This window comes from Pelodiscus sinensis, chromosome 2 (genome assembly GCF_049634645.1).
Source record: "Pelodiscus sinensis isolate JC-2024 chromosome 2, ASM4963464v1, whole genome shotgun sequence".
NCBI classification, from domain to species: Eukaryota; Metazoa; Chordata; order Testudines; family Trionychidae; genus Pelodiscus; species Pelodiscus sinensis.
In genome coordinates this window covers 116,362,200-117,392,020 of record NC_134712.1, presented here as the reverse complement: position 1 = coordinate 117,392,020, position 1,029,821 = coordinate 116,362,200, and the positions used below count along the sequence as shown (strand labels likewise).

At 41.6% G+C, this 1,029,821-nt stretch overlaps 5 protein-coding genes and 2 long non-coding RNA genes across 12 annotated transcripts; 4 read left to right on the top strand and 3 right to left on the bottom strand.

Moving 5' to 3' along the window:
• Window positions 1-16,017: 16,017 nt before the first annotated feature.
• Window positions 16,018-58,928, bottom strand: WRNIP1 (WRN helicase interacting protein 1). 2 transcript variants are annotated; one of them, XM_075921355.1, is made up of 7 exons: window positions 57,920-58,928; window positions 46,224-46,415; window positions 44,798-45,042; window positions 30,363-30,592; window positions 20,666-20,764; window positions 17,463-17,542; window positions 16,018-16,815 (listed from the first exon to the last, which is right to left on the bottom strand). In XM_075921355.1, exons 1-7 carry the CDS (start codon window positions 58,526-58,528, stop codon window positions 16,540-16,542), a joined length of 1,731 nt encoding a protein of 576 aa, XP_075777470.1. In that variant the 5' UTR covers window positions 58,529-58,928; the 3' UTR covers window positions 16,018-16,539. The 2 variants fall into 2 exon arrangements, with proteins under 2 accessions (XP_075777470.1, XP_014425255.3); XM_014569769.3 differs by having other exon boundaries at window positions 20,609-20,764; window positions 57,920-58,918.
• Window positions 44,972-179,314, top strand: MYLK4 (myosin light chain kinase family member 4). 3 transcript variants are annotated; one of them, XM_075921353.1, is made up of 15 exons: window positions 44,972-45,104; window positions 64,909-65,167; window positions 150,773-150,863; window positions 151,399-151,873; window positions 152,551-152,645; window positions 155,010-155,115; window positions 156,475-156,568; window positions 157,646-157,755; window positions 159,663-159,804; window positions 162,886-162,956; window positions 164,368-164,496; window positions 165,861-166,013; window positions 166,370-166,448; window positions 168,754-168,829; window positions 173,402-179,313. In XM_075921353.1, the coding sequence occupies exons 1-14, from the start codon at window positions 45,049-45,051 to the stop codon at window positions 168,799-168,801; spliced, it is 1,908 nt and encodes a 635-aa protein (XP_075777468.1). In that variant the 5' UTR covers window positions 44,972-45,048; the 3' UTR covers window positions 168,802-168,829; window positions 173,402-179,313. The 3 variants fall into 3 exon arrangements, with proteins under 3 accessions (XP_075777468.1, XP_075777469.1, XP_025036738.2); XM_075921354.1 differs by lacking the exon at window positions 44,972-45,104 and adding an exon at window positions 49,658-50,535; XM_025180953.2 differs by lacking the exons at window positions 44,972-45,104; window positions 64,909-65,167 and adding an exon at window positions 134,998-136,215 and having other exon boundaries at window positions 173,402-179,314.
• A 138,341-nt stretch (window positions 179,315-317,655) lies between these two features.
• On the top strand, window positions 317,656-320,809 carry LOC142827188 (uncharacterized). Its single transcript, XM_075921352.1, has 2 exons — window positions 317,656-318,509; window positions 318,922-320,809. The coding sequence occupies exons 1-2, from the start codon at window positions 317,930-317,932 to the stop codon at window positions 319,461-319,463; spliced, it is 1,122 nt and encodes a 373-aa protein (XP_075777467.1). The 5' UTR covers window positions 317,656-317,929; the 3' UTR covers window positions 319,464-320,809.
• A 10,212-nt stretch (window positions 320,810-331,021) lies between these two features.
• On the bottom strand, window positions 331,022-393,373 carry LOC112544553 (uncharacterized). Of its 2 annotated transcripts, none has more exons than XR_012901688.1 (3): window positions 393,236-393,373; window positions 346,965-347,131; window positions 331,022-337,404 (listed from the first exon to the last, which is right to left on the bottom strand). It is a non-coding gene; the product is annotated as an uncharacterized LOC112544553 (long non-coding RNA). The 2 variants fall into 2 exon arrangements; XR_012901689.1 differs by lacking the exon at window positions 331,022-337,404 and adding an exon at window positions 340,588-343,348.
• GMDS (GDP-mannose 4,6-dehydratase) lies at window positions 393,289-933,144 on the top strand. 2 transcript variants are annotated; one of them, XM_075921351.1, is made up of 12 exons: window positions 393,289-393,825; window positions 488,965-489,009; window positions 493,056-493,143; window positions 503,966-504,075; window positions 606,561-606,753; window positions 607,548-607,652; window positions 637,924-638,051; window positions 821,340-821,458; window positions 832,963-833,059; window positions 834,880-834,925; window positions 931,937-932,005; window positions 932,708-933,144. In XM_075921351.1, exons 1-11 carry the CDS (start codon window positions 393,727-393,729, stop codon window positions 931,960-931,962), a joined length of 1,056 nt encoding a protein of 351 aa, XP_075777466.1. In that variant the 5' UTR covers window positions 393,289-393,726; the 3' UTR covers window positions 931,963-932,005; window positions 932,708-933,144. The 2 variants fall into 2 exon arrangements, with proteins under 2 accessions (XP_075777466.1, XP_075777465.1); XM_075921350.1 differs by lacking the exon at window positions 834,880-834,925 and having other exon boundaries at window positions 393,302-393,825.
• Window positions 933,145-946,345: 13,201 nt separating this feature from the next.
• Window positions 946,346-948,612, bottom strand: FOXC1 (forkhead box C1). The gene has a single exon (XM_075921349.1). The coding sequence runs from the start codon at window positions 948,581-948,583 to the stop codon at window positions 946,979-946,981; it is 1,605 nt and encodes a 534-aa protein (XP_075777464.1). The 5' UTR covers window positions 948,584-948,612; the 3' UTR covers window positions 946,346-946,978.
• Window positions 948,613-977,697: 29,085 nt separating this feature from the next.
• On the top strand, window positions 977,698-1,020,099 carry LOC142827186 (uncharacterized). The gene is made up of 3 exons (XR_012901687.1): window positions 977,698-978,250; window positions 980,876-987,282; window positions 1,017,065-1,020,099. It is a non-coding gene; the product is annotated as an uncharacterized LOC142827186 (long non-coding RNA).
• The last annotated feature ends 9,722 nt before the right edge of the window (window positions 1,020,100-1,029,821 follow it).

Here is a 1,029,821-nt window from a genome sequence, read left to right as displayed (position 1 = left end):
AAGGGTCTATGCAAGGCCACACTGAGCAGTTGCGAACACGGTGTTCTCTCCCTGAAGCTTCTGAAAATGACACATTGATTATATTTTTTGGAGGACTAACATACGTCTGAAAAATACCTCACATAGAATTATTTGCTGTTGCATTAGGCTCATTGGTTTCCCTTCTGAAAATAATTCTATGGCTGATTGTTCCATCTTTAAAAGTCAAACTTCTGTTGACATCAGGTGGGACTTTTGCCCAAGTAATGATTAGGTCCTGTTCATTGCCAGGAGTGGCCCGTCCATATAGGCAAACTAGGCAGTCACCTAGGGCACCAAGTTAAATGGGGCACCAAATAGTGGCGCAATATCATTGAGGGGCTTGGAAGTGGGGGCACCGATTGCATGGTTCGCCTAGGGCGCCAGTTTCTGGCAGCTAGTCTCGGGCCACCCCTGTTCATTGCACACGCTTTCCCTTATAGCATGCTTATGCCTGATCTACACAGGAAAGTGACTTACACTGTGTAATCATGCCATTAGGAGCATGGTTATTTTAGAGGTATTGCTATATCACTACAAGCCCTTGTGTGGATGTCATTATGCTGATAAAAGTGACAAACTAGTATATTTGTCTTCCGGTGTAGGTAAAGCTATATCCACATAAAGCTCCTTTATAATGGCATTGCTTTAGTTACATGAGGATAGTTAAAGCAGTGCAACTTTTTAGTGTAGAATAGACCATAGAACTCAGTTTGAAAAAAATATAGCCTGGAATACGGAAACAAATTACTTACCCTGTTAAATTGTTCAAATTTACCATGTCTTTGGACTGTTATGTAGAGATAAGTGTTTTGACAAACTACACCTGTGCTTGAATCTTCTTTCCAAGTTTTGTGGCTCCTTTTTAAGACAATGGGAGATTTTTAGGTGTGTGAGATTTTTGAAAATAAGTCCATTCATTTGGGGTCTTAATCAGGCACAATGGGTGAAATCCTAATCCCACTGAAATTAATGGCAAAACTCCTACTGACATCACCAAAGCCAGCATTTCTTCTTAGGTGCCTGAATATGGAATTGGGTCTAAATTCAGGTACACATCTTGGTCACAGCATAGTTGCATACACAAAGCCTACAAAATATATATTTTTCTCTTTAAAAAATCCCATTTTACATATTACTTGGAAAATAGACAAGTGTGCGTGTTTCCCTTTGAAAGGATTGGTAAGTGTTAAGAAATTTGCTTTTCTAGTCAGTCCTTGATAATACTGCAGTACAACATAGAAAGCCACAACAAGAAATCCCCATATGTCACAAAATGCAGGACATAATGTATGCTGATTTTGAAATGATTAATACATTGGACTTAGTTTTGTTGCTTACGTGGCCTCTTCATGACAACTCTGCTTCCAACAATGTCAAAACATATGCCTCTGAGATATCAGATGAATGCTGACATTTGGTCATTGTTTGATGTGTACATTTTGAACAGCCTTTTTACAAACTAAGCAGTGCATTCTGCAGAAGGATTTCTGAAATCTCCCGGTTAAAGTCTTCTGAAGTTAGAAATGAACCAAACTGGGCTGGTTAATGATCTAATTATAAAAATCATAAATGATTTAATGTAACATTCTCTGTTAACATTTGATAGCATTTGTATATGAGCAAATCTATAATCAAGTGCGTCAAGTTTGCTAGCCAAGTTATGGAAAATATCTCAGAGATTCTGCTTCCAGTGACATGGATAAAAAGCCAGAGCAACTCAGTTGAAACCACTTGATTTGGGATCCGAGTGGTATAATTGACATTAAAATCTCGTTTTTGGGCTCTATTTCTTACCATAGTTAAACCGTAGCTAATTCTGGCACACTATTTGAAACTTTCCAAAGGGCTGTATGGGTTTATTTTATTTTCTTTATATACACACATGAAGATTGTTCCACCATTGCCATATTACATGGGAAAAGTGCATGTCATCAGATCACCCTTTCTCCATCTGTAATATTGTCCAGAAAGTATATAAATAGCAATAAATCCACCCAGCAAGATTTTATTTTTACATATAATTATGAAAAAATATTATGCAGCATATGCAAACAAGAACTTTCAGGAAATGAGAGACTGCCTTTGACAGATAAATTGATACAGCCTGTAGGTTAATTGGGACTTTACCCCCTCTTTTGGAAAATAGCACAAAGAAACTGAATGGGAGGGGGTTGAGTTTTACAAATATTTATTAACTAGAAGATTTACCCAACGTTGCTCAGATCTGGGGTGGGTAGGGGATGGAGGCTCAGTATGCAGACTGCCCCAGGGAGAGAGAACTACCCCAGCCCTCTGTCACTGCAGCAGCTTGGAGCCCAGTGAGAAGCACCTCTCCGTGGCCACTGCAGCTCCAGCCAGTGCAGCCAGGGGAAGGGTGCACATCCCCGGGCTGGGGCAAGTCTAGGTTCATCTGCCCCCTGCACTCCCCAGAGAGAGTAAGGAATGGAGCAAATTGTGCACTTTCCCATTGCTCCCTGATAAAGAGAAACAGCAATGTTCTCATATTAATCAGGGGAGGGGAGAGAACTGCAGACCCCCTGGCCTCCAAAAAGGAGGCCTGGGGGTGAGAGGCTCGGGGCTGGGGTAGTCCCAGATTGGGGGGGACACTTTTTCACCTGCCTAGTGATTCTGTCTCTCTTCTGTATGATTTTGTGTGTCCCCTGTACACACTGATTGAGCCCCTCCTACTCTGCATAACCATAACCCTTTAAGTCATGGCTACTCAACTTGGGAAGCCCCAGGAGCCACAAGGATACTCAGGACATGCAGAAGGCTGCAACTTAAGTGTGGTTGCATCTACAGGCAAATAAATATGCAAATATATGCAAATAGCTTCTTGCACACTGACAGGCATGAATACAAAGATTTAAGCCTTTAGCTGTGGCACCAGACCCAAACATGGCCAGTGTGAACCAGTCAGTACCTCTCAGGCTCTGCCCACAAGGCTAAGCAGCCAGCACTTGGGCTAATCTGCCCAACATTCCCACAATGCCCCAGCGCTCCCAGCCCCTCCTCGCTCAAGGCTAGAAAATCCGACACCCTGTACCCGTCTGTTCCAGCCAGCCCGTCTGCTTGCGTCTTTCAGTGCTCACTCCACATGGGAGACACTTCGCCGTTGTGAAGCATGTTCCCAGTCGAGGCCATGTTCAAAGGATCCCACCTTTGGGCCACGTGTTGAGCCCTGTGTAAACCCAAACTGCACCGTGGGCTGCAAACAAATGGGCCTCGGGCTGCATGTTGAGAAGCTCTGCTTTAAGTTATAAGAGGAAGCTGCATACCAGATGTGGTGGTCCTAGCTCTTATAGTTTAGGACACATGTATAACAAAAGCCAAAGGTTGGAAGGTGAAGCTATACAAATACAAAAGGGAAATAAAGTGTAAATATTTAACAGTGAAGCTAATTTTATCAATGGACGTGGTGGATTCTCCATCATCTTTATCAAATTGATCCCTGCTGATCTTAAAAATCAATGATTATGAATTGATCATCTGTCCAACAAAAAGCTTTGAAAATATCTTATTTCTGATATTTTGGATTGTCATTCAATTAGGATTACATTTTGCTGTCATATGAGAAGTGCTATATTTGTGAGTCTTGACAGGATGTCAAAACCATTATTTTTAAAGCTGTTCTGCCCTCTGGTGGCTGCCACATTGTATTTAGTTTTACTAACATATAAGATGTAAGAAGTTTCAGGGGGCAGCTGAGTTAGTCTGTACAGGATAAACTTAGAAAACAACAAATGGTCTGGTAGTACTTTAACAAAACATGTAGATGGTATCATGAGCTTTTGTGGACACAGACCACTTCTTCAGATGACCGGAGTTTTGAGTTTTGGATGTGAAGACCCAAAATAAATAGGCGAGAAGGGAGAGGAGGGAAGGGAAAAAAATGGAAGGAGGCGGGAAATAAGGAGCAGAGATATGAAAATATCAAAGGGAAAACCAAATAGGCAGAACTGGAAATAAGTAAGCACCTAAAGATTGGATTAAATTAAAAGAACCATCAAAGGATAGCAATTAGGTAGGAAGGGTACTAATGCAAGAATCTACACAGACAAAGAGCTGTTGACATCTTCATTGAATGTTATGTTTGATAATGTCCCAGCCAGCCATTATCTCTGTGTATTTGGTGAGTAGAATTGGTTTGTGACAAGACAGCCACTTGAAGATCTTTTAAATAGTGATTAGGTAGCTTGAAGTGTTCCCCAACAGGTTTCTGTATGTTCCCTTTATGTATATCTGATTCGTGTCATGTCCATTGTTTCTTCCCTATAGGGACTGTCCAGTTTGTCCAATATATATAGCAGTGGGGCATTGCTGGCATTTGATGGAATAGATCAAATTACTGGATGTGCAGTCAAATTACCTTTTGATTTGGTAGCTTATGTTGTTGTTTCCAATGATGAATTTGCTTGTAGAGATATGTGGGCAGAGTTGGCACTGCGGCTGATTGCAGGGCTGGGTTCCTGAATACTTATGATGTGGTTGTGTAGCATGATTACCGGAAAGAATTCGTTTCAAGTTAGGTGGTTGTCTGTAAGCAAGAATAGGCAGCTGGAGCCCCAGGCATAACGTGCAATCGGTGCCCCCATCTGCACAGCCGTCAATAGGGTGATGTCATCATCAGGAGCCGTTGAAGGTGGCATCCTAGGCGACGGCCGAGTCGGCCTATAGTCACGGGCCTCCCCTCATGAGGGATCATTTTCCAAGATGGGTTGTAGACTGTGTATAATGTGTTGAAGGGGTTTGAGTTGTGGACTGTAGATAATAACAAGTGGAATTCTGTTATTTTCTCTTTTGGGTCCGTCTTGAAGTAGTTCATATCTGGGTATGGTTTGGCTCTGTCAATCTGTTTTTTCATTTCTCCAGGCGGGTATTTCAGTTTTAGGAATGCTCTATATAGATCCTGTAGGTGTTTGTCTCTGTCTGTGGGATTGGAGCAAATCCAGTTATATCTTAGGGGTTGGCTGTATACAAGAGATTGAGAAATGTGTCTGGGATGGAAACTGGAGGCATGAAGGTAAATGTAGCGTCGGAGGGGTTTTCGGTATAGTGTGGTGGAAATTTGTCCATTATTTAACTGTACTGTAGTGTCCAGGAAGTGGATTTCTCGGGTGGACTGGTCCAGGCTGAGGTTGATGGTGGGGTGCAAGTTGTTGAAATACTTGTGAAATTCTTCAAGAGTCTCTTTTCCATGGGTCCATATAATGAATGTTACCCTGGAACTCAGCAACAATAATAATCATTTAAAATTTGAATCCCAGCTAGATGTTAAATGTTCCTGTCACCAGAAGTGAGATTCCCTAGCAAATACCATATCTTTATCACCAGTGGATTAAGTCCCCAATAAAGACAAACTCCAAATAATGTTCAACCAATCTATTAAAAGTTTAGAAACCAAAACATAATACAGCATGTAACTTTAGAATGCCATTCAATCTTAACCCAAGAATAATAAGTTACATTACGATTTTCGTCAGGTCAGTTATGGACAGCTAACCCTAGGACCTTCTACCTTCGAGCTGAAACACAGCTTTCAGGGAGGAACACTAGGTGATCCCACGGGATGGTCTGAATTCAGGATCAGTAACACAGTTTCACAGCTGGAGCCTGGGCCTTCACCACAGGAGCCAGGAAGTGTCCCTGTCCTTGGTGCTTCTCCAGTTCTCAGTCACTTCCTGGTCTTCACTGCGAATGAGAAAGAATCAATGAAGAACTACAGTCCAGATGACTCCTAAAATGGGAAGTGAAATCAACAGATCCTGTCTGGTGTATTCCAAATACAAAAACCAAGTCTTCGCTATGGCCTGTATGGAAAAACACCCCAGTAATCTGAGGATCCCACAAGGGCCACCTCTCGCTGATGTCAGGGCAGTAAGAGTAACACTGTCCTTAGGGGGCAGTGCTTATCTTAACTCTGTGGTGGGAATCAGTGATGATTTACATGCCAAGTTGTGCATGCTCCTGAGGTAACCAATATGCAAATTATCTCATGGTGGGAAAAGCCAGTTCACACCAGTTCTTGTTTACCTCTTTCCAGTCCAGTCCTCTTTCCATTTTCAAAATGGAGTATAGGATTCAAAATGGAGTTTTATACATGTGACATGACACAATTTCAACAAAGTCTGAAATCATTCCCAACAATCTTGGATTTCTCATGTGGACTGGTCCAGACTGAGGTTGATGGTGGGGTGCAAGTTGTTGATATCCTTGTGAAATTCCTCAAGAGTCTTTTTTCCATAGGTCCATATGATGAAGATGTAATCGATGTAGCGTGAGTAAAGTAGGAGTGTTAGGGGCGAGAGTTGAGGAAATGTTGTTCAAAGTCAGCCATAAAGACATTGTCATATTGTGGTGACATATGGGTGCCCATGGCTGTGCCGCTGAATTGGAGATACAAATTGACTCCGAATCGGAAGTAGTTGTGGGTGAGGACAAAGTCGCAGAGCTCGTAATCAGGTGTGCAGTGGTCTCATTGGGGATGGTGTTCCTGATAGCCTGTAATCCATCTTCATGTGGAATGTTGGTATAAAGGGCTTCTGCGTCTGTAGTGGCCAGGATGGTATTTTCAGGTAGATTACTGATGTTTTGAAGTTTCCTCAGGAAGTCAGTGGTGTCGTGGAGGTAGCTAGGAGTGCTGGTAGCATAGAGTCTGAGTCGGGAGTCGATATAGACAGATATAGCAGTGAGTGTGCCAATGCTTGAGATGATGGGCCGTCCGGGATTACCAGGTTTGTGTATTTTGGGTAGCAGATAGAAAACTCCTGCTTGGGAATTGGGAGGGAAGAAGGTGTTAGTGTAAATTTGTTCCTGAGCAGCATCAGGGAGCTTCATGAGCAGTTTTTTCAGGGTTTTTTGGTATTCTTTAGTGGGGTCACAGGAGACAGGCTTGTAGAATCTGGTGTTGGTGAGTTGTCTGTTCACCTCCTGTTCATAATCTGTTCATGATGACTACAGCACCTCCTTTGTCAGCCTCTTTGATTATGACGTTAGGGTTGTTTTTGAGGCTGTGTATAGCATTGTACTGTGTACTGCCTCAAAAACAATCTAACCTTAAAAGCTGGCTCCCTGCAAGCACCAGCCCCCACCTGCCATTCCTGCATGCAAACATGTAACCACTGAAAAATTCAGCAGTTACACATTTACCAAAAAGCGTGCTAACATCCCTAATCAGTAAAATAAATACCTTTTTTTATAACATTATCCCCTACATTTTAAAAAGGTTAAACAGGGTTTAGGCCCTGATTCAGCCAGGTACTTTTAAGCATGACTAATTCTAATAACACATCTATACAAGCGAATTCATCACTCGAGCCAACAACATAAGCTACCAAATCAAGGGATCATTCAACTGCACATCCAGTAATTCGATCTATGCCATCAAATGCCAGCAATGCTATATATAGTGGACAGTCTCTACAAGAAAGAATCAATGGACACAAATCAGATATATGTAAAGGGAACATACACAAACCTGTTGGACAGCACTTCAGTCTACCTAATCACTCTTTAAAAGATCTCCAGGTGGCTGTCTTGTCACAAACTCTACCAGTCAAATATACAGAGAAGTGCTGGAATTACAATTCATCTGCAAGTTCAAGGCTCATGCTAATGGCCTCAATCCGGATGAGGGATGGCTAGGACATTACCAACCTAACATTCAATGAAGATGCAAACAGCTTTGTGTAGATTCTTGCATTAGTACCCTCCTTATCTATTGACTTTGATCCTTATCTGCTTTGTTTTAACTATCCAATCTTCAGGTGCTTATTAATGACCTGTTCTGCCTTCCTGTTTTTCCCTTTAATATTTTCATAACCTCTGCTCCTTGTCACCCCCCCCTCCTTTTTTTTCCTTCCGTCCTCTCCCTTCTCCCCTATTTATTTTGGGTCTGCACATCCTAAACTCAAAACTCCAGTTATCTGAAGAAGTGGGCTGTGCCCACGAGAGCTCATGATACCATCTATATGTTTTGTTAGTCTATAAAGTGCTACCAGACCAGTTTTTGTTTTTTACGTTTATCTATTAACAATGTAATTACATGCTTAAATTTACCTGCTCAAGTATTATACCCATTTATCTTCTCATGGATATTCAAATGCACATGAAAAGCTAAGAGTTCCATGGTTGATTCCATAGCTATGAATCTATGGCATGCCTTCTGAATCCAGCCTGCTGTTGTCAGAAACAATAGCTTATCTATATTTGCAATAAATACGTATATGTGATCCATGTATATCAGGTAGCTGTCCACCAGAGGGCTGGGTTGTACCATGCCCATAGCAATGAACAGCAACAAGGAGTTCAATACAGCTTCCAAGACAGGGCAGTTTTCTTACCTTGTCAAATGCTTTATCTTTTACCAATTATCTTCATGGTGTGGTATATGGCCCTCCTTTTTGTTGTTGTTGCTGTTTTTATTCATTACATGAAATACTACAAATAGGCACCATAAGAGTTTTCACTGAATCATGTATTTAGCACTCCCTAAAAGGAAGCTACAAAAGCTTTTTCTTCAGAATACAAAGTAACATGCTAATATTTGCTTATTACTGCCTTATAGTTGTGAATCACATAAAACAAAAAAAATGGCAGTTGGAGTTAATCTTGAATTATAAGCAAAATCTACATTCAGTGGCCTTCTTGGTGACAGCACAATGGCTTGTTACAACTTTTCTGTCATTTTTGGGAGACATAAAGAGGGGCATAGAGGCTGAGCAGTCAAAGCTAAATTCCCTATTAAAAGAGATCAGAATTCCTATCACCTTCAAAACAGGCGTGAGAAGGATCTCATTGTGAGGAAGGCTGTCATAATTAGTTTCCAAGGCGAAAGGAGGATAATGTCTGGTCTACATTAAGGAAATGCAAATCATGGTAATGATATCAATGTACTTATAACAGCAATCCCCTAAAGCAGACATATTGCATTGGAGACGCTGTGGCATGAATTTTCTTAATTAGAGTGTCCAAATCACAGAAACTAATTATTAGGCCAAAAAAACCTCACCCTTCTTTATAAATGATTGATCCACAGGTCAAATACAAATAAAATCTGGTCTTTGTACAGAAATATTTCTCTATGAAGGATGGTCTTGCGACTTATGAGAGAGGTGGCTAATTAGCATGAAATTCAATTCTATTATACGCAATAAGTGGAAGAAAGGATCATTCCACATCAAAGTTGCTGTGGAGTAGACTAAGCCAGCTAAACCTAGATCTAGTCCATATTACTAGCACATCCCGCATAAAAACAAAAAATTAAGGACACAGTCCTGTCACGGGGTCTACTGACAGCATAAGGAACTATTCGATATGAATAAGAGAATCATCATCTGCCTCTACATTATTTAAGGCACAAAAAGTGAACATGGAAATCTTTATAGCTGAGAAAATTAAAGAAGAGATTTCTCAGATTTAGTCAATTAGTCACATCAAAATATAAAAACAGCAGAGAAGACATCTTTAAATTCTGTAATCAAAATTCTTCAACCTACAGACAACATAATTTTTTTTTTTTATAGATTGTCTTGCCAAAAAGACACGTGAGAGCTTTGAATGAAAATTCAGATGGAATTTTAACACTTTCTAAAGTGTGTAGGTTTACATTTAATTGCTAAAAAATTATCTTAGTATAGTCTAACTTCCCTATTATGCACAGGATCTAAACGTAAGTTTTCTAAATCAAGATAAATTCAAGTTTACCAGGGATTTTCTATTCTTTCACAGTACTTGTATGGAATCTCACCGTACCACAACAAGAAACAATAATGTAAGGCCTAGACTTTTGTGATCCATATTCTCTCTCCATAGAACAGAATTCACTAAGGAAAATAGTACTTGTTCATTTTGTACTTCTCAGGTCACAAATGACAGCAGTCTCCAATCCAAAAATACTCAAAGTATATCCCCAATATTCAGAACGGGAAAAAAACAGACCTTCCTTCTCTTCATTGGCAGTAACCTGTGCAAACTACTACTGAAACCATCAAAACGATAAAACTACAAGAGAATGCAACTGTGCCATACAACCACTATAATGTTATTTTGTTAAAAGTGTGATTGATCATTTAAAGTTAAATTGATGAGGTTGACAAATTTTTGTTCAGCGATCGGGTCATATAACATTGGATGTAACACAACCACTAGTCTTTAGCCGCAGTCATATAGATTTAGCCAGTAGCACTTTCTGGAATTAAAGTCAATCTGCCAGTATGATTTTATGTAGTATATGGTCATTGAACTTACTTTCCATTAGTCTCCTAAGCAAGTAAGGATTTAAGATCTTAGCTTTCTATGAAATACATACAACTACCCTTAGCCTTCAGATTTTTCACTCTCAAATCTCTCAGGCTAAGCAGGCTCAAATCTCTCATCAAATCTCACAAGCTAAGCAGGGTCAGAGTGATTCTATACTTGACTAGACCGCCAAGAAAATCCAGGCAATACAGGAATCATCCTAGTGATTCAGTACATTGTGCTCTTTTGAGTCAGTATTGAACCAAGAGTGACTCATGTTACTGACACATTTTACTATTGAAAGTGGCATCTTTCCGTTAAGACTGCATACAACTCCTGGCCGTGTGTTGTCAAACTATTTCGTGGTACTTTCACATGTGGACAATTTACCATTGTCCATGTCCCACTTGTGCATGAATAATAAAATACTTCCTTCTTCATTTGCTTGTCATTCCAGTTGAATAAATTTCTCTTCAGTTACCCAAAATGGGAGTGTAGCAGTGCTATTCTCTATTTAACAGATGCTGGCATTTCACCAGATAGTTGGTTATACGATTCATGTATAGAGCATGACAAAATCAGACCTGACAGCTATAGGAGTGATTGAAGGCAGGTGTATCAGTCTTAGAATGGCTAAAGCCCTTTTTTCTAGGCACTAAGAGGTTACCTTAGGTTAATTAGAGTCACGTAAGCCCAATTAAGAGCTCCCAGTTGACCTTTAAAAACCTTTTGCAGTGAGAGAAAGAGAGAGAGGAAGGACAAGAAACAAGCTGTGGAAGGTTGGCAAAGAGAAAAGGTTCTGCTTAGGGGGGAAGAGCTGTTTTCGTCGCTACAGGGGAAATACTGAGTTTACAACTGTTCAGAAAGGGGCTGATGACCAGGAGCTCTGGTAGGAGCAAGAAAAATAATTTGTGTTGGAAGTTTTGCTTAAGGAAGCTTCTCAGGACAATTTTGAGGCCTAGTTTGTGAAAACTGTAAATAAACTTTTAAGAATGAAAAGCCTGTGGACAAGGACTGATTTACTCCAGCCACAGCCTTCCACCCTGCTGCTGAGGGTGACTTGGTGATAGAGATGTGTTGCTACACTTTTATATAAACGTTTGGGAAAGGCAATATGAAAGTCAAAGGACCTTGTCAAAGGTCAAATATTCCTTCCACTGCACAAACTGCTCAAAGACCAGTGTCATTCTAGTGGTGAGAAGAGATCATCATAATGGGCGCTTGTGACTTTAAAAATCTATAAAGGTCATTATATTCCTATGGTCACACACATTACTTCTTATTTACATGCAAACTCTGCTGCACTGTCAGAAGTCTTGGGAAGATATGTTTTAAATGTGAAGGTGATGGAATCCAACGTCAGAATTCTCAGTCTGTTTTCATGAGATACTGAGTGGTGGAGGATATGCCAGATACCTATTAGAATGAAAAGCAGTATCCACAAAGGAGCAACTCCATCTGGGAGTGCTGTCTTGCAGCTACTTTGTGTCTGAATAAAGGCTATGGGAGAAAGCCCTGAACCAAAGCCACTGAGGAGAAAACGTAAGGTGGTTGGGACAAGGGATGTAATGGTATAGTCAATTAACCGATAGGCAAAAGCTTTTATAGGTTAATGCTATAGACTACACACATTTCTTCCCCCCCTCCCCCACCAGTACATTTTCTTAGCAGGCTGGCCAACAGTCCAGATCAGTCCTAGCTTGCAATGGGTCCAGGACCTACCCCTGCTGTGGCTCTGCATTTAAAGTGTATTATGAACTGGGCAGGCAGACAGCCCAGCTCAGCTCCGGCTCATGCTGGGTCCAGAAGCTCAGACCCCCATTCCCCCCCAGACAAGGGCTGCTGCTACCCCACACTGCTGCCTCTTTATCAGAGGCAACAGCACAGGGTAACAGGCTGCCGGTCCATGAGGGGAGCTGGTTTTTAAACTGGCTACTCTCACAGACCCGTTCTTGCCCGGCACCCCACACAGCTGTCTTTGATAAAGCAGCAGCAGCAGCATGGCATGGCAGGGAGCTCCTTGGGAGTGAGGCGCACTAGCTGCTGGCTCCGCCCCCAGGGACTATTGAATAGTCAACTAATCAATTAGAATTCATGAGGTTACTCAACTATTCAATTAACCGATATGTAACACCCCTAGTTGGGACTGCAATTGTACTCTATAACATCTGTAGCAATGTTGGCTTCTAAAAGTGTCAGCCTCCAAGCTTTTGCGCTGAGTCAGTATCATCAAGAGAGGCTTTGATTGTAAGGCAAGCCTCAGTCTCCTTTTTTTTTTCTGCTTAGGCATACACACAAAAGGTTTGGGTATAATGGTCGCCCTCTTCAAACTTGCTTGTAGGAATGTGAAGACAGTGTTCACTGATATGTCAAACAATCTAGAGGAGGCCAATGACCCTAGGAAGTCCTCCATCACAACTGCGAGCTGGAGTAGCTTTTGACACTGATATAGCTCCTCTATCAGAAACCAGACTAGCTGGCAGGCTCTCTAAGTGAGGCACAGTACATTTTTTTCTGACATGGAACACACAGACAAGACTGCTGTGAGCACATGCTAGGTTATGCAGTCAAACATTATTTTTCACCCATGACCAAATAGCTATAGCAAGTGGCTTTGCTAACATCAGGCTAGATGTCCCGATATTATTCTCTCTGAACAGAAGGACTTGCTCTATCAGCAATTTGACAGTGTTATCAATAAGCTAACACTGGGAGATTTCAACACTAGTGTCAGCTGAGATTATGAGATATAGCCACTGTGCACTAGGGATGTAAAATCCCATTTAATTAGTTTACCATTTAAATGTTAGATTTAACCAATTAACCAGGATCCCATGGGTGGGGTGGGGGGCTCCCAGCTCGCCGGGGCTGTTGGCTGCACAGGGCTGCTGGTGCCTAGCCCCAGGGGACTCGGGGCTCCAAAGTCACTGGTTACCGGTAAGCATCACTCACTAAACGGTGATGCTTACTATGTAAAAACAGTTGACCTGTTACCTGTTCATATCCCTACTACACACTGGCCACCACAGTACAGGAAAAAATGAAGCATAATGGGCAAAAACTACTGGAGTTCTGCAGTCATTGAGGCCTGTGCATTACCAACCTGTGCAAGGCTTGTGAGACGGGGTTTTCCCACCTCACACCGAGGAGCAAGGAGCTGGTCTGGCCCAGCTAGCTGAAAAGGCCCCACCCCATAGCCCTGTTGGGCATGCTCATGGGAGAGGCTGGGTATAAAAGTCTTGGAGCCTCTCAGTTGGAGCTGACCAACTGGATCGTTCTCTCGGAATTTGGTGTGTTTCGGCCGGCAGCCCCGCCAAGCCAGCAGAAGAATCTTCCACTGCCAACAGGGCCCTGGGCTAGAACCCGGTGGAATGGGAGGGTCCAGCTCCTCCCTACCTCCCCACCCCACAACAGGCCAGCATCCTAGCAGTTTGGGGGGCTTCCCTGTGGACTAGGCCTCCAGGCCGTATATACCCGGATAGAGGGAACTTTGCTATGGACTGAGTCTGCGGGCCGTGTTTGCCCTGGAAAAAGGGGGCAGTGACCCAAACTTTGGGGACTTCCGGACCGTCGAGGGGGCCTGCCCCTTGACAGCTTGCAATTCAGTTAATATGGTTTACCCTTATTGGTTACTGACAAGGGAAGGTGACATACACCGGCTATATAAGAACTCATGCCAGTCAAGGTCTGTCCAATCATACAGCTGCCTGGCTCCCTACTAGCAAGGTGCTCTGTTGTGTTGTGTTTTTGGAATGAAGTCTGGGACTGCTTCAGCTGAAGCAGAATCTACTGTGAATATTATCTTTTTCCAGGACGACACCACCAACTTCGAAGGTGATTACCAGAAGACACCCCAGAATTAAACCCAGGTGGCACCTACTGGATTTAACTGTCACCAGCAGAAAGTATATACGATGCTCTTCATACTTTCAGTTTGCACAAGAAGACTGCACTGTGCTGCAAAAAAAGGGCATTTACTGCAGAAAATCCTGTGTACCAAACAACGCTGCCACTTATGCACTATCAAAAGACCAAGCAAGGTGTCTCCAATTCATTGCAAATCACAGGGAAGCTATGTCATTGATAGCATCTTCTCTGAATGCTGATGCAGCATGGAAAACAGTCAGAATGAATATCCATATAGGTGCAACTTTGACTTTCGGTTAAAAGACTGTACAAGATAAAAAGTCTTAGCTGGGTAGCCGTATTAGTTTGTAACTGTAAAAATAATGAGTAGTCTCGTGGCACCTTAGAGACTAACAAATGTATTAGGTCATGAGCTTTCATGGATAAAAACCTGAATTGTCTGTACAAAATAAAGACTGGTTTGCAGCACACTTCTGAAGAAATACTTCCAGTTATTGAAACTAAAAATGCAAAGCAATTACCACAAAATGTATCCCTCTCCTGTGATTTATGTTACCTTCACGCTAGTAAGAGCACATGAATAGCAAACCAATGCACTCAATGATACTTGCTCAAACTGTGCGAGAAGGTAAAAATGTTTTTTGAGAGTGGAGAGCTATGAGGTATGTATGCTGGATTCAATCTAGCAATATGTCCTTCAGCCAAGAAGGCTGCCCAGCTCAAATCTCTTAATGGAGACATAATTGACAGAAGCAAACAGATGTAATGCTGGATGGAACACCCTCAGAAACTCAATTCACGTGAAACCAGGGTTCTGAAGCAGCACTAAATGTGATTCCAAGACTCCAGATAATCTAAGTGCTAGATACGGAATCATCTATAAATGTGCTGGAAAAAGCAAATCACCTCCCTAGCACCAGAAACAGTGACAGGAAAAGTTGGAATTACAGCTGAAATAGTGAAACAAGGAGGACATACTGCACTTAAACATCTGCTCAATGTCCTATTTGCCTGTTGGAGGAAAGATGGTATACCATAAAACATGAAGCATCATAATACAGTATTGGACAAAAACCAAAGGAGATCAAAGTGACTGCAACATCTACAGAGGAAGCTCTCTCCACAGAACTCCTTGCAAGTTCTTTTGTGTCTATGCAAGCAGATCAATTATCTGTGTATATTCCAAGAGTCAGTGCATTTTCTATGCAGGTAGATCAAATTATCTATCTGCGTCACACTAAGGCAACTGCAAGAAATAATGATACCACAAGCTGGGAGGATTTAGCTAGTTACAGACCACACTGAATGGGTGTGCCAGGAAGTCAAAGAGACTAAACGGAGGTGGTTTAAAGAAGAAAGTGCAACAGTCCTTAAACACTAGTCGTGTTAGAGCTACATTTTTCTGGCCCTGCACCTTTCGCCTGCATTATCCCTGGCAAGGACTGATGCTTGAGGACTGGACTTTTTAGGCACCCACAATGCTATAAAAGGATACACCAAAACTGAACTGTACTGGTATTTAAGCCACTGTCTTTTGAGAGAAACAGTTGCCATTCCATTCCTATCATGACAAGTCAAATCTGTGCCTCCCAACTATCTTGACTCAGGCTAATGGAAACTCTTGAGCAAGGCTGGAAGTAGTTAACAGATAAGTTAGTATTATAAGGTCTTGCTTTCCAAAAAGTTACATTTAAAGAATGCATCATATTAAAAAAAAATAAAGAGAGCTGCCATTTTTTAATGGGATGGGTCATGCTACTTTCAATCTCATTAAATCAGTCTAATGAAAATTATTTGTATTTGCCAGGAAGCTGGTTATTAGAAATAAGATCATAATAATATTAAGAACCCCATCACTGCCACAAAAAAGTGTTAAGTCATACACATAAATAACTGAAAAATTATTTTGGAACAGCTTTATTGATTTATGACATTTTGTCATATCAAAAACAGTTTAAAACACAGTATAATGAGTATTACATTGTAATTACATTTTGTTTCACCATAGAATTTCATATTTTATTCTGTATAATTTCAAATATCCTCAAAATAATAAGACAAGGAAGCTGGCAGGGTTTTTAAAACTATATAGTACTCCTTCATTATGTTGTTCTGACACAGTTGTAGTTGGTTTTCTTCAGTGTTACGTTTATTGTCCTTAAAGGGCAAAAGCCATGTTGCATGTTAACAACTTAATAAAAGCCACCTTTAGTTTCCTAATTTGTGCAATTACAGATTGTTTTTAAAACATCCTCCAAAAAGTTTATAAAAAAAGAAGGGTAACAGAGTAATCATGGACCCAATAGTTTCATCATGTCAGCCCAGGAGGTATATGCGTGAAGTGTGAAGAGATTTTCAACCCAGCTGCAAAAAAAATACTTCATATATATAAAAAAGGGCACAGTAAGACACTTACATTTTATTTCCCTTAAAAAAGTCCATTCCTTTCAGCTCTTTTGGCAGATATTCTTGCTCCACAGGTTCTTTGTACATGGGGTTATATTTATAGCCCTTACCATAGCCCAAGTCCTTCATGAGCCTTGTTGGGGCATTTCTCAAATGCAGTGGAACAGGTGGAAGTGGTCCCTGGTGGTTTCTCAAACATGCTTTGACATTGCTGTATGCACTGTACACCTCGATAGACTTGGGTGCTCTAGCAAAGTAGACTACACATTGGGCTAGTATGACCTGCAAAACGGAGAATAATATTATGTGACTTTTAGATTGTAAACGCTTAGTAACAGAAGGTATGTCTAGACTACATGCCTCTGCCAACAGCTGTTTGTTGGCACAGCACGGCAGTCAAGACGCAGATCGGTCGACAGGGAAAGCATTTGTTGACTGTTCCTGTAAACCTCGTTTCATGAGGCATAAGGGAGTGTTCGACAAAGGCTTCCCCTGTCGACCGATCTGCGTTCTGAGTGCCGTGCTCTGCCGACAATCAGCTGAGCTGGCACAGCGCAGCAGCCATTTTTATTTTAATGAAGCCAGGGATATTTAAATCACTGCTTCACTGGCTATGTTGGGTAGACTATTTTACATGCCTCTGTTGGCAGAGGAATTTAGTCTAGAATACCCAGAGACTATTATTTAGTTTGTTGTTCCTACATGTAACAAGAGGTCATGTCCTTGTCTAATCTGTAGGAGCTACTGCACAATGAATCTTCACTAATAAATGAATGACTGAATGATAATAAAACTTCCTTTTGCTTTTGGCTGATTAAGATGCAAAGAGTTAACTTAGAATACGAAGTTGTAAATATTACACAAATCATGAGTGATGGACAAAATAAACCTAGTGACAAACACGTGCATGCTCATACAAGTAGGTTTACCTCACATTCTGGCATTCCAATAAAATGACAGCCTTGGTATGCAGCAACTGCTTGTGTTAATGCCAAAGGATCTGCCATTCCTACAACAAAAAGATCACATGTAAGTAAATTAAAAACAGCCAAGTATAGCAAGTACTCTCTTCAACTATGCTATCAAGTAATACCTCTTCTAATGAATGGAGTGACTTTTTTAGAAAACGGGTTACTAGGGGGCTGTGACCCCTGCTTGCTACACTTGCCAACCCCTCTCTGTCCACTGCAGCCAGATCATGGCCTCTCCTCCTAACCATCCTGCAGCAGAAGGGGGGCTGGGAACAGGATGCTGGGGCTGGGAACAGGATGCTGTGGCCAGATGTGAGCTGGTCCTTAATTCGGGGATTATTGGCCAGGCTTCATTTTTAAATAAAGTAAAATATTATGTCCAAAAAGGTTTCAACATTGTCTTTGTTTATTGCAGGGGTGGGAAACTTTTTTGGGGTCGGGGTCCATTGACCCACAGAAAAATCAGTTGGGGACCATACAAGTGAAAAGGAAAAAAAAAAGCCCCTCTAAATAACCCGAGCCCTCAATGATGTGGCCCCCAACCAAAACACCTCATTTCCCTGGTTCTCCTGCCCCGAAGGGTGAGGAGAGGAACTTATGTTCCAGGCCTTTTATGGGGTTCCAGGATAGGTAGACTTTGTAGGCCCCCTAGGCCCTGGAGTGGGGCAAAAAATGAGGGCTTCAGTGTGCAGGACAGGGCTGCCAGTGAGTGGGATAAGGATGGGAATGCAGGATCTGGGCAGAAGGTGGGGTGCAGGAAGGACTGAGGGTGCGAGGTCTGGTTGGGAGTTAGGAGGCAGGAGCTGTCTGGGGCAGGATGTCTGGCAAGGGGGAGGGGGAAGGAGTGGGCTGGGGGGTGGAAGATTGAATGAGGGGGCTGGGGGTGCAGTAAGAGCCAGCCCAAGGTACGTGCCCACCCCATTGTAGAGGGCGCTGCGCGGGGCTGTCGGGCCATGCGTCGCACTCCTGGGGGCGGCACCGTGCTCCCGGGGCGCACAAATGGCTCGGGCTGGCCCTGGGTGCAGGGGCTGGGCATGAGGGGGTAGGGGCACTTTCTTGTCTTTGAGCCCCACGCCAGTCCCAGGCTCGGCCTCCCATTGCTCCCATTAGGTGGAATCTGGCCAATGGGAACTCAGAGAAAGCCTCCAAACAGTGCGCTCGCACGCTGCTGTTCCCTCAGCCCGAGAGGGGAGCGCATTTCTTCCCCCCAAGCGAGGCTCGGGGCTCTCTCTCCTCCTTCCCCTACAGCAAGGCTCAGGGCTTTCTTTCCCTTCCCACCCCTGCAGTGTACCTCGGGGCTTTCTCCCTCTCCCCTCCCTCCTCTGGAGCGAGGCTCTGGGCTCTCTTACTCTGTCCTGCCTTGCCCCCATCCCTCCACAACCAGAAGCTAGCACTGGTGCTCCAGCTGCACAGGGAAGGAGGGAAAGCAAGGCTGCAGCACCAGGCAGAGTGCCCAGGCCACTCAGGTCAGTGCTTCTGGGCACCACCTCGCCTGCTCTGCAGAAGTGCTGCTCGCTGCTTCAGTCCCACGTGTGGCTGGGCAGGGCTTGGGTCTCAGTGGAGCGGCACAGTGCTGGGCTGAAGATGCAGCCACTCAAGGTGTGGCGGAGGATGGAGCAGCAGGAGGCTGGGGACGTGGGGCACCTCTCCCCATGCCTGGCGTGTCTCCTGAGCCTGCTGGCCTAGCAGCCCGTGAGCGCCAAGAACAACCCCACGCAAGCGGCCCTGGAGCAAGTCGTGCCATCCCTAAACAGTGTCTGGGGCAGGGAGCCTGTGGGAGGGCGGAGCATGTGGAACACCAGAGTGACATGATAACACCACTCGGTTGTTCCATGGAAAAAGTTTTTTTATATACAGAGATTTTGGATAATATATAGAAGATGGTTTCCCCAAGACTGCAAACATCACATGCTCCCTAAAGTATTACATATGAACATCTGTATTTCGGCTGCCCCATATCCGGGAACAGCTTTGGTATGGACCCTGGCAGGCGGAGGAGGAAGTAGTTCTGTGCACTGCTGCTCCCTCTCCCCTAGCTGGGGGAATGACTATGCAACAATGAGCTTCCTGTAAGGCTTTTCCCTGCTGTTCCCACAGCAGCAGGGGGCAGTGCCTGGGAGCACAAAGCCACATGTGCCCCAAGGAGCGGGATGCCAGGTAAGCATGCCATCCTTATCCCCCTCGTGCCCAGACCCTACTGCACCCTTCCTGGCCCAGTAACTTCTTTTATCCGGTATACTCTGTTTCCCAGCATTGCCAGATTAAAGAGGTATAATGGACGTCTTGGTGAATCAGCCAGTTGTGGATAAACCGACAAGGTGTGTACAGCAAACAGGCTTTGAAGTTTGAAGTCAGCATGATTTGTAAAATTAGTTTTCTCAATTACTGGAAAACATGGGTGTGTCTAGAGCCTCCTGGATAACTGAAGTTCAAATGAAAAGACATTTTAAAATCAAAACAGGTTATTTTATTTAACTATCTATGGAATCCCAAGTTCAGGGATGTATGTTTTCCCTGTAAGAGCTGATCAAACCACTACCATGTGAAGTGGAAGACTGAATGCAGTCCTCCAGTCAGTGGTATCATCATTGAATGCCAAAGAAATAGTTTAGCCCTGAACTCAAATCATGGCAACAGACTTTCATTTGTTGTTTTTTAAATGAACAGATTTTTCAAAAAGTCACCAAAGAGCTTTCACAAGTTATTACTACGAGCATTACCTGTCCTGTTGTTAGGGCAGACATACACGTGGCCTCCTCCCTTCCCGCTGTTCCCAGGGGCGGGGAGGTTTGGGCTGTGCAGCCTCTTCAATCCCTGTTGCTCCCGGGGGCGGGGGATGGTTGGGGCCATGTGTCCTCTTCCCTCTCTGCTGCTCAGGGGATGATGCTGGGGCACATGCATGCTCTTCCCCTCCCTGAGGTGGTGGTGGGGCACACTTGTGCTGCTCCTCCTCCTCCTCCTCACCTCCCTGTGGTGGGGGCGGGGCTGAGGGCCTGCCTCCCCCTAGAAACTTCTCAAATGTTTTCCATGACAGATGCCCCCTTTTATAATAGTATAGATAGATGTACATCATTATTTTTTTTAAATTTCTGTGTGCTGCCCACCTATATCTTCACTTGCAAACCTCACTAGCCTTCTCGCCACATACAATGGATCCTCACCACCTTCAAGCATACGGGCAAGCCAGTAAAGAGATGCATTTTCATCTGAGCCTCGCATAGATTTATGAAGTGCAGAGATGCAGTTGTAATGCTCTTCACCTATTTAGAGAGGAAAAAAGGAACAGTGAGAAACATATACAAGAATGTAACTGCACAAACCTGCAAACCCTCCATTTATTAATTGTGCTTGCACTGGTAAATATGATTTATGGAAAATGATTTTTTTTACTCAGTAATAACTAGATATGAGCCAAAATTCCAGATCCTATACAGGCAGTCCCCGGGTTACGTACAAGATAGGGACTGTAGGTTTGTACTTAAGTTGAATTTGTACTTAAGTCGGAACTGGCTCCAGATTCAGCTGCTGCTGAAACTGACCAGCGGCTGACTACAGGAAGCCCGAGACAGAGTTTCTCTGCCCCAGGCTTCCTGGAATCAGCTGCTGATCAGTTTCAACAGCAGCTGAATCTGGATGCCTGTGACAGAGCAGCTGGGGCACTGCCGGGTAGGTCCCCGCAGCGCCGCACCTTGGTGCTGCGGGGACCAACCCCGCAGCACCCCAGCTGCTCTACCCCAGGTGTCCCCAAGTCAGCTGCTGCTGAAACTGATCAGCGGCTGATTCCAGGAAGCCCGGGACAGAGCAACTCTGCCTTGGGCTTCCTGTAGTCAGCCACTGGTCAGTTTCAGCAGCGGCTGACTTGGGGACGCCTGGGGCAGAGCAGCTGGGGTGCTGCCGGGTTGGTCCAGTAGCGCCACTCCTAGGCGCTACTGGACCAACCCAGCAGCACCCCAGCTGCTCTACCACAGGCGTCAGCGAGAAAAGCCTGGTCTGCTTGGGGGGGGGGGCACTAGCTGCACCCCCCTCTCCCCGTAGCAGACCATGGAAACGCGGGCGGCAGGACCAAGACGTGCCGCGGTGCCGCCGCCCGGGTCCTCCCCGGCTTTGCTCCGCGTCTCCCTGGTCTGCAGGGGGGCCCCCCCAGCAGACCAGGGAGACACGGAGCAAAACCGCAGAGGATCCGGGCTGCGGGACTGTGGCGCTTCCACTCTTATGCCAATTTTTTTCCCAGTTCAGATGGGGAGAAACTTGGAAAGCTGCAATACTGAAAAAGAGATTTAAGGATGAATTTGAACGTTAGATACTAACAAAGAAACCAATGTAGTTGAATACACAGCGATGTCATAACACAAGGCCCGGAGGAAATAATTTTTCTCTGCAGCTCAACTGCTGTTGTTCGTCCATCGTATTCGAAGAGGACCTTGACATCTAACGGGTTATGGACTGTTCATGGTGTGTCCGCAAATGGCTGATAAGGCCGATACGGGCACGGAATGTTCTACCACATGTTGGGCAGACATGTGTGGGCACCACTGTTGCAGCTTTTGCAACTCTGGCTTTACGGAGTGCTCGCTTCTCTTGTGCTATGGTTGTCCTTCTGGCTTCAGATGTTTGACAGCCTTGGTAGATCAGCGTGCGCCATGTTGATCGGTCTTGTGCCAGGGTCTCCCAGGAGGTCGTGTCAATATCCAGGGACTTGAGAGAGGCTTTAAGCGTATCTTTGTATCGCTTCTTTTGTCCCCCGTGTGATCGCTTCCCTTGAAACAGCTCACCATAGAAGAGCTGTCTAGGGATGCGATGATCTGACATCCTTGCAACATGGCCTGCCCAGCGTGTCTGAGCTTTCATCAGCAGGGTGTAAACTGACGGCAGACTTGCTCTAGAAAGGACTTCTGTGTCTGGCACCTTATCCTGCCACCGGATCCTCAGAAGTCTGCGGAGGCAAATCGTGTGGAAGTGGTTCAGTTGCCTAGCGTGCCTCCTGTATACAGTCCAAGTCTCACTGGCGTACATCAGGGTAGTTAACACTACTGCTCGATAGACTTTAAGCTTTGTAGCAAGGCTCAACTGCAACCGCATCCTGAAATACTGGATTCAGTTCCGTGCACTTTCTTTATCAGAAAAACACTGACAAATGGAAGGGAGCTCAGGAGGAGAGAAAGCAACTAGGTATGGGGTACAAGGACTAGTCTGCTTCGCCACAGCAGCTCCTGTCCACGGGGATCCCAACTCCCCGATGGGATCCCCCGCAGACAGGGGCTGCTGCCAGAGCAGCCTTCCCTGTCCCCCTCCACACTTCAGGCAGCACTGTTGAGATGGTGCAGGGGGGAACTGCCTTTTAAGCTGGCTCCTCCCAACACCGGCTGCTGCTCCCCTCCTTGCTGCCTCTGATTTAGAGAGGCAGAAGGAGGGGGGGAATGCGAGTAGTGGTCTCGACTACTATTTTACATCCCTAATTAAGAATAAAAGGGGGAAATTAAGAAAGGGAAATAATTTATATTTTAAAATGTATGTATACTTGGTTAGCAAGCTTTTTTGTTTTAAATATGTACATGTTTTAACTTTCCTTGTAATCTGCATTGTTTTCTTTTTGTTAAATGCCTGGTGTGCTTTGATTCACAGATACCATAAATAAAAAATGCATTAATAAAACAACTGATTACACATAAAATCAACTATTACATTTCTCTTCGTCCCTGAACCCCCGCCCAAAAATTCACAATCACAGGGCCATATTTAGAATACAGGCAGTCCCTGGTCTGCAGGGAGACGGGGAGCAAAGCCTTGGAGCACACCCGCAGCGGGACAGCTCCGCGGCTTTGCTCCCCGTCTCCCTGGTCTGACCAGCAGACCAGGGAGTGGGGAGCAAAGCCTCAGAGGACGCCAGCAGTGGGACAGCCGCGGCGCGCCTGGACTGTCCCGCTGCCCGCGTGCTCTGCAGAAATGGCTGGTCAGTTTCAGCAGCGGCTGACTTGGGGACGCCTGGGGCAGAGCAGCTGGGGTGCTGCTGGGTTGCTCCAGTAGCGCGCCTCCTCGGCGCTACTGGAGGAACCCAGCAGCACCCCAGCTGCTCTGCCCCAGGCGTCCTGATTCAGCCGCTGCTGAAACTTACCAGCAGCGGCTGAATCAGGACGCCTGGGGAAGAGCAGCTGGGGTGCTGCTGGGTTCCTCCAGTAGCACCGAGGAGGCGCGCTACTGGAGCAACCCAGCAGCACTCCAGCTGCTCTGCCCCAGGCGTCCCCAAGTCAGCAGCTGCTGAAACTGACCAGTGGCTGACTACAGGAAGCCCAAGGCAGAGTTGCTCTGCCCCAGGCTTCCTGGAATCAGCCGCTGATCAGTTTCAGCAGCAGCTGACTTGGGGACGCCTGGGTTTCTTAAGTTGAATCTGTATGTAAGTCAGAACTGGCGTCCAGATTCAGCCGCGGTTGAAACTGATCAGTTTCAGCAGCGGCTGACGCCAGTTCTGACTTACATACAGATTCAACTTAAGAACAAACCTACAGTCCCTATCTTGTACGTAACCCGGGGACTGCCTGTATGTCCTTCGAATTCATAGGTGTTGCATAATAAGCGCTGTGCACGTTAGTTTGATTTCTGAGGCCCAAAACCTTCTGCCATTGATCAGAAAAGTAAAACAGTTATAGACTTTAACTGGATAAAGACTGGGCCCATGCCTCATATGGTTATTGTAATTATATTGTTATTCCAACTGGAATTTAGGCTCACAAGTGTGGTCTTCTGAAACTTACAACCCTGCAGACAGCTATTTTTAATAGTATTCCACACAGAGCGCACTGGTATGCACTCATTATCATGCCAACATACACAGAATATCTGCTCCATCATAGCACTCAAGCTTTCAACTTCAGCCAGCAGCAAAAAACCCAAGCAGCTGAACTCGCATCACACTCTTGGAAGACGTGTCTCTTGGTCTTTTAAAAGTAAAGACAACACATTTGTCTCTCTCTTTCTGATAAAAGTGCTTTCATGTGCTGTTTAGGCTGCTAGCTGGGAGCTTACTTTGTAATACAGGTTGGACCTCACTGGTTGGGCACCCTCAGGACCTGACTCGGCCCAGATGAGGGATTTTTGCCAGACCAGAGGAGGTCATATCTAGCCCCCCTGCTACCAGTGCCCCCAGCCCTGGCACAGCTGCCAGCCTCCTGGTCAGCTTTCCCAGTGCTGATGGCCTCACTGTGCCCTGCCGGTCCCTACGTCCTCCTTCCCTGCTACGCTAGCAGCCCAGCTCCCTGTGCGCCGGGCTCCTGACACTGCTGGGGCAGCCCCACTGAGGCACATCAGGTTTCTGGCCCTGATTTTCTTTTTTCCTCTCTTAAGTTATTGTTGTCATTGACTATCCTACACAATTTCTGCCCCACCTACTGCAGGCTTCAGAAGAAGTTACAGAACTGCATTGAAAACCACATCTAAAGCCTATCCTAATGTTCGGCTAGAAGGTAGAGTAATCAAGGTATTTGAGCAAATCAAAATCCTGATGGTGGCACACATGGAAAAGGCCACACTACTATTCTACATTTACATTAACAGTCAGAGCTAGAGACCTCAACCAGGTCAGTGTCTCATTGTGCCAATCTTTGTACAGACAAAATAGTCTCTCTGCCTGACCCATATCCAATACTTGTCAGCCAGAAAACAATGTAACCACCCAGCGGATGAGGGATAACAAGTACGCACTAAAAGGGAGACCAGAATGCCAGGAAAGATAAGAAGCGGCCTTCTACCTCAGACTTACAAGAATACATAAAAAGCCAGTATATAAACCACAGCCTACACATAACTGATGTGTGGGCTCTTTACAGCTTCATGAATGAGGACTTTTTAAAACAAAAAATAATTTGAAGGGGTTTTTAGATAATAAGATATTCCCAGTATCTGGTCTAAATAAACTCAGAGGCCAAAGACTCTATTAATCTAAGCAATTAATAAATAACTGAAATATCACAGAGATTATTTATCTTTGTATTAATGTTGACTGAATTAATAACATCAATCAGAAATACAAAAATAAAATATAAAAAGTGAAGAGGGAATATAAATATGTGTAACCGAAAGGCAGTGTTGTATCAATTCATCCATTAACACCAATAAATGTGTCTCTATTTATGAGTGCTCCCCAGTCTGTGTCTTTCTGGTATCATGCTTAGAGGTGGGGATCTCCTTTTTTACATCTGGATTTGTACAGTGCCATGCGCAATAGGGTCCTGCTACATGAATGGGATTCCTAGGCGCTATGGTAATAGAAATAATATAAGATGAACACTGCACAAAAGCCAGTACAGGCAGTCCCCGAGTTACGCGGATCCGACTTATGTCGGATCCGCAGTTACGAACGGGGCTTTTCTTGCCCCGGAGGACAGGAGCGGCGGGATGCCCAGATGCACCGCGGTCCCGCCGCCCGCGTCCTACGGGGCGAGAAAAGCTGCTCCGCGTCTCCCTGGTCTGCTGGGGGGAGCCCCCCCAGCAGACCAGGGAGACGCAGAGCAAAGCAGCGAAGCATGCGGGCAGCGGGACAGCCCAGACGCACCACGGTGCCGCCGCCTGGGTCCTCCACGGCTTTGCTCCGCGTCTCCCTGGTCTGCTGGGGGGGGCGGGGCGCAGCTAGTGCGCCCCCCCCCACCCCCCAGGCAGACCAGGCTTTTCTCGCCGACGATGCCTGGGGTAGAGCAGCTGGGGCGCTGCCAGGTTGGTCCCGCAGCGCCCCTCCTCGGCGCTACTGGACCAACCCGGCAGCACCCCAGCTGCTCTGCCCCACGTGTCCCCAAGTCAGCAGCTGCTGAAACTGACCAGCGGCTGACTACAGGAAGCCCGAGGCAGAGTTGCTCTGCCCCGGCTTTCTGGAATCAGCCGCTGATCAGTTTCAGCAGCGGCTGACTTGGGGACACCTGGGGTAGAGCAGCTGGGGTGCTGCCGGCTTGGTTCCCGCAGCGCTGAGGTGCGGCACTGCGGAGACCTACCCGGCAGCGCCCCAGCTGCTCTGTCCCAGGCGTCCAAATTCAGCTGCTGTTGAAACTGATCAGCGGCTGATTCCAGGAAGCCCAGGGCAGAGCAACCCTGCCTCGGGCTTCCTGTAGTCGGCCGCTGGTCAGTTTCAGCAGCGGCTGAATCTGGACGCCAGTTCCGACTTACATACAAATTAAACTTAAGAACAAACCTACAGTCCCTATCTTGTACGTAACCCGGGGACCGCCTGTACTTTATCAGCCATTATACCCATTTAATTAAACTGAAATAAAATCAAGATAAAAAACTACAAGATGACCAGAATCACTTGCTCCGCTCATATCCATTGGGACATTACAAAAGCCACAGCATACAACTGGTGCCTGAGTTTCATAAGAACCACTTCTTTCTCTACAATATGAAATCCAGTCTTCCCTGGTGTGCGCACATATGCACACAGAGTAGCATCCCCATGAGGGGATGAGTTTATACAGTTTGAGTTGAGAGTGTCTTGCTCTTTAGGCTTCTGGGTAGTGGCTGGTAGAAGTACACTATGAAAGAAAATAATAAACCTCAATATTTATTTGACCATATTTGCATAAGATGACAAGAACTCTCAATTTCAAATAACATCTGATTAATATCACTAAACCACCTGGCATTAGCTAAATGCAGAGTTATTAACACCGTTTATGGTGGTAATAATTTCCATTCACCACTGTTAGGCCAAATACATTTCTTGGGACATATTCTACTGGAAGGGCTATCTTAATTCAGCATGTGCCAGTCAGAGCATATGGTAAGAAATTCTATATCTATACAGTACCTACTGTCCAGAATCACTTTACACAATATATACCTAAAGCATTACTGAACTGCAGTAAGTCTAGCATTAAAGGCAATGCTCAAGATTATACATGTTACAGAGTAGTGAGAAGGGAAATGCTGTAGCAAGATACATTAAGGCAAACCCCATCTCTTACAAAATACATCATGGGCTCTTTAACACACAGAGCACACAATTTTTACCTTTAAGAAGTCAATGTATGATATACCCTTGCAGGTCAATTGAATGGAACCCAGTGTATTTACCACAATGTCAAGCAGCTGATCTAATATGCTTTATTTGAATTAGTGGCTTCAGAGAGACACATACTATGGCATCTAGATACATTTCCAACTAGACAAACTGAGGAAGCTGAGGGCACGCAGCACATCACCAGAGGTAACGTGCATTTCAAAGGACACTAGGCCATAAAGAGACAGCAAAATGACAAACAGTGGGAAAGATACATAACATAGTAGTGAACCCAGGAAAGTGAAACAAAAAACAGGACTATGTAGCACTTTAAAGACAAACAAAATGGTTTATTATTAAGATGGTGACGAGTTTTCGTGGGCCAGACCCACTTCCTCAGATCAAAAGTGGGTCTGGCCCACGAAAGCTCATCACCTAATAAACCATCTTGTTAGTCTTTAAAGTGCTACATAGGCCTGTTTTTTGTTTCAGCTACACCAGACTAACACGGCTACATTTCTATTAGGAAAGTGAAGTTTGTCATTTGTTTCCTTAACTGCCACAATTTCATCTCCCTTCTATCTCTAGATACTACACTGCTCTTTTTGCTGTTTACCACTGATCTGTTAACTCTGTCTTCACTGCCCCACCCACCCAACCAGTTGCTAGATGGATGTCCTTTAAATAAAGATTGTTTTCTTAGATCACAGTTTCTCTTTGTAACAGAAACCTTAAAGGCACATGCAAAGCTTTCTTTTTTTAAACAACAACAAATCCAACCACAAATCTATCATCACAGATCTGGTAAGTGTTGTAATTGGAGATAATCCATCTTAATAGATCTACCTCAAAATTAAGTCAATCCATTTTCTAAACTTTTCTTGACACAATTATTAGAAGCTAAGATGCAAGATCATTCACATATTTCCAACAGACTACCACATAAATTGTTATGTATAAGGAAACATCTAATCCTCAGTATTCGATCTTTAATTCTCACATCTCCAGCATAAAAAGGTACCAATAGCCAACACTGGAGATACATGATGTTGCCAAGTCACGAATTCAGCAAGAGCTGGTATCAAATTAGGAATCCTTATACGCAGTTATACCTACATGGCCAGACATTAGCAAACCACAAAATTCATTACCATATAAAGCAACTCCAAAAATAAAGTGAACCACTCAGATTTTCAAACTGTATTTTGTTGTGTATATGAGAACTTAAAGACATTTCAGAAAGAATAAAATGCCACTGAAGCCAACTTACCTACAAAATAAGCATTTAATGTAAAACATCCTTCTCTCCAAAACACCTACCAAACAAACCAAATACATAACAGCAACAACACAACTACTGTCGAATTTTTAGTGACCTTTAGTCGTGCCAATGTCAACTAATGTTGTCTAATCCCACCCTCCCCACCCCAGCCCACCCCCCAACAACATACATCATTACAGTCACTAATTTATTTCTGGATCCCATGTAAGATATTTGCTGTGTTTTTCATAAAACATGTAATTTTCCATCCTTCAGAATGATTATCTTTCTTTGAAAATGCTTATAGTGCTAAACAAGTATTATACTGCTCTAAAGCCTGTTTCTCAGCTTAAAGAAGACAACCATTTTGCCCTTCCCATAATGCTAAATAAGAAAGGGGTCCCAGCAGAGGAGAAGGAGGTTCTTGGGATCCTGATATGAAAAAGGTAGAGGAGATCCACTGCTCTAAAGATTTAGACATGCAGCAGTCCTGTAAAAGAAAGGTAACTTGGTTATGTGAATGGCAATATTTCAACACAGCTACTACTGCATCAGGCCTTACACATCCCCATAATACCAGGGCTCAGAGGAGACCTAGAATTAGCGGAAAAGAAAGTTTCCCTCACTGGAACTGAAAAGGCTCCTAAACTCTTGCTAGACTCCAAAAAACAGCACTCTTGAGATTAGACTGGGACTCGGAGCACTGGTGTTTTGCAAATGGCAGCATCCGGAAGAAAGCACCCAGATCAGACATGAGCAATGGATTATTTCCATGAAAGCACGTGCCAACATAGGTGCTGGAACTAGGGGTACTGGCTTGAGGTGATTTCCATTACATTCAGGGTTTACACTTTAGTTCAAAGGCTCTCTGCTCCCTCACTACACAAACTGTTTCAGCACACCTGTGTGGTACTCTCTTCTGGTCATGTGTTTGGGGTTCAACCAAACAAACGACATTAAAAACGGCAGTTAATAAACATTAGGCTAATTCAAAAAAATGCTTTGAAATGACATGTTCTGTGACAAAGATCAGCAAACTGCTTCCTCAATTTCCTATCAACATTTTAACTACTCAAATGATTTTATTTGAAACAGCAGCATTTTTGGATGCCGACTAGAAAAATCCATGACCAACCTTGCCCAAACCGCTATTACCACTTTGTACTAAAGTGCACATTCGGCTTCAATGACTTCCTCTAGGCTCCATATGGAGGGGACACATCAGTCACTTGTTTTCACCCTCTCTTGCACATTTACCACATCAGGGGACCTAGGTTTTTACCAACAAATGCCTAGGAGAACCGTGTCTGAATTCGGCCAAAACAGGAAACAGAAATAACCCAGCTTGACTTTCAGTTCTCAGGACAATTTTGCATAACTGGCAATTAGAATAAAGCTGGAAACAATTGATCTGGTCAATAAGAGAAATAAGAAATCCCACAATATCTTTGTGGGGGGGGAGGAGAAAAGATATCAGATCTTTTTTCAGAGCAGAACAATTCAAGACTAAAATCTTAAAATCAGTGACAGTTGGGAAAGGTAAGAAATAATTCATAAGATATAAAATTATATAAATCAGCCCTTGCTGCATAGAACTACCTTCAGGATAACCACTCACCTGCTCGGTCATACAGTATATGGGATCGCTGCAGTCCTTCCTTCACGTGGTCTTCTGTTATAAAAACTCCATCCACAGAGCAACCTTGTGTGCTAGCCTGATGAGAGGTTTGCCCTGCAGTTAATCTGGCCTGAATAGCCAACTGGAGTCCATTTAGTGCAGTTCTTGCATCACCATCACACAGGAAAGCTAGAGTGCTTACAGCTTTTTCTTCAATGTACACAGGGGGTCTGCAACAGAATTAGCCCACATTCTTTTACATTCTTTTCTTTGCAAATAACTCACAATGTTACTTTTTAATAGCATTCACTGAGAAGCCTCTGGATTTAAAGAGCTGTCCTTTAATTCATGCCATTGTGCTGAAGTATTGCAAGGACTCTGAGAACGGTATGTGACCTATGTGCCATGCATGTTATAATGCTTATGCATAATGGCATGTGTAAAAGCTGCAATGGAAGTTTTCAACCATCTCTGAACTTCCTTGCTGTTGTATCATGCAAGCAAGATAGTAACAAACTTCAACAGGCCTTTATTTACCAAAGGTGAAACCTCTTTACAAAGCTGCTGCTGCTCCCCTCTGTAACTCTCGCTCATCCCTGGCTCATCTCCTCCCCCCTCCTTCCTGTGCTTCCAGATTCCCAACAGCCAATGCTACCAGTTCTAATAATTACAGGCAGCATCTAAAACACCACATTCCCTCCTCTCTTAAGAAGCTCTCTCTATTATAAAATAAACATAGTTGTTCTAACCACAGCAACAGATATGGAACAAGACACTATACTGTTGGCAGAAATATTACACTGAAAACACTGTAAATACTACATAACATAGTCTCCAGTCCAGACAAGTGGTTGTCTATGTTTGACAGATCATGTCTCAAACCCCGGTTCCAGTGCAATGTCTTGTTGTGTTGGTGCTACGGTGAAATCATACAATGCGGGCTGGGTGTTGGCTTCATCTTCTCTTGGTGCACAGGCAGGTGCAAGATAAGAAGCATTCCATACCCACCCATCAGGAAGTCGATAGGTGTAAGGTCCTTTCTTTTCTATGATTTTAAGAGGAGATGTGAATTTATGGTCCCCTTTGCATAAAATTCCAGGTTTTCTTACTCTAATGAAGGAACCACACACAAATTTCGGTTCCTTAGCACCCCGCCATTTGTCTGTGAAAGCCTTATACTTTGCTTGCTTCTGTTCAACTGTTTTTTTCACAGCATCCTCATTTGGTGCATCAGGTCTTACCTTTAACAATTCAGCAATGTTCAGTTTTAGCATTCATCTGTTTTCCATGCAATAACTCTGAAGGCGATCTTTGCATTGTGGCATGTCGTGTAGCCCTGTTACTACCTTGCTTGCATGATGCAACATTTTGGCGACGAGGATGGGATTTGCCTGAAGGTGTGGCAGAAACATTTACAGCGCACCTTATCTGTTCTGGAATATGTGCAGTAGTGATTTTGTCCACACTCAGCACAGTAACATCTGGTATTGTAACTGCATGCACTGCATGTAACTGTTGATTGGACTGGCTACTGCAGCATACCTTAGCAAAATGACCAATCTTTTGGCAGTGATTGCACTGAGCTACTTTTGCAGGACATCTTGTGTAGCTTGCAAGGTGTTGTGGGGATCCACAGTGAAAGCATGCTTTTGCTGTGCTTTGAATTTGCCGATTCTGTGGTTTTCCCTTGTGATTGTTTGTCTGCAGCAATAGTGGACTTTTCTGCAAAGGAGTCACAGCCTGGACTGGGCCTCCTGTATCCATGCTCATTATTTTGGCTTCTGCTATAGCTGACTCAACCTGGGTAGCAATGGTTATTGCCTTTTCCAGTGTGAGTTGTGGTTCTAGAAGCAAGCGTTCCCTTACACGAAGCATGGTTGTTTTCTCAATGAGCTGGTCTCTAATCATCTCATCTGCCATATTCCCAAAGTCACAAGTTACAATCAGACTCCTCAGAGAAGCAACATACGGCATTATAGTCTCCCCTGGTTTCTGCTCACGCTGGCAAAATCTGTAGCGATTAGCTACTACATTCACTTTTGGCACAAAAAAGTTCTTTACTGCAATGAGTGCAGTCTCATATTTATCATCGGCAAGGGGAAAAGTGTAAAATATACGCTGCCCTTCTGCTCCAAGGCAATGGATTAGCAGAGCACGCTTTCTTACTTCAGAAATCTCTGTAGCACTGATTGCAAGCAGATAAGTCTCAAATATATGGATCCAGGCAGTAAAAGCAATTGGAGACTCACCTGGGCTTTGCAGAAAGGATGCAGGTGGGTTCTGAGGCAGAAGATCCATCCTCATTGCCAAAATGTTGTATCATGCAAGCAAGGTAGTAACAAACTTCAACAAGCCTTTATTTACCAAAGGTGAAACCTCTTTACAAAGGGGCTGCTGCTCCCCTCTGTAGCTCTCACTCAGCCCAGGCTCATCTCCTCCCCCCTCCTTTCTGTTTCCTGTGCTCCCAGATTCCCAACAGCCAGTACTCCCAGTTCTAATAATTACAAGCAGCATCTAAAACACCACACTTGCTTTTGCAGGATTAGACTGGACAAAGACATTTATTCAATGGTAGATTAGCTCTTTTTATGTCTCATCCTGCTTGTTTCCTTGGAATGCTGAGGACTTCACTCAATCAGTATCTAATAAAACATTCATCCTTAGAGGGGGGGCACTGCATAAGAATTCTCACACACAAGAAACATGGTCCATTACCATAAATTTCTCCAAATGCACATTACAGAACAATCAGGTATTATGTAATCAATATGACCTTTGAAACTACTGTAAACAAGAAAAGTGACACCAGATCCCTTTTTAAAGTTAAAAAGCATAGAAGTGGCATTTAAAGTTATACAGTTTCATCTGAAAAGTCTTAGACCATAGAATACAGGTAACACGTAATTGTCTTGGAGCCAAATCTTCATGAGTGTGCACATAAAACTAAGGAATAAAAAAAGTCATTTTGATTTTAATTTCCATTTATAATAATTGTACTAACACTATACCTACAGAAAGCAAAAGACATTCCCATTCCCCAAAACCACACACAGTATAAACAGACAAAAAAGACTGAGGATTGAGGAGAAAGAGAAACAGAAAGTGACTTGTCCAGGTCCTGCACCAGATCAATGGCAAGCTGGAAACAGAGCCTAGTTCTCCTCCTGACTTTCCATCAAGTGTCCAGTCCAATAGGGAGCAGAAGCTACTGCAGTTTTAAGTGCAGCACAATCAACTCTAAACTGTGCCATTTCCACTACTCAACTGAAAAAAATCAACAGATTCATCAACTGTGGATTAATGCATTGAGACAGGCGAGAGAGGCCCTGACACTCCAGATAATTCAGGATTCACCCACAGCTCTGCACTTCATTCACTGAAAGATTTATTACTATTATCTAAAATGATGTATGAAGAGGCCAGCTACTAATGCCAGCATTTCCAGACCCACGGATCTGCTAATCTTTATTATTTGACCTGGGTCTTTATATGGTTATGATAAATATCTTAGCTGAGTGGACAACAGCTGCAAGAGGCTCTGAAATTACAGGTACAAGGGCAGCAGTAACTAGCTCTCATTTTAGCATAGTCAGAAGCAGCACGGAACAGCAACACCAGATACATATATCAAATTTGTATTCCTCTCATAGGAAATGATTGCTGCAAATTCCCAAGCCAGAAGGCTGTTTTTGCTAAGAAAAAAAAGGAAAAGAAAACGAAAACATAAAACACATACCCTTTGCTGTCACCCTCCTCTGCACCTTAGCACTTTTATCTGAGGAATGCAAATACAGAACATTAATGCTGCTGAAGCCTCAGATGGTGCAGACTGTAGCTTTTGTGCCTCATCTCCTTTGTATGTGGTAGATTTGAGGGAGTGGGAATGACCTATTGAGCTGCATACTCTTGTGTCCTGGCCATCCCCACATTCTCTCCTCCAGTGGTACACAAGGCACCCCACAGAGAAGGGAATGCACATCCGCCACACTGAGATAACCTCATTTCTCAATAACATTTCAGGAGTGGAGGGAGGAGGTGCGGCACGAAAGAAGCTCTGTACAGTACATCTCATTGTAATAATACAACATCACAGTCTCTCTAAATATCAGGTATCAGGGTTCAGCCTTCAGAGCTACAGTTGGCCACTGGGTTTTGTTCCGTTTTGAAACAATCCAGTAAGTGCTAATCAGTCATATCTGAGTAAAAGGTTATTTTTAAAGCACAGCGGGCAGCAAAAGCACTTACACTGCAAGTGCCTACGTCAATGGAGCGCAAGAGCAAACAGCATGCTGTATATTTAAAAAAAACAAAACCAAAATATTTTGGATTTCCCAGTGGGGAAGATTAGAGAGGAGGATTCATAGAATAGTTCCTACAGAGAGCAGGCATTTGCCTCATTTAAAGAAGGCATGAGGTATTTCAGACGTCTTGCTTTCAGAATATGGGCTGACACTGAACCCACATCCAGTGGCTAGGGGTATCAGAGCTCTTAGGAGCAGGGATTATTATTTACTATGTCTGGATAAGCCCCAATCTTGTTGAGGCCTACTAGCCCTTTTGCAATTTGTTAAATACTAATACATTTGAGTTCTATTCTTGGTTCTGCTATTGACTCATTGTATGACCTCAGCCTCTCAGTGCCTCTTTTTTACTGACAAGGTGCTTATATAACCCGCTACATTGTCATGACTGGGACAACAATCCTTACCCTTCTTGGTAAAGTGCTTCAAGATCTATGGCTGATGTAGAAGTGATAATCTTATTTCTATGAAATCAACATTATACCGACTGTGACCTAATAAAGTTACTTTAAATAAAAAAGGTTCAATACTACTACATTGTAGAAAATTTACACTGTATAATACAACAAATTTTTACCAGCTCCATTATTATTTATTAAAAGTAAATAATATGATTAATGTTCTGACATGATTGAGACATCAAGCTCTGTACCCAACATATTATTTATTATGCTAAAATTCATCATTGGAATAGGAGAACATCTTAATTAATACCACAAGTATTACAATGACATTGTATTGACAAGTGAAAAGTCTGCTTGAAAAAGGAGACAGAGTAAAAGACTGAAAAATATATTCCACTATGGATGTTTTTAAAAAATGACTGAATATTGAAATGAGTGGAGAAACTGCCATACACGAAACAATTGTGTTTACAATACAGTACAGTCAGTGATTTTATTGGGATTCCAAATCATGGTTTCCTCTCTCCTGCCCCAATATTTTAGTATTAGCCAATTAGCCTGTCATAAGACGGGATTTTCAGGTCTCTCCTCCACGTCGGTCTTCTCTCCTGAGCCGCCAGTCTCTCACTCCGTCTCTCTCTCTCTCTCTCTCTCTCTCTCTCTCTCTCCTTCTACTGTCTCCCCCACTCTCTCTCAGCTCTCCTCCGCCTCCTGCCTCTCTCTTTCTCTTCTCCTCCCCTTCCTGCCTCTCACTCGGGAGACCACAGAGCCCAAATGGCCGTTTGGGCGCCATACTCCCCGTGCTGCATGGGGAGTACGGAGCCCAAATGGTCGTTTGCTCCCACGCGGCAGCCTGGCTGAGCAGTGCAGAAGTCAGCCGAGCGCCACTGCAGGAGGTGAAAGATGTGACTCAGGCAACAGCGCTGCCCAGGGGGAACAGCCAGCATTTCAGTGTTACAGAGTCACAGACATTAGGCTACTTTTGTTGCAAGGAAACTGGAAATAATAAGATGGGTATTGTATCAGATAATAACGAAAAATGTTTTGGAGGTGTTTTGAAAGTGATTACATTTTTATTAAATTGTGTAAGAAAGTATTGTTATGGAGTTTCGAAGATTTCGCGGTAAACAAAATTTTGTGTGAAATGTGTGTCATTATTCAGCCATGTACAGCGCCCCCGCCCCCCTTCCCCTCCACCGCAAGCTCCCACGCAGCGCTCGCCCCCCTTCCTCCGGGCCCCCCCATCCTCCGCTCCAGCCCCACAGCCCCCGATCCCGCCCCAGCTCTGCTTCCCGCCCCCCTTCCGGCCAGCCCCAACCCCCTTCCACTCCCTCCATAGTGCCCCGCCCCTTTCCCCGCCCTCCCTGGCGTGCTCAGCTGGGTCCCGGCAGAGGAGCAAGCGGCCCTTTGAGGTCCGCGCTCCCCATGCGTGGGGAGCACAGACCGCAAAGGGCCCCTTGCCGCCCTGGGCCCTGCTGAGCAACTATCAATCACCCACCATAGTGGTTGTTGAAGTGTTACTGTGGCAAGGTAGTGGCAGGGTGTGAGGGAGGAGGCAGAGCAGGCATTGCTATGGAAGCTACGGTGAGTGGGGGTTATTTTTAGGAAGCTGGGGAGCTTGAGGTGCCATTGTGTTTGGGGGACCTTACTGTGGGGTAAGGCAGTGGGATGTCACAAGACTGTGCATGTGTGCACTGTGGGGCCTGCCTCTGCGCTGGCCAGGGTGCTGTGTGGGCAAGGCCTATGTGGTCATTCGCGGGCTGGGCTGCCTTGCGGGCCCGGGGCTCTGGTTCAGAGAGCGAGGGGAACAGTGACTCACCAGCAGCCTCCACTCTTTCTCTGCTACCGGCAGTGTGCTGGTGTGGCCCCGCCCATGGCTTCATTTTTCAGTGCCACGGCGGGAGGCGAACGGGGCATGCTGGCAGCTCCAGGCCCCGCCCCCTGGCCATATACAGTGCCCTCCTTCCCCTCCACCGCAAGCTCCCACGCAGCGCTAGCCCCCCTTCCTCCGGGTCCCCCCCATCCTCCGCTCCAGCCCCACAGCCCCTGATCCCCCCCCTCGGCTCTGCTTCCCGCCCCCATTCCAGCTAGCCCCGACCCCTTTCCCTCCCTCCGTCGTGCCCCGTCCCCGGCGCGCTCAGCTGGGAGTGCTCAGCTGGGTCCCGGCAGAGGAGCAAGCAGCGGCAAGTCGGGCCTGGGGCGGCAAGTGGCCCTTTGGGGTGTGTGGGGAGCGCAGACCCCAAAGGGCCGCTTGCCACCGCTTGCTCCCCCACCGGGACCCAGCTGAGCGCTCCCAGGTGAGTGCACCAGGGAGGAAGGGGAAGGCGGAGGAGCGCTGACGTACACAGTCAGGAGGTGTGGCCATGTACGTCAGCGTTATAGACGCAGAGACACTGGGCTACTATATATATATATATATGATTAGAGCGCACCCTTTCCTCAGAGGAAACTGTTTCTTATCGCGATACATTTAAATATTGCATTTTTTCCCTTAAGAATTTCTATTTCAGTATAGATTGTAGCTGTAAGCAGACACCCCATATTAACAGTTTTATACACAGCTTGTTTGCTAATTTTTCAGAGATCCAGATTACAAAGCAGTGTTTAATAATGTCAACACTTTAGTTCCCAAACCTAAACTCATTTTTTTTTAATCCTAGCCTCCCATCCTACACTCAGAAGTTCTAATCCATTCTCTGTCTTTATTCAGTCTCATCCCTGACCGTACATGCCTTAACAATTGAAAGACAGGAATACTACTTTGACCTCTCAACAGATTCATGCTCATCTTACAAATGGACGATCTAGTATTTTTGCCAGCCTCCAAAATTAACAGGGAACATACTGGGTGCCAAGCCTTGATGTTCATACCTTGTTACTAGCGATACTTGGAGACAAAAATATAAATAAACAAACAAACAGGGACACCCCAGAAAGTATCACTTACTGACAACAAGCTGGTACTCCAAGTAAGGTGAAGGGAAATCATAATTAGATAGTTTCTCCAAGAGTAAATAACTTGCTAACTTGTCTCCACTGCTAAATCCATCTGAATCTCAACACGAATTACCCTAAAAAATTCTGAGGTGATGTGCGAGATGCTACAAGTGAGTGCCAAGGAGTCAAAGTGAGCGTAAACTACTTGTGGAAGTGCTGGAAATACAATAAATACGGTAGCAGGGTTCAATATAAAGTAACCTCTTACTTCTTCAGTGTACAGCCTTAAACCATACAGTTCCACAGCAAGTTATGGTAGTGTACACTGACTTCTCAAAAAGCCAAACAACATCAATTCTGAAGCACCATTTTCAAATAAATTAATTCACTATAACAACAACAAAAATGATGGTACCATAAGTTGCTTCCTCCACTTTACAAGATCTCTTTTGAATCTGGCCCATCATCTCAGCTACAGTATTTGCAGGAAAGTTGGAAAGAATATTGGGATAGGAAAGGAACAACATTCCAAAAGGCTTGAGACCAAAAAGGATATTTTAATCAAGAGGTTTAGGATAAAATGAATAAGTGGGACCGTATTTCACTGATAACAGTATAGTAATTATTAAGCTGAATTGCATGCATCTAGTGGCTGCTAGTGCATAGGACTAGAAATCAGGACTCCTACAGTTTGCTTGACTCAGACTTTACCTTGCTATGTGACCTCTCTATGTTTGTTTTATGGATGTTAGATATCGGTAAGTGAATAGTTGTGTAACCAAATCAAATCTTAGCAGTTACACGACTATTTGGTAGTCCCTGGGGACAGGGCCGGCAGCAGTGTATCAGAGTCAGCAGCAGAGGGATGGCAGGTGGAAGCCAATCCACCAGGGAGCTAGTTTAAAAACCAGATCCCCACGCAGACCAGCTGCATGCCATTCCACACTGCTGCCTCTAATACAGAGGCAGCAGTGCAGGATGGCAGCAGTCCCTGTCCATGGGGAACTCGGACCTCCTACAGATAGGATGCTGCCACGGACCAACCTCTGTCCAGGAGGAGCTCCTCACAGGCACTCCCCCATCCCCTTGCTGATACAGAGGCAGCAAGAGGAGAGTGCATGTAGTTGACAAGACTAACCAATAAGCCCAGGCTTCTCAGTTAATCGTGTAGGCAACTACATGTTGATATCCCTCTTTTATATACATGTTTTATCTAAATCAGAGACAATTAGTGGTTCAGGATCCAAATTAGCATCAACACTACCAAAAAAGAGTCACAGTAGTGTGATTGCTTCATTTACTACAGTACAGTAAACATCTGATAATCCGGCACCTTTAGGACCCAGGGGGTGCCGGATTATCAGATATGTTGGACTATTGGAAGGGGGGGCTATGAGGAGTCTGGGGTAGAGTGGGGGGGGATGTGTCCCTCGGCGCTAGTGGACCAACCCAGCAGCACCCCAGCTGCTCTTGTTCCAGGCGTCCCCAAGTCAGCCGCTGCTGAAACTGACCAGCGGCTGACTCCGGGAAGCCGTGGGCAGAGCAGCTCCAATGGTCTGGCTGCCCGGAGCACTTCCAGGTTCCAGATGGTGCCGGACCATCAGGAGTGCCAGACCATTGGATGCCAGACCAATGGAGTTTTTACTGTACTAGATATTCATATTTGAACAGCAAAACAGGGAAATATTTAGTTTTTATATATTTTCTCCATATCAAAATGAAGTGATTTTATTGTATCAACTACAATTGGTTATAAACATAGTAAAAGCATCCTGATGGTTAATACCATAAAATCTCGAGTATAATGCACACTTTTTTCCCGTTTTTTTTAGCATCAAAGTCGGGGTGCGCATTATCTATAGGAGTTTTTTTTTTTAAGTTTTAAACTCACCCTCAACAGGCACGAGCTGGGTAGGGTGGGCGGGGGGGGAAGGCACGAACTGGGGGGGGAAGGGCGGCGGGGGCCAGCAGACGCAAGCTCCGCACGCCGGCAGCTGGATGGGGGAGGTTCCCCCAGCAGGCGCGAGCTCAGCGCGCTGGCAGCTGGGTGGGGGAGGCTCAGCACGCATGAGCTCAGCTGGGCAGGGGGACCCCGTGTCAGGCGTGAGCTCAGCGTGTGCGCAAGCTCAGCTGGGCAGGGGACCCTGAGGCAGGTGCAAGCCCCTTTCTTCCTATGCATACTAAAATCTTGAGTATAATGGGGGTGCACGTTATAGATAAGAGTTTAGTTTATTCAAGAATTCTGACCTTTAAAAGGCAGATGCACATTATACATAGGTGCACATTATACTCGAGATTTTATGGAAACTCAATCACAGAGTGTTTTAATATCATATGCCACAGAGAGCCACCGGAGATATGCTAAAGAGCCACTTTCAGTTCATGAGTCTCAGTCTGAGTATCACTGATCTAAGTAGACTAAACTGGATTACAAAAAAATCGTATTTGTAAAGTGAATTAATTTCCTGACATTAATGTTACATTGTATAAGTCCCATGGTCAATATTCTCTAGCAATATTACAAACATTTCTACTGGGCCTTCAGAAGACATTTAGGGGCAAAATCATGCCAGACCACGGTTGCTGGCAGACCAGAGAATGCCAGATTAGAGAGGTTCAACCTGTAGTAAGATCCCAACAACTGAAAGTATTTGTAGCCTTTCTTTACATTTCAGTAACATGTCTAATATTTGAATAGTAACAGAGAGGTAGCCGTGTTAGTCTGATCTTGCTAAAACAAAAGGAAAAACTATGTAGCACTTTAAAGACGAACAAGATGGTGTAATAGGTGATGAGCTTTCGTGGGCCAGACCCACTTCCTTAGATTATAATATAATCTTTAAATCTTTATAAACTTTAAAGTGCTTTAAAGTTTTTCCTTTTGTCTAATATTTGGTATGGACTTCCTCTCACTCCATCCCTTACTTTTCCTCCACACATTTGTCTGGCTCCTGACTCAAGTTTATAGAGTCTGTCTATCTCTGAATCTGTCTGCCTGCGCGTCCATTTGTTCAAGAACTCCTCCTAAACAGCAAGAGCTAGGACCACCAAATTTGGCAGCTTCCTCTTCTCCTAACTTAAAGCAAGGTCAGAGTTTGGTTGTGGCAGGAAAATGGGATGTTCCTGGAATTTGACTTTTTTCCTATAACATGGAAAGAGAGGAGGCTGATCAGAGGGATTAGATATTGCATAGTCACCACTAGGGGCAGCAAGCAAACGAGACAGCTACACTGCAGAGTGAGAGGGAAGCCACACCAGGAAGGGAAGCCACACCAGGGCCAGCTGGACTCCATCTTGCTGGCCACCAGCCCCAGTAATTGGCCTCCCTACCCCAAACTCCCCACCTCCTCCAGCCCCACTGCTGGACTGGGACGGGAGGGGGAAGATGCGTACCCACAGGTGGCTCCCCAGTACCGCTGGGCCCACCCAGTGTGCCACAATGGCACCCCAATTGCCGGGAGGCCTCCACGCCATCCCCACTGCCTCCGCCCGAGCCCGGGTCCATGGAATGCTGCCAGGAGGCCTCCATGCTATCTTCCACTTCACCTCCAGGCCCAGGTAATGCCGGGTAAGTCTTTTAGAACTAAGTACTCTATCCAATGTAAGCATGAGACTGATAGAAGATTTAATTACCACCCTCGTCTATATCACAACAATTTCATTTTTCAGGGGTCACTTATGGCCTTAAGTGGGTTTTAAAAATTGCATTAAAGAGGTAGTTTTATGGAGGTGGAATTTGGAGGCAACCCTATTGGCACGTGCTTCAAGGAGCTCCAGAGGGTACTTCCATTGTTGCAGCCAGAGGCACCTATCTTCCTAGGACAAGAACTTTTAGCTCCCAGGCAAGATGAAGTCCAGCACATGCTGTTATGCTTTCACGTCGCAGTCTCCATTGGTATCTGCTCAAGCCAGAGCAGCTAATGATCCAACCAGCAAATCAAATTGGAGACAAATCTAGGTCACGTGCCACCCAAGGCACATTGCTCTTATGCTATGACAAGCTCTTAACATATACATCTTTTGTGTACCCTAGCTAGTCCATCACATGGCTCAGTGGGGGCATGTACCACACTTTCAGAAATTCTGCTTTAAACTAAAGATCCTCTCCATCCCTCAGTTTCGGGGGAAACTTCATTTTATATAGGAACATCACAGAAAACATTTAGGCCTTGGAACTGCATCCAAACTTGTGTGCTTATCTCCCAGGGTAGCATAATGAACTATCAGCTATCTGCATCTACTGCTAGATGTATTTTGGGGGAGATGGAGAAGAATGGCAAGGAAGAATGAGATGAAAGTAACAGGGGTGAGAGGTAAGAGGGAACATGAAGTGAAAAGAGAGACTTAGGGGGACAGAAGAAAAGCAAACAATAGAAAAGACAAATAAGATCATAAGAACATAAGAACGGCCGTACTGGGTCAGACCAAAGGTCCATCTAGCCCAGTATTCTGTTTACCACCAGGTGCCCCAGAGAGGGTGGACCCAAGACAATGATCAAGCAATTTGTCTCCTGCCATCCCTCTCCAGCCTCTGACTAACAGAGGCCAAGGACACCATTTTATCCCCTGGCTAATAGCCTTTTATGGACCTAACCTCCATGAATTTATCCAGCTTCTCTTTAAACTCTATTATAGTCCTAGCCTTCACAGACTCCTCTGGCAAGGAGTTCCACAGGTTGACAACACACTGTGTGAAGAAGAACTTTCTTTTATTAGTTTTAAGCCTGCTACCCATTAATTTCATTTGGTGTCCTCTAGTTCTTCTATTATGGGAACTATTAAATAACTTTTCTTTATCAGCCCTCTCCACACCACTCATGATTTTATAGACTTCTATCATACCCCCCCCTCTATCTTTTCTAAACTGAAAAGTCCCAGTCTCTTTAGCCTCTCCTCAGATGGGACCAAACCCCTAATCATTTTAGTTGCCCTTTTCTGAACCCTTTCCAAGGCCAAAATATCTTTTTTGAGGTGAGGAGATCACATCTGTACACAGTATTCAAGATATGGGCATACCATAGTTTTATACAGGGGCAGTAAGATATTCTGGGTCTTATTTTCTATCCCTTTCCTAATAATTCCTAGCATCCTATTTGCCTTTTTGACCGCCGCTGCACTCTGTGTGGAAGTTTTCAGAGAACTGTCCACGATAACTCCAAGATCTCTTTCCTGATTTGTCGTAGCCAAATTAGCCCCCATCATACTGTACGTATAGTTGGGGTTATTTTTCCCGATGTGCAGAGAAAAGAGACAAGATGCATAGAAAAGGATATTTTTGGACCAATACGAGCACCATCTGTCAGCCAGACAAGGAAGCAGGAAAGGCCAGGAAAGAGCTAAAAAAATAAATATTTAAAAGTTGGAGTTTCATCCTTATTTTTTAAAAGCTGATGCCCCATTTTTGTCACTGGTTGGGGGGACTGTCCCTCATGGAAAAATTCCTGATACTCTGCTAGACAGGCATCTTTTGACTCTGTGTTGCTTAATTCATCCAGAGCTAGTGGAAGGTTTCAGATACGAAATCAAGTGAAATCCAACCCGCCAAATGCAACTGAAACTATGCTTGTAGTTTAATCCCATATACAAAGGAAAGTCTCCAAACTGGTCAGGGTGCAGTCGCAAACACAGCTGTGCTGTTACATTTAAGCTGACATGCAGCCCTCCCTTCTCCAAGCTACAATTCACATCCTAGTGTAATATATAAAAGCAACAAATGCGTGTCCTAAATAAAGTAACAGAATTTCCTCCTTTGTTGCCCTAAACTGTACAATATAGGAATTCACATTGCCCATGTAATACAACAGAAATAAAGGCAAAATTCATTTTCTGAGGCTGTATCTTTCTCACTTTCTATATCTACAGTGGTGTTCCTGCATTGATTCTTATTTCCTAGATTAAGCACTAGTGTGGAAACAAATGGAGTAATTAAAAAAAAATTAAATACAGCTATAAACTATTTTGAATTCATTAGCTGCCCATTTTAAGACGAGAACTACAAATAATTTCCAGTATGGGAAAGAGGGAGCAAAACAGAGAATTTGTTTTCCAATAAAACATTATACTCCTCTCTAATCTTTTCACCCTCAAGCTCACTCAAAAATCCCTGTAATGCTTAAAATAATAATATATCTCCACTGTTAAGCTGGAAAGGAATTGTGATTTTAGTTTCTCAGTTACTATACCAAACTTGTAGTATGGCTTTATTTGAATGTGATTGATTTGGACAATTAGAGGAGGGAAACAGGAACTACTTTTAATATTTTAGTCACTTCAAACAGCGAAGAGATAAAGTCTTGCTTGTGTGGCACATAGCCACTGCATTTCCTATACAGGTTCCCTCTCCGACTTTGGTCAAACAAATTATGCAAAATATAGCAGCTTTTTGGCTCAAGATAAGTAACATGTGCTACCACTTCACAGTAATATGATGCCTTTACAATCAACAACAAAAAGTACTGCATAACAGTATGACAGAGACCCAGTTAGAGGCTTCCAAATCAAATCCTCAGATGCAGAACAGACTAACATATCCTGTGGGTGAGTCACAGGCTACAAATCCATGTATAAAACTCTGTCCCAATTCAGACAGTAGGATTATTTTTTTTGGATCCACTAGTAGCTAATGCTTTGTATTCTTTCTTCACGGCTAGCATCCAACATATGCTGCTATTTTTTTCTTTACTATTAGGAGTGGTTACGATTTCCTTTCCCACCCCTAGCTGTCTCTGGCAGCCGGTCAATAGATTCCTTGGGTCGTGTGTGTTAACACACGGCAGTTCGTAAAAGTACTTACTCAGAGCTCTTGCTGTTGCTGCCATTTGCAGAACCAGTGTGTTGCTTATCTTGGCCCAACATCCGGATCCCTAAGGACTTGATAGCCCGCTTCAGAATCACTTCCATTGCCTCAACAGAGAGCTTCTCAAGAACAATAACTCGACATCGGCTCAGAAGAGCAGAATTGACCTGAAAGGAAGGGTTTTCGGTGGTTGCCCCAATCAGTGTCACAGTCCCACACTCAACGTGAGGAAGAAAAGTGTCCTGACCATGGGAGGGAAACAGAAAAAACAGATTTTAATCAACGACAACCTGAACTATCCCAAGTGAGTAGGTTATTAGGCATTTTAAAGTACATTTGTTATGGCTTGCAATTCTCTACGCTTCCAGATGATATGCCTTATAGCTTACTGACGAGACAACTCATAGTAGTTGCCAAAATGAATGCATTCCATTCACACACAGTATTTGTGTGACTAGATTGTTCACCTTAATGACTTGTGCTTTCTCCAAGAAAGAACTGAGAAACTGAAAAGAACAGTTTTGTATTAAAAAATGGAGTTATTAGTGTTTTGTACTGTAATTCTGTTTTATGCTTTGGCAGGCAATAGATACCAGGGAAAGTTGCCCTTATGGAAAAGTCCTATAGAATTTAACAGCCAACCAGGATACTCTCCATAGTTTTTTGAACAATGTTTAGAATTCTGTGGAAGGAACAATAATTTTCTACTAAAATCTCTAGAATAGGTCAAAAAAGCTACAGAAAGATGTATTAGAAACAGCTATACTATGTTTTAAGAATGATTCTACAGAGCTATATTCCATTTCTATCAAACTCTATTGGTTTGATGCCTACCAGTTTTTGTAGAACTGTTTCCTAAGAGTATCTGAAGTGTCGGAGATGTGGTACAGAATTAAAGTTTCAAAAAAATACGAATAAAAGAAATCATACCCAAGAAGGAAAAATCCACATTGGTTGTGGTAAGATACTATACATAAATACATTTCATGTCTCAGTTTGCTTTCTTTTCTTAATAGAAAAGAAATATGTACAAACAAGGGATGTCTGCAGGCTTCTCAGTGACAAGCTTTTAATTAAAAATGGATGTAATGTTATTGCTGAAATGAAGGCTCCTCTTAATAGGAAGGTATATAGAAGTGATATTGGAATATAGCTATAAAGAAATACAATTTCTGGCAATTGTGACAATGCATGCAAAACTTCAAAATCAGATTTGGTTTTGAATTACAGTTCTTGAAACCCATAGAATACAAAACTGAAAGCTAATTTTCCTTTTCACTTCTTTCTACACTAAAGTTTCTGAATATATCAAACAGTTTTAAAACATAAAGGTAGAAGCAACATTTATTGTCCAACACAAGGTACATTTTAAGCAAGCAATAAGTTGATGAAAACTTTGCTCCTGAGTTTTGTGGAACAGTACCTGCTGAGATTTATTGAAACGGTGAATCTCATCAATAAAGAGGATGGTCTTCCTCTTGAAGAGTCTTTTTTCATTCTCAGCTTGTTTGATAACATCTCGGACATCATTTGTCTTGGCACTTGTTGCAGATAAAGTCACAAACCTTGTACCATTCTTCTTGCTGTTGCTGGCTATGATATGTGCTAGGGTAGTCTGAAACAGAGGAATGACCTAGATTTTGAAATAATTTTGGACATAAAGTATTTGTTTAAAGGGGCGGGGGGGGGGGGGGAAGAGCTGAGAACAGGGCAGCAGGTTAACCAAGGTGGGGTGTTGAGAGCTTAGAGAACAGCAGGTTCATGTTGCTCTAGCATAGAGAAGATGTCTGTCAGCTCCCCATCGTTCTGTGTTAAATACATACTTGGTATCAGTATAGAAAGGGCCCTAATTTAGCACAGCTTGTGTGTCAGATTTTTCACGCACTGAAAAAAAAGGGAACCCCTTCCTCCAAATGTGCTGTTGCTACAGAAGACAGGAGATATGCTGCTCTTCACTGGAGGGAGGCTATTTCTATATGTTATTGTACAGTGTGACAGCTGAGTATAATGAGATGATTACAAAAAATTACATGAAACTCGACAGTATTTGAGTATTTTTAAAAATCATAGTATTTACTGTTCTTATTACAAAGAAAATGGAACAAAAAATGAATAAAAAGTAATTCAGCAGAAAGCAGCTCTCCATATAGCCTCACCAGTTTAATTAAGAGAAGTTAGAATTATATAACACCCCCACTCCCCTAAACCCTGACTCTTTACAATCTAAATAGGGTACTACTTAATCATCTAAACTTTGTCTGGATAAACTCAATGCAATTACTACCCACCAAACAAACTGTTAACTGGTTTTAAAGGATGGTTTTCTTGTCTTCTTCTCCATCCCTCCTCTCTATACTAACGACTCCTTCATATCAATATTTATAGAGATTTTAATTGTGTTTATTTTTGTATTGGAGCAGCCGGCAATGCTACTTTCTAGTATTTAGTGTTATTGCTACCATGTTGATCCCAGGACAAGGTAGGTGAGATTTTTTTTAATTGGACCAATTTCAGAACCTGAAGAAAAGCTCCAAGTAGTTTAAAACTTGCCTCTTTCACCAACAAAAGTTGATCCAATAAAAGGAATTACTCACCTACCTTGTCTTTTTAATGCCACTTTATAGGCAGACACACTAAATGTGTACATTTCAGAATTTGTTTTTCAAAACCACCCTCACTTCCTCAAGAAAGACAGGTATATCAGTGTGTCCCAAGCAGGGCAACAAACAGATGAGTGTTTTTTACCTGAGCTGCCTCCTCCTTCACTAATGCAGAAGGGGATAAGCCAAAAGATTGTCTTGAAGTTATATTCCAAGAGATCATTAGGGTAGCATGTGCAGTGAACCTGATCCTCTTTCGGGGAAAGAAGTGGAAACAGCGTTATCTACTAATCTAAGTGCAACCTATGGTGCCACCAAGAACCCGTTGCAGAGGAGGGAGGGCCTTCAGTGACAGTGCTCTCTTCCTTAAATGGCTCCTCTCCTTGACCCCAAGCTGGCTCTAAGTCTGACTGTTCCCCGGTAAGAGAGATTGAACTGAAGGGGAGAAAACACCTTTACTGGAGCAACTAGGTATCTTCTGCTTGCTCTAGTCAGTGTGCTCATGGTTTGGTTTCAGTGTGCCTTATGTTCTGAAGCCAATCCAGAGCCATCTCACTACAGAGTCCATACTTCTCCCCTTCAGTCCCACTGAGCTGGTTCACTGGGTGAGGGGCAGAATGAGGGGAGAAATATTAATTTCCCCTTTTAAGTGCTCTAGAAGACTATGCTGGAACACTAAAAACTGCATGTCCTGCTCTGCTCAAGAACGCACCACCAAAGCTGTTCTTCAGACCTACCTTCTGTCAGGAAGCAAAGACCTCTAAACAAAAAAGAAAAAAAGAGACAAACACAGATACACACACATTATCGCCTTAGAAATTAAGCTGCCAAAATAAAACTGAAGTTGGTGTGTCCCTACAAACTGGGAGGATTCAGAAAGTGTGGCAGAGCAGTACACCCACATGTTAAAATACTGCATGCACTGACACATTGACTCATCCAGTCTAAAGGCTGAACACAAAACTGATCTCCCATTTCCTTTGAAAGTAGCAGAAGGAATGGATGACTTGATAAGCTGGCTGTTCATTTTCCTGAATGTGTCCTTTAGCTTCATTCCGAGAAGTATGCCCCACAGCAAAGTTAGGCCCCGATTCAACACCTTAATGGTTCCACCCACACACTTAAGATTGACATATAGGAAACCCTTCCCATTTGTAGGGGATATGTTCTTGAGATCACCACGAATGGCGAAATCCATGAACACTGGGGAGGGGTGTTCCCAACACAAAACAACCACATTTTCCCACTCACTTCTCGTTTCTGGCAGTGACCACATACAATAATGATCAATTATGATTCTCATTTTATTCCTGTCTATGATTGTGTCTCACAATATCATATTCCCAGTGAAATTTCCTGATACTATAAAGCTATTATTAGAGCACACTAAAAAAGTATGTCGTGCTTGGGCTTATGCAGCACAATGCACCACAAATATACAAAACCATAGATACCAAAATTGCGAATGTTGAGGACATCCTGTATACTTAGTACCTTGCTAAATCCAGGCCTTGCAGAAGGGTGCAGGCAATTCATTCAGCATCCATAAATGCAGGTCAGATCTGATAGTTATTTGCATATTTTTTTAAAAAGCTTTTTTTTTTTTTTGGTATCGAAAAGGTTTGCAATTACTATATTTTCCTCTGAAGAAAATCTGAGCTGGGGTCTTTGAACAAACATGCGCCTACCCTCCTTCTCCTCTGTTATATAAAGTGTTTTGGATGTCCTGAAAAGGTATTCGGATAAAGAGAAACATTTTGGGGGAATAAACTTGAGAGTGAAAGAGTCACAGCTTTCAACTGAGAATGTGATAACTGTTTTCAAGCTGATGAATCTGCCCCCTACCCCTCCACCCTGCGTGCAAAAAAAAAAAAAAAAAGAGATCAGCGATCCTGCCATTAGGATGAGCACACTGCATTTCAAATTAATGCTCAAATCAATCATCATGTTTTTGGCTTCTTCTTTATTATTCTGTGTAATCAGTCCTGTAAAATTAAACTGCCCGTCATATAAAAATGTGGACTGTTTCCTTCTTTCCCTGTCAGTTTCCTATGAGTTCACTTCTTTTTCACTTAAGGGTACGTCTAAACTACATGCCTCCGTCTTGAAAAATCAAGAAAGGCTTCTTTGTCGGCGCGTTGCGTCCAGACTGCCCCGATCTGCCGACAAACAGCTGATCAGCAGAGCGGGGCAGCCATTTAAATTTAAATGAAGCCGCGATTATTTTAATCGCGGCTTCATTTCCCTCTGCCGATCTGGCTAATCTACATGCCTCCGTCGACGGAGGCATGTAGTCTAGACACACCCTTAAGTATTTTGATATAATGCCTATAAGCAGAGCTAACAACATACTTTACATTTTTTGTGGTATCTCAAGCTACAATGAAGCCAAGAGATATCACAGACAAGCTCAAGGAAACGTGCCAAACTTCTATGGCGCTGTCAACAAATTTAGCGATAGTGCATTCTGGGGATGAGATGAAATCTGAACACTCTTAAAATCCAATACAGTATAATGAGAAACAGCACCAGATAGAGTATGGATATCTGAAATGAAATTAAGTTTCTAGATTTTTACAAAAGAAGGAGGCTATATTGTTAGTGCTACACTGAAGCTTCTTTATTAGATGAATTTATTAGATGTATTTCCCATTAAAACACAACACAAATTGGAGGAGTCATTTAAGCAAAATAATAGCCTGCTTCTTCATACTGGCATAGTGTACAAGTTAGGAATGTCAAATAATGGTTAATTCAATAGTCGAGTAATCTCATGAAATGTTATCAGTTTGACTAGTCTATTGGCTGGGAGGGAGGGGGGGCAGCCACAGTATCATAGGTAGCAGCGCGGGTTCCAGGTGGGAGCTGGTGTCCCAGGGAAGCCAGTTTAAAAACCAGGTCCCCTCACTGACCAGCTGCCTGTCACCCTGAGCTGCTGCTTCTGAGAGAGTGGCAGCAGTCCCTGTCTGGTGGGGGTAGTCTGTGCTGCCAGATCTGACACAAGCCAGAACTGAGCTGGGCTGCCTGCTCAACATGCAGAGCTGAAACTGGGGTAGGTCCCGGACCCAGCATGAAACAGGACCGAGTTGGGCCATCTGCCCACCAGGCTCCTAATACAATTTAAATGCAGCACAGGTAGGTCCCGGAACCATCGTAAGTCAGGATTGAGCTAGGCTGCTGGCCAGCCTTCTAAAAAATTTACTAGCAGGGAGAGGGGGAGAGGGAAATGCATGTAGTCTATAGCATTAACCTATAAGCTTTTGCCTACCAGTTAATCGACTACACTGTTACATCCCTAGTACAAGTACTTCTTGTTTAGATAGTGTTCTTTGCTAATAATCAATATGAGCCCTGCTCTTATACCTATTTAATCCAATGGCATTTACTTAAATGGGAACAGAATGGGTCATATAGCCTGAAGTCTACAACGTTAGCACCAATGCTCAGCGAAGCGAGGGGTAGGACGGGGAGTGACTAATATCATAAAGCGAGACAGCCAACTGGGGTGAAGTAGTGTGATACTTATGTGAGCTGAATGTGCTCATTTCACAGCCTTGCTACAAATTCCTACCCTGCCAACAGTCCCAGAAACCAGCCAGGAGAGCAGTGACCTGTAATGGGTTAACAAAACTTGTGATCAGCCCCAGGCAACTATGAGTGTTAGCAGGTACTGAACTGGCCTTGTGGCAACCCATTCTGCCACTGGGGATACAAGGTCAAGTCAGCTTCAGACAGAAGGAAGCTGGCACGGCAGCAGATGTGCATGGCTTAATGGTGGCAATGGCTGTCGAGATAATAACGTTTTTTAAAATGATAACACTTATCTTTGGAGAGATTCTAGTATGCTTACTCACCCTGGGTGGTACCTGACTCCAAAAATAGCCTACTATGGACTATCTGAGGAGTAAGATATTGATCACTATAAAGAAGCCCCAGAATCTAGCAAATAGCACCTACAGAATGCAATTTAGAATGGGTGTAAAGAGGAGCAACGCCCTGGATTACACTTACTGAAAGCAGAGCTGTGTCTGCTTACACGAGGTTTGAACGTATCCCAATATATTCAAACTGCTTTACAAATACAGTGGGCCAATTCTGATCTCACTTTCACCTTTTTGGGGGGGAGGGAGGACAAAAATTAAACAAAACCAATAGAGCAACAAATCAGACTTAGTAATACCAACATGTATTGTAAAACTGAGGTCAGTTTCACCAAATTGTTTGTGTCCAGCTCCTGCCACCGCAAAAAAAAAAAAAAAGTTGAAACATTTTCTTTAAACATTTCTTTAAACGAAGCATTTTTGTTTTTTGTTTCCTAATGACATTATGTTTCAAAATGTCCTTCAATTTTATAAATTCAAAAATGGTAAAAATGTTCAAAATCTAAATGAAACATTTCATTTTAGATTTAGCACATTTCATTCAATCTCAAGTGCATTTTTTTCAACTTCTCAATTATCTAAAAATGTTGGTTTTGGTCTCACCTTAAATGTCGTCCCCCCCCACCTGGAAATACCAGCACATTGAAAAAATCCATTATTTGCACAACTCTGGTCATGATTTACACCTGTGCAAGACCAGAATCAAACCCATTGCATTTGCTTAATGACTTGTTTTTAATTTTAAACTCTGTACTGTTGTAGAACCCATCTTGATTCCTAATTAAGATCTGAACCATAGCTCACTAAAGTCTCTCTCACTGATTTCAATGGGCTTTAGCTCAGGCCCCCAAAGGATTAGGAGGTGACATAAAACATAATCAAATATTTAGATAGTTCAAATAACTCCACTGCTAATTAGAAGAAGAGAATCAGTTAAAGCACATTTTACACCCAAGAGACCAGAATCCCAATCTGCAATCATTTTGTGTCCTGTCCTGATGAAGTTTTGAATAAAGCAAATAGAAGTGAATGGTTAAAAATAGATAAAAATAAGCCCAATGAAATGTAATACAAATTGCAAGGACAGCTTGCTATGTTTTGATGTTACACTTTCCTATCAACACTATCCACATTAACCTAGTATAGGGTTGCATACACTAACCCAAGCAGCAGTGGCTAAATGCTTTGTGCCCTAAATTTTCTAAGCAACAATGTCCTAGATACCCAGTTACCTAATATGCAGGTTATCATCACTGTTAAAAAAAAACTGGGAATATTATCACATTGAAATACAAAACTGTACAGGATTTTGCAGTCCCAAAGCTTATCCTTAAGAACAAATTTATTCTGTGCTTGAGCTACTGGTGTGAACATCTCCTCCTCCCCCCCTCCGCCCGCTGTCTCTTTACTAAAATTGGGTGTCTCATGGCAGACAAGCAAAAATCTAAATCCCCACATTAAAGCGTCATAAATCATAGCACAGCATACTCAAATTGCAAACTTGGATTTAAGCAGCTGGGCCATTACAGACATTCATTTATTTTCTAAAAAATTTAACGGTCAGGAGCCACTGCTAGATAACCATGGCATTTCTTTGAAAGGCACTATCTACTTACATGCTCTGTCTGCCTTTTCTTTTTATGAGCAGGAAGGTTATTGGTATCTCTAAGAACATAAATTATTAGCATACTTATTGCTGCTATAAAATAAAATAAAAATAGGGTTACCAAGAGAGAATCTATTTGCTTTGTAAAAGAACAGAGCTTAAAAATCCATTACTTTAAAAAAAACAAACTAAGAAGGCAGGCTTTTAAAGAACACATTCTTTTTGGAAAACATGACAGACCTTTCAGTACCAGAGAAACTTAAAAACAATCCATCCTAATGATACATTAATTTGGTTCCATCAATTCTGACTCTGCCCCTCGAAAATGTAAATTCAAACAGGGATGAATGTCTCTCTCTTGCTCTCCACGTTCATACCCTCACTTCTGCTGACCATTGTCAGCAACAAATTCCCTGAACTGGGTCTGAACACTGTTTAACAAATTCAGGAATGTTATAGAAAATCTGAGACCAATGAGTGGGTGGGTATTTACTGTGCTTCTGAATAGGAATGTAAACTGGCATGACACCCATCTGCATTAAGGTGAGCCACTCTTTACATCCCTACTTCTGTGTACTCCCTTATTCTTGTTGTTTTGGAACACGGGTAGGGAACCTTTTTGGGTCAGTGGCCACTGACCCACAGAAAAATAAGTCGAGAGCCACACACAAGTGAGAAGCACCCTCGCTCACTGACATGGCTGATTGAGAAGAAGAAAGACACTCCCCACATTCCTTTTGCACAACAGGCTAGTAGATTTTGTGTGCTCTAGCCCTGTGGTGGGAGGCTGTCTCCCCAATGCTATGGAGGGAGCCCTGAACCTCAGGGGCCAGATCCGGGCAATCCAGGAGCCGAATCTGTACCCTGGGCCTGAGGTTCCCCACCCGTTTTAGAAGACAAGCAATGGAATAAGACTCTTTATGGAGTGTTTTTCATATACCTTAAGGTATGCTCATGTTATTCGTTGAATGACACCAATGGGGTTCATGTGGATTTTAATGTTGTGATTATTTAGCTGGTTTGGTAAGTCTGACATTTATTTTTCTTAGCAAGAAAGATATTGAAGCTTTTCTATGACTAGGAGATGGTAGAGCCCATTCTGAAGTTTACAGGGCCTATAAAAACTGGACTCCCTGAGACATGGGTAGACCAGTTGTTAATAGATCTTTCAACATATAAACACCCACTTGAGATGATTTTTCTGGCATCCAGGGTTTAGAACAGGGGTGAGGAACCTAAAGCCCGGGGTCCAGATTCAGCCCCCAGCCTGCCTGGATCTGGCCCAGGGCTCCCCCCTCCCAGTATCGGTGAGCCTACGCTGGTGCTCCAGCCTCCTTCACTCTTTCCTCATGGGGCTGGAGCACACAAAATCTACTAGGCTGGCCCCCCTAAGGCTCTGGTGTGCCAGGGGAATGTGAGAAGTGTCTTTCTCCTTTCCAGTCAAGGGCTGCTTCAGTGCAGGTTTTGTTTTTTTGTTTCTCACTTGTGTGCAGCTCCCAAATGACCCAAAAAAGATTCCCCACCCCTGGTTTAGAATAAAGAATTTATATATTTGAAGCTAAATTACATACGATCTCAGTTAACATTTCTCCACTGGAAAACAAGGCTACAATGGTAGAAAAAAATATAAAGGAAACACCAGAAAGATTCTCTGTACCAGAGGCAAGAGCAAATACCATAAAGCTTAGTGTAGTGTTTTGATTAAAGGCAATTTCCCCCCTCTTCCTAAAAACAATGAAATACAATGAAACTATACTGAAGTTTTAAATATCCCTAATACTGTATTATGTTTTCCTTTGACATTTAAAAATGGGAACTTTGAGATTTCTACAGTCTCTGTTCAACTCTTAAGACAATTCCGATATTCCCCACCGGATAATAAAGATTTTCAGGATTAGTAATGGGTCCTACACTTCATTTTTTACTTAACTAATTCTTTTTCAGATATGATTATGTAAATTTCAAACAGGACTGAAAAACCATAATAAGTTAATTTGAGAAAAATGGGGAATATTTTGTTCAGTAACAGAAAAAAGCTAACATCTTTCCTGAAGTTTCAAAGGACTCTCAAGCTAGAAGAAACATTGATATTGCTTTATGATGAACTTATTCTTTTGGTCTTTTCTGCTTCTGTACTCTTTCAGCCAAAAGAAAGCTAAGTCATCATCAGGGAAAAAAATCTTAAAATATATTGATTGTAAAATTCTGTTTTGCATGTTACTTAAATTAATAATAGCAAATGTTCCTCTGAAAAATAGGGAAATACAAGACTATCTGATTCTTTGCTGCAAAATACAGTTTTTTATTTACTGCTTTTAGGTTACAAATCAATATTTTAAATGACCAGTCCTTGCTTCCTCAAAAAGTCCTGAAGTTTACAAACCAGGAATTTAGGGAAGAACATTTAAAAGAAAATCCAGCAGTTTACATGGGAAGTGATAGAGGCATACCTTTAAGATTTTAGCAAAGAAGGGATCAAGATAAAGCTTTAGTCTACCAATATTTTGGAAATGGCATTAGATAGACTGGGATACTAGGACAACAGACAACTTTAGGGTAATGGGGATTTGTGTGGGTACAGAAAAATGTTGCAGCACTGCAGACATGTATTCACAGCCAAAAGCGTTTACAATCTAGGTAGCTTTTTGAACTGAATCATTCAGTGAATAGAAAGGATGGAAGAAGTGTGGAAGCAGGAATAAACAAGAGGCTTGAGAGACGAGAAAAAGCTGAAAGTTAACTTAGAAATAAATCATACCTATTTATAAATAGAGAAGGGCACGAACAAAATCAAAAGAAAACAATCACGCCTCCCAAAAAGCCCTTCTCCCCTCAAGATTCACACAGTGCATTTCAGGTCCCACTTTTAATAGAAACTTAATTATTATTCACAAAATAAGATGGCATTTATAAGATGTAAATTTTAATAAGGCATATTTTTTAACCATGGGAACAACTTACCAAAAATTATGGTGGAGTCTCGGGGTGAAAGTTATTACCAGAACACTGATGCACTTGGCAAGGTGTGGGGATGAGGAGCAGTGGCTGCTCTGAGCCCCTGGAAGAGACAGGGACTCAGGCAGAAGAAGAGAGGCTGGGCATCGTATTTCCTCTTCCCCCCTCCCCCGCCCCACCCAGTCACCCCTTCATGGCTACCGCTGCCATGGTAGCTAGGAGCCCAGGGGCTTCAGCAGTGATCTGAAGGGCCTGGGGCTCCTCTCCACTGTCGTGGCTTCTGCAGTAGTGGCAGTCGGGAACCCCAGGCACTTTTAAATTTCTGGGTCCCAGGGCAGTTGTCCCTTTTCCCCTCACCCTTAGGCTATGTCTACACTAGTGGCTTCTTGCGCAAGTATGGCCATTCTTGCGCAAGAAGCCACAGAGCATCCACACTGCCCACCCGCTCTTGCGCAAGGAAATTTACAGTACGGCGTGGTAAGAGAGGGCTTCTTGCACAAGAGCTATGGCTCTTTTTTAACAGGTGTAAGCTCTCTGGCGCAGGAGCTCTTGCGCAAGAGGGCAGTGTGGACACTTGGCAGGGGTTTCTTGCGCAAGAAAGCCCTATAGCTAAAATGGCCGTCAGAGCTTTATTGCGCAAGAGAGCGTCCCCACTGCCATGGATGCTCTTGCGCAAAAGCACAGCTTGCACATGGCAGTGTGGACGTGTTCTTGCGCAAGACTACTTGCACAAGAACCCCAGCCTTAGTGGTCCTGCCAGCAGGGTCCAGGAGCACTGCTGAACCTACTGGCAGGGCTGCCAAAGTGGGGCAGCAACATTAAAACAGTCATGGCAGTGCTTTGATGCTAGCCATGTAAGGGCTGGTACCAGTGTCCCATTCTTACCAGTACACCATACTAACCTCTGTGGATTCTCGATCACTGCCAATTTTAAACCTAAGACTTTTTTTTATGAAAGATAGTCTCTAGAAGTTATTTTGGGTCAGTTCTATGGCCTCTCTTATTCAGGGGGTCAGACTAGATTAGCAATGAGCAACCAGCATATCCCTGTGGCTCACTGCTTCCTGTAGCTCCCATTGGCCAAGAAACAGCGAACTGTGGCTGCTGGAGGCTGTGCCTGCAGATAGTCAATGTCAGCAAAATGCCTCTTGACCTACTATAACAGGGGTGAGGACCTTATTTTGGGTTGGGGGCCGCACACAAGTGAGAAGCAAAGAAAAAACAAAACAAAAAATGCTCAGATTGAGAAGGACAAAAACACTCCCCACATTCCTTTGGCACACCAGAGCTTGGAGGGGGGAGGCACTCAGGCTAGTAGATTTGTGTGCTCCAGCCCCGTGGGGGAATGGCGGGGGAACTGGAGCACCAGTGCAGGCTCTCCAATGCTGGAGGAAGGGGTGAGGCTCGGGGGCCAGATCCAGACAAGCCAGGGGGAACCGATCCTGTTGCAAGTTGGGGGTCACCTGTACAGAAACATTGTCAGATATCCTGCTTACTAAAGGGAAGGCTATGTCATTAACCTGGTAAGCACTGCCCCATGGCACTGAGACCTATAGAAATGCATAGGCCGACTAAAGTACTTGGAGAAGATGGACTGTAAAGAACAGCAGGCCTGTTTTAGCCTGGTCCATCCCAGGATATTAGACACACAAGGTGGGTGAGGCAAAATATTTTATTATACCAAATTCCCTGAAGGTAACACAGACTACTTTCAAAGCCCTGGAGACCTGAAAATGAGCACTGTGTGGCTCAAAAGCTTGACTCTCTCATCAACAGAAGTTGGTTCAACAAAACCTAGTGCCTCCCTCACTTTGCCTGTCTACTAGGATATTCATGGACCCACGTGCTGGGAAATTCAGAGCAGGAACAGAGAATGGATGGGGAAGCTGTGTTTGGGTACAACTCCTGCCTCCCCTCGCACTTTCCATGTTGGCCGGAATTTGCAAGGCCGGCGTCAACGTGCGGGTGGCACGGGTGGAAGCCGGGCAGAGCTCTGGACAGGAGATGGCCCCAGGAAAGGCGACACATTCAGGCCGGGGCTCCCTTTGGTCGCTCAAGCGGCCACGGCGCCACTCACCTTGCCGCAGCCAGGGGGCCCCCAGAGGATGAGCGAGGGGATTTCGTGAGCCTCCAGCAGGGACCGCAGGAGGGTCTGTTCTCCCAGCACCTGATCCTGCCCCACGTAGTCCCCCAAGGCGTCCGGCCGCAGCTTATCGGCCAGGGGCTTCCCCTCCAGCTTCTGGGCCACGGTCTCCCCGCGCAGGGCAGCCGCCTGGCTCTCGGGGCTGGCAGCCGGCCTGGGGCGGGCTGGGGCCGGGCTTGCCCCTTGCTCCTGGCCTCCGGCAGTGGCAACAGCAGCTCCTCCCTTGCGAGCCCCCGCTGCCCTGCCCGGAGTCCCCAGGGAGGCTGCGGCCGCCCGGCCCTTGTGGAACAAGGGGAACATGGGGGCGCCAGCGGGGCCACTGCCCCCCTTCGGCTCCTCCTCCTCGCTGCTGCTGCTGCTGCTGCCGCCGCCCCCCAAGGGCCCGGAGAGCCGCATTTTCTTGCTGGAGGGCTCCGGTTCGCCGCCCCTCCCCACCTCCTGCAAGCACCCGTCCAGGTGCGCGTTGATGTGCGTGGCGGGCAGCTCGCACAGGCACACGGGGCAGCTCACTAGCGGCGCGTCCTGCGCCCCGCTCCCCTCCATGCCCCCTGCGGCTCCCCGCCTGGGCCGGAGCAGCTGGGGCTGCCGCTGCTAATTGCTCCCCTCCCCAGCGCTCAGAGCCGCAGGGCAGGCCGAGTCCTAAGGGCCACAGCCCACGCAGGCGGGAAAGGAAAATGACCGGCCCGCGTCTGTCTCTTCCTTCTCTAGACGGCGCCCGCAGCGTGTAGCCTTTCGGGAGGTGTAGTCCTGCTGCTGTGCGGGGGAAGGCGGGTTAGCGTCGCTTCCTGCTCTAGAGAGACACGGAGAGCTGTAGCCCTTTCCCCCGGGTGTATTCAGACCTACGGAGAGGGAGGCCTCTTCTCTGCAGAGGCCCTGGAACAATTCTATGGGAGAGGGGTGTTGAGAGCCACTGAACCACACTGTAAACCCTGTGGATGAGAGAAACCGGTTGAAGCCGGAGGTGTAGCGGCACCCGGCGTTAGCCCTAGTTCCAGCACCTGTGGTTCTCTGGTGTCCCTTTGCCCTCAGACCAGTTTCAATTTGCTGAAAGAGACAGACCAGTTTTCAGCTGCACGTAGCTTTTCAAGGCTGGCACTCTGGGGCTGGGAAAGGAGCATAACTCATGTGCGGCTTCTCCCAAAGGAGTATGGCTCAGTAAAATGGGGGGGGGGGGGGGTTGCTGAGATTTAAGAATTGCTGGATTACATCTGGGGGGGAAAAAGTGTTATTTGAATGTATTCACACATTTTTATTCCAGTTTATTTTGTTTGGAGTTTCTACTGGTGCCTGTCGTTGGTGCTACTCAATAGTGTTTTGAAAAAATTTGGAAGCAGAATCTTTTAAAAGTTCTTATTTGTTCCTTTTTTGAAGCATTCACTCTTTTAAATTGTTGCATACTGTGAAATATTTCTGGCAATAACTTGTCTCAGATTGAGGCCCTAATTTGCTCAAGTGCACATTCTTAACTTTGAATGTGATGCAAGTGGCCCCACTTTTCTTTTATCATTTATTTTTGTCTTTACTCTTTCCTTTCCTGTATTATGCCTGCTATTCTGAGTAATAACCATTGTTACCGTAAAGGAACCAATATAACTCACCGTCATACCTTAACTTCAAACAATAAAAAGTCATGAACTTTAATAAACATTTCTGAGATGTGTACTATCACTATTGAAATTCACCCCGGCAATACTTCAGACATTTTTTAAATAAATCCTGACTCCTTCATGCAAATTGTGAACTGTAACACCACAGAGTTTCTTTGATTTCACATGGGTGTAGCCTTGAGAAACACTGACTATGTCTACCCTGCCACCCTAGTTCGAACTAGGGTAGCTAATGTAGGCATTCGAAGTTGCAAATGAAGCCCGGGATTTAAATATCCTGGGCTTCATTTGCATCTTGCCGGGCGCCGCCATTTTTAAATCCCCCTTAGTGCGGACTCCGTGCCGGTGGCTACACGTGGCACGGAGTAGGTAGTTCGAATTAGGCTCTCTAACTCGAACTACCGTTACTCCTCGTGGAACGTATAGCTGCATATAGCCATGGGCACAGAGTCCGCACTAAGGGGGATTTAAAAATGGCGGTGCCCGGCAAAATGCAAATGAAGCCCGGGATATTTAAATCCCAGGCTTCATTTGCAACTTCGAATGCCTACATTAGCCACCCTAGTTCAAACTAGGGTGGCAGTGTAGATATACCCTCAGAGTGGGCCATGGCCACACTCTGAGAAAGCTGCTAGTGGGCCTCTCTAGTTCATTTACTTAGGTGGCACTGCAGCCAAGAGGAGACTCAGGAAGCAGTGCCCTGGCCCTTGCTGCTTGGCTGCAAACACTGAAACACAGCCTATGCTCCATGTGAGGCTCCATGGCAGTGGAACTGTTAAGTGAACAATCCAAACAGGCCTGTTAGCAGCTCTCTCAGAGTGGGGCTACAGCCTACTTTGAGAAACACTGGTGTAAGTGAAATCAGAATTGGGCCCCAGGGATTTGTTTTGTTAGATTCACAGTCTATCAAAACACTTGGAAAGATATTTTTTTTTCTGAGAGGAGTCAGTTGTTAGTTTTTTAAATTAATGTTGTTAATTATTTGGGTATTTTTTAAAAAAGTCTTCCTGATACCCTACATTGTACAAAACATAACATGGTTTTTACTAGACAGGAAAGTATAATAACTAGTTCAGTTGGCACCATAGTTCATTAGCTAAAGTTGACCCAGTGGTAAATCTTTCATTTGTTATTTTTTCCTCCTAATACACATTAGCTACGTCTAGACTGGCATGATTTTCCGCAAATGCTTTTAACAGAAAAGTTTTTTCGTTAAAAGCATTTGCGGAAAAGAGCGTCTAGATTGGCACGGACGCTTTTCCGCAAAAGCACTTTTTGCGGAAAAGCGCCCGTGCCAATCTAGATGCAGTTTTGCGCAAGAAAGCCCCGATCGCCATTTTCGCCATCGGGGCTTTTTTCTGCAAAATAGTTTTCAGCTGTCTACACTGGCCCTTTTGTGCAAAAGCATTTCCGGAAAAGGGCTTTTGCCCGAACAGGAATGTCACAGCATTTGCGCAAGAAGCACTGATTTCGGACAGTATAACGTCGGTGCTTTTGCGCAAAATCAAGCGGCCAGTGTAGACAGCTGGCAAGTTTTTCTGCAAAAGCACCTGCTTTTGCGGAAAAACTTGCCAGGCTAGACGCAGCCAATTAGTTTTAAATATTAATTCATATAACTGTTCCTATCTTTCCAGGTCATACTCATGTTAAGATGAGACTGAGATGTAAACAAATCTGGCTACTGTGTAATAGTAACTGGTTTTTTACTTAAATCTTGAAAGTATCTGGCAAAATACTGGTATGTAGAAAAGGTAACTGCTGAAGTTGCTGTTACAATTTGTGATGAAGGCTTATAGATTATCATTAATACTGTGCCCAAAAGTTTCCATATCACTTTATGGAATATGCAGTACAGCAAGTCTTCAATGAAGAGCTGTTTTAGGTCCATCTTTTCCCTAACGCAGCCCAGACCAGAGTTACAATGTAGAATTAGGACAGATGAATCCTGTTTCTGTTGTAAGAGATTGCTCTAGGCCCAGTCTCAGAGGTTTCTGCTTCCCCAGATTACTAAAGAGTATGGGGGTACTCTGCTGTCTATCTTATCAGTGTTGTAGTAGAGGTTGCTGCTATTGAATTCCATAATTGTTTGAACCCTGGAAGCCTTCCCTTGTTTATCATGTTGTTTCAGGGAGGTGTTAAGATAATAAAGGAAAGGAGTGAAGTAATATGTTAGCAATGCCCCTCCCCCTTTTCTTTCGTTTCCTGCCCTCTAAATCACAGCCCTGAATAGGACCCTATCGAATTCACAGCTGTGAAAAATGTGTCACAGAACATGAAATCTGGTCTCTTCCCATCCACATGAAATCTGTGTGATTTCACGGGGGAGATCAGAATTTCTCAAATTGGGGATCTTGACCCAAAAGGCAGTTGCAGGGGGATCAGAAGGTTAGTTTAGAAGGGTTACAGTATTGCCACCCTTACTTTTGTGCTGTCTTCAGAGCTGGGCGTCTGGAGAGCAGCAGCTATTGATCAGATACCTAGCTGTGAAGGCAGCACCCTGTCAGCAGCTGCACAGAAGTAAGGGTGGCAATGCCATTCCATGCCACCCTTACTTTTGCACTGCTGTCTTCTGACCTTGGTGACTGGAGAATGGCAGCTGCTGACAGAGGCTGTGTCTAGACCAGCCAGGAGACCCAGGAGATCAGGTGGAGACCCATTCTAACAATTCAGGAAGACTTGGTGATCCAAGGCAATGCAAAAATGGGGGGGAGAAGGGAGGGCAGAGCCACTTGGCAACCCTTTTGAAATGTAATGGTGACCCATATTTGGGTCCCGACCCATAGGTTGGGAAAAACTCTGCAGTCTAGACGTACCCTGAGAGTCCAACTCTGCAGCACAGAAGTAAGCATGGCAATACCAAACTAGGCCATCCTTCCTTCTGTGCTGCTGCTGGTGGCAGCTTTGCCTTCAGAGCTGTGTTCCTTCCCAGCAGCCACTGCTCCCCTGCTGTCTAGCTTTGGTAGCAGCACTGCCACCACCAGCAGCACAAAACTAAGGGTAGTAGTACTGTGTTCTCCCCCCCTCCCCCACGCACACAACCCACAATAACTTTTTGTGTCAGGATCCCTACAAGTACAACAACTGACATTTAAATAGCTGACATAATTAAATATACATTTTGTTTTAAATCCGATCATCAACCAAAATGGCCAATGCATTTGGTAGGATGCTAGCCCTGAGTCAAGATCTCTAGGCTTGTCAAGCTTTGACGTTTTTCCCCAGCTGATTGATCATCATTTGGTTAGGGAACAATGTACCCTTTTTATTAGGAGTTTTTACCCTCCTTAAATTGCCACATTTGGTGATCATGAGCTTGGGAAGGATGTGGTCTTAAGTGATTACAGGGAGCCTAATTAGACTTGGCCATTGGGATACTTTTCTCACATTAGAAAGCACTCTTTATATCTGCACAGTCCAAAAGCATTTCAGAGCCTCTGAAACTGAGTAATGGAAACCACAGAATTATGTTTACCTGGATTAAAGCCTGTGATCTGTCTACGTTTTAAAATATTTTCCTCAACGCTCTTGCTTAAAGCAATCTTCAAAATATATTGTTGGCTAGATTCAGTCCTGGAATATATCAGCTAAATAATTAACACATATAGCAAAGGTAGAAAGCCTACCCAGTAAGGTTTTAAGAAAAAAAAGGCTTCAAAAATACCTTTCCTGCACTCGGGAGTCATAACTCAGCAACAAGGCACGGTTCCAGGAATGAGTAGCATAAGATCAACTAGAAGGTCTAATGACCTAGCACAATCTATAATGTGCATGCACACATTGGCTATGTCTAGACTGCCATGATTTTCCGGAAATGCTTTTAACGTAAAAGTTTTCAGTTGAAAGCATTTTCGGAACAGAGCGTCTAGATTGGTATGGACGCTTTTCCGCAAAAGCACTTTTTGCAGAAAAGCGTCCGTGCCAATCTAGACGCGCTTTTCTGCAAAAAAACCCTGATCGCCATTTTCACGATCGGGGCTTTTTTTGCAGAAAACAAATCTCAGCTGTCTACACTGGCCCTTTTGTGCAAAAGTTTTGCGCAAAAGAGACTTTTGCCCAAACGGGAGCAGCATAGTAGTTCCGCAAAAAGCACTGATTTCTTACAGTAGGAAGTCAGTGCTTTTGCGGAAATTCAAGCGGCCAGTGTAGACAGCTGGCAAGTTTTTCCGGAAAAGTGGCTGATTTTCCGGAAAAACTTGCCAGTCTAGACACAGCCATCTAGTTTAAATGATATCAAATAATTTTTCTGTTTGAAAATCATGTTTAAGTACATTATACAATCCTCTATTATTCAAAGTACTTATCTATGTTACTAATAGCAATGAAAGAATATTTAAATTCTAATTTACTCTGTATAATATGTAGTGTGTATATCCAGGGTGAGCAAAATGCAAACAATAAACAAAGCAACTGGATTGATCTGTGCTCATTAACTAGCACAAGGATGTTGTATTTGAGTTTACACAATTAATTCAAACATTTTACTCACTTTAGATTTTAGGGATAGAATAAGTTGAGTCTCTTTACTATTGAAGTGTTAGATTCCACTCTCATCTCCTCAATTAAAATCTGTAGTATTAGGAGACTTTTTTTCCAAAGTGTGAGTGCAACACTTTTTTATACAGATGTGAAAATGGAATTTCGAGATTGCTTATCTACACAGGGAAGTTGATCAGAATAGCTCCCTATGTAGACATTATCCCAGAATAAAAGTAATTTTATTCCAGAATAATTAGTGTGTTTCTAAAGTGGAATAAAATCACTTTTATTCCAGAATAGAAGGTCCACTCAGAGAGCTATTTTGGAATAGCTATTGCAGAATAGCTTTATCTGCGATAACTATTGTAGTCAGTTTCCCCGTGAAATCAAGCCTTTAGGATCCTAACTCACTAAAATACTGTGATTATTTAGATAATGATATCTAAGACAGGCAAAGGTTACTAATATCAGCAATATGCTTCTTTTTTGAGGCTAGGTAGGAATAGCTATACAAAGTTATTTCAGGCGTAATACTTAAAATTTCTAGTTATTACATGAAATAACCCAAATAAACTCCACCAAGCAATGACAACAGTGAATACTGTAAATGTAATGTAATTTATTTAAATTATTTAGTGCCTTAACCTCTATAGATAGGCTGAACATTTTCAGTCCAGAAAATACCTGGTTCTGACTGGTGACATTAATCTTGTATTTTCATAACAACTAAACACACACTTTAAGAAGAAAAATGTATATAACATTTGTGTTACATGGTTGATTTGCTTCTAAGTTAAAAATGTGTCATGCTAATGTTTCATTTGTCTCTCCTCATTACAGACAAGAAAGGGAAGATGTCAGACATCACGAGTATTCACTGATATATGAAACCAAGTTGGAGAGAGATCAAGATGGTAACCTAATTGGGTACAACACAAAGCTATTTAAGATTAACAGGCTGGAAGAAATCAATACCCAATACAACAGTACCAAACTAGGCAAAATCGCTTTTTTTGAGTGCTTGGAAAAGGTGGAGAGGGTGAGAAGCTTTTGGGAAGAAAGAATCAGTGAACCAGAGCCTGGCACAGGAGATAAAGAGGTAATTAAGTACAGAATATTAGTCTGCCTTATTTTCTCTCTCTCTCTCACTCTCTCTCTCTCAAAAAAATCTGGCTGTGTCTACATTGGCGCGATCTTGCTCCAAAGTAGCCACTTTTGCGCAATAACATGCTGCCTGTCTATACTGGCGGGGAGTTCTTGCACAAGAACACTGATGTTCTAATGTGTAAAATCAGTGCTTCTTGCACAAGAACTATGATGCTCCCGCCAAGGAATAAGCCCTCTTGCGCAACTGTTCTTGTGCAAGAGGCCGGTGTAGACAGGCAACATGAATTTCTTGCGCAAGAAAGCCCGATGGCTAAAATGGCCATTGGAGCTTTCTTGTGCAAGAGAGTGTCTACACTGGCACAGATGCTCTTGCACAAAAGCCATCTCTCGCGCAAAGGCACATGCCGATGTAGACATTCTCTTGCGCAAATGCTTTAACGCAAGAACTCTTGTGTTAAAGAGTATTTACGCAAGATCATGCCAATGTAGACATAGCCTCTTAGTATAGTGAAATTTCACTTTTTATGCTGCTTTTCATATTTTCAGTACAGTGCAGTTACTCAAGAGATTTTGAAAGTTGGATGTCTAAAATTAGGCAACTAAATCTGTATTTAGTCACATTGCCTGATTTTCAGACCTCTGAAAAAGCATTCTGCTTACCAGGTCCCCAAGTTAGAAAATTCTGGAATAATTGTTGGAAAGATTTATATATTTTTCAATGCCACTCAGTTAAAAACCAAGACAAATATATTAACACTAGCAGAAGATGTATCCACATTGCTTGGATCCTTAATTACAGTTTTTCTTCATTTAAATCATTGCTCTGGGGTGGAGCTGGGGATGAAGGGCCCAGTATGCAGGCTGCCAGGAGGAGAAAGGACTATCCTAGCTCTCTGTCACCACAGCAGCTTGAGGCCCAGTGAGAAGCACCTCTCCATGTCCATTGCAGGTATAGCAGGCAGGAACAGGGGAGGGGATGCCTGTCCCCAGCCTGGGGTAGGCCCAGATTCATCTGCTCCCTGTGCTCTCCAGCCAGGCTAAAGAATGCAATAAACTGTATTTTCTCCTGACAAAGGGGAACAGCCTGCAATGTTCCTGTAAAAATCAGGGTGAGCAGATCTGCAGCCAGGTGATTAATCAGCCCTACCCAGTCAGAGGCTCAGAGTTCCTTGCATGTAGCTGACTGTCTGGGCAAGGCTGATTAATCACCTGTGTGGCTGTGCTATTGCACAGTTTAACTTTAGAGGGAACACTGGCTGCAGCTCTCCCTCTTGCCCTGCCCCACCCCTTCCTAAAGGGCACCTGTGAGGTGGAAAGCTCAGGGAGGCGGGATGCCTCTAGCCAGGGCCTTTCATCTGCCTGGTGATTCTGTACGGTTTTGTGTCCCTGTATACATGGGGAGTGAGGAGAGGAGAGGAGAGCTTCAGTCCGCCTTGGTTCTGCACAACCAAATCCTTACTTTGCAATAAGTTATGATAAGAGGAAGCTGTATTGGCTGGTGAATTTGATAGTCCTAGCTCTTACCATTTAGGAGGAGTTCTTAGACAGACAGAAAGACTGGCTCACTCACAAACACCATCAAATATATGGTAGATCATAAGTGATGATTCTGAATGATTGTAGTTAACGGGGGGTTTATGACTTGCATAGGAGCAGACCCATTGCATACAGGTTTTGTGTAAGAAGAGGGTTCCAAAGCTAAATTTGCTTTTCAGATCGTTTGAAAGAATGAAATTATTTTCTGACATCATTATCCTGTACAAAGGGCAAAAGCCAGAAAAGCTACTGAGTCTACTGACCTGTAATTCAGACAGTAGTTAGAGAGCAGAATTTAGAATCAATTCAGCGAGAAATTACTTGTTTACACACCATTTTGTGAAAAATTACATATATTTTAATTTTTATCTGGGGGAGTAAAATTGAGGGAAAGGTAAATATTCAAACATTATAGATGACAAGCTCTGACATTAAATTAATGTTAGAGTTATTCCAAGATCTTTAGCGGTAATATTTAATAGCAAGAAATTTAGTTTTCCATTTATTTTTAATCATTTTCATCATGACATTTTTTAGAATAATTTTTATCTTTAAGTGTGCTGATACTGATGCTAGTCATTTAAAAATAGAAATTAATGTATGTGTTACAACAACCCTCCTCATGTATAAAGTACATTTAACTCCAGGAAACGTCAATGTAACATCATGACTCTTAAGATGATTCTGGGGTCCTTATGTAGGATTCAAATGTTATATTGAAACAGCTTTATCAAAGTGACTATTCCCCACAAGTCAAAGGTTCTTTTCTGAGTGGTGGGGTATTTTTGTTTAATTTTTATTTGGGGGTGAGGAGGTTAGGGAATTTACTAACTTTCCAAAATGAGGGTTATGTACTGTCACAATTATCAGGCTGGAGAGGGAAAGCAAAAACCGGTATTGCTGACATGCATTCCTCTGTGTCCAGTTTCCCTTCTTGCTGCCCACTGCAACATTCTTATCATGAGAGATTTGGAATGAAGAGATTTCCTGTTGTGACTGTTTCATTCATTTCAACCCACAGCCAGGTAACAAGACTCTAGTAGGCAGGAATAGGTCATCAGAATTGATTGCCAGTATTACAAATAAACATACTATGTCTTCAGTGTATTGCAAACAGAGTGTCTATTCTAAATTGGCATTTAAAGTTTGTTGCTGGTGCCATAGATATTTTACAATTGTTTATTTTATTGTTAATTTCCCAAGCAATAAAAGTAAAATACTGCTAAATGCTAAAACTACTTGTGAAGTTGGAATTAAAGAATTTGCTTTGACTAGTTGGTCACTTTCAGTTCTTAGCATCACTTTCCTTCCTAGTGACCTGTGATTGTCAAAAGAGGAATTAAACCCAAATCTTCTGTTTATCAGTGCAGATCCCTACATTTAAGGTAGAATTTCTGAGCTTTCCTATGACTAATAAGTAGTAGCCTGGGGTTGTAAGCTTGTTTCCCATGGGGGCTGGGAGTGAGGAATACCTCTGTCAATAATTGATTCTACCTTCATCAACTTTGACATGTTCCAAGATTCTGTGCTTTGTTAGAAGTGTTGCTGGAACCTGTGCAAAAAGGTTTAAGGTTTATTTGAACAGGTGTGACAGACTTCAGAGGTACAGAAGGAAAAGGAAAAACTTAAAAAACAATGAATAATCTGGTAGCACCTTAAAGACTAACAAAACATGTGGATGGTATCATGAGCTTTTGTGGGCAAAACCCACTGTAGTCCAGTCGTCTGAAGAAGCGGGTTATACCAGCTACATGTTTTGTTACTCTTTAAGGTGCTACTCGACTACTCTTTGTTTTTTAAGCTTTTCTAGTTAAAGACTAAATCAGCTACCCCTCTGAAGGAGGAAAAGGAGTAAGTGCCAAAGCAAGATTCTGCCCTCCTCTTGCCCAACTGTCTGTCCAAAAGAACAATCTTCCTCAATTTTACAGGTAGCGTAATTGAGTTCTAATGATATTCTGACATCTTCCGTGAGCCAAGAATTCTAAATACATCATATTAAGTTATGTGTTTCCTAATAGTGATCCCAAATTAACTCCCACAAAAATCAATGGCAAATCTCCCAGATCCTAATTCAGCACAGCAGTTAGGGCATGTTGTTAAATGCTTTGCTGAACTAATTGGGCTAGGGTGACCATATTTCTACCTATGTCTCAAAGTCTGCCTTTTGTACATGTCCACAATAGCTGCCATGGGCTTCAATTAAAGCTGTAAAACAGCAGTCGGGCAAAATGTGTCCCTCCAAACTATTTCTGTATCTCAAGACATGCTGTAGCTTGGCAATTATATATTGAACCAAGGAGTGAAAGAGTTTTGGCGTTAACTGATAGCTTAATTATTTTAGTCAATCACAGTTAAGTTCAACCCTTTCTGATCAGACTGCTCCTATTATAGGACATCCTGACCCATTGAATTTAATGGGAGTTATTTCATTTAGTCCCATGGTGTCAGGATTTCACCCTCAATCTCTGCCCATGGCTCTTTGCAGTAAAGAAGTGTGGTTTGACATAAGAATGTTAAATTGTGTTGAATCAGCTAATCGAGTAGCTGATGGAATTTCCATGAACTACTTGATTAGTCGATAAGGGGGAAAATTGCAGAGCCGCAGCAGGTTTAGCTCCCTCCCATCCAGCTCTTACTACATTTAAAATGCAGAGGCACAGTGTATGGGACAGCCCGTCTCGTGCCTGCTCCTCTGCTGCACCTCTGCCTCCCCTGACCTCTTTTAAGCCAACTGCCCCCCAGCACCAGTTCCTCCCCTCCCCCCCCACTACCTCTAATAGAGGCAGCAAGGCGGAGGTGGGGGAGAAGTGACTAGTCAAGTAGTAGACTATTAGTCACTTACGTCCCTAGTTTAACAACAGGGTTGAAATCCACATGTTCAAAATGATTGCAGAGATCCAAAATGAGGAACACCAAGCATGAAAACAGAGTCCACTGTTTTAAATGATATGTGTGTGACAGGTTCTCTCTCAGGTGCCTGGCCTCCCTCTTTCACTTTGCTATTGTGGCAAGCTGAAGATATGTTCCCGGTCATATATGCCCACTAGGATACACACAGCTAGGGATACACCCAACTGCAGTTACATGCTGACTCTCTAGTCTGCATGAATCACCAATAGAAAGTCTGCAGCCAAGGCAACTTTCTGCAATCCAGGTATGCACCTCTTGTGGAATATCAACCCAAAATTATACTTTCTTGCCCTGCACAGGGAACTATACAGTGTAAAATCATAGAGTTCGCTTCCCACCCTAATGTGGAGAGGAATTTGCAACAGCTTTTGCCCCTTGAGCTACAGTTTCCACACTCTTCACTGCAAACTGGTTTTGAGTAAAACAAGTTTATTAATGAGAAAAGATTGATTATAAGGGAAATCAATTAGAAGGCAGATCAAAGCAAATTACACATCAAATAAATAAAAACACAATCTAAACTTAATCTGCTATAGCTATCTTGGATATGAATAGCAGATTCTCACTCTAATTGATGGTGCAGGCAGACTTCTAGATTCTTAAGGCACAAACTGCATTAGCTTTATTTATTGGGTCTCATACACAGGCTAGAAATCCCAGGACATTGAGGGTAACACCCTTGATGCCTCTCATTCACACATTTAAAACCCACAAAGTATTCTCCATTCCATATGTCTAATTTTACACACAAAAAGAGTACATATGTCAAAGTAAGATAAACAGAACCAGCAGATCATAAAGACTGATAGGTTACATGAAATAGTTTGCTCAAAGCACCTTTGAGTTATATGCATTCACGTCCATAAGTCCATTTCATAAAGCATGGAGGGTCTGTCACAACCCTTGTACTTTTTCCAAACCCAATAGTTTGTTTTTGTAGATAGATTGACCAGATCTGCATAGAGTATTCAAGATGTGAGCATACTCACGACTTTATATAGAGGCAATATGGTATTTTCTGTCTTCTTATCTATTCCTTTCATAATGATTCCCAATATTTTGTTAGGTTTTTACTTTTTAGACTGCCACTGCACATTGAAAAAGGTGTTTTCAATGAACTATCTATAAGGATTCCAAGATATCTTTCTTGAGTGGTAACAGCTGTTTTACTTTGCATTTATCAACACTGAATTCTGTCTGTCCCAGTGTTGCCCAATCACCCAGTTTTGTGAGATCCCTTTGTAACTATTTTCAGTCAGCTTTGGATTTAACTATTTTGAGTATTTTTTTTATATCTGCAAATATTGCCACCTCATTATTTACCCCTTTTCCAAGAACATTTACCATGAGATCAGACTAACGCGGCTACCTCTCTGAAACTTGTAAAACAAAAAAAGCAGGCATGTAGCACTTTAAAGACTAACTAGATGGTTTATTAGGTGATGAGCTTTTGTGGGGCAGACCCACTTCTTCAGATCATATTCTGAAAGTTTAACAGTACTAGTCCAAATTCAAATCCCAGCAGCATTGCTACTCCCCACTCCCCCAGCTTTTAAGTACCTGACAATGTTTTCATGATGATCTAACAATCCCTTAATTACTGGAATGCCTTCTGTTATTCAAAATCACCAGCCTCTCCCTTTTCATAACTAACTCCTTGCCCCAAAAGCAAAGCTTCAAGCAGCTACTGCAGTTAGGAGTTGCTTTTGTTACATGTGGGTGGAGAAGGGGCAGTTGACTCCCCGGGAGCTTTTAAACCAGCTCCCTGTACATACCAGCTCCCGCCTGCCCGTCTGAGATAGAGGGAGCAGCAAAGGGGGCAGGCAGCTCCCTGGGAGACAGTCCTTTTGAGTCTGCTCCCCATGCGTACCGGGAACCTGCGTATAACTGTGAGGATTAACCAATGAGTCCAGACTCATTGGTTAACAGTGTACACGGTTACATTTTCACATCCCTAGGGGAGTGGGTCAACAGTTTCATGATAAGTTCATTTTTATTCTTGAAAGTCAATCAGTGCCCCCCGTGTTTTTATAAATCATGCAACTGCTATCAGTAAGGTTTGTTTGAATAGACACATTAGTGGTACATGGACAAAAGGCTCTAACCACCGGAGAATACTCCCCTACAAAGCCTGGAATGAAACCCCGTGAATCATTGTTTTCTGTAGTCCTCTGCTGTAATAAATAGCAGTGAAATTCACAGGGAAAATACGTCTCCCCTTCCCCCCCAGTTGCCAGTCACATAGAAGATAACAGCCTACTATTGCTACCAATAGCTCAATTGTTAGAGGTCTGTACTAGGACTATAAAGATCTAAACCTTGCTATTGGGGACTGATATAATGCAACAATATATAATTTTGGTGGTTTTTTTACCAGTTTTTGATGGGGGATGTTGTTGTTTATTGTTTAATAGGAAATAACACAGCAAAAGTTATATTAGAAGAAAGTTAAGTTTGCAAAGTCAAACACTCAAAAATGAGGACATATTAGAAGTAAGGTGGCCATACAACCTTAATTGAGCCTTCTTGAACGTTTGCATTACGATAGTCTTTAATTATGTGATGCATATTTTCCCCATGTTTTTACCATCCAAATGTTGCTTTTTGTGAATTTTTTTATCACTTGCAAATTAAAAGGCAAAAAGGGACGAGCAGATGACTGACAGCATGAACTGTAAACTATTATGGCTGGTGCTAATAGTTTTGGCTCCTTTGAGAAGTATTGCAATGTCAGAGTAAATTACCTAGCAAGCAATCTTGTCTGTAGGCTCCCACACCTGTTTCTCTCTTGTCAGAAGGCCGTCACTTTTTTTCTCCTTATAGGTCCAGGGAATGTGTTGAATTGTGTGACAGTATCCAACCTACCCAGCAGTGTAGTCATGCCCTCTTCCAGCTAGGTAGTGCTTACTGATTTGGGGAGGGCATTTGAGTGTCCAGCAGATTACTTCTAGTAAACCAAGAGACCAAGGCAAATCAGCTTAAAAAAATGGATCTACCCTTGAAGGGAAAAGATGTTTGGATTGCAGGTAGTTTTTGCATCTTAGCTTCATTCCTCTGGCACATGTTATGGACTGTGCTAAACCATGGAAGAAATAGAGAGACCTCTGCAACTGAAGATACACAGGTAGTAGAAATACTTTTGAATAAGGCGGATTCATTTCACATATTAACCTTAATATATTTATCCGGCCAAATGCTGGTTGTAAAGAGTGTGAATGTATATTATATTTATCTCCTTAATATATGTTCTTTAAGGAATAAAAAGAGAGAGACACCTAAGAGCATCATTCCCTTGTATCACATTCATTACTTTCATAATCTTCAGTAAATGTTGGTAGTACTATGTAATGTTTAAAAAGCTATATCTCCCTTTTCATGTTGTTAGTTCCTATTGAAACTTTGGTCTAATGAGCTCTGCTGGGTTTGACAAATAGGGTCCCTTGTCTTCTTTGGACATTAATAAGCATGTCAGGCCCTCTACTAGCTGTAGTATTATTGTCACATGACTACAGCAGGGACATACGCAAGATCCTGAAAGAGGGTTGGGAGAGTCCCAATTCTTTCAGTTGATACCTGCTGTTTTTCCCATTATTAGCCAGTGAAGATAACATAGTTTCCTCAAAGATCCAGGAGTTAGTTGATTGATTGTAGTAGAAGATTATTATTATTATAGTATTGGTTGGTGCAACCTTTACACTAAGTTGAGCATGTGATTTTACAATGAGGAAATGAATATGGCCTGTACTTGTTGGGATTTATCTTGAGAATTACAAAAAAAATCTTGCAATAGAAAATGTGGCTTAAATAAAAACTGAATTTAGGTTTTAAAAGGCAAAGATAGGGGCTTCCTGTGTAAAGTCTTTGATTTCTAAAATATCACTAAACTCCAGTTTAGCCTATTCTTTTCTCCTGTCATGAGCAGCAAGAGGCAATTGTCTGATGGTTAATACCAGAGTTTTACATTTTGGAGAAGAAGGTCAAAGGACAGGGATAAATACAGGATAGGCTAAATTATGTATAGTCAAATCTCTTCATATTGCTGTATATTTACCCTTAAAAAACAGTTAAAATATTGTCATAAACAGAAAATAAAGCCAAGTCAACTCCAATTATTCCTAAAAGACTTTTTTGGTTCTTTTGTCATTTGTATTATTATATAATTACAATTATTATAATTATAATTATATAATTTTTGTGGTAAGCTGAAATGAGAACTCTGTATATCATCACACTTTCATAATATTGTATTAATCATTCTCAGTGAATGTCATTTAAAAAGAGAAAAAGAGTTCTTATGCTATGAAAGTTTTTGATACAGGACATCTCCCTATTAGTAACCCCGATATACATCTGTTCCACACTAAAATTGTTGTCACTTGTAGGAATTGATGCATTATAAGTCCTCCCATTCCCCACTCTTAAGTCGTACAAACCTTCCCCCCCCACGCTCCATTTGCGCAAATAGAAGTCAGCCTTAAGAAAAGATTCCCCACTTTAAATTGCTTCACTGTAAATCCAAGTTTTTTTAAACGTATCTTGGACTTATAGTGGGGATGGTCTGTACAATACAATAAAATAAGTTAGATAAGCATGATGCTTCCATTTACACTGTTTTGCTTTGAAGGCAATTATGAGGAGAAAAAAAGTATACAGGCAGTCCCCGAGTTACGCGGATCCGACTTATGTCGGATCCGCAGTTACAAACGGGGCCCTCCCTCTCCCTGGTCTCCAGCAGACCAGGGAGAGGAAGCAAAGCGGTGGAACACGCGGGCAGCGGACAGCCCAGATGCGTCTGGGCTGTCCGCTGGCCGTGTGCTCCGCGGCTTTGCTCTGCTTTGCTCCCCGTCCCCCTGGTCTGCAGTGGCTGAATCAGGACGCCTGGGGCAGAGCAGCTGGGGTGCTGCTGGGTTGGCCCAGTAGCGCCCAGAGCAGTGCTACGGGACCAACCGGCAGCGCCCCAGCTGCTGTACCACAGGCGTCCGGAGCAAAGCCGCGGAGCACGGGGGCAGCGGGACAGCCCAGACGCGCCGTAGCTGTCCTGCTGCCCTCGGGCTCCGCGGCTTTGCTCTCCTTTGCTCCCCGTCTCCCTGGTCTGCAGACCAGGGGGACGGGGAGCAAAGCGGCGGAACACGCGGGCAGCGGGCAGCCCAGATGCATCTGGGCTGTCCACTGGCCGCGTGCTCCATGGTTTTGCTCTGCTTTGCTCTCCGTCCCCCTGGTAAGACCAAAGCAGAGCAAAGCCGTGGAGCACGCGGCCAGCGGTCAGCCCAGACTTACATACAGATTCAACTTAAGAACAAACCTACAGTCCCTATCTTGTACGTAACCCGGGGACTGCCTGTAAAGACACACTTTCAAGGTAAAATATGTTTTAAAATACTTATTTATCCAGTGATTAATAAATCAGGTTAAATACTATATACTGAATAATATATACTGTTTTTAATCAACTATCTTGTTTTATTATTTTGTGTGTGTGCATCATTTGACCAGTTTAATAGCTGATTGAAAAATAGCTTGTAAAGGACATATAGGCAAATAAGGTATTATTCATCACATATATCATCACTTAATCTTGTGTTTGATTAGTTTTAATTACTAACACCCCTTAAAAATGTTTGTGTTTTCAACTTGTATTCTGTATCTTATATTCCATTCATTCAGTGAAAACAGATTATTTCACTTTGTTTATAGTTAGAATCTGAACAATTTGAGTTTGTATTTATGCACTAGCACAATGCTGCAGGTATATGTTAGAATCAAGAAAACATTCGGATTGCTTATAGTTTTTATAAAATCATTTTCCAATATTGAAATTTTGGCAAAAAAAGATAATATCTCTTTAAAGTCTTATTATTGGTATGTTCTTTACTTATAATTTTAAAACATTTTTATATTGTGCTGTAGAATTTCATCTATATTTATACATTATACAGACTTACTTTTAGTAAAGATAAAAAGGGAAATCTTTGTATTGGAAATTTTAGAATGGGATGAAGAAATTTAGACTTTTTTTGCCCTGGTATTTATGTGCTTGATGAGCAAATTTGGTCCACATTGAGTAACAACTGACTGATGAACTTTGCATTGTGAATTCCATCATTGTTGGGTATCATATCAGAAAATTATATTGATGTGATACAATAACCACATTTGCTGACACACAGCTATTTTGAGAACTGTGAGTTAAGATTTCTAGCCCATACACTGGAGGACATGCAGAAACCTTCTGATAACACTCCTGCTTGTTTTCAAGTAAGACTGCCTCTGTGAGCCTTCTGTGTTCTGCTTTCTGTCATATTTTCAATGATCCTGCTCTGTGTTTTGTCTCCTTCCCATGAATATTCACTCTCCACTCTCATGTCAAACCTTTGACAGTCTCAAAATCTGGCTTTTGCAGGATCACTTGCAAAAACCCCATCCATCTAACCAACCAATCAATCAAACAAACAAACAAACAAAAAAACCCAAGCCTGTGGGCATGATATACTCATATCACTTCTGAGCTATACATCATTTACTTCAGAGAGAGTTCAATTTGCAGGAAGGTCCAATTCTTTTCTCAATGGGAGTTATACATGTCAACTCACAGGAGCATGGCCAAACAGGATTATGGATTTGCTTCACAACAGAATCGATTAGGGAGAGTTGCTTTTATTAATCTCACTACGTCACTACTATTACAGACTTAATACTGCCAGATGGTTACACAGCTACTGCAAAGTGACACATCAATAAGCACAGGCAGAGCAACACATAAGAAAGCAACAGGTACTTAGGAATGCTTACATCCCTTCAGTCTGCGGGGAGTCCTGTTCCTGTCACCTCGTACCAGGCTGCAGTGGACGTGGCTCCAGCTGGGAGAATCTAGGGCACCCTTCAAGATCTAGGTCTCTGGTGAGACTTACTGGGCACGGGACTCCCTAAACTAGTTATACTACAGTTGTTTACCAGGTGTGCGCGTACTGGCTCAACGCCACTTTCAACATTCTCATGAGCTGAGACTGAGGTCAGACTTGTTTACCACTAAGTAGTTTCCTAGCTCAAGTGCATGGGTTAAAGCTGATAAGGGCCGGCTGCTGTTTGCACTTGCAGGGTTCCAGGCAATGCTAAGCTGTATACTCCAGGGATGGAAACTTCCATCCTAGCCTGCTGAGGTGCAGGCCCCACATATGACTTTTTATGTAACAATACACAGGTATTTGAAGTAAATGAGAATGGTACTTTGTTTCTAAGGGTAGAATTTAGGGATGTGAAAGGTTAGCTGGTAACAGTTAACCAGTTAACAAGTGGGGCTGGAGTAGCTCCCCACCTGCCACAGGCAGCGGACTGCTACAGCCTCGCAGGGCCCGAAACAGACAGTGATGCTTCAGCTCGGCCAGAGCAGCCCCTGTCTGTGGCATATCTGAGTACACTGCAGGCAAGGACTGCTCTGCCCCTCCCTTCCTTTAATTGGTTAACCAATTAAATATCATTTTAATAGTTAATCAATTACACAGAATTTTACATCCCCAGTAGAATTAGTCTAGGCAGGTTTTCAGATGGAGAAGCCAAGAAATAACAGGGTTATTTTACTTTGCTTGTCAGTGACTTTCATATTTTTATTTCTCCACTGACTTTAGTTTTCCACATACAGGTAAGACCTTTCCTCTCACTTGATATTTATCTTGAGTTTACTGCTCCATTGTTATCAATGCTGTCCTGTCAGTGGCCCTTCACACTCATCGTGTTGCAAAGGAAATGAACTACAAATGGAAGATTTGAGACTTTTTAGGTACTAAGGTTTGGCATCTGTCAGCCGACAGTCAGGGCAGTGAGTCCCTTATGACCGGCTGAAGTTCTTTTAAATTGTGCTTGGTTCTGTTACAGCAACTGAAGGAGTCAGGTTAAAGCTTAAACAGTTACTATTTTATTGTTACAGGGTAAACTTAGTTGTTAAATGCTACTACTGTGTTACAGATAACACAGACACTACAAAGGACAGGACAGAAATTACACTAATAAGTCACTTACAGGTACCATGAAACCCTTTTGGTTCTCTGAGCTCTTATTAAATGCATGCAAAATAGACACATAGCAGGTATATATTCTCACCCCTGCGTTCCAGACTTGGCGTGGCCAGCGTCTTTCTCTCAATCCCTCGGGAAGAAGTAGGGCGAGGTTGGGCGTCCCACAGACCTCGGGAGACAATCAATACCTGCCAGCAGGTATAGATGATTGGAGCTCAAATAGGGTGGGCTGCTGAACCTCTTTTATACCCCTTGGGTCATGTAGGCTTCTTCCTGGGCTCAAGTGGCCAATTAGGAAAAATGGCTTTGAATGCCAAGTTTCCCACGAAGGGTGCAAAGCATAATTTACACCTGGGAAAATGCAGACAATGGGCACCTCTGGTATGTGATGGGCGAAGATTCCTCTCCTGAGACAGTGCAGGCGTGTCAATTACTGGTACTAGCCATCAGGGCGACGGGAGGCCCCGGGTCGTCAGCTAGCCCATTTACTGTCTGGTTTCTGTTTATGGTAGAGTCAGGGACAGGCAGCAAACCTGTGTTCCCAGGGCATCAAAGGCTGACTGCCTTTCTCTTGCTCTCTGGGGGGGGGGGAAACAAGATGGGGCTCGTGGAAAAACAAGATGGGGTTTTGTGTCTGGCTACATTCCACCCCCTTGACACGCCTCACTATGTCCCAGAACGCAAGATGGCGGTGATGCCAGCACCCTTTGCCCTCCTTGGAGGAAGCTAAAATCGCCCTATCAGCAGGGTCTGATCAGATAATTTGGATCAAGGGATTGATTAGGATCGCTTCCCAATGCCATATACCAGATTTGTGCAGAGGAGGTATCAGTGTACACAAAATGCCTAACAATACATAGAAGCATGCAGTAAGCAATTACAAGTAAAATGGTTAATATAGTATTTACAATAGAGTGAAGGAATGGAGTTAACGAAAGTCCAAGGTGTTGGGCTAGCCAATCTAGCCATGAGGCTTTACATTTTTAGTTACAGCATGTCTTATCCCATACCGTTTGTCGCCACTTCCCTTGCCTCCCCCCAGAGTTATTTGGAGGATTGTGGTAGTCGCTGTCATCAAACCATACCAGTCCCCATCAGAAGATGTCACTTTGTTTTACCAGTCATTTGGGCTGAGAGGGACAAACTCGATTCCCAGTCCAGTAGAGGAGTCAAGTAAGGTGTTCTGGTACAGCAGTAGCAGTTGGGATGAGGAAGAAGACCATGGCGAGTTGGAGTACCATGTCTTATTTCAATAGTCTGTAACTAACAACAGTGGTTGCAAGCGCTACAACAGCAAGCGGTATATATATATACAAAAAGTTCATGGTGGTGTCCCGGATCCACACCAGCATTGGGAGGGATTCATCCCACTGGAGCACGGTTTAGGGCTATTGCCTCAGTTTCCTGTAATAAAACATAAGGTTTGCCGGTCTTGGATACAATCCAAGCCTCAGTAATGGTTATTGGTGTTAGCCCAGCATCTGCAGTTGTCCAGACTCCTTTCCCTTAGAGGAGTGCAGTACATGGGTTTGTGTTCCCAAACTGGGGTGTTGGGACAAGGGCTATTAAGTGGTTTAGTCCCATGATCGTAGACAACCCTGTTGTCCATCAGGTTGGGTAAGCAAAACCAATTCTTGAAACAATTTTTACTTCAGTTAAAACATACTCCCACCCTTGCTTACTGCTGGGCGGTGGACCAATATACTCTACTTGCCAGGTTGCCCATAGTATTTTTCTATCTTTTAGCCTGGCAAATCATTGCCTTTCTGTTATATGTTTTCTGAGTTCAGCACATAGGGTGCAAGCTTGTACCAGATCTCTGGCTTGTTTGTGGGTGATAGGCCACCCCCTGGCATGTGCCTGCCGCACCAGCTTATCACTAGTGTAGATGGTACTGGCCCCTGCCTCACAAGCTAATTGATTGCTGCCAGCTCTGCGAGCTGAGCTGTTCCTTCTATGTTTGTGGTCAGGGGTGCAGTGGATGTGTCTGCTGAAACAGCAACAGCCTTCCCTGTCCACTTTCCTTTAAAATAGCCAGGCAGCCTGTACTTACATATAATGTTGAATTTAAAAGCAAGCCAAAAGTGTTATCAACTCAGCCTTGAAAGAGACAGTTAAGTTTTAAAGCTTGAGTTTTTAAACTAATAAGTTGGTTTCTAGAAAGTTAAATGTCCTTAAGAGTTGAATGCCCAACAGAAGCACTAACTAATTTGTGCCTTGTCTATTTGCAATTTTAAGCAAGAGGACATTATCCAAAACAAAATAAAACTAGTTAATTTGAAATAAACAAGGTGTCATTTTTAAAACAAGATTTCCCTTCACATATTACAACCATCACTTAATTCCTTCCACACTCCCATGGAGTCCACCTTTTATCTTCACATTCCCTCAAATCACTTGCTTTGTTCTTTCAAAAATGTTTCTCATTCCTAGTAACTTTCCAATGTCTGACTTTCCTTATTCCTTCAACTATGTCCATATAGGGCTCCAAACTTTTTGCCTTCCCCTTCTTTTGGTCCATCCTAATTCCTGCTAAATGACTTTTTACAATGACACATGTTTGTCTACTATTAATTTGGTAAGGAGGGTGAGCTTGTTCACTAAGCCTCATACCTCCTTGTCCTTTTCTTAAGCATATTCCTGAGGGAAGGAAAAAAAATAAATACATCTGAGAGTTGCTTAACTCTCAGCACCCATCCTTAAGGGAATCCAGCTCTGTTTGGGTACTGAGGGACATGCATTTCTACCTCTCCACTTCTGCAGCAGAGGCTTTTACATTTTTGCAGTTTCATATTTGTATTCTTATATTCAGACAATTTTGAAGAACACCTCATTACAGAGTTTCCATAGAAGTTAAGCTGCAGCTGTTTCCCTCTTCATTGGAGTTGAGGGTTTACATATGCACAAGTAGTTAGCCAATTTGCCTTGTAGGTCTGAAATTGTATGGACAAGCAGTTAACACTTGATCAGACCAAGGGCTATGCCCGAACCTTTGCAAGATTTTGTTCAAAAGGGGTAACATCTTTTACAAATGCCAATTGTCTCAGTCTTCTCTCTGCCTTCTTAAAAGACTGCTTACATTTAAACTTTTCCTAGTATACCCAACCTCCTATTTCTTTCTTTCTTTCTTTCTTTCTTTCTTTCTTTCTGGAGGGCTACAATTTGAACTTTCTGATATTAGGTAGTTTGCCAATCAAACTTAGCTATTACCTGCAAAGCTTCTTTGTGCTGCCAGCTAGGGCATTTGCACCACAAAGGGAATCACAACCTGGTGTGGCTCCTGGAGCTTTCACAGCATTTTAGTCTGTTTGCAGTTTTTACTCATTCTATAGTTTACAGGAAAATGTGCAATCTTTGTTTACAACACTACTTAGCCACATTAAACTTTGCATAGAGTGTAACTCTTTCTTTATGCTTACAGTTTTCCTGTACTTTCATTAAACAACTTGGACTAAAAGTAAACCAAACCAATTTGTTTTAAACCTACAAACAAACAAGATTACTGGACCTTAAAACTTCATTTATTTACACTAATATATATATATATATATATATATATATATATATATATATATATAAAATCTACGCACAGATACACATACATTCTCTCTGAACCTTTCTTACACTATTTCTACATAGCTGTACAACAATTACATTCCCTTTTTATTCATTGGGGTAGTTCAGTTCCAATAGAACCCCCTCCCTTTAGAGTTCTTTTAGCAGTCTCTCTAATCAAATGTTCAGATTTGAATCAAATTTGCCTGGATTATTTACAGACATTCCTTTGGAAAAAGGGCCCATTTTTCCTTCAGAATGACTGTAAAGAAACCACAGTTTTCTATCTACACCATTTTAGCATTTGCACAACTGCATTTGCTCTCCATTCTTTGCAGAGTTTAAATTCTCTGTGTTTCTCTTTTCTTAAAACACTTTCTTATCTCTAAAATAAAAAACTGGCCTTGTTTCAGATATTACTCTTGTAAGTATGTTTAAGGATTTAGATTTCCAGTACTTACAGCCTTTTCCTCAGTTCTACCACAAGGCTTTCAATCTTATCTGTTACCTGCCTGCTTGTCTGGGCCTGATCCTGTTTTCCTTTTTCTGCCTGCTTGCCTGGGCCTGATCCTGTTTTCCTTGCTAAATGGAAAGTGGCTCCTTTCCACAGACTCAGGCTTTGTCCCATTCTTTAGCTTGCAGGCAGTTCTATACTTACAGAACTGCACCCACAACTCCTCAGGATTTCCCCAATCCTTTTCTAACATTTCTCTATCCCATTTTGGGTTGCCCCAACCTTCTTGGGCAAACCCTTTCTCCATACCACTAAAATCCATGTCTATCATGAAAGGCTTCATGTTGCTGTATGTGAACCAGTAGCACAATCCTGCTGACTACGCCAATTCTGTCAGCCGACGGTCAGGGCAGTGAGTCCCTTATGACCGGCTGAAGTTCTTTTAAATTGTGCTTGGTTCTGTTACAGCAACTGAAGGAGTCAGGTTAAAGCTTAAACAGTTACTATTTTATTGTTACAGGGTAAACTTAGTTGTTAAATGCTACTACTGTGTTACAGATAACACAGACACTACAAAGGACAGGACAGAAATTACACTAATAAGTCACTTACAGGTACCATGAAACCCTTTTGGTTCTCTGAGCTCTTATTAAATGCATGCAAAATAGACACATAGCAGGTATATATTCTCACCCCTGCGTTCCAGACTTGGCGTGGCCAGCGTCTTTCTCTCAATCCCTCGGGAAGAAGTAGGGCGAGGTTGGGCGTCCCACAGACCTCGGGAGACAATCAATACCTGCCAGCAGGTATAGATGATTGGAGCTCAAATAGGGTGGGCTGCTGAACCTCTTTTATACCCCTTGGGTCATGTAGGCTTCTTCCTGGGCTCAAGTGGCCAATTAGGAAAAATGGCTTTGAATGCCAAGTTTCCCACGAAGGGTGCAAAGCATAATTTACACCTGGGAAAATGCAGACAATGGGCACCTCTGGTATGTGATGGGCGAAGATTCCTCTCCTGAGACAGTGCAGGCGTGTCAATTACTGGTACTAGCCATCAGGGCGACGGGAGGCCCCGGGTCGTCAGCTAGCCCATTTACTGTCTGGTTTCTGTTTATGGTAGAGTCAGGGACAGGCAGCAAACCTGTGTTCCCAGGGCATCAAAGGCTGACTGCCTTTCTCTTGCTCTCTGGGGGGGGGGGGAAACAAGATGGGGCTCGTGGAAAAACAAGATGGGGTTTTGTGTCTGGCTACAGCATCTACATGTGAGTTGGAGAAAAACCAAAAATATATTAGGCTTTAAGATGGTCAATATTGCCTATTAGCATAGATGGGTGTATATGTTCAATGAAGAGAGTTTTCCATTACATTACAACCCAGCAAATTTCCCACAAAACGTGATCTCAGCTAAAATTGGTTGGATCTTCGTGGTAGTGCCACTCTACAGAAGCACTGCTTTCCACCCCCACATCTACCTGGATTTTGTGTTAAAAAAAAAAAAGTTACTCCCATATCTGACTATGTTAAAGTGAGATCCCTCCCAGTGGGCAGGGTCTCATTCATTAACTTGTTTGTAGAATATCTATTAGCCCCTTAATTCCAGCTCTTGTTCTCCCTGGATTCAGTGTTCCCATAGCCCTCTGTCTGGATTTGTGTGCTACTTTGAATTGGTTCCTTCTTTGAGCCAGGAATCCCACAGATCTCCTGGGACCTGTGTATGATGCTTCCCACGTGCTTTCCCTCCTTAAGTCAGGTGTCTCACATCCTTCCTTTTGGGACCTGTGTCAGTGCCTCGGGCCAGCTGCAGACCTAGATCAGCTTTTCTTGTACTACTTCTTTTTAATTTTGTCTTTTCTCTCTCGGCAGGCCTCTTCCAAGCTATCTGCTCATTCTCATGCCTCATTTGGTTTTCTGGAGGCTTCTTTTTTATCACTAGGCTTTGGACTGATTTAGTCACATGACTTACCTGTCATGTGACTATAACTCATGTGGGGATGAGAGAGAGAGAGATAGGTGGAACTGGACCTTAGGCCTCACTTGCACGGGTGCAGAGCACTCATGGAGAAGAATTAGCAGGTACTTAGCACCCACCGGCAGTCAAGCTCCCCTCTGTCACCCTCCAGTGTTGCCTGCCAGAAGACCCTGCCAATCAGCTCCTTTCCTTCCCTCCCAGTGCCTCCTGAATGCTCAGAATGGCTGTCCCATGGCCTGCAGGAGGTTTTGGGAGAGAGGCGGAGGATTGGGGATGGCGCTCAAGGAAGAGAGTGAAAAGATGTGGGGAAGAGGCAGGGTAGGGGTGGACTGGAAGTGGAAAGAGGCAGGGTGAGTATGGGGACTTAAGAGAAGCAAATCTGAATAGTCTCTTTTCTGTTTTGCACATGGAGCAACAGCAGATATTGGTTCCAGTGTCAGGTCATTCTCTTTGGCAGTACTTCAATTACTGATGCCATGGACGTGTGACAAATGTAATATTTCATCCATTTGTGACATGTATGCAACACTGAAGTTCTGGTGACCAGGCAACATACTGGTACTCATATATATGTTCTGTGACATGCAGGTGTATATCACTGACTATATGGGCACTGTGTTTATCCCTTGTACTGCATTCCCAATCCCATGTGCCTCCATGAGAGCACCTTTCCTGAGATGAACGGCAGACACAGGTTTCATATTGCACGTGCAGCACTTTTTGGTGTGGTGCAAAGTAGTATCGCATGGACTTCAAAGACATTATATTCCCTTCATCAGCTTTGAATTTGTCCATCTGTTCAGTGGGCATAGTTACTGGCATAGTGAAGATACTTTATTTATTATTTGTATTATTGTAGTTTCTAGAGGCCCTAAATGAGATTGTGCTAGGCACTGTACCAACTCATATTGCGAGACAATTCCTGCTTCCAAGGGCTTATAATTTTAATAGACAAATTAGAAAGTGAAAGAGGAAACAGACACACAGATGGGTGAAGTGATTTCCCCAAGATCACGTAGCAGATCAGTGGGAGAGTCACATATACAATTAAATTGGGGTTATTGTGTCCCTGTCCAGTGTTCTTCCCTGGACTATATTGTTTTATAATTAGACTTGAGGAAGGGACGGTTATGTGTTTTCAGAATTCTCAGCTTATCAGGTCTCAGTATTTAATCCAAGCCATTTTATAATATAAGTATATTTTGTTCAGGTCCTTCACATCAATTGTACTAGATTGTGCTGCATTTTCTTGGTTAGTGAAATCAGATACAATGAAAAATGGAGAAAAATATAGTTTCAAAAATATTTATCAACTTCACAGGTCAAGAATGTATGAATGTTGAAATGAATGTAAAGAAAGGTGAAATTCACAGCGTGATCCTTAGATGTATAACCTAGTGATGGTTTTTTCTGTCAATGGTGTCCTGTTTCAGTATCTCATCAGCCAGCCTGTAATATACACTGGGAGATATATCCAGACTGCCAACCATGACCTTTCTTTTTGGCACCTATTATAGCTGTGTGGTTGAACACGTTTAATGATGACCATGGTGCAGTAAAAATTCTAATGCTGAGTGCACGGTCAAGGATTCTGACTATGGGCTTTTCACATTGGAGAGGTCACATTCCAGTCACATCAGGCAGGGAATGAATTTTCCTCGGTTAATGAATGCAATAAGAAGCTGATTCTCGCTTCCCCTTTAAATGGTCATTCCATTTTAGTTCTCCGTGTTTTCTCCTACTACATTTGCTTCCATTCCAGTCTGCCCACTAGGTCTCTCTTTCCAGTGCTTAATGTGAAATGAAACAAGTGCCAGGATTCAAGCAATTAGGTGCCTGGGTTCAAGCAATTTTTTTTTTACGTTGATAGATGACACAGCAATCCCAGAGGTGCCAGGGCTATGAACGGCCGAGCCTAAAGGTGCAGGTACTCAGCCCCGGCAAGACATGACACAAATTAAGCACATTTTTCACCCTCAAGTGGGTCAAGTTCAGGCCTCAGATGTGTATAATTCCCAGCTGACTTGACTGAGAATTGCCCATGTGTGGCTGTATATAAAGGATTAGTTTACGTTTTCATATGCATGGAGAAGTCAGAATCTATGTTTCTCCAGAAGCGATGGTGGAATATTGTGGATAAATTTCCGATCATAGTGGGAACCCTCCGTGAGAGTGTGGAAAATTAAGCAATAAACTTCTCCTCTTTAAGGGAAGGTCTTACTGATGGAAAAGCACTCCATCTCAATGAGAAGTGGAAGATGTGTTGGTAGGAGAGCATCTCTTGTCAACATAATGATAGTAGGGACAGTGCAAAACTAGAATTGCTTGGTAGGTAGGGACTTTTTCTCACCCTGAGCGATATAATTTAGATCCGTGGTCCCCAACCCGGTGCCCGCGGGCGCCATGGCGCCCGCCGGGCCCTTTACATGCGCCCGTGGAGCAATCTGGGCTGGCCCCACCCCCGGGAGTGCGGCAGGTCCCAGCCCCGGGCGCATGGCCGGCCCCGGCCCCGGGTGCGCCGCGCGTGCCGGTGCTGACCCTGACCCCCGCCCCCGGGTGCGCAGCGCGTGCCCTGGCCCTGGCCCCGGCCCCCGCACATGCCCTTGCTGACCCTGGCGCCGGCCTTAGCCCCGCCCCCGGGGGCACCGCACGTGCCCTTGCCGGCCCTGGCGCCGGCCTTGGCCCTGCCCCCGGGGGCGCCGTGCGGAACCTGGGCAGCCCCTGCCCGGGATCGCAGCACATGCCGGTGCTGACCTTGGGTGTGCGGCGCATGCTTGGCCCCGCCCCCAGTCACGTGGCCTGTGAGCGGCCCCGCCCCCATACGCGCAGCGCGTGAGCGGCCCCACCCCCAGGCACCCGGCAGCCCCAAAACGTTGGGGACCACTTATTTAGATCAACGTTAAGTGGTAGTGAAAAAACTTCAACAAATAGTTCTGCAGCACCTTATGGTGTGTCTACACAACACCTTTACGTGAGTGCTTATTTCGTCATTTGGCGCTGGCTACACAGCACCAAATTTCAAAATAAAGCGCTATTCTGAAATGTTCCTTACATCTCGTAGAATGAGGTTTACAGGGAAGTTGGAATAGTGAACTCGAAATAACGGGCTTGCTCTGAAGACGCAGGATAGCTATTTCAGGATACTGAGGTATCCCAAATTAGCATTGCAGTGTAGACGTACCCTTTGGCTGTGTCTAGACTGGCCATTTTTTCCGCAAAATCAGCCGCTTTTCTGGAAAAACTTGCCAGCTGTCTACACTGGCCGCTTGAATTTCCGCAAAAGCACTGACTTCCTACTGTAAGAAATCAATGCTTCTTGTGGAAATACTATGCTGCTCCTGTTCAGGCAAAAGTCCTTTTGTGCAAAACTTTTGTGCAAAAGGGCCAGTGTAGACAGCTCAGATTCGTTTTCCGCAAAAAAGCCCCGATCGCGAAAATGGCAATTGGGGCTTTTTTGCACAAAAGCGCGTCTAGATTGGCACGGATGCTTTTCCACAAAAAGTGCTTTTGTGGAAAAGCGTCCATGCCAATCTAGACGCTCTGTTCCGGAAATGCTTTTAACAGAAAAACTTTTCAGTTAAAAGCATTTGCGGAAAATCATGCCAGTCTAGACGTAGCCCTAGAGACTAACAAAAAATGTAGATCATATCATGAACTGTTGTGGGCACAACCCACTTCTTCAGATGAAATGAAGTGGTTTGTGCCCATGACAGCTTATGATACCATCTAAATTTTTTGTTAGTCTCTAAGGTGCTGCAGAACTATTCATTGTTTAAGTTTTTTCAGTTATAGACTAACATGGCTACTCCTGAGACTTATAAGTGGTAGTGCAGACCTGCCCTAAGTAATCCTTTTCATCTTAGATATTCCCCATGAACACAAAATTTAAAATTTAAATTTAAATTCAAAAATTAAAATTAAAATTAATGGAGATTGCCTATCTCCTAGAACTGGAAGGGACCTTGAATGGTCATCGAGTCCAGTCCCCTGCCTTCATAGCAGGACCAAGTACTATCCCTGACAAATTTTTGCCCCAAATCCCTAAATCGTCTCCGCAAGGATTGAACTCACAACCCTGGGTTTAGCACAATAAGAATACCACTGATACCTAAATACTTAAGAATACCACAATAAGAATACCACACAATAAGGATACCACTGATACCTAAATACTTAATATTCTCGAGCTCATCTTTAATCCTGTAGAGAGAATGGACATGTCTGATGCAGTGATGTATTAATGATGCAGTGATGTATTAATATGACTCCAACTTTTTATTGGAGATTACAAATGAAATCTTTGGTATGAAGTACATGAGGATGGAGTTGCATAGGACAGGTCATTCAGCTAGAGAAAGAACAGGACTAGACTGTAATTCACATAAAGGGGGTCTTTGCTGAAGATTTAAAACACGGATTGAACCCAGTATTTCTCCCTCACTCTTTAGCTCCCCAGCTAACTAATCACAACCCATGCTGCCTAATGTCTCCACACAAGGTCTCCTTACATCCAAGTCAGAACTAAGCAGTCATTGAAGGGACATGTGAATAGATTCAGTTTTATCTCATCCCCATCGAATTATGGTATGTTTATTTGAGTTTATATTAAATACTGAATGGAGTTGAGGATTAGAGAAAAATGAGTGGCCTGTAAGCTTAATTAGTGATGACAGACAGTAGAAGGTGCGGTTTGGTTTTCTGTTGACTTGTGATGATGCTAAAGCGCCTAACACTCTCATCAGTCTTAGGGGGAAATGCAAACCTGAAGAAAGTTTGGATTTGCCAAACCAAACTCTGATATGCCAAAATCTATGAGAGGCCCATGCTTGATATGTTTGAACCTGGAGAAATGTCCTAAAGCACATCAAGATCCGGTCTATCCTCAATATCTCTCTTTTTACACATTCTAGATTGCTCCCAGAAGTAAGTTCAGATTTTTACATGAGCTTATTACAGTTTCCACGCATGCAGAGACTCACTGTATGACAGTTGTAGTGTGCTTGTGAATGTATCTGAAGTGAAAGTGCAAATATGTACTGGAACTGCAAATGTGAAGCTGATGGGTCCCATTTCAACAAAGGATGTCGCCCTATTTTACTTCATACCTTGAAGACAGTATCCTTGTATCTATTAGAGAGCAGGATCTTTCTCCCGTTCTGGACATCCTAGTTCTGCATCATTCTCACAAGGTGGACTCACCGCCGTGGTGCCTCCAGCTGGTAGCACTGGGGATTAGCTTTTGTCTGCTTGCTGGATGCCTCCCTCTGGCTGGTGTCTCCCCCTGTCCTCACTTCATTCTCCAATCTTTACCCACATCACTCTTGGACTGCCGTGTCCTCTTCAGGACACTGCCCTCCAGCAGTGCCCATCCCAATATCTCTCGACTCCCTTCCAGAGTGGTGTTTATCAGTCTCTGCACTCCAGGGTCCTCCCCCCTCCCAGGGAACACCCAGTTCCCCTCTACCCTCCTTGCCTTAGTGACCCATTGCCATTCTTCATCTAGCCCCTGCGTCAGGGGCAAACTTCAGTCTGAAATGACCACTCATCATTGGCAAGCGGGTGTGGACCTGCTATCTTTGCCTACCCTGGCTGGCTCTCTGCAGTCCTCCTGCACTCAGGTCTGGCCTCAGGCCCTGCAGCCTGGGAACTTGCCTGGCCAGAGCTTCCCCTGCTCTACCTCCAGCAAACTTCTTGCTTCCCAGATAGCCAAGTGCTTGCTGCTCTCCAGCCAGAGCCAAAGTAAGTCCTCCTTGCCCTCTCCAGGAGTCCTATATATAGCCCCCAGCTGGGCCCTAATTAGCAATAACTGCCTCAGCTGGGGCTTCACTAGCAGCCCTCACTCAGGGCTGGGTTTTGCCCTTAAAGGCCAAGTGCAGGGCAGACACCCTGTCTCAGTCATAAAAACTGCATCCTCTTATGTGTACCAATTGCTTTTTGTAATTTAAAAAATAATTCCCCTCATTTTTAAAATGGAGAAAACATGCGGGAAACCAATAGTTCACTGCCCCACACCTTGCTGCCTCTATCGGATAGAGTCAGCAAGCGGGAGGTGGGGGGGGAGGGAAGGGGTACTTCAAAGCGGCAGCACTGCACAGAGCCTGGGGTCCTGGGCTCCACGTGGTGCTGCCGCTTTGAAATGCTGCCGCGGCAGCGTTTCAAGGGGGCAGTGCCACACAAAGCCTGGATCAGCTGTGTGGTGCTGCCCCCACAGCATTTCAAAGCGACAGCACTGAGTGGAGCCCAGGGTCAGCTGGGGAGTCCTCAGCTGATCCTGGGCTCCTCCTAGCATTTCAAAGCAGCACCGCACTGAGCTCAGGGCCAGCTGTATACTAGTATTGTTTAAATAGGTGTTGGATATATGAAAATATGTTTAGACTTCTGAAATGCTTGTTGGATGCTGCCTGTGTTTGATTTTATGTATAACATATATAATATACCCCATGTTATAAGGTAATATTCAAACTTTGCATTGCAATCCTCTGAAATAGTGTATGTGATCAAACAGGAAAGGATCATTAATTAATGCAGAAATGCTGACTTCATTCAGAAGGCATTGTCCTTCCCACTAAGACAGCGTTTCCCAAACTATGGGCCACGGCCCGGTACCAGGCTGCGGGAAAAAAATACCAGGCCTCAGTGTGGCTGCCAGGGTGTTCCAGGCTCCCGGACTGCCCGGTCAGCGCTGGGTTCCTCAAGCCCTCAGCCGGGCAGGGCGGATGCAGCCGTATGTTTCAGGCTCCCGGCAGAGGCATAGTGAGGGTTACCAGGTGAGCTCTTATTGCTGGCTGTGGAGGGGGGAGGAGGGGTTGGAGATGGGCTGCAGGGAAGCCGGGTCGGGGCAGTGGAGCTGCCCGGGGGAGATAGGGAGGGGAACCGGCCAGCGGAAGCAGGGCTGGCCGGGGGGGGCGGGAGCAGTGGGGCTGGCCAAGGGAGTTCGCGGGTGGGAGGGAGGGGGAAACCGGCTGGCAGAAGCAGGGCTGGCCGGGGGGGCAGGAGCAGTGAGGCTGGCCAGGGGAGATTGCGGGTGAGGAGGGGAGGAGGAAACCGGCTGGCAGAAGCAGGGCTGGCTGGGGAGGCGGGAGCAGTGGGGCTGACCAGGGGAGATCGTGGGCAGGGGGGAACCGGCTGGCGGGGGCAGCGAGGCTGGCTGGGAGAGATCGGAGGGATGGCTGGGGAACTGGCCAGTGGAAGCAGGGCTGGCGGGGGCAGCAGGGCTTGCCAGGAGAGATCGGGATAGAATCGGGGACAGTGGGGCTGGCCCAGGGCAGGGGGGAAAGTGGGGAGGGAGGGGGGAGAGAATCGGCCAGAGGGGAGCGGGACAGTTCAGGGTGCACGCAGCTCCTGAATAAAAATGTAAAAGCAGTGCCTTTCAAATATCCCCACTGCTGACAGTGAGGTTTAAAGGCACTACAGTGTGTCAGAATGGAGAGAACCTGGCGCATTCACCATCTGGAATGAGAATATGGATAAAAAAATTCCAAAGATGGTGTCAGCTTTCTGAAAATAAATGAGCCCCTTTTCAATACACAATGCAGTGGTGCAGGGTTTTATTGGATTACAATCCATTTTTTCAATCCATATTCCCTTAACTTGCTGATAAGAATGTTGTGGGTGGCCGTATCAAAAGCTTTGCTAAAGCTGGCCCTGGGGGCTTTGGGAAGACCAAAACCAACGTATTTGCATATTTGTCATTTGCTTAATTAATATGCAAATATGCAAATGAATGTTATAGGTCCTCCGAAAGCTCGTGAATGGATTTACTGGTCCCCGTGTCAAAAAGTTTGGGAACCCCTGCACTAAGAAATCCCACTGAAACCCAAATAAGCCATTGTGAAATATCAAATGACAAAGATTGTGTTGCTTAAGAAGGGTAGCCAAGTTAGTCTGTAACAGGAAAAACTTAAAAAATAACAAATAGTCTGGTAGCACTTTAAAGACTAACAAAACGTGTAGATGGTATCATGAGCTTTTGTGGGCACAGCCCACTTCTTGATTGCTGCCTACCCACACCCTCCTGCACTCTGCCCCACACTCTTGAAAAGTAGACATTCAGGTGGATTGGTCTCACCAGCATGAACTCTGGGGGAAGGGAATAAAAATCCCTGACAAGAAGGAACTGTATCTGTGCTGCTTTAGCTCCGAGGGATGAAGATTTCTAAGCATAAACAAGAGTTCCTCCCGGTGTGGCCTGGATTAGCTCTAAATGACATACCTTGCATACTACAGCAGGTTCTATTACCCTTTCACATAACTTAAGACTGTAACACATTTGTCTTTAACTTTGTGAATAACTCATTTATTTTCTAAGTTAATAAATCTTTAGTTGTTTTAGTATAAGATTGGCTACAAACATTATCTTTGATGTAAGATCTAACGTCTAATTGACCTGGGATAAGTGACTGGTTGTTTGAGACTGGGAGCAAACTGAATATTGTGATATTTGTTGTCGGGACCATCTTTCATAAAGACAGGCTTGCCTGGATGGCAAGATAGACCTGAGTATCCAAGGGGACTGTTGCAGACTCCACGTTAAGACTGTTATAATGCTTGAGGTGTTTGCATTTATTATTTGGTGAAATTGAAGTATCAAACTCACAGCCAGCATGGGATTTGTGCCCTGCTTCTCCACAGACATTGGTACTCATGTTTCTGAGCCACTCCAAACAATTTAAAAGCTTCAGGGGGTAGCCGAGTTAGTCTGTCAGGGTATGTCTACACTGCATTCCTCTTTCGAGAGAGGAATGCAAATGAAGCTGAGCGAAATTGCAAATGAAGCGTGGATTTGAATTTCCTGTGCTTCATTTGCATAATCACGTCTGGGCACTATTTCGAAATACCCTGTTTTGAAAAAAGAAACGCAGTCTAGATGCGGTTATTTTGAAAGAAAACCCTTCTTTCGAAATTACCTTTAAACCTCATTTTATAAGGAGTAAGGGTAATTTCGAAAGAAGGGTTTTCTTTCGAAATAACCGCTTTTAGACAGCGTTTCTTTTATCAAAATAGGGTATTTCAAAATAGCACCCGGACGCGATTATGCAAATGAAGCGTGGGAAATTCAAATCTATGCTTCTTTTGCAATTTTGCTCAGCTTCATTTGCATTCCTCTCTCAAAAGAGAAATACAGTGTAGACATACCCTAACAGGAAAAACTTAGAAAACAACGAATAGTCTGGTAGCACTTTAAAGACTAACAAAACATATAGATGGTATCATGAGCTTGCGTGGGCACAGTCCACTCATCTGAAGAAGTGGGCTGTGCCCACAAAAGCTCATGATACCCTTCTATATGTCTTTAAAGTGCTACCAGACTATTTGTTGTTTTTTAAGTATATCCAAACAATTTGATGCTCACCTTCACAAACAGTACAGGCAGTCCCCGATTTACGCGGATCCGACTTATGTCGGATCCGCACTTACGAACGGGGCTTTCTCGCCCCGGAGGTCGAGGTAGCGGATTGCTACCTGCGAGCTCCGGGGCGAGAAAGCCCCGTTCGTAAGCTGCTCTGGTGCCCCTGGTCTGCTGGAGACCGTCTCCAGCAGACCAGGGACACCGGGCGGGTTCCCGCGCTTCTGAGGCTTTGCCAGAGCAAAGCCTCAGAAGCGCGGGAACCCGCCGCTGCTGCCGCTTCAGTCCGGGTGCCTGTGGTCTGCTGGGGACGGTCCCCAGCAGACCACAGGCACCGGGACTGGAGCGGCAGCAGCAGCGGTTCCCCGCTGGTCAGTTTCAGCAGTGGCTGAATCAGGACTCCTGGGGCAGAGCAGCTGGGGTGCTGCTGGGTTGGTCCAGTAGCGCCGAGGAGCGGTGCTACTGGAGCAGCCCAGCAGCACCCCAGCTGCTCTGCCCCAGGCGTCCCCAAGTCAGCCGCTGCTGAAACTGACCAGCACTGACTACAGGAAGCCCGAGGCAGAGTTGCTCTACCCCAGGCTTCTTGGGGAAGCTTGGGGTTCTTAAGTTGAATCTGTATGTAAGTCAGAACTGGCGGTCAGTTTCAGCAGCGGCTGAATCTGGATGCCAGTTCCGACTTACATATAGATTCAACTTAAGAACAAACCTACAGTCCCTATCTTGTACGTAACCCGGGGACTGCCTGTAATTGTACACAAGTTAATGAATTGAGTAAGTATTTCTGTTCCATTTACCCTCATATTTAATAGGTTGCATTCTTCTGCAGCAGCCTAGGAGGAGAAAAAACAATGATGTGTTTGCACTTCCCCTATTTTGGGCCAGAACAGCCCCTGGAAATAGGATAGTAGCCTTAAGGGCCTTACCAAGCTGCCAGTGGGATGCTCTGCAGCTCAGAATTCCTGGCATGCAAAGCACTTCAGCCTCTTCCCTTCTAATTCCTGAAATAATCCCTCCCACCTTTGGCACACCCTTATTCTGGGGGCTGCAGAGAGGAGGAGGTAGGGAATAGTCTAAGGCCATGTGCATCCATATCCTGCTTCCCTTGCACTGGGACCATTGTGCTCACCTTTATGTTTGTACAGCAGCATAAAAGGACTGTAGCATGGGCTGAAATATGGCCAAATGCTGAATTTTTAAAAAATTGAAATAGTCTCAGAAAGAAGCACAAAAAAGTGGAGCTAAAAGTTGTATTTATTACTCCAGTAGTACTGTGGCTGTGGTAGAGTGGTAATTTAAGCCTTTCCACATGTCTTTGTCAATCAGAGAAAATAACAGTGAATCAGTTATCTTGGATAGCTTCAGGACTGGCATCAGTCCCTACTATGTGTTATCAACTTTTCTGCTGAAAAGATATGATGTATGAGTTTCCTAATTAGTCCCATTAGACCTGGATTTCTCATTTAGTGTCACTTGATATCTTTATTACTTTGCGAGTTGGATTCTTATATAGTTACAGTCACTTATCCCTGAAATAGAGCTGACTGCAAAATCAGTGAAAAACAAGATCTCACACATAGTTGGAAGATACTAGTTACCACATAAAGGGTTTTACAGAACGTGAATCACTGAATTCAGCTGCAGATGAAAGAAACAGGTGTGATAGTTTAAATCTTTCATTACAAAGAGGACATGCTAGGGTGAAATAGCCTTAATCCCAGTAAAAGAAGATCCCTTATGAGGCAATGTGGCCTAGCAGGGCACTGGCCTGAGAATCAGAAGGCCTGGTTTCTAGTCTTAGTTCTGTCCTACTGTGTTATCTTGGGAAAATTTCTGTGCCTCTGTTTTTCCTCACAGCATTTTCTCTTGTAAGCTTTTTTAATGCAGAAACTTTCTCTTAGGCTACATCTAGACTGCAAGCCTCTTTTGAAAGAGGCTTCTTCGAAAGATACTTTCAAAAAAGCCTCTTTCAAAAAAGAGCGTCTAGACTACAATCAGTACTTTTGAAAACGCAAGCAAGTTTTCGAAAGAGCGCACCCAGGCAGTCTGGATGCTCTCTTTCGAAAAAGCACAGTTTGCATTATATAGCACCTTTTTTCGAAAGAGCACTTTTGAAAAGAGGCATTCTTCCTCGTAAAACGAGTTTTTCTGCCGTCGAAAAAACTGCCGCATTCTTTCAATTTACTTTCGAAAGAACGCGGCAGCAGTCTAGACACAGGGGAAGTTTTTTTTTGAAAAAGGCCACTTTTTTCTAAAAAACCCTGTAGTCTAGACACACCTTTATTGTTTACATGTGCAGTGCCCTGCACAGTGGAGCCATGGTCTTGGCTGAGCCTAGGTTAATCTATAATCAGAATATTAAATAAAAAATCATTTGGAAGCATCTGATTTAACAAAGCAGACATCTTTTCATTGTGTGGGATTAGTGAGGAATGACACTCCATTAACTCTTCTATCCATTCCATTTTTAATAGGCTTGTGTTGCATCCAACATCTATCCAGATGAATGTTAGGATGCAACTTCCTCTGAAGTCCAGCATTGTTTTTGTGTATGTTAGGATACATCTACACAGCGGAACTATTTTGGGATACTGGAAATATCTTGAAATAGCTATTCCGCATCTATTGAAAAAGCTTGTTATTTTGAAATAGATTTCAAAATACAGTAATGGGCAGCTTATTCTGACATCTGGGTAACCCTCGTTCCATGAGGATTAAGGGGCATTTTGGAATAGCACATTATTTTGAAATAGACAGTACCAAATTACAAAATAAGCAATTTTGAAATTGACTCAAAATAAGCTATGCAATTTGCGTAGTGCAAATTGCGTAGCTTATTTTGAGATAAAAGTGCTGTGTAGATGAACCCTTAGATAGATGCAGCCAAAGTAATTTAAGATGATCTCTCCTTTCATTAACATGCCTCCTACTAGCTCTTGGTGTTTCAGGAAGCTTTAGATGAATTCAAACAAAGTTAAAATGTGAAATCAGATATAAATAAAAGTATTAGAGAAACATGTTGATGTAAATATTATCCTTGACTATAAAATGTTCAGGGAAAAATAAGCTGGGTTAATGTATATAATTAGCTTGGTAGAATACAATTTTTATTGTTATGGATAACGTAAGCCTATTTTAGGCAATTTTAAATTTTTTATCAATTTAAAATTTCACAGTTGTCCAAAATGTGGATGCATGCATTTTTAATTTTTGTATTTAAATTTTTACAATTTCAGGGAAATTATGTGGTTAAGGTCAAACTATGGGTGGGGGTTAGACAATAATTGTTTAATGATGACTGATATTGAGATTCAAAAAAAGTTAACATTTTATATGTGTTAAAACACAAATTGCCAACATCACATTTCAAAACATGCCAAATAAATACAGCAGAACCTCTGAGTTACAGACACCTCAGAAATGGAGATTGTAACTCTAAAATGTTAGTAACTCTGAACAAAATGTTAGGGCAGGGCTACTCAACTTTGGAAGTCCTAGGGGCCACAAGGGTACTCACAGCACGTGCCCAGGGCCACAACTTAAGTGTGGTTGTATATACATGCAAATATATATGCAAATAGCTTCTTACACACTGACAAGCATGAATACAAAGCACTTTCTACAATGCCTGGTGCTCCCCGCACCTCCTCCCTGGGAGGCTAGAAATGCCGACGCCCTGTATCTGTCTGTTCTAGCCAGCCCGTCCACTTGCGTCTTTCAATGCTCACTTGTCTGGGAGATGCCTTGCCGTTGAGGAGCATGTTCCCAGTGCAGGCCATGTTCAAAGGATCCCACCTGTGGGCCACATGTTGAGTTCCATGTAAACCCAAACCGCCCCACAGGCTGCAAACAAATGAGCTGTTGTCCGCATGTTGAGTAGTCCTGCATTAGGGTTAATCTTTCAAAAGTTTGCAACTGAACATTGATTTAATGCAGTTTTGAAACTTTACTATGCAAAAGAAAAAATTGTGCTTTTCTTTTTTTTAGTGGTTGATGTTTAACTGTTTAGTACTGTACAGTATCCCCTCCACTTTTTTTTTTGGTTGTCTCTGTTTCTGCCTGATGGTGTACTTCTGGTTCAGTGGTTAACTGGTCAGTTCGTAGCTCTGGTGGTGTTCATAACGCCAAAGCTCTGTGCTATCCTTAATTCAAACTCAGTTCTCAAGCAGCATTTTTCTTACTTTATTTGTAAATTTTGCTTATTGATGGAAGGTTTTTTCCATCAGTTTGTGTGTATAGTGAAATCAATATGTATAGACATTTATCTCTTAAAATTAAATCCTTCCACGCCTGTGTATAATGGATTGGTTAGTTATAGTTATGTGTAACACTGCCCTCTAATGGAGGTAATCATTTTTGCTTAAGCAGTCATTTAATAGTTACAAGATTACAATTGTCAGTCTTAAAGTTGCCAGCAGATTCGACATTACCTCAACAGGCAGAGACTTTTACTTTTAGAACAGAAGGTCCTGGTTAGTATTCCCTATGCCTTGTATTTTGGCAACTGTGGGATTTGTGAAAGTGGTATTACAGTCTTGCACCAGACAATGCCCAATGCAGTATATACACGTCTTGATATCTCAGAATCAAATGCTGCTTCTTACCCTGGCAAGCTGGGCTTCTCCGCTTTCCAGTAGGATAAAGGCTCTCTAGCTAATATGAATTGAGAATACTGAATCTTAAATCTATTGTTATAATTAAATATTACTTATAGTAAGTCTAGACATATTCTTAAAGTTAAAAATGAGCTTAAATGCTTTCCTGAATCAGGACTATCAGTTACTATTAATAATACGCTTGTATTGAAATAGTAACTGGGTGCCAGTTAAGGTCCAGGGTACTGTACAGATGTCAACATGTAGACAAATGCACGATTAACTGATAAGCCTAGGCTTATTGTTTAATCCTATCAACTATATTCATTTCCCCTTCCCCCCTTGCTGCCTGCTGCCCCTCCACCCCCATACTGCTGCTCTGATAGAGAGGAAGCAGTTCGAAGGGGGTAGGAGGGAGAGGAGGGTGGCAAGTGGGAGCTGTTAAGCATGGGGCATCATGGACCCGCCTGCTCCTTCTTATTGTCTTCAGAACCCTCCCCTCCCCGCTGCTGCATCTTTCAGCTCAGACTCCTCCCCCACAGACAGGGGCTCCTGCCTGCCCTGCTGTCTCTGATAGAGAGGCAGCAATGCAAAGTGGCAGGGGGCTCCCTGGGAGTGGGGCCAGGAGTGCACTGGCTGCCAGCCCTGCCCATGGGGACTATCCAATAGTCCTGTAATCACTAAAATTTGATATGCTTACATGACTATTCAGTTACACGCTATCTAACATCCCTAGTACAGACATCCAGAGCTTATAGTTTAGTTTATAACAAGGCAGAGCAGGTAGATGAAAAAAATGGGCCACATGGCAAGGCAGCATGCAGTTACTCAAACAAGTTACCACACAGTATACCTCAGTGTCAGCTCACCTGCACCTCCCCACGGTGAAGTAGTTGTGTTTTACAGGCATCACATCGGAGGAAATCTTTTAGCTTTACTCAATACCATTTGGCTTTATTTAACATTTTGCTAAAGTGAAAATAGCACTGGCAGTACAACCACCACTCGGATCACAAATGATTCCTTGACAGAGGTTGCAGTGAAAAGGAATAAAAGAGGAAGAAGCCACAATAGAAAGCAGAGAATAAAAATGACATTCATCACTTATTTGTCATAATGCCAGGGTTTCTGACTACATTTCTTTTCAGGTGAGAAACTCCAAATCCCCAGTAATTTTGAATGCTCTACAGTAATTCAACTCTGTAACTGGTGTCCCGGAATCTCATGGATGCAACTGAAATGATATTTGCACCATCAAATGAATGAATCAGTGGATGCACATCTCCTTTATAAAATGCTGGAGGCCATGACATTCTCTTCTGTCTGTCTGTGCTGTAAACAGCTCCCCGGTGCAGGCCTCAGTTGTCCCTGAAACAAAAATGTACTTGGTACATGTCAGAGTGCAAACCAGTACTTCTGGGGGAATTCTGTACCAAAATATTAAAAACTCTGCAAAAAATGAATAGAATATATTAAAAATTCTGTATATTTTGTTAGTCAGTAAGTATGGATACTTCCACATGGCAGCGTGGAGTACAAACCACTGGCTGTACAGAGGTGGGAGATAACCCTATAACTCAGGGGAGGGCAATATTTTTTGCCCCGGCGGCTACTTCAAAAATTTTTGAAGTAGCCCATGGCCACCCAGGAAGGGTCAGGGCCTAAACAGACATGATTGGTCTGAGGGTGGCGGAGCCCCTTTGCCCCCCTTCCCACTAGGCACCCATACCCTGGAAGAGGCTTGGCACACTCCCCCACCCCCAGGCCAATTAGGGGCTGAGGCAGGGGAGCGTGGGAAGCCTCCTCCCGCCCTGCGAGGAGCTCCTTGCAGGGCCAGGGCAGGGCGAAGGAAGCTTCATGCAGCTCCACCGCCCCCAGACCCTGATTGGCCTGGAGGCGGGGAAGTGCGAAGCCTCCTCCGCTCTCCCCGCCCCCCGCCCTGCGAGCAGCGCGTGGCATTTCAAAGCGCCACATGCTCCTGGCAGGGCAGGAGGAGGCTTTGTGCGCTTCCCCGCCCCCAGGCTCTAATTGGCCTGGGGCGGGGGAGCAGCAGGGCCTCTGCAGGCCGGATCCACCCAGTTGGCAGGCCGGATCCAGCCCACTGAGGCCCTTTCGCCCACCCCTGCTATAGTCTCTCCATGATATCCTCCTCAGCACAGATTTGCACAGTGACGTTGCACTTGACTCTGACACAGTGCAAGGATCAGACTTGGGACTACCCCAGAAACACCTCTGAGCCATGCAGTTCTATGCCAAATGCACTAAGACAGTAAGTGAGAAAAACAGAGGCTCACTTACATGCCAAGCCCTGGTCCCAGTCCAAGCATGAGTCAGGCAGGATTTGAGTGTGGAGTGGCCTAGGAGCATGAGGTGAAATCCAAGTGCAGGTGGTTGAGGTTCAGTGGAGGTCCAGGTGCAGCAGGCCTGTAGAGGTAGTGTGGTGTGAGAGGGTTTTATATGGGATAGTCTGGGTGCAGGTGTAACCGCCTGTAGGCAGAACAGACTCTAACCTCTGGGGCTTAGTGTAGGAGTCTCTACAGCTTGAGCTATAAAGTCAGCTGGCTCTCAGTTTACGCTGAAGAGTTCACTCATTTTTATCTCTCCCTGTAAGTGGTCTAAGCACCACTCCATAGGTGTGTAGGTTACATAGGCAGCTCATTGAGAATTGTGAGTGTAGGGGATGGGGATCTGGATGCACAGAGACTCTAGGGTGTTCTAGGTGCAAGGGGAATGGGACTCTGCGGGAGGTGGGGTCCACTTGATGGTGGTTGGGGTTCGGTTGGGGGTCTTGGTCAGGGATGCTTAGTGGGCCTAGGTGCTGTGAGAGAGGGGCTTGGTGTAGTAAAGTCCAAGTGCAGGTGGTTGAGATTCAGTGGAGATGCAGGGTGCTTGTATAGGTAGTGTTTTTCGGAGTGGGGGTTCAAGTGTGGGGTACTATCAAGGTTTTTCCCCATTCTGGCACTTTGAGTGTAGAAGGTGGGGGCCTGCACTAGCAAGAGACCTTAAAAATACTTTGCCTATAGAGGCTTCTGTTTTAAAAACTTCCCTGACCCTCCCTGGGAAATATGCTGCCACCGCCCAAGTTAAAAAAAACACCCCACCTTTGTTCTTGAACTGAGGAAGATTCACTTGGAAGCTTCTTCCAGAGGGATACCCCCAGGTCTTTTACCACAAGAGAGCTTGGAAAAAAGTAAAACAAACTGTAGTCTCTGATAGCTGACCACTCAGTCTAAGGGTACGTCTAGACTACAGGGTTTTGTCGACAGAAGTTTTGTTGACAGATACTGTCGACAAAGCTTCTGTCGACAAAAAGCGTCTACACTACATTCAGTTCTGTCGACAAAGCAAGCTGCTTTGTCGACATGGCAGTGTAGACGCAAGGACAGAACTCTGTCGACAGAAGGCGTTATGCCTCGTAAAATGAGGTTTACCAGCGTCGACAAAACTGCTGAGTTCTGTCAACGTTATGTCGACAGAACTCAGCGGTAGTGTAGACGCAGGTATAGTTTTGTCGACAAAAGTCCACTTTTGTCGACAAAACTCTGTAGTCTAGACACACCCGTAGAGGCATGCGTACCTAGACCTCCGCCAGGAGGCATAAGGATCTTGCACAAAACAGCCATGGCCGCACTGCTTGTTTTTGAGCAAAAACCCCTTGTGCAAAAACAAACCGAAAGAGATTATGCAAATGAAGCATGAGAAAATGCTAATCCACACTTTATTTGCATTGCCTCTTTCAGCAAAACATACAGGCTGTGTCTACATTGGTACCCTTTTCCGGAAAAGGGATGCTAATGAGACAAGTCGGAATTGCAAATGCCGTGGGGGATTTAAATATCCCCCGCGGCATTTGCATGAACATGGCTGCCGCTTTTTTCCGTCTCGGGGCTTTGCCGGAGAAAAGTGCCAGTCTAGACGGGATCTTTTGGAAGATCCCTTATTCCTGATTTTAAGAGGAATAAGGGATCTTCCGGAAAAGGCTTTATTTTCCGAAAGATCCCGTCTAGACTGGTGCTTTTCTCCGGCAAAGCCCCGAGCCGGAAAAAAGCGGCAGCCATGTTCATGCAAATGCCGCGGGGGATATTTAAATCCCCCACGGCTTTTGCAATTCCGACTTGTCTCATTAGCATCCCTTTTCTCGAAAAGGGTGCCAATGTAGACACAGCCAGGCTACGTCTACACTGGCACCCTTTTCCGGAAATGCTTAAAACGGAACAGTTTTCCGTTATAAGTATTTCCAGAAAAAGCGCGTCTACATTGGCAGGATGCTTTTCCGGAAAAGCACTTTTTCCGGAAAAGCATCCATGGCCAATGTAGACGCGCTTTTCCGGAAAAAAGCCCCAATCATCATTTTCGCGATTGGGGCTTTTTTGCGGAAAAGACTACTGTGCTGTCTACACTGGCCCTTTTCCGGAACAGTTTTTCTGGAAAAGGACTTTTGCCCGAACGGGAGCAGCATAGTTTTTCTGGAAAAACACTGACAATTTTACAGTAGATCGTCATTGCTTTTCCGGAAAAGCAAGCGGCCAGTGTAGACAGCTCGCAGCTTATTCCGGAAAAGCGGCTGCTTTTCCGGAATAAGTGGCCCAGTGTAGACACAGCCCCACAGTGTAGCCATGGCCTCACAGAAGTGCAGAATTTCCACAGTAATAAAGATAGCATAGGGAGAACAATAACAGGGATACTGACAGCAGTCCTTGCTGTGGGATGATCAAATTTATTAAGTTCACCTGTGCTGCAGATTGGAGCTTGTTTGTCTCACTGGATAATGGGGTGGCATTGTCTAGGCAGCTGCAATCTACATCTGGAGCAGAGATGTTTGGGAAACACTGGGTCAGTTCCTCTGCTAGGGTAAATCTGTAGTTTCAATTCTAGTAGATCTATGCTGAATGACACCAGGTCTGGTCCATTATGTTATATGCAGGGAAAAATGAAGAAATCTGCATTGTGATGATTGGTTCCTGCAAAGAGCAATTACAGGGGAGAAAACACTTTTCAGCTGAAGCTATGAATACTCTGATGTTAACATCTGTGTTGAAAATTACAGAGCTGTCTTGATTTCAGTCTTTCCTTCTGATCTGTGCATCAGCAGGGCTCATAATAACTGAACAGACAACTGTTCAAAATGTAAAAGCTGTTTCTCTGAGTTTATAGTCATTGAAGTGCCTAGCAGGACATGTGTTTTGCTATGTAATATAGTAGTGTGTGTTAATAGGCTACCCCCCCAAAACCCCCGTTATTGCTGGTGTAGTAAAAACAAAATGGAAATTGCTCATATTGAACTTGAAGTTTATGAGATTTCATGGGTTCATTGAGAGCTGATCCTAAACTTCTATCTTTTGAATCCTCTAATTCTTCTGAATTCAGTTTTTTGAAAAAGTGAGGATCTTATGAGATGTCAAGAAAACTTTTCAATTACCTTTACAGCAGCTTCTAACTAGCTAGTAGTTAGATTCATCTGTAATGCATACAATGAAGATAGAGGCAAATGTATAATCATGGTTAACTGTACGCCACATACATATACCCCAGTGTTTCTCAACCAGTGGTACGAGTACCCTGAGGAGTATTCGAGAGAAGTCTGGGGTGTACATCAACACAACTAAAATTGGGAGAAAACTGAATTTTTGTTTTAAGTTTTACAGTGCTTTATTCTTTTTATACTTTTTACACCCAAAAATTTCATCACCCACCTGGCTATGATTAAGTTGTTTAAACAATGTGTTGCAATGGTAGAAAAAAAATTGTGTGTCTGAAATCTGTAGGTACTGGGGGTACTTATAATTTTTTGGGGGGGAAAAGGGATACTTTATAAAAAAAAGGTTGAGAAACACTGATGTACCCCATCTGTTTAAAGTAACTTGCTAGTTGCTTTACTTAGAATAAATTAGAACAGAGATTCAGTAAAGGGAAAAACCCATTTCCTTAGTTATGGGTATTTGAAAGATGACTGCGTTAATTGATACTTTATGTTCGTTTTGTCCCTAGTTGTAAGCGTTTAGCTTTTACTGCCCCTCTGATTTCCTTATTACTGAGGAACAGCTAAGGAATAACTAAAGTTTACAGTGACCTCTAGTGGTGAAAAAGGTCTTTGGAAAAATGATGTAAGTAATATCAAAGTGATATTCTTCGCCAAAGAATCAATGCCCACAAAACAGATATTAGACAGGATCACAAAGAAAAAACAGTTTCTTGCCATTTCAACCAGAAAGGTCATTGTCTCAACGACTTGATTACCTGCATTCTGCTTCAAAGACCTTTTAAAATCAGACTTGAAAGAGAATCCTCTGAACTGTCATTCATGCTTAAATTCGACACTTTACGTCTAGGTCTAAACAAAGACATTAATTATCTTACCCATTACAAAGATAGCTTCCCCAATTATCACCTCTAATATCATTAGCTCACAGACATTTACCTCCCCCCTCATCCCTCTTCTGTTCTGAAATTTGATTTGTCCTTTTCATATGTATTCATTTTTTTGATTGTATCCTTTGGTATATATGGTTGTGCCAATTTTCTTCCACTACTTGATCTGAGGAAGTGGGTCTGGCCCACGAAAGCTCATCACCTAATAAACCATCTTGTTAGTCTTTTAAGTGCTACATAGTCCTGTTTTTTGTTTCAGCTGCACCAGACTAACACGACTACATATCGATCAGTGATATCATAGTGATACCTAAAAAGTATTGAGCTGAAGTGTTGACATAAACACAGGTTACATTCTGAGTAAACATATTATAATCAGAGTTTAGGTTTTTTCTTCTTCTGTATCAGCTGAGGGGATGTAATTCGTGAGAGGAAGTGACCCTCGGAGATAGTAGAAGCAGATGCCTAAAACTTTAGGGGAAGTCCCCGGTTTCATAAAGCCCTGGGTTGGAACAAGGTGAAATGGGAGGGGCCAGGTTCTCCTACCTTACTCATGGACCACTAGGCATGGCTGGAAGACTGTTTGTTTGTCCTGCCCCCTTCAGGAGCTTGGCTGATGGATGTTCTGCTCTGTCCAAGGAGCCTATTCCCCAATTGCTGCTGAGGCAATATAGACTATTTGTTCTGCCCTGCCCAGGAGTTACAGAGTGATTGTTGTTTGGCCCTGTCCAGTGAGTCAGAACTCCAGTTAGGGTTATCAGTACCAGCCTGGGGGCTCAGGACTGTGGACTGTTTATTTACGTGGCCTTGCCAGGGGATCAGAGCCCATCTGGCTGCAACTCCATGAATTAGCGAGGAATTCCGATGTTGGTACATCTCATTACCCAGACCCCACATTGGGCAATCAGAGGTGGCCCAGCTCAGCCCATGGAAACCCCATCATACGCTGTGAAAAGAATGTGACAGTGGTTGGGTCCTGCTAAGAGGGCTAGTGCTGTGAGACCTAAGTGAGGAAACCCTACAGCCTCTAAGGATAGCAACTAGATTTGAAAATTGATGCTGACAAGCCAACAACAGCAGGCAACCCAGCAACAGCAACAAGAAGCCCTATTGCTCTAGCAATTGGCTGCCCAATAACAATAACAGGTGGTCCAGTACCAAGAACAGCAGCAGTTAATTAGGGAGTTAGCAGCACAACACCAAGAGTGGCTAGTTCAGCAGATGGTGGTACTCCTAGAACTGCTGGGATTACGTGGACATGCCGGGCTGGATTTTGGAGATGACCCAAAGGCCTTTTTTGGTCACATTTGAGCAGGTCACTACTGTGGCCTGATGGCCTCCAGAGCACTGGGCTACCCTAGTAGGCCTATAATTAACCAGACTCACACAAGCTGCCTATCAGAACTTAGACACTATGGAAACTCTCGATTATGCCAAAGTAAAGCCTGCCAGTTTAGACTGCACAAGAGTGAACCCTGAAAAGCTCCATCAGTGATGGAAGAAGTACCACTCTGAAGCACGACCTCCAGCAGGTGCTCAGCAGCTTTGGGATTATTGCGGGTGGTGGTTGAAACCTGAGAAGTTGACTGGTACTCAAGTGGCTGAGGCCATTGTCCTCAAGTAGTTCAAATAGATCCTCCCATCCATTGGGGGTGGGGGAAAGGAGGGGAAGGAAAGGGACTGAGGACACAAGCTGACAACTCTTGTAGAGATAGCGTCCTTGATGGAGGATTATTAAGCCACAGAGGGGCCCTGAACTTTCAGCTCCTAAACCAGACAGCCCTAGAGGTCACAGTAGGGACCTAGAGAAAAGACATCTCAAAGTTGAGGAAGGGGAACCCTGAGTAGCCTGGGATTTGGAGGGTAACCCCCACTTGGGAATTATATGGAAACTGACATGAGACCCCCAGGGGAATAGGCTCCATCTACTGGACCTTGGCCAGTGTATGGATACATTGGAGGGGATTTGGCCCTGTTCAAATCCTGGCAGGATAAACTTGGGTTTAAATCCTTGGAAGATAAATAAATCCATGCACTCTACTGTCTTGTTTTCTATATTTCCTATATTAAAACCTGATCTTGCACAGTCTTACTCATTTAAGTAATGCTTACCTACATGAATATTCTTACCGCATTCATGAAAACATCTTTGAAGGATTTGAGCATAAGAATATAAGCTTTTGGGGGAAGACATTTTTATATTGTCTGTAATGTAGCATTTACATTTACAGCACTTTATAAATGTTTATTAATAAGTATCTTGTCTATGCCATCTATCATTTTAGTGGATAGGTAGTAACTAACTTAATTATTGTCAAAATAACTCTAGTGTTTACTTGGTCCTGATTGGCTTCATTGTCCCTTCCCAGTGCAAAATGAAAGCTATCTGCAATCAATCATTATAACAAAACAAAAATGAAGCTGAACAATAAAAAACAAAACAAAACAAAAACCCAACAACAACAAAACCCACACTCTGTAAACATTGTACTTTATTTGGAGCGTTTGATCTTTATGCTCTGGTTTCTAGGACGATTTTTTCCAGATGGAGTTTTGGATGGCTATATGATACAAGAATCACTTGCCTTTCTCACATGATTTTCGTTCTCTAACACTGAATATCCTAAATAAGTATTCAGGGGGTAGCCGAGTTAGTCTCTTACAGGGAAAACTTAAAAAACAACAAGTAGTCTAGTAGCACTTTTAAGACTAACAAAACATATAGGCTACGTCTACACTGGCATGATTTTCCGGAAATGCTTTTAACGGAAAAGTTTTCCGTTAAAAGCATTTTTGGAAAAGCGCGTCTAGATTGGCAGTACGCTTTTCCGGAAAAGCACTTTTTACGGAAAAGCGTCCATGGCCAATCTAGACGCGCTTTTTCGCAAAAAAGCCCCGATCACCATTTTCGCGATCGGGGCTTTTTTGCGGAAAACAGAACTATGCTGTCTACACTGGCCCTTTCGGGCAAAAGTCTTTCGGAAAAAGACTTTTGCTCAAACAGGAGCAGCATAGTTTTTCCGGAAAAGCACTGATGATTTTACATTAGATCGTCAGTGCTTTTCCGGAAATTCAAGCGGCCAATGTAGACAGCTGGCAAGTTTTTCCGGAAAATCAGATGATTTTCTGGAAAAAACTTGCCAGTGTAGACACAGCCATAGAGGGTATCATGAGCTTTCGTGGGCAAAACCCACTTCTTCAGATGACTGGAGTAATACCATCTACATGTTTTGTTAGTCTTTAAAGTGATACTAGACTATTTGTTGTTTTTTAAGTTTTTTCTAAATAAGTATGCATGTGTGGGACCTAAAATCATCAGACTTCAGCCAGCTGCCCTGAACATAAAACAGTAACTGAATAACACAGAAGGCTTATTGGTTCTCTGTAGTAAGTGTGCTAATACTGTACACTCTCTTCTCATTATGAAATGAAGGCAGAGGAGCAAACATCACAGAAACAATTAATTTGAATTAGAATTCGTAGAAGAGGAACTGCTACTGAGTTTCTAAGTTGAATTTTGGAGACTGTTACGAGTTATAATTCTTGTGAAAACAAAAAGATTTCATTGAGATCTGATTGGATGAGTTATTGTACCTTAAACTGAAGTGGACTGAGTTCTGGGGAGGGAAAAAAAACCAAAACAGTAGTCCTTGTCTGAAAGATGGATTAGTAGTTTAAGCATCAATCTTAAAATGCCCAGGCTTCTTGAAATAGAGAGTTCAAATATTGGCAAGATATACTTGGGTTTAAATCCTTGGAAGACAGATAAAATTTCAGTACATGCAGTCCCCGGGTTACGTACAAGATAGGGACTGTAGGTTTGTTCTTAAGTTGAATTTGTATGTAAGTCGGAACTGGTACATATTGTAGGAGAAACTCTAGCCAAACATTTCTCCAGAGCTCAGTTCTATTCTCCCACACCTCACTTCCCTCAGTCCTTTATTCTCAAGCTGAGGTGTCTGCTGAGAAAAGCCGCTCCATGTCTCCCTGGTCTGCTGGGGGGGGCCGCTAGCTTCGCGTCTCCCTGGTCTGCTGGGGGGAAGCAGCTAGTGCGGGGTTGCTTCACCCCGTTTGTAAGTAGGGATCCGATGTAAGTCGGATCCATGTAACCCGGGGACTGCCTGTACTGTGCATTTTACTGTGTCTTTATAAACCAGTGTCCAGACTCCTTTGTGTGTGTATTAAAAGTGCCGTGGTCCTCCTTGTAAAAGTAGGGAGTTAGAAGGAAGTTCAGTCAAGAAAACTGCTCTCACTTTTGACTTCAGTTGGTTGAAAAGCTCATTGAAAGCTCAAACTGCAAATGATATGAAGCTTTCAGTGTCAAATACTCATCTTATTCCTACTGTGTTTTCTAGTAGTCTAACTTAAAGTTGCCCCTAGAAAACAGTACAGTCCCTTGAAACTTAAGGTCATATTTTTAGTGTACAATTAAATATAGCTAAGAATAGTTAGTTCTTTCAAATTTCAAGGCAGACAAAAAGCAAAGCTTGTACTGGAGCAAGGATGATAAGCTGGTAATAAATGTAGCTTTCGTTGCTTCTGAAGTGACAGACATGTGCTGTTCTCCCTGTAAGGTTTACATCAGTAAACTTTGTTTAGTGTAACGCAGACATCAAGTTTCATACCCATGTAAGAGATAATGCACCTCTGGATTGATGCTGACGTTGTCAGGGCATCATGGAAATTTAGAAGTCTATAGTTGTCAGCAGAGCAGCAGGTGCTGGTATAATGAAGGTCCAAGCCGGCGATGCGATATGTAGTGTCATGCTGCCCATGGCTGGCTCCCCTGCTATGGCTCATAAGTCTCTTTACAAATAAAACCAGTTGGAAAATGGCAATATCTTCAGGAAATGATGCCAGTTCCTGTGTTAGACAGATTTGTAAACATGACGTATGGTGGCACGAATGTCTACCATAACAACTCTCCTTGACATCTATTGTTTCATGTCCTTGTATGGTTTCAAGACACGCTATTCCATCTGTGCTAATAATAGATCAGATTTATAGATGGCCTATAGATGCTGCCCAAAATACCAAGCGCTATCAAAATGTGTCATAGCCTTACAACCTAAGTCTGGGTGCACTTTTTATGATTGTAATGGGCTATCAAATCAGTCCTGTACAATGCTTCACAAAGTGCTTCCACAGGACTATATTGTGGCTTAAATGCCTCAGGCACGGATGGAGGATGTTGAGGCTGGGCTGTTCCTGAGGCATGCCCAGTGGGGCTGATTCTGATATCACTTGCCCTGTCATAAGTCTGGGTAATTACTGAAGTTGATGGGATTAATTCAAATGTAAGTTTGATTAGAATCAGGGCCCAGGGGTACAGGAGAACACACACAGTACTAGTCAGGGTTACGCTTTTTAGTAGGTGCTTTCCCCTCAGCCAACTCAATTAGGGTTCCCTCCAAATCTGCTTTGGAGTTTCTCAAGTCCTTGATGGCATTAAACTTTCCTGGTCCTTGTTCTTAAAGAGAAGAAGAGCTGGACTGTGTCTGGCCCTTGCACCAGTGTACACTGAAGTGTGACTCCTTGTGCGCTTTCCTTCCTCTTGCTCATTCATTCAGGTCTCGGCACAATTTAACCTAGAATGTAACAGAAAGAAACACAGTGTTCTGTGACTGCAAATCCCCTGCCATCTTAGGCAGCCCTGGATCTGATCAAGACTATTGATGGCTCCCTATCCTTAGGACCCAGTGGGAGCGCTGCTTTCAGGATCAACCACTTCCTCTGCTAATGCATGTGAAAGGTCATGAAGAGTATGTTGTCCATCAGATCCTAGATTCCAAGATTAAGTGGGGCAAACTCTGCTACCTAATCAACTGGGAAGAGTCTAGCCAAGAGGAGCATACTTAGGAACTGTCAGAAAATGTTCAGGCCTCTGCTGTGCATCAGGATTAAGTTTGGCTTTGCACCATTGCCCATCAACAGTCACCTCCATGCTCCCACCCAGCAGCTCCCTACTAACCATATGAATGGGAGGGACCATGAAACATGAAGTTGCATCAGGGAGGGCTTCCCTGGGCCTGATTAGAGGAAATATCATGACCTCTGTTTGATCAGACATTCCTATTTAAACCAAAAGAGAGGCACAGGAACTTGTCCACACAAGTGGGCATCTATAGGACAGTTGACCAACTTTGCCAGGTCCTTGGAAAACTGTGATGGGATCACTTCCAGGTTCCTGGAAGGGGCAGGGCTTTGGGCAAAAGGAGTGAGGCTAAGGGCTAGCCTCCCCCAGTTGGCTCTTCACCACTGCCCAGAACATGTCACCTGGAGCTCCAGCCGCTGCTGTAGCTTTTAAGGAAAGACTTTCAAGCATACTGATATCCAGATGAGAATGTTACTTAGAAAAGGCACCTATTACATCTTACTAACCTGTCACCAGAGCTGGTCTTAGGGGCAGGCGAGCCGGGCAGTCTCCAGGGGCTGCCATTTTCAAGGGGCTGCTGACAGAGCCAGTCTTAGGGGTGGGCTGTGACCGCATTTCAGCCCGACCTCCCAAATCTTCCTCCCAGGTTTCCCTGGTTACTCCCCGACCTTTTTCTTTTTTTTGCTTGACAAATTTTTGCCGTTTTTTTTAAACCATCTGGCAACCCTACGGGCGAGCCGGGCAGTTGCCTGCGGCCGCCAATTGGTTAGGACTAGCCCTGCCTGTCACATCTGACAAAGTGGGTTTCTGCCCACGAAAGCCTATGCCCAGATAATATGTAAGGGTATGTCTCCACTACCACCCTAGGTGTCACAAGTCTCAGAGAGGTAGCCATGTTAGTTTGTACTCGCAAAAACAACAAGAGGTCCTGGGACAGCTTAAAGACTAAGGGTATGTCTACACTACCACCCTAGTTCGAACTAGGGTGGTAATGTAGGCAACCGGAGTTGCAAATGAAGCCCGGGATTTGAATTTCCCGGGCTTCATTTGCATATAGCCAGGCGCCGCCATTTTTAAATGTCTGCTAGTGCGGACTCCGTGCTGCGCGGCTACACGTGGCACGGACTAGGTAGTTCGGACTAGGCTTCCTATTCCGAACTACTGTTACTCCTCGTGAAATAGGAAGCCTAGTCCGAACTACCTAGTCCGTGCCGCGTGTAGCCGCGCGGCACGGAGTCCGCACTAGCGGTCATTTAAAAATGGTGGCGCCTGTCTATATGCAAATTAAGCCTGGGAAATTCAAATCCCAGGCTTCATTTGCAACTTCGGTTGCCTACATTACCACCCTAGTTCGAACTAGGGTGGTAGTGTAGACATACCCTTAGTCTTTAAGCTGTCCCAGGACCTCTTGTTGTTTTTGCGAGTACAAACTAACATGGCTACCTCTCTGAGACTTGTGACACCTTTATTACAAAGCTATTGAACATGATCATTGCTAACACCACTTCCCTATCCAGCATCAGTGGATTTTTTTAAAAAACATGTTCTAATAGAACCTCTGCCAACTATTGTCCTTACCTACATCCTTCAACATATCTATAGTCCCACTGATTTAAGATTTTGAACCAAAATTAAATAGTCTCGCTAAGCCAGTCAGTATGAAAGAGACTAATGGTATTACAGAGTCCTGGCTCTCCCTCAAGATTTATGCTAGAGCCTAGTTTCAAAACCTACTGGCCTTGGAAATTTGTTTTATTCTATTGTCCATCTTAAGAGAAACAATTCTGGGAAGACTAAGATAAATCTTAACACCAAAGTAAGCGATTTCTTGTATATTTGGAATGGAAAGTGCTGAAACTTAAAAGGATTAGGTCTTGTGGACACATCTATTACTTGTGATTTATTCCAGAGATCTCTCCAAAACTGTCAACTACACTCAATAGTGATGGAATAGATAGTAATGGATTCTTCAGTAGTACAACAACGTCTTATGCATATAAACTGATTGTGTATACTTATCTGTTTATTATCACATCTTCTGAGAGCTGGTGTATGTGCATTGCTTGTGAATACAGAGACAGATTAAAAAGCAGGTGTGTTATGTCTTTTTTTCTAGTTGAAATGCAGGAGAAAAATATCCATTTATTAATTGTGAAGCAAGGGGACAGCTGTATGATACATTGATCCAATTCAGGGATATAGGTTCAAATCCAGTTTTTTAGGATGGCCATCAGATAAAGCCATTCAACTCATTTCAAGGTCTTCCTTGCCTCTAGATATAAGGTAGTGGAAGGGATATCTGACTTATGAGGTTGCTTTAAGAGCTTCCCAAATCTAAGTTACTGAGTGCTTATTTTCACATACGAAGTTAGAGATGACTGAATCAACTGTGCAACAAAATTTTGCATCTTAGCAGAGTGTTCAGCTTCCACCTGCATATTAAAACAAATTTCCAATGAAATAGCTACACTCTTAAATAAAAATCTAATCTTTGCATCTATACAGGTCATACATCATTTTATTAGGATGGTTACAGAATCCGATTCTATTAATTTCTCATCTCATACCTTCATGGGCTAATTCATTCCTCAGATGATGGCCAACTCTACACTTAAGACAGTTGGATAGAGAAAAGGATTAACAAAATTTGAAGAATTAATAAAAATGATAGACTGTCCTCCTTCAATTACATGTGTAACAAATACCAGCTACTGCTGTTTCACAATTCCTTCTTTGACTATGCTCAAGGCTTGGGGGACAGATGGTATGTGTCAACTCTTTTTTCCTTTAGAATAACATGTTAAGAAATATGAAAACAAAAATCACTTTGTAGAAATTACTTATGGTGGCTTAATGCTTCACATTACCCTCTCAATCTTAGTCTCAAAGCAAAACAGGGAAAAAAGAACTTTGTCTTAGTGTCATAACAGAAGCCTGGTATAGTATCTGGTTTCACATAAAAGAGGCTTCAGGTTCTTTATCCCTGTACTTTTTTCAGAACAAGATATTAAACAGGTACTACTGGCCTCTTGAACATTTGTTTATAGCTAGACTGGCAACACACAGTGAGTGTTGGAAATGCAAACAGCCCCATGCCAGTCTTTCCCACATCCTCTGTACCTGTCAAAAAAATTCATGTATTCTAGAAAACCAAGTTCAGTGCTGTCTCAAAAACTTGAAACGTCACTATTTTCCCTTGTCTAAGTTTGTGCATTTTTGGGGTGCTGGATGAGCTGGAATTTACCAGTTAATATTAAGAAATGAATTGCAGTAACTATTATAGTGTCCAAAAGAGATATTTCTAAGAAAATGGATATTTGCAGTTACTCCTTCATACATAGTCTGGTGGAGTGAGCTCTCTGATACTGCATTAATAGAAAAATGACTCACCTTACAGAAATGTGGAAAAATATGAGGATGTCTGGGTATTGAAAACCTTTGCAATTTAGTATCTGTTATTCCCTATAACTCATAGACTATGTTCTCACTTATGTCAGTTTAATTATTAATGCCTTCTTTCTGTCTGTCTGTCTAGCTGATTTGTCCTCCTTTGTGTCTGTCTGCAAGTCTGTTCAATAACTCCTCCTAAATAGTAAGAATTAGGACCACCAAATGTGGTATGCAACTTCCTCTTATCCTAACTTAATGCAAGATCAGGGTATGGTTGTGCCAGGAAAATGGGAGGTGCCTGGAATTCCATCGTTTTCCATAACATGGAAAGGGAGAGGGGCAGAAAGAGGAGAGACGTGATACTTACAGTCACCACTGGGGTCAGCGAGCACAGAGGACAGCTGTCCTATAGAATGACCACTGGGGCAGCCGTACCACCAAGGGAGCTTGCCATCTTGCCTTCTACTGACCCAGCCCTCAGCCCCAGGGCTCCCACTGCCGTACCCCCACAGGAGCACCACCTAGGCTGGGCAGCATAGCCCCAGTTCCCCACTCCCACAGGACCTACTGGCAGCCCACCCTCACCAGTACCACCAGGTTGCCCAGCGTGGCCACAGCTGGACAGCCTAGCGTGGGGAGTGCTGGCGAAGGCCCTTGGGTGAGCCTAGTCCAGAGAATGTTGGTGCAGGAGGCCTGCGTGGCTCCCCTTTTCCCCCCAGTCTCTGGGCCAGGTCCAAGGAGCATCTGTCAGGGAGACTTTTGTGGTCCCTCCTTTTCCTCCCTCCCATCTCTAGTCAGAGCCCAGGGAGCACCAGCGGGGGAGGCCTGCATGGCCCCAGCCCCCCTAAAACTCTGGGCCAGATCCCCTCTCCGGCCCTGGCCTAAAACCCTAAAGGTCTAACACTGTACTGCAACCCAATCTCATCTGAATTTTAAACCATGTTGAAGTCTTCAATTTAAACCCTGTGTTGCAGACACTTTAGCATAGGTCTGAACACATGACTTCTATAATCATTTTAGATATGGACCATAAAAGAGTTTACAAAACTAATGCCTGATTTTCCTCCTGCTTAAATCAGTTATGCTCAATGTGCAGCAGCAATTAAAATATACTTATGATGTCAGGAACCATTAGGAAAGTGATAAAATATAAAATAGAATATATGATTATGCCCCTACATAAATCCATGATACACCCGCACTTTGAATATGAGATGAAGTTCTGGTTGCCCCATTCCTAAAAAGATATATTACAATGGTCCCCAACCTTTCGGGGCTGTCGGGCACCCGGGGGCGGGGCTGCTCATGCGCCAGGCGTCCGGGGGCGGGGCCGGGGCCGCGCATGTGCTGCACGCCCGGGGCCGGCACCACATGAGCCGTGCGCCTGGGACTAGTACTGCGCATGTGCCACACACCCAGGGGCGGGCCTGCCCATGGGCCACGCGCCCGGGGCCGGCACCACGCATGCGTCGCGCACCGCGGCCAGGGCCAGCCCAGATCATTTGGCGGGCGCACATAAAAGCCCCAGCGGGTACCATGGCACCGGCGGGCACCACGTTGGGGACCACTGATATATTAGAATTGGAATAAGTTCAGAAAAGGGCAATGAGGATGAGTAAGGGTATGAAACAGCTTATATATGAAAATAAATTTAAAAGACTGGGAGTGTTCATCTTAGAAAAGAGACAGCTAAGAGCGGAAGGGATATGCTGGAGTTCTATAAAATCTCAAATGGTGTGCAGAAAATGAATAGGGAAGTGTTATTTACCACCTCACATAACACAAAATGTAGGGGTAGATTTAATAGGCAGCAGATATATCAATTTGACCAATGTTCCCTCTAACATTTTCTATCTACGTGCAGAATAAATTTTGTTATGTGCACTAAGGCATGTGTGGATGTATACCATCAGTAGAAACACATGCTGCCAGCTGTGAACACTCTGCTAATCAACTGGGCAGCACTTGTATCTCTCCTAGGTAGCCGCTTAAGTGCTCAGTTTACAGGGAACAGTGGGTCTGAGTCTGACCATTCTTATGTTCACTAAAGGCTGGTGAATAAGAAGGGAACCTGGCAGTAGTGTCAATGGGGCTTATCTCTCTGCTGCTTTTCCTGCCAAACAAGGAGTAAAATTGCAGGATTTCTATCTGTGAAGCCAAAGAGCTGTTACATTTTGTAAAGTGAAAAAAAGTTATAATCTTTCTCCAGAACAGACTGTTATGATAATCTATTCTGACCTTCTTTATTACACAGGCTATAGAATTTCACCCATGATTCCTACACTGAGTCCAACAACTTGTGGTTAAATTAGACCAAGTAATATTATTTTAGTGCTACAAATAGAAGAAGAGAGCAGATGGGGATAGGTCAGGGAAGGGAGAAGAGGGCCTCTGAGGTAAGAGGAGAGTCTGTTTCATAACAAGACGCTGCTCTTCTCATGTTTCCCAATCCCAAGAGTAGAGTCACTGGACACCTAGGCATCTAAAATGGGTCTTTCATTAACATCAGTGCAACAAACATATGAAGCAACCTCAAATTTACTTGTTTTATATATCACATCTTGTAAAAAATTAATAATTTAGAGTGGAAAAACACAAGAAAATGCAAAAAACCAGGGTCCTGCAGCTATGTTTACCAGTTCACATTGCACATTCAACAATGAGAAGCCCGCTGGCACCTTATAGACTAACAAATCTGTTAGTCTATAAGGTGCCACAGGACTTCTCATTGTTTATGCAGATTCAGACTAACATGGTTACCCCTCTGATAATTGCACATTAGGAGTCTTTCTTCTTCCTACTGTTTTTGAAATTTTAGTTGTATATTTTGCAGGGAGGAGAGGTGTGTGCTAAGCATATGCGACAAAAAACAACAACCAGTGTTCAATGTGATCAGATGATTGATGCTGCTTTTCTGTTACTTGTTTGCACTATGCAAATACAGGGATAGATTGTGGCTCACCTTGTGTTGATGCACAATCAGGGAAAAGGAGCAAGAAACCTACATAGGCTAGTTCTAATCAGTCTGTTACACTCCCAAGTCAGAGGATTGATTGGTGCAAGTGCCAGTAACAGCAATACATTTTCTAGATGGGATAGGGAAAGGAGTGGATGGGGCCGTAGCCCCAGAGCCCTTTTCACTGGCCACAGAAGTGTGTGGGTGGGTGGCAGTCCTCAGGCAACACAACCTGGCTCCTTTCCATGGATGTCATAGGTGACATTCTGCTCAAAGTCCAAGCACTACTGAATACATTATGACAGAGATATTAACATATACATTTGGATTCTCATCCAATGTACACAAGCACATACTGTTTTTCCCCCACACAATCCCATCAGTGCACAAGATGGCTGATGAAAGAGACAGAATCATGCAGTTAATGAAGCTCTTGATTGTAGGACTCTCATCTCCTGTGTTGCAGAAGCTGGCAAATGTGTAGTGTGTGAGGTAGGGGATTGCAGGAACAGAAAGGATGGTCTTGTAATTAAGGAATTTAATTGGGAATTGGGAGAAATAGTCCTCCTCCTGCTTAGCCACAGACTTCCTATGTTATGTTAGTCAAATTATTTGGGTGAACTTGACCAGAATTGTCCACAAATGGTGAGTTTTCTATTTGTGCCACAAATTAGTCAGCCAGTTGTAGAGACATCCAGACTTAATGGACTATTTTGAAAATTTCAGCCTCAGTTTCTGTGCCTTAGTTCCCTATTAGTAATAACATACCCCTGCCTCACAAAATTAGTGGTAAAGAAAAATAATTAACATTTGTGAGGTACTTAGATACCACCGTGCTAAGTACAATAATTCTGATGGGAGATAAGCCCATAGTCACTTGAGGCATGTATCTGCATTTTAAGAATACAAATAGCTTTACAAAACAGATTCTAAATGACTTAGGAGCCTAAATCTCATTGATTAGTCCCTTTTGAAAATGGGACTTAGATGCTTAAGTCATAATTTAAATTCATTAGAGAGCAGAATTAAGAAAGCTTAAATCTGAATTGTCCTGACTTGAAAACTTGGCTTCGTAATCTTAACATTCTTTTAACGTAGGGTTTTAGTAAGGAATGCAAAGAACAGCACCTTTTATCAGAGCATCTCAATCTGCTTTACAAAGATGAGCATTCGTACACCCCAATTTGTTTGTTTAATTTTAACATAAATCAGGTAACTGAAGCATGGGCAGTTTAAGTAATTTGCCAAGGTTACTCATGTAGTCTGTGGCAAAGCTAGGTTAGGGTAGCACCTGCATCTCCTGAATATCAGTGCCTGGTTTAACCATGAGACCAGACAGTCTTCCTAATAGACTTGGCCTATTTGCCAGAGCATATGGCACTTTTCCTACTACAGTAAAACTCCAGTGGTCCGGCATCCAATGGTCCGGCACCATCTGGAACCTGGAAGTGCTCCGGGCAACCGGACAATTGCAGCTGCTCTGCCCCCGGCTTCCCTGATTCAGCTGCTGCTGAAACTGACCAGTGGCTGACTCGGGAAGCCAGGGGCAGAGCAGCTTTGCCCCTGGATTCCCCGAGTCAGCCGCTGATCAGTTTCAGCAGTGGATGACTGGGGACACCTGGGGCAGAGCAGCTGGGGTGCTGCCGGGTTGGTCCCGCAGCGCCGAGGGGCACATCCCCCCCACTCCACCTCAGGCCCCTCATAGTCCCCCCTTCCAATAGTCCGGCACATCTGAAAATCCGGCACCCCCTGGGCCTAAAGGTGCTGGATTATCGGAAGTTTACAGTACATTGTATTTTCACTTTGCATATATTTGGTCCTACTATATGTGTCATTTTGAAATTCTGAGCAAGAATGGTGATCTCACATTTTTATCTGAAAGAGAAAATTGAGAAGGCTTTTCCTTAGTTCCATGGGATCAATAGCTGTCGGGTATAGGCAATAGTAATATGGAACCATTATGTAGTACTGTTTATAGCCATGTTTCTTAAATTGTGTTCTGCGGTACACCAGTTTGCCGTGAGGCAGTCGGAGGTGTGCTGCAGAGAACAACAGAGATAAAAATGGCCGCCCTTAAAGGCAACCTTTCTTTTTCCCTCTAACTTTCTCCCCAATCCTTTTTTTTTTTTTTTTTTTTTTTTTTGGTCAATAATTTTTTCATGGCCCCCTCCCCTTTCTTTCTTGCTCAACAAAAAATCCTTGGTGTTCCTCCTAAAAAAAATTATTGCTTGGTGGTCCTTGGTCTTAAAAAGTTTAAGAAACAATGGTTTATAGACAGAACCCTCAGGTTAATAGGCAGTATGTAGACAGTATCGGGACTCTAGTAAGACTTGCTTCTTCCTCTTATTAAATATTTCCACAATTAAAAAAGGGGAGAGGAGAAAATATGCAGATTTTATCCCTGCAACATGAAGGAATAAACCAAATCTGTTTTCCTTGTGCTTTGTCTGAGACCGATTTGTATAGTTAGGTGTACTTCATTGCTTGTATTCAGGCTTATGCTTCTGTGAATGCTTTCAAGAAGTTACTTCTAGCTGGGACAAAGTTTTGATTTCAGCTTGGCAAAAAGAAGGACATTTTTTGCTGCTGTGAAATGCTGTGTAGGTTAAATATTGGTACATTTATGTGCATCCTGCATAATAATGTATCAGAAACAATACCTTCATTCTTGGGACTGTAAACAAGCTTTGTGCTTTTCAGGTCATTGAGTTTATCCTGTGCTCAAATTCACCTCCGCCAACAACTGTCTCAGAGCACTTTTAGGAAGTGGAATCCCAACCCATTTTGCTCTTGCTGCTTCACTCCTAACTCAGCCTCTGTTCTGTTTAGAGAGTTTTCAGGTTCATTAATCTCCACAGTAAATGTCAGTTCTCTTAAACAAATACAAAATATAGGGCACCGTAGAAAAAATAAAAATAATTCAAATTAAAAATATTTGGAAATAAATACACGCATTTGAACATGACCGAATGCTTTACTGAAGGAGGAGGTCCAAGACCTGCATTGCAAAATATAGCAGATATTACCTGCTGCATGACATAGTTACATCTCTCCATCATATCTTAAGGAAGGGCTTAGTGGTGCCCCAGTTTTTCTTCCCAGTGGCTTAACCAGGAGCCACCACTCGTGGACTTCTATTTCTTTTTATGTATATATGACTGTATCCCTAACTCAGCCTACATCTAAACTACAGCCCTTTGTTGGCAGAGGGATGTAACTGAAGCACTTTTAAAGTGCAAATGAAGTGGGGATTTAAATATCCCACGCTTCATTTGCAAAATCACGTCATGGCGCTGTTTCGAACAAGCGCCATGTTGAAAGTGAAACCGCAGTTTAGACGTGGGTTTTTTCGACAATGGGGCAATTTTTCAAAAGATCTTATCTGAAGCATGGTTTCTGTAAACTACTGTGCATTGACATAACTGTTCTTAAGTAAAAACATACCAATATAGTTAATTTCTTCCTGTTACTCTCCTGACTTGATTAAGTTAAATTTCATATATACAGTTGCCCTCTCAAACAATTTTACCTTAACTGCTCTTCCAGTTGCAATGAATATCAATGTATGATTTAATAAAAAGGTTTTATGCTGACTAGATTTGACTTGTATATGTGAAGCAGGTATTCCATTTGAAAACACATCTGGTTGATGCCCTAAACACCGTCTTGAGAAATTGTTTCACTACCATGCACATCATAAAAAAAGTCTCCTTTTCATGCAAAACACAAATGTAGCAATTAAATAATAAATGACACACAAAAACCTACATTAGAAATGAAGGTTGCCAAGTCCTCAAAAGGAACTAAGGTTGCCTGTGCCAGAATTAAAATTGCCTGTGCAATTAAATCACCTCTTTTTGCTTATAATGAGACAGACATTAATTTAGTGATAATATATTTTTCCACAGCATCCTCACCATTCACTGTGTGGCCCAATGCCTTCTTTAATGCACATCCCCCAAACCAATTCCTCAATCCTCTGCATTCCAGGCACGCTGTTTCCTCCTTCTCCCAGGGTGCGTAGGCATCATAATAAAAAACAAAGAAGAAGAAGAGACAGTCTTCTGTTCTTTTGTGCCTGGTGCCACAGCTATCCCTGACAATTGAGAAGAGCAAATTGTGGAAAAAGTCCTGCACAGCCTGTTGTCCTGGGATGGAGCATGCTCTGTGCTGATGGAATATTCAAAAATTTATCTGCTGAACTGTAACAAGTGCCCTGGGCATATGGAAACTGATTTTCAGAGGCTTGTAACTTGCCCAAATGTACATGATTTTTCTTATGAAAATGGCATAACAGTGATACCCCTCCACATTCTAAGTTCTTGCTCCATATCACAGAGATGCTAGAGCATCTCAATGATACCCTGGTAAGAATTTTTGTTAAGAACGCATTTTTATCAAGACTTTTTATCAGAAATGAATGAGCCTTTTTAGTTGAAACTTCAATCAGAGGCAGATAGCCAGTAAGGGGGACTTCAAACTGAACATTTAACGTTCTGGTAAAGTTACAGGTGACTGAAAAGAGAGTTTTATAATGGAAAGTGTCACTATTTTTTAAGATTTAGTCTGCTAGTACAATTCATATTGGACAGTGTGTGCACTGTTTTGCATTGACTGAAAAATGTTGGTACTTTATGTATTTGAAGCAGGCAAATAGGTACTTTACTATTAATTAAAATAAGATATACAGAATGTGGAGAGTTTATATTTTTCTTTCCATGCCTGAAGAAATGCTGCTGCCATTGTATTACATAGGACCTCACCTCTGAAAATCAGATCATTTTTATTTAGGAGCCTAAATATTTATTTTGTTGTCTAACTTGAAGCACCCAAGTCTTACCATTCTAGTCTAAGGTGTTTTAAGTAGGGGTGGGGATTCTAAAGCTTGGGGACCAATTGTGGCCCCTGGTTTGCCTGGATCCAGCCCCGGAGGCTTGCCCGCATCCCCAGCATTGGGGAGCCTGTGCTGGCTCTCCAGCCCCCCTCCCCTGCCATTTCCTTATGGCGTGGAAAACACAAAATCTGCTAGCCTGGGCTCCTCTAGGCTCTGGTGTGCGAGAGGAATGTGGGGAGTGTTTTTCTCCTTCTTAGTCGGGGCCATGACAGTGAGGGCTTGGGTGTTTTTTTTGTTTGTTTCTCACTTGTATGTGGCCCCCAACTGATTTTTCTGTAGGTCAGTAGTCCCTGATCCTAAAAAAAGGCTCCCCACCACTGTTTTAAAGGAAGCAGAGAAATTGCTACTCTGAAACTTGATTTAGCTTGGCAGGAAATCAGGCTTACAAAACACTTTAAGATGTGGGGAACAGAATCCACTATTAGTTCCAAAATACAAATTATTCGGAGAAAATAATTATGATATAATTTGGGAATTATGAATGTGTGACTGTTTAGATACCAGCTTCTTCTAGGGTAACTTAAGTTGATGGTAATGTTGAAAGTTATCAGAAAGTAGATTCCTTAAGATTTGCATTTAAATTTTGCCTTCCATGTGTAATCTAGCAATCTCACTAATTTGAGCACTGTACACCCCTTCCTCTAACTAGTTGTTATAAATAATTAATCTGGCATAATGAATGCGAAGAGGTGGGATTTCAAAAACAACCTGCACCCTGGAATCAGTTATGTGCTTTTGAACATCGCACCAAATATTTTTTTGCTAAAGCTCTTTTTACTAACCACTGCCATTTCCTTCCCTGCCACTTCCCTGATTCCTCATTTACTTGACTGTTAGGCCCCCAGAATGAAATAGCAGAAGTGGTTTTACTAGGAACCTTTATTAACTCAAAGATGCTCTCAGGAGGACAAGCAACCTTAAATGACATGGAGTAGCAACAGGACATTTTCCTCCCATTTTTCTCAGACCAATTGAAGTACTACAATATTGTTCCAAGTTGTTGAACACAGCAGGTCTTCTCCAGGACCTCACAAGTTAGCTCAGAGTCTCCATTAGGAATTCAAGAAACGCCACTAGTTTTGATTATTCTAAAGGAAGCTGGTGACATTGGTCATTTCCCATGTGTCCTTGGAGTGGGGCTTTTTGGGGTAGATAACATTTGCAATCTTGTTGTGATGCGTCTCAAACTTGACAAATTATTAAGTACCATCATCTTGTGTTGATGGGATGCACTGTATGAAAGATAACAGGGACTAAAGGAGAAGCAAATGTAAATGGAGTTTCTGTCCCAAAGTACCACCCCAAAGTCCAACCAAGTAAGAATATATTTGAGCATACAATTGAGAAAGAGGGCTTCTGCAAGCCCCTACCTCACTCCCATAAATACCATTATTTGGAATTGACCAGAACCAAGTACCTGTAATGACAGAGAGAAAAAAACAAATAAAAGGGAACACAAACACATTCAAATATTTGATGTAAAATCCTGCATTTGAGGACATTATAATGCAGTGCACACCACTTCTCTTCCCACTGAATAAATCTACTCCTTCAGAGACAGGTTATGCTTTATTAAAATAACAAATATATACCAACTTGAAGAGCTGTGCCCTTAGTGAGCAGCCACTACTCTCCAGCCGCCCAGCTCTGATTGCTGCAGTGCAGAAGTAAAGGTGACATGGCATGGTATTCCCATTCTTACTTCTGCGTTGCTGAGGGCAGGGCACTGCCTGCAGTGCTGGGTGTCTGGCCAACAGCTGCTGCTCTCTGGCTGTCCAGCTCTAAAGGCAATGTAGAACTAAGGGTGGCAATACTGCAGCCCTCCCTCCTAAAATAACCTTGTGATACCCTGCAGCTCCCTTTTGGGTGATGACACCCAATTTGAGAAATGTAGGTCTCCCCTATGAAATCAGTATAATATAGGCAAAAGCAAGCAAACAACCAGATTTCATGGTCCGTGATGTGTTTTTTATGGACATGAATTTGGTAGAGCCATCTCTATGTTACATGCAAATGTGCTATGTCTTGCAGTTCCTTGGCACTAGATTTCTACATAAAGAAGTGGTGAGATATGGTAATTAGGCAGCACACACTGTTTTGCATTGATTTAATCAAGTTGTTAGAAAAAATTATTTGGTTAAGTTGGTGCAACCCTCTTCTGTGGTTGCAGAAATATGGATATAAAGGTATTTGTATCACTATTGCTCCTTTCTGTAACTTAACAAGCCACTTGTATACAAACAGGATTAATGCATCCCCATTTGTGGTCCCACACACAAAAATTGAAATGTGGGTGAATCACCACAGTGCCTTAATATGATATGACTACATAGGCAAACACATTCAGGGAGCATCAACACAGCAGGGCTTAACTCAAAATAAGCTACACAAATTGTCAATTGCGTAGCTTATTTCGAAATTGAGAATGTCTACACAGCATTTATTTCAAAATAGAGCACTCTTCCTCCAAATTCCCTTATTCCTCATACAATGAGGGCTACAGGAGTCAGAATAAGAAGTCCTCCAGCTTGACAATATTTTGACATTATTTTGAAATAACTGCCTGCTGTGTAGATGCGGACTAAGTTATTTTGAAATAACATTAGTTATTTCAATTTAATGTTGCTGAGTAGACATATCCTCATGGTAAAGAACTATTTTAATTAACACCAGATAATTGCTTTTTTATTAGCTTCACCCTGCGTCCTCATCCCTATAGCCATGAATTCTGCAACAAGCAGAGAAGGTTCTATTCCAAATGAAAAAAAAACTAATACAGAGTTTAGTAGAAGAGCACTAGTTTCCTCTAGTGGCATAGCATAGGTATTCTTTTTCTATAGTATTTTCACAGCTATAGAAGATACTGGAGGAGTTTCCAGTGTGTGCAAAATTAACTGTTTTATAAAGCCAGCTGGAGACAGATTGATAGCCTGAAATAGACTGAGGTTCTGCCTACCTCTGTCTCTCCCTCACATGTTTTGACTGCCTGTGGTATTAAAGGTCATCACACAATGTCCATAAAATCTGACCTTGGCTGCCCAGTTATGGACTGGAGAGTGGAGACATTTTGAAAATGAATGAAAAAACTCAATATTGATATTCATCAATATATTTCTTTTAGAAGAGTTGCTAGGTTCCTTTGTGAAAGTGGCAAAATCCCAAAAGGCTAAGTGGCAGTTTTGGAACTCTTCTCCACAGCTGTTTTAATGAAACTTTCATGTATGCAGTTTCCCATCTCACTGAAATCACATTCACTGTGTTTTTAGAGTGTTCTGAGGGAGTGAAAGGAGTTTCTTACATTCCATTTTCCATATAACCACTTCTGATGACAGTCCTTTTTAAGTCTCTACAGGCTATCCATCCTGCATTAACTTTTTTTTTTTGTAAGAAAAGGCCTTTTGTGGTTTATAAATTTTTCATACAGGATGCTAACTGCCAGAAAAGTTTTGGAAGGCAACCAAAGATTTTAACCAGTTTCCCTACCAGATGAAATGAGGTACAACACTAGTGCACCTGGAGACAGTGCTGCTTTCATTTCTTCACTTCAGAGCCATGGCACCTCTGGCTTTAGACCCAGAAAGTCAGGAATTTTCCTTTAAACTGGCTTCCTGGAAACAGAGTTCTGGGCTATTAGTGGGTAATTTATCACACTATATTCTCAGCATTGAGAAATTCTCTCTTTTTTTTTAATGGCTGAAAAAAAACCCAGGGGCTATTATCTTCAGATGAGGTCTGACATCTCGAGCGGCTGGGGACATCATTAATGGAAGCTAACTTGCAATAAAGAAGTCACTGACTTTGCCATTTATGGCTTAGTATCAGACCTTAGATTATTTCTGTGCATAAGACTGCTGATGTTACAATCCTTACTCAAACTTCGCAGCATTTCGTCTCACAAGAGTTCCATTTATTGCAGTAGGACGTGTAGTGTCAGTTAATTCTACTTGAATTGAATAAATACTATTCAGTATGGATGTGTCTACATTGGCAAAATCTTGCCGCCTGTCTACACTGGCCACGAGTATTTGCGCAAGAACACTGACGTTGTAAAGTACAAAATCAGTGCTTCTTGCGCAAATACTCTGATGCTCCCACTCAGGGATAAGCCCTCTTGTACAAGTATTCTTGCGCAAGAGTCCAGTGTAGAGCTAAAATGGCCATCGGAGATTTCTTGCACAAGAGAGCGTCTACACTGGCACGGATGCTTTTGCGCAAAAGCACATGCCAGTGTAGACACTCTCTTGTGCAAATACTTTTCCATATATGACTGCAGTGGAACTCACCTAAGTAAATGTTATTCCATATGAGTTATGTTTGTAGGATTAGGCCATACAAGATTATATTCTTAGAATATCTTTGTCAGCATCTTCCATTACAAGAGCCAAACATTTTCTCGAGACAGGTGCACATTATGGGAAGCCGCTTATTGTAAAATGTTATCTTCTAAAAGCTTTTGGAGGGATTCAGAAGCTGAATGTAAGTATCGCCTTTAAGGAAGGACCCCAATATGTCTTACTAGAAGATTTACCCGGTGTTGCTTGGGTCCTTAACTCAAGCTTTGTATCTCTTCATTTAAATCATTGCTCTGGGATGGGGATGGGAATGAGGGATTCAGTGTGCAGGCTACCCTGGGGAGAGAGGATAACCTTAGCCTTCTCACTGCAGCAGCTTGGGGCCAGGTGAGAAGTGTCTCTCTATGGCTGCTGCAGCTACAGCGGACACAGCTGGGAGAGGGGTGTATGTTCCCTGGCTGGGGGACAGACAGACACACAAACAAACTTTCTGAAATGTATAGCAGAAAGCTGTCCCATTCTCTGCCTCTGTCCCCTGCTGGCCCAATGAGGTTATAGCTGCCCTGGTCCCCATCTCTGGCCCCTTTCTGCTCCTGTGGTAATTTTATAGTATAACTGTCTCATCTACCAGAAACCTCCCTTTCCATTTTATGAGAATTCTAGGCACAACCCATTGTCCTGACACAACCAGACCTGTACCTTATTTTAAGCTATGATAAGAGGAAGCTTGCATACCAAATTTGGTGATCCTCGATCTTAGTGTTTAGGAGTTCACGAACAAACAGAATCAAAGACAGATGGACAGATGCACAAACTCTCTCAAATATATAGTAGATAGAGATGTATTTTTTTCCCTTTGAAAATGACGAGTTAATAAAAACTTAATGTTTTGGGGAAATCAAGTCAGTTTTGAAGACACTGTTTCTATGTACTGCGACTGTCTGACACGATTCATCCTCCAGTTATCAGGTGGTTTTTAAAAATTCATTAGAGCACTCCAATGATGCTCCCCTTTTAATTTGTTTCAGGCATAGGGGCTGTGTCTAGTCTGGCAAGTTTTTCCGCAAAAGCAAGTGAACACTGCTTCTTGCGGAAATACTATGCTGCTCCTGTTCGGGCAAAAGTTCTCTTGCGCAAAGCTTTTGCGCAAAAGGGCCAGTGTAGACACCTCAGATTTGTTTTGCGCAAAAAAGCCCTGATCGCGAAAATGGCGATCGGGGCTTTTTTGCGGAAAAGCGCATCTAGATAGGCACGGACACTTTTCCGCAAAAAGTGCTTTTGCGGAAAAGCGTCTGTGCCAATCTAGATGCTCTTTTCCGCAATGCTTTTAACGGAAAACTTTTCCGTTAAAAGCATTTGCAGAAAATCATGCCAATCTAGACGTAGCCTTACTTTTGTGATTTATCACTAGGGGCATCTGTAAGATAATTATGAAGAGAGAAAGGGAGGTCAAAATTCATAATTAACAGGTAATAAAAAAGTTGTATGCAGGTTGTTCTATGGGGCTGTAAATTCCCTAGTCATACCTCTGAAGGTCAGGGCCAAAATTTTCTAGCTATATGCTCCTAACTCGTGTGAGGCAGTTTCCTTTTCTGACCCTAAGTAGAGTTCCAGATGCGCTTTTAGGGTGGATCCCATGGGATCCATAAACATATATCACTTATGACTCAGCATGTCCCTAACTTTTAGTCATTTGATTATTTCAACTTCTTGCACTGAGATACTTCACATAATTGTTGATCTTTGAAATGAGTAGATGTGGATAAATAACTCTTTGATCTATGTTGATCAAGTTGCTATTTGATTGGGAGGGGGGGCGATGATATCTGTGAACAGACTATATCTGTGAACTTTCAGGAAACAGCATGATTTTCTGAATCTGCTTCATGGCTTTCATGCTTTCTTTCTAGTTTTTCAATTTCTGTAAGTTTATATTGTTCAGAGAGCCATTGCCATATATTAGAGCAAGAGCAGACATGTTTTAACCAAATCTATCTTTATGACACTATTGTATATATTTCCTGCTGCTGCTCCAGCATATACAAATCTATATTTTTGGATAGTGGATCTCTTGTGCCTAAAAGCTCAAATGTATTTCTCATTTGAGACCCTAGAGTTCTCTGTAACTAATTCAGTAAAGCATGAAGAGCTTTTTTCAGAAATGTCTTTCTTTTGCATAAGGGTAAAAGGAGACAGCTTTCTTTGTAAATTACTTACAAAATTTGTGACTGAGGAAAAATGCCAGAGACATAAATTAGGCAAGTAGCACATGGAGGGCTTCGAATGTTATAGATGTGAATATAATTTCTCTACTTAAAAAGCAACCCCCAAAACTCCACGATGTAGATTACTTTCTTTATTAGAAGATGTAAAGATAAAAACAAGACTACCTACTTCTGTAAGGCCTTTTAATTATAATATTTATTCTAATATTTTTGATTATTTATATAAGTTATTTATATAGCCTGGTGAATTTATACAGCACTTTACAAAGGTAGATTAAGGTACATTTGCTGTCCTTAGTAGTTTGTAACTGAGGCGTCACAAAATGAACAAAACACAAATGAAGATACAGGATAAGAGTTGGAAGGAAAGAGGTCATAGGGATTGCTGAAAGAATTGGATTTGAAATAGAGAAGAGGAATTCTCTTCCAGGAATATAGGGCAGCATGATAAAAGACACAGAACTGACGATAAAAGAGCAGTAAAATGGAAGGTTTGGAAATAGTATGGGGAAGTCAGCAAAAACTGAGCATAGAGTTGTACATGAGAGCAGGACTTTGAAGGGCTTAGTATAAATCCTTAAAATATAAATCAAATTTTCATTTTTTTCATTAAAAATGTCTATTTGGTAATTTTTTACCTACTCTAGCAAATAGTAATATACGTATGTGTATATGTACCTAAATGTATACTACAGGCAGTCCCCGGGTTACGTACAAGATAGGGACTGTAGGTTTGTTCTTAAGTTGAATCTGTATGTAAGTCGGAACTGGCGTCCAGATCAGTTTCAACAGCGGCTGAATCTGGACGCCAGTTCTGACTTACATACAGATTCAACTTGAGAACCCCAGGCATCCCCAAGTCAGCTGCTGCTGAAACTGATCAGCGGCTGATTCCAGGAAGCCCGGGGCAGGGGCTTCCTGTAGTCAGCCACTGGTCAGTTTCAGCAGCGGCTGACTTGGGGATGCCTGGGGCAGAGCAGCTGGGGTGCTGCTGGGTTGGTCCAGTAGCGCCGCCGCTCCTCGGCGCTACTGGACCAACCCAGCAGCACCCCAGCTGCTCTGCCCCAGGTGTCCTGATTCAGCCGCTGCTGAAACTGATCAGCAGCGGCTGAATCAGGACGCCTGGGGCAGAGCAGCTGGGGTGCTGCCGGGTTGGTCCAGTAGCGCCAAGGAGCGGTGCTGCGGGACCAACCGGCAGCGCCCCACCTGCTCTACCACAGGCCCGGAGCTTTGCTCCACGTCTCCCTGGTCTGCTGTGGGGGGGGGGCCCACTAGCTGCGCCCCCCCTCCAGCAGACCAGGGACACGGGGAGCAAAGCCGCAGCGGTGGCGGGGTGCCGCGCCTCTGAGGCTTTGCTCTGGCAAAGCCTCAGAGGCGCGGGACCCCTCCGCCTCCCGGCTTTGCTCCAGGTGTCCCTGGTCTGCTGGAGACGGTCCCCAGCAGACCAGAGGCACCGGGAGCAAAGCAGCAGCGGCGGCGGAGTACCGCGCCTATGAGGCTTTGCTCTGGCAAAACAAAACAAAAAGCAAAAAACCAAAACCCCTGCACAACAGCTAAAATTTCTGAATTAATATAACACACATAATAGCTTTGGATTATAGTACTACCTATTCAGGCAGTCCCCGACTTACGTTGGATCCGCAGTTACGAACGGGGCCCGTCTCCCTGGTCTCCAGCAGACCAGGGAGAGGAAGCAAAGCGGCGGAGCACGCGGGCAGCGGACAGCCCAGACGCGTCTGGGCTGTCCGCTGCCCGCGTGTTCCGCCGCTTTGCTCCCCGTCCCCCTGGTTTGCAGACCAGGGAGACGGGGAGCAAAGCAGAGCAAAGCGGCGGAGCACGCAGGCAGCGGACAGCCCAGACGCGTCTGGGCTGTCCGCTGCCCGCGTGCTCCGCCGCTTTGCTTCCTCTCCCTGGTCTGCTGGAGACCAGGGAGACGGGCCCCGTTCGTAACTGCGGATCTGACGTAAGTCGGATCCGCGTAACTCGGGGACTGCCTGAATAGGTAGTACTATAATCCAAAGCTATTATGTGTGTTATATTAATTCAGAAATTTTAGCTGTTGTGCAGGGGTTTTGGTTTTTTGCTTTTTGTTTTGTTTTGGTTCCTTAAAAGGTACATGTTTTCCACTGGGGTTCTGTCTAATAGTAACTGTGAACTAAAGCCTTGATCTCTTGATTTTGAAGTCAATGGGAGTAATATCAGGCACTTTCTTCCTACACTGTGAGTTTCACAAACTAACTGCTAATGCCTATCTATGCAAGTGAGGGATTTTTTTTCCTGCTCCTTCTTTTTGAGGTATGAAAGGCAGAAGTCACAGTGGCCTGTGGCTTGTAAACCAGAGCAACTTGCATTTGTGTTATTTTTCTTAATATACACCCTTCCAAAACTGATTTCTGTCAGAACGTAGGAACAGATGACTAAGCACATGCGTTCATCATAAACGTGCTGCAATCTCACGAGTGGCAGGTGCTGATGGGTTTTTTTGGAGAAGGGTGGGAAAAAATAAATCCTTAAAAAAAAAGAAAGAGACCAGTAAAATACTGAGCTGGATATGGAAACTTTGGAGACACACTGTGTAAAACAATTCTGTATTGATGACAAGGCATTTTGTTCTATTCATGATAAAATATAGAGACAGCAGTGTTTCATAAATTATAGCACAGTCCAGTTCTTGGCTTACGGCCAGAGAAAATTGGAATCAGACTCTACTACTCAAACATTTCCACTTGAGCTCTTGTTTATGATGTTTGGTGCCAGCAGCCATAAATTTATGAGGTGCTCTGTCTAGGCCTGTAATGAATAGGAAATATGAAATAGCTAAACTGAAAGGACATGGGTAGTGGGGAAAGAAGGGAGGGAACCTACTGTGGAATAGTTCTTCAGAAGGAAACAAGATAATGCCAGGAAATTGGAATCTCAATAATGCTACCAAGAATCTGGGCAATCACTGAAGATGAAGTGAATGGCTTGTTAAGAAAAAACTGTTCCCTAACTCGCTGAGAGATCTTCACACTACCAATACAAAAGGCAGATATTTTCCCATTTTCCGGACTGGTACTCTTGTTGATTCTCAGGATTTACTGGGATATCAGTATTTTTCTAATCATTTTGAGCCTGATCAGAATCTCATTGAATTCAACAAAAAGACTCCCATTGTCTTAAATGAGCTTTGGATCAGACCTCAACAGAGTTGGAATGGAGCATCTTTGAACGTGATGTTGAATGTTTAGAAGCAAATGGATACATCAGTCACCAGACAGGCTGTGGCAGACTGAATCATTTGGAGTAATTTCCCCAAAATAGCAGCTACAAAATGTTCATTGAAATTAACTGAGTACCTAACTTTGAGAGGAGTGTGAGTTCAAAGACACGAATAAAATCTTAACTCTAGTGTTACAACCAGACCCTTCATACATCTTTTGTTATGCTCAGCTCCTTTTGCCATTTCATGCAGAAATGGTCCCTAACTGTATATCCATTTCACAGTTACACTTGGTAATGAACTTATTCTAAATATAGATTCACCACTTCCTTTATATCACTGTTTTGTCCTGTTCACACCATCTGCTTGTTGGCACCTGCTGAAAGGACAATAAAATATAGAAAATTACAGAGATTTTTATCCTGTTAAAAAAAAGAGGAAGAAGCTCCCCTCCCAACTCCATATGAGTTTTTTATATTTCTTCCAAAATCTGTAGGTGACTTGTCTACTCACCTGCAAAATTCTACAATATATGGAAATTTAAAGGCAGCTGTGACTTCTTTATAAAAGGTCTTTTGTGTAAGTGCAGAAATAAAGATGTGAGGAAAAGCAGGGTATCTTGGAAGTAAACTTCTAATACAGAAAATTCCTTTGAAAGAACGCAGCAGCAATAGACCACCAAATACAGAGAAGAAATAAAAATCTTTTTGAAGACTATTAAATACTGTGAATTTTTACAGTTAATTAACACTATGTTATTTAGCATAGGTGTTTCTGTTAGTATGTGGAAAATCTCCCAATGTTCAGGCCAATACTGTCACCTATATGGTGTGGTGGCTGAGTGTTAATATTCTGAGCTATAATATAAAACACATGGGAAATGGCGGATTGTCCAAAACCTGCAAAAGGGTTTCTTTTTACATGATGTTCATGTGGGTGAGTTCCTTTGTTTCAACATCCATAAAACATAACCACTGCCAAAGCTGAAACAGTTGCTTTCTTATGGGCAGGTTTCTAGTGCGACCCAGGTATGCTTTTATCATTTATTTATCAAAGTGCAACATTTTATGAACAAAAAATGTTCACTGAAATTTCACAATGCAGAACATTTAAAGATGTTATACTATTAAATCTAAGTTTAGGAAATCGAAGAAAAAAAAGATGATCATGAGTCACATTCTGCTCTTTGCTTGCAGCATAGAACACAACAGTCATTAGGGTTACTTTGGATGAAAATAGGTGCAAATAAGAGTAACATTTTTGTCTCTTTTTAAAGCTCTTTTTTTTACCAGTTTTTAATGGGAAGGAGAAATCCAAAAAGCAACAATGGTGAAAGAAACTTAGAGCTGATAGCGCAATGTCTTAGGGTAGCAACAAAGGTCACTGCAATTTTGGGATGCATCTGTGGAGCAAGGAGGCATCCATCAGCACAGAGAGACTCTTTTCTATATGGGTATGCCTGTATTTGTGTCCTCTTTCAAGAGAGGGATACAAACGAAGGCATTCGAAATTGCAAATGAAGCTGGGATTTAAATATCCCATGCTTCATTTGCATGTTCGCGTTATCGTGCTATTTTGAAATAATGCTATTTTGAAATAACAGACGCATCTCTCAAAATAACCGGTAAACCTCATTCTATGAGGAATAAGGGTTATTTCGAGAGACGGGTTTTCTCTTGAAATAACCACGTCTTAACAGCGTCTGTTATTTCGACATAGTGCTATTTTGAAATAGCGCCATAACGCAAATATGCAAATGAAGTTCAGGATATTTAAATCCCGGCTTCTTTTGCAATTTTGAATGTCTTCATTTGCATCCCTCTCTCAAAAGAGGGTGCAAGTGTAGACATCCCTATGGCTCTGGTGCAGTCCGAAGCATTGCATTTTAGTCCCGGGCATCTCATTATCAGAAGGATATTAACAAATGGTTGCAGTTTAGATACGAGTCACAAAAATACTAAAGACTAGCAACATGTTGATTAATTTATGAGCACAAAATGAAAGAGTTATATGTTCATTGAATAGCTAAGCAAAGATTCAGGGTTCAAGGAGAACAGCCTACAGATACCAAAGGATGTAAACGCCCAGGAAGGGAATTTATTTTGTGCCATAATAAAATCTGGCATTGCTAGGAGTAATAGGACTAAATTAAGAAAGAGCTTGTAAAGCACTTTGAGAGCTGCTGATGAAAAGTGCTATATCAGAGCAAGGTACTATTATTTTATTAACAGGGTACACAGGTGTAAGTGCTTGTGAAAAAACTATTTTTTGGTAATAGAATTACAAATAATAATCCACGTAATAGTGCTGTACATGAAAATAGTGTCCCCCCTACCCCCCACCCTCAGGAGCTTAACATTTATTCAAGTTCAACATGTTGGTTTATTAGTGTGTTTGTGCTAAGTTTTTAAACATACATACTAAGTTGATTTTATTAAAGTACTCAGTAAAGGATCATTTTGATGTATTTCTCATGAAATTTCCCTGGGCAAGTTTTATGAGAGATTTAAATGTTTAATGCATGTGGCTTAGTGTATAGGTTAGACTTTAGACTTACTATCCATATAGCTGACCCCTCTTTTAATCATTCCTCTGCTCCTGCCAAAGAACATCCATTTTAAAGAAAAACCTCATGACTGATATACTTTGACTGAGACGTTCACCACAGACATCCTGACTGGATAGGTGATGACATATAATGAACCATTGGTCTTTTTGTGCAGAAGGAAAAAGCTCCAAGGTTACAACAGTGAATCTCTGCACAGACATTTCAGCTGAGATGAATGGCTCTGCAAATCTGGTCATTTTGCAGATGGTGCGAACACCTCTGCTGGATTTTGTAACTAACAGGGGCTTCTGCAGATGTGTAACTGTCAAGAGAGTTAAGTTTATGTTCTAGTAGAGATGAATGGAAGAACAGTTGGGGTCTTAAAACATAGCTGGTCTTTGCTGGAATCTCCATGATGCTCTTTGCGTCAGCATTCTTTTTAGCGAGGTCTGGTGTATTATTCTTTCCATGAAATAGGGATCCCCAAGCTCTCTTTTCCATTCACTTGCCTGCTTTTAAATCATTGCATCCCTTAAATCAATGCTGAGGCGGTACTGTTAACTGCACCCTATGATTGCTATCTCTCAATAATATCTGCTGTGTAAAGAGAAGATTTTGTGCCAAGTTTCAGGGTCATGCCTGGGCTCAGTTCACATTTCAGGCAAGGTGACAAGCTGCTGTCACAAGAGGGCTGATGTATGTTGGAACCTTTTTTTAAAACCTATGATAACCTGAAAGCAAGTAAAAGGTTCTGAATCAATTTTCATTGTATTATTTTCATTGCATAGCTGTTAATTCTAAAACAATTAAAATAGGTTTCAGTGGAAAAGCTTTCAAAATGTTATTTGTGAGTGTCTATCAGAGAGCACTCAGGCAATTAAACATAGAGAGCATTTTAAATACTACAGGCAGAAAACAAGGTAAGTTTAAAATCCTTAGCACGTTATATGTACAAAGCTTTCTTAAGTGATCATTCTTCCCCACCCTCATTTAACATATGTGGCACCCATGAGAAATGAGTTACCCATATCACAGAATAAGGCCTGGATCCTGGAAGTTGATTGATGTGGACAGAACCCTGTCCTGCCCTCCAAACCTCTCTGACTTCACCTTAGTAGTGTAGCTAAACTGGGATTAGAACCCTAGCCCTGTGTTAATTCTTCTAGCTAGTATGTATACTTGGACTGGGATTAGAACCTAGGGATTCCAGACTCCCAATCATATTTTTCTTCTTCTAGACCTCACACTGACTTTATGAAAAATGAAAGTCCTTCAGGAAAGCATTTGTGTGTGTAAAATAATGACTGGTGTTAAGGGAGCAATTTACAGATAGGCAATAAAAAGAATAGAACTAGTGAACTTCATTTTTTGAATGTTTCAGTAAGATCATTGTAAATGGGAAGAGACTTCATTCGGTTAAATTTAACTACATTAGAGAAAACACAGGATTAAACTAAAACTCAGATTGTGGGGGGAAAGACTGTTAAGACTATGGATTGCCTTTGTACAGCAAGTCTAACTGGATGTGGTGATTGCCCAAAGAAAAAGGCTGTGGCTTTCCATAGTGTTGGTGTACAAGAAGTACTATATATAAATAATACAAAAGAGAAAGTGGGAAAGACAGTCTTTCCCACTTTCTCTTTTGTATTATTTATATATAGTATTTTTCTCTCTCTCTTGCTCTTTAATGCCGCCTTTGATAAGAGATTTCTCAAACAACTTCAGGTTTGAATCTGAACAATTTATATTAAGCTGTAAAAATTTCAAGAGCCCAAATTTAGCTTCCCCTTAAGGGCCCCGTATTCTCTTCAGAACAGAGATCACATTGCATAGTAGATGCATGTTTCTGACAAGCTGTAACACTACTGCCAAAGTGTCTACCCATAGTGGCTTCTCAGATATCTTGTAGCCTTTACAACTGTCAGATTCCATTTAAGTGCAGATAGTTCTGTCCTTCCCTCCCCTCTTCCCCCGGCTTACGTCATTGAGCAGAGCGCATTTAGGTTGTTCAGCAAATGTCTGTCTCTATATCAATTTCACTTTAAAACAAGTAAAAAAAAATGAACAGGAGCATTCTCCTTTCTAAGTAATTCAGCTGTCTGATTACTTTGTCGTAGTCAAATGTATTTGGATGTTTTTCAAATAGCTTCAGTCTGATTTGCCAAACCCGTGTTTTGTGTCTGCGAAGACTGGATGTGGAGCTTTCTGAGCAGATATTGGCCATCAGAGTATTTTGTTCCCCTAACTAAACCAGCATAATGACCACCTCCACTATGACGAATTCTACTACATCCAGAGTAAACTCCTTGGTCAAAATATTTGATCCGTGTGCTTTACAAAACCAAGGGCCTGCTAATGAAGTGGAAACCACCCAAATTCCTCTTGCTGCAAGCAAACCTCTCAGCTCCTCTGAAAGTTTTAATACCTTGGATGTGAAGTTTGCCTCCCTTGGTCAGAAAATAGATAAGTTGTTGATTGTGCAGGACAATGTCCTTCAGACGCTAAACAGTGTTTCCCAGGAAATGTGTTGCATTGAAAAAGACATTCAGATGTTAAAGGCAAAAGCAACTGAGCCTGGACCCACAGGAACAAATGAAAAGCTAAATAATTCTGAAATGAAGGGGCTGTGCATAGAAATGACTAATACCCTTTCTGATATGAACAAGAGTGCAGAGCAGCAAACTAAAAGATTAGATGGAATGGAACAAATAGTGCTGGGTTTGCAGGAGCTTATAGGGTTTTTGGCTGAGAAGTTTAAAACTTGTAAAATTGCTGATTTAATTCTCAAAAACAAAGCTTCGCCTAAGCTTATCAAGGTTGGTGGTTACTTAAAGAAATATAAAGTTGGAAACAATTTCAGGATGCAGACTTTCTCAGAGAAAAGGGATACGGGACTGACCAGCAATGGAAACAAACAGGTGAGCCCAGATTTGCTTTTAATTTTGCTGAGAACCATTAATCATATGGTTGTATTTTGTTTTATGGTCTGTATTTTAATTCATTTAATCTTAACACAACCAAATCTGTATTCTTCAAAACTAAACTGATTTAGAACAAACTGAGCAACTTTTAATGAAACGAGTCAGAAAATCTAGTCAATGGTACTGTGGTCATTTTCTATAATGCTGTGTATATGTATATACAGCATATGTTTCATTGTGTATAAAAACATAGTTAGGAGCTGAATTCTACTCCCACCGAAGTCAATACAAACTTGATACTAACTTCAGTGGGAGCAGGTTCTGGCCAAGGATTTTGCTATTGTATTCTCTGGGTTTATAATTATTTAGGAAAAGCAGCTCTGTGAATATCTTATGTGGCCTGTCAAAGTTCATTGAAGTCGATGGCAAGACTCTAACTTGCTTCAATCCCATGTTGTGCAGCAGTGCAGGTCACGTAGCATGCGTCTACATAGCAGGGCTTAACGTAGAATAAGCTATGCAATTGAGCTATGTCAATTGCATAGCTTATTTAGAAATAGCATATTTTGAAATTGGGAGCATCTACACAGCACTTATTTTGAAATAGAGCACGCTTCCTCTGACTTCCCTTACTCCTTGTACAATGAGGGTTACAGGAGTCAGAGTAAGAAGTCCTCCAGCTTGACAATATTTTGACATTATTTCGAAATAACTGCCTGCTGTGGAGACATGGACTAAGTTATTTCAAAATAACGCTAGGTATTTCAAAATAATGTTGCTAAGTAGACGTACCTTTAGTTACATGCATTATGCTGCAGTACCGATATTCTTGCTGACTTCCAGGGGAGATTTATGTGAGTAAAAGTTCCGGGTCTTGTCCTGAAGAAGGTTAGGTTCACTGTAAATGGACTTCAATTTGTATAAAATACCCTGAAATAAAATTTTCACTCCTCTTCACTGAAAATGGAGCTTCGCTAGGTCTTCCATGAGATTGATCTAAAGCACATTGGAATCTGTGAAAGATCTTCCATTGACAGTAATGGGTTTTGGATCACGCCTATAAGCTTATTTCATTTTGATTAGTTCTGGTAATGTTGATTATTAGCATCTTAAGTTCAGATGATTTACAAAATTGCTTTTGATAAGTTATTTTCAACATCAGCTATAATAAAGTGAATTAATATCAGTATTCCCAAATCCTTTGCTGCTTTATTTTTCATTTTTTTTAAAAGTGTAAACTTTTTAGTGTCTTAAACATTAGAAAAACCATTCTTCAATATCATAAGCTTATTAGCAACAATATTAGAAAAATATATGAAGTTATTAACAGGAAATGGTGCTATTTATATCAAGAAGTACTCCATATTACTTCAGAATGTCCCCTGAGTGGCTAACCAAATGCCTCATAGTCTGGCTGTCTTTAAACAGCTCTACTTCCCAGTTAGATAAGTAGTGCTGGGGCCAGTATTTGTAATCTTGTAGGCTAATTTAATTTGAATAGCAACAGATAAATAGCTCCTAAAGGTCTTTCTTCCAGTCAATTAATCTAATTCTCCCCTGTGTAATTGTGCAAACTTGTTTTCAGAACATCCATAACTGGATGGAAAAACTACTGCAGTATAAAATAATGAAATAACAAATGATATTTTTACAAGATCTTTTTGATGGTCAGGTTGGACTGACCTCGTTTAAATAAAGAAATTCTAATACACAAAAAAAGCTTTTATCTCGTAACTGTCTCCTCCATTAATGAGATGTAGGCTGGTGGAATGGGAAAAATTGTACTTATTTATAATGCCCAAGTTGTATTGCTTTACTTTCTTTAAAACAGGAAAAACACAGTGATACAAGGCTAGACACATAGAGCCTGCTTGTCCTCATATTAGTGTAAACCAAGAGAAAAACTGTATAGATGCCAGTGAAATTACATACTTGTGCAAAATTGTTTTCAGTGAGAACAGAATCAGATGCATGATGCTAATGAAGTATGGTAGTGCCCATAGGGCCCAGTCAAAATCAGGGCCCCATGGTGCCACGTGTTCTAGAAATATAGAGTAAGGGTATGTCTACACAGCAACATTATTTCTAAATAACTAGTGCTATTCTGAAATAACTCAGTCCGCGTCTACATAGCAGGAAGTTATTTAAAAATAGTGTCAAAATAATGTCAAGCTGGAGGACTTCTTACTCCGACTCCTGTAACCCTCATTGTACGAGGAATACAGGAAGTCAGAAGAAGAGTGCTCTGTTTCGAAATAAGTGGTGTGTACACGCTCCCTATTTCAAAATAAGCTATTTCTGCAATTGACGTAGCTCAATTTGCGTAGCTTATTTCGAGTTAAGCCCTGTAGATGCACCCTAAGAGACAGGATGAGAGATTAGTGGCCTTTTATTGATGAATTCATGGCTGCATGCCAGGCATAAGGGAGAGCATGGAAAATGGTCCAGATATAAGTGTGAGAGAAGATGACAGATGGGCAGGTGAGACTGACATCCTTGGCAAAGTGAGGGAATGGAAATGGAAAGTCACAAAGAGATGTGGGAGGACATGCATTGGGAAGATGAGTTGCTAAAACCCTTGAATAGGTGAACAAGAAGCTTGAATTGGATACAGGAAGATGGGGGAGCCAGTAAAGGGGTCCACATGAAAGGAGTGCTGTGATCAGAGTACGGGCTAGGAAGATGAGTCAACAACCAGTAATTCAATGGAATGGATGGAGTGTGTGAGGGAGAACAGATAGGAGGAAGTTAAGAGGGCCTGAATAAAACATTAGCTGGGTGGAGGGAGAGAGATAAAAAAGGTTGAGCTTTTAAAATGTTGAGGGAGGAGTAGAGGTATTTGGACATTGCCTGGATATGTGAGGCAAGAGGGAGGGAGGATGAAAAGACAGGCTGAAATCTAGAAACAAGTAGAAGGATACTTTCAGAATATTGAAAATTCACAATAAGCTATGTCCTTGAGCCTTTCCTCAGACTTTTGACAGTCTCTCTCAGCATAAGTAATGCTTTCACTTGCCCAACCATAAGCAGAGGAAGCGGGGGAGGAAGAGGTGTAAGACCATGACATCATCACTATTTCACTTATCAGTATTTAAAACAGGGCTACTCAATTTTGGAAGCCCCGGGGTCCACAGTGATTCTCACAGCACATGTCAAGGGCCGCAACTTAAGTGTGGTTGCATATACATGCAAATATATATGCAAATAGCTTCTTTAACACTGACGGGAATGAATGCAAAGATTAAGGCAAGACTACACAACATGCAGGCCCCATTTAAGTTAGTTCTGCTGATATTAATAAAATGCAATATTTACCCAATTTCCACCCATATGATAGCAATGACAGTCCAGGAATTTAACTACTAAAACACATATCAACAGAAGGCCATTATATTAACTACTTTTTGTTTTGGGCTCCCACCAACAGGCTACATACAACAAATTTTTATATATAGAAATATGTACATCCAGAGAGTGACTTACATACTGGTTCTTATGTAGCAAAACGCATGATGTAACACTGGGTGATAATGATTTGCTCAGGGACTTAGTATTATCACACAGCTCAAGTAACTCAGTCATGTCTATTCATGGGTAAGGTTTATATCTTACATAAAAGATGGATATCCAATCCTAATAAATCTATGTGAACTAGTTTGGGTATCCCTGATAAAGATACTAATGACACTCTGATCCATTACAGCTATTTGGATATATCTCCAACAGATGGACATAGAACACTAGATGGGTAGGACTCTGGGTCATTAAAAAGAACTCTTTCCCAGAGGTCTGGCTGCGGAGATCTTGCCCGCATGCTCAAGGTCTAACTGATCGCTGTATTTGTGGTTGAGAAGGATTTATTTCCCATATCAGATTGGCAGAGACCCTCGTGGGTTTCTCCTTCCTCTCCAGCCTGGGGCACGGGTCACTTGGGGCACATCTACACAGCAGGGCTAAACTCAAAATAAACTATGCAACTTGAGCTATGCTAATTGCGTAGCTTAAGTCAAAATAGCTTATTTCAACTTTTGGCGCTGTCTGCACAGCAGTTATTTTGAAATAGAGCACTCTCCCCTCAACTTCCCTTACTCCTTATACAGTGAGGCTGTGTCTACACTGGCCACATAACCCGTAATAGCTATGGAAATGAGAGAAGTCAGAATAGGGAAATGCGCGGGGGATTTAAATATCCCCCGCGGGATTTAAATAAACATGGCCGCCGCTTTTTTCCGGCTTGGGGAAAAGCCGGAAAAGAGTGTCCAGACTGGCACGATCCTCCGGAATAAAGCCCTATTCCGGAGGATCTCTTACTCCTACTTGCAAGAGAATAAGAGATCCTCTGGAATAGGGCTTTATTCCGGAGGATCACGCCAGTCTGGACGCTCTTTTCCGGCTTTTCCCCAAGCCGGAAAAAAGCGGCGGCCATGTTTATTTAAATCCCGCGGGGGATATTTAAATCCCCCGCACATTTCCCTATTCTGACTTCTCTCATTTCCATAGCTATTACGGGTTATGTGGCCAGTGTAGACACAGCCTGAGAGTTACAGGAGTCCGAGTAAGAAGCCAGTTATTTAGAATTTATTTTGAAATAACAGGCTTGCTGCATAGACTCACTCTGTTATTTTGGAACAACTGACATTATTCTGAAATAACGTTGCTGTGTAGACATAGCCTTGTTGATTTGAACTAAAGTGAAAAGTGGACTCTGTAACTTGAAGTCTTTAAGTCAAGATTTGAGGATTTCAGTAACTCAACCAGAGGTTATTGGTAGGGCTCCATGTTTGCCAAGGATACGGTTGCCAGATGGTTTAACCAAAAATATCGAACACCTCCCCCCCCCCCAAAAAAAAAAACACAGGGGAAAAATTCTAATGAGAAAAAAAAAAGGGGGGAGACCAAAGTTGTTGACCATCTTGTCTTCCTGCTCCGGGCCAGACAGCTCCCCTACGGAACTAGGTAAGCACCCTGGATTTTTGCCTCCTGACCAGGAAAAAATCAGAAAATACTGTACATTTTAGGTAGCCAGTATTTTCTGAATTTTTTTTACCAGACAGGAGGCAAAAATACCGGACTATCCGGTTCAATACCAGACACCTGGCAACCCTAGCCAAGGAGGTCACAGAAGTCACAGATTCTGCAGCTTTCTGCAACCTCCGTGACTTCTGCAGTAGCCAGTGTGGCTGATCCCAGGATTGGTCAAGCAACCAAGTCTGGGAGCAGGTACTCAGGTGGCTCTGAGGTCAGTCACTCTGGATGCTGCTGGAACAGCTCTGCAGTCAGCCTCACTGGCCACTGCTGGAGCAGCCTTATGGCCAGCCACCCAGCATGCTGCTCAGGTGATGGATTCTCACAGGACCACCCGGGCAGGGTCAGTGCAGCTTGCACCATGGACTGCCTGAGCTGCAGTTCCTGGGCATCTGGAACAGTGGCTAATAGTGCCATGTCCCTGCCCTTCCCCCAGCAGCAGTGTCCCAGCTCTCCCCCACAGCAGTGGCCCTTGCGGCACCTCCTCTTAGAAACACCCTCCTCAGAAGCTTCAGGGGGTAGCTGAGTACGTCTGTACAGGATATACTTAAAAACTCAGACTATTTGTTGTTTTTTTAAGTTTACCCTCCTCAGAGTTAGCAAGGAGTATTTATAATATAAGTCATGGACAGGTCACAGCCATGAATTTTTGTTTATTGCCCGTGACCTGTCCATGGCTTCTACTAAAAATACCCATGACTAAATTGTCGCCTTAGTAATGGACCTGGTACAGAAGTAGGTAGTTGAGATTCTGTTGCCTGCAGTAGGTCAGACTAGATGATCGTAATTGTCCCTTCTGACCTCAAAGTCTATAAGCCTTCTGTCAATGGATAGGAAATGTATTCTCTGCCTATGCAAATTTCTATATATTGCAACCCATTGAAGGGGATTGGTCTGAAGCAATGAAATAGTACCTTTTGGCATAAGAAGAAATTGTGATGGAGTCATAAAGGAGCACTAACTAAAACCTTAGGACTACTTCATGAAGCCATACATTATAAGGTTGCCTGCAATGGGAAGAAAATCAAAGGATTTTATTAGGTGAATAAGAAAAGTTGAAAGTTAAATAGAAAAACATTCCAAAGTTAGCTGTGGTGCAGTGTAACAGAAGAATTTAAGAACAGCAGAGCTCATTAAAAAGGAGTCAGATGTTCCTAAAAACATTGCATTCGTTTCTGACTGAATCTAAAATTGCTTTTAAAATATATGATATTTATATCTTTTATGATTGCTTATTACCTAATTACTAAGAATTTTTCATCGTGTAGTTTCTACTGAATAGTTTCTGAAAATAGTCTTATGCATTAGTCCAGAATGTAGGTTTACATAAAGAGTCTTTAGTCTGCTACTCTGTTAGTCTGCTAGTCTGTTACTCAGTGGCCCTCACATATGCCCTTACCCTGTGTCACATGGAGTCGGAACGTAGTGGGTGTTGGAAACACAAGCTTATGCCTGGAAAATGTTTTCTGTCTGTATAAATCCAACTTGTGTTGCTGGATGCACCTTGTTACTTGTTCACATTTTTAGGCACACAGAATATAGCCTTTGGGGCAATTCTGGATGAGAAATGAAAACAGCATTAGAAGCTTTGGCTTCCTGTGGATGGGGAAACAGGTGCTGCTGTAAACCTAGTTGTGCATAAGAAATTTGTTAGAGAAGAAACAGGCAACCCAGGAACAGATGGGGTAAATGGAACTGCTTTATTGCCCATGCACGTTTACCTCAGATGTCAACACTACGTCTGAGTTTTAACACCTGGCACCAATTACACCCTTTTATCTATTTTAGTATGTTAATTCACATGTCTATCACTACTTTTCCTAAAGCCTTATTTAGTAATGTTAACGCCCATAAATGAATATTAATAAACAAATAATGAATACAGTTATACTTGCCCCTAATTACTATTTACAGAATTTCTAATTAAATCACCACTTTTCTACACTAGAAACTTTCTAAATTAGCAGGTTACAGAGATTACAAGAAACTTAACCCTGATGATATTTTATACAGAGCCATTGAAGATAAGCAAAAGACACAACAAAATAGAGCATCTGCATGCTTATCTATTTTTCTAGGCTGCAAAAACGAAGAGAAAGAGCATGTACAAGGGTAATGCCTGCTGGGGCTGAACTCCTTACCACTATTCCAGACCCCTATTTATTTTGCACATCCCAACAAAATTCTTTTTAAAAAATTGTGTGCATAATTTCCAGGCCAGTCTGGCAAACTTTAGAAATCTAGGACTAGGAAAATTCCTATTAATTTAGAAATTATGAGAGAAGAAATCACCCAAAAGAAAGGCTAAAACTTCCCTGTAAGGGTTTGGATTAAAGGGATCCTTAAATGCACCCTTAACAGCTCAGGGAGCAGTATCTCATGGGGTAACTAGGGTCTTTAGGTATCCATAGTACAGGGGCCAGCAACCTTTTCAAATCAAAGAGTCAGACTATATCAAAATTCAGAACAAGTGGTCAACAAAGAGCCATATAAGAATGCCCATTCGCATGACTGAAAATATACAACTTAATATATTTTATTAAGTTGTACAATAGGAGATGGGTTGGAAATGGGATGTGCATGGGCTATAATGGCAGAGAGAAAGGAGGGTCAGGGCAAAACTGGGAGGCAAGGTCAAATCAGGATCTTAGATGCCTATATACAAATGCGAGAAGTATGGGTAATAAGCAGAAAGAACTGGAAGTGCTAATAAATAAGTACAATTATGACATTGTTGGCATCACAGAAACATGGTGGGATAATACACACGATTGGAATGTTTGTATGGAAGGGTACAGCTTGATCAGGAAGGATAGGCAGGGAAAAAAGGGAGGAGGTGTTGCCTTATATATTAAAAATGAACACACTTGGAGTGAGGTGGAGATGGACATAGGAGACAGAAGTGTTGAGAGTCTCTGGGTTAAAAGGGGTTAAAAGGGTGACATCATGCTAGGAGTCTACTACAGGCCACCTACCCAGGTTGAAGAAGTGGATGAGGCTTTTTTTAAACAACTAACAATATCATCCAAAGCCCAAGATTTGGTGATGATGGAGGATTTCAACTATCCAGATATATGTTGGGAAAATAACACAACGGGGCACAGACTATTCAATAAGTTCTTGGACTGCATTGGAGACAACTTTTTATTTCAGAAGGTTAAAAAAGCTACCGGGGGAAAGCTGTTCTTGATTTGATTTTAACAAATAGGGAGGAACTGGTTGAGAATTCGAAAGTGGAAGGCAGCTTGGGTGAAAGTGATCATGAAATCATACAGTTCACAATTCTAAGGAAAGGTAGAAGGGAGAACAGCAAAATAGAGACAATGGATTTCAAGAAGGCGGATTTTGGTAAGCTCAGAGAGAATCAAGACTGAGGGGAAAAACAACTGAGGAGAGTTGGCAGTTTTTCAAAGGGACATTATTAAGAGCCCAAAAGCAAGCTATTCTGCTGCATCGGAAAGATAGAAAATATGGCAAAAGACCGCCTTGGCTTATCCACGAGATCTTGCATGATCTAAAAATAAAAAAGGAGTCATATAAAAAATGGAAAGTAGGACAAATTACAAAGGATGAATTTAGGCAAACAACACAGGAATGCAGGGGCAAGATTAGAAAGGCAAAGGCACAAAATGAGCTCAAACTAGCTACAGGAATAAAGAGAAACAAGAAGACTTTTTATAAATACATTAGAAGCAAGAGGAAGACCAACGAGAGGTTAGGCCCACTGGTCAGTGAGGAGGGTGAAACAGTAACAAGAAACTTGAAAATGGCAGAGATGCTTAATGACTTTTTTGTTTCGGTCTTCACCGAGAAGTCTGAAGGAATGCCTAACACAGTGAATGCTAGTGGGAAGGGAGTAGGTTTAGAAGATAAAATTAAAAAAGAACAAGTTAAAAATCACCAGGGCCTGATGAAATGCATCCTAGAATACTCAAGGAGCTGATAGAGGAGATATATGAGCCTCCAGCTATCATCTTTGGAAAATCATGGGAGACAGGAGAGATTCCAGAAGACTGGAAAAGGGCAAATATAGTGCCCATCTATAAAAAGGGAAATAAGAACAACCCAGGAAACTACAGACCAGTTAGTTTAACTTCTGTGCCAGGGAAGATAATGGAGCAAGTAATTAAGGAAATCATCTGTAAACACTTGGAAGGTGGCAAGGTGATAGGGAACAGCCAGCATGGATTTGTAAAGAACAAATCATGTCAAACCAATTTGATAGCTTTCTTTGATAGGATAATGAGTCTTGCAGATAAGGGAGAAGCCGTGGATGTGGTATACCTAGACTTTAGTAAGGCGTTTGATACGGTCTCGAATGATATTCTTATCAATAAACTAGGCAAATACAACTTACATGGGGCTACTATAAGGTAGGTGCATAATTGGCTGGATAACCATTCTCAGGGAGTAGTTATTAATGGTTCACAATCCTGCTGGAAAGGTATAACAAGTGGGGTTCCGCAGGGGTCTGTTTTGGGACCGACTCTGTTCAATATTTTCATCAACAATTTAGATATTGGCATAGAAAGTACGCTTATTAAGTTTGCAGATGATACCAAGCTGAGAGGGCTTGCAACTGCTCTGGAGGATAGGGTCATAATTCAAAATGATTTGGACAAACTGGAGAAATGGTCTGAGGTAAACAGAATGAAATTTAATAAGGACAAATGCAAAGTGCTCCACTTAGGAAGGAACAATCAGTTTCACAGATACAGAATGGGAAGTGACTGTCTAGGAAGGAGTACAGCAGAAAGGGATCTAGAGGTTATAGTGGACCACAAGCTGAATATGATTCAGCAGTGTGATGCTGTTGCAAAAAAAGCAAACATGATTCTGGGCTGCATTACAGGTGTGTTGTGAGCAAAATATGAGAAGTCATTCTTCCGCTCTACTCTGCGCTGGTTAGGCCTCAGTTGGAGTATTGTGTCCAGTTCTGGGCAACGCATTTCAAGAAAGATGTGGAGAAATTGGAGAGGGTCCAGAGAAGAGCAACAAGAATGGTTAAAGGTCTAGAGAACATGACCTATGAAGGAAGGCTGAAAGAATTGGGTTTCTTTAGTTTAGAAAAGAGAAGATTGAGGGGGGACATGATAGCAGTTTTCAGGTATCTAAAAGGGTGTCATAAGGAGGAGGGAGAAAACTTGTTCATCTTAGTCTCTGAGGATAGAACAAGAAGCAATGGGCTTAAACTGCAGCAAGGGAGGTTTAGATTGGACATGAGGAAAAAGTTCCTAACTGTTAGGGTAGTCAAACACTGGAATAAATTGCCCAGGGAGGTTGTGGAATCCCCATCTCTGGAGATATTTAAGAGTAGATTAGATAAATGTCTATCAGGGATGGTCTAGACGGTATTTGGTCCTGCCATGAGGGTAGAGGACTGGACTCGATGACCTCTCGAGGTCCCTTCCAGTCCTAGTATTCTATGATTCTATGATTTTTGATAATTGACATAATGATTAATGATAGCATAAATGAAACATTGTACTCACAGACTTTATTTAATGGGACTTCTGCTGCTGCATCTTTTCACACATTTCTGTGAAGTTTACATCATAACTGGTCAAATTCAGGTTCATGCATGCATTCAAGCTGCATGAGTAATTACGCATTCTTAAAATTTGGATTAATTTTTCATTTTAATTAAAAAAGTTGCATGCCTTTTGGGAATGTCAAAAGAGCCATTTTGGTTCCATACTGAGCCATAGGTTGTAGACCCTTGCCTTAGTACATAGCAATTACATTTTGGGTATGCAAAGGAATGAGTTGTGCCTTTGGGGTGACATTTTCTGAGGAGCCTCAAGGAGTTAGATGCTCCTATTGAAATTCAGTGAGAATTGATTGGCTTATTTTCCTTGAGCGCCTTTGAGAATCAAAGGATGCAGAGTTGCAAGGGTGTCACACTCCCCACAGAAACTTCTTCCTCGGAGAAGTGCCTCCTCTAAGCCTCCTGATTTCCCACAGAAAGAATACAGCTGCTGACCCGCTGCAGATAGGAGCTGTCCCTGTCTGAGTAGGGGCTGGCACAAGAGATGACTATGCCTCCCTTCCTCCCTCACCCACAGTAACCAGACACTGTCAGGTCCATCAGACATCTGAACCAATCTACCTTTTTTGCAGGATGCTCCTTCTACTCTTCTCTGGTCCCAGCCAGCTCCACAGGAGCAAGGTACAATCTGGCCCAAAGTGATGAAAGAAAGTTCATATTTTTACCCCACGCTAAGATTTGACAAGTGAAACACAAGAGGCACAAGTGATCTGTAAAGGCAAAAACCTCACATGTATAGCTTAAGTTCCTATATGTACCATGGTACTTTGTATTATACTTCCAGTCTTGGTATTAATTGTACTTTATCCTAATGGCCTTAGTCTGCCCCTTATTGGTTAGATGAAACAACCAATACTTGTTGAGTCTGAAGGATGCGAGGAAATGGTTTGACTATTTCATTTTGTACCATCTGGATTAGTTTTTTCACTCTTAAGAATATGAGATCTTCAACCCTAGTAAAATATCAGCATCCAAACACTAAGTTGGAATAAATAGTGTAGCGACTCATGGAGTTGTCAGGCACTTGCAGATACTTGGCATCATTCAGGCAAATTTTCAAAAGCTGGCTTCCGTTTTTCACACTTTTGGACCACAAGACTATTTAGTAAGAAAGCATGGTATACCTGCCGTTATTTTTGGACGCAGAAATGAAATTTGGCTCAATGTCTAAAAGACCTTGGAGTCCACTTTCATGGTTATTTGCTCAGCTGACTATATTTGATATTAGTCAGTATCCTCATCAACACTGCAAAAAGGGCATACTTACAGGAATCAGAGTGCATTAGTAGCAGCGTTCACTTCTTGGTCTAAGGTGTTGCCCTATCTCTTAGCACTTTTCAGTACAGAGTGGAAAAACAAAGCAAGCAATGACATATTCTTTATTATCAGTTCAGAATATAGATTCATGGAGCATTCGTAGAGTTAGGTTCATGGAGCAGCTGAGCTGAGAAGGCTCCAGCTTGTTTTTTGAGGGGAGTGAGGTGTTTATATTTAAGCTTACTTCATGTTAGAGCTTGAATCCTGGTAGGAACAACTGTATTTAAACAGTTGTCTGTCACAGTTCCTATACCACAGATTGCCTGTATGTCATGGTTAAGGATGTTTTTAATTGCCTTGCTAGGTGTAGCTGCAAACTGTGTATCTCACCATTTTCAACTCCTTTCATGCAATTTTTTCAGCTTTCTCTTTGTTTCCTGTCAATTTCAATATGCTTTCGATACAGTAGCTATATGCAGTGTTCATTTGTTCTTGTTATCCGTAGAGTCTATTTAGTTTTGTATATAAAAATATCCTATAAAGACACCATGCAGTGAATATAGTCATGCTCATTTTACTCCCATGTGTAAACAGTAGGACTGCTTGCATGAATAAGGCAAACAAGTTTGTGTGCCTGGTCCAGTATTAAGCTGTTTTAATGGATGATTCAAGAGTAATACCCTAGTCTAGAAGAAATCTTTCTGAAGGTTACTTAAAAGTATTTAATTGTTTAGACCAGTGGTTCCCAACATTTTCAAGCATATGGACCATTTTTCAATCTATTAAAGTTTCACAGACCCCCATCCCTGGGAGAGAAATAATAAATAAAAGGAAAAGTAAGGAAAGAAAAAGAAAAGAAAAGTAAGTGGTGGGCCCGATCCTTATTTTTAAACTTTCCACGGACCCCCCTGCAGTACCATTGCAGACCACAGGTTGGGAACCACTGGTTAACACCCTTTTCCCCCCCCATTGCTATGATGTCAATATATGTGTTTAATTTTCACTATGAAGAGGTTCGGAAGTAGTTAGAGGGAAATTGAATGTTGATTAATCATTTTTGTCACCAATTGTAATAGTGCAGGTTGAACTTCTCTAATCCACCTCTCTCCTCTCTGGCAACAGCTGGAGTCCTACATAATTTTAGTTAGCCAGATGTCCATTTATCATGGGTGTGACCAAGTTTCCCATGGTCCCATAAAGTTTGTTTATAGCCACCAGTGCAGTTCTGTGCTGTTATTTAGCTCTAATTTACACCTAAATGTCTTCTAAAAGGCCAGTAAACAGTGGAAGTGTTGGTAATGCTGCTAGACAACATTGACCTCCCATGGTTTGACAAATTCTCTGGTTCGGTACTGGTCAGGTCCTGAGGGTGCTGGACTGGAGAGGTTCAGCCTGTAGCATTTTACTAGTACAATAAGAATGTTTTAAGAAATAGGCAAAGAACAAATTCAATATATTGATATTATTACATAGCTGTAAATGTAACCATAATAGTGATGTTTTATAGAAAGATTGTTCTGTACAGAAGTACTCTAGATGTCAGTGTAACATTGTAGAATATAGACATAGTAGGCTACAAAGCTAAGATTATGGTTTATATGCTTTGATTCCTGGGAACTGTTTTATCAGCATGCAAGACATTATTTAAAATGGTCTTACCAGATGTTATATGCAGTGTACTTATAGCTGTATTGGTCCCAGGATTTTTCAATAGACAAGGTGGGTGACGTAATATCTCTTATTGGATTAACTTTTGTTGGTGAGAGAAACAGGCTTTTGAGCAGGGGTGGGCAATAATTTTCAATGGGGGGGGGGGGAAGGCCATACTCTTTCATGGTATTAATGGAGGAAGGGTGGGGTCTGAGATGGAGGTTGGGTGCAGAAGGCAGCAAGAGGTGAGCAGGAGCTGGTGCAGGTGGGGAGCCAGCTTAAAAGCAGAGCCACAGTGGCGGTAGCAAGTGCCCCCCCTTATCGACTAATTGAGTAGTCAGTGGAAATTCTGTTGACTATTCGATTAGCTGATTATTTGCATTTTAACATTCTTAGTTTAATTACGTAATTGTGTAACTGCTGAAAATTCCTGGCTGCCACCTGTACCCGTCCTCCCTGCCCTGCCCTGCTGCCTCTGATTCAGCCTTGTGGCTTAGAAGCTTGTCTCTCTCACCAATAGAATAAACTTAAAAAACAACAAATGGTCTGGTAGCACTTTATAGACTAACAAAACATGTAGATGGTATCATGGGCTTTCATAGGCACAGCCCACTTCCTCAGATGACTGGAGTTTCACCAATAGAAGTTATCAGATGTTAATTTAACAGAACAAATCTATATAAAATCTATCAGGAAGATAATTATTGAATATTTTACCAGCACAATAAATACTAACTTTGTTTCAGACTAACCAACCTAAGCAGTTTTTTTTGTAGCTTAGTCAGCTCCTGAGTCTTGATTCTGACTTGTTTTTATGCTAGTTTTACATTAATGTAACTCCATTGATTTGAATCTAGTGACTTGCTCCTGATTTACAGGACCAGGGGAATAGCACCTAAAACTGAGACCCAGCATGAGTACTGTCAATAATACTTAAGGTTAGATTTTGAATTAACTTGTGCAAAATGTTTGGTTTTGTCCACAAAAGAGAATGTGGTTTTGTCCACAAAATAGAATAACAGTGCAATATGGATGCTATTTGCAGTGAATAATGTATTGCTTACATTTCTACAGGCTTTCGAGGATCAGAAAGAAAAGGAGAAGTCATGTTTAAGTGCAAAGGGGACATCATCTATACAAAAGAAGAAACCTCCTGATTCCACAGGTTAGAGCTTTCACTCTGCTCATTGTCTAAGGGCTCTGTTGGGGAACCCTTACTTTCTCATTCAGATAAGCACTTACTCATATGAATACTCCAGTTGAAATCATTGGGGCTAATTTTGGGAACAGATGCTCACCAACATGAGTAAGGGTTCCCCAATCAGCACCTAAACATTTAAGATTCTTTCACTCTATTACAGCTAGTGCATTCCTTGCTGTTGTACATAGTCATAAACTTTCTAAGAACATGCTTTTGCTTGAATATTTTATTAAACTAGTCTTAGTTCACCATTAATTTAAATAAGAAAAATGTCTGACAGGGCTAACTTTAAAGGCTAAGAATCCATAGGTGCTTTTCATAATGGGATTTAAAAATAATTATACTTTGCTTAAAAGTTCATGTCTATTGTTGTTGCTTAGAAAACATTTCCATTGACCTTGGAAGGAGAAAATCAGGTGCCACTTCAGTAAGTAATTGAAAATATGATAATTACGTAAGTCCTTAATTAATATGCTTGGTATTCTCTGATTGTTTCCAGAGATGACCAACCAGGAAAACCAGTCCTGGTCTCACAAAGAAACAATCCATGTGCTTAATAAGGAAAATACTGAAAAGGCAAGTGCTTTTTGGGGTCAAAGGAATTCTCCCAAATCTCAAGGACCAAAGGATAAGAAAGAGGGTTTAGCTTTGGAAAACCAGAAGAAACACACAACGAGCTCTGTTCAAACATCCTTCAGTACAGGAAAGAGCCAAAGAGCAAAGGATGCTGTTGATTACCATGGCCAAAGGATAAAAGGGCAAGATAAAGAGAAGGAAAGTGAATCACTGGAAAGTGTGAAGAGGGCTTGTAGACAGAAAGTGCCAGAAAGGCAAGAGGAGGAAAAAGAAGAAGAAGATGCTGGCCAGTGCAGAGAAGAGAAGGAAGAATCAGTAACTTTATCCCAAAATAAAGATGAGGCAGAGGATGATGAGGGTCCACCAGAAAGCCATGGACAAGATGCACGGCTTCAAAGGTACGCTTTAAAACCCAAAGCCTATATTAGCTTTTTCTTAGAGACCCATATTTCAGAAAGCCATTTATTTCAAGCATTAAACTGAGTAAGTATATTAGCAATATTTATTTAAGAGCTGTCATAAATCCAGCCCAATGTTCTAACTAAAGTGGGCTTAGAAGGCTGGCTGTGGCTCTGAAGTAACAACCCACCACACATGGCACAACCAGTATCATCAGTATCATCTTATGCAGGCCTAAGCCTCTCTAAGAAGTACAAGCTCCTTCTTTGTCGTAATTATGTGACACTTGTCTAGGGAACTAAATTGATAACCTTTTTACTGTAATTCTTTCTGTGTGGCATTATTTTATAGTCCTTCAGGGAGAAGGCGTTCAAACTTTCAAGAATCTTTATAATCTTTATAAACCCAGGATGTCTGTAATGTTCTCCCACTACTTTAAAGATGTGGTTGATGGTCAAATATGAAATCTGCGGAATTCAAGCAGTTGTTTCAGAAATAGGAAATTGGCTGCAGTCAAGATTAACATAACTGTTATTTTTTCCCCAAAGGAAGGGAAGTTTAACCTAGTTAGTTACCATTATTGTTTTTAAATGCATTGTGACCCTGGAATTTTTACCTAGAGTTCTAAGTTCTGTTTTACATTTATGCCAATTTAATGCAATGCTTTGTTTTGCAGATATAAAGACAGCGAAGAAGGCACAGCAAGCAAACCATCAGGGACGTTCTCCCAGAGTTCTGAACAGACCAGCCAGCTTGAGCATAGTGGCAGCAGTAAGCGTCAAGTGAATGATGACAGTCTAATCAAAGCTGAAAACAAAACGAGCAGGGTAGACACTGAGAGTGCTGGTGACAAATGTATATGTAAAGAGGCCATTAAGCCCAATACTCCACAAGACAAACCAGAGGCATTTGATTCCCCTGGTACAGAGAGTGATAATCAAATAGAGGAACCTATAAAAGAATCAGTGACTGTAATTGGTAGAAAATAGTTTTTGCTTAAAAAAAAAAGAATATGTATGGTAACTATGAACAAAACTACTTGTTCCTAGGGGCCAGATCCCTAGCTGATGCAAATCAGTTATGTTAATTTTTTATCAGCTGAGGATCTGATCTGACCTCTGTTTTTAGTGTGTTCTGTTCTGGGAGTTGGAAAGTATAAAGTATCTTGGGGAAATTTGGTTGAAAGCCGTTGATATTTCAGGTCAGACTAGAGGTTTGGACTGGTCCTTTCAGGCCTTAACATTCATGAAGTTAGAAACTCCTACCCCAGAAATGGTAATGTTTTGTGAATCTGTCAGTTGTTTTTGGAATCCCACTTTCTTAAGTTGTTGTAAAGTCCACACTGGAAGGTTGTAACCCTTGAGGATCAAATCCTGCCTCAAGAGGAACTTCAGTAACATGCAAAATATAGTGTTTAAAGTCTGCATTTCAAATCCTGCAGAATGCAAAGTGGCAAAATTCCAGGAGCCCTAACCTCCTACAATTCCTTGACCATGACCTAACTGGCCATGTAAGTTATTAACACATTAAAAAATCTGGGTACGCAGCTGGTGTCCTGGAAAAATGGTCATGCCCTGTGAATAAGGATAATCCAGACGTACATTAATGACCAAAGCATTCCTGCCAACTACATATTATCATGGGATTTCTTTTTTATCATTTTCACGGAAGTAATAAATGGTTTTAAAATTGCTCAAAAAGTTCCACACACAAGACAGCCAGCATTCCAAACTAAAGAGATCATACAGAAACATTACCATTTTAGCCCTTCTTCCCCTGGGTAGTAATGTTTGTTACCTTCATCAGCCAAAGGTCATTCCGAGGAATATAAATCAATTGACAACAATGTGGGTATAAAACAAAAGCCTTTTTACCCCCACCGAGATCTAAACACACTGTTAGCGGATAAAGGCTTGTCTATAACAGGGATTTTTGCACCTGTCAGGCTGCATGCTCCATTGGAAAGAGCACTGGAGTGCAACTCATGTGACCTGGATTTATTCCTACCTCTGCTGCTGACCTGCCATGTGACCTACTGCAAGTGATTTCACCTTTGTACCTCTCTGTTGCCTTTCAGCTTTCTGTCTGTCTTCTCTATTTAGACTGTAAGCTCTTCAGGGCAGGAATGTGTGATGTGTATGTACAGTGCCTAGCACTATACTATTGGAACTTCTAGGTGCTACTGGGTAGCTGTGCATCTCCAATGTCCCTAATTAGATAAGTCCCCAAATCTGGGCTTTAAGAACAATAACCTGCATAGGAGAATGAAAAGTTATACCACTGAAAAGTTAGAGGCTAGAGGCATTCTGCATTATAGAACAGAGGTAGGCAAATTGCCTAGGTGGGACTAGAAGAGAGCACATTAAACAATGATTTTTCCTACCCCTTTAAAAAGTTGCAGCAGGTACTCCCCTATTGGTAACCTCTGGGCACTAGTAAGTGTTTGCAAGAAAACACAGTGATGCCCCCAATCTACTTGCTTATGCCCCACTGTGGGTATGAAGCAATGCTGGCCAGCTATCTGCCCTCACCTGACTTGTGTTCCCAGTGTGCTAACACAGGAATTCTTGATGCCTCCTGTGTGGGCAGCATCTTTTGTGGGGTGGCACAAGTATTGTTGGTGCAGAATTTGGTACATTAGCAGAATGAGCAATGTCTCGCTAAGGGGGAAATTCTCTTAGGTAAGAAAGGGCATCAATTAAGGTTCCAGATACATCAGAACTGCTGCAATAAGATGTAATTCGTGAGCTGAATGTCTCCACAGTGGCTATGCAGTGGGCTCAAAAAAGAACGATTTGGGGTAGAGCATAAGAATAGCAACTGGATCCAAATCTACAAGGATCCACTGGCCAAAACCTAGCTACTGCAGCATCAGGGACAGAATAGTGGTAACAGTGGGCTCATGTTCTTCTCACTCCTTTGATAGCTCCCTTACAAACATCACATTTACTCAGGCTGTGCTTGGGGAACAAGATTTGTCCCTAAGTCCTAAAGAGAAGCTCCCGTGAGTAAAACTTGCAAGCCTGTTCATTAAATCCTTTGATTATTTTATTGGTTAGGAACCCAGGTTTAATGTAAGTAATAAATGGTGCGTGTTGGTACTAACATGCCAGCTCTCTGTTTTGTCTTTTGTAGTGGACGGCTCTGCTCTCTCAGCACCATTTGATCACCGGATTGTCTCAGCAAAAAAGGCAGTGATCAACAGCTTTTATTATGTCAACAGAAATGAAGTTCTAGGAGGGTAAGTGGAGCTGATACTGTCAACATTAGTATGAGCTCTGTTGAGCCACCAGAAAAATACAGCAAATAGCCTTGTAATGGAGGTTATGTTACAGTTGAATGGAAGCAGCATGCCTTACTAACGTCAAAAGTGCTGTCTAATTGTAAACTGGAGATGGGCTAAAATCATCAGGCTGTTATTTTTGTGGGGTTCTGCGGTGGTTTTGGTGGCTTCATGTTTTGGTTTATATTTGGTATGTAAACAATTTTCTGAGGCAGCAGTACCAGTGCCAGATGGGAATTATGGTGCATTCCACTACAGAGTTTTATCATAGGCATTTCCAGGCAGGCAGGCTACCATGTAAAAGAGCACTATAGAAGACCAGCACACCAGGGTCTGGGCATCTCTGTGACTGTCCAGGAAGGGTTCTTGACCCCACGTCCTCCTTGTAGGCAAGAAGATGTAAAAATTGCTGTTATTTCCTTTAGTCCAAGAACTACAATACCCCAGCCTCTTTCCAGTTTCCATGGAAGGAGGTGGAAGGAGAAGGGAAACAGTTGTGAAATTTTGCAAAATAATTTGTTTTTATCAAATTATTGGAAACAAAATTATAGCTATTACAGTATCCAAATGATAGCTTAGTAGGCTACTTTGTCTTGATTGTTGTTTTGTAATTACACTAAAAATGCTTTAATATCCTGCAGCCATGGTTCAAATCACTACAGCCTGTCATAATGATAGTGCATTGTTTGTGGCTATTCACTATATTCTTTTAGAAAAGCAGGTGCAGAACTTTGAACAGTAGGTTATTCTGCTTCTCTTTGCTGCCTCCCAATAAGAGAAAGTATCTGAGGATGATGTAACGGACATGCTTCACATTTTGTTAAGAGAATTTTTGAAAGGATTAAAATCTACAAATGCTTTCAACTGATTGGTTATAGTGTAGTTAGGACAAGTTTGTGACACTTTTACTCACACCACAGATAGTCCCATTGTCTTTATTGGGATTACTCATGTAACTAAGCAGGTCATAAATTGGTTTTCATTAATCAGTGAATATTATTGAATCAAATAATGGATAGAGTAATAGCAATCAAAATTTAGTATAATGTGGTCGATCTATCTATCTATCTATCTATCTATCTATCTATCTATCTATCTATCTATCTATCTATCTATCTATCTAATCTTCTATCTATCTATCTATCTAATAGACTAGCAATCCAAAGACTCAAATGCAGCATGATATGTTCATCAGGATTTGCATGTGCAAGGCAGAGAATAATCTGAAGTGTCTAAAATCGAGACTCCAGGCTGGATTCCTATCTCATTGTCAACACCATATATTGGGGATTATTTTTTCTTTCTTTTTTCCCCTAGAGGGCGATTTGGTCAGGTGCACAAATGTGAAGAAAAAGCAACAGGTCTCAAGTTAGCAGCAAAAATTATAAAAGCCAGAGGTGCTAAAGAAAAGGTAAGGCATAGGCTGCATGACTCTCAAGCCATCAGTACCACATGACCAGCTGGTAATAGCTGATTTGTAGGTTCTTTACCCTTCTCCTCCATGACTGCAGCCAGCACATAGACCTTCTTTTCAGTTTCTTCATTTTTAATTTTTTTAATTTTCACTTTTCCAAAATTTTCTCCTGTCTTTTCATTTCTTCTGCCTTTTTTCTCCTTCGACTCTTTTCTTTACATTAAACAGTAAAACTGTTTGTCAACTGTTGACTTAGCATGTGTGCTTTGGAGTGCACTGCACGCGCTGCTGCAATTATTTGGTTTAATCATATTGGACTTAGTAGCAAAACTGTTCTGGGCTCCAGTCACCAGTGTGCAAGAGTGGAGAAGGATTTGTCTGGCCATTCTGCAAATATGGTTGCCAGATACCTTCACAAAAAATCCCGAACAGGCAGAGAAAAAATGGTTGAGCAAAACAACACCAAAAAAGAGGTCACTGCACCTTTAAATTACCATGCTCCTCGCTCCCCCCGCCCTCGCAGACAAAGCCAGCCATCTTTCCAGAAAAAAAAGGCCACTGCACCTTTAAATTACTGCGGTCCTTGCTCTCTCCGCCCTCGCAGATGCCGCCGGCCATCCGTCTGAGGATGTCCGGTATTCTCTGGGTTTTTTTTTTTTACCGGACAGAAAGCCAAAATACCAAACTGTTGGGGTGAAAACCGGACACCTGGTAACCCTATTTGCAAATCTCAGGGCCCTTCCCCCACTTTTATTAATGAAGGAAATCAAGCAAGCATTATTGTGTGGCGGCTGTCTCATTACTAATGCCTGCCTTTCTCCATTTTCCCCATCAGTCTGACCTCACTGTGCTAGATAGGAGGTTGGACCAAATGAACTTCTGACTGTAAACTTCCATAAATCGTCTGTCCCTACAACAACCATTAAAAAAGAATGTTGGGGTTGGTGGGCATAGGTGAGCATGTGGGAGTGATGTATTTGCTATTCTCCTCCCATTCAGGCCTGGATCCTATCCCAGTTTGTTAGCTAACTGATATTAAAGCCACACGTATAACATTTCTTACCATTTTCACAGGAAGAAGCAAAGAATGAAATCAATGTTATGAACCAGTTGAACCATGTGAACCTTATCCAACTGTATGATGCCTTTGAATCTAAAAATGACATTGTTCTGGTCATGGAATAGTACGTATGTCTCTTGCTTTCCCTTTTTGGCTCTTCCGCCTTTTCTTGAGGTTGCCGCATTCCATGTCTCCTGAAAGTAGTGATGGAGCTTCTCAGGGATGATAAAAAGCATATGAAAAAGTTTGAGTCACAGGAAATCCTATTTAAACAAAGCTTTCCTAGTAGTCATTCATGACTTTAGCTCAACACTGTCATGATGATTTAAGGCACCCTACTCATTATACTATCCCTCACATGCCACGGGGGGGGGGGGGGGGGGAGGGGGAGGTGAGAGACAGACAGAGTGCTTTAGATGTGAGAGCCCTTGTATGTAGTTCTCTGTCATTTCCATTAGGTGGTATTGTCTGTCATCCATGAAAACAGGCCTGGTAAATCTCCAGTTATGTGAGAGGAATGCACAGCCTTACCAGAGGGCAAGAAATACATGCTGGCTCCATGCCACAGGATTACCCTTATATTTTGCTGATCTTCCTGAGACTGATTAAATTATCTTGAGGGCCAGATTACAGGAGTGGTGAAGTACAGCGCAGCTGCACAACACTGTGGAATCTGGTGGAGGTTGTCTAGACACTAGACTAGAGGAAGCCAAAACCGGTGTATCAGGCACCTGGAGGAGGTTGGTAATTGGTGTAAGTTATAAAGTTATGTTGACTTGGACTCTTCTGAAATTTCTTAGACTTAGGTCTTGTCTATATTACATTCATGAGCGGTGCATGAACACAAATCCCCTCTCCTTTCCTCCCCATTCAGGGAGGATAGCCCCCACCCTCTTCTGTCTGAGGTCCTGCTCTGTTCCACTTCATCTGCCTCCCACCTTATCCTCACCTAACCTCTCACCAGCTCTGGCTGGCCAGCCTACCAGTGCAGCCCCAAACCCCAGCTGACTCCCAGAGATGCCCCAAACCCCAGCCATCACCCAGACCTGTCCAGAGGCCCCCCAGGACTGGGACTGTGGTGTGGAGCATTAGTAGAGGTTTGGGGAGGCTTAGCTTTCCCTGACTTCCATTATCTACCACCCTTGACTACTCAGCTTTTACTGGTATAGCTATGCCAGCAGAGAGACAGAATAAACTGGCAAAAAGACTTTTTCTGCCTGCATAGATACACCAGTTTCTGCCTGCAAGATACAAAAGCATTCTTCTGTCAGCCTAGTTGCATCTGTACTGGGAGATTTTCTGACATAGCTGTGTCAGCTGGAGGTGGGTAGGGGCTGATTTTTTTTTTCACACTCGTAACCACATACGTATGTTTGCAAAACTTTGTAGTGTAGACTAAGCCTTTGACTTGCTTCTGAATTTGGCCTGCATAATTCAGAAATGGCAGAGACAGAAAAGTTCATAAATATATAAACAATGTGTTCTAAAATTCTGGAAGAACCTTTAAAAATCTGCATTGTGAGTTGAGGTGGGCTCAGACTTGACCTTGAATCCCAAACCATCAAAGTCTGGAGACATTTGGATCTAGATCCAGGGGCCTGATTCTTAACTTCACTGCCTCAGCTTTATGCTAATTTCACTGATTTCACTTCACTGATTTCCCTGGCACAAAACCATATTAATACAGCAGAGAATTTGGTTCAGATCCATTCTGACCTGAACTTCCCCATGATTAATTTAATGTGAAGGTGTTTGGATCCAGTCTACCAGCTTAGATCCAACTAGCTGAGATGAGTAAGTACCAATGCAAAATTCTGGGCCTGAGCCCAATTTTTAGGAGCTAGCCCTGCTGGATTGTAGGGGAATTCAGACCTGATTACAAACTTCACATCTCAGGTCCCTCTCAGTGTGCTCAGCTGTGAAGGCGTCTCAGGAAAATGGTGTTTTGGACCAGTCACCATATACCTTCTGCATTTATTTCAAGGTATGAATATGGATTTATTTACTATACTACCATTTTTGTCTTTTCAGTGTGGACGGAGGAGAATTATTTGACCGAATTATTGATGAAAATTATAATTTGACAGAGATGGATACCATCTTGTTCACAAAACAGATCTGTGAAGGGATTCAATACATGCATCAGATGTACATTCTGCATTTAGATTTGAAGGTACAGAACAAGATGCATGCTTTATGAAGTAACAACTTGGCCTTTACCATAGAAATTAATTGCCCTAGGTGAGGGGCACCTAAGATTTTGTAGATTCAATGACATATTGTTGTTAAAGTACATTTATACTGATTCAACGGTAGATTCACATTACTTCCATTAAATCATCTTGGATGTTTACCACTGAAAATGAAACCAGAATCTGAAGATCTCATCAAGCCTTGTTGCTTGAGCTTTCTGAGGATGATTTTACAGCAAGTTAACTTACACTTCTGTATAATTTTCCATCCATGGATCTCAAGGCACCATGCAAATGTTAATTAATTCAACCTTACAGTGCCTCTGTGATAAAGATAAACTTTTTCTGCCTGCATAGATACACCAGTTACCGGCAGAGATCGGGGAGGGCAGGCGGCGGAACCAGGGATGGCCGGGGGTGGGGGAGCTGGCCGGGGGAGGTCAGGAGGATGGGAGAACCAGCTGCTGGAAGCAGGGCTGGACTGGGGAGATCGGGAGGAGAAGGGGAGGAGGGAGCGGAACTGACCCGGGCACATGCAGACTCTGGCAGATGAGTGAATCCGGCCAGGGATTCCATTTTGCCCCCCCGCCCACATACCCTCCCTCGAGTAGCTGCGAACTGCCTGACAGGTAGACACACTCAGGCAGCGTGAGCACATCTACCAGCCAGGCAGTTCGCAGCTAAGGTCTGATACACCTAATTATAATAAAACTTACCTAATTAGAAAATAGTAGACATTTTATATGTCTGGTAATTTCTCAATTTGTTTCTCGGACAAAACCCTCAAATACCGGACTGTGGACACCTGGCAACCCTACCCTTCATTGCACCCTCCCTCCTAGCCAGATACCCTACCCTCAATCTGCTCCTGCTCCTGCTTCCGCCTCCTGGAGTACCCATGAGGTGCCGGGTCCCCCAAGCCCTGGCCCAGGCTGGGCAGAGGATGCAGCCAGGTGAAACACTGAGAATTTATTCATTTTTCATTTTTTTATATGCATTTATATTTTTGGGCTGCAAAACAGTACTGAAAAGTACAGGTTCCAACTAAAGTAAAAAATTTGGAAAACCCTGATCTAGCCAGCTTTCTATCCATCTTAGAGTCCATTTCTCCAATCCATATTCCCTTAACTTGCTGGCAAGTATATTTTGGGTGACTGTATCAAAAGCTTTGCTAATGCTGGCACTGGGGGCTTTGGGAGGACCAGAAACAACTTATTTGAATATTCATCATTTGCTTAATGAATATGCAAATATGCAAATGAATGTTACCAGTCCTCCAAAAGCTTGTGAATGGATTTACTGGTCCCCGTGTCAAAAAGTTTGGGAACCCCTGGTCTAGACTTAACTGCCACCCATGGGCCTGAACAGCATCAAAGGAAGGTGTGCTTAGTGACAATTAAAAAAAATTAAATTAAATTAAAGAGCATTGGACATATGTTGCCTTTGATCAATTTAAAACAAACTCCTACTAGTGTGTGTATTTTTTTAAAAAAAACCAGATGCTGCAAATTCTGATCTACCAGTATATAACCCAGAGACCAGTTAATTTTTAACGAGTTAATTATCAAGTACAAATGACCAGTACTTGTACAGGTGCATCTAGAGAGAACAGACATTTGCAGCAGATCTTTATCCCTCTCCCAGGTCACGCTTTTGCTGAATGATAAACTTATCCCTCATCTCTGTTGAGAGCAGGAATAAGCGAGAGATGCATAAATGCCCTTTGTTTTATGACTAGCTATAAAACTTCCTAATGATCTTCCAGTTTCACAACAAAGGAGAAAGAAACAACCTGTTTGGAAGTTTGTTTTTCTTGGTTTGTAATTTGCATAAATAAATGGAAGTTAATATACTGTATCTTCACTCTTTTAAAAGCAAAATATTGCAGATATAGGTGACTGAACACCTGTTTGGATCTCATAGACACTTCTGTACATCAGTTACAATGCCAGAGCAAGTCCCTTTTTCTTTGTAAATAATTAATAACCTGGAAACCTATAATTAAGAAATCTGCATTCTTACTTGGGATTAATTTCTTGGAGTGGGCATAGTTTTGGGCTGAGGTCAAAATGCAGAAAGGCAGGCATGTTTACATCCCCGGAGTTCTCAACAGAAACTCGTCCAGGCACATAATGACCGTCAATTATGATTCTATCCAGTTCTCCTTGCTCAGAGATTATTTTGTGATTGGAAGGTGTTAAAATGGAAGACTTAACAAGAATTATCAGGGCCAGTGTCTGGGACACAAATTCCATTCTGAGAAATATGTTTTTAAAAAATCTGAAATGCAAAGTGAGTTAGTAATGGTGACAATGGATAACTAATGTCTTAAGTGTTTAAGGCTGTTTTATTTCAAAGAGGTCACCATCAGCAACAAGACCATGGTAGCTATAAAACTGCTGGCAATGAACAGAAGACTGTATTGTAGACATTTGTACTTCAAAGACAATGGGCCAGATTCTGCTGACAGTTCATCTGGTGCAAATCTAGTGTAATTCCACTGATGATAATGATTTTAAGAATCTGGCATTATGAAAATGCAGAAGGATTTAACCTATGAGTCCCACCTCTAAATATCTGAGAAAAGTGTAATGCTGATTTGACTAGTATAATGTATCATCAGGCAATTGCTGCCAGAACAGCAGTGAACTCAGAAATCTAGGGCACTAAGATAAACTTCAAAGCACCACAATATCATTTTTTAAAAAGTTCCAATGTCAGCTCATTAAGGGCTGCAAAATCACAACGCCAAAATCCTGAAGCCTTGTTTGGAAGCCGCGTCTCCCTCCCTCTAATGAGTCCTGAGTCCTTTCTCTGAACTGCTGCATTATATCAAACTGAGACGCCATGGAGAAGAAAAAGCAATACTGGCACAGTGTCCAAAACCTCAAATGCCACATGACTGCAGAAGGAAATACCCACAAAGTGAAACCTGCCCAAAGATGAAAGTGCTTATTTTATGCTTTGCAGTGTTTTTAGTTTTGATTCCACTACAGTTAACTAAAAAACCAGTTTGTCTGTGTCATTTCTATTACAAATATGTTCTTTTTTTCTCCTGGCAGCCTGAAAATATCCTGTGTGTGAATCGAGTTGCTAACAAAATAAAAATTATTGATTTTGGATTAGCAAGAAGGTATGTACATGTAATCATGCTAATCATAATGCATTAATTAGGAAACAATCTCTAGTGTTATGCCTTTGAAAGGATGAAGCTGATACATAATAGCTACCTTGGAATAAGTTTAAGGTGGCTCTTTTAGTGAGGAACATCCTTAAATTAAACACTTGATAACTGTAAGGTATAGTCACACAAGAACGTAGAGTAAGAAATGTTCATTTAAAACCTATTTTCAGCTGGAGTCTCTAAAGCAGGTTAGCCATAATAGACCAGACCAATGGTCTATCTAGTCTCCAAAACCATCTCCAGTACTAGAAAGAAAAGTGCAAGAAACCTGCAGCATGCAATTATGGAATACCCTGATGTGTTTATATTAAGCCTGGATGCCTTTCTAAGAGACATGTTCTAACTTAAGCTCCAGACAAGCTCATACTCATCATGAGCTTGATGCAGGTGCTAGTGGTAGAAATACTCTGACCTGTCATGTGCAGAAAGTCAGACTGTATTAGCATAATGGCCCTTATGGCTGCATCTACATTAAACACCACTGGTGATGTGTGTAATGTACATATAGCTGAGCTACTGTGGTGCATAGCTACACGTGTCAGTGAAAGGCTCTGGCATGGGAGTGGCGCTTCCCACTGCTGGAGCCATTCACTGCAGTGAAGAAAGGTTCTGACAAGGACTATCCCTGTGCCCAGAACCTTTCCTCCAGCAGGGGAGGGCTCCAGCATCAGGATACTACCCAGCTAAAAATAGGAGGGGCAAGAGGGAGGGAGGCACGACTCGTGTGATACATACCCAGAAACCTCCAGGAACATCCATATTCTACTTGCCTGAGCAGGGGCGGAGTAGCCACTGAGACGAAGGGGCTTTGCCTAGAATCTCTGGTCAATTGGGGGCCCTGGAAAACTGGCCACTCCCATTCCCCGACTTGATGTGCTCACTCAGGAGTATTCCTATTGGGGAGTAGAGCAAGCCCTTGTGCCCACTTTCCAGCAGGAGCGCCAGGGTTGGCAGGGAATTGCAGGCAGAAAGGGTGAGGAGAGGCCCCCACTTGCTCTCGGTCAGGGTTTCACAAATTCATAATTCATCTTTATGCCTAAGCCATGCCTTACTTACCTGTACTGGGGGGACTGCATGTGCATTGCACTCTGCATGTCTCTGAAGAAAGGGTGCAATGTAGGCATTCCCTATGAATCTATTTCTTTCTAATCCTATTACGTCGAAATTGTCTTATACCCAGAAGCATGACTATTTATATCTCTTATAAAAACTTATTTTAGTCCTTCCTGTTCTACTTCTGTTCTTGTTTTCCCTATAAGAAACCCAATTCTTTTTTGAATCTTGCAACTGTTAAGCACCAGAGTTAGAAGTTGTATTGGATGTTAAATGGGTATTGGCTATCCCTCTTTCCATCTTCTAGATATAAACCCAGAGAAAAACTTAAAGTGAACTTTGGCACTCCGGAATTCCTTGCTCCTGAAGTGGTGAACTATGACTTTGTCTCTTTTCCCACTGACATGTGGAGCGTAGGAGTCATTGCCTACATGCTGTAAGTAGGACTTGTAATCTGTGCTGTGTAATACTTTATATCAACTTTCTGAAATTTGTTATTAAACTGGAATATTGACAAAAGCTGTATCTGGGTTGCAAATTTGTTTGTCCTTCTCACTTCTATCTGGGGAAAACTCCCGCTGACATCAGTTCTCTCCTGGTACAGTGAACATTTATTTTCCCATTCTGTGCATGCACTTTCCACTGACCTCAGTAGGAATTCTGCATGCTAAATGAGTGCAGAATATGCACAGGATTCCACAATCTAGAGAAAAGAACTTCTGTGCAGATCACAGAGTGATATTTCACTCTCCAAATGTGCATGATCATTTTTGGGGCACTTGTTTTATTCAATGCCAATAACGTTGTAATGATTTAAGGCCTAATCCTGGGAATTGCTGAGTGCCTCGCATTTCCATTGATTTCTAAAAGTGCTCATCAGTTGTCAAGATCAGGACAAAAATGTACTGTGAAAAGACAGGCGTACAACTATGATCAATGAAACAATCCCATAAAGAATAGCACAAATCAAGAGTAGAAAGGCGGAATCACGGAAGAATTAGCGTAAACAATGGCCGTTCAGATGAGTAGACACTGGGGCTACATCTAGATTACATGGCTTTATCAACGGAGCCATGTAAAATAGTTTATTCGGCAGAGTCAAAGAAGCAGGGATTTAAATAATCCCCGCTACATTAAAATAAAAATGGCCGCCGTGCTGTGCCGACGATCAGCTGATCCGGCACAGCGCAGCAGTCTAGACCTGGCGTAGTCAACAAGGGAAGCCTTTGTCGATCACTCTAGTATGCCTCGTGAAGACTGCCGCACTGTGCCAGATCAACTGATTGTCGGCACAGCACGGCGGCCATTTTTATTTTAATGAAGCAGGGATTATTTAAATCCCCGCTTCTTTGACTATGCCGAATAAACTATTTTTCATGGCTCTGTCGACAGAGCCATGTGGTCTAGACATACCCTAGTAGTGAAGATGTGGGGTATCGTAATAGTTAAGCAGGCCCACAGGCCTTCAGGAACATCTGTACTCTTCTTGCAGGGAGGAGTAGCCACTGGGCCAAGAGGGCTGTGCCTAGAATTCCTGTCAATTGGGGGCCCTGATAAAATAAGCGTTCTCATGCCTCGACCTGATGCGCTCATTCAGTGTTCCAGCTGGGGAGCAGGGCAACCCCTTGTGCCCGGCTCCTGCTTCCCAGCCGGAGTGCCAGGGTTGACAAAGAGGTTGCAGAATCCCTAGCAATTGGTGGTTTTTAAGAGCAGTTTAGACAAACATCTGTCCGTGAGATCCCTTCAAACCATATATGTCTATGATTCTGTATTTTTCATATGCTATTTAATTTCCTTTAGACTCAGTGGATTGTCTCCTTTTCTGGGTGACGATGACAATGAGACTCTCAACAATATCTTGGCTTGCAGCTGGGATTTAGAAAATGAGGAATTTCAAGATGTTTCTGAAGAAGCCAAAGACTTCCTCTCAAAGCTTCTAATCAAGGAAAAAAGGTATTCAGAGTCTCTTAATTCCAGACCTTTGAAATGTGCATTTGATGTCCTCACATTATAAAATATAAAAAATGTGCTGTCACTTGTACTGTGATACTTGATTATTACAGTATCCTTTGTGACTTCACTATGCATAGGTAGAGTATTGTTCAATTCCATAGTGTCCTAAAATTACATGAATTCATTTTCACAGGGGGTTAATACTTCCAGGTGTCATTGCTCAGCTGCCATCTGGCACAAAGCATCTTGCAAACCTGAGCATCATAAAGTATAAAAAGGGTGGACAGTGAGGGTGTAATTGTGGAATCCCAAGGTCTTATATGTATTGATTACCTATGTTCTGTTTTTTTCTTTAGCTGGAGAATGAGTGCAACTGCAGCCTTAAAACATCCTTGGTTATCAGACCGCAAACTCCTTTGCAGACTACCCAATCAGGTCTCCATTTTTCAATAGTCTTATCCTTCACAGATCTGCTAGTGCTTTTTTGATTGTTACTTCGCTGTTTGACTGAGATTCTCTTATTCTGTACTTGAGTCTGTGCTGCTACTAAATCATGTGTCATTTATATATTTGTTTGCTTTTCTTTATTTTTAAAACTGGCATGTTTCTCTGTGTTCACTGGCTCTTCTGTGTCTGCGTGAAGGAAAACACATACTGCTGGTTATTGTATGTTGTTGAGGGACCATTTGTTAGCAAAATAATGAATTGTTTACAGCAAAACATTAAACATCGGTTGTGCAAAGTTTGCAAACTTTTTTCAGTTTCCACACAAATATGGCCAGGTTGTGCATTTAAAATCCCTTCAGGTTCACTTTGGATCCTCCATGAAATCTTTTTAAAGTTTAAGCCCACTCTTGCCCTCCTAAATGGGTGTCCAGCTCTGTCTTCCCAAACCACCAGGCATGGTCCCGCCTACACTCTGCCTCTAGAATGCCTACTGTAGTAAGCATTCTGGGGGCAGAGTTTTGCTGCCCTCAGTGCCTCTCCTCCCTGCTGCTCCAGGCTGACGAATCTGGGGATGTGTGCCACATGTCCTACCTGTGCTCCAGGGCCACGGAGGATTGGGCTGCGCGGCTTCCTCCCTCCTGTGCTCCAGGGGCCGGGGAGGCTTGGGCCTGCATAGCCTCTTCCCTCGCCAGTGCTCCCCATGGCGGTGGTGCGGCCTCAGCGAAGTGGGTAGGGCTGTAAGCAGGGCCAGAGGCCTGCCTCACCCAACCCCAGCTGCAGGGACTGCCCTTGCCCTCCTGACACCTTTGTGGCTCTTAACAGAATCTGGAATTCCTGCCAACACCCATCAGTTCACTTAAACAGCCTTCTGGGGACCATCATACCGTCTCCAATTTCAGTGTGTTTAGGGCTAATCAGCTCAGTGCTAATTTCAGTAGCTTTTACTTTGCTCAAAACATTCCATTTGGCTGAGGCAGGGTCATCTGATTTAAATTAGTTTTTGATTATTGCTCACTTTTAACCCGTCATTACATTTTGTAAATTAAATGCTGTTGACTGTCTCATCATTGGGTGAGGCTGAGCCATGTGGCTTCATAATTCCAAACAGAAAAGCCTCGGAAGAGGCTATCAGAGGCTGCCATGCATTTAGGAGTCGAAAATTTGAGCCTTTTAAATGTATTCCTAAATTTGTGTAGCATTTAGAGCACAATACATCTTTGTTCTACCTTGCTTCGGGCTTATCAAAACAAAAGCCAGTATAAGAGCAAAGAAAACATAACATAAAAATGAAAATTAAAAAAAAAATACCGTCACATACTGAGTGTAGTGATAGATGCCAGTACTGCCTTCTATTGGATGGAATCAAACCTGCTCAAAATCAGAACTGTCATTAGTAGGCCATGGGTCTCTTTCTTAAGCTCAATTGGCAGAGCCCTGTGTTTTTAAAGCAGGAGTTCTTTCTCTGCTGCTGAAGTTTCCCTTGTGACAACTAGAACTGGTCAGAAAAGGGAAGAAATTCACAAACATTTTCTTTCTAATTTTTTTTCTTTGCATGGAAGTTTTCTGAGCTACTCTAGACACAAATGTGCAGTCTCAGTAATGCCTGAGCTAACTAGGATACTTAGAAATATACACAGATGCACTGGGAAGTGCCCAACATACTCTGACGGAAAACCAAATTTTAAAGTAAATATGAAGGGACAGAGGGAGAGCCAAAACTAAGAACCTTACCTTACACTTTTAGGTACTCCTGTAGAGACATCAGGGTCAGTCCCCCACCTATTGACATAGCTTCAGCCTATTGATATGGGGAAGGAGTCTGTCATGGCCTAGAGCTGCATGAAGCATGGTCCTCTTCATGAATGGCTGGAGCCTACTGCCCCTTTCATGGTGAGGAAACCCCACTCCCATGTAGAGAGCCTCACAGAGATTTCCTCCTCTCTGACCTCCCATCTATGGTTTCCCTGTGCAAACTTGAACTTGTTTAAAAAGTATTAAATAAACTGGTGTCACAGTGTTTTGCTATTATATTCAGTGCAGGCAGGCCCAGACAAAGAGTGTGCGGGGCCCAAGGCAGCACACTGAGCTGTACAGCCACGTGGCTCCCGGTCCCACGGGTGGGACCGGGAGATGGGCAGCACTGGGCCCTGAATGCACGAAGCTGCGGGGCCCTGAATGCGCAGGGCCCAAGGTGATCGCCTCGCTCACCTTGCCCAAAGGCCGGGCCTGAGTGCAGGTAGGAAGTAATGGAGTTCAACTAACTCTTCCAATAATGTTGTCTCCCTGTTTCTAGAGGAAGACGAAGTGCTGCTCAGAGTCTCAAGCATCCATGGCTCAATAACCTTTCCAAGAAAGCTGCCAAATGGAAGGTTTGTCTCAAGTCCCAGGTTTCACTTCAGAAATAAATGGTGCAGCATCTATGGAAGGTATCAGTGGAATACCAAAACCAGCAGGGCTGGCCTTACCATGAGGCGAACTGAGGTGGAGGGTGCCAATAGGAACAGACCGTGGAGGGGTACCAATAGGAACCAGAGTATAGAAAATTGTGTCTGCTGCTGGTGCATATGTAGGTAGCAGAGCAGTACCATGAGAAGAGTAGAACAGGAAAAAGGCAGAATTAAGACCTCTCAAAGTTTTGGCCCAAGCGAGGGGGCATGAGGGCGTCAAGATCCCCGCCTCAGGTGCCAAAATGTTGTGGGCTGGTCCTGAAAACCAGTCACAGTAAATGCGGCTGGATTGGAAGATTTACTCACCAGCACCATCGACACAAACGTTTAACAAGCGGTGTGTCACCAAAGCACCAAAACTGTAGGTTTGAACCATTGTTTATGACCATCACAACAGTGAGAAAGGCAGGAACAGCGAGGAACAAAAATCATAGACTATATATGAATCTGCACATATAGCAAACTTAATGGTTAAAATCTGGCTCTATTGAAGTCCATAGTAAAACTCCCATTAACTGTAATAGAACCAGGTTTCCGCCCAAAAACTGTTCAATCCTGAAGGCTTTTAATTTCTGGTTGTAAGTCTGGCTTACAAAGGGATAGAAATATGCTTGTGTAGTAGTTTCTTAACAAAAGGATATGGGCCAGGTCCTCAACTGGCATCATTGGTGTAGCTCCATTGATTTCAGTAGAAGCAAGCTGATTGATCTGAGCTGAGGATCTAGCCTTAAATGAAATTGTCCTGTGGTGTTGAGGAATCTCTCCAAAACAGCACAACTGAGACAGGGTATTTCTGTCTCTTTCCTGGTTCGCTGTCTTTGCCCTTCCCTTAACAAACACTTCATTAGTGGTTCTGAGATTCGGGAGGTCGCCTTCCCTCTGGGGGGGCCAGGGCGACACAAGTCTGCTCTAATTTTCTGTCTCTAGCCTTTTTGCTGAAGCATAATCACTCAACCACTTTGAAATTTACTCAACCACTTTCTCAGATGGCAGAGCTGCCCCCCCATACACCACTGCACCAATTCCCAGTGTCGCTTATGAATGACCACAGGGCTGGAGTTTTCTTTGAAGCATTGTGGGAACCAGTGCAAATGATTTGGGGACATGTCTGAGGACAGCTATTGTGGGTATTGATGTGAAGAATCTGAGAATCCATGCGTCATAATAACCACTTCCTTTTAGCATTTCACCATGACTAATGACCAAAATAAAAATGGCACCACTTTTCACTGTATGCGCTAATTTTAAGGTTATTGCCATCCATTTGTTAAGACACAGTCTGTAACTGATGTTTGCTTCTGTGTCCAATGAGTTTTGTAAAAAATCATTGTTCAGAAGGGCTGAAAAATTCTTAGTCTGTTATGATTGCATCTGACATCTCCTTTCCTGAGCTGCCAAAAGCCACACCATTTCCTAGTAAGTTAATGCAGTCTCATCAAGATGGACATGCTGGACTCTCTCAGATCCTCACGTCACTGGAAAATATTAGTGACAATTTACATCAGTTCTAATTATTTGTATACTAGAACACTTACCTGCCATTGGCCAGGGCCTAGAGGGCAGGGAGCTGGTGGTGTGGGAGGTTCAGGAATCAGGGCTGGGCCTTGAGGATGTGGGGTGTGTGTGTGACAGTGAGGGTTGGGGGGGTGAGGAGGGGATCAGGGTGGGGAGTCCTGTCCAGCACAAGCCTTTTCTCTCCCCCTAGACTCCCTCCCCCAGCCGCCAGGGCCTTTTTTTCTCCCCCTCTTCAGTGCTGTGGTCAAGAGCCAGGGAGGTGGGGGGGTGGCAAGGATTAGGGAAAGGGTACTACTTACTGGGTGTGCTGGCAGGCAAGATGGTGGAACTCCAGCCTTGCTGGCTATTCCCTTGGTGGTATGGCTGTCCTCAGTGGACCCTCTGCAGATAGGCCTTCCCTGCGGACTCATTGCCCTCAGTGGGCACTCTCAATATTGCCTCCCTTTGAACAGCATTTCCTTTTCCATGTTATGGAAAACAGTTCCTTTTCTGGTTTTCCTGACACAACCAATCTCTGACCTTCCTTTAAGATACGAGAAGAAGCTGCATACAATATGTGGTGGTCCTAGCTCTCACTGTTTTGGAGTTCTTAAACGGACTCACAGACAGACACACAGAAAAACACACAAATCTCTGAGGGTATGTCTACACTACAAAGTTAACTTTGATAGGCGCTACACTAGCGCTCCGCTAGTTCGAACTTAATTCGAACTAGCGGAGCGCTTAGTTCGAACTAGGTAAACCTCATTGTACGAGGACTAAGCCTAGTTCGAACTTACTAGTTCGAATTAAGGGGTGTGTAGCCCCTTAATTCGAACTAGTGGGAGGCTAGCCCTCCCCAGCTTTCCCTGGTGGCCACTCTGGCCAACACCAGGGAAACTCTATTGCCCCCCTCCTGGCCCCGGACTACTTAAAGGGGCACGGGCTGGCTACGGTGCCCGTGCCAGGTACAAGCCTGCCAGCACCCAGCCAGCAGACCCTGCACCTGGCACGGCTCGAGCCAGCCACCCGATGCCCCCCAGCCCTCCCCTTCTTCCCGGGACCAGGCTGACGGCTCCCGGGAGCTTGCCCGGGACCGCAAGAGGCGGGCACCCGCCTGGTCTAGTGCGGACATCGTGGACCTCATCCACGACCTCTGCACTAGGCACAGGAAAGTGGCTGTCTAGGGCAGGAGAGCTGCCAGCCTGGCCACCCAGGAGCAGGTGTGCATGAAAATCAAGGTGGTCCACTGAGACCCCCGACCCCGAGCCCTGAGCTTAAAATGGCCGTACTGGGTCAGACCAAAGGTCCATCTAGCCCAGTAGCCTGTCTGCCGACAGCGGCCAACCCTAGGGACCCTGGAGGGGATGGACCGAAGACAGTGACCAAGCCATTTGTCTCGTGCCATCCCTCTCCAGCCTTCCACAAACTTTGGGCAGGGACACCACTCCTACCCCCTGGCTAATAGCACTCCATGGACCCAACCTCCATCACTTTATCTCACTTCTCTTTAAACTCTGTTCTAGTTCTAGCCTTCACAGCCTCCTGCAGCAAGGAGTTCCACAGGTTGACTCTTTGCTTTGTGAAGAACAACTTTCTGTTACTAGTTTGTAATTGTATCCTTTGGTATATATGGTTGTGACTACTTTCTTCCACTATTTGATCTGAGGAAGTGGGTCTGGCCCACGAAAGCTCATCATCTAATAAACCATCTTGTTAGTCTTTAAAGTGCTACATTGTCCTGCATTTTGCTTCACCTAAGATAGATAGATAGATAGATAGATAGATAGATAGATAGATAGATAGATAGATAGATAGATATGGATTTCTAGTTAGTGGTGTTCAAAATGTTTTATTAATCCATTGCAAGACAGATGGCTAATGATTCCATCTAAGCTTCCTGGTAAGCTCAGATCTCTTTTGAAGCTAGCATCTGGGTGAAAGCCACACTGAAAAATAGTTTTATTTTCTTACAAGAAAGCAATTATCTGTCCGAGGAAAAATCAAGTTTGAGATGACCTTGATTATAAATGGCCAGTCCAATGAAAAAGAAAATAAAAATGTTCACATACATTTTTTAAAGATTTGTAAATGTACTTACTTATTGTCTATCTTACAGGGAGCAGATAGATTCACAAAAAAATGAGTTCTTCAATTTACTCCATAAGTAAATTCAGTCATTACAATATTTTGGTTTTAGAACAACACCATCAGGGTTGCCTCATTAAATCCATGATCATATATTCATATGGCAGATGATTTAAACACAATAAGGTAAATGTTGTGATTGTACAAGCAAATAGAGATAATCGCAAACTCCCATCCCATATGACATTAGTGACAAAATGACAGCATTATTCCATTTCATGAGACCACCTCATTTTTTTCATTAAACAAAGAGACCTAGTCCTTTTTCTGATGTAAATAGCATTAAATGATCTTTCACAATCTGAGGTGGGGGGAACTCTTTGTAAGCATTCAGGCTACAGCTACACTATGAGGTTTTTTGCAAGAGGCAATGTAAACGAAGCATGGATTAGCATCTTCTCACACTTCATTTCATATTCTCTTTCATTCCATTCTTGCGCTAGGGTTTTTTGTGCAAAACCAGGCAGTGGCTGTGGCCGTTTTGCGCAAAAACCCCTTTTTCCACAAGATCCTTATGCCTCTCCGGAACAGGCATAAGGATCTTGCAGAAAAAGGAGTTTTTGCGCAAAACGGCCACGGTCACTGCCTGTTTTTGTGCAAATAAACCCTGGTGCAAAAATGGAATGAAAGAGAATATGAAATGAAGCACGAGAAAATGCTAATCCACACTTTATTTGTATTGCCTCTTGCAAAAAAAAACCTCACAGTGTAGCCGTAGCCTCAGATTCTGCATTGCTTTCTCTCCCTCACACAAAGAAACCACCTTGTGTTTTTCCTAGAAAATTTAACCAAATAATTTACATTAAAAGTATATTGCTGAATTAACTAGATTCTTGGTTTGTTTATTTGTAGAAAAGCTGCTGTGTGGTTACTGCTGGTAAGAGATTTGGAGATATCAGCAGTTCTGGTGCTTTGACCTTGTGATGACTTGAGGCTTTTTACTAAGTGGACCAACACCACTTCAGCTGCAGGAAAAGTCCCAGCATTACTGACCTACTTGATTCAGCTTTCAAAAGAGGAAAACAACTGCTGTAGTTCACAGGAAGGTGTCTGTCTGCCACAACACCATGAAACTTGTGTCTGTAATTGCTATGCTAGTTTGAGATCAGGCTATCATCTGTCTTGTCTTTGCTTTTTTGATTTCACTATTGAGGGAGGGATCTTTGGGGTTTAAATAACATTTGTTCTTTCTCATCTCAGCCCAGCAAGCAGAAGATCACGGCATTACAAGGATAGTTGGGGCTGATTTGAGATGAAATCCTGAAGTGGCTTTTGAAAAACAGCTGGCTGCCAATTTTAAACGGACTACCCTATTAACATTAAAGAAACTACACCAGTGTATGAATAGTCTCACAGACAAGCTCTCAGTGTACGTAGGATCCCTTTCCACTACAGTATGCTGCCCACAGAATTGCCTTTGGTGTGTCTTAGTATAAATCCAAAGTGCCGTTATTTATTATAAAGACATACAGTTGTGGCTTTGAATTTTTTCATTAAGGAACATAACAGTCCAGTATATTTTCCTTGAAATAATGGCATGTCTTGTTACAAGGCAGAAAGGTAAAGGCCAACTCAATTTGACATTAGAATGACAATAATCCCCACAAAATGTCTGACGTATCTTTGCCCTCATGAAGTGATGCTTGTATATAAAATTTCAAGGAAAGAGTCAGATGCATACATTTATTGGACAGCGTGAATGTGACATCTGTGACAGCCAAATTACAGAAATCCAGTTTTGTCTAGAGTTCAAAAGGTGCGAGGTGGATATGTCTGTGCACGTGCGCACTCCTAATATTTAGGCCCTTGAAAAGGATTAGAAACTTTACCTTATAGTGATAGTGGCAAAGAGCTCAATCTGTTTAGCCTAAAGAGAAAGGTAGTGGGTCACTTGGTTACAGTCTGTAAGTATCTATTTGGAGAACAAATGTTTAATAGTGAGCTCTTAGAAAAACAGAAAAAGGTATAAGGCAGGCCAGTGCCTCGAAGTTGAAACTAGACAAATTCAGATGGGAAGTGAGGCATCATTTTAACAGTGGGGCCAACAGCCTTGCCGGGCCCTTAGGCACAGTGGAGGGCTGGCTCTGCACTTCCAGAGGGCCAGGGCTTTAGGAAGAAGAGACAGGGCTGAGGGCACTCCAGCAGCAATTTAAAGGGGCTGGAGCTCCAGCTGCCGCTGCAGTAGCAGCAGCCAGGAGCCCCAGGCCCTTTTGAATGACTGGGCCCTGGAGCAACTGCCCTTTTGTCCCCTGACTGAGGGTAATTAACCATTAGAACAATTTACCGGGGATCATACTGGATTCTTCATCACTGTGACCATTTTAAAATCATGATTGGATGTTTTTCTAAACATCTGCTCTAGGAATTGTTCTGGGGATATTCTCTGTCCTGCACTATCTAGGAAGCCAGACTAGATGATCAGAACGTCTCCTTCCAGATAGATCTGAATCTGTCTTCATACCTAGTCCTAACTCAAATCAGTTCCCACTGTGTGGTATCAATTGGAGTTTGTCTTTAAAAGTTCTGAATAAAAGGGAAAGCAGGATTTGGCCTGCCAGCTGTTTATTGTCTGTTACCTTTCTCCTTTTTGTCTATGCTAAATAAGAGTGATAGCTACTCGAATGCCTTCCTGCAAAGCTAGAATTTATGTGATGTGGTGCTGTTCTGAGTAATGCAAGATCCTTGATACTGTTCACAGTTTGTATGAGAACTCTGTGATCAGACTAAAAGCAGCAGACTTACATTGGAATGATGAAATTTTACTTACACCGTTCTGAGTTCAGAGCCAGTATTTTGTTGTTTTTTCTTTAATGGTCTTTATGAAAATTGCATGTAATTTTATATCATGATAATTATACTAAAATAACCGTGTGATTAGAGTCTTTATAACCAGTACCTGCTTTAATACTAAATTCATCTGGTGGCATTTGGTGTTTTGGGGGAATAAAGAAGATACATATTGCTCACAAAAGCTCATGATTATATATATTTTAGCCCCTAAGGTGCCACAGGACTACTCATTTTATTAAGAGCTAGAGAAGGCCTTAAAGAAACAGACCCATTTTAGCAGGGTGTAGACTAGGGATTGCACTGTTCTTCTTGTAATGATAGGGTACTGTGGTCTCTGCTATGCTCTTTTACAGGGAACAGAGTTCACTACCATTATCACCACCATCTCATGTGGACATGCGCGTGCACACGCACATATACACACACACGCGCGCGACAGCTTTTGGGACCTCAATATTTCCCACCCTCTTTGGGGAGGCTGGTAGCATTGTCAACATCTGTCTAAAACATTTTTGGAGCTTCATAAGCCCAAGATTTGGACTGGTTCTAGACTGCTTAAGGGTGCAATGTTCTCTTCCTCATTTGCTCATGTGTGCAGGGCCAGATCCAGTCCCTGATATTGGGACTTGACCTTCACTCAGATGCTAAAATACAAGGTAAAGGCCATATTCTAAGTCTTATCTATGCTAGTGTTTCTTTTAAAATGTTCTATTATATTGTCAATCATGCACTTTCATTTGTTATAGCAATGGTGCAAGCTATGATGTAAACTGGATGTTAACATCTGATGGAATTTTAACCAAGGGTCATCTGAATCGGCTATCAGGGGAGTTAGATTAAATGTATTTTATCTCACCTGCTGTTAGTTTCATTAGTGCTCCTACTGCTGATAAAGCTACATCAGCAACAGAGAACATACATGAAATATAAAGGGAAATGAAGGGAACATACATGAAGGGAAATGATGCTGTAGCACGAATCAATGATTTAAGTCATGCAACTCAGAAAACCTGCTATAATATTCATGTGTACAAATGGAGCAATGGACTTATTTATATTTTATGTATCTGCAGCGAGCAATGTTGAATATTGCAGGTTAGATGCTAGTCCAAAGCATGGTTGCAGATTCACATTCAAAGACCATAACTTCTACTGTCATGAATTCAACAAGAAGTTCAATAGATCAAATTATTCTTCATTCATAGAACTCTTAGGGACACTGTTCTGACAAATTAGGACACATTTTCTCTGTCCCAAGTTATTTATAGTCTCATTTGCATATGCCAGTTTGAATATCAATTGTATGGACTTAATTATCCCACAGTTATTGAACAAAAATTTATTTTGTAATGGCTGGGTTTTTTTTTCAGTCTGTTAATTGATATCAATTGATAGTACAGCTATTGAAGGGTGGGTTGGGGGAAATCAATCAATACTATTTTTAAAAGCCCTACTCTCAGATTTGCATATTCTTCTTTTATTAATGTCAATAAGAGTTGTCAATATTTGCAGCTAAAGGTACAATTTGGTCCTCAGCATATATAGCATTGGGAAAAAATAGTACTGTTGTAGTGGTTTCACTTTGATAAAATAGATTTTATTTCTGCAGTTGAATATGAGATGACGGAAAATGTCATCTGTACATAATTTTCACTATGATTAATGACATGGCTTAAATAGCTACTAGTAATCATTAGCGATTTAAAAAAAGGCGTGTCAAAAATGTGGTTACAAATATTCATTTGTTTTCTGGCTGATTAAATTTTAAAAAATATTGACAATTTCTTTAGTTGAGTTTTTGAAGGGACAGTTTTATTCTGTTTCATTGCACTTTTAATAGCATGCTGTCTTGTTTTGTTTTTCTTTCTGGTTTGTTGGTTTCTTTATTACATAGTAAGTAACAACTGTAGATGGCTATATTAAATTATTCTTTTGTTTTAACATGTGATTTTTTAAAAATTTTATACTAGATTAAGAAAATGGATTTAAAAATCTAGCTGAGTGAGCAAGTGTCTGTTTCCTTATTGATGTTTTTATTGTGTATTGCTTTTAGAGGTTTCATTTGGAAACTGTGAATTCCTGTTGTTAATAACAAGTTTGAGTGCAAAGGACATTTTACTAGCTGTAGTTATTACATTCAGCTATATATTCACAGAAGGGCAGAAATGGCTGCAGCTACTGCAGTTGTAACCAGGGAACAGAAGCATCAGTAATAATCTTAAGGAAAAAGATGTCAAGATGCAGCATCCTGTTATGTGAGCTCCCACATTGTCCCAAATCACCAATACCTTTTCTAGGTGAATACATTTAAGGACCAGATTATTGGAACTATGTTGGTTTAAATCAGCTGAGGATCTGGCTCTAGGCTTGATTGAGGAGAGGAAAACAACACTATTTATGCATGTCAACAAATCTAGAAATAATATTACATAGTAATTATTATGGGGCACTAATTAGTGGAAAGTCATTGGGAGTTAAGGGCACTCAGTGGCTCTTAAGAGTGCTCTGTATCTGAAAGGATTGGCCCAAAATGGTACTCTACATGTTCAAATACTGTATGACAAATTTTCTCTATCTAAGCCTCATAGTGCCAGCATGAATTAGAAATTATTTATTTCCATTTGTAGATGAGGCAGAGAAAGATAGTGACTTGCCCATGGTGAAAGGAAATTAGTGGCAGAGTGGGGATTGGAACTAAAATCATTTGGTTTTCACTCCTAGACTCTGTCCTTTTAGGCAAGATGCTGGTAGCTTATCATCTTATTATATGTGGTGACTTTTAAGTGAGGAAAATGTATATTGAGATTTAGTAAAAATAACAACCCGTAAACATAACATTATATTTAAAAAGAGCCTGTAGCCATTTGTTTATCACAGTGCTCAATGACCATGTGATAATCTGAATATTATAACAGAAGCTGGAACTTTTTATTAAAACCAGTGCTTTTCACATGCTTTCTGGCAGTAGCTTCTGTATGTTACTGAGCTGTGTTAAATTCTGCTTTTGGTTGGACCCATACAATAATAGCAGTGCAGTTTCATGGTTCTAAATTTGGTTCAGAATTTGGTTCCACTTTTATAACACCAGTATAGAAGCAGTGTCAGAGTAAAACCAGTCCTGGTAGGCTTGAATACCGGTTTAATGTTTGAAAAAGGGTTTAATATTGCAGGAAAATAATTTCATTGAATAGAACATGTAATTTTGCAGTAGTTAAGCCAGTAATAAAACAGGCTAGAAATTGTCTTGTTTGCAGCTGTTGTTGCTTGCATCACAAATTAATGATGGTCTTTCTCAGCAACATGATACATGCCTCTCCCTAGCATCCCAAGCACTTGCAAAATGCTAAAGATCTGATGATGTTAAGGGGTGACATAAAAACTTCTCATTTTGTGAACCTTCAGTACAGAATAGTGAGCAAAATAAGTACAATTTTCCTTTTAACATCAAAAGCCACAGCAGTGATAAACTTATACCAATGTTCCAAACTGTGAAAACAATTCATTGTCGCTGCCTCCAGAAAGGATGCTGTATCTTTATACATCATTTTGCATAATCATAAATATATAGCTGTGATTATGTCTAGTGTGAATGAGACTTACATTGCATGAATCCATTTAGCAACAGACTGTCAATTTCACCTTCCATGAAGGCTTATAGTTCAATAACTACCTACCTATTTAAAATACTAGACAAAAACTGCACCAAGATATCTCTTTGTAAATATGTTGTGTTAATTATATTGTTAAGTCCCTAAACTAGTGCATGAACTTACTTAGGTGCATTAGTGAACATGTCTGTGTCCCATAGAGCAACATTTTCTAAAGTTCAACAGTAGGCATAATAAAGCTAGAACTTTGTGTGGATGCTTTTGTAATACATAATTTTGGTTTTGGAATATGGTTTTATAAATGGTATGTGTTTCATTGTGGACAATACATAAAATGTACGCAAACTATACATTTTAGAATAAATACTGATTTTGTTTACTCACTTTTTGGTTGGCTATATTTATTTAATGTGTCTGTCCATTTTTGAACATCAGAAAAAAATGTGCTCATTTTTACGTGCAAGCTACAAGGTAAATAAATACAAGGTGAATATCTTTCAGCTGAGGTTTAGCTAATAGACTACACAGAAGATCCCTATTAGGCTTTTTGATAGTCTTAATTCCCTTAGCACCTACGGCTAGGGCTTGATTTAAAGTCCATTCAAGTCAACAAGAATCTTTCCATTTACTTCAGTGGGCTTTAGAGCAGGTTTATGCTTATAGGGAGGGAAATCTTCTTGTTTAACTGCTTTAAGGACTTGAGCCAAACTAATAACTGATTTTTTTTCAGTTGAGTGGCTGAACCAAAACCTCTAGGGGAAGAAATTAAAAATACAGCTCATTTTTTCCCACCAAAACAAAAATCCTAAAAATACTCATTCCAATAGAATGTAACCTTTCAAATGGCATTCTGAAAACAACATTTTGAAATGAAAGTTTGTTTCAGATAGTTAGTTTAGAAAGTGCTAAATTATATATTGCCACTTTTACCCCCAAAAAAGCCCTCATTTTTTATTCCTCTGAAAGTAGCTGCTGAATTCAACTCACATTAGCTGGGTGCTCTCTGTGAATCAACTGCACCCAGCTCCCCCCAGGACTGGAGCAGGTGAGCCCAATCCAGCTAATTAAAGAGGGCTTAGCTACATATGACTCTAAAAAGGGCTGATAGTAAGCAGGTGGAAGGACTGAGGTGGATGATGGAATACAGCTAATGCTTGTGATGGGTCGATAGAGCTTGGAGATAAGGGTTCTGAAAAAGCAGGCCTGTGGTAGCTACCCAAGCAGGGGGTGGTAGGCAGAAGAGTTGAGGGACGGTGGAAAGCTGATAGGTTGGAGTGTTGGAGATCCCTGGGTGATATGGCCCAGAAGCCTGTTGCCAAGGGTGGGGTTAAGAGTGTGTTTGTTAACTTCTGTTATGAAAATAAGCCTCCTTGATTGAGACTGGGTGTGGTAGCACATGTTTGGAGTTCTGGGAGAAGCAATTGCCCTGGTAAGTCACCCCTCTCCTTTCCTCCCCCCACCAGCATTTTTTTCCAGTGAAGTAACTAGTTGACTAAAAAGTGTTCAGCTTTGTTTGTGCCTGGCTACCTACAGGTCATTCTGTTGCTCTTGTGTCCATAAATGCTATAGTCGCCAGGAAGTCTGGTTATTATTTGAGCAATAGCTTTTTAACCTTAAGTAGGCAGGCAACTTACCTAATGTAAAATAGAAGAAAGATTACTCTCAACTGGAATAGTAAAAGGGAGGGGGAGTACAACATGGATACTTCCTAAGTAAGGGAGAAACTCAAATACATAAATGAATGGGGATGACTTGTTGTTGACACTTGGTATCACACAGTGCTCTAGCCTATGAAAGCTGTTTCTTTTTCTGCACTGCTTATTCATAATGCTGATGGCAACTTGATTGACACTTACTATGCAAAGGACTCAAAACTGCTTTCTTCACATTAGAAAACCCTGTTTGAAGTCAGGGAGAATTTTAACAGCATTCACTGCAGGACCAGTCTAACATGAGCCCATCATATGAATTTGTAAACCAAATAAAATTTATCTTGCCATCAGCATTTTAAAAAAAACAACAGTTAATGAAACTAAAATTGCTGGGCACTCTGCCAGTAGAACTGGGGAGTTGGAGGTGAAATCTGACTCAGGATCTGTGTACAGGATGCTGGGACTTGAAGAGCGTCTGCAGCCCTTTGTTTTGATTACATAGGATGCTGAGACTACCATTCAGATCAACAGAGCTATCTTGATTTACATGAGTATGAATCTGGCCCAGCTTCTCAACTCTACAGAGAAAGTCACCAGGAGCACTTGAATCAGAAGTCTGGAGACTTTTTGCCATATTCCATGAATAATCACCAGATACGTGCTCTGTCACACGTGCTTTTAAACTAAAGCATAGGAAACAAATATTTCTTCCTCCACTGTGAAAATTACTACTAGGCTATTCTGTGGGAATGGTCCCAAACATGTGACTCTAGTAATGTAAGAACATTGTGGGATATTATTGTCCTAAACCCTGATTATCCACTGGAACAAATGAGTGTGGTGGGTATCCATCTGGCCTCTCCCCTAAGTCAATAGGACCCTGCAGAGGTGCAGGAATTCATTGTAGTGTGTGCCAGTGTTCAATTAGTCTTCTGCTTTTATGAAGACTGTTGCGATGTCTCAGCCTTTGGGTGCCTCAACCTGCCCAGTTGGGATTATTTTGGAAATACTTGGAAGCCTTTTACAATAATCAGTCAGAAGGGCCTTCCCAAAATTCTTGCTCTGTGCGTGTGTGTGTGTGTGTGTGTGTGTATATATATATACACACAATATATGCTGCTGGCAAAAATAAAACACACAAAATAACAGTTCCCTGTCTGTCTGCAAAGCATGCGTGTATTTTTAAAATGTGTTCACTTAGATGCATGCAGTTTAAAAATATGTTGACTGGGGTAGGAGGAGTCTAAGAGAGCACATTCATAATTCATTAATTGGTTTGATAGCCAAAACTTTCTTGTCTCTAATTATTTCTAACACCTGTTCACAGTAAATTTCCTTTGAAAATTTCTAATGCTTTTTCAGTATTAGCCAGAACTTGGAAACACATACTGGGCTTCTTTTATTTTTAATTATTTTCAGATTAATTATTTTCTGAATTCTTTCAAACCCATGTGTTCAATAAAAGATAAATTTTAATTTTTAAAGGTCTCCCAAAGCTTCCAGACACTGCTTTTATGAGCTGTTTTAATGGAAGGCTTTGGAAGGGAACTAGAGATTTCCACATTACTCTTCTGAAGCCTCTTCAGCCAAAATAAGGGGGGATGGGAGAGGGAGAAATCACTTCATCAACTGTGACTCTCATACACCACCTTCTTACAACCAGTATTAATTTGGTAGTTAAGCCATCTTGTAAGTGGACTGCAGAACAGAACTGTAGACAGAAACTATAAAGCAGTGTAGGTGCTGAGCACCCTCAATTCAACTGACTTAATGGAGAGTTAAAGATGCCCATCACCTGGCAGGATTGAGCAAAAAGGCCTCTATCTCTGCACCATTTCAGGGCCTAAATCAAAGGTCAGAGGGAAAGCCTCCCTCATTAGCTTCAATGGGCTTTGGGTCAGACCCTAAATGGCGGGGGGGGAGAGAGAATATGGCCCACAGGCTGGATCCAGCCTGCCAAGCTGTTATATACAGCCCAGCAAAAGCCTTGGGCACGATCCTTTCTTTCCATGCCCTGCATGCCACTCAAAGCAGCCAGCTGCAGGTGCTATGTGTTCTCTGCACACTCGGGCTATGTCTACACTGGCATGATTTTCTGAAAATGCTTTTAACTGAAAAGTTTTCTGTTAAAAGCATTTTTGGAAAAGCACGTCTAGATTGGCAGGATGCTTTTCCGCAAAAGCACTTTTTGTGGAAAAGCGTCTGGCCAATCTAGACGCAGTTTTCCGCAAAAAAGCCCCTATTGTCATTTTCACGATTGGGGCTTTTTTGCGGAAAACAGTACCGTGCTGTTTACACTGGCCCTCTTGTGCAAATGATTTGCGCAAGAGGGCTTTTGCCCGAATGGGAGCAGCACAGTATTTCCGCAAGAACACTGATGATCTTATATGAGATCGTCAGTGTTCTTGCGGAAATTCAAACGGCCAGTGTAGACAGCTGGCAAGCTTTTCCGCAAAATCATCTGATTTTTCTGGAAAAACTTGCCAGTCTAGACACAGCCTAGGAGAGGGGGCTCCATGTGCTGTCCCTGTCCCCAGCACACTCTTGTGACTCCCATTGGCCAGAAACAGGCCAATGGGAACTGCCTGGGCCATGCTTTTGGTGTAGGCAGCTGAGTGGCATGTGGGGGCAGGGAGCCTACCTCAGGGTCTTGCTGGGCTGTTAGCCAGAAGCCATCTAGGTAAGCACCTCCTGGCCAGAGTCTGCCACTGGCATCCCAGCTCCTCTCTCCCCTTCCTCATCCTCTGTACCCCTCCTGCAACCCTATCCCAGGTTGCAACCCAAATCTTCTGCACCTCCAATCTCCTGCCCCAGGTCACAACCCCCTTCTGCCCTAGGTCAAACCCAAACATCTCCACCTCTGCTCCAGGTCACAACCCTGTCCTAGACCCTGCACCCCTTCCTTCTCTCTTCCTCCTGGCTAGAATTCTCTCCTGTACCTCTACCCTCTCCCAGACTCTGCAGCCCAATCCCCTACCCCAGACGTCAACCTCCTCCTCACCTAAACTCCCTCCGGACCCCACACTCTTTCCTGCATCCCAACCTCCTATCCCTAGCTCCCTTCTGCACCCAACCTCCATTCCAGACCTCATACTCCCTCCGTTAATATCATGGAAGAGGGCAGCCCTTGGCTACTTACCAAATTCTTATCCCCCATCAAAAAGTATTGCCCATGCCTGCCCTGAGTCAATGAAAGTCTTGCCATTGACTTGAGTGAGTACCATGGGTGGTCCAAAGTGATAGAATTATCAAATAAGGAGGGTTTATTCAGTAGTTAACAACTTTTAGACATTGTCAATGCAGCTTTTGTTGTTCTATACTAGCAGTGTTACTACTTGCCCAGAATGTGTGGCAATACTGGTGTGGTGGGCAGGAAAGGTTCAGACTTGGTAAGATTACAAGCATATTTTGTTATTCCTGAAAACATTGTAGCTTGTTGCATAAGGCTATACAAATGATACTCACTCAGGCGAGTCATTGTGTAATTCTTCTTTAACAGAGGTGCATAGACACATTAGTTATCTGACTACTGTGCCATATCATCATTTATACACAATACTCACAAATAGCTTGCTGGTTCCCTTATGTGGGAATTGAAGCCTTCGATGTCTGGTAGAGGAAGCAAAACAACTCTAATAAAAAAGCAACAGCTATTCACTACTTTAGATAAATCAAAGAAGAAATTGTATGCAAAATATGTATCTGGAAGGTTATGGAGTAATTACTCCTATCCTCACTTGCAAAAACACAATGCCACTATTTACCATATACTGCTTTAAATCCAGGGGCTTTGATCTAATTAAAGGCAATGCCTGACAACTGAAGACCAAAGCTTAGAACTTTCACAGAGAGGAATGATACTGGGGTTCCTCAACATGAGAGAGAGAAAAGTGTTTGAAAACTGATCACCATAGGCACTGGAACCAGGAGTGTGGGGGTGCTACAGCAACCCTTACTTAAGCGGTTTCCATTATATACAGGATTTACAATGTGGTTCAGGGGCTCCCAGCACCCCCACTACAAAAATTGTTCCAGTACCCCTGATAATCAACCCATTTAAATGATCTTCCAAGGACAGAAGATGAGCCATAGATGAGGAAAGTTCTCAAGCCAGCCAAAGCTATATGTGTTTTATAAGGTATCTGTTACACCGTTACACAACACTATCCACCAAAGCATTAATTCCCTGTCATTTCATCAATTTATCCAGTTACTTTGTAACCAGTTTGACTGGTCATCTATATAGCTCACTTCATGGGTAGCACCTTAGCATGTCAAATCACCAGACTCCTGAAAAGAGCTTGTTTAACTGGCTCCAACATTTCCTTAGGATCTTTTTTGTTACATTTCAGCTGAGAGACCCCAGAAAAACTGATGTATGAAGCAGTCCAGAGATGCACAGCTACTCCATTCTTCTGACAGATTTGAGGGTCTAAAAGAAGCATTTCAAAAGTAGGGGGTATCTTTGTACGTCGTTGCTGCCTAGAAGACATTTAGGAGCTTGGCATGTTAGAAATGGTTCCAGGAGATTGGACTAGCGGACAGAGTACAGGAGAGAGATTCAAGGTACCTGATAAACTGCAGCTTCATGATGTGAGAACTGGCATTCAACACGTAGCTGGCATAACTGCATACAAATGCACTAGAGAGAGTTTCAGTACAGTATCTGCAGAACATTTAGATTCTTCATTGTCTTGCTGAAACTATATAACGTGTTTTCCTTATGCATGTGTCTTATTACAAGCATGTTCTCCTGCACATTTCTTAGTTCCCTGATACTTATTGTTGTACAATAGCTCATAAGATCACTACACAATAAGACACAGGCAGGTAGGGAATTGTACCTAAAAATATGGCTTTTTTTCAGTTATTTTCAAAGGTCCATGTTATCCCAATGCCAGATAATTATAAAAATCATATTAACTCTCTTCTCCCTCTACCACACTCTCTGCTGTCACCCAGAACTTCAGACCAGAGACTCTCAAGCTTTCCAGACTACCATATCCCTCTCAAGAGTCTGATTTATCTTATGTACCTCTAAGTTTCACCTCACTTAAACTACTTGCTTACAGAATCAGATATAAAAACAAATGACACACACTGCGCACTATTACAGAAAAATGGGTTCCTTTCCCTTTTTATCCAATAATTATAAAATCAATTGGAATAAAAATATTTTGTATAGTCTATAGAGTAATATAAACAAGTAACAGTGTGAAATTTAGTTTGTACTGGCTTTGTTGGTGCTTTTTCTGTAGCCTGTTCCAACATTAGGCAAATATCTAGATGAGCTGATGTACCCCATAGGGGAACTCAGAGGTCTTCTAGGAGTACAAATAGCCCTGACTGAGAAATATTGTTTGTTAGTAGAAGAGCAAGAAAAATGATTAAAGGTCTAGAAAGCATGAGCTGTGAGGGAAAGCTGAAGGAATTGGGCTTGTTTAGTTTGGGAAAGAGAAGACTGAGAGGGGACATGATAGCAGTTTTCAGGTATCTCAAAGGGTGTCTCAGGGAGAAGGAAGGGGGGATGGTTTTCCTCTGGTGATAGGACAAGAAGCAATGAGCTTAATCTGCAGCAAGGGAGGTTTAGGTTGGATATTAGGAAAAACTTCCTTGCTGACAGGGTAGTTAAACACTGGAATAAATTGTCTAGGGAGGCTGTGGAATCTCCATCACAGGAGATATTTAAGAGCAGGTTGGATAGATATCTATTGGGTTTGGTCTAGACTGTGTTTGGCCTTGCAGTGAGGGCGGGGGACTGGACTTGATGATCTTTTGAGGTTCCTTCTAATTCTAGTATTCTATAATTCTAGACTTAATTGGAAGCAAGGGATGGATTTCCTAAGCCATTAAAGAGACGGGAACAGAACTGATGTGTCCATTTTATTCCATTTTTAATGATGGTGTGGCAATGTCCAAAGCAACTCAAAATGGGGTTGCCTGTCTCATCAGCAGGCAAAAATTAGCTTCTCTTACAGAACATTTAATGTACAATGACAGTAACAGTAACATTTAATGTACATCTCTAGGTACGGATGAAACACCTTCCTTGAGAGTACAACCAGGACTGTAGCACCCTGATGGTTTCAAGGTTGCTGGAGGACTAGCTACTAAATATATTTGCAACCACCTGTATTGCTTTGCTGAAGACAAAATACCTACCCACCAGCACAATGTTTCCCAGTCAAAGGTATCTAAGTGAATTCATTAGTATCAAGCATGCAAGCTCAATTTTATTTTGTATTGTTTAACCATTCCCCCTCTCCCTAGTTCGTGATGTAAATGGTGTCCCTTTACATTTTCCCCCTTGATTAAGCCTCCTTGCTGCAACTCCTGTACAAATGGGTGGATATCACTTGAGCCTCATATAGTTCTTTATTTTAAAGTTTCAGAAGACTAAGTAAACAAGAAGCTCAGGATTGTCAGGTGCACCTAACCCTCATCTGTTTACACAGACTGTTCTTTTATTGAACTTCATTTCTTAAGTTACATTGTTTACCTGTCATTGACTGTGACAGAAAACCTCACAGGTCATGTTATTTCCCTGATGTATCATTGTTACAATTTATGTAAACTAGCCTAGATTGCCCAGGGAGATGCCTTCTTTTCTCCATTCTTAGTAATAGAGCTCTTCATGGTTTGTCTACAATATGCAATAGGCAAAGGCAAGTTATGTGAATTCCCATAGTCATAAGTCACTGACAAAGTTGAGTCTACAACCCAAGAATCCTGAGTCACAGGTCCCTGTTCTAACTACTAGATCTAGTGAAAACAGTGTATCCAAACCATTTACTCTGCCTGGGTGGCCTATAGTAATGTCTCTATAAAATAATGAACAGTTATACTTACATTGTAGGATATCTTTAAGGAATAAAGATCACTAATAGAACAGGTTTTCTTCCTCTTTACTGAATGCAGCTTTCAGCTGAGATTTTTAAAAAGCCAGACAACATAGTTAGGTAAAACTAGATGACCACGATGGTCCTGGTCTGGCCTTAAAATCTATAAATAGTTCATTCCTATTAACAGTCCATTTCCTTCAGCAGTGAAGGGAGGTACTGTTTATACATTTCTAGGATAGATTTTCTATCTTCATGGCGCAGGGGGTACATTATAATTCACTACACTCTTTTCCCCCTTTCATATTGGGAATAGGAATCTATTTCCTACCAGTGTACCGTTTTGATTCAGGGAACCACTTAACTTCATTCTTAAATCAATTCATTTGCAGGATGACACTCAAGCTGCCGCCTCACTTTCAGGATAGATTTAAATCCCACATACTCCAATGGCATTTAAGCATGTGTATCAGTAGTGTATGGATGCTTTCCTGAATCTGGGCCTACAGTAGCAGTCATTTAGCTGAAGTCAATAAAGATGTGCTGTGGTAAAACAGCGAAAAGCATTCAATCCCTCTGATTTCTATTTTAAGATTAGTGATGCAGATTGAGTTGATCATCTGATTCCTTCATAAGACTCTTTTCCTCGAGTAGGGAAAAATGCATTGATAAAGAGAGTAAAGTGTAGCTTTAAATGTCAGAGTCCTATGTTTTTAATAAGCAGGGAGTGTTAAGTGTTGAAACAGATTATTGTGTTTTCTTGCACATAGCTGCAGTGGTCACTAGAGGGCAGTGTTTTCTCATGTAATGAAATGTTCCATTTTTCCTGTAACTGGAAAGTCAAATTATTTTCCAGAATTATCCTACATTTTTTTTTTTTGTATTTCTGTTTGTGTAGATTGAGGGTCAGATTTGGGGAAAAGAGAATAATGAAGGTCCTATTCTCAAACTCCACAAACAGTTTCTGGCTCTACCTGTAATCTTGTGATAAGTGGATGTTACAATGAAATGACTAGCGATGTGGTTATAGATCCATAAATAATAAAGCCAGGAGGGAGCATTGGTTCACACTGCTTGTTCTCTGTATATGACAGGCCATTGGACTAACCTGAATGAATTCATGTTTCAATTAGAGCATGTCTTGGGGGAAGGGGAGAATCCAATCTTTGATATTTAAAAATTACCAGTGATGAAGAATCCATTATAGTCCTTAATAAATTGTTCCAATGGCTAGATACTGTCACTTAAAAATTTGCACCTTATTTATAGTCCAAATGTATTTATTTTCAACTTCCAGTTATATCTGTCTGCTTCACTGAAAGTCCCCCTATTATCAAATATCAGTTTCCCAGGTGGGTACTTTTAAACTATAGTGATTGAGGTCCTTAAGCCTTTCACTATGGCATGTTTTCCAATCTCTTTATCTTTCTTAAGGTTCTACTCTGAACCCTCTCAATTTATTGATGTATTTATTGAATTAGGAATACCAGAACTGGACACGGTTTGCCAGCAGTGGTTACATCAGTGCCAAGTGCAGAGATCCCTGTTTACTTTGAAGGATTTGCAGTAGCCTTTTGGACTACAACATTGTACCCAGAGCTCTTGGTCACCCGGAAATCCATTGTCTTCTTCAGTCACTTGTTCCCAAGACCGTGTCCTCCGTCCTTGTATATATGACTTTCATTTTCTGTAATGTTCCGTTAGCAGTGATATTTAAATTATACTAATTAGACTTCAGATCTAATATCATAGGGTATGTCTACCCTTGCCCCTTAGCTCGAACTAGGGAGGCAAATGAAGCATATCCAAGTTGCTAATGAAGCGTGGGAGTAACAGTTAATTCGAGGGAAGAGTTTTAGATCGGACTACCGTGTCTACACACGACGAGTTAATTTGGACTACCGGCATTTTAAAATAGCGACTGGCCGCAAATATGCTAATCAAGCGTGGGATATTTAAATCCTGTGCTTCATTAGCAACTTCAGTATGCTTCATTTCCCCCCCTAGTTCGAACTAGGGGGCAAGTGTAGACATACCCATATTGAGATGAATGGCCCACTTCACATTTCTCTTTGAATTATTGTTTTAGTTCATGTGAAGACCCACTAAAGACAGTGATACCTCAGGCCAGCAACAAGGTTCTAACCCCGCCACTAAGGGCAAGAAATTATGCTCGGTAACACCAGCAGAGACCTGTTGATATGGAAATGCAGCAGCCCAGTTTGACCTTTGTTTTCCTCCCCTGGAACTGTACAAACGCTGCACATTTTGGTTTACAAACAGCCAGCATGTGGGCAAAACAGACAATAACCCACCCTTAGGAAATTGCCATGGAACTCCCATGACGGGAGGAAAACCTAATTATATTTGCCCATGAAACACAGGACTTCCATTGGGTCAGAGGAATTAATTAAAATGCAAATGAAGAACTTAGAAATATTTGTCATTACTACTTGTATTAGAGTGAATACCTAGAAGCTCCAGCCAAAACTCAAGTCCCATTGTGCTAGCGCTTACTAACCAGATGAGAGAGACAGAGAGGGGAAACAGTGATGAGTGAAAGTCATACATGTACGTCAGTGGCAAAGTTGGGACCAGAATCCAAATCTCTTGATAACCTGTTATTTGGCCTACCAGTCACATCACTCTAGTATTGCATGGGTCAGAGGATGTGTCAAACATTTTAAAAAGTGAATAACTGATGAGAACATGAATATGAAAACAATTCACTCATGAGCATAGTCAAGAATGACACATTTATGGGGTGAGGAGGGTAAAACTGTCACTAGCAAAAAGACAGTAAAAGCAAAGCAGATGATACAGGTTGTAATTAATGAATCATTGGAGCCGTGGGATTGGCCCTGGTTGTCCTACCTCTGTGTCCTAACCCCCCCCCCAGATTATAAAGTCAACCTCACCCTCCTTCTCTGGTCCAGAGACTCTTTAATGATACACGATTAAATACCTTCAATGGGAGGGAGTCAGCCCATATCAGAATATTCTATTGCTTAGTTGCTTGAGTGCTCTTGGGAGAGCCTCAAAACCTTTCTTTCCTGTCAGCCAGAGGGAGGAAATGAACATGGGCCTTCTATATCTTAGGTGAGTGCTCTAACTTCTAGGACAGTGGTTTCCAAACTATTTGAGCATTTGGACCCCTTTTTAATCTATTAAAATTTTGTGGACCCTCTCCCTTCCCCCTCCAAGGGAAAAGGAAAATAAAAGGGGGAGGGAGTAAGGATTGGGCCCACCTTAAACTGTCCATGGACCCCCTGCAGTACTGTCACAGACCACCAGGGGCCTACAGACCACAGGTTGGGAACCACTGCTCTAGGATAAAAGGTCTAATGAGGACATCCACCTCACTTCCATTTTGAGACAGGCACCTAGCTCATTCTGTCAGTAAATGACATGGGCTTCTCAGCCACTTGATTCACAAATGGGAACTCCTTTCTTGGGTTGCTAGCAGTGGAAGGCCCCTCTAGCTCCTATTGGCCCACTTACCAGGCTCCTGGTCTAGCATGCATGCTTTTGTGGATTGCATTTTGGTACCTATCTCTCCCTGTTTATTATAGGAGTCCTGGCACCTAATTCAGGCTTTCTGGATCATACTGTTGTCCCTGTGGACATATATATATTTGGTCTAGGTGCCTTAGTTGTTGGTGGGTTTTTTTTATTATTATTTTTATTGTCGATGCTTGACTAATGGGCCTTTGGCTTGGTTATCATTTTGATTGCATTCACACAACTCCCACTGAAGTGTAGGCCAGATTGATGCAGGGGCTTTTGGGGCTGCAGCCCAGAACCTCAAGGGCCAGATGTGACCTGCTGCTGCTTTTCATCCAGCCCGCAGTACTGCACAATGGTTGCTGAGCTTCAGCAGCCCCACACAGGGCTGGAACCACAAGAGGCAGCTCACCATTATGCCCCTGTGGTCTCTAGGCCAGGGGTATTCAGGGAATCTCTGTGCACAGACCCTGCTCTGTACCTCCCATTGGCTGGAACGATGACCAGTGGGAGCTATGGGGGTGGCAACTATGGACAATGGCAGCATGCATGGCACAGAGTGGCTTGGCTCTTCTGCCTAGGAGCTGGACATACTGGCCACCTCATGGAGCCAGGGGTTCTGCCCTAGTCCCACTGTGCCACTGACCAGGAACCACCATATGTAAGTACTTCCAAGCTGGAGCATATATCCCACCCCCTCCTGCACCCAAATTCTCTCTCAGACATTGCACCCCCACCTCCACCCCAACCCTCTGTCCCATCTCTGGCCCTACTCTAGAGCCCATCCTCCCCCAGCTGAAGCATATACCCCACATTTCCTCCTGCACCCCAACCCCCTACCTCAGCCCAGAGCCCCTCCTACACCCAAACTCCCTCTCAGACGCTGCTCCCCTGCCTGCACCTCAGCCCTCTGTCCCATTGCTGGCCCTACCTTAGAACCCATCTCCCCCAGCTGGAGCTGCACCCTCTTTCACACTCCAGTCCTTTGCCCCACCCCTGAGTCCAAACCTTCACTCCAAACTGCAGCCACCCCACAAAGTCTAATAGCCCTAGAACCACAGGAGAGTTAATTTGGCCCAGCTGAAGTGGGTTAGTTGACTCCATGATGTGCAGTGGATAGTATACCCTGCTTCTAGATCGGTAAGTGAGATTTCATAAATGTCAGGTTAGCATGGGCCTGTGGAACTGGTACGCAGTCTCCTGCCTATTGAGGTGTTATGAGGAACCCCTTGAGTATTCAGTCTATAATAACTTTTGTTACTTAAGCAGAGACCATAGGGAATGGAATTAAATAGGAAACAAAGCACATACAGTTATTATTAATTTATTAAGCACTAATATTATGCTTGGTGTTGTATAGAACAAAATCAGTCTGTTTCCCCAAGAACAAAGGTCCAAATGTCCTACTCAGACTGGTTTTGATTCCTGCTCTCTTTTCATAGGAGCCAGGAAGAGCTTTCTTGGGGGGGGGGGGGGGGAAGGGGGGTATGTGCGCGCGCACGCACTATATCCTGGTTACTCAGTAAAGTCCATGTTCAGATGCCCGAGTCTGCAGAAAGTGAGGTTTTAGGTAAATACCAATGGTGTTAGCAGGGCAAAATGGACATTATAGGATTAAAAATCATGGGGGTAAATATAGGGGAGAGGTTAAAAGGGTTGTGAGCTATACACTGGAAAGGATTTGCCTCTGAAATATATTAATGGTCTGAGAGCGGATTACAAATCCACAAGGGAAATTAAAACAAAAAATGGAAAAGACAGAAAGCTAGTCAGGGGGATTTGTGGCAGGTTAAACTGTCAACATTTAGAGATGGATGGGCACTGTGGCTCAAGTTAGGAGGAATAAAAAACAAAAATTAAAAGTTATGTGGTCCAATCGGGCAGTAACTCCCACTGTACAGTAGTTAAGATTGGGTCAGTCTTTCTATTGCAACCTCTCTTTCTATTGTTATGCAACTTGGCCTTCAAAGTGTGCCAGGATGTGGTGTGGCAGATTGTTTTGTTTTACAAGCTTTCAGAGAATGTTCTTCAGCTATTTTGAAGTTATCAAGAGACCACTACCGTGATTTACATTTTGCTGATCTGAACCTGGCCTAAAAAGGCAGTGTGGTCTGAAGGTGTTTCCGAGGCTTTTCTAAAATGTGTTGGTGGTTGGGCAAGTTAAGCACTAGGATGCAGAGAGGGTCATACTGTAGAACTTGGGGCTTTTTTAAAGAGCACCAAGTCTGAATCAGGTTGATCTGTTTTGATCCTATCTCTGCTTTCCCTCAGTAAGTTATGATGAAATGAACTGTGGTCTGTCCTTACACACAAGAGAGCCTAACAGGAATGTTCCATGCAGGCTCTGCAACTCACCGTCTGGCATTCTGGCTGTTAGGTTAAAAATAAAAAACCCTGCATCTTCTAATCCATATGCCTTATCTTATTCTGTCTTCTAGCCATATATTTGCTTGTTTTATGGGCCAAAACAAGTTAGCTGCTAACAATGCAGAGCCAATGTTCATGAATAATCCTCCAACAATTCTCATGTTTATCTAGACAGTTTTGAGAACTGATCCAGAAACTCTCTAGAATTGAGATTTCTTGTGGGTTCTTCAGTCTTGTTTATTTCAGTTGTGTGGGAAACACCATCCACTAGGACCATCTTTTTGTCTGTTCAGGATTTCTTCCCATTCTGAAAGCATGATATGCTGAAATGTATGAAAAAGGGCTTAATAGATTTACCCAACAAATAGAGCATAGGTCAGGCATAATCAAGTCATTAGAATCTAATGGCTTTTTTGATATTGTACTAAGGATGTTAAGAGCTGGGTAGTTGACTAATCATGTAGTGCCAGCTCCTACTACATTTCAACTGCAGAGCCACAGTGGGGATAGGTCCCAGGACAGAGCTGGGACTGCTGAGGCTCTGCACTTTAAATGTAGTAAGAGCCAGATGGCTCTAACTACATTTAAAATGCAGAGCCGCAGTGGTCCCAGACTGGCGAGAGCTGCAACTGAGCCAGGCTTGCTCAGTCCCAGTTCACGCTGGGTCCAGCAGACCCTGTCCACAGGGTCCAGTGGGGAGTTGACCCCCCCCCCCCCCCCAATGAAGCAGCCCCTGTCTGCAGCAACTTGGGATGACTATGAGCAGAGGCTGCTTTGGCAGCAGCCCTGTTCGCAGACAGCCCTAATAGAGGCAGCATCAAAGGGAGGTGGGGATTAGGCGGCACCAAGGAGACACCCCCCTGCAGCAGTGGCTCCTGTTCCCCACGTGCTCCCCATCTCTGATACAGAGGCAGCAAGGTGGGGAGGGGGAGCGACTACTTGCTTACACCCCATTTATTGTACATGAAATAAGTTGAGGGTTTATGCCATTTTCCCATAAGCAGGTGTTTATGTCACTAAAACTAAGGGTATATAGTACTACAAGCAGTCTCAGTAGGGACAGCCATGGATGGAATGGGAACGAATGGTAAATAAATTCCCTCTAGTATGAGGTGAGGTAATCTGTGGCAAGTGCTGTGTCTTACTATGCCACCTTTCAGGGGCCAAAAAAGTCACTGTAAAAAAATGCTACCAGAGTGGATAGTTTGTTTGCTTACCTCCATCTTCCCAATCCGCTGATTATAGTTATCCTGAGAGCCTGCAAAGAGAGCAAGATGGGAACCAGAGAATGGAGTAGGGGAAGAATAATTGGACAGAGCCTTGAAACTGCCACAAACATCTAGAGCAAGAGACCTAAATTCAGATGATCTACCCAAGAAAGAGAAGCTAGAAGTCCATAAGGCAGGCTGTCAAAAACTTCAGGTTAGACTGTCAACCGCTCACTTAAAAAACAGGACTATGTAGCACTTTAAAGACTAACAAGATGGTTTATTAGGTGATGAGCTTTCGTGGGCCAGACCCACTTCCTCAGATCAAGTAATGGAGGAAAATTGTCACAACCATATATACCAAAGGATACAATTTAAAAAATGAACACATATGAAAAGGCACTGTGGTAGTTAATGGGCTTCAAGAAAGATAACCCAAACAAACCAATAACCACACTGAAATGTTTCTAGCATATCTAAACTCCTTCACAAAATATCTGGAACCTATTGTCAGCAAAAATTGTAAGAGCCTTGTCTAGACTCTCCCCTCCTCAATGCAGGAAAACAGGGTGTGTGTGTGTAGGTGTGATATGGCTTTTTTTTAAAAAGTGTTTGGACTTTAGGAAGTGAACAAGATAAGCCAAATAGCTTTTTCCTGCTCTTGCCTTCATATTTTTTTAATTAGTCCCCTTGGAAAAAATACCCAGCTGATTCTGTCCAAAAAATAAACACCAAAACCTGAAAATGAGAGATGGCACCAAACCAAACGCCAGGATCTAAACACCTGGAATCTGTGGGAAATCTGAAGCAAGATCTCAATTTTGGAGCAAAGCCCTAGATCTTCTTTCTTCTATTTCACTTAAACTGGAAACACATTTTATTTAGAGATTGAGGCTGTAATGCAAATATTGAGTGTCTGATGGAATTAAAATATCAGAACAAATCAAGCACTAATTGTTATATTTAGGTAAATCTGCTAGTCCTGGCATTGCTCAGTAGTGCCAAAGCAGAGCATTACTCCAAATTTCTCCATTTTATCTCTTTTCTGTAAGGTTTATTGTCTTGAGAAGCAATCCTACTCCAGTTGATCCTATTTTTCCTGCTCTTTCAACCATTGCTCAGTAATGTCAACTGTGAGGTTTGTACTTGCTTTGGTGAATCTGCCTCTTTTGGCTTCATGAGAAGCAATCTTATTCCAGGCACATCCCATTTTTCTGGCGTAACCAATCCCTTACATTGCTTAAAGTAATAAGAGGAAGTTGTATACCGAATTTAGTGGTCCTAGCTTTTACCATTTAAGAGGAGTTCTTGGTCAGACAGCAAACTCTATCAAATATAGTAGACTACATATATTGTGATAGCAAAAAGACCCTAGCAGCTAATTACATTCACCATTCTGCAAGTACACACCAGTCTGAAACATCAGAACATATGAACTACCAGACCACATTAAATCAATTGTCCCCATTGCTTTCAGGAAGGTGCAAGAAACACTAGTTTGAACAATTATTAAATAACATGCCCCTAGTGGAATCTTCTTTCCAAAGTGCTGCCAGCTAGTTGATTTATGGCCTGAAGTATGGTGTCTCATTCCACTTATAAAGGTAATTGTGGGTGTTCTTGTTATCCTTATCAATATCTGATCTTCATATACAAAGAGTCTTGAAGATTCATAAAACTGACAATTGTAAGTGCTGATTTTTTTTAAAAAGTATCCAATAAATGGTGTTAAATGTTATATTAAGCTGCCTGTATTGGACAAGTGATCTGTTAGTTTTCTCTGGATTGTCACATTTTACAGTGGCTTGTTCAGATGGAGGAGAGAGGGAAACTAGGTTTTTGGACAAAGTATATTTTCTGCCTTTTCTCTCTCCTCCTCCCTCCAGCTTCCTGGACCCTGCACCAAAAATAAATATTTGCTAATTCTGCTCTGCAAGAAGCAATAGTTTCAATCCTTGATAAGACAAATCTCTGGACACCTGTATGTGATTGCATGTTAGAAGCTGGGGAGATAAATTATGACCCTCCGCTGGAACAAGCTGGCCTTTCTCCTCTTGTTTGTTTGTATGAGCTGAACTAACTTTGCAGTTGAAATCTATACCACCTAAAAATTTCCTAGAATATTATTAAAGGAGCTTTCTGCATTAACCTCATAAGAAGTGTTGCTTTACAGCTGCTGGGTGTGTGAAGGTCAATTTGGTGTGACAGTGATACTTTCACAGAGAGAAGTTGCGACCTCACTGGAAAGATATGAGAGACCATACCTATTGGGCGCTCACAAAATATTATGGAGTGTAAAGGATTTATGTATGGATTATCCTTTGAAAGACTACAAAACAGACAGAAGAACAGTTTGTAAATCAATGGTGACAAAGTAAACAATGTAACAAAGTCTATAATGAAGAGATATTGTTTCAGAGCAGTGTTACTGTTTGCTCTTTAATACAATAAAAGCACTTCCCTTTCTATATTCTGTAACTGCTGGGTTTGGGCTGAAGCCCCCGGTCTAGGACCCCAGGAGGACAGAGGGTGCCAGAGGCTAAGCTCCAATCTGAGCCTGAACATCTACACCACAATAAAGTCACCCCATAATCTGAGTCTTATGAGCCCTTGTCATTTGACACCAAGTGTCTGCATGTGTTTTATTGCAGGGTAGACCTAATAACCCCAGCTCTTTTCTTAACCCTCAATATCTGTCCAGCAGCTCTGTGCCTTAGTTTCTCCATCTGTAAAATGGAAGTAATCAATTTCACAGGGATGCTGTGAGCTTTAATTGATGTTTTTAAAATGTTCGCAGCTCTTCGGACACACACATAATATCAGTATCTTACTCATACCAGTTAATGTCAACTGTGGTTGTGTTTGAGGGATGAGGGTTGTGATGTTGAAACCTATCCCCTAGAACCTGGGCTGAGACTTCCAATACAGGCAGTCCCCGAGTTACGCGGATCCGACTTATGTCGGATCCGCAGTTACGAACGGGACCGTCTCCCTGGTCTCCAGAAGACCAGGGAGAGGAAGCAAAGCGGCGGAGCACGCGGGCAGCGGACAGCCCAGACGCGTCTGGGCTGTCCGCTGCCCACGTGTTCCGCCGCTTTGCTCCCCGTCCCCCTGGTCTGCAGACCAGGGAGATGGGGAGCAAAGCAGAGCGGAGCCCGAGGGCAGCAGGACAGCCACGGCGCGTCTGGGCTGTCCTGCTGCCCCCGTGCTCTGCGGCTTTGCTCCGGACGCCTGTGGTACAGCAGCTGGGGTGCTGCTGGTTGGTCCCGTAGCACCGCTCTGGGCGCTTCTGGACCAACCCGGCAGCACCCCAGCTGCTCTGCCCCAGGCGTCCTGATTCAGCCACTGCTGGTCAGTTTCAGCAGCGGCTGAATCAGGACGCCTGGGGCAGAGCAGCTTGGGTGCTGCTGGGTTGGTCTAGTAGCGCCGAGGAGCGGCGGCGCTACTGGACCAACCCAGCAGCACTCCAGCTGCTCTGCCCCAGGCATCCCCAAGTCAGCCGCTGCTGAAACTGACCAGTGGCTGACTACAGGAAGCCCCTACCCCGGGCTTCCTGGAATCAGCTGCTGATCAGTTTCAGCGATGCCTGGGGTTCTTAAGTTGAATCTGTATGTAAGTCAGAACTGGCATCCAGATATAGCCGCTGTTGAAACTGATCAGTTTCAGCAGAGGCTGAATCTGGACACCAGTTCCGACTTACATACAGATTCAACTTAAGAACAAACCTACAGTCCCTATCTTGTACGTAACCTGGGGACTGCCTGTACTTTCACATAGGACTATGGAATAGTAATCAGATGGCAGAACCTTTCATTGCCATTCTCTAACAGAGCCAAAAGTTTCAAAAGGTTGCATAGCCAGTGATCTGTTCTTCCTGCTGTGTTTTTTTTTAAATTGAATCATTTTCTTTTGCCTTTTGTTTTACTACCTTTCCTATGGTCTTCTCACTGTTTTTTATTTCAGCTGTCTATCACAAAGAGACCTCACACCATCTAGATTTTTGGATATCACTGACAAAAGCGATTTGCTCTTTTATTTATAATATGTACTGTGGTAGCTCCTAGGAGCCCCAGGCTGTCACTGTGCCAGGGGCTGTACAAATCCACAATGAAAAGGTTGTCCCTGCATCAAAGAGCTTACAAGCTAAGGGTCAAATGAAGGCAGCGTCAGTCCAGTTATTCATCCAGTTGCCATATTGTATTTTTTTCCAACTTAGTCACTGATAATATATTTAGGCCAAAATTCAAGATAGAAACTTAAAGTGAACATATATTGAGAGGTGTAAGCATTCAGGACCTCTGAGAAGCAGGCTTTTTATAGGTTTGGGTGCTCACTTTCAGTACCTAAGCTTGGAGAATTTGACTACCTGTTCCTTTATACAGTGTCTTGTACTGGTTCCTATAACTCTAAAATGACTTCTCCGTTCATGGCTGAAGTACTGTTGATAACAGAATGCTTTTCAATGTGCAGAAGGCATATAGACAGCTTCCATACATCACCCCTAATTCTACCACTTATTAATGTAATACTTGATGTTTAGAGGGGGGATATCCACCATAAACTGTGTGTGAATCCAAAGGTTGAGTATATTGACCGATTAAAAAGCTTTCATCAGTGACAACTGACTATATTTCTGTGGCATGAAGGGTGCACAAGGATGTGAATAGCTGGGAAAGAACACAGCATGAGAAAGTCCCTTCCCTGCCTCACTTCCTCAGGAAGTTGTTTGGATTTAGAAATGTCTGTGGGCTGTAAAGCATCCACCCACGTTTCTAACTCCAGTCTCTCCTGGTTGCTCAAGTTCCCCTAGGACGAACATACCATGGTAATTTTTTTTTTAAAGTTTGCCCTTTGGATCAGCATTGCCCTCTGGAAGAACCCCTTGTTTTGCTGGCAGCAGTCAGCATACACATGCTGTTCAGAGTTGCAGGATCAGCAGAACAAGGCGCATTGCTCTTTAATGGCAACTGCAGTTGTCTAATCTAAAATACCTCCCAAAATAATGACAATCGACTGCTCTGCCCTACTCCTACACATGCAGAAAGCTTGCCCCAAAACTCACAACCCTGGCACTACACACAGGCTCATTTTCCCAATCTGTCGGATGAGATACCAGTAAGAATTTCTTCATTTCTCTGTAATTTCTGGATGAATAGTACTTTGCCTAGCTCTGTAACAAAAGGTTAATCCTACAGAAGGAAAAACTATATGAAATGGATTTCTTCTATTCCCTTAATACTATTTTTACATTGCAGAGTTTAGAGAGCAAACTATAGTCTAGGGCCTGAGTCACTGCTGCTTTTAGTTCTGAGGCAGTCCTGCCAATCACTGTGGGGTAAATAGCAGAAAAGAATACTGTGCTTTATAGCTGGCATTCTACTGGGAATATGTTGCTTGATGGGACAGCAACCTGAGGGAACGCATGACCCTTTTGGCAGTGCATTTGAATGTACAATCATTTTTCTGAGGGTACGTTTACACTGCAGCTGGAGGTGTGATGGCAGCCCAGGTTGGCATACCTGAGTGTCTTTGTTGTTGTGAATGGAAAAACTCTAGTGAAGACATGGTGGAATGGGCTTCAGCATGGGCTGTGAAAGCATGCCAGGGGCCCTAGGTATAGACTCACGTGACTGGATCATGCGGAAGCCCCTCTCCACTTAACTTTAATTTAGCTACATTGTTTAAAAATCAAGCACAGGTCTACGCTGTAACCACGCCTCCCATTGCAGTGTGAACATACTGTTCGAATGACTGTGGAATTCCATGTTAATTGTCTTTTTTTTTTTTTTTTTAAACCGTATCAAATCCGCTCAGTTTATGATGACTAAGATGTTTTGCTCTAACTTTCAGCCTGGTGCATTCAACCCAGGATCTGAAAACCAGATTTTCTCCCACTGCCCCCTCTTACTTCACTCCCCCCCCTGGTTTGTAAATTGAGATTCTTCAGGCCAAAGTCGATGCTCAGTACACCATGCTCTAACTCTGTTGAAGACAACAGGGAATATGTGGGTGTAATTAAAGGCACGACATTTGGCCCTGCTGTTGGAACTTAGTCAGAAAAATCTGTGGTGAATGAACCAGAATAGAATCCAGCTCTGTCTTCTAGGTCTGTGTTTCCTTTGCAGTGGTAGCAGGAGTAAAAAACAGTAACACTGTTTTTGGCCTTCATTTCTAACATAACAGGCCCATTTTACTCTGTCACAGCAGAACCACGCTGTAAACCAGCAATGGGCAACTTAGGCCACACGAGTGGCCTGCCTGCAATTCGGAGAGCCAGAAGGTTGTTGTAACCAAGAGAGTCTCCTTTGATACGATGGTTTTGCTAACTGTGCTTGCATATCTAGAATTTGCTGCCTGAACCTTAGCAGCACTTTGAACGTGGAGGGAATGCACTGTTCTCACAGTCAGTGTTGTGTGCAACCTCACTTAATGTGCCTTTGCTTTATATGTGTGTCGCTTTAGCAATACTGGTAGGAAAAAAATTATGTGGATGGAAACTGCGTGTGGGCAATGGAAAACGAAACGTCTTGTGGGCCGCACAAAGCTCCAATGAGCTGCAGGTTGCCCGATGCTGCTTTAAAACACGTTAGGAGAAAGAACATTGCCATTATTATCTATTCCGAGCCTAAGCTGACAGGGAATCAGTGGGACTGCCCTGGGAATAATAAGCAACGGGATGATATTTTGTACATGATGCATATATGCTCTGGCCTTAAGAACTGCAGTGAAGGCCTATCGGTTTCCTTGGCCTTTTTTTACTCCTTTCAAACAGGTCAGTATTCACTGGCCACATATACTCCTCTTCCAAATGATGAACCCAGTTTGTAGGAGCTAACTAGACTTTCACTTTCCTAGGTATGTGGGTCAGGTGACTTATAGATAAAAGAGAGGATCTGGCTTGTGTATGGGTGTTTGAAGGGCCAGGGGAGAAGCATGAATTCCAAACACCAGCTACTTGGGGGGTGGGGCAGAAGCATGCTCCTGCTGCATGCCTTAAAAGTATGTAGTGTGTGCTGCCCTCTGACTGGTAGCTGCTGCTTATCTATATGGAGGCTAGGAGGAGGATAGACCGTACTTTCTTTCAGCCCTTTACGTGAGGGCTTGGTTCCTCGTACTTTGTTTCCCTCTTGTGCACCTGTGCAAAGCCCTATGGAAGAGCTAATGACATCTGGAGAAAAATTTCCTAGCAGATGAAACTATTCCTTGCTGCTCAAGGGTCAAGTCCAGAGGCCTTCTTTAGCATGTCCAGCCTTTGCTCACTGAGGTCATTCTATGGAGCAGTGCTCTTGTGGGATGTAGGGAAAGGTTTGCCCTTTGAAGTTTGCCTAGCAGAGCCTGAATAATATCTGAGTAAAACCTGAGGTCCTGGCTCTCCTCTAACTTACAGTTTGTAACTACATTTGAAGTCAGTGGAGCAATTTTCATTGGATGAAGTGACGCATTAACAGTGTTATGAGCAAGACTTAAGAAGCAATTCTTCTACCCTACTCTGCACTGATGAGGCTTCAGTTGGCGTATTGTGCCTAGTTATGAGCACCACATTTCAAGAAAGATTTGGAGATGGCCAGAGAAGAGGAACAAAAATGATTAGAGATCTCAAAAACCTGATGTATGAGGGAAGACTGAAAAAACTGAGCTTGTTTAGTTTAGAAAAGAGAAGACTGAGGGGGTGGACATGATAGCAGTTTTCAAGTATCTAAAAGGGTGTTACAAGGAGGGAGGGAGGAAAAATTGTTCTCCTTGGCCTCTGAGGATAGGACAAGAAGCAGTGGGCTTAAATTGCAGCAAGGAAAGTTTAGGTTGGACATTAGAGAAACTTTCTAACTCTTCCCCACATCCGAGCATCCTCCAGGCTGGTGTTGGCTGAAAACCAAACTTTTTCCCCTCAGGATTCCTCATGAAACTTCTGGAGAAGTCACGACTCTTGAAGCAGGGAGGGCTCTACCATTTCTCTGGTATTTCAAGAAATGTATATCAGTTATAGGATGTAGCAAGCACCTACAGATAAGGTGTTTCCAAGCACCTTACGTGGCAAGTTACACAGAAGAGCAACAGAGGATTTATTTGATTATTTTTTTTATACTAAGGGATATGCAAAGTGAGCCAGACTGAGCGAAGGGAGAAGAAACAGACTGAAACTCCTTGTGCTCCTTACTTTTGTGCAGCTCTTAGCTAAGATTGCATTAAGGGGCTATAGACCTTAACTTTCCAAGTCATATGACTATGCAGCATATGCGTTTTCATTGAGTCCTAGTGATGGTGATGGAAACACTGAAAATGGGGCTTGCTTGCGTTCAGTGCAATGATGTTTGCCCCAGTGTGCAGACTGCCTGAGAGTGTGCACTGCCCCAAACATCTTAGCAGAATGTTGACTCCAAAGCCTTCTGGTCTTGGGAGCTCCAGTGATGTTACCCCAGCCAAAGGCTTTGTGTGGCCTGAGGAGAAAAGTACAAGAGGACAAGCACATTTACTTACCCAAGCAAGTAATCCTTGGGTCCTAGTTAAGTACAAAGGATGGGGCCCTGTCTTTAATGGTGCTTCTCTGGTAGGAGAAAGGACACTCCTATTACTGACCTTGCTAGTCACCAAGGGAAAGGAGACTGCCTGACATGTCTGGCTATGTCTAGACTACGCTATCCCACAAAAACCCCACTGCATCCAAGGAACGCATTTGCTCTTCCGCTTTTTTTTTTTTTTTTGGCAGAAGAGCAAATGTGCTCTTTCAGGGAGCCCGGTAGACTTCATTTCATGAGGTATAAGGGTTCTGCAGAAAGAGGAGGCTTTTCCACCATTTGGCTCCATCTTGACCGAGCCAAATGGCAGAAAAGCCTCTTCTAGGAAAAAAAAGGCAGAAAAAGCTACGCAAAATGCAGAGCACATTTTGTGTATCTTTTCTGCAAAAATGTTGCAGTCTAGACCTAGCCTCTGAGGAGAGGACACCTTATACCACTGCCCCTTCCTTCATGGAAGAGGAAGGGGGCAGCCTGCCTTCATCCCTCCAAATAAGGGGTATGGCTTGGCCTCTGAATTGCCTTAATTTGGCCCTGACTCCAGAAAAAGTATATAAAAATGATAGGCAGCTATCTAATGTGTACATGAGATGGTGAGCACATGACCATATGTGTCAGGGAACCGTTCTAAAATGTGAAAGGCTGTTTTTTCCACCTAGCTGGGAAAAAACCCTCCCACTGCCAAAGGCCTGTCAGGAACAAACTAAAGTATTGAGCCTGCTGCTTTCCAGGGGAGTTTGATATCAGCACTGAGTAATCTGTTTTGGGGTTTGACAAGCTGTGGTACAAGTGAGGAACTGAAAAGGAATATTTATTGAACCTCTGAAGGCTTGAAGGCTCCAAAGAACAGGGTTAACATGCAAAAAAACCCAGCAGAGTTGATGAATCCTAGAACACTGCCGCCACCACTGTGGCTTTAGTGACTCTGACTCAAGCAAAGTTCTAAATGAAGCTTTGCCTTTTCTATCTATAGAGGACTGAACTTCATGGGGACATTCTAACCATCCCAAGTGTGGAAATACTACTCTTTGAGTCAAATCCTGAAGGCCTTTGTCAGCTTTTATTCAGGGTTAGATTGGGACTCAGTCTCTTCAGGGCTAGTCATGTGAATAACTACTCAGGAGATACCATGACCCCAAAAGTGGTTTTCCCTAGAGTGAGATGCATTAATTGTACTCCAGGTGACTTCCCTCTGTGATTCCCCTCAGATACAGGAAACTTGACTGTGTAATTTATGGTAGTGAGGGGCCCACATTTTCTCCTGGGGAGGGAAGGGGGAATGTGAGCAAGAGTTCCAAAAACTAGCCATTGGTGTTTCCCTGGTGCTTATTGCAGTAAGTTCCCACTGAAATCAATGGAAGGCTGGGCATAAGTAAGGACTGAGTAAACCTTGAGTAAATTCCTCAGCTTTTTGGCCCTGATCCTTTTTTTACACTAAGGTTCCCTTAATTGTCTGCAGTATTGTAATAGAGCTTTAAAGCGGTACTAAATAAAATGTACATCCAGCTTATGTGTAAAGGGGTCTTAGTGTAAATAAGAAACAGGTCGTTTGAGTTTTCTGCAGACCTATTTAGTTAACCAGGAGTTAAGGGTGGGAAAAATCAATTACAGTTTTCAGAAAAATCCCTAAAACGCACATTGCGACTTTTTCAAAAGACACAAATGTTAGCCTGGAAACCCAGAATTAAAACCGAGCGAGAGAAAAATTAAACACAGGCTAGAAAGAGATGCCGTACAGAGCTGCAGCGGCATACATTTTTCATGTTTGAAAATCTGTGGTGGTGCAAATGGAGACAAACATTGCTCAGTCTGCCAGGCATCCAAATGTTTTTATTTAGGCCTTGTGGTGGGAGTAAGGGTGAGGGGAATAGAGTGTGGGTGTAGTGACAGAAGTTGGACTGAGCTGCCAAGTCCTCAACCTCACTGTTACCAGGGGACAGGATTAGCAACTGGCAACTTCTCTGACATTAGCTCACCCGTCTCTCCTCTTGCCAGTCCTCCAACCCATCTCTGACATCAACTCCTGAAGCAGATGTCACAGGGAGCAGCCTGTGAGAAAGCAGCCACCCGCCCAAGGGAATAGCAGACCATGGCTGTGGCCTCTTGCCATTCATCATGGCATGAGTGGGCATGTTCACACGACAAAAGGGTAAGTAGAGAAGATGAGCCAGAAGGGAGGAGACAGAATCATTTGGGTTAGGAGGGAGCGCTGAGGAAAAGAACAAAAATATCACCAGACACTTGGGAGTAGACAGATCAAAGGTCAAGAAACTAGGATGGGTAAAGAAACAGAGACACAGATTCAAAATTATATTTTGGGTGGTAGGAAAAAAGGATTAATTGTGTGGGTGGGATTCTGCCTTGAGCTTGTGCATGGTGGGGGAGGGGCAGCCTATCCAGCCACTGTGTCTGGAACGGCCTTGCCTTGCTTTTTTTGTAATGCAGAATATCAACTTCTTGTATGTCTCTTGGAGCATTTTATACATTGGTGGCAAATCTTTCCCACTCAGGATTTAGGGTGGCAGACTATTTATTTGTAATGGTTTCTTTTGCTGCTGTATTAGCTTGAGTAAGGGCTCTATGGGTAAAATATACACTAGTTACCATTCAAAGCAAGCCCAATGTCTTCTCTTGTTCAAATCCCTTCTCCAGAGTAATTTCTGCTGTGAAGCTTACTAGAAATTAGCCCGCTAGTGTTAAGTAAGAAGACTGCTAAGGATAGTTTATGCAACTTCCTCTACCTTTGTGGAACTACTTATATATGTGCCAAAACTCACCTGACCACTCTACTTGCATGTTGCATTCCCGTTTCACACCTTTCATCCATTTTGGTCTTAAGTGTAAACTTCTGGGGGCATGGACTGTCCCTTTTTTTAAAAATCGGTAGCACCTACATTTTGCTCATGTTCCAAGCTCTAAGAACTAACAATACCAGGCCAAATTCTCCTCTCTGTTACTGCACTGTGGCTCTATTCAAGTCAGGGAAAACAGAAGGATCCCCAAGGAGGGAAGAAAGGTAGCTGTTCCAATGGACAAGTTAAACAAGATGCAGTTAGTATGAACTTGGTTCTTTTCTCCAAAATTCGAGTTTATGAACCTTGAGGGGAGTAGCAAGGAAAATTGCCCACATTTATAACTGATTTGATATGACCATTGAGGGACTTTTCTAGCTTGAACTGGACTCTGGCTGTGCCCACAGCTGTAGAGTCTTGCTAATGCCACCGAAAATTCTGGTACCATGCACTACCTGGGTGCGACTTGCTACTTGAAATATATTATTTAGGAATCTTTCTGTCATTAAAAATGTTGCAGAGCAGTTTTTAAACTAAGGGCTGGGGGAAGCCAGAGGATGTGGTGAAGGCTAGGATTTTAACAGGGTGTGGTGTGGTTTTTGTTTTTATTTTTGCTTTTTAAAGCTAAATAGTTTCATGGAGGTTAGGTCCCTCAATGGGTATTAGCCAGGATAGGTAAAAAGGGCGTCTCTAGCCTCTGTTTGTCTGGAAATGGATGACAGGGGAGGGGTCACTTGATTTCCTGTTAGGATTCCTCCCTCTGGGGCATCTGGTATTGGCCACTGTTGGCAGATAGGATATTGGGCTAGATGGACTGTTGCTCTGACCCAGTATGGCTGTTCTTATGTTCTTCTGCTTGAACAATGTGTGTAAAATGTTACACATACATACCCACCAAAATGCTACCACCTCTCTTGCACTGCAAAGAAACATAGCACAATAATCTGCATAGGAAGTGAGGAAGAAAATTCTACCCAAATGCAGTGTGTGTATTAAAATTGGAAATTCAGAAGTATCTTGGAGTGGCATCCCTTTGACAGTCTCATCCTTTCATTTTCATACTCAAAATTGTGAGATGCCCATTAATGTTAATTGGAGTCACATGGATGAGGTGCTTTGAAAATGTGCTTGACAATTTGCTGAGTGCACCCATCCTCCACTTTAGCCTACTCGAGATGTGATAGGGACGAGAAGCCCACATAGAAGTTATGAAAAATGAATCTATTGTCATATCAGGTCTACATCACCTGCTTTATCTTTCCTGCGTGGATTACCAGATCCCTAAGAAGATTGTGTCATTACAGATGGCTTTTCCCTTTTACCCTCTTCCCCTCAGGGAAGCGGTTGTGAAGTTAAAATTTAGAAACTGATTCTTTGCAGCTAAAAAATGTGTGGTTTTTATCCTAACCGTAAAATATCTCAAATCATTGGGATTAGCCCTTTTCTCCTTTCCTGTGTGCCTTCAATTAGCTGCATGAAAGCAAACCCATGGCTTTAGAACCAAAAATAGCTGGAGCGAAGTGACGCAGATTTCACCCGAGATGAAAGAGTGGATTCCAGAAGCTTAATTAAAAGCAACTGAGAAACCAGTATTTGATACAGAGTTTGCTCACCTGAAAAAATAAACCAAGAACTGTAGCGAGGCTTTAGTGCAGCGTTGTGGGAAAGAGGCTGGAGGGTTTCCCGCAGGTCACAGGAAGGCCCAGCTCTGCTAGAACACAAAATCTTTCTGTTTCTTCATGCTCAGAGTCAGGGGGAGGTCAGCCAGTGAGGTGAGGCCACCACCATTCCAGCACTATTTCACACTGTAGCCAGTAAAAAGCTAACAGAATCCACCATAGAGGTAACCCCCTTTTTTATTTTCCTTTGCGTTTCTCTCACCACAAGACAGGTTACCCGATTTGTTACACTGCAGATGGATGTTCTGGTTTCAGATCACAGAGCCTGCTTTATTCTTCTTCATACCTCCCATTCTCCATTTCCCTCTCTCTCCTTCCCTCACCCCACATGGAAATAGCTTACAGAGTTGAACAGAGAATGGAAACCTTTCTATAGGCTTTCTATATCCTCCTATAGAATCAACAGAAAATTATATCCCTGCCAGAGGATTCTATTTAATTATACCTCCATTTAAAAAAAAAATAATAGGAAGGACCTCCTTCTCTATTATATTCTACTGGGTTTTAAATAAGTGTACATAGAACTTCCCATGTGGAATGTAGCTTCTCGTCCAGATCTAGTCTTTGTTTAAACCTCTATACAAGGTGTCAAACTTGTAAATGAAACCAAGTTCTGCAGCTTCCCTTTCAAGCTGCCTTTTGAAATTGCTTTGAAAATATACGAGCTTCAGGGGGTAGCCGAGTTAGTCTGTTACAGAAAAATAACAAATGGTCTGGTAGCACTTTATAGACTAACAAAACACGTAGATGGTATCAGGAGCTTTCGTGGGCACAGCCCACTTCTTCAGATGACCGGACTCCAGTCATCTGAAGAAGTGAGCTGTGCCCACGAAAGCTCCTGATACCATCTACGTGTTTTGTTAGTCTATAAAGTGCTACCAGACCATTTGTTGTTTTTTTGAAAATATAGACATTTTTAGATCCATGAGCTGCTACATTCCACATCTTGATGACATAAAAAGCCAAGCACTGGGTACTTGTAATACTTAGAGCCCACTCTATTAGCCTCATTTAGCAGGGACACGCTAATAGACAATATTTGTCTCCGTTCTCTTTCCCTGACCCCTTTCTCTTTTCCTCCCTATCCCCTCTCTTCCTTTCTCAGCTGTTTATTTGGGCCCTGGGCCCCTTAACTCCATTCAGGTGAAGAAGTGGGTTGTGCCCATGAAAGCTCATGATACCATCTATATTTTTTGTAAGTCTCTAAGGTGCTGCAGTACTATTTGCTGTTTTCTAAGTTTTTTTTCAGTTGTAGACTAACATCTTTTACCCTTCTGAAACCCTTATCACATACATTCAGAATCAGAGCTGAGAAAATATTATAAAACATTTTCTCTAAATGACTTTGCTTAGTTGTGTTTCATACAACTATGATTTTCAGATAAGCATATTGCAGAAAGAGACTTTCAAGAATGCATATGTAAGTATTTACTCCCTTCTCCCTGCCCCTCCCTCTCCCCCCCCCCCCCCAAAAAAAAAGTTAAATGCATTCTCCAGGCTTGTATGCTGACATTGTCAGGGAACAAAATCTGTATGCCTGGATTATCTGTCTAATTACATCTAACTACACAACCTGAAAAACATATATCAAATACTCAAAGTTAACGGTCAGTATACATAGAATTAAAAATGTATTAAATCATTGTCAACTTTCAAACAAATGATACATTGGAACAAACTACATGCATATTCAATGAGAAGAAAATAAGGTTGAACTCATCTGATAATTCACTGCAAATTAGTCAATCAGTTCTATTTACAATATTGGTTGAATCAGCAGCACAAGTTACATGGGCTGGTTTTTGCAAGGATAAGTTGATATCAGGATGAGGTATTTGAACAAATCTCAGTGAAGAGGAAGAAGCAAGAAGAGCTTTTCTTTCAGTTTTCTTATGAATCTCTTTCCATGACTTTCAGGCTAGTCACATGAATTGCTTGTATGAAAAATTGCTTGTATGTAATACGTAGAATGAAGTCTAATTTCAAATAAATTCAGATTCAAACTAAATTTAGCAATTTCACATTCAGAAAAGCATTTGTAAATTCAAACATGTTTTTCATGCAGCAGGTAATAGAACTGGCATGAGTGTGTTCATTATAGATTTTAGTGTTCAATTCCTCTTAAATTTACACCACCACAGTTTTTGCTGAAATCAATAGAGCCCTCGTCCTGTGAACATTTATGGCTGGGTTGAACTTCATGCGCTTAATTTGATTCAATCTTACATATATAAAGTTAAAGAAGAATGTGAGTGTTCATAGGATAAAGGTGTAAAATAGCAACAGGATGTAGAATTCAAATTTGGTTTTGGCTTGGATTTAGATTTTTATTTGAAATGATAATTGAATGAAGCAAAATGAAAACACTTAATTTTATTAGATTTTTTTTTTTTACCTGAACTTGAAATGTCCTCAAAAGAGTAGCTGGAGTTGTTCTCCTGTATTCATATTTGTTAACACATTACTTAAGATTGGGAGACAGGTGGAAATGTGGAAGGCTCAGTCTTTCTGAAGTGCACATGTGTGTATTACAGCAAGTCAGCTTGGGATACTGGAAGTTGGCAAGAAACTCCATTTAAATGGGACAGCACTCAGAAAGAATGGTCAGAATACGTGTGCTGTACAGGATTAATTCAAAACCACTGGAGCTAATGGAAAGAGTTCAAAGGGCTGTGGCTGTTTACACCCCCATGGCAGAGTTTGCTCATGTGTTCACAATGGATGCCACATTCAATGCTGAGATTTCTTGTAAAGCTGGATGGAAAAATGCAGATTAGTTATGTTGCAAGGATAGATTGAATTAGTTTGATAAGCACTAACCAGGAAAATAGGAAACTGGGAAGCTTGCAATAGGCAAGGGAGCACCATTTGCCAGCTAGATCACAACCCAGGTTTGAAGATTTGATTATACTCATTTCTATTGACTCCTCAGAGTTAATCTGCCTTTCCAGAATTAATTCTGGCATTGCAATCATGTGCCACGATGGTTAGAATTGGGTGCAGGCTTATTTTATGGAGGTCTACATTTGCAGTCTCTATGACCATCTTTGCACTTTCGTGGGATTTTAAAAAGACAGAAGCTGCTTATTTGATGGGGTTTCACAGCTAACCTTCATATCTGAAGGCAGTTCCATTTTCAATAACATGTGGACACAGTCGGCAGCAGATGCCGCTGCCTCTGAGAATTTGTTTAACTAGGAGTAAGGATGGCAGGTTGTGCTATGAAACCAGCATTATCATGGAAAGAAAAAGAGGAACTTTTTGAATATTCTGAAATATTTGAAATATAGACATTGAATGAGGAGAAGAAAGTCACTGCATATTACAGTGTGGGAAATAGAAAGAATTAAAAATTATAAAAGCAGGGGAACAAACAGCTGAGAGTGATGGTATTAGGATTAAAATACTGTACTACAACCCCTTAACAAATGTTCAGAATTTATTTGCTAAAACTTTAAAATCAAATATGCCTACAAGGAGAACTTCTACAGGACTTTAAAAGGTCCGATTTTATTTCTAGTTAATAATACTAGCAGCTACAAACAACATTGAAATATAAGCCTGATAAACTGCATGCTTGAAAATTGTTGTACTTTGTGACATGCATATTTTGAGACCAGGATTAGCTTAAATCGCCTTGTTTCCACCCAGTAGTGGGCACAAAGGAGGAGCTATATTACTGTCTAATAGCTGAGACCCATTCTAAATTTAAAAATCCTTAGTGGAGTCCTACAATAGATATTCATGCTCTCTCTGGGCATAGGTCTGATATATGACTATAGTGTCCGTTCTGCTGGAACGGTGACTACAAAGTATAAGAGAAAAAGAAAATCTATTCACACACACACACACACACACACACAAAGAGAAAAGATGTGGTTTGACGTAAGAAATTGCATAAGGAACCCAAGAACTCAGCAGTAACAATCATAATCAAACATTTGACTGAGAAGCTAAAGAAACATAATTAATTCACTCTAAAGGAAACCTAGGCATAAGGAAGCAGAGCTTAACCAAAAAAAGTGCTATATTTTGCAAGTTTATATGAAAAATGCTTTCTCTTAGAAATCATTAGAGCAACATATTCCATTTCCTAAAGTTAGCAGAAGTCTGAAGTCTGAAAATTTATCATAAAAGATGTTTGTTTATGTTCAGGCACATGGAATTCTCAAGGACAAACCTTCCAACTTTTTAAAAAGCATTTTAAAAAGTGTTTCAGAGGCCTCCCTGCACATTTAAGTCATCTAGTTCAGATTCCAAAACATTCAAGAGCTAGACCTATAAGGGCAAAAATCTTCCCAGATGACGATGATCTGAAGAACTAATACAGGAGTGAATTTGACCTATTATCTTTAAATGGTAACATGTAATATGATGGAAGCTCAACCTATACCTATGAAATCTGAACTCCAGCACACAGTACTAGCCTTTCAAATATGAAATCCTTACTTGTATGTTTATGGTAGGTGATTTGAGAAGTGCAACTTAGAAATATTATACAACAAGATTTCCAGAGAAGTGTATAATGTTGTCAAACCAAATTACAGGCAGTCCCCGGGTTACGTACAAGATAGGGACTGTAGGTTTGTTCTTAAGTTGAATCTGTATGTAAGTCGGAACTGGCGCCCAGATTCAGACACTGCTGAAACTGACCGCCAGTTCTGACTTACATACAGAATCAACTTAAGAACCCCAGGCGTCCCCAAGTCAGCTGCTGCTGAAACTGATCAGCAGCTGATTCCAGGAAGCCCGGGGCAGAGCAACTCTGCCTGGGGCTTCCTGTAGTCAGCGCTGGTCAGTTTCAGCAGAAGCTGACTTGGGGACGCCTGGGGCAGAGCAGCTGGGGTGCTGCTGGGTTGCTCCAGTAGCGCCGCTCCTCAGCACTACTGGAGCAACCCAGCAGCACCCCATCTGCTCTGCCCCAGGTGTCCTGATTCAGCCGCTGCTGAAACTGACCAGCAGCGGCTGAATCAGGACCTGGGGCAGAGCAGCTGGGGTGCTGCCGGGTTGGTCCAGTAGTGCCCAGAGCGGGCGCTGCAGGACCAATCGGCAGCGCCCCAGCTGCTCTGCCCCAGAGTCCAAAACAAAAGCCTGGTCTGCTGGGGGGGGGGGGGGGGAGCACACTAGCTGCTCTTCCCCCCCCCCCCCAGCAGACCAGGGACACGGGGAGCAGAGCCGCAGCGGCAGCGGGGTGCCGCGCCTCTGAGGCTTTGCTCTGGCAAAGCCTCAGAGGCGAGGGACCCCGCCGCGGCTGCCGCTTCAGTCCGGGAGCCTGTGGTCTGCTGGGGACGGTCCCCAGCAGACCACAGGCACCCAGATTGAAGCGGCAGCAGCGGCGGTTCCCCGCGCCTCTGAGGCTTTGCTCTGGCAAAGCCTCAGAAGCGCGGGAACCGGCCCGGTGCCCCTGGTCTGCTGGAGACGGTCTCCAGCAGACCAGGGGCACCGGAGCAGCTTACGAACGGGGCTTTCTCGCCCCGACTTCCGGGGTGAGAGAGCCCCGTTCGTAAGTGCGGATCCCACGTAAGTCGGATCCGCGTAAGTCGGGGACTGCCTGTATATAAGACCCTTACACAGATTTTCCAGAGAGAATTATTTTTGCTCTCATCCAAAAAACAACAAAACAAAACTTGATCTAATCATTGAAATGTTTCACTATGAATTAACTAGCTTCTTAAACATATTCTAGAAAACAAGAATCGTATCAGTTAAGAGTAGTATCAGTTTTTCCTCTTTTTAATAAGTTTTTAATAAGATTTAAAAAACTGGTTTAACTGTCGTTAAGTTTCAGATGCTGCTAGATTATTTGTTGATTTTTTTTTAAGTTTATCGTTATGTTATGCTCTAAGTATAAGCTTGATATGAGGGCCTGTGTCTGGAAGGGGTAAAGTGTGAAAAGGGGATTTGCGTGACTGCAAGTTATGGGGAGATAGGGACAACTGGATGCACTTTATTCTAGAATAAATTGATTTTAGGGAACAAAATTACTAATATTGTGTAGACCAAGATTGCCATCAGCCTTTGTATTTTTTTTTAAATATGCATTAGGATTGCTGGGGTTGTGTGATCTTTAAATTACAGTACAGCATGAAGACACTTTTAGAATTGCCTGATAAATTTTTCTATAACAGCAAAATTATAACTTTTAAACCCAACCTATATATTTTAAGTAACTATCAATTTTTAGCCTTTCTAACTCTCTTAATATAATTTTACTTTCACTTTCTAGTTTTTTTTAAATGTAACTTTCATTCTTGAAAAGATGCCTAAGTTGAACATCTGTTTATAAAGTAGTGCTCTCATGTGCATATGTAACCACCACCAGGCGGATTTGAACCTGGGGCCTCTGAAGCAGCGTATAGGAGCCTCTGCCCTCGGAGCTAAAAGCTAGTTGCCTCTCAGCTCCTACTGTAGAGGTCTCTTGATCTTAGCTGTTGCTCTAGTCTAGGTGCCCCTGCATTGATCAGTGAACCACACTAGGGCTATGTCTACACTCGCGGCTTCTTTCGAAAGTATGGCCATTCTTGCGCAAGAATACGCAAAGCATCTACACTGCCAGCCTGCTCTTGGGCAAGGAAATGTACAGTACGGCGTGGTAAGAGAGGGCTTCTTGCGCAAGAGCTATGCTCTTTTTTAACAGGTGTAAGCCCTCTGGTGCAGGAGCTCTTGTGCAAGAGGGCAGTGTGGACGCTCGGCAGGGATTTCTTGCCCAAGGAAGGCCTATGGCTAAAATGGCCGTTGGAGCTTTCTTGCGCAAGAGAGCATCCACACTGCCATGGGAACTCTTGCGCAAAAGCACAGCGCGCACATGGCAGTGTGGACATTTTCTTGCGCAAGACTTCTTGCACTAGAACCCTTGTGCAAGAAGCCACGAGTATAGACATAGCCCTTGTCTGTGGGTTACACATAGGTAGTGCTATTGTATGTTTCAGAAAACAAACATTAACACAGACACAAAGAGCCCTACACAGCATTGCTTATTTCCTAGACTGACAGAGCTCTCATTGACTTCAGCAAGAGTCAATAGTGAGCTTGGCCTATGCAAAGAGAGAGTAAGGAGGCCTGAATAAGGTGCAGGGGTGTGTGGGGGTGTGTGTGTGTGTGTGTGTGTGTGGAGGGGTTGTATGACAGAATCACAATATCCTATCCAGCCCTGTGCAGAGCTTAGGGATCAATTGTTTTACTATTCCTATAGCAAATGCAAAGTATTTGGCTCTCTGGGCTTGTGACTGTGGCTGCTGAAGATTTTCCAACAGTCAGGAAATTTATTTCTAGAAGTATTACACAACCACCACCCCACTCCACGTCTAGGGATACTCTGCACTTCAGTAAACTTTGGATTTGATCTTATAGGGTATGTCTATGCTACAGAGAAGATTGACGGTGCTGCCGTCAATCTTCCAGGGTTCGAATTAGCTGGTCCAGTGAAGACACACTCATTCGAATGGAGAGGGGCACTCCAGTTAATGCCGGTAGTCCTGCTTCCACAAGGAGTAAGGGAAGTCAAAGGGATCAGTGTGATGGCGCGTTGGGGTCCTCTGCCTCCTGCACCCCCGAAATGGCATGAACAGACTCCACCAGCCAGTAGAACAGAGGGAGTTTATTGCCTCTCCAGAATACAGCACAGCACAGATGTCACCAGGTTACAGGGCAGGCCTAGGATTCCTCAGCCCCCCTTGATATGGGGGGGGGGTCTCGGTTTCTAACCCCCCCCAGCCTGTTGCTGAAGCTGCTTCCTCCATGCTCCCAGACTGAAACTAAACTAACTCTCCTCCAGTCCTGCCCCCCAGCCAGGGCAGCAGTCACCTTCCTTTGTTCCTCTCCCTGGGGGGTAGCTGGTCGGACAAGTTGAGCGATGCCATTGCATAATGACCCATCCCTTGTCCTTCTGGGCTGTGGTACCGGCGGCAGCCAGTGGGGTTATCACAGACCCATAGAAACCAGCAAGTTCCCCCCCACTACGTCACAGGATAATGGTCTCACTTAGACTTCCCGCAATGTAGACAGAGCCAAAAGCTGAGTTAAGATACTTTGAATTCAGCTGTGCAATTAATGTAGCTGAAGTTGTGTATCTTAATTCAACCTTGTCCTGTAGTGTAGACATACCCAGGGTTTATTTTCAGAAGTCAATGGAAAGGCTCCCATTCATTTCAGTGGACTTTAGATCAGACCCATGTAGGGTTTATCTATAGTGCAAAAATCCACCTACAGTAATGATTCTCAGAGCCCAGAGCTATGATCTTGGGCTTGTGTAGTGCTCAATATGGGACTAAAAATGGCCATGTAGACATTCACACCTGGGCTCTGAAACCCGTGAAGAAGGGTACAGTTCATATTTTTGCAATGCAGCTGTACCCATGGAGGGATACGGCTTATGTGAGAAGAGCCAATATCCCCTTCCCCACATAGCTCATGGGGCCCCATATATACTCCATAATCAACCCTGCTGACATGACCTCCTCATCAGCCATTGTCCTGAGCTTCTCTTAAGAGCTAAAAATCCTGAAAAGTGGAAAATACTCTCTCAGTATCACCTTAGGCTGCATCTTATGGCAGCCATTTGTAGTCCCATAGTAAGCCCACCTGTACTAGTTGTGAGCCATCTATGTGTTAAAGATAACAGCTAGGATGTCCACTTCTTCCCAAGCTGCACAAACCTGTCTGACTTCCCTGGGTACATCTTTGCTTGTGCAGCTGGTGCTGATGCCATGCAGCACACATGTCTGTGAGATGCAATTGCCGCCCATGTCAGTCACCCTAAGTCTGTTCGGTGTAGCTTCTGTCCAGCAGTGGAACTGAAAGAAGGAACATGAGGGTTTTATTTTTACAATGCTAAAAGACTTCCCTGCATTATCACTCCTTCCTTGATAGGCCACAGATAATGATAGGCCCACAGGAGGAGCTAACTTGAGATTGCACATTGAGGTCTCAGGATTAAACTGGGCTTTTAGCTACTCCTAATGCTCTCATGCCAGGGCTGCTCATCCAAATTTAAGAGCTGAAGCAATACTCATTCTGCCCCTTTAGCCTAGCATCCCTGCTTGCCCTTGATTAAGCTTCTTTATGCCAATATCTGTCCCTGGTAAAGAAAATCCAGGAGACAAATCTGTCCCTCTTAGGTGGAAACTTTGCCACTATAAGTTCTAGTGTAGCCACCTTCAGAAACTAAAGAATAATTATTGTATCACTACAATAAGCCGCTAAATTATCTGCTTAAAATAAATGTTATAATCCAGGAGGGGAAAATATCTCTCTCCAGGCAAATTTGGGAAAACAATAAGATGCAGATAAAGCCAGCTCTTGCCATATGACACAAGCCAGAACACACTAAAAAAATCAAACCCTTGAAAATATAAATATTTTAAAAGAAGTTAAAACATAATTCTAACAGTAATAGGTGCACTTCTATAGAAGCATTCCACTCAGGTTCTCTCAAGTCCCCAGTGAAGTAAGGAAGGAGTGATTATGTAGATGGGGAGATTGAGTCCTAGTGATTTGGTCAAAGTCACCAGGCCAGTCAGGAGCATATCTGACGATAAAACCCAAAAAGACCCTAACTTCTGGGAGAACCTCCAAATTTCCTTGGGCTAGGGAGTGAAAATCCCAGCGTGGTGAAAGCCTGTACTATGTTGTTTCTCTTCCCAAAGCAAATTCCCAATTATGGTAATCCTGTGCCTCTAATGAGCACTTTCCCTTTTAAAAAGTATTTATGAATAAACACATTTTGATAGATGATGCTCTGAGCAGCAGCAGGAGAAGCTATTATGTTGCAGTGACTCTTAAACAGCAGTCGGTATCACCCGAGACACCGTTTAGATCAGAGATTGCACCTTCCTCTTCAGATAAAGGGTAGTGTTGGAAAGATGCTTTTTTTTCCCCCACTCATTGATCCATGTAAGGAATGAACTAGAAGAATCGTAAACCATCAGAAACAGCTCACTGTCATCCTGTTTCTGTTCATCCATTTACTTGAGCAGAAAAGCCAACTCTAGCTGAATCCAAATGCCTGCAGAGCCAGAACTTGCTTGTGAATCCCCTAGCCATGCCACTGCTGCTTATACGAACTTTAATTTTAGGATCTTAAAATGATCAAGACTAATATCAGTATAAAATTAAAGAAAAAGGAAACCTGTAGCCATCTTCACCTGAGAGAGATGGTCTAAAAATGTAAATGAGGGATGGAAAGTTTGTTGTGGAGATTTTGCTGAAAATCAAGGTTTATTCACAGTTTCTCCCTACAGCTGTCCAGTGCTTGGCCTTAGGAGCCAATGAAACCCACACCAGTAGGTCCCCTGGCCAATTTTGAGATTAGTGGTTGCTACTCAGGCAGTGGATTTCCATGGGCTCCTTCTTAACCAATGCCTGAAATTGAATCAGCTCTCTGAGCAGCTGCTGTGGCCAGCATCCATAAGGAGGGGTCTGCACAATCGTGTGAGGCTAGTGCATTGAACATGGGACTGAACACAAGAAGATTCTGCCTTGTAATCCTAGTCTGACTCTAATTCTCTCTGAGGCTTTGCTCAAGTCAAGTAACCGTCCTACCTAAGGGTGTGTCTAGACTACCTAGTTTTGTCGACAAAAGTGGACTTTTGTCGACAAAACTATACCAGCGTCTACACTACCGCTGAGTTCTGTCGACATAACGTCAACAGAACTCAGCAGTTTTGTCGACGCTGGTATACCTCATTTTATGAGGCATAACACCTTCTGTCGACAGAACTCTGTCAACAGAAGGTGTTATTGCCTGTAACGTTGCGTCCAGACTACGGAGTTCTGTCGAAAAAGCAGCTTGCTTTGTCGACAGAACTCAATGTGTCTAGACGCTCTTTGTCGATGTAAGCTTTGTCGACAGTATCTGTCGACAAAACTTCCGTCGACAAAACGCGGTAGTCTAGACGTACCCTTAGTTTTCCCTATTTGTTTCGGGGTTTTTTCCCTATATGGCAAACTCTTTCCTTTTCCCCACCCCATTTTGTTAAAATTGTCCTGACTTTATTTTTGCTTTCTTAATATCTACTTCCTTGTTGGTTTCCTTCCATTGTCATAAAAAAAACCCAAAGGTCAGAATGACATTTATTTGTTTAGTCGTGTTCCCTCTACTAGCTATGAAACTGCAGCAGGTCTGATGTTTTTGCATTGTTTCTGCCTGTGGCTCTGCGGCACCAAACAATTTGCTATATTTTTAACTTTTGTGGTCCTCAAGCAGTTTTCAGTCAGGGCCGGCCTTAGAGAAAATGGTGACCTGAGTGAACTTGGATTTTGGCACCCCTGCTCCCCTTCCCAGGCATGGTGCCCCAAAATTTTCCCTTGGCCACCATGGGCTCTCCCACCCCTGGGCCCACAGCCTGTTCCCCCTTTGTCATTAACTCCTGTCCTTCCAGCGCCCTAAGTCCTACACTGTGCTCCGGCCTAACCCCAACATTTTGCCACCTTCACTCCAACCTCTGCACTTCTCTCTGACCTGCACCCCTCAACCCCTGGCCTGCACTGCTAGTGTGTCTACCACACTGCCTCTCTGCCCAGTGTCACCCCTTATGCCCAGTAACCCCATTCCCAGTGGCCTCTCGCCCAGAGATCACCAGATAGCCCGCTCAATACCCTCCTGCCCACAGACCAGCCACACTGCCCAGCAGTCCCAAAACTGCCCAGCACCCCCTATTCCTGAGAGCTTTTGGCATAAAAAAATTAAATATTCTGTGCCCAACATTTTAAAATTCTGCAAATTTTATTGCCAATAAGTAAATGCGGAGGTTTCAGCATGGGAGGGGCAAGCATAGGCCACTAGCTGCATGATGGTAGGAAATAACACTTCACCCCTCCCCTGTCCCCCACACACTCCTCTCCTAGATAGGGACTTGGCAGTGAGATACCACAGAGAAGCCTTTTACATGATGCTTGAGATATCAACCATGACCCTAAACCCATTTGAATGACACAAAACAGCTAATACGAATGACTGAGGGTATGTCCACACAGCAACATTATTTTGAAATAACTTAGTCTGCATCTACACCGCAGGCAGTTATTTCAAAACACTGTCAAGCTGGAGGACTCCTTACTCTGACTCCTGTAACCTTCATTGTACCAGGAATAAGGGAAGTTGGGGGAAGAGTGCTCTATTTCAAAATAAGTGTTGTGTAGCTAGTTCGAAATAAGCTACACAACTGATGTAGCTGTGTAGATGCACCCTGAGTGTAGCCCTCATCCAGGCCCTTGCCTACCATGGCTCTGGGCCATCACCTCCCAATGGTCTTTTTGTTTCCCTCTCCGCCTGAAATGCAAAGAGGTGCGTGGAAGATGCAGTTAAGTAAGAAAAGGAATTCTATTCAGGCACCACCCACAAGAAAAAGAAATGTCTCTTTTCCCTAAATAAAAGTTTCCACAAGCAAATCCATCTTCCTGCCTAAATTAATAACAAGTCACTCCCTCTTGCATTCCGCAACCCTGATTGCTGCTTTTCTGCTTCAGGTTCACACACACCCTTATGTTTTAGTGTCAATTTCTTGTTGACACAGACAATAAGTTAATCCCGGGCAGTCACTTTTTTAAAGTTTCCCCTCCTCTGTAGTTGAGTGTGTACTTCCCTCTCCCAACCCATATCTGCTGCGATTCCTGCTGGGGAAAGGAGTGGAGGGGATCCTTGGCATCTGTTCTTAAACTTCAGAGCAGAGAGAGACAGAAGCTACGTATACACTGTGGCGCTATTTCGGGATATCTCCGGCAATAGCTAGTCCGCGTCTTAGCAGCAAGCCCATTATTTCAAAATATAACAGGCTCACTATTCCAATGTCCCATAAACCTCATTCCACGAGAAGTAAGGGATGTATAGACAGCACCAAATTACAAAATAAGCTATTTTGAAATTGACTTGAAATAAGCTATGCAATTTGCATAGCTTATTTTGAGCTATGGGTGCAGTGTAGACCAGAATGCAGTGCAGCCAGAGAGAAAAGATTAGCAAGATTGCAGGGAGTTGCGGGCAGGGCAGCGTAGCATGCAGGCAGGAGAGGGGCAGATACAGTGTGTGGAGTAAGTCAGAGCAGCTGCTTTTCCCCAGGGGCACCAGACTGCTCCCCGGGTGGCCCTAGCACTTTTGACTTCTAGCTCACTGAGTCAGACGATGCCCCACTCCTTTCTCTTCCTAGCCCCACTCCTGTCCCAGCTTATCCCCTCCCCCACCCCCAACTGCAGTCCCATGCCTGGCTCTACTCCCTGAGCTCGGCTCCCCCTCTCCCCAGCCTTGCCAGGCCCCCACCTGTTCACTCGCATGCTGCAAACCTGTATTCTTGGCAGAGGAGGACACTGTCCCAGCTCAGGACTCCCCCTGGGGAAAGGGGCTGGGTAGAACTGGAACCCTCAGCTGGCAAGAGGGGAGGGGTAGGGAGAAGTCTGGTGGCTAGGACAGAAAAGGAGCGGGAGGTGGAGAAAAGCTTGCTGGCTGGTAGGGAAAAGAGGCCAAAGGGGAGGGGTGGGATCCAAACCCTTTGTGGCGACCGCCTGGCAGAGGTGCCCTGGGCCTGGGCACAGGTTGCCTCACCCAAAGGCCAGCCGTGCTTTCAATATTCTAATGTTAATGTATTGGGAAGAGGCCTTTTAGTTGGCAATAACTGAGTGACAGAGGCAAAAAGTGAAATAGAGACTTTTAAAATCATAATCAAGAACCAACAAACTGTTCCATAATTTCAGTGTTTTGTGTGGTGTGGAAGTGAGAGAACATTTCTACAGCCACAAGATACAACAAATACCACGCATGCCTTCAACGACAAAAAACTTTTTTTTATTCACAGACAAGATCTTTGGAAAATAGAAATAACTTTCTGTGTAATGGCAACCGTTATTTACCCACTTGCAATGGGCACTGTAAAATGAGTATATGTGTGAAAGTGTTTATTTTCAATCTTTCAGTTCTCTAGTAAGGAAACTCTTTCTGGTCTTGCACTGAGGAAACTGGTCAGTGGGGAATAAAAGGCATCTCTCTTAAACTATGAAGAGTCTAGTTCATACTGCAGGGAAGGGCATTTCTTCCAAAAACCACTTTATAAAATTCCCGTTACCGTCTGCTGGAATGACTATAGCATATGCCAATTGGCAACTATTCACATGTATTTTTGTTTCAGTCAGGAGTGAAACAAGGAAAACATTTTTTATAAGACTGTTTAAAAATTATATGCAAGGGAAATAATTTTTTAAAATGTGCAGCCACTTGCTGGTGCAGAAATGCCACATCCAATTCACATAGGCCAATTTCTCCAACTAGATTTATGTAGCAAAAGCTGCCAGTCAGGAAGAAAGCTAAATAGCAAAGCACTTTAATTGAATAATAATGCTAAACATATTCATAAGGTTTAAAAATGGACAAGTTATACTGTTCTGCTTCACTTCCAGTCCCTCAGTAGATAAGTATGTTCTTGTACACCATTTTAAGGGCATGTCTACACTAAGAAAGTATTTCAAAATAAATTAAAATAGCTCCTGAAATAACAAAATTGAAATAGCGTATCCACACTGATTCGAGCCTGCCTCTGATTTAGAGCCCTTGGATGCATTCCAGGGAGGGCACCAGGAGAGCAGACACTTCCTGTGGCTGCTTGGTAAAGCTAGTTGAGATACGTGCTTTCAGAGGCTCCTCTCTACAGCCGAATCTCACACGTCATTCCTACACTACCTACCTATTTGTGGGAGACCAAGCAGATGCAGTGTGCTCTGGTTGCCTTTGCGGACACCACAGAACTCAAAGCATGGAGCCAGAGCTGCTGCAAAAGAGTCCCAGGCTCACAGGCCTTGTGCTACACCTCATGGCACAGTACTTCCAAACTGCCCACATGTTGCTCCAGGGGGATGAGGACCAGTCTGGACCAGAGGACCTCTTCACCCAAGTCCTGCTGCTGTAAATGCCCCTAAACCCGCTGGACACTGTTGAATGCTGCTTCTGGCGGAGAGAGACCAGTTCCAACTGGTGGAACCACGTTCTCATGCAGCAGTGGGATGACCAGCAGAGGCTCCAGAACTTCCACAGGTGGAAGGCCACCTTCCTGGAGCTCTGCAAGTGGCTCACCCCTGCCCTCAGGCACCAGAACACTCGACTGCAACCTGACATCCCCTGTGCAAAAAATGCATCACCATTGCCCTGTGGTAGCTTGCCACACCAGACACGTACCGCTCTGTCAGGAGCCAGCTTGGCATGGGGAAATCCACAGTCAGGGTCATGCTCATACAAATAGCCAAGACCATCTACAACATCTTGCTATGGAGGGCCGTCACTCTGGGCAATGTCAACACCCTCATGGGTAGCTTTGCCTCTTTGGGTTTCCCCAATTGTGGGGGAGCCATAGACAGCACAAACATCCCTATCCTGGCCCCCCAACCACTGTGCCTTGGCCTATATAAACAGGAAGGGATATTTCTTGATGGTGGTTGGGGAAGGCACACAATGCCTGCATCTTTTGGAACTTATGCCTTTTTTCCCCAACTGCACTATCAGGATTGAGGATGTGGATGTGCCCATGTGCATCCTGGGTGATGCAGCCTACCCTGGCTTATGAAGCCCTACACAAGCTTCCTGGACCCCACCAAGGAGAACTTCAATGCCAGGCTGAGCAGGTGCTACATGGTGGTGGGGTGTGCCTTCGGCTGCTTGAAGGGGAGAGTCAGGATAAAGATTTTAAATATTGGTTAATTTACTAGTTGAGTAGTTGATGGAATTTCCGTTGACTAGTTGATAGCCACTTCTGCATTCCTCCTTTGGGCTCTTGTGCATTTCAAAGCAGAAGTGCCCTCATGGAGTCCGTGGTCAGTGGGGGACTCCCCAGCTGATCCCAGGCTCTGCCCGGCATTTCAGTGGGTCCAAGTCTTTTTAATCCCTCTTTATATGGGACCTGTTCCAAACCCTTAATCATTTTTGTTGCCTTTTTCTAAACCTTTTCCAATGCCAATATTTCTTTTTTGAGATGAGGTGACCAAATATGTACTCAGTATTCCAGGAGGAGAGTAAGAGTAAGGAGGAGACTTTTCTGCCTGGGTGGGAATGGGGGTGGGGCAAAGGCTAAGTAGCTGGCCACGGCTTACAAACAGTCAACTACCAGTGCCATACAGAGAACACATCAAGGGGCTATGTTCAGCTGGGAGGCCTTGAGGAAGCATTTCAGCCAAGTCCAGCTATGAGATTCTACCCTGAGCCTCTCCACAATTGCCCCACATTGCCCCGTGTGCTTTTCCTCCCGTATACCTCCCTTTCCACCTTCTCCCCCTCCCCTGCAGTGCAAATAAGAGCCTCTTTTTTCACCCCTCTAAAAAAGTCTGTCTGTTTGGGGGATATAAAACAGGGAAGGGACTGGGGGAGGGGAGGAATGGGGAGGGCTAAGGGATGGTGCTGGGAGTGGCACCTGCTCCGTTTAGCTCAGAAGGCTTCGGCTGCCCTCAAGATTCTACCCCCTCCCATGTTCAGGAGCCCTGGGGCTAGAAGAGTAAGCCGGGGATGGGGGTGGGGAGGTAGTAGGGGCAAGGTGGCTGGTGGCCTGCTTCACTCCATAACCAATGTGAGGGAGGCGCATGGGACCAGCTGGCGTGCCATCACGAGGCTATAAGCAGCTTTCCTCTGCTCCAGGTCAGCCTGGTGCTCCTCCTGGTCAGTGTCCCGCTCCTGGTTGAGCCTTTGGTCAGGAGAGTGGACACAGGCCATTTGCTTACACAGCAGATCTTCCCGAGTTCTCTTCCTCCTTTGGATCTTGTGGAGTCAGGAGGATGGTGTGGGATATGGTGGACAGGCCATGCTTGCAGCTTGCCTTGTTGTGAAGAAAAGTTACAGGGGCAGTCATCCCAGGAGACACTGTGCATGAAGCGTAGCCCAAATCCCGAGCCAACACTGATGATCTCAATTCATATGATGGTGATGTGCTTTGAGCAAGGCCATCTGTTGCCTAGACAGTGGTGCCTAGACCGTGGGCACTTTCCTGCAGGGGCACTGACATCCCAGGAGAGCACCGCAACCCCCATGTCTCGGGAGACAAGCAGGCATGGGAAGGTGCCGGCCAGGCTGGGAGCTTGCAGGTGGGAGGGAGGGGATGGGGCAGCTTGACCACCTCCTGTGTCCTGCACAGGCCGGGTCCAGCACTGGCAGTGTCCTGCAGAGAGACAACTTCTATTGCTGCCCACAGGAAGGGTGTTGGGGGAAGTGTGTGCGAGTGGCAGAGGCTACTTGCTGGAGAGAATGCTATTGGGGGTCCCCTCCACTTCCTCCCTCTGGCAGGTTCCCATGCAGGGGATCAGTCTCCTCTGCATCATCACACTTGACTAGGAGTGGATGCTGCCTGAGTGCAGGCATGACCCTGTGCTGTGTGGTTCCATGACCCCAGACTCCTTAGTGGTGGCTTGTTGTGGGAAGGTGTCCCACCACGGTGTCTGGAGTAAGGCAGGCCTCCCTCCATGAACCTTGTGGAAAGGCTGAGGATTTCCTGTGTGAGAGCATCATAGGGCCGAGTTCTCCAGACTGGCGCTCCATGTAGACCCACATGCACAGGCTGTTGTGAGACCCCCCAGGCTGAGCAGGCCAAGCAAGGAGTGCCTGCCCCTGCATGTATATAGGGAACGTTATAGAACTCACCTAAGAAGTGCCTTCCCCTGGGTTCATCAGAAGTTGGAGAGACATCTGGGGGAGGGGAGAGGACCGGGTCCAGAGTGAGGAACAGCTTCTGGCTTGAGGGCATGGTCACGTGGCTGGCCTGCTTCTCCTCCTACTCTTTCTCCTCCTCATCGTCCTCCACATCCCCACCCTCATGGAGGCTGTCACCTGGCATATCATGACTGAACTTGACGACTATGCGGGGGAGGTGACCAGCCCTCTGAGGATGGCATAGAGCTGGTAGTTGTAGTGGCATGTGTGAGGTGCCGCCTCAGAGTGTGCACTCTGCTCCCTGGCCTTATTGTAGGCCTGCCAGAGCTCCTTTATTTTCAGGCAGACCTAGCTGAGGGTTCACGGCCAGGCTGGTGGCCATCTGGCTGTAGGCATCGGCATTCCTTTTTCTAGCGTTGGTCTCCTCCCCCCAGGTGTTGATGAGATTCAGGATCTCTGCACCAGTCTAGGCTGGTGCTTGCTTGTGTCCCTGGGGTTCAGAGGGAACACTGGGGTTGGCCCTGACTCCTGAGCTGTTGCACGTGCCATAAGCCATTTTCCTGCAGCTTACTGCTTTAAAAACTCCACAGGAGAAGGGGAGCAGGCAGGTGTGGTCAGAAAAGCCACAAGTGTAGCTGTGAGAGGCCTCTGGAGGCCAATTATTTCCAATTAGCAGCAGCAGAGCATCCATACTAACACTATTTCAAAATAACAATTTTGAAATAAGCGTTATTCCTTGAGGAAAGCCAAAGTACAGATTTCAAAATAACGGGCTTGGTAGTGTGGATGCTCCGCTTGTCATTTCAAAATAACTCCCTAGCGTAGGCCAGGGCTAAAAGAGCTGGGATCTTGGTATCAGGATGGATCTGGTTTGGATTTAAAGTGCTATGTGATTTCAAAGCAGGCCAAAAGGAAAACTCTCTCTGAATAGTGCTTTTGCTTTTAGCCCCAGAGACAGCCTGAAAGTTGAAAATGAAGAGAGGCACCTAAAGAAATAGTTATCTTTATTTAAAAAATAATCAGTCTTACATTTTCAAGCCACAAAGAAGGCTGGGTCAAATTTGGGGTGAAGGTTCAGGGATTAATACTTATTTTAATTAACCCAGTTCACCCATCTCTGGGGCATATTCCATTTTCTATTGAGAGTTTATCCTGCTGAAGTCCACCTTGCTGCAAAAGCAGCACATGGGCATGTGGGCACAACACAAGTGGGGTTAGAACACCTCCGCTCTAGTCCAACCCGGGCAAGAGGCTTTTACGTTACACAAGGCAAGTCACTTAATCTCTCCAATGGGAATAAGTAACTGACAGAGGTCAAATTTGTGAGGCTTAACTTATTGCCATCTGTAAAGCACTTTGAGATCCATATTGGAGGAGGTGGGGGGAGGGAACAATGTAAAGTACTGTGAACAGTATAAGGATATTTTGAGTGGTCCCACTTACAGACAGAGAAAACAGATCCTGTTATAAGGCCTGATCCGCAGCCCATTAAAGTTAATGGAGAGATTCTCGTGGACTTTAATGCGATTTGAATCAGGCTCCTCATTTATAGATAGACTTGTAAAGAAGAAAAGAGCCAGAACAATTAACAATTGAGCATACAGAAAAAGTAAGCTGTTCTTCTGATTTCGTCTCCTCTTTTTTTTTTCCCTTCTGGTATCTTCAAATGCTTGACCTTGCAATGGAATTTTTCCTGTGGAGATATTTTCATTTATAGTTGTTTTTTTTTCAATTGGAAATATTAAATTACCCATTTACACTCAGCAACAGAGCAGAGTTAGGATGAATAAAAAAAGACAGATTTCATGTTCAGGATATGAATTTCCAGCATTTTGCCCCTATGTACTTTGTTTCTGAAATACACTAAAGTTTCCTGAAATTCTCATTTAATCTTTTTATATGGCAGAGGCCCCCAGCCAAGAAAGATGTTAAGCATTTGCCTAGCTTTAAGGATACAGATTTAAACCACAGACAGATAAACATATCTACAACTATTTTTATCGTTATAAGATTTTATTAATCTCCCGCTCTTTTGTTTGACTCAGACACTTTTTAAAATATTTTTCCTTTCAAGACTTTACCAACTTGCTGCTGCTTTAGCTTTTTCTGTGGCTGTGACCCCTTATGGCCAACTCCATTTTTTTAATCTGGTTTTGTTCTTGATACCATGAATATTTTGATTATGTTATTAGACTCTGGCTGGGAGAAACACATCTGAGGGAAAGAAAGCTAAGAAAGAGGTATTAAAACAATTATTTAGCCTCGCAAGATGTATTACTGAAGCAGTAAAGATATTTTAGGAGGATTGTGCCTTTAAAACGGGTTATGATTTTTAGTATTAAGCAGAAACAATAGGAAGAACTTAGCATTAAAGAAACAATGTGTAGCCCTTGTATACCACTTTACAAAGGAGAGGTAAGTATAATTATCCCCATTTTACATCTGGTGAAACTGAGGCACAGATAGCTGAAATGACTTGCCATAGGTCACCTAGGAGACAATAAATGAACTGGGAATAGGATTTAGAGTCTAGTGCTCTACTATTTGCTAGTTGACATTGTCTCCCTAATTTGTTTTGTGCATGTCCGTGTTCATGTGAATTTTAGAGCTTTTAAGAAGTGCTCCTGACAGCCATGCTAACATTTTATCTTTGCCTTTGCAGATTAGGTACAATAGCAGGTACATACCTTGTTCTGCTAATGAGCCTATTGCCCAGTATATAGGGTGAGAGGGTAGTTTAGTTTCCATGACTTATTCTTTCCTTGTCCCCTTAGACTAGAGTGCCAAGAAGTGTGCAGATTAGCATCAGATATACTTGTAGCTGTTGTGGTGTGAATTCCTGACATTGGGAGCTAGACTGTGACCTCCACCCCAATTGATATAAATTTTCTGACTGCTATTCAAATGGTAACTCTTTGTCTCTATTAACCTTGGCTGTGTTGAGACAATGACCTAGAGGGAAAAGTCTATAAATCTTATTAGCAATCCCTTATTCCAGCCATTCCATAAACATCATCTGGAAAAAAGAAGAGTCAGCAGCAATGATGAGAGTAATTTTATGGTTAACTTGTGGTGAGCTGCTTGTCTCCTTTGTGTATTGCCCTTGAAACCACGTTGTAGCCCTTCCTGTCATTTTACTAAGGGGAAATGCAAGACAAGGGCAGATCCAGTACAGAGCCATATCTAGAGTGGCTGAGCAAGGCCTGAAGTGGGCAGCAATGGTAGAAATTAAATTGATCTTTTTTTCAGCTCTTGCTATACTTTTCTACAAGGTACAGCCTAGAGCTGGAACCGAGAGGGTGTAAGATTAAACCTTCAAAGTGAGTACAGAGGATCAAAAGTGGCTAAGGCTGAGAAGGATTAAGGAACTGGAAAGGTAGCAATACAGGTTTGATAATCCGATTGGACTTGAGTGCTCAGAAGGGCAACAGCAGAAATGAGTAATAGGATCACCTACCTGATCAGATTTGTGCAACCCAATCATGAAGGGTGTGATTCTACCACCCTTACTCCTGGTGAGCAGAGCCTTGCTCCAAATGGGCTACTAACATGAATATATACCTGAATCTGGCCCCAGCTGAGGGTGTGTCTAAACTACATGGCTCCGTCGACGGAGCCATGTAGATTAGGTTGATCGGCAGAGGGAAATGAAGTTCGATTTAAATAATCGTGGCTTCATTTAAATTTAAATGGCTGCCACGCTCTGCTGACCAGCTGATGATCAGCTGTTTGTCGGCAGATCAGGGCAGTCTGGATGCGCCATGGTCAACAAGGAAGCCTTTGTCGATCAGCGCAGGTAAACCTGGTTTCACGAGGCATACCTGCGCCGGTCGACAAAGGCTTCCTTGTCGACCGCGGCGCATCCAGACTTCCCCAATCTGCTGACAAACAGCTGATCATGAGCTGGTCAGCAGAGCGCGGCAGCCATTTAAATTTAAATGAAAGCGCGATTATTTAAATCACGGCTTCATTTCCCTCTGCTGATCACCCTAATCTACATGGCTCTGTCAATGGAGCCATGTAGTTTAGGCACACTCTCAGAATCAGGCACAGTCATGTGGATTTGGTTTGTATTGCAGAGAGGGTTTGGTTTGTATTTCATTGTCCGTGGTAACTAAGTTTCTAAATTAAAGCATATGGGGGGGGCGGGAATTCACACCCATGTTAGTGCTATGGGTTCGATGTATCTGGCTGCAGATGCATGGCAACAGCCTCAATGATATAAATGGATGCACAGCTAATTTCAGTTTTTATTTGTCTTGAGTGAATGGGACATCCAACAGAAATTAACTGAATTCCATCTGAAACTCTTCATTCTGAATTTTCTGAATGAACATGGCAACCACATTGGAACAGTCAACAGATGAGTCTCCATCCGTGCCAAAAAATTAAACAAGCCATCTTGCAATATTACGTTTCCCCAATGTGAGAGCCTCCTCAGAGTGTGCTCTCTTGGGTGCAGCTGCAAATGTTCAGATCAGATGGGATATTAAAGAAACAGTCCTTAGATTTAAACAAGGCAGGGAATTTACTTCCCCTCTTGGTTCCACAAAGGGCACGTTCTTGTTCCCCAAAATATGCTCACAGTCTCTCTGATCTTACAAGGCTCAGTGGTGCATTTAGGTACTGGCATACACTGAGTGGGGCACTGTGATGGGGTGCATTCGTCCCACAGTGGGCAAGAGGGGGTTGACCCTGAATGGAAGGCTGAGGTAGCCACACCCCTTCTGCCTTACTGGGTATGTTCCAGGTGCACAGGTATAAAAGAGAGCAGCCCAACTTCGCTGGGGGTGACAGTTGGAGGGAGAGGATGTGTACTGCCTGCTCCAGGCAAACCAGCTCTGTGGAAATTCAGGCAGAGACAACTGCAATCCAGGCAGAAGGCAGGCACTTCTAGAGGCTTCTTGGAGTTTAGTGGTGCCAAGGAGAGGGCAGCCCATGGACCAGGGAGGTGAAACAGAGGCCTACGGTACAGCTGTGGGGATGGCAACAGGAAGTAGCCCCAGGGAAAGTGACAGCTAACTGGTGAGTGGGCTGATGCTGAGAAGTCAGGGTGTTTTGGGTGGGAGCTTTACCCTGCTGACTCAGTGGTTGGAGTTCTAGTCACTAATAGGGCCCTGGGCTGGGTTCCAGTGGAGAGGGAGAGTACAGCTGATCTTTTTTAAAACAAAATAATTAAAATTCAATCAGAAACATTTCAAATGTTGAACTGTGAAGGAAAAAAATCCAGGGGAAATTAATTTTTCCCCAAATTTTGCTCCTTGTTTTTCCAAACAACTATATAGTTTAAAATTTTTCATTTTTTAATTTTGAAAAAAGGCAGGAGAATTCAAATAATTTTTCAGAAAAGATATTTTTCTTTTATTTTTTTTCAACCAGTTCTAGGTTAGAGACTACTTTTAACAGAATTTTAAAAGTATTATATTAATCTGGATGATTATACTGCTCTGTGTTAATTTTTGTATTGTGTATATACACCTGGGCTGTGTCTAGACTGGCAAGTTTTTCCGCAAAATCAGCTGCTTTTGCGGAAAAACTTGCCAGTTGTCTACACTGGCGCTTGAATTTCCGCAAGAACATTGACTTCCTACTGTAAGAAATCAGTGCTTCTTTCAGAAATACTATGCTGCTCCCGTTCGGGCAAAAGCCCTCTTGCGCAAATCATTTGCGCAAGAGGGCCAGTGTAGACAGCACAGTACTGTTTTGCGCAAAAAAGCTCCGATGGCTAAAATGGCGATCGGGGCTTTTTTGCACAAAAGCACATCTAGATTGGCACAGACGCTTTTCCACAAAAAGTGCTTTTGTGGAAAAGCGTCCGTGCCAATCTAGACGCTCTTTTCCACAAATGCTTTTAACGGAAAACCATGCCAGTCTAGACGTAGCCCTAGAGTAGAGTAACTGTATTTGATATATATTTTGTTGAGATTACCATAATCTGTTAATTTAATACATTTAGCTACCTGCAGAGGGAATCAAATCAAGCCACTGCAAGTAGAAATACAAAATAAACCAACTTAAAAGGAAAAAAATAACCAAATGCTAAATCAAATTAAAATATCTTTCATTCCACCTGGAAAATTGCCAAACCTGAGTAAACAAATGATAGAAAAATAATCATAGTATGCAGTTTACAGGCTCCATATAGAAATCACCCCTCAAATGCTGGCATTTTATGGGAAATAAAAAGTATATACAGAATGAAGTTGATTAGATGTCGCTGAACTTCATTTGGTGTCAGAAGCCTTTGAAACCCTTACTCTTCAAAGTTCAGCCCAAGCTAGTTTTACATGTAAGTTGCAAAGGAAACCAACTGTAAGCAGGTGATAATATATTACAATAGGAAATAGCATCTGAAATTGTGTGATTTTTTTTTTTCTCTCCAGAATTTATGATATCTAAAGAGTTAACCACCTAGGCCCCAATCCTGTCCACAGGAAGACTCGTGTGTCTAAACCAACCCGTTCTGAAATCAGTGGAGCCTGGTGTGGGCAGATCCATGCACACCTCTGATTGCAAGACCAGGGCCTCAGTCTCTATAGCTCTGTTATGGCTATGATGAGAGGGAGGGGCATTTTTATTATTGGTCCATAGATCTAGAAATGATGGCATTTCACAACAAAACTCCACACTTCCCCTGCTCTTCACCTTCAACAGCATCTCACATTGTCCTATACTAAACTGCCTTACGGATACTAACACATCTCACCCACCCCAACAATGTCCCCGTGCCTGCCTGTGATGCCCATGAATAAGGGAGCTGAGAACCGGCAGCTCCTCTGTAACTAATTTACAAGGACACAAGAAAATATGTGACAGGCGGGGTCGATAAGAGTTCACCCCTCTTTCACATCAGAACACATGCAGAGAAATATCTGATTGCACTAATAGCTTTTATTACTTTTAACATGTACTCACTTAGCCAAACAGGTGAAAGTGATTTGTGCCAGGTTTTTACGAGCCCAAGGGCCGAGTGAGCAAAATGGGTTTTGTGTGACAGGGCCTGGCTTCTCCTGGTTCTCATCCCAGTTTGAAATTTGTGAGAAAATTCAATTTGAGCAAAGCACCCTTTTCAACTCTGAGACAAGCTCGCAGCCACCTGAATCAAAACCAGATGTACTTATCAGGCCTAAAGATAACAAATAGCAGCTTGAGATCCTGTCAGCAGAGGACCACCAGAGCAAGGGCTACAAAACTCGCTTGGTTCTTGAAATTCTAGCACGATGCATATTAATGCTCACCAGATCTGGAGTCGGGCCTCTTTTTTTTTTTCCTTTAATAAATTCTTCAGAACATCACTGCATTGTAAAATGGTTATTTGAGACTGTTTAAGTAAAATCAGCCCCCCCTCTAATTCCACCCCTCCCCTCACCATCCCGCTTTCCCCAGGCTTACAAAGGCAGGTCTTTTAAAGTATGCCCATAGCAGGAGATGGTTTGTTTTGGCAAGAGAGCAGGTGCCTTCCCAAGTTCTGAGAGCTGGCGTGTCAGCAATGACCTGAGGCCTTGGGTGGCCGGCTTCACGCTTACACTTCCCTGTGTCAGCTGATAGACCTACCACCCACATTTTGAAAGATTCCAGCAAATTCAGAAACTCTTTAAAAAAAAGAAAAAGGAGCTGACCTTTCTCTCTTTCCTCCTGTCTCTCACCAGCCCTTTTCTCCTGTGCCATAGGAACAGCTAGGGCATATTATGAATTTCAGGCTTTGTTTCTTATAAACAGCCAGATAGGGGATCATTTGAAAACCTGGGTCATGTAACATGAGCTTCTTGCAGATTATTAAAATATGACTGTATCAACAAAAGATGCTTGAAATCTCTCAAACATTCTTTTCTGCTCTTGTCTAAAAGGAAAAAGATGGGGGGGGGGATGAGGGAGGATTATTTGGTTATTTTTCAAACTAATTTTGTTTAGTGCCTGCAAACAGAGGGTGGCCATTTCAACACGGCAGTCGGCTATTCTCCCATTACCTTTTAATTGTTCTCCTCTTTCTGTGTTAGCCAAACAAAAGCATTAGGCCGCACATTTGAACACAGTAATGAAGTTCAAATGTAATCTCTATCCAAAACAAAGCTCAAAATCTACTCCTTGGAGGTTTTAATTTTCAAAACTGTTCTGATAACAGAGCACTCAGCAAATTGTCCAGTTTCTATGCTTTAAAAAAAAAATTATTTCACCTTTGATTAAAAAGGAGTCCATGCTGCCATCCTGGAGGGCAAGAGCCATACTGCATGAGGCTGGGAAATCCAGTATCTTTCATGTGCCCCTGTTCTGATTTGAGGTCCATTTGAGCTGATTCTCAGCTAAGGTCCCATTAAGCAGCTCTGGCAGCATAAAAGCGCTCAGAGGGAGTAGAAATGGCACAGGGGGCTTCCCTGGCAAGCACAGTGCTAGTTTAAAGGCTTTGTCCAGCTTTCTAGCACCCATTGCTGCATGGGGCACATTGGGGAAGAATGGGAGGTGTACCATGTTACATCAAATTTGGGCTTCCCAACGTCTAACAGGAGCTCTGGGATCTAGAATGTGAGTTAGCGTGACTCAAAGCTACTCTGACTTGCACTGGGGATCAAACAGGAACTAGAAAGCCGCATCCCCACCCTACACACATTCCTACTCCAAACTAAGCGGTTTACTATGAAATGTATTGATTTCAACTGCTAAAGCTAGCTAATTGAAGAACTTGATAGGGTTTGTATCAACTCTGGCATGTGTGAGGCTGAACTAGAACTAACACGCTGTCTTCTAAACCTATTTTCTCACCATTTTATAGAGACAAAATAAGGCCCCTGACAATAAATCCCAAGAAATGATACACAAGTCCATAATATTTCACCACAAATGATGGCCTCTGGCAATCTTTAGATAGTGCAGGCCAGATTCTGCTCTCAGTTACCATGCAAATCTCTCCCAGTTCATATGGCTGCAGCAGTATAACTGAGAGCAGATTATGGATTAGTCTGTTTTGCTATAATGCCTTGGATAACGGATGGGAAACACATCAATAGGCCAGACTGTCAAGAAAGGTTGCTGTATGCTTGTGTAAGAGAAATTAAACAAACTGTATGGGACTAGTATGATTCAGCAGTTTTTTTTAACCAGCTACTTGGCTTCCAACTTTACGCTGTTGCTGTGGTTGCTGGAGGCAGGGAGTGAAGTTCCCATGATTAGAATCCTGGTAAATAAGCCACTTCCTCTTCTAAGTGCTAGTCAACATTTTTCTTTTGCCTTCCTAAGCAGTTGTGGAGGGAATTATGTCCCCCGAGGCATAATGTAGGCTTAGACTTCACAGTGATGGCTGTTTTCTGCAATGAGTTAGCAACATTGGAATCACACCCAGCTTGTGCTCTCTCACCCCCATTCCTTGCAATAATGGATGTCACGTTCTTCAGACTCTCTCTTCTGAGAGAAAGTTGTAGGTGGGCCATTGGGGCAGCTGTCATGTTGAAACTTGCACTTTGTGCCTAATGTCCTTTGTCAATTTATTTTCCACCTGATTGGTTCTTCATGTAGGATATGCTCACATTAATGGGTCCCACCTCGGTGTCTTTGCTGTAGATTAGAGATGGGTCTGAAACCGAAACCCCATAACCAAATACCTTCACTTAGCAATCCATTTTCTCTTACCAGGATATGACTCTGGTTCTGATTCTGCTAACTACAGAAAAATCCAAGACAAAATCCAAAGATCTGAGTACCCTTGAACTGTAAGGGTTTTGACATCCAGAGATGGACCTACAGTTTCTAGTTCAATCCTATATCTCCTTGAAAGAGACACATTGGCTACGTCTAGATTGGCATGATTTTCCGCAAATGCTTTTAACGGAAAAGTTTTCCGTTAAAAGCATTTGCAGAAAAGAGCGTCTAGACGCACTTTTGCGCAAAAAAGCCCCGATCACCATTTTCGCAATCAGGGCTTTTTTGCGCAAAACAAATCTGAGCTGTCTACACTGGTCCTTTTGCGCAAAAGCTTTTGTGCAAAAGGACTTTTGCCCGAACGGGAGCAGCATAGTATTTCCGCAAGAAGCACTGATCTCTTACATGAGATCGTCAGTGTTCTTGTGGAAATTCAAGCGGCCAGTGTAGACAGCTAGCAAGTTTTTCCGCAAAAGCATCTGCTTTTGCGGAAAAACTTGCCAGTCTAGACACAGCCATTGTATCACTTGTACTCAGGCCAGGTTAGTACCATACACCTCTACTAGTAGTCCCATTGACATCAAGGAAACTATTCCTGAAGGAAAGTATTACTTTACTGTGTAAGGGTGGCAGAATCTGGTCTTAGGCTAGTAATGCAGGTTTGGCCTCCCTGGTCTAGCAACCTTGGGACCTGAGCAATCCTGAACAGGGAGCTTGCCAGACCAGGGGAAGTCAGGCCTCTGGGGCTCTGCTCCTGGCCCACCAACTTGGGCCAGCACCACTGCCCCTGGCCTCCCTGCCAGGCTCTGCTGCCCCCCAGCATACTGGCAGGGCTCTGGCCCTGCCTGCCAGTCCTGTGGGCTTCCTACCCTTTGTGAGGCTCTACTCCAGGTGCCAGCCCCTTGGTTGGGCCCTGCTGCTGGCTGAGGCTCCCTGCCCCCCAGTGGAGCTCTGCTGCTGGCCACTGGCCGTGACTCCCTGCCCCTGGTGGGGCTCCACTCCTGACTGCTGGCTCCACAGCTGCCAGGTTGCTGTCCACTGGCTGGGGCACTCTGGTCCAGCAACATGTGTGTAGGGTTGTCAGGTGTTTGGTTTTGACCCAGACAGTCCAGTATTGTCACCTCCTGTCCAGTTAAAAAAAAATTCAGAAAATATTGGACACCTAAAATGTCTGGTATTTTCTGATTTTTTTTTCCCGGCCAGCAGGCAAAAATACCGGACACCTGGAAACCCTACGCACACTCAGCAACCGGACCCAGCCCCCGGCCCCTTCCCCAGGGCCCTCAGACTCCGCGCTTACCTGGTTCCTCAGCAGAGCTGCCTTCTGGCTCAGATCAGGAAAACAAGAAAAACAAGATGGCTGCCGGCAAAATACCTAAAAGTAAGGCATTCAGGGAGTCTCTCTGTCTAGGTAAGGACCAGCATTTAGCAGAGTATCTGAAACTAGAAGTTACACATAATTACAGCTTCTATTATCTAAGGCATCTATCAGTTTGGGTCAGTTGTCATTTTGTGAATAATTATTCTTCTGTCACTAGCTTGCAACCATTCATTGATCAAAAATTCAACTGTGTGATTACATGGGCTGAATCTGTTTCCTAATTGTATGAGTATAACTCTTAAAAACAGGCTGCTGCAGAGGAAAGATGGGCCAGTGACTTAGGGTACTAACCCAGGAGATGTGGCTACAGCTCTGTTCCATCACAGACTTCCTACGTGACTTTAGGCTAGCCACTTAGTCTCAGTGGCCCAGGGCCATAAAAGCACTTAAGTGCTTATGCCTCAGAGGAAGACATAAGTGCGATCTAAACCATACTTGGGTATTGCTCAAATTTTCACTGTAGAATTCTCTGTCTTTCTGGCTGTAGGCATGCCCTCTGCTGCTTCTCCCTAGGCATCCAGCCATTTGTCTCATCCTGGACCCCAACATGAGTAACGCATTCCCCATTGGTCTGAGCATGAATTGAGCAATAGGATGGGCTGGTGGTTCTGCACCTTTGACTTTTTGACCCAGTGGTTCGAGCACTCATCCAAGATGTGAGACACCCAGGTTTAATTCACTTCTCTGCCTGACACAGAGAAAGGATTTGAAAACAGGGTGTCCTGCCTTCCAGAAGAGTTTTCTAGCTGCTGAGCTATTGGGCATTCTGATGTGGGGCTCATTCAGTCTCTCATGTTGAAGCTACTCCAGTGGGTGTCAATAATTAGTCATTGGAACAGGGTGACGGGGCCCTGGGTCTCCCCTGTACTATAAAGTTATTCTTATTTACTCACTGACTCTTTAATTATTTATACACAGTTGAAGAGCTTCAACATGAGACCCCCATATCAGGATATCTCTTTGCTCAGAACCCTCTCCTGTTCACATTCTTTAATGGCTAGGCGACAAGGTAAGCACTTCCCCACCTCTTCCTAAAATATCTAAGCCACCTGAATCCTCATGAGGGTTCCTGGCTATGGATCATAAGCAGTAATAGGTGCCTCCCTGCAGCCCGGACTTAGCACACCCTCCTCTCCTCAGCATCTCTTTCTGGGCAGGTTAGGCATCTCCCCATCTAGGATACTGGCTTCACATTCTTAGGCCTCTAGCTCATCCCATTCTTTCTATATAGAGTCTAAGAATCTAACTCGGGTTTTGTGGATCCCAGTGTTGTTTCAGTGATTTTTCTAGGTGCCTAAAAATGAGGTGTTGCAGCAGTTGAGTACCTTTTATGGAGACACTGCAATTAAACACCTGTGGTTGGCTCGTGCCAGACAGCTTGGGGTAGAAAGATGTAGATATTTGGGTTCTGGTTGCAGTCCAATCTCTGGGACTCTCCCACCTTGCAGGGTCCTGGAGCCTGGGTTACAGCCCAAGCACAAATATTCCACCACTGAACAGCCCTACAAGCCTGACCCCGGTGAACCTCAATCAGCTGACCCGGGCCAGCCTGTGTTCCCTGTAAGCTGAGCACTTGAGCGGCCATCCTGAAGAGATGCCACCTGGCTGATTAGCGGAGGACCCTCAGAGCCCAGAACTAGCAGCGTGTGTTTCTACTGGTGGTGCACATCCACACATGCCTAGGTGCACAGAACAAAATTATAGGGAACGCTAGCCATGAGTATCTAAATGCATTGTATCCATGTTCTGTGTCAGTTCTCCATCTTTAAAATATGGCTAAGAAAAGTTCCCTACGTCACAATGGTGTTGCAAGAACATTTTTTAAAATTAAAGATTGTGAGGCTGAGATCCTGCAGAAATGATTGTCATTTAAGTACCTCAGATAGTGTGACTTACAGAAAGTTCACTTTTGTAATGAAAATCAGACAAGGCTTTCAGATTTGGACACTGATACATTTATTCGGCCAAACTAAAAATTCATCCTGTGCCCAGTGTTTTTTATTTTTCAAAAATTTCCTTCTCAAAAGTGCTCATTTTAAAATGTTTTTTTTTTAAAAAAGCAGCCAACCCTGTATATTCAGCCAGAGATTAGAAAGTCAGCGTGGGCTTTTTTTCTTCTTATGCATTGTCCCAAGTAATAAAAACTGTTGCAGGCCCAGTTAGCCCCTTAGTGACACTTGTGACATCCATAGATTTGAAATGCCTTCAGGATACCCGTGAACTGATCATGTTGGCTTGGTTTGCATGGGTACAATTGACTGGAACATAATAAACAATTCTGCTAATGATGCAGGGAAGGAAAAGAATTCCTCTTTTACGTTCAGCCGCATTGGCTTCTGCAAGACTAAAAGGAGGCAAAACTATTTTGTCCCTAAAGCCAGCGGGTGGGAGACTGAATACACACTGGGAGCAGATGTTTCAGAAACAAGGTACCCTTTTTAAAATAGCCATTTTATGGAGTAACACCTGCACTTCAAGATTTGCCAGTTTACTGCTCACTGTAAGCTGCTGAATTGGTTTCTCGTTTTCTTCTACTGTTTCTGAAGTGACTTCTCTATTGCTGTTGAACATAAACGGATCCATAATTTATCAGAAGTTTAATTAGCAGTAAGATAGTCCTAACTGCTTAATCCACCACAGACTTTATAGAGACACTATGTAGGGACAGTAGATTTTTAAAGACTGATTTCTGGGAGGGAAAGAGAGCCTATCCAAAGTCCATTTAGAATAGATTTGGGAAGAATGAGGGAAGATTGGGGAGATGCTATGTGTCCAATAGGCTGAATAAAGATTAAATTGGCTTTATTCTGACTGGGAAAGAAGTAAAATTGAATCTTGAGTCTAACATTTTCCCCAAAAGTAGAGGACTAGATATTCAAATAACACATCTCAGCCAGCCAACACAGTAACTTTGTTTAAAATACTTTAAATATCATTTAAATAAACATAAAATGATTACTTTTCCATTATTTTTGTAGTAATAACTAATGTGGCTCTCCTCTGTATGTTCTCCACAGAATCAGATTAAGTCATTTCCTATGAACTTTCTCCAATGTTTTTAGGTAACAAAATTAGTTGATGGTTGGTTGCAACTCTTATTTATGTGAGCAATTTATAGTTTTTGCCCAACATGACATTTGATATGTTTTGCTTGGTGATAGCAGTGTAGAAATTAGAGGTGTGGTGGGAACTTCAAATTCTCCACAATTTTCTGGCTTTCTGCTCTTTTCCCCCAACAAGTTCTGGTCTAAAGAACTTAACAGAAAATTGCTTTGCTAGGGTGGGGGTGGTGAGTCCCTCCTTGTAGAAACTGAAGTCCCAATTGAGCAGTGCAATACAGCTGCATTGTGTTGCAACCTCATGCAAAAGAGAAAAAAAATCTGTATTGTGTTGATCATTATGGCCCCTTGCACTTTACTAACTGCTGGCATCAATAATGTTGTTCTATTATACTAATAGAAAGTATACAAGCTCAGGGTGTTATAACAATTTGCTAATTGATTGCCCCCACCCCTTTGTCAAAATCAGAAGGCTGACTTCTGAAGTCCTCCCTAAGTTTCCTCAGACAGGATCCCACTGAAGTTGATGGGGAAATTTTGTCCTCTGTGGGTAAAACCTGTAGGAGGGAGTCCAAAGGAGGAACACTGCATTTAGATTTCCCTCACAGGCTGTGTCTACATTGGCGTGATCTTGCACAAAAGTGGCCGCATTTGTGCCAAAACTTGCTGCCTGTCTACACTGGCCACGAGTTCTTGCATGAAAACACTGATGTTCTAATGTATGAAATCAGTGCTTCTTTCACAAGAACTCTGATGCTCCCACTCAGGAATAAGCCCTCTTGCGCAACTGTTCTTGCGCAAGAGGCCAGTGTAGACAGGCAACATGAATTTCTTGCGCAAGAAAGTCCTATGGTTAAAATGGCCATCAGAGCTTTCTTGCACAAGAGAACATCTACACTGGCATGGATGCTCTTGTACAAAAGCACATCTCTTGCGCAAAGGCACATGCCAGTGTAGACGCTCTCTTCTGGAAGAGTTTTTGCACAAGAACTCTTCCGCAAAAGAGTTCTTGTGCAAAATCATGCCAGTGTAGAGGTAGCCACAGTGTTTGCTCAGGGAGGAGCAGAGTACAATCAAATATTGTAATTCAAAGTGGAGGGGGGCAGATCAAAAAGTTTAAAAAAACACGGTATCAGGGTGAGCACCAGTGTTGCTTATTAATCCAGATCAGGCTTGGGGTGTGCAATTGAAATAATAGTTTTTTCTGCCCCTGATTGTTCTTTAAGAGTCGCTAAACTTTGCCTCCAAAGCAAAAAAAAAAAAAAATTGTCTGGACTCAGAATGCAGCTAACCACAACGGGGAAAAAATGAAGATGTCTTCCTTAAAGAAATCTTTCCCACAAGTGCAAGTAATGGAAAGAGGAGGAATTAAGGTGACAGTCACTTACAGAAGTTGTGGGAAGGAATGAGTGAAATAATGAGCAGCCCATATCCATTAACCATTATAAAAAACAGACCTACTCATTCTTAATTTCATCTTTATGTTCCCTGTAATAGTTGTGGAACATTAAAATCTTGGGCTGTGACACTGATCGGTTGACCTGGCACTATGCCCAGAGAAATCTTTTTGTCCTTGGATGAATACCGAGGAGCCAAATTCTGCATTCTGATCCATAAATTGCAAAAATGGGGTTGTTAATTAATGCCACTCTCATCCGGTAAGATCTTGTTCCTAGCAGCCAGCTTGTCAGACTGAGTAATATTGATGTGAAAAGGTCTGATGGGCCTGTTCTTCCAAATAAGAGCTGGATAGCCAAATAAGCATCGGTTCGTTCTAAGAATATAAGGTGGTGACACAAAGACAAATGGCATGTTGAAAGAGCCCTGAGACAGATTGTGGAATTACCTAATTGTGGATAAATAAGAGTAGAGGTCATCACCATCTCAACTTCTGTTAAATTTAGGATGACTGGCCAAGGAAAGGAAAACAGATTTCAAGAAAATATAGAATACTGGCCAAAAGGTTAGGAGATGGGGTGGGGAATCAAGCATCACAAAGAGATCTTATATTTTACAGTGTATGATTTAAAGACAGTTGATTACCTTTCTGATTTAGGACAACTATAATCAAATAGATAATCTTTAAATATGCTACCAAAGTTTGGAGATTTAAGAAATAGGACCAAAAGTTTTTGACAATCAAAATAAGATCCTTGCGCATGTGCGTATACTCAATGTCAGATGAGATAAAATGAAGAAAATCAAGTATGCTTTAGGTAAACCTATCCATTACTTACTCTGTTAGAGAAAGTAAAAAGGATGCTCGGGGTCTTAAAGTCCTTCTCTTCGAACTATAGGACTATCTTTGATCAACATTGAAGAAAAACAGAGATTAAGAATAAGTTTGGTCTGAACCAACTGCCTGTCCTACTATCAAACACCCATCAAACATTTACACATTTCTCTCTCAATACGGAAATAATATGCTTAGAAGTAAGCTGTGCTATAATCACACCTCCTGTGTATCTGTGTTTCTTCATATCCAGAAATAGGCGAAATTTTTTATAAACTGTGGTTATTGTCCTGTGCTGAAAAGAACCATTCAGGTAGATGCCTGCACCTGCACTGTTGTCTGCAGAAAACCAAGGCCTATAATCATTTTCAAATGGATAAAAGAAGAGAAGATGGAAAGAGTTAAGGCTTTCCAGTCCTAATACAGCACTGGTATTCTTAAATTTAGCAGTGGGTAGTGGTATGTGCACCAGTGCGGGGGAGGAGGGGAGAAGCTGTAAAACAGAAGGAGAGAAGAGAAATCAAGCTAAAGAACAGTATAGAAAAGAAACTGAGAATTAAACTGCCAATCAAATTTAAGTTGCATTTAGCCACTAGATCAGTGCTGAAATATTAAACTGCCATTTAAGAACATGCATATATTCCACCGTCTGCTTTTCACCAAACTGCCCTATTTAAAAAAAAATGAAGTGAGACAGTGGTGACTGTAATTACTGCAATAAATTATAATGGGCTAAAAATTACATTGCATTCTGAATGCTGTAAAACGTACAGTAACTCTGCGGTTTCAATTCCAGTAATTAATTATTCTTATGCTACAGAATAACTGTTCTTTGTTCAGAGACTGAAAGCTGAAATGTAAAAATATGGCTTGCATAGATATAAAATGTTTTAGTCTAAGAATAGCATATTATTTTATGAAATAGTTTAATCAAAAAAATCAACTAAGTCCTTATTTCAGGATATAAAAGGGGCATAGTGAACCAAACAAGGTGCCTATATGTTACACTAAAAGAAATGATATACTGTCCATTTTGTTTTAAATCTGCTGCTAACCACTTTCTAGTGTGTATCATTATAATAATGACAGGCCCTTACATTTGCCAGCAAAGTCAAATGCACTGTGTAAATGTTGTGAGGACATCAGACCCGCGTGCGCCTGCATTTATTTCTGAGAACTCACTACTGCAACATAATCACTTGACTTGCCATACATTGCAATAATGATATACCATCCAGTCCAAGCTTTTGCACCTATGTTTTGCTCCTTGGCACTTCCTCACAGACGCACTCCGAGTGACCTGATTGTGACTTTAATTTTCAAGTGGACCATTACTTCACATGGTTGCCCTGCTATCTGTATTCAAATACTATGGCGATGGACAACCTTATATTCATCTAGGTAGAACCTTACAGCTATTTACTGGGCCATAATTATCTCCATACTTTTAAATTGGATCACTGGGCAGAATAAAACGGGACCACTGGGAACCTGAAGTTAGCACAGAGTGTGGCTGAGTGCATACTAAGCGGTACGTTATACTGGGAGCCTGTTACACCCATGCTTTGTGCTCTTCAATGACTGCCAGTTGGTTTTGAGTGGAGTTCAGATGGTTGGGGACTTGGTTATCTGAAAAATTACTTCTAACCTCTGGCGACACAGCCACAATTGAGAGCAGCGGAAGGTGTTAGCTGGAACTCCCTCCTTAAATGGGAGGGAGCTGTTAGTACTGTATTATCAGTTCTGGAATTTGTTCCCCCTGGTTACCCAGACCCGAGATTGGATTTTTCAGCTGGTCTGAAAGGTTTACATTGTTTTCCAGGAATCTGGGGAGGAAAATAGGGGCAATTATACAGTTATTTATGGGGTTGTGATACTGTTGAAATCCCATTTTAATAATTAGTGTACAATGTTGACTGTTCTTGGTGTCATTACAACATAAATGATGTGTCTAGCATTCTGGAACCGTGGTGTCCAACCAGTTCTGAAGCATAGCCACTACTACTTCTATAGTGAACTAGCCACACTCAACTGGCCAAATAGCCACATGATTCAAGCCAACTATCCACATGTGGTTAGTAGCTAGCGTGTTGGACACTACAATTCTAGAAGGTTGGTTTCCATTTAAATAAAGAAAATAAAGCAGAATAGGATATGGCATGTTCTTTCTCAACTGTAGTAACTTTGGAGGACTAACAGGAGTAAACACTTGTCAATCCGTGAACTATACTGGTATGAGAGAGAAATTACAGATACTAGCTTTTGTATGCACATTTATTGGGTCTCTGCTGAGATCCAAAAATCTGTGATCTGTTAGCCCTTGGATCTAGTGGATCTAGTTGCTAGATCTAAGACTAAATCAGATCCCAGAAGAGCATAATCCTCTTTCTTAACCTGTCCCCTGGGGGGGTACCGTCATCTCAGTTAAGAGAAGAGGCCATGGGTTTACACACACACAAAAAGAACCCCCAACATTTAAAATGAAATGCTGGAAAGATCTGGGGATACGCTTTTAGTTATGGTTCCATATTAAATCTACACACCAGCACACTAAAACTCTATCACATATTTACTATTATAATCCTAGGGCTGGAAGAGACCTCAGGAGGTCATCGAGTCCAGCCCCCTGCCCAAAGCAGGACCTATATTCTTCCTTAGTCTCCTAAAGAAGGAAAGTGAGTGATAGTAACAATGGCTGCCTCCTCCTTGTTTACAGTCTGAACTCCCACTCCTCTTTCTCCAATTTGAATTTAAAAAAAGCCCAAATATAAGTATTTCTGTGATAACCAGGTTTGCAGAAAGATTTCCCTGTTATGACTATGATTGTTGAGTTCTTTCTGGTTTGGACCAACGGACTCAAACTATAGAAGAACTGTTCAAATAGTTCAAGAATAAGTTGCTACAATGGACATGAGGTGGTGGTTCTTGCAGTGTTCAGCACGTTAGTGAAGTTATTTTAAAGGCCTTCCTTAGAAGAAAAATATAAAAACTTTTAAACTCTCAGTGCTATAAGAATTAGCATTGATGGTATAAGGATATCTTATTTGAAGGTTTATAGAATGGGTTACTAGTTCTATAAACAACATGCAAATTAAATTATTCATTTTTATTTCCAGTGCCTATTATGAATACTTTGAGAGTTTGCTTTAAGATTTTCCTGAGCTAGAGAAATGGCTACATTTGTAATGATAGCCAGCTAAAACAATTATAGCTACTCGGTTCTCATGGACTTAGAGGATCCCATGCAGAAAAATGGAAACAATGGTCTATCTTTCTAGCCAACGTCATTAATCAGTCAAATATGGAAAACATGACTGGGTATTACAGTGACTGGGAAACCACAGATATGGGAATTGAACAAGATGTGAAAAATAGTTTGTTAATGTTAATTCTTTCTGTTTTCTATCAAAGATTTGCACTGCAAAGATCAAATTTCTGTCAGGGAAAATTGATGTGCAAAAGAACAGAAACTTCAAATAGCAATATTTAGTAAAATACCCTGAGTCAGCTGGTAAATCAAGATAAATTTGACTTTAGTGGAACTATATTCATTTGCAGACAGGTCTGGCCCTGTCTGTGTCACTCATCATGACACAGTAAGTGCCATCTTCTATTTCTACTATGAAAAAACCCAATGAAGTCAAAGGATAGAGGACTACTCCTGACAGTAAATCTGCTCCGTTCTCCCAGGTTGATGTTGTAATTGCAGGCTGAGGCGGTTTAGTATCTTTGCTGCCTCTTGGTGTGAGGGGTTTAGAACTTTTATTTCCAATCTTGCCCCCTTGAGCTTCATCTGCACAGTGCGTCCAAGGCCACGTTGACAGACTTGGGTGTGCAGGGCTTGCTCTGTAAAGCTAAACCTAGCTGTGTGGATACTGTGGCTCAGGCAGAGGTGGATTAGGGATTTGTGGGGCCCTGGGCCGGATCAAGTTGGGGCTCCTCCCACCCCCTTAAACCTGCAGAGTTCCATTCCCCTCCAGCACTCCTGATAGGGCTCAGAGTGTGGGGGCTTCCCCTTCTTGGCACTCCTGCTGGGAAGTGGGGCAGGAGTGGTGGGCAGGTGGAGCAGGGCAAGCCCCTGCAGGAGCACTGGGGAAAGCGGACTGGGGCTTGGGGGCACCCCAATTGGCCAGGGCCCCTGGGCATGGGCATCTTTTTGGGCTTAGGAGCCCACACTGCTCTCTAGGCTTGACTCCCGAAGCTCCATCCTGAGCTGCAACCTCTACCCAGCTGTTTTCAACATTATGGTGAGACCCTCATGAACCAAGCCCATTCACCTGGCCTCTGAGGCTCACTGCCATTCTGCATAGGCATAACCTTATCGACTTGTGTAAAATCATTGTTCTATTGAAACTCCATGGCAAAACTCCTGTTGAATTCAGTGAGGTCAGGATTTGAGTCTCAAAGTATGGGGTGAGAGTTCCAATCTCTCACAGCAAGTGGGTTTTCACTTCTAGATACTTTTTTATGAGATACTTAAAAATATAGGACTTTCAAAAGTGTTCAGGGCTGTTTAAATGAAATAGTAGAATGACCAGACTCAACCAAGTAATGAGTGGTAAAACGATGGGCAGTTGAGCAACTAATGGGCTTATGCAGAGATTATCTAATGGGACTTACAGTTAAGCAGGTGCTCAAATACTTTGCTAAGTCAGGGCCTCAATGCCTCCCAAGTTGTTATAAACCAAGGCATAACTCTACTGACTTTGAGCAAACATTTGGTATGAAAAGTAAATACAGATGCTCCCATTTACAGATTGCCAGTTTTATAAGTATTTTAAACAGCGTTCATTGGTGATATGGTTTTGTTTTTTCATCCAATCTCTTGAGAAGAAAACACCAGCACATGGGAGAAGGAGATATTGCTTGGAAAAAAACCTGTGATAATTGAGATATACTAGCAGTAATATTCGCCCATGATCTTTTTCACCCATCATGTTTTTCCTATTTTATTATCTTTAGAGAGTTAGAGTAAAAAAATCCTTCACCATTGCAGAACAGCCTGGGACCCAGTTTTGTAAACCAATGTTATTCATGCTTAAGGGACACAGCAACATCACTTTATAGCATTTGAATTTAAAAAAAAAGGGTTTCCCCCAACATAAGGAACATAAGTTATATATTTGGCAATCCCCAACAATTGCTATTCTGATTGGCTGGCAGAAGGGGCAATAACAACTAGGTAACTAATTGTAAAGGAGATGACTGTCAAGTACAAAGACTAGACAATTAAGTGCAAAAGGATTGTTCAAATGATACTGAAAAAGAGTAATACACAGACCGCAGAGAAAATAGAAGCCCAGGACCCAACAGCTATTTCATTTCAACTACAGGCAGTCCCCGGGTTACATGGATCCGACTTACATCGGATCCCTACTTACAAACGGGGTGAGGCAACCCTGCACTAGCTGCTTCCCCCCAGCATACAAGGGAGACACGAAGCTAGCACCCTCCCCCAGCAGACCAGGGAGATGCGGAGCGGCTTTTCTCAGCAGACACCTCAGCTTGAGAATAAAGGACTGAGGGAAGTGAGGTGTGGGAGAATAAAACTGAGCTCTGGAGAAATGTTTGGCTAGTGTTTCCCCTACAACATGTACCAATTCCGACTTACATACAAATTCAACTTAAGAACAAACCTACAGTCCCTATCTTGTACGTAACCTGGGGACTGCCTGTAATGTGTTTATTAGGCAGGGCTTGTACTGGAGACATGGGGAGAACAACCCAGTTGATCCTATTAAGATAGTACAAGGTAGATGAGGAGTGAAGAGAAGTATTCCATGAGTTGAAATGAGTGCAAGGCAGGCACTCCATTAAAGCAGTTTCACATATAGTATGTTTATATCTGAAGAGGTGTATGTATTCATTTATTTTATTTCTTTAAACTTCTGGCAATGTGGATTTTTTTTTAATTGCATTCACTCTGTCTTTACTTTTTAAAAGTCTTTGGGTGGGAAAAGGCAGTTAACATGGGTTCAAATATACACACAATATCAAACCCCAAATAGGCTTTAAGACAGAAATGTAATCTGAAACACTGAAAAGACTAATATTTTTCTTTGCTAATTTAGGTCTGAGAGACACTGAACTTATGATCTGTCCATGAATTGTTCTGGAGAGCAGACTGCCTGCTTCTCAGAAATATGTATTTTTGTACTTATTTTCTACTGTGTTTAAAAGTTTAGGGCTCCTAGGCATGGGCCGCACAGGATTGGCTGGTTCCATATAGTATCTGTCTATATAGACCAGTTTGTAAATCAGGTAGCCACTAGGAGTGGGTGTGAACTTAGATGAGGTTCTGAACAGTAATTTACCTTTTCTCTCTTTGAAGACAGGGATTGTCGTTTGCTATGTGTTTGTATAGAGCCTAACGCCATGGGGCTTTGACATGTTTGAGGCCTCTTGACCGGGGTTCTCACAATCATTTATTTTTTTGTGGCCTAAAAGCATAGCCACCATTTCTTGCGGGTGGCCATTCTGATATTTTTTTCCTAAAATACCTAATTAACTTTAGGAAAAACAACAAACAAACAAACAAAGCACATATACATACATGTCCAAAACACTGTTATTTAGCTATGTACGATTTGGATTTTTTGTTTTTTGCTGACTCAATAATAATAGTAAAGTACAGTTATCTCTATTCTTTACTGGACTTAAACAAAATAGAAACACAAATAAGGTGCTTTGAATGTTATTGTCTTTTTTTCTTGTTTCTTTTTGCTTTTTTTGGTTGCTTTTTTTAGACTTGCTAACCTGCTGTGAAAAGTGATATTTGTGTGTTTGTTTATATCACTTTTCACACTAGATTTACACAGCCCCAGCAAGCCCCTGGATAAATTAAGCCCTGGATAGCAAGGTGGGCTCAGAGGCAGTAGGGGCCAGAGATGATGGGGAGGGTGAACTCAGGGACAGCCATTATGCAGCCAGGTAACAGAGCCCTAAAACCCCAAAACTAGGGAACAGTGCCTGGGGATAGAACCCAAAGCCCTATGACTGGTGCATGCCAACTGCTCCACCCCAGGGCTGAAGCCCAACCCCACCACTCCTGGGAAAGTGAGGAATTCCCTGTCTGCCTGCTCCTCCATCTTGTGTTCCTCAGAGGGGAGTGAGGCCAACCACTGTTGGTGGCCCATGAGGAGGGTCCTCTGCTTTGCCTGCCTTCCCCCAAATCACTACTGTGGCAGCAAGAAAAGCCCCGGTGGCTGCATGCAGCCATCGTGACTGCATTTGAGAAATGTTGCTCTAGATCCTACCACAATATAAGGCTACACGTACACTGCAGGCTTTTTGCACAAGAACAGCTGTTCTTGCACAAAAACTTGCTGCGTGTCTACATTGCATACATGTTCTTTCACGAGTAAATTTACAGTACAGCGTCGGAAAACAGGGCTTCTTCCGGAAGAGTTATTCCTCTCCACATGAGGAATAAGCCCTCTTGCGCAAGAGCTCTTCCACAAGAAGGCAGTGTAGATAGGCAACATGAATTTCTTGTGCAAGAAACCCCTATGGCTAAAATGGCCATCAGAGCTTTCTTGCACAAGAGAGTGTCCACGCTGCCATGGACGCTCTTGCACAAAAGGACATCTCTTGCGCAAAAGCACGTGGCAGCGTGGACGCTCTCTTGTGCAAGAACTTTTGCACAAGAACTCTTGCGCAAAATAGTTCTTGCACAAGAAGCCTGCAGTGTAGATGTAGCCTAAATGTTTCATAATGAACAGTTATGGAGAACGTCCATCCTGGGGGCATGGCCCTAGAGCAGGTATGGCCAACCTGAGTCTGAGAAGCAGCCACAGTTTACCAATGTACATAGCCAAAAAGCTACAGTAATTTGTGAGCAGTCCCCATCAGGTGTCTCTTCTCCCATCTCCAGCATCTTTTCCCTACCAGCAGCCCCACTGATCAGTGCCTCTTCTTCCTTCTCTGCACCTCCTGTCCACTGCAATCAGCTGTTCCATGGCACTCAGGAGGCTTTGAGGGGGAGGGAAGGAACGAGGGTGCAATACGCTTGGAGGAGGAGGAGATAGAGCTGGAGTTGAGCACTGGAAAGTTGGCACCTGTAGCTGCAGCCCCAGAGTCAGTGCCAGAGCAAGGAGCCGCATATTAACTTCAGAAGAGCCACCAGTGACTCCAAAGCCACAGGTTGGCCATGCCTGCCCTAGAGTGTAATGGATTATTCCATTTTCCTTGAGCCCACTCCCATTGACTTGAAGTGGGCCAGGATTTTACCCTTACTTTTGACATTTACATGAAAGCCGTGAGTCTCCTTTACAGCACTCAACAGTTATTTCTGTTTACATGAGGCTCCTCACTCATCTGTGTTGCTTCCTTAAAAAATCAGTTTCTAAGAAATCAAGCCTTTTGTGAAACACACACACAATTCTTTATGAATGCCTTGGATTGAGTTGCTGTGTTATCTTTGCTGTCTTGGACTGTATGGATATTCTCCCTGGCCTCCATTTTTTAATGTATGCATGAAATGATTGCCAACCTTCTGTGCAGACTTATTTAATCTGAAATAGACCATGTTCTCCCTTTTTTGGGAGATTATTTTAGAGAGAGGTAATTCAATTCCAATTTCCTTTTGATTAATTCCTGATCAGTGGTCTTCATTTTAGTATTTCTCTAGCACAATAGTTCCTGGGTTCTTCCAAATAGTATTTAAAATTTTTACATATGGATACACTGAAGACAGGGAAGATGTCAAAGCTAACGAGATCTTTGTGTTTGTACAGCAACCAGAATAATGCAGTCCCAATATGGACAGGATAGTCGGGTCAACATCAGGATCCAGGTGCGAAGTCATCATCTGTGTGATTGAGCACCACAGTAGCATATTATCACAATAATGGTCAGAAGACTCAGAAGACAGGGATAGCTAAAATAATCATTATGTGCCTAGAACTCTTATGAACTATCATATAAAGGCTACAAGACCTGATGTTTGAGCAACTTGGGAACTGAGTGTGTTAAGACTATAGGATCTACATTTCCTTATCACTTCTGACACATCTGGAATACAATGTAAGAAAGCATCAAATTACAGCTAGTTTAGAATGAAAATTAAATCCAGAATCAAGCTAATTTTATACTAAGACCTTGGAGGGAACTCTGAGTCAATTACTATATTCTTGCTGGCACTATTGATTAATTCCTAACTATAGTGCTTATATGATTTATAGTTGCATAATAAGCCTGTGAGCGATCTGTCAAAACATGCCTGAGTAGCCAAATTCTACTTTGACTTATATTAACAAAATCCTGTGTATCAGGTTGGTCTATATCTCTATAGCTGTATATGTGTCTATTTCTACGAATTCTGAAATAATTTTTCTTAATAAATTATGAAATTCCAAAATATTACCAGTGAAAGAATGGGGGCTTCAGGTTTCTCTCCTGTTTCTTCTGTCTTTGATCCAAAAAGGCAATACACAAAAACCTGTTGGAGAACACTTTAATCTGCCTGGACTCTCCTTAATTGATCTCCAAGTCACCGTATTGTTTCAGCCAATTCCACAAGTCAAATACACAGGGAAGGATTGGAACTTAACTTCATTTACAAGTTTAATTCTTATGCAAATTGTATGAACAGGAACATCGGCTGGATCACACACTACTTTCCACTTCCTAATGATTTAACCAATAAACCCAACAATGGAGGTGCTAATTGTTCTTATCAGCCTCTAGTAACTATTTGGACCATCTACTCACGGTGTGTCTCTCTTTTTTCTTCTTCTTCTTTCCCCCTCCTTTTTTCCATCCCTCATCCCCTCTTCCCGTCCCTTTTTTATTCTTGGATCTGGACTTCTAACATTCCAGTCATCTGAAGAAGTGGGTTGTGCCCACGAAAGCTCATGATACCATCTACATCCGTGGTCACTGACTGGTCGATTGTGAGGCCTCAACCTGCCGATCGCGAGGCATTCTGTCTGCCCCGCCCCCATTTCCCTCCCATCCTCGAGAAGCCCCACTACCTACCTCCAGTGAAAATGGAGGTAGTGTAGGCTTCCCGGGGATGGACAGAAGTCCCGCAGCTTAGCGCCACTTCCGGCGATTCCGGAAGTAGCGCTAGCTGCTCTGCCAAGTGTACTGCAGGAGGGAGCATCGGGTGAGGGGTGAGTCAGCCCCGGGGGAGGCGCGTGCACATGGGGTTTCCCTGCGCCGGGGGGGTCGGCCCCAGGGCAGGCATGTGCGCGGGGGACTTCCCTGAGCTGCGGGTGCGTCGGCCCCGGGGCAGGCATGCGCTGGTTTCCCTCTGGGGGCGGGGGAATCCTGGGAGGAGGCAGATACAGGGGACTCTTTGCCTCCACTGGCACCCCAGCCCCCAGCCCCCACTCCCCAGTCTCCAGCCCCCACTCCCCAGCCACAGAACTCTGTCCCCACTCCCCTGTCCCCAGCCACAGAATTCTGTTCCCACTCCCCTGTTCCCAGCTACAGAGCTCTGTCCCCACTGGCACCCTGTCCCCTGCTGCAGAACCCTGTCCTCTGCCCTCCCAGCACCCTGTTCCCTCTTCCCTGCCCCCAGCCGCAGAACTCTGTTCCCACAAAACATATAATTATAAATGCTTCATTTTAGATTTAAATAGCATGAATAAAAAACAGACCATTTATTTCATAACTATAAACACGTGATTTTAATTTTATGTATCGCATAATTTTAAAATGAACTGTTTATCAGAGTGTGTAAGTAAGGGCTGGGGATAGCAAATGATGGACAGGAGGAGAATAGAAAGGGGCGGGGCTTCAAGGAAGGGGCGGGGCAGTAGATCTTCTCCTGTTCGGAGATTTAAAAAGTGATCTTGGGTGTAAAAAGGTTGGAGACCGCTGATCTACTTGTTTTGTTAGTCTTTAAGGTGCTACTAGACCAGGCATGTCCAAAGTCCGGCCCGCGGGCCAATTGCGGCCCGTGTTCCGGTTTAATACGGCCCCACAGGTAATTTGGCAATATCTATCTTTTATGGCCCCTAACGAATCCATATGTATTGAGATGAATACATTGTAAAATCTCAGTTAATGTCAGTTGGTCTAAATCAGTTATAAATATATTTGGACACAACATGTATACTTGGTGTTATGTTCCTGATCATATTTTTTGAACTTAAAAGTTGACAGACAACCTTTATTACCAATAATATGTAATGTACTTTACAATGTTCCTGACATATATTTCAGCTTCCTGGATTTTTTTTCATCTGGCCTTCAGATATGAAAGCCAGAGTGATTTAACACCTGTTTAGATTTGTCATCCATGTGACGAAATGAAAAGTATGCCGTTTGCAATAAACTTTGCATAAAATAATTAATTTGCATTTAATTTTAATGGTTCAAAGAATGTCAGGCAAAATGGTCGGCCCTCACGCTTGTTCACTTCATCAAATCTGGCCCTCTTTGAAAAAAGTTTGGGCACCCCTGTACTAGACTATTTGTTGTCTTTAAAGTTTTTCCTGTTACAGACTAACTCGGCTACCTCTCTGTATCTTCATTTAGTTTTCTCTAGTTACTCCTGAGTGACACTGCTGTGAGTGAGATCATTCTGGCTTTTATGTAGCCTTAGGCAATTCACTTGGGTGCACATTTTCAAAGGCACCATTAATTTTGGTACTGGCTCTGTTTTTTTAATGTCCATTTTAAGATCCCAACTGCTGCTTTCTCCGTGACTTTGTGCGGTCACTTCTACTGGTACAAAATGAATGCAAATGGAATGTAAAATGCTGTCAATCACACTGCTCCATCCTAGGCATAGCAGCATTCTACCACTGTTTTGCACTCGCTGTGCACAAATGTAAAATGAGTGCCCAAGAAACAAAATGCCAAGGCTCTGATTTTTCTTCAGAGCTATTCGGTGTTCGGTAATCAACGCCTATTGATGCAAATGGTGAAGAAGTAGATCCAAAATGAGAAACAAATTCATGTTGCGATGTTCAAAGGAGCCCTTTGAAAATAGAAGAAACAATGCAGTCATTTCTGCAACATTCTCCATTCTGAACTACAGCTCTACATTTGAATCTGCCCTCCATGCATTCCATGCACTCCTCCATGCACTCCCGAGCACTGCCTACATGTTAAAGGTGCAGAACATATAGAATCACAACTGTGGTGTAGAGCTTGCAAGTGATCACTTTATGAACCCGTCTACACAGCATGGCAATGCACATTAGGAGAGAGTGATTTTGAAAGTGTTTCAATATGTACATCAGCAGGCACATGTAGACCTTGCTGGCAAAAAGATAAAAATTAGTTTAATGTAGTGTTAAATGTGTATTAGGAAACTTTTAGTTCACACCATCAAGGTCTACCCAGGCTAGGTGCTGTGAATTACAAATCGCACCCCTGCGCTATGTAGACTAACTCAAAGTGTGTACATGGACAGAGGGGTTACTGGTTCTGCATGTGGGCTAAGGGACTTTACAAAGAAGAATGAGATCATAAGCTGTCAGCATACAGGCATCGTAGAGTAAGGTGGGGTGAGTTGTCTCTCTGTTTTAGAGAGCAATGTGCTGTTTCTCAGAGCTCTTGTGTTATTTGTTCTGAATTCTAAGAAATGAGTTCTAAGTTGCATGTTGCAACTTTCCAGCAAGAATATTAAAAATGAAATGAGCTCTTAATTGTTGGGTATAGCAAGTTTATATCATCGCTGAGTTTGGCAGTTCATCTTGTTCCCAGACCAGCACTGTTATTTACATCCTGTGTGAGTGCATTAGAGAACACAGTGGGCTTGATTTTGAGTCTCATTGCAGCACCTTTGGGGCACTTTGGCATTGTAAAGGGGCCCTAAAATGGATATATCTGTACAGTGATTTGCAATACTACAAAGTGGCATTGATGTAAATAAGAATCACACCCAGCATGTTTTATAATGGTACGTATTCACATGCACCCATTTTTCATTATCAGAGAAGCACATGTTAATACAGTATTATATTTTTTCAGTATACCAGAGCCTGACATTTTCCCATACATTCAAGAAATGCCAGAGTGTGAAGTGGTGGGTATTTGATATCAAAATCAATGTCCTATTAAAAATTTGCTAGGGATCAACTGCAGTTAGAGTCCACAACATTTTTGTCCCATTATACACTGTTGTTCAGACAGCCAATCTGGGTGTTTCTAATCTTGCTGTCACTAGTGATTGGACTTCAGTCTGGCAGCTTTTTGGCTGGAAACTCAAAACTTCTGACAATCTCCATAAAGACAAGAATTTGGCCAAGAAACTCTCTTGGCAATTAAAACACTTTATTCTGCAATTGCCATCAGGGGCCTCCTTGGGCTGACCTACTTCAATTTTCTGTCTGCTTTTTTGTAGCATTCAGAGTAAAAATTCCAATTAAAACTCCTTATATTCTTATATAGCCTCTGGGTCAGAGCCCTACCTGGTGCAAATGGACATCGCCTAATGGCACCCTGGGAGAGAATCTACCTCTCTGGGTCAAGATTCTATTTTGAGAGAAATAAAACATTTGAAAGGGGATTTGCCTCATTTTTACTACTACGAAGGGCATTTGAGTCCTCACTGCTCAAAAAGTCTTTGTGAGAGTGAGTGTGTGTGTCCTGGGTGGGATCCTGGATTATTATTGGGGCTCCGAGGTGCTCCCATAATACAAATGTGCAATGTAGAGCAGTCTTTTCTTAAGCTCACTGCAGTCTACATTCTTCCTATTAGATCAAAATTCCGCTTAGCCAGTGTTTAGCATGGTGGCTGGAACAACAGACAATGTTCTGAAACCTTGTTCACGTGTATTTGTTCTGTAGAAAATATCGGACTCCCCTCTTGCACTAATAATAAAAGTACTGTGTAATAGAATCAGTCATGCTTTCAGACATTAGTTAAGTGCTGCCATCTGAAAGTGAGGCCTTTCTTTATTTTCATTCACCCAACGAGGGTATATTATAATACCATGCAGAATAACTGAGGGGCAATTTGGAATGACAGTTACAAATTTGCTTAGGAGGTCATGTGATTTATGTCAGGCGAACCCAAGAAATACATATAGATTTCTTCAAAGTTCTCCAATTTTTTAATTTCATTTTATGTCACGAATTTCGCTATAAATACAAATTTGCAAGAAATGGCGAAGATCCAAACATCTGAAGTTTAAAAAGGAAAAAGAATACTTTGTTTAATAAATGATTTGCATAAAGATTAACATTCTTCATTAGTTAGTATTTTTTCATGTGCCTTAAAATGGGAATGAAACCATGAGGCATCATTTGAAATAAGATAATTTGCCTGCATTGCATTTTCTGCTCCATCTCTGTATCTTCTTGAAACATTCTGCTTTGGGCATTCATCCACAGCAAAACGTTTCTTACTGAAAAAGAATTAAAAATGAATTCCAGTAACTCCCATAGCTACAGCACGAGAAGCTGCTTTCTAGTGGAAGCACCGTGTTGTCAAAAGGGTATATTATACTGAGGCTTAAAGTCTTGAATCTCTTTTCAATACGGGGAGAGTTCTTAAAGTGAAGATATTGCCAAGATGTTACCATGGCAAATACATCCAAATATTTAGTGTGTACCCATCAGGCCTCAAGATGGGCTTCCTTGGTGGGGCAGATTGCCTAAGATTAGAGTGCAGACAGGAAACCCCATACATTTTTCTTTCTTGGTAGAAGGGAAGTAGGAGCTATCTGTCTTTCTGGATCTTTTGTGATCCCAGGCATCCATGCATAGGAAGCAGATGGGCCAGTAGTGGAACCAGATGACACTCATCCTCTATCAACCATATAGGGAATTTAAAAAGTTAAATAGTTGGAGTGTCCTCCATGTTATGCAACAACCAGCACTAGAAATGTCCCGGAGTTTTGTCTGACCGCAGACCATAGGCTCTGGCAAGTAGTGAATGAGACTTTGTGCCTGATTCTTCACTTCCCTCTATGTGGGCCCCCGACTCACAAAAGGTTCCCCTACCCCATCCCTGGCTAAAAGCATTCTTTTCATACCGTGCAAAGATAGATGTTGCCATTAGTGCCAATGCTCCCTCACTCTGTGCGTTCACTAGAAAACCAGCACCTCTTGTTCTGCTGCAGGGCTTGGTAGGGACCCTACTACATTAAATGGCCATTTCAGAAGAGCTGCAGTGTTTCCTTTGGAGTCCACAAAGAATCTCCGAAGGTGGTAAACATGTCCCATTCTCTTTAAAGTCTCTGTAGGTAATTAGGCAATGATCATAATAACATGTCTTAAAATGTATTAGTTAAACCCTGGATGAAAATCATAATCTCATAAACCATTGGGATATGTTAATCAGCATGATAGGAGGAAAGGTGCATAGGAGCCACTGCATAGATAGGTTATATATGCTCAGAGGTATCCATGGTGGAACAAAATACTGCCATGCTGAAATAGACAGTGTGTGTGTTTGGAAAGGATTAATCTATGCTTCCTGCTTTTGGATCAAAATGTGGAGGAAATCCTGCTCCTGGTCTAGTCAATGGGAATCTATCCTCAATTTTCAACCCCATTGGAATCAAATGTTAGAGTACAACTGAAAGCAGAACTTGATCACTTAAGATTAGTGGCCTGTGAATTGCTGTTGTCAGAAGTTCACGTTAGGTCTTGTCTAAATATCTTGGGGTGAAATCTTGGCCCCATTGAAGTCAATGTGAATATTACCATTGCTTCAGTGGGGCCAGAATTTCACCTATAGAGCATATTGACCGTCATCTACATGTGACTCCCAATGAAAGTTATATGTATAGATGCAGAGCAATCTGTGACTCTTTATTTGACATTTTATCTGAGCATACTAAAACACTGTATGCAATTAAACTATGGGAATAGATTGCTTCCATTAATGCCATAGAACAGCAAGAGAATTTCCTTGTGACCTAGGAGTCTATGGCTTCAGATTCTCAGCTGTTATAAATTGCTGATGCATAGAGTAACACTGATTTATATTAGCTGAGGATATAAGGCCACATTCCTTATGTATATAGACACAACTGGAAGAGCTGTGTCTATATACTTGTAAGGAACCAGTTCAGACAAGTGTAACTCACATTAAAATAAGTAATGCTTTTAATGTAATGGTAAAAAGGCGTGCTGTCTGAGGTGCTTTGGAGGTTCTATTTCATGTTGACTTCTCCTGAGTCTGTTTAAACTTATTATTTGCTGCTCCAAACTCTTTCAAAACTATTGCATTATATTAAATATAAAGCCAACACATTCTTTCTTAATGACAAAATCATTCAAAATTGATAGCTTGTAAGACTTGTAGCTAGCCTTGCACCATAGACATTTTATAGTGAAACTAGACCTGATTAATACTTCTTTTAAGTGTACCTTTCAATCACTATAACCAGAGTTGTCTCAGAGCCCAATGGGAGAGGAAATTATACAGGAGAAAAGTAACGATTTTCTTCACTCCTCCCAAGAATATTTATAATACCCTCAAGCTGAGTGTCTTTCCTTTGAATAGAAGGGGTTTAAGACCAGATTCTATTGAATACAAAAGTGTTCGAAGAAGTTAACTTTCATCCTACTGTGGCTGTGCCCATTTTATTTGCTAATCCCAAAATTTTGTGTGGAAGGATTTTATTTGAATAAATACTTGGGAAATGGCTGTGAGTCTTCTGAAAACCTGTGTTCACATGCAGACCTTGTCGGCCTGCAAAGAAGAATATTTAGTCTTCATTATTTACTCATTCTTCCCCTGTTTGAAAATGTTTAGTTATCAAATCATGGAAGAGAAACAATTTCAGACGACCTAAGTGACAAATCACACCCTGTATTTATAATGAGTAGCAAATAATCAAAGTAATCCCTATGTGACCTATCCAGAGAACAGAAACTTGTGGGTCCAAACTGTTTGGTGAAACCCACCCATAACAAATGTATTCACACACACACAATCAAGATTGCTTTATTTATTTAATAATCTGCACTTATAATGAACAATTCAGACAAGCCTATTTGTCCATTTACAGATGGGGAAACTAAAGCACAGAGAAGTTAAACGATTTGCCCAACATCATGTAATTAGTCAATGGCAGGAGCTTGGAGTATAACTTTGGTCAACTGAATTCCTTCTAATGCCTTACCTTCCAAATAAGTTTTTGACATGGGGCCATGAACAGGGTCAAGGCATTATGTAGCCCTTCCTACGTTATTAGAAGAGAATGATGATTATGTGAGAAGGGATTCAAAGATAGTCCTGGAATGGAAAAGGGCTCAAGGTATGGAAAAATTAAAAACCACTTCTCTCACTCATAATGCCCCTCTTAATGACCATGCAACTGCTATAATGCTGAACTGCCACGAATCCCTCAAACAAAACTGTGGTAGATTTAAACCCAACTTTGGACAAGACTCTATGTGCACACCACTGAAACGTAACTGAAGTTAATGGAGCTATGCTGATTTACACCAATTGAGGTTCTGTCCCTTCATTTTGTATTTGGAAATATCCACACCAAATGCACACTCCTCTCCCTTCTGCATGACACAAAGTCCTGAAAGGGTTACTTGGTTAGCCAGCCAAGATTGTGTCAATGTCTCACTTGATGGGGGTTGTTGGAGTTACTTCATTTGCATAAAAAGAAATAAAAAGTTGTTCTGAAGCCAAATAAAATATACTTTGGCTAACAAGAGCACCTTTAACATAAATGCCATAATAGTTCAAAGTTTATTAGTGTACGTTTACTGAGCAGGGTTTGGCACTCAGATTTGTTTTCCATTGGCATTAGGAGAGTTAAAGAAAGTGGCTGCCAGACACAATTTTAACAAACCTGAATGTAATCAGAATGTTTAGCAAATAATTGCTGTGTCTGGGCAGATCGTTCGCTAACACTCAGCAGCTTCAGATGCCGGCATGGGAAAAGATATGAGAACAGACATGTAGAAGGGAAGACTAGGATGTAATTTTATGCATTATAAGCCCAGGTGCCTGTTTCCATGCTCTGCAAGGAGGGTGATCCTTTTAAGCTGTGCAAAGTATGACATTGTGCCTCCTGTTGGGTTTTATATGACACCTTTGAATATTCAAATCATCTCAAATTGCTTCAAGAGACTGAGCTGGTTAGAAGTAATGCAGTGACTATATGGGCAAAGGCTGCACTCAGACAGATCTTTCACATAACCTCAGACATGCAAATGTATTTTTAATAAAAAAGGGAATTCTGGTCAGAATATTGAGACTAATATTTTATACTCTTTTCAAAAAGTGTTATAGAATCTTTGACTTCCACCTGAAAAACCACTACAGCAGAGGAGAAAGATGCCTGTTCAGTCTCACCCAGAAAATATCTAAGGAGAGAATCATGTACATTTTCAAACCTGGTGCATCTAATTCTAAGATCAGGCACCTTAATAAGAGGTATCATTTCCATAAATGCTGATAATCCAAAGCTCCCACTTACGTCCAGGCAGGTGCGCAGCCCCAAGGAATATCAGGCTTGTCATCAAAATACCTCTGTGGATATAGAAACTTAAATTGGGGCATGCAACAACTTTGTAGACTGTGTATAATCCAATCTCTGAGCCCCCTGTTTAAGGAGTAAATCCTAGCTCCTATCTAAGTGGCAGTAAAGGGCATGAAAACCCTTTCTGGCATGCTTCAGTCTGGCTCATTTGATCCTGTGGTTGGTTGATTTGAGTCTGGAGGTCGGCACACACATGCTTTGATGCCTAGCTTCCTGTCTAGACCCACATAATTTTGTTTTGGCTTTAGTTCTTTTTCTATGGGAAGAAGGGATAGGGAGACCATGCAGATGAAATTCCCACTCCTTTGACTGACCATCTATAGATCCTGGTCTACTTCTAGACCCAAGAACAGCTGCTCAATTACTCTAGTCCTGGAGCAGCCATAACCCAGGCAGATGCCATCTGAGGATGCCTTTTAGTAGGAAGTGGGAGGTCATGCGTGTGCAGAAAGGGGAAGGCACATTGACCAATACTGTCCCCTTGCAAATGGCTTCAGACCTGTCATTTTGGACTCTCTGGTCATGCTTTTTCTACTTCTAAGCTTCTGTATCAGCCAAAGTGAACACCATGCACCCCAGCCCAGCCATACCTTGGCAAGGGTTACATGGTGCAATCTACAACGTAAGACAGATGTCTCTAGGGGAGCAAGTGAGTCATCTGGAAGCTTTCTGCTGTGCTTACTATCCGTGTGTGAGAAAACGCTCAGGTTCCATTGGTCTGGACACAGGCTAGTCACAGAGGGTACGTCTAGACTGCAGGCTTCTTTCGAAAGAAGCTTTTTTAGAAGAGATCTTCCAAAAAAAATAGTCTTTCAAAAGAGCGTGTCCACACTGCACAAACACATTGAAAAAGCGATTGTTTTTTTTTTAAAGAGAGCGTCCACCCTTGTTGGATGCTCTCGTGCATAAAAGGCCACCCAGAACCACTTCAGGCAGGGCATTAGGTCAGCAGTTACTTCTGGGTGCTGTTGCCTAAGGCTATCTGAGATGTGTGCTTAAAAGGACTCCCCTGGACAGCTGTTTCTCAAAGTTCTGCTGTATGCTTGCCTACTTCTCTGAGGAACAGCAAACCTTTAGCTGTGCGTGTTCTGATTTCCCAGCTTTGTTGGATGCCACGGCATTAAAAAAAAATTTTTTTTATACGGAGCTGCCCCTGGACATGGCCCCACACTGTCATGCTGCAGGTTATGCAGCAGTTTCAGAAGACCATCTTGACAATCCTGCCCCAGCTCGACTCCAAGCTCATCAGTGAGTCCCTCTGCCTGGATGCGGGAGCAATGCCCTTGCCCCCACATCTCATGGTTGAGAGATGAATCTGCCTGCTGGACACTAGTTCCGATTGGTGTGACTGGCTGGTGATGGAGCGGTGGGACGACCAGCGATGACTCAACAACTTCCGTATGTGAAAGGCCACCTTCTTGGAGCTGTGTGCCTGGTTCATCCCTGCCCTCCAGAGATGCGAGACCCACCTGTGGCCCACCATCCTCCTGGAGAAACAGGTCACTATTGCTGTACGGAAGTTCTTTTGGAAGAGGCCTTTTTTCTCATTGAATGAGGTTTACCAATGTTAGAAAACCCCCTGTGTTCCTTCAATTTTCTTTCTGAAAGAACACAATAGCAATGTGGACATAAATGGCTGTTTTTCCAAAAAAACTCTGCAGTCTAGATGAACCCAGAGTGGAGTCTCATAAGATAGTGAACACAGTCATAATAGGTCAGACCAATGGATCATCCAGCCCAGTATCCTGTCTGCCGACAGTTGCCAATACCAGCTTCCCCAGAGGGAGGGAACACAGCAGCTAATCCTCATGTGATCCCTCCCCTGTCACCCACCTCTAGATAAACAGAGGGTAGGAAGATCATTCTTACCCATCCTGACTAATAGCCATTGATGGACCTAACCTCCATGAATCTGTCTAGCTCTTTTTCGATCCCTGTTAAAGTCCTCGCCTTCACCACATCCTCTGGCAAAGAGTTTCAGAAGTTGACTGCACTGAGTGAAGAAAAACTTCCTTGTGTTTGTTTTAAACCTGCTGCCTATTAATTTCATTTGGTCATCCGTAGTTCTTATATTGTGGGAGTAAGTAAATAACTTCCTTTTTTACTTTTTCCACACCAGTCATGATTTTATAGACCTCTATCATATCCCCCCTCCTCCTTAGACTCCTCCTTTCTAAGCTGAAAAGTCCAGGTTTTTTTAATCTCTCTTCATATGGGACCTGTTCCAAACCCCTAATCATTGTTGTTACCCTGAACCTTTCCCAATACCCATATAGCTTTCTGAGATAGCGCTGGGTAGGCTCAGAACAGTGGATACTACAGGGGCAGGATTTGACCCTTTGTTATTAAACTCTTTACCTACATCATCTTGAACTCTGAGGCAGTTGAAAGATTTGTCTTTTTCCATTATTAATTGTGCTATAAACTGCATAACCTGATGAAATGACTTGGCAGTACAGCCTGACAATCGCAGTCAACAAGGTCTTTCCTTTAAGAACTAGCGTTTATAACAAGAAACTGACATGTGAGGGTGGGGGTGGGGGAGAGAGATCCTAAAACTACCTATCTTGGGCCTCAATTCTCCACTACTTCTGAGCTGCTCTTGTAGTTTCAGCTCCCCGATTCTTGGCCCTAGTGGAAGTTAGAGCAAAAGGATCATTCTATCTTTTACCACGGTCTCAGACTCTTTCAGAGAATTAATACCAGCATAGCTTCATGTACAGTGGAACATGGCTCCACTGGGCCTCTTCTTTCCCCAGGCATGCCCATTCTTCCCTCTTAAATGAGCTGGGGACAGCTGTCAAAGAATCTAGCTCTTGAAATTCAATATGATCTTATGACTTTGGACATAGAACCCTGCCTTTCCAAAGACATGTTGCCTATTCATCTCCATCTGTTGAGGCTCTCTAGAGAAGGGAAGGCAGAAGAGCTGGAGTTACCATTTTTTTCCACTGGGAACCACTGCACCATATCAGTCATTCGATCAGCATTGCTATTTTTCCCGAGGAATTTGGTTTTTTCCTTCAGAAAAGGACAGATAACCATTCATGCTTCTCCCTGCAAAAGAAATATAGATCATCCTAACTAAGTAGCATTGTTTTTCTTGTTCATAATAATGAATCATTCTATTCTTTCCCTCCCACCATGCTTTCTACTCACTGCATTTGAATGATGGAACAATTTTAATTGGTGGATTTCTGCAATTTTTCAAGGAGAGAATTCCCAAAGCTCCACTCATGAAATAACTGTAGTCAAGAAGGAGGAATTCCTTCTTTTGTGTCATTGCTTTAAGCGCATAGCATTATTGGTTCACTTTGTTTGGTTTCATGCTTTGGTTATCTTACACAGTGATACTTGATAGCTCTGTTTAAGAGTTTACAATTGCACAAGATTCTTTATGGGTTATGCAAAAGGCAATGTTTTAAAGAATGCTAAGTGTGTGCATGTGTGTGGTGCAAACCAACAAAAGCTAGGACCAAGTTCAAATGACACACTATCCTTCTGTCAAATGAGTTAAGTAACATGAATTAATAGGAAATGATTTCTCTCAGTCTTTCCATAGTCTGGTGGTTCACTTTATTTCTTACAAGGGCACTTTTTGTCTTCCTCTCTCTGTTAGGGTGTTTCTACACAGCAGGGCTTTAACTTGAAATAAACTATGTAAATTGAGCTACATCAGTAGCATCACTGATTTTGAAATAGCTTATTTTAAAATTGGGAGCATGCACACAACACTTATTTTGAAATAGAGCACTCTTCCTCCGACTTCCCTTATTTCTCGTACAATGAGGGTTACGGGAGTCAGAGTAAGAAGTCCTCTAGCTTGACAGTATTTTGACATTATTTCAAAATAACTGCCTGCTGTGTAGATGTGGACAAAGTTATTTCAAAATATTGTTGCTGTGTAGACGTACCCTTAGTCATAGGCGTGTGCAGCACATTTCATTAGGGTGTGCATTCAAAGAATTTTTTAAAAATGTACTTTGACCCCCATTAGCCACACCCCTGACCCTGTTAACCACGCCCCTGACCCCCATTGGCCACACCTCTGAAGGTAACACTTTCCAGGCAAGATGGACACATGACCAAAAGATGTCATGTGATCCTCCCCTCTAAGGACTTTTCCCACTATCCTCCTACCAATAAGGATTAGTTTGATACCCCCCCCCCAAACTCCTCTCATACAACTATCCTGCAGTTGCATTGCATTACCCCAATGTGTGTGACATTAACGCGGGGGCGGAGAGGCTGGGGGAAGTGTTTCCTCTAAGAGTTTCCTCCCATGAGCAGAATGAATTTTGTGATGTGTACTAGTACTGAGTTCATGTGGCTTGTTTGGATGTGCAACTGTGGCACACAAGTTATTAATAAATATCTCATAAACCTCTATCTTTTCCCTCTGCTGCCATGTCTCCTCCCCTTGCTCCATCAGCTCCCTTGGTGCCTGCTGCCCCCAACCCCTCACCCTCCTCTGCTGTCCTAACTCCTGCCCTTCTCACTGCCCTCAGCCTTCCTGAGACCTGCCCCCCTCCACCAGTCCTTCTCTCCTCCCTATGCTCACTCCTCCACTAGCCCCACACTGATCATGTGAGCTACCCCTCCTCATCCCCTCTCCTAACACCTCCCTCTACATACTTGCCCTGCCTGTTTCCTCTGGTGCTGGTCCCTCCCCTGCAGGTGTCTGCCCTTCTGCATCACCCCCAGAATCCTCTGGCACCTGCACCTTTCCTTACCCCTGCACCCTCCTGGTGCCTCCCCCTTCCCTCACTGTCCCTGACCCCTTTTTCCCTGATGCCCACCCCCTCACCACCCTCTGCCCCAATTCCCCTCATGCCCCTGTGCCCTCACACATGCCTTGCTCCATCCCTGCCTTCCTCATGCCCACCCCTTCTTTCAAGCCTTCTCCCAGCACCTCCCCCTCCCCCCTCTAAACCCCAATGCCCTTCCCCTCTCCTGTCCCCCCCCTCACTGACACCTCCCCTCCTGCCCTTTGCCTCATTGTCTCTACTTGGCCCCCTGGCATTTGTCTCTCCTCTACCCTGTCCCTTGGTGCCTTCTCCTTTCTTCTCCTGACCTGCCCCCCTCCCCTCAGCACAAGCCCCTTCCTCTCCCACCCCTTCCTCTTATTTTTCCCTCTCCCCTCCCCTTCCTTCAGCTTCTGTCTTCCAATTCACGGGGCTGGAATCAGAGCTGGCCAGGCCCTAGCGGGGGTACCCCATGGTGCTGCCAGGCCGGGCGGGGGCCTCCCTGGGGCTCCTTGGGGGTGGGGGGACTGCACAGTGCTGCCGGGCGGGGGCGCCCCCAGATGCATAAGGGGCGGTGCTGCAGGACCCGGAGCACAAAAATGTCTCGGGCCGGCCGGCGTTTGTAGTTGGGCCTCAGCTCCTTGTGGAGCTGGGCCGCAGAGTTTGAAAGTCCCGGGCCATGATGTCACGCCCGGGCGGGCATCTCCCCTCTTATCTGTTGCGTGGCATTTCAGCACACCGCGCATGCGTGCTCTTTGCCCCACAGTGCCCCGTAGATGGTCACAGGGAATTTAAAGTGAGGATTTGTGGCGCCCCGTCACAAATCCCTTTCCTCCTCCAGCAGCGGCTAGTCGGCCCTGTGCACATGCCTATGCCCTTAGTGAACTTAAGCTCCACCATGGGTGCATCTAGACAGCACCCTTCTGTCAGAATAAGCTATGCAATTTGCATTAAATTTGCAATAATTTATTGCAATTTGCAATAAATCTAAAGAGCTTATTTTGAAATTTGGCACTGTCTACACAGCACCAAATTTCGAAATAAGGCACTATTCCGACAAACCCTTTAATCCTCATGGAATAACCCACCCACTATTTTGGGAAATAGTGGGCACTTTTAAAGATACGGCATTACTACTTCAGGATACCGCCAATATCTCAAAAGAGCAACAGTCTAGACCTCATGTGAAGAAATATCACTAGGTAGCTCCAAGACTAGTTAAGCAGACTGCATGCAAGCTTTTCCCACTCAGATTTATCTATCCATCATGATCTTTGGTATTCCATGCTTGGATCTCTGCTAAACAGATTGCAAGGTTTTTATAATGAGGCCAATGCTCATTAGCCACCTGATTCAGAGGCCACCATGCTCATTATAGGTCTAAAGAAATAGCCAAACCTCTTATTATCCTAGTCAAATTATGTACTGGGCTTGAAATAACGTATGTCTATTCTATCAAAAAGAAAAAAAAAAAAAACCAAACCCCACTCCCAGAGCAGCAAGTCTCAGAGCCCAGGTCAGCTGACTCAGGCTTGTGTTACAGGTTTAAAAAGTGTGGGTGTTCTCACATGGAGTCACACTGAGATCCATCCCCCATCACTGGGTTGCAAAGTCCCCTCCAGCCCAAGTGAGAGATGTCCACATGGCTATCTGGAGGAGCTAGCCCTGTACCATGAGCCCCACAAACCTGAGTCTGTTGACTCAGATTCTGAGAGACTCTGATGTGGGTTTTTTGTTTGTTTTTCAACATGTACCCATAGTGATCACTAGTAAGGCAATCGCAAGCAGCAAAGTATGCCAGTGCCCAGCACCGGTTTTGCATGTCATAGTAATTTAATTTATTGACTCAGTGGGTTCAGAATTGCTCTAATTCTCTTCCCAACTCAGACAGTTATGAAAGGGAGAATGGTCTGATGGTTAAGGACTTGAACTGAGATTCTGGAAATAACAGGATCTGTTTCTGGCTCTGCCAGAGACTTCCAGTACGGCTTTGAACAAGTCACAGGAGATTTGTGAGAGTTAATTCATTGATTAAGACACTCGGAGAGCATGGAAATGAACTGAATAGAAAACTTTTACATGAGCAATAAATTTAATCTTCTGAGACCCCGGTCTGCTAGATTAATCTAACTCTGGAGAGACCATATCTTCCCATTGAAGTCAGTGGGATTTTCACCATTCCTTTCAACAGAAACAGAAGCAGGCCCTGGGCTCTCACTGTTAATTATCACTAGGCCTCGACCAACGTGGACCTGGCACCCTTGGAACGTAGGACGGATAAGAGGGGCCTAGAATGCAGGAAGGTTGCTTTCCTCCAGTGGTGCAGTGGATAAGGTACCTGTCTCCAGAGGTACCTTAAACACCCCAAGCTGATGCTCATGACACCCTGATAGAACACATTGGTGGTGACACCACAGATGTACAAGTGGGGAACAAAACTCTCTCTCACACAGTCATTCCTCATCTTGTGAACAATTTGAAAAGCTTTTCAACAACATGGGACAGTAGAAATGCGGGGGCTAGAGCTTGTTTGAGTCCAACCAATGTCTCCTCACAGAACTCCCCTCTCCACCAACACACACCATTGACTGAAAGCCTGTTAATGTCATGTAGAACCTTTAGACTTCCAAGATGATCTACATCTTGGAAGTTTAAAGCCTCCTAAGTCTCCTCTGAAGATCAGAGAGGAGATGGGCTTTTTAGTCTTTTCACACAGCGTGGTGCCATCAGCTGGGTCTTCCTGCTGGCGACGGCATGATAAATGGTGACGTGTCTCATGTTTACAGCAAAGGCTGCCTTGGCCTATGTCTGTCCTACTAGCAAAACAGAAGACGCTGCCAAGAAAAACAGTCCGAGGTATGAAAGTTAACAGTTAGTAATAACTGCGGTGTGAAACATTCCCATGAAGTCCAGACATCAAGGATGCTGCTTGAAATAGCTTGAATGTCGTGCATTCTTTTCCAGTGAAAACAGGGTAGTACAACAGCAGTGTGGGAGACAGCAGCAGAGGAGGAATACATGAGTCCGGGCGAACAGGCCATCAATTTTCTTTCTGTGGCTGGCTGAGGAGAAACTGGAATGTATATTACAGTGACTTCTGACGCCAGCCGCTGTTATGCACTCGGCACTTGAAGCTCAAAATAAGTTACCCTAATTTTTTTTTAAAACAGCTATTAATAGACCTGTATAAAAAGGTCCTTTGTAGTGTTTAATCATTTTCATCTGCAATGGGGAAACCAACCATAAAACATCAGCATGGCTATTACATGGGTCACTGAAAGGGGTTGATATTAGCTAATATACTGAAATAGTAGATTAGGGAGAAGATAGTTTATGGCCTTTAAATCATTTGTTGACATGAAGAATCAGGAGCAGATTTGTTTTATGCTTGATCCCATCACTGAATAAATAGCCAGTGAATAATGATTAAAAACTGGGTACCAGCAGGATTGGGATAATAAGTTGATCGGATATTAGATATCAGAACATTCTTGGGTGTATATGAGCCTCATGGAAATGAGGACCAATGGGAACTCAGAGGTTAGCACATCAAATCGGACAAGTCCACCTATAATGCTATATCCAGCCTCTGCAAGTGGACAGTTACTTGACTATGTGGGAGGACAAAATACAGATTAAAAAAATACTGTGCCACTTGTGCAGCCCTGAACACAAGAGAAGTCATTTTTCTGAGGCCCACAGGAGACTAGCATGCACCTTGAGGAATGCGGTTTTACCACATCTATCATCTCAGCATGCATATTGGTATTCCAAATGGTCATAAAAGTGGCTTGTCCTTTCCTAAATGTAGCCATTATATTTCGTAGGATGACTTGCTGTGCCACTGAATTGCATATGCTGTCTGTTCATTATGATCCCTGACTCAGTCTGGTCTGCTTCTCCTGTCCCAGTGTCTCTCTCTGGACAATCAGCGGCTTTATGGGGCCTGGGAGAGAAAACTTATCCAAAGCTTTTTGAAGATGCATGTTAATTATTTCTACCACATCTCTATAGCTCTAAGTGACCAGTTCATTAAAATCTAACCAGTTAAGGAAACCCCATTGATTGTGATTCTTGTCATGCTGCACTTTCAGCAAATACTGTTAATAATTTCTTTCAACTTCTCTGCATCTAAATTAAGGCTCCAAGGGCAGATTGAAATTCTGCATTCAAAGTGGGTTAGGTTGTATCACTGACAATTTGGCCCATGCCCGGGGGGAGGGAAGGAGATGAAGAGGGAAGGGTATTGTGCAGAGAGTGAGCATGCGTATTGTCCCTTTGGATAATGCAGCCTGTTCTCTGTATCTTTTATCTCTTTGAGACAGTTAATGTCACTTATTACATTTGAACAATGAGAGCCAACCTGGTTGTGCTCTTTAGTCGCTACTGCAAATATACATGTTAAATTACAACAAACACAGTAAATGTTATCGAACTAGCCACTTTCATTGAGGGCATTAAGACTTTTCACCTTTTTAATTCTTTGTAGAGCACCCTGATGTGTCCTAATATTCTGTTTTATGGTGGCAGATGTTTTTGCTGCATTGTTTTCTTGTGAAATGCTTGGAATTTCTTGTAAAACGCAACCTATAATGGGGTTCATGGATCCAGTTCAGAGGTTAGCAGGGACTATTTCCTCCAGCAGCATACTACAAAAGGGATGTGCTGTGGAGAACTGAAGACTGAATTAGGCAGTAAATCCAGGATATGTCTAGGCTAGGGAAATGGTGATGATGAGAAGCAAGCCATAGGTTGAGTCAGGTCTGTTACTGTTCACATCTTAACTAAATTGTGTCCCACTTTTGACTTGTATTTGGTCTTTGTCTTAGACCTGGTCCACGCTTAAATTTTAGGTCTAGAGCCCTGACTGGCATAGCTATGCCAATCTTATTTTTAAGCGTTGGAGCAGCTGTGTCAATGGAAGAATGCTTGTTTTTGTCAAAACAGCTATTATTCTTGTGGAAATAGTGTTTCTACAGCAATGGAGAAACTCCTATCAGTGTAGGCTTTATCTACACTATGGGGTTATGCTGGGGTGGGCAAAATCAGGTTTGTGGGCTGGATCTGGCACATCAAGCTTTTCTCTCCAGCCTGCCCCGCTGACTAGCAGACATGCATAACATGAGCAGTCTGTAAAGGAAGGTATAGCCTTCTCAAAACTCCCTGCGTGCCTGACCGCCTAAGGCTGGAACCACTGCTGTGAAAGGCTAGGGCTGTGGTGCAGCAGCCCGGATCCCCCCGGCCACCGGGGAGGCAGCCCAGCTCAGCAGCCCAGCCGCTGGGGGGAGGCGTGGCATGGCAATCCAACTCCACCCAGCTGCAAGGGGAGGCCGTGGCACAGCAGCCCGGCCACCATGGAGGGCTGAGGTTACAGCACGGCAGCCCAGCTCCGCTCGGCCACCAGGGAGGTCTGAGCTGGCAGCGCAGCAGCCCAGGCCCTCTGTATAGCTGCTGGGGAGAGCCAGGCTGGGAGTGAGTGGGGCTTGGCTCCAGGGTCCAGAGCCTCAGGCAGAAGGGACAGGGGTGGGGCTTGCCATCCCCAGCTGCACTTTTACCCGACACCCATGGTGCATACATACAGCTGGCAGCATGGGTTCAACTGCCCCTTCCCCCACCTTGCTCCGTCCTGCAGCCAAGGTGCTCCCAGGATTCTCCAGCTAGCTTGTCAGAGTAATGTCGGGGAGGGAAAGGATGTGGGGGAGTGCTGAAGTCAGGGTGTCCTCCCCCCATCCCATCTCTGCAGATCAGGGAACTGGGAGAGGGAGACACACAGTGGAGGTGCTCCAATATGAAGTATAGGCAAGTGACTCAGATAAGTGCAGAGCGGGGGGAGGGGGGGGCCAACTGAGCATGACCGATTTCCCTTAAAGAGACGGAATATGGCTTCTCTCAGAAACTTTCCCAGCCGTAGCCAGCACACACACTTTCCATGTCACTGTCACACACACCCCAGTTTGGGCCACATACACACTGCCACACACACTCAATCTGTCACAAAGTCTGTGTCTCATACACAAAGTGTCTCTCTCTCCCGCTCTCATTCATTGTGTCTCTATAGCCCCCCATCCACATGCCTTCTGGGAGCCTGGAGCTGTTACCAAAATTCATGAAGTGGCCACCCTGAGAAAATTATTGCCCACCCCTGGGTTATGCTAACCTAGCTAGGTTGACATAGTCTCTGTAATGTAGACATACAGTAGAGGTTCCCTGATGGCATTTGTTTTAGATCACTAAAGAGGCATGCCTTTTTTTTTTAGTTACTCTTGCATTATACATTAAAACACAACATTAAGGTGTTTAAACTCCACCTATCTGGGCAGGATCCTTTTCTGCTCTGGTAACCTGTATCAGCACCAACAAATAATAAACTGCAGTATTGTTAGAAATGTGTCTAAAGTATGGAGGTTGGATCTAGATTTGAATCCCAATTTTTTTCGCACCTGGGCGTTGGCAGAATGTGGGCGTGCCGGTCCTGGTACATTATAAAATAAGTCCTAGAAAAGCTTGAGCTGTGATGTTCAAACCAGGATCCAAACTTCTCCGAAGTGGGTGGAAGAGAGAGGTGGGTTCAAAACTAATGTTCCTGGAGTTATTTGAAAGTCAATTTTTTTGTTGAGCCTCTGCCTCTACTCCACCCATGCTATTTTCTAAACATATCATGTATGTCCCTGAGCCATTATATTTACCTCATCTTTAATATTTCCCACATAACACTAATACCTCACTATATATTCAATGCTACATACTAGTGGACAATTCACCCATTTCATAAGATTCACCTGCACAACCAGATCTTACTGCAACTCCAATTTGCCTTAAGTAGCTATAGATAGTGTCAAATATTGACGGCATTCAACAAGACAGCTAAGATGGCATATTCCTAAAGATTTTACTAGGGAATAAATCATGCCAGCTGTTATTTCAGCAGTAAAAACACAGGAGAGAAGAGAGACTTTTTATACAGGCCATTATATACAATTTCACATACCAGAAATCACACCTGAAAATGATAAATGTGGGAGAAGTAGTCTTAACATTTAAATTTTCTGTTCTCTCTGTTGTCTTATACAACATGTATATGACTGATCCGAGGGCCAAAAGAGAACCTGGAATGCTATAGCACGTACCTTCCTGTCTTTATTAAAGATAGACGTAAAGCTCGAGGCTGACATCCTGGGCACATGTCTGCCAAATCAGATTAACCTCAATTTGTTGCAGATACTCACTTTTTCAATGAGATCACATGCTTAAACATTGTAGAATCTGTGTGTACAGACTCTCCAGGTTTGGTGGTCTCTTTGCCTTGTCAAATGTTGAGTGGCTTAAAAAATCTATGCAATACCAAATGCATATGAAGTTAGTTAGTTCCCCAAGAACAATGGGTTTGGTTTATAGGAATTTTCTAACGGGTTTGGTCGAAGAAAGAGAGAACAACCCAACAGAATTTTACCTTTTTCCATTTCTGATCATATTGACAGTAAAACCTCTGTCCAAAAAGACCCCTACAAGGAACAATGCCACTTCAGAAATAGAGACATCAGTGTTGTAGGTGGAGAATAGAAGCATAGTAGGTGGTCTTTTCTTTCAGATTCTAGGTCAATGCCACTTTTAATTGTATTAATTAAAGTCTTTGGTTAATCTTCAGTATTTAGTATAACCTTCAACAAACCAGAAGCTACAGTAGTTGCAGGGCATTGGTAAAGCTCACACATACCTAGTGACTCTCCATTCTAATTGGTCAATCTCTTCGGCTGCATTTAGACTGGCAAGTTTTTCCACAAAAGCAACTGCTTTTGCGGAAAAACTTGCCAGCTGTCTACACTGGCTGCTTGAATTTCCGCAAGAACACTGACGATCTCATGTACGATTGTCAGTGTTCTTGCGGAAATACTGTGCTGCTCCCGTTCGGGCAAAAGCCCTCTTGCGCAAATGCTTTTGCACAAGAGGGCCAGTGTAGACAACGAGGTATTGTTTTGCGCCAAAAAGCCCCGATCGCGAAAATGGTGATCGGGGCTTTCCTGCGCAAAACCGCATCTAGATTGGCACTGACGCTTTTCCGCAAAAAGTGCTTTTGCGGAAAAGCATCCATGCCAATCTAGACGCACTTTTCCGCAATGCTTTTAATGGAAAAACTTTTCCGTTAAAAGCATTTGTGTAAAATCATGCCAGTCTAGACGTAGCCTTCCTGTTTGAGCAAATATTTTCGGTATGATGTGCTTAACCTAATCGTTAAGGGTTTGTCTACACTACAGAGAAGATCGAAGCGGCCACAATAGATTTACCGGGGTTTGAAATAGCGGGTCTAGTGAAGAGATGCGAATTCAAAATGAGGGTGCACCTGTCGGTGACAGTAGTCCTAGAAGTCGAAGGGAAAGCATGCTCCCATAGAACTCCCTCTGTGTGGATGGCACCAAAATGCTATTTAAAATACTTCGACTCCAGCTATGTAAGTTGTGTATCTTAATTCAAACTTATCCCCTAGTGTAGACCTAGCTTAAGAGATTGGTTTAAATGGTTTCTAGTCCTTTTCTAAAGGATCATTTTAATTAAAATTAGTATTTTAACTTTGCCTGTATTATGGGTACATGCATCTGACGAAGTGGGTCTTTGCCCACGAAAGCTTATGCTCCAATACATCTGTTAGTCTATAAGGTGCCACAGGACTCCTTGTCACTTTTGCCGGTCCAGACTAATACGGCTACCCCTCTGATACTTGTATTATGGGTGTTACTTTTAGTTCTGCATGAATCTGTTCTCTCTTTTTTTTTAATGTAAAAAGGGCAAAAGTCAAGTGAAATGCTACAGAGTCAAGGAAAGTTGCTGCTTAATCTCTTGCGTTAATGCTGATAATAATGTACTATGTGTCAGCTGAAAGGGTTTTTTTGAGGTAGAGGGAAAAATGCAGATAAAAGTTTATTTGCATGTTGAAAAGAGAATGGCTTTCTATGGAGCAAAGAGTTTCTCTTTCCAATCTGTACATTTCATGGAATAGAAATAAAATTCTCTGTATGAGGTGGTGGTCCAGGCCTGAAAATTAAGGCCCCTTCTACACTGGCAAGTTACAGTAAATCAGCTCCCAGAGCTGTAACTCCTGAGGTATCCACACTGGCTAGGCACTCACTCTGCAGTTGCTGTGCTCTAGGTAAATCACCTGGATGGGAAGCTGAACCTTCAATACAGTGTTGTGGTGCCAGTGTGGACACTAGAATTCTTTCCTGCATTATGACTGGCCTCAGGAAATCGCCCATAATCCCTTAAGTCTCCTCTGCTCCTTGTTTTTAACTTGGCTGTCTGCCCTACAAGCATGTGCATATCCCCTTTCAGAGCTCGGTTTCAGACAGCCGGCATGCAGTGCTGATTTGCTCCAGGACACACAGCAAACCATTCAGGTTGTGCTGTTGAACAGAGGCAAGTGTCTCTCTGTGTGAGGAAGGGAGAGCGATTGCTGTGCAAAACGGTGGGGGGCGGGATGGGGATGGGGAGGTGCAGGGCACTGAGATGTCGGCGTTTTCCCCTCCTGCTGCCTCAGGATTGGTTGTTTCCTGCCACTGTCTGAATTTACAAAACTCTCCAAGGGTTCAATGGGGTCAAGATTTTACCACATATTCAGAACTGGAAGGGAAACCACAATGTTTTTTATCCCTGTGTATTCAATCCAAAAGTACATCAGTCTGTTAGCTGGATGATCCCAACTCAGTATTCCAAGACTAGAAAATAAGAGGCTGTAAGCCAGTGGTCACCAACCAGTAGATCAGGATCTACCGGTAGATCTTGGAGCCTCCAACAGGTGATCCTGACTGGTTTGGCCAGGATGCTATCTAGTGCTAGCACTTCAGTTGTTCCTCCCACCCACTGTCATGCTGCTCCTGCCCCTTGCTGTGGAGCTTTCCCCCTGGGAGCCTCCTGTTTGCTGTGCAGGGTGTGGGAGAGAGAAGGGGGGGGGTTCTCATGTCAGAGTGTCCCTCCTCCCCACTCCTGTACCCTATGTCCACATAGAGAGAAGGAGATGGAGGGAGCTTGGCAATGCAAATACAGCTGCTCCCCGAGTTGCGAACAGTTGAGTTACGACTGTTCACACTTACAATCAAAGCTCCCAAGGAGCGGTCGTAAAGACAGTCCCCGAGTTATGAACGTGACCCGCGCTTATGAACAGCACAGTCGTGTGTAACTCAATGGGGTCCAAGTTACGAACAGTTCGAGTTACGGACCAAGTGTTGGTCTGTAACTTGTTTGTAACTCGGAGAGTAGCTGTAACACAGTGGGTTATTTTTGGTTTTTGACTGGTCTGTGCATTTCATAGTTTTCATTTCTCTCCTACACTTACATGTAATTCTTTGAGCAGTGAGTTCTAAAATGCCAAACCTGTTGTGGCTGGAGTCATTATTCCTGTGCTAACTGCTGCTCCTGAAAATGGCTGTCATGTCCCTGCACACGCTGTCCTTGCCTGCAGACACCACTCCTGCAGCTCCCATTGATCAATAACGGGGAACTGTGGTCAGTAGAAGCTGTGGGCTCAGTGCCTGTAGATGAGGGGCAGCACATGGCACCATGGAGCTACTGCTGTACATGCCAGCTACTTTCAGGAGTGGTGCAGGGCCAGGGCAGGAGTAAACCTGCCTGAACCCCACTGCTCCACCACCCAGAATCCATCTCAGTTAAACGGTGCCAAGCCAGAGCCTACATCCTAGATCCCTTTCCCAGTCCTGAACCCGCCCCCTGCACCCAACCTCCTGCCCCAGATGTGAGTCCCCCTGCACCCAAACTTCTTCCCAGCGTTTGCATCCTGAAACCCCTCCTGGACCCCAATCACCCACCCTGGGCTAAGCCTGGAGTCCCTCCCACTTTCCAAACTCCTTGGCTCAATACCAGAGCCTGCACCCCAATCACCTACCCCAGACTGGTGAAACTGAGTGAGGGGGGGGTATGAAGGAGAATGGAGTGAGCAGAGTGAGACCTGAGGAAGGGGTGGAGCAGAGGTGGGGCCTCAGAGAAGGGGCAGGAAGAAAGCGGGGTAAGGGTATTTGAGTATGAGGTAGATCTTACATTGCACTTAAATTGAAAAAGTGATTTTTTGGTTCAAAAGGCTGGAGACCACTGCTGTAAGCTGAAGACATTAGAAAGTGAACAAGCAGAGCTGAAATATAACGTTACATTCAAAGCTAGATAAAAGGGTAAATATTACCACATCTGATTCAAACATAGACACATGGCAATAAACACACGGGCAATTTACCATGAAACAAATGGTTCTGTGGCATGGGGACCCTAACAACAGAGGGCGCCTCTAGGGGAGCAACAAAGCAAAGCAAACAAATGCCTCATTTTCCAGCTTTGTGCTGTATGTTAGTTTGCGCTTTTGGTAATACCCATAAGTTATTTAGCCAGCACAAGAAGGCAAGGGACAAGTCATTAGTGAAGTTGAATGGCCCATTAAGGATAATTAGCTCACAACAGTCCCTGGAAAATGCCTGCCCTGTCTACATTTGACTTAATGGACTTTTCTTCACACAGAAAGGAAAGGGGTGGGAAACAATGCTTAAGGCGCCCAGAAAGAAGGGCTGGGGGAAGCGGGGAGGAACTAATCCGATATGGTACAAAGACTTTTCTTGCCTCCTTGACAGCTGAGGCCCCAACAAGAGATCAGAGAATGTGATTTGGATCAGTTGAGTATCTGCCCAGAGACAGTTCTCTTGCATGCTGTTCTGTCAGGCTGCTTTTGATTGCCCCTCATATGTCATGCTAAAGAAAATAATAAAACAATTGACGCACATCATCTATACTTTTTATTTTTATACACTTTTCACATTAGCATAATGCAAATACAAGCTTTCATCTAGACCAGAAGTTCTCAGACTGTGGTCCAGAACTACTATAATTTATTTTATAAAGTGCTCTTATCCAAAGCCTTTTACAATAGTTAATGGTACAGACATTTGGAAAGAGCACTGAGTGGCCCACTGAGACCCTTAGCAATTTTCAAATGGTCTAAGAAAAAAATGTAGACTTCAAAAACAATCGAGGTACTTTATTTTCATGTACTTCCTATTACTTATAATATAGGAGGATGGTGAAGGAAAAAATGAATGAAAAACAGGGTGTGGGGGTGAGAGGCAGATGAGAAAATGTTCTTTTTCTTGGCTGGGTTCCAAAGGGGAGGGGGTCCCAAAAATGAAACTGAGCACAGGGTCCCACTAATTCTAAACACAGCACTGTATGGACACATTGCAGACAGAAATAGAAATAAGTTGCACTGTTTGGATGAGTTTCAGGTTTCTACTTACAAAGTAGCACCATAAGCATGCATTACAACTGTGCATGCCACAAGACCAAGTGGAAAGGGGTACTCTTGTGCATTTGTTTAATATTTGGGTTGTTTTTACTAGCAGCTTTATATTTAACCTGGGGAGCATATGTGCCTAAGGCTATGTCTAGACTACATGGCTCCATCGACAGAGCCATGTAAAAAAGTTTATTCGGCATAGGCAAAGAAGCGGGGATTTAAATAATTAAAATAAACATGGCCGCCTCACTGTGCCGATGATCAGCTGATCTGGCACAGCAGGGCAGTCTAGGCGCAGCACGGTCGACAAGGGAAGCCTTTGTCGACAGCTCCAGTATGCTTCGCAAAACAAGGTTTACTGGAGTGGTTGACAAAGGCTTCCCATGTCAACTGTGCCACGTCTAGACTGCCACGCTGTGCCGGATCAGCTGATCATCAGCACAGCACGGCAGCCATGTTTATTTTAATGAAGTGGGGATTATTTAAATCCCCGCTTCTTGGCCTATGCCGAATAAACTATTTTACATGGCTCCGTCGACAGAGCCATGTAGTCTAGACATAGCCTGAGAGTCTATGGAAAAGGAAAAGATAACCAATGTCTGTAAGGTGCATTTTTTGCTCCAGGTAAGTTTGCAATAGGTGTGTAAATGGAGTAAGAATGTATGATGTCTGAATGATGATAGATGTATCTCTCCTCCTAATCCCTTTTTATTGAGGCGCTCTAGGGTTGGAGGTATTTCAAGTTTTCTTCATTAGCTCTACTTCTTCGGTTCTTCCTCCTACCCTTTAGGGTTAGACAACAATACTACCTGCTGTGGGCTTTGCTTTATGACCAACTCTGCAGAGGCATTTGTGATCTAATCAAAGTTGCTGAATAGGAATTTTTCTTAAGTCTACAGTGCTGGAATATGCTAACACTGAGTTCCCATAGTTCATGATAGTTAACAGGTATTCCATGATAGAAAGGCAGATGGAAGAAAGAGGCATTCTCTCTTAAGAATGGAAGCCAGTACATGACATGGTAGGAAATCACACAAAATGAAAGCACCTTCACTGTTTGTTTCCCACACACACACAGAGTTATTTAACTAGGTTCCAACAATCTCCACAGTACAGCATGTGCCTCTGAAGGAACTGTGTGAGACTTTTATAAGTGTACTACTATTGGCCTTTCAAATCAGCCTCATTTCTTTTATCTTTAATAGATAAGGAATTGTTAAGTGTTTCCCATGAAAAGATCACTGGGAAGTAACTATGACTTCTCACAACTATGTATTAATGTCTGTTTTCAGGCTATCCAATACCTGCTATCCACCAACATTTTGGGGCAGCAGAGAAACCTCAGGATCATGGTCCCTGTTCTATCATAAAAAGATCTTGGACTTTTTATAGTGTGTTGCCAAGACACCATCTTTATATTGGAATCTTTTGCTTGAAAGTAATACTACCGAAAATGAAGGAATCTGCACTGGCTAAAGCCAGGCAGTGTCAGCAGGAACTGTGCCAACCTCCCACACACAGCTCTGCTATTGCAACTCAGGACTGACCTACAACAACCCTGTTATTCCAGCTATGGGACTCTCTCAGGCGCTAACTTCCAAATTTGCCAAACTGTGTGGTAATTTGTGGTAATATGATGCAGACAGATTTCCACTTGGGAGTAGGTTTAGACCACCCCTCTCATTTTTTCTTTTGACCAAAGCCAGGATTTGAACTCGGGTCTCCAGAGGTGAAAAATCTCTGCCAAGACGTTGGCAATCATAATATGTGTGCTGCACCGCATTGCAGTCTGTAGGCACTAGGAATGGGTTCGGATGAAACAAAAATCAACAAGAACCTTCATTCATAGATTGACGTTAATCCAAACTGAAACTCTTTTGAGGTCAGAAAATGCTGTTTGACTTTTGTTTCTTTTCCTTGTGCCTCTGCACTCCCTAGTTCCAAGAAGGGTCTGAGGCAGACATACCAGCGTGCCATGAGAGAAATTATTCATTTTACTTACTAATACTGATGTACAAGGCAGTAAAAAGAGCCTATCCCCAGACTCCAGGTGCCTTTTAATATTTATTTTAAAATGACAAATCATGTAATCAGGTAAGACTGGTAAAATCATCCTATATTTCTCACCTAATTGATATCAGGAAGTGCTAGAGATCTTGCTTGAAAATCTGCCCTGATTTTGATATGCAGCCTGATCTCTGGATCAAAAAGTGCCGGATCATGCAAATAAGTTTTAGCTAGGTATGCTAGCCTTGTAATGCTTATCCAACACTGAACTAAAGAGTCCTTGAGGCTCATCACTAATAGGTGAAACACTGGGTTACTTTCCATAATATATTTTATAGCTGATAGTTGTAAATTATTTATTTGTAGTTGACATTTGAGAGGAAAGCATCAGTTCTGTGTCAGTATAGCACCCAGAATAGTAGAGTTATAGCTCGTGACTATAGCTCATAGGTGTGAGTGCCAATGCATATAATATATCTGATCACAGAAGATGGTGTTTATATTATTGGACATAAACTAATACATCACTAAAGCATCACCGCCTTCCCATTCTTGAATGCTTTCCTGTAAACTAAGTGTGAGTGCTTTAAACAAAATGTCTGCAAAAGCCACAAAAAAGAACAGACTTTGGATAAGCACGAGCCAATGATCAAATGTAACTAATTTGTATGCATAATATTTAGTAGTTACACAGTCGGTTTCAATTTTAAGGATATCTCACAGACTTCTACTCCTTCCCATTGAGACTGACTTTTGTTTTTAATTATTGAATCCTTGCTGTAACTTAGAGTTAGCATTTAACTCTTGAGGAGGAATAATAAGCACAGTCTATAAATGGTTCTTTATTCTAGCACACCCAGCAATAGCCTCTTGGGGTCCAATCTACCAGCAATTAACATTTTTTGTAAAGAAGAATTAAAAATTTAAAGAAGCTAAGCCTAACAGAAATATGGCACTGGGCAGCTATGGAGTAAATGGATACTACTTGGCATGGAGCCTTACTTAAATCAAGTGTATATGAAAAAGTATTAAAATCTAATGGACAATAAGTGAAAAACTGCATCTCTGAATAGCAAAGCTTCTGCTTTAGATGTCAACACACTTGACACAGTCCAGTGGCAGGGGAAGCATCCAGAATTTTTTGTAAATGTATTTTCTAACTTGACTCTTTCTTAAGGAGCTGTATTTATTATTGTTATTTGGAAGGCCAATTTTAGTATATAATTCTAACAAATGGGGCTCCTCATTTTCTTCCGAGATTTCACTAAACCAGCTAATATTCCTGGCAACTGTGGCTCCTGTTTAAGGTTCTCTCCAGTGGAATCAGCTGTCTTAATTTGTACTGAAACAAAGAAAAGACATCCATAGTCTGCGAAAGAGTTTCCAAGCTGTTGGGAAAGATGTGCCTGTATCTATCGCTGTTTCTGTGCTTCTGTGATTCCATTATGCCAGCATGATTTCCTTGTTTACAAAGCAGAAGAAAAAGTCAGTGTTGTTTGAGGCCCTCCAGTCATGTCCAATTATACCTGTAACAATAAAAATACAATACTCTCACTAGGGGCTTGCTCAAGAAACCTTCTATTGATTGACAATGAGAATCTCAGCAAGTATTGTCTTATCTCTAATGTCTCTCTTCCTTTCCTGGTGCGGCTGCATAAGGGAGAAAAAAAAGCAGATGGAAGTAAAGCAACTCTGGTGATATCTAGAGTCTTTAGGTGTCTTGACTCTTGTTCAAATCTGTATATGATCTAGAGACCATAATCAAGTGTCCAGTGATTCTTTTACTACTGTGTACCCCTCTGAGAAATTATATCCTTTTTCAAAGACTATCTAAATGAAGAAACTTGAAACTCCAGTAGATACATTGTTGCGGGACAAAACAGGAGCAACACAGAAGTAAACGTGAACAATGTCATTAAAACTGAGGTGTTTGTATATTTTGGCTAAGTTTATCTCAGGATGGCTTTCTACCTGTCTGATGGCAGAAACCACAGTAAGTCTTTCTTGTTAATATTAACTACCACAGGATCCAGTTTCTGTGCCAGGCACTAGTCACCCATTGGGTAATGTCCTCAGTACCTTAATTGTGAAACAGTACTCTCGGTGGAGTGCTGGGATTTTCTAGAAGAGTCCATGAGTCCAGGAGAGCTTTTAAAATAAGAAACCAAAACCAAAGCATTGTCCAAAAGTCATAATAATTAGTTTTTTCACCCTTACCTGAAATGAAGAGTCTGATTTGTTCTCTTTGGTCTACTTTTAAAACTCAGCCTGGCTAGCCTTGTTTCTTAAATTAAAGAGTCTTAACCACTCAGAAGTAATCACAGATAGGCTTATATCTACCTGTACTTCTGGCTAGTTGGTACCAGTAGTGATAAATGGTGATGATAGTAGTCTGTGTGAAGATACAGCTTTTTGTATCCTAGCTGAAGCATTATGCCTCTTTCATTGAGATGATCCATTTGCCAAGGAAACCCATTTACACAAAGCTCATCACAAGATTCTCCTGTCTGAACTCCTTGTCTGAAGGGTTGTGTCTGTACACTAAGCACAGTTTTGAGAGTATCAGGAGATATATGGGAGCTCAAAATACATGTGGGAGACTAGCAATCCTTGTAATAGCAAAATGTACATCCCTCTCCAGTGTGCCTATGGGAGCAAGAACTCAAGCATAGAACATGAGGGGATGATGGATTCCTACCGCATACATAGGCATCTGCAGACTGGAATTAAAATGAGCCTGTAGTACAGTCATTTTAAGAATACGCCTTATTCACTGAAAGCACAGTAGGTCATACTGCTCTGTTAGTAAATATGTCATCTGATTGGATGGCTGCTAACCACACAATTTCTTACTCTTCCTACCAGGAGGGGTTTCAGTTCTTTATGTCTAGTTTGAAGCTATCTATTTATCTTGTTTACAGGAATGGAGGGGAATCTTTAAATAAGCTTGTTTTGTTTGTGTGGAGCTTTCTTGTCCTTATCTTGCCCATCACTGCACCAACAGCTGTGGCAGGCAGGCCTCATTTTACAGCACGCAAGAGTGGGCATGAATTGCCAAAGTGAGAGCTAGGAAATTAGGCTCACCTCTCATTTTTGCTTCAGAGGGAGATCTGATCTAGCTATAGGTTTCCTTTTCTGGTCACACTGCTGGAGAGAGTAGGCTAGCCTATGACTTGTTCAGTCAGATGTGGACCACAGGATCTCCAAGTCTGGATCTCCACTCTCCAGGTGATCATTTGTGCTTTCTACTCTGTTTACATAGATTAAAAGTGACCTAATTTTAGCTGCTTTTAACAGAGAGATCATTTAGACTTTTCTGACACAGATTTTTAAACTGGGTGAAAATAGATAATCAACATTTACATCCTCTTGGAAATAGCAAAAGATGGTTTCAAATTCTGGTAAGTAAAAATCTCTGCCTGAATTTAATTGTTTTGCTTTTCTTGTTGGTGAGTAGTAATTGCACACCTAAGCTTTGCTAGTGCAAAGGAAAAACTAGCCCTCACCATAGAGGGGAATTGTGTCTGTGCACACACATCTTCAGCTCTTTCTCAGGACACATGCATAGGAATATTGGTTCCAGGTTTCCCTGTAACTTTTGTTTCACTGGTCAGATTTGCAGTCTCTCCAACTGGGTCTCAGTATCCCATGGCAAGAAGGGGGTCCGTCTTTGAAGAATTGACATCAGATGTGGGGAACTTCCCATTCTATGGCCCAGGGCAGCAAACACCAGCTTAATCTGACAGGACCTCAGGACCATTAATTAGAAACTGATAAAGCTAGGGCATCTGGACACCTTATCAGAGGCTTATCGGGATTACTGGTATGATCCATACAGAGCTTTAATGGAAATCATCTGTCAAACAAGTGAAGTAATTTAGACAAAGATTATTTTTTATCACTACAGTATGATACAAAAGTATTTTAGAAACAAAGCCTGTAGCTCAGAATTTTCATAACCAACTTTATGCTCAGTGTTAAAGATCCTAAATCCAAAAGAATCTGAGTCTACGTCACAAGGTAGTGACATTTTAAAACAATAGTGCAGTTGCACACATTCATACAAGTTCTGAATGTGGGTCCCTGAATGCTAGCCCCATTTCTTCCTGTTGAAATGTGCTTCATCGTAGTTCCAATTTTAAGACAAATTTTGAGGATGCTTCCCACTTTCCCACCTCTTCACAAAGCCAGGCAATATATTTTTTAGCCATCTACAGTGGAGGACAGTAAGCAGGAAAAGCAAAAAACTGGCTTTAGCATGTGGACCCAATAATTCTTCAGTGGATGTAAATCAGCATAGCACTGATAGTTGCACCAGTTCTGACCAGCTGAGAGATAACATACCTTTTCAAAGCAAATGAAGATGGCCCATTACATTTAGACATGTAGACTTAATTGTGCATTCACGCATCATTGGATTCTGGGGGTTGCAGGTACTCATTCAGTATGGCAGTTCTCTTCTATGCTGAAGACTGGATTAAAGCAGTGTTACTCAATGACTGGTCTGTGGAACAACACCAGTCCCTGAGATCCCCTGAGCACTGTTTAGGAAGGCAGTAAGGTGGTCTTTGATATGAAAAAGGTTGAGAAACACAAGCTTAGAGCAAGGTGCCATATGCCAGTGCCTAATGCAGTAACTCTTGAAGTCATAGGATGAAATCAGAATATTATCTTTCATTTTGAAGAATATGATATTTTCATCCTTCATGGATGCAAAGAAATAGGAACATGTGTCAAGTACACCGGACATCTGACCCTAGTCTGCATACAGCCTGAAACTACAGCTGTCCCTATTGTTAGCTCTGGAACCTCTGGAAACTGACGTTGGGGCCAAGACGATGGTGTGGCAGGAGACAATATGGTCCTTTCTAGGGCTCCATTGATTAAACCACCAATAGCCACATGAAATAAACTAGACTATTTCAGAAATACGGGGCTAATTCTTTCCTTTGATATCTACACTAATTCGCAAGATGATATCATGAACTTTCATGGATATTGCACCTGTGCTTCTGAGGGCAGAAATGAGCCCTTAGCTTATAAAATATTAGTGTTACTTTGTTATGGGATGCATCCAGTATTGTCCCTGTGGGCTAATTTGACTTTTCTTAGATTACATTGTATCCCCAAGTGAATGTATGGAACATAGCAGTAAATGTTGTTGTTTCCAAGAAACCTATTCAAATTAGGATTTATTGCAGTTATGTTGGGGGAGGGAGGTATAACAGCAACCAAAACCAGACCCAAGTCATTTACTGTGTACAGACTGTAGCTGTGACTGTACTGTTGATCCTTTCTGTGGACACAAGACAGACTTGACAATGTTTCTCCCTTTTGGAAAAACTGCACTCATGCTGCTTTAGAAATGCAACATTCCAGACAAACCCTTGGGGAGTTTCAGTGCTCAGAATGTTCTGTTTTGGCAGGCCACCTCTCCCAAGAACTGTAATCAGTATAGAATCGGTGTTTTTAAAATAGGGACATGGGGACTGGGAACATTTTGAGTGGAGCATATCTTCTAGATTGTCACGTGGCGGTGGTTTTCTTTATATTGCCAACTTACGTTATGTTGGTACTGTATGTTACATTTTCTACACACAGAAAACACCAGATACTTCCACTTGGAATCATCCTTATTTTATATCAAGACATTAGTAGAATAAAAGAGAGAATACATGTCAGGTCTGCATGAGAGAGCACCCATTGTAATGGGGAGAGAGGGGGTCTCACTGTCACTTATGCAATAAGGCCCTCTAATGCCTTCCCTGGCAGTGTAAAGAGGTCTTAGCATGTCCACACTGCATCTGGGAGCAAGCCTCCTAGACTGGATAGACTGACTTATGCTAGCAGAGCTCAAGTTAGTGTTCTTAGAATAGCAATATGGTGCTCAGGCTGTGAAACCCTAGAGTTCAGGGGCTGGAGAGCCTGAACTCCAGCCTGAGCCAGGATATCTACAGCGATAGTTTTAGTGTGCCAGTTTGAATCCCACTAGTATGGGTCTGTCTATGCAGGCTGGGAAACTCGCTCCCAGATGTGGTGCAGACATAGCCAAAGGGGATGGAAAATGAGCGTACTCCCTATCTATGTTACAGGTTTCCTGGCTGGTATAACGCTGGCAGAAGCGCTTCACTCCAGCTCTCCACCCCCAGAGCGGGGTCATGTTGCGGGCATAGCCAGAGTGCACATAACACAATTCTCTGCTGCCTGGAGCCCAAAAGGGGCCACAGGAAACCATTGTAAATTAGAGCAACACGGAAGCTGAATGAGGTTTCCGCCTACCTCCGAATACCAGGAGTACATATGTGATTTAATTCCCCTTCTCACCTGCCCCTCACAAACTGAAAACCAGGCTTTCTCTATCTATATTTCATCAGAAACAGGCTGCATCCAAACCCCAAATGGCAACTTCTTCTGCCGTGGGGAGATGGATTTCTCTCCGCTTATAGGTGCTGCACAGAAAACAAGTCATAACGGAGACAAGTGATATAAACATTTTGTGGCTGTTCACTTGTATTGCATAAACTTTATTTACAAATAAATAGGGCACACTAATATTTCCCCACTCGTCCCTCGGTACCTAGTCCAATTTTAGAATGGGTCACAATCCAAATTCAAAACAGACAATATCAAAGGAGGCCTAAAATGTGATGTGTCCCATGACCCATCTGGAAACTTTTACTTTTTGGAATTCATCCTTTTGCTCGATTCCAAGCTGGTCATTTGCTGCTGCAAAATGATATTTGAAAATGAACATATGTGACTTTTGGTGAGTTCTTATTCAACAAACGTGGGCTATAACAGGATAAAAATGTGCCTTGTTTAACAGCATAATACAGGACCTTGTGATTCATCAAAAGTCTGCGGTGTTTCAGAGTTACCATATTGTTACATGCTGATAGTTGATATTCCATAGCTAATTTACTGAATTTATTCTGTGACCACATTCCAGCTGAACACTCACATTGGGTGAACTTTCTCCTTAGATATGAAGAGCTCGCTAACATAATAAGGTGACTAATATCACCTAACTTGACACAACATTGGGTGCCAGCTAGAATGTTTTGTTCTGTCAAAGATTCCTGACTTTTAAATGTTTCATTACAGAACTCTCTGGGATGAGGGGGGAGAATAGGTTTTAATGTCCCTGTGGTTTCTTGGTTCTTGTGATGAATATAATATTTTGCTCTTATGATGTTCAGTGGGATTCATTTTAGTAAGAAACATATTTGCCCCAGCAATCTTAATCAGGACTCTCAAATGTTTAAATGTTGTTTGCTGCTGTGCTTTTAGTACAGACCCCATTAATTTAACACATGGTAATTTATTTCAAAGCTCTGGTCCTTTGTCTATGTTAAAACTCAGCTTCAGCTACCAAGACATTCTGTCACTGAATTTTAGTTTCTGTACTAAGGGGGACAACATGGTGGGCAGCACAAGGTCCTGGAATATTAGACTATTGACCCTTCTAAGTTGCTTCTTTCACATCATTGATATGTATCAAAGTGCCTATCTACTCATTTCACATATGGGCTTGGGTATCAGGAATTACAGGCAAATAAAAACACAAATAAAAGATTAAAAATTAATAGTGAAGCTGCTGACCAAGAACAGCCATGAACTGGTTTTGATTGTGAAATTGCCCTTGAGGTGACCTAGGAAAGTCCCTTTCCTCATGTGGGAGACTGGAAATGACTGAGAAATGTGTGCCTCCTGTTGACTCTTGGGAGTTGTCAAGTTACACAAAATCAACAAGCACATAGATTTCCTGAGGGCTGGTGAAGGAAGATACTCAGAATATAGGTTTCCATGATAAAGAGAGAGAGATGTTACAGGCATGCTGTATGTCTGTGTATATGTAAATGGAGAAAAAGCCAGCATTGTTACTGGATTCTGTGGGACCAATAAAACATGTTGTGCAGCTCTTAATATTTCTTTTTTGGGGGGTGGTAGTGGTACTTTTGGGGGGTTTTCTTGTTTGTTAAATTTTTCCCTCTATCCTTTTTTCGCAATTTTTGCTCCTTTATTACTTTTTACTTAACTTTATTTAGCAACTAGAAGACTTACCCAGAATTGCTCAGGTCCTGCAGGGCAGGGGGTTGGCAGTGTAGGGGCTGCAGGAGTCAGGGCAGGGGGTTGTGAGGTGTGGGACAGCTTGGGGGGGGGCGAGGTGCAGGATTCATGACAGAGGGTGGAAGGCTCAGGCCAGGGGGCTGAAATGTTTGAGGGGGTGGCTTACTTGGACTGCCAGCAGTGGCAAGGACAGCACTGCAAATGCCTCCCCACTGGGTTCCCGGGAGGGGGAGGGGATACATGGCCTGGCTCCAGCCCCAGTAGGCCCTCAGGGGCTGGGGCGAGCTGGGGTTGCAGGGATTGACCTCGGCCCCAGCAGCTCCTTGGTGGGATGGGGTTGTGCTGGTCAGCCACAGTGGTGCTCCCAGAGGAGCCGCAGTGGCGGGGCTTCTGGGAAGTTCTCCCCCCGTCCCTGCCACTCCAGTGCTAAGGCACTTACTCGGTGGCTGGCAATGTGAACAGCTCTGGCCCCAGCTAAACACTCTCTTCCTGTTGCAGTCGCACCCCCTGTAGTCACTCTGCAGAAAAACTATCCCCTGTGCTCACTGCCCCAGGATCATTGTAAAATGATCCCTTTCTGTGTTATTGAAAACTATTGCATTACAGGCACATCCCATTTTCCTGCACAACTAAACCCTGACTTTGCTTTAAGGATAAGAGGAAGCTGCATACTACATTTGGTGGTCCTCGCTCTTACCATTTAGGAGGAGTTCTTGGACAAACAGACTCACAGATGGATGAACAGACTCATGGACAGATACGCAGATGCACAAACTATCTAAAATATATATACAGAGAGATTTCTGGTTCTGCCTTAACTTCCACTCCTATCTAAAATGGATATAAGTACAGTATTTCCAAGCCACCTCATGCTGACTTCTGCTGTGGAAGTACTTAAATAAGCTATGCAACTGAAGTTAAGCAATTAGCATACCTCAAGTCGAAATAGCTTATTTTGACTTTTGGCGCTGTCTACACAACAGTTATTTTGAAACAGAGCACTCTTCCCCTGACTTCCCTTACTTCTCATACAATGAGGTTTATGGAAGTCAGAATCAGAAGCCTGTTATTTCGAATTTATTTTGAAATAATAGACTTGCTGTGTAGATGCACACTGTTATTTCAGAATAACAAGCGTTATTCCAAAATAATGCTGCCATGTGGACATAGCGTAGGAGAGCAAAGGCCTAACAAATAATTTGAAAGAAGGCTACTTTGACTTTACAGTGCACCTTATCATTGCTGCTTTCTAAAAATTGGTTTGTGCAATTGTTTCTAGCCTTGAATTAGGCATAAACTGAGAGGAGACTCAATTTAGAAACTATATCCTGCCTCTTATGACACGTAGTCCTTGATGCCAGTATTAGAATTACAATGAACAAAGTGTATTAATGTCTCCTTTTTGGCAAGTTAGTCTATGTTGCTTTGGTTTTATTCTATAATTAAGTAAGTATATTGTGAATTTAGTGGAAACTTCTTGCATTTCATTATTTTATTTTTATTTTTTTGTCTTTCATCCCAGACTTTAACTGGGTTATCAACTAGTGGAGTAAGTAATGGTAGAAGCAATTTATATCTGCAATTTATGTATCAGTTTAGGTCAAGTTTCCCAGCCTAAGGGTTAGGATCAAATATGGGTCGCCATTACATTTCACCAAGTGTCTCCCCAGGTGGCTCTGCCCCCTCTCCTGCCCCCATTTTTGAATTGCCTTGGGTCACCAAGTCTTCTTGAATTGTCAAAATGGGTCCCCATCTGGAAAAGGTTGGGAACCGCTGGTTTAGGTTCTTATGGCATCACCATAATATATAAGTACCAGATACAGTCTCTGTATTCTGCTGTGACATTTTAACCACTCAAGTTGGTTTGGTTATGATATAGATTTTGTACCTATATCATCCTCCCACTCTGTCCAGTTGTAGCTGATCCCATTTAAAGCTACCAAGTATGGCCAGAATAAGCTGAATCAAGAATCTCATCAGTTTGATCACTGAGATTTGTTCAGAGGAAGACCCCTAAAATTATGTGCAATAAGGGACTTGGAAGCAGCAAGCTGTACCACAATGAAAAGACCAGATAAGTGAACCATGCAGCAGAGGATATAGGATGAGCGGGGTGGCTGCCCCAGGCCCTGCACTGCAATAGGCCGCGCGCCACCCAAATGGCTGCTTGAGCCACTTGCTTCCGCACGACATCCCGGCTGAATGGTGCAGAACTCAACCGAGCGCCATGGCAGTGATGTACACGGCCAGGAGGTGAGAGGCAAAGTGCGTGACAGAGGCTCCAGGTCCTGCCCCCTGGCCATGTACATCACAGTCCCGGCCCCCTTCACCTCCCGCCATGGTGCTCAGTTGAATTCTGCCCGCTCAGCCTGGACACCACGCGGGGTCCAAATGGCTGTTTGGGCTCCACGAGTGAGAGGCAGGAGAGGGAGGACTAAGGAGAAGAGAAAGAGAGAGTGAGGCAAGAGGGGGAGGAGAAGAGAAAGAGAGAGAGAGTGAGGCAGGAGGGGGAGGAGAAGAAAGAGAGAGAGTGAGGCAGGAGTGGGAGGAGACTTAAATACAAATGAAAAATTTTAATTATTAATGCAGAATTTTGTTTAAGAATGACTTACAATATAATTAAAATAAAAATTATCCAACTAAATTAAGTTTCTATCAAATTTACCCAATTCACATATAATATGAAAATAGCCTTCAATTTGCACATTTGACGTCTTTTTTCTATTTTTTTCTCCAAAGGGGGCACCCGCAAAATTCTACTGCCCTGAGCCCCGCACAACTCTCATCTACCTCTGGAACCATGTTAACTATAGTTCTGGTGACCATATGGCCCCAGAAATATGGGACTGTCCCAATTTTTAATGTTCTGCCCAGGTGCCCCGAAAACCCCCAGATTTGTCCCGGAAAAAGGTCCCATGCTACTTCTCCTCTTCTTCCCTCTCCCCTCCCTAGGGGTGGAGTCAGGGATGTTCCCAGGACTTCCCTGTGACTGGGGATCCAGCCAATTGAAGAAGCCAGAGGCGGTGCTTGTAGGAGCCCAGGAAGCCAAGAAAGTGGCTGGGCTGCGGGCCGGGGATGACAGAGGGGTGCGATCAAGAGCAGCCCATCCCCCCTCAGCCCAGCTGGGCGAGGGAGGGGGGAGAGTGGCCCATCCCACAGCCAGGCTGGCAACTGAGGTGAAAAAGCACCGCCATCCACACAGCCCGACTGGGTGAATGGGATGAGACCGTGCCCCCCCCCCAGCCTGGCTTGGCGGAGGGGAGTGGAAGAGCAGCCCTCCCGTGGCCTGGCTTGGCGGGGAGGAGTGGAAGAGTGTTCCCCCCCCATAGCATGGAGCTGCCAAAGGGGAAGCTGGAGAGTGACCAGAGAGCAGCTACCCCCACAAGTCCGCTCCTGCACACTCCTCCTTTGCCAGACATGCTACCCTAGTCCACTCCTGCATCCACTGTTCCTCCTGCACCCCCCTTCCTGGCCACATGGTGCATCCTCCCTTGCTCTTTGCTCCCTCCCCCTAGTCAGATACCCTATTCCCAGTTGATACCCAGACCTTGCTACCTTTACCACTTCTGTCCCCCACCTCCCTCCCATACCCTGCACCCCATCCCTATCCCATTCTCTGGCAGTCCTGTCACACATACTGAACCCCTCATTTTTGTCCCCATCCCAGAACTGAAGGGGGCTCCACAAAATCTACCAAAAAAGTTGGGGTGGAATGCCAGAGTGAGGTGTCTCAGTTGGTGGCCACCTTGGTGAGGGTTGGGGGTTTGAGAAGAGTTCTTTTGCTTCTTACTTGTGTGGTCCCCCAACTGATTTTTCTGTGGATCAATGGCCCCTGATCCAAAAAATGTTCCTCACCCCTACCATAAATAAATAAAACATTGAAACCTTTTGTGTTGAACATAAATTAATATTTTATGTTATTTAAAATGAAGTTTGATAAACTAATATGAGAAAGTTAAAATGGTTAATTTGTTTAATAATTTAAATTGAAACCACTCTCCCCAGCTGCAGCACTAGAAAAATGACTCAGGTGTAATGATGTGATTAACAGTGGGTTTCCATTAGCAACTGGTGGTCCATGGAAAGGTTTACATTGGCCTGTGGACCCCCTGGCTCAACAAGTTTGAGAATCCCTGAAATAGAGGTACCCTGGCCTCTCCCCCCCAAAAGACCTCCCCAGTCTCTGTGTTGCTCCAGAAGAGCCCACAGAGGCTATGTATAAACTACATCCTTCTGTTGAAAGAGGGATGTAAATTAGGCAAATAGAAAGTGCAAATGAAGCGGGGATTTAAATATCCTGCACTTCATTTGTATAATTGCGGCACAACACTTTTTCGAAAAAGGGATTTTTGAAAGTGAAAGTGCCATCTAGACACGGTTCTTTCGGGGGGGAAAAAACCCTTTTTCGAAAGATCCTGTTCTTTTCAAAAAATGAGCAGAGACCCCAGCATGATCAGACAGGAATAGATGAAGTTCCAATGGAAATGACGCAGACTTTAGATCCAGGTTCAGAACACTTTACTTGGGTGTGGGTAGGAGTTTTTGTAGGGAAATAACAATGGTTGAAGGAGGAATACTAGATTTGTTTATGGGTAAATTATGATTCAAGGAAATATTCCAATGCTTTTTGTTTGGGTTAGACAATAGGAACTGATTATTCCTGGCTATAGATGTTGTTCCTTTGAGGAAGCCCATAATGCAATTAGGTAACTTCAGTATTTTGGATACCAACAGAGAAGTTATCACTAAAATTGGTCAGAAGATTACTGATCTGGGTGTGTGCAGGCATGGATTCATTAGCATTTGGAGTAGAGTAGAGATTTCTCCATCAAGCAATGCTTCCCTGCTTTCTGTGTTCCAGAGTTCAGGGCAGTTCTTGCCTTGGAATTGCTGCTCTCTATTCTGTATGCTGATGGAGATGCCTTTCTGTCCCATCTGTGATGAAAATAAGGCTAGGGGAGTTTCTGGAGGGATTTAGGTATGTCTTCCCCTGCCTTTTCGTTGCTTTCTGAAAGTCTTTCTTCTGATCAGCTTTGGTTCAAGCAGAGGCTGGGGTGGGGAGAGGTCCTTCATGAGTCAAACAGGCTAAATACTATGCCCTGGTTCCCCAAAAACACAGAGCTGGTAAGTAACACATGTATTCCTAAACGCAATCTTGAGCTTAATCCTATTAAATACATTCAGATCTAGCTGAGACTGAGTCATAAAATATAAGAATGGTCATAGTGGGTCAGACCAATGGTCCATGTAGCCTATGTCTAAATGAGAAAAGCCAAAATGACATTTTTCACTTTAGCAAAATGAAACGTTTCAACATTATCAAAACTAGAAAGACAAAAAGAAAGAACACTGACATGTTCCAGTGAAACAATTTAATTATACTGTATTTTCCACTGGAAATTTTTTCCATTGAAAATGTTTTAACTGATCCTAATCTTATTCCACATACAGGCCTCATCACTCTGATTCATGCCTTTGTCACCTTGAAATTAAATGACTAAGTATCCTGGTGCTAGCACATGACTCCAGAGCTCCATGACCTACAATGGCTGCCTACTGTTTTCTGGATGAATGATCAGATATTGGTTTTGACCTTACAGTACTAAAGTAGGCAGGTCACAGGCCATAGAGGGTATATTTACACAGCTCATGGCTGCGAGCCTCTGAATCTAGGTCAACAGACTCTGGCTTCTGGAGCATGTATGACAGTGCTAAAAATAGCTGAGTAGACATTGTGGCTTGGGCTCTGAAGGTAGAGAGGAAGGTGGGCTTCAGAGGATGAGCTCAAGCCCAACCCGCAACTTAAACAGGTATTGGATCTATTACAAGAGTGGGTGGGTGAGGTTCTGTAAGCTGCAGGAGGTCAGACTAAAAGCTCATGATGGTCCCTTTTGGCCTTAAAATCTATTCATCTAAACCGTCATTGCAGTTGTGTGGATAATTATCTTACCCATTACAAAGATAGCTTCCCCAATTATCACCTCTAATATCATTAGCTCACAGACATTAACCTCTCCTCCTCATCCTCCCTCTGTTCTGAAATTTTATTTGTCCTTTTTACATGTGTTCACTTTTTCTGATTGTATCCCTTTGGTATATATGGTCGTGCCAATTTTTTTCCACAATTTGATCTAAGGAAGTGGGTTTGGCCCATGAAAGCTCATCACCTAATAAACCATCTTGTTAGTCTTTAAAGTGCTGCATAGTCCTGTCTTTTGTCTCTGCTTTCAGTGGGAGTTGGGACCCCTTCAAAAAGCTCAGCTTTATAGTGATGTTAGGTTGCTATTTCACTTTTTATTTTAATCTGTGAGCAATTGTGAGATTACGGGCAGTAGGAAATCTGCTTATGTCAGAAGTCTTTCCATTTGCTTGTTACACATTCTATTACTTTTTACTGCTATGCCATCAAAGAGTTGTAAAACTCACTGCTGCTTGTTTTGGTAAAGATTGAAATGGAGGAAGGCACATGAGTTTTGAAACCTTTCCCAAGCTTTGCGTTGGCAGTCTGAGGAATGCTTAAGGTGTAAGGGTTTGTTCTCTCTGTGACACTATGGGAAGCTGGTATGGATGCACACACGTGTGCACACACACCTCTCAAAGAGAATGAAGTGGCTGTCAGTTGCACTCCATGGAAGACCCAGTCCCTGCCCTGGGAGGCTGAAGTGAGACTTTCATTGCTTGCTCCCTCTTTCAGAGGTTCTGAAAAGGATGGTCTAATGGACACAGCTCTGCACAAAAAGTATAGAAACCTTATTTTGCCACTGACCTTCAAGTAAACGTTGGGGTGGGTCACTTCACCTCTCTCTGTACATCCATCCTTTGTCTTCCTGCCTGTTTAGAGTACGGGCTTTTCAAGACAGAATCTGCCACATACAAGATTGTATAGGTACCTGGCTCTGTTGGGACCATGATCATGACTGGGCCTCTAGACACTACTATAATGTAAGTGCAAATAACCATAACAAAAGCGATGATAAGGTCTGCTCCATAGGAGTCCTGTCAGCAGAAGATGAAGGTAGAGTTTTGTCCAGCCATTCCACCCATCTGGAGCCCTGGCATCACAAATTGGGTTGAGTTTTGTTTTACTTTTTGGCTGCACTGGCTGTATGGGGGAATCGAGGAAGGTGTAGCCTTTCATTATATTTAATGTTAATTGCACTCCCGATCAGCTAATTGCACTCCCAACTAATGTTAATTGCACTCCCAACTAGCACAGTGTCAAGTTGAACGGAGTTCTCTGTTCTGTGTCCGAAGCCCATAAGAACACATGAAATCATACGCTAATAATGGATCTATCTTTTAGCAGTTTTATTAAATTTATCATCAAACTTATAAATGTCACAGCGTATACAATTCCTAAAGATAAGTACCATGTGCCTGTTACACTGACAGATATGTTCACATCCTGCTAGATGTTAGTCTGTTGGCCCTCTCGCGGATTGATTATCAATACAGGAGTGGTTCCTGCTGTAGTTTCCCCTACGAAGATCAATTTTCCAGCATCCTCTTTTTTACCGTGATTCTGTTTATATATATATTCTGCACAAACACATTGAAAATTAGCCTTCTATTCTATAGGTTGTGTAGATTCCCATTAACACTGGTCTACCACCATTATCTCGCAATTAAGACACAAGTTGAAGATAATATTTGTTGTTACAGCAATTTTTAATTTAAATTTAATCTGCCCAGCTATACTTTTGCAACATTATCAGTTGCTACTTCTCTTCCCATAAACTTTTGGGTTATTTCTCAGCCATTGATTTATGCCATCATGTCTTGTCATAGAATCATAGAACCAAAGAGCTGGCAGAGACCTCAGAAGGTCATCAAGTCCAGCCCCCTGCTCTAGGCAGGACCAATCCCAACTAAACAAACTAAGTTAAAGTCTTGCAGCTCATAGTTTTTTGCATTTCACCTTGTCTCACTTTGGGCTACCATGTAGTTCTTCTAAATATTGATCAATCATACACTTTTATAATCTTACCAACTTCAGAGGGGTAGCTGAATTACAGGCAGTCCCTGACTTACGCGGATCCGACTTATGTCGGATCCGCACTTACGAAAGGGGCTTTTCTTGCCCCGGAGCTCACAGGCGGCGGGTCGCCACCCATGTCCTCCGGGGCGAGAAAAGCTTCTCCCAGTCTCCCTGGTCTGCTGGGAGGGTCCAGCAAAGCCGCTGGACCCCCCAAGCAGACCAGGGGGACAGGAGCAAAGCCGCCCAGGCTTCCTGGAATCAGCCGCTGATCAGTTTCAGCAGCAGCTGACTTGGGGACGCCTGGGTTTCTTAAGTTGAATCTGTATGTAAGTCAGAACTGGCATCCAGATTCAGCCGCAGTTGAAACTGATCAGTTTCAGCAGCGGCTGACGCCAGTTCCGACTTACATACAGATTCAACTTAAGAACAAACCTACAGTCCCTATCTTGTATGTAACCCAGGGACTGCCTGTAGTCTGTAACAGGAAAAACTTAAAAGACAATGAATAGTCTAGTAGCCCCTTAAGGACTAACAAAACATGTAGATAGTATCATGAGCTTTCGTGGGCACAACCCACTTCTTTAGATGAATGAAGTATTAGAAGTCCAGAGCCAAGAATAAGGGAGTGGGGGGAGGAGACATTGAGTAGATTGCTCAAGTTGTTACAAGAGGTTGATAAGAACAATTAGCACCTCCATTGTTTGTTTGGTTAAGTCATTAGGACATGGAAGGTAGTGTAACATACTGTGAACATATGTAGTATAACAGATTGTGAAATCATAACAGCACACAATAAATGGATACAAAGCTAAAATCATTGGCTACACAGGGGATAGGAACACCCATGTATTTTTTTCTACCTCTCAGATCTGAAAGGGGTTGTAACCCTATCACAACACACAAATCCACCTACACCTAAGACCTCTGAGATGCATATTGTATGAGAAAGTGCTTATGAGTTTTATTTTCTTGGCTCTGTCAAATGCTAGTCAGATAGCAGTCTGGGGGGGCAATCTTAACTATAAAGAGTTTTTTACATTCTCTGGAATTACATCATAGTAAAATACACACAGTAGACTAATTAGAATTTCATCTTTAATTATACTTCAAGATAGCCCAAACTTATGTCATTATCATTATCTTTCAAATAAATGGCCAAATTCCAGTCACTTACTTATGTTCTTCTATATTAATATATGTTCCTCAAACAACTGTATAATCTGCTGTAATTAGAATTATCTCCTGTGGCTGGCCTTCGTCATCCTGTGAGAAGAAATTCCAAGTAAATGTCTTTTCCCCTTAATGGGCAGTGGAGGGTGCTGTTGCATTTGATGATTACAAAAACCAGGCATCCTTCTGAACTAATGCACTTCTGTTCTTTCCACACATTTCATAAATTGTGAGCACACAGATTGCAGTTATAGAAATAATGATCAGATAAAGATGCTCCATCTTTAAATCAGCTAGTTGAAAGACTGGGTGAGTCAATGGTGTGTTGATGTGAATGTCTGGATTGCAGGAGGAGCAGGGGAATTGCTTCTTCACTCCTGCCCTAAAATGTGTCAATGCTGTGGATTTAATACTTTCACAGAATATGGTTTGTCATGAATGGTACTGAGTATCTCCTTTTGAGGTGCTGAGCAGATGAGTTAAGTCCTCATGTACAGGTACCATAGATCTGTATATTCACACTACAAGTACATAACACAGGTAGGATTAACCAAATTAATTTTTCAATAACGTTGATAGATAATGATTTATTTGTAACCATTTTCTATCTTTAAATTTTCAGTTGTGTGAAAATATTCAGATCAAACAATGAGAGAGAGTGTCAGATTTTTGTTATTATAACTGGAAATATTTTTCACCTGTTTGTATGTGTTTGGTGAAATTGATGTTTATTGACATTCACTGATAAAATCTAATCTTTTCAAGAAAACTGTAGCCTATGTATATGGAATATTTTGAATAGTAAATAAGAAAATTTATTAAAGTTAATGTTTGAAATCAAGTTCATATTACATAAGTTTAGAGGAAAGCACTGTACATCAGGGGTCAAGTATGGTTTGTGAAAAACTACAAGTTTCTGTTACACAGTTCAAAAGACCAAAAAAACTAAAGGAGCACATACTCAATAATACTCTGTATGGTGAGATTATATACATTCCTGAAAAGAAAGTGGTGGAATATAGCTAACAAAAACAACTTTTACTTGAAGTCTCTTATAAGATGCAGTGCAATTAGCCAGAACTGTTACAGTAATTCTTTGCCCTTCTGTAGTGCCTTTCTTACAGGCATCTCATGTAAAAAGGTTTAATTCAGTTTCACTGCTATACAAGTATTACTCATCTGTTTCACAGATTAAAAAATTGAAGATCAAAGCAGTTAAAAGATATGCCCATGAACACATGGTGAGAAGTGCCTGAACAATGAATAAAACTCAGAACTTAGCCTCCATTTTTCCCTTTTGGAAAGGTTAAGCTATGGATCTACTCCCTCCTTACATATCCCTCATGAGCTGGATAACCAAGGAAGGGGTATTTGTTCTGCATTCTGCAGTGATCACCATATCCAGGAGCTGTGGGAAACAAAACCCCTGGGTAGTATTTTGTGTGCCTGCCCCTATCTGCGTTAATGGCACAGCCTAGCTCTTAACATTGCTTTAAAGATATAAGGCACTGTATTATCAATGTTAGGCATTAGTATCAGATGTACTTTTCATCCCCCAGCCTCTAAATAAGCATATTTAGTTACAGAAATGTATTTTGTTGCTTTCTCAGGGTATGTCTACACTACCCCGCTAGTTCGAACTAGCGGGGTAATGTAGGCATACCGCACTTGCAAATGAAGCCCGGGATTTGAATTTCCCGGGCTTCATTTGTATAAGCGGGGAGCTGCCATTTTTAAAACCCCGCTGGTTCGAACCCCGTGCAGCGCGGCTACACGGGGCATGAACTAGGTAGTTCGAACTAGGCTTCCTAGTTCGAACTACCGTTACTCCTCATTTCACGAGGAGTAACGGTAGTTCGAACTTGGAAGCCTAGTTCGAACTACCTAGTTCGTGTATCCGCGCTGCACGGGGTTCGAACCAGCGGGGTTTTAAAAATGGCGGCTCCCCGCTTATGCAAATGAAGCCCGGGAAATTCAAATCCCGGGCTTCATTTGCAAGTGCGGTATGCCTACATTACCCTCCTAGTTCAAACTAGGAGGGTAGTGTAGACATACCCTCTGTCACTACTTAACAAAGAAAAAAATTCTCCCCATAAAGCAAATGTTCTAATGTGGTACTTTTTCCAGGCAGTCCTGAATGAACTGAGAATTTGAACAGCCCATTTTTTTTTTAAAGCTTGTTCCTTCTTTTAATGCCTATGACTGAATTTTAATGGATGCATCACAGATCAAATATGAGAACACCTGTGGATCAGCAAGACAGTTTTATAAACAAAGTTCCTCAGGTCTAGTCTGCTGAACACTAAATTTGCTTATGGGAAATGTTCCTACCTGTTCTGCATTCACTTTAATTCAATTTACTCTTAATTAGAATTAGTAAAGAAGAGTGTTTATATTTGTCTATGGATTATAAACATAGGTATGCTCACACATTATTGACACACATTCATATACTGTAATCTAGAAGTTTGTTTTTCCTTCCCCACCTCTGCTACAGTGTCACTGTGTTAGGCCTCTGGTTTTCATTATGTAAAAAGTAAAAAATAGATCATTGTAAATCTCTCTTCCCTTCCTTAGTTGCTGTCTGCAGCCAGTCTTCCATTGCTTGCCTAACAGTGTCAACTACCATAGCGCACTATTGCTGGGGCACTGGGGAATAAGAGTTGAGAATGGTGGCGGGGGGAGAGAGGAGGGAGGAAGAGGTTTGCTTGCCCAAGGCTTGTTAACCTGAGCACATACTCTTTCTCAAATTTGTTTTCTCAGCTGGTGGCACTGCCCCAGCACCATCAGTCCAGCAGAGAACAGCTCCATACAAGATCTGAAGCTAGATGTTAAAGAGGTGGTTGAGTCAGGTGGGTAGGGAAGTTGAATAACAGCTTAAAGCCTGAAACACTGTTTTCTTAGTATATTGAAATATGAACTGTGTAAACACTCTGCATTCCACCTGTTCAATGCCAAAGATCTCACAAACGTTCTTTGCTCTTTTTTTACATCCTCCTAGTTTGATAGCCCCTCTGTTGGCCTCCTGCGCCACCCTGCTGTCCCTGTCCCCCATCCAACCTCCACAAACACATACCTACTCTTTCCACTGGAAACATGCTTTCCCCAGACCTCCCTACTCCTGCAGTTCTGCTTAGAACTGTGAACTTTTTGTGTTGTTGGAAAACAGTCGTGTTAGTCTGTATCATTACACATATTAATGACAGAGCCATCTCCATAGCTTTAGAAGAGGCAACCTCTACAGATGAGAGCAGATTCTAAAGCTGGGGCCCACTACTTGGAATACTCTGCCACCAGGCCTGGGGTGAGGCAAAAAGGGGCAATTGCCCCATGGCCCGGTGATTCTAAGGGGTCCAGGGCACTGTCAGCAGCCACTGACACAATAGCAACCCCACTGATTTGCCACTGGAGTGCACAGAGCCACCCACCACACACCTTGGCCAAGGGCCTATGGTGGCCATCAGCCCCACTATCTGCCATTGACAACCATGAGAGGGGAACTGATAACTGTAGTGTACCTGTTAAATGCAGGTCTTCTTGCAAATCCTGGAGAGGTGACTCTAGATGATAATCAGATGATCAATCATTAGTTAGTTAACTTTCATGAATGCTCTTAAAGCACTTGCAACCTTTTTAAAGTTACAGAAATATTTGTATCATTATGAACTTTGCAGAGCAAATTAATGGTAGCTTAGGAACAAATGATCATGACTTGATCAGATTTATAACATGCAAGCAGAATACAGTCTATGCCAGTAAAAGATAACTTGGTGGTTTGAGCACTGGTCTGCTAACCCAGAGTTGTGAGTTTGATCCCTGAAGAGGCCATTTAGGGATCTGGGGCACATCTGTCAGGGATGGTACTTGGTCTTGCTGTGAAGGCAGGGGATTGGACTCAATGACCTCTAGTTCTATGAAATAGATATTATATTATTATTAGTGTTTTTAATAGGCTATTTCCACAATGCTGAAAACAATGATTAGCTAGATCAGTTTGGAGGAATAATTTCATCAGAAAATGTGAATCATTTAAGAACACCTTCCTAGATGCCCCCAGTGAATCACAACTGATGACGAGGAACATACAGGTTAAAAACTAGCATGGTTTGTTTCAGAGAGCAAGGGTAAAAATTATAATGTGTGTGTGTGTGTGTGTGTGTGTGTATATATATATATATATATATATATATATAAAATAAATGGAAGAAAGGAGAAGTTGATAGTAATGAATATATATCACAAGGTAGGGGTTGTAGAAAATTGATGGGGGAAAGCAAAGGGATACAAGGAGGAATTTATAGCCAGGAAAAATTAAAGACAACATGGAGTTTAAGTGTAGTAAGAACAAAAAGAACCCAGAGAATAGTATTGGTCCATTATCAATGGAAATGGTAGAACTAACAATAATAATTCAGAAAAGATAGAAGTGTTTGTTCTGCATTTGGAGAAAAGCAAAGGATATAGTCTGATATTTATAACACTCCTTCCATTCCTCTAATATCTCTGGGGGACCTTAAATTGAAACTATTAAAGTTAGACTTTTTAAAATCAGCAGATCCAAATAACTTGCATCCAAGAATTCTAAAAACTGGCTAAGGAACTTGCTGGGCCATTAGTTATAACTTTCAATAAATCCTGGAGCATCAGAGAAGTTCCAGGAGACTGAAAGAAAGCTAACGTTGCGCCAGTATTTCAAAAGGGTAAATGAAATGACCTGGGTAATTGCCTGTCTGCCTGGCATTGATACCAAGCAAGATTATAGAGGGGCTGACACAGGACACAATTAATAAAGAATGAAAGGAGTGTAATATAATTAATGCAAGTCAAAAATGTTTTTGGAAAATAGATTGTTTCAGAAAACTTGATATCTTTTCTTGATGAAATTGCAAGTTTGGTTGATAAAGCTAATAGAGTTGACATAATAGACTTGGTACCCAATGTTATTTTGATTTTAAAAAGATATAAAATGAATATGCATGCATTATATAGATAAAAGATAGCTAACTGACTAGTCTCAAAATGTAACTGTAAAAGGAATATTATCTTGAACTACTGTCTTTCCAGTAAGGTTCCACAGGGATTGGTTCTTGGCCCTGTGCTCTTTAACATTTTCTTTTATCAGTGACCTGGAAGAACACACAAAATCATCACCAATAAATTTGAAAATGATGCAAAATGGGATAAATGGAGTGGTAAATAATGAAGAGTACAGTCACTGACTCAGTGTTGTGGATGGCTAATAAACTGGGTGCAAGCAAACACTGCATTTTTAATACAAGTAAATGGATACATCTAAGAACAAAGAGTATAGGTCATGCTTCAGGATGGGGGACCATATCCTGGTAAGTGGTGACTTTGTGGAAGACTTGGGGGTAGTGGTGGATAGTCAGCTAGCTCCCAGCATGCCTCCCAGCATGGCCCAAAGAGCTAATTATATCTTGGGATGCCTACACAGAAGTATCTTGAATTGGAAAAGAGATGTTATTTAGCACAGGTGTAACTGCTGAGGGAATACTATGTCCCATTCTGGTATCCTCTCCTCCAGGATGGGGAGCCATTAGCAATTATTTTTGAAAATCTGAAAGAGATTCCAGCAGGCTGAAAAGGGCAACTATAGTGCCCATCTATAAAAAATGGAAATAAGGACAGCCAAGGGGATTTGCAAACATCTAGAAGGTGATAAGTAAAAATCAGCAAGGATTAGTCAAGAGCAAATCTGGTCAAACTAACTTGATAGTTTCCTTTGACAGGATAATAAGGGAGGAAACAGTAGATGTGGTATATCTTGACTTTTGTCAGGCTTTTGATACTGTCTTGTATGACCATCTCATAAACAAAGTAAATACCATCTAGATGGCAGGGTGGGTGCATAACTGGTTGAAAAAACATTCCCAGAGAGTAGTTGTCAATGGTTCACAGTTGTGCTGGAAGGACATAATAAGTGAGGTTCTACAGGGATCAGTTTTGGGGCATGTTCTATTCAATATCTTCAGCAACGATATAGATAATGGCATAGAGAGCACTTTTAAAACGTTTGTAGGTGATAGCGAGGTGGGAGGGGTTGCAAGTGCTTTGGAGGGTAGGGTCACAATTCATAATGCTCTGGAGAAACTGGAGAAATGGTCTGAAGAAAACAGGGTGAACAGGCCCACTGATAGGGAGAATGGCAATTGGAGCAACTGCCTTGGGGTCTGGTGATTCAAAGGGCCCAAGGCTTCTGGCTGCTACTGCTGAGCGGCAGGCCCTTTAAATTGCCACAGAAGCTATAGGTGGAGCACTCTGAGCAGCTCTGAGGGCTAAGTGGGGGGGACCACAGTCCTGATAGTACTGAGAGCTGGCTGCCTCCTTTACCCTTCCAAGAGCATGGAGTCAAACCCTCTGCACACCTTGTCCAAGGGCCTAGTGAGACCATCGGCTCCCCTGAAGATGAAATTGAGTAAAGACAAATGCAAAGTATTCCACTTAGGAAGGAACAATCGGTTGCATATGTACAAAATGGGAAATGACTGTGGAACGGGATCTAGGGGTCATCATGGACCACAAACTAAATATGAATTAACAATTTAACACTTTTGAAAATAAAATACCATTGTTCTCAGGAGTGTGCTAAGTATAAGCAGGGTCTGAATCAATGTTTCCATTACAGTCAGCTGGAATGGGAAGGAAATCCTGGGTGCAGTTATGTAAATATAGTTCACTCAGTTTGCTTAGGCCTACTAGATATTCAACTGTTAGAAAGGTGTTTTTCCCATTGTAACCAATTTGGTTGTTGTGGGGTCATAAAGGCTATGTCTACACTGCAGGCTTCTTGCGCAAGAACCTTTTTGCGGAAGAGATCTTCCACAAAAAGTTCTTTCACAAGAGAGCGTCCACACTACAAAAGTATATCGAAAAAACGAATCGCTTTTGCGCAAGAGAGTGTCCAGATTACATGGACACTCTCTCGAAAGGAAACTCTGATTGATATTTTCAGAAGGCCTCTAGGGCACCTGTGCTTTTTTTGATTGCCTCCTTTTGCACAAAAAAACCCTGATCCCTGTTCAAACACACCTTTTTGCACAAGAGCTCTTACACAAAAAGGCTTATTCCTCATAGAAAGAGGAATAACTCCTGCACAAAAAGCCCTCTCTTCTTTCAATGTACTGTAAATTTTCTTGCGCAAAAACGTGCTTGTAGTGTGGACGCACTCCACAGTGTAGACATAGCCAAACTGTGTTAACACTTAATGCAGGAAATGTAAGATATGACCACCAATGCTTGCAGCTATTGGGGGGGGGGGGATGCAGAAAAGTCAATCTATTTAATTCAGTTCAAAGGAAAGATCCTGTGAGTGTAAATACACTTCGATGGACAGAGGCTCATCTCCCAGAGCCCTAGATTAAGCTGGAGAGGGAGGTGTGTCAGCAGGCTGCATGCTCTCCAACCATGAGCTGTAAGACTGGTTCAGCCTGTTTCTCCCCACTGTTTCAATGATAGAGTTAAAGAAGGACTCCATAAGAAGTCTCTTTTGTATGTAAATTTTTCTCCGGTGGATGCTGGAATTGCTTGTGGCTGGTCTGTGCTTTGGGCACAGATTGAAAAAGATGGGTTTGTTTAATCTGGAAAAGAGAAGAGCTGAAAGGTTTTGTCCAGAGCCAAATCCACTACAAGCCAACGGAAGAGGCATGAGGAGCAGCCAGCAAAAAGGTGGCAGCAGAGCGGCACCAGAAAGGAGTGAGCAGGTGGATGGCGAGTAACAAGCGGAGTGGGTGAGATGCCTCCTACCCACCACCCACTCAGGAAGAGAGTGAACTCTGCAGATGCACCTCTTAACTCTGGTCTGCCCTGACCAAGGGCAGTGACTGTTAGAGGGGTTCAGAAAAGGGTTGGGCATCTGAAGGGCATTGCTAGGCTTGAGTGCCTGAGAGGAAACGGACAGTGCCCAACCTACTTGAGCTGGGATGTTTGCTCATGATTTTGGTTATGAACTTTGTGGTGTTTCTCCCAATTAAAGCCACGTTACTTCCCTCCCCTTTTATTAAAAGTTTCTTTTCCATATGCATTGCCTCCCAGAAGTGACCAGGGCTGTTGTGTGAAATTCCCAGGTTGGTGGGTAGTGGCTCGAGTCAGTTCTGTGATGCATGGATGGAGAGGGACCCCTACGTTTTGAACCCAGCCCTGGCTGCTGCTGGTGCTACCTGGCAGAAGGGTTACACAAGCAAAACACAAGAAGTAATATTTCCACTCTACTCTTCACTGATTAGGCCTCAACTAAAGTACTATGTCCAGTTCTGGGTGCCATATATCAGCAAAGATGTGGACAAACTGGAGAGAGTTCAGAGAAAAACAACAACAATTAAAGATCTAGAAAACATGACCTATGAGGGAAGATTGAAAAAGTTGGGTTTGTTTAGTCTGGAAAAGAGAAGACTGAGAGTGGACATAATAGTTTTCAGGTACATAAAAGACTGATACAAAGAGGAGAGACAACAATTGTTTTCCTTAACCTCTGAGGATAGGACAAGAAGCAATGGGCTTAAATTGCAGCAAGGGAGGATTAGGTTGGACATTAGGAAAAACTTCCTGTCATGGTGGTTAAGCACTAAAATTGCTGAGAAGGGTTGTGAAAACACTGTCATTGGAAATTTTTAAGAGCAGGTTGGACAAACATTTGTCAGGGGTGGTTTAATGGTCTAGGGATCAAGGGTAGGGAACCATTTTTGGATCAGGAGCCACTGATCCACAGAAAAATCAGTCAGGGGACGCACACAAGTGAGAAGCAAAACAAAAAACAAACAAACAAAAAACAACCCCCTCACAGACGTGGCCCCTCACACACCAGAGCCTGGGGAGGACCAGTTTAGCAGATTTTCTGTGCCCCAGCCCCACGGTGGGGCAGCAGGGGCTGGAGCATTAGCGCAGGCTCCCCAGTGCTGGGTGGGAGCCCTGAGCCTCGGGGGCTAGATCCAGGCCGGCCCTCGGGCCTGAGGTTCTTCACCCCTGGTCTCGATGGTGCTTCATCCTGCAATAAGTACAAGAGACTGGACTAGATGTTTCTTCAGGTTCTTTCCAGTTCTATGAATTTGTGCTTGCAGCTGGCCATTTATTCCACTGGGAAAATAGGAAGTGATCATTGCCCCAAGTTACACAAATACCCACTAATAACCAATCGCTTCCCCACCCCACACCTCCAAAGTGATCACTACATCTCAGCATTTCTGCACCAATGCCAAAGATGAAATCCAGAGTATGTTACCACATGTGCAAAACAGTAAGGAATCTGTGATAAGTAATGATGGCTCAAACCAATGAACTAGACTGATTAGGGTTGATTTTATTTTACGGCACATGACAACTTCTGCTAAAGTAATGCAGTGAGGAAATTCATCTGCGGGTGGAAAAGTGAGATCGCACTGTGCTAAGATTGGGTAGTGTGGACTGGGGACAGGTAGTCAATTACACTTTAGAGATGTGCTGATTCAGCATATTTACCATACAGCATCCACTGAGTTTACACTGCCTTCCCCAGAGAGTATTTCTCTCACAATGCAGCAAACTGCAGTCCTTGCACTACTGGGGATGAATCAAGTCCATTATTTCTTCATGTGCTGAAATCGACTAGTCATGGCCACTCCCCAGCTAGACCCCGTGGAAGCTCATTTAAGATTTCTTGGAGCTGCAGGGTGGGTTGCTCCTGTCCTTGAAATATTGGAGGGAATTAAAAATGTGAACAAAATAATGTCAAAAGTTGGGGCAGAGAAAGGCAATTTTTCACTAACTCTCCTGAAAGAAAACATCCAGAAATTCTGTTGTCTCTATAACAAATATCCATGGCGTATTAATACTCGAAGATAAAAGTTACAAGGGACAAGATGATATCAGAGTGATGGTTCTTCTAAGGCTATGTCTACACAGCAGTGTTATTTCAGAATAAGAACGGATGTTATTCTGAAATAATGAAGTCCGCGTCTACACAGCAAGCAGTTATTTTGACATGATGTCAAGATGGAGGACAACTTACTGTGACTCCTGTAACCCTCATTTTGCGAGGAGTTAGTAAGTCAAAGGAAGAGTGCTCTTTCTTAGACTTCCTGCTGTGTTGCCAGCTCCAAAAGGCGAAATAAGCTATTTCATCTTAAGCTATGCAATTGATGTAGCTCAAGTTGTGTAGCTTATTTCAGCTTTATCCCTGCTGTGTAGACATGCCCTAAGTGTACTTAGGCTTCCATGTAGATGACCCAGAATTAGGCGTGACTCTCCAGACTCCCAGGTTCCCCACAGATGCTGGTAGAGATTCCTCACTTCCTGGTGAGGAATGATACTCAGGTGGCTATGGTGCTAGCCTGGGAATTGGGAGACTTTGGTTCAATTTCTTCCTTGGCCATATACATCCTGTGTGATCTTTGCTTCATTGATGTCTGCCTTGGTTTCCCCATCTATAAAAGGAATAATAGCACCTCCCAGTCTCACAAAGGTGTGGTGAAACTAAATACATTAAAGATCGCGAGGCACTATCTTATCACTTTTACCATTTTAAAATAAACATCTTAGCACAAAGTCATGTGACATCTTAGTGTCGAATCTCTGCACTTGCACCAAATCTAGGATTACCAGTGCAAATTGTGTTCTACACATCTGTTGCTGCAAGTAAGTTGTGATTTTGGCAGGAAGAGTCAATGCAGCATATTACACACACAGAGCACTGTCTCAGGGGCCATTCCTTTTTTTCTTTCACATTTTGTTGCTTTTTCTTTATAAGTAATTTAAGCCGAAAGTATGATTGTTCTCTGTGTGCGTAGAAACACATGATATTTTTCATTATAAAATAACATTTGCTCCTGAGACCGTGCCTCAAACTTCCATCAAAAGTTTTCAGCAGTTTGTTTCTGTGCATCTTCATCTGACACATGAATCATGCAAATATTTGAGTTTCTTTCCAACCACTGGCTTTGAGAACAATTTTCCCCCCTTTTCACAGCAGAGTTATCCACGCAGCCTAGCTAACTGAGGGGAGGAAGAGAAAATCATCCACCCTATCCTTTCAGACCGAAGTAAGGGTGACTAGTTACAGTAATCAGTCTGATGGAAGGAGGCCAGATTTTAAAAAAATCATGTTTAAAATGATCCCCATGAAATAAGAATGAAATGGTGGGTCACCAGATGCACTTGACAACAGAAAATAAGAAAAAAATGAATGATTAAATTAATGTCATTATGACATGAGTTACAATCCTTAAGGAAATTATTTGCTCTTGGAAGGTATCCTGACATCGCAATTAATTTTTGTTCTGTTCTACAGCTGTCAGAACTCATCTAAATGAAAAGTAAAAATATGAGCAGAACATGGAATATAATTAGTGCTGTATCTGTTTTATTTCCAGGTTTTGGAAAGTGGACTGGTGGGAGCAAACGGTGGAGAGGTGAGTGTGTGTATGTGTTTGTGTGCATGAACACGTTCCATGAAAGAAGGCAGGGTTTCTAAACTGGAACATCTAGCATGCTTTTGCGCATATTGTATTTCACTAGAGGGAGCCAGAAATAAGAGATCATTTGTTAACATTGTTAATCCATTAAATAGACACTGGGCAACTGAAGAATTTGGAACTCTCTGCAATATCTCTTATACCAAGGAAACCATGTCCCACTGAGTTTAGGTGTGGTGTGTTTTAAAACCACATAAAGCTTTCAGCAGCTTTGTATAAAGCTGATTTTTATTTTAGGTAACAGCACATATTGAATCATCTGGGGAAAGAAAGCCCCCTCCCAGAAATACACTAGTAGTAAAATGTCTGGAATTTCAAATGATCCACAGATATTTTTATCGTATTACCCTGGTATTTATGGGATTTATAGACTGTTTTTGTCCAAAATTGTAATTTTTCAGTCCATATGAAGTTTTTCAAACTGATTTGAGTTATTCTTGCTTTTTCTTATAAATTGGATATAGTCAGGAAGGAATTCTGAATGGCTGACAAAAGATTTCACTTTGTATCTTTTATGTATGCATAAAGTTTTCCAGATGACACTGATTTAGTGCTTTTATAGTAGAAGGTAGATGTGTTGATAACTGCAGAGAAATATCCTAAAAAGCCAAGAACTAACACTATGAGCCAACAGCCACACATCTCCTACAGTACAGTCTCCCTTCTAAGAAAAGGTTGCCAGGGAGATAATAGCATCGCACAGCCAACGTCTTCAGTCTTGGTTGCTTAAAGTTACGTTTCTAAATCTAGCTTTAGACACTTAAATTAGTGGTCAGATGATTAGAGGACTGCTAACTTCCACTGAAGTCAATGGGAGCTGTAAGTGCTCAGAACCTTTCACTATCAGGAAACGTATTTAAGTGCTTTGCTTTAGGCACCCATGTTTGAATACTGGGCCATATTTTTTCTGTCTCAATTTCAGCATCTGAGGAATAGGGGTATTAGTTATCCTCCGCTCCAGAATGTGGTGCAGATGTGGGTTCTGTTAATCTCTGCCTGAACAGGGACCTGCACATTGCTGTCTCCTACCCAAATGAAGAATTTGCCTTTGAGGACAGCAGATGTTATATACGTTCCTGACTTCTCCGACAGGTTCAGATGGAGGGAGGTAGCCTTAACCTGTGGGGGCAGGGAGGGCTGCCCCAGCGATGCATTGAATGCCCTACTCAGCACTGTTCAATTTTTGGCCTGTCATGGTTGGCTGCAATTGGTGTTATGAATGCCCTCTAACACCGGGGAATACATCAGTAGAAGATGATTCAATTCCAAGGTGCATTAAGTGTTTAGAGTGAGAAAACAGAGACATTTTGTGTGTGGTTTAAAATTATATTTATGACCCCGTTGCCTCCTCGGTGCTGTTCCTCAGAAGGGAGAAAATAGATCATGAGTCAGACCCCAAAAGATCATGAGAGAGGTCCAAAAATGAGATTTAAAAACCAAAAGTGATATTGTGAGCTGTCTTTTTTGATATTTGAAGCTGCCCCTTCACTCTTAGTATGTGTGAGGCAATCAGAGTTCCTCACTCTCCCAAATGTATTGGGTAAAGTGATTTGGGCTCCGATGATAGGAGCTCACTCCTACATCTGCCTGTCTCTTGCTCCAAAGTTATTTTGGCACCCCAGTCCTGACATGAGTTCAGCCTCATCTCTGCTCTTCCTGCGGCTGGCTCTTCACTCTCCCTTTCGTGGGCCTGAGGGCAGGGCTGCCGTGGAGTCCTCCTCCCCCTGATAGAAAAGGGGGGAGCAGCAGCTCCAGGGTCTCCTCACCCTACCCCGTTCCCAGGTTGGGTGCTGCAGAGAGAGGAACAGAGGTGCCTTCCCATCTAACACATCCTAAATATTACTGTGTTGTAATCCCACAGTAGCAGATGGCCAACTACTCAGGGCGTAAACAATCAGTGTTACTGAATGAGCAGGAAAGAGCTAGGCCTTGGAAGAGAATTACTTTTAACTATTATCAGTGAATGTTCTGTGGGTGCTTTGTGCATGGGAACCTAGAATTACTGGTAAGAGCCAAGATCTTGGGATAGAGGGGCGAATGAGAAAGCGGCACATTTTAAATGTGATCCCTGCTCTGTTGCCTTTGTGTGTGTAGAAACAAAGAGTTGTCTGGCATTTTTATGTACGAAGCCATGTACAGCACATTAAAAGAGTATTTTAAAAGTTGTATACAAATTAACGATTCAAAAGTTCCAGTTTAGCAGTTATTCTTATTAGGTGACTGGGCAATCTATCATCATAATACAAAAAGGGTTTTTTTATGCTAACACACTTCTGCGTATTCAACCAAAATGGAGAAAGGTGGGGGGAAACACATAATATATCTCAAAAGCAGTAATGTCCTGTTATTGTTAAAAACTGCTGGGACCTCATTAGTGACTATGAAAACATCATCTGTGAGTACTGTAAGGCAATAAATCTGCAGTGTCCAAGGAAGAGAGGAGGGGGCGGGAGAACAGAGCAAGATCAGTGTTTGTGTTTGCCCTTTTTCTTACCAAGCTGAGTTAGTAATTTCCATATCTGCTTGCCAAACAGCTTCCAGAAACTCTTTCTGATTATGTGAGATTCCACAGTCTGTGAATGAACGATAAGATAATGGGGCGGTGTTCAAGAATACAGGAGGCAAATACTTATTTACATATGGGATTGCCTTTTTCACTTTCTGGACCAGACTCTCAGCTTCTGTGTAGAACCAGTGGTGCTTATAGAGCTGTACGGATTTACATCTGCTGACGCTCTGTCCCAAACATCACAATTGCTACCTAATTCATTCATCTATTTATTTCTGGAGCATATATTTTGCAAACATTAGATGAGCTTTTTCTGTAGCTTCAGATGAAAGTATTTTTTTAAACAAAAAAAATTAAAACAGTAATTGGGTTGAAAGAACAGTAGATCATTTAAAAATATATTAGCTACATAAGCATATGTAGTACTTTGCAAGATTTAATCTAAGACTTTTGAATAGTTTTTTTTATCACATATCTAACTCTAGCTCATCTGAAGAAGTGGGTTTTGCCCACGAAAGCTCATAATACTATATATATTTTTGTTAATCTCTGAGGTGCCACAGGACTATTCATTGTTTTTACTGTAGTTACATTAATGGTATTTTATAGTCTATTCAAGGCTACCAGCCAGGATGGGTAGGAACGGTATCCTTTGTCTCTATTTTTCAGAGGCTGGGAATGGATGATGGGGAGAGATCACTTGATGATGACCTGTTCTGTTCATTCCCACTGGGGCACCTGGTATTGGCCACTGTCAGAAGACAGGATACTGGGCTAGATGGACCTTTGGTCTGACCCAGTATGACTGTTCTTATGTTCTTAGAGCAAGAGGCTCTGGCCTGATACCTGTCAGGCTGCGGCCTTGATACAAGGGCCATGAAGATGCAAGGGTCCTGGGGAAGTGGCCCAGGGAGCATGAGCATTAAAGGAGAACACAACAAGTCTGCTGCCAGAGGGTCCCTGGATCAGGTGCTGCATTACTAAATTCACATATACAAAAGCATTTCTAGAGTTAGTGGCTTTGACCTGTCAACTCAATACCACCAGGTAGGATTGCTAATTCCATGTGATGCAACCTCTGGGAATATATCCTCCTAGCATTGGCAGCCCTCCCTGAAATCTGATAATGCCTCAGACCTTATTTTACAAGACTTTGAAACTGTGCCTAATGATCAGCCAAGAGCTCTGAACTCAATTAAACACTTTGATCACAAACTCTGATCGCAATTTAATTTGGTGGTAATTTCATTGTCTTAAAAGAGTTATGCTAGATTTAAACTATCTTACTGGCTTTGTCTACACGACAAGTTCTTGAGGCAGGGAGCATGCTAATGATGGACTCATTAGCATGAGACGCAATATCATTAGCATATTTTCTGCCGATGCTTTTTGCGCAAGGGGTTTTTGTGCAAAATGGAAGCGGCTACAGTGCGTTTTGCAAAAAAAAAACTTTGTGCAAAAAGCATTGGCAGAAAATATGCTAATGATGTTGCGACTTATGCTGATGAGTCCGTCACTAGACTACTCTCTTCCACAAAAACTTTAAAGCGTAGACATAGCCACTGAGACCAGAATCCACTCCCATGTGAGAAGAACAAAAATTCAGGTCCTACAGTAGAACTTTATTTTAAGAAACAGCACATAATGATGAAATCAATAAAAGTTAGGGGTAGTCAGTACCTTACAATTCAGGACCTCAAATAGGGCATCCAAAACCATATGCACCTAAATGAGAGGATGTTTGAAAATATTGGTATAGCTTTCTTTTTTCTTTTGGAAGGTCCCAGCTTTGAACTCTCCTTTTCCACCTGAACAGCTTAAGAAAAGAACACCTTTAATGTATCCTTTCTCTCCTTGCCCGCTGGCTGTAATCCAAAACCTATCAGTTCCCTGCTGAAATAGCAGAGAGAGTAGAAGCTAGTAGCAGTGCTGGTTAATAATGCAGGCAAAGCCAACAACAGAAAAAATGAAATCAGACTATGTCTAATCAAAGCTCATCTCCAGCAGAACCTCCCGTTAGTCAGGAAGCAAAGATGGTCAACCATGTTTCACAGTAATCTGAAGAAAAGCTCTAGTGCTTGCCTGGGAAGGTATGCCAAGTTTAATAATGGAGCTAACAGAATTATATGCTAACTCAGTCTATATTTATATTTCATAGATGCAAAAAAAGCCAACAGAAAAGCAATGAGTCCCTCATGAGCTGTGCCTTTCAAAAGAAAAATGACATTTTATTGGACTGGGTTTTTGTATGATCAGACTGTCAGTGGGGAAAAGAACCTTTTGACATTCATTCCCAATCCCATCCTCATCTTCCTTCTGGGTTGTACACGCACAGGAACACAACCACAGACGGCCATTTCACCTAGATCTACTATATAGTTGAAACCATTTGTCAGTTCGTCCATCTGTTTGTTCAAGAACTCCTGAATGGAAAGAGCTAGGGCCACCATATTCAATATATAGCTTCCTTTTATCCTAACTTAAAGCAAGGTAAGGGTTTGGTTGTACAGGGAGGGGGAAGTTGAATCTCTCCCCCTGCCCCTGATGTATCCCTTTGGGGGGGGGGGCATTTCCCCAATTTATCCAGAAACATTGCTGGCTATTCCCCTTCATCAGGGAGTGAGGCAAAAATGCAGTTTGTTCCATTCCTCAATCCAACAGGGGAGCGCAGGGAGCAGCTGAATCTGGACCCACCCCAGCCAGGGAATATGCACCCTTCTCCCAGCTATGCCTGCTGGAGCTACAGTGGCCATAGAGAGGTGCTTCTCACCTGGCCCCAAGCTGCTGTGGTAAGAATGGGTGGGGATCATCCTTTCTCCTGTGGAAGTCTGCATATTGAACCCCACCCCAGAGTAATGATTTAATTGGAGAAAAACAAAAATTAATTGAGTTGGGGACCCAATTAATGCCAGATAATTTGTTAATAGTGTATACACAAAGGAATTGTTAACAAGCAGATATAATAGCTACCACCAGTCTGGAGAAAAGGTGAGAGCAGTATATCAACTGCACGCATGAGCAATCTTACTGCTTTACATGAATGAGGGTATTCATGCCAAAAACTCCTGCTATCCACATCATACATCTTAAGACACAGGAAAATTAGGAATGTGCCCTATTGAAACTAATGACCTATAAAACCCATGCTTTTTGCACGCCTGCCTATAAAGTAGCCTGATGGCTTTTAACATCAGATTAAAACAAGTATAGTAAAGTGATGTTTTGATAGAGATGCCAGGCCATCTGACAAATACCAAGAAAAGAAACAATTGGAGGAAAATAGTAATATATGCCAATTATGATGTTATGCATTTGATTAGCACAGCTCAAGTATGCCTTTAACTATGTCTCTGGGCTGTCTAGTATTTGTGCCTTCTGAGGAGGTGATAGGAATGGCTTATGTTTCCTTGCTGAGGTTTTTTTCTAGTATCTTAAACAACAATCCTTCTAATGTGGCAAGAAAAACAAATTATTGCTTATGATTGTGATACTGTGATTACTTATTGTCTGGGTATATGCAGTATGAGTATACCAAAAGATGGCTTCCTTACCCAGTCACAGTGGTTGAATACTACAACTAAGATTTGCAAAGCTGCTTCATAAATTAATGAGAATTGGTTTTTCATATTTCTTAGTTTTGAAAATCTCACCTTACATGTTTTAACCATGCTAGCAGGCATGACTATTAACAGACCTTCATTCTCATCCCTCCTTGCTAAATTAGATCACCAGAAAGAAACATGCTATATATATATTCTTTTTTTGCTTAATCTCTTTTTTGTACAGTTATACATTTCTAGTCTTAATATTTTCCTGGTACTCTGTTGATTCAGTCCACTCCATGTTCAGAGAACATTACTGACCCAAGAGCTAGTGCTTTTATATTCTAGCTGTAAATTGCAGTTTCAGCTAATTCTATTAATTACTTAATTCTTCATGAAACAGTCATGATCTCAATTTCAGAGGAAATCAATCTACAATGGTGAAAAGTTTCCAGAAATCTGTATAAAAAGCCCTCTGACTAGAGCTGGAAAATCAACCCAAACATGAAAGATATTATAGTAACTGGACCCTTATACCAGTTATTAACCCTTTGCCAATTAAAGATATTGAAGCAAATGAATAGTTGGCAACTGCCAGAGTTTTTGGTCCTTCCTCTTGGTCATGTGCAGGTGCCAATAAATTAGAAGACAAGTAACTACTATTTTGGCTTCTGATTTGATTACTTTAAAGTGTTCCTGATCGGTCAGTTAGGGCACGTCTACACAGCAGGGGTAAACTCGAAATAAGCTATGCAACTTGAGCTATGCTAAATGTGTAGCTTAAGTTGAAATAGCTTCTTTCAACTTTTGGCACTGTCAACACGGCAGTTATTTTGAAATAGAGCACTCTTCCCCAGACTTCCCTTCCTCCTCATACAATGAGGGTTACAGGAATCGGAGTAAGAAGCCCTTTATTTAGAATTTATTCAAAATAACGGGCTTGCTGTGTAGATGCACACTATGTTATTTTGGAATAACATCAGTTATATGCGAAATAACACTGCTGTGTAAACATAGCCTTATTGTTGTTTTAGGCTATTGACAATATCAGTAATGTGAGCCTGATTCTGATCTCTCACCTCCAGGCCTGCCGACCAATGGAAGTGGGGGGAAAGAGGACAGCTTCCCTGGGACCCAGTGATTCAAAAGTGTCCAAAGATTCCTGCTTGCTGCTGCTATGGCACTGGTGGCAGCTGAGGCTCCAGATCCTTTAAGTAACCACTAGAGCACTGCACGGCATGCTCCGGGGAGCTCTGAGACCTGCCTGGGGAAGATGTGATGCTGCAAACTCCATGCAGCACTGAGGACTGGCTGCCTCCTGGCCCTTTCATCTGAGACCCTGCCCCTTATGGGAGCATAAAGCCAGCCCCCCACCTTGCCCTGGGGCCCAACAAGTCTGTTAGGCCCCCCTGCTCACCTCTCCAAATCAGAAGTACAGGCAGTCCCCGAGTTACGTGGATCAAACTTATGTCGGATCCCTACATACAAACGGAGCTTTTCTCGCAGTGGAGGACGTGGGTGGCGGGACCGCACAGACGCGCTCCAGTCCCGCCGCCCGTGTCCTCCGCGGCAAGAAAAGCTGCTCCGTGTGTCCCTGGTCTGCTGGGGGGAGGCCCCGCAGCAGACCAGGGAGACGCGGAGCAAAGCCGCGGAGGATGCGGGCGGTGAGAAAAGCCTGGTCTGCTGGGGGGGGGGGGGCGTACTAGCTGCGCCCCCCCTCCAGCAGACCAGGGAGATGCGGGCGGCAGGACCGCCGAGAGGTGCCACGGCCCCGCCGCCCACATCCTCCGCAGCTTTGCTCCGTGTCTCCCTGGTCTGCTGGGGGGGGGGGGCAGGCACAGCTAGTGCGCCCCCTTCCTCCCAGCAGACCAGGCTTTTCTCACCGACACCTAGGGTAGAGCAGCTGGGGCGCTGCTGGGTTGGTCCCGCAGCGCCGCTCCTTGGCACTACTGGACCAACCCGGCAGCACCCCAGCTGCTCTACCCCAGGTGTCCCCAAGTCAGCCGCTGCTGAAACTGACCAGCGGCTGACTACAGGAAGCCCGAGGCAGACCAGCTCTGCCTCGGGCTTCCTGTAGTCAGCCGCTGATCAGTTTCAGCAGCAGCTGACTTGGGAACACCCAGGGTAGAGCAGCTGGGGTGCTGCCGGGTTGGTCCCCGCAGCACCGAGGTGCGGTGCTGTGGGGACCTACCCAGCAGTGCCCCAGCTGCTCTGTCCCAGGCGTCCAGATTCAGCCGCTGTTGAAACTGATCAGCGGCTGATTCCAGGAAGCCGGGGGCACAGCAGCTCTGCCTCGGGCTTCCTGTAGTCAGCCACTGGTCAGTTTCAACAGCGGCTGAATCTGGACGCCAGTTCCGACTTATATACAAATTCAACTTAAGAACAAACCTACAGTCCCTATCTTGTACGTAACCCGGGGACTGCCTATAGTTCTACTGAAGTCAACAAAGTTACACCAGTGTAAAACCAGTTTAGGAAACTTTAGAATTAGGGTTGCCATTAAAGACAGCCCAAAATGCAACTGCTTATCTAAACAAGGATAGCACAGATGACTTCAAAAGCTGTTCAAGTTCAGAAAAGAGATGCCCCATAAGAACTGGGTAACCTTCAGGCAAACATGTCCAATATTATCCAAAATCCCATGAAAGAATAGGTTTGACATAAGCCATTACTTCTAAAGCATGGGAAAAAAACTTCCTGGTCCCAGTCATATGCACTGAGTTGTCATTAAGATGAATATTAATGTGGGTAACTACTATCATTTTTCAATGTACTCCCCTGGAATTATTCAATTAGTCCATGTTGCAGGTTTGTGGAGCACAACTACAAGTAGAAAGTGCTTGTTGATGACTAAGGCCCCATGCAGCAAACTTCTCTATGCAGGCAAATCCTTAAACCTTCAATGAAACCTAATGAAGTAAATGGCTATGGATACGGAGATCTTCCTATTCAGAATTGCTTGCAGTTCCAGTGGGATCCAGTTTCCACATGTTTTTAGTTCCATGTGTGTTTTTGTTTCAGAGCCTGAGTGGGAATGTGTACACGGCTATTTAAGTGATCTATCACAAGCCTGACTCTAGCCCCAGGTTCTGAGATGCGTTGACACAGGTTTTGAGGCACTATTTGCAGTGTAGATAACTTGTGGGGAAAGATAGGAAAAGGATATCCCATTCCAAATAGGCAGAATGGGGGAGAAATCACATAAAACCATTACTGGAGGAAAATTCAATAGTATGTAATTGACTTCCAATTTTTTGTTTCAGTTAATTTTTAGGCATTCTTTATAACTTCAGCATAATGATACACATCCTTCAGCTTCAAAATATGTTAAAACAAATGTTTATTTTGGTTTGGTTATTTTATTTTTGTTTATGGATACCTAACATGTTATACCTGACATGATACCAAAGGGAAACATCAGACAATGAGAGTCAGAGATGAGCTCTTCTTTCTTCTATCATAGTTTTAGAGGAAAGAGAACTGGTCAGAGCATTAAAAAAATGTACAATACGTTACCTGCCGGTTAAACTTTTTTCTATATTCAGGAACTATTATAACTACAGCAGAACCCAAAGCTCAGTTACTTTTCACCATGATAAGCCCCAAAGTCTTATCATTTTGAAAGGATAATTCATACTGAAGATTAAAATGATACCAGCTGTGCACTACTAGTGCTAAGAAAATACTGCAAATAACATTCATGAACATCCATACAAATAAAAGCCAGGCATTTGATATAATGATAAACAAAGAAATTAAATACTTGTTTTGAGTTAAATTAAATGTTTTTCTCAACTCGAAATTAAAGGGTTAAACTTTAATTCACTAAAATTTCCCCCAAAACTTGTTTTTGGTTTGCTCCAAAGTAGTATTTTATTAGTATTGTCTTCAGAATTATCAGTGAACTGTAAAATCTGTTATTCCCACAGCTCTATGTAGGGGTGTGTCTAGACTACAGGGTTTTGTCGACAAAGTGGACTTTTGTCGACAAAACTATACCAGCGTCTACACTACCGCTGAGTTCTGTTGACATAACGTCGACAGAACTCAGCAGTTTTGTCGACGCTGGTAAACCTCATTTTACGAGGCATAACGTCTTTGTTGACAGAGTTCTGTCGACAAAAAGGGCAGTCTGGACGCGGGGGTTTCTTTTGTCGACAGAAAAAGTCCTCCAAGCAAGCCCCCTGCTGGACAGTCCTTCTTCAGGAAAAACCTCTTCTTGGTCCTGTCTGTAGCCATGTTTTAAAGGCACAGACATCCCTGGCAGGCATTGTGACAGGAAGCTGGCCACTGTGAGAGCCTGTCAGCCCAGAGCTCTCCCAGCGTCACCTGCACGTGGCCATGCGTGCAGCTCCAGCGCCACGAAGCCCCCAAGAACCTTTGAGGGAGCCAGCCATGGTGCCCATAGGCGACAAAAAGAGAGCCCCAGCCTGGTCAGGGACAGAGGTCCTGACCCTGCTTGAACTGTGGGGGGAGGAGGAAGCAGTCCAGGCCCGGCACACCCGGCGCAGGAACGCCAGCATCTATGGCCACATGGCTCAGGGGCTGGCTGATAAAAGGCACCACCCAAGGATACTCCAACAGGTCCGGGCCAAAGTGAAGGAACTTCGCCAGGGATACATGAAGGCCCGAGAGCAGAGCTCGGCTTCAGGTGCAGCCCCAGTGCACTGCACCTACTATCAAGAACTGGACCGCATCCTGGGAGGCCAGGAACCTATGTCTGCACCAGTGCTCGTGAAGACAGGGTTGCACACACCAGTGCAGCAGAGCCGGCAGGAGGTCCCCATGGAAGATGTGGAGGAGGAGGAGGAGGAGGAGGAGGAGGATCAGACGGAGGACATCCTGACCCTGACTCTGCAGCCTGTCCCAGAGACGCAGGAAGCCTCGCAGGCACCCTCCGACGCTGGAGAAGGAACTTCAGGTGAGTGTAGGCAGGGTCACAGACACAGCACAGGGGAGGTGGGAGCAGAGAGGATGCAGAGCAGTGTTCACATCTTGGTCCTCCCTCCTGGACAGCTTGCATCTCTCTGTGCATGTACAAGCAGGCGGGCAGGTGGTGGGTATGTGGGTGGGGGGCATGGGAGACCCAAGGTGCAGCAGGCCCCTGTCCTACTGTGGCTGCACACTGATCTGGCCTGGATGGCCACAGTGGAGGGCGGGAGGATCTAGGGGGTGGAGGTGGACATTGTCCTAGCCACAACGGGTCCCCTTTGCAGCCAAGGCAGCTGGCAAGGCCAGACGTGGCCTACCAGTAACAACATTCCCATCCCTTGTTGTATGGACTTGTGTGTGAATTGCTAACACTGATCGGTTCTCCCTCTTCTTCTCCACAGCTGGACCTACTGCTGCTGTCTGCCGAGCAACTCCTGTGCCACCACCCACCCTGTCCCACAACACCCGCAGGCATTGGAGGACCTACAACGACCTCCTGAGGAGGCATGTGGAGGCCATGGAGAAAATGGAGGGGACCATGGCCAAAATGCAAGAGACCATGGCTGAAAGAGCGAGGGAGGAGGCTCGGTGGCATACTCGCCTGCTGCAGGACTTCCTCCCAGAGTGGAGCAGTATGTGTGCCACCGTCCGGGAGTCCCTGGCTGTGCCAGGTCCTCTCCCCTGGGGACTCCTCCTGCCCATCCAGCTCCAGCCCCCTCTGACCCCCCGTCCTTCCCCTCAGCCCCCTCTGACCCCCCTTCTTCTCCCTCAGCCTCTGCCACCCCTTCCTCTCCCTCAGCCCCTGCCACCCCTCCAGCCCTGCCCCTCCCCCCCTGCTAGAGCAGAGTCATTGTCAGCCCCAACTCGAGCCCAAGGACGGCAGGGTCCACGGACAAGGGGTGGCAAAGCCTTGCGGCCCAGGCAAGGCCGCCATTACCCTTAAGGTGTCTGCCCTCTCTCCCTCCCTCCCTCACTCCATGTTGGAAATCCCCCCTCCATCCCTCCCTCACTCCAGGTTGAAATCCCCCCTCCTACCACAGTTATAAACACAAGTTAATAGTTAAAAAAAAAGTTTATTTTTCACAGTTGTTACACAATTCTATTTTTTATAACAGATCTAAATTCTAACGTTACTCCTTGATAAACATATTTTTCAAGTTTAACATGGTGTGTGCGCCTTAACTGTTCAGAAGCTGATGCAGGGATGGATTGTGGGAGGGAAGGTTTTGGGATGGGGGGGGAAGGCCCACAGACCCCATTGGGGATACCTTGGGAAGTCATAGGGCTCCAGCTGAGAAGCGCTCACGTAGAGCCTCCCAGATGCGAACCCCCGCCTGATGGGTTTGGCGAACAGCAGCTGTCTGAGGCTGCACAAACCGCCTGCCCTCCACTTCAGCCATTGGCCCCCAACCTGGGAGGAAGGCCTCCCCTTTGCTCTCCACCAGGTTGTGGAGGATGCAACATGCTGCCACCACCTCTGGGATATTGTGTTCCCCCATGTCAAGGCGAGTTAGCAGACACCTAAACCTTCCCTTCAACCGGCCAAATGCGCATTCCACCTGTAAACGGGCGCGTGTCAGGTGCGCATTAAACACTTCTTTGCTCGGGGTCAGATGCCCTGTGTATGGCTTCATAAGCCAGGGCATGAGGGGGTACGCCGCATCGGCCACAATGCAGACCGGCATCTCTACGTCCCCAATAGCAGAGGTTCGCTGGGGGAAGAAGGTTCCTGTCTGCAGCCTTTCGTACAGGTGTGAATTGCGGAAGATCCGAGCATCATGTGCCCGGCCCGACCATCCCACACACAGATCCGTAAATAGTCCACGGTGGTCAACCAGGGCCTGCAGCACAATGGAAAAGTACCCTTTTCTGTTGATATACAGGGCGGCTTAATGGGGTGGTGCACGGATGGGAATGTGCGTTCCATCGAGCACTCCTCCGCAGTTTGGGAATCCCAGTCCTGCAAAACCAGCCATGATCGTGTCTAGGTCTCCGAGGCGGACAATCCGATTCAGCAGCTGTGAGTTGATGGCCCTCACCACCTGCAAAAATAGACACATACAAACACACACAGATTATGAAGTCAGAGGGGTTGCCCAAGTCCTTTGGCGACCATCCGCCCCCCAAGAATCCAGAACCCTCCCCCCCCAGTGATTGCTCCCAGTAGTATCATGGTGTAAGACACAGGAGCTCTCCACCACCTCCCCTCCATTGCCCCCCACCCACCCTTTTTTGGTTACAGTCCCCTTACGGACTGCCCTCCCCCTGTCCCCAAGGGACTTACCTCCATCAACACAGCACCTACAGTAGATCTCCCCACACCAAACTGCTGTCCCACTGACCGGTAGCTATCAGGAGTGGCCAGCTTCCAGAGGGCAATAGCTACCCTCTTCTCCAGCGGGATGGCAGGGCGCAGGTGGGTGTCCTGTCGTTGCAGCGTGGGGGCAAGCCAGTTGCAAAGCTCCAGGAAGGTGGACTTCTGCATCCTGACGTTTTGGAGCCAAGCCTGATCATCCCACTGCTCCATTACGAGCCAGTCCCACCAGTCCGTACTTGTTTCCATCCTCCAACATTGCCTGTCCGGGAAAAAGTTTGGAGGCAGGAACAGTGCTGCTGCATCCTGAAGGAGGAGCTCCAGTCTGGGCTCAGGTTCCGGACCAGGCATTAACAGCATGATAGTCTCATGCAGTTGCAGCAGCATTTGAAGCACCGTGGAGTGGGGCCAGCGTCTGGCCAGGGGAATCTCTCGCTCCATGGTAAACAAAGGTTAGGAAAAACCTTCAAAAAAAAAAAACCCCACACACTGCTGTGCTGTGCCAGGAAGCAGGGCACTCCAAACAGGCACTGTAGAACCTTTGCTATCCCTCTAGGCAGCTGCAGCAGCAGAGCAATGGCTAGTTGGGGCGGGGGCGTCTCTGCAATGTGCAGGCAGCAGAACAAGTAAGTACATGCTGCCCCTGTGACCTGGCAAAGCAGTTCCGGGTACTTTCTTCTGTCGACAGAGCACCCTGCAGTCTGGACGCTCTCTGTCGACAAAGCAAATAGTTTTGTCTATGGCTTGATGTAGTCTAGACGTGCTTTGTCGACAGAAGTTTTGTTGACAGAATCTGTTGACAAAACTTCTGTCGACAAAACCCTATAGTCTAGATGTACCCTAGATGTCAGTCATTCAATGGGAACAGAAATAATGCCATGTGACATGGGTAGCCAATCACACAATGCAAATGGCAAACCGTGCTTTGTAAATCATTGTGAATAATGCAGCAGCAATATGACTCAAATAGATCTATATAAGCTATTTGTCAAATACTTTCTAATAAGAAATGACTAAATCCTGAAGTCTGTTTACAGATTATTCCTATCAATGTAAATTTGCCAGAAAGCAATAAACAACCTAACAGTTTGCCCAGATCTAACCATTACTGCTTATTATGGCATTCTGCACTATCCTGACCCTTATTAGTGACCAAATGGTCAATACAATCTGTCCATAAAGTCTAAAAATATTTGGAAGGCTCTCTTCTTTTTTTATTCATTTGTCCTGGCACAAAGAATAACCATTAGTCACTTCTCAAACAACTTGTGTTATGCTCCCCTTTATGAAATTCACTTAAGTATGAGGTCTCCTTTAAGTATGTACCTAAGCCCAATTTACTTAAATGGGACTTAAGCAGGTGCTTAAAGATAACCTTCTGCTTAAGTGCTTCACTGAATTAGGACCTTACTCTTTTGCTACATTTCTCACAGCCAGTGTATAAAATGTTTCTGTTCTCTCACTTCTCGCTCATAACACGCAACAAAGAATGGAAATACAATTATATGTCATCTATCATAGAATCATAAAATAGAGATGTTAAATATTGAATAATTGAATAGTCTATTAACCTCATGAATTCTTATTGGTTAGTTGACTATTCTATAGACCCTGGGTAGCTCCTCTCCAGGGGAAAGAGTCTGAGCTCCCAGACCCCTTCTGAGCCAGAACTGAGCCAGGCTACCTGCCCGCCTGGCTCCTAATACATTTTAAATGCAGAGCTGCAACAGGAGTAGATCCAGGACCCAGTGCAAGCCGAGACTGAGCTGGGTTGCTGGCCAGCCTGCTAAAAAATTTACAGGCGGGGGGGAGGATGCGTGTAGTCTATAGTATTAACCTATAAGTTTTGCATATCGGTTAATTGACTGCACTATAACATCCCTATCATAGAACACTAGAACTAGAAGGGAGATCAGCAAATTAGGTCCCCTGCCCTCACTGCAGGACCAAGCACCATCTAGATCATCCCTGATAGATGTCTATCCAACCTGCTCTTAAACATCTCCAGTGATGGAGGTTCCACAGCCTCCCTAGACAATTTATTCCAGTGTATAACCACCCTGACAGTTAAGAAGTTTTTCCTAACGTCCAACCTAAAACTCCCACTATCATGTCCCCTCTCAGACTTCTCTTTTCCAAACTAAACAAACCCAGTTATTTCAGTCTTCCCTCACAGCTCGTATTTTCTAGGCCTTCAAACATTTTTGTTGTTCTTCTCTGGACTTTCTCCAATTTTCCACATCTTTCTTGAAATGTGGTGATCAGAACTGGACACAATACTTCAACTGAGGCCCAATCAGTGCAGAATAGAGCAGAAGAATGACTTCTTGTGCCTTGCTCACAACACTCCTGTTAATGCATCCCAGATTCATGTTTGCTTTTTTTTGCAACAGTGTCACACTGTTGACTCATATTTAACTTGTGGTCCACCATGACCCCTAGATCCCTTTCTGCAGTGCTGCTTCCTAGACAATCACTTCTCATTCTGTATGTGTGAAATGGATTGTTCCTTCCTAAGTGGAGCACTTTGCATTTGTCCTTATTAAACTTCATCCTATTTACAACAGACCATTTCTCTAGTTTGTCCAGATCATTTTGAATTATGAACCTATCCTCCAAAGCAGTTGCCACCCCTCCCAGCTTGGTATCATCTGCAAACTTAGTAATCATACTCTCTATGCCATCATCTAAATGGTTGATGAAGATATTGAACAGAACTTGTACCAAACAGACCCCTGCGGAACCCCACTAGTTATGCCCTTCCGGCATGATTGTGAACCATTAATAACTACTCTCTGAGAATGGTTGTCCAGTCAGTTTTGCACTCACCTTATAGTATCTCCTAGTTTATTGATAAGAAGATCATGCGAGACCATATCAAATCCTTTACTAAAGTGTAGGTATACCACGTCCACTGCTTCTCCCTTATTCAGAAGGCTTGATTTCCTGTCAAAGACAGCTTTCAGATTGGTTTGACATGATTTGTTCTTTACAAACCCATGCTGGCTGTTACCTAGCACCTTATTTTCTTTTAGGTGTTTGCAGATGAATTCCTTAATTATTTGCTCCATTATCTTCCCTGGTACAGAAGTTAAACTGATTGGTCTGTAATTTCCTGGGTTGTTCTTATTTCCCTTCTTTTTATAGATGGGCACTATATTTACCTTTTCCAGTTTTCTGGAATCATTCCTGTCTTCCATGATTTTTCAAAGATGATAGCTGAAGGCTCAGAAACCTCCTCTATGAGCTCCTTGAGTATTCTAGGATGCATTTCATCAGGCCCAGGTAACTTGAAGACATTTAACTTTTCTAAGTAATTTTTAACTTGTTCTTTTTTATTTTAACTTCTAAACCTATCCCATTTCCACTAGCATTCACTGTTAGGTATCCCATCTTCTTGACTAAAACCAGAACAAACAAGTCATTAAGCACCTCTGCCATTTCCAGGTTTCCTGATATTGTTTCTCCTTCTTCATTGAGCAAGGGGCCTACCCTGTCCTTGTCTTCCTCTTGATTCTAATATATTTGTAGAATGTCGTCTTTAACACTTTTCTTTAGGTGGACTGAGCTTTGTTTGTGCCTTTGCCTTTCTAATCTTGCCCCTGCATATGTGTATTGTTTGTTTATATTCATCCTTTGTAATTTGACCTAGTTTCCACTTTTTATACAACTCTTGTTTTATTTTTAGCTCATTTTTGATCTCCTGGTTAAACCAAGGTAGTCTCCTACCATATTTTCCTATGCAGCAGTATAGTTTCCTTTTGGGAAGGAAGAGGACGGGCAGGGTGGTGGCTTGAAGGAAGGGGTGTAGTGAGGATAGAACCTGGGGCTGAGCAAGGGTTGAGCACTCCTGGGGAAAATTGGAAGCTGGCACCTATAGAAGGAAATAAAAGTGTCTTAACAACACCACAACTGATAGATTTTGTCTAAGATAAACAGGTGAGAAACCATTTAGGGCTGCTTAAATAAACTGTTATCGCCTGTGTCTTTGTATGTTATACCACAGCCCATCCTCATAATATCAGGATGTTGTCAACGTGACATCAATGGCAATAGTGAAATCCCTGGTGCACTTCATGGAATCTATGGCACTGTTCCCTATTCATGGTAAAAAACCTCTGCTTGTCATAGTGGCTTGGTAAATCATTTCTAAACTTTATTATCTTCCTTCTTCTCTTTTTGTTTGGCAGATGTTTCTTGGGTAGAAGGAAGGGTGTCAGTGTTGGGAGTATCCTTCTTATTGTGAAAGGCCACTAACACAGCTGACTCCACCCTAAGAAGAAAGGAGCAGCTAGTGCAGATCACAAAGCACTTACATAATATTTCTGCTGTGTGTGTGAACCACTACTTAAAAAGGCTGCAATAGTTTCCATTTCCCACAGTTCCAGGGTATAGCCTGGATTATAGCTGGGTTTACTCCATTTGACCCAGTTAGTCAAAAGTCTGTTGTGGGGGTAGTTCCAGTAAGGAGGACAACTTGATGTCAGAACCAGGTGTTTTTATTCAGTTTTATTTACAAAGATTATACATGAAGTCCTGTTTCTACATAAGAACATAAGAACATAAGAACGGCCGTACCGGGTCAGACCAAAGGTCCATCTAGCCCAGTATCCTGTCTACCAACAGTGGCCAGCACCAGGTACCCCAGAGAGGGTTGACCGAAGACAATGATCAAGCGATTTGTCTCCTGCCATCCCTCTCCAGCCTCTGACAAACAGAGGCCAAGGACACCATTTTATCCCCTGGCTAATAGCCTTTTATGGACCTAACCTCCATGAATTTATCCAGCTTCTCTTTAAACTCTATTATAGTCCTAGCCTTCACCGCCTCCTCTGGCAAGGAGTTCCACAGGTTGACAACACACTGTGTGAAGAAGAACTTCCTTTTATTAGTTTTAAACCTGCTACCCATTAATTTCATTTGGTGAAATGAAACATAGTAGGAATCAGCAAAGATTCCTCTGCTCACTGCTCCTAACCTGCATTTCCAGTGCTCCATGCCCAAAAATCTTTCTCTCGGGGCCACATTACCAGAAGTTATGTTACTACCTGCCTGACTTTCTGACTGCTTCTGCCTCTTTTCTGCCATCCTCTCACACCTCCATGTTTGCTCTCTCATTCTCTCTTTATCACACACACAATGCACAGAAGAGCCACTGCCCACATAGTTTTAATTCCCAAGCAGACTCATGTTCCTTTGTTTTAGGTGGTGACATGCTGAACTATCTTTTACAGTTATCTTGAATGAAGGGTGATGGTTAAACCTGCACACTGTTTAATCTTGAGGTGACAAAAACATGGATAAGTTTAGCAAGTTTCAAACCACAAACAAGTTGCAGTGTTTATAATTACTTGTTACCACTCAAATTACTTTTGAATGATAGATTAACCAAAATACTTGGGAAAATATAGGTCTTTTTCTACAAACACAGACTGAGCACTTACTAGTCAGGTCTGGTATTTTGTTATCCATTGCGGAGCAGTTCAGTTAAATGTGTTGCTGTACTTTCTCGTTCCAGGAAAATGAATCCATGATCTATAAACAGAATCTCTTGTCCCACTCCAGTTCCTAGTGCACAACTGCCACCCCACAAAAATCGTGTCTCTATCCTAAAGGCTGTATTTACCATTATTATAAGTGTCAATGACTTTGCTTCCTTTTTGGCAATCTCCCTGGAAAGGCCAACGGCTGAGAATGGAGACAGAACTCACTTATTTATATAAATACTTATGTGGGCCTCATCACCACACTGTTTAAGGGCTTCTCACCTATAGGCTGGGTTTCTTTGAAGAGTGTTTAGGTACATTGAGAACAGTACTGTCTATGCTCTTCACCTGTTCAGTGGAGAGTAGACTATCCATCCAGAAGCTTGCAAGAGCCACACGTTCTCTTTTACTCTCTCACTTACAAATATATTTCCGCCAAAAGAATTTGTAACATAGATTATATAAATGTATCTCCCTGATTCCTTTTACTTTTAATCTCCTTTCCAAGACTCTTCCTAGTCAGCATTACCACGAACCCATCAGAATATTTTCAGTAATAATCTGTGTCTTGAAAGGCTGAATTTAAAATAAAGGATGAAAAAAGTATCTTAAAACCAGATGCCACAACAGCTCATGAAGCTACCTATAAGTCAGACCTGGATACCCTCAGGCATACTATGCTTATATTTTAGGGATAATGGTCCCAAAATAAAAAATACTGTGAGAGGCTTTGTTTTAAGGATCCTGTATAATTTAAACACAGTACACGAGGGTTCTGTAAGTAGGGGTCAAGAACCAGCCTGGGTGGAGGAGGCAAAACCGGTGCTTTCCTGAAATCCTTCTTTGTGCCAGGAAATGTCACCACACCCTCAGCTCCTAGATTTGAGCCAAGGTGTTTCAGGGACATAGTCTGTCATACAAGGCACGCCTGTGGAAAATACTTTTATAAAGTGTATCCCATTTCTTTAATCTTTCATTCCTCATTGCCGAAAAAAATCAAGGTAGTTAGTTATGAGTGGAAAAAGAGGTTTTGTTCAGTGTCCAAAATTAGAAGAGCCAAAAGCAAACTTTTTATTTTTCCCATATTACAGACTGGTCACAACAGGGTTTATTTCAACTGGGTTTACTAGCAGATAATTAAAATTTGACTCTGTTGGCATAAATCAATCCTCTTGATGGAGTGACGTGAGAGAGAGAGAAAATAAACAGAGGTTTCCAGCTCGAGTATTACCTGTAAAAATATTCAACCACTAAATGTTTCTGGTACATATGTTAATATGTGTATGATTTAGTAATCACCTCCACTATTCTTGGTTGTAAACTCTGGTATTTTGTCATTAGAAATTAAATCTGTTTGAGCCTACCAGTGTATGTACAATGTGATATTACCTCACTTCAAATATAATTGTATTTCTTTGCCAGGAATCAGGCTTAGAAAAAAAGAATACTCTATTTTAAAAGAATTAAAATGAAAACCCTGTAGGATTGTTTTGGTTTGCCATGATGTTATTGGTTTTTGTACTGGGGTTGAAAACATGACATAACTGTTCCTTTTTGAGAAGAATCAGCAAACCAGCCTCAACCACAAGGTAACTTCACAACCTCTCCCCCTTCAACAGCTACTTATAGTATCTAGAGAGATGCAGTCTATTTTGCTTAGCCAGACATCATTAAATATGCAGTTTCTGATGTAAGTTTTTTATTGGCTAATACTTAGGAAGGAACAATCAGTTCCATACATACAAGATGGGAAGCAACTGTCTAGGAAGGAGTATGGCGGAAAGGGATCTAGGGGTCATAGTGGACCACAAGTTGAATATGAGTCAACAGTGTGATACTGTTGCAAAAAAAGCAAATATGATTCTAGGTTGTATCAACAGGTGTGTTGTAAGCAAAACTCGTGAAGTCATTCTGCCGCTCTACTCTGCACTAGTTAGGCCTCAGCTGGAGTACTGTGTCCAGTTCTGGGCGCCACATTTCAAGAAAGATGTGGAGAAATTGGAAAGGGTACAGAGAAGTGCGACAAGAATGATTAAAGGTCTAGAGAACATGACCTATGAAGCCAGGCTTCATGAACTGGGCTTGTTTAGTTTGGAAAAAAGAAGATTAAGGGGGGACGTGATAGCGGTTTTCAAATATCTAAAAGGGTGTCACAAGGAGGAAGGAGAAAATTTGTTCCTCTTGGTTTCTGAGGACAGGACAAGAAGTAATGGGCTTAAAGTGCAGCAAGGGAGGTTTAGATTGGACATTAGGAAAAAATTCCTAACTGTTAGGGTGGTCAAATATTGGAATAAATTGCCAAGGGAGGTGGTGGAATCTCCCTCTCTGGAGATATTTAAGAACAGGTTAGATAGACATCTGTCAGGGATGGTGTAGACAGAGCTTGGTCCTGCCTTGAGGGTGGGGGGCTGGACTCAATGACCTCTCGAGGTCCCTTCCAGTCCTATGATTCTATGATTCTATAATATGATCTCTCACCCTATCACCCTTATCATCCATTATTTAATATGCTTTGCACTTCTCCTTCCTCTCATGCAACCCAAACCCTCTTGCATGCACACATATGGCACGCGTATGCTGATGGGCAGACAGCTGCTGTATTCAACAGTTTTGATCCATTATTGCTTTAAGAGCAGAAATGGGAATGCTGCAGCATCTGTAGCTGGAATCAGAAACTTTAGCATTCAATATTTCAGTGTACAGTGGTGATAATGCAAAACTTTCAACCCATATAAAAAACCTCAGCGGGCTAAATTATGTTTCAGGCAACTAGCAAATCCAAATAAAAAAAAGCAACAAAAACAGCCAGGTTGTCAAATACCAGTAAGGTCATAACCCTACATAGAGGGTGACATCACTGAACCTCTCATATATACAAAGCCAGTTAAACTGGATGCTTCCCCTGGTTAGATAAAGCTCAGCTTGTATAGCCTAACTTCATAGAACTATACATCTTGGCTATATCTATACTATGAGTTTTCTTGACAAAAAATATGCTAACGAGGGATTCATTTGCATGAGTCACAATCTCATTTGCATATTTTCTGTCAATCCACTTTTGTGTTGGGGTTTTTGCGCAAAAACAAGCAGTGTGGACATTTTCTTTTTTGTGCAAAACCCCCTTTTTCCGCAAGATCCTTATGCCCCAAAAAAGCATATGCCCTCTTTAGCATATTTTTTGCCGCAAAAACTCGTAGTCTAGACATAGCCCTTATGTTTAGATGCTATCGATAGAGAATCAATTAACTGCGTGGTCATCAACCCTAGATTTGAACTTCCTGTGAATATTTCACTGAAAGATACTCAGGGATCCAAAAATAAGAAGCCTGGTGAACTTCAGAAGCTCAGGAGTCGCTTTGTCTAACTTGGTGGGGAGGTAAGTAGCCATGTAGGTTGAGGTCTTCACTGCCTCTCTGTCCCTTTTATGCCATTCCAATTGCTGTAACCCAGCATAAAGGGATCTGTAAAAGTCTAGCTTCTGGCTAGAAGCAGGCGCTGTGGAAGACAGCTGTAAAAGCCCCTCAGAGGTCTGGTACAAGGTGTGTTTTGGGCATATAGCAGGAGATGGACAAGAAGAGAGGTGGTGGTGGTGGTGATGGAGATGCAATATACAGCACGGGGGAGCCTTTAGCTGGGATAGTTTAATTTAGACCTCCATGGGTCTCTAAGTTACACTCAGAATTTATTCAGCCCACAAATCTGACGTGTAAATACCTCTTTCCTGAACTGCACGTTCTTTGCTTTGCCTCTTAGAGATATAGCATGGAGCCTAAGTCTTAGTTCACTAGCTTCCCATTTATTGGTAAGTGATGTTGTTCTTTAGTGGGTACCCCACAGAGAGGATATGAGATCTAACAATTGCAAGAGGTCTTCTTTTGTTCAAGTCCTTTTGTGAGCTGATAAGCTCTCAAGAATTCCAGGCTCCATTTCACATTTGTTTTGGTAAAATTTTGTAATTTCATTTCTACTATTTGCAATCCATTGATTCACTGCAGCTTCTTATTCTTGCCTTCAGACATATAAATGGTGGCTGCTTTCTTTTAATTGTTTTAATTGTCAGTGTTATGCACATGCAGCTGATTTTAACAACAGTGAATACCAACATAATATAGTATGAAGTATTGTCTAGTAACCTGACTTATGCAACCTATTGAGCAGCTCTCACTTAGACTTTGACTGGAGGATAGTTAGATCCAAGCATGATAAAAGCCTTTTGGATTCTATTCCTGACTGTATGTCTTGCTTGGAAAGCTACCTACATTTTGTGTACCTCAGTTTCCCTCTGTAAAATGGGGATAAAATATGAGATTTTGAGGATATATAAATTCACACTTTCACAACACATCAAGATCCCCGGAGAGCTAAGAGCGCCAAGTTTCAAAATTGTATACTCAGGATATTTCTGTATTTTATTCTTTCAGAGTGGCTGAAACCACATTTTGTAACTAATTTATATTTTGTTCTTTTGCCTGGAAAATCAGTTTAGTTTATTTTAAAAGAAAAAATACTGGCAATGCACCCAGAATTCATATATTCTTACCATTATTATTTGCAAACTAATATGCATATATTAGAAAGTTTGTGCATCTGTCTGACTGTGAGTCCATTTATTCAAAAACTCCTAATAAACAATAAGCTAGGATCACCAAATTTGGTATGCGGCTTCCTCTTATCCTAACTTAAAGCAAAGTCAGGGTTTGGTTGTGCCAGGAAAATGTTTTCCATAATATGGAAAAAGGAGGGTCTGAGAGCAGGGACAGTTATGCTCTACAATGCCCATTGGGGGCAGTCACAGCAGGGGCCAGTTATACTGGAGAATGACCACAAGGGGGTGGCCACCCCAGGAAAAGAGTGGCCAGTTGGGACTAGGGCTCTCCATATTGCCATCCACTGGCCAAAGGAAAGTGGCCCCGTCACTCCAAACGGCACCCTCTGCTGGCCCTTGGCTGCACTGCCAGGGAGGGCACTCACCACCCAGTGGCCCCAGTGCGGTGACCCCTGGGAGCACTGCCAGAACTGGGTAGTGTGAGACTAGGCAGCATGGCCCACTCCTCCGAGGAGCTATGGCTTGGGGCCAGCCAGCACAACCCAACCGCACCCATGGAAGAGCCGCTTATCCCACCCAACCCACCACTGAGAAACCACTAGGGCCAGGCAATGCAGGCCCCAGTCCACCCCCCACCCCCACCCAGGGATGCCCTGGTTGGGGTCAGGCAGCACAGCTTGAGGCTCCCCCTCACTCCCCACATACTGAGGAGATACATGGGCTGGGGCCTGCACTGGGAGGAGCTGCTGTCTGAGTAGCATGGGCACTGTGGGCAGCTCTAGTGAGTACCCCCCCCCAACTTTCTAATCCTCAGCCCTCACTTCTGCACCTTCTACCCTCTGCCACAGGACTTCTCATGAAGATTGCAAGTGAGAACAAAAGGCAACAGGACTTGCAGCCAGAAACAACAGATGAGGGAAGGTTGGAAAAATCACCACCAGTATCAGAAAGAGGAAGGTCTATATCATTGGGACTCCAAACTAAATACGGATGGGTTTGCCACTAGTGCTGATCCATAGAACAAAAGGGTGAAGGAGTCAGGGCAGGGGCTTGGGGATATGCAGGTGCAGGAGTCAGGGTGGGAGGAGTGGGAGGCTCGGGGCAAGGGTGGAGGCTGCAGGAATCAGGGCAGGAGGTGTGGGTGGGAATGTCTATTGTCATTCTACAGGGCTGGGCCAGGGTGGTGGTGGGGTCACACTGCCTGGCCAGAGATGTTGCCTTGGGGCTTTCCAAGGCTATTGGAGCTGCAGAGGCATGCTTGCTTGCTGCCCTCCCATGGTCATTCTTGAGTATAACTGTCCCTGCTATCACAGCTCTCCCTTTCCATTTGATGAGAAACAGTTGGATCCCATTGTCCTGGCACAACCAAACACTTTTAAATTATGATAAAAGGAAGTTGCATACCAAATGTGATGGTCCTAGCTCTTACTGTTTAGTAGGAGTTCTTGGACAGACTCACAGATGTACAAATTCTCTCAAATATTTAGTAGATATGAATAACAAGAGAAATTGTTTTAAACAGTTGGAAATTGTCCCTTGGAAAGTTATAACATTAGTCATTAAATAATTCCCAAAGCTGGAGAGTATAACTTTTTAAAGTAACATATCTGCCTATTAGGAAATGCATAGTCTTACTGATATTTCAGTGAACAAGTACAGCTGTCTCATTTGTTTACAGAAATACTATCAATTATCAAACACACATACAGTGTCTGCTCCAAAACCCATTGAAATCAATAGGAACATTTTAACTGGCTTCAATGAGCATTAAATCAGTCTCGAGAAATCTACAATTTAACATATGCCGTAGCCAGGACCCTTTGAACGCTTTCTGTGATATATCATGGAGGGCAACAGCTTTAAATCACTGTTCTGAAAGCATCCTTTACCCGTCATTGCTTGACAACAACAATCACCATTTCTTCATTAGGTTTTTTGAGTGTCCGAATAAAAGTGCTGATGAGGACATGTTACACTGCTAGCATAATGTCAACTTAAAGATCATGTGGTTTTATTTTAGTTGGTACCAAAATTGGGGGGTGAGGTAGTATCTATGTCTTTGGCTGAAAGACAAAGCCCACTTTAAGTAACTAATTCAATGTTCTTGAACTCTTGAATAATCAATAAGTTTTAAAAAAAAACATAGAGAAGTCACTGTCTTTTTTTTCTTCCTCCCCTTCCATTTTTTTTCTTCTCCCCTTCCTGCCCTCCTTTTCTTATGTATTCTTGGATCTGAACTTCCAACACTCCAGTCTTCTGAAGAAGTGGGCTGTGCCCTTAAAAGCTCACGATACCATCTACATGTTTTGTTAGTCTTTAAAGTGCCACTAGACTAGTTGTTTTTTAAGTTTTTCCTGTGACAGAATAGCACATCTAGGGCCATACTTTCAAAGAAGTTCAGATCTCATCGAAACACCAAAATAAGCAATCAGATTTTCAAAAAACATTCAGTGCGGTGGAAGCTGAGCTCCTTTAAAAATCTAGCCACAAGTGGCCCAATGGGAGGTGCAGGGTTCTAAGAACTATGGAAAATTTGGCACCTGCTCTGGATACTAAGCACTTGAAAAAAACAGGCCGGGGCTCTTGTCCCTGTTTCTGCCAGATTCCACGTGAGACTTGTGTGAACTGCTCCCACTGAATCTAATGAGAATCGCTCAGCACTTCACAGAAAATACATATCACCCTGAAAGCTGGGGTCCTGGGAGTTAAAAAGAAATTGAAAATGCTGTCTTTGAAACACTAGACCAGTGGTCTCCAACCTTTTTACAGCCAAGATCACTTTTTAAATCTCAGAACAGGCGAAGATCTATCGCCCCGCCCCTTCCTTGAAGCCCCGCCCTCTGTATTCTCCTCCTCTCCATCACTTGCTATCCCCAACCCTTACTTACACACTCTGATAAACAGTTTATTTTTAAATTATGCGATATATAAAATTAAAATCAGGTGTTTATAGTTATGAAATAAATGGTCTGTTTTTTATTCATGCTATTTAAATCTAAAATGAAGCATTTATAATTATACATTTTGTGGGGACAGAGTTCTTTGGCTGGGGGCAGGGAAGAGGGAACAGGGTGCTGGGAGGGCAGAGGACAGGGTTCTGCAGCAGGGGACAGAGTGCCAGTGGGGACAGAGTTCGGGGAGTGGGGACGGGAATGGGGACAGAGTTCTGTGGCTAGGGACAGGAGAGTGGGGACAGAGTTCGGGGAGTGGGGACAGGAATGGGGACAGAGTTCTGTGGCTGGGGACTGGGGTCCGGGGAGTGGGGTGCCAGTGGAGGCAGAGAGTCCCCTGCATCTGCCTCCTCCCAGGATGCCCCCCCAGAGAGAAACCAGCCAACCCCCCCCTCCGTGGCGCAGGGAAGCCCCGCACGCGCCTGCCCCGGGGCCGACCCCACACCCCCACGCAGGGAAGCCCCGCGCACGTACACCTGCCCCAGGGCCGACCAGCACAGGGAAGCCCCACGCACGTGCCAGCCCAGAGGGCCAACCCCCCCCACCCCCCAGCGCGGGGAAGCCCCGCATGCACTTGCCCCGAGGCCGACCCCCCACACCTCCGGCGCAGGGAAGCCACGCGCGTGCCTGCCCCGGGGCTGACCCCCCCGCACGCGCCTCCCCCGGGACTGACTCACTCTTCCTGTGTGGTGCAGGGAGACAATGCTCCCTCCCGCAGTACACCCGGCAGAGCAGCTAGTGTACTTCCGGAATCGCCGGAAATGGCGCTAAGCTGCGGGACTTCTGTCCATCCTGGAAAGCCGACACTACCTTCATTTTCACTTGAGGTAGGTAGTGGGACTTCTCGGGGGTGGGAGGGAAACGTGGGCAGGGCGGACAGGACGCCTCGTGATCGTCTGGTCGAGGCCTCGCGATCGACCAATCGATCGCGATCGACCTGTTGGTGACCATGGAACTAGTCTAAAAATTCTTCTGAGTTATCCTTGTTCAATGCTGTTGACTCTATTGATGTAACAGAGAGTAAAATTTGACCTACTTAAACTTGTTCCACATTTTAGGCTAAATCCTTGCAACAGTTCTACAGGGTGGATCTCATCTCAATGGCAGAAATTGAGGTTTATTTTGACAGCAGTGCAAAAGGGCTTGGTGTTTCCATACTTCAAATAATGTTTTGCCTCAGCTGTACTCACATCCCCATTGGGGGCAAATTGATCTCCAAAAGGGCAGTCTTTTGGCCATTCAAAAGGTGTTTTTAGCCAATTCACCCTACGGTATTTTAGATTCTATTGTCCTAGCACTGGCTGAAATTAAAGCCATATGAGATGCAAAAATTACTCCACCCCTTAGGTGGAAAAATTATCCACAACATCCTCTTGAACTTTGGAGACACTAGGGAGAGGAATGGACACTCGGTTTGTGCTGTGTATCCCCCACATACTCCAGCTTTGCCAGTGTAAAGTTCTGAACAAAAACATTTTGCGTTCCAGCTCACAGCATGGATTTAGGACAATCCCATATTCATTAAAAATGGTTTGGCAGTTATCACTTTGCTCCCATGTTTTGTGAAATGTGAAGGGAATTCATACTTTCTTTGCTCAGGTCAATACTCTGAAGCCAAAAGATTAAGGATGAATCTTGCCAGGAATAAAATAAAAAACAGCGATAGATAATATATAGGGTGACCAGGTTTCTTTTTGCTGTTTTTTGAATCCCCTATGGAGACACTGTTCACCCACAATGTGAAAGAGTCATCCACCCTTTGCACTCACTGGGAGTCATAACAGTGAAGTGACAGACATGTAAGACAACTGCTTTGGTACTGCTGAGTGCCATCATCTGCCAAAGCACAATTGGTTTGCCAAGCCAGAGAGAAGGGGTGGTGTGCATGCAATTTGGCAGAATCTGTGCAAATTGCTCTGGAATTCTACCCGTTGTTTTCTTTCTTGACTTTTTTTAAACCAACTTCTTCACCCAACCCTTAGCCAAAGTAGTTGACTTGGCAGTATCATGGCAGATGGCTATTACACCAAGGAACGGTGCCCCCAGGCTATGGAGTTTCTGCAGAAGCTGTGATAGCCATAAATCACAATTCAACAAAGTGTTCAAGCACATAATTAACTTTAAAGGTGTAACTTTAAGTCCATCCCTGTTCAGCAAAGCATTTAAAGGTCTGCTGAAGCATAAGTGTGTGAGCTAGTCCTATTGAAATTAATGGGACTCAGATACATGATTAAAGTAAAGTATGTAATTTAAGTGCTTCATGAGCTGAGACCCAAATGTGCCCCCTCCACAGAAGATAAGTGGATGGGAAGATCCAAATAGCAATATGTTGTTCAAGAACAAGATTCCTATTGTCATGTTATAATGCAATACCATTGTTTCTTCTGCTTTAAAAATGCTATGTCACTACAATTCTGTAATGTCATCCCCTGATTTCACAACTATAAAGGTTGTATTTCCACATTGTAGATTCTACTAAAAACTGGACTTTCCTATGTATATGGTATAGTATACTGGCCTACCTGCATCATTTCTGTATACAGTATGGCTGTGTCTGATTTTACGGAAAAACTTGCCAGCTGTCTACACTGGTCGCTTGAATTTCCGCAAGAACACTGACGATCTCATGTAAGATCATCAGTGTTCTTGCGGAAATACTGTGCTGCTCCCGTTTGGGCAAAAGCCCTTTTGCGCAAATCATTTGCACAAGAGGGCCAGTGTAGACAGCACAGTACTGTTTTGCGCAAAAAAACCCTGATGGCTAAAATGGCGATCGGGGCTTTTTTGCGCAACACCGCATCTATATTGGCCACGGACGCTTTTCTGCAAAAAGCGCTTTTGCGGAAAAGCGTCCTGCCAATCTAGATGCGATTTTCCGAAAATGCTTTTAATGGAAAAGCTTTCCGTTAAAAGCATTTCTGAAAAATCATGCCAGTGTAGACGTAGCCTATAGGAGCTAGAACCTGCAAATTTCACAGCCAAAGGGGAAAATGTTTCTAAAGTGCAAGTGTCAGTTACATGACAAATTCTGGTGTGCTTTAGAAAAATCTCCTGCAGCCAGTACAGGAGGCAGGAAACAGAGTTGGATATAAGAGCTTGCTTGGACGTCTATTGGGGGGAGAAAAAAGGAGGCAAGCCCCCGAGTGCTTCCTTGCTTGCTTGCTGGGTATGATATTTTGGAGGGGGGTTGGTGGGCAGTGGCTGGTTGGAGGCAGTGTGCTGTTATAGAAGAGCCTTTGATTACAGCAGAGCTCCAATTGGTGGGGCTTTCCTGATGAGAAGGCATATGAAGGCAAACAGGCAATCAGCCAGTGGCACAGATTGCATTTGTGATCTTGAGTTTTTTCTGCAGTCTCTTCTAACTTTTCCTTCATCATCTGCTCAAATCCCCTTCATAAATCCACTGTAGTTTCTCTATCTAAAACTCCAATCTTCTCTTCCATTAGCTTTAGAAGGCAGCACTTCCTGCAAATGAAGCTCTTTTCCAAGCACTGCTCTAGGATATCACACAAACCACAGCTTCCACATCCAGGCATCTTGATTCTCTCTTCCATTCCTCTAGCTGCCAACGCCTTCCGTCCCACCTCCTGTTAGAGAGAAAAAAGAGAACACGCTTACACCCCAAATCCAGAAGACCACATCTGTGTACTGTCTGTCAAGAGATAAGATACGACATGTGAATCTGAGGCTAAAGAGGATCTTAATGTGAGCTGGAAAGAATCCACTGATTGCCCTTTATGTGGGAACAAATGACACATGTAGATTCTCACTGGAAAATGTCAAGGAAGATGTGCCAGCCTGAGGAAGACACTTAAAGAAATAGAGGCTCGGGTGATCTTCAGTGAGATTCTACTGTTCCTAGATCTTCAGTGGGATTTTACTTGTCCAAAGGAGGGCTTTGGGATGTTTAACTAGTATGTGGCCATTGTGGATAGAGAACTGTTCTCGTGGGATGTATTCCACCTAAATAAGGAGAGAAATAGACTTCTGGGATGGAACTTGGCAAAAATTGATTACAAGAACTTTGAATTAGGAATTTGGGGGAGATGGTTGGGAGATGGTCATGTAATCTCCATGCCTGATTCTAGTATTGGCTGGAAGGAAAATCCAAGTGAGAGAGAATACAACAGTGGAGAAAGGAACAACAGAGAATGTGCAAATGGACATCAAGAGGAAAGATGGTGCCAATACTAATGATGCTAACAGATAAGTGATACTGTTGGTAGAATGAATGTAACTAATCAGGGAAGGAATCTGGGTGAAGCCGAATAGAAACAACTAAGATATTTCTATGCCAGTGCAAGAAGTGTGGGTAACAAAAGAAGGAACTAGAACCAGAACTATTGACACCGGAAGTGAAGCCAGATATCACTGGGATAATGAACGTGATGGAAAAGTAATCATGACTGGAATACAGGTACAGATATGACCAGTTCAGGAAAGACAGAAAAAAGGTAAAGATGATGGAGTATATTAATAATGAGATAAACTATAAAGAAGTTAGAAGTGATGGAATGGGAAATACAGAGTCTCTATTTCAGTGAAAAATCACTGTAGGGAGGAAAGGTAGCAGAGGCTCCAGGGGGATAGTGTTTTGGGTCTGCTTTGGAGAGAGACCTCATTAATGCTTTTAATGAAATGCTGCTGGGAATTGCATCATTATGGAGGACTTCTATTTCCTTGATACCAATCAGAGAGCAAATGCTTCTAATGATAGGGCCCAGATATTCCTAGGAGGTGAAAGCTAACCAATTTCTTCACCAACCAGTCATCCAACCAACAAGAGATGATGCCATTTTTAGATTTAGTATTGATAAGTAGTGAGTATTTCATAGAACTGGTTGTAGAGGACAGCCTTGGTTGGAGTGATCACAAGCTAATAGTTTAAACAAAATGGAAGGATAAATAAAAATTGATCTGCAGCTAGGATTTTTTATTTCAAAGAGATTAACATTAAACAATTACTAGAATTAGTTAGGGAAGCAGACTGGACTGAAGAACTCAATGATCTGAATATGGAGGAGGTTTGGAATTACTTTAAGCCAAAGTTGCAGAAGCTGAGTCCTGCATCCCAAATAAAGAAGAAATTCATAGGGAAGGGTTGCAGACCAAACTGCATGAGCATGGTGATTAAGAGAAAGTGGAAGACCTACAAGGAATGGAAGATGGGAAGGATCTGCAAGGAAAGGTAATGATGATCTTAAGAGTATGCCTAATGGAGATCAGGATATAAAAGTAGACATGAATTAAAAATCTTTGTTTCGACTTGCAATTTCATGGGTGGAGATTATATAGACTGTCCAGTTTTGTCCCATTAAACTGTTTGACTTTGACTTCCACAAATAATCTGTAAACTCAAGAGTCATACTCATACAGGAGAATTACAAATATAGTACTATTTTTAATAAAGGAGGAAAAAATGATCTGGGAAACTGCAGGACAAATTTTGAGAGATTAGTGAAGGATTTAAAGGTGAACAGGGATAAAATGCTGCATGGCTTTCATAAGGTAGCTCATGCCAGACTAATCTCTTGGGTATGTCTACACTACAAAGTTAGTTCGAACTAACGGACGTTAGTTCGAACTAACTTTCATAGGCGCTACACTAGCGCTCCGTTAGTTCGAATTTAATTCGAACTAACGGAGCACTTAGTTCGAACTAGGTAATCCTCATTCCACGAGGATTAAGCCTAGTTCGAATTTACTAGTTCGAATTAAGGGCTGTGTAGACCCTTAATTTGAACTAGTGGGAGGCTAACCCTCCCCAGGTTTCCCTGGTGGCCACTTTGGCCATCACCAGGGAAACTCGTCTGCCCCCCTCCCGGCCCCGGACCTCTTAAAGGGGCACGGGCTGGCTACGGTGCCCGTGCCAGGTGCAAGCCTGCCAGCACCCAGCCAGCAGACCCTGCACCTGGCACGGATCGAGCCACCCACCCGATGCCCCCCAGCCCTCCCCCTCTTCCCGGGACCAGGCTGGCGGCTCCTGGGAGCTTGCCCGGGACCGCAAGAGGCGGGCACCCGCCTGGGCTATTGCGGACATCGTGGACCTCGTCCACGATCTCCGCACTAGGCACAGGAAAGTGGCCGGCTTGGGCAGGAGAGCAGGTGTGCATGAAAACCAAGGTGGTCCACTGAGACCCCCAACCCTGAGCCCTGAGCTTACAATGGCCGTCCTGGGTCAGACCAAAGGTCCATCTAGCCCAGTAGCCTGTCTGCTGACAGCGGCCAACCCTAGGGACCGTGGAGGGGATGGACCAAAGACAGCGACCAAGCCATTTGTCTTGTGCCATCCCTCTCCAGCCTTCCACAAACCTTGGGCAGGGACACCACTCCTACCCCCTGGCTAATAGCACTCCATGGACCCAACCTCCATCACTTGATCTCACTTCCCTTTAAACTCTGTTCTAGTTCTAGCCTTCACAGCCTCCTGCAGCAAGGAGTTCCACAGGTTGACTCTTTGCTTTGTGAAGAACAACTTTCTGTTACTAATTTGAAGCCTGCTACCCATTCCTTTCCTTTGGTGTCCTCTAGTCCTTCTTTATGGGAACTAATGAAGAACTTTTCTGTATGCACCGTCTCCACCCAACTCCTGCTTTTAGAGACCTCTATCCTGTCCCCCCTCCGTCTTCTCTTTTCTAAGCTGAAAAGTCCCAGTCTCTTTAGCCTCTCTTCATATGGGACCTGTTCCCAACCCCTGATCATTAGGGTTGCCCTCCCCTCTCCCAGCCTCTCTCTTCCCCTCTCCCACCTCCTTTTCCCAGTCTCCCCCAGTTTTGTTCAATAAAGACAGATTCCATTTTTGAACACAATTGTCCTTTATTTTGTACATCAAGAAAAGGGGCTAGGGAAGGGTAAGTGGAAGGAGGTGAGGGAGGAATGGGGCATGATCCCCCGATGGGGAGGACTGGGCTGGCTCTGCAGGCTTTTGGGGTGGAACCTCTCCTGCAGCCCCCCGATTGCCCCCTCTCCCCAGATGGCAGCCTGCGGCAAGTGCAGCTGGGCTGATGGCCGAGTGCTGTGATGTGCCCAGTGTGGGTACTCTGGGCACTCCAAGCCAGGACTGCTTTGCAAGCGGGGCACCCCTGAGAACTGTCTGTCCGGGGTGGGGGTCAGGACCCTTTAAGCGCAGCCCTCAGCTAGCCTGAGACAGCATCTCCACGCTCTAAGTCCTCCTCTGATGCCCTGCCGGCACTGCTTCCGGCCATCCTTAAGCCTGGTTCAGGGTCCTCTTAATGTGGACATGCTAGTTCGAATTAGCAAAACGCTAATTTGAACTAGTTTTTTAGTCTAGATCCGTTAGTTCGAATTAGCTTAGTTCGAATTAACTAATTCAAACTAAGTTAGTTCGAATTAACGTTGTAGTGTAGACGTACCCTTTGAGTGTGTCTACACTGCAACGTAGGTTGAAATAAGATACGCAATTTGAGCTACACAAATTGAGTATCTTATTTTGATGTTATTTCGAAATAGCTTATTTCAAAATTTGGCGCTCTCTCTACAGCACTTATTTTGAAATAAATCGCTATTCTGAAATGTCCCTTACTCCTCATGGAATGAAGTTTACAGGGACATCAGAATAGTGAGCATCAGTGACAAAGGCAAATCCAACACTAGGATGCATCAGGCAAGATATTTCTATGAGAGATAGTGAAGTATTATGGTCATAATGCAAGGCACTGTTGAGATCTCATCTGGAATACAGTGTGTAATATTGTCAGACATCCTAGTTTTACCTAGAGTTTGCCTTCCTCTGCTGCATAGGGCATGTGTTGCCTGATGATTTTAACTAGAGTAATTGGTGGATTCTCTGTAACTTAAAATCTTTAAATCATGACTTCAGTAGCTCAGCCACAGTTTATGGGTAAGGCCAAGTTTTTGTCACAGTCATATTCAGTGAAAGTCATGGATAGGTCTCAGGCTTCTGTGAATTTTTGTTTATTGTCTGTGATCTGTCCATGACTTTCACTAAAAATATCCTGAGAAAATGGGAGGGCAGGTTCACCACCCATTGCTGCTGGTGCTCCTGAGTGTCCCACTATTGTGGTCACTGGGATCTCTGAGGTCCCCCTCTCACTGTAAAGAATGGGAGCTGCAGGTTCCTCCTGCCTGTATTCTACCACTCTTCTCCGTTAGGACAACTGAGTGCTCATGAATGTCCTCTGCCACTTGCTTTGGCTAGGAGCTGCAGAGTCCCTTCCTGCCTGCCACAGCTGTGAAAGCTGGGAGCTGCAGGGTCGGGGGGAGGCTGGCAGGGAGCTCCAGCTTGGGACAGAAAATGTCATGGAGCATAATGGAAGTCATATATTCCGTGACCTCCATGTCACAATCATGGCCTTATCTATAAGTCTATTACAGGAGGGTATAAGTGAAATTCTGTGGCATGCAATGGAGAGGAGGTCAGTTAAGATGATGACGATGATCCCATCTGGCCTTAAAGTCTGAGTCTATAAATACTGCAGTGTGGTAATGTCCATATTTTAAAAGAACCAATTTTATATCCTTCCAGATAAAATAATGATTTGGATGACTGAGGATGCTGTTTGTAAAATACACTGGATGCGATGGGACATTATACAGTTTCCTTGTCATACATTAGGAATGTCCAAATTTCTCCTAATTTAGTGACTCATGTTAGCTTTCCCAAACAAGTGATGCATGATGAAAGGAAATGATTTGCACAAAACATACAGTTTAGCCACTGGTACTTATCTTGAGCTAGATGGCTGGATTTAGGACATCCACCCCACCCCAAGGGGAAAAACTGAATCAGTTCTCTGGAACATGCATTCTTATACCCATGTGTAAGGCACCCCGGCCGGGAAAGGGGGGGGAAGCCCCCCCTTTTTCCTACCCCGTTGCCACGGGTGCCTTCTCTACTACCCCCGAGGTTCTGTAATCCTTGCTAATCTCGCCGTGCGGTGTCCCCGCACGAATTTCCCGCCGCCTAGGCAGCTGCCCCTCACTGGGGAAAAGGGGCGGGGGAGGGAAGGGGGTCTGGGCCCGCCCTCGCTCCGGACCCTGACCCAGGGCCCTAGAGTCAGGACACTAGTCCTCACTCACAACGGGGGGGGGGTGTTTGTGAACCCTAAACACCCCCGCTCACGGGTTCCGCAGCCCCGCCCTGGGCCGCTTCTTCCTCCCCTTGGTCCGTCCCCTCCAGATCCTCGGCCCCCTGTGTTTAGCCGCACCCAGGGCCGCCAGTACCCGCTCTCCTCCGACTCCTCCCTGGCCGCTCCTTCCCTCCGCTCGCCGCCCCCCACCCCCGGGAGTGCGGCGGCTATCTTTAAACCCCCCGCCCGGCGTTGGCTGATGACACCTCGCCCCACGTCATCCGCAAGCGTCAGGTTCCCCCGGTGCGCCGGTGGCGTCACGCTCGGCGTGGGGCCGGGCGGGCGCTGGTCCTCCCTGGTGCCCGGGCCTCCGGGCCCCATCGGTGTCTCTCCTGGTTCGGGGCACCCCCGAACCATGCCTGTCCCCGAGAGTGATGGGTCAGCCCCGTCACACCATGTAAAGGGTGCAGTACACATCTTCCTGAAAAACAGGACAGCTCAGCAGAGCAGTGGACATGGCAGAGAGACAAAAATACAGAATCTCAGTGTAGTGGAGTATGCCGTTAATGTACTAGGCTGCACCTGGAGGGAGAGCTCAGCTTATCTGTGGATGAATCCTAGCTAGGAAAGAGCCAGAAAAAAGGACTATAAAAAAGGAAGTTGGGAGCAGAAAGGGAGGCAAGGAGAGAGTCTGCTGTCACTTCCTGGGACTATAGGGAGGAACAGGAAGATCAAGCAAGAAGCCCAAGGAGGAGAGTTAGCCTTGGGATCTTCTCCTGGCAGGAAGTCAGGGGAGAGGCTAAGTAACCACAGCTAGTTGCAGATGTAAACTGTTATAAAATAGCATAATCTGGATTTCTAGGGAGAGCCCTGGGAAGTCTTCAGAGGAAAAACATCCAGGGGAATATAGGATGCAGGAAGGCTAAGCCTGAGGGACAGAAGTTGGTCTGAGGTTCTACCCTTAATTTGTTTTTGTTGTGGATCACAGAGGAGGGGACCACAGTCATGAAGGAAGGAAGATCCTTGAGGAGATGAGTAGGAAGAAACTCAGGAAGGCAGAAGAAAGGAGCTGGAGGCAGCTGTCCTTGGCTGCCAGTTACAGGGCTTGTAGGCTAGAAGCCAGTGTAGTAGGCAGGTCAAGCCCCTACTAGAAGGAACCCAGCTGAAGATCTGATACAAGATTTTGGACGTTGGTTTGTTGGCCTTTCTGTTACCCCAGATGGGGTAAACTTAGCAACCTGGCAACAGAGCTGAGACACAGGAAGAGGTAGAACCATGAAGGACTAGAGCCTAGCCATCCATCTAGTAACACAGCCAATGTTTTCCAGTTGCCAAGCTGCTATAGTGTTATAAAAGTCTAGCTGCTAGGAAGTGAGACTACTAATTTTTTCCAAGCCATTTTGTATGGCATCATAGCATGCTGTCAGTGTGTATTCTCTTCCTGAGAAAGTAGAAGGGGGGAAAACATTCACAATGATCATCTGTGTTAATATGATCAATGATCATTGTTCTTTTCAGGAAGGACCAAAAAAGGCTTATAGGCCACCCTGAGAGGAGTTTAAGTGACACAAAGGGAGAACATGGGCTTATTTATTTGGGGCTTAGTTACTGTGGGAGTTAGATTATGTTTGTAAGGGGGGATTGTGTTGTACTAAGTATCCTCTGCTCTCCCAGCAGGGTCTCAGTGCTGACTGAGCTGGGAGCACGTAGGCTGCAAGCAGAGAGGAGGCTGTTGGACTATAATCCTGTTCTATGTTTACGGAAAAAAAGCCTGTTCTTGGTGATTTGCCTGAGTGAATCTGGTCTGAGGTGACTATACACTGACACACAACACAGAGCACACAAAGGAGCCTCTGGACTGGTCTCCCAAAGTTGTATGCAAAAGTCACAAGGCTTCCCCTGTGTTGAATAACCTCATAATGAGGTAGTGAACAGGAGGGGCAACACATTCCTTTTTATACCTCTGGGCATGCCAGTGTAATACTGAGGCTTCCCTCTAGATTTAGATCCGACTGCATTTGTCTAGAAAATAAAATTTCAGTCAGACCAGTGGTCCTTAGCACACCTACAGTGTTGGGTAAAGAAATAAAAGAAAAACTTTGAAGAACTAGACAGAGCTTGCAAACCTCACGCTGACAGCTTGTTCTCATTATAATACTGTATTTATGTGTGTGTGTTATATGACAGAAGACAGCATTCTGGCATTGGGAAATTGTAGTAGTAAAAGCTAGAATTCGCACTACAAAATAAATACTTATACGAGCTGATTTTCCAGCTCTCCTTTTCACACAATGCAGGTTTTATGTATTCTGCTCCAATCTAGCCCATCCAGTGAATAAGGACATCAGAGGATCATTATCAGGTGTAAATAACTGAGAGGCACATCCAAGTATTAAGTGATGCATATCCAGAATAGTCAGACCTTGAACCATTCTGAGATTATCAGATGAGACAAGTACTATACCACATCCTCAGTGTAATTGTTGTTCGTGCTGTGATCCTGCGTTCTGCTGCTCATAATGTACTGACAGATGTGTTTTCATGTGCATGGAGTTTGGCGAAACACAACAGAGAAAGCCAGATACTCAACCTGAGGAGAGTGGGGCAGGGACACCACTTCTCTGCTGTTACACGAGCAGGCTGGCCAAGGACTACTTCACCCTAGGTGTTACTTAGAGTAGACTTAAAACCCCCGGACTTCAAGCAGCCTCAAGAGCTGCTTTAAACTATCCCAACTGCGCTCAGATGCTAACCCAATCAAAGATCGGTCAGACTGCTGGGAACTCCACACCCTACCCTCTGCCAAAACATGGTGCCTCCTCAGAATTCTCCAAGCCAAAAATGCCCCCTTCAACTACGGATGAGAATGGGTGGCAAAACTAGCTTTGCCCACTTTGCTCCAGCTGTGGGTTCCCTGTGTTGGAAAAGCTGTGGATTCCCTGTGTTGGAAAAGCTTTGTTGTGCATTTAGGGTGCAGGGATCCCCGTGGGAATAGACAGGGATGATCACCCACTGCAAATTTCATTTCATTGCAGATTTGAATTTGGGGGTGGGGTAGGGTGTGGACCAGTATGAGCCCAACAGGATGCTGTAAAATCCATTTTCAGTGGGGATTTGGATTGTAAATACCACCTCTGGTTGGAGGCTAGACAACTCTCCCCCTTCAGAATCTGATTATCATTCCCCACTGAAGTCAGTAGGAGTTATCTAGATCCTGCAAAGAGAGGATTGCTGGCTCAGAGATACAATTCAAAGCTCTCTTTCTCAAATTAAGACTAAAAATGTTATTGAGTCTATATCATTAATGGGGGAGGGCAAGGAGGGAGAAGAAATCTGGACTCTCAGATTACACCAATAAGTGAATATAATTGACTCAGGAAATCTTAGGTGAAAATCTTTTTAATATAACAAATTGATGTACATTTCTTAAAGTGTCTGTTTTTAATTATCCCCTCTATACACACAGAAATAAAGTAGTTCTTTCAGGTACTTCCATTATTTGCCAGTTTACATTTGCATTGTTTTGCAGCACAAGATGGCATGGCTTTGTGCATACATGTTGTTGTTTGTCAGAGCCCTCTTGTGAAAGTTGCTGAGTTTTTTTATCCATGAGGTTTAGCTGATAAGTTATTATGAATAAAAAAACATACAAATGGACAATCATTTAGTTTCTTACTTCCAAGATTAAAATTTTAACTTTTTTAAATGACTCCTTAAATGTTATGTGGGTGGGTGGACAGATGTTTGTAATTATGTCTATATATGTGGTCCACAGGTATGCCAGAGCTAAAGAATTTGCCTTTTTCTTAAATATTTTCAAGTAACCATTTGCCACGTTGCTCCATGCAGCCAAACCACACCAAATGGAAACATACTAAAAGAGATGGGTAAAGTGAAATACTTCTTTAAAAACAGAAAAATGACTCATGCTCGTAAAATATGATTACTGTAGTAATTCTTTAAATATACTGGCCAATGATGGAAGGGAAAATCTCAATTGACCATTCATTAGTGATTTTTCCCCCCTGTGTCCATGTCCACAATTGCTATGGCCTATGAACAAGCAAGGATTTGAAGGAAAGACTGAAAGAACTTACCCAATTCTGACTGAGGAGAATACTTCCTGTAACTGTGTGCTAAAAATATTGCAACATCACCCAGTCCACAAGTCTGCAGTCAACTTGGATTTTCTTTCTTTTTTTGTTTTCCAAAACCAAATTCATTCTAGTAACTTGTCATATTTCATACTGAAGTCATGAGAAACCTGAAAAACAAACATTTTATGAGAGACAGAAAGAGAAATTTCCAAATTTTAAAAATATCTACCATGTAGACACTAGTGCCATGACATAGCAGCTGTTTTTCTGGCATCTCATGCAGCCAGGCAATTTTTTTCCCTCAGCATCTTGCAAAGGGACATATTTCCACATGCCACTGTTTAGTGAAAAACAATCCCAAGAGGACATGGGACCATACAACTAGACACTTTAATGTAGTTATGTTGTTTCTCCCAATAAATACATCTCTCTCTCTCTGTCTTTCTCTGGGCTTGATTGCTCATTGCACCTGTGCCTTGTCTTGTCACGTGTTACTCGAGTGCAAAGTTAGTGAAAAAAGTGATCAGATCGGAAAAGTAGCATTATGCATTCACTTCACACTGGTGTAAATGTGAAAAAAGGGTTCATGTAGGGATTCAGAGTTTCATGTCTCATAATCTTTGCTCTGTGGGAGAGGTGGAAGGTATATGTCAATACTGTACACAACTTGCATTAGCATGTCAGATATGTGTAGCTACGTGCCTCTGAAAATCTGGCTGCTTTCACACTAGTGTGCAGCTATATACGTTAGTGAAAGGTGCTAGCGGCACAAAAACAGCTGGAGCCTTTCCCTATAGCCGGGAAAGATTCAGGCAGTGAGGAAAGGCTCCAACTGTGGGGAGCCGCTAGAACCTTTTCCTGCTGCCTCCTCCTTGCCAGAGCCTTTCACTGCAGCAGGGAAATGCTCCAACAGCGGGAGGCAGTGAGCTATTACACTGCTAAAAATAGCAGCATAGCTGGAAGAGGCACTGCTTGGGCCTGCAGAGAGCCATATAGACTATATACCCTAAGGTTTTGGCACATCTTCACATGCCTAAGCAGTGCCTCGTCATCTACTTGCCTCTTCATATCCATGCTAGGTGGACATGCAGTGTATGTACTGTATATGAAAAAACTTTAAAAACAACAAATAGTCTGGTAGCCCTTTAAAAACTAACAAAACATGTAGATGGTATCATGAGCTTTCGTGGGTACAATCCACTTCTTCAGACGACGGGCTGAAGAAGTGGGCTTTGCCCACAAAAGCTCATGATACCATCTACATGTTTTGTTAGTCTTTAAAGTGCTACCAGACCATTTGTTGTTTTTTAAGTTTTTCCTTTTACAGACTAACTCGGCTACCCCTGAAGCTTTTGTATTTTATATTCTCCAGCAGGGAGTGCATAGTTGGTTCCTTACTATACACACAAGCTATGTCTACACTGGCGGCGTCTTGCGCCAGAACAGCTGTTCTTGCACCAAAACTTGCCGGCTGTCTATACTGCACACATGCTCTTGTGCAAGTAAATTTACAGTACAGCGTCGGAAAACAGGGCTTCTTCCAGAAGAGTTATTCCTCTCCCCACGAGGAATAAGCCCTCTTGCGCAAGAGTGCAAAAAAAAGCAGAAGAGCAAACATATCCCTGGATGTGGAAGAGTTTTTCCGGGATAAAACTCTTGTAGTCTAGCCGTATCCACAGCGAGGAAGTGTCTTCTATTTATTGACATGAGAAGTTGTATTTTTTAGAGCATTGTCCCTATATCAAATAGCTCAGCAACCATAAACTCTCTCTCTCTCTCTCTCTCTCTCTTTTTCTTTTTTTTTTCAAACTCTGTCTTTTTTCCCCCTCCCCTCCTTTTTTCTCTTTTTTCCCTCCTCTCTTCCCATCCCCTTCCCTTATTTAATCTTGGATCTGGACTTCTATTGCTCCTGTCTTCTAAAGAAGTGGATGTGCTCACGAAAGTTCATGATACCATCAACATGTTTTGTTAGTCTTTAAGGTGCTACTAGAGTATTTGTTGTTTTTTAAGTTTTTCCTGTTACAGACTAACTCAGCTACCCCTCTGAAGCTTCTGGATGAAATTACTACTTTCCCCACACACACACACAATACCTAGGGACAAGGTTAGAGGGAAAAGTGAGTTCTTCCCGTCTGGTCACAACAATATAAAGAACTTTAGATCAAGGTAAGAGAACTGAAAAAAAATATTAGTGAACAAGATTGATAATCACCGAAGAGAGAGACCAGAATTTTGGTTTTGGTTCCCTCTACCAGTGTTACTGCTGAAAGGTAGAATAATAGCCCAGAAGGCTCAGTCTGGAGGTTCATTGGAGCTGCACAGTTAGTTGAAGCAGGATCTACTAATATTCCTCCCTCCCCCATCTGTGAGCTCCTTCGTACGTGTTGAAGTGCTCAGAGCGGAGAAGAATTTCTCTAGTGGAACTGGATCTATCTACATTGAACTCCTGTTCTGTAGTTCAGCTTTCAGTTTTGACATTTTTTGCCTTCAGTTTTTGAGTAGGAGCCTTGTGATATATCAATAGCATCATTCTCATCAGTTCAAGTGAGTTCCTTCAGGTGGTTCTGAACAAGCATTTGTAGCATACACTGCTATAGTCAATAAGCATGTTTCATATTGACTTCCATGGCAGGAGGATTCAGTCCATTCTGAGCAAATAAATGTCATAACTTGGCTTTCATTTTTCTAAAATATCTATTTCCTGTATGCTAAATGAAACAGAGGCATATTTTAACTCCTTTGGTAGAAAGCCTATTTCTATACAAATCTAAAAAGGGTCCTAAAGAAGAACACTGATAATCTCCAGGAATGCTTGAATTTCTTCAGGTATATTCTATAATATTCCTGCAATCTGTATGTATTAAAGTGACTAATGAGTTTGGGTCCCCATCTTGACATCCCTAAATGGCTACTTAGGTTTTTCCAAGAATGGATTTCCTAAAAACCAGACCACTTTATGGGGTCAAGTTGGAAACTCTGTCACTTTTGAATATTTAATCATATAGATTTTTAAATTAGAAATACACTCAAAGAATGAAATAGTCTTAAAGAAAAAGCTGCAGAAGAATTTATGGAAGCAAACTAATAATTAATGGATTCATATCATTACATGATACAGTCAAAGATGAATCATGTGATGGTATAATAACAGATTGAATAAACGCTGCTTACTTGCATTTAGACGTCAAGAAAATACAAATGCTTCTTTGGCATATGTCAGAAGTCAAAGAGACCATATATGGTATGAAAAGGGATTGAAGTGAAATGAAAGAATAATAAAGTGATAAACAGCATGCCCATACCATTACATGATAATAAAGTGGCCTGATAGTGTGTGCAGAGGGAACTGACATTTGTGATTAAAAAAAAGAACAACCGTGTTCCACCTTTTCTGTCACCTTGTTTGTTTTTTGTTTGTTTGTTTTTTAAAGCATGGCATTGTGGAAAGTTCCCTCTAGTTCCAACTTTTTAACCAAACTTTAATAAATAGAGCAGAATTGGATAAATATCATCGGTCTTCAAAATTGCCTGGAGATATTAGCAGCTAAGCCTTTCCCTAAGTTTTGTTGCAGAAACTTTGTTGAGTATATTGCCTGAGTATTTATAAAGTTATATACACTCCACTGTCCTAGCAGGAGCAGAAGGTTTTCAGTTTTGTGCCATGAAGCTTTCTTTAACTGGGCAGAACTTTGATAACATTTGAATACAAGACAAATTTGTATCCGTTTATTGTATTTTTGCATTGAATTGTCCTAATTTCTGGTCATGGTTAAGTTCTTCAAATGCCATTATTCTGGGAGTGTACGTGTTCATAGAACCATAGAATCATAGAACCAATGGAGCTGGAAGAGACCTCAGGAGGTCATCAAGTCCAGCCCCCTGCTCTAGGCAGGACCAATCCCAACTAAATCAACCCAGCCAGGGATTTGTCAAGCCGAGCCTTAAACACCTCTAGGCATGGAGACTCCACTGCTTCGTGTGAGTGTTTAAGTCATAAAAGAAAAATCACCTAAAAGAGGTTTCTGACAATCATTTTGCAGCAAAATTATTTTGATTTGTAGTACTTTGAGCCAAGACTTTAAAATAGTCAGTGCTTAAAGTTAGGCATTTAAGTCGATATAAGGGTAGGAAGGGGAATCTAGTCAAGGTCCAAATTTCTTGGTCAAGCTATAGTCAAGATCCAAACTCCAGAGAAAATGATAATAAAAACAATAGTAAGTAAATTTAAAAAAATTGGAAATGCTCTCAAAAGTATATGGTGGTCTGCATTTGGCCCAGGAGGCACCTATTGACCACACACATACACACAGCCCGGCCTAGGAATTAGGACATAGGACCAGGACTCTATTCAGATGCTGGCTCAGCTATACATTTCCTCTGTGACCCTAGGCAAGTCACTTATTTTATCCAATGCCTCAGTTCCCTATCTGTAAAATGGAGTAACCCTATGTTACAAAGTGAGAATACAAATCGGTTAATGATTGTGAGGTGTTCTGCTACATGTCACAATTTGAGTAGGTAGATAACTTGGGCCTGATTTTTCAAAAGTGCTGCGTAACTAGTGGGTCCTATTACAATCATTATTGTAGAATAGTATGAATTTTATTTTACAGAGGAAGTTCTCCTCCCACGATATCAGAAGAACAAAGACCCTGATATTTTTTAAAGCAAAGTGAACACAACCTCTTTCAGAGCAACTACAAACTATGGTAGTAGGCGAGAGATCCTAATTCACGTTTGTTTGGTTTGCTTTGGTTTTTAAATCTTGGCTATTCTACAAAGGATTTTTGCTTTGCAGAGCAGTGTTCATAATGGTGCCACTTACTCTTCTCCCGCCCGCTCTTCTCAAATAGCTGGGTTTTTCTAGGGCAGCAGTCTTAGAAGGTGTGTTTTGTGTTGCCAGCAGCATGGTACTTGTGGCAATCACAGCTGCTGCTATGGCAAAGACATGAAGGAGGCTGGAGAAGAGATTTAGATAGGAAAAATTGGTAGACTAGAAGAAAGGAGTCAAAGTCTCAGAATTGGTCCAACAAGCCTGGGAGCTGCAGGCCCTTTTGGCAAATATGTCCTTGGCCTGGGTCAGATGTGTAAGAAAAAACATAGGCTGAGATCTCTCTGCAGAAAGAAAGAGGGAGGGGGGAAAAACTTTGGACAGCTTTTTGGAAAACTATAAAATCAAATGCAGTTCATAACACATGCTGTTTGATCAAGCAGAGCTTCCCCTTGCCTGCCAGAACTCTGCCCGGGGACTGAAAGATCTTCTAAAAACTGCCTCTGATATTCTTTTTGCTTTCATGTGCTATAGAATAAACTATTCCATTTTGTATGGAAACAGAACCCAAAGCATACATGGATGTTAATGGATCGCATCCCTGATTTTTATTTACAATAATGATGTGTATTTTGTACAAAAAAGTTTTTCTTTTGGTCCTTTAATTCCTCTGCTTATCAATTACCTCTTTCCCCAATCATGGTGCTTGCAAATCTCAGCTGATTACAGCATCCTTGCCTCCCAGAATAAAGTTGTCTGCCAATGCAGTAATTAATTAACCTTCAGTGACCAGTCATGCCCTTTTACCATTTAAAAACGATATATATTACTATTCTGTGCCAAACTGGAAATATGCATTGTTGCTTGTCTCGGTCAGAGGACTAGAAAGCAATGCAATAAAATAAATCTACGGTCATATCTAAACAAATCACTCTCATGTCTGCCAGGTAGTTGGTATCTCAAGGATCAGATGGATAACTAATTGAGATCTTTTTCCACAAGAAGCACTTCCTCTGGTAAAACATCCTGTCCAGACAGCAAATACAATGGGCAAATGAGGCCACTGTAAAGGATGCAGTGTGATTCAGGAAAACCATAGTCTAATATGTCCGTGAACAAACACAGATGACCCGTATTCCTCTGTCAAGAAAGTGTTTTGAGATATATATATAGCTCTCTGTGCTCTGGGGGTCCACCAGGCTTTGTCATTCAGTCTGATCTATGACAATTTAAAATACAAGTGAACCTGCTTATTTGGGTGATTGGCCTTGGAAGACATCCCATCATGTCTGGGAGGACTTAGAATTTCAAGATTTAGGAGATCATTAAAGCCTTTTACACCATGACCAGTTTGACAAATGAGGCCTGGCTGACCCCCGTGAACATAAAACTTGACGCATCCTGTCTAAAAATATTTCCTCCATGTTTGTTTGTTTTTTAAAGCAGATGGATCTTTTGTTTGTTTTTGAAAACTGATGGACTGATTCAAACAATTTCACATGCCTCAGTTCCAGTGACTAAGACTACGGAGTTTTTCTGGGATACCAGAGGTATCATGGAAAAACTCTGCCGCATTCTGGGAATGCGTCTGCTCTTCCAACATTTTTTGCGGAAGAGCAGACGCGGTTTTTTGGAAGCCCCTGTATTCCTCATTTCATGAGCAATAAAGGCTCTTCCAAAAGTGGAGGTTTTTCTGAAATTTCAGAAAAGCCTCTTCCAAAAAAATAATCAGAAAAAGGTATGCAAATTGCGGAGTGCAATTTGCAAACCTTTTTCCAATAAAACTCCATAGTCTAATCCCTTCTATTTCATTTGGAGCAATTAAAAAGAAACCACAATTTTAAACTTGTTTTTTTTTCTTTTTCAGGTTGTCTTCATTCTTAACCCTTCCATGGCAAGTTATTCCCCAAATTTTCCAAAGGTTTATTTCTAGAATACATATGTAGCATGACAGAGAGTCAGATTCAATGACACCAGGAAGACTATGAAAAAAATTAAATGTCTCTTTAAAAATTCTGGTAATCTAATCTGAGACCAGATATACAGTCATTGACTCACTCATATGGCATAGATTCATTGAAGGGCACTTGACTGTGTATTTCCATACCTTAATATTTGGAATTATTTTTACTCTCAGGGTACGTCTACACAGCAGGGCTAAAGGTGAAGTAAGCTACACAACTTCAGCTACGTCAATTGTGTAGCTAAAGACGAAATAGCTTAATTTGGTTTTTGGCGCTGTCTACACAGTAGGAAGTCAAAGAACGAACACTCTTCCATCAACTTCTCATGAAATAAGGGTCCACAAGTCAGAGTAAGAAGTCCTCCAGCTTGACATTATTTCAAAATAAAGGCTTGTAGTGTAGACGTGCACTATGTTATTTCGGAATAACGTCAGTTATTCAGAAATAACGCTGCTGTGTAGTCGTACCCTCATTGTCTTAGCTTTATAATAATGTTTTGAGGGATAATATTTGCAATTTTTAAGTAATTTTCATCTGGAAAAATGTTTCATTTACATAAATGCCTCTCCTTCTCCCTCCCCCCACCTCCCAAAAAAAACACTGAGTTAAAAGCTTGGGACTAGAGAGGAAAACACAACAGCTTCTCAGCATGCAGTAATACTTCATACACACTGTTGGCATTGTCCAGGAAGTTCTGCCCCCTGCTCCTTCCCACACAAAGGGCCATGGATTCTCTTTCATCTGACCCAACATGCAAGATGAGCCAAAGGTGTTGGAGGTTAACATAGCAACTAAAGATTAGACTGATCAAATAAGCTACACTATAGTGTCTGTACAGGGAATGAAGGCAAGTTCTGCTTAAGACATTCAAACCCATGGGGACTTTCTGGTTCAGAAGTGAAAGTGCTAGCAAATGAAGAATCTTATCAATATAATTCATCATTTTCCAGGGAAGTATATCTAAGTTTGGAATCAGTCTCACTCTGATAAATCTTGTACGTATAAACATTTCCAAACAGTCTTTTATTAATACAGCTGGACAACTGGCTAATAAAATAACATCTTGACTTTAAGACAAGGTACCTTTCATCCTGAAGCACTGGCAAATGATATGTTGATTCTACAATCTCCTAGCTCCTGGATCTATCATTGGCATTAATAGAAAGTGCTTTGTGGGGTTGCAGGGTCAAAGCCAAAATACATACAGCCACCAACCTCTGAAATGCTGTCACCCACTAGAACACAGTATGGGTAAGGGAAATTTTGGCCAAGATAATATCTAAAACTCCTGATTAAAATGAAATAAAATCTTTATTATTTATGTGGATCACATGGGGTTACAGCTTGTGGTGGTGGTCTTGCGAATAATTTAATCCAAATAATACTTCAAAGGCAATGAACAAAGTTAAGAAAGGTCACAAGTTGGTACCATATCAAACAAAGAATACTCGCTTTCGAAAGAACATGCCATTAGGTCACCATAGGAAGAGGGAGCCTGAATTTCCTTGCCCATATCCATGGAAATCAGGAGTAACCCCACTGAATCCAGTAGCGTTGCACTTCGTAAAATCATTATAACTGAGGCAGAAAATATATTTAGGATTTTGACAGGTAGGACTTGTTTCTATTGGGTTCTGAGCACCTCCTGTGAGATGGCTGTGGCCTCAGTTTCCATATCAACAAATGGTAGGTAGAGGGCCGGCCTCAAGGAAAATGGTGCCTTGGGTGAACTTCTTTTGGAGCCCTTGAAATAAGGTTTTCTATGTAGTGGGCGGCCACTCAGCAGGCAGAGTAGCAGTGTGTGTGTGTGTGTGTGTGTGTGCGTGCGTGCATGCGCGCACGCACATTTGTCTCCTGCCATGTAACCTCTTTTATCCCTTTCCCCTGCCTCCTGGTAGGCACAGCCATTCTGCAGCTTTTTGACTATGGGGCCCTGGACAGTCACCCACCCACAAGAATGAGGAGATAAAGAAACTAAATACTAAAGAGGTGGATTTCAACACCTCGTAGGATTCAGCCCATAAAAAATAAACTCTGAAACCTGCCTTCAATTATCTCAAGCGGGGTTCCAAAGAGGATGGAGAAAGGCTGCTCTCAGTGGTAACAGATGGCAGAGGAGCAAAGGTCTCAAGTTGTAGAGGGGGAGGTCTAGGTTGGATATTAGCAAAAAATATTTCACTAGCAGGGTGGTGAAGCACTGGAATGGGTTACCTAGGGAAGTGGTAAAATCTCCATTCCTAGATCGTGGGATTGGTCTTGCTTTGGGCAGGGGTTGAACACCATGACCTCCTGAGGTCATATGAGGCTTCCATCCCTATGATTCTATGATTATTGTCTTTCGGTGGGTCTAAAAGGAAAAATAATCAATTAATATTATTGATACATAGATAGCAAAGTGATGATCAGTGAGGACAATACAATATTTAAGTTCTCATCAGCAGAAGGATAGGGAGCATATAAGATCACAGACCAGGCATTCTGAAAGAACTAGAACAAAGTCTATGCCAGCAGTGGACAATAACACAGTGGCTTTTCACCAGGATTAGCCCCTGGTGAACCACTATATTTTCCTGCACAGCCACAGGTTAACCAGCAATCACTTTCTGCAGCTCCCATTGGCTGAGAATGGTGATCCACAGCCAACAGAAGCTGTGATTGACAGGATCCATGGACATGCAAGTAAATATAGCTGTGGGGGCCCACCAGGAATTAGCCCTGGCAGATGAGATCTGGTCTATGCTTACACTACTCTATGTTCCAGTGCATACTATAAGGGTGTGAATTGCAGAATGCACCAAACTGACTAAAATATGATTGGTTTTAACATCTATGCTAAGCATGAAGATTTTCTTCTTCAATGTAAAGACTAATGGTGAGAGCCCCAGACTGGGCATCAAAAGATCTGGGTCCAGTCCTTAGTTTGATTGCTGATTGGTGTGTGCTTGGGCAACTCATTTCACCTCTGTGCTGCGTGGTTGGAACCTTTCAGTGCTACTGTAATGTGAAAACCAATCAAGAATCATTTTATTTAAATTTAATTTAAATTAAATAAGTGGGTTATTAAAATAAAATTTGTCTTTTAGATTTCTAAATATAATCTCATGAGCTACAAACATGAAAATGGATAAAGTAGTTTGGGTTAAAAAGTTACATTCCCTTAGGAGAAAAGTAGCTCAATATTTTTCTTGGCTTTCAAGCCACAAGGGAAGTGAATCTAAACATAAGCATAACTGCATGCAAAAACAAGAACAGTGCATAAGAAGAAACATGGACGGTGTTATGCCTACAAGGTGATTACCTGACAAGATTTCTGCTAAACTGAGCTTCTCTGTAAGGGTTATACACTCGCTTACAATTAGTGCTATAAGTACAACTATAAATGTTCATAATGGGATACCCTGATGTAATATGAGCAAATCTTTCCTTATGCTCTTTGCAACCCACGGACACATGAGAAGTGTTTGCTTATGAGCAAAACTGAAGTCAATGGGACTACTCCTCTCAGTGCACTGAAGTAAATCAGATTGCATGAGGGCCAGATTCTACATGAATGTAGAATGAATTGGAATGAATAGGCCTGCTTCTGAAGTGAGTTACTACTCAAGAGTGGCAGAATCTTATCCTCAGTGAGTCAACAATCCTTAACTGTTCTTTTCTACCCCACAGTAAGAACCACACCACAATATAATTTTTACAAACATGATTTCTGTAATAGGTTTTCTGCAGGATACACTGGATTACCTCTTACTTGCAGGTGTAAAAAATAGCTTCCTACTACAGTTATATATCTTCCAGCAATGGAGTAATAATGCAAAATCAATTTATAAGTGTGGGAAAATTATGTGCTCACTTTGAAACTATGCTTTTTTTTCAATATAATGGTTATTGATGAGGGAGGAAGTGTTTGTGATGTAGAACTGATGGAACCTATCCTGGAAAATAGAAAATGCAATATAAAACAGCTTTTCTAAATGAGACCAGTAGGTGGGAGTGTTGACTTTAACCCAGAATCTTCACAAACCCTTAACATGAACTTTTCATTGCTATAAAAGGATAATTCCCAAGAAATGAGCAAATTAATCTTATCTGTGTTCTGAGACTTTCAAAGATATCATTCTTCATATTGAATACCAAAATGAACTCCTCCTCAAAAGTACAGCATTGTCCATCTATTGCTTTTGGCAGCATATCTTATTCAAGAGATAATGGAGTATTCTCTGATTTGTTCAGGTTTAAGTTATCCCAACTCTGATACTTGCTTATCAATCCCATAGGTGGCAGGGATTACTGTTCATCCTGTTGAATAAGTGATTTTTTTAGAGGAAATCTGTGGGTTTGCAAGAAAAAACATGAAAACACCCATGTTTATGCAGAGAACAGGAAAAAGCATCTGAACAGCTTTGAACTAATGCTCAAATATTACTTTGAAAACAAAGAGAGAGAGAGATTTTAGAAAAGCTTGTCTACATTCAAAAGGGGGTAATTCAATGGAGGGATGAGAAGGACTGAAAGGCATGTTATTAAGAAGAGAAAGTGGAACTGTGGGAATCAGTGGCCTGCTATAAATTCCATTCCCAGTTCTGCAACTGTGTCACAGTATAACTATGGGCAAGACTCTCAGCGCCAGATTTTCAAAAGTGATCGTTAATGTTGAACATCCCAGTTTTCAGGTACTCAATCTCCGACATCTGTGACTTGATTTTTGGAAGTGATGGGCACCTACGACTCTCTTGACTTCACTGGACCTACGTGAAAGTTGAATCTGACCCATTGTTATTACATGTGCTGAAATATGACCATTGTATTCCTGACACAAAAAATGCCATGCCCATGTCAGGAAGAAGATAGTTTTCCCAGAAACACAGATTGCCCCTAACACTGTGCTGGGGCTATAGTTCAGCTACTCATCTGAAACTATCCTCTCAGTGGATTGCGAACACAACCTTGTGTTGTTTGGCTTCTGGCAGCTCCTAGAGCCATGGTGTCCAACCAGTTCTGAAGCAGTTGCCACTACAGTCAGTGGCTATTGCAAACTAGCCACATTATTCTGAAAATGTAAATAATTTTGTGAGATTCTCTGAAGATACCAATTCTTGTCTTTTAATGACAACAGAACACTTCAGCATTGGTTTTAATCAACAGAAATCATCACATTGCACAGAAATTCAATCAGTGGAACACTTGACAATTTTGTTTCATTGCTAACCCTCTGAAATCAAGCAAAAACTTTTCACTGACAGCACACCTCCATATTTTCATCCAGTAACCATGACCGATACTTTGATTTGATATACATCATAACAGCAAATGACGCTTCACAAAGCCATATTGTACCAAACATGGAAAAAGTTTGGCCACTGCAGTTTTCAAAATAGCAAACTGATTCTGTCGCAAAAGTGTATCCCACATTGTCAAAACCAATTCATTTTTTGACTGATCAAGTTGGCTGTGAAGTGTGAGCGTACCTTCTTCAAACAAACGTTTGTCCAGGCCAAGCAAATTGACAAGGTCTTGAGAATTACCAGTATTGAACTGAAATGGGTTTTTCATGAATCAAAATGCCAACAAGAAGCTTTGAAAATCTGCAAAAGGCTAGCTGAATTTCACTGCCAGATTTTCAAGCCATCTCCCGTAATGCTGACAATCAAGCTCATCTCACACAAATTCACCATCTCCAGCCATTTTCTGCAAATTTGGGAAATGGGTGGATTGTCCTACCTTCATTTGAATGATGAATAGTTGTAGCTTAGAAATGAACTCCTGAATGTGCTGGGCCATATCACAAATCAACTTCCCTTTCCTCTGAAGTTTCAGATTGAGTTCATTCAAATGATGGGTGATATCAGTCAGGAACCTCAAATCAAATTGCCACTGCTGATCTTCAATAGCAGGAAAACTGTCCAGCTTTCCTTTCTCAACAAGAACATCTCTGATTGGAGTAAGCAATGAACTGCTCAAGCACCTTTCCACAACTCAGCCATCACAAATTGGCAAAATAGATTATTTCAGAATGCTCAGATTCAATTTCTTTCAAAAATTCCACAAATTGGTGATGGTTCAGAGCACGGCTGCAAATGAAATTTGTGATTTTGATCACAATTTCCATCAAGTCTTTCAGAGTCTCTGTTGTGGACATCTGTGCACACAGATTTTCTTGATGCAAAATATAGTGGCAGGAAAGCAATTTGCCATTCATTTTATTAGATGGCAGTTGCTCTTTCAAAAATCCAGAATTTTTTCCCATCATAGCTGGCGCATAGCAAAAGCCAATTTTGCTAAATCCAAGTTGAAATAACTTGAGACACTTTTCAAAACATTAAATATATCAGATCCATACGTACAATCTCTCAACCCACACACTGCTAGCAGTTCTTCATGAATCTGGAAATCTTTTGTTACAAAACAAATCCAGAAGATAAGCTGAGCCATGTCACTGATGTCACATGACTCATCCAGTGCCAATGAGTAGACCAAACATTGATCAAGCTCAGCACACAACTGGGTTTTGAGATCACTAGACAAATCTTTCTACCGACATGCAACTCTTTGGTGACTCAGCTGCAAATTTCGAATGCTCTGCATGATGTTATTTCACGTCTATTGGTTATGATTTTCAAGCAAGATTTCCATGACAGAGAGAATAATTTCCTTCACCATTTCTCCATCTGAAAATGGCTTCTTGCTGCGAGCAAGTATCCACACTGCTTTATAGCTGGTCAAAGTTACCAGTTCAGATGACGATAGAAACAGCTTCAAAATCTGCTGCTGCTTTTCAAAATCCAATTTCTGCTGACCAATTTTATCAGCTCGCTTTTTGCTTCCAATAGGATACACTGGATCAAAATCACTGTGCTGCCCTTGGAAATGCCTTCTTACACTGTGTGACGTAGTGGGGGTACTTGCTGGGCTGTGGTGATCCCTGCTGTCTGGAGCAAGACCCAGCAGGGAAAACCTCACTATGCAAAGGTAATGCCAAACTTGTTGAACCAGACACCCCCCATGGAGAGGAACAAAGGAAGGTGGATGCTGCCCTGGCTGGGGGGCAGGGCTGGAGGAGAGTTAGTGAGTTCCTGGCTGGAAGGCAGGGAAGAAGGAGCTGGGGAGGGGGGCTGGGACTCCCCTATCTCAAGGGGGGCACTGAGGCCTCTTAGCCCCAGTTCCTGTAACCAGATTACATCTGTGCTGCACTGTGCTGGAGGAACAATAAACAACCTCCATTCTACTGGCTGGTGAAGTCTGTTCATGCCATTTCGGGGTGCAGGAGATGGGGGACCCCCAACGCGCCGTCACACACTGTTAGTCTTATTTGATAGAATTGTTGTACAACACAGCAAACACATTGGCTTTTCATTAACCTTAGGGATGGCATATTCCAATTCCCATTTCCCTTGAAATTTTCATTTGATGTCCTTCCAATCTCTCTTTTTCTTTGCTGCAATTTCTGCCAATAATTTGTTGTTTTCAGCATTGTTTGACTTGGTTCTAGTACTTGTACCTGTTTCAGAGTTACACTTTCTAATAACAAACTGATCCATGGATGCGATTCTAGAAAAATGAATTAATATTGTTCAGTTTTAGCACAAAGCAGAAATAAGCAATATTGTTGGGGAGGCCAAAAAAAATACCCTAATTTTTAAAATTCAATATCTCTGGAAGTGTTAAATTTGTTAAAAAAAATTTTAAATGTTCAAAAATAGGAATAAAATCCAAACTGTTTTGTTCAGATGTGTGCTTGTATACTGGATTTTGTTGTTTAGAATGGCCATAACCAGCCACACACACACCACTTTTAAGAAGAAATTTTTGGCTGCTGAACAGTCAATATTTGAATCTAATTGTGTGCCCATGATGAAACTGCATTTAACCTGCCTTTAAATTGAAGGTTGAAATGAATGCCAGGAGAAGACTGGCCAGCTTGAAAACTGAGCTCCATCATACAAGAACAAATAATTTCACATGGAGAACTCAGAAGTACTTTCAGAAAGGCTTCAGCAATAAATTCCAGTGGAAAACAAGTACCCAGAAATACCAGCCACGGCTTATGATGATGCGTGATGATTTCCTGCCTAAGGGGCATATTTAAGCTATTCGACAAACTGGTGGAAGTCTCCATCCAGCAGGTGGGTCATATTAAGGGAAAGTGGCTTTAGAACTCAGAAGGATCTTCTGAACTTTTTTTTCCTCTGAAAATTTTTGGTTTTTTATTTAATTTTTTTTTTAATACAACAGTTTTTGAGTTTTTATTGTTCAAGCCAACTGGCCACACTCAACTGGCCAAATAACATATGTGGCTAATAGCTGGTGTGTTGGACACCGCGGTCCTAAAAATATTTTGTTCATGCCAGGCATAATGCCAGCCAGACCATAGGAGCAGTGTGCATACCTGCAGCTGCTGTTATGTCCTTTAACCCTGTGGGCCAACTCAGCTTGGCTGGCTGGTTCCAAGATGAGGTTGTGGCCCAACTCTCTCCCATTTGTTTCTCTCTGTCTCACTGATATTTATAGAGACCACATTTGTCCCTGAGAGTCAGGAACACAGAGCCCGTGATTGTATCTCATTCCTTCAAAAGGGGAAGACTTGGAGGACTAGGAGGAGTCTAGCCAATCAAAGACAAATAGTTCAAAGTCCAGGGGATGGGGAACTATAGCTAGTAAAAACATCATTACTACAGAATATGGATTGAACAAAGCATAATTTAAAAATAGTTTTAAACTGTCAAAGTATCAGCCCTACATACCTGCACTTATGAAATAACTTAATGGCCACATTTAAGTGTTTTAAATTTGTATTATTGGTTTTAATTTATACTGTAATTAAAAGGACACCTATCCAAGACTTCAGAGTCTCTAGAAGTTAAAAGAACAAAAATAAAATAAAATAGCAGCTTACACTCTGGCAGCCAGGAGAACCCAACCAAACACTACCGCTTTCCTACATGCATCTCTAATTCCCATCAAGCACAACCCTTCACAGTAGCCTGCACAAACAGATGCACATTGTAGGATGCCCTGACATTCAGCTTGACATGGAATGTTGCAGAATGGAGAGCTTGTTGCAGAGCTGAGGGTCCCACATGGAGGGTCCCACATTGTTAGCCCTTTGCTTTTATATTAACAGGGATCAAGCTGTGGCTATGCAGTACAGCTTGGACCTTCTTGGACCGCATCCTTGGAATCTCACCAGTCCCAAACCAGAGAGTTTGCCAAACCAGGAGAGGTCAACATTGACCCCTCTGCTCCTGGCCTCCGGCTCCCATCCTGGCCTCAGGCCCTACTGTCACCGGCCTGGCAGGGCTCTTGGCCACCAGCCCCCTAACACCAGCCCAGTTGGGCTCTCAGCCCCAGAAGGGCTCCTGGCCACTCGACCCCTTACCACTGGACTCCCAGCTACTGGGGCTTTCTGGTCCAGGAACATCCAAGAGGTTGAACCTAGAAAAGAGTGAGGCAGTCTTTTCAATAGGAAGGTGCCAAACTATATTGGCGTAACCCATTCTAGTGGCTGGGTCATGTAATGTTTATGAATCTGTGACTTCCTTAAAATTAGCTTGGAAGATGAAAGATGAAAAATTTGAAAGAGGCAGAGCCAGGGAACAGATTAAAACAAGAGAAGAACATGATCAAGATGGTGGAAGGAAGATTAATTTGGTGACAACATGTATAGATTGTAGAGGGGAAAGGGTAGAGGAATAGTGGACCAAGAGGAGAAACTTTTTTGAAATTAAAGGTATGAGAAATAAATATAAAGATATAAATCTGAAAAGTTCATAGACAGATAGTGAAGAAGTAAAAGGAGAACTGCTGGAATGAGTTCCAAAAATGATGAGCAATTACAGTCAATATACAAAAGACAGGGATCTTTAGCACGGGAGATTTAGGTTGGACATTAGGAAAAACTTCCTGTCAGGGTGGTTAAGCATGGGAATAAGTTGATTAGCGGTGTTGTGGAATCTCCATCATTGGAGAGTTTTAAGAGCAGATTGGGACAAACACTGGTCAGGGATGGTCTAGATGGCGTGTGGTCCTGACATGAGTGAAGGGGACTGTACTTGATGACCTCTTGTGGTCCTTTCCAGTATTCTATGAATGTGCAGAGAATGGCCATTAGGATAACAATTCCTTACAATTGTAGGCTACTAACAAATGAGCCTAAGAGCGTTAGGTGTGCAATTCCTAACATTGTCGAGTCTCTTCAGAGATCTCAGCAATACTCACTAAAACCCTTAGGAGTGAGGTAACTGGGTCAGGATTCAAACCTAAATCTTTTTCGGAATACTGCTGAGCTGTACCATTGGCCACCGGCTAAATAATCAAAGACATCTTATTAAACCTTGACAATAAAAATATAATGTGTGGCAATAATGTGTCCCACTACTGGGCGCAGGCCCCTGTTCAATATTGCTGATAATTTTAGTACTGTGGCACAGACCCCTCTTGTCCCTAGTGGGCTTTGGGGTAGGTGCCCTCTTGTCTGCCTGGGCTGGATAAGCAGTCCTCTACAGCCACCGGCTGAAACTCTCAGGCTACTTGGGGAAGGGAATGGAACACTCCCTGTCAGAGTTCCTCACCTTCGCCACTATCTTCCCCACTGTCTCTGGCAATGCTGACTTCTCTTTATCAGCTTCTCAGATTCTCTCCTTATCTGCTGACGTTTCTGTAAGCCTCTCTACAACCTGCTCTTCCCCTCTTCCTCCAGCAGGGAAAGCTTTTTAAAAGGCCCCATAGCAGCCTGAAGTGAGATCAACTGGCCCTAACTGATTTACAAGCAGCCCCGTCCCAGCTACTTCAACAACGCCTGTGATAACTCTGTGTCAGTTGCTCCTGGCTGCCTTGAAGCAACCCTCTAATCTACCCTGTTACAGATTATAAAATCATTAAGAAGATCTAAAGACTTATTTTCAAAAGTGGCTTACGTACTTTAGAATCATACATGTAGGGCTGGAAGGAGACCTAGGATCTCACCAAGTCTCACCTCTTGACTGAGAAAATCTATAGAAACCTAAACCATCTCCCCGCCTGCCAATGGGAGAATTGCCCTGGGGCCCTATGATTCAAAAGGGCCTGGGGTTCCCAGCCATCGAGACTGCTACTGCAGCAGAGGCATCACCCAAAGCCTCCAGGCGGCACTCCAGGCAGCTTTGCAGTCTGGGCAGGGGACATGCTGCAGTCCTGGTGGCGCTTAGGGCTCGCTACCCTAGCCCCATCCCGTCTTCTGAAGGCGTGACCCCTTCTGGAAACACACAGCCACCCATCCTTCTTCCTCCACACCTGGCCCAAGGGCATGGCTAGGCTGTCAGCTCCCCTGACCATCCTGCTGGTGTTCGACAAATGACAGAAATGTAGGGCTGGGAGGAACCTAGAAAGTCAGCAAGTCAAATCAAGGGCTTGAGTGGAAACCTCCAAGGTCAGAATGGATGTCTGGCAGAGGTCCCAACAGGCAGGCGAAGAAAGAACTAGCAGCAGTTTTGTCAACATGCCATTTTCTTCCCATTGTGAGTCTTCCTTATAGAGCGCTTGCAAATTAAGGGGCAGAAACCCTATATTCCTGCCTTCTTCCATTGGTGAACTCTCTTAAACTCCACTCATTCTTAATCTCACCAGTGACATGTCCTAAACTGACTTTCAATGTGTTTTAGGCTGCTAAAAGACTAAGGGCTTGTGTAGATGAAGAGTTAGCAGACAGCAAGAAGGGGTGGAAATCTACAGTGCACTAGCATACTGCACATTATCTATTTGGCCCCCATAAAATGAGATTTAGACTGGATAGTTCTGAAAATTTCACCAAGATCTTTCAATCCTCTGTAGGGTTTTGTAGTAGTATCTGAGTACCTTCTACTTCATTAGATTAGTAAAGTGAGGTCTCAGGATTTACCTGTGCATACTAGATACATAAAACAGATGGCTCATCTATCAACTGCTCCTTCCTCCACAAGTTTCAGTGACCCCTAAAAAAGTTATTAATCTCAAGATTCACTACCACATCTATAATAGCATTATATGAGTTTGCTGTACTTTTCATCTCCATATTTTTACAAACAGTTTGTAAATGACACATGGGAAAAATTATGGAAGCTTAATGTTGCCATTACTGAGCTATGCACCTCCTGAGTAAAAGAATCCACACTCTCAGAGTTTCTTAAAGTTAGGCCCATGATGCTTAAAAACATTGCATCCTTGAATTCTGATTTGGCTAGAATCTTTCCTCTTGGGTATATTCACAAATGTGAGCAATTGGTGCATTGCACACCGGCAAGTGGTTTGGACGTTTAGGATATAACACACTGCATGCATCAGTGGCTATTTTAGCAGTCTCTAGCAACATTTGAAATCCATATTTCTTTCAACATGCTTGGAATACTATGGAGGGATTCACAGAGGTATTTAGGTATCTAACTCATATTGATTCCAGTGAGAGTAAGCTACTAAGTACCCATCTGAAGCCAACCGCTAGTTTTTAATGAGGACAGAATTCATGAAAAGAGTGAATTTTTAAATCAAGCCCATGTATATATATTTTCAATGTATGGAAGGTGTTACTCTATTTGTCAAGCTATCCTGTGCTCTGAGTGCCCTTATAACTAACATCAACAATTGTTACCCTACAATTACCAATATAAAAGCTATACACCAGTGTAACAGACATACACCAGCAGCCAACATGCCTCGGTGCTCCTAGTAATAAATAAACTACCCTCTTAACCCCTTCCAAGACTGTGGCCCAAAACCCACTGAAGTTAATGGAAAGTCTTCCATTTATTTCACTGGGCTTTGGACTTTTGAAAGGTGCTACACTGTACAGCAAATTCTCTGAAGTCCTCCACGTGCTTGGAAGAAAAGATGAGCCTTACAATGTGTCTGGAAAATTAGTAGATGAAGGCTAATATAGAAAAATTGGAAAAGAAAGTTCCGATGGAAAGGAGCCTTCACAGAGGATACTAGTGTAATCCTCCTCTTTACCAGCTGGAAGCTCCAGCTTCTGCACCTCCATTGACAACAACTAAAGTAGCATGGGCAGGGCCAGAAAGTTGATCTTGTAGGTCAGGGTTGGGGAAGATTTTTGGGTCGAGGGCTGCTGACACACAGAAAAATCAGTCAGGGGCTGCAGGAAGGCAGGGGGGAGTAGGGTGCTGGAGTGCCATTGTGGGCTCCACAATGCTGGTGGAGACAGTAAGCCTGGGGGGCAAGATCCAGGCAACCCAAGGGCCACATCCAGCCCCTGGACCTTAGGTTTCCCAATGCCAGGAATTTCCTGACGTTATTCCGAAATAACATAGTCCACATCTACCCTACCAGCAGTTATTTCAACATGTCAAAATAATGTCGAGCTGAAGGACTTCTTACTACGACTCCTATAACAGTTTATGAGGAGTAAGGGAAGTCTGAGGAAGAGTGCTTTTTCTCAGACTTCCTGCTATGTAGACAGTGCCAAAAGCCGAAATAAGGTATTCCAACTTAAGCTACGCAATTGACATAGCTCAAGTTGAGAAGCTTATTTTTGCTTTAGCTCTGCTGTGTAGACCTACCCTTCGAGACTAAGCAAAATATATATAGTATCATGAGCATTCGTGAGCAAAACCCTCTTGAAGTAAATCCTATTTATAGCAGGTATTTTTTCCAGAGTAAGGACATGAGGCTAGATTTCAGCATTCAGCCCACAGAAAATGAACCATTCTGAGTGTGATTTCCTTTAAAACGGTACAGTTATTAATATTTTATTGATAGGAGTATTATATAGGGAAAATATAGCAAGTTGAGAGACTCATTTGGTTCCTTGTGTTAGCTAATGATGTGGAATTGAAATAAAATAACTTCTGTGTCACATTTGCGTTTGGTTGGAGCCTGCTCCAAAGCCCAATGGCTCTCATAGACTTTGCATCAAGCCTGTTATAAACAATTCAGCTTTGACCCAGACTAAGCATGTATAGAGTGGGTTACATATAAGAGTCATGTTATAGCATTTGACAATGTATATGGAAATAAGACAGTAAGGCTGTGTCTACACTGGCCACCTATTAAGGAATAGGCATGCAAATGTAGCACTTTGGAAGAGGCAAATCCGCGGGGGATTTAAATATCCCCTGCGGCATTTTCATTTTCATGGCCGCCGCTTTTTTCCGGCTTGGAGATAAGCCGGAGAAAAGCGTCCAGACTGGCGCGATCCTCCGGAAAAAAGCCCTATTCCGGAGGATCTCTTATTGCAAGTAGGAATAAGAGATCCTCCGGAATAGGGCTTTATTCCGGAGGATCGCGCCAGTCTGGACGCTTTTCTCCGGCTTATCTCCAAGCCGGAAAAAAGCGGCGGCCATGAAAATGCAAATGCCGCAGGGGATATTTAAATCCCCCGCGGATTTGCCTTTTCCAAAGTGCTACATTTGCATGCCTATTCCGTAATAGGGGCCAATGTAGATGTAGCCTAAGAGATAACTAAACTCGAATAAAGAAGCTGAGCTTTGATACCAAAGATGGTTAATTAAGAAGCCAAGGTCAATACCAACAGAGTTTTTCCTGTGTCAGTCTGACTTGTGATCTATGTTCTGAATACTGATCTATCAGTGTGTGTATTTCAATATGCCCTAAGATCAGCTGTCATGCTTCACTCTGTGGCAATCTTTTGTTGAAACGTTATTCCAATCTTGATGCTGGGTTGGAGAGTGAATTTTATAAGCTGCAAATAAGCAATGAAATTAAATTGGAGCAAACTAGACACAATCAGTCATGTGAAAATAACTATTAACTATCCTGACTGGAGTTACTGGGTCAGAGTAACATTCAAAGAATTTTTGGATGCAACCCCAAGTCATCTTAAGTACTGTGCATGTTATTTGGCAAATGGTATCATAGGCCCTTCTCCTGGAGCCAGGAGTTCTATAAATTGACTCCCAGTTGTTGCTGTTTTTCTCTGCAGTGCACCAGTGCAAAAAGTAGAACATAATTCCTGGCCCCAGTTTGAATTTGGACCAAACACACAATCAACTCTGAATCAAAGCCAAATACAATGCCACAGGGCAACTTTATGTCTAACCAAAACCAAAAACCAAGGCTTAAGCCAGATAGAGCTCTGCAGTCTTACCTGTCTTGCAATGAAGAAAAATGTAAAAAACTTAGATTATATGATAAAAAAGCAAAAACTACATTATTTTTATTTTATATCGCTTCATGGATATGTTTTATACGAGTATGTTATTTTTAAGTATCCAAATACTGTAGTGTGACTTGCACTACGTGCCTGCACCAGAGAATAAAGCAAAGTACATGCTTTATTATAACATATTCCATTTTTGCCTCGCCTTCAATAGCAGAGGTGGATGGCTGGGGATGAAAGAAAGGGTGGGCAATTTGCTGTCAGAAAGCATGGAGGGGGCTACCAATCCTGCTTCATCACTGACACACATTCAATGTTCAAGTTTTTAATCAAAAAAATCCAATCTCCTTATTAATTCCCCAGTATACACAAATGCTTCAAAAGTGTAATGTTTTCCAAACCATAGTTGAAAAGTGCATATAATTTACATAGCTATATAAATCACTGCTTTCTCAGCAAATAAAAATGTGACTAGTGCTAATGTAAGGTATAAAATTAACAAATTGAAGGACTGAATCATTTACATACATTATGGAATCTGATTTAAAATCTTGGTTTTCCATAAAACCAAGAATGCATTGATTCATGACTTAAGTTTCAAATAAATGGTAATTGTGCATATATAGGCACAATGTGCACTGTGTACTTTTCACTTTCATGCAGTATAATTGATCATTCCATACGGATTCAGTGGGAGCTTAGTGCCTAATTCCTTTGAGCAGTGAAGAGCTCTGTTCATACATACACTCCATATAACACAGTTTTACATTACAGTTTTTAAAGCTCCACTTTTACCTTTCCTCTGCTTATTTGTCCATATAATATGTTCTAGCCTCCTTCCCTCCAGCGTGGGAGGACTAAAATAGTTTCCAGCACTTCTACAGGATTTTTTTATATCTCTATGCAATGTGGTCTTGATCCAATGCCACTGAATTTAATGGAAGATTTTCCATTGGCTTTGAAAAGCTTTGCCTCAAGGTTCTCTATTAGTATAACTGTTGATGGGTTTATTGTTTAAGTGAGTGTCTTAAAAATCTGGTTGATGAAGTTAGCTAAATATGTTATTTATTCTTTCCCTTTCAGCATGAAAGATTATTAATTTTGACTAGTGTGTTTTTTGACAGAGGGCCTGATTCAATGCCTGCTGAAGTTATTGGACTTCAATATAGTATTAGGTCAGGTTTGCTGTATCATATATTTAGGAAGCAAGCCTGCAACCCTTTTTCACAAGTAGTCCTTATACAAGCTGATTACCCAACATAAAAACCACTCTTGTGATTTGGGCTTGCAGGATTGAGCTTTTTCATGTTTGGAGATTAAACTTCAAGAACTTTAATATTTAAACATTTAGAAAAAATGTCAATGTTAACCCCCTACATAAAAGAACATAGAATGCACATACTCGGTACAGAGCCAGCAGTTTAATGCCTGAATTTCCAAATGGTCCTCAATTTCTATGGACAGAATTTTGCACCTGCCAGGAAAAAGCATGAATGAATTGTGAGTCAAAGTTCTGCTCACAAAAGTGGAGACTTGTGAAACCTTCATATATCTTTTTATATACAAGGCCACTCCTAAATATTTTAAATGCCCAGAAATTCCAGTAAAGTTGGTGGGGTGTTCTGCATACGGAGTTCAAGATCAAGGCCTTACAAGAAGAATAATGTGGACAGATAATGTACCTCAGACAACTCAGGAGAATAACAGTCTTTCTCGTGTTGTTTAAAAATTCCAGGAGTCTCCCGCAGACTTTTCAAACCTTTGTGGTTTCTGTTTAAAATTACTGCAGATTTTTTCCAATGGAATAGAGCAGTCCAATATGTTAGCCCCCCGTTGCAGAGTGGGAGGTTTCTCACATTTCCACCTTACAGTTAAACAGTTTCTTGGCAGCAATAAGTGCTAATTTAACAAATTTCTTTCCAGGATTTTTTTTTGCCAGCAGGCATCCAGAAACACCCCTAGGTATTCAGAAGAGGTGATGTTGGGAATGGAAAATGGCAAATTTCATACCAAGAAGCCAGGTCAGTTCCAGAAGCTCTGTACTAGGACTCCCTCTTTTTTGATTTTATACACAGCCAGTAGCTGATCTTACACAGCTAAACACTTCAATGGATTGATGTTCAGCTGAAGATTGAAGCCTATTTACCAATACCATTTTCAATGGGATCTCAATGGCTATGTCTACACTGGCATGATCTTCCGGAAATGCTTTTAACGGAAAAGATTTTCCGTTAAAAGTATTTCCGGAAAAGTGCATCTAGATTGGCAGGATGCTTTTCCGGAAAAGCACTTTTTCCGGAAAAGCGTCTGTGGCCAATCTAGACACGCTTTCCCGCAAAAAAGCCCCGATCGTCATTTTCGCGATTGGGGCTATTTGCGGAAAACACTACTGTGCTGTCTACACTGGCCCTTTTCCAGAACAGTTTTCCGGAAAAAGACTTTTGCCCAAATGGGAGCAGCATAGTTTTTCCGGAAAAGCTCTGATGATTTTACATTAGATCGTCAGTGCTTTTCCGGAAATTCAAGCGGCCAGTGTAGACAGCTGGCAAGTTTTTCCGGAAAAGCAGCTGATTTTCCGGAATAACTTGCCAGTGTAGACACAGCCATTGTGTATGCCACATAAACAGCAGGTTGGAAGAGCAAATGTCTGTTTGATCTGTTTCACCTGCATAGCTCTTTTCTATCTTTTTAATTTTTCTTTTTCCAGTGACCAAAAGAGGGATCATTCTAAAAGTGGGATAGGAGGGGGGGGGGGGTGTTTATGTATATGTGTTTGTCTATAGAAAACCTCTCAGACTTTGATTTAATGAGATCAATATTCTAGTTTAAAAAGTATAATCTCAACTTCATTCTTAAGGATTCATGTACAAAATGATGTTTAGCTCTAACATGGTCAGGGGAGAGAGCACTTTGAAGCAATTATCAAAAGTAAAGAAGAACATGGCTTGAACATGGGTTGAGTGGAATTCCAAAAGGGATTAACTTCCAGAATTGAAAGAATGCTTCCATTAGGGATCTGACGTGGAGAACAAGAATAGGATAGCAAAGTCTAGTCATACAAAGGCCCCAAAATAGGGAGATTTCTCTTTCTCTCAGGTCAAGAACATAAGAACGGCCATACTGGGTCAGATGAAAGGTCCATCTAATCCAGTATCCTGTCTTCCAACAGTGGCCAATGCCAGATGTCCCAGAAGGAGTGAACAGGTAATTATCAAATGATCCCTCTCCTGTCATCCATTTCCAGCCTCTGACAAACAGAGGCAAGGGACACCATTCCTATGAATCCTGGCTAATAGCCATTGATGGACCTAACTTCCGTGAATAATCGAGTTCTTTTATCTAGGTCCTGCTAAGAGGGCCTAAAACTCAACAAAGATTGCATATATGGGGAAGTGCAGGGGACTGTGGTACTATGGGATATGAAGGAAAATAGGAATAAAGACTCACTGAGAGCAAACCTGAGGGAGTGTGTGCAGTTTCTGCAGGGAAGAAAATGGGGGGGAGGGGAGCGGAGGAGAGGATAAGAGAAGACATAACAGTTTTTTAATTGTTGTTACAAATATGAATATGGAAAATTATTCTCCTTAACCTTTGAGGATAGGACAAGAAGCAATAGGCATAAATTGCAGCAAGGGAGGTTTAGGTTGGACATTGGGAAAACCCTCCTGTTAGAATAGTTAAGCACTGGAACAAATTGTCAAGGGAGGTTGTGGAATCTTCGTCACAGGTTTTTAAGAACAAATAAAATAAACACTTATCAGGGATGGTCTAATTATTGCTCAGTTCTGCTTAAGTGCCAGGGACTGGACTAGATGACCTCTCAAGGTTCCCTTCCAGCCCTACGCTTCTATGATTCTATTCCTAACACATATGGCCCAAGTGTGCCACTAAGATTCTGGTCAAATGCTTCAGCATGCTGGCAGGAGAGATGCCAAAAGGACCTTCCTTATTGAAGTATACTGAAAAAGTAGTCTATAGAGAGTTAGGCTGGGATGAATGGTGCATCAATAGAGACAATAAAACACCAGATTTATTGATGGGCCTACTCTTTCAGGGCAGGAGACTATAGAAATCCAAGGTGGAATCAGGAGGGGATACGGCTAGGCAGTGCAACCCCAAGTATAGGAGATTCTGTCAGGAAGTGGTTGTAGCCAGGAGAGCTGGCCTTTAGAGCCCACAGAGACCTTTTCTCAGTCCCCCTGGGTTTTAGGCAATAAGAAAAGGCAATATTAATCTGAGCTCTCTTATTAAGCAATCTTTTAAATCATTTCCTTATGGGGATGGACCTGAAAATGTGAATTGATAAGATCAATCACTAGAGTTGAAAGTGTGTCACAACGATTTCTCATGAAGAATATGAATTATTCATGCTTCCTCTTACAATTGAGCAGGGCAATCCTTTGGGACATATGAAACCCATATTATACATCTCTTGAGTTAGGGGAATGCGGATGAATTTGCTTCTTGGATGCTATGACACTTAGGCTGCAGCTGTTTGCCATATGACTGTCACATGCATGCTCCCAGCTGCCAGTCATCTGCCTATAAATTAACTGGTTCCTTTGCTGAAAAGCCAGTGGAGCCTATGGCTATAAGGAACAGGTAGGTGACTACAATGAGAGACCGCATCAATTGAGGGGCTTAGCATGGAAATGAGATCACAAGTCTTCTATATTCTAATTCTTGCTCCTTTTCTGTTGCCCTTTGTGGCTTTAGAGAAACCCTGGGGAAGTAGGGGTACCACTGCCTGCCACTAGACTGTACATTCTTCCCTTGGCTACAGACAGTTTTACTTATGTAGGGAGGTGTAATTTATAACTGACTGCAACTACGGATCTAAAGTGAAATCCTGGCCTTATTGAAGCCAAAGTGAGTTTTGCCACTGACTTCAATGGGGCAAGGATTTCAGCCCTACTGTTTTATCTCCAGACCAAAAGATGGCTTTTTAGGGCAGTGACTGTGTGCAAATAGTGCTTTGCACTCTGTGCTATCGTAATTCAAACAATGAGGAATACAAATGATTAATTCTTATTTATTGACTCATCCATTTTGTTTTGACTACTATTTGTCATGGATTGTTTTGTCCCAGACACAAAAGATCAAGATACACCTTACAAAAATACATGTAAAAGATATACAAAATCAATTCATGCTACATATAAGCCTAAGTCAATATATAGAGAGCATGCTGAGAACAGTGTACAAACTTACTTGCACAAAATGCTGCCAACCATATGCAGCATTACTAAGACACAATTTCAGCAATATTCAAAGGGGGTTAACCTGCATCCACTGAAATTAGCTTAATTACCTCCACTTTGTGTTCATAAACCCGCACAAGTGAGCTCTGAATTGGGTCATGAGGAACAGATTCACCTTCGTTGTGTTTTGTTTAACTTGCTCATTTGAACATGCGAGCTAATCCTTTCCTACTGTGGATTTTTTTTGTTTATTTTTTTACCAACATCACACCTTCATATAGCTGAATTGTTCTTTTTACTAGCTGACCTTTTTTTAATGTGTGAGGTTTTCCTGATGTGCAGTATAATGTACACTATTTTGCAAAACTAAATTGGCAGAAGAGAAAAGGAAAAACCAACTTATGTACTATATTTCAAAAGCTCTGGTATTCTCATTTTCATGGACTAGATATGTCCCTAAATGGACTAGATATGTCCCTAATGCAAGCTCAAATGAAGTCAATGGAGTTGCAGCAAGAATGAACGTGGACAACATTTTATATGGTTTGAGAGGCAATTTTAATTTTGGAAAAACAATGCAACTACTTATCAAAAGATTAAGACTGTAGGTATGAAACAGAGTAAATACAGTTTCAAAGTCTAAACAACTGGTTCATAATCATTACTATTTATTTTTGGAAGAGCAGGAATATACCTTAGACATTGTATTATTGCTTTTATATCTTTTATTCCAATATATTCCTTATTTATTTCCCCCTAAGAATCTTAGAAAAAGAGAATCTTTGCCACACAATCAACTTCTTCATAAAGAAAACGTCAACAAAAATGGGTTGTCTTGACATATGGGATTACTATGCTATATTTCAAGGTCATAAACAGAATTATAATAGTGGAATTGTTTATATACAAGGTAGTGTAAGTCATACTTTTTGTGAAAAAATTGAGTTTCTCCTAATAACTCCACCTTTTCCTTTGTTAAATTGAGTGGAATGGCTTGTCAAATGTGCTCTCTAATATTTTCTCCTGAAAGAAAGAAGTCAAGTCCAATAAATATGATTTTAGCCATACGCTTTTTCATATCTGTATAACCAGAGTCCAAGTCCTGTGATTTTTATTGTTATATTTTATTTGATGAATTTTGAAAGCCTTGGTCTAATGATATCTTTGTAGCCTCGTATTTATGCCAAGAACTGGGCTCAAACCAAATTTTAGATCTAAGCATCTTCAATTCTGGTGATGATGGCTCCAGATACTTACTTTTCAGGTTGGTCCCTCTATAATCTACATCAGTGCTACTAAGCAATTTCAGTATTATGATTATGTAGTTTTTTCAAACTCTTATAGTGGGTTTCCTTTTAATAAGTTGCCAAAAAGTCTTAAAGAATTGCAATGATTCTGTATATTACAATAAAACTAAAAACTTTAACTGACAATCAGTTCTCTACAGAGAAATCACCCCAAATACACCAGTTTTCAAAAATCATTCTTATAAACAAAAAACGTCTCTTCCGTCACCTGCACCATTTTTAAACCAATGTAATTTATAATGGTATTAAGAAGAATCAAGATGTATGTGTCCTAATACTAAGTCCCCTTACACCATTTTCCCAGTGAAAGGGACTTTTTTCTGTCTGTGCAGCAACTAGTACAATGTTCAAACTGGTATGCCTAGTTGCGACTACAATGCTAATAAATAACAATAATAATGAGTTAGTGTCTATTCACTTTAAGCCTCCTTTATGTTGCCATTAGAACTGCCAACACTCCAGAAGTGGCCTGGAATCTCCAGGAATTAAAGATTAACCTTTAATTAAAGATTATGTCATGAGATGAAACCTCCAGGAACACAGCCAACCAAAATTGTCAGCCATAGTTGCCATAACAGCCTTGCTGTGAAAGAGAATCAGACATCAGAATATTTCTGGAGAGTGCAGGAAAAGTAAGATATTAGAATGTCAAAATAACAGGCACGCTTCTGTTAATGAAAAAAATACTTTTCTAATGGGCTGGGTCAAAGTTTGGCATTGAGATGTCAGTTGTTCTTCTTCAGCTATCTTAGTGCATTTGATGGTTTTAAAATAGTTTTGCAATTTTTAGGTGATGTAATGTATATTCAATATGAAGATATACAAAGGGTTCCAGAACTGCTAGGTTAACTAGAAAGAACTGCAGGAGCACAGATAGAGCATTTAAAAAGAGGGAAAAAAACCAACTCCTGTAGTTTTCACTTATTCAGCGGATTACAATACAGGCCCCATATGCGGGGGGCGGGTACGCACCCCTATGGTCCCCCAAGTAAGTGTGAGGGGTGCTTGAGCTTACCCCCCCTCCTTTCTCCCGTCCCTGCGCTAGTGCTCCAGTCTCCTCCCTCTGTGAAGTTGGAGCACCAGTGCCGGCTTCCTGCTGGGGGTAGGGGAAAGAAAGCCTAGAGCCTCAGTGTGTGATCCAGCTCACGGGGAAGAAAAAGTGCTCCCCCCCCCCCTGCTTGGGGAACAGCAATGCACAGGCGCACTGCTTGTAGGTTTTCCCCATTGTCCCATTGGCCAGAATTTGGCCAATGGGAGCATTGGGAGGCCATGTCTGGGACTAGAGCGGGGCGCAAAGGCAAATAAGTGCCTCTCCACCCCTCATGCCCAGACCCCCACATCCTCATGCCCCTTACCGATACCCTGCATCCCGAGCCTATTCCTGAACCCTCCTCTCTGGCTAGATACCTACCTCTAACCTGCTCATGCACTCTCCACCCTGGCCAGAAACCCTCCTTCCCAGCCTGCTCCTGCACCCTCTCTGCTGGCCAGACACGCCCCTCCTAGCCTGCATCCTCCCATGCTCCTGTATCCTCTCCCCAGCCAGACACCCTATCCCCCGCCTGGTCCTGCACCCTCCCCCCTGGCCAGATACACTCCTCCCCAGCCTGCACCTGTACCCTTCCACCTGGCCAGACACCCTACCCCAAGCCGGCTCCTCCACTCTCCCTCTTGGCCAGACACCCTACCCCAACCCGCTCTTGCACCCACCCTTCCTCCTGCCCCCTCTTTCCTGGCTACACACTGCACCTTCCTTTGCTCTTGCCCCCTCACCCTGGTCAGATACCCTACTCCCAACTTGCTCCTGCACCCTACCTCCCATCTAGAACCTGCACCCCACCTCCCACCCAGACCTTGCACCCTCACCCCTGCTGCACCCCACCTCCTGACCAGATTCTGAACCTCCATTCCTCTCACTGGCAGCCCTGTCCCACACACTGAACCCCCCATTTTTGTCCCAAACCCAGAGCCTAGGGGAGCCACAAAATCCACTAATCCTGGAACCACAGAAGATTAAATCTGGAGTTGGTCCTGCTTTGAGCAGGTGGTTGTACTCAATGACCCCCTGAGTCTCTTCCAACCTTATGATTCTCTGAATCTATGGGAAGCCCTGAACCTCAGTTCTCCTTGTCCCTCCTCCTCCCCTGGTGGGGCTGGACTGCTAGAGGAGTGAGGTTGTTCAGTTGTGGGCCACATCAATGAGGGTTGGGGGGATTGGAAGGTTTTATTTTTGGTTCTTGCTTGTGTGGTCCACAACTGATTTTTCTGAGGGCCCATGGCCCCCCAAAAAGGTTTCCCACCCTGTTATAAATAAAGAAAACATGGGAACCTTTTCTGTTGGACATAAATTAATATCTCCCTCTATATAAAAAAACCCTTTTCTTTGTGATGACAGGGTAATGTCATTACCTCGCTCTGTGTCCCCAGGAGCTCTGACCACATGACTGCTTCATGATTTGGAGGGTGGGAGGTGGCTCCATCCCTGCATGCCCTCTGGACTAGCATCTACCTGCCTCTAGTCACTACCCCCATCCTGCCTGGCCAACGTATCGACTGCACGACTTTGCCCAGTGCAGCCCAGGCTCAGGGAGCTCTGTCCCCACGCACTGCCTGGAATACTATCCACCTGCCTGAGGGCCCTGCAGCGCAGCTTTGTTCTGTGTGGCCTGACCTGACCAGATCACAGCACTTGGGGGCTACGTTCTCTTGGGTCTGCCACAAACTGGGCATGTTTTGCATCCCAGCCACTTCCCCAGCTCTCCGGGGCAGCTGTTCTGCGCACTAGGCTCCCTGGGCTCACCATAGAGGAAAGCTGCCCCAATAGGCCTGTCCAGAAAGGCTGGGCTAAGGGTGAACTGTGGCTTCTGCTGCGGTGGCTGGGGCTCTGCTGCCCGGCCTTTGGTGCTCCTGGGAGGAAGAGTGCACAGCTTGACGAATTTGTAGGAGGGAGCAAGGTGTGTGGAGGGAGGGAGGAAGGAAGGGGGATAGGGTGTCTGTGGGGATGGGAGGTGCAGTAAGGGGGGGGGGGAATGGGCAGCGTGGGGCGGAGGACAGGTTAGGCAAGGATGGGGGTGTAAGACTGGAGAAAGGAGGTGGTGGTAGAGATAGGCAATGTGGAGTGGGGCAGGGGAGGGGTTAAGGAGGATGGTGAGTGCAGCAATGGAGGCAGGGGGATCAAATTGAAGTACAGGTTGAGGGGTGGAGCGAGGGGAGACAGCCAGGCTGGCCTGGCCTCAGCCCTGCCCAACATCCAGGAGGGGAGGGAGAGTCAGGTCTGGTGCAGCTCCAGCTCACCCCAGTAGCTGCAGGGTGAGCCGGGCCTGCCTGCCCCCACTGACAGGGGGATTGGCGAGCATAGTGAGTAGGAGGCACCACCCCCTGGTTTTATCTAAAATGAAATTTGATAAACTAACATGAGAAAGTTAAAGCGCTTAGTCTGTTTAATAATTTAAATTAATATTTCCTTTCTTACTGGTTAAATTAAACTATTCTCCCTAGCTGAAGTGAAATGGGTTGGGCTGAATGATATAACTAATGGTGAGTTTCCATTAGCAACTGGTCGTCCACAGAAAGGTTTGCATTGAGCCAGATGTGTCACAGGCCACAAAGTTTGAGAACCATTGTGTTAGGGGGATGGGCAAGCATTGTGTTGCAGGGGGATGGGCAGGTAGGGCTGGTGGCAGCACAGCAGGGCTGGAGGAATGGTGGCTCCACCCATGAAGAGCAGCCTGTGCTGGCCCTGCTGGCCAGAAGCTCCACCAGTACTCACCTGGCACTAGCTTCACTGAGCAGGTAGAGCAGCAGCAGGCAGAGGTACCTGAGGGAGTTGGGGGGCATGGTGGCTGTGCTGCCTGCCATGATCCCAGAAGGTAATTTCTATAAAATCTTTATTATAAATTATATAAATTTTATAATTTTTTAGCCTGTTATAACAAAATCATTTTACCAATCACTGTTTCCACTCAAATTTTCCATTAACCTCTCTTATGCATACTCAATGCATGACTATTTTGAACTTCTTTATATTTAAAAAAATTCCGGTCCACATTTACTAAAAAAGCACCACTGCCTCACAGAAATTCCTGCATATTGCATATGGGCCTGTAGTGTATCACTCAACCACATAGATTCCATATGCAGTTCTATATTTCATTCATCTTGCATATTCTAGGCCTGATTCTGTTTTGTCTTGCACTTTTTGTGGTATTACACTTTTTGCAGAGTAAAAATAAAAACACCACTACTTCGAGTTGGCAGAAATTTGCCCTCACTTTGCACAATTATGAGAGCTATATTAGATGCCAGCCAGGGGAGAGATAGGCCTTTCATTTTTTAAAATATGACAACACACTGATGTCAAGAAAAGTCCCTCACAGTAAATACAATATTGTTTCTCCTTTAACTCTGGCCTGATCGGAAGTCCACGGGAGTTGCATTGATTTCAAGAGTTTGGTATCAGGCCCTGGGACAGCATGAGTAGCCACAGGCTGATTCACTTAATCTGGGTATTTAGTAAGCTGTTCCCACATGGGGCAAATTAGGGAGAAAATTGGTTAAGGATTGAATGATTAATCAATTAACAGGGTGGTTCAACTCATCAGTTGAAACTAGCAAAAAGAGACACCAGAAGAGGGGGAAAGGGTAGACTGAAAGTTAAAGCCAAAAATGTCTGGGATCTCAGAGAAGTGAGTTTTTCAGATAATGCAAAAACTTTGAGCAGTGGAGAATCTGGTTTGTTATATTCATGCTGTAAAAGTACTGAATGTGGACCCTCTCACATGTTCTGTGTGAGGAGTGTAAGTGTCAGGGAATCCAAAGAATTCCTACACTTTGATGGGCCCTTATATTGTCTTCTCTATATTTAGTATAACTATAGCACAGATCAATATTTGTTTTATTTTGTTTTTTGACAAGTGTTATTTCACATACATGTAGTAACTATTAGGACATGAGGAGGCTATGCAGACTGTCATTTTGATGGATCAGAAGCTTCAGGGGGTAGTCAAGTTAGTCTGTACCGGATAAATTTAAACATCAAATGGTCTGGTAGTACTTTATAGACTAGCAAAACATGTAGATGATATCATGAGGTTTTGTGGGCATAGCCTACTTCTTCAGATGACCAGAGTTTTTGATGGATATTATTCATTATTTTTGAGCATTTGTACTTACTTGTTTTAAACTTTCATGATTATGGGAGGAGGTCAACCAAGAGGGGAGGTCAGACAATTATAATGGAGATGCTGAGATTCAAAGATCTAAAGCTTTATAGCTATTAAGATACAAATTGTTAACATCATATGTCCAAATATGCAAAATGTCCTTAAATCAAACTAATAAGTTTTCCTAGCACTTTTCCTATTTTGCTGATTGGTGGAAATATTTTTCTGTGTGGGCAGTGAAATTGATGTTCTTTCCAAGTCTAGGTATACATGACTTAAAAATATCTTTCTTTTTGCAGAAAAAGAATCAGTATTTTTGTCTTTTTATTCTTAATTGTTTCTTCTCTTGATCAGGTTTTTAAAAATACATTCATTTGGGTGGGTGGTTCTTCCAGATTTTGTTCTTTGACAAAATAATAGTGTCAACATTATGTTATCATGACAATCCAGGAAATGGAGTTCAGACAAAACTCCTTGTTCTTTTTGGAAGTATTGAGGTTTAGGAATAATATAGACGCACACATGTTACTAAAGGGGTCTTCCAGCTAAGCTAGGGTTCTAATATATATACAACACTCTTTCTCCTCTTCTTTTGTCTTCCATTCTGTGCACATTTATCTGATGCAGGAAGACCTTTGAAACTTTTCTTCATTGGTTCTGATCTGAAGTGTGGCTGAAAAATTCAGCACAATCATAGCAGCTCTACAGAGGATAAAGAAATAAAGGTTGCTTGCTGTAAATAAAACTGTTGAACCCTCTGTTCAATAAAACTGTTGAACAACTCTTGATGTACTGTAGACTAGTTAGTAATGTTGCTCTCTTCTATACTAGCTCTTCAGTGTTTGGGGACGTACAAGGAAATAACCAAATTTAGCTCAATCATTTCTACATGTGGCTATAGCCATGTTGAATTTAAGCATTATCATCTGCTTAGTGAATGTAAGTTTGTTGTGGGTCAGGAATCTACTCTCTCCTGTGCAACATTTCTATTTAATAGGCAAATAATAGGCACCTTTAAAAAAATCTTCCTTTTTAGATATTGCCTGGGGAGTTTGATTCAATCTTGCCAGTTGAGATGGGTGAATCGATACATTGAACATGTCAGGACTAAACTTTCTCTAGAACACTAACAGGATCTTTGGCTTGAAGTAGGACTAATAATTTGCCTAATGCACAAACAATTTGAGATATTAGGAAGTGAAATTAGAGGCGAATAGTTGGGTGCCAGCAGATGAAGTTACTCTCTGTCTTATCAGATATATGGAATAACATGTCACTTCAGCTATCAAATAAGATCTAAGGAATCTTTGTAATAAGAAAGGAATTTGCACTCAGACTGAATTGTTAAACACAGTGGCAGCCAAGATAGAGTGTAATGGCTTACAACTGATCTCCCCACCTCTCCCCAGTTCACTCCTCCCCAAATTTTAGATTAAAGTAGAAAACTCGGTGGCTTGAAAGATGTTCTTTTCAGATTACTTGGTTTCCCTAAATTAAAACTTAGACTGATTTTTTTTAAAGTAATGATTACTTGTCCTTTTAATGTATGAATTTGAGCTCATTAACTGCACCCTCTTGTTCCGCTCATGCTATATTTTTTTTTTAAAATAGCTAAGTGTTTTGAAGCGCTTGTAAGTCTCTTCTACCCAGGTGATGCAAAGCGCTCTCAAAGGCAGTAGCTCAACTTTTGGGAACTGCTACATACCAGAGTGCTCCGTGACTACTGTAAAGCTAGCAAAAGAGTTCCACACCAGGCAAGAGTACAGAGGTTCTTTAACACTAACTTGGCTCTTCCTCTCTCCCCTGAACACTGATTCCATTCCAGTGAGAGAACTGGATGCCTTTTGTCTAATCCTATTTAAGTCAATGGTAGAATTCCCATTCACTTCAGTGGCTTGCTCCTGTTCTCCTTAGACTAAAGTGACCATCTGTCCTATTTTTTACTGGGATTGCCTTGTATTTAAACTGTCTTCCAGGTGTCCTGACTTTTTTTTTTTTTTTTTAAGGGGCAAAATGTCTTGTATTTGCATGCCCCCTGCTGGTCCTTGAGTTTCCCCGGTCAGTGCTAACGCAGAGCCTCCTGTTTGTGGCGGGCTGTAAAGCAGGCATTAGCACGTGGTGTGCGGAGTCAGGCAGGATGCCTAGGGAGAAACCAGGCAGTAGTTTGTGTCTTCTCTCCCTGTGTAACAATTTTTCTCAAGAGCTATAGTTGAAAATGGCTCTCTTGACTGAAATGAGGAAACTGTAAAGACACTCTTTTTGGGTTATTTGTGGAAATTCTGACTGCACGATGCCTCTTTAACATTCATTTAAAAGTTCCTTCCTAGCTACAAGCTCTCCATTGCTGATTCCTTCTATGACTAACATGAGTTATATCGCTGTAGGAAAGTAAGGTTTGCATGGGAGGACACTTGACCGGCACAGTCTAGAAATTACTAACTTATCTTGCCATGCAAAGATTTCAGGCCTTATGAATCCTGTATCTTGGATCTAGTCTCTATCTGGGTGGAGGAGAAGGGATTCTGTAAATGTCTCATGTTGAAAAAATCCTGGCTTTAAATGGAAAGCATGGATTTTTTTAACATTATTTCCCCATGAAGAGAGCCTTGAAAACCTAGAAAGAGTTCTATGGTTGAAAGGTTTCCCTAAAGATGAGAGGAAAATCTTGCTACCCAGGATTGGCTTTAGTCTAGGACTCTTGAGTTTACTTACATTAGTTCACAATGGCAGTTAGCAAAGCTACCAATGGCAGCAGAGGTCCTATGGACTCTTTTAACTGGCTGACAGTAGCAGAGACAATTCTTCCATTAAAGACATTGTGGCCTCTTTGCTCTCATACTATTAAGCAAGTACCATGTGGCCTACTGGGCTAGGTGGGAAATGCTGTAACATCACTCTGATACAAATGCTTCATAGGCTGCTCTGTGCCCTTTGTAAATTCATTTAAACTTTCTGCTTTGGGTCCCCCCCCCCCCCCCCCATTTAAGCTTCACTGGTTAGAATTCACCTGGGAAGTGGTGGTGGTGGGGGGGTGTTAAATTCCCCTTTCTGCCTGAAGATGGAATAGGGGTCTCCCAGCTCTCAGAAGGATGCTGTATCTACTGAGCAATTGGATATGCTAGTTTGGGTGTTCCTCAATCTTTGCTGTCTGAAACTATTCCTCTGTACATAGTCATGTGGGCAGGGAAGACTTGACCCAGGGTGTCTCAAGGCTAGATGGGTGTTCTAACCACCAAGCTACAGATTCATTCTTTCTCTCTTTGGCACTATGAAGCTGCTCTGTAAAAGCACAATGGGCACTTGGGATGTAGGTGCCAAAGTCCCTCTCTTCCCAACTGCACCTGGAGGAAATAGTAACTCCTTTTCAATGAAGACTTTGCCAAAATTATCCACTGAGATTTATATCTTCTGTGTAATGTGCACATGGGGTTCCACTTTAGGACCATCCAGAAATTGCACATTTGGACCACATTTAGCCAAAGCCCTGGAGGTTTGAACTGGTTCCAGTAAATTTCTGGGTAGAATTCAAGGAGTTCTGGTTTTAACCTGTAAACTCCTAATATGTCTCTGCTTACCATCTTTAGGCTTTGTCCAGTTAAGACTGACTTTTTTTTGGCTGTGTCAGAGACTGATTGTGTGGCGTAGTCACTTAGTCTCTGCTTCACATCTCAATAAATATAATTGCCAACCACCAGCATTCAGAAATGAGTGTGGGTTAAAAATCACAATGTTCATTTTGGGATTATTTTTATTTGCCTTTTGGTTTCTGAATTTTTAGGGCACATTCACATTGCAAGTTAAAACTTTTCCCCACAACCATGAGGGCCAGAAACTATTAAACAAAAACAAAGGAAATCCTCATACAACTTCTTAATTGCAGCAACTGAGGCTTAAAAAACACATCAAATGTTAGCACAAAATTTCATCCTGAGTGTCATAACAGCTGATGGTCTGCATTCAGAAGTCTTTGTCCTTTGGCCATAACTTACAGATAAGATGTTTGACAGGTCCATTGCATTTGGATTATATAACTTTTTTGGTTTGAGGCACTGGCACAGGTGTCAGAATAACCCCAATGAATTTTTGAATAACAGAAAAGTTATGCTTGTAACTGCCAAAGCCACATTCCAAAGAGACAGTGTCGGACCACACCATGGTTAACTGAGAAGGTGTTTAAGCTGGCACAAAAATGACACTGAAAGAGATTGGCTTCAAGATGGAAGAATGTAAGGGAGAATGTCAGGAACTGAACCAATTCAAACCAGTCTGGACCAGACAAGTGACTATTTAAGGGCAAACTGTATGGAACTTGAGAATTGTGAAGACTGTGATAATGATGATAATATAGAAAGTATGTTCACAGTGGTCAGGTTTACCAAAAGGTTTTCCCTGTGGTCCAACATAATAAAAGATGATGATGGTGGAGCCATCACTGAGTGGGATTAACATGGGAGGAAAGATGATTGTGTGAATCTATCTGCCTAATCAGAACCACTTGTAGTATCGGATCACAGGAAAGAAAGTACAGAGCTGGAGCCATCAGTCCTGTGATGAAGTGATGAATAAGATTATGAAAATGTAGCTTGGGGAAAAAGCACACGGATAGGTAACTTGTCTGTAATTGTTAAAAGTGAATGTGGTACTGATCTTACATAGAAAAATTGTAATTAAGTGTGGATGACTAGGAATTGGCCAGAGGACTGGATGATGGGTTTTTTTCTTTCCTTACCAGAGAAGGGAGACTTAACTATCCTATCCTATCCTATCCTATCCCTTTTGCTGCATGTGAACAAAGTTCTGTTCTTCAGAACCTAAGATAGCATGGAACAAAGCAAGCTGATTTTTGGAGAAGTTCAAGACACTTGTTTTCAACTTGGTCACATCTGTCACAACTGGAAAAATGCACAGTACAGTTACCCCTGGATCATTTTGATGCTGTCAGATCTAATATCAACTCAAGATAATACCCATAGGCCTCGCTGGTCACTGGCAAATTCATAGCTGGAAACCAGTCTGGCTCACCTGTGTATTAACCTTTTGAAACTAGGTATTATATTGACAAATATTCTAGACCTGATGAAATACTTGTAGGATGCTGCATGCATTGATCTTACAACCTTTGTAGCCCATGTTATACGGTTATATAGAGTGTGTTGTCTTGTACTGAAGCCTGAATGTGAGTGGGTGATGGTGGGTTGCGTGTGTAAGGGACCATCTATTCAAAAGGAAAATTTCTCTACATGGCAAAATAGTCTTATGGGGTACTTGAGTCTACTGTGACTCCGTGCTAAGTCTATTAGGGTATGTCTACACTGCATGCTTCTTTCAGAATAAACTATTCCAGAAGATATCCAGAATAGCTTATTTTGAAACAGCATATCTACATACGAAAAGTGCAGTGAAATAGCATCCAATCAGTGTGAACGCTCTATTTCAAAATAGTAAATTGCTATCTCACATTTAAGGCCACCTGAAACCAGTTCAGGCAGGGCATTAGGTCAGCAGTGACTTCCTGGAACTGCTGCCTAAGGGTGAGACATCTTCTTAAAGGTACTCCCTCCCCCGTACAGCCATTTTCAGAGTCTTCTGCTTGCTTGCCTATCTCTCTGCAGGACAGCAAAGCATTTGTACTGTGGGCTTTGGTTGCCTTGTGTTTGGACACCACGGCGCTCCCTGCTATGGAGTCGGAGCTGCCTCTGGGCAGGTGATGGCTCCTGACTGTCATGCTATAGTTTCTGCAGGCTGCCCTCCAGGCCGTGCAGGAACATGACCCTGAACTATTTGAAGACACCCTCAACATGTGTCTGGGAGCGCTTCTCATTCAGACGCACCCCACTATAGAGTGCCGCTTCTGGCGGCTAGACACCAGCTCCAGTTGGTGGGACCAGTCATCGTGGAGCAGTGGGATGACCAGCAGTGGCTCCAGAACTAAGACATGAGGAAGGAGACATTGTTGGAGCTGTATTCCTGGCTTGCTCCTATCCTCACGTGATGGGACACCCAGATGTGACTCGCCATCTCCCTCGTCCCCTGCCCCTGGAGAAGCTGGTCACCATGGTGACCTGGAAGCTCGCCACAACTGGGGGCTGACTTCATAGGGGTGGCTCCTGGATGGTTTGAGGGGGATTGGGAGGGAGGGCTCAGGGACCTCCCAAGGGCTCTGACACCTCTTTGACTCTGTTTTGGTTTGTTTGCCTCCTTCTGCAGGTGGTGAGGGCCATCAACACTGTCCTGCTGCGCAGGGTCATCCACCTGGGCTTTGTCACCATGGGCTTCCTCAACTGCTGGGGGAGAAGTTATTGATGGCATCCCAATCCGGCCCCCCAACCACTGGGCATCTCAATACATCAACTGGAAGGGATACTTTTTGATGGTCTTGCAGGCCCTGGTCAACCACCGCAGACATTTTCGTTGGCTGGTCAGGGAAGGCACATGACGCCTGGGTGTTCAGGAACTCAAGCCTCTTCCAGAAGCTGGAGGCTGGCACTTCCTTCCCTGAGCACAGCATTACGGTCGGGGATGTGGATGTGCCACTGTGCATTGTGGAGGACGCAGACTATCCCCTCATGCCATGGCTAATGAAGCCATATACTGGACGCCTTGACCCCAGCAAGGACCACTTCAGGCAGGTTCCACATGCAGGTGGAGTGTGCCTTCGGGCATTTCAAGGTGAGGTTCAGGTGCCTCATGACCTGCCTGGATGTGGGGGAACAGAACATGGGGACACCACCTGGGGGATGTTGTGTGCTTCACAACATAGTGGAGAGGAAGGGGGAGGCCTTCCATCCAGGGTTGGGGCAGAGGCTGGCTGGGAGGGAAGGGCCTTGGAGCAGCTGTGCACGGCTGCCACACAGCAGGCCCATAAAGCAGGGGTGCACATCTGGGAGGTCCTGAGGGAGAGTTTCTTACGCTCTTCCCCAGGGCCTCCCCAATAGGGCCCTGTGCCTTGCCCCTCTCTTCCCTGCAGATACAATTTTTAAAATGGGGGAGGAGAGGCTCAGGGCTGGGGCTGAGTGTGGTGTGTGGCTCAAGTGCTTCCTCCGTCTTCTGTGTGGGATAGCGCTGCCAGGTGCAGGTGTGAGTGCTGCTCACAGAGGGGGCAGGAGACACCGCCCTACGACACATCCTTACAGAGTTTAGTGATAAAGCTGCAGCCGTGTTAGTCTGGTCTAGCTGAAACAAAAGACAGGACTATGCAGCACTTTAAAGACTAACCTAATAAACCTTCTTGTTAGTCTTTAAAGTGCTGCATAGTCCTGTCTTTACAGAACTTGAGGAGTTGGTTGAAATGGAAGTATAGATCACACTACCAGCATGGGATTTGTCATGTTTCTTAACAGTCTGTCCTGAGTCACTCTTGATAGCTTGACAATCATGAGCTTCATTGACTACTCAAAAGCATTTGATACTATCTTTGGAGGATTCTAGTAGTCATGGGAATTCTAAAACATCTCAATGAACTCAACACAAATCTCTACAACAGATCAGGGTGAAAAATAGATGATTGTAAGTAATTTTCCACTGGGAAGGGCTGTGAGAAATGTAAGGGTACATTTGGTTCTCAAGTCTCTGTGCATGCTGAAGAATGTCTTATGAGATAAGCCTTAATAGGCATAGGCTTCCTTCATTGTGGGGGCTCCCCAATCCCCCCTGATTCACCCCTCCCATTTAGGCTTGCTAACTCTCTCCTGGACTAGATGTCTTTGCCACAAATGGTGTCCGGTTCACTCAGCTGGGAGAAACGGCAACCCAATTCCTACTCCCACTTCTCTTTAAGCCCTGGCGCCACCTTTTTCCTCTCCTGAGCACACTCCCTTTTCTCTCCCCCAGCCTCCTGCATGTTTTGAAACAGCTGACTGCTAGAGGCACTGGAAGGGAGAGGAAGGAGTTGATCAGCGGGGCTGCTGGCAAAGAGGAGGCACTGGGGGGGAAAAGCGGATGTAGTTGCCAGTGAGTGCTAAGTACCTGCTAACTCCCCCCCCCCCCATAAGTTCTCTAACATATCTAGTCAATATACAGCAACAGTTAAAAAAAAAAAAAAGCAAAATTTCTTTTGGGAATCAGTAAGAAAGGAAGAGTTAAGTCAGAAAATATCATATTTCCTCTACACAAATCCATGATACACCCACATCTTGAATACGATGTGGAGATGTGGTCACTCCATCCCAAAAAAAGAGATCCTAGAATTGGAGAAAAATTTTGTTGCCCTTTTCTGAACTATTAGGGGTATGGAATGGCTGCCATATGAGGACAGATTAAAAAGAGTAGGAGTGTTCAATTATATTTCCCCTTTGTCACTTTTTTGAAACTGAAGTACATAAAATCATGACTATGGTAGAGGAAATAAGTTTGTTACTCCTCATAACACAAGAACTAGGGATCACAAAATGAAATTAATAGACAGAAGATTTTAAACAAACAAAAGGAGGTATTTCTTCACACAACACAGTCTGTGGAACTCTTTGCCAGAGAATATTGTGAAGGCTAAAACTATAATGGGATTAAAAAATTAACTAAATAAATTCATGGCAGATAGCCACTGTGATCATCCAGTCTGATCCGAAGATTACAGGTCATAACCTTACATATCCCTTTGTGTAGCAGACCCCTAACCTCTAGTTGAGTTAATGAAGTCCTCAATTCATGATTTAAAGACTTAAATAAGCCACCATTTATTTTACTTTAAACCAGAAACTGCCCCATAACCTATGCAGTAGGAGAAGGTGAAATAACCCCAGGCTTTCTGCCAATTTGACTTGAAGCAAGTTTCCTTCCTGACTCCAAATATGGCCATCAGATAGATGATGCATATGTGGGCAGAATTCACTTGGGAAAAAGCTTGCTGTAATAACTCTGAACCCTCCCCAGCTCCAGCCATGTATGATATTTGTTATATGTAGTTCATATGCAACTTCTAGTAATTGTAGGTAGAACATCCCCTCCATAAACTAATGAAGCTCAACCTTGAAGGCAGGTTTTTTTTGGCTCACTGCTCCTCTGATGGTTAGAAAACTTTGCCTAATTTCAAGCCTAAACTTGTTGATGTCCAATTTGTATCCAATTTGTATAATACAAAAGTTTATTTGTATTCAACACTGGTGCTTAACTTCAATAACTCCTCTTCCTCCCTGGTATTTATCCCTCTAGTGTATTTATAGAGAGCAACCATATTTTCCCTCCCCTACCTTCATTTAGATAGAGAAGTGTAAGCTGTTTGAGGTTCCTCTTCTAAGATTAAATTGTTTTTATTCCTCTTCTCATCCTAATAGTTGTTTTTTCTCTGTACCTATTCCATTTTGAATTTATCTGTTGCTATTACTTTCTGGGGGTAGAGAATGTCCCCTGGCGTGTCACTTTTTTCCTTTATTACTTGTTAGCTTCACAGCTTTGCTTATAAATAAAACATACTTTCATTGTCCTTTACCCATAATCATCCCAGACAGGCAGGCAAATTAATGTTCTTTCACCTAGAACAGGCATGATTTATGTGTTGCTTCCACAACACATTTTTAACAACATATTTTAGCACACATACATACATTTTATAACTGTGTCCATGTGTCTCTCAAAGATATTACTGCCCAGTATGCCATCAGTATACAGCTAATACCTTTTTACAAGATACTTTCTGGATACATAGTATGATACCAGGGACTGGGGTACGGTGCATCAGGGAGGCCTGCTAGAAGATTACAGTAGGCACTTTTGTCAGTATGTAGTGAGGAGCTCTTAGGCAGGACTGGCCTTACCATGAGGTGAACTGAAGCGGCCGCCTCAGGTGCCAGACTGGGGGAAGGGTTGTGTGTGCCACTAGGACCCAGAGTGTAGAAAATTGTATCTGGTGCATATGTATTCTCTCTGCTCTAGATGCACAGAGATGGTGGAGTGCTGTGTTGGAGGAAGGAGGGCACAAGAGACATAACAGGCAGGCAGGAGAAAAGGTGAGAGGGAATAACAGAAAGTAGCAGGAACTGCAGGGAGAGAGGAGGAGGAGCCTCTTATGTACCTCTCTAGCACCCCCACGAGTCTGGACTCATTTACACCAGCTTCTCAGGGAGCTTCCTATTTTCTGCTGTTTCCCTGAACCCACTTGAAACGGGCAGTCAACTGAAGTAGTAGGAGCCAGTTAGGCCCTTAAGATGCTGATATCTTCCCTCACTCAGGCCCTGCTACCAGACTGCTTATTTGTCCCCTTCAACTGAGTGTTGAGAGCCACTATAGCTGGCACAGAACAGCAGTCATAAGTGAAAGAAGAAAACGCCCCTCTGGGGCAGCATTCAGAAAAAGAAAGAAAGCAAAGGAAGCTTTTATATCTAAGCAGGAAGGAACTCTCCTGAGATACATAGACACAAATGTTCACAGTGAGCCTTCTGGCCCCAGTGAGGATGTGCGTGGTGAGGAGATGCCTGACCTTCCAGTTAGTCAGAGTGCAGGTGACCTGGCAGCTACTGCAGCATCCATATCTCCATCTCAAATGGATGTAACCATGCACATTCCTGGGAAAAAAAAGTGTAGATCAGAGAAGAGTGTGGTGGAGGAGCAAGAAACAGCTGCTGATGAGTTTAGTTCCTTAAGTCTAGATGATCCAGAACTGTGAACCCACTTGAGCAGTAGCGTGAGGGACTTCCTTGTAAGTATGGGCCACAGCAAGTGGAAACACTTCATGTTCCCCAAAGACAATGAAAATAGAAGTTTCCATCCAACACATTACTTGCATGAAATCCCCAATGGTGACAAAGTGGAAAGGCCATGGCTTATGTACTCAAAAACCCAGAATGTTGCATACTGTTTTTGTTGCAAACTCTTCCAGTCTAATGTTCCAGCCACATTGGGTTCTACAGGAACAAAGGACTGGAAAATTCTGGCTAGAAATCTGGCATACCATGAGAAGGCAGCAAATCACCAGAGAACATTCCATAGGTGGAAAGAGCTTGAGATGAGACTAAGGTTAAAGGCCACTGTGACGGAGCGGGTCGCCCCCACCCCGTGGACACGGACCCACCCTGCACTGAACCTGCCGTCGCCCAAACACTCCTCGGGACAATCCGAGGAGTAAAGGTGAAGTGCCGCGCTTGCTCTGCCACCGCCGCCCAGCTAACAAGCGGCGCACAAAAGACATGGCCGGCAGAGGGGCGGGGACTGGGGGAAGGGGCAGAGCTAACGCGCGCGGCGCCCGACGTCATCACGCCGGGATGCTGGCGCGGGACTTTAAAAATCCCAGCGGGGCCGAGAGAAGGGGGAAAGACGCCGGAGTGGAGAGGGGGAAGGACGCAGGAGTGGAGAGGGGGGGAGCTAGTGATGGAGGATAGGAAGTAGCCCAGGGCCGGGTAGGATCCCGGCATGCTGGTGCGTTTCGGGCTAGCGCCCCACCAGCAGGACAGGTCTCTGTGTACCTGTCCTTAGAGCCCTGGGCTGGGGTCCGGGAGAGAGGGTGGACCCGGACCCCCCTATCCCCCATTGGTGACGAAAATCCAGGGACCGCAACTAGAAACTGAAGAAAACAGGAAGGAGGACTAGACTCTCCTGTTACAGCCACCATAGATGATCAGCATCAAGAGAAGATTGCATCAGAGACTCATTACTGGCAAAATGTTCTGAAAAGGCTCATTGCCATTGTGAGAGTGCTTGGATCAACTCCAAAGGCTGTTCTGGAATATATGTGCACAAATAAGATGACCACGCTCTTTCTAAATGCTTTTGTTGCTCTGAGCATACTTCTAACACATCCTGTAACAGTTGCCAATGGAGAACACAGCTTCGCTAAGCTGAAGTTAATAAAAACACATCTACGCTCCACAAGGACACAGGAGAGGCTGGTTGGCCTTGCAACCATCTCAATAGAGCATGAGCTGGGCCAGACTGGACCTTCAGGAAGCAGTTCAAATCTTTGCAACCAAGAATGCAGGGAAAGCACCACTTTGATTATTCAAACTGATAAAAAAGCCAGTGTTTATGATGCAGATAAAAGTTACATTTGCTGTTCAGGATTAAAAGTTGTTACTTAAAATTTTTGAACAAGGCACTTTAAGTTGTTACTTCTCCTTTATTGGGGTAAGTAGCAGAGCAGTAGCATGAGAGGAGTAGAATGCGAAGAAGGCAGACTTGAGACCTTTCAAAGTTTTGGCCCAAGCAATGGGGTTTGCGGGGCATCATTTGAACTCCCCTCCTCAGATGCCAAAATGTTGTGGGCCCGCCCTGCTCTTAGGGCCACAATTCTTGTGGTTGTAGCAAACAGCTGGATGACATGGGAGCTTGGTGCTTTTGTAAGGCAAAGACCCCATTAGCTCTGTTTGAGGGGAGAGACTGGTGAGTATTGAAGAGGCACCGTGATTCCTCAGCTCTGCCCTTCTGCAGCCGCCTCCCTGACAGGAAGGCAGAGCACAGGCAGCTAGACTGCCTTTGCCCTTGGCCTGGGTGCAGGGGCGGGGCCAGCTCAAAGCCGACTGCGGCCAGGGACGCTCAGCAGTATCCTCGCTTTCTCGTGCCAGCGCGCCCGGAATCTCTGCTAGTTCCCACTGGGGCAAGGACCCGACAGCGCGGAGGCCTGCGGCAGGGAGCCGCTCCTCCACGCTGCAGGGGGCGCTGTGCCTCCCTGGCGCATCCGTTCGGCGTAGCTGAGGTCGCTCCCTGCTCCCGTCGCCTCCTTGACGCAGCACCAGGAACTCGGGTCTCGCTTTTAGCCGCTGTCGCGCGGCTGGCGTCGGAGCCCGAGCCAGGCTGAGCCCTGAAGTAGCCCCCTCCCCCGGCCCATCCTCCAATCAGCGGCCCCCAACAGCCTCCTCCTTACCCGACGCTGCCGGGTTCCGTGCTGGGGCCCCTCCTGTCTCTTTAAGGAAGCGACGCCGCTCCTGATTGGCTGGCGGAGGCCGCGGCGGCCGCTTTTCAAGCAGAGAAGCGAGCGTGCGCGCGCGCTGGGAGCGCGAGCCTAAAGTCCCTGCGCCAGGTGCGCGCGCGGAGCCTGGGGCTGGTGCCCGGAGCGGGGCGGCACCTGTGCAGGCTGCACCTTACGGGAGGCGCCGCTGCGGGGACGCGGAAATGCACCAACGCCCGGCAGCGGCAGCCTGGGCAGACCCCGCCCCTCGCCGGTAGCCCAGTTTCCAGCTAGTCCTCTTTGGTCCATGCCCCTGCCCGCTCCGCCTCCGGCACCTTGACCGCCCCGCCCTGCCCTCCCGCTGCAACGCGGCGCCTTGCCATCTTTCCTCTGCTCCACCTCTTGCACCTGAGTCACCTCCCCACCCCTGCTAAACCGCAGCAACTCGGCCCCTCCCTTCCAGACTCATGGCACAGGACGCCTGCCCCAGCTCTGCACTGACTGTAGGCAACTGTGCAGACATGAATCCCAGGAAAGTGGCTCTCATCACGGGCATCACTGGCCAAGTAAGTGTTGGGGAGGGGGAACGGAAGCGGCGACGAGTCCAAATGCAATTGCTTCTACACTGGTCATTAAGCAGGGGAAGAGTGGCACAGAGTTGCTTGTCTGTCCGTACACGTGTCTCTACTCGATTGCTAGCTACGTACAGTAAGCTGCCTCATGTCCTGTTGATCAGTGTATATTCGCTCCCTGCTGTGCATCAATCTGTGTTTCACTGATATGCTGCTAAAAATAAGGATGCATTAGTGTGTATTGCATTGGCACTCTATTAGAAATGACCACTGCTATTATTTATCAACCCCTATCTGACCTGACTTCATCCTCAACTAGTATTGATCAAAGAGAGGAAGAAAACTCTTGTAACTGGTATAGTGTATGTGGAAATAGCATCTCCTCTTCCCTTTTGTAGAGTTTTACAGCTTTATTTATAGCAGGTTCTTTGGTATTTACATGCAAAAATGAGGTCACTTGGATCTTAATATATAGTTTATGTGAGGGCACTTGATCTACAAGAGACATCTTAATCTTGTGTTTTAATTCTCATGTAAGTGGTTCAATGAGTACAATTTGGATCAAGTTTTTATCATATTTTGGAGAAAAGCAAACTTCTTACAAAAGTGAGTAGACATGAACTAATGACGTTATAATTGAAGTTGGATGTTGCAGTGTATGCAACACAACAATAGAAACCAAAGTGCGAAATTGACACTTCTGTGAGAAACACAAAAGGGAAAAAAATAAATAGTGACAATTGACTGAAGATGGAATTTGTCTGCAGAACATGGTTATTGAGGAAAGATTGGGATTTAGTGGGAATATACTTGAACAGTGGTATTACCTTCTAGTGACACGTTTTATCCAATATGCATTACTCTGGTGTAATACCATTGGATATTTTTGTAGGCCTTATTCAGTGGAACTTGTTAGATTCCAGAGGATGGACCATCAGAACCTTTTATTTTGTCTCACAAGTTAATGGAGATGGGCCTTACTCTCAAAGCTCAGATTTTAGGCGCTTACTGCCATTCCCCAGAATAAGATGTATAATGTAAAAGACTTTATGATGGGGTAGGCAATAAGTGGCTCCTGGGCCAGACAGTTTGCTAGGGTTAGCCCTGTTGGCAGGCCGCCAGATGCTTTATTTACCTGAGTGTCCACAGGTATGGCTGCTGGTAGATCCCTTGGTTGCGGTTTGCTGTGCCCAGCCAGTGGGAATGGGAAGAGAAATAGAGAGGAATTAGTTCAATTAGGATGTTGTACAGCCAGTTCAGTCTAAGTGCAAAGCCTGTATTGCATTAGTCAAATCACGGTACTGACTTGCATCTACTAACATTGCATTTAACAACACAAAATGAAGAACAGGGTTGCTGTCAGCTTACATGATGTACCCTTAAAAAAAAAAAAGAGAACTTTTGAGACAGCAACTGGGACTGTAGAGTTCTGTACTCAGATACCAGGGTCTCTGTTCTTTATTTCCTGTCTTGCATCACTATAACAGTGGAGAGGCTCAAATTAGGTATGTTAAAATGCATCTAATCGGCTAATTGAGTAGTTGATGGAATTTCTATTGACTACTTGATTAGTCAATAAGGGGGGAAACTGCATTGGGAGCTAACCCTGCTGCAGCTCTGCCTTTTAAATGTAATAAGAGCCACCTTTCTACTCTGCTAAGCAGCTGTCCTGGCTTGCACCCAGACCCAGATGCTGTGCCTCTGCTTTTTGAATGGAGTAAAAGCCAGGCAGCTCTTATTGTGTTTAAAAGGGAGAGCTGCAGTGGGGTAAGCTCTGGAGGTCAGACGCTAAACCTGCTGTGGCTCTGCAGTCTGCCCGGCATCAACTAATTGAGTAGCACATGGGACTCTTACTACATTTAAAAGACAGGCACAGCAGTTGGGACCCAGAGGGAGCGGGGACTGCTTGAGTCTTTCTCTCTCTCCCCACCTCCCCCATCGACTAGTCCATGGAAATTTCATCGACTAGGCAGTTAGCCGATTAATCAAAATTTAACATCCCTACTTCACACAGCCTATTTTTCTCAACAACTTTCAGGCCCCTCTTCTATTCTGGACTCCTACATACTGACTGAAATGGTCTTGTTTCTGCTTGGTCTAGGCCTTCAAACAATTATGCAAATGTCAGATGTCAAGGAGCAAGTAGTGGTTTCAAAGCTTTCCTCCTTCCAGCCCTATTACTGAAAGTCACTGTAGTCTGTGGTTGCATATGAGGCTGGGAGAGGGAGGAGCAGGGGACATGAACCTAGTTCTTACAAAAGCCGCCTTTACCACAGGCTAAAATCCTTTGTTAAAATTACTAAGCAGATTGCTGCAACTCTACTAAAATCTATTTGACTTCTTTTGCCACTCCTGCTTCTATATGCTTTGTTGAGCAGGCTCATTTTCCTCCCACACCAGATTAATTATTGCAGTAATGTTATGTGTACTCAAACTTGTATTTGCTGCACCTGCTCTGTAGTGGAGAACTTCCTTCTTTGGGAGTGCCCACCTTGCATCTTTTACTAGTGCCAGAGTCTTAAGGTAAAGCAAAGAAATGAAAATATACAGTCTGTCATAAACCAAAATGTATCTTAGTTTTAAACACAAGTTGGATTTCTCTCCTCCTCTCCCCATGGTCAGGGACTAATTCTAGGTTGCTTTGAATAATAGGCTTTTCTTAATTTGATTTAAACTTGTCGAAGTATAATGGTATGCAACTACTCCAGATCTACAAGTTATAATTGAATTGAAACATCTATATTACAGAGAATGACCGTGCATGAACCAGAAATATATAACATGATATGAAAATTCTCTGGTCAAACTGGTTTGTCCAATGGAATTACACTTCTATATAGGACAAAGGATGCTGCAGGTCTTGGCTTTTTTCCAAGTGAAGTTTCTAAAGTAGTTGAGAGCAGATAAACTTGTTTGTCATGTAGAAATGTGATTGTAGTATATTTGACCAGTGGGCTGTTGGGGGAGGGGGGGGGAGACCTTTTATAGTTTTAACTACTGTATACAGTAGGCAATGGAAAATATTTCAGATTTTTTTCCCCAAGTTTTGCAGTTATGATCTGGCCTGCCAATCTGTTTGTTTCCCTTGAAGTGCCAAAGAGTTATCACTGGTTGCAGTGAAATTTAGTGTAGAGGAAAGAGCTCTTTCTGAACAGATCTGCTGTCCCTAAAGGTGACCAGATACAAGCTCACGTTATGGAGAGAGTTAATGGGGGGAAAAACTGTTGCTTTACTACTTTACCCATTCCCTTCTAGATAGTATGTTATCTTGTCTTCTGGAATTTCATCACCATCTTGAGGAGATGGCTTGTTGTCCTCATAGATTCAGAGGATCAGGGTGGATATGCACTACTCTCATTCTAATGAGTTGGTCCCATGAGAATAGGGTTGAGGCATGTGGTTGTGCTCTGTTTCAGTTGAATACTTGCTCTGGCACTTCTCATGAACGTTAGCCACTAGGTTTTTGTAGCAGTACACTCACCTATGACACTATAAATAAGAGTAAGTTGAGGGAAATTCTGTGCATCAGCCCTTAACTTGTAATGCCCCTGCAGTGAGCTCCCTGCAACTCCCAGGCTCACTGTGGGGCTGTGAACTATGAGGAGCTCACTGTGCAGGGCTGACCCTGTTGTACTTAAAAGTACTGCATGGGATCTTGTTGGGGAAAAGGCAAAACGCCACATTTATTGGTAGCACATACAGAAATCAACACTTATCATAGGCTTATGATATCTTACCCACACCCACCCACCCTGTCATGTTGTTACCAATAGTTGCTCCCCCTAATTGCTCTGGCCAGGTGAGTTAGGTGGAAGAGGGGTGGAGCCGGGCTCCTGCTGATCCAGATTGATGCTCCTATGTTGACAAGACGAAAATCCGGGGCCCCTCTGCAAGATGCCTGAGATTTACAGTGTCGTCCCTCTCCTGCAGATCTCCAGCAGCTAGTCATCACATGAATATGCATCATCTGTGAGAGTCATCATATGCAGGTAGACATCTGTGGCACTTTCTTCTAGGTGGTGTCTCAATGCTGCCACATTCTCCTTCAAAGAGGGTGCTTCCAAAAGCAGGCACTTGCTGACTTCCAAGGTGTCCGTATGTCCAGTCTTCTTTCAATGAGCCAACTTCACAGGTCTCATTGTTCTTGGATCTGCCTTCCACCCCTCTCCTCTTTATGCTTTATTCATTCACACTTCATTCACTCAACAGGACAATCAGTAAGCAAAAGGGGGTACAAAGTCTACAAGATACAAGGTTTCAATGTAAAAAAGATTTAATGCAAAGTTTCTATGTTGTATATGAAAGTATACAAAGTTTCCACATAAAAGGACTTAATACAACAAAGCTAAAGACTTATTACAATGCTAAAAGAACTGAATACAAAGTTAAAATAAAATTTCAACGAGAAAATGATTAATACAGAGATGTACCTACAACTCGCCATTACTTCCCTAGACTGGGACAGACCCCATGAATTTGTGGAACTGCTAATAGTGATTCTGCAAACTGTGAGGGTTTCCTATACTTCGGAGGTGTTTTATAACATTTAAATTGTAGCAAGGGAGGTTTAGGTTGGACATTAGGAAAAACTTCCTAACTGTCAGTGTGGATAAACACTGGAATAAATTGCCTAGAGATGCTGTGGAATCTGCATTGTTGGAGGTATTTAAGAGCAGGTTAGATCAACATCTAGACCTAAATGGTGCTTGGTCCTACCCTGAGAGCAGGGGAATTGCACTTGACCTCTCAAGGTCCTTTCCGGTTCTAATATTCTGTGGCTTGTCACTGGTTGGATCACAGATGTCCCCTTGAGGCTGTTGCCTGGTGTGCTGATCATGTCATTGAGCCTGCCTACCTGCCCTCGGGGATGCCCCACCACTCTGTCTTGCTGCGGTAGAAGATCTCCCACAGCCAAGGCTCAGAGTTGGGGTAACAGCTCCCCAAGCAGAGTAACACAAATGCTGAAACAGCTCAACTCTTGGAGGGCTCATCTATAGGGCTTTGACAGTACCCAGGAACAGAGCCCCAAAGAGGACCAAACCCCCAAATAAATCCATTTTATTCTATATAAAAGTTTCAAACAGAGCTTATAAGTAGAGCCATGATATAAAGCAGATATTTGTGGATTTTCAGGGCTCTACTCATAAGGTTAGCCCCCTAATCAATGAAACAGAGATGCACAGTAGTTGCTTCCCCCACCTCCAAGTAGCAATTATTTACACTGGTCTTGAAAAACAAGTTTTTTATTAGGTATAAAAAGTAGAATTTAAAATAATTGCAAGTGAATATAGTCAGATGAAAGTGAGTTACTAAGCCAAAATAAAGGAGACAAACTAATTAAGCCCAATACATTGAGAGATTGTTTTGAAGCATTTTACCTGAGGAATATACTTTGAGAGACTGAGATGGGTCTACAGCTTTTTGTATCCTTCATAGTTCTTTGTTTTCAGATTTCTTTGTGTGGCATTTTAGGGTGGAGAGGCAATTTGAAAAAGCGAGCCGAAGACAAAAGCGTGATTGCTTTCTAGTCCTTAAATAGACTTGCCCCGGGGCAGGAATCCTTTGTTTTAGCGCTCCATCTTCATGGAAAAATACCCCACTCAAGATGGATTCTATTACAGAGGGGCATGGTCACATGTCTCTTTAGGATCAACCATAGTTTGAGCCTAAGGAAAAACAAAACCATACACAGCACCAAGCCAGTAAGTTTCTGGAGTATCAGTAGTGGCCCTCATAGCACATTTAGAATTATAAACATATTCACATTCCATATTTCTAACTTCACATACAAGATTGATACATGCACAGAAGTAGACTATACACATTCAGCAGATTGTAACTTCAAAAATGTCACATGATGCATGTTGCCTAAAGTGTCTTAGTTATTCATATTAATATTAGGGATGTAATAGTATAATGGTTTAAATAGTTAACAGATAAGCCTGGCTTTATCAATTACCATTTACAGTTACATGCAGGTTTCCGTCCAGTATTCCGGCTAACATTTTCTATCCTTGGGCAGGTGGAAATTTTAGGTGCAACACCAATATTGAGATAATGTGTGGATATTCACCATAAATACAAACAAAACAAGTGTATGTGTGCGCGCGCACACACACACAGATAAAGCCCCAGAAAAAAATCATAGATGGTTTCAGAGTTTGTATACAGGTTCATGTTTCAAAGAGCTTGCAAATAAGGTTTCATCCTACACAACTACTAGCATCACACCTAGTACTTGCTAGTAGGTATGTTAAATTTAGATTAACTAATTGAATAGTCCATGGGATTTCCATCGACTATTCGATGAGTCTATAAGGGCTTCTCTGCCTTTGAACTGTAGCAAGAGCCCTGCCAGGAGCAGGGAGAGCGGAGTTTCCTTTTAAAATGTACAAGAGTCTTAGTGTGGCTCTTGTACATTTCAAAAGCAGAATCACAGCAGAAGTGGCACAAGCGGAGACTGCTTCAGTCCCCACTTGTGCTGTTTCTGCTGTGCCTCTGCCTTCCCTGCTCCTCTCTGATAGAGGCAGCAGTGGGAAGAGACTGGAGAAGTGATGAATCACTAGTCGACTAATCTTTTATATCTCTACTTGCTGCTTCTGACTCGTAATAGCCACAGCTCTACCACATAGCAAAGCTCTGGCCTTTAATGCAATACAGTATACTATGTATTTAATAACACAGAATTTTAAAAAATTATTAAGATCAGAGTTTTAGATAGTTGTAGCACGCCAAAAAAATCTGTTAAGAATCTTTTTCTTACCTTAATCCATTAACACCAATGTAAACTTTGTTTTGAAATGAAATTCTGCAAATGTCCTCCTGGTACACACCCCATGCAGCCTGCTTCTTCTCCCCTCCCTCCAACCCATCAGACAGCGGACTGCAGCAAGTGAGTCGGGGCACCCCAAACAACCCCCCCGTGCAGTCAGCCCCTTATCTTCCCCCCTTCCCAGGAGGCTTGAGAGTGCTCAGTTCTTGCCTCTCTCCTTGTGCAGATGAAACTCTCCAAACTCTTCTCCCCTGATTCCACTTGAGCCTATCCCTCCCTCTGTTTCCTCTCCCCTCCCCCCAGCCACTTTTGTCTGCTTATCTCCCTTCTTTACCTGTTCTGGGAGCTACTCAGTTTGACACAGATCACCTCCACATAGCTGCATGTTAAGCGAGATGATGCTCTGCCCACGGCCAGTCAGCTGAGCTCCCTACCTGCGCAGAGCTCAGAAAACAGCTGTGCGGTTGTCAGCTTACAAGGAACTCTGCTTTAGTCCCAACTTGTGGGAAGCCATCTGCCACCCTGCTCTGCTGCCTCGCTATCAGTGTGGGGTGGCAGCAGACAGGAGCTGGTACACTCCACAAACTGTCGTTAAAAGCTGGCTTCTGGCACGCACTAGCTCCTGGGGAGCTGGCTGCTGCTCCACACTGCAGGGTCTGCAGTGTAAAGCTAATTAACTGCTTTTTAACATCCATAATTCATATTTACAAACTGATTTTCATAAAGCATGGTGTGGCTTGACAACACTTTGCCCATACTAACAATTTTTTTGGATGTGTCCTGCAATGTGTGTGACCAGTGGGTGGAATGCTTATGTAGACAAGGCTTGGGTTTCTTTGCTATGCATGTCTAGATGGGAAGAGGAAAACTTGGTCAATTAGTTAACTCTTTAAACGTTGAGTTTAACTTGTTAACTAATTAAAAGGGAGCAGTTGGAGGAGCCTACTTCTGCTCTGCTGGGGTGGAGTGCCCTCCCCTCTCCTCCCTCCCCCCCCACTGCAGGCAGGGACTGCTCTAGTCTGGTTGCTTCTGGTCCCATGCAAGGCTGCTGGCTACCAACCCAGGCGGGGCTGGAAGCAGCAGATCCTTGTGGGGACCCGACATTGCTGGAGCAGACCTCTGTGGTGGGCAGCAGGCGGGGGCTGCTCCCCAGCTACCAGTTACCCATTAACATTCCTATCCTAACTGCTACAATCCCTTTTATATAAATGTGAGCTTAATTCTCTAAAAATGTATGGCTTGGGCCTCTGTCAAACTGAGTTGAGACAGGTCTGTTTGTGACTGAGCCTTGGTAAGTTCCAGTCTTTCAATTATTTTAGGCCACGTCTCTACTTGTGGGACGACTGCTGCAGCAGTCAATCTTCCAGCGGCTAATCTAGCAGGTCTAGTAAAGACCTGCTAAATTGAATGCTGCGGGAGAACCCTGTTGGTGCTGGAACTCCTACTCCTCCTGAGGAGTAAGGAAAGTTGATGGGTGTGTTTCTCTCCTCGCTCTCCCACTGTAAGTATGGAACCAAAGCGAGGCTTAAGCTACATTGACTTCTGTTATGTTATTTGTGTACCTTAAGCTGATTTTTCTCCTGTAGTTTGGACCTGGCCTCAGTGGGTAATTGCTCCCTTGTGGTGAGGAGCTGATCTGCTCAGGGAGATGTTTAAAAAGTCATTTGCCAGGTGAACTTCAGAGCTATGGACAAAGGCTGCTAACCAAAATGATTCAGTGAGTTGAGAGAGGCAGTGTGCAGTTCAGGTTCTGCTCTGTGTGCAATTTCAAGATGGCCAAAGGTGGAATAGTAATGGTGACCTGCAGCAGTTTTGCTATGGTTCCCTCCCACCCCCCCCCCCATGCCTGAAGCCATATCTTAGTAAACAAATGACTCTGAAAAAAGATGTGGGAGCCATGAAGGATAATCAGCTGAACATGAGCTCCCAGAGTGACTCTGTGGCTAAAAGAGCTAATAAGTTCCTAGAATGCATAAACAAGATAATGTTGAGGAGGAAAAGTGGTGGTGTTTAACCTCTGTATTTAGCACTGGTGTGAACACTGCTGGGAATGCTGTGTCCAGTTTTTGTAACCACAATTTAAAAAAAAAAGGTGGTGATGAATTAGAGATGGGTCCTAGGAACGATTAAAAGATTTGAAAATGTGCCGTATAGAGTTTGAGTTCTTCAGTCTATCAATCAAGCACAACAAAGAATGCTCCTCATACAGATTAAAATCAAGTCACCTTTAGACTGAAAAGAGATTAACAAGTATTTATCAGAGAACATGACCCACTGTCTGGAAGTTGAAGCTTGACAAATTCAGGCTGGAAATAAGGCATGATTTTTTTTAATAGAATAATTAATTGTTGGAACAATGTACAGACAGTACTGTGTTTGTATTCTCCACTACTGACAATTTTGGAATTAAGACTGATTGACTGCTTTTTCCCCTTTTCCCCCAAAAAAGATGCTCTAGGAATTGAATCTTATGCCCCCTGTCACATAGGATGCTAGACTAAGTGGTCTTTTCTGGCCTTGGAATCTGACATTATGAACCTTTTACAGAAAAGTTTTATATGTAATTGTCAAGGCTGTTCCTCTCCCCCTCCCCCCCCCACTCTGGCACTATGAATGTAGAAGGTGGGGGCCCACAAGAGAGCTTCAAAACCTTGCATCTCCTGGCACTGGTAACAAAAACTCCCCCCGCCACCACCCTCCCCCCCAAAAATAAAATCCTAATACACAGATATTGGGAATTTCACTGCTTCTATCAAGTGCTTTTTGATCCCTAAAAAAACCCAGGGGTGAACATTTGAAACCACCTCCAGGGGTACCTGAGCTCTTTTGCCCCTAAGGAGCTTGAAAAAGAAGAGAAAACAAGATGCAGTCTCTGGTAGCTGACTCCCTCAGTAGAGGCATGCAGACACACAGACAGACCTTCCAGGACACAAGAATCAAATCATTACTTTAAAATAAGTGTTTTTCATGTAAAAAACAAAAGGTAAACTTGATAAAGTATACTTGATTGCTAGATGTTACAGAACAACTAAGGAAAACAAATTTAAAAAACCCAGAACATCTCTGGCACAATGCTTAGATGGTGGGAGGGGAGGGGAGGGAAGGAATAGACACAAAAATAAAGAAAAATTACCCTGACTGCAACTAGACTCACTTGTACTCACTTCTAATTTTCTCTTTGTTCAGTCCGCTCCCATGTCCTAAATTCCGTGGGGGGAAGGGAGGGGAGAGGGGAAAGGATGGATGCTAGTTCTTCCTAGGTTTAAATCATTCTGTGTGTCTCAACTCCTGGGGCTCGTCTACATTGGCCCCTTTTCCGGAAGGGGCATGTTAATTTCAGAGATCGTAATAGGGAAATCCGCGGGGGATTTAAATATCCCCCGCGGCATTTAAATAAAAATGTCCGCCGCTTTTTTCCAGCTTTTAGAAAAGCCGGAAAAGAGCATCTACACTGGCCCCGATCCTCCGGAAAAAGCGCCCTTTTCCGGAGGATCTTACTTTGAAGTAGGAATAAGAGCCTCCGGAAAAGGGCGCTTTTTCCGGAGGATCGGGGCCAGTGTAGATGCTCTTTTCCGGCTTTTCTAAAAGTCGGAAAAAAGCGGCGGACATTTTTATTTAAATGCTGCGGGGGATATTTAAATCCCCCGCGGATTTCCCTATTACGATCTCTGAAATTACCATGCCCCTTTCGGAAAAGGGGCCAGTGTAGACGTAGCTCTGGTGTTAACTCTCACACCCAAAGAAAGCAGGCAGGGAATCTATGTCCAATTCAAATTTCAAGCCACTATCTCGATTGGCTCTCCCAGCCTCCTGGCTGACACCATTGCTAGGTACCTGAGTCAAACCCTTAGTCACCAGATGCTGGTTAGCACTTCCCCTGTTCATGACAGTATCTGTGGAAGTTCCTATTCCTGTGTGATCACAGTGTGATCATAGAATACTAGAACTGGAAGGAATTTCAAGAGGTCATTGAGTCCAGTCCTCTGCCCTCGCATCAGGACCAAGCACTTACTCTAGATCATCCCTGATAGATGTTTATCCAGCCTGCTCTTAAATATCTCCGGTGATGGAGATTCCACAACTTCCCTAAGCAAATTATTCCAGTGGCTAACCACCGTGATAGGAAGTTTTTCCTCATGTCCAACCTAAACCTCCGTTGCTGCAATTTAAGCCCGTTGCTTCTTGTCCTATCCTCAGAGGCCAGGGAGAAATTTTTTTCTCCCTCTTCCTTGTATCACCCATTTAGATACTTGAAAACTGATATCGCATCCCCCATCTCAGTATTCTCTTTTCTAAACTAAACAAGCCCGATTCTTTCAGTCTTTCCCCATAGCTTATGTTTTCTAGACCTTGGATCATTTTTGTTGCTCTTCTCTGGTCTTTCTCAACATCTTTCTTGAAATGTGGTGACCAGAACTGGACACAATACTCCAGTTAAGGCCTAATCAGAAGAGAGTAGAGTGGAAGCATGACTTCTCATGTCTTGCTTACAACACTCCTGGTAATGCATCCCAGAATCATGTTGGCTCTTTTTTGCAACAGTGTCAAACTGACTCATATTTAGATTGTGGTCCACTCAAACCCCTAAATCCTTTTCAGCAGTGCTACTTCCTAGACAATTGCTTTTCATTCTGTATGTGTGAAACTGATTGTTCCTTCATAAGTGGAGTACTTTGCATTTGTCCCTTCTAAACTTTATCCGGTTTACCTCAGACCATTTCTTTAGCTTATCCAGATCATTTTGAGGTGTTCATAAATGCTTATTACTATTTCCTAGTCACTAACACAGTAATTAAGTTGATTTTTATTATTGCAACCACTTTTATTCAACTATCTGATGCCACTACTTCCTTCAAGTTTTGCAGAGCTAAAATAGTTTGTTTAGAACAATAAGCATTTTTAAAGGTAAATTTTGAAGTACACAAGTTACTGATAAGAGTTCAATACCATAACCATCTTAACATTACCTGTGTCTAGAATATCATGTGTGCAAGTAAAATTTTTGTACTCAAGCATTAGTAGTGCATCATGCTTCTGAAGAAGAGCTCTGTGTAAGTGTGGAAACTTCTCTCTCTCTCTAACAGAAGTTGGTACAATAAAATATATTATCTTACCATCTACTGTCATTTCATATTCTGTAATCTAATACCAAGTAAGATTTCCACTACAAGCATGCTGTTACAGACATGATTAAAAAAAAATTGTGAAATGTAGGTGAAATTCCAAGTAACTTATTTTGATTCTTCTCCAAATTAGTTTGGAAGGGTATCTTAGAAACCTGCCCCTTCAAAGCAGAAATGAACATTTCGATCAGATAAGGAGCTAGAGACTTTTTTTAAATAACGTACTACAGATGTGCCACACAAAATCATGTATGTGTTAGCATTGCTTAACTTTATCACATAACATATTTAGTTGTCTATTTAATCAATTTAATTACAGTGAAATGTAACACTCTGCAAATTAAACACACCTCATCTCTATAGATATTAAAATTGTCTAAATAATAATGCTGTACTTGCATAATTGAATTAGCCATAGTTGAGAATGTATGGTTTAAATTATTACCACTTTATATAAGTTTTAGTTAATATTTAAATGTCTAACCTGGGAAATGTGATAGGGAAGCTGTATATTTGGAATGACTGTGTGCTCAATCATTTACATTGCAGTTGGCATTTGCCATCACATACACACACCACTTTAATTTAAAACTGATTATCCAGATGAAAACTATAGGTTCTGCATTTACAATAAGGATATTTCAAGGAATTTCAGAATCTGCTAGCAAAATGCTCAGACTCTATTCTAGGGACTGATTTTGTCACCTTTGAGCTGGTTGCTCTATAAGTAGTCCATATAAAATCAATCAAGGTACTCATGGAGAACCAGTCCGCACAAGTAAAAGTGACCAGATCTGACTGATGCATTTATTATATTAAATTCTTAATCCAATTACATTGTATAGCCTATTGGAATTACATTTTCCATCTTTCTTCACTATCAGTGTAATGATAGTGGTTATATTAGGCAAGTTGATATGTTTGAAGTTAAATTCAGTTTTTTTGAGGGTGCTTAGCTGTATTTTTATAGAGCTTATTTAAGAGTTTGTAATAAAATGTGCATAGTAAGATAACATGGTAATTCAGGAACATAACTATGATTACTCTTCCAATTTTATATTAAAAATAACCCAACAGTTGCTAACTGCTTTTATAGGAAATATTTTTGAGACTACTGTATTCCTTTGTGGTAGTCTCTACTATATTAGAGATGCCCTTACAACAACTAGATGTGTGACTTTTCTTCATCTTGCATCATTAACGTCTTGGCAAGCTGTTGACTTAGATGTGGGTGCCAATCATATTCCTATCTATTTCTGCTGTTCCAGATAATAAAATATCTATTACTATCATGTGCAATGGTCTTCTATTGTATGTAACAAGGGATAGTAAATTTACAAATAATCATGGATAAAGCAATATAGCCGGGTCAGCTCTTACTATATTTAAAATGCAGAGCCGCAGTGGTTCTGGACCTGGTGTGAGCCTGGACGGAGCCAGGCTTGCTCACTCCTGGCTCTGGCTGGGTCCAGCAGCCCTTCTCTGCGGGGTTCTCAACAGGGAGTTGGGACTCCCTCCCTCCCCTCACCCCGTGGACAGGGGCTGCTGCCGTGAAGCAGCCCCTTTCCCTAGCAGCAGAGGCTGACTGCAAACCGAGGCTGCTGCGGCAGCAGCCCATTCACAGGGAGTCCCGGCTCCTCACCTGGACACTTCCCCTCCCCAAATGGACAGAAGCTGCTCCATGGTATATGGAGCAGCCTCTGCTTTTGGTGAACCTGGGCCTGCCATGGGCTGCGGTGGCTTCATGGCAGCATCCTCTGTTTCCCCCACTCCTGCTGCTGTCTCTGATAGAAACAACAGCACAGAAGGGGGGAGCAGGCGGAACCACAGAGACTGTGCTGGGAGGAACCAGCTTTTAAGATGGCTCCTCCCCAGCATTGGCTTCTGCTTCTCCTCCCCCCTTGTATCAAAGTGGGGGAGGGGCAAATGAGAGTAGTCAGCTACTTTACTACTCATTACATCCCTAATATACATAGATGAGTAGCGGCAAAACACACAGGGTCTGAATTGCCTTCTATGCTACTTACCTACAAAGGGCTGGAAATATCTATAGAGGCAGTGAACAAACAAACTCAGAATGACTTAATCCATAATTCATAACTACAATTGAAATTGTGCTTGATTTACCTTAGTAGTGCTTAATCCTTTTACAATAATTCTATTGAAATACTTTAAACTATTTACATTTCCTTTTACTTAAGTGTAATAGGAAATGCCTTCTGAGTTTTATATAGTTAGTTTTTGGTTGTAGCTGCCAATTGGATAGTGAAAACAAGAATCCCTTTTTACGCCTTTCTAGAAGACCTCCCATTATTGTATATTAGCAAAGAGGAAAAACAACCCACTATTACTTTTTTTCTTTCTGGATGTTCATATGTTAAAGAATATTGACTTGTGCTTGACAAGTAGTGGAAGAGGACTTGTTCCTCTTACAAGTATGAGGAATGAACTGTCTTAAAAACCAAATAGCTTTTTCCCTAAGCTGTTCTTGCATTACAGGAACCAGAAGTTTAGTTCCATCTTCCTTGACTTGCTGATGTGTTAGGCTTTCATCTCCCCTGACCCCAATAAAATGTCTCTCACTGCTCTGATGCTTGTGGACATTATAGTTTGGGCATTTTAAACATTATTTTATACATCTTAATTTCTCTGAGTTTTCAAGACTTTGTTGGTTCTTTCTCCCACTTGGATCTACCATTTCCCTGCTTGTGTCTAGAACACTCTGCTTTGATGTTCTTTATGAACCATTTCTTTGATCCCACTGCGCCTGGCTCTATAAACTTATAGACGAATACCTAGGTGGCCTTTGTTTTCCTTCTCAATAAAAATGTTAAGGTTTTCAACAAGGGTTGTGAATACTGGTTCAGAAAATAAGGGGCCTGAATTTTGCATTTCTGACTGGGTTAATTACATTTCAAAGTGCCATATTGTGTGAGGAGAAAAATATTCCAATACATTTTACTATTACAGCAAGAACTTAAAAATTTTTAGTCCCATGGAAATTTCTCTTGAAAGCTCATGCTCTGTTTCCCCTGTTGGCTCAGGAAGGCTATGGCATTTCAGTGGGAGTTGAGAACTGTCCATATTTCTCTCATAAAAGTCCCTATAATTACTTTCAAATGTTGGCTCCATTGTAAATGGACTGTTTGTGTGTGAAGGGCAGGAGAAAGGCCAGACTGTAGCTTCAGATGACTGGAAAAGGGAGTGGGTGGCCAAAAAAAAAAAAAAAAAAATGTTCTGGTGACACAAATGCAAACCCACACTGTTTCTTTAAGGTTTGAAGTCTTTAGAGGTGCAATGTGCTAGCAAACAAGTATATCAAATTAGTTTTGACCACAATTTTAAGGAATCTGTCTTAAGAGTTTTTAATTTTAACAGACACGTGCTAAGACAGTCTCAGAGGGTAGCCGTCTTACTCTAACTGAAAATACTTAAAAACAAAAAATAGTTCTGCAGCATGTTAGAGGCCAACCAAAAATGTAGATGGTATCATGAGCTTTCATGGACACAACCCACTTCAGATGAAGTAAAGGGTAAGGAGTCCAGGGTACATATAAATAAGAGGAAAAAGCGGGGATGGGGAGGGAAAGAGAAGGAAAAAGAATAGTGTCAATTAGTCTGTGCTAAATGGGGCTAATAGAGTAGGCTGTAAGTACCTGATGCTTAGCTTTTAATGCAGGGGTGGGCAATAATGTTTGTTGGGGGGCCACTTCAAGATTTTGGTAAGTGGTCAAGAGCCGCCACTATGCACTAGTTAGGCCTCAGCTGGAGTACTGTGTCCAGTTCTAGGCGCCACATTTCAAGAAAGATGTGGATTAATTGGAAAGGGTACAGAGAAGAGCGACAAGAATGATTAAAGGTCTAGAGAACATGACCTATGAAGCCAGGCTTCATGAGCTGGGCTTGTTTAGTATGGAAAAAAGAAGATTAAGGGGGGACGTGATAGCGGTTTTCAAATATCTAAAAGGGTGTCACAAGGAGGAAGTAGAAAATTTGTTCCTCTTGGTTTCTGAGGACAGGACAAGGAGTAATGGGCTTAAAGTGCAGCAAGGGAGGTTTAGATTGGACATTAGGAAAAAATTCCTAACTGTCAGGGAGGTCAAATATTGGAATAAATTGCCAAGGGAAGGTGGTGGAATCTCCCTCTCTGGAGATATTTAAGAACAGGTTGGTTAGACATCTGTCAGGGATGGTGTAGATGGAGCTTGGTCCTGCCTTGAGGGCAGGGGGCTGGACTTGATGACCTCTCAAGATCCCTTCCAGTCCTATGATTCTAATGGAGGAGATGTGAGGTCTGGCATGGAGGTTGGTGCAGAAGAGAGTTTGGGGTAAGGGATTGAGGTGCAGGAGGGAAAATGGAGTCTGGGAGTGAGTTTGAGGGAAGGAGGCAGTTGTGACAGGGCAGGGAATTGGATACAGGGTTTTGGGATTGTAATCTCAGACAGGAGATCGGGGTACATGTGGAATAGTGGGGCAGGAGTGGGGAGGAAGAGGGTTGGAGGAGGGAGGCGCTAGAGTGCCACTTACCACCAGCAGCCAAATCATCCTTCCTGCAGAGCTAAAGGCTTGCAGAACTTCAAATGTTTGTCTGCTCTCCCAGGTGCTTGAGTGAGTAACTGAGCAGGAGGTTTCTATGCAACCATTTCGAACATCTGATTTGTGTCCCTTAATCCTTTGTCATAGAGGAGGTCCAGTTTGGCTAATATATGTAGCCAAGGGGCATTGCTGGCACTTGATGGCATATATCACATCAGTGGATGTGCAGTTGTGTGAGCTCCTGATGTGGTGGCTTATGTGGTTAGATCTTGTGTAATGTCACTTGTGTAAATGTGTGGACAGAGTTGGCACTGGATTTTATTGCAGGGGTGGATTCCTGGGTGAATATGTTTGAGGTGTGCTGCGTGGTTGCTGGAAATAATTTTGTTTCAGGTTAGGGGGTTGTCTGTAGGTGAGGATTGGCCTGTCCCCCAAGGTCTATGAGAGTGAGGAGTCATTTTCCAGGTTGGTTGTAGATTGTTAATGATGTGCTGGATGGGGTTTAAGTTGATGATCAGTGAGTGATGTTGTGTTGTTTTCTTTATTGGGCCTTTCTTGAAACTGATGCCTCGGTACTTGTCTGGCTCTGTCGATCTGGTTTTTCAATTCCCTGGTGGATATTTGAGTTTTAAGAATGCCTGATAGTGATCCTGTAGGTGTTTGTCCCTGTGGGATTGGAGCAAATCTGGTTGTATCTTGGGGCCTGGCTGTAAACAATTGATTGGGAAATGCGTCTTGGATGGAAGCTAGAGGCATGTAGGTAAGAGCACTGGTCAGTAGGTTTCCAGTATAAGGTGATGGAAATATACTGTAGTGTCAAGGAAGTGGATCTCTTGTGTGGGCTGGTCCCAGCTAAGGTTGATGGTGGGGTGGAAGTTGTTGAAATCCTTATATGGGATTCTTTAAGGATCTTCTCCTGTGGGTCCATATGATGAAGATGTTGCTAATGTAGAGTAAGGGTCCTAGAGGATGAGAGCTAAGGAAACATTTGAGGTGTGCTGTGACGTAGTGGGGGTACCTGGCTGGTTTGTATGCTGCTGGCTCTGGGGTGGCCCCACTGGCTGCCACGACCCAGCAAAACAGGATGAGTCACTATGCAAACGAGTATGGCCAGCCACCCCCCATGGAGAGGAACAAAGGAAGGTGGAATGCTGCCCTGGCTGGGGGGCAGGGCTGGAAGAGGGTTAGTTGGTTGCTGGCTGGCTGGAAGCATGGAGGAGACAGACTAGGGAAAGGGGCTGGAGTTTAGGGGCCCAGTCTCCCCCATCTCAAGGGGGCCTGAGGCATCCTAGCCCAGCTCTGTGACCAGATTCCATCTGTGCTGTGCTGTATCCTGGAGAGGCAATAAACTTCCTCTATTCCACTGGCTGGTGCAGTCTGTTTGTGCCATTTCGGGGTGCAGGAGACGGGGGACCCCCCAACGCGTCGTCACATGTGCCATAAAGACTTTGGCATATTGTAGAGCCATACGGGTGCCCATAGCTGTACTGAAGATATCAATTGTTCGCAAATTGGAGATAGTTGTGGATGAAGACAAAGTTGCAGAGCTCTGTAACCAGGTGTGCAGTAGTGTCATCAGGGATAGTGTTCCTGACGGCCAGTAATCCATCATCGTGTGGAATGTTGATGTAAAGAGCTTCTGCATCCATGGTGGCCAGGATGGTGTTTTCAGGAAGATTATTGATGTTCTGTAGTTTCCTCAGGAAGTTGGTGGTGTCTCGAAGATAACTCGGAGTGCTGGTACTATAGGGTCTAAGGAGAGAGTCAATATAACTGGATAATCCTGCTGTTAAGTGTGCCAATGCCTGAGATGATGGGATGTCTGGGATTTCCTAAAATGTCTGGGATTGCTGAGAAACAGTTTTTGTGTTTAAATAAATACCAACTGATAACCAACTGTTCTAGTCTGAACTTCCCTGTTACAAGATGTGTAAAGATTACTATGCTGGAGAGTGTTTCTCAGCTGTTCATTTAACAGTATATAGTTTGTGCACCATTCACTTTATCAAAGATTGAACTACATTATTTATCAATAGTAGGTCAGCCAAACCAGAGGTGAGGTGGAGCCATGCCTGAAAATAAGTGACTTCATGAGATTTCCTTTAAGGATCATGCTGCATTTATTTTTACTGTCATTGGGGATTCAGGGATTGGACAGTGGCAGGGAGCTGTAGTGTGTCAAGTGGTTCTATTACATACAAGATAGATTAGAAGCTTGCATCCATGTCATGACTTTGCTTACGAAGGGAAAAAAAATCCAAAACAGGTGCAATTCATACAGATATACAGATTTAAAAAAAATCTCAACTCCATTTATATTATTGTCCAAATTCAACAGAAATTATCCTCTGACTGCTTCCACGATACATGTCTTTTAAATTTAAGATTTTTTCAGTTTAATTACTAGCCTTCTGATATTTTTCCCACATGATCAATTCACCATTGTCCTAATGTATGATGATTTATAATAACTTTGGTCAGTATTAAGACTGTTAAAAGGGTGAAAATTTAAATTGTACAGTATATAAACACTATTCCACAGGAGAGAGCTATTCTGCACTCCATTTGGGAGCTTGGTTTCGTGCTGGGTTTTTTTTAGTGTATTTTTTTATTGAAGGGTCTCCCAACGGTATATGCCTGATGTGTTTGATTTGTTTTAAGTATTGAATCTCTTCCTCCCCCCCCCCCCCCCCCCGGGAGAATCACTGCCCCAAGATCAGTTTAAAGAGTGCTGCATGTACTTTCATATATACTTGTGGCTAGTTTGGGTGTTTGATTGCATTCTACAAAAGAATACATTTGCTTAAGAATTATAGGTGACTTAATATCGTATTTTCATTGAGGAAAATGTCTTCAAATCTGCTCATGTTGTTGTTTGAGCACACATTATCCATTGTTAGAAGAGCTAGAGTATTCGATTGCATACTAACAGCATTCTTAAATTCTAAAGCTAGCATGACCTTTACATATGGATCTATTATTTTCTTAAACAATATATTTTAGAATAAAATAATGGTGTGTAATTTGTTCCCAGAATATTTGTAGCCCATTAAGCCCCCTTTGTGCAGTAGTTACCTGAACAGAACTTTGCTTCAAAGTGAAGTTTGAGGTATTAAGTCCAATCCAAAGGTTGAATTTGATTATCCATTCATAAATTATATCAAATATAGTTGACTTTTTATTTATATTGGTTAAAACTCAAGAAGTATTCCCTATTGATATAGGTCTAATATGCCTAGTTCTAACTGAAAACAGTTTATACATATGGCTGTTACTTTCCTAAAAGTAGAACAGAACTGCGGACTTAGCCTTCAATCATAGTGTTCAAGACAGCACTTCCTTGTTATTGAATGACAGTTTCACTTGCACTGTTAATAAAAAGTGTCTCACAGGTGAGTGTTTTCAGTAAGTCTTTGAGTCTAAACTTGTAAGTTTTTCAACAATCATAAATTATCATAACTTTCAGACCAGTGGCTTTCAACCGTTTTTTCATTTTTGGACCCCTAAAAAAAATTCCAATGGAGTTGCAGACCACATTAAAATCCTTATACTCTGTGGACTTCCAGGGATCTGCAGACCACAGGTTGAAAACCATTCTTTTCTTGTATGGTCTTTAGATGTTAATCACAATTCCATATATCTGAAATTATCATTGCTTTTAATTATCAAGGCAAGCGGGAGTCTATGGTGAGGAAAGGTAGAAGAAGAAACTAGCTTCCTGTATGACCAGATCTTTTTTAAAAATTTAGTTTCCTTGAAAATAGCTATTTCACTCCTTTTTCCACTATTTTACCACCTGCGTTCAGCTACCAGGATTTCACAGGTTGCAGCAGCAGTGTTACTAACTATCTTTAAGTAAATGCTTGAAGGTGTACTAAAAGTAGAGACTTTACCTTTTACTATTCCTCACTTCCCCCCCCCCATGTCAAAAAGGACTTGAAACATGCCCAGCTAAAGTAACTTCCTGGAATATGTGTACATTCATATTGACATTGTATAGCTACGCCTATCTGTTCTGTTTTAAACAGTATAAAACTGGCATTTGATTGCAACATGCTTCCCTTTGCTTCTGCAGAGATCTGGGTTAGGCACCAGCATTAGGAAATTAATGAAACAATTTGGTGCATAGTGTCAGGTCTAGAGTAATTTAGTTAATGTTTCTCTAAGCTCTCTGAGGAGTGACTCTCCCTCTTCTGTTAGAACACAGTATTCACTTCAGTGGTTACTATTTCTATTTCCTCTCTAGTGTACAATAGGATTAACACTGTAATGCACCAATATATAGAGCTATCCTGCCCACTAAAGAAATTAATTTGAGAGAACCATTGGAATTCAGGGTTGAAAGAGTCCATTCCCTACTTTTAGAAATGGCTTTTTAAATTGAAAACAGGAAGGAAAAGAAACAAATTTCTTACCTTGGCTCAGATTAAAACTCTTTTGGACTGCCATGGAAATGGAAATAGTGCAAAATTAGTACCAAAAATACAGGTTTGTCTTCCCCCTGTGTTCCCCAGCCAGAATGAGGAATGCAGAAAACTGTGCACTTTCTTCTTGCTCCCTGATGAAGGGGAATGGACAGTAATGTTCACATACTAGTGTGTGTGGGGGGGCAGAGCCCACCCTGCCCTCCTTTAAAGGTGCTTCAGGGATGAGGCAATGCCCCTTTTCATCTGCCTAGTGATTGTCTATTTTCTGCATGGTTTTCTGAGGTGTAATCTCTTTCTAGGCACATCCCATTTTCCTGGCACAACCAAGCCCTTATTTTGCTTTAAGTTATGGTAAAAGGAAGCTGTTTACCAAAGGTGGTGGTCTAGCTCTTACCATGCAGAAGAAGTTCTTTAACAAATGGACATATTCTGAAATATATAGATTTAAAAACATTTAATCTCCGTAAATGATACAGGAGTCTAGTGAAGCTAAAGCTTCCGGTAGGTACCAGGCATCTGGTTTCCACCAGAATACTTGCTCAAAAAGAGATACTAGTGGGGCCACTAAGCACTGCAGATTGGGCTGTTAAAAGTCAGGTTTGTGGTGCAGGCAGACTCTTTACCCGGCTTCGCATTGCTCCTGGAAAGTGACCTTATGGGCTCTGCATGTTGCCCCCAGTGCCAGCTCAGCCACTTCCATTGGCCAGGAACCTTGGCCAGTGGGCTCGGACAAGATGGTGACTGCAAGTACAGGCAGTGAGCAGAGCCACTGGAATCAGGAGAAGATATCATTGCTTCCCAGGAGCCACATGAGGTAAGAACTGTGTGAATCCTGCACCCAAACATCCCATTGTGCCCCAGCCCAGAGCCTTCACCCAAATCCCTCATATCTATCTCCACCCCACAGCTTGCAATTCCCAGACAGAATCCGCACTCCGCTTCTCGTCTGAGCCTGACAAAAACGATTGAGTGAGCAAGGGAAGAGGGAGGGAAGCAGAGTGGAGTGGGTGGGGGGGCTTTAGAATGGGTGAGAAATAGGGTAGACAAGGGTATGTTCAGTTTTCTGCCTATTGAAAGCTGGCAATGCTAGCTTCTGGTCCTAATGTTGTGTTCTCTAGTCCAACTAATTCCAGTGGCTCTATCTTGCTACAGGATTAGCTCTGTTGTAAAGATTGGGGGAGCTGTGTTTTAGCCATACAGGCAGTCCCTGGGTTACGTACAAGATAGGGACTGTAGGTTTGTTCTTAAATTGAATTTGTATGTAGTCGGAACTGGCGTCCAGATTCAGCCGCTGTTCAAACTGACCAGCGGCTGACTACAGGAAGCCCGAGGCAGAGCAGCTCTGCCTCGGGCTTCCTGTAGTCAGCCGCTGGTCAGTTTCAGCAACGGCTGACTTGGGGACACCTGGGGCAGAGCAGCTGGGGCGCTGCCGGGTTGGTCCAGTAGCGCCGAGGAGTGGGGCTGTGGGACCAACCCGGCAGCGCCCCAGCTGCTCTACCCCAGGCGTTGGTGAGAAAAGCCTGGTCTGCTGGGGGGGGGGGGAGAAAACCAGGCTGGGGGCGGGGGTGGCGAGAAAAGCCCCGTTCGTATGTAGGGATCTGACATAAGTCGGATCCACGTAACTCGGGGACTGCCTGTACCATGTTTTGAATGCTGTTGGCTGAATGGTGTGACTAAAGTATTAATGTTCAAAACCAGTTCAAAGTATAATTTTTAATCCCAGGGAAATAATAATGCATTTATTCCATAAGAATGCCTCTCAAAAAGCCCCATACTATAATTTAATTAACCAGTTTAAAACCGGCTTAAAAGCTGGTTTTCCCCCCAGCACTAGCTCCAGGATGAGGGCAGGGGAGGCAGAGGTGTAGCACGGGACTGGGTGTGATCCAGTAATCAGCTGTCCCAGCTTGCCCCCCGCCTCTTCCCTCATATGTCTGCTCTTTAAATGTATTAAGAGGTTGGTGACTCTTAATACATTTAAAAGGCAGTGTCGTAGCAGGATTAGCTCCTGGGCCGGGAATTTACCCCACTGTGGCTCTGCAGTTTTCCCCTCTTATCAACTAGTTGAGGAGTAGTTGATGGAATTTCCCACTATTTAACATCCCTAATCTGTATCCCTCAATTTAACCTCCCTGTATATTCCTTATCACCTCTAAACCTGCCTACCCTTTATCTCTGCAGTTGTGACCCCATGAATTAAATTATTAAAGTAAATTTCATGCATTAAGCTTTTTTTGGCAAAATATAGAGTGAGTTGACATTGAATGTCACATACTGTAACAGACAGGATTAAAGATAAAATTCAGTTCTGTGCCTTTTCACAAATATATAATTCTTCATGTAAAGACAGCACACTTAAATCTTGCTTTTTCCTTAATATCAGAATTTTCCTTAATCTTAAATCATATTTTTTTTATTTCTGATATTTGTAAAATTTCGAATTTGCTTTTTCAAGTGTTCATTATCCTGAAGTGCTATTTATTCAATGAAGAGATAGGTCCTTCCTTGGTTTTCCTGGTTGCACTGCTTAATAGTGATATTCTGCTATAGTTAAACTCTCCACCTAGGTTTAAGTCTGTAGCATTAACATGGTGCCATTTACAGGACAGAATTAATCTAAAAGGCATGCATACTTCATGCAAAAGAAAATGGTAGTAAATGTAGTCTGTTTTTTCTTAGGGCAGAAAATATTTGTAGTCAAAAGCGTTCATTACATAGCATCGATGTACAGAACCAAATAAAAACTATTTCCTCGTTCAGAAAAGTGTCCTAATATAACATTTTTGGAGTTTCTTTTGGTAACAGTAATATGTAGTGTGTGAAAATTCTCCATCTCCCTATAGGCTTAAAAATTAAAAAGTCAGTTAGTAATATCACTTCCATGTGTATGCCTGCTGATTTGAAATAGAATACTTTAGATGAATAAACTTGTTAAAATAGGAATTGCCCACATTATTTTGGCTTACAACAATATGTTCTGAAGCACTTTTTTCCCCTCAGGACACTTGAATACCCACAGTTTATACTCTGAGAAGGAAATAAATCAGACTTAAACCTTGATTAATAATTACCAATTTATTACAGGCGTTAAGTGCTATATGTGGGAAAGACAGTGCAGCCATAAAAGGCTTTGTGCGCCTAATATATTTAATTATTAGATCTTGCTCCAGCTCTTTCTTAGACATATTCTTTTACCAAATGTTCTATGTTCTTGTTTTAGTTACGGTATAACAGATGGGCTCTGTACCATACGCTCCTCCTGGATACCTGGCAAGAATCCCATCCACTGATTTTTGTCAGGAAAAATCTTGTCAGTAGATTCATTGTCGTCAGCTGTTGCTTGTTACCAGCTTTGAGGATAGGCTGATGGCTAATTTTAGAGCTGACATCAGCTTTTTAGTTTCTCAATTTGAGTGGGAAGGGAAAATCTCTTCAGTGAGCTGTTGTCCAGATGCCCATATGGAATTATGAAGTATGCGTCTTTCTAAACAGTCTCACTGTGTCACAGCTGGACTGCTCCACTGTGATGCGGATAAATAATAAAGCAACACTTCAGGATATACCATTTATTTTACGCTGGAATTTGGAAGAGCCATCATTTTATTCCCAAAGTCAAGCTTTTCATATGATAGAGAAAAGGTACCAAGTCAGCCAACGTTATTTGACTGTTTAAAGATTTAGTGGTGTTTACATGTGCAGAGATTTGTATAATACCTTTTTGTATTGAGTAATTATGGAATTATTGCATTAAAAATAAAATAATACTTTTAGGAGGAGCTGGATTTTATCAGAAAGTAATAATTTTTTTCTTCTGATTTCCTTTGGAAATTACTTGAGTGTTTTCAGTCATTGGCCACTTGAATAAGTGAATATCTTATTGCAAAAATATCTTCAGACATTTGCCACTCTGCTTTAGTGACAACATCCCCTTTTGACAATCCTTCCTTACACTAGGGATGTTAAATGGTGTTTAATCATCTAATTGACTAGTCAATGGAATTTTCATTGACTAATTGATAAGGGGGAGGAAACTGCAGAGCTGCATCCGGGCTCATGTGGCTCGGCTTTTTAAATGTATTAAGAGCCACCACTTGAAAAAGCACAAGTGCAGCTGGGGTGGGGGAGAGAGGACCAGGCACAAGCTGGGAATCCACTGATTCTCAGCTCATGCCTGGTATCCCAACATTCCTGAGTCTCATCATTCCTCTGATGTCAGCAAATATCTGTGAAACCCACTGAGAAAATCTGTATGTATTATTCCTCTACTGCTAGAGGATGGCAGCCTACTATTACTATCAGTCCATTAGTTTAAGTGGGTGAAGTCTGATACATAAGTGAGTTTCTCCAAACAAATTGACAAAACACCTAATTAAATACAAACCACAATAAAAGATCCCTAAGCTTGCAAAATCAAGCACTCAAAAGTTAGGAACTGCAAGAATAAAGGTTAACTACAGTTAGGTCCTGATAAATTATGAAGATCTCTCACTGTACTATCCCATGCTGTCTTCCTCAACATGCTACCTCATTAGTGCCCATAATAGAAAGTGCTCATTGGATGAATTTTTCTCATTGTTCAGACTGTGGCCCCATGTCTTACACTAGTCAAACCCTGATCTGAAGACACAATTATTGATTTCCACATGGGCTTTTGCATACATGAATATGTATAAAGCATCCTGATTACTATGAATTTATGTCAACATCCCATGAGATGAAGGGTATTCTCCCCAGTTCATGAATGGGGAATTGAGACAGAGAGAGATGGTTAAAAGCTGCTACTAATTTTAGATGTCCAATGTGAGAAACCTATGATCTGACTATTTTAGATGAATGTAGCATTCGATATGCTACACTTAATAAGTTCAAAGCACAGCTCCTATTGACTTCAGTTGTGCCTGGGGCATGCTTAGTATTTTGGCAAATCAGACTCATCTACTAGTCTTTCAGGTTAACCTAGCAGCCTGAGATTTGTTGATTGCCTAACAAGTGGAAACTTATATAGATAATCTGTTTTTAAAAATAAAAACTGAGTTATGGATATTGTTTCAGTTTTATAATCTGCCACTGAAAAAATGAAATAAAGATGTTGTGTTTGTCACTTAAAGTAAATTAACCCCAATGTGTTTCAAAAATCATTGCTTCTTACAATATGCTGTGCTTAAATCATAGCATATTAAGTCAAATACAATGCTGCTACTTTAGTATTGTTGTACTTAAAAGTACTGCACGGGATCTTTTCTGGGGAGAAGGCAAAACGCCACATTTATTGGTAATACACACATATAGTAGTCAACACTTATAATATGCATATGCATATCTCTCACCCACTCACCCCGTCTTATTGTTATCAATAGTTGCTCCTCCTGACTGCACTGGCCAGGTGAGTTAGGTGGGTTAGGGGTAGAGCCAGGCTCCTGCTGATCCGGATTGATGCTCCCATGTTGACAGGACAAAAACCCAGGGTCCATCTAGAAGATGCCTTAGATTTACAGTGTCTTCCCTCTCCTGCAGATCTCCAGCAGTTAGTCATCACGTGAATATGCATCATCTGTGAGAGTCATATGCATATGCAGTTAGACATCTGTGGCACCTTCTTCTAGGTGGTGTCTCAATGCTGCCACATTCTCCTTCAAAGAGGGTGCTTCCAAAAGCAGGCACTTACTGACTTCCAAGGAGTCCGTGTGTCCAGTCTTCTTTCAAGAAGCCCACTTCACAGGTCCCATTGTTCTTCTCATTGTTCTTGGATCTGGCTTCCACCCCTCTCTAACCATTGCAAGTGCAGGGAGGTGCTTGTCTTTCATGCCTTATCCCAGGGCTGCTCAACACGTGGCCCATGTCAAAAAGCAGTCACTATAGTGGTCTTCTGTTGATATGCATTTTAGTAGTTAAATTCCTGGACTGTCATTGCTCATTAAAAGTGTTGTCCTATGGGTGGAAATTGGGTAAATATTGCATTTTATTAATATCAGCAGAACTGAGTTTGACAGGGCCTGTATTTTGTGTAGTCTTGCTTTAATCTTTGTATTCATGTCTCAGTGTGAAAGAAGCTATTTGCATGTACATGCAACCACACTTAAAATTGTGGCCCTCCACCTGTGCTGTGAGTATCATTGTGCCTCCCCCCCCCCCCCGCCCCAGGGGCTTCCAAATTTGAGTATCCCTGCCTAGTCCATTCCCACCTCATTCACTCAACAGGACAATCAGTTAAGAAAAAGGGGGTACAAAGTCTACAAGATACATGGTTTCTATGTAAAAAGACTTAATACAAAGTTTCTATGTTCTAACTGAAAGTGTACAAAGTTTCTATATAAAAGGATTTAATACAACAAAGCTAAAGACTTATTACAATGCTAAAAGGACTTGATACAAAGTTAACATAAAAATTTCAATGAGAAAATGATTAATGCAGAGATTAATGAGCTGTATCTACAGTGTGACAAGGTTGGAAGAATTAGATGATTATTAATAAATGTTGGTAAACATCCAGTTTCAAAAAACAAGCACACCCTTCCATGCACACACATGTAAATATTTCTATAGATGAAAATCAACATTTACAGATTGGCAGAGACAGAAAAATGTTCCTTGAGAACTCAGTTTGATTTAAAGATATTAACGTTTGACAGTGATGTTGACAATTTTCTTTATAATGGTGATAAATGTTTATCACTTTGAATCTCAAGGTATATTATCATTAACATGATTATCTTCAACTTTATGCAATTGTGAAAAATGAAATATGAATCTGTAAAAAAATAAACATCCATCTTAGCTGTTGTAATAAGGTATCTCAAGCCTATACATAATCTTGTTTTTTTTTAATGATGGAATCCCTTCACTACTATGCATTTGTTAAGTGTGTCTCTGAGAATTGCATTTTGTGGTTTTAAAATGTTAGATTTGAGAGGTATTAAACTTCACTGATGTAAACTATTTAAAAATGTGTCTTTAAAATCATCCAGTGAATGACAAAGTGAAATACTATACATGTAAGTGCACTGAAGCTTTTTAATCAGGAGACAATGCTTTGCAAATGCTAGAAATTTGATTATAGTGATGCCAATATCAAAAAGACATTAAATGGATAAAGGGAAACTGTTTTCTGTAAACAGTATTTCAGTTTCAGATAACACTCAAAGTATTACTACATAAAGTAAATAGACAAACTGAAGACAACTTTTAATAAGTTATTCCTTTTACTGACTTAATGGTAAAAAGGTAAACTCTTGAGGATGACTGAAATAGATCTGAAATGCTATGAAAATATGAACAAATATTTGGCATCAATATTACCAAAATGTGTTCAAATGCTTTGTTTGGCTCAGTAGCAGACATTTGAAGACTTATCAAGCTATTCAATTGACTGATTAATTGATGTCAGTCGGCTGCCTATTTGACTAATCAGATATTCTAGGGATGTTGAGTATTCTAGGAAGTTGAGCGGTTTGATTGGCTGGAATCTTCTAGAATTGTGGTGTCCAACATGTTAGCCACATGTGGCTATTTAGCTGGTTGAGTATGGATAGTTCAGAACTGGTTGGACACCGTGGTCTAGAAAAAATATTGTATGTATATCTTTAATTGTACACTGATGACTTGATACACAGCAGTTTAGGAAGTACATTACATAAGTTAAAATGTCGGCCCTGCCCTGGAAAGTCTGAAAATCTAAGTTGTAGGCAAACATCAAAAAAGTGAGTGGAGGGAAAGAAAGGGAGGATTCAGTCATCAAGCTTTCTCCTCAAAACTAAATAGAAAAGGGTCTCCAGCATTTAGCCTTTCTGTTAACAAATAAAAGGCACCACTATTAACTCTTCCACATACTCATCCTCCACCCTCAACAAATCAAAGCAACATTAAATGACATATAAATAGTGGAAATAGTCCTTCCATTTTGCTCCCTCAACAAAAGTCCCTTCATAATCGAGCTTTCTGCCTTTCCTGCTTAAACCCTGTTGATAATATGAAAACTTGTGAGCTAACTAGAAAGAGTTGACTTTACATATCTGCCTCTCCTTCTGCTGTTTAAGGTAACTTGTTTTTGGTAATTCTTCATAAGCAAGCATCTAAGGCTAAGTTTACTGGAGACCCTAAACTCTTGCTCCTTTACTTTTCTAATAAATTAGTGCTTTGAAAAAGTTGACCATATCTGACATTATTTGACTGGTCAGTTGAATTATTTTGGGATTGGTCAAATGTTCAACCCTAACTTGAATTCTCCTTCCCATCTAATTGTGTACAAGTTTTGACATAAATACTAAAAACTTGCAAATCACTGTGTCAAATTCTGCATAGATTGCTCCCAATTAGACTGTGGTTTGTGTGTAAGGGGATGCTGGATTTTGGGCCACTGTATGATAATTGCAAATATGTACTAAAATCACTGAGATGGCATTGTGCTGTGCCAAAGGTTCCATTGACTTCAGAGCATTTATTGATTATTTTTGCTGGAAGTAGGATAGAATTTAGCATTCACTTTTGATACTAAAACAAGTTATGAGTTTGGATATTTGCTTCATTTTTTAAATTTCTCAGGGTTTTTTTTTTTTAGTTTGCAATATTAAATAATCACAGTATACTATAAATATGAATACTGTTTAGTTACAACTGTAAGAAGAGACCTCAAACTGAATCTTAATTTTTAAAATTAAAAATTAATGGTTAGTTCCATGGAGTTCTAGTTTAATACAGAAGAATTGGAGGCTTTTTTTATATTATATTACAGGCTTCTCTTTTGATCTCAAGTTAAGTAAAGCTAAGATTCTGTTTGTTCATCATTACACATCAATTTAATAGAACAGATTAAAACTGTTGACCCATGAGTAGGATTTTCAAGTAGTTTCATTTGGAAGTATTCTTAAAACGAATCTTCATATATGGTTACTCCTTTTCCCTTCTCCCCCATACACTCTGCTGGACACGTAGCTGTGTATTCATATAGACATTGGTAATAGTATTTTTAAATACATTTTTGTGCTTTTTCTGTCAAAAGTAAGGAATTGATGTAAGTGCTGCTGAGGCTTTAGAAACTGACTATAAAGGACTGGGCAGTTTTTGGGGGAGGGGAGTCTAGAAGTATTAAAGAGATCACTTTGAGAATTTATAAAATTCCTTTAGGGGAATTTAGTATTACTGTTTTATTAAAAATATTTAATCTGTCAAACAGCTGAATAGTTTCATGTTAGTACAGTAACGTACACTAGATTGTTAGTGCACTAAACACAAGAAAGACTGAATACTAGGACAATTGTCTGAAGAAATGTATTTAATACAACTGAATATTGGAAGGTACGTAGCAACAATTAAAGGGTTCTACTTTAAAAGAAATTACTGCCCTTCCCTGGTGGATTTGTATGCCAGCTGTTATTTAAATTTGTGTGCGCCTGCCTTATTAGATTGAGCAGTTGAGACTACTATACTAGCCGGAAACCAGGGCATTTATAATTGAGTTCCTGTTATTGGCTTACTCTAAAGGAAAATGCCAAATTCTGTTAGACATAGTACAGTAGGCCCTCTGTGTGAGGTTTTTTGTGTGAATGCTGTTTTGGTGTGTTAGACTGTGATGTTTGTTTTCTATTTCAAGACTTAATTTCTTTGAGGGCTTTCTTTCTGGACTCTTAAGCTTGTTCTGTAGATAATTAGGAAAATGGCTGAAGTTAACAAAATGCATATAATTTTTATCTGTATATTAGTAACATGGACAGAGCAACACATTTTTTGACTAAATGTTGTAGATAGAAATTCATTATACTCTTGGGTCTCGTTTATATACCAGTCGAATGACAATTGGTTTTGCCAGTATTTCACAATAAACTTTTAAAGAGAATTTATAATCCAGAGCATATTAAAAGTGCTCAGTTCAGTTCCTAAAACTTGTGAAAAGAAATGAAATGCCACATGTAGCTTTATAGGAACTTTTTAAAAAATGATGTATTAAAAGGGTATAAAACATTTCTAAGATTAAGTTGGAAGTATTTTACTTAAACTTTCATGTACTTGAATAGCTGCTGTAGATTGGCAATGATGCTACATTAGGTGCTATTTTTACTTGTTGTGGAAGAGGGCAGATTTACTATATTTTTCTTTCAACTTTTTCTACATACTGCATTTTGATGTTCGTAGAGCTGGGACTGCTTCTAAGTGAGCTAAATACATTCCAATATGCTTTCTTAAAAAACTACTCCATAATAGAATAATTTATAACTGTGGAGGTATGGAGTTACTCATACAAAAGTGGTTCTGTACATATAAGTACACTTTATGATGCACTGTGCATTTCCTTTCATTTTATTCCTCTTTCTGTCCCCATATTTTTATGGGGCATTGTGCAGTATAGGAGTGCCTCTCAATTACTAAAAAGAAATGTCTTCCTCACTTCCCTTTTTTAGGAGAAATACCTTGATTAGTTCACAGTGTGTGTGTTTGCAGTAGTACATTAGATTAAAAATGGACCTCTGTCATTAACTTTTAAAAAAAAAAAAAGATCCCAAATCTTTGTATTCTTGAAATTTGCAACTTTATATTTTTAAAGACTGTTGAATCAGTTTAATAACTTGCCTTCAGTATTGGAGCATTTGATCAAATTACTTACTGATTAATCTTTGCTTGTATTGCAGTAGAGCCTAGGATTGGTTCTACTGTGTCATGTAGTAGAATATCACTTCTTCCTCAGGCAAGGTCCATACTACACCCAGAAGCTTGAGGTAAGATACGCAGCTCCAGCTACATAGAATACATAGCTGGAGTCTGCTTACCTTAAGCTGAGCTTAGCACTGTCCCCACAGTGGAAGGCTGATGGCAGCCAATGCTTCTGTCAGCTTCTCTTTTTCTCCTCACGAGCAGGAGTACCGGCCACCAATGGGGACGCCCCTTGTTTGATGTAGTGAGTCTTCAGTTTAGCAAGTCTAGTTAACTCTGGAAGATTGATTATGGCAGTGTTGCTCTTCTGAGGAGTGAAGGCTTTATAATTTACAGTCCAAGTCTCTGATCTTGAAATTCAGTCTATGTAGGTGTGCCTTTAAGGTCAGAGTAATGTTTTCTTGTGATTGACAAACAGAGCCTTAATTAAGATAATATGCAACACACCTCAGTGTAGCAATAGGGAGGTTGAGAGGATAAGAACAGTAATTCAAGCTAGCCTATGTAACCAGGGTGTTGTAAACTCATGATATTTGGTATCTCATAGTCACTGCTGCTGAAATCAATTGATTACATGAGAATCTCAGATTTTATTTTTTAAATTGATTTTTAGCAATCATGAAAGAATACTAGTTTGAAAACGTGAAGCATATCTACCCTACAGGTCCAATTGGAACCCAAGTGTATTTTTTAAACAGTTTTAAGCTAAATTTATGATTTTTTTAAAAAAAAGTTTGAGATTAGCAATAGGGATGTAGTAGCATAGTCAATTAACCGATAAGCAAAAGCATTTCCTCCCCTCAAACCAGTACATTTTTTAGCAGGCTGGCCAGTAGTCCGGCTCAGTTCTGGCTTATACTGGGTGCGGGACCTACCCCTGCTTTGGCTCTGCATTTGAAGTGTATTAGTAGCCAGGCAGGCAGGTGACTGGCTTAGTACTGGTTTGCTCAGGGTCCTTTAGCCAGACCCCTCCTCTTCCCCCCTTCCCTCTGACAGGGTCTGCTGCCACCCTGCGCTGCTGCCTTTTTATCAGAGGCAGCAGCACAGAGTGACAAGCAGCTGGTCCGCAAGAGGAGTTGGTTCTTAAACTGGCTCCCCTCATGGACTAGCTCCCGCTTGGCACTCCGTGCTGCTAGCGCCCCTCGAGACTATAGAATAGTCAACTAACTGATAAGAATTCATGAGGTTACTCAACTATTCAATTAACTGATATTTAACATCCCTACTTGGCAATGCTCCTAGCTGTTGGCACCTGTGATGGCCTCCATTTGGGCTGATACCTTGGAGACTAAACTGGGAACCCATGAGTGACTCTTAGCCCTGCCCCCTGTCCAAGCTCTCATCAACTTGAACTATCACGTACTTTGAATTGGGCATGGGGATATGTTGTACAAAGTTAGCACTTTTCAAATCTAAATGAATGTAGCAAATGTCCACTTTGGCAAACTATCTGTCTTATTTGAGAGTGTTTAGAATTACATGCCTGGCAGCGAGTCTATCGACTTGTGCTGGGGCGCTTGCTGTCAGCTTCAGGTAGGACAACAGACTCATTAATTTCACAGCCCTGATTCTCACCCAAACAAGACCTGTTAAAGTGCTAGAACTTTTCAACAAAAAGAATGTACTCCTTTTTTAACATGGGCAAAAAAGTATTTTTTCCTAATTTCATTCTTGGAAGCAGCTGAACCATTTTTAATTAAATCCCCCTTCTAACACCACCTCCCAAATCAAATGTCATATAGAAAATCTCAGCCTTAAAAAAATAAATGTTGGCAAAGTTGCATGCAGCTGAAAACAGCATCTTTGTATTGGAAGATGTCGTGCAACCTTAACTACTGGTGACACTATCTGCCACACTTATACTAAAAGAGAAACTAAATTTTATATTTGTAAACTAACTACAGGGATTCAAGCTCCTGTAAATTGCTTTGGAGGCAATGAAATGAGTCCTGAGGGATACACAAATGGAAAAGAAAAAATAATTGCAACAAAATTACTTATGAAAAACCACTGAAAATCCTGGAAATTTTACACCTCATTGAACCTTTGTATGCTCATCAAGAATCAAAGAATTTTAAATACAAAAACCTTGGAGTAGGGAAGTGACTTCTGGAAACTGCTTTTAACTAATTTACAGCAACAAAGGAGGGAGGGCAGAGAACTCCAACATACATTTAAAAAGTCTACAATACATCAGTTAGTTGGACAGTCAAGACATCCTCAGAAATAATAGATTTCTAAAATTTCTGAAGAATTTTAAAGTAGTGAAAAAAATTAACTGACCTACAAATTCAGTTTTTCAGTTTACCTAAAATGATAGAATTTGAGGAATTTTTATTGGAATTCTATTGAATATGAAGGAAATAAATTCTGCCCCTGACATCCTCTTCACAAAATGAGGGCTGTAGAATGGAGTTTTTCTCTGCATGTGACACAAATTGAGTTCTGGGTCAAATTTTATAAAATGGATAACAGTTAGGCATGTAAAATCCTGTTAAACTTAACATTTAACTGGTTAATTAAACTGGTTAACTGATTAAATGGGATGAGCGAGGGGGGCATTCGGAAACCAGTTTCCAGAGGAACTTTTTGAGGGACAATTTTAATGCATTATTTTTTGTCTTAAATTTAATTTACATGGGATAAACTAATGACCATACAACTATATATGCAGTGCATTAATAAGTGGTGGAAAGCAGATGCTTTTGCTGTACTATATGGAGATCACACAGAAATTTTGTTAAGGCTTTTAAATCTATATTGCAGTTAATCAGCCCAGTATTCTGAACACGAGTCTTCTAACCAAATACTCCAACAGCAATAGAAATGTACTCCACCAAAGGAACTGCCACTTCCTGGTTAAAAGAATAAAGCTATTTTTGATAAAATCTGTAGGGCAGCTATACAGACTTCAGCTCATTTTTTCACCAAATATTATAAGAGTAGTGTACTACTTTTTTGGCTAGTGTTGGCTGGACCTTAAGGCTACCTTGAATCTATTTTTTAAAGCCTTTTATAGCCTTTTTTTGCATGTCCCTTATCTAAACATCAGTCTTTTCATATTTTGTCAATTTATATCTGGTTACTACTATGAGGATGTATTGTGGACTTGAGGAAAGCAGTAAGTTGAAAAAATTAAATCTCCTTACCTGTATTGCTTATTTTTCATTATCTCCCCATCTCCTGATAGGTAAGGCAAACACTGTAAGGAGGATATCCTTGTATTACCTGGAGTAAAATATAATGGGGGAGAGAATTTTTTTTTATTGTGCTCATAAGCAAATATATTCTGCAAGTGTGTAATCAGTTCTAGCTTGTGCCATCCGTGTTACTCCAGTTGAAAATGGGAGAAAGGAGTGTGGTTGGCTGCACTGCTCTTTGAGAGAGTGCCAGAGTCATACTGGAAGTGAAGGAAAAAGAAGGTGGAGGAGAAAAGTTAGGAGTTGCCTCTGAGTCACATAAGGAAGTGTAGGACACCTTGTGCACTAATATGTATATGCTGATTTTAAAGGGAATCGTGATAAAGAGAATTTTTTACAATGAAACAGCATTTACAAGAAGATTTTATCTTTACTGTTAGGAAAATATCTTCAAGTAAGTCATTTTTTTTAACCTGTTAAATAAGGGACTAATAATTTGGACTGTAATTTTAACCTGTAAAAAGGAACATATTAATTAAGCAGCAGGCCACCTTTAATTAGACAAAACCTTATTCTTCTGTTCCCATTTGATTTTCTGCCAGCAAGTAATTATATTTTATGGTATTTTTAATGACTATATTTAACGGAAGCCAGATAAAGAGACACGGTAAAGCCTTTAGGCAAACATGAATGAGGGTTTCAAAGTAGTAATCAGGCTTTTCTTAAAGCAAAGTTCTGCACATTTTAAAAATATACACTTTGAAAGACTTTTGAAGATCACAAGCAATAACCTACCAATGAGGATACAGACTTGATAAACAAGAGGGCGTGTCTACACTGGCGGGTTCTTGTGCCAGAAATATACAAATAAGGCTAAGTGTGGAATATCGCTGAGCCTCATTTGCATATCTAATGAGCCGTCGTTTTTGTGGAAGAGGCTCTTGCGCTAGAAGGAGCGTCTATACTGCCCCTTCTTGAATAAGAAAAAACCCTCTTGCGCAATGCTGTTATTCCTGAAAATAATCAGCATAGTGGCATTGCGCAAGAGGGTTTTTCTTGCACAAGAAGGGGCAGTGTAGATGCCTTCTGGCACAAGAGCCTCTTCTGCAAAAATGGCGGCTCATTAGATATGCAAATGAGGCTCAGCGATATTCCGCACTTAGCCTCATTTGCATATTTGTCACAAGAACCCGTCAGTGTAGACATAGCCGAGTTGAGGGAATATTTTGACCTAAACATTCTATATCTGAACCGTTTAGTTTTACCTCAAGAACTAATATTGTCTCTTGCATTATTAGAAATAAAACCTTTTTATATGGCAAATCCACCAATTTTCATAATCTTTGGCTAATGTTTTAAAACTAACAGTACTTTGTGTCTGAATATTTCTCTTGAATATATTCTAGCTTGAATATATTTCTCTTGCCATAAATTCTAGCTTTTTTAACCTTTTTATAAAGGAAAAAAAATCCATTGAGGTGCTCGTAGTTTAGGTTGTTGTAGTCACAGCAAAATTAACCTTTGGGGAGAACTAATAAACATACTGTTTCAGTATTTTGCAGTGTAAGAAATGTTAATATTGTATCCATATAAAAAAATACAGTGACTAGCTTAGGGAGTAGTCAATCAGCAAAGAAATTGCCTGGTTAGTAGAGATGACCTTTAAAGACCAAATACAATTTGGAAACAATGAAGTTACCTTTTTAAAGTGGTTGCCACATTCCAATTTATTAAAATTCAGAAGTTGTATAATTTGACTTATGCTGAAAGGCAGCTTGTTTGTTGATGAGCTGTGTTCAAGAACTGGTTTAAAGCAATATAATAATAGTTGCTCAAATGGTTTAAAAATGTCTCTCAGATGTGAGAGAAGGCTTAGGCAAGGATGGGCAATAATTTTCGCAGGGGAGCCACTTGATGAATTTTGGTCCATAGTCATAGGCTAGCAGCAGGGTGTTGGGTGGAATGAGTGGGACTGGGGGCTAGCCTCCCCCAGTATTGTCTGGCTGGGATGCTTTGAATTTAAAAAAAAAGCATCAAAGGGCTCATTGCCTCCAATCCCTGCCTCTATTGCGTTGCCTGGCAGTTTCCCAGGATGGCTACGGCTATTTAAAAGGCTTGTGGCTCCAGCCACTGCTGTGATAGCACCACAACTGGGAGCTGCGAGCCCTTTAAATAGCCACTGCTATTTTGATCTGCTGCTTCAGGTATCTGCTAGCCTGCTGCTTTCCCTGTTCTGACAATTAAGCAAATGTCCAGCTTTTCCATAGAGAAGGGAGTTGAAAGAGCTAGATTGCCAGTTGTTTTTTGAAGTGATGACTTGTAGATGGTAGTCTGCATAACCTTTCCATTGAGTAACTTTTGTTGGGCTTGCTGATCAGCGAAAATGTTGAAATGTATGCCTGTCTTTGTATTGTTGGAGAGTCTATGTGTGAGTGACTGACCGTGGCTTTTCGCTGTTATAGGTTATATCCATTAATTCTATCAAGTTTTACCAGGATTTTAGGTGTTGAGCAACTTCTTAGTAGAAGTGTTCTATTGGCAATTGTCCTTTCCAAAGGAGTGGTCTTGGATATTTTTCACCCCTCATCCTAGATCCACTTATGATGTAGTCAGTCATTGTGGGCTCCTTGTTAAGGTACTCATGATAACAAAGCACCCCCATTGCATGAAGCTAATGCAGACTACACTGGAGAACAGAAGATTATTTGAAATTTTATGGCAAATGGAGCCAATGGCGGCAACAACAGAAGTGGCCTCCCACAAGAAGGTGCTCAGCCCTACCTGAGCCAAACATTATTAAACCTCTACACAAATGACCAGCCAAGCTAACCTTGGCACACGGTTGCTTTATTTAACCAGAGGATCTGTGCATCATCAGAAATTTGACCTGTAAAAAGTACTTGGGTGAGTATGCTTAACACCCTAGACAACAGAGCAGCCAGCCAACTGTGGACCAATCCAAAGACACACAAATCAGTGCATTCTATCTCAGAAACTGAGATACCAAATGTGTACAAGCAGCTGATGCTGACTTACTCATTCTCTAAATCCCATATATTTTGATGCCTCACTGGACCATATGCAGTCTCTTAGAGCCCACATTAAGAAAACTGAAGTAAATCTTAACATGCAAAATAACCTTCTCAGCAAGGTATGTGCTACCGAAAGGAGTACAGATTTGTCCATTCTGCAACCAACAGCACTAGCATTTTGCTGCTCTGATGAATATGCCTGTTCATATGATTCCCTTGAACAGAGATGGTAGATCTTGTACTTTAGCACTGCCTGCCACTGTAATAAGATGCTGGAAGCCTACCCATATAAAAAAAACCTATGCATCCTTGTAGGTATTGCTGCTTCTGATGCACACCAGGAAGAGTTGCACACTTAGCGCAGTAAATTGATCCAAGACATCTGCTGTATATGATACCCATTAAACTCCTGATATTGTCATCCCGATGCATAAGAATTCAGTTATGGCGTGCTAGTAAAGAATGACTGTGTAGCCTGTGCTCCCTGACTCCCACCAGCTGAGCACCTGTCATGAAATGCAAATCATGTCTATTGGTGGTACTTTAATTTCACAATGCAGTTGGCTCATTTAGAGATGTGATGATTAAGTGAGGATATATCACTGGCCCCAATACTTTGTCTATGGTAGATATCACATGGGATGCTTCATATTTTGAGGCTACCAGCTACTAGAGTGAAAATGCTTTTCCAATAATCTGGCAGAGTGCAGTCATGGGCAATTGCATGCATGCACATGTGGCAGGAAGCAGTATGAGGACACAGCAAGAAGACCTTAAAATATGAAAAAGTTATCATAGTATGAATTTATAGACTTTGTCTAATTTGGGGTTTGTTTTTCTGTTTTTAAACATAAAAATATAATTCTAGCCCTATAGTATTTTATATATATTAACATTTAAATATATCCAGTGACCCTTACAGTGGACTTCTGGGCCCTGAAATACCCTAGCTTGATAGATATCCAGAAAATCTTAAATTCTAGTGCTCTCAAAGCTCGTGTCTAGATTTCTCTTTACTCCTGGGTTTTCCCCAGGTAAGAATCTAGTAGGAATTTTTATTTGAAACTATTTATGTATTCTACTAGTACACTAGAGTTCTTTATGATGCAATGAAGTACCAACTTAATTCTACACTTTTTTTTTTTAACATGGAATGCCTCTGAATTAATTAGAGGAACAAGATGCGGGAGATTATATATTTTTAACTAGACCTACAGGTTGAACCTCTGTGATCAGGGACACTCTGGTCCAGCAACATCCATGGTTTGGTAGGACCATGAATTTTGTTGGACCAGAAAGTGATGGTTTTATGAAAAATGTTTTGCTCCAGGTGATTTGATATTTTTTACTTTTATCTTTCTATGTAAACACCGTTTTGAGAGCACAGTGATTTGATAGCACAGCGATTTGTTTCACCTACATAGTTGACTGGGCATTTGATACACTGGATGAGGCACACCACATATTATGATAGGGATGTATGTATACTGCCATCAGTTATAGTCTCTCTCAAACACTCCCACAATATCACTTTTTTTTTCCCACTTTGGTGGTAACTTGTACCTCATTTTGTGGCCTGCCGTCACACCTACTCTTAATCTGTGACACCTGGGTTTACCCCTCTTCAATACTTGCACTTTTCTGGCCCATTTCAGGCCCCCCCCCCTTTTTTTCCCCATGAGCAGCCTCTTACCTCTCATTTTTCACCTGTAAAGCACTGTTCCCTTTCTCTGGGCACAGCACACCCTCTTGAAGATGAGTGCAGTTATTGTTATATCTAATGGGCAGTATATAATAACAATAACCAGGGCTCGACAATCTATGTAATCTACTCGCCTGTGGCAAGTAGATTACATCCCGGAAGAGCCAGGTTCGGGCGATCTGCGCATGTGCAGAATGATGTGCGCATGCGCAAACGCCTGACAGCGCGGCTCGGTGAGCCTTGACAGTAACAATTAGTCTCCTTCCCATTACAAATACCAATAACTAACAGTTATTTTAGTTCCACCCAGATGCTCCTTATCTCAAGGTCCCTGCTAGAGTCAGCATTCTATCCTTATCTCCGTATGGAGTCGAGAGGCGAAGGCAGCATCTCATTACAGCTCTTGTGTTGTCAAGAGTCAGAATTAGCCTTTCTCTTGCTCTCTTGCAAACAAGACTAAGATGGCTGCACACAAATTTCCTTATTCCCTTTTTCCTGTCTCCACACACATGTCCATGTATGTTAAAATTTTTTCGCAATAACTTTATTGTTCTTAGAGACTTGATCCTGGTCTTGGTCAGGTAGCTGAACTCTGAAGAACTACATAATCAACCTTGCTTTAATTACATTGGAGGATGTAAGAGAGCTTCAGAGAGGTAGCAGAGTTCATCTGTAACTGGAAAAACTTAAACAACAAAAAGTCTTACAGCACCTTAGACTAACAAAACATGTAAATGGTATCATGAGCTTTCATGGGCACAAACCACGACTTCAGATGAATGGCATTATTAAAAGTCCACTTTCTAAATGGGGGGAAGGGGTAGAGAAGGAAAAAAAAAGGGGGGGGGGGGGGGGAAGAATAGTCCAATTAAAGTGTCCATGCCACATGAAGCTGATGGAGAAAAGGTACCAATTATTGTTTGTTTGGTTTTTATGTCATTATGATGTGGAATGTAGTGGGCCATCCAGACAATGTCTTTATCATACCTCTGTTATAGGAATCAAACTTGTAAATGAAGTTAAGTTCTAAGGCATCGGTTCCCAGACTGGGGGGCATGAAGAAATTCCAGGGGGTGTGCGAGGCTCTTTGAGAAAGTTTTGCTGCCCTGCTCAGTTGCTTTTTCTTTTAAAGCTCAACAAGGTTTTTTGTGGGGGGTTGGAGGTGGGTAGAGGGTTTTTCAAAGATCAGAAAGGGGGGACGTGATGCTGAAAAGTTTGGGAACCACTGTTCTAAGGCTTTCCTGTGGAGTTGGCCTGAAACAATATGGTGACTTTAAGATCCATTAATGAGTACCCACGCAAGTTAAAATGTTCCCCAATAGGTTTCTGTGTTGCCTTTTTGGATATCTGGCATTTGCTGGCATTTGATCACATTAGTGAATGTGCAGTTAAATGAGCCTCTGATGTGGTTAGGTCCTGTGATGATATCACTTTTATAGATGTGTGGACAGAGTTGGCACGGGAGTTGATTGCAGGGGTGGGTTCTTGGATGAGTGCAATGGAGGTGTGCTGTGTGGTTACTGGAAATAATTTGTTTGATGTTAGAGGGCTGTCTGTAGGCAAGGATTGGCCTGTCCCCCAAGGCCTGAGAGAGTGAGGGATCTTTTTCCAGGGTAGATTGTAGATTGTTGATAATGTTTTGGAGGAGTTTTAAGTTGTGGGTTGTAGGTGATGACAAATGGAGGATGTAGCTAAGGATAGTTGGGTTGTGCTCAGTATGCAGACTGATGATATTGTATTGGATTTCTTGTTTTTTAAGAACTCAAATTTGTGCGCTCTCGTAATAAGGTTCATTAATCCTTGTCTCTTCAGTTCCTTTTAACAGATTCCATGAAGTCATGATAAACTCATATGATTGTGTAGCACTTCCACTATTTGATCTGAGGAAGAGGGTCTGGCCCACGAAAGCTCATCACCTAATAAACCATCTTGTTAGTCTTAAAGTGCTACATAGTCCTGTTTTTTGTTTCATATGATTGTATTCTCTCAATCTGTCTAGCTTTCAGTGAGGTGACTTGTTTTTCCCATTCACTCATCTCCCCCATCCAACTGTAAATGCATTCTGCATTAATTGTTCAGCCTTGGGGAAATCCCTACTACTTCTTCTAGCACAAATGGGCTTACGTACTGGTCTTCTGTTCTAAGCAAATAGAGACGTTACCTAAGTCTCAGCACTGTTCATAAAATTGTAACTTTGTCAAACACGTTCTAGAAAAATCTTGTTATGACACAAGTAATAATTTAGGTAGCACATACAAGAAAGTTAACCACACATAGTAAATTGGACAGAGTAAATATTTTTATAACCATGAACACCAAGAAGTCTATAATACAGGTTTATACAGAATTTTACATGAAACAGATCATTAAATTTACTATACTGTTGCAGTTGAGGGGAAAATATTTGGGTCATTTATGGGTTTAGTTTCATGAATAAAGCTACTGTGTGAGTTTCCAAATTGTCAGATAAAAGAATTTCTAGCCTATGTATTCTTCAGTAGTTAAAAAGAATCTTTTTCTTTTTAAATTGGAGGTTTAGACAAAAGAGATGCATTTCCTTTCAGTATGAAGAGAGGTGATTTTTCTCTGCAACTAGATTAGGAATATTTCAGGTGCACTTGGTGCAGATCAGCTTCAGTTACTTTAGAAGGTGTGGCAAGTTTGGCTAAGCCCCCTGGGTTCTGCGCTTCCTGGCAGGTCTTTGCATGCTCCTCAGAGGTTCACAGCATCCCTGTCATTGCCGTGACTGCCATTCCAGGGTTTTGGAGGTCAGTCCCTCTGAAAGTCCACAGGGTCTATCCTTTTCCTTACAGGCAGCCCACCAGCTGGGAGGGGGTTTGGCGGGAACCTGGTCCTACCCACTTGCTCTGGGTTCCAGCCCAGGGCTCTATGGGGGTAGCCCAGAGAGGACTGAGGCTTGGCCCTTGCCCCTCTGAACAACAGCACCTCCCTGGGCCGCTTCCCAACCTTTCCTGGATACCTCCTTTCCGAAACCTTTGATTGGGCCCTGTTGCTGGCTGCCTTGGGTCTGTCTCTTGCGCTGCGCTGCTCTGCTCTGCTTGGCCTCTCCTCTCCTTTTCCCTGCCTTACTTGAGGGAAGGTTTCTATTGTGTGCCCATAGTCTTAACTGTTGGCATGTGCTTTAACCAGTCTAGCCTCCAGGCTGACTCCAGATGGGCTTCAGGTGTCCTAATGGCTGGGCTGCAGATTCTGGAAGCCTACTCCGGAAACATAAACCCACACACTCAGCACCCCGTGTAAGTGCCTTCCACCATGCTTCTGCAGCCCCCTCCTCTTGGGCTGCCACAAAGGGTTACTGGGAACTGATGAGCCGTCTAGTCATTTAATGAAGGTACCCCATCTGCATAAGAGCTTTTCTTTTCGTCTTGCAATGCCATCTGAACGGTGGATCAAAGTGAGTCTTCTGGTTTTGCCTAATGCTCATGGATAAGTGTTTTGTTTCTGAAAAGGATTTTTGCTTTAACTCATTTTACAAAATGCCAAATAACCCTAACTTGTATTTTTAGGCATTACATATGTGTAGGGCTGGACAAAACCAGCTCTGGAATTAGAAACTTGACTGCTAAAGCTCAGTTTTGGGAATCTGCCAGAGTTCCAAGGCTTGTTTGGTGTGTTTTGTTTAATATATCCTTTACCCTTGTAGTCCTTGCCTCTCCCTATCCCACCCCATTAAGTGATTTCAAATGAATGTTCCCTAAATTAGCTGAAGGGTGTAAGCATTTTCTGAGAGTAGGAAGTGCCCAAGACTTCTATGTTCCACAGTTCTGGTGCTATTTCTTAGTACATCTAAAAGTCTAATCAGTACCCATTGAGTATGGAACTACAGGCAGTCCCCGAGTTACGTGGATCCGACTTATGTCGGATCCGCAGTCACGAACGGGGATTTTCTCGCCCCGGAGGACTCGAGCGGCGGGACGCCTGGTCCCGCTGCCCGCCTCCTCCGGGGCGAGAAAAGCTGCTACCTGTCCCCCTGGTCTGCTGCGGGAGCCAGCAGACCAGGGAGATGGGGAACAAAGCGGCGCAGGACCCGGGGCTGGACCCGCGGCCGCTTCCAGATCAGCTGGAAGCGCCGCGGGTCGGGCCGGGTCCTGCGGGGCTTTGCTCAGCGTCTCCCTGGTCTGCTGGGGGGGGGGGGGACGCAGCTAGTGCCCTCCCCAGCAGACCAGGGAGATGTGGAGCAAAGCCCGGGGCCTGTGGTAGAGCAGGTGGGGCGCTGCCGGTTGGTCCCGCAGCACCGCTCCTTGGCGCTATTGGACCAACCCGGCAGCACCCCAGCTGCTCAGCCCCAGGAGTCCTGATTCAGCTGCTGCTGATCAGTTTCAGCAGTGGCTGAATCAGGACGCCTGGGGCAGAGCAGCTGGGGTGCTGCTGGGTTGGTCCAGTAGCGCCGAGGAGCGGCAGCGCTACTGGACCAACCCAGCAGCACCCGAGCTGCTCTACCCCAGGCGTCCCCAAGTTAGCCGCTGCTGAAACTGACCAGCGGCTGACTACAGGAAGCCCGAGGCAGAGTTGCTCTGCCCCAGGCTTCCTGGAATCAGCTGCTGATCAGTTTCAGCAGCAGTTGACTTGGGGTTCTTAAGTTGAATCTGTATGTAAGTCAGAACTGGTGTCCAGGTTCAGCGGCTGAATCTGGATGCCAGTTCCGACTTACATACAGATTCAACTTAAGAACAAACCTACAGTCCCTATCTTGTACGTAACCCGGGGACTGCCTGTATTGCAGGCCGTATGTCTTCAGTGGTGGATAAAGTACCCCAGTTACTTGAGTAAAAGTACTGCTACTTTGGAAAAAAATGTAACTAAGTAAAAGTCAAAGTATCCTTCTGGAAAACTACTTGATGAAAAGTACAAAAGAATCGCATCTTGTGGTACTCAAGTATCCAGAAGCCGTCCTATGGAACTCTATGGTTAAACACCCGAGATATCTTAAGGCACCATTATTTTTCATGCACACAATGTTCATTTGTGTGTACTTGTGAGAAACAACAATAGCCATTGATAAAGATGATGCTTCTACTGTATATCAGTTTTCTGGGGAACCCTTTTTGGGTTGGGAGCCACTGACCTACTGAAAAATCAGGTGGGGTCACACAAGAGAGAGGCAATGCCCCTCAAAAAACAAACAAAACACCCTCACTGATGTAGCCTCAAAATCTGGTCAATAGGAGCAGCAGGGAAACTCTCTCATGAGCAGTTTCCAGCACTGCATTCCCCCAGCCGGGGGAAGCATGGGCAGCAGCACGTGGCACTGCTGCTTCTCCTCCACATGCCGGATCTGGGTTCCCCACTCCTGCATACAGGGCTGGGCCTTAGAGAATATGGCACCCTAGGCAAACTTGTATTTTGGCGCCCCGGCCCTCCCGACCCTGCGCATGGTGCCCCCTGCATTTTCTTTGGAAGCTGCTCAGTCCCTTGCTCCCCCAGACAAGGCTAATGTCTCTCCCCCTTGCAAAGGGAGTTGTCATACTTCTTCTTGGCCAAGCCCTTCCTTTAAGAGCTACATGGGGAATGGATTATTGTAGCTTAAATCAGGGGGGGGGAACCTGGGGCCTGGATGTGGTCCCTGGCTTGCCTGGATCTGGCCCCTGAGACTCAGGGCTTCCCCCCACCCTCCAGTACTGGGAGCCTGTACCAGTGCTCCAACCTCCTTCCCATCCCCCCATGGGGATGGAGCACATAAAATGTACAAGCCTGGGCCCCCCAAAGCTCTAGTGTGCGATGGAAATGTCTTCCTTTTTCTCAGTTGGGGTTACCCCACTAAGGGTTCTGGGTTTTTTTCCCCCTTCTCCACCTTGTGTATGGCCCCTGACTGATTTTTTTTTTCTGTGGGTCAGTGGCCCCTGACCCTAAAAAAGTTCCCCACCCCTGGATTAAATATTTTCCCTCAGATATGACACACAGAAAGCAGCTACTGTTTTTGAATCACATCAGATTGTGAAATGAAATAGTGGGTAAAAAGGCCTAAGTGGGTCACTCGCCCTTCAGTGGGATCTTCCTCCACAGTTTGAGCTGCTCTGAAGAAGCACTGTCAGCTCCCTTATTGCACAGCACTTGCCCTTTATGCCTGGTGTTTGGTCTGCAGCTCATGGAGAGCTCCCTGCTGTCAGATGGGGGCTGCACCTTGTGCATGTGGCCCTCCTCCAGCTCTCTGGCCACTCCTGATTCACCAGCGGTGCCAGTTCAGATTGTGGTATATCTGGGGAAGGCAACTTTAACAATTCCAGAGGCTACTTAGGCAACTGAAGTCTCTAGGGATTTGAGTTTTTTGTTTTGTTTGTTTCTTTGCAAATAACTCAGAAATTAGCTGCTTTCACAGTACACAGAAATCCTGAAATATTTCCATCAGTAAGAATTAAATTATTTACAGATAGGGAAAGAAAGAAAGAAAAATGCTTCCTGAGCACTTGTTAGAATTAAAATTCAATGATATAAACTTCTGAACTGGGCTTGTCACAAATGGACGAGTGAATGAACAGTTAAATCAACAAATCATGTCTGGTGTTAGGATAATTATTTTGTATAGCTGGACATGTGATATGGTGGTTTTTGCTGTTTTGTTGTAGTCATATTGGTGCCTGGATGAGTGTCGCAAGGTGAGTGAAGTAATATCTTTAATTTGACCAAATATAGATGGTGACAGAGACAACCTTTGGAATTCCTGAGAGGTCTTCTCCAGGTCTGTGAAGCTCAAAAGGGCTAATCTCTCACCAACCAAAACCGTTCTAAAATAATGTAAATAAAGGTACTACTTCACCCACCTTGTGTCTGTTTGGTTTTTAACAGCTTTAAAGCTTGAACTCTTTGCATCTCCACTTCATCATTAAAAAATTATCAGACCTCCCTCCATAATTTCCCAATAACTGTGAAAATTATAAAAAGATGAAAAGCTTAAAACATTACACGAAGTTATAAAACATAGAGTTCATTCCACCAAGCCTTTTTATAAGCAGGGATGAATCATTGCACAAGAGATGGGGGGATGTGAAAGAGCTTATATTTCCACTGAGTTCTTCTGAGTTTAAGTGTCTCATTGAAACTGCAAGTCACAACCAATCTTCGGATTCTCACACTAGGAACCACAGTGACTTCCAGAATATGAAGAAGGTTTGCAGGTTAAGATGGGAGCAAATAAAATTTCCTTATTGTTCTTAATGAAAGAACATCACAGCTCAGAAACAGCTTCAATAAGGCCGCAACCTGAGAAGTTTCAGCGTACTGATAAATACAACTTGGCAGGGGCGGACTGGCCCGGCGGGATACCGGGGGTTTCCCAGTGGGCCGTCCTCCGAAGTGCCGGTTAGCGGCTGCTGGAAGAGGAGGGGGATTGTGACTGGGCACTGCAGCCCCGCGCTTTAAATTCACCGGTGCCGGTCATGTACGGGACACGGTGGTGCCGAGGGAGCGCATGCATGGCGTGCTCAAACGCCGTGCAACAGCTGAGAGACTGTTATACCCCCCTTTGTTTTTATTACATTGTAATACTTATTGAAAATACAGGCAGTCCCCGGGTTACATGGATCCGACTTACATCGGATCCCTACTTACAAACGGGGTGAGGCAACCCCGCACTAGCTGCTTTCCCGCAGCAGACCAGGGAGACGCGAAGCTAGCGCTCCCCCCAGCAGACCAGGGAGACAAGGAGCAGCTTTTCTCAGCAGACACCTCAGCTTGAGAATAAAGGACTGAGGGAAGTGAGGTGTGGGAGAATAAAACTGAGCTCTGGAGAAATGTTTGGCTAGAGTTTCCCCTACAACATGTACCAGTTCCGACTTACATACAAATTCAACTTAAGAACAAACCTACAGTCCCTATCTTGTACGTAACCCGGGGACTGCCTGTACTCCATCACATTTTCAAAAATACACTTCAAGTTTGATTTTATCATGCCAAGCTGCATCATAAATGCACACATTCATTTTAGGTATCTTTTAAAAATAACTTATCAGATTTAGATTTCATTAAGACGCCTTGACAACTGGTGAGGTAGCCAATGAATGATGTGATTTTTGTTTTTAGAAGTCCTGTGTGGCCTGCTGGTTCCAACCAAATAATTGGGTAGAAGAATTTATTTTGAGTGACTCTCAACATCCCATAGGCTTGAGCTGAGGGCTTTGTTTGAGGCTGCAACTTTTAGTGCAGTGATACCTTGCTCTGCGTGTTCAGACCTTCAGCATAAATGGAAATCAGCACTTGGTAATCCTGATTTTTTTTCATAAATCATGGAAATAAAATCAAGGTGAGGAGGAATTTCATGAGCCTGCTTTTGCATCTTCATGAGAGCAGTGAAGGAACAAAAATGCTCCTTCAAAACTGTAGTTCAAAGGAGAAGTTTGTTTTTGGCCAGTGTTTTTGTTAAGTAAATATTAGCTATCCCTTAATCTCCTGTAAGTTAACTAGGAATGTCTATCCCTATTTGAAAATCAGTAATATCGTACATATGTGCCCCGTGGAGGTAAATGCAATGTCCCTCTCAGTTCTTTTACTTTGCAGAACAACTTGTCATGTGTTTCTTCACACATTCTTCTGCTTCTGTTTCCTCCTTCAGTTGTTTCTTCACACTTTGTCTAAGAGTGAGTTTAAGAGCTGAGTTAAATATAGTGAGCAGAGAGAAAATAAAAAGCAAAGAGTGTGTATGTACCCACACATACATAATGTGGGACATATTACGTGTAATGCTAGGTAAATATCTACAACATCTCTAAGCTTTTAGCAGCTTTCATAACTCCAAGCTTTTCCGGCAAGAGGAGCCCAACTATTGGAGGTGTAAGGGGAGAAGACTTAGCTTGTTTCAGAGGTGGTCTGTTTAAGTCACGGTTGAGGTATGTTGTTGAGGAGATGTTCATGATGTCACTGTCCATGCTGCACCATGTTGTGTGGAAACAGACATTAGACTCCAGCGTAGTCTATCTTTTTACAGGTAATAAAACCATTTTTTGAAGGGGGTATCTTAACCGTTTCAGAAAAATCCCAAGATTTTGTCTTTAAAAAAATCAAACTACAGATTTGGACTCACCAGAGAAATTCAGAATTATTTTTGTTTTATTGTGGAGAATGATCTTTTGCCATTTTTTGGGGGGGGTTAGGCAACATTTCTAGAGTGACTTACCATAAATGGTTTTGACATTTAGAGACCGTATCTGTAAAGATTGGGGACGTAGGTGGGAGAAGAAAGCATGTTCATGCCTCTTAGTTGGCTTAGAACTGTCTCACGCAGCAGCTAGAGTCAGGTATTTAACACCAAAGCAGTTTTAGATTGACCCTCTATAGCTTTTGATAGTATGTTCTGTGCTGCAGTCCATATTCAATAGCAGGAGATTTTCCTCACTAAGATAAATTCTGTTCAGGTGTTGGCACCAAGAAGTGCACCAAACAGGTAAAGTGGAGAACAATGTGGTGTTCTGTTCAAAGATTTATATACAATAGTGGTGGAAAGTACAGAATCCAGAGTATATATAACAGCAAAGGAATTTTATCACCCAATTACAGAGGGAAGCACTATCAATCTGGGCTTGAATAAAGATATTTATTGACTAACACACTACAAAGGCGATTCTCCCGCCATTAATATTTGCATTTACACATCAAAAGCTAGGAATGAGGCACACATCCAGCCTGACTCAATTAGCGTCATTAACGTTGGCCCTACAATTGACTGGTAATTGTTTTTGCTGTTATATATACCCCGGAGTCTGTAATTTCCACTCCAATCTGATGTACAGGGTTTTACTCATGAAAGCTTGTGTTTCTCTATATTTGTTAGTAGTCCTGTAGCATCTTAGAAACTGCTTTTTAAGATAAAGATTAATACGGCTACTCCGAGACATAATGGTGGTGTTTAACATTGCAATAAAACAAGCATGCCACTAGGTGGCTCAAGAATGTAGCTCCTATTCTAAAACCTAGGTCTGGCTTATATTACATCACAGCAATATTGTATTAAAACACTTGTTCTGTATAACATGCTGTAACTATGCTAAGTTTGGAGAAAAATATTTTCTTCAATGCATTATGTGCATTTTATATTCCTTGGATGGTGGAGATAACCATGTATTCTAACTAATTCACAGTGTGGCATTTTTAATAGACTATATTAATTATAGATTTAATATCTTTATTATAACTTTTGAAAGAGATGGAGGTGTAAAAATAACATAAAACTGACCATTAGTAACACTTTCAGAAGTGCTTAAAGAACCAATGACAATTTTAATCTGTCTTTTAAACCAAGGATTTCGGCCTTCTGTGACGGTGGGGGCGCAGGTGAGGGGACGGAAGGGGGAGATAGGATTAGGATATTGGTCAGTCGAACATCTTTCCAAAAAAATTAAAAATGAAACTGAAGTCTGTGCAGCTATTTGTGGTTTCATATTAATATCTAGGATCAAAAAACTAACTGAAAAGCAATTACTCTATACATTTAATCACTTATTCATTTTCCAGTTTTTTAAAATAAGATTCTCCCTCTCCAAATTAGCCTGCTATAAGAACTTTGCATTTTAATTTTCATTCTGTTTTGGAAGTGCTCAGCAAAAGTCTTAAAAGCAGAATTCAATTAACGAATCTGCTAATGGTGACTGTGGCAAAGTGGGTTACAGTACTGTTAGTAGTAAGAAATTTATTTTTGTCATTAAAAAGATATGGAAGACACAAGGAAAATAGACATGGATAATTACAATATGCCCACCTTGCAGATCCTGTCTTAATCAGTGTCTCCTTGTAGGAAAATTCTGCTATCCATTATTTTATTCAGTTTCTTATTTAAGGAATAACCAGATTCTTTTTGGCGTATGGTTATCGCCATCAGTCTCTTTGGAATTGAAACACAGGCGAGAGCAAGCTATGCTAAAAATGATTGAGGTGCTTCTATTACTAGGGATATAAAATCCCATTTAATTGGTTAACCAATTAAACATATTGTTTAACTGATTAATCAATTAAAGGATGGAGGGCTGCTCCAGCCAGGTTCTGTCTTGCAGCAGGCCCCTTGTGGGACTGGAACAGCCCTCTGCCCATGGCAGGTGGGGACCTGCATCAAGAAAAGCCCCGTTCGTAAGTGCGGATCCGACGTAAGTCGGGGACTGCCTGTACCCTCAAAAGATTGAAGCATTCTGACTTGCATCTGTCAGTTTACTCTTTGTGGTTAGTTAGATTAAAATAATCAGAACTTCCACCTTTCTTTCTGCAGCAAGACAGTATTATGCAGTATTATTGTTACCTAATCAGCTAAAACAGTTCAAGAAAGTAGAAAAAAGATGGATAAAACAAATGCATCTTGCATTGTGCCCTGGAAAATGCTAGAATTGTGCTTTGGTAGACTGCCAAATTTTAGTTAATGCCATGTTACCAGAGGTGGCCTATTCAAATGTAGATGCAACAGCAAGTACTTCCTAATTAATTTAACCGCGGGTACTGGATTTAAAACTAGTCAACACAATGATGAAAAAGACTTTAGGATATGGAGACCCATCTATTCTAGGACTCTCAGTATTGCTAACATTTATGGAATTGAACTAACTTTAATAATGAGATTTTTTTTTTTAAAGTCATGATGTAGGCAAGGATAACATTAGGGATGTAAAAGTGTAACCATGTACTGTACATGGTCATGTGCAGCTCCCCCCCCTTCCCTGGTGCTGCTGTCTCTGTGTCAGAGGCAGAAGGATAAGGAGACAGGTGGAAGTGGGCCCCCCTGGTGGGTGCCAACTCACTACATGTTCCAACTCCTGCAGAGCCACCTGTCCCTCTATACCCCCATGCTACTACTCAATATCAGAGGTAGCAGTGCGAGGCAGCAGGGAGAAGAACATGGTGCCCCCCACCTCCCTGCTACGAACACTGAAATTTTCCAATTAGAACCTGAAACTGGGAACCACTTCCTACAATGGAAGGTCATGACAACCTAATTGGTGAGATTGTTTTAATATACTTGAGGAAGAAACCACTGCTTGTGTATGCATATTTTTGAAGAGTGTAGACATTATGCTCATCAATATGGGCCTAAATAGCTGCAATGTAGAACTATGTCTCTGGTGTCTAGTTGCAACTTTCTGAAATTCTGGCTAGGTTTTCAAAGTAGTTTCAAAAAGCAAGTTTATTCTGTGCAGATTGCATGCTCCATAGCTACACACGTGTATTGCTGTTTTTTCTACATAATAATAAAATATGTAAGAGTAAATGTATATATTTTTATTCTATACAAATAAAATTGTCTAATCAAACAAAACCCTCTTTTCTTTTTAACTTGAGTAAAAGCTGCTGTGGCCTGAAGTCTGTTCAAAGGTTGTGCATATACAGCTATGATTACTTGAAACTGATTGCAATATTAAATTGTTGAAAATGTTGGCAGTGTCTCACCCATTTTTCTGTTCATTCACAGTTTTAAAATACTTCAGTTTACCACTTTCATCATTATTGGGAGACGTTGGATTTAGAAGTCTCTTACCTTTTTTGCTTTGCTTTCTAGAGAGAAGGTAAAATGATCAAAACTTAAATCAGAATAGTAAGATGCCTATGTTTTAGACAAACCCTAGTATTTTATGCTGCAGGACATCAACACATTTAAGGCCAAGATCAATGCTGTTTTGTGTCCATGCTGTGTGTACAGAAGAGCTACCTTTGCAATACTGTTGATGAATGTCCTAGAATTGCATTCTGATATAAGCTCTTCTTACTTGGCATATTTGAACACATGCAAATAATAATCCATAAAACAAATTTAAGAAGTGTGGTTTGGGGATGCAGATAAGAAAAGAAAAGATTATTTCATACCAATTATGGGGAGAGTGTCCTGTACTCACGGAGCAGGACTTCCCTTTTAGCACCTGTTAGTTAACCCTTGTATTTAATGTGTTGTGTGTTTAATGCAAGTAGACATGCTATTGAAATCTAATTTTAAAACAAGATATATTTTTTTTTATAGAGTAGTATTGGATCTAATTTTGTGTGTGTCTCTGGATATATGTATATACCCCTCTCTACTTTATTGATTTTGTTTTTAATTTGTTTGGCCCATAATAGGATTTTTAATTTTGGTTTCCAAGTCGTGGTCTTGTTTATAAATTGTGCTCTGCTTGTATGTAAGTTTCTGAAACTGGAGAGGAAATGCTTGAAGTCTTCTGGCAAACTTATTTTAAAACAATTCCAGCTTTTTCTTAACCACAGAGCCTCATACGTCTATTCCATGTTAGAATGGAGTAATTGGTGCTTTTTTTTTTTTTTTGGAAGGGCTTTTTTAAAAAAGAAGATACTCCCCAACATGTACCCAGCAGGATAATAATGTTTTCTTACTTTGTAATGAACACCAGTCATGGCATTTCTTTGTCTGCTGTAGTTTGGAAATTGTGTGACAAGTTAGTTAGATCTAAGACCGAGGAAAGGAGGACGGGTAAAATCTACAAATCCTACCTTTCTTCCAATTCTTTCCCACTATTTATCAAATACACATACAGGACCTCATCGGATTGTAGCTGATTGCCATAATTTTAGCTTACTCTGCTTATGTTTACTTCACATATATTTGTTTTCCATGGTCACGCAACAGATTTGACATGTTCAGATCTGAAATAACTGTGGCATGGTGCAGTCTATGTGATTTAGTGGGTAGAGTTGGAAAGAATATATATTATCCAGTCTTCTGTGAGTCAAGCCAGAAGATCAAAGTTAAGAACTGTTGTGGGTTGAAAAACAAAATAAAAGCCAACATCTACGGGTATGACTACACTGCATGCTTCTTTCTGTGGCTGAGAGTACATACCCACAAAGCCCCCTTAGCACAGGTATAAATCAGTTATAAATAGCAGTAGCGCTTGTGAGGCATTACCTAGGCAAGTAGAGTTTGGACATCAGAGTACACATATACATTATGTATAGGGCCCTACCAAATTCACAGCCATGCAAAACGCATCACGGACTGTGAAATCTAGCCTTTTATGTGCCTTTATCACGTGCAGGGCATGCACGCAGCGCCTGTGAATGGGGTGCACGGAGCGACTGGCTGAAATCAACTTGCCACAGGCGAGTAGAATCAGCCGTTTGTTGAGCCCTGATCATGTGTATATACAGATTCCATGGGGGAGACCAGGGTTTCTGAATTTGGGGATTCTATCCCGAAAGGGAGTTGCAGAGGCATCACAAGGTTGTTTTAGGAGAGTCACGGTATCGCCATCCTTACTCCTGTGCTGCCTTGAGAGCTGGGTAGATGGAGAGCAGTGATTGCAGTGGTCGCCAGGTGTCCTACCTCTGAAGGTAGCAGCTCACTAGGAGCAGTGCAGAAATAAGTGGCAGTTCCATGCATGTTACCCTTACTTCTGTACTACTGCTTTCAGAGCTGGGCACCCAGAGAGTGGCAGCTGCAGAACTGGGACCTTGGTCAGCAGGCAGAGGTGTAGAAATTAGTGGCAATACCATACTATGCCCTCCTCTGAAGGCAGCACAACAGCCGACAACGGTGCAGAAGTAAGGGTAGCAGTGCTGCAACTCCTTCCCCCGCCCAATAACCTCACAAATCTTTTTTATGGGTTAAGAGCCATACAATTACAACACAGTGACATTGCAGATTTAAATAACTGAAATCCTGAAATTCACCAATTTTAAAATCCCATGACCATGAAATTGACCAAAATGGACTGAATTTTAGGGCCCTAATTATGTACCTGCCCACACCAGCCCTCCTGGTGAATATAGTTTCTCCTTCCCTGCTGCTGAAGCCCTTCACTGCCACAAGAAAGACTCTGACTGTGGAGAAAAGCTTTCCCGGTTCCCTGTTGTTTTCTGGTGGGGCAGGAAGGCAATGGCGAGACCTTCAGGCTTTCTCTTCTGCTAGAGCCTTTCATTGACATGTGCTGCAGAATAGTTGTCGTCTACTTTTCACTGTGGCATGTAAGGGTACATCTAGACTGTGTTTTTTCCGAAAGAAGATATGCAAATTCAGTGCTAATTTGAATATCTTTCAATTGCTTTTTTGAAAACAGGTTTTTCGAAAGTGAAAATAGTCTGGATGCATTTTTTTTGGGGGGGGGGAACCCTTTTTCTAAATACGGCTTAAACTTCCTTTTTTTAGGAAGAGTGGTTTTATGAAAAAGGGTTCCCCCCCCCAAAAACGCATCCAGATTTCTTTCGCTTTTGAAAAACCTGCTTTCGAAAAAGCGATCAGAAGAAGATATGCAAATTAGCACCAAATTTGCTTATCTCCTTTTCGGGGGGGGGGGAGGGAAAATGTAGTCTAGACATACCCTAACTGTATGTACCTGTTACGCCCCCACCACCAGTGATGTATACTGCAGCCTAAAAGCATGACAGTGTTAAGGTTGAGAATAGAAAAGGAGTCCTATGAAAATGGGGTCTGTTAGTTTGTTTGGCCACATCATTGCATTAGGACGGGGTTGGGCAAGAAGTTGTCAGTGGGCTGGATCTGGCCTGCCTAGCACTTTGATCTGGCCCGTGGCAGCTTCCAGCCCACCCCCTTATGCATTCTGGGAGCTGCTGGGGAGGTGCAAGCCCTTTAAATAGCAGAAGTTGGAAGGGCTTGTGTCTCCCAGGCAATGTGTTAGGGGGCAAGCCAGAAGCTGCAAGCCCTTCCAGCTGCTTATATTAAAAGGGCTCACACCTTTCCCCAGGCTCCTATGGTGTCAGCTCTTTCAGTAGAAGAAATTGAAAGGGCTCTTAGCTCCCAGCCCCACTGCTAATGCGTTGCCTGGGAGCTGCCAGCTATTTAAAGGCCCTGCCCCTCTGCCCCACGACCACTTTGGAAATCTGTGATGTGCCTCCCCACTGCCCCCCCCCCCTTAAAAATTATTTAGGAGCCAGTGTTAAGCTGATTATCCGCCAAGATCCAAATCTTTAAGTTACTGCTTTCCCCACCTCATGTTAGTAAAGTTTGTTTGACGTTTAGCTGTATTAAAACATAGTTTGCTTGCATTCTGTCTATTAAGTGATACAGGATAACTCTGAATCAGTGACCTCTCCATTATTTAACATTCACTCAGTTTTTGTCATCTGCAAAGTTTGGTCATGATTTTTATTTTCTTCCAGGTCATTGATAAAGATATTTAATGGGGTAGGTTCAAGAATCTGTCCCTGCAGAACCCTATTGGAAACAGCCTTTTGATGACACTTGTCCATTTTCAGTTATATTTTGAGACCTACGAATTAGCTAGTTTTTAATACATATAACACGTCATGTTAATTTTATATCATTCTAGCTTTTAAGTAAAATATTGTGTGATGCTTAGACTATACTTAGCCTAATAGAAGTCTTAAGTAGATTACATTAATACAACAATGTTACCTTTTAAAACAACCAATCTTGTAATTTGATTACTTGATTATTTGACAAGATCTTTTTAAAATAAACCTACACTGATTTGCATTAATGACATTATCCTTCTTTTGTTCTTTGAGTCCCATGTTACCTACTCTGTTACTTTGCTTGGGATTGATGTCAGGTGACACGGCTATAATCGCCTGGGTCACCCTATTTTTACCCTTTTTAAAGACAGGCACAACACTGGCTTTCCTCCAATCTTCTGGAACTTCCTCACTAACTTATTCATGTATGTGGTGTTCATGCATTGGATAAAAATCTTTCAAAATTGTAAGTTTAGGATGCATTGTTTGCATCAATAAGAAATTCTCTTCTGTGGCCTGCCTTTAGGAAAAAAATGTCTGAGAAATATCTGATTTATCAAAATCATCTGCCTGATGAGAGAAGTTCACCTGATATCACTTAACTGTGACATGGCACAGAATTGCTTATATTATCACTACTGTATATGTCGCTAGCTGTTCAATAACTGTTCTGATAAGGGGTAGTGGTGTTAGTCTGGATCTGCAAAAGCGACAAGGAGTCCTGTGGCACCTTATAGACTAACAGATGTATTGGAGCATAAGCTTTTGTGGGCAAAGACCCACTTTGTCAGATGCATGTAGTGGAAATTTCCAGAGGTAGATATAAATATGCAGGCTGGAATAAGTCTTGAGATAATGAGGTTAATTCAGTCAGGAAGGGTGAGGCCCACTTCTAGCAGCTGTTGTGGAGGTGAACACCAAGAGAGGAGAAACTGCTTTTGTACTTGGCTAGCAATTCATAATCTTTGATTATTCCAAAACTTTTGTACTAGGACAGATACTTTCCCGTTGACCTGGGTAACTAAGTTCAGATGGGAGAATAAAAATGTGTATCTGTGAAATAACCATTTATGTTGCTCTCTAGTGCATTTCAGAATCTATCCAGGTTAGCCATCTCTCGAAGCACAATTAAGGTTTCACTCTCTTTCACTGTCCTCTCTCTCATTGGGGATTTTCTAACACCTCTTGACAAGAAAAGTACTTTTAGAGCTGATGCAACCGTCCTAGTTACAAAGCTAACTGTGTCTTCATCTTCCAGTCTGGCAGGAAATATAAGAACTTATGTTCTTGCTTTTCAACTTATCCTCTACAATTTCTAGCTGTATGTCAAAGCACTAAATATTTTTAACCATAGGCTTTTGTAAAGCTTTTAGTTTCCTGTTCTGCCTCCTGTCCTTTTGCCAAAAGTTTCTTATCCTTTTTCTTTCTCTGCTCAAAATCAGTTTTTTCAGATTCTTACCTACTGGAGGCTCACTTCTCAACCGATCAGTAGGAGAGGCCTGAAGTAGTTATACATTTTCAGACATAACCTGTGCTCTTGGGGAAGATCTACACAGAAGGTGGAAGTTGTGATTTCCTGCTTGAACTTTTAGCCAGCATGCTAAAAAGGGTGATTGGGTCACAGCAGCATGGATGGTGGCTTGGGGTAGCTGCCTCAATACAGTACCATCTGCTCCTGTGGTACACACTTTAGGTGGGTAACCCAAGCTGCCATTTTTAGTACACTAAGCTTAATCGGAAGTAGTATGTGTATGTCTGTGTAAACTGGGAATTGCACCTCCCAGCTGCTATACAGATTTGTACTTGATAGTGGTTTGTGCTGGTTAGCCGCAGGTTAAGGGACATGGAGAATGGAGGCTAATAGTGGCCTGTTTAATTAATAAAAGTTGTTTTCTTTTCTTTAATTTAGATTTTGATACCGAAGAATACAAATATCAGACACCTCTGGAAATAGATTCTGTTGTGTAATTTAAAAAAAAATTAGGCTAGATAATCTCTACAAAGTGAACAGTAGCACTTGCTTTCCAGAAGTGAAGGCCTATATCTTTTTCTGTGCATCAAATTCCTTCTTCTAAATGTTCTTATGAATTATTTACAGTCTCAGACTTTCCCTTTTTGTGTTAAATATTTAAGTACATAAAACTACGAACTCTAAAAATCTTGATTCTTTAATTGTATTGCCCATTTTAAAATTTTCTCTTGAACTAGGTTTTTTATTATTCATGTTGCACGATACAGAATCAAGCTAAACATGAAAGTAAACATGACCTCTTTCTTAAGATATAATGCAGAAACTGGATGCCAGTTTTATTCCAGACAACATTCCATTGATTCTAGCAGTGTGGTGAATTTGACCCACTTGCTGATTTTTACATAATTTGCATTTTTCCATAAATTAAATTAGCCATGCAGATAAGCTCGTCAAAGCATTGTGCCTGGTTCTGCCCCATTTAAGTAAATAAGACCTTTACCATTGACTTCAGTGGGAGCAGGATCAACCCCATTACATTAAAACATAAGTCGCCCTAAGTAGTTAACTTGCTTTAGTCCTGTAAGTGTAACCGCATGTTAGGAAAAACTGCATACCTACAGTCTAGGGTTAGAAAAGAAAAGGAGTTGTTCAGTTTCGGAGTGAAAATAGCTGTAGCCAAAACCGCTTTGGGGCAGTTATGATTAAGTCTGAATGTTTCCTCTGCTGAAAATGATATGCTTTTACTTGTTTGTTATATTGGCTTCTTAACCTGTTCAAGCCAATTATAAGCAATTGCCAATGTTTTTGAATTTTTAAAGCATTTCTTACAATCAGTTTCTGACATAGCCAACTTTATTACATTGAACAAGAAGATTTAGCAAACTTCCAATGAACAAACTATTCAGTTAAGGGCAGATTTGTAAATGATATTACTGGTTTCACCTTTGGAAGGATTTGAGTGGTGAGTTAGAGGTAATTGCTACACCTGAATCTTGTGTGTACTACATCGCAGGATGGATTGTATAGTGCAGTAAATGATTTCTTTATAATTCTTAGTCACACGAACAAAATTGTCTAGCTGTTGAAAACTTACGTGTCTGTGTATGTATGTATATGTATATATTTATTTTTGTTGAACCTTTTGTTGGCTTATTTATAACAAAATACCTTGTTTTCACAAGTAGTCCTAGAATAGTCATTTGTTTCCTAATATGCTAATATCAAGGATTAAATAGATTCCTGATTTCTGGGCAGGAACTCTAGAATGTTTGCATTAGACTTCATTCACAATGTAGTTTTCTCCATTAGCTCCATTTGTTCTTTTTACCCTCCGGTGGTTGCTGCTGTTCATGCAACTTGTCACTAAATCTGCTTTTTTTTCTTCAACTTTGTTAGTATTTTTGTTGCCGTGTGTGTAGTATTACTATAATGTATCAGAATCCTAATTTCCCTTCCTACCCACTCTCCACTGAGTATGTTTTAGTCTTTGAAGAAACGAATGCTCATTATCAAATATTAAATGTATATTATGCCATTTCTAGGACAGACTCTACTGCTAAAGATAATACAGGAAAGATCAAGAACAATAATGGCTGTCCCATGCAGTTGCAGGAACTTAATATATTGATCCTTGATCCTAATAAATAATCCATGTTAAATGTTTATAGTGATGACCTGGCACCTTCAGGATTCCTCTGCACAAAGGCCTCTATCAATCTAATATTTTATGGAAATATTCTTTTTTGACACTTTGGCATCAGTTAATCCTTTTGCATGTTAACATCTAACTACATTTCTACTCTAAGACACCACTGGTGTCCAAGTAATTTGAGTTTTGTCAGTTATCTTTGGATAATTCCCAGAGAATCCCAAATAATTTTTTTCTTGGATGAATAAAAACCATACTCCACCATGTACTTAAGGCCTACGATACTTCAGATCCACAAAGAGGATTTGAAAAAGCCATTTGTCTAGGCCCATTTGTGAGTAGGAAACTTCCACTGATGCACACGCTAGCCTAAACCACCTGTCTACTTCTTTGACAAATTTTATAGTTTAAAATGAAATGGCTTCTAATTCTTATGGATTGGATGATAATATTCCAAAATGTAAATGTCCTCCTAGAGCTACAAATCAAGAGCTTTTAGTGTCTCTTCTATTTTGCCTTTGCTTTCCAAAGTAGCCAGAAACTGACAAAGCCGTGATTTTCATGGGAGGCATTCAGAATGTTCTGCTTAGGGTTGATGCTGACAAAAATCATATTTTAATTTTGCTGTTGTGGAGCTGTTCATGTGGGGAAGAAGCCCCTGAAAAAGGGAATCCTGGGGGAGATGTGTTTGGGAGCCTTGTCTCTCTTTGCATAACCTCGGGGATGTTTAGAGTATCAAAGGCCTCCTTCTCTTCTTTCAGTGCTGAAAATTATTTAGTTCTTTCAAAGTTAGAAGAAGCACCGATATGGCACACAAACATTGTTTCTCAATGATGGCTTGTCCCAGAGAAGTTGCATTAGTTGAAAAATTTGTAGAACAGTAATGGCATTTTTAATAATAAACTGGGTACTATCACTTCCTGTCACATGAGACACACCAATCTTCTGCTGTCTGTCTCGACACAGGTAAATTGAAATGTCAAATGGTCATCTAGTGGAATTGAGGAAATAAGATGCTTCCTTTTAAATGGTGAGGGAGTTGTTTATGTGGGGTGTCCAGAATGAGTTGTAGACTGCTGGTCATGAGGTTTTGTAACACAGGACATCCACCCAACTTTTAATTACTTTCAACTACAAATTGTGGAAGTTCAGTTCTTTTGGAATCTATCCAATATTTTAGGCTCCTTTATCAATTGCCAAATTAGTGAAAAAGTTTGCACTAACTACAATTCCTCAGCTCTTTCAGTCTTCCTGTTCCTTAATGTAATCAGAGGGAAACAGCAAAATCTTTTTACAAATGCATGATAAGAGAACAAGTTTTGTAATGTGTAGAGAGATATTGTATTTTGCTAAATAAATGTTCAGTTTTGCTTGCCTGTGTGAGAATCATTTTTCAGTGGAGGGAATGAATGTAACTTGTGCTGTGTACATTTGAATTTTCAATAAAAATAATCAGCATAGTCACTTTTCGGCAATGGCTGTTCATTTTATATATGCGGATGTGAGCAGCTATAAAAAAAGTAACGTGGGTGCTGTGATGATTTATTTTTAATTATTTAAAAAAAATAAAATGATCAAAAGTGTATAACCTGAATTTTGACTTTTATTATTGATTCTGTTAGGTTCAAGCAATTATTGAGAAACAGCTATAACTCTAAAACAGAAAGTGTCACATCAAGTAGTTGCCAGATTTTCCCTGCTAAATGTATACATCACCCAATAGTTGCTCTCTCATCGTGTAATAATATATTTTTCATCTATCATTAATAAAAGAAAGCAGTTTAAAAACACCAGAACACTTGTGAACACAGTGCTGTAACTAGCTAATTTTGCGCCTGAGGCAAGAATATAAAGTTGCGCCCCCTCCTGTTTATATATTCATAGTAGTTATTTCAGAGGAAAACTGAAAATACGTTAATAATAAAATAATAACACTACGTTTATTTGAGTTGCGGTAGGGGAAAGACACTCATCCCCAAACTGCTTCCCCTCCGGCTTAAACCCCACACTCAGAGGCTGGAGGGGCTGTGAGTCTCTCAATCTGGGGGCACACTCACTCAGGGGCCTGAGTCACACTCAGGGGCTGGGAGTCAGGGCCTGGGGAGCGCACTCTGGGCCTGGGAGTCTCACAGGTGTTACAAAAATATTAGAAACATAATACACATTATTCAAAAAAACAAGTAAAATTTAGTATTTTACCAAACAGTTTCACCTGAACTTAAATTAATGGAATGGTTGAGTTTGCATTTGCTTTGCTAACTCTTGTATCCTCGGAATTGTTGTGGCGAGTGCACATCGAAGATCATCTTCCATGCTTAATTTATTTCGATATTTGTTTTTAATTGTAAGCAAATGTGAGAAGCCTGATTCACACAAGAAAGTCTTTGGAAATGGAAGTAAAATTCTCAGAACAACTTCTGACAAAAGTGGGTAGTCCACTCTGCGTCTGATATAGAACTGATTATTTGGCATGGTTGAGAACTCTGCTTTTATATCATTGCTGTTGATCATATCAATAAATTGTTCCTGGGTCCCTTCAGGTACATCACAAACATCCTCACTGAAAGGATTTGTTGCAAGAGCAAACAGCTTTTCATCTGTATCTGGAAAATATCGGAGTAGCTCATCACTTAAATGTCTCAAATTCTCTTGTATTGACAATCACATTGTTAATATTAATATAATTTGTACTTTCTTAGAGAGGTTGCAAGGGCTGGAAACATATTTTTATATCAGTTTTTGAAATTCATAATTGGAATTTCATTCTGAAGGATTTTATTTTCTCCGATAATCGGATAATTGTAGAACTTGGTCCTTGAAGTGACATATTTAAGTCATTTAGTAGGCCAAAAATGTCCGCTAGGTATGCTACTTTATACAAACGCTTGTTTTCTGTAAACAAATATTCAAACTCAGTTTTGTTCTGTGACATAAATGTTTTAAGTTCATTTTGTAACTCAAACACCCAATTCAGAACTTTGCCTTTCGACAGCCACCTTAATTCAGTGTGCAAAAATAATACTTCATGCAAAGAACCTAGTTCTGAACAAAGGTTTTTAAATATGTGAGTTCTGAGTGTGATGGACTTAATAAAATTTACAGCTTTAATAACGTCATTAAGTACCTGGTTCAAAGAAATAGGTAATGTTTTAGTTGCTAGTATTTGCCGATGGATGAAACAGTGAGTTCCAATTACTTTTGGAGAAACGTTTTTAACCAGAGTTTGGAATCCAGACTTGCAACCAAGCATAGCAGGAGCCCCATCTGTGCAAATGCCACACAAGTTTTTCCATTCTGTGGAATGTTCTTCAAAGAAAATATTCAAGATATTGAACACATCTTGTGCAGTGATCGTAGTTTCCAATGGTTTGCAGCACAATTTTTTTTACATATTCATTTTTAATATACCGAACATACATCAGTTGTGCAAGATTACATACATCAGTCGTCTCATCGAGCTGCATACTGAATAATCCTCCAGGAGAATTTTTAATTTCTTCGATGACATGAGATTTGATGTCGTTAGACATGTTGGTAATTCTATGCTTAATTGTATTATTGGACATGGACAAAGGTTGCAGCTTTTTCAAAGCATCTGCACCTACCAAAAGGAGGACAATCTCCTTGGTACAAGGAACTAGATCCTCAGCTATGGTGTGTGCTTTCTTAGCTTTCTCAATTTTCAATGCTACAACATATGAGGCTTCTATGGCAGCTAACTTTTGTTGCTGATAAGACCCACCAACATCAAGTCGGCATTTCTTGACACCTTCTGCTTTTTGTTTAAAAACCTTCTCCTCTTAAATTAAGGGTGTTTAGTATTTAAATGATGTTGCAATTTATTTGGTTTCAGTGATTCATTGGAAAGCATTTCCATGCACATGACGCATTGCAGCCTTTCCACTCCTGCTGTAATTATAGAAGTAAATCCATACTTGATGTATCCGTCAACATACTTTCTTTTTGCTGAAGTCATTTTTCAAATAAAGAGCAAAATGAAATGTACAATCCCCTGCTGTATTAATAACAAAAACACATGCACCCAGTAAGATTGCGCCAAGTAAACATTGGATTGCTGCTTTACTAACAAAAGCACTTACACGCATTATGATTGTGCGACGTGGTAAGTCTGAGATGGCGTATATTACTGGCTGTTGGTTACACCAGGGCTACTCAACTTGGTAGCCACAATGATACCCGCAGCACATGCCGAGGGCCGCAACTTAGTGCGGCTGCATATATGCAAATATATGCAGATTACAAAACATACTAAAATACCCCCTTTCCTTCCTTGATGCCAGGCACCCTCCTGCTCCAACCCAATCCCCTTCTCCTCCACTAGAACCAGGTACTCCCCAGTCCCCCTGCTCCAACCCAATGCTGCTCCCCTCCCAGAGAGCCAGGCACCCCAGCCCACTGCTTTATCCCAATGCACCCACCCCTTCCGTAGAACCAAGCAACCTCCAGCCCTCCCGCTGCAACTCAGTTCCCTCCCCTGAACATAGTCCCAGCCTCTACCCCGGGTCTGCCACAACCCCCTTCTCTTCCCCTCCCTCTCCCCAGCACAGTCCCAGCCCCTACCCCCAGGCTCTAAACACAGTCCCAACGCTTACCCCCGGCCCACAGAGCATAGTCCAAGCCTCTTCCCCAGGCTCTGCTACAGGCCTGAGTTGCCTCCCCTCCCGGGCCCGGCATGCAGAGCTCACTAGTGTGGTGGCAGCCCCAGGATGGCTGCAAACAAAACCACTCACTGCTGGGCACCAGCTGCATGTTTAGTAGCCCTGATTTGCACAGTGCCCTGTGGCGCAATTACTTTTTGCCAGACACAAGAAACCCGGCCGGGGCAGTGAGGGGACCCCGCCCCTTCGTGGCTGCAAGCCACTCACGGCAGAGTCCTCTCTCAATCACACACCCGGAAAACTGGCCTCCCACTCCCATCTACCTGAGCTGGGTGCTGCTTCTTTGCTGAGTTCCCTAGCCCACCTCCAGGGATATTTCCCTACTCTGCTCTGAGTCATTGAAATGGTATTGAATTCAATTAATTGGTTTAACTGCCTGAAGGTTCAGGTGAATGGTTCCTTAAGACTAAGCCAGCTGCAGAGCCTACTTTTTCAAATGTGTGAATGGCTCCTTAAGAGCCACTTGGGGAGACACCTGGTGACCCTTTTGGAATGTAATGGCGACCCATATTTGGGTCCTGACCCAATAGGTTGGGAAACCGTGGCCTACTGTTTCTTTCCTGCCTGTTAAAGGAGTAGTTGCATTTTTTTTCCTGTTTGCTTTTCTTCCTTCTCAATCAGCAATTAAGGAGCCACTTGCTCCTCTGCCCAATTTCATGCATGATATGGATTAGTGATTCTGGCTGCAAGAGAGATACTGGTCTACAAGGCAGTAAGGAGCTGTTGATTCACAGCAGTGGTTTGGCAGCAGGGATTCCACTGAAGCATCTATTTGGAGTTGTAATCTCATTTATCACTAAACTTAAAAGATATGCAGGCCCTCTCAGAAGTCCAGAGAGATCCTGGCTGCTTCCAACTTTTGAGACCCTTAGTCATAATAAAAAAAAAATGATGGCACTTTTTTTTAGAGCTTTATTTTGTTTTCATGTGTGATATAATTTGAATATTTTTTAATTTAACGAATGCTTTTCTAGCTTGTGTGTATCCTATTTTGATGTGATAGGAATGCACATAAAAATGTGTTATCAAATGCCAAAAAATTAACAGGTGTCTAAATGAGGGCCCTTTTGAGTGAGGCCTAGGCCCAATGGATTTCTTGACCGCTCTCTCGATTGGCCCTGAAAAATGTGGGTTTTTTTAAGCTGAGGCTCTAGATAATAGGAGCATAGAAAGCATAGTATTAACTGCCTTTCTGAGTATAATTCATAAATGGCAAAGAGCTACCAACTGGTTGTGAGGTAATGATGGTAGTTAAAGATTATAATTTGCAACGCTTTGCCCTAACCTTGCAACTTTTCATTGATCCTTCATTGAGAGAACTTGAAAGCTCCATGGCATATTTGCAGCTGGCTTGATCCACACAAGTTCAATAAATTAGAAGTTAAATTGGGTCTTTCTGAACCAGTTGGTCCAGAAAGCAAGATGAATTTACCTCATTTTGCTCACAAACTAAATGGTACTCCTCATGTGCCTAAAGTTAAGCATTTGCAGGATCAGGGAAGCCCTAAATTCTTATGTGGTACACAGCATTGTAGTATCTGTATGTCTCCATTTATTAATAAAGTTGCCTTCACACCACTGAGGTTGTCATTACCAGTGTCGAACAGGAAATCTGTGGCAGTCGAATAACTAAGCCCAAATAAGACTGTTTTCTCTACATATTTGGTGCTGAGAATCTTCTGGTAAGCCTATTAGGCTATTCTTTGCTCTTAAAAGCTGAGGCTCAGGTGGAGATGAGCCTGGTATCTAATCCAAATTCTTGAATAGTTTTAAGAGTTAACCTCAGAGTTGGCAAGCATTTCCAGAACTCCAATATGGAAGTGTTGGAAAAAGGTATCAGAGCCCAGGGGAAAAAAATGCATTTTGCATTGCTGAACTTGAGTTGTCTGGAACCAGCACAAATATATAGTTTATTTCTCTTTATGGATTTTTATATATTGTATATCTTTGTGTATTAAAACAAAATTAAATCTACTAGCCTCTTGTATTTTGAACAGCTGTACTGTAGTTGCATTTTGAATCTTTGGCTCAGACTATTGGATAGAACAAGTTAATACAGGTTGGAGCTCCCTTGTCCAGCACCTTCAGGACCTGACTGGTCCTGAATGAGGGGATTTGCCAGACCATGGGAGGCTCCTCCCAACATAGCCCATGATGTCCTACTGTCCCCGGCTAGGGCTCTAGCCTGGCCCCTCTGCTGCCTACGTCGCTGTGGCTCCCTAGGCTGGAGCTCCATGGCTGTCTCTGTAGGTCCCCGTGCTCTGTGGCTGGGGTTGGAGCTCCTTGGCCGCTGTTGCCAGCCCCTGAGATCCGTGACCACAGCTGGTTCTCTGCTACTGACTGGTCACAGAGGCTGGAGTTCCACAGCCGCTGCCGGTCCCCCTCTATCACCTGGTGCGGGGGCTAGAACTCCATGCTGCACTGTCCACCTCCCCGTACTCCCCCAACACAGAGCTCCTGGCTTAGTTGTTGGACCACCTGCTTTGCTGCTCTTGCCCCGCAGCCCAACCTCCAGGAACGTCTGAGAACCTACTGGACCACGGATGTTGCCACACCAGGGAGTCCCAGTTAAGAGAGGTACAACCTGTATCATCTTAATATATGAGCGGTTAGATTTTTTTTTTGAATATTTATTCTTCTCTGTACTATTTTCTAGTGAGAATATGAATGCTGAGAGGCTGGATGTCCGTGTAGAACAAGTATAGAAGGCATACAGATTTGTATTTAGAATCCTAGGGCTGGAAGAGCCCTCAGGAGGTTGAATCCAACCCCCTGCCCAAAGCAGAACCATCTGTGACGGGGTGAGGCAACCCCGCACTAGAAGGGCCCCCCCCAGCGAGGCAGGGGAAAGCGGCGCGGCTTGTCTCGCCGCCGCCGAGGACGCGTCCGGTGGGGTAACCGGGACGCGCCGCTCGGCAGGCGGGCGAGCGGGCGGGACCCCGAGCAACACGGGGGAGGGCGGTGACGGGGTGAGGCAACCCCGCACCGAGGAGGGCCCCCCCAGCGGGGCAGAAAGAGACGCCACGGCTGGACCTGCTGCCGCCGGGGACGCAGGCAGCAGGGCAGCCGGGACATGCCGCCAGGCTGGCGGCTCCAGGGACGCAGCCCGGGACAGCGCGGGGGAAGAACCCCCCCCCCCCCCGGCAAGGTTAGTGGGGACAACCGGGCAGGAATGGCACCCCACCAGCCTCGGGGCGGGCAGCCCCGCGGGCGCCCCAGCCGGCCCTATGCCCCACAGCTGCAGGAGAGGGAGAGAACGCTGGGGGTGAGGGGAAACAGCTGGGGAGGAGAAGCTGGAGCCGTGGATGAGCACAGGTGTGGGTGCTCTGGAGGGGCGGGGCGGCACCTTCCCCAGGTATAAAGTCAGGAGAGGCAGAAGCAGGGGAGGAGGAGGAGAAGGAGGACGCTGGAGGCAGAGACTGAGACACACCGAGGAGGCGGCGAGACCAGCCAGCTGGTGAGCGGACGAGCGAGGGCGTGAGGAAGCAGCCCAGGGCGGGTGTACTGGAGCCCGAGGGTTGATGCGTTGCGGCTCTGTGCCCCATCAGCCAGGTCGGGGGAGAGAAGAGCATCTCCCCCGCCTTAGGGCCCTGGGCTGGGGTCTGGAGAGAGGGAGGGCCCGGACCCCCCTCACCTCCTCGCTCGTGGGATCCTCTGGGCAACCACCGGGAGGGCCGACCCGGCGCCGCGGCACAGAGACTGGGACCTTCCGGGGCGGCAACCGTGGGAGTGTGACTGCCCAGGACGGGGTGGACTCGCGGACCCCGTAACACCATCCCCAACTAAATCATCCCAGCCAGGGCTTTCTCAAGCCGGGACTTAAAAACCCTCTAGGGATGGAAATTCCACTACCTCTCTAGGTAACCCATTCCAGTGCTCCACCACCCTCCTAGTAAAACTGTTTTTCCTAATATCCAACCTAGATCTCCCCCACTGCAACTTGAGACCATTGCTCCTCACTCTGTCATCTGACACTACTGAGAACAGCCTCTCTCCATCCTGTTTGAATCCACTCTTCAGGTAGTTAAAGGCTGCTATCAAATCCCCGCTCACTCGTCTCTTCTGTAGACTAAATAAGTCCAAATCCCTCAGCCTCTCTTTGTAATTAATGTGCTCCATCCCCCTAATATTTTTTGTTGCTCTCTGCTGGATTTTCTCCAGTGTGTCCACATCCTTTCTGTAATGAGGGCCTCAGAACTGTGTTCTTGTTAAGAAATTAAATTGAAAACTAGTTTCTATACAACATTAATTCTAGTGAAAAATTCAGTGCATTATGTCAAAGAATTAATAGCCTTTATGGCAATAGAGCCCATCTGGCCTGCCAAGCAATGTTGATCTGGCCCATGGACACCCTGCTGCTCCCCTGTCTCCAGGCTAATCCGGGCCTGGGGCTGGGAGACCATGCGAAGACTTCCCATCACCACCACCAGGGGCGCTATGGTTAGAGTGAGCCACTAGCTGAAAATCTGGCAGTCTAAGTGCCGCGTACCCTTTGCAGAGTGGGAGCAGGGAGCAAGAGACTTTGCGTGCTCCCCCACCCACTTGAAGTCTCCTCCCACTGCAAGGGGTGCAGGTGCCTAGAGGGAACCATCAGCTGTTCAGAACCACCAGCTGGTGGTTCTCTGTTGAGGGACAGAGGCAAAGACTTCACAGGCTTCCTCACGCCAGGCCATGGTCTGTGGGTTGGAGCATAGAAGTGTCTTAGTCCTGCCCCTTCTGCCTGAAGTGCTGACCCTGCCGGGGTGGCCTGGCACCACTTCAAATTTTTAAGGCCCCCCCCCTTTCTAAAATTATTGCCCACCCCTGCTTTTGAAAATGTTTTATATATGTCTTAATTGTGTTGATGTTTGGTCCTTATTCAAGGGGATTGCCAAAAATCATTGCACTTTTATTTAATGGTCACTCAATTCTTACTTGGACAAAATTCCCGTTCTTGCTATTGGCAATGTGCATGACAGACAGACATGATTTACTCCTCTTGGAGGTAAGTGGAGTTGCATATGGGTGTTTCTTGTATATCAGTGAATAAGTGCATAAAATGATCTTTCAGTATGAAATATCTCTATTCTATATGAAATAGGTAAACTGAGTGCCTGTTTTAGACTAGAAGTGTCCTAATTAGTGAGAGAGTTGTTTAGTACAGGCAGTCCCCGGGTTACGTACAAGATAGGGACTGTAGGTTTGTTCTTAAGTTGAATTTGTATGTAAGTCGGAACTGGTACATATTGTAGGGGAAACTCTAGCCAAACATTTTTTTTAGTTTTGGATAGCATAGGGAAAGGTTAACTCCCCTCTAATGTTTGTTTTGCTGTCTGTTCCCCTGTTCAGAAGATTTCACATGTATTTCTGTCCCTGTGACAAACTCAGGACTAAAGGAGTAACTCATCAAATACCAAACAGCTCTGCACCATGCTTTGAGCTAATAGCTTTATTTCCACACACCACCCAGGGTTCTAGGAGGAGGGTCCTTTTTTTGCTAACACAATGAGGCCAGCACTTTGTTTGTTTTGGTGGAGTCTTTGTTTGCCCAGGGAGCCCAGCATGTATAGGGGGAGGAGGGGCGGAGAGGCTGCTTTTGTCTGCTGTTCGGCAGCCTGTTGCTCAGGGGAGGGGGCAGCCTGTTGCTGGCAGGGGGGGAGGGGGGAGGTGTGCAGGATGCGAGGCCGCGGGGGGGGGGGGGCAGCGGGCGTGGGGAGGCACTTTTCCTCTGCCCGGCAGCTCTGTGGGATCCCTGTCCCTGTGGCCAGCTGCTGCAGGCAGAGGCCAGTTGGAGCCGGCCGAAGAGGAGGAGGAGGTGGATTCTAGGACCCAGGTGAGCGAGCCCCGGGGACGCTGCTGCGCTCCGGGAGCCCGGCATGTATAGAGGGGAGGAGGGGCAGAGAGGCTGCTTTTGTCTGTTCGGCAGCCTGTTGCTCAGGGGAGGGGGCAGCCTGTTGCTGGCAGGAGGGTGGGGGGGGCAGCGGGCGTGGGGAGGCACTTTTCCTCTGCCCGGCAGCTCTGCGGGACCCCAGTCGGAGCCGGCCCGAGGAGGAGGAGGATCCTAGGACCCAGGTGAGCGAGCCCCGGGAATGCTGCTGCGCATGTGCGGGAGTTGCCTCACCCCGTTCGTATCTAGGGATCCGACGTAAGTCGGATCCATGTAAGTCGGGGACTGCCTGTACTTAAATACTGAAAAATACAATTTTTGCTCTAAAACAATTCTAATGATCTCTTGTTGCAGTGGAAGTTGTGGGGCATGCGATAAAGGCTTACCATAGAAGTCCTTGCTGTTAGTAAGCTTGACATAAGTTGACCACTTGGGCACTACTCGTTCTCATTCTCCCCTCCGATCACAACTTATCCATTACAAACCCACCAATAGTGAATTTACAGAAGTATTGATACCTACCTAAACCTCATGGCAACATTAGAAGTACTGAATAATTTCCCCATCTCCAGTCACTGCAGCTAGATCAAAGGGTCTGCTTCCGCCTTCAGCTACATGCTAATCATGCAAAGAGCATGGCACTGTGGATATGATCTTTGCAGCTCGACAGCTCCAAGAGAAGTGTCAAGAGCAGAATCGTGAACTGTACACCATCTTTGTGGATGTCACCAAGGCTTTTGACACTGTCAGTCGCGAAGGTCTGTGGCGCATCATGTCGAAGTTTGGGTGCCCTGACAGATTCGTCCTGATGGTACGTCAGTTCTATGACGGCTCGAGTTCTGGATGACGGAGAAGCTTCAGAGGCTTTTCCCGTCACAAACGGCGTCAAGCAAGGGTGCGTGCTGGCACCGACCCTGTTCAGCATAATGTTTTCAGCCATGCTGTCAGACGCCTTTCAGAACAGTTCCTTGGGAGTCAGCCTGAGATGCAGGACCGATGGGAAACCTGTTCAACCTGCGAAGACTCCAGGCTGTCACCAAAATAAAGGAGACTGCTACGAGACTTCCTTTTTGCTGACGACTGCGCCCTGAATGCTGGATCAGAGCAGGAAATGCAAGCCAGAATAGACAAATTCGCAGCAGCATGCGACAACTTCGGCCTTCTCATCAACACAAAGAAAACCAAAGTGATGCACCAGCCAGCTCCGAAAGCCCAACATCAAGAGCCCACCATCACTGTGAAGGGACAAAAGCTGCAAGCAGTGGACCAATTTACATACCTTGGCAGCACCCTCTCCCACGCAGTGACTATTGACATCGAGGTCAACTGCAGAATCGCCAAGGCAAGCTCTGCATTTGGCAGACTGCTGACCAAAGTGTGGGACCGCTGTGGAATAAGCCTTGCTACAAAGTTTAAAGTCTATCGAGCAGTAGTGTTAACTACCCTGATGTATGCCAGTGAGACTTGGACTGTATACAGGAGGCATGCTAGGCAACTGAACCATTTCCACACGATTTGTCTCTGCAGACTTCTGAGGATCTGGTGGCAGGATAAGGTTCCAGACACAGAAGTCCTTTTTAGAGCAGGCCTGCCGTCAGTTCACACCCTGCTGATGAAAGCCCAGACACGCTGGGCTGGCCATGTTGCAAGGATGCCAGACCATCGCATCCCTAGACAGCTCTTCTATGGTGAGCTGTCTCAAGGAAAGTGATTGCACGGGGGGACAAAAGAAGAGATACAAAGACACGCTTAAAGCCTCTCTCAAGTCCCTGGAAATCGACACCACCTCCTGGAAGACCCTGGCACAAGACCGATCGACATGGCGCATGCTGATCCACCAAGGCTGTCAAACATCTGAAGCCAGAAGGACAACCACAGCACAAGAGAAGCGAGCACTCCGTAAAGCCAGAGTTGCAAACGCTGCAACATTGGTGCCTGCACATGTCTGCCTGACATGTGGCAGAACATTTCATGCCCGCATTGGCCTTATCAGCCATCTGTTGACACACCGTGGACAGCCCACAACTCGTTAGATGTCAAGGTCCTCTTTGAACACGATGGACGAACATCAATCATCTGATGAATAAACATATGCTTGCAAGCTTCATTAACCTGCAGAAGTGTTTCTGAGACTGACCTATGCATATCTCAGTTTAGACCTTAAAACACCAGATATAAATGTATAAATCACTGAAAACAATAAGGGTATGTCTACGCTACCCCGCTAGTTCGAACTAGCGGGGTAATGTAGGCATACCGCACTTGCAAATGAAGCCCGGGATTTGAATTTCCCAGGCTTAATTTGCATAAGCGGGGAGCCGCCATTTTTAAATCCCCGCTGGTTCGAACCCCGTGTAGCGCGGCTACACGGGGCTCGAACTAGCTAGTTCGGACTAGGTTCCCATTCCGAACTACCGGTACACCTCGTACCTAGTCTGAGCTACCTAGTCCGAACTACCTAGTTCGAGCCCCGTGTAGCCGCGCTACACGGGGTTCGAACCAGCGGGGATTTAAAAATGGCGGCTCCCCGCTTATGCAAATGAAGCCCGGGAAATTCAAATCCCGGGCTTCATTTGCAAGTGCGGTATGCCTACATTACTCCGCTACTTCGAACTAGGAGAGTAGTGTAGACATACCCTGTCTCTCTTGCATCAATAATATGAGACTGTGTATTCCCATATCTTAATGAAAATTTGCCATGGAATTTAGAAACTTCTGAGAATTTTTTCATTAGTAGTCGAAGTTTGTTTTCTTCTTTGAAAAGAGACTTTTTTAAAATGAAAATATTGTTCAAGATTGAGCACTGGGCATCAGAATGACTAGCGTAAAATATTATATTGACTAACAATTAAAACACCTTTTCATTCCTTAATGTTAGAAATGCTACCCTTTCTTAAAGTAATGTGACAGATTAAATAAAAATTATAGTTTCTGATTTGTTTGTGGGTATTTGGAATTAGGAGTAGAGTCTGTAGCTTAGAGCAGCAGTTGGCAACCCCTGGTCTGTGGGCCGGTACTGGGCTGCAAACCATGTGATAGAAAGCTATTCCAGCAAACATGTATGCACAAAAGTAACGTCACATATCTAATAGTTCTGTTTAGTAGGGGATAGACTGGGGATGGTGGCCAAGTAACTGGGGGCATTTGATTGAATTTCCATGTCAGCCACAGACTTCCTACGTGAATTTAAGCAAATCATTTAATCTGCTCAGTGCCTCCATTCCACATCTGTAAAACAAAGTTAATACTTCACTACTTCACAGGGATGTTGAGGATAAAATCTATTCATGATCATGAGGGGTTCTGATGGATTTGTGATTAAAATGTAAAATGTATTGACTTATGTTTGCAGTATAGTAATAGAGATGTAGCCGTGTTAGTCTGGTCTTGCTAAAATAAAAGACAGGACTATGCAGCACTTTAAAGACTAACAGGATGGTTTATTAGGTGATGAGCTTTCGTGGGCCAGACCCCCTTCAGATCAAATTGTGGAAGAAAATTGGCATAACCATATATACCAAAGGGATACAATCAAAAAAAGTGAACACATATAAAATTGACAAATCAGATTTTAGAACGGAGAGAGTAGTGGGGGAGGTTAGTGTCTATCAGATAATGATATTAAGGTATTTTCCTTTTTCTGGCATGGGAAGCCTCCAGAAGAGACCAGGGAACACGGTGTTGGCTTCGCAATTAGAAACAACCTAGTTGGCTCAGTCATACCACCAAATGTGGGAACTGAGAGAATGCTGAAAATCCAGCTTCAAACATCAGTAGGCATGGCCAACATCTTCAGCATCTATGGCGCCTACTTTAACTTCTGCCCAGGAAGATAAGGACAAGTTCTATGATGAACTTAGTATTGCCATCAGTGAGGTATCTTCCCATGAGCTGCTATTCATCGTTGGCGACTTCAACGCTAGAGTTGGCAGTGACCATCACAGCTGGCCATCCTGTCTGGGACAGTTTGGAACAGGGAAGATGAATGAAAATGGACAGCGCCTCCTTGAACTCTGCTCCCAACATGATCTCTGCATAACCAATACCTTTTTCAACATCAAACCTCAGCACAAAGTTTCGTGGTGACACCCAAGATCGAAACATTGTCATCAGCTTGACTTTGTCCTCACCGAACATAGCCGTTTAGGTAGTGTCAGGGTGACATGCAGCTACCACAGCGCAGACTGATACTGACCACTTGCTCGTGTGTAGTAAGGTGTGCATCCAGCCGCAAAGATTTTTTTGCTCCAGAAAGGAAGGGAGGCTGCGCATTGACACGGGTAAGACTCGTGACCCTTCAAAAGTATGCGAGTTTGTCCAAGCACTTGAAGAGGCCTTGCCTCATCGGGATGACACTGATATCAGCAGGAGATGGGAACTATGGGATGCTATCTATGATACTGCGATATCTATCTTTGGGAAGAAGACAGTCAAGTCTGCTGATTGGTTTGAAGCCTACACTGAAGTGCTGACGCCCATGATTGAGAAGAGACAGGCAGGCACTGGCTGCGTACAGGTCCTCTCCCAGTGAGGAGAACTTGCAGGCGCTCCGGTTTGCTCTGAGTCAAGTGCAGCAGGTTGCTCGGTCGTGTGCCAACGATTACTGGCTCCAACTCTGCTCCAAGATTCAGCAGGCCATGGACACTGCTAACATGCGAGGAATGTACTATGGAATCAAGCAGGTCATCGGTCCATCACAAAGGAAGATTGCCCCACTTAAGTTGGCCACAGGCGAGGTTTTGAAGGACAGAACCAAGCAGATGGAATGCTGGGTGGAATACTATTCACAGCTGTACGCCAGAGACCGTAGTTACAGAGAGAGCCCTGAATGCCATCGAACCTCTGCCCACCATGACTGAACTTGATGCTGAACCCACTATGGAAGAACTTAGCGATGCGCTAAAAGCACTCTTCTGGAAAAGCCCCAGGGAAAGATGGTATTCCCTTGGAAATCCTTAAATGCACTAACGGTACCCTAGTCTCAGAGCTGTATGGAATACTTTGCCAATGCTGGAGAGAAGGCAGAGTACTGCAAGATATGAGGGATGCTAATATCGTTACTGTCTACAAGAACAAGGGTGACAAAAGCGATTGCAACAACTATCGTGGCATCTCCCTTCTCAGCACCGGGGGGAAGCTATTTGCATGTGTTGTCCTGAAGAGGCTCCATGTTCTTGCAGAGAGAGTCTCCCTGAGTCTCAGTGTGGGTTCAGAGCTGAACGGTCCACCATAGACATGGTTTTCTCTGTTAGGCAACTACAAGAAAAGTGCAAGGAACAGAACAAACCTTTGCATATTGCTTTCATCTATCTGACCAAGGCATTTGACCTTGTCAGTAGAAAAGGTCTGTTTGCGATTCTGGCTAAGATCGGCTATCCTCCAACTCTGCTCAGCATTATCAGGGCCTTCCATGATGGCATGAGGGGGACCATTGTATACGATGGATCCATATCTGAACCCTTCAAGATTCTCAGCGGAGTGAAGCAGGGGTGCGTGCTGGCGCCATCACTGATCGGCATCTTCTTGGCAGTTTTGCTCAAATATGCCTTTGGAGCTGCTACAGAGGGCATCTTTCTCCGCACGAGGACGGACGGCAACCTCTTCAAACTGTCGAGGCTAAGAGCAAAGACCAGGGTGTTTACGAAGCGTCTAAGGGAGTACATTTTTGCTGATGATACAGCTATTGCTACTCACACTCAGCAGGAACTGCAGTCACTCATAACTTGCTTTGCGGACGCGTGTATGGAATTCGGCCCCGCAATCAGTTTAAAGAAGACCCAGGTGATGGGCCAAAGCATGGGTAGCGAGCCACTTATCAGTGTGTTAGATTACGAACTAGAAGTCGTCCATGAGTTCATGTACCTAGGCTCCATGATCTCGGACAACTTGTCATTTGATAGCGAGATTAACAAGCGCGTTGGAAGAGCCGCCACAACCTTCTCCAGGCTGATAAAGAGAGTATGGGCCAATAAGTTCACTGTACACACCAAGGTGCAGGTCTACACAGCCTGTGTTTTGATCACACTGTTATACACTAGTGAAACATGGACTTTGTGCTCAAAACAAGAGCAGCGGCTCAACACATTCCATATGCAGTGCCTTAGGCGTTTACTCGGTATCTCTTGGCAGGACAAGATCCCCAATAGCGCAGTGCTTAAGAGGGTGGGCACCGTTTCCATGTTCACCCTTCTCAAGCAGAGGCGTATACGCTGGCTTGGCCATGTCTCTCACGTGTTGGATGGCCGAATACCGGAGGACCTTCTCTTTGGCGTCTGGAATGAGGCCGAAAGGGCGACCTAAATTGTGCTATAAGAACTCGTGCAAGCGTGACCTCGGCGCTTTCTATCAGTGCGAACACCTGGCATTCGCTCGCCTTAGACAAGTATGCCTGGAAACAGGGAGTGAAGGAAGCTCTTCCAAGGGAGTGAAACTACCTTGGTGAAGGAAGCGGAAGATAAGAGAACCCTCAGGAAGATCCGTGCCCGTGATACCAGAGCGACATCTGCCTACTGCTACTCACAGTGCAGAAAGGACTGCCATTCCCGGGTTGGATTGCACAGCCACAGAAGACGCTGCTCGAATCAGTCCAACAGGGCACAAACCCATGATCCTTCGGGATCGAAGGATGCCTATGATTTGTACAGTGGTGTCCAGGAAATGGATCTCTAATATAGAATGCTCCAAGCTGAAAGTGATGATGGGGTGTAGGTTGTTAAAGTCTCTGTGGAATGCATCCAGTGTTTCTTGGCCATGGGTCCAGATCATAAAATGTCATCGATGTAGCGTAGGTAGAGAAGGGATAAAAGGGGACAGGATCTGAGGAAATGTCGTTCTAAATCAGCCATAAAGACATTCGTGTACTGTGGGGCCATGCGGATACTCCTGGCTGTGCCATTGATCCGGAGGTATAAGTTGTCCCCAAACTGGAAATAATTGTGGGTGAGAACAAAGTTACGTAGGTCTACTATCAGATTGGCAGTGGTATGCTCTGGGATAGTGTTTCTAATTGCTTGTAATACAGTGATATTGAATATAATGCTGTCTTCTTTCTGCTGTCTTCTTATTTGTTCATGTTTGTCTGTCACTGAGTTTGTTAGCTCAAGAACTCCTCATAAATGGTAAGAGCTAGGATGCTGCTTCTTCATATCATAAGTTAAAGAAAGGTCAGGTTGTTCCAGGACAATGGGGTATGCATGGAATATGAATAGCTTCTTATCAAATGGAAAGAGGGACAGTTATACCCCAAAATGAAAACAGGAGGGCAGCAAGCACCGCTAACTTTTGGGAGAAGCTGGCCCTGGGACATTTGCCGCTGCTCCCTAGTCCCACCACACCTCTCAACCCCCTTTCCTGACTCTTGCACTCCTCGCTCCCTGCCAAGAGCCCTTTCTCAGCCATTGCCCTGACTCCTGCACTTCCACTCCGTCCTGTGCCCATCCTCACTCCCCAACTCCCAATCTCCTGACTCGATTCCCCCGATATCTCCAAACTCCTTTTGTTACTCCTGTATCCCCTAGCCTTCTGTTCTGAAGGAACCATAGCCACACTGGGTAAGGCTTCTAGTCTTCTGTATATTTGAAAGATTTTTGACTGTCTGCTCAAGAACTCTTCCTAAATGTAATAGAGATGTAGCCGTGTTAGTCTGGTCTTGCTGAAACAAAAGACAGGACTATGCAGCACTTTAAAGACTAACAAGATGGTTTATTAGGTGATGAGCTTTCGCGGACCAGACCCACTTCCTCAGATCAAACTGTGGAAGAAAATTGGCATGACCATATATACCAAAGGGATACAATCAAAAAAAGTGAGCACACATAAAATAGACAAATCAGATTTTAGAACAGAGGACGGATGGGGGGGGGGGGTTAATGTCTATGATATAATGATATTAGAGGTGATAATTGGGGAAACTATAGCTATAGCAAGAGCTAGGACTACCAGATTTAGTATACAGATTTAAAGCAGTGTCAGGGTTTAGATATTCCTGGAATGGGATTTCTTCTCTATAAACCTTATAGAAGAGAGCTAAAGCAGACAGGTCCCAGATGAGGGATTTTGCCACACTGAGGGGGGCAGGTAATTTGTGGCCCCACCTGCCACAGCTCTCCCCTAAGCCCTTTCGTCTGGATCCCCGCCTGCTGCCAGCCTCACCATCCTGCCAGCCCCATAAGACACCTCAGGGCTGCCTGATGCTGGCCCTCTAATGAGCCATCCAGACCAGGGATGTTGCCGGACCAGAGTGTCCTGGTTTAGAGCATTTCAACCTATGGTATGCTTTTTAGGCACAGAAAAATTAAAAAACTATAGTTTTGAAAACTATAATAAAATTGTATTGGGAATGAAACTGATGATAGCCCATTTTTGGTTAAAACATAGTGAATGACAGGAGTTTATAGGGATGCATTAAAATATATATTTGATGGAATTCCCATTTACAAAAATGTACAAAAAAATTAAATGGACACATTTTAACCATCCCTTTTTAAAGAAATCCTAAATGAAAACTTCATAAAATAACTATTTGAAAAATACAATAATTTAAATAACGCATGTACATTTTTTTCCTTTCATTCCCTCCCCCCCCCCATTGAGTTAATGACTTGGGAAATGCTGGGTAAATGTTACAGTGTGTCCCCACTATCAGTCACTATACATCCGTTCTGCACTGAAGTCGTTGACATTTGTAGGATCTGGTATGTTTAGAAGTCTTCCCATTCCCTGCTCTGAAGTTACGCAAAAAACACCAGCCATGGGGGGAAAAAAAATTCCCTGCTTTAAGTTTTCAATTTAAGTGAAAGTTTTTTGGAATATATGTTGAACTTATATATAGCGAGGCCGGCCTGTAGTTGTACATATAAATATGATTGTACAAACTTTTGAATGTTTAAGAGGGAAGGAGTGACACTTTTTTGTTATGTTTTTAAAATATCTATTGTTCTTGTGTTTTGGAGATATTTAGTTCTGTCTTGGCATAGCAGTTATTACTTCCAGGGGAAATGTCTGCTTTGGCCTACTGTATTTAAATGAAGCAGAAGCATTGTTTAAAAATCTGGTTCTAGTGGTTCAACATTCACTTTATGGTTTCATCTGTCAGTCCCCGCAATACATGAAGTTCGAAAGGGATGTTACACCCTATACCAGCCTTGGGGTGTAACTGGCTATGGCTCACCTGCGATGGGCAGCCATTTTTGTTGTTTTGTCTCGGACATCATCAAGCTGCAGCCTTAGAAAAAATACACACTTTTTTTTTTTTGTTTACGAACTTCTTACACTAACGTGCTTGGTTTCCAAAGGTGTTGAGCAGCAAAGGTTCTGAGTCAGTGACCATTGTTCCTGTTACATCTTGAAAATCAGGCCCTACTATACTTTACTGTTGCATGATATTTACAATTTAATTAAAGGCTTTGTTTCTAAATGTTATGATTGTTCAGTGTAACAGGGTAGTAATGTTAGCTAAAAGAATCTTTTGTCGTCTTAAAGTGTTGCAAAAATTAAGTTGACTTTTCCTATATGTTAGTTTTAACAAACTACTGGATTAAGGATTTTTCTCTTGAAAATCCAAGTATTTCTGTAAATGAGGTAAGGCCATGATACTGTGTTGCTTGGCTTCAGTACTTTATTATTAACCTAATCAGAAATAAATTTCAGAGAGCAGTCTGCAAAGTAAATTAGACAGGGAGGTTTCCTTAGTATTTCCTGCTGTTTCCGGGATGCAAGGCAATTAACAATAACTGCTAAAAAAACTCCTGTGTTTTGAGGAAATTACTGTGAATGAAAACAAAAAGTGGCTAAAATTTGCCCTGTATAGTCTCACCACAACTTGTAAAGTCAGTTAAATTTAGACACTTTCAGACCAGTGCAACAGCTCATAAGAAAAGTTTAAAGCAAGAGATGTCAAAAAATTACTTGTTTTACATTTCTTAAAAGCTTCTTTATACTTTTAAATAGTTCTTCTGTTTTCATAGATTGATGCAAGATTATAAAATAACACTGCATTTAAAGAGAACTGATGTGGGAACATTTTAAGCTATATTATTGCTTTGGCGTCAACAAAGATTCACTTTCAACAGCCTTCCTATGATCCTAACGAAGTTCCTCCATAAGGCAGTCTGAATAAGTACTAAAATAATCCTTGTGCCTGTGCCTTGTGAGGTGTTATATTCAATTCATAAAGAAGATTTATACTGTATTCTGAATAAAAGGAAGATAGGCAGATATCCCAGTGACTTTCCAACATTGTTGCCTACCCCTAAGTGTGTTCTCACAGATACAGGCAATCCCCGAGTTACGCGGATCCGACTTATGTCGGATCCGTACTTACGAATGGGGCTTTTCTCGCCGCCCGCGTTCTCCGGGGTGAGAAAAGTGGCTCTGCGTCTCCCAACTAGTGCGCCCTCCCCCCCAGCGGACCAGGCTTTTCTCGCGGACGCCTGAGGTAGAGCAGCTGGAGCACTGCCGGGTTGGTCCCCGCAGCGCCGAGGTGCGGCGCTGCGGGGACCTACCCGGCAGCGCCCCAGCTGCTCTGTTCCAGGCGTCCAGATTCAGCCGCTGTTGAAACTGATCAGTGGCTGATTCCAGGAAGCCCGGGGCAGAGAAACTCTGCCTCGGGCTTCCTGTAGTCAGCCGCTGGTCAGTTTCAGCAGCGGCTGAATCTGGACGCCAGTTCCGACTTACATACAAATTCAACTTAAGAACATACCTACAGTCCCTATCTTGTACGTAACCCGGGAACTACCTGTACTGTAAACAGACCTCATTGCTCACTTTCTTTGTCTGATCAACCTTTAGACAGGAACCGTGGCAATTAATGAAACTGGGATGGGTTTTTTTAAGCTGTTGAAAGATAAGCCACAACGTTTGGTTCACAAGGCATTGTACAGTATACGCAAATTATAGGAGGCCTCTTTCAACCTTCTGAAAAAAATATTTTAATCCATTTCCAGTCTATCTACTAGAGATTATTCCATCCTGCTTTGCTTCTTGCCAGTGGGAAGGTTAGTATATGTGCAATCTAAACACTTGATATTTACAAAGGAGATGTCCATGTGCCACAAGAACATTAAGTTGAAGGGCTAATGTTAACCAAGCTATATTTGTTTATTCTAATAAAATATCTTAGACACAAATAGATTTACTATATAGGTAGGCTTCTTCGTTTGTAAATGTCATTCTTTGTTGTTCTTTTTTTCTTGTCTGAGTTACTGAATACTTCTATTATACGGAAGTTTTGACACACCAAACCAGGGTTTATCTCAGACAACCTAATTTAGGTATTTCATTTATTTTGGATTGCAGTATACAGCAGAGACGTTAACGTCTCTGGACTGTTCAAAAACTGGCATGAAGCATATTTACACTGCTGCTCAAAAAAATCTGACAAATATGAAGGTACTTTGAGACAAGAAAAGTGTGTTGGATACATGAAATTGAGTGGTGATTTTTGAATAATATACCATTCAGTGATGCCACAAAATAAGCATCTTCAAATGGCCCTATTAATGAAAGAGCATGACACAGCAGTCCAGTCTTCCTACCTATCGATGCCCAACTCTTTGCTGTTTATTCTTGAATCCATCATAGCAATATTAAAGGTTTGGTTTTGGCTGTCCTGACAAGCAGAAATTATACCTGAGAGGTCTTCTTCACTGGCAATCTTCCCTATCTCAGAATCTGAAGTGCTAGATAGAGTTACTGTGCATTCCATTGGCTGCAGAGCATGTCATTAATAGCACTGTCTCTGTCCCAGTATCTTGATACATAAACATCCACAACTCACATTTGGGCCATCCCTTCTACCCAAGTAAATTCTATGTAACACAAAATTGAAATATATAAAGACTGTAAAGTTCACATCGTGTATTCTGTACTTTATACCAAAGTTTCCATGCATGCAACACATCATAAAAATTAAAGTAAGTTTACTGTGTTGCATCTCCAACACAAACAGAACAAGAATTTTCCTACATTTGGCTATAAATGTCTCCTTAAATAAGGCATCTTTCAAATGATTTTTCTGCATGTGATTTTAGAGCAATTAGTTCTGTAAAAATGTACAAAACAATAAATTCAAATACTTGATGTTGCACGTGAAACACCTCAGATCTTCCTCATCGACTTTTAGTTCTGGGAGTTAGGAGAGCAATGATCTTCTGTTGGCTTGGTGTGAATAATTTTCCTGCCAGTCAGTTTGGAAAATATAAATGTTTGTTGGACCTGGTCTAGAAAATGGCAAGTATTAGGGCACTGAGCATCAGTGTTGGAAAGCTCCCTTAATTATGAGGAGGAAGCTGCAGTGTTGATCGTGGCACTAATCTCTCCTCTGTGCCTGGCACCTGTGGAAGCAGTGTTACTGCTTTGCTTTCCTTTCCTCTGGGACACAAGAAGCAAGGCTGCTGCAGGTAGATATTATATTTATGCCTCTGTCTCAGAAATGGTGAATCCTTCAGCTGTTAAAGATAACGTGACAAACAGTTTTCTTTAGCATAATTTTTATTATGACTTATTTCCCACTGTTATTCCAAAGGAGAAGTCACTGAAGTCTGTCTTGTCTCTGTGTGTATTTTCTGTTGATCTCCATCCAAGGTGAATTTTCTTTCAAACTGGCTGGAATCCAAAACAAAAGTTGAAATATGTTTGCCTACTAGTCTCAGTTGGTCTGGTTTTCTAATATTTCACGTAGGTGTTCCTATGTCTTCTTGAGTTTTCCATTGCTAAATATATACCATTAAAATAAAATAACAAAAACAAAAAGCATCAACTGCCTATAATGGTGGTAGCTTATTGGTTGATTTAAATATTGGAAGATACTCAGTAGTGTGAGTGCTTTGTTGTTGAGATACAGATGTCACACATTTTTTATTCATATGTGACCCAGTTTGCTAGTCCCTGCAGATGATCTGATCTGGTATTCAGCTGTTTGCAGTGATATTTGCAGTGCTCACAAACAGGGAGGAACTAATAGGGGAAGTAGAGGTGGGTGACAACATGGGAAGCAGTGATCATGAGATGGTAGATTTCAGGATCCTGACCGAAGGAAGAAAAGAGAGTAGTAAAATACACACCTTGGACATCAAAAAAGCAAATTTTGACTCCCTCAGAGACCTGATGGGCAGAATCCCCTGGGATGCTAACATGAAGGGGAAAGGAGTCCAGGACAGCTGGCAGTATTTTAAAGAAGCCTTATTGAAGGCACAGAAAGAAACCATCCCGACGCGTAGCAAGAGAGGCAAACATGGTAGGAGACCGGATTGGCTTACAAGGGAAATCCTTGGTGAATTTAAGCACAAAAAGGAAGCTTACAAAAAGTGGAAACTTGGACAAATAACCAGGGAGGAGTTTAAATGTATAGCTCGAGAATGCCGGGGGGTTATCCGGAAGGTGAAAGCGCAAATGGAATTGCGACTGGCTAAGGATGTGAAGGATAACAAAAAAGGTTTCTACAGGCATGTTAACAAGAAGAAGGTGATCAGAGGGTATGTCTACACTACCCTCCTAGTTCGAACTAGGAGGGTAATGTAGGCATACCGCACTTGCAAATGAAGCCCGGGATTTGATTTTCCCGGGCTTCATTTGCATAAGCCGGGCGCCGCCATTTTTAAATCCCGGCTCGTTCGAACCCCGTGCCGCGCGGCTACACTCAGCACGGACTAGGTAGTTTGGACTAGGAAGCCTAGTCCGAACTACCTAGTCCGTGCCGCGTGGCACGGGGTTCGAACGAGCCGGGATTTAAAAATGGCGGCACCCGGCTTATGCAAATTGGTCCTGCCTAGAGCAGGGGACTGGAATTGATGACCTTCTTTTGTCTCTTCCAGTTTTGTGATTCTGTGATAAGGGGATGGTTTGATGAGAACATGATCTGGGTAACTAATTGACCATTCATTATCAGTGGGAAACAGGTCAATGGAGGGATGATAGGAGTTACTATAGAGAACTTTCTGGGTGTCTGGCTGGTGAGTCTTGCCCACATGCTTAGGGTTTAGCTGATCGCCATATTTGGGGTCGGGAAGGAATTTTCCTCCAGGGTAGATTGGCAGAGACCCTGGAGGTTTTTCGCCTTCCTCTGTAGCATGGGGCACAGATCACAGCTGGAGGATTCTCTGCATCTTGGGGCCTTCAAAGTATTTGAAGGCGTCAGTATCTGAGACATAGGTGAGAGGATTATTCTAAGAGGGGTGGGTGAGATTCTGTGTCCACTGTGCAGGGAGTCAGACTAGATGATCATAATGGTCCCTTCTGACCTTAAAGTCTATGGGTCTGTGAGATGGTCAAAATTAGTAGGTGATAATAGCTCATAATGGCCAGATCTTAAATACACATATTGAATGCTATTTTCTGTATATAGGTATGTGTATAGATATTTTTCAATACTGTACTTACTGTGTGGGTGAATAGATGGCTTAACACTCTGATTCTATCACTCTTACCACCTTGCACAAACACTAATTTTATCTTTATTTAACAGGGACACAGTTCTTTGCTTTTGGTTAGTATTCTATATTTGAAGTGTGTAATCTGTTTGGTTAACAAAGGGTACTTGTCTCTGAAAACAGACAATACTTTTTTGAGTTGAACAAAACAATTATTCTGTTGTATATCATTGTATTCCTGTTACAAGATGAGTTTTTTTTTCTTAATTTTTCTGTGTGGTCTTTCCTGTGTGGATAGCATTGTGTACACCTCCACTTTGGTACTGAGGGATGTGTGGCCCTCAGCACCAAGGCGATGTGAGAAATTGTCCAAGGTGAGCTCCATCTGGAACCTGTGCCCCCAAGCCTTGCCTCAGCTTTGCTCCCCCTCCTGCGCACCAAACCCCTTGGTCCAGCATGGAGCACCCACCTGCACCGCAAGCTCCTCATTCCTGGCCCCAACTGGAGTTCTCCTTCCCCATCTTCTGCATTTATGACCCAGCCTGGATTCTGCTTCTGCAACCTGACCCTTTGTTTCTGGCCCCACCCCAGAGCCACCACCTCAGCCCTCTTTCATACCCGAACACCTAACTCGACCCAGAATCCCCTCCTCCCTCCAAACTCCTCAGTCTCAACCCTCCCAGCTCAGAACCCTTTTCTGCACCCTGGGATCTCACCCCCAGCTAATGCCTTCACCCTATGAAAATGAGCGAGTAAGGAGGGGGAATAACAAATGAGAGATGGAGTGAAGAATTGGTGGGGGGAGGCTTGGAGAAGGGAGAGAGGCAAGGGTGTTAGGTTTTGTCAGTTGGGAAGTTGCAACCCTAAGGCCAAGCCTGATAGGTGTTTGTCTACATCTCTGGGATTTTTTAAGAGCAGGTTAGAGTTCAGTCTCCCATGGCAGTTAATTCCAGTGCTTAACTACCTTGACAGTTGAGTTTTTCCTAATATCCAGCCACTCCCCACTTCCCTGCTACAATTTAAACTGATGCGCTCATCATGCTTGTAAATCCATGTTAGGGCTGTAAGCGACTAGTCGAGTACCCTGATAAGCATATACTTGTTGAGTAGTGACTCAACTAGTCGCTTTCCCCCAGCACCATCTCCGGTGGGGCAAGGGAGGTGGAGGACATAAGCCACAAATCAACTGATTCCTGGCTCGTATCTGATCCCAGACGCTGCGCCTCTGTTTTTAAAATGTATTAAGAGACTGAGGGCTCTTAACACATTTAAAAGGCAGAGTTGCAACAGGGTTAGCTCCCTAGCCAGGAGCTAACCCTGCTGTGGCTCTGCAGTTCTCTCCGTGCCCTCCCTCCCCTCCCCCTGCCACCTTATTGACTAATCAAAGCAACAATTCAGCTGGAAGGCTTCAATTGATATCAATGAATTCAGTATGATCAAAGTAAAGATGTTTCAAATAATATGTTTTTAAAAAGAACATTGCACTAAAATGTTGTATTGTTAGTTTAGTTTAAGTTAAACCCACAAAGCCAGAAAGTCAAAACTTAGGCTGCTATTCCAGTTTTCTGTTCTGTGCAGTTGCATGGTAACATTGCACACCCTCCTGTACGAACACCCTACTGTACATGAGGATAACAGGTGAATGAAATCTGAATTAAGGATGTTAAGGACTAGTCGATGATCTGATAAGCAAATGCATTTCAAAGCAGCAGTGCTGCATGGAGCCCAGAGTCAGCTGGGGACACGCCAGCTGATTCCAGGTTTCAGCGCATCATTTTAAAGCACGCAGAGCCTGGAGTCAGCTGGGGAGGCCTTAGCTGATCTCGGGTTGTGTGGAAATGCTTTGCAGAGTCTGGGATCAGCTGAGGAATCAGTGCAGCATGGAGCCCTGGGATAGTGGGGGACTCTGACTACCCCACTGACCCAGGCTCCATGAGGGCGCTTCCACTTTGAAATGCACAAGAGCCCCCTCTGGGGACTCGTGTATATTTCAAAGTGGAAGCGCCCTCATGGAGCCCGGAGTCAGCAGGACTTCACAGTGGCCCCTGGCTGCACCTGGAGTTCTGCATTCCTCCTTTGAAATGTACAAGAGCCCCAGTTGTGTACATTTCAAACGAGTAATGCGGAAGTGCCTATCGACTAGTTGATGGAAATTCCATCAACTACTCAACTAGTAAATTACTCAGTATTTAACATCCTTAATCTGAAGTATTAATTTCTGTATTAAAGTACAAGAGAGAAGAGAGACTGAGTTCCATTAAGACTGAAATATGATGGATCAAACCTTGTAACCAATCTGAGATTTCACTTGGGAGGGGAAAAATGGTGTTTATACCCACAGTTCAGCGAATTGTCTTTAGCTGCCTAATACATGTTGATAAACATGGGGTTTTGATGTAAAATTGGATTGCTTACTCTGTTTACATAAATAACTTTAGGATGTATGTAGTTTCTTGTAGGAATTGTGCCTATGACTTGGAGTTGTTTGTTTTTAATAATTGAATACTTTGGTATAAAGGTTAAAAATCTCTTGTGTATATAGATAATGGACACCATAAAGATATAGGAAGAAGGTGGGGGTTCACAATTATGTTTTCAGTGAAGTCCTTTTTGAACGCTTTCAAATTTCCTCCCAAATATGGCTTGAAGACTGTAGACAAAGTGCAGTACTGTTCTGTTTATAGTATCTACAAAAAAAATCCCTGTTTCCTCCATATGTCATCAGAAATTATTGGATTATGTATTTTTCAGCAGAAATAACATTTTACTGTATTACTTTCAGACTTTTTCAAAGAGGGTTATTTTGGTAACTTGCAGTTATGAGCACCTTTTATTAATGAGCACTATTTATTAATAACAATTGTTTGAATAGTTCTGTAAATGTAGGTGGAACTTTTCAGAGTGAAATATGGTTTTTGCTCCCTCCCCATTCTCTCACTAGCTTAATGAATTACTGAAAATGTATTTCAAGTTAGATCTGTCATTTGTATTAAATATCTTCACAGAAATTTTAATTTAACACAAACTGATAGCAGTTTCCCTATAAGCTAAGTGGGCAGCCACCAAGGAGAGATTCAAATGCTATGCAGCTGATTAACAGAGTGCCCAAACCAGCAGCATGTGTGGTGCATATCTGTGCATGCCTCATTGCACATAAAATGTATTCTGCATGTGGATGGACAAATTAGAGGTAACATTGGTTGGTAATCACTCCTTCCTCCAAATTTTGTCTATCATAAGAATGAGTGTGAAGTGCCCTTATAAATTAGGTTATATGAAAAGGTGCCATTTTACTATGTGGGCTTGTACAAAACACCCATTTAAGAATATACAAATATTATTCTCCAACTGTGTAAGCCAAGTAATCAAATCTGACTGTCAAAATTGTCTTTGACAAAAGACCATCACTTGCTGTTGATTAAAAAAGATTGATCAGTATCACGGTCAGTGACTATGCGAGCTTTTAACCAATGGTTCACAAATTTTTTGGCCCATGGCCCACTCTTCTCAAAGCAAACTGTTTCATGGATCACCAGCCAGCCCTACCCATGATGACAAAAAATTCATTTGCATATATCTAAATACCTTAAATACTAAATTAATCATTTCAAATTACTGGAGCATAAAAATGTAAATAGGCAACTATATCATAAAAGGGCATATATAACTGGTAAGAGAGGAAATATTATTAATCAAAATCATTAAATAGATTAAGCATTTCAACTTTATCATGTTTACCAAAATTCATTTCAAATAAAGCAAAATATCAATTTATGTTCAAAACAAAAGGTTTCAGTATTTATTAGCTTAATGAATTACTGGAAATTTATTTAAGTCTTTATTTATGGCAGGGGTGAGGAACCTTCCTGGGTTGGGGGCCATTAACCCACAGGAGACAGGGTAGGGGAAGGAAAGGGAGGGTTGGGGCTTCTCACAGGCCAGATTAACTCTTCTGGTGGACTAGTAGACTTTGTAGGTTCCCCTAGACTCTGAGGTAGGGTCAAAATGAGGGGGTTCACTGTGAGGGGGGCTGCTGGGGAGCAGGATAAGTATGGGGGTCAGAGGTAGGGTGCAGATGCAAGGAGGGAGTGAACCTTGATCCCAGGGTCTACCTGTAAGACTAGGATGGGCAAAAGGGCCTCTGTGGGCTGGATGCGGCCTGTCAAGTGGGTTGATCTGGCCCGTGGAGACCCCGCCTCTCCAGCTAGGGCCTAGGGGCATAAGGGGGAGCACGCAGAGTCTCCTCCCACTGGCATGGGCATGAGTGCCTACGGGGAACCTCTGGGGGGCGGCGGGGAGGAAAGGCGCTTCTCCACTCCCGACCAATCATGGTCTGTGGATAGGGAAGCAGGGAAATATCCTGGCCCTGCTCCTTCCACTTAAGGCCCCACCCCTTCCGATGTGGCCCAAAAATTTCTAAAGTGGCCCAAAAATTTCTGAAGTGGGCACTGATGAAAAAATTATTGCCCACCCCTGTGTAAGACTGTCACAGAAGACACTTTAAGAGCCATTGCTTTAGACCATGAATACTTGGAAAGTCATATTGCACCTACCTTCTGAAATTCACTTGTGGTGATTGGCTTCCAGAATTTCATTACAATAATTTAAAAAATACTAATTGATACATTTTGTATGCATTCCTAATAGAAATGACTCTTGCCATCAATATGAAATGGTGCTGCTGAAGAATGGGGGGACAAATTGCCAAGAGTAATTAACGTTAAAAATGTACAGTCAGTGCCTGATATTTCCTCTTCATTTAATTTTATTTATATATAATATATATATATATAATATATATGTCCTATGGCACCTTAGAGACTAACACCTCTACCCCCTGAGATTTTTAATTATTTTTATTCCTAGTTCTAAATTTTCCTAATTTAGCTTCACCATTTGACTAATGAGTATGCCTTCAACATCAATCCAGTGTTGAACGTGGATAGACAGATTCTTTTCTAATCCTTATGTTAATATTGTTCAATGTCTGCCTGTATCCCATTGCAGGCAGAGTAATCTGGTATGGGTCTAGAAGTGAGGCTTTTGGGGTTCTTTTCTGCTAATGAGGTATCTTGCAGAAGTCACTGTGCCCATTTATAAAATGGATATAATGGTATCATCCATAATCATAGAACCACTGTATCAGTGGAATCCAATGCTGTCATGCACTGAGGATCTATTACTCCTTCCTTATTCTGTTACCATTGTAGCAGCAGAAGATGCTTGACCTACAGCAGGGGAAAGGAAATGGGGGCCTAGGAGAATAGAAATGACAGTGTCTAGGGCATGCAAAGAAGGGGAAATAATGAGATCACAATAGTGATGTGAAATGTATTGGAGGATAAGATCTAGGGTAAAATTCTATCCTCATTGAAATCAATAGGAGTTTTGCCATAGACTTGTATGGAACCAAGATTTTACCCATATTATTTATGCTTTCCAGGGTAGGGAATTGTCTGATTTTTTTTGTTTTTGTTTTTTTGTTTTTTGTTAAAGATCAAAAGTGTTGTAGGGCTAAAGAGGTAATAGTAATAAAAGCAGTTTTGTAGTGAATGGGATTCAGTTTTTTGTTTTGTTTTTCTAAGGAAGGTCAACAAGTCAGTTATGAAAGGGCTGCCTACTTCTTCAGAAACATTTAGCTGGCTGACTTGTTGGCAGTCTCTGGGGGCTTTGAATGGCAAGGAATAGGGTTTCTTGTCATCCTTCTTCATGCTTTTGGAATTCCTAGAACTGTAGTTCCTGGAGGGAATGGATTCCCACCAGAGGACTGGGGATGTTTTTCTTTAATTCTGTGTTTCTTTTCCTGAAGTAAGGGAATAGTTTCTTTAGTTTGTGTGTATGAGCATGTGATTTAAAAATGTAGCATACACTTTCACTAATTTTTCCCAGGAGCCAGAAAGAGAAAAAATTCACTTGTCTGGCCTTAATATAAAGGAAATTTTGGGAAGAAGGAATATATTTCCCTAGATCATAAATGTCTGATCAGGGATGATAGGTTAAAGTCCTGAAAGAGAAAATCCTTCAAGGGTTTCATTAAGTAAACAGCAGAGGGAGAGGACATAGTTTTGTTAAAGTCTTAAAGCCTAGTTCTGATCTTGCATACACCATGTAAGTCTTCTGAGGTTATTTATCACTTTGTAATATCCTTGAATCTTTTGTAACAGATTCTCATTTATATTGCAGAAAAGTTTATTAAAGTTCTGTTTAAATACTTTATGAAAATATATTGCATGTGGACATGGTCTCATTGCAGTCTCATGGAAAATTTAGGCGTATATAGTCCTTCAAATATTTTAGAAATATGATGCACCTTGATTTAGCAGTAAGGAAATCTACTATTTTCTCCTTGGCTATGGCTACATTATGAGTTTTGCCGCAAGAGCCTATGCAAATAAAGCGTGGATTAGCATTTTCCCGTGCTTCATTTGCATACCCTTTCGTTCCGTTTTTGCCGGAGAGGCCATAAGGATTTTGTGGAGAGAGTTTTTTTTTTTTGCGCAAAATGGCCACAGCCACACTGCCTATTTTTGCGCAAAAACCCCTAGCGCAAAAACGGAACGAAAGAGTATGCAAATGAAGCATGGGAAAATGCTAATCTGCGCTTCATTTGCATAGATTTTTGCAGCAAAACTTATAGACTACGTCTACACTGGCAGCTTCTTGCGCAAAAAGTCTTCCACAAGAGCACGTCTATATTGGCATGTGCCTTTGCGCAAGAGATGTGCTTTTGTGCAACACCATCCATGGCAGTGTGGACGCTCTCTTGCGCAAGAAAGCTCTGATGGCCATTTTAACCATAGGGGCTTCTTGCGCAAGAAATTCATGTTGCCTGTCTACACTGCCCTCTTGTGGAAGAGCTCTTGCGCAAGAGGGCTTATTCCTCGTGGGGAGAGGAATAACTTCTGGAAGAAGCCCTATTTTACAATGCTATACTATAAATTTACTTGCACAAGAACGCGTGTACACTGTAGATAGTAGGCAAGTTTTTGTGCAAGAACAGTTGTTCTTGCGCAAGTAGCTGCCAGTGTAGACATAGCCATAGTGTAACTGTAGCCCTTGAGGCAAATTGTGAGGCATGACTTTTAAAGAGAGAGAGAGTAATTTCCAATTACTATATCTTGCTGAAGGTACTACAGGCTAATCCTCCCTGGTCCAGCATCCTTGGGACCTGAGTGGTCCCAAACCAGAAGGTTTGCCAGACCAGGGGAAGACAATGCTTCACTGATGGCCACGTGCCCCTGCTTCTGGATTCTCCCTACCCCCCGCAACCTCCCCACACTCCTTGCCGCCAGCCACAGCCACAGCCACAGCCACTGGGCTCTGGTCCAATCCAGCAGGGCTCCCCACTAGTGGCCCCTTCCCATTGCCTGTTGCTCCCTGGCCACTGTACTCCTAGCCAGTTCCCTATCTCAGCAATTGGGGCTCTTAGTACGGCAACATCCCTAGTCCTGCAGATGTTGCCATACCAGAAAATCCCACATTTTAGAGGTTCAACCTGTATTGTGAATCTCCAAACCCCATACATTAACATATGCAGATAATACAGTCTCTGCTAAAACCAAAGCAATTTTTAAAAACAATTGCCATTAAACGTGTTTTTGACCAATGCCAAAGCTAGGGCTAAAGCTAATCTTGATCTGCCTTGTTTGTCAAGGGTAAACCATGTTATAATGCTATTAAAAGCAGTTCTTTGCTATTTAAATGGTTGGTCTGCTGCTGGACATGGGACTTCACACTTCCTGTTTTGATATTGTTCAAAATATCAAAGTGGGTCATATTATAAGGGGGGCTTCATATATAATTAAACCAGAGAACAGTGTCTCTAAAACAAATAAATAGCTCATCACCCACCAGAATGAACAAAGCACAGGGTAGAAGTTACAATAAATTTTTTTTCACATTTGGAATAGTTTCCACATAAAATGAAGCAGGCTTTTCAAGTAGATGGCTTTAAGTGTGATAAGTGCGTATGAATATTGCTAGATAAAGATTCATTCTGGAAACGGAAGTCCTCTCTTTCCAAGAGACCTTGGCAAACAAACTTTCCAGCTTTTATACAGCATGTCTAGTCTAATGCATATTAAGAATCAGTGTGGCTGTTGAGTATGTGACTAAAAGCAAAAAGCTGAAAACAGAGAGAAATTGAGCTCTTATAGCTAAACATTGATTTCCTTAAATATTCCCCTCCAGCTGTTTTTTTTCCAGAAAGTTGCAAAAAATTGGGAGTTGTGTTTGTGGACAAGAAGGTATCTGCTTTTGTTTTGTCTTTTAATAAGCTTTGCTTCTCAATCTTATTAGGAAAAAGATTGAAACTTTACTGTACCTAGCAAGTTGTAAACTTCTATGACAATTTAATCACTTTTCTGATTACAGCAATCATTGACAGCCTACTGCACTGAAAAGAAGGGGGAGGGAAATGAGAAACTTTGGGAGTGACTAAGATACTGTATCTTGAAGCAGGACCACATCAATCTGCATTGTGTGAGATTACCAGACAGTAAATCAGCTGTGCTGTGTTAAAGCCAGAAACCAGTAGCATTCGCACTTGCTGCCTGTTTCCCACTCATTGTAAAACCATGCCCTATCACTTGATAGACCTGGAAAGGAAGTGCAAAGGAAGTGAATGCCACTGCTGGTTCAGAATGTTCCAGTGTGGTTGGAAAGTTTGAGAAACGGCCCGGGTGAGAAGAACAAGACCTTATTGACAGGGTTCAATCCTGGTCAGGTCTGTTTCACATCAACTTTCTAAATAATCACAGCCCTCCCTTTCTCTTTCCCCTCCCCCTTGCCAAATCCCTAAGCTCATGCGCTTGCTTGCTCTCCAGGTCTCTAGCACTTTCACCTCTGCTTTTTTAATAGGTTATATAGCCAAGGCAGAACACTGAGCACTTTTTATTTTTTCATCTTGGGGGAATTATAAAATGTGTAAATTACAGGTCTGCTTGCTTCTTGAAAAAACCCTTATACTTTCCAGGGTTTTTTTACTTTAAGTTTTATATTGTGAATGCTTTTTCTATAGAGTCTTATTCTTGTCCTTTGATTTATGGAACCACAGATTATTCCAACATTTCCGCTGGTGGCATGGCAGACCTGGCCTCTCATGTTCCAAATTAACCAGCATCATAATCTGATTTTTGTCTGACTAGGAGAATTTAGAAACTGCATGCATGTATATCCTGTGTGTAGTAGAAGAAATATGTATATGCCAAGAGTCTTTATTTTTTCTTTTCTCGCCATACTAGTTTATAAAAAACTATACAGCTGAATATTTAGGTCAGTCATAAGAAAAGCTGCTGGAGTTTTAATTTAACCACAAAATGTGTCCCTTGTTTACCACACCCTGTCATTTTGCATGGATTTATGCACAACTTCAGCATCAATATAGTAAACATTCCCTACTGGCAACCCTGTCATTTTAAAGCCTTCTAGTTCATCTCAAATTCCAAATTAAGCAACAAGGCTTACTTTACTATTTTCTCCTCCCCCACGCTGTCACTAAATGAAAGATCAAGTAGCACAATTTGTGAGGCTGAAAATGTTTTTAAAATGGAACTAAATGAATGTGTGTGTTCACTTTACTGTAGATAGTGTCTTTGACCTGACCCTGCAAAGACATGCACATTGCAAATTTTGTGAGCGTGTAGTCCCATTGACTTTTTGGAGTCTCTACAGCAGGTTAATTGACTTCAGTAGAGCAACTGGTTTATGTTGTGTTAAGTACCTGCATTAATTTTTGCATGATTGGGGTTATCTCTAAACAAGTAATTCATGTAAGAAAAAAAATGGGAAAAAGGGAAATTTGCTGGGAATGGATGCCCAATTTTCTGTATGTGTTTTGTAGCTTTTATATTGCATACGTGGAGTCATTTTGCAATGATGGGAATGATATCGGGTATCGTACAGTTATAAAGTGTAAAATAGTGATTTATAGTTAGTGGTAATCCCATCAGTGCTAATGAACAAGATTAAATTACCCCCTTGTCTCCAAAAAGCAAAATCAGGAAAAACCCAGCAACATGAAAACTATGAATAGTTTTTACATTCCTGTTTGTAAACTGGAATAGAAGTTTTAGTACATATATTTTGAGAAACCAAACCAGTGAAGTAAAATTAAAGGCTTAGTTCATGCTGTGTCACACGTGGAAGCATTAATACTATCTATGGCAGTGGCTCCCAACCTTTTTGAGCATACAGACCCCTTTTCAGTCTGTTGAAAATTTTACGGACCTCCCCTCCCCACCGGAGAGTGGTGGGAAATGGCGGCCAGCACGTCCCTTGGCCTACGTTGCTTCCTCAGCTCCTGTCCCCTCCGTCCCCTGCCTATCCATGGAGGATATGGCGAGGGGGCTGTCATGGCCAAAGGCAGCTCCTGCCCTAGCACTCTGCCCTTGGCTGGACATGGAACCTTGGGGAGTTTTAAAAAAAAAAAAAGGGGGGGGGGGAAGTAAGGATTGGGCCCACTGCAGGACTGGGAGGGGGGAGAGGGCTGGAGCTTAAATGGCAGTGCAGCTGGAAGTGGGAGGCAGCATATGTGTGGCCAGTCACAAACAGGGAGCCCTGGGTGAGAAAGTCCCAGTCCCATGGTGGGACGGATCCTTATTTTACTTTTTCTTTACTAATTTTCTGCAGACCCCCCTACAGTACCATTGCAAATCACCAGAGGTCCACGGACCGCAGGTTGGGAACCACTGCTATATGGAATGATCAGCGGTGCTTAAGATAGAGGCCAATTGGTAAAAATGTGCATTGTCTTCTGTCAGTATTCTCTCTATTGGTTCTCAGCTTTTTCATTTTCTTTCTCCTCGTGAGCTCTGAAATCTGATGTTCATAGCAAAATTCCTCCCTCTCCTCTAGGTATTTAAAAATAGGAGCTGGATGCAAGGTTTCAAGAGAATGGAAGACTGTTTCTAAATTACTGCTGGTGTGTTCTGTTGAACTGTACTGCTTGTTAAACTTTAACAAATGAAGTGTATGCTGGTATCCAGTCAATACAGATTCAAAATATTTTAAAAACCATGATGAGTCTAAATCTTCCAAGCTCAGTCACTGGGATTCTAACATTTTCCTATCTTTCTTTTCTCAGGATGGCTCGTACTTGGCTGAATTCCTGCTGGAAAAGGGCTATGAGGTGAGTAACTCAATGACCGACTGCAGGCTGATGGAAATACTTGGATACAGCAACCTCTAGCTTCCTTTGCTGCTGTCCTCCTTTGCGTATGTTTTCCACTCAGTCCTAGATAACAAATCAAAACTCCAGTGAAGAATGTGCAGCATAGCCTGTAATCATGCCAGCTTATTGTACTATTTATCATGTAGCGTCCACTGGTGGATTCCCTCTGCTCCTCTGGGTATATTTGCTTTGCATGCTTCCCGCTAAGTTAGATAAGCAGCAACCTGTGCAAGCCAAAAGAATTAGGGAATAATTGATGATGTAATGCAAAGAAAAAAACCTACTCATAGAAGTAACTTTTAATTTGGAAATTGCACTAAGCAGTAAAAACCTTGCTAATCCATGTCAGGCTCATACTGCATATTTAAACCTTGAGGTTCTAGGCATTCTGGGTTCTTTACAGTGGTTTAGATTGGAGTGTAGTAAGTAACTTACTCCTCCTCTCTGTGGTACCTGGGTGAGGGTCACCAAAGGGACTGTTGCTGCATCTAAAAGTTTTGCCCTAGCACTCTGAAGGAGAGGACCCAGCAATTGATGGTTGTCCCTATGGAGTTGGCTCTGTCCCCACAATCTCACCCGCAACCGGAAGACCCAGTGCCTAGCACCACCTCATTGGTGCCCATACTCGTTGGTACTTGAGAGACTCTTGCAGGCACAGCCATGGCTCTGTGAGGGGGACATCAGAGAGGCACCAGTCTTACCTTCAAAAGAGTAAGAAACTAGAGGGACAGACTTTCTCTAAATCAAGAGACATGCCACCCCATGAGGGCCACTCCTCAAACTCTCCAATTAGGCATGTGTCCACTCCTATCCATGAAGGGCAGTTGAATCCATAGCCACAGCATTCCCCAGGCCCACTGGAGCCTCCATTGACACCAGAACCCTTTGAGGCAGGAAAAAAAATTGATGCACCTTATGGTGCCGTTCTCCCCTATTAGATGAGAGAAGTCTTCAATGCTAGCAGTGCCTATGTGTCCACAGGTGCACTCCAGGAGGAAACCCGTCATGATGTCTAGGTACTCCCCTTAGCCAAGCTCAGAGGTGACTCTGTGGTCAGACAGTTAGGGCTTTTAAGAAAACATACCAATTGTAGATCTTTCTCTTTAGCACCTTCCAGCCCAAAGTAGTTTCATGTCAATCAGGACATCTTCCTGCCAGTCTTCTTACCAAAGCCAAATACTTCCAGTGAGGAGAGGCATCTGCGTACTTTGGATGTCTGACATGCCTTTCTTTCTACCTTGATCTAACCAAGCCCATCTGCAGGTCTGCTCCACTTTTCATTGTGTTTTCATTTCATTGTGGGAGAATGAAGGGTCTCTAGGTGTCATCTCAAATAATTGTATCCTGGATCATCTCCTGCATGTGTTCCTGATGTGAGCAGAGGCCACGCTTCTGCTCATAGGTGACTAGTGCCTGCAAAGGGAGAAGGTTCAGGGAAGGCAACACAGAGGAACAGGCAGAAAGAGAACCTCATTTAGCAATCAAAGTTTTGGCAGGGGCACGTTGGGGCAGTGCACTTCCTGGGTGCTACCACGAGTCACCTATGCTTCTGTTGTTAGCAACAGCTCATTCAAAGTGAGTGCAAGCATTATTGGTAGTTTTCTGCAACATGTTCTGATCCAGGACATCTGCAGGGCTGTGATGTGAGCCTTTGCCTATGCCATCCCCCAGCGAGCCCCAGATGATGCTAGTTTTGACAGAAGGGTGTTAAAAGCAACACGTACACGAACTCCTGCTCACCTCCAGAAGCACTGCTTGTGAGTCACCTGCCATGGAATGGACATGAGCAAGCACTTGATGAGAAAACTGTTACCTACCTCTCGTAACTTACTCTTTGAGATGTGTTGCTCATATCCACACTCCTTCCTTATACGTGTTGGACTGCCCTGGTCGGACATCCTCAGGACCTGACTACCATTAATTAGTGAATATAGCCCGCGGGTTGTACAAGTTTTTCCCTACCACGCACCCTTCCATGGGCATATGTGTCCGTGTGTTACGCAATTTGATTTTTACTCATATTACCAGTATCATGTTGTAGTAATACTTTGACTTGTTTCCTATCTAAAACAACGCACCAACTTTGAAATAGGAAACGAGTCTACTGGTAATGTTGATTATATAGTTATGTTGGACATTTTAGCTAAGTTTAAAGATGATATAATAACAAGAAGACAAGATCAACATAATAAAGTCAGCATCTTCGATTTAATAATAATTTAATAAGAGCAGCAATGTTGTGTTTACTTCAGGTTGGGGGGGAGAGATGCCTGGCTCTGGAGAATGGGAGGGGAGATCAGGAGCAGGGGGAGGGGAGGCGGTGCACATGGCATCCTGGATGCAGCGCAGCAGCTCTGCCTCCAGTACCCGAGCATAAGATTGAGGGGGAGGGGGTCCCAGGATTCCTACTATCTCCCATCACCTCCGCGCAGGCAGGCAGCAGGGGGAAAAGTCTCCAGTGGTGTGACAGATCCAGCATTTCAGGAAGCGCGCCAGCTGTTTAGGGGAGGGGAAGAGCAGCCTGCTCTAACCCAGTCTCCCTCCCCTTCCCCAAAGCCAGGCAAACACCCCGAACCCAATCCTCCCCCCCCCCCCCCGCTAACCTAACCTAATTCTCGTGTCCCGGAGCCGACACCACTGCAGATACAGCTGCGCGTCTCCCTCCAGGCATTGGGGCACGTGCGCTGAGCAGCCAGCCTTGAGCATGAGATGGCCAGGACACCGTGTGCAACCCAATCCCCCTTTCCTTCCCCAGAGCCAGACACCTCCCCTCCCTGCTGTAACCCAAACCCCCTCCCCCTCCAACCTTATGCTCGGGTCCCGGAGCCAGAGCCTCTACGCCGCATCTGGGATGCCATGTGCACTGCCCCTTCTCCCCCTGCTCCTGATCTCCCCTCCCCTTCTCCAGAGCCAGGCATCTCTCCCTGCCCCCCAACCTTATGCCTGGGTCCCAAACCGCTGCCTGCACGCAGTGGCCAGCTGATAGCACGTGCAGGCTGGGACGCTGTGTGCGACCTGTCCTGCACTTGCAGGATATGACACAGTGTTCTGGGGGCTGTGAGTGGCATGAAGTGGGCCATGAGCATGCATAAGGATCATAGCGGCCCGACTGAGAACAGACGACTTGAGTGGTTCTGTCCCGGTTACATCAGGAGCTGCAATTTTTTTCTTTTTTCTCGGGTTGGCCACCCCTGGGCTAGATTATACAGTCTACTTCTTAGGGTATAGTTTAGTCCATTTGTTTTTATTTTAGACAACAAAATATGGGACTCCTGCATGCCATCCAGAAGTTTTGTTCGGGTGGTTCAGTGCTCTTGGTTGCAAGCTATTCTGTGTATGGGTGATGGCCCAACACAAGCAAAGAAGTTGCCTAAAATTTTGATTGGAAAAACTTCTGAAATATCTGGAAAAAGTCAGGTGTTAAAGTTGTAGCTTTCATTTATACAAGCAGCACTTGATGAGCTAAACTGACATAAACCTTGCCACCAATGAGGAGGCTATCTTTACATAAAGAAGAAATGGGATCAGTTTTTGAACAATTTCTCTAGTGTGTCATACATAAACTGGCTTTTCTTTAATATCAGGCAGGCACATATTGCTTCTACAGTGAGGTTTATAGGGGTCTTTCGAAATAGGGGTTTATTTTGAAATTTGACCGTGTGTAGATGCAGGTAAATTCCGGAAGAGCGTCTTCCCAAAAAAACCCGGAGGGAGTATGCAAATGAGCAGCGCTACTTGCATTCTTCTCCCAAAATAAAAATTGTGTAGACATACCCTGAGAAACTTAGGCTGTCACTGATACTGTTACAGGCTTTGTGTTCGATTTAGGACTCAAGGGTATCTGTTACAAGATTTTCCACTTGTCTGTTTGGATAGGGATGGCTAGAGCTATCTTAGTTTCTCTTAATTATGCAATTATTTATGTTAACAATCGAAATCAAAGTTCACTGATTGAATACAATCTCATATTTTTTTCTACCCTTCTGTTCTCATTTAAATTACAGGTGCATGGAATTGTTCGCCGATCTAGTTCTTTCAACACTGGACGGATTGAGCATCTCTACAAGAATCGACAGGCTCACACTGAAGGAAGTAAGATTTCTCTGTATAGTTACTTTTCATGAAATACATTTTTTCGTAATATATCTTCTCCTATCAGTGGTGTACCAATTATTTTTATCTAAGATGTGGTGTCCAACATGCTAGCCACTAGTCATATGTGGCTATTTGGATGGTAGAGTGTGGCTAGTTCACTATAGCAGTAGTCACTACAGAGACCACAAATCTTAAAGCATACTGCCTATAGTTCTTGGAAATTTGTCTCTTCTCTGTGGAGATTTGGGAGCTGTTGTTAAAATTGTTGTTCATCAGCCAACCATTCCTATTGTCTGTCTTCCTATTGAAAGCTTCTGTCCCATTAAGAAATGAAAGCAGTTTTCAGATTAAAATATGATATAAAATCTTATAGTTACATATTGTCTGGAAAAAATATGAAGACATTTCAAGTAATTCATAGAAAAGGGGATGGGAAGGCATCTTGTGCTCAGTGCAAGTTTTGGTGATGCAGTAAATATGTAAGTGAATGCCTAGCTGTGCAAAAAGCTGTGTAAGGTTAAGAGAATTGTAGGAGTCTAGCAAGATTAAGTGGCACTAGAGTAAAAACACATTTTGAGGGTAACTATCTTTTAGTTACATAATAAAATGCAAGATTATCTTGTATACAACTTTGTATGGAATATCATTCTACCTTTTTATTGCCTTCGGGGTCTTTTTTTTTTTAAGGCAAGCTAACTAACCCTACACCAGGGCTTGCAGCTAACCCCATTTCTACACCATAGCTTGATCATAGTAGCGGATAAAAATATAGTAGAATTTGAACTGCTCTTCCAAGTTACACAGTGAGTAAATTAAGATATAATGGAATAATCGAATTGCATTTGGTGCATTGGAATAGAATCTTTTAACAAAATCGTTTGTGAGAATGGCCGTGGGCCTAGTGCAAAAAAAAGTTTGCTACTTTTGCTCTTTTTTTAGTCCTTCTTTTTTGACTATTAAACTGTCAAGGGAAGAATGGGATATTTTATGATTATACATATGTTGGTGAGGCACAGAACTACCTCTTTCTTTTCCTCAAATTTGGATTCCAGTGTCTCCTAGCAACATTAGGGGAAAGGATAAAAGCCAGTTATCTGTGACTCCACATGAATAACAGTGTCACACACATAAGTAACACATGCATCCCTCTTGCTGGACACCAGATTGTAGTGGTTCAGAGGCCCTCTTGGCTGGGCCCAATGTGCTTTAGCCCTACTAAGTCTGAACTGAGCCCAGGCTTTGCTCCTGCCTGGGGTCTGTAGGCATATTCTGAGTGCCAGTTCTTGGCTGCTCGAGGTGTCCCACAGTGCCCTGCAGTGAACACTCTGGCCACAACTTTCAACTCTACTGCTCTCCAGGTGAACAGGAAAAGCCCGGGAAAATATGAATTTCATTTCCTGTGTGGCCAGCAAGGTGAACAGCCCTCTGAGCAGGTGGTACAGCTGACCATGAGTTCCCAGACAACCACCAGCATGGAGCATGCAAAAAATGCTGGGTCTCATTGCTGTGTGGGGTGAGGAATCTGTTCTCGCAGAACTGCAGACCAGCAAAAGGAGCACAGCTATCTCTGCCAAAATGGCAAAGGAGAGGGGATACACCAGAGATGCCCAGCAGTGCCGAGTGGAAAATAAAGGATCTGAGGCAGTCGTACCAAAACACAAAGGAGGCAAACAGTCTGGAGCATTGTCACAAACTCTGCATGCAGTCATTGGGAGGGACCTGATCAGCTTCTCTAGCCAGTCCATGGATTACTCCAAGTCATTCTGACCACCTCAGGCAGCAGCATGGAGGACAGCGTGGATGAGGAAGAGAAGAATGGTCAGTAAGTGAGCAAGTCAATTGATGTCACAGAGAACCAAGAACTTTTTATCCTCTTGGAGGCATTCCCTTCCTCCCAGGACGTTTGACAGTCAGGCACTGATCATGGGGAGGGCACTTCTGGAAAGTTCATATTTTCTATCATGCTATAAGCGGGTTAAGGCAATTGGGTGTGATCTGTGGGGGCCACTCTACCTACGCAGTGGGGGCTCCCCAGAACAGTTTGTGTCTGGAGGCTGAACAGGAATTCTCCATGCACATCTCCATAAAGCTTTCAGAGAGGAACTCGTCAATACTTTTCACATGGTTTCTGGGGAGGGCTGCCTTATTCCATCCTCCACGGTAGGACGTCTTTCCATGCCAAGCCAGCAGTAAGTGGTCTGACATAATTGCAGCACAAAGCATTGCAAAATAAGGTCCACATTTCTGGCCACACTGTCAGCATCTACCCCTGTCACTCTCTCCCAGCAAATTGGGGGTGTTGAGCACAAAAGGGCCATATGAGCCCCTGCCTGCCACCACACCCAAACCCCTCCATCCTTCCCTCCCACAGATCTTGTGCCTCAGCCTGTCTCTTACCATGCCTGCTTACCACCAGACTGAGTCCAGCTGTTCCCCTAAGAACTCTGAAGTGTACCTGCTGCATAATGGCCACTTAAAAGCATGACTGTGGATGTATGTAACTCATCCCTATTTTCTTTAGACAGACCTTCCTTTTATTGTAACAGATTAGTTTTTACACTCTACAATGTATCTCCTGAAAAGTCTGCCCTTCATTTTCTGTTACAGTGGGAACAGCTGTGAGCCTACTGCGCATGCTACTGAACCCATTAACTGTCCAAATCCACAGGCAAAAATAGGGATGATGTGTTCAAGGAGCAAATGCAATCTGCCCACTTGGACAGGGAACACTTAAGCGAGGGAGTAATATGGTGCTGGAGGAGATGTGTGTGAAACATGAAGATGGGAAAGTGTGCAGATAACTGGAAGTGAGGAACCAGGAGAGAGTCTTGTTGATCATGGTGGACATGATGGACCGCATGGTAACTTTCCAGACACCTACATGTATAGGCATCTCCTCCAGCCCTTCTGGACCAACATTTCTGCCTCACCGCCTTACATAGCCTCCTCTCCCAGGGGCCCTAGAATGCAACGGTTGGGGCAGAAGGGTGAGCCAAGGACAGCCTCACGCTCAACCTCTAGGGATGCACTGCAAAGCAAAAGGCTGTCCTCACAATTGTGATCACCTTCCTCCTTCCCCCTCTTTTTCTTTCCCTGCAGTGTTCAGGGTAAATAAAAACACATTTTTTCTGAACAACAGTTTCTTTCCTTCTTCTGGTGAAGGGTGAGGAGGTGGTTAAAGGCAAGCACACTTAATGCAGGGCCACCTTGTTAAGAGTAATATGGATGGCTCTCAAAACTGTCTTTCAAAGCCTCTTTGAATTGCACTGCTGCTTGCTGTGGTCGTCTTATTGCCTTAGTGACTGCCTGGTCAAAATCCCTGCCTAGGCATTGGGCACCCTTCGTCCCCCTACCCCCACACTCTGGCAAATAACTTTCCTCCTTGCTCTCACAAATATTATGGAGCACGCAGCAGGCTGTCACCACAATGGGAATGTTTCATTTGCTGAGATCTGGCCTAGTCAATAGACTGTGGAACCTTCCCTTTAAACCAGGGGTGGGGAGCCTCATGCCCCCCGGCTTGACTGAGTCCGGGCCTCCCCCAGCATTGGGGAGCCCACGCTGGTGCTCCAGCCCTGCCACTGCCCCACTGTGGGGTGGGAGCACAAAAAAATCTACTATGCTGGGCCCCTGGTGTGGAAGGGGAATGTGGGGAGTGTCTTTCTCCTCAGTCATTGGCCACGTCAGAGATGGGATTTTTTTCTAGTTTGTGTGCAGCCCCTGACCGATTTTTCTGTGCGTCAGTGGCCCCCACCCAAAAACGGTTCTCCACCTTTGCTTTAAACACCCCAAAAACATTCTGCCACCATTCTGCACTTGCTCAGCCTGGAATTGAACTGCTCCTTTACTGTGGTCCAGGCTACCCGGATATGGTTTCATGAGCCATGGGAGCAAGGAGTAAGCTGGGTCACCAAGGATCATTAATGGCATTTCTGTGTCTTCAATGATAATCTTCTAGTTTGGGAAGAAAGTTTCAGCTTGCAGATTGACGAAGAGGCAGGAGTTCCTAAAGATGCGCGCATCATGCACCTTTTACCACCATCCCACGCTGATGTCAGTGAAATGGTCCTGTGATCCACCAGCCCCTCCAGCACTTTTGAGAAGTATTCCTTGGGGTTTATGTTCTCCTTGGCATGGTGATTAGGTGCCAAGATGGGGATGGATGTCCCTCCACAGCTGGGGAAACCCAGCATGGCAAAGACCTTTACTGTCCTCCAAGTTTCCCAGAGTCACTATGCTTTGTAGCAGACGTGTATTGATTGCCTTGACAGCTTGGATCACAGCAGCCTCCGCTATAGATTTCCCCACTCAGTTGATTTACAACTGACTGGTAGTTGTCTGGCATTTTAAGCTTCCAGAGGGCAATTTCCACACACATCTCCACTTTCAGAGCAGGTCTCGTTCTTATATTCTTGTGCTTCAGGAAAGCAATTTGCAAACTTCCATGTAAGTGGCCTCACGCATACAAAGTTTCGTAGCCTCTACAGATCGTCCCATGGCTGCATCACAATGTAGTCCCAACAGACTGTACTTGTCTGATGTCACCAGATCCTGTGTGCCACTGTGTCCAGAGGATTGAATGCTGGCAGCATTTGCCAGTTCAACTCAAGTGCTTCACAGAAAAGTGTGCTCATGGCTTACGCTGCTATGGCATCTGTGCAAATAACCAAGGGGAAAAGGTACCAAAGACTACCATTGCTCTCAAGTGATGGAGGAGGGAACAAGTACATTATGGGATGCTGATGACATGTATCCAGAACTGCCTGTTGCACAGTTTTGTTCTCAGCATACACTCAGCACACAACCCAGGATGCAAATGGGTGCAGGCTTTGTGGGATAGCTACTCACAGTGCATCACTCTCAAAGGTGATGGTAGCCATCCTACTGGAGATGCACTACTTCAAAATACGTTGAACTCTTGCACGCAGTGGGGATATGCACCTTCAACTTTAGAAAATTGGGTGCTAAAAGTCAACCTTCATAAATTTGACCTTACCTCTTAGGGCTCATCTAGACTACGCTAGAGTGTCGGGGGAGGGGGAAGGGGGAGGGAATTTGCATATCTTCTTCTGATCTCACTTTTGAAAGCAGAGCTTTCAAAAGTGACAGTAGTTTAGATGTGGCTTTTTTGGCGAACCCCTTCTTGTCAAAAAGCCATGTAAACCTCATTTTTTTGCGGAAGAGCGGCTATTTGACAAAGGGGGGAGGTTTGTCGAAAAAGCTGTAACTAAACTACTTTCACTTTTGAAAGCTCCACTTTTGAAAGTGAGATTGGAAGAAGATATGCAAATTCCGATGGAATTTGCATATCATCTTTCAACACTCTAGCGTAGTCTAGATGAGCCCTTAGTGTAGACATGGTCTGAGTCTCTTCTATGACTAGTTGATTCTGACAGTCACAGCTTGAGTATGATTCACATACATGAAGTCTCTGAATCCCATACCATCTCACGATCTTCCCTTAATGATTTTCTACTTGCATTGAACAGAAGGAATGACAGAATTAGACACCTATGGGACCTACCAGGAGAGATTCTTCAGGGAAGAGCCTCTATACTCCCGTGTGACCTCTCAGAAACAAAGAAACAGAACCATTCAGTTTGCAGTTCCATTCAACAAACTTTGGAGACCAAAAGCATCAAAAAAATCTGTTTACCAGAATGTCTAGGGTCTTGCTTTAGCAGATTAAAACAAACAAATCAGTCCATGACTACTGGTAACAAAATGTCTTTCTTTTAAAATGGAGGTATTGTATAAGCTCCAACACTTCAGTTAGTCTATAAGGTGCCACATGACTCCTCGCCGCTTCTACGTATTTATGCTATTTTTGACATTAGAAATATTAAAATATATTCATCATGATGAATAAAATGCATTATGAGAGTGAATTCTCTGCAGAAAGTAGTTTGAGAACAAGAACAAAGTTGAAAAGCTTTTGTATATTGATGTTGACAGACGCTGGCTTATGCTGATACCTCCTTTTTCACATATTAATTAGAAACTAACCAAATCAGAAATCTTAGAAGAATAATCAGGATATTTTGGCCAAATAAAATTTCCAACAAAGATCTACTGTCTCAGTGTAAACAAGAAGACATGGCCACTATAATTATGAAAAGACGCTGGCGATGGATAGGCCATGTGTTACGAAGAGAGGACGGCTCTATTACGAAAATTGCACTCCACTGGAAACCAGATGGGAAGAGAAAGAGAGGAAGACCAAAAACAACCTGGCGCCGAACGGTAGAACAAGAATTAAAAGACCATCATCACACTTGGGGAACAATAGGCGCTTTGGCCTGTGACCGACAGAAGTGGAAGGACTTTGTTGCTGCCCTATGCGCCATTGGCGTAACGGGCAGTAAGTAAGTAAATCAGAAAAGAATAAAAAACAGCTTCATGACAAATATATCTAAGCACAGTTGAGATTTTTGTCAGTAATGTTATGAAGCATTGCCTATTGTGAAGGGTTTTTTAAATTACTTTTTCCTTTGGCCAGGTCTATACTGCAAGGGCAGTTCCAGCTATAAAAATAACGTAGCTGGAGTCGACGTACCTTAAACCAAACTTTGGCACCCTTCCCACTGCAGGAGGTTGATGAGCGAAACTCTTCCATTGACTTCCCTTGCTCCTTGCAACAGCAAGGCATACCATGATCGGTGGGGGCACTCTCAGCATTTGATTTATCTGGTCTTTACTAGACCCACTAAATCAAGTGACAGAAGGTTGACTACTGAAACGTTGATCATCTTGTTTGTATTGATGTGGTCTTAGTGTTAATTCACTAAGTTTAGAACCTAAAGCTTTCAGGTCAGTAGTGCTGAGTCTTATTGTAGTAGTATCTAAATTTTCAGCCTGCGAAAAGTTTGTGATATTAGCATTCCTAAGAAGGCAAACTGACTTGATCTCAGCATCTTGTACTATGCAGTCTTGTTTGTTTGTTTAATACAAAACCCTCTTTCTCTCTGACTCAGTTCTGTATCTAATACTCGTTGTCAATGTGAAATCCATTGCAGAAGGGAAATTGGCCATGGGTACTAGTGGACAATAGAATAGTTTGTATATTATGTTTTCAAAGAATAATAGTTTTTCCAAGGCTCAGCTTCTATCAGTAACAAGCTGTCTAAATAAATAATTAATGAATGAACTGGAAGGGACCTTGAAAGGTCATTGAGTCCAGTCCCCTGCCTTCACAACAAGACCAAGTACTATCCCTGATAAATTTTTGCCCCAGATCCCTAAATGGTCTCCACAAGGATTGAACTCTTAACCCTGGGTTTAGCAGGCCAAAGCTCAAACCACTGAGCTATCTGTCCCCCGAGCCTATAGATGGCTTTGGTTAGCTTTGTTGTCAGCTGCCCGTGAACAGAACTTAGCAGGATATTATTTTTGACCTACATCCTTCATACAAATTAGTAATAGATGACAGTATGTTTTGTTCTTTTCATATTCTGATATAAGCCATTGGCATAAGTGCCCATGCAGAGTAATCAACAGGCATCAGTGGAGGTGCTCCTCTTTAATTGCACTGTTTATAAAATGGTAGGTACATTTCCAGAAGCATTATATATAAGTACAGTGTTTGGGGAGAGTGAAAAAATAATTGTCATAAATAGCTGAGAGAGAAGGAGAGAGCAGTGTACTCTAGTGGCCTGGTCTGAGTATCAGAGGGGTAGCTGTGTTAGTCTGTAACTGAAAAAAATTAAAAAAACAACAAATAGTCCTGCAGCACCTTGGAGACTAATAAAAAATGTAGATGGTATCATGAGCTTTCATGGGCACATCCCACTTCTTCATTTGAATGGAGTAAGGGGTCCAGGGTACAAATAGCAGAGAAAGGGAGGGGAAAAATATTGTCAGTTAGACCGCCAATGCTAAATGAGGCTAATAGAATGGGCTGTAATTATCTGGTGCTTACCTTTTTATGTGATTAGGGTGTGAAATATAGTGAGTGGCCCATCTAGTTCAGGTCTTTGTTCAGACCTCGATTCCAGGTGTCAAACTTGTAAATGAAGCTAAGCTCTGCAGCTTTTCTTTGAAGCTGGTATATTGGCCAAATTGGATAGTCTCTGCGATATAGGATTAATGGACACAGATATTTGAAATGGTAACACACGGAAACCTGTTTGGGAACATTTCAACTTGCACTCACTAATGGATCTGAAAGTGATTGTATTATTACAAAGCAATTAAAAAAAACAGCTTAAAAGAGAAGCTGCAGAATTTGGTTTCATTTACATGTTTGATACCTGGAATTGAGGTCTGAACAAAGACCTGAACTAGATGGGCTGTTACATTCCAGTCTCTCTCAACCTGTGGTACGACTACCCTTAGGGGTACTTGAGAGAAGTGTGGGGGGTATGTCAACACAACTGATGTTTGGAGAACACTGAATTTTTGTGTTAAGTTTTACAGTGATTTATTATCTTTGTACATTTTGTTACAGTAATCTTTGAACAGATGGAGAAGTGTCATGTAGACTAGCTACTCCAGATGGATACTTTGTAACCGTACCCTGGTCTCATCCGCTAGGGATGGTATCTTAGGTGCGACTCTCACTCCATATCTAATTACCGGAGACTATATAATTTCTCAGGGATGTTAGGCGCGTATAAAATGAAAACTTAAGACCGAATTTTCAGTGAAAACCACAAGACTATATTATTTAACAACTTTAACAAACAGTGCCTTGAAGGAACAGATGAGGGGGCAGTCCCCTTTTTACACTATATGGACCAGGAGGGGAAGTCCCTCCAGGCCCCTATACCTACACAGAGTCTACGGCGACGGAGACGATTGATGAGTTGCTAGCGACCTACAACCTTCGGGCTAATTGAAAGCCTTTAGGGAGGACAGCTAGGCGTCCCTTGTCGGCTGATCTCGACGCTAGGCGACCTACAATCCGTTGGCTAATTAAAGCCGCGGGAGAGGAACAGCCCAGGAGATCCCTCGAAGCACGGATGGAGGACGAAGATGGTCGGTTCACCTTCTGTGAAGCCCTCTGGTCCTCGCTGCCTCTTCTCTGCGCTTCGGTGCAGCCGGATCAGGCGATTGATGACTCTGTTCTATCCACTCTAATCCTATCCTAAAAATAAAACCTTAAACTAATCCCGACGTGCCCGACGAACAGACACGACGACGGCCGACATGCGTGGTCCGACGCAGCCTGACGTACAGACTCGATGACGAGAACTAATCTAACTAAAATACTAAACTAACTAACCTAACTAATCTATTTGAGGAGGTCTGGCCTGCCGCCAGCCTGACTCAAGAAAATACTATATTATATAAAATAGAGGTAGCATAGCCTTCCGCTAGCTTCTCTAGAAGAATATCTTTACAGGACCTCTATCATACACCTAGGACAAGGATGACTCTCTCTCTCTCTCTCTCTCTCTCTCTCTCTCTCTCTCTCTCTCTCTAACCTAGCCTAGAACCTATCCCGACGGAACAATAACCCGACGCAGCAGCAACTGCTGTGCGGCAGAGACTTAAATAGTCTGGGTTCATGCATATTCATGAGTGTTCTAAGTTTGAAATGATGGGTTAACAGAGATGCTCTTATAGCGTGGTTTGAATTTAATTGGTTGTTGTAGGATGCTAATGAATATTCATAGCTCATTCAAATTACAACAGGTAAGTGAGTTGGTATTTTTAAACTCTAACTGCTACCTGTGGACGTGATAGAATTCAAACCTCAAATGGATGCCCAAAGATAGTTTTGTGGTTTTCAAAATGGAGTTTCAGACTCCATTTTGAGATATTGCAGAATTTTCCATATTCAAGTTTACATGCATTGTGAATGGGTGAATTGACATATACAGACTTAGAATAACATCAGTCCTGTATCTTACATACATTATACATGGTGATACATTGGATGTTGCATCTGCTTTCATTGGGTTACAGTACTTAGCAGTTGGATTGTTACATATTTGTTACACAACTGTGGAGTTGTTACATTATTTTGCTATTCTGCTTTACAATTTTACACCCAAAAATTTCATGTCTGCCTGGCTACGATTAAGTTGTTTAAACAAATGTGTGTCAATGGTAGAAAAAAAAGTGTCTAAAAACTGTAGGTGCTGGGGGTACTTACAATTTTTTTTAAAAGGGGGTCCTTTATTTAAAAAAAGTTGAGAGATACTGCTATATTCATACCTATGTTCCAAAAAGCTAAGCCCTGGGTACTTAGAGCCCTCTGTATTAGCCTCATTTAGCTTGAACACTCTGATCTGAGTAGTTAGAACTTGGTACAGAAACCCTTGAATTTTAATTCAGCTCTGACTTTGGCAGATCGGTCTACAGGGAACGCTTTTGTCGACCGCTCTCGTAAACCTCATTTCACGAGGCAAAAGGGAGCAGTCAACAAAGACGTTCCCTGTCGACCGATCGCATCTTTACTGCCGTGCTGTGCTGACAGCATGGTGGCCATTTTTATTTTAATGAAGCGGGGAATATTTAAATCCCCACTTCATTGATTGTGTTGGGTAGTCTAATTTACATGCCTCTGTCGGCAGAGGCATATAGTCTAGACATACCTTAAGTGAAGCTGCCCACTTGAGTTTAAACATCCTAGTTGAATGAAGTGCAACAAATAAAGCAAGTATCATAAATATTGCCACTTGTAAAACTTCTGGTAAGGAAGAATATACCTTTTAAAAATAATTATCGAGACATTTTTATTTTAATTTCGAGAGAGAGAGAGAGAGAGAGAGAGAGAGAGAGAGAGAGAGAGAGTTTTAAGGATACTGTAGAGTTTTGAGAACTAGATTTTATTACATTTATTAGTCTAACTATGTATTCTTGAAATCTGAAGATATGAAGCTGCACTATGGTGATCTCACTGACAGTACTTGCCTGGTGAAAATAATCAATGAAGTGAAACCCACTGAAATCTACAACTTGGGAGCTCAGAGCCATGTCAAAGTAAGTGACTTTCAACATTGACAGTGTTTTGAATGGTTAGTGATTGTGTGCTCTGTATTTCTATTCATCATTTTAATCCACAGCCCCTACCTCATTTCAGAAATTATTAGTTTTAACATGTGAGCTGTGCTTTAAATGAAGTTGATAATGTATGCTATGATACTGAATACTGTTTCAGTTTTCATACTGAATGTAAAATTAAACCTCAAGGGGTCATATGAGGTTAAATTGGCATTGCCAACATTGTCCCCAATTTTTGAGACTTAATCTCTCCACCGTTTGAAATAACATTGGGTTCAAAATGTCCTGAGAAGAAGTCCTATTAGAAGACACTGTTGGTTTGTGTGTTAATCAAAACGCTGTTTTAAAGTAATATTTTATTTTTAGCCGATATGATAACTTGAACGAACCTCACTAAAAAATTCCAAATAGCTTGCGTGCTGTTCTCAGTTCTGATCAGAAGACTTTCAGGTGAAAAATTTAGTTTGATATTCACCCAAAGCCTCTAAATAGCAGTCTTGGAGTTGCTGCTGCTCCTCTGTCCACTAGTCGTCTTCCTTTGATCCTACTGGTTTCTGTTTTTGGAATGGTTTGCAGCAGCCCTACATTATTTTATTTTTATATATTTGTATTACCTAAATATTAGCCAATTTTAGTGCTGGAAATTCTCAGACTGGGGGTTGTGACTTATCATGGGGTGCAAGGTGATTAGATGGAGGTTGCAAACTGAGAGCTCTGTGGGGCTGACAACTTAGAGTCCCCCAATAAATTTTCCCCATTTTTAATTTATCAAGGATGGGTGCTACTCTAAGACTTGCTGTGTGAAAATGGACAACACAAAGTTTTTAAAAAAACTACTGTTTCAATAAGTATGAGTTGCATCCTCCGTCACCAACTCATGCCTCCCCCCCACCCCACCTCTAGAGGTAGCAAGTGGACGGGGTCTGTGGCACTGATACGTGTGGGGAGCTGGCTTCAAAGTTGGCTCTTTGCACATATCAGCTCCAGCCTTCCCCCCTCATCCTCTGCATGTCTGAGGCAGCAGTGCAGGCTTTGGGGGGGTCGAGGCAGGTGGATCCGGTGCTCATGGGGAGCCTGCTTAAAGCCAGATCCTCAGGGGGAATGCATTTAGTCAACAAGATTAACCAATAAGCCTAGGCTTATTGGTTAATCATATAGTCGAATACATATTGACAACCCTAGTGGAGATCTTGTGGCAATTCGACCTAAAGTATATTACTGGAGTTGCATATAAATTAGGTCAACATTGCACTGTAGAGTAGACCTGTCCTAATTGGTTTCAAATGCTTGTGTCTAAATCGGCAGAAGCAAATCATGTCCAGAGACAGCAACTAATGACTGGCCTGATCATAGAAATAAAAATTAAATGGAAGCATGTTAGTTTTTTAAATGTTCGAAACAAAAAATACTTTGGTATTATCAAGATTATTTATTGGTTCAGCAATGCCAAATGTTCAAAGATAGCTGCTGACACTGAGTTTGGTTCCTTCACAATAAGTTTATGGTAACTGGTGAACATCCTCATCAGCACATGAATTAAGCAAAGAATTATGCAAAGCTTGCTTTAATAATAGCCTATGTAAATTAACCACTTTTTAATGTGTGTGGTGCTTTCAGAGAAAAACATTCTAATCTTAGCTTATTTTACGTTTTGGTCATTTTTAATCAATGATGTCCACAGTGTTTTCTGGTGGTGTTTATGTTGGCCTGTGTCTATATAGAATAAAATTTTCTATCACTCTCACTTCCAGTTAATTTTATGTGAGCCAGGCTGAAAGTAAGGAAAATAAAATAATAGGAAGTTGGTTTGGTTTCCTGTAGGAAACCAATGAAGATGAAATTGGTTCTTGGAATGAACCCACAGCAGTCTGGGAAATACTGACAGAGAAGACCATTTTTCTCAATTGTAAACAGTGAAGATTATGACTCATGAGTAGGTCACTGAGAGGCTGATTTGCTCTTACGTTGGAGAAAGCGAGAGATGAATTTTGATAGTTATTAGAAACAGTAAACTTTATGTAATATCAGAATAGAAGCAAATTATCCAATGTGCAGTCCTGCCTGTTTTCATGAGGAATAGGGTTCAGAACTTTCATTTAGGGTATTCAGTAGCAGTAGCCTATTCACTTCAAAGTACTACACTGTTAGTTTAATCTCAAGTTCTGTCTGTCAGTGCTGTCTCATGAGTTGTCACTACTAAACACGCAAGTGGGGTTTTTTTCATTTGAGTAAAATTGATGAAGGTAATTGGTTACTGTGCATTGACTCCAAATATTAAGCACAGATTAAGTTGTTTTATATACATGTATCCCCTCCCCCAGGCAGCAGTGACCCTTGTTTTGTCTGGTACTTCTAATCAGATTGAGAGCTCCATGGAGCAGGGCCTGTCTCTCACCACTGGTCTGTGCAGTGTCTCTTATCCAAAACTCCCTACAACAGGAACCCTGGTATATGCCATATCTACACTACCATTTATATTGGCAAAATTGATATTTTTTTAGGAGTTTCACTGGACAAGTTTTGCCAACATAAGTGGCAGTTTGCACAGCTCCAGGTCAACAGGAGAGTTTCTCCTGCTGACATAGCTACCTCCTCTCATTGGAGGTGGCTTAATTATGTTGAGGAGAGAGCTCTCTCCCTTTGGCATAGAGTGACTGGACAAAAGAACTGAGGACATCTATACCATCCAGCTTTTAGCAACAAGGCTGTCAACACAGCCCCGTCGTTGAAAGTCAGTGTGTGTGTCCGGTGTTTGTCGGCATTTCTGCCCACAAAATACTTCTAACCTCAACATGCAGCTTCAGTTTGTTTCCAGGAGGTTTCTCTAGCTGACAAAGCAGTGTTCACACATTCACTTGCCCTGACAAAACTTTGTTGTTCGTGAGGGCGAGGGGTTGTTAAAGCACCCATGAACACAAATTTTGTCAAGCAAGTGCAAATGTAGGCACAGTGTTACGGTGGAGCCGTTGCATGGGTACAGCTGTGCCGCTGTAGGGTCTCTATTGTAGACATAGCCATAGACTCCTGTATTTCAAAATCTATTAACTACATTCAAAATGCCTTCAAGTATCCAAAATGTAGTTTGGCTGAATTTGTTTAATGCCATTCACACACACCATTTGACTAATTGAGGAGTTATTGCATATTCCCATAGGGTACGTCTAGACTACATGCTTTTGTCGACAGAGGCTTTGTTGACCGATACTGTCAATAAAGCTTCTGTTGACAAAGAGCGACTAGACTACATCCAGTTCTGTTGACGAAGCAAGCCACTTTGTCGACATGAGAGTGTAGACGCAAAGGACAGCGTAGATGCAATAACACCTTCTGTCGACAGAACCCTGTCGAAAAATGCGTTATTCCTCGTAGAATGAGGTTTACTGCCATCGACAAAACTGCTGAGTTATGTCGACAGAACTCAGCAGTAGTGTAGACGCAGGTATAGTTTTGTCGACAAAAAGTCCCCTTTTGTCTATAAAACCCTGTAGTTTAGACACACCCTTAGGTATATGTATGTCTAATACAAACAGCTTCTTATAGCTATTTTAGGCAAACATAATTATGAACAGGGCTCGACAAATAATGTAATCTACTTGCTCATGGTGAGTAGATTACAACCTGGAAGAGCCGGCACAAGTGATCTGCGCATGCGTAGAGCACAGAACCGTGCGGCTGGCAAGCGGGGCTCGCCGCCACTTGGCGAGCCCTGATTATGAACACTATTAAATATGCTATGGAATTGTAGGTATTTCAGTGTTGCCATCTTAAATGAATCAAGCAGGTATATACTCTGCACATTATCAAAATGTTGACAAAGGACAGCATAACACTAATACAGAGAATTCTGTCTCACATTGTACAGCTTAGAGCCAAATTCAGATGTGGTGCAGAAGGATTCAACTGCTTTGTTTATAACGGAGTTTGTTTTATGCTAAGTTACGCTAAGTTTGAATGTGGTCCTTTTAGTGTACTTGGGGCAATCAGTAGGAGATACTATGTTATAGGCTGTTGTCAGTAATTATTGGGCTTTGTTGACAAAACGGTCATAAAACATATATGTGAAAAATAGGTTGATATATTGCAACTCGGGTGCTTGATGTTTGTAACAGACACATTAGCAATGCACCAGTGGCCCTAATGTTAGTTTACATGCAAATAAAGTCTAATTTTTAAAAATCCAAAGTGCATATCCATAAACATAGTGTTTGCTGATAATTGTTTCTACGGTATAAGATAAATATAAATAACACATTGTTTTTGTTCAGCAATGATAAAACCCTGAAGTTGACTAAGTGTGGATGTTTTTTTAAACTGCAGTTGCAGTGAGTGTGGTTCATTGTTACTGTGCAACAGCACAATAAGCAGGCTTTATCAGTAATATGAATAGATATTCAGGGTATGTTGGCTGTCTTTCTGAGCTCTGAGTGGCAGCAGTTTTTAGCTTCTTCAATACAGCCAAAACTGGTGGTTTATTTCTGTGTGGTCTTGCATTTGACACTGTGCTTAGACATGTCACCTTTCTGCTATTTCTGCTATAATATCAAAATATCAATCAAATAATAGTATATATCACTCATAAAGTACTTCTCATTTTAGAGCGCTCCAAGTGCTTTAGGAAGCTTGTCCCTATTTTACTCTGGGGAAAATGAGGCAATAGGAAGGTTAAACAACATGGTGTGTGTGGTATCCCATTTTCTGACTCTTTGGCCCGCTCTGTGTCTATTGACCCACACTGCCTTGCTTACATTTGAATGGCAGAATCAATATGTGACTAAAGATGAATATTTAAAGCACCAGGTAGCAAATATGATTCCATCTGCAACAGTAGCTTGTTCAAAGCTCTGCTTTGGCTCAGATTTACTAATTTTGTGTTACCCTGTATCAAAATATTCAAGTTTAAGTGTTTGCTTCTAATGGTCAGAATATAAAGGTATCCTCAAGAGGTTGTTGCACTGAAATATTTATAGAGTAGAAAAAGAATTCAGATTACATTGAGGAATTTAAACATTATGCACCTGATTCTAGATTAACTGTTGAAATCTATTTGTTAAGAACAGCCATATTTAGTCAGACCAAAGGTCAGTCTAACCCAGTATCCTGTCTCCTGACTGTAGCCAATACCAGATGCCCCAGAGGAAGGGAACAAAACAGGTAATCCTCATGTGATCCCTCCCCTGTAACCTACTTCCAGAGAAACAGAGGCTAGGGACACCATTCCTACCCATCCTTCCTAATAGCCATTGATGGACCTAACCTCCATGAATGCATCTAGCTCTTTTTAGAACACAGTTAAAGTTCTAGCCTTCACCACATCCTTTGGCAAAGAGTTCCACCAGTTGACTGTGCACTGAGTTAAGAAAAACTTCATTTTGTCTGTTTTAAACCTGCTGCCTATAATTTCGTTTGGTGACCCCTAGTACTTATATTGTAGAAATAAGTAAATAACTTTTCCTTATTCACTTTTTCCATAGCAGTCATGATTTTATAGACCTTTATCATATCCCTCTTCTCTAAACTGAAAAGTCCAACTCTTTTTAATCTCTCTTCATATGGGACCCGTTCCAAACCCCTAATAATTTTTGTTGCCCTTTTCCAATGCCAATATATCTTTTTTGAGATGAGGCAACCATATCTGCATGCAGTCTTCAAGTTGTGGGCGTACCGTGGTTTTATATAGAGGCAATAAGATATTTTGTCTTATTCTCTATCCCTTTTTTAATGATTCCTAACATTCTATTTGCTTTTTTGACTGCCGCTGCACGCTGAGTGGATGTTTTGAGAGAACTATCCACAATGACTCCAAGATCTCTCTCTTGAGTAGTTGTAGCCAAATTATTCCCCATCATATTGTATACATAGCTAGGATTATTGTTATTATATTGGTATAAACTTAAGTAAATAAGAGAATCAGGCCCATTGCTTTAAATTTGTTTCTTTAGCATAACATTTCACTGGGTTTATTTCTGCTTAAGTAGTTATAAAATGCTGATTGTTAAAAAGGTATTTTTTTGTGGTTGGCAGAATTTTTTAGATTTTAACACCCCATTGTTTTGAGTATCATGCAGAATTGCACATATATGCAAGCGTACGTGCTTTAATTTTTTTTCATGCAAGTCAGCTTGCTTTTTAATGCTTGGGTGTCTAAACATCAAAATTAGTTTTGGTGAGTGGGAATGCATATTTGGTTCATAGGCTTATGATGGGTATGTCTAGACTACATGGCTCCTTGAACGGAGCCATGTAATCTAGACATACCGGATGAGATTTACTATCTGTCAGTATTGGAATTAACACCACCTGAGTAATTTTTAAAGTTAACTAACAGTGAAACATGAGTCATGATATAAATTCAGAATATCTAGCAATAAAATAACATTGGTATATATTTGTTTGGAGAAAAAACATGCTACCAAGATAAAACACTTCCCTTTGCATTTACAGTATCGGGAATATATGTCTACAGTACATAGGAAGTATTTGTAAGCAGGTTTATTCTCCTAAAACGGCTAATTACTAGAATAATTTTTTATAAATTCTATGGATAGTTATACAGGTCAGTAGTCAGGTGGGTCAACCTATAGTCCTTTTTAACTAATCTTCTGGTTAAGGGCTTAGATTTAAGCATGTGAGTAATCTCAATAAAGCAATAGAATGTATATGACTACAATTGGTTCTAATACCCATCTGTTCACTTAAAACAAACCATTTACAAAAATCTTTCATCTGTACTGGAGATATGCATGTCTCTGTAAATTTAACAGGCAGCATTTTATCTTGGTAGCTTCTAATCAACAATTTTAATGCAAATACTTTTGTATTTACAGTTAAATGTGGGCAAAATGACTGTAGGATTGGAAGACCGGAATTGAGACTTATTAGTGACATTTATATAATTAATATCAGTTCAGTTTTGGTTCTGCTCCTGGATTCCTTACTTATATAACTGTCATTGACTTGAGTTCAGTTTTGCTTGAATAAGGATTGCAGGCTAACCCCTTTGTTAGGAAGTTCTAATTGGGTCCCAATCCTTCTGCACTATCAAAAATAACCAGAAGAATACATTACTTGTAAACTATAAATCACATAGTTTATCCAGTATACAGAAGTAAAATATTTCTGATCATTGTTATACACGTTTATGCTTTGTTCTGTTTTATTAAGTTTCCATATAATTAGCTATAAGGTTTGCAACAGCCCAGGGTGGTTGCTTATATTACTTCATTTGGTGTTGAATAGCAAAACACTAATTGTAAGAAAATCTGTTCCAGTTAATGGACAAGAATAATGGCACCTCTATACTGTGGTGAGGATGCAGGATACGTAAAATATAAACAAAAATAATTGAATAAATCTTAATTTTATAGAATTGAAGAATTTCACAGTTAGGTTTATAGACTATTTTACTGTATCACAAGTTGGTATCAAGCTCTTTTTAATTTGGAGTGTGTGGGTGTTCACTTGATCAGCCAAGTAGGGTCCACTGTTCACTTTTGCAGCAAGAACCACCTGAATGTAGACTACTTTACTGTAGAGAACCTACTTACCAGGATAGGTTTGGCTTGGGAACCATGGTATGGGACATACTTTGCTACATCTCTTTGACAAATTACTGTGCTCAGCAACCACCTATTAGCTAGTCCTGACTTCTCATAGCAGTTTGTGTTAACTAGTTTCCTAATCAAAACCTCTTGACGAATCGGTGTGTGAGCCATTTAGTTATTTAGGACTATCTCTTGACTCACGTGTGAGCTCTGAGGAAGGATCCTGCACTGCTTTTTCTAGGGGAAGATGATCACTGCCTTATTTCTTCATCAACTCAGCTTTCTGCACCTGCTCTGAATCCTTTAAAGTGCTGAATACTCTTGTCCTAATCCAGCAAAGCACTTAAGCATATGCTTAACTTTAAATTAGTGGGATTATTTAGATGCTTAAAATTAAACACAAGCGTTAAGTGCTTTACTGGTTTGAGGCCACAATGCTGGGCTCCATGCACTAGAGGGGCTCTTAGTGTTCCTTTTGGAAACTTTTTGTGTGTCATTTTGCCTATGTCTAGCTTTAAAACTCATTGCACTTCTGAACAATCGAATTCAAATTTAAAGCTATTTAAAAATTCCTTTATACTCGCATAATATTTTACTGGGGGTGGAGGAAAAAAAAATCCAATTATACCTGTTCAAACAGATTTGTTTTCTTTTCATAAGTCTTTTATTAAGACTACGAGGAATTGTAAGTTTGATAATTGGTGGTACTGATTGGAATTTCTCTTATGTCTTTGTGTGGTCTACTAATTATGTTTGTTTGCATTTTACATCATCGGTCCAGCCACAATAGCTGCATGCATGGGCTAGCCTAAACTAAATCTAAAATCAAAGTATTTTTAGTAACTCAAATGTAACTGTCACATGGTTTGAATAGATTAACATAGTTGTTAGATAAATATGCATATTTTGTCTGCTAATATTATAAATATATGCAAAAGAATAATGAGATTGCAGTAGTTTGCACTAAAAGTATGTTGGTTTCTGTTTGTTTAGCAAGTACAGTGTTATAAAATTTTTCATTTTGTGATCTGAAACAAGTACTTTTCAGGCCAACCACATTGGGAGCCAAAATAAGGGATTACTTTTATGGGCACAAATGGGCCTAGCAGTCTGTACCTTCTTCCTTCCTACTCACCTAAAAACCCCAAGTCAGATTCATTCTCTCTCTCTCTCTCTCTCTCTGTCAACACCTCACTATAGTGAATTTTATGGCAAGGAAAAAATGCTAGAGATTATATGCTTATGGATCCTACCAATGTAGTGTATATTGCACATACTTACAATTTTTTAGGTTTAACTTTTTGCTTTTTCATTTTCTGTACTTGTTGTTTTTCATGTCTCCTTGTTATGATAAACACTAAGCTGATTTCCGCTCTTTAGTTATTTTAAACTATTACGAAAGCAATCGGGTGAAAAATGAAGCCTGATAATTTATTGAATAATTATCATCAGAGGTATGAAAAAGACAAGATAAAGGCAAAACTTTTCCATATGGTTGGATTGTTAAATAGCAAAAAGTAAGTATCATGATCAGCTAGTTGAAAAGATGATAGAGTGAATTGTCTGCTGGTTATTTGTAGTTCCAACAGTTGTCTTTTTTGCAAGATACTTTATGCTTTATAAAGAACTCTTCTTTAACTCTCATCTCGTGAATACAGTACTTGACATAGAAAGGACTACCTACTTTGGATGAAGTGGTTCTTATCTTTGTGATCTTGATGACTGATAAACTACATTTTTCATCTCCTTCTTTGTGTGTTACTGATATTTTAACATTTTGGGATGAATTCTGAACTCAACCATGTTTGTTGTAAATGCATAGTTAACTACATTAACTGAAGTGGCATTGAAGCAGGTTTTCATTAGTATATCTAAAAATCAAAATCCTGGCCCTTGTTAAGTCTGTGTAATAGCTGATGGATAATTTTCCAGCATAATTAAAAACCCCTAATTTTGAAAGCATTACCGTGTACATTTTTAAAAATAGAAATGAGTTATGTATGCATTCTCAAAAATCTAAATTGGAAAATGGTCAGATTTGGTGGAAATATTTTTATTATGTACATTTATTTTATATAGCCCAAATTCTGTTTTAAATTAATGTTAGAGGAAGGAAAAACATAAGTTCTGTGTAGGTTTCTGTATTTTCTTGGGAAGTAAGCAAACTTCTCTTAAAAGTTTTCCTATTGGCAGCTGGTTCAACAAAAGATAAATTTGATGGAAAAAGAAGGAAAATAGTTGTGGTGTTTCTGGTATATTTCTTCTGTCAAATAGATGGCAGCAGAGTGTTATAGACAATGGAGCAGTCCAGTCCTGTAGTTGTAGTGAAAGACTGGTGACATTGAAAGCTGACTTCCATCAACTGCAGCCTAGTATTACTTGTAGTTAAACATAAAATAAGAAAAAAAGCTGTCATTGATAATGCAGAAGCATAGAGGATGAAGAAGAGTATGAGATGCTATAAAGTTCTGAATTCTGGAATAGTCCCAGGTGGGAAAACTTAATCTTTTAAGGTATGTCGTCCTCTCCTACAACGTGACTGAAATCGGCTAAAAATAATATGCATGTGAAAATAAAAGACAGAAAAAGAAAGTATTCACCAGTTGCAATGGAAAGTAATGAACTGCTGCCTTGGGGTACTCTAGAACTTGGCCTGCATGCCTATTTTTTAGTTAAGCAAGTTAGAGAGAGGAAATGTCAGTCCTCAAATCAGGCAAGCATTCTTTGGGAACATTTGCTCAAATGTCAGCATTTTTAGAAACAGATCTGCATTTTGTTATGCCCCAAACCCAAAATTAGATTTGCCATTAAAATGGTTCAAGTCTTAAATGCATCTTCAAGATAAGTGCTTATGTAATTAAAGTGATGCAGTGTTTTAATTTAGCCTTCACTAGCTACAAAATTAATAGCTGTACAAGAGGTGTAGTCATCAAATATTATATTTGATGTATTTAGTTTTGTCTGTATCTGGAGTTTTTTGTAGGATTACCTTCAAAACAGGATGAAATCCTGGCAATGTTGAAATTAATAATATAGTTGTGTAATTAACTTCAATGGGGGTAAGGCTTTTTCACCTACAATGAGGAAATTTTTGAGCCTATTGGTCAATTTCAGCCCCAAATTAGTGTCTTATGATATCATTGTAAAAATGAACTATCTGAGATAAGTGTTAGTTTTAAGATTATTGTGGCTGCATTGTACTTCAAGGTTTGGGGAAAAATCAACCCAGGACAATCAGTGCTACTTAATCTAAAAAGGACTTTTTCTGATAACACTGTGTTAATAGTACTTATGGTAAACATGTGCCATGCCATTTATTTTTGTGCTGTCCCCTACATGGTTTAGTTTCCATAAACAGAATTCATGGTTACAAAATTGCCTTCAGAAGTGTATATAACAGCCTAGTAAAGGCAATATCTGGCAGGTCTCTGTTGTGACACACACATTTCTCACATAATGTTTTTCTTCCTAAATCTGATATTCCAACAATCCCTACCTCCCATTGGACAAGTTAACCTTCCCCCCAGATTTAATTTCTCATAGCTAATAAAGGCATTTTTATTCTGAAGCATGTTGCAACTCACTCTAGCTGTTACACCTAAGTGAAACTTGAAGGGAGTGCAGTTTCCCACTGTGTAATGCAACAGTGCAAAAATTAATAATCCTGGTGGCTGATGTTTCTGCTTTGATTAAACTGCTGTTGATGACACAGTGTGAGTAGAGCCTAAGTAATTTTTGTATAACGCTTTCATAAAATGAGGTGTTTTGACAGTTTTAATAAAAGTGCTATAGTATCATATGTACAATATACAGTTCATCTTACTTTCCATGTTTTAGCAATGTTAAAGTATTTGGACTACATACCAACAGTACTTAACTATGCAATAAAATGACAATAGTCTATTCCTTCCTTTTAATTTTCCATATTTAGCTTCAGATTGATTAAGCATGTAATATTTTACAAAAGTCTTTTTCGTGTCAAACCCACTCCAAATTAACAATAATGTTTAGAAATATACCAGCTTGTTTTGAGTAAATTGATGCTAAAAAGCATAACAGTGCTCTCCTAATCACTCTAAAAGAAAATTTAAGACAAAGATACACTTAATGCACACAATTCTGTAGTTAGAACAAAAATTAGGAAATTCTTAAGTTGCAGGAAATACAATAAGAAAATTCTTTCCGACGATATTCCACGTAACATCTTTTTGTATCTTTGGGGTAAAATATGACATGTCCATACTTAGGCAAATATCAGTTGAGGTTAGTGAACAAGCTGATGTGTTTGAGAATCAGCATATTTTTTTCCATACAATGTACTCACACCCTTTGTGCTGATTAATACTATGTTCATGTTCTGTGTTCGGTTTGGATATGTGGTTTGTGTACCTTCTTGAAGAATCTGTATCCACCTCTTTAATTTCCCTGATCAATGGAAAAATTACAATGTAACTTTTAAAAATTAGTCCATGTAGACTTTTATTTCATGTTGAATAATTAAAATATTTTGCCTACTAAGAAGGGTTTTACAGATTTGTAATATACAAGATAACAATGAAGTTACTGAAAAAAAAAATCTATGTAATCCTATCACACATAGGATGCGTTCAAGATTATGAAACCTGTAATTATGAATTGCCATAAGTTCAGCAATGAGAGGACTCATTTTGAGGGGTGATTATACTATTGCCTGTTCACTATTTAAACAGTTAACTTTTTTCTTTTCTAATCCTATTTTAAGTAAAAATTAATATGGCAATTTATATCAGAAATTTCAAAAAGATAGTAAATGGCTGTGGTAATATTTATAGTTTAATTGCATTTTTAAACATTGTTTCGAGACACACTGCCTCTTACTCACATTGTTAAAATTATTTAGAAATGAGATAAATATCAGTATTCATTCTTTCAATTATCTTTGAACCTGAATGTTAACTGTCTTTTTTATTATAAATTAATAATCTTAAATTGATATATGTTGCATATTGTTTCTTTTTAACATGATTACAAGTTTGAAATGCAAATTTATATTACAAATTATTTCAATCACTAAACAGTTTACAATTTGAGTAAGATTTATCAATAAAACTGTCCAAATCAAGAATGAATAGATTATTTGACTAAAAACTTTCCTGAGATCTAAAAAGAAACAATTTGATATTGTTTTCAAAGTGGTTATATAATATACCAAAATGAAATTCAAGCACGAAGAAAGAAATAAGGAATCAACTGGGGTATTGTCAAATACTTTATGAAATGGTAAAGAATTAGCTATCCTGAGTGCCATCAGCTTCCATTGAAGAATAAGCTTTGAAAAGCAAAAGATATCTATGAGCGTGTACAGTATGATATACGATTTATTTGCAGAGGAGTTGGATGTGTTGCGTAACAGGAAGTTGATGGGAAAAATCATTTGGTTATGCAGCTCAATCAGCTGTTGTCCGAGAAGCTTCATGATCCCCAAATCTCCCTGCTTTTCATCCTCCTTATATTTCACATCCTTGTGACACAGAAGAGGAGTTGTATCAAATATCACTGGCCATGTCGCTGGACTTCAAAGAGTTTAGCCAGAATACAGACATCAGGATTGGACCACTACAATATTTTCTTCCTGGCCCCTGTTTTGATCAGTAAGAATGACTGGCAACATTCCCCTGTGCTTTCATATATTTAACTTAAGTATTTAATGAATTATTGACACTGCAAATGTGTTTGCTGAGCTGCCTTTTTCTTACAACTGTGATATTAAGTAGTGGCATTTTCATTTTAGACAGGCCTGTGATGTTGCCTGTTGGTGATGCAATTTAACTGGCAAGCTATCAAAACACAGAATAAACCATAAAACGTACTATAAAAATAAATGGAAGGCTGCTAAAAATTCAAACTATTGATACTTATTATTTTTATTTTTCGTTAAAGCTGTTTATTGTTTATGAGAGACAAATCATTTTGAGAGGCTTTCCCAATTTTATACATTGGTGCAATGCTTTGTTTGATTTGTACCTTGATTTGTTCCTCTAAAGGTCTGGCTAATTGCATCTACTGTAAATAATTATATTACAAATGCCTTGTAATTTAACATAATTATTCACTTAACTGTGTAGTAAGCCTTAATTGGAGAGCCCTAATAAGCATTTCTGAAAACCTGCCTGGGAATGCTACTAATAAAAGAAACTATTTGGTATCTCTTCTGTAATTTGTCACTATTCAACTACCTTAAATACTAATCCATTTTAAAAAAGGTTTTGGGTCATGAATCGTGAAAAGTACTTGTTCTTCTGTTTGCTGTAAATCTTAACCTTTCATATTTTAAATGTGATTTGAGGCAAGTCATCACTTTTGTCTGGGATAGAACAGTATAAAATGGTGGATGTCTAGTTAACTAAATTTAGATACATTTAGTTAGGCGCAGTATCTTCTGAAAATAGCAGATAAAAAGTATTCAATTTATATACTATGTAAAAATCCTTTTTTCTTTTAAAAAATATACTTTGTTTTCCTGAGTCTGGTTATAGTAATTCTAATAAGAAATAGTAAGGACAAACTTTCTTGTGTCAGGGTTAGAGCCTATTGAAGTAATTAGAAATGACTTTGGACCATTCCTGGTGTTTATAATACTTTGTTAGATTTAAGATGAGATCATGCACACTTCTTTGTTTCTAGTTGGCATGCACTTTTACATTGGTAAAGCAGTTAGCTGCACAGCTCTGTTTCACAAACTGTAGTTTAATATTACAGGTTCTGTTGATTGATTACTCTGTATTTAGTTCACTAACTTTATATTATTAAAGATTTTAAAATACTTTAATAGGATATATGCTTTAGAGATTGAATTCTAAATATAAAATGATAATTCAGATTTAAAAGACCATGTGAGAGTTGTAACTGACCTATCTGAGTTCTGGCATTCCAAAGGAACACGTACTTTAAAACTGTTTAAATTGTGTAAGTATTTTATTGTATGTAATTAATTGCTTTACATTAGTGGTCAAAATACTAAGCTAAAATTATCTTATAAATATTAGCATAGGGTATTCTTTATTTATACTAAATAAATCAAAGCAAATGACTTGCACTTTTTCTTCAGTCTCAAGTAAATCATGGGATCTGATGTCTAGAATCCAGTAATGCTGAACTCAGATCTTTGTGATGAGGATATGAACTGATCAATACAAATTTATGATACTGACAGTATAGTTTTAATAATTTGAGAATGCCAGTATTATTGCAATTTAATGTTTGAAATTAAATATAGCGGTTTCTAATTTGAAAACTTACCCTTTGTTTGAAAGGGCAGGCTTTTGATTCCCCTAGGTCATGGTTCCCGTATACAACTTGAAATACTTAGTCCTGCAATAGGGATAAAACAAGATTATCTGTTGTTCATTATCCTTTTTGTCAATAACTGTAGATTAAAGTTGATTCTGCTTCTGTAAGCAAATGTTGACATTTTTACATCCATATGCAGCAGGTATCTTTCTTAATGACATGCTACATATGGATGTTCACTATGAGATGATGACACATTCAGAAATTGCATTAACAAAATGTGACTTTCTAACACTACCAAGGTGGTGGTAAAATTAACAAGGTGGTGGTAACAATATGCAGAAAATGTTTAATATGAACAGTTGCTTCTTATTTGTAATGTTGTCCTAATTTTTGATTTATAGCTTGAAGTTTGATAGTTAAAACAGAAAATCTGTAGGTTTATCCCTTCATGTCCCATAGAAAAAGTACACTTTTTGAATTTGTAAATGAGTTTTTATAAGAGGAACTGATTTTTTCCATATGTTTAGTGTAATACAGTAACTCCTTTACTTTCCCTTGCAAAATGTTTCCTAACTTTTGAAGTGGCTGTTATTAAATGTCCTAAAATTGAAACAAAGAATATCTCAAGAGGAATTTGTTGCCAGTAGATTTTATCAAATGCTGCTTTATTAATAATAATAATAATTAAATTAAACTTAATATATTGTATTTACAAGAGAGTAGGACCCTTAGTCATATTGCAATAATATGCTGTTACAAAATATAGGTGAAGCAAATCATATTGTAAGTGGGAACGTATCCTTAATAGAAATGTTTTAATGAATCTACTTGAGTTTGTTACAGCACAAACAATAATGTAAGTTTCTCATTCTGGAAATATTAACTGATGGCTAAGGTTTACCTTTTCAAAAGTCTTGTTATTTAACTATAAACTTTTAAAATCTGAACAACAAAATACTGCTGCTGTTGACTTTTGATTGCTATACTTTCTTTAACTTTCAATCTACTAATGACATTCTTAACAAATAAGTTTAAAGAATCTCAAATAGAAATCAGAGTGGTTACGCTTTCAATTCTCTATTTGACTATTAACTTCATAATTCATTATTGAGTTTTCATATTTTATTACTGTGCTGTAAAACTGTATTTAAAAATCACTTTTGTATGAACGTTCAATAATTGTCCATGTAAATCAGGCTGGATGCTTTCTGAAGTGAAATATCAATAAGATTACTATTTATTTATAGTAGAATATTATAAATATATGCATTCAATTGCAAATGTTCATTTTAAGTAGATTTTTATTCTGGTGGCAGACTAGCCTGATATGGCCACAAACAGTTTTGTAAATGCAACTCTGTAGATTTAATATTTAAAAAGAATTGAAGATAGTGTATGAAGCTTTTGTTTTACATTTGCTGAAATCATGAAGACTAAAGTCAATATGTAATTTATCATGTTGCAGTGGCAGTCTCGTGGTGTTATGTCCTCTGTGCCTCAAGAAGGGATAACAATATGCATTTGATGTCACTGACTAATTTTGAGACAGGTCATTTATTGTACTATAAGAAGTTTTTCCTGCAGGGCTCTAATAACTATATTTTCTATCATTTCTAAATATAACTGAATTCTTAATCTTGTGGTTTTTAAAGAGAGCTTTTCTTGCAATAAAGGGGGAAAAGTTACCATGCAATAAAACTTTGAAATAAGTGTCCAGGCTAATATTTTTGGAACAGTATATTTTCTGTAACTTTGAAAGTAGGGCTGCTGTTCTAAAAAAAAACCAGAAGTATAAGGATTGCTATTATATAGAAGGCATATGAAATAATGTTTACTACTTAAAGTAGTAAAAGAATTTAAACTATTTAGTAAATTTTAAATCTTAGATATTATACTCATATGCATGTAGAATGATGATCTTATAATATATTCAGTTGCTTTGTGTGGCATGGATGAATTGCTTGGAATTCCATCAAAGCTTTTCCTGCTTATTAATAATGCTAATGGTTTCAAGTATTTGTCACGTCCCACTAGTAAATGTAATGATAACGGTATAACACTGTAGTAGATTTAATAGTAATGAAACACCAAAACTCCTGAATAAAAAAGCCAAAGCCAAACTGAATAAAGTAGTCAGTCTTTCATCTTTACTTTTTCCCACCTCCTGACACCTTTTTGATTTAAACTTTTTTTTGCCTTGTTTTGTTTTGTTAGATGGGTGGTAAGCATGGGGAATATGTGAAAATGTTACACTTTGGAACTGACTTAAAAGAATTTGACTAGAACCATCTGTTCCCACCTCCTAATCTTCAAGCTGCTCTTGAAAAATAGGCCAAACCTTATCCCAGGGGGCTAGTGGATACAACTAGCAAGAACAATAATATAAAGTATAACTACAACATACATAGATACCAAAATCTCATTGATCTGTAACAGCCTGCTCATTGGTTCTGGGCACATTTATAAATACTTCTTCCTTTAAAATAAAAAATGAAATTTCTAGGATTCACAAACCCACACCCTCTTTATCTGCATATTAGGATAATATGACACTGGTAGGATGAAATGTATAAATAATTTCCTATGACATGCTTGTCCTCAACATACATGCATTCTTGTTTTGATGAAGCGAGCTTACCACCTGTGTCCAATTATACAATAGACAAGTGCTATAAACCTACAGAATTACTGCTGATATTTTTTTTTTTTAAGTGAGGCAGTTGACATGCTGGCAAAAAAACAAAACAAATCTATAATGCCACCTGTCAGTAGCTTGAATGAGAGGATTCTAGGCTATTGGCCTCTGGCCAGGGCATTGCATGGAGATACCACTTTTTCTAGTGGATATCAACCTCCTGTCCATATATGTAAGAAAAATATTCATATTCACCCTGCTGGGCCTCTCTGTGGCATGCTATTTCTTCTAGATCAAGCTTCTAAAACTCAATCTTTGGAGTCCTGAAAAAAGGTGCAGCGCTTTCCTCAGACTATTCCATGTTTGTATGAACTCATTAGGAGAACCGGTGAGCCAATATAGGCACAAATGCCAGCCATTTGCAGGAAACAGTTGAGTATAGTCAACACCAGCTTTTTAAATGTGTAGCCAAACCAGCATATCAATTATAGCAGCTGGCTAAAGCCCGTCATGAGCAACATTGGGAGGACAGTTATAAGAAGATCGGGACCACTTTGAACAAATTGTTACTGGTCCTTCTATGGGATTTAGATTTAGTCTGTGCCTTGGATTTCTTTTGGCATTTGCAGTGCTTTTGGATGCACAAGTACGTCTTAGTTTAAAAAAAAAAAAAAAAAAAAAACACCTTCCACTTGTGACTGGCCAGAAAAAAATGTGCCTTATTCTCTGATACAGACTTGGCCACAGTGTTCTATTAATTTTTAACCTCCAGGCTTGATTATTGAAGTTGACCAGATCTAAAGTCCCACCACCCTGTCAAAGCTGCATCTGGAATCAATTGTAATCACCATAGGTTAGCAAGAAGACATCACCCTGGTACCTTCTCCTTCTGTACTGGCCCCTCTTTGATGGCAGAGTCCAGTTCAAGGTTTATCTTAGTAATCAGAAGCCTCTATGGGACTTACTCTAGATACTTGTGAAATCATTGCTTCCTCCATGACCGAGCTCTCATGAGAGCTATGTTCCAACGAACTGTTGAGCAGTGATGGAGAAGCTTGTTGAGTGAGAGACAAACTTTTATGGGAGTTGGATGTAGACATGGATACTTACTCCAGTAAGAGGAATAAACTATTCAGCTCATCATTTTCAGAACTAAACTCAAAGCTCACGTCTTTACATAAATGCTGTCTTTTAAACAAAAACCTGTAAACTCATTTATCTCTTTGTGAGAGAGGTTGGAGTGCACACGTGCGAGAGAGAGAAATGTTTATTACCATCAGCTGAAGGAAACCTACTCCTAGACCAAGAGCCCAATGTGTTTGTAATATGCTCTGATATTATGGTAGTGAAGGCCATGTGGGTATCTAGGACTGGTCTAAATTAACAATGTAAGTTGATCTAAGCTATGCTAGTTCAGTTATGTAAATTATGTAACTGAAGTTGACATAACAGGTTGATGTACAGTGGTGTCTGTACCACACTATGTTGATGGAAGATGCTCTCCTGCCTTTGGGGGAATGGCATAGTGTCCAGCTTTCAGGGAAGTTGAATATGGATATCAATGGTGCTTTCCCATCAGCTTGTATGTCTTCACCAGATCTGCTAAATTGAGGGCACTGCATTGATTGCAGCAATGCTGATTTAGTGGGTAGTATAGACATAGCTTTAGATTGATGCTGCCTTTGTCGGCTTTGTCCATGAGCAGATGGACATATTTATTTTTATAGGCATTGTCCTACCTATGAGTTCAGCAGGGGAAAGTGTCGGTTGTGCAGAAGCTAAATCCCACAGGAGTGGTGCCCCAGATAATTGTTTCCTCTTCTGTAAGCCCCTTTGTGACAAATATTGCTTCAGTCCCTCTGGTCCTCATGGCACTGCCTGTCTGTGCTCTGTCAGAATGCAAATAAGATTCTCTCCTGTGGAGCAGTGCAGGAATACTATTCACTGCTATCTAAATCAGGAGTTGGGAGCCATTTTTGGGTTGGGGGCTGCTGATCCACAGACAAATCAGTCGGAGGCCACACAAAAGTGAAAAACAAAAATTAAAAACAAACAAATCCTCACTGACATGGCCCCCAACTGGGAGAAAGACATAACCCATGTTCCCCTAGTACACCAGAGCCTGGGGGGGGGGGAGGTCCCAGGTAGTAGATTTTTGTGTGCTTCAGCCCCATGGAGGGACGGTGGGGGAGGGGGGTTGGAGTGGGAGCCTCGGGGGCCAGCTTCAGGGAAGCTGGGGGCCACCCAGATATAAATGAATAGTGTGCCTTGTTTATATAGTCTCATTTGATGGATTTTTATTTTTAGAGTGTCAACAGATTTTTAAATCTTTAAGTGATTTTGCAGTTGGTAAACTTTGCTGCATAATTCCCAAATTGCTTCTCAATTTAGCACCACTTTGCCGTATAACTTTGCAACCCTTGCTACATAATTGTAGGCAACAAGTATAAAATACACAAGATCTTGATCCTAATGCGATCGTTCTTCACAAAATGATCAAAATGCAAATGGTTTGCCTATATGGTTATTTTTTCTCGCTTATATATTATCTCTGGCTACATCTATATTGGCAAGATTTTGCTCAAATACTTTTAGCGCAAGAGTTTTTGTGTTAAAGTGTTTGCACAGAGAGCGTCTACACTGGCACGTGCTTTTGTGCAAAAGCATCCGTGCCAGTGTAGACGCTTGCTTGCGCAAGAAAGCTCCAATGGCCATTTTAGCCATCGGGCTTTCTTGCGCAAGAAATTCATGTTGCCTGTCTACATTGGCCTCTTGCGCAAGAGGGCTTTTTCCTGAGCGGGAGCATCACAGTTCTTGCGCAAGAAGCACTGATTTCACACATTAGAATGTCAGTGTTCTTGCGCAAGAACTCACGGCCAGTGTAGACAATGTAGACACAGCCTCAATGTATAGCAGTATGGGTTAAGGCACAAAGATGAGAAGGCAACAAAGGATACAAAAAGGCACTAATCCAATTTCAGACTCTTAGTCTGCAGGTTACCAGGTGTGCAGTAAGTGCTTGTACACATCCGTAGTAATGAACATCGTATATATGCAATAATGCTGTGACTAGAGCCCTCTAGTTCATTGTTACTGTGCAACAGCACTGTAAGCAGGCATTATCAGTAATATGAACAAAAAATCATGGTATATTTGGCTCTTTCTAAGCTCTGGTCAGAGACAGAAGGGTTCAGCCTCTTCAGTACAGCCAAACCTGGTGATAGGAAAAGAAAATGTATTAAAAAACAAACAGAAACCCCTGAAAGCCAACCCCCCACCATTCCTCAAAATACCATATTTGATTACAGTTGCAGTTAAAAATGCATAGGCAATAAATAAGTCCAACTGCTTGACCATATAAAATGATCATCTTTGATATGCCAAAACTAAATTAATATGAGACACTGAAGCAGAAGTTTTTATTATAACAATTCATAAAAACATCCATTTTTCTTGGAGAAATTTATGGACATATTCTGCTGTCTACAATGGAGGATTTAGTCTAGGTCGGGGTGGGCAATATTTTTGGCAGGGGCTGCTCCAAGATTTTGGAAAGTGGTCAAGGGCCGCATTTTTCTGTGGAGGGGAGTGCAAGGTCTAGGATGGAGGTTGGGTGCAGAACGGCGCATGGGATAAAGGACTGGGGTGCAGGAGACAGTGTAAGGCCTGAGAGGGGGTTTGGGTAAAGAGGGGTTGTGACCTGGATCAGGAGATGGGGGAGTATGGGCACATGAGAGGATTCTGGCCTGTGGGAGTAGTAGGTGGTGCAAAGACTGGGAGGGAGCTGTGACCTGGCAGAAGGGGAAAAGGGGGTGCCGACTACAGAGGATGTGGGTGGTTATGTGGGGCAGGGGAATGAAGTGCAGGATCTGGGAGGGTGTTTGGGTGCAGGGGAGGATTCTGCCCTGAGGGAGAGGCTACAGGGTCCGGGAGGGCATTGTGACCTGGGGCAGAAGGGTGCAGAGGGTTTGGATGGTGACCTGGGGGAGAGAGTTGGGATGTGGGAGGGGCAAGGGTGCCAGAGGCACTCACCTAAGCCAGCAGCGCTGCAGCCCCTCTTGAAACTGCAGGCTGCTCAATCCACGTGGATCTCAGCTTCAGGAGGGGAGAGAGATTTGTGCTGCTCCCATCCCCCAAGCCAATCTCTCAGCTCCTGTTGGCTGGTTATTTCCAGCCAGTAAGAGATGAGAAAGTGCTTCGGGTCAGTTCCTCTTGGCTGATGGTTTCTGGTCACTAGGAGCTGAGGATTGGGCTGTGGGTGTGGAGATCGCACGAAGCTTCTCCCACCCTGCAGAACAGAAAGCAGAACGGACTGCACTTTAAACCGCGCAGCTGCATGTGCCTGAGGGTCCTGGTGCCTTCTATCCGGTAAAAAAAAACCAGAAAATACCGGATATGTAAATACAAAAAATATCAGAAAATACCGGACGGACATTTCCCCTCCCTGCTGCGGTGGGTGGATGGGGGAGCGGGAATTTAAAGGCGCAGTGACACTTTTTTTTCCCAGAACAAGTTTGGACTCCCCCACACCCCACTCCCTCTGCCGTGGTCGAGATTTTTTGTGAAGGTATCTGGCAACCCTAGGTGTCTTGGCAGGCTGGATCCGCCCCCCAGGCTATATTTTGCCCAGCCCTGGTCTCTAGGTGGTAACCTTAGCTGTATGTAAATCAGGCGACTCACTTTTTATGTCTAATTGTGATTCTTTGCTGTTAAAGCCAAGTCCTGCCCAGTTTATTCATGGAAGTAGACGTATTGATTCATGTGAATAAAGTGAACTAAACATGTTCAAATCATGAATCTAGACAAAACAAGAGAAATGATGTATTTACTGTATTTTAGAGAGGTGGTCTATATGTTGAAATCTAGTCAGGCTAAAAACTGAAAAATAATTTTCTAGTATTCTACCTAACATTTTTGAGGTATTTTAATAAATGTTATGCTATTTTAAAGAATGTTTTTCCTCTGTGTGGGATGTGACAATACAGAGACTTATCAAACACAAAGTGAAAAGATTTTTATCTTTCAGTTCAGGTGTTGCTTGTAAAATAGTAGGTTAAAAATGCAAATAGAATAGATCCTCTTAAAATCAATAGAGTATGTCCCAATGAAAAACATATATTTTGAGATTTTTATTATGGGAATTCTAAGTATTTTTTGTGTGAAGTAGTTTTTAAATATCAGGCATGCATAAAACTCTAACCTGTAATAAATTCATTGTTTTTGGACACAATGATGCCTTGATAATTTGCCAGTATCAAACTTCTGGAGATATTTTGGACTTTGAGTTGTTCTATCAGTGCTCATGAAAAGTAAGCAATAGAAGCTAAAAATGTTCTTGTTTTTTCTACAATAAACCAGGAAACAATTTAGTTGGCAACACTGAATAGCATGCAATATGAAAGTGAAATATAATACATTTCCCTATACAGAGGCAGTACATAAAACATGTCTTAATAAAGTCCTGGAATTTTAAAATATTTTATAACAGTGCATTATGCTTGAATTACATAAGTGTTTGATTCTTTCTCCATGCTTGGTATGCCTGATAATTCAGTCTTAAAGTGAATCTAGGTTTGATTTGTAGTAACATTATAGTACTGCTGATAGTATTTTTGAAGAAATTGATGCCATTGAAAAATAAAAATGTTTGATAGGCTGGCACATCTTCTAGAAGTTAAGATGTAGGAGTTGAGAGACCAACTCTTGGTAAGTCATTAATTCACTCTTCTGATCAAATCTCAAAGAGTGGTATAGCATTTAAATATTTTTTTCTGAGATAATTTGGTTTAGAGAGAGATTTTTATTCTTTTATGTGGTTGACTGAATTGAGAAAAAGCAGAGTGTCATTGTACCAACATACAGACTTCACAATAATAAAGCATGTACAAAATGGAAGGATAACTACGGGTCTTGGGGGAAAAAAACAGTTCATTGGAAACTATTTAAAATTGACATTTATTTCCTTAATGTACTGTTTGTGTAGTTGTCATCGGTGGTCCCTTTAGAAAGCTTATAATGGTACACCATCCATACCAATATTTTTAATGGCTTCCATTTTAATTTTAAATAGTTTTAGAAAACCTTTGGATTTTCTTTTTTTTGTTTTTTTCCTAATAGTGATTGTATTACAAGAATGCAGCCCATAGGCTACTGGCAAAATTGCAAATAGTGCATTTAGAGGAATAAGTACAGGCATTTGCAGACACCATATATTGTATTGGCCTGGCCTAAATGCCTCTGATCAAAACTCGCGTGCTCTAGGTGTTTACAAGATCTTCTTAATGTTGAAGATGAAGATGAAGAGAAGAAAAATAAGCAATACAATTGTGTAGTCTGGTTGCATAAAACAGAAGAAAACATGAAGATCCATGAATTGTAAAAAGATTCTGGGAGTGATGGGAAGGGCTGAATATTCCAGTGCTGGAGTATGGACATACCTGACAACCATTTTTGAGCTCTCTGGTCCTACAAATTCAGTTAAGGAGGAATCTGGCAGAGTGGGCCCGGCCTTAGGGGAAGGCGAGCAAGGTGGTTGCCTAGGGCCTGTGCTGCCTGATGCCCAGCTGCTTGCTCTCTGCCCTTGCTGGGAGCCATACGGTGCAGCCAGCTACCTTGGGCACTGCAAATTCTTTGGCTAAGCTGGTGGCAGGGGCAGCTGGCCTTCCTCCTTTTTGCCAGAAATCCCACTCCCACCCCCACTTCCTGCATAAGAAGAAATAGCAAAAGTCCCTCTAGGTAGGAGCCTGGGAAAAGTGTTCTCTCTTCCCTCTAAGAAGACACCACAAAAAAACTAACTTGTCCTTCTGTTTAATGTGTATAATGTATAGAAGGGGTCTTGGAAGAAGAGCTCATCCCCCAGAGTAATCTGGAAGTCAGTCTCTGAGAATACCATCCTGTCCTGAGAATACATTCCATGTCACTTCTATCACCAGTTTTGAGGATCTTGAAAACTTTCCAATTTTTTTTAATTCATATGGCTAAGTCTTAGATTTAGAATGAACAGATGTCCAAGGTGAGAACCTCAGTGTCTGATACTACAGGACTACAACTACTAGGCAGAATAGATGGGCCAATCAATGAGAAACCCAGATAATGTGTTTAATTTGTCAAGTTTCATTCATTTAAATATTCACAATGTACAGGAAATGGGATGGTTAGACAACTGTTTAATGATAGTGACCTTTGAGATTCAAAACATTAAAGCTTTATAAGGGTTAATATGTAATTTGTCAACAACACGTCAAAGTGTAAGTGTGTGTGTGTGTATCTCTGTCTCTCTAAATCAAATTCTAGTAAACTCTCAAGTAGCAGGTTTCTTATTTTGCCTACCTGCAAATGTTGTTCATTGTTGATGGAAATATGCTTGTTCATTTGTGTACAGTGCAACTGATTGATTTTTACTGACATTTACCAATAAAAATGTCAGCCTTCCAAGCCTTAATATTTTGTAAGGAGATTCTTTTAAATAGACTCCAGATATCATCCCAGTCCAGTGCATTTTTATTGAAACTGAATCTTTACAATACTTCACTCTTGTATTTGTAATCAAAACTTCCTCTGAATCTCAATTAGCAATTCATGTTTCTCAGTGACATCGCTTTGGATGATCAACCTTAGACTGGTGCCTTAGCCAAAGTAGAAAATCTTATAAGGGATTATGCAACTCTGACCCTCATAAATCATAAATGTGGTAATAATTCAGCCTTTAGAGGCACAGTTAAATAAAGTTAATTTATCTGGAGCATTATAGGATTTTCCAAGTGATTTCTTTCATGGAATTTCATGATTTTTATAAAGGACACAAACATATTGCTGTACACTGACTTTTTTGCCTCTCCAAAACACACACACACGAACACGAACGAAAAGGAAATATAATTAGTCTAGACAGTCTGCATCAACCTTCCCGCCTCTTAACTCTTTCCATAATCCTGACTATAAAGGACTTGAATATGTAGGAAACTACCTCTTTTTTTTTTGTTAATCTCTGCCATTGAAGACACAATAGGGAAATAAAAAAAGTTGGTTTATACTCAGAAGAAATCTCCATCAGTGATTTCCTGCTGTTTCTCATAAAAGAACATGAAATTCAGAAGAAAACTGAAGGGCTTTAATATTTCACCATATTGTGCTCAGTAAAAGCACAACCAGAAATCAAGAAATTTTTGTACTTCAATTGCTATTTTAGTGAAGGGGTCAGCTCATATCAAAGTTTATTTTAATACTTTTTTGTTTTACTTTTAAAATTCTGATTTATATGCAGTACTAAAAGTGAAGGCCAGATCTCAGTCTCTTTTAGTCATATTTATGAAATAATTGTGAAACAAAATTAGCAAATTCCTCTTGCTTCCAAAACCAATAGTTGCCTAGCGTAACGGCTGCAATAACACCCCCTTCTCCAGGCGCCCAGGTCAACAAATTCAGGACTTTGAGGCTGAGAGGAGAGACCATTCTAAAGTGCAGTCTCTGAGTGCATTCCCTGTTAGCAACCCTCTGTCACTTAAATCAAGCGGAGACTCCAACTTGATTTCAAATGCAGCAGCTTATTATGGGAGTGATAGGCTGACTTGCCCACATTGCTCAGTGGGAGTGAGTGAAGCTGCTCTTGGGCAGCACAGTTCCTTTTTGGTGAATGTTTGCAGCTGGTAGTTGGGACTTAGCTCTTCCTTCCTGAAAACAACCATGTAGGCTTGTCTGGATGTTCCATTTCCTCGCCCCCCCCCCCTCTTGTTTTGTAAGGTAACTAGTGCAGACATCCATGCTATGGCCCCCTCCAGCATAGTGCTCAATTGCCTTATCAGGTGAGACTGGTGCACAGATGAGCACTAACTTGATGAGGTTGATTTCTCAGCCTGAAGTCAAAAGAAATGTAGTTAGTTTCTACCTGTGTTTCTGGCACTTCACTCTGTTTTCTCATCAGCTCCCCTTATGAGTTCACATGTATGTTGAATAAGATAAGGAAGAGGGAGAGGGCCTACTTTGAGGCTGCAGGATGCAGGTTCTGAGGACAGAGGAAATGCTACCCATCATGACCTGGGGAGAGGAAGGACTTAGGTCATTTCAGGCTTCAAAGCATGCCACTCATCTGGCCCAAGGTACCCGAGGGACTGCCTCGCCATCAGGGATCACAGTCTCCTTTGCCATTGTGTTCTGCTGGAATAATGAAAGCATCAGCCTCAAGAGTGAGACTTGTGAACACAGAATGAAGAACATTCTATTGCAGGACTTTCTCCCAGGCTGGGTATAATGCATGTGTGTTTGGGAACACATTGCCAGCTCCTCCCAAACTCGAGGGCCTTTGCCAGGATCTCTGCTGACAGAGCAATATTCTGGTGTTGGGCAGTTCTCTGATAGGCTTACAGACTTGAATTGCATGTTGTTGATACATGGTTTCCATTAATTCACAAAACAGTAGATTCCATTTAATAGTAACATGGGTATTAACCATGTTACTTTAATATTAAGGGCATTTGGATATCGCTAAGGGTGTTCTGCTTATGAAGCACACTTTTTTTAAAGAAAGCCCCAGCTGCAGGAAGGTTTGTGGGGCTGCAGCCAGAAAAGGAAGTGCTGGGATGTGCCTTCTGTAGCTGTTGGTCTACATACTTGCCAGCACATGCAGACTGTATAGCAAGTAAGAGGTGGTAGTGGGATGAAGGAGCTGTAGTCTGGATAGTGGAGTTGCCTAGTACCTCTCTGCTCGCGTGTTGTCGACTGTGCTCTATTGTGGGGCTGCAGCCAGGAAAAGAAGCACTGGGACGTGCTAATCTCTAACCCCAGGAGACGACACAGTGAGATGCCCCCAGTGCCTTCGTTCCCCTCAGCCCCAGCTTACAGGCTGCGGCCCTCCTCCCCGCTACTTTTATGGGGCTGCTGCCAGAAACAGCCCATCCCAGTCCACTGTTCCCTGATGGCAGCCTCACAGTGCCTTCCATCTACTGGCGACTGCAGGATAATGGCAACGTTTTGTTGGCAATTTAGAAGTTGCTAATAAGTGAAATCTATTGCACTGTAAGAAAATATAGTTATGTTTGGCTTAGCTGGTACACAGCCAGCAAGGGAAGTGCACTGGTCAGTTATGGCTGGGCCTCATTAATCCTATGCTAATTTTTTTCCAAGGAAAGTCTTATGGCTAATAGAGAACAGCAAAACTTTTCATACAATTCATGCTTGTTCCAGTTTCAATGAAGTCGGCTGTTAAATTGGAAACACAGAAATGAATTTGGCAGTATCACGTATATCTAGCTTTTTATCAACCATAGAAGATAAGAATAGATATAATACCATGCTAAGTGTTGCACCAAGATATTTTTCCTGAAGGTTTGGTATTTCTCTACCTTCATAATCTGCTCAGGACTACTTCAGTTTTACAGTTGATCTGAGAGACTGCTTTGCCCTCTGTACCCTCCAGCACCATGCAAAGGCATTCATTTAATACAGACCGAGAGCGAACAGCAGCATCTACTCCTGTCCCGTAGTTTCTTGAACACAGAGCTGTTCTTCAGTGCTATCCTATCAAGCATGAAAGTAATTAATATGTGGAAAACACGTAGCATGGTGTATATAAAATATGCAAAGTTGATTTTTAAACTTTTACTGAAACATTTTTCTGAAAAAAATCTCTAAAGTTTTTTTTAAAATTTTAACCAACTCTAATTCTGCATCATGATAACTTAGACACAGGCCCGGTCTACACTTACAAATTTTGTTGGTATAATCTGGGGGAGGGGGTAAGTTTTTGTTAATGTCATTGTTATACTAGTGAATGCCCTATTGTTGATTCAGTTATCTCACAAAGATAGGTAGATGTATGTTGTCTTTTACTTGGAATAGGAGTTTGTATCAACTTTAGTTTTTGCAGTACTTTTGCATTTTTTTTATCACCATGTAAGTGTTAAACTGCCATAATACTCAGCACCTGCTCAATAATGTAATGTATTTTGTAAAATAAGGTTGGTACATAAAACAATAAAAGAGGCTAAGGGGGAAGAGAGTAAAGATTATGGCAGAAGTTCTGGAACAGCCTTCCAAAGAGAGCAATGAGGACAAAAATCCTAACTGGCTTCAAAAATGAGCTTGCTAAATTCATGAAAAGGATGGTATGAAGGGACTGCCTACAATGGCATGTGGTGGATCTGTGCAGTCGCTAGTGGCAAATATCCGCCAGTGGCTGGTGATGGGACTCCAAATGGGTAGAGTTCTGACATACTACAGAAAATTCTTCCCTAGACTGTTTGGGTCTTGCCAAATGTTCAAAGTCTAATTGACCACAGTGTTGGTATTTGGGATCAGGAAAGAATTTCCCACTGGTCAGATTTACACCTGTTTTTTCCCTTCTGTAGCACAAGTCACTTTCAGGTTTAAGCTGGTGTATATGGTGAATTTTCTGTGATTTGAAGTCTTTCAATCATGCTTTGAGGATTACAGGATTTTATGGTTCTATTACATGAGTAGTGAGGTTCTGCAGTCTGCAAGGTGCGGTAGCTCAGACTGGATGATCACAATGGTCCCTTCTGACCTTAATCTTTCAGTTTCATTGCTTTAATCTGTCTTTTGCTGTAATGATTGCAGCATGGAAGACTGTTTTCAAATGGCCTAACTTGTTGTTGTGCGAAGTTATGATTGTATATTTAAACAAAACAATCAGGCACTGCAAAATGGCTATGTAGTAATACAGTAATATTATCTCTTCCACATGATTCATTATTGCTCCTCAGTGCTACTAGTGAGCTTTGGGTGCACACAAACTTTACATCAATTTAAATGTCCAAACAGTATACTTTAAAATGAGTATATTGTGAATGAGTCCGTTTTGCATTTCCAGTCTCTCTCTTGTAAATATTTCACATTACAATAGCATAAAGCTTTTGCATTAAAATAGTTTGGATTTCTGTAGAAAAGTAAAAGTTTAAAAAGAAACCAAACAAAAACCTGTGCATTCAACATTGTTTAAATGGTCCTAGATGAATGAGCATATGGCGGAGATGCTCAATGACTTCTTTGTTTCGGTCTTCACTGAGAAGTCTGGGGGTGTGCCTAATGTAGTGAATACAAGCAGAGAGAGGGTAAGTTTAGAAGATAGGATACACAAAGAACAAATTAAAAATCACTTAGGAAAGTTAGATGTCAGCAAGTCACCAGGTCCTGATGAAATGCATCCCAGGATACTCAAGGAGCTGATAGAGGAGGTATCTGAGCCTTTAGCTATGATCTTTGAAAAATCATGGAAGACAGGGGAGATTCCAGAAGACTGGAAAAGGGCAAATATTGTGCCCATCTATAAAAAGGGGAATAAGAACAACCCAGGAAACTACAGACTGGTCAGTTTAACGTCTGTCCCAGAGAAGATAATGGAGCAGGTCATTAAGGAAATCATATGCAAACACTTGGAAGGTAATAAAGTGATAGGGATTAGCCAGCATGGGTTTGTGAAGAACAAGTCATGCCAAACTAATCTGATAGCTTTCTTTGATAGGATAATGAGCCTTGTGGATAAGGGAGAAGTGGTGGATGTCATCTACCTAGACTTTAGTAAGGCAATTGATACGGTCTCGCATGATATTCTTAACTAGGCAAATATAACTTAGATAGGGCCTCGATAAGGTGGGTGCATAATTGGCTGGATAACCGTAGTCAGAGAGTTGTTGTTAACGGTGCTAAATCCTGCTGGAAAGGGATAACAAGTGGAGTTCCGCAAGGGTCTGTTTTGGGACCCGTACTGTTCAATATCTTCATCAATGATGTAGGTATTGGGATAGAGAGTACGCTTATTAAGTTTGCAGATGATACCAAACTGGGTGGGGTTGCGACTTCTTTGGAGGATAGGGACATAATTCAAAATGACCTTAGCAAGTTAGAGAAATGGTCAGAGGTAAACAGGATGAGGTTTAATAAAGAGAAATGCAAAGTGCTCCACTTAGGAAGGAACAATCAGTTCCATACATACAAGATGGGAAGCGACTGTCTAGGAAGGAGCATGGCGGAAAGGGATCTAGGGGTCATAGTGAACCACAAGTTGAATATGAGTCAACAGTGTGATGCTGCTGCAAAAAAAGCAAATATGATTCTAGGTTGTATCAACAGGTGTGTTGTAAGCAAAACTCGTGAAGTCATTCTGCCGCTCTACTCTGCACTAGTTAGGCCTCAGCTGGAGTACTGTGTCCAGTTCTGGGCGCCACATTTCAAGAAAGATGTGGAGAAAAGAATGATTGAAGAGAAGAGCGACAAGAAGAGCGACAAGAATGATTAAAGGTCTAGAGAACATGACCTATGAAGCCAGGCTTCATGAACTGGGCTTGTTTAGTTTGGAAAAAAGAAGATTAAGGGGGGACATGATAGTGGTTTTCAAATATCTAAAAGGGTGTCAGAAGGAGGAAGGAGAAAATTTGTTCCTCTTGGTTTCTGAGGACAGGACAAGGAGTAATGGGCTTAAAGTGCAGCAAGGGAGGTTTAGATTGGACATTAGGAAAAAATTCCTAACTGTCAGGGTGGTCAAATATTGGAATAAATTGCCAAGGGAGGTGGTGGAATCTCCCTCTCTGGAGATATTTAAGAACAGGTTAGATAGACATCTGTCAGGGATGGTGTAGACAAAGCTTGATCCTGCCTTGAGGGCGGGGGGCTGGACTTGATGACCTCTTGAGGTCCCTTCCAGTCCTATGATTCTATGGTATGTATAAAGGAGTTCCTATTTCCTTGTGAAGATTTTGTGTAGGGGACAAATAAGTTCACGTGTTGGCATCTGCAGCTGAATGAAGACATTTCAAAGCTTGGTTAAGACCACAACCGAGCATCTCTGAAAGTAACACATGAAGGTAGTAGTGGATGGACTTAGGACTCTACTGTGGTTTCAATGATTGTGTGGTAAAGATACAGGTTTTACTGCATATGTATCCATTGCAGAAAATATTCTGCCTACGTATTACTGAGCCATGCAGTTTTCCTTTGAAGGCATGATGTTCAAATGCTCTTAGAAGTGGCTTTTTCCCCCCCAAAGGTACAACGTCTACTCCCCTGGTAAAAGACTTTCAGCCCATGTCTGGTGCATGGGGATTTAGCCAGCTGTCAATACATGCAAATAAAGACCCTTTGTTGTGTGAAGAATCTTGGATTGTGCTAAGCTGTCCTACCTACAAAACACTTGCGCTCAGACAGTGCAAACACCAGCCTCCTAGGGGCAAGTCTACACTAAAAATGCTGCATTGGTGCAGCTGCAGCATTTCACTGTCAGAGTAGTGTGTCTTCATAAGAGAGCTCTCCCAACAGTGTAATTAATCTGCCTTTGAAAGAGGTGGCAGTTATGTGGTCAGTAGATTTTTCACATCTCTGAGTGGTATCTTTACACCAAAGTAATTCTGTAGTGTAGACCTGACCTAGTTGTCTAAATTCAAGCATTTGTGGGGAAGGGGACTTTGTTTCCTCTTGCATAGCCCTGCATCTAAAATCTAGTAGGGATGTAAGCTACTGGTCGACTAATTGACTATCCAATAAGCTTAAGCTATTGGATAGTCAAGCTAAAGCTATTGGATAGTCAGAGAGAGGCATGAGGATGAGGGAGCAGAAGCCGGTGATTTTCTGTGTTTGCTTTTATTCATGAGCCTCCCCCAAAAACATTTTTTGTAAAAGTATGTTATTTTCCTTCTTCCCTCAACATAAAAATATCTTTAAAAAGGCCTGCCTTTAGCATCCCAAAAAATTAACTCCACAATGAAACCAATAATGGAAAGTTTCATCCACCAAGGAAAACTTTCAGAAAGTTATGAATTTGTGAAAGGGGAAGGGATTACAGTAAAAGACCTGACACAATTTTAATTAGTGATCTTTACCAGGCAATATAAATAACATTTAAACTTTAAATATATATATATCATATTATATTCTAGCATCTGTGGCATGTAATAAACCAGAACATCTGGTTTATTACAGGCCACGTCTTTCAGTTAACTCCCATCAGCATCTGAATCTTTTTCCATTTTAGAAGATGCGGTTTCAGAGAGACAATAGCAGATAATAATACAGTGTAGGTTCTTAGCCTTCTGAATGGACAAATTCTGTATTAACAAGAAAGCTCATAGCTGTAGTGCCCTCCTTTTAAATAAGAAAGAAGCATGATTATTTTGAATATTATTTTCTATTAAATGCAGTGTGTTCATTTTTTTCTCTAAAGGCTGTTGAGTAATATTTCTAATGCTTAAAGAACAGGTTTACTTTAGAAAAACTAAATCTTTAGGAGGAAAAAGATAGTGCTTAACAGATTATTACAGCAAAAATGACAATATAATCTTTGAAAACAATGAGTAGTCCTGAGGTACCTTCGAGATTATTAACATGATCCTCTAAGGTGCCATAGGACTACTCAGTATTGTCTTTCGTTTGACTTTGCCATTAGCCGAAGGTATAATTGTTTTTCCCAGTTTTCCTAATCTTTACGTGGTATTTTGCTGCCTTTCTGCTCCTGCGCTCACAGGAAAAAAATGACCTGGGCTTGAAGATGCTTTAAGCCTGGGCTAGTGTACCCAGGTGTGGGTTAGAACCCAGGCTCCACTCCACGTGTGCACTTGGCAGTGAGGAATGCTGATAATCCTCCAGTGCCTTTCCCACAATTCCCCCTTAAGAAAAGACATGTTCTCTAGCATGGGAAGAAACTGGGAAAAGAAACTTAGATCATTTCGCTATAAAAAACCTTGTGCTATTCACCCAGGGCACACAAGGATAAATGCAGACGTAGTGACAATACAATAATTCCAGCATGGCTCACCAGCTGGAGCTTAACCTGGGTGGCAATCATCTTGGTTAACTGCAAGTGTTCACAGAACCTGACGTACATACCTTTTTAAAGAATAGGTTAACCTTTAATGACTATTATAGTATAGAAAACCTCAAACATTCCAAAATCTTGAGTCTGGCTCCTAAAAAACATGAGCTTTAAAATACCACAAGTTATTTTTGGGGGGGGGGGTTCTTTTTGGGGGGTGTTCTTTTTTGGGGTTCTTTTTTAATTACCTTTATCTTCAGTTTTTGAACATTTAGGGTACACTTACATTAAATTTTTATTTTTCTCTGCAACCATGATGGCTAGAAACTTTTTTAAAAGGAAGGCTGAGCTTCTCACAATCACATGACTCTAGGAGCTGGAATTTTAATAGAGAAAGCCAAATCCCAATTGGGATAAAATCATGAGAGTTAACAACATATTACTCCTCCTAAAAGAAATGGGAATAAAATAATCTCAAATCAAGTGAAGAGATCCAATTATCAGACACTTGTTAAGAGTGAACTCACAGAAAAAATTATCCTTTCTATCCTAAATTTATTCTGTGCATGAATTTCCAATGACTACACACAAAGCATGCATTGGCGCTGTACTGGTTTGCCCAACCAAGAAACCACAGACCATATGCAATTGGATACATTTGAAAAGAGACCACCAGAAAAATCCAGAGCTATTCCAGAGGTGCTCTTGTGAATCCAGTAAGCATATGGCACATGCACAGATGAACATGAGTGGCTGCAGGTGGGAGTTATATTAATTTTCTTTGTGTGCTGACTGCTTAATCTAAACATTCTTATGTAGAAATCAAAACTGTTAGTTAATATTCAAGGTAGAGGATCAGTTAGCCTCTAATAATCAGAAGAACTAAAAAAAGAGCCAAGAAGATTGAGAAGGGCCAATACAGAATATTATAAACATGAGTAAGGGACAGTTCAAAAACTAATTTAGCTTGAGATATCCAGGCATGTTTTATTATTTATTTATCTAAGAAAATAATCTTTCTGACGAGGAAAGATGGCGAGAGAAGAGCTAAGTGAAAATTTTGCTTTTTCAGCAATTCTTACAGATACTTCAGTCGGTTTTCATTTGCAAAATCCTGATGGAATGATCTTGAAAGAGTTATGTCTGTTTTTCTTGGCATTTAATGATGTTACTCCATGCAGCGTGAAGGACCTGCTGCTTGTCCCAAAAATTATGAAATCGAATGAGGATTGATCTTGGACATTTTCCAGTATCATTCTTCAAATTGCACATTCTGTGAGCCTGCCTCTACCCCCTCCTGTGGGTTTTTTTCTGTTAAAGAACTACAGGTAAAATTCTTGCCCCATTGAAGACAATGATAAAATTCCTCTGAATTTGAGTGGTGTCAGGATTTTGCTCAGTATCTATTGTTTTTATACATACACAGTAAACTTAAAAACATCAGATGCATTCAACCAATTATATGTCTCCTATGTATATAGTTCTTTTTAGAAAGATACCTTCCTACCAGTCTGTCTACCTCCTGTATTAGTTCAAGTGTTAAAATGTTTGAGTGTTCCAGAAGAATGATTTTATACAGCTTTCACAACACTCTGAAAAAGCCTTTTGATGCTTAGTAGTATTGTACACTTGTGTGCGGAGAGAACAAGGGCACAAATAAGAGTAATATGGTTTATAATTAAAAGATTCTTTAATTCTAGCTGGATATTTCTTATGATAGGAATTTCTTTAAATTTGAAGTATGGGTGCTAAGACTGCTCAATATTCCTTTATGATGAACTCACCCATGCTACAAGTGAGTTCTGTGAAGGGTTTCCTACCTTGGATATGAATGAGTTTCTGTACTAGTCTGGGGCACAGTCTTTCAGTTTTCTTTTTTCATGATGTAAGTTCTGTGCCCTTTCCAGCAAAGAGCATGGTGATCCCATTCACTCCTCACACTTTTTAATCTAATTTAGTGATACTATTTTCTTGCTGCTCTCCTTTTTTAATTATTATTTTTAACAGAAAATGCTTACTGCTTGCTGAGTAGTTTTATAGGATATAAAAATTGTTCTTGCTCTAGTGACAACATCCTATACTAATTCATCGGGGGGGAAAGGTGAAGTGGTAGCCGAAAGTGGCTTGACTAGCAGCCTTGTTTCTATTTCTTAGTGAAGTTTTGATATGCATCCTTTTCACAGGAAAAGTAATTTGTTACTCAGATGTGTTGCACAGTTATTTCTAAAGATGTTCCTGTAGCTTCTAACATTTTGAAAACATTCTAGACAAAACATTAAAAAAAAAAAGTAAAAGAGGTATTTAGTTGCATTGCAGAATCCAGTGCTTTTTTTGACAGTACTGTGCGGATGCACCTCTAGTCAGAGCTTGATCAACTTTTCCTCTGGAGTACTGGCACCTTATATATAAAATACAAAAGCACTGGCAGAATCAATGGGGTCACCCTTCTATAATATATTATGTACCCATCAAATCATTATGAACTATCTAATGCTGTTCATATTCAAGTTGTAGCTTTGATAATCATTTCTGTATATTGATTTCCTTGTTAAGTTTTAGGTGGGTAAATTTTAAAGTACTTTCTTAGTACAGTCTCTCTTGTTTAGGGCTGTGTCTGACACTTTTTTTTCTTATTTGGCCTAACTCACCTAACATGAGAGGTAGAATTAATTCTGAATATTGCATCATATTGATTAGCTTTCTGAAAATGAAATGAAAATGTTCAAAGCTGATTTAACTGGGCATTTTTGCTCACTCTTGGAGTTCCACAAATTTGAAAAAGGAATCTTGTTTCCCCCTTTGAATCTAGATCAAAAGATGGCTGATGCAGCAGTAGCAAACACTGTCCTGGGATCCTTTTAGCAATTCTCAATGGAGGGAAATTATTCTACTGGCAATCTGGATTCAGTCTGATCCAGTCTGATGCTATTGTGTCATGTGTATCCTCTCTGTGCCTCATTCACTTCTGTGTGAATATCTTTAATAGTACTATGGTGGTGAGTCCGTCATGGTCATGACTTCCATGAAAAAAGTGACTTCTGGGATTTTTTTTCATTAAATGTCATAATTGTGTTGTCCTAGCTAGCCTGTCACACAGACACCATGAGTCTCTGTATATTTAGTGCTCTCTGGGTGAGTGCTGTGCAGTTTGCAGATTAGGGAGATGAAAGGTTCAAATGGTGGCTACAGGGTTTGGAGAGAGACCCGATATAATTTGGGCATCCCAATAACTTGTCTAAATATTATTGGTTCTAGTGGCTGCAATAATGCCTGGAAACTATGTAGTGCTGCGTGCTGTAGCCCTGCCTCCAATATTCCTCCCTTAATGTCTATGCCAGGTCTAGTAAGGGAGACCTTGGATATCAGATTGACTGTTGTCCTCTCGATCCCCCTGGAACTCTCCCCCAGAATGGAACCCTCCCCCAGCTGGAATTGGGATTTTAGTGAACCTCCTGGTGCAGGTAGGAAGACTTGCACTAGCCAGATTTGAAGTAGTATGCTGAAAATCGCAGTGTGGATGTTGTGGATGTTCAGCAGAGACTTTAGCTTGGATCCAGGGAAGCTACTGCCCCGAGCAGCATTGTGTGCTAACTTGAGACCCACTAATGCACATCTGGGAGGCTTGCTCCTAGCTTCAGTATAGACATGGCCTACAAGTACGGGCAGTCCCCGAGTTACATGGATCCGACTTACATCGGATCCCTACTTACAAACGGGGTGAGGCAACCCCGCACTAGCTGCTTCCCCCCAGCAGACCAGGGAGACGCGGAGCGGCTTTTCTCAGCAGACACCTCAGCTTGAGAATAAACGACTGAGGGAAGTGAGGTGTGGGAGAATAAAACTGAGCTCTGGAGAAATGTTTGGCTAGAGTTTCCCCTACAATATGTACCAGTTCCGACTTACATACAAATTCAACTTAAGAACAAACCTACAGTCTCTATCTTGTACGTAACCCGGGGAATGCCTGTACCTTGAAGGCCCCTTCAGTCCCTTTGTCAGGTAAGAGAATAAATGAGGGCCGGAGCTCATTATGTTCAGAATTAAATGATCAGTTAATATTAAATGTTTAAAAATATTGTATTGTAAATTAAAGAATATTTGTGATTTTTCTCAATGTCCTATGATTAACCAATTATATTTCCCTTTTAAACTAAAAGGACTCTTAGTGCATGTTGTTTGTTATGGCAAAATGTGTGGCTTCCCTCAGGTGTGTGCTGAGGCTTAAAATTAACATCAGTAAAGGAACTTTGAGATACATGAATGAAAATATGAAGTATAATCACCTATCTACATGTTCCTGCGTTCCACTTCAGCTTTTCCTTCTCTCCCAAAAGACGTGTATTTGTGATGCATTAGATTACAGTGATTATTGTACGTACTGTGGACTGTAGATGGACCAGTTGTGGCAAAAATTTTAAAACCACACCATGACAGATTACAGATTTCCTTATTGAAGCACCTCATCTTACATTGAGACAGTATAAACTGTTATGAGAGTGCTCAACCAAGAAAAGTTCTACATTTATATTTAAAATGAAGAGCAAGAACAGCTGTATTGAGTCAGACCAATGATCCATCTAGCCCTCTGTGCTCTTTTCCAACAGTGGCCAATGCTAGAGGCTTTGGAAGGAATGACCGTAACAGGGCAATTGAGTGATCCATCCCCAGTCCCTGCATATCTTCTGGGATATTTGGGGAGTTTGTATTATGCAAAACAAGAAATTAAATACAATTTTAAATAGTTAGGAAAGTTTTGCACCACATTATATTACTCCTATAAATAGTGATGAGGAATATAAGTTAATTTCTACGAGAAATGGAAAACATGAGCTGTTATCTTCCAAATACTTATTTTTGGTCCACTTTATAAATTGTATATCATGTTTTAAATTGTGTGATATGTTCCGTACTTCATGTAATCTATTATGTAGTCTTGATATCTAAATTTGTACTCTAATTGTGTTTGTACCTATATTTGAACCATCTGTTTGTGCTCAAAAATAGAATTTTAGGCAAACAGAGGTGGCGAGAATGAGGAGGTTTTTTTTTTAAACTCTCAGAACTTTCTCTGCTCTCCAAAAGCTTTTTCTCCCCTTTTTGCTCAGAGCGCATTTGACACACAAACAAAAGTGACTTTTGTCTAGTAATGGAAATATGCCAAACTGTTTGACATAATGACAGGTGGGATATTTAGTGCTGTTGAAATTTGAATTGTATGGGTGCTTTGTTCCTCCTAAATTGTGTTTTGACTTGTGTGTTTCTGACTGCCATTGTAACATTAACCACCTTTATTAGACTTGGAACATGCCTGCAAGAGTTAGCCTTATAAATGACATACAGTTTTTCCTATATTAACATGTTTCTTAAAACAAATTGTACAACTATATTTAGTTTTTCTTTTGCATATTTTTCCACTAATTAATTACCCATTATATTTAGATGTACAGTACTTGCTTTTTTGGTTGCAAATTTTTCACAGGTAAACTGCTAATAAAAATCTAAATTCCATTTATTTAAACAACAGTTATACAATTATAAATTCCATATACTGTCAAACCAGGATGATAGAAGCATGCAGCCTGCTCTCTGGGACTTCTCAGCAACCTCTCCTGCTGGACCAGATCTCCTAGTCTCTCCCAGCAAAGGCATAGAGCTGAGATTACAGCCTCCCTCCCATGTCCCCGCAAGAGCAATATAGACACTGAAAAACTTCAGGTCCAAGGAAAATTCAGTTTGGGACCCAGCTTTCAGGGAAACTGCTCCCAAAATGAGATCAGAACCCCCAAATAAATAATTCAGGTAAGCCCCCTTTAATAATGAAGGGAGGGTGTACACACTGCTTCCCCAGGTAACAATTATTTGCATTGGGCTTGATAGTAAATAAGTGATTTTATTTGGTACAAACAGTAGGATTTAAGTGGTTGCAAGTGAAAAGAGATTACAAATTTAAAGTAACAGAAAACTAAAAGCTCTGTACAGATTTACCTTACAACTGTTCTTACTTTAGATCAGGGTTTCCCAACCTATGGGTCACCTTTACATTTCAAAAGGGTCGCCAGGTGGCTCTTAAGGAGCCATTCCCACATTTTTTTGAATTGTCCTTGGTCACCAAGTCATCTTGAATTGTCAAAATGGGCCCCATCTGGGAAAGGTTGGGAACCGCTGCTTTAGATAAACCTCCAAGCCAGGGAAAATCTTTTCCCCTGGGGTCTCTTGTTCATTCTCTTGGGAGTGGCATGCCAGCCAAAGACCGTGAACTGAAACTTTGCATCTTGAATAGCCTCCCTTTTTAGGTGGGAATTCTGTTTCTACATCCATGGAAAATTACCTGGTGAAAAAATACATGAATCTTGCTTTAGTGGTCCTAGCCAACTTTCATTGATGTCAGTTAAGTCTTCAAACTTAGAGACTTCAGACTGAGAAGAGGGTCATAGTAAATATGTATACATTGTGCATTTAAACTCTTTACTTTCACTATAATTTGGAAACTGTGTAAAGAATACTGAAAATTCTGATCTTTCCTATTGTACGTATTTTCTAATTAACATCCATGTTTGTCTACAGTGATGAATTGGTGCCAAAGCAGCGGGTCATCAAAATTGCTTAGGTTTTGCTGCATCTATCTTGACAGTGTTGTCATGTACATCGACATATTTTTCTATTTCATTTGCTAGCACAGAAGTAATATTAAATAGATTATCAAATTATTTTAGGAAATTACATATTTTGTTTTATAATTAAATGTAGTCTTTAAATGATATCCATTCCCCATACACATGTTTTTAAAAATGTTTTATTAAATACATAATTCTCTGCCTATTGATTTTATTGTTTTGTTGTTGACATTCCCAAATCTCAAATATTACTTTTGAGATTAAACATTTGGAAAAACATAAGTATTTCTTTTATGAAAACAAGATAGTTAGAAAAAAATAAAATCAAATACTGGTCTATTACTCATGCAGATACATTTACTCTATAAATATTTCCCACTAGAAACTGTGGAAAACATTACAGAAATTGATTGAAAATTGATTTTATGTATTTTAAGTAATCTTCCAGTTAGTAAGGATGATCTTATAATGTAAAAAGTATATTTTTTTCAGTAGAGGTGTTTCAGTACTGATCTTCCAACTCCTTAGGCAACTTGCCTGGCTCCGCATCTCTGGCATGATGTCATCACACTCTTATGAACGTGCATGGATGAGTGTTCTGCCATAGAGAAAAATAGGGGGAGGAGAAGGGAAAAAAATTGTCATCCTTCAGGTAGGCTTTTGAACAGTGCAAATACCATAGTCATTATACCCAGACATGACAGCATGCAGCAAGATTGTTACATGAAATCGGACATACCACAGTGTACACTGAAGCGTGTGACAATACGGTCATTGTTATAAACTGAGAAATAGACTGCTTACACTTAAAACCTACAAACATTCTTTGTGAAAGAGGCACACATAAAGGCTACATTATATTCTAGATTATAGGTTATTACACCACCATTGCTGTGAAATTTCTATTTGTTAACATGCCAGAATGGACGTTAATTACAGGCAGTCCCCGGGTTATGTACAAGATAGGGACTGTAGGTTTGTTCTTAAGTTGAATCTGTATGTAAGTCGGAACTGGTGACCAGATTCAGCCGCTGCTGAAACTGACCGCCAGTTCTGACTTACATACAGAATCAACTTAAGAGCCCCAGGCGTCCCCAAGTCAGCTGTTGCTGAAACTGATCAGCAGCTGATTCCAGGAAGCCCGGGGCAGAGCAACTCTGCCTCGGGCTTCCTGTAGTCAGCGCTGGTCAGTTTCAGCAGAAGCTGACTTGGGGACGCCTGGGGCAGAGCAGCTGGGGTGTTGCTGGGTTGCTCCAGTAGCGCCGCTCCTCAGTGCTACTGGACCAACCCAGCAGCACCCCATCTGCTCTGTCCCAGGTGTCCTGATTCAGCCGCTGCTGAAACTGACCAGCAGCGGCTGAATCAGGACCTGGGGCAGAGCAGCTGGGGTGCTGCTGGGTTGGTCCAGTAGTGCCCAGAGGGGCGCTGCAGGACCAATCAGCAGCGCCCCAGCTGCTCTGCCCCAGGGTCCAAAACAAAAGCCTGGTCTGCTGGGGGGGGCACACTAGCTGCGCCCCCCCCCCCCCAGCAGACCAGGGACACGGGGAGCAGAGCCGCAGCGGCAGCGGGGTGCCGCGCCTCTGAGGCTTTGCTCTGGCAAAGCCTCAGAGGCGCGGGACCCCGCCGCGGCTGCCGCTTCAGTCCCGGTGCCTGTGGTCTGCTGGGGACCGTCCCCTTTGCTCTGGCAAACCCTCAGAAGCACGGGAACCTGCCCGGTGCCCCCTGGTCTGCTGGAGACGGTCTCCAGCAGACCAGGGGCACCAGAGCAGCTTACGAACAGGGCTTTCTCGCCCCGTAGCTCGCAGGTAGCAATCCGCCACCTCAACCTTCGGGGCGAGAAAGCCCCGTTCGTAAGTGCGGATCCGACATAAGTCGGATCCGCGTAAGTCGGGGACTGCCTGTACTCTCAATCCAATGTCTTCAATACCAAATGCAAATTGAGTTCTACTGTTTAGTTATTCTAATCTCCTTATTTCAGAATTCTGAGTGAAATCAAATCTTATTTTTCCATGACACCTAAAACCTGTAAACTGGATTTCCTTCTCTGACAAATGTTCAATCTATGTTTGAAAAACAGGCTGCATAGGTTTGAGTTTTTAAAAAGACAGTATTTCTCTAAATTTGTGTGCTAGTCTATTCATTCTGTTCAGAGTTGTGTGTCAACTATCAATTGTTGGATGTTAATGCAACTCAGAATATTAGGAATATAAGAGAAGGTAGCACATTTCATTCCATCTTTTTTGTTGTTTTTTTTCTACAAAATCATTTGGTATGCAAAGTTGGATAATTTGGTTGTTTCTTCAAGACTTTCATTTGGCTGACATACAATAAATCCTGTCATGTTAAAATATAGTTTGAAATTATTTGTGAAAATCGTGGTGTGAGCGTGTATTGTAAACCATACGTGTAAACCATACATATTCAAATGCTCCAGATATACAGTGCATGTGTAGAGAAGTTATATAAAACCCTTCATTCATGTATCCAAACCCCAGTGGTGTGTCACAATATGAACACGCAATGGTATAAAGAATGTTTATTCAGCAATCACAATGTAACAGTATTGAAAAAGCCTTTAAAAGAATTAATGGAGGAGAAAAGATCAAGGATTAAATAGAATCTCATTTAATTCATATTGTATTAATCATATTTTATGACATAAATAAAAGTTAGTCTTTGCGTTTGTTCAATTAATAACCTTGGGTTCAGTCACAAAGGCTATGGCTAACTTGTGAGAATAAATTTAGTACTTTGTGTCAGGCTTGATGTTAGTGTGTGTTCTCTCTCTATGGGTGTCTCTTTTGTGAGGGCATACATGGGCCAGATTCTGATCTCAGTTACATCAGTATAAATCCAGAATTATCGTTTTAAGTTGATTGACTCTGGAATTACACTGGTGTAACAGTATTTGAAATAGTATGATGGATACTCTTAAATATACATTTTTAAAAGCACTTGACATATTTCCTGTCCAGAAACCTAAAAATGTTTTGTGCAAAAGACATTTCTTTTTCACTACAGAAACTGGTGTAAACTCCTTGACTAATATTGTCAATCAAATTAAATACAATTATTAGATAAATTCTAATTTTATTTTAAATATCTTTTAAAAATGCAGTAAATGGCTGCTACAACATGGAATCCTATGTATAAATAATGATTAATGATAAATATGTCATCCAAAATAACTTTAAATTAAAAAACCTCCTTTATTTTAATTCACCAACAGGAAAATAACATTTTTGCCCCGTTCCATTTTTTTTAAAGTATAGTACGTGGGTGCTTAATTAGGTCACTGCCTTCTTAATTTTACATGCACTTTTTTATGCTGGAAATTCAGTTTTGTTACTCAATGTATTTTTCTAGCAGAGTTATTCCCACCTTACTCAGAAGCTACTTTTCTTTGTGGCTAAGAAATCTGATAGTCTTGTTATGCAAAGTGTCTTTGTTTGTTCGTGTTGAAAAAATATAGCTGGACTACTACCAAGGGGGAAATTCCCCATTAGTTGATGGCTTTATATCACTGATCTCCTTGTTTATTTGTTTTGACCTGTGCTTGGCATTTGTGTCTCTAAATGTTTTACCAGCTGACTGCTATAACTGCTTTTTTTTAATCAGCTGGGTACAACCATAAATATTGCAAGTTATGTGTCTGTAACACATGTTGAAGTCTCCTGGGCTGGCCTCTCTCCAGGGATCTTCTCCACACTAAAGGAGTGAAGAGAGAATCTCTAAGGAATTCCCTCATTCCCCATTCAAACCTGCAGGGGTTACATATTCAGAATGTTGGACTCTTAATTTTTAGGTTCCCTAAGGATGGAATCTTAGTTTGGTCTAAGGAGCTACATATGAAGAAAGCTTTTGTCCAAAAGAAGGAATAGCTAACATCTTAATTTTTTTTTCAAGACTGATAAAATTGTGGTATGTTGTCTTTAATGTGTAATATATCTTACAAGTTGTGGTGTTTTCTCGTTCTATGGGAATGCTAATTTATTTTTTCATGTAATAAAAAGAGGTTTTGTAAACAATATATGAACAGACTAGTTTGCATGGTCTCTAATTATATGTCTTACTTTTCACAGAAGAGAAACACTGTGTGTAAAGTTGTCCATAAACCATATAAACTGAAATCTAAGAGAAGATTTTATATGATGGACCAAACATATTTTTGGCAATTTCTTTCTTTCTTGTCATGATGTAGAACTATATTTAAAGCTATAGGACTGGCAGTCTTGCAGACCTCTGCCCTTCTTCCTCTCCCCTCAAAATGCCTAAGAGATATGATTCTAAACTCCCACACATTCATATCAGTATGAATTAGGTACTTCTGCTTTAGTAATAATGAGCTCTTGTATGTACATTTTACCAGTATTTAAGCCAACTTGCAATAAATGCATACTAGTGGAAGGATGTGTAGGAAGATATGCTTTGATTTCACACAGAGACATTCCCACTCTAGTATGACAGGGGTTGTTCTGGTCACCAAACAAAGTTAGTATTCAGAATGGATAACATAAATTCTAAAGAATGACGCCGGAAGATGTGTGTGTATTTTTTAATGGATTCTTGCCAATGTAAATTGCATAAGGGCTGTAATCTGGGGTGTGACTTGGGTATCAGTTTTGTTACATATTCAGACTTCTTATTTTTTTAATAGTTGGAATTTGTCCAAGCATAACGAAAACAAGTAATTAATACTCTGTGCAGAACGTGTTGCCAGTAACTCCTGTATTTGAATAAAGAGACTGGTAAAAGCCTAATTTCCTCCTTAAAATGGATTTGGGGGGTCCAGCCAGAAAGAAAAGTAGATAGCATCCTGAGGATCCATGCCAATATTTCCTGGAAAAATCCAGATCCCTTCAGTTAGGCACTGTTGGCAAAGGATGTCTCTTTAGGTCCCTAAATTGGCCACACATTAGGAGAGACTATATGAAGTGTCAGTTTATTATGTGTAGCACGATACTTTTTTCTCGGGACTGAAAATTAAACTCTGAAGCTTAAGTCTACCCATTTGCATATTGATACTATCTAGCAACCCAGACGATTATCTAGGTAATTATGACAAATTTTAATTAACACATAGCGATTAAGGATGTTTTGCCTTTTCATTTTAAAATTGGTCTTGAGTCATTCTTTTTTTCTTGAAAAATGTTCTCTTTGAGCTAAAATTTTTTTCCTTTGCTTACTTCCAGTGTAAAGTTGATTATTTTTGGAATTTTATTTGCATGTTACATACAAAACAAGACAACAGTAAAACATAGTGTTGCAAAGTCAAGGAAGGCTTGGAAATGCCAGAATTAAGAATAAATTAAGAGAATAAAGAATAAAGAATTAAGATTGCCTTTGCAACCATCCTGCAGCCTACTTTCCCTACAGCAGAATGTTTCTCCTCTTCATGTAACTGAGGGTATGTCTAGACTACACGTCTCTGTCACCAGAGGCATGTAAATTAGACTACCTGACCTAGTCAATGAAGCTGGGATTTAAATATCCCCGGCTTCATTAAAATAAAAATGGCCGCCGCGCTGTGCTGGCTCAGCTGATCGGTACAGCGCACAAGTCAAGACGCGGATCAGTCGACAAGGGAAGCCTTTGTCGACTGCTCCTTTATACCTCATTCAACAAGGTTTACAGGAGCAGTCGACAAAGTCTTCCCTTGTCGACCGATCCCTGTCTTGACTCGCGCGCTGTGCCGATGATCAGCTGAGCTGACACAGCATGGCAGCCATTTTTATTCTAATGAAGCCGGGGATATTTAAATCCCAGCTTCATTGACTATGTCGGGTAGTCTAATTTACATGCCTCTGGCGACAGGCTTGTAGTCTAGACATACCCTCACTGATTCATTCACTGTCAGACTCTTCCCTGAATCAGACTCCAGGTGGTCTGGCTTGGCTTCCACATAGAGAACACTGCCAAAATGAATATGCACGAGTAGGCTGCAGGTGTGCTGTGGAGAGAACAGAATTCAAAATGGCCACTGTTAAAGGGGCAGGCCTCCTCTTTTTCTCAACAACTTTTCCCTGGGGGCTCTTTTTTTTCTCAACAAAAAAATCGTTAGTGTTCCTAATAAAAAAATTATTGTATGGTGTTCCTCGGTCTTAAAAAATTTCAGAAACACTGTTTTAGAGGTTTTCAAGGTCATAGAGGAGTTAAAGATTCCCCCTTGGGAATTCTGGAAGTGCAAAAGCTGCTAGAGTCCAGCCATACTGGGCTGCAGTGGCAGCATATAAATGGGCTGTCAGTCAGAAAAGCCCTTTGGGGTGCTCTAATTTTTGTTCAGGGCTGCACTGACATCCAGAGCATTCCAGCATATAAGGGTGCTAAGGTTTCCTAAAGCTGCCTTTTCTTTTCCTCACCCAGGCTGCTCCTGTGCTGTGTTTTCCAGGAGAATCTGGGTGAATCTAGCTTTTGATTTACACTGGCTTTTCAAGGATGACTTTGCTCAGCATGTGTTGCCCGATCTAGAAAATGGAAGGAATTATAGGTATGAGGGTTTGCTTGAAGTGCACAAAACCATTCATCCTAGACAGTGGAAGAGATGAGACTGGATGGAGCCATGGTTTCTTCTAGCATCCCAACACACTTTTTTCTCCAGAGGTTAAAGTACATTGAAACAGAGAGAGGGTGGGGGAGCAATGTTCTCCTAGGATAGGGAAGGAAGAAGGAACTCTCCTCCTGCTTTTAACCAGAAGAAGAGATATGCTCCCCCTCCTTATTTAAATCCTGACTACTACTAGTGCAAAAGAATGTCTGAAACACTGATTACAGCTATTGTGGTAGAAGCCCTCTGCCTGAAAGCAAGCTCAGTTTGCTTGACAGCTCTTTGGGATTGGAGCATTCTCGGTGGACAACTGGAATATTCGGAGGGTTTAAAAGCATGTCTCTAACAAGCTCATTGAACATGTGCAAATGGTGATTTTTCAGAGGCTTATAATGTAGCAAAATCGGAGTGTATTTTTATTGGGTCTCCTGATCCCAAAGTCAGTTTTTTAAGCTTTGCGTTTTGCTTGTAATTGTGGAGGCACTAAAGCTCTTCAAAAAACAGCTGAATTTTTTTCTTAAAGAAGAGAGAGAGTTTGGCAACCAAAAGTCCAGGTTTTTTTGCAAACCAAAGCCTAAAGTGCACTTCTCAGGTCCAAGCATAATACTGCCGTCCATGAAACCTTTGTTGTAAGCTTGAAAACTGGCAGCTGAAAGATGTACACTTTGAAATGTCAGAATCCAGTAGAATAATACGAACCTTTCAATGCATGTATCCCTTGCATGTCTGTAATACAAAGTAGGCTGAGGAATCTATGGAAACAGATTTTATCAGAAGTATGTTCTTATTCTTCCCCGAGGGGCTATTCAGTATTTAGAGAAGGGAAAAAAGAGTCTTGGTTCTTTCAGAACTGTTTTACTCCTAATATGACCCCATGCACTTTCCATTCAAGTCTCTAGGAGTTGAACACATACATTAAGATGGCATTATATGTCTTAGGTGTGCATTTTTTTTCTGCTTTGTTGCAGCAGCATCATTTAGTGAGAGCTGAATTATCTTCCAGATAAGCCCTTCTAGTGCTGTTATTCTAGTTCCATGGTTTTAACTTTAGTTTGAGCATTTGTATTGTTGTTCAGTGGAAACCATGTGTACCTTGCCCATGCCAGCCTCATTATTAAGCACAGTTGAATCAGTTTTATACTGGATATACCCAACCAGGCTCTGCAAGAAACTTGCTTTAAAAACAAATGTATATAGTTGTCTAGCAATCTATGGACCAGATGTTACCACTCTTATTCGCACTGCAAGCATGCTTATTTTTAAATCAATGCAAGAACACATGAAATAAAATCCTGCTCAGCATGGATAAGTGTGGCAGAATCTGGCACAAAACAAGGTTACTTGGAGCCAGATTTTTAAAGATGTTTAGGTATTTAGCAGAATTTTCAAGAGCACCTGGTAAAATTTTCAAAAGCATAATCAATGGGATATAGATGCTTAGGTGCTTTTAAAAAAATCACAGTTAGGCATCTAAATTAAATCTGGCCCTGAGTCTGCTCGTGCTTAACTTGATGTCCTGTGACTAATAGATGAGATTAAATGGCATTCCCCATTTTCAATAGAGAGAAACAGTGAGTGACTCGCACTTGAGCTCCTTTTTGACATGTAAAAGAACACAGTGAGAAAGGGGGCTAAAAACCCAAGGTTCATCTGGGAAAGATCCTCCTCCCCCATAGATATACTGCAGAGAAACCCCTTTCATATCTTGCACAAGGGGCATGCCAGGGCAGGGCTGGCATGGGCTGTAGCTTTTGTAACATGTCTGTCTGTTACACTCCATGCTACTTCAGTACATAATGCAGCTGAGTCTTGAAAGGGCACAAAAGTGATTTAAAGCCACTTTAGCTTCTCTGTCCCCTAGATGGTGTGTTCTGTACTGTGCCTTTTAAAAGCATAAGCAGCTTCTCACCCAGTATCTCTTAAATGTAGAGTATCGTTCACATGGAACAAAACCAATCATAAATGGGATCATTGTACTTCATATTCATATTACTCATGTTTAAGGCTTTCAGACTGTCAGTGAGTTCTGGCTTAGGAAAGAAGGGGAACAGACATCCTGGCTATGAAATACTACAAGACTTTAGGGGAGCTAAACTTCATTAGACAGGAAAGTATCTTAGTAATTAACTTGAGGCCTTAGAAAGTATTTTATTTTATGTGTAACCTTTTTGTTTGATACTTGGATTTGCTGCTGTTTGAATCTCTATACTTGTTTTCATGATAAACATATCAAAGTGCTGTGAGTTAATTGGAGTGGGGATGGTGTACAGCTTCTTTGGGGAAAATGAATCTGTAAATGCTGTGAATGTCTAGTGGAAAAGGGGAGCGCTTGTCTTTCCCTTGGCCAGTGGAATTGGAGCGCATTCCCACTGGCAGATACAGACAAGATAAGATGCTAAGGACTGGTGGTAGTGAGGTACTTCAGAGCCCTGGATACTACTGGGAAGTGTCATAAAAGCACTCAGCTGTGCTTTGCATTTAAGCAGTTCCTAAATAGTTAAACCACATGAACAATGGATGCACTCAATTGTTAGCAGTTTGAAAAATTTTGCTGGTTCTCCTAGTATTCCCCAATTGGTAATATTACTTCTGAAGGACCTATATAATTGTGTACTGATTTCTGGTTAAATACCAACAGAAGCAGCATATATTTGATTAAACTAATGGTGCAATAGTATACGGAAGTACTGGAAACAAATATACTCTTGTACTTTTATTTTGAGGCAACTTGCACTTGACATTACTGTTTCTAAAACTTTCTAGCTGATTTGACTTGAAAATATTATTTATTGTGTAGAATAGCTAACGTTTAACAGGAATATTGAACTTTAAAAAATTTTTATTGGCTAAAACAGCTTTGTAGTCTTCTATCTAGCTATCCAACGTGCCTGACTCCATTGTGAAATGAATGTGTGCATGGACGTGAAATCACCTACATTATTGTAGGCTGCTCAAGTACTATCTGCACAAGTAACAGCTACTTACCCCCACACTTTAATTCTTCCGTGTCCAGTTCCTCTTGGCTGTTACAAAAATGTTAGAATACCTGCAGGATCAAGACTTGATTATCAGTAAAATATTAAAAATGAACCAGCATATTGTCTGAGTGTGAAAGAAACTTTGAGCCTACTGTTAAGGAAATACTTCCAACACTTTACCAATTGCACTGTACTGACATTTCACCCCATTGCATTTGTGGAATCATAATCTTTATTTATAATCTGATTTTCAATAGTCTTACATAGATAGCATGTTAAGATGCACACATTTTTATACTATTAGGTTTTTAAAAAATTATAACTTGGGGACCTACTCTTAGAGTTTAATATTTGTTAAAACATGAATAACTTTTTTTGAAATGTTTAAGTGTGCATTTAATTAATGAGTTTATTTCCAAAGGTGCTCAGTTGAAGCTCAGAAATTAATCATAAAGAATCTTTTTACTCTGAATTACTTTTTGTTAATAAACCGGCAAAAATTTATGCCCATGTGTTACTGGCTTGTGGTTGAGCCAGACCAGCATATTTCAGTGGCGAGACTTCTTTTAAACACTACTTTGCTGGTAACATTTTGGATGAGGAAAACACTTTTTATAAAAAAAAAAAAAGGTTATACTAAGGGAAAAATTTTTTAGCAGAGTTTCATATTTTTATTTCCCATATGCACAGGATATTGCTTTGACATATCAAATAATTGGTTTTTCTGCAAGCAGACAGAAAGCAACCATACACCAAAAATGAATAAAGGGGTAAAATAACAACTGGGGAGCAGTATGCAAAAGGTTCAGGCTGCTTCAACCAAACAAGTCATACATTCATTCCTAAGAGGCTCAGTCCTGGCTCTTTTGCTAGTTTTCACCAGTATGGCCTGCTTATCAAAGCACTTTATCAGTGGGGAAGGGATGTGGGTTAACCACTTCACTCAGCTTTAACTTCCCAGCTAGCAGTCTGTCATCAAACAGCTGTTTTTTAATATGTACACTATGCACTGCAGAGCTGATGCTGAGCTCCCGACAAGAAATGCATTGTATTACTGGCCTTGTTCAAATTTGGTGTTGGGTTCCTTTAACCTTAAAGGGAAAAGAACCTAAGCACAACTTGAAGCCTTTTTTATTTTTAAGTGGGTGCTTTCATCATCACATAGCTAATATGGGTTTTAAGATAAACTAAGCACATACATTTTTAAGAGAAGAGAGAATGTCTAGTGTACTGTTTACAGTGCCTATGAACAATAAAATGTCCATTAGTGCAAGTCACTAATTTCATTCATAGTATCTCTGTCAGGCTTTAGTGATAATTAAAGCTACACAGCCCAGAGACCTTACCAACTAAACAGGCTGTAACCTTAATGCAATCTATTTTATATTATGTAATACTCATGTCATATGCCTCACACTGCACCGTAATGACATAATCATCTAAATGTTTTGTGGTATTTTTATTATAACTTAGACAGTAGCCTGCTTGTCCTGATGCATGATGAATATGGTCAAGTGTGCTGGGCTGGCAAGCAGAAAAATTAACAGAGGCAAGGAATTCAGCATCCTCTGCATTGTCTATTTCTTCTCCTACTATTTTTTCATTTTGTTCAGCAGGGAAGCTAGCCACACCTTTCTGAAGTCCCTTAAAAGCATAGGACATAACTGTTATATTTGGTTACTTCCTTAGGTAGTCAGGGCCCAAATATTCCAATGTCAAGTATGGAGGGAAAAGTTCACTGACAAATGTGGAGTCCTTATACCCCATTTTAGACAGCTTTTTGACATCTTTACTAAAAATATCTAATCCTCGTGACTACAAAGTTACTCCACTGTCGTGTTGTCAGTGAAGGAGTGGCAAAATAGAAAGGATCAATTTTGCTGCCACTAATCAGAATTATGTGGGTAATTATGAAACTGGCAGTTGTGCTAGTTTTGTGAATTTGCTTAGGATAACTGTGAGCAATATTTTTAATTGGGCATTGAGCTATTCACAGGGCTAAAAAATATAAAACACTGAACTGAGTAAGGGGTAAACTAACAGCTGGTGGAAGAGGCAGAGAGAATAAAAGAACACCCAACAGTCAAGAGATTCTGGGCTGAAGAGGAAAAGAGAGGGGAAAAGCTCCATTTGGGAGAGGGGGATAGAATATATTTACACTGACACAAAATTGTTAGCCCCTGACTGTCATCAAGGTAACCTGCTTGCAAATCTCCGTACCCTCTCCATTCTAAATAAATGGCCGAGGAGCCTCTGATTTTCACCAACTTATGCACCCACCTCCCTGCTGCTCTCCTTCCACCCCCATCTCCTTGTCCTTGATACTGGCCCCTGGCTAGTAGGCATGCTGTAAAATGCTGAGGTCCTGCTAGTGTTCTGAGATTCATAATCAGAGATGGATGTTGGTGGGAGTGGAATGCCACTTTGCCAGCACAAATCTCAGCCAGGCAGTGATGAGATCTGATTCGACAATTATGTCTCTGTAAAACTTAGCAGTGTTTTAAATCTTTGAGTTGAGTACAGTGACTGAAACTGCTGGTTTTTTAGCAGGCGACAGTATTTTCCTTCACTTTGGAGACAACAGGGATCCCTACACTGCTTAATTCCTATGCTGCCACAAGAATTTTCTAAATTTTGATTCTTCTGTTATTTTAACACTTTCTGTTTGTCATCTTGATGGTACAGTGGCTCATGCTGTGATACTATGAATTATGATACTCATCCTCCTGGAAGGTTTTGCAACTACTTTCTGAAACTTCTAGAGAATTTTTTCTTATAAGACTGTTTGGCTATCTACTATATATTGGGGAGAGTCTGTCTGTCCAAGAATTCCTCCTAAACGGTAAGAGCTGGGGCCACCAAATTCAGTATACAGCTTCCTCTTACCATAACTTAAACAAGATAAGGAGTTGATTGTTCCAGGAAAATGGGATGTGCCTGGAATGGGATTACATCTCATAAAACCATATAGAAAAAGAATCCCCAGGCAGGTAAAGGGACTGGTTGGGGGTATGCTCCACCACCCCATACAGGACTGTGCAGCCCTAAGTCTCCTAACCTCCAGGAGCCCTTAAGCACCTTCCTGCCTCACCCCCTGATACTTACAGAAATATTTCTGGCTGTTCCCCTTGGACAGGGGGCTGGGTAAAAGTACACGGTTGCATTCCTCAATCTGGCTGGAGAGCACAGTGGGCAGAGGAACCTGGACCTGCCCCAGCCAGGGGCACCCCTTCCCAGCTGTGCCTGCCAGAGCTGCAGTGGCCATGGAGAGGTGCTTCTCATCTGACTCCAAACTGTTGTGGTGAGAGAAGGCTGGGGTAGTCCTCTCTTCCCAGGGCAGCCTGCACATGAACCCCTCATTTCAGCCCCAGCCCACAGCAACAATTCAAATGAAGCATGTAAATCTTCTAGTAATAAAATATTTAACAAAAGCATCAACATTTGTGTTGGACACATGGGTGAAATCTTAACCCAGTTTACTTATGCTCCTTTGAAAAAGATACCTTAAAGCCTACTCATGAATTATAAATTAATTTTTGAACTTGTGTAGGTAAATTCTTTATCGAAGCTAAAATCTTCCCTCTTCAGATTTGTCCTTTTTATTTTATTTTTTAAAAACACAACGTGAGAAATGTGCAAGAGGGGAGAGAGCTTTGGTCTTACTGTTTGTGGTTTTCTTTTCTTTTCTTTTTTTTAATTCTCATTTGTATAATAAAAATTATTCTTATGGCATCTTTTACCCAGAAACATTTCAGAATTTACAAACTTATATATTGTCCGTATATGAAATTTTAAAGAATGTATTAGATTCACTGTATCTATCCCTTGTCTAAGGTTTACACCATATTGCGTGAAATTATAAACAAATAGCCCAGAGAGATTAGATCTGAGTGTCACTTCTAAAATACTGGCTATTTTATAGTCTAATTTTGTAAGTCTAAATCACTGAATCACTACACTTCTGTATGGCAATCATACTTAGCTTCATAGATCATCTCTTGAACATTTTAGGATATCTTTCTCTATATTATTTCTGTTGTGGCATTAATATCTATTGAAATGATTGCCCATAATAGAGAGTGTTGTGTAAAAGTGATATATTGCTGGATGACTGCTTTTGAAAGACGTTCTTGGTATTAGACATAACATTCAACGTAACTCTTTATCTAGGAATTTCTAATTCTTATTAACACCTTGGTATCTTAGACTCCACAGAAGGATTATAAATTCTTCAGAAAACAGTTTTACTTTATCATTTAATTGAGTCTTACTGTTTTATTTCATTAGTTACATGGGGGAGGCTGGAGCTAAGGTGATTTTTTGCATGCATGAGATTACATCTGTTAAATTCAAATGGATTGTTAATAGCTCATTGAAATAAAACAGTATCATCTTTCTCTTAGCAATACAGTCCTTTGGCAAACAGTGACACTCCCCGAAGTATAATTGGTTTAAAATACGCTGAAAGTGTGTGAGATATTAGGTGAAGAAATTGTGACCATTCTTATTTGTTGTGGTAAACAGAGACAAGGTACAGTTATAATGTACTTTTTCATGTTTCTGAATGGCAGAGATCAGATTTGGATTTGGTTCCAAGAATTCAGGAATGAATATAGAATTTCCTTTGCATCTGAAGGAATGATCAAGTGAAGATTTATCAGTTCATGTTTGAGTAATTATTGTTCACTTGGCGACCAAGGGTAGATATATACCTGATGAAGAATCTTGTGCACTTTGTCATCCCTGGAAACATAAAATAAATTCTTTATTCAACAATAACTCCTTTTCCTCCTTCCCTTAAGGAAGTGCTCTTCAGTCTAAAGAGAAACAAAACGTTTTGCTGCTGTGACTAAATAAAGATCTTGTTCAACTATTTGGCCTACTTTAGTGTAAATCTTTTTTTCCAAAAAGATTGTAAAGATTTACCTGTGCCACAGGACAAAAATAATAGAGAATCTGCTGCCAAATACTAGTTTTGTTTGTTTTTCTTTTCTCTTTAATTGCTTTATGTTGATTAGTCTTGATGTTGCCCACTTTTCAAGTTAAGCTCTGGGACTTTTATCACCTGTACCATTTTCCTGTAGCCTTCCCTTGTAGATTTTCTTCATCTTTTCTCTTGTTTGTTCAATTATCTTCTAAAATTGCACTGCTTATTGTTTCTTTCTAGGAGACCCAGAACTAGCATTCTGTAGCCTTGTCAGATTTTATTTAGAGTGTGCATCTTTCATGACCTAACTAGAATGTATTGTGACAATGAGTAGAAAAAATAAAAACAAAAAAATTCTCTAAACACCACTTAACGCTGTTCTGAAAATAAAAGAAGTAAATATATATATTAAAATAAACTTTGACATTTAAAACCCACAATAAATATCATATATAGTGTAGGACTACTAAAACGTTTCAGTTGGATTTTAATATTTTAGTTTATTTGTTAGCTATCGATACCATGCCTCATAACATCTCAGCATTGCGAAAATCCTCCTAGAGTAAGATTTTGATTCTTAAAATGTGGGACTTTTAATCTCTTGCATGTCTTCCCTTTAGTGGCTCTTTTCTTTTTATCACCTCCTTCATTCATTCCCTTCCGTGTAACTATTGGTTCCTTTTTCTTCAGTATTTTGTTTCCTCTTCAGGCTACTTGTATGCTCCTCTTCCACCCCACAGCATGGGAGCACTGTTTGATTTTTCTATCAGTAAGTTGATTCTTTTTCTTTCAGTGAAAGTTTACCTCCTAGCTTTGCTTATATGATTCAGGCAAAGTAGGGCAGAAAGTGATAGTATGAGAGGAGATCAGACAGCACAAGCTTAACATAAGCAAAATTCAGCAGTATGCTGGGACGTGGTCAAGAAAATGTCTTAAAATGCTACGTCCCATGAAAATGCCGTACAGTTGAAGAATGTGACAGCAGGTTGTAACACTATAGTTGCTTTTTGTATGCACAGATTCAGCTGCAGTAGCTTTGACTCTGAGGCTACATCTACATTGCATTCCTCTTGCGCAAAAGCCTATGCAATGAAGTGCAGATTAGAATATTGTCGCGCTTCATTTGCATAATTAATTAGCGGCCGTTCTTGCGCAAGAGGAATGCAATGTAGACGTAGCCTCAGAGTCAAAGCTACTGCAGCTGAATCTGTGCATACAAAAAGCAACTATAGTGTTACAACCTGCTGTCACATTCTTCAACTGTATGGCATTTTCATGGGACATAGCGTTTTGCACAAGAGGGGGTTTTTGTGCAAAAAGGAGCTGTGCAGAGGGTTCCGTTTTGCACAAAAGCCTCTTGTGCAAAAAGTCCCCTAATAAATTATGCAGAGGAAGCATGGTGATATGCTAATCTGCACTTCATTTGCATAGGCTTTTGCGCAAGAGGGAAGCAATGTAGCTGTAGCGTTAGAGCAATGGTCTCCAACCTTTTTATACCCAAGATCACTTTTTAAATGACAGACCAAGCCAAGAGCTACTGCTCCGCCCCTTCCCTGAAGCCCCGCCCTCTCTATTCTCCTCCTCTCCATCACTTGCTATCCCCGATCCTTATACTGCTACTTTTAAAAAAAAAAAAATTCCCACCATTCCTCACAGCTACTCACCTGTGCTGTTGCTCGGTGAGTAGCTGCTCCTCAAATGAGGAAATCTAATGTAAATGTACTGAGCAGGCGTGCAGTTCAGAGAGGGCTCAAGAGCTACTCTTAGAGCCCCTGAGATCTACTGGTAGATCACGATCTACTGGTTGGTGACCACGGCGTTAGAGTATAAGGATTGAAAGGGAGCTGGCCATTAAGGCAGTTTTTCTAAAAAGTGGCCATTCCATTACTGTAAAAATTCTTGATTTTTGCTTTAATGACTTTGAAAACTTCTATACAGAGGTACCAGTTTTAGAGATACCTGTAAATATGTGCCATGTTTAGAGTCATTTCCTTAGTTCATTTTTCTGTTGTTTAAGTGCATTATTTGCTTAGTCAAACTTGTATTTTGCTTCTGTAAATGTATTACTTGCCTGATAAATCCTTTTGGATTTTATTTGCAAATAAAATCCTTTATTTGCATCCTTTATAGCCTGTAAGTCAAACACAGATTTTGACATGTACAGTGGTTTAGAAAACATGTATTATTTAGTCATCAGAAAATAATGGAATATAAGGAGCTATTATGGTCCAGCTTATACGTTCTTTTGTTGTTGATGATGATAATGATTCAGTAGACAGTAACTATTCATTTAGTTATCATGCATGTGTGTGAAGTCTGCTCGCTGAAAATATTTTTAAATGTTTGGCTGAAAAAAATGTTTAAGCTAAGTCCATTCAACCCCAAAACAGTTTTATCCCAGTGACTTCTTTAAAGTATATGTAACTTAACATACTGCCTAACTTTCTAGAGAACTTAAAAAAAAAAAAAGTTTTACAGAGAGATTTCTATGCCAAATTTCATACTAAAAGCTAAGTTTTACAGCTCAATTATAAAAAGTATTCATAATGGAAATGTTGATGCACACATAACTTTAGTGGAACAAATAGTTTTGCTATAACAACACTTTTGTATTTCAGATTTAGATGGTTATATAATTTTGGTCATAACTTTTAAAAAACAAAACAAAACTCTTTCACATAACTTTTGAGTGAATCTAGATTAGGCATTGCCACCAGTGAATCTAAAAAAGCATTGCCACCAGCGTTAGTAACCCGTGCACCAGCAACAACATTTCTCACAACCACAAGCAAAGAAACATGGTTAGCGGTGGTGGAAGTTCATGAGCTCTGAATAATATACATTGCACCCACCAATTTTGTGCTCTATCACTGTGGACAGTCACATGTACTTGACCTGCACTTTAGTGACTGCTCTTCATGGTGGGTAAAAATTTATTTCTGTTTAAAGGACCAGCAGAAGGGCTAATGAAATCTCCCTGAAGGCCTCAAAATAAGTTTTAAATTGTGGTGTAAGAGGAATTTAGCCCTTTTCCTGGCCTGCAGCTTCATTCTGTATACAAGTTCACCAACATACCTTCTTCTAGCAGGCTCAGCAGTTGAAGGGCTCACTTTGCTCTGCTCAGCACCTCTCAAAAGCTGCTCAGACAGAGAATCATAGGGCCCAATTCAACATACAACCAGTGATACAAGTGTAATTTAATACCGAGTTAGCAATTTAGACATACAATCAGTGAGTAAGTCAGTGCCATATAATGGTTGAGAATTTTAAGCCAGATGCTGTGGTCTCGTTAAAGTTCCTAAAAAAGTTGTTGGATCCAAAATCAACACATTTTATGAAGTAGCTATAATATAAACATGGATGGGAAGGTTGGCTATTGAAATTGCAAAAGGGCAATTTTAAACTAGTTTTCATACTTTCAGGTGTTTGGATTTCTTCTGAGGGTTGTCCTCTCTGTCTTAACACATTTATTTGTCTGGGATTATATTTGATTAATGTATACACATTAACCACAGCCTAATTACATTTATTCATGGGGGAAACTGCAAGTTTAGGAATAAAATGAGAATATGTCAAAGCAGCCAGTGATTTTTATTTTTATTTATCATTAACTGTCTGATATTAATGAAATATACACTGCCATGGTGCATTTTTTACTACAGCTCTAAGCAAAGTCCACAGATTTTTACAGCAAATAACAAATCAATCCATCTAGTGACAGTTTAGCAAGCATGAATAGATTAGTGTTAAACTCTCAGATAACCTTACAGACAATCTAGTAGGGTTGAATAACCAACCACTTTGCCACCCCAAACCACTGCCTGTCATTTTTTGGCATTCATATAAGATTATTAGTCTGTAATTATAACGCCTTTCTGTGAACTATAGTAATCAGTATTTGCTAAGCTCCATTATGCAAACATAAATCAGTCGAGAAAATCAGTAGAGGACATTTATTTGCAGTTTGTTTATTTTAGAAGTTCTTCACAGGTAGTCCACAAGAAGGCTTCATTTGCCAAAGCTAAGGCAGTCTATTGCTTTTTTTCTCTAGACTTTGCTTATCATTAATAGAAAGCAGCATGTGTACATCCTGCAAACTCATTTCCTTATTTAAAGTGGGCATCCTTCCTTTACTGAGATATGCTTCCTCTTTTAATACAGGAGTGAGGAGCAAGCCTTTGTAAGCTCCTAAAGGCACATCCCTTCCAAATGACCTTTTGTCCTATGCTACTAAGTTGCATTGTTTAGTTGAAGACTCTGTGTTCAGTATAGTTACATGAGATGTCATAGGGAAAAAAAAAGAAATTTGGAAATGTCACATTTTCCTATTATAAAGTGTAAATGAAAGCTCAGTAGAATGCCTGGTTCCTTTTGGTGTAGTACTGGATATATGAGTTCCAAGGAAATAATATCATATTTAACAAAGTTCTTGTTGTTGAATGTCAGAGAATCATTGCCTTGTTCAGGCAAAAGCTTTTGCAAAATAACTTTTAAACTGTCAGGCAAATACAGTATTTTACTCCTTCATTTTCTTTTGATTTAGAATAAATAAAAGGCACCCAATGGACTCTAAGCACCTTTTTCTAGTTTTGTGAAATAGCGCACACAAAATGCAATATAGTCAACGTGTTCCTCTTATCAGGTAGCAGCAGTACACAATCAAATATTAGTACTCTGACAACACCCTTGTCTGTATCTCGCTCTCTATAGCCCTCTTCAGGGGCCAGGTGAAATGAATTGACTCTGCAGTGTATCCATAGTTTTCTTGATATCTTTGATTTTTCACTGATTAATGACCCGTGTTTAAACAGAACTTTTTAACCCTTATTTTAAAAACTCCTCTAGATTGATTTACTTAGCAATGCCACTACAATTGACTCTGGTGCTGATTGTGGCATTGAGTGAATCAGACAGAAGTAAGTAGGTGGCTATAAAGGAGTCAGTTAGTTTATTTACAAATGCTGTACCATACTAGTTGGCTGTGATGGGAAAGGAAATACTGAAAAAAGTTCATTAGACTTTGACAAAGTCTTGGAGCAAATTCTGCCCTTGGATACCTAAGTTATAACAACATGCTGGGTTTGTTAATTTTTAAAATTTTTATCCTGGTACATTGTAATTCAGAGGGGGAATGCTACTAACCCTTCTCTGAGTAACTTCAGATGAACTCCTTTATCTCAAGAACCAGACTCTTTTTTTCAATAAATAAGGAGGGAAACAATTCTTTCCCTTTGGAACTGTAATAGTTATATGTTCCAAAGAAGCTTGATTATTGACACTTTAACATGCTAGACTGATTTTCATCAATAGGCAAAATACTGATTCAATCCTTTCCAAGAATTAGCTATCCATAGCAGGAACTCTTTTGTTTTTAATCTTTTTATCTCTACTTAGTTTATTTTTTATTTTAATTTATTTGTGAATCCTGTCTTGTTTAAATTAACTGAACTGAGGATCTACTAACACTGACATCTACATTCAGATGGGGTCCCATTGACTTAACAAATATGGATACAGTGGCTGGTGAAACCATTTACCCAGTGAACATCTTTTCATATATGTGATCCATTGACTTCTGTGGGACTACCCACATGCATAAGTCACTGGAAGTTCAGAAAATTAGTTGCAAAAAAAAAAAGTCCTTTATTGTGGAACAGGAGTATCTGTGTGCAGTGTACAATATCCTTTAAATATTGGAAGGGATAAACTTTGGTTAAGGTTCTGGTTTGAGACTCCAGAGATCTGGGTTCAGTTCCTAACACTGCCACAGGTTTCCTGAGTGATTTGTATTATCGATTGATTCCAAGCTAGTGTCAAACCAATTTGTGCTCCATTGTGTATGCATATAATAGACAGTGTTTGCCCCCAAAGAGTTTATAGTACGGCTCAGCAACCTTTGGCACACAGCCCATCAGGGTAATCTGCTGGTGGGCCATGAGGCAGTTTCTTTACATTGAACTTCTGCAGGTTTGGCCCCCTTACAGCTCCCATTGGCTATGGCTTGCTATTCCTGGCCAATGGGATCTATGGGAAGTGGTGTGGAAATGGCCTGTTCATGTGTCTCACAGCCCATTGGCAGATAGCTCTGAACTGTCACCAAAGGTTGCTGGCCCCTGGCTTCCGGTATTTGGTAAACCACTTAAGCTCTGTTTTCCATCTGTAAAAGGGATATGATAATGTTCCCTTTCTCCTGCCTTTGTCTGTGTTGGCTAATGGCTTAGCAATATAGATTATGAGCCTAGTTCTTACTGTGTTCAGTGTATGGCACTTGACTATAACCTTCAGGCAATGCAGTAATACAAATCATAAGCAGTAATCAACTACCCCAGTACTCAAGTTCAAGTAGACACATGTTCTGAGGTCAGTTTATGGTTTGATTAGAGAAAAACTTTAATCATAAAAGAATCCCCAAATAAGCTTATTTTATAAACTCTGTTATATTGTTTCTCCAAGTCTGTTTGTCCGTCCAACTAAAATACAGGGTAAAGGATTGACTTGATGGAAAATTAAAACTTGCCATTTACTCTAAGCTCAGAATTGTATGACTCAGGATACATTGCAGAACAGGTTTTTGCATGACTTTGCATTTGAGTGATTCTCAGTAATCTTGAGCCTTCGGTTCATTACATCCATGGTGTCTGTATTTTAAAAGTAGCCTGTCATAGTTACTGTGCTGAAGATATCTTCAGTGTGACTGGGACAGTGACACCGGAGGTCTGGGCGGGGGGGGGGGGGGGGATAGCAATTATAGTCTGTGGGATTTAGCAGAGTTTGGAAACAGTATTAACTTCAGACCTCTTGGTGTGCATGAGCAGATGTAGCAGAAGACACAGAAAAGCCATGTGTCCACGCACACTGAGATATGTAGGACAGGTCATGTAGTTGCTCCTTTATTTTTGTTAGAGACTGATAGCTCTGTCCTTCAGGGATAGCTTTAATTTGTGCTACTTGTTACTGTAAATTGATCCTACATCTCTTCAGTTTTGTTTAAAACCAATAAATGTGTATCATGAATAAATTTGTGAATTTTGTACACACAAATTAGATGTTAACTGTTTTATTATTTATTTTATGACAGTGGAGTCCCAAGCTTGATTGGGGCCATCGTGCAATCAGTGTAATAAATACAATAAGAGATATTTTGTGTCCTGTAGAGAAATGATGAACAAAAGGGAAAGGAAATACTGTCCCCGTATTATAGATGGAAAACTAAATCACAGTGATTAAGGTGGAATCCTCCACCCACTGAAGTCAATGGAAGTATTTCTTCTGAATTCAGTGGGGGCCATGTAGCACCCAGAGTGAATTGCCTGAGGTCATATAGAAAATCAGTGGCAGAGCTGGGAACTGAATTTACCTCCTCTGCCTCCCCCTCCACCCCCGAATCCCAACTCCAGCTTAATCTATGTATTTCTTGAAAACTCCCCAAGCAAAACACATTAAGAACAGCGTGTTTTGCACTCCAGTGAAGGTTTGAAGGTTTGAAAATACAGTATTAGGTTTTTGTGTCATGTACAAATGCATCGTATGCATAGGTGATTATCTGAAGTAAGGTATTGGCTCTGTGTCCAAGCCATATGATAGGGCAAGCATTAAGCCATACAACCAAAAAGATGCTGCTGCTTATTTACAATGGCTATCTCCATCTTGCTCAGGTTCCAAAGACACATGGTGATCTGCTTTTAGCTTTATAAATCGTGGGTGAAATCAGGACAGTATTGAAGTCTGTGAATTTTTTTATGCTATGCAATGTGGGTGTGTCTTTATGAAGTGTGAGTGGTTGTGTGTTCTGACGCTAAAATTAAGGTACTATCAGTAAAGGAAACTGATTCACCCCTCCCCCATTCTCTTCTCTCAAAATAAGATACTATTCAGGCAGCTGTGTTGATAGATCTTGCTTGCTTAATGAGTGAGTATGACTGTGAGAGTGTGCTCCTACAGGCATGTGCATGTAAAAAGGCCAACTGGTTAATGGCCTTAACACTCCTGGAATGTTTTGCTATAGTAGAGGAGGAAGAAAGAGGAAAATTCTGACTCCTTGGGTATTCAGTCTCCTAAGTAACTGTACATGAGAACACATCCCAGAAGAATCAACATGTTTACAACTCTTATTATAAAAATGAGACTATTTATATTTTTAATTAAACAAATTGCAGTGGTTTCCTTTTGCAGCTGTATATGAATATTTTCAGCTTAAACATTTTCTGAAAGTATGAAAGGTTTTTCTTTTCTTTTTTTTTTTGTAATATGAAGAAGGAAAAAGCCAAATAACCTGCAAATTTATTAATAAAGGCCATTGGGTCAGCCTACATGTATTATTTACTATTGGGTAATTTGTGCAGTGATGTATAAATTGAGTGAATGACTGTATGTAGTATTTGGACCTACTATTTTGTATGGGTATGAAAGTAGTATTAAGTCTTTAATGCTGCAATCATTTGCTGCTATAAGCAAATGCATAGTTCCACTGGCTTCAGTGAGACTATTAATGAGCTTAAAGATAAACAAATAGCAAAGTGTTTGCAGCATTGTGGTCAACTGGGCTTGTATAATGAAGGCTATATCAACACTTATAGAATAAACCTGAGTTTTTAGTGGCTGTATACCTACAACCAGAAAATACGTTGCTTGCTGGTTTTAGTCTATTTTATGGTTTTTAACAAATTAGAAAACCTAAGACCACTTTGTTTCTAATTTACAGTAGTTTTTAATATATTTTTTAAAAGGATCTGTGGATCTAATTCAGTTGTGGCATAAACTGCTTTGACATTAATGGAGATGCACGTATGTGTATGAGACCAAGACATGCACAGTTGTATCCAGACTGCTGGTTTTCAGAGCAGTTGGCCTACTTTTCTAACCAGTCAGGCAGACAGGACAGCTGTGCTCATTGTAACGGTTGAAAGGAAATAATATGGTGCCCAGGATGGCACCTTCACATTAAATGTTGTGCTCTTTTATTTGCACATAGGTTGTTACAGATTTTGCACAGTGTGCTTGCTTTGTGCTATTATTTTAACAGGTTCGTTAAGTTACCCAGAGACTGGCTGTGTTTCAGGCCCTGATTTGTCAGTCATGTACCAGAATCGAATTTGACTATGGTTGTAAAAATGGGTGTTCCCATTTTTAAAAAAAGTCTTAAGAGTCATTATGAACTCTTAGCTTGGTGCTGTGAAATATAAAGATATCTTCCCTTGGCTGGACACATAGAAGCAAATTTCTTGGAAAAATAGTACGTTAAGAGAAGAATGTATAAATTAAAAAATAAATTGTGGAGACCTTGAAAATTATATTCAGTCTGCTACGTGTAGTTGCATACTTATTAATAGCGTAAGAAAATTCACAGACAAAAAAGAATGATAAACGAAGTTAAAAGTTTAAGTAAAAGTAGCAAAATCAAGCTAAAGTCAAATATTAAAATAGGAATCCATTTTAATCCATTGATTCATCTGAATCCATTTGATGCATTATAATCAGATACTGTATTATCATATTAAAATAGTAATACAAATGCAAATTAAGAAATGCAAACTTAGAAAATCTTTTATATTTCAATCTGTGAAAAGATAAAAGGAAAACAAAATCTTTTCACTTGTAATTAAGAATCCATGACATTCTGTACTTGGCTAGGATTCTGTAAAATGTCAAAACACCAGCAGAACCCACCCAGCATACCACATTTTTAAACTGAAATTAGTGGTGTAATTTATTCTTAGTTTGTAATATATATGGCAGGTCAAGAGGAATTTCTCAAATTAAGAGCATTTGCATTTAAGATATATTGTATTTGGCTGCCAAATCCCTGAAAGAAAAGAGTAAATGTTACTCTTTAAAAATTAATGAAAAATAAGATTAATATGAGCTAAATAAATCTAACTTTAAATAATGTTACTACTATAGCTTATATAAACAAATAAAACCTCAGGCGTATTTAAAATTAATTCAGTATTCCAGCATTAAATCTTTTAATTGGATTTAATCTTGTAAGCCTTACTCAGTATTGACATCTGTGGGACTTTCTCCTAAGGATGATATGATTCAGCTATGAAAGTGAAATTCTCCTATACAATATGTGGATTTTTCTCACCTAAGCAATGAAAAATTAATATTACAGCACAAAAAAACTTAAACAAGGAATAGTTGTGCAGCACCTTAGAGACTAACAAAAATGTAGATAGTATCATGAGCTTTCATGGGCATAACCCACTTCTTTAGATGAATGGAGCGAAGGGTTCAGGGTACAAATAAATAGCAGAGAAAGAGAGGGGCTGGGGAGTGAAAGAGAAGGAAAAAATATTTTCAGGATGGCCATGCTAAATGAAGCTAACAGAGGCTATGTCTGCACTATTGGGTTTAAAAACTCTGCTGCGTCCAGGAAACGCCTCTGCTCTTCCGCTTTTTTCCAAATGTGCTCTTTCAGAAGCCCTGTCTTCCTCCTTCCATGAGGAAGAAGGGCTCTTCTGATAGAGGAGGCTTTTCCAAAATTTGGCCCAGTGTAGACAGGCCAAATTTCAGAAAAGCCTCTTACGAAAAAACTATCGGAAGAAGGTAGGCAAATTGTGGAGCAGAATTTGTGTACCTTTTTCCGGTAGATGAGTGTAGTCTAGACATAATCAGAGTGGCCTGTAAGTGCCCAGTGTTTAGCTATTTATTTCATTAGGGTGTGGAATGTAGAGGCCCATCCAGGTCAGGTCTTTGTTCAAACCTTGCTTACAGGTATCAAACTTTTAAATGAAACCAAGTTCTGCAGCTTCTCTCTCCAGATGGTTTTTGAAATTGCTTTGTAATAGTATAGTCACTTTTAGATCCATTAGTTTGTGTCTGGGCAAGTTAAAGTGATTGGTTCCTAAAATTCTTTGAACTTACCCATTTTAAGTGTATGAAGAAACTTTTGTGTATCTCATATTGAAGTTTTTTTATTTGGAGATTTTCTTTACACTGATAACCATAACAAGTCCCTGTAACTACATTAGATTTGTCTGTAGTTGCAGATAGACCATTAAAAAGTTTATAAATCCAGCAATTGATGGTAATGTAAAATTTAAAAAAAAAAGTATTTTTCAAAAGTCATTATTTAAATATTTTGGGTTTCTATCATGAACCATTGATTAGCTTCTGGATTTTTTCCTTACGATTAATTTTATACTCAGCTTTCATAAAGTCATGTTTCTTATCCCCACATACTTGCTATTAGCATGGTCTAGTGGTTAAAGCATTGAGAGTTAGAAGACATGAGCTGTGTTTCCATCAGTGCAATAGATTTTTTTCTGTATAACTTTATGCAATAATTTTTAAATGTGCCTCCATTTTCCTCTGTGTAAAATGGGGATTATACTTAGTTTTTGAAAGGTAGGGGGGGGGTGTGTGTGTGTGTGTGTGTGTGTGTGTGTGTGTACGTGTACGCGCGCACACACACACACACAGAAAGACTTACCTTCATATCAGATTGGGGATTATACTTAGTTTTTGAAAGGGGTGGGGGTGGGTGGGTGGGGGTGTGTACGTACACAGGAAGACTTACCTTCATATCAGATTGGTGCATGACTTTTAGATCCCAAGTGGAGTACTCAAGGGTGATTTTTTTTTTGAGTCAGTCTTTTTTGACTTTTTAAACTGAAATAATTTGAAATAATGTAGCTTTCAGAGGAAACAAATATTGTGTCCTGAAATGGACTTTTTGCTTAGGTTTTTTTTTCTTTTAAAAAGGTGGCTACAGATTTTTCAGAGTAGTTGCTTTGTGACATTATTTTAACAAGACTGTTAACTTGTACAGCTTGAGGATGAAGAGGATCCTCATAGACTTGAATAGATCTTTCAATAGATTTGAAAATAGCAACAAGATGGGTCTGCTGCTTCTCTAATGGCCTTTTTCAAATAGTTTAAAGCAAATGATTCCTCAAATAAATAACGCTAAAAGAAGAAATCTGCCAATTTGTAGAATTTGACTCCTCCTAATCAGACCAAGGCAACAGGATGTTGAGTTCCTGCCCTGCACCTGATTAAAGCCAAATGCACTAGAAACAGCTGGGAATAAGAGGAAGTGCCAAGCTCTTCTCAGTTGGGGGTAGCAGAGCAAAAGAATGTTTTCAAAAAAGTCCCCTCTACCTTTGTTGTTTTGTTTTCCTGACTCTGACAGATAAGCACTTATTTCCTCTGGTATTTTGGACCTTTAGAAACCACGTGCAATGTGCAGAACCTGAGAAGTCAGATATATATGTAGAATAGAAAAAAAACCTTTTTTTGCGCAATATTTTAGGACATTCCTGGTCAGCATAATTTAGCCAGATTGTTAACTTTACACATTGGTCTTGCAGGTGCCAAACTCTCAGAGTTCTGCCCACCCACCGTTAACAAGTTAAAAATTATGAGAGTAGAAAGCAAACAGAGATGTATTTTCCATCTGGATCTTTTGTGAGAGTTTTCACTGCTGGACCTTAACACAATTCCTTGAATTGATTTAGAGAAATGAGAGGCTGGAAAGGACTTCAAGAAATTATGCAAATGTGTGGAAATGCATCCAAATTCAAAACCTTTGTTTAGTGTTTCACCTGTGGGTATAGAAACTCTACAAACACGACTCTTAAAAGCATGGGTAAGAGTAAGCATATGATAATCCTTTTCATGAATTGATTCCAAAATATGTTTTAAAATCACAAAACAAAATCAAGCATAAAATATTTTCAGAATGTACTGGGAGATGTAGTAGTATTTTGTGTTAAGTGGGTCTGCCCCACGAAAGCTCATCACCTAATAAACTATCCTGTTAGTCTTTAAAGTGCTACATGACTGCTTTTTTTCTTTAAAATGTGTTCATTATTGTGGCATCAAAGTTCTCCTAGGACCTTAAAACAAAAACATACTGGAAAGCAATGTCTAAGGTGTCTATTCCCATAATGCCAGTTCTCAGCACTGGCATCATACTGCTGTTTTGTACATGTGCCTCTTCCTCTGTGTCCCTAGTGTTAACACAAGCTATTGTTGCATGTACTCTGCCTTTCATGAGTTTGATCGATAGGTTATTGAAGCTAGTAAAATTATCCCATTTACTTCAGTGAACTTTGGATCAGGCCCTGTGATTTTAGTATTATTGTACTACTATATTATTACCACACAACTTCTCTCTCACTGTGTGTGCTGTATTGGAACTCTTTTCGTGATGTTTTTGGAAAAGTGGTCATGAGTTCTGTCCTCAGGCAAACTTTGCTTTTAAATGGAAACTTCACTTTCAGTTTTCCATCAACCCTTTTTCTTGCAGTAAAGACCAGTGGGACTGAACCACCTCTTTGCTCTCAACTGAAGCAGGATAAGATGACCCAACTCTGTCTCCTCATTGCAGGATGCATCTTCTTTTCTTTTCTACTCTTAGCCTATTTGTCTCTGGTATTTCTGTGAATTTGTTCCATGAAACTGCCCTTTCAAGAGCCTTGTTATTATGAGTGTGCTGACCATCATAGTTTTAGGAGCACGAATTTACCTAGCAGCATAAGAGAGGCAGCCAAAATGTTATGACCTCCAAATTTTTGTATTTAAGATATTAGTCCATGTCAACCAAAACAGAATGTCTTTTTTCACAAGCAAAGAGGCTTTTACTTATAACTATTGAAAAGCCAAAATATTATGCACTTTGAGAGAAAAGGACACTTTTGTAAACTTGTTCTGAAAATATGAAATGTCAGGTATTTCTGCTCCTCTTATGGCTCATTTTGGGATTCAGAAAAACTACTCACTTCATGATCTGTCAGAAACTTGTAAATATAAAGCTCAAATCACATACTTGTTTTGGCTGGATCCTGTCCTGTTGAAGTCAAATAGGAGTTTTGCCATTTTCTTTTAATGGGAACAAGATAAGGCCCTTTGTAAGTAGACATCATTGCATTATATAACAGTCATGCTTTTGCTACTAAGGCTGTTAGCAGCTGTTAGACTGCAACAAGTTGCATTTCCTGCTTTTCTATTATATAGTGTAGTACACTTACTGATTTGTAATATATTTGCTTAGTATAGCGTTGGAAACCATTAATAAATTATTGTGCATTGTTTATACAACAGTTTGATGAGATTAAGTTATAACAGCAGAGCAATAAACTCCCACTCATTGCTTAATGTGTTTTTCCTGTCTTGTTTTGCCAAAAACGGTGTTTGAAAATATCAAGAGATTCACTAATTTTCTCTGACTTAATGGAACTTGCCTGCTGCTATTTTGGAACACACAGTGATTATATATTCAGAGATGTGTCTGTGTTTAAAGCCCAAAGCAGATGTTTGATATTGAGACAACTTGTTTGATATTTTACATGTCAAATATGCTCATTTTTATTTTATTGCTGCAAAACAGAAAAAAATGTTCTAAATGTCAGTTCATTACCTTTTATTATTTTGAATGAAAATATCTATGGTACTGTTGAATAAGCATCTTACAGCTTTCCATTAACTGACTCAGCTTAGATTATTATGAAAATATGTAGTGTTGCTTGTAGCTGTGTTTGGTCATACCATGTTAGAGAGGCCAGGTGAGTGAGAGAATATCTTTTATTGGACCATCTTCTGTTGGCGAGATGCTAAAGAGCTCTGTGTAGCTCAAAAGCCTGTCTCTCACCAAAAGAAATTGGTCCAGTAAAAGCTAGCTTATCTCTCTCACCTTGTTTCTGTGATAGTGAAAGACATTTTTTCTGTGTATAATGCATATTGTAAATTGGATCAGGTCATTGCATAGCTGCTACTAGTTAAGTTGTTTTCCTTAAAAATATTTTCCTATTTAGCTTAGCAAACGGAGGCTTTGAGGGGGAACTTTTTATAAACTTGAATACATAATAAATACAATGTCTTATTATTTGTAGTGCCTACAATTTGTAAGTTTTAAAAAAAACCATTAAAAAGGGGCCAAATGGTTAGAACTCATAGCTGGTGTTAAATGTATATTCCTTCTGAGTTGCTGTTGCTCCACAGATATTAGAAAATGTCACGGATCACGATCAGGCCTTTTGTGTGCACACATAGTATTTATAGAAGTGGTACACTTTCTGCTTTGGAGCATGCTTCAAACATTTCATCTTATATAGTGACATTATTTTATATGCTTATACAGAAGCAGCAGTGCAGTGTGGGAAAGGGAAAGGTGACTCCACGAGAGCTGCCTCTGCCCACTACACACACATGCAAATGTGTTATTGCTGAAAATTTCAGTGGTTATATGTTGTATCATGCAAGCAAGATAGTAACAAACTTCAACAGGCCTTTATTTAACAAAGGTGAAACTTCTTTACAAAGCTGCTGCTGCTCCCCTCTGTAGGTCTCACTCAGGCCTGGCTCATCTCCTCCCCCCTCCTTCCTGTTTCCTGTGCTCCCAGATTCCCAACAGCCAGTGCTCCCAGTTCTAATGATTACAAGCAGCATCTAAAACACCACATATATATTAACCCTCCCTCCCCTTCCCCCCAAAAAGCACATTTTAACATCCCTATTAAGGAAGCTTGCACTGACTCTGGCAATGATCCTTTTTGCTTTGATTTAGAGCCCAATCCACAAGAAAACCTTTTGGGCTTCTCATCTGCAGTTGTGGAAAGTGGTGATTCTCAGCTGTATTTACCAAAGGTCTTGGGCAGAGCTAGGCAAGAAGTGGCCATGGTGCTGGATCCAGCCTGCCTAACACTTTGATCTGGTCTATAGATTGTATCTTGTTGCTTTCTATTTATATCTTGCTACCCATGCTACTGAATTTCCAGGCAATGGCTTAGGCAGCAGGATGCTATTTAAATGGCTTATGGCTCCCAGTCATAGCACTGCTGGAGCCACGGGCCCTTTAAATAGCCACAGCAACCCGGAGTGGTTGCCAGGCAATGTGGCAGTGGCTGAGCTGTGAGCTCCTTGTTTTGTTTTTAATTCACGGCTTCTGGCCCCAGACGACTCTGGGGGTGGAGGCTAGTCCCCAGCCCTGTGTCCTTCCACCTGAGGCCCTGCCCCTTTTAGGGGTGGAGCTGGTCCATGTATCAAAGTTCTGTAAGTAGCAAAAAGTATTGCCCACCCTAGTCTTAGTTCATCCCTGGAACCAGACCCAGGGACTAGTACAAAACTTGTCTTATGATATTATACTGTTACACCATATTGGAACAATAAATTATATAGTTCAGATCTGTATGCAAATTTAAGACAAACATGTTTTCCAGCAAGCCATTCTCCATATTATCTTGTGTCATAAGTAAGGTGGAATAATCATATGGCTTGGACAACTTTTCCTTGCTGCCTACTTATCTCAACATTAAGGCTGTGTCTAGACTGGCCAGTTTTTCCGGAAAATCAGCCGCTTTTCTGAAAAAACTTGCCAGCTGTCTACACTGGCCGCTTGAATTTCCGCAAAAGCACTGACTTCCTACTGTAAGAAATCAGTGCTTCTTGCGGAAATACTATTCTGCTCCCGTTCAGGCAAAAGCCCCTTTTGCGCAACACTTTTGCGCAAAAGGGCCAGTGTAGACAGCTCAGATTTGTTTTCCGCAAAAAAGCCCCGATCGCGAAAATGGTGATCGGGGCTTTTTTGCGGAAAAGCACGTCTAGACATTTTGTTCCGAAAATGCTTTTAACGGAAAACTTTTCTGTTAAAAGCATTTCCGGAAAATCATGCCAATCTAGACACAGCCTAAGTGTTTTTTACCTTTTTGAAATAAATAGATCACCTGGCCTTTATGTGTAAATATATCACTGAGAGCTGTCATGTTCTACTTTCTGTACCTAACTGACTGGAATCTTTGTCAGAGTATCTTACCTGATTACAGCTTCTGACTGAGTCAATAAAGAAGGCATGGCAATAAAATTAATCACAGCCTGCATAGTTTTGTGTTTTTATAGGTCTCGTCAAATGAACTTGAACTTAATATCCTTTTTTAATCAGATTATAAATTCGGTTCATAAGTGTTGATGAAACATGTACGACTTAGACTTCTATAAGATACTGAACTTAGTACAGGCAGTCCCCAGGTTACGTACAAGATAGGGACTGTAGGTTTGTTCTTAAGCTGAATTTGTATGTAAGTCGGAACTGGGACATGTTGTAGGGGAAACTCTAGCCAAACATTTCTCCAGAGCTCAGTTTTATTCTCCCACACCTCACTTCCCTCAGTCCTTTATTCTCAAGCTGAGGTGTCTGCTGAGAAAAGCCGCTCCGCATCTTCCTGGTCTGCTGGGGGGGGCGCTAGCTTTGTGTCTCCCTGGTATGCTGGGGGGAAGCAGCTAGTGCAGGGTTGCTTCACCCCGTTTGTAAGTAGGGATCTGATGCAAGTCGGATCCATGTAACCCGGGGACTGCCTGTATTGCATAACATTCTACTTAAGAAAACTAGAACTATACAAAATCAACATGGCTCCCATTAAAAGAACTAAAAGCTGGCTGACTAACATCTCAGAATTAAGTTGTTTATAGACAATCATCAATGAGTTCAGATACTACTAGTGGAATTGCAGAGTGGGCAGTTCTATACCTTTATCAATGATCAGGAAGAAAGTATAAAATCACTCTTTATAAAATTTTGCAGATGACACTTTGATTGATGGAGTAGCCATCTGGATTACTTGAAATCTGAGGAAAGTCAAGCAGTGTACACTTCTATAAAGCCCAATACATGTAAAAGTAAGGAACAAAGGCCATTTCTGTAGGACAGAAGATTGTGTCCTGGAGAGAAAGAGTCATGGCAAATAATGAACAGAACATAATCTCTCCGTGTGTTGCTATGGCAAAAAAAGGATTAACACAATCTTTGTGTGCATAAATGGGAATATTTTGTAGGAATAAGAGGTAATATTACCTCTGTAAGTAGCACTGGTAAAATCATTATTGGAATGCACCATCAGGTTCTAGCTTCTATGCTGAAAAATTGGGAGAGGGTAAGCAGAAGTAGTATAAGTATGATTTAAGGCCTGGAATGCCTGCTGTGTGGTGAGGGACTTAAAGAAGATAAATCTCCTTAGTTTATTGAAGAGGACATGATCATGATCTAAAAATACCTACACTAAGAAAAAATATGTGATAGGGAGTAATACTGAGATCCAGTGCTAAATAATGAGGCTAAATAAATTCATGCTGGGAGAAAGGAGTGAATTTTTAACACAAGGGCAATTTAAAATTGGAACAACTTTGCCTGGGATGTGGAGGAATCTCTATTACTTACCTTCTTTAAATCAAGATTTGGATGTCTTCCTAAAATATAAATAACCACAAATTATTGAGCTTGATACCAAAACCACTAAGTGAAAATTGAAACTTGGATTGTGTGAAATCATGTCAATTTATTTCATTCATATATGTTGCTAATAACTAAAAAAATTACTCTGAATTCAGAGTTTTGTCTTCTCTCCTGGCAACATCTGAGCAGATGGTGGTTTCCTGATTTATACCACATGCCATTCAAAAGCACTTGAAACTTTTTTAGTTTGTCACCTACAATCTGAAATTGACTCTATGGTAGTCAGTATATGAAGTAAATATTTGATATTTGTACCGGTTAATTGGATTTGATCACATGCTATTGTCTCTTCAGTGATTGGAGGAGCATAACTCTGTAATCATGACAAAGAGCTGAAGCCACCATTAGACTTCAGATCTCTGAGGGAAAAGTAACCAGAAGTAGGAAACTTCAGAATTCAGTTAAATCTTTTCTGTTCTGGTCCACGCAGACCTTGCCCAAGACATCATTCATAGAGTTTCAATTTTAATTTTGTTTTTTCATATTCACACAGTAAATGCTTGTGCATTTATAATCCTCGTTAGATGCCTGTCCCACTCCTTTATTTTCTTTTTTTATGAGGGACTTTCTGTGAAGCCTTTCCCTCTGCTAGACCAGCCAATGTCCCATCTCACATACCGTGTATTGTTTCTGGAGTGATTAATGGAAATTATTCATTAGTAGTGTTTGGTGTATACCAAACACGTGGTAATAACACTTTAGATTATTATGAAAACTGAAAAAATTTAAAAATGACTCAGTCTAAACCAGTGGTTTTCAAACTACAGGCTGTGATCCAGTACAGGGATGTCAGACACTGAATCGCATTGCTATAGGGTGACCAGATGGGGTGCTAAGGCAGCATTCCTCTTCTCCTGGCATTCAGAAGCAGCCAGCAGCAAGTCTGGCTCCTAGACCTGGGGGGAAGATGGAGAGAGAGTGCAGACCATGGAGTTCCACACCACTGACCCCGCCCCAGCATCGACTCTGCACTCCCATTGGCTGATTCCTGGGCAATAGGAGCTGGGATCAGACAAAGTCTGCAGGCAACATCAGCACACAGAGCCGCTTGCACACCTCTTCCTAGAAGCTGGACTTGTTGTTTCTGGGGCGTAGCACAGTCCTCAGTGCCAGGACAGGTAGGAAGCCTGCCTTAGCACCCCCACTGCATTGCTGACTGTGAACCACTGTAGGTCAGCCCATGCTCCAAGCCCTCCCCCTTCAATCTCCCCCATCATGGAATCCCCTCCTGAACCCCAACTCCTAATACCCGGACCCATCCCGGAGCCCACACACTAGTCAAAAGATATAATTAGGTTGGGTCCCAGGCATCAACAATTTTCTTCACGAAATTTTGGGTCACGAAAATAAAAGTTTGAAAACCATTGGTGTAAACTGTCACGTGCCATTGAAGTTGGTGATTCTGACAGTTTTTATTAATCTAGGGTCTGTTCCTTTTGTTTTTTACCTTTTAATATCAATGATGGGCTTTCCATATTTTGCTTGTTTATTGAAACTTTCTTTTGGGTAATTTTTTAGCAAGTGGTGCAACGTTTAGGATGCAAACACTGAAATGTAATGTTTACATTGAAAAACCCTCTCCCCTTGTGAATGTTTCTATTGACTTTGTGTTTCATGAAATCAGTTTATAAAATTTACAGTTTAGTCTAATCAGTATCAGTGTTCTGCATGCTATACAAACTAACTCATTCACGTTAATGCGAAGTAACAGACACATAGCTTTGTGCTTACAAAGACAACACAGAGACTACAGAATGAGAGATGTACTAGCAGTCTCTTTTTATTGTTTATAGAGAATTAGATATTCTGTTACATGTATTACAGAATTTAATACCCCCATAGGTCTCATAGGTTTTCAAAATGTTTCTAAAAACTCCAGAATTATAAAATAAAACTTACCAAGCCACCTACCAATCCTTCCCAGTGTCAAATTCCCAGTCCTTATTTTGCACAGCAGAATTAACCAGAGCTGAATTTTTTAGAGCCAACTGTTTTTAAGATGCTCTATTCCCAAAAACATTTGGTACATTTTGCAAAACCTCCGTGGATCCCTCTCATTCCTCCCCTCTTTTCCTAGACTTTCACTCCGATTATTTTCTATTATCCCCTTATTTTCCTGGGGGGAAATCTTTAAAAGAACTGCACTTTTAAACCAGTTTTGAATTTTTGTTGTTGTTTTGCCAAACTGTGGTGAGAAGGGATATGGAAGTAAATCATCTACTATAAAAATGGACATAAGAGAACCTACACAGATGCCTTACTCTATTTTAGATGGAAATCGGGCTTATAACGGAATATAGTCGCTACCTTTGTATGAAGACAGATTGCTGCTACTTCATACTCTTGGTCCCTTTTTTAGATTAAATTATAGGAGTAAATGAAGTTTGTAAAGGTTAGGGGCAAATACCTGTCAGTGCAATGAAACAAAAAATTGAAACAAGAATATTTCACCACCCGATTTATCAGGCTGAACATGTTTGTGAGGACTAGAAGGCAGGCAAGGTTTTGGATAGATGATCTGTACCAGCGTCTGCTCCAGTCAGCCTAACACTCTTCAGTTAATTTATCACAACTCTCGAACACTTCAGTTCTGCATACTTAAAATGTTAAGGTAGTAAATAGTTTATTGCGACTGAGCCCTGTTGTACATTGATCACTGTTGAATTATTTCTGTTTAGATGTGAGATCTTTTGAAATATACTCTGAAGGTTTAGTCTGAGAGTAGGATAATTGCCTGGAGGGCTTAAAATTTGAAAGCAGACATTTCTACAGCCAAAATTAAATAGGCTGCCCAGACAGACGAGTGTGAAATAATAGTTCTATTTTTGTAGGTAATGTATGAAGCAATAGGAACAATGAGTATTTTAGTCGGGGACAGGTTAAATCACTATTCAGCTTCCTCTTTTATATCTATCCGTACCTTTTTCTTAGAATTATATTATCAACTTTTTGCAGCTTAGACTATAATTTTGAGCAGTTGGCTCCTGTCCTAGGCTTTGTGTTGGAGAGTTGTTAGTTTATTCATCAAGAATGCAATTAAACTTCCGCAGTACATGCAGCTGAAACACTGTAATTCATAAATTTCAGAACAAAGTCCTACTGTCTGCTGCTTCAACAATGCACATATATATATATATATATATATATATATATATATATATATATATATATATATATATATATGTTTTTTTTCTCATACAGGCACTGAATGCAGCATTTCTGAGAATTGTTGGTAGCTTTTAATCCTAGTACAGTGCTGATTTTGTGCCTAATCAGATATGCAGCAAAAGTATCTGCCAGATGTGGCTAAATGGCTCCAGGCTTTAGATCCAGATTCACTACCTTCTACTCTTAGAGGGCTTTCCCCTTCACTTTTCCCTTTCCCTGGTTCTTCTCCAACGGAGAGCAACAGACCAGAAGTCCAAAGTACAAACCATGCTACTGGGGTTAATTTCCAGCAAACATGATTCCAAAGCCCTTTGCGACAGTTAGGTTTATCTCTGTATGTTGATGGTCTGTTGCACAGCGTTCTGTTTCCCGTTTCCTAGCAGCAGAAAATTTACTCCATGGTCTCTTTCCTATCTCTGACACTGCAGAGCATTTGCTCCTTTGCAGCTCTGACACTGCAGAGCACTGCCCATGTCCCTCTTCTCATTCTCCCCCTCCTCCTTAATGAGTGATTCCAATTCTCCCCTCCCCCCCACACAGTTCCTGTTCAACCTCAAGAAAACTTGAGTTCTGCTTAGCTATACCTTAACCCAGCGATGGGCAACTTAGGCTGGTGAATAGGCTGCATGAATGGCCCCCCTTTACCTCAGTGGGCTGCAAGATTGTCATAACCCAGTGGTTCCCAACCATTTTTATACCAAGGACCAGCAGACTCATTCAAAAACTGCTGGTGAACTGGCACTGGAATATATGCATATTCATTGTGGTAACTAATTTGCATATTTGATATTCATTATGGTAATTTTAAGGGATCATATATTATTTTAAATTGTGTCTGTACGCACATAATACATATTATTATAACCAAGATTGTGGTTGTAAGTCACTGCCACGGAGGGCAGGAATTCAGATAAAAGAGCTGTGTGAAATGTTCTGTGTCCGAAGCAGAAATGATGGGCATTATTAGCCACCCAGATCCTTGTAACTCAAGATTATCTCCAGTGAATGTAGTTTGAGTGAAATCAGAGAGGAAGATTAGGCTACAGGATAGCTGTGTTTTGTTTTGAGACAAGAGGCTCAAAGGACCATGCTTTCAATGTATGGGGCCCTGTTCAGTTACCTGAGGCCACCTACTGCCTCTGACCCATTGGGCTTGTGCAGGGGCTCAGGGCTTCCCTCACCCTATGCAGCTCCTTCTGGGGCCAGAACAGTTGCTTTACACACTGGCTGGGCCACGTAGTAGGGTTGCCAGGTGTCCTATATTCACCCGGACAGTCTGTTATTTTTGCCTCCTGTCCGGTAAAAAATTCAGAGAATACCGGATGCTTGAGATGTCTGGTATTCTCTGAATTTTTCCCCGGCCAGGAGGCGAAAATGCCGGGCACCTGGAAACCTTGAAACACTCAGCACCCGGCCTCCCCCCCTCCCCGAGCCTCCTCCCAACACCCCCAACCCCAGCTCCCATGATTATCTGGTTCCCCAAGCTGCCGGCACAAAATGGCTGCTGGCCAAAAGACCTGGGGAAGCAATGCTTCCCCTGGCTCTTAGTGCTCAACCGCTCCCGTGTTCCTACCCTTGCACTCACTCTTAAAGGGGACATGCCATTTTAATGTTTAATTTTAAATTTTGGGGGGGGGGGCTTAAGTCCTTGGAGTCCTTTTTTTTGGAGGGGGTCACCAACTTTGGTGTCCCCCTCCCCATGTTTTTTCCCCTTCAACAGAATTTTTTCCCAGTGTGTTTTTTTTTGGGGGGGAGGGGTGTTTCAGTATTTTTGTTTCAACCATCTGGCAATCCTACCACGTACTGATCTCTGGAGCTGCAACTGGGGTCACAGTGAGGATGCCCCAATAGGGGCAGCCTCGCCGTGGTCCTGGCTCCAGCTGCAGCACACCCAACTATGTGCTGCCCCACTCACCCTGTTGCACCATGCAGCATAGAAGAGAATTCCCTGGGAACTCCAGGGGTTGGGGACTAAATAAATGCAGGGGCGTAGTCTGGCAACGTGCACGGACCAGCAGTTAGGAACCACTGTCATAACCAAGACAGCCTCCCAGAATAGGATAGTTTTGTTAACTGCACTTGCATTCCTAGAACTTGTAGGGTGCACCAATTGCATTGTGGCAGTGCTTTGGTTGGATGTAGAGGGAGCATATGGCTCTCACAGTCAATGTCATTTCACAGTCGTTTCATGTCCCCATGCTTTCCATGTGTCGCTTTAGTGAAACTAGTAAGAAAAAAACTATGCAGATGGAAACCAGCAGAATTTGGCAACTCTGAGTGTGGACAATGGTAAACAAAATGTCTTGTGGGCAACAAATAGAACCCCAATGCCCACTGCCCTAACCAGTCCTTTTACTGAAATATTATTAACCAATCCTAACATTGTAACAATTCTCTAACAATAGAGAAGTGGGGACCATAAAGAGAAAACAGTAAAGAAAAAGATACTGCAGTCATTTATTATTTTAACCACGCAGAGTAATTGGGAAATCTTCTATATGCCATATTGTGGGAAGTGTTGACTGAGTGTGTTCGTATTGTGAACAGTTATGCTATAAAAACAAAGCTGGTTACTCAACCTATATGCTCCCTGTGTGTTTTCAAAGATGTATCTGCCAACTTTAGTTGCACAAAATACAAATATTTATTTGTTAGCCCTGCATAGCTCAGAGAGAATGCACACTGGAATGGATTATGTCTCATTAATACATTGTTTACTTAATCCAGTTAATTACTCCTGTGCATCCCCATTGAAAATGCAGAGGTTGCAGAGGTCTTAATGAGCCCATAAAGTTAAAACAATGGCTTTGCACGGATATAATAAAGGCTTGCAGAACCTTTGTTACTGGGACATGGAAGAAGGAAAATAATTACTTTTAGATATTTGGTAGAGTCTCCAAGGCTCGTATATTGAATAAACGGATGATCTGCAGTCATAGAACATGGTATCTCATTATGCCATTCTGTAGAATAAAGGTGCATTTTAAATTGGTGTGATGTGCTAAGTAGAGTAAAACTAGTTGAGTCTTCTGTGATTTAAAAAAAAAACTTTTTAGAAAAGTTCAGTATAAAACCAGAAAACGTGTTCTTACCTCAATGGACCATTCACACATGTAACTCTCAGGGTATCTATACAAGAGCTACCAAATACAATGAAAAATGTGAAGAATATGAACCTTGATCTTTAGTGGGTGAATCTTAACACAGTAGGTTAAAAAAAATCAGATTTTCTGAAAGGGTAAATTGCATTTTAGAAATTCAGCTAGATTCTGCCAGGCTTACTCATACTGAGTAATACATTGTGAGTAATTCCACTGATAAAGGCTGGAATAACTTGGTCCTTTGTATAGGAAACCCCGCGAGATCCTTAAATTTAAAATACAGTTAAATGGTTCATTATAGTAGCACAGACACAGAGGCTATGTCTACACTCGTGGCTTCTTGTGCAAGAACATCTTGCGCAAGGGTTCTAGTGCAAGAAGTTTTGCGCAAGAAAACGTCCACACTGCCATGTGCACGCTGTTCTTTTGCGCAAGAGCTCCCTTGGCAGTGTGGATGCTCTCTTCCGCAAGAAAGCTCTGACGGCCATTTTAGTCATAGGGCTTTCTTGCGCAAGAAATCCCTGCCGAGAGTCCACACTGCTCTCTTGTGCAAGAGCTCCTATGCAAGAGGGCTTACACCTGTTAAAAAAGAGCGTAGCTCTTGTGCAAGAAGCCCTCTCTTACCACGCCGTACTGTAAATTTCCTTGCGCAAGAGCGGGCGGGCAGTGTAGACGCTCTGCAGATTCTTGCACAAGAACAGCCATACTTGCGCAAGAAGTCACGAGTGTAGACATAGCCCTAGAGAACAGGATAAAAAATAGAAACATTAGTTTTATGCTTTTGTGGAGAACATTTTTCCTTAAAATGATCAACTTGTCAAAGGAGGCCTAGATTTTTACTTTTTTTTTAACACCATGCCGTCAATAAAATGTCCTTAAATATGAACAACAATCCATTTCTAATATTTTTAAACTTAATTTAACAAGTACATTTAACATTCGAAATCAGAAATAGAATGTACTCAGACAAACTGGCAAGTATATTGTTTTAAACAAAAAGCAAACGTTTAAAAATCAGTTCTTTTTAGATCCTACAGGATTTGAGTTCAGGATTCTATTGTGCTAAACAGCGCACCCATTATTTTTTTTTAAAGAAGAGGCAGCATATTTCTACTTCCATTGCTTTACTTTTTTTTACTGATTTAGTAGAAAATATCCCAGACTTGGCAAGTATAAACCTTTTAGTTGATCTTTAAATTTATGCAGTACACTACAATAATTCTCTGTTAGACAGAGGAATGAACACGTATGAACATAATTCTAGTTGATTGTGTTAGAATCAGTTACGCAATGCAAAAGCCCAGGGTGAGAGCTATAGCTGCTGGGGTGGCCTTGGCCTGGTACAGGTGGGGGGAGAGCTAGGGTTCACACAGCTTTGGCCTGGTGCCCCTGACAGCTGGGGGGAAAGCCAGGGCTGGAGCATCCTCAGCCTGCCCTCCCTCTCTTCCCTCTTCCCCGTCCCCCTCCCCGTCCCCCCCCCCCCCCCCCAGCAGCTCAGGGTAGAGCCGGGGCTGGCTTGGCAGGGGGAGAGCCAGAGGTGGGGCAACCACAGCCCAGCCTGCCGAGACCCTGCACCTCCAGCCCCCTCACTCATCCCTTCCACCAAGACCCCATACCCCCAGCCCCCTTTGCCCCGACACCCTGCCCCCTCTCCTCAGCCTGAGGAGGGGGTTGGAGAGTGCAGTTCCCTAGTGTATCTTATCAAAAATGTTTTTAGTCTTCATAAATTTGTAAACAGTAGTAAGCTTTAAACAAAAAAATTACAACATGCGAACCCAGTGGCTTTGTGTTGTTTTTGGAAAAAAACAAGATTGAGCTATGGCTGCTGTATCATTTTGACTTGTTAACTTAGGCCTCATGGCTGGATATATTACCACTTGCTTCTGGTCCTTAAGCATTTTATAATATTACCATATGCTTGTAAAGAGCTCAAATGTTTCCACAGAGTGTTGTGAAATAAGTTTGTGTTAATATAGTATGTGTGTCTGCATACACACACACATCCACACAAACATACACAGGTGTAACTAAGAAAAAGTATGAAGTGTTTTGGCATCCTTCAGGATGAAAGTATCCTATCAATCTATCTATCCATAGTGTGTGTATGTGTATATTGTATGTTAGACTGATGTATATAGTATACTTGCACTGCTGCTGTTTTATATATAAAACTTGCAAGCATTTAGCATATGGAAAAATAGAAATATCTGCATTTGTGTTCAAAATTATAGCCAAGCAGACATCCATTAATATGAATGGGATGTATGCAGCTAAACTCGTGTGCCTGCAAATGAGACTTGTGCATGGATAACAGCTGGATGAACAGCTGATATATCTCATGACTTATCACTATTTAATCAGGTTTTTTTTAGTGTGCAACTTTATAGTATTAACTTAACGTTTAAGAGGAGCATAGATGTTTAAAAAGGAGTACATAGGATTTTAAGTAAGATGCCAACTACAGGCAGTCCCCAGGTTACATGGATCCGACTTACATCGGATCCCTACTTACAAACGGGGTGAGGCAACCCCGCACTAGCTGCTTCCCCCCAGTAGACCAGGGAGACGCGAAGCTAGAACCCCCCCCCCCCCCCGCAGCAAACCAAGGAGATGCAGCGCAGCTTTTCTCAGCAGACACCTCAGCTTGAGAATAAAGGACTGAGGGAAGTGAGGTGTGGGAGAATAAAACTGAGCTCTGGAGAAATGTTTGGCTAGAGTTTCCCCTACGTTATGTACCAGTTCTGACTTACATACAAATTCAACTTAAGAACAAACCTCCAGTCCCTATCTTGTACGTAACCCGGGGACTGCCTGTATAGGGCTCTCAAGAACATTTTCTGTGAAAGATGTGAGGCAGGGGATTGGGACATGACAGCTTTAGAAAATCACGCAGTTTGCTTGATGATGTAGAGTGAAGAGTAGCCATAACTTTTATGATGGAATTTTATGAGGATGACTTTTAGTGGAATTTAAAAGATTAATTTAGATTTTAAAAGAGCAATCTAATTTGAAATAATACATGTTCTGTGCTGAGAGAGAGGGAACCTTATTTGGTTAACAGGAAGAAATGTACACGGTTCAGTAATATAAACAATCAGTCTCATATTTTTCTTAGTCAGAAATACACCTCTTATTTCCAACCAGATAGCAAAATGGGGGTTCTAAAGGGTGTGATTAACTTTAGGTTATTGCATCTCTGAGGGATCTCACATCTTTTGATGCTTTTGTACCGCTTAAATGTCCATGGATGAGGTTTTTTCACATGATGAATCCACCCCACAAATTTTTATTGCTTAAATCCATGTGTGTGCTTAAGGGTTATTTACTATTTCCCTAATATTCTCAAGAGTACAAACAGTACTCTTCCATTGAACCTCCTCCCTTTCTTTTTTTCTCCTTCAAAAAGAAAAATTGGCAAGACAGCGAAATTATATATTGTCACATTGGTATTTTAATGTAGAAAGTGTACATTACAATAAAACTTCTCATTCCCAGCATTTTCTTTGTACTTTTGAGAAAATGATGGATGGCTCCTTAGTGTACTTTCCACTATGAAATTTTTAAATCCTTTCAGTTTGTGGAAAGTGATTACCGCCCTAAATGTAACACACATTGTGTTTTCAATTGCAGTTATAATGTACATTGGTTTAAATCTGTGTACACTGAGACTATCCTTAATATGTCATGGATGCTGAAATCCAATGAAATGGAAATGGAAACAGTTGCTGAGTTTTGGGATATTATTTTATAATATAGTCATTTATTGTGCTCTTCTTCAATATCCCATCTTTACATTTTGAACTCTTTGTATAAGGCTTCTGCAGTTGAGTTCCTACAAAACCTTTTGAGATAAGATCAAAAGATAAGCAAACCCTAAGCTTTAGTACCTTCATCTCTTCTCCCTAAAAGCGACAAGGAGTCCTGTAGCACCTTGTAGACTAACAGATATATTCGAGCATACGCTTTCGTGGGCAAAGACCCACTTCGACAGATGCATGTGATGAAATGGGTCTTTGCTCATGAAAGCTTATGCTGTATCTGTTAGTCTATAAGGTGCTACAGGACTCCTTGTTGCTTTTGCAGATGCAGACTAACACGGCTATCCCTCTGATACTCTTCTCTCTACTAATTCAAAGCAAAATTCACTTTTCTCCACATTCCTGCATTTGGAAGGTGGCTCATACTGATGAAACTTGCTGTATATCAGGGGAGCCTGGATGTAACATTGTGTTCCCCATTCAGAACATTTCTGCAACATTGCTGCAACAGACGGTTCTAAACAGTGTTTCTGGACCTGGAAAAGTTTTCTTTTTACCCCAAAGCAAATCAGCAGATATACATTGGATGCATCTAGACTGGCAAGATTTTGCGCAAAAGGAGCCGCTTTTGCGCAAAAACTTGCCAGCTGTCTACACTGGCCATTTGAATTTGCGAAAGAGCACTGAGTTTGTAATGTACAAAATCAGTGCTTCTTGCGCAAATACTTTCACGCTCCTGCTCAGGGATAAGCCCTCTTGTGCAAGAATACTTGCGCAAGAGGGCCAGTGTAGACAGGCACCTTAATTTTTTGCACAAGAAAGCCCTATGGTTAAAATGGCCATCGGAGCTTTCTTGCACAAAAGCGCATCTAGATTGGCATGGATGCTTTTGTGCAAAAGCACTTTTTGCGTAAAAGCATCCTTGCCAATCTAGATGCGCTTTTGCAGAAATACTTTTAACGGAAAAACTTTTCCATTAAAAGTATTTCCGCAAAATCATGCCAGTCTAGATGCAGCCACAATGTACAATCATATATCAAAAGGACACTTGCTATAGCGGTCTTTCTATTGCAGTACTAATACATAAACTTATATACATTATATGCATTTGCTTGATACTGTATTTAGGATTGTTTCTTAGCTTATTTGATAGATTCAAGCTTGCTGAATTCATATCATGCCCTCCTGTCTCCTTCAATGATGTAAGAATGATGTTGGCAGGTGTTCTTAGTGCTAATGTAGCTTGACTCATGTTCATTGCCTCATGGAAGAAAAATAGTATTATTGAAAAGAAGTACTAATGAAAACAAAATACAGTAAAACTCCAGTGGTCCAGCATCCAAAGTCCGGCACTCCTGATGGTCTGGCACCATCTGGAACCCGGAGGTACTCCGGGCAGCTGGACAATTGGAGCTGCTCTGCCCCCTCCTTTCCCGATTCAGCTGCTGCTGAAACTGACCAGCGGCTGACTTGGGGATGCCTGGGGCAGAGCAGCTGGGGTGCTGCCGGGTTGGTCCCCTAGCTCCGCTGCTTGGCGCTGCAGGACCAACCCGGCAACACGTAAGCTGCTGCTGAAACTGACCAGCGGCTGACTCCGGGAAGCCTGGGGCAGAGCAGCTGGGGTGTTGCCGGGTTGGTCCCACAGTGCCGAGGGGTGCATCCCCCCACTCCACCTCAGACCTCTTATAGCTCCCCCTTCCTATAGTCCGGCATATTTGATAATCCATCACCCTCTGGGTCTTAAAGGTGCCGTTATTATCGGAAGTTTACTGTACTTGTATGCAGTAGAAACAGAATGCATAAACCCAAACCATAGAGTATTTGAAATTGTGTATAAAAACATCTTTACAAGTGCACTCTTGCTTATGAAAGATGCCATCCATGCTAATTGCCATGGAGAATGAATTCATACCTTATACTAGCAATTCAGGCTTGACAGCAATGCCCATCCATATGCCTCATTCCTAATTTGCAGGTCCAACTCGAGAAGATAGAAACAACAAATGGTCTGGTAGCACTTTATAGACTAACAAAACATGTAGATGTTTATCATGAGCCTTTGTGGGCACAGCTCACTTCTTCAGATGACTGGAGTTTTGAGTTTAGGCTGTGCAGACCCAAAATAAATAGGAAGCAGCGGGAGCGGGGAGAGAGGGGGGAGACAGGGAGCAGAGGTTATGGAAAATCAAAGGGAAAAACAGGAAGGTAGAACTGGGTAGATAGGGTAGTCTCCTTTGTCCATTCAGTCTTCAGTGTAGTCTGCTGCACCTTCCATCAGTGGGGATGGGGGAAAGGAAAGGGGCTAGCGGGGCAATTATTCTATTTTATATTTTTGCTATGTGCCACTTTCTTTGCTAGGAATACAACTTTATTTTTCAGATGCTGTCGATAAAGCTTTTTCTCATGGTCATCCTTAAAGGCCTTAGAGATGAAAGGTCTTTTCAGAGTCAGCCCATTCTCTAGAATTCAATCTCAACAGATTTATAAAATAAAAAAAGGAATGAAACATTGCATGGATTTATACAGGCAGTCCCCGACTTACGCGGATCCGACTTATGTCGGATCCGCACTTACGAACGGGGCTCTCGCCCCGGAGGTCGAGGTAGCGGATTGCTACCTGCGAGCTCCGGGGCGAGAAAGCCCCGTTCGTAAGCTGCTCCGGTGCCCCTGGTCTGCTGGAGACCGTCTCCAGCAGACCAGGGGCACCGGGCGGGTTCCCGCGCTTCTGAGGCTTTGCCAGAGCAAAGCCTCAGGAGCGCGGGAACCGCCGCTGCCGCCGCTTGAGACCGGGTGCCTGTGGTCTGCTGGGGACCGTCCCCAGCAGACCACAGGCACCGGGACTGAAGCCGCAGCCGCGGGGGGGGGGGTCCCGCACCTCTGAGACTTTGCCAGAGCAAAGCCTCAGAGGCGCAGCACCACGCTGCCGCTGCTGCTCTACTCCCCGTGTCCCTGGTCTGCTGGGGGGGGGGGGGGGGCCGGATAGTGTGCCCCCCCCCAGCAGACCAGGCTTTTGTTTTGGATCCTGGAGCAGAGCAGCTGGGGCGCTGCGGATTGGTCCTGCAGCACCCGCTCTGGGCACTACTGGACCAACCCTGCAGCACCCCAGCTGCTCTGCCCCAGGTGTCCCCAAGTCAGCCGCTGCTGAAACTGACCAGCGCTGACTACAGGAAGCCCGAGGCAGAGTTGCTCTGCCCCAGGCTTCCTGGAATCAGCGCTGATCAGTTTCAGCAGCAGCTGACTTGGGGAAGCTTGGGGTTCTTAAGTTGAATCTGTATGTAAGTCAGAACTGGCGGTCAGTTTCAGCAGCGGCTGAATCTGGACGCCAGTTCCGACTTACATACAGATTCAACTTAAGAACAAACCTACAGTCCCTATCTTGTACGTAACCCGGGGACTGCCTGTAGTGGCGATTTATGTAACCCAGTATTTGGGTATTTTTATCTTGCAGCTCAATGATCTACTAATTCATTGATCTTGTGAATCAGTGAAATGAGAGGGAAATAACCCCCCAGAATGCATGGTCTTATGATACTATTGTGAAAGTTATATAAGTTGCATAGCATTTCTACTTCCTACTGTTTTCCAGACTCTGTATCTTAATGTTCAAATGCAAGATAGCTATATTTACTTCATGTTTGTTAGAACATGGTGATTGAAGAAAAAGAGCATCTAGGATGAAATTGGTTATAGTGCTCAAATTACTTGTGATGTTCTTCCGTGATTCATGATATATTTCACAAGTGTAAAAGCTAAAACACACCTTTTTAAATTAATGCCTATCTGTTGCGCTGTGTGAACAGTAGTGGTTCAACTTCAATTTTAAAAATAATGATTTAAAAAAATCCCATTAAAAGGTAAATTGGATGCCAGCTGGAGATCTGACAGTTTGTGATTTATTTTATGAAAATGGTGTCCTCCTTATTCAGTTAAAAAAGTAAGCAAAAAGTTTTAACAAATGGTTCTTATCCCTGAAAACTGTCCCCTTTCTCCCCTCCCACATACCTGTCAAGTCCACATGGATTATCTGGTTCATCCCACATATTTCTGGTTACTGACCCATATCCCTTTGAGTCAGATAATTTCATTAAATGGAGAATTTTGTGAGGAGGTTGCTATTAAGTTCACAGAGGTGCTTGTTTTCACATAGAAAAAGTATCCGTCATCTTCCAGAAAGTATACAGCTGGAGAAAATGTAAGGATTTTGCTTTTAAGCACATTGAAATTGCAGTGACAGCAATGATGAGTGTAAGTATGTAGTGCACTTTGGTAGTGTCTTTTATATCAATAACCTTCTATAGTATCTTACATGCAGTAATTAATTAAGCCTTGCCCTTTGAGGCATGTAATGATTATTATCCCCATTTTACAGATGTCGAAACCAAGTCAAAGATATTAAGTAAGTAATAGTCACTCTGTCTTCTTTACTAAAATACTGAAAGTCTCTTTCTTAGGCTTATTATTTCACTCCAACAAAATAGTTTCTATATTAAAGCATACTAAAAATATTTAATCTTCGTTATTAACATATAATATATAAGAACACTGTGTCTTATAGGTGAAGCTGGTATTTCTGACATTAATCAGCTCATGTGGCCAATTTCTGGGTGGTAGATCTAAAGGTTTCAGACCTTCTGGTGGCCCGGATGCCAGTATAGTGCCACATTGCAAATTTTGTTTTTTTAGTGTGCTTTTTGAAAAACTTGGAAATTATTTTAAAATATATTATAAGAGCATCAGTTAGATTCCAAACTCTAGTTCTCAGAAGTTAGGAAATGTCAGAATGAACGTTGCCTCATTCCGTGCACAGGATTGGTTATTCTGTGAGAGAATCGGACTCTTCTGAGGAGAATGTTGTCTGTAAGACTCCTCCTGCTTCATCTATTTGAGAACTTTGGAGTTGTGTAGTGAATGAGGCAGAGAGTGGTAGGAAATGAAAGAATCTTAAAGTGGTTAAATGCTGCCTTGGAGAACTGGATTCTAGCCTTGCTTCTGCCACAGAGTTCCTGTGTAATTCTGGGCAAGTCACTTAAACCAAACTTGTTACAGTTTGTAAATATTTGTTCATTTTCGGTGCCCGACTTGAGACCCTGGAGTCTCATTTACAGAAGTACTGAGTATTCACAGGACACATGAAGTCAATGGAAGTTCTGTTTGAATATGCAAAGTGAAATATGATGCTACATGGCATTTCTCCCTCTCCCCCCACCCCCCGATAGGTATAAATTCCAGTGTAGACAGAGAGGCATTGCTTAGATGTAAAAAGACATATCAGACTCTTAAGGATACATCTACACAGAGATAAGACCTGCAGAATGGCTATGGCAGGCTCAGGTCAGCTGACTCAAGCTTGCATGCTTGGACTGCAGGGCTAAAAATTGCAATTCAAGTGTTTGGACTCAGACTGGGTCCTGAGCTCTAAGGCCCTTTGAGACCCTAAGAAGGCAGAGTTTGAAATAGAGATGGTGCATCAATGTCTACACCAGTTTTTCAGTCTGGACTCCAGAGCCACATAAACCTGTCACCTGTGACCCGGGCCAGCCAGAAGTTTTTTTTTATAGTCATACCCATACAGTATGTACCCTACGCAGCTCTCTCCATACCCATGCAGAGCTCCCACCCATCCACCCTGCTACTTTAAGGCTGCAGATTGAATTAATAGAGGATCTGCTTTCTGTTTGTAGGATAAGCAACAATCTGGTAAACAGATACATAATTTCTAGGATTTTTTTTCCCACAATCTTTAATGTCTCAGAGGGGTACATGTGTTAGTCTGTAATTTTAAAAAACAACTTTTTAAAAAACGAGTAGTCCTGTGGTACCTTAGAGACTAATACAAATAAATGTAAAGTATCATGAGCTTTTGTGGGCAAAACCCATTTCCTCAGATGAGATTATCTTTCATAAATTTATCCTGATTAATCAATTAAGGTTTAACTGATAAGCTTTAAAGTTTAACTGGTTAACTGATTAAGCGGGCTGCCGCTCTTTCCCTATATACAAGGGGGCGGGGTTGGCAGCAGAAACCAGCAACAGCGCATGGGAGGGCCAGCTTCTGTTCCTTCCCCCTTCTTCCCCCTCCCCCTCCCCATGCAAGACTCCTGGCTGCCACTGCCACCCCCACCCCTCACATTGGTGCCGGTAGCAGTAGCTAGCTGTCTCCCCCTCCCCCCCCCCCGGCCTCCCCATGGGGCTGGAGCAGCCCTCCGTGAGCAGGGGGCAATTCCCAGGTAACCAGTTAGCTATTCACATCCCTGCTCACAAGCCCCCAGTGATGTAGGGAAGCACTGCCATCTCCATTTTAGAGACAGGGAAATAAAGCACAGAAGGACTCATTCTTGTTGAGGAAATTTAGTTTTGTTGTGAAATTGTAATGGATCATGCACAGGGAAGGTACAAGGTATGACTTTACTTCAGGGCATATAAAATTTGCCCAATTCATCCTCCTCTCATCTCTGTTTATTCAGTAAAAAACATATGTAAAGTTTCAGAGCATAACACTTCATTGGCTTATGAAATTGAGGATACGCTAAAAGTTAGAAGTCTGGGAAAAACACTGATTGCTGGATACTGCCTGGTTCTAATATCTGTGATTTTTTTAATAATCTCAACGTTTGTACATAATTATTGTAAATAAAAAAAGTTAAAACAATAGTTAAGTCGTTTGGAGAGCTAATCAGAAAATTTTAGTCAATGGAATTTCACCCTATTTTCTCCTAAAATAAGAAGAAAAATCACAATTTTTTTTGTTTAAAAATGGTTTCCAGGTTCCACCAACTTTTATTCATTAGAAATTTTCAGTATTTGAGATCCTTGTTGGTTTCTATTTGAAAAATGACCTGATCTAGAAATTCTGCACCTGTTAAGTGTATTTTATTTATTTCTGAGACAAGTGTCTTTATATATAGCAAGGACACCAGCCCATACTCAAGACTACATGCAAGCCAAACATGGCATTTTGGGTTTCAAAGCCATTTTTCACCTCAGGAACTACTTTCTCAGTTACACAAGAAATGTGGAAAAAACAGCCAGATTCTTTTTGAGCTTTCCAAAATAAGATCATTTGGGACTGAACATCAGCATGAGAAACTGCAGCCTAAAAGGTAATTTTCTTAGATGATCAGTGACAAAAAGTGTGTAATTTTTCTTTAAGTAGAACACTGATTTAAAAAAAAACACAAAACTTCTGGCAGTATCTATAAACGTTGGCCTGGAGAAGGTGTGAGTGCAGAGGCTGCATGGAGGGACTATGCAGTAACTATACTCTCTGGAGAAATTTTAGCTTTCAGAAAGAATAGCTGTTGCTGCATCCTTTAAGAGAAATGCAGCATATAGTCCGAGTTTGACAATTTTATTGGAGGGCAGGCTAAGTTGTTCACTTGTCTTCACTAGTTTTATCCAGACAGCTGCTGTTCATGAGGGTTTCTTGAGCCAGCATGAACTATGCTTCCAGCTGGGAATCTAGCCAGCTCCTGTGCAGGAGTATGTAATGGATTGAGACTCAACTGTGTGGGGACTCCTGCTGGTCTCTTCAAGATTTAGCTCTTCCAGCCCCTATTGGCCAATGTGCCTCCCTTCATCAGATGTCGTCTTCTGCCCCTTGTCAGGCCCAATGTCCATCTTGGCCCAGGATGCACCTTTCTACTTCCCCACATAAGTGCCCCCATACGCTGAGGTCCTCTCCTCCCAGGGAACCCCAATCCTCTATATCCACTTTGCCTCACTGCCAATCACATACTGCAGCCTGAAATGGCCACTCATCATGGGTAAGGGGTTATGGACCTGCTGCCTTGGCTGGCTCTCTGCAGTTGTAGTACCCCTCGGACCCCTGGGAGTTGGGTCGGGCCAGAGCTCTGCAGCTCTGCCTGCCTTTCCCCAGCACAGCTGTGTCTTAAGTACCATCTATAGCTTCCCTGGCAGCCACATCTGGAGCAAGAATGTGTGTGTCTGAGCTTAGTAGCCCATGTCTGTACTGCCCCTACTCATTGACTGCTACCTGCCTCAGCTAGTTGCTTGATGGTCCCAGCCCTCTCCCAGATCTGGATTTAACCCTTACCTCACCTAGAGCAAGGTGACCACCTAGCTACAAGCACAAAAAAAGGAATGGGAATTGCCATATTGTCATCTTTGCACATCTTCAGAGAGGCCAACCAGAATTGCACTTTTGTTCAGACCATTTATGAACAAACACTGGTGTAGGACCCACACTCCCCTATTATATATTTGGGGGGGGGGGTGGACTGACAACCTATGACTAGTTAAGTCGACTCCTCGACCAGTTGCATTCCCCTCTCCCTCTCTGCCTGTATATCAGAGGCAGCAAGGTGTGGGGAAGGAGGAACCAGTGCTAGGGGGGAGACAGCTTAAAATCCGGTTCCTCCCAGAATTATCTCCATGGTGCTGCCTCTTCTCCTCCCCTCCCCCCCCCCCCCCCCCCCGTACATCAGCAGCAGTAGCAGCACGGTGGTGGGGAGGTAAGGAAAGCTGCCTCAAACTGTGTCCACTACAAGATTAGCCAATTACCCGCTTCTTAACATCCTTTGCTATGAGTGGGGCATCAGTCAGCGTTTCCAAGTATTACTTTCAACGCTACTAACAGGCTGAATCAGCAGATAACCCTGCCACACCATTGCAATGGGAGACAAGTGTCTTTCATATACATTAAAAATAGGACTGCGGGGAAACTGTTTTGCATGAGTAACTTACAGAAAATACAACCAGCAGTCTGCTTTGTGATGTTTGCCCCCATATTAAACCCGCCATTGTGAATTTTGAATTCTTATTAAACTATCACAGCAGACTAATCTTTTGATTACAGTGTTAAAAGATGAGATAGCTTTTACATCTCCCAGTTAACAAAAGAGATTAACTTCTTGAAGTTTACAAATAAACTGAGTCAAGAACCTTGGGAGTGTTTTTATTAGGTTGCTCCCTAAAAGGTGGATTAAAGAATTGTTGTTCAAAGAGGATTGGAAATTGTTTGCCAGTGGCCTGCAGTTAAATTAAAAGCAACAATCCAACTTGCTTTGAATAGGATGACTCCAAAAATGGTGGAATAAACTTTTATTTTCTGCATTTTGGTGGTATTTTCATGATTTTATGTTAAAAAAACATGTTTGCTTCATGTTTTGAAAGCATTCAGGGCCACAGAAGGGAGCTATGAGGAAGAAAAATACATTATAATAATAATGCCTGATTCTAACTTGAATGAGCACTTTTTAAGTTCATTTCTTTATCCAGGGAAATGTGTTTTTAAAAAAAATGAAGGAAAATGTCCAAAGTGACTGTTTCCCTCTCAAATTTTATTCATGGTCCTTTATTCCCCTGGCACACATAAAGCAAAATGAATTGGCTATCTTTTTACATCTTCCTTTCTAATGTTCTCTAGCGACTCTGCAAGTTGCCCCTTTAGCCTTTTTTGAATAGTGTTTAAAGCTTCTGGCACAGCTGGATTTCACTATGTAAGAAAACTTTGAGTATTATAGTGTCACTTATCATTGAAGTTGCAACATTTCAAAACCCTTCCTGGCTTTGCTACATGCTTATTGTGCTTTAGCAGTGTAAGGTAAACATAGATATGCTCTAAATATCCGTTAGAATGATTTTAAAAAAAAAGTAAGCACTATTTTTTCCTAAGTGTGTAAAAAAAAAAAAAAAAAAAAACAACCTTCTGTAATTTGAAACTCTATCGTCTTTGAACACTTGGTTGGAGATTGTTCTACAAGATAAATTCCTTGCATCAAATAACCCTGACTACTCCCCTATTCCATTAAATTAATAACAAATGGATGGGAAGATAAGCAAAACTAATGGGGAGGTTACATTTTTGTGACAAAGGTTTATGGTCATTCAGAATCTCATGTTCTGTGATATCCCATCTCTTCCTCCTCCTTCTCTTTACGTATTTTATTACGATTTGATCTGAACATTCCATTATGTGAAGCTCTTCAGAGGAGGAGAGATGATTAATGGCTAAGGTAGGTAGGGCCTGATCGATCCTGTGGAAAGATACATGCCTCCGAATTGGTGCCAAGCATTTCTCAACTCTTTCCATGACTCTTTCCACAGGATCAGGCCTTAGGTTTGCAATCTCAGTGATTTCTGTTGACTGTTTCCTATTCAAATATTGCTACATACTTAAACACTTTAAAAACACAATGAACAGTCTAGCAGTACCTTAAAGACTAATAATACATGTAGATTATATCATGAGCTTTCATGGATACAACCCACTTCCTCAGATGACTGGAGTATTAAAAGTCCAGATCCAAGAATAAGTAAGGGAAGGGCGGGGAGGTGGAGAGTTGGGGGAGGAGGGTGGAGAGAGAGGAAAAAATAGTGAGTAGGGGTGGTGGGACAGAAGGAGAGTCCTCGAGATAGGACAGATTCCTCTGCTGGACTAAGATTGTGGTTGGATAGGTTGACAATGTTGCTAGATGAGTTGAAAGTACCAGGAATGAGAGAGCCTGAGGCGTGTAGGAGTTTGGATAGTTTTTTGTCCTTTTTCTTCTGAAGGGAGATGAAGTGATCCTTGTAGGGAGTTTGTTGAGTTTTAGTAAAGTCTGGAGAAGAGGAAGTATGTGTGGAAGCTTGGTTTTTTAAATGAGAATTTCTAATGTTGAGAGCTCCGCCTTGATTTTCTTCTGCTTGTTGTACAGTATGCTGATATCGTGGTTCCCAAGTTTCTTTGTGAGAGAGTGGAATAACCTCTGGCTATAGTCTGTGGGATACATAGATTGCAGTGGATTTTTCATCCTCAGTCCTTTAGGTATGATGATCATCTACTTGCACTTGGATAGGAAGATGATGTCTGTTTGAATCTGTGCAAGTTTCTTTGTGTAGTTGATTCTGACTGTCACAATGTTTTTCTAAAAACAAAAATTTCAAAGATTTAAATATTTTATAAAGCCAATGAAGACTTTGTCTTGATTAAAATAATTCTGAAGGAGTGATGTTGAAACTTGAAAATAGCAGTCGGTCAGTGACTTTTCTAAACAGTACATGTTTTCAACTGGCAGATGTCTGCCAAAAATTGCTTCAAAGACACCAATGAGGGCCCACACCGGTGAACCATGTAAGATCCCCCATGATTTATGAACTGAGATGGTTTGTCATCTGTATTGCTCTCCTTGGGGGCAGTTACCCCAACCCTGTGCCTTGGCTGGGAGACCAGAGCGTCTGACCCAGCAGGACAGAGTGGCGGGGAGTCCCACGGGGCAGGTAGGTAGGCTTAGTGGCATGACCAGCACACCGGGTGATAGTCCATAGTTGCCTAGCACTTCGTTATACTCTGCTTTCATCAGTTTGCTCATAACTCAGACTTTTAACTTTTCAGGCTCAATTTTCAATGCACACTCTCTGCCTTGGGGACTGAATTTTTGATTGCTACAGGTTTAAAAAAAAGCATGTCGCCGTTTTTGATAAAGGAGCAAGAGGAAAATAGGCAGGTTAAGCTAAGGAGGTTAAATTTAGATTAATCAACTAATGAAATAGTCAATGTAATTTTCATCGACTATTCAGTTAGTCAATAAGGCACCTCTGCCTTTGAAATGTAGCAGAAGCGCTACAGGGAGCATGGGACTCAAGCAGTTCCCCACTGAGATGGTGCTGGAGGGAGCCAGCTTTTAAGCTGGCTCCCCCCCCAGCAACAGATCTGGCTCCCCCACCTTGCTGCCTCTCTCCAATATTCTCTGATTTTTCCGGTTGCGCACCAGACGGAAGCCTGGCATGGGCGGGGGGAGTGACTGGAAGGTGGGGCCATGGTCGGTGCTAGGAGCCTGTGATTGTGCAGAAGCCTTGCTGATTGGATAGTTGACTAGTCACTTACATCCCTAGTTTTAAACAACACTAACCCATTTTTTCTTACTGTTTCTTTGAAGATTACTTCAGAGATTTGGAGCAAGATCTTGAAATTTGTCAAGGGGATAGTCTGAGTCTGGTGTTGTCCTCATAAAAATTTGGCTAGAATGGCCAAGTCATAAATCATGAAAAGTTACTGTTTCAGCATATGAAGTGGAGTGTGTTTTGCTGTTAAACTCTCTGAACATATCATCGGCATTAAGCATGATGTAGACATGCATAATTCCAAAAGCCATTTTAGGCTGCTCTAAATTGTCAGATTATATTAGATACTAGACAGCCTAAATAACTAGGTGTAGAAAGGCGGCTTAGAGCTACTATTCCTTCATCACTTTCATCAGGACTACAGCAGTACCATATTCTTGGATGTAAAACCTATAGCACTTAGGGATACTCCAGCTCATACAGGGCACTGCTGCTCATCTCCTCAGCACCATGGGGTACTGTGAGCACATCAGATCTGTCCTCCACTCTCTGTTCTGGCTTCCATAGAATACTGAATCATGAGCAAAATTTTGGTCTTTATTATCAAGGTGTTCAATGAACAGGGTCCATGGTATATAAAAAAATTGAATAGACCTTTCAGATGAAGACCTTAGTCAACTCTTTTTTTTTTTTTTTTTTGCTACTATGGGACAGTGGAATAGTCTGCTATCAGGGTAATACTCATCTGTGTGGCAGATGGATTTCTCTGGGCCAAGTTTGACACGGTGGAATGAGTTCCCCAGGAACTAAGGGCCATCACAAACCTCACCACTGTCCTCTATGAGTGAAAGGCAGGGCTTGATAAATCCACTTTTCTACTCGCCTGTGGTGAGTAGATTTCAGCCAGTCGCCCGGTTCACTGGTGGTTTGCACATGCGCAGTGTGGGTCTCGCGCATGCACAGTGCAGGGCTGGTGAGTGGTTTTTGCCACGGTTTGTTGAGCCCTGGTAAAAGGCATGTTTTTTTTTACCTTGCTGTCTCTGACACACAGATGCCACGCATGCTCACCATCTCTAAACAACAAAACATTCTGTTACACACACAATGTACCACTGGAAGGCTGTTTAGATACTAGGGCAGTTGTTCTCAGACTTAATTTCACTTTGACCACCTTCTGACCACAAAAATGTGTACCTGGCTTTGGGGGGGTACGGAAAGGAAGGGGGAGAAGCCAAGCCCACTTGAACCTGCTCCCCTAGGGGAAAGGGCAGGTGGCAAAACTGAAGTCTAAGGGCTTCTGCCTCAGGGGAGCAGGACATGTAACTGTAACCCACACACCTAGTATGGTTCACTAACCAATGCAGTGGTACCTACACCACAGCAACAGCTAAGATCAAGAGACCTCTACAGCAGGGATTGGGAGCCAGCTGCCTTTTAGTTCAGAGAGTAGAGGCTCCTATACTCAGCTCCAGAGGTCCCTGGTTCAAATCCACCTGGTGGTGGTTACATAACCACAATCTGAGGCAGTGAGGGTTAAGGTTTGGGCTTCAGCCCTGGGTGATGTGGTTTAGGTTTGGGCTTCAGACTTGCTGGGGCACAGGATCAACAAAAGCCATGGTGACCCCATTAAAATGAGGCTGCAACAAATTTGGGATTTCTACTCATAGTTTGAGAATTCCTGTCCTAGAGTGAAGAGGGGAGTGTAAGTCCCTATATAGAAAAGAATAGAACTCATGCCCCAGCTGCACTGAGCCTATACTTGGCTCAGTTGAAGTTTGAACCCTCCCTTTCTTCTAAAACTCACTTCAACTTCCTAAGATTGCTTTGTTGCCAACCCCTTTGACCATTAATCTTGCATGATTCATATATTCCTAGGAAAAAATTCTGCCAGGAAATAGGGCTTCTTTAAAAAACCAAAAAACATATCCTCTGAGTTTTTTGCCACACTGGCAGTTGAGCTGTGGGGAGTTTTGGCATCTATGGTGGGGCTTAGATTAAGGCTAAAATTATCCCAGAAGAGGAAGAACAACAAAAACAAACAACTCTGGTATAGAGCCCTAATGCTCCTTGTGTATTTGGAGGGTGAGGATGAGGGGCAGTTAATTTGGCCACAAAGTTTAGTATGATTTAAGTTTAGTATGATGGTCGGAAGAAACTGAAACCTCGTGCCTTGCCCCTTCTCCAGGGCTCCATCCCACCCATCACTTACTCCATTCCTTCCCCTTCTGTCATAGGATTTCCCTCCGTTCAGTCACTCACTCATGGTGTGGGATGGGGTGAGGGGAAAGAAGAGGCATTCCGAGTGTGGGAGGAAGCTCCAGGCTGAGGCCCTGCTTCCTAAAGCAGATGATGGCCCTCTCTTTCTCTCTCCACTGCTTGCTTTGCTCAGGTTAGATCGTCAGCAACTGTCTCTAGCAGTTTTAAGGGAAGGAATCATACTGAAACATATGCCTTAAATGTGTACAAAACCGTATATATGTCTACAAATGCATTTCACAGAGACAAGCATTTCTATATTAATGTCAGTCTTCTCCATGGCATTGGACATGTCTTTGCATTCCCACAGAGACTGGTATTGTAAAAAAAAAAAAGCTGCTATGGCTGTTGTATCTATTTTGTTGTTGTTGTTTTTTTTCAGATTAAAAAATACATTTCTGCCATAAGGCACCTTGGTTTTTTGCAGCAGTGAGTGGAAGCTTGATCAGCATGTGCTTGGAGAGAGGAAACCATAAGTCAGCTAAACTCTGTTTACCTACTAATATGCACTTTTTAAAATTAAGTGAATGTTTTATTTATCTCCTCAGATGATTAATAAAAGCCTCCTTCTTTCAATAATCACTCCCTATGTGAGAAGTTGTGCTGCTCCCTTTCACATAGGGATGAACCAATTCCTAAATAATGTTTATTATAGTTTATAATGGTTATTATTTTTGTAAAGTAATTGTACTTTGCATTTTAGCTCACCAAACTTAATATGTGATCTTCTCAGTTAGAGCCTGAGGATAGAATCCTAGCACGTCTGAAGTCAATGGCAAAATTCCTGTTGGCTTGTGTGGGGTCAGGATTTCACTTAGCTTCTGTGGTCCTTACTTGTGTTGAGTGTCATATTGACTATAGGGGCATTACTAAGCTTGGAAATTATTTCAATATAACTTATTTTGAATAATAACTCCCAAAATAACTATTGCAAAATAAGCTTGTTCCCCAAGGAAAGCATGGGTTATTTTGAAATAACCAGCCCCTTATTTTGAAATAACAGGCTTGGTAGTGTGGAGAGACTGTTATTTCGAAATAAGGGAAGTTATTTTGAAGCAACTCCCAAGCTGAAACTGACCAGTGGCTGACTTGGGGAAGCTGGGGCAGAGCAGCTGGAGTGCTGCCGGGTTGGTCCCGCCGCGTCGCTCAGGTGAGGGGTGGTGCTATGGGACCAACCCGGCAGCACCCCAGATGCTCTGCCCCCAGCTTCTCCAAGTCAGCCACTGCTGAAACTGACCAGCAGCTGACTTGGGGAAACCAGGGGTAGAGCAGCTGGGGTGCTTCCGGGTTGGTCCCACAGCGCCACCCACTCCTATGCTGCGCAGTTCCCTGCCGACCTCCCCTCCTCCCACCCCAGACCTCTCATTGCCCCCCTTCCGGTACTCCAGCATATCTGATAATCTGGCACCCCCTGGGTCCTAAAGGTGCCGGATTATCAGAAGTTTACTGTATCAGTAAATTTCTATGCCTGTATACCGTACTCAGAGATATGATAGGAATGTGTTCATTTGGAGAGTAGAACTCCATGTGTTTTCATTTAGATAGCTTTCAGTAAGCATTTAAATCTTATTAAAGGCCTTGCTTGCTATGTTTGGCTTTGAACTATTGATTGGGAAATCATATTTGAAATACCTTGTAAAATACAGCTCTTGTGTAAAGATTCAGTTGGTAATTAAAATAAAAACTGCATATTCAAACTAGCAAACCATTAGATCAGTGGTCCCCAACCTTTTGGGACTGCGCGTGTGCCACGCACCCAGGGGTGGCACCACGCATGCGCTGCATGCCTGGGGCAGGGGCTGCGCATGCGCTGGGCGCCCAGGGTGCAAGAATGGCTCAGGCCGGCTCTGGTCACTAGGCGGGCGCACATAAATGTCCCGACGGGTGCCATCGCGCCCACAGATACCGCACTGGAGATAACTGCACTAGATAATGTTGATTATCATCTGTGTTAAGTTGGATAAGAAGGTCACCATGTGACTTGTCATGGTAATTTTATGCTTTTTGATCACATGATCTCAAAGTGTTCTAATATATCTATGCAACCTGATTTTAATAAACATTTTAACCAGGTTGTACCTCACTGAACCTTAACTCTCTGGTCCGGCAGCATCCGTGGTCTGACCACAGAGCTCAGGAACAGGGAACTCTGGGGATAGGGCAGGTGTGCGGTAATGGGGACCGGTGACTTAGCTAGGAGCCCGGTGTCGGGGGAGGGGTGGAATGGGTGGCATGTGGGGAGTTCTGGCCCCAGCCCTGGCCAGAGATCTCGGCCCCAGCAGCAAGGGGGCCAGCGGCAGCTTGAGAGATCTGGGGTGCTGGGACAATATTGAGTCCAGACGGGAGCCCTAGCCTGATGACAGCTGGGCAGCATGGGTCATGAGGAGAGGGACCTCCTCTGGTCCAGCAAATCCCTTCATTCAGGGCCAGTGAGGTCCTGAGGGTACCAGACAAGGGAGGTCCAATATGGATAAATATTGAACCATTTTATATTTGAAAATTTAGAATTGTCATTAGATTCCTAATACTTCCTAGAACCTGAGAGCCGTCTCCTATGAACTTCTGACCTCTCTCTTTGAAATCAGTGGGAGCTGAAGGCACTCAAAACCTAGCATGAAAAAAGATTCCTTAATTTTTTTTTTCTGGGACCAAACTTGCAAGATTCTGAAAGATGTGGTTGGCACTCAGCACTATGGAAGAGTTGGCCTTTTGGGGCGTGTGTGTGTGTGTGTGTGTGTGTGTGTGTGTGTGTGTAATGGGAGTTGTAGATCTTAGTGTTGGTTCTATCCTTCTGCCAATGGTTCAGGAATTTTCTCACTTCATTTTCTGAGCCTTTTTTTCCCTCTTAATGCTTCTATTTTCTCCTCATTATCTGGTTGCAATCATAGCAGCCAAATTTTGGTAAGGCAGGTTGGTATGTTTTTGCAAAACATTGTCCTTTGTCACACGAAACAAAATCCCATGTTATGAAGTTATCCAGGTTTACACGCTAACAATTACTTCCACTGTACTGGGTGAAGTGTCTTAGAAGACTGCATTATTGGAGTTAGAACGTGTAGCCGATAAAGTATACATTTTTCGCTTTCATGGATGCCATTCTAGTCTAACCTGCAGTCCTAATTGAAATGAGTTTAGTGGCTTGAGCCCAATCCCCAGTGAACAATAGCCCACATTACAAAAACACCAAACACACATACAGCTGTCAGTTTCTGCTCAAGAGACACTCGAGACATGGAGGCAAAATTACCTCACACCCTGCAGAATGATTTTTCCAGGTGAAGAGTGAGGTCATTCTTAAGGCAAGAGGGAAAAGCTTGCATTGTGTATTTGGTCTGTGCGTTCCCCAGGGAGAGCTGTTTTTAGTATTGCTACTGTAGACTCAGTGTTCACTTCGGACACAGAATTTATAATTAGGGATTTTTTAGAAAAGATTTGTTCTCATCTGAACTCACCTGATGTACATTTTACAGTGTACATGTACTATAGTCTACAATGATTTGTACATGAGCAGGGATTATCATTGGGGAATATGGAAGAAATAATATATACTATGCAGGAAATTCTAGCCCCATTGCAGACCAGGGGAAATGTGTAATTTATTTCATTTTATTTCAATACCTCATATGTTTGGAAGTGATATCCATGTGATAAATTGGAGAGACAGGTGATAAATATAATTAATTATGCTACTTATCATATTCTTTGACCTTTCAAAGAAAAGCTTGAAAAGCTTCAAGCAGCTGCTATGTTTTAAAAATGAATGTCACAAAATTTTGTATTGCTTTTCCCCACTAAATCACAGCTTGAATTATGCTGAAGCGCTTGTCTACATAGTAGTCTGGAACTGAAGTCTTTATTTCCGTTTTAATTCACATCTTGAGTAGTTTTAATTCAAATTTGTGTGAGGAAACTTTTTTTAAATAAGAGTGCCTTATCTTCATTAGGGATGTTAAATTGCCTTTAATCAGCTACTTGATTAGTCAATAAGGGGAGAAGAGCCACAGCAGGGTTAGCTCCCAGTCCCAGGAGCTAACCCTACTGCAACTCTGCCTTTGAAATGTATTAAGAGCCTCGTGACTCTTAATACATTTAAAAAGCAGAGGCACAGCATCTGGGACCGAGCATGAGACAAGAATCAGCTGATTCCCAGCTCGTACTGGGTCCCCCTGCTATTCCTCTGCCTCCCCTGCTCCCCTCCCCCTGGAGGTAATGCTGGGGGAAACCAGCTTTTAATGGGGGAAGCGACTAGTCGAGTCACTACTTGATTACCTGATAAACATATGCTTATTGGGTAGTCAACTAGTTGATTGGTCGCTTACATCCCTAATCTTCATATAACTTATGTTCAAAATCAGGCTTGCAACTAAGGGCTTGTCTGCTCTGGCAAGCTACTGTGCTGTAGCTTTTTCGATCAGGGGATGTGAAAAAACACCCGCCCTGAGCAAGGCAAGTTACAGCGCTGCAAATGGCCAGTGTAAGAACTCGCATGCCAAGCACTGTTAGCTAGTCCTCTTAAGGAGGTGGTTTACCTGCAGTGCTGGAAGAGCTCTCTCCCAGCACTGCCATCCCCATCTCACTGTCCCATTAAAGCACTGTTGCATCAGCGCTTTAATGTTCTGAATGTAGACAAAGCCAAAATAAGTAGAGTTGTGAATTACAATTGATTTAGTTACTTGGGTTCAAGTTGCTTTGCAGAAGAGCCCTAAATCTCTACCTTTTAAGATTGCAGGGGAAAAATGTAAAATGAATGAAGTGTTTTCTGCCTGAATCTGCAAAGACCCTGAAACAGTACCTCTAAGATATGTGAACTACCTTGTTTTTCAGTGGGATAATAGTTCAGATACCCAATAATACTAATTTAAATGACATCACTGTTAACTATTTCCGTCTTGTCAAAACATGGAATAAAGGGAGAAGGAAAGATCACAGATCTGCACCATCTGCTGGGAATAGTGTTTCATTTTGGTGCCATGAATAGGTAACATTTGGGAGAAGATCATCTTTTTCCCCCTGATTCTGATATTTGGAACTCAAAATCAGATAGGAGAAATGGAACCTGGGTTTGTTTCTATGTCCCACCAGTAGAGAGCCGATCCCACAGAGCCCAGCGATTCAAACAAGATCCCTAACAAGTCCTCTTTGCCAGAGCAGCGGCATCCAGGTCTGCTCTGGTGTTGAGTATGTAGCCAAGTAGTTTCTGCCTGGCGTTAGTGGTTGCTGCTACTCTGTCTTCAGAAAGCTGTCTGAAGCTTTCAAGCTTTTCCTCACAACTGTGAGAGCAAGAAACATTTTTCCCATGAAAGTTCAGAGTCTGACATCATCCCATGGATCTGGAGCCCTACTCACCGTTTCTTATGGCTGTGCCTTAAGCAAGGTTGCTTAAAGGGGCACCTTAACATAATAGAGAGGAAGTCAAGTCCCTAGAATTCAGGACAGGCTGTGTTTTATCATAGCATGTTCATAAACACAGAGGGGCATCTAATTTTGGCCCCTTAAATGACTCGGAGCTTTACTTCCCTCCTCCCCCCAAATTACTTGTCTGAAGCCCAATTTGGTTAAGTCTATATCCTAATCCTGTGACAATTTTTCCCCCTTGTGTGTTCAGTCTTTCGCATTCTTGGGCTGGTAATGCCTTTTGGTAACAGGTACCAGTCTCTCAGACTTTGCTTCTTTGGGCTTCTTAGTTTTGTTGTCAAGTTGAAGAAGCCTGTTTTTGGTTCTCAGTGTATTTTGTAAATATTTTGGATATTCTTATAAATTAAAAATTGAAATCCGACTGAAAACATATAGCTGATTCTGTTTTGTGTCAGGTATAAATGTGACTTTGTTGTGTATACTTGTTGCATTTGTGGTTGCCTTTAGTAAATCTCTCTCATTGTATTTCTTCCTCTCTCCCTCCTACCAAGATTTCTTTTGACCTAGCAGAATATACTGCTGATGTTGATGGAGTTGGTACTTTACGGCTTCTTGATGCTGTTAAGACCTGTGGCCTTATCAACTCTGTGAAGTTCTACCAAGCCTCAACCAGTGAACTTTATGGGAAAGTGCAAGAAATACCACAAAAGGAGACTACTCCTTTTTATCCCAGGTCTCCATATGGTGAGTATTCATGTGCGCGCATGCCTACGTGCGCTCCTTGTATCTCAGGACTGAAGTCATTTGGGTATGAGATTAAAATAAAGATAGAACAAAAGTGACTAGACATGTTGAGAAGCATACCTTTATAAATTACTAAATAAAAAGTATTTGCTGCCATTGCCTGAGGGTGCTAAATTACCATCTCACTTCACACAACCTTGTTCATTCAGATCTGGAGCAGAGAACTTTTTTAAAAGGATGAGGGAGGGGTGATTCCATCGGAGTGAAGAGTTGTAAGATAGCACAGAATTGATAAAGTTTAATATTTTTTGCTGCCTAAATGAAAATCTCCCAAGAGCTCACTCCTCTCATGAACTAACTTGAAACACTTATTAAAGCAATGTGCATGGAAGACAGTAGTGATAAAGTTTCAAATCAACTGAGTGTTAAGGCACCAGATTTTCATTTATTCCCTCAAAGTAATTTTTCTTATTAACAGAGGTCACCACCATGCATATTTCACATGCTCTGGCAGTGTTAATTATATTGTAAAAGAAAACGTGTGATGTTTGAGTGTGCATAGCAAAACAAGCGATGGGTGCCTTAATGTTTCCTGGCCAAGACAATGGCTGTACAGAAAGGAGTGTTTCTCATTCAGTTGCTGTTTATTGGGATGAATGTTTAATGGTGAAATATGACACACTGAGAGAATTAATCAGTTGCTAGTTCATCTTTCTATAAAGAACTGAATTTCTTACTATGTGTATATGTGTGTGGGTGTGATTATAGATGTAACATTTAAATTATTTTTGTAGGAGCAGCCAAGCTGTATGCCTATTGGATTGTGGTGAACTTCAGGGAGGCCTACAATCTCTTTGCTGTGAATGGCATTCTCTTCAATCATGAGAGTCCCAGGAGAGGTTAGAAAGTCTTTGAAAAACTCTATTACCCATCTTGTTATGTATCTGAACAGGGAAAATGGAGTAGTATATCCAATTTAATTCAAATTTAATAGTGTACTAGCTGTCTGTTTCATTTGTTTAACTGGTTCCTATAATAGATCACGTCTGCACAGTGCAAGTTTTCATTTTTAAACTTACATTTCCATTTCTAGCCTTTTTGGTTTAGCTATGAGCTAATCCTCTTCAGATGAACCAATGTAGCAGTGTCCTAGACAGACCGAAACAACATCTGTAAACTTTCTTATTCACCTTGATGAGTATGGTAACTAAAGCCTAAAACAGACCTTTTAAAGGGAAGGTTTTCTAGGGTAGGCACTTAGACACCGTTTCAAGCTTAATTTACACTCTTCAGTATTGCATTTGCACACAAATACTGATAAGGGGTGGGAAAAGTAATATTTTAATATACATAAGATCTATTAATGGTAGTGTCCATGGCTGTGTAAACCAGCTGAAATATTTTCAGTTAAGGTGTTTACACATGGTTTTAAAATGCCTTTCAGTTTGATACCTAGTAGTCCTAGATAACAAGTACCAATGAATAGAATACAAATGATCTTAACTTTCACAAACCCTTTCCAGTGCATCATAAATAATTTGTCTGAAGTGTAAGTTGTACACCAGTTAGTTGAATTCCCTCTCGTCTTCTACTGGGTATTTTCCACTAATCGTAAACTAGTAGGCTGTGTCTACACGGGTGTGATCTTGTGCAAAAGCGGCCGCTCTTGTGCAAAAACTTGCTGCCTGTCTACACTGGCTGCGTGTTCTTGTGCAAGTAAACTGACGTTCTAATTTATGAAATCAGGGCTTCTTGTGTCAGAACTCTGACGCTCCCGCTCAGGAATAAGCCCTTTTGCACAACTGTTCTTGCGCAAGAGGCCAGTGTAGACAGGCAACATGAATTTCTTGCGCAAGAAAGCCCTATGGTTAAAATGACCATCAGAGCTTTCTTGCGTAAGAGAGCATCTACACTGGCATTGATGCTCTTGTGCAAAAGCACATCTCTTGCGCAAGATCACGCCAGTGTAGATGTAGCCGTTGAGTTTTAATGATGCACTGTAAAATGAAAGCTGAATTAATTCATGAAAGTAGCTTTTCATTTCAGAAATCTTTTCTTGAAGTGTGTTGATAATGAAAAGTAAAGCCAAGTTATTTTTTCAATGGTTTCAGATGAGTATTCCACTTATGTGTGTGCGTGCCCAGTACACCAAAGCTGGAGAACTTTGCCTACTACTGTCTGCAGTGGCTGCAGCCCTCGCCCCTGCCCTGGTTAGGTAAAGGTGGCTTCACTCTGGACACCTCCCTCCTGAACCCCTCTTCCCCAATTTCTTGTTACTGTCTGTGGTGGCTAGGGCTAGTCCACTCTGTGTGGCATTTTACATCACACTTTCAATCATAGTCTTCTGAGATTTCTGGTTGTATATAGTAGGTATATAAGAGTGTAGCCATGTAAATGGGTAATCAATATGTTTAGCGGTTACCCAAACTGCTACACATGGCTCTTTATGCAGCACTATAAGTATACTGTTTTCCTCTGTTCTGTAGTAAGAGGTAAGTCCAAAGAAGAAGTTTCATGTCCAGTGCATGTCTAAACCTCTTAGATTGATTGTCTCTTGTTTAGGATGAGGCCCAGACAATGATGGTACTTTGAGATTCAGAGTTTTTGAGAGGTTCTGCCAAAGGTGTGGTTCCAGAAAATTTGTGGCCGATGCTGGCCCCGCAGTCTCAACCTTCAACCATGGACTGTGAATCCTTCAGGTTGTTTGGTCATATGTATGTATGCACTTATAAAGTCAAGCATGTGACGTTTTCATAATGATGAACAGAGTGTTGGAGTGAGGGGAAGTATAAGAATCTAAATTAAAAGAAAGAACAGAACTTGTTGGCCCATAGGACTGGTTCCCTGAGAATGGAATTGAGGGATGGTACGTAATCTTGTAGGGTTATTTTACACTGCTTTTGTTTGTCATGTTATGTGGCTAAACAGATAACTTTCCACTGATATCAAATGAACATTATTGCACATGAGCATTAAATATACTAAAAATCTCAAAAGTTCATTACAGAATCTGGGTCAAAGACCCAAATGCTGGATTTACTTTAACTAGTGTCTTCTGGAATGGTTTGAGAAAGGAAATCTTTATTAAAAGAATACTCAGGTAGTTACATTTCAAATTAAAGAGATTTAAATAATACATTTTAATTGTGAATTGCATTTGTACTTTTTAGTTATTTTCCTGAAGAAAGTAACTTGTTAGTTGGCAATCAGTGTTCATTTGCAATTAAATATAGTCCGTACACAAATTTTGGTACTCCTTTTTGCTAACACAGAGGATATATAATCAGTTATACGGTTTAACTGACATTTATTTAACCCTAAGTGAGCCTTAATTTTAATTTTATGTTAAAGTGGCAAATGACAGATTTATTATATACTAGATTATTCCTTTTTTCCAATTTGCATCAAGCTCTATTTGCATGAAAACTCATCATCAGTTAAAAATGAAAAAACACGGGCCTTTTTCCTATTAAATAAAATGATCTTAAGTGTGCCATATACCTAAGAAAAAATGTTTATCATAACATGTTTTGCATTTCAAAATTAAGTGAATTATTAAACAGTTAAAGGATAAATACTATTAAAATTATATGGATATTATTATTCCACCTAGAGTATCATTTTCTAGATCATTCATTAGAGCAGCATTTCTCAAACTGTGGGTCCTGACCCCCCCGGGGGATTGCAAGCAACTTAGAGGGGGGGGTCGCAGCAATGGAGAGGTGTCACGAGCAACTGAGAAGGGGGTCACGGCATCACAAGTTTGAGAACCCCTGCATTAGGGAAACATGTTTCTCTGACACCAGTCCATGTAAAAGCAGTTGTCATCACACAATTGTTATGTAGCCAGAGGGAAAGGATACAACTGCTCATTTTTGTGACATCTTTCTGCTATGAAGGAAATTGCTTGGTATTAGATTGCAGGCTGAATTTGTCAAATAACTAGTAATCAGATTAGAAGAAGGGGAAAAAAGAGGAAAAGAAATCATAGCTTTAAAAAAGGGTATATGGGGAGGTAACTTATCATTATATTCACTTTTTATTTACTTATTTACATTTTCATATATTTAATTTACTTTGCGTATTTTGGGTGAGTTATACTTGTAATTTTGATTGCCTTCTGCATGCCTCTTTTGCCTGTTTATCTGAAGAGAGCAATAATGGTATGCTGGTTTCTAACGGAAAACCCTATAACACGGTAGCCACCCTTTCTGAGGCTTCCATAAGAACAGCTGGCCATTTTCTCCGTTTCCCCTTTTCTGTTGTTTCTGTAACTGGGGAGTCAAACTGGCCGACTTCCCCCCTGTGTTCTGTATACGTGGACCCAAACAGCTCAATTGTGCCAGAGAGACAAGAGCTTCAGCTGGACAATTGGACATATTGGAGAGCCTGCTGACTAGTGCTATTTTTAATACACAGAGCTGATCGTGCCCATAAGGACTTGGGTGCACAAAGTTTCTATGCAGAAGTTTTTGTCTTACTCAGTAGATTTGGACTTGACTCAATACATTTGATAGAGGCAGCTGCGCAGAGGATGAGGAGGGGCAGGTGGGAGCAGATAGACACGGGATCTGGCTTTTAAGTCTGCGCATGCTGGCTCTGCGGAGCCTCCTTTCCCTCACCCTTGCTGCCTCCCATGGAGGACAGAGGCTGCTCCATGGGATGCCGGCTCCCCTTGTGGGCCAGCTCCTTCCTGCCACCCCATGCTGCTGCCTGTGATAGAAAGGTAGCAGCGCGGGGTGGCAGGGGGCTTCCTGGGAGTTGGGGCCAGGAGTGCACTGGCTGCCAGCACCGTCCCTGGGAACTATCAAATAATCGTGTAACCGCTAAGTTTTGATGCGGTTACTCAATTAGTCAATTAATTGATATCTAACATCCCTAATAGAAAACAACCACCTAGCTGTATTGAATGGTGGGGCACTATAGCCAGTGTAAAAAGTTGCTTCACACCGCTGTGTGTCATGTAGCAACCAAAATGATTTCTTATATTTTTAGTTTGCTTGATTCAACGGAGAAAGCATACAATGGCCTGAAGACACAAATTCTCAGTGGCTCATTCTCCTTGTTATGTACCTGGTCCTGCAAATTGATCTGTGGAGGCGCATTCTTACAACAGAGAGTCAAACTTCAGAAATGTGAGCATAAGGGTCTGATTACCAACAGTTTTTTAGGAACAGTGACTATTAGTAGAAGACTATCAGACAGTGTCTATTTACCTAAATATCTAGGCACAGGTATAGGCACCAACATGGTAATATCTAAATAAAATATTTAACAAAATTGGAATCTGATTAGTTTTACTGCTCAAGAAGCTGATAGTGACTAGATCACATCATAATAGGGATAGGTGCTGTTCAGCTTCCTGCGAGGGGTCACAGACCTCACAGGATCTAAATTTGAGTCCCTAGGTAGGGAACTCCCACCCAGCAACTCACCTGAGTAACGAAGGAAAGGTCCAGGGAAGAGCTTGCCCTGATTGGCTAAGAGGTACTATATGAGCCAGGAAGTAACAACATGGAGTTATCCGAGCATTTGGCAGAATCCTTAGTTGTCTGCGAGTACAGTCCCTTCCTGCTTATGTGGTTCTTAAGCCCTTTATTCCTAACTGCTCTTGGTTGCTGCTTTCCTGGCTGCTCCTGGTTCCTGTTTTTTTAACCCAGACCTCTGTCTGCTCCCACTTCACGATGTCCTGCCCTATTCCAGGTCTCCAATATTATTTCTGGTTCTGATTCCTGGCCTGGTACCTGACATTATTCCCAACTCCTGTCTCCTGGCTTGGCATCTGTCTCCATTTCTGATTCTGACCTTTCCCTTGGTATTTCATGTTGTGTTTGGTTTTGACCTCCTGCTTTCACCACTAGCCCTAATCTTCCACACCCCTGTCATTGTTCTTTTCTGTTGTTTTGCTTAACAGTCCATCTTAATCTTCACATTATCATCTTTGCTTTTTCTGCTACTGGGCCTTTACTGGATGAGGATACTCAGTCATGCCTAAGTATGAATTGGTTTCATTATGGAGAATAAAATTTTACAAGTAACTATAATCAGCCTGAAACTTCCAAACTAAAGGCCTGATCCTGTAAACACATGGCATGCTCCAACTACATGCATGTGTGAGTATTCCCATTGACTTCACTGGGTGTATTCATGTATCCAAAGTTAGGAACATGTTAAATGTTTTCAAGGTCTGAATCTAGTTTTGCCTACAATTTATCTTGAATTGGAACCCAGGTTTTAAGAGAAGACAGGTCTATGTGTTGAATGGTTCCAAATAATATCACATGTGCTGTAATAATTGAAGAGAATCTCTTCCTCATCTGAAGATTATCTAAACCATATTCTTTGTTAATCTATTTTAGGTATTTCTAAGGGGTCTATCACCATTTTAGCTGAGTGCTTATATGGGTATAACTCTTCTAAAAATCACTAATTTCTTGGCTGTGGGTTTAGATGTTTGCAACAGCTGTGTTTTACAATCCAAATCGCTCCTTGAGCAAATTTTTATCTTATTAGAGGCATCTGTCATTAAATCATACATTCTCCTGCATCTCGTTGAGCTTTAAGAATTAATGGATTACTGTTTCTACTATTTCTTCTACTATTTCTTCTTATTGATTTAGATTTTTTTCACGATGCAACTTAAGATAGGAATGATGAATGCCAATAAAACCCTACAAAATATTGGATAATTTATTATCAAAACCTTCTAATGTTGTTCTTAACATTTCTAGGTGTATATTATGATAGACTTGTGATACTTTTGGAAAGTCATAATATGCAGACTATAAACAATTGAGTAAACTTTCATTCCAAAACATTATTTTAACGTTTTGTGAAAGCCTAAATCTTGGAAAAATCTAAAATGTCACCACATTCAGTTTTTATGACTACAGTTATACCCAATGCAGTCACAGCAAATATCTACTCTGCAGCATTCTTATTGTTTCATTAATACATAGACTCAAAGTTTCTAGAAATGTTAGTAACATTTGAGGCTTCATTCTCTGTCTTGCACCTTGTGCAGTCAATTATATCTATGCAAATAGTACATACAATGCTAACATGATTCTACACTTGTTTTGAACAGATGAAAATTATTACATAATGTATAATGCGGGGGAGGAAGGGGTTGTATATAGTATATTTCCACATATAGAGCAGGTGATACTGTGGCACTAGTTTAGTGGAGGCTCAGCCAGCAGCGAACTAAAAGCAAGCAAAAGACATACTCCACCACAAGACAAACTTGGTTCATACTTATAATGGTAGTTCTGGTTATAAGAGGTATGAATGCCCAAGTCATTTGGGTACAAACATTGCATGGGGTAAATATGGAACTAAGTGGCAAATGGACAACAGCAAAAGATTCATGAATTGTGAAGAATGTATATACAGTAAAACTCCAGTGGTCCGAGCTGCTCTGCCCCAGGCTTCCCCGAGTCAGCTGCTGGTCAGTTTCAGCAGCGGCTGACTTGAGGAAGTCTGAGGCAGAGCAGCTGGGGTGCTGCTGGGTTGGTCCCACAGCACCGAGGGGTGCATCCCCCCCTACTCCACCCCAGACCCCTCATAGCCCCCCCTTCTGATAGTCTGGCATATCTGATAATCCAGCACCCCCTGGGTCCTAAAGGTGCAGGATTATTGGAAGTTTACGGTATTATGTGTTGTGGTGGGGAGACACTTTTCTCCCATCTCAGGAAACAAACTTGGTGGAATTGCCAAGAAGCAGCTGGAATGCATTATCATCAGCAGATGGAGAAAGTTCACTACTGGTTACAAGATCTTTTATAAGGGTTGACTTAGAGAGTGATCATTATGATGTCATCAGAACAGTTAGTAGAAAACTAAAAAAGACAAATCAATAAGAAAAGAGAGATGGTATCTGACATAAAGAAATTGTCTGACCAGGGAACAAATAGGTTTTTAAAATCCAGTTCCCAAATGGATGTCAAAAGTGGTGCATAATACATGATGCTACAGAAGAGCAATTGGCTTGCTTTAGAGATGTTTGCTAAGCTGACACAACCTCACTTTGATCAACAGAATTGAGGAAAAGGGTGAATACAGCCATCCATATGGAAATTCATTGAGAAAAGAAATGCCTTTATAAAAGGTGCAAACAGGTGATAGGGCAAGAAGGACAGTGCAGACAGCAACAGAGGCATATACAGAAACACGAAGAGATAATCAAGTTGAGAGGCGAGAACGATTTGTTAGGTGTGTGAGAAGCTGAAGAAACATAATTGAGGAGTGACTCCAAGAAATGTTTTAAATGTATAAACAATTATCGTCATGGTTCAGAGTATTTTTGTAAAGATGGAAGATTGTTGACAATGATAGCAGAAAAGAACCATGGTGCGAACATTTCAACCAGAATTTACGATTCCAGTTAATGAATGCAAAGGAGGAGAAGAACTGAATATTTCACCATTAAAAATATCAGAAACAGAGAACACAGTTAAGAAGCTGAAAGAATGGCAAAGAACCTGATCAAAATAAAGTCACTGCTGAAATACTTAAAACGTGTGAGGATGTGGGGAGTACATGAAATATGTAAATTTTACAGGAGACACAAGTGGGTAAGGTGATATCTTTTATTAGACCAACTTCTGTGAGTGAAAGAGATGAACTTGCAAACTACAAAGAGCTTTTCAGCTCTGGCAAAGAAGTTTCTATTTCAGATGGCAAAATTCCCTATCTTCCATTGTTGTTTGCAGTGGAATTGTAGTCTTGACAGTTCCAGGACATGGCCAAAACAACACTGCGTACAGCTCTGGAAGAGATCAGATTTTTTCTGTTTGAAATGACAGCTCCTTTTCCCAAACCTCAGGAAGAGCTCTGTGCAGCTCAAAAGCATCCCTCCCTGTTGGTCCATTGGAAGAGATGACCTTACTCACTTGTGTCTCTAATATCTTTGGACCTACACAGCTACAACAACACTACATAAACTTTATGATATCGTCTGGGAGAGAAAATAATTCTGCTGAGAGGATTGGAAGAAAAGTGTGATCTGTAAATTATCAGAGAAATGTCACCAATTGGTGTGTGATAACTGGCAAAGAGTAAGACCTGGTATGTCAGTAGCTGAGAAAGTAATCTATAGTGTTTAACAGAATCCGGTTGATCTTAGATGCAAACCTGTGTACTGAGCAAGCAGATTTTAGACCTAAAAGATTGTGTGTGGATCACATCTTTACTCAGACGATGGATTGAGAAAGAGCCTTACTTGCTTGAGAGAAACTAATCTTGAATTTCATGGATTTCACCATAGGTTTCAATTGCATTAATAGGAAGTTGCTATATGAGTTTCCTAGAAAAACAGTTTCACTGGCCAAGATTATATAAAGGTTCAAAATACTGTGTAGAACAAAGTGGAGAGGCTGATTTTTTTGATATTATCACTGGAATGTGGCAGGATTGCATAAGAACATAAGAATGGCTGTACTGGGTCAGACCAAAGGTCCATCTAGCCCTGTATCCTGTCTTCCAACAGTGGCCAATACCAGATGCCCCAGAGAGACTGAACAGAACAGGTAATCATCTGTCATCCATTTCCAGCCTGTGAAAAACAGAGGGTAGGGCCACTATTCCTACCCATCCTGGCTAATAGCCATTGATTAACCTAACCTCCATGAATTTATCTAGTTCTTTTTTTAACCCCGTTGAAGTCCTAGTCTTCACAACATTCTCTGGCAAGGATTTCCACAGATTGACCATGCACTGCATGAAGAAAACTTCATTTTGTTTGTTTTAAACATGCTACATATTAGTTTCGTTTAGTGACCCCTACTACTTATAGTATGTACACGCCCCATTTGGATTGTCATAGATTATGGGATGCAAAAAAGCAACATTAAAGGAAGGTAGAGGAGTTAAGTGAAGTAGAAGAAAACTTGAAGATCTCAGTGTTGCAGCTGACATTGTTTGACATTGCTCTATTGGAACCAGATGACAGTGCATGAAAAACTATGTCAATGATGAGGCTGCCAAAGAATGATTAAGAAACAGCCAAAAGAAAATGAAAGTCATGCACACTGAAAGAGGTTTCAGCAATAATGGTGCAAATGTGACTAATACAGCACGGTTAATAAGTTTGCATATATTAGAGGCACAAGGAAATGCCTAGAGTCAGCTCCATAAGATGAAATGACAAGTAGAGCTTTTTCATGACTGGTTAAATATGTGGAAAAATGAGATTTCCCCACAGAACCAAGATAAAGTTATGCAATGTTATTGTGATTAGCACATTGCTATATGTTTCTGAAATTTGGAAAATGCTATTCCACACCAGAAAAGTTTAGTACATTCAATCAGAGATGATTGTGAAGAATATTCAGTGTCCACTGGGACAAAGTAGCCAATGTGAGATTACATTTCTGATGCCCCATTAGACATTTATAAATTTGAGAGAACTTCTTACTTTTGGGGGGGTCACCTAGAGTCTAGTAAATCATTACTGTAATCAAAATGAAAAGGTGCCATTGAATATTTGCTATTTATGATACTTTAACATTTTAAAGTAGATTCATTTATGCAATATATTAATCCCAATTTTGCTCTCTCATCAGGTAACCTTCATTTCGTGTGTGTGTGTGTGTGTGTGTGTGTGTGTGTGTGTGTGTTCACAAGTGTGTGTACACTTGTGGTTACTCACCCTGCCCCCTTGTTCTTCATTATAATTCTGTTTATAAAATAATAAAAACAGTTAAACATAAAGGAAAATACAAGAAAAGTCAGTGACTAACAGAAAAGGACAAAATTGGTAAATGGGTTATTTTACCGTTTCAAGCTTTAGAAACTATTTGTGCATTAGTGTAGTGCAGCTACCAAGAAGTGGCTTTGTCAAACTCTTTGCATGTGCCTCAACATAAATTATATCAATGCAGCCCTAGGAATATGACAGTAACAATTAGCAATTGCACAGTACATTTCATTTTCATTTTACTAATTCTTATTGACATACAGGAGCACAAAACTTTGTGGTCTTCATTCTCAGTTGTTACAGTTTTTTTACATTGTTCTGGAAGCATTAAGCTACCTTTAAGTGAACAGAAATACTCCTTCCCTCACCTCCGAGGATATTCCCCTATGCAGGGAGCATCCTTGGTCACAGTGGAGCTGGAATAAAGTCTCTACCCAAGTCCTTATTCACCTGGCATGAGGCAAAGGCTGGAGTGCATTGCACCACAACTATTCTCCCCTTACCAGACCCTTTTGAACTTCTGGCAACTCTGGGCCATGTCTCAGGATATTTCAGGAGTTTAACACTTTCCAGTTTTGTCTCTGCCTCTCGTCAGCCCAAGGGAGTGAGCAGTTGCATTCTCCCATAGCTGCTCTATTCCCAGGACACAGCTTTGTTCCTATACCCTTCAGCTACTCTAGCCAGATACCTAATAAGAGGGACTTCATCTGAAACAGCATAGTGACCTTCCTCGTTCCTAGGCACCAACGAGGTCATCCCATTAGCCTCCCAAACTATTTTCTTCTCCCATACTGTCTAAAACAAGAAAACAGTCTCTCTCCAAGTTCATCACAATTTCCACAAATAACTTATTAACTAATAATAAAGCTGGGTAGACTAGCAAATATTTTTTAAAAGAAATAAAATGAACATACCTCTTTGGCAGTGTAGCCCAAAGCGAATCAGTTACCTCAGTGTTCATATTACAACTTGCTTGGCTACAAACACTACACAGTAGTCGCTATTAAATACTAAGCATTTACCAAGAGATACTACACAATCCACTAAGGGTATCACATGCTCTAAGTGTAGAGGGAATTATATTATCTCTAGTGCATGTTAACAAATGTCAACTGTTTTAGGGTTTGTTTTTTTTACGGCTAAAGTTAAATATGGTATAAAGATTGATTGTAACTTCATTCTCTTTCCTTTCTTAAATAACGTACTCTCTACTGGAACTGAAATTTTCTATGTTTCTGTGTCTCAGCCCAGAGATCAGTTGACTGTCAATGCATGAGAGAGAGAAAGAGGCTAAAGGAATATGCACTCAACCATTTACATTACAGAAGAATGGAAAAAAGCAAGGCTTTGGTTCAGGATTGTCTTGAAAACAGCTGTAAAAAATATTTCAAACAGCATGCAAGTGTTTTTCCATGAAAAATAATCTCTTGAGTTTGAAGTATTAATTTAAAAGTCTGAAGCAATTTGAACATGCTTGATAGTATATAGTCAGATTTTACAGAGTCTAGTAAAGTGCAGCTCTCAGCATATCCCATGTTTACATGCAAGAAATTTTAAATCTCTCCATTCAAAGCATAGGTGGGCTCCAAGTAAAACTCCAGATCCTAGGATCTCCAAAGTTTGAGGAAGTTTCAAACTCTGCTACTGGCACCTATGTCACCTTTGATTATACGTAGTGCCCTCTGGTTCCAGTCAAGATTGATGCCCTGTTGGCTAGGCATCATACAAACACATAGTAAGAGAGAGCCCTACCCCCAACCTGTTTTCAGTTTAAATAAACAAGGAAAACAAAAAGTAGGAGAGAAACAGCAGCACAGAGAGGCAAAGTGGCTGGACCAAGGCCAGAGCAAGAAAAAGAACCCAGGGGGCAGATCCTTTTCTTGATCTCTGGAAATGGAAAAAATTTCTATTATTTGGTGTTAACTCACTTAAAATTCTCAGTGGGCTGTAGTTAGAAAATCCAATTTTAGTTTAAAATCAGAAGATTGTGACTGAATTTTTTTTTCTGTATATAGATCTATATTGTTTTTTGTGGTTGTCGTTGGAAAAAGCCTATAGTTAGACAATCCTATGCCATCTTGAAATGTCTGAAAATCTAAACAATGGGACAGGCTATCAATTTGTGATGGTCCTATACTCTTAATTATGACAGTATTTTAAGCATTTTATAACCTCTCTGTTGCTGCAACATATTTTATTTTAAAGTGCATAAAGTACATGAAATCTTTTTTCCCCAGTCTAACACCTGTAAATGCATTTCCAATTGTACTAAAATGTTTCTGCGTTGCAGATCATATTTCATGGATGTTTACAGTGGACTGAAAGGTATCTAAACATTCTTTTGCATTCATGGGTTCTGATGGGCTGCAGATAGTCAGACCCACAACATGACAATATACACTAAAGTTTAAAATTATAACTTCATGAAATAAAAATTAGACTCCTGTAATCCCCAGATATAACTGAAAATCAATACTTGACAGGTCATTGATTTAGATATGAAAGAGCTACTTTCAGTTTATATTTATTATTCAGCATTTGAATCTAGAATTAGATTCCAATCCTGAATCAACAATGCCAATGCATCTTTTATCAGAGTTTTGAGATGAGGCATTCAGAAAGGTAGGCTTTCTTTATGAGCAAGTGTGCTTAATCCAGCTGGCATTGATAATTGTTTTGGGTTAGAATATTACTACATTAAAGTAGAATCTACTCTTCATTATTTGCTTAAATTATTTTTTTGGGGGGGATTACATTTGAATTTATCTTCCTGTGTTTATACTTAAAACAGAGGGATGTACATTCTGACAATCTGAATATATGAATAAGAACAGTCAAGGGCAAGTATTACGCTGTTAAAGAAGCTAATCTCACTATATCTTACGCTAGTCTTGCCATAATATTTGAAAAATACTCATTTTTAAAAAATGAATGTGGTTAAATCGTTTTCGTCAAGAAGGGACTACTCGTGCTTAATTTTAAGCACAGACTTCATTGGTTTCCTGAATCAGTACCATGGTCAGTTATTCATCTAACTAATCATTTGTATGCACAGATAACCATTTTTCTTTGTAATCATGGTATTTGTGTGCACAAAGTGTAAATGCATAATTACATACACCCATCTTTGAAAGCCAGGCCAATAACTGCTAGATGTACTTTGCATTGCAGTTCATCAAGAGCGTGATTATCCACCCCAACTCCTTCTCCTGGTGTTAAATCTTTGTGAGTTCTGGGATGCTGAAGGGGAGTAATATACATACTCCCTCTTCCACCAGAAGGAGAGAATGAGGCTGTAACCATCTAGTCTTACCTCTTCTATAACTCAGGCCATAGAACTTCCCTAAAATAGTTCCTAAAGCAACTCTTTCACAAGTCCCAGTGACTTTTGGTGAAGATATATGAGACAACAAATGAAGGTATTGCTGCCCTTTGTACCCATCATGGTCTTAGTGGAATGCTAGCATCCCAACTTTAAAAGAATATAATTTCACTGAGCACATGCCTACTTCATTATTTTTAGTACATTCTAATTAATGAGTTGCATAATCAAACCTTTAGTGTTCCAATATTGCACTTTTTCTGAGGTAATTTTAGTGTCTTCATAATCTTGTACTGTATTAGTTTTTCATGAATGTAAAACGTATTGAATATGCCTGTCAACTGGGAAATTAGTTTACAATACAAATAATATATATTTTTCTTTAAACTGTTAATGTTTCATATTAAAAAATTGCAGCATATGGTACTACAGTTCATCTCGGTGTTAGCCAAGTTAGTGGCAAGAATTCTGCCTGTAGGCGAGGCAATATTTAATAAAAATCTAGAGCTAGAGTGGTGTAATAGTAACTTGCAAAACTGTGAAACAGAAAGCTTGATTTCAGCCATTAGCTACAGTAGGCAGATGCTACCTTTCCTTTCCAACCAAGATACTGGCCATGCCCATGTGACTAAGGAACTGGCAACAGTTTTGATCCTGCTAGTGAATCCAAGTAATGTAGCCAAAAAAGTGTTAAGAAACTAGCAGGCCAATAACTAACAGTTCATTATTTTTATTATTTCATTAGACTTCAGTCTCTTCATTTTAAGAAGAACATCACAGCCTTAAGTTGCACTTAGAGGAAAATTATACTGCACATTGTGAAACTATGGGATGAAATAAATCTGGGCTTGAGATCATTAGTGTGCTGCAGTTCTTGCACAGTACATTTTACTTGCAAGATGTAGAGGGGTCAGCTGGTCACTTTGGCCTCATCAGGATTTAGATACCCTTTCTGGTCTTGGTATTACAGTGACGTCATATGGTTTACCATCACATTTGTAGACTACGATAACTATCCACAATAATACACCACAAAGTAGTGTGAGCTAGTTACTCATTCTTGAAAATAGAGAGCCCAGGAGAGAGTGAGATGTCTGGGTATAATTGCTCTTACTTGAAAGCTGTAAAAAGAGCTAGTAAGTTCAGTGAAATTTGTAAATAATGAATAAATCAAGATTGATTTACCGTTGCTTAAAGTCAGACATGTATTACAAGATTCATTAAAACTTGCTATTCATCTTTATAAGATGAAGTCAGGGTTCTTTGTTTTTATATTTTTATGAATGATACTCATTATTCTTTACTCAAAGTTCCAGCATTGCAAGAAGTCCCAGAAGACTTCCTTATCATACCTTTAAATAAACTTTTACTTTCAGTTCCTATGGGAACCTTAATAGCATTAATATCCAGCTGTATAATATTTATTTAATTTGCTTGTTGATGCAGAGACAAAATATTATTGGCTCTGAAAATTTTGAGTGTGTTTAAATGTGGCTTTTGTCATGTATATTGATCTTGTTATCTGACACAGAATTCATTGGCTAAGATCAAGTGTGTTACCTTTGTTGCTTCATTAAAAGAGAAGATGGAGGGAGGTGATCCCCTTCAATATCTAGAACAAAATCTGTTTAAAAAGGAATGCTCCTCACTAGACACAGTCAATGTAAATATGGTTCTAAAACTATGCAACCAGCAATGACATTGAAGAAGAAATCCATCTCAAGGCAACTCTTTGTGAAATACTTAAAAAAACAAAAACAAAAAACCCCTTTCAATATCATTTCAGACACTGAGAGTATTATTTACTTATTCCACACACTTAGCAATTTCATTTTTTATAATGTAATATTCTTGTTGTTTTTCCTAATCATTATGCATACTTACTGTAGAATTATTTAAGATCATAAGCAATGACAATTTTAGTAATCTGGTTTCACTGGATTTTATTGTACATCTTTTTCATATCTGGACCATTAATATGGAAATTGTTCTCAGACATATGTTGCTGAACAGCAGATGCTGGATTTACAATTAAAGATCACATTTATGTTATTTTGTTCTCATGTCTAAGAGGTTTCCTGCCATACACTTTTTCCCAGCCAAAATAAAAAAAAAAAAAAATCACGAACATCTGCTGACTTATCCAGAGAACCAATTCTTTAATAGCTAAACATACCCCTTAGGTTTTTTTGTTTGTTTTGTTTTTAACATATAAACTAAGCTTTTAAATTATGTTGTTTACCTTGTTTTACTTTGGATTATTTTTAACTAGAAGCAAAATCACATATAGAGTATGCATGTTTTTGCTGGTACATTTGCCCCTCCTAGCCCTTAGGATCCAGACTTTCTCCTTTGGCACACTTTGCAACCACAGTGGTTCAAACAAGATCCTGAGAATCCATCACTGTTTCATAAGACCATCATATCCCCCACATCCTCCTACACTCCCTCCTTTACAATAGGGCCATGAATATTGTTCTCATTCACTGTCTAAAAGGGATGAGGCAAATAGCCTCCTCAGAGGTTAAATGTCATTTGTTGTTCTACAGAGCATCCAAAAGGAATGTTTATGCAGCCACCAGCTGCAAAGATTTCTGTGGAACCCTTCAGGGTTTTTTAAATACTTCTCTGCTGATGGGGGAGCGTTTTTTTTAAAAATAGAGTATAAAAACTGAGATCTTTTATGAACGCTATGGGGGACAGAGGAGTTAGGAAATAAAATCCTTATTCTGCAAAAAGCATCATGCTCATGAGTAGCCTGGTTGAATTCAGCGTTTGTGGGACCTGCGCCTAACTTTGTATGTATGTACAGTATTCAAAACCTTTCTGGATGTCAGTGAGGGTAAATGATAGTTCAGTTAGAATGCTCCCCTTGGTAATTTCTAAATTTGCTATTTAATATGTATAGCACTTACATAGTGCTCATATTTTCAAAGTACTGTGAATACCTCTGTGCCTAAATGTCATGGTGATTGATGCATTACAGAATTCTTTAGATAAACAGAACACAGTAAAAGTATAAGGTTAAGATACAGTTAAGAAACAGTCTTCAGAAAGTCACAATCCTATAATTCCTTACTTCTTAAAGCAGAATTCATTGCATATCTAATGTGACCAAGTTCAAATAAATAGAAAGTAAGGGTTTAGACTTATTATATTTATTTATGGGAAAAGGCTACGGCTGAGTTAAGTCATTCATTTGGGAAAAAAATCTTGTTATGAGAAATACCATGAATTTCATGACCTGAAAAAAACTACCCTCCCTACAGGGAGGGATAGGTGGGGAGATCTGCACCGGATATGAACTGCTGAGCCACAGGTCTCTCTGGAACATCAGTGGTGAAATGAGCAGAATGTCAAGCTGCTGAGGGACCCTACACTGAGCAGTCTCCTACATGACTATTTAGCCCCCCAGTCCTTCCATGCAACTGCATCTCCTGGAGCGTTTACAGCCCTGCTGGAGGACAGGGCTGGGGGCAGTAGTGGGGGAGCTGTGATTCTAAATTCTGCTCTGTTAGCTATTGTGGTTCCTGGGAGAGCCCTGTGCTTGGGCTCCCACACTAGCAGGTACTACACTGTGGCTGCTTCCAGCCTTGACCTCTGGTGGGACTTTACAGATGCCAGAAGATGCAGCTAGGTGGAAGGGCAAGGGGCAGTACAGCTGTGCTGGAGCAGCTACTGGTGTGAGGCCACTGGGCAGCCCCACATTCTCCTCTTTTCTGTTTTGGTTCTCTGCTAAATCTACCTCCCTCAGGCATCTGGGGAGGGACATGTGGCCTTCTTGCCCCTCCCAGTAAAATATTTAAACGTATTTGAAAGTTTAAGCATACGTTGAAATTAATGGGATTTTCATGTGTTTAAAATTAAGAATAAATTTGTAAGAATAAGCCCTAAAATGGCAATCCTACTATAAAACCAGCTGGCACAGACTGAATTGCCCACGCAGAAGCCTGTTAGTTTTACTGGGATGAAGAGGTCTACACTAGGAGATACTTTTGCGGGATAGATGCTAGAAGGACAAATCCGAGAATAAAACACATAAAGCACAAAGGAGACTTGGTAAAGATAGGCACAACTGGTTAAACATGCCTATGCTGGTATGGTCTCTATTTAACTCTGACTGCTCTATTGCTAACAACTATTTTTAATCCTGTTTCTGTTTTTAAATTTGCATGTCACCCTACAGATATATGAGGCGTGTGATAAAATGTTGGTATTTAACTAATCAAGTAGTCAATAGAATTTTGTATCAATTGCTCGATTAGGCAATAGGCAGCCCAGCTCTGCAATTTAAAAGGCAGTAGGATCCAGTCATCCTGCCCTCTGCCCCATGATAGACGCAGCAGCGGGAAGGTGCAGGATGGGTGGCACCATGGAGACAGTGCTGGGGGGAGTCAGCTTTCAAGCCAGCTCCCCCCCAGCACCAGCTCCTACTTCTCATTTCCCCTTGCTGCCTCTGATACACAGGCAGCAAAGTGGAGGTGAATGCAAGTAGTCAGCTCGACCTCAAACCTATAACTGCTTTTTTTTTAAAAAAAAAAAAAAAAAAGAAGGTAGAAACATTTTGAAGTTCCTTTTGGGGGAGAAACATTCCTGATGGCTTCTAGAATGAGGAACTGGGTCCATTTGTCCACTGTACCTCCTGTGTAAGGCCATAGACCTAGCATGCCCACTAGCCTTGACCTGTGAGAATATGGGGAAAAGATTAATCTCTGACATAAACTCACCACTAGACATGGCATTTCCATGCAAAATCATAAAACAGAGCTAAACAATATTACCTTTTCTGTACTCTCTCTTCTCAACCAATAATGGTTCCTCAAGCAGCTGGCTCTAGGAAATGCCCTTGTACCTGAGATCCAGCGACCAAATACTGCCATTGTCCCCAGAGTTGGTTCAAAGTCATTTCTTCCGGTGGTCTGGAAACTATAGCTCATGTTGTGGAGGAGAACCAATGCTTCCTGGAGGGATTTGGGGAAAATTCTGTAAGGATTTTCCAAAAAAGGGAGTGATGAAGACTCTGATTATTTTCATTGATAGTTTTGCATGAAACAATGCAGCTGCTTAAACATTAATTGAAATTAGTTGTAGGAAAGGTGAAGAATCTGTTTGAGATGCAAGCAATATATGATTCAAAGTCAAAAATAAATAGAGCCAGACTCTTAATAGTTGTATCCCATATCATAACAGTTGCCACAGTGTTTACTCACAGGCACAAAATACTTAGATGCTTTCCTTAATCTCTAATTATTATTGCCCTCTGAGCTTGACCTCTCTTGAAGTGTTTTATAAACAATTTAATGTATAAATGAAGTATTAGAAACAGTTATTATAGGGGAAGCAAAGTTATTTGCTTTCCTTGGGTGAAAAAATATCATTTATAAAGACCTGATTACACTCATCTGTTTTCTGGGTAGCCTATAAGTTTACTTTACCATGACAAGAGAGAATAACAGAGAAATTGTGTCATGGGAGCCAAGTAAGATATTGTAGCGGTAGGAAATCCAATTGCCTTGTTTTACAGCCATTTGTCTTGTCTACAGTCTCTGTCAAATGACAGTTTGGATCAAAAGCCTTTAAAAGGTTTTCCTGCTTTACAGTAATGAGAACAACAGAGACTTTTATATTGTAGGAGGTTCTTACTGGGCCTTTCCTGCTTTAACATGGCTACCTGCCAGTGCATTTTTTATTAAAAGCTGTTTCACATAATAAATTATATGAAGTGGCTCTGCCTGGCTTCTTGACTGTCACTAAGGTTGTGTGTCAAAAAAGTAAGCTTGTAGAGAAGGTCACACTCAAAGAAGCTTAACTATGAAAGCTGTCAAAAAGAAGGTTAACAGCTAACTTTGTATTTCAACCCTATTCCTGCAAGGATGCATGTCTGTATGTGGGGTTTATATATTTTTTATTTGACAATTTTAACAAATCAGGATCATCCCTCCTTTTTGTTTACACTGGTATAAACCAGGAGTGACTCCACTCTGGTCAATAGGATATATGGGCAAAAAAAAAACATGTACCTGAGATCAGAATCAGGGCTATTGTTTGCAAGTCTAGTAAAGAGAAGTTATTTCTAGGCTGGAACGGTCTAAGCATTTGAGAAGTCCTCATGTGTTTGCTGAAGGCCTTGCAATATTCTCACCTCCACTTTGTGTTTCTGGCAGGCAGAGAGGAAATAAGACTAAATGGGGCCAGGAATCATCAAAACAAAAGGGACTGTTGGCTCCAAAGCAGCTGGGGTTGTGGGGGGAGATGTCTTCTCCTCCTCTGTCATGTGTCTTTTTGTCTTCCTTCCTAACTTCCATCCAGGCAAACAGTGGATCAACAGGGAAGGGGAAAGACCAGCAGCAGCTGCCTGTTCAGAGCGGCAGCAATCTGTGATCCTGATGATGAACAGCCCATAGTCACACCAAACACTTGCTTTTAGCACAATGCATAATATAATTTTTATTCCACTCCTAGTATAGTTCTTAAATAGTCTTACATGTTTACATTCATCTGTGTGAACTGTCCAGTACGCTCTGTACTTAAATGTGCTGTACAATACCCCAGAAACCCTCAAAAAGGACACAAGAATAGTGATGATACTGTAGGGACTTTAAAACTGTCTTTCATGAATCAGAATTTCTGAAAGCAGCTTCTCTGCCTATTTTATTTAGAATTGGAGGCCTCCGTGGACAGAGACAGATTTGACTAACACGAGGGAGGTCCCTTGTCATGAGATGATGTATAAGGGTTATGCATGCAACTTCCAAGCCTGCCTGCTTCCATACTGTGCAACATTTCAGAGCCTGGAGACAAGCAGAGTGTAGCTATTTTACAATAACAGCTATTGATTTTCTCTGTTTATCTCTGTTCAGTGGGATGACTATTAAATGCTTTCATAAACTCTGGGTCTTCTCTGGGCTTGTCTGTCCTTTAAGTCCAAATCAGGTGTAGCTGTGAATAATATCTGAAAGAAAATGTCTGAAATGGTGGGCAGAGTGTCCCCAACAAATGCACATTATGAATGGCCCTCTTTTAAGCCTAAAATTCCTTTAAACTTGCCTGTTGGGTTTTGAGTACCTGCAGTTAACTAGTGTTGCTTTTGGCAGGGCTTGGTGAGCAAATGAGGCATAATCTCTCTGATCTCAGTAGTCTGGTCAGTCAGCCATGACATTCTCAGTGTCTTTTCTTTCTACACCCTGTCTGAACAGAGCCATAGCCCAGGCATCTCTCAGTGGGGTTGCCAAAGATTACCACGTGCAGTGGAGCAGCAGATGGCAGGAGATTGGAAAATATGCAGCCTCCAGGGGTTGGGTTCATGTGGGGTTCAGGGTTAAATTTGAGTGATTTTTCTTCCCCTCCTAACTGTCCACTGAGTACATTTGACTCTTTACTGCAACTTGGAAGCCCTGTACAATGCAGGAGTCTGGTTTATGGAGTGTAGTGGCTTCTATATGATAACTGGAATAAGAGGTGTATATGCTCAATGAGCAAAAAAGTTGTTGCTTTCTCTTTAGTCCTAATTCAATATTGGGAATGAGGAATTCAGCAAACTGTGCCCTTTCTCCTCACTCTCTGCCAAAGAGGAACAGCCAGCAATGACCCCTAACGGGTGGGAGTCTTGGGGTGGGGCAGTCTTGAACAGGGAGAGGAACACCTGCCCCTGCCAGTCCCTTTTACCTGTTTGGTGATTCTGTCTTTTTTCTATATGGTTTTGAGAGAAGCAATCCCATTCTGGGCATATCCAATTTGGTGGGTCTAGCTCTTACCGGTTAGGAGGAGTTCTTGAAAAAATAGAAAGATAAACTCTCTCAAATATATAGTAGCTTTTAATTTAAAATTATTTAAGGATCTGAATTACTAGGACAAAGCCAGGAAATACATCATTTGGCTAACTTGCTGTCCTTAGTTCACCCCGTTGTGCTTAAGTTTTGTAGTAGTCTCAAAACAGTGGGTGATCTTGACTGCCTCCTCTGTGCCTACGGAATATGTAACCTAACTTAAATGAGAAACATCAGAAAAACAGGATAATGCTGTAGTTCAGAAATCTACAAGGAAAGAAGCATCCTGAAGAACACTGAGTGTGCAATAGTATTTAGGAACAATAGTTTGAATTAGAGACTAAATGGAAATTTCACTCAGATGCTTTTCCTTTGGCACTTAATCAAATTCTTTGTATTTCAGTACAACTGACTTGTATTCTTTCTTATTCAAAGTTACAATATCAAAAGTATTTTTTTCTGTCAGTTTTGTAACATATGCCCTATGGACTTTATGGGCCAGATTCTCTTCTGATATAAATTGGTACGGCTACATTGATGTCAGTGGAATGGCTCCAACTTCTGTCTGCAGAGAACCAGATTGTGTGCATTTGAGACAGTTATCAAGTCACATTTAATTGGACATTCATGCACAAACTCATATTCAGCAAGTGCAGCAGGACATGTTACATCATAGTAGTTCGAAAAGTCATTTGAATCTGAGCCGGTTTCAGAGGAAATGTTACGGTATGGTGGGTTTTCTCCCACTGAGAAAAAAGTTAACTTTTTAATAAAATGCTACAGTGGTCATCTGTGTTAAAACATTCTTCTAAGTTAGCAGTTTTTCAACCTTTTATTCATTTGCAGACCCTTAAACATTTTTTGAGTGGTAGTATAGAGCCCTTTGGAAATCTTAGAAATAGTCTGAACACACTTCTCGCAAGGATCAGTAGACCACAGGTTGAAAATCTCTATTTTAAGGAACAACATTTGATTAATCATATTGTCCATACGTTTTCTGCTTTAAAATGAAAATATGAGTTAGCTATAGTTATAACCAGTACTGAGAACTAAGGTTCTAAAAAATTAAACCATTTTTAGATAGTTTGACAAAAATACTGGAAACCAGTACACACACTGCTCTGCCATTGAAAACTCTGTTTAATTGAATTGGATTTGGGGAACAGCTTGTATATAGAATGTGATAGTCCTAAGCAGTTTAAAATGTGGATTAAGTTCTTGGAACTACCAATAGTGCTTTGCACATATCTTTTTGTCTAGTAACTAAAATGATTATTAATTGAAAGTGTATGGGCCAGGAGCGAATGGAGATGTAGGGAGTCTTGCCCATTACTGTTTCATTGCCCTTCACAAGTCTGGGGCTGTCATGGTGTATTGCATTTGAGGAGGTGCAGAGGTTTCTCCCTCGCATTGCTCTGGTAAGAAGAAAGAGGAGTAATAATTCTGCTCCCCACCAGTCCACAGATCCAAAAGGACAATCAAGCCTACTCATTCAGCCTGGATGTTGGGAACTCAGAAGGGACAATCTGTGCTTATGCAGCTAATGGCACCTACATGATACCCTTAATGCAGTGCCTAAATGATACAGCTTTGGATGGGAGGATGTACACAACTGTGGTTCTTCCTCAGAATTTCTAAATTCTATTCTTCTGCACTGGTCCTGGATCCTTCCTCTCCTACCCTCTGACAGTGGCATTCTTATGAAACCATACAGCCAGAGCCTCTCTTGGCTGCTCCAGGAACCCCAGAAACAGAGGGCAGTCCATGAAAATTGCAATGCAAGTTCCTAACTAATATGGAGCTTTAAGATTTCCCAGGCATGCAGTGAGTTCATGGATTCCTCTACCAAAACTCTACAGAGCCAGTGTTGCACTATCAGCTCCCAACAAAATGTGTCCAAATAGCAAAGCTCAGGAAAGCAGGTGGGTGGCTTTAATCAAATCTGCTCATAACTCCCTTGAAGTCTGTATCAGAAGAAAGAGATGGGCAAGGTTTCAAGTAGACTGTTATCATACTCAAAGCAGTTCATTCATCTTTTGCTTTTTAAAATAAGGAAGTCTTTAATCAGTGAAATAAATATCAGTTTGATTGTTTTAAAGTTAATTTTATGCCAGTATTTTCTGTGATTAAAGTGAATTAAAATGTTCCCTTCCCCCAATATGTTTTGTTTTATGCATAGGTGAGGCAATTCATGTACCTACAGTTGACACTGAATTGCTTAGATAGAGAGGTAGGGGAAATTTGTACAAAATCTGTTTGCCCTATACTGACATAGGCTAGTGTCATTACACCGAACCTTGATCCCACAGAAATTGATGTAAAATCTTCCATTTTTTTGGGTGAACCTCCAAGTTACTTGTACAGTAGAACCTCCAATTTTTTAATCTCGGGCATGGAGATTGCTTGTAACTCTGAAATATTTGTAACTCTAGACATAACATTAAGTTTGTTCTTTCAGAGGTTTACAAATGAACATTAGTTCTGAAACTTTACTACGAAGAAGAAAAATGCTTCTTTCCCTTTATTTAGTATTGACTCTTTTTTTGCTCTTCTGTATTTGCTCTTTTTTTGGGTCTGTTTTGTCTCTGCTTCTTGATTGTGTACTTCCAGTTCCACATGAGGCATCTGGTTAGTCAGCTTGTATGTCTGGTGGCTGTAACTTTGAGGTTTTATTGTAGTTCTGAACTTGGGTGGCTGGAAGAGCTACAAATCGTGTGCTTAACTTCGCTAGTTCAAATGTGCTTAAACAACCTATGGGAGTACTCACCACTAAACCTGTTTTGTTAGGTCATGTTTTGTTGCTTCAACATCAATAATATAATTTAAAAAATAGGATTAAAAGAGTGTGTGAGCAAATCACCTGTTGAACGTAACATGCAGTTTATTTTTAAAAATAAGTAGTTTGGTAGAAAAGGGTGAGCCTGTAAGAGAAACACTGCTCTATTTATGTAAGTGCTGTCAACAGTATACAATAAATTTGGAACAGAAATAACACATTTTACATTTTAATTCTGAAAACAATGTTCATTTCCCCCCTCTATTAGAATTCTTTGCTTGCTCTATCCCTATCCGGAACGCATTCCCTGGGAGAGAAAAAATTAGTTAAGAAAAATTAAATAGAGAACATGTACTAAAATACCATTTTGTCATCAGTGATGATTATTAGTATATTTGCATCCTTTTAATAAACCTGTCTGTAGGATTTAACTTTTGTGCCCACTACAGAATACTGAAAATCCCATTTTTCTGGAAAATATAATAGTTTTGTATACATTACAAACAGTCTTGAGTATTTGCTAATTAAATGCAACTTTTCACAGCAATTTTCACATTGCTAATGCTATTCAGTGTGTAATTATGGATGTATCAGGAGAGTGCTATTCTATAGGGATAGAAAATATTGTGTCATAGTTTAGAATTAGAGCTTTTGATAATTTTGAATGCAGTTTAATGCTTCGAACACCAATGATAAATATCCTTGTCCGCTGTCAAGTGAACTGAACTACCAAACAATACACTTATCCATATAGTTGCCCACTTATAGGCACCCTGTCTGGCCTCATCCTTTCTTTGCATTTCCTAAGTGGCCAAACCCTGATATCTTTGTGTCCTATCTATAGGTTTCTCTTTTAAAGTGCCTTCTCCTGGCCTCCCATCTATGTTAACATGCCATTAGCTTTCTATCCATATCCCTTCCCTCCCAATTCCTGTATACTCTTAGTACTCATCCTCGTGTGACATCCAACTTCCACCCTGATACTCACCAATTCTGGAAACCACAAACAGTGCCACCTCAATCTCCGTTTTATAGCATCAGTCTCTTAGCTTTTAGAATGCTCCAAGTGTTAGGCTCATTAAATTGTTAAATGAGAGGCGGGTGTGGTTTGGTGATTTAACCACATGATTGAGAGCCATGAACCTAAGTGATCTGATATTGGTTCCCTCTCTGGTCTTGATTAATTCATGTAGGCAATTATACCCTGCAAAATATTTAAGCACCTGATTGTTGTGGAAACAATCAGATTTAAGGGCCTAAATACCTTTGAGGATTTGGATCTTTACATTTGTCTGTAAGATAAGACCTGTAATTTCCAGAAGAGGTAAATATCAGGTAAATTTGTCTTTAATACCTCTTTTTAAACCAGTTCTGATGGTAACTTCACCTTCAACCATGTCAAAAGATTAATTGGGGAGAGTTAAAATGGTAGGTTATTCAAGTAGCAAACCATAAAGGTTCATTTAGATCTACTGGCCAAATTCTGCTCTAACAGTAGAGTAAATCTAGAGAAACTGCACTGAGTGGCAGCATAAGAGCAGAATTTGGCCCTTTGTGTTAGTGTGGTGGTGGCATAAGCACAAAAAGTCAACAAAGTAGATACCTTATTTTTTCTTCAACTACCTAAAAGGCCATCCACTGTTCTGATATATCTGTAATTACACACTTGAGGTTTATGGATCGTCCATTGACAAAAACAGCTATCTGAATTACAGGAGTTAAAAAGAGTTCTAAATCAGAATCTTAGAATCATGCCATCATAGAAATGTTGAGGGACCTCCAGAGGTCATTTAGGGTACGTCTACACAGCAACATTATTTTGAAATAACTAGCATTATTTTGGAATAGCTTATTCCACGTCTACACAGAAGGCAGTTATTCTGAAATAATGTTGAAATACTGTCAAGCTGGAGGACTTCTTACACTGACTCCTGAAACCCTCATCGTATGAGAAGTAAGGGAAGTTGGAGGAAGAAAAGTGCTCTATTTCAAAGTAAGTGCTGTGTAGACACTCCCAAATTTGAAATAAGCTATTTTGAAATAAGCTACGCAATTGATATAGATGCACTCTTAGTCCAGCCCTCCAGACTGAAACCAGGACCAAGTATACCTGATCATCCTTGTTTTTAGAAATATTGAATAAGGATTCTATAGCCTCCTTTAACCTGTTCTAGAACTTAACTATGCTATAGTTTAAAAGTTTTTCCTTTAATCCAATTTACATTTACATTTCTCATGCTCAGATTAAGGTGACTAAATTCAATGACTCTGGAGAGTAATTGTTCTCTTTCTCTTTGTAGCAGCCCTTAGAATATATGAACACTCTTACCAGGTTCCACCTCAGTTATCTTTTCTCAAGACTACACATGCTTAATTTTTTAATATTTCTTTATAGGTCAGGTTTTCTAATCCTTTTATTACTTTTGTAAATCTCCTCTGGACTCCTCCAGTTTGCTCATATCTTCCTTACAGTGTGGCACCCAGAATCAGACACTGTACTCCAGCTGAGTGGAGCAGAATAGTTACCTCCCATTTCTTGCATATGACACTGTTATTAACGCACATTTCAGTGGCATTAGCCTTTGTGCAACTATAGCAAATCAATCATTTAGTCAAAAGCCATGTTTGGCTGATTGGTAGCAGGCATTTGAACACTACAGGAAATTCATTTCTGCCTGCTGTGAAAGATGAAGGTTGCCATAAGGAGCATCCAAGATTGATGGGGGGAGAGAGATAAAAGATAGAAACTCCTTTTCCTTAAAATTTCTAACCAGTGCTACCACCTAAACATCTCCACTGCTGAAGATAACTGCAGAAGCATTAGTGTAGAAAAGATTGTCAGCCAGTGACATTTCAGCTATTCTGTTGTCTACAGTATCTCAGAAGTAGTCTGGATGTTGGAGTGGTTAAAATCCCGCCAGCCACCTTGTATATACTTATGCTCATGTTACAAGTGGGGCGACTCTGGTAACAGCAATGGTGAGAAATTTTAAGGGGGAAAGACTAGTGCAGATACACATTTCAAGAGTCCTGGAGACCTCTTACGGAACAAAGAAGCTAACCATTTCTGTGCCACAGCTCTTATTTTATTTTTAGCTATATAAAGATATCCATAGAACTACATGTAAATCTATAGATAGAATCATTCCTAAGCAGCGAGACATAACGTCTGCCAAGTTTAAGGCCAAAGCAAATTTATATAGCCAAATTATAAACCCTAGAAATAGGGCTTTATAGTGGAAGTGCTGTCATAACCTTAACTAGTGTGTATAGCTGTAGTGGGCGTCAGTTTAAGTTCTAGTTTTGATGTGCATTTAATGGCATGAGATCAATCATGAAGTGTAATAGGATATTTTAAGATATTATGTTTGAAGGGAATTCATATTTAAACATTATCTACGAACCACATAATCTGACTGCCTCTTTGAAATGTCATTTAATCCTTGGTACAGAATTGCATGAAAAAATTCCTGATCACATTTCTCAAAATGAACAGTAGCTTAGTTTTTGACTGTTTTTAAGTGATATTTAGAGAACTGAAATATTTTGCTGCTGAACATTTATCAGAATATTCCTCTAAAATAATGTTTCAAATATTTTATCTTGATCTTTTCTAGTTCTTCCTTTCTGCCTTTTGGGGTATACTCTGCTTGTGTTTAGAAGAAATTGTTAAACATAATTCTTTCAGTATCTTCTGTACATGAATACTATGTTAACTTGATTACTCGGAACCATTTTCCCCAAAACATTAGTGTTTTATGTTCCCTTGGGAGACAGTAATTCCACAATTGAAGCTGTCATTCGTTAACCTAATAGTTCACAACAGTAAAGCTTGCTGCAATAAAGATGATGATTATTGCTCTCACTGCTAATACAGAGAATGGGAATGTGGTGCTGAAAGCTGCTAGTTTTACTCCTTTGCAGGGTGAAACCTAAGACTGCGTACTTTAACACTATCCTTGGAAAACAACTTGAGTGCTGAAAGTGCCTCTTCTGTTCATGCAGGAAATTTAACCTAGTTTCAGTGCAAAATGTTATACCTTACAGCAGTGCTTAATAGTTTTGTCTAATAGTTAAAATATAATACAAATTGTACTTTTACAAATAATAAGAATACACCTGACATTTTCAAAGCACTTCACTAATATTCCATAAGATGCAGAGCAAGCTGAGTGAAATCTTGTCCCCATCCATGTTGGAGGAAGTTTTTCGATTGACATTAGTGAAGTGCATTACCCATACCCATTTTGCAGATAACAAACCAATGCATAGAAGAGTTAAGGTGCCTGGCTTTTTCACAACTGCAATAATACTGAGCCAAATTCAGCCCTCTCTTATACTTGTGTCACTTGAAAATAAATCTGTTAATTTACGTGAAATATCCCAGAGGAGATTAGCTAAGGCCCTGGCCCTGTAATGAGCTACATACAAGTGTTTGTCTGCAAGCAGCTCATATTGTATTGGGTCCAAGAGCAGAATTGGACCAAGTGTCCTAAACATAATTCCTTGCTTTATTTTTGAGACCACAGTTTCTTCCATTTTCACACACTGCCATCATAAGGACCTTTCACTTTCTATCATTCCAGACTATATACTTGGATTTTTTAATTGCTGAATTTTTAATTTCAGCTACTGTGTAACATTTCAATTTAACAACTAATTTTAATTATAATGAATTGTCCCATTGATCATTACTGAATGTTAGCCTCTGATGTACCACAGAACAGCGATCCTATTGAAGCAAGGTATAGATGTATATGGTCATCAAAATATGTAATAACCATAAACTAGTTAGTCAGCAACAGTGTGAACAAAACAATCATCCATGTGGCAGGCACTAATAAGTGCATACACCCAAAGTTGTGTATGCACACATACAATCTGGAGCTCTGAGTTCAGGGGGGAAGGAAACGAACATGAGCAGGAAACAGGAAGTAATAAGCAAGAGGTCCCCACGCACACCAGTCATCATATTGATTTTTTAAAAATGTATTGATTTAAAATAACACTTTCAGACTAGGTTTTTCAAAGTGCATTTGCACTTGGGTTCGTCACCCAAACTTCCCGATGTATGTGCATGTCCACACATTTGCACATGCACATGACATAGGCATGCTTGTGTTCTCACATCTGAGTTTGCACGTGAGCAGGTTGAGAGCACACATTTTGTGTGAACATTCTTTTGAAAAGTTGTCAGGTGCAGCAGTCTACTATGTATGAGTTCATTTTCCAGAAAATATAAAAATTGTTATCATAGAAGAGCCCTACAACTTTAAAATAGCTAGTAAACCAGAATGTCATTTAGTCTTTAACATTTGGCAAACCCAAGAAAAACATCTTTGATAAATCTGATCTCAGGGACTTGAATTTTTCAATTGTTCTGATGCAAAAGAAATATTCCAATTTTTTACTTTGTAAGACAATCTATTGATTTATGCTTTTCTTATTTTGTGTGTCAGAAGGTTTTGGTCTGGAATATGCAATATATATCATGTAATAAACTCAAAGAAAGGCCATTTGTAAGACAAATATGGAAAATGTAGAGGTAGATCTCATAAGAGCTATTTTGTATTATGAATGTGTCTAGTTGTAGACTCACTGATTTCCTTTCAGTCTTTTAGTTATGAGCAATTCTTTATTCAAACTCAAACTAATAATCATTTCTCCTTCTAAAGTGATTATGCTCCATAGTATTAATTTTGTTGTTTCTCTTTGGATATAAAGTAGCCCCTGTCACTAGTTAGTCATATTCTTTTGCACCATAAATGCCGTGTCATTTTAATTCTAGTAGTGCATTAGAGTGCAAATATCATTTAGCTGGATTCTCAGTCCCAAGTACAGGTTCGGTTTACTCTCTCTCTTGGAGGAACAATTGATCAGATTTTTAAAATTATTATAGAAGTCATAGTCTCAATATTAAGATAACTAATGAACTGTATTGTGATGAGAATATATGAGCAGTCAAATTTAATTTGAAACAATTCTACAAGGAAAAGGCGCAGGCATGTGAATTTTGCAATCAAATATGTAGAACCAAACTATTTGTTGTATGGTATCACTGTGTGTACTTCTTAAATGGTAGAGTTATCATCACAGTGTCAATGTATTACTCAAGTGTGGAGATAGAGAATCCCAAATGAATTTATTCTCTTTTTCTAGTTAACCAGTAAAACCTTTTGAAGAAAGTATAAATTTAGATGGTCTCACCAGCAGCTTTACTGAGAAAAAAGTTTATATTTGTGTGTTTTTCAAAAAAATGAGGATCATCTTAGATGACTGTCTTCTATTCTTTATTTAACTTTTTTGTATTTTGTATATAGAAACTGACATTCCAACTGATTTTCACTGGCCTTCTTTCTGCCTGGTTTGAATACTAAGGCAGCAAATTAGGAATGCTTCACAAGTTTCACAAAGATGTTTGCTGTGAAAGTGGAGATAATGTGACACTTATATTTGGAGCTTCTTAGCTTACTCAAATGATAAATGATGGCATAGTTTCAGGTAGTGTGTGTGTTTGGGGGGAGCTGTTAAAGACTGAAAGAATGGAATTCTACTACAGTTATCCATCATGTGACTATTCTGATAATGCCTTTTATCTCTGTTTCAGGGGCTAACTTTGTAACTCGAAAAATTAGCCGATCAGTAGCTAAGATTCACCTTGGACAGATGGAATATTTCAGTTTGGGCAATCTGGATGCTAAAAGAGACTGGGGCCATGCCAAAGACTACATTGAGGTAGGTTATTGGCTATGTGCCCTTTTTGAAACAATGCCGTTTATCTGTTTAATGCAATAACTTCAGTGAAAATGCATGACCTGCACAGGGGTATCTCATGAATTTTTACCCACAGAGGCCTGTTAACTTAGTGTTGCTCTCAGTTTCAAGCTAGGGAGTGTTCAGTAACATAATGGGCTACCCCAGCCATGACCTGAACAGAAAAATAAATCTTCAGGTTTACATTCCTTTACCAAATTCCTCTGGGAGGGGTCTATAAACTGGAACTATTTTAAAGAGTTTTTCGCCTATTGTTTCTGCGAACTTTTATGTCCAACATTAAGATCATAGCAAGATGCAGTGAAACCTGACTTTAAAGACCTCACTGCAGGCTGTCAGCCTTTTATACTGTGATGGGACAAAACACCATGAATACTGAGAATCACAGGTCAGGTTACTTTTGCTTCAGAAAGAAGCTTCGTACAAATATTATCATATCAAGTATTATGTATCATATATAACTATAACGGTTTACTTTATTTCAGATGTTTTTGCCAGTCTAAATTGTCCTAATTATAATCTATGTATATCCTTTTTTAAAAAAAATCGACATTGTATTGAAAAAAGTGTCATTCATGTCATCAGAAATATTGCCATTTTTCTAGGAGCTCTTTGTCCTCATTTTGCCTCTTAAAGATTTTCTGTGGTCATTGGGAAATTTCTAGCTTTTAATAATTTCTCCCTACCTTCCATGTTCATTGGTATGATTAAAAAATATGATGGTTATTTATGTTTCTTAAATTACAAATTAAATATCAAAATACCAAGTGTTTTGTTGGGTAAGAAAAATCAGGTTTCTGGTGATTTCCTCTCTTCCCCACCGCTAATTCTATGGTTTTAGATTTTTTTTGAGATCTTGGACCGTGACTAAAGTGGTTAAAAGGAACACCAGTAAGACTAAAATATATTACTAATTTAAATATTGTCCTGTGTATCATGGTAACTTACCAACCTCCATGATGATCGTGATACAAATGGGGGAGAGGAAGGGTTTTATTGCATATTCATCCAAGCCATTACCTCAGATGAGTGGAGAAGTAAATGTGGCCATCCAGACTGTAAAGTTAGGCCACAATTCTGCAATCCCTTAGCATGGAAGGACCCATATGCGTACTAGGAACCCTGGATGTCGGTATGATATTTCATGGGAGCAAGGATCCATTTGCTTGGATATCATTTTCTGTTTAGGACTTAAACATGGTTAATTAATCCAGGAAATTATTTTATATGTAACATTTTATTGCAGGTAGAAAATTAACAACATCTATGGTATAAAGGGTCTTAGCTCTGTTATTTATAAGTAAAACATAACCTTTCACAATTAACAAGCTTTCATTTAAAAAAAAGTAGAATAATATAGTTATGAGTAAAATATATTCAAAGAAAATGTATACATTGAGTCGAATATGAATATTCAAGACTGAATGCAAGACTCTTATATCCTGGTATAAATTCAGAGGAATTCTATTGTACTCAGTAGGTCAAATTTTGGTACCACTGAAATCAATAGCAAGACTGTTTGTTCTTTGGTGGAGCTGTGTTAGTTACAGCCACTATGGTATACAGTGAGGGCAAAATTTGGTCTACATTCTTCAGATTTTACCTGGAATGAGCTGTGAGCATTCTTAACAAACAAAACCAAAAACCCCTCTCCTCATCTTGTTCAGCAAAACCACCAGATGGAAAGTTCTCAGCAGGAGTCTCCATCAGGTACACTATAAATAGAATTCCAGACTTTCACTCATATGTTTTGGGGCTGTCACAAAATCATCTGAAAAGAATTTCTCACTAGGATAGAGTTCTTCTTGAATATCTCATTAGAAGGATCCCTTTACCTAATGGGAGACTTATTCTCTAAATATATTTAAAATGTGGTTGCTTCCATTCTTATAATGGCTAAAAAAAAGAATAACTTTAAAATAGAAATAAACAGCTATTTCAGGCTTTAATGGACTAGAGTGAATTTAGAGATTTAACATAATTAGAGTAAATATGCTATATAATGTTAAAAAGTATGATCATATTTATAAGCATTTTGGGAGATTCCTTAAATGCACGACTGAGTACATTAGGATGTATAATATCCTATCTATATTTAATTTTCAGTTCCATGGATGTTAATATGAGTGGCATATGCCTGTAGGGTAGACCCCATTCTGTCCTTTTCTTTTTCTTTCTTTGCTTTATGGTTAGGAATAAATAATAACAGCATTCATATTTGTTTTATATTTTGACTTAAATCCTGCTCTCATTATAGTCAGTGGCAAAACTCTTCTTAACTTCAGTAGTGACCGATTTCATCCTATCTTTACTGATGTGGATATTGGGATGAAGTGTTGTCTGATGTTCAGAGACTAAGACTATGAATCAGACCTCTTAGAGTCCCATTTCATGTATACTATTGATCTTACATCATGATATTGTGTTAAGTTACTTCTCAGTTCAGTAAAGTACTCAAGCATATGCCTAAACTGAAATATGCAGCTGTCCCATTGAAGTGGAACTACTTGTATGCTTAAAAATTAAGCATATGATGAAATACCTTGCCACATCAGAGCTGTTTGTAGATGTTTTTAAAAAATGTTAGTGGAAGATATTTTTGTTTATAATTTCATTGATATTAGTTGGTGCTTAAACTTCCACCTGCAGTGGTTGCAAATCAGAGCATTGTTCTAGTAGATGAAAACCTGAAAATGTAATTTGCTCAAAAGAAGAGTGTAACTTCTTCATCTAGTTGTATTGCTCTCATAGACACAAAAACAAAACAAAAAAAGAATAAGCAAATAGTAAAAAGTAAATGTTTGTAAAAAGTCAGTTTTCAACTAAAATATTATTGATAATTACAAAATGTTTTAAGCAACTGATTTTTAACTTGTAGTTGATCCTTTTAATTACAGTGATGTTGATATTTGTAAATTGGTGGGAGGAGTTTGGAATTATAATATGAATAGAAACCAATATAACCAACTGAAGGAAGGAGGGGAAGTAATATGTCAACACTGTTGATGAATGAATCTTCTGTGTGCTGTTTTGTTTTGTGAGGTTAATTTATATCTTTTATTTGATGCAGAACATTACGATAAACCATCTGCTAGATATTTTCAAATTCTAGTACAATAGTAAGCACTTAACAGTCTATGACTCATTCCTGTACCATGTGAAAAACACAAGGCATCATACACTTTTCCTCTCACCACTACCCCAAGAGAGTCTTATTTCAATACAAGTTCTCACAAACATTTAACGTTGGACGCTGAGAAAGTAAGCTTCAATCCATTGCTAACTTTTTATTTCCCAGCAGCCAAATACTGTTAACGCTAAAATTATGAAGGATACATGAGAAACATGTTTATTTGTAAAGCTGTAATAGGATATCCTTCCAATAGAACACAACCTTGCTGTAAACTGGCCTAGAGAGATAGTAAGTTTGCCTTTTCCAAGTTCTTCAGCTGAGCTTTCCTCTCTTCTCTTACCTTTTGGCGTAGTGCTCTGGGCCTGGGCAATTCAGAGCAAAGTTAAAGTTTGTGCAGACAGCAGAGGTGCACAGAAGAAGAGCGGTCCAACCAGACAGAGCTAACTACCCAACCGTAGTGTCACTGGTCTAGTTGAACTCCTCCACTTGGACATTCTCCAGACTTCTATGAATAGATAAAAGAACTGAATCCCACATGCTGTTTACTTGCCGGGTCTAGGCAGAGTTGGCATTTATTTTATTTATACAAAATATTTTTTCCCTGCCTCTCTAGTTAAAATTTTCAAGGTGGCTTACAACATTTTTTAAAACACAATATAAATATATATAAAAAATTAAAATACAAGACCCCAGAGGGACAGAAAACATTCTAGCTGTGCTACTTCCCTGCAAGCTGGATGTTTCAGGGAACCTTGAGGCTTCCCTCCCTATCCTCTGCCGCACAGGAAGCCGGTGCTGGCGCTTCAATGTTGTGGGGCAGCGGGGCGGGGCAAGGACCTGCGAGGTTGGAGCGCCTGCAGGGGCGACTCATCAGGTAGGTGGTGCTGAGGTACTGTGGGCAGGTTCGGCCTTACTGGGGCACAAGTGGGGCTAGCTTAAGCTGCTCTGGCCTGTCAGGAGCCAGGTTGTCAGCTGGGGCTGCCCTGAAGAGCCGCACCATGGTTCAGAGCTGGCCACCCCGTCCTGACTCAGCTCGCCCCAGGTAGCTGGAGAGTGAGAGCCAGTGATGTTGATGACGTGATGACATCATTCTGTCTTCCGGCAGAAAAACATTTTTTATATACAGAGAGAGATGAAAAAAGGCAAAATTTCAAACTAGAGTAAAATTTAATGACCTGAACTTTACAACCTGTGTGAATGTTCTACAGTGTCTGCAAACATCAAGAAACATTCTCCTTTGTCTTCTGCATTAATCTGGCAATGTTTTGGGGGTATAGGACAGGGAAGGTGCTAATAGTGGATACAGTCAACAAAGCATTTAGGTATGAGACTATTCGGATGCTTATAGCTAAACATGTGCTTAGGTGCCTTGGTTTATGCAGGAAGCTGATTGCATTTTGAGATTGATTTTAATAAAATAACTAGAGGACTTACCTGGCGTTGTCCAGGTCCTCGTGAGAGCTCAATGTAGTGGGGAGAGGGTGAGGCAATCAGAGTTCCCTTCCCCACCAGGTGGTTCCTGGCAAGGGGGTGGCTGCACGGCCCCTCCCCAAAGTCAACCCACCTACCCGAAGCCCCAGTTGCTCCTCATGAGGTGTGAGGGTGGGGATGGGACTGGCCTGCCTGGCCCCAGCTGCCAGCTCCCCCTGCAGGTCTGTATTACCCAGTCTTCCCCACACATACATCGGACAGCTCCTCGCTGCTTACTCTTTCCCTTCCTGTCTCTGTCCAGCCAGAAAGAGGGATGTGGCAAACTGAGTGCTTTCCCCTCACTCCCTGACAAAGGGGAACAGCCAGCAATGTCCCCATACGACTCCAGGGGAAGGAAGCTTCTTGTATTTTGTGCAAAGACTGTCTTTTAAAAGACAATCTCTACTTTCACTGAAGGATGTTATTTAGTAAAAGTAAATTTTTGTCCAACCACACTGTCTGCCAAAACACCTCTGATTCAGAATTGTTGCTTTTAAGGAATATGAATAGTCTAAGTCATCTTCTATGGTACATTTTGCCACAATCTCCTTTGCTCAGCATTCTCTTTTTTTCCATGACTGCAGGATTTGTCACAATCAGATTACTCAGGCACAGCAAAAATCAGAGGTGTTTCAACAGAGTAAGGGTGGCAGGATTTGTCCTTCGAGTAATAAATGGAATGTCTCTATCTGTCTCTGGAATATGATATTCATGATTGCTCACCAGCTGACAGACATCTCTCATGAAGGAGTATTTTACTCTCATGAAGGAGTATCATCTGTGGTGTGCTCCAATTTTAAAAGAGTCTTGTCTCTTCTACACTCTTAGTTAAATTCTTTCTTTCCTCTTCAAAGTCAGATCACTTGAAACAGATGTTATGGACATAACTTAAAGGGCCATTCATAATTTCCAGATGTTGGAATTTTTATTTGTTGAGCAGGAGACTAAATATTTTGGTACTCCCAAGTATTCAAGAGTATTTACATGTTTGAAATCTGTAACTTTGTTTGCCAGCTCTCTTGAGTAGGGAAATAGATTGATCTATTAAGTCAATTTGATCTTCAAATCAGATTCTATCTGTCCTGATTGATCTGGTAATCCACTGCACTGATTGTCTTGTCACTGCCATCTAGGTGCAGTAATTGTGAGACTAAAGTTTGTGTGAATCTTCAGAAGAAAAGTTTGATAGATTGTGGCCTTTTGTCTGGAACAGATACAGTTCATTGATAAAATGCTTGACATTTAGTTGCTGGAGAAGTTTCTTTTTTACATGTGCATGTGCTAGAGACCACGCCCCTTTTGATTTAGTTTCTAACACTTTAACGACCTGTTAGCCTCTGAAAAATGTAGATGTGAGCCTCACCCTGAAGTATTTTATTTTAAAAAACAATTTCCAAGGAAAATACATGTTTATAGTAGAATATTCTTTTTGTTCCCTACTTTAAATATTTTAAATATCTTGGAACAAGGAAAGATATGCTGCACCCAAGAAAAAGGAATTCATGTATGCCATTTCAGATACATTTTGTTCACCATGTGACTAAGTACTAATGTTCAAAATTATAGTTGAAGTGACATGACAATAATAATTATGATATTAAAGAAACTGTAAATCTCAGAGTTCCATCCTTTGAAACTGAGAATATTCACTCTCTAATCAAATGCAGCCACCTCTTACCAGAAACATAGTCTCTTTTCAGCTATGCAATTTTTTCATTATATAACAGTTGGAAGAGGAAATGAAAAAGAATGCCTTCTCATTTATTTACAGAGAGACAGAGAGAGAGAGAGATTGGACACCTGAGTTAATATCCCTGCACTTTAAATGCTGTGAGATCTTTAAAGATCACATGAACTGCTATGCTGGGTCAGATCAAAGGTTAATCTTGCCCAGTATTTTCTCTCTCATAGTGACCCAGTACCATAGTCTCAGGGGGGAACATGAAGAACAGGACAATTTTGGAGAATACACCTGTATTCTCCTGCGTTCTGATAGTCAAAGCTTTAGGGTTGTCCTTAGCATGAAAGTATGTCCCTGAGCATCTTGGTTATTATCCACTGAGGGACTGAGTTCTTTTTTGAATCTAGTTATACATCCCATGGCAATGACCCCTCCCCCCCCCCCCCCAGTTAATGGCATTGTGTGAAAAAGTATTTTCTCTTGTTTGTTTCAACTTGCTGCCTATTAATTTCATTGGGTAATGCCTGGTTTCACACCATTTCTGATTTTATAGACTGCTGCCACATCTCCACTTAATCATCTCTTGTCTAAGTTGGACAGTCTTTATGGTCTCTCCTAGTGTGGAAGCTGTTCCACATCCTTGATCATCTTGGTTGCCCTTCTCTGAAAGTTTTCCAGTTCCATTATATAAATCCACTATATCCAAATTCTGGCCTCCCGATAGATTTATATAGTGGTGTTATGATATTTTCTATCTTATTTTTAGTTCCTTTCCTAATAGTTTCTAGCGATCAGCCTTTTCTCTGCTGCTGCATATTGAGGTGAGGTTTTTAGAGGACTATTCACAGTGACTTCAAGGTCTCTGAACAGCTAGTGCAGGGGTGGCCAGCCCATTCCGGGCAAAGAGCCAAGATATCAGTGTATCCAGAGCGAAGAGCCGGGAGGCGGGGGGGAGGCTTGAGATTGCCCCTTTAAAAGGAGCCCCTAGGCCGCGTTTGATCGAGCGCCAAAAAAAAAAAAAAAAGACTGGCCCTTTAAGAAAACGTGTTTAGAGGGTTTTTGATCACATCAGGCTATTGCTAGCCTGTGCCATCTTTAAAACTCCATCTTTAATGGCTGTGCCAGATGGCTCCCCTACCCTGGTTAGCACAGGGATCCAGGAGGAGAGGGCCTTTTCCAGTGCAAATGGGTGGCTTTATAAGCCACAGCGGGGGCTTCATGAGCCACGGCCTGGGGGGGACAGGGGAGAAGAGCCACGGGTTGGCCATGGCTGAGCTAGGGGTCAGAAATGAACTGTAGAGATGGGAGGGGATATAACTAAGCAATCGCACCCTATCACATTACAAAATGTTTGTTTTCCATCTTACTACCTTAATACTATCTTGATGTTAGTTTTTCTTTTGACCTAGCACTGAACTTGCTTCAGGGAAGGTGTGGAATGAGGGTTGGAAGAATTAGTATATTAAGAAGTGGTTCATTAATATTTGAGAACCACTTGAATAGATTGTTCACTTTAACACCTGAAAATTAGACACACACTTGAAAGGAAAAGTAGCTTAAAAAAGTTCTCCATGAAAAATTCTCACTCTTCTATTCTTAAAAAAATAAGGAATAGTCCTGCAACACCTTAGAAACTAACAAAAAATGTAGATGGTATCATGAACTTTTATGGGCACCACCCACTTCCTCAGATGAAACTATCATCTGATAGTATCTTCATGATACCATCTGTATTTTTTGTTAGTCTCTAAGGTGCTGCAGGGCCATTCGTCGCTGAAGTTTTTTCAGTTACAGACTAACACAGCTACCCCTCTGAGTCTTCTAATCTTGTCATCATTCACCACCACATTGGTTTTCATTGCATTTTTGAGCCGTGCCAAGTTCATTCTTGTTTCAGAAGGTTAATTTGCCATCTCTCACATTAATTGCCAGACGAAACCTCTGATACACATACACGCTTCTGCTCCCACTGAATGGAAAACAGATCTTCTGCCATCAGTGATGTATTTTGTTTCATTTGTAGATGTAAAAAAAGGGGAGAGAACTAAATTTCCAAAACTTTCTCCTTTATTCTTTCTTAAATTATGATGGAGACTCCCGTAATTAAAAATTCAACCCTATTTTAAAAGGTGAAAAAGGAAGGAAAAAGCAAGAAACATATTTTAAAGGAAAAAAGCATGAAGGTACAATGATGTGGTAAAATCAAAATGTGTTTTAAGACATGTCCTCAACTTCATTAACAGAAGAATCAATGTTGTTTGTTTTCCCTTTAGGTTCAAATTTATTCCCTTCTCTTGACATATTGTTAAATATTTCTTAACTAAAAGACTACCCTAAACTGTTCCTTCTGATCCCCAAATTAGGTAACAATGAAATCCGTATTTCAACCAGGAAAGAGTACTATACCAGTATATCCACCTTCTGAAATTGCTTGGTTGTACTAATAGTATGAAACACTAAGAATTCTGAGGAATCTTATCCTACATGTCACAAATCCCCCAGTCTGTCTTTCTCAAACCCTCTCGTTGGACCATATTCAGTCCTGAAACAGAAGTGCAACTCCCTATTTATGTCCAGGGCAGTTGTGCCTGCTTTCATTATAGCTATAGCTGGACTTCTGTGTTTAGATGGTGCCTCTAACTGCTTTATCTGCTTGCTATAAATGGAGCAAAAAGTCAAAAAAAATTTTTGCTTTCATCCCCTCCCACACCCATTCTAAAAACATACAATTTGGGTCCTTAACTGAAATATTTTTTATTCACATAAATTATTACTCCAGTGTGGGACTGGGGATGAGGGTTTCAGTATGCAAGCTGCCCCGGGGAGAGAGAGAACTACTCCAGCCCTCTGTCACTATAACAGATTGGGGCCAGATGAGAAGCACCTGTCCATTGCTGCTGCAGCAGGCACAGCTGGGGGACAGATAGACATACACATAAAATCTCTCTCAAATATATAGTAACAATAACTGTCCCTTTCTACACCATTACTCTTTGTGGCCCAAGTGGGGTTATAGCTGTCTTGGTTTCCATCTCTGACCCTTTGCTGTCCCCTCTGTGGTCATTATACAGTATAACGTTCCCTGTTAGCAGACCGCTCCCTTTCTGTTACAGAGAATATGTAGCTTTAATTGGTTACCCAAATTTATCTCCTGCAGTCTTTTTGAAGCTCAGTCCCAAAGCTTTACTTAGACAGACTGTTTTTAGTATAGTATGTTAAATATTGATCTGGCAAATAGGGATGTTAAATTTTTGATTCATCAGCTAACCTCAGGGCTCTGGCTACATTTCAAAGGCAGACGCGCAGCAGTCAGGACCTGGCACAAGCAGTGAGTGCTTCAGTCTCTCTTTGTGCTGTTTCCCCGCTGTGTCCCTGCTCCCTGTGGAGATGGTGCTGGGGGAACACCAGCTCCTGCTCTTCCCCGCCCCATGGCTGCCTCTTTCTGATAGAAGCAGCAAGGTGTGTGGGGGGGTGACTAGCCAAGTCATTACTCAACTATCTGATAAGCATATCCTTATCAGGTAGTTGACTAGTCGCTTACATCCCTACTGACTAACACTGGCTTTTCAATTATATTGTATAATCCATTCTGATTCTAAACCTTGTGATGATCAATGAGTCCTCCTAATCAAACTTATTTTCTTAAATTTTGGATTGACCTAATATTCGATATATAATAAGATCGTTAAGTGATCATCTGTTCCACCTTTCTATATAGGTTTTGCATGGCATTGGACAGGAAAGAGTTTCCTATTCAACAAAAAAACCTGAGATTGAAGGGAAAAAATTTGGAAAATTCCTGACCAGCTGAGTGGACTTGGCCAAATATCCCATTTCCCCCCTTCTCACCCCCCCACATATTCCAGTCAAGCAGCAGTCAAACCCAAACAGCCTAGCAGAATCTAATGGGGAATCCAAGTCCCCTCCCCTCCAAAACTCAGGAAGACATCAGTGTCTCACTCAGGGGAAGCTATGCATTAGTAGGCTAGGAGAACCCAAATGTGTATCTTGATAATCATTAAGGGAGCCAAGCTAAAAGTATCAAGAGAACATGTGTGATCATATTCTGAAAAATCTATGCAACCTACTGTGATTGGTATCCTATGGTGGTTACGCTTATTTTGCAGGTGTAGTTTAGGACAGTACCTTCTACCAGTTTTCCTCCCAAATCTGTGTCTCAGTACAGAACAAGCCAGGTATTTAATAATGCGCTAGATATTATGATTTTGATGATATTGTATTGGTATGATTTAGGTGTAACTGAACACAATGATTATAGCTGTACAAGTGTAGCAAGGATTGGGGGTGGGAGGAGAGTGGGAAATATGCCCTCCTCTCCTAGCAGCAGTGTGGACCAGTGCCCTTTACAATCTCAGAAGCCAAATGTCACTTCTCCTTTGTCCTTCTCCTTTCTTACATGTTTTCCTGAGTACTGAAATGTCAGCATAGTTATCATGGGGTATCTGAGGCAGCACTTTTAGAGATGAATGGGGCAAGTCAAGCATCTGAAGCTCTTATTTCAGATTCTGACAAGACGAGCAACACATCATTTATACACAGTGCATGTTGTTCAGGCCACCTCATAATAATTAAAGATGTAAGTACCAGAATACCTTTGAGAATCTGGGACTTACCTTAAAGGCTGGGGAGGGGGAACAGCTCAAATTATGGAGAATAAAAAGGCAGCACAAAATAGTTCTCTGTGCTGTACTAATATGGGATGCTGGCTGAATCAGAGTCCTGAGGCCATTCTTAAAACCAGGCTTTTCCACCATCCGGATGACCATGGCCTCCAACACAGTGAGGAAAAAGAAAAGAGCATGGTCTCTTCTGTATTCCATTTAAGTATAGCACACTCAGTTACTGAACATATTTCCATGTTTTTTAGCTATCAGCCCCTTGTAAGAGGACAATGTTTTTAAAAGATTTGGTTGTAGGCAACTTCTACAGTGTGCAATACAAAAAGAATTAAGCTTTGGGTTCAGAATTTTTTTCTAGTGAAGGGAGGAGCCTAGAGTTGCGCCTATTGGCTGTTTCCTTACACTGAAGGGCCAAAGAGAAGGGGTGGGGAGTGCACTGGGTGACTGACTGGTAATAATAAGTGGAAGAAAGAAGAACATAGGCCATAGTTACTTTAGACATGAATAGGTTCTGTATGTTAAAGCACATAAATGAGGCAAGAAAAGGGTTTAATGATATTATGTAGGTGCTCTGTCTAATACAAATCATATGGTATTAATTTTCAGAGTTCTGCAGCAGAGGTGTTGCTAATATATTTTTCTTTAAGAAAATGATACTGATCTATTTCATAACTACTGTACCATTCTCCCCTTCTTTTATTTTCCTACAGCTATTTTAAGTAGATGGGAATATAATACAAAAAATAAGTTCATTTCTTATTTACATGAATCTCCCATTAAGCTTTCTGTTTCATCATATCTGCATTTTTGTGTTTGACCTATTAGGGTTTGGGGTTTTTTTTGTTGTGTTTTGTTTTGTTTTATAAAGCATCAAAAGTGCTTTTCTCAGCAAAACCATCTGGTTTAGTTTCTTGTGCTTCAACAACTATATGTGTATTATTATCAAGGCCACCCCTGTGGTTTTCTAAGTGGTCTTGTTACACCGGTGGTCTTAAAATTCAGCTGGAGTGATGGAGAGGTTATACTAAAGGCTTCTTTCAAGTGTAAAGTTTCAAGTTTGAGAAATTATGTATTATTGTCATATTTTTAGACTAACCTTTTAAAATGTGAATACAGTAATCTTTTAACAAGTTCTGTTTTCATAGTACATTTATTCATTTACCAAATGAAGAAAGTTTTCTGGGGCAACTGGAAGTACATACTGTATCTGTACATCTTTGATTTTCAGCAATTCTCAGAGATTTGGAATATAAGAAATGTAGTTTTGGATCCTGCTTAGGAATTAGTCATATGCTTACTTGCAGAGTTTGGAGAAAATGCAAGAGAAATTAGAACAGAGTATTTTGTAAAATATATGACCGTAGAATATGATGATTTAGTCATCTTCAGTGTTTTGCCTTTGAAAATGTGCTGTAGAGCCATATTTACTGATTAGCAATAAATAATATTAAATGGGTGAAAACAATCCAGACTTCTTAACATGGGTTTTGGTTAAATTCCCAGAGCTTTAGATTGCTTCTGGGTTCTCAAAACAAGTGCCCCCTTCTACTAGAGGTGTAGAGAGACATTGATATTGGACAGGGAACCCAAGGAAGGAAATGGGCAGTAGGAGCCATTGGGGACATGAAATGTGGGCCATCAGAAATCACAGTGGGAGAACAGAAACAGGTTGGCTGAGGAGTTAGGAGGGAACTGGGACTGCCTGGGCAGCGCAGTCTAAATCAGAGCTGCAATTGCGATGAATGCCTTACTCTGTCCTAGGCTGGAGCATGCTTGGTGAAGATAGAAGTCTTCTGGGAATTATGCTATGAAACTTTGGCAAGTGTCTACGAACATAGACAAACTGCAAATTTTCCAAGGTTTATAGCATGACCTAATTTGGGAATTTTCAGGACAATATATCTGGCCCAAAGGTTACTCTCCCTCCCCTTCCCCCTTCTCCATCCCAACCTCTCAAATTTCAAGTACCAGCTCCTAAGCATGGACAGCTTTTCTAATTAAAGCTTGCCAGAATTTTTTAACATGGGTAAAATAACGTATTTTGCGCTAGCCTCATTCTTGAGCACTGCTGAACCATTGCAGTTAAAATTCAAAAGGTAAAACAGAACAGGCTGTGGCAAACATCAGGTATGGAAAATTTTAGTCTCAACATTTAAAGTTTGAAAAGTTAAGCAACTGAAAATTAGATCTTAGAATGGTAAGTGTCAGGCAACCTAAATAGGTGATGTTACGAGCCTCATCTAAAATACTTCAGACATTTCCCCTTTAAACTCTGATTTGCAGATTTACATGAATCTTAGAGTAATTCACCATGCTCTGTGAAGGCTGTATGGCATATTACTTTTTAATTTTAACAGTGGAAAAAATCTTAAGAGGTTATTAAAATTTAACAAGAGCCTTTAAAAAAAACAAAATGCAGAATGATTCAGTTTACATAGGAAGCCAAAACAGTATTATTGTGTCTGTGTTATAACATCCTTGCTGTACTATAGTTCTTTAAAAAAAAAAAAAAAAAAAAAAAGTCAGTAAAACCTTGTGGGCAGTTCATTCCTAGAAGTTAAGTTTTTAAGCTCTCCGGTGATTTCAGTGCATTCTACAGAGAGAACAGACATTTCAGGGAGTAAGTTGAAAGTGTCAGAGTGTTTTATATTTATTGTAGCTGTTGGTATTGTATTTTATTATCATAGAAAAAATGAGTTCTCATCCAAGTTTTTGTTCTTTGCTGTCTGTACAAGAGGGAAAAAGTGATTTTTTTTTAATTTTATTTTTTGTAGAGGGGAACATTTCCCTAATCCACAGGGTGTACTTAATGTGCCATAATCAGTTATAGAAGAAATACTTCAATTTTCAGTTATAGGTGTTTCTGGATGTAGCCTGACCTAACAACCAATGTTAATGGTGCAAAGATAGAGCAATTAAATTTTCAGTCATCCTCCTTTGGCTGACATTTAGCTATCTCTTGGGATAGCTAGCTCTAGTTACCAGGTTAAGTATGTGGCAAATGCTCATTGATGTCAAGCACTTTGCTGCAGTATTGTCCTCTCTTTTCCTCTCCTACAAATTATTTTATTTCTACAACAAAAACAATTGTTTGTGACCTCAAAACTGTAGACTGGCAACTTGAAAATCTTTACCATTTGGCTCAGATCTGTAGCTATCAAATGCGCTGAGGAAGGAAAATTTCTCTAGAAACATCATATAACCCTATCTTATGTGGAGGAAGGGAAGGAGGACTGGATAAAGCTGTGAGATTGATTTCAAACTCTCCTTAAAACTTCACCTCTCTGTGCACCTACGTTTGCCGCTATCGTGGACACCCAAAGGCCAGCCTGCCAGGAGACTGTTTACATATAAGAATCCAAATCTGGGTCCCAATGAAGTTAATGGGAAGTATGCCACGGGAACCAGGATTTTGATGTGTACCCTAGGCAGTTAGGGTCTCTGATATTTATGTCTAGTGAAACATGGTGGGATTTAGGAATCTTTCATGTTGGATTAGAGAAGGAGATTAGGACAACCCCTAATCCCTAAAAATGAATCTTCCTGGACTATCTGCTTTAGGGATTAGTTATTGAGATTTAATAAAATTGCAGACAATCTAAGAAGAATTTCCTAAATCAGTGTTTCTCAACCTTCTCCACACTGGGACAACTTTACTACATACTCTGCCTCCTCCCAGTAAGCAACATGAGAGAAGCCAGGTGACCATGAGCCACTGTGGGTCATGACTCCCCTTACCCCTAGTTAAGAACCTCAGTCCTAAATCGATGCACTGTGCACCTACCCAGATTGGTTTCCAATGTGGTGAACTGTATAAGTGTAACATTGACTCAAATTTGTGTCTTGACTTTTTTGCATGTGGGATGTTATTCTGCAAGGATTCTTTAACCACAGTTGTTGATCATGGCAAACACTACTGTACAATGCCCAACACACTTGTTACTTTTGAAGGAATAAGCACCTGTTTAAAAATTATGCTTCCTTATTGCATCCAGTATAGTGTAAAAGTATTTTTATGTTGCTTTGTCTTTCTAAAAGAGAATACAAAATATTATTTTTTTCAAGGTAAGGATCTTGTTCGTTAGTTTTCCTCCACTTTTATTATTTTTTGGCGTAACAGTGTTTACCCTAATAACAGCATCTCCTTCACTTTGGCTTGTTTAAAAAAAATCATGAAGTATATTTTGTTGAGTTTTAAGAAGGAAACTGACTAATGGAAAAAAAATAAAAATTCCCTGTTCATTTTATTGCTGTTAGTTTTATTGCCATCCTATACTAATATATAGTATAAGTATTACTACTTCAGAAATGTTTCACATCACTATCTACTACTGACAATGTAATGCTTTCTATGTATGTCCAGGCTTTCATCTCTGCTGCATGGTAATGTGAGAAAGTGTTGGCCCAAGCCTGTAAATGTTTCATTCTCGCATCTGTAGTCAATATGCATATTTCGATTTAGAAGAGGACGTAGCTTCATAACTACAGGAAAAAAATGAAGTGGACATTGGGATATCTATCGGTAGGGCAGGGTGTATTAATTCAGAATAGCCCTAATTTCTTTGAGTTGAAGGATCTCAGCACCTTCCATGAGTCATTCAGCACCTTGAAGATTGACACTGTGTTTAAGAAGTTGTCCCTGCTGCTCCATTTTGTACATGTGCGCAGCACGTGTGCACAAACACAGTGTTTCACTAACCTTACAAGTTACTTTCATTCTGCATTCATTTCACTCGCTACTCTTTGATCACACTGATTTATTAATTATTTGTACTGAAATAGCACCCTGTAGGGTTCAGAACTCCATTCCACTAGGTACTGTATAAACCCAGAACAAAATGTCACTGTCCAAAAGTGCTTACAGTCTAAGTTGGGGCTATTCAACTTTGGAAGCCCTGAAGGCCACAATGATACTCATAGCAAGTGCCGAGGGCCACAACTTAAGTGTGGTTGCATATATATGTAAATGTATATGCAAATAGCTTCTTTCACACTGACGGGCATGAATACAAAGATTAAGGCAAGACTACACAACACACAGGTCCCATTTAAGTCAGTTCTGCTGATATTAATAAAATGCAATAGTTACCCGATTTCCACCCATATGACAGCACTTTTAATGAGCAATGACAGTCCAGGAATTTAACTATTAAAATGCGTATCAACAGAAGACCATTATATTGACTACTTTTTTGTTTTGGCTCCCATCCACACTGTGGGCCACGGGCCGCATGTGACCCACAGGCCGTGTGTTGAGTAGCCGTGGTCTAAGTAGAACTTGAAGGCCGGTGCTTGTATATATTTTCTTCTTAAGGAGAATATATTGCCTCTAGAATGTGTAATTCAGGAAAAAATTGAAGCTATGTTACAGTATTAAAAAAACCAACCCAAGTAATAGAACATCCTTTCTTTTGTCCTATTTAGGGGAAAATAATCCAATACAGGGATACTTAGTTTCTAATGTAGTGTCCTTTTATTATGTACTCTAGGAAATGTTTCATTAGCAAACAACTTTTTGTTAAGTTTAAGTTCTACAGTCTTTTACCACGTAAGGGCCTGATAGTGATTTTTAAAGGACTTTCCCATCGTCATGGAGCTATATTACCCCAGAGGATACATTTCAGGAGGGTTTTAACTGCAGGAAGCATGGCTTCCTACCATGGTGGGGGAGCAAGCACACTGCAACCAACTCTGTATCACAAGTACTAATTTTGATGAAATCCTGCCCCTATTGAAGTTAAGACTCTTGAACTTACTGGGCCCAACACTTCACCATTGTACTTGCCCTTATAAAGGGAGGGAGTGTAGGATGGGTAGAGAAAAAGAGGGTCTTTGCACACACTGGGTATTCACATACCCACAATAGGGCAGCCATACTTGGCCTAAATGTCATTGAATGAAGGCAGTTAAAAGCTAAAAGACCTATTTCCATTTGGCACAATATACATTTTCAAATACAACTGGAATAAAGAGACTTAACCTGACCAACTCTGCCAACTTTGAAAGGCTTGCATGACAGAATGATGAAACTGATGTGTGACTGATCTCTCCTTGTAATTACATAAATTATACTTTTCTCAAAGAAGGTTTTTGTACTGATTATCATAAAATCTAAGGAAGGCAAGTGCAAAAACCAACAGGCACTTATGTAAAACTATAACTGGCAGAAGAACATATTTAAAAAAATCCAAAACCAAAATAAATCAATCACTCATTACATCAAAATTAATTCAGGGATTAGATAACATAGTTTGGAATAATTGCATGATGAAGCATTTACTTAAGAGATTGGTATTCAAATGCCCAATTTATTTATATATTCTTTTATATTAGTTTTTCCCCCCAGTGAACTGTACAATTAAGTTATTCATTGATATGCACTATATACTATTTTCTGGAGGATTAACCATTTATGTTTATGGTATTTCATAAATGTTTCAAGATGGGTAAAAGTTACATTTTGATGATTTCTGACTTTATTTTTGAGAAAGTACAGCTCCTTATAATGTACTGTGCTTATAAATTAACAAACTTTTATCTAAGTTGTTAGGTTTAGAACATCTAGAAGAATTTTTTTGAAGATGATTCTTCGAACTATCTTGCTTCATTTAAAAAGCCTTTCCAAATGTAAGCAGCTAATTGGTCACTCAAAATGCCAAGTTATGTTCACATTATAAAATATTGCTACGACATATATCATCACTCTACTTTCTTAAATGAAAACAAATTGTTTTTCACTAGGGGTGTTTCATTTACATTGCTGAATGCTGTAGATAAATTACATCTAAATTGAAATTAAAACGTATGGAAACTTGTATAATGCACTATATATCATTATTAAAAAGGAGAAAACAAAATCTGCTTTCACATTGCTTAGAACATTTTTTAATGAAACAAAATAAAAGTAAAAAAGGACAAACGGGCAGTGTTTTGAGAGAAAGCAACAAAATAAAAGTAGGACGTTACGAGTAAGAAACAAAACCGTTTCTATTTCAGCAGATAGGATTTGCTTAATGGCTCAGATTGTTTGTTGCTTTATTTAGATGAATAGTTTGGCTCTTGTTCATCTCTGTGGCTTGCTCTCTGTGCACAGAAGAGTTGGCACATAGCATGCCTTGCATGTTACTGCCAGAGTGGGAAGACCTGTTAGACATTCACCCAAGACGGATTGTCATACAATAGAACATCCTTTTCACTGAAAGCAGCTCATCAGGAAAGCATCAGCCCAGTGTCTCTGAAGTTAGCTGAATGCAGATGAGAGCCATGATTAACGCTAATGAGTGACTGGGGATTTATTGTTTTCTTAGAGATAAGACATGGGCTTCCTTCGTTGGCACTTCCAGCCAAATAGTACAGTCTTAGTTTGCTGAACGTTTTGTTAAGTGATTTGAGTCTTTTAAACTACTTAGATGTTGTTGTTGTTGTTATTGCAAATTGTCTGAACTCTTTGTCATTTTGGCCACAGAAATCTGGATGTTCTTTTCTTGCATCATGTGCTCTGCATCCAACAGTGCTTTTTCTGTTCAACACTTGCCCTCCTCCCCAAAGCTGAAATAAATCAAAGTTGGTTGAGACTCAGTCGCAATAAATCAAGACCTGTCCAAAACTGGAGCCTGCCCAGTCAAAATGTCATAGTTTGGCTTTCACTGAGGATTAATTAAAGGCCTGATATAAAGCCCAGATGTGCTTCAGGAGAGTAGCAAAATGCCTGGTGGTGGCTATACTGAAAACCAAGTCTCCCCATGAATCTGCCCACCCAAGAACATGGAGAAGGATAAGGCAGAGAGGGAGGGAAGGTGTAAACGGAATCAAGCACGTTCTGTGTGATTTTACAACATCTAGGTTGGTGGAAAACAAGACAACCTCTATGTTAAAACACCTTTGGAAAAATAATAAAAGTGTATATAATAATTCTAACAGCAGCAGCAAACTTAATTGTTAAAATGTTCTACATTAATCACAGTGTGAAAGAAAACTAACACAGTGAATCAACCCTTTGTACTTTAAGGGCATTAAAAAGAAAAAACAGCTACCAGGTCCATTGACTGAGTTCAGTGCCTATTTTGCATTAAATCCCTGAAAGTCATTGTGACTAAAATAATTTAGATGAAGACTCCAGAGACTCTGATAGGGAAAAAATGAATTAAATGCTGCCAGCTTTTAATGTGATCCTTGGTGGACTCAGACTTTAGTTCCAGGTAATCAGCTATCTGACTTACCAGTGTGCATGGAGGAGATACCATTTAGGGATATTAAATATCGACTAATTGACTAATCACATAGTCGATGTATTTTGCATCGACTATTCAGTTAGTTGATAGGGCACCTCTGCCTTTGAAGTCTAGCAACAGCCCCTTTCAAAAGCAAAGGTCAGGCTCCTAGCAGCGTTTCAAAGTGGTAGCACCGCATAGAGCCCACGGTCTGATGCTCTGTGCAGCACTACCGCTTTGAAACGTTGTTCGCAGCCTGAGGACACCCCAGCTGGCCTTTGCCTGCATGTGGCATTTCAAAGTACCAGCGCCAAGTGGAGCCTGAGGTCTGGCCCCAGGCTTCAAGTGGCGCTGCCTCTTTGAAGTCCCCACTCCTCCCCTCCCCCTTGCTGCCTCTTTCTGATAAAGGCAGCAAGGGAGGAAACAACTAGTCTGTCGACTATCCAGTAAGCATTTGCATTTGCTTATCGGATAGTCGGGTAGTCTTTCACATCCCTAATACCATTTCAGCTCTTAAAATGAAGCACATTGATGTCATGTGATGTATAATGTATGGCTGTGCTCACCTTATTTCCTGGTCGCCAGGACCTGAAGCATTCCTAAAGTGAATAAAGTGTGAATAATAATTGTAATAAAAAGTATTGCTTGCAAACGAAGTGCTTCAAACAGCTTGCATGAACATCCCCAAAGCTCCATTGTCTTAATGCTTCAAGGTTGACATTCCTGAAAGCTGAATGCTCATTTGATAAAATGTGATGTGGAAAGTGCTGAATAAAATTGAATTGATACCATGCTGATGACCATGATATGAGAAACTGAATGAAACTGGAATGTACCATTGAAATCTGTGTCTGGGCTCCTGCACTCCAGTTGTTTCCAGGTGTGGCTATTTTATCAGTGTGACCATACTGTAGTGGTGGGCAAAACCTGTCTTATGAAAGGAGACTCAAGGAGCTTGGCTTGTTTACTTTAACCAAAAGAAGGCTGAGGGGGGACATGATTGCACTTTTTAAATATATTAGATGGATAAATACCACGGAGGGAGAGGAATTATTTAAGTTTAATACCAATGTGGACACAAGAACAAATGGATATAAGCTGGCTAGTAGGAAGTTTAGACTTGAGATTAAACGAAGGTTTCTAACCATTAGAGGAGTGAGGTTCTGGAACGGCCTTCCAAGGGAAGTAGTGGGGGCAAAAGATCTATCTGGTTTCAAGATTAAACTAGATGGGTTTATGAAGGGGATGGTTTGATGAGATAACATGATCTTGGTAGCTTATTGACCATTCATCATCAGTGGGAAATAGGTCAATGGAGGGATGATAGGAGTTACTATAGAGAACTTTCTGGGTGTCTGGCTGATGAGTCTTGCCCACATGCTCAGGGTTTAGCTGATCGCCATATTTGGGGTTGGGAAGGAATTTTCCTCCAGGGTAGATTGGCAGAGGCCCTGGAGGTTTTTCGCCTTCCTCTGTAGCATGGGGTACAGATCACAGCTGGAGGATTCTCTGCATCTTGGGGTCTTCAAAGTATTTGAAGGCTTCAATATCTGAGATATAGGTGAGAGGATTATTCTAGGAGGGGCGGGTGAGATTTTGTGGCCTGCACTGTGCAGGGGGTCAGACTAGATGATCATAATGGTCCCTTCTGACCTTAAAGTCTATGAGTCTATGAGGTTGCCCATCACTACCATATTCACAGTTGCCAGCAGTTCTATGTGAGATCACTGTTGAGAGATGGCCAGCCGTTCTTATCTGTCCCCAGCAATGGGTAAATGAATGCTGTCACTTCAAACTGAGCTGGAGAGGTAGTGGGGCTTAAACCCATGTTTCTATAAAATGGGAGTCAAGGATATATCGGTTCTTCATTAAGGGCAAAATAATAGAGCTTTCTAGAAGCCTGGGTGTGAATAGTTAAGTTCAGTGGCAGATTATACAATCCTGCTGTATTTGTTATATTTGATGTGCGTCTCTGTGCCCACTTGGTAAAACAGAATAATATAACTGATCCTCAGTGCAATGTGTGTCATGTGGCTGGAAATAAATTAGTATCTACAAAAAGCAAAATCCTTTTCTGGACAGCACAATGAAGGTAGAGCCACTAATTATGATAGGCTGATATGTAAGGCTTGGGTCGCACGTGGTAGGATGCACATTGCTTTGATTTCATAGCTAATGCATAGAATCATAGAATTGGAAGGGACTCGAGAGGTCACCAAGTCAAGTCCCTGCCCTCATCGTAGGACCAAGCACCATCTAAACTAGGGATGTGATCATGTATTCGTTTAAACGGTCAATTGATGAGCCTGGGCTCATTGGTTAATTTTTATGGTTACATGCAAGCCCCCTCCCCTCCCCTGGTATCAGAGGCAGTGGGGGGAGCTGGTGCTCGGTGGGAGCCAATTTAAAAGCCAGCTCCCTGTGGGCACTGGCTTCCTCCTGTGCCCACTCCCCGTGCTGCTGCCTCTGTTTCAGAGCAGCAATCAAGGGGGCAGGAGGCCCCATGTGCACCGGTGCATGCGGAGCCATATCCCCACTTCCCCTTGCATGTAAATGTGTAACCTCTGAAAATTTCACCAGTTACATGTTTACAAAAAAAAAATGCTTTTTAACAACCCTAATCTAGACCCAACAGGTGTCTGTCTAACCTTCTCTTAAAAATGTCTAATGATGGAGATTCCACAATATCCCTGGGCAGTTGATTTCAGTGTTTAACCACCCTGACAGTTAGGAAATTTTTCCTAATGTCCAACCTAAACCTCCCTTGCTGCAATTCAAGCCCGTTGCTTCTTGCCCTATCCTCGAAGCTTATATAATGCTACTGGTTGTACTGCATTTCCTCCACCTCCATCAGCCTCCAAACATTCTCTTGCTGATCTCATCCCTATCCTCTCTCCAGAAAGCCATACTGCTTCCTCCAGCTCCTTCCCTCAGTTGTACATTATTTTGTGAATATTATCCCTCTTCTTCCACAAATACCCTCCCCCCCAAGTCTCTTCCTTAATCCCCACTTCTTCCTGTAACTTTTTCTTTCTCTTCTTCACCATCCTCCACAGTATTTTTCGTGTGTGTGTGTGTGTGTGTGTGTGTGTGTGTGTGTGTGTGTGTGTGTGTGTGTGTTTTACCTGTCTCTCTTACACATTACATATTTTGGTACAGGAAGGAATGCTACCATGTATCTGTAAAGTGCTGTAGAAATGTAGAGTTGATTGTTGTTATTATTGCTAACCCTTTTTAGGAGTAGTAAAGGATTATGGGGCTGCAGTGTGCAAGTGGGTACATTAACTAGGGGGCCTCTTAACCTTTGATGGATCCTAAGCAGAATTCATGCATTGTGGAAGTGAGAAGCAAAGAAGGTCCACCTGTGCAGTGAAAGGAAGGAACTAGTCCCAAAGTTTATTTGCTTTAGTAAAATAATAATAATAATAATAATAAAATACAAAAATACAAAAAAAACCCTATGGTTTAATTCAAGAGTGGGATTTACCTTAATTAACACCAAGTTACAGTGTTTGTGTCCCCGAATATTGGGAAATGGAGAGTCACTTCCATGAATACTTTCTCTCTGGTGAAACAGAATTATGGTAGCCTTTCATCACAGCAGCTTAATTCACTTACTAGAACTGTGGGAGGCTTTAAAGTAGTGGACACAGCAGTGGTGTTTTTCCTCGGTACCTATTCTTTGATTTTGTTACTTAAACAATGTCTGGTAGAAAAAGCCTAGAAAAGTGAGGATTGTATCAGAGAATCTTTCTGTGCTCTCTGAATGGTAACTGATTGGTATAAGGTATAACACCTGTTGTTATGTATCTGATACATCTGAGTTCCATAATAGAGCGACAGGTAGTAGCCCATTTATAGTTAGGAGCCCCTCTCTACTATCATATAATATTCAGACTATTACTTAGTCAAACAGTGTCACTGTTGTTTTAAATGTAGCAGTGGACATCAAAGCCTGCAAGCATTTAAAAATTTTGGTTTTTAACAATTTTTCACCAAGTTCAGCCTTTAAGTTGGTATTTCAAAACACGGGGGTGGTTTTATGCTAAAGTTAAAAGCCTGCTCTAGTTCTAAAAGCTTTTGCTGCCAAATCCTTAATGTGGGGTTGGGGAAGTGGGGTGGAAAGATGAATATAAAATAGTTAAGTGGTTAAAATTTTGACAATTAGCTATTTGTACATGCTCAGGAGCTTCCCCTCCCTCTCCCTGATCCCTAGTGTTTTCTTTTTCTCCTGGGTGGTCCTCACTCCTCAGCATCCTGTTAGATTTCCCAACATTCCAGCTCCCCATTTTTCTCTCTTTACTCTCCTTGTGTTGAAGGCTCTCCCTTCACAGCCATCATCCTTCCTGCTGAAGACTGCAGGTGAAGACTTTTGGAGTGAGGTAATGATGCTCTTTATTGTTTTTTTTTTGGGGGGGGGGGAGCATAGAATCAAAGAGGGAGGAACTAAGGAGAAATTTAGGATATGATACAATGTTGAATCCTGAATTTCCCAAGGCTGGGCTCAGTGAGGATATCCTGCCTATGACGGTATGAAAAAGTTTATAAAATGCTTTCCAAACCATTTATCCTTTAATCTGCCTTACGGATAAGAGATTATCTAGCTAAGACAGGTCATTCTACGTGTTTGTCTTATGCAGGTGGTTGTGGAAAAGGTGATGATGGAATAGCTGCCTGAATATTACTGTCAGGGAACTCCTAGGTAGCATCAGAAACAGTTTGCTCCCACCTTCAAAGAGGGCTAGATCCTCTGAAGAAAATCAGTGCGTCCCCCTTCAGCATAAAGGAGTTTTGCTGACTTTTGCCAACTGAGGAATTGCCCTGGGTATGGTTTAGTTCTGTGGGCCTACGTATATTAAAGCTGAGGTTGCACTTTTGCGGATGTCATTTGGAGGTTATATGATGCTTGTTTTGGAAAGTGTGTGTGTGTGTGAGGGAGAGGGGGAGGGAAAGAGGGACAGAAGGAGGGGGAGGGAGGATGGTGGCTCTTTGAAATCTTTGGGAATTTTGACTAGGCCTTGTCTACACTAGAAAGTTGTACTTCTCTAACCATACCAGTATAGTTAAAGCAGGGGAGCCTCTCCTAGTGTGGAGGCAATTGTTCATAGAATGTTGGGAATGACTGTAAGAGGAGAAAAAGTTAAATTGACAGGAGAATGTCTCCCATTGGTTCCATGCAGTGTAGACCCTGTAGGTAGTCAACCTAAGGTATGTTGACTCTGGCTACATTACTCACATAGCTGGAATTGTGTACCTTAGGTCAACATTCTGTGGTAGTGTATATGTAGACCTTGTGTCGGAGCTAGAAATTTTCCAGGTATAGTAGAACCTTAGAGTTATGCACTGACCAATCAAACACAAACCTCATTTAGAACTAGCGGTATGCAATCAAGCAGAGACAGAAAAAAAGCAAATACAGCTTAAACTACGTAAAAATAAAAGTAAAGTTAAAAATAAAGATTTGACACATTAAGGAAACTTGTTGCTGTGCTTTAATCATTATAATTTAAATTAAATAAAGCAGCAGTTTTTTTTCTGCATAGTGAAGTTTCAAAACTGTATAAATCAATGTTTAGATGGAAACTTTTGAAAGAAAAACCATAACATTTTGTTCAGAATTACGAGCATTTCAGAGTTCGAAAAACTTCCATTCCTGAGGTGTTCGTAAGTCTGAGGTTCTACTGTGTTACTATTCCAGTTAAAAAAACACCATCACCACTTCTAACTGAAATAGTTATAGCTGTAAAACATTTAAACATATACTAGTAGTTTCTGAAGATACAGTATAGACTGCAGGCTTTGGCCTGTAATGATATTAAGTGACACATCTAAAGTTTCACAAGAAATCTTTAGTACAGTTGGAAACAGAAACTATATTTCCTCAATGCCAGTCTTAGGTCTTGGAATCAGAGAAGATTAGGGTTGGAAGAGACCTCAGGAGGTCATCTGGTCTAATCCCCTCCTTGAAGCAGGACCAACACGTATTGACTACATATTACCCAGCAAGATGCGTACCTTCATCTTCCATTTATTTGATATATTTCAGGATAGAATCTGCCTGCCTTATTTCAGTTTCTCTTCAGTAAAATGGGCACAGTAATAACGATGTGCATTGTAGTGATTTGAAAGGGCTAGATAAGTCCTATGATATGGAACTTCATCCTTATCTTAGCCCATGACTACTCTGAAACATCTTAAAACTTAAGCCCCTCGATTTGTTCATAGTTTTAAGAGAGTGTTTTTATTGTGCAGTGTTTCAAAACATTATATAAATCTCTAGTATGTCATAGCATCTCAGCAATTTGGGATGTGCTTTGCAAATTAGGAAAATTATTAATATTTAAAGAAGTAGGAATTAATTGAAAGTCTGTGGAAAGAGAATAACCCAGATTTGCTCACCAAAGCAAAATAACTCTTGGTAGAATATAGTGATATTAGGTGTACCTCACAGAGTTTTCATAACTTTAGCAATTAAAGAATTAATGTCATGAAAGGACTTCAGTGTATTGTGATCAAACAATCACTTAGCCTATGATGCTTCTGAACTTTTCACCATGTCACACTTTATACTGTATTTGCTTAATATAATTATGGAATAATCCTCAGTCCAGTTTCCTGGAACGATACAAGCAGCCTTTCTTCTCCCCATGTGTTCTTGGTTTACAGCCTGACTTGGAGCTATGTTTGTGAACCTTTGTTTCGCTGCATTGCAAGGGCCAATTCCAACATATTTCTGTTGGGTTTTTTTAATGTATTCGTCTAATGTACACTTTTGCTGAAGTCTCATCCTTCAGTTTTACATAACTGGAGACAAATTGAAGTAACAAATTATATATAAAATATTTATATGTATAATATATTTCATTAATATAAAAATAATAGTGTGGGTTGGTTGTTTCTACAGTTTTGTTTTTCATCTGTTCAGCCAAGTAAAAGATTTCGCTTTATTTTAAGTCTTAAGTTACTTATCTTTTTGTTGGAGCTGGGTCAAAACAAAAGCACTGCATCTGAACAGCACCAAACCTAGAAACATTTCAAATCTGGATCAGACCAATCTCTGTTTAGAGGCAGCACAAAACTCTTTTATACACCTTTAGCCCTCAGATCTTTAGCTGCCTCTTAATTATTTTAAAATGTTTTGTCCTGGGGCAGGAGAGGATGCCTCAAAAAGAGACACATTTTAACTTAAGGTTTTAATTTTGGCAGAGTATTAGCTCTACCCAAGCACAGAGACCCTACTAATATTTTTTCTGGGATGGAAATTCATGAAAAGAGAAAACAGTTGGAAAATGTTGGCTCTGTTGTTGCCGTCCTCTCCTCCACCTTTAAAAAATGTTCATGGTTCCATACACACGCTCTTAAAAGTTCATCAATATATCATCACTTACCACAGTACTTCATTCAGGTAGGTGGTGTTTTTTGTGTGGATGCAAAAGATCAAATTTTTAGAACTTAATTTCCAAATGCCCGAATTTTTGAACAACCAGACTTTTCTTTGAAATTGGTGTGTATAAATTATGTATGTAATAATTCATCATTAAGGTAAGAGGTGAACATTCCAGCTGTAGACAAAGTTTTCTAGAATCTTTTGGTTGAACGCTTGAATCAAGACTATATCACAGTGTTTATCGTATGTATGATATTGTCTAAAGCATTAAAAGTGAGAATACACAGTAGTCCCCAAATAGAACTGCATTGAATGAATTCTTCTTGCATAGCATCTCCATTATTTAGATTTGCAACCATGCTAGCCCATTCTATACATTCTCCAGTTAATCTCTTTGTGGATTAGTCCTTCCGATCCATGCAGAATACCACATCATCCACCCAAGATCATCTTTTTCTGTTTTGTGTTCTTCAACTTCCCTTTCCCATGCCCGTACCACACATTGTCTGCTGAACCCCTTAAAATCTGCTCTGCAGTCAAATCTTTCTTTTCATAAGCTATCTGACTAGTGTTTGCTGAGCTCTGTTCATCTTCATTGTGTTTGAGTTAGAAAGCATTATTTGGTAATGGGAAATTTAGAAAAAGAGTACGAAATCAATCAGAAAAGTTTTTTAGTTCTATCCCCCGTAGTTTCAAAAGTTACTAAAAGCTTGAAGTTGGATCTTGTATTGTTTAGTTAATTCTTTACAAATCCCTTTAAAATATGCATTCGACTTAGAACACGTTTTTAGGGCCAAAGAGCATCAGTGTAAAACTACAAAAATAATATATTTTAAGTCTTTTTGCTTGGCTTCTGAGAGTTGAGTGGCTGGTGAAGAAGTACTTTCCTTTTAATAATGTTTTTCAAAATAGAAGTCTTGAAATGGCATAAGGAAGATAAGTTACATGGAAAGGAGGAAAAAGAGGAATGCTTTCATACATTTTATTCTATTGTAATGAATTTTATAGAAACTGAGATCTTATTTACTACCTTGAATAAATAATGTATCATGATGAAATAATGAAATGTTTAGGCATTAACAAAATACATAAGTAGATCTGTTAACTTCATAGAGATTTAGTAAGCTGGCTTTCAAAATGTGTTTTAGAAATTTTAACAGTGCTGACCGTTAGTGTCAATATAATTAAGGGTCTCTCAATATTTCCATTACAAGAATCTATTTTCATGGGTTTATAACCCAGCTGTTTAAAAAAAATTGCTCTGGGCTTCACTATGACATACAAGGTCTGAGCACATTTTTATACTAAATTTAATTTAACTTGATTCGTTGTATATAGTTTGTAAGGCACTGGGGGATTTTTGAGGCTAACCGGCACACCATATGTAAATTTTTATTATCGGTAATTAAGTTGTAGGAGTGCCATACAACAAAAAAATAAGGGACAACACTTGTCTGAGAAAACAGCTTTTCCTCTTAATTTTGTCTGCTTCAAAAGCAGTGCTTGTTGAAATCCTATGTTAAAATTAAAAAAAAACAAACAGGAAATTTTACAGGCTGCATTGTGGGTGGCTATTTTAAGGGAACACAACAAAATTAAAAAATGTTGGCTATGATCATGGGCTGTGTCCATGCATCTCTGTAAAGGGGGGAGCATAAAAATGACTCGATGGAGCAGACTGTGGATTCGCCCTCATCGTCAGGGTTGCTGTATCTTACACCTGTTTGTCTGTGTCACTAAGGATCGATCAGACTAGACTCTGGCCCTTACATAAGGAGACATGGAGGTGGCATAGATGCTACTCAGAGAGCTTTATGCTACCTAGAGATTCCTTCACATGGAAAGGGGGGAGATCTTTCCCTAGTTCAGTTAATGTCAGCATTTCTGGCTGGATTACACTCAGGGCCACTGCTGTAGCTCCTGACCCTATGCATTTGTTATCATACGGTAACTAAATGTTTATAAACTGATAGGATATTTAATGCCAAATACTCACAATAAATCTGAAAGTGATGTCAGGCAAGGTTTGCTAGAGGAAAATGGTAATGCTAATGGACTAAATTTTCTCATCAGAAAAATGTTACAGATTTAAAAACAATAAACACGCAAACAAAGTGGAAAGTTTCTGCAACGTGTTATATAGCAGTCACAATTCTGGAATTGTTGTGCCTTTAGCACACCTCCTTGAGCAATAATCTCTTATCAAAATTTAAAATGTTCAAAGTGAAAACATTTAAAAACTTAACTCTGCTCAGTTCAAAACTAAGAATTCAATATACTTCATTCTAATTTAAGCCTCAGATCTGCAAACACTCAGTCTCCGCAGTGTTCATAGATTTTAGTCGCACAAGTATGAGCAGCTGCTGAGAGGTTCCCTTTGAGAGTTGGGCCTAAGGGTCTTTATACAGTGAACATGCTCAAGGCTGCACACCATTTACGACCCTTATTAAGGGCTTATAAGGGACTTAGAGAGGCATAAGGTCTTGTGGAAGCCCTCTGCACCTCAGTTCATTTCCTTCTGTAGTTGTGTTCAAGGAGACATTTTAAATCTCAACTGAAACTTTTAAAGCTTCACATGTGGCTGAATCAGAATGGGCTGATACTATGACTCATCAAGGCTCTGGAATTCGTTTCCTGTCTCACTTTGCCAGAGTCCAAAATTTTGTGACCTTCAGGACACTGCAAAACTCACCTATTCTCTGGGGGTCTTCCATGTGGTATGAAGTTAATAACAGATTTGGGAGATTTTATATTAGAGGCCATAAGAGAGACACCATTGCATGTTGGGGTGCTTTCATTGTTTAAAAGTTTGTAAAGTTTAGTTTACTGAATTTTGACACACACCTCTCCCCCCAAAAAGAAGGTTTTTAGTGAGATTTGTTTCCAGTTGCCTCTGACTAAATAATTTAATTTAGTAGCTATAGGTAGTAACAGGAGATTTTTCTCTTCAGTGGAGTTAGTGCAAGATGGTGACCCAAATGATTATTCATGACTTTGCATGATATATGCTGCCAGATAGCATAGGACCTGATGAGTAATGACTTTTAAAGTGAGGGAAGTGTAGCTTGTGTGACCGACTACAGATTAATCTACACAATATAGTAAACTCATTTACAAGTCCATTGTGGAAAATCTTTTTACCACCTTTAACAAAAACCCAAATAAATAAGTTAACAACAACAAAAAAGGCTTAACATTTAGGGCTCTGACTTAAACTCTTAGGGAAGCAAGGAAATTGATAATGAGGTTTGTCTTCAAAGCTTTCACAATCTTGATTTGAAATGTCCTTAATGTATTTATTGCAAGTCACTTTATTTAATTAGATGATTGTATTTCAGTTCAGGTAAATATTTTTAGGCACAATATGTGTTTATGTAAACTTTTTAGGGTCTGATTTCCAGCTATTGGCCTCAGCTTGTACACATACAATTATGCATGCACATACATGCACCAGAATGTGAAAAATCTGCATGTGTACATTAATAACTCTAAAATTCAGAAACAAGTGTTAGAAAACCCATTTTTCCTGGTTTGTTTTGTCAATTAGAATTCTAAACCCTCTCACATAGGCTTAGAATTTAATTAGAATGCTAAATGCAGATGTTCATAAGTAGAGGTCTTGAAAAGTACCAGTTAAAACTTTGTGCCTAAATATTAATCAAGGCAGAGAAGTGGTGATTTGGATATTTAAATCTTTGAGTTATTATATTATCTTTTTTATTCGTTTTGGGGATTTTTCTGTAGCTGAATGGTAAATGTGAAGATTGTACTACCAAACAATCTATTCACCTTGCAACAGCTACAAACTTTCCATGCCTGTTTGTAACACTCTTCATTTGAACTTGGGACAGGTCAAATTCCCACAGCCAGGTCAGCTAAATCGGTATATTCATGGATAATAAATGATGGATTATATTTTTTTGGAAGACAACATAGAGGCGGATCCTGAGAGCAGTCAATTCTTTGGAAGTTACAGATGCACTATATAGCTACAGACTAGGTGCTTAAGGGAACAAATTCGAGTTTACTTGTGTCTCTCTGTTTTAGTAGCCAGAACAGAGTCACCCAGACACTGCATATGTTCCAGTAACAGTGTACATAAGAGAAGACACCAGCAGAATGATACACAGAGTGCTTTTACTTTGTTCCTCCATTCCACCTGGTTTTAGAGGAAATAAATCTCCCAGGACTGAAATTGAGTTTGTGAGGAATGGTGAATAATACAGAGAATAAAAAGATTGCTGTAGAGTGGTGGAAAATCTTCTTTCCCATCACCAAGTTCCTAATATCACGAGTCACATAGTTAGGAGCTGGGGGTGACGAGGAAGGTAGGTACATTTGGCAAGCAGAGAAGAGGGGATAGACACACTAGTCACCTCACCCTAGAATGACTAGTCACACTTGGGAAAAAAAGGCACAGAGTGCCTGTGCCGCTGGAACTTTGCTTCAACAAATGTGTTCTAGTCTTTGATGTCTGAACAGATTTGTAGCATATAAATTTATTCTGTAGGTTCCAGAGACCTAAAAGAAGTACTGAAGATAAATGATGGTTAGTCTTTTAAAAATGTATGAGGCAGATGGTCATTTACGATTCTCTTTCCTGCTACTTTAGTAATTGCTATTCAGTAAGGCTTTAGTGGGAATGGAAGGGATTGTTGGTTCTGTATGCCAGCAGGTTCTGTGTGCTATAGATTTTCCTATGAGACCCTAGGTAAATGAATTGAGCTCTCATCAGTTTCCTGATCTGTAAAATGAATACAATAGAGGTTCTTCTCATGGGTGGCAGTAATTTCATTGATACCTGCAGGTCCTCTGAAAGTCATTACAGTAGACTTCCGATAATCCGGAACCTATGGGATTTAGGTGGTGCCGGATTATCAAATATGCCGGACTATCAGGAGGTACTATAAGCAGGTTATACATATATACTGTATACATTATATACTGTATATAAAGTGTTCTTAACCCTTTCTATTGTACAGTAAACTTCCGATAATCCAGCACCTTTAGGACCCAGGGGGTGCCGGATTATCAGATATGCCGGACTATCAGAAGGGGGGGCTATGAGGGGTCTGGGGTGGGGTGAGGTGGGGGGAAGCTACCCCAGACCCTCTCATAGCCCTCCCTTCTGATAGTCCGGCTCTGCCCCAGGAGTCCCCGATTCAACCGCTGCTGGTCAGTTTCAGCAGCGGCTGAATCGGGGACGCCTGCAGCAGAGCAGCTGGGGTGCTGCTGGGTTGGTCCAGTAGAGCCGACCCTTGGCGCCACGAGACCAACCTGTCAGCACCCCAGCTGCTCTTGGGGACGCCTGGGGCAGAGCAGCTGTGGTGCTGACGGGTTGGTCCCGCAGCGCTGCTCCTCAGCGCTACTGGACCAACCCAGCAGCACCCCAGCTGCTCTGCCCCAGGTGTCCCCAAGTCAGCCGCTGCTGATACTGATCAGCGGCTGACTCCAGAAAGCCAGAGGCAGAGCTGTTCTGCCCTGGGCTTTATGGAGTCAGCCCTGGTCAGTTTCAGCAGCGGCTGACTTGGGGACACCTGGGGCAGAGCAGCTGGAAGGCTGCTGGGTTGGTCCCACAGCACCGAGGAGTGGCGCTACTGGACCAACCCAGCAGCACCCCAGCTGCTCTGTCCCAGGTGTACCCAAGTCAGCTGCTGCTGAAACTGACCAGCGGCTGATTCTAGGAAGCTGGGGCAGAGCAGCTCTGTCTCCGGATTCATGGAGTCAGCCGCTGGTCAATTTCAGCAGCGGCTGAATCCGGGACAGCTTGGGTGCTGCTGGGTTGGTCCCGCAGCCCCGAGGGGCAGCGCTACTGGACCTACCCGGCAGCACTCCAGCTGTTCTGCCCCCTGCTTCCCGGATTCAGCGCTGGTCAGTTTTAGCAGCGGCTGAATCGGGGAAGCTGGAGGCAGAGCAGCTCCAATGGTCCGACTGCCCGGAGCACTTCCGGGTTCCTGATGGTGCTGGATCATCAGGAGTGCCGGACCGTCAGATGCCGGACCATCGGAGTTTTACTGTACATATGGTATACTGTAATGTTTTAGGTTTTTTAAGCCTTTTTTACCCTTTTTGCTCAGTTCAGCTGCTGCCACTGTTACCTTGTAACTCTTTTTTTGCCGAAGCTCACTCACTAGGCTCTTGCCATTTTGATGCCGGACTATCAGGAGTGCCGGACTATTGGATGCCGGACTATTGGAGTTTTACTGTATATCAGTACAAACTATTATTAGAGAGAATATGAATAGAACAATTTTCCTATGTTGTATGTAGATCTAAAATTAGAACATGTATTGGTTGTGAGATGCAGGGAAAACTTCTTACAACCAGGTGGGCCGCTGAAGTTCATTAACTATGAAAACAAACTGAATCTACTTTTTCTGGAATAAGAGGTTTAACTGTTTAGCTTTGCTATGGGGAAATAGATATGTATATTGCCTGATTCCACAATTGATCATTTAAAATATATTTTCTGTAGCCAGATAGCATTTCCTTCTTTGAAGCAACATCAAGATCAGATTAGGGAGTGTGAGAATCAAAATATTATTGTAATGGATTATGGTATTAAAGTTTTAAAAGTTAATCAATAATCTTTCCAAAACAGGATAGGCCATGATCTCTTTATTTCAGAGGAGAATTTTGGCAGTGGCGATAAAAAGGCATGTTTATTTTTTCTTTTAGGTACATGCTTATTAGTTAATTACATATTTTCATCAGTCAGCATGACCTCCATATTTGGGCTATGTATTGTCTTACACTGGATTTACCATAACAGTGTCTTTGTGCAGGGCTGACTTCAGTTAAAAGAAACAAAATTTACCTCATTCTCATTACATCTGATTCCTTATCAAGTTTGGTAGTCATTGTTCAGAACCTGTACCTTCGATGGGGAATGAAACTGAAGCTAAATTGGCCTTGGTATCCCAAAGGTTCCTGCTTTGTTAAAAGGTTCGTAACAGGTCAGATTTTTTTAGTATATTTTAAAGGCTTGGTTGAGCTAATTTAATTTCTGTTCATTAATTCCTCTGCCCCAAACCCCCCCTACAAAATAAATGGTCCTTCACACGAATCCAATTTAGCTTCAATATACCTTATTCACACTGCTTTTTATTGCAAGCTGCAGTCCAGCCAGCTGTAAGATTGCCCAGCTGCCTCAGGTTTCCCAATTTAGCACTGGAAATGATTTCAGCATGGCTAAAACTTTTCACTGGCCAATTTGGAAACAGGATTCAATTGTGAAAACATCCCAAAATGGTTACTGAAAACAAAAACAAGCAAACAAAAAAATTAGCATGCAGAGAGTAGTACTTTTTTTTCTTGGGATGTGTGGATAGATTATGGAGCAGGAGAAGTTGAAAATCAATTCTTAGTCTTGCACTTTTGCCACCCTCTGAGGGACTTCTCTTCTTGGCCTGGGCTTAATTGCAGCACTGACATAAACAAGGGGTTTAGTGTGAAACTCTGTACAGGCAGCTGGAGGTGAACTGGCAGCAAAGGCCAGGATTGAGTTTAGCACTGAGGCAAAATAGAATGGTTTTATCTGGGAGCAATAGTAGGAAGGAAAAAAAGGGTTTGCAGCTGTGTGGTGAGAATGCATGTCTAATCAAAGAAGTCCTAGGCATCAAATGTTCATATTTACATGGCCATGGGTAAAAAATAGTAACACTTCCATATCTCAAACACCATTGAATTTGGAGCTGCTTCACTACATACAGTCCAGTCATTGGATCAGAATGTATTTTACAATGTCCATGTGTGTACAGCTCAACAAAGGGTTGATTAAGCATGGATTTATTGTTTCACTTTTATGGAAAACCTTAGTGGGTCTTGAAGTTTATAGAGACAGACATGTTAATGAAAGCACTTTGGCAAACCTAGATCTCCAAAATAGTCTGATCTTGCAGCTATGAGAAAAAATGTGAATATATTGTGTGACTATATAATTACATATGTATGTATGTACACTGTGCTTATTCTCTTATATAAATTTCAGTAATCTGTGAGAAGGGAGCAAGACCTATTTGTTAATATTTGCTTATACTGTGAACCATTTTAGTATGTAGGGATAAGGATTGTTTGTTGTTTTTCATAGTGGGGTTCTTTTAAAAACTTTGTTACTTAAACTTTTCATATTTTTGTTTTGTTTTCTTACTGGTTGATTTGTTTCAAATATATCCACTTTATATAAATTAAATGGTTCTTCTAATAGGCCATCAAACTCAAGGATCTGAAAATCTGGCCATTTTAGCACAAGAATCAATACTAGTAATAAAAGTTCTGCTATTAGAATGTAGCTGTCTATTTTACTGATATTCTGTTACAGAATAGCAATTTGCTCACTTTCTTATAGTTTGTCTTACTGTGTCCATAAAAAAGGGAATAAAATCTATTTTTTTCAGTCAAATAAGTAGATTTTACTCTAAAACACATAGGGAGCAGATCTATTGATTAAGAACATAACATTTCATAGCTTCTCTATTAACTGTATAAAAAATAACTGACAAAATGAGCAGAATTTAATTCCAGCAAAGTTGTTTTGGAATTAGAAGCAGCTGTTGTAAATTGCATCCATAAGCCTGAATTTTACCTGTAAAACAGGATAATACATTTTAACATTTAAAACAATTACTATTTTAATTATCAGAATTCTCTTATTTGATTATAATTGTTTATCTCAGAATTCACTTAAGTCTTATATTTTTCTTTATAACTGACTTCAAAAATTAAATCACAAGAAGGAGAAAAGCACTGTTTTTGCATATTAGATTTGAAAAATATGTAGATGGCACTTTGTTGACACTGATAGAAGTTGAATGCAAATACAGGTTGAACCTCTCTAGTCTGGCATTCTCTGGTCCACAAAATACATGGTCTGCCATGATTTTAATTAGCCGGATGTCTACTTATCATGGCTGTGGCCAAATTTCCCGCAGTCCCATAAAGTTTGTTTACAGCCATCAGCCCTGGCTCTTAGTGTTCTGTGATATTTACCTGTAAATTTACCCCTAAATGTCTTCTAAGAGCCCAGTAATCAGTGGAAGTGTTGGTAATGCTGCTAGACAACACTGATCTCCCGTGGTTCTGCAAATTTTGTGATTCGGCACCAGTTGGGTTCCAAGGGTGCTGAACTAGAAAGGTTCAAACTGTATCTGAGAGCAGAATTTGGTCCATTAAACTATTTAGATGAGGAATATCATCTGGCTTCAAAAGGATGGGCAAGACTCTCACAATTCTTGCAACCTGACACTGATGATTTAACCAACACTCTGGTATTTTTAAGATTATATGTAATAAGACCTAGCTCTCTCTCTCTCTCTCTCTCTCACTCACACTCACACTCACACTCACACTCACACTCACACTCACACTCACACTCACACTATTTATCAGTGTATTATGTTGATGTTTATGGTCCTGCTGCAGTTGCATAATTAAATATTTATTAACTTTAAGAATATGGGTAGTCACATTGAAGTTAATAGGGCTACTTGTGTGTTTAAAGTCATGTACTTATGTAACTTATTAAACCAGGGTATAAGTCTCCACATTTGTCATAGCCATGATTTTCATTGTAGAAATGATTACTTTTTGCTTTTTTAAAATAAGTCATAATATCATGGTCCTGGTAACCCTGGACCATCCACTACTGGGTAGAAAACTGCAGTTTTACTGATATGGCTCTAGTTATGTATATTGGACTATGGGAGAGTGGACTTGAAATTATTTTACACAAAGTAATTTAGGAATGCACGACATGCTTTCAAAACACGATGGTCTTAACAATCCATATATTATCTTTTGATGTTGATATTTGATGTTGATTAGGGTAATCATGTTTGTTTTACTAGTGCCTAAGGTCTAGTGCCTAAGGACCAGCGTAGTAGCTGGTCCTTACTCTGAAGGTTCTATCACGAAAGAAGAGTGAACAATTCGATGGGAGCGAACATCATGTTTGTTCTTCTGTTATTTATTTATCCGTGGGTTTACTTAGGAAGGGGTCAGCTAAATTGAAAGAAAGGATAAAGAAGAAGGGAACAAGACAAGGAGGATGAGGGGAAGGAGGTAGGTGTGGAGTGAAACTGAGGTGAAGATGGTGTGAGGGGGAAAAGCAGAAGTTTGAAGCAAATAGCCAATCAGCTCAGGGCAAAGAAAATCCAGTCAAAACTGTAGAGAGCTCTCCAAATGTTCAGTGGTTCCTGCTGCTGTATCTGCTTCTATTTGTGTTTGCTATGTTCATACTGGAAGGTGCACTCAGTGAAAATACTGTCTGGGTTTTTTTAAAAATTGAGTTCAGTGATTTTCTATTCTGGAACAAAGCGTGACACACTAGCCAAAGTTTTCAAATGTAGGCACTAGGGATGTCAAGATTAAACCAGTTAACTGGTTGAGTGAGGCTTACCAGTTAATGGATTCTCAATGGAGCAATTTGCAATTCTGACAACCTGATTACTTGATTTAGATGTCAAGATGGGAGTTGATATTTAGATAGGAAAATAGGAACTTACATTTCTAACAGGTGTTTTTGAAGCTGCACAACATAGATTGGGTTGTTGTTTTTTTTAAGCTAAACAACTTGTGTCATCCGTTGGTGAAATTATTGAATATGTGCCAATGCCTAATCTGAAAAGGAACTGTGTAAAAGGAACATTGCTTTGTTTAAAGAGTGAATGCATTTGAGAAGCAATTACTGATTGTGAAAACATGTCAAACTTCTCCTCAGCCTTTTACAGCATGAATTAGCTATGATTATTTGCCATGTTATAGAAGTGTCTCTAGACTCCTATTGCTCTAGGCATTGTATGAACTCAGACTATCTGAAAGAATTTACAATCTCAATAAAAGGCATAGGGTTAGGGAAATAGCACACAGGTAGGGTAAACAATGTGATATGATGGTTTGCTTGCGAGTTCTTTGCGTGTCTGTCTCTCTCTCTCTTCCTTCTCTCTCCCTTCCTCCCTATGGATATTAGCTAAATATAACCAGAATGGGAGGAGAAGGAGATATTGTCAGGAGAAGGTGGCAAAAAGAAGAAGAGAGAAGAAGGGAAGCTAGGAAGGTATTCTGAGTGAAGGTAAAGTGGAAAGACAGGAGGCAGGAAGGGTTGGAGGGAGCAACTAATCTGCACAAGGAAGAGAATGACCATAGTTAGAAACGAGAAAAAATGAGTTGGATGCTGATGATGTCATCATTTGTTCCAGGGTCCCTGTTCCATCTGCCTCTGCTAAATGAGTTAGTCTGCTTTCCCTAAACTCATGTAGCTAGGGTAATGGTGGAGGCATATCAGCCCTGATGGCCCCACAGTGGCGTTTTCCTATTACACTTCTAGATCTATGGGGTCTTTGGGTGCCATTTTGTTAGCTGCTGATGACATTGAAGTCCAGAAACTAAAACTAAGCTTCTGGGGTTGTTTTTCCTCCCCCTCACCAAGAGAGTCCTATATTACAAAAGACTGTGACATCTTAAGGGTGTCACAGTTAGTGTCACAGAAAAAAATTAGGAGACTCGTTGTTAAATGCAAACATACTAAGCTTTTTAAAAAATTTATCCACAACAGGATGACTCCTTACTGATTTCCTGAACATAGGTGTAACAATGTGTTTTATGTGATTTATTTTTAAATGTTAGCTTTCTTGCTTTATGTTTTTCTCTACAGTTTTGATTCTGTCAATGCTATTTTAGTTCAGTGAATACATACCACTAATAATAGTGGCCATATAGCTTTGAATATTATCATACCTACAAGTATCTCCCAGTGAGAGGGCAGAATTTCTATGGCAGCTTTTGTTTTGTGTTTTTGAGGGGTGGGCTTAAAGTGCAGACTTTGGATCCAGATCTGAACTTCCCCAGAGTTCCAGGGATTTTGCATCAAAATGTTCTAATTAGGGCTTACAACTGTCGTCCGTCCCGACAACTGGAATTGTGTTAATTTAGTTGTGATGAATGAATGGGAAGTGTGTGTAATACAGTGGAGTGCTCCAGTTGGCTTACATAATAGCAAGCATTATTTTCTTCGTATCTTGGAAACTGGCATTAAAACAGCTGTATACGTTTGTGTTGATTTCTCTCTCTTTCTTTTTCTCATTTGCCTTAAATAAACAAATATTCACTGAGGAACATAGTTGCAATTTATACCAGAAATGTTTTGGATACGATCTTGAAACTAAGAAGAAATTATAAATGCAAGATACTAATCTGTAGATATATGGATATAATGTAAACAGTAGTTTGATTTAATTTCCTATAAGTTAAATAAACCATGTAAACTTTAAACGACAAATAGCTGTATATGTAGATTTGTCATTACTATCTGCCTAAAGGAGTGCAGGCATAATTGATGGGAATCTGATAATATGCTCAGTTTTATGCCAGAAATTATATTAATTTACTAGAAAAAAAAGAGATGTTGTACAAATAATCATTTATTAAAATTAAAGTCTGGTTTTGGTTGCCATAATTAAGTTTACTTAGACTAGTTAGGCATTCAGGCTTTATCTCTCAATTCTCATTACAGTAACCAGACAATATTACCTTTTATATAAGAATTCTGTTCCATACTTTTTCAGTTACTAATGTTGATACCAGTACTAAAATAAATCCTGGAGTGTTTGGGGCATTGGAGGGGGAGTGGACTTTGATTAAACACACTATGATTAATTAAACAGAGGTGGATAAGGGAGGGGGGAGGAGGAGTTTTGTTAGATCCCAGAAACTCTAGACCTAAATTGAAGACGCTTTGATGTAAATCTGGTGCTCCAAGAGAGCAAGTTTCTGAACTTTCATTTTCTTTAAGACATTATTTGTGGTGTGTGAGTGAGTATTAGAGTTCCCTTTTTAAAATAAATCTTTTTTTCATAACTGCTCTCTTGAAACTGCTGAACTTCCCATGGCAAAAGTTATTTATGTCTGTATATACAGTCATCCTTCCATATACATAGTGCCACCTGAAGGAGTTATCTAATATACAAGATTAAAGGTCTTGATCCTGCACTCCTTACTTGGGCAACACGCATATTGAAGACAACTGTTTGCCTAAGTGAAAAAGTGCAGCAATGGGTATACGACCTATAATTACACAATTCAATACATACAATTTCATGCTGACAATGTAATGATTTGAACTATTTAAAATTAAAACGTCATGGTGTTGTAATTGTATGGGTCCTGACCCAAAAAGGAGTTGGACGATATGTCATGGTATTGCTATCCTTACTTGTGTTAGAAGGGAGAGCAGCGGCTGATGGCCAGGAGCCCAACTCTGAAGGCAGAGTCACTGCCAGCAGCAATACAGAAGTAAGGATGGCATGATATGGTATTGCCACTCTTCTAGGCTGCTGCCTTGTTGGCTGGACTCCCAGCCAACAGTTCCTGCACTCCAGTTGCCCAGCTCTGAAGGCAGTACAGAAGTAAGGGAGGCAATACCATGACATTCCTCACTTTCCCCCAAATCATCTTTTAACTCCCCCGCAGCTGGTTTTTGTGTTTAGTGACAGCTATTGACTTACAATACTAATACTAGTATTTTATCTCCTATGTTGTTAAAAATGACTAGTGATTCTGGGTGCTTTGGGTTTTGGCATCCATCTTGACTCATCTTTATGAAATTTGATTTTAAGAGGCCCTTTTTTAAAAGTCTTTCAAGCTGGATGCTCAAAAATCAAGGTGTCCAAGCATGTAAGCCAAATTGGTTATTTTTACATTTATCTAAAGCCTGTTGTTGCAGCCAAAATACATGTTTTTTAGAAGAATCTGGTGGGACGGTCTTACTTCATTTGCTTAATTGTTGGCTTTGGAATACACTCTTGGACTTTTCTTCTGTTCTAGTGTTTTGAGATATGCCTTATTGAGGAAGAGACTTGCAGCATGATATGAAACTAGCAAAACTGGGCTTTCTTATTTGTAAGAATGTTTTACCTTATACCTGCTATTGAGAAACTTGTTCCTACAGGTCCTTCAGGTTTTTATATAGGCTCAGTAAGTCAGTTGTGTCTGATGAAGCAAGTTCTGGAAGTACAGGTGATTCATGTGACTGCAAGGAAAAATGATTGCTTTTAAAAAAAAAAAAACCTTGAACAGTGCAGCTTATTAATTTGGGTCTTAGTCATTAGAAAGCGCTTTAACTTTTATTTCCCTATAACCCATTTTAATCTTTATTCCTTATAGTTGAACTTACTAAAAACCGTTTTTAGTCTCTTTTTAATTAAACTTTTTTACTTTTACTCTAAACCAGCCACAAGCTGTATTAAAATTGAAGTGATTGTTACCTCCAGTTTAAGTAATAAACTGTGTGTTTGTCTCTTTAAAAGAGCAGCAAACCTTATTACATCATTGAATGTTCCAGTAAAGGGCTGGATACATCAAGGCACATGGTATTGGGGAAATGGAATTCAGGACTGGAGGTGTGTTGGGGAGACCCTGTAAATAATAACCAAGACTGACCTCTGCCAGGGAGGGGTGGTAGTGCTGTAGGCAGGCTGTTGGAGTCAGAGTGCTGAAACAGAACTGATTAACGCAAGAGCAGTCAGGGCACTTGCATGTTTGCTGCTGGTTGAGTGTGTCTGGTCTCTGAGCCTCAGGAGTTAAGTATTTAAGGCATACAGTATAAAGGGGCAGATACAACCTCTTACTGGTCTTGGTTGAACCCCAAAACATCACAAATCTAACTGCTAAGAGGCCCCTTTTCTGCCCCATACCACTTCAGATTGTGAGTAGGAGGAACCTTGTTGTTCCCAAGAAGGAAGATACTTATGGCATGGCAAGAGATGGTGAACTTATACAGCTGCCTTTCTAGGAAGGAAGGAGCTCCCATCCCACTGCCATTCCAAGCAAGGGGTGCAACTGGAAAATGGAGCTACTGGAAGCATTCCATCATGATGTGCCTGGGGGGAAATAGAGAATTTGTATGTTAAACAAAAATGTCATGTCTGAAGTTAAGCACATGCTCGAGTGCTTTTCTGAATGTGGATGCTATCCTGAATTGGGGACTTGAGATGTTCTGCCTGTCAAATCTCCTGAAGGTGTGGGGAGCGTACAGTCTGTCTTTTATCTGAGGCTTTCAGAAGGTTGTATATATCTCAGCTGTGGAAGCTTCTGATCCTGCTTTTTTGGGTATTATATTATTATTAATTGCATTCCATAGCCAGCAGCACTCAGTCATCAAAACTAATTGTAGATTAGTGAAGCCAAGGTAGAAACAGCATATTTGCTATGTGGGTTCTGAATAAAACTTTTGAACTGGTCTCTAGACAGTGGGCCCTGGTGTGCAGTTGCAATGCTAGAGTTGTGTCTTCAGGAAGTAAGTTATCGATTGGACATTTGTGTGAATTGGGCTTCAAAAATGTGAAGAAGTTGTACTTACCACTACAACACACAAGAATCTCCATTACTATTTAGTTTTCTTCTAATAAACTACAGATACATATTAATTTCGGTCTTAAATACCGAATAGGAATTAAGGTTCTGATCTTGGTCTCATTCAATTTTTATTGCATCCCATTTTATCCATGAAATATTCAAGGCATTCTTTTAACTTCTCAAAGGAGATGTGACAGATTGTTCAAGTACTTAATGTTCTATCAAGCAGTTATGTTAATTTTTCATTTGTTTCAATGTAGCTTCCGCAGGTTGTGCAGCTATATCAGTTTTTTGAAAGTTAACATTTAGTAGGGGGTTTATAGATAAATGATAAAACCTTGTGGCCTAAATAGATAAATCTTGAGTAGCTGCCAGTAGGTAAATGACTAATTTCAACTCAAGCAATTTAGTAGCAATCAGCTTTTAAGTCAAGTATCTCTAGCTTAATATATTACTTTTTTACAAGTAAATCATTGCTGACTTCTGCTCTCATAATTTAATTTTTTAAACATTTTCCCACAGGCTGCTCCTTTTAGAAGTCAAATAAGGTACTGTCAGGGCTGTAGGTGACTGAGAACATTGACAAATAGACATAATGCTGATGTGAACCAATAGATTATTTGCATTCCAGTGTGAAGTTATCACTTAATAGTTATAGACTCTAATGGCAAGACTGTGGACTGTGTTATGTTAGACTCAAGAACAAATGCTAGTATCTTCACTGTTTTCAAATTCCCCACCTTATTTGGTAAATTGTGTTAGTATAAAGCCATGATGGCTGCCAAGAGTATCCTTGGCAAAAATGCCACTTGGTGAAGACATAATTTCAACCCCAAGCTTTCCTTATTTAAAGTGCTATAATCTCATTTTATCAGGACTCCATGTTTGGTTTAGTTTTATTTATTTTTTAACTAAACCTGTTCATCTGGAGTTAGCATAAATCGCCCCTACATATGACATGCTTTCCCCTGTTTTAATGTTTTAGTCTTTATAAACTCTTCAGCAAATAAGCAAAATTAATTTGCTCGGCAAATTTTATAAAAGTTGCACTGATCTTTTTGATGTGCATATGTATACATAAGTAATTTTTTTTAAGTTGTCAGGACTTGCTGGTATGTGCTGAATTATTGCAGCAAATCTGACGGGGGCACTGGAATGGCACAAAATGAATTATTGTATGTTTTTAAATTTAGGACCCTAGGTATTCCTATAAAAACCTCACCAGTGGTCCATACAATCCAATATCCCATCTCTGATGGTGGCAAATAACAGGGAATTGAGAAGAAGGAGCATGAAATCATAAATGTTCAATAATGTAAATTTCAGATTTTCATATCCTTTTCAAGCTTCTGTGGATTTTTTTTTTAACAATTGTCAGTGAGGGGTAGTTTTAATCAGCCTATAGCTAGTGGTGATCACAAGTTTAAAGGAAAAATATGTGTATTTACACATGGCCCATGTACAGATTATTTAATTTAAAAGATCTAGCTTTAAATAATATTGATATATATAGCGAGAGAGGGAGAAGGAGATTGATTTTTGTTAGTTTAAATGATTTTTGTTAGTTTAAAATCAGAAAAATATGTGTGTACTGTGACAGGGTGGCCCTGACACACACCCCCTTACTCGAACCCTTGTGTCTCTGCCATAATTTACCCCAGAAAAGGGCAGTAGAGAAAGTTATCCAGGCTGCCTAGTGCAGTGGCATAAGATGCAGCCAATCAGAGAGGGCTTGCAGGGAGCAGCCAATCCAGGCTCAGCAGGCTATATAAAAGGAGTTGCAGAGTGGAATTCATTCAGTTCCTTGCTGGAGCTGGAGGAGAGTAGATGGTGTGCTCTACTGGTTAAAGGTGCTACAGGACCTTGGACAGAGCAGTGTTGGCCAAAAAAAAAAAAAAAAAAAAAAGAGAGAGAGAGAGAGAGAGAGAGAGAGAGAAGCTACAACAAGGAACTTCTGGCTGGCTGCTGGGACTCAACCAGGACAAGGCCCTGAGATAAGGGTAAAGAACGTGCTAGGGCCTCAGGGAACTGGCCCATGAGAACATAGCAGTAATGTAGCTTAAGTAGAAGGACATGCTGGATGGCTGCTATGTTTAGTGTCCCTGGGTGGGGGCCCAGTGTGGAGAGAGGGGAAATGCTGGCACAATCAGCCAATTACAAAAGTGGCTTGGGCTTTGACATATCCCAGGAAAGGTAACTGAACTGTTTAATGGCCTCGCTGGAGCCAGAAAAGTGCAGAGGCATAAAGAGCCTCTAGGGAGGGAGTCCTGAAGAACATGGCCCTACACTGGGGTACAGACTGGTTGAAGAGCAGGGACAATTGGAAAGAGCTTGAGATCATCCAAACCAGGGTAGTAGGATAGACTAGGCCCTGTTGGGAAGATGGAGAGTTCAGCCTATGGATACGGATGCAGATAGAGACCTTACTAAAGGCACTTTTCTTTTCCAAACTAAACAAGCCCAATTCCTTCAGCCTTCCCTCATATCTCATGTTTTCTAGATCTTTAGTCATTGTTGTTATTCTTCTCTGGACCTTTTCCAATTTCTCTACTTTCTTGAAATGTGGTGCCCAGAATTGGACACAATATACCACTTGAGGCCTAATCAGCACAGACTAGAGCAGAAGAATGACTACTTGTGTCTTGTTCACAACATTCCTATTAATGCATCCCGGAACGTTTGCTTTTTTTGCAAGTGTCACACTGTTGACTCATAGTTAGCTTGCGGTCTGTTATGACCCCTAGATCCCTTTCTGCAGTACTCCTTCCTAGACAGTCACTTCCCATTTTGTATGTGTGAAACGGATTGTTCCTTCCTTAATGGAGTACTTTGCATTTGCCCTTATTACATTTCTCCAGTTTTTCCCAATCATTTCTCCAGTTTTTCCAGATCATTTTGAATTATGAACCTATCCACCAAAGCAGTTGTGACCCCGCCCAGCTTGGTATCACCTGCAAACTTAATAAGCATACTCTCTATGCCATCATCTAAATTGTTGGTGAAGATATTCAATAGAATAGAATTAGTCCCAGAACAGACCCCTGTGGAACCCTACTTGTTATGCCTTACAGCATGTCTGTGAACTGTTAATAACTATTCTCTGATAATGGTTATCCAGCCAGTTATGCACCCACTTTATAGTAGCCCTGTCTAGGTTGTATTTGCCTAGTTTATCAAATGAGATGGTATTAAATGCCTTATGAAAGTCCACGTATACCACGACTACCACTTCTCCCTTATCCACAAGACTTGTTATCCTGATAGAAAGCTATCAGATTGGTTTGACATGATTTGTTCTTTACTAATCCATGCTGGCTGTTACCTAGCATCTTATTTTCTTCTAGATATTTGCAGATGAAATCCTTAATTACCTGCTCCATTATCTTCCATGGCAGTTAAACTGACTGGTTTGTTCTTATTTCTCTTTTTAAAGATGGGCACTATATTTGCTCTTTTCCAGTCTTTTGGAATCTCTCTTCTGTTGAATGTTCTCTCTGTTGATAATGTGACACAACTCACTGGTCTGTGAACATCCTCCTCTTTACCATATGCACAGAAAATAACCAAAATTATGCATTCATTCATCCCAAGGTCCCAGTACCATAACAGTAAAATAAAAGGATGCCTTTGGACACAATCATTCTTTTGATTGAACACATAGAAAGCTGAAAAATGCTGTCTGTGTTAACACCACACAATTCAATACCTGGAACTGCTGTTGCTCCTGAAATCATCTGTGGAATAACTCCTAGTGTTGCTACTTAGATGTTACTTTTTTCTTTTTAAATGTGTCCAGTTCTAGAATTCTGAATTGAGCAAACTCTCTTGGAAGTATTGGAAATTAACTATAAATGAAGTAAAAAAACCTCTGGGTTAGGCCCCATATTGGTCTGACTAGAGATTTGGCGCTTTGGATGTACTGACATAATGTGTGCACCTACATGTTGGAATCCTTTTATAATGAAGTTACAATTTTCACAGAGCAGTTTCACACGAAACTATTACAACTTAATTTGCATTTTTTTTTGCATATTGCAAGGCTCTGTAAGAACCTGAGTTTCACTGTGCTAATATTTTTATAAAATGATTCCACTGCATGGATATGTAAGTGTGGAATATATATTTATATTTATTGGTCCTGCCATGAGGGCATGGGACTTGACCTCTTGAGGTCCCTTCCCATTCTGTGCTTCTACATGAAGCCTGAATTACTATTGTTTGATTTTTAGTGTCTCTCTGGATTGTTGAGGGCTGAGATATAATGTGTTTATACAAACATGCACGTAATGCAGATGTCCTTTGGGGTATTTGGTTGTTAGGGTTTTTTTAAACAATATGAAACTTCCTGATTCCACTCTGTCTACTTTCCCACTAGAATGCTCGCTGTGCCACACTGACTGCTGATTCATTTGTTAATTCCTGAATGATGACTCGTGCCTCATCCCTGCTGTGTCCAAGATGAAAGCAGATGCTCTTGATCATACAATGTAATCTGAATCTTCAGATTTCAGTTTGACCTGGCGGGATTTACGAGACAGTAGTCTGCAGTGCTCTGAAGCATTACACAGAACTGTAAAGAAAAAACAGTGAGGTTTTGTGTGTGGCTTAAAAAATCATTTCTGTTAGCAATTTAGTGTGTTATGACTTCGTCAGACTTTCATTGTTCTAGCATCAGAATGCCTGACTTTGATTTCCATCCTATCTGCCAGTTTTTCACATCTGACCTGTCTCTCTTCTTTTTCTTTGGGGGTGCATTTCTATATCCTGTGTGCAGTTAACATCCTAGCATGCCACAGATATATTCAAGGGTACTGCACGTCAATCTCATTATGTTAGACAGACATATAAAGGTGAAGAAATGGCTTAGCATGGAAGCACCGTCAATAGGTGCTGGACGAAGTTACAAATTTCAAGAGAGAGTGAAATGAGAAACATCTAGCAGATTTACCAAAGGATGAAGCCTTCATTTGATCAGAATAAAAAGTACAGGCAGTCCCCAAGTTACGCAGATCCGACTTATGTCGGATCCGCAATTACGAACGGGACTTTTCTCGCCCTGGAGGACTGGAGCAGCGGGACGCCCAGATGCGCTGCAGTCCCGCCGCCCCCGTCCTCCGGGACGAGAAAAGCTGCTCCACGTCTCCCTGGTTTGCTGGGGGGGAACCCCCCCAGCAGACCAGGGAGACGCGGAGCAAAGCCTTGGAGCACGCCCGCAGCGGGACAGCCCGGGCGCGCTCCGCGGCTTTGCTCCCTGTCTCCCTGGTCAGCAGACCAGGGAGACGGAGCAAAGCCGTGGAGGACGCGGGTGGTCCCGCCACCCGAGTCTCCCTGGTCTGCTGGGGGGGGGGGTGCAGCTAGTGCCCCCCCTCCCTCCCCCAGCAGACCAGGCTTTTCTTGCCTACGCCTGGGGTAGAGCAGCTGGGGCGCTGCCGGGTTGGTCCCGCAGCGCCGCTCCTCGGCGCTACTGTACCAACCCGACAGCACCCCAGCTGCTCTGCCCCGGGCGTCCTGATTCAGCCGCTGCTGGTCAGTTTCAGCAGTGGCTGAATCAGGACGCCTGGAACAGAGCATCTGGGGTGCTGCTGGGTTGCTCCAGTAGTGCCGAGGAGCGGCGCTACTGGAGCAACCCAGCAGCACCCCAGCTGCTCTGCCCCAGGCGTCCCCAAGTCAGCCGCTGCTGAAACTGACCAGGGGCTTACTACAGGAAGCCCGAGGCAGAGTTGCTCTGCCCCGGGCTTCCTGGAATCAGCCGCTGATCAGTTTCAGCAGCAGCTGACTTGGGGACGCCTGGGTTTCTTAAGTTGAATCCGTATGTAAGTCAGAACTGGCGTCCAGATTCAGCCGCCGTTCAAACTGATCAGTTTCAGCAGCAGCTGACACCAGTTCCGACTTACATACAGATTCAACTTAAGAACAAACTTACAGTCCCTATCTTGTACGTAACCCGGGGACTGCCTGTAATTAGGTTAAATAAGGGATATGTGTAATTACTGTTGCTAACATTTATGAGGGTGGGGTGGAGAGAAGCATTACTTTAGACCCACACAAAAGTAATGGGATAAATGGAAATAAAAAAGAAAAAAACATGCAAGCTAATGATTTACTTCTTAAAAAAAGTTTGGTAAGCCAACAATAAAGATGCATAGCAAGGGAAAATCTCACAACCTTTCTTTCTAATTTTTTTCCATCTGTGTGCAGAATACATTTTGTTATGTGCACCAGGCCATGTGTGGATGTGGATTACCAGTAGAAATGCATGCTGCTGGCTGTGATATGTTCTGCTAATCAGTTGGGCAGCTCCTGAATTATTTCTGAGTGTCTGCCCAACCACGCAGCTTCTAGGGACACTGCTTTCAAATAATAATACAAATTAGTACTAATTATAAGGGTGAAGATGCAGTAGGAAAGTATGTGACTCACGATGAGCTACTCCTTACACAAGGGCCTCTGTGTAGACACTAACACCAACACGCTGTCCCATTGAGTATATTAATTGACACTCCACAGGGACATATTGGTGTGAGTGGATGGATCTACTCCATTCTTATCCATGTTAGTTAGTAGAAGAGACAGTGAATTATGACATATTTGGGACACATGTTTTGAATCATAACAAGTACTTGTCAGCAGTAATATTGAAACAACATTATAGGACTTGTTTATGTGGAGTGTTAGTCTGCACCAGCTGTGGTATACATTTTTACACATGCCATCGAGTTGTGCACTAAATAGCCGTGGATGTTTTCTAGTGTGTGGTGTTACAATATTATTTGACACACGACTACAACAGTGCACACTAGGGGACTTTTAGAGTGCACCAGCAAGACGTACACAGACAGTGTGTTCTTGAATTTACACCCCAGCTGGCGTAGACTAGCATGCTGTGTACACAAGGTCACACTCCAGTGGCATTTTTGTGTATTTGTAATTAGCTACAGTTCCTGTTAAATACCAGCTCACAAGACTTGAGTTAATAGATTTTTGGCAACGGTCCTATTAAATAACAAATTTTAACTCGTGAATGAAATTTTAGTCTTCTGGGTCACAGTGTGATTCCCTGCAGTTCCACTTAATAGTCACACACCCAATGCTTCCAGACTAGAGCTAGTCAAAACTTTTTGAAATGTTTCAATTAAAAATGGTACAATTTTCATGAAAACTTTCACCAAAAATATCCCATTTTCAGTTAGCTCTACTATAGAGACTTCTGTGTCCCCTTGTACTGGGAATGGGTCCCCAAACTGCCTGTTTCCATTCCCTGTGCAAATTTTGGATGTTATGATGGAAGGAGGTACCCTCTACAGCAGGGATGGGCAATAATTTTTTATGGGAGCCACTCCTTTTTGGTTTATGGTTGAGGGCTGCACTTTTCCATGGAGGGGGCTTAGGATCTGGGATGGAAGTTGGGTGCACAAGGGAGCTTGAGGTAGGTGACTGGGATGCAGGAGAAGGTATGGGGACTCAGAGCGAGCTTGGGTGAAGGAGGAGAGTGTGACCTAGGCAAGGGATTGAGGTTCTGGGTCTGGGAAGGGGTATTGAGTGCAGGAAAGGATTCTGACCTGGAAGAGGGATTTAAGAGGGGGGTGCAGGGATTGGGAGGGAGTTGTGGCCTGAGGGGAGGGAAGTGCAGAGGGTTGGGCAGTGATGTGGAGTGGTGGATTGGGGTGCAGTGTCCGAGATGGCATATGGGTGCAGGAGAAAGAGCCTGCCCTGGGGGAGGGTTTCAGAAGGGGGTGCAGCATCTGGGAGGGAGTTCTGACTTGGAGAAGGTGAGTGAAGAGGGTTTCGGTGGTGATCTAGTGCAGGTATGAGTGTGACCTGGGACAAGGAGTTAAGATGCAGGAGAGGGTGGGTGCCAGAAGCAGCCTCTATCCAGGAAGCGCTTATCTAGGCAGCTCCGAGCCAGCAGCCCAACAGAGACCGCCCCCAAGGCAGGTTCTTTGCCTGCCACAGTCACAGGTTGCTCAAAATGGCTGCCTGCTGCCAACATGTGCGCCTCTACTTTGTGCAGAGGGGAGGGAAGACTTCACGCACTCCTCCTGCCCCCATTAAGTCATTGCAGCTCCCATTGGCTAAGAGTGGGAGCTATGTTTGAAGTCTCCCCTGCCCCCCTGTTGCTCCCCCATGCAAGGGACACATGGCATCTGGAGGGAGCAGCCAGCCATTTTAAACAGCCTGAGGCTGTAGCAGGTAGAGAACCTACCTCAGGGTTTCAATGGGGCATAAGCAGGCCAGATCTTACCTGCCCCTTTTCTAGAGCCCAGTAATAAGCCCTAACCCCGTACAAAGGATGTCAGAGAAAACTAGCACACCTGCGAACATAACCAACCCTAATTCATAATACATAGATGAGAGATGTAGCTATTTGTTAGAAAGGAGATGTAGCTGTTTGTTAGAGAACTATTTGTTAGAAAGGAGGTGGGGGATTTAAGGGAGAGTAGTCTGGATGTCTGCACTGAAATTTTAAGACACTCATTATTGAACAGGCATTTTATCCTTGTTTTTCCTCGGGTAAGCTTCTGAGGAAGGGCTGCAAAATGAGACCTCTTTTTTTTTTTTTCTTCTTCTGATCGCTTGGTGATCTGATGAAGATGTATGTGGTCATTGAGGCTTAGCCTACACATAAAAAAATTAAGTAGACATAGCTATGTTGGTCAGGAGAGTGTTTGGGTGGTTTTGTTTTGTTCTCTCCCCCCCTCCCCCACACACACAAAAATGCTGCCATTGATATGGCTGACTTTATTTCAGGAAATGATGTTCCTACAATGACAGAAAAACACCTTCCACTAATGCCTGTAGACGCTGTCCACCATGTAGAGTTATATTGGCATAGATATAGCAACATCGCTATTCCAGGCTAGTCTTAGAATGCGCTCATACAGACCAAGTCAGAAAAAGGTACTTATGCATGCTGATGAATGACAATTACAGGGGCAGTTGGCTATAAAGTGCCTTATAAAGTACATTATTATTTTGATATATCATACAGTATCATCAACCCTAACTACTCAAAAATCATGAGGCAGGCCTCAGAAGACATGAGTATATCTTTTTTAAAATAACAAATTTTATCTGAAGAAGTGGGTTGTACCCACGAAAACTCATGATACCATCTACATGTTTTGTTAGTCTTTAAGGTGCTGCTAGACCCGTGGTCAATCGTGATCATCTGGTCAATCGTGAGGGCTTGACCAGTTGATCGCAAGACACTCGGGGTTCCCCCCACACCCAAGAAGCCCCACTACGTACCTCCAGTGACAATGGAGGTAGTGCCGACTTCTGAGGGGTGGACGGAAGTCCTGCAGCTGCGCACCACTTCTGGGGGTTCTGGAAGTGCACTGGCTGCTCCCCTCCTTCAGGTCTGTGGCATACCGGGAACTTGCGGGGGGTGGAGGGTGTCCCCACAGAAAGCGCAGGCCGGGGCTTCCCTCCTCTGTGGTGGGGAGGGGGGAGTTATCCTCGGAGGAGGCGCGCGCCAGGGCTTCCCTCCTCTGCGGGGGGGAGGTGTCCCGAGAGGAGGCGGGTGCAGGAGAACCCTATTCCCTGCCCCCGCTACCACCCTGTACCAGCACCCACTAGCACCCTTCGCCAGTACCATGTCCCCTGCTACCACCAGCACAGTTGGGGACACATTAGTGAGGCTTGGGGGAGAGGGGTGTTGGAGGAGTTATTTTTTTGCATGTCACTTGTGTGGCCCCCAACAGACTTTTCTGTGGGTCAGTGACCCCTGACTCAAAGCATGGTCCCTACCCTTCTCATAAATAAAGACAATGCAGAAACGTTTTGTGTTTGACATAGTCTTTTATTTAAAAATGAAGCCTGGCCAACAAACCCCCCATCTGGCTGCAGCATCAAAACACTCCTGCTCCCCTGCCCCCCCAGATCCTAGATCTGAGCCTGTCATAGACTGGATACCCCTGCCCTGAGCCCCTCACATACCCCAACCCAAATTCCTGAACCTCACATCCACAAGCTTGTGGCTTGCTTAGTACCCCAACACTCTATCTGACCCGAACACTCCCCAGCCTTGAGCTCTCTCCCTGAGCTGGCATCCCCTTCTCCACCTCCTTCTGCATCCAAATTTCCTCCTAGAGCTTGAACCTCTCACCCCTTCCCACCTCCAAAACCCTTGTTCTCACCCCAGAGCCCACACATACTGTCTCAACCCAGTGAGGGGTAGACTGCAGGAGTTTTTCCAGGATTCCAGAGGTATCCCAAAAAACTCTTCTGCATCCAAGGATGCATTTGTTCTTCTGCTTTTTTAGTGGAAGAGCAAACATGCTCTTTTAGTAACCCCTGTATTCCTCGGTCCATGAGGAATAAGGGGGCTTCTGAAAGAAGGGTTTTTTCTGACATTTGGTCTGGTCTAGACAGGCCAGATGTTGGAAAAACCACTTCCTACAGAAGAATCGGGGAAAAAAGCGGCAATGTAGAGTGTATAAAAGCTGGGGATAGCAAGTGATGGAAAGGAGGAGAATAGAGCGGGCGGGGCTTCAAGGGAGGGATGGGGTCATTGGGGAACGATGGGGTAGTAGATCTTGGCTTGTTTTGCCATTTAAAAAGTGATCTTGAGTTTAAAAAGATTGGAGACCACTTTGCTAGACTATTTGTTTTTTAAATTTTAACAAATTTGGGTTTCTTTTTCTTGCCCTGTTTATTTTTGAGCCTTCAAAATAAAGTCTAGTGATGTTGTCAACGTTTTCTTCATAATCATGAGGGCTAAAAATATTTTTTGAAATTAAAGCTGATAGTTATTAATTTCAGGAGGAAGGAGTAAAAAAAATGTCCTATTATCTTAAAACTCACATTCAGTTTGTGATGGTGAGCAACAATGTTTACTCTTCAGTACAGCCGGTCCCCGAGTTAGTTACGAACGCATTGACTTACGACTGTTCTTATTTACGACCAACCTCCTACACAGCCAGAACCTGAGTTACAAACGAAATCCGCACTTACGAACAGCGCGGCCTTATGTAAGTGAATGTAATCCGACTTATGAACAGATTGAGTTACAACCTAGTGTTTGGTACGTAACTTGTTCGTAAGTCGGGGACCGGCTGTATATAAAATTTGTACTCTGCTACTCATGATGGCATGTCAGAGAGGGGTTGAACTGATCATTGGCTTATTCAAAATTTAAAGAAACTCTCCCTCTTTCTTCCTCTTTATTTCCCCCTGCAGTGTGGATGCTAGAACCAGTTCTCTCCCCTATACTCTCTCTTCCTCTTGTCCTCTACAAATGTGCCTTTTCTAGATGTATTTTTTTTAAGAGTGTGAAGGTTTTTCATAAGCTAGAGTAACAGCCCTAGTCATTCATGGATATACAAAATGTGATAGATGGATTATTATATGAATGCAGTAAAATTATCTTTTGTACAGTGTTCAGATAGCCGTACATTGTAACCTCTAAGCTTGGCAGCATGGTCTTAATGCATGGGAACAAAGATAAGACTTGACAAAGATGTAGTGATACCAAAAGAAAAGGAATAAAGGACAAGATATGTGAAATATTGTGATACAGTTAAGCTTCTATAATAATGTTTAACAAGAGACCTCTAGAATTTGTAGATTATCATAGGCCTCTGATTGTAGCCTTTTCCCATCAAAATAACTGGAAAGTATCCATAAAACAATTTTGGAGAATGCATTGAGATGTGTAATTATTTTAAAACTATTTCTACCATTTGGACCCACAATCTTAAAGTAGTTACAGTATCCATAATCCGACGTGGAAATATTTTGGTTCCATCTGAAAAGTCTCACTCATTTTTTACTCTTGCATCCTCCCTGAGACACAGATTTATTTTATTTTTTGTACTGAAAAAATTGAAATATTTTTCCTGGTTTCATCTTAGCAAACAAACATACGGCATGAAACTGAGGTAGTGGTAGTGTTTGTTTATTAAAAAACTGATGCTTTAACAAATGCACTAGATAAACCCCTAGGGTGAAGTCACTGTGCAGTAAATGATAGTGATTAACACTCCTCCACCCAGGTACTCTCCTCTATCTGGAATCACAGAGTTGCTGTAATACAGTTGCAGCTATTATGAAATGCAGAAGCACAATCAATGGATTGTTTCATTTTAATAAAAATGTGTGTGTGGTGTAAAGAGACCTTTAATTAGTTCTGCTGTGTGTTTGTAGCATGGGAGAGGGCATGGGTAAATGGCTTGGACTGACCATTGTGAACATGAAATTGACACCTGCCGCCTTTGCATTACCTCCATCCCCAAATAGTGTGGTCAGAGCCAAATGAGGTAGGGTGTTATGTTTTCTCGCTATCAATAGTTCATTTCCATTGATTAATTTGTCTTTCATCAAACATAGTTGTGTGCTGTTCCTGTAACCACAAAACAAAACAGTTAGGCTGCGTCTAGACTGGCATGGTTTTGCACAAATACTTTTAACGGAAAAGTTTTTCCGTTAAAAGTATTTGCGCAAGAGAGCGTCTATACTGGCATGTGCCTTTGTGCAAAAGATTTTTTCTTGAGCTCTCTTGCTCAAGTAAGCTCCGATGGCCATTTTAGCCATCAGGCTTTCTTGCGCAAGAAATCAACTTGGCTGTCTACACTGGCCCTCTCGCGCAAGAATACTTGCGCGAGAAGGCTTATCCCTGAGCGGGAGCATCGGAGTATTTGAGCAAGAATGACTGATTTTGTACCGTACAAAGTCAGTGTTCTTGCACAAATACTCTCAGCCAGTGTAGACAGGCGGCAAGATTTTGCGCAAAATCTTGCCAGTCTAGATGCAGCCTTAGGCTCCTTGTGGGTTGTAAAATAAGCTGCAGTAGTTAAACTGGAAGTTTCATCAGCCATCATCTTAGTACCCTTTTTTATCTCTTGGCATTTCTGGACACTGATTATTTTATCCCTTTTTTACATTCCACTGACTCCTTACAGCCACTTTCTCCCACTGTGAGCACCTGCTAAATATCACTGGATTTTCACTTCTTGTCATCAGGTTTCTCTTAATTTCTGTTCTCTCTATTTGCCACTTTTCCAGTTAAATTTGTAGCCCTTAGGCAGGCTTTCTTCCACAGAGATGAGGCTTAAACCACCACTGCTTCACAGATCACTTGCTTCTGTTTAACAGTGCAGGCGTTCGTTTGTCTGAGCACCACCGGGAGTGACAGTGAGGACGAGGACAGAAAATAGTTTTTATTTGCAATCCACGTAAACACTTGCTTAGATACCGATGGTGAGATACAGTAGGAAGAGGGAAATGTGTATTATTAACCTGAGCAAAAATGGTATAATTAAGATGAGGGGAAGTTCAAAATATGAAGGAAGGAGATGAAACAGAGTAAAAAAAAACACATTTTAAAATGTGAGACGGCTTAGATAGGTATCACACATTTTAGTCATTCAATAGCCTTGGGGTCAAAAGCATATAGATTGGCTAATCCTCCTGAGAAACCAGAACAAGAAAAGCAGACATTTAGTAAGTGTGCAGCATCCTTTCATAGCTACAGCAAAGGGCAGTTCCTGAGTCCCCAGGTGTGGTCATTAAAAGTCTCCCTGTGTCTGTTGAGCATACACCAGAGAGGGCATGGTAGTGGAAAGCCATGCAGTGTCTTGTCAGGTTGGGTGATGAGGAAGACATTTCTCAGAGGGAATATCTCATTCCCATGATGTTTGCCATAATGTAGAAATGCCTGCTATGAAAATGATTGATAATGTAGTCCTGATGAAACAACAAATAGTCTGGTAGCACTGTATAGACTAACAAAACATGTAGATGGTATCATGAGCTTTCGTGGGCACAACCCACTTCTTCAGATGACTGGCTGTGCCCATGAAAGCTCATGATACCATCTACATATTTTGTTAGTCTATACAGCGCTACCAGACCATTTGTTGTTTTTTCTGTGCAGACTAACTTGGCTACCCCCTGTAGTCCCGATGAGTCTTCTGCTAATGAATAGGTGCTTCGCATGTATCTTTGAAAAGTGGCACTTGTGGAGGCATGATGTTAGAGAGGACTATAGCCATTCCATGTTTGTTGATCTGAGAGATCCGTTATTCTCATTGTTTGTTCACTTGTACATTAACTAGCATCGTTTTAACTGTTGAGGCATGCAATGTTCTTCCACTGAGTAGCAGAGAGCTAGTACAAAGCTGCCTAAGTTTTGTTTATTTGCTTCTCAAGCTTATTTAGGAACCCATTTCTGCTCTTACGCGTGCAGCTACTGTGGTGAGATGTTTGTTGTGGGTAAGCTTGCCAGCTACTTATTTCTAGGTCCACTGGCTTTGGCTAGTCATTCTCCATTAAGCTCTTGTGATGCATTAGAATAGGTGAGAGGAAAGTATGATGACACTCTGACAGGCTGGGCTTAAGTCGCCACTTTTGCAATAGCCACTCATGGTAGAGGAGAGAGATGGGGAAATACAAAATAGCCTCTGATCTCCATAATTAGTAAAGGAAGATCAGAGTCCAAAATGTACTATTTCTTAATTAAACATTGGACTGAGTCACTGGATTCAGGTCCAGACTTTCCCAAAGCTTGAGTCTGTTGAGATTCATGCAGTTGTTTGGTCTGTTGTTAAGAATGGTGCCAGCTGTTGAGTATTGGGTCCCAACTTTCATAAGGTTCAGAAATGGTTTTGGTTCATGCTTCTCTCAAGCACTAATATTTCTCTTCTTCTACTTCACAAACTTACATAATTCTAGTAATTTCAAATGTTCATAAAGGCTCCTTTATGATAGAGACTTGAACTCAACTTGTCCAGTTTCAAGGTAAAACACAATTTTCAACATTTACAGCAGCTTGTAACTTGTAAGGGAGAAATAGAAACTGCAAACACGTAAACAGCTGTTGGGGGGGGGGATATTTGTGTAACAGAATAGGCTGCCAGATTCATCGCTGCCATGTGTACTGTGTAATACTTGTCATCTCAAGTGAGTCATTAAAAGGTTTTCCCCTAATGGTGCTTTGAAGTGCTGTGACAGCTTGAGAGCATCTATAAATTGCCACAAACAGCCCTCATACTGTGTTAGCTAATTGCTTGCTCTTTGACTTATTAGGAGTCACTGAGTTAAATAATTTGTCACATGTGTGGCTCATAATAAATAATGTGACTAGCCCGTTTGTGAGCTGTTTTTGTGATATATAGTGCCCCTTTTGGATGTTGTCACGCACAGCTAACAAATAAGTTCATTTTGACCCTAGGATTCTTAGACACTTGTGAAAATAATACAGCCCAACAGAACAGAAGGTAAGAAAAAAATACTATAACCAAGAAGCGTGTTTAAGAAGAAATAAAGTTTGAAATAAAGCATTATATAATTGGGTCCTTTTATAATAGTTGTTAGGAACATACACAATATTGGTGCAAAAAGAACTCCATATGTTACATAGTTGCAGTCACTAACTAGAAAAACTGGTGGTTGAAAAATCCTTTGAATAGATGTAAAAATATGTTAATGGGAAACTGATTGCTTTATTACATTTTTATCAAGACATGTAGGGCAAAATATCTGTGGGACTTGGTCTGAATTCTAATTCTAAGCATGCAAGTGTTTGTGGGCTGTGCCCATGAAAGCTCATGATACCATCTACATTTTTTTTGTGTTAGTCTCTAAGGTGCTGCAGGACTACTCTCTGTTTTTAAAGTTTTGTTTTTGTTTTTTTTTTAAGTACAACTGACAGTCTCATATGCAAATTAGTTGGGAACTCAACTATGTTTTTTTACAAAAATAAATATGATTGCAGGATTAAGCAACTTTGTGCATGTGAAGTTAAAGGCTGCTTTTTAAAGAATGAATAAAACAATAACATTTAAGTTACAAGTTTACAGCCTCTACAATGAAATAAGAGAAGAGTCCCAATTGTTTTTTCAGTGAAGCAAATGGCAACATTCCTATTGGTTTTTGTAGTGGCTTAAGAATGGGCTGCGCCTGTGATTTCTCCCCACATACACATACAACCCCTCATTTCTGACCATATTAACATGACTCAACAGCAATTGATATGTGCAAGACTCTCCTCTTTGAATGCCTGGTGCCAGTGTTGATTAAAGAGCCTTACAAGTAGAGCTGGTAGGAAGTTTTCTGATGAAATTGACCGTTTGCAAACCTAAAATGGTTTGATGGGCATCTGAGAAACAGACATGAATCATATCAATTCAGTTAGCTACTAGGGATTGGGAGCCCCTTTAAAAATTCCAGCTGTGCAGTATGTATGGGCATGGTATGTACAGAGTCATGTCCAGGAGTGAGTAGTATAGGATGATGAGATGAACAAGAGTGGCAGGATTACCACCATTTGATGCAAATACATGCTGAATTGATTGCACTAAGACTGTTTTATATTTGAAATATAATAAACACTGCTTCTTCCAACTCATAGCTTTGCAATAAACATGGCAGTCACACAAATAGCAGGTGACATTCTCTGATGTTGTTTGTTTAATTCAGATTAGTCAATAAAGCTGGTAAATTAATAAGGCTGCTATAAAGTAATTTACAAAACTGCTACCTAGTCGGGACATTCTCTTACTCTGAGTTTAAAGAGGCTTTATTCTTTCTGGCCCCAGTACAGAAAAGTACTTAAAAATGTGTGTAAATGTGTGGTGTATAGGCCTGGCTTCAATTTAAGCACACAGTACAGTGCTTTTCTGTATGTGGTTGGATTAAGCATGTGCTCACATGCTTGACTGAACTGGGGATTATAAATGGGATTTTCAAAAAGCACATAGGCCCAGATCCTCACAGATGCCCCTTAACCAATTGATTTCAATGGGAGTTGGATGCCTAAATACCCTCTAAGGGATCTGGGCCTCATTGTTGGCTTATTTTAGCTCTTGGAGTTGTTGGTAAAACTCCTGTTGCAATTTAATGGGAGCAGAGTTAGAACAAAGATGACTTTTTAAAATTCTACACTATAGGGCTGATCCTGCTTCCATTCAAGTCAGTAAAAAAACTCCCATGGCCTTGAATGGTGACGGATCAAGTTCTGTATATTTAAGGAACACCCTACAGTGAAATTCTGAGTGTGTTCATAATCTGCTAGAACAGGCAAGTGTTCAGTGCATCCTACATACAGCAGAAGTCTTTATTTCTTATTCTTTGATCATATTTATTTGGATGCAGCTAAATGAGCTGCAGCAAATCACAGCAAAGATAGTTAATATTCAGTTTATTGAATAACAATAGAGACTACAGCCTTTAAAGAACTGACAATTTGAATACTGCAGTAGACGACTACCTAGTCTGAAATGTTGGACAGTCATTCTGGAAGAAGGGCCAGAGAATGGTTACAGGGATGACTTCAGAAGCCCAGAAAACTAGAAGGGAAGATACTGTTCTCTATACTGTTTAACAGTTGATTCTGTACTGTGTTAGCATCAAATTTCTGAGTAGAAATGAATTGGTGGGAAAGACATTTGAATTACAAAGTAACTGCTAGAGGTAAATAGAACGCATGAGAAACTAGTAGTCAATTCAACTAGTTTGCTCCTTTGTACTACAGTACTATTTGCATCAATAATTCATTGAGCATGTGCACTGCTTTAGTTTAGCACTTTTCAAATGGCAATTTAAAGATCTAAGCTAATTTTAAGATCCAACTAAATGGCTAGTATTGAAATTAATTTCCATCCTCAACATAAATTACTTTGAGATTTTTGATCAAGAAAATGAAGGGGGGGGAGGAGAAGTTCTAAGAGCTCACTAGCTGTATATGACAGGTCATGAGGCTGAGACCCTGCAAGCCAAATTCAAGGTGTTAGGCTCATATCCTCAAAGGTATTTAGTGGCCTAATTCTCATTGTAATTAATGGGAATTAGGCCTCTTCATACCTGTGGAGACCTGAGCCTTATTGCATTGCTTGATCAATTTGTCTTAAGTTTCACACTAGTTAGTTCTACACCAAGCAGCGATATACCACATGGAGTGATGAGCGACCACATGCAGGTTCAGAATAATGCTTTTATTTCTAGGGTTAAACATGCACCCATTTTCATGTCTAGGGTATGAATTTAGCTCTTCAACAGAACATTACATCATGTGTGAAATCAGGTTGGTTCACTCTATAGGATTACTAAAAGAAAACTGAAGTATATTTTTGTTCCTCCTCAGCAATTCTTATATATAGTCAGTATCATCCTTGTGACAAAACTTTTGCCACCTACCAGAAAATTCAAGGAAACTGTATTTTATTCTGTACATGTACAAAGAGGCATGTGTCAAGCTCACATTAATTATGTCTTCACACATGGTATGTGGCAGCTAGCCAGCTAGTTTATTCACTGACTCAGCAAGTCATCCTTAAATGCAAAAAGGTCTTCAATCAAACATGCAGTTCAAATCAGAAGAGTTATCTATAAAGCTTTAATTAAATGCTTCAAGAATCCTTTGCCTATAGGACAAACCAACAACCTTTAATAATAAAGGATGAAATAATGAATCATAGCATAAAAGGACTTTTAAAAATCCAGCCCATACTAAATGACACAGGAAAAAGCAATCTTCAGGTCATACAGGGCAGGAAAGAGCTAACCTACTAGATACACTGACCTCACAAATATGACAGCACAAATTAAAGCAAATATAGTTATGAGGATTAATAGGTACATGCCTTTTCCCTACCCCAGGCAAATGTTTCATCTTCTTGCTGCATCTAAGGCCAATAACACAGGATTAAATGACACTGTAAGGTTTAAACAGAGAGAGTACTTTGTCCACACTGAAAAGGTTCATTGAACAGCCATTTATCTGTTGTAAACATGTAAACAGATGTGAGCTAAATGGTTAAAAAACCTACAAAAACAAACAAAAATACCCCAAACAAGACTAGCACATTCAGCAGGAGTTGTTTGTATCTCTTAGCATATTACTTCCCAGTAGTAATATGCAATCCTAGAGTGGTTAAATTGAAAGAGGAAAAAAATCGGAGCCACATAGAAATTGGGAGACATACATCATTCATTTTCTAACAAACCAAACCATTCTAAAAACAAGTTTAGTAAAGAAGATAATTTTCAGATTTAAAATCTAATGGGAAATTTGGTATTGCCAAGGCTATGCACACAAAAACTATGAACTAGGCATTATTTTTAAAAAATAATAGATTTTAGGTAGTCTTTATTTGAAATGAGGGGGGGCACGACTTGAGGTTTTGAGTATTTGTCTTTCAAGCTTCTCTCTGTAAATATGATGTCTGGAAACTTTTTTTCTTTTTAGTTGAGTAGTGATAGCTAAGAGTCTCATGAAGTTATTTGACTCAAGGAGCTGGGGCTTCAAAAAAGAAAAAAAAAGTCATTGTGAGATATGACTTGGCAATACTGGAGATGTGTTTACAATATATTTTCTGACACTGAAACGTTACAGCAAGGATCATAAAAAATTCTGTGAAGTGAGAGGGCTGGATCAGCTAGATTCAGAGTAACAGAAATCTCATTTTGAGTTTAAAACATCCATTATGGTTATATTTGTTCACTTGTCATAGGATACCTTTTAGAATACCTACTCTTTAGTGATGAATATTTTGAGATGTTGCCATGACAGGTATACAAATCAACACACAAGATTAAATGCTAGCCTCATTGAAGTCAATGGCAAAACTCCCATTGATTTCAGTAGGGCCAAGGTTTCACCTGGAGGGTCTTGCTGTCACTGATCTGTGAGAAATGAGGGAGATACGTGTATTATTTTGTGCTATATATGTGCTTGATATAGTCTGATTGAGTAGAGGAAAATCAAAGGAGGCAGCTGTGGAGAGTAAGCAGGAAATGAAACAGTGAAAGATGTACTTCTGACTAGGGAGAATACCAAGGGTACTTATGGGGAGGGGAGGGGGGAATTGTTGCGCTAGTCATTGGGAAATCCTTACTTTTTGCCAGAAGGAGAAGGGGCCTATTTTTCCAAGGCCAATAAGATCAAAACCATAATCCCCCTTTTTTGCCTAAAGATGACAGAAGGGGAAAAGGCAGATGCTTCTTTCTTGACAAAGTAGTAGTGCTATGAAACTCTAAGGCAGGATGTATCTTAGGCTGAGGGACTCACCTAACTATTGAAATAGGCACCAAGTCCCAGGTTTGCGGGCCTGTTTTGGGGTTAACCCTTTCCCCTTTGTACTTCTAGGAGAATGGACAAAACATTTGTGTGGAAGGAGTTGTAAGCTGTCTGAAATATGGAATTTCTGATTTGCACAACATTTTCTGAATTTGCTTTTGATATGGGGCAAAAATGCCCCAATCCAGATTTTTCAAAATGAATTAGGGATTCTGAAATGTTTTGGTTTAGAAACATTGAAACATGGTATTTTTGAAATGCTAGGGTAGTTCTATTGAAAGTCAATGGGATTTGGAAACCTAATTTTCCCTTCTTCCTTGTGTACCATCTAGGACTAATGTAAAATCTAGCAAATTATCTACAAATAGATTGTTTGCTTTTAGTTGTGTCATTGGTTGGATTTGTAGACCAGTAGTTTTCAAGCATTTGTACTGGTGACCTGTTTTAAGTGGTGACTGTTACTAACATCTTTTTAAAATATGTCTATAATACCATTTAAATGTGACATAAAGGTATAAACTATAACATGAGTTTCAGAACTGTAAGCAGGCTGATACAGTACAATCTTTGTTCCTTATAGTGTGTATGTGTGTACAGTATATTTATCTGGTCTGGAATAAGCATTAATCTTTAATTACAGTATAAACATTTTAAACAGGTGTGGAATAACTTTACTTTCAAAAATGCAATGTTTATCTACTACACAGTGGATATGCTGGCTCTGAAGTTTAAAGGGTTTCACCTTGCTGTGTGCCCAAGGTTTGGGTGGAAATGGGGTGGGAGGGGGAGAAAAATGCCCCAAATCCCACATAAATCAGAAATTTCCCGTTATAACTCAGTTATAAATTATGCACCATCATAACATCCTTTACCACAGTTTGTGAGCCAGGACTGGAGTTTTGGATAGTTTATAGCGGAAAATTGATTTTTCAATGGATAGTACACCCTTGGCCTACTTCTCCTCTTAGGTCTTAGCCACTGGGCCTGTGGTGTGAGCAGATATAAAGCAGCATTTTTCTAAACTGCTTTTGAAAACAATGAGAGCTCTGTTACCAGAAGCCCAAACTTATGCAGCCCCTGCCTCAGAAGGTTGGAATGACTGGTTAAACCCAGGTTCAAAGCTCTTGGCCTCCAAGTGCTTTAATTTAGCACTATTTTTGCTTCTCTAACCTCTGTTTTTTCTACTTAAACCATCTAAGGTTTCCTTGTTTTGCAGGGACCTAAGCAGCTCCTTTTTATAATTAGATTAAAGATAATCAAATGAAGGCTTGGATATTTTTTAATGTCATTTAATCTTTTTCTTTTCTAAAATTAGTTTTTATCACCATTGCTTAGGTTTGTGTATGGGTTTTTTTTTATTTTCTGTACATTTATATCCAGTTTGTTGCTCAGCTGTATTTCAAGCTTCTGGCTTTCTGATTTTTTTTTAATACAGTTTGGCAGGTACTTTTTAGCATTTTTATTTGATGCCATACATTAAACCTCAGCCAGGTGCTTTTAGGCATTATTTATAACATACTCATGCTTCCATTGTCTGATTAAGCTGTTTGTGAAATTGTGTCATGGGAGTCTGTGACAGTGCACAAAGAAAGAAGGCAAATATGAGAGGTAGAAGTGAGGAGCAGCACAAAACTGCAGCAAACAAATATTCCTACAACTTTCTAAATATGTTAATTAGTAAAGTGCTGACAATATTTGGTTATTTTTAAAACCAAATCCAATTTGGAACTATCCTTGTAATAATCAGATGACAGTAAAAAATTTCTGAAAATGCTGCATAGAATTAGTCATACAAACAGTAAAACTATTCCAATTTTCAGCACAGTTTTTAGAATGTCTTTTTTCTTCTTCTTTCAAATAATAATTTCCAATAACTGCCTCATACAAAATCAATAAAAAAAAATTAATTAAGGTCTCAAAATATTATCTTGTATAAAAGCTTTAGATTGCATTTTAAGTTTTTTTGTCTTAAAATGTTTTGTTTTTAAGAAAAATGCCTCTAACTTTACAGTATATAGAATATCACAGTGTTCTTTGTCTAGCCATAAAATCATGTTGGAAAAGACAAGAGATTCACCACTCAGGTCTTGACAAGTTTATCGTTTACTCTGCAGACATATTTAGGGAGGCCAAACTAGAGATCAAGTTTCCAATTTGTTAGATTAGCAGGTACAGGGGGTATTGGTTTGATAAGTCTGGTTTTCATTTTAAAGGTGGTGCTAAAAAGGTCAGGGTTCACATTTTCCTTTTTTTAAAATAAGGTCATTGCCAGTTTTTGTATTATTTTTTACTTTTAACTCCTTTGTTAGTGTTCAGTTTGTATTGCTTTTTTTTTCCAAAGTGATCAAATGTCTCTCGGTTGGTTTGGTTTTGAGTTTTTTCTTAGTCTTTACTAACCATATATGTATTTTTGTTATATTCATGTTGTTGCAACGTGTACTTTTAGAAAGTGTTAGGCTTTTGAGTCCAGAATTTGCTGTTACAAACTATCAAACAAACATGGTCCTTTAAATGTGTGGTTTTTTTTTAATTCAATCTACTACTTGTCATGTGATTTTCTTGGTTTTACAATATTGTGAAGGATGCTATTAGTTCTGTTGTATAAACCATGAATATTTTTCTTTAATTTATGACTTATTCTTTAGTAGTAATCATGAGGAAAAATTTAAATATTCAAGGCAATATTGCAACAACATTAATCACTGTTTGAGTTCCTTAGTCATCCAAAAACATTTGGCCAGTCTCAAGAGAATTATATTTTTCTTGTTTAAAAAGAGTTAAAACAGCTGCTTCTTTTTTTTCAGCGAGAACACATCAAATTGATTTTTGATAGTGTCATTATTTTGGATGGTGTCACTTATTTTTGACAGTGTCATTACCAGGTAATTCCTGCTGTGTGACAGAAGCGAACAGGTGTTACACTATGACAGTAGCTTTTGACCTTTCTGTGTTGTTAAAATTGTATTTTATTAATTTAAAAATATAACAATGTGATATAATTTGAAGAAATCTTATTGCATAGGTAAGCAACAATTTATATATGAAATGACTGGGTAAAGAAGTTGTCCAGATTATTAAAAGAAGCAGGCTATGGTAAATAAAGTGTCATATTAAGGATGTAAATTTCAAAATGATTAACCCCTTACAGAAGATGATATTTCAATTCCTCGTGGGGGTGACAAATAGGACTATATAATTTCCAGACATGAATATTTATTTTATTTACATTTAGCAAATAATTATGTTTTCTACTGGTAAGCATATAGGAGGTGGAGAGAGAAATTTCCCACTCTTAAATATTCAATAATTCCCTCCATCTTCACAGATGTAAAACAATAAATAACTATAAAGGCGCAATTTTATGAGAATGTATTTTTATTATTTTAATGGGTTTTGTTGATTAATATATAGTTCAGTGAACTAGTAAGGAAGGATGTGTGCCTAGGTCCCAATCTGTGAGATTATTTTTTAGGTAAACATTTTGTGACTAAAGATAACTATACCAATTCAAATTAATGTTTTTAAACCACTTGTTTTTTAAACATTCCAATATTCCCACATATTTGTGTCTTGAGAAAAATGTCTTCAATTTATGTTATGTTTTCTTGATTTCTGAGATTGTAAGAATTTGTAGCCAACTCGAATGATTCAATTAGTGTAAGTAAAAATACAGATCATTAATGAAATTAAAATGTCTCCATATTCATTTGTTATTTATTGATAAAGTAGATCTTATTATTTTTGTGAGGGACTATCCATATATTAAGACTATGATAAAATATAGTAAATGTATTTCCTCCCACTCTGTCCTCCCCCATGAAATAGGTGAAATATAATTTAACAAAGCAAATGTCTGAAACACTTAATTTTTCCTGTCAATTTTTTATTTTCCCTGTTAGAGTAAAACATTACACTACACGTTTCTTAGGACAAGTTTTCTGGTGAAGGATAGAATAAACAAACGTGTAATTTATCATTCAGAGACAAAAAATGACTAATAGGCCTCCCTAATCCATTTCCCAGGTCCTAGGTGTACTTAGTTGAAAGCCACAGGGTAACAAAGGTTATCAAGACACAGATAAGAAGCAGAAGCTGTTAAATTTAGTGTCTAAAATCAGAATTTCCTCATTTTTCTTGTTACTATGTAAAGCAGATTCACACAGCAGAGTTAATACTGTGCTGGGATTTGTCTTGTTCAGAGAACAGCTGTTTCTTGTAATAAACTTAGCTAATTTTAGAGTATTTTCTCTCATTATATGCAATATAGATACTACATACTCATTCCACTATTATTTTGCAGAATTGTTCCTGGCTTTCTTCCTTATAAATGTGTTGGTGATATTTTAGATCTCATTTTGAATGTTGTGTTTCTTTTGGCTTTCTAGCAAGTCTCCTTTTTTTTTTTCTTTTCCCCGGGAGTATTCAGGTTAGGAGTAGTGTAAAACATACCGGTATCTGCAAAACCATTAAAGCCACTGTGTTTCACCCACAGGCAAATGCCATCTGAACAAAATCTAATTTAATAGCCTCTTTCATTTTGAAATATTTATGTCTAAAGTAAAGTCATTGTGGCACATTCCTTTCTCCTTATTTATTTGACAGGGACTATTGTTATGCTGATAGAGGCAATTATTGAAATGTATTAATCATAAAATATGCTATATATATATATATATATATATATATATATATATATATATATATATATATATATATATATATATATATATATGAAGAGTCACTGAGAATGAAAGTTAGATGTGTTGAAATAGAAATCCCTACCAATTAGGTGTAAAGAAGACTTCTTGAAAGAGTAATATCACTTTTTCTCTGGCTGATGTTTTAAAGGATTTCCTTACTGGTAATGAAAATATACGGCTCCTGTTCTGCATGTTCCTGACATGTTGTTTTATTAAAGTAAATACAGTAAGAATGGTGTTAGGGTCTAAGCATGTTCCCACCATCGTCAGAGACAAAAGTCTCAATGTCTTCAGTGGATTCCACCCTTAGAAAAGCACCGCGTGCTCTTGGAATGTATATTAAAGGGTTTATCTAATCTTTTCCCGTTGCCTTTTGTGGAACATGAATTTAAGTAGAGAGGGAACCATTGAAATTAAGTGATTTTATACTACCCTATAACCATCTCAAGTGCTTCTGGTTCACCCACTTAAATGTGGTGTCAGTTGTCAAATGAAATATTATTTTCAGTTCTCTTGATTTATTTACAGTCCTTGTGCAAAATATTACTGTGCTGCCTTATCACCACTGTCCTTTTCCTGATCAGTTATTTTGTAAGGTCCTGATCAACTTCTTCTGAAGTAAAAAATTTTCTGCTGCATTTATTGATAGCTGGATCATGCCTCCAGTCTAAATGGTTGAATATTGAAATGCTCACAAATGCAACTAAAATGTAACACTGAAAGGGAAAAATTCACTGAGCAAATGGGCAAGGCAAAGAGTTTAGGGAACCAAATCCCTTCTTACCGAAACCAACAGGGTAGCTTTTCTACCTGGTGCCCAAGAGTACGCTGGGTGGGCTAGTAGATTCATCATGGTACATATGGCAAAGTATTTGCTTTTCTATACTAAAACTGCAGACAATTATTTTGTCACTGGCACTGCATTGCTCCCCGTCTTGTGTACCTCCTTTAGATAAGGGCAGCATTTTCTCCCCCTTGTGGACTAATTTCAGATAAAGATTATATGTTTCTCAGAGGAAAGGAATGCTGTTCTTGCATATAAGTTTATCATTAATTTCTGATTTCATTTTGATCTCCGATTGTTGTAAATCCCAACTTCTAAAGAACAGGTGGCATACATTTTTCTCTAAAAAGGTTACATTTTCATACATGAACCTTGAAGCTTAGGTTAAACATTTACTTTGCTTTCCTAAACACTAGTTTAATCTTTTTATCACTCACAATATTGGGGTTTTTTTTGTTCACGCCTGTAGTACAGCAGCAGTGAAATATCACAATATATATTGTCTATGATGTGTCTGTCTCTTGTTGAGTGTTGTACATACTCACCTTTACTTTTTGATCATAATACTTCACTCTTTGCACACCCATTGGCCTCAACGACTCTCTATTCAAATTTTAAGGGGGAGGAGTAAGGTAAGTGTGGTAATTTAGTTGTTGAGGAGAAGTTTGTTTGGGTCTACTTTAATATATTTGACTGTTGGTTTCTAGGTTAGAGGAATGATGATGATGATGAGAAGCTACTAGATTTTTGGTTTTTACAGAAGTATATTTTTAATTTATGAAAAAGGCACCTAGAGCTTGTGAGTCCAACTTTTTAAAAATATTGTACAAGTTGTATCTCTCTGGTCCAGCACTCTCAAGTCCTGAGTGCTCCCGAACCAGGGAGTTTTCCAGACCAGAGGAGGGTCAATGTTCTGCTGCAGGCTGCCAGTTCCCACTCCCGGGCTCCCTTCCGGGTCATTGGACCACTCTCAGCCACCAGCCCCAGCCACTGGGCTCTACTGCCAGTGTAGCAAGGCTCCCAGCCACTGGCCTCCCTGTCACTGGCCTGCCTTGAGGTTTCCTGGCCCTGGCCTGGGCTCCTGGCTGCAGCTTCCCAGCCCCAGTCTCCCTGCTGCCAGCCCAGACAGCGCTCCCTGTCTGTTGCTGGCCCCTCTGCTGCCAGTTCAGCCAGCACTCCTGGCCACCGCCGCACGCCCAGCTGGCCCCTGCTCCCAGCCACCAGGTCTCTCTGGTCCAGCAACATCTGTGGTGTGCTGGACCAGAGAGTTCTGGATTTCAGAGGTTCAACCTATATAATAAATCTAAATTAATGTCCAATGTACTTAGCTTTCCAAGGGGTAATTAGCCTGTCTTAACAACATGATAGCTATGGCTGGCTGGAAATCAACAATTTTGTTTTCATGAAGTTTCAAAATCTGTTTTCAGACTGATGCAAATTTCTCTCACACACACCCCCACCCACTCACCCAGACACAGACACACACGTGCACGCTCACGCACACACTTTTCATTGAAACTGATTCAAAACATTTTGCTTTCAATGACACAGTGTTTTTCAACTGAAAAAAAGCTTCATTGGCTCGTGTTCAGCCAGACTAACCAGAGCCTTATATTACTTTAAAAAAAGTAAAGGTTGCTAAAAGACAAAGCCCTTTAGTCTTCAGAAATAAATTGTATTTTCCTGTAGTTCTTAAATGGGCATAAAAGGCTTAATTTTCAGAGGTACTGAACTCTCAGAAATCCAGTTGAAGTCAATAGCAGGGATGGGTACTTTGCATCTCTGGAAATCTGTTACAGTGTTATCTAGTGTAAGTGGTGTATTAGATACACATTAAAAAATCAATCCCCCAAAAATGTACAGACCCTTCTGTAAGATCCTTGCAGTGTCAAAGGTCTCGATATATTGCACTTGATAGGCTGTGTCTGTTCTAACAGTCATTTACGTGTTTGATGCAGTTATTAATAAAATGTTATTTGTTTACAATAATTCTTCACTCTTCCGTGATAGCTTGAACTATTGATTGGAGGCCCATATAGCTAGGCTGGCATGAGTATTTTCTGTACTAGAGACAGAGATAATGGACCTGATCCTTCTCTTTCACTTTCCGTGGCATAACTCTATTCACTTCAGTGAAATTACTGCTGATACAAACCAACATGGGGAAAATCAGGCCCCATGGGCTTTTCATGTTCTGTTGCTCTACTTCCGAGCTTCACAGTAACACCTTTGTATATTTATTTTCATGTAGGTGATCTTGAAACAGTTTTTTTAACTATTCCTTCCTTTCTTCAAATATCATGGTATAAAATCATTGATTAGTTCATAGATTGCTCTAGGTGATTTGATGCTACCTGAATGTTCAGTCCATTGCTAGCACAACACTGGAAAATATTTGATCAGCAAAGGAAAAGGGCGTGTTATTGACCTTATAGTGAAGATCTAGAGAATTACTTCTAAAACAAATATGCATGTATTATAGGAAGATTTTATAGACTTCCAATCCAATCAAGTTAAAACACTAATATATTTAAACTAGCCTTTAAAAAAAACATCTGGTTTTGATCAGGGTGGTTCTTGTGTTTCTTCGCAGTGAAACAGCTACAGTATAGGAAAATAAACTATTTGTTCTGTGCTTTAGCTGGAACTATAGAAATTGAACAATTAATTTGAAAGTACCTTTTTCAGTTTAAATGGAAGCTAGATAAATGTGTTTATCTTTGAGGTTTAAAGATATATTGAGAAACAAATAGATATTAATTGTAATTTGTTCCTGGAAAAGGAATATGAAGGTTTTCTTTACCATACTGGGAAGATATTTTTCATTTGCTGCACTTCTGATAGTAGTCACTGTGCTAACATGTATTTAATTTTGTTACTGGTTTTATGAAGAACCTGATTTCTTCATAAGACCTTCCAGCCTGACAGAATTTTGCCTCCTTGCTCCATCTTTATTTTATTATTTGTCTTCAAGCTTGAAACATTTAAGTATTTACTTAATAAATAGCCATTTACCCTCAGTGAGGTTTCTGGATAAGTCATTTCTGGCAGCAAGTCTTTAAATAGCTTTAAAGAATTGGAGCAATTAAGTTTTTTGTGATGCAGTAGCAATATCCTCTTGCAATCTCCTAGGTGAGTGCTGTGTCTGGATGTCAAAATGGATCATGTGCGAGTTTGTTGGTCAATTAATCACTGCCAATGAGCCATAGCATGCCAAAGCTCCATTTCATACTGGCCTCCTTGTTAAGTTTACAAAATCCAAATCAACAGGCCAGATCTCCTCCTTTCAGACTTCCAATTTTGACCTTAGTAACTTTGGCTTTCTTTTAGTCATCTCTATGGCAAAATGCATTTGAAACTTTGCAGGCTTCTAGATTCAACCCTTAAAAGAAAAAGTGCAGGATTTGGCAGGCAAGACATTTTAAAAAGTAATTTAATTTAATTGGAAGATTTCCAAGTAACTTGTTCAGCTGATCAGATTATACTGAATACAGATATTGGTAAATGTAGTAAGAGGCTTCTAACATAAACATAGAAAATATTGAGTGAATTTTTGATGCAACTGAATTCAAAATTACCAGGAATCTAACCTTTGATTAATTTTAGTGGTGACTCATTTTAGGCAGAGAGAGAATCACTCACTTTGTTTTTTTTCCCTGTTTTACCTGTTTCTTAGTCTTAGTCTTACCACACACACTGGAGTAAGGAAATTCAGAACAGAATACTAGTTTAACATGCTTGAAAAATTAAATTAAATTCTTGTGACAAGCAAGGCATTGTTGTTGCAAGTGGGAAGGAAAGCCTCTTCTGCTTTGCTGGCCCATTGAGGAAGTTTGGTCACTGGTATGTAGCCATACAGCTGCACACAATATAAAGTAAGTTTAACAGCATATTTGGTGAGTTTATAACTTCCCCAGGGCACTTTAACATTAAAAATAGTGATTGCTAACCCGGTCCATCTGAACTTAAATATGAGCTTACTTTGCAAGAAATGAGGGGTAACGTCTCAAGTATTTTTCGTTATGTTTTGTTATTGCTTAAGGGCTTCTAATGCTTTATAGCTGAATTTTGTCTGGCTTTGCATTTTGTACTCAACTTGCAGAGATATTCAGACCTATGGTCTAAATGAGGATGTCCGTCCCTGTGACGGATTTATTTTTATTTATATTTATTTATATTTATATATGCGCCTTTATAAAGTGAAAAATAAAGGTATATAACAAAATGACAGTTACATATATCTCAGACAGTAGTAACACACTGACTTTTTTAAGAAATTCATCCAATTGTAGTATGCTATTTTTTTCTTTAAGGCAGCAAAAACTACTTGTCTTTTGAGACACTGGTATTTCAGACTGAAAGCCAAATTAATACACAAGAAGATATACAAAATATGTCTGTGGTCTCCAGGTTAACTATGCCACACTGTCAGTGAGACTGAAATACTTTCCCAGAAAATATTAAGTTTAATATATAAAAGCTCAATCCTCTGTATTGGATTGCCTCTAAGAACAGATTTTACTGTCAGAAGCACATGTGAATGCAAGCATATGCTTATGAAAGCAGTATTGCATGAATCAGGTCCCCAAAATCAAGATATTGACTTAAAAATCAGGAGAGTGTACCAAGTAATACATTATGGGTTCTTATTTCCTTTTTGGTTGTTGTGCCTTTAGGGTTCACATTTTTGAGCTCTGCAACCTTTAGACCTTAAATTTTATTTATTTATTCATGAAAACTACAGCTCTCATAATCATTTGACCTCTGGAACTGGTCCTTGGGAGATGTATATAAGATTGCAAGACTTGTGATCAAGTTGCAGAGGTTGGCAATGCTGCACAAGGACAGTTTTGGGCCTAAGGCCAGGCCAACATTACAAATTTACATCAGTATTACAACATTGCTCAGGGGTTTGCAAAATCCACATCCCTGAATGACAGTTACACGGACCCAGCCCAAAATGTAGACAACATTATGGTGATGGGGGAATACTCACAGAGGTGAATTATCAATGCTGGTGGCAGAAGCTCTTCCATCGACATAGTATAGTAACATATTCCCTGAAATGCTACTGCAGTGCAGTTGCACCATTGTAACTGTAGACCTGCCCTAATGCTATGCTGTATTTAAGATGTCAGCACCATGTTTGCTAAATGATGCTAGCCCCCTACCCCTGTTACTAGTGTGGAATGGCATATCTATAGAATGCTTTCCTTTAGTCTAACATGATTATGCTAAAGTTGATGTTTTGTTTTCCTCTTTTCCCAGATTTAACTAACAAACTGGAAAAAATTGAGTTTGTTTTAATTCTATTCTCTTCCATGAGTTTGACTCCTTCTTTAGATGAGAATAAGATTCACAATTTATATTTAGAGACTGTTTAAAATACAAGCTCTGCTTTAATAGCCCTTTTTATAGCATTTATGTTAAAGACTATGTGGCGTCAATGATTGATTGTCATGACTTTTTACTAAAGAAGACCTACATGACCTTGATTCTGTCATCCATACTATTTCTGTAGAACCTTTGCATGTTTATTGCATTAGAGCATCTTCCATGCATGCACATTATAGGTGTGTAAAGCCTAATTAAACTGGTTTTACACAACACAAGTGCGGGGTTTAGAAGGAAATAGAACATCCACGCAAGAGGTAGAATTTAGGGCATTCTATGGTTGTTTATTAAGCTTGAACAGTATAGCTGCAATCATGGCCTACTATGTTCTCCATTGTAGGGTTTCCACCCAGGCTACATCTACACTATGAGTTTTTTTGGCAGAAAATATGCTAATGATGTCGCAGCTCATGCTAATGAGTCCCTCATTAGCATATTTTCTGCCAAAAAAACTCGTAGAGTAGACGTAGCCCCAGTGTATCCATACCATTTGCAAAGTCACTGATCTAGTTTTCGCTACTACCTCAGAGGCCATCTGAACCAGTGAGACAGTGTCTTAGACTTCTGTCCAACCTTTTCATTTCTTGCCCTCCCTGAATAGCAAAACTTGTAGAGTATTGGAAAAGGATTTCATTCTGAAACCTGTAACTTGCACTGGCTGCCAGTTTGCTTCCATGTGGAGTTTAGTGTAGGTATTGACGCTACTAAACCCGTAAATGGCTTGATTCTGGCTGACTTAACAGCCACCTGTATTAGTTAAAAAAAAGGGTTTGCTTGTACATGGTCTAACACAGTCTAATTTTGTGGACTTTTAAGGGCATGCTGCAAGGAATATGATGACGGATACTGTGTCATCGGATGAGTATATTTTATTGTGGCACACTCCTCGTGGGATCAGATTGAACAGGCAGTTGATGCAAAATTAAGGATTGTTTCGAATTCTTATTTTTAAATAGCTGTTACCCTAATCACTAGGTACTTGTAACCACTTTTCTCAAAGATGAAGCAAATCAAGAATAAATTAATGAAAGTACATATGCTAAAAATATCATTCCACAGGATTGGTTTAATAAATTGCTGCACATATGTGGTAGGTGAAGACAATGGGATCTCTGCTATTGACTTGAGTGAGTGTAGGAGCCAAGCCTCAGATGTTGTGGTTCGACTTAACATTTGTTTTCAATATATACTCTCTCACACATACATAACAAATAATAGTTTTACTTATCCCCAAAATACCTTCTGATGTTGCCCACAATATGGAATTATCATGTCCGTTTTGGAAAAACAAATAACTTGCTATTGTTGTTTTCAGCTAACAGTTATTTTTCTAATTACATAATACTGTACAAGAAACAGCAGTTTCTTATGTATTTTAATTCCTGCAAATGAGAAGTACACTACTTAATACTCATATTTTAATGTGCTCTTTACAGCACATGTACAATTTTAGTTTTGTGAATACTTTCATTCAAATAGTTGAGCTATGAATGATAGTAAAATTTGGCACGTGTGTATGCGTTTGAACAATAGGATAATTTTTCTTTGCTGTATAATTTCATTTACATTTTCAGATACTGAGGTCGGAGGAAGACAAAACCAAAATCAAATGAGTTAGGGTCCTTATATAGCAATACAAAAAACACAATGGAAACAATCTAGAACTGATCAGGAACCCTATAATAGAACAGTGGGCATGTATGAAGAAGGAAATTAAAGAATCAGAAAAAAACTGAATTTCGAGGCTTACTGTAAACAAGGCAGTGGATTTTTCACATATGTGATATGGTGCTCATAAGTTGTTCCCTGATTTAAGAGGTTGGCAAAGGTGAGAATGGCCAATATAGCTGGCTCCTTTGCTGTCCAAAGTCAAGGAGCACTGTATTGACCATACAAACAAACAAAAGTGGTCAGTACACCAACTTCACCCAGAGCTGCTTCACACAAATCTAGGGTCCTTTATGAAGCCATTTGACTGTACGTATCACCTTCAGCTGTAAAGCCCAGATGTGGATTCTTGTTACCTTCAACTCATACTGTTGCCAGCTGCAGAAAGGAGTCGGCTTTTGGGAGAGACAATCACTCATGTGTCTAGGGCTTGGATGTATGAAAATGGAGTAATGGATAGAAATTGACTGTTACCTGGGAAAACAAGCTGTGATGCGCTCTAGCCAGGGTTGTCAATTAATGAAGGGATAGAATGACTGTCACAGTTCTCCATCCACATGAAGCAGTATGTGCTCTACCAGATCTAGCACTAGAGCATGATCAGGAAAAGTCAGAATAGCATTTTCATCTGTCCCTTGTGGGATAAGCCACCTGTGAACTCCCTCCAATGCACTTTTGTCATTTCATTGTGGAGCAGCTTCTTGATGCTGGGCACCAGATCTCACTGGAGTGTTTGTTACCTGGGTTCATTTAATTTTGCCCACTCCTGTTTACCCATATGTGCATAAAAAGCAACATGAAATGTTGAGATTTCAAAAATAAGTGGTAAGGGTAGAGAGGGAAGGCTGTACAGTGGGAACGCCTTGATCAAATGAGCTTGCATTGGCACCACAAACTGCTCCATACCCCAATCTGACATACCAATTTTTCAAATCAGTCTGTATATGTGGATTTTAGGCAGCAAAATTCAATGTTTAATTGAAAACAGGTTGCAACCGTAATTACTATAGGTACCCGCAACATATATATGCATAGATATTGATAGTGTACATACAATTTAAAAAAAAATTCTAAAAGCATGTGTCCCATGACTGGAACTGTGTGTGCCAAGTTTTAGATGGGAATGATTTTTATAGCATAGTTATTGACCTCTGAAACTGTTTTATAATGGAAATGCTGACATAACCTTTAGCTGTAGAGCCACAAACAGCATCATTATATTACATGTTCTTTGCTTATGTCCATGCTGTGGAAACAGTGGTGGTACTGTCTGCTACAAATAGTGCTTAAGGGTCAGAAAGACTTGGCACTTATACCAGAGGGGGGAAATAATTTAAAATTAAAAATTCACCTTACATGAGTCACACAAACTCAGGGGATTTTAAAATGAATTAATTCAGTTTGGATTTATGTGCACAAAACTCTTGACCTTTTTGTAAAATATGGCTAAATTAAATTGATCAGGGATATTTACTAAATATATTTTACACATTGCAAATCTCCTCAGTTATAAATCTTAAGCTGGGTAATTAAATCCTTAATAATAATTATTATTTTATTAATTCTCCACCCCAGCTCTCAGTATAAAGATAAATCAAACTAGCATGTTACCAACAGTCATATTTTCGTAAAGTGCTGGATCCTCGAGTTAGATGATTAGATAAGGATTTATCTTTTTCACGCTTGTGGTTGCTTGAAAATGTCAACTGTGTTGGCTCAAAAAAGAGAAGGCAAATAAAACATTTTAAAATATCATTTTTAAGCCAGTCTCATGATTTTTAAATATTTGTGGTTGACAGCACTGAGAATATAATCATTTTGAATGTGTATTTGGAATTCATGTTGCCATCAGTACTGTTGTTATAGTGGTATTTCTTAGCCAGAGATCCAAATCACAGTCTCAGAACCATACACTATTGAAGTAAGAAGTTTGTATCCAGATCTGTATCTTTATCAGGTTTTCTTTTTGTTGTTTTTTTCTTGCTAAGTGGGCCTACCCAAAAGCCCAGAGAGAACACTACTGAATCTTGGGGGAAGTTAAGATTTATTTGCTGTTTTTTAAATTTTTCCACACTTTTTAGCTGATTAACCAATTATAAATAACATTTCAGTGCAACTTCTACAATCTCATGATACAGAAAAATGTAGAAGTGCTCACCATTTTATTATGTGGTTACTTTTGTTTGGCTTTGTTTAAAAAGAAAAACTAATTGGAAGACCCACAAAATAGCACTGTGCTCCTCTGCTGTAGATAAAGTAACATAGTGATTATTACTTCAATCTGTAGTATAAATGGAGACAAAATGTGCTGATTTATAGATATGTAATGCACTGTACTACAGGCTTCTCAAGAGGAGCTTGTTACTATTTTTTTTTTCTTGGAGGTGCTAATTTCCAGAGATAAAGAGATGATTGCTTTTAGTGAGAAATGCAGAGGAACCTGCAAAAGCTATTAACTGTGGGAAACTTACAGGCATGTGAAGCAAATGGCTGAATAAACAAGTTTCAGTCAATTAACTTTTTCTGCACACTAAACCTTCAGTAGTTCTCCATCTTCCAGTTGCTCTGTTTGCAGTGTCAAACTTAGTGTTACTTAGTTTAGGGGAACTGGAGATCAGAGGGAACTTTCTAACAATTGTAACAGTTGCGTTTTCATGGCTGCCTTTTTATCAACATTAAAACATATTTTTTATTATTATTGTATGGGTGATGTTGAAAGCATTGATTAAAGCAGGAGTCCAGTGGAGGGCCATATTGTGTTGTGAAAAGTTATCAAAGGCCGCACCCAATTCATATGAAATTGAGTAGATTACAACCAGACTCCTCTTTTAACATGGATTGCTATCTTTATAGATACTCCATGTCACACTGCTCTGTTCTGAGCCCAGTGATCCTGCAGAGATCATATTCTGAGTTGAAGTCTTCATGGGCTGTATCTTCTTATAAAAGATGGAGGTTGAGGGCTAGATTGTATGATCACATTGTAGAACTCACACCGTCTACGGGCTGTTTTTCAACATCTGAGTTAGAGGCATGGATCAGAGGTTGTCTTTTTAGGAACATGAGAGGAAAAAGACCACAATGATTATTTATCTTTAACTTCATTTACTTTTTCAAAAATCTTTCTGAACAAACCCTTTTGTTGATGCCTAATACCCAACATTCCACATATTCCATGTATTTCAAAGTTCTAGCGCTTTTCTCTCCATAGAGTACCATGTATTACTGAAGCTTTGCATACTTTAATCATTTTGTAAGGTGAAATGTTTCATGATGTCAACAGCCATCCACTGGAAAAGATTTGCTGTCATAAGTGATCCATTTTTATCTTGCCTTATAAATACATCAATCATAAATTAAATTGTAAGAAGACAGAATTACAGCAAACCTTCAGATCTTTTCCCCTTTGTGCAAAGAACATACCTAAAGCAGAAAGTTTGCTTATGTGTGTTCCATACAGTGTTTCTGTTATCTTTTTTTTTTTTTTTAGATTCTCTAATTTGTAAGAATTAGACTTTGATTGAGTGAAAAACCCTAGTAAATCTCTTAAAGTCCTTAACCACTTACTGCTTGCTTGATATAGCATTTGCTGTTGTTTATAGTCTGCTATCCATGGGATTGGTTTTCTGTGTAATAAAGTACTAAAAATCTCGTAGAGTCAGATCAACTTGGGTGTTCTGCGGTTAGCATGGTGGTTGTTATGCCTAATTCCCACAGCAGAGAGGGGAAATTAGGGGGAGCATCATAAAGAACAAAAGTTAGTGGATTGCCAGCTGAGTAAAGCCCTCACTGTGAACAGGTTTGGGTAATAGCAATATTTCTAAAGGGGAGGGTAATGACACTTAAGTGAGGTGGGTCTTATGAGCAGTTGCAGGTCTGGATCCAATAATGTATCATTTACTGCGTCTGGAATAGATCGCTTGGATAAATTAAGTGAACTCTTACCCTGCTGTGAGCTTTTTTGCTGTATGCTCTGTACTTATTAGCCTCCTAGCCCCTAGTTTGACCCTGTTCCTTTCTTAAATTAATGCATCTCCAATTCCCTAATCTAGACAATTTTTTTAATCTCATGTTTCTTTGTTTCCACCCAACTTGAGGAAATAGCTGAAGAGTTTTCAACTGTTTACCCAGAGGCAAAATTAACAGGTGCATTCAGGGGTTTTGTCAGACTCATCAAATGCACTGAGGGCTTGGCCCAGTTCCAGTTTTGATAAACAAAACGGTATTGTAAATGAATTGAAAACTGACAAATAAAGGCTTTATTTAGTTTTTAAGTATGTTTTTTACAGTATGTAGGCACAGGAAGGTGCTATGCAGTATGGATGAATCTTATCACTTCTGGCCAGAGGGAGAGCAATAATGAACATGTTTTAGGCTTGATGCAAGCAGAAATGTTAAAAAGGACATAGCATTTAGCATACTTTGTCGTTTGGAGCTGGTGTCAGCTTGGTACAGTAAATAAAAGAATGGTCATACTGGTTCAGACCAAAGGTCCATCAAGCCTAGTATTTTGTCTTCTGACAGTGGCCAGTGTCAGGTACCACAGAGCAGTGGTTCCCAACAGCTGGTCCATGAATTGCTTGCTGGCTGCCAGGCCACAGCAGCTGCTGGAGCTGAAGCCAACTGTTTGTGGCAATTTTGCTGCTGATGGTGGCTGATTTTGCCCAGCAGCAGTGCTGGGGCTGGGGCTGTGGCAGTAGCAGGAGGCACCTCCCTCTCTCCACCCCCCTCCCCCAAGTAAGATGGCAGCCAGGCTGGGGCTCTGTTCTCTGTGCTTTCTCCCTCCCACTTCTACCCATGGGGGCATGAGACATGTTTGGAGAGGGAGGTGGCATGAAGGAGGAAGGAGCATGCATGCCACCAATGGCCGCTCCCCCTGCCTCCTGTCAATAACAGCCACGCTCCCTAGAGGGGGCAGCCTTGCTCTGGGGAGTACGGGGGTGGGGCCAAAGGGCAAAGAGGTGTTGGGTGAGGATATGGTGGAGTCGCAGGGCAAGAAGGTATTGGATTGGGCTCTAGAGGTCAGAAGTTAAAGGGTCAAAGGATACGGGGAATACCAGTGGGGGGGGGTGTCAAAGGGTGTTGCGTAATAAATACACAAATAAGCAAAGAAAATGTTGCCGGTCTGCCTAAAGTTTGTGAATGGGTTTGCCAGTCCATGGTCTAAAAATGGTTGGGAATCACTGCCCCAGAGTGAATGAACAGAACAGGTAATCATCAAGTAATCCACCCCTTGTCGCCTGTTCCCAGCTTCTGACAAACAGAAGCTAGGGATACCATTCCTGCCCATCCTAGCTAATAACCATTGATTGACCTATCCTCCATGAACTTGTCTTGTTCTTTTTTTAAACTCTGTTAAAAGTCCTGTCCATCACAACAATCTCTGTCAGGGAGTTCCAAAGATTGACTGTGTTGTGTGAAAAAATACTTTTTTTTTTTTTGTTTGAAATCTGCTGCCTGTTAATTTCATTTGGTGATCTCTAGTTCTTGTTATGAGAAGGAGTAAATGACTTTCCTTATTTACACCAGTCATTATTTTATAGACCTTTTTCATATTCCCCAATAATAGTCTCTTTTCCAAGCTGAAAAGTGCCAGTCTTATTAATCTCTCCTCATATGGCAGCTGTTCCAGACCCCTAATCATTTTTGTTGCCCTTTTCACAACCTTTTCCAATTCCAATATCTTTTTGAGACGAGGTGATCACATCTGCATAAGGTATTCCAGATGTGGGTGTTCCATGGATTTATACAGAAGCAATATGATATTTTCTATCTTATTATCTATCCCTTTCTTAATGATTTTTGCTTTTTTGACTGCAGCTTTATATTGAGTGGATGTTTTCAGAGAACTATTCACAATAATTCCAAACTTTCTCTCTTGTGTTGTAATAGCTAATTTTAGTCCCTGTCATTTTATACATAAGGTTGGGTTTATGTTTTCTAATATGCATTACTTTGCATTTATCGACACTGAATTTATTCTGCCATTTTGTTGCCCAGTCTCCCAATTTTGTGAGATCCTTTTGAAGCTGTGGACTTAACCCTCTTGGGCAATTTTATGTCATCTGCAAGTTTTGCCACCTCACTGATTACCTCTTTCTTCAGATCATTTAAGAATGTTGAATAGGGTTGTACTGGAGTACAGACCCCGGGGAATACCACTGGTCGGACACTTACGGAGTATATTCCAATGTTAAAATGAGAACTTCTGCATAAATAGCAATATCTTTAATACTTCATAGAACTGAATAAAAATATTCAACACGTAGAGGTATATTTGCTTTTGATTCATGGTTTTTGTATGGAGTTTTGATTATAGAAAGAGAGGAATGATTAAGAGGAAATACATTCTAATATTCTGTATTAGGACATTCAGGGATCATTTACTTGCAGACTTCAGAAAATGTTTTTTTTATATTCCAGGACAATTTAACAGGTACAAAAGGCCTTTTAAGGTTTAACTTCCTCATTGTGAAAATTTAATCTCATATTTTGCAAAGAACAGATGCTGCTTCCAAGCAGTTCATGTACTAAGAAAAAAAATGCTTTGAAAGGTCTTTTGTTAGAAGTTTTGCAATCACTCCTATTTCACAGTATTTGATACTTTCTGTTTTATAAAATGTCATGAAACTTCAAGATGAGCTATTGAGTCCTTTGCTATCATCGTAGAATTCTGTAGAATAACAACATTATAATAAAGTTTAGAATATCAAGTTCAGAAGACAATTGAAAGTAATTCCTGGTTTGTTTGGGTTATTTTTGCAAATATTCCATTAATTACAAAAATCAAGAATACTGCTGGTATTTCCTTAAATTGTCTCTCAAATACTAATCATGGTTGTAGTAGAACATGGTTATTTAATTAGTTATGCTACCAATAGCTTTCTACTCCTCCCCTACTATTTGCTTAGGGTTTTTTTTTATAAACAGTAGATAGTATCAAGAGACACTCTCACATGCACACTGTCTTACTGATGAGTGTGTGCGCATTTTATGAGGTAGGGGAATTGACAGCCTGAGGCACAGACTTGGAATATTAGGCCTGTCCATCTGAAAATAGCTCTAAGTTTTCCACTTAGTGCTGCAATCTGACCCTTTTCTAGTATTTTTCCCAATGTACAGCTGTTTAGAAATCATCCATACTAGTCCAGCCATATCGGAGACAATTGTAATGCTATGTGTCTTAATTGCCTATAGAGACTGTTTGAAATACTCGCCCACAGTAGAATTACATGAATTATTTATTCTTTACGGTATGCTAGGCCTCAATAGGGGTTGAAGTGCAGGGCACATTGCAAACACATAGTAAGACGCAGTCAGGTCCCTAAAGATTTTTATAGTTTAATTTGAGACGAGATGTAACAATTGAATTAGACTAACAAAATGAAAAATGGGGTAGGGAACATAAAGGAAATAAAAATAAGATCATCCAGCTACATAGGTAGCTATTACCTAACTTGATGATTTCTGATTCTCTCTCTCATATATCTATATATATGAGACCCGACCCCCCCACACACATCCCCCCCACCCACTGAGATCCCCTCACTCGCAGCCACAGACCCCACACTCCCCTGACCACACACCACCCCCCCGACCACACACTTACTCCCAACCTGCTCCTGCCACTTCTGTCCCGTCCCCTTGGCCAGACACCTAACCCCAGAGAGAGAGGGGTTGGTGATCATAGCAAGCAGGGGGCGCAGCCCTCTAGTATCTTTATATTTCATGTTTTTAAAAAATATATCAGTTATCTTGAACAGGCACTCAACTGAATCAGTATTAATTAGTATTGTTTGGGTGGATTTTTTTTTCCAGACATCATAGCAGGGATTGGCTTTGAAGAAGGCCAGAATAGTAATTGTACAGATTAAATCAGGGTGGATGCTGTGCCTCACAGGTGATTACTGCTTAAACTGACACATGAGCATCACTAGAGGAATGAAGAAAGTGGGGTGAAAACAGAATGAGACCAGATGAATTTTGATGGGCCTTAAAGAGCAGGTCAAGAATTTTGAACTTGATGTGGTAAGCTGGAGGAGCCACTGAAGACATTCAGAGAAGGAAACAATGTGATTTACATTATTAGTTGGGAGACCTATTGAAAATTACTGTATTTTTCACAGAAGTACTTATTTATTTTGTCCGTTGTAGTATAGTTTGTTTTTTAAACTATACTTCAGTAAATGTATTCAACTCTTAGTAATATGATGCTTCACTACATCATGTGCTGTTAAAATCGTCACTGACAAGGGAGATATTTTAGCACATATAAGGAAGGAGCGAGTGTGTGTGTGTGTGGGGGGGGGGGGTTCTGAAGGTGTAAAGCAGTGTAGTTCTGTTGACCTCAATGAAGTTACAATGGTTTTTAACAGCTGAAGATATGGCCTACAGGTCTGATTTCCAGTGACTTACACCTTTGCAAAAAGGAATACAGCATGAAGAAATCAGAATGATGTGTCATACTGTGTGTGTAGCAGTAATGATAGCCATTTGATAGTCTATGGGGGTTCAGGTATATGATGGACTCAGGGGTCCATGTGGGGAGAGTGTGCAGGAGTGTTATGATGCTGTGGCCAGATTGGAGCTGGGACTTGTTGACCATGCTTAATTTTTAAATAAAGTAAAATATTATGTCCAACTCAAAAGGTTTCAACACTTTTTTAATTTATGGCAAGGATGGGGAACCTTTTCTGGGTCGGAGGCCACTGACCCACAGAAAAATCAGTCAGGGACCACACAAGTGAGAAGCCAAAAAAAAACAACCCTTCAATAGCCCCAACCCTCAGTGATGTGGTCCCCAACTGTAACACCTCACACCCCTGGTGTTCCAGCCCCGTAGTGCGGGAGGAACAGGGAGGCCTGAGGTTAAAGTCCTCAGGCCAGATTTACTCTTCTGGGGTTTCAGGGTTACTGGATTTTGTGCCACCTTCCCCCCAGGCTCTGGAGTGGGGCCAAAAATGAGGGGTTCATTGTGCGGGACAGGGTTGCCAGTGAATGGGATAGGGATGAGGGTGCAGGATATGGATGGGAGGTGGGATATAGGAGGGGGTGAGCATGCGAGGTCTGGGTAGGAGGTAGGGTGCAGACAGTGCTTTTTTTGTGATGGTGCTGTCCAGTACGCAGTACCGGCACCTCCAGTCAGAGCTTACCTGGAAAGAACAGAGTGTACCGGCACCTCTGTAATGAAAATGACCGACAGTTGGCTGGATTTTAAAGAGTACCGGTACCTTTTTTTAACCAAAAAACAAAAACCACTGGGTGCAGGAGCAGGCTGGGAGTAGGGTGTCTGGGCAGGGGGCAGGAGCGGGCTAGGGGCAGTGTCTAGCTGGGGGTAAGAGTGAGAGGGTGGGGTCAGAGGATGAGGGGGCACTTGCTTGTTTTCATGCCATGTCACGGATACTGTGTAACATGGCCTCCCACTGCTCCCATTTGCTGGAAGGAAGCCTCCAGGGGAAGCCTCCAGGAAGTGTCCCCCAAGGGACGGAAAAGGGCAGTGTGCAGAGCCATTTTTGGCACTGCTTGTTCCCCGCACGCTGGATCTGGTGGGGAGGCTTGGGGCTTTCTCCCCCTGCTCTCCCCAGCAGGAAGCTGGCACTGGGGTTCCAGTCTTGCTGGAGGCCATAAGGCTGTAGCACCAGCGCTGGCACCCTGCTGTTGGGGGGAGCTAGCGGGGGCTGAGTTAGGGCTCCAGAAGAACCATATCTGGCTCCCTAGTGAGCCATGTTTGTCTTGTGAGCCATAGGTTGCCAACCCCTGGCTTACATCAACATGCCCATGAATTTCTGTATCTGAGCAAATTGAGTCTTAATTTGTCAGAATTAAACACTTTTATTTATACTGAGGATTCTGCCACCTCTTCCCTTTACATTCATCTGTGGCCCATCTCAGTAAAAACCTATACTGTAGAAAGACAAAGAGATTTATTGCACTGGTGAATTTTACCACTGTGTAACACTGGTGTAAACTGAACCATTTCAAATCATTAGCAGTTTGACATGCCGATATTATAGTGGATTTTACTGGTACGGCTCTACAAGTGGCCGATCACTGGCTGAATTCTGGACACATCCATAGTCTCTGCAAGTCTCTCAGATAGCTACTTAAGGACAATATAGAGTAGATGTCACCAAGATGACAAGCTCTGTGTCTGTTTAACTTACCAAACCTGTCATCTTAGCCAATGAAAGTTCAAATGGGCTGGGAGCTTTCCTGCAGCAAAATGATTGTCAGTGGCTCACAAAGCATAACAAATGTTGTGATGGAAATAATTTATGGTTGTGAATCTGTTTATAGGCAGGATTCAATTGATGTAGAAATGGATAATGAATCATTGGACGCTATATTTTAGAACCCATTGGCTGAAGCACTTCTTAGAATTCCAAAAAAAATCACGAAAGTTTACATTTTTAAGTGTGACATACAGACTTAGTCAAAAAATTCTTTTAGCAGACATGAAGAGAAGTAAATAATATAATTATAATATAAGGAGATATACCATCTCATAGAACTGGAAGGGACCTTGAAAGGTCATCAAGTCCAGTCTCCTGTCCTCACAGCAGGGCCAAGTACCATCCCTGACAGATTTGCCCCAGAGGCCTAAATGGCCCCTTCAAGGATTGAACTCACAGCTCTGGGTTTAGCAGGCCAATGCACAAACCACTGAGCTATCCCACAAGGAAGTGGATAAAAGTAGTGATAAAATTATAGGATTAAAGATTCGAAGGAAAGGAAGGCGTGAGAGCGGCATAATAAGGACAATGGGCTTTATAAAAGCAGACTTTGAGAAATGGAAGACAAATACATTACACGAGATAAGATCACAGGAGAACTACTACTTAATGGGGAAAAAAGCTGTAAGGGTTTTTGGGTTTTTTTTGTAAGAGACAGTATTTAAGGCACAACAGCAAACTGTCACAATTCAAAGGAAAAATAAGAGCAACAGAAGGAGGCCAGTATCACTACGTCTAGATTACATCCCTCTTTCAACAGAGGGATGTAAATTAGGCACTTCGAAATTGCAAATGAAGGCGGGATTTGAATTTAATGCACTTCATTTGCATATTCGCATCATGGCGCTCTTTTGAAAAAGCGCTGTTTCGAAAGTAAAACCGCGGTCTAAACGCAGTTCTTTTGACAATAGAAGCCTTTTTCGAAAGACCCTGTAAACCTCAAAAATGAGCTTCTATTTTCAAAAGAACCACATCTAGCCTGCGGTTTTATTTTTGAAATAGCGCTTTTTCAAAAGAGTGCCACGATGCAAATATGCAAACAAAGTGCGGAAAATTCAAATCCTGGCATCATTTGCAATTTTGAAGTGTTTAATTTACATCCCTCTGTTGAAAGAAGGATGTAATCTACACACAGCCTCTGGTTCCATCAGGAGCTCTATTATCTGAACCACAGGAATGAGTTCTACAAAAAGCTGAAGTCTTGACAGACTGGTACAGATGAGGACAGATTAGTTTGAACATATAGGGACAAAATAAGGAGGGCACAAAGGACGTAACTGATGATGAAAGGAGTTTTTATGCATTAGCAGGAAAGAGACAAAGTATAGACCCTTTAGCTAGAGAGGAGGCAGAGCGCTTAAGAACACCTAGAAGCCTGAAATGTTTGCCTATTTTGCTTGAGTCTTTGCTAAAAAAAGTTAATTGTAACCTCACAAGGGAGAAGAAATGCAAGCCAGAATAAGGAAAGAACATGTGAAAAAATATTTAGGAAAAAATCACATAGCAGAATACAACAGAGTACAGGTAGGACCTCCCTTGTCCGTCATTCTTGGATCCTGACTGGTCTCGGATGAGGGATTTTGACAGACCAGGAGAGGTCATTTCTGCCCCCCTCCCCCCCCGCCACCACAGACCTCCCATCCTCACCCCCTGGCCCAGCTGCTGGCCAGCTCCTCCCTCCCCACCACCACCATCCCTGCCACATGCCCAGCTTCCTGGCCCCACCGGGTGACCCTGCTGCCACATGCAGGTTTCCAGCAGGATCACAGCTGTATACAGGCAGTCCCCGGGTTACGTACAAGATAAGGACTGTAGGTTTGTTCTTAAGTTGAATTTGTATGTAAGTCGGAACTGGCGTCCAGATTCAGCCACTGTTGAAACTGACCAGCGGCTGACTACGGGAAGCCCGAGGCAGAGCTGCTCTGCCCCCGGGCTTCCTGGAATCAGCCGCTGATCAGTTTCAACAGCGGCTGACTTGGGGACGCCTGGGGCAGAGCAGCTGGGGTGCTGCCGGGTTGGTCCAGTAGCGCCGAGGAGCGGCCCCAGCTGCTCTACCCCAGGCGTTGGCGAGAAAAGCCTGGTCTGCTGGGGGGGGCACACTAGCTGCGCCCCCTCCCCCCCCCCCCCCCCCCCCCGCAGCAGACCAGGGAGATGCGGAGCAAAGCCGCGTTCATATGTAGGGATCCAACGTAAGTTGGATACACGTAACTTGGGGACTGCCTGTACTTACACACACGATTACTTACACATTTGGCAGAAACACTAGCTTCAGGACATTTCTTTATTATTGCTGTTAAATCAACATGATGTCTCAAAATAGAATATAATTAACAAAAGTTGTCAAATAAGAACAAAAATGAGAACATGCCATGCCCTCAAAAATACATCAACAAGCCATCGAAATCAGACAATTTCATAAATATAAATTGGCAAATAATTAGCAAGGAAATTACTCAAACACTTGATCTGATGTACTGAGACAAGGTAGCGTGATTTTAAAAAGTGATTTCAAGGAAGATGTGTAGAAATTGGAGAAGGTCAAGAGAACATCAACAAAAATGATTAGAGATCCAGAAAACATGACCTGTGAAGGGAGGGAAGACTAAAAGAACTGGGCTTGTTTAGTTTAGAAGAAAGAAGACTGAGAGGGTCCTTGATAGCAATTTTCAAGTATCTAAAAGGGTGTCACGAGGAGGGAGAAAAATTGTTCCCTTTATTCTCTGTGGATAGGACAAGAAACAATGGGCTTAAACTACAGCAAAGGAGGTTTAGGTTGGACATTAGGAAAAACTTCCTAACTGTCAGGGTGGTTAAACACTGGAATACATTGCCTAGGGAGGTTGTGGAATCTCCATCTCTGGAGATATTTCAGAGCAAGTTGGCTAGACTTCTATTAGGGATGGTCTAGAATGGTGCTTGGTCCTAGACTCTCTCAAGGTCCCTTCCAGTTCTAGTATTCTATGATATGTGCACAGTAACTGCAAAAGCATTTTTTCAAGAGTTCATAAAGAGGTCACAGCCTCAGGTATGAGACACTCATTGTCAAGATAGTAAACAAAGTGTTCCATAGTTTGTATGTGTAAACATGCAAAGAAAACCAATTTAACTTCATATATTTGGAAGATGCATTGCAAAATGACTGAATCCCTGATATTCAGCATTGAGGATGACTGTTCTTTCTTCCCTCAGGCTATTGTGCCTTTTAAAAATAATAGATACCATTTGTAAGACAAGATTATTGATGTGCCGTGTTAGTAGCTCATCCTCCCTCTTAAGTTTTCAGTCAGCTGAAGCTTCAATCCCTACTTACCATGTTTACATATAAGAAATAGATACATCAGCACTGTGCAGTGTTAAACTATTCCTAGCAAATGGATACTTTCAAAGATATTATGAAGTACCATGTTGGACCTTGGTCCTGCAAATGTTTACTTTCCATTAAAAAACCATGCACCATTGATCTTATATGTAGCTAAGAACATGCATAAGTATTTGATCTTTAATTTAAAGACTTATACTAGAATGAGACTCATTTTTAGAACAAAAGTGTCCAGGACCAAGTCCTGGGTAAGTCCTGGCAAAGGTTGAGAAAATTACCATATTTATAAATTCCTCAGATAATTCCTTTAGTTCAACCAGATGTTGCTGGACTTGACATGAATTACTTGGGGGAATTATATGGCCTCTTTTATGTAAAAGACTAGATTAGATGATGGTAATGATTCCTTCAGCCCCAAAAATCTGTAAGTTAATGGCATTAGTAAATACAGTCTTGACAAAGCATTGGTGTACGTGTAGAATAAGAAAATATGAAACAATGACTGCTGTATTTTTTTATCCAGAGTATAATGTTTGATCCAAAGCCTTTTGACATCAGAGGAAAGAATCCTATTGATTTCAGTGGGCTGCTAAGGAAGTGCAGCCTTCCCTGAATAAAAGCATTTTCCCGCCTCAATCCACCCCCACTACAAAAGAACTTCATTGTAAAACAAAGTTCATTATAATGAAGATTTCACTGTGCTCTCTGGTATACACTGGCACTTTTTTAAATTTTCAGTCTACTTCACTAAAGTTTCATTGTATGAAAAATCTCTGTATGAGAATGTCACTGTGTATCTTTATGGGGAAATGGGTTTTTTTATGTTTCATCTTAAATAAAGTAAATTGTGAGAAATAAGATTAGCAAACTTACTTCCCTTTTATACTTGTGACTTAAACTAAGAACAGGACCTTTATTTTTTTTGCATGGACTAGAAAAAAAATTCAAAACAATTCATACTGAGATTGGGTGTGCCATCTTTCAGTGCATATCAAATGTATATTGCCAACTTATAAAGCCTTGGAAAAGATAAGAAAAAAAAGGCTTACAATAGAGACCCTTTACTTCAGAATTTCTAGTGTAACACTGAGGGGCAGAACCAAACTTGGGAACTCTGGAGCTTAGTGCATGAACCTCTACAGAAGAAGTGGGAAACACTTTTTGGATTAGCAGCTGCTGACCCACAGAAAAATTAGTCGGGAACTGGGGACTGCAAGGAGACAGCAGTGGGGCTGGAATGCCAGCATCGGCTCCCCAATGCTGGGGGAGGCCCTTAGCCTCAGGGGCCAGTTCCAGGCAACTAGGGTTGTCAAGTGTCCAGTTTTGAACCAGACAGTCCAGTATTTGAGCTTTCTGTTCGGGAAACAAATTGAGAAAATAGAAATGTCCGGTATTTTCTAAATAAAATGTAATATACAGTAAACTTCCGATAATCCGGCACCTTTAGGACCCAGGGGGTGCCGGATTATCAGATATGCCGGACTATCAGAAGGGGGGGGCTATGAGAGGTCTGGAGTGGGGTGGGAGGGGATGCCACCCCAGACCCCTCATAGCCCCCCCCTTACGATAGTCAGGCTCTTCCCCAGGAGTCCCTGATTCAGCCGCTGCTGGTCAGTTTCAGCAGCAGCTGAATCGGGGATACCTGCAATAGAGCAGCAGGGGTGCTGCCGGGTTGGTCCCGCAGCACCGAGGGGCGGCGCTACAGCACCAACCCAGCAGCACTTCAGCTGCTCTTGGGGACGCCTGGGGCAGAGCAGCTGGAGTGCTTCCGGGTTGGTCCCGTAGTGCCAAAGGACGGCGCTGCGGGACCAACCCGGCAGGACCCCAGCTGCTCTGCCCCAGGGGTCCCTGATTCAGCCGCTGCTGAAACAGATCAGCAGCTGATTCCAGGAAGCCCGGGGCAGAGCTGCTCTGCCTGGGGCTTCCTGTAGTCAGTGCTGGTCAGTTTCAGCAGAAGCTGACTTGGGGACGCCTGGGGCAGAGCAGCTGGGGTGCTGCTGGGTTGCTCCAGTAGCGCCGCTCCTGGGTGCTACTGGACCAACCTAGCAGCACCCCATCTGCTCTGCCCCAGGCGTCCTGATTCAGCCGCTGCTGAAACTGACCAGCAGCGGCTGAATCAGGACCTGGGGCAGAGCAGCTGGGGTGCTGCCGGGTTGGTTCAGTAGTGCCCAGAGCGGGCGCTGCAGGACCAATCGGCAGCGCCCCAGCTGCTCTGCCCCAGAGTCCAAAAGAAAAGCCTGGTCTGCTGGGGGGGGGGGGGGGGGGAGCACACTAGCTGCCCCCCCCCAGCAGACCAGGGACACGGGGAGCAGAGCCTCTGAGGCTTTGCTCTGGCAAAGCCTCAGAGGCGAGGGACCCCGCCGCGGCTGCAGCTTCAGTCCGGGAGCCTGTGGTCTTCTGGGGACCGTCCCCAGCAGACCACAGGCTCCCGGACTGAAGCCGCAGCCGCGAGGGTGTCCCGTGCCTCTGAGGCTTTGCTCTGACGGTCCCCAGCAGACCACAGGCACCCAGATTGAAGCGGCAGCAGCGGCGGTTCCCCGCGCCTCTGTGGCTTTGCTTTGGCAAAGCCTCAGAAGCGCGGGAACCCGCCCGGTGCCCCTGGTCTGCTGGAGACGGTCTCCAGCAGACCAGGGGCACCGGAGCAGCTTACGAACAGGGCTTTCTCGCCCCGACTTCCGGGGAGAGAAAGCCCCATTCGTAAGTGCGGATCCGACATAAGTCGGATCCGTGTAAGTCGGGGACTGCCTGTAACAGGCTTGCTGTATAGACATGGCCTTAATGATAGGGATGCCTTTCAACCCCACTTGATAACCTATTCCAAAACTTGCTATTCTTAGAAGATTTTTCCTAACGCCCATCCTACAGCTCCCTTCTTGTAGGTTAAGTTTCTCCTACCTTCAGGGGGCATTGAGAAAAAATAATTGTAGTTCTCTTTCTAGCAGCCCTTAACATACTTGAAAATTATTAAGTAGTCTCTCAATATCCTTTTCTCATGACTAAACATGCTCACTTTATTAAACCCTTCTGTATAGGTAAGACTTTGTAACATTTTTGTCCTCCTTTGGATCGTCTCCATATGGTCCACGTCCTCTTTAAAAGTGGGCATAATATGCCAGCTGAGGCCTCCTCCAGTGCTGCATAGAGCAACAGTTCCTAACCACCAGTCTGCAGATTGACACCAAGCCGCAAACAGCTGGCTGCTGGGCCACAGTGGCTCTGGAGGCTAGGGTTGGAATACTCTGCCCAGCGTCTCCCTTCCCGCCACAGCTGCTGGGTGAAGCATGTCCTGCCCCACCTCTCAGCCAACCAGCACCGGGCAGGGGTGGGGTCTTCTACAGGGCTCCCTCTAGGCTGTGCAGCTGCACACAAATTTCATACCCGCCCACCTTGCCTTCAGAGCTGCACAGCAGCACTCACCACCACTCGCTTTGCTGCTGGACCAAAAGGTGAGTGGTGCTGGTGGCAATGGCCTGTTGAGTTCTGGCGGGGCTGCATAGCAGGAAGAAACTGCTTTGCCAGCCCTGGCCAGAGCTTCATCATGGACAGCAGCTGGGGCCGGAGCTGCTGCGTGACTCCCAAACTTATCCCCTGGCTCTCAGCTGCAGCACCAGCCAGTTTGGCAGCCACCAGCCAGCAACCCTCCCTCTTTACCCCAGGAACTGCCAGCCAGCTGGCCAGGAGCGCTGGGCAGCACAGCCCCAGCTCCCTGCTCACCCTCTGCTTGAGGGAGCCAGGCAGCCTAGCTCCAGCCCTTCCTCCCATAAAGATCTGCAGCCCAGCTTTGCTCCTCCCCCAGAAAACAGTTTCCTGGGGGATCAGGCAGCTCAGTTCTGGGCCCACCCCTTTCAAGGAACCCCTGGAGGAATGGACAGCCCAACTCCAGCCTCCCCCCAGCGAAGGACTGCCACCTCCCCGACCTCTCAGCTCCCCATCTTTAGCTCCCCTGTGCCCATAATCCTGCATCCCATCCCCTGCCCTGATTCCTGTACTGTAGGGTCATGTACCTGATTAATTATCCCTTGGTTTAGTATTGTTTCATATATATAATTTAAATTTGTTATACAAACATAATTTTGTTTGTAACTGTGGGTGCTACAGTGGTGTACATCCGCACAATTGCACATATCATCAATGTTGGTGCACAAGACAAAACTCACTCTGCTCACGGATGGGAAATCTTAGAGGGAACACTGGTCTCCCAGCTATGGAAGAGCAGCAGGAGGGCCATGTGGAACCCAGTACAGCAGCCTTAGAGCAGCCGCAACCCGGGCAGCAGTACTCAGCTGGTGGCTGGAAGGCACTATAGGGCTAGATGAAGGGGGTAGGGCAGGCACTGGTGCGCCGGAGGCTGGGCTAGTGCTGGGGAACTCTGTGGTAGGGGCTCTAAGAGGTGGAGGGGTGGCTCTGGGGGTGAAGCTAATACTGAGGAGCATGGGGGGCACATCTACTATTGGGGAGTTCTAAGGAGCATGGGGGGCACTGGGAGGCTGTGCGGGCAGGGCTTGTAGTGAGCAGGTTATAGGGGCGGGGCTGGCACTGGAGACACGGCTAATATTGGGGGCTGGCACTGGAGGGATCTGGTGGGGGCTCTAAGGGGTAGGGGGCTGGCATTAAGGCATTTGGGATGGGGGGCTGGCACTGGGGGGTTGGGTGCAGGGGACTCTGGGCTCAGTGGCTGGCATGGGGTGGATGGGTGGGGGTCTCTAAGGGTTCGGGCTGGCACTGCAGGGTACTGGGAGCCAGGGTTTTTATACCGCAGACTGGCAAACCCATTCACAAACTTTTGGTGGACTGGTAACATTTTATTTGCGTATTTGACTACTCATTATTTGCATAATGAGTATGCAAATAAAATGTTACCGGTCCGCCAAGAGTTTGTGAATGGGTTTGCCTGTCCGCAGTATAAAAATGGTCAGGAACCACTAGCACAGAGAATAACACATCCCACATATACACACCTGTTAATACACCAATAATAATACCCCTTTTGGCAGCTGCATTTCATTGTTGACTCATTCTTTTTGGGATTCACTATAACCCGTCACTATAATTTCATAGGAGTGGAAAGGTCTTCAGCAGATCTCAGTAGGGACCCAAAGGGAGATTTAGTTTGGACATTAGTAAAAACTTCCTAACTGTCAGCATGGTTAGGCACTGGGATAAATTGACTGAGGAGGTTATGGAAACTTTATTATTGGAGATATTTAAGAGCAGCTTAGACAGATTTCTGTCAGGGGTGATCTAGATGGTGCTTAGTCCTGCCATGAGGGCAGGGAGTGGGCGTGATGACCCCTCAAGGTCCCTTCCAGTTTTAGTAGTCTGTGATTCTACCATCATCTAGTCCAGTTCCTTACACTCATGGCAGGACCAAGTTCCATCTTCTAGACCATCGCTGACAGGTGTTTGTCAAACCTGCTCTAATTCTGACCTCGGTGTCATCCACAAACAGTATAAGCATACACTCCACTACCCAACTCATTAATAATTATAGTGAAGAGAAATAGAAGAGACAGAACCCTGTGAGACCCACAAGATATATCTAGAAAAACTTTAAAAACAATGAATAGTCTAGCAGCACCTTAAAGACTAACAAAACATGTAGATGGTATCATGAGCTTTCATGGTACAACCCACTTCTTCAGATGACAGGAGTATTAAAAGTCCAGATCCAAGAATAATTAAGAGAAGACAGGAGGGATAAGAAGAAGAAAAGTAAATTCAATTGTTCAAATTACAAGAGGCTGATAAGAACAATTTGCACCTCTGTAAGTACCCATTGTTTAGTTGGATGGTTAAGTCATTAGGCTGTGGAAGGTAGTGTGCGGAGCCAGTTGTTTATTCCTCTCTGATAGGAATCAAACTTGTAAATAAAGTCAAGTGCCAACCCTTCCCTGTGTATCTGGCCTGTGGAATTGGCCTGGAACAACACGGTGACTTGGAGATCCATTAATGAGTGCCCGGGCAGGTTAAAGTGTTCTCCAACTGGTTTCTGTGTTGCCTCTTTTGATATCTGATTTGTGCCCATTAATTCTTTCCAGTAGAGACTGTCCAGTTTGGCCAATATACATAGCAGAGGGCGATTGCTGGCATTTGATAGCATAGATTGTGTTAGTGGATGTGCAGTTAAATGAACCCCTGATGTAGTGGCTGATGTGGTTGGGTCCAGTGATGAAATCACTTGTGTAAATGTGTGGACAGAGTTGGCACTGGGGCTGATTGCAGGGGTGGGTTCCTGGGTAATTATGATGGAGGTGTGTTGCCTGGTTACTGGAAAGAATTTGTTTGAGGTTAGGGGTTGTCTGTCGGAGAGGATTGGCCTTTCCCCCAAGGCCTGTGAGAGTGAGGGGTCATTTTCCAGGATAGGTTGTAGATTATTGATAATGTTCTGGAGGGGCTGTAGGTGATGACAAGTGGAATTCTGAGTAGTTATATCTACTCAGTTTGACAGTGAACCGCTGATAGCCACTCTGAGTAAAGTCATTCAACCAGTTGTGCACCACCTTATAGTAATTCCATCTATGTTTTCCTGTTTTGCTTATGTGAATCTCGTGTTGAACTTGCATCAAAAGCTGTACTAATATCAAGATGCATCTCATTTACTCCCCATCCAGGAGGCCAGTAATCCAATCAAGAAAGGAAATTAGGTGGGTTTGGAGTGATTTGTTCTTGATTAATCCATATGGCTATTATTTATCACCATATTATCCTCCTCATAGCTATAAATTGATGGTTTAGTAATTTGTTCTTTCCAGGTATTGAAGTTAGGCTGACAGGTTGTTAATTCCTGGGGTTCTCTGTTATCTTTTTTTTATATATCAGTAAGGCCTTCTCTAGTAGTCTGGGATCTCTCACATCCTCCATAAGTTCTTGAAGAGAAATTGCTAATTATTCAGTGATTGCTTCAGTTACTTTCACAAGCACTCGGCTGAATTTCATCAGGCTCTGCTGACTTCAATTTTCCCATGGAAAAGCCCATGGAAGGTGAACAGAAGGCCCAGGAAATTCCACAAGATTTACTCTAGGGAGTGTTTTTCTAATGCTTCTCTTCTACAGTGGCCAAATATTGGTGACCATTGAAAAACTCCAGGTACCAACTAGGAACTATGGTTCCAACCTCAGCATCTCTGCAAGGAGAACCTACCTCTGTGGCGTAATCTATGCAAGCCCTTCTGGCTCCCACACTTGGTAGGATGTTTGCTAAGGAGCTAGGATGCCATAGGGCTCCTGCCTCCTACACGTTGCAAAGAGGACTCTGAAGGTGTTTAATAGGGATATAGAGAAGCAGCTATTGAGAAGTGGCTACTTCCTAGTTCTATCACTCCTCACTGGTGGTCACCTGACCTTGTGGTAGGGCATCCTAAGGTTCCATGTCATGAGTGAGCATGCCAGGGAAGAGTTGTTCCTCACTCTTCTCTCACACCTACTACATAGGAACATTTGGCCCATAGTCAGTCACAGAATTCTCATTTAAAGACTAACAAGATGGCTTAAAGTGCTACATAGTTTTTCCTTTTGTTTTAGCAAGATCAGAATAACACGGCTACCTCTCTATTAGAATTCTCATTTGGTGCTCTTGTTAATAAACCCTACTTGCAACCCATTTTATTATCCCTTTGGTTCAAGCTATCTTCCAATATGCTTTGTGTGCTGTTAATAGATGCTTGGTAAACCATATAATTAAATAAACTTGCATTTTTTTTATTTTTAAAATGGAAGTTAAACAGTTGCATTGGGGAGGGACGGATGTGGCTGATTGAGAATGACTGGGTAGTAACTCATGGGTAGAATGATGGATCTGAGATATACTTGAAGGGATAATTGTACACAACCAGTTTAAAAGCTGGTAAATATTTAAAGGTCAGGGGTTAAATGTCAAAGCCACAGTACTTGGGCTCAGCTCCATAAAGTATTAAGAATGACTGGTAATTAAATCCAGGGTATATTTCACCAAAGGGAAATAAATTTGACAGCTAACAACCAATACTGGATTACCACCTTTCAGAGGTTAGGGATCATGCTAGTAATTGTAGGTGGTTTACAGTTGTTAACATAATAGTAATAGGTAGAATGATTACTTGCTCGTAGAGATCACAATACGAAAGAAAACTATTCTGTGCATTGAAAGAAAGTGAGAAGTCAGAACACTGATTGCTACAGTGTATATATTTTAGATCTTTAAGCATTTTACTGTTTAAAATAAACATTCTTTGGCTGTACTTACTTGAATCACCTAACTATATGTAATCACGAGACACTGTCCTGAAACAAACTTAAGATTCAGAACTATTTCAACAAACTGCTGTTAGGAAATTTGAAAGTCAAAATATAAAAATGGCTTTGTACTATTGTTATTTTTGTCTATGTTGTTGTTTATAGAAACCATAAAATATGCCACAGGAATATTACCTTATCTTGTGACTTTTTTTTTAAGTGTCTGGTTTTTGGGGGGCGTTTTAAGTGGCTGTTTTTACATTATACAGAGACTTTTACAAATGTATGGTGTACTAATAAGATTCCCTTGGAATGCTGCCACTAATATACATTGATAGAGTACATTTCAGTCAAAAAACCTGTTTAAAAAGATGGGTCAGACTTATCACTATGATTTTACAGATTGAGGGGGAAAAAAAAGTCCTGAGTAGCGTACAGCCATACTAACAACAACAACAAAATGACCTCTTATTTTGGGTGTCTCGATTTTTCAGAATTCATGAACTCAGAACACCATGGGACTGATTCTGCTTCCATCCCCCAAAGGTTACAATTGTAGGTGCTCAGCACCTCTGAAAATCATACTGTGTGGTCAAATTCAGAGTTAACATGTTAGGTTATGTAAACTAACATCCCCTCAACCTATTGAAATCCAAAAGACACGGGTGGGCAATAATTTTTGTAGGGGGACCACTTCATCAATTTTGGTTGAGGTCATGGGCTGGACACAGAAGGGGTGGGGCCTTGGGCAGAAGCAGCGGTTCCTTCTAGGCACCTCATGCCCTTGGCAGGGGTGGAGGAGACTTTGCACACTCCCCCATGGGGCAGGGGAGCATGCGAGGTCTCTCACTCCCCCTGCCCTGCCCTGCCAAGAGCACACAGTGCCCAGCGGAACCACCAACCATTTTGAACAGTTGGCAGTTCCCTCTGGTACCATGCACTCCTGGTGGAGGAAGTAGACTTCGCACACTGCTCTACCCCTGGATTTTGATTGGCCTGGAGGCAGGGACAGAGGGATTGCCCACCTCTGTCATAAGGAAAGAGACTTCTTTATCCTACTTATGCCTTCTTTACAGATATGTATGATAGTTTGACAGTCTCATTTATGTGCCTCATATTTGAAATAAAGTGCAAGTTACAGGCAAGGTGTAGAATATTTAATGTATACTTCTCACACCTTTGAGCTCATTGATAAATTAGTTAGCACCTCAGACGCATATAAATTATGTAAGTTAAACCAGCAGTTTCTCAGCTAGGGGCATGTAGAGGTCTTCTGGGAGCACATCAACTCATCCAGGTATTTGCCTGATTTACAACAAGCTACATAAAAAGCACTAGCAAATTCAGTACAAACTAAAATTTCATACAATGACTTGTTTATACTGCTCTACAGACTATACACCATTTATCAGTAATTGTGTACTCTGACACCTTATATTTTTATTATGATTTTGTAAGCAAGTAGTTTTTAAAGGAGGTGAAACTTGGGGCTACACAAGACAGATCAGACTCTTGAAAGGGAGACAGTAGTCTGGGAAAGTTAGAACATACATAGATAAATGGGCAAGTGTTCGCCATTGGCTGCTACAAACAAGATCCTAGGCTGATCAGAAAAAAGCTGATCAGTCATCACAGCAAACTACCGACTAATCTATATTAAGGCTTCAGCCCTGCAGGGAGCTCAGTACTTGGGACAGCTGAACTTGCAGAGCCCAGCTGACTTGAGGTGGCATTTTGGTTTACTGATGATTTTTCAGAAATAGGCTTCTTTACTTGGGGAAATCTTGTAAAACCATTCTGTGCTGAATACCTAAGCTTACTTTTACCACAAGCGTCACAAAATAAACTTTGGTTTTGAGGAGGCGCTGAGTTGACTGACTAAGCCATCAAAAGTTGTAATTTGTGCTAGCCTTCACTGAAGTATTAGCTAGAGATATAATCTGCATGTTTCCTCTCATCCAGTTTCCTTCCATGCACAAAATGTGTAGCTTGTATCAAGTGGTGCCTTGAGTGCAAGCTAGGAGGCTCCATTGATGCTCAAGCAGCAGTGAGGCAGTTCCTCTATGCACATTGAATCCCTCTCTGGTCTGGCAACATCCATAGTCTCGCATGATTTTAGTTAGCAGGATGTTCACTTACCATGGGTGTGGCCAAGTTTCCCACAGTTCCATAAAGTTTGTTTACAGCCAACAGTCCTGGCTCTCGGTGTTCTGTGCTGTTATTTACCCCTAAATGTCTTCTAAGAGCCCAGTAAGCAGTGGAAGTACTGGTAATATGCTAGATAATGTTGACCTCTTGTGGTTCAGCAAATTCTCTGGTTCAGTACTGGCCAGGTACCCAGGGTGCCAGACTAGAGAGGTTCAACCTGTACTGCTAATCCAGATGCTGTGCAGCTCAAGAGGTTTGCTTTGTGATTGTACTAACTTGAGAGGAGTTAACTTGAATTAATATTGCAGGGAAAACAAACGTATTGTACTTGTTAAAATGTCTAACCAAAACCTTCCTTTGGTGTAGGTCTCTGTTCTGTTTAATAAAATGCTGTATACAGTGCAAAGGCTTATATTTTCAGGTTCGCATTTGCAGATAACTAGAAGTGTAACGTGATGGTGCATAAATAGATGAGGACTTTTTTTTTATTATTAATATTTTTTATTATCCATTTCCTGTACCTGTAGGCTTCCCTTAAATTAAGGGACAGAACATTCCCTTAAATCAGGCATGTCCAAAGTCCGGCCCACGGGCCAATTGCGGCCCGTGTTCCGGTTTAATACAGTCCCACAGGTAATTTGGCAATATCTATCTTTTATGGCCCCCAACGAATCCCCGAGCGCTGCTCAGGACTAAGGATGAGCTTGGGCGTGTTCGCAGCTCCACGTACCCGAACCCGCCGGGAAGCTGACAGTGCACAGCGCTAATCACAGGTACTGAGACATTTTCCCAGTCCGCAACTGCAGAGATCGGGAAATGTCTCAGTACCTGTGATTGGCGCTGCGCGCTGTCAGCTTCCTGGCGGGCTCGGGCACATGGAGCTGCGAACACGCCCGAGCTCATCCTTAGACTCTTCATCACACACAGCCACAAAGGCAAGAGAATTCTTGTTGGGCAGTGTATTAGTGCTCGGACGAACACACTTAGACCAAAACCTCTGGCACTGCGCTCACATGATCCCTTCCCCTTCTGGTCAATTTCAAAAATGGCGACTGTAAATAAGAGAAGAAAAGTTGACAGTGAGGGCCGCCGCTTCCAGGACAGGTGGAAAGTGGAATATTTCTTCACTGAAATACGGAATCACTGTGTTTGTCTGATATGCCAAGAGACTGTGGCTGTTTATAAGGAATTTAATGTCAAGAGACACTACCAGTTGAGACATAGCACATACGACAAGCTAACAGGGCGCAACCACAGTGAAAAGTTGAAGCAACTTGAAGCTGTTTTAATGTCACAACAGCGATTTTTCACAAGAGCCCGTGAGTCAAATGAAAATGCCACAAGGGCGAGCTATGAGGTGGCAACGTTAATTGCTAAAAATTGCAAATCTTTTGCTGAGGGTGACTTTATCAAAGAATGCGTTATGAAAATGGTTGAGAATATCTGTCCCGAGAAGAAGCAAGAGTTTGCCAACATTTGCCTGGCTCGTAACACTGTAGCACGGAGAATTGAAGAGATTTCATCAGATATTAAGAGACAGTTGATGTCCAAAGAAGTGGATTTTGACTTCTTTTCAATAGCCTGTGATGAAAGCACGGACCTATCTGACACAGCTTAGTTGCTGATTTTTATGAGAGGGGTGGACGATGAAATGAATGTGACTGAAGGAGCTACTTGACCTCCAGAGCCTTACGGACCAAACAAGAGGAAAAGATTTATTTGTTTCTGTTAGTTCCGCCATAGATTACATGAAACTGCATTGGAACAAAGTTACTGGGATTATTACTGATGGGGCACCTGCCATGGCTGGTGAACGAAGTGGATTATCAACCCTAATCTGTAACAAGGTGATCGAAGAAGGAGGCAAAGCTATTAAACTCCATTGTATCATTCATCAACAAGTTCTCTGTGCTAAACATCTCAAATATGATCATGTTATGAAACCGGTGCTAAAGACTATTTATTTTATTTGCTCTAAAGCCCTGTGCCACTGCCAGTTTAAACAGTTTCTACTGGACATCCAGGCTGAATACGAAGATGTTTTATATCACAACGATGTAAGGTGGCTCAGTCGGGGGTCTGCACTGCAGCGTTTCTACTCTCTCAGAAAGGAAATCGGAGAATTCTTGGAAACAAAGGGACAACCAATGCGAGAACTATCTGATCCTATTTGGCTGGCTGATTTGGGGTTTCTAGTTGACATAACAAAGCATCTGAATGTACTAAACATGAGTCTTCAGGGGAAAGATGCAGCGGTGAACCAGCTTTATTCACACCTCAAAGTCTTTGGAACAAAGCTGCAACTTTTCATAAGGCAGTTGTCACAAACACAGCCCAATACCATACATTTTTCAGCGTTGCAGGAAATAATGAAGTTTTCCACAGGACAATATCAGTGCGCAAACGAGCAGGTATGCAGCAGACATCACATCTCTGGCTGGGGAGTTTAAACGGCGCTTTCAGGATTTTGCAGCTGTTGAAAAGGAGATCAGCCTTTTCTCCTCTCCATTCTCTGTTGACCCCGATGATGCTCCAGATCAGCTGCAGCTCGAGCTCATTGAGCTGCATTGTGACAGTGAGTTACTCAGTCGTCACCAACAGCTCTCTCTTGTGAACTTTTACCACCAACTGGATAAGAGCCGGTTTCAAGAGATTCGAACATTGGCTAAGAAAATGCTGAGCTTGTTTGGCTCAACATATATGTGTGAGAAGACATTCTCTGCTATGAACTTTAACAAGAACCGCGTGAGGACAAGACTAAGTGACTGTCACCTGCGTGACATTTTGCGCATCAAAACCACTGCCTTTGAACCAGACCTAGCCTATGTGCTGCAGTCCAGATCTCAGTTTCACCCTTCACATTAGTGCAGGCAAGTTTTTTTTTTCAATTGAGATGAATACATTGTAAAATCTCAGTTAATGTCAGTTGGTCTAAATCAGTTATAAATATATTTGGACACAACATGTATACTTGGTGTTTTGTTCCTGTTCATATTTTTTTAACTTAAAAGTTGACAGACAATCTTTATTACCAGTAATATATAATGTACTTTACAATGTTCCTGACATATATTTCAGCCTCCTGGATTTTTTTTTCATTTGGCCTTCAGATATGAAAGGCAGAGTGATTTAACACCTGTTTAGATTTGTCATCCATGTGACGAAATGAAAAGTATGCCGTTTGCAATAAACTTTGCATAAAATAGTTAATTTGCATTTAATTTTAATGGTTCAAAGAATGTCAGGCAAAATGGTCGGCCCTCACGCATGTTCACTTCATCAAATCTGGCCCTCTTTGAAAAAAGTTTGGACACCCCTGCCTTAAATTAAGAATGAGGGAAGTTTTCTATCGGTAGCATCACATTGTTGACCTCAACTTAGCTTTAGCACCACTCGCCCTCTGCTCTCCATAAGGCTTTTAGAGCTCACTCTGGGCACTGATAACATGTGGCACAGCTTTGGGTTTGTCTTCCAGGTCCTCCTGTTTCCTTCTCCTGAGGCCCATAGTTTCCAATGTCTGCAGTAGATTCGGGTCTTCCTTTCAGAGAGGCAAAAGTTGATCAGGAGATCCTGTCCAGACCTGTGGGAAAGTGCAGCAAAGCAATAGCTATTAATACTGTTCCTTTCCCATTCACTGTGAAAGGAACTCCCAACAGGAAGGTTTCAGCAGTCTGCAGAATTTAGTTGCTTGGCTTTTAACTCTTTGGCTCCTACAGCATTAAGCCACTTGAACAGTTTTTACCTTTCCAAAATGCAAAGTCTTTTTCTTGACACGATCACAGACAGAATTTTGCCTTTGAGAATTTTTATAACTGTGGTTTCCCACTACCCCTTAGGGAGATGTTAATAGTGCCTGATTCAGGCATTATTGATGTGGACTTCAATATCTGGAACACGTCTGACTATCATCAACATTAACCAAATGCTTTAGAGACTAGTGTCAGCAAGTTAGAGTTTGGCTTATTGGTAAATGGTCACAATCTATCAAGTAGTTTGTATCCTGGATAAAGCTTAATTTCTTCAGACTGTGGCTTGTTTTTGTTCCTTCAAGGTCTGCTCTCCCCTCAGTGTACCTAGTTAACATCTAATGAGAAATTATGTGTGCATAGCAAGGGAAGAAGAAATACTCCTGCTGTGGTATAGTAGTACGTATTAGCTCATATCTTTTTTCTAGTGTACAACCCGTTATCTTGGTACTTATATGGCCTGCATTTCTTTAGTAATAAATTACAACTATATGTTATATATATTTGTAGTTATTTCCCAGTATAATTTTAGGCAAAGTACTGAAAGGGACATTATCAGGTTATAAATAAATATATACATATGTATCTATTTTGCAAAAAACTAATTATCTGTGCTAGAAACAAAAATACCATACTGGAATATTAAAGCAAAATTTCTTTTTAAAGGAGTTTTCACTTTTTGTTCTGTTCATTTTTTATTTCTCCGTGCTTGGAAATGAAAGTGTTTGAGTCCGTTTGACTTTTGTTTATAGTCAGTTTCTAATCATCATACTGGAGCTTATGCACTGGAACCATGTTGGAATGTTTACACTGCAAAAGCTATTTCTGGGCAAGGTTTGTCCTATATGCCCTCATTTAAACTCTCTCTGCCTCATTTTCCAGATCTGTATAAAACATGCACACACACTTAAGTATGTATAGTTATATAAACACTGGAATCTACTTAAAAATGAATGGTCCTGCAGCACCTTAGAGACTAACAAAACATGTAGATGGTATCATGAGCTTTTGTGGGCACAACCCACCTCTACAGGTGAATGGAGCAAGGGGTACACATAGTCATACCTCTGGACAAATACCTCTATTCGTTTTATTTGGGGGGGGGGGCGGATTAAGTTTTTTCAGTTAGACTAACATGGCTAGCCCTTTCTGATTTTGGGAATTAGTGAGGCATCATTTAAGTGTCATTAACTAGCATACTCTAAGTGGCTGTTTCATTAAGAATTAAAAATAATCATAATAAATAATCACACTGTTCTGTGATTGACTTGCAAGGCATTAAATGAGTGTTTTATGAGTGAAGATTACAGGCTCGGTGCTTATATTCTCTTTGAGAGCCTCCAACTATGAATTTGACATGTACTATGAACATTTCTTAATTCTCATGGAGTCTTAATGCTACTTCACTCACAATATGTTCCTTTAAGCCTCCCTGAAAAATTCACATCTTTCTAAAACTCTTCTTTAAAAAGCACAAGTTAAAGTGTTCTCTCTCCTTTTATTTTAAAGAATATATATACATAAGCATTCTTTTAGAAAACCTCAATTATGTATCAAAATAAATGCTATTCAAAAGGAAATCTAACAGATGAGGTATAAAGAGTTTTACTTCCTGTATTTGGATTTTTAACCTTTCCCAAACGTTCTCTATTGTAAAGTTAAAACAAAGTCTTATCAGCAAGTAACATATAGTAGCAGCTGGATATCATTAGAGCCCTCTGTGCAAGCTATTCTTCTTCATTACCTTTTTCATGACAGCTTTTACTTTGCACAGAAAATGTTACTTTTTATTGTAGATTTATGTAATTCAGGTGTCTTCTATTCTGAATTAATGTGTGCCTGTAGTGAGAATGAGTGGTTTACAAGTGGAGCAAATAGAAATTTATAGGAGAAAAAGATAAAATTTACAAAGATCAGTGAAAAAACATGAGTTTATGGAACTTCTTTAATGACTCTCTCCCCAAGCCTCCTCCTTCCCTAAGCATGTATTCATGGGCATGTCATGTAATACCAGGGTGAGGTATTTTGTTTGTATTTAAAAGGTGGAAGTGACTTGGTGGAAAATTTGTTTATCGTTTCTGTACACATCTAAACTCTCGAATAGGTCTTTTCCTGATGGAATGAGAAGGATGTACTCTTGTGTTCATTACTTAATAAACTGATTAGCATAAGTGGTTAATTTCTAACTTTAAAATGTTTATCTATAAATCTCTTTTTAATATATTCAAATAGTAATTGAAATTCAGAAGTGGCTGAATAGTCCTTTACTAGTACAGCATTGTATTATAGAGGGATCAAATTTAGTCTTGGACCTTGTTTTTTGCCACTGCCATACAGAGCATGAGAGTACTATGGAAACACTGAGCAGATTCTGGGGTAGGAGGATTGCTTTTCACTGAATTTTCCAGTGACCCCTCTTCCTGTCCTAGGAGAGGCATTGTCAGAATAAATTGACTTAGTTGAGGCCCCATTGACCAGAACAGTGTGTTGATGATCAATAATTTATAAAGACGAGGAAAGGAGTGAAATTTTAAAAGGAAGGATATATCTGTAGTGGAACCTCTCCGCGCACGCTGTATTTTCCTACAGATCTGTTTGCAAATCTGGAACACCAAGTGAAAACTGGTCTTAGTGTTTCTCATTTGATTGTTTTTGTCTGAAGAGAATTTCCACATACCGTTGCTACTCTGCATGCCTCATTGCAGTATCTCTTAAGGATGTGGATCTGTGCAAAGGGCTTTTGGGGACATAGCAGAATGGTCAAATTTGACACTCCTTTGCTGTATTTCATGATATCACTTAGCTTCCAAAGGGGTGTCTACACGGCAAAGAAAAAACCCTTGCTGGCCCACACCCACCAGCTCAGGCTCACAGGATTCTGGCTGCAGGGTTATTTCATTGCTATGTAGACTCTCAGGCTCATAATTTTAAAATACATAATATCCTCTTACAGAAGCTAGATAACCACTAGTGCTTTCCGCACTGCCATTTTAGAATTCGAAGGCTCGTCTAAACAGATGTACCATATGCTATTCACTGGTGGCTGCCAAACTCTAGTTAGAGTAAACTTTGTGAGGAAAAGGGTTATTAGGTCAAAACTCTCTGTTGAAAATATTCTGCCAGTTAAATCCCTGGCTTGTGCTACAGAATGCTTCTTAGGTCTTTATGAAGTTTCTTTAGGAACAATATCCTGAAAGTTAGAAAAGAACAATCTAAATCAAGGGAATATACTGTGCTTTTTTAAAAAAAAAGAATATTGTTTTATTTTAAAAAGTTATAAAACTATCTACAGTACTGCCTTTTCCCAATTGGAGCAAGTCTTTATTTCGTTTCAGCTCAGGCCTTCCTCAAACATAAGTCCCATTAGCTTCAATGAGAATGTTTTCCTGAAAATATCCTGAATAAAAACAGAGTAAAGACTCCATGAGTTGCATCTTGATCTTTGGAAGTCAACTCAACCTATTTTGTGCTCTAAGACAACAGAAGCAAATCTACTGAAGTACAGACTTCTCCACTGAATCAACACTGTTAAGACTTACAAGTCTGAAATCAAAACCCAGGTCTTCACATTTTAACTTGCTTCCTCTACTGGGTAAAGGGTCACATAAAATGTCAGTTTGAAAAGATAAGAATGCTCTTACCAAAGATATTGAATGGTGCCAACAGCTAACAAACTCCAAAAGGGAAACCGAATGGAGCTGGCAGTGTGGTAAGAAAACAATAATTTAAACAAAGTTTGATCTGAAAATGGGAGGTATGAACAGGAAACAACTATTGTTTTGAAGATGGTTATTGAGGTTTCAAGAGAGTTCTATAGCAATATGTATACTGTAAGGATTACAAATGTACATAGTGAAAACTGCTTCATGTTTCAGAGGAAATAGTATAGTGAAGTGTACAGTAAGTGTCAGTGAAGGCCACAGAGGAAACCAGGCTAAATACATACTAGAGGAAACCAGGCTAAATACATACTAAAGGAATGTCCATGAGACAAGTCATGTGATAGGTTAAAAATTCAGATGGGATAGAGATGTTAAATGAAGATAGAGAAATGTGACATCAAGGATAAGTAGGAGTTGTAGGAAAAGTAGTAGGAAAACATGTAATTCAACCTTAAAGCCCACCAAAGTTCTACCCTTTCATAGGGTAGAGGAGTCCAGGGAGACCAGTTATTAGAAGGTAGGGAAATAACCAGAAATAGAGAAGCAAGTTGTTCTGAAGCACAAACAGAATTCTGGAGTTAGCCTTAAAAAAAAAGGATAATTAGTATTACAGAACTAAATGCTGATATGGGGAGTCGAGGGGGAATTGTTCACATAATGAGGTGGTGAGTTCCCTCTTCCCCTGCATATCAGGACTTTTTTTTTATAGTACTGGTATGGATTTAGGTGCCTAACTCAAGATACTTAAGTCTGAAAATTTTGGCCTAAATATTTACAGCTTGGTTAGCATTGATAAAGAGAAGCTATTCCTAAAAAGCACAAACCCCAGAGGCAAGATTCTGATATTTTACGTGACTGTGTGATAGAGGGAGAAGGGAAAAGAATGTGTGAGTTATCTATTACAGCCATGCAATAATAGGGCAGAAAACTGAGTAACTCTGAGTACTTGTCAACTCACAGAGGCATAGCCAAACAGGAGTATGGATTCGCTTCAAGACAGAGTTGATTAGGGATAATTGCTTTTATTAATCTTACTACGTCACTACTATTACAGGCTTAATACTGCCAGATGGTTACACAGCTACTGCAAAGTGACACGTCAATAAGCATAAGCAGAGCAATGCATAAGAGAGCAGCAGGCACTTAGGAATGCTTACATATTTCCTTCAATCAGTGGGGAATCCCATTCCTGTCACCTCGCACCAGGACATGGCTCCAGCTGGGGGAATCCAGGGCACCCTCCAAGGTCTAGGTCTCTGGTGAGACTCACCGGGCACGGGACTGCCTACACTAGTTACACTACAGTTGTTTACCAGGTGTGCACATATTGGCTCAATGCCATTCTCAACATTCCCACTAGTTTCTTCAGTTTAGAAATCAATTCATCTCCTTCCACAAATGGTACGTTCCTTAATAATTAAGATGTTTAATTTCTGTTTGTCCATAGTATTTTTGCAGCACATGTTTCATCTTAGACCTTTACTCAAGAAAACAGGTTAACAAAAGTATGTGTGTGTTTCTTAAACTGTTTTATTTTTCATAAATATAAGCATGTGTCTCATTTTATTTTAAGGAATTTACAGTTTAATTACAACATGCTGTGTGTGCTCTCAGGAGAAAAAAGGCAAAAAGACAAAAAAAGGCTTTGTAACCTTGTGCTGCATTCAGGGTTTAGATCTCACCTTGTAAAAGATTTTATTGCAGCCTCCTCCTCCACTTGTGGCATGAAATAGTGAATCACTCCTTGTTGTCTCTAACTACAACTGCAGTTCTCATGTTTTATCCTGACACCTCCTAGATGAGCTTTCCATACCCAAGGAAGGGAGGACATTTGTAGCTTCTAATGTTATTCTGACACCTCCCCTTCTCAGAGGAGTCAACCTCACTTAGCAGCATGGACTGTGAAATCCGGCATGAGATTGCAATCATCCTCTTGCCCTGGTGATTAATGTATGGGCTAAAGCCACCCTATGTCTTCTTCCAGCTTGTTCATTCTCATGGCATAACATTTTGTATGTTCAGCTGTAGGATGACCTGGGCAGCGGCCCAGTAGCACCAGCAATTTTTCTTTTTTTTTGTTCAAGTACCCAGAGTGAGAGCAGTCCAAAGAAGCCGAACATGGCCTCACTTGTGTTTGCTAATGATCTTCGGTAGCTGAGAGCAATTTTCCTTGTTTGTGTGTGGCATGTTACTGGATAAACATATTTTGTGGTATTAATCAAGATTCAAAGTGATACAAACTTTTTTTAATATGTGATATTTTCTTTTTGTCCTGGAGGCCTGTTAAGTAGATATATTGCAGATGCAGCTACAAGACCTAATTTAGCACACAAAACATTAACATCTTAATAAGCATATATGAGCCAATAAATACAACTAAAATACTATCTTTAATAGTCTGATCATTTTAGGACCAGAATCTGGTAATCTTACTTTCAGTGAGCAGCACCTTAATTTTAATGGGATTGTTTCTGGAATAAGGTACTATTAAATCTGAGAATAGTGGCATAATCTTGCCCATAACGATTAGGCGTAGAATACTTGAACCTTTTGCAGATTGTTCATTAAAGTTACTTTTATAACTGGAGGTTGTAAAAAATAACATATTATGGTGCTCTAATCTACACAGACAACTGTATTGGAATAATTGGCCAGTGTTTGTGTCATACGGGAATGTGCTGAAAATGTAGGAAGGGGCAGAGAGAGTGATTACTTCATAATACATGTACATGTTAGGGGCACAACCCCAGTTTCCATTTCTATTGGTACAAAAATTGAAGCTGCCAATGGTACCCCTTGGATATCCAACTACCTAGTTTGTGGGTTTAAGTCTAAATACTCATGCTAGGAATCTGACCCTTAGAGAGCTACAATAAAAATAATTGCTAATTAATTTTATAATGAAGAATGATTCAGCATATTTCTTCATAGAGATATGCACTATATCATACAATCAGCAGATGTTTGAAAGCTGACTCCTTGGCTTTAGGCCTATAGAAACTCCTTGAGTTACTTTGACAGCACAGCTGACGACATTATGTCCTGGGGAAATTTACTACCTTACTAGGAGCCACAAAATGTCCATACTAAGTGCCCTGCCAGTACTTATTGCCCATTTCCCCATGTGTGTTTTCACCTATTGCAGAACCACATAAAGTTTTAAAGTTTGAGATGCATATCCTAGATTCCAAAGTTGCTCTAAAACCTTGTTTTTGATTACCTGCTCTCCATTTTCTATTTTCCATCCATGTGGTATGCTTTCCTTAGCTGTATGAAACTGGACTTCTCTGGAGTATCCTGCGTCATAGGTCACCAATATGTTGTTTTCCTGTCCCTAGATCCAGACCCTAGATGATTGGAATAGAAAAGAGAAATGCAACTCAGTTAGTGCTTTAAACACGCCTAGATTGAAAGATCTAGTTGAAATATGTTGCTGCTTCCCCAGATATATGTTCATGGGTATGTTTGGCACATTACTTAAATTTCAAAATTCCCTAAACTTTTCTAGGTTCTATATGTTTGTCTTAAAATACGTTTCTTCTGAATATTCCAGGGAGGCAAAGAATTTCCCATATTTCAGATTTCCAGGAGCATACTTGCCCTGTATATAACTGTAAGTAACAGTGTGTATGATCAGGCCCAAGGAGAGTAACTAGTTAAGGAATAGAAGAAATAATGCTGTAAAATGTTTACTGCTATTTATTTCTTATGTTTAGTCTTACTTTCCTAGAGAGGAAATAAAGTAGGTCTCCTAGAAATATTAACTGAATGGAAGGGGAAGATATATTAAAATAAAAAAGAATTAGCTCTTCCTGAATAATAAAAGGAAAAATATTAACGTCCGCTCCTGCCCTCACTGCTGTCATAAAGAGTTTTGCTAATGTCTTCAGTGAGAGCAGAACTGAGTCCTTAGTGAGTCTTTTATTAAAGCTGTCTAATTTATACTACATGTGTAACTGTCCAAGAAAGATGCAGGTAACCTAGCTAGTAAATTACACACACACACCCTTAACATGATATTTTAGACCAGGGATGGGGAACTTTTTTGGGGTTGGGGCCTGCTGACCCACAGAAAAATCAGTTGGGGGCCCCACACACACGTGAGAAGCACTTCTCTGTCTTCCCCCTCAACTGAGAAGGAGAAACTTAAAAAATAACAAATAGTCTTGCAGCACCTTAGAGATTAATAACAATGACATTTTGAAAGTTTCATCTGAGGAAGTGGGCTGTGCCCACGAAAGCTCATGATATCATCTACATGTTTTGTTAGTCTCTACGGTGCTGCAAGACTATTAGTTGTTTTTTAAGTTTTTCCCGTTACAGACTAACTCGGCTACCCCGCTGAAGTTTGAGGAGGAGGAAGACACTCCCCCAGTCCGCTTGCACACCAGAGCCTTGTGGGGCCCACGTTAGTAGATTTTTTGTGCTCTAACTCAATGGGGAGCAGGTGCGGGGGGGCTGGAGCACCAGTGCAAGCTCCCCAATGCTGGGGGAGAGCCCCAAGCCTCAGGGGCCAGATCCAGGCAAGCTGGGGGCTGCATCTGACCCCCGGGCCTTCGGTTCCCCATGCCTTTTTTAGACTCTGGTAAGGTATCAGGCTGAAAAACTAGATGTGGATGTGACTTTCTCAGCTATTAAACTTCCTTGATCTTCAATAGCATGTTCAGACAAGGTACCTGCACATTTTCAAGGGTCTGGTAAACATTGTACTTTAGGGAAGATCTTTTGTGTTGACAGGTTTGCATTTGTATCAATGAAAACACTAGGTCATGTGTACATTTAGCGTAGAAACAATGACAGACAAAAATCCAATGAATTCAGTGAGGATTTGAAATCAAGAAAATCTGTTCTGCTTTGTAAGCCCAGTCCTGTTTTAATTGAAATACCTGACAAAACATCTATTTATGTTCAGTGGCTTGCATAGCCTGCGATGAATGTTCGAGAAAATCCCCTGTTAGTTTTTCTGAACTTGGCAGATATTAGTTGTGAAGCCTGTAAATTAAAACAAAGAAAGGGTGTTTTTAATAGTTGTTAGTTCATGAAGAAATTTATCATTTCACAATGTTGCATGAAAACTTGTTATGTAATCTTTAAAAAAAAAAAAAAGTCGACGGCAGTCAGTAGAAGTGCAAGACCACTGTGGACAGAAAAAAAATCTGTGTCAGAGAAATATACCTGAGGTGGGGCTGTGGTATATCAATGCATCTAAAGTGAGACATTTCTAGCAATTCCTTTATTCCAGGCGATTTAATGATTCTGATGATGGAAGACTAATTATACTGGGCCTTTGTAGCAATCAGCATCACCAAAATTAAATTCAGTTTATGAACAATTATTTTTAGAACCACGTATTTTGATGAATAAAGTTTTTGTCTTTAATTTATAGAATTTCCACCAAAGGAAATAAGCATCTGCAGCATGTACTTCTGTACCTTTTATGCTCTGTGCATTAAGGCCCTGAATCTGCACTTTTGTCAAGAGTACTATTGACATCTGCTCATGCACAGGAAGTTCTTTACATGTATGAGTGCTTGCAGGATCCAGGGTCCACGCTTATATTTAGTACAATCTTAATATTCTCCATTGTATCTTTGTCCTAAAAATTTATTTTTGCTATTAGAGTGTTTAAAGTGTATCTTTCATAACCAAGGTTTCCTATAGAGGATTTATATAAGCAAAACCTGTGACAGTTTTGTTGTCTGCATTTTTATTTGGTGCTGTATTTTTTTTAACTGAACATATTGGGCTAAATTCTGAGCCTGTGTAAATCAATGTTAATTGTAAATTGAAGCCAGTAGATCTATGTCTGTGTTTTGTTCATTTTTAATGTTTTACTCTGTCTTGCAGTAACGTAAATATGTCATGTAAGTGCAGTGTTATCAGAGCTTAGTGTAGATGTTTCCGTAGCAAATTTTTAAAATGTTCCTCTTTTAGGAAAGTTTTATCATTTATGAAAAATAATCTAAAAGAAATATATAGCTGTAAGCTAATAAAAATGTTGGATACTTAAAGGTATATATGGATATGAAACACTTGTACAAACCTTTGCAATTTTAAGGTTACCATAAATATAATGATAGAATAATTGTGTTTGTTTCTGTTTCCACAAGCCATCCTCTTGTAAAGTTTCCTTGCTTTGGGAATTATGAATTAATGATTTGAGTTTTCACTTATGTTAAATATTTCTCTGATAAATAAAATATGGCTTAAGTTAAAATATTTGGCCTTCGATGGGCCTAATGCCTATTGCTTACTCTGTCACTTCATTAAGAAGAAGACGTGAACAAGAGGCAGGTTTTCAGAGCTGTATATATTGGGGTAGTTTAGGCAGCAGAAACAGAAATCTGAGACCAGGACTCGAAAGAAAACAAAGAGCTTTACAGTATTTTTTTCCCCTTTTCTTTTCAGGAAAACACACAGAAGCTAATTTTAGCTTCTTGATCAAATTGACCCAGTCTTTAACCCTGGCAAACGTTACCACAACATACTTCCAATAGACAATAGTTTGCATACCAACGTCACACTGGAAACAGATGTGCATGCTGAACTGGCTTTTCTGAGAGTCTCTGAGAATTCTGCTATAGTGAAAGCCTGAAAGAGCTTTCTTCCTAATTGGGGTAAAAACTAGGTCTTCTTTCCAATCAGACTGTGAGCTTTTAGGAATATTTCTCTCTTTTAAAAATGTAGTATGTCACAGCTATGTTTTGACCAGTGTTTCAAAATATCATTTGCTTAGAAAAAATGTTACTTGGCATGAAGTTTGATTATTATCTTGGAAAAAAAATTGTTAACAGCTGGGCTATTCATGGGTGATGGTTGCACAGTTTATATATCAAAATGTTTGGAATGTGAACAATTACCTCTTTTACTTTCTCACAAAGTCTCCCATCGTTTATATAAATGGCTTTTTTGTTACCAAAAATATGTAGTTCTCCCCATGCTGTCTCTTCTCTTGTCTTCCCTCCTACCCCACTGACCCCCGTCATCACATTCTCTTTAATTCCCTCCGCCCCAGGGAAAATGCAGGGGTTCTGAGGTATTAGCATATGGAAGGCTTGGCCATGCCATTGACCATGTAATATTGATGGTCCCTTCATAATGTGCATTGTTTAAAGGCAGGGCTCTGTGCAGAATGGACCCTCCCAGCCAGAGTGCGGTTTGGAAAGAAATGAGCAAAGCTTTTTAAGCTTCCAGCTATTTAATATGGATTCTTCTTGTGCACCCTAGACAGATGCTACAATTTGTGATACAGTGATGAGATCTAAGCCATGTTTGCAAGGAGTAGAGAAATAACTTACTCTGATGATAAAATATAATTCCAGTCTCATTCAGTTATACAGTCTTTATGGGTTGGATCCTGTACAAGAAGTTAACTTTATATCAATATTCCCATCCTTGAGCCTCCTTCATAGCTTGATTGATTGATTGATTGACATGCCTGGTGTTGCCTGGGTCCTTCAGGACAGGAGTCGAGCAATGTGGGGGAATACAGGAGTCAGGACATAAGAACATAACGGCCATACTGGGTTAGACCAAAGTTCCATCTAGTGTTAAATGTAAAAAAGGAAGAAAGTTTAAAAATAAAGAGGCAAGGGAACTGTTTCTGTGCTTGTTTCATTAAAATTAAAATGGTTAAAAGCATTTTTTCTTCTGCATAGTAGTTTCAAAACTGTATTAGTTCAATGTTCAGTTGTTAACAGCTGGGCTAATTCAGTTCTAAACTTTTGAAAGATAACATGTTGTTCAGATTTACAAACAACCTCAATTCCCAAAGTTTTCACAGTCCTGAGGCTCTTCAATATGAGGCAAGACACAGCAAGTGAACACAGGCAACCAGGGAGCACAAGGAAACAATGAGACAGTATTGGTCAGCATGGAACACTTTTAGGTCAGCTATCTGACTTGCCAAGTTTTTTCATGGGCATCATAGCAAGGGAGAGTTTTGAAGATAGATATGAAGGAAGTTGCTTTGCAGATATTTACATGGAGCTACTTCCAAACATGAGGAGCAGCCTGAGTGCAAGCACTGAAGTGCTTATTTGAAAATGTCACTAGTGGGCAAGGAAAGCTGGTGTCATGGGTCAGTAGGAGCTGGGAGTCAACATTACAATATTAAGCTCTCGTACCATGCTTGTCAGATCACCAAGGTTTACATTGATCTGTTGTCTTCAGTTTCACCATTGAGACAAGCTGGAATGCATCCCAGGCAGTGTGTCATCCTTGTTGGACAAGTCAGGGCCCTGTGCCAGGGGAATTCCCTTTTCTCCCTCCCACATGCCTCAGCCATGGGTGTAGAGTGCCATTGGGTGATCTTTGGGCTCTGAGTCTGTGGATTGCCCACACAAGGCCAGGCTGCATAAACATACTTGAATTGTTCATTATGTTTCATGCATGCCATCAGTTCCTGTCTCACATTTGGGGCAAGACTATCCAGATACTGATGGATACACCACCAATAGAGTGCTTTATGTAAACAAACAAGCCAGGTCAGATAGTTCTGTAGGGAGACAGTCCAGTCATTGAATAGGTGCATTCAAAACTCAGTCACTCTCAAGGCATCTTATTTGCCAGAGATGCAAAACATCTTGGCAGATGATCTAACAGATCCTTCAGCTTAGACGGTGAATGGTCTCTCAATAAAAACATTCTCTCTTGGGTGTATAGAAGATTTTCCATCCTGTGGATCTGTTTTTGAGCAGAACAAAAGGGGCCCCTGATCCTATTCCAGAGAAGATCACAGCCCTGAATCAATATCAGATGCTTTCCTGTTTCCATGGGACAAGAGCCTTCTCTGTACATATCTACCAGTACTTCCCACTTCCCATGCTCCAGCTCAAGCAAGATCATGGCAGAATGATCCCTATATCTCCAGCCTGGCTCAGACAGACTTGATGTTCTGACCTCCATACACAGTCCATTTGGAAACCTTTGCTATTACAATAACCAGATACCTTATAAAGCATAACCATGGGCAGGACCCAAATCTTTAAGTCACCAGCAGTTGAATGCAGAAGAGGCACACTGCTCAGCAGCAGTTCCAAATGTTGTTCTTAACAACAGGAAACCTTCCACTAAGAGCATCTTTCGTAAGTAGAAGTGTTTCTCCATCTGGATCCCTTTCCGTAATATGTCCTTGTTTCGGACTAAGATCCAAACAATTCTGAGTTATCTCTTGCACCTTAAGAAGTCAGGTCTAACTCTCATCTCCATTAAGGCTATTCTGGCTGACACTTTGGGAATTTTACCCTTTCATACAAGGGTAGTTCTGTTTTTACTCACCCTATCACAATCAGCTTTCCTAGAAGGTCTTAATAGATTGTTTCCACCTATCAAGAATCTTCTTGGGATTTCCATTTTGTTTTGTCTTCTCTTATAGACTATCCTTCTGAGCCTTTAGCTCTGTGCTCACTACTGTACTCAGTGAAGGTAGCTTACTTTTTTGGCTGTCACGTCTGCTGAGAGGGTGGGAGAACTGAATGCACTGGTTCACTTATCCACTTTACAAGGTTTTCAACAAGGACATGTTTCAGCATAGACAGTACCTTACATTTCTTCCATTGAGTAGTCTATGTACATGTCAGTTTTCTTCCCAAAACGGTGTACTCACAAGGACAAGTGAAGACTCCAAACCCTCAATGTTGGTGTTGGTTTCGTACCCAGATAGGACAAAGCTCCTTCATGTTTCTTTACAGCTCTTTGCAGACTGTATGAGAAGTCATCCAGTCACAACTCAGAAACTTTAAAAATGGTTTATTGCTGAATAACAATGTTATGCTTCCAAAGAGGTAACACCTTCTGAAAAAAATGCACAGCCCGTTCAAACAGAGCATATTCAACCTCATACATCTCAGAAGACCAGTGACATGTCCTCCATTCATACATTCACCAGCTATCAATCACTCTGCTACATAGAGGGAAGATGCAAATGATGGAAAAGTGGTCCTAATTTCTCCACCAATGTGATTCTGAACCCCTCTACTTGGGAGACTCTTACAATATAATGGACATATGCATATGCTCAAAGAAGAAAAAGCTACTTGATGTTTCATAATTATTGTCCAAGACCCATCCTCCTTCATAAATGCATTGGAGTCTACCATTGGCTTCCATTGGGAAGGAACTGATGAAGAGTTAGGGAGGCTCCACCTTTTTTAAACCCTTGTTTCACAGCACCAGGAGATCCCCTGCCAGGACTGCCCCAACTGGTACCGCTCAGGGAAATACTCTGTCACAAGTGCACAGAATGCACACTCTCCTACCATATAAGAGAGATGTGCAATGCCTCAAAGAATAACAGTTAGGAGAAGCAAAATAACTCTTTCCTCCTGCCCAATTTTTTCTACATGATTGTAACTTTTTTTTAATAGGGCTGATATTTTCAGTGTTTGGACTCTACCTATGGTTAGCTAGAATTAACAACTTGAGGTTCACAAATGATATAGTTATCATTGAGGAAAATGAAAAGAAGCTAGCAAGAACGGTGCAGGTGCTAAATAAGGAAGGGAAGCAGTATGGACTGATTATGAATATCGATAAAATGAAGACAATGGTATTTGGAGATAAGGAAATAGGAAGGAAGATCAGTGTAGATGGGATCAAACTAGAGAACATAAAGAAGTTCATGTATTTGGGGAGCAACATGACGTATGATCTAGACTGTAAGAAGGAAATAGCGACTAGAATAGCAAAAGCAAGAGGGAGTTTGAAGGTGATGGATAAGTTCTGGAAAAGTAAAGTGATTAGCTTAGAAACAAAGCTGAGCATCTTGAAAACGTGTATTTAGCAGCGTGTTGTACAGATGTGAGACATGGGTGATAACGAAAGATTTGAAGAGAAGGATATTGGCATTCGAGAGGAGGAGTTATAGAAAGATCCTGAGAATAGGATGGCTGCAGAAGGTCACCAATGAGGAATTATATAGGAAGATACAGTCGACAGAGAACCTACTGCAGAAGGTTATACAACGGAAGTTACAGCTATTCGGGCATGTCTGCAGAATGAATGACGAACAAAAAGTTAAGACCCTGGTATTTGGCATAATGGATGTTCCGAATAGAAGAGGCAGACCCCACAGAGAATGGGTAGATGATATGGTAGATTGGTGCGGAACTAGTCTACAGAACTAAGTCATTCCACACTGGACAGAGAGAGATGGAAGGAAATAGTGAGGGAGGCATCGGACACCAATGGGCATTGAGCCCATGGTTGTTGATGATGATGATGATGATGATATAGTTAGTTAAAAAAACAGCAGCAGAGCTGTTTGTTTTAAAGTTGATTTTTTTATTACTATTTTTAAAAACATGGGAAGAAAAATCAGTGGCACTTCTATTGTACAGAATTCTCCACTTTTTTTATTTTTCCTTGGGGATAACCCAGTTTGGAGTTCCATTTCATACTTTGAGAACTACTGAAATATGCCATCTAAAATGCATATATAGTATTTGTACTATCCCATAAACAAATGTCTGAAGCTGTATCCTAGGAATTAATCCAAAGGTGTCTAATAATGTTGAACCCCTCTTGGGTATGTTTTGCTACTTTCACATATGTGTTAATTCAGTCTCTTCCCGTAGGAATCACCACCTTGTTCAAATTTACATGGGGCTGTGATGAGGAAGGAGACAGCCTAGAGATAGTTGCTTAATCAAATGGTGGGAGTTAGCATTAAAACAAAAACTTGTTTCACAACTGTTTGTTTATAAAATTAGGGATCTTATCCAAAAACTCTTACTCACATGAATGAAAAGTACATAACCAAAACTGCGTTACAGTCACCAAACAAAGAACTCTTTGGTGGCATGGAAAGCATTCAAAAATGTTTCAACTAGGTACAATATTTATGCTGTTTACAAATGTGCCATCACTTACCTCTTCAGGGAGTGGCTGTGATTTATCATTGAACTTGACTAGCAAGTTAGTACCTGTGTTTCTTTTTGTTGAAAACTCTCTAATTTAGCTTTGAAGAGAAGCAGAGCTAGCCATAAGATTGGTTGGTTTTTGTTTTTCTCCACAACTTCCCACACAAAAATTAGATTTGGGGTTGAACCACAAAGCTTGGATATTAACTTTGCCAGAGATGGGGAGTGTTCAATTCCAGGTTTTTTGTTCAGCTAGTTATGGAAATAGTAGCCAGCATGAAGTTAGGAATTTATTCTGAGGCTTACTTCCTGAAAGGCTGAAGGATTTAGGATCTCTGGTTTTCTTTCAGACTCACTTCTAACATTTATTTTTCCTCCTTACATATACAACTGTAAAAAGCTAATGTGTCTTCATACCACTGTGTTCATCATAACATACTTTCAGTGGTTATAGTACTGTTACCTAGTTTTAAGTCTGTCAGAATCCACCCCAATTAGGTTATATAACATTGGAGCCATCCACTGAACTATAATGTAATGCCCATTAGAACCTGAAGCTAACAGATACAGCTGTATATTAATGTTCAATGAATTTACCAGCAGGACTATTGGTTCCACTTAGAAGCATTAGATCATGAAGAATTTAGCCTCAAATGGACAGAAAAGTTAAATTGTTTGTTCTGCTACAAAGTGAATGCCCTGCAGTGAACTTCCGTTTGTAATTTTCATATGTTTTTCTGGATAATGTTTTCAATTATCCCTGTTAGAGTAAGCCATAACTCCTTTCATAGGCATGTAACTGTAGTGAGGCAAAAACTGTGCCTCTTGACATATTTCACTACTTGGAAATGGAACAAGAAAAATGATTGTTTCATGGACATTTGACTGAGGTATTCATTTTTTCATCTCTGGCAGGTCCATTTGGGCCCTGCTTACATGACGGTTGAACAACATGTTATAGTTGGAAGAAGAGTAGTTTCTTTGTCAGTTGTGTTGCATTTTGTGGTAAAATGGGAGAAAACAAATCATCAAGAAACTGTTTTGATTCAAGACATTATGCTGGTTTTGAACCTCTCAAAACCAAATAAATTCAGGCCTATTTGTATTGAGCAGAAAAATGTATTGAGCCCAATCATCCATTTTTGTGCTCTGTTGCTTGCTTACTTTACATCTGTTATTGGGGACACATTAAAGGAGAATGTTCACAATCGTAACGGGTAATAACACACAAGCTATGTCTTCCTAAACAGAACATCATAGAATCATAGGGTTGGAAGATACCTCAGGAGGTCATTGAGTCCAGCCCTCTGCCCAAAGCAGGACAAACCCCAAATAAATGATCCCAGCCAGGGCTCTGTCAAGCTGAAACTTAAAAACCTCTAGGGATGGAGATTCCACCACCTTCCTAGGTAACCCATTCTAGTGCTTCACCACCGTCCTAGTGAAATAGTTTTTCCTAATATCCAATCTAGACCTCCCCCTCTGTAACTTGAGACCATTGCTCCTTGTTCTGCCATCCGTCACTACTGTGAACAGCCTCTCTCGATCCTCTTTGGAACCTCCCTTCAGGAAGTTGAAGCCTGCTATCAAATCCCCCCTCATTCTTCTCTTCTGCAAACTAAACAAACCCAAATCCCTCAGTCTCTCAAAGGTCACGTGCTCCAACCCCCTAATCATTTTGGTCGCCTTCCACTGGACCCTCTCCTATGCGCCCACATCCTTTCTATAGTGGGGCAGTCCAGAACTGGACAAAGTACTCCAGATGTGGCCTCACCAGAGCCGAATAAAGGGGAATAATCACTTCTCTAGATCCACTGGCAATGCTGCTCCTAATACAACCTAATATGCCATTAGCCCTCTTGGCTTCAAGGGCACACTGTTGACTCACGTCCAGTTTCTCATCCACTGTAATCCCCAGGTACTTTTCTGCAGGACTGCTACTTAGCCAGTCGGTCCCCAGCCTGTAACAGTGCTTGGGATTCTTCCGTCCCAAGTACAGGACTCTACCCTTGTCCTTGTTGAACCTCATCAGATTTCTTGTAGTCCAATCCTCTAATCTTTTCACTACCTTTGATTCTATTTTCCCCTCAAAATGTATATCGCTCACAAAGATTGTCCTTCTTACAAGTTCACCTTCCCTTGAATAATCATTAAAATGGTTCAATATTTCAAACCCATTACACTTTTTTGTAAGTGAGTAATTTTCAAATGTGTATAACGTCATTCATTGTGCAGGAGTGATCACACCCTTCTTGGCTATATTTACATTACTTACATAAAAGTATTCACCATCACAATTCTTTTTAATGTGGTTTATAAACTGACTAGAAATAATAACTCTTATTAAATGCGGCTTTAGGTCTTAACTTGGAATGGATTTTCATATTTGAAAAAATGTTTTTCATTTCTTATTTATATGGATAATAGCTTGCCACAAATATTGCTAATTTTTAATGCATTGCTTTTATTTTGCGACAGTAAAATTTGACTCAATAGCCATAGATCAACAAACACAATTTTTTTAAGTAAAATTGGACAAGCATTTAACTCCTAAAGTGTTATACGTCCTTTTGGCATCCTGAAGGGAAAATGTTTAAATAATTATAATACAAAATGATGGAAACTTACTGCTGTGTAAGCTCAGTAACAAGTATTTTATTTATTTTTGCAATGCAAGATCAAAAAAGTTTGCATACACTTAAATAGAAACCGATGTGACAGTCTGGAAGAAAAATAAGTCATTTAGCCCAATAGATAGAATATTTCCAATGAATTTATGTGCAAGTAATATAATTCTGCTCAAACTTGGAATTATTCTGTGCATTTCAAAAGCCTGATTCTGCAGCATTTACTTTTGGAAGTAGCTCCACTGACTTCAGTGTATTAGTGGATGGTTGAACTTAACTTCGATAGGACTATTGCTGTGAAAGTCCTTCCACGTAACTATTTAAGGCTCCAATTCAGGAAAGTACTTAAGCATGAGTTTAAGGTGCTTTCCTGAATGGGAGCCTAAACAGTTGGTCAGTCTTGAGTAGGTGAGATGAATGATTTGGTCCATAGACCTTCATTGGAACTGAAAGGTTTATTAATGTGGTGCAGTGGGCAATCTCTGGTACAGATAGCACATGCTCTAAGGCCCACCCAATTACTGCAGACATGACTTGCAAGAATTATTTTTTGTTTCCCATGGGTCATGAGATGATCCACTTGCTGCCGACCTGGAGCCTTTCTGTGGTCACTCCGGAGATTAGCTCTTGAGGCCTTATCTTCAGTTTGCATGCTGTCACATAAACACTGGTCTGTAGCTCTTCAGGCTCCAGAACGCACAGCATCCTCCTTGTGACTTAATCTTTAGATCATTCAGTTCAGTCCATCAACAATCCTAAGCAGTCTCCCATTCACCACCCTGGTGCCTGGTAAGGATTCCCCTCAGTGGCTGGTAGAGGAACCTGGGTCCACTCTTTTCACCCGATTCCAGTCCAAGCACCCTCAGCTCAACAGTTTTGGTCTTCCTCTCTCTGCCCTCACTGCCCCTTTCCTTTACTGCTTTCTATCACTATGGTCCCTCTTATCTCTCATGTACCAGCTCCAAAGATCCTCCTCCTCCCTCTTTTCAAGGGGTGACTACTGCTGTTATCCTGGCTTTATATGTCCTACATGTTCCTGCCCAAGTGGACCTGTTTGCAATCACTTAGTTCTCTGCTCCTTGGGTGCTTCTCCAGGTGTAACCTGGGCTCCTTAACCATAGATAGTCCTGTGCAGTGTGGACACTCGATCACATCATGTAACAATTATGATGTGCCCCAAAAATTGGTTCTAGGGATGGTATTGTTCAACATCTTTATTAATGACCTAGATGAGGGGATGGATTGCACCCTCAGCAGGTTTGCGGATGACACTAAGCGGGGGGGGAGGGAGAGGTGGATACATTGAAGGGCAGGGATAGGGTCCTGCACTTGGGACGGAAGAATCCCAAGCATTGTTACAGGCTGGGGACCGACTGGCTAAGTAGCAGTCCTGCAGAAAAGTACCTGGGGATTACAGTGGATGAGAAGCTGGACGTGAGTCCACAGTGTGCCCTTGAAGCCAAGAGGGCTAATGGCATATTAGGTTGTATTAGGAGGAACATTGCCAGTGGATCTAGAGAAGTGATTATTCCCCTTTATTCGGCTCTGGTGAGGCCACATCTGGAGTACTGTGTCCAGTTCTGGGCCGCCCCACTATAGAAAGGATGTGGACACATTAGAGAGGGTCCAGTGGAAGGCGACCAAAATGATTAGGGGGCTGGAGCACGTGACCTATGAGAGACTTGAGGGATTTGGGTTTGTTTAGTTTGCAGAAGAGAAGAATGAGGGGGGATTTGATAGCAGGCTTCAACTTCCTGAAGGGAGGTTCCAAAGAGGATGGAGAGAAGCTGTTCACAGTAGTGATGGATGGCAGAATAAGGGGCAATGGTCTCAAGTTACAGAGGGGGAGGCCTAGATTGGATATTAGGAAAAACTATTTCACTAGGACGGTGGTGAAGCACTGGAATGGGTTTCCTAGGGAGGTGGTGGAATCTCCATCCCTAGAGGTTTTTAAGTCTTGGCTTGACGAAGCCCTGGCTGGGTTGTTTAATTGGGATTGGTCCTGCCTTGGGCAGGGGGCTGGACTTGATGGCCTCCTGAGGGCTCTTCTAGCTCTATGATTCTATGAAAAGCTGCCACAGTTTGATGATTGTACCAATGATTTCTTCTTGTTTAATTTTTTTTGTTTATAAAAAGGTACCAGAGTAATTTTTGAAGGACAGGTTCCGATATAAGCTTATTCATACTGGGTTACACCTTACTCCATATATCAGGGCTACTCAACACGTGGCCCATGGGCCGAATGTGGTCCGTGGCCCCTTTGCATGCAGCCCGCAGCGCCTTGAGCCGCTTCCTAGGCCACCTGCCTGTCTCATTTCTGGGGCTCCACTGGCAGTGCCGAGCCACACAGCTTAGTGCGTAGAAGCTGCTGGCCAGCGGGAGAGGAGACGGCGGCAGAGCATGCCTACTGCATCTGCCACAGCGGCAGCACCTCCCCACAAGCAGAGCCGTGTCTGTGCCTGCGTGGGTGCTGCTGGCCAAAGGGGGAGGGGAGCTGCAAAAAGGCACAGCAAAGCATGCCTGCCGTGTCTGCCACAGTGGCAGTGCCTCCCTGAACCAGGCCAATTTGGCACGTGTACAGGAGCTGATGGGGGCGGCAAGAGGCACATGCAGTCGCAGAACTTGACAGTGTGACAGCAAGGCCAGTGTGAGAGAGATCTGTGCTGGGGTTGGGGCTTGGTCTTCTGTTGATATGTGTTTTAGTAGTTAAATTCCTGGACTGTCATTGCACATTAAAAGCCTGACATATGGGTGGAAATTGGGTAAATATTGCATTTTAGTAATATCAGCAGAAGTGACTTAAATGGGGCCTGCATGTTGTGTAGTCTTGCCTTCATCTTTGAATTCATGCCCATCAGTATGAAATAATCTATTTGCATATATTTGCATATATTTTCAACCACACTTAAGTTACAGCCCTCGGCATGTGCTGAGAGTATCATTGTGGCCCCTGGGGTTTCCAAAATTGAGTAGCCCTGCCATATTTTGGCTCATTGAATTCAGGGGGTAAAGTATTGTCAACATGAGTAAGAGTATCAGAATTTAGTATTGTATCAATTTAATGTCAATTCTACATGCAGCCCATTGAATGAATGGAATTATGAGGTGCTTTCTGTTAATTTTGAATAGATAACTATGACTATCTCATTGTGCGTCTACTGAAGTGAGTTACAAAACTCCCGTCTTTCTTAGGTGGGAGCATGAGCAGATCATTACTGTAGTAAGAGTCAGTGGTTTTGGCTCTGATTCTCCACTTTGAATGAGAATGATGGCTACAGGGAGTCAGTTGCAACTCTCTGATCTGCTGCTGCTGCTCAGGTCCTCCCCTCCCCCCCGCAAGTTAGTGTGGCAACAGACCTTCCCTAGTTTTCACCACTAGCACCAGCTGTACCACACTGGGGGTAATGGAGCAGCAGCCATAGGGGGGAGGCACAGGGCGTTCATTTTCTTGCTGTGTGTACAGTGAACGAGCACTTTCTAAATAATGCTAAATATATACAATCAGATTCTAGTTCAATCTATCTTTTAAATCATTTTCTCAGTGGCCCCATTTCTGCTGAGTGATGAATATTAATGTTCCACTAAATGTACATCCAAGCAGCTTGAACAAGACTAGACATTCCCACATCATTGCTTCAAGCTGTAAGAAAGTAGAAAAACTAATGAACAGAGCTACTTTGGAGGCAGAGTTTCATTCCATTGCACGCTTTTTAAGAATGTAGGTTTAGAAGTCGGCTCAGTTTCTTCTTTATGTCTTCCCATGCTGTGAATTCTCACGTCAAAGCATTTTTGAGAAAGAAGTCTAGTCAGAGACACACACAGGTCTGATAGCACAGGGCAGTGACCAATTACATCGTTTATCATCTTTTTCCAAAACTATAATAAGTCCTAATTCCTTTACTGCTTTTTATGACAGTAAAGATAACAGGCAGTGTCTTATAACTGTGCCAGTATGCAAAGGCACAGTTACACCTGGGCTTCACTATAAGGATCCATCGTGTAAAGTGCTCAGGACTCCAGCCTGAGCCAGTAAAAGCACTTGAACACATGAATAGACCTGTTGACTGCAACATGCCTAGTGATGTGTTTTATTGGCTCTGACCCTAAATGAAGGCAGAACTTGCCACACAGTTTACTACCTCGAAACCTATTTAACTAGACCAGCCTCCTGGCTGTGTATGAAATAAAGCTAATTTGAAGAGGTACTATATAGTCAGAAAAGGATTTTCTCAGAATATGTATGGCAGTGTCATGGCTGTGTCATGCCACATCATAGATAGAGCTGGCTGTTTGACACCATTCTTCACATCTGATCTACTTAGTTGCACTGTGATATTTCCGAGTTTATTCATTCTCCTAGCCAGAAGCAGAAGTGTTCTGCTGCTTCCTTCATGTCCTTTTCTTTGGTCTGAAAAAAATGTATTTGCTGGAATAATAGGATGTCTCATTCTTTTTTGCTATTTATCAGCTGCCTATTTCTCTACTGCATGGGCCCTGGCTCATTAAATGAAAGTGATGACAAGGCCAGCTGGCAGTAAGCCTTAGTTGCAGTTTAGCCCAGGTGGCCATAATGCTTAAAGAAGAATTTGGCTTGCACAATTCTTTGCTGGTGGTAAGGAACTCTAATTTTGCTTTGGTCTGGTTAGTCAGTTTTGGAATTCAGATAATTGTCTGATTATTGAACTGTTTTTTCTCCTTCATAACAGAAATTGCCAGAAACAAAATTAATGTGCAGGACAGGAAATGTGTGGCCCATCTAGAAAGCCAAAGTTGTTGGCTGCATCTCTGAAACTGTGACAAGCAACCATTAGCTGAAGTTGGATCCAGCTCTCTTCCTGCAGACAAGCACATTAAGCCATGAATCTGAGGAACCTCAGATGGAGAAACATCCATCTTAACCACAGGCCACAAATGTCTCTTAGGGACTTGCTTCAATCTTCATACAGATATATTTACCCCTTTTTTTCATGCTACTACTTGCTTTCTCAGACCAGATTTATTCAAATGTCAAAATGAAATGTGAACTCCTGGCTTTATTGTTGCAGATAATTTCAAATTCAGATCTTTCTCCCAGGGACTCCAAAAAGTAAATTTTTAAATATAAAAACAAGGGAGACTGAATGTTGTTCTAGATCCCTCCTTTACATGGACCTACCAAATCTCCTCTTCAGGGGAGGTAAAGCCACAGAAATGTAAGGCTTGCTGAGACTTTGAGAGGTCATCTAGTCCAGTGGCCTGCACTATGGCAGGACCGACTATCATTATTCCACCCATGACAGATTACTGTCAAATCCCAATTATAGGAATTCCTTCAATCTCTCTTAAAAGCCTGTTCCTGTGCTTAACTACAGCAGAACCTCAGAATCACAGGTCTCTTGGGAATGGAGGGTGTTCGTAACACTCAACACAGTGCTGCTCTGGATGTAGCATTTCACACTTCGGGCAAGCAGCTTCTTTCCCAAATAAGCTTGCCCTCCTTTCAGCTGGCATGGGGACGTGGTTGTGAAAAAAACATGTCCTTTTCCTAGAGGGTGTGTGAGGAAAGAGCATTCTGATCCCTGGCCTGGGGAGGATGGGTGAAAACAGCATGTACAGCTTACAGGAAAGCAGCATAGACCCTAGCAGGAGTTCAGAGCTTTGCCTGTGAATCTATGTCTTCACTTGCTAACTGTAAATCAGTGCATGGCAGATGGGGGTGAAGAAAGTGCCTACCTGTAAGATGCAATACTATGATGTTGACCAATCAGTCTAACTGTGGTGTCCATATCTTTGAGGTTCTATTGGATCTTAATATTCAGATGTTCTCCTAATATGTATCTTAATCTTCCTTGCCACAGATTAAGATAACTGCTTCTTGTCCTACCTTTTTGTCCTACCTTCAGTGGATGTAGAGTACAGTTGATCACTGTCCACTTTATAACAGCTATTAACATGTATGAAGGCTACTATCAGGTTTCCCCACTCCCTTTTCCCCTCCAAACACAGAGTCGTCTTTCCTCAAGACTAAAAATGCCCAATTTTTTTAACCCTTCCTCAAAGGTCAGATTTTCTGAACCTTTTGTCATTGTTTAGTCTAATCTGGACTCTCAGTTTGTCCACATCTCTCCTAAACTGTATCACTCAGTACCAGACCCCAGTGCCAGTAGAGCAGGACAGTGAACAGCACTCCTGTTGATACGCTCCTTTTCCACAACTGCATCACGCTGTTGGCTCCTATTCAGTTTATGGTTATTCTATATTTTATTGTCGTGCATTACATTTTTCCTTCCTAAGTGTAGTACTTTGCACTTGTCTTTATTGAATTTCCTGTTGTTGATTTGTGCTCTTCTGCCTGCTAAGGCTCAGAACAGTGTTTGTTAGTTGATATTTTTTTAAAATAGAAGCTTATTATAAAAAGCAAGAATAAAATAAGTTCAAGCTTACAATAATCAACATTGTCTTGTTTGAGAAAATAATCACACATTTCACTACCTAGTGACATTGTCATCCTCAAGCAGACTTATTTAAGAAGGCATTTCGGTTACTTACAAGGCAGTTGAGATACTTGAATACTGCAGCATCGCTATAAATCTGGAAAAGAGGCCCAGGATATGAGGAGATATCACTGTCTGTAGCATTTATCACATTCAAAGGTTTTGTCCTGTTTCGGTACATCACAAGAGAGTTCTCAAACTGGCTTGACTATTACAAGTTACCTGAAAACCAACAGTCACAGCTTGGCACAATGTACACGCTTTAGGTATGTCCAGATAATTTCTAAGAGGCTAATAATCTATTCGCTGATTCTGACCCTTCAAGTTTTGTGCAAGGGCCAGAACAGTTAATATCCTCAAAATAGAATTTAAGTGAGACTTTAATGGCATATAAGCCATGTACTGCATTCTGTACCAAGGTAACTTCACATTTAGACAACTGAGATTGTTACGAGGAAATTAAGGACCAGGGTGTCATGTTAACAACATATAACCGATTAAAGTACTATCTTCCTAACTCTGCAAACAATCTGAAGCAAACTCTCTGAAAAGTGTGAATTCCTCACTTGCCCCAATTTTCTCTTTTGGGGTGGTAGGCTTCGAGTTAACAACAGAAAATTAATATGAATTAACAGCAAATGTCAATATTAATTATTTCGTTATGGACTGTTTTCAACAGGTGGGATGTCAGAGACATGAAAGTGCACATTGGGGGTAAGAAAAAAACTGGGAAATGCAGGGGATGAAAAGAGGAGCAATACAAAGATGGGACAAGTAAGTGGGAGAGGGGAAAAAAGAAAGATCAGAAAGAAGAATGCAGAAAAGTAGACATACCAATGGTCATAAAGACAGATTGAGAATGGCAGATAGTCATAAGCTTATACACTGATCAATATAATTAAAAATGGAAATGGTCTTCTCCTCAGAATGAGATTTATGTCTCTGGCCTAAACCTTCTCTTGAGATTACTATTGAAAGCTCTGCAGCTGGTATTTGATGACAAAGAAACAATTGTCAGGAAGCCATTAGTGTACCCAAAAATAAACCAATACTTCTCTTAGGGTATGTCTGCAGGCCCGTATGCAGGAATTTCTGTGGGGGAGGGTGCTATTTTTATAACTGTGGACTGCAAGGGTGTGAATGCACTCCCTATGGTCCCCCAAGTAAGTGGGGAAATCAGCCCCAGCCTTCCCCTGCTGGTCAGAGCATGGGGGAGGGAAGCTGAAGCAGCGCACCACTCCTGCCTTCCCTAGCCTGGCCAGAGCATGCTTACTTGGGAGACTATGAGGGCTGCTTTCGCATCCTTCGCATCACCCTGCATACAGGCTAGGTCTACACAGCAGGGCTAAAATTGAATTAAGCTATGCAACTTCAGCTATGTCAATTGCATAGCTGAAGTCAAAATAGCTTAATTCAGCTTTAGGTGCTGTCTACAAAGTTATCCAGCTTGACATTATGTCAAAATAAAGGCTTGAAATGTAGATGTGCACTGTTATTTCGGAATAACATTAGTTATTCCGAAATAACGCTGCTGTGTAGATGTACCCTTAGGAAATAACATGACTTCAGTAATGTAGCAGTAATAGGACAGTGAGCATTCCAAAGTATGTTAAGGAATGGGGTGGATTCTACCACGGCTAGAGAGAGAGGCAAGCTCATAGATACAATTTATATTTGCTTACAAGGGAAGCTGTACCACCAAATTGGTTGAGCAGCCATACCTTACTCCCAGGAAAATGGAAACTTAACAATAAGATATTTATTCAAATAACAAATGTGGAATCTTCCAGTGACTGATTTCAAATCCAAGTGGCCAGAAGTCAGGAATACTAAAAAGAAACAGGTCAAAATCATATTTATAGCTTTTAATATGTGAGACCAGAGGCATACAACAATAGACAGAGACTGTAAGGTAATAACAAAACAATAAGGATTAGCCTGAGAAGCAGTGGTGATTTCACACATACTGATCATTTCCATTCTTTTTGTTTGTTTTTTTAGGCGACTGTGTCTTGCTGTTACTCTGTAATTAGCATTCAGGTTTAGCCTAGTGGCCCCAAAGGAAACTAAGATTCCATTGTGAACAAAATGTATGAAAATACCTTGGTTATCTTTTGTCCCAATGATTCTCCAATTTTTTTTACTAGCTGTATACATCCACCTATCACCTCAGCAATGAGATGTAGGGTCCTTATTTATGGGGTGGAGGATGGATCAGCTGGACAACCACTGCACAGCATTGAGGAAGGGAAGAATTTGGCTAGAGGCACTCCAAAGCAAACCTTAACTCCAGCAAAGAGTGTTCTTTACTGTCTATGCAGAGCAGGGTCTGTCTTGTTAGGGTCTTCTAAGAAAGGCTTGGGAAGTCAGTTTACGTGTTGTCACAGGGAACCTTTCAATTTATTAGATAAACTCAATGTGCAATGGCCAATGAGAACCAAACGGAGGCTTGACTCTCTACTGCAAATGGCCAAGCAGCTTTTGCAAGGTTCGGAGCTGCTTTAGTGCACTGTTGGGGTGCAATCCTAGCTCCACTAAAGTCAGTGGCTAAACTCCATTGACTTTAATGGGGTCATGATATCACCCTTGGAATGTAAAGTGTCTGCTGTTCCTATGAAGCTCTTGGCATCTGGTAGGTCAAAGTCCTTTGTAATGTGGTAGAATAGCTGAGCTGTATCTTCTTGTTTTGGGGATATGTGCCTAGGAGAACTAAATTTACAAATAAGGGAAAACATTGCCTTTCTTTCATTTTCTCATGCCAAGAAATGGAATAGCAATTGGTATTGAATTTGTATTTCGCATTTGTACAGTGCTGCGCTGGTTCCAGGTGTACTATATTATATGTTAATTTATCATTTAAACCAATGGTATAAAGCATTAGTATGTATTTAGACAATTATTTGGTTTTATTAAAAAAAAAGAACTTTAATTTTCTGGGAACATTGTCTAATGAAATGTCTCTTCCCTGTGGTCCAATAAAATCACTGTAGAGCTGCCAGAAGTCATCTAGGAAAGTAAATAAAAATCTTTTTAATTTTGGCTCATCCAAGTCTGATGGATTTTTAAAATGCTTTTCAGGGCTAATTATTATAACTTTTAGACATTAAAGTCTCTTGAAATGAATTAGAATTTCAGTTATTTTAATGTTCCACTAGTGATAGTTAACTTATCTCTCTAAAAGAGTTCTATTAGTGGCTTTTCCATCACCATAAAACTCTTTTTGCTGCAGTTAATTCTTATCTGTATATCTTTATGATTTCAGTATTGTTTCACATAGTCCTACAGTTTGCCCTAACTCTTAATTTACACATTTGCCTTGGCAGGGTCCGCTCACCCTGCCTACAAATTTATCCCATGTCATCTCCTTATAGCAATTTATAACCTCTATAAAATGTCATGTAGAGTCACTTTTTATGTTTCTGAGTAATGGTTAGAAAGAATTGCGCAGGGAATCAAAAATCTAATGAGTTGTACATTATTTTACTATTTATAACCAGAGAGCGGTCATTGACAATGTTTGGCAATTTTACAGCTAAGAGCCCAGACTATTGTGCTTTTGAATGTAATTTATTAAGCAAATAAAACTCTTATTGGTAATGGGTCCTGTTAAACCTGGGGCACCACATGAGTTCCAGGTCCATGCAGCTGTGGAAGTTTCATAGTAACTGCATACATCTTGCATGTCTGGACACTAATATTTTACACTTACTTCATAGTTTTATTTATTCAATTGCTTTTATGCTCTTGATTGGGTTGTAACCAGCCATTTATAGAGAAAACTTTAGGTGAAGGGAGGAGCAGAGAGAGAAATAAAATGCATTTTAATCTGAAATTACTTAAATCTTTGTTTTATGAGGCATGGCATACAGTAAAGCTAGGCAGTGGAGAAAATAACAGAAATGTTAATGGTTTACACTGTTTCAAAAAAAGAATCTTGATAAAAGAGAAGAAAGTAAAGAATGGGCAAAATATTACTCCTGAGTGCTGCTGTCCTGAGATTGGATGTCATGAACAAAATACTGTTCTTGAACTAGTAATTTACTTTTAATGTTTTGCCTTAATCATGTAACTAGATTAGTGGAATACAATTTTAGACAGGTTTGTTTTAGAACATAAAAGAGAAGAAATGTAATGTCATTGTATAAGTGTGCATAAATTTAAAGTGTATCATCTTCTTTCCCTGCAATTTGTCTTTAGGGAAAAGACATTATTTTTACAATTGTAATCTATGGTTCACTTTTCATTTTAATTAATGAGACCACTGATGTCAGTGGAATTATACCAATGTAAAACAGTTGTACACGAGAACAGAACCAGGCTCACAGGATAGTCATTGGAAAAGAGCAAAGATGATCCAGTGGGGTTTCCAGTTCACTTATGTTTGTCACTAATTTAATCTTGCCATTTATTTATTAAGTCTTGTATCCAGTCAATAGACATAGAGACCTGCAAGAAGTACAAACTGGTTTTGGGGGAAAAAAGCAGTGGGCCAAAATCTGATCTCAGAGCTATCTAAATCCTGAATGTAACAAAAATCAGTGGAGTTTAAATCATTCCAAACCTAGAATAACTGGGTTGAAAATGTAAAACTGAAATATACAGAGATACATTTTGGGCTGTTTTTTCTCATTTAGTTTAGAGTTTAAAGAGAAGCTGGATAAATTCATGGAGGTTAGGTCCATAAAAGGCTATTAGCCAGGGGATAAAATGGTGTTCTTGGCCTCTGTTTGTCAGAGGCTGGAGAGGGATGGCAGGAGACAAATCGCTTGATCATTGTCTTCGGTCCACCCTCTCTGGGGCACCTGGTGCTGGCCACTGTCGGTAAACATGATACTGGGCTAGATGGACCTTTGGTCTGTCCCAGTACGGTCGTTCTTATGTTCTTATTAGAGTCTGTCCTGTATTTTGTAGTGGAAAGGTAATGTTTTGTTTGGAGGAGAAGGGGGAATATTTATACAATATTAGAGTAGTCACCACTTTTTTTAATGGATAATTTTTAAAGCTGGAAGTAATGCTATACTGATTTAGGACACGATTTTCTGAAGTAATGGTTACTTTGGATACCTTAATTTTTGGGTGCTAAATTTTAAGACACCTTAGAAAGATCTGACTTTCAGAGAGTAGGTTGTCAATAGTTTTTTCACACATACCCCTTTAAGATGCCCCATATTGGACATCCAAAATCACAAGATGCTTTTAAAAATGTTCATCTTACTGGTTTAAAATCACAAGTGTAATTCCTTCAACAGGCACTTGACATTTAGCTTAATCGTGTGTGGGTTACATGTAGTCTCTAGGACCATCAGAGAAACCTGGATTTTGGAAGCTAAGTTTTCAGAACATCTGTCTTGCGCCCCGATATATTTGTGTGTTGAAAGTACAACTTTAGTAGCATTCTCCTTCCTCCTACGGTTACTTTACTTTCAAGAGGACTTCTTGACTTTTTTTTTCTGGCTAGAAAGAAAAAGGAAGCTGTGTCTTAAATTAGTTCAAATGGCACCAGTAGAATGAAATGTTTGTGAAAATGAGCAAACCTCCTTTCCCCATTAGCATTAACCAGGATATCCTGTGCCTTGGTGATTGCCTTGAGGATGAGGTACACTTTTTTAAAAATGTACAATATCCTTTAGTTGATAGCTAATAAAAGACGGGACTCCATCCATTATAAGAATCTAAGGGAGTGGCCATGGGGGAACGGGGAGGAAAAGATTAATAGAAAACACATTTAGAAAAATATTATGCCTATCCTTCTGGGTGAATAAACCAGTAAATAAAACCACTTGATAGCCATAACCATAACATACTATACAGCAAAGAAATAAATATTTCCTTTTAGGTCAGTGTCTGCAGCCACATCATATCTGTGCAGTTGGCAACAGCTTCTTACTAGCATACGGTAAACAGCCTTGAAGAAGCAGATAGGGATTTGAGTTTGGGGTGAAGCTTTTTTAAACATAAAACATTGGAAAAATATATCTGGACATCAGTAACACAATACTGAGACTTCACACCACTTTCCTTATCTACTATATCAGGGACATAATTTAATCATCTATACAAACGCATAGTTAAACCCATACCTGAACCATCGAGGTAGCCATGCTTTTTTTCAGTAGTTTGAGTCATTTCAGATGTAGGGCCAAATCTCCTCTCTGTTCCATTGAGCTTAGAGCAGTTGCCCCAGTGTAAATGAGGAGAAAATTCTACCCATCTAGTATGTGCCCTACATGTTGTTTAGAAGTAATCAAATTCATAGTCTACCCCCTTAGTTCTCCATACATATCAGGGAAACATTTTAAAATTTGTTTACAAACTCTACAAACTTTTTCTATTTTTGGAGATATTTGTTGGCACTTCGTTGATCTTTTATACAAACTTGCAATGCAGCGTGTCTGCATCTCTATAGGATGGGTTTCTTGCATGTGCACCAAGTTGGTTTTTCTTCGTTAACCTCCTCCCTACTCCCGTTTCCCCTAAAGTGTAACCAAATACTAGCTGCAACCGGAGTACTGAGCAACCTTGTTAACTTAACATTTTCACTCAGATTTCCTGACGCAGCAAAGTTAGACAGGGCAAGTGTTGATCAACACCTCTATAGCGTATCTCTAATTATTCAACTGATATCTCTAGGGTCTAGTAAAGCTTTGCACTGTTAGTAATAAAACAGCTCAGCTTTTTTTTCTTTTTTTTTAAACCTTCTGGCCTTTCTTAAGAAAGCCCATGCCTACTGTAGTAAATTGTAGCTCTAGCCTTGATAATACCATGCTTGGACAATAAGGTCTCAAGGGGTGCTTACTGAAAGAGATTAAACTGTAATTAAACTACCCTGTGAGTAAGGAAGTTAAAAAAAAAAAAAGATTTGTGGTTTTCATAAAGCAGAAAAAAAATACATTGAGTGGTGTTTACCGCCCTGGGGCTTTTTTTTTCTTTCCATTTTGACTACAAAACAATCTTATTTTAGCAGGCCAGGGTTTTGCAATAGTTCAGTATCAATCCCACAATCCTGTTCCTTGAAATAATTGCACTGAGCTAGTCCCAAATCAGCAGTAACTGACTGAAAAGCAGGAAAGAAGCATTTAGCACACATACATGGAATTGGATGAAATTTATCATGAAAGTATGAATGCATGTAAGCAGTCTGCAGTTCTAGGTATTATTTTAATGGGGCCTTAATTGAACACTTAGCTATATAATATCCTTTTGTTTAGGATCAAAAGTTGTGTTAGAATTTTTTTTATTCCCTCCTATCAGCTCAGCTATTAAATATTGTGGCTTTTCAGCTATCAGTCTCCGATCAGCACAGTTAGTGCATTTTACCTTCCAAGGAAGTGCACTTTGAGCCAGCTGGAGCACGAAAAATGTAGGAGCTGGAGAAAGTCATAATTGAAACAGGCGACTGCTCCAGTACAGACAGGAAATAAAAGGAAGACTGGGCCCTTCAATGGATTAAATTAGATGTTTCAAATTCAGACAGTATCAGGAAAAAGAAGACTTATGTTAGCAAAAAAAAAAAAAAGGTAACAGTAAGTTCATTCAGTTGTACACACATTTCTCCTCTCCTCCCCCCACAACACGTTTTAGCTGGAATCTCACTGTGTTGCACTGTAGCGTAGAAATTGCACAGGCGGCTGTCCTCTCCAAACAGAGTAGCAGGTTCCTGTGCTAATGTTATACTGCCTTCCACCCCCACCCCCAGAAGGTCTTTTAGTATTCTCTTTCCATAAATTAGGCATGAAATTATGTTGGGCTAAGGATACATGATTTCAGCTGTTCTATAGTTAGAAAGAAAAATATATTTTACCTAAAGCAAAAACATAAAATATATATACTTCCTGCATGTTAGTTTGAGAAATGCCTGTTACGCCTCTCTCTCTCTGTATATTTATACATATATAATATAAACATTTTTTTATTCAAGCTCATTTCTCCTTGCTTTATGGAAACTGGCAGTGCCTGAGAGGTTACAGAGTTTTTTCATTAGTTGTGTAGGTCGGTTTTTGTGTATGTATATGAGAAACACCTGATGATGTAATATGATTTTTATTGTCATGAATGTAAGATGCACATATTAGTTATGAGTGACATGCCATATGAGAATTATGCAAGTCCTTCCAAGCAAGTACTGATAAAAACTTATACCACACTGTACATAATCGTGGACTTAATTTGCAGCAAGGGGTATTTAAGTTAGATATTACAAAAAACTTTTAAACTATAGGAGCAGGTAAACTCTGGAATAGGCTTCCAAACCAAAGTTGTGAGTTCCCCATCATTGGAGATTTTCAAGAACAGGTTGGACAAACACCTAATGGGGATGGTCTGGTTTACTTGATCCTGTGTCAGTGTCGGAGACTAGACTGGATGCCTTCTCAAAGTCCTTTTCAGCCCTACATTTGTATGGTTCTACACATTCCATGTATGCTACATGTATTTCAGAAAAAGTATTTTTTTAAAGATTTCAAAGATTTTAAAAACAAATTGTTGAGACTATATTTGTACTCATCCATCAATAGAACCAGGTGCTTTCATTCCATGGTTCCAGTGTTTCAAAGGTTGGAGACAGCTATTGAGACCTTGAAAATGACTTAAAATGGGAACTCATAGAATGCTCAAAGTTTTTTAGTTTTTGTTTTTGTTTTGTTTTGTTTTGGTTGGTTGGTTTTTTTGCCAAAATAAAAATATCTGTGCAAGAACTCTGATTTTTGATTGATTTGTCAAGATTTCATTAGAAAAGCTGTTGGGTTTCATTTGTTTCAGTTTTCAGCGACCAAAAAAATTTCAGCTAAAAAATTATTTTTGGCTAAGACCCCAAACACTTAATTAAAGAAAAATTTCAACAAAAAACTACTTTTCCATACCTCAAGATCCATTGTCTTGGGACCTTCTAGAGCTCTGAAGTGAGTGCTCTGTGTGAGAATTTCCATTTATTTTAAAATAAAAGGGTAAAAATGCTTTGTATACCACACCAGCAGAATAGGCTGTAGATCATTAAATAATCTGACCAATCAGATATATATATATTCCAGTATGCATTCAAGCTTGCTAAACTTGGCACTTCAGAAAAATGAAAACTTTGACTCAGAACAGTTAGGCTTTACAGAATGTATAAATTACAGCAGGAATGTCTCTCATCACTCATTTACCTTCTAAAATGCCCCCAGAGTTTTGGATTAGAAAGAGAGCCATTACATAGATTATGAGGCGATATCCCATAGAGGCAAATGGATACATAGAAATACAGTAGTTCTTTTTTGGCTTTCATGGAAGAACAACTTTTAGATATATGGTACCTATGAGGAAAGGGCTATTTTGGAGTTACAAAGAGTAAAACACACACAGGAACCATGCTGAGGAAACTGGAGATGTGGAAGACAGAGCCTGGGTGGACTCTCATCTGTTGTAAATTGTCATCGTTTCTTTGTGTTTCTATATATATTTCTATACATCAGTTTGCCTCTGAGGGATAGTGCCTTCTGATCTGTATGATGATTCTTTCTGATCCAAAACCCTACTCCACCTAATCAGGTGATAATATGGAGGAACAGTGTGAATTATGTATGCTCCCTAATACCCAGAAATCTAGAATGAGGGATCATTTATTTAAAGAAATGCACATGCATTTATGCAGACGTGCAAAAGTTTCGTTTCTGTCCTCTGAGATTCTCAGTCTATTGTGGATCTCTCTGACTCCTTGGAAACCTCTTCTCTTTCAGGAGTGGGGGGGAACCTGGCTATTTTTTAAAGAAAATGCTCATTGTGAGCCCTTTATGGTTCCTTAATACACAATAGAGAGTACAGAGGACATGGAACAGTAGCAAAGAAAAACGCTACTTCAAATGTGGCTAGAATGCAGAATATGCTAGTTGATCCCAGAAATTCTGGAAGTGATAACCAAATATGGTGGAAAAGCAAAGATTCAGAGTTATTTCTGGACTATGGGGAGGAAACAGGAAATGTGTATTGATTTGACTAGAGTGTAGGATTTTTTTTTAATTTTTATAATATTGAAAAGTGGAGGCAGGAAAACATCTTATATTTTTCTAGTTTATTTCTGTATAATATACATATATACAATCTATACATATATCTGTGCAATCTATGGTGTTTATAATCTACAGCCTCTGATCCAGCCATCCCTATTTTCTTTAGAAATTTTAAAACAATGTGTTGTCTGTTTTTTGAAATTGGACTTACCCAAAAGTTATCCATAAAATTGGGGCTGAAAACAGATGATCTTTTGAGAGTGTGTTGGTGTTATCAGGAAGTTTAATGATCTCTTGATGTGGTGAATGAGCATACTCAAAACTATAAATGATGGGAGTATTTTTAAAACAAGAACCAAAAAAGAACTAATCTAATGTCTGAACTCATGTGCTGACTCTAAGCAGGAAAAGTAGGCAGAATTCTGGCAGTGTGATGTTTATTTCTAGGAAGTTGCTGGGGGGTTAATAAAGCCCATTCTGTAAAAAAGTCTATTTTTCACTGAATAACTAATAACTTGATGTTGCAAGTATGTGGTAAAACCCGTGTTTGAGTAAGTTTAAAAATTAAGATCAAATTCAGTTCTCAGCATACCTTCAAAATAATGAAACTGAGTTATGCTTAGGGACTTGGACCTTGATCTCCATATGAAAGAGGATAGTCCACTGCACTGGCATCTCTAGCAAGAATCTCATTGCCCGGCTTAATACCCAAGCCAGCATTTCAAAGATGCAAGATGGGAAGGATGTAGGAGAGTGTCGGTGGAGAAGAGAGGAAATTTTTGAACCTCTGATTTGGGCAATTGGACCATTTCTGTTAATTGGCCATGTGATAAACTACATTTAGATAGAATGCTAAATACTGCGTGTGTTCATTTAGCCATTATTGTTGTATTCTGGCTAATACAGTCAGTAACCTTCCATTGGAGCTGGTGTCAAAAGAACTAATGAACTGTCTCCACCCCATGACACTATGTAGCTCTGAAGACAATGATCCGGTTGAATTGTATAGAAAAATGCAAGAAAAGCAGTGTGCTTAAATTGAGAATCTGGGTAGCTTGAGAAGATCCATAAGAGAAATCCAACCAAAGGAAAAACCTGGATATATTTCCAAAGCCATTAACACAATGTGGTTTGAAGGATTTGCAACAGGCTTAGTTTATCTAAGTTCTGTTGGTCTCTTCAAGGGTAGGAGGAAGGAAGAGCTGGAATCCAATCCAGTTTCTTGTGTTTGAAATTTTATATTAGCCCCTTTAAGGAATTAACATGCCCGTAATAAACTGGAGCAAGGCTGGTAAGAGTTAACTTGTCAATCACATTAAATTGTTTTGTTAGGGTCGTGAAACTTCTTTTTAAATGTATAGCTAGAAATGATTGTATTCATGTCTCATTTATGTCAAGAATGAGGAGTAGTTGTGCACCTAGTGAAAGATTCTGCTCAAAATTTACACCATGGTAACTCCATATATTTCTTCTCTAGTTGATATAGCAGATTTACACAGAGTAAGATTCTGGCTACAGTTTGTGTAGGCATTTCTGCAAGACCATGTTTGGTTCTTATGCACATGGAACGTAAGAATTAATAAAAAAATTAATTGGTAAATGAGCATATTTGGCTTACTGTCATAGTGAGTGACTTAAATTCTTGTGTTCATTATTATTATCATCCCTGCCTTCCAATGGTATAGGCATATAGCAATATGCAAAGCTTGGTATTCTTGGTTTTCAGAGGTTCATAGGAAATATTCTTTTCTGTTTTTGTTGCAGTATCATGCATTTTGTGTTGGCCTTTTGAGTTTGATGCCAAAGCTGCCCAGATTTGCTTGTTTCAGGAAGAAATATTTAAGTTTTTCCTGGCTTTCACATGCATCATAATTTATCCTACGATTGCAGAAAGGTCCTCAGTGAATCTTTCCGTATAGTTGAAACAAAGCTTAAACTGGGTGAATGTTCTAGGTTTTAATATGAAAGTTTCTTGAATGTTAGCTTCAGCAGATGCCATTGGCATTGCTTTGCTGTTTAGCCTTTTATGCACAGATACTTTGTGAGCCATATGTGGAGAGATGTTTAGATGCACAAATAGGAGTTAGACACCTGCTTTCCATTAGATTTTCAGTGCAAATTGGGCATCTAATTGCCTTTTCACCCTAAAAAAAATCCACACTACCACTGACTTCTAGCTAATGGTTGGGCTTTGCAGAAGAAGAAGCTAATTAGTGGGAAAGGGTTTGGAGGAAGAGAATAAGGAAATGATGAAGGGGGCAAAATATACCTGCTGGTGCCTAGCCTTGTTTGACACCAAAGCAAGGAAAAAAGTTGAAAGAGACAGAAAATTAGATTTTTAGATGTCATTACCATACTCTGAAACATACCACTTTGTGCTGTGCTCCCACCATAACTTTCAAGTTTATTTACTGTAGGCTGGGATTGTCGTTGGAAAATTCCATGGAATAAATGGGTGCTGAGGCAAGCAATGTTGGTGATTAAGCAGGTGGCTTTTTTTTTCTAACTCAGTATTGAGTCAGAGACACAGCATTGAGAGGTGCCATTATTTGGATAATATGTTAAATTTCATTTCTTGAGCACTCATGAATTCATGGCTGTTTTAAGGTATCTGGGGTGTTTGGATATTTTGATCAGACTACTATTTACAGGTGGTTATTTACTGTCTAACTGACTAAATTTCTGCAATTTCAAAGAGTCTCTCATTTTTCACTTCCTACTTTAAACTGTAGTGCAGTACTGCTGTGTGCTATTAAACTCTTGCTGCATTTTATCCCCAGAAGTGGCTGCATTTCAGTAGTGCATGGGTTGGTTCCTAGATATTTCTGTTTATAAAACATTCTGGGATGAAAGTTCTCAAAAATATAATGATTAAAAAAGGTGGAGGGGGACAAATGAGATTGAAAATACATGATTGCCACAAAGGTAAATATATAATTAAAAGAAACACATAAACGCTACACATTGATATTTGAGATACTATTGTGCAGTTTTTTCATGGATATTTGTTGGTGAATCAGGCTGACTTATGAAAACTAAATAACAGGAGTCTCTGTTATTTAGGATTTTAAATTATTAACATGCTCTGTTATGCTGAGTGATTCCTTTAGAGTCATATTACAGCCTTCTCATGCTATGTTTAAAGGAATGTTCTATCTATGTTCATGGATCAGATTCTCCTCTCATAGTGGTGAAAATCGAAAGTAACCTAGAATTTACACCAGTATAAGCCAATGGCTTCTATGGAGTCATTTTGGATTTTCATCCGTTTAAGTGAGAACAAAATGTGACTCATTGTTAGGGTTGCCAGACGGTTTCAACAGACACACTTGACATTACATCAGAATCTACATTACATCTTATTTTGAAAATACCAAACATTTCTATTTTCTCAATTTGTTTCCCAAACAGAAAGCTCAAATACTGGACTGTCTTGGTTCAAAACTGGACATCTGGCAACCCTACTCAGTGTTTGCAAGAAAACTATTTTCTTGAAGCTGATGTGAGTGAACTAATGTCATGATGAGCACATCTATTTACATGAGTATCCATTAAAATACACACTTTACTTCAAAGTGTTTTATGTAGATGGCATACTGTGACGTTGCTGAGCTCTAGCCTTTTACCATGTATGTGAAATGAGTTACATTTGACAACACTGTCTCTCATGTTAGGAGTAGAAAACAAACATCATATCCCTCCTGATTCTGTAGCTCTCTATTCCACACACAAATAGGAAATTCTTCGGACTCGCTATGCTGTATTTTTATTGTGATCCATTTTCAATTGAAGGCCAAATCTTGCTCATCGTACTCACACACACATGGGCTGTTAATTTCTTATTATTTAATAGGCTATAAGCAATAAGCATACTGTTGCTGCTTAAATAGTAAAGATGGAATTATTTGAGGAAGTAATCAGGGTTTGCAATGTCTTGTTTTTTGCCTCAAAATATTTGACTTTATTTAGAATTGCACCAGGATTTCCATACTTCTTCCTCTTCTGTGCCTTTGGGTCCTACTGGGACCCAAGTACAGCATTAATTGCAGGTTTGTTAGCTAATTAAGTAAACTAGGATGCTAGTAACACCTACAGTCCAGAGAACTAACATCTGCAGTCAGTACTATACTGGGGCCTTGGAGAAAGTACTGGATTGGGGCTTGAAACTGAGGGCAAGATGGATTGGCACCTTCAGAGAAATGTGAATTTGGAGTGATCTCTGAGGGTTTTTTGGTACAAAACACCACGGCTGGTTATTTTGACTGGCCGGTTCACCCGTTCCTGATTCATTACATCACTAGCCAGCTTGGGTCACGATAAACCCAACAGATACATTTTCATTTGTAACCATAGTGTAGATCTCCAGAGGTGAAAGACCATAGTGTTAACCCACTGGACTATGTTTCCCCATTCCCTGCCAAGTAGTTACATGTAACATTCCTATAATTTGTAGTGTCTGCCATTTTATACATATTTTTACACATTTACATTGTAATGTTTTTAAAAGTTTTGCTTTTCAGAGTGATTTTTTGGCACAATGACATTGATTGTAGTTTCTGTTCTGTGTGTCTTTGATCTCTAGAGGATGAGTTATAGGCTGTGTGACTAGAAATTAAGTTTTCATTTAAGGGAGACATTAGAAAGAGATTAAAAATCTTCATGTGAAAAATCACATTTTATCACTTCAGTATGCAATGCTGTTTGAATATCTGTATCTCTCCTGAGAGTCAGAGGTTTTCATTCTATCAAATTATTCTGATTGAAAAATAATATATAGAGCTGGATAATATTTTTGTCAAAAAGTGTTTTTTTTTTCACCAAAAATAATTATTTTTTTCTAATTAATTTTTTTTTCAATTAAACCATTTTGTTAACAAAGAATTTATATTTTCCCAAAATCTTCCATTACAAATGGTAGGGAGATATCCCACTTTCTTTCCATTCCTTTAACTCTCTCCTTCTTTTTTCCCCCATGTAGAAAAGGGAGAAAAAAAGTAAAGCCAGAATGGGGAGTGGCAGCCAAAAAAGGTTGCTTTATTTTTTTCCTTGAAAAAAATCAAACCATCGTGAAAATATTAAACTGAAACATAATAGGCATGCCATTTTTAAAAATCACAAAATTAATTCAGAGCAGCTTTAATAATCGTTTTGATTTTTCTCATTAATTGATCAACATCCAAAAAAAGCATATTTATCCTGTACAAAATCAGTACACAGTACACTTGCATATCTAGCGGGGAGATCACAAGATGCACTACATGCAGATTTTCCAATGCTGTTTGCTCTAGATAATGTGCATTTGCACTGCAAATGCTACCACAACCTATGTTGTTGTACTGCAAAGGCAGCAGCAGGAGTTGTGGAACAGCTGTATAGCCAACTGTTCTCATGTATACTTGTTAGGAAGGGATGGAAATCTAAGGCCTTCAGCATTTTGAAGCGGCTTTCAGGATTGGACTCAACTGCAAGTTGAATTAAAGAGCAAATTAATATTTAAAAAAACTGAATACTAGAATAAGGGAAAGGGAGAGGAGAAGGATAATCAGAGAAGTTAATCTTTTCATCTCATGATTATTGAATAAGTTTGTTCAGGCTTTGTCTCCCCTTCTCCCCCCCTTTTTAAGTTTTGCAATCATCCTATTTAAAAGATTATTGTATAGTCAAGATCCAATATTAGGGCTGGATTTCCAAATGGGCGCAGTGGACGTGTGCCTAAGGCACCAGCATTTTAGGGGTGCTGTACCTCTCTTAAACTGTGTGCAACATGTTCAGCAGTAGACAGGGACGGCACAGAAGATTCTGTACCTAGGGTCATATAAACTGTAAATTCGTCCAGTATACCTCTTAATCATATGTTTGGTTTAGATTCTAAATGATTTTTTAAAAACCTAATCTTGACTTAGTCATGTAGTTTCCATGCAGCATCAAATCTACTAATAGGGAAAAGCACCTTAGGGTCTGTTCTTCCCTCAATGTAGACGTAATTTCCAATAAGGTAAATGGAAATTAGGACACTGTACTGGCAGGAGAATAGAAGCCCTTGTTTTCTGAGATGGACTTATCACATGGTTAGCAGCTGGAATTTATGTGGATTCTTATTAAATAAAACAGCAGTAGCCAGCCACCTCCTGCTGCAATATACTTGAAAGTACAGTACCTGAATTTTTCCAAAAGCACTTGGCCTTTTCAACCCCTTTTTGAATTTCTGTATTTTGTCTTGCTTCTGCTTGGCAGTTTTTTACCTCAGTAATGCTATTATTTTTATTACAATTTAGGATCACGATAATGTAAGGTTTGATGTATATGATTACAAGTTAGTAAAGAGAAGATTGGCACAACCAGAGAGCATGCAATAAATGTAAAAGTCTTTAACATTTGCTTTCATTTAATTTAAGTTGTGTGAACTTTTTTGCCTTAAAGAAATTCACAAGATGGTAGGTGAAACATCTGGAATAATTATGTAGAATCAGAGTGTGGATAAAAACAATACAGTACTTACATAGTAGCACTGGGTATTTTATTAAAACAACCCCACCATATCTATAGTTAGTAAATTACAACATTTTAAAGAACAGTTCACCGTATGGGAACATTAACTCCTTTCAGATATTTATAGTATTTTTAATTGTGTCTCATTTGGAAAAGAGATAAGTAGTGGACCATCATGCATTTAGCTGCTACACGGGTAATGGAGAAACCCACAGATTATTAATGGATCCCTTGGTGATGGTAATTTTAATATTTTATATGCTCTATTAGCCTTGAAGAAGAGGTACAGAGTCTATGCTGTTGTCACAACAGAGAAGTAGTTGGGGAGAGCTCCATAGAATAGCTTCCATTGCATGCTGAATAACCCCATCGCAGTGGATCTTGCTATAACTAGTTTTTTTTAAATTTACACATCCATCAGAAATTCATGGTTTATTTTCAGACTTTTAAAAAATGTTTTTCTAAAAGTAGTTTGTCCTCACTTTGACATTCTTGAAATCATGTTTGTCCAGAGAACAGCATAGGCAGTGGTACTGCAAGCTTTTCCACACTGTCCTGCTGATGCTTCAGCGTGGTCAGCTTCTCTTCTGGCCTCCTAACAAGAGTACCAATTAGTATTCTACTCGCACAAAACCAAACAGCCTTGTCCAGGAGTGGCCCGAGGCAGAACACGCGATTGGCGCCCCCGCCTGCACAGCCGTCAATGGCCGTGACGTAATCACGGGGCGTCCGGGAGCCCTGTGATGTCATCATAGGGCACCCGGGCCAGCAATACCCTAGGCGACCACCTTGTCTTCCTGGCCTTGTCCTGCACCTGCCCTGTCCCTCCTCGGATACCCCGCTCATGCCCTGCCCTTTCTGAGAGGCCCCAACCCTGCTCTCTCCATCCCCTTTCTGTCACTCTCTCTTCCCACATTTGCTGGCTCACTAATGTTCACAGGGTGGCTAAGGAGGCTGGGGAACAGAATGGGATGGAGGGCTCCAACTGAGAGTGCAGGCTCTGGCTGGGATGAGGGATTTAGGGTGCAGGCGGAGTTTCTGGGCTGGGACTGAGGGGTTTGGAGTACAGGAGGGAGTTCTGTGCTTTGGCAAGGGGTTGCAGACTCTGGCCTGGGACTGGGGACAAGGGGTTAGGAGTGCAGGACGATGCTCTGGGGCTGAGGGATTTGCAGAGTGGGATCAGGGCTGAGGCGGGGGGAGTTGAGAGCTTATAACACAACTGCAGAAAAGCAGAAAATATTCGTTTCTTATTTGTATGTTTTGGTTGGTTTTATCTGAGTGTGAAATGCTTACACACACTTTAGTGAGGGAATTTCTGAAAAGTCCATTGTAAATGTCGATCATGCTACAGTAGAAGGTTAATTAAGTCCTAGACAGGTTGGTCCACCCACTGCCTAGATTTTACTGTAGAGGAGACAGTTGATAGCCTCATAGACTTTTCTGTCCTTCTGTCTTTTAATTCAGGTCATATGAGAGTAGGCAAGGTCTCAACCATCTCAGATACATAGAGGGGAGAGACGAATTCAGAAACAAAAATGGTTTTCTGCCGTACTTTTTTTTAAGCCTGTTCAATTTGTGGTGTTTATGCGCTAGATTGTCACCAGCAGGCAGCTCCGATAAGCAGAGCCTGCTCCCAAAGATAATGTTATCTAAATAGCAATTGTAATACAAATTTCCTTTGTAAACAAGGAAAGAAAGCAGAATTGACCTAATGAAATAAATGTGTTGTTAAAATAAAAAATATTATTTTTATTAGGAGAAAACCACTGGACATCAATTTGTTGTCTGCCAGATTACATTTTAACACTGGGTCTGTTCTCACTTGATGGGCCTGTGTCATTAATATGGTATGCTGCGTTGTTGGCTAACTTGTACTTTCTCTTTTCAAGTTTCCTGTCTATCTGAGATTTTTCAGCAGGGACCAAGCAATATCCACGTCTCCTTGTGCCACAATCTTTTATTTATTTCAGAGAGCATTATAGTTACTGATATAAAAAAACCCACAGCTGTTAGTTTGGCTCTGTGAAAATCCACGTGCACATTTCAAAGTCTTTTCTGTTTCTGTTAGTGGTCTTTGAATTCTGCTAACTTATTTTGACTCCTAAATTATTCTTCTGTGTTTTACCAACCACAAAAAGAGGGGGAAAATCACTTATTTTTATCCAATGTATGAATTATAAACTAACAGAGAGCTGTTCAAGCAGGTTCTCATACGGGAAAGATGACTTCATTACAACTTGAATTTAAAAGGCTTTAAATCCCCAGTGCTCCCTTTAATAATCTGTAAAAGTTCTGAGTTAATGAATGTTTCTGCATCCAAGCCTCTTTTTGAACAGATTATAGTTGGAGTTTCTGACTTAGTGCATGTTTGTCCTTTCTGTGAAATATCTTAAATGCCCCCTTCCCAGCTTCTCCAAACAAACCAAAACCCCAAACCCCTAAAACACACACAAACATCTTTTTTTTTAAAGACTTTCCTTGCTCTGGCACATCACGTCAAGCTTGTCTTCACCTTTAAGACCCTTCATAAGCTTTTCCCTTCCTATTCGCTCTTATCCACTCTAGATTCTTGGTTCGTATAGGGTCATACAGCCAAGAAGGAAGAGTCTGGGGGAGAGGCTTAATGGGTACATAGATGTGGGGAAGTCTGGTCAAGGAGCTGAATGTAGGATGGTAAATGTGTCATATCACACAAGCTGGTGGCCAGCCCTCTAATGGTGTGTTAAGCTGCAGTGTTAAAGTTTAGTTATAGGGTTGGCATTTTAATCCCCTATTTTTAGCCATTTATATTTTTCAAAAGAAGCTAACTTTGAGCTATCCATTGAAAATCTGCTATTATCTGTGAAATAGTATCCAAGTAGTCTTGAGCTTTGTCCCAACTTATAGCTGATTGTGTTTTTGTGTGACTTGGATAGCCCTTTGAGGTATGCATCTTTCTCTGTCATTTTCCACAAGTCATGTTTATTTTTTTTGCATAAAATGTAATATTTTACAGGCAAAAAAAATCACAAAGGAATAATTTTTTTAAAAGCTCAGAACACTGGCCATGCTCCCAGAAATCACTCAGGATGACATTTTTGCTTCACCACTTTCACATTTTTAATAAATCTAACATCTGGGGTTTTTTAGGCTTTGGGTTGTAAGTTTTTGATAACTCAGTCTTCTGCAGATACACTTCAAACCAAATAAGCTTTGGAGCTTTAACAGTGTTCCCAATAATTCTACCATGTTTTAAAATGATATGCTGTCAAAAAGAAAATCTCTACTAAAAATGCTTACATTTTTTCATGAATAATCTATATCCCTCACATTCTGTAGCTTTTGACCAGCTCCTACCTCCATCTGTTCTTAGTTCTTGTAGTAGATTCACTCTTGCGTTTTCCAGATGCATGCAGCATCTTTCAGGATCAGTCTCTTAGTGTCCCAAACTATTCTTTCATTTTATGTTTATTTATTTAAATTTAATTAAAAAAATTATTTAAGTTTTAGATGTCCTGAATCATAATTAATACTTTAACTAAACCCCAAGAGCATTAAAATAATTAAGAAGGAATTCTGCCAGTCTCCCACCTACAAAAATTGCTCCTTTCTACACTTTATTTATTCTGGGAAGTATACCTTCAGCCTTCTCTTTTACAGCATGCCTGAACGTCTATTTCAGGTTGAAATGGAAATGGGCGTTTTCCTTACAAGCAGTCCTCAGAACTCCACCAGGTACAGAGTGGCAGCATCAACTTCTTCACTGATAAAGATCTGTTTGATTTATTTCCTTCCTCCTGTGCTGTGAGCTGAAGTTGCAGGGAAAATGAACAATTTATTTCCTTTATGTACAATGTCTCCTTTTTTTCCCCTGCTGCTGGTTTTCAGCACTTTGTCTTTCTCGCTTATATTGGCCATTACCACAGATGTTGCTCCTGCTCTGACTCTTTCTCAAATCACTCTTATAAAAGGAATTTTCTGATATTGTTCTGTACACAACAGATCTCTCTTTTATCCTTAATTATTGGCATATATCGCTCCATAAAACCCCCAAGAGAACAGTTGCTTCCTTACCTATCTAGATGCCCCCAAACCTAAGGTTTCCAGTCTCCACATGATTCTCCATACTCACATTTACTTTCCATGCTCTCCTTTCATAAAAACCTCCAGTTTTCTTCTTATATAATTTTAATAATCGCTAAAATGACTGTAAATTTACTTATCGAGCTTTCTGCCTTGCCTACCAGAGACACCATGCAGATCTTCATGGCATTCACGTTGCGGTGCATTGGAGCCAGGCTCCCGTGCATGTTTTGAGGGGCTTCCTGAGATTGATGAGGGGCTACTTCTTTTTAAGTCTCTTGTCAATTTCTCAACCTGCTAAGACCCAAATCTGGGCCACAGTGTGTGACAAACATGAGTGATAAAAAAAATCAATGCAAAACTTAAAAATGTGGTGTGATTGATCCTTTCAGATTAAACAACTTGATAACCTGACTTCAACAATTCTTTGTTGTGAGTATAAATAATTTCTAACAATAAAAGCAAGGAGGTGACAAATTTGTATAGAATATCTCTTAATTCGGAACTAAAATGAGATGTGCTTATTAACATGTGGGGGAGCATATCTTTCAAATGTCTGCTACTGGATGCAGTAGCAGAGAAAATACATCTCATTTGGAATAAAGTCAATTTAACTGGAGGGAAACCTGGGAAAGCATCAAAGACTTAAGTGAATTTTCGAAGTCTCTCATCATATCAGATGGACTCTTGACACACACTTACCAAAAGGGCTTTGGCAGCCGGGAGGGGAAAGATGCCCTTTTTTCTTGACTTGCACAGTGATTCATATTGTTTGAGAGAAAGGAAACCCAAAGCAGTAGGGTTCTGGTCAGTAATTAGTCACTGAGAGACAGTGGCCAGCCAATGCCCTAAATTATTTCCATTTTGTTTTCTTGAACAGGTCATGACTCACTCCCCTTCCTTACTGTTCCAACCCCTGTTATTTCTGATGGGACAAATTGTCTTTTTTTTTTAATTTAACTTATATCTCTTCATTTTAAAGGGGGTTTCAGTATGGATTTGTAATGCCTGTTGTGTACCGAAGTGGCTTTTCATATGGCTGTTGATATCATAGAACACCAGGGCTTATGTTCCTACTGAAGCACCCAGAGAGGAAAACCAGCCCAAAGGCACCTTAACCCGGTTCTGGTTATTAAGACATTAAATTTCTTTTCCTTAGCCACATGGTATACAAAGGAAATTAAATCCTGTGATGTGTCCATGGAAAAAATTGTAGAAGGTAGCTTAGCTAAATACCACATTTATAAGGGGTGGGGAGTCACACGTGGCTTTGTCCCTGGTGAGTGGCCTCATTTTTCACTCAGAAAAAGTTCTGTAATTGTGTGCTGCTGTGGTATATTCATAATGGGCAGATGAGCCTGTGCTAGTGTGATACAGAAATGTATATTGAGTATATGGCATGACTGACTAATGAAGAATTCATAGTATTGTAGTTTCAAAATTTATATTTTCATTGAGGGGCAAATACAGCTCTGGAGGATTAGGTTAGCAATCTGACTTCAATGACTTATGGGCCAAATTCACCCCTGCAAGTGCCTTTTACCCACTATCATCTGCCTCCTTGTTCTGCTGATCTGAAGGCCAAGTCTACACTATAAACATAAACCAATATAGTGATGTTGCTTAGAGGTGTGAAAGATCCACTCCCCGAGCAATGAAGTTATAGTAACCTAGTGTCCGGGGTAGACAGCGCTATTTTGGTGGGAAGGCTTCTCTCCTGTGGACATAACTACCAACTCTCGTGGAGGTGGTATAACTATGTCACTGGAAGAAGCTCTCCCATCAGCATGAATAGAATCTGAAGCACTACAGTGGTGAAGCTGCACTGCTGACACATTTTAAGTGTAGACTTGTCTTGAGGCAGTTTTCATTTTTGCTTTGAGCTAGATATGATCTCTGGTGGTAAGAGCTGCACAGAAATACAGATGAAACTCCCAGTTGCCTTGAGAATGACTCCTTCTCCTGACAGTCCTGCCCTCTTGAGATACCTATTGACTCTCCCATTGAATGGGGAAGGCATGGGCTTTTTGGTCTACCACAATGTTCTGCCTGCAGATTTCCAGCTACCAGGAGCTCTCTGACAGTCTGTGTAAGGATGGTGAGTGATGATAGCTCCATGTATGCCAAAAACTCAGTTTCGAAGTATTCTATTGAGAATTGTTACACAGGGAGAATTTTAGGGTGTTCCTTCCCTCTGCCTATTGAGAAATCTTACTGGGTTAAATCATAAAATTGACTTTGCCTGTGAGTGGGAGGTGGTTGAACACTAATATTAATTAACATATGTCCCTAGTGATCAGAGGCGTCACTGTTAGAAGTCACATGGAGGGAAGCCCTATTTAATACATATACTGGATAGTTTAATTCAGGTACAATATGCTGTAAGCTACACACTGTATAAAATCGTGGTGTTTCCTCGGCACTGTAGAACACCATGTTGCCAGCAAGAGTAAGCCTGAGGTCCGACACTGGGTTCTCAGAGTACAAAGACATGCTACACAGGTATCTGTCAAACACAAGCAGTTTATTTCCTGACAGCTATCAGCTGTGCCCCTTAACTAAAAGAATAACATGATAGGAAAAGCGGCATTTCTTACATCCCTTCTGCTGGCCGGGAAACCCATTTTGGCTGTGGATGAAGTGGCAGACTGTCTCAGCTTCTGAGGCGCCGGAATCCAAAGCCCATTGGTGAGGTCCAAATTGCTGTGCTCTGGTACAGCTTTAAATACTGTGTCTCTACCTTGTTTGTGGCAGTTCGGAAATATCCGGGGGTTACTACTTTGTTGTTTGTTACAGTATGGCTCAGTTGTACTGCTTGTCCTTTGACTTTGTTTACATGATCAGTACATTTTGGTAAACAAGATTATGTTCCCGCCCTTATCTACAATTCCTTCTTTCTACAATGGCGTATGTTCCTAGAGGCTTGCTTCTGGCTCACTAGTTGTAGGAAAAGGGGCGGGGATAGGAAAGGGGGGAGAATGCAGGCCTCACCACCCCTATACTTCACATGTTCTTCCGCAATTGACCCCTACACACCAACAGGCATGTTACCCTGCAAGAGAGCACCAGTGTAGGTTCATGTGCAGCTCTTTCATCTACATGAGGATGGAGAAAGGCTCCCAGAATCCTCTTTGCACCCTGGTGCATCTGTATAACACAGGGCATGATTTTTTAAATCAAACTTTTGTGGCTTTCTGCTCCAAAACCCTGCATCACACTCATTTGTGAGTTTCATTCATCCCAGAAATACCCACGTGGAGGGGAAGTATGCTGCTGTGTTTCAAGGCCGGTGTCCTTTGGTTCTTTGACCTCACAAGAAGAAATTTTAAAAACAGCAATAATCCTGTAGCACCTTAGAGATTAACAAAAAATGTAGATGCTATCATGAGCTTTTGTGGGCACAACCTACTTCTTCAGATGACCTCACAAGAAGAGTAGATCTTTGAAATGGTATTTGAGAAAGCTTTGAACTAAAGAGCTCTTTTTCTCACATGTCTGTATACTAGCTGGCTTTGTACTGTAATACTCTCCTGAAGAAAACAGTCTTCAGGCATGTGGCTCTTTCAGTAGATATTGGTGCAAAAAGCACAGAGGTTTTCCTACATAGAAAGGAATGTGGGGACTAGTGACCTACTCCTAGACTGATTGTAAACGTCAGGGGAGGTCAGTTCTGTATTTCTCTTTAAAATATCTTTTGTGCTTTTTCCCACATGTCCCACATGGTGCAGGAGGCCCCCACTGTTCAAGGTGGCTTCTGGGAAAGACATGGGAAGAAAATCAACAGAAATCCGTGGTAGAGCAGAGCATTTCAGAGATCTCTCCCGGGCTAGTGACCACACCAATATGACGCTGACCATTACAGCTGGGCTAACAAAGAGAATGATCTATAAATTCCCATCAAACACATGGTACCTATGTTGTAGGGGGTGGAATGTGGATCCAAGCAGTCTGGCAGGGTTTTGAAATGTGAACATCAATGGTGGCTTTCTTGTTTGTGTGTAGTAAGGCAGGAAAGGACACTCAAGAGACCGAAGAAAGAACGAGCCTGGGACATGAGACACATGTGGGCTGTAATTGAAATTATTTGGGCAGCATGCTAAATAATATGACTTTAATCCTGCATCTTTGGGCAGTTAAGTTGAATTTTTGTTTTACGGCATATTTTTCAAACTAAAATATTTTAAATCTTGGAAGCCTAGGCTTCAGTAGTTTAGCCCAGGAAATACGCTTCTTTGCTCCCAATTGCAGCAGTCTGTACTGTGCATTATTCATCCTGGCACAGTGCACACAGACAGTTGTCCTTGTTTGCTATCTCTGCTGAACCTTTCACATCAGCTCATTTATCTTTCAGGTGTTATAATAATTGACCCTCAATCAGTATTCCATTATCCTAAACAGGCAATTATCCACATTGTCACTTTTGCATTTGCTCTTTTGACCCAGAGGTCATGGAGGCCTAGTGTAACTGAATCCAACAAAATTATTCCCTTACCTGTCATATAAATAGTCATCCTAGCAAAATGAGACCCATGGGGGCTTTTGCTGAGGTGTTGAGAAGGCCAGTCTAACTCGATCCTTTATTCAGCTTTTTAAGGAATGCAGTACTGTTTTGGCACTCTATCAAAATAAAACAAAGTCCCATTTTTAGCCTTTTTTTTTTAAGTGAGCACCCCTGTGCTAACAAATGTTTCTTTGTGGCCTACTTTATTGAAATTTCCATTCAGCTCTTCCATCTGTTAGCTGTGTTTACCACTATTCCTAGAGAAGGAATTCTGCATTTCACCTTCATTTGGGGGTATAAGGTCATAAAACTGTCTAGATTATTTCAGCTATATTTATACCTAAGTTAATATTACTTCTTTAACAGGGGTAAGGCTTTTAATTCCTGAGTTCATTATTCATGGTGAATGAACAGAGTTTGTGTTTTATAAAAGGCAAAAGCAGTTTTGCATTCAGAAAAATATTCTGCACTTGGGAGTTTCATTCCAAAATATTGAGAGTAAGATTGTTTCACAGTCTTTCCCCTTTCATTTGTGGCCACTAAATGCCACATTATCTTTTTATTTAATGTATATGCACACACACATATATGCATAATTCTTCTTAATGCTATTCCTATCTTGCAAAACTGAAGGCATGTCTACACTGGGAAATTATTTTGAAATAACGGGGTTGGTAGTGTGGATACTCGCCTTGTTATTTCAAAATAAAGGGAGTTATTTTGAAATAACTCCGTAGTGTAGACATGCCCTAAGTGTGTAGAAACTGATAAATTGTGAATATAAAGTGTGTTCAGAAAAGTAGGAATGGTAAAACTATATATTGTATTTATAAAGCTCCCCATAACCATTGTTCCCCCACAGTCTTTGTGTTTGGTCTCACAACACCCTTTTGAAATAGTGGTTATTCCCATTTTACAGATGGGAAACAAGGAGGCCCAAGGTTACACAGGAAGTCTATGGAGAAATAGGGCATTATACTGAAGTGTCCCTGAGTCCCATGTAAGCCCCCTAACTCTACAACATTCTCAGCAATTTGCTTTGAATAGGGACAATCAACTCATTCAAACAGAGATTTGGCATTGTGTATGGAGCTAAAGGAAGAGCACAGCAATATTTATTTTTCTTTGTAGCTACATGACTATAGGTTTTCAATGTTTTACCAATGGCAGCACAACTTCAATGACTGAAATCATCAAACTGAAGCCAATAGACAGCAGTAGAATTTAATCCTACAATTCATCACAAAATACAGACAAGGATATTTTGAGAGTCCATTTCCATTTGATTATAGAACCGATTATTGTTTTACCCATTCATTTTCTGCTTAGCTTTTCCACCCCTTCACTCAAGCTTATCTTATAGAGTATAGAATCATAGACTTTAAGGGCAGAAGGAGTTGTCATACTTCTCCAGTCAGACTTCCTGACCATTGCAAACCACAGACCTCCTGCCTCGGCAGAGATACTGACATACGTGAATCATGGTTTAAATATTTCAAGTTACAGAGAATCCACCAGTTTCACTAGTTTAAACCTGTGGGTGACCCAAAACAGCCAGGATCTCTGCCAGTCTGACTTGGGGGAAAATTCATTCCCAGTGCCAAATATGGTGATCAGTTAGCCCCTGAGTATGTCAGCAAGCCAGCTGGGAAAGAATTCTCTCTAGTAACTCCCAACCCTCCCTATCTACTCTCCCCTCTTTTGCCATGAAGAGTATTTTCTTTGGTAGTCACAAATTAGCTACATACCATTGTAGGCAGTCTCATCATACTGTCCCCTCCATAAACTGATAAAGGGCAGTCTTGAAGCCAGTTAGCAGTATCCTAGTGGTCTTTCTCTGCACCTGTTCCCGTTTGAATTCATTTTTTTAAACATAGGATACCAGAACTGCATGTTGTATTCCAGATGAGGACTCAACAGTGCCTTGTTTAATGTTACTAACACTTCCTGTCTCTACTGGAAATACCTTGTTTGATACATCCTATAACTGCATTAGTTTTATTCATGGCTGCATTACATTGAGCTCATAGTCATCCTATGATCAGCCACTACAGCCAGGACTTTCTCTTTGTCTGTTGTTTCCAACTGATACATCCCAAGTTTGCAGCAAAAAATCTTGTTGGAAGTCTGAAATGCATAACTTTGCACTATTAAATTTCATCCCATTTCTATTACTCCAGTTTCCAAAGTCATCCAACTCATCTTCTATGATATTCAGATCCTCCTCCATATTGGCAATAGGTCTCAACTCTCAAAATCCACAAATGTTATTAGCACATTCCCACTTTTTGTGCCAAGGTCATTAATAAAAATGCTAAATAAGATTGGTTCCAAGACCAGTCTCTAAGGAACTCCTCTGGTAATCTGCTTCAAGTCTGACAGTTCGCCTTTCAGCATGACCCATTGTAGTGTCTCCTTTAACCAATTCCTTCCCCACATTTCAATTTTCATATTAATCCCCATCTTCTCCAGTTTCACTAAGCATTTCCTATGTGGCAACTGTATCAAATTCCTTACTGAAATTCGCGTAGATTAGATCTACTGCATTTACTTCGTCTAAAAATCAATTATCTTCTCAAAGAAATTCAGGTTGGTCTGGCACAATCTACATTTTGTAAAACCATATTGTATTTTATCTCAATTACCATTTACTTTTGTATCTTTAACTACTTCCTCTTTCAAAATTTGTTTCAAGACCTTACATAACAATTGAGGTAAAACTAACCAGCCTATAGTATCCCGGCTCACTTTTTTCTGTTTCTTAAAAATAGGAACTATGTTAGCAATTCCCCAGTGATAAGCTATGACCCCCAAGTTTATGGATTCATAAAAAATCCTTGCTATTGGTCTTGCAATTTTGTGTGCCAGTTTCTTTAATATTCTTGGATAGAGATTATCCAGACCTCCTGATTTGGTCCCATTTAGCTGTTTGAGTTTGACTTTCACTTCAGGTGTGGTAATTTCTACTTCCCTATCCTGTTTCCATTAGCCACTATGCCAATCCCTGAACTCTTAGTTACCCTTATTAAAAACTGAGACAAAGTATTAATTGAGGTGTTGGACCGTGCATCAATTATCTTTAATCTTCACCCCATCCACAGTGCTTAACATTGACATTTATTTTTTTCCTTGTTTTCTTTTTATTTATAGAGCTATAGAACCTTTTTCTATTGGTTTAATTTCTTTTTCTAAGGTCCAACTCTGCTTGCCTTTTGGCAGTTCTCACTTTAGCTCTACACTTTCTGGCCCCCAATAGGTAGCTTTCCTTGCTGATCCATCCCACCTTCCGTTTTTGTAGACTTTGTCCTTGCAACGTGTGTGAGATTCTTGCTTATGCTGCTGCGTCTGTAACCTTTCCCTATGCATTTTTTCCCCTCTTTGTTGAAATTTAGGCTTCTGATAGCTTTTGCACACAGATTTAATGTCAAGCCTCCTGTGCATTCAGATCCTTGAATTTTTCAGTCCAGTCCATTTCCCTAATTCTAAACTAATTTTTTATAATTTATAGTTTGCCCTTTTGAAATCTGTTGAAAATCTGTTTTTGTATATTTTTAGCTTTAGTATAAATTAAATAGCCCCCCACAATCAGTTCCTCTGTGAGGCCCCACCACTTGCAAATGCCAAATCTGTGGCATCGCCTCTTGTTCGTTTAGTGACTGTTTGGCAAGGAAATCTATCATCTATCACATCCAGGTATATCTGGCTCCTCCTTGTCCTCCAATTTATACTTGGTAAATTAAAATATTGGTATCGTTTTCTGGTCTTCCTCCTAGTTTTTTTGGCTTCAGATCCTCTTGTCCTTGATTGTAATGTTCTGAGAGTCTAAGTTTAGCCTCCTTGTGCCTCCAAACGTGAGCTGTCTCTATTGATTCTTTGTGTCGTCTTGTCCTCTAACATACATACACCTTGAATAGGTGTAGTAGCTTATCTCCCAGAGGGTACAGCACTGCACCCCATATAAAAGAGGACATTATTGACCTCCCACCTGTTACCTATATAGCCCCTTAGAACATGTAGTTGATGTGTGCTGTCATTGACATAATTGAAGAAAATCCATGATGTATAATTGTTTTTAAAATGTCACCCATGTGTTTCAATGAAGGTGATAGCTTTCTTGGAATTTCAGAACATAAAACAAAATAACATCACATCTCTTCATTTACAGCATTTCAGATAAACAGTTACAACGAATACAAATAATTGTCATACTTGTTCTGAGAGGAATTCTTATTACATTTGCACTATGCTCAGATAATGCAGAAATGGGCAATAATATAAAACCCCAAAATAAAATTTGCCAAAAATTTAAAATTTTGTAAAAATGCTTTATACCCTTATTTGTGAAAGCGAGCTTATTCTAACTGAATAGAAGACCTGGGTTCTATTCCCAGTTCTTCCACTAACCTGCAGGGTCACCCTGGCCAAGTCATAGAATCATAGAATAATTCAACTTGGAGGAACCTTGACAGGTCATCAAGTCCAGTCCCCTGCACTTGGCAGGACCAAACATCATCTTATACCATTCCTGACGTGTTTGTCTAACCTGATCTAAAACCCTCCAATTATGAAGATTTCACAATCTCTCTAGATAATTTATTTCAGTGCTTAACCACCCTGACAGTTTGGACGTTTTTCCTAATGTACAACCTAAACCTCTTTTGCTGCAATTTAAGCCCTTTACTTATTATTCTATAATCAGAAGTTATGGAGAATAATTTTTCTCCCTTCTCCTTGTAACAACCTTTTAGATATTTGAAAGCTGTTACTATGTCCCCTCTCAGTCTTCTCTCAATGTTCTCTTTTCCAGACTAAACAAGCCCAATTATTTCAATCTTCCCTCATTGGTCATGTTTTCTAGACCTTTAATTTTTGTTACTCTTCTCTGGACTCTCTCCAATTTGTCGACATCTTTCCTGAAATGTGGCACCTAGAACGGGATACAATATTCCAGGAAAGTATACCACTTTGTGATCTAGGGATGAAAAGCAGTTTAAGAGCTGGATATTATTATTTATTTAGAAATTGCTTACAAAAACAACAACAGTATCACAAGAAAATCAGGTCTTTGCATAGTTAACTGCATTCATTTGCACCCATAGCCTAAATGTTAGACTACATTGATCCAATTGATTACATCAGAAATATTGAATCAAGGTAACTGAGGATATAAACAATGTAAGTTATACAAAGAAATCCTTCAGCTCATTGTCTAAAAAGTTGCTGGTGCTAGTCTTTCATGTATCCCTCACTTTCATTTTTTACTTGCCAAACTTTGTTTCCCATATGGGCTACAAAGAGGAGCAAGGTACAGTTGGCCTAATGTTTCACTCCCTTTTATACCAGTATAACTGCAGTGATTTCAGTTATATGGATTTCAGTGACATAAGGATTTCAGCCTGATGTATTGTAGCAATTCAAGAAGGGTCTTTTGAAAATATCACAAAGGTGCATTTTAAATGTGTTGTACAGGGTAATAAAACTATCTGCAACTGTAAAGGAATGCCCTTTAAAAATCATTTGAAACCCTGCCTCTCTCTCTCCTCTCCCCCCCTTAAGATATTTTTCATATCTTTCATCAGTTCATCACTGCATGTGTCCTTAACCAGTACAGGAAGATCATATGATAGAGTAGGGGTCAGCAATATACAGCACGTGTACCATAAGTGGCACGGGTAATGAACATGGCTGTCACCCGGTGGGACCACTCGACCCTAGCAAAGGGGCTGCTTCACAGGGCCAGGAGCCCAGCAAATATGATTCTAGGTTGTATCAACAGGTGTGTTGTAAGCAAAACTCGTGAAGTCATTCTGCCGCTCTACTCTGCACTAGTTAGGCCTCAGCTGGAGTACTGTGTCCAGTTCTGGGCGCCACAATTCAAGAAAGATGTGGAGAAATTGGAAAGGGTACAGAGAAGAGCGACAAGAATGATTAAAGGTCTAGAGAACATGACCTATGAAGCCAGGCTTCATGAACTGGGCTTGTTTAGTTTGGAAAAAAGAAGATTAAGGGGGGACATGATAGCGGTTTTCAAATATCTAAAAGGGTGTCACAAGGCGGAAGGAGAAAATTTGTTCCTCTTGGTTTCTGAGGACAGGACAAGGAGTAATGGGCTTAAAGTGCAGCAGGGGAGGTTTAGATTGGACATTAGGAAAAAATTCCTAACTGTCAGGGTGGTCAAATATTGGAATAAATTGCCAAGGGAGGTGGTGGAATCTCCCTCTCTGGAGATATTTAAGAACAGGTTGGTTAGACATCTGTCAGGGATGGTGTAGATGGAGCTTGGTCCTGCCTTGAGGGCGGGGGGCTGGACTCGATGACCTCTCGAGGTCCCTTCCAGTCCTATTATTCTATGATTCTATGGCTGTGCGTGCCAGGGGAGGGGCTGCTGTGATGGAGCCAAGAACCCTGCATGAGAAGGGGATGGCAGCAGGGGCTAAGCCATGGGGGACAGTGAAAGGGAAGGCCCAGAAATGACCTTCCCTGATCTGGCAAAATCCCTCATCCGAGACCAGTCAGGTCCCGAGAGTGCTGGATCAAGGAGGTCCAACCAGTTGTTTAGTTTTTTGCTTTGCTTATATAGAGCTAGTTTTAGTTTTCAGAAATCATTTTATGTATTTATTTATTTGCAGGAGCTTTATTTCAATAGACTACTCCCGTTTTGCCCCTCCATTTGAGAGGGTGTTCTTCCCCTTGGGTTTTCCCCCAAAATATGCCTGACTCCCCTCTACTTAAATGCTGCCTCCCTTGCCAAGAGACTATCCCAGTAGTCAGTACTGATGAGTTGTCTTGTATCTGTTGTGGGGGAGGATGAGTACATTCCATCTAATGCATTCAAGAGTGGATCTAGGAAAAACAGGGAGATTAACCTTGAGCTCCTCATGACAGAACACTCTCTTCATCCCGCCTCAGACCTAGGCACATTTGTGCTCTCATGTAATGATCTCTTCGAGAAAATAGGGCCCCTCCCTGTCTGTACCCCTCTCACTTTCCAGATTTTCACAGGACAGAACTACAAAGGATATCACTATGACTCCCAAGAAGAGAAATAATCCCATCAAAGAGAAACATAGATGACCACAGAGACCTGCTGTTTCAGAGAGGCACCAAGCTTTCGCAGTATAAGAGCTCATCGTCCAAGACTTTAACATGCAGTAAGCTACTGTGTGAATAAAGTGCACTAGATACTCCACACTAACTCCTAAGGTTGACCTTCTTAATGAGCACTATGTGCTGTCAAGTGGCTTAGCTTAGTACTCTCCCAAAATGTGTAAAACTAATACACAAAAAGTGTAAAATAAGAGTGTCCACAGATGGAGTTAGTATGGAATATCTAGTGTGCACTAGTTAGTGCAAACAAATACAGGGGATTCTTTCCCATGTAGGCAAAAATTGTCTTCATCTGACCTGTATTCTGTGGTTTTACTTTTACAATTTTCCACCATTTTATTGCGAAAAACTGACAGTCTCTTTTTGCCAGTATAGATATGTGAATGAAAATCTAGATTTTCAGTTGTAAAAGTTACAAAAGTGAGAAGGAATGTTTCACTTGTCTTCCTCTTCTGTGCACAATTTACAACTTCTGTATTTAGAGTCATTCACAATAACTAATTAAGGGTTTGTCTACACTACAATGCTATTTCGGGATACCAGAATATCCCAAAATAGCTATCCCGCATCTTCACAGCAAGCCTGTTATTTCTGGCTTGCTATTCCGATGTCCATGTAAACTTCATTCTGTAAGGAGGAAAGGACATTTCGGAATAGTACTTTATTTTGAAATTTGGTGCTGTATAGATAGCACCAAATGACAAAATAAGCTATTTCAAAGTAACATTGAAATAAGATACGCAATTTGTGTAGCTCAAACTGCTTATCTTATTTCAAGTTACAGTGCAGAATAGATGCACCCAAAAGCTACGTCTAGACTGGCATGATTTTCCGGAAATGCTTTTAAATGCTAGTTTTCCGTTAAAAGCATTTTCAGAAAAGAGTGTCTAGATTGGCACGGACGCTTTTCCGCAAAAGGCCAATCTAGACGCACTTTTCCGCAAAAAAGCCCCAATTGCCATTTTCATGATCGGGGCTTTTTTGCGCAAAACAAATCTGAACTGTCTGCACTGGCCCCTTTGCGCAAAAGGGACTTTTGCCCGAACGGGAGCAGCATAGTATTTCCGCAAAAAGCACTGATTTCTTACAGTAGGAAGTCAGTGCTTTTGTGGAAATTCAAGTGGCCACTGTAGACAGCTGGCAAGTTTTTCCGGAAAAGCAGTTGATTTTCCGGAAAAACTGGCCAGTCTAGATACAGCCCAGATGAAAGCATCCATAGCATTTTAGAATTGGTCTTCTCTTTTAGCCCTTGTATAATTGCTGTTCATTGTTAATTAGATTGTTAGATTTCCCATAGGAATTAAGTACCTGTTTTTTTTAAATCTGGCCTCTTATGTTTAGAAAGGTAAATTAGTGAAATGCATGCTGGAATCATCAGCCATCTTATGGAGCTCAAAGTGAGGGTGAAGCACAACACAACTTCTGTTTGTATAATATATCTTTAGTCATAATCTTTGCACTCTACACTGTTACCATACTAATATGTTACCCAAGAGAAACTTAGCAAGGCAACAGTTAACATACTTATTCTTGGCAAAAGTATTGACTACAGTCAGGTTTAAGTCACATCCAAAACACTGCATCCCTAAGAAGACATTTCAATACTGCTGGTTGAAGAAAGACACCTTGTAAATCCCCAAGCAACTTCCAGTAGTGCCTCTAGTAAATGTTACATAGAACATCTATTTTTCATATCTCCCATCCCAGTTGTTTTGTGGAAGATCACCAGCGCATCACTACAAAAGATGTTATGGCTAATGCCCTTTGTAACCTCATTTTTTAGATTTTCATTGTTTTTCATGTAGTTTGGATTCATTGATTATCTGTAGGCATTGTACTTTGTCTGTTACCTACTTATACAAATTTATCTTAGAAGTATGTATTAATGGTGTGATTTGTTGTAAGGTGAGCAATTAATTTTGAGCAGAAACCATCTCTCATAAAGAAAAGAAATGAGATTATTTTTTTCATTCTTTGAACCAGCTGGCTACTTTTCAGTGAAGACTGAAAGCGGCATGTGTGATCTCTTTTCCCTTTTCATTGTCCTGCTCAGAAACATATCCCAATTTAAACATTAGCAAATCAAACATTAACACAGGAGTTAATGTTTTAAAATAATGACCTCCTGCCGGAAGCCTGTTGATCCTGACACACTGCCAACTGCAAAATCTAAATGAAGTTAGGGGAAAATAAATGGAGTCTGTTTTCTTTCATTCTCCACTTACAACTTTTGTACTACCTGAAAAAAACTCAATTAATTTATTTTATATTACTGAGGTCTTCTTTCCATAAATGATGGCACATACCTACTTAGCCATATGTAGGATCCTTAGTTTTTGTTGTTTGGGTTAGTTTCTTAAGTGATTTCATCAGTTCATTAGTGTTTGTAATTGCCATTCACTCAAATAGTAGTAAAGGAAATTAAGATAACTGAAAGATTAACTTTAGACAGATGCTTCAGAGGGGAGTCGAGTTAGTCAGTACAGGATAAACTTTAAAAACAGCCTAGTAGCACTTTAAAGACTAACAAAACATGTAGCTGGTATCATGAGCTTTCGTGGGCACATCCCACTTCTTCAGATGACCGGAGAGTTGGATGTCCAGAACCAAAAATAAGGAGAGGAAGGCAGTAGGTATATAAATATCAAAGAGAAAGCCGAGCAGTATGTAACAGGTAAAACTGATATTCTGTGAGCACCCAAAGACTATGTATCCAGTCTTTAGGTTTTACCTGTTACATACTGCTCGGCTTTCCCTTTGATATTTATATACCTACTGCCTTCCTCCCCCCTCCCATTTTTTCCTTTCCCCCGTCCCCCACATTCCTTCCTTCCTTATTTATTTTTGGTTCTGGACATCCAACACTCCGGTCATCTGAAGAAGTGGGCTGTGCCCACAAAAGCTCATGGTACCAGCTACATGTTTTCTTAGTCTTTAAAGTGCTACCAGACTATTTGTTGTTTTTAAAGTTTAGACAGATGATAGGAAAAGAAAAGCTAGCAATAAAACATCTATGGTATTAGTGTATGAATGTAAAAAGTGTATAATGTTCAAATATTCCACAATACATGGCTGAAAGGGTAGCTTGCAGGGAAACCAGGAGCCACCCTTAATTGTCATTATCTGCCATGGATTGCAGTCTCTAACTTTTTAATATAGAGTTTAGACCCATGCAGACTAGAGAACCAACCATAGACTCGTGCTTGGATTAAATTGGAGCAGTTCATTCCAAGGCTTGTAATCTCCAGTGGCTGGTCATCCACACATAAGCTTAATGACAACTTCAGAATAATTTTAAAATCTTAAAGAATAATGTTTAATGCAAAATATGGTAGCCCTTGTTTGTGTGCTTGATTTTTCCCTCAGGAATTATATCAGAGACAATATTGAGGATTAAGAACAGATTTGGGAGCCAAAATCTGTTCTGAGTTCTAATTCTGTTTTTGCTGGTGACTTCATTTACTTGTCTGTTTCCTCATATGCAAAGTGGGGAAGCATATTCCTATCTGTCTTCTTCAGACCAGTATTGTGAGGATGAAATAGCTAAGGTATGCAGAGCACTTTGAAAATAGAAAATATTGTTTATTATAAGAATGTTAATCCTTGGCATTCATTCCACTGAGGTTTAACAAATTAAATCCAAGTTTCAAATAATTGTGCCAATGATGTGCTTAAGTCTAATTAAAGTCATTAAGATTTAAACATTCTTCTTAAAGATAAAACATGTGCTTCAGTTCTTTGCTGAATTGGGATGGATGTAGGCATGTGTTTGCAGTTAAATATTTTCCTAAATTCTTTGCTGAATTGTGTGTCTCATGCAGAGATTTATACCTACTATTAAAAATTCATACATTATTTCCTAATTGTTTTGTAGTAGTTATGCCACTCACTAAAATGAGGAATGGAACAAACACAAAAGCATTTTTAATAAGAGGCAAAGGAGATTGTATTCTTCAAGAGTCTGCAATAAGTCCATTCTTTGACTTCAGATGGAATAGAAACAAACATCTTAAGAAAAATCATTGTTCTGTGTCTATATAAGCTTGATAGTGTAATATTTTTGTTGTATCAAAATAATTTATACCGATTTGTTTATCAAATAGACAAGTGACTAACAGGTGTGGGGGGGCCAGCGCCTTGCTCCCAGAAGGAGCAGGGTCTCAGGTGGAAGGGACGGGGCTGTCGTCTGCGCCGCCTGGAGTGTGGCGCTCTCCCTCCCCCACTCCTCAGAGCTGCGCAGAGCATGCAGCGCGGTGCTCCGGTGGCATTTTAAGGGGCCCGAGGCTCTGCCCACTTCTAGCGCGTTTAAATCACCCTGCTGCTCCCTTTCTTATTAAGTTTTCCACTGTATCTACTTTTCTATGCAGTTACATACACAGACTTTCTATAGTATGCATTGTATGGTAGGACAGAGTTTCCAGTCTCCCTAGAGTAATAGACAATATGCAGCTGCTCTTCCTCATGAGAGAAAACAAACTATGATATAAAAAGAAATAAAATTTGATTCTCTCATTTCTCCCTTGCTCCCATAGGGAGATAATCTGCTATTTCCAGGATCAGTTGATCAGTTCCCCTTTTTGGATCAGCTGTGCTGGCTGATGTTAGAGTAGCAAATTGAAAACTCTGTCCACTATCTTCCTTACCTAATCACCTATTATATGGGAAGAGAAAACAGCAGCTCCCTAAGGCCAGGTCTGTACTGTGCGGAGAAGGTTGGTTTAAGATATGCAACTCCAGCTACATAAATAACGTAGCTGGAGTCGATTTACCTTAAGTTGAGCTTGACACTGTCTCCCCGGTGGGAGGTCAATGGGAGAAATGTTTCTGTCAACTTCCCTTATTGCTCATAACAGTGAGAAGTACCGGTACCAATGGGGACACCCTCAGCATTCAATAAAGACCCGCTAAATGGAACCCCAGAACATCAATCGCCAGAGCGCCAATCCTCCGGTAAGAGGAGATGTGGCGTAAGAAGGTAGCCCACTCAGGAAGGGTGCAGGATCACAGATCTGTAGGCTGAACCTCAATCTCATTCTTTGTAATTATTACAAGCCAATAGTTACTACAGTGCCAACAATGCTTAAAAATCCCAATGTTTGAGTATGTATCATATCACTTTATATAACTATGAAGTCTGAGATTTAATGAAGACTGGATCAGGGGAATTGTTTCCATTATGCACATGAAATTTGAAAAAAAAAATCTCCCACTGAAGAACTGCTTGACTCCTAAAGAGTAGAATCGCTTTGTGAAAATATTCCAAAAATATCATTTTTTATAAAGTTCACAACAGTGTATGTTGGTACAACATTATAGTTACCTGTCGCTTTTAAAATGTAAATGAGTGAAAGTAATAAAGTAAAGACTTAATAAATCTTATGCTGACCATAATAAACACATTACTTTTACCAACTATTAAATTCATTGTTTGTACCACTACAGCCTTAACCTCTGTCCCATGAATTGTTTTTCATTTGGTTTTGGGTGAGTGGGGGGGTAGGTGATGTTTTTATTATTTTCAGGATCTATATCTGTTTGCTTTTAAGGGACACTGTGGTATGGAAAATGGCAATGGAATGTTTGGCAAAAAATATTTAACAGTTGAGACTTATATAGGACACATAATTTAATAAGAATTATACAATTATGGATTTGTCCAGGAACAGTTTAGCAGCAAAACAAGTCTGTACACAACATCTGTGTTATTAATATGTACATACATAGTTTTAAGTTACTTTTTCAAAAGAGTTTGGAGTTAAATTTATATTTTCTTTTACTGATGAAAGAATGTATTATATAGTTCAGTGTTTTGTTGTTTCCTTAACATTGCTAAGAATGATGGTCCTGATTCTGCTCTGTTACTACAGTATTAACCTGGGGTAAAATAACTGGCATTAGTTGCTGATGATGTAACTGAGCAGAATTTGATCCAATATGTTTGTTTATTAGATAAGTGGCATTAGACTGAGGATGGCTTTAACTATTAATTTCCATGCTTCTAAGTGCTTAGGTTTTATAAATGATAGGGAGGGTGACTACATCGTTTACATGTTAACATTTGCTTTTTGAAACCTAATGTCTTGTTCTGAGGATTCCCCAAGGAGGAGTTAGTCTGGTTTGGTTTTTTATTCTCTAACTAATAAAACAGTGGGCTGGATACCTCCTATTGGTATACGTGCTATGTGTTCAAGTATCTGCAGAATCAGAGCCTACTGTTTGGATCTATGAGGGCATATTTCTGGGATGCTGGATTTCCAGGAGTGAGAGAGGAATTTGAGGCAGTTTTAGGAACTCGGTCTTAGGCCCAGATCCCACATACGTTTACGCTCACGTTAATTTTTCACACAAATATGAGACTACTTTCATGCCTAAAGTTAAACCCATCTGTAAATGTTTGTGGGATCAGGGCTTTGTCAATTATTCTGCTTTTATTGACATTCTCTTAGCCTTGAGCTTACTGAAAGAGAAAAAATTATTTACTTTTTGTACCTCTGTCTTCTGCCAAAAGGAGATGGGAGGAGCCATTATGGGATGAGTCATTATTGAACTTCATTGGGCTGCATGGCTTGCTGCCTTTCAATAGCGTTTGCTTGATCAACATTTTACTTTTTTTTTGTTCAACTTAGCAAATGTGAACAAAACTAAAGCCAATAAACAGCAAAAATCTGTGTAAGTCCAAAGACCTACTAATACAAATATACCAAAAGGATAAGTATTTCTATAGATTGATCTAATTCACAAATCAGCCCTTGCTCGATGGAGCAACTGTTCATTTTTTGTTTTTTCATATGGATTATTGGAAACACTAGTATAGTGTTTTCTGTACATTGTAATGTGTTTTTCTATCCATTGCAATGTCAGACTGACTGTTGATATTTTTAAAGACCTTTCTTGTTCTTCCATGTGTATAATTTTGGAGCAGAGGATGTAGAAAGAAAAGAATGGAGAAAACTGGCTTACGGGCTTCTTCCAAGGGTAGGCACTGCAGTCTGTCGGTAATGTTCCTCCTGCTGAGTTGGCAGCTGCTGCTATAGGTTCAAAGAGGTCACCATGGTTTCTTTCCTGTTGCTCCTCCAGGCGTTGAATTGCTGCAGGAGCTGGAAATAAGGCACCTCCCTTTCTTGTTCTGCAACAAAAGCCTTACTCACGATGTATGTCTATTCTGGTTGTAGTTAAGGCACAAAAGTTCTGGTAATGATAAGAGTGATTTACATTTATATTGCACCTTTTTCCAGCAATCCCCTAAAGTACATTACAAACTGATTTACGGGTACATGTGTGTGAAATACAAATATGGTCATGTTTATATATAGTGTGCATATATCTGCTTTTGCATGAGGTGAAACATAGCATTTGCTTAAGAGGCCACAGCAATGCTACAGGACAGACAGGAAGTGCAGACACGCCATGTCCATTTGAAATTATGGGGGGAATTTTAAGTAGGAAGAATGTAAAATAACATTAACAATCTGACTTAAGATCCCAAACCAAAAACATCACTCTCCCCCGCCTGCCCCCCCCCCCAAAAAAAAACCAGGGAAATTCAGTGCTTAGGCTCTAAACTCAAGGCTAAAATTCCATCTTCTATTCCCTTTGTATTTAGTGTATCTTAGTGTACTGTTCTACCTAGGTACAGCAAAGCCTTCAGACATAAATTTGGGGGTTCTTGCTTGTGGCTTAAAGTCAGGCCTTTAAAGTTACATTGGCTTTAAAATTGTGTGTGTGTGTGTGTGTGTGTGTGTGTGTGTGTGTGTGTAATATTAGCATTAAAAGCAGGGAGAAAATCTCACATAGAAACAGCTGAGAGTGAGTTATTTCTGCAAGTCTATTGGGTATTTAGACAATTTTTAATGCCAGTCATTCAATTACCAGATTACAGTAACTCTGAACTGTTTTCTTTCAGATGCCTGACTTTAAATGTAACAATCCCATATTTCACTTTTCCTTTTGTTTTAAAAAATGTATGCAAACTCTCACGCAGTGCCAAATGCTCCTTTCCACTCTATATTGACTGGAAACTCATTGTAACAGTTTATCCTGGGGTCATGATAGTAATGAAGCAAGGTATAGGTGGAAAGCTGCCCTTACCGCTGACATCTCCTGTATATGGACACTGTAGTGGAATTTTCTCTCCTCTGAAGTCAACAGTAGAGCTTCCTTTATCTTCAGTGAGGCCAGCATTATAGCCCAGATGTCTGAGGCTGTGCATGATTTCAGTGAGCAAAGCTAATTTAAGGAAAGGGGGGAGAACTGGTGAGCGCTCATTGTGCAGAAGTGAAATTTTGGTTTTTCGTGCCTTGCCCCCTCCCGCTGCAAATATAATACTGCTCCATGTCACAATAATATGCTGAGACTATCCCCCTTCTAAAGAAGGATGGAGCAGTAAACAACAAGGAGGCTGATCTTTGTCCTATTAAAGTCTGTGTTTAAATTCCTATTGATTTCAGTTGTGCAGGATCAAACTCTTGGGGCCCAAAGGGGACAACAACCATCTGTGTAGGAGAGAGGTCTACATCAACATGCAGAGGAGATGGCATATCATGTGGATGCCCTTAGATCTGTGGGCTTGGAACCAAGATTCCAACAGATCTGTGCAGTAAGGAGACCATACTAATACTTCTCTCCTGAGGGAAGAATGTGTCGGGTTGTACCTATGGTAAACTTCATGAACTTTTGTACTTACATTTTCTCATCTATATGTTTTTCACAGAAGGGAATCATTTGTTCCCTATTACCAAAGGGAGCATTAATCCCAAATTATGCATTCAGGAGCCCACAAACATCATTCAATTTAAAATAATATAGTTTGAGCACAGCAGTGAGCAAAATTAGTACATGTTTTACTGCCCTCAAATCACAGTACATTACAGAGTCCCAATTTACAAGTATGGGAAAAATCAGGGACCTCTTGAACTGTGAATTTCTAAGTCTTAAAATCCAGCTGTACCACCAGGGCAAGTTCGTTAACTAGGAGTTCAAGAATAGATTTTTATGCCACTTCTTTCTCTGTCGCAGTGAAAAAGTTTATACTTTTTCTAATCCTAAAGAGAGAGAACTTATTGGAAGGTATTCAACATAGTATTTTCTCTTACAATTTTCTCATTATTGAAGGACTGAGGCAGGGCATATGTGGCTTTTATTTAGACATCCTTGTCTGAGTAAAACTGCATTGCACAGTGGACATTAGAATTACACCATGGCAGTGGGCTGAAGCAAAAGCAGCACTCTCCTTCATAGATTATGAGGTATGATTTATTCTTCACTGATTGATGGGACATAAACGTGTGTGTACCTAAGTATAAACTGTGTGTTTGGAGGTTTACAGTGTTTGCGTTCCTAATGAATACTAAATCTGTGCATGTATATGTATGAAGTGTAGTATTCCTGCATATTAGAGTTCATGTTTCCTGATTAAAGAGCTCATATAAAGACCGAAGTACTTGAGTGTTTATCTTTTGCCATTGGATCTCTGTGCTCCACATAGTAACACATAAACAGACTGAGCAGCTACTAATGAAACCCTTTAAAGCCGCCAAACCCACTTTTTGTCTTTATTATGAAACTAAGATTTGGTCAACTGAGGTCAAGTTCTGCACTTAACACAGCTTCCATTATAGTCAGTGAACTCTGTAACGGAGAGTAAAGTAAAAATATAAACACAGAACATTTCTGCAGCAGCTCAGGGCTGGGATTAACTTGGATCACCTAGTCTTCTGCTTTTAATGAAATTCTCTCCCCTGTATTTTCTTGTTTGGAAGAGAATCCAAAGTTATCTCATGCTAATTTAGTTAGGCAGTGCCCTCCAGGGTTGTCACATGCCTCCATGACCCCTCCAGAGAGACTCGGCAAAGGGATGAGGAGAATTAAACATTCCTGAGAAATTGCAAAGCAGCAACCCCCAGAGATTTTGCATAGAAACTAGCTCCAGACTAGCTGCCAGAGACCCAAGTCACCTTTTCAGCACTTCCTTGACATCTCTCCACCAATCCCATCTGGCTTGACTCAGGGGGTCAGCATGGGGACTGAGAAGAGGTGGCAGCTAGAAGAAGCCGAATTCAAGGGAGGTCTGACTCTGTTTTCAGCTTTCATCTGTTTCTGTGGGCTACATAGATAAATAAAAAGAGCCATAGAAGAAAATAATATATCTAATCTCACTGTAATGCCTTCTTCTGAGGGGGAAAAAAACCACTTTCCTAAAGGTACTGAATACGTAGTTTCAATATTTTTAATAACAGTATGGCTGTTTTATGTATACTTTTGGTTATAACTACGCTTCTGTCACAAATGCTTTTAAAAGTAGGTTTATGTGGCCTGATGCTGCAACCACTTTCTACCACATACAGCCCTGCCAACTTGATTGGGGCTGCTCAAAGTAATAAGCATTATGGGCCGTATGCTTTTCTCACAGCAGCATAACCTTTGAGTAAGGCAATTGAAATCAATAGAGTTATAGTGATGTCAGCAAGGTCACAGTCAGCTCCTGTGCCTGTCTGCAGGCTGAAGTCCTTTTATTTATAAATGTAAAAGGATCAGATTTGGGAATCATTTTCCAGATCACTCTCCAAATTTGAACAAAAGGCAGAACTGGAATTTTCTTAGTGTTTGTGTGTGTATGTAGCTGAGAGAGAGATTCACATTCTTATTTTTTGAAAATACACTTATGGAGTGGGAAGCTAACTATCTGGTCACAAACATTCCCTCCCAGACCATCATGTGAGACATCATATGTCTGATAGGTGTGTAATTCAACAATCTGTAGGAAATTCCTTTGAAAAATAATTATTGGGCAGTAGAACCTCAGTGTTACAAATGCCTCAGGAATCCAGGTTGTTAATAACTCTGAAATGTTTGTAACTCTGAACAAAACATTCTGGTTATTCTTTCCAAACTTTATAACTGAACATTGCCTTAATACAGCTTTGAAACTTTATTGTGCAGAAGAAAAATGCTGCTTTCCCTTTATTTCTTTAGTAGTTTTCATTGAACCCAGTAGTGTATGGTATTTGCTTTATTTTTCTTTGTCTCTGCTGCTGCCTCATTGTATACTTCCTGTTTCAAATGAGATATGTGGATGACTGTGTTCATAATTCTGAGATTCTAGTGTATTCGCTTTTAAAAATTAGATTTATTTGCTATTTTATACCAAAAGAACCTAGAATCTAGTCAATTTTAAAATTGCCTGTTTTTCATTATAAGAATGAACATAAATACATCTAACAACAGTTATATCTCACTTAGTACGTTTAATTTTAAAATGCCTTTACAGCCAATACAATTCTGACCATTCCAGTCATTCAAATATCATAGTTTCCATTTTACAGATAGAGGAGCAGGAGAACTGAGGATAAATGTCTTGTTCAAAACCATAGGGACAATAATCACCACTGCTGAATTTAGGACCCTAAAGAATCTGGCTCTTCGTCATTTGCTTAAACCAAACCAAAATGAATAAATAAGGTAAAACAAATCCAACAATCAGAATGCGATAGAAGATAAAATCGATGGCGGTATTCACATCGGAGTTGAGATATTATAATTGAATTCCATATTAGAGTACATTTAAATAATTGAGTTATAAAACTCTGGGGGGAAAGAAAGGATTGGCATTACAGAAATGATAGCAACCATATAATTAAATGGATGATAATTACGCAGAAGTGTTAAATCTCTAACGGCCTGTTATGATTCCTAGGTGTGCTCCCATTGTTCTCTAGCAGGCAGTAAAATGTCAGACCTAGCCAAGCATGTATGTGAGAATGTCGCTCTCTAGTTGCTGGCCTACAGAAGAGACAAGCTTTAGTCCTTGCCGGTATAGCCATTGAAGTTTCTTTTTTAGCTCTGGTGATAAGGGCCAATATCTAAGGAGCTGAAATCCAAGTTCTATCCCTGTTGATGTCTGTGTGTGGTAGAGCTGATGATTCTTGTCGATGTGTATGCGACACACAGATTTATTACAAGTGTAAGTTGTAGTGTGGTAATGCTGCTGGGTTATTCTGTGATAATGTAGTAAAACACTTGTCACCACTTCATCTAGGCATGTGGAAATATATGTGTTATACCAAGACAGATACCAAACAAGAACACAGAACTTCATATGGTTTGCATTTTTAGTAACAGCTCTCCTGACTCTAATCGAAGACACATTTTAATTTTGTTTTGGGTAAGTGGATGTGTTTACAGTCTCACACCCACAAAGTCCGTGGCTTAAATAGAAATGCTTCCATAGTGTATAAAAGAACACATGCTGTTTCTTAAAGGGTTTATCAGAAACGCCAGTTCTGTATTTATTGCTGGGAACAAAATGAATAAAACTTTATATTCCTCTGTGCCTATAGCTGATGAAAAGTAGCTGTATCTCCAGTTTATTGACACAGTTGGAAAGCACTGCTTTGGCATCTGGTGTAATTAATAATTGTTGTTATTAATGCTAATAGAGTTGCAAGTACAATCACCGTATTTGAAAAAAATGGCTGAAAGACAGCCAGAGAGATTGAAAGCACAGAATAAGTACAGCAAGGGGAGTGGCAATGCAGGTTTGCTTGGGCAGCCTAATTAGGATACTTTCATTCTAGCTCACTGGCAGTGCAAAATTGTTCTGTAAAGTACATTCTAAGGCTTTGTCCACTGTTGCTTTAAACAGCCCAAGTATTATGACTCCCTCCAATGCCTTTGACCTAGATTATTCAACAGCCTAAGGGCTTCAGCCCCAGGCAAGGGCCTGTAACCTGAGCTCCGTTGCCTAGCGCTGAAACCATCAGCCCCACGCCCCAGCAAATCTAAGCCTACCGTGATGACACCATTAAAATGGGTTCACCAGCTCACTTTGGGGTCCTGACACACAATTTAAGAACCTCTGATGTGTGGCCTTCACATAAGTCAACTTTTATCAGCTCCTTCAGTTACTTATCTCTTAGCCAATCTATACATGTCAGAGCTCTAACAGAGAGATCCTGCAAGCTACAGAGTGCAGTGGTACTGTTGCTGGTGTCATTACTGTATACACACACAAATCTAAGATCAAGGTGTATCTGTGATGCACACAGTACAAAACACATAATGAGAAGCCATCCCTAGCTAAAGGGATTTACAATCCCAGTTACAAATGGTGGCAAGGGAAACAGATGCAGAGAAAAGAAATTTGCCCAAGGTCATAGAGCAGGTCAACAGCAGAGCCATGAACAGAACCTAGGTATTTTGACCCATGGACTGTGCTGCCTCGCTGTCCCTGAGCAAAGCATGTTGAGCATATGATAGATTTGAAACATAATTGTAGTCCGATTGACTTCAGAAACACAAAAGCGACGAGGAGTCCTGTGGCACCTTATAGACTAACTGAAGTGTAGGAGCATAAGCTTTCGTGGGCAAAGACCCACTTCGTCAGATGCAACACAGAAGCATTATAAATGGAAACCTGAATGTTTTTGCAGCCAAATGTTGCATCATAAGCTTTTGCAATCAGTCCCTGCATTGTGATTATTATTTTTGATCTGACCGAGTTGTTAGAGAAACAAGCCAGCACTTGACTTGAAAGTCTAGTCTGATTTCTTGTGGTAAAATGATGGCCTTGAGTAGTCCTTTCTTGGCATTGATCCCTAAGACAGCTCAACCCTGACCACAACCTAGGTACAACCCTTTATTTTTGTGGTGAGTAATCCTGTGAAATGAAGTCTGCTTCTTTGAGCTATTTTGTCTTCCATTGATGTAAAAATAGCAGTGAAAATTAATTTTGGAAGAAAAAAAGAGAAATTGGGTTAAATGTCTTTTTAGAAGTATATACTAGGTGGAGCCTGGGAAACTTATACTTGCTTTATATTTTTTGCATAGCAAAGATAAACATGCATGATGGAAAACAGTTGAGTGCTTTCAGTAATTGGTGCATGAAGGAATAATTTAATAAGGAATATTACCTTTGGGCTTATCTGTCTATTGATGATTTAAAATGGTCTGTCATCTGCCTCAGCACACTCTGAAATTTCTATGTAGTAGTTTGGATTTTAATTTTTAAAAATATCAGGTTTTTAAACACTTTTTAAATTAATGTTCATGATCTCAGAAAGAAAAAATGAAAAGAAACTTACCTTATTTGCATCTTCTCTGTAAACTTTCATTGAAATTGTATTCCATGTCTCACACATCACTTACAATTTCACCGCTTGAAATGTAAATAATTAATTGTGGACTTTAAAAGATATGTTCAGGTTTTTTGGCAGAAAAAATCAAATACATTAAAAGCTTTCTTAATTTTCATTCAGTGAGATTTCTCAACAAGCAACTTCACTGTTTTATTTTGCCTTTGGCTGTCATATAAAGATTAATAAAGATTTAGAATTAGACAAATACTTTCATGTATTAAAAGAACAGTATTTTGACACTCATTGACACAAGCAAAAAAAACTAACACAAAATCAAACACCAACCAACCATGCTAATTTAGTGTTTGGCAACACAATAAAAGCATTGTGCATTTACCTAAAATGAATGTGAAAAGTGTTTGTGTTGCACTAGACAAGGAAGGTTATTCAGAACTTGACCTTTAAAGTGTATCTGGATTATGCTGCTTGTGGTTTTTATTAATAATACTGCCTTGTGTCTCATGAGTATTTACTGAGAGTTGTAAAACAATTGGAATATCTACTTTACAAGAGAAATTATACAGTGTTTCCTAATATTTCCTACTGGTGTGAGGGCTTTTGTTGCATTAGACATTGATATTGTTTTCATTCAAGATGTTCCACAAAGATTATCAAATATTTTATTATTTTAGCAACTTCAGAATTGTTGCATTTATTGTCTCTAAATATCTCGCCTGTTCTCTTTGGACTTAGAAAAATAGAAAAGGACCTGAACTAAAACCATGTATCTGAACATCATTGAACTTTGAGAAAGTTCACATCTGGATCCCAACTTTATGGCTCGGGTACAGCACTGAAAAATGTTTTAAACTGCTTCTGTGACAATTTGTTGGTTGTAACTTTGTGAGCCTCTGCAAAACATGGCAAGACACGAGGTCTTAGAGAGCTTCCTTGGTAGACTCTAAGGAAAAAGGCATCAAAATCTATAAAAATTGTGTTAGACATTATTTTGTATTTCATTTCCCATTCTATTAAGTACTGGGTTTTTTTCCTCAATAGAAAATTTGTCTTGAATCTTTCTGCCTTTTCCTTCCTTCCACCTTCCTTCCTTCCTTCTCTGGTTAGTGATACCACAATCCATGGTTTGTGTCCTCACTTGTGCATTGTGAAAATAACTGTGATTACATAAGCACTAAATTGTAATCACTGATTATAATATGCAGTGAAAAGGGGGAAAGTTGTAATCAAACATGGATATCTTTGTTCAGCATTACATTGAAGGGAAAGAAGCCCAGAAACAATGATTTAGGCTGGGCTAAATATATTTCAACTACTTACATTAGATTGGCAAGTAAAATTCATGAAAACTTATAGAAAATGTAGCACTCATGAAAAGTGCTGTATTCACAGAACTAGGGAACTACTTTGTGTAAAAGAGAATGGCCTAAATTTTCAAGAATGGCTGGTGACTTTACACACTCCAGTTGAGCCACGGTAGAAGAATTTAATCTTCCAAGTGTGACGTAATCAGCACTTTACCAAAATTAGTTGCTTCATGTTTGATACCCAAAATACAGTGTTTGGTTATGACTTAGAGCACCTCCCCTTTGGTGCTCTGGGATTGAACATTGTTCTGTACTTCCAGCATGGTTAGTACATCCCTCAAGAACAAACTAGCACTGTTTCTAGGATACTGCATGTTAGTATGGGTGTGTTGCCTTCTTTCTCAATTGTGATTACACTAAACTATTTTTCTTTCGATAGGAATCAAAATGACTAGATCGTCTATATGCTCCTATAGCCCTAATAGCACAAGCAAAAGGGAACTTTTTATTTTAACAAGTCCCTTGTTAAAATATTGCCAGCACATCACTGCTGTTTTCTTTGATATAATAGGCAGAATATACTTGTAATTTGGAGTTTTTCTGATATATGTGTCTTGTCCAAATAACATTGTCAATGACCAGAATTAATAGTAGGCCAAGTGACGTTATCCATGCTTTGTCAGAACTCCCATTGTAGTAAGGACCGCAGAATTGGAATTAGGATGGACTCAGTTTATAGTTTATATATAGAGAGATAAGCAACATCCACTCTGATTTAATTAGCAACAATGTCACTCCCACCTCTGTATCCTTTCCTTTTTTCTTTTATTTTCTCTTCAAGCATCTGAGTTGTAGCTCAATCAGAAAGCTTATGCCCTAATACTCCAATAAATGTTTCATCTTTAAAGCACCACCAGACTTCTTGTTATTCTAGCTTATAGTTAGACTCACAAAGCATTTTCTATTGTAATTGAGCTTCATTAATGTTTTTCAGCCATTTGTGTTTCCGAATGTATTGTTACACTATCTATATATTAAGCTATTTTCTCTGGCATACAGAATGTTTATGTATGAATGTCTCTCTTTATTCAGTGTGCTTTCATGCATACTGTTTGTATATTTAGTACACACCTATACTTTTTACAGTGTGGTGTAAACAGTCCAGTAATATATCCTTTTACCCTCTCTGAAGTAAATAAATAAAAGAGGTGTTATTTCAATTTAGATCCAAAACTGAAGCTGTCAGAGAACCCAAGAAGCAAATATTAGCCTTTAATCCCAGTTTCTCATTGTAAGTTTCTTTCTAATAAGCAGTCACTGATATACATTATTCTAATGGTTTCAGAAACCACAACTACTAGTCTGGGTTCTTTCATAAAAGGGCCAATTATGCCATTTAGCCACTGGATTTAGCAGACAATGGCAAGGAGCCACTTAACATTATGGGTAGCTCAGACAGGAATTGAGTCAGAGGAGGGCATGATACCTTCCCAAGCAGACAAGGTGCAGGGAATATATTCCTATATGCCTATATTCCCCCAAGGTTGCTGACCCCCTCCATGGGACAGCACAGACTAGTGAGGGAGGTGGGTCAATTGTAACACAGAAGAAATAGTTGCTCACTGTGGCTGTGAGTACAGGAACTGTCCTTGTGCCAGTGCCTTGGCTGCCCCATTGGGGACACAGGATACTTGCCTTCCATCTCACTATGCAACCCTTGTCAAGCCTTCTCACACTTGATTTCAGAATAATCAGTTATGTTGCTCAGTGGTTACCCGAGCAAGTAGCTAACTCTAAATCACCAGATAGTGCCTTGTTCAATCCACTGAATTCCTTTGTCCGCTTCTAGACCATGGAGTACGCAAGATGATAAAAACAGAATTGCTATAAATAACACCAATGTACTCTTGAGTCTCTCTGACTAGTGATGGTTTTTGCCTGAGTCACAAATTATTTCCTAATTTTTGGCAGCCTTGAGGTAACCTGTGCCCTCCACACACAGAAAAAATAAATAAAACTAGACATCCACCAGTCAGTGTGTCTGTCTCTGTACCATAAGCGTGATGCATTTTTCATCAGCCCCATGCTCCTGTAGTAAGTACATTTCATGTGTGGTTAGAACATGTTTTTCATTTTGTTGCCAGGCTGTATATGGTACACAGAAATGTGACTTCATGTGATGCAGATGTTCTGTAGCAGTGGTGTACAAAAATAAATGTCAGAATCACTGGTAGCTATATTTTATGTGTAACACACATCTGTCTGTCTCCATTTAGACATCTTGTTAAAATTTAGGACTTGCCACCACATAAAGCACTAAAAAACCTTTGTTCGTTTTGCGGACAAATCAACAATTAGCATTTTATTTCTGCAGAAGAAATCACCTGTTGTCATTTAAACTATAGGCACATTTGAGGTTTATATTTGTGGGGGTTTTTTCTTCTTAAACAGACAGATCCCTAATTAAGCAGATTTCTAGCAATATACTGTGCTCATTGCCACCAGTGAAGGAGTGGATGATTTAAAGAAAGGAATAAAATAAATATAGTTAAACATAGCTTTGATTAACAAGTCTTGTTATTCATGGATGACAGCACAGTTAATGTTTTCTGGCTGGGATGCTGGACTGGAATTTAATGGTGAGGCGCAGCTACAGCTGACTACAGATTCTCAAGACAAACACACACATCACAATCCTAAATGAGAGGCATGTGCGGAATTAGTATGTATTGGCTGTGATAGTCCAGGTCAGGTTTTCCCCTTCACTAATCCAGGTGTGAACAACACTGGGCAGGAGACTTCTAAATAGGTTTGGCTTGGAACAAAACTGGCTTAGGTTTAGAAGTGTTGCTTTAAATTAGAGTTCCTCACCTGGAGGGAATTTTTTATATATGATTTAAAAAAAAAATTGGCAGCAGTTGTAGTTGAGATTTGCAGAACAGATACCTACTTCACATAATCAAAAAAGTGCATCTGCATGTTAAACTTGCTATGTATTCTTCTACAGTGAGTTTTCTATCTTTAACCATAAATGACATAGTGTTGCCTTTCAAGCTTCAGAGACACTGTCACAGATACAAAATGAGTTGAAATATGACAGATATGTTTTGTGCATTTACCATTCACGGAACAATGTGATTTGGAGAGAGCTAGAGCTAGATCGTTTTAGTAATAGTTTTCTTCTCCTCTTCAGTATTAACTACATTTTGTAATCAAATCCATCTAGAAAGTAACAAAAGAGTTTTAAATATGTATTGTCATATTCCTAATGGGCCGACTGAAAGTCACTTATATATAATTCCTATTGAGAAAGTTAGGAAAACCAAAACTCCTCTTTCCACTTCACAAAAATTCCTAAAATATGTGACCCTCATGATGGTTAAAAGATAGCCAAACCCAGAGCTGGGCAATGATTTTATCACAGATTACAGCCCAGCCATGTCATGGGTCATGTGGTTCAGCATGTGAACAGGAAGGTGAGATTTGGTGAACTTTTGCCTCAGTTGTGCAGTCCATCAGAGAATAAATGGACCAAATCACTGTGCAGCTGTATAAGGAGGTGAACGGCTGAATACTTTTCACACAGAGGCCTTTGTGTTCTGGACATGATCTAGCATTATGATGGGGTGCGCTAGGCTGCAGCTTTGTAGCAATTACTAAGCCATTATTGCGCTAGAACACAAGATCATTTATCTTCTAATTCAGAGTGTCACCTGTTCTTCATTTACCAGTCAATAACCATTAATTATGCTCAGTGGAAATTTAAACAAAGCTTTTCCCCTCTGTTAAAACGAGTAAACCATTCAGTAATGACAATTAAATCTGGAGCTGCATATGCCCTCTCCCTCCTTCCTCTTGTTCTCTGCCTGGAGTGTAGTACAATATGATCTCTTATGGGAAATATCTAGAAACTGATAGCTCAAGCTTCTCTGATAGTATAATGAAAAAAGAGCATGTTCCTGGTACATACTGTAGGGAAAGTGTGTAGCTACTACTTGTATTCAGATTTCTGATTGGCTACAGATATGTAACAGCAGTATTTTCTGCCCACTTTATCTTTATTTCTTAAATGCCTACATGCAGACATGTTTAGATGAACAGAGCTTTACCTCCTTGCTAAAACATTCAAGTATTTTTTTCATAATTATTTGAATGTTACTTTTCATTTGATTGATGGGCTGAATGCCAAAGAAAACAAAAGGACAAACAGCGATGAATTTTCGAATAATCATTATTCCTAGTAGAAATTCAGGGAGACGTTACTTTTAGTTTAACGGCATCTGTGTTGTTTGATCATTGCAAGTCTGACCCTTTAGAAATGTACTAAAGCCTAATATTTTCTTGTTCTTTGAAATGGTAGAAAACATGACAAAGCAAAGCCCAAAGATTCTAGTAGGAAGAGCGATAAAGAGAGACAATATACAAGTTGCCAAATTAAAAACAAAAAACCCAATCAATATAGCATCAGGTATTTTGGAGCGAGGGGGGAGAAATGCGTGTGTGTGTGTGTGTGTGTGTGTGTGTATCTATCTTATCTATCTATATATATATGTAGCTTTCTTAGTGAAGTTTAAATGCATTTAAGTATCACACAAAAATAACAGTGACTATGTTGCACTTAGTAGACTAGAACTAGTAGAATCTTGTATGGGGGATAAGGCAATATGCTGAGTTTATTGTGAACAGAGAATTCAGTTACTGTCCCTCGCTACTAAAATAACCAATAATTAAATAACCCATGTTAAAATGAGATTAATCAACTAATCAAATAGTTGACGGAATTTCCATCAACTATTTGATTTGTTGATAAGGGTGTTTCTGCTTTGAAATGTAGCAAGAGCCTACCGTGCCGTTGCTACATTTCAAAGGCAGAAGTGCCGCCTGGCTTTCCGCCTTTGAAATGTACAAGGGCCCCAGCAGGAGCCCTTGTGCATTTCAAAGATTGAAACGCCAGGTGGAGCCTGGCATGCTGGCCCCAGGCTCCATGCTGTGCTTCTGTTTTGAAATGTACAAGATCCCCAGAGGGGACTCTCTCTGATAAAGGCAGCCGGGGGGCGGGGGGAGAGAAAGCAATTAGTCAACTAGTGTGTCAACTATCCATTAAGCTTTTGCTTATCAGTTGATCAACTTACCTCCCTACATAATACATACACACATTCATACATACAGTTCAGCAAATGGGATATGATTACCAGCTTCAGTTGCTCATGCTAGTCCACTGACCAGGTGGTCTAGATACGAGAAGGGGAGCCGGGTCTTGTAAGTGTGCACCATTGCTCTTGGAGGGTGATAGTAGAACCTGAAAACCTAATCCTATAGTTTCCCCCCATCTTCTTGTTATATGTTTTAGTCCATAGATTTAATGATGATGAGTCATCAGTTAGTGGCAGATGCGACTTTAATCTTTTTCTTGATGGGGCTTTCTTACTTCTCTTTCTTGGGAGGGTTCTTTTGCAGGGATCACTTGCATTGTTCTTCAGCCATCAAGGTGGTCACTGAGATCAGCTGACTTCCGGAACTGATCCCATTGCACACATACCCACAGTCACACTTGTAAATGACACACACCCAGAGTTAAGGCAGTACAAAGTTTGTAATGAGGTTTCAGTTACTGTATGGAGTCACTTTTGTTACAGAGTATTAAAAAGGAATTACAATCACAGATTCTTCAAAGGAAATTCTTAACAGGCTACTAACAAATTCATCTAAAAGTGATTAATACGGTTTCATTTATAAAACCTCTTTAATAAAAATTGGTCTGTAATTCATAAGGTTATATAATGTCACATTGGTACATAGAATTTATTAAAATGGTGATTTTATTCTTCAGCCCTACAGCTACATGAATTCCTGACAGTGTATTGAATGGTTTGGGGGGAGGAGGGGTTGGCATTAGTTTTTAATTTGGCAATATGAAAATTCTACTATAATAAATGTGTGAAAATTGAAATATTTGTGTTGTTAAAGCATAAAAAATTGCTTTAAAATCCCCACATGACACAGCCCATATCTTCAATTATTTACTCCTGTAAAAGTCCCATTGAAGGCAAATATTAAACAAATATTACAGATATAAAATACAATAACCAGGAAGCAAATTGACTTGCAAATACAGTAATTTGAAGGGAATATGTGAATTTTGACTGATTGAATGGGGGCTAAGGGACTGATCCCACAGTCCCTTATTCGCTCAAATAGTGTCCCTTCTCCTATTGGTTTCAGTAGGACTATTTAGGTAAGTAAAGGTCTGTGAGATCAGAGACTGAGTTAGAGTTGCAGGATTTGCGTTCCCTCCTCCCCACCACCACGTGTTTGAAATAGTCATTTTTGTTGTGTTGAAGCTTGTTATGGCTGTGAACCCTACAAGTCTAGTGAGACCTGAAGGAAAGGGTGTCAGTGATTTACTGTAAGCTCGTAAATTTAAAAAAAAAAAACAAAAGGTTCCGAGACAGATAGTATAAAAGCTAGGAATTCAGACCTTTCTTGCCAGCAAAAGGAATTTCATCAGTCAGTCATATATTGCTGCATCATTGGCTAGAGAGCTCATCCCCGGGGAGGAAAAATAAATCTGCTGCCATTGTCCCACCCAGTATACCACATCCCTACAGCACAATTAATGTCAAGGACATACTCAGTAGGTGCCCGAAATCCAACATTGCCTGCACATCCAAGATACAAAAGGAGCATGTTAATAAAATCTTGCCGAAATATTAAAGATACAATATACAATAACCAGTAAGCAAATTGACTTGCAAATAGAATAATTTCAAGGGAATATATCTTCTTGCTTTGCCTGTGACACTGATTTACTAAGGGTGGGAGGAGAATGGAACTTTTCAGGTGGTATTTACTGAGAGAAATGGAGCTGTCCCACAGCTTTTATTAATCTGATTTGCAGAGTATCCACTAGCATCTAGGGACCTACTGAAATTGTTTTCTTTAAATCTGATGCAAAGAGGTCAGTTCAAATAGCATTGTGGATTACACTATAAGAAGATAGCGATTCCTTGTACCATATGGAGAAAGAGATTAATTATTTTGCTTTTGCATACTGATTTTTAAATGAAGGCCATGATGCGTATAGATTGCACCCTATTTCTAACTTAAGGCAATAAAGCATTTCCATCATTTTGACCTAAAGTGATAATTTTATTTTTTTCTTCCATCTATAGTTTCTGGGTGGCAGTGTGGTCTCATGGATAGGGCACTGGATTGGGTGTAAGAAGTAGACCTGGGTTTTACTACTGACCTTGACTGGATGTATGACATGAGGCAGAAATGAGTTTACCCCAGTGTGCTTCTGTTTCCCCTCCCATCTTTTATTATATGTTTGTACAATGAGTACAATGAAGCTGCAAAACCTCCTCTAAGCCCTCTAGGCAAAATACCTGGGCAAAATACCCTCCATGGGCTGGATCTGGCCGTCCAAGCCACCAGATCTGGTGCACAGACTCCCTGCCTGCCTCCGCCCCACATGCCTGCCTGCATGCTGCTGAAAAATGGTTTGTTGCAAGGCTGTTTGAACAGCTGTGAGCCTGGGGAAGGGAGGAGAGGGTTCATGCGCTGCTCCCGCCCCCAGCACAATGCCATTGGCCAGTTTCTAGCCAATGGGAGCCACCTGTTGTCAACAGGCAGTTTGGGAAACTCCCTCCCCTCAGGCTCATAGCTGAGGCCGCTGCAGCCAATGTGGGGGTGCGACAGGCAGAGAGCTTACTTGAGAAGGGTGCTGGCTGGGAGCCTCTGGCACCCCAGCCCTTTGCCCCACGACCCCACATAACCCAAAACCTCTGCCCCCTTCCTGCACCCATATCCCCTTCCTGATCCTGCACCCAAATTCCCTGCCCCATGTCATAGCTCAAATCCTCTACCCCTGAACCCAAACCCCGCCCCAAGTCACAACTCTCTCCTGCCCTAGGCCACAGCCCAAACCCTTCCACCTCCTCCTGAACCTTAGTCTCTTTTCCCAGGTCACAGCCCAAACCTCTGAACCCTAATCCGCTAACATGGGTCACAACTGCCTCCTTCATCCAAATTCCCTCCCAGACCCCACATCCTCTCCTGCACCCAGTCCCTTAATGCAAGCTCCCTTCTGAACCCAACCTCCATCCCAGTCCCTGCACCTCCTCCAGTAATATGCATGAGTGTGGCCCTTAGACTACTTTCCAAATTCTTGGAGTGTCCTCCGCCCCTCCCTCCTCCCCCCTCCCCCCTGGCATCAAAAATTATTGCCCACCGTTGCTCTAGGCACAAATGTAACATAAATAATAATAGTAATAATCTGTGAAATTGTAATTTAGGAATCATCCTGATTTGGGTCACTATTTTAATCTTTGCCCAACCTTCACTCTTCGAGAATCTTAAGTGTTTGTCTAAGTTATCCATTAGTATTTTCATGCATTGAAAAGGGAAATTTTGCTTGACACACCTTCAAATGCATCCTCCAGATGTGGTAAACACAGGAGACATAGCTGAATTTGAAATAATGCACTGTGAAAATACTAATCATTGATTTTTTGTTGTCCTCTGTCCTGTATTTATTTGGGGTAAATCTAGTTAAAAATAATCAATAGCGCATTTGACCAAAATAGACAGTTCTACATTGCCCTACTGTTAACAGCCCTTACATGTGAATGGTTTAAAATGGAAGGGGATATTTTAAGGTTTAAAATAAATTGATTCCTACTCCTAACCATGACTGTCTATTTTTTTTAACACTTAGACTTGATTTAAAATATTTGCCACAGAAACCCCTGGAGTGAAACAAAGAGAAAATCAAGTATATTACAGACATTTTTCTGCAATGTGAAATAATTCCTATTAGTCGCTTATAAAAATTGTGCTAACTAGTTAATAGCCCCATGTCAAAAAGTGCTAATTTCCCTAGTTGGATGAATACTTGTATTTGGTTATCTGCAAATCAAAGTGTGGTAATACAATATCATGTACCAAAAGGCCAAGCTACAGGTGCACTTAATCTGGATTTGTTTATCTTTCTGCAGGCTATGTGGCTGATGTTGCAAACGGATGAGCCAGAGGACTTTGTCATAGCTACCGGGGAGGTCCACAGTGTCCGTGAATTTGTGGAGAAGTCATTTAAACACATTGGAAAAACCATTGTGTAAGTCTGAATAAGAGCTAGCAGCAATGGGTTCAGAACCCTATAAGCTATTGACATGTGGTTTTGATTTTGTCATTACATAGCAATATTTCTTTTGTATTCTTTTTCACTTTCTGTGTTTATAACACAAGGTCTCTGGATGTGAATCACTGACACTCTCACTCTATCCAACCGCAGGATATAGCTTCATTACCCACCACTCCACCAAAACCAAATCTTGCAGAATTTCAGCCACCCCAAGTGGGGTAGTTTGTTAGGGATCTCATCTCTGCATTCTTATAGGCTGTTCATATTTCCACTATAAATCCCATCTCCTGCCCCTCAACTCCCAAGCACCGTTGCTCTCCGTAGTTCTGGGAGGACTGACTTCCTTGGCTGACATTAGAATGCTAAACCCTTCTGCAGTGGCTCCACGGGGATAGATGTTTGAGACCTATATTATGGTTGGTGCGCTTTCTCCTCATCACCAACACTGAAGCAGAAACTGCTGCTTCTGCCACCTTCTCAGATTCTGCCAGTTTAAGATGTGACACTTGTAATCTCAGTTCCTCTCCATGTGGCAGCACATCCATCACACTGCTGGCATGAGGTAGTGGCATCACTCTGCATTCTTATTAGCTCTTGTCCTACTGAGCCATAAAACTGTTGAGCTGTGGGTGCAGAATGTTTACAGTGCATATTCTGCATAGTTTGACTGAAAATACAAAATTCCTTCTCAAGGCCAGATAATAAAATCAGGCTGGCTTTGTGAATGCTTTCCGTAATTTATATTTTTATTGTTTATTATTTTTTCAATTTCCCTCCTTCTGTATCTTCTCTGGGCCCCAAGAATCAACATACCAATCTCAGCTGGAAGAGAGAAAGGAAAGCCGCAGGCTCTTCCATGACGCTAGCACCAGGGCTCTTCCTCAGGCCATCAAAGACACTAGTGCAGCTGGTGAACTTTTGCTACGGCCAGTAAGTTTTACTTGGGAGCAAAAACTTGACAAATTCAATAAATATGCAGAAGTGCACAGTTATATACAATATTATTTGAACAATCAGTGGGTGTTTGGGTAGATGATAACATTTTACTTTAATGAATGTTAGTCTGGTTTCAATTTTTGGCATTTACTTTCAGAAAAATTCCAAGGATTTTACAGTAATGAACATCCAACCCAAAAGCTCGATTACAGGATATTTTTCTTCAAATGTTTAGCATCTTTCTCAATGTGCTTGCCCCTCTTCTATACCTCTACACAGTGTGAACTTTCACGGTGACATTTTTCAAAGGCACTTGGAATGGTTTCCTCTTTTTTTCTTTTTGTGGTATTTGTTACATTGCCTTTTTTATGACTGACTTTCACTGGTAAATATTATTTTAAATTGAAAGCAGGTGAAGTGTTATTGTGTACAGATGAGTAATCTTATGATAACAGGAACCCTTTCTTCTGTCTCCTGTTGAACGTTTCTCTACATTAGAAGACAAAGACTTAGTGGCCAAAATATTTAAATGTGAGTGTCTAAAGTCAGGCAAGAAAATTCATCTTTAGAAGTGCTGAGCACCCATTGACTTTAGGTCTGCTCACTTTAAAATTAAGCACTTATATAAGTGTTTTGCTGGACTAGGTTGGAGTGCTTGGTATTTCCAGGATCAAGAGTTAAATGTATAGAGCCTTGCAGCCCACTCATCCAGCAATAGAAAGGAACAATGATTGCGTGGGAAGCAAAAGAGAAAGAACTTTTGTTACAATAGCTCCTCTTACCAATAAAGAGGAAAACCCCATTTTCAAAAGCGAATTGCGTATTTAGGCTCCATTGAGTGTCAGTGAGACTATGTCACTTAGGTGCTTTTGACATTTTTGCCCTTTTACACAGAATTTATTCATAGAAGCAATATCTGGCAATACCAGTGTATTTGCTTATGAGTTTAGTAATGTGTTAATGTAGTTTTTTACATGTGACTGTATAGAAAACTATGTACATTATTTAGGTATTAATGAGTTTTGCTGTGAGGAGAGCTTAGATATGATGATTTTAATACAGTTTTCCAAAATAATCTCAGCTAAATAGGAAACTGATTCCTTCCCCTCTTTTCTTCCTTACAAGGTCAGTGTTTTATGAGAGTTAGGACATTTCTTTATCTCCAATGGCACTCTTTACATTTTCAAAATGACAGCAGATCTTCCCACTACTACTCTATAGTGCACTAGTGGTCTTTCAAAACCCACATCTACTGTAAGCTCTGCCCTGGATCTGAGAGCTAAGTATCCAAAATGTAGTGCTGCAAAACAGTTCATCACTGGGCAAGCCTGAAGTGGTTTGTGTTTGTCCTCCAGTGAAGACACAACATCGTACCTTTTCTTTCTTGATATGGCAATAATATTGTATGCAGGAAAACAGTTTTAAATGTTCCGTCACCACATTTAAACTTCTCTCATCATTTTATACAGTCATCTGTCTTGCTAGTACATATTAATTTGTGCAGCAAACCACACTGTACAGATTAATAAACTTTTCAATAAAGTTATATCATCTTCTCCTATGAAAAGGTTACAACATCTTATTTTACCATATTATCTAGTCTAAAACATGTAAAAAGGAGATCTGTAAACCATGTCATGTAAATAATTAGCTATATAGCTGTAACAAGATGTGGGGTTTTTTTCCTCTGAAATGTAGTATAAAATGAGCATACAAATGTATTTTGTTTGGATTTTTCTTTTAATGCTTTTTTTTAACCAGGAAGAAATTTGGAATGATACTTATAGAATGGCTCAAAGTCATTCGAATTCAGTCCTTTGCACTGACAGGAAAGCCTCTGAGCTACAAATATTTTCCCCCTGTAAGCATTACACTTTTTTTCTTTATACTTTCCCTTCTACTTATTACTAATTAAGTAATACTAGGGGAAAACACTTCCCTCCTATAATTTGAACTACAGCAGGGTTAAACCAAACAGGCAAACGCTTGTCTTGACTAATTTTCTGTCATTAATCTTATTAAATTAGAACAGGATTGCAAGATAGCCTGAAACCACTACAGCACTCAGAATTCTTTGCAGACTGCTGTCTGCAAATGAAAAAAAAATCTATTCAGGCAATGGAATGATTTAGTATAATTTTTTGTTACTATAAAGCTGCATGTACATTTGCAACAGAAACATGCATTGCTTCCAGGGCCAGAATTAATGCAGGAAGATGAACATTTAATTACACTCATCCTTGTTTTATCCTTTGTGATAACTTACCATATAGTCCATAATCATCACCCCACAAATGCAAACTCCCTGTAGAAATAAGGGCTGGTAAGGTGAGTCTCTGGAAGACTCTCACTCAGTCTTTCTCACTCAGGGGTGTGGAGCAGCAAATGGGAATGGCTTTTATATTTTACAATGGAAGGTTAGTATCATGAACACATGAGAGATTGGAAGGTCTAGTGCAGGAATGCAAAGCAGAGAGCGCAGTGGTAGTGATATGTGGAAGAGGAAAGGGAGACCTCGAAAGACTTCAGAAAGAGTCACTGGTTTCACATTAGACTTTTTCTCACAAGGTCTTACTATAGGGCAGTGACTGCATGTTGTACAGTAGACTTCCGATAATCCGGAACCTATGGGACCTAGGTGGTGTCGGATTATCAGATATACCGGACTATCAGGATGTACTATAAGCTGGTAATATATATACTGTATACATTATATACTGTATATAAAGTGTTCTTAACCTTTTTATTGTACATACTCTATACAGTATACTATAATGTTTTAGTTTTTTTAAGCCTTTTTTACCCTTTTTGCTCAGTTCAGCTGTTGCCGCTGTTACCTTGTGACTCATTTTTTGCCGAAGCTCACTCACTAGGCTCTTGCCATTTTGATGCTGGACTATCAGGAGTGCCGGACTATTGGATGCCGGACTATTGGAGTTTTACTGTAGTTAGCAGTATGAGAAAATCAGTACCTTTCAGATCAGGAAGAAGTGAATTGAAGCACACGCCAACTAAGAAAATGTGAGAAGAGGGAATGGAAAATGTCTAGGCAATTTATTTGCTTAGATAAATTCATACATAATTTTTTTTATTATTGCTTTCTCTTTACAGTAGGTATTGTGCTACCACTTTACACACTTCATGCCAGACAATCGAGTCTCAACTTTATAAAACCAACAGACATTTCTGTTTGAATTCCCTGTTCACATGAGTTTTAGAAAATGACAGGTGAAATAACTGCCCCGAACTGCCTCCGACTGATTCTTTTCTTGAAACTTTATTTTAATGTGTTAGTTAATTTTCAGGTTCAGAAGCAGGAAGAAAGAATTTGCAGCAGAACCTGATGCAAAATTTGGGGTCAGAAATCTTGCAAACTCAAGGAAATTTGGTTAACTTATTCAAAGGGAGAAGTATGCTTTGGCAGGGTTCAGTAACCCTATCCAGTTCCTGAAAAACAAGAATTTCAGTTGATTCTCCCCCTCCCCACTTCTGCCCCCGCACATTGTACAGATGCCCATTGAAGGTAAAACTCAGCTCAACTAGAGTTCACCAGTGACCAAGCAATGACCATTCTCCCTGTCATTCATTCAAACAGTTTGGGTAATTATCTGATCTAAACCTTCAGACCTTTTGAGATCCACAATTGTTAAAATGAAAACATTTGCTTCTAAACACAGGTGTTCTTAATAGGAGGCAGATTTGCCAACTCTTGCAGTTTTATTCTGAGTGTCATGATATTTGGTTGGGTTGTGGTTTGTTTGTTTTTTTTTCAAAGTCACAGCTTTTGTTGTTAAGTGATTTTTTTTTAAAGAATCTCAGGTTTCATTTTTATGAAGTAAATTTCTAGCCCTTACACACAAGTTGTAGCAAGTTAAATCCTAAAGACTGAAAAATCAGAATGCAGAACAAAAACTCTAAAATGTATTATCTCAAGTCTCATAATTTGTAAGACAACCTTATACATTTTGGGCATATCTCATGGTTTCTGAACACTTGATGTTGCCAATATTGGGAATGTGTAATTCTGTTATTCTACTGTGGTCAGTTAAGTTATAGATGATATGAGGGCCCAATTAATCAAACCACTTGAATACATGCATTAGTCAATCCCTTTTCAGCAAAATACTTAAGTAGTAAAATGCATAGCAATTTAAGCTAAACAATTTAACTTGACTAAGGGTTTAAATTGATAGTCAGTAGAATCTAGTGGCATCAGATTTAAAATCTAATCACATGGACTCTAATCACATGTATTTATAATGCCATGAAATCTTTAGTTTGATCAAACATGGAGTGGGAGAAACAGAAGATACCTTCTCCCTGAAAGATCTCCCTTGCCTCTGATTCTGACAGTCCTAGGGATCTGTCTGCCCCGCTCTCCTCTTCCCCCCCCCCCCACCCCCGTTTTTAAATCTTTTTAGGTAATGGGCTTTTGTGTTCTTCCCAGCCCAACTCAATTCACCACCAGGAGTAGCTCTTAAGTAGTCGGCTACTCTAGCACACTACTTGTAGTGGCAGTGATCAGAGTAATGCACCAGTTGCAATTTCCCAGCACTCTGTCACAGACATGCATGAATATTCTATTTTACACATACTGGGATACTGTTTATAATGTACCAGACAGATCCAATAGTGTGGGCAACCTAAAGGAATATTGGTGGTAAATTCACTAATCTGGAAAAAGTCTGGAAATTGTCTCCTGGCAGCTGTGAGTAAGGAGTGGGAGTTTCCTGAAGTTCTGTTTTTTCTGGGTCCTTATGAGAGGCTTTATTTTTATTCAACTTCTCAGGCACCTGAGAAATAAACAGTAAAATACATGAGCTATCACAATCAAAGTGCATATCAGTGTCACAGCTTGTCTGTAAGATACACAAGCAGTCATATTTTGAAGAAAAGGAAAGTGGTTTGTTTTTATTTTGCTCACATCCTATTTTGATTTAGGCAAACCCCGTTAACTGAAACTCTGGGTTAACCTAGCGTCTTCGCCAAATTTCATGAGTGTGTTTTATTTCACTGTAGGGCTTCAGCCTTGTGAAGCAAAATTGTTAGTGGGTTACTAAGGCTGAAGCTCTTATCTATCTAAAACCACAGTGGTTTCAAATGTCTCTTCTCTGATCCCAAGATCTTGGGATAACTTGACTTTACCTTTTCTAGATTATTTACCATTCTGAACAGAACATCACCATGTATAACAACAGGATTTTTTTCCTATGATTTTAAAGACTTAACATAGCAGGTTTGATTAAAATGTTCTTCATATTGCATGTAATGTCTCTTTTCAGCAAGGTGGCCTCCACAGATGTCAAAAATGACAGTTGTAATTATAAGTTCTGTTTTTAGTGGTGTCTCTTCTTTTGTTCATACAGAGGAATGCTTCTTTCCTTATGAACTTTTCACATTACTGAGAAAAGTGGGTGGAGTTTTCCTTTAAATTATTTCTATTGTTCAACTTCGATGATAGTAATACTGAGTGAGTTTCTGTTGGCTCTGGAGAGCCTTTTGTACACTGCTGGGTGTTAAATGGGAGTCACTGCTCAATGACCTCCAACAGCAACTGACATCTTCTGATCTGAGCACTTCCTGTTGTTTTATTGGTGACCATTGGTTTTTCTACTAAACTCATTTGAGTCCTGCTTAGTTTTAGCCTTTGCAATTTAAAGAGAGGGGCTAGTGCTAGTTTTGGCTTCTGAATGAAAATGTTACTTACAGGTCCCAAGCAGAACAACTGCCAAAAAAATGAAAAGTTAAATCACAAATCATATTTCACATCAAAATGTTACTCTTTACAACTCTGTAGGCATTATAGTACAGTTGCAAACATTAGTGCACTCAATATCTACAGTACACAAAAACTAAGTATACAGGGTTTCAGTACTCAGCATGAAAAATCTGAGTCAGCCCTCCCCCAGACATGCCTGGTTAAAAAGGGATCCTGGCACCTATCACTGAAAGCCTGGTTGGCAGTAGCAGGGCCAGCAGGGGTCATGCCTATGGTAAGGGGCAGTGTAGGAAGCCTCCTTGCTGTCCCTCCGCCTAGGAGCCACAGGGACATGCTGGTTGCTTCCTGAAAGCCATACAGACTTCCTCTGTCCTCAGGAAATGTGGGGACCCCTGAGGTCATCACTACCCAGAGCCCCGCACTCCCAACCCCAGCTCAGAACCCTTCCCACACACACTCACTCCCAGAGTTGCACCAGCTGCCTCACCCTGCCCCAACCTTGAGCTCCATCCTACACTTCAAAGCCCTCATCCCTGACCCTACCCCACAGCCAGTGACCTCAGCCAGAACCCCAAACCCATAGCTCCATCCTGAACCCTCATCCTTTCATTTCTGATCCCAAAGCTCTCATCCCCAGCCCAGATTCTGTCTCCCTTCCACATTCCAACCCTCTGCCCCAGACCCCACTAGCACTCCAAAACCCTCAGCCCCACCCCCCAGCCAGAAGCCCCCTGTGTACCCTAAACCCCTCATCTCTAACCCCAGAGACCTCACCCCCAGATGGTTACCAGGTTTGCCCATTACTCTGAGGCATGCTCATTTATTAGAGTTACATTTATGGAGGGGTTAATAATGATATTAATGTGCTGCTTGTGCTTTGATATGGAACTGTACTTCTCCCTGCTGCCAATTCCCTCCCAATGAACCTTTTCTGCAAGAACTATGTTCCCCAGGCCTGGGTTCTTCCCACCCTAGAATCAGACAGACACACACTCACATCCACTAACAGAGCACATCTGAGAGGACCGGTTAATTAGCACTCAACAGTTGACCCCTTATATGTCCCTGCACTCAGTAGGCTGGATTGCACAGCAATGCCAAGCTGTAGCCCTCACGTGCCCTTGGACTCAGTGGGCTGGGTTTAATAGCACTTTAAGCTACTACCCTGAGTGAGGGAGATCAAGTGAAAACGAGAGGAAAAGAGAGAGAAGCAACCAGCTTAATAATGAAAGTTATTTATTTCTAAGTAGTAACCATACAAGGAAAGCCAAACCAAACACATATATATACAAATATAATATGTAATATTGTAACTGTGTGTGTGTGTGTGTGTGTGTGTGTGTATAGTTACAATATTACATCTAACTGTTAAATCTAAATTAAATCTGCTTATGAATGTTAGGGCTAGCAAACCATATAACTGATCACACAAGGCAAGGTGGGGAGGCTATACCTAGAGAGAAGTAGGGTGTGGGATGAGAGAGAACTCACCACTCCGTGAAGCCTGAACTATCAGGATCTCAGATGGTGATGGTAGCTGGGAATTCAGAATATTGGAGACAGGCAGAGCAGAGCCGCCAGCATGATCAGTCAGGAGCAGATGAAATCCCAATGGACCTGATGCAGACTTTAGCTCCAGGCATCAGAACACTTTACTTGAGCAAGGATAGGAATTTTTGTAGGGACATAATTCAAGGGGAACACTGGATTTATGGGTAAACAGATAGTTCAAGGTAGTATTCTAAAGCTTTGTTTAGGCTAGACAATAGAAACTGATCATTCCTGGCTATGGGTGGTATTCCTTCAGAGCGCTAATAGTACAACTACGCAGTGCCAGTATTTTGGATATCAATAGAGGATCTATTACTACAATTGGTTTGATAATTACTGATTTGGGGGTGAGCAGGCATGGGCTCATTAGCATCTGGAGCAGATATTTCCCACCAGGCAGTGCTTTTCTGCTTTCAGTATCCCATAGTTTGGTGCCGTTCTTGCTTTGGAAGTGCTGTTCTCCATTGGGTACGTCTAGACTGGCAAGATTTTGCGCAAAAGCGGCCGCTTTTGTGCAAAAACTTGCCAGCTGTCTACACTGGCCGCTTGAATTTGCACAAGAGCACTGACTTTGTAATGTACAAAATCAGTACTTCTTTCACAAATACTTTCACGCTCCCGCTCAGTGTAGACAGGCCTTAATTTTTTGCGCAAGAAAGTACTATGGCTAAAATGGCCATCGGAGGTTTCTTGCACAAAAGCGCGTCTAGATTGGCACAGATGCTTTTGTGCAAAAGCACTTTTTGCACAAAAGCATCCTTGCCAATCTAGATGCTCTTTGGCGGAAATACTTTTAACGGAAAAATGTTTCCATTAAAAGTATTTCCACAAAATCATGCCAGTCTAGACGTAGCACATTCTGTATGCTAATGTAGATGTCTGTCTGTTCTATCTTCAGTGCAAATGAAGCTATGGGTGTTTGCTGAATTCTATCACCCTTGTCTGGAGGGGTTTAGGTGTGTCTTCCCCTGCCTTTTCATTGTTTTCTCTTTAGTTCAAGCAGAGGGTTGGGGGGCGGGGTGTTCTCCACGAGTATCGCGCTGTGGTTCCCCAAGAACATAGAGCTGGTAGGTACCGAGTGCCCTCAGCTTGCCTGCAACCCAACCCTCTGCCCCAGCCCTGGGAAAATGAGCCCGTGAGTGAGGGTGAAAATAGAACAAGTCATGGAGGGAGGGGGAATGGAGTGAGAGGGGTGAGGCTTCAGAAGCGGCAGGACAGGGCAAGCCTAAGAAGGAATAGGGCAGTAGTCTGGGTCAGGTGTAAGGTTTTTGGTTTTGTTGTTGTTGGGTTTTGGGGGGGGGGTTTGCCACTGGTTTCTGAATTTTTAGGATGCACTTTGGTCACATTGCAGGTTTTCTTCAGAACTATGTAGACCAGAAATGTATATTTTATTTCTTAATGAAAGCTGAGATTCTTAAGAAACAGAATGATTCCAGGAGCTGATGTTTCAGGAAAAATACCAAATAATGTATGATAAAATCACACAAGTTGCTTGGCAACACTGAATATTTCAGGTAAAGAGTACAACAGATAAAGAGAGATAAAGGGCACTTTTGTCTTCCTGCTGATGATTGAAAATTAACAGTTTAAGTCTAAATCACTGGTGCTGCTTTTCAGAGATTTTTAATTTAACCCCACAAAAGCAAAGAATTTCATCACCACCCTTTTGTGTCAAAGTATTGAAGCATGCTCACTATTCAAAGCTCCCATGCTTAGGCACAAGCTTAAAGGAATAAACACTAGTTTCGATCTTAACTCTCAGAGGGGTAGTCATCTTAGTTATCTGCAAAAACAATTAGGAGTCCTGTGGCATCTTAAAGGACTAGGGGTATGTCTACACTACCCCGCTAGTTCGAACTAGCGGGGTAATGTAGGCATACCGCACTTGCAAATGAAGCCCGGGATTTGAATTTCCCGGGCTTCATTTGCATAAGCGGGGAGCCGCCATTTTTAAAACCCCGCTGGTTCGAACCCCATGCAGCGCGGCTACATGGGGCACGAACTAGGTAGTTCGAACTAGGCTTCCTAGTTCGAACTACCGTTACTCCTCGTTACTACCTAGTTTGTGCCCCGTGTAGCCGTGCTGCACGGGGTTCGAACCAGCGGGGTTTTAAAAATGGCGGCTCCCCGCTTATGCAAATGAAGCCCAGGAAATTCAAATCCCGGGCTTCATTTGCAAGTGCGGTATGCCTACATTACCCCGCTAGTTCGAACTAGCGGGGTAGTGTAGACATACCCTAACAGATTAATTTGGGCATAAGCTTTCGTGGGTAGGAACTCATAGATGTGAGTGAGTAGTGGAGTCAATTACTCAACTACGCGCTTCTCCCCTGCCCCTGCCCTTGCTGCCTCTATCCATGGTGCTGCCTCCTCCCAACCTTCCCCCCCATGCTGCTGCCTCTGTCACAGATGCAGTGCTGCAGTTGCACTGTTGTAGCACCTCTGTGTAGCCTCTCATTACAGCCACGCAAAGGGTTCTCCTTTTGTAGTTAATTCACCTTCCCAGGAGGCTGTACCTAGGTTGACAGAAGAATTTTTATTGACCTATCAGGTTGCCAGGTGTCCGGTATTAACCCAGACAGTCCAGTATTTATAGCCTCTGTCCGGTTTTAAAAAAACAGAAAATACCGGACATGTTCAATATTTTTTGTGAAGATACCTGGCAACCCTATTGACTTAGCACTATTTGCACCAGTCGTTAGATTGGTTTACTGATCTCACGCAATCCACCCACACCCTTGATGGATGTAGATGGGTCAACTTAACCTTTTAGTGTAGATGTGGCCTTAAGCTGAGCATGAATTGGCAGAATGGAATAATAGTCCTCTCAAACAGAGCTCAATTTTGGACCATTAAGAGACAGATAAAAGGTTTCCTGTGAGTTTTGCCTTAGTTGTAAAAACAAAAAATATTTTTAAAAATAACATTTTTAACAACTTCAAACCAAGAAATAAATAAAAAGCACATGCAGATATCATTTAAAGGATAATAATACATTGGAAATGCCAATAAGGTGCTAATTTTATTTTAAGTTTTTTCAGTCATGTGTGTTTAACTTGGAAATCCCATGCTTCTACGAAGTCCAGGACTTCAAAAGCCATTGTTGCTCTATTCTGATCAAACTGCTGCTTTTGTTCCTAGAGTTAATGAGTTTATACTGTCCTGCAGAGAGAATTGACACCAGCCTCTAATAAATGAAAGCAAGCCAAATGCTATAAGATCAGAGCTCTAAAGTAATTATAAGTTGATTAAATGTTTATCTTCTTTATAGGTGGGAAGGAAAGAATGAAAATGAGGTAGGCCGATGCAAGGAGACTGGCAAGATTCATGTGAAAGTTGATCACAAATACTACAGGCCAACTGAAGTGGTAAGACAATGCCTACTCTCAGCTTTGCAAATGAATAATCCAATCACTCAGCTAATATATTGCTGCATTTGGCCAGCTGTCTGTGAAAATGGTTCTAATTGCACTCCTGCTGCCTGCTTTCAAATGCTCTAAATTAGACTCCTCATCATTCCCCATTCCCCCGCCCCAGCAAGTTACCGAAAAACAAACAAACATCACAACACAAGAATAACAAAAAATCTGGAGGGCCACATTTGTAAGGCAATCATTAACACAGCTGCAGTGTTAAAGCTACTGTCCTTGCATGGGACAGAAGGAGCATGTGGGAAACACAAGGAAAAGTCCAATCAGACAGTTCTCTGTTTATTTAAAATGCAGTATTTGATCTTTTCTTTCTTGTTGGGAAAAAATGAACAGAAATGTGATGAGATATTTTCATTTAAAAATATTTCCTCCATATGTTAAAAAAATACTTTGTAGCTTAATCTATAAATTATCTCATGAATAGCCTGGGTAAAATTCCATTTTTTGTGACCTTTGATAGAGTATAAAAGTTATGACATACTTATTTAAAAATATATATATATTTTCGGGTTCCGTTTAGCAAAGTCTTACTCTCATAAGTAACTTTATTCACACGAGTACCTCTGTTGAAGTCACTGAGAATTCCCATAAACATGGGCTTCAGGATTGGGAAAAAATGTGCACGCTTATTGAATCCTGAACTTGTGATAGAAAAAATTAGTTAATGATTTGTATGCAGGTGAGGCAATGACAGTAGATGATGCTGGCATGAGGCACAGCCCAGGTTTTTTATACACAGAGAATCATTGTCCACTATATTAATTGAGAGTGGGTGTGCCCAAGAAAGGATGTGCTCTCATCCTCCTGAGGAGGATACTACCAGCCCTGCTGTCTGCTGCCATTGCATCAACTGTCAGTGGGCCCATTCAGAATTGCTGGCATTAACTTCCTGATATGAGTGAGGTGCTGCAAGAGCACAGTTGTCTTTCCACAGATCTCATGGAGAAAAAAAATAGCATGTTTATAAATGAACAACAGTTCCAAATTGAATATTCAAAGAGGAGAAACATCATCGTGAGTAACTATTTTAAATGGCTAGTCTCTTACACAAAAACCATTTCCAAAGCTACAAAGTGAGTGAGAATTGGCTGTCATTATTTAGTCGGGCACAGTGCTGGAGTGATATGAGGGATATAAAGTCAAAGGGACTTGAAGAGTAAAAGGATCCAACAAGTCCCTCACTTTCCTGCTTTGTCATCAGACCTTCCCAATACTTTTCTCTTTACTTGCAAACACACATTCACCACTCCACCCTCCAACTCAGTGGAATTCTGAATTTGCTTCAGTGACCTTACCCTAGTTCTGTGTTACTCCATGTGTTTGCTGTTTTCTGTGTGAAATGGTTCTGTTCACGATCTCTCCTCTGTGCCCTTCCCTGCCTCTATTAAAATTTGGAGCACTCCCAGACTTTTCTGGGTCAGAGGCACATGTGATTTGAGACCCCCTCGACCCCAAGAAAACCCCAGAATGAATTGTAATTAAACTCTGAGCTTAATAGTGAATTGACAGAAGCTGTTAAATTTCATGATAGGCATGAAAGAAGAAGCAAGTTGTGGGATACCAACAGAGGTTTATCGAAACTTGGGAAAGGACAGAAGTTTGTTGTTTTACTCCCAATTAAAGTTCATCCATACTTATTCAGAGCAGCCAGCAAAACATGTAGGGCTTCTGCAGGGTTGTTCATAAAATCGTGGGTCAATATAACTTAAAATCTATAGCATTTCTCACAGCTGCTAAGATTTGGTCTCTAATCTCAGGATCCTTTTGGCACTCCACAACATCCCCTGGCATTGAATTCCACAGGTTGGCAATGTGTTGCATGAAGAAGTACTTAAACATTTAAGCATGTGTCTAATATTTTGCATGTGAATGGTATTATGCATGTACTTTCTAATGCTATTTTTAAATCTACTGCCTATTGGTTTCATTGGGCAACCCCTAGCTCTTCTGTTATATAAGGATTAACACTTCCTTATTCCTCTTCACCAATTATAATTGTATAGATCTCCTATTGTATCCTCCCCACCCGCCTTAGTCATCTCAATGCTGCCAAAAAGCAAGGAAACATTATCAAGAAATTAAAGGAATTATTTCACATATCCCTCCATCTTCATTTGAGGACACAAAGCCTCAGGTTGAAATTTTGAAAGCCAGCAATGGGATTTAGGCTTTGTCACATGTTCAAGTTTAAAGTGCTTAAATGCAGCACTGTGATCACGGCATGAGCACTTGGAGAAAGCACCCCAGAGCTCTAGGTAAACGACCTCCATGAAGGGAGTAGCTAAGACTGCACCCAGCGCTGGGAGCCTGCTTACACTGGTGCTTTACAGCAGTGTTTTTCAACCTTTTTTTTTTTTTATAAAGTACCCCTTTTTAAAAAAAATTATAAGTACCCTTAGCCCCCCCCCCTATTCTAACCCAATGTACCTACCCCTCCCCCAGAGGCAGGCACCTCCAGTCCCTCTGCTCTAAACCAGTGCCCCTCCCCTTCCCCAGAGCCAGGCACCGGACATATGGTAACTCTAACCTTTGAAGTGCCCGCTCCCATCACCCAGCCCTGCCTCCGCAGCTTGTCTGCAAGAAGCAAGTGGCCTGCCAGCACCAGGCTCACTGCGTGGGGGTATGCGTTGCCACCTCAGCCTGGCGCCCTCCTAGCATGGAGCCCAGGGCACCTGCCCCCCTCACTACGCCACTGATGCAGGTGAGAGGTCCTTTGGAGCAAAGCTTATTGTGTCGCTTCACCACCTTTTAGCTCCTCCCACAGTGCCAGGGGGAAGGGGCGATGGGGCGATGGGGTTTTGTTGTACTGAGCTGCTAGCGGGGGTGGGGGTAATGCGCCTCTCTCCCCACTGGAGCACCCGGGGAGGCTGCCGGAGAGGAAATGAACTGAGAGAGGCGGCTATGGAAGTCACTTTTTTTTTCTCCCTGCCCAAACCTGCCCCCCAACTTGGAACTGCCCTGGGTCTCACCAGAGCCGCCACAGCCACGCGCTTTTCCCACCAGCGCTGGGGCGTGTGCACAGAGAGGCTGTTAACGTCCGGGCGCGCGGCTCTGAACATTCAATTTGACAGGCATGTGCTACCACCCCCTCCCCGATCCCCTTTGCAGGGCAAAACCCTGGACATTTTTTTACCAAATTTCACTTGAGGTACCCTCCCTGACTTCTCTTGCGTACCCCTAAAGATACGTGTACCAGCGGTTGAGAAACACTGCTTTACAGCACTGTATCTTGCTGCACTTGGGAAGGGGATTACACCCCTAAGTGAGTAAGTTACAGCACAGTAACTTGCCACTGTAGACAAGTCCGTAGTCACACTGCTCCGCTTGAAATTAATAGGAATTTTGTGACTACATCCCAGGACTGGGTTTGAATTTCTAAAGCTGAAACACTAATCTTTAATGCAGAGAAGCTTTTTTCTTTTTTAAGGTTAATTTAATCTGAAACGTACAAATGGCCAATGATACTACATACCGGTCAGACTGCATGGACGAGTGCATTTTTTAAATGTGCTTATTCCAGTCAGTTAGCACTCCCTAGAGTCAAGGCCTCTTTTTCAGTGCTGTGTTGAAAAGCTTAGTGGCTGTAAGCATCCATCCACTGAAGACAAAACCTTGAAATGTGACACTATCTTCTGTTTGAACTAAGTAAACATTGTGAATGCCTTGCCTCTAAATCTGCTGGCTGTCTTTGGATACTGTAGCCTTTGACTACTTTGGGGCCCCGGGTACTCCACTAGCCTTGGGAATTTTCCCCTTCTGACCCTCCCTGCCCCCCTTGCTGACCACAGACCTAACAATACCATTTCTTTCCATTTGTATTCTATCCCTCTCAGTGTCCAGTCTGAAATTTAAAATAAAATGTATGGACTCTATAGGCTCATGGCTACCAGGATTTTTGTACAATTTGTACCCTTTTCACCTTAGTGTGTCACAAATTCGTTCTCTATGGGTTTGTGGCCTTTAAGTGTCCTGTGAGTGTGTTTTGAAACAGCATGCTGTCTTTTTAAGCACTTGGTCCCTTTGCTAAGAAGTGCATGACTAAAACCCTGTGGACAGCTTTGACAGTCTAGTGATAACCTCCCCTTACTGTTTCATTTACCTACAGATTTCAAATCCCTGTGAGTTAGACCTTGCTCTTTACAATGGGCAAATGTTTAAATGTAGATGCTGGAAATAAAGCACCTTAATCCATTTTTATGTACCAAATAAGGGATTGAGTTAACTACAGCACAGCATTTCTGGAAAATCATGCCTTGCAAATTTAGCTCCCTAACTTTCAGTGCCCATTGGAAAAAATGTTGGCTGTATCTCCCATGTTTTGATCTTTCAGCAAATATGGCTTCTCGTTAATTTATCTTCTTGTGCCCCTATTATCTCTCTCTCTCTTTATACATACACACACACACACACTTATATACATATAAAAATGCGTGCATCTCTCTGTGAGTCTATACATTTCTCTGTATGTCTGAATCCATTTGTTCAAGAATTCTTCTAAACAGTAAGAGCTAGAACCACCAAATTTGGTATGCATCTTCCCCTTATCCTTATTTAAAGCAGAGTTAGGATTTGATTGTGCCAAGAAAACAGGAAGTGCTGGGAATAGGACTGTTTGCAATAATATGGAAAGGGAGGGGTGATATTGATGGACAAACACTTGTTGCCGAGTATGATCATCTTCCATGGGAGTTGTAGACTCTCAGGTGACTGATAAGGCCAATCCTGGAACCACAAGTTCTATTACAGTTAGGACAGATGTTTCCAGATACAGCAGGAGGCTGTTGACTATGACTAGAAGCCAGTCCCCACTTCCTCCTGTGCCTCTTCTCCTCCTCACCTTGTCAGTGGGCAAATTCAAAATGCAAGGAGTCATTGTGTAGGTCTTCTCTCCATTTTGAGAGATTCTGGGTGAGTGTCTCTCAAGTATCAACATCAATGTTGCACTTCTTTAAGTTATCCTTTAGCAAGTCCTTATAAATGCTTTCGTTGCCTTCCCACTCTGTGACACCGGTAAAATTTATTCTGACGAGGGCAGAGGATGGGTGGCAAGGACCATGCCAGAACTTTGCCTGCAGCACCAATAAAAGAGATACCACGATAGTTTCCATGGTCCGCTTCATCCCCTTTCTTAAAGAGGGTAACAATTTAGTTATCCCTCATTTCAATGGGAATCTCCTTCTTTATCCAGATTTTAAGGATAAGATGGCTAAGCTGCTGAATTAACTCTGGTCCACTGTCTTTAAAGAAGTCAGCAGGGATCCCATTTGGACCTGCGGCCTTGTTCTTCATCTGCTTGATGCAAATTGGGAGAGTCTCCGATCTCATCCCTAGAAGGTTGTTGGGGGATTGGCTCAACATGAAGTTACAATTAATAAGATATTCAAAATGTTCTTTCCAGCAAACATTAATGCCTTCGTTGTCCTTCAGGAATGTGATTTCAACCTTAGAGTGAAGGTGGTTCATGCCATGAAACGCTAGCCCATAAACAGCCTTAATGGCACTAAAGAAACCACATGTATTATGGGTGTCCACGAGATGTTGGAGTTCTTAGGCCTTCTCAGTCCAGCATTTGTTCTTGAGTTCTCTGATTTTTATGTTGGATTTCCGCCCTCGCCTTAGCATGGACTTCTCTCTTTGTATTGCAATTTATATTGTTCGGCCAAGCACAAAATGCCATTCTCTTGTAATTGATGAGTTGTTTAATTTCAACATCATTTTCATCAAACTAGTCCTGATGCTTTTTGGTGGGGTAGCGTATGGTTTCCTCACAGGCACTGATGATTGCTGCTTTCAACTGGCTCCAGTGTTCCTCAATTTCTTCCGGAAACTCTGCTGAAAGCTTTTCTACTAAGACTGCTTGAAAGTGGTCACACTTAATGGAGTCCTTCAGATCTTGAACTTTCAGCTTGCACCTGATCTGCTAATTTTGCAGCCTCCATTTGGGGTGGACCTTAATTTTGGATCGAATGAGGCGATGATCAATCCAGCAATCATCGACACTTGCCATTGCTCTTGTGAGAAGTACGTCATCATGATCTTGAGCAGGAACTAGGACATGGTCGAGAAGATGCCAGTGCTTTGAATGTGGGTGTCTCCAAGTTGCTTTGAACTTGTACTTTTGTCGAAAATGGGTTTTTGTGACGGGAAGTTCATGTTCAGTACACTTGGTCAGAAGCAGGATTCCATTTGAGTTGTTTTTTGCCAACTTCTTCTTTCCCAATAGTTCATTTCCACAGGTCTGAGTCTCGTGCAACGTATGTATTGAAATCCCCCAGATTAATGATCTTATCTTCTTTAGGGGTCTCTGATAAAATGGCTTTCAGCTGAGAGTAGAAATCTTTCTTTACTGCCTAATTGGCGTCTATTGTTGGTGCATAGGCGCTCACGATAGTTGCCTGTTGGTTTTTGGGGAACTTCAATCAGGGTATCATAAGCCACTTATTGATGCCAGCTGGCAGCTCAGAAAGGCACCTTATGAGCTTGTTCTTAATAGCAAAGTCTACTCCATGCAATCGAGGTTTATCTAAAGATTTTCTCTTCCAGAAGAAGATGTAACCTCCTTTCTCCTCCCTCACCTGTCCTTCATCAGCTTCTTCTAGTTTTGGACAAGGCAGCAATATTGATGTTTAACCAATTCAATTCACGAGCAATGACAGCTGTATGTCACTCTGGTCAATCACTGTCTGAGTTGACCATAAGGGTACATACATTCCAGATTCCAAAGTTGAAAATGTTCTTACATTTTCGACCATTGGGGTGGTGATCTTGCTGAATGCAGCTATCCAGCCAAGAGAAAAGAGGCAAGACTATTTTTAGGGCACTTTTTCTAGCTCCTTCCCTTAAGAGTGGGTCCTTAAGATGACTACTCAGTCATGGGTGCAACTCCCAAGATACTCGACCTGCCTCAGTCCTCGAGCAAGACAACTGAATCACACACCCACTGCCTGTGTATTGGTCTGTGACTGGGAACTTCCAGATTTCACTGTCCTGTTCCTGTCACCACTCGCCAGACTTCTGACTTGTGCAGGTGTTATTTTCCCCAAAACTGGAAGATGCCTGTGCGGGACTTGTTTTAAAGTGGAGAGATGGGTGTGCAATAGTCACCCCGCTGTCCTTGACAGATAGAGGGCTTGAAACCAGTGGCATGGATACCACGATAATTGGAGATCCTCTAACTGCTGCAGCCTTCATTCGCCTTCTAAGCTGTTACAACATTACACAAGAGTTTCAACTCCACTGTGCAGTTATTCTCTTTTTGCTCTGCCATTGAGGACTTCTTGGATCACACTTTGTCTGGAACCTCACCCTTGACCAGTCTGCCATAGGAGTACATGATTCCAGGCAATGTCGCTCTTGGGGGTTATTGGAACACTCAAGCCTCTCCACTACTCTAAGGTGGTGACCCATGGAGAGGTAGGGAAGGTACAGAGGGGAGGGATGTGATAATCGGAGTGGCCACTGGAGACAAAGGGCCCCTGCGAGTGGTGGGTAGGTATGAACAAAGGTCCTTGGCAGGTGAAGGGGGGGGGAGAAACTCCAGTCTGCTGGGACCCCCAGCCCTCCTCACCCCCAATCCTCATTCTCTCACACTCTTCATGACCCGAGCCTCCTGTCCTGCCCTGATCCCCAACTCCGAGGCCCTGACTTCTTCATCTTTCATACCACCAGCCCTTTCACCTTGAAGGACTGAGGAAAAGATGGGTAAGTCTTCTAGTTTACTTATATTAGAAGCAAGGAATGGCCCCAAACAAGGAGACATCATAGAAGAAATTCAGTGAGCTTGTTAGGTAGAGACCTCCCTACAAGATTAACTCACTGGCCATATATAATCAAATTATGCTTCACCGGGTGGTTTAGCAAAACTGCTTCTCATATTTTTCTACAAGTCATGTTAAGATAACTGTTCTATAATTGCTCCCTCCTTCCGTGACCCTTTGTTGCAACAATGATGTTTAACACTTCCCAGACCTCAGGAATCTGATCTGTCATCAGAGAACTTAAAAAAATATCAGCAAGGATTTCACTAATTTCAATCTTTCCCATTTCTTCAAAGAAAGGAAAAAATGTCCTTTTACCATGTGGAAATATTATAAATACTAGAGATCTAGCACTTTGTATATCAGAACTGGGGTCCTTTTTTCCGCACAGTTCCATAGTCATCTTAGAGTTTGTTAAGATGGGAACATTTACACCTTGGATTAAATTACAGCGGTTCATTGTATCTACATTAGGCGTTCTCACTGCTTACGTCAGTCCAAATATCCCTAATCTATAGAACCCTAGCACTTCTCGCTTGCCAAAAGACATGGTAGTGGTCTTCAAGCAGTTGTCCATCCTCTTCCTCTTTTATAAAGAAAAGAAGAACACTAACCTACTGCTTTTGTTATATCCTCTACTTCCAATTTGTAACAATTCAGGGGGAGGATCATTTCTTTCTCTTTTGCCTTTCTAGTGTAGCTATATTTGACAAAATATTATTATTAGCTGGAATGATCTTGACAGCAGAATGTTCAGTAATTCTTTGTCTTCCTGTAAGTATCTGTTTAACCTGCTTTTGCTTGTTTTGTTTTTAATAGATGTCTCAGTCCTCCTTTGCAGCTTGCTTATATTGTAAAAGGGGTGTGGGTGTGGGTGTGTGTGGGTGTGAGAAAGAGAATTCCACTTATTGATTACCATAATCTTTATATCCTTGCTTAACCAGAATAGCTTTAAGTTTCACTCTCCTAAAATGTTTTTCAAATACTCGGTTCTATGTTTCCCGTGCTTTGTAGCATTCCAGTACAAATTCCTTGGGGCATATCACATTTTCCCAAATTCAAAAATGTTCGTGCTGCTTCCTTTAAGTGTTCTTGCCCTGAAGAATATTTAAAATCAAATGAAACTGTGAACACAGAATGAGAGGTGCCCCTCAGATTCCACTTTTATTTTTCAAACAAGCCTCATTTCCTACTGTTAGGTCCAGAATTGGCTCTGAGGCTGTACTCTGTTCAACTGTGTGTATAAGAAAACCCATGCTTCCCTTCCTTACCGGTCTGTTTTGTCCCCAGTGCAACTAGGTAATTTGCATTAACAATCATGTGTTAGATGCTAGCTTTGAAGGAAGAATAATCCTTAGACTTTTCCTGACTGTTTTTCTTACTGGTAACCCAGTAAATAAACTCCTTACATATAATTCTGGCAATTTTGCAGACCTCTCTTGTCTATTTTTTTTTCTTTTTAAAGAATTTCTTGATCTGCTTTCTTTTCTTGTCCTGGAAGTGTCTCACATCGGATAATCCCTATCTTGGTATATGATCACCATGCTTGCCCTTAGCTCTTCTCAAATGTCAAATGCTTCAGGATTACCATTGAAAACTTCGATTTCTAATTCAGTTCTATAAGGATAATAACGAAGGTGTGTTGCACCTTTCATAAGGAACTCGGCCCTTGACAAACATTTAATATTTAAGCATCTCAAGTATTCAAAACGGTGAGTAAACTGAAGCACAGAAAAGCTAAGCAACAGTCAGTGATAGTGCTAGGAATAGACCAGAGGAGCAATGCGCTCTAATCATGGGTGCTGGGCATAAGAGGCAAGGGAAGGCAATCCCTTCCTGTGCCTTAGTGCTCAACCTCTTCCTTCTTTCTATCCCTGTTCTGATCATTCTCCCACAGCAGGCTGTTGCAGCCTGATGAGTGTTCCTCCAAATGGGATCTAGCAAGTGAAAAAGCTTCCAGCTTGCCAGGCGCATTAGCATAGCACTGAACTTGTGAAAGAACCAGTTAGTGATAATGAAACTATTTAATAGGCATGTGTCAATCCTGGGTTATATACTGTCCGTTTTTTAATTTAATAACGAAAACAGTCATGCATTACTGTAATATGGCTACAGGACATTAGCTTAAAATTTGCTTTACATAATTCATAAGTTTGTTGCTGAAGATTATAAAATCACAGCTCTACTAAAATCCTTGCACAGATATATACAGACTTAGCCTTAAATCTTTGGATCTTCAGACATCTGAAGATCTGTATATATAAAAAAATTTCCTGACAGACAACAGGACAAGGGTGCAGAGCAGCAGTTCATCCTGCAGCAGCCACTTTGCCAAACTACTTGGGGAATGACTCGGGTCCGCCACAGGACAGGAGGTAGTGGCAGCAGCTGCTGCAGATGGAAGGGGGAGGGAAAGGGCTGGAGACCCTCGGCTATCTCCGGAAACGCCATTCGAGGCAGTGCCACCCTGCTTGGCAAGCTTTGGGAATGGGGAGGAATGGAGCTTCAGCGACCTTCAGAAATGAGGGTGGGAGGGGCCACACGTGGGGTGGAGGGTACTTGGAGCCTGGCTGCCCAGAAAAGGTGAGAGTCTGGGGGTGGGGTTGCTACAACCCCAGCCTGGGCACGCACACCCCTGCTGTGTTTGGTGCTCCCTACATCTTGACCCTGCTCACCCAAACCCCGGAACAGTGATGAATCCATGCCTGCCTTAGGTGCCCTGGGGGAGTTTTAAGCATGTCTGCAGCAGGGTGGGCTCAGGGTATGAGAAACAGGCACCCCCAGATGTGTGCCTCTTATTCATTGGCATGTGTAGCATTGGCATGCCCCAGAGGGCTGTCTGCTGGCAGCATGATGCAGTCCCAATCTATTCAGTCTCTCCTCACACAGACCTTCCTGGGTCTCTAATCATTTTCACTACCTGGCTTACAATTCTTTCCATGTCTGCTGCATCTTTTGGGAGGCACAGTGACCCAAAGTGAACACAGCCAGCACTGCAGGTAAGGGCAAACTCTCAACTTACAGAATGGCATGAAAATTAAGGTTCTCAATTAATTGTAGTTAACTCAAGCAATTAATGCAAAACAAATTAGCTAGGTTTTAAAAAGCAGCAATAGGCAGCGCCTGAACTATGGTGCTGGGAGCTGCGCAAAAGCAAGTAAGTGACCCCTCCTCTACCCCAAGCCGAGACCTCGCACAACCAGCCGCCTCACTCACCTCCCTCCCGAGACCACCAACCCCCTCACTCACCTCCACATCCTCAGCCCTGCACCCTCCCCCTGGCCAGATACTTTCTCTCAGCCTGCTCCGGCACCCACCCCTGCTCTTGTACCCTCTCACCTGCCAGGCACCTACCAGGAATGTAAAACTTTGATCATTTGGCTAACTGAATAGTCGATGCAATTGGCATCGACTATTCGATTAGTCGATAAGGGAGCTTCGGCCTTTGAAGTGTAGCAATAGCCCCAGGGATTGGTCCTGCTTTGGGCAGGGGGCTGGACTTGATGACCTGCTGAGGTCTCTTCCAGCTTTAATTTGATGATTCACTTCAAAGGCAAAAGTGCTGTGGGGAGCACGGGGCCAGTGGGGGACTCACTGTCCCCATGCTCCCCATGGCATTTCAAAGTGGCAGCGCCATGTGGAGCCCGGGGTCAGCTGGGGACTCTGAGTCCACAGCTGACCCTGGGCTCTACACGGTGCTTCCACTTTGAAACACCATGTGCTCCCAGCTGACCCAGGCTGCATGCGGCATTTCAAAGCAGCAAAGCTGTGTGGAGCCTGGGGTCTGGCCCCAGGCTGCCCGCAGTGCTGCCACTTTGAAACCCTTCCCTTCTCCCCATCCTCCCCCTTGCTGCCTCTTTCTGATAGAGGCAGCAACAGGGTGTGGGGAGAAGCAACTAGTCGACTAGCCTGTCAACTATCAGACAAGTATTTGCTTATCGGATAGTCGACTGGTCGTTCACATCCCTAACATCTACCTCCAGCCTGCTCCTGCCTCCTCCTCCCTGGCCAGACACCCTGCCCTCAGCCCATTCCTGCACCCTCCCCATTGACCAGACACCTATCCTCAGAGAGAGGGGGGATGGCAAGTATAGCGAGCAGGTAGCAATTTTTAAATAAATTCTTCAAAGGCCACCCTTACCTAAAATGCACATTTTAATTTTAATTACTATACAGGTTGAACCTCTCCAGTCTGGCATCCTTGGGCCCTGACCAGTGCTAAACCAGAGAATATGCTGAACCACAAGAGGTCAATATTATCTAGTTGCATTACCAGCACTTCCACTGCTCACTGGGCTCTTAGAAGACATTTGAGCTACATCTACACAACAGGCTTCTTATGCAAAAAGCCTTTTGCACTAGAGTTTTTGCACAAAAACTTCTTGCACAAGAGCACATTCATACCTCAAAGCACATTGCAAAAGCCATGTGCTTTTGTGCAAGAGAGAATCCACACTGCTGGATGCTCTTGCGCAAGAAAGCTCTGATGGCCATTCACAAAAACCTTGTAGTGTAGACATAGCCTTGGAGTAAATTAGAGCTAAATAACAGCACAGAACACTGAGAGCCGAGGCAGGTGGCTGTAAACAAACTTTATGGGACTGAGGCAAACTTGGGCCATGCCCATAAGTGGACATCTGCTACCTAAAATCACACTGGACTTTGAATGTTGCTGGACCAGCAAGTACCGGACTAGAGAGGTTGAACCTGTAGTACAAAACCTTGCTTCTAAAGTTTTCCTATCATATCTGATGCAATTTCTCCCTAGAGGGACAACAATCCTTTTCTTCCAGCTAGCTGATCAAATGAGTTTCCCTTTCTTTACTTCTGACTGAACTAGTTTTAAAAGAACCCTCCACCAAAAGAAGTATCTTAGTAAGAGAGAAACTCCTTTGTTATGCCTAAAATCTTTGGAAACATATTTTAACATAAACACATGGTGAAATTTCATAAACATGTCTATTGTTTAAGAGATCACACAAAATAAATGAGTATTCCCACTTTCTAAAAGCAGTGAACTTTTTAATGAACACACTAAACCACTCTGATTAATTTAAAATAATGTCTTTGTTTCAGTGTGCCTTAAGAGTATATTTAAAATATAAAATTAGCTTAGGAATATTAAGAAAATGTAAACCAGAAAAGAGCTGCATTGTGTATTCCATAATATTTAATGTTGTATTAAGCAGGATAGCTGACTTGCCCTTATTACAAAGTTTTTGCAAATAAATCTCTCTCAAATTTCAGAATATATAAAAAAAACCTGACAAAATTAGGTGCTTTTAATTAGGTACCTTCTGTATGTCCAGTCTTCACAATCTGGCATGAAGTAGAAAGACATTTTAGAAGAGTGGGTTTGATTTTTTTCAAATGTCATTTGCTACATGTGGGATCAAGGATTTGGCAAGTAGGAGAGGGGAGGAAAGAAAAGAGAGAGACATTGGGGAAGGAGCGAGACCTGGGCTGAGTGGGAGCAGGGCCTGGAGGGTGGAGTATGGGTGGGGCCACAGGCTGGGGTAGCTTGCTCTCCCCAAGCAGCAGCTTCAGCCACCACCCAAGGCTTTAACCATGTGCTTAAGTGCTTTGCAAAACTTTCATATTAAGTAAAGCAGTTCACCTCAAGCAAGATTTGACCCAAATATTTGTGGAAATTAAAAATATGTCAGTTGATTATGTTTTCATTTCCATGCACCTCTCTAGTCAGGAGTGGACAGGCTGAATATTCCGAAAGAGCCTGCTCTCTCCATTCCATTGGTTCCATATGAAGGTGTTTTGTTTCCTTTCTTATTCCCTCCTTTGCTTTTCCTTCCCCAATATTCCTTTAAATTCTTTTATTCCTGGAATATTACTGTGTTTCTGTGGGAAGTATGTGAAGATCATTTTTATCAGATGATCTCATTTGTAAGGTAATCTACCCTACATACCTTTAGTGGGTTTGTGTGCAATTCTGCTCACTGTTTTATTAATCATTTTAATAAATACCCTTGTCCTTTCCTTCTGCTGTAAGACTAACTAACTACCCAGGCATTCATCCTTTTGTAGAGGAGCTGCTATCTGCAGTGCATGCTTCAAATAACCTTCTGCTTGTTGTTTCACAATTTGCTCATTACATCATACTTGACAGTCCCTTCTTTTAAATCTACCTCAGTGACATTCAATCCTGGAATCCTGCTGGACACTACCATTATGGTCAGTCCATGCTATGCTTCTCAGTTAACCAGTTGCTGCCCTTTATGCAGTGCTGTTTCTCCTCTGCTGTGCCTCTAACATACTCTTCTGGCAACTTTCACAGCTGGCCCTGCTCTTCCTCATGCCCTGCTGTCATTCCTGAGGTTTAAAATGAGCTATGTGTCATCTGTGAACTTCCCGTATTCATTGATCTTCCTGAGAACATCTCTCTAAATCTGCCATCTGATCCCTTAGGACTGCAACTAACTGACAACCTTTAACAAAAGGAAAGTGTTCTTTTAACTCCTCTGATCTCAGGCAAAACTGTTTTGTGCTCTGAATGTTGCACCATATTTATTTGAAAATTCATGGCCTTTTTTGAAATGGTAAAAGTGACTGAAGAAAATTGACTGATTTTTGCATTTAAAATGTTCTGCCATGAGTGAAGAGAGTGTAAAGCCTTTGAAAGATTAATTTGGAGACAGAGCTGTCACCCAGGCAAATGGCTGCTCCCTGCCCCCACCCCACCCCCACTTGATCATTCCTTTAAGGGAGGCTGACAAGTGATAATTAGTGGTAATTGTAGAAATGCAAGCGATCTAGGCCCTACACTTGAAAACACTTTAAAATCAAGCCTGAGGGAATGGAGCATTGGAATTGAGGAAGAGGAGAATGACAATAAAAGGTTAATTAGCTTCCTAATTAGGCCCCTAACCCTGAAAAGCATTTAAGCATGTGCCTAACATTATGCATGAGGGTCATTGGTGGGATGTGGACACTGACATATTTAAAATTAAGCATGTGCTTAAGAGCTTTGCCAAACTTCAGATGAAGAAAAGCCATTCAGCTCAAATAAGAACTGATATTTGTCAATCCAAATATTTATGGAGATTCAAAAAGTGCCAGACTGCCAGTTAGTATTTTTGTGTGTGTGTGTCCTTATACCTCTGTAGTCAGGAGTACACATATCCTGAGAGAGCCTGTTCCCTCCAGATTCCCAACACAGGTTTGCAGACCTAAAAGGATCAGATTAATTTCACATAGCTTTTTATTTTCGTCAACTGTTCCTCAGGCTGTGCTTCCCATCTCTGACTGACAAGAAGTGCTGTTGCTATCAAGCTAGATTATCTCAGTCACTCCTCTCCTGTTTTCTTCTCTTATTTGATTTTGTACTCTCTGGGTTTTTCCCGCATCTGTGGATTTATTTGTACTTATATTATACATCTCTTCTTAGCTCATCTTGTCTTCTTTCCTCGGCCACCCCTCCATATGTCCCCCTCTTCCCTCCTTCATAATCTCTGTTTTCTCACTCTTCTCCCCATGCTTTGTTTTCTTATCTCTGCCTGAACTATCCTGTTGATGCACAGACTCCCTGTGCTAAAGCATCTGTGTTGGAAGAAGCACAGTCTTACCAGAGAGAGAATTGAGAACGGGAGAGACTGGAGCATTTAAAATACATAACTGAATTCTTGCTTCAGGGAGTGCTAGCCCTCAATCATCCTCACCACATATCTAATTTGCCACTCACTAATCTTTTCCTGACTATTTTCCATTAGCGCTGTCTCTTTTCCATTCACCCACATGGAGTAAGATTTTTCGAAAGAGACTAGGGCCAGACTTTCAAGTGCTCTGCAATATGGTCAAATTTGCAGAAGAGCTCAGCATCTGATTTGTTGGGCTCTTTTGAAAATCTGGTCACTTATTTTGGTTCCTAAATGGGATTTTTTTTTTAAATCAGAGCCCTTTATTGAAGCCTGTCAAAAAAGTTATAATTTTTTTATGGAAAAAACAGGAGCAAATAATTAATTTAAAAAGTCACAATTTTCCCCCAGCTGTAGGCCTACATTTTTCAGGTATAGATTTACTTGCCATTGCTCACAACTCAGATGATGCTGTCTCAAGGTGTTTTTGTGCATTTAAAATGCAGTAAGGGCATGAATGAGATGGATAAGAAAAATGCCACTCCTGGGCTTTGGATGCAGGGGCCTCCATCAACCCTAAAGTAAAATACTGCAGTGCCAGAATCTCATCCACTTTTCTCTCTATCCTTCTGTGGTAGTGTGTGGGTGCCTAGAGGGAAGTGACAGTTACAAAATACCAGCATGTGACTGACATACTGTAATACTGATGTTAAAAATACCTTCTGCTAAACTTGCATTGAAAATTAGTTTTAGTATTTAAGTCATCCAAACAGGGCTATTCAATGAAAGGTGTACCTGTATATGCCTTGGCACACCATTTTTTCATGTTTTAGGGACAATATTTATTTTTATGTAAAACCCCGTATCTCTCACCACTTCCCTGAGCTCTCTGGTCTTTACCCATATGGGCAATATGAAAAAACATGACAAATTACACATTTAAAAATAAATGAGAAAGCAAGTCTCTGTAAAAACAAGACATTGATTTCCAGTAAAAGAGTGAATGTTTCTGCAACAGGATGTGGATTTGGAGAGTTTTCAAGGGTGGAGATGCCATGCAGAGAAGCCGGTGGGCTGGCTCTTTCTCCTGACAGATGACTGTAGTACTAGTCAGAATTCCCTTTGACAGTGGTATCAGGGAAATACCAGGTTGTGTTCACCCATCAGCGGGGTAACTTTTCTTTTAATTACCCAAATATTTATTTTTTCAGTTCTGTTTCTTTCCTGTCAGCTTTTAGCTAGAGACATATTAAATGGAGCCATTTTTCTTATTCTGATAATGGACTCAGAAGGTGTCTGCTTTCTGAAGTGTACACAGTTCTCAGGTGCGTGCCTCAGCACCTGATACCCTACAATAGCGACGTATTTCCTGCCAGGCTGAACATAGACATGTTGGATTGTGGCTTGTCTTGCACTACTGCATAGAAGCAAATGCCCACAAGACATCTCTGAGCTCCCTGCACCAGTTGCCTGCATTGCAGATAACAGCCCAGTGGGGAAAACAACCTCAGCAGAGCACATGCAGTTATGCTGATGCTCTGGGGGATGTGCCAGGTATAGTGCTGCATCTGTTTCAAAACAAGGGACAGCTAGCAATGCAATAATAAACATGGTCTTGTGGTAAAGCCACAAAAACTTTTTAAAAACCAATGGTCCTGTAGCACTTTAGAGACTAACAAAAATCTAGAAATAGTTTCGTGAGCTTTTGTGGGCACAGCCCACTTCTTCAGATGACATAGCCACAGTTTCCTGACTACTAAGTCTTACTGATTTTGACCCTTGCAATTCCTGTTTAAATCTCTGGAAAAAATCAAACCATTCATGTGAAAGATCTGAAGGAGAGAATAAAATGCCAGACTTGGTTGCTGGTAGAAAACAGGTCAAAGACCACTATAAAGGAAACATTTAACTTGCTAGTATACAAACTTGTGAAAGGATACTTTAGTCAGGGTCCTTCCTAGGCATATGCAGCTACATAAGACACCATGTTATTTGGGGCTCCGTGTACATAGGGCCACCACCAGGACAGGGCAGCATGGTGTGAGCAGCACCAGCTCCAGCAGCCAGCCCTATCTCCCAACCTCCCTATGGCTGTGCCCAGCCACTGCTCACTGCCTTCTTCTGGAAATAAAAATTGCTGCCCATCTCCAGCTGGCTGCATGACCACTTCTAGCTCCGGCTCCAGCCCATAGCTCATGCTGCACCCTGCCTGGGCCTCCCACCTGTTCTCCTGCCAGCCTCCCTGTCCTGTTCCTCCTGACCCCCACATTGCCTGTCCCTGTAACCCCAAAGCCTTGATTGCAGCTCCTGTGGTTGGTGCAGGTGCTTGGGCTGCAGAGGGCACACCAGGAATCATAAGGACAGAACTAACTCTTGAGCTTAAAATGCTATTCTAGGACTCAAAAGATCTGTGTTCAATTCTTGGGTCTGCCACTATCTTCTTTTGTGACTCTGGGCAGATCTGTTTAGCCTGTTGAATAAAACTCTTAAGTGTATGCTTATTTTTAAGCTGGTACTAAAGTGCTGAATCAGGGCTTTGATTTCTTGAGTCTTCTTTTGTAAAATCTTTTTTAAAATTTTTATAGGCCTGCCTCTGCTCCTGTTTGTCCCCCAATTCTCTCCTTTATGCCTTGCTAGAGGACTTACCTGGTGTTGACTAGGTCTTCCAGGGCAGGGAATTAGTGGTGTGTGTGGGTAAGTACAGGGGTCAGGGCAGGGCCTTGGGGATGTGAGGACTTCCCTTATCCTGCCTTCCACTGGGGCAGCCTGGGTGTTGGCTGTCTTGCTGCTTCCAGGGGGAAATTCATTAATGTTTGTGAGGTTCACCCAAATTACTGATACAAAAACCATATAGATAGGTAAAGTTGTGAAGCTACCTGGGTGAATAAAATTAAATAAATTTTTAATTGGAAAAAATAGATTTTTGTATAAATTGAATTTTTAATTTAAATTAAATACATTTTTGTAAATATACCTGTATTTAAATTTGAATTTGAATGAGGCAATCTGTTGGCACGAAAACTTATTATAATCTATTCAACTAATTTAAATTAGATGAAAATAAATAAATAAACAGTGCATATGTGCTGCCAAGTTGTAAAGGAAGTCAAATCACTGAACCACTGGAAGTCACTGGCTAAGCATCTACACCCAGACTTTTTAGCAAGTTACAGAGAGAATTGTCATCATTTCCATTTATTCAACTAGTTTATTTAGTTCAATGACTATTTCATTCAGAGTTCTGAAACTAGTAGAAAGCTGAAAAATCAGGAGAGCTTGTATTCCTCTTTCAATCTATGAATAAGAAGTAGGTGAGAGTGGTTAGCTCTACTCGTTCTAAAATCTTGAAGGACATGGTGCCCAGAAACAATTAGTTTAGTTCACTATTTACAGTTTAGATTGGTTACCTGTTTTAATACATCAATTATCTTTAAATGCAAATTTGTTTTGATAAAAAAATGCTTCTGTATACAGCACATTTAAGATAACTTTATTAACAATAGAAAATAAATTGAATCCTGTTTGTGATTTTTCAGTTGAATTTCCATCCAGAGAATGGATGACACAAATTGCAAGTAATAATCTAATTAGAAATGCATCATTCACCATTTTCTAACATAAAAAATGAAAAAATAAGGAACTGAGTATGAGTAAAAATTTAGCTGTATAGCTGCTTAACTAAACATGTGGAATGCTCTTAGTGAGCAAAAAAAAAACACCCCAAAAACAAACAAACAAACAAAAAAAAACCTACAAAACATTTTCAAATATTGAGTTTTCTAACAAATTCATAATTTGGGGAAAAGCAGACCCTTTCTATGACCATTTTAGCTTGTTTGAACCCTAGTTTCTGTTAAAAAAAATTTTTTTGATCAGTCTAGTTTATCCTCAGGAACTCCATCCTTTTCACTTTAAACTCACTTGAACATTTCACTCTTGCTTGACTTTGAGCAAACAATTGATGGGGCTGGAGAATGAAATTGTTGTAAAAACTCATGAATCCACTCTTTTTACGTCACCATTACCAAACTAGCAAAATTGGGCAGGAGGCGTGAGGCTATGAAGCATGTTTTTAATTGTAGTGACCAGATATAATAGAGCAATGCAATGGATGGATGTTATCTTTGGATCTCGTTATTTCCCACCTCTGCATGATACCATAATAGTCTGTGACAGTGAGACTGCTTGTGACAAAACATGAGCAATTTTGAGCAATTTTGCTAATTGATTTTAGCATCATGCCACATTCCCAGTGTTTACTAATAATCAAGGAGCATTTGTATGTGTGTAGGGCACTTTGGCACGATGAGAGACCATATTTCTTCCAAACCTTTTTTTATTGTTTAAAACTCCAGAAATTATTTGCATGCTATAATAGCTATAGAACTTTTCTTGAACCAGGGAATGGATCTTAATGCCAGTCTTGGATATATTGTCTGGTCTCCCAGTTGGGGAAGTAAAAGGGAGATGGTAGCTATCAGCAAAGCAGGAGGGACTTACAAAGAGTGTTCTACTTTAGAGTAGCTGGTAATCAGGGCCAGTGTTCACGCTTAGCATCTGACCAAAGCAGACTAAATGAAAAATACTACCAAGCTTCAAAAAGATTTAGTAATAGATTAAAAGTGCCTGCCTTGACAGATATTTTTTTTATCCAGAATGAATGAAGGCTGACTAGGTGAAGTTGTTTTAATAATACACAGACAATAATGCATCTGTCACTTGACAGACATAATATTTAAGACATTCACATGTTCTGGCATAACATAAAATAGGCTCAGTCACTCATCCTTTGGAAACACGTAACCTGGCCTAATTTAAATCTCTTCTTTTCAGCTTTACCAATATATTTTAGTAGCTTTGGTAGAGCCCTCAGATGACTAGTGACTTTAGAATTTTATCTGTTGTATTGTGGTTAAGCATGGAGTAAACTAAAACTCTGTCAGCCCTTCTGCAAATGCAGAAATACAGTACTATAGACAGTCATTCAAATGCAAAGCAAACCACCTGATTGCCTCCCAAAAATATCTTTTAAATTAGATTTCCTTTTTGCAACCTTTTTGTATTTTTGCAGGCTTTCTTTTTTGCCAGAGTGCTGAACTATACTGCATTTCAGTCATGCTTAATATTGAATGCGGAAAAGATGGATTAATAATAATGAAAACAAAAAATGTATTTTAAAGTGGGAAGGCTGCCTATTTTCTTGTACAGTAATCTGTGACAAATATATGTTTGTAATTCACTACATCTGTTACTGAGTCTGTGCTTTCCAGATCTTAGTTTAACAAAGTTCTGGGTGGAGCTGAGCAGGAAAGAAATATTTTTGTTGTTTTTATTTTTGTTTCATCTGATTAACCCACAAAACACACAGTTTTTCCATATTCTGAGACTTAATATATGTGTATATATAATATGTAAACTTTTCTAAAATAACAAGGACCTCTGCCCAAAGTGATTGGCTCCTACTATAGATTTTCTTTAGATACTAATTGTAAATCCCCAAACCTCTAATCTATGGCTCAGTTCCACTTCTGCTCCTACCCTCTATATCAGTGCTTTGGGAGGATTAGAAAGTTGATTATGATGATGAAATTGTAAACAGAGGAAATGTGAGGAATTAGGGAAAGCTCAGGTTAGTGATATGACCAGGTTTGCTCTGTGTGCTGTATTGGTAACTAAGCAACAAAGCCTACCTAGCTCTCTTTTTATATCACTTTGTGTCACCCTGGATTGTGTGTTGTGACATTTGCTCTGCACTCCAAACAGTTCTTCTGTACTGCTAATCCCATAAGGTTAATAAAGCCTTTTTATCCTAGACATAGTTAGATTAAAGAGGCTACAGAAGAGTTTCCTAAATTGTATTCCTTCCCCTCCTCTCCCTCCCCCACCATTCCCCTTCTCCCAAATAAATGCTTTATGGATATAATCTTTTTATTAAACATATCTATCATGTGTCCAGTGCTAGAGAAGAACAACAAAAGTGTGATTTGGATTTTGAAACAACCCAAAGAAACCAACCAGCTCAAATGCTATATGTAGTGAAACAGAACTCAGGAAGGTAGGCATAGGAGGAACCCAAATAGCCATAGAGATAAGCAACCTATCTGCAAAGAGGTCAGCATTCACATGGTTCAAAATGTGGTGGAAATATGAAGGCAACAGAAAAAAAGAGGGAGGCTGCGGGGAGGGAATCTGTAAAACGGTCAGGGATGGATTAATTCCACCATAGGTAATTTATGCATTTTTGAAGTGCAGCCAGTTAGGGGGTTTTGGTAGATGGCCTCTGATGGGAGTTTCATTCCTCAGACACTTTGCAGTGAAAGTCCTACACTTTTCACATCCTGTATTAAGGACCAAAAAAAACTACACTAGCCTGATAGTTACTGCTGGGCAGAGTCAAAAAGCAAGAGGTGATCACTTTCTTAGGTAGCTAAATCCTATATTGTGAAGGGCTAACACCTTGAACTGTATTTTTGACATCCAACGAATCAGTGTAGCTTGTGATGGTTACACGTAACCTTTCCCTGTTTTAAGAAGCAAGCTTTTCATTCTTCATCTGCTTCAGTCAATGATCAGTTTCAGAGACTTGATGGATTAGGCAGCACGGAATACCCTAACCAAGGAGTGGCAAAGGCATAGCTGACTGACTATGGTGGAGTTCACGTCTGAAAGAAAATAGCAGATTTTCATATAAAGTGGACATGGTTTGTCATGTTTTTTAGTTATTGTATAGCAAGTACCAAGATGTGCTTATGCCAAATTGAACAGAATGGATTTTGTAGGCTAATTTAAAGTTTTTTTAAAAGTGTCCCATTGACTGAGATCCTCTGTTTATCTATGTTGCTGGAATTGCTACAAGTTTCTGCACGCTGTCATAATCATGATTTGCAGGGATCATCTTGGGGTGAAAGAAAATCAGAGGTCTCTATGGCTCTCTGCAAAGACTGCCAATAAATGTAGTAGTGGTGTTTTGCTTTGTGGGTTTTTTTTTTTGCTTGTTTGTTTATGTTGACACCTGTCAGCTAGTTAAAGGAATGTGAGCAACAACCAAATGTTATTTACTATTAGGGATGTACAAACTAATTTTGTACTGATCAGTCCATCCTATCTCATCCTGTCCAAATTTCTACTTTCTCTAAACAAACTTCTTCTCAATCCCTGGAAAAGTAGGTTCCCCACACATATCATTTCTATCTTACCATTAGATGACAGAAATTCTTTGTGGGCTTTCCTGCTTGATAAAGCCTCAGTGGGCACTCACTCCTATAAAAGACTCAAACCTTGGGTGAAGTGAAGGCTTCCAAAGGACATTATGTAATCTATGGTATTTCTATCAATGAATCCTCATAAACTCCTTACTGAAAGAGGACATCTGCAGACCCCAGTACCACAGCCTAATGTGATGATATGGAGAGTCTGGGAAGACTGTCATACCCCTTACTTCTTTTTAACAACCCCCAGACCCGGAAACCCACAAGAAAATCATTGAGGCAGAGGGAAAAAAACAGTAATTTTCTTCATACAGTAAACACACAGCAAAACTCCGAAAATGAGTTGAAGAAAGATCTGAAAAGAACAGAAATTCAGGAGGTTTTGTGGTTTTCTTGTCACTAATCACAGACATCTCTGAGGCTTGAATTGTGTAAAAGACTTCCATTATTCATAAGCTCAGCCATCCCAATGTGCCATGTCCAGATGTTTAAAGTGAACTGTGCGGGTTAATATGTTGAGAAACTATAGGTAGTATCTCATTTCTGTCTCTGGACTTTTCCCATAAAGAGGATTCCAGCATGTGAGTGGGCAAAGATTACATCAAGATCAAGATTACATCAAGTGGGTATAAACATCCTCATTTCTGTGGAAAGGGTGCTGACAGACAGCAGTTGTTGGGAAACCTCCAGCTAACGTCCAGATATTGACTTTAGGGATTTAGGCAATATAAAAGTGATTATTAAAAAAGAAGAAAAGACTTGTCATAACTGTGCATGTTGTGTGTTTAATGAACTTTTTTTCTATTTAACATTTCCAGAAACACTTGTACAGTTAACCCTAGTGCTGTGAAAGGGACTAGTATTTGATTTTGGGTACATTGTTCCAAATTTGGAACAGAATCTCCCTCTCTCTCTCTCATGTAAACTTGTACTGAAAATGTTGCATTTCAAATAATTCTTCAGGGCAGGAGCCTTGCTTTCCGACTTTTTCTGTAAGGCTATCAGGGGTCCCCATCCTCCAAATCAGAGTTTTAAATATCCATCTGTGTTCCTTATCCCAGCCTAGCTGCTTGGGTAGCATTCCTCCTTCTAGACCCCACCATTTTAATATTAAACCTCATCCTAGTCTCTTGTCTTAGCTGTTGTCACCCCAATTACCAGACTTTCATCCCTGGATAATATCTTATACCCAAGTCCTAAAAATTCAAAAGGTACCTCCACCCCCATTCCAGGAGGCATCTCTCACCCACAGACTTGAATTCGGGCCATCAAAACACAGGAGAAAGTCATAATAACTGCAGAATGATTTCTTTTCTATGGGTTTTTCTAACCTTAGAATTCTTTAGCAAGGATACACAATTCTGTAAGATGATTAGACAAACCTATAGAAAGAGACTTTCTTGGAAACCTGTTGGTTTTATCTCTTGAAAACCATGCCCAATGAATGCAGGCTCCCCTGTGTATACAAAATCAAAGAGAACATAGGAGCCTGAGTTCACTGGCTAGGCAACAAGACAGCTTTTCAGTGCCTTCAGTCTCAAGGAAGTCATCCTCTTACTGGAAACTTTGTATGTCATCTTAAAAGGTTTGACTGTATTTCTGTACATAGTTTCCAGCCATATGTGGATCAATAGGAAGCCTGTTCTGAAAGCCAAACCCTTCTTTCTTTGCATGAGATGGGTGTGTAAGCTTCAAATTAATGGTCCGAAACTGTAAACTTACATCCTCAGTGACTGATATGTATTTAATATATAAACAACTCTTGTATCTGTGCAGTGCAGCTAAAAAAGGGTGGAATATCCCCATGCAATGAGAAGATCTGAAGTGTGCTCATGAGCACTGCTATCTGTTCAGTAACCAAATTTCAGTATTCTAAAGTACAGGCAGAAAAGAAGTACCAGTGTTATAACTTTGTGGGTTGTTACCATTCTACACAGATGTTAAATCAGCGATGGGCAACCTAAGCTAGTGAGTGGGCCACAGGAGTGGCCCTCCTCTTAGTAGGCCGCAAGATTATTGTAACCAAGATGGTCTCCTGGGATAGGGTAGTTTTGCTAACTGCACTTGTGTACCTAGAATTTGCAGGGTGTGCTGATTCAACCATAGCAGCACATTGATTGGATGCAGAGGGAGTGCACGGCTCTCACAATCACTGTTGTGTGCAAAGAGAATGCACCTCACTTCACGTGCCCTTGCTTTAAGTGTGTGGCATTTTTAATAATACCTGTAAGGAAAAAACTATGTGAATGTAAACCAGTGGAACTTATCAACCCTGCATGTAGGAAAAGGTACACAAAATGTCTGATGAGCTGCATATAAAACCCCAACGAGCCACAGGTTATCTCATTTGTGTGGTCCCTAACTGATTTTTCTGTGGGTCACTGGGCTCTGACCCAAAAAAGATTTCCCCACCCCTGCCATAAATAAAGAAAACATTGAAACCTTTTGTGTTGGATATAAATACATATTTTACTTTATTTAAAATGAAGTTTGATAAACTAATGTGAGAAAATTAAAATGCTTAATCTGTTTAATAATTTTAATTAATATTTCCTTTCTTACTGATTAAATTAAACCATTCTCCCTAACTGCAGCACTAGCAAAATGGCTCGGTCATAATTATGTAATTAACAGCAAGTTTCCATTAGCAAATGGTGGTACACAGGAAGGTTTGCATTGAGCCAGGTGGGCCACAAACCAAAAAGTTTGAGAACCATTGCCCTAAATGAATTGAAAAGACAGCTAATAACCTGCATTCCTTCACTCTCTCAGATATTCTGAATTTTATTTCCCTCCTTCTTTTTCTCAGTTTTCTATTATAACTATATTCCTTCATTTTACTTCACACTCTTCCTTCCAAATCAAAGGGGACAGAAATTGATTCAGTATTAATCTTTCTCAGGCTACTTTTCTCTCTCTTTCTGGCTACTCTTTTCTTAAAATACTTGATGGGCTGTTGTAATCTATACACAGTTCTATCATGGGCTAGTCACCAGATCCTTCAAAATATGTTGCTACCAACCCAATATTTAGTCATAAAATAGAATGAGGTAAGAGCTATATGAGGGAAGCAAAGTTCAGTAGAATACAGGCAATGCTTTTTGAAAAATATTTTTTACAGCCTGTAAGGCCTATGAAGTCTTTGGTACAGTTTCTGTACTTAGCCAAGGATAGTATTATGGAGAAGAAAAAGGCAGAAACTTCACATGCATTACTTTTTTAATTTTGGTTTGACAAGGAATTTTACCAACTTCAAATTAAACTGAAAGCACCTGCAAAAACTTGCCTTTTGCTCTATAGGAGGGAAAAACACCAAAAATGTGTGTAAAAGTAACAAGTCTTTTAATTTTTTGTGAATCTAGAATAAACATGATTTTTTTTCTTTCTGCCAGGAACACCAACAGTGTGAATATTTTTACAGAGCTTTCTACATCTGATTTGTGATTCCAGGAATTTTCCCACTGCTAAGGTCATGCTCATAGGTCTTTAGTTACCTGCCTGGGGCTTATTTGTAGAAATTTGTCTTCACGTGCACAATTATTTTAAACAGGTTTCCTTTATTTTATTAAAATAGGTAATATGCTAAGGCATAGTTATAGTTAGACTGTTTCAGAGCTATATGTTAATAACCCCTATAGTGCAGTGCTACATAATAATTTCCAAAATCACTGTAGTAACACTATTCTAAGCAACAGTATTTGGGACTATTACTGTAGAATACTTACAATTGTATAAGGAATTTAGAAATTTAAGATACAAGAGCAGTCCTACTGGGTAGATCTATGGTCCATCTAGCCCAGCATCTTGTCTTCCAACAATGGCTAGGGAGGATGCTTCAGAGGCAATGAACAGAATGAGGCAATTATCAAGTGAGCCATCCCCTGTTGTCTACTCCCAGCTTTTGGCAGTCCTACGGGAAGGACATCAAGAGTATGGGGTTGTATTCCCTGCTATCTTAACTAATAGCCATTGATTGACCTATCCTCTATTTTACCTAATTCTTTTTTTAACCCAGTTAAATTTTTGTCCTTCATAATGTTATCTAATGCATCAAAGTAGCTGTGCTGATTTGTAGTAGCGCAGCTTTAGGAAGAGTTTCATGACACTACAAGTTACTACCTGACTGAGTGTGAGAATGTTTTGGACTTTGGCCTTTAGGAATTCAGTACATCCCTGTACTTGTAGCCATCTGCCAGGTCCACATGTTAAAAGGCTGATAAAGGTGGGATCTCTCAAATAGTTATTTCAGCAGAGTGAGACAGAATAGAGTTATTTATAGCATAAATCATCTTTTGGGGAGAATTAGATTGGACTTGTAAAACAGAACACCTAATACTTGGAGTATATGGCACAAAAATGTATTTGTGTAGTCATGTTCTTGAGATTTTTTATTTATTATTGTAATTATTATTTATAAAGCACCCCGCATATATAATATACTTTACAGACATATATCCCTCACCAGAATATTTTGCAATCTAACAGCCAAGTTCTGCGTACAAGTAATGCCAGCTATAGAGTGAAATCTTGGCCTTACTGAATCCAAATGGGAACTTTGCCTTTGTCATGAATGAAACTGGAATATTTTGGTCTTTCTTTGTGCTTACTTCCACTGATGTGGACTAGGCAGCACTGGAAGAAACTCATCACAGTAATTAGCATTATGTATTATTAAGATCTCTTAATAGACTGCATACAATTGGTTAGAGTTAGGGGTGTGGGAAAGGAATGCAAATGCAGCACAACATCCATTGGGAGGGGAGGAATTGGAACTGCAGTGCATCATTTTTTATATTACTTTCACAACAAGTCCCACACATACTGTTGTGTCTTGGCAGTTCAGTAAAACTTTGTCACCATCTGCATTTTTCTAACAAAAGGTTTAAATTGAAATCTGTATGTGGAGTAATATACTACTGGTACTAGCTGCTGTGAAGTGGCTATTTAAAAATGTGTTTACAAAACTTCCTGCCTTTTTGGCTAGAATATTGTTAATAATATTACAGTAGATCTCTGATGCCATTACACTGATTTTACTAATTGCCTCAGCCACATTTGAAGCCAACTTTCAGAGGTGCTATCTGTGCCATCTAAAACTATTTGAGACTTAAAAGCTCAAAAGCCATGCTCTAATATCTGATAATCATGCTAACATTAGACCAGAGTTTGCTTGAATCTAATACCACCACTTATCCAAGTAGGTTCTTACAGCTGCATTAGTGCTGCTCCTGAACCCTGGGTACTGATGCAAAAGGGGAAGCTGACAGGCAAGGAAAGCAAGACTGGATCTTTGGATCTGTCCTCCCAGCATAACTGAGGCAGCAGGGAAAGGGGCTGTAGCAAATTACTCCACTCACCAGGTGCAAAGGAAGAGCTGAGGCATTGAGCAAAGGCTCAGTCTAACTCCAACTTTTTATCCTTGTGATTCTTTTTTGGGAAACAATCTTCTTCCTGAACCAATCCAGTTGTGCAATATCCCTGTTACACAGTCATGATTTATACAGACCAAGTCAGTCAGATGGTAAAGAAATGGCATCATAGGCAGATTTTATGGGAAGGCGGCTTGTTTACCACAAGCAATGTTGCATATGCATGCATTTCTTTAGGACAGACATACGTGGCATCCAAATAGGGGGTTCTGTTGAGTTCCTCATTTAGTTTCCTCCTTTTTGATAAAATAGTGGGATTTTACTTATAGCAGCTATGAAAAGAGAATAACAATATTTACATACGTGAATGGAAAGTACAACCACCAAACCATACAAAGGTTCAGAAACAACCTGGTCGCTGAAATAGAGAAACATGAATACATATACAACAACTAGAATGGACTCCGGCTTTATTGCTGATTACAGCTATTGTAAATTTTAAAAGCTGGCTGGGACTTTTCATTATCATCTCTCCCCCCTCCCCACTGTATATTTTGGGGCAATTTTGGTATTTTTCAAAAGTAAAAAAACTACCTGAAAAAGTGAAACAAATTATTACTCTGGAAAAATTTTATATTGAAGCTTTGAGAGGACATTAAAAACACTGTGAATAAGGCTCTAATATGTGTGTTCTGGGTCTGAGTAGGACATTATAGGATGAAAGACCACAAAAGCAAAGTATGTAAAACTGTGCAATGCTGCTAAGGTTAAATCAGTGGTAGCAGAGCTACTTATATACCATAGATTATCCTTTGCTTTTAAATAGGTTTATGTTTTTACATTACTGTGCACTTTACCGCAGCACAAGTTTTAATTTTCTTTAAATCTGTGATTTCACAGATCTCTCTGTGTGCCCATATAAATACTGCCTATAAAGTAAACACATACAATGTGCATCTGCAGTTAAGAAAGGAGTTGGTTTCCTCAGTGGAAATGTGTGTACTGGACATAGAAAGAGCTACAATTCAGCACACACATCTCATTTAACACTTCAAACTGTCTTTTGTGTATATAAGCTAGAATCCAATAACATTAGGAAAGCCTCAGTGGACAGTGATCTGGGACACAAAAGCCAACAGTCATAATTCAACACAACTATTTAAAGCAGTCTTGGGGCTAAATTATCATGAGACTAAATTAACTGTCTGTCACTGAGAGGGTGGTTCCTTCCAGATCAAGGTTAAGGTCATTGGTGGGGCAGCATGGCTATGTGGTTATGTGCAATCTACTTGACTAGTACAAAAAAAAGCTCAGCTTTAGTGCTGTCAGCTTTGACACATGCAGAATCATACATCCAGAAACATTAAAGTCTATCAGCCAACCACAGTTGCTACCAGACAATACTAGTTTAGACAGGCAAATACAGGCATTTTCCCCCTCTTCCTAACTTTTTTTTTTCTCCTTTCAGTGAAGCAAAGAACTTTCTTTCCTTCTGCTTCTCTCCTGGAGCAAAGTAGTACCATAAAATAGGGCAATGTTTTTAGATTTGTTGATTGTGTAGGGGGAAGACATTTACAAACCTTCATCCAGGTAATTTGATGTTGGAGAAATTTACTGTTCGGGTTTCAAACTGAAATTCCTTCTTCTTCACTTCAGGGTATTTTATTCTGAATTTCACTGGGTCTTCACACTGGCCTCAAGTTAGATGCCTCTTTACTGCAGCAAAAGCTCCAATTGATACCGTGTCCCCAAAACAAAATATCTACATTGTAAAAATTGCTTACTAACCTGGACATAAGCAAATTGAAAGTGTCATTTCTTGCTGAGAAAACAGGTTTTCCTGTCAGTCACTGGCTTTAGCAAAATCTTTTCCCTTTTGATATTTAGTTTTAGGGAGGAGCGGAATTGGCTTTCCAGGCCAGTTCAGGATCTGACTATGCCCTAAGGAAGGGAAGCATCAATTTTAAGGAATCCCTCACATACCGCAAATCTTGGAAAGCTTACATTGATAACATTGTGTCATCCATTGACAGGGAAGATGTATTTCAGTGCTGGTGGGAGGGCTGATGAGGGGAGTAGGAAGGAGTGTTACTGTGTGTAAGGTAAGACAGTGTAGAACAGTGTTTCTTAAACTTTTTAAGACTGAGGAACACCAAACAATAATTTTTTTTAATGAGGAACACCAAGGATTTTTTTTGTTGAGCAAAAAAAGAAAAGAAAAGAAAAGAAAAGAAAAGAAAAGAAAAAAGAAAAGAAAAGAAAAGAAAAGAAAAGAAAAGAAAAGAAAAGAAAAGAAAAGAAAAGAAAAGAAAAGAAAAGAAAAAGGGTTGGGGGGAAAGTTATTGAGGGCATTGTTGTTCCTTATAAAAAAAAATTGTTGTTTGGTGTTCCTTGATCTTAAAAACATCCTTTAAGGGTGGCCATTTTGAATTCTGTTGTTCTCCATGGCACACAGTGTGCTGCGGAACACAGTTTAAGAAACACTGGTGTGGGAGCAGACATAGAAAGAGAGGAGTGAAGTTTTGTGCATACGTAAGAGGAATAGAAGGACAGGAGTAGTTTTAGCTCCTTTCTACTTCTCACAAGATATCTTGAGGGTGAATATGTAACCTATGTATGGTTTCAAAAGCTAAAAATATTTTAAGGTGATAATATTCCTATTTAACCCTAGAGGAACATATACTCTATACCCTTAGATGTATACAATCTCAGCAGATAAATATTTTTCGGTATTGGCATTTGGAGTTGATTTTTATATTTTACAACTCATGAGAAATCAAAGCACAGGAATGTTACTAATCCATTTCATGAGGTGCCCATCTTTGCAGTGCCAAAGGAGTGGCTGGTAAAGGTAACAAAGAAACAGTCCTACTACCAGAAAGAATTGGTGGCCTAAGTCATTAGTAGCTAATCTCTATTCCTTGCTCCCATTCCCTCCCTCCTATCTGAGGGGGCTTAGAGCTCATTTTTAAAAGGACAAGTTGTCTTTCAGATTTTTTTTTCATATACCAAGGGATCAACCTAAACTGTCTTTCAAGTTTTCTGCCTCTTTAACAGGTTTTATGAAAAGAATAAGTTATTCCTACTCCCGATCTTTGATTCTTTACTACCCTTTTCCAGAGAAATCCCTAAATCCAGTAATATTCTTGGATATCCAGTACTGCAACTCAAATGTATTAACTGGAACCATTTATGTGAACTGGTGCTACTTGGCCATATTAGAAGGTTGCCCAGAAGTGCTTCTTAAGTGACAATTTGGACCCAAGTTAATATTTGCAGAGAAAAGAAAGCATTTATGTGTGCAATGGTGTGCTGATAAGTTAGTTTGGTTTAGGCAGCTCATTATTCTCACTGTCTTAAATATGCACCAGTCGTGAAGCCATGTACCCAACAAGCACATGCTTGTACCCAACCTGCACAGGCTTGTACCCAACAAGCCCACACTTGCCCCAGGTCATTGTCCTCCTCTCAGTACTGTTCTTTCACTTCAGTGCGTTATTAATGTCTGCTGTTCATCTCTCCTGTGGTTGGTAGGAATTTTAAACATGATACAGTATCCCTTCTATATAGCCTCTGACCTTACTTTGTCATTCGACTGACTTGAGGGCCTAAAAATCTTCATCTTGCTCATTCAGTAAAAACTTTGCTCTGAGATGATTTCAAGGCTGGCTATGGGCCTAATCCTGTAGCGCTTCAAGCGAGTAACCCTTGATCGGGTGAGCAGTCTCACTGAGTTCAGTGAGTTTCCTCACATCAGAGAGGGAAGAAGGCTCAAACCATAGGTTTGAAGGACATAACAAACCATGCAGGACTATAGAAATAATTCCAGTTCCTATGACATCATGCTTACTTAGATCTATTCCACAGTTGTTGGTTTTTTGTGGGTGTGGTTTTTTTGTAGTGTGTGTGGGGCGGGTTTTTGTCCTTCTCATCTTGTCTACAGCAGAGATCAATATAGGAAGTCCCCAACTGACGAAACAGATTGTTTTCCAAAAGTTTGAACGGCAGTCGTTTGGAACTCAGAATGCATTTTGCCACAGAAACAATTTTATAAATGGTAGTTAGCGTCCCAGGCTAGCCCACAACGGCCTATTTAACTATAATGCAGCTGAAATATTGTATATTTGCAATGAAAAATAGTAGAAATAGATTTTTACTTAACTTTGAATGCTGGTGTTTGAGGAAGGCAGGTTTAATTCGAAGAGGATGAGTAGACAGGTGGAGATTCTGAAGGGGACTTCTGGGCATCCCCTGGCCATGATCTCTCTCCTTCCAACCCCTCTGGCTCTGCACTGGTTCCTGCAGCCATCCCCAACCCCTTTGCCCCCACAAGCTGTGCCCAGTCCCCATTCACCAGGAGGTGACAAATGTGGGTCAGAGGACTCCAGAGGAACAGCGGGCAGCCATGCAGCCGGTAGCTGGAGAGGAGTGGTGGTTTCCCCTTCAAAGTGCTGCTGCTTTCCAGATGCTGGCTGTGCGGCTGCCCCCTGTGCCTCAGCCAGTCCTCCAGCCAGCACTAGCGCTGCTCGCCACTATCTGGGCCTCTTGCCTGCTCCCCCAAGGTGATGGGCTTTTGTTTTTTATGTGCGGATGTTTATAAGTTTGATGTTTGTAACTTGGGAAGTGCCTGTACTGGGTTTCCTCTCTCTCTTTTGTTTTGTCCTTATGTTGTGCCCATCACCCTAGTATCTCAGTACTTCATGTGAATCCCTTTATCCTATCCCATGAAGGTTCACTTTGAAAAAGGTTTTGTGTGAAAGGTTTTGGATTTTATTTTGCTTGTAAAGCAATATAATGTAGGCACAGACACACATACTGTATATACCACAGAACCTATTCAGAGTTAAAAGTGAAAATATGTTTACTGTGGCAACCCATTTTGACAACGTCATAGATCTGAGATGTAATCCTTTTTGCCACTCTGTGACTGTGATTTAGTTTGTAATTATATAAAATAGATACACAACACTTGCAATCTTCATCTTCGTAAGGTTCCCTTTGCTAATGTTGTACTGTGCTGCTGGAGTTGGCACATTCTGTTCCTTGCTATTGGCTACTCTGAATTTATACAAGGTTAATTGAGAGACAAATGTGGCCCTGTAAATGTAGTTGAGCACATACCATAAAATGTTTGCTGTATAATCTACAAAATACTTCCCATTCTTGTGTGAAATGTTTAAAATGTGTACTTCAATAATAACATCCATATTCAATCAGCCTGACCATTGTAGACTTCATAGGACTGAAGAAATACTGAACAAAACAATTGCTAGGTAAGAGCACCTTTATTGTCTGTCACATCAACCTCACTTCCAGTCTAGCTGATGCTGATGATTCTATCGTTTACATTGGATCCCTTTATTCTATTGCTCTGCAACTTTGACTCCCACAGACCTCTGAGGCTTTGGGACTATGACCAGCCTGGGTAAAGTTCTGGTGTTTCCTTTCTGTTAAGTGGATTGCAAGCATTGTTCCCTGTAAACTGAGTGTGTGGGTGTCTACTCTGGAGAGGTTCAGGTGCCACCCAGCTGATCAGCAGAATGCCCACAACCAGCAGCATATGTTTTTACTGATGGTGCATATCAACACCTGCCGTGGTGCACAGAACAAAATTTATTCTGCACATGAATGGAAAAAGTTAGATGGAACATTGGTTGCAACCCTGTTTTAATGGGGTCACCAATGCTGACATAGACTTTCTGGGGCCCAGAGCCATAGCACAAGCCCTATTTCCCAGGGCCACGGCTGAAACCATTGCATTTCAGCCCTGGACAGAGGGACTTGGGTTACGAGCCTTGCATGGGCATCAGGTATGTAAGGCAGGGGGAAACTCTGCCTTCCCAAACCAGCAGAGAGGAGTGGTGGGCAGCTAATAGAAAGTCAAATTTCAAATCTACATAGACTCAAACTAACTAGGATTTTCCCACCTACGGACAGCTGCTTCTCCACAAATATTTCTTATTGTATCATATTTATAAATCTATATAAACATTATATTTGGGGATACATTTATAAAAATATGTGCATGTGCTTTATATATGTAAATATATGTATGTATAATACACACAAGAGTAAAGTATACATTACTCAAGATAAGCTATGTTTGCCAATGCTTTAATCTCAGTGGGAGACTGTTTTTACTGGAGTCAGACTCTTGAGCACCAGCTGAGGATAGGAAACTAGATTCTGGCGTGCAGGGTGTGGGAGGAATATCTCTTTGTCTACTCCCTTTTTTTTCCAATACATACACAAATAAAATTCACATGTGGCCTTGAATGATGTAATGTGTGCAACTGATTCCAAAAGAAGCTTTTCTTGAGAAAGTAGACTCTTCAGACCCTCTGTCATTTTACAGAACGGCAAGGCAATGTCATCCCCCCCCCTGGTAATTTGCCATGTTTCAGAATGCTTTCTTTTCCCCATGCAAGGAATTTTAAAAAAACAAAACAACTTCTTACACATAAATGTTGAGGCAACAGAAAGCTTCATGCTTTGCATATCTGTGTCTTTTTCTACATTCAGTTAATAGAATCATAGAAGATTAGGGTTGGAAGAGACCTCAGCAGGTCATCTAGTTCAACCCGCTGCTCAAAGCATAACCAAAATCATCCCAGCCAGAGCTTTGTCAAGCCTGGTCTTAAAAATCTCTAAGCATGAAGAATTCACCACTGTCCTAGGTAACCCACTCTAGTGCTGTACCACTGTCATAGTGAAATAACTTTTCTTAATATCCACTGCAATTTGAGACCATTGCTCCTTGGTTTGTCATCAGTCACCATTGATAATAGCCTAGCTCCATCCTTTTTGGTACACAAATGACTCCTCACTCTTCTCTTCTGCAGACTAAATAAGCTGAAATCCTTCAACCTTCACTCATAATTCATGTACCACACCCCCTAATTATTTTCATTGTTCTCTTCAATTTGTCCACATCTTTCTGTAGTGAGGGGCCCAAAACTGGATGCAATACTTCAGATATAGCCTCACCAGTACAAAATAGAGGGAAATAATCTCTTCCCACAGACTACTGGCAATGCTCCTACTGATACAGCCCAATATGCCATTAGTCTTCCTGGCAACTAGATTGCATTGTTGACCTATGTCCAGTTTCTCATCCACTGTAATTCCAGATCTTTTTCTGCAGAACTGCCGCTTAGCCAGTTAGTCCCTAGCCTATAGTAATTCATGGGATTTTTTTTGTCCTAAGTGTGGGACTCTCCACTTGTCCTTGTTGAACTTCATCAGATTTGGTTTGGCCCAATCCTCCAATTTGTCTAGGTCACTCTGGATCCTATCCCTACCCTCCAATGTATCTGTGTCTCCCCCTAATTTAGTGTTATCTGAGAACTTCCTGAGAGTGCAATCTATCCCCTCAGCCAGGTCATTTAGTGAAAATGTTGAACAAAATCAGCCCCACAGCAGACCACTTGGGGCACTTCACTGGATACCATCTGTGAACTGGACACCAAGCCATTGATCACTACCTGTTGAGCCCAATGATCTATCCAGTTTTCTATCTATCTTATAGTCCATTCCTCCAATCCATATTTCTTTAACTTCCTGGCAAGAATACTGTGGGAGACCATAACAAAAGCTTTGCTAAAGTCAAGGTATAGCATGTCTAATCTTCACTTAGAGCCCCTTGCCCCTAAAGCACATAGATCCCTGTTTCTGTAGCTTGAATAGGAGAATCATTCCATGGGTTCTTGTAGATTCTCCACACACTGATATCATCTGTCTGTGGATGCAGTGTTTCCACTGCACACATTTGTCTTGTTCAAAATCCAGGGAGGGAGATTTGTTATGGAGAAGATCCTCAGCAGGCATAAATCAGCATAGATCCACCTTACAGGTTTCCTAATGAAAAGGGTTTGGAGAGGTTGAACTTGGTCCTGCCTTGAGGGCGGGGGGCTGGACTCGATGACCTCTCGAGGTCCCTTCCAGTCCTATGATTCTATGATTCTAGGTGCTCCTTCCTCTGACTGCTAAGATGAAATATTTTGGAGGCAAAACTAGCTGAACCATCAACGCAGCAAATGCGAAGCGGGTTAATGAAAAAGTGGCAATTCTTCCAGGGCTCTAATAAAACAGGGAAACCTGTGTTTGGAAAATAGCCACAAAATCATGTTGGATCCACTATACAGAAAGTATTATTTATGAAACATTGTATAAGCGCTGTTCACATTGACCAGGAAAATGGTGAATCTGCTTTCACACCAGTGAAAGGGCCACTGGGACGTGTATGACATCACAGATCAGGAATAACTCCACTGATGTTAGTGTGTTACGTCAGTGTACATGAAATTAGAATTAGGCCCAACATGATAGCTCCTTCCACGTGTGTTAAACAATTTATTTTAAGGAAAGCTATCACGTATCTGTGGTCACCACAACAAGAACCAGAAAAACTGGCTTTGTTGGCTCAATCATAAATGGTTGGTTTCAAATTGCATGTTGATTATTATTTTCTTACCTGTTTAAGTACTGTTAAGACTCAAATAATAATTGTCCTTATCCTACAAAGCTTGTGATATAGAAGGCAGAGAGATATAACATAAGGCACAGTGAAAGATCTAGAAGAGGTACTCCATTTCTAATGTAAACGGTTTTTCTTTATTGTAAAATTACACCTTATGAGGACAAATTCTCTTTGGCCAGTGGATTAACTTCAGAATAGATTTTATAATCAAATGTAATAATATATATTAATTATTTTGACATATGTAATAAATATTTACAGCGGAAAAAATGCCTAAGAATGGGACTAAGTGTCGGGAATATGGAATGCTCTTTCTAGCTGTGCCAGTCCCAGGATTTTAAGAGACACAAGATGGGTGAAGTACAGTAAACTTCCGATAATCCGGCACCTTTAGGACCCAGGGGGTGCCGGATTATCAGCTATGCCAGACTATCAGAAGGGGGGGCTATGAGGGGTCTGGAGTGGGGTGGGAGGGGATGCCACCTCAGACCCCTCATAGCCCCCCCTTACGATAGTCAGGCTCTGCCCCAGGAGTCCCTGATTCAGTCGCTGCTGGTCAGTTTCAGCAGCAGCTGAATCGGGGATGCCTGCAATAGAGCAGCTGGGGTGCTGCCGGGTTGGTCCCGCAGCGCCGAGGGGCGGCGCTACGGCACCAACCCAGCAGCACTTCAGTTGCTCTTAGGGACGCCTGGGACAGAGCAGCTGGGGTACTGCCCGGTTGGTCCCGTAGCGCTGCCCCTCGGGGCTGCGGGACCAACCCAGCAGCACCCCAGCTGCTCTTGGGGACACCTGGGGCAGAGCTGCTCTGCCCGGGGTTTCCTGGAATCAGCCGCTGATCTGTTTTAGCAGCGGCTGAATCAGGGACCCCTGGGGCAGAGCAGCTGGGGTCCTGCCGGGTTGGTCCCACAGCGCCGTCCTTTGGCGCTGCGGGACCCACCCGGCAGCACTCCAGCTGCTCTGCCCCAGGCGTCCCCAAGAGCAGCTGGGGTGGTACTGGGTTGGTCCCATAGCCCCGAGGGGCAGCGCTACCAGACCAACCCGGCAGCACCCCAGCTGCTTTGCTCCGGGCTTCCCCGATTCAGCTGCTGGTCAGTTTCAGCAGCAGCTGAATGGGGGAAGCCTGTCCAGCTGCCCCAGCACTTCCGGGTTCCTGATGGTGCCGGACCATCAGGAGTCCCGGAGCATTGGATGCCGGACTAATGGAGTTTTACTGTAATATCTTTGACTGGACAAACTTCTATTGGTGAGAGAGAAGTTTTTGAGCTTACTCAGAGCTTTTCTTCAAGTGAGGAACTGTCGCAGCTGAGTACAATGTGGAATAGATTGTTAAACAAAAAAAAACAAAAAACAAAAAAAGCCCAGGTATTTCATGGAACTGCCCATTAGCACCTGTGACAGACCAGTCCGGGTCTGGGCACCACTGAGGGCCTCTGCTCACAGCGAATTGTTCAAAACCAGGGCTACTTACAGCCCTCGAATGGAGACCTTTCCCAAATAGGCCACATACCAGTCACACAGAGCGCTTCAGCTGCTAAGCTGGCCAGCAGGAAGCCTCACGAGCAAAACCCCTCAGACACCCGAGCTCTCTCTATGTCTCAATCAGCCCCAGGCCTACACACAGGTGAGGAGTTAATCTCACCAACCCCCAAAAATCACAATGAAGCTTTAATGGCCTCACCTAGTGTCCACTGAAGTCAGTACAGTCCTTCTACTGCCTTCATTGGCCATTGAATCAAACCCAGCTTAAATGGGTATTTTTACTTTTTGAGCATGGTTGCTTGCTGAAGGACAGGTTTAACCCCTACCTGTTTCATTGTGTCTGTAATGGGAGTGTAGTGAGTTTGCTAACTGGAGGAGGAGGAAGGATAAGAAAAGCTCTACAAGGCACCATCTCATTGTATTTCCCTCTCAGATGAATGAATATGTCTCGTGCTTGTGCCTGCTAAAACTTGTCCAGCAGCCAATTCCAGTTTAGTCCTCCTGATGGTCACACCCTATTGTATCCTTTGTTTCTATCTATGGGACAGAAAGAGCCAGCTGAATGATCTTCTTTTGTATTAACCTTGCTTGCATCCTACATAGGAATGTTCTCCATTGAGAACAAACAAATAGTATCTTTTGCTATTAGTTAGCATGTGGTTTACTAGCTGATGATAAATGAAAGTTTCCACAGTCATGTTAAGATGTCTTATTTTAGCCTTTTAAAAGAAAAGAAAGGGATTAGGTTTTGTGAGGAGCTTTCATTTGAAAGCTTAAACAGGACTTAACTGGTTCACAGGCATTGCTTTGGCCCTCTGCATAGAGGTGAATTTCATAAAATCCATATGTAATTTTATGACTAGGTAAGGCTTTATACTGGGGAAAGATTTGCAGAAGAAATTATATTATCTTAAATCCTATCTGTGTGCTGAAAAAATAAGATCAGACATAGTCCTGCCCCAAGGAGCTTACAATTAAATGGATCAGAATCTGACAGATTATGAAAGCTGTTCATTTGAACTACTACTTTGCACTTGGGATTTATTTATGAAGAAGCACGCAGGCAGGGAACACATTGATGTGAGCACAGCAGATAATAAACCATTGCATCATTTGTAATGACCAGATTTCTAAAGATTGTTAGGTACATAAAGATACAGAGAGATGCCCAGTGGTATTTTTCAAAAGTAGCTAAAAAAATAGGCACCTAAATCCCATTTCTTTAAATGGTAGTTAGACTTCTACCCTGCTTATGGGTTTTTGAAAATCTCATTAGTCTCCAGTCTGCATTGCTACCTGCATAAATACCTTTTAAAATTGGGTCCTAAACAGCTATGTCTGGATGGTGAGGACAAAATTCCCAGCAAGAGCAAAGAGTTTCTTTTGAATGTTAAATGCCCTCAACCATGGGTATGTGCTATTGTTAACTGGGTCTGAACTAAATGAAAGTTTTCAGTCATATTAAGATGTCTTATTTTAGCCTTTTAAAAGAAAAGAAAGGGATGAGGTTTTGTGAGGCTCTGAAGAGTCATTTGAAAGCTTAAACAGGACTTAATTGGTTCACAGGCATTGCTTTGGCCCTCTGCATAGAGGTGAATTTCATGAAATCCATATATAATTTTATTCTACTAGTAAGATGATCTTAAAGCCACAGTGCTACTTAATTGATAGTCTAGTCCTATATCTGATTCAGAAGATGTGAAGAGATATTGATTTGGTGATTCTGGTGGACATGAAGACTTCCCAAGTTCCTATGTTTATTAGCTGCTTAGCTTTTCACATGTTTGGCTACGTCTAGACTACATCCCTTTTTCGGAAAAGGGATGTAAATTAGACGTATCGCAATTGCTAATGAAGCGGGGATTTAAATCTCCCGTGCTTCATTAGCATAAAAATGGCTGCCGCTTTTTTTCGGCACAGAGCTTTGTTGGAGAAAAGCGCCAGTCTAGACGCTGATCTTTCGAAAAATAAAGCCTTTTCCGAAAGATCTCTTATCCCTTATTTCAAAAGGCTTTATTTTTCGAAAGATCAGCGTCTAGACTGGCGCTTTTCTCCGACAAAGCTCCGTGCCGAAAAAATGCGGCAGCCATTTTTATGTTAATGAAGCACGGGAGATTTAAATCCCCGCTTCATTAGCAATTGCGATACGTCTAATTTACATCCCTTTTCCAAAAAAGGGATGTAGTCTAAACGTAGCCAAAGTAAGAATCAAAATTAATCCTTCCGGGGTTTTGAAGAATTTTTTATGCAATCTAGTCGTATATTCAGTAACTGAACTATTACCAGGACTGAAGATGTAAGGTATGTATAAGTTTATCTCAACAGAAATGTTATCATGTAATCAAGCAATTTAGCTTGGAAAACAAAAATCGTCCACCCAAATATGATAAACTATAGGCCAGTTAAGGTGAGCCAGTTATTCTCCCATATCCACCCCCTAGAAATTACAGAATGTGAATTAAGAAGCACAGAGCTCTTAGGCACTTAAGATTAAAGTTAAAAACATGGTAATGATACCTTGATGACTGAATGATGTCTGCCAAACTTCCTCAGGGACTTCAATAATATAAGGATAATATATCATTAGAAGTGTTGAACACTGTGTCTGACATGTTTAAATTTATGTATCACATTCCTCTGAACTAATAACAAATAAAAAGTTAAAAGCTTTGGAAATATGTGGGAGATGTATGCTAAACCACTGCACAGGTGATAGGTTGAACTGGTAGCATCTAATTAAGGTGTTCAAAATTAATTATTAGTGGGTTTAAAAATCAAAAGAAGAGGCTGTAACATAATATTGTTAAAATTTTGTTTCTTTTAAATTTATTTTAATAACACATTAAAAGTGTGAAGTCAATTATGGTACAATTAAGTGCTTGGCACTAAAATGCATAAATAGTACTAGCATTGGGTGCTAATAATGCTAATTCATCATTTGCTGCAGTTGCTGAAGAAACAGAAAAGAACCAAAGTGAGGACTGGTCTTTTCCAAACAATATCTATATATTTTAGAAATGTGTGTCTTTCCGAATTTGTCTACTTGTCTGTGAGTCCATTCATTCAAGAACTCTTCCTAAACAATATAAGAACCGCCAAATTTGGTTTGCAGCTTTCTCTTATTCTAACCTAAAGCAAGGTCGGGTTTGGTTGTGCTAGACAATGGATTGTGCATGGAATTCAATTGTTGCTCATAAAATGGGAGGAGTCTGGCAGGAGATACAGTTATACGTGGAATAACCCCCAGAATAAACTCCTATTGTAATAGCTTCTCAGCCTCTATGGCTAAGGTCAAGCATAGTATCTGTTATGTTGAAAGTGCCAGTGTACAGCGTAGGAATGTTAAGTAGTGTTTAATTAGCTAATCGAGTCGTCGATGGAATTTCCATCAACTACTTGATTAGTTGACAAGGGGGGCACTCGCTACCCCCACAGCACCTCTGCACTTTAAATGCAGTAGGAGCCGGGTGGGCAGAAAGCCCAGCTTCTACTACATTTAAATTGCAGAGCCACAGCGGAGTTAGCTCCCAAGGGTGGCGCAAGCTGGGACTGAAGAGTCCCACCTCGCGCCAGCTCCAGGACTGCAATGCCTCTGCCTTTTAAATGGTGTAAGAGCCATCTGGCTCTTATGACATTTAAAAGGCAGAGCCGCAGCAGGGGACCTGGCGCAAGCCGGGACTGAAGCAGTCCCGGCTCGCACTGGGTCCCCCACTGCCTTCAGGGCTGTCTTTAGACTGATATGACCGATTCCCCCAAATCGGGCCTCACGCTGGCTGCTCCCCTCCCAGTCTTGTGGCATGCCAGGCACGCTGTGGGAGGGGGCATTGGCCCCAGAGAAGGAGTGTGGCAGCTTCCCTGGATTTAAAGGGGCTGTGACTCTTTTGTGTGTGTGCAGTGATTTTTTTTTTTTTTTTGGGTCAACAAAAAATCTTGGTTGCAGGGGCCCCATTGAAACTGTTCGAATTGGGCCCCACACTTCCTAAAGCCAGCCCTGAATGCAGCTCTGCCTCACCCCAGATGGTGCTAAGCATAACCAAAGCCAACTCCCCCCAGCACCAACTCCTGCTGCCCTCCCCCTCTGCCTTGTTGTCTCTGATGCAGAGGCAGCAGTGGGGGGCCGTGAATAGTGATTCGATTACCCGATGCACTTAAGCTTATTGGGTAGTTGACTACTCGATTAGTCACTTACATCCCTGGTACAGCATCCACTTTGTGTTCAGTTTCAAACACTCTCAGCTGGCCATCCTTTTTGAAACTTGAGAGACAAGCTGAGTCTGCTAACAATAAGCAAGCTCTCCCATACATGGCACTGCTGGAAACAGTCATATGGCCCACTTATGGCACATACAGTTGAAGTTAATTTATGAAGTTGGTCTCCTCCCTTTGTAGAGTGAGAGTGAAGTGTGGTTGCAGGTATGTCCTGTTACATGCACTTATTATAATCCAGCTGCTTTAAGTATACCCTCTAAAATCTTTGTATGGGTGAGTTACAGTTAAGGGCCCAAAGATTACTTTCAACAGTACAAAACAGTACAAAACCATACAACACATCACAAGGTGTAGGTGTTACAAGGTGCAGGTCAGCTAGAGAAAGAGATTGCTGTATGGAGTTTGATCAGTGGCTCCTATAGAAGATGAAATGGGGGAAAAAACAATCAAGTAAAGGAAAAGGAAAAATGAAGATTTGGGAGGAGGCAGAAATTTCAGTAGTACAATATAAAAGTCTGCTTTTATTAGACTTATTGATGATTTTGCCACGAACATCAATTGGACCCTTAAAAATTAATTTGTTCTCGGGCAAATATTCATTGTCTCATCATTGATATTAATGAGATTTTCACCTGAGTAAAGACAGTGAGACTTGAGCATTATGGTTTAAATCCTTTCTTCTGATCTTTTATAATTATGCAGATTGATTCCCTGGCCCACCCCCACATTGCTTTTCTGCACATCAGGATCTGTGTATTGGTGTTGGCAATAAAAAGGTCGTCTGAAATATGGAAAAATGCACTTCCACCTGGGTGTGGTTTGGTGCCTGCATACTTCAGGATGCATATTTGGCAGAATTCCCCCCTTCTTGAAGCAGACAAGTCATAACATAACACCAACATTGAACAGTTTATAAAAATACTAAGCAACAAAGAAACAGCTTATTCCATTGCTTGTGAATCTACAAAATCGGAAGGGCTTCATGGTATGGCACAGACCTCAACGAAGTATAAACATCATCTTTTGCTGATTGGATAAGATATTTCAGAGCTTCCCATGTTAAAAGTGGAAATTTTGTTTTACTGTCTAAAATATAGAATGATGGTAAACACATCTCTTCCTCTACAGGTAGCAGTAAAGACAGGCATGGCAAGTAGAAACATAAATGGAGACAGTGATTTTTTTCCTTACATTTTCACAATCTTTAAAAAAATTGATTCTAAGATAATATAGGATATGTGACATAACTCAATAACATTTTCTGGTGTTGAAGGAAAGACTGACTGTACCTGATATGGTGGAACACTTGTTCATAGAAAAGCTTAACTTTTAGATAGTATTATATGATGTTGGCAAGGACAGTGACTCCTTGGGTTATCTACAGCATACGTTAAAGCTATCCAGAGACAACTTTGTGCTGAATCCTGTTCACCTTCCTCATACAAGAAATTCATTTTAGTCAAAAGGACTATTCATATGAGCAACCAGATTTGGTCTTTCTCTAAAAGTGAAAGTGCTAGTGTCATGTTTGTGAATTACTATGGCATTCATGTTCACACAGGAATTGAAATGACTCAATTTGTGTATCCAAAAATCGAGATGTCCTACCCACGATACCACATCAGTCAAGTGGGAGAAGCTTGTCCCATCACTTTTCTCATTTATCAAGACAAAAATCAGTTACACCATTACTATAGGAATCCATCAGCAAGAGCATTAGAAAACAACAAAAATATAAAGTCATTCCAGTATCTAGAAGCAATAACAAAATACAGGACTATGTAGCACTTTAAAGACTAACAAGATGGTTTATTAGATGATGAGCTTTCGTGGGCCAGACCCACTTCCTCAGATCAAGTAGTGGAAGAAAATAGTCACAACCATTTATATCAAAGGATACTATTAAAAAAAAATGATCACACATGAAAAGGACAAATCAAATTTCAGAACAGAAGGGCGATGCGAGGGGGGGGAAGGTAAATGTCTGAGAGCTAATGATATTAGAGGTGATAATTGGGGAAGCTATCTTTGTAATGGGTAAGATAACTAGAGTCTTTGTTAAGACCCCGGCGTAAAGTGTCGAATTTTAGCATGAATAACAGTTCAGAGGATTCTCTTTCAAGTGCAGTCCTAAAAGGCTTCTGAAGCAGGATGCAGGTAATTAAGTCGTTGAGACAATGTCCTTTCTGGTTGAAATGGCAAGAAACTGTTTTTTCTTTGTGATCCTGTCTAATATCTGTTTTGTGGGCATTGATCCTTTGGCGAAGTGTCTGAGACGTTTGTCCAATGTACATAGCAGACGGACACTTTCGGCGCATGATAGCATAAATTATATTTCTGGATGCGCAGGAATATGTATTCTTGATCTTATAACTCACTTGGTTAGATCCAATAATGATATCAGCAGAGTGAATATGTGGACAAAGCTGGCAACGGGGTTTGTTGCAAGGGAAAGTACCAGGGTTGGTATTAGTGTGGTATGTCCTGTGGTTGTTGGTAAGAATCATCTTGAGGTTAGGTGGTTGTCTATAGGAGACTATGGGTCTGTCTCCCAGAGCCTCTCGGAGTTTAGTATCCTGTTCCAGTATAGCCTGTAGTTTATTGATAATGTGTTGGACAGGTTTGAGTTGGGGGCTGTAGGTGATGACAAGTGGTGTTCTATTGTTGGTTTTCTTGGGTCTGTCTTGAAGTAGATGGTTTCTAGGTATTTGTCTGGCTCTTTCAATTTGCTTTTTTATTTCTCCGGGTGGGTAGTTGAGGTTTATAAATGCTTGGTAGAGATCCTGAAGTTTCTGGTCTCTGTCAGTGGGATTAGAGCAGATGCGATTGTATCGAAGGGCTTGGCTATAGATGATGGATCGTATGATGTGTTCTGGATGCGAGTTGTGGGTTTTCTGTAGAGAATATTATGCAGCTCTGAATATACCATGAGAAAAATTCACTAATGAACACAGGAACTGTAAAAAGCCTGCTGACTGCTTGAATCTCACTGAAACTCTTAAAATTGTTAAAAAGGCCGAGGTGTGGCCCTCAGTGCATTGGGTGACTTTCCAGACAGAAGAATTTCCTCCTCCTCAGTTCTAATGGAAGATTACTAATCTACAGTCAGCAACAAATATATTTTGAATTTACTACACCCAATGGAATGCGTGAAATTAAAGCCTAATAGAAAATAATGATCAGTTTGGCAGGTATCGTCGTGCAGTATCAAAGGACAATACAATCCATTGCCCATCTTTTTTTTCTCCTGTAAGACTAATTGATCAAAGATAAAATATGAAGGATATTTTAAGAATGTTTGCATTGGTGTACTATCTGCCCAATTATGGTTTAGCTAACAATAGAATTTACATTTATTTTGTTAGGGAAATTCCAAAATAAGCTGAAATTCCTTTGACACTACTATACTGTAAGAGAATCTCAGACTCTAATCTGCCTATTCTAAAACACTCCTTTTACGTTGTCAGAGTATGTCACTCATTCACCGCTGCATAACTCCAGTTTTAATTTAATTAATTAATTAATTAATTCAATTACTCTGACATAAACCTGGAACTATGCAGTGATGAATCAGGCCCATTGGTTCAATCATGCACATATAGGAATGGTCTTGTTGGCTTCAAAGAGGCCATATGGCATGTAAAGATTATCCATGTGGATAAGGAATTGCAGGATTAAGTCCTATGTTCTTTGCTGAACTGTAGCCACTTTCAAACTGAGACCCACCTAAACAGTATTCTACAGGATCGTAGTAACTAGAGATGGGATATAGTTACAATAAATCCATTTCTCTCCTTTAAAATACACTATAAAGTCCCCTAGCTCAAGGACAATATCAGACATTATTTTGGTACTATACTTGGTCTTGGCCTGTATGGAGTATATACTGCACCTGTGTGTGTATTTAAGGGGTTTTTGCTACATATTACAAAATATATGGGGCAGAGATGGTGAAAACAACTAGGTTTGAATACCAGTTTAGGGCCAGATTCTGAGATAAGTGTGAGGGGGGATGCAAAGATAATTCCTGCCTTCTCCCACGCCTGATCCATCTAAGGACCAGGAAGATTTGCAACCCCTTCCCTGAAGTGCGTGCAGAGATATTTCATCCTTGTTCCTCAGGAGTTCATGGAGCCCCAAAAGGGGGACTAGTGTCATGTCCTACCTCATGTCCTTCTACTCATGGATGAAAGGATGAAGGAGGAGCATGGTGAAGGAGATTAGCAGTTGACAAGCCATCCTTGCATTCCAGGAAATTTCAGGAATTATTTTGCCTGCCACTGGTTCTTCTCAGGCAGTGTGACTCCATGCCACCTGTTAATCCATGCAAGATGTAGCCCCACACTAAATTAGAGAAGACCTGAAAAACTGACATCCCTGATTTGAGTTAAACTAACCAGCCTGTTAGTTTTGGAAAAGATCTACCTCTTTTGCCACTGGCAAATGACCATATACATTAACTGACCTAAATTATTAAATTGTTGCGTCTTTTTAATTATTGTCCTTGTCTGTGTGTGTAAAAACCAAATCTAAAAACTGTTTCATCCACTCTTGATGACTAAAACAAATAATGTACTAAAATAAGTTTGCCATGGAGCTATTTGTATACGTTTTACCGAGAGCCAAAATTAAGCTTCAAAAAAAGATTGGTTTGCTTTTTTGAGAAATAACCTTATTTTTGTGTACCAGCTCAAAAGTATTTGAGAATTATTTGGCATGAGGATGCCGACTCAAATGGGAGTTTTGTGTTTTGTACTCTTTTTGTTAAGTTTGCATTTTTAACACCGAAGTTCTTAATCAACATTCATGGAACAGTGCATTAATAACAACAATTATTAGTGCTATTTTTGCTATTTTACATATGTTATGTATTAGGAGATGACAGACCCTTTGAAAGTGCTAATTAACACATAGGCAGAAGATAAAGCAGAGCATTTTCTAACAAATTACTTCACAGTCTGCCAGGTCTTATTTTCAATTAATGCTGTGGCCATGATTCTCATCCTGTTTGCACCATCTTACAGTTACTTCATCTAGACTGCTAGACCATTTTTTACTCTACTGAAAGCTGTAGTAAAATCAATATATAGCAAACTGAATTCAACTTAATCCTTGCACTTGTATTTCTTTTAATAGAAGCTGAGAATAAATAGAAATAATTTCATTAAAAGATGACAAAACATAAAATATATCAGAATATATACTTCTATCTATTTACTATGCATAAGTCACCAATACAGGTAAAAGTGCACTTTTTGTATTACCCTATGGTCTACTGATGGTGTCATTCCATTTGCTGTGTACATGGTACAGATAAGTTCTGTAAAGAAAAATCCTGCTTCTTCCTGAGTAGCCATTTTTGAAAATTTGTAGTGTTAACACTGGACCTAGTTCTGTAAGGTGTGACTTCAGTAGCAATCGAGTAAAGTCAATATCTTATAGTAAGTGCTCCGTACCTCTCAGAAGAAAGCCATACTGGTAGAAAAATGTCTCCTCTATCACTAAGTTCATCTGTTTTCAACAGTGCTTTTTTTGTGGCGGTACTGCCTGGTACGTAGTATCAGCACCTCCAGTCAGAGTTTACCTGGAAAGAACGAAGTGTACCAGCACCTCTGTACGTAAATGTCTGACAGTCAGCAGGGCCGCATGTCTTAAAGGGTCTGCTTCTCTTAAAAGGGCAATGCCGGCCTCACCCTGGTCTTTTTTTGCTCAACAACTTTTCCCCTGGAGTACCAGCACCTTTTTTTTTTTTTTTTTTTTTTTTTTTTAAACAAAAAAAAGCACTGGTTTTCAATATGCCAGTGTCAGAGTCTTCATTTTCAGCCAGCAACTGCCACCAAGGCTATGTCTAGACTACATGGCTCCATCGACGGATCCGTGTAGATGAGTTTACTAGACATAGGGAAACGAAGTGGTGATTTTAATAATCGCCACTTCATTTACATCAAAATGGCCACCGCGCTGTGCTGATCAGCTGTTTGCGGTACAGTGGGGCAGTCTGGACGCTCCACGCTTGACAGTGGAAGCCTTTGTCGACCGCTCCATTATGCTTCGTGGAATGAGGTTTACCGGAGCAGTTGACAAAGGCTTCCATTGTTGACCGTGGAGCATCCAGACTGTCTTGCTGTACCGCCAAACAGCTGATCAGCACAGTGCGGCAGCCATTTTGATGTAAATGAAGTGGCGATTATTTAAAGTGCTGCTTCATTTTCCTATGTCTAGTAAACTCATCTACATGGCTCCGTCGACGGAGCCATGTAGTCTATACATACCCCAAAAGAGTATGAAGAAACATGATCCCAGTGGGAGCTCTTGGAACAGACAAATGGAACACATTCTTTGATGTCCTATGATTCCTTGGTACCAGATAGACTAGCACAGTGGGGCCATAAGGCAGATACATGACTGCCAGGGTATGGAGAGGTCTTCCCACCACTCCACCCAGATTCTCCAAACCCCTTACCTCATGGCCATTCTCTAGGGCAGAAGAAGGAAGGAAGGAAGGAAGGAAGGAAGGAAGGAAGGAGCAGAAGAGGGCATGGCTTTGGCATTCTTAAACCTGGGAAATTTTGCATCTCTGCAATACCAATAGGGGCTACTGCCACAGGAGCATGAGTTAGGACAGCTTTATAGCCTTCAGACATTCACTGGAGGCTGAGGCAGACCCCAGCATCTTCTGAACAGAGAAGGCATTTATGGCCTCACCCCTGTCCCAGAAACTGCATTAGCACAGAGAGAAGTCTAGCATGTTGTGCCTCAGTCAGGAGCAGTGTCTCCCACAGTCCAGAGGAAGTCCCTTTTAAAAGGTTTCACCCTGTACAATACAGGTCTTAAGGTTGAATTTGTTTACATAAGAGAAAAGTAGTGTGATATACTAAGATCGTGTAATTTCTTTTGTGGGGAAGAGAAGGATGACACTTGCTTTATTTCTTACCCTTAAGCCTGCCACCAAGCTGAAAAGGCAGACACTTCTACGGGTCATAGGTTGTTTAGAAAGATAAGTTATAATCTATTGATTGACTCATGAGAATGGTTTGTATTGGATCAGTGACTGGGGTTTGCAAGGAAACTGTTGTCAGTTACCCAGACTGAATCAATGGACGGAAATCATTTTGAGGGCTGCATGTTTGTTGGGAGGTGAGCTGCGTGGAAATGAGCAGCCTTATCTAGAATTTCCAAAAGCCCTAAGCAAACGTCAGTTTTGGTGAGTGGAAGAGAAGAAGAGCAGGAAAGGGGAGAGGGCAGTTTAGATAAAGGCTGTTCATGGAAATCCATCCTGCCCTGATTGTGTGTAGTTAGTATGGAGACACATTTTAAAAAAATTAGGGAACACCTCAGGCCATAGCGTGACCTGCAGATGACTTCTGCCTTTGTAACCGTGAAATACAGAATAAAGTGAAGAAATGTAACAGAAGAAAAAAAAAAGAAACGCAGGTAAAATGATCATTTTTTACTACTTTAACAATCCTTTAGGGAGATATTTGTTGTCTAAAATAAAATCTCTAAACATTGGCTTATTTAAAACAAAGGTATTGATACTATTATATGAAGTTGGATTTCTTTTTTTCTGATCAGTCTAGAAGCACCATGCCAGTACATTTACATGTAATAAACATGTGCATTTAGATTATAAGCTCTTTTTCATCGCATGTTTGTATAGCATCCAACACAGCAGGACCCTGATCCTAATAAAGTCTTGTGGCCACTACTAATACAAATACTAATAATGGTAATAATATAGAAGCGTGTTTTCATTGGAGGTGCTTTTTCACTTATCTAATCAACTAGATCCGGTCCGTGTGCAAGCATCTGAAGTGGCATTAAGGTCCTTCTGCTTATCATCTTCGACACAATCCATCTGTTGCTTCCTCCTCTTTCCTTGGGGTCCCTTTTCTGCCACCATATCCCACCATGCTATTTTCATTAGGTCCTCTTTGTTCACCATCTGCATCTGTCCAAATCAGCAAAGTCTTGCTTCCTGGATTTTGTCAGACACATCCTAATACTTGGACTTTCATCCTAATACTTTCATTCTAAACTATTTCTTTTCTTGCAACTCCTCTTATAGTGTGAAGTGATCTCTTCTCAAATACCTTTAGCTGTTGAAACTGTTGTCTCTTTATCACTCATGTTTCTGCACCATGCAACATTATGGGACACACCATTGTTCTATATGATTGCGCTTTCAATCTTAGGAGTATATGCTTCATATTCGCTACCCTGGAGTTGCTTTTGCAGCTGCAGTTTGCACCTTCATATTTACTCCTACAGGTATTAATTTCAGGAACAAGTCTGGATACCTGCACCTCTTAGTATTTGCACTTGAAATCAGATACAGGCAGTCCCCGACTTACGTCGGATCCGCAGATACGAACGGGGCTGCCCCAGAGTACACGGACTGCGGGACCTCGCGGTCCTGCCGCCCGTGTACTCTGGGGCTTTCTCTGCGTCTCCCTGGTCTGCAGACCAGGAAGACGCAGAGCAAAGCCGCGGAGGGGCTCGGGCAGCCCAGGGGCGTCTGGGCTGCCCGAGCCCCCCCCCCCCCCGCGGCTTTGCAAAGCCGACGAGGGGGGGGGGGGCTCGGGCAGCGGGGCACCCCAGGCGCGCCTGGACTGCTCCGCTGCCGGCTTCCCCAAGGCTTTGCAAAGCCGCGGGGGAAGCCGGCAGCGGGACAGCCCAGACGCCCCGCGGCTGTCCCGCTGCCGGCGTCCTCAGAGGCTTTGCTCCCCGTCTCCCTGGTCTGCTGGTCTCCAGCAGACCAGGGAGACTGGGAGCAAAGCCGCGGAGGACCCAGGCGGTGGGACCGCGGTGCGTCTCGGTCCGCCGCCCGTGTCTTCCTGGTCTGCTGGGGTGGGGGGGGGGGCGCAGCTAGTACGCCCCCCCTCCCCCAGCAGACTAGGCTTTTCTCTGGACGCCTGTGGCAGAGCAGCTGGGGTGCTGCCGGTTGGTCCCGCAGCACCACTCTGGGCACTACTGGTCCAACCCAGGAGCACCCCAGCTGCTCTGGTCCTGATTCAGCCACTGCTGGTCAGTTTCAGCAGCGGCTGAATCAGGACGCCTGGGGCAGAGCAGATGGGGTGCTGCTGGGTTGGTCCAGTAGTGCCGAGGAGCGGCGCTACTGGAGCAACCCAGCAGCACCCCAGCTGCTCTGCCCTAGGCATCCTGATTTAGCCGCTGCTGAAACTGACCAGCGCTGACTACAGGAAGCCCGAGGCAGAGTTGCTCTGCCCCGGGCTTCCTGGAATCAGCTGCTGATCAGTTTCAGCAGCAGCTGACTTGGGGATGCTTGGGGTTCTTAAGTTGATTCTGTATGTAAGTCAGAACTGGCGGTCAGTTTCAGCAGCGGCTGAATCTGGACGCCAGTTCCGACTTGCATACAGATTCAACTTAAGAACAAACCTACAGTCCCTATCTTGTACGTAACCCGGGGACTGCCTGTAGTTAAAACTGTAGTTGCTCAGTTAGCCACAAATCAATTGAAAGTGCACAAATGTTCTTGGTCTAAATTGCACCTGCATAAGGAAGGTGGTCTGGATGAAAATATAACCACTGGAGTATCAGCCTGAGATCAAGAAAATCATTTCTAGGTGATGCGTCTTTCCCTGGGTTTAATGCAGTGCCTTCTGGAACTCTTCCTAGCACATGTGTCCTCAGCATGTGTAATTAGTTTAATTACATTTACTCACAGAAAAAGGTTTTACCTCAGTCTTGCTCTTTTCTCTGAAAGGTAGAGAGAACTAAAGAAGGGCTCCAACCAAAACATAAGATTTGAATGTTGGAGAGCTCTAGTTCTCTTCTGATAGCTGATGATTATCTCTGTAATGAGCAAACCATTGTTTTGCAAACATGGTTAAATCACTGAATCAAATACTAAAACAAGTCTGACACTGAAATGACAGGTTGTTCCAACACAGGTGTGTGTTTGGCTTAAAACTAAGCAGGTATGATCCATCTTACTAGACTCTAGCGGGATAGAAAGTTTATGGGGAAGAACTTGGACCCTCTTTTACAGATACGACAATTGGAGTCCTGGGCTCTACAACTCTGCTCAGATATCACACAACTAGAATACATAAAAAATATGAATACATTAAGTAAATAGTAAAAATGTGCATAGATAGCATTATAAATTAGAAGTTGTGGAATGTAAAAGGGAAGCAAATCGATAAGGGAAGCTAAAGATATCGAGAAAAAATCATGACAGTCAAGACAATAAAAAGGTATTTTAAAAGTAAATTAGAAACAAAATAAATCTTCCCAGTGGTATAATCCCATATTAAATGATGCTGACAAAACAATGGAGTGGATGCCCTGCAGGAATCCTTCCTCTGCACAAGCAATTCTATTAAGTTAAGATGTGAATGGTCTCCCTAACCATCGTTTTTGCAGAGCTTTTTGAATGTGGACAATTGGGGTTCAATTTTCAATAAGACCCACTCCCCAAATGATACCTCCCCCCTATGCAAAAGGCATATTGCTACTAGTGTGTCAAGTAATTTTGTTCTTAATATTCTCTTTCTATAATTACTTACTTGTGGTGGAAGGTTTTTGGTTAGTTTTATACAGTTACATACATGCATCTTCTTGCTGCTTCTAATTTGTAAAGCGTGAAGCATGTTAGCTTTTTAATGTGTTGTGTTAGGAAGTGAGACGTGATTTGCATAAATATCCACAGATTGAAGTTATTCAGACTTCACTTCCTCTCTGCTATACTGTCAGTAGTTTTAAATGACTTGTTTGCTATAATATATTAACCAGAGACAACACAGTTCTTAGAGGGGTAGCCATGTTAGTCTGTAACTAAAAAACAACAATGGTGCTGCAGCACCTTAGAGACGAACAAAAATATAAAATGGTATCATGAGCTATTGTGTGCACAACCCACTTCTTCAGGTGACATATAGAGCAAGGGGCACAGATCATTTCAAAATGACTGGTCATTAGTGGATTGGATTTTTGGTGGTGGTTGTTAATTTTATTTATTTATCCTTTCCTGTTGTTTTCTAATAAAGGGCAAAGAGTTGGTCCTGCAAAGCTCTGCCACTGAAATATTAACTTACAGGCAGTCCCTGACTTACGCGGATCCGACTGATGTCGGATCCGCACTTACGAACGAGGCTTTTCTCACCCCGGAGCTCACGGGCGTCGGGTCACCACCCGTGTCCTCCGGGGCAAGAAAAGCTTCTCCTGGTCTGCTGGGGGGGTCCAGCAAAGCACTGGACCCCCCCAGCACACCAGGGACACCTGAGCAAAGCCGCCCCGGCGGCGGGAGTCCCGCTGCCTGGGCGGCTTTGCTCGTTTGCCCCGGAGCAAAGCCGCCCAGGTAGCGGGACTCCCGCCGCCTGGGCGGCTTTGCTCCTGTCCCCCTGGTCTGCTGGGGGGGTCCAGCGGCTTTGCTGGACTCCCCCAGCAGACCAGGGGAACAGGAGCAAAGCCGCGGAGCACGCCCGCAGCGGGACAGACCAAGCACGCCCGGGCTGTCCCGCTGCGGGCGTGCTCAGCGGCTTTGCTCTCCGTCTCCCTGGTCTGCAGGGAGATGGGGAGCAAAGCCTTGGAGCACGCCCGCAGCGGGACAGCCCGGGCACGCTTGGGCTGTCCCGCTGCGGGTATGCTCCGCGGCTTTGCTCCTGTCCCCCTGGTCTGATGGGGGGGAGGGTGCAGCTAGTGCCCCACCCCCAGCAGACCAGGCTTTTCTTGCCTACCCCTGGGGTAGAGCATCTAGGGGCTGCCGGGTTGGTCCCGCAGCGCCGCTCCGGACCAACCCGGCAGCACCCCAGCTGCTCTGCCCCAGGCGTCCTGATTCAGCCGCTGCTGGTCAGTTTCAGCAGCGGCTGAATCAGGACACCTGGGGCAGAGCAGCTGGGGTGCTGCTGGGTTGCTCCAGTAGCGCAGAGGAGCCGCGCTACTGGAGCAACCCAGCAGCACCCCAGCTGCTCTGCCTCAGGTGTCCCCAAGTCAGCCGCTGCTGAAACTGACCAGTGGCTGACTACAGGAAGCCGAAGGCAGAGTTGCTCTGCCCCAGTCTTCCTAGAATCAGCAGCTGATCAGTTTCAGCAGCAGCTGACTTGGGGACGCCTGGGTTTTTTAAGTTGAATCTGTATGTAAGTCAGAACTGGTATCCAGCTTCAGCCGCGGTTGAAACTGATCAGTTTCAGCTGCGGCTGACGCCAGTTCCAACTTACATACAGATTCAACTTAAGAACAAACCTACAGTCCCTATCTTGTACGTAACCTGGGGACTGCCTGTACTTGCATGTGCTTTGCTGGAGCAAGGCCAAGTACTCAGCATCTGGGAGCTATGAGACTCAAATCCTGTTCACGTGTCTCATTTGTTACTGGCATTTTGTCAGTCTTCACAGTGCAAAATGGTATTTTATCTTTCTACACACAAAAACAAAAAATAATAAATCTAGATAGTCTAGATTGGGATGGGAAACCTACAGCCCAAAGGCCGGATGCGGCCCCTGGCTTACCTAGATCCAACCCCCACAAAATCTACTAGTCTGGGCCCACCAGGCTCTGGCGTGCAAGGGGAATGTAGGGAGTGTCTTTCTGCTTCTCAGTCAGGGGCCATGTCAGTGAGGTGGTTTTGTGTGTGGACCCTGACTGATTTTTAATGTGGGTCAGTTAACTCTGACCAAAAAAGGGTTCCCATCCATCGTTAGGGTTGCCAGGTGTCCGGTATTGACCCGAACAGTCTGGTATTTTTTCCTCCTGTCGGGTAAAAAAATTCAGAAAATACCGGAGACCTAAAATGTCTGGTATTTTCTGATTTTTTTTTCCTACTAGGAGGCGAAAATACTGGACACCAGGCAACCCTACGACACACTCAGCAACCGGGCACAGCTCCCGGCCCTTCAACCGGTCCCCCCGGACGTCCCCCCTAAACCTTCCCTCTCCCCCCCTCCGGTTCCACAGGTGCTTGTCTTGTGGCTGGAAAAAAAAAACAAAAAAGCCTTTTTTTTTTTTTTTGCTCAACAACTTTGGTCTCTTCCCTCCCCCCCCCTTTTTTTTCCTCAACAGAATTTTTTCTCAGTGTTTTTTTTGGGGGGGGGAGGTGTTCGGTATTCTTGGTTAAACAATCTGGCAACCCTACCCGTTGTCTAGATAATACTTAGTCCTGCCTCAGTGGAGAGGACTGGACTAGATAACCTATCGAGATTCCTTCCAGTCCTGTGTTTCTATTATTCAGTCCTTGAATTGTGTTTCTTTCATTATTGTTCCCTATTTCTTTGGAACTATTATGAATCCGTGTGTAATAGAGTTTACTGTCTATTGCAGTTAGCCATATGTAAAGTATACATGCTGCTATGGAGTAACTTTTACTGGGGTTAATCAAGTTATCCTGAAGGTGAATGAATTTAAAATATATTAGAACTTGCCCTTACTCTAAACTGGAATATAAAGAGACTAGAGAGTCCCTGTAGGGAATATGGGTTAACCTAATCTATATAGCTTTAGTGTTTTATAAAAAATGATTGTGAGTGTTTTTCAATCAGTATTTAGGAGCAATTGCTTGAAACAAACACAAATCTATCATATAGTAAAAAAAAAAATTAGCTTAGTTTCCAGCTCTTCTTGTGCTGACATTCTACAACCTGATTTTCAGAAAGGACTGTCACCATCAATTTTTCTGTTTTAAAGGACTTTAATTCTTTCAGCATGTTCATATGGTTTTATAAAGCCCCAGATACATAGCAAATCCCCTTGGTGTTGTAAGACAAGATTGCTGTTAAAAAATGTTTAGGCTTAGTCAGCTTCTTCTCACCATTGAACTCATGTGGGACCCTAGGAAATGGTGTTTATACTAAGCTTAAATTGATAGGGCAAGTTTAATGCAATCAGGTCAAAGGTACAACTGCTTAGCTAGTCTCATCAACCACTCAGGTTTCAGCATCAGTTTATAAGTAAAGCCCTGCAATGATAACATCTGGCTGCTTGCGCATGGGCTGCATTTTGTGTGCTGTGATTGAATGTAATTTAATGGTGGGGAGAAGCAAACTTAGAGGCAGCTTCATTTCTGAATTATAGCTCCAGATTGATCAAAGTCTGTCAGTCCTCATTTATCTATGTTGGTCATGTTATCAATTCATTTGATGAAGAGCCTTTCTTCAGCACACCCTGGGACGGAGACATCCTTGCAGCATGGAAGAGTAGATTTACAAGGGTTTTGTGTGGGTCAAGCCAGACATAGTCCAAGATTTGTCCTCATGCAAGGTTCTCTCTTTAGTTTTTATTCAAACTGAGTTTCAGATGTATTGGTTCAGGCATTACGCATGTATGCACCAGGTATCCAAAGCTAGTCTGAGAAAATGTGTTAGGCTAAGCAGTTTGTTAGGCTCCTGTCCCAATAGAAGGATGCATACAGACTGATAAGATAGTGCCTGTCTCTTAATGCCATGCAAACCATTTGGGATTCTGCCAAACAATGTAGGCCCAAAAACATGACTCTCTGAAGAGATGGTCAATTTCTGACAGATTTCAGAGTTTGTTATTTGATGGGGCTGGTTGGGCTTCCTATTACTCAGGTTGCCCAGCATTTTCCATTACATAACCCTATTTTAACTTGCTTATATTTTTGCAAACTTTAAGCCTCTGGGCTGACAATTTCTATCCTGACTATTCACCTGGGCTGAAATATTTTGGAACATTTAAGCCAAAACCGTTCAGCCATTTCTGAGAATGAGACTAGATAAAAATATGCTATAGCCATGTTTAAAATTTCTGAGCCCCTTTTCTTTGAACATCTCTGTGACATCTCATTTAAAACAGGGAATTGAAATTTGTCAAGAGCTGTCCTTAGTGTCAGGGATATGCGTTTCACCATCCTTCAGAAAATCCATCCAAATTTGGCCAAGTTATATAAGCTTTTGAAAAAATGCAGTTTGCATTTGATTAGTAAAGACGTCTTCATTTGTAACAACTACAATTTCAGAAGAGTCCATTCAGCAGTAGCACATCTCAGGCTTTCACAGTTCCTATAGTGCTGACGAGATTGCTCATGTACCATCCCCACAGAACAACTGAGCATGATCCATCCCGTCATAGTGTTTCCCTGTGAATCAAACATGCATGCCCCATCCCCAGAGCACACCTCTGTGTGTTCTAGCCCAGGGCTACAGAGATGAAGCTAGATATTTTTCCCCTGTAATTGGTGCTGTGGGCTGGGCTGGGGTGCTTGGCTGGGCAAGGAGGCTGGGTGTGAGAAATGAAAGAGTCTGGGAGATGATGGATGATTAGAACTCAGGCAGTGAGACAGGGATTGGGATGAGAAGTCGGAGAAGTGGAGACAGGGTCTGGGTAGAAAAGGAGAAAGAGGAGGGGAGAAAACTAGACAGAGACTGAATGTGGTGTTAGGGATGAAGCAGGAGGGTCACACTTCAGACAAGCAGGCAATAAAATCTCTGTCCAATATAGCATTCTCCCCTCTACTGCGTGGAGTGAAACAGAATTCCTGAGTCTCATTGTTCTACTGCTGTCAACAAACCTCATCCCTCTCTAGTGATGTTTCACATAGGAGATGACAGCCTATTACTGTTATCAGTTACTCCATTAATTCAAGTGGCAGAGGGCTGTACAGTGGCTCTAGAGGTTTCAGCCATTAGGGTATTGATATGATGCCACATGATAGTGTTTTGTTGTTCAGTGTCCTTTTTTAAATATAGAAAATGACATAGCAAAAAAACTATTTCAAAAGAACATTAGTAAGGTCACCCAGGCAACCTTAATTCTACCATTCCCTTTCTTGTGAGTATTAGACTTTGTAATCGTAATGTTCTTTTAAACATAAGTTGTTTGGGGGAGATTAAGTGTAGTATGCACACACTCGCTTTTCAAGAAGGTACAAATTGTGATGTAGGTGCAGTGTCTTTTTGAACTTCCCAGTTCAAATTCAGCACTTAGACTGAGGGAAGCCAATGAACCTAAGCATGCAGCTCTTTCACATACTACAGATTTTTGCCACAGATTGAAGGAACTTGTTTTGGCAGTTAAGGTCAAGAGATCTGTATCTACCACTTAGGATCATCTTCTGTGCTTAACAGTGTCCAGGACAGATGCAGTTCCTTTGCTAAAAAGGAAACTGCTGATTCCAGATTTCTTCCAAGTTATGCCTCGAAACAGGTGACTATAAAACATGAATTTTTACCTGCCCAATATATTTTTATTTACATGTTGGTAGTGATGAAGGTAGATTTAAAGAACCATTACAGAACACTTTTGTTTGTTTCACTTTAAAATTTAAAATCAAGTCAGCATTAACACATTCTACTAAGATCCTTTTAAAAACTCTCTTTAAAAATAAGGAGATTGTAGGGGTAAATGTGGATTTACTCTTCTATAACCATTTTCACAAACTTCCTGTACTGTAGATGGTAAGACATGCTGATTTTGTGGCTGGATGAAACACAAGGTAAAATTGGTCAGTGTTTAGGGCCTCTGGTTCTAGAGTCAGTTACACCATGGGCCTAAGCAGCACAAGAAGCTTATTGCCTTCAATGAGGCGATCTGGTTTTCAAAGGGTTACTGAATCAGACTGGCACCACTTTCCCACCACAGCAAAGATCTGTACACTACCCCCAACTCGGTGCCACTGTTGTTCCTGCAGGCCAAAGAGAAGAGGGGATCCTGGCTTGCTGCTGTCACTGTCATCAGGCCCACCAATGGGGGAGCAAATAGGGCAGTTGCCCTGGGGCCTGGCGATTCAAAAGGCCTGGGGCTCCAAGCTGCTACTGCAGGAGTAGTGGCAGCTGGAGCCCTGAATCCTTTAAATTGCCACGGAGTGCTACATAGTGTACTCCGGGCAGTGCTGAGGGCTGGCTGTCCCCAAACCTCATCCATTCTGGGAGTGCGAAGCTGGCCTCCCTTGCCTTGCCCAAGAACCCAGCAAGTCTGTTGGCCCCCCGATTACCCCTCATCACCACTACCTAAAAAGGGGCTGTGAACATCACCTTCTTGTGCCTCAGAGTAAGTGTGTAGGGGTATGTCTACACTACCCCGCTAGTTTGAACTAGCGGGGTAATGTAGGCATACCGCACTTACAAATGAAGCCCGGGATTTGAATTTCCCGGGCTTCATTTGCATAAGTGGGGCGCCGCCATTTTTAAATCCCCGCTCGTTCGAACCCCGTGCCGCGCGGCTACACGCGGCACAAACTAGGTAGTTCGAACTAGGCTTCCTAGTTCGAACTACCGTTACTCCTCGTGGAATGAGGAGTAACGGTAGTTCGAACTAAGAAGCCTAGTTCGAACTACCTAGTTCGTGCCGCGTGTAGCCGCGCGGCACGGGGTTCGAACGAGCGGGGATTTAAAAATGGCGGCGCCCCGCTTATGCAAATGAAGCCCGGGAAATTCAAATCCCGGGCTTCATTTGCAATTGCGGTATGCCTACATTACCCTCCTATTTCGAAATAGGAAGGTAGTGTAGACATACCCTAGGTGAGGACATTAGGAGGTGGAACAGCAAGGGCCTTGTGTAGCCACACATTGAATGTACTTGGGGCTCTGAGTTGCTTTAATTCTACCTTGATGCTCTTGAAATATTATGTGACACATGGTTTACTCTCGTGTGTGTTTGTGTATGTCTTGCCCCCTGGCAGCATTTGCTTCGGGATTGTTCTCATATTTGTTTGAGGGTGTTAAATACAGGGTATTTCCTCTTCAGTTTTATAAATCAGTGTACTGTATATGGAATGTGGAGTGGGGAAGTGTGTGAAAACAGTCACGTTATTGGTGTTTTTCAACTGAGGATCAATGTGTGCTTTTGAGACATTCAGTAAATGTCACTGTATCCCTGCTATGTCAGTTCAGTTCTATCACTATTTTACAGAAGGGAAAAGCAAGGGTCAGAAAAGTTGGACAGCATGCTCCAGGTCACATGCAAGTCAGTGGTAGAACCAGACTCCTACTCCTGTGCTCCAGTCATTAGGGTACTCTCCCCCCACTAATGGTTTGTGATTTACATCATAGTATAAAACTGGCTGTAATTCATGATCTGGGGTAGAAGAATTTTCACCTCTGCTATCTTTCTGTGTGGGACATATATGTTTTTTATGCTTGTAATTACAGATCTTCTAATAAAATACTTACTAATTGCACAGTAAATGGTCAGCCAAGGGTTCGCTTACATTTTTTCCACTTCTTTTGGATTGCCTCAATTGTTTTCAGTGCTGAGATTAGCCCATTTATGTTCTTTCTCTTGCAGATGGGATGGGACCCTTTTAAAGCAATCATGATTATATATATATCATGCTGCTAGAAGTATAAACTGCCTTTGAACATACTAGCAAAAGCTAAACTACCAACTGTTAATTCAATGAATCATACCCTGCACAGGAGTGTTTTATATATATATGAAAATCCAACTGTATATGCATATGGAGGGCGTATATTTATACACCACATGTGTAAGATATAAATGATCCCTATGAATACTGCTGAAGTAAATTCTGTTAATACCCTAGTTAGAACTATTTTAACATTAGTTTCGAAATGTTTTTGTTATACTGTAGATTGGATGTCGGCAAGATAAAGGAACGTGGACTCTTAACTGTAACCTCTGCACTATAGTGCAACTCTGTGGGGATGTTCAAAATTAAACATTTGGTTTAAGCATTAAACATTAAAGTTTTCCTTTTAATTCCGAGGCCTGTGTTAAAGCAGAATGGGAAATGGTTTACAGTATTTCCCAGTGGGGGCTTCCACACTGATAGTATCAGAAATTACATAGTTTTCATTTTTTATCAGATTTTCACCCACAACGAAAGGCTCAAAATTCCCAGGGTAATAACAAAAATATGTTTTTCAAGTAGGCTTGTAGTATGTTCTTGGTAATAGGTGTGCCTCACCTTTGAAACCTAGATATATGGGAGTGGGGGGCTTTTCCTTTAAGTTGAGGGAACTTTTTTTTAATGGGTGGCTTACTCAGCAGAAGCTCACACGGGCACCGCTATTCTTACTGGACATGATAGACATCAAAAGACCTACCTTCAAAGGATGTTGTCTCCTCATTCACCTGCACCGTTCAGCAAGACTTCCTAGCTGCTTTGGGATAGGCTGTTGTCTGTCATGTGCACCAGGCTCCTGGCACTCCCAAGGCTAGCTAGCTTCTTCATTGCTTTCTGCACTTTTGAGTGTCTCTTTCCATACATTGGAATGACAAGAGCAGACAACCTCCATACCTGTTCTGCCACCAGCAACATTTGGCCCCATTCTCATGACTTTATTACTTTGATATGTTGGGGGGGAAAGTAGTTATTATGACTGGATCCTGGTATGTCGAGGTGGTGTGACGAGACTCCTAGAGGGAAGAGCAGGGAGAGAAAGAAACCATAAAGAAGAGAAGAGAAAGGGAAATTCCAAGGTGAGAGGGAATGAAAGAGGGAAGTGACTCTGAAGGGAAAAGGAAATCACATTCACTGCAGTGGGAGGAAAAAAATAGAGAAACAAGCGTTTAGCCCAGAGGTGGAATAGAGAAAGCCCAGAGGTGGAAAAGAGAGAGGTAGGAAAAAGGTAGATTCTCTATGCGCCGATCCTCTCTGCTAGCCATTCTTTGGACATATACTGGTAGATCCACCTTCGATGGGATGATTCTGCCAGGGCCAGCAACATTAGCTTTGTGTACCCTAAACCCTGGGCAGAGTCTGAACTATGTATGTATTGTAGGCAATATGGAAAGGTATATGGGACCCTGTTGGTTTGGATGCAATCTTATTGATATTTATAAACCTGCCGTAATTTACTAATGCAATTATTTTAGTCTGTTCTTATTGTATAAGACAAATCATGTGTGTAAAGTTATTCATGTGGAAAAGTGTTCATAGGATTCAGCCTAAAGTCAGTAGTGCAGTCTGTCAGCAGTGCAAGTGGTTTAGACTTGCTGGCTGCTGCTACCCACAGCTCCCATTGGCCAGGAATAGCAAACTCTGACCATTGGAAGCTGCGGCTGGCCATACCTGCAGACACAAGGTAAACAACCTGTCTGATGGCCCGCCAGCAGCTTACCTTGATGAGACATGTGGGGATTGCAAAGGCGCAAGTTGCCAACCACTGCAGTAGTAACGCCAACTCTCTGAACACGACACTGGCAATATACTGTTTTTCACACCAAATTAGCAGCATACTAAATGATTAATTTCCATGCCAACTAGTTGTGATGTCATAAGGGGTTATGACTGTCCATGTAAAATAAGCAATATGACAAGGGTCGGCAACCTTTTCAAACTAAAGAGCCAAACTACATCAAAATTCAGAACAAGTGGTCAATAAAGAGCCATATAAGAGAGCCCATTTTCATGACTGAAAATATGCAACTTAATATTATTGATAATTGAAATGGCATAAGTGAAACATTGTACTCACAGACTTTATTTAATGGCTCTTCTGCTGCTGCTGGAGGTGCAGTTTATGGACTTGGGGGTGCAGGAATCAGGATTGGGATGTATGAGGAGCTCAGGATAGAGGGTTGGGATATGTGAAAGGTGTAGCAGGTAGGACAGGGTGCAGTGGCTGGATGAGGAGCTGGGCCAAGATCACCGCAGCCAGATTGTGGCCTCCTCTCCTACCCATGCTGCAGCAGGAGGGGGGCCAGACCTCGGGGCCTGCCCAAGATTGGGGCCAGGACAGGATGCTGCAGCCAGATGGGGGCTGAGCCCTGATTGGGGCCTTGTTGGCTAGGCTGTTGCAACAATTATGAGGCCACCATTGCTGCGCCGCAAGGTCTGCCCCGGGAAAACGGTGGCTGGGGACAGTCTGCGGCAGTCACATGGGGGCTGGGGCTGGGCTACCGTGGGCAGTTGGCAGCGTCTGCCACTTCCAGCCCTTCTCACTTTCCCGGGGGGGGGGGGAGCATGCCCGTGCACCCCTACAGAGCGCCTTCAGCAGGCCTTTGAAACAAGCAGTGTGCCCCAGCCAGCCCTTGCTACTGTTACTTGCTGGCTCTTACTGGGGTGACCACCTTACTTTCATCTCTGGTTGAAGGTGAAATAGACAAAAAAGACCACTTTGACATGAGTAATTGAGCGTTTTTAAAATGTTGAATTAATTTTTCATTTTAAATTAAAAAGTTGCATATGTTTTGGGAATGACAAAAGGGCCATAGTTGGTTCTGTACTGAGCCATACGTTGCTGACCCCTGCAATACAGATGATCTTTCAAAAACCTAAGAATTACCAGATCAGACAAGTGCTCCCACTAATTCAGTACTAGAAGGTGCATGAAATCCAACAGAAAACAGTACATCTTTTCAGGGATGAGCCTATTTATAAATAGCTGTCTCCAGAATGTGTTTTATTTTTATTTATTTATTTACACTCGTGGAAAGATGTTGATGTAGTGAAATGGGCATGCCCAAAATGTGTTCAATATTTTAAAGGCTGTTCAAATTTGATTAAAATGTGTTAAATTTTTTAAAAAATGCTACAGAATTCAACACCGGTGGCTCTTTAGAACACTAAAATCAGTATTAGGAAAACTGCAGTGTTTTGGGTGATTACTGTAGAATATAGTAGTAATAATATCTTAATAAGGGAGTTGAAGATTGCTTTGACAGTTTAATAGGAGCCTGAGGATAACTGCATCTAATTTGCATTACATGGAGCATACTGCAGCCACCCTCGTTCTTAATACAAAGGTGTGTCCCATAGAAACTGCAGGTACCAACATGCAATGAACCTGTTTAAGTCCAAACAGACAGGTCAGGAACTGTGTAATCTTTGCAGTATGAATCTCCATGTAAAAGATGGGGGTGACTGCAAGCCCACTGCTACTGGATACACTAAAAGAGGTAGTAAAAAAATGTGCTGCCAATATAAATTTACTAACAGATACCCAGCATTGCTCAGGTCTTTAACTAAAGGTTTTGGGGTTGTTGGGTTTTTTTGAAAAATAAATGAAAAATAAAAATGCTTTATTTCAATTATTGTATTTTTCAAAAATGAAAGAAAATGAAGGCTGGAGTTAGATTTCGGAGGTGAGGAGGGATGGGGAGGTCGCTTAGGGCAGAGGCTTGGGAGTGTGGAGGGGACTCATGGCAGGGTGGGAGGTATAGAAGTCAAGATAGGTGGGAGGTGCAGGGCTCAGGACAGGGGGCTGGGAGGTTGGGGGTGGGGGAGGGACTACCAGGGCCACCCATGGCAACGAAGATGGTGCTGCACTGGCAGCAACGAGCAGCAACTTCTCCCAGCGGGCCAGGGCAGCACTCCCCTGCAGCTTGCAGGCTGTCTATACGGGTACAGGGGGAACGGGCTTTGGAGGCTGCTACCTGTACCAAAGCCCCTGCCCCCAGTCCTTCCCAGACCTGCAGGCTGTCTGGAGGGTGGGGGGCATGAAGCTTTCTATGTTATAGGAAACAGTCCCATTCACAAAAACCTCACATTGTCAGGTTACAACCAAATCCTGACCTTGGTTTAAATTAGGGTAAAAGGAAGCTGCATACCAAATTTGGTGGTCCTAGCTCTTACCATTTAGGAGGAATTCTTGAACAAGCGGACTCACAGATGTCCAAAAGCATTCAGTTAGATAGATTTGTATCTTACACAGGTTCAAAGGAGAAGTCTCTCATTGTCACACTCCTTTCATAGTTGTCTGCTCTAGACCATTTCAATCATTGAGGTTTAATATGGAAAATAAAAGGGGGAAATAACTGTGATAGCAGCATATTGACCTCTAGGGGTCATTTTATGTGCTAAGCTGTTGAAATTGCTACCCATCATCCTCAAACAGGACTATGTTAAACAGACATGAAATAGACACTAAAAACTCTTGTAACATTTTTCATGTGCCAAATGAGCAAGTAATTAAACTCTACTATTAAGCTTTGCGTGTGCACATAAACTCATGCATATAGCTGTTTATCCTTATGAGCTGATAAGTGTGTATATGTGTGTACAGCTGTATTTTCAAAGTCTGATTTATGATGTATTCAAGAAATCAAATTAGGATGAAAAAGAATTACTCATGGGAATTCTGTTTCATCCACCCTGATAGTTTTCACTCTGCCGATATTAAATAGAGGATGTTTCAACTCTACATAGAGACACTTGTAAAAAAAAACAGTATTTGTAGTTTTAAAAATAGTTGATACCCTGAGAAAGATAGATAGATAGATAGATAGATAGATAGATAGATAGATAGATAGCTAACATTTACAAATGCTTTAAATCACTGCAGCATAATTCATTAGCTAGTAAACAGTGAATACAGGTTATTCATTTATATTATATATGCAGTTTTTATTCAGCCAACATGAAAATGAACTAGAAATATGTTAAAACATGTCTGTATCATTTTACCACCTTGATTACATTTATTTGTATGATAACTTTATGAAAATCAAAGGATACAGAAGGGTGACTTTTAGAGCTCATGAAGCTATAGAACGAATATGACTGGCTGTTATGCCTTACATTCCTCTCTGTAAAACTCAACCATGTCTTTTATATATTTTATTTTATTTAAAAATATTTTTACTCTGCTTCTCTATTTATTTGAAATATTCAAGGTGGCTTACAAATTTTTTAAAACACAATATAAATATATATATAAAATACAAGACCCCAAGGGGGGCATAAAACCTGCTAAGACAGCTCAAGAGGAGGGACATATACAGGAGGGTCCAGGAGGATTCCCAAGTTGTGTAGCTGCTCTTTCAAGGGAAATATTATCCCATCGAGAACGGGTAACACAGCTCATTCCCGGACAAATGGCTTCCTGAGCCAAAGATATTTTGGCCTTGGAAAGGGTTCAGAAAAGGGCAACTAAAATGATTAGGGGTTTGGAACGGGTCCCATATGAGGAGAGGTTAAAGCAACTGGGACTTTTCAGTTTAGAAAAGAGGAGACTGAGGGGGGATATGATAGAGGTCTATAAAATCATGAGTGGTGTGGAGAGGGCTGATAAAGAAAAGTTATTTATTAGTTCCCATAATAGAAGAACTAGAGGACACCAAATGAAATTAATGGGTAGCAGGTTTAAAACTAATAAAAGAAAGTTCTTCTTCACACAGCGTGTAGTCAACCTGTGGAACTCCTTGCCAGAGGAGGCTGTGAAGGCTAGGACTATAATAGAGTTTAAAGAGAAGCTGGATAAATTCATGGAGGTTAGGTCCATAAAAGGCTATTAGCCAGGGGATAAAATGGTGTCCCTGGCCTCTGTTTGTCAGAGGCTGGAGAGGGATGGCAGGAGACAAATCGCTTGATCATTGTCTTCGGTCCACCCTCTCTGGGGCACCTGGTGCTGGCCACTGTCAGTAGACAGGATACTGGGTAGAAGGATCTTTGGTCTGACCCAGTACGGCCATTCTTATGTTCTTATGTCTTATCTGGATTCAGCTTCACCTATAGACACCAGTTCAAATCAGTTGCCGCCACACTTGAGGGTATGTCTAGACTACATGCCTCTGGCAACAGAGGCATGTAGATTAGGCTACCCAGCATCGGAAAATAAAGCGTCGATTTAAATAATCGCCGCTTCATTTAAATTAAAATGGCTGTCGCGCTGAGCCGATCAGCTGTTTGTCGGCTTAGTGCGCTAGTCTGGACACTCTGCAGTCGATATCAAAGGCATTTGTCGACCGCCCCGGTAAACCTCATCCCGCAAGGCATAACGGGGTGGTTGACAAATGCCTTTGATGTTGACTGCGGAGCATCCAGACTAGCGCGCTGAGCCAACAAACAGTTGATCAGCTCAGCGCGTTAGCCATATTAATTTAAATGAAGTGGCGATTAATTAAATCGCCACTTCATTTTCCTATGCTGGGTAGCCTAATCTATATGCCTCTGTCGCCAGAGGCATGTAGTCTAGACATACCCTTGGATATGATGTCTCAGAGAAATAGAGTTGGATGTCATCTACATCTTGATGGCACCGCCCTCTAAATCTCCTTATGACCTCTCCCAGCAGTTTCATGTAGATTTTAAACGGCATAGAAGACAAGATGGAACCTTGCAGGACCTCGTAGCACAATTTCTGTAGAGTCGAGCAGCAGCCCCCTGGTTCCACCTTCTGAAAGCATCCTGACAGGTAAGATGGAACCACCCCAGAACAGTGCCTCCAATACCCATCTCTGCCAGGCACTCCACAAGGATAACATGGTTGATGGTATTGAAAGCTGCCGAGAAGCCAAGAGAATCAACAGGGTCGCATTTCCCCTATCTGTCTCCTGGCGGAGGTCATCTACCAGGGTGACCAAGGTTTCTGTTCCAAAACTAGACCTGAAGCCAGAATAAAATGGATCTAGATAACCTGTTTCTTCCAAGAAAGCTTGGAGTTGCAACGCCACCACCTTGCTGAAGAAGAGAATATTAGTGATTGGGCGTTAGTAATTCAAATTGCATGCGTCCAGGGAAGGCTTCTTAAGGAGCAGTTTTATCGCCACCTCTTTCTTGACAGTGGCAACTGTCCCAGATCTAAAAGAAGCATTTATAATCCTCTGGACCCATCCAGTCATCCCTTCTCGGCTTGATTTAATAAGCCACGACGGTCAGAGCTCTAGCGAGCACAAGGTCAGTCGCACTCCTCCAAGCACTTTGTCCGCGTCCTCAGTCTGCAAAGCTGAAACTGATCCGAAGAAAAGCGACTAGGCAGTGCACTCATCACATTCCATACCCCACTTACATTGACAGATGGAGTCCAAATTAGACCAGATGCGAGCACTCTTATCTGAAAAATGCTTTGCAAATAAGTCACAGTGGATTGCCTATGGTTCCTTCATTTCATCATAAGGGCCAGACTGGAAGAGGCCCCGCACCACTCGAAACAATTCCGCCACATGGTACTGTGCAGACGCGATGCAGGCAAAGAAATAGCTTTTTTTCGCCATCAGGAGGGCCACAGAATGGGCTTGCAATTTGGCTCTAACCTGCAATCCATCGGACTTGGCTCAAGTTCTCCTCCAACAGCGCTCTGTCACACAGACCATTTTGCCGCCAGCAACTCCCCAGAAAACCACAGAGCAAACTTGGCTTGACTAGCCCAAAAAGGTTAACCGCTTTGGTTCTTTAACATAAGATGTCAAACATGCCTGAATGTGTGGTGGTTTGGTAGTTGTGACAAACATCCACTGATTAAGCAAAATTCGCTATCTTCATATTCGTCAAAGATTTCAACCTCCTCCCTCTTTTCATGTTCATTTTGCCTTGGAAGTTAGAGATTTAGTAAATGAAATTAGGTCATTACATTCTTAACAGATCAGTTTTTTAAAATACTTAGTGTAGCAATATACATGTATCAGAGAGGTAGCCATGTTAGTCTGAAAATATAAAAGCGACGAGGAGTCCTGTGGCACCTTAGGGGGTATGTCCACACTAGCTCATTAATTCGAGCGAGGTAAGCAAATCAGGCAACCGGAGTTGCAAATGAAGCCCGGGATTTAAATATCCCAGGCTTTCTTTGCATGTTCCCGTCCGGCCACCATTTTTAAATCCCTCTTAGTTCGAACAAACTGCCTGCGGCTACACACGGTAGTTTAAAGTTAATCTGAACTAAGTCATTAGTTCGGATTAACTGTTACATCTCATTCCATGAGGAGTAACAGTTAATCCGAACTAAGGACTTAGTTCGGATTAACTTTAAACTGCCGTGTGTAGCCGTGGGCAGTTCATGCAAACTAAGGGGGATTTAAAAATGGCGGCTGGACGGAAACATGCAAATAAATATCCTGGGATTTAACTAGTGCAAGAGTACCAATCAAGAGTAAGGCTAGAGATAATGAGGTTAATTCAGTCAGGGAGGATGAGGCCCACTTCTAGCAGCTGATGTGGAGGTGTGAACACCAAGAGAGGACTAACATGTTCAGCAGCTTCAGGGGTAGCCAAGTTAGTCTGTTACAGGGAAAAAAACAACCAATGGTCTGGTAGCACTTTATAGACTAACATCTACCTGTTTTGTTCATCTATAAAGTGCTACCAGACCATTATTTGTTGTTGGTTTTTTGAACTAACATGGCAGTGAAGAGACAGCAATTTGGCTTTTTAACTCAGGTTAGCAACTTAAGTTCAACTCCATGCTGCCCTATGGGTTTCAAGTCAACTGATAGACACTTTTACAATTCAAACATATTTTAAGATGGTAAGCCAAATTCCACCCTAATTGATCCCCATTGACTTGGGTCTACATAGGGCCAATGTAAACATTTATAAAAGAGTTGGGAGATGGAAAGCACTGGAAACTGGATATAGATAACTCTGAGTTAGGATGAGATCTGAAAACATTAGCTCAGTGGAATCATGATATTTCAAATACTTAGCTAGCATCCCCCCTCCATTTATGCCAGTTTCAGAGGGTGCAAATACTGGTGAAGGGCCATAGAGCTACAGAAAAATCTATCCAGGGAAAGAAGTTGCAGCACAAGACAGTGGCCATAGTCTCCCTGGCAACAGGGGAGAAGGGAGCTGTAAAAATCCTAAATAGCTCATAAGTGAGCATTGCTGATAGGAAGGGGAAATGAATGACCGTCCCCACGAGCAACTAGGAAGTGCACATATTTAGCTCTGGCCTCTCAGGAGCTTTCACCCGCAGAACTTCCCATCTCTTTGGGGAATTGAAGCTTTTTTCGCATACACACACCAGCAGGAACTCCAAGGTGAGGTGACAAGGGAAACACCAGCTGCCCTTCCTTAGTTTAATACCTGAAAAGGGCTTTGTTGGTATAGGGTGGCTTCATTTACATCTCCCTCCACCAGCTTAAATTAATCTGACTCATTCTGTACTCCTCATTAAAAATAGGTTTATTTAGAGATTTATGGTTTTGTTGTTTTAGTACAGTATTATAATGATGCAATAGTATTAGACACCCTAAGATGTGATTATATTGTTAGAGGTTATTTTAAGGCCAACAACACGCCCTACATACAACACTATCTTGTGGTATCATCACATAGTACTGTTCCTTATTACTTAAATATTTTGAGAGGCACATCATGCTTTGGCAACGCATGTCAGTCTTTTGAAACCTAAGAATTAAGATTGCTAGAGCCAAAGTGAATAATACAGAGCTTTACATCTCAATAGAATTAAAATCCATTACACTGAAATACAGCTACTTTGGGGGTGGAACACAGCAGCCATATAACAATATATGCTGCCATTCCACGAGTGTTTAACAGAGGAATATAATATGTTGTGACCTGATTTCCCACAGATAATTTGTTGTTGTTGTTGTTTTCAAGTTAATCCTCATTCAGACTAAATTTTAGAAAGAATGATATGACTGCACAGATTCTGGGAGAGAGTCTGACTTTATGCTGATGCCAGTAGGGGTGCAACTGGAATTATGCCTGACTAAAATCAGAATCAAGCCCCTACCGCTGATAACACTCAAAGTAGGAAGATAAATCTGATCAGTTCTCTATTATTTGACATAACTGCTTAGCAGGGAAGGAGAGCTAATAATGGAAAACATCAAGAAAACTGAAGTGTTCAATGCCTATTATGCATCAGTCTTTACTAAAAAGGTTAATTGTGAACAGATACTTACCATGATGCTAACAACAAGGAGGAAGGATCACAAGCCAGAACAAGTTTAAGAATATTTAGATAAGTTAGAAGATGTGTTCATTTTGGCAGGGCCTGCCAAAATTCACACTAGGATACTTAAGGAAAGGAATTTGATGAAGCAATATTGGAACCATTAGCAAAGATCTTCAGGAACTCGTGGAGGATGTGTGGGGTCCCAGAAGACTGAAGGACAAACATAATACTTGCCTTTAAAAAGGGAACAAAGAGGACCCAGGAAATTGTAGACTTCAGAATAACTTTGATACCAAGAAAAGTACTGGAACAAACTATTAAACAATCAGTTTGTAAGTTCCTAATTGATCATAAAATAGGTTATAGCCAACATGAGTTGGTTGAGAATAGATCTTACCAAACCAACCTAATTTCCTCCTTTGGCAGTGAATGAAAGAATGTGTTGGGGGGGAGGGGTGGGAAGTATGCTACCTCTTCAAGGGCCAGTTTGGGGATAATCAAGGAGACCCTGCGATAGCCTGAGCTATTTAAACAAAGAAAGAAGAGCCTGAGGAGAGTTAGAAACCAGGCAGGCTGCAGTGATTGGTGGAGTTTCTCAGACACCAGGAAACACCCTAACTTACCTGACTCTCGGGGTGCATCTACACTGCAGGGTTTAACTCTAAATAAGTTACACAAATTGAGCTATGTCAATTGCGTAGCTTATTTCAAAACAGGGAGTGTCTGCACAGCACTTATTTTGAAATAGAGCACTCTTCTTCTGACTTCCCTTATTCCTTGTACAATGAGGGTTACATGGGTCGGAGTAAGAAGCCCTCCAGCTTGACAGTATTTTGACACTATTTTGAAATAACTGCCTGCTTTGTAGATGCGGACTAAGTTATTTTAGAATAGCACTAGTTATTTCGAAAAAGTGTTGCAGTGTAGACGAACCCTGATTTGAGTTTGTGGACTTTTTGAGAGCTCTTACCAGAGTCTTGATAAATGGTTTCTATTTTGAAACCTCATTGAAAGTTGATATAGTATTTGCCTAATGCATGGTTGCTTCTCTTGCCTTATGTGGTTAAAATGATTCTCTTGCTGCTCCACTTGGGGAAATTCAGGTGTAGAATCCCTGCAGCATCACTTCAGGTCACAACATGGTGTTTTACTAGCACAGAGAATGGGAAGCAGCAGCGGAAATCATGTATCTTGTTTTCAGTAAGGCTTTTGACATATGAGAATGTCACATGGAACTAAGCAAACTAGGGAAGTATGATCTAGAAATGTACTATGAGGTGGATGCACAACAGGTTGAAATAGTATACTCAGACTAATTATCAGTGCTTCACTGGCAAATGGGTAGGATGTCTCTAGTGGGGCTCTTCAGGGGTCATGCCTGGGCCTGGAACTATTGGATATTTTCTTTAATGACTTGGAAAATACGGTGAGGTGTACACATATAAAATTTGTGAATGACACCAAGCAGAGAGGAGTTGCAAGCACTTTGGAGAACAGGATCAGAAAAAATACCTTATTAAATTGTAGGATTTGTCTGAAATCAACAAGATGGAATTCAATAACAAGTACTGCTCTCATGTACGAAAAATCAAATTCACAACTACAAAGTGGGGATTAACAGTAGTATTAAGGATTAACAGTGTTATAAGGGATTGCAATATGAACTTGAATCAGCAACATGATGCAGTTGTGAAAGAGCTGCCTTATTCTGGAGCGTATGAACGGAGGCATTGAATGTAAGGCATGAAAGTAGATTGTTCTGCACTACTTAGCACTGGTGAGGCCTCTGCTGCAGTACTGTGTCAAGTTTGGAACACCCCACTTTGAGATATGTGGACAAATTGGAGAGAATCCAGAGGAGAGCAGCAGTTTTAGAGGAAAGTTTAAAAAACTGGGTCTGTTTAGTCTCAAGAAAAGAAGATGGAGAGGGGCTGTGAACAATCTTCAACTATGTTAAGGGCTGTAATAAAGGTCTGTAATCAGTTTGTTTTCCCATATCCTCTGAAGGCAGGACAAGAAATAATCAACTTAATTTGCAGGATGGGAAATATAGGTTAGATACAAGGAAAATCTTTCTAACTATAAGGGTAATTAAAGGTTATAAAATCCCTACCATTGGAGGTTTTTAAGAACAGGTTAGAAAAATCCCTGCAAGCGGTGGCCTACATATACTGGGTCCTCCCTAAGTATGGAAGGATAAATTAGATGATGATCTCAAGGTTTCTTCCAATTCTACATGTCTGTGATTCCATTATGCCCACTAGCTGCTAGTCCTGTTTAAGAGTCTTTATTTTGTGTTATTTGAAGAGTAACATTCTGGGTTTTTTCCCCAAGGATTGCTTTGTGTGTATGATCCTTTATTATGTTCTTAATGTATAGTTCCCCCACAAACTATTACGTAGGTCATGTTAGAATAGCAATTAAAGGTACAATACAATTTAGCAGCTGTATCATGTCAAAATGGGGGGAAAGTAATGGTATGACCCCACAGTTACCAACATAAAGTGATGTATATGATCCCTTATATGCTCCAGTTTTGTTTGTTCTGTAATTCCTCCACCCATCCTCACATTTCAGATGTTGCCATCTTTTCAGCTGGCAGGGATGAGAAGTGGAGAAATACCATAATTACTTATTTCCCTTTTGAACACAGACAGGTAGGGTACGTCTAGACTACAGGCCTCTTTCAAGAGAAATTGTCTAGACACCCCAAGGCTTTTGAAAAAGCCTTGTTTGCAGTCAAGAAAACCTTTTTTTGAAAGAGCTCTTTCAAAAAAAAGGCATTCTTTCTCGTAAAAGTAGGTTTACTGCTGTCAAAAAAAACCTGCTGCATTCTTTCGATTTAATTTTGAAAGAACGCGATGGTAATCTTGATGCAGGTGAAGTTTTTTCGAAAAAGGCCACTTTTTTCAAAAAAACTGTAGTCTAGACATATCCAAAGTTTTCACTTTGACTATCAGCTGACAGAAGTCTATCCATGCTCACATCCCAATAATTAGTGGCAACAATTGACTTGGTATGACCAAAAACATTTTTAAGTCAAGGCCTAAAAAAGCGTGTAGATAAATTATCAAAATATGTATTGGTGTTTTAGCATCATGAATAATGGCAACAACCAACCAACCTCTGCACTACTGGAAGTTACTAATTGCACTGACTAGATTAGTATATGAGCACATGCAGTTAATATTGGAAAAATTTCAAACTCTCTTTGATGGAGTTGTCACTAGTCATGTCACTGTGTTTTTATTACTATGCAGAAATCTAAATTACAGTATATTTTATATAGATATATACAATATATATAATATGTTTTAGCAGCAAAGAGTATTAAATAAGATTGCTGAAATCTTTAAAGACACATCTGCATTCCACACTTCTTAAGTGGGTCTGTGCTTTATATGCTAGTGACTCCACCTATCATGGGTATAATAAACAGCATTGTAGCCAATGAGCATGGCTAAGGCTAATAAAGACACACTGGAAGGGTATGAGGTACATACCCTACACACAATCTACTTATCTAAGCTGTGTTTCCTCATCTGTACAGCTCTTTTTTAGCAGTGCAAAATCCCACGGCCTCCTGCTGTTGGAGCCTTTCTCCTTAGCAGGAAAAGACTCCCTTAGCAGTGCAAAGCAGGGAGACGGGGCAGCTTTTCTCTACTGCCTCTCCCCTGCCATAGCCTTTCCCCCACCTCAGTGAACGGCTCCAGCAGCAAGAAGCTGCTGAAGATATTTCCCCACTGTCTTCCCCCCTACCTGAGCCTTTCATTGACATCCTCATGTAGCTAAACACTGCAGTCTGAAAACAGCAAGCTTTTTACACTGCTATGTAGCTATACAAACTCTACACACCAGAGGTGTAGTATAGAAACTGTAGATATAGTCTAAGACCCTCCATAGGAATGCGTTGATTCTAAGGCTCAGGGTAACAGCTGAGTCATATATGTAGATGGGTCCAGTTAGCGCCAAGCAGGATATAAGCAGAAAATTGGGCTTGTTTGGACACAGGCATCTCTGGGTAAAAATAGAAGCCTCCAGCGAGAAAATGTAGGAGCAAGGTGAGTGCAATAGCCAGCTTATAGTGTTATTTAAGTTTAAAACAAAAATCCAAGGTAGAAAGTTTTGGACACTAGATGAGAGAGGGAGGTGCTGTATTGAAAAAGTGAAATGCGACTCTGCCCTTTTGTGCATACACAAGTAAAAACACAAAGTGTTTTGATTAAAGAAGATACAAATGTGCGTCATTTTATAGACAGTTTTCTTGGGGTGCAACAGATTGTTGCCAAAGCTTTTGCCATCAATGCCTCTGAAAATATAAGTAGCTCAAAGAGGGAGGAAAGAGGTTTTGTGTACTGTAGAATCAGCATCCAAATACCATTTAAAATGTTTAAAACATTGTAGGGCTTTACATAGGGGGTTCTCATGTTTGTAAGAACTCCAGGACAGGGATTGTGTCTTTATGTAAAGAGAGTGCCTAGCCATGTTGTGGGTGCTACTGGCATTAATAATGTAATGTAATACAATCTTACTGTGTATTTTAGAAATGTGCATGTCTGTCTGTCTGAGTCCATTTGTTTAAGAATGCCTCCTAAACAGTAAGAGCTAGGACCAACTAATGTTATATGTAACTTCCTCTTATCATAACTTGAAAGCAAGTTAGAGATTTGGTTGTGCCAGGACAATGAGATGTGCCTGGAATTTGAGTGTTTCTCGTAAAATGGAAAGGGAGGAATCTGGTAAGAGGGACAGTTATACTGTAGAATGACCACAGGGAGGCAGCAAGGGGCCAGAGATGGGAACCAGGGCAGCTATAACCTCCTTGGGCCAGCAGAGGGAAGGGGTGGAGAAAGAGACAGCTATCCACTAAACATTTCAGAGACTTTGTCTTTCTGTCCCTCACCTGGGGAGCCTGCACCCCTCCCCTGGCTGCGCTCTGGCTGCGCCCGCTGCAGTGGCCATGGACAGGCACGTCTCACGTTGGCCCCAAGCTGCTGCTGTGAGAGGGGCCTTGTGTTGTCCTCTCTCCCTGGGACAAACTGCATACTGAACCCCTCATCCCTAGCCTCACCCCAGAGCAATGATTTAAATGAAGAAAAACAAAACTTATCTGAGTTAAGGACCCAAATAACACCTGGTAAATCTTGTATTAATAATAGAGAAGAAAAATTAAGTTGTTTTTTAATTGTTTCACTGAAGGCTGGTACATTGTCAGACAAATGAAATCATTAACCAATGGATGTTTTTATTCTTTGTTCTTATAAACATATGCCTTTATTCAAAGTTTAAAGTTAAAAATAATAGTTCAGCATGTGAAATTCTTTTAATGAAATAACTCCTTAGGCTGGAAACAGCAGTGCCACAGCTAGATAGTAAAATGAAATTAACACAGAAAATATAAGGACTCTATCAGCGCACATACACATTTTTTACTTCTTTGTGTGGACACAATTAGGGAATTAGCTATTCTTTCCCAAATTCCAGTTATGTTTTTGTAATGATTTTAGTTCAATCAAAAACATTGAAGTAAAATAAGTAAAGGAAGAAACTGTCATGTTTACAAAATATCCATCCCAACCTATTTAACTCTCCAATTCATTCTCTAGCCTCAACCCAAGCCACACTGACTTCCAAGTGACACGTATTCTGTTACATCCAGAATGCTCCAGATTTTAAAGGTGTAACATCTGTGCAGTCACTATGGCTTGTAGAGCTTCCTACACCACAGTTCTAATGCTTTAAAGCTTATAATAGCTTCTATGACTCTGACATTGTGGTGGCTTAGAAGGAGCCACTACATTTCATAGGTACAATCAACCTCTTGTCCTCTACAATATCTTTCCTCTACATTTCCTCCTGAGATCTTTTGCCAGTTAAGAGAAAAAGGGAGGATAAGGTTGTGTCAGTCACTTTGTTTACATATTTTATCACTGGATTATGCTTGCAGTCGCCAAAATCTGATTTCAGCAAAAGTACCTTGTTTGGCACTCAGTACATTACCTCAGTAGTCCATATTTTACCAGGTAAATGAGGAGAGTTGGAAAGCAGAGACATATGTGCTGGCTTGGAGTCACGATGTCAACCAGGCATACCTGTTCTGGAGGCATTATTTGTATTAATTATGACTAAATAATATTTGGGAGTTTGGCACTGGGCTGAGGAGGTGTGTACCAGGTCAGCAGAATGACGGAAAGACATTGTGTGTAAAGAATATGGATTATCCTGTCAGCCTTGAAAAAAGGATTAGAAAATCAGGTTGCATAATGCATCTCTGATGCCACTTGGGAGAAGGGTGAGGTTTGGGGTGAAGAGTTCATCAAAGCATCCATGTGTAGACGTAGAGGAGGACTGCATTGTAAAATGAGAGACTGAGAGTCTGTTCTTACTCTATTCTGGCATTGTGGTAGCTGGATAGCACCTGCTGAACTTGAGACTGTAAAGCAGTTATGTTTACACCTTTCTCCCTCCAAATCTTGCCCTGGAGCATCCACAGAGTCAGCGCTTATTTCCACTTATGTATATTTTGTTAATGAAGAGAAACTCCAATGGTCTGGACTTCCTTGTGAAAGTGTGAGAGAGGGATTTATCTGAGCTCTCAAAAGAATCCCAGTGGCAAAGCATATTGTGGAATTTTAGAAACACTTCTGTTGACCTCAGGCTGCACTTGATACGACAAAAGAGTTTATTGAAAATGTATTGGATGCCATAGATGTTTCCCAGGATAAAGACCTTATCCTGAGATATGTGTTGGCACTCTCCCAAAGAAACAGGAATCCTGTTGCATCTACTGTAGGACTGTCCCACAATTAGGCAGCTGTGGAAAGAGTTGAAAATAGTTCTTGACTTGAACAACCAAATCTCAGCCAAAAATGGTATCCTAGGTGATATACTTGCTAAGCTGGGTTTAACTTCACAGGAAAGACTTTGGACTGCAATGATCACTGAGTCCATGATTTTTTTTTAAAGGGGAGAGTAGGCGTATGTCCAGAATAGAGTAGTGGTGTTCAGACATGTCTGAGTTAGCAGCTGATTGTAGAGAGCAATTGTATGAATTTGAAGAAATTAGGACTCTGTTTCTAGATACATTTGAATAAAAAGTGTTGAAATGGCTCAAAAAACACCACATCTCCATTCCGCTTTTTCCTTCCTTCTCCCCACTGATTCCCTCCATCCTGCTTTTGCCTGCTCTTGTATGCCTTCTCCTATTATGTTACCGCTATCCCCACCCAAACATGTTATGTCTGTGTAGTACTGTCTTGTCTTGCAGTTTTGACAAGTTGTAAAGTTGCATATTTCTGTTGATGATCCTGTGAAACGTGTGGTATTTGGAAGCATTCAGTAGCTGTAAGTTATTTATCATTTTGCACTTTGGGCTGTTTTTTATTAAAATAAGCAAATAATCACAAAAAAAGCTCACTCTAACACATGAACACTTACACCTCTCTGCACAACTGATGTAATTTAGAATCAGTGGGCTTTTGTTCAACCCTGTAGCTGGGAACATATTTGATGGGAGAAATAAATTACAAGCTGTGCTGGCAAAGCTCGGCACATTGGTTACCTCTAGTCTCTACTGTAGGGGTTTCTCTGTGTCACATAATTTTTGTCAAATTGGTGTTTTACTAAAATGTATAATTACCTTTGAGAAGTATCCATCATAATAATTGTTTTCTGTAGCATGTCTTTCAGTGTGGTGGCACTGCTTTGATACTCCTATTTACACTGCGTAGTTGAGTGGCTAGAGCAGAGCTTAAGCTTTGCTCCCGGGTTTGACACTGACTTACTTATCTTTTAAAGAGGCAACTAACCTTTAAGTGTGTCTGTGTTGCTTTGAAATTATCTGATGAAAGGTGCTATATAAACGCAAAGAATTACACTGTTTAATATAGAACTTGTAATTTTATTCTTGAATTGATTTGTTGTATAGGGAACTTTGTAATAAAAAAGGAAATAGTCTTCTATGTTTGATGGGCAAGTGAGTCAGAAATTAAATGGTTATCATGAACACTTTCCTGTCAATTACAAATAAAACTATTTGTTCACGTTACAGCGATGATGTTTTGGTAATCTTCCAGGTGATAGTATTAAAGTCAGTGAACTTGGGATCATTCCTCAGACGTACCACAGCTAATAATAATTATTGCATAAATAACTATTTATAAATACTCCAGATCCGTGTTCCTACTGACAACTAAACTCACTCAATATCTGGCTTGAAAGCATTCCAAACTTTTAGCCAGTGTCATACAGCAAAAGAAAAAACTGACAGTTTTATCATGGACACATGTTACAATTAAGTAGTAATATGCTGGATCATCTGTTTTTTTATAATCCATGAGGAGAAATGTAACTATCATAGAAGGAATGGATTTCCCATCATAAAGCCTCCCTATCTAATTTCAGCACCTGACCGAGAGCTATCAGAATTCTTCATTATACTGGTAAACACTGTCCATGGAGAGTGTTCTCCCCTTCAACTTCCCCTCCCTCCATTCATCTCACATTTTGGCAACAAGTGATTTTATGGAACCTACCTTTCTCTGGCAAATAGTGATATTAATTAGACGTTCCTCACCAGTAGCTGATGCTGCTGAAGATTGCCCATGAAAAAGTCTGTAGAAGATAGTTGGGCAGGATATTATTTCTGTGAATTGTCTATGAAGCAGTTTCTTATCAGGGAGTTATGTCCACTAAGTATCATCCACAATAGAACAAATATAATCAGGTGGCTAATGCCATCAAAGGATCCCCTGTCAAGCTCCAGGCATCTCAGTGTGAGCTGAACTCATAGTGTTCTATTTATATACATGTTTCCTGCATGTGAGAAAACTACATGTTGTGTGTTAGGATCAAAACACAAAGTAACTGTAAACTGGAACAGCTTCTTCATGAGCTTAAAAGTGTTTGGTATACATTTCATTAGTATAAATAGGAAACTAAACATAAAACCTGTTGATTGTGCCAAACGTACACATTTTGCTTTCAGATTCATACTGCAGAGTTCCTATATTTGGCAGAGCTTTCATGGTTTACAGTGTTGACAGAAACCACTATCCATAATGTTTGATTTGCTATTGTTCTGCTGTCCTACAAAGGATGTGGATCTTTAGGTCCACGTGTCTTTGGTATTCATGATACTGAATCAAAAGGGGGGCTGTTTAAGCTAAAAGTGGGTGATTTTCAAAAAAGAATAAATTATTCTTTTGCTACTGTCCGAAAAAGGCAGATCTGGAGCCAATTTAGTGAGCATAAGTTACAATTGACTTTTGGAAGCAATAACTTCTGCTCTAGAGCTCTCTCAGATGTATAGCCAAGGAACCGTCTGGCTGCACGTGTTTTTACACATCTTTCAACTAAATCAGTAATCCAAGTGCAAAATCTGATACTTAGAGACATCTTTTAGATTTGTGACTCTCTCAGAAAGACTTGGAATCATCAACCAATGAAAGGTTCAGGTTCACACTGAAAATATACATTGATTTGTCATCTGTGACAGATTTAGTAGTCTTCATTTTAATATTCACTAATATTAAATAATAAATCCAATTATAATTTACCCCAGTCCCTGCAAGCAAGGAGCTATTCCTTCTGGCAAGCTGATTAATAGAAGAAGCTGAGTTAATTATACATCTGCTGCACATACAGATAGATGGCCAAGGATTCAGGATAGATATTTGTGTGTGTCGTGGGTAGAGGATGTTCAGAGCTTCTTGAATAAATAGAATCAGAACCTGGAATATATTGGGAAATTGAAGGTAAAGTAGCAGTGGAAAGAGGAACAAAATACATCTGGGACTCAGGGAAAAGTGCATCATAGAATGATGGATGATGAGTAGAAGGAGGGAAAGACATTAATAGAATGCCTGGAGAATGGACAAGAGCAGCCAATGCAGAGAGGGGAAACAAAGGTTGGAAAGGAGACTCTGGTCTGCTGTTGATACCCACAAAAGAGGACGTCTCATCTAAAGTCCACTGAAGACTGGCAAAAAAAATGCCCATGCACTTCAATCAGCTTTGCATCAAGCTCAGATAAAGAAAGAATAAATAAAGGAGATAGAGCAGGAAATGAGACAGACACGAGTAAAATTATATACTTTATTAATATTGTAATATTTTAGGAGTTTAGCCTAATGAGATGCTAACAATAATGGACAATGTTAATTATGAATAGTAAACAGCTTCTGTTTATTTAAAAATCAGAAGTTGCTATGTCCTTAAGTATTTGTTTACTCAGACCTTACTTAACCACATTCCTTTTTTTCAGTGGGATTTTTCTGAGTACAGTAATGGGCATATATATGAGAACACAAAGAAATGGAAACTACTCTTACAAAATATACTGCTAGACATACTGGAGTAATATTGAATTGCTGTTATTCACTTAATTTGTGATTCTAACAGTTACAGTTTCATAATATAGTCAAACCTTTCAATGTTGGGTATGCAAAATTAGGTGCTTAAACCTATATTTGGGCATCTGAAAAAAAGGGGATTTATTTTCAATGATGCTGAAAACCCACAGCTCTCACAGACCTCTGAAAATACCTGAGCTTATAATTAGGTGTCTAAATGTAAATATTGGTGCATCATGAATGAATTTGGTATGCTGTACATTTTAATTTCTCATGAACATATACTGCTCATAGTGGACTACGTTTTTCATAATTCTGTGCTTGCATTTATGAGCCTGTATGTTCTCTGAATTGCACCTTGTCTCATCCGCACTTATGCAAAGCTTGATCAAAATGACTATAAAACACTTACCTAACTAATCAGGATTGTAGCATTTCACACACATTTTCCTTGAGTGTATACATGGCCATTTAAGACACAAGGTAATGGAGAATCAGGCCCTGTGTGTCTAATTTTTGCATGCAAGTAACCATGATTCATCATATTGATCACACACAATAGTAATTGCATGTGCAAATGGCCAGTTACTTGTACAGCTAGTCATTTTAATATGCAGCTGGCCAACAAAGAGACCAGCAAATGCACAACACAAAGTTTTGAAAATCTGGCCCAATCACTGTTGCTATGCTGTTTTACATTATAGCCAACAGAGAGGTGAATAGGAGATCATTGTCTGATTAGTCAGAGGAGTACACATATGTAGATACAAATATGGGAAAGCAGATATTTCTAGTGTGCCAGTGCTACATTTTCCCCAGGCCTGATCTAGATCATCCCTAATAGAGTCTATCTAATCTGCTCTTAAATGTCCCTAGTGATGAAGATTCTACAACCTCCTTAGGCAATTTATCCCAGTGTTTAACCACCCTGACAGTTAGGAAGTTTTTCCTAATGTCCAGTCTCCAGTTCTTTCAGTCTTCCCTCATTGCTTATGTTCTCTAGACCTTTAATCATTCTTGTTGCTCTTCTCTGGACCTCTCCAATTTCTCCTCATCTTTCTTGAAACGTGGTGCCCAGTACTGGACACAGTATTCCAATTGAGGCCCAATCAGCGCAGAATAGAGTGGAAGAATGACTCATCATGTCTTGCTCTTAACGCTCTTGTTAATGCATCCCAGAATCACATTTGCTCTTTTTGCATCAGTCTCACACTGTGGACTCATATTTAGCTTGTGGTCCACTATGACCCCTAGATCCCTTTCTGCCATACTCCCTCCTAGAAAGTCGCTTCCCATTCCATATGTGTGAAACAGATTTTTCCTTCCTACGTGGAGTACTTTGTATTTGTCCTTATTAAACTTCATCCTATTTACCTCAGACCATTTCTCTAGTTTGTCCAGATCATTTTGAATTATGACACTATCCTCCAAAGCAGTAGGCATCCTTCCCAGCTTGGTATCATCAGCTAACTTTATTGTACTCTCTATGCCATTATCTAATCATTGATGAACATATTGAACAGAACCAGTCCCAAAACAGACCTCTACAGAACCGCACTTGTTATGCCTTTCCAGCATGATTGTGAACCATTAATAAACTACTTTCTGAGAACGGTTATCCAGCCAGTTATGCACCCACCTTGTAGTAGCCCCATCTAGGTTGTATTTCCCTAGTTTATTGATAAGAAGGTCATGAGATACCATTTCAAATGCCTTACTAAAGTCTGGGTATACCACGTACACTGCATCTCTCTTATCCACAAGACTTGTTATCCTATCAAAGAAAGCTATCAGATTGTTTTTTACAAATCCATACTGGCTGTACCTATCATCTTATTTTGTTTTACAGATATTTGCAGATGATTTCCTTAATTACTTGCTCCATTATCTTTCCTGGCACAGAATTTAACTTACTGGTCTGTAGTTTCCTGGGTTGTTCTTATTTCCCTTTTTTATTTACCCTTTTCCAGTATTCTGAAATCTCTCCTGACTTCCATGATTTTTCATTGAATACTGTATGCTGAAGGGCCTCTCTCAGAGGATGAAAGAAGGAATCCTTGACTAAAGAATGGAATGACAGATTTCCATTCACTGTTGTGCCCCAAACAATATGCAGTGGTGTCTGCTCTTGTGATCTTGTTTTTTTGTTAAAGCCCTAGCTCCAGGAATCCTATGATCAGGAAATTCAAACGTAATTATTTTGTTGTAGAGGAAAGTTGGATTGTTTGATTCTTTAAGACTCAAAAAATCAGAAGGCAAATAAAACACAACAATTAATTTTTAAAAATACTTTATGATTTTTTTGCCAGTCTCATTATTATTTGGGTCATGATGATTTTTGAATGCTTGGGGTTGCCAGTCCTGAAAGTTCAATTTTTATCTCTGAGCAGTTACTGAAGTAAACAAGAAAATATAAAAATTGAGGTTGTGGAAAGCCTTAGATCTGAGTGGTCACTGCTGTAAGTAAGGAAAGAATCATTCAGGACAGGCCACTATCTGACGGACAATTATGTGAATATTTAGATGTTATATGTGCATTAAGTTTTATTTTGGGGGAAGTAGCATTGTACAACAGATGAAACAGTTGACTGGGAGTTGAAAGACCTTATCTCTGTTCATTGCTAGGCTTTTGTTTTGTTGTGTGACCTTAATCCAGTCAAGTAATCTGTCTACACCTGTTTCAGTCTCTATAAAGTGTTGAGCTGTATTAAGTATAAGCATTTTTATTATTTTATATACACACATATTTACATACAGATGCACATATTTCTTTTCTGTGGGGTCTCTTGTAATCACCTTAGATTGTTATTTTAATCCAGAACTACTTTGGTTTATCAGCAATAGTTCTGCTTTGAGCCTTGCTCAGATTACTAGCAGAATAAAACTACCAAGATGTTTATCTAGTCCATTATTGCAGCTGCTTTTTAGTTTCTCCATAGATACATGACAATTCTGTCATTCATTATTTTCGGTGTTGTGTAATATTGCCCCATGACTTTAGAAATAGATAAAATCAAGTAAGCCAAATAGTAGGAATTATAAGTGACGTTCTCAGGAGAGAAGTATGAGATTTACAAATATTCTGCTTGCATTTTTCAGGAGAGTATTTGATTGTTATAGCTTTTTAAATTTGTTTTTTAATTGCGTGTGTTTGGAATGTACAATTGAACCTCTGCCTTTCCTCTCTGTACTACCAACAGGTAAATGGAAATGTGGAAATCTTTGATTAATAAGAATGTGAGGAACAATTGAGTATCGGGGAAGATGAGGTTATCTAGCCTAGCTGAAGAACAATTCAGCCTGAAACTTGGCAAAAGTTACTGTCTGAATGTCTCAAGGGGCAGTTTAATCACAGGATAATTAAGTAATGGATGAATCTTGCATTTCAAATATAATACCGGTGATAGCTTAGGGAGATTCTAACCCAGTGCCTACTGTTGCAGATGGAGTGCCACAGAAAATTCTGGGATGTTTTTTTCTTTTGGATTTAAGAGGTGTGTGGTAATTACAGAGGGGTCATAAAGTGTTGATTTTCCCTTTCTGCCATGGTTTTTTTTTCATATTTGATGACTATAGAATGAAATAATTTGTAGTAGCATATCAAGAATTCCTTTCTTCATTTAATTGAAGGTGGTTAAGCTAAGGTGGTCATGGAGAGAACAGACTGAAAGTAACACTTTTGCATTTGGCAATGCAGTGAAAAGGAATGGAGCATATTATGTATACTTAATGGCTGCGTCTAGACTGGCATAATTTCGCGCAAATACTTTTAATGGAAAAGTTTTTCCATTAAAAGTATTTGCGCAAGAGAGCATCTATACTGGCATGTGCCTTTGTGCAAAAGATTTGCTTTTGCGCAAAAGCATCCATGGCCTGTATAGATGCACTCTTGCGCAAGAAAACTCCGATGGCCATTTTAGCCATTTTCTTCCTGTCTTCACTGGCCATCTTGTGCTTATACCTGAGCGGGAGCATCAACGTATTTGCGCAAGAAGCACTGATTTTGTACATTACAAAGTCAGTGTTCTTGTTCAAATTCTCGCGGCCAGTGTAGACAGGCGGCAAGTTTTTGCGCAAAAGCAGCCGTTTTTGCACAAAATCTTGCCAGTCTAAATAACCCTAATATGTGTATATATACGGTGATTGCGTTGCCAAATTTGTGGAAGCTCCACTGTTAAGCAACTTCTATGAATATTAATAGTGGTAAATGTTTGCTTTTGTTACTCTAAGTTAGAAGATGCACCTTAGACTTCAGCGAAACTTGTGTGGTTTTTTCCTCTCAGTTGTTTCCAGGTACTACAGTAGTTTTAGCCCTATCAGCTCATCTGTATTGGAACTGTGCAACTTCTCTCTCATCCTCTGCAACATATTAATCAAAATTCAGAGGATGATGACATTTGGTCTGCAGCTTCCCCATATCTTTGACCAAGAAGAGTCCTTTGGAGGACAGGTAAAAAAGGAATTGAGGTTTGGAGAGGAGAGTGGGGGGATAAATGGGCGGAAAGAAGACCAGTGCAGAAGTTGGAGGTAGAAAATACCTATGGAGAAAAATAAGGATGAAAATGAAGCTTGAAAAATTAGTGTCCAACAAATGAGAAGGGAACAGTTAGGAGCATTTTGCTAAGAGGTAACTAGAGAGCATGGAAAGGACAAATAGAGGGAAGTGAGGGTATGGAAAATGTGGGGAGAAAATAATGCTTAGGAAAGATATGTGAGAGAAAATGTTAGAGAGAAAGGGAGAGAAATATCAAATCAGAAAAGAAAAAATGTCTTGAAAGAGAGAAACTGGATTAACAAGGGGGGAAACCTAAAACATTTTCTAAAAGTGAAAAAAATAGAGGAAATGGGCCAAATTTGACTTGATGTAAACAAGTATAACTCCTCAGAAGTCTGTGGAAAATGAAACCTCCTACCCGATGCTTAATTTAACTCAGGTAGTATGTGGGAAAGTATAGACACTGAAAAATGAGTGAAGAAAGAACGCGTAAAAATGAAGAAGCAGCAACAGGACTAGAAAAAGGAGAAGATGGAAGAAAAAAGGAGGAAATATTTATCTTATTTTATTGTTTTAGCTTTACTGAATTAGTGGTTTGATGGTGGCTTGTTGTGGTAATGTCTTTCTTGAGAGAGAGAGAAAAGCATTCTGAAAATTTTTTCCAGACTTTCCTTTCCAGGGAGCTTGTGTCCTTTTCTAGATCCACCATATTTTGTGTATATTATATAGCATTCCTGCTTTCATTCTCAAAGGTTTATTAGTAACATATATTGAAGTTGCTTTTTTAACACTCTGAAAAGCAAGTTTATTGTTTCATGTCACATCAGCAAGATGTGAGTATTGACCAGCAAGAGTTCTAAGGCACTTTGTTCAGTGAGCTGAATTTACTGTTGCAGTCCATGAACATTACTTAAATACTGGCCAATTCACTCAAAACAATGAGAGTTTTAAATATATCCTTTACTTAATATATGACCATGCATTGCACATATTTTATGTTGTAGAAGAATATATCATTTTAAAACCAAATAAATGCACTTATTTATTTTATAAATGCAAGATCATTTGATTTTGCAGGCATGTTTTGCTTCTTGAATTAATGTTAATTGGAGATTTAGAATAATATTATGATAAATCCATATGTATTTGTACCGGGCCAGAAAAACACACCAATTTGGAATATAGAGTCCTGGATAGGCAGACAGAACTATCTCTCATCTTTGTAAAGAATTTTTGGCTCCTCAGATGAAATATACAGTTTACATGCAGTGAATAAGTAATGGTGGGTGGAAGATTTCCTTGTGCCCAAATTAGGATTCTAATTTTTGTCATTGCATTAACAAACGATGCTGGTAAAACATGTCAGGCAACCTTGGATGATCCACAGCTAACTCGGAGATACTCCCTGTTGCTCCAGCTATATCCTGGTAAGATTGCAGCCTGATTTTTCAGTGGTGGTGAACACCCCCAACTCCTAGTGAGCTCAGCAAGCTTGCCTCTGAAAATCAGGTCATGTCATGTACAAGTGATCTATTTTTTGATTAACTAGATTTTGAGCCAAGTTCATAGGGCTTATTTGAGTATACTCAGCTCAAAAAACAAAAAGGAAGGTACGCAATGGTGGCTTATGCAAAACCTACATCCCAATGGCCATTCCAGTAACTAAGGATCATAAAAGCAATGCTCAGATTAAAACCTTGATGCACCTGCACCAAGACTGAGGGGAGCAAAAGGTCATCTTAAGTTATCTCTGCACTGCGGAAGGGCTCTCCCTATTCAAAGGGAGTACTTGTCTAGCCACTTAATCCATCTTAAGCCTACTTTCTACCACAGAGTACTGCTCAGCAAACCTTACATTTTTCAGGATCTCTGACCCTTTCTCTTTAACAGTATGATTTGATGGAGTGCATATACAATATAAAAATAAATGTATTTATGAGCAGGAAATGCAGCAGCCTCCTATTAAGCAAAACATGTGTCTGAGGTGTTAGCTAGGGCAAGTACCTGCAAAGGGTTACTATTTGTAGCATCCTACTTGGACTTGCATTCTAAAGCTTTCATCAAAGTAAATCTGATTATTTTGCACATGCTTTTCCTGAAAGGATGTTATGATTTTCTAGATGTTTGGTGGCTGGTGATAAATTAGGCTTTTATGATGTCATGTGAAAGGCCACTGCTTGGATTTCCTTCTCTGTCGAGCATGCTGAAGAATACGTTCAGGACATGCTCAGAACGTAAAATTATCCCACCGTGTTTTACTTTAACCCTTTCATGGGCCATTTGTTTTGTAATATGTGTTTGAGAGGAAATAAAGAAACCTATGTGCCGGCTTCATGGAGGAGTCCATAGCCTTCCCGTCCCCTGGTGATTCTCTTTGCACATTTAAAGCACTGGCTTACATTAAATATGGGTATTTTTATGGTAGGTGTGTAAGATAAACATAATTCATGAGCATTCCTGTTAAACATTAGAATCCTACATTATCTCCACTCATTCCCCATCTCTTGCCTCTCCTCTTCCTTCCTGCCCCCAATAAGTGACCCCAAAGTGTAGAGAGCCTAGATAGCCGTGCAAAAGTTTGGGGTTTTTTTGTTTTGTTTTTGTTTTATTTACTTTTCTACCCCATCCTATAGTGCAAACCACAAAGCTATCCTTCAGTGGTTTGTGGTTATTAGCTAAACGTATATTCAAGGGAGGGAGATTAAAAATTATAGCTGTCACATGTTTCCATCAAAATGTTTTTAGACAGAAAATAGCTTTCTCATTAAGCTGCAGTTTAATGGGGGACATTGTTTTTATAAAAATAAGGTTTCTTATAAATGTAATACATGTTCATATTCAAATCATAACAAAGAAGTGATGGTACAACAGTGATAGGGATGTACTATGTACTTTTAGACATATTATAGAATTAAATTACATTAGTTTATTTTCTTGTCAAGTGTGAGTCCATAGAGGGAAATATTGGAGGTGACACATTCAAAGAGAAAAATGAAACACGTCTTTATCCATGTTGTAGAAGATGTGGGGACTGGGGGTGAGTGAAATGTTTCATCCCTAATTCTGTCTCAAAAAAATCACCTGAGATTTCTTGGCAGAAATTATCATGCTCAAAGAAATTAAGTTAAACATCCATATGTTAGCAGCCACTATCCTATTGATAACCTCTAATTGGAAAAAAGAAAAACAGCCCAGAACTAGAAAATGTTTCCCCAAAAATATAGGAGATTGTTATGGAAAAATTAACACATCAGTAATGTATCCAACGAAATAGAGTACAGATAAATATTTAAGTGTTTAGTTACCATGTAAAAAAATATCAGATAAAGTACATCCATTGGGGGAGGGAGAGCACACCTGTCCAATTTTTTAATATTTATTTTTATAGAAATCTCTGATTAGCTAAATATGAAAAGACACAGTAGTTTGACTCAACTTAATGAAATTCCCAGAGACCACATGGCCTGGATATTGTAAAAAAGTTCACTCTGTAACTTGGTCACACTGTTAAAATAGAGTGTACTTACAATGTTTGTGTACAGAAAAAACAAGCTCATAGTTATGATAATTATTTTTGTTTCTCATATTTACGTAGCAATGATGGGCAAACCTACTAAAACTTCTTAGACGATTTAACAATTTTACAGAATTATAGTGTCTATAGTAACATGTCAAGAGGCTATCTGACGCACAGACCAGTGAACTTATCAAGGGTCAGTAGCTTGCTTCCTAAGCAGTAACGATCTGATTCTACTTGCATCATTCACATTTCTTACTACACAATTCATCCCATTGAAATAAAACAACATTAACAATATAGACAAAATTATGAAAAACCATGACAGGAAAGGGAAATGAGAAAAATAATCCTCAGACTTAATTAAAAATTATCTATGGCTATTACATGTAAAGAGCCTCTCACTCACACTAATAAGCTTTCTGCCTGATAACAAGTGCTTTGAGTAATCATGTTCTGATCCTACATTTTTCATTCCATACACAAGCAAAACCTCTCATTCCATGAGAGTTTTCAAAGTATCAGGGCACAATGGAATGAAAGATACAATAGAATGCAGTTCAATAATTAACAAACAAAATACTGATTGATTGATTAATAAATAGATGAGTTGATAGATATAATGGTATTCTTCTATTATATTACAATCAGAAATTATTTATCTTTCATGTTTTTTTCTCATTTTGCCTTCCCCTACTGCTGTATAAAAGGATCTTACTGTTAGTGAAGTTCATAATTTTGCTAGAACATTTCAACATCTCAGTTTTGTTTGCAATAAAATGTGGTTTCAAGTTTTTACTTTTCAGATTTTTTTGTTTTGCAAGTTAACCCTAAGATTTTTGGCGCTCTGCATATATGTGGATGGATATATGCAGAGAGAAGGAATGTGTATTTACATGCATATCTTTAAAGGTTTGGTGTACGATTAGAAGTTTTAGTTGTATAACTATTTCAGGTAGTCTTAGGGGGATAGTGTGTAACTTTTAAAACGAGTATGAGCTTTCCTGGGCAAAATCCACTTCTTCACCAGCAATGTGGCAATTCATTTAAACTGTGTGTGTGTGTGTGTGTTTTAATTTTGTATATATACACTTACACGCACACACAATAGTATATTGTTCCACATTTTAAGTTTCTTTTTTTCAACATACTCAAAATTTACATAATAAAAGGTAGGTGCAAGTGTAGTTGATTTAATCTTTTTCATTTTCTCTGGAATTCTCTCTGTTCTTTTCATAGGCACCTGTTACACTTCAGACAATCTTAAGTGGAAGCCTTCCTTGGTGTCTGCAGTGTCCCAAAATGTGTTTATAGAATCAGAGAAGCTGATGTTGGCTCATCTAATTTATCTCCCACAAATGCAGGAATGTGGACTATGGTACATATCTAGAGTGAAATCCCGGCCCCAGTGATGTCAATGCTTGTTTTGCCATTGCCTTCATTGGGGCCAGAATTCCACCTCTAGTTCAGTCCAGTTTAGTTTTCAAAAGTCCTGAGAGTGTGGCACTTTCACTTTCCGTGTGATAAAATTCCACATCTTTACATGCACATCACTGTCCATACATAAATCTCATGTTCTGGAAGAGTCCTCAGCGCTCAAACTGGTTATACTGAAACAGTAGCTGGCCTGTGGTGAGGCAAATCTCCAGGAAAGAATAGTTGTGTTCAGCAACTGAAGGCCTGATTCCCAAGCCCATTAAAGTCAGTAGTCTGATCAGACCAAAAACGAGGAGGAATTTTATCTGAACCAAAGAATAATTTTTGCCAAGACGTTTTCTCAGGCTTCATCTGGCAAATGAAAAGAGCGAAGAATACTTGACCATATTAACATTCTTAGGCATGTAACTCAGTTGACTTTTGCAGAAAGATAACAACAATAGTAACTTGGTGTCTGCATATGCTCTCCTCAGAGGGACATATGCATTATGTTCTTATGTTGATTAAATTATGTGCTGCCTCCATCAATGTGATAAAGCTCTGGCGACGGGAACCATACCACGCAGAGGGCCAGCTCCCTCTGTTTTGCTCCATTTTATCTCCAATGTCAGTGTGCTTGTCAGAGCCAGTGCTGACTGACTCAATTTCCCTGAAATTGAGCTGAAGCATTGTTTTAGCACTGACGGCATTCTGTTGGCCTCCCTGGTGGACAATGCCACTGATTCCAAACTTCCTGAGCAGACCAGACAGTTTGCTCTTTTCTTCTTGTCTCTTATCACCCCCTGTCATTAAGAGAGAGGTCTGGCTTCAGCTTCAATTTGTGCTGATGTGCAACAATAAAGTGGTGGGGGAGGGGGAAGAGAATGTTCATGACTATAATTATCACCTTCTGTTGCTGCTGCGAGTTCTCAGGCCTGATCAAATTGTAGATTATCAAACAGATAAATTAAACACGCTTTTGTAATGTGTCTGGTTTGTGCTGCAAGAGAAAAAGGCTGATCTCATATGGTTAGTTGATCAAAACTCTTAACTTTACAAGTACAATGGAACCTTTGACTGGGCCTTATCCTGAAGGCACTGAGTACTTGTAGCCCACTGAAGTCAATTGGAAGTGCAAATTCTCGGCACCTCTCAAAATTAGCCACTGAAGTCCTCCTATTCCACAGAACAGTTTGATTGTAGATGAAGTTTTCTACGCAAACAATTTTTTACACATTAAAATACACTTAGGGAAAAAGGTCAGGATTTTCATTGCAAATTGAATTTCACAATGTCTGAGTTCACGTTGAGCGCTTACCACCACATAGACCGCTTAGTTATTTGTGCTTGTGTTATTCTGTGGGTCTTTGTGAAGAATACTGCATTTCTGGAAGGGGGGGGGGCACTGACCAGAGAGTAATAGCTAGCCAGCTCAAGCTACATTAAAACAAATTTTAGATAGGGAACCACATTCAGTGGCATTCTTTCATTCCCTTGATATGTTAACTGTTCTACAACTTTGCTTTTTTAAGAACAGCGGTGGAAAATGAAAATTGAATGCCACACCATAACTGCCCTTCTTAAATTCCTCAAGATGTTTTCTTTGTGAGCAGATTTTGGGCTTTCCTCCTTGACACACTTCATATCCATGCTTCCTTATTTACAGTGCTTCCAAGAGTCAGTTGTTTTATTTTATATTATTTCCATGGCACTATAAGTGCATGTGGCACTTTACAGACAAATCAAGACACTATCCCGGCCTCTGGGTGCTGGAACTAAGGATTCTGCCACACCCCCTGCTTTGAAGTGGTTTCCATCTTATACAGAGTTTACAGTTTGATTCAATGGTTCTCAGCACTTCCACTGTCCAAATTATTCCAGCACCACAGCCTTAAAAATCTCAGAGTATAAGGGCTCAATCCTGCAAGCACTTACTACCAGAGACAGTGCTGCTTATTGTGACTGGCATTTACTTCTTCATTTGAGTTCGGTGGAACTAATTATAGTAGTACTATACCTACTAATACCTGTTTTGAGGCTCTTTGGCTCCAATGCCACAGAGTGGCACATGATTAACTTTACACAGTATTTCCATTGAGGTCAGTGGACTGCTCATGCCCTTAAGACTTTGCAGGAACAGGGCCTTAGTTAAGACAGAGAATATAACACAGCCTGGTGACAAGTAAGGGGAGCGTTAGGAGAGTAGACCATAAGAGCGACAGCAATTAGATTATGCAATTGCTGCAGTTAGCAATGCACACATCTTGAGTATCATGGGTTGTTTGATCAATCTCCTCCCTAACTGACTTTGTGAAATGATTTCACTGAGGCTACATCTACACTGTAGCCTTCTTTGAGAAAAGCTTAGGCAAATGAAGCACGGAGTGGAATATTGCCGCGCTTCATTTGCATAATTAATTAGCAGCCACTTTTGCGCAAAAAGGAGCTGTGTAGATGGCTCCTTTTTGTGCAAAAACCCCCTCTTGTGCAAGAGCCGTTCTTCCTGAAAAAATGAGAAGAACGGCTTTTGCGCAAGCAGGGGGTTTTGTGCAAAAAGGAGCCGTCTACGCAGCTCCTTTTTGTGCAAAAGCCTCTAGTGCAAAAAATGGTTACTAATTAATTATGCAAATTAAGCACGGCAATATTCCACTTGGCGCTTCATTTGCGTAAGCTTTTCTGGAAGAAGGCTACAGTGTGTAGACGTAGCCTTGAGTCTGCTATGTTTTAACAGTGAAGTGTAGCAGACACACAAACACTAACTAGGAATCACCCTGTAAGTGAGCAGAGTTATATGATCTCTTGTTAAAAAATACATATGAAAACTGCTCCACAGAGTACCCAAAGAGAGAAGAATAGTCAGTGTAATAACATTTATATAGGAGATTAAATGGCCTCAGCATGTACCCCCAAAATTAAAGAAACTTAGAAATTGTACAATAATATAGACTAATTAAATGGTGGGGGGAGTTGATCGCAAGACTCAAAGCTGAGATGGCGGTCTCAAGAAGGAAATACATAAAATAGAGAAAAAAAATGAGATTTGAAGGAAACTTTGTATTCAGACTATTATCTTTCTGAGAACTTTGAGATCTTCGAAACCCAATTCTGACAACCTTTCTTAGGCAAAGAACTGTAGTAACAGGCACTTAGTTTAGTGAATTTACAGAACTTTAGTCTAACTCTAACCCCTTTATCTACTATATATTTGAGTGTGTGTGTGTGCACACATCTGTCTGTCTAAGAACTCCTCCTAATTGGTAAGAGCTAGGACCACCAAATTCAGTATGCAGCTTTCTTGTATCCTAACTTAAAGCAAGGCCAGGGTTTGGTTGTTCCAGGACAATGGGATGTGCCTGGAATGGGATTGCTTCTCAGAAGACCCTATAGAAGAGAGACAGATTTCCCAGGTAGGTGAAAGAGGCAGGCTGGAGGCACCCCACCATCCAAGACTATCTCAGCCCTAAGCCCTCCCATTCTCCAGGTACCCTTTAGGGAGGACGGGGGGATGAAGATCCCTTCCTCTTCCCAATTTCTATGGTTGTTCCCCTTCGTCAAGTAACAGGGGGAAAATGCAGTTTGCAGCATTACTCATTCTGGCAGGAGGGTGGGGGATGCAAAGGGCAGACTAACCTGGACCTGCCCCAGTCAGGCACCATGCAACCCTCCCCTGGCTGTGGCCAGCAGAGTTGCAATGGCCATGAAAAGGTGCTTCTCAGCAGGCCCCAACCTGCTGCATTGAGAGGCCTGAAGAAGTCCTCTCTCCCCAGGTCAGCCAGTATACCGAACCTCTCATCCCCAGAGCACTGATTTAAATGAGGAGTGTACATTTTCATTTTATTTTTCAAACATAAAAATTGAATTAAGGACTCGAGCAATGCCAAGTAAATCTTTTAATCAGTTCATAAGAGCTGTGACATAAAAAGTCACCTTCCAGAAAAATCTTAGTCTGGATTGTAATAGTTTTACTGTCCATTTAGGGGTGAAATCCTTTCTTCATTGAAGTCAATGGGAGTTTTGCTATTGAGTTCCATGGGGTCAGGACAGGGCCAGCCCACAACATTTTGGCACCTGAGGCGAGGAGCTCAAATGATGCCCCCATGCACCCTCGCTTGGGCCAAAACTTTGAAAGGTGTCAATTCTGCCTTCTTCCTGTTCTGCTCCTCTCATGGTACTGCAGAGAGAATACATATGCACCAGCAGCAGACACAATTTTATACACTCTGGGTCCTACTGGTTCACCCCCACAGTCTGGCACCTGAGGTGGCTGCCTCAGTTCGCCTCATGGTAAGGCCAGCCCTGGGTCAGGAGCTCACCCTATAGGTGTGATAGCACCCATAACCTTATAAAACTTGCTCTGGAATTATATTGGTGTAACTGGGGCCAGAATTGTTTCCTAACTGCTAAGTTAAATGAACAAATGATCAATCAGTAATCAGACGGATTGTGGTATTAGGAGAAGACTTGAGCAATGGGAACACCCTTTTTTACTCATGTTGTATTGAGGTGTTTTCCATTTTCAGTTTAATTTCATTAAACGACAATAAATTGCACAGTGAAATCAGATCATTCACCTAATGAGTTAAAATAAAATAGTGATGACACACAGAGCCAGAGCTCAGGAAATATATTTACACAGAAATATTTTACGTTTTTCTCTCTAGTTTTTATAACTCTCTTTTAAAATGCCAGGCCACACTACACAAGTTTCTCTGTATTCGTGTGTGCACCTTTTTGTTTGTTTAGCTTGGTTTGGACTATAAAACCAAATCTCCATAAAATCAGGTTTAATACAATTTAGAGGTGGGGGGGGCTTTTTTTTTTGCACATTTAAGCTTTAAGCTATAATTGTAAACAGAAGAGGAGAGGAGTAGTCAAACAGAAAAGATTGTATCAGATTCATTATTTTCCATGGCCTAAAGAGAAGATCATATCACAGCTAAGTGAAGTTAAATCTGTCAGAGATTTTTACAATAGTGTTAAATGGCAACAGCCAAATTGTCTGTTGCCTTTTACCCCTTTAGCTACTTCACTGAATGCTCAGCTTACCATATTCAAGAACAAGTTGTAACTCACATGTAAAACTTGCCATTTATATGCTTTGTTTTCTTTTTCATGGAAAATAAGAGTCTGGTGGCACTTCCGCCTAACATGGATATTTAAACACTTAACTATTTTATTTGAAAAGTTCAAGTACTCTAAAAGTTACGCAAGACAATGAACATTTTCATCTTTCCTTAAAAAAACAAAAAAAATCCCTATCTGTTCCTTTGAATTCTACATGAAGTCAAAGAACTTTTTATATATTGTATGCATAAAGCACCCTGATAAAACAAATTCTGCAGAAATACTACTTTGTGAAGTAGACTGTGTGTGTTTTAAAAAATTAATCTTTACCTACTATGCTATTGGAAACAGGAATATTAGCAGGTCAATATTCAGCAGCAGCTGTCTTTCAAGAATCACAAAGATCCATTTTCTTCATGGGATTTCATCCTCTTCTTTCATGAGCTCTTTTGGTCTGGTTGTGCTTCCAGAAAGTAAAGCCCTAGGACTGAAAAGCTGTAAATCCCCTGGACTGGTAAAGTAGGGCTTACCAGACTAAATTTGAAAGTTACATAGGTGCAACTCTAGTTTCAGTGAAATATTTCAATAAACAAGCAGTGATTCAGTTTCAAGAGTTTTCAAATATTCTTATTTAATTGTAGTTACTTTATTTTAACATATTATGAGCTACTTCTAGAAAAATACAGGAAATATGACTACAATACAATTCTTTAATCGGTAATTGCTTTTTCCAGTCATCATTAACATTTCCATTCTGTGTTTCAAGCTTTCACTAGAAAAACATGGAATCCTCGAATTTAGGTGTAATGTTGATTGATTTAAACTGTAATTTGTTTTTCACATCCATGTTATTTTGGTCTATCTACTAACTTTTATATCTGAGCAGCTTAAAAAAAATCCATAGGCAGAAATTATGTTTATATAATGCTATTTGTAATCAAGTCCTATTGTATAATAGGATTTTAATAAAATATAAACTTATTTAGAAAAGTCATTTAAACTGTTTTAACCAGAGTCAAATTTACAAACAAAGCACCACACTACTTTTAATTCTTTGTTAAAGTATGTGGACTTCTCTAAGGTTTCTCTTCTGTTTTTAACTTACATTCTTTAATTAGATATCTCATATATACCATCCAGCTTACCATCCAGTTACTTACTGTAACTTTAGAACTTATATTGATTTTTTTTTTTTTGCGCTTAACAGTTGAGCACTTACATTTTTGAATGAGGATTTCGATTGAAAAATAACAGTTTTGGAAATGAATTAATTATTTTAAATTAGAATATTTGCTAGAAAGTTTAAAGACTACCCCCTAACCTTTTAAAAAGCAGCTTGTAGATAGGTTTCTTGTAAACTTATTTGCTGTACAATGAGACAATGACAACCCTTGTCTCTTGACCTTTTTCCACAATGGGTAAAACATAAATAACCCTACATTGGGCAGAGTTTTGAAATAATCTCTTTTTAAAATATTGTGGATGTAAATGTATTACTTTATACAATGTTTATAAAAATAAAACTGATTTTATGATATACTTGTTTAAGGCTTTTAAAGTTAGATGATATTAAAAATATTACTGTAAGCTACTAGTTAACTTGGCTTAAATGTTTAAAGCAACTTACATTAGTATGGATTAAAGGGAAAACTGGTTTTATATTAAATTTGTATTTTAAGGTTTTTCTTAATTGCATACATATATAATGCATGCTAAACTAAAATGAGAGAACATATATTTTAATACTTTCATTTGGATTTAGAACCAAAAGTCAGTGGAAATCTTTCCTATAATTAGTAAGGGTTTTATGGAACTCAGTCCCAAAGTCTACCATAATTTCCAAACACCATGATAGACTTGCAATAGGAAAGGTTTAGAATAATTTAGGAAAATGACATTTTGCTTGTCATCATTTTGTTTTGATCTGGCTGAATAGTCTTTATTTGAGGAAGCTCATTTTATTTTTAGCATACAGACTGAATTATTAAAAATGCTGCCTGGAACCTTCTCAGCAGACCTGTTTGTTCCACATCCCCATCTGCAGAACAGTACCTGAGGTGATTTTCCTCTGCTCCTGCAAGGGAACTCTACTTTTATGTAGCTTATGTATTCTTCAGTTGCGAAGAATGCTCTACATATGGCACAGGGCAAGGCAATTTTTGGAAGTTAACGTGATCACAGGCATACAAAAAGATGGTATCTGGAACACTGTGTGGCAGTGCTTTTAGAGAATGCCACAAAATACTTATTAGCTCAGAAAGGATGAGGGAACACAGATTGTTCTTATTTTAAAGACAGCAAATCCTACTTTTACATCCCCAGCAAGGATAGAGAAGACATATTGCTCTAGTACTATACAGCTATCCTTTACCTTCACATACATTTTAATTGTGTTTTAGGGGAGCTCTGTACATAAATTCAAGCAATGGGAGATTTGTATAATTTACATTTAATCTAGAAGCAATAATACAATAGATCTTTCAATTACATTAGAGATGCAGTATGTATGTGTTGTGGCGCTTTAAATAGGCTAGGAACATAAAAATATGGTTGACTAACAGTGTCCGAGTTCCTGTAGTACTATTTCAGGGTAGTTTATATGCATCCAGTTATATATCCAGTTACTTTTCTTTCCAGGTTGGATATTCAGGTTACCTCTTGTAAAAACTAGTGTGCGAAAAGTTTTTACTTTGTGTGTCTATTGGACATGCTTTATAACACTGAAGTAACCAGGGTTCTACCATTATTCAACATGGTCTTTCCATGATCACATGGTTTTTATTTGAAAGAACATTTCAGTTGTCATGTTTGCTTTGTGATTTACTTCTGTTCAACCAAAAGGGAAAAAATGCAATAATTCGAAACAGCTCTCTTAGTAGCATGAGCAGGACATATGACAACTTAATGTAAAGGGTTCACCATTAAAGAGTCAATAAGGTTTGATGTAAAGAAGAATTATTCTTATGTTTTAAATGGCCTGTGCAAAGTTTCTTAAATGTGCCTATGGGTGATTTATAGGCATCTGAGCTTCAACTGAAATGGCATAATCGAAAATAAATGATTTGTCAGAGTTTCTAAGTGTGGCCTGTAAAGACTGAAATCTAGCCCAGGACTTTCATGGAAATAAGCGTGGACAGAGGAGGAGTCTATAAGCAATGCTAGACAATACCTGTCAGTAATTTGAGAGGCCATTGCCTTGTCTTTCCACCTAAGCTACAACCTGTTAAGGGAATCAGGCCCGTGATTTCTGTAGCCTGAAGGTCTTTGGTCTAGCTTCATTCTTTTAAAGACAAATTATACCTGCTGGGTGCCTTAAGGTGCATTAGATAAGGAGCAAACTCTGCTGTGGCAAACCTTACACTCTGCAACATGGAACACAGAGGTCCTGCAATTTTTCTTTTCTTTTCCTTTTCCCAGGATTTTCTTCAAGGAGATTGCACTAAAGCAAAACAGAAACTGAACTGGAAACCCAAAGTCACTTTTGATGTAAGTTACTGGGGTATTTTTTTTTATTCCTGCCATGTTTGTGTAGTTATGAAAAGGGGGAATAAACAGGGTGAAGGGGAGCAGCGTTTTTTAACTGGTGAATAAAAAGATAAATTGCAGTTTCCATAGTGATAGTACAGCTATTTAAGAACACAGCTTCTCCTACTGGAAGATTAAATGCTGCAAAATTCATTCTAAATATTATGGTACTGAACATTTTGGAAAATAGCTTTGATTCGGGGCCCAACCTTAAAAGCCAAGCCACTGCAGAATAAATCTGTAAAAATCACAGAACTCACATAACAAAGCATGGGAATACACAAAGAAAACAAACCAAGATTTCTATTCATGTCAATGTAAATTTTAAGTCCCTGCTATTTTAATATTGGATCCTTAAGGAGGGTATTTTTTCTCATAAATTGTGGTATTTTTAAAATTACTGATCAGTTGTCTCCAGATTTGACAGCCCCCTGGAGTTTGCTTTCCTGGACTTCTGTTTGCTGCAGTTAACATCAAAGTAAACTTTTCCCTCCCAGTAAAATAATAATTGAAATGATACCAGAAAAGGGAGCCAGAAAGGGGTGGGGGGAAGGGGTTGGTGCATTGAGTATCTTAAAATGGGTGGGCAATAAAGTTAAAAACCAAAGCTTTTGAGTCTTTCAAAAGATGAGAATAGCTAGCACATGCTGTTCCTTCTTGCAGGACTTGGTGAAAGAGATGGTGGAAGCTGATGTGAAACTCATGAAAAATAACCCCAATGCCTAAGCCTGCTCTCTGCCTCCAAATGGTCTTTTCATCTCCTCTGGAGAAATCACTCCCGTTGATGGTTGAGGCTGCTGTCTGCATAGTTGGACATACTCGAATGGAAAAGAAGCATGATCGGTGTACAATGCTTGGGAGCCGGGGGCTTTTTTATTTTAAGTATTTGTGTGAAAGATTCATTTAGTTTCTAGACCTTTGCAAATAAGAGAAGATCTCATACATCAGTGCTGCTGCTGCTCCTGTTTAAGGTTTCTTAAATATAAGATTTAACTCCAGGGTTGTCTCCCCTCATCATGTACCTGAAATATGTCTGGGATCTGACCGTTGGGCTTTCCAATTAATTGTCTTTTGATATTAAAAATCATCTTTCTACAAAGGACCTGACGTGAATTTTGATTTCTAGTCAGAGAAAACATGAAAGAAAATAATAAAATTCGTTGCCAGTAACATTTACAGCTCATTCCTCAGACCCTTATGCCCTCTTTTCCCCCTTGTCTTCCTTTCTGTGCACTCCTTTTTTTCATTTCCTGCTGCTTACCTCCACCCCAATGTACCACTTCCACCGCTTAAACTCTAAAGTTGGTATAAGTGCTGTAAGTTACAGTGAAATTGTCTTTGGTCTATGACAAATTAATTCCTAATTGCTCAAATATCTTTCAAACCAGTCATAGGAGATTGTAAGGCTTTAAAAAGAAAAAAAAAAGACTCCAGTATGTGAGAGTAAAAACACAGTAAGCTACTCTGTCCAGCACCTTGAAGATGCAATTCCTGCAGAACGGAGCCATTCACATTCCATCCTGTTTCTGCTGACTGTCATTAGCGCTCACCCAGGAGCTCCAACCATCTCGAATGATGCCTTAAGAAATAAAAAACTGAGTAAATAAATAAAAAACAGCAAATTCAAGGTAAGTAAATATTGTTGCAAGATTTGGTGCCAAGGTGCCCAGGTTATCCAGAGGTCGAGGAGCCCATACATTTCCCTTTGGTTTAGGATCTTCAGCAATTACTCTTCTCTTCTGAGCTTTATGCCTCGAAAATGAGCCAGGCTTAGGGTGAGAAACAAAAAAATGAGATCCTTCAGGCAAATACAGAACATGGGCAAAATAGTATTTAACTGTGATGTTACCTCTCTCGCTCCTGTGTGTATTTTTTAATCTGATTGAAGTGAATAATGTCCTATAAGGATTAGACAAAGAGGGGGCGTAAACTTATAATAAAAGGAAGGGTGGGAGCCCACTGAAATTTGGGAAGAGTTCAGTACCAATGTGAGTGTTAGCCCCAGAATAAGCGTCCCTGCTTGCATGCAAGAGCCATTTTATGGGGACTGTATAGGCGCCTATGGAGACTTGCTCGAGCTTTTCACAGTGGGTGAGTAACCAGGCTGCGGGAGAGAGAAGGCTCTTTGTGTGCCTGTGTGAAAGGCAGGCAGTTGCCAGAGGTGCAATGGAAAAAGTGTGTGCTGCAGGAGGAGGTGGTTTCAGTGTGCTTGGGGCCGGGCTGTTCTGAGCCGAGCGGGCGCTCAAAGGGCACCTCCTCGGGAACAGTGTAGCGTCTCAAGCAGGAGCTCGAAGACTAATTGGAAACAGATGCTTCCTTTAAGGCTGACCCCGCAGGACCGAGTCTGAGCACAATAGACATGTCCATACGCACACGTAGCCCATCGGCGGGCCGGGCTGCACACAGGTGCAGCGCGCGTCAGCGCCAGTCTCGGACCGGGAGAGGGGCGGGGCTCTTGGCAGTGTAAAAGGCCAGGGCACTGGTGCCCCGTTTGACGCGGAGACGGGAGAAGCGGGCAGCCTCGTTGGGCTCTTGCAAACAATTCCCCGGGGACAGACATGGCCACTCCAGGCAGAAAGAAGGAGGAGCGGATATTTAATACACGCAGGGTTTGAAGTGGCTTTTTTTTAAATGGAGTCGCTCTTCCGATGGAGCATATTTTTAAAAGGGGGCAACTAGTTTTGTCCCTTTCTGTAAGCGCATCTAAATCTTGGGGCGCTTGTACAACGACTCCCACTTCACCGCCTCCACTCGGGGCCAAGGCTGCTTCCTCCTCTCCACGTTATGTTTCAGAAATGTTCCTTCCAAGGGGAAGGCGGCTGTCAGACAGGCATGGCTCTTCCTATGTCAAAAGCATTGAGCCAGATTGTGTGCGTTGGAATTTCTACCAAAAAACACCCCCACGGGGCCTATGCACCAATAGCTAAGCATTGTTTAAAACTCCCTGTGAGTGCATGGCCCGCTGATTAATTTTAACCGTGTGTAATTAGCACGCGAATGGAGGTGGGAGCAGTCACACTAATGTATTTTCATGAGTACATACAAGTACAGACAAACACCCGGCCCAATAAGCTGAACTACACTGATGAGAGTCCCTGCTTTTGCACGGCTACTCTTTAGAGAAGCTGCAACTTTCTCACTACTCCTTCACAATGCCTGTCGTGTGCACAGCCCCTGCCTTTCCCCGGGGAAAACGACACGAGCATTTCAGGGATCGGGCAATGCTCACACCTAACAGTTTTCTATTCCAGCGGCTCTTGGTAGCTAAGAGGCCGCCTTAAATGGGCAGATGAGGGGTTTGCCTGAGAGAGGAGTCCAGGAGAGAACTTTTTCTGGCGCGCCTGCCCGGTAAAAAGCAGCAGCCCTAGGTAACGTTTTGCAGCGCTCCTGCGAGCCTTTTTTACTATCTTCGCTACCAACTTGGAGCGTTCCTGGAAACATGGTACTTTTGTATGACAAAAGACCATTGACTAGAAAAAAGTATCTGTAATTCCGGTGTATTTCGATCTAGATGTAAATATAAACGCTGCGTGAAGATTGGTTAACACGCGTCAAAACGAATTGGGGTATTTTGCACAAGCTGCGAGGGTTTGCTTCCCCCTGTGCCTGTCTTAATTTTTCTTGGGCGAATTGGACCAGTGGCACATGCACCAGTAAAATCTTTACTCTTAACTTCTAGGCTGTATGGTTTGGCACGTTGGGCCTACGATGGATGCCCTTGTAATTAGTATAAAGTTGACGGACACAAGGACAGCGAAATGTTCTCTTCTTTTTTTTAAGAAAAAATCGACAACAGCGTCTACTTCAGAAATGCTTTCATTCCCAAGATTTTTAATTGTGTAAGGGTTCAAACTGCCAAGTGAAGAATACATTACCTTTTAACTGTAATTACTACATTATTCGTTGCCCCCTGCTGATCTAGTTCTCCACTAAACTATACTACCAAATCGCTAATTTTTGTACAGCTATTTAAAAGATAGCGAGATTATACCTCGCTGCCAATTATGCAAGCAAGTTTTGTGCACTGATTTGATCTAGTGCAGTGTATGCACACAGGCGCATAAACATTTTCCCCTGTAAGAACGTGCATATGTATGTGTGGCTGCATGGTTTTGGCCCATTGGCGTTTTAAATATAAATTGTGAAAAGTCCCCGTTAGTTATAAAAGGGAAGAGTAATGGATTGTGATAATTCATCATACTTAGGATGAACCTGCCCGTGCAGTCTGCATACGGCCAAGTTCCAGTTGCTTCAATTATTGGATATTCGCGAGTAGCAGAACTATAAAGCAAACACAGTCTAGAAAAGGAAACTGCTCCAAACCCTCATCCCAGCCTCTGCCCTTTCCAAACCAATGAGCAGTGACAAGGGAGCTCTCCTGCGCAGGGCGTGCGGGCCCGATACCGCTAGAACACCATTCCCTGGGAAACCTTCGGGGAGTTCGGCCTCAATCAGGAATGCATAATGTGACCCTGCCAGAGGACCAGCCGCTCTGTTTCTAAAAGACCCGCAAGTGGATCGGAAACTCAGCGCAGGGCTCTGCTAGAGGAACAAACTGCTTTTCTTGTCTGAGTCCTTTTACAGGGGTCCAGAGGCTATGCCCAGTCAAAAGTTTAAGGCATCTGGCTGCTCGCATCACTGTAACTTTGTCATAATAGGCTGGTGGTCAGAAATTACTATATTGCTACATTTAGAACATCAAGGCTTCCGGGGTTTTACAAGGTACTAGGGCGCACCTTGACAAAAATACGGGGTCTGCAGCTTAAAAACAAAGTTACACTTTAGTGATACTGCCTTAGCGCTGAGTCAGGAATGTCCCATTCTTTCTGCCATTTCCCCCTCTCCTCCAACCAGGAGGTTGAGGGGTTGGGGATGAGAATGCAAGAAAATCAGAGAGTGCAATGAACGCTTTAGTTGTAACAGGGTTTGACACTTTGTTCTGTCGTCTACGGTTGTGAAGTCTAGTGTATAAAAAACAAGAGTCATTACCAGCGGCTCTATCTCTAGGCCATTCCTGTCAGCGCAAGAGACTGCGGATGAGGCTGGAAGTAACTCAGACCCTCGCTGAACACGTGCAAATGTTTGTATCTTAATTAGCAAGCCGCAGTACAGGCTCTCGGTGTTGCTCTGACCAGAAGGACTGACGTGCTTTTTCAAAGTTGCTGCTGCTCTTTTTTGCGTGCCCCTCCTCTCCCTTTCAGTTTCCCTTTATCACCATAAAAAAATCTTAGCAAACAGGACACACGCGATACGGACAGTAGCTAATATAACGTAACTGTGAGGTGCAAGTCAGACTATCACAATGCCCAGCTGGACCCCTTTGCCCACATTTAAACACTCGCATCTGAAAAAGCAGGCGGGCTCAGCGCAGGCTGGCGAGCCCCTTTCGCCTCTGCAAAGGGAGAGGGCCCAGTTCTCATCTCCGAGTGCCAGCTCAGAATCTGAGTGATCATTTGCGCACAAACTTCTCTCGAGGTTCCCTTTCTTGTGACTGCTATTCAGAAATGAAGCGTTAGCGTGAAGGTTAGACGAGCCAAAGCCGTGGGGTGCGGGCTCTGATCTTTCTTTTATAAATAATGCATTACGCCTTGCAGCATTGCGAGCCTCTCAAAGGCTGCTCTGTAGAGGGTTCACCCCATCAGCTCAGCGATATGCGATACTTCGGTGGGCGCACACAGTTCTCGCCCCTGCTCCCCCGAAACGAATAGGTGATTAGAAACGATTCTAAAGCCAGCCATGACTGAAGGGTGAGACGGATCGATTTTTTGAAGTGCGAGGGCTGGTTTTTTTTTTTTTAACTCAGCCTTAGAGAATGGAGTCCCCTCGTGCTCTGGTGAAAAATAAAGACGGCGCTTTTCCGATGGACCCCGGGCTCATCTTTTGACGTGCCCTTTCTTCTGCTGGGCCTATACAAAACGGGCGATTCCCTATCGCCCACTTCTGGGAAAGAAGGGCAGCCTGGGTGCCAGAAAGTTGAGGTGGCGAAGGAAAGCTCTCTCGCAGCTTTCCTACGGCCCTTCGGTAGCATCCGAGCGAGGGGACCGCTAGCTGAAGGGCTGAGCTTGTACTGCCTCCCTGTGATCCCCCTTCACCTCTGACATTTCGTTGGCGGAGCCCTGTCTCCAGACACAACAAATCCAGGAAGGATCATTACAGCAGGCAAAGCTCCCGACGTTTTGTCGGGTGTAAGAAAAATACCCACCGCTACCTCGCAATTATTGGGGGAAGTGGGCAGGAGAAAGCTAGAGGGGACAGGGGCAATATAAAGAGTAAAATCTGCTTTCAAGTTATTAACAAGGCAGCCAGTGGAAGACAGCGGTATATTGTTGCAATGCCCTATTTAAAAAAAATACACATTTCCATTATAGGGACAATGGTTTAGAATTGTTGGTCATGAGCATGCTAATAATTACATGACAAATAACAATGGTCCTTAGAGACTAACCGAATATACACACACACACACACGTGGTATCATGTGAGCTATGGTACCCACGAAAGCTCACGATACTAACCAAAAATATATAAGTGGTCTCTAAGGAGTTACAGAACCATTGTTTAAGTTTTTGCAGTTATAGACTGACACGGCTGCCCCCTCAGACTAATAATTATATGTTACGAGAAAACTGTGGTCAGTGCTTTACTAAAAAATAAATAGGACGCTTACTTTTTTCTATCCCCGTGGCTGTTATCCTTTACAGCCCTGGACTGCTAGTTTTCCATTTCATAAACACTACGCGGGGAGGAAGGTATGTCCCTCCGCTTTTTCATATACTCAGAAAAAGCTCTAGCTTTGCATCCAAACTTAAACTCAGGGTTCACGTATTTGTACTGGGCAATCATGCGAGCACCGATTTTGTTTAAACAATTCCCTGCTGCTTTCGACGATATTATCGGTATTTTCACATTGTTTTTCATAGAGCGACTTTTTTCCTTATTTCAAATATTTATTTAAAAATGCATTCCGAGTCTTAGAGAGGGTCTGGCAACTAAATAAATTCCAAGAAGCTGGGAGGAGGGGGAAAGAGATGGCATTAGTATTTGTTTTAAATCGAATGCGTGTGTGTGTGTGTGTGTGTGTGTGCTGACAACATTTGTATTTCTGTGCCCTGTATAGTCATGCTGCATGCATGATACATGTAACAATGTCCTGAACGCAATAATGAGTGCAATCGTTTGCATTTCCTTTGTACTAGAGGAAACGCAGCGATTTTAAGAGTTAATGGTTCTCTAGATGTGTTGGTTTTCCTGCCTTTTCCCCAGAGGTAAAGGGGGGCAGGGATTCTGTCTTTTTAAAATTTGTTGCTGAAATCAGTCTAAAGAAAGTTGAGCTGAAAACTCAGAGTAATATATTGAACAGCCCCTTGACAGCTAAAGGTCAGGTGAAAGTCTCCAGCAGGTAAGTCCCGGGCGAACTGCCTGCCCAGAGCTCGCTCCCTGGCTCACAAATTGTTCCCTTCTGCCCACCCAAGTCGATTCAAGCTGTGTTTATTTAGGGGGCAAAAAATTGCCGACCACCCAGTTCCCATCGAGCCTTCTCTGGCCTATGCAGGCAGCAGTGGCTGAGACTTACAGTTGTTCGTTTACACAAAACCGAAGGGTGTAAGTGGCAAAAGAAAGAGCCTGCGTGTCTGATTTGGGAGGAAGGAAGAGTAACGCAGCATTTTCTTTCTGCTGCCCCCACTGCTCTCCGGGAAAACACGGGCCAGGGTGCCGGAAAGCCCAGAGCGGGGTTTGACCCGGAGTGGGGAGACAGAGATGAGCGTGTGCGTGGGCTGCTCTCTCCCCAACATTAGCTGCAGCTCTAGGAAGCTTCAAACAGGCCTGCGGGCCGCCCAGCTCCCGGGATGGGGGCTCGGGTCTTGTCGCAGGAGCAAGTATGCTCAGCCCAACCCGCTGTCAGCCTGGAGGGAAAGGAGCTCTCCTTGCTGGCTGGGACACAGTAATTGATCCTTGCACTAGAACTAGTCTCCCTGGGCTGAAGCGCCGAATCTCTCCCCTACACGCCGGGATGAAGCTATGGGAGACGGATCCCCGGAGTCTGTACATACTGTACGTGCATTGGCATCTATGCCTAAGCACTCACCCAGCCACATCTATACATCCACTTAGCATTCCAGCGGCCTCCCCGCGCCCATAATATGCTCAATATGCGAGCAAATTTAAAGTCAGCCAGGGGAAAAAAAGTCAAGTAAACAAATTATATAAATACAAATAAACCAGAAACGCAAAACAGAAGGTCTCCTTCCAGCAACTCATAGAATGTCTGGAAAGAAAAGTAACAAAGAAAGAGTGCTTCACGCATGGCCTTTTGTTTCCCGTGGGGCGGATATGGTCCATTTTCTTCAATTTTACACTCCTAATCTCCTTTCTAATGTTTGTCGTTTTCATCTTTCTTTAAGAAAAATAAAGCTGGATTGTCAGCTCGTTTGTTAGTCCTCTATTGATCTTTCATAGACGATGCCGAAATCAACGGTGACTCCTAGCCTGCGGGTCTGGGTAATATACACCCCTAAATCTCTCCCATAATTTCCCCCCCCCCCCAAAAAAATTATTTGACCACGTAGGGCCGAATTCTGCTTTCCGTTTGCACCGACAGAACACTGAAGGAAGGCTCGGCCCAACAGCCCCAACATCAAGCAAATATTTAATCGGAACCTAGCACAAGTCGCCCCTTGTAACCTCAGTCCAGCGAAGACAAAATGTTAGTATTTAGAGGAAAGCAATGATTGGAGGGAGTGGAGGTTTTGTTTTGTTTTTTTAAACGCAAACAAGCAAAACCCGAGTAATGTTTCCACCAGCAAGTCAAGAAAATTTAACACGCACATGATGATTCGTGTGGAGATTGTTTTGTACAGTAGACCCATGCTTAAGTAAATGACATTTTTGTTCTCCTCTGTATCAGTCACTGAACCGTTCTTTACCGATCACTGGCAAGCCCCGATCCAGTCTTCTGTCCCCACAAATCGTGACAGTTTGGAGAATCAGGACTTAATGTTCCCCAGTGCTGGCGAACAGGCGGTTAACACACTTTTCACACAGCCAGCCAGCCTGCTAACAGTGCCTACGACACTTCCTGCCCTCTTAGCCCCCACGCAGTCCCGAGTACGGAATCACGCGGGTAAAATGGCAAAGCGGGCTCCGAGGTGCGAATAGTCCAAGACCTGGGTGGGATTTCACACTCGCAGGCCTGATGTCCCGCCCCTCCCCCGCTGATGTAGCGATTGTTTGATTGAATTGGACGCCACTTGATAAAAAACAATCGCTCATTAGCTCTCCCCTCCTCGGGGGTGCTGTGAAATGGTGACAACCTCTCCCTTGACCTCCGTCTCCATTTCGGTCTTTCCAGCCCCCTGAAAAATGATTCCGCATTACTGACTGGATTTTATTCCTTCCTGACCTGGCCTGCTTTTATGGCACGAGACACCATCAATCGCGACCTAACGCGACGTTTTGTTTATTACTTTGGAAAGAGGAGACTGGCTTTACGAGCCCTGATCATAATTAAAACCGGAGGGGGGGGGTGAATTCACCCCTCTCCTCCGCGCTACCTTTGAGTAGATTTGCCAGCACAGGAACGCGCTCCTGACTGTAGCCTCTGCAAACAGACAGGTAGACTATGTAGCAAGAGAGCGAGGAGTTTGGGGATAGTCAGCCACAGAGAAAGTACCAAGGAAGAGTCTCAGCACAGCCAAATTCCGCTCCGTCGCTTACTCCACCAAGGAAAACAGTGAGCGAGCTCATTCTTTTTAATCTATAGAAAGCTTTGGGCGCAGGTTTCTCCCCGCCCTGATACATCCATATACTAGTTCCAACACACATACACACGCTAAAACACGTGCGTCAAGCACCCCACCAAGAACCGGGAGGAAACAAAAAACACAACCCCCTACACTTATTTTATCACTGAGCCTGGCTTAAAATAAGCTTGTAAAAAAACCCGAGAAATTGACTGTGAACCTAAAAGAGGAAAAAAAAAACCGAACCAGCTAAAATAATGGGGGAAATTTTAAATGAAGTTCCTCCTTGTGAAATCTGGATAAACCTAGAGGGCACACTAGGACTTAATACACTGTAACCGGAGCAAGCATTTCTAAAGGTCAGGTAAGAACGCTATCGTTCTTTCTATATGCACACGCATGCATGCCACATGCATATTGTCTTATTCGGTCCATAACTAGTGTTCAGGTGTATGCGCTAAGTCACCAGTCTGGATCAATACACTTCTTTTATATCCCAATGCTAAATGCCTGGTTACATTAAAAATACTTGCCACAAAAGAAGCGCTCATGTCACAAAGTGTAACTTGAAACACACACAATATATAATTAAAGCCTTGAGGTGGCTTTCCATAAGCAGAATGTTCTCTTAATTTATCTTTAGCATTTGGGAGTGGGGGAAAGAGAACAAAGAGAGACTCTTGTTGGAACTAAATATGATTTGAATAAGATGTAAACCATAAGGGTTACATGCGAAGGTGACGTTGAAGTCCGCATATGGGAAAAATACCCTCAAGCTTCCTTTGACACTTTTTTTCTGAACTTCGTGAGTGTTCAATAAAGCCTTGAGAAATTTTTAAAATCAGTACTTGTAAACGTTAATAAACATGTTGCATCCTGGACAAAAATCTACCCTACAGTCTAGTATTATTTTTACCTGGCAGGTGTAGTTAAAAAATATATAACTATGTTCAACAGGACTTTTACATTATTTAAATAGGCCATTTCTCTATGTTGCAGACATTAAAAACAGTTAGTGATAATTGGTAAGAAGGAAAATCTCTAGGAAAGGAGCATTTTTCCTTTTTATGTGAAGCAATTTAAAATTAATTTTGGTTTAGTTTAAGTGTTGGATTAGGAAAATCAAATTTAATCAGCTAAAATCGACTTTAACTAAAATACATCATCATCTAGGGTCAAAAACCAAGAACAATTTTTATCCCCCGAGAGAAAAGCAACTTGTTAACAGTGTTTCAGATTTAGTTTTCACTTAAATACTGACACAAACATTGAGCTAACCATTTACCTAATCAACCCCACTGAGGCTAACTCAGATACCCGGGATGTATGTCAGTGAAGAATGCGGCCCACTTTGTTTGAAGGATAAAACCACAGATGCAAGGATCTCAGAGATGCATCTTTCATCTGTTTCATTGGATCCAGCTCCTTGCAAATTCCTCATAGGGTTTGATACTCATCTCTACTCCAGCTTGTGTCAGACCGATCGCTACTGGGCGGTTATTGTGCATAAAAAGAACGTATGATTTGATTTTCCTATTTCTTACAGGGAGAGGGGAGGGAAAGAATCTATTATTGGCTGAATGAGCGCCAAGGGTGATCGCTTGTTGTGAGCTGGGCTCCTTCCCCGAGCTGCTGGAACTTCTATGTCCTAAAGGCAAAATGTTTGCCTACCAGGAGGGAAACGCAGCAAGCTGCACAGAAGAACCCGTGTCAACATTTGCCAGAGTCCAAAAAGCTTTCCTAACAAAGACTCCGAATCGTCTTTTAGCTTTTACCAGCGGCAACGGATCACAGGCCAAAAAGCAACTTTTTTGTTCTCCTGCCTCCCTTCCATCGGTATTCTAAACGCGAGGTGCAAAGTTGTATCCGCACATCTGATCAACGGGCAGGAGAACACCCAATTATACTAACCTAGTTGTCTATTGAGGTTGCCTGAGACAATGACCCAGGGCAAATCGGCAAGCCCTGAGATGCTCAGCACCCATTGATATTATTTACATTGTCATTTGCTGCGTTAAAAAAAAGTAGTGAGTGGCTTAGCCTATCCATCTCTTGCTTCCCACACGAAATGAGGGAGAGCCAGCCGTTTGCCTAAGCGTCGTGGTGACGTTACCCGCGACTTGTATTCACTGCAACTGCCCGCGTGTACCCACAAATCAATGGAAACCACCGCTAACCGATCGCGAGGTTTTCATTTGCTGCTCTCTTCATGCACACGCGGGTCACGCGGCCCTGAATAGCATCCCAACCCTCCGCGCCTGGCTGGTTTGTTGTTGTTTTGGGTCCCTCCCGAGCTGCTGCTAGGAACGCAACGAGGCAAAGTCTAACTCTCTGTGACACATGAAGCATGAAGGGTCTCCGATCTGTCCACCTGGAGCTGCGTCCCTCAGCCCACGTATGTCTTCACAACACAAGGCGGCGGCAACTCATGAGTAAATAGTTAATACCAGGAGCAAGCAAGGCCAGTTTTCAGAGAAAGAGCAAGAACACCGTTGCATTGGTGGTTAGCCACTCATGGGGCAGCGGGTCGTCTCTGTTAGAGCCCCTGGGCTGCTTTGACAGTAGGAGTAATTATGCTACGCTTGTTCAGACTCCCCCTTCGACTCGCAATCCAACGGGTGATTAAACAATCAAAGCTAACACTGAGTTGCTGGGCTATTTTCTCTACTCGCCCCCCCCCCCCCCCCAACCAACTGATTTCTGCAGACCGCTGACACAACCATTGAAAACTTTGGAACCTAGTTTTAACGAACTAAACAATGCCAAGCAACAAACAAATAGCATAGTCAATTGTCTCGGTAAGTCTGTAATTAAGTTAATTAAATGGGGAAAAAGTAAAAGGAATGACCATACAGACAGCTCCATGATCAACACACTTCTGCTGCGGCTGCTGCCCTGTTTCTGCTCTGCTTTTAAAACAGAAAGAGCTGAAAAGCTGGGGGTGTGGGGAGGTACTATCCCTTCGTTTCACGAAAGTCAAAGAACTTCGTCCTTCGGAGACAGATCTCATTCTGGTCAGTCTATGTTGCAAATATAAAAATATGCCACGAAATAATCGGCACCTGTTTAAAGCTTCAGAGGTGCGTAACAATCTAGCTACTCCGGTCTAAAAATTAGCAAACTTAACTCTTGTCTCTATTAAAGTTAACAAGCCTAGGGATTTTGCCATGCAACATTAGGTATGGATTCTGATGTGAATAATAATTGGCCATCAAAGATTGTTGCTGTGCTTTACAAACACAGCCTCGAAATATCAGTGTCATCTTCATCGACTAAATTTTTTCTTTTTCTAATTGTACATACAAATATATACAATTGAGAAGTAAACGGGTAGGAGATTAAATGAAATATATTCCAAACCGCCTTCATGCGGGAAAAAAACTCGAACTGTTTATTCAAACTGCATATAACATTTCTGAATGTTAGATTGCTTTGGAGAGGCGGCCTAGAAGCCACATAAATAAGAGTTTACTGCAATTACCTTGTATTTATTTAAATGTAATCTTTAACAATGCAACAGCAATTACTGCTAAGTGTTGCCTTTAGATAAGAAGGGCTGATAGGAAACTTTAGGCCCTAAATATCTGTAATCAAATAATCGTCTTTCGAAGTCTGACTGACAGGGCAGCTCATTCGAAGCTAATGAATTTATTACATTTTTCTTAGTTATTTACAAAGGGAAAAGGTGATCCTGACTGCCCTCTAAGATCTAATTGTAAATTGACCAGAAGGCGAGATTCTTTATCTGAGAAGGCATCACCCTTCTCACAGTCATCTATCCTGGTATTTTCTTCTGAGTTGAGAAGGAACTAAATGGAGGGAGAAATACGTAAAAACAACTGTCCCATGCAAAGTCCTCCTAAAATAATTTTATTCAGAAGAGCAATTAGCCATTTTCAACAAAACAACTTTTTTTTTTTAAAAGAGCGTCATAGCTTAGGGCTGAGGTTGGCCTGGGTGGAAGAGGTTGTGGGGTTTTTTTTAATAACTGTTTCATTTTTAAGACAAAGTATTAAAACTGTACTTTTTGAAATGCATAGTACATAACCTGTTTCATGTCTATATAAATATTAGAGACCACAGATCTCTTATATACAATTAGGGATATATTCTAGAATGTCTCCTATATAAAATCTGTACTGTACAGATATAAATACAGATATACACATACGCTACACAGAGGGAAAACGACGTATATAGAAGACAATATTTAAGATATCCCCATCAGCACTCTAGGCATATATTAAATATAGAAAATATTGTAATACTACTATTTTTGGGTCAGATATTTTCCCAGGTCCAGTCCACAGAGCGTTAAGAAAACGCGTTTGTTTATTTGCCAACTTACATCTGCCATGGGAAAGTATTTTTCCTAGCGGATAAAGCGAGCTGACTAAGTGGAACATATTGCAGAAGAGACTGAAAAAGGCCGACCTGGCAGTTTCTAAGCGGTCTTTGGGATTTGTACAGAGAGGAACGAGTTGTTCCATCACCAGTTAGCCATGAAGTCTTTCGATTTAAAAAAAAGTATGAAAGTATCCAGACGTGTAAGGTATTCCAACTGAATGGTAATTTATTAATAAACAAACAATGCAATACCTCATAATATTTTCAAGGAAAAAAGAAAAAAAATCGATAGAATAAGATTAATACAGTTTCCCTTTTTATATATAGTGAAAAAATTCAACGTTTCAGGCACTTTTAATGTCAGTTTTCTGGGGAGGGGGACACTTTCTGGCGTTTGGTCCACAACATCCAACTACAAATTAAAAATAAATTACTATGTCGCAATTTACATTTAAAAACAAGTCCTTGGGTAGGAGGAGGAGGAGGGAAGCTTGTAAATCTATGCTGCATATTTTTGTCCTCTTTTAAACACAGGACATACCTTATGAGATGGGGGAGGGAGGGAGGATTTCGCAAAAGCAATAAAAAAACTTACGTGTTATTTGGAGTAACACTGTCCCTTAACAAACCAAGGCATGACTTATTTTTATATAGTTTTGGCTGTCTCTGTACAAAATGTTTGCCAGTTCGTTGTGGCGTCCGCTGGTTGCCGGAGGAGGCTTGGAGGGGAAATCGGTCTTGGTTTGTTAAAGGCAAAATCTAGTCCTTGCTTGACGTTTGGCCTGGTTAAACAATACGTATTGTTCTGGCGGGTGCGTGTCCAGGGCCCGGCCCGGCCCGGCTTTGGTCAGAACTTGCAGTCGTACACGAAAGTCCCTGAGCTGCGGTAGAGAGGCTGGCTGGAGGGAAAGGCCATCTGACAGCTGCTGCTATTCCCGTTCACCGGCGAGTTGTTCAAGCCCAGCCGCTGGGACTCGAACATCTCCCGCACCGCGTGGAAGTTCTGCTGCTGGCCCGGGTAGCCGGCGGCGCTGGCCAAGTGGCCCAGGTCGCCCGCCGCCGTGGCTTGGTTCAGGTACCAGGAGGCCAGGCGGCCTTGGTGCGCGGCGGGGTGCGGGTGGTGCCCCTCCTGGTGGCCGCCCGCCGTGCTGAGGCTGCCGTGGCTCAGCGAGGAGGCGCTGCTGCTGCTGGGCATGCTGTAGTCGGGCAGCGGGTCCTCCACCGGGCTGGCCCCGCTGCTGGCCAGGTGGCCGGCCCGCTCGCCTCCCCCAGCGGCGGCGGCCGCGGCGTACAGGCTCATGGCTTGCATGTTGCAGTGGTAGGTGCCGCCGGCCGCGGCCCCGCTGCCCGGGTTGGCGCCCTGGCTGCAGGGCGAGCTGTAGAGGGAGCTCTGGCCCGGCGAGTAGCTGCCCAGGGCCAGCGAGGGCGGGATGCCGGTCCGGGAGGCGCTGGAGGAGGCGGAGGAGGCCAGGAGGCCGGCGCTGAGCTCGCCGGCGCCCTGCGGCGAGCCCCGCAGGGAGGTCATAATGTTGTCCACGCTGAAGCCCTGGCTGTGGTGCGGCTGCGGCTGGTGCTGGGGCTCGGGCGCCTCCAGGCTGAGCGAGCGGCTGGAGGGGAGGCTGTGGCGGGGGCTGCTGCCGCTGGACAGGCTGCTGCTGCTGTCCGGGCTCTCGATCTTGGGCACGGCGCTGCTGAGGGCCGCGGCGGCGCCGCTGCCCGGCGGGGACCCGGCCTGCGGGGGGGAGGAGGTGCCGTTCTCGGTCTTAATGTCCTGGATGCGGACCGGCGGCGGGGCCTGCGGAGGGGCGCCGGCCCCGCTCCCCGCCGCGCCCCCCGCCCCGCCGCTCTCGGCCTCGGCCGGCGGGTGCTGCCGGGGCTGGGCCGGCTCCTTGAGGTGCAGCCTGTCCTTCTCCTCCTTGTCCTTGACGGCGTCCTTCTTCTTGAAGCGCCGCCGCCGGCGCAGGAAGCTGCCGTTCTCGAACATGTTGTAGGAGTCCGGGTCCAGGGTCCAGTAGCTGCCCTTGCCCGGCTTCTTGTCGTCCCGCGGCACCTTGACGAAGCACTCGTTGAGCGAGAGGTTGTGGCGGATGCTGTTCTGCCAGCCCTGCTTGTTGTCCCGGTAGAAGGGGAAGCGCTCCATGATGAACTGGTAGATCCCGTTCAGGGTGATCTTCTTGTCCGGCGCGTTCTGGATGGCCATGGTGATGAGGGCGATGTAGCTGTACGGGGGCTTCACCATATCCTTGGGCTGCGGCTGCGGGGTGTAAGGCCCGTAGGCTCTGGCCATGCCGGCCGGGTACTGCTCGTGGGCCGGGTGCGAGTACATGCTCATCGGGGCCGGCATGGCGGTGTAGCCCCCTCCTGCCGCGGCCCGGTAGTAGCTCTGCTCCCCGCCGAGGTAAGGCACCACTCCCAGGGAGTTGGGGCTGGACACGGAGTAGCGCGCCTGCATGTCCTCCCGTCAGTGTCCCCCACCCTCCCCGCCGGACCAAACAACTGTGCCCTCCCTCCCTCCCCCCCAGCCCCTCCAGACCGAGCTTCAGCAGGCGATCAGTCACCCCCCAGCCTCGCACAAAAGCGGAGGGGGGGTGGGGGAGAAGCCTCCTCTTCTTCGGCCGGCAAAACGCACCCGCAAAACCCCCGCACTCCACACCAGGACTCGCCGCGGAGACAGCCACTTCCAAATGCCAAAATAAAGCCCTGGGCCGAGCGGCGCCCACACTCCGGCAAACAAGTTGTCTCTGCCCAGGAGGGGACACACGTAGAGGCGGGTGGTTGCTTCTTTGTACGGGGCACCGGAAAAACAAATCCACCTTCCCGATCTCCCGATGTCAACTTTTTGGAGCGTTTTCCCCCCCTCTCAGTCTCTGGTTCGGCCGCGGGCGGCTTTGGGAAGCATCGGAAAAACTTCTGAACTTTTGAGCATCCGTCACCAAGGCGAGGACTTTTTTACGCACTTACAGCTTCTTTTTTTTTCTCCTCCGGCAGCGGAGCCCCGCCCCGCCTGGCTCGGGCGCCCAATGAGAAGGGAGAGCTGGGCTCTGAATGGGAGGGGGAGGGGGACTCTGGAAGCAGCTGCAGCCCCAAGAGTTCCAGCTCCGGGACTGGCCACACACACTCACTCACCCACACGCACGTACCTAGCGCTGTCCACACGCGCCACAGCCTTTCTCCCCCTCTCTCCCACAGTAGAGATCACGTTACTAGTCACGCACACGTCACAGACACAGACACACATTCCTGGACATGTCGGGCATGCATACTTCTGTATTTCTGCCCTGGCATTTGCCTCGTCCTGTATGCAGAGGCACTATCTCCGGGGGACACAACTTTTCACATTACCCCTATCTATATGATCCCTCTGCACGCCCTCTCAGCATCTGCTCAAATTTACCTTCTCTAGCCTCTCACACGCCCCTCCTCCCCTTCCTGCACACCTTCATCAGATCCACATGCATACAGACAACGTCCACAGGTATGTACCCGCTCAGAGCTCACATTCTACAAAGGAAGATCGGTGTGTTTCACCCACCCCAATCTTCACACCAGGCAGGATGAAAGAGAGAAAGAGGATGGGAGAAGAGAGAGCGAGCCATTCCACCCTCCTTACAGCCAGCTGCCTGACCAAACGTCCCCATTCTTGTACTTGACAGGCTTTTGACGAGTCCTGCAAAGCTCCCTTTTATTAATCAGTCAGGAAGGGCTTTCCTTTGTCAGTTTGCAAAGAAAGCGGCTGCTGCCTGTGCTGTTTATAAACACAGTCAGATTTCTTTTGACCTGTCTTTAAACGACTTGTTCAGGTAATCTTTACTGACCTGCTGGGGTATGATAGGTGCAGCCCCAGGTTTTGCAGGGCGAGCGAGCGAACAAGAGAGAGAATACGTTTGTCTGAAAGACTGCGGAATCAGTGGCATAACAGGTGTGTTGTGGACAAGAGAAAAATAACTGTGTCCAAAATTGTCCAACGGTTCTTCTCTATACGGACTTAATTTCTGCTAAAGCCAACTCTGTGTAAGTGGCTGAAACAACATTTGTACTGCAAATAATTGTTTGGATTAGCCTTTAAAGGGGACTGAAGAACGAGCTGCGGGAAACAGGACATTTTTTTCTTACCTTTGAAAATCGTTAATGGAAATTAATAGTTTGTTGCGTGTTGGCCCGTGACGGCTGTTAAAGACACCGATTTGACTGAAACCCAAACCTACCTTCCCTTTGTTAGTCTAATGCTCTATACTTCTGCAATCTCCTTGCAGTCAGTAATGGGTGTGAAAGGAACAAGCTGCAGTGCAGACGTTTGAGAGGTGGGTAAAGGCAAAATGGTATTGAGTCCGTGTGTTTTGTGAGGAGCCGAGTTTCACACTCTCCTGGGTCTGTGACAAACTTTCACTCTGAAGATGTCACAACAAGACCCTTTTGGCTTCACTGATTTTTAAGCCCCCTTTCTTCACTTTTTACAGTCATTGATTGCTATCGAAACCACAACAGGTAGAAGCGACGTGAAGGTGTTAAGGGGACATGATTTTCTTAGTAGTATTTTAATTCGAGCCTTTTCTCTTGAATAATTAATTAACTGACAAATTTAAAAATGCAATGGAAAAGGGGAAAAAAACAACCCCACCCTGTATTCCAAACTTTCCTCCATTTTATACTCAGACCTAAATGGTCACTGCGTTATTCAGTTTTGCCTGTTGTGTTTGATCTTCTGGAATCCTTTCACCTGCTTCTGTCCAATTCCACATCCCCTGACCCCAAATACTGATGAATTAATCTTCTGGGTGGCACTGAGCTACGCATTAGTTTCGATGTAGTTTGGACATTTTGTGCCTTCAAAATCTCTCACGAGCTTTCTTAGAAAGAATAGCAATATTTTATCGCATATACATAGAATTCAGCTCACCCAGTGTTCCCCACGATTTCACCTGCAGTTTAAACGATTTCGATGCATTTCACATGCATTTCCACTAGCTATTGTACTGCTCTGTTCAAAAAGACTATCTTTCGGTGATTTAACAGAACTTTGTTTACATTCCATGCTCATGGTTCTAACGTGAGATTATGCTTATTTTATTGGGACTATTTAATCTGGAATGTATTGTATCCGATGTTTCAGTATCCACTTTTTTTTTGCATCACTGTGAAGTGAAGTGATGCAATGATTTGTGTGTGTTATATTACACATCTGAAAGCGGCAGCACTGTAGCTCTCTGCTCTAGGTACAAACGTTGCCATTGTGAAAGCAGTAACTGGCACGCGCAGTTTCTGGGGAAAAAAGCAGTTTTATAGGAGCAGAAAGATCAGTTTTCTGACTAGTTTAATTTTGGATCCAGCCCAGGACAAGTAATTTGTGGCTGTGTCTTTCGTACTCAAATGTAGAGACAGGAATGAATTTCAGACGGCTTGTTTATTTGTTATTTATTGTCATACCCACCATGGCCTCTAGAAGAAAGAGTAACATTTTGGGTATGATTTTGGTGTGCGACAGAAACGAAATAGTTTGAGTAAGATTAACAATCGTGTGTATCGTGGAACCAAAATCCCTTTAGGAATTAACTATTCAGCATCCTTTCTAAAGCTGTGCAAAGAGTTGTCAAAACACTGGGGGGGGGGAGGGCATTTGTTGCGTTTACTCTTAACCCTTTAACTCTAAATAAATGATGAAAAGATAATGTCACAGCAACGCAACGAACGCATCACCTTTAAAAAGGTTAAAGCCAACAGGTGGATCCAAACAATTAGCTCTAGGGTTTCCTCTCCTCTCAAAGACCTAGAGGTGAAATGTTTTTCTGCCTGCGGCTATTTATGTTTATACCTAGTCAGAGCTTTCCCTCCGCCCCTTAGCATCACAGCAGTATCCCTGCAATTTACTCCCCCTTTCTTCCTACCCAATTTCGGCTCCTTGAATCCCAGAACAAGGATTTATGTTTCCTAAATTGCGTGCAGTTCATTTGGGGGAAAGTGTTATTTCCCTTCGGGTGAAAATATGCTGTGGTTGAACAGCTGTGAAAACGTGACCTAACAATAATACCTGTTCAAATCGATCTATATTGCTGCTGAGGATAGATCATTTTCTCTCTGTGTTGTGGTTATTACAAACACATTATTTCTGATCTTTGCACCAAAACAAAACCAAAAAATCTACACAAGAGAACTCCAGAGAAAGTCCGTTTTAATGGCAGACCAAAATTAGTTAACCAAATATAATAATCTTCAGCTAGCATGATTGTTTTATTTCCCATTGTCACTGTGTTGCTAGATAGTCTTTGAACACAGGGAAACTTTTAGTTTTTTAAGTTTTACCATCTGAATTAAATATTGGGGAAAAACTTGCTTACATCATTTGGCTTGTTTTTCCAGTTGAAAAGTGAATTTTCATTTTAGCTTGATAACAGTAAGTGGTGATATATTTAACAAACGGAATAACGTAATGTCATATCTTATATCTACAAAGCATACGCCATTAGCAATCTACAAAGCAAAATGGAGACCATACATGGTTTTGCAAGCGGTACTTGCCATCTCCTCACAATAAGTTGTCTTGGCAAAATATTACATGGTTTTATAAAAAAAAGGTCTGAAAAATAATTTTGCGACTGAATGATGGCATGAATATATCATTCAAACAATATGCCTGTGTGTTCACAGGATTTTTTAAAACATTTTTTAAGTCAAATACTTTAAAAAATGCAAGTGAATAGGGGAAGAAATAGCCCAGTGCGTTTTCCAGCCTTGGCATCTCTAAAGTGCTAATGTCCCCGGGCAGATGAGAAATTACATCTCTCCTAAAAGGATGAGGAATAGTCAGGGCTGAACTTATTTCTCTTCAAGGTCCATCCTCTGTCTCTTTTGTATTCCCTTTCCTTCCTTGCTCACTTCCTTTCCCTGTCTCTCAGAAGCTCTAGGGAGGGGCAGCAAAGGTGGAAGGGGCTGAGTCCAGGGGGGTCTCCCGGATCCCGTAGCTGAGCGCGCACACACACATACACACACTGACAAGCAGCGCAGACACACTGGGCAGTCCTGGGAGGAGCACAGCTCCCGCTTTGTGCTGGTGCTCTCCTCCCCCTCTCGCGGCAAGGGAGAGACTCATTTGTTTTCAATGGTTTATTTATGCGAGAACCAAGCGGTGAGGTCTGGGGGTGACGGGTGTTGAGCAAGGCAGTGGATTACAGGCAGGCTCCCACGGAGAGCTCGCCGCCAGTCTCTGGTTCTGTTAGCCAGTGGGTTTACACGCACCAGTCTGCCAGCTAATACTTGGGATATTTTAAAGCCCCTTTGCTTTAGTAAGCCAAGGCAAAGCAGGCTGGTCCCCTCCGTTTTTTGCTGGGGACGTCGCTCCTCACGAGCATCTGCGCATTGGCAACCCGCGGAAGGGAGGCTGCCACTCCTAGAGGATTAGTCACGGCGACCAGCGTCTCAGACAGTAAACCGAGGTGGAGGCAGATGTGAGCGCCTCCCAGACGGACACCCGGAGTCTCTGCCCTGGGTGTGCCTTTCCTGTGCCTGCTTCAAGCGGCTCCTGCGTATTCACCCCTCCGGATCCAGCAGCTTCGTTACACGCGTCCAGTTCCCGTTGGGGTCCCACCTCTTTCCCCAGAAGCGCGCAGGGCGCACATCCTGCCGCTGCTGTTACCGCCCCCTCCCCTCCCCTCCCGTGGGCGCTGAGGTCCGGTTTCCTGCAGGCGGCTCGGGGCTGGACTTGCTGGGAGTCCCTGGGGTTCCCGAGAGGTCGCGCGGCCCTTTGTTATTGGCAGCTGGCGGCCACCTGTGCGGCTGGCTCAGGCGCTTCGTGTGGCCGGAGCGCCCCCTGATGGGCCGGGTTCGATGCGTGCCTCGAGGCCCAGGGCGCTGTCACCCTGCCTCCATCTCCACCGCTAGGATTCGCTGTCCCCCCGCTCCCACGTTTGCCGGCCATTCCTCGCGCCAGGGGGCGCAGCAAGTGGCAGGAAAGCCAGGACTTCAGCAGGCGCTGAGCTGTGAGATCCCAAACTCCTCCAGGCTCTGTGGGTCGGCCTCCCCTTAGGCTCCTAGCGACCCATTCCTCCCTAGCTGTAGATCCAACGCGTGTCTCTCTCACCAACAGGAGCTGGTCCAGTACAAGATATTACTTCTGGCCCCATTCCTCTCTCATTCCTTCCCAGGACAACTGTCCGTGCTCCCTGCAACAAACACATATGCAAACACACATCCTGCCTACAACCCACACTAGTCTACACTCCCTTCCCAGCCTAGACACTGGCCTTATAAACACATACCAGTCAACATAACTCCCACCCCACAGACACAACATGCAGATTACCTCATCAATCGAAACACTCTGTCCTGCCTGCTCACATCCAAATTCCCCAGCACAACTATCATTCCTCAGCACTGGCAAAAAAATTCCCAGCCCAAATGCCTTACACCAACCAGTATACCCTTCCAACCCTGCCATCCAAGGGCTCCCCCATGTCAACATCCTCCAATTATTCCCAACTGCAACAAACACAAGATAACCTACCCTCAACATAATTTACCAGCAATCAATTACAGCATTTACTGTCTAACACCCACTTCCCTTCTCCCCGCCCAAAAAGAGGGGGAAAATTTCTTAGGCCAGTCTCTCTCTCTCTCTCTCCCTTTCTGACCTTGAATTTTAGCCAAAAGGCACAGACTTCTTGAAACAACTGTAATTATTAGAAATGACTATAATAGGAAAGCAATACCACTTTAGAAAAGCCATTATTTTCTAGGCCAGCGGTTCTCAAACTTTTTGGGCTCCGGAGCCCTTTACATGCGTAAAAATGTATGCGGAGCCCCAGCGATCCACTGATTGTATGTGTTGTACCTATTGATGTTTCCAGTTTGTCAAACCTGTGGAGCCCCTGGAGATGTTTCGTGGAGCCCTGGGGCTCCGTGGAGCAGTTTGAGAAACACTGTTCTAGGCAATGCCAAGGAACACTTTCACTGGCTGGCCAGATTTGCCAATGAAAGTTGCAAAGGAAAAGTGCCATTTTCCAGGAAAATGAACTTCTGCCTTTTAACCCCCCTCCCCTTTATTTCCTAGTTACCAAACACCGAACCTCCAAATAACAGGCTATGGATAACTAATGAAAAGCGAAATTCCTCTGGCAACTACAGGGGGTGTTAACGCATACATTTACATATAGGGAAGCATTTATACACACCCACACACTTTAAACACATTACATCTCAGTGCTGGAAAATGTGTGTATAACATTTATGCACATACATTGATTCATGCAGATATTCATGCCTACACATAGTTACACAGAAACACAAATGGCTGTTTGGCAGAGGTATTTCAATGCAAGAAAACATAGAACTTATACACATATAGACGTCTATACATAGAAAAATGGCTAGCTGTGCTAAGACTTATTTGCAAAGGAAACTGTAAGATAAGATAGAAGAATTTAAAAATAATGAATGGTATTGAGAAAGTTGATTGGTACCTTTTAATTCAGCATCCTTTTGTTCCTGTTTTATGGGAAGTGGTAAATAGGAAGGCTCAAACACAGAGGCTGTGTCTAGACTGGTAAGTTTTTCCGCAAAAGCAGCTGCTTTTGCAGAAAAACTTGCCAGCTGTCTACACTGGCCGCTTGAATTTCCGCAAGAACACTGACGATCTCATGTAAGAAATCAGTACTTCTTGCGGAAATACTATGCTGCTCCTGTTCGGGCAAAAGTCCTTTTGTGCAAAAGGGCCAGTGTAGACAGCTCAGATTTGTTTTGGGCAAAAAAGCCCCGATCGCAAAAATAGCGGTCGGGGCTTTTTTGTGCAAAAGCGCGTCTAGATTAGCACGGACGCTTTTCCACAAAAAGTGCTTTTGCAGAAAAGCGTCCGTGCCAATCTAGACGTTCTTTTCCGTTAAAAGCATTTGCGGAAAATCATGCCAGTCTAGACGTAGCCAGAGATATGAGGATTTTAAAGTGCAAAGTATAATTAGTTCATGGAACTTTCTGCTGGAGGATCAGAGTAGCAGCTGTAATTATGCTAGCCTAGGATTAATTATAGGGCTAGCTGGACGCTTAGACCCTAAACATGTTAACAGTTAAGGTAAGAAGAAGTCCTTATCCCCTTCCCACTGTTTTGCCCCTTTCTTTCCACTTTTTCCAATTCTCCTCTAGCTGCACCTTTAAGGATATGTGTACTAATTCTTTATATCTGTAGCAGGGAGTCAAGCAGGCTGGTTCTAGACAGAAGCTTTGCACTGAAGCAGAGAGAGAAGCTTTAGAGATATTGCTGTTCTCTTGTTTCTCACTGATCTTTTCGGTCAGTCTTAGAGGAGAGTGCCTCTTGCTGTGATTCTTTATCCTTGGCACACATTAGCTCTTTTATTTTTTTCAGCTAGTAGTTGATGGATGTGTTGATTTATCATTCCGCTTACACCTTCCAAGAATGGTTGCCCGGCTGTGGTAGGGGAAGAAATTTTATCTTTAGGTACAAGTAAGGTGAGAAGGCACTTGCCTTACCTCTATTGCTCTGGACAGAGGACGAGGCTGCAAAATTAATTATAATAATTAGATTATTGACTTGGAAACTTTTCATTTTGTAACTGCAAACACAGATTTTTCATTTATTGAAACATGAAAAACCTGACGGCTTTTTAAAGGTAAATATTTGTATGTGTTTTAGCTGGTAGCCCTTAAAGTAGATTCTGCATCTCAGCTAATGCATACATTTGAAAACAAATTTTACACTTATGGGTGTGTGATGTATCTGTGGGTGGATGGAAAATACATATTTATTCTGGTAAATTTTATGGCTTTTAATGCCATCAATTACACATAAAAATTGCTAAACTGAGACATCATGGTGCATGGCTTTTTTCCCCTAATTAAACAAAATTGTTAATAAAAACCACCATTTCAGTATTAGTGAAGCTTTCTGGTTGGTCATAGTGAATTCCTGACATATGGTACAGGCCCACAGACGTAGTAGGTGGATCATATGCACAGGGATAGAGAATCAATCTGTTGCTACAGTCTCAGTGAGGCAGTGTACTGTTTGCACACTTACCAATGGCCAGTTCTGCCTGTTAGGGTACATCTACCAGAGTATCCCGAAATAGCTATCCCGCGTCTTCACAGCAAGCCCATTATTTGGGCTCACTATTCTGATGTCCCTATAAACTCATTCTATGAAGAATAAGGGAAATTTCAGAATAGCACTTCATTTCGAAATTTGACACTGATTTGAAATTTGAAACAACGCCAAATGATGAAATAAGCCATTTCAAAATAGCATCAAAATAAGATATGCAATTTGTGTAGCTCAAATGGTATATCTTATTTTGAGCTATGGTGCACTCTTGATAAGACAAAGGGTGGTGCTGATGGTGAAGTAATATCTTTTATTGGATCAACTTCTGTTGGTGAGAGAGACAAGCTTTAGCACTTAGGCTACATCTAGACTGCAAGCCTCTTTCGAAAAAGAGCATCTAGACTACAATCAGTACTTTCAAAAAAGCAAGCTGCTTTTTCAAAAGAGAGCACCCAGGCAGTCTGGATGCTGTCATTCAAAAAAGCACAGTTTGCATTACATAGCGCCTTTTTTCGAAAGAGCACTTTCGAAAAAAGGCGTTATTCCTCGTGAAATGAGGAGTACCACCGTCAAAAGAAAAGCCACGTTCTTTCAATTCAATTTAGAAAGAATGTGGCTGTAGTCTAGACGCAGGTGAAGTTTTTTCGAAAAAAGGCTGCTTTTTTCAAAAAAACCCTGTAGTCTAGACACAGCCTTAGAGAGAACTCTTCAGTTTTGCCTGTGTCATTACTAAGGAAGAGCTGAAAATGTTTCAAGAGGAGCAGACAGACAAGGCCATCTGAGATTGAGACACAGTAAAACCCAAGCAGTTATTAAGAACCACTAAATCACACAGACAGATCCCAATTAAGTGGAATTACCATTCCCATCAAGATGTAGTAATTGCTAGTGAGCAATATTGATCTTCAATTCAGATATTCTAATAAGGTAAATTTCCTGACTAGGCATGTCTCAATTAAGTCGCATGAACTGCCTGTGGTGGTGATTTTTGTGTTTGTTTATGTAAATGATTATTTTATTCAAAACTGACTAGTGAGTTTGAGTGCCTAACCTGAGAACCTTAAATTTGGGTATTGTGCTGAGAGGCTCACTCAGCACTGTTTGAAAATTAGTTCATTTTCAGGGGCTTTGAGTTAGGCACCCCATGACTCAGAAATCACAACAGGTTGAACCGCTCTAATCCAACACTCTCTGGTCTGGCAACATCCATGATCTGGCATGATTTTAGTTAGATGGATGCCCACTTATCATGGGTGTGGCCAAGTTTCCCACGGTCCCATAAAATTTGTTTACAGACACGAGTCTTGGCTCTCAGGGTACATCTAGACTACAAGCCTCTTTCAAAATAGATTGTCTAGACAGCGCCAAGTCACTTTTTCGAAAGAGAGCACCCAGGCAATCTGGATGCTCTATTTTGAAAAAGCACTGTTCGCGGTCAAGAATGCCTTTTTTTGAAAGAGCTCTTTTGAAAAAAGGTGATCTTCCTCGTAAAAGTTGGTTTACCACTGTCAACTCCCCCCCCCACATTCTTTCGATTTAATTTTGAAAGAATGCAACGGCAGTCTAGACGCAGGTGAGGTTTTTCCGAAAAAAGGTCCCTTTAAAAAAAAAAAAACCCCTTTGATAGCAGCCTTCAACTTCCTGAAGGGAGGTTCCAAAGAGGATGGAGAGAGGCTGTTCTCAGTACAGTAGTGACAGATGGCAGAACAGGGAGCAATGGTCTCAAGTTGTGGTGGGAGAGGTCCAGGTTGGATATTAGGAAAAACTATTTCACTAGGAGGGTAGTAAAGCACTGTAATGGGTTACCTAGGGAAGTAGTGGAGTCTCCATCCCTAGAGGTGTTTAAGTCTCAGCTTGACAAAGCCCTGGCCGGGTTGATTTAGTTGGGATTGGTCCTGCCTAGAGCAGGGGGCTGGACTTTATGACCTTCTGAGGTGTCTTCCAGCTCTATGGTTCTATGATTCTATGATTCTCTATAGTCTAGACAAACCCTATGTGTTCTGTGCTGTTATTTAGCTCTAATGTAATACTAAATGTTTTCTAAGAGCCCAATAAGTAGTGGAAGTGTTGGTAAGGCTGCTAGGCAATATTGACCTTCCATGGTACAGCAAATTTTCTGGTTTGGCACCAGTCAGGTCTCGAGGGTGCTGAACTAGAGAGATTCAACCTCTAGTCACTTTTGAAAAACATGTGTGTATAAAATATGCACAGTTCACTCCACTTAATTTACACATGCCTAATGTCTAGAGCTTTGAATGTTTTGAAAATAGGTTGTTCTTTGCATATATCCTAAAGTATCATTTTAGAGGCCTCAGCCACCTCCTCATTGTTTTCAGATGCAAAGATTTGTGTAAGATGTAAGGGGCCATGAAAAGAGAGGCATTGGTCACATAGTTTCTTACATCAGTTCCTCCTTCTGACCTAGTTGTTTATGTTTAAGCTTGAAGTCTAACACTTGGGTTCAGGAGAAACAGAATACTAACAGTGCTATGGAGAAGGCCTTCTAAGTAGGCTTGTTGCACTGGGCCCTGACCTGAGCTTGCCAAATGAGTTTGCAAAGAAGGCGAGAAGGATCTAGGATTAAACCTAATAATCTTGCCATCTACATAATTCTATCTGCAATTATCCTTCTACACAGGAGAGTTCACTAAAAGAAGGCAGGCTTGGAGGAGGAGGTTCCTCTGATAATTGCTAGTACTTTGTCTGTACTTCACATGCTTCCCTCCCAGAGCTGAGTTTGCACTTCATCCATGTGCTGAATGAACACTTTCCACCACTCCAGTGGCTCCCAACATTTACCAAGTCTTCTTGTGTATTATGTCTTTTTAGCTTGGAATTGCTAATTGCATCTGATTCTATATGTTACTGTGCTTAGTACAATGGGGACCTGAATCTTACTGAGTCCTTGGTGTGGCTATTTCACTGCAGAGGAGACCCACAGATTACATGCCCTTCTAACTTCCCTACAGCTAGGGAACTGCATGGTTAAATCAGCACAGAGACTTGTGGTTTAGTTTCTTTTATTTATTCTCTCTTTTGCTTTTCATTTTTCTTTAAAAAAAATGGGGCCAGATCCTCAGATCACTAAACTGAATTACATCAGCGGTAGAGCTGGCTCAGGGAAAGTATAATGTAAACACCTGTTCCAGCTCCGCTCTGAAGCAGAGCAATTAATCATCCAAGAATCAAGACACTCAGACATTAACACACGTACAATATGGGCAACTCTGTCATACAGCACACATGTATTTTGTAACTAGCTGCCTTTGAGCACCACAGGGAAAAATCTGCTGCTGCCTAGGCACAGGATTAAGAATTGACCTCTTTCTACCTCCATGGTAAAGACCATCCTTTAGCAATTATAATATGCAGTAGTGGTCAGTTATAGCTTTTTGCATTACAAAAGTTTACTAAATAATCCTTCAAAATTGTTAATACCAGTCCATAGGGCTCAAATCAGGTGCTGTTAAAGTCAATGACTTTAATGAATCTGGCCTGGGAATCATAATCTTTTATCATTTCAACTTTTAAAAACTTTTATCTTTATCAAGCATGGTCGGTAGGAATCTGAGTGCTGCCAAACTCCTAGATCGCTTTGCCGAGGGAAAAATAGAACTATACACTGAAACATGATGCTGAAAACGAAGTTGAGTCGAAAGTGTTTAGTCTAGGGCTGGATGAAAGCATGCATTTGCAAATAATTTCTCTGACAATCAATGGGAAAGAAAAATCTTTGAATAAATTCTTTGACAATGATTCTTTGTTTCTAGAGTTGATAAAATATTGCAAAAACAAATGGCTAATATTTATTACAATTAAAAAATAAGACTTTGTCCAATAAATTATTAGTAATCGTTCTAATGAGCTCTGGGTCAGCCTAATTTTCTGCATAAACAATGAGAAGTCTACCCCTCTGATACTTGCCTAATTTTCTGGTGTCCTTATGGACAGAGAAAAGAGGAAGGATATTGAATAACTTCTGCATTTGCTTTGTATGAATATTTTGTCTGTCAGTTACATTCTACTGAAAATTGCAATTAGATCAACACTTATCACATGCTGAACATTATGCACTTGAATAGTCTCACCGAGTCTTGAGAAATGTGTGCAAGATCACATAATGCACTCATTGTCCTTAATTACACATGTCCACCCCCAACGCTGCCAAGTGCCACGTCCAATATCATACTATGTACTGGGTTTGAAGAAGTTATCTTTATAAAACTGAAGGCCAACTTTACTGGAATAGCTGCAATTTCCATATGTGATGATTTAAACTGCAATTCTGCGTCACTGTATAGAAGCTATTTATTATTTTTTTATGAGAAAAGGTTGTCTTTATTTGCTCGATCTGACAGGTGTATGTCTTGCTTGGGGACACAATTTACAGTTTGCAGTTTAATTTAATGAACTTCTCTGCATCTTTTCCCACCACTGACACCACTTCCCTCTCCTTACACTCAACACAAGCTTCTTTCCTGACACTCTCTTTGTTTCTTCCACCCACTACCACCATCATGCCTTCTTCTGTGCTGCTGAATACACTTAGAACAACTGATTAACATTTTCCAGGCTCTCTTTCTTTCACATCTCTTTCATAAAAATTCTTGAACACTTGCCTCTCCTATAAAGGACTGAAGCCACAAGATAATCCATATTGATTCTTTATTGCTCCACTGAGCAATAGTATATGGTCATAATTGTCATTCCAGTGTTATTGATTCCAATGAGTTTTGAATCAGGCCCTTAGATTGTGATTTCTTGGGAGCAGGAAAGCTATTATGAATGTGAATGGCTTGATTTCAATAGAAGGGCTGGGTACCAAAAATCCCACTGAAATCAAGGGGAGTTTCAGACACATTAGCACTTTTCTTAATCAGATTTGGTGGGTGCGCTTCACCTGTTGCAGAGTGCTGCATTGCTATGGGAATATGTAATCATTACAACTCTGTACATCTCAGGAGAGAATGTTTAGCTGTTTGATTTAAGCCATACAGTTTTATTTAAATCCATTCCATGGTAATTCTATATTTCATTTGTTTCGGTAGGGAACAGCCTTCCAAGTGTACATCTTTCTGGAAGGACGTGAGAGAGACTCAGGCTTTAAATCAATGCTTAATAGACAACATGTCTCCATCCTGGATTCTGGGGAAAGGCAAAGACCATCTGCTCATCAGTCCCTGCAAAAGCCCTGGTGCCAGAGCTACCCCAAGTGGCAGCTATTCCAAGAGACAAGCTAGAGTGGAGCAGACACTGTGGAGCAGGCTAGAACTTACTCTGTTCCATGAGCATATTATCATGCTATGCCCAGCCTACCCTCTGCCCTAGCCACCCCATATATGTGGAATGATGAGCACACAGCCCCTGTGAGTTCGGGGCTGCTGCCTGCTGCAGAACAAGCAAATGCAGAGGAGGCAATAGTTTATAAACCAGTTCTTTCTTTGGGAAACATCCCAATACATTTCAGGGAGTTTTGCATAAGTAAGAACTAGTTGTGTTATTAGTGCTGAGGGATACACTGAAGTGAGTTAAATACTTTACGCTTTGGATCCACTTCTGAAGTGATTTGAGGACATAACTGTGACCAATCAAGGTCAAAGTTCAACACAGTTGAGGTGGGGAGCAAAGCAGACTTTAAGCCAGCTGGGCGTTGATACAATCAGAGCAGCAGCAGCCTACAGAGTTGGACTGGTATTTCCTGCTGTCACAGACTCTTTCTGTTGTCTATGCTGGAATCGAGAGAGTGCAGGGGCACTTAGGGTGCGTCTACACTGCACCATAGGTCGAAATAAGATATGCAATTTGAGTTATGCAAATTGCATATCTCATTTCAAACTTATTTCAAAATAATCCGCTATTCTGAAATGTCCCTTACTCCTCATGGAATGAGGTTTACAGGGACGTTGGAAGAGCGAGCCCATTAAATTTCGAAATAATGGACTTGCTGTGAAGATGCAGGATAGCTATTTCGGGATACTCCAGTATCCTGAAATAGTGTTGTAGTGTAGACATACCCTTAGTTGTTCCCTGAGTTCTTTACCCTGGCCACACTCCTTGGGCTGAGGACCTGGGATCAGATTTCCCAAGGCAGCCTGATAGCATTGAAGGATTCTGCGTTGTATTAGCTGGTTAAGCTAGCTTAAAGGCTGGTATGTGCTGCCTTTGTTTTCATTATTATTCAAGCAGAATCCACTACTGAAGTTCTCTGGTAAGGGCCGAGTGAAATCAGAGTAGGGATCCTAAGGTTTGGTGCCGAAATATTGGTCTTTTTCTATTTGTGTTAATTTGTTTTTCAGATGAGTAGATTCCCCTCTGTGAGCTTTTTGGGCTTCTGTTGAAGGCAGAGGGAGCTGAGGGCAATCAGCTTGGTAAAAGCTTAATTCAGTTCCCCAGATGATTTAGCACATGTTGTGGCACATTTATTCACTCTCAGAAAGCAGCAAGCACCCATTTCTCTTGCAAATGAACGGCTTTCCCCACTTATAGATATGGAGAAACAACTCTTCCTTACCCCTTTGCAATAGTATAATATGTTGATAACAATTGCAATCTCTAACACTTGTATCTATGTATTTAATCTCCCAAGCACTTAATGAGCACTAACTACCCATTATTATTCAGCAGAGCAATATGGCACCCTGTGTAGGCAGAGAGTCATGTAAGAGCTCTCCAGTGCACACATGCACAGGGAATGGGGGGCCTCTGAGGGGGCACAGGGAATGGGTGCATAAGGAGGATCTGCATGAAATAGCTGCTCCTTTGTATAATTGATAAGCCGGTATCTCATCACTTTGAGCCTAGTTGATCCCATATGGCACCAGTCGCTCCTTTTTGGCCCATTCGTTTTTCTGCTTCCAATCTGTTTGCCACACCTACCTGATTCTTGCCCCCTAAGAGGCAGATGAAAGCCATAGAACCAAAGCTGATGCTATTCTGAATAGACATTTCAGGGATATGGTTCAGTAGCTGCTTTTCAGAGCCAACCCTTTCTGTCAAAGCACGGCTGCAAGATTTTCTGCTGAGTCTTAGCAACATCTTGCCCATGACACAAGACTCACAGGAAAACAGGAGAACACAGCATTGCCACTACTCTTCTTTGATAAAGTCTTGGGCTTGGTCTACACTAGTGCAGGCCATCGATCTAAGTTAAGCCATTTCAGCTATGTGAATAACATAGCTAAAGTTGACGTGCTTAGATCTGCTGACTCACTGTGGTCAGTCAATGGCAGATGCTCTCCCATTGACTCTGCCTACACTCCTCATTCTGGGGAAGTGCCAGAGTCAACAGGAGAGTGCTCAACAATCGATTGATTGTGTTGTGATAGATCTATCACAGTTGGATCATTTGCTGCCCATCGATCTGGCAAGTAATGCAGACATGCCCTTAATCATAGCTGTACTTTCTGCTTTGTTGGCCATGCCAAACCGCAGATAGGAGCATCTGTCATAAGTGAATTTGAGGACAAATAAGGATTTTAAAGTGTGATTTTTTTTAATGGAGGGTCAAATTTTCAAAGGGGGTTTCACACAGATCTTTGCATCTGTGTGAAAAGTGGGTATTTAAACACACAGAAAGCAGCTCACTTTGTTTCTTTTTATCACTAATGCATCCATCTGTTCATGCAAATGTGTAAACGTGTAAACCCATATGCTCTTTATGCATAGACACAAGGTTAGTATGAATGTGTGAAGTCTATCATCTCAATGCAGAATGGATAGTGTAAAAAGCTGCATGCATTAGTATTTCTATGTGCAAAGCAATATATGAAAAATGAAGGTTATGTATTGACCATGTGACCCAAACTGCTTAGGTAACTTTAGGAGATGCATATACTTTGCAATTTCATTAAAAGAAGCCCTCATATCTTATCACTATAATCACTGCTTTCTTCAGAAACATGCTATCCTCTATGAATCTTTGTAGTTGCTGCTGTTTGTGAGGAAAACGAATGCAGTATAGATCAACACACACAGTTATTGTTATTAGTTTAGGCTTTGCTTTTGTTTTAGGGTAAAGCGTCTTTTTGGAGATGAGGCTGTGTTAGTCCTATTGGGAAGTAAGCATGGCCACTCTGTCTACAATGTCATTTGGCTGCTTATCTGGTCCTGAGAAATTGTCGCATCATAAAACACAGGTGTATGATAGTGGTGTGTCTGATCATGAAATCAGTGAGTCATATGAGAACTCTTGCCAGATCGTGTGGCTTTTATTGTGAATCTTGCAATGTTGTTTTCTTTATGAAAGCCTCAGTTCCTGAAATCATTAGGTGAGAATCTTAGCTTTCCATTAACAACAATAATAATAAAATCTATATTTCCAGCCCTTCCAGTTGTGGAGAAAAGCTGCCTGAAAATACAAACCTGAGTGTGCTCTAATGGTTTAGAGACCAAAAGGCAAATAAAAACAACCTGAAGCTTATGCCTAAAAATATGATATTTTAAAAATAAATTTTATTTGTGGGAGCCTGTCTCCTAGTGCTTTTTGAATGCTTGGGGTTGTCAATACTCTGACTGAACGGGTCAATTTCTAAAAGCCAGCTGCTTCCAGAAAGGCAGTGTGCACTGCCCTCTGGGTCTTCCTGTATGTGAAGAAGCCAGTAAGAATTTGTTTGGGGCATTTGAGCCTGGAAACTCAGTGTTCTGCTGATGAGGTTGAGGGGATGCAGTTTCTGAGAGATCAGGAAAAAAACCAAAACCGGAACCCTCCCTCTTACTCATGCAATTCCAGTGAAACTCAATCAGTTCATCATTTGCTCTGAAGTCATTTGTTGTCTTTTCTTTCTAATTCACCTCCAGGCTCATTCATAATTGTGCAGTCAGACACAGCACCCAGATCAAGCTTTTGGGAAGGAAGAAGAGGGTTTGTCTATGCTGCAGCTAGGAATGAGCTTTTCGGCTTGAGAGTCCAGTCTCCTGCTGAGCCGGAACATCTGCATGGCTACCTTTAGCAGGCGAGTTGGAGCGGAGCTAGCAGGAGTCTGTCTAACTGGGCTGGGCTTAGTCCCCTTTGGCTTATTTCTGCCTGTCACTATGCCTTCACTCTCCTAAATTCCTGACTGCATACAACCAGGGCCAGCCTCAGGGAAAATGGCCTCCTGGGTGAATTTGTATTTTGGTGCCTTGACCATCCTCCTTGTGGGCATGGCATCTCCGCATTGCCCCAGTCCCATGGGCTCTCCAAGCTCCCCACTTCCCTTCCCCTGCTAACCGCTGCACTGTGTTCCCTCTGCAGTCCTAACCACTACACTGTGCCCTCTTTGCCCCTAGTCCTGCAAACCCATCTTGCATCCATGTAGGGAAACTTAGCTGGAGCATGAGGAAAATGAATGTAGTATAGATGAGTGCACATGTGTATTTTTTTCTAACCCAGTTTTGGCTTTACACAAATAAATGCAAAATATTTTTTTGTTTGTTTGGAGTCTACGTAGTCTGTGCTATTCCTAAGGAGAGGTAAGCATGGCCATTGCTTCTCACTCCCTCTCCTCCCAGCTTCCCTAGGGGGCTGTGAGTGGGAAGCTAGGTGTGATGTCTGGGATCCCTGCATCCAGGTCACTTTCTCCACCTGGGCTGCATAAGGAGAGCAGCAGGCTCAATTCACAACCCAGCCCAGGTGGGAAAGTGATTTGGATGCAGGAAGTACCTTCCCACCCCCAGCTCCTTAGGAAGATGCAGAGGAACAGTGGTGGTGGCAGGGGGCAACAATATCTGTTCATCACTGCTTGCCCCCACTCCCATGTTCCTCCACTGGGAGGAAGTAGGGAGAAATCCAGGTGCCCACCCCTGTGGCACTGCCCTGTCAGACAGGAGCAATTTATGACTATGCCAGCAGCACACACCTCTGGGCTACTGCACAGTGCCTCCCTAGACCATGGTGTCCCAGATGGTTACTCGAATGCTCTAACCCTAGGGCCAGTCTTGAATACAACCAGTATTTAGGGAGTCAAAACCAAAACTAAAACCAAACCACAAGGTATCAGAGGACAAAACTTGATAATCTCATTCAGTGTTTCTCAACACACATGAGTACACCAGGGGGTCTGTTGGCCCTGCTGATTAGCTCCAGTGCTTCCTGCATGCTGGGGAACAGCTGTTCCATGGAGTGCAGGAGGTGCTGGGAGGGAGGGGGCAGGATGTCACTGTCTGCCAGCCCCACTGATCAACCCTTCCCCCTCCCTCCCAGTGCTTCTTGCCTGCTGGGGAGCAGTGAACAAATGTTAAATGAAAATGGGGATCCTTGGGTTGCTAACGTTTGAGAACCAGTGAGGAGTTTAACCTGAACAGAGATTTGAAAAGAGAGGTGAAAGGTGTGCCGCCTTATTTATCCTGAGATTCAGTTGGGTATAAGGAGGAGCTGACAAAGCTTGAATAAACCTGTCCCTCATTCAGGCTTACTCAAGGAGAATACAATGGGCACCAAGCTTATGGGTGTTGCTGAGTGGTAAAGAGAAGGTGAGAGAGAAGCCTCAGTTACATACAAAAGTTATGCTATGTTAACTTTATTGGTATTCTTATATAACAAGGGAATAAGCTATTCGGCTGTGACTAGACTGGCATGATTTTGCAGAAATACTTTTAACAGAAAAGTTTTTCCGTTAAAAGTATTTCTGCAAAAGAGCATCTAGATTGGCACGGATGCTTTGCGCAAAAAAATGCTTTTGCACAAAAGCGCGTCTATACTGGGCACGGATGCTTTTGCGCAAGAAATCTCCGATGGCCATTTTAGCCATCGGGTTTTCTTGCGCAAAAAATTAAAGGGCCTGTCTACACTGACCCTCTTGCGCAAGTATTCTTGTGCAAGAGGGCTTATCCCTGAGCAGGAGCGTCAAAGTATTTGCGCAAGAAGCACTGAATTCTTCCATTAGAACGTCAGTGCTCTTGCGCAAATTCAAGTGGCCAGTGTAGCCAGCTGGCAAGTTTTTGCGCAAAAGTGGCTGCTTTTGTGCAAAATCTTGCCAGTCTAGATGCACCCCCAGTATAAGGCACCTTTATGCTGGCATAACTGTTCACATTAAGGCTTGGCTCAGTATAACTACATCAGTTAAGGAGTTACATGTACCCACGATATCAGTTAAAAATCACTCCTCTGGCTGACACCAGTACAAATGCTGTGGCAAGAGTCTGGAAGGCAGGAGGGAAGACTGGATATGTTCAGAGATTAGCTCAGACAGAAACAGAGCAGTTACAAAGGCCTGACTGGAAGAGTTCAGCATGACCTGAGCAGGAAGAACAGATTAGCAGGGAGTGATGAGGAGAAAAGCCCTGACAAGACAATCCTTCCTCAGATTGCACACAGGTTGATTTGCAATGGGACATCTCCCTTGGTAAAGATTATAAAATTAGGCTCATAGATTTAGAATGACCCATGGAGCTTAAAAGTGGAAGGGAAATTTCAGAGAAGTGAAGTTACTTCACTCTAGGAACATTAGGTCCACTCTGTGTACTTCAATGTTTTAACTTTATAACTGTGTTGGTTGGAGTGTGATGCTTTTACTGAAAATACTGCTATAAGGCCTCATGTGGATGCAGTTATTAGTTGTATGAAGGCAATTTAAATCAGTAGAGCATTCCACTTCCCAGATCAGCATAAGCTATACCAATGTAAGCATTTTATATGGATGTGGCTGCTCAACTCTATTGTTAAAGTGGCAAAACTTTCAAGTGGAGACAAGCCCAGGGTCTGTAAATCAGGGGAAATTCCCCCTTCCCTCACAATAAAATCTGCTTTGGCTATGTGATGGTCTTCCAAGTGAAGTGGTGGAAACCAAACCTCAGAAGACGTTCAAAACTAGGTTGGGCAAAATGCAGGAGAATGTGCTATGGAGAATAATCTGTTCTGGCAGAGGAAGGTTCTAGATTATCCAATGGGACTTTTCTACCTCTGGGTTTTTCTATGATTCTGTGATAACTGTGTGTCGGTAGTGTATAGGGAGGAACAAAAGACCATTCAGACCTAAAATACAGGGGCTTTAAGCTACCTTAGCTCCTCCTGGATCCTGGGCTGGCAGTACGCTCAGCTAGATCTCCAGCATATATTGGCTGAAAGCTACTTCAGTGACTGTGGCTGCTGATGATGCCAAGTGACCATTGTGGCAGTTGGGAATCACTGGACACAGGGATGTTCCAGCAATGCCCCCTTTTGTCTATGTCAGCCCCTTGGTTTGGCTGCAGGTAATGAGGGGCAGGTGCTAGGAGCTGCTATGAGGGGGACCTTCCTTGGTTAGCTATTGTGGCTTTTAGGTTACTTGTACTGGTGGAGTGGTACAGAGCTGCCCTACTACAAGGGAGGGTTGGGCCTCTGCTGTTTCACAAACATTATTTTAAATAATCTATTTTTCTGCCACATTATTTACAGTTCTAATTTGATCAGACACACTAAGCATGAGGCTGAGAGTCTAGACAAGATGAGTTAGATTCAGCCTGGCATTAATACTCCCATGTTATCATTTCTGTGGTGTCCCTCTCTTCAGAACTGCCCCACGCTCTGTGCTACATGTTGGCCTGGCAGGCTGAGGAGCATGGGAGTCCCTGGAATTAGACTGAATGAACTCTCGGTAGCTCACTCTGACTCAGGCTATGTCTACGCAGCTTCCTTCTTCCACAAAAGCCTATGCAAATGAAGTGCAGATTAGCATATTGCTGCATTTCATTTACATAAATAATTAGGAGCCGTTTTTGCACAAAAGGCTTTTGTGCAAAAAGGCGCCACCTATACAGTGCCTTTTTGCGCACAACTCGCCTCTTGCGCAAGAGCCGTTCTTCCTGAAAAAATGAAAAAACAGTTCTGCCTTCCTGTTTTTCTCTTTGATATTTCCATACCCTCTGCTCCTTGTTTCCTGCCCCCTTCTTTTTTCCTCCCCCCCTTCTTCCCTATTTAGTTTGGGTCTGCACACCCTAAACTCAAAACTCTGGTTATCTGAAGAAGTGGGCTGTGCCCATGAAAGCTCACGATACCATCTACATGTTTTGTTAGTCTAGAAAGTGCTACCAGACCATTTGTTGTTTTTTAAGTTTATCCTGTACAGACTAACTTGGCTACCACTTGAAGCTTATCTATAGGAAGGGAAGCTCTTGCCATGGGACTCTGGGTTCGGTCCTGCAAGCCAAGCCTCAGAGAAGTCTCAGAGGAACCCTGACTCCTCACTTAGTCAGCCTTGCCTGGCTAGTAAGACTGACTTGAGCCACCATGGAGTGGTAACTATGCACCATCTACAGGACCTGTGCGTGTGCGCGTGTGTGTGTATGTGTGGGTTTGTCTTTGTAAAGCATATGCTGACTGCTTCTCTCCTGTATTCTCAATAAACCCAGTGTATTGCCTTTTCCCCTGAAAAAGATCCTGTGTGCTTCTTATAAGCATAACAATTCTACTAGGCCAGTTGTACGTGCAGGTCTAGCGCCTTTTGTCCTGCAAGCTCAAACAATAGAAGGACATTGTCATTTGAGTTTGCCTTGTGGCAAACTCTTCTATGAAGAGCTACTATAGGGGAGACTTCATCTGGCAAACCACCAAAGAAGATCTAGAATTACCTCATGGTAAATGGGCTTATGCCAGAATATGGAATCTCAGAGTCGGGAGAGAATAAACAGAACAGAAAAGCTTTTGTTATTGTGAAGACAAACTAAGAAAACCAGTTATTGCTTCAGCTTTCCCCGACCCCTAAAAAGTTCATTATCAATGTCTAAATATTCATAAAAGGCTTGTGTTATGGCATGCTTGGCAAAATCATCTGTATCTCTTTCAAAAAGCCTGTTCTAGATTTTGTGCCTTCTTGTCACAGGTTTGTTATGATTTAATTATAAATTGATATTGACAGACGTTTCCTGTGACACTGTCATAGAATGGAATAGTTGCTTTTTAAACAGGACTGGAGCTTCCGGTTTGTCATTTTTCAGCTCCAAATGAAAAGAGTTTACTATGATTCTTCAAATCCAGGACACAAGCCCTAGTGGAGCTGCCAGTTGAAAAGACTGAGATGGAGCAGTAGTTCCACCTAGTGGTAAGAAGTGAGTAAGACATCTTGCAGGAGCTGGGGAAATCATTACCTTAAAGCAACACAACCAAAAGAGCACAATGGCATTTTGGGGAATGGTATGTTCTGCTCCAATAGGCACTGGTAGAGTATTTCGGCCTGGTAGTCCATTTGTCAATTGATTTAGTTTAGTATTAATCTATATAATATGAGAGCCCCAAAAGGGAATACCTATGTGACTGTGGCTTGCAAAATAAAGCTGTAAAAGAACAAAAATGTTGTGCTCCTGAAAAGAAAATGGTAAAAATCCAACAACAGCTGGAAGAAATTACTTTATTTAAATGTGAGAATTCTATGCATTTACAAAATGCCTTCAGTCCAAGGTTCTCAAAGCACTTTCCAATTTGTATCCTTAATTTGCTAGAGGAACACAGAGAGGGAGAAGCCCACAATTTTGATCAATGGTGTCTAATTCTGAGCACTTCCATGTTGTGGTACTCAGTCTGAGACAAGTGGGGCCTGCTAAGAATTGTCAGCTTGAAATGGCATCAAAATGAATGTAGATGGTAAGCCTGTGAGAATCTGGACTGTCTTTTTGTGCTGTGTTTGGACAGCACCTAGCACAACAGGGTCGTGTTGCAAGACCTATAATAAATAACAATGGATCCCAAATGCCTCTCCTTGGGCATCCAAAATGGAGGCACCTGTAATTAGACAGACACTTGAAAATGTTAACCCTATGTCCTTAAGCCAGTGGCAGAGCTGGGAATAGAGATCAGAGGTCAAATCCTGTTCCTGTTTAGTCAATGGCAAAAGTACTGTTAATGTCAAGAGAGACAGGTCCTGGCTTTGCTTTCTCCCAGCCTCCCTCTCTGATCTCCGAGTTATGTTGCCTCCTTTAAGCAACCAGATAATGCAGATGAGAGGCATGCTGTTCTGTGTAGCCCATCTTCTGAAAAGAAGGCTGATATGGTTGGGAAGGGGTGTGTGTGTATGTGTGTGTGTGTGTGTGAGAGAGAGAGAGAGAGAGAGTGTGAGTGAGTGAGTGAGAGTTATGCACCCAACCTGGATTTCTGTTAAGGGAAGTTCTGACCACAAGGTAAGAGTAAGAGCAACTGAGGTGATTCTTCAGTGAATGGGAATGACTGACACTTGTGGGCTGACTAAACAGCTAGGCATGCTATGAGGTGTGTTAAGATTATTTTAAGATGCTCTGGGCTGCCTACAGTGTTGTGAAGCTCTGACACACAGCCAAGTGGATTTGATTCCCCAGGGGCTTCATGATCTCATGGTAGCCCCACCCTCTGGATTGGCTGCCTGAATGCAATTATATGAACAGTCTTTCTTCCAAGGGAAAAGCAAATAATTTGTAGCTGAGGAACACGCAGAGTGTTGTTCCTCCTCACCTGTGTGACCCAGCCAGATCAAGCTGTCTGTTTAGGGTATCAACTAACATCCTATGTGAGAGAAAGCACTAATGCATGCACAATTGTTGGTGATGCTCTGAGATTTTTCAGATCTTTTAAATTTGTTCCTTTTGATTGTTATTTTTTAACAAATTATTCTCTGTCCCTAGCCTGCACTTTTCATCTCACAGTCTCTAAGTATTAATGGACGAAGCCTTCCAACCTTCCAGAGAAGTAAGCAAGGCTGATGGCTAAGAAAAGTGACACATTATCATTATATGACATCTGAATGCTGCCTTACTGCCCAGATTTTGGAGCATGGAATCTCACAGCTCAAGTTACTGATTGTTGATGGTGATCTGTCTGGGGCAGGAAGGAGCCATCTCCCCCCAAATGGCTACAGAGTATTCTATGATTGCCATTAACAGCTCTGCCCTGCTGTACGTTCTGCAGCTCCTGCCTGGGCGTAAAGGCAGGTGGAATCCCAATAGTGGCATATTCACCAGTTTCACTTCCAATCTCCTCTTCTACCCTGCTGCATAACCAAACCCTCCCAGCATGGCAAAGAGCCTGCAGGAGCACCAGTCTAGCATTCCCCAAGGCAGCCTCCTTAGATCCTGTCCCCTTTTGCCTCCTAGATCTGCACCAGATCCACTGTGTCTGACAAGCCCCCTGCTCACAGAAGGAGGCCACGTTTCATCCCTAAAAGCAGTAACATTTCTAATCTCTTTTTCTTTGTTTCCAAGTTGACAGACCATTAACCTGTAACTTCTCTGGGATGAAGTATTAATGAGAGTCAGGCTAATATCTGAATAAATCTGAAACCCACTAGAAAAAGGATTTCAGAGAATGCATGATCCCAGCTCTGTTTAGGTAGCTGAGGCAGCTGCAGGAAAGCTAATAGCAGGGTTGAAACCAGACTTGCCAACAAATTCATTCTTGGCCAGACAGTCAGTTTTTTCATGCTTTTGTCTGGCTGTCTCTTGTTAGGGCTGCAGAAAGGAGAGCAGTTTGATTTTTTTATTTAGTTATTATATGTACGTTTTTCTGCTGAATTCAGCTCCGAATTGCATAATAATTCAGTGACACTGTTGCCAATGATAGCTGAGGGACTGAATAATGAAGATGAATCAGGATTATATTTTTCCTGAAATCTTCCTTTTTATGCTGCCCAAAGCTAAGAATCTGCTTGTAAAGTCCTTACAAAATAAGAGAGCCATTCATTTGCCTCTCATTTGTCCATACATCCAGTGAAAAGGGATTTTATGTGTGGCTTTTCTGTCACCCTCCTGCGTACCCTCCACAAAACAGCCTGTGCTCCTGGTGCATCAGAGCAGTGATTTTTAATAGTGATTTTTAATAACTTACCTGCAAGTAGGTTTGTAGCAGAGGTTGTGCTCTCTACTTCGGTTCACCTAGGATACTCTTCTTGACAAAGGTGATGGGTCTAAAGCGTCTTTGGCTTGGCAAGAGCATTAATTAAAATACCACCAGTTCAGACAATGCCGGTTCCGCGGTGCACACAGTGTATTATAGTGGGAGTAGTTTTGCAGAGTTTCCAGTGAAATGAAGTGACTTAGAAATGTCTCTTCTTCAGCCCCGTGTGTCCCAAAGAGCTTATTTTGTGTCTGGGTTTTTGAGGAGGCTCGCTATGCAAAATGTGTGTGTGTATGTGTGTGCCATTCCCACAGAAAATCTTGTGAATCAGTTAACTCCTAACAAGCACACAGGGCAGCTTTCAAAAAGACCCAGGAATAGTCTTTTGTGCCCTATAAAAGGAAAATGTGCTGCTCTGGACTTTGAGACTACGCATATTGGGCCAAAGCTCCAACTGTTGTAAATCAGCATCGTTCCATAGAAGTGAGTGGAGCCAAAGTATAGCATAGTTGAGGGTCTGGGTCTCAATATCCCTGATGCTCTGCTTGGGGGAGCTGGACGTCTCAGACAATAGGTACAGAGTTGCAAAATAATCACCCCTGTACCAGCCTGCCATTGCACTGTGATGTCTGTGTTGTGTTGTTGCACACAATTATATTTATGCAATGCTGTGATGTCAGCATTACAATTCACTGCCAGGACATCACTTCAGATTTTTTGGTGGCCCCTTGAGACACCCTCTGCACTAGTTTTATTCTCTTCTTAGCCCTCCTTGGGAGCAGAGACGAAAGCGGGCAATACAATATGTAGCAAATAAGCTGGCAGGTTCAGTGAAGCTACCACCTACATTGCTGGACCAGATACTCAGCTGGTGTAAGGTGGCTTAAATGGAGCTTAGCCACCAGCCAAAGCTCTAGCCCAACGTTTTTCCACAGTGAAGTAAGCCCCTGAGACTGGATTTTATGGCTGAACATATTCACTGTTTGCGCCATCTTTTGTCATGTTCTAACTCACTGTTAAACTGACTGCCAGTTTGAAATATGTATCAAATCTACACTGGGACAAAAAGGAAAGTAATTTGAACTTCACGCTTTAAAGCCTAATGGAATGACTTTCCCTCCCAACTTTATAACCATTGTAAATCATTATTTTAAACACACTAATGGAGAACCTGACCCAATATAAGTTACTATAGCATCACTGAGGTCAATTGAGCTATCCTGATCTACAGCATCTGAGTTTCTCCCTTTCTGGATAGGCTATGAGGTTTTGTTTTTTACCTTAAAGCTCTCAATCATGTGGGATTTGACTACCTGAGACCAGGTCTACACTAGGGGAGAAAGTTGACCTAAGATACACAATTCCAGCTACACGAATAGAGTAGCTGGAGTTGATGTAACTTAGGTCAAATTTCTGTGGCATTCCTGCTGTGGGGGAGGAGGGTCAATGGGAGAAACTCTCCCATCAACTTCCCTCACTTCTCATGACCAGTGGAGTACCAGAGTTGCTGAAGACATGATCAGCAGTCCATTTAGTGGATCCTTACTAGACCTGCTTAATCAAATCCTGGGAGATCAATCTCCACAGCATTGATCTCCTGGAAAATGGAGACAAGTCCTAAGAAACCACATTTCATCTGTTATGACAAAGCACCCTGGTCTAAAAGGCGGGGGGAGGGGAAGTCTGGTTACATGATATCTTCCTTGATTTGTATTGCACTCTGAATTCAATCCTGCCCCTAAACACATTCAAGTCCTAAAAGAATCCAGAGGAAGGATGGGAATCAGCAGATCTGGGTTCTCTAACTGTACCAGACTTCCAGTGTGGCATTAGGTAAGGTACATGAACTGTTGGGGCCTCAGTTCCCCATGTGTAAAATGGGGATATTACTTCCATATGTCACAGGAGTGGAGTGAGGATAAAATCCATTTATGTTTATGAGTTTTTCAGGTTCTAGTGATAACCTTGAGAGAGGGAGCCCGAAACTGTTGGCCTTCAGGGCAAACTGCCAGGCTTAGATGTTTTCTTGTTTTTTTGCTAGAGGTGGTGGGTTGAAGTGGCAAGATGATGGAGTTTGCTATTAGGTGGGTTAATTTATATATCATGGGCTGGAATTTTGAGTCCAGGCTGATGAATCTGTTTTGGATTTGTAGTGTTCTGCCCACCTATAGGAGCTCTTGAGAGTTTCGATAGCGCCAAGTGAATTAGGAGCAGCAGTTCCAATTAGGACGGGGTGCTCGTTAGTCACTTACACTTTGACTGGTGTCAACAGTGCAAGATGCAGGCCTTTGTAATGTACTCACTTAGCAATCCACTTGCTAGCAATAACCAACCCACTACATCAGTGTTTCCCTTTTAAACTTGGAAGAATTTCGAGGAACCCCTACAGCTGCGGGGAAAATTTGTTGAGCAAAAAAAAAAAAAAACCCCAAATTCTTTGTACGCCTGCTCCTCTGTCTCTTGTGGGGGCGGAGAGGAATGAGGAAGTTCTCGCGAAACTCTTACTTTCGATTACTTCCGCAGAGTACCATTTGGGAAACACTGCCTTCCATCCAATCTGTAATTTCAATAAGTGTCACGCATTGCTAACCATCCCTCCACAGCATGGCTTTCAACTTTAGGCCTTTTTCTTCTATGACGCTCATTCAAATATCTAGTCCTTTTCCAAAACCAGGAAACACACATTAAACTTCAGTAGGTTGTCATTGCAGTGATTATGATGGCATTTACAGTCGCTCCCCGAGTTACGAACAAGTTACGGACTAACACTTGGTCAGTAACTCGAAGTGTTTGTAACTCGGATCCCATAGAGTTACATGGCAACTGCGCTGTTCGGATCAGCATTTACGACTGCTTTGGTCATAAGTGCAGATGGTCGTAAGTGGAGGTGGTCGTAACTCAGGAGCAGCTGTAAATGTTATCTCCTTTTGCACTTAACCTTTCCTATTAAAATTAGGGCTACATATACATTGCAACACTATTTCAGGATACTGGAGTATCCTGAAATAGCTAGCCCTCATCTTAACACAATCCTGTTATTTTGGGCTCACTATTCCACATCGCTGTAAACCTCATTCCACAAGAAGTAAGGGACATTTTGGAATCGTGGGTTATTTTGAAATTTGGTGCTGTGTAGACAGCAACAAATTACGAAATAAGCTATTTCAAAGTAAGAGCGAAATAAGATAGATACACAATTTGAGCTATGCAAATTGCGTATCTTATTTCGTACTATAGTGCAGTGTAGACGTAGCCTAAGTGCTGATGATTAAAGGCCTAGAAAATATGAGCTGTGGGGGAAGACTGAAAGAATTGAGCTTGCTTAGTTTAAAAAGTAGAAGACTGAGAGGGGACAAGATAGCAGTTTTCATATATCTAAAAGAGTGTTACAAGGAGGAGGGAGAAAAATTTTCTCCTTGGCCTCTGAGGATAGAACAAGAAAGCAATGGGCTTAAATTGTAGCAAGGGAGGTTCAGGTTGTACATTAGGAAAAGTTTCCTAACTGTCAGGGTGGTTATATACTGGAATAAGTTGCCCTGGGAGGTTGTGGAATCTCAATCTCTGGAGATATTTAAGAGCAGGTTGGATAGACATCTGTCAGGGATGATCTAAATGGTGCTTCATTCTGCCATGAGGGCAGGGGACTGGACTTGATGACTTCTTGAGGTCTCTTCCAGTTCTAGTATTCTATGATTCTGTGTTCCATCCAGAATTGGCATTAACACAGACCAATGTGCATATGCTCTGAAGATTTACATGCAGAGAAGAAATTTGATACAACAAGCTTTATATTTCATTGCAGGCAATTGAAAGAAGGCATGAATATTTTATTACATGCTCAGTTCTTGAGTCCATAAACCTGTGATCTGAGAGCAGTAGGACTATTTAGTAAAGATACAATCCTGGGCATGATTTGCTGCTTGTGATTTACGCTGGTTTTATGCTGCTGTAACTCTGCTGGTGTCACTGAAATGACTCCTAATTTACTATGGAGTGAGAAGCGTGATACTTTCTCTGGGTGTGAGTCTCCATATTACACAATTGCCTTCAGTCAAGGGACGTCTTGTGGTAGCTGTGTGCTAGGCATAAGCAGACTAAACAAATGCTTAGGGCCCTGAGCAGCTCAAGGGGGACCCTTACTCATTTTTTATGTAAAAATATTCCTGCTTGGGGCAGGGCTGCAGTAGGTAGCACTGCCTCTGCCTGATGCTGCAAGTCCTCAGAGATTCAAGCTAATGCTTGCCATGAATTTGCCTTGCAGGTTAACATGAGATGCACTTCAGTCCCCTAGTTCTCCTGAAGCACTGGACGTTCAGAGAAGTGATCAAGTAAGCTTTTCCTAAAGAGACAACACACACACAAGCTTGTTTGAGTCAGTTGAATGGTAGCTCCAGTAGGGTGAAAGTAACTTATATTTCTTACAAGTACTGTTGTATTGCAACCCCCAACCCCAGGGAGGGCCCTCAGGGCAGGAGTTGGAGCAGGGTATTGTGATACAACAGTACTTGTAAGAAATTTAAGTGTGGGTTTAGCAGTGTTGGAGGCTCAGGGCATGGTATTGTAGTGGGTGTGGGGACTTGGGATCAAGGAGCTTGGGGTGGGGAGGTTTGGGGCTGGGTGTGTGGCCACCACGCTGCCCGGCTGCCAGATCCCCAGGGCTGGCCTGGGTGACAGGGTCCACGCTGCCTGACCATTGGATCCTCAGAGCTAGGGTAGCAACCATGCTGCCCAGCAGCCTGAGCTTCGGGGCTGGAGCTTGGGGGCACCGTGGCTGTCTGGTGCTGGGCTGAGGACCATCGGGCCAAGGGGAGTGGTTTGGGTGCTGGCTGTGCCAGAATGGGAGGCCAGAATGGGAGGCCAACCATGCCCAGTAGCAGCAGGGGATCTTTACCCATGTAGGGCGACCGACAACATCCAGACCCCTGCACCCTGTTCTCTTACTGGTGTACCACACTGGGGCACATGGGCTTACTTTCCCCTCTGGCTCCAATACAATAACACAGAGCTGTAATCTGATTATAGTGAAAACAAATATAAGTTCATTAACAAAGGTTAAGATTTAAGAGATAGTGAGTAAGGGTAAAAAGAACAGATGACAAAACAAAACATGCTTCTTTATAGTCCAAACTTAACGTTAACACATGAAAGCCCATGTCTAAAGAAGTCTCTCACCCCAGATGTCCTTTACAGTGTTTTCAATCAAACCTTGGTTGAGATCTTGTTTTCATAAATTTAATTGCATTGACCAGTTCCCCTTTAGGTGCAGGATAAAATGGGGTCTTCTTGCTTTCCTCCTATTCCCTAAAGTGGTATAGTTGCAAGTGTTTTCCCAAGTTGCTCTGTCCTCATGTGGAATGCAAATATCGATCCCATTTTGTTTTGGATTAAAAGGCTTAATTTACATAACAGACGGAATAGGTAAATAGCTGCACTTTGGCAGAAAAGCTGTTTATCAACTCTGACTGGTGACATAGTTTACAACTAATTTTTAATAGGTATGTGCATCTCCTTACACACCCGCTGTAATTACATCCTGCAATGCTTATGCTGGTCAATGTGTCACTGGCTCACATTTGTTATCTTCCAAGACACTATGGAGAAATACTAAGACCACAATGTACTCGGGGTAGTAAGCTTTTCCAGGCCTGTTTGGAGTTGCTGACCCAGAGTAGAGAACCCTTTGCAAGCTGGCACCAGAGTGCTTCTGTGTCACAAGAGGAAATTCAGGCCCTCCGTTTTAATCTGTCACACATTGTTACAATGTCTGGAGCCTTCTGTGTGGAGATTGAGATGAACTCTTTTGTTCTCAAAACATTTATCTCAACTTTGTGTACTAAATCTGCCCCCCTAAATTGTGTTAAGGATGAAGTGGCTTTTAAGAGTAATTTTCCAAATCACATTGCAAAACCAACTTTGGGTATTGATAATTATTGGTGAATATTCCAAAGGGGTAGGCTAATCAGAGACCCATACAGCTCAGTTGGAATCCTGATGCCAAAAGAGTTATTTAATGTACTTAAGAAAAAGTCACAGAGTATGTAAGTATGTATACATGCTTTTCACTTCACCCTCTCTCTCTGATTAGATAAATGTGAGTTCTATAATTCCACCAGGATCTTGGAAGAAAGTTTTATTATTTATTCACCCAAATTATTGTTGTAGTGTTTTATAATATTCAGCCTCAGTCTCCATTCTTCCATTTCATGTCTTTGTCTAATCATTATTTGTAGGTACTTTTAATCATATTCCTTTCTTTAAAGCTAGGGTCCTTCAGATATTTGGAGATGGTTGGTTACACCAGATCTTAATTTTCACACATTGCTTTGAACATGTAAAGCATTGTATAGTGGTGAGAATGATTCATGATATATTAATTATGTTAGCCTCATTTTTATAGTTAAACTACACATACAGTTCATTCTTTTAGACTTTCATCCCTGATCATTTCTTTCAGGCTCCTAATCATCTTCGCTGTCCATACTTTTCTGCTGCTGGGTTGTCCATGGCCACAACCACTGTTTCACTGTGGTCAAATATGATGCACTGTTTCAAATATGGTCAAACCATTCTCTTTAAAGAAGGGATGATGAATGCTCTGGTCTTATGATATTTTGACTTTCTCTATATAACTCAAGATTTTTGGCCATCATATCACATTGTATAAGATCATATTTATTGTGCTATCTACTGCCTTACCTACCTTTTTGGCATTATTGTGTTTTAAGCATCTCACCTTCCCCTTATATTCTGTACTTTGGTTTTCCCACAGGTATAAATGTTGCATTTTCCTGTACTGAATCACATTTGGTTAATCCCAGTCTAATTCTCAAATCTCTCTTAATCTATTGGCATTTTCCCTTTCTGTTTCCTGATTTCCCTTTACCTTCTCTGCTCCCCCTAGCTTGGTATCAACTGTGAATTTAATTGATTCTCTTTTTCACTTCTGCTTCCAGATAACCACTGAAAATGTTCAACTAATCCAGATTCTGGTAGGACCATGCTCGACACTTCATCTAAACATACCCTGCAGCTATGATGCAAGGATCTGTAGGGTTTTCTTTCAGAGAAGGCAATGCATTTGTATTTACCATTAATACTGGTTATAATGTAGAAAGCATTGTGGTCTAACTTGGACAGATTATTAAATACAGCTATACTATGCTAAGAGACATGAGAGAAATGGAGTCATGGACAATTTGCATTGACAATGGGATTTATTTCATGCTAAAATGCATTTGCAAATTAATAATAGGCCTTAGGTGCTGGAAAATTCTGGAGACTCTTGTCAATATCCATTTATTGGTGCGAGCTTTGTTTGGTTGTTAGGTCCATTTATAAGAAGAAAGGGAGTGAAAAATTGGATGCAGTTTTTGAATTAGTTTTTCCTTTGCTTTTCCACAGGCATGTTTTCCATTGTTTTAAAATCATATGGATAACACAAGGAATAATTGGGACAATAGGACAATAAAATATACTAAACAAATAAAGTTGACCGGTTCAAAAAGTAGAGCACTGCCTAGTCACCTCCACATTCAAAAGCACTGCTGAGACTGTGAGCCACAGTGAGCGCAGACCATTTGGCAGTGAAATCCATCTAGAAGAGCTTTGTCTCTGCCAGCGCTGCAGCTTTGGACCTTTCATGTCCACTTTCTCTGTGTGTGAATCTGTCTCCCTCTAGCCTGCTTTCAGACAAATTCCCTCATTTTGCTCCTTTGCTTTGTTCCTCGATTCTGCTCTACCACTGTCCCTTGTATTGGCCTGGTACAGAATGGAAATACTCTCATTGAGTTCCATGGGCCCTGGATCACACCATTTGATGAGAAAGATCTGGCAAGAATGCTCTAGGGAGCTGTGTAATGGCCGATACATGTTCTCTTCAGCGTAACGCACTGACGTGGAGTGTTGCATGCATAATGTAAAAAGTGTTGAGAGGGACAGGAAGAGCAAGGGAGCCTGTCCTGAATGAAGTAGAGAGTGGCTGAATAAGCCTCATGCATAGTGATGGAAGGCCACAAAGGGAACACACAGCTAAGCGCCCCATCACCTTTCACACTTCAACCCATGTCTCTTCAGACATAAGTTGACCTAAGTCATACTACTTCAGTTAGGTAGGTTACATAGCTGAAGTCAACAGCAGTGTCTACACCACACTATGTTGACAGAAGATGTTCTTCCCCAATTTACCTTCTCAGGTAGTTGGAGTACAAACTTCAATGGAAGAGCACTCTGCCATTGATTTAGCTTGTCTTCACCAGACCTGCAAAATCAACACTGTTGGATCTATCACAGCAGTGCTGATTTAGGAGGAAGTCTCTGCTGGCATTTGTGCAGTAGTGCACTAACACTGGACCCTGCTCTGTGCACTGTGTGGACTTGATCTTGCACAGAAAAATTGGGCATTTGCAGGACTAGCGCTTCTCAAATAAAAGCAAGAACAAGTAAGGAAAGAAAGGCCTTCCCAAAACAGAAAGAGAGAACAATGGCCCAGAGTCAAGTGTCATCTGAAAAATTCAAACACTGTCCCATTAGCAATTAAACAAATGAAAAGCTGAAGAGAATTGGATAGTAAAATTAAACATTATTGATTGAATTCAGAGTGAGTGGGTAAAGACTATGGTCCCTATTAAAAAAAGCATCTAAAGTTTGTATAGATGCAAAAATATTTGAATAAGGCTGTTTAAATGTGAGGATTATCCCATGAGACGAGTGAAGGTGGCCATGTCTAGACTTTATGATGACATTAACATCAAGTAAAGGGATGTGCGGTAACATTTCGCAGCTCTGCACAGAAGGTGGTGATGATGGACAGTGAAAAATAACAATGAAAGAGAATGTAGGAACAAGCCAGAGCCACAGACTAGATGTGCTTACAGAACTGCCAATTTCTGAGCGTGGTACTGCTGAGACTGTAGTGACACCTTGTTTTCTCTCAGTGTCCAGGCAAGAGCAGCTCAATGGAGAGAATATTCATAAATTCAATGGTGTATTCTGGAGCAAAGGAAAGAAACCTGAGGAGACCCTGAGGAGCATGGGACTTGTGTTGGATGCAAGAACAGTCAGCTTATGGGCTGGATCCAAACTGGAGTTTCCCAGCAAAGATTTTGGTCATGTTTTGGGATTAAAAAAGTGAAACTGGAGTTCTTGCAGACGGCTTTTGTGGAAGTCAGGAAGAATAAACTTCCTCTCCTTAGACCCAGGGCTCACGTGGTCTGAGCCCAAGGGTGTAATGAAAGCTATGGAAATATAATTGATATAGCTGAGCTGATAATGTGCAAGCAGACAACCAATCCGGCTATGAAACTCTTCATTGTGAATTAGCCTCCTGGGGGACACTTAAGGTAGGCACTGTGGAAAACTAGGAAAAGAAAGTCAAACAAATAAAGAAAATGTGAAGGAAAAGAAAACGTTAAGTCTAAAGACAAAGTGAGGGAGGAAAAGTACAAGGATAAAGTCAAGAAGAATTAACATCAGAAAAGAAAGAACCACAATGTTACACTACAGGCCTAACTCAACAGGAGACAGCATAGTCTTTTCAGTAGGCTCCTCCATTCAACAAGTATAATCTCTTGTCAAAACTGATCTAATCCTCTTGTCAGTGGTCTCCAACCCGTTGATTGTGTTCGACCAGTTAAGCATGATGTCCCCAGCAATCAATCTCTGGGTTCCCTCAAGACATTTTAGATCTGCCCTCCTCATTTGCAGAGCCATGCAGCAGCACTCACCGATGCTCACTTTCCTGCTGGAATGGATGAGGAGTGGTGTTGTTGGTGGCCTGGTGGGTTCAGTCCAGGTTGTGTGGTGGATGGGTGAATGCCCCCCTTTGCTCCAGCTGGAGCCAGGGCATGGTGAGGTTCTGTCTGCGGGGGCAGCTGTGGAAGGTGAGACACTGTGGTTGGCTAGTCGGGCTGCATGGTGGTGGGCAGTTGCTCCCCTTTGCTCTAGCGAGAGCCAGGGCACAGTGAGGCTGTTCCTGCTGGGGCAGCCTCGGCAGACGGAATGTCATGGCTGGCCTGCCGGGCTGTGTGGTGGCAGGCAGCTGCCCCACTTTGCTCCGGCTGGAGCACTGACCGATATTGTGCAGTCACAGGTGTCACACTGAGACTTGGGGAGTAGAGAACAAAATGTATAATTATAAATACTTAATTTTAGATGTACATAGCATACATTTAAAATAGACTGTCTATTCTACAACATTGTCTTAGGAGTAGACCTTGCACGTAAATTCCAAAAGTGATCTTGGGCTGAAAAAGGTTGATGATCACTGCTCTAGTAAAACTTTATCAGACCATTTGGAGCTTTTAATATTCATCTGTATGAGAAACGGAGATTATGAAAGTTCCCCATACTCTCTGTCCTGTCTTACTGACTTCATTTAGAAGATAGATACTATTTTTCTACACATTCTTTACGGGACATTTTTATATGTGGTCAAAAGGGCAACATTTTCATGGCATGCATATATGCTCAAGAGGAAAAGGAAGAGAAAGTGCAGCTTTTCTCAAACTGGGCATCATTGATCTGTCAGATTAGGAGGTCATAGTTGAGAATTGAAATAAAAGTTTTAATTTCCCTTTTTTTTCCCAGAGCTGGTGTATCAATGGAAATGCAACAACCCTGAAAGCTATTGGTTGCCTCCCTTTCTTATCTTTATCCAGGAGTTATTTTATACTCAGCGCAGAAATGGAAACTGCTTGGGTAGGTGGCTGATTACAGATAGGACATGTCTACACTGCACGGCTAAAGCCGAAATAAGCTGCGCAATTTGAGTACGTCAGTTGTGCAGCTTAGGTCGAAATAGCTTATTTTGGTTTTTAGCACTGTCTCCACAGCAGGAAGTGCGACTTAGAGCATTCTTCCTCTGACTTCCCTTACTCCTTGTACAGTGGGGGTTACAGGAGTCAGAGTAAGAAGTCCTCCAGCTTGACAGTATTTTGACATTATGTTGAAATAGCTGCTTGCTGTGTGTAGATGCGGACCATGTTATTTTTGAATAATATCAGTTATTCCAAAATAATGCTGCTGTGTAGACATAGTTTTGAGGTGCGTCTACACTGCACCCTTAGCTCAAAATAAGGTATGCAATTTGAGTTTTGCAAATTGCATAGTTTATTTTGAGTTAATTTTGAAATAGCTTATTTTGTAATTTGGCACTGTCTCTAGAACACCAAATTTTGAAATAAACCACTATTCCAAAACATCTTTCAATCCTCGTGGAGCAAGGTTTACAGGGACATTGGAATAGCGTGCCCGTTATTTCGAAAGATATTTTGAAATAACGGGTGTGCTGTCAAAATGCCGAATAGCTATTTCAGGATACCGGAAGCATCCCAAAATAGCGCCGCAGTGTAAACATACCCCTAGAGTGGGATGGTGGGAGACAGGGCCTTCCTACTAATGCCAGTTTCCAGTATCAATTGACAAGCAGGTTCATTCTTGCCATTGATTCACTGGTTGCTGCTGTGTCTTTATCCAGCATCAAAATGCCATTCAGTTTTAAAAAAATTCATCTACTGCTTACACCATGGATATCCCCTCTACCATGCATATGTGCAACTTGTGAAATAGAACTCATCAGGACCTTCCACTCCAAAACCAAAATTATAGAATCATAGAATCATAGAATAATAGGACTGGAAGGGACCTCAAGAGGTCATCGAGTCCAGCCCCCCGCCCTCAAGGCAGGACCAAGCTCCGTCTACACCATCCCTGACAGATGTCTATTTAACCTGTTCTTAAATATCTCCAGAGAGGGAGATCCCACCACCTCCCTTGGCAATTTATTCCAATATTTGACCACCCTGACAGTTAGGAATTTTTTCCTAATGTCCAATCTAAACCTCCCTTGCTGCACTTTAAGCCCATTACTCCTTGTCCTGTCCTCAGAAACCAAGAGGAACAAATTTTCTCCTTCCTCCTTGTGACACCCTTTTAGATATTTGAAAACCGCTATCATGTCCCCACTTAATCTTCTTTTTTCCAAACTAAACAAGCCCAGTTCATGAAGCCTGGCTTCATAGGTCATGTTCTTTAATCATTTAACCTTTAATCATTCTTGTTGCTCTTCTCTGTACCCTTTCCAATTTCTCCACATCTTTCTTGAAATGTGTCGCCCAGAACTGGACACAGTACTCCGGCTGAGGCCTAACTAGTGCAGAGTAGAGCGGCAGAATGACTGCACGAGTTTTGCTTACAACACACCTGTTGATACAACCTAGAATCATATTTGCTTTTTTTGCAACAGCATCACACTGTTGACTCATATTCAACTTGTGGTCCACTATGACCCCTAGATCCCTTTCGGCCATGCTCCTTCCTAGACAGTCGCTTCCCATCTTGTATGTATGGAACTGATTGTTCCTTCCTAAGTGGAGCACTTTGCATTTCTCTTTATTAAACCTCATCCTGTTTACCTCTGACCATTTCTCTAACTTGCTACGGTCATTTTGAATTATGTCCCTATCCTTATCCTACTACCTGAACTAATGGAGAATGTCTGGTAGCTCTGGTAGCAATTGCAGAAGAGGTATATGCTCTATGGGGCTACTCATTTGCTCAGGGGAGACAGTCTCTCCCTCACACACACATACAGGGGAAGTCTGACCAATAGGAGGTCGTAGTGACACACGTTCTAGTCATTACATTTTATAAGCAACTGAACATCACTCCAGAAAATCATGAGGTTTTGAATAAAGTGTAGCTATGCAGAATCTCTGAAATGAGGGCAGCTCAGGTGAAGATTTGGAGACGGAGCATGGCTATGTCTACACTGGCGTGATCTTGTGCCAGAAATATGCAAATGAGGCTAAGCGTGGAATATCGCTGAGCCTCATTTGCATATCTAATGAGCTGCCATTTTTGCAGAAGAGGCTGTCTACACTGCCCCTTTTTGCGCAAGAAAAACCCTCTTGCGCAATGCCGCTACACTGATTATTTTCAGGAATAAAGGCATTTTATTTAATAACATTGGAAACCACTGATTACCTGATCCAAACAGGTAATTACTGTCTCACAGCACAAACATTTCCCCCCAGTCCTCCTTTAATTAATTACACTATAGAAGACAACTGTGTAGCACAATGATGATTATTTAAATTTTTTGTTTTATGGATCCAATCTGACACTCACTGGAGTCAGTAGCAGGTCTTCCACTAGCTTAGGTATGTATCAGCTGAAGCATTACTGCTCTCAGGTGAGTTCACACAAAAGAGCTTAGGGGGGAGGAGGGAAGATGACAACTACTCTCATTAACTCTTATCCCATTGTTTAAGATACAGGAGACACCTGCACCCCCCAGATCGAAGCCTTCCTGCACCTGAGGGTGAGAAGTTATTTGAAAAGGGATTTATTTCACCTCACTCAGGTGAGTGCCCTAACCATTAGTTTATGGAATATACTGACGTGGGTGCCCTCAATCCTTTCTATTGCTGTTGTTCCACTTTAATTAAATAATTCAATCAGTAAATATGAATTGGGATACTGAAAAAGTCAGAATGATGTAGGTGCTATCCCTGTGAGAAGGGCCTGGCTTAATATATGGGTCTCTGGTTATTGCCTAGGTTAGGCAGCTCCCTGGCTTTGCAGATTACACTCTCAGGAGTCTCTAACTTTCCCTGTGCATTGTATAGAAGCCAAAGCACCTCACTTGTCTTTGTGGATGGCAGTGTTGCTTTGGAGATTTGTCTAGGCATCTAAAAGTTATGTGCTGTGGCACTGTGCAAAGTCCCTTTGTGGATCTGAGCCGGAATGATTTCAGCTGTTGTTGGAGAACAACATCACCTTCTAGAAAATCCCAGATCCTGGCAAAAATTATGGCACATAGCCAGGATTTGGAAACATCCCTTCTAACTGTGGCCTTGTGCACACAAGAATGCTACACAGTTTTCAGATATTAATTTAAATGTACTTAAGCCAGTGCAACCCGTTCTCTGGACTCCTTTATTTTGTAGTTTGTTTTAGTTTAACTTTATGCCTAATTGATTTGAACTAATCTGAAACAATTCTGGTTTAAACTGAATTATGGGCATCCACACAGCCTTTTGCACACCTTAAGTTTAGACCAGTGCAACTTTTTCATGGAGATTTAATAGATGCATACACACCTGTCAATGGTGCTGCTCCAGAATTGCCTTTGCTCCTTGTTTTGTTTATATTTAGGTTTAAAATGTAATAAAAATGTGTCCTAATTTTAAAAAGCCAAGATAGAAAAATAAAAGAAAACAAAACTGAAGGCTTCAGAGCATAATGGCTTATAAAACATCTAATGTTGGTGTTTAACATTCACTGTCTTTATTTCTTTAAATAACAATGATGATGAAACATACAGTACTGTGTTGCAAATTCGAATAGAAATTGCACAGAATTGGTGTCTGAGGAGTTTTTGTTTAGTGGTGGTATCTTGGAAAATGCTTTTGGTCTCTTGTGGCTCACAGGAAAAAAAAATTGAGATACTGAACCTTATTGGATTACTATTGGTTTCTCCTATCATTTCTCATGGATAATATCAAGAATACACTACAGCTCTGTTCCTCATTGTCAAAAAATTTATACTAATGTTTTTAAAGTTGTGTGGCATAATAGGCCTCTAAGCACTCTAATTTGCATAGTCCCCTGTTGTGTTACATAATATGCACAAAGAAGCATTTAAAAAAATAAAATTATTCTTTTGGGTTCTGATAATTTCTGGATGATTAAATTAGCTGTTAATTGGTGCTCACAGTAGTGTGCTGTAATAGGAAGTCAGGTTGGAGTTAATGGTTTCCATAAGTTTTTAGAAACAGTCATCTTGTTTAGCTCAGCCATACAATCAGGGCTCTGTCTTAGAACTTAGCTTGGTATACTGAAGAAGCAGGACCCTGCTTTCTGCTGGTAATTTTATTACTTTTCCTCTACTAACATTTGAATAGCTCTGGCTGTATGGGTCTGTACAAGCAAAGATTTAACTAGAGTTAAGATTCTTAATATTGGTTGATTTGCCTGTCTCAAGACAGCTGTGCAAATGGCTTCTTCTAAGCAATTGATTTAAATATTTTCTTTTCTTTAATAGGATGTGGTTAAGATTGCATACTTAACCAACTATAAACTGGCTGGTTATTTATTAATAACCAACAGATCCATCTGCCCTGAAACAAAGTCATTTTGCTTATCTATACACATTCTTTGTTCTCTATGGCTATTTTAAATAATGGATTCACAATAATTTTGGGAAACAAATACTCTTTTTTGTATGAGTTTATCAAGAGGAAAGTACAACTCAGAGGTGTTTACTGTCAGGCGTCTATTCTTTATGAAAAGCCCTCCCCAGAAAGACATCACAGAAGAGTTTGTAACCAGCGCATTTGGTCGTTTGTGTTGTTTGATGTTTTCTTTTCCTGAATTGTGACTGTTTTACTTAGTTTTGATCGTGATGTCCCCTAAAATATGTAAATGGACCCCGTGACTAAATTGTGGTAGCTATGTCCCTGAATGGCAGTAAAATAAACTGGTAGGAAGAGATAGCCAACCATTTCTTGTTTCTATAAACTACATATTTTTAGTCATTTTTAAAACAAAATTACTTTGTCACCATCAATTTAAAACTACCCCTTCCAACCTCACAGTGACTTGTCCACGGCCATCCAGCAATGCAGTGTTAGGGCCAGGAATAGAACCTAGGTCTTTCCCATCACTATCTATTGCTCTAGCTGCTGGGTGACATGCTCTCTCCTTCAAAATCAATTTCTTGTAAGCAAAGATGTGAGGATTAGGCCTCTGAGGGCTGCCAATATTTCACAACATAACCCTATTATGCTGTTAGCTAAATTTTTGGAAAGCACTTAAGCATCTGTGTACATGGAATGGTAAGTCTGGAGTATGACTCAGGTTCAAGCCCAAACCCCCCTTGTATCCATACACAACCATCCTGAATGGTTGGTTCAGCAGGAATGCAGGTTCTAGGGCAGTGTTTCTCAACCAGTGGTCTGAGTACCCTTGGGGTACTCAAGAGAAGTCGTGTGTGTGTGTGTGTGTGTGTGTGTGTGTGTGTACATCAACACAACTGAAATTTGGAGAAAACTGAATTTTTTCTTTGTTTTACAGGGCTTTATTATTTTTGTACTTTTTACACTCAAAAATTTCATCGCCTGCCCAGCTACGATTAAGTTGTTTAAATAAATGTGTTGCAATGGTAGAAAAATTTTTTGTGTCTCTGACAACACTGGGTACTGGGGGGTACTTATATATATATTTTTAAAAGGGGTACTTGATAAAAAATGGTTGAGAAACACTGCTCTAGGGCACTACCTGTGAGTAGGTAGGAGCTCATGTCTGCTGTGTCTCAGATCTCAGCCCTGTAATTTTGCAGGGTGGATGCAGGCCACACTGAACATCAGAAGGTCTGTGCAGTATGGGTGTATTAGCATGGCTGTGAGTTCTAGATCCAGGAATTGTAATCCTAGTGTGACTGCTTGGAAAGACTGAGACCACAGACCCAGGCTTAGTATGTTATATAGGGGGCGAGATAGGCTATGCCTGCAGTGAAATAAAAGAGCTGTGGCAGTGAGACTCAGCCCAGGGCAATTGATTCATGCTTGTGGGGTGTATGCTATGAGGGATAAGACTAGCAGTGTAGACATTTGGGCTTGGGTTGGAGCTCAGGCTCTGAAATCCAGCAAGAGGGGTGGGTCTAATAGCTTGGCTCCAGCCTGAGCCAGAATGTCTGCACTGCTAGTCTCAGCCCCACAGTGCAAGCCCCAAAATCAGTGATGAGGGAGTTAGGGCTGAACAGAGCAGGTGAGTGGAACCGACCAGTCAGAAGGGAGGGGGAATGAGTCTCATTGATTTCCTTGGGAATAGGGGGAAGGGCCTAAGGAAGAAGAACACTACTGAGCATGCCTGAGGCTGAGTCTCTGTTTGAAAGTGTAGTTTATTAATGATGAGTACAGCTTTGTGATTATGTTGGTGGGAAGAGCTTGGGTTTTGGATTTTTCAGCTGCAGCTATGTAGTTCAAAGAAATTACCATTGCTAAGAAGGCAAACAACAATTCAAGCCAAACCAGAGTAGCAATCTAGAGCCTAGTGAAATTAGCAACAGTTGCAGCTGCTGCAGCAAGACAGTTTGATTTCAGATTGAGAGGGAGTGTAAAGGTTGCAAGCTTTAAACCAGAAGTTCTCAGACAGAGGGTTGTGGATGGGGAGGAGTTGCCAGTGGTCAGTCTTAACCTCTTTGACTCCAGCATTAAATATAAAAATACATGGTTTTAATTTATAAAGGGAATCATGCTTAGAGGCTTATTATGTGAAAGGGGGTCGCCAACGTAGAAATTTGAGAGCTTTGCTCTCAGCTGCAGTTAGATCACTGAAAGGCAAGTCTTTTCACAAGCCAGGCAAATGATAGTTTAACTTGCTAAGGAAGCCAAAGTTCGTTGTATATGAAGATAAATTGCAACATCACTACTTGTTTCCGCTGCGAAGACAATTTGAATTTTCAGAAGGCCGATCGTCTCTCTCAAATAGTCTGTTCCAGCCATTTGTAATTTCAAATTGAATTGCTGCTTTTAGGGTCAAGCAGTTTAATTTGCAAATCTTTCTTTAGAGGCTATTTTGAAATATTTCTATAAAAGCAGTGGCTACCAATGCTGTAGGCTTTTATAAGAAGGAAGGAAAATGTCTAGAACACACAAGCCCCCTGGGTTTGCTGTTCTTTGGAGAGGTGAAGTGTATTTAAATGCCCTCTCCTCCCCCCAACCCCCAAGACGCAGCTATTTCAATCAGCAAACAATTATACAGAGCAGGAAGTACATGGCATAGAGTAAATTAAGGAATCTTGAGAAACGTGAGTGTAAATGCACTTTCTAGAATTAATGGAAAGATAAATATCCATGGGCTTCATGTCAGGGAAATGAAACTGACTCAGAAATCATGAGAAGCCCTCTGTGAGGAGTAGCCCTTTTGTAAATGAATATAAGGGTATGTCTACACTGCATTCCTCTTTAGAGAGAGGAATGCAAATACAGCTGAGTGAAATTGCAAATGAAGTGCGGATTTGAATTTCCTGCTCTTCATTTGCATAATCGCAACCGGGCACTATTTCGAAATAGGGTATTTCGAAAAAAGAAATGCTGTCTAGACACGGTTATTTTGAAAGAAAACCCTTCTTTCGAAATTACCCTTAAACCTCATCGTGTAAGGAGTAAGGGTAATTTCTAAAGAAGGGTTTTCTTTCAAAATAATCACTTCTAGACAGCGTTTCTTTTTTTGAAATAGGGTATTTCAAAATAGCGCCCGGACACGATTATGCAAATGAAGCATGGACAATTCAAATCCGCACTTCATTTGCAATTTTGCTCAGTTGTATTTGCATTCCTTTCTCGAAAGAGGAATGCAGTGTAGACATACCTCTAGCTATTTAGAACTGACAACCTGCATCTGCATTATAGCTGTCTAAAATGCACAGAGATAACAAATATATTGGTTTGTCTACCAGATGTTCTTTTTTTCTGGAGTGCTTCCTTAACATTCCACAGGAGGAGATCCAAGTTTTTACCACCTTGTTTCACTGCACTTATACAGTCATTCAACAGGATTTCAGTTTTAAATATTTTTAGCTATCTTGCAATTTGGAGGCCAAAACTGCCCTTGATCAAATGATATTAACATCCACTGAGTGAGAGATTTTATAAAGGCAGCTGCAGTGTTTCTTGGGAAACTGTCAAAAATGCATACAAAAAGCTCAGTTCATTACTGTGCTTGTTGATAAACCACAGATAGGTCTGTAGTTGAGTAAGCTTGCATATGCCAAGAAGGACGTTTAACAAACTGGAGAGGGTTCAAAGAAGAGCCATGACAATGATTAAAGTTTAGCGAATATGCCTTATAGAGAAAGTATCATGGTGTTCAACATAATTAGGTTATCAAAAAGAAGGTTAAGGGGTGATTTGATCCTAGCCTGTATGTGCCTACAGGGAGAACAGACATTTGATAATGGAGGGCAATTTCAATCCAGCAGATAAAGGTGGAAGAAAAGCCAACAACTGGAATTTGAAGCAAGACAAACTTGGACTAGAAATTAGGCACACACTTTTAACAGTGAGGATAATTAATCTTTGGAACACTTGCCATGGGTTATGGTAGATTCTCCATCACAGGGAATTTCTAAATCAAGATAGGTAGTTGGTCTGCAAAATGTGCTCGATCTGAATCCAGGCTTGAAGTGGGAATTAATTCAAAAAAGTTCAATGGCCTGTATTTTACAAGACAGCAGAATAGATTATCACAGTGGTCCCTTCTGGATTTGTACAACTGGAAAAATGTACTCGCCTTGGAAGCTGGAACTGCTGTCAGTATCACTGAAAGAATAAATAAGACTAAGACATTTTGGAGCTCAGGGAAGAAGAGCACAAATCAAAACTGGTTGGCTTGAATCTAGAGGGTACACTAGTGAATATGTGATGTTTAAATGACATGCAGGCCACATTTAGACAAAATACTCTTGATGTTGGTGTGGGACATTGAGTCAACCACATCCATGAGTCATCTTGAAAAAAGACAGCTGCTGTCTTCAAAAGTGTAAGGTTTAGTTTGAAAGACATTTTTGGATGTTTGTAATTTAAGTTCCAAAAGATGGAGGCAATTTCCAGTTTTTTTGCTGCTGGCACAGAAACAACAGAGAGCTATTTGGGAGTTATGTACTATACACTTGGAGCTGCTAGTCAAGTTGGAACATTGAAGGTGTTGATGTTAAAAAACCCATTTGGTTGTCACTCATTTGGAACACACTTCAGAAACTAAGTTGGGGCTGAGGTAGCCTTTGTTAGGAATATTCCTCAGGAATCCAAGAGAGGCAACTTTTTTGAGCACACTATGTTCTGTGACTTTTTTTTTTTTTTTTTTAAATCACTTTTCAAAGTGATCTCTTGTGTTTTTTTGGTATTACAAAACTGCCAGGGTGGGACTTCCAATAGTCAAAGGATGTCTTGGCCCTTCTGTCCAAAAATACACTCTTAAACGTGTCAAATATGAAATGGTAAACATTTCTGTGCCTGTAGATGTAAAACTTCAGAAAAATCTATGTCTGTATGCTTGGATCTGCCATTGAACATGCCAATGTCTGAGTCACATGGCTACTGTATCCACTCTTCATCATGGTTTAAGTGCTTTAGCTCCTTATGGTGGCTTAGTGACTAAAAATTGCCCCTCACATATTATGGTATTGTACAAACTGACAGTCAATAAACTTTACCCGGGTATGGAAAAAAAAGAGGAAGATAATCCCCAAGGTGGTGTTACCTTTCAGATGACACTTGAAATCCCATCAAATCCACAACAATTGACAGTGCACATTCAGGTACATCAAAGCTCTTTACCATCAGGTCACCTGTCTTTCAGAATACAATGGTCTTGGTGGAAAATACTGGTCTCATTGTGCTGTAGCAGAACAGGGTTTTCCACAATGACCTTAATCAAACAAGCCAGCATGCCTATCAGGGCTGGATTAAGACCTTTAGAGGCCTTAAGCACTGAAAAGATTATGGTGCCCCCCATATGTAATTCAAAATAAAAACAATACTATATCGTAAAATCTCTCTTTTTTTTTTTTTTTTTTGGTGCCCCTGCTTTGCTGGTGCCCTAAGCACGTGATTAGTCTGCTTATTGGGTAATCCAGCCCTGGTGCCTACATATGGAGAGAAAAAGCAAAGAATATTCCAGGGTTGTTTGAAGATACCAGTGTTAATCAGTCAAGTGCTATTTCCTACTGAAATAAGTTTCTCAGATAAAAGATATAGGAACAATTTTTCAGTCTTTTTTTTTTTTTTTTTTTTTTTTTTTTTTTTTTAATTTGCAAAGCCCTAAAACATTTTGCATGGAGGTATAGATCCCTCCATGAGTGGTAAGTATGGTTGAATACAAAGATGAGACCTTGTACAAACAGAACATGTAGACAGATACAATAAAATCACAATTATAATCGTTTTTGGATTAGGACTCTAAATTGGATTTTAGGACATATGGGCTCTGTTACAGACTTCCTTGGGCAAGACATGTGTGTCTTCCTTTCCTAACTAAAAAGTCGGGACATTTCCTTTCTCTTAGCCTTTGTCTGTCTCGTCTATTTAGATTATAAACATTTTGGCTACGTCAAGACTACATCCCTTTTTCGTAAAAGAGATGTAAATTAGACGTATTGCAATTGCTAATGAAGTGGGGATTTAAATCTCCCCTGCTTCATTAGCATAAAAATGGCTGCCGCTTTTTTTCCGCATGGAGCTTTGTCGGAAAAAAGTGCCAGTCTAGATGCTGATCTTGCGGAAAATAAAGCCTTTGCTGAAAGATCTCTTATCCCTCTTGAAATAAGGGATCTTTCGGAAAAGGCTTTATTTTTTGAAAAATCAGCATCTAGACTGGCGCTTTTCTCCGGCAAGGCTCCGTGCTGGGAAAAAGCGGCAGCCATTTTTATGCTAATGAAGCGTGGGAGATTTAAATCCCCGCTTCATTAGCAATTGCGATACGTTTAATTTACATCCCTTTTATGAAAAAGGGATGTAATCTAGACGTAGCCTTTAGGACAGGGACTATCTGCTACTCTTGAGTTTATACAGCACCTAGTGCATTGGTTTTCAAATCTTGTCTGGGTCCCCCAGGTGCTAGCCTAGTACAAATATTCAGTGACAACAAAGGGTGGGTGTGGGAGACAGTGACTGACTGAAGATCTGGGTTTTAAAGAAGTTGCCTGGCACACGAGAGGAAGGAGGCTATGGTTCAGGTCTAGGGAGCAGTGTGGATAAAGCACATTTTGGAGATTGGGAGGGAACAGGAGAAGCATTCAGGAAAATGGATGATACTGAGGCTTGGATTTTATTATGAACTTCCTGATTCTGTTATGAGGGAGGCAATAAAAATCAGCACTGCAGGTGAACCTTGGTAATATTGAATGCATCCGAATTAGCATGCGGCTAAAGTAATTCTTTGCTATAGTGATGATAAGGGTTGGATCAGAAATTTTAAAGGAGTCTGGGCTAAACGTTGCCATTTAGGCATCACCAAGGGGCTCCTTCCCTGAACTCACTGGGGCACAAAAAGAATGTGCAGGCTGCATTGAAATTTGGGAGATGCATCCTATTCCCTTCAATGTGTCTGTCCATCTCTGCCTCCACCATAACCTTTGAATCTCTGAGCGGTAGGGCTGTCGTTATTCTGAACTAACATAGTGTGTATGTATACTACAAGCAGTTATTTTGACATAATGTCAAAATAATGGTGAGCTGGAGGACTTCTTACTTTGATTCTTGTAACCCTCATTTCACAAGCAGTAAGGGAAGTCGGAGGAAGAGTGCTCTATCTTGAACTTCCTGCTGTGTAGACAGCACCAAAAGCCAAAATAAGCTATTTCGACTTAAACTACGCAATTGACATAGCTAAAGTTGTGTAGCTTATTTTGGCTTTAGCCCTGCTGTGTAGATGTGCCGAAAGGGAATTGTCTCGGTGCTCCCACCAACACCAGAGTTGATGTTCAGATGAGGCTGTTACAGTGCATTGGGTGGGTGGGGAGACTCAAAGGCCAGAGACAATCCACTGGTGGCCAGACTGCTTGCATAGTTTTAAAACTATTCTTGATCTGTGTCTTTTGCAGAGTTGGCATCATCCAAATGTAGTTACATTATATACCTGTGTGGAAAAGCTAGTTGGGGAGGGATGGAAAGAAAGAAAGCAAGTGGTAAATTGTTTCCAGAGCATCTGCACTATTAGTCTAATAGAAACTTTGTCAGCTCTGGCTGGAGTGGGTGTGGCGGGAGGTCTGAGATTTTTATATTGGGCCCATGGCATTATAAAGTGAACTACAGAGTCCTACCTAAAATTCGTATTTTCTAGAACCCCTGCAATGTGTATTCTACTCTTGTGACTTTAACAGCTTACATTGGCTTTTTGTCTAGAATGGTAATTAGGCCAGTGAACCACCAGGATCATTTTGTGATTGTGGTTTCTGCTTTTCTAAAAAAATGTGAGTAGTAACAGTTCTTCAAGAGGGTAACTTGGAAAGGAAACCTCACTTTTCCCTGTGCAAAATCTTCTCTTAAAAATAAAGAAAAAACTATTACTGATGCTATTCCAGAAGTAATTATTTTTCTCTTGGAGAAACTTGCCTAGATATGGGCTTGAAAATCTAAGAGGTTGCCTACAGAGGGAAATGTACTGGAATAATTATATAATAATTGCATTGTGGAGCCACTGTCTCTGAATGCATGCTAGTGAGGCGTTCTGTTGATCATGCTTAACAGCTGTGGGCTCATTGCTAAAGCCCCTTTGACTGAGTTTCTGTTGTGGAAGTACTTAATGGGTTCCAACTGGTGATTGGGACCTAAGGAGCTTTCAAATATTCCAAGGAGTGTATGGGCCAAAGAGAAGATGAGGGACAACAGGCAGATGTAACAAATGGAGGAGGAGCATAAGGTAACAGAGGGATAATTAGATTTCCTGTAATAAGCAGTGTTTGCAGCATGCCAATTGCCTAGTGATTGTTGAATGTTTTATGCACATTGCAGCAGAGGTGAGATTTTAAAGTATAGCTCAAATGTCTGTAAAAATATGGCCCTTCTTATTGGGGGAAAAGAATGGAGTTGATGAGCTCATGTTCTCCAAAGCATACTCCTGATGAAGATACAGGTGGTGATTGGGGTAGAGCTTGTACTTTGTACCTGCATCCTCTGTAAGGAATCTCTTGCACATGTGCATGGACCTGGCGGTTTCTTATAAATGTGATGCAAATAATTTATCTTCCTAGTTTATATTTTGTAAATTTAAATTAATAGTTTTACCCTAAATTCTTTTCAAATTGGAATGTAAGATACTCAATTGCGTAATAAAATTTCCAATGTATTAGAATCATCTTTCCAGATCAGACAAATACCATTGCTGATCATTGTATTATTGTAGTGGCTAACAGCCTCAACTGAGATGAGCATCCTATTGCGCAAGGCATTATTCAAACACGCAGTGAGGGAAAGCCTAACAGATTAAATAGTTTATAGATTAAATATCCCATTAATAAATCTCATCAGCATATTGCAATCCTATAAATATCTCTTTTTAAGCTCCTTTCTTCAAATAAACCCATGAATAGATTTTCAGTTTTGCATACATTGAGGCCTTATTTGTAGCAATAGCTCTTAATTGTAAATAAAAGCATCTGAAATAAATAATAATTCTAATATAATATGAGATAGCTAATGAAATTTACCAATTCCCATATGCAGTAATATTCAAATAGTATCTGATAGTATTTATAACATCAGTACGGGACATAGATGTACTTAAGCCTCCTGCATCCAGAGAGCATAGAGCCAGTTTAATTTTTCACATTCGAAGTTCTGATTTCAGAAATCTGTTTTTGTCTTTTACACAATGGCAATGCATAAACCAGTGACTGTGAATAAAAATACCAAAACCTCCTGGATATTCAAGCAGTTAAAGATATGCTTATATTCATAACATGAAAAACAGGATGAAACAGATGATCCTGTATTAATTATTTTTTTTAATTTCTGTATCAGTCAGTTTAACCCCATTTCAATAACGTTATGCATTTATTTTTCTCAGTGAAATATGGGAGTCATAATAAACCCCCTGTAACAATTTACATCTGTTAATTCAAGTTACTTTAAAGCTACAGTTGCTTTACTCTGATCAGCTGACTCATCATAATTTGATTATCCCTTGATAATTGTACCTTAGAAAGAGCTGAAGAAGTAGAAATGTCATTACTTGTACATCTCTGGGAAAAGGACATATGACAAATGTGGCATAGAATTTGTTGCCATTTTCAGTGTACAACTTGGCTATATTTTAGATTATTTACTGCTAGTTTGAAGCTGACATAGTTGCTCACATTTGAACCCTGCTTTTTGTTTCTGTAACTAGATTCTTTGGTTTCTGCAATGCTTACCCTTCTTCTACATAACTTTGCACTGCAGCCAGTGTGTCTCATAATTTTCCTTATGGGTCTCCTGAAGTCTTGGGGGTCAGCATGCAGAGTGAAAAATGCAGAGATACAGGAATGGCTCAGCCAGCTGAAAGTTACGGGAAGGGAAAAGCTCCAGTTTCACTCAAAGAAAAAAAAAAGAAAGAAAGAAAGGAGCCATTCAATACAGACAGAGGCAATCTGGCTGAAAGTCAGTGAGGTTTAAAATCCAAGAGGTCCAATAACTGAAAATCTGTATACATTCAAAGCAATATTTTAAATACCGCACAAGTGCAGATGAAAAAAAATGTGATAGTTTTTCCATCTTGCTGGTGCATATGGCTAGCCACGTTCCAAACCATGTGATATTTCTTTCTCCAAAAGTCTCTGAGCATGTGGCTAAGTCCAGCCCATGTTGTCAAAGGATGTGGATGAAGGCCTCCTATTGGAATGACTGCTTTGGTCACTTTTCAGTAGGATGGTTGCCGGTTGCTCCTAAGAAAAAAATGAATGACTTTTGTTATCCCAATAAAATATGAACACTGCCCCTTTTACTGTAAAACCTGTGCTAAGCTAAGGTCCAGCAATGGTACAGTCATTAGCATCTGAAACTGAATTACTTCTGCTGACAAGGTTCTAGTTTATAGAGTTCATTTTGTGCTGAATAAAATGACATGAAAAATAAGAGCCCTGGGATTTGGAGCACCTGGTTGTGAGTTTATACCAGAATTTTCACACTCCCTCCTTCTTGCGCTCACTCCCCCCCCCCCTTTGCATTTGTGTCTCTTTCTTTTTAATCCCTTTATTCATTGTTACAGATTCTTCCCATAGTCCCAGACAGGCTCTGAAGCCATATATGAAAATGTAGGCAAAGGGCAACAGATCAGTGAATAAAGCACTGAGTACTTACCTCTTAGAGACCGTTATACTGTCAGCTCAAAGTTAAAGTGTAATAAATCTGGTGGTCTCACGTCAGTCCCTGGTGAGTTGCAGTCCACCTCATAAAACTACTACATAATTAAGTACAGTTCAGTACAATTTGGCAGTCTCTGCTCAGCAAAGGCCTTGGACTGAACGCATAAACTTGCTCCTGGGTCCCTGTAGGTTGAGGGCTGAGCGGGGGAGTGAAACCGGCAGTTGCATATACAACCCTTTACCTGCGAGTGAGTAGAGAGAGAACTTCTTCAGTATATCCAGCATTCCTGGTGAGCACAAAGGAAAGATGAGACGGGACAGCTCAGGTGACCCTTGGAAAGGAACGGTGGTGGCTTTATGGAGAGATTGGCTTTGATTTCAGACAGGCTGGCAGTACTCACCCCCCAACACTTGTGACCATCAACTTTTTGTCGGCCAGCGGGGAGTGACTTGCTGGTGTCAGTTCAGTTCTCGGTGACAAGGTGTAATGGCACTTTTGCTGGTGGTCTCAGTGGAGTGTCTGGGGCTGTCAAAATTGAAATGTTCTCTCATATCTAAACATTGTAACTCAACCAGGCAGTGTTGAGTTACAATGGCACTTTGTATGACCAGGGCTTTGCTCTCCAGGGCAGCCAAGCTGGCACCTGCCACAAATATAGACTCTACTTCTGAAAGACACAAACGGTAGGGGAGAAACAGGAAAAATGGCTAAAGAAGCAGCATGGTTTTGCCACTTATTTTTATTTATGTATATATTTTCCACCTCTCTTATTCCTGACATCTAAGCAAAATGCTATAAACATTTCCTTTGACTTCTGGGTCCAATAAACTGTGCAACTATCCTGTCTGTTGAAAAACATGAAGTAGTCAAAAAGGTCCTGTGTTCATTCTTTACTGACTCATGCCTGTACCTCCTTTGGGCAGGCTATCTGGGAGCTGCAAATAGTATGCTCCATTAGATGCCTTCCACATACTTTGACCTTTAATAGACATATATGCTCTCTCCTGGGCATATATTCTTCTGGAAATTAATCATATTGCTTTTAAAAAATTGTTTTGCTTTAAGCACTGTTAGAAAGTGTTTTAAGTGACTTCTATTTCTGGTTTAATATTGTTGAAAATTATGGATACTGCAGCTGGAGAACTGGTCATATCATAGCAGTGCCCCCTAGTGTGACTAGAGGATTCTTGCTTTTAGCTTTCCCATCTGACAGCAAATGCAGGCTGGCTGTAAATGTTCATCTGGGTTGTTTTTCTTCACTTACAAAAACGTCTTAAAGAAGGAAAATAATTTGCATTTTAGGTAGGGTGTGTGTGTGTGTGTGTGTGTGTGTGTGTGTGTGTGTGTGTGTGTGTGTGTGTGTGTGTGTGTGTGTGTGTGTGTGAAAATAAATGAGATGGCCTAAACCAGACCCCAGATGCAAACAGTCCCCACTTTTTTTCACTAGTATTAATATTTTTTAGCAACTTTACAGCTTTTTTTCAGAGTAAGATTCCTTCCTGTGCAGAGGGGTCTCAATGAATTTAACCCTTTATCTTTACTGATATTTATGCTAGCATCTAGAGCTGCCAATCAAGGTCAAGGTCCATTATGCTAAGCTTTTAACATACGCATAGTAAAAAAGCAGCCCAAAGAGCTTAACATTTAACTAGGCTAGATAGACAAAGGAAGTATTAGTATCCATATCTAGAGATGAAGAACTAAAGACATGGAAGGGGAAACGCTGCCCCCTTGGAAGTCACTATTGACTACAGTGTATGAGGGTTTCACCCACAGAGACTGAGTGACTTGCCAAGGAATTTTGTGGCTACATTAGGAAACAAACCCAGATCTACTGAATTCCAGTTTAGTGCCTTAGTCATCTGACCGGCATGCTACTTGAACTGTTCCAGCACTGTACCATGGTAACTCAGCATTATTATCCTCATTTTACAGATGGTGAAACAGTCTCTCTGGGTTACAAAGTGACTTGTCCAAACACACAATAAATGAATGGCTGAAAAGGGGATAAACTGCAGGTTAGCTTATTGTCAGTCTGAACCCTATGAAGCCTGGTGCCCTTCTCTCCTCCACCCCCTGTCCCTGACCACTGTACCCTCCCTTTGGAATCTGAACTCGGAGCTGGATCTGAATTTCATGGCTGGTTGCTATTTCTGTCTTGGTGCATACGTTTACACAGCAGTGTTATGTTGGAATAACTAATATTATTCCGAAGTAACATAGTGCGCATCTACACTACATGCCTTTATTTTGAAATAATGTCAAGCTGGAGGACTTCTTACTCTGACTCCTGTAACTCTCTCATATCATGAGGAGGAAGGTAAGTTGAAGGAAGAGTGCTCTTCCTTCGACTTCCTGCTGTGTAGATAGCGCTAAAAGCCAAATTAAGCTATTTCGACTCTATTTGACATAGCTGAAGTTGAATAGCTCAGTTTGACTTTTGCCCTGCGGTGTAGACCTACCCGGGCTGAACCAAAACCCTACGGCTGTGTCTATATTGGCGCGATTTTGCGCCAAAGCGGCCCCTTTTGCGCAAAAACATGTTGCCTGTCTACACTGCTGGAGAGCATCATAGTTCTTGTGCAAGAAGCACTGATTTCACACATTAGAACGTCAGTGTTCTAACGCAAGAGCTATGATGCTCCCGCTCAGGAATAAGCCCTCTTATGAATTTCTTGCACAAGAAAGCCCAATGGCTAAAATGGCCATCGGAGCTTTCTTGCGCAAGAGAGTGTCTACACTGGCACGGATTCTCTTGCGCAAAAGCACATCTCTTGCGCAAAGGCACATGCCAGTTTAGATGCTCTCTTGCACAAATACTTTAACGCAAGAACTCTTGCATTAAAGAGTATTTGCGCAAGATCGTGCCAATGTAGACATAGCCTAGAGGAAAACTCCCGAATGCTGAGGAGTTCGAGATCTGGATTCAGAGCCAGATCCGCATTTTGGAAATGGGGTATTTTCTCTTAAAAACAAAAAACTGAGGTCAAGGCTTTGAAGCTCTAATAACATGGAAAAAGCCCCCAGAACCTCTTTTTAAAAAAAAGAGGAAACCAAAGATTATATCTTGTGTTTTCCAGAAGGCAAACTCCTGGTCAAAGTCATTTTTTTTAAAGTGGCTGGTATACAGAATTCAACCATGTACAGGCAGTCCCCGACTTACGTCGGATCCGCACTTACGAACGGGGCTTTTCTCGCCCCGGAGCTCACGGGCGGTGGGTCGCCGCCCGTGTCCTCCGGGGCGAGAAAAGCTTCTCTCGGTCTCCCTGGTCTGCTGGGAGGGGGTCCAGCAAAGTCACTAGCAGGCGGCGGCTTTGGTCGTTTGCCCGGGAGCAAAGCCGCCCAGGCAGCGGGACCTCCGCCGCCTGGGCGGCTTTGCTCCTGTTCTCTGGTCTGCTGGGGGGGGGGTCCTGTGCGGCTTTGCTCGGGGGCAAAGGAGCAAAGCCACATGGGCGGCGGGGTCCCTCCACCTGTGCGGCTTTGCTCGGGTCTCCCTGGTGTGCTGGGGGGGACTCCTCCCAGCACCTTACGGAGACAGGAGCAAAGCTGCATGGGCAGCGGGGTCCCTCCGCCTGTGCGGCTTTGCTCGGGTCTCCCTGGTCTGCTGGGGGGAGAGGGGGCGCAGCTAGTGCGCCCCCCCCCAGAAGACCAGGCTTTTGTTGCGGGACGCCTCGGGTAGAGCAGCTGGGGTGCTGCCGGGTTGGTCCTGTGGGAACCTACCGGGCAGCGCCCCAGCTGTTCTGTCCCAGGCTCCAGATTCAGCAGCTGTTGAAACTGATCAGTGGCTGATTCCAGGAAGCTGGGGGCAGAGCAACTCTGCCTCCGGCTTCCTGTAGTCAGCCCCTGGTCAGTTTCAGTGGCAGCAGCTGAATCTGGAGCCAGTTCCGACTTACATACAAATTCAACTTAAGAACAAACCCATAGTCCCTATCTTGTATGTAACCCGGGGACTGCCTGTAATTCAGTGGAGTAAATTCTGCCTGCATCCATGGAGCTTACACAGGTGTAGGCTTCGTTTCACTGACCACCCCACTGCTGAAGGACTTCTGTATGGTCCTCATTAGAGGAGCATGAAACAAAAAGTTTAGCCTTGTTTCATAAACCTTTCCAAGAACCTGAGGCCATGGCCCTTGGTGTGATTGAGCTGTGCTGGATGACACACCAGCATGGTGTGGAGAATGGTCCCCAGCTACCCAGCATAGTTTTGAGTGACTCTCATTTATGCCCATAAGGGGACAATCTGGCAGTCAGGGATTGATGAGATGTGGGAATGCCCTAACCAGGTCCCCTTTTCCTTGGACCTGCTTCCTTTTACCATAGGTCAGTGGTTACTATAGGAATCAAATGGCAGCTGTGTGGCACAGAATGATTCCTCTGTGCAGGGGAGATGCTCATAGACTCAGTGATACCAGTTCTGTGTGTGCTTTGCACCAGGAGAGTGGCATAGAGTGGCATCAAGGATCTGGTCCCCTACCCTGAACTGTGAATGAACTTGGACTAATGTTTTGGATGCAGATGTTGTTGGTTTTGGCTGTCTTAGCTGGTGCAGTTCCACATATTGCAATTGAAAAAGGGTTTGCCTAAAGTTCTCATGCTGAGGCTCTTGTACAGCTCCATGTCTGTGGTATCATGTTGTTATGTATTTTTAACTGCATGACTGCACATGGGGCCTATGTGCTCATAGGAAGAGCTACCTTCATAGGAGAATAACAGAATGGGACAGTCCTCTGCCAGGGTATGTCTACACTTGCACCCTCGTTTGAACTAGGGATGCAAATGCAGGCATTCGAAATAGTCAATGAAGTGGGGATTTAAATATCCCGCGCTTCATTAACATGATCTTGCCAGCACACTAGTTTGAATCACAGCTGATTTGAACCAGGACGTGCATGCTGGGACACATTAGTTCGAACCAAACCTCTTGGTTTGAACTAACATTACTCCTCAAAAAATGACGAGTTCTCTGGAAAGGGTTTCAATAGTTCTCTGGAAAGGGTTTTGATAGCTGAGACTTTCTCAGTTACAATTAATGAAAGCCTCTTAAATTCTGCACCAAAACTTTTACAACTGGGAAGTTAAAAGATGATCTCTGCTACTAGATCTTGCTTTAAACCAGGAGTGGGGAACTTAAGGCCCAGGGGACGGATGCGGCCCCTGGGTTGCCTGGATCTGGGCTCCCAAGGCTTAGGGCCTCCCATGGCATTGGGGAACCCATGCTGGCACTGTGCTCCCTCCTCCACCTCTCCACGGTCCCCGGCCCCTGACTGATTTTTCAGTGGGTCAGCAGCCCCCAACCCAAAAAGGTTCCCTACCCCTGCTTTAAACATTGATTTGTTTTAATAGCTATTTGAAGTGTGATTGTTTTCTTCAGCCCAGTTTCATAAGTTTCTTAATTACTTTTTCAGACTTGTGTTGGCTGGGAAATTCATAGGGAGAGTTGACAGGGGGGAAAAGAACAGCTACATGCAGGTTCTTTTCCAAAAGGAAGTTTAAGCATTAAGGGCAAATTCTGTCCACAGTTGCACCATGCGCTTCCATGCTGAGTTCTGTATGCAAATGAGGGCAGAATTTGGCCCTCCTTCTATTTAATTCTTCAGCTTGGCAGAATATGAGGTCTGATCTGAATCATAGAGGCAGCCAGAGGGAGTTTTTCCATTTGTTTCATTGAGCTTTGGGTAAGACCCATACAAAGAAAGTGAGCTGGGCAGACCTGGAAGCACTGGGCTGGTAGGAACCATGCTGACAATTCCCAGGACGAAAGAATAAAATATTTGTCTGAAGACTGAATCCCCTTCATAATACATCGTCTTGGGGCCATGCCAGATACTTTGTTCACAGCTCTGGAAAGCTCACATGCAGCTGAACTAATGGGCTACGTCTAGATTGCATCCCTTTTTCGTAAAAGGGATGCAAATTAGACGTATCGCAATTGCTAATGAAGCGGGGATTTAAATCTCCCCTGCTTCATTAGCATAAAAATGGCTGCTTCTTTTTTTCGGCACGGAGCTTTTCCAGAAAAAAACGCCAGTCTAGAAGTTAAAATAAGGGATAAGGGATCTTTTGGAAAAGGCTTTATTTTCCGAAAGATCCACGTCTAGACTGGCGCTTTTTTCCGGCAAAGCTCCGTGCCGAAAAAAAGCGGCAGCCATGTTTATGCTAATGAAGCGGGGGCGATTTAAATCCCCGCTTCATTAGCAATTGCGATGTGTCTAATTTGCATCCCTTTTCCGCAAAAGGGATGCAGTCTAGACGTAGCCATGGAGTTTTGCTTCACAAGGCAGGGAGGGGGGGAAAAATGTAGAGTGGTACAATTCCTGTGTGCTGCTGAGGCTTGCTCTAGCTGAGTGCCCTGCGTGGCATTTTACAGAGGGTAGGAAATTGTCAGACACAGCCGGAGGTGGAAGTGGGCCGGAATGGTGTACTGGTAAGAAGTGGCTGTTGGTACAGGCCCACACATAGCTCACGTTAAAGTGCTGATATGGCTCCTTTTGTCCCCTCCCACTCCTGTCAGCAGCTCCGCCAATAGATTCCAGCGGTGCTGGTGCAGCAGTGCTTTAACGTCACTACTTCTTTTGCCCTCCCCTCCCTAGGACCATCAATGGAATCCTGTGCAGTGCGCACCATGCAGTGCTGAAGGGCTGGCTGGGGGAGGCTGTGGTCCTCTCCCTTCTGGGAGCTAGTGCCAGGCCCCCCGGCTGGTAAGACTTTTAAATGACTTTCGGAGAGTGATCCTCTGAGGGGGCAGTGGCAGTGTCCTAGAGAGGCTACTTCAGTGATGGGGTAAATTACTCTCTGTGATTTCCAGGGAGTTTCTTGAGTTTCTATGATTTGTAGTAGTAAAGAGAAGCATAGATTAAAATGAAAACTCTTCCAGGATTAAAACTCATCACTTTGAGTCATGGTGGCTTGAGTAGAGTTCTTACAATTTACAGTCCTTGTGAAAGGAAGACACAGTCGGCACTGCTCAGGTCTGGGGAGTCAATGTTCCAGATATTTTTGGGCTGCAGAAACAAAGCTCAGAACTGCCCCACTTTGACTCCTCCAAGCCTCTGCAACTAAAAACCCTACTCTCATGGGCCAATGATAGTTAGATGTTAGGACATAAGAATGGCCATACTGGGTCAGACCAAAGGACCATTTAGCCCAGTATCCTGTCTGCCAAAAGTGGCCAATACCAGATGCCCCAGATTGAGGGAACACAACAGGTAATCCTCACATGATCTCTCTTTTGTCATCCATTTCCAGACAGAAGCTAGGGACACTATTCCTAACTATCCTGGCTAATAGCCATTGATGGACCTAACCTCCATGAATCTATTTAGTTCTTTTTTGAACCTTGTTAAAGTCCCAGTCTTCACCACATCCTCTGGCAAGGAGTTCCACAAGTTGACTGTGTGCTGAGTGGCAAAAACTTCCTTTTGTTTATTTTAAATCTGCTGCCTATTAATTTCATTTGGTGACCCCTAGTTCTTACATTGTGGGAATAAGTAAATAACTTTTTCCACACCAGTCATGATTTTATAGACCTCTATCATATTCCCCCCTTGTCTCCTCTTTTCTAAGCTGAAAAGTTCATGTCTTTTAAATCTCTCTTTATACAGGACCTTTTCCAAACCCATAATCATTTTTATTGTACTTTTCTGAACCTTTTCTAATGCCAATATGTCTTTTTTGAGATGAAGTGACCACATTTGTATGCAGTATTCAAGATGTTGGCCTGCCATGGTTTTATATAGAGGCATTAAGACACTCTGTCTTACTCTATGGCCACTCCCACGGATAGTAAGGACTTGGTGTACTCATTTTGATGTCTGTGCACCATCCACATCACAGTGGAGGAAGGAGTCTGGAGATAGAATCTCTTTGACCTGCTCCAAGTAATAATGAAACTACTTGAGCCTTTTCTGAGCTGCAGATGGGGACTTCTCCTCTGAGCTCTTGCTGCAGGATTTATTGCAATAGTCTGTCTCAGACACATACTGGGTAGTTACCTGGTCATAGCCCATACATCTGGTGACTTCACAAGGATGCTATAAGCAACCTGTGACCAGGGTGATGTCTGGTCTTCTCAGGTCAGCTTCTGATGGGCCGCAGTCAGACACTAAGCCCCTGAAGCACCTCCTCATAGAAATGTGGGCTGTCAACTAAACAGCAGCCCACATCTAACTGAAACCACCAACATTGTTCTAATTTTGGACCAGATCCATAGACCCATTGTGGCTTCTTTGGCACAGCCATGCTCAGAATTCCACAAGAAGATTACCTCTGTGTAGGTGAATCCTTTGGGGGGGAGAGGCAGGAAGTGAGGTCACTCTAGTTCCACATATGCCACCCCTTTCTATCATAAGGCACAGAGAAGTTTCTGGGAGAAAAGAAGAATGACAGGGGCTGCCAGAAGAATCCTTTGGAGGCTGGGGCAGCAGACTGTTCTGTATTACACCAGAAGGCATGCCCGGTAGCCACGACTAAGTCATTTTAATCTCTGGCAGCAGAGGGGCATTGAATACACAAAGACTGGCCTGTAGAACCTGGCTCTTTATTTCCGCCAACATTTAGATGCTATTTTCTACAACAGCTTTTCTTGAAGGACTGGGCACAACAGGAGTCTGGAGCAGATGCCACAAGCCTCTAATATCCAATGTGAATTAGAAATAGGATTGTGATGTGGGATGTCGTCTAACTGACCTGGAGATGCTGGAGTGAATGGAGTTGAGACCCATTCTGACCTGGATCTATTGAGGCCTAACAAATATATTTGCCACTGTGCCAACTGCTCCTAATGGCTAAGCTGATTGTTTCCATCCTACTTTGCACAATCGAAGTGAGGCTTTTTTGGACATTCCATTAAAATGGTGGCCCCAACTGAGGAAGAAAAGAGCCCCATTCACTTGTGAAACACAGACACGTATTTAAGTGTTTTGCAGATTCCATTTTTTGGTATCATTCCTATTCAATAGCTATTCATTCAGCTACCAAATGTATCATAACCAATCCCCACAGTTCTCCCTTAAGGTGGGCTATCTATTTGGCCTCCACAAAGGGCTGAGCATGACAAGTCTGTGGTCACTGGCAAGGTACCCTTTTGATGAAAGCCAGGGGATTGTCTTTCCACATGCAGGTGCGGGAGGGCCTCACACCTCCAAAGTCATAAAAATAAGGCTTTTTAATCCACAGTCAAGGATTAAAAACTCCAGAAGCCTGGTCCAGGGGGACATCGCCTTGATATTGCCATGCTGGGTACTGGCATTTTTAATGCCTAACTGCAAATTTCCTACCTCATTTTGTGGAGCACTCTGCAACATTAACATTCTTGTCATAGGGTTTTTGTTGTGTGAGTACTGCCATGCTGTCAACTTGAAGCTGAAATGCCATAAATCTGGTGGTCTCATGTCAGTCCCCTATGTATTGCAGTTCACCTCATAAAACTACTACTTAATTAAGTACAGTGCAGTACAATTGGCAGTCACTCCTCAGCAGCAAAGGCCCAGGACTAAGCACATAAATGTGCTGCTGTCGTGTTTATGCCATGAGGAATGGTTAAATGTCTTGCGCTGTGGAAGTGTGTGTGGGGAAGAGGAGGTTCAGGGAGGGGAAATTTTAGGAGAGCTGACAAAGAGATCCCTTTAGAACAATAGATAACATTTATAAATCACTTTAAAACCCCACTCTTTTAATCAGAACGCAGCTTTTCTACGCCTGAGGGGAGTGCTTTCTTCATATAAATGAGTACCTCATCCATTCTGAGAAGTTTAAAAATAAACTAACACATTAGAAGGAAGGCTATGGACATTTGTGAATTGTTAGCATGTCCCAGTATTTAGGATTACCCAAATGCATTGCTTCAGGCTGTCTCACTCAGAATAAGTAAGGGTATGTCTACACTACAAAGTTAATTCGAACTAACAGACGTTAGTTCGAATTAACTTTGATAGGCGCTACACTAGCGCTCCGCTAGTTCAAACTTAATTCGAACTAGCGGAGCGCTTAGTTCGAACTAGGAAAACCTCATTCTACGAGGACTAAGCCTAGTTCGAGGGCGTGTAGCCCCTTAATTCAAACTAGTGGGAGGCTAGCCCTTCCCAGCTTTCCCTGGTGGCCACTCTGGCCAACACCAGGGAAACTCTATTGCCCCCCTCCTGGCCCCGGACCCGGACCCCTTAAAGGGGCACGGGCTGGCTATGGTGCCCGTGCCAGGTGCAAGCCTGCCAGAACCCAGCCAGCAGACCCTGCACCTGGCACGGCTCGAGCCAGCCACCCGCTGCCACCCAGCCATCCCCCTCTTCCCGGGACCAGGCTGGCGGCTCCCGGGAGCTTGCCCAGGATCGCAAGAGGCGGGCGCCCGCCTGGTCCAGTGCGGACATCGTGGACCTCGTCCACGACCTCCGCACTAGACACAGGAAAGCGGCCGTCTAGGGCAGGAGAGCTGCCAGCCTGGCCACCCAGGAGCAGGTGTGCATGAAAATCAAGGTGGTCCACTGAGACCCCCGACCCTGAGTCCTGAGCTTACAATGGCCATACTGGGTCAGACCAAAGGTCCATCTAGCCCAGTAGCCTTTCTGCCGACAGCGGCCATCCCTAGGGACCCTGGAGCAGATGGACCGAAGACATTGACCAAGCCATTTGTCTCGTGCCGTCCCTTTCCAGCCTTCCACAATCTTTGGGCAGGGACACCACTCCTACCCCCTGGCTAATACCACTCCATGGACCCAACCTCCATCACTTTATCTCACTTCTCTTTAAACTCTGTTCTAGTTGTAGCCTTCACAGCCTCCTGCAGCAAGGAGTTCCACAGGTTGACTATTTGCTTTGTGAAGAAGAACTTTCTGTTATTAGTTTGAAGCCTGCTACCCATTCCTTTCCTTTGGTGTCCTCTAGTCCTTCTATTATGGGAACTAATGAAGAACTTTTCTGTATGCACCCTCTCCACCCCACTCATGCTTTTATAGACCTCTATCATATCCCCCCTCCATCTCCTCTTTTCTAAGCTGAAAAGTCCCAGTCTCTTTAGCCTCTCTTCATATAGTACCTGTTCCAAACCCCTGATCATTGTAGTTGCCCTCCCCTCTCCCACCCTCTCTCTTCCCCTCTCCCACCTCCTTTTCCCAGTCTCCCCCAGTTTTGTTCAATAAAGAGAGATTCTATTTTTGAACACAATTGTCCTTTATTTTGTACATCAGGAAGGGGGGCTAGGGAGGGGTAAGTGGAAGGTGGTGAGGGAGGAATGGGGTACAAGCCCCCGATGGGGAGGACTGGGCTGGCTCTGCAGGCTTCTGGGGGTGGAACCTCTCATGCAGCTCCCCAATTGCCCTCTCTCCCCAGATGGCAGCCTGCGGCAAGTGCAGCCGGTCTGATGGCCGAGTGCAGTGATGTGCCCAGTGTGGGTATTCCGGGCAATTCAAGCCAGGACTGCTTTGCAAGCGGGGCACCCCTGAGAATTGTCTGTCCGGGGTGGGGGTCGGGTCCCTTTAAGCACAGCCCTCGGCTAGCCTGAGACAACAGCTCCATGCTCTAAGTCCTCATCTGATGCCCTGCCGGCACTGCTTCCGGCCATCCTTAGCCCCGGTTCAGGGTCCACTCTGTGTGGACATGCTAGTTCGAATTAGCAAAACGCTAATTCAAACTAGTTTTTTAGTCTGGATGCGTTAGTTCGAATTAGCTTAGTTCGAATTAACTAATTCGAACTAAATTAGTTCGAATTAGCGCTGTAGTGTAGACATACCCTAAGAGATTATTCTAATGAATATTTAATAATGTTTGGCACCTCTAAATCCAAGATATTGAAGAACTTTACAAACATGAATTCACTGACTCTCGAGCAGTGCTCTAATCTTCAGTAGGAGGGTCTTATTATTGACAAGTATGGATTTCAGTTCAAAGAATTGCTATTATACATATAACAGGTATTTGATCAGCCATAATGGCTTTGACTTTGGCCTTTGATGACTGGATAAGTGTTACAGGAGTCTCTTCAAGGCCTTAAGTCTTTTGGCTAATTAATAACATTCTGAGCATTTTTATGGTGCCCCTCATTGGTGTGATATTTGGGTGCTTGTGAGTTTTCTTTGCCTAAATTAGGGATTAGCAAGAATGAATTATATTGACAGCTGGGAGATCCAAATTGAGGCAGGCTGGAGAATTCCATATATTGACCCAACAAGCCCAGATATATTCTAATAAAGAGTACATGGAACTGCGTTGCCATCATTTGATACCCCTCTTTCCATGCATTTGACCCGTTTCCCAAAGTCTGTTAGAATATATGACATTTTTGCATTAAAAGTAATAACAGGCTATTGACCTGTAGTTCCCAGCATGGAAAGTATTTAGCCTTCAGTACTAGGGCCAGTCCTTTAATTGGTTTCCTGTGTCTTGTATTGAGATCCAAGGTTAGGTGAGGTGATAGAATTCCTCCCCCTTCTGCTCTTGTGCCAAGAGGGCAAGATCAAGGTTGAGCAGTTAGTTTCCATTCCCTCCTGTCCCATTGCAACACATACCAGAAGTTCCTGAATCGGCAACAATGTTCGGGTTTAGTGCTTGTCAATGCTCCACTTCCAAACCAGTGGAAGCACAAAAAATATACACCAAGGCGACAGTCATAGGCATCCGAAATGCTAAATGGAAAAGAATGATCTTTTTTTTTGCACATGCCCTGAACAAATCTGTTGCAATCTCCATTCATATATTCATTGTAAATCTCTGTAGTAAGAAGAAGAAAATAAAGCTAGCAAGAGTTTTCTCCTGAAGAGGGAAAACATGGAATTTTAATGAGAAACTGTACAGAGTAATGCACATCTTTTATGCATTGGAACAAAACAGTACTGTGCATCTGAAAACTATCTCTGTCATCTCTTTTTTTATAGATCTCAGGAAAAAGAAATGGAGACAAGTAGCAAATCTCCCCACATTACCATAGCAAATGATAATCTGATGCCAGGACTTGGCATGTCTTCAGAATTCTTCTTACTAATATAGTCATCTGCTACAGAGAATGAAAGTGGAAGCGGGGACGGGAGGAGGGACAGACAACAATTTCGATACAGGGTCTCATTAAAAAGTCTTAAGGAAAATATATGTGTTAGGATTTGATCTGATTTTTTTCTCTACTAGACAGGACAAAAGAAACTTAAAGGGGACTTTGTTCTAAACACAGTTGAGTATAAATATCACAAAATGGCTCCATTGCTTAACCCAGAGGCTCTGACAAAAACACTGTATAAATAGGAGATATTTATTATTAAAATTATTTAGATTGTCAACTCTTTTACATCATAATCCCACATGCAGCCACTTGAAACTTGTTCGTCTTCTCAGTTGTGTCCCAGAATCCTTTGCACTGATTTCCTCCACACTTCTAAAGAGGTATTTCCCTTGATGAGCTGAAGTTAGGGCTGAGAACATTGGTTTCTGGCTCTGGCAGGGGTGGACAAACTTATTGATCCTCCTAGCCATAGATAAGAGTCTTCAGAAGTTTGAGAGACATGGCACATCTGATGGGGGTTCAGGGCTTCAGCGCCACTTCTGCTGAAATCCCAAGTCCCAGTAGGGAACATCTCACAGAGCTGAAGCCCTGGCACACCCTTTGCCTATTGTACAGCAGCTGTTACCACACCACCCTACTGCAAGGCAGAGGTCCCAAGCCTTTTTCCCTTACAAGAATAGTACATGAAGAGTGTGTGGGTGGTGGTGGTGGAGGTGGGGTTTCCAAAGGCTGTACTTTAATGGCATAAGAGCTGCAAGTGGTTCGTGACCCCTGGGCTATGGCTTTAAAAAGAGAAGAGCTGAAAGTGAACAGATTTGCCCCAAGAAATAACTGGACTCAGTATAGGGGAGCAGTCTGACTGGATTCCTCCAGACATGTGCTGATGACCCTGAGGGTAATGATGTACAAAGGGAGATCTGCTGTATTAGATCATCTTCTGAAAATTAGCTGCTTGAATAGTGAGAAATGATTGAGCTGTATGGGCTATTCACCCTTCAATGGAAGCAGCTCTTAGCTGTGAGCTCCTGTGTGAATTCTTTCCCTTGCAAACAGCGCACTCGACTACTCCTCAACATCATTCCTATATAGACAATTGTACAGCCAATTATTTGTAAGAAATCGGGATAATATTTACTGGCATTTATGACTGTATTACAGTAGTACCTAGAGGCCCCTGGCCGAATCATGGTCCCATTGTGCAAGGTTCTTAGCCAACATAAAGTTAGATAAGCTCCCTGCTTCAAATTGCTTACAACATAGTATAAACTCACTTGGGGCTCAATCTTCTTCACTCTGTAATAACTTCAGTGGGGCTTTGGTCTTCTTGCTCACTCACATGACACTCCCACTGAAGTGGATGTACAAGTGAGGCAAGCAAAATTTGACTGGCTTTATTGGAAATGTACAGTAGATGGACTTCAGGATTGGACCCCTTGGGAATTCAGTTGGACATAAGCTCTGACAAATAAGTTCCTGAGACTGGCTCCCGAACAACTCTGCATTAGCCAAGTTAAAGCTCAGTGTTGCTTTACAGTTGTACATGTTGTTCCCTAAGGAGGTAATTTTTAATCGTGGAGAAAATATATGAAAAGGAAGGCAACTGTGCTTGTGTTAATGTTGCATAGTAAAAAGAAACAATGGACTAGATCCTCAGCTGGTGTAAATTGGTCTAGTTCCATTGATTCTCAATTACTATATGATTCCAGTGTGCAACATGGTGGCTTTCTGCTACATGGAAAATGTAGATGTGAGTGACAGAAGTTTTGTAACAACCCCTTCCAAAAGCCAGCCCCCTACTCCTGTTAACAAACCCCAAAACACATGTTCCAATTTACAGGTCAGTTGTTATCCTCTCCTGAGGCTGCTGTAATTTCTAATTTGGATGTGTCAATATATCACTGCCATAATCCATCAGTGAGGCACTACCCAGTAAAGAGCTGCCATTTGAAAAATCACACTGTGAATCTGAAACATGGAGCCAAAAATCTCTCACTGCACTTTCCTACTTCATTAGTTTTTACTTTACTTACACACACAAACACCCCCCTCTCCTCTCCTTTTTTTTTGGCAGTGAATAATCCTGTCTACCTTAAGACAGATAAGTCTATGCAGGCTGTGCTTGTTAAATGAAGAACAGGAAATTGATTCCAGCATGGCAGTAATGTAAGGACACTTTGAATGATGATTTTTTCTCTCCACTGAATATACATTTCCCTATGTAAGTATAGGCTCATCTCTCATTATACATAAATGCACAGAGATGCTATAAATAAAGGTGCACCATTACTGAAGAAAAGCCATGGTGAGTCTTTTGTGCTCATTCGTCTCATGAGATTCCATAGCTGACTTCTTTGTTTTACTACTGCTATAGTCAGAGATGTATCTGTGTCTCCAGAGCTGACTTCTTTAGTCCTCATTTTCCATGGCTTTGCACTATGTAAAGTCCTATATTCCTCAGCAAGGTGTGTATAAAATGATATAGTTTTAACACCCACTATGTTCTCAGGGCACAGCTACACAGCAGCATTATTTTGGAATAGCTGACATTATTCTGAAAGAACATAGTCTGCGTCTACGCTAAATGCAGTTATTTCAACGACATGTCAAAATAGTGTTGAGCAGGAGGACTTCTTACTCCGACTCCTGTAACCCTCATTTTACAAGGAGGAAGAGAATCATAGAATACTAGGACTGGCAGGGACCTCGAGAGGTTATCAAGTCCAGTCCCCTGCCCTCACGGCAGAACCAAATACTGTCTAGACCATCCCTGCTAGACATTTATCTAACCTACTCTTAAATATCTCCAGAGATGGAGATTTCACAACCTCCCTGGGCAATTTATTCCAGTGTTTGACTACCCTGATGGTTAGGAACTTTTTCCTAATGTCCAACCTAAACCTCCCTTGCTGCAGTTTAAGGCCATTGCTTCTTGCTCTATCCTCAGAGGCCAAGATGAACAAGTTTTCTCCCTCCTCCTTATGACACCCTTTTAGATACCTGAAAACTGCTATCATGTCCCCCCTCAATCTTCTCTTTTCTAAACTAAACAAACCCAATTCCTTCGGTCTTCCCTCATAGGTCATGTTCTCTAGACCTTTAATCAGTCTTGTTGCTCTTCTCTGGACCCTCTCCAATTTCTCCACATCTTTCTTGAAATGCGGTGCCCAGAACTGGACATAATACTCCAATTGAGTCCTAACTAGCGCAGAGTAGAGCGGAAGAATGACTTCTCATGTCTTGCTCACAACACACCTGTTAATGCATCCCAGAATCATGTTTGCTTTCTTTGCAACAGCATCACACTGCTGACGCATATTCAACTTGTGGTCCACTCTAACCCCTAGATCCCTTTCTACCATACTCCTTCCTAGACAGTCGCTTCCCATTCTGTATGTGTGAAACTGATTGTTCCTTCCTAAGTGGAGCACTTTGCATTTGTCTTTATTAAACTTCATCCTATTTACCTATGTCATTTTGAATTATGACCCTATCCTCCAGATTAGTCACAACCCCTCCCAGCTTGGTATCATCTGCAAACTTAATAAGCGTACTTTCTATGCCAATATCTAAATCGTTGATGAAGATATTGAACAGAGCCAGTCCCAAAACAGACCCCTGCGGAATCCCACTTGTTATGCCTTTCCAGCAGGATTGTGAACCATTAATAACTACTCTCTGAGTATGGTTATCCAGCCAGTTATGCACCCACCTTATAGTAGCCCCATGTAAGTTGTATTTACCTTGTTTATTGATAAGAATATCATGTGAGACCGAGAAGTCGGAGGAAGAGTGCGGGCTCTCAGACTTCCTGCTGTGTAGACAGCGCCAAGAGCTGAAATAAGCTATTTCGACTTAAGCTATGGAATTGGCATAGCTCAAGTTGCGTAGCTTATTTTGGCTTTAGCTCTGATGTGTAGATGTGCCCTTAGGTTGCACAAATGTGAAGGCCTATACACTTTGCAACATAATGGAGAAGCAGGCCTTTCTGTAGAAATACAGGATAGGGCTAAGAGCCATTTCTGTGAAAATGAAATCTTGCTTCTAGGAAATAAAGTTAAAGAGATGCATTTAGTTACATGAAAATCTCTCTAGTCTTCAAAAGATTAATCTCAACATGCATATGCACACGATTCACAAGATCTTTTTGGATGCCAAAACTGTAACTACTGAGCACTAAAATGGACGAGGCCAGGAATGGAAAGGGTTATTACAATGCACTGACTGAAAAAAAAAGTTAAATTATGTATTTAATGCAGAAGTTAAACAAAGCATACAAATCGAGCATATTTCTAATGAAAGAGGTGTTTTTTCCTTCTCAGTGGAAATATATTGCTTCTGTGGACTTGGCCATGACACCTGGAAACCTTTACAAGTTTTGGAAGAATTCAACTGTGCTTGCAGTGGGACCAGAAGATCAGTTAAGTACTCCAAGGGAACATTTATGGGAGCCACAATTTATTTCTGAATTAATACTACCTATAAAATAGGTTCTAGACATTTATGATGTAGAAAACAGTAAGTGAAATACTGAGATGAAAACCCGCAAGGAGAAATTTATGACCAAATTGAAGATGACCTACCAGAGTTTTAGTTCTAACCCCAGCTGCAGTTTAACAAATACCATGCATCATTAAAAACAAATTTGTATTCTTAATGGTAACGTCTATAATATCTCCAGATGACAGCTCATAATCAGAATTCTTGATGACAAGAAAATGACGAAAACAGAAGAGAAATGCAAACTCTACACTTCAAACATTTTGGATCATAAGGACTGGTTCTCTACTGCCTTGCAGCCTGGCCAAAGGAGGTGCAAAACCTTACTGCCAGGCTATCTCTACACTGGCATGATTTTGCGCAAATGCTTTTAATGGAAAAAATTTTCCATTAAAAGTATTTGTGCAAGAGAGCGTCTATACTGGCATGTGCTTTTGCGCAAAAGATTTGCTTTTGCGCCAAAGCATCCGTGCCAGTGTAGACACTCTCTTACGCAAGAAAGCTCCGATGGCCATTTTAGCCATCGGGCTTTCTTGTGAAAGAAATTGATGTTACCTGTCTACACTGGCCTCTTGCACAAGAACACTTGCGCAAGAGGACTTATCCCTGAGCGGGAGCATCAGAGTATTTACGCAAGAAGCCCTGATTTTGTACATTACAACGTCAGTGTTCTTGCACTAATACTCGCGGCCAGTGTAGACAGGCAGCAAGATTTTGCGCAAAAGCACTTGCTTTTGCGCAAAATCTTGCCAACGTAGACACATCCCCAGTGTTTGTTAGTAGAGAATTCTAATTTGGCAGCACAGACATAAATAACTGCCCAAGGTATGAGAGAGGGCCTGTCGACTATCTACTATCTCCCTTTGTGGACGTTAAGACCAGCACAGTTGTCTTTGCTGTCAAATTTGAGATTCCATCTCAGGACAGAGAGCGCTGGCATGGAGATTTAGGGGTGGAAGGAAGTCTCTGTGGTTAGTGTGCTCATCTGGAACCTAGAGCAGGGGTTCTCAAACTTCATTGCACTGCCAGTAAAACTACTGCCATGGGGAGGGACTAGTGCCTGAGCCTGCCCAAGTCCCACAAATCCAGGGTGGGGGGCAAAGTCAGTGATCAAGGGCTTCAGCACAGGTTGGGGTCCTGTAACCTGAGCCTTACCACTCATGCTCAAGTCTGAAGCCCACAGGCTTTGGCTTTAGCCCTATGTGGTTTGCCTCAGGCTTTTGCTTCAGCCCCAGGCCCCGGTAAGTGTAATGCCAGCGCCATTAAAATGGGGTCATGACCCACTTTGAAGTCCTGCCCACAGTTAGGGAATTGCAGCTCTAGAGCAGTGATGAGCAAGGCTAGTGAGTGAGCTGTGTGAGTGGCCCTCTTTCATCTCAGGGAGCCAGAAGATTGTCATAAGCAAGACAATCTCTCAGAATAGGCTAGTTTTGCTAACTCGAATTCACAGGGTGTGCTGATTGGCTGCAGAGGGAGTGCATGGCTTTCACAGTCCCTATTACGTGCAATCAGCAGGCACCTCACTTCACGTGCCCTTGCTTTACATGTGTGTCACTTTAGTAATATCAGTTGGAAAAAAATGATGTGGAGGAAAGCCAGAAGAATCTGGCAATTCTATGCATGGGCAACAGTAAACAAAATGTGTTTCTGGCCACACACAAAATGCCAATGGGCCGCATATGGCCCACCACTGCTCTAGAGCAGCCCCGCCCTTCCTCAGTTTTCCTGTGTCTTCAGGCAAGTCGCTTAGTCCCAAATCATCCAAGGTATCCAGACAGCTGTCGCTAACTGAAATCCATGGGTGTTACGCACCTGAATATCTGAGGCTCTGGGCCTTTGTTTCTTTGTGCCTGTGTGAATAAATACATCAGAGGCTGTGGTGCACCCAGCGCCTTCACTGATGGGAACCATCTAACTACTTAAGATAGCTATTACATCTAACACCTGAATTGTAGCATTATTTTCTATTATTACATTGCTAGTTGTTTTGTTTTTTATAGTAATGGGTTGGGTCAAATTTAGTTCCCACATTCAGGTGGTCCCTTTCAAACTGTATCTAGCATACGGTACACATGGCATGAAAAAAGATCATTTAAAAAGTTTTAAATAATTAATTGTAATAAAATGTTTTAAAATAATTTTAACAGTAAAATAAAAGGGGAATTACTCTGAATAGGTCCTGGGATTGTTGCATGGCTAAACTTTTATCATTCAGTCATAGATTCACAGGCATTTGAGCATGCTCAGGTATAAAAGGCAAAATGGAAAATTCCTTCTTTACTTCATCCGGATACACTAACCTAAAGTTAGATCACAAATGCAGACAATAGAAAGGTTCTCTGCCCTAATTAATTAATACATTGGTTGACTTCTGAGACCCTTGTTGCCTGACAGTTCATGTACTAGTCTGTATCTTCCTGGACATGACTTCCGAGGCAAAACCCTGTGACGTTAAGGGAATTTTCCTCTACAGTTACAGTCTTTGTTAGTCTGGCCAACCTGCTGGTGAGTGTGAATATTTACAGCTGTGGCTTTATGCACATGGAGTGCAGTAGAGTATGAGAGCTTAAATGATTAGTGAAATATTACCAGATTTTAAAACTGAACTGTACAATAAAGGAGAATTACTTTGTCATAATTTGCTGTTGCAACTTAATACTGATTAAAATGTTCTTTGCCAGGATTTTTCTTTTTTTAAAACTATTTTTTGCCTTGACTAATATTCCTCCTTAACTCTAATTTATACATGTGCTTTGCAAACAGATTTCCCATTAACCACCTTGTCCAACACCTGTTGGCTTGACAGTCTGCTTTGGCATTAGATTAATGTCTTAGTTGTTAATCGATATCCAGTTCACTTCAAATAATAGCAGAATAGTAGGGGTGTCCTTTTGGGGTTAGTGGAAAAATAAGACAATATATTATCTTCTTCTTTATTCAGTAGTCTATATTTTTTCTTGACCAGTGAATTCTTTCTTATTTTTGCCAACTGTAAGAACTTGTTTTTAGAGTTATCAGAGTTTGATTTGTCTTCCTGACGTGCCAGGAACTTTATGGCTCAGTGGGAACGTATGTTTGTCTTTCAACATTGAAAGTACTACACATTTTATGTTTTGGAAACTACGTAAGAAAGATAATTGAATAACTCAATCTTGAGCGGTCTGTTTTACCTGGATTTTAGAGACTCGAGTCTAACCATGTCTTTTAAGATAAAAAGGTGAAGGCCTGATTCTTCTCTCCCTTGCACCAGAGTAAATTAGAAGTAGCTCACTTAAAGTCAATGAAGTTACAGCGGTATGAGATCAGATTTGTATTTTCTATTTTTACTTATTATTGTTAGTTACCTTTATTTTCATAGACTGAGTTAATGATTTGGTAGATAAATGGCGAGCCAAATTTATACGTGTGTGTGCAAATGTCCCACTCAAGTAAGTGTTCATGCAAAACTTGGTAATTGTTCTCACGTGTACCCATTACCCTCTTTTATATACATACAGTATCAGGATATTGTCTCTGAAATATCAACACTGGTTACATGCTTTTCATTGTGAGGGTATACTATATTATCCAAAGACTAAGTTAATACATAGGCATGCGTACATATCTGTATTCAGATTTCCAGTTAGAAAGCAAACAAAACTACGCTCAGACAACAAGAATAGAAGAACAGAGTTTTGTTCAAAGATGCTAGATCTGGAGCCCTTCAAAAGAACAGTGCATTGTGGGTAAAGGGCAAGCTGATTCAGGAAGTTCTGTGTATGTGATGTTGTTTGTGCACGTGTGTGTCTGACTTATTTCCAACCAGATAAATAACAAGGAAATTATGGCATTTTTATCCCCGTTACAGTAGAAAAAATAATGTTTAAATACCCTTTTATTTCAACATCAAAGTAGGCATAAAAGAATAGCCTTGTTCCAGTGGGAATTACTAGACCAAAAACCCGGACACTTTGCTATCTTTTAAAGCAAATGTTTTCTTGCCAAGGAGCTCATGAAAACAGGTTATTTCAAAAAATCAACCCTACGCCTTTAGGGCTGTTATCAAATAATAAACGTAATGTGAAGAAGAGTAAAAAATTATTATTAAAAAAAAGACAAAATACAGTCAAATTGTGTAGAATTACACTGAAATGAGCTAATGCTAGTCAGCATCGCCACCACCAACAAATTGTCCTTTAGTTATTCACTTGAAAGTGTAGTGGGGTATCAGATTTGATAAAAAACTATTAGTCATTCAAAGAGTATACCATATCATTCTAAGGGGCTGAATTCCATTCCCTTTGTGGCAGCCTGATCCAAAGTTTACTGATGTCAGTGGAAAGAACCCAAGAACTTCATTTGGACTTAGATCAGGGTTGTATGACCCTATCAGATGCTGGACGCTTTCAACTTTCACTGGGGTGGGTTATTGCTAAGTACAGTAAACTTCCGATAATCCGGCACCTTTAGGACCCAGGGGATGCCGGATTATCAGATATGCCGGACTATCAGAAGGGGGGCTATGAGGGGTCTTGGGTGGGGTGGGGGGATGCTACCCCAGACCCCCTCATAGCCCTCCCTTCTGATAGTCCGGCTCTGCCCCAGGAGTCCCCGATTCAGCCACTGGTGGTCAGTTTCAGCAGCGGCTGAATTGGGGGTGCCTGCAGCAGAGCAGCTGGGGTGCTGCTGGGTTGGTCCGGTAGCGCCGATACTTGGCGCAGCGAGACCAACCCAGCAGCACCCCAGCTGCTCTGCCCCAGGTGTCCCCAAGTCAGCCGCTGCTGATACTGATCAGCGGGTGACTCCAGAAAGCCAGAGGCAGAGCTGCTCTGCCACGGGCTTCCTGGAGTCAGCCCTGGTCAGTTTCAGCAGCAGCTGAATCGGGACGCCTGGGACAGAGCAGCTGGGGCGCTGCTGGGTTGGTCTGGTAGCGCCAAACCTTGGCGCTGCGGGGACCAACCCAGCAGCACCCCAGCTGCTCTGTCCCAGGTGTACCCAAGTCAGCTGCTGCTGAAACTGACCAGCGGCTGATTCCAGGAAGCTGGGGCAGAGCAGCTCTGTCTCGGGCTTCCTGGAGTCAGCCGCTGGTCAATTTCAACAGCGGCTGATCCGGGACAGCTGGGGTGCTGCTGGGTTGGTCCCGCAGCCCTGAAGGGCAGCGCTACTGGACCTGCCTGGCAGCACTCCAGCTGTTCTGCCCCCTGCTTCCCAGATTCAGCGCTGGTCAGTTTTAGCAGCGGCTGAATCGGGGAAGCTGGGGGCAGAGCAGCTCCAATGGTCCGGCTGCCCGGAGCACTTCCGGGTTCCTGATGGTGCCGGACCATCAGGAGTGCCGGACCATCAGATGCCGGACCATCGGAGTTTTACTGTACCTTCCAATGCTGTGCACCTCTTAGAAGGGCTAGAAACTTTTTTTTTTTTAATGAAAGATGACATTTCTCCCTCAGGGATCAAAGGCTGATTATATTTAAAAAGGCTTGCACAAGCCTTCTTTAGCTCATGACTGTAACATTTTGAGGCCATTTGGAGGGGGTTTTTGTGTGTCTTTTGTGACCTCACCCGCCCTGCTCCCACAAAACACAGTTTGAATAATGTGTGTTATTCTAACTAGGAAAATAGTAACCGCGGACCCCTTTCAAAATTCAGCCTCGGACGATGCATATTACTCTAGGAGAGTATGTGATTGCTCTCACTTCTTGATTGGGAGTTCAAAGCTAGGAGTTGGATCAAAAGGATGTTAGGAGGGGGGCCTTGAAGTCACATTTGGTGGATGTTTAGTTGCCGTCATCATTGGTGATGTTGCGGGGGAGAAATCAAATGTCCCAGACATATGTAATTGCCTAATTCAAGATTGGACCTCCTGGCCTCCTCTTTGCATAGTACATGCTCCCCTGATGAACCAGCACAGTTACCTCACTAGGATTCAATATGACACCACTGCACACCTGGTTACAGAACTGTGCGACTTTGTCTTCACCTACAATTATTTCCGATTTGGAGACAATTTATATCTTCAAGTCAACGGCACCCGCATGGCCCCACAATATATCAACGTCTTTATGGCAGACCTTGAACAACGTTACCTCAGCTCTCACCTCCTAGCACCTTTACTCTAGTTCTGCTACACTGATGGCATCTTCATTGTATGGATCCATGGGAAAGAGACCCTTGAAGAATTTCACCGGGATTTCAATAACTTCCACCCCACCATCAACCTCAACCTGGACCAGTCCACACAAGAGATCCACTTCCTTGACACGAAAGCTCAATTACATGACGGACACATTTCTACCACCTTATACCGGAAACCTACTGACCATTACACTTATCTTCATGCCTCTAGCTTCCATCCAAGACACATTTCTCAATCAATTGTTTACAGCCAAGCCCTAAGATACAATCCCACAGACAGAGACAAACACCTACAGGATCTCGATCAGGCACTCTTAAAACTGAAATACCAACCTGAGAAGTATAAAAACAGATCGACAGAACGAGAAGACTACTCAGGCATCAGGTACCTCAAGACAGGACCAGAAAAAAAACAGGACACCACTTGTCATCACCTACAGCCCACAATTTAAACCTCTCCAATACATTATCAACAATCTACAACCTATCCTGGAAAAAGACTTCTCACTCTCACAGGCCTTGGGGGACAGGCTAATCCTCACCTCCAGACAGCCCCCTAATCTCAAACAAATTCTTTCCAGTAACCACACAGTACACATCCAGCATACTCATCCAGGAACACACCCTTGCAATCAACCCTGGTGCTAAATCTGTCCACACATCTATACAAGCAATATTATCACAGGACCTAACCACGTAAAACACCACATCAGAGACTCATTTAACTGCACATCCACTCATGTGATCTATGCTATCAAATGCCAGCAATGCCCCTCTGCCATGTATATTGACCAAATTGGACAGTCTCTATGAGAGAGAATTAATGGACACACATCAGATATCCAAAAGGCAACACACAGAAACCTGTTGGGGAACATTTTAACTTGCCTGGACACTCATTAATGGATCTTGAAGTTACCGTATTGGTTCAGGCCCATTTCAGAAGCCAACTTCATAGGGAAGCCTTAGAACTTAACTTATTTTACAAGTTTGATTCCTGTAACAGAGGTATGAATAAAGACATTGGCCAGATGGCCAACTACATTCCACATTCTAATGACATAAAACATCAAACAATAGATAGTTAAGAACAATTAGTATTGTCTCTATCAGCTTCATGTAGCGTGGACAGTCTAATTGACTATATCTTTCCCCTTTTTTTCCTTCTTTTTCCTTCTCCCTCATTTATTTAGAAACTGGACCTTTAATAACTCCATTAATCTGAAGTGGGTTGTGCCCATGAAAGCTCATGATACCATCTACATGTTTTGTTAGCCTCTAAGGTGCTGCAAGACTAATAGTTATTTTTTAAGTTACATTTTCTCACTGGGATCGTGAGGCAAAGATGCCTTGGCCCTACCTTTTCTCACCCACATACATCCAGAGCCTGCATTTATACTTGGATTGTGAGTAGCTAGCATGGGAGCACACGGAAGCATCTTGTGTGCTTTTTGACTACTTTATATCCCAAACCACAATTTGGCCTCTAATCACAGTCGTCTATTGAATCCTCAGGATTGGATGTGATGTTATTAAGTCCAAGTGTTATTCGACTGTTTTAACTTGCTGAATTGGAAATTGAAAAATGCTAGTTATTAGGTGGGCTACAAGCCTGTGATTTAACAAAGAGGTTTGATTTTTTTTTAAGATTAAATTTTACACGCAATCATGTTGACAGCAGGATTAATAAAAATACACAGTGGGAAAGAATATATAGCACAATATAAGGGAAGATAGCAAAAGATAAAGTTTTTTACTGGCATTTCAGTAACAGATTTCATAAAGACTTTCATGAAAGAATTGGGATTTACTGATTATAGAGGGGATTAAGACTTAGAAGTGAATTTTGCTCCACTACTTGCTTTAAAAACCACACAAAAATAGTTTTTTCCATTTTGCTTTTGGTTTGGAACCCTTATGCGCAAATTAAATTTAAACAGATGTGCACCAGCTATTCAGTTTCAAATGCTCCAAGAAAGACCATGTCTGCATTTCCACCAATATAAAGTGACACACAACCACCACAAAATAAAAGTCATTGTATGACGGAGCTATTTATCTTGTTTGTTTAAGATAGAGAATCATTTTAAATGAAAATGTAAACAGACCATTAAACCTCACTATAAGAGGATGCCAAAAATGTTGCTTCTAAAACATATGCTAGAAATTAGAAAATTGAAAATGAAAAATGAAACATTGTGACCGTTAGACCAAGGCGGGAGAACAGGAAGAAGTAAGTGTGTGTGTTTGGCGGGGGCGGGGGAGACGGGACAGGCAGAGGGGACAGAGCAACACGTGAGGAGAGTCTCAAATTCAGTAGTTAGTTTGAATCTTATTTTTTTTAATTAGCATGTATATTGGATGTTGGGGGAGGAGAGGGAAGCATTTTTCTAATGCAGTGCTTGGTTTATTTCTCTCTCTGGCTCTTGGCTGTTGATTCTTCTCAGAGAAAACAAATATGCACCGATCCCCTCAAAGTCTGGGAATGTAGAGTTAGCGCCTCAGCTGGTGCAGATCAAATTAGTCCCAATGATTGCAGCGTAGCTATGCCCATTTATCTCAGTTGTTGTAGGCCTGGCCCATATTCCTCAGCCAAATGGGAGGTTATCTGCGCACCCATTTTGTTTCTGTTCTTTCTGATGTGTTTGATTTTCCAGCCCTTGACAGGGTGCCTGGGTAACCTTGGCTGTTTCATCAGATCCATTGCCTCTGCCACAGAAAAGGGCTGCAAAGGTGCTGTTCCCATGCTGACTTTCTCCTTTTGCATGCATATTTTCTTCTCTCAGGTCTTATTTGTCCTTTGCTAATTTTCTTCCTACTACTTCCCTTCCCCCCCTTATCTCTCTTATTGATACTTCCCCATTTTTGCCATTGTCCTTATAGCTTTGCAGTTATCTTTAAATATCAGAAGTGCCATTATTCAACAGGAGTTCCCTCACTCTCACATGCAGGCCTGCACTACATCAGGTTGTTTTTCCTCTATAATGCCACCAGAATTACCAATTTCCTCGCTGTCCCCACTGCTAAAATGCTAATTCTCCATTCTCCAGTAATTTCTTGCCTCAAGTAACATCTTAGTCTTTCACCTCCCCTCATGTCATCTTTCTAACTTCCAATCTGCCCAGAATGCTGCTACCAAGTTCCTCTTCTCCTGCCATTTTTACCATGCCTACCTCTCCATGAAACTCTGTGCTGGGTTGCCTCTTCTTTGTGCCTGCTGCTCAAGCATCACTTCTTTCAAAAACATTCCACATTTCATTTTCTGCCGACCATCATGCCCTTATTTCTCTTTTATTATTCCCTGCTGATCTACTGTGACTTGCCCCTTATGTCTCTTTTTCCCACTTGCAGTTTTGTGTCTCCGTCTATGCCAGTGGCTCTCAGCCTTTCCAGACTGCTGTACCTCTTTCTGGAGTCTGGCTTGTTTTGGGTTCCCCAAAGTTTTGCTTCACTTAAAAACTGCTTGCTTACAAAATCAGACGTAACAATACAAAAGTCACAACACTCTGTTACTGGAAAACTGCTTACTTCCTCATTTTTTACCATATAATGATACAATAGATCAATTGGATATAACTACTATACTTTCATTTCAGTGTATATTATATAGACCTGTATAAACAAGCCCTTGTCTTTATGAAATTTTAGTTTGTATTGGCTCTGCTGGTGCTTTTTATGTAGCCTGTTGTTAAACCCTCACAAATATCTAGATGAGTTGTACCCCTGAAAGACCTCTGTATACAGCAGAGCTTCTCAGGGAGTACGCTGCCACCTGATTCAGGTGTGTCAGTGCCCTCTATTTCCTTCTCCAAATTGCTTCTTGAAAGTCAAGCTAGTCCATATAACTTACCAAGGATAACATCTCACTGCTACTTTGTGGCAAAACTGTAAATCAGGAGGGACTCCACCATACTCAGTTGGGTTAAAACTAGAGGACAACCAATATAAAAGATGGAATGTTGAATCGTTTCCTTTGCACTTTGTGTAATCCAGCGTACCTGTGCACAGTGTGTAGCATGCCCTTTGGTTTCAAAGTCTGTGGTTCTGAGTCTCATTTGTGCCAGAAACAGCCTCAGAGCAAGAGAGGACTGGGGAACACAAGATGGCTCTGAGTCACTGCTGGCATCCCCTATTCTGTCAACAACTAGACTGGCCCTTGTTGCAAGTTAGAGCAGCCTTCAGGCTGCTGTATCCCATGCTGGCTTGTAAAATTCCCCTTTAAGCCTTTCATACTTGCAGGGATTGCCAGAGTGTGTCACATTCTGACTAATTTTTTTCCTAACTTCTCCCCTTCCACTCTCGCGATGCTATCTTAGATATGGTGGTGTTATGTAAGCAGGCTCTGTGCCAAGTGGGCATTTCCTGTGGTGTAGGAGAATTTCCAGGTGTTAAGTGAGGGCAGCCCTGAGAACAGCACAAAATGATCTTATTGGTGCCATATCTGACCCTATACTTGAGACTGATTATTTTGAGACAGGGCTTTTGTATTTTGTGGAGTATATTTTATTTGTTACAACGTACCATGTACAGTTTTGGTACTTCCCAAGTTATAATAACTATAGTAACCCAGTAATAATAGTGCTTTCTGCATGGAATTTTTTATGAGTATAATTATATTGCATGTGCTTAATACTTTTAATTTAAAGCTATCTTTGCAATTTTCCTCACATTAAATTGTAATTATCCCCTTTTCTTTGCTGTAGATAATGAGTATATGATGGATCTTTTCTTATTTTTTCTCTCTAGTCCAGCCAAGCTCTTATATGCAATATTTCACCTATATTAAAGTTATGTTTCATTGATATTACATGCGTTTCAACATAGCTGCAATTGAGTCTGTTTATTTTGGCTGTTGTATCACCATATATTTAGATGAGAGGAAATAGCTATGTGCCTTCTAAATTACTAACGCTAAGGGGAGCACTTAATCTTTAGGATATTTTAACTATAAATCCAATATCAACACGTGTGTCAGAAAACACATGAATCCTTTGTGCCTAAATATTCAGGGATCATGATTAATATTTAATGCAAAACACTTATATTAAGTGCCTGAAAATGGAATGCCAGTTGCCTTAAGCCTCATTAAAAAAGTTTAAAGTTGACATGTAATTATATATTTTTAAAAAGTCACATATCTCCTGAACCAGTCCTGCTCCTTTGCCATTTGATCATTGTAGTTCTTCTGGTAAGGGTGTCTTTGCAGTGAGTATCTCACTGTACAGCCAGATTCGCCATGCAGATGCACACATGCCCAGTGGCGGCCCTAGACTAGCTGCCAGCAACTTGTGCCCTAGGCGAACCATGCAATCGGAGCCCCTACCTCCAAACCCCTCAATGATATTGCGCTTGAATTTGGCTCCCCATTTAACTTGGCACCCTAGGTGACTGCCTAGTTCGCCTATTTGGACGCTATCCTGGCCGCTTGAATTTCCGCAAAATCTCATGTAAGATTGTCAGTGTTTTTGCGAAAATACTATGCTGCTCCCGTTCGGGCAAAAGTCTTTTTCTGAAAAACTTTTGCGCAAAAGGGCCAGTGTAGACAGCAGAGATTTGTTTTCCGCAAAAAAGCCCTGATCGCGAAAATGGCGATCGGGGCTTTTTTGCGGAAAAGTGCGTCTAGATTGGCCATGGATGCTTTTCCGCAAAAAGTGCTTTTGCGGAAAAGCGTCCTGCCAATCTAGACGCTCTTTTCCGAAAATGCTTTTAACGGAAAACTTTTCCGTTAAAAGCATTTCCGGAAAATCATGCCAGTGTAGACGTAGCCTGCCTGTGAGAATCTTTATAATAGTGCCATCTAGTGACTCTCTGACAAACGTATCTTTTAACCTACAGACAGGTCTCCCTTTTTAAGTGATTTTTAAAATGTCTGGTGTTGTAAGGATCAACCCATTACTATTTGTGAGGTGCTCAAACACAGCAGTGGTGTTCATCATGCAAAGTCTATAAATAAAATGTAACTCGCTGATAACATACATATCAAAAGCCTCAGTGGGTAGCCGAGTTAGTCTGTAACAGGGAAAACTTAAATAACAACAAATAGTCTAGTAGCACCTTAAAGACTAACAAAACATGTCATGAGCTTTCATGGGCACAGTCCACTTCTTCAGATGACCGGAGTGTTCAATCCTTTTTTAAACCTACATATCAGTTTGCCTTATGTATTGTGTCCAGTGTTATGCTCACTTTGCAAAGTGTGCATAGTCCCCATGGAGGCTTTGCAATATGTGCGTGACTCAAATGCAGGATAAGATTGATGATGAGTGGCCAACAGAGAATCGCTGGAGGAATCAATGGATCTAAAATGCTCAGAGTGGAAGCAACACTTATTTTATTTGGAGCAGTAACCACAAATTGTTAGTATGGTGCTTAGCACAATGGGGCCCTGAACCTGACTGGAGCCTCTAAATACTATAGAATATTTATATTCAACAATAATAATAATAATAATAATAAATAAATAGAGAC

Excerpts from the sequence above, each read along its gene's own strand:
- WRNIP1 (XM_014569769.3), bottom strand. The coding sequence starts at position 58,528 with ATGGAGGGGAGCGGGGCGCAGGACGCGCCGCTAGTGAGCTGCCCCGTG. Across the intron at positions 45,043-46,223 it reads GTTTCAATAAATCTCAGCAG|GACACTTTTCTTCCTCACGT; the intron begins GTACTGTTCCAC and ends TCCCATGGTCAG. Across the intron at positions 20,765-30,362 it reads TATACTGTATGACCGAGCAG|GTGAAGAGCATTACAACTGC; the intron begins GTGAGTGGTTAT and ends CTCTCTAAATAG.
- MYLK4 (XM_025180953.2), top strand. The coding sequence starts at position 135,556 with ATGACCACCTCCACTATGACGAATTCTACTACATCCAGAGTAAACTCC. Across the intron at positions 155,116-156,474 it reads AGAAATGAAGTTCTAGGAGG|AGGGCGATTTGGTCAGGTGC; the intron begins GTAAGTGGAGCT and ends TTTTTCCCCTAG. Across the intron at positions 159,805-162,885 it reads TTCTGCATTTAGATTTGAAG|CCTGAAAATATCCTGTGTGT; the intron begins GTACAGAACAAG and ends TTCTCCTGGCAG.
- LOC142827188 (XM_075921352.1), top strand. The coding sequence starts at position 317,930 with ATGCGTGCAGCTCCAGCGCCACGAAGCCCCCAAGAACCTTTGAGGGAG. Across the intron at positions 318,510-318,921 it reads CGCTGGAGAAGGAACTTCAG|CTGGACCTACTGCTGCTGTC; the intron begins GTGAGTGTAGGC and ends TCTTCTCCACAG.
- GMDS (XM_075921350.1), top strand. The coding sequence starts at position 393,727 with ATGGCACAGGACGCCTGCCCCAGCTCTGCACTGACTGTAGGCAACTGT. Across the intron at positions 493,144-503,965 it reads ACAGGCTCACACTGAAGGAA|ATATGAAGCTGCACTATGGT; the intron begins GTAAGATTTCTC and ends TGAAATCTGAAG. Across the intron at positions 607,653-637,923 it reads TCATGAGAGTCCCAGGAGAG|GGGCTAACTTTGTAACTCGA; the intron begins GTTAGAAAGTCT and ends TCTCTGTTTCAG.
- FOXC1 (XM_075921349.1), bottom strand. The coding sequence starts at position 948,583 with ATGCAGGCGCGCTACTCCGTGTCCAGCCCCAACTCCCTGGGAGTGGTG.